Source organism: Pieris napi, chromosome Z (genome assembly GCF_905475465.1).
Source record: "Pieris napi chromosome Z, ilPieNapi1.2, whole genome shotgun sequence".
Lineage (NCBI taxonomy): Eukaryota > Metazoa > Arthropoda > Insecta > Lepidoptera > Pieridae > Pieris > Pieris napi.
This window is the reverse complement of record NC_062259.1, coordinates 12,748,526-13,877,500: the sequence shown is the minus strand read 5'-3', so window position 1 is coordinate 13,877,500 and position 1,128,975 is coordinate 12,748,526. Positions and strand designations below refer to the sequence as shown.

Genomic DNA, 1,128,975 nt, shown 5'->3' with positions numbered 1-1,128,975 from the left:
AACCTAACCTAAATGGAGGACGTCACTATTCACAAGAAATTAACAAAAGTATATAATATAAAAATGCACAAAACGTTAACTGAGTGAATCTTAACAATGACTAATGAATAAATGTGAGGATCGGCCGAGTAAAAATATTTTTGAGATCACCCTCATCAAATTTAATAAAATTAAAATAATGTATTTCGAACACTGATGACCCAGGAATCGTCAATATATCATATACAATCTGTAGCGTAAGTAATCCATTTCCATGACATCGGGCTCTTTGGGGCGTCCACTGCGTGCATCGTCCTCGTTGCTCATTTCGCCTCCTTTAAACTTAGCAAACTTCTCAACGGTTGATTTTATTGGTGCAGAGGCTGTATAAAGTCTATCAAGCCCAGCCTTAGATTCAATCGTATTTTTTTAGCTAAAAATCATTGCTTTATAATTATGAAATTCATTTTTATCCAAAGAGTTCCTTCGCCTATAATACTATATCTCACTAACTATTAGTACGACAGTTACCAAATTCATTCAACTTAATACTAGTATCACTGTGTCTTTTCAGCCAACCTAATAATAACGTACGTTATTAGTACTAAGTACTAATCATGAGTTACGTACGCAACGCAAGCGAAACAGCGAGTTCTCAATAACTGGCATTACGGAGTTGCTTTGCAAAGAAGGGTAGAGAAAACTAAAAGACGACAACGCAGTGGTAATGATTTATTGGTTACAATTAGGTCGCAGGGCGCGGCCAACTCACAGTTCAAAGTAAAGCTAACACCACGGCGAGCTCTCGTCTCACTTCGCTGCTACTGGAAATGTATGAAAGTAGTTTTGTACACATTAGGAACGGAATTATAATCACTCGGTACGCGGCTCTCTTCTTCTTATCACCGTTACTATTATATTCATTGCTATCAATAGAAAACTCTTGAAATATTAATACTTTTCCAAATAAATTCTCAAAGGCCTTTGTAAGTATAATTTTTAAGTTTTTGCGTTTTAATTATTAAACCCGATTTCATACACTTCCTTAAGTTCTACGACATCAATCTCTCTCTCTATTAATTTAATACAATTTTAATATATTATTAAAATACTCAAAAGGGCGTATACATTTTCGGTTAGTACGTTTAAATTTTAAAGTAATTATTTTATGTCCTATTATTATTATATCGTAGCCGTTGAGTATTGTTAATTGCCTTTATAATAATTTATCTTATCAACTATATTATAGGTACCAATTATACACGTCTCTTACTAATATTTTCAATGATTTTAGGACTCCGTAAGAACCCGCTCGGTCTTGCGCTGAGTTTTTTGCCGAGGTCCGGTATTCGATTCCAGGAGAAATACTTGTTATTTTAAGTGCCCGTGAAGAAAAAAGCTCAAAGATACAGACGCAGATATAGGAATTGTACACACTGAGATACACATACACACATACTGAAACCGAAACCGAAACTCGGCCGGTTTCAAAATGCGTAACGCTCCTCCCGAGCCTACACTCTACGCTGAGCTTACGTTATGTACATGGCATTTTTGGTGTTTTAATTTGGCACACTTCATTAGATGGGTTGTCAGGGCGCGTCCCGGGCTCGGCGGTAGAAGAGCGGGCCCGGTGCGAGGGTGCGGTCGGGGTCCGGAGCGGGCCCCACCCGCGCCACGACGATCACGGGTGCGTCGGGGCCCCCGTCGTTTAGCGCCTCGAGGCCTTTGGAGGCAGCGCACACCGCGTCTCCGCTCAGACGAGCGCCCGCCCGCTCCACCGCAGCCGCCAACTCGAACACCCGTTCCTCGCACAGCACGGGGTTATCTGCAAATATTCACTAACTCATCGAAGGCTCGAACGGGAGCATACGCTACGCAAAATCCGTTTGCACCTTTTCGCTTAATGCACTCGTTCATCACGAGCGTTGAAATCGCATTGCAGTTTTACAATCGCGTCGCACACAGCGCTGCATAATTTAAAGGTGAAGTGTAAATAAAAGTTTCCAATCGTAACTTAACTTCATAAAAGCTAGCTATCATTGCATTCGACACAGTGTGTATCTCAAACCAATAGTTTTAAAGTATATTTGTCACCTTGAAGATAAATCTTTAGGACACCGGGCACTCCGTTTATGGTACAGCGAGACTTGGAGGCGACCTCGTTGTCAACTGTCTCGATCTGGTTGTGGGAGAAATCAGCCGTGCAGAGTGCCGGCAATCCATGGAGTGCCTCGTTCAACGCCACGATGTCATTGTGATGAGCGTTCAACTCTTCCAGGCGCGGCAGGATAGCCTGAAACCACCCGTATCTTAATTCGCGAGAGCTCGCTAGCGAACACGAAATACGCGGACGAGAGATGAAATGGTCTTACAAATCGTACCTTAGACGAGTCCTCTAAAGAGACGATGTGGTTGTAGGACACATCGAGCAGACGCAGCTCATCGAGGCCGGCGAGATCGGCAGGCGTGAGGTGCCGAAGCCGATTGTGGGCGAGGGTGAGGCGCAGTAGACCACGTACGCCACCTAAGGCCCCACCCAAGGCCTCCAGGCCGTTGTGGTCGAGACGGACCTCCAACACGCGAGTCTCGATGTCCACTAGGTTCTGAAATAACGTCCCCATCGCTCTACGAACATATTTTGTGCACAGAGATGCCTACAGCACGATACAATAGTCCTAAAGCTCACAGCAATTAAGTGAGTGGATATTTGAGAAGTGTTATTTCTTAAGTAATGTGCGCTTTTTTTTATGTAACAGGAGGCAACCGCGCAGGAGGCTCATCTGATGATAAGTGATACCGCCGCGCATAGACAGTCACATTGTCAGGAGACTCGCAAGTGCGTTGCCGGCCTATAACCCGCTGCCGCGTGACCGTACCTCGATATGTCCCGAGAGCTGATTTATTTTATTGTGCGACAAATCGATGACGTAGAGCCGACGCAGGCCTCGTATCTCGTGCATCGAGAACTGAGTGAGAGCGTTGTGCGTGAGATTGAGGTATCGCAGGGACTTGAGTGCGCGCAGCGAGCCGTTAAGTGCGCTCAGCCGATTGTAGGCCAGGTCCAAGTCAGCCAGCGCCTCCGTACCGGCGAATTCATCCGATGCCAGCTGTAATAATGGACGCAGACAGAGTCATACATGTGGTGTGAGGAAACAAATCAAACAAACGCAAAAAGACTACCTCTTGAATATCATTGAAAGACAGGCTGAGTGTGACGAGGCGTCGACAGTCACCCAAGGCACCTCCCAGCGCGCTAATGCGGTTGTCGTAGGCGTAGAGGGAGTCCAGCGCGGGCAGCCGCCAAAGCTCGCCGGGCAGCGCGCGCAGGCCGTTGTGGGCCGCGTGAACGAGCGTCAGCCGTTTGGCGCGCTACGTGCAAACATTATAGTGCAATCCGAGCCCACCATATATGCTCTTCAACAGTTTAATAAAATATTAATGTATAAAGGAATGAAGAACAAAGAGATATAAAGATAGCGTTTCCATAAAGTACTTCTAGTAAAATTTGATTTTGGCTCTGAATTCTTATTTTTAGTAAGTAGATCATACATTTAAAAATGTGTTCTATTTATTTGTTTTTTACTTTATAGAACTTCTAATGTAGCACGTCTAAACTAACCACAGGCAACTCATTTTCAATGGATTTCAAATGATTAGCATTAATGAAGATCCACTCGAGGCGGTCCAAGTCCCTCAAGGCGCCGTTGAGAGTGTGCAATTTATTAATGCCCAGGTGGATGTGTTTGAGCCCCTTAGGGAATGCGTGCCTCTCGATCCGCGCGATCTGGTTGTCAGCCAGGAGCAGATGCTCTAGCTCCTGGATATCCTGCGAGTGGAAACATTAGTGAGTGGGCAACAAAGTGCGGACGGAGGCAGTGGTCGCTTCCGGCGTATGCAGAAGTGTTACCTTGAAGTCATCCTCAGCTAGCTGCGTAATGTTATTTCGGCAGAGATCTAGCGTGCGAACGTGAGGCAAGTGACGCAGCACGTGTCGCGGCATGTCCGCCAAAGAGTTGTCTGCCAGGCTCAGATAGTCCAGCAACTCCAGCTTCGTAAACACGCTTTCGCGTAGCTCACTGCAAACATTTTACACCATCATAGGTACAGTTAAACTCGATTTGTTATTAATTAATTAATTTTAAATGTTACAGCACTCCAAATGACTATCGCGGTCAAGTAGACATTGTCATGGACCTTCCATATATCATTTCGTCGAATGGACTTGTTGCCACGGTGGCTATATATGTATCGCGGTCGATTTTGTGATAATTTTCCCAATAAAAAAATACAAAATACCAGAATCTCATCGTAAACGGCTGAAATCTGAGCAAGTCAGTACCAGAGCGGTGGTACCTAGTTACCTTACACTAAAAGGAGCATTTTTTACAATATTTCGTGTATCAGATCAATTGAATGCATCACAAAATCAGGGCTGCGTCACGAGTACATCTAGTTAAATACTGTGTAGTGAGAGGTCAACGGACCAGGGTTATCGCGAGGTCCACGGCTGGCGCCACACGATCATACGGCTGCGCTGCAGGTACCATAATATAACGTAGGTTCCATACGACCATAATAGAGTACAGGCCCAAGAGGAACCGAGCCAAAATAAGTGACTAGTAAGATTCACAGACATATTATGTTACTGAATTACTGCGCTAGCGTCCCAAGGTCTTCGTGTAAGGTTACTTCAGTACCACATAGTCACAGCTTAACCCAAGAAGACTGTAAGAAGTTCTTTATAGCAAATTCATCTGTAACAGTAACTTGTACGCTAATTAAAAAGACTGAACTGAAATATTGTTTAAGATAAAAACTACGTTTCATCGTTATCAGAGTAATATACATATATTCATTTGCAAGAGCTCGTCGTGCACAACACGTATGCATGTGTGGAATAACAATTCATTACTCTTAAGCTATTAGGCGTTTTTAATTAATAAATAAACGACCTCAAACCTCAACATGAAGTCAGCTCCGCGATGCTACAATAGTCCTGATTACCATCTTTTAATAATAAAATGCAAAATCTGGTAAAAATCAAATATACGCAGACAATAAATGGACATTATTAATATAATGCGCATCGATTATATAGAATATAATATAATAGAATCTACGGTTGTACCCGGTACCGGTTAAGGCCGACGAAGCCCGATTCATTCATATCAAAAAAAAATTAGAAACCTGGAGTAAAGAATGCATCCCAAATAATGCATTATTTTAGAATAAAATTTAAATTAATTAAAACGGACCCACAGTTTTCATTCAAATAGATTTAAGTGTCTAGTTTTTGCTGTTTGTATACGCTATTAATATTTTTCTGATAATAACTTGAAACTGTAAATATGTTATCTAAATATAGCAAGAAGTCGGTGCGAGCTTCTTTGTTATACGAATAATATGTTTTGATAATTAAAGAGTTCAGGTTGGGTTAGGTAGGTACATCGGAGTTATAAAGTTCTGCCGAGGCTAAATATGTATGTCTATAAAATATTATATTGAAGTGGTTAAAGAGTCGATTCATAATTGTCGTTACTTCGGGCCAAAGGGCAATTAAATTACAAAATGGGATCAATTAGGCGGCGAGCTGCGTTTACTAGAGGCGCCTTACGTTTATTTATTTAGTTAAAACCGCATACTTCATCTTTTACACCCTTTTCTAATTGCGACGGAGAGCTGGTTCCGGCTGGTCACTCTGAATAAGTGATAAGCACTCTTTTAGCTATGCGTTGAACGTCGTTTCGTTTTGTTAATTTTAGGCAGCCTTCTGATAGTCGAATAATAATACATATAAGTTCCGCGACTCGGATAAGATATCGCTGTACAAGTGAACACCGAGAGAAGCGCACGATTGTGGTGTTATCGCCCACGGCGGCACGTGGCTCGAGTATGCATCGAGCGTACCCTTCAGTATCGCTATTTACATACATCATAATATTTACTTTACTAAAAATATCAAGAGTGTTATCGACTGCCTATTTTTAAATTAACAACATCAACACCTATAAGTATCCAGCCAGTTGCGAAATAAGCGTCCGAAATTACCCAAAAGAGTATATACTTAAAATACATACAAATATATAAGTACTACATACATATATTTAAAATGTGTTAATATTTTTGTGTGTATTGTAGACATAACAGTAATTCCAAAACAAGCTTATCATAAGCTACAACGCTACAAATTATGTTCCGGGCACAACAGGTTTACGGCTAAAAATCTTGATTGAATTTAAGACAAGAAAACATGGTATTTACACCGATAACATGCCCATCGACGACATTGAAGATCCAGAAAGTACAGGGGCCGCCCTGTTTATCCGCCCTCGCTATTAACAAATATTTTCGTAATTATGTTATTGTATTGGGAATGTGTTTCAAGCGAAAAGGAATAACCTCTGTTAAAATAAAGAAATAGCCAAATCATGTATTCAATGTACTTTTCAACTGGATTAGACATCAAATTTATAACTCAACCTAATAAAACACAACAGAAACAAGTAAACATTTGATTCCCTTTGCTTATATTAACAGAAAATAGAAGACTTATTAGATGCTTCGGCAATGTTCAACCGAATACAAATGAAAACACAATTCTTTAAAGAGAAGTTGAGTGATGAAGACTAATGTTCACTTAAAGTGGGTTTAAACGTCTTCTGACTGAAAAAATTTACTGCCATACAAAAGTATGCGAATACCAAAAGAAAGAGACAGTAAAGAGAACAACGATGCGAGGAAGTCAACTTTGAAAGTAGCAAAACTGGATGGTTTTATCTTAGAAAAGGGTTCGTTTTCGTGAACGAGAAGTACTTATACACTATTAGCATTTCATTAAGGGTACAACACGGCCACTGTGATATCATTCAATTTTACTGCTTTAGAAGTGACCCAAGATAACCTGAACACTATCGCGCGGCCACTTCATCACTCCTAGATGCTGTTACGAGTGCCGATCGATTTGCCTTCAATAATCTCACAAATAAATCACTTGTTTTGCGACGAATCAAAGACAATATTATTTATCAGGGGAATAACAAAAAAGATCAAAAAGAATTGTGATCAATAGGGTCGAAGGTGAAGCGGCCACGGCCACTTTAATTGCTGTGGAGCTCAGATCTCGCGTAGGCTGCTAATAATAATGACTAATTGACGCTGATAGACTCCGCTCAATTAATAATTAATACATCGCCACGAAGGGAAATTTTCCGCGTTAAGATTCGAACAGAAGACGGCGCGCGGGCGCCGCCCACTGCGATGATAAGCGGCGTTCGCTTTCGCCCTTATCAGCGCCTCTCGCGTGAACTTGCCTCAGGTTGTCGAAGTTGAGCTTGAGTTTGGTCATGGAGAGGCCGAGATCCCGGAAAGTGTGGTCAGCGAAGTCAGGAAGGCGCGAGTGCGAGATGTCGAGGCCGATCTTAGTATCCGGACTGAACTTGTCGGTGAGGGCGCGCGCGACGTCGCGGTAGGAAGAGATCCGCTGGCACAACACGAGCACCGCTCCGGCGGCGTCCTCACGGCGGCACGTGCACGGTGAGATCTCGCGCCGCAGCGCGCAATGCACGCTGGCTCCCACCCCGGGCCACGCCAGCGCGCACAGCCACACGCCCAGCGCCACAGCAATCATCGCGTGCTGCTCCGTCGGCGAGCTGTGCGCTACTACTCGCCACTCCGCTGTCCGCACTCGCCGCTGACTACTCCACGGCGCCACTCGACGTGCCTCCGAGCTCGCTCCTACTTAACATTGTTGGCAAAGCCGACCGCTCCGATATGCCGTATCGAGTAAATAACCAGTGACGTAAATTATCGTTGTTTGCTTACAACGTCTAGCGCTCAAATAAAACTACGTTCCTCCGATACATTAATATTCCTTTTAACAATTTTTTCAATAACAGAATATTATGATTGACAATGCCAGCTGTTGTTTAATAAAAGAAATCCATTTTAAAATAATAAGAAGGTTAACTTACATAAAACTTTGAGCAATAATACTACCTCACCTCACATAAACTGTCTTCGCCGTATAATTTATACAATTAGGAAATCCATTAACGAAATGTATACTTATTCTGCATGCACGCGACATTAAGAGCTTGATTGAATTAACTAAATTTCTTATTAATTCAAATTATGAAGCGCCTCGTTACAATATGTGAGCAATCTTAAATCCAGAATTCTCGAACACAACTATGGCACTACTAGACATCGACGCAACACTTGAACTTAATTTAGTACGAAAATAAAAAAGAATCGGCACACAATCGGAATCAAAGCGAGAATTTAAATAAAGCCTTAGCGATGATCACATTAAGTATTCCATTCCATGGTCTATTTGTACGTCAACATTATACAAACTACAGAAATCCGTTCGGTAACTCGGTAGCATGTTAGCGTGTTCTTGTTCTCGATTAATAGTAACACAAATTTAAATTTTTTGTGAGTTGTACCTCTAAAAGGTTGGCCGTCTCCGTAGTAGCCTTCAAGATTTCTGACATATAGATTTGGGGCCTATAACACTCCGCAACTTTTGTCGCCGACATTCAGAGCTGTGGACGATAGCGAGCGGTCTACTGATCGTTATAACGTTGTCGCCTGATTCGAACCTTCGAGAACAAACGCAAACGGAGTTAAGGAATTATTCCTCTTTAGTATCTATATTTTGGTTGTGTCATTATCACATTTTTGGCACTATGACCCTATGGCATGTTTAGGGAAGACCATTTTATAACATGATAACCATTAATTATCCAAATGAACGTGATGCATATCAAACATTTGTATCTGTATATTTTGATTTCAATCAAGATCTAAGGAGTTATCAAACTTTAAAAATAACTCCGCAACAAAATCATGAAACGAACGCAATCATGGTGTAAAGGTCGATTTACATCAAACGAGCGAATGCTCATTCTATCCCCACTACATCAAATTCTTCTCGTGTAAACAGGCGTAGAGCATTCTTTCGTTGTTCTTAGTGCGTTCGCAAAGATTCTATAGAATATTCTAAGAATGCTCGTTCGCTTGATGTAAACGGCGCAAGAGCGCGCGAACAGTTGCTTAGAGCGTTCTAGCGTGTTCGGACGTGCTCGCGCCACTGAGCGGTCTTTTCAAAGCGTTCTTGTGTTCTAGCGATTGTTTACGTATCTTATCGATTAAATTATGGATTGGTCTCAAGAAAAATGTTTATTAATGATAGAAGCCTACCGCAATTTCAGATGCCTGTGGGATCCGACGTATGAAAACTATAAAAATACAACTTACAAACAAGATGCTTGGCGGAAAATCGCAAAACAACTGGAATGTAATCTTGAAGAGTTAAAAAAAGAGTTTTCGCGACAAAATAATAAATGCAGCACTTGCAATAATGATATCGCTGTCAGAGTCAGACATAACGAAGCACTACCAATACTAACCACAGAATTGTCACGAATGAGCAAAGAACATTCGATCTAGCTTTTGTTTACACTAAAAGATTACGAAAGAATGCTCTTGTTCTAGCTCTAGCTCTATGTTCGTTTGATGTAAATCGATACCTCTAGCTTTCGTTTACACTAAAAGATTACGAAAGAATGCTCTTGTTCTAGCTCTAGCTCTATGTTCGTTTGATGTAAATCGACCTTAACACACACCACAGCTAGTTAATGATAATATATCGGATTCTAAATCGTAAAGTACTAATTGTCACAAAGAAATTTCATCATCAGACTTATTTTTTATAAGGCTCGTAAAAATTCAGTGGATAAAATTACCGAAACCTAAATATAAAATATGATTCAAATAGTGAAAGATAACGTCATTTATCCAGAAAACGCTTTTACAAAATTCGCTGAAGTCGTGGAATTTTTGAGAAAGCCTTAGGTGTCAACAGCCTCCCGGATTCACAACTAGTTGTGGGTATTATCGACGCTACTTTAGAATAAATTAAAATAAATAATGAAAAACATAATTTTCGTTTAAGGCGTTCTGACTTCCACTTAATATTAGACGACTTTACCATCCACTTACGTTTATTCGAGTCTTTCTCCAAAGACTATTCAGAGTAAAGCATGGCTTGACAGTTGACCCATCAAAAGCCTTCAATAGGAATACACGGCAAGAATGTTGTCCGAACGAGTCGACATTAACATTTTTAACAAGAATTTCTCATTTATCGCTATTGCTCGAAAGTGCCACAGAGATAATATATTTATTTCACAATATAGGAATCAATGAAAATTTAAATGCGAACGCCTGAATAATAAAATTTCTCACTAGAAAATATGCACTTCTAGCAGATAAAGCAGTTTTTCCTCTCTTCCGAAAATTGGCAGTCTGGCAACATTTTTACTACTACTACTACTACCACGTAAGTAAGTAAAGCTAGTCGAGCTATTCATGCTCGATCTACAATGTCCATATATTGTGTGCAGTATTGGCCTAACTCCTAAAATGCTGTATGTCTCGATGTGACCTCTTCGTGGTAAATAGATTTAGAACTGAATTCCATTTGAAAATTATCATGAATAAATAATGTTTTGATGCATTATCAATATTTAGGTAACTTCCTAATTATATAAATCATTTACACGTTAGATGAAAGTCAAATAAAAATAATGTATGTTCAGATAGAGTTCCACACGTTTTTGTATTTCACACATAAGACATAGGCGCGGATGTGTGTGGCTGATGTCGAGGTGTAGCAGAATGTATTCTCAGCGGTTGGAAACAATTTGTTAGCGCGATTCAGGATAATATATCGTTTAGTGACACGTACAGTTAACGCCAACAATCACTGTGCTCGTCAGTGGTTAGACTGGTCGAGGATCCTCATGGAGGTCATCATGTCAACCGTACAGCATCCTTCTTCAACAGATGTCATCACAGCGATTAAAGCCGCAGACAATCGCTTTAAGTGTTACTTTACGTAGAAATTGTGCACAATTTTATCAAACGTTTTAGATATGTAATTGAATTATATATTAGGTCCTTACATATGAAATTGGCGTTTTGTATGGGAGGAACAAAAAGTCGAATATTTTTAAATATAATATATTTAATTAATCAAAATATGAACCATTGTTTTCTATGCACTTTTGCCATCTCATAGGTAGTTCATTGATCCTTTTACTAAAAAAACCAGTCGGACGGGAATCAATAAAATCTGTAAAGGCGATTTGGACTGCCCCATCAGAGTTAAAATTTTTCCCTTGCAAGAAGTTGTCCAAATTTCGAAAAAAATGGTAATCTGTTGGAGCAAGGTCCGGGGAGTACGGAGGATGTCTTAAACATTCCAATTGAAGCTCTTCTAATTTGGTAGCCGTCTGTTGTGCAGTGTGTGGTCTAGCGTTGTCGTGAAGTAGCAGTGGCGTGGAGCCATTGACCAGCCTAGGTTGTTTAGCCGCTAGCTTTTCCATCATGGTTTGCAATTGCTGACAATAGACATCAGCCGTAATAGTCTGGCCAGATTTGAGAAAACTGCAATGAACAATACCGGCACTAGTCCGCCAAACGCTTACAAGTAACTTTTTTGGGGTTAATTTTCGCTTGGGGCAGGATTTGGCTGGCTGGCCAGGATCCAACCATTGCGCTGAGCGCTTTCGATTATCGTAAAGAATCCATTTTTCATCACAGGTAGTGATTCGGTTTAAAATACCTTCATTATTGTGCCGGTTCAGTAATGTAACGCAGCAGTCGACGCGCGTTTGCCGGTTATCTTCAGTCAATTCGTGAGGTACCCATCTTTCAAGCTTTTTAATCTTCCCAATTTGCTTCAAGTGAATTAAAACAGTTTTATCACTAACACCGCAGCCTGCAGCTAACTCGGAGGTGGTTTGCGATGGATCCGCTTCCACAATATCCTTCAATACTTCATTATCAACTTGGGTCTCAGGCCGTCCACGGGGCTTGTTCTGCAGGTCGAAATTTCCAGAACGAAAACGTTGGAACCAAAAACGAACTGTGTTTTCTTTTGCAACATGACCGCCATACACATCATTCACCCTTCGAGTCGTTTCCGCAGCACTAGTGCCACGGCGGAACTCGTACTCGTAAATAATGCGATACTTTAAGTTTTCCATTTTGTAAAATGAGTGACGCAAACAGAAAAAAACAGAAGAAAAAACAAATGAATGACGGTCATCGAAGCACAAATACATGAGTAAATAGCTGTACAAATTTTAATTTAGAATTCTTAACCAAAGAGGAGATATTTGAGGTCAAAGTGGCCAAAACGTAAAACGCCAATTTCATATGTAAGGACCTAATATATATAATAATATAAATTAGAATATTTACAAAAACAAAATATATTAAAATCTATATGTTCTCCTTTGAATGTCTGCATGAAATGGAATACAAAAGTTGTCTGTTTAAGAGACAAAAGAGAACTTTTCAATTAGTTAAAATCAAACACTCAACTCCTTAGAGTCTTTCTCGTCGTTGTTTTTCATTTGAAAAATTTAATTTCAAACTATGTATAATGAATTGGCGTAGAGACAAAATCTAAAAGTTCAATGCCCTAAAACATCGTTTATTAACTGTAGGTAGCTAAAATGTTTCTATCATAATATTAATAAAATATAATAATATATGGTCTAAACTGGTTTGACATAAACCTGGTTAAGAAGTATCTGAAATGAAAATGTTAATGTAAAACATTAACATTTTGTTCGTATAATATAATGTAGTAGACTGTAGCACTCGATATGTACTAATGATCAATTCTCCTAAAATAGTGCATTTGGTATGCAGTAAGTACCAAAGTTGATAATTCAATACAAAAATAATAGAAATAGTCGTTGATCGGCGGCCTGTTAAACAAATTAACAATTTCGTCTTTTTATTGTTAGTAAAATAAAAGTTTCCCTGCTAGAGCTAAAATAGATCAACGACCAAGATCACTCGATCAGACATTCGAATTCACCAGTGTAAGGCTGTGTGTCAAGTTTGTCAAAGAATGTCCACCAACTTGCACGAAAATTAATGTATAATATATATATATATATATATATATATATATATATATATATATATATATATAATGAAAAATCCACACAATTTTTCATAATTTTTACTTCGCTTGAACGTGCTAATCTTCAACTACACACAAAGCAATATAAATTATAAAATGAATGACAAATCTCAGGTCCGGCTCAATAACTATAAACTTCGAAGTTGACGAAGCCATCAAATATTCAAGTTTTAATTTGGTTTTTCCAATTTTTTAAAAGCGATATCTCTATTCACGGATATTTTGTTAGTAAACATTTAATGCCAAGATTAAGGCCGGCTGCTACAGCACTGGGTTTTAATTTGTAATTATCATAATATTAACAAGATGTTGTGAGCTACCCTTGACATCAATATTTGATAAACATCCTCGTAGCGATATATGTACAAAATAAAAGAAACATAATTCAGACTTAAATTTAGTTAAGCCGTGGAGTAGTCAGAAAACTAATAAAAAACAAGCGTTAATTAAAAAACCTTACTATCGGATAGCAGAAAGCTATCGAATGGGATTCAATAGACCGAATTTATATTATGTAATAGATACGACGGTTACAACAAACTTATACACTCCCGCGATGGAAGACATGGACTAAACACGATGAAAAGTACAGTGCATCAGTGCAATGCGCTGCGCTGCGGCATGTCAACACCTGCCGCAAACACATTTCGATAACGAGTTCACGAGCCACCGAACCAGCCTGCGATTAGGTAACCGATGACTTAATTGGTTGCATTGTCCGGGGGCGAGAGCTTTCGTCGCGTACCGGTTCCGCGGTGACTCGCGACCTTGTACTTGAAGATGTCGACTATATAAGTAACATTCGGCCTCTCGGCCATCACTCGCGACCCGGCAACCTCCACCATGATTTCCATTTGGGTGCGTACTTTTTTATTATCTCGGCTGTGTGATAAGATTGATATTTCATCTGTGTACATTTCGCGTGACATTTATTTGTTCATAGGATATTAAGACATTGATAAACCTAATTTTGCGAAACTTAAAATGTGTTTTTTTTTTTAAGTTTGTACACGTAACGCGTGTCGTTCGAGACGTGTTAAAGACATTTTGTAAAAATTAATTAATAGGCTGTAAATGCTTCACATATAAGTTCCAATCTGGTCTAAAACAAAATTACTGACGCATGATTTTTACAAGTAATTAAGCAATATAAAGCTTGAAAAATATTGGGCTTTAAAGCGATTCACTTGATATTTTCTAATGCTGTTGAGAATTTATTAATTGGCCTAACGGAAAGTTTGTAATTGTTTGTGTGATTTTAATGACAATGTTCGTTATATAAGTTAACGTAAAATTGTAAACACCGTTAGATTGTAATCTATCTCGCGAGATTATAAACTGTCGAAAGATTGTGAACCTCAACGAACTGCTATATATATGAGGTTATATATTGTGAACCTCATATATATAGCAGTTCGTTGAGGTTCACAATCTTTCGACAGTTTATAATCTCGCGAGATAGATTACAATCTAACGGTGTTTACAATTTTACGGTGACATATATAATATGTTAGAATATAGGATCTTCACAAAGACACATTTTAATTTTCTTATGTAGCCAAGTTCACATTTTAAGGATCGTCATGCTCGCTTAAATGTCATTGCTTGTGGCGGCGTCCATGCGTCGGGTTGTCTCTCTCCCTAAAATATGGCGAGGGGGCCGATGGCTGGGCATGCGTCTTACTCGTGAACGGGTGCTACTTGTGGTGACTGGTCGTACTTGAATACGTGTATGCGGTGATGTTAGTTATTTCGACTATGTATTTGCGTGTTGTTCCCACGAGAATGTAAGTGCGTGCTCCTATTTCACCATGCCTCCTGCTGATAGAGGCCAAATCTTTGTTTTTAATATATTCTATTATTATTTTTTACTTAAGATGTCATATGGTACATGGTGTAATGGTTTCAGCTCCTTACAAACGTTGTGTAAAACAAAAAAACCTTGTGTTGAAATGTTTTTTTAACACGTTCATATGGGTGTATTGTGTTACCTGTATGAATACATGATTTTGACTTGACTTCTTTGACTTTCACGTTTTATTAAAACACTTGAGAACTTTTTTCAAAGTTTAGTACATTTTATTACAAATTTATACATGTCGCGACTTATATATAACTTATAAGTACATATAAGTTATATATAAGTCGCGTTAATACATTGCAAATTTAGATTTAAAATTATATAAAATAATTAATAGAATGAAGCGAGACCTTCTTAGGAGCTTTTTACTAAAATATTTCGTCAGGATCCGCTTACAGTAACCTTGAATTTAAATATTATGTAATCTTCATTTCTATTAATAATACAATTAATTACTTTGCTAACTATACCTAAGAAATGATGAAGTCTACCAACTCATAAAAAAACTATATGTATTAAATTTTTTTTAGGTGACGTCAGTCGTGCTGGCGATGGCAGGGACCATCAGCGTAGGCTACGAGTACAATGTGCCAAACCCCGTTTTCGGTGCCTACTCTGCTCAGGGTTCTACCTCGACTGGGTATGGCCGACCCGGATCTAACTACAAAGCCTCCTCCAACTTGGGATACAATTCTGCGTTTGGAAACTATGGTAACTACGGTGCCTCTACCGGCATTGGCTCAGGCTTAGCCAGTACGGGCTACCCAACAGGATCATATGTTCAAAGTGGCTCAACATTTGGCACTGATTCAAACAAAAAATATCTGTCCGGAGCGGGATCGAGTTACAACTCCGGATACTACCAAACAGGTTCAGGATCTACTACCGGAAGTGGGTCTGGATACTACCAAACAGGTTCAGGATCTACTACCGGAAGTGGGTCTGGATACTACCAAACTGGTTCAGGATCTAATACTGGAAGTGGGTCAAATTTCAATGTACTTGGCCCTAGTCAATCAAATCATAACTCTGGATCAGCTTTTGGAACAGGATCTAACAATAACTACGGTTCAACCGGTTCTTTTGGATCTAATAATTATGGAACTGGTTCGGGACACCAGCTTACTGAATATCAAACTACTTTTGAAAGTACATCTGATACGAGCGGCCTAGATAAAATTGGCAGCCACTACGAATCAGCAAGTGCCGCTAACCAGTTTCAGTCCTCAAATCAATATCATTCAGCAGCTAAACAAGAATATTATATTCAAAACTCCCAACAGCCTACACAAGTATTTAAACATTTTTATGTACTCTCCGCACCTGAAGAACCAGAGCCAGTCAGGCAACGTCAACCAATTGTATTGCCACCCGCACAAAAACACTACAAAATCATATTTATTAAGGCACCCAGTCAACCAGCGCCATCTCCGCAGATAATTACTGTACCTCAACAAAATGAAGAAAAGACTATTGTTTATGTCTTGGTAAAGAAACCAGAAGATGTCAAGAACATTGCTCTACCTAAATTTGAATCTAAGGCACCGACAAAACCTGAAGTATTTTTCATCAAATACAATGACAAATCCGATTCTCAAGCCCTCATTGATAACATTGTCAGTGATTACAACAAAGGTGGCGTAAAGGCGTCTTTTTCTAATTTAAATGTAGGGACCAGCAATGGAGCCACGTTCACTGCAACTGGACCAACTTCAACGAGCGAAGATACTTCAGGATCTCTTGACAGTATTTTGCACTCAGAGCAATCATTCGAGGTTGGTGGATCAGAAACTTCAAGTCAATTTAATAAAGGTACTACTCTTTTAAGTAACAAAGACGCATCCATTATTGAAACTGGCAGTGGAACTAATCTTCAGTCAACATCAAATTCTGCAACGGGATCTATTTATGTCCCTTTCCAAGCAACTGAAACCAGTGGCAGTTACAATTCCTATGATTCGGCTTTAAAACCAACCGGTAACTTTCCTTCTGTGAATAACGGCGTAAGTTCAAGTACGTCTGAGTCTACTGTGGAAAATATTGACAACAGATTTAATACTGACATCGCAGCTAGTACTATTATCCAAGGTGCCGGTGATACATTTGCAGCAGTAGTGAATGACGAGTCTAGTTCTGTTTCTTCAATAATTTCAAATTCGAATTTGGAAAGCAGCACTTTCGATGCATCAAGTGGTATTGATACTACTTTACCTAACTATGCACCAAACAATTTATATGGGAGTTCTATTGTCAAAGGCTCTAGCAACGGCTTAGGCAGCTCGACTGCTATTGGGTCTGGAGGAAATAGTGGATCAAATACGGCTACATCTTTTGGGAGTGCATTAGGTTATAACTCTGGCACATCATACAATTCCTACAACACAGCCAAGCCCAGCGTTAGCTTTGGCACAAATTATAATAACTATGATTCGAGTGGCGGAAGTGGTGCAGTTGGCTCTGAAAAGTATAGCTCGTCCTCTGGATTTGGCTCTGGTGTATCATCTGTAAACGTATATCATCAAAACAGCCTACCGCACAACTCGGTCAGCTCCACAACCGCCAACGTCTTACCTTCTGGCGCCCAATCGAGTTTTGATTCTTCTCTAGTGTCACCGAGCCAAGGAGTTCCCTATGAAACATATGGCCCACCTAAGTTTAAAGTAGTTTAGAGGTAAAGAAACTGCTGCAATTTTAATTTTGTATGATAATAAAATATTGTTCAATATTGGATTGTGCTTTATTACTACTCCTTATTCAAACTCAAACTCAAACTCAAACTCAAACTCAAAATATCTTTATTCAAGTAGGTAACCAAGTACACTTTTGAATCGTCGAGTTAAATAAATCGTAAATTTACATTTACTACCAGTTCGCAAGTCAAGGGCGTAGAGCGGGTAAGAAGAACTGGCAAGAAACTTTCCGCCACTCTTTTTAATTGCCAAGTATTGTCATACAAATTGTTTGAACTGGAGCAATTCAATCCCAAGGATTAGGATCATTTAAGTAGTCCTCAAATTTATAAAAAGCTTTGTTGATTAATTTTCGTTTAACGAGGGCTTTGAATTTATTTAGTGATAATTTCGCTTGGGAGTTTGTTGTAAAAACGAATACAATTTCCATATAAGGAGTGGTTTATCTTTTGGAGCCTGGTTGGTCGTACACTCAAATTAGTTCTATTTCGCGTATTATACTGGTGAAAGTCACCATTTGTTTTAAAATCGTTTATATTTTTTTGGACATACAACAAGGCTTCAAGAATATTGTACGTTATACGTTTGTTTTGTTCTTAGATTTAAATCGCTAGATCCAATTTTTTTTTCTGCGGTTATTTGCAATTAGCCCCAAGGCTATGAGCGAATTTTTTCTGTGGTGCTGTCGGAGATCCAAATTAATGAATATTTTATGAAGCTTTGGTAAAACAACGCAGCCGACATTATATTATATACATATAAACATTTTAATTTTATTTTAATGTAGAATAGAATCATTAAAAATTGGCATTTAAAAACTGGTAATTATAATTTTTTGACGATATTCGCAGGTTTACAATTAACTTTTGGAACTTTTGGTTCTACTATAGCTTACAAATTTTTTCGTCGCTTTTAAAATATCTTCATCATAATCTTCACGTTGGTAGAGCTGGCGAAGATTAAAAGAAAAGTTCAAATATGTCAATTTCATTCTTATTTTTATTAGTAGGTATAATATTAACGTGTATTTATATTAATTATGATATACAGCTCCGGCTAAGATCACATTCATATTAAATATAATTAAGAAGTAGGTATATCTGTATATTAGGACCTACTTATTTAAAATCAACATAAAAGCACTGTTTGCTAGTTGTTTCATGTTTTACCGCTTGCTAATTTGAATTTGTAGGTATTCGACTTACTTTAATAAAGGGCATCTATACACAAGTGAGGCCTGTACCTATATAACGTAACTATGTATCCGTTGCTGACGTATTATTGACGTGGCGTGGGGGCGAGCGACGTCACAACCGCTGAAGTGCATCCACCGCGGCCATCTTGATGTACTCCATCCGCATGCTTCTGCCCGTAATCTTGATTTATTGAGCAAAGCGATTAATATCGGATTCCTTACTAATTTAGCCAGTAATGCGTTCGCCTCGGGGCTGTCACAACCTGGAACGAGCCTCGGGTCCATTTGCGAATTCGATAACGCTGACGCTGTGTTGAAGCCCTACCACCCCACCGAGAAAGCCAAGTCTACTGGCTATGTCACACGTCTAAGCGTCTATCGTTTAGGCTACTGAGCGATTATACGTTAATATGGATAGTTGGGGCGACCGCAGGGCAGCCCTACTGTAGTTTATGAATGGCGCGCCACTACGTTGCGGAATGTTCGCGCCGGCGCCGGCGGCCATAAATGTTGGCAGTATCTCAATTCATTTAAACATCTGCTTTCACGCCGGTTCTAGTAAGAAGTTGTTAATTTTTTTTCTTTTAGGTAATTAAGACAACGCATCAGTTTTGAGCGCCATATTAATTTTAGTTTAAACGTGTGAGGCACAGAAAGCTGATCAACTTGTCTATAAAATGAAAATGATAAAAAAACAAGTATACACATGAACATAAGAAAAACTACCAAACATTACTTTTTGCCGCTGTTGCCATAGGGAATAGGGAATATGCATGGACTCAAATATTTCTTTCTCTAATCTTTTTTGTCATCACAGTATTACTGAAAGGTTTTTTTATTTATTTATTTGATAATGAAACCCATAAACCATCATATGCAATGAGTTGCAAAATACTTGGTCAAAATGACGGTCCCTACGTACAAAGCGACATGTCAAAAATAGAGGTTTTCAAGAGAGCTCTCTGAAAGTGAATAGAAATTAATCTATTCACTTTTTGAATATTTTTTTTCTGAAATGATTTAAAAGATATTTGAAGTTTATGATTCTATTTATACATGTTTTTAGGAAAAGCTCGATAGATGACTGTTTCTAGATTATAAATTTTATTTAACCCTGTCGGTCAAGACCGTTAACCGTTTATACGTAGGAGATATCAAATCAATAATATCAACTAGATTTTCGTTAAATTTATTTTAAAAGATGTACTTATGCTGTTATAATAAAAGGTACGATTTGAATATTCTGAGGTTTTTACCCTTTAAAGTAAAAATATACTTCTCTAGACATATCTTTTTATACGTGGTTATTTCTTATTAGAGTACGACTGCTTTTGGGGAATGTAAATAACGACATGTACCTACTGAATTAAAATAATAATCAGCACGATTTTTTAAGTTTTAAACTAAATAGAATACGCTTAGTTTTCAATTATTATCTTACCTACTTTTTTAAACAGACACAATTAAATAGGAACTTAAAATAGAAAATAACGGTGCATCAACTATTCTAAAAAGAGATTAACAATAAACTATTATAATATTTAATTTATCTGAAGATATACCGAATCTAATTATCATTACATGCTTCATTCAGACTGATTAGTATTATTATTATTTAATTTATAAACTATTTATTATTCTTTTTTCAACATTATAATCAAAAATAAAATGAATTAGTTTCTAAGTTATCTAATTAATAATCTTCGTCATCACCCTGGACTTCCTTAGTAAGATTAAGGTTTTAATAAAATTCATGATACTTTTGTGGAATTATCATTGTCACACAAAGTAATCAAGTCCTTGTAAAGTACAATTACAGCTTCAGTTATCGCAATTGGCTGTTTGTATAATTTCTCTAGTATGATCTCTTGCTCTTTATTTTTTCTTGCTCTTGTGTATTTCAAATTGTAGTCACAGATCAGTTTTCTATAGCTATCTTCAAAAAACATAAATTAAATTCTAAAAAAAAAAGGTCTGGACAGCTCCCTTGAATTTTAACTTCTCTTGTTTCCATTCCAAATAATTTTCTCAGAGTTCTTATATTTTTACCAGTATTTAGTATGTAGCCATTCTTTGAAATCTAAAATAAAATCTAGATCCACTTATAAATAGTAAAACTATATCCGTATATAATTTTACTATTTTTGGTTAGAACACTGATGTTAGCATGTAGGGTGTTATTAATTTTCTCTAAAAATCAAACATAGCTGTAAATTTTTTTGATGGATTCGATTGAGCTTCTATTTTATCAAGGTTTTCCATCTCTCTGGCGAGTTTTTTGTTGTCGATATGTGACTTATATTTTAATTTCTCAATATCCAATGGCGGGGTAGTGTGTTTTTTTTAATTAGCTTCATATGACTAGTAGTAATAAAAAAAGTAATAATATAGATAGGAGCGTAAAATATGTTGCATACCTTTAACGCGAAGTGCTTAGTCTATGCTTCATTTCCACATGAAAATAAACTCGACTTCGTCTAATTTATTCGTAAAAATAAGTACATACGTATTTAACTTTTTAACGTTAATTTTCAAATTTAAATCATAATCGATATATTTAGTTATATTTATTTTGTGAGTTTACGTAGCCGAGATTGTATTTTTCTAATCGATTTTAATATAATATCGATTATAAGTATTTCGAGGAAATAGGCGAACTATTTAAATTTCCACTATGGTTGGTCGATTTATTATAAAACATAGATTATGAATCATTATGAGAGATTATTAAAACCTAGTGACGGTAGATTAAGAGCAAGGTGTTTTAGAGTTTCAAGTAAAAAGGCGGGTAATTTAAAAGAGACAAATGACAAAACAAAAAATTATATAATTAAAAATACAATACATTTTATGTGTTCACATGAAACGTTGAGTTTACGGTATAGAACGAAGCTGTTCTATCAAAAAAACGTAAGCTGATCGAGTATTTTAATGTTAGAATTAACAGCCCATAGCTGAACATATTTCCTTTATTAACAATCATGCAAATTAACACTTCTACCTATCGATGGGGTCAACAAGTACTAAACAAGTTTTAGAAGACATTTTCAATAAAGTTGATGAAATAGCGGAGAGCCATTATAAAGCTAACGGACTAGTTTCAACGATTAATAACTTAGAAACAGCAATAATGACAATAACGTGGAAAGGAATCGTAGAACGCTTGCAAGCGACTCGTGCTTCGCTGCAGTCGTCTGATCAAGACCTTAATACGGGATATGCCCTTTATGAATCATTAAATCGCTACGTCCAAACAATGGGATCCACATTTTCAGATATTGAAGCAAGAGCCGAGGATCCGACCAACTGTGAAGATTACCAGCAACAGACATCAAGATGAATCAAGCGAAATACAAAGTACGACCATTTTAGCGGTGTAGTAGACACTCGACGACGTTGTTTAAAATAAAAACCTGGACAACGTTTCGAAGCTTAGATGTTTAATGTTATTATTGATATCGCCCTGTCTGCTTTAACTAAACGTATGAAAGTATATCATAAGATTTAGTGTTTTTGAAGTATTTCGATAGCTAAAATCTCTTACAACAGAAGAGATTTTGGATAATTCAAAACTCAAGTTAACTCAACAATAGTTAGCGCTTACGAAGATGATTTGGACAACAGCCTGGGTGGCGAATTAGTGCAGTTTGTAGAGTTGCTGAAAGCAGATGTGGCTACTGTTATTGACAGCAAGAAACAGGAACCTCTGGAACAGCAATTTTATAAACTTTTATTAAATGATTCTTTAGAATCGTGTTTCCCAAACTTAGATATTGCCCTGCGCATTTACTTGTCTCTCATGATCACTAATTGCAGTGGCGAACGTTTTTTTTTTCAATATTAAATGGTATTAAAAATTAATTAAGGTACACGGGCCAAGAACGTCTTAATCATCTCACTTTGTTCGATATAGAACATGATTTGCGTAAAGACGTCGATATTGATAGTGTTATCTCTAAATTTGCCCATATAAAACCGAGAAAAGTTTATCTGAAACAGTTTTATTTTATTTAATACCCTTAACTTGAAATTCTAAAGCAAACCAAGGGCCCCTAGGCAGAATTTGCTACAGGCCCCGCGCTGGCTTAATCCGGCACTGCATACTCTATTAATAATGTTTGTGTGAAAAATAAGTTAAACCTGTTTCATTCGAAGTTTTTTTAGTAAGGAAGACGACTGGTTTTGTCCTTCGATCATCAAAATTTCGTAAAACCACAATCGTAAGACAGACAATTTAGGAATAAGTAAGTAAAGCTTTTAGATAGAAAGTTATAAGTTTCAATGAACCAATTCTTTACTTCTTACTGCTTAATAAAATTCCAAACTTAACTTAAATTCTATTGAGCTATTTATCTATACTAATATAACATAATATACTCGTAGTATCATCATCTTCACTACAATATAAACATTATATTGGAGATACTTATTACATAGATTATAGTCATACTCTATTGTTTTCGTACTTATGCATCTCTTGGACCAAAAAATCACTTTGTTTCTTTCACTTTCATTAAAAGCCGGCAGGAACTTTGGTTTAACTTAAATAAATAACAGTATAGCTATACCACGGTTGTATCTACTAAGGTTAATATAACTTCGGCTGCAAAAGTATTTCGGTGCTGAGAAAGAATTCAAACGTACGACATCAGAGTCGCATGCACTGTGTATAGTGTAGGCACTGTCTTTTTTGTCGTGTTCTCCAATGAGTACCAGTTCAGCCGCTCCGATAGGCCTAATCTCCTCACAACAACAACAAAAAGCGTGTTTTCCACGCGGACGAGTTGGTCCTGAGACGTCACAAGAGAGGAATCAGAGCATATTAGTCTTAATCAATAAGCACTAAACATTGAGATAGTCCTGAACCCGGATGCTTTTGTTCTGCTGCTCTGAAGAAACGAAAAAACTGTGGAGCCGATAAAAGAATTACTATCTGTAAACATAAAATAAAATAAGATAACATTCGGTTGTTCAGCAATTGCTAGACTATTTGAATGCAATGTAATTTTAATAGTATATTTTATTGTTTGTAATAAATCGAGTATGTTTTATTTATGTATTTTGTTCCATTTAATGTCCCACTCAGCCGCTGGAGCGCACGACGCCATCGTAAAGCTGCACTGCTATGGCGACGTGTCGTGTTTTGGCGTCGCTTTGAATTGGAATCTCATGTTAACGACTACAACTTGTGCTCAATCGTGTTCGTCGATCTTTCATAACGGGCAAAATTACCAAATAGAAAGAACCATGCATCATCCGCAAGGTAAAATGTTCTCGAACGTGAGACATTTTAAGACCCCTCGCAGACTTGCGCTTATTAAAATTAAAGATGGTACCTTAACTTCGTTCGCCGGATTACTATCTATGGATATAGAATCTTTAGTGGGAACGCGAGTGATATTCACTATTGCTGCAAAGTCAGCGTTTAAAGAGAAGATTGTTAAATATTGCATATTCGGTTTAAAACGAACTGGCAGAGCATATGTGTGCACTGAAGGTGATAGAAAGGAGAATTGTTCATTACAAGGCCTTCCCCTATTTAAGGACAAACGAGTAATCGCTTTATCTGAAAAGCAAAACCTGTGTAACATTCAGAGAGCCTTCATATCAGTGGGCTCCTTTATCCCGTGGGTAAATTCAGTTTTAAAATACAGTAAAATGAAGCCAACCTATAATAAAGCTAAATATCATAGGAAGCCAAATTTAAAACAGAATATTACTTATAGCCGTTTTATTGTATCTAGACACAAAAAACACGAAAAGAGCCACACTTCCAAAGAATATAACACAGAGCATCAGCCGAGACTTAATCAGTCTGGAAAAACGAGAAAAACCCCAATTAGGCGAGTTAAAATACCTAAACCTAGGAAATCAAGAGCAGTATTAATGTCCAGGGCAGCAACAGTTTACGGAAAAGAAGTAACCTATACAATAAATGCATGCTCAAGAAATATAGAGACTTTGCCGAGATGGCCAAAGAATAAAAATATAAAAATGTCTCGCGGGCGGAATGCAAAATTTACTGTCGCAAAGTTACCAACAACGACAGCCATTGTATATTCGTTTAAGTTTACTATGCCTAAAGGAAACGGTAACATGAACGTAACAAATTTATTGGGTGCATCAAGGAAAGGAGAATGTTCAATAAAGAGAACCACTGTGAAAAAGATCAAACGAATTCGTTCAAAGGAAAAGACCGTCCCTAGTCTGGCTCTCAACACGGAGCGGCTTTTCCGAACTACTATAACCTCTAACATGTGTTTAATAATAAACAATATATCAAATTCTTTTGCCCCAAGACATTTTTCTACAGTAACTGGTCCTATCTCATCATCTACTGACACGTCAAAACTAGATTCAAAGGATTATTCTTTAGCTACAAAGCCCAGTACAGTAAATAATGTTTACGACTCAATTACGAGTTCTGCATCAAATATCGCTAATGGAAACACAGCTTCACCATCAAAGACCGTGACGCGCTTACAGATAGTAACGACGAATGCTTTAGACTGGTTCAAGAAGCGACTCGATGATAGATTGAAACAAGGATCCCCGCCCGTACTTGTGCTGACCACTTCTATAGTAACCAAAGAATTCGTCGACTTAACTTAATTACTTTATCCGCCTCAACTATTCGTATTCTTTCCTGATGGTAGTTAAGACGCCAGCTACAGCAGTGGCCGTGCTTTATAACTCAACAAATTTTAAATATAAATGTTTCATTGATTTCATTACTTGCCATTTATATTGATGGGGATGTGTGTGTGATGTGGTAATATGACAACAGTTTACACAAAGTTTCATGAATAAAATTTTGTGGGGCTCTCTGCATCTTCTATCGCATTTACCATGGAGAGTGTTCAGAGGAGTTCCTCGGACTAATACCTGCAGTTGAGTTTCACTATCGGACATCAGGGTAAAATACAAAATACCATCCGTATCACCTCGACGTCCGTCGTTCCACAACCGAGCGTTTTCTAAGGCAGTTTTTGCCGCGTACCACCACTATGTGGAATTTTGAAATTTCCGAACCAATTCGACTTAGGATCCATCAAGAAAAGAGCGTACCAATTCTTGAAAGGCGGGCAACGCACTTGCGAGCCTTCTGGCGATGTGAGTGTCCATGGGCGCCGTTATCACTTAACATCAGATGAGCCTCCTGCCCGTTTGCCTCCTCTTACATAAAAAAAGAACATTTTAAATTCTCGCGCCATACGATAGTACCTGATGGAATTACCTGGAGAGTTGGTGCAAGCATTTTTTTTACTATGAAGTTGTTGTTCTTCTTCGCTAGAAGTAATAGTGTTTTGTGGTTTATTCTGAATACATTTAAGCATACAAGTGCCAATAATAGCATAATCGTGAAGTATGAGCAATATTTATTTCACCTTACTAAACGTAGACGTTTTTATGAAAAAATAATATTTTTGCACATTGATAAGGAAATTGAAAAGATTCATTAGATTAAGGGTATGTTCCGATATACACTGCGACCACTGTACAGAGTACTGTCAATTTAGTATACTGTGAAACCGTTTCTCTATTGCCAGCTATACTGGTTACAATTTAAAACGGAACGCAGTCCAGTATACTAGTCAGCTTCGTTTTTCGACACAGTTTTCAAATGAGTGCATCAAAGTTTTACAATTCAACAAGAAAAACTATTATTGGAGTATTATCGCATTAAAAAAATCTATATTAATATTAACTGTCAATTGAATTAATACTACAAAGAAAGTAAGTTAGAATTTTAAATGTTTGTTATTAAACTGTAAGTTATATCAGCCGTTAGGCATTCAAGTGGTTTTGATTGATCACGTGATCAAAGCACTGCGAGTACCTTACCTCGAAAACGCCAGTGCTCGCAGTAGAAGTATAGCGGGGATTTGTGACGTCATATATTTCCCTAGGACGCTGCGGCTGTATACTGGCGTCCATAGCGGAACGAATTTTTGAACAGTGGGAGCACTATACAGTACTCGCAGTGTATATCGGAACATACCCTAAGATAATATAATTTCTACGGTTTTTTTAACAGATCTCGTTAAATAATGTAGAACTGTGTTGAGTCTGTTGTATGTATATATGTGTGTAATCTATGGCCGTTGCTTCAAGTTAATATATCTAGTCAGTCTGTGTCACCTCTGTAGTCTGTACTCTTTGGCTATAGCCGACATTTTGCTACATGGAAATTGGAATATGGATTAGTATTTCATGTTGTGATCGTTTCAAGTGGATTTACCCGAGTAACAAGCAGCACGTATAACGTGAGGAAGCCTGAATAAACTTCAGTTTTACTCCACTCTTCAATTGGATTTTCAAAGGATGATATTTAGTAAGTTTTATTGTATATATTTTGCTGGTTCAAAATAATTCTTACCTCGCTATAATATATTCTGCAGTTTTGTTTAATTAAGATATTTACCGTCGACACTGAACATTCCAGATTAAAAATGTCGTCTAAAATCAGTGGAACCAATAACTTCAAGGTAGTGTTACTGGGCGAGGGTTGCGTCGGTAAGACTTCTATATTACTGCGATATATTGAAGATAAATTTAACGATAAACACCTAAGTACACTTCAGGTATGTTGACACACAGGACTATGAATCCGTCTACTATATTACTATATATTCAGACAAGTTTTGTAAACTGTTATCAAATAAACAATTTAAAGAAAACACATTATAAACCTAAAAACTAAGCTTATTTTTCATTATGAATATAATGACAGGTGTCTAACTACATACAAAGGATACAAAAAATTAGAGCTTTTTTTAAATATACAGAGCAATAAATTATAAAATATTTGTTATGATTTGCATTGTTACACTAGTTGTTAACTCTTAAATTAATCCTACTCAATTTTAGATAACAATATATACCTTCCAGCCATAAGTTCTGTTACAAATGAAAATGCATTTTTTTTATGAAGTTATGTAATATTATTAAAATTTATACCTACTATACATATTTATTAGTCTCAGCAAAAACTAAAATATAATCGGTTAAACTTTCCAATATGGTCCATCAATTTGAATGTCCATATTTTTTCATCAATTATTTGTCAAATTTATTATGTTATGGCGTGTTATTTGCCCATTTGTATGGAAAGTAAAAATAAATGTATCTCATGAACCGTAAGTTTCCGCAACTTTAAACGTTGCAAAATGCTTTCTTTTAGTGAGTACTATATACAAAAATAAAATATGGGCATTCAAATCGATGGTCCATATTGGAAAGTTTAGTTTCTGTCATCTTTCTTTTCACCTGCGTATCGCGACAGAAGGCGTTTTGATTGATCCACTCTTTTATATAATTGTAAAGATTGATTTAGGGCATGTTCTATATATCGACGATAAGCACCGACCTTCAGGTCTTGTTTTATAAAACGCGTTCTAGTGGAAATCTGCCCATTTTTATCATGCTTGTTTCTACCATAAAATATAAAGGAAATCAAATCAATACTCATGTTACTGTCCACCCACACCATACTTATCAACTTAGAAAGGGATCACATTTCCAAGACAGTAATTCAATTAAAATATAATAATATGGCTATGTCTATTCTTAGAATTGTTCTACTCTAATCCATCATGTTGAATAGCCTTCAAATTGCTCAAATAATTTAATTATTTTTGATATTGAGCTTTTGAGTTTGAATAGTTGTACTATTCAAACTTATGTTGTCTAATGTAATGGGAACAAATAACTGGTTAATCCCTGCCGTATTTCTTTTGTGAAAAAAGCTCAATCTAGTAGTTGTAAATAGTAGAATTCCAAGTAAATTGTTATTCAGCATGAAGCTGCCATATAAATTAGCTATCTGACAATATATATCATTTTACAGGCAACATTTCTAAATAAAAAGCTGAACATAAATAATAAGCGAATAAACCTATCCATATGGGATACTGCCGGTCAAGAACGCTTCCATGCATTAGGTCCAATATACTATCGGCACTCTCATGGTGCTGTACTTGTATATGATATAACTGATGACCACTCCTTTGCCAAGGTATGTATCTCCTATAATGCTGAATAAAGTTGTTATTAGAAGTACATTATCTAATCCTGACTTGGTTATAGAATTCTAGCATATTCTACACTGTGTTAGGAACCATGGATCATATTTGTGACTGAAACTTATATTATTATTTAAAGTAACCAAAAACAAAGACTTCTAGTGGTGGCTGAGTTTTTCTACGTTTTGACATCTTGTGGAATTTAAGAACACAATAATTTTCAGGTTCAAAACTGGGTTAAAGAGCTTAAGAAAATGCTTGGTGCAGACATTGTGCTTGTCATAGCTGGAAACAAAATAGACTTAGAACATGAAAGAACGGTCTCCTTGGAGGAAGCCGAAAGGTCAGTTAATACAGAACAAAAAAATTCTGTCTGGTCGCCTAAATTTAAAGTTTTTTCATTCATAAACTGATATGATCATTACATAGAACATTGAATAGTCTTTTTATTATAGTTTAGGTACATTATTCTAATCCAGTCATAAGACTATGACAACTAGAACTAATTACTTCTAGATTCATTGTGAAACTACATCATTTAAAAATTACTTACACACTTTGAATGTACTGAGTAAAGATAAGCTAAAATCAGTGTAACCTTGATGGAAGTATAAGTATATATATAGTCATATAATATTATATGAAACATGAGTGATTATCTGTGTATCTTGAAAGGATGCTGTGAAAAGAATGAGCATGATCTTCAAATCAACTAAAACTTGATTAGTATTTCTTGTAATTAATGTTTGCAGCTGATATATATTTTCAGTGAGTTTTATTACAATGCAGTCTTAGTTTCTAATTTAGTTTTGTTGAATGACTCATTTTACTTATATATCTGGCACCAACATTAAATATTATCTTGTTATATATTTATTAAATATTAATCTTGTTTTCTGTAAATTTTAGATTTTATTTTTACCTTGCTCTGAACTCTTGTTACTCCATGTTGTGTAAGTAACGGCACACAGCATTCACATTCTAGGCTTTTAAAGTATGAACTAAAATCACAGGTACGCAGAGCTGGTAGGTGCCAAGCACTTCCACACTTCGGCTAAGCAAAACCAAGGAGTGGAGGAATTGTTTTTGGAGCTAAGCCGCGCGATGCTCGAGCGAAGCGAACGCACTCCTACGGCCCCCGTGCCCCGCGCTTTGGCTCTCGCTGAAGATGACGAAGCGGCTTCAGCTTCTACCTGTTGCTGGACCACACCTTCGAACGGATAATTGTCTGCTTCTTTTTTGCTGTTTGCATAGCCCGGAATGTGTTATGTGAGGTCAATGACCGACAAGTCAAATCATTTATTTCAATTAGACCGCCTAAAATCGCAACTTTGAACGTCAAATAAAATATAAAGATGATTCTAGTTGCCCCTTCCAAAAAGTAGTTTCGTGTGGAGAAGAATGGGCAGGAAACTCCACACTTAATTACGAGAAATGTGACGAGAAAACGACGAGAGAACTTTGGTGTCGTGGATTATCTCAGTTTATTTTAAAAGTGAAATCTGCTAAATGATGCTTCATAGGTATCGGACGAGTGATTTTTCAAAATCAACCAAACGAAATTGTTTTGTTTTTTTTTAGTTGTTACTTTGTACAACGAAAAAGTTCTGAAACATATTCCAAAGTGGTAAATAATAAAAATATTTTATTAATTAATAGCTATAATTATGTAAAATAACCATTTCTTTATTTTCTGTAGATATTACAACATTAACAGATTTATTCCATTTATACTTATAAACACTATGTTTAATTAGCTTTGGTAATGCAATACAATTAGCATCTTGTTTATAAACCATAAAAAATTGTACAAAATACCTCTATATCATCAAAGAATCAAAAGAAAAAGTAAATGCCACTTGATAAATACTAAAACAACAAGAACTTTGCAACAATAGGTAGGAATAGTATTGTCTTTTATTGACATAACCTTTACACATTTAAAGAAAAAACTTTTTAACCGGATTAAAGTTATGTATTATTATAAATTTACTTCTATTATTATCTTCAGTCACTGTGACCACGCACGCTGTAAAGCACGCGAAACGTCGCATAAATTTAAAATTATGTTAAATGATTATAAATTTATAATAATACAGAACTTTAATCCGGTTAAAAAGTTTTTTCTTTAAATACCTAGGTAGGAATCTTTGAGTTTCCAATGTTCTTTTATGTGAGAATGTCTGTTTCGGTGAGAATTATATTTACATAAACATATTTTATGTCAAAGTATCAAATTATTATAATATAAAAGATTATTTTGGTAATTAAATGGCTAGACCTAATTAGATTTATAGTAAACAGATCAAAATTATAAATTTCAATTGTGATTATGAACAGCAATAAGTGTTTTGCATTTGTAAATGTTTTTAAAAATGTATATAATTAGTAATATAGTTGTTATAACTTATTATTAGTCTATTTATAAATGCTTCTAAAATAGATTTGAACTCGGTCATTGTACAACCAGATGGAGATACACATCTCGATTGATAGGTCTCATTGGGCTGGATCTTTATACATATTGTAATTAATTATTATTATTAACAGAAATCTATTATGAGTTAATATTTCATTAACTCATAATAGATTTCTATATATAAGAAATATTCATTCTTTAAATTAATAAATGTCTATTGTCAATATTTCAATCGAAAATTCTGATGCAGTTCTGCGACTCTTGTAAAAATATCTACATTAAAACCACTGTATGAATTTCTTCTTTTCTTTAAAGCCATCACTTTCTGTCGCGTCAGGTGCACACCTGTGCCTCCGTTGTTCATCGAGAAAACCAGACAACTCATAGAGTAATTATTTAAATTTTGTTCACTAAAACATGATAATAATATTCTGATAATCTTTCTCTCTATAATATCGGCGTATACTTTTCTAAATGTGTGCTCAACTAAGTTAGGACCATTAATCGATTATATATCTCTCGCGGACGGGTAAGCATTGAGAACCGCTTTTGAGCTTTAACCTAACGAAGAAATCTTTTTCCGTTGACGATAATTTCTGTATTTTTAAATAGGTACTAATAATACCAAACAGGGTTATTGTAATAAAAATACCTCGTATACGTAACATTTACTACTAACTACAACTTAAAAAAAAACTACAACTTAAGAAAATTTGTAACAATATGCGTTGGAGTGTAAAAGAGGAATTGAAGGATGTCTGTCTGACTTCAAGTAGCGAACACGATTAATGCGTACATTAAATGCGGGAGGCCGGAGGAATAGGCCTTCGCCTAGAGACACTTACGAGGGAACAAATAGAATATGCGTCAAAAGGCGGACACGGGACTCCGATTCGCGTATTCAAATTGAGTCTAAAAGTGGCGTTTGACATTACGCGACAACTGCGTTAGGCGTGACATTTGTTCGTCCGTGAGTTCAGCGTGTTTGGTGGTCGAGACGGTGAAATCAAACGTCCTTTCGTCGCGGCTCGTGCGCCGGGGTCACTTTTCGAGGTCCACTTTTTTGGCCTCGGGTACCTTAGCCTTCAGGGTTTCGGAGGTCTCCGGTGCTTCCGTCTCCGCGGGGTCGAAAGGGGGCAAATCCCTCAGGTACGGAAGCATGCTGCGAGATTTTTCTTCCGCCGACAACCACTCCATCTGAAACGAGCGATTCGAGTGAAACACCTGTTAAATTGGGGTCAGTCCACGGTTGCTGGCACGAACGAGGCGGACGAACCTTCTGCCGATACTGCAGCACTGCTCCATGGCAAATGTCGAGGCACATGCGCCTCGTCAGTCGCCCATCTTCCGACGCGTAAGCGGCAGCCTGCCAGGCTACGCCCAGTTTGGACAACGCCCTTCCGGAGAGACCGCCCGTGAGGGACGCCACTTCGTCACACAGCTCGCCGTACTCGAACCGATCCACGCTCAAGCGGCTATGCGAACAATGTTTTTCTTTTAATTCTTCCACTGATCTCACACGAAAGTAAAAACGTCCACGGCTAAGCGAGTAATGGAAAGCCAAATACCTTTGTTTATCGGCGGCCGGTTGCAGTATATAGGCATCGAAGTACAAGCGAAGCAGACGCTGTCTCTCTTCCAATGTCGGCAGAGGGAATTCCAGTAGAGCGTCGATCCGATCGTGTACGGCCGAGTCCAGGTGATGCGGCGTATTCGAAGCCAGGACCAGCATGACTCTGCCGCTCTGTGCCGAAGTGCGGTAGAGGAAGGCGTTCAGAGCGGCCCTCAGTTCCTCGGAAAGGGCCTCCGTGGAACGCTTGCGTAGGAACGCGTCCGCCTCGTCTATGAATAGCAGCACGCCTTTCCGGCTGGTGTTGGCCCAGTCGAACACTTTGTGAATGGCCGCCACGGCGTCTTTGCCCATCGGAGCCACGTCTCCTCCGGTCATGATGGCGTACTCCATCCCGGAATGTTTCGCCAGTTTCTGCAAATGCAACGTCGGAGCAATGCTTTGCGGGGCGAAATGAGTAATAATTTCTTACGCTTCATCAGCAGCACGTACCTTCGAGAACAGCGTCTTCCCGGTTCCGGGCGGGCCGTACATTAGCAGATTGGTGTAGAGGCCGCGGTTACGGCGAGTGTTTTTCGCGGCGATGGCGACGTCTCTCAGCCGCCGCTCCAAACTCGGGGCCAGGACCACTCCGGCCAAAGCGTCGGCCGGCGCTCTGAACTTGGCCACCGCGGCCGCCGCAGTGCGGATCGGATGCCTCGCGGCGTCCAAGAGGGACAGACGCGACGTCTCTCGCACTAAGGTCGGCTTCCCTATCCGAGACTCGATAAACCGAGCCGCGACGGACGTGGCTCCTCGCGCCGAATACACTCCTAAGGCGAGAAGAGATAAACCACCCACGGCGGTGGCAGTCCGCTGCCAATCGGTTAGCAGCGCACTCACGCCCGTCCCGATCACGCTGCCTGCCGTCCTAACAAAACTCAGAGATCAGCACATTCAACCAAACAGACAAACTCTTTGGTTGTATAATATTAATCAATACTGGAAGGTTATTATTAAGCGCGAAACATACAGAAAAGGCGTTAGGTGAAGGCGCGGCGCAGGCGCAGAGCCGGCGTGGAACAGATAAGGCACGGATGCGACTTAAATTATATCAAAGAGGCGAAGAGACGGCACAAAGAGTTTACGCAGGCTGACTTTATCGTGATAGCATGTCTCCTCTTCAGATGACGAAGATGCGAAATTCCACTCTAGTCGCGACTGCTAGCGACGCGGAACAGACGCTTGAATATAATTAACAATGTGCCGCTTACGTACATTTTGTATTGACACGTTTTGAAGCGGCAAGATGCCTGCGCCGCGCCTTCACCTTACGCCTTTTCTGAGTGTTTCGCGCCTTAAACATATTTAGAAGAAGGGAAAGTAATATTCAGTTATGCAGATATAAATAACACAAACTGTATGCTCTCCAATATGGTGGTCCTGTTTTCGGCAGCTTTGAGACGGATCTGCTCGAGTGTAATATCTCGGTTCTCCCTGTCTGCTTTGGCCCTAGCCCTCGCTTCTGCCTCTATCGCCTTGAGCTTGTTCTTTTCTCGCAACTCCATCTCGTGCTCTATCGTCGCTCGACGCAGTGCTTCTTGCTTCGCCACACTCTCTTCTTGTCTGGACCATACAAAAATATTTACATTGTGCAAAACTTTATGTAATTTGCAACAGTATAAAGCTTCAGCATGGTATAAATAATAGTTTAAAAGTTTTTTATAATACCCATTTATATCCAGTATAGATATATATTTACTACTAGAGTGTCACAATGCACTGGAGGCAATAGCCCTGAAAAACAGAGTTACCCTACAGTGGATTAAGGGACACAGTGGATCTCTCGGAAATGATGCAGCCGATGAGCTTGCGAGGAAAGGCTCGGAAATGTTGTCTGCTGGCCCGTATCCTCTCCTACCCTTCCCCTTCTCGCAAGTGCGAACATGGATTTGCCAAAGATCTGAGGAACTCCAGCATCAACGTTGGTTACGAAGTGGAGACTGCAGGCAATCCAAAATGGTTCTGCCAGTAGCTAACCCAAAAATGACAAAGCAACTTCTAAACTTAAACTAATCTCAAAACAATGATAGTGACAATTAAGGGCCATTGTCTTGGAACAGTGAGGTCGCTCCGTGAAGCCTGCGAAGTGCCCAGGAAGCTTCTGTGCTTTTGGAAGGAGTTAACCAGAACTTTACGTACACCGGACCTATTGAGCGTCTACAGACCCACCAACTTATTTGCCGCAACGGCCGCCATGTTTAATTTCGGCAGCTACAGGTTAGTGTTGTCTAATTTCTTTTTGTAAATTACCCGATATTTTATTCATTGATTACTTTTAGAGAGAGAAGGAAAGAGACGACTCGTCCACTAACGCCAAAAAAATTTACAAACCACCGCCTATAATCTTATATGGGATAGAAGATATATCTAAATTAACAGAACTTATAAACAAGACGATACCCCACGAAAGCTACTCATATAAAGTTATTAATAGAGATCAGCTAAGAGTTATGGCGCAGTCAACTGAAACATATAAAAACTTGATAGAACTTATCCGCAGCAATGGCCTTATTGGTCACACATTCACACAGAAGCAGAACAAATGCTACAGGATTGTTATAAAAAACCTGCATTATACCACCCCTCCATCAGCTATAATAGAAGAAATTGAAAAAACAGGAAACATGGTACGCGGTGAAATAGTTTACGCCATATCTAGAAAAAATAAGAAGCCCTTAAATATGTTCTTTGTAAACGTAGAACCCAGTATCAATAACCCTGAAATAAAAAATATACAATATATTTACCACACTAGAGTTACAATAGAAGATCCAAGAAAGTCTACCGAAATAGTCCAATGTACCAGATGCCAACAATATGGTCACACTAAGAATAATTGTATGCGTCCCTATAGGTGCGTTAAATGTGCACAAGGGCATAAAACTACAGATTGCCCAAAAAAGGATAAAAACACACCAGCTACTTGTACTCTTTGCTTTAGTGAACATCCAGCTAATTATAAAGGCTGCCAAGTGTATAAGGAGATCCGTGCTCGAAAAATGGCTAACTCAGGAAAAGGAAAAGTCCCTGTAGATAAGAAGCCTACCAATACATTTGAAGCCCAAATAGGTGACTTCCCTCCATTAAAACCCTCCAGGTATAATAGACTACAATCCTCAAATAACCAGGATAATAACAATTCGTACATACCGGAAAATGGGCCTAGCCCAGCAAACACTCGTAGCTGGAATCGAAATATAGAGAATAGACAAACTCAGCCAACGAGCTCTTTAGAGCAAATCATAATAAAACAGTCAGAAAAGATTGACATCCTCATCCAACAAATAGGGACTCTTATGAGTCTACTAACGACAGTAATAGCTCAACAGCAAAAATGAAATTCCTACGTATCGCGACATGGAACATAAATGGCTTACTCCCAAATAAGCAAGAAGTCGAGGTTTTTATAAATCACAATAAGATAGATATTTTACTGGTCACTGAAACGCATATGATTGACCAAAGAATAATAAAAATGAAAGGATACAATGTATACTATGCTAATCATCCAGATGGTACATCTCATGCTGGGGCAGCTGTTATAATTAAGGAAAACATTAGACATCATATCCTGCCACCATTCAAACATGCGCACATACAAGCCGCTATAATAGCTGTAGATGACTGGCAGGGATCACTCAATGTGGCTGCAGTGTACTGTCCACCTAGACACCGGATAGATGAGCATATGTATAATGACTTTTTCCATACGCTCGGCTGCAAATACATTGTAGGAGGAGACTGGAACTCTAAGCACACGTTCTGGGGCTCACGACTAACAACAACAAAAGGCCGGGAGCTGAAAAAGTCTATTGATAGTTATAACCTTAGTGTAATATCAACAGGTGAACCAACCCATTGGCCAACAGACCGAAAAAAAAATGCCAGATCTTATCGACTTCTTCATCACTAAAGGGATATCTGGGCTCTACACTAAAGTCCAATCGTGTCTAGATGGCTCCTCAGACCACACACCAGTTATCTGCACACTAAGCACAACAGTTATTTACAAAGAACCACGGGAGACTTTATACAACCGTAAAACTGACTGGGAAGCCTTTCGAGAATACATTGAAGATAATGCTAACCTACGCATACCCCTTAAAAGTGAAAATGACATAGACGACACAGCTTGGCAAGTTACTAATCTTATACAAAAAGCAGCATGGCTATCGACCCCATATATAGAACCTAAAACACAAAGTCAGGACATACCGTTGGAAATAAAATATCTTATTGCTGCGAAGAGAAGACTAAGACGACAATGGCATACCAGCAGGAATCGGCAAGATAAAAAAGCGTTGAATAAAGCCCAAAAAGATTTAAAAGAACTACTCAAAGAAAATGAAAATCGTACATTGCAAGATAAACTACAGACATTGTCGCCATATAAAGCTGACGATTATTCACTCTGGAAGATGACGAAATCATTAAAAAGGCCAAAAGAACACATGCCCCCTTTAAGACAAGCTAATCGCGAATGGGCACAAAAACCACAGGATAAAGCGGAGCTGTTTGCCAACTTTCTAACGGATGTATTTACACCTAACGAACCGGACATAATGCAAACCGAAGACGAATTTGATGAAATCATAAATAGTGATCAGCAAAATATGTCTTTACCACTAAAACTTGTTAAACCGTCAGAATTAAAAAAAACTATTAATAATTTAAAACAAAAAAAAGCACCCGGTTTCGATCTTATTACCGCAAAAGTACTTAAAGAACTACCGAAAAAAGGTATCGTTCTGTTAACAATCCTCTTTAACGCAATATTAAGACTACAATATTTCCCAAAACTATGGAAGGTGTCCATTATAAACATGGTTCCAAAACCTGGAAAACCTCCAACAGAAGTTTCATCATACAGGCCTATTAGTCTTCTCCCCTTGCTATCAAAAGTATTTGAGAAACTAGTCATTATTCGCCTTCAACCAGTACTCAAAGAACAAGAAGTAATACCTGACCACCAATTTGGGTTTCGTGCACAACATGGAACAATGGAACAAATACATCGTGTTACTCATACAATACGGCAAGCCCTAGAAAGAAAAGAGTACTGTTCAGCAGTATTTCTCGATATACAGCAGGCTTTTGATCGCGTATGGCATAAGGGCCTCCTGTGTAAGCTAAAGTTGAACCTACCAAATACTGCCTACCTTCTCCTAAAGTCTTATTTGCAAAACCGTATGTTCCGGGTCAAATGTGAGGATTATCTATCATCAATCTGCCAAATAGAAGCAGGAGTGCCTCAGGGCTCAGTGCTGGGTCCATTCCTTTATACAATCTTTACAGCCGACATACCAGTTACGGACGATGTTGTCATTGCAACCTATGCAGACGACACTGCAATCCTTTCCTGCAATAAAAATCCTAACGAAGCATCCGCAAAACTACAAAAATGCCTGGACAAAATAGGATTATGGTTAAAGAAGTGGAGGATACGGGCAAGCCCAGCGAAATCAGTTCATGTTACGTTCACACTAAGAAGAGAAGAGTGCTCACCGGTGACTCTGGAGGGAGCTGTTTTGCCAAAACGGACTACAGCGAAATATTTGGGCATGCACCTGGACAGACGCCTGACTTGGCAAGACCATATAAAAGCCAAGAAGGAGCATGCTATTGGTAGGCTTCGTAGCATGAACTGGCTATTAGGTAGAAATGCGGCACTCAGTTTGGACAATAAACTTCTCATCTACAAAACTGTAATTAAACCAATATGGTTCTATGGGATACAGCTCTGGGGGTCAGCAAGCCGCTCCAATATCGAAATCCTGCAGCGGCTACAAAACAAAACACTGCGAAATATGAGCGGAGCGCTGTGGTTAACACGAAATACTGAAGTCCATAAATATTTGGGAATTGCCACTGTCGAGGAAGACATTAAAAGATCAACCGTGCGATACAAAATGAGACTTCAGCAACACGTGAACCCCCTAGCTTCGGGCCTCTTGGAAATGACGGACAGTGTCTATCGGCTAAAAAGGGCGAAACTTGCCGCAATCTGACAGTTTAAAAATTACGGAGGGAGTAAAAATTATTGGATTTGCGTTCCCTAATTGCCAACCTTTCCCCTAAAAATTTGATAAAAGCCAAGAGGCTGATTGCAGATAGATGAAGAGTTTAAAAAAAAAAATTGATTACTTTTCAACGTAATTAACTTAAAAAATATAAAGCTGAGTGATTCAATTATACCTATAGTTCTCGTCACGTAAAAATAACGCTGTAATAATCTGAGGGGCTCTCCCGCATAGGTACGTTTGGCTTAGCGTAAATTCTCTCCACTCCACTTTTTTTTAATATGTATAACTTCCTAGAGTAAAAGGGAAGTAAGGGAAAAGGGCAAGACGAAGAAGTTTATTTGCAAGTTATTAAATTTTATTTGCCTACTTTGCTAAACATTTAGTTTGTAAGTGGGGTATCTACATTATATCAATTGAATGCCAGAGAAAAAGCTAATGTATGTATCTACCTACATTAATTTTCTTATTTTTGAAGACTATTTAGTACTTATATTACCATTTTATTATTATAAAACAATGTTAGGTATTGTTTAAAATAATAAAATTGTTTATATGTTTACCTAGTTTCTTATCTGACATACCCAATCATGGGTAACTTTTATTAATTTGCAACACTAAAGCGACGGTGGCGCTACCACTCAGTTCACTGATAAGTTGGTGGGACTATAAATGTGGAAACTGGGTCCACAAGTCCATTGTAAAATCAACACTTCAGCTAACAAATAAACACAACTTTTGAGCATTTAGAGACATCTTGATAGATAAAAAAGTGAGCATGGTAATAAAGAAAAGGTAACACTTGTGATGTGCTACCGCTATTAACTTGGTTGGATAAAGCACAGATTAAAAATGACAGGTATGCAATGCAATATAAAAAAAATAACTCTTATGAGTTGCAGGTATCAAAATAAAATAAATCAAGCCGAAATAGGCAGAGCCCACGATAAGATGAAGATAAAATACAAACAAAAATAACAGGATTTGAAGACCTTTGGCAAAATGGGCACACAGATACCAAGGACAAACATTTTAATGTACATCTTACTTTCCTTATTAATACTAACTTTTTTAAAATCTCCTCTTGTGACCTCTGTTGCTGGGCCAATTGTTCCTCATAACGCTTCTTAGACAACTGGTCTTGGTATTGAGCACGGACTTGGTGTTGTTTTGTTTCTTCCTTTAAGTAATAGCAGAAAAATACCCCTCATTCTTATTAAATTCCATAAATAAAACTTTGTAAGGTTAATTCATTGTGCAACATTATTGTTCTGAATATATTAAAAGATAGTAGGCGCTACTATAACTTATTTGGAACTTTAGAGTAACTAAGTCATTAGGGCCTTATTGGTCTTAACTCTGCATTTGCACATTTAATTATTAGACATCATCAACCTATTTTATCTTAAAAATTGTTTAAAAAATTTGAAAAAATAATACAAGATTAATATTTAAACATAAACCTGTAATGTTTTTCGTCTTTCTTCATGGTCAATTCTTTTTTGTTCCACTTTGGCCTGCTCAATTGCAGCTTCATACTCTTTAATTTTAGCTAATTGTTCCTGCTGTCGAGTTGATTCCTGAAGTTTACTAAGCTCTAATGCATCCTTTGAATGTCCTATGACAAATTAAATATTAATACAGTTGCGTCTTTATATTGCTTAATTAAATAGTGCTATTTTTATAAAAGGTAGTTTCTGTCTCTATTTCATAATTATGTAAATACCTAACACGATATGAAGAGGTTATACGGCGCATTATGCAATAAGCTAATAAATTATATGAGACAAATAATTACTTGAGCGTTCTAGTTCTCGAGCGGCTTGCGCGGCTCTTTCTAATGCACTTGAATCAAACCGGTATGCTTCCATTGCCTTTTTCTCAGCTTTTGTAAGATTTTGAGGAGTATTATCTTCTGAAGGTGGAGGCATATCAGCCGGAGGTTTGGGTGGACTACTATATCCAAATAACCAAGACATTGTTTACAACAAAGGTACTCTGACCATAAAAGAATACTGAAGTGGAAAAGTTTACACCTCCCGATTTAATTTAAAATGTTTTCAATATATTAGAGATATGACTACCACCACTACAAAAATTATAACCTAAAATTATTTAAAAGGTACAGACTACATCACTACAGTCAAGAGACTAAGGATGGATGATACATCATACAACCGATCTTTTTATGATCGCTTTAGTTTTGCGGTGTCTTTATTGAAAAATCGAAAAGCAATCTCAATAAAAAACTTAATAAAGTTTACTTTAATTTCTGAATTTTGTACGTGCCATTTTCTTCGATATATGGTTGCAATTGAATGTAGTCTGTGGTGGGTAGAATTCGTAAATGTAAATTGTGAAACCAGTCAAACCAAAGTTCAAACAGTTATTACAGCTGTGCTATGAGTGCTATTGTAATTTGTATTATTTTGTAAATAGTTTTACGAGTTTATATTTAGACTTCAAACAAAGCATTATTCTGCCTTTTATTCTTAAAGCATATTCGTCTCTATCAGTAAGTTTTTTAAAATCAGACGAAGAAGTTCTTTTAAAAACAACCGCCTTAGATGATGGGATCATTCCTAAAAATAGCTAGCATTACTTTACTACGACATTGCATCACAGTTGAACACAAATTAATCAAGTTATATTTGGTGTGTATTGTAGATACACAATGGAGAAAAATGGGAACCCTCCATCTTACGGCTGGAATAATGGGCATATGCAGGCGCCTCCTGCGGCCCCTCCGAGTTATTCACAAGCCGTGGGCGGTGTGGGACCCTCCAGTCCATACACGCCCCAATATCCTCGTAGTAAGTGATTGCGTCAATATAGGTGACCTCAATTTTATTTAAACTTGCATGAGTAACACTCGTCCTTGTGCCAGATAATACTAAGTGAAGGTAAGTGAGGGAATAAATTATGTAATGCTTTAGAGTTGTCGTAAATTAATCCGCGTGTATATTGAGTTATAACCAGAGGCTTAAATTAAGAAAAAAATCAATAAGAGAAAATTGGGTGTATTTATGTATCAATTTTTAAACAGGGAGATACTTTATCAGATTCTATCTTTCCACCATAGGTCTTGCTTGCATTTGGAAAAAATTCTGGTGACAAAACGAGATTTATGTACTGAAAATATGTTCCATAAAGAGCAATATGGATCCCTTCCAAAACAATCAACTACTACAAATCTACTTCTGTGTGATAATGAATGGGTGAGAAGCATTGATAAAGGTTGAATTTTGAGGTGGGTTTGGGTTCAAATGCTTCGCCTCTTACACAAATCGAAACACCTTAGTATTCGGGGAATGAGACTGGATAAGAAATTGTTTATCTGACAGGTGCTTTAAAGTGAGAATCGGGTATCCATTAACTTCTTTCCACCTTGTGCACAGAGGCGTGCCACAAGAATCAGTTTATCAAAATATTAAAGTCACCACCACATGCATTATTTGCTGAGGTCACTAATTTTTTTTGGAAACCTTTGCACACAGTTGCAAGTAATACAAATTGACTTGAATGATATATTTGGTCAAGAATCTACTTGTCATTAAATTCATATTAGTGAACTGTATACATTGACAAGAAAAATCCATGTAAAATCTCTTTTAGGCAAGAACAACTGTACACACACACACACACAGAGAGAGGTCTTGGTGTTATTATAAACAATGATTTGAAATGGGAACCTCACATAATTAATATGGTAAAAATAGCTAATTACCTATACTTGGTTAAAACGGCCCACAAATGCCTCTTACTGAACACTTTTCTAATGTTATATAAATACTGATAATATATGGCCACTGTTGGAATATGTTTAAAGTCATCTGGTCATCAATTATCTATTTCAAGCAGGTTATCACCTTAACTGAAAATGTGCAATGGAAGGCCCCAATAATGGCCAGAATTCTTAAAAACATGCCATATAATGGATGAATGCTTAAAACAATACTAATGCTTCTTAAAGATAATACATAGAAACATTCTAAATTATTTCTGGCTTTTATAATGTTCAACACATTGAGAATATATTATTTACCTTAAATGAAAACAAACATTTTTAAGGTAACACTAGCACTTAAACTAAACACCATAAAAAGTAATGGCGATGCCTTGTGGAACTTCTTCCCAAATTTTGACTGAACTCCCTGAGAAAATTGCTGAATGGTTTCTTCTTATTTATAAATGTGTATTTGCGTGTGTACATTAGGTTGTTAGTGTCTTTAATAAATAATTATAATGGACAAATTAAAGTTATTCCCGTTATTTTTCAGCAACTGGTCCACAAATAGTCACGACAGTGGTGCCTTTGGGGCCACAATCTACACACATGATATGCCCCAGTTGCCACGGAGAAATCGACACGGCCTCAAAGAAAAAACCGGGTCTCATTGCATATATAGCCGGATCGGTCATGTGTATCCTGGGGTAAGCCAATTCTGTTGTATACACACACTACACGAATTAATGTATTTTAAAAATAATAAGCGTTTACTTTAATACGTAGACGCCCAGGTCATAAAGTTAATCACTTCACCTAATGACTAGCTGAAATTGCTGTGAAAAAAGAAATGAAAGGAAGTGGCCATATATTGGCTATAATGTACTCTTATTATAGTTGATTTATTGATTCTACATATAAATAATGTTTTAGCATTTTTAAGGAAGTGAGTTGATGTACCAAAAACTGTAACAGTTCAATGACCAATTTCAGTATATCAGTCAATTATTAATCTATTGTAAAAAAAAAATATGTTTATTAAGCAACATAAGATACAGGTATTACTTATTCCATGTCATTAAATTTGAATTTGTAGGTTGTTTTGCGGCTGCTGCTTGATCCCGTGCTGCATCGACAGTTGCATGGATGTGCATCACGAGTGCCCCAATTGTGGCGCTCACCTTGGCCGCTATCGCCGGTAACGAGTCGGGCATCAATAAATAATTGAATCTTGGGAATATTGAAACCGACTTGTAATTAAAGCTCCACGTTCAATTTCAGGTCTAAACACCTGCGTGTGAGCAAATTAATACTTTCTTATCTAATAATATTATATAATTGTTGTAATCTAACAAGACAGTCGGCCCAAGAACTAGGCATCGGTCAGCGTTTTTGGAGGTTGTTTTAAACTCAATGTTAACATAGCTAACTCGGGCAGTCCTAAGCGATGTCTTCTATCTCATCTTTATATTTTGTTGTACAAATTTATGGTAAGTCGTGAGGATTTTTTGCCATAATCTAAACTTTTATAATTGATAGTATAGATTAAATAGTGGTCTAAGTTTTGTGTAGGCCTTACTATTACCCTATTTATATACATAAGTATGAGCCATCTTTTACAAACTACTCCATAGTTTTATCAAATGGAACGATATTCAATCTCGATCCAGCTTTAATTATACAAATTGAGAATACATTTATATTTTTTAATGATATATGCATTTATATGTAATTTTTTAAGATGTCGTCGAAGATGACGTCACAATACATATATTTCTTAAGTACGATTCGGTTAATCGATGTGTGAGTGCAAAGTTAAAACGTGGCCGTTAACTATTTCGATACTTGCGTGAACCGTTCAATCGTGTTCAGATCGTGTTAATGTCGCGACTTTTTCAAACATTGTTTCATATGTTACATTTGCCCAAAAGTGTTTGTCACATTAAGTAAATCTTGTATTTTGATCTTGTGTATGATGATGGTGTATCAGTATGCCGAGCGTTGGCAAGCTTTTATAAATAAATTTCGTAACTTGAACTGATTGTTTTTTTTTAAACATCTCCTGATAAGAATATTTTAGCCAGTTTTGTATTAACTATTTAATTAATTTTTATAACTCGTCGGTGCAACGTCACCGCCGGACAAGTCTCATTCGACAGACCCACGTGCGGCTTCGTCGAGCGCTCGCGGGAGAGTAAAACATTTTGTTAAATAGTAAGTTTATTGATGTAATTTAAATTAAAATTAAATAATTTCGATATAACAAGTGTCGGAGACTCTTTGAATGTTAAAACTTAAATATAACGCTCGCTAACTTAACTTTGAGCCGAACGGAATGTAGGTACATTTTCGCAAACGACAAATGCGGTCAGAACGGTTACGAAACCGATATATATATAGGAAGAGAAGCTTTGAGTTCGGTCGAGAAAATATTACGTAATTAAAAAACAGAGAAAAGGATCAATTGACTCGTCTTATAGATAAGGTTAAATACTGAGAGAGAGATCGTCCTCTCAAAGCGAGGAATACCGTCAGTCGCTTCGTATAAAATAGTTAAATTCGTTAATAGCATTCGTTAATAACTAGACATTTGATAGTCTCGCCACTCACGCGAGAGAACTACTGATCACTACCACAGCTAAAGTTAAATAAACTATCGAAAGGAGACGCGAGAGGCGAAGAGAGGCGTCTCCCTCCGCTAAATAAATATTTGATTCGTATAAAAACATGATTTAACAGCGATGACCTACTTAACATCTATTCTAAATACGATATTGCCACGTGACAAAGCGAACAACACGGGTCGCTTCACGCGTCGAGCGTGTTAAGTACGTCGAGACCCAATCCGTCCGCGGGAGAGGCGGTCGCGCTACGTGTCCTCGACGTCCGAAGGCGGCCTCGAGGCGGAGGATCTCCTTCGCTGGGCGGGCTTCGGTCCGTCGTCCTCCTCTGGGTCCTCCTCAGGCGAGGCGCCGCGGAGGGGCGCGAGCCCGAGGGTTCGCGCCTTCCACGCCTCCAGCCTCATAACCTGTGAAGACAACGTCGGTGTTAATCGCGATATCGCAGCGCCGATCAAGAAGCGTCGCTCCGCGCGACCTTCTCTAGACTATATACGCATACGACTACAAAACGTTCAAACATCACTACACAACAGTCGACAGTTCGTCTCATGCGTGACTAAACGTAGCTAACGCGACGCGACGGAGACGAGCGAGCGCAGACCTTCATATAAATTTATAAATAAAAATGTCGGAATATCGTCGACGGTCGGGCGGATCGGCCGCGAAGGGCCGGTCGTCAGGCCGAGCATGCTACGCCATCGTCGATTTGTCCAAATCGATGATTAAAAATATCGATTTCTTCACGTCGATCGCGCGACACGAAACGATCGAATTGACAATGACGTAGCCTGCTCTTAAATATCTTCGCCCGTCGACGCTCGCGTTCTTGGAGTTTCGTCGGACCGTTTTTTGCGTTTGGCCAATGTATGAATGATAATCGACAGGTCGAATGGCCCAAACGCGCGTCGCCGTCATCGTCTATTTATATATTTAGCGAAAAATCGAAACTCGAAATCCTCTAGCTACGACAAGGTGCACGCGTCCACTTACTTGAGCCACTTCCGAGGGAGACCCTTCGCCGCGGAGTCGTTCGGGTGAAACTGCGCAGGCAACGATTCAGTTAAGCCAGTGAACGGTCAACGCCGACGCTCCCGAAGCTCGCCATCTCTCGGTTCGAGAGAACGGAGCTTCGGGAGGGCGGACGAGGGTAGCGGTCGGCAAAATTATTTACAAGTCTGTCGGTCGGAAGCGTCAGAGGGGCGCTAACGAGGCGCTCCGCGTGAAGCGCTATCGACATTTACCTCGGCGTGCAACTCGGCGACCTGCTCCTGCAGCTCGCGAACTCGCTCCGAGTCGTCCGAGTTGTGGTTCCTCAGCTCCCCCTCCGCGGCCATCACCTCCGTCTGAAAGCGACGTCGGGAGTGTTTAATGACCGAGTTCAGTGAGGAGCGGCTTCGCGACGAGAGCCTCACCTTCATCTTACACTCGGAGAGCTCGTTCTCCAGCTCGGCGATCCGTTGTGAGACTTCCATGTTCTTGATCGACGCCTGCATCGATTCGTATTTCGCCTGAAAATTTAAACGCGATCGTCACGGTCGTCTTCGACCGTCCCGACAAAGAACGGGAACGGGTCGAGACGAACCTTGCCCGCGAGGTCTTCGTACTTGTGCTGGAACTCACGCTGCCTCGCGATGAGCGCCCTCTCGCGAGCCAGAGCTGCATCGAGGGCCTCTCTCAGAGCGCTGGCCTCCTCGTCTTGGCGACGCAATTGGTTACTCGACACCTGCACCTGAGCGCTCAGCTCCATTTCCTGCCCAACATTCGCACAATCGGTAATAGATCTCGTCGTCGAGCGAAGTAACCAGAGCTCCGGAGCTCCCGTCGGACACGACTTACGCACCTTAAGCCTCAGTTCCTTGAGCTCGGTGAGGGCTTCGACTTCCCGGATGCGGGTAGTCATCAACTCGTCTTCCACCCTGTGGGCGTCGGCGGCGCGACCCTCCCACGCTCGAAGCAATTTCTTGGGCGTGGCCATGAGGTCCGACACTACCGAAGGAGCAGCCACCGCCGCCGCCTCGGCCCGGTGTTCCTGACGATAAATAGACTCGGTAAGACCCCCGTCCCTCGAGCTTGGACACGTCGTCGTTCGCGTCGATACCTGCAGATGTCGCCGCCACGCGTCGGCGAGCTCGGTGACGCGCTGCCGCAATTCCTTCAGGGAGAGATTGGCTTCCGCCTCCCGCAATTTCACCGCTATCAGTTCGTCCTGCGAAACAATTTAGATTTTAGTTAGTGAACGCTTTGAGGCGAAGGCGCGCCACTAAGAGGGCAACACTAGGTACCTGCAGATGCGCGACGTTGTTGTCGACGGTCTGCTTCCGCAGCAGCTTGTTGTCGTTCTCCAAGTCGGCCAATCTCGCGGCCAGCTCCCTCTCGGCCGCCTCTCGTTCGGCGAGCTGCAGCTTAGCCCTCACCAGCTCCTGCTGCAGACATCGCGCCAGTTCTTCTTTGTCGCCGGAGCCGCCCTCTCCTCCCTCGCTCCCCTCCCCGCCCTCCAGGGACGATTGGCGGGAGTTGCACTGGAACATCGATTCACTTTTTGCGTGTTACGTGCAGAGATAAATATTTATTTATTTCCACGTAAATAACTCAGCCAAAGTGTATACTAATAAGTCAACCACCTCTATTCAAGCCCTATTAATTACGTGTATACGAAGTTAGTCCAACAGTTGCGACCTCCGCCTCTGATTCTCACTTGGAGATATATCCCTGATTAGCCTACTCATTTTCTCCGTTCAGCTCCTTCAGTTTCCACTACATTGCTCATAACTCAATTTTTACTACACCTCTGGGATATTATCACGCCGATTTTACCAACTCTTGGTTTTCCTTAATATTCTTTATTTATTTGTGGAACATCTCCAATTACCTCATTCGTCTTGCCTTGTATTTTGTTTGGCTCGGGTTTTGTTTTGTATCGTCCACAAACGAAACTATCGGTAAGGTGCTGATCTCACTTACTAATCGGATCATCGAGTTCTTATCTGAAGGAAATTTACACTTTTTATATTTTGTTGCATATCATGGTCTGTTCTTCTTCTTCACTTCCCTAGTATTTTCTTCCATTACTCTCAAGACTTCAGAATTCTTTTAATTCACTTTCGGACTTGTTACATCTTTTCTGAAATACCTTACATAAGCAATGTATTAAAGTCCTCTGTTTATACGGATATTCGTTTCCTGGCATTTGGCACGTTATGCATTTTTGGATCAAAGCTTCGTTAATTGACGGTCAATTGATGCCTTTGCCAGGTGACATATTATCCTGAATCGCTTCGCTACTATCCCTATAATCTTTCGTCATTCCTGTAATATAAAAACATATTCCCGCTAAGATTACCTCCGCCAGAGTGACTTCTAAGGAGCGTATCTCTTCGTGAGCGTCGGCCAACGCCTGCTGAGCGTCGAGGTTGGCACAACGCAGGGCGTGCAGCTCCCTCTCTAGCGCGAAGGTCTCTTCCTCTCCGTGAGCTCGGTCCACTTGGCCCCGAACTAAGCGAGCCGCCAACTCCGAACACTCCTGTTCTAGGAATTGCATGCGCTTCTTCAAGATACGGTTCTCTTCACGCAGGCACTGAAAAAAAGTTTAATCAAGATTAAATTTGGCCTAGACACAAATCGGTGTGTGACGCATAACGAAACGAAACACAACTCACTCTCAAAACAGCAATGTCGCTCTGTTCTTTTGTTTTTATCACGGTGTACTCCTTTTCGAGCTTTTTCATCTTTTTCGGGTTCACTTTTATGGAGTACGCTAATTCCATAAATGCGTCGTGGTCTGCGTCGGCTTTCGCCGGCAATTCTTTTTGAATATACTGGAAGTAATTAATTTTATTTCATTTAAATTTTTGAATTTGAATGAGCCAAGTTAAGGAACATGCCGCTTTATAGATCCGCACCTTGAGAAGGTTTTCCATGTCCAAGGACAGAAGATGTTCCTTTCCGAGCGTGAGAAGCGCCAGTGCTACCTTAAACACCACCTCTATCCCTTCGGAGAGGAAGACGTCCATGATGCGACAGGCCAAAGGCAGAGACAGGTTGGTCGTGAAAAGAGTGAGGAACCAGCTACTGGCGTATATCGATGTGCTGAAACTCTGTGGAGATAATTTATTACTTTTTGTTCCATTATTATTGCTAACTGTGTTTTTCTCTTACTAATATTAGACAACAGTAAATAAACATAATTATCACAACAATACCTGTGACTGAAAGTGAACGTGTAAATCAGGTAAGATTTCCTGCAACAAGTTTTCCAATTGGTACATGCAGAGTCCTAGTTCCGCCATACTTGGCTTGAACATGTCTCGCATTTTGTGCTGCTGCATAATCTTCACGAGAACCGCAAACGCCTCTTCCTCCGGCATCTGATAGATATTTATGTTTAAGTGAGTTTTCTTTTCATCACTACGGTCGTAACATCAAAGAAGCGTATGTGCACCTTTTCGCAAGGATTTTTCTACTGACCTGCATCAATAGAAGTCCAACTATGAATCCTGAGCCTTGGCAATATCCCACTTCCCTGTCATGGAGGGAATACGCCTTCATCACATTGAAGAGAGCCTCTTGGCCCAAGCCATCTTTTTCCTTGAAGAAGTCATGTTCCGGATAAGTGCGCGCGATGTCGCGCCTAATCACCTTTTCACACGCTGACTTCGCCTGTAAATAAATACTAGTACAAACTTGCATACCAAAAATGTAATTAATCTTTAAAACGTGAAAATATAAAAGTTACCTTAATATACGAGGCATACTGCTTCTTTTCCGGAGAGCATTCAACCCCGGCCAATAGCTGCCACACGATGCCTCGGAAGTGATGTGGAACACCTCTTCTAACCAGATCTCTCACAAACTGGTTGCGTCTTCGCCACTCGGTCTCCCAATTACTGACAATCCTGCCCCAGAGAATCCATATCTCTTCTTCGCTGCTACCTGCCACTCGCGTATCTTCCTGACTCGACGTTGCTAGAAAAGTTACGCGTGTTTCACTTCGTCTGCTGCAATACGCGCATTTTTTTAGCTAGAGCTAGTTGAGGAAGATTTGTTTGTTAACAATATATTTTTAAATTGTCTCACCTAAGAATGGACTTCACCAACCAACGTAATACACAAGCAAATTTATTTTTAATTAAATGTTTTGCTTCAAAATTGATTGTTTTAATTAACAGGTCTAGCAAGGATAATACATACCAAGCAAATTGTTTATAATATTTGAAAAATATAGCTCAAACGAATTTGTGAGTCCGTCTTCTCTCTCTGCCATCTAACACGGATATTGTCTATGAGATGAGAGTGGACTCAGAACGCGATAACTGCTATTATCTTTAGATAATGTTTAGCTAATATTGCGTATTATTGTGTCCTTACGAAATAACACTTATGATCGAGAAAGTACTCTTTGTTTAGAGAAGCTTTATTTATCTAAGAAATTTTATTTAACTTTTAAAAACATATATATACTTTCCCTTCTACTACCTAACGAAGTTCCTTTAGGGAATTCTTGGCACTCACTGGAAATGATAAGAGATTTACCTATATTAAAGTTTAAGAAATGGTAAAGATAACAATAATGCCAGGAGAAGTAGGCGTATCATGCAATATCAGATTAAATTATGATTTTATGTTCTGGACAACTATCACCGTTGTCAGAAACATTTGTCATTGTCGTGCCATGCATCGGCAGTAAATCTAATCAAAAATTATTTTATCAAATTGGCAACTATGTACACTTATGAACGTCCCAAGTTCCGTAATCAATGGCGTAAGGCAGGCGAAAAGAACTGGCGACTGAAACTCTCCGCCGCCGTCTTTGGTTTACAAGGCTTAAGCTTTGGTAAGGAAGTGCAACCATTACTCCATGCTTCAGTAGACATATTGAAACAAAATGTCATAGTAATAAATTAACAAACTTTTCATTTTTAGATAAACCCTTTACCTAAAATTAATGAAAGAGGAATTTGATTGCACTATAAATACACTAATAAACGCACAATATTGTCACTGATAAATACAATAAACGCGTACCCCTCTAAGAACAGTCATAAACGACATTTCAGCATGCTGAATACGTCTCTAAGTTGTGGATAAATCGAGACATTTCATTCAACCCGTCTTCGTAACATATAATTGACCAGCTAGCGTCATTATGTTTCGTTCTTTAAACTTATAACGAATCGACTCCCGTGAACAAAAGCAATAAATCCCTCGAAAAACCCGCTTTGCAGCCCAAACATGGATGTAACAACCGCAGCAGTGCCCTAAAACAGAGCCCGGACGATACGCTGTAAAAATAACTATGATAGAAAATTTTGGCTGAGTCCTTAACAGTGAACTGCCGAACTTTTTTGAAGAGATCAATTGTACTCTAATGTTATACCTAATAAAATAGTTTTCCAAAAACCGTCATTACGTGTTCTTTAATTTGTGGGATAGCATTTTTATTGATTACATTATCCAACATATTTGTATTTTCACGCTTAATAATAGTGGGGTGTCATCAACAAACAACACTATCTCATGTAGCTTATTGGCAAAGAATGGGAGGTCATTTATAAAAATCTAAAATAATAAGTAGGTTTTTTTGGACTTCTTTCGAAATGCCAACCCCAAACATACTGAGGCTGTGTGACGTACTAAGGAGAACGCCTTCAAATTGAGGAGACACGACAAAAGGATCTTTGTTGGCAGAAAACTAACAAACTTGAGTCTTTTTTAATAATGAGAGCGCAGCAGTGGGTGAAGAGTTTAGAGCCTCGGTTGTTAGCCTTGATACCTGCTTTCCTACCACAGGTTCCTCTCCTCTTCATCGTAAAGTGGATTGTTTGTGACGAGTATGGGCGTTATAAAATTTATTTAAAACCTATTGGGAATTTATCGATTGAATTATGTGCTTTGTGAATTATGTGAGCTTCGTTTGTATGTTTTGTATGTATTTTTTGGTAAGTAATACATATATAAATCAGGGTATACTAGTTGTTTATATGATTTATAGCAAAGTCTCAAATAATATAATACTTAAATATAGTTAAAATCGAATAGTTTATGTTCACGCATCGGGTGCCACGATGACGCAATAATTACTTTGTGGGAAAGGCTCAATGTTATGTAAAGGAGAAATATAATAAACGTTCGTTAAGATTGCCTTTTACGACTCCGTGTAACCTAAATAGTACGAAATGTGTATGCTTGTATTGGTTGAATACTTATGTATATGTAAAATATGTCTTTTTCTCTTTCATCAAAAATATAACAATTTTTTATATCTATAGAAAGCAATCCTTTCGTGCTCTCGTGGTGTGTGAGAACAACACTAACCTGATGCGAGTGATGTTTCAGAGTTTTTTCTGCTGGCTGCGTTGAGCGAGGGGCACTTTGAGTCCGCCTCGATCTTTCTGTTGGCCTCCTCCAGTTTGGCGAGTAAAGCCCGGTCGGGCGTCGGCAGTCCCTCTCCCTTTTCGGCGACCACTATCACACACAATTGATACTCATCGTCGAATGTAGTAAAATAGACATTATAAGGAGTAGGCATGCCCTCAGTAATCAGTGATTCAGTGTGCAAATAACGGTTAAATAAACAGAGCAGCGACCCTTGGAAAAAACCATACCTGATCAACTTAATTAAAAACAATAATTATATTATTAAATTCTAATAATCATTCATAATATTAAACAAATGAGGTGTTAGTAAATTAATGGCAGCTAATACTTATTAGTATTAATGACTTTACATGAGGAGTTTTTCGAGTTCTTAAGGCCTGTTTAAAACTGTTAATATAGATTTTATAAACTGGATCTTTGCTGCAATTTCTTATTTTCGTTTGAGTAACACTTGAAGCAGAAACATATGCATCAGACTAAGTGCAGGATCAACTTAATTGATAAAATTATCTCTGAGTTTAACGAACCTTGGTTCTAAAGCATTGAAATAGTTTAAGCTTTTACATATGAAAGATAATATAATCACCGCGTTAGTGTTAAAGTTATACCACCACTATAAGAACCACAATTATTTAATTGCGGTTCTTATAGGAGTACTATATGGTATATATACAACAGTACCGCGGAAATGGCACTATAAGATAAAAATGTTTAGCTTAGTCGCGAAGGATGAAAATAGGCACGAAAAGAAGAAAAATTTGGGCAAAACATTTAAGTCAAAGAGCTAAAATAGGACATTCACCTGGTTTAGGCGTAACTTTATTTTCAGTCGAGATCTCAGAGTATTCCGAATCTATGGGTGGAGGCGAAGCACTCCCATGTACGCGAATGACTGAAAAGTCAGGTGATGGGATCGGGCTATCTTTAACCTCTTCCGTTTCGGTAATTGGCGGCTTAGTCGATGGAGAAGTGTGATCCACAGCCAATTTCATTATTCATCCACTTTGTCTTGGCTGCGTCTGCAGACAAAACTTTATATATACCACCGCATTCAGGGGTGGGGGACTAGATCGAAACAAATATCGTTTATTTATATATTTAAAATAAAAGTTAAATGTTCTACGACTACATTTAGTAGGACCCTACCTCTACAGTACGGCGAAGGGACCGTTCATTGGTTAACCACGTTTAATAAACCACGGTTTTCTCTGACGTCAAATTAAAATATTTCAGACAATTTTCATAAATATACTTTTATAATTCTATTAAGTATAAAACAACTTGAATGTTTTGAAACTATTTTGCTTCTATGGTTAGCTACTATGCCTGAAAGAGCCAACCGGTTCCTAATTACCGTATACCGTAAATTTCATTAAATACTCGCATCACTCAATTAATGTAAATCAAAGATCTTTATCGTCCATCGTAATTAGTCACCGAGGCCCACACACACACACACAATAAAGACGTGGCTATTATGTGCGTAAACAACACAACATATACAGTCTGTATGTGAAAGTTATCCACCGGCTGACCGCGTACTGAGCGTGAAGGCCGTAACTATTTAATGGACTATATTCACACGTGTCCCGCTAGACTAAAACACTGTATCGAGGCTTTTGCTACTCATACTGCTTCAGCCTTAAGGGGAAGTCGACTCGAATCGCATAACCTTTGCTCCAAGAACGCGTTAAAACGTTGCAACTTGCGATAGTTGCTAGAAGAAAGAGAAATATTAGAGGCGATACATTCTCTAGATTGGTTTAGTAGTGTGAATGATCCGATAAATAATATTATGAGATGAAAATACGCCAAGTAATCAGAATAATCGAACGCACAAATTTTGTTTATGCAACTCAATAAAAATCAAAATATCATTATTCATGTTGGTTCCGAACAAAGATTTCAAAATCGTGAATGAGAATTTTAACAAAAACATTAAAGATTTCCGTCAACTATACAAGGAATTCAGAGAATTCAAGAGTAAGAACAAACATTTTATAATATGTATAGTAAATTGAGGCAAATAAATATCTTTCTTTTTAGAATTATGGGGGAAGAAAATGACTATGGAAAATAACATCTGTATCAAGTTTTAAAATATCGATAGTAACCTTTACATTAATTGCAATAAATTAAAATTTATTGGTGGAGCAGTTAAAGAGCACTAATGACTTATTAAAATAGTTTAGTTGCCCAAATTTAATAAATTGGGGAAGAAACCAAGTCTCGGGTTGTTGTTGTTTGTTGGTGTCAAACAGAACTACCAAACGATAAAGATAAGCGAGATAAAAGATAAGCGAAGAGAGTGTGTTAGTTGTGTTACGCACCTTACCTTTTTCTGTGAAATATAAATATACGTCTGCCTAAATAATGTGTAGTTTTGTGATTGATAGAGGATAGAGTGCGAGTACACTATTGAGTATATTGTAGACGTGACTTCTCTTTTCTTTTATAATTTTTCCAATTTATATTGTTAATTCATTACAGTAACGATAACTTCTAAAGATTAAACGAACAAAATCCTTCGATAATGTTTTTATGTATGTATGAACTTGTAATAAAGTAATTTAATTATTAGCCACGTTGTTTGTGAATTTATGGTTTATCAACATTAAGGAGCGGCGTTCCTGAGGCCTGAACTTGCTTGTAGTAATTAATTGTTTGTTAAACTGAACAGCCTATAAATATTCACCTCGCTTCCTTTGCTATTCTTTCCTTATTTTGGGTACCTATCACTCTGTTACCTTCTCTGTCAATTTTTCCTTTCTTCTCTTACCATGTGAAATACACTTCCATTGCCATTTCTGCCAATCCTTAACTCGTTGCATTGTTAAATTTTGTTTTATTTTTATTTATGTATTTACATACGTTTTATTAAATGTCATATTATAATCTAAGACTAAATAGCTATTGTAATGAATTTAACTAAAAGAAAAGGTGGAAATCCAGGACTTACAACGAATAGCCGTTTATTTAATAAGAATATAAGGACCGAAAATACAGGATATAAAACAAAAAATTCACGCTTTTAAATCAATCTTGATACGGCCTACGGTCGGTCATATATTCATATGTAAATTGATAAAGAAATAACAATCGTATTCACTCTCTGAGATGGTAATGTCAATAAATATAGACATTTTTTAATTTTTCTAACCACTATTATCAATAAAAAAGTAAATAAGCCCGTAATATGTCCAATAGTATAATAATTATTGGTAGATCGCGTCTATCTGATCGAAGTTAGACCAAAGTAACTTTATTAAGATTACTTTGCGTGGCTTAATACAAGTTTGTGACTCACCGGTGTTACATCACGCGGTCAAAGTTTTTGTGATTTTACACTACAATGAACTATTTAAGTAGTTCTGTACTGCGAAATAAAGAAATAGGACGCCTCTACAACCTAGCTTTTAGAAATTAGATTACTAAATAATCGATACGCAAAAGTGCTGGTAAAAACTGGTAAATTTGAACTTACCTTCAGTAGCAGCGAGACCCGTACGCGTGACTGCGGCCACTGGCTCGCTCATTAACTAGGGAAAAAAAACCAAATCAATAACTGGCTGGTAAATGGCTTTTATTTACTATCAGTAGTAATCACATTTGAGGAAATATTTTTGCTATGGTAATACGTATATATGTGTGGTTACATTTAATAGTATGATTTTGTAATTGTTTTTGAAGTTTATTTTTTTTAAGTAGAATATATATATTTTATGAAACCGTGCCTTATAATTTAATGCCCATTAGTAAAGCTTGACTAAAGGAACTAAGGCAATAAAAGTCACCGTTTACTCTTATTGAACTCTGAGAGTACCGTTGTTCATTAAATCGGAATTGCAGGGAGCACAACGTTACCATATCTACTTATAATTTAACGGAATCTAACAAGGGCCTGTATGACTCAAATACACCATAGCTTTATATTGCCCTTTGCAACCAGTCGCACCGAGCCTCAATGAAAAGGATGTGTTCATCGCATAGTGTACGTCCAACTGTGTCAGATAAATGATGCCTAAGGTTTAACAAAGAGCCCTACCAACACAGTCTCGACACGCGGACACGGTATTAAATATGAATCACAGATTTCGCGTCAGCATAGCAATATTATTGTTTAGTAATAAAAAGGGACTTGAAAATTCATATTCGTCAGACTTACACATTTTAACAACTACCATTGAATGGGAATGTAATTTTTTTCTTTTACGTCGCATTATCGAGGCTGGTAGGATAGGTAGGATGACGTAATTAACCGTGGACCTGCCCATTGCTATATTCTATTAGCAGCTGTACAAGAATGAAGATTATTCAAATTTAATATCAAGTGGCGCTTCAACCTTATATGGACCTCGGCCTCCGGTTTTTTTGATAATATTCGTCTTATGTATCATAACCGGGCTTATCATAATACATGAATTAAAAAATTGTAACAATGGTGCACTGGATTTTAAGCAAGAGTAAACAAAAATTAGATCTGAACATGTTGTTTTGTTGGATTCTTAAAAACTATACTTTTAACTTACAGATGCCCCTAAAACATGTATGTAATTTTCTTGGCTCTTATTTTAGACTCCATAAATACAATAACTAGAATACATGTTGTACAACACGACAGAATCGAAAAGGAATAGAAACTTGAACCTACGGGGTACGTGGGTATCGCACCCACAAGGAATTTATCAATATAATAACGTACATTAGTACAACGCAACCAAAATATTCTTAGTTGACTTGTACAGTAGTTTTGATAATCGCCAGCTATAAATTCATTTCATAAACAATAAATGTGAAATGCAAAGCAACATAAATATCGCAATAACTAAAAATGTGAATACAATTGCAATGGCAGCGCAATAATACGTTATACGTACAACATTCATAATTAACCCGTATATTGCTTAAGTGTTTTTGCAACTATTTCATTAAATTTATTCAAGACGTAAACACACATATAACTATTATGAAAAATACCATAACATGTGACCCACCTTTTGACAAGGCTTTTGCATCGCGAAGCGTAATATTGCAAATGATAAGTAAAAAATTAATAATTAAAAACTCACCCCTACTAATAAAAAGTAACCGTATATAAAAATGTGTTCTATAACTCTGCTTAATCTGTTAACGCTAGCACCGATAGCAAAATGAACCACCGTAATGATATTTGAGTCATAAAATAATTTTCATAATGCAGCAATTATTAGACATTAGAAAAACTATTATCGTAAATGGATTTCCTTCTAATTGTCTGTAATATCATTCATATTTCAAATATTTTTACTCTATTAAGAATAAAAGTTAAAAAATGTGCTTTTGTGAAATTGAAACATCCGCGTGCAGAGTTTGCGCCGGTGAGATCGTGTCACTCACGGCGTACATCGACCTGAGTGCATTTGTTTCACTCACACGTATCAAGACCGAGTGTGACGGATTGATAGCTCGGCACCTCTCAAGCCAATTAATTTTTCGTAGCTTTTTCTCTGATATTTCCGCGGCAGCTACTGTTATAGTCATTGTGGTCACGCAATATCAGTCGAGGTGTAAATTTACTAAGCGTTCCTACATTCCCTATTAAGATTATATTCTCAATCCAATGTGTGGGGAACTATAATACTTGTATGGCATATAACTGCATAGCACCTCCATACATTCAGAACTAAGTCAATCAATTAATTTTTTTACTCTTATCAATTTTTTTGCCAATTAGGATCCAAGTCGCAGTCATTAATTATATGTGTCAATATTTACAATATTTATTATAGTTTTAACATAAAACTTTCATACATGTAGATAATTGGAATGCAAAAATTAGAAATCAACAGTTATAATGACAAAAACTATAGTACTTTGTTGTATTTCAAATTATATCTAGAGATGAAGCAAACATTTTCTAAGCTTTATATTGTTTGTTTTTTTAAGGAAATAATTTAAGAAAATGGTTTTAATCAAGAGCACCTAAATTAAGATCTTCGAAATTCCCTTTATGTAGATTTATTTATATTTTTCACATGTTAATAATGTGCTTGATCTAATGGAGGACAGACAGATAATGGACATAACATGACTATGCCAGATACCACGCACATATGCATGTGTGTGGTAGCTGACACAACAAAATAAATCAAATTATGCAATGCCACTGTAGTAATAATTAATTCATAGGTAATACTATACCTCAAAAATATTCACATATAAAATAATGTGAGTTTAATAGTTAAATGCACTAATCTTAGGAACATTTTTTTCAATGTTCCATATTCAATTCAATTCAAAAATCATTTATTCACATAGGTAACACAATGTACACTTGTGATTAATTTGATTGATAACTATAAATAAGGAATTAGACTACTAACTACTACACTAGATGACCAGCAGAATTAAAATATGTGTTTATCTATGAGATTTTAGATCTAAAAGCTATGTTTATACAATTATAATATTACTTTTTTTATTATTGGTTAATGTTGGTTAAGGAGTATAATAAAAAAGTTATAGGCATATGGCTTGTTATTCTTTAATTTGTTGCACCCGTTAATTAAGATAACAAAACCGTCAAAGGTAGTCTTTTTTACTGTTCATTAACAGTATCAGAATCATAAATTTTTTTTTTATTTCTCACTTTGTCTTATGAGATATATAAATTTAAAGACATTTTTTATTATTCAATTAGTAATAATTTACAGGTGTTAAAATACAGGTAAGATATAAAGGTGTTCGTTATCATGGAAAATAGAATAAAAACATTGTCGTGTAAGTGTGTCGTGTCGCTATATAAACAGAAGGAGGATTTTAACTACTGATATTCTTTACCATAAAAGGAATGTTCAGACCAATAAGTTTTTGCAACAATTCAATGGAAATCGGGAAATTTCAACTAAATTACAAAGATTTAGACATTTAATTCAGACTTATAAAAAATATACATGAATGCTGTAGGCGTGGATTTTAATGTGGTGAGTTAAGTATAGTAACATATTCCTATAATTCTCCTCTTTCAATACTAGCAAATATACCAAATAAAAAACTTTTAATACTTACATATAACTTATTATGCCCGCTATGTAACTAAAAACTTTTCACAATTTTATTAATAAATTAATAACAACGCAATTTTTGTAAGCGACGCTGTAATATAAATTTAAGTAATTAAAAAATATAAATATTTCGGATCCGCCCAGCTGGCAGTTGGCAGATTTCAACCTACTTTCCACCACAGATAGTATACTTTCTACACAAGTTTACAGAGATTGTAAGATATGGATAACTTTACAACAGACTAGGCAAGATTTAAGCAGAATATTTCTCTCGTTTTATCAGTAAATAATTTAAAAAAGAAAGTAGTAGTAGTAGAAAGTTACACTGAGACAATAATTATATAATACTGAATTTTCACTTTCGCAGAAATTGATAAAATAAGAATAAAATAGATACACACCAAAACCAAAACTACATTATCTTCGGGTTGCTAGCAAAATAAATTTAAAATTCGTTTTCATCCAAATCTAGTTTACAAGAAGTTGATCGACATGCTGTGGTAGCTGTGACCACAGATCCCTAATTTAAAGACACTAGTGGCGCTAGGCAAAATTGCATTTTATTATTGAATCAATATTTTATGATGCACAGCGCATGACACTTGAGTGAGATAATCTAATTTTTTTCGTTACTGATATACGACGATTGACGATAAAAATACATACGACGATGTTTACCTGATAAACTATTGTACGCAAAATGAAAATTGTTTTTTTAAAGAACACATGAAATATGAGTTATAAAAAAACACAGATGTTAATGTTAACTGTCAACTGTCTATTAAATGCCTGACGCAGTTCTACGTAGACGGACTATGGTAATTAATTTTTTTGCACTTTTTGATGATTTTGTTGTTGTTGCTGTTATTGTTGTGTTGTCTCTTTGAATCGAATTCAAATAGGCCGCGCATAATTTATGAGAACTATGCGCATTGATACTGCGCATGCGCAATAACATTTAATTAAGATTTATAAAAAAAAGTTAATTATTATTAAATTACAGGATAATGAAAGCCGAACAGTTGTTTTTTTTGAACGAACAGTTATTGAATAGTTCTAAACTATTAGAAAAAAAAAATATCAAAATATCTATAGTTCGTGCCAAATTGAGGGTCAATTTTTTTATAATTAAAAAAAAAAATAAGAACGAACAAAATTTTTTTTTAGAGAGATAGAACAATGAAGAACAGTTAACGAACAGTTGATAGAGCCAAAAAAAAGTGCAAAAAATTAATTTCCCCCCGCCAACTTAAGGTTCCCGTATAGACCAGGCATCAGCGTACAGCGTGTGAGATATCGAATGATCGACATAACTTCATAATATATATCCATATGCCACTAATATTGCCATGAGAAAAAATTTCTCTATTTTGCGGGGTAATTTATACCATAAGATATACCCCACAAAATTTTTTTCAGAAGGTGCTCACTCCACACGCATATTAATCAGTTACGTTAAATTAAACCACACCCAAACACTCTATACAACCGCTGCGTAGTAACTGTTCTACCTAATACACCACAGACTTCAATTATAGGAAGTCTGTGTAATACATTGGCGACGTTTTTGTACACGCACAGCTGTGTGCGTGAAGTCTAGGGCTACCGACTACACTGTGTACAGTATAGTCTATATTGGTTAGGTTAGATTTGAATATTAGGCCTTTATCAAGTGCTAGCGCCGGTAGCCGTCTCGGCTGCCGTCGTCTGGGATGACGGTATCATCCATGGGCGCCGGGCAGCAGTGTGCAAGGGGGTGCACCTTGCTCCCCCCCTGTCAGAAAAGAAACATAAATTTTTTTATTAAGTTACTATTTGAATAAAAGCTGAATTAATAAATTGTAGCAAAAAATATGTTTGGAATCGTCGTATTTACAGATTTAATTCAATGAAGATTGCTTATTATTGACCAAAATACACATTCGAATGAATAATTCTTGAACAAAGTTGTGACAAAATAAGCTACTTACCGATGAAAAGTTATGTTTGGTTCTTTACGTTCACTACGGCTTTTACAGCCAATTATGCAACAATTCACCGTGACTGACACTTTAAATACACCTCTTATGAGGATAAAGTTTTAAAATATGGGTTTGACTTGGGTTTCACAGATTTATCAGTAAGCGGTGAAAACTTGTTTGCCACCAAGGGCTCGATGACATACAAATAAAACCCGATACGCAAATAGAGACAGAAAAGCTGATACTCTGTTTCGATACTTAAGTATTTCACGTTAATGCCTCTATTATTGTTATTTTAGAAGCTCATCTAGTTCTATACTCTTTCTACGCAATTCTAAGATAGTTTATTGAACAGATAACTTTCTATTGTATACAACCTGTGCAGAATTCAAGAACCCCTGGAGCCATACCATAATTATTGTTTCGCTTGCTATTAGGCTATACTCGCACCCCATATTATATTGTGGAAACACAACTCCGGAAGCAAAGCAAATCAACATTAAAATACAAATTTGAAACCTTTGTGGTTTTGCGATGAAGTCACAAGTGGTCGTGTCGAGTATGCTAGATTACTTTAGTAGATCAATATTAATTTATCTAAAATTTCTATAAATGACACGTAAGTAACATTATATTTATAACACGCTGTGGCAGGACACTTACTCAGTTGGCAAAGATTTTAATTAAATCCAATACATTTTTGACATACGAGAAATTTGATGGTTAGTTCCACTAGCCCTCGACTGTGATTAGTAAACGTAAACTATTTTCGCGCGTAATTGAAAATTTATTAAAACAATTGGAAAGATGAATGCTACTAATAATCTGCACATACCAAAATTAACGTGATTTTAAGAAATTTGGCGAAAAATGCGCATTTCTCGCTCGATCAATGGGCTGGCAATTTGCTAACAACCATTAATTACGAAGTTCAAGACAAGTTGATCCATGATGGCCGATGGACGTCTCGGCGTGTTAATTACCATTTAAGTTCAACTAGATAATTCATTCCTTTATCTATAGAGTTTAGACCTTTTATCGGCGGTCGTGAAATAACTGTGTCTAAAATAGTTACCGTTTTACTTCGGCTCTTTTATTTCTGATGTACCTATAATAAATATAACAAAGTCTCTTTGTCCCTCACGTCAATGAAGTGATAATTAAAACATTGTTTAAACTTCACTTCATTTGTTGTGAGCAAACCTGAGGTTCACCTGATTTTATTTATTTATTTATTTAGTTTAAGCTTATAACATCACACACAGTACTAAAATTACTAATTATTTTACAAAAAATCTCGCATCTAAAATGTGTGACAATTAATGTAAGCATAAGTTTCACAAAAAAAAAATTAAATAGAAATAAAAATTACAATTAAAACATATACGATAGTAAAAGCACACAATAAAATAAAAAAAGGGTGCGTGTACTTATGTACGCGCGTAAGAAGTTATACTTCTTTGGCATTATTAAAAATAGTTTTTGATGCATGCAAATATGTAATTAATTACAATTAAATAATCAAAGACTGGAAAAGGAGTCATTATAGTCAATTAAGTTAAGTTTACATTTGAAAAATTAAATAAATAATTATTTATTATTATTCTCTTACATTAAGTGTAACATAAATTCTATTTAGTTAAAAGTATATATTATTATATATTTAGAACATCTCTACCAAACACTAAGATGTATGTTGTAGCTTTGGCAGTATTGCACAATATAAAATTAATAAATTTCTTTGAAAAAATAATCAAAACTCCTTTATTTGTTTAAAAGGTAAATGACAAATGTCATTATGGTCATTCAAAATTCTTGGCATACGAACTTCACGCATATTCTATTTCTTTTTACTTGTAGATTGTCTTATTCCTATCTCGCTCGCGCACGCTATAATCACACTCCCAATTTTGTGTCACAGGTGCGCGCGCATCGTAAAATTTCACTCTCATAAATTTTTCATAACGCGCCTAAAGAAGTATAACTTCAAAAAAAAAAATTACAGAAATTTGTTGGCACTTAGAGCAGAAAAAAAAGAAAAATCATCATCAAAACAGCGAAATTAGGTTTGAGAAAGGCACTTGCAAATGCTTTCTCTAAAACCGATCAGCCCACTACCGAATACATCCAGCTCTGGATACGCTGTGTTCAATTTGTTAAAATCGCGAAGAATTCGAACGAGAGGTGCCTGAACTCCTAGGTTGGTTTTGGCAAAAGGAATTTGAAAGATATTATTGATTTTAAACCTAGGGAATGAGTGAGGGACGACAAATTTGATTTCCTGTAAGAGGTCACTGCTCTGTATATAGTTATTGAGTAATTTATGCAAGAAGGTAACACCGGCTAAAGTTCTTCGATTGTACAGAGATATCATATTAAATTTTTTGAGTCGCTGATGGTACGGGTGCCTATGTGAAAATCCTCTGCTTATGAAAGCTAGGTGCCGCGTAAAAGATCTTTGGATGCTTTCCACGCGTTGCGAATGGATCGCATATGGTGGATTCCATATAATACTGCCAAATTCTACATGACTGCGCACCAGAGCGTTGTACAAAATTGTTTTAGTCGTACAACCAAAACAATCCGCATTCCGTTTAAGAAATCCAAGCATTCGTGTGGATGTGGTGACTACTTTATTGACTTGTGATGTAAACGTTAATTTTTTGTCAATAATAACACCCAAGTCACGAATCTCCATGAATTTTACGTGTCCAATAGTGGTGGTGTTTAGTAAAAGCTGCTAATAATGCTCAGTTGTATGTGACTCGGGTGGAATTCGTTTTCTACCTGGATGTCCGATTATTTAACTCAGCTGCTAGTATTTATCCGAGTAACTACTCGGAACACCCTCCGTGGTCAATGCGGTAGAAGATGCAGAGAAATTTCACTTCTCTACGCAACGTCAAATCAATCCACTCGAAAAGTGACTGGTCGCTGACGTTTTGAATCGCTCTTCGATGAATACGGTCAAGTGGAAGGAACTCCGAGCTGGTACAGAGAAGCTCCCGCCCAGAGATGAGAACAGTACTCTGAGGTACCATCTTGCCTTGCTGAGCACACCAAGTTTCTTGGAGGCTAATTCAGCCATTCCTTCCAAATGACCGCGAAATTCCATTATTTTGAAGAACAAGGAGGATATGGACGATAGTTGGACGGTTTAGAGGCATATACCCTATATTGAAGGTTCTTCCAGCAGTTGAGGACAGTGCCGAGCGAGTACAGGTACCGGAGCCAGGAGCAGAAGCACAATGGGGGGATGCCATTAGACTCACTCGACTTATGAATATCCAAAGAGCATGAGGTTTACGTAAAGCACGTTGACGGAATATGATAACCAGCATTGAACTATGACACCGCGAAATGGTCGGTGGTGCTCTCCCTTACCCATCCAAAGTCGAGTTGGACGCGAAGAAACAGCCCAAAAAGTCAGATTTCTCCTGCACGGTATGGGCCAGCGAGTGGAACCGGCAAAGCAATATTGCCCGCCAACTGATCGCAGAGCGCGCGGGAGCAACCGCGCCCGCCGGTACAAGATGACCGTGGGTGCTGCGGGACCCGCAAACAATATCACACGCCGCGGCCGTAAAACACGTCGTGAAACGTGATAAAACTCTTGATATAAATATCTGTATTCTGCTGAAGGCAAAGAAACATTCATGTTTATAGAAAAATAACAGAAAAACCTAACAACTTTTCATTCCAGAAAACCGAACTGTCGCTGGGGTAGCATAGCAAAATGTTCCATTTTGGTATGTACTAAAAAGATAGGCTAGGCATTAAGGAGAAACGAAGTTCGCGGGGGCAGCTAGTATTATTAATTATTTATAGATAGTAGACTAAATTTTTTATTGAAGGTTTATTGTGCATATCTTTTTAACGTATCTGATGAAGTTTGCAGATAAATATGCGCCTACGCTTAATATGATTACTAAATGAATAAATAACTTAGTCAACATTACTATTTAATTTTGCCAGGCGGTAAAAAGATTTTTTTCATCCAATGACGGTGACCTGGAAAAAAAGTAAATATCATGCTATGCATATGCATCAGGATACAGAAGTTTGTAACGCTCGAACGATTAGACATGAAAGGCGTGGATATTGCCGTTTTATCCCACACAATTAGTTTCTTTCGCAGGCTAGAAACATTGTCTTACAGTAAGTCTGGCATTAAATGGCAATGGTTGGTGCAACCACGTTGCAGTAGCACTGCCACAAAGGCTGCTTAAATTGCATCGTGGTCATCTGAATTCATTAACACTTTTTTTATAAGCTAAATCTAAGATATACAAAATAATTACTTAATACTACTACAGACATTCATTCAGTCATATATACTACAAGATACTCAAAGGTTTTTAATTTAAAAAAATATGATACTAAGCAAATGATCATAGACATCGGCCATCTTGTCCGCGCCCACCCTGAATTCCATTTATCGGGGAAAATATGTAGTTAAATTACGCTTAAAACATTAAGAAGCATTTAACGGTAAGAGGATAAAATTGTAATACTGTATCTGGCATTTTTCTAATGTGTATATATGTATATATACCGATATCAATAAATATTTGAATTCTAACTAAAACTTTAGCTTGAACGTTATGTGAATCTGCGACTTTTAACCACACCTCGGTTTATTCACATGCAAATAGAAAGATTCTTTACAATCATTTTACTTAATTACCCCCGGATGACGCCCAATCTCTTCGTTACTCAACCTTTTTATCATATTGTCAGTACCACACAATCACATATCACTCCCCTTTACCTCCCTGTATACTTTATAGCTTTGTTATTTTTATGTTATTTAATTTAATAATTCTAATCAGAACTTAGAGCAATACAAAAGTCAAGTAGTTCGAGTGACTATTTCTTTAATATTAGAATCGACGGCTAAACATCCTAATGAATGACTAAAAACTATAACGATTAAATGCAACCGTCGAAAATGATCTGTTCAATGAATTAATGTTACATTAATTTCGCAAAACAATAATATAGTTGCGAGACTTACAAATGTGTTCATTAGTGGCAACACCGCTTTATAAACCCAATATTATAGCTGGAAGGGCCTTTTAAATTAACTTTGCTTCCATCATGTCGAGGTTATTGAGTTAGTCGAGACCCCACATAATTATGAAAGGTTGTCTGGAGGCTTTAATTTGATTGAAAACTGCACAAACACTATTAAAAACCAAAAATAAACATATCTATCGTCGTATGGGAAGTGCTTTAAAAGCTGGAAAACGAACAAATCTTTGAAAAAACTAACTTAACCAACCAAATATTCAAAGCACGACCATTTAATTCGTCTTTAGATATTTTATTTATATACAACTTTTGGGCGAAGCAAGTCAAGCAACTAAGAGAAACAGTAAAGAAGTAACAAGATTACACAAACAATATTTTGCGTTGACTTTGATTCCATGTCGTGTGAAATATCAAAAACTAACACATACCGCCGGAATATTACGACGATTTCAAAACTATAACAGTTATTAATTTTTAAAATTGTTTATTATTTAATTTAATATTTAAATGAATGACTTAGTTGGCCCAGGCTCCATTCGGGCGTTGGGAATGGGTAATCCTATCATTTACTGACCCAAATTTACAAACTGTCTACGCTATACCGACGGATGTTAGCCTTGCTGTTACGCATTCTTAATGAATTGTATCGAACGACACCGTGAAAGTCATTATTATTAGTCAATTTGGACATTAATGCGTTCCGTAGGTGCGAAGTAAGGTTTTACTATCTTATGGGACGATATTATCTCGAATTCTTCGTAACTGGAATCAATTGATACAATGCTTATCATGCTAGCTGCCAAACGTAATATTATATTCGCCCACCTGTTTAATAATGCCCGGTGATTATTTTTTTAGTTTGTGGCTTTATATTTGATCATGTAATGATTAAAGGCTTATTACAACCCGTTAACAATGATGACTGTCAGGAAATGTCTAGATCAAACGAATTGGCTGACACGAACAAAGGGCCGAACTCTCGCCGAAGGCTAAGCGAGCTTATGTTAACGTGGTGATTGCTTTTTGTGGAATTGTTTTATTACTATTTACTGACGTAACTCATGTTATATGATACTATTTTAACATGAAACGGGATTACTCTGCATAACATTAAGCGTGACAGCCACCCATAACATAATGAGTACATCCACTGAAATGATTTTTAGAACAGTTAATAAACTCCGCCAAACGTTGGGATTGGCGGTTAAATATTATGAATGAAACGGTCGATTACAGCCGACGTCCCGCCGGTTATAACATTCAATGGGAGGGAGGATGAGTGGCGTTGACAAATGATGCAACGTTTTGGCAATTTTCCATGGCCAACCATTCGCCTTTACACATTTTTTCGAGGATGCGGCGGCGTCACGTTAAAGATGTTCACGGGGGTACTACACATATTCTTAAATAACACATACCTATTTATTATCTACCCTGTAGAAGTTAAGCAGTTTCTTGAATAAATATAATTTTAAAATAGGATTATTTTTTGCTTTTTTGATTGCCAGAAATTATGATTCAAATTACGATAAGAAAACAAAGATTGTAGATAAAGTAAATTGTTATTGAAGCCTCCATAATTCTTTATGCAATAAAAATTGAAGGTTTCGTTTGGCTTCCAGGATAATTAAACTTGATTAGTGTATTTTTACTGAAGTTTCTGAGATCAATGTTGCCCCCAGCTAGATGCTAATGGCGAGTTTATACTGGAGTTGCTCCATTACATTTATTAATCAGGAGTAAAAGGTACTGCAACTGTAAAGACTTCGTTCAAGTATCAGAAATTTTATAATGTTTCGAACATTACGAACGAATTTTATCAAAATTGTTAAATTTTGACCAAATTCAGCATTGCTAAGGATCTGTAGTCTGGCCGGTTTGGTTTATACTTACACATCTTCACCACGATCGCCTTGCACAATAACCGATAATATAGAATCATAAAATAATCATGAATCTGATTAAGTGATGACGGAAATTGCTAGTTTTGGTTTCCGAAACTAATGATGCATACCAAAGGACGACCAACCAATTAATGAATTGATATGAAATCAACTGAAGCTTTTAGAGGACAATCTGGTAACTGATTAACATAATGCATCCAATCCTAAAGAATTAGAGATGGGCAAACGTAAAACGCCAACCATCACAGAGATAATAGCGCCACGTGAAATATGGCGGATGTTTTAATTTATCAGCACAAATGAACGTCAAATAAGCGTTAAGCTCGTCCATCATTTAACGAATAATATTATTAAGCAAATGGAGCATCAGTTATCAGTTCTTTTTAAATCCAAGCACGAGTGCTGCCTTCTTGAAGTAACGCGTGGTTATACGTATAACGTATAAGTACATGGAAACGTAGTTACGCAAATTTGACATAATCCTATAATATATATACTACGAGTATAAAGTATAGTCTGGTGTCACTTTACGTTCCCAGTGTTAGGTGACCTTTATATTTAACGTTATAAGTAAATTATTATAATAATAAACTCCAAGTGTCATTAATTTTTTCAATGAGCCTTAACATTGAAGGCTTCGAACCTAAGTTTTTTGATAGTCAACGAAAATTAAATCTAGCAATAGTACCTTCTAGCAACCAGTACCACCCGTATTGATCCCATAAGATAGACCTGTCAAAAATTAAAGGTAGGTACTTCAATATAGAGAGCTCGTCCGGCTGCTTTAAATTTTATTTATTACTCGTAACTCATCCCGTTGATGCCTTTGACACGAGCGCAACATATTTAATCTGATCTGTATCAGATAGGTATTCAAAATTATCAAACAAAATGTTCACTCACAGGAGGGAAGCAAGTTTGTTTTAATGAGTTTGTGTCAAATAATACGTCTCCCTACCCGTTACACCCTAATTGGAAACTGCATATGATAGGGTGGACTTCGTGAAATTGAATTTTACAAAGCCCTCGGCCCTCAAAGTTATGAACCATCGTTTTGATGTCGTTCGCTACAGAAACGCAATAAACGAGCAATGAATATACTTTTTGTATATCGACGTAGGAAAGCATATTTGCTGTAAGTAGACAAAATACCTAAAGTGACTTTTTCCTTCCATTAGAATCAGAAAAAAAAGCCGCATCGAATGACCCGGGTCCTGTGTCTCTACGATGAAAAAAAAATTACATACGCCGTTGAAAACGCCCGAACTTATATTTTTTTTAGCAAGATTAAATGCTGTATGTAGACCAAAATCTAGTCATTTCAGACATTTTGTACTTACAGCAAAAGAAAAACTGCATTTTTTTCTTTACAAATACTTACTTCTTCCCATTTAAAAACTTAACGCTACTTACAGCATTTCAGCGGCGTGTGCTTTTTACATTCGCGAGTTTAGGGTACCTACAGTTTTAGTTTTTTTTTACCATTTACGACATTTTATATCAACCAAACATTACATTACCAAATGACCCACTGCATTTCTAGATCTAATCATAATAATAAACTAATCTTACATCTTGAATTGTAATTGAAAGTTACATAAATTTACTGCATACAGCATATTTACCGCCTGTAAATTGATAATATTTCCGCACGTACAATTTTCTTCCTTAGTTACAGCGTTTTAAAGGTTTGTGATTTAAAAAACTGTTTGCTGTAACTAGCCAAACACGTACTTATAGTAACTTTGGATAAAACGTTTACATTGCAAATGGTGACTGGCAGTTAAATAAATATATGTTTCAAAAATGGTAGCAATATCATGGATAGGTCAGACACTATTAATTTTTTTCCGAAATTAATAAAGTTTTTTGGCTCTGGTGAACAATTGCAATATGTCTACTTACAGCAAATGTGCTTTCCTACGTCGATATATTGTGAAGGTTCTATTCAATATTCCCAGCTTCCCTCAATTATTATTGTGAAAACTTAATAACATAAAAATATACTCGTATGACTATGAATGAAATGAATGATAAAACAACAGGAAACGTTCTGTTGACTAAAACATTCATATATATACTATCATTAATAGTCTTTTGTTATCGAAAACTGGTTTATACCGATTTCAAAAAAGACATCAGTTTGGCCTGAATGTTTATCATTAATTGTCGGAATTAAATACCTAATAAATATTTCAGAATGTATATTGGAAAATCAAACACGTGAGCTAAACCGCAAATGTATGTTTGTTTTTCTACAAATTTTGTCGCAAAGTCATACCGAGATGACCCTTGATTTTAATATTCAATAAATATCTTCAAATATTTCAACGTAGAGACTTAAAATCGGCCAAGTTTCTTCAAAATGGGGACAGTATTTAATGAGTTTTTTAGAATGACTAAATATTTTCCCAGTTTCTTATTGAAACTGAATCAGTGTACTTGCACCGTTTTAACTAAGTACTGAAACTGACCGAATCTGTCTCTTTTCACCGCAGCGTAAACAAAATTGGACAAAAAACACACGAAAATCACGACTGTGTACGTTAGTAAATAGATAACTAACAGTCTAAGACAATAAGTTTGATTGATATTTTTATAAAAACTATGACCATTACATTACATTACAGTTTAAATTTATTAAATTCGGTTCCTTTTAGGAGAAAGTTATATATAAGTTTAAAATTATTAGGACTCATTACATAATTGTTTCTTCTCGATTTTTTGATTGAAATTAGATTTTTTTTATTTTTGTCATACTGCAATTACATTTTAAATTACCTTGACAAATTTGAAAACACTGGAAAAAATGTGTTACCATCAATGAAAATAGCTTTCTATTGAATCTTGAAATTTTGGTATTTTCTCTAGTCTACTATATGTGGCTATAATATCACTGCATTGTGCAGTAGCAATTCAGCGATATGCAAAAGATGTAAACATACAAGTATCCTGAAGCAAATTACGAACATTGCTCGTTTCGCTCTGGTAAATAAATCTCAAAACGAAGTTTGGGCGCTTTTTGGTCGCTAAGAATCGGTGAATTCTTAATATGTATTTAAAATGTCTTTACACACCCTTAAGCAGGAATGTGCCCGTCTATCTCATATCAATAATTTTACATTTCAATGAATCTTCTGCATCAATAATTTCTTATCCTCCATACAAAATACATTTACCGTTACGTTACTCCCACTTTCATCTATTCTTTATTCGGCTCTCTTCAACATGATTCATCAATTATTAAAGGATGACTTCAGCTAAACAAAGAATTAACGGAGTATATTGATCTAAAGTATACACTAGTATAACTTCTAAATAAATTTTATAAAACACCAATATATTATGATAATTTCAAAATAAATATTATGTACATATTTATTTGTTTGATAATTACTACTATACCTACAAATGTTCAAAGAAATCTGCCTTCTTGTCTCGCAAAAGGTTGCGATGTTATTTAAATTTTGACATTTGCTTTTCTCAACCTCTACACTTACTTAACTCTCAACGGTGAATTCGGTTTATCAAGTAAATACGTTTTTTTATTTTTCACAAACATATCCGAAGCAGAATCAATTCCTCTAAAATGTATACATGAATTTGTCCCTATATGTTAATATTTTGAAAATATATGTCAAATTCAGTGCACGGCATTGTGTGTGCGATGCACCTCGCTCTGCACACACGCGCGCGTTCTGTTTTGCAATTTACTTAAAACGTAGCGATGAATTTCTGTAAGAATCCTCTTAAGGGAAGATTTATAATTTTCAAATTCAAAAGTATGTAAATTAGTATGTAAGTTTTTTTAAAAGTTATACAATAACAATTATAGAGTTAAAGAAAACCGAAAGAGGCTCGCCCTTACGCTTATGTGTCATTATTAAAAATATGTTGTCGAAAATGGACAGAGCAAAGATATATTTTTCGAAGCAGCAGTTTTTAGGCAAGTGCGAGAACGTAGGACTTTTAAGTTTATTTTAAAGAATTTCTAAAATATGTGTTACTAGTTAAACGGCACTGTTTAAAATATTCCCGAGAGCTCTTCAATTGAAATGCTTCGTATTTTTCACGCGCTCTGATTAACATGCTTACCTGTAAATTATAAGTTTTGTTATATATTAAAATATAACAAATTCTTTAAATATTTTTAAAATTGTAAATAAATAAACAAGCTTCGTGGCTTAATAATGGATTTCAGAGATTATCGAACGTCAATTAATGTAAAAAAAACTGTGTCCCTATATGGGTGAATAACGAAGAAGCTCACTAACAACATCACACATAGGCTCCGAGTCTTCATCAAGCGACGCAAGTGGCATTAGGTGAGCCATACAATCAGAAGAGGTGAAGACAGCTGTAAATACTTGGAGACTGAGAACACCGAACAGCACCGAAGCGATGGAGGATCACACTTCCTCCCATCCAGCACATTAAGTCTAGTTTCAGCTTGCAAGCAGCAACCAGTACCTTCACGGAGAATAAAACGTTTTTTTAAATATATACGTAGTTATCTGAAGTCGGTATGGCGAATCAGGAGCACGCACTTAGATTATAGTGTGAACAAAATGCAAACTCATAGTAGATCAAGGTCACACTTTAAATAAAAATAAATTTAATAAAATGTTTGAAATTTAAAATATCACCGTGCGAATTCGAGTCTATCCAGCCACCACATGTAGTACCCGATCACGACTTATACTCTTTACACACATACAAACTTTACACATTAGGTTATTCTGAACTAAACTATATCCTGTTTATAATCACTTATTATTTACCGTATTTTGTAGGTCTGGTCTGACTAATTTCGCAATATTCCAACCGATTTTTACGAATATAAATTCATAACAACCTTCGGAGCGAATAAAATCAGTATAAAATGACATTAAGTTAGTCTCACTTCATCGGAGACGGCGTATAACGTCCATGTTATATTCTGCGTTCTTCGTTCAGAGAGCGTACGAAGATAGAAATATAAATATCTATCGCTATACCCTTCTTCGCCTAACTTCCCTAATTCCGGTGCGCCTCACCTTTCGCTTCATGAGAGGGCCGTTTTTTTTTAAAGGAATCTCGCTTTTGGCCTTAAGGGCCTTTACAGCTCAGCTCGGGCTGTTTTGGCGAGCGTAGCTCGGCCTGAATGGGCGTTTTTCCCGCGATTAGCGTAAGGGCATCTCCTGTGAGACTCGGACCTCGGCTTGGGCCGTCGCGGGGTGGTCAATCGCCTGAAGGGCAGGATGGAAGCTTACTGGAGTGAGCGAAGTACGCAGTAAAGGTCCTCGCCTTCCCCGGTGAAGGCGGCTTTTTACCCTAATCTGATTTGGATTTTTATTATTATTGGCCGGGCGGGCGGCATTTAATTTATTGTTAGCTACAGTGATTGGATCATACGGATCCGTTAGTATGTGTCGAGGCCTCCTTCGAGCCTTTTTTGTCGGGAAGGGATAATAGTAATAATAGTTGATGCTTTTACGCACCAACGGGTTGGGATGCTGATTACGCCTTGTCGTAGTGGCGCGTGGACGCCAACTTCATCCATTGGGCTATGGTAGGTAGCTCCAGGTCGTGGTGGATATCGACGTTTCTCACGTAGAAGGTCGCACCGGTCGCGATTTTCATGAATCGCGACTGAAGCACCTGTAGCCGGTGGATACGGGCGGCGGCACAATGCGCAAAGACTACGCTAGCGTATGTCATGCACGGTCGGATGCAGGCCTTGTTAAATGTCACCTTGTGTCTAAGTGACATGTTACTCCTTTTATTTAGGAGGAAATGGAGGCGAGAGAAGACAAAAGGGGCCTTCTTGCGAACGGCAGATATATGCTTACGGAATGATATGCCGCTATCGAGCGTGACTCCTAGATATTTTATAGATACTTTTGCCGAGGGATGGCTTGCCCGTATAGGCTTACCTCTTTTTTGAGGCGAAATTTTTCCCGAGAATGAGCGAGAGCACCGGGGTTGCCCCTGGCAAAGAGAAGTGCGACGCGTTTCTCGGGATTTATTTGGAAGTACCATTTCCGAAACCATTCACCAAGCGACCTCTGTCTTTGTGGGTGATATAGAGAGCGGTGTCATCGGCATAGAGGGCTAGCTCCACATTGGGAGCGCTAGGGATGTCGCCGGTAAACAGCATGAAAAGAAGGGGCAAGGGGACCGAGCCTTGGGGGACTCTGGTCTTGATGGGTCGAGGGGACGATAACGTTCCTCCTATACGATAGCTCATCGAGCGGCTGGACAAGAAGTCGTCTTGTAAACCAAGCCGTTGTGCCAGACCTTGGCGAAAGCCTTCGCTATGTCGAAGAAGAGCACACCTTTGGCTCTCGGTTTCAGGGAGATGTTCTTCCCTTCCTGGGAGATGTACTACAATGACCTTTTTCCACTGCGCCGGGAAGGTGCATTTTTTGAGGAGGCAATTGAATATGGCCACTAGTAAGCATATTAGATGGGGCACCTGGCGAAGGCGCGAGTCGCCACGTTCTTCTCTGTCAAAAGACGCCTCGCGTCCGGGGGTAACTCCCAGCGTTGAGCGAACTCATCTGGGACCTTCCGAGACGATTCGGCGACCTTGGTCTGAATGTGATTTGTGACCAAGGAGATCGCATTTAACGCGTGAGCGGACGTGACTAGATTGTCGGGGATGTTGGAGAGGTCAGATGTTTCGACGGGCTTGAGGGTCTCGTGTAGGTTCTGCCAGTCGACAATGGACTTGTACCTCTTCTCTTGAGTGTTAGGTGGGCCGAATTCAAAGTGAACCGGGAAGTGGTCGGAGTCTAGTTCGTGTAGCACCTCTATGCTTCGCGGCTGTAGTGCAACGTTGCGTAGAACCGCTACGTCTAAGACGTCCGTTGAGAGAAGGCCGTTACAAGTAATACCGCAACGAGTCGGTTGAGAGGGCCCAATGATAAAGTTTCTTTATATACGAGTTAGTGCAATGTATACGTCACAAACTCTCACAAAATTCATGATAATTCTACAAAGCACCAAACACATTGTCTTTTGGGTCTAAACTATTGGTTAATCGAAGTAAATTGACGATTTGTTTTATATTTATTAGATTAGTGTCTGTAAATGTCGTTCAGGCTCTGGCCTTATTCATGTCGATTGAAATAATGTATTCAAAGTTCTTTCTCTAATATCTAAAATAAAACGACGGGACTACTTGATTCATAAACCACGTTACCTGTTTTTATTTAAATCGGTTTTGAACTTGAAATATTTACAGTACTTAGTAATAAAGTGACCATTTATTGAAATTGGTACCATTAAAGTCTTAGCAATATTCGAACAATCTGAATTTTTTTCGTGTATGTATTTCATGTTTAGTTCTATTTATATTATAGGCCACTTAATATTCACAGAAGGGCCAAACAACAGCATCTAATTAATATACCTATGTACTTGGAATCCATTTTTACGATATATTTTTTTAAAAACCTTATAATATGATTTGATAGCGAATTTCGTTCAACCTCTGGCAATTATTTTTCGCAGTGTCACGACTCGGAACATGACAACGAAATGCAATTCAATCTAAATTTCAGCCCCAATTCCCACAATATGAATAAATATGTTATGTCTCATAACTACGGATACTGGCAATAAACATATTTACGAGTTTGTCGCTGAAAGAAATTTTATTTATATACCATGTTAATTGTGAAGGGAAAATAATAATCTCCTATGTACGAAACCTAATTGAGCCCACATTAATTGGTTTTCTTCGCGGATTCGGGTTAGTAATTTTATTTTAAATAACAAAAACAACGTTGGTCATTTAATGGTATAGGTAACAATATAGAATATTTTTAAGATGGGTTTGTCAATTTTTATTAATAGTTATAGATATAACACTCGTAAAGGTTACGTAGAAGCTAGAACGTCTTAATTTGTGCTTACATTGGGAAGTGATACGGCGCAGCGCGGACACTTTGCCAACTATCGTATTTCACGACGATCGCGTTACATTGCACTTAACCAGCATTTAATATGACATTTATAGCGAATTATTCCTTTATCTTTATTTACTTTTAAGTTTTGTCTGTGTTCTTTGATGTAAATTTGCAACATGTAATAGTATTGCCTAATATTTTTATACTGTACTTGTTAGTGTTACAGAAAGTGAGATTATTAAACGACAGTTCATCATCAGGTCATGGACCATCTATGTGCGCATCTAAAACTTACTCATACGGTGAAGGAGCATGTCACAAACCCAAAAATCCATGACATGTGTCAGACAAAAGGCTAATCGCCTACTAATGAAATAAAAATATAATCTAAGAAATGCAATCTGAGGCCATGACCCATATAGAGTTGTAGCACTACTGCATTATTATTAATTTTCATAAACCCCAATAGGTGCGATTTAAAACTATGAGGTAATTTGATTCCATCGCATATGTTTTATCTAAAATTTACAAAGTTTCCGAAGGTTCACATTAAAATTGGTAAAAAAACTACGCAGCACTTTTCTGTTTATAGTCTGGACATTATTTATTTATTTATAAAAGCTTGCCAACGCTTGGCACATTAATACATTGACAGAAGAAAAATAAAATACAGTTTTCAATGTGTCAAGCACTTACTGGCAAACATAGCATACAAGAAGTAATAAAATTAATTAATCAAAACAATAATAAAATTTAAACAAACACTAAACGAAAATCGCTCTCAAAGTCTGAGGTGAGCAACTATGGATGTCCAGATCCAGCTCGTTTAATAGAATGCTCAATCTGGACATCGGTGAATTTCGGCCAAAACGCGTTCTCCGGAAAGGAGGGATAAATGGAAGGATGGGATGTCTGGGATATCGTAGGACATAGAGACTGTTAGTAAAGTGTTTACTACTTTGAGGAATACTAGAGACTTTGAGTAGATGTGAAAGGAAGACCAGCAGTAATATTACTGAATTAAATGTATTAATATCAAGCGGTGAAAGCTACGCACCTGTTAGAAGCGATTCAATCTTTATAATATACATTGGCATCACTCCAATGTAAGGAAAATGAAATCGTCTTAAATCGTTTAAGGAAATGAGCTAAGAGCCTTTTTCTTACCTTTTTTGCGAATCGAAAGATCTCTAACACTGAGTGAATTTTCGATTTATCTTAAATTAAGCTTTCTTAATGTATATTTCTGCCCTGGTAGCCAAATAATCCACGCATAGTCAAAAATGCGAATAGCTGAAAAATGAGTACTTCTGTAAATACTTTATGGAACAGCGTATGCGATTTATAAAATGTCGTAAATTGCCTGATGATTGGGCAATGGGCATTTAAGGCTCGGCTACACTTATGTTTGAGACGTTTATGTTTTGAAAAATACTTTCGCGTTTTGTACACTTTTTTATGTTTTGTTAAGAAAAGGAACACACACTGGTTATATATAATAACTGGTGAGCCTTTTGTCTCTGCGTGAAAAGTCCACGCTTTAAAAAATGAAAGTGAGAGCCAAATTAAATAACACTATAAATATATTTTTCATGTTTTTTAAATATATTATAGTCTTGATATTCATGAATATAAGGACAACATTTAAAAAAAGGATAATTCCACCACTTGGGTAGGTCAAAACATCAAATTTTTATACAAAATGCTTTGGTTTTTTTTTCTTTTACAGCATGTTTATTAAAATCCCCTCTTGCAGATGATCTCATGGCGTTCCTCGTCAAAGTGGTGTTGGGTGAAAATTGTCTGTCAATAAAACATCTCAAAAGACGTCTCATCTAGCAATTTAAATTCAGCAGAGCTTTCAAATTCGACACTCGACTAATGCGATCCCGAACATTTTATCGAACTCCGATACCTGTATCCAAATTATTTAAATATATAAGGCGACTTAATTATTAAGACGAGTATTCTTATTTTTGTTAAATTTTGAATTCTGGACTATGCCTTACAATTCTGAAGTCAGAATGTATCTGCTTCTTTTCTCTAAGGACATCATTGTACATCGTTATTAAAATTAAATACTTAAAATATGCTTGATATTGTTACGAATAAATGAACGTAAAAATTCATCTTGAAATCCACTTACCGCAATGGAAAAGTGCTTTTTTCTCTGTTTCAAGTTTTTTTATAAATACGAATAAAATTAACGGGAGAATGGCGCCGTACGTCACAGTTACACGAGAACAAAAGATTCCCATTCCTGGAGGAATATTAACGTGTTAAATTCTATTAACCCAGCCGTTGCAGCTCACAATACCTGATTGATAGCTTCGAATGGCTGCGAGGGCGTTATTGCGAGCAATTACGGTAAGATTCAAGCTGTTACATATTATTCATGCAGCTTTCGCTATTACATTGCTGACGCCATTACGATCAAATGTACATTTGTGATTGTCTAAAGAACACTCAGCGTAAGGATCAATTAGTTGTTATCAAATATCTGGTTCAAACTGTATTCGCTATATTTAATATTATTTCTTTAGCCTTAATAGATATAGAGAACGAACGTGTTATAAGTATTAATTCTCTAAAGCGCGAAATGAAGTGAATCAGTAAAATCAACCAACAATTCCCACGTTCATCCTCCACTAGGGAGGGCAATCGGGCTCACTTAAGTCGAATATCTTATTCAAACTTAACTAAATTATTAACTTGTCAGAATCCTCCGAGCATCTTTGAGTTAAAATAGAGATGCTGTGTGGAACAAAGTTAAGCTCATTTGGGGATGATCAGTAGTTGCTAGTTTGTAACCAACATTGCAAAGAAGGATGTTCACCGAAGGATGTTTGGTAGATGTTTACCGAACCCCTTGTTACAGTTAGTTTGCAGCTAGTGGCTGCTCACGGCTGGTGAAATGATAAACTGCGTGGTGGAATTTTAGGTAATAAAATCCAAGATTGAAATTACTCTCCCAGTATAGAATGTGATCGGCAGCGAGTGCAACCAGCTGAAATTACACCACTATTTAACTACCCTCAGATTATAATAAAGCAAACAAAAGAACAACGATCCTTTTTCCAGATCGAACTGAGTTTTCTTTCCAGCGTCTTTATTATCGGTTTTATGCACGCCTTAGCTAGCTGCAGTCACCAAAAGTCTATGAACTTTTATTTCCATTTAATGATAGTGATGCAAAAATTAAATTTTAGCAGAAGTTTGTAAATGATCTGACACGGCGAAATGGCGGTCGCGTCGCGTTCAATACATTCGGTCAAGTTCAAGTTTCAACCCCTAATAGTAGTGGATACAAAAATCATTCCATACAATTATTAGTTACCCCTAACAGAACGGGCCGCGGGGTGTGCGGGTTGCGGGACAGGGTCGGTTCCCCTTAGTTCGGCGATCGGCCCTCGCTACCTCGTAGTCGCGCGTCGGTAGTCGAGTGTTCCGGACGTGGCCAGTGAGCCTTGGGCCATGTTTGCGGGCAAAGTTTTCGCGCTCTGAAGATACCACGGCGCGATGTTCGTAGACCTTCCTTCCCAAAGGTAAGTTTTTCAACCAACTGCGAATTGCACCTGCGAACTGCTACGCGTTAATTATCTGAACTCTGGCGTTTATTTAAAATAAATATCTATGCACGACTTAAGTTTGGTGGCGGTTGATGGAGGGATGTTCAAATAAATGAAACTCTTTGTTTGAAGCTAAGTAACAACTGTCTTTAATCGTTTAATACATGAGCTTATACCTAACATAAAATTAGGGGTAGTGGGGTTGCGATGCTAGACTAACTTGACTTATTTAAGGGTTCTTAAATCGAAATGACACCTATAAAGAATATAAGTGTAGTTGACCTATAGGACTACTTACTAAAAGGCACATTTATTACTAATATAACGTTTTAAAATTTATTAGCTACAATTATAGAACTAACCAAACATTAGTTACATAACTCACGTCAATTGAAGTTTTAAACCTTTTTCAATTTAAGGAAAAAATATATATTTTCGGGATGTCTTTAGTATTTATTTCTAGGAAATTATCTGCTGTTTTTTACATACGGGACTAAAAGATATTAAAAAATATGTAATTCTTACTTTTCTGCTTATACGACTTGGCTTACTTTACTTTGAATAAAAATAGTTGTTTTACTTTGAATAAAAAAGCTGTAACCTGTCATATATATTCCTAATAAATAATTGATGGAACGTTAAAAGTTGTTTCAAAATTGCTCAGTGCCTTGTTTCTGTTATCCAATGGATTGGATTAATTTAGAGTATGACACAGCTATAAACCTGGTGATTCAAAGCAGGTGTCGCAGTTGTCGATACTTTACCTTTTTTGGCCTAACTTATAACGAGGGCTGTTATTCAATATCACACTTCACTTTCAAGCAAAATATGCTTCTATTGACTTTCGTTTACGTTAATTGCGAATTTTTATATTATTTACCTAAATCTGAGCGTCGCCGACCACGAGTGCTGAAAAACACAACAAGCGTAAATTTGAAATAAATCTTAAGCAATGTATGCATTTTTAACACAAACTTTCTGGGCTTCACTTGTTCAGTATTACCACAGACTGCACTCTCATAAGTTGAAGGTCCGTTGTTAGATTCTATACAAAATAATTACTAGAAGAATTAAACATTTCTTACTGTTTCACCAGTATGTTCACATTACATAAGAATATGTTACATAGGATGTTAATGCAGAATCAAAGTCTGCATTAGACAGTAAAAAAATTGTTGCTGAACTCTAACACGTCTCAAGAGACAGAAAATACTGTTTTTACAGTTTTAATATCAACTTCCCTTCTTCTTCAAAAATTTCTAACGAATATTTTATTTTCCTTGTTTATATATAGATAATTTAATGTAAATTCGTACAGTAATTTCAGATACGAGCATTAAAAACTATATGCAATAATTTAATCCACAGAATTTGAAAAGGCGAATTTATTATTTTACTCGTTTTGCATTATATTACAAACATATTATGTTTAATGCCACCATACATACGATCTCATTTAGATAATTTAACACGCTATTAATTGTATTTTTTTTACGCAATGAATTTATAAGCGGACGGAATCATCGATCTGCAATTCATTAGGGCGCAACCCCTCATATGCACGCTCCACGTTCCATTCTGATTTAACACGAATAAAACTTTGTATTTCGACCCTTCATTTAAATTGTATGCGCAAAAGTAACGAATTTACGAGCAACCCGCTCGACAGACATAGTTTTTATAATAAGGGTGATTATTATTATTAAAGTAATACACACTAATACTTTAGATAAAAGTACTATACAAAAATCTATAATTCATAGTTGGAAAGCAATTTTTACCAAATCAGTAATAGCACTTTATTTTAAACGTGCTGAGCATCTTCAAGGTTGTCTGGAGTCTAGAGCTGATCTCGACACTCGTATTTATATAAAAATAATGACAATTTATCTAAAAACTTCTAATTTCATCGACGAAGATTATCTACAATATATGAAATGGTAATCATTTAAATTTACTACGCCATAAGCATGATACGTACATAAATAATATTAATCACTTATACTATATAACATATTTGACACTTAGTAAATATTACTTTGAACAAGCCCTAGCAGCGGGTTCATCTCAGAACTGTAGATAATAAAAAATAGTTATTTCTCAAAATACACAAAATTACGCTTGATTTCGTGAGTAGGCTTCTCAGGCAGAGGCGTTTATATTCACATACAAATAGAATTCTTAATGCAATGTTATGTATTCCAACGGTGCCGTATCTTTTCTTTATCTCTTTATTATAAATTTAAACTGATCGGGGGTTGTTTCCGGTCTGGGTTTAAAAGTGAATTTAATTATGGCGATCTCGTTTTATTTGTGACCTTAGGTTTCGCCACCCATTTCATCACACATAATATTTTTAAAGAATCGCCATAGAATGAATTAAGTAAATAACTATCTCAGAATTGTACAGTGCCTTATGTCACCGCACGTTATCCAATTCCACATTATTTATTATATTTGTTCGGTAAAACCACAGCTTAGCTGAATACGATGTAAATCACAATTTAGTGCCACTTGCTCCAGAGATTATACTAAAATTTCTACGAATTTTATTAGTAAACTTGAAAAACAATGAAAAGAATTAACATTATTTACTATCAGAAATCAACAAAGTCTAAGCTTAATATAAATTAAATTTTTTCCTCCATATTTAAAATTATACCGAGCTTTGCTCACCTTGCGCATAGGTTTTTATAGTGGTTTAGTTGTGGTTAGGCACTTACGAATGATTTGACGGAAAGCGAACTACTTACTTACAATAAATGCTTCATTTCAATAAACATGTCTAGTGTAGTGAGGTACACCTCATGTAATATTATAGTGACTTTGGAACTTTGTAGAGTATTCCCTGATGTCTAAATGGGAACAGAAGTGACTTAGGAATGCAGGTACACGGAAAACGAATTGCCCTGATGTTTATTTAACGTTTTGAATTTTTTAAATTAAGAGAAATCCTGTAGTGACCACATTCGTTTTAAATTCTATTTACAAAACAACGAAATACTTTATTGTATAGCATTATATATGACGGGTTTTATAGGAAAATAAATAACAATAGCTGACTATTTATTATTTTAAAAAGGATTGATAAACATTGCGTCTAAAGTAATTTGAATTCATATCAAGTCGTAGATTGGGAACTATTGTAAAGGTTAGCCTAAACACACAAAAGATTAGCCAGACAGGGAAGCACTTGGCAAACGCTATAACATTGATCTACCCTCTATACTACGTCTACTGTTTTATTTTTTACACATACAGGGTTTCTAGGTTACATAGAAAATGGTAGCGAGGAAAAAGAATTTCCTTAAAGTACTTTCACTATACCGGTACTGCATTAGTGGATTGGTCTAGATTCATGACTTGGTGATTACCTGATTAGCTGAGTACTGAAAGCTATTGAACGACTTAATGACTTGCTGAGATATTTAAACCGAAACTGATTATAAAGTTTCGCCAGTTTAAGGGTACAAATAATTAAAAAACTCAAATACCGCTTAGAACTTTTAATAAGTGTATATATATATATATATTATATAATTATTAACCGATGCCTACTTGTTGCTATCACTTCTTTGTCTCGTGGTTCACATTGTGTGTTCGTGGTTGTCATTTCCAAGCCAATAATGCAAAAATATAAATGAAAGTAGGTACACCAACGTTAACCAAAGCATATAATATATTTCCCTTTATCAATCCGATTTTATCATTAATTATTTGGTATTCAAATCATTGAATTTCTATTGATTGGCAATTCCATTAAAATAGTATGAATTGCACTCAAAGGTTAGTAGACGCTAGAATGATCACCCGGTACTCGGTCAACGACTTGCTAATACACAAATTGATCTCATTGTCTAGAACGTCCATTTAACTAATCAGCTGCATCAGCACGATTATTCAAATGTTTTGGTCATTTTGTCGATACGGCTTCTCATCTGGTAATGTTGCTTGTCAAACGTAACAGGTAACATATTAGATTAATTTATTATTAGTTCGATACCTTTGTGATTTCATTGTAAAATAAAGTTTTATTACTACTATTGCTTGTCTTTTCTAATGTAAAGTGTAATAGGAGCACAATTCTATTAGAAAGCATCTACGATATCATCAGCTGACAAGAGATCGAAGGAATCTTTGCATTGTTCTTGTAGAATTGAATAGTATGTAGTATTTTTTTTCTGATGCAAAAATCCATTACCAACATACCATCAGTAATGGCCGCTTATAACAGTAAGCGCGTGTGCTATAATTGCAGATTAATTTTTAAGAAACGGGCATTATTTTCTATATGTTCAACATCAAAGCAAGAATTGATTAAAGTGAACTAAGCAGAAATGAAAGTAAAAAGCTGATTGTCGATATATATAAGTGGTTGTCTCATTTCTCAGCTTCGTGTTAGTTTGAAAATAAAGGGAAACCCGTCTGCTTTGGATGCGATCGTTTTGTTTTACAAAGGCTGTCTGCAAACAAAACCCATTCCCCCTCAGCTTGTGAGGGATGTTATGTACGTATACCATGGGGCTAATTTTGATGCAAGGCAATCCTAACTTAGGGGAGTTTTACATTATATATAGTGAACATCAACGTAATATATAACATTCTGATGCGTAGGTACATCAATAGGGAGAAATTATAATTTATATGAATTTATGTTATTGACCCAAAGAGAACAACTTGTAATTATTAACAAGTGTAAAATGTTTCAGATTTACTCTTTTTATGTTACACGATATTATGAAATTTAAGGTGCGAAAAGCCACGTTTTATTTGTGTTAAACATGAAGGCAAAAGCTGTCACTAACTCAAGCACAGATGCTCAACTTCAGTATGAGTGAAATTACTAAACTATCTGATGTTTCTGTACGTTTAGATTAGAGTAATAAAAATGCAATAAAGTGAGCCAATAAAAGTAGGAGTTAGTTTGCGAATATTCACAAATAAACGATGAATAAATAATAGGATTTTTATTTGCGCCATTTTAAACTGTTAGCGAATATTTTGAAATACATAAATTCAACGAGATAAAGCTTTACGCTTTGTTCGACGGTTTTATAATTATTAAACCTAAAATACTTTTATGTATTTAATATATTTGGCTCCCGATCGGAATGACGCGGACGGTGCGATCAGATCAACGAGGTTGACTGAATTGAATGCCGTATTCACTGCTAACTAAAAGGATTTAAAAGAGATTTTTTTATGTTTTTATAAGAAAAATAATTCAAGTGTATCACAGGTTTAAAATAAAGATACAAATTCAGCTCCCGGGAAGTGGAAATTGTAAGAAGGAGCTTTTCTCCTAATTGTTGAATGCGAAGGCTCTAAAATAATTGAATTGCATTATTAGCAGACAAGCCGTCTAACAATGCCATTGTATCAACAATCATATCTTAAGCATCACTAATGACTACAATTGTTCACTAACCACAATCGTACTCCGACGTCTGCTGAGAAATTCATTAGCTGTTCGGGCAATACGTTCGAGTGCTTCAACTCAAAGGTAAGGGATTAGCGGGGTCGTGTGTTTCGCCTATTTCCACTCGATTCAATGTAAATTGACGCTCTAACTGCTTCGAATCACGCGTCTCCGTTATTATTTTATAGGAATGTTGTTGCAGGAATATGTACGAAATGTTCAGAATATATTCTCGGCCGTGGGTAACAAATACCCGTTGGAATGTTAGACCTACTTTGTCCTTCTGTCTTGGCAATTAATTAATTATTACTGTTTCGGATTTTTATAAGTGCCATCTTATTTATAGCCTTCAGGGCTCCGTTACACTTTCGCGGCTTACGGGTTTGATTTGTGCTAGAAAATATTGCGCAGTGACACAGAAGACACAGCCGGCTAGCTTACTAGCATTTAAAAAAACATCAGTTATATTTCCGATTGGGAGAAAAGTATTTTTAGATTTTAGTAATAGATTAATGTAAACTCGGCCGTCTGTTTCGCTACCCTGATATTTCCGCATTTCAATAAAAGCTTTTTAATTAAGAGAGACATTATATAATCCCTTTTGTTAGAAATAGAAAACTAAGTAAAAGTTCGCATTTCTATAGTTTTCAATAAATTTATTATTCAGAGCTAGAAGTTTTGTTAGTTAAAACATATTACGTAGATTCTACATATTCTTAAAAACTAAATGAAGCTATTAGAGGCTGACATTAGTTAACCGGACATAAAAGTAGCTCTCTCATACGGATACGTACCTTAAAGCAACGGGTAACTCCTACGAAAGCAAGGATCCTAAAGCTAGATTTATCGACGGTTGATACTCATAAATACTCGAAGTGCACAATATTTTCGAGCCATTAGGACGTTTATTGAGAAATCGTCGTTTTATTTTGCCGGATAAAACGCTATCTACCACTCTACATTCAGCTCTGAAGTTGCAACAAAATGTTCGTAGAATTTTGTTCGTGTAGGGATTAAAACATTGTTAGAGCCGGCCCGGCGGTAAGGCGGCGTGTTCACTAGCTCTGGCCGATTCGAAGCCGATCGGCTATTATGTTCTGGGCCGTAAATGCAATCATACAATACAATACATACAATTAAAGGAGTTTTGTTTGATCGATTTCTGTAAGCTGAAAATACCGGTATGTAGGAAGTTGCCCAACTCTCTCATTTTTTATTCTAAGTTCAGTATATTATCCAGCCGTTGACTTCAATAAACAAAGTTCCCAATTTAAAATATAGGTTAGCGATCGATGATAATTATCAAATGATCATGTCAATGTCATTGATTTTCGAAGTTCTCAAAGCGTTTTTGAACATTTTGTCATATTTAATATAAGATTTAAACGTACATTAATTACATATTTACATTTCAAATTAAACTAAAACTGGCTGTTTTTTATATTGCATCTGTCAAATGCAGGCAGCTGTCAGCCAATGAATAGCGCCGCTATCTGGTAAGGCAGCTGGCAGCTCGGAAGTCCAGTGGGTTGTTCATTGCCTTTATGTTATGTAACTAAAAGTATAAAACATTCTTGTATAATATGCCTTAATACTTAGCGCGGCATTACATTGTATCTGTAACAAATGTGCTTTATATGATACCGAACAAATTTTGTTTCTATTTGCTTTTTCGCTTTCGTTTCGCAAAGTATTAAAATATCTTACACAAACGTATAACAGTTAGTACTAATCTAAACTACATAGCAGACAATAATCAATAATAATATTGCTTTTATTGAACTACTATCTACGAAGCTAATACGTTGTATTATAAAAGAAACACACGTATTTTTAAGGATCTTATGTCTGTTATACTTTGAAAAAGGTTTTATATCAAACTGCGCTATGCAAACCTGCCATGACCCTTTCATGTACGTGCCGACTCATTATAAACAGAAACTGTCTTGCCTACTCGTGGTTTTAATGTGGCATTTTCGACTGATTTTAAACTAAGTTTCTTTCCCGGCAAAAGATCTTTCGTCGGTTGTGACCAAGCTGATGACATGATGATTAGGGTTTAAAAAATATTTTTTATCTCTAAAGTACTATTTCAGAAAAATAAACATGTCCTAATTTTTTTACATTTAATGAATAGATATACTTTTAGATTTCGGATTGCAAATAAAGCAAATTTTTCAAATATCTCGAAGTTTCATACAAAAACGGCATCGGTATTGCTATCGCTACTGGAACTCCTAGACTAAAGAAAAACTAAGAGTTGTCTAACTAATGTAAGAGCAAAAACTTTATTAAGCCAAGAGCGCTTCTTTAAAGTCGTCCTGTGGTTTCCATAAAATATAATCTTTTTAATTGGTTTTCATTTTCTATTAATTAATTTGTATTATTGAAGTGAAACTTCTTTATCGGGGTTGGAAAAAAATTTAGTGTAACATTTTACGCTTACGCGTCACATTTGACCGTTAAGCGCGTCTTTTTCTTGTCCCTACCAGGGTTGATTCAAAGAGATGCTAAACCATTAATAACAAAAATGTATAATAAATATAACAATAATACTAAAAATTCTATTACAATTTATGAAATTCTGTAATAATCTTAGTGGTAATAAGGTAAAATGAAATAATTGTATTATTTGTATTCAAGTCTGTGATATTAAATGCCTTTTGTTAAACTTTATCTAATTTAACTTTATTTAACCAATTTCTGTAAAGTTGCATATAGATAATTTTTCAAAAAATAAGGTCATAAAGAAGTTTCACTTCTAACGTGTGTACACTAGTACACGCACATTTTTTTATTATTACTGTGTAGGTTAAGAACATTATATATTAGATATATCGTTTTATTAAAATGGTTAGTACAGTTTAATTTAAAACTTTTTGTACGAAAATCTAATAAAAAGAACATTAATTTCAAAGTAAAATGCGCCTTTAAAAAACCTCTAAAAACCTAGTAAACCCCCTACATGTTGTCTCTTTAAATGCAAACTGATATCCACCGATATTACATTTTGCATATTATTTGAATGCATATATTCCAATGTTCCAATCCCAAATTACCACTTTCGCACTTAAAAATGTTTATAAAACAAGAACTCTTGCGGGTGCAATTGACCTATCCCGTCCCTTAGATGTGTGTGAATGGTTTAAATATAGTATTGTCTTTGATTGACATAACCTTTACACATTTAAATAAAAAACTTTTTTGACCGGATTGAAGTTATGTATTATTATAAATTTACAACCATTTAACATAATTTTAAATTTATCCGACGTTTCGCGTGCTTTACAGTGGTTTAAATATTTTCGGCGTTTTAGCTGTCGTGTGACACTAATACTTAAACACTCCTTGATTAGCAAATTACATCAATATAAATCCAACTTGTCTATAAACAAGAGGCCGAAAATGCATCGCTTCGAAAAATAATTTGTATTCGTTGTTGGTCGTAATCCTTCCCATTATTTATTGAAGCGGCTTTAAATTCAGAATTCATTGAATTATTTTATACATAAATAAGTAAATAAGACCATTTGTACATATTGTGTGGAATGTTATTCGGAATAAATTATTATCTCACAGATATTGCTAGAATTAAAAAAAGTTTACTTAAAGAAAAAAATGTTAAGAGCATCACCATTATTTATTTTAGACTCGTCTTTACCAAGAATAGACGGATCAATAATACTTAATGTTGTTTTATACCAGACTGCTTAAAGTTATTTATTTTAATCTGAAAGGAAGGAACAAGTTAAATATATTTTCGCTGTCAGCACTCCATAGTAATTATTAAAGTTAAGCCAATGCGGATTTCTGAGATGAGAGAAGACAGACATTTTGGAATGTGGAAAATAAAACAAACACTAATTATTTTTCTAAAACCTTATAAAGGTTGAAATACACAACGGGCTGAACGTTGTGTATTTGCATCAGTATCAGCTCGTCTCACTCCGGTGTAAATAACATTGAACAAAACTGCTTTATTACGTAGTTTCTGCGAGTTCAGTGCTGCACAATGAATGACTCGTGAACCTCATAATATTGCAGTTTAATTACTTTCGTTGTTATATATTTTTGGTTCTATTATTTTCTAACCACCCTTTATTACAGTTATGTTCGGCTCTCCGCTAACATAGGATATCACATGCCACATTGTGTCACACATGTTCTGATTCTAATTTGCAAACAATCTTTAAACTCCTCTAGCAATACCTATTGTGTAAATAGTGAGGGTTATTGGTGAATGCACATGGGCACTGACACAGGATCATAAATCGATTTAAGCTCAATCATTTATTCATCGTAAATTTAAATTCAATCACATAATCTCTTTTGAGATTAAATATCTATAAACCTAAATGTAACATTATAAATAAACTTATATTTGAGAGATTACAGTTATTTTATTGATAAATTCTTCAATCATTTCACACCATATATTGACTTATCTTATTAAGAATAAGAAATTAATATCATAATTTATTTTAAAGCGGATCTAGAAAGTCGGTCTTTTAAATAATTATGAAATGTACAAAATTACTCTACTAATTTTGATAATACCATCCACATGTTCTAAATGTTTATTATAATTATTAGGAATACATTACTTCGGTAAACATCTACATATTTTAAAAAAATGTGTTGTGATCATGTATTTTGGACAGGATGCCCTCTATCATCCTCGATACTCTACTCGTATAATGTAATGCATGAGAATTCGGGATCCGATGTAAAGGTAAAGTAAGTTTTCTGAATTTAAGATTAGCTCATTAGAATAAAGAGCATAATACCTCATACAAAATCAATGAGGGACAGGACGGTTCTTTTATAACTTTCAATAAAACGCTCAGATCAGACTGAATCAGGTCGAAAAGACATATTGTATAATAAATCGTTATTTTTAATAAACGATCACTCCTGAAACAAATGAACGCTGACATTAATTTATTCTTATTTATCAAACTTTAGAACCTGCACCTGCTTCCACACTGTGCGAACATTGGTCAGATCTAACTAAATCATGTGTATGTAGAATTCACAAGTGAGTCGCACATGAGAAGGCCTGCAGCATGGACTTTATATATTCAACTTGTTTGTTGGTTTCTCAATTACTCGCAATTGCGAGAGTTGCATCAGTTGTTAGATATAGTGATATATTTAGGTGGTAAATAACTTTATCGTGAACTTTGATAGTTGGTTCATAGTTGACGAAACAATAGTAGCTATTCATAGTCTCGTTTGTTTAGACTTTAATTGAGATAGAGTGCATCGAAGGATCTGCTTATTATTAAGGAACCACCATGCTTCTATATACTGAAGTCAAAATAATAAAATAACAATCGAAATATATTAAACGACAAGTTATTAAAAGAAAAATGAAGTTTGAATTTGATAGCACCGATAATCTAAACACAGATACAGAGGTTTTCGTATTTCGTCCCGAAATATTCACACGTTGCAATGGCACGTGATAGATCATGTATTCGCATGGAAGTAATGACGTCACAGTATAAAACAAAGCCCCTTTAACAAAATATTCACGTTCAGATTCCATATAAAATTGAAGTATAAAATTTTACTATCAACGTTACGATACACGTGCGTTATTCATTTATTTCTCCTTTTATTATTCAGCCTCCGTGAAAAGATGCACATTGAAGTAACAAACAGTCACTACTAGTTCGACAATATCAAGGATATAACAAATATTAATTGTGTATAATCTTATTTCGATTTGAATTCTCTTCACGTTAAATAAGGATTTAAGATTTTTTTTAATAATACATTTAATTTTCGGAAACAACGCTGTAAGAATTGAACATGAACATTCCTACGTCGTATCTGTCATCGCACACAGTTAAAGTCTGGCTAATGAAAGTTGATACTGAAAAAGCGCGGCAAATTTAAAAAATATCAGCATGGCAGCCCTAAAGTAAAAAGGAAAGTTGGAACAACTCACTTTGATGCTTGCAATTTTTAAACCTAAAAATTGCAAGCATCAGGTTTTGTGGATATAAGTTTCATCTAAGTAGATTATTGGCTTGCCTTCTGCACGTTTCGATGCAATGCAAATGGTACCCAAAAACGATGTCTCCATGCAGCTATATCATATCGTTCAATTAATAATCAACGTTCATTTTTGTTTTTCTTGAATTCATAACCGTTGGCTAATTATCTCAAGACTATCTGTAAAAGAAGAATAACATTATCTAAAGTAACTAAAACTAATATGTAATTATTTAATATAAAAAATATCAAGACATTTTGACCGTACTAACTTTAGTGTTGTCATATAAAAAGTTTGCAAAAAAATCCAGTATCTAATTTCGTTAGCCAGACTCTAGTCAAAGTTGGACGTGGAATTGTAAGCTATATAACATTTTTCTACAAATTTTCATATTTATTATAACGATAACTACACGCTGTCAAATTCATATTGGAAAAGGGGTTAGTAATGAATAGTCATCTTCCCTTCGCGAGCTTTTTGAATGTGTACCTGTTGCCTTTATTTTTACCCTGTGTTACGAATGATTGTTTGAGGCAAGACGATCTATGAACCAATTCATAACTGAGGCCTTTTGGCACTCGCCCGGCGAGCCGAGCCAAATGCTCAGAAGATTTTGGGTGTTCTGAGCGATCTAATATTCCTTACGACTAGCAGCTTACATCCCTTGTTGCATATCGATGAGATTTACTATATACTATATATTAATATAAACAATAAATCGTTTCAGTCCATGGGATATATGACAATTAAAAGTGAAAGGAAGAAAAATAATTTAGAGGTAAACAGTGGCACCTATGTAATTATTAAAATGGATTTTGATTTGATTACGCATGCTCAAAACCCATACTCTTTGACAGTATAAAAAGTTACACTGTCAAACACTGTCAAGCTGTCAAAAACAAAAATTTAATTTTCAGCAAAAGCAATTAGCAAGCAAAAAATCCATTGAATATCCATTCCATATTTTTTATTCAAATTGATTGAGTTACTGTAAAGTGCATTGCGCTGAAACCGCTCTTTTTTGATGAATCAATTGAACATTCATAACTCAATGTAGATCACATTATCCGGCCAAAGGATCTAAACAAGTATAGTATTTTTATTACATCCGTCCGCCATTATTCACGCCTACACCTTTTTGAAACAGATTTTGGCCTTAACAAATCAAACTAAGCTTTTCCTCGGACTAAATTTTGTCAAAAATAAAGCTGTGTTTTGAAATCGAAATTCAATACAAACAGATCCATGAAGATAGTCGTTGTTATAGTAGTCGGCTTTCCGAAAATGCATTGGAAATGAATCGACCAGCGAATTCGTGTTCCTGAAGTCAATGGACAATATCCGATTATTATCAATGCTAAGTCTCTGTTGATGTTTCGTTTGACACGTTTTGATTTAGCCATCAATGTTCCTTTGTCCGCGTAATGAGTTTGGAGTTTCCCAATCAAGATCAAGATATTATTATGAGCAAATTACTAGGTACTATACACTGACATTAATTAAAGTCTCAACGCATCGCATTGTAATAATAATGTATACGTAATAAATATGATATCAAACTAAAAAACTCTACTCATACGACCCCAAAAGTAATTTTAATAGCAAAGGTAATATTTCATAAACACAGCCATTTCCAGCGAAAACCATTTCTAATTTTCTTGAAGGCTAAATAAATAAAATACGAGCTAACCTTTTTGCTCGATTCCCTACCTCAAATTTGCATGTCTGCGGAAGTCATTTCGCCCGCAAAGCTGCGTTACATTGCGGCGTCCAAAGCCTTAATCATTCACTTGCTTTTGTTTAAAGCAGCCTTCTGGAGATCCTGTTATTGCTAAACAACATTTCTATTGAGTTTTTTTAAGTCAAGGAAACATTTAATGGCTCATTGGTCAGGCACTAGTATTATTAAATAAGTAGAACTTCAAGACCTATGAAAAACAACAGTCGAAAATTGTTATGTGTCAGTAGGCACTAAAGACTGATCACATGTTTACCTATAAAGAAAGATGATGATGTCTGCAGATCACCAGCCAAGAGTCATGTATATAAAATATTTTTTTTTCCTTGTATGTTCGTAACTTATCTGCAATTTATAATACACTCCATTTCTGTTAACTTATTTGATTTTTTATTTATTTATTTAGAATTTTTTAGGTATATATTTTAGTCCTGATACTTAATGGCTATGATGACTAGACATTTGAACAGAGTATAACATGCTGAAAATGTTTTCTGAGCCAGTATTATATATATAATATATATATGTGTATATATTTTATTTAAGTTCCGTATTATAATGTTCGTTTAATAAGTTATCTCTTAATGATGATTCTCTTTATAAGCAAGTTGGTGAGTAGTCGTCTGTGCTGACCAACATGAAACGTTTTCTTGATTTGACAATATTTATATTATATTTTTTTTAATTACATGGAAATCATTAATATGTATATAATATATATTACACGGTTTTTTTTACTTTTATAAAAAGCATTAGGTTACATTAACACTATTACTATTAATGTACGGACAGGCACATTAATTATCTTAAATAAATATAAACGTTTATATATATATTTGTTGCAGGCTACTATTTCAAATGTTCTTGGTATAAATAGCAATTGTATTCAAACAATTAGAAAGAGCCACACTGATGTAGTTCGCATGTAGCGAGCACTTGACGATGATGCACAAGACTTTGAGCACTGTTCTGAAAGTGTTGATGAAATCCTTTTGTCTGAGTCATGAACACCGGTGTGGCTACAGACCAACTACTTATTCGGAGATTCTAATAGAGCCTAGTAGCAGACATGTATGTTAACGATAGCATGTTATCGTAGTTTGTAGATGAGTTTTTAAATTTTACTTAAAACATTATTTACATAACATGACGTTTCGTGTTCTTTTAAGCGATCGTGGTGTTCGTTCAAAAGATTATTAATTACTTAATTTTAAGTCTTTTAATGACTATTTATAAACTACCACTTACAGGTGATACAGATTTATAGGAATTAGTCAATTCAAACTTTACAAGATTAAATAACGCAATGTGAATAATTTTATAATGATGTACCTATAATCGAGTCGACAACATAAGCCTCCCAATTAAAGTTTCCGTATTAAACTATGTAGTGAATACTTGCGAAAGCGTCATTCAAACTTTGAAAAGCTTTTGACTCATGTTAATGTGAGTAAAGGATCTCGGAATTAAAGTTCCACATCTTGGCATTGCAAAGCTTAAAATTCTTCTTACTGAATCTAGAGTTCGGTGAAGTTCGATGAAACCAAAAAGATATCTAGCAGCGCCTAAAATAAGATGTCCAGGTGTCGAAATCAAGAAACAAACACCTAATTTTAAATTGAATTGTAAAAATGTTGTATCGAGTGTCGCGTTTCAGAAATAAGCTGATAAATAAAAGATAGCCGAAGATCGTTATCGTAGTTTTCGAATTGTTTCTCTTTGCAGCTTTGAATCTTCATGGAACTCAGTTACATTGTTGTTCAGTAAATCGTTACAACTTCAAACAATCAAAGCGTAATCATTTCCTCGTTTACGTGGCGTTTATTTTATTTCCCGAACGATGAAACCCATTAGGGGCCGCAGATACCCTAATAGGTAATTTCCGTAGCGCAGCACTAATTTGTACTAAGCACTGTACGGAGTGAAATTGAAGTTCCAATGCAATTTCTCTTTATTTTTTGAACGAAGCCACTGACTCTGAGCGTTGGCTGCGATTCACGATTAAATTTATATTCAATTACCAATTAAAAAAAAACAATTTTTCTTGCAACGTTTCTTCTTTTCCATCTGATTGCTTTGGCTTGGAGTCTACTTAGATCTATTTACTGCTGTGCTCAGTGAAATAAAAAATATATAATTTTAACGTATTATAAAGTTTACTATCAGTTTTCCCAGCGCCGCGGGTAACAAGACGAACGAACGAGCATTTTATTTTATCATATTAATTCAGTATTTAACATTTTAAATGTAGGAACAATATGTTTGTAATAAATTTACGAGTACAACTAATATTGTTAATACGCTACAATTCTGTTATCAGAATATTTGCATTATTGTACGCCCTGTGGGCATGTAATGCAATCAGACATCGTTTTGTCATTATAGCCATGTCGCGGATCCAAAATGGTTTTGTATAATTTATATTAAATAATTATTGAAATCTAAGGTATTTTATTTATCTTAGTTTTCACGTAGTATGTGGGTATTAAAAAAATTAAAACGAAAATGTTAATGTATAAACGACATCCTTTTATTTTCTATTTGAAATATAATTAAACGAATTATTTAATATATTTAAATGTATTGCGACACCACAATCTTCGACTACAAATCGGTAAGATGTTATTCTGAACTGTGCTATCAAAGTTACTCAGACCGCTACGTCTAGCGACGACTACGGCTCTTCGGGCCAGTCAGTTGTAGGAGTGGTGGAGCTATCTCATAAAGAGTCAAACGTGTCTCCATTTTGCCTCGGGACGACAATACATACACAAATTATTTATACAATTTATTCGCAGCCTAACAACTGGCTTGTTTTGTTTACACGAATGTAAGAAATAAAAAAACTAGATAGTAGCGTTACGCAATTTAAAGTCCAAGTTATATTCGTTAATGTTTAAATAGCTTGTTCACCAGCCATGTTTTCCAGTAAGGCTCTCATTTCTCTTGGGGGACTATAAAATTTAAAACGCTTTAATATAAATAGAAAGCAATTAATGTTTGATCCACTAAACATTTTGATTAAAACTGAGCGAGCTTTAATTTCGAACAGTCGAGATCATCTTTTAAGGTTCTGATTTTACAAATTGTTTAACAATTCACCATCTACTAAACGTTACAAAATTATTAAAACCAAATTAACGCAGCTTTTAAGTTATGAAAGTATATCTTTGACAGCACTTTAGCAAGTTGCATACTATATAATTATATACTACACAGACAGTTTTAACGAATGGGAATTGACTTCTATTTACAGTATAAGCATTTTCTGCAAATCAATAAGTTTTTAACAGAAGTAAACGTAAAAGTTATATTTAATTTCAATTAGAGTAATTCGTTTCAGTGGGTATGCTGTAAAATGTATTAAATTATAGTTTTATTTAATGAAAACTGTTTTCAAGAGGAGAGTGAAATGAATTATTTTGCAATAAACATTTTTGAGACAGAAATAGATTTTTAATTGAGCCCGCGTGGAGAGGCATGAGTGCGGGGCGACGTCATCGCTTCCTCTTGTTATTCAAAATATAAACAGTGACATCTATAGAAAATACTACATTAAGAGTTATCTAAAACAAAAATAATTAAAAATTAATAAGCAGAACACCGCTAAGAAATTTGACGTAACAAAAATAACACTTCTATACATGTCCACATTAAAAGACGGCTTTTATGACTGCTTAGATAAATAAATTGATATACAAACATACATACACAAAACTCCATATTGTATTGTACCAACCGAACAATATCGATGCGGTTAGTAACTTGAAACACAGTCTCGAATGACGCAGTTTTCTCAATAGATTTGCATGGACCTCCATCGACAGAGAAGTGATTTTTTACCTATTTCCGAAAGCAAGTTTTTCATCTATGGACAGGATAAGTCACAGAATGCATTATAAAGCCGTTGGTGCTATGCTGGGACTTGGTATGTAAGTTAGTGTTTTCTAACGGAAATATTAATCTAAGAAAACATTAGTAACAGTGAATATTACAATATCTATGTATAGGTCCTTCCACCTATTCCAAATATTCAGTCTTCGTGCTTAAAAAAGCTTTCGTGCCTTCTCACACAGGAAAATTAGCGCACGTAATGCCTGATATCTTTAGTTCGTTGAATACGAAACTTGATTTCTGTATCTCGAGAATTGAACTAAACTCGTGGCCGCATAGATTTTACGGAGCTCCCGAGGAAAAGAGTTAAAAGTTGGGTTTTATTTTTCTCGTTTAAATTTAAAGTTGCGGAAGGCATAACACAATGTAGTACTTACCGTAACTCATTCCGTTAGGGGTTTAAGCGCTCATGTATTTGAATAAAAAGTTAAAATTGGTGTAAAGTGCGGGAGATCTTTGTGGCTTTGCTCATTCGCATTAGCGAATACACTAATTAGAGTTTGCGCACGTCGATATCTTAATAAATTATCATAATAACATGAATAACATAAATAGGTGACCGGTCTTTTTTTGCCCGTATATCCATATTTAAATATTATTCTACCCATTTTTCTTATAAAATGTGGCAATTTTTTATCAGTACTTAATTTAACTAATGTTATTGCTTTGAATAACCATTCATATTAACCATGTAATCGTTAGGAAATAACTGATTCTTAAGCTTTAGTAGGTCCCATAATTTTTAGTGACCTTAATTAGAACATTTTTGTATTAAAATGTCGTTTAAAGTGACTAGATCGTTGAAGATCGGTAAATCATTTATACACAAAACGCCTCTTTAGACGAAAAGGTTTCACAGGTTACTGCAGATACAATTATATATATAAATAGGTAGGTACTTATTTTTATTATGAAGAATTTAATCGCTTGATTATGAAATTTACTCTTGGCTTAGTGTTTTGCGCAGTGCAGCTTATATAATAAACAATATTCTAGCAGAGTAATAATTGAATCATTTTATTCTATAATATTTATTTCAATAGCTTCAGGTAATTACTACTAATAACTTAGTCTTATTATGACAACTCGATCGATAGAAACGTTTCTCTAGAGATTTACTACGATCTAGATCAGTCGGCTTTGAAGGCTCAGTAAGGAAAAATAACGTCGATTACATAAACACTGAATTATAAGATATATAATATATACTGTATATGTATATATAATATATAATGAATTCTCATATTGCATAATCATCCCTTTAGTTTCATTTAATATTGGTTGGAGTTCCGTCTAAAACAAAACATTGTAAAACAATATGGCTTAAGGTTTAATTAACTAACACAATTACAACTATATGGACTTATGATTGTCTGATTGAAATAAATAAATAATAATTATTAATTAAGATCAAAAGATTATTATTATGTCATTAGCTTTTCATAATAGAAACATACCGGGGAAAGCGAGTTTTCAAGCGTTTAAAGAAATGCGGCTTCCATAATCAGAATAATGGAAAATTGTGATTTAGTAATAAAATATGTATGGGGTAAACATATTGATTAACTGCCGACACCACACTGTTATAACAATACTAGGAACGATGAAACGAGAATATAAGTTAACAAGTCTCGCTTCATACAAACTCGAAGTGACCCAATTAAATTAAATTAAATTAATTTTTAATTCCTAAAACTAGAACTTCAATAAAATATCAAAAGCTCTAAATTACTCGATGGAATTATACAAATTGCCCAAACTGTGGGAAAAGGTTTTTGTCAATTTTATCACAACGACAAGTTTGCTATTTTGTAAGCGGATTGCGACAAAATCCGAGGAAAGGTTCGACCACATTATTTGCGCTGTAAACCCACTACAAAAGGCCCTTAAGCCAACATTCGCGCCAAAACAAATTTCACTACCCATACAAAGGTAATCTAATAATAATACCGCTCTTCGAATATTATTTTTAGCCTCATTTCACTTTTCCCTGTCCGAGACACTACAACACTTTGTTAGAAAAATTGCAATCTTTTCTGCTCGCCTTATTTTGGTCATCCCATGTGACTGCTAAGGTCGAAAATTACAATAAAATATAGATTTCCAGTAAGAAACGCATTGTAAATTAATTAAAAACTCTACTTTAATTACGAGTCTTCACCCACTTACGAAACGTAACCACTAGGATAACTACTAAATATTCCATTAGTAGTATGCAGATGACAGGAGCGATATTGCATCGATTGTGAAACGAAAAAATTATACACCATCCATTATACCGTATTTGTTAAAAAATTCCGCCCATTGATATTTTTGCTAAGCGGGACGTACGAAACGACCTCACGACGACGACGACGAAACCTACCTCAAAATCGAGCGTTTCATAACATTAAATTAATTTAGTTGCACGTAGTTGTAATGCCAAACTTTGAGAAGGTTTTCTCAACTGGCACGAGTCAAAGAATACTCGAAGTCGTTAGAATACTCATAAAAATAGATCTTTGGGAGGCAGTCGGGCAAAACGCCTAGAGTAGTGCAAAGCGATGACCTAGATATCGCAAGGACTTAAAACTCTCCCGGTGTCCGTTTGTTTACACATTGGGAAAGCAATGACCTCCTTTGGCCTACCGCCAAAAATCCAATTTAGAGTATAGCCTACATCTTATCCTGACTACATATTCTCACGGGAACTTATTGATACGAAAACAAACACGTTATGATCGATCCCTCTGCGGCTTTTCTTTAAAGAAGCCTTTGGAGTGGTGTCTATTTTTGCGGCATTTAATGGAATGTTCTTGTCTCAGCTTTTTATTAATTTGAAGTCTCGAGAACACACAAACTTTTAATGAGTCATATTATGCGATGTTATTGCCATTTACTACAATTGCCTCAGTCGTAATGGCATAATAATTATACTTCTTCGAATATATCATATATTATAATATATTTTAGCGTTTGCGGAAGTGTAGGAGAAAAAATTATGCTAAATGCCGTAAAAATCAAAGGCAGTCAACTTACAAAATAAATGGCGGAGTAACAAAATTGTTCAACGACGTCTAAGAACAGTTTATCTTTCGGTTGAGAGGGGTCGACTTTATACCGAGTGAATCAGCTCTTGTTTAAATGAATCGCTCATGACGGGTTAATCTCTGCCCGCTAAGGAGCTGGGATACTACCAATATCCCACTACCTATAGCAGAGTTAAATCGTGTCTTCTGTTGTGTACTAACGTACCTATTACTGCTTCGATCCCTTTTAAGTCCGATATTTTACCAAAAGGTCGACTCCCTAATAAAGTGTACCTACTACTCTAATGATAGTTTAGAAATATAAACAAAATATGTAAATACAATATCCGAGCGTGACATTGGATTAAATGTTAGAATAGTGTTATAATATTCATCAGAGATGCCTGTTGTACAAGTGTTAAATATTATAACATCAGGAAATTAACGGCAGTATTCAAAACTTCATATAAAAATAAATATTACAATATACCTAGAAGTTGTGAGATATTCTTATACAAAAGGCAAACGAACAGTGACAGTGATGAAATATATTAAATCGATGAAATATATTTTCATTTAAATACATCTGATCTTAACTAAATAACATAATATGCGAGGTAAGAATTAAATATGATTGAATGTAACCGTATGTGGTAGCCCCGTCACTCCTCCTTCGGGCAAGCACAAAAGCTGGCGTAGCCGCAGAACAGGCGGAAAACAATAAACGGCAAAAATACAAAAGTATCTCCTCCAACTTGGACTTTTTCCCTTATGACTCTTGTCTCAAATGCAATCTTGGTTCAAATGCATAGTCGCCATGGTTACTAGTACCGTTGATCCCAGAGCTGGTGCTTTCCTCGCAGTTATTCTCGTCTGTTCTACGCCCTTAATTTGAATACTGGCTATAAACACATTGATTCTACTTTTATTTGATAGTATTGTGAAAATGAACACATGTACAAATTTTATTCAGCCGCATGTTTGTAAAGAAGAGTCTCGCGTCGTCGGGTATTGTCTACCGAGTAAATTGTACCAGATTGAAGTTATGTATTTACAATTATTTTTCATAATTTTTAAATTTAACCTACGTTTCTCGTGCTTTACAGCGTGCGTGGTCACGGTGACTGAAGACAAAAGGTGTTAAATGTCAAAAAGTATCACAGCTGTAGAAAAAGTATAATAATTGTAAATACATAACTTCAATCCGGTAAAGAATTGTTTTATTATCAAATGTGTGAAAGTTATGCCAACAAAAGACAATACTAAATTGTACAAGGTTAAAGCTAAGGCGTCGCCTTCGAACTAACTACAAGTGTTTTGGATCCACCTCAGGTTACGTTGATAATCTTTTTAAATTCAGACCCAAATCTACTTCTAACCTTCCATTGAAAGTATTGGTCCGATGCGTTAGTGCAAAGGTTTCACGGCCGTACCTAACTTATGGCCCTACATAACTAAGTAGGGTTTAATCTTTAGCATATTCAGTGAATCTCCTGTAATGGTCTCCTTGCTCTATTTGTACCATTACCTGGTTTTGGTCAAATTCGCCTTTACTGATTTAACATTAAATTAAATTTATTCAAATTAACCTTATTCAGAAATTATGAAATCTATATTATTCAATCCTTGAGTTGAGTTTCCTTTCCTTTCTTAATCGAATATGTATAACTACATTGATTGTCTGATTGCTTGCATAGGTGAGAAGAAAATATACACATTCCAGTACACATTAAAAATAGAAGAAAACGTTTAGAGTTAAGGTAAAAACTTTTAATAAGTCCTGCTTAAAACACAAAACCTTAAAACTAAAATTTTTGCTCTTGCACCGAACAATAAACAAAAAAAGTTTGAAGCGGTTAGCGGAATACACTGCTGGCCAAAATAATAGATTTCCAGTGCTGGTATAACATTGGGAAAAGAAAAAAACCTGGGCTGCAATACTACATTGTGCCGTATTTTTAATCTGCTAGCATTGTACTAGAGTAACCGCACGAACCACAGCACTCCAGTTACCGAACCTTACATAATTACAATGACCCTTATCGCCTTTGAAATTGGGTTCAATTTGACCGGCAGCACTTGAGACATCTGAGATTTAAGATCAAAGGCCGGAATCCAATCTGTTGAACTCTTTTAATATCCACTTATGAGAACACGTCATGTACTTGACTCCTGATTGGCACCGAAATAACTTTGGTGATGATCGTTACGTGTAAAAGGTGATCGAATCGATCCAATCGTAGGCCAGAAACGACTCTTTAACGCCACTCAATAGTCGCGTGTAATACGTCTTTGTATTTTCTTTTTCTGTAGATGAATGTGGTTTCTTACTCATCGCATAACGAATGTATTAGAGTGTGATTGATTCAATTTAACTCAGAAGCAATTAGGGCGCAGTTTTGGTCTCAGTCGCACTACTTAATCCTAATATTAAAAGACGTAATATTTTAACATTTGGGTTCTGTTAAACAATAGCTTCAATCGTCATTATAATGTCACTCATTTAAAGCGCACCGTGACCAGTATCCGGCGACACAAAAAGTTATTAACTAGAAAGCACAAAATAATGACTCAAAAATTTGTAGGAGCATAATCATTTAACGTAATTTTATGAGTACGAACAAATTAATTAAGAAATAAATTTTCTATTTACCCGAACGTTCCATATACTGAAAGACTTCAAAGTTCTGCTCTTTGGATGTAGCGAAAATTTCAAAGAAAGTACGTACATTACAGTATTTATATAATATTCATAGAAACCGTTCGCAGTACGTTGACTGGACATCATGGGTATCGCGTGAATGCTACCAAAAATTTACCAACCACATCTCATTTGCGTTTGAAAAACTTAATTAAAGCAAACGATTTCGGATTAATTAAAACACCGAGATCCTCGGACGTTCGTTCGTGGCGAATATATCTAGTCAGTTCGGATCACGATTGATGCGCTAAGTCTAAATGAGAATTATAATTACGCAATAGATTGATATTTTATTAGCTTGTTGCATAATTATCATTCGTATTTATATTGTCGTGTGTTTAAATTGCTGTATTTGTTGAATTTTGTGTTTAAACAACACTCTGTAAATGAATTTTGGTTTGGGCAATGCATTTCAGTTCATTGATAGAAAACCTTGCGTAATAATATTATAAAATATTTGTCGTATCCTCAATTATGAGTGAGCTCAGAAACAATTTTACATAATATAATTTTTCACTGATATTAGAATTCATTACAAATATTGGCCAATACGTGAGGTAGTTCCATTTTAGTTTTACAGACTACTCGCTTGTTAGCAAATATTTTGCTCCCTTTATGTGGGCTCTCTCTTTGTCTTCAATAAATATCTAATATATCTATGAAACGTATTCAATTAATGTTTGTGGCGTTCAAGTGTATTAATCTGGAATTGGAAATCGGAAAACTGGATTTCAATTCTAAAGGGTAATTCAACAAACTAAACTAATATTCCCTGTGATTCTGAAGACATGTCGATACGAAGACTCGAGTCCGACCTATGAAATTAAATCTATAGAAAATTATATGCTCGGGTCGTGTACGTATGTGAGTGGACATAACGGGCACACAATTGGTATTCAAGACATTCTCCGGGTGTCGCAGGTTCCCCAGAGTCCTTCAAACTATTTGTACCGTTAGAAGACTAATTGACTCCGTACCGACTCACCACCGTATGATATGCACGGTTTACTTATTGATCGCGATAAACGAATAATCTTTTTACTACTACTATGTTCTAGTTATATGTACAATCATAGTAATTGGCAAAAAAAAATTTGTCTTAATTCGGTTGAATCATATTAAAACGTTCAACGTTTCGACGTTTAACAGCCAAATTTAGAGGCTAATTAAGTATATTTACTATTTAGTCCATTGAAATGTTACAATTTGAGGGCCAAACTGAACATTTGGTAGAGGACGCAATTTTATTTATGGGACATGTAGGGGGGTCAATACTAGCTTAAACCCACGTTTGTGGGGTTGGCGCCCTTGTCCCCCGGCTGCCATCTTGGAAAAAGGGGTGAAAACACGTTTTTGGCTATACCTCCTAAACTGTCCATCGTACAAAAAATTAGTTGAAACATATTTTGTAGCAAATCGCTTTGCCTACAATTATATCTCTGACTTTTTATCATAAATCCAAAATTCAAAAAGTTATAAGTAAAAAAGTGACAAAAAATCCTATTTTGCTTAATAACCTTTATTCTTTTGATTTTATCAAACCAATTTTGTAGAATCTTTTGTCTTTCTGAATATGTACTTCTATAATTTTTTTAAATTTCGTTCCCGTCCTCTATCAAATGTTCAGCCCATGTAAAATTTCCATGACTAATTAATTTATATGAAGAACACTGCAGTATGACATATACACTTATGACATTTAGTAGACGGGTTTCTTAGAACCTAGGGCAGCGATTGATCTTTGTTTCGCTTTTAACTTTATCTGTGATGAATTTATCTAAAAAACACAACATACCGTTCCTATGTAGTTATTCAAATATGAAGCAGTCCAAAAGTAATTATATATATGATTTAATTAGCCGCTTTCGACAATAGCGAGACGGTTAGGATGGGAAAACAAATTGTGTATAATGAGCATTGGACAGCAATTAAGTATCTAAAATGGTAAGTAAGTCTTATTTATGAATATTGGAAGTTTCTCCATTCATTTACTTTAGAGGTATTCTGCTGCTAATTATTGTGTTTTAATTGTAACTCATACTTATGATTTAATTAAATATAAATGTATTTTGTTAATACTAGGTTTGTTACGATTCTACATTATCTAGAGCCTTTAAGAACTAATAAGAAGAAAGTTTTTTATTTATGTCAATATTAATTTTTATGGGCGACGTAAATAGAGAAAGTTGAACAATTTCATTACTTAATAATTTAGATAAAGATGCCGGAAACTACATAGGAAAGGTATGTTGAGTCAGGGCACGCAAAGTGGTCCATTATCCTCAATAGTTTATCTCATTTAAAATTGACGGAGCTGTTTCTATGATAAAAGCCCCTGTGAAGGCAGATTTCTTGTTTTTGTAACTCTTTCGTTAGTTAAATTATGGAAAAACTACTTTTTACTTATCTCGAAGTCGCAAACAGAAAGATTCAGTAGGAAAATTTACAAGTAGGGTTTTCTACATATTAAAATTATGACCCAACAATTTGTTTTGGTTTTTTGTCTTTGCCTCCTTTTCTGTGGCTTGGTTCGTAATGCAAAGGATGTATTTATTGCTGATGTCATTGTTGTTGAATACCTATAATAAGGGAAGACGTAATAGACAAAGTGTGTAGTAGTAATACTCAAAGTATTTGCAACAGAACTTTGATCGTGATATCATTATTAATTCTAAGATGTCTACTAAAAGTAAGAGTGTATTGTGTACTAGGGAGGCCGAGGCCGTGGCTCAGATCAATTAGACAAAGTCGTGTCGTACGACATACACTAGCCACATTTAACATATTGACACACAGTTGGAATGCCACTTCTGCAGCTTATACTTGCTAGATTTTGACACAGAAATGTGTCCATAAAACGTAATTGGGGTCATGACTTGCTGAGTGTTGCAGTTTATCATCAATTTTTTAAAAACTACTCTAGAAAGAAAGAATTAAGAAAAGGGAAGAAAGAAAAATATTTTTTCTTTGGTTAAAATCAACTTGTAATAAGCAATAAGAATACCATCGTACTTCAACCGAAAATGGGCCCAAGTCACGTAACTGCCATCAGCTACACTGTTTTCATTGGGCCCATACAATCTTGGAGTGACAGCTTCGCCTATCATACAGCAACACACATTAATCATTTTATCCAGTTTTAAGAGAGCTTGAAGAAAGGCTTCCATTTCTCTTCCGCTTTTATTTTGACTTAAGTAGCTTAATTAGTTGACATTTAAAACGATTTGAATAATCGTTTCGCTGTTCCAAGCAATTTGCATATATTTGTTGTACATCAAAGCCAAGAGTGGCGTCTAGTGTGAGATTGCGGTCAGTGATGCGGACGTACGCTAATTAATATCTGTGTAACGTTGAAAGCTTTTCTGAAAATTTTATATCTAGTGGACATTTAAAACAAAAAGCTCCATTGCAAAGCTCCCTCATCTTAAATTACCTTTGTCAGGGATTACAGGAATTGTCTGCAAATATAATATAGCTGTGAACTAAAGATAGTTTAAAGTTTCAAAGGGGACTTTTTCTTAAGTACTTAAAGTTTCGTTTCATTTCTTATACTATATTATATAGACAACTAAATTGAAGGTTCTATATTTAGGTGTTATGACATAATCTGAAATATCTGACAAAGTTGCGCGCTAGACTTATCTGATTGAATAAAATATGAATGGAAAAATAACAGAAACCAAGCAACATATTTTGTTCCAGCGAATAGACTGTCGGTTAATTTTCGAATTGAATTACACGTGGCTGAAAATTACGAACATTTTGAACGTTGTCAAATGCGGGACAGTTTCGTATAACTATCGATCACAATAAAACATTCAAACGCATTTCCGGAATAATCGTCGTTATCAGCGGCCAACGTTTGGCTCATCAACTATTTAATCGCAATTTAGTGACGCTTATAATTTCGATTTGCCAGCAAGTTTATTGCAATTATTAAAGAATTTTAGGTTGTATAAATGTGAATTTATATTTGTTCGTTATTGAGATTAATAGAGCTAATGCTCCAAATTATGGCAGAAATGTGAAAAAATCACTCAAAGTGTATTAAAGTAACAATAGAAGCGCGTTTGCCTTTAATTTGAAGTTTCGTGTCACATAGCGTTAAAATTTTACGTTTTATATATATAAATATATTTATAATATTCACTATTTAGCTAATAATTGTTTATGATGTTTGAGTAATATATATTTTATGTGTGTTTCAAGTAATTTAAATCTCGGGTTTTACAAAGAAATGTGCATTTTCACCTGTGTGAATAGATCTAAACTATTTTCTCGTTATTAATAATAATTTTAATAATTAAAAAAGTCGACAGTAAAACCGCCACCTGGCGTAGCCATTTTGATTGTTTGATTTTGTTTTGTAGTCGGATATTGTAATCATTTACACGACAGGGCCGACGTGAGAGAAGAGCTACTAATTAGCGCAATTTGAGTTTTGGTCGGCTCTAACGAAGTGTTCCCCCGGTTCCACTGTTTCATGTCAATGCGGACAGTAAGACAAATCACGCAATTCTTTAATAAACATATCATTGGACACAAATCAATTGGCTAAAGTCACAAGAATAGCGCAAAAATCTGTTTGTGGCAAAACAATTGAAGCAAACGAGGTGAAGGGCAAAGTAAAATTAGCTCCGATTAAACTCCGGCCGAGTATTGTTGTAAAAAGTTTAATTTCGTCGTTAACGTGAAATATGCAGAGCACCTAAGCACGTCATTATTAATTTTCGGGTACTCATTGTCCTTATAATTAGAAATGGCGCCGTGGCTCTGTGCTTTAAAATTAATCCCGAATTTTCTATCTCTATTATCGAGAAATCAATTAAATGTGGCAATAAATCAAATCTCCTAAGATAAAAGTCGGTGAAACGATTTTTTGAAAATGCGGGAAGTATAATTATTAAAATAACCATATAAAATGTAGTTAAATTAGCTTAACCCTAAAATTAATTCCTGTTAAATCCGTGCAAAGATGCAGCCATTTTCGCTTATCCCTTTCTAAAAGTACACAACGAGGACAAACAATCAAAAGCATGGAATTGAAATAATTGCGTAGATATATCAACAAACAAGCAAAACAATTAACTGGACTCTACAGTGCAATTATAATGAACCGTATCAGTATTGTGACGAGGTCTTCTGGTGTTCGAAAACGTAAAATCCAGTAATTTCTTCAAGTGGCTTAACTATGTAAAGAGACAAGACAGGACAGTTACTATAATTATAGTGTATAGGAAATCTTAATAAAAATAGAAAATTATCTACAAAATCTGGAATTTGACATATTTTCATAGAGGCAACAGAATGTATACGTAGAGTGCATTGTATGTTGAGAACCTATTATGAACGTCAGTAAAAAAATGAATAATTCTAAATGTTCATTAACAGTTCTCAAATGGACAGGATGAATTGGGAATAAACGAATTACAATACTTCTATACTGTATATGCAAGCTGAGCCACAGTCACAAGCAATATATTTTCTCTATAATAATACACATTTAAAGTTTTGAAAGTAAATGAATAATTACAATCCGGTTTTAAAGTTCGGAGGGTGAGCAACTGCGCAGCAGTTTTGGCCTTGGGGGATGTTACTCAAATCTATAACTACATGTTTAGTACTGCTTTGCAAGGGTGCAATAATTGAAGGGGATCTCAAGGCTGAATATTCTTTCATTTGTAAATTAGTATTGAACAACAAAAGAATCAGAACACGTGCGGAACATTGTACACGTTTTTTGAAATCGTATTTCTTTTACGTTGCGGCTTTTAACATGCTTTGTTGGATAGGGCTATTTATTCTATTCTAAAGCGATGATATCAAATGAAAACTACCAACAAAAGCGAGCGTGTCAATTAGTTTATTATTATTAGTATGCAAATATAAATACAATATATTTTAGAATATTACCGACGTACATCACGGTTTTCATTTATAAATTTTGCCTCGGAAACATTAGCTTTAAACCCAATTATTTAGTTTTAAGCACAACTTTATAAAATACCTAGAAGATGTACGAATTGAAGTGTAATTTATTATTTTATTGTATAAAGCATGTTGCAACATTTTGTAATCAGTGATTAACATCCGTAACCTGTAATTATTTTTCATAAAACTTTATTTAATATGTGTAAAGAATGTAATTAAATGTGAAGCATTAAATAATTAAATCATTAACTTAACGTCAATAGGATCGCAAAATATTAACTATTCAGCGTTTAAAGAGTAAGAATCGAATTACTACCAAATCACAGACAACAAACAACAACACTCTTTACACACACGGGGGTTAAAAACTAAAAAAAACTTCCATTTCCCAAACGAAACGATGTCCTCATCCCGATGAAACCTTATCAAATCAAGATCGAATAAAAACTAAAGAAACATCCTATGTATAGAATTTCACAAAACGGTTTTATCAATTTTACTTTTTTCTTTGCCGATTCCTTTTGTAGTTCCTTTTAAGTAATAAGTCAATAGATAAGAGGAAAAATAAATATTTTATTCAATCAATCTTTTGTTCCGTACAAAAGCTTTAGTAGTTGCTATTGTTCCCAACTTTTAAGACAAAATAATATCTTGACGGTCGTAAAGTAAAGTACCTTTTTTTTTACTTTTTATAGAAAGGGGGGCAAACGGGCAGGAGGCTCACCTGATGTTAAGTGATACCGCCACCCATGGACACTCTCAATGCCAGAGGGCTCGCGAGTGCGTTGCCGGCCTGAGCGACTACTACGCACATTGATTTAAGTGCCAACATTTTCCGTCGCCAAAACTGATTGTTTATTTGTTGGACTTGGCCTATTAATTTGTTATAAAGGTTAATCTATGTCGGTCGTTGCAGAAATACTTATTATGGCCGATATTCTATAGCTCCATGATTAAGTTACATCCGCGAAGCGACAACGGCTTCCTGACATATTGATGAAATTTGAATGGATTGACGAATGAGTTATGGAAATAACGGGTCATTTGGAATGGCACGCGTAATCAGGTCACGTTGTGACTTGCCAGCGGAAGCATTCATTCCCTGTGTGGAACATAAGTTATTCTTCACAGATACTAAATCTCATTAAATAACCGATATGTTTATCGTGTTAAATTTCGTTTATGCCACCAGCGTGTGGATAAAATACGCCTTAGCCGAGGAACAAAGCCAAAGCAAGGATAATACCAGCCGATGACTAAGTTTATAGCGTACTTTACAGCGCCCATCCTAATACTGACAAAGGTATTTTCATTGAATAAATGAGGACGCTCAATATATAATGCAATATGTGTTTTTCATATAAAATTGTTAAACGGATAAACTGGAGATTTGGATTCAAAATAAAACAAGTTATTGGTCAAAGTGATATTCATGAGTATTATATATCTACAACCGCTTGCATTAAATACAAATAATAATGAATGCAATCAAGCATGCTTAGGGGAAACGATCTCGGTATCTGAGTCTGTTTGTATCATTGCGGCTTAGCCTAAAACCAACGAGGTGCTCCGATGGCAAGGTGAAATAACAATTATAATTAATTGGCTTGTTTAATGGCCTCCAATTAACTTGTTCGGGTATGCGACGATACAAGCACTTCAAGTGGACCGTGCGGCGTGTTCGACATCATGTGAAATAATTAACTACTGCGGCTGAGTTTGCAACGTCGTAATGCAAATAATCATTATATTGTCTGCCTCTGTCTTTGTTTGTTTTAGTGAATAACTATTGCTATACAGGTTTGTCCTTACGTCACAAAGGTGGAGTCGTCGAGGTCAGGTTTCAGGTGTTTTGTTACTGAAAAATCGTTTTGACTGCTCACTGTTATAAAGATTCTCAATTTGTAGTATAGTGCAACTTGTTTTTTTTTCGAACGACGACGATGTAATAGCAGAAACTAATTATTATTATTATTTTAAATATGAATTAATATCAATCAATCTGTACGTCTGTTTTATTTATTTTACAAGCCAAAATACCGAGTCTGTGTGAGAACTATTTACTATTTACCCGGAATTTGAACCTTCAACCCCTCACACGCTTTGTGGTTACTAAAGATTATGTTACACCTACAATCAAAAACGGTCAAACCCTTTGTCTCCTGAACACAGAGACCTAGATAGCTGGGAGGCATGTCTTATATTTACCTACATGTCATCAGCGTCTTTTAAGTATTTTCTTTATTTAGCTGTTAGATTGTGGTACATGAGTAAAAAATTTTTGAGAATCGAAGTTTTTTGTCTAGTTTCAAATTTTATTTTTGTGTTTCATTGGTTATGACTTATTAGGTTCTCGCCGTTCTCATCATCTCACTCTCACTAATCATTCCTATATTTTTGGCAGTAGTCCACCCTTCAAAAAGATCTTTTACTGTTGATTATTAAGATTTTGAAGGCACCAAACGCCCCATAACGAATATATTTCGGTTTCTTCCTGTATACTGTAAAAAAAGTTGTTCTCTGAAGTATTTGCAGTTTGGCACTAAGCTACGTTTAGCACAAATGTATGAAATAACGTAGCATACAAAGATATAGCGACCCGGTCTCTGCGATCCACTTTGTCAGAGGTGTAAAGCGTTGAAATTTTTGCAGCGGAAACTTAAAGATAACGCTCAGAAATTATACTCTATGAAAATGTTTAAAAATTGTGTGAATTGTGCTAGAATTTTCTATTTGGGAAGAATAGTTTTATGGTGAACAACATTTTAGTTCATTTTTTAATTAATTCCTTAAGTGCAGGATTATTATTTACTGAATTTATTTAAAAAAATCGGGGAATGTTATACTTATAACAAGTGTAAATATGATATAAGTTTCTGTTACCTTGTGTGTCGATTCTGAATAAAAACTGAAAATTCATAAGGTGCAAATAATATTTTGCTATTTGTGCTACATTTGTGTGTGGAGAAAATTTATTTATTCTCGCAAAAAATAATTCCTACAAAGCCTGTATATGAAGATATTAATGAAAATTCCTATATTTTATCTGCTTCATTTTATATTCAAAAATATTTAAATTTACCTATTTTAAAACATTAACTGTAGATTAAAGACCATTTTTAATTAAGTGTGATAAAAGTCATAATAATTTACCCACAATAATAACACATTGTCTCTGTCACGAAGTCTGCTTTTGGTTTTTTTATTACTTCATGTCACGTAATGTAGTCACGTACAGGGCACAATCTTTGGAGCGAAGTTTTACATACATACACACAACTTTGATTTTTATTCACCTCTGACAGAGATCATTTTTCCATACATTTTAAAGGTTCATATTTCTTGGAATACAGTCGACATAAATTGTTTAGTGACGTCGTCACCTTCATGAGACAGATAACTTAAAGTAGTAAGACAAAAAAACTTAAACAATTATTTGTTGCATATTATATAAATAAAGACAAACTTTTTAAAAGCTGAAGATAAAATAATATATATATATATATGGTTGTTAAAAGTCCACTTTAGCTACTAATTCTGTAAATAATGAGCGATTCGTATAGACTATAGTAAAGTTTTCTAATTAAAGTGGTTGAAAATAATTTTATAGGAGAATGATAAAAGTGCTCTACCCATCTTTTCAAAGTAATATTCATGTATTTGGTAATATTTTATTAATATGCGTTTCCGTAGCGTGCGCGTTTATCATAAATTGTCTGCTTAGCTGTTTTGTCACGTTATAATCGATAATGTGACTTTCTCGACGTGTCTGTTGTGGCCGGACATATTGCTCGGCTTCATACGCCAAACCAAGAGATTTTTGAACCAACCATCGGTTAACCTCACTCAAGCCCCACGTTTTAATTTTGCCGTCAGTTCGCCATGAGACCAAAATTTTATGGCATTATACACATTTTTAAACTAAATTCAATCTATTAGAAATTTAGTACGAAATATTAAATTAATATAATCTCGCAGAATCGTCAAAAATTTTGAACAATTCAACTAACGAAATCATTAAATGAATGTACAAAATATTGCAATGTTACAGTTACTAATATTTTTAGTTATAAAAGGGAAGCTGTTTTCTAAATACAGTTAAAAGATTTTCAACTGTTTCTATTGATCTGTATCAAAAAGATATAAGTTCTCACGATAATACATTTTATGGAGGCTTTATTGGTGATCATGGATAACGACACCGTAAAAATCTACTCAAACATATCATAAAAGTCGGATGACCTTCTATTTCGAGAAATATTTCTTTTTAATCTTCACTTTTCACTCTATCAAAGGTTTCAGGTTAACGTAAATTCAATAATCAACTTTCCCATAAAAATTGCATTGAAACCCTTTTAAGATCTAAAGTAAATATTTAAAATTCATGTTTTCCATATCTTTAGTTAAGTTTTGAAGAGTCGCTAATGTCGCACTTTGCGTTTCAAATTCTGCAAAATGAAAATACGGTTCGGAGTTGGCACACCGCTCGCTGGCTGCTTGGCCAACTTCGGAACAAACAAGAGCTTTATTGCACCATATCGCTAATTAGATTCAAGTGCCAAATGAGACCGTTTTAAATTAGGACCTTTACAGTGTAACAGTTTTGCCATGGAATACTGAAGGCATCGATATATAGATTTTATCAATAATCATTAAAACATTTTAATAATGTAAAAATCTCTTTACGCCCGACCAGTTTGGAAATTCACTCTTACAACAGTGCCGGTTAGTTAAACCGGATGAATCCGGTTGGAAAATGAAAATTCGGTCGTGAAGCTGGGCTATGAAAATTTGTATGTAAATCCTTTTGGGCACAAGTACAGTTTGTGTTTAATTAACATAAGTAATTTACAAAATTTGGATTTGGTAAGTGAAAAATGGACAAGTGGTACGATTTGGACTATTTATTAAAATTTGTCATTTGTAGATAGCGTAAACATCTCGTTTCTAAATGAAAACCTTGTTGCATACTTAATCAGTGTATATTATAATAGCGTATTTATTTGGATAAGCAATATATAGATCTCATTGAGATAACTCAATTGGCTTGTTAACTTTTGATACATTTTTACAAAAACAAAACAATTAATTAATATAACTTGAAGATATTGATAAAGCTCCGACACTTTCCTTTTTATCTTAATAAAATCAAAAGTTGTCGTAATTAGCTTTTTAATACTTCTAGTTATAATAATTTCCCTCTTACGAGAGCCTGGAACCGAGGAATTAACCTGGTTTTTCCTTTATTACAGTTTTTGTTCCGACGGCGAGAATAGATTTTGTTTTTTACAAAAAGGGACCGTTTTTTATAAATGTTCCATATAAAAATGGAGCGTTTTAAAAATTCCCAGAATATTGCTATCGTTTGGTAAAATGATAGCTTAGCTTAAAATTAATATTTTTTACATACTGACAGAATTTATGAAAAAGTATTTGATGAGAAATGCATTAAAAATCAATTAAAGATCTATGACCTTACACGACACCTTTTCGGTATTTATTAGCGACTAACGAACTTTATCATGAATATTTATCAACGGCAACATGAATAATTCAACAGGATTGTGCATTACCTGTATATTCGATCGCTACTAATGTCACATGGACAGTTTGACGAGCTGTTTCCTTACAGCTAATTGTTCTATCGTAGACTGACGGATTGAGGTCTACGCTTGCGAAGTGCACTGTGCACTATGGGGCATAGATAGTGCATATTCACGAAGGACAATGTTCCAGTAAATTCGTTATTAAATGATAAAGGCCGATTTAATACTAGAGAATCAGAGTGATGCGATGCGAATGGAATAAATTGAGTTTTAACAGATTAACAGACAACATTAATGATTACCACTTTTCAATTACATTTCTACTATTTAAAACTTGAATTTACGAACGTAGGACCGATGCCGTTTAGTCATGAACTGCCTTTTGTCTGGAATATTCTAGATTTTAATACAACATAAACGAAACGGCTACATTGTAATTATTACGTAGGAGGAGTCTCTTAAATATGTATAAACTAATATCTTGGAAGACACGTTCTAATCATCTCCGTGGCTTAGTTGTTCTAATGGTGCGCTTACACGAGGGCAATAATTGCTCGGCGATACGAATGGACCGATCTGGAGCAATTAATGGAGCAATTTCAATAAATTCAATAAATTTCAATAAATTATTTCGGCGATATTGCTTCTAATTGCTCCAGATATTTCATATCGCTCAATGTCGCAGATACGAATTGACGAATATCCAATGGACTTGGAAATTCCTAGCAATTTTTGTATATGTCTCATTCGCACTTGTTTGTTTTGCGGCTTGCCGTCTTGCTTCCGCGGGGACAGCGAGAGGTCTAAATAATAATAATTTCTAATTACTTTATTCAAAAGTAATTCAACGTATGTGCGTGACATTCTAGTAAAGTTTTTGAATAATATATTATCTAATTCTTGAAAAAAAAACAATTAAATTAAAGAATTAAAGAAAAATTAAAAAAATAATAAATTAAAAATTTAATTAATTAATAATTTTTTTCTTTAATTGTTTAATTTTATTTTCACAATGATTGCGGCCTCTTTGCCGATCGCACCCAGATTTGACGCACCAGACGCCTTTTCCTTTTCTTTCTTTTTTGTTTTTGATTAATAATAAAAAAAGCGCTACAAGCCGCCGCAGCAAGAAGAATGTCGTCCATAGCGAGCGAATACTGAAATGCTCGTGTATGACAGTATTGCCTAGTTGATGAAGTTGTGCGATATCGCTCAATATTGTATTGCGCAGTATTGATGCTTGTTGCCGTTGCCGTAAATTGCTTGATGTAGTCGTGACGTCATAATTGACGAGTATTGACTGGAATTGAGCAATTTTAATTGCCCGTGTAAGCGCACCTTAAGGTTCTTAGGTCATACAACTTGACAGGTTCCCATACCGTCCAACGATAGGTCAGAGCAAAAAGCATATCATGATTAACGACGCTTTTATGCGAAGCAATCTGGAATGGAACAAATTGTAATTTGTCTCGTCCCGTTTGTCCCGGGACGAGGGATCGGGACTCTCGTAAATGTGGGATTGTTCGGACTTGAGATGCCCTGTTTGTTGTAGTATGTCTTTTATTCATTATTTTTCCTGCCATCATTACATAAGAGGCTTGAATGGGTTTGTTATTTATGTGATTTCGTCGGGTAAACCTAAAAGATGGGTATATTTTGTATCCTTTTAAACACGAGGGATTTTGTATTTTGGTAGGCAGGAGATATTTCACATCATAGTAATTACAGTTTTCGATATATTATATTTGAAATGAAAAAAATACTTGATTTTGTGATGTAAACTAGTAAAAAGCTAATTTTAACCTTGACCTGGTTGAATGAAAGAGTAATTCCTATGTAATTAACACTTTCCATTCTTAAAAACAGTATAACGCTGAGACTATTTAAGTTACAGGATAGCAAATTTCACGTAACTCGTATTCAGGTAACAATTAAAACAGTTTTTCAAAACATAACATGACACACAAAGCCTTTGCAGCATGACAGGACCAGAGGCGCACGTTGCGAGAGCATTTTCCGATATTCTTTTATTTTGACGCCCTTTCTGATCAACTGGTAGCACTGTACTAATTTTGTTACACTTGTCATGCTCTATAAAAATTGCTAGCTTGCAAAATGGGAAAATAACGTGGGGTCAAGGATGAGGAACTCGAGTTGTTTTATGTGTTGTGCAGATGATTATTATTATTATTTTAATTATAGAATTGGGGGCAAACGCAAACGCCCAAAAAGGGCAGTCATCGCAGCACTTGGACACTCATGTTTAGTGGTTTTCCGGTCGTTGAGGGAGGAGTACACTCTTACTATGAACAGTTGCAAGTCGTATCTCCCCGAGAAGACCACCACCGGTAGTCGATTCCGCAGCTCGAAAGTTCGCAGAAGAAAGTGTCTTGTAAAGCAAATTGTGAAATAATTCCAGCCATCAAGGTGATGCTGATGGTGGAATGGAGATCACTTTACGGTGGATATAATATTTCAGTCAAAATATACTAACATTAGCGCGAATACTTATAAAGTTTCAACCACATTTACTTAGCACCTACGAAATGCACCCGTCTGATTCAGTTTTCTAAGTCAATATAAATTACCCGATCTTTCATCGCAATGTTATTTCTTTGTTTATATATTTATTATTACATTAAATAAATATACAGGTAAAACTTCCGTTCAACTGCACAAAATCGTTTCAAATCATATTTTTTTAAATCTAATAGTATGTAAAGTGAGTGAATGAATGAGTTAAAGAAGTTGGAGGTACCGTCAATATAGTGAATCGGCCGTTTACGGGACGTTGTTTGGACTTTTAACTATGACTGTACTCACGAGTTGTGTTATCATAAATTACAAATAATTAGAATGAATTCTATCAAAAAGTCCTTGAATTTGGGCAGCTCTTGATGTGTCAATAACATCACACCAGTATAGAACTACCGCACAGTAGTCTGTCTTTGATTGATCGAGCTGCTATTATCGAGGGACGAAGCTATCAGGAAAGTATCAATATCCCTTCATCTGTCATCGTTTCTGTGCGAATCACCGATATGTACAATTTATCGCATCGCACTATCAGTCTATAGTATTCATTTAATATGAACATCTATTTATTGAAGATAATTTTTTTTTACTAATACTTTAGTTAAGTAGTTTTATTGAAACGATTTGGGAAATTCATGGTAACTATTAACCCAATAAAGCGTTTTTGACAAAGGGGAGCATTATTACAGGACAAGAGATTGCCACATGGCAGTTTTTTAAATTATTATTATTAGTAAGTAGCCTAAGAACATTGTAAATACTTTGTTTAAAATAAAAATAACCCTCGTTCATGGAAAAGACATTATTACATTGAAACAGGAAACTATATTACTTGTCCTAGGTATTGGAAATACTAAATTAATATGAACATGAACATGACGGACTCAGCGTCAGCGTTGTACCTGGAATAGAAATACCGACTTTTATTTACTGGAATCTCAACCTGATTTCTGAATAACTCATAACTCTACTTGCGTTCTAATTGAAAATAAAAACTGTATAAAGTTGCAGCCATATTACAATATCAGCCGCCGCGTTAATACAAAATTCCTCAACGCGTGAAAATTGCATTTTGTACGACGTAACGTGAGGATATTTATTTTTTTTACAATTTTGAACGCCATTCTAATAAAAGTTTTAATAACCCACCGTCAAATATGAGATAAATAAAAATAATAAATTGTTTTATTTAAATAGATAGAGTTGGAATATACAACCAATATATATAGGTGGAGAACTCTTTAAATGTATCTCCAAAACTGTAGATCTAATATTTTCTTAGTTTAAAATAAAATATTAAAAAATTGGGCCTGACTTATTACCTTGACTTTATTAAGTTAATGAAAATGCAATAAAATTTGCATATTAATTAACTTAATAAAGTCCAGATATTGGTCCATCCGGTTCGAAGGATCAATGTACAGCTTGCCAGCCAGTGGACTGTGAAATGTGTGCTTAAATTTATTTGTATTAAATGTATATTATATGTAGTGTATGTATGAACAAGCGTCACTAGATGACTATATGAGAGGTTGAGATGTAAGAACCTAACAATGCTACGGAGCCCTAAGCCCAATAGACGTACCCTAACACAGAAATAGTGAATACGTATATAAATAAGTACAGGATGTCTGCACCAAGAGAGCTAAGGTAACAGACGGAGCCCTACGGGTAGGATCAAAGGTTCAAGGTGGTGGGATTATGGGGCAGGCTCACTATAATTAAGGGCTTGAAGTAGTCTTCGCCACTTTGAGAGGAAGCGAGAAATGAATAAGACAGGGCAATATTCAAATCTGATTTATTATTATAAAACAATATTTGAAATACTACTTACACCTAATCAGTGAGCTGTTGGTCATTCGCGCAACGTCAGGTGTTACAAATGTAGAACAACTACGTGAGTCGTGTCAGCAATTGGTCAATGTTCAAATGAAATCTGAACAAATAGTAGTTAAGTAGGTTCAAAACACACTGTGGATTAAAAATAGATTATATATTATATTATAATAATAAAAAAATATAGTTCCTCTATATAAACACTATTTTAGAAACAAAACGCTACTCCGTTACTTTGAAATACTAAAAACTCGCTTTAACTATAAAAAAGCAAAGACTAGTGACTCTGCAATATAGGTATCTTTTATACTCTAAATGTTTTAATTTGGGCACGCGCGGCACTGGCCTACATTGGCAATGTAGTTCTCGTGTTTTTGAACCTCCGTATTATTTTACTTCTTAAGTCGGATTCTTTATCACTGGATGTCTTCTATCTCATAAGATAATAAGTTACATTGCCTCTTGTTTATGGAAGTTTAAGTGTCTGGGTAGGCCTTAACCTTAAAGGGCGTTAAAAAGTGCATTTGTGAGCTGTCCTCCAGGTCCTGGTTATCGCGGTTCTTTTCAAGTTGAACTTAAAATAAAATTAGGAGACTTCAGAAACATAACATTTCAACAGATTAATGTCAATAGAACTAGCTAGAAGCGTACTCTATGTACGTCACATAAACGACACACTTCTTATATTATATAATTATGAAAGTATTCACGCAAAAAAGGAATCCAAATCGTGTTGGAAATGGAAACTCACGAAAACTTAGCTGACAACAAAACTTTTTTATTGGAATTTACAACAATTTGGAGTTTTCAGCGATCGAAACGACATTTGTTGGGTTTTCTCTGAAAAAATGACGGTTAATTTGACCATGTAATGATTTTTATGTACGTTTTTAATATACAACATTGATTTTCTTAGGGTCCCCGCACATGGGCCACCGGCCACAACCACAAAACGCCGCCACTGGCATATTTCCTGTATTTTCATACATTTTATATAGACTCGCCGCACACGGTTGGCGCCGGTGGCGGCCACACGATACAAATCGTCGAAGCTTGCTTCTTGTGGCTCGCACCGGCCACTAAACGCCGACACAAAAAGCCGCCACACGCCACTCGCGCGATTCCGCGCCCCTCTCTCCCTTGCCTCAGTTAACCTGAAGTCGACGGTGAAGGCCTGGGTAGAAATATGCGAATTGTTTGTGGGAATTTTTTCGAATAAAACTGCCAAAGAAAAGAACATTGAAGGTAAGTTTAATAAAATAATATAAAACCATATATTTATATTCTATTTTCTTGCCACGGTATTGCTCCTTCATTCATAAAATAATCTTTTAACGTATCTCTTGCAGTAGACGCTCGTGTTACTGGCCAGCCTGTATTTCGAGTCCCACTATTTTCAAAGTGTGACGAAAATGGAAGGGATGATTTCACCTTTAGCGAATAAAGTTATGCAAAATGCAACAAGATTTCACAATGTCTTCTGAGAAATGAACAGAAGTGTTTAATGGGCGATGTAATATTTGCCATTTGTTTGCTAGTACGCCGAAGGTGCACTCAATGCAACGTCTGGCACGGCTTAACCTATAATTGAAAACTTTTTTGTCTAAGTCCAAATATTTTCCAGAATATGGCCTCATCATATTTTCACTGAGGCCAAATGCTTCATCATGGATAGTTCAATGGTTGTCGATAACCGACCTGTCGTGGTGAGGGGGTATATTTAATGTCTTTCTGTGTATCCAATAACTACGGTTTCGACTTCTACGACGACGTCTTTTTATCAAAAGTAGCTTAATTAAACCTTCTTCGTCAGAGTCCATTATGATACTGCAGGCAAGGGTTAAAAAAAGTAGCAGCCACCGACCGCAAGTGTTGACCACCGGCTACAAGTGGCTGTCGCGCGCTTCAGCTACCTTTGTAGCCGCTTCTAGCTTCTCGTGGCGGCGTTTGTGGCTGTGGCGTGTGGCCCGTGTGCGGCGACAGTTACAAAGTGTAGGCCACATTTAATAATTTATTAATTTGTATAACTATACAATAATTTTCCGAAGAGCGGCTTTTCATCTTAACATTCAAGAATTCCATAAAACTCTTCAAAATTGTTTTTCTAATATTTTCATAAGTGTACGTAAGGCACAAGCTTCGAATATAATTGTTTGAAGTGTTCGAGCGATTGACCAACTACGCCTTCCTAACGTTTCATTCATCTTGAAGGTCACTGGGATTAAGGGAAGCTAGACGGAGTTGTAACAAGGCAATTTTTTATATATTTATTATGCTTCAAGTAGCTACCAATGCGATAGTGTTATTAATATGTGTCTTCCTCTGCTCTTCATGTATGCATAAGTATCGTACAAACAAGGATAGAATTTTAATGGTGTTTTATGGACATAGGTTTACACTTTTATACGTTTACACTTTGTCAAAAAAGCTTTTAAGTAAGGTTGTCTTTAGCATACCTCTCAGTTTCCCTCTGAGTTTGACAGTTCATGCAGAATGCTATTCCTTTTCAGAACTCCTTCCCTAAAAATCAAAACAAATTTTAAATTATTCATTATTATTCTTGTGGTTCTACTAGTAGGTACTCCTTCTTTTTATAGTTGTATATGCTACTTTACTATAAATTCTGTAAATAATAAAACCAAGTTAAGTTTAATTAAAAACGATTAACTTTCTTATCGACGAGCGATAGATATATCGGTATAGTTTAATCATGGCTAAATCAATTTAATTCAATTAATCAATTAAAAATAAAAATACAACGTCAATTTCAAACAAACATTTCTCTATTCCTTAGAATTAATTACTATTAAATGAACGTCTTATGACTTTTGATTTGGGTAATGTGTACCTTTAAGACTATAAACATCTTTGTCAAGATTGATGTTTGAAATGTGTACCATCTTGAAGGCTCACAAAGGCTAAATTACTATAGAAATGTTTGAGTATATTATGAACCAATAATTTCCCAACATTTCTTGTATGCTATAATACTGCGAATCCGTATAAACTTGAAGTATATAATACTAAAGTTGCTAAATAATAGAATATACTAAAAGCCTACTAGAAATGTCTACTATTGCGGTTGCCGTTGCAACGATCGTGTCTACACTTGTACGTATTTTCGTAGCCAATGTCTACGGCGTAGCAGAGTGACGGAACTTTTGTTTATTGTATTCTATTCGTGTGAAGTTTATTGTGCATCCAAAATATATTTGGATCGTAACACAATATTATAGATTCCTTACCTATATATTTTTCCACGGTACAATGCCGTGCTGTTTATTTATTTTCGGACATAATTTATTTGAAAATTGGCAACGCTAACATTTTAAATACAAAACGAGACAGTGCTTCACACGAGTAGTTATATTCTCCAGGTAGCGTATTATAATATCCGGATTCTAGCGACTCAAATGGCAAAATCGATCACAAGTTGCATGCAGAAACCTGACTTCTTAGTTAGAAATTATATTTCATAGCACTCAATCACAAAATAATAGTATGACGGTGAGCATCAGCGAGACTCCATAATATTATATGTTTATTTGATTGTTTGGTTATCCCAGAATATTTATATGCATTGTTGAAATACTATACATGATAATATATAAATTCATTTTTACATTCATACGTTTCAGAGTTGGTGCAATAATAATATTTTGTCTATTTGACATTTTTATATTCTATTTCAACTATTGCTGAGAACGAATCTCAAAACCAGGTCAGCTAGACTAGCAGTTCCTCTGCGGGCTCCACTTTAGAAATATGTAAAGTTAGTTGTAAAAAACTCCCTAATATGAAACCATTCTTATTTTTTTATATTGACAAGTTTTCAAGCACCATTTACACACACGCTCATTATTCCCTAAACAAAGATCTCATAGTGCACTGAGCTACTTATAGCTCATAAGAGAAGAGAAGAATAAAAATAATATAACGACAAAACCGGCTAAAGTCGTAGACTGACCTAACGAGGCGGTTAAAGAATGTTAGTTCTTTTAATAGAACCTATAAGGCTAAAGAATTAGATTATTAACCAATAAATTATTAACATGATGTGACATAACGTTTCACATCTCGTATTTGCTCACGGAACCTAAAGTTAAATAAACTGTAGTAAAAACATGTAGCACTGTTTGCACAATTTTGATGAAAATAAATTACGAGTCGCCGAAATGTTATTTTACGAAATTCGGTGCCAAATTGTACGACTGACAATTTATGATTTGCTCCAAGAATATATTTTTACGAGAAATGTTTGGGCCATCCCGTTGAGCTAAAGACACAATTTTCTGAATCAATTACACATTTTAGAATTTTACTGTTATTAATTTTAAAGATATAATACATACATTGCTGTAAAGAATTTTTTTTGTTAAGTGTTTATTTTTTGTCGATCAACATAGCTAAAGCTAGAACAGAGGTTTCCCAATTGTTGTATTTACGTTTACGTAGAAATAAAATGTATTACAACGTAGAAGAAAGATGATGAAAATAAGACATGCGAAATATATATGTATATTTGAAGAGTTATTAAAATATAAAGCATTTGCCGCTTACTTCATTTTTGTTCGACTAAACACAATCGTCCGTCTCATCTCACGCGAACTGGAGGCATACGTTTGTTTCACTTATCACTAGTCAGTCGCCCTCGCTCCGTTGAAATGTGAAGACTACGCTTCTTTGCGCCAGCGCTCGATATAATACGATTTATTTTGCCGCTTTTTTAAATAAATTTTTAAACCAATACTTATAATAGATAAAAATAATAGACGAAAAAAACTCGTTCTTATAATTTTTACTAGCATATATAAAATAACTCGCAGATAGGTCATCATTATCGAAATAATTTTTAGAATCGGTTTAGTAGTTATAGAGATTACTCTTACAAACAACTAGAAAAACCAAAAAAAAAATTGGCTTTAAGTTTTAATAATATTAGTACAGATGATGTTCGGCTCTTACAAGTAATAATAAGGCCCTAAGGAAATCATATATTTTGCTAGTTTTAGGCCCGCTCAGCCTCGTTTTTCAGTACATTCAGTTAATTTAAAAAACTTAAAGTTCTATATGATTTTATTATTTATATCTGTCTATGAAACATATTGAAGGTCACAGGAAAGTACGAGATAAAAATAATTGAAATTTGAATAGTATTAAGCGAATAATATTAAAACTTAGTTAGTACTCAAGAGCATATGATGTACTTTTAGAAATTAATCGAAGAGCCGTAATAGGACTGTAAAATTAAGCTAAAGAAAATTAATTAAACCAACCAAATTATTATATATTTTAATTAAACTATTTAAATGGACAAGTTTGTTTCGAAATTAAAGTACAAATACTTTATGATTTTCTTTGTAATGTAAATACATATTATATTTTATTTCCTAAAAGATCACACAAAACGGAAACGTACCGTTTATTCTTTCGTATATAACCGAACTTTTCTGGATAAGTGAAGCCGGTTTAAACAAGGTCTTTCCACAGAAGATACCGTTATATTATTATTATAGACCATGATTGGCTGTGAAACTGACTGTGGAATTCAATTAGATTTCGTTGATTGCCTACAAACTAGATTAGGTAAGAGCAAATTAAACCGATGGTCCACAAAATACGATTAACGAAGATCTATTTAAGATTGACCGAAGTCCATCGACTAGATGTTAAGTAGCGCTCCAGTTTATGAACATAGTTAATGTTAGCATTTCTGCTTAAAGGAAAAGTTAACTTACCTTGATTGCAAAGGAGCGCGCGCATTTATCCTCTACTTAATTACGTGAGTTTTTAATTATTTTTATTATAATCTCTCTTAAGCAATGCTAACTAAACGATCATCGACCTATGTACTTTAACCACTGCTTTAAAACTATTGTAATATTTATATAGGAAAGAGCGTTCATCCCTAACACAGGTTCTTGAACCTAAAAGGGATGTACTAAAATATAGATTTAAGACTATTTACTTAATAAAGGAATTTTTGTTTTTTTTTTGTTTTTAATATTTATTGATATCTGAAAACGAAAAATTTTTAGTTTTCATCCCGAGAAAATATGAAATTGAGTTTGACTGATGGAATAAGTAACAAATTACTTTTAAAATTGCATCGGTTAATTGTATGCCAAAAGCTGTTTATTCGTAATTTAAATAATTGTTTGTGTGAAAAGAACACTGTACGAGTAGTAGCAAAGAGTGTAAACAAAAAACTAGGCGTTGATTGGAAAATCCCGGATGACTCATTTCAAGCGAAAACATAATTTTATTTGCATTTAATAATATGTTATTACGTAAATAAGCTTTCGATAATGAATTGCTAAGCCCAAGTGAGCTGAAGTGACGTCACTTATCTAGGTCACGGGAGATAGGTATAACTTATAAGCGATATTGGCTGTAAGTTTATACTTCTCAGCACGGAAATGTTTTAGCATACGACATTGGTATAGTCCCAACTTAAATTATTTACAAATACGTTTATTATTTAAATATAAATACATTTTTAATTTGTAAAATATTAATTTAGTTATATGATAAAATAAGATTATACTACGAAAGAAATTCCTTTCTATGTGTTAAATAATTAAAACTGGTAGTGAAATTTTGGTATTGTACTCGTAGTGAAACATTAATCGTAATTATTATATTGAACAAAATTAAGCTAAAAAAAGTACGTACCAAATATTAACTGACTTAAAGAAAAAAATATACTCATATCAATTATAAATATAACGCGACGAAGTGCTGGAACAATATCCCTCCTCCGTTGAAGTGTCTTCAATTAAAGTCGAATTTTAGTCGCACTTATAAGACACTTCTACTTATGCAACAAAAGTCCCACAAAATTTAGTTTTTACCCATAAAACAAACAAATATCTACTTATTTACGTTTATTCTTATTTTTAACTTTTAATTTAATTCTGTTTATTCTTATTTTTAACTTTTAATTTAATTCTATTTATTATACACCGTTATACACGATTTACTCACACTTCTTTAATATTTATCTTTAATATTATTATTATTATTTTTCTACTTGGTATTTATAATTATTTATTTTATTTTATTAGAGGCGCAAACTAGCTACTGTGGTCTCTGGCAGAATGACCAGCGCTGTGGAACTTTTTGCTCCTCAGCATAATGCTGAGCCAGGGCCAATTACAACCACAGTACACACACATTGCACACTAGAAACGAACCGAATGGCAAAAGAACATTTCTTAATTTTAATTTCTAATTTTTATTGTTTGTAATGTCTTATTTTATTTTATGTTTTCTTTAAGTATTGTTATTTTTGTGTGTTTATGTGTGTGTGTTTTTGTTTGTAATAAATGTTATGTCTATGTTTATGTCTATGTCTAAATAAATAAATTTGCTTATGCCAGCTATATGGTTGTTTAATTTTATCTAAACCAGAAGAAATAAAGTGGAACTTAAGAGTCCTTGAGGCCAATTAATAGGGCCGTCAGACCCTTCAGTCCGGTCGGTTCTGGTCTCGTATCCGATAATCGATATCGAGAAAGAATTGGTAACCGGCGAAGGTTTCCCTAAAAAGAAACAATAGCATGAAATAGAGGAAAATAAATTTACAGAAAAAAGTAATACAGTCGTTGCGAACCGAGCCTTCCCCGAGTTCAGTTAGAAGTAGTCATCAAACATTTTATTTAAACTTCAAGACAATATTTTCTTCTTTTATTTCCGATACTATTTCTTAATAATACGACTTTATAATATTTACAATTGAACCCTTGTGATATAAAATTGTAATTTTATATTTTCACAAAGACCCGTGAAATCCTTTCGTTAGCTGTTATTTTTCATGGAGTTTGGATTCGCCAACAAAGCGAGAGGCATATTTCAAGACTCTAATCTCGCCTCTTTTCGCGGGGTTTTAACTTTTTTGCGCATTAATTCTGGTTGATTTATTTTTGTTGGATGATACAGTAATTGTCTATGTTAATAATATAAGTTTTGCAATAAACATGATGCAAAACCTATCGACTCCATTTACTTATTTCTAGGTAACACTGAAAATGTTTAGCAAATGAAAAACGGCAACTTTCTACATTAAGCAATGTAGAAAGTTCCCAATACTTTTATTGTTTTTCGAAGTAATCTCCGTTCCTCTCTACACATCGTCGTATTCAATGGAACCACTGAGAAAAGCAGTGGGCCCATTCTTCCTTAGGGGTCTCTTCTATGGCATTTTCTTACGCTTCACCGCATCTTCAGGGCTGATAAAGTGAATACCTCGAACTTTATCTTTAGTTCTTAGGAATAAATGAAAGTCGCAGAGCGCCAGGTCAGTGACGATGTCAAATACATCATTTGAGTCACCGCCGTTGAACTTATCTAACATTTGGCGACACCAGTCCATGCGAAGGTGTTTCTGGTCGTCGGTTTAAGTATGGGGAATCCATCTGGTACAAAGCCTCCGGACGCCTAAATGCTCGTGTAATATTTTTTGAACTTGACTCATACCAATGCCTAGGCTTGCCCGTATCAGCTGATAGGTCACTCTCTTATCTTCCTCTATCATGCGTCGCACAGCACTGATGCTATCTTCAGTACTCGCTGTTAAAGGATCATCATTGAGATTGCTACGTCCACGCTTAAACTCATTAAACCAATTGTAAATAGTGGCACGAGATGGGGCTTCATTAAGAAATGCTAATCGCAGCCTATCATAGCTTTGTTGTTGAATAAACCCACAACGAAACTCATAATAAATCATTGACCGAAAATTTTCTGGCGTTAGGTTCATTTTCACGTATAACAAGAGTTTTGATTTGCCGCCAATTCACAAAAACAAATGACAAATGAATGCAATATACTACATTAGGTTTCCAAAGAGTTCTAAAATTGAAATTCAAAAAGAGTTTTCATTAGCAATGTTTCTAACTGGCCAATTCTAAATATTTTCAGTGTTACCTACGTACATAATTATGTTTGTTATATTTCAATAGCTCGTGATTTTCACTATTTTTATTCAAAAATTAATGCCCTATTAAAGTAACCACTTAAGTACCACGGGTTGCGTAATTATGCACGAAAGCCTTTGAGAGGTTGGCGCGTAAGGCTCACGTGGTAGCTGGCCTTAAAACATTCTTTCAAAAGGCGTAACGAGTGCACAACCATTTCTACATAGTAGGTGGAGAACGGCATCTCACGTCGCAATTATTATTAATTTCTTTTAGAAAGAGTTCGGTGGCGGTTGTTGTAGATATCCTACTAATATTATAAACGCGAAAGCTTGTAAGTATGGATGGATATACGTAAAAACTACCGAATGAAAATTTACAATAATATAGCTTACATCAATATACATCAGAATAACACATAGGCTCGTTTGTCTCCAAAACCGGCCATATTCCTCTTGAGGGACAAAGAACGGTTAATGCAGAATGGTATGCTAACATTTGTTTGCCACAGGTCGTTTCTGAACTCCGTAAAGAGAACTGCAACCGCCGCATCATGCTCCATCACGACAATGCGAGTTCTCACACCGCGCACAGAACAAAAGATTTTTTAGAGCAAGAAAACATAGAATTATTAGACCATCAACCATATAGATTTCTATACTTTCCCTAAAATAAAGAATAAATTGCGTGGTCAGAGATTTTCACCACCTGAAGAAGCTGTGGACGCCTACAAAACGGCCATTTTGGAGACCCCAACTTCCGAATGGAATGGTTGCTTCAATGATTGGTTCCATCGTATGGAAAAATGCGTCAAATTTCGCGGAGAATACTTCGCAAAGCAATAAATACATTTTTAAATAGTAATGTTGTGTCACTACCTTGATTCCCGAAATTTTCAGTGCCGCCCTCGTACGAGTATTATGTAATGTATGATGGAAATGTTTATCTTAAACAGTCCTACAAAAAAATTTGATATTTAAATTATATATCTAACATAAAATTAGGAGTAGGGTTGTAACGCAAGATTAACAAAAACTAACTTGGCTTATTTGAGGGTACTTAAATCTAAGCGAAACTTCAATAAATGTCGAAATATTTGACCTATTGGACATTATCGGAAACGAGAATGTGATATTACAAAATATGGGTGTGGGAAAAAGTAAAGGGCTCATTTTGGCTTCAAGTGAGCGATGGTTGCTAACATTTAGTTTACGCTTCTAATTATTAACTAAAATATATATATGTAACTTAACTAATATTAGGTTACATAACTCAAGCCACGCATGTAATTGAAACATGGCTGAGATATGGTTTTCATGACATTTTGGCAAATACCAAGAAATAAAAGATTACGGATAACTATTCTTATTCTGTTAAACGATAATAAAAATTGCCGCAGATTACATTTATTAGCGGCAATAAGAAAATATATGTATAAAAAATAAAAGTTTGACTTTCTGTTTGTTGACGCTTATGAAACTTGAAAACGTATTTGTATATATTTAAGAAAGTTGGACTCTAATAAAACATACATATTTTAATTATAAATTTCCTTTAAAATATTGTACTTTAGAGATACAAATCATATTAAGAAAATGTTTATAATATGTAAACGCGAGTAGCAACGTAACATTATTATTATCTATTGTTATATTAACAAATAAATTTATTTGTAATGCAATTTAAAGTAAACTATCTATAAAACTAAATACTAATTAAACCTTTATTGACGATTCATGCCTGTGCTTAATAACGAGTTTTTATAAAATAACTGAAAAAAAATCTGTTATATTATTCCTGTTGTTAAATAAACAACGAAAACACACCCGGATACCAATTAACTCTATCTTTTTTGTAACATTATTATAAGACAACTTCATTTAACAATATTTGCCTTAATTAAAAAGTGCAGAAATTAAATTTAAGTTTTCCATCCTGTAATAAAATACGTAGTAATTGCTATTATACAATGCAATTACTTAAAACTAAGGTTATTTTAGATATTTCATTATTTGTTTCAGGAGGATCTTGTTGCTGCTAGCATGTTTCATAAGTTCATCGAAGACCTCAAGTGCCGCCGGGCCCAGTTGCCCGGTCGAATGTTTCTGCCAGACGGTCGTCGGCTTCGAGGGAGCGAGCGAGCTGCTCGTCGCATGTACGCGGGGTGACCAGAACACAATTCCTGTCGATCAGCTAGACAGGACTGCCAACATCATAGTCATCGCTCCCCCGCCTACCCGTCCTAATTACCTCACTATTGGACCCATCTTCACCCAGCCCGCCCCTTTCGCTAACCTTCGAGAACTGCACATTGTCAATTCCAACGTACCTTCCATAGGTCAGTACTCTTTTTGGGGCCTTCAAAACTTAAGAGTACTAAACCTAACGCACAATAACCTTACAAGCATCGGCGCTGATAATTTCCGGGGACTCATAAATTTAACGGATTTATTCCTCGATCATAACAATATCGAACAGATGCCGAGTGAAACATTCCGACACCTCACAGCTCTCAGGACTTTGACCTTGTCGCAAAATCAAATATCAGCATTAGTACCTCGGCTCTTTCGTATGCTGGCGAAATTACTTTATTTAGATCTCAGTGACAATCCTCTAGTCGATTTAAACCCTGAAGTTTTCAAAGACATTCAACATCTAAGATTTTTTATTTGCCGGCGATGTTTATTGCGTAGAGTGAATACCCAAATATACCACCTCGTCCCACATCTCGAGGAGTTGGACTTGGGAGAGAACCAATTCAAATATTTGACATCAGATGAATTTATCAGTCTGAAAAAGTTGAGGAAGTTGAAGTTGGATGGAAATCAATTGTCGGTGATCGTCGACAACATGTTTGGTAGGAATAGAGAGTTACGAGTTCTAACTCTGGCACGAAACCGTCTCGCCCTCTTGGCGCCAGCGGCCCTAAACAACCTCACCAACCTGATGCATCTGGACATAAGCCACAATAAAATAGACAGGTTCCACCTGCAAACATTCGCCCCAGCTGTCGATTCCCTGAAAACAATAAATATTAGCGGCAACAATTTACCCCTCAATGAAATAGCTCTTGTTCTCCAAATACTTCCCGAAATTCAAAGTGTTGGCCTCGCTAATTTGTCCCTGCAAGAAGTCCCACCTAATTTTTTCATCTATAATGAACACTTGGTATCACTCGACGTATCCTGGAATAAATTAACAAAGTTTCCTTATAAACTCCTGACGAAGACAAAATTCTTGCAAACATTAGATATGTCTCGCAACAGATTACATACATTAAACGAAGAGGATCTTCAAAGACTCGAGGCGATAGCACACATTGACTTATCAAAAAACCATTGGCGTTGTGATCACTGCTCGGTGGGGACGATGTTGGCTTACATGACCACTACGGTGTTGAATTCCAGCATACGACATCTCACGTGCCATTCTCCTCTCAGACTTCACGGTGTTACTTTTGGCGAATTGGATTTTGATAAGCTGGAGCCTTGTATGGGAACCCATGAAGCCCAAATGAGCGTAATAGCGGGGTTGATGTTGCTTTGCGTGGCTGTGTTTGCAGCAATAGCAGCTGCTCTGTGCTGCACGCGCCGACGTACAGCTCATTACTACACGAACGAGGAAAAGCGTAGAGAGCATGCTTACGAACACCCGGAAGAACTGCTCGGCCAAACCGACTTGGGCAGTGTCGCGACTATCCATGCTCCCTACCATCTCGTGACGAAGGGAAGTTAACAGCGTGCCCCCACACCGACAGTCCAGAGACGTGCCCTTCGCGTCTCATTTCAATCCCCTCCAGCTACTAGGCCACTCGAATCCGCTCCACTTCGCTACCTCCCAACGCATTTACAGCATATTTCCAGAGAAATTATGTGATACGATGAAGACGATTTGGTTTAAATCCATGGACAATTTTATCGCTTTGTTTTAATCTTATTCTTACGTTTGACTTTTTACTGTTTCAATTTCAAAATCAATTTATTATAAGCGAAAAGAACTTGACTATTATTAATAAACTTTATTTTAACTGACATCGTAAACTTTTCGGATGTTTAAAATTTTTTGTATTAATATTTTTAGTTACAAATTATTTCATTGTATTGTCTCAAAAATATAATAAGTACAGAAATCTGAGGCTCAGACCTAAAAAGGTTGAAACGCCACTAATTTATTTATTTTATTTATTGTCTCAAAGATAATTTACCGTTTTTCCGTGTTTAATTTTACAATAATGCAATTATTCTTAGTCTCTTTAACAAAATTGTTTTTCGTATGCTTGGGAGTCCGGCACCACCATACGTTGTCTCCATATATCGGTAGCTAGCCATCAAATTTTAATACGAAAAAAATATTTTTCTACGACTAGAATTTTTTTGTACTATTCACTAGACTAAAAAATATAAATAATGTTAAACTCTAACAAACACGAATTTCGGTAGGTTTTCTAAATAATTAGATTTATTCGGTAGATACTCTAACTTCTTACGCTGTGTACTTCAGAATGATGTCTAAACTGGCTAACTACCTGATTATAAGTCCACTAAAACGTTGTTTGCTTTCACTTTCTTTAATGGAAATTATTAAAAATGTAGTTTTATTTTTATAGAAAGTGCTTTGATAAAAAGACACGGAGATCTGATAATTGTATGCACCGTTTCTGCTCCATTCTACCTACAACACAAAAATACCTATTCTCTGTACCATAGAATGGAATAACCACAATTATTTCGAAAAGCATTCAAAATTATTTGTTCCAAAAAATAATATAAGTTAAAACCCCATTATCAGATTGTGTTTTCTCCGTCCATTCCGTTAATTTGTTTACAGGTAAAATATTTAGCACCTTATTAAAAAAAAATTTCATGGCAGTAACACATTCAATATACTATTAGGAATAATTCCTGTATTCAATTGAATAAAAAGATTGCTTTTAATAAAAATAGTATTGACGAGGGATATAGCATTGTCATGTACGGCAGTGAAACGCATATTCAGTCGGTACATATTCTATTTCAAATTAAACATTTGGCATTTTCGTAATAGGTGTACCATATCATTAGTCCCGTAAGCATTATATCAATAAAATAATACCATTACAGTAATTTTGTAATTATACAGTAATCTATTCATACTATAAGATGTGTATATTATGGAGAAATGCCTAAATTTGCTCACTCAACATGTAATTATTATAATTAATCATATAGTAACAGTAATTTGTACTAGAAGACAGTATTGTAGATCCACTATGTGGATGGATGTTGATCAACAGTTCACAAAATTTAAAATTGTCAAAATATATTACTTAGCTAAGTTCAGAGAATTATATTCGATATATTTAGATCTGTGATTATGGTAGTGCTAATAATTTGTTATAAATAGCTATTTAGCTTCGAAATTGTTTTGCAGATTCTATAATATCGTTTTCACCGGGGAACAAAGTATTAACGCACTCTTACGACTGTATGAATAATATATGACAGTAATTTTTTCATAATTTTTGCAAAACATTTTATTATATAAAAACACGAGGTCGTCTTTATTCTACGGAAATTATTTTGTGCTTTATGGTAGTAATATCTACTCGTTTACCAATTTCTTTTTTAAAAACAGTTAAATACAGATACAACCATAAAGATAGTTTCAGTTTATATTATAATTCTACTAAATAGTCATTAAAATAAATGCGACCGTTAAAAATAAATAAGGAGTGGTAATACATTATTACCTTCTAGACATTCGCCAAAATGTGCTGTCGTAATGTGCGGTTATTGTGTCGTGTGTAATTATGTTTAAACAGTTAAACAATCGTAAATCGCTTTTCTCTTCAGTCTAATTAGATAAATTTCTGTAATGTACATTTATTAACTATTTACACTAAATACATAACAACGTCAAAGAGGAAAAAAAATTGCTTTCATTTGATGTATTTACTATCTTATAATAAAGTAAAGTAAATCTTATAACGCTGGACCTTCCTTGCTGAAAAAAAATAGATTTTGCTTTTACGACTTTGTTCCACGGGGCGAGCAATATATTCTATGTAAGTCTATGTTATTTCAATAATCGAACATATAAAGGGAGCGCGCGTGTTAAGACGTTATGATGAACAGTAGCCTGTACAAAATATATAATTAATAATACCAGATTTTCTTATAACACTAACATTATATATAAAGATATTCCGTAATATGTATGGGTAATTCGTAATTTACTGTATTTAATTTTATTCGCATTTAAGCAAAATGTCATTCATGAAATATATTTAAATAATTGAATCTGATAGCTATATCTGATATACAGATACGTGTATTCTAATTCAATAGTAATTAACAACGCTGGATCAAAACATGCAATATCGCGATCATAATTCAAAAACTATCATATAATGCCCTTATGTATCAATTTGTGCATTAAAATCTTTATTTACTTAATTCTAGCTATTAGAAATAATAATATATATACATAGTCTCTAGAATTCCACATACGACAAAATAATCCTTTGACGAAATAAGTAACAAGGCGTAGCGATTCTAAATTGTAAAATAGCTCATATATTATTCATGTATATTTAATAGAAACCTATTATATATTATCTAATTAGGTTCCGACCGGGCGTTTCGCCATACGACGGTACTTATAACATTAGAGTATTTGTAATTAAACCTTCTTGAAAAGGAACGACAAACGTGGCTCGACAACGATTGATTTTTAACTAATCTGAGTTGAGGCCATCAGTTGCCAAATTTTATATACTTCTTCTTTTGAAAATATCAAGTTCGATTCTCATATTATTAGGCCTAAGGTAGACTTTTAAGGTAATGCATAAATGCTATATAATAGCGACCCGTAGATATAATATTCTATAGGCATTAAGTAATCATATAAAACTGTGTGTATCTCATATTACAAAAGTATCGCAGTAATCATATATAACCATACATATAAGAAAGAGTATAGCCGGGTCTCGACGAAGAAAACTTTCAAACTACAATTGTATCGACGCCTAGTCTTAGTTTGCCAATTATGGTTGTTCTACCCAAAACAAAAAGAAGTTTTTAGAAGTCATATATTTAGAGTTACTGTTATTCGTTTCTTAAGGCTACGTTATTAACCGGAGACACGATTCTATCACCGTTTGAATTTTCAATTAGATCATAACATATTTAGTTTTAAGATAAACTGTTTGTTTTTAAGGATAGCCACGTCCGAGCGTGGCTCAGTCGTGTGATGTGTGACGGTGTATTTCTTAACCAATTCAATCTTTCAAGTAAACGTACCTACTATATCGTGAAAGACTGGCGTTAAACTAACATTCCTTTTTTTCTATTCTTTTTGAGATAGATCTCAGTCTAAATTTAACTTGCCCACCAAACTTGACAGATAATTTTGATACGAAAGTAGTTTGAAAGAAATTCTACCGAAAGCCCATTTTATAAATATAAAACAAATGTAAGACAAAACACCAATTAATATATAAAGTAATAAGAGAAACAGTTATGTACCATATAATTACAACTGTCATAATATTGAATAAGGCTTAGGATAAGGACGATATTTCCTTTATTAGATATCTTTAACGGGAATGACGTTTCGCCTATTATGCAATCTCCTAACGAATAAAACGAAATAACGGATTTCACCCAAAAATTATTGGGCGCGCATTAGCCTAGCAAAATTCATGATTTCTCCCGCCCGCTTCAATGACGAACGCAGTCACCGCGGCGCTACCGTCGCTCATTTTTAGTACAATTCGGGTCACTCGAGAGCGTTTTGTACGATGGATACTAATATATTTTTTAGTTTGTTTGTAAGAGCAATCTCTAAAACTACTAAACCGGTTCTAAAAATTATTTGGATAATTTATATAGAAACACTGTCTCTGTGCTATTTTATTTAATCAAAAATCTCGTTTAAATAAACTACGCGGTTTGATTAAAAATTTCATGGAATATTTTTTTAATAATGAATAATTACTTATGGTTAATGCCCTCTCTTAAAAACAAATGTCTACACCGTACATTTCCATAAAGATATCTACCTCAGGAAACTATTATGTTAACCGCTTCTCATTGCGTGATTAAGTCTAGGAATAGCGCTTTTTAGCTTTGACGTATTTTTTGAGTATTTTGCAGACCTCCCTACTTGAATTCTGATATAACAATATTGTTTAATATACATTTATTTAAATTTCAAAATTATTCTATAGAATGCTTTTTAGCTAGCTATATTTAGCCTAGCATTTAAGACTTAAAAATAGGCAGAATGTACATATTCTCGATGGCAAACACAATCATGTGTCTTAAAGAGAGGAAAATATATATTTAAATAATTTGTAAATAAGATGTATTTTATAATGGCGTGATCGGTTTTCATTAACAACGAGAGGTTTATGAATTAAATTACTCGACAGAGGTTAATTAATGAATCCATGTGTGTTGTAGAACATATTCATGTAGCATAGGTTTTCTACGTAGTTTAGTTCTATATCATTAAATTATTAATTAATAATAATAGTCATTTAATAATTATTTCACAGAAATTTTAATTTCTTTTTACCGTTTATTACCACAGGCTTTGGATTTTGTATTATTAATTAACTTACTTACCACCTATAACTTTTTTTTAAAATAATTTTTAGTCTAACATAATCTTTTCTACGGTTTTGTAAGTTTAGAGTTAGAACGATAATTTGTATATAAATTGTTTTACAAATCACCATTAAAAGTCTGCCATATTATTCTATAGTTATAGGTATCTATTTAGAGTAGATTTTTCTTAGAAATGAACAGTTACTACTACTATTCATCTACTGCGAATTTATATATACCATTTTTGTAATGTATTTGTAGTTTAAGATGCCTAATATACGTTGGGTTGGGGAAAAATAAATGAATTGTGTTGTCAGTAGACGGCTGTATGTCGATCTCACGTAAAGTATCGATCAAACAATTACACGTTTATTATTATACACTCGTCGGCTAGGTTACATTAAAAAAATCTGGGTGTTAAAAATGGAAGTCATCAAAGAGAACACTCTGTATATTTTTTTTAATGGAAGCCAGGGGCTGGTATTGTGAATGGTAAATATGATCCCGATACTTTACTAATATGATCGAGGTCGAAGCGCGTTGATTCAGCTCAAACATGAGTTGCCTCCATTTGGCCAAACACTTAATTCATATCTCCACTGTCAAGAACTCACTGTTAGCTGGCTATTGATCAGAAACGGCTGAAGAAAAGACACCTACAGAGAAGGTGTTGTGTTCCATCCAGACAATGCCAAACACGTCTGTAGTGACTCGCCTGAAACTTTGGGAGCTTGGTTAAAAAGTTTTGATGCATATGCATATGACCATATAGTCCCATGCACCAAGCGACTACCAAAAGAAATGTATTTCTTCTTCCCCAACCTAATCGATTGGCTGAAAAGTTCGTAGGCGGACACATAGATGGCGGTACTAGTAATAAATTAATATGATTTTTATTTAGCCCTTACCTTTACGTGTATAAATTTGACAACTGACATACTATTAGTTAGTAAAACATAATATTTTGAGTAATGTAACTTTTCTTTGATTAAAAAAATTATAAAAAGGATTTTTTTGTCTTAATAAAGAATAAACAAAACGTACCATAAAAAAGGTATCGAAAAATTGTAGGACCGCTACTTTCTATGTTGTATTCTACGAACTTTTCAGCCCACTATATATTAAATTGCTTCTTAAAAATAATTTAAAAACACGCTATATGTATGAGCGGATGATATTATTAGAACAGTACCTAATAAAAGTAATGATAAATATGTAAGCTGGCAAAGCCACTATAAGTATAAACATAGTATAGACATATATCGTAATCATAATAATATTATCAAGAACCGGAAGAAAACCGGAATATTATTTTCTTTTCATTTCACATTTCTCATGCACCTAAACAAAGTACACAAAAAATGTAAAATAAACTGCGTGTCTATAACCAAATATATATTAAATAAGTGTGCTTTCTTTTCGAACGCTTCGATTCCTCCAACATTCGGAAAATTATATTTATTTACCATTAAATCTTTGAAAATTGTGAAAATCTATGATTGCTTTGCTAAATGTGTGTCAATGTTTTGGTGTTAAAGTTAAGGAATGGTACAGGAACGAATTTGGTAAAGTGGTGCATTCGGTGAATTCCGTTAAGTGGACGCAAAACGGTTGGAAAGTAGTTGCCACGTTAAATGTAGAAGATATTGTGTCTATTTAATACGTATTGTCTTTAGATGTAAGGTAAAGTTTGGCTTAAAATCAATTTTGAGGTTAAGGATTAAAATAAGAACTGACTGAGTTTCGAAATGTCGAATTGCGAATTATGAAAACTATATACTGTGTTAGTATTAAGATAAATAAGAAGGGCTCGGGTGCTGACTCTTTACGTGGCATTTACTTAAAGCTTTGTCGAGAGGCTCAACAACATATATACATTGTCTGGCTTAGGACTACTATCTAGCCATGATCATTAACCGAGCGTAATGGCGGGAGGGTAAAACTATCCGTTTCCGAACATTGATTCCCGATTATAAATCTATCAACGTAGCAACCGCAATTACATAGAATAAAAATGCATGTTTAATGGAAAATAAATGTTACTATGTGTCGTGATAATGTAGGCTAAGCCTTTATATCGAGTTTGACTCCTCTAAAATATTGTTTTATTATTTATTACGCCACACCAGTTTATACTAAATTTTATGTACACTCTGTACCGATACAAGTAACTCGTACATTTTACCTATAAGGTTTTTTTCTTTTAGCCAACTAAACATGTGTTTCAACGCTATTTTTAGTACTTCAAGTCTCTTTGATGAGAGTGTTCACGTTTATGGAAAATAACAATGTAGAAATTATGTTATAGCAGAAGGATTGTGAGATTTCCCGTTTTATACTAACTAGATTCTGTTTTATTGTATATTTGCATTTCTCATATTTGCAAGGTGATTTGAAAATCTTATTTCGTAAGTGTACGTGTTACTTGTGTTCGTTCATCTTCAAGGAAATATACAAAGAACTCCCACTTTTGACTGTAATGATTTTATCTATTTGTAAAACATTTGGAATTACTACTTTTATTTAATAAAGGCTATTTAAATATATTGATCTCTTATTTCTACTTCCTACTGCTGTTTTCCTTATTTATTAATGACATATGTAAATGTTTTTTACACTGCAATTACTTGCTGTATGCTGACGATTTAAAGTAATATAGAAAGGTACTTTTCACTTTCCGACGTGGAACTTATTCAGGAAGATCTCTATAGGCTAGATGACTACTGCAAAATAAACAAATTATTCTTAAAATATAGTAAGTTTCAGCATATCGTGTTTACAAGTAAAACACATAACGCAATCACGGCCAACTTCACCTTTGGAAACCATACCCTTGAACGTGTGTGCTCTGTAAGGGATCTTGGTGTCCTTCTTGACTCCAAATTAATCCTATATAAGCACATAGGCTCAATTATTGATAAAGCCTACCGTATGTTAGGTTTCATAACGCGTGTCACCAGACCTTTTAAAGACAAAACCACGTACATTCACCTCTATAAGGCGCTTGTGTAAGTACGCCTGTCCATTGTGGAATCCCTATTACTCTATATATGACGCACAACTGGAGGCTGTACAAAAGAAATTCTTACGTATTCTAAATCATCGTATGTGGTGGTAGGTGGTAGGGCTAATTAATATAAGGAACTTTTTAATAAATATAAATTACTTTCTTTGAGTACTAGGCGTAATTTGACAGACTGTGTCACGATTAGAAAAATATGCGTAAATGAAATAACTTGGACCATCTTCTCGAACTGATACCATTTAATGTTCCTGCCAGATCTCTGCGCTCGCACAGAACTTTTAACCTTCCGACTCCCAGAACCAACATTGGCTTCCGTGAGCCTCTTCACAGGATGTGTTCCACCTTGGATTCTGTCACTAACATCGACCCTTTTTCGCACTGCTTCATTTAAGAATAAGTTAAAACTCTTAATGTCTTAAGCCTTGTATCTTCCTTGTTTTTTTTACAGCTCCTAGTTTAGTATTAAATTTTGTGCTGTCATGTTTTGTCTTGTTTTACTTTGTATTGTATTCTTTATCAGTGAAACATTTTTTGTGGATATGTCCAATGTGTCTATTTATTTTATGTTTTACATTTATTTTATTTTTACTGTAATAGAGTATGTATCTGTTTAGTTTCCTTAATAAGTAAATAAGTACTGCTTTTAATATTTCAAATGATTTCTAATGAATAATTGCAGTTAATATCATACGTTATGACCTATCGACCGGAGCTCTGTTATTTGCGTTTAAAATCGCACTGACATAGGCTTGTGATGTAAACTCTCATGATATTAACGTAAAGTCTATCAAATCGCTTAGTAAAATAGCAATGTCTTATAAGTAAATCTAGCATAAGCTAGATAGGAGCTCATTTTTTATTATTAATTTTTCCGAAAAAAGCGTCATGCAGCTGTAGTGGAATTTGAACCGTGAAATGAAGAATTTAACAAAAACTCGGGCCAACTCCGCGTTCCAATCGTTATTCGGAATCGAGACGACACAAAAAGTGCAGCGCCATATCCGATGGACGGGACGATTTTCCACTCAAAGGCCTAATTGAATATCCAGAAAGAGTAACCTATTTTCAAAAAAAATATAAGCTATAAAGTGAAAAGAGACGTAATTAGAATATTTCATGTAATATTTCTTCTTTGATATATTTGACGAAGCTTCATCGAGAGCCACTGTTCTTAGAAAGCATTATAATAGTTTTGAAAATATATTTCGAATGCAAATCAAAACTGTGAATTATTACACAATCGAACACAAACTTCCATGTTTCTTGCTGGAATCGATTATAAACATTCACTTTTCTGACATGTAAGTTTCTGAACTTTATAAGGTGTGAATATTTTATTTTAAACAACTGTATTGGTATATTAATATACAGCGCACATATGTACATATCTAAATAGGTGACGCAATAAAAACAATTTTGCAAAAATGTAATGACATGGACATGATGATACGTAATCGCAACTTAAAACTAAGCGTAATATTGATCAAGAATGAAGAAGTCAGGTTTTCTCCGACCGAGCTAAGAAAACATTGTGCTTAGAGAGAACTGATGCAACTCATTTCCAAGCAATAGTTAGGATCGTTAAACTCGTCTTTTACTTATATGTCTATTAGTGAAAAACAGTTTTGCCTTAAATTACTTTATTATTTGAAACAGCTAGATGTATGCATGTTATTATTGTTATTTCTCTGAGCGGTGGTTCGTGAGGGTTGCCACCGGGCCGCTCGTAATCGGCTTTGCTTGCCAAATCTTCTTTGCTTTTAGCCGAACCGAATATACTGAACACGTCCGAACATTACATTCATATTATTATAAAAAGGCATTGATGTTTCAAAAACGTAGATTATTATAGTCCTGCATTGATTTTTTCAACTGGAGTTTTTGGGTTCATAAAACTCCAGCTGATATAATAATGATATTTAAATTAATTTATCAAATCTTATGTCGAAACTATTTCATGTCGCAAAATATGAATGTTTAACTTTTTACCCTTTACACATGGTGAAATTGGAAATCGCAGCCGATTTCTTCCGTTCCATTGATAAATTATTGACATTATTCACTACTTAGCTCACCGACTTCCGTTCATAAATAGCTTGAAATTTAAAGCATATTACATCGGGCCTATAAATCAAAAACTCATCGTTAGCCTCGACATATAATCGATTCCGAACGCGTCAAACCTCTTTACGTGAAAAATAATGGCCATTAAAAATGACTTGAGATAAAATTAATAGGCTTTTTATCTTTGACGGTAATACCTGTCACGAGAAATCAAAGGTTTAGAAATGTGGCGAAGATTTACAAAAGATTTGTGGCAAAATGTATCTAAGGCCGAAAGTTTAGGGGTCAAATCCGAGTCTTCATTTTCGTGCCCGACTCCTCCGGGCAAGCCGGTTCCACCTTATCCACCACCGTCTTGTTCGCCAGTTCCCCCGTTTTACTGTTGCCCTAGGACGAAGTATGACGTAAATTTTATTTACATCAACGATGTACCTCCTCCGAGTACTTTAGGCGATGTGTTCGATAGAATTGCTCAGTCCGTGTTTTGGCTGGAAATAGCGAGAGGTTTGTTTGGATTTCAGTTCACTCTAATGAAACTCCGAATACCCATAGTGAGCCTTGACCTCCGAAACTATAGAAGCCGACTTTGGCCGATCACGCACTGCCGCTTGCCAATCGGCCATTTGCAGCTCCCGTAGGACCTTCACTAATACAACCGACTCTTTCCAGTCATGTGTGGGCCGAATAGTGCAACAACAATGAAATATTTTCGTTAACTTAGAATTTATCATTAACAGGATTTGCTGTAACATTAGGGCATATATTCAAGGAACCAGCGACGATCAATTACCCTTTTGAAAAGGGTCCATTGTCGCCTCGATTTCGCGGCGAGCATGCGTTGAGAAGATATCCTTCGGGAGAAGAGAGGTGCATAGCTTGTAAGCTTTGCGAAGCCATTTGTCCAGCGCAGGCCATAACCATTGAGGCCGAGGAGAGGTCAGATGGGTCAAGACGAGCCACAAGGTATGGAGAGCGAATAACCTTTTTGCTTAACCTAAGTTAAGTTAAGCTAAGTCCCATTTTTCTATTGTCTGGTATTCAGGACTAATTAAGAATGTTTACGTAACAGTGAAAATAAAATGTGACGTTACCTTGACAGCAAACAAAAGGATGATTGCGATCTTCTTTACTTGGAACTATGATAAAAAGAAGGCAAGTTTAGTAGACATTTTATTATAATTATAGGTATGATATTGATATGACGAAGTGTATATTTTGTGGGTTTTGTCAAGACGCGTGCCCAGTCGATGCCATAGTAGAAGGCCCCAACTTCGAATACAGTACCGAGACACACGAAGAATTGCTCTACAACAAGGAGAAATTACTCACCAACGGCGATCGTTGGGAACCGGAAATAGTAAGCAATATTAGAGACAACCATCTTTACCGCTAAATCCTCATAGACCTAGAAGCATAGGCTTTGAAGAAACATTAAATTTTTCTTTTTCTTATATCGATGTATAATTAATAAAGTCGGTATACATAATGGTTTTCCTCTTATTTCTCAACTTACCAGGTATCGATTACTAAGAGTGATTCTACTGCAAAATAATGAATAGGTCTTATAACATATGTAATGTTTCGACGTCTCGATGTCTTTGAGACGAAGTTGTCGTGAATGTACGTATATATTAGATCTAGATATACTTGTAAACTATATAATCGAGAGTTTTAATTCACATAGAACGAAGTGTAAAAGTATGTTTGTATCTCGTCGTTCTCGGTCGTTTAAATATACACGTTCCACGCTCTATAATTTTTCTCATGAAATAGTCCTTTCTGACCCACATTTTGTCCTTGGCGACCTCATGAGTGTTATTAATGGTTAATTCGTGCTTCACGTGAAATTATGTTTTCCCTTTAGGCTGTTCGCCTCTAACTTAAGGTTCACCTGACCTCCTCAAGAGGCCGACTATATATAATAAGATTTTAATTAGATTACAACATTATATACAAGCTAGAAATACACAAATTCAATAAATATAGCAAAAATTATAATCATTGTATATTGCATATTGAATAATTAAATTTAATTAAAAAATCAAAACAAAACAAAAATCATTTATTCATGTAGGTAACACAATTTACACTAATTATGAACGTCAAAAAGAAATAAATTTATTGCTTCTAATTTTACTTTTATTTGTTCCCAATTTACATTAAAACAGTCGGTGGATGTTGACGTCTGGAAATGCAGCCGAGAGATTCAGTCGCGTTACCTATTTATACTGGAGCAATTCATATCCAAGCACTAGGATCGTTTTAATATTCATTTATATTATAATAGGCCTTAGCAAGCAGTTTTACTTTAATGTACGATTTAAATTTATTTATTGACAACACTTGTATGTCACTAGGAATTTTGTTGAAAAAACGTATACCTTGGAGAGAATTACTCGTTTTATGCAGCCTTGTGGTTGGTGCGCAAATATGGAAACTACTATTATTTTTAAAGATATCTATATTTTTCCGCACATCCAAAATATTCTCATAAATGTATTGACTTGCCTAAGTCAATATATGTAATTCTTTAAACTTCCTTCGGACTGACTCCCGTGGGGACAACCCACAGATCGCTCTTATAGCCCGCTTTTGCACTACAAATATCGATTTAATGTCAGCTGCATTATAGCCCCACAAAATAACATCGTATGACATGATACTATGAAAATAGCTGAAATAATCGAGCTTTGCTGTAATCTCATCCGTAAGATCACGTATCTTTTTTACTGCAAACGCTGCAGAACTTTGCCTATTCGAAAACCTTCTATGTGTCGGCCCCACTGGAGTTTACTATCTAAAGTAATTCCTAAGAACACCGCATTATCAACAAAGTCTATTTCCTGATCTTTAATTATTATTTGAGAATGACTACTTTTTACATTTGTAGTTACAAATTTAATACATTTTATCTTCTTTTCGTTTAGCTTAAGATTATTTGTATTAAACCAGTAAACTACACTGGAGATGGCACTGTTTACATTCTCAAGTGATGGATTTCGTCGTTTTACTTTAAATGAAAGCGAAGTGTCATCAGCAAACAGTACTATCTCGTGAAGCTCCATTACAAGAAATGGTAGGTCATTTATATAGACGAGGAATAAGAAGGGACCAAGTTTGGAGCCTTGCGGTACTCCCATAGTAACAGAGGATCCCTGTGATATAGCTCCATTTACATTTACCTTTTGAATAATTATATATTTATATATCGCTCAGGTATGATTCCATAAGATTTAGCGCTTTTTCGAAAAAAAAAAACTACAGTGGCATCATGAGAATTTTCCCAAGCATTCAAAATCTCGGAAATTAATTGAATGCCAGCATCGGCTGTGGAGCGACCTCTTGTAAAACCATACTGCTGGCTATGCATAAGTTTATTATTATTAAAATGTATCAAGTTATTGTTATCAATGTTATAGTTGATCAAGAATATTTTTATCTAAGATTTTACTCAATGCAGGCAGCACAGATATGTCTAAAACGATAGTCTAAAACTTGTGGGGTCAGAAGTGCTGCCCGTTTTTAATAACGGTGTGATTTTACTAGCTTCATCTGGTCTGGAAAGACTCCACAATCTATACATTCATTGAATATTATAGCTGACTCTGAACTGATAGTTATTGATTACTGATTGTCAAATGAATACAGATACACCCCAAAGATCTTTAGTTTTTTTTTTATTTTTAGCTGTTTAAATGTTTTTATATTATCATTGCAGCTAATGCAGCTAAATATGAACTCATGATTGCAAACAGGAACAATTATGCCCGCCTTCCACTGCGTAAGTGTTGATCGAGAAATAGTTGACCGGCGGAACGGAGTTTGAAGTGATAATAGTTTTTGCCTTCTACTAAGAAAGAGTTTTTAAAATAATTTATTTCGCCTTCCACTGACAACGAGGTCAACTAGGCAGATCTGGAAGCGGGAAATGAACGACTACTCCGTTCATTTTCTGCCTAGTTCTCGCTCCATCCAGCGAGGTTGTGCGTCCGTTTGCGAGCGGGAAGCTGAGCACCAGTATTGGACAGCCCTTCGTAGCATCAAGCATACACAGATTAAGCATACTTTTACTTGAACTACAACTGTAGATCAGTAGTCAAGCAAATTTACATTAAAGTCTCCACTAACAATCAATTTTTTTTGGATTTTTTACAAAACCTGCTCTAATTTTCTAAGCTATCATATTGAGCTCCACACAAGATAATTCAATAAGGCGTTCCACAGAGAGACTCACTATGTCCTACCTTTCTTTAAATTTTATTTTTTTATCAAGCAATATTAATGAGCCACCGTGTATTGCATTTCCTCTGCAGAACGAACGACCAATCTGATGATTACAAAACATTTTAACATAAGTTTACATTGTCTTTAGCCAGTGTTCTGTAATACACAAAATGTCAACATTTTCACTGCACAAAAACAACTCAATTTCTAGTAATTTACTTTTCATGCCTTGTATATTTTGGTGAACCAGATTGATAGTATTGTTCTTAAATTTACTTATGTTACTTACTAATTCTAGGCCAGAGAGACTCTCTGTTGTCTTAGATTAGATTAAATCAAAATGTTTTAGAGCAAAACCAAAGATACACCAAATAGTTGGCGTTTACGTACATAAACTTAGATTACAACATGACATTGTGTAATATGTATTAACGCTTTTTTCAATCCCAATGTTCAATACAAACGCTACATTGCAAGGTTTATAAAAAACGAATAACCTCCCTTAATCCTTACAAAAGAGAATGTATATACATACAGTTTTTTACACCTGTACACTACTATCACCAATCACCTCTGCGTGCCGTCGAAAGTCAGCTTATATGGACAATCGAAATCAGAGGTCATAACAAAGTTTCAAGTAATTTGATTTAATACACAGGTCAAAATGTGTGAACAAATCAATTATCAGCTCGACGGAACGAAAAACATTAAACATGTACTGCCAGTCATATTTCGGGAAAGCCGGTGACTTTTTCGTGATATGAAAGTTGGAGAGGGAGCCCAACCGAAAAAAAGAGGCCTTGCAATTTAGATATGACAGCCATCTTGTTTTTGGGTTTTTTGGACCAAGACATCCACACCATAAAATTGCCGCCAGTTCTTGACCAATTGCTGCTAATTCGATCCGATTTTTTAATCCTACAATCCAATACGACCAATGCATATTGTTACTTTGTTACCAGACTCGAGGTTTTTAGTAATTACAAATCCCTTATACCGAAATCGGCTTTGCGGTTTTGCTTCCATTACATATACATGAAATATACCTCGAGGTGAATATTGAAATTCACGGGGTAGGTTTAATCCTAGTAATCTCCAGTGAATGGACTTCGTTTGACCGATGGTCCCATTTCCCGGGTCATCAGCGACGCATAATTGAATTGGGCGGAGACAAGGGACAGAGGAGAGACACCGTTACATTTGTAGAGTCAGAAATCGAGGATAAGCCTTTAATTACGAATAGACTTTAAATACCTCCGTAGACATAAGCATGAAGACGCTGTGGGCTTACATCTATTCTAAAAGAAAGAAAAATAAAATGCTGCATCATTTTATATTTCGTACTTCTCACTGGGAAGTTATTTCTATAAAACCCATTACACAAAACTATTTGGATAATTATATAAATTCTAATAAGTATATTAATTAGAAAATGTCTAATCTGTAATCTAAAAAACATTAAATTTTATTAGTTTAAAGTCATAAAAGAAGTCCAAAGTTTTTAGAGAATAACGGTGAATAGGAAAAAGGAAACACTCATATGGATTTCAATGTTTCTACAATTTGCATCGTGCGCTCGACTGACCTAATTCAAAACGAGTATTGGATCCGGTAAAGATAAGTGGTTAAAACAACATAGTTTGCAGGAACATGGCTAGCCTAGTTTTATCGGTAAACTCGAGTCGGCTTCTCCGATTGTCCCGAGTTGCGAAGTTTGCGACGTCCCAGATTTCTTACAGGATCAAACTTTTTAACACAATCAGCCTACGCTGTTCTTTCTCTTCCTTGAATTACGGTGCCAACTTATAACAGTCTTTTACCGCATCACGTTTCCAAAAAAATAATGTTGCCTCGTACTATGCTAATTTGGTTCGTCACTTTATAGATCTGTAATCGTTAAACCGGGTTTTGTTGAAAGACTAATGGACGCGTAGTTCTAATTGAATGGAATTTTTATTTCACATTTAATGTTTGCTTTTACCAAATATATAGTAGGGCTATAAGTTTTAAATATTTGAATTAATAAGTTATCAAAAAGTCATCATATCGTTATATGAGTATATTATCTGCGCTTTGTAGTACTAGGAATGAGCTTAGCTTTTATAAATGGACTGGCACTTCGCGGATTGTTCATCCATAGCCAGTCAATAGATTTTCAAACCATATAACAACTACAAATATTTCAGAACGAATTGGCAATTAGCTGTAGTGCAGTGAACACGTGAGTTTCTAGTAAACTATTCATTTTAAAATAATAAAATAATTGTGTTTCCTGTTTTTACAATATTATTCGCAGACGTAAAATCTATTTTATAAATTCAAAATGAACAAATTAAAAGACTCTTATTGCGAGCCTATTGAGCGAGAGATGCATCGCTTATTCATGCCATGACGTCGAAATATCAGCCCGTCCATGTTTCCACCTTAGCGATAATCACATTTCGTTCATTGAATTTGTATGAAAATTCATAACATGACCTCGCGACTGGAATCGAAATTTGACTGTTTCCCCTGCAATCTATGACACAATAAGCGATTATCGAAATGTCCAAATAATAGTTTAGAACAATATTCAATATTTTAATTAAAACTAGTTTATGAAGTAAAAATAATAAGATGAACTATGTCGAATATAGTAAAAAGTTGAAAATTTTTATATTTCTTTAACGATAATTCCGTGTAAAATATAGCATAATGAATGACGCACCTAAACCTTTTTAGGAATCTGTATTATAAGTAAAAACAACAAAAATAGCCACCGTCTGGTTCTTCGTTTGACCATAATTTTTTTTTAGAATGCCATAATTAAACTTTTCCTTGTTATGTTCATAAATTGTCTTATTCTCTTCTGTTTTTTTGTCAATCTTAAGCTGTAAAGAAAACATAATTATTTATATTATATGAATTAGTGAACAAAAATTTGTACAATAGAAAGGAATTAATTTTTAAATTAAAGTTACTTTTGATTTTGGATTTATATACGTAAGTTGTTTTGTTATATTTCATTTGCAAAGGGTTGTATATCAAGAATTCACTTCGATATAGGTATTTATTTTTGGAAAATAAATTTGTGAACAAACTAATCCCATCATATGTATAAGTTAAACAGTTTGTAAACTGAAAAACGAAACATTTAAAAATGTAAGTGTCAACTATGAGAACACCAGAAAACTTAAGTTTTAAATATATAAAAAGAATATTTTTTTTATTAAATCTATATATATAAAAATGAAACCCGTTTTCCGTTGTCACGACATAACATGAAAACGGCTTTACCGATTTGGCCAATTCTTTTTTTATAATATTCTTTGAAGTACGAGGATGGTTCTTACGGAGAGAAAAATTAAAAAAATTGAGTGTAAAAGTCTAAAAACAACACTTTTCTATATTCCCATACATAATATTCGTAATAATACTTAAAAGTCAATTTGAACTTTAATACCATATCATAAAGTTCAAGTGTTAGTGGAGGGGTTCCGGGAAGGTAAATTTTTATTTTTTACATAATGTATTTATTGTCTTGTCAACTTTCTTTTTTTTATCTTAGCTAGACCGGTGTCCCGAATAGCAGAATAAGTATTTAAAAAAAATAAAGAATCGACTGTTAGGCGGTACGATGTTCGCCAGGCCAGCTAGTAATAAATATAATATATTAAAATAAAATAGCTTATTGTGTGTTGAACGGTTTCAATTTAGAGGGGACTGACCTCTGGAGGCGAGAGACTATTTTAAAAACACCTTCTTCATGGTGAATATATATATTAGAAACATTACACACTTTTACATATTCACAATAATCTACGTTTAAATATCACTAGGAGGAGAAGTTTTTTATATTTTAATAAGGTGTAATTACCTCCACGTGCCCTTATTATGCATTCTAATCGGTTCCGCATAGATTTGATTAGGGTTATTAAAATATCTTGCGGAATATTGTCCCATTCTTCTGAAAGTGCTGTTCTTAGTTGTGCCACTGTCGTAGGCACAGGATTTCTCGCATATACAGCTGTTTTTAAATTGTCCCAAAGATGCTCAATGGGATTAAATGGCCAATTCATTGTACGTATCCCAACCTCTTCGCAATATTGTCGAACTTGTGCAGCAGCGTGCGGCCAGGCATTATCCTGCATTAAAGTAAAATTTTCGCCTATAAATACCACGTGATCTTCTAAGATCTCTGTTATGTAGCGATGTGCAGTCAAACTACCGTTTTGATGGACCATGTCTATGAACACAAGTTCTGTTCGCCCGTTCATCGATATGCCACCCCAGACCATGCACGAACCGCCTCCAAAAGGAACACGCTCCTCAATAAAACCTTGAGCATATCGCTCCCCACGTCGACGATATACTACTGCGACCATCTGCACCAAACATGTCCTACACTCGTCTGTGAATAATACGGGGGCCCATTGCTCATCTGTCCAATTTAGGTGATCACGCGCAAATCTTAAGCGAGCTTGTCTGTCAGCTACAGACAACTTTGGACCATTTGCTGGTCTAAAAGAGGTGGTATCCGCTTCTTTTAACCTTTTTCTTATTTTTCGTGCACTAACGTTTACTCCACGCACTTTAATAAGCTCTGTTTTGATGTTAACTGACGTGAGGAAACGATTTCGCAGGGAAGTTGTAACAATAAATCGGTCATCGCGACCGGTGGTTGCTCGAGTTCTGCCTGTACCACGTCCCCTTTTGTAAGAACCTGTCTCCACAAACCATCTGTATATTCTAGAAACCGTAGACTGGTTTAAATTGAAATTTCTACCAATCGTTCGTTGATCCAAGCCCTCCCGCACCAATGCTACAATTTGAGCAGCTTGTTCGGACGAAGTATCCATATTATGGTTCAGAAACTCTCGATGAGTTAAAAAGCTTACCCAACAATTCTGCTGGTAACAATAATTCAATTGTCAAAAGAATAAAAAATGAATAAGAATCAATTTTAAAAAACACGCAAATCTGATACTACGAGTAAATTTTCTTTTCCCGGCTATATTCATTTGTTTTACTGCAGTTCTATTTTTAAATATTGCTTTTTTTTTAGATTTAGGGCCAGTCTCTCCATATTTATATAATTTAATCTAAAAAGTTTGCATACTTATTAAAAAAATCATTTCAAAGTAATCCTGAAGTTTGATGCAGTTTATGAGTCCGTCAGTAAATTTACTTGAAATCTACGATGTCGGTAGAAGGGCATTGCCGTCTTGTTTCTCATGTCCGTCGATATTTTAATAATTGATTGATAATCACACTTTCTAAACTCAAAATACCCCAAAATATCCGATATATAAAAAAAATCCTATATTAGACATAGTAGATACATCGTATTATTTTAACTTCATTAACAAGTTTTATTTAAAATTTTGAATTTTATGTTCTAAACTATTATTTGGACATTTCGATACAAAAAAGTTGAACAAAAAGTAACTTTTTAGAATCGCTTATTCTGTCATTATTTGAAGGCGCAACGGTCAAATTTTAGTTCATCCGAGCGGTCGTGGTACGAATTTTCATACAAATTGAACGAACGAAAACTGATTACCGCTCAGGCCACGTGGGAAAATAAACTGTACGTTGTAGGTTGTCAGTAGGCTTGCAATAAGAGCTCATGGTAGGCCCCAGGTGGCAATCACAAAAGCTTATATTTATCCATAAACAAAAATTTAAGTAATAATAATGAAATTAAGTATTTAAATATATTTTTTTCATTACTTATATTTATAAACGTTCGATTCGGTGAGCTATTTATGGTTCGATTTTGTTAGACAAAAGGCTGATCACGAAATTGAAACAAATTTTGAATGATTAGGCAGCGATGTGTGTGTCCAATGCAACATTAGAAAAATACAGATTAACATATTTTATGAATTAAGGCGCGATCTCAAAAGTGTGAAAGCACATTCAGGCACATAGCCCTTAACATTTACAGTGAAATATGTAAATTTCGCTAACTACGACTTCATATTTGATCAACAAGTTTTAAGTTCGAATACAGTTGAGCTCAACAAAATTCTTTACTATTAATTCAAACTTTATTGAAGTCGACTTTTTATTCACGTTGGAAAGACTTTATAAGCATTAACAAAACTCACCTAGTGAGTTCGAGATATTTTGTGACAATAGATTATTTAAATCTACTTCTATTTTAGTTCTTAGCTGTTCCTAAACAACCCACTAAGTATAACTCGTATAGCCAATATTATGTTGTTTTTACAAAGGCCAATTTCACAACAGGGGTAATAAAAACCACGAAAGCTACAGTTTCTATAATTACATCTAAAATTAATTTTAAGTAATTAATGTGGACTGACCAGTTTACTGCAGCATTAGAATAACTAATGTTAATCATTACAAACAATTTGTTAAGTTAAAAAACGTTGTAACCTATTATATATCTATATATTATTATAGGTTTTTACTGAGTAGGTAGTTTATGGGTGAAGTAAAATTTTTGGGTTTATATTTTGATGATGTCACTGATGTAATTTCGCATATTTTCACTTATACGAATTATAGAAAATATATGTTAGATCATACAATTTTTCTAAACCACTTCGACTGTCTTTTCATTTCTAATACGCGGAGGCGTCTACAATGATTCTGATAAACTAAATGAAAGCTGAAGGTTCTTAGATCCTATAAGAACGCAGATTATCCGACAAAGACCTTCGCAGAGGTGAGCCATCTGTATGAGACCCACGTCTCGATCAATGAAATTGATTTTCCTCATTATAGTCCTCGCCTCACGTATTGTTCCCTGTATTCAGCAGTTGACAATACGTCAATACCTGACGTTATTATTTGATGACGACCACATTGTTTTGATGACCGCTACGACACGAACTCTTAAACTGCAAAATAAATTACATTATTATAATTGTTGTAGGAATACACATCGTGATATTTCTTCCTTAACTTTTATTCTGATATAAACAACACAGCAATACTATATTATAAAGATAGCCATGCCCAAATTGAAGAATGCCCTAATAAATGTATTATTAAACACGATACTTAACGTTAATTCTACAAAAACTTGTAAAGTACATTTAAAAGTACTTTTACTAAAAAAAAAATTGTTGATAATATGGCTTTTTAATTAACAAAAAAGTGCAGTTCCCGTGTTGTTAGTAGCAGGCTCTTAACGTAATCTAAATATTATTTTGTTCACAACACATACACAAAAGAACGCTCGTAGGTTCATAATGCTGCGAGCTTTGAGAATTTGTATTATACGTGCATGTGACATCCCTTTATTAAATGTAATTGTATTTTCAAGGAAATAAACTTTAAAACAACATATATTTGTAAAACCAATTCAGCCATTTAGTAAGGACTAAAATAATTGGATCTCCATCTTGTATATTAATTTGCACACAATAGTACAATGATCACAAAACCCCTTATTGCAAATTATTTTGTGTTTGAATTGAGTGAGTTGAGTGTTTTCACTTACTACATTTGGTTTTGCCTAACAGCATTTGATGAAATAGGCAAATTAACATCATAGCACTAAGACGACATTACGTTTATTAGAAATTGTGAAAGAAATCATTACAAAGAAACAAACACTACCTTTAATTAACAAGTAAGTAAATAAACCAAATAATTTATCAATAGGCGGGTCCACACTTGCGGCACATTTGCCGCGCCAAGCAGCTCGGTGAGTGTGGACGCGCCTCGGCCAAGGCAAGCGCGCGCGAGCCATCGAGTGTTGGCTTTTTGATTTGCTCAAAGGCGCCTCAGTTGTTTGCTGCGCGCACTCTGGCCGCTCGCATATTTTGTTTCGTGCCTTGCTCGAGCCTAATGTCGCTGTAGAATGATAACCTCGTATGTCCAGATAACCAAAATTTACAGGAAACGAAAAGAGTCAAAAATCTTAAAATTGATTCATATAGGTAACACAATGTATACTTATGAACGTCAAAAAAGAAATGTACAATAAATTCTTCTAATTTTACATTTACTGCCAGTTCTCAAATCTAGGGCGTAGAATGGAAGAGAAGAACTGGCAATAAACTCTCCGCCACTCTAACTCGAATACATGTTTTATTTCGCCCATATACGTTAAAATATTATTGTGTTTTTGTCCATAGTTTTAGATGGTAAAAAGGACTTATTTATTAATAGCATAAAAACAGCATTTTCTACAAGTCTTCGTGCTCTGGAGAGTCTATAGTTAAAAACTCCAAACTTAAACTTTTATCCTATTTATAAGGATTGAAAGAAAGCAAGAGCTACCACCGCACTACGTACGTGTGGTGCCATGATGTCTTATTTTCCAACTGAACAAACGAACAAAATGGCTCGGGCGCTGCTCGCTCTGTGTGGACGCGCCTAATCAGTTCATTACGATTCAAATTAATTTTCTAATCAGCTTTTCTCATGATCTATTTGTTTTCAGTCTTCATTTTAAAATAAAATTAATAAATAATAAAATTGTGCAATAAAATACTTTATGCCTAAATCTCGAATTGTAGAACGTTGAAATTTTATTACATTGTACTCAAGTAAATAGTAGATTATACTCGTAGTAATTTATATATGTTCAAGTTTCTTCTTTTTAATACGACAATACTTAGGAATTACATATTTTGACTTAGGCAAGTCAATACATTTATGAGAATATTTTGGATGTGCGGAAAAATATTGACATCTTTAAAAATAATAGTAGCTTCCATAATTTGCGCACCAACCTGGCAACAAGGCTGCATAAAACGAGTAATTCTTTCCAAGGCAATTGTATACGTTTTTTCAACAAAATTCCTAGTGACATACAAGTGTTGTCAATAAATAAATTTAAATCGTACAAGTAAAACTGCTTGCTAAGGCCTATTATAATATAAATGAATATTAAAACGATCCTAGTGCTTGGATATGAATTGCTCCAGTATAAATAGGTAACACGACTGAATCTCTCGGCTGCATTTCCAGACTCTGGGGCGATCGTCAACATCCACGACTGTTTTAATGTAAAGTGGGCACAAACCGTGATCCATGTAGTATGAAATTATTTCAGTATAAGTAGTATTATTTTCTTATGTATCTAAGATCACATTTTAAGGATCGTCATGCTCGCTTAAATGTCATTGCTTGTGGCGGCGTCCATGCGTCGGGTTATCTCTCTCCCTAAAATATAGCGAGGGGGCCGATGGCTGGCCATGCGTCATACTCGTGAACGGGTGCTACTTGTGGTGACTGGTTGTACTTGAATTCGTGTATGCGGTGATGTTAGTTATTTCACTTATGTGTTTACGTGTTGTTCCCACGAGAATGTAAGTGCGTGCTCTTATTTCACTATGCCTCCTGCTGATAGAGGACAAGTCTTTGTTTTTAATTTACTTTATTATTATTAATTACTTAAGATGTCATTTGTAACATGGTGTAATGGTTGCAGCTTCTTCTGCGTAAAAAAAAACATGGCGATTAAAAAGAGTGGCGGAGAGTTTATTGACAGTTCTTCTCTTCCGTTTTACGCCCTTGATTTTAGAACTGGCACTAAATGTGAAGTTAGAAGAATTTCATATACATTTCTTTTTTGACGTCATAAGTGTACATTGAGTTACCTATACGAATAAATGATTTTTGACTTTTGACTATTATTATTGTCTTTCTTTGGCTTAAAAAAGGTTTTAAGGCTTTTTATTGACAATCGACGGTTGAGCTTCAGTATAGTTGATGAATATAATATTCATCAAATCAGAAAAGCGTTAAATATAACCTAAAGCATGTTTGCTAAGAACAATGAACACTAAATATTTTTTTTCTGTTCAATGTCCCCATTTAAATAGAATTTCTCTAGTAGGAAGGATCTGTAATTTCACGCTTAAATTTTATTTCTTTTAACCCTTTTAAGAGTCAAGTATTATTTACGAAGTCAGTTTATTTGACTTCAGAGATCGGGTACATATATTACTTATTCCGTCCTTAGCAACACCATTTCTGCGCATCACATTATATCCTATAGCGTCGATATTTAACGATTTATCGCTAGTATATTACCTAAATTAGCTTATTTACCCTTCATAGAAAGAACATAAAAGTGATTTAAAGTAGACATATTTCATATATTAATTTACAAAATTATGCAAATGGTAATCTAATCAGCGAGACCTACTTGTTTAGTTTACATTCGAAAAGTTAAACATTTATGAAATATGTTGTAAGTTGTGTTTTATAGTGAGTTTTATATTTTATTAATAGGAATAATTAATTTTATTTTTGTGGTGCACTAATTTTTTATACTTTTATTAAACACAAAATGATAATTATTATAATGAAAATGAAAATTAGTGTAATTAATCCATTTACATTAGTTTTCATGAAAATTAGAAAACAAACCGAATATTATAATAGCAGTTTAAATCGAAGTCATCTGCACGACATGGTGAAACAATGCGTCACGTTTTAATGAAAATTTCCACGAAACCTTCGCCTGTCAATAACAAATACCAACTGCTATCATTACAAATAATATTGTTTACTGCATTTACTCGAAAACATCTCATTACGACCAGGATATCTGACCAGTGAAATATCACTTTAATTTTACACGCGTATCAGACAACGTCGTTTAAGAAGAGAGATCCGATATTTTTGAAAGTCTACGTCTAAGCCTTCATGGTAACTTGTATACGGTGTGTGTATTTCGAAGTCACTGATTAGACGAATTAAGTAGTCACGATTTGAAATAAATTCGTAAATTTTTGTATTTAATGAAAATAAATGTTTATTCAATAAATAGTCATCGTTATCTGAAAAAAAATCGTAATATTTTATTTTATCATTATGACATATTTAGTTTCTATAACAATCTGTTCTTTTCTGCATATTACTTTTACAAAATAATGTCGATGTTTCAAATCTGCCAGGCGTCCTGTGACGGCTCACACTTTTTTTGTTCTACTGCACTGAAAACCATAAACCAGCATGGGGTAAATCAGTTAATGATGGGGCACTCGTTACCGCCATAGAGGCACATGCCACGGATAAAACGATAAAGAACATATATTCTGGTGAGGCATCCCTTACGCCGCTGGGAACACATGGTTCACAGGCGTAGTCTCATAGTCATTCTGCTAGCCCCGAGTTGACGTTTTAGGTTTTGGTAATTACAATTTCAACTGGAAAAAATTGCTAATTGTGTTATTTTAACAACACAAAAGTAGCTAGTGTTAAATTTTAGGTTGGTCGAGTAAAAAATAGGTTGGCTTTAACTACTACTACTATTTTTCTTCCCCCTAAATGTTAAGGGTGCTCCCACCCCTAAATTTTTATTCTTATTTTTTAGACTAAACTTTTTGTTTTTATTTTTTTATGATAAAGCATACAAAAATACATATAACCCTTTAATTGTCACCCCTCTACGCTATTTTTTATTTCTTAGTTAAGAACTTAACTTGAACTCTGAGGTTTATACTCATATAGAAAAAAAAGTCACAGAAAAACCTAAAAAGTTTTCATTCCGGAAAACCGAACAGTCTGTGGGGTATTCCATGTTGGTATGTACTAAAAAGGTAGGCTAAGTAAAAACACATTAAGGAGAAACGAAGTTCGCGGAGGCAGCTAGTATTATATAAAAGCTAATCCCAACAGCGTGAAGCAAATCAAATAACAATTGTTCTTAGGTATAACACAATATTCGTAATGAGCTCCTCAATATGCTAATTTAAATTTCTGCGCGACTCTGACCAGTGTTCGAACGTTTATCATAATAGCTTTATATTTGTGAGGAAATTGCAACTCTGTTGTGGCACTCTTGTACATAAGGTCAATGGCACATATAATGAAGTAATCGCTTAGTTTATTCCTTTGTTTGGTACCCACAGAAACGGATAGAAGAGGTGTAAACATACATACTATTTTAAAAAATCAAACAAAACAAGACGTACAGAGCTTCTTGCTGTTCTTTTCAAACCATATTGGTTACTATATTATAAAACTAACATCCTTGTTTTAACTAATTGTTCAAATTATATAATATGAATTCTTGTGTTGAATACGCCATTTGCAGCTAGGCTAAAGGCCATATAATATGTAACACAGAAGCGGAGAATAACGGCCACCGTTGTAAAGGAGTATAATTATCCATCATTCTAGTGTTCTTGTAATAAACTTTCTGTCAAATGAAAATAGTATTTCGCAAAGCGGGTTAGTTCTCATTCAATCTAAAGATTATTAGGCTTGGCCCCAAATTTTGCCAGTTGTTGTCTTTATATATTTTATTAATGACTGATGGCTTCCTTGATATTTCTAATTTGACGCCGTGCTCTTCATTAACAAATACACAGTACATAATTCAATAGCTTTAAAATACAACTATGTCTTGTAATACTAAATACATAAATCTACTTCTTATTAATTTAGCAAATATTTTTATATCTCGATTAGCATAAGATCTACACCACATAAAAGTATTTGTATTACAAATATATAAAATAATTTAAAAAAAATTACAATGTAAATGTATTTACTTTTTACATAATTTTATATAAGTTAAATGAGTAGTACAAACCTTTTGTTTTTCACTTAACATTAATTTTACTTAGAAGGTTAGTTTCTGTAACTAGCACGCACTTCCTGAAGCCGGAAGCTGAGGAACCTTAAATAAACTTTTCATAAGCTTACTTAATGGTTGCTTCTTAGAGCTCTTTCGTCGAACCGCCGCAACCGTACATACTTTTGTTATATCAAACACGTCAGATTTTATAAAAATAATTCTCAATAATCAGATTTTCTTATGAGTTGCTGATTTGAATCATTTCATCATTCAATAATGCAAGTAATATGAATTATGTAGGTTGATACAAATTTGTATGTATTTAATGCAATATTTTTGGACTTAAATACTGTTTAATAAACTTAATAATATATGTGAATGTATAACGTTTTCAAGGAAAACGTTTATATATATATATATTTGTATAACGTTTCAAAGGTCTTTGAGTAAAATGAAACGGACGATAAACGTTATTTTTACAGAAAGATTAAAAGTCTCGAGTCACATAGAGTACTTACATTCCCTTCGGGAAATCATTCCATTCGAGTGCCTGGTCAAAGAAAAACGCGAAAAAACCCCTGCGTCAACACTGCATCATTCAATTATGTGGTTGAGCCACTGTGCCTTAAATATCTGTCCATGAAAGATTATATACCTACATATTTTATAGATTTACATAGTTTAAAACAACGAAACTTAAACTATTTGCTGTACTTTATTGACAGTTTTGGATTGGTTTTCTGATGTAATTGTTTAGTGAGACCACTTAAATTATTAATAATTAGAATTATAACATAGTTATTAGAGTTTAAGTTATTAATTAGTTGAGATAGTTCATAGTTCGGATATTCTCAAAGCACGATACTGCTAACTTTCCCATTAGGAAACTTTAATATTGGTGTCCGTACTTTTCCGAAGGAATATTTGTACGTTGCATCGTAGTTGTCCAACTATTCTCCTACGTCATAACAATGTTTGCATTTTATAGAAGCGTAACAAACGTAAAATATATTTTAATTTTTTAGTTATTGACTGACTGACTCCAGTTTTGTCTACTAGTAGGAAAAAAAATTAATGCGCCGAGTATTTACTGATTTTGTTCAGTTAAAATATGTATTCGCAAAAATACTGACAGAAATGTAATTTATTTACTGTGGCCATTTCTATAGTCGTATAGGCAGATATTAAAGTTGGCCACGATGTGTGAACATACTCGTAATCTCATAGATTAATTTCCAAGAAATCGTAATGACATGCCTCACTTGGAAACTCAGGAATTTTTCGTTTTCCTGTTATAACGTGTCGCCAAAGTTAGAATATGAAAATAGCTATTGAGAACGCCTTTAGTATGCTTAAAGGAAAACTACACTGTATATTATGTATATTCAGTTACAAATATCTATCACACATAAGCACAGTGACAAATATCTCTTAATTTTGATTGAACTGAAAATTCATAGATCAAAAGGCTTTCACATATAGGATTACTCATGCCGCAGACACGCTACTATTGCAATCATGATTATTTTTTTATATACGTATGTATACAAAATTAAAATGAAGTTTGGGAAATAATTTGTTAAACTCAGTTACTTTTCTAATGTAGATATGCGTAGATACAATATTAGAAACACATAATTACTGAACAGTGGTTTTTCATTTATTGATGGGCCCCACTAAAAGTTATTGAAATATGGCTCAACATTGCAACTACTTTTATAGCGTATATTGTAAATAAAAGCAATGGGAACGCACTCATCGGTTTTTCTTTGGTGCTTGTCAAAACTTGCGACATTATCGTGGCGAAGGAGGGTCCTGTTTCTTGGGTGCTGCTGAAAAATTATTTTATTTGGTATTACCTTCGTTGGCAGACCCTTATGAGGAACACCCAATGAGATAATTTTCTTTTGGTTTTGGGTTCATAGTAATATATCAATAGAGACTGTAAGTAGTGTTATTGGACACTTTCCCTTGTTAAATATTCTTAGGCTAAATCGTTAATTCATAAAAAAATCAGTCAGTTACCGCATTTGAGACTACACCGTGTCCTAAATGCTACTTATTGATGTCGACGTGTTGGTGACTGTCTCATCTTCCAGTAACATGTGCCGTACAAAGATCTTCACTGAATTTGGTACGCCTGCTTTTCAACTCAAATCTATTAAAAAGTAACTTAGAGAGTTAGCAATACTATTGGGGCTGCTAATTAATGCAGCTGATTGCAGCTTTAATCACTTTAATAACCGTTTACTTGAAGAAAGTGTCTTGTTACCGGTTTGCTTTAGTTCTGTAATGCAAAATGAAATAATAACACAGTTGGGTAGCGGCTTTACAAAGGTTTTAAATTAGAATGACAATTTAAATTGATTAACTTGGACGTAAAAAGAGGATGTGCGATGAAAAAAGACGACAAAATAGAATTTATAGTCAGACAGATTTACATATTGAATCAGTGAATTAAACAGTTAACGGCTTGATTTTAAACCCTTAATACGAATAAAATTCTCTCTTCGGTCCCCGTATAATAGAAAAAAAGATCGATCGAGTTTAAGATTCTTCATATTAAAAAAATATATATATATTTCTTATAAAATGACGTCCAAGAATAGCCTTAGTAAAAGGAATCGTAGCGTTATGATATGTACATACCGTCCGATGCAGATATTCCGTTCACCTTAAGCTATTTTGTATAAAGGCTCTCAGAAAAGCTAATATCGATAATCTAAATAAAAGTATTTCTGATCTATTCGTAAAAGCAAATCTTCCGCTTTTAGTTCGTTTTAGCACAAGTTCAGTCGGTTTTGTCTTTGTAGAGAAGAAAAACAAAAACTTGACAAATTAACAATGACCAGCTGACTTACCGCAGGATCGAAGCGGTAAATTCGTGTTAATTTTGTTGTTGTGTCGTGTCAAAACAACGTGTCCCCGACATCCTAACTATAAAATAAGCCATGATTTGGGATCAGAAGCCACGTTTATTTTCATCCGCTTTTTCGCCTTATTCTTACTAATCGTTGACTTTACAGTTATTTTGACAACTTCAAAGTTCACGTAAATTTTCACAGTACTTGTAATTGATGTCGCTTAACCACGTTTTTGGATTTAAGCCAAATTGTGTAAGTTTACCACACCGTTGTCTGCAAGTAATATTTTGGTGGATATTGCGGTGATACGTTGGCGTTTTGCTGAAAGATCTTTATTTAGCTTCACCATAGCTAGGATACTTTACTACGATCAGCACGTCATGTATCTGTCTTTTAGACCTGAAGTGAATCATTATTTAGCAATATCACCAAAAAACATGAAGATACTTTGTTAAATTATACAAATTCCAAAGATCATTAAGCTAATGATCTTTGCCGTTGTATGTACACCTTAGTAAGCTCAATAGTTTAGCTTATTAAATGCCGGGATAGTAAACATTATAAAATGTCTTCGTCAAAATGGTGAAGGCACAGCTCGCGTAAACAGAAGGGGTTCTTACAATACAGAATCATTGCGTCCCACTGTGACCGCAATCCATCATGATTGCTCAGCAGACAGATGTTCGCAACTCGCTTACATTCAAACCGAGCGAAATATAGATTCGTTTTACGTGACCGGGAAGCAAACTAACCACCCACTACTAAGATCTCTCCAATACTTGAAAAAAGCTTACATGGGCCGTTACTAAAAAATTATATTAAGTTGGAATAAGTCAAAAAAAATTATATACTTTATTCCCACCATTAACTATCATGCTTAATGCATTTTAGCCAAATGAATAGGCAATTTTATTTCAGTTCGATGAATTTCTTTAAAAAAATCAACAAAAGAAAGTTGTCTCCAATGGTTAGCATTTTAAGTCCATTTAATTGTCCACATCGAGTTAACGACAGCTGTTGAAGTTAGGATTTAGATTAGGGACAACTTGGAGTGACGTTCGTTGGGTTTTCGTTTGCTCACTGATAAGGATAATGTAAAAGAAACTTCGTAACAGCCCGTGACATCTGGTTGAAGTTCAATTGTTGCTCGCGCTTGTAATGCTTTTTCATGGTCCTTTAAAATTAATTATTACTCGAAACTCAGAAAACAATTCGGGCGTCTGTGTAAACTTTTGCTAATTCACCCTATTCGGTTTTACGATGCTACAAGTCAAAGTGAAGATTGTGATCGCTCTTGCATTTACATGAAAGCATAACATCTGTTAATTATTGACGAACCTAGAAAGGCATAGAAAAGTTCGTTGGTCCACAGCCGTGATTCCAACGCACGATCTCAGGCTTTTGAGTCGCGCACCTATGTGCGTAGCTATCTACTGGACTGCTCTTTCTGATAGAACCGTTAACAAAAAATTTTAGTTACAGCGAACACGCGGAATTTTATTTCATAAAAAAGTTCTCTTTGGGTGCCGTTTTTATTTCATTTAAGTTGGTCGGAGGTGTTTATTACAAAGTTAGTTATTTAGTGCTCTTAACTATCATCGAAAATCTTCCTCCCAACTTAAAATAATTCCTACTGAATATTAAGAAAGGTGTTCCAACATAACGTTATTCATTTGCCACATTTGAAATCGTTCTACCGCCTAAAATAAAAATATTTTTACAAAGAAGGTGATCAGCCTTCTTTGTTTGACACACTACATTTTTGGGTTTAAGAAGTGCGCCGGTTTAACCGCTGGGCCTACATTGTTCCGCTGGGTTACATTTATAAATCGTTCATAACTTCTAAACAGTGATGATCCCTTAAGTAATTCAGACGGCTAATAACATCTTCAGTAACTTTCAAAATTGCCCAAAGAGATTGTAAAACTTTTCTTATTTAATTCGATTTAAAGCATTGTGTTGTTGTGGACACAGAAAAACTTTTTTTCGTTACGAATCACTTTTACTCCGAAATAGAAACAACGCTGTTATAATGTTTTATTCTAGTAACTGTAGTCTACGCGCGCCCTTCAAGTTAAGTTAACTTATATAACCCACTATAAATCATGAAGTTGAGTCGGGTCAGAGTTTGTCCAAGAAAGTACTAAATAATTGTTCCCCTTTTAAGTTGTACCCACGTTTAATAAAGACAAAATTCTACGTGACAAAATCTACTTACACAAAACAAAGATAGATCAAAAAAAAAACAATGTAAGGTCAAGTTTGAAGCTGCTTAACATATTTTATCTGTCTACCACCACCGTGGCTTAATGGTTACCGAATACCGGGTTCGTTTACCGGCCAGAGATATTGGTTTGGAGATTTGGCTCGGATTTTTCTTTTAGTATTTAACTTAAAAATGATAATAGAAACGCTGAAACACTGCCTCTTACCTTATATACAGGTTCTAAGGGTAAAAAGGAAATTAATTGTATTTTCTTAACAATCAACTATTATTCTCTAATTTTAAAAAGAAGAATGCTTAGTTCGCTTTTGTGTTGACTTTTTGTGCGGGCTATGACAAAGTACTGTGGTTCATAAATTTAAAAAGAAATACTTTTTTGTTTAAACGTTTAAGTCCACGAGACTTAAGCACACGTCACAACACACGTATTTAAGGTAACATTATTACAATGTAATTTCACAAAGCATTTTTATATGCAAATACCAATTCAATACTTTTTCTTGTATGCTTTACGTGGTAAATAATTAGTTTAAATGCTCACGCGTCAGAATTAATTAAAACAAACACATTACGTCACGATCGCTCATTGGAGAATCTCGTCTATCGATCACGAGTGTTAAGCGCTTAGTGTAATGGCCTTAACTTAGATGGATCACTGTATGATCTCGAACTAAGTTTTCGGTGCTCACTAATAGCTTACAACTTAGATACCCTAATCCAAACTTAGGATTAGTAGAATGCCTTTTATTTATTTGAAAAATAGTTTAGCGATTCTCTAATTGGTTTGTGTTTTCTTTATTTTTTTGGAACTGGGGACAGCGGGCAGGAGGCGCATCACCGCCGCCCATGGACACTCTCAATGTCCGAGGGCTTGCGAGTGCGTTTTCAGCCTTTTAAAAATTGGTACGCTCTTTTCTTGAAGGACCCTCAATCGAATTGGTTCGGAAATACTTCAATATGTCCTTTGAGTTGTTAAAGGAATGGAATTTAACATATTTTAATGAGAAGTTTGATACAAAACAACTTGCGTAAATCGGTGACTTTGGATTTGATTCTTAACAATTTCGTAATATATTTGTCGAATATACCTATCAACATTGATGTCAATATAGTATACAGACTATGGCCAATCCCATTTATAATAACGTATTTGATTAGGGACATTAACATAAACGCGGATATAATTATCTGAAATTTACTATGATTTGTCACCAATGAAGTACCATAATTGTTGAGAGAATAACCGTGTTTAACATTATCTGCCTATCAATGATTGATAAACGTGGCTAAATCGACTTAGAATTAATGGATCATGCCATTAACGGGGCTGATCACATGTCGGTATTTTATTAAAGCAAATGAAATAAATCAAGTTACACGTTTTAGAAGGTTGATTAATGGTCTTTCCTCAAATACGTTTATTATGTATGTTCAATTTGAAATATTTATTTGTACCTATGTACCATTGTAAACCACAATAAAATTGCCTACGGTATTGGCATATAGCGTGTATATAACGTAAAATAACATTTAAAATATAATGACAGTAAAAAAGCTTTAAACTACTTTGGCAATTCTGAAGTTAGAACTTAATTATGTAATTGCGTAGCGAGATATCGATATCTTTACTTATACTTATTCGTGTGATTATTGTAATCGGTTCCCATACAACCAACAAGCTTCAACCATTTTAAAAAGAAAATGCGCTACGTTCTATAAAGAACAAACGTATGTATGATGGTAAAAATCAGTAGGATGTCCCTGAATCGCGCTAACAATGTGTTTTCATCCGCTAAGCATAATGTATGTAGGATGTCGAAGTGTTTCACATTTTTCCCGTTAAGTTAATTAGGATGATTTTCTAATTCAAAATCAAAGGTAGTCGACTCCATAACCATCGCAAATCTAATCTCGCTATTACATTTTTAAAGGAAGTAAAAGTACCAAAACAAGTTAGAAAATTCCATTGAGATCTCGTGCATTTGCCATCGTAGCGTTCACTTTTCACAGACAGAGGTGGCATCTTAAAATGATTTACGCACCAGATTGTACCGGATATAAAACGAGAGCCCATTAAATAACACGGGACCTGACAAATGTCTCAGCGCTGGACCTGACGTCAAAATATACAATGTGTCTTAATAATAGTTATGTATCTCTGTATACATACGGTCTGAAAATTATATAATTATATGACATATATGTCTCTGATCTACCTCCTACCTCTCCTACCTAATCTGCGAATCTTTAAAACAATGAAAAGTACTCCGACAACCTATTAGAATGCAAGTGATTTTCATCATCGAAGATTGAGGCAAAATGCGAAATTCTATCACTTTAACGTTTGGCATTGGAAGAAAAAGCAAACTACTTTGTCGAACCAGTCAAGGTCTTCCTGTACCGAGACGACTTCACATCTTTCAAGAAAAGAGCGTACCTTAAGGTCGCTGTAGTCCGTGATTCTAAGCCCGCTTGTCTCCCGTCTCTCATAAATACGAACTCGACAAGGTAAAGGACCAAAGGTTTAAATATAAAAAACATAACAAATACTTCTAATTTATAATGTTACGAAAGAATTGATGAGACATGACATCAAATATGGAAAGACTTATAAAAATATTGGTTCCGAGATGAAATGTTTCAACCGAATATTGGTGTTGACACAAACGTATGGCCAAAGGCTTGTTATTCGTAGGTACGAGCACACTGCGAGACTTGCATGTTTTATTATTCCTAGTCAAATAACATTGATTTCAGAAACAATTTATTCTTTAAACTACCTCTGACCAGAGCTTACAGTTTTCAAAACTACAAAATGTTGATTTTGGGTCCTCCAAATACACTGTACAAAATACGGCGAAACCAAATCTTTAATGAGAGATCGGAGACTGGAAAACGTATATTATGTATATAGTTCATTGGCTTTTCTCTGGCAATGTTTACTATATGTATAGATACATTGGTATATATATAGTTAACATTTGTATATTCAATTTGTGCCTAAACGATCATTGATGACAAAAATGAGTCCACCTTATTCCCCATTACACGGTTTCGGGACATCAAACAACGTTGTGTAGATTGTAATTACTTTTGTCTTTCCATGTATCCAAAATGGCCTCTAACGAGTCAAAAAGCAATTATTAATTAAAATACACGTCGCCATAGCAGGGAAACGATTAAAGTCTGTGTTTGACTTTTGACCCTTCAAAAAATTCTTTGCATGAGTGCATCGCAAACAGTAAATTTACCTGCAAGCGTCGCCGGCGGCCAACAGCGAACCGAAATTAATTCATGTTCCTTTGATCTCTCCGATTTATATGCATAATGTAAAATGCACGATATTGTACTGTATTAACAGTATATTGCACATAGGTTTCATTTATGACATATTACTTCCGTCTGATACACTTCTGGAATCTGAAATGACAAAGGGCTGGCAAAGCGACATTACTCATCATGCCAATGTCAGACTAATTAATATATTGTGCAATGACTGTATTATAGGCAGGTGTAGGTTTTTATAATAATTTGACTTTTGAAAGAAGAACTAGTAAAATATACGCCATTTAATAACTTCGAACACTGAAAAAAATGTTGTAGTGCTCACTTGAAGATGAACAGTCTGTCTAGCATAAGATGGTTCGTTTACTGGTTTAATATGTATTTTGGCTTAGAACCTAATATACTTGCTTATAAAGAAAAACGATTCATGTCTAGACGAAAAATATCCTGGAGAACGGGTTATACATTCGCTGTTGTGAAGCGTAAGAAAATATTTAACAACCGATAGACAGGCTGCTAAACTCACTTATCGTTTAAGAGGCTATTCTATAAGAATCGACATGCCTAATTATTGCATATACCAACTACAATGAACCAATATTACCTAAGGCTTGTAAAAAGTATATTGCTTAGTGCATAAGGTTTAAGGAAAGAAACCATCTCTTATAAAAAAAATTTTAGAAATTCAAATCATTTCATCGGTAAAAAGGATTTTAATTGAATCTTGGTTTGTTCGCCCAAAATTTGTGTTATCTGATGCAAATGAACGAATGCTATTTAAGTTTTTCCAACGTTCAGAGTTGTTAATTAAGTACTTTTCACTTTTTCAAAGTTTAATTACTGCTATTTAGAGCAGTGAAATTTTACTTCGCTGTATTTTTGGGGGATTTTATTATTTTCTAACACGCTTTAATTATTTATATAATTTCAATCAGAGCATGTATTCCAATAAAAAAATTCATTAATTCATCATTTTGAAGCTAGGACTATTCATTAAAATACATGTATGGTTTCATTTGTGATCGTAAAATGATGTTTAATTTGATTCTATAAATAGAGAAAAACTTCACAACGCTTAAACATTTAAAAGGCTTCGGTTCTTCGTCTGAAGACTCTGCTTACAAACGCCTACATGATCAGTTTTTATATTTATTTGTTAAATTTTTCTCGTTTCTAAAGAATATAATTAGTAAACTTATTCCTTAAATGTAAAAAAAAGAAACGATTAAACATACTGGCAGCCTCTGAGAGATATAGAATTCTGATTTTAAAACTGCTTTATCGGTTTTCACTTGTACCAGAACAATTTTACATAAATCAAATTTTTTTTAAGATTGCTTTTATATATTATTTAAGGAAAAATATTGTGAAGAGTAATGAGTATTATGGATCGTTTATACAGAGAAAACACATTTAAGGCACACTATATAACACAACTATCATATATGAAATACGAAAGCCTCTCAACATAATCTTAACCGACTCGGAAAGATTAAAAGATGCTATGTTATTTTAAATTATTATAAATGAATTCCACTTTATTTTGTCTCTTTTTCTTTTTTCAATACTCATGATCGGTACAAATTATATGATATACAACGCGCACGATGCGTTAAATTAGCGGAAATGTAATTATCGTAAGCCTATCTACTAAATTTGTACTAAATAACGCAATCTCCATGTAATATAACGCCATTAGTTAACTAGCTGACTTTATTAAAATACATCAAATCGATCAGCATTCGGTCTGTGGTTTCAATTATTTTCACACATTTGTTTGGACTTACACTGTTTATTTGAGCACGTACATATTCTGAAATATGACTTTTTAGGTTTGGAGGACGAAGAAACACAATCAGTGAAATCACAAGATTAGTAAATATTTGAAGTATCGCACTTTTTTATTTCGTTTTTTGTAGCTACGTACAATGACAATGATCTAAGGTTTTTTTAAATTTACATAAACAAAGTAATTTCACATCACTGTGAGAGAGTTAAAGCTTTAATAATAATAATTATTATTAATACCGTTTAGTGCATTTAATCCTTATTTTAAGCTGAAGTCAACACAAATAAAACAAAGCGGGACAGATTCTTTGAGGCCCATTAACCATATTTGTTTTGCAAATTAAGTCCCTCACTGCAATTTAGTTGCGCCAATCTGCACGATCTGTGACTTTCTGCAATTAATACAATTTAATACTTTGATTGCCTACTCTTCTGTCAGTATTAAGTGAAGAGCTGGCCACTAAGGGACATAGATACGATTTTTGATGAGATACTTTGTGAACGTGAACAAATATAGTATAAGATTTATTGTATTATCACGAAAATGACGATATTGTGCTAAAGAAAACAGGTAACTGATTAAATAAACTGGCTCAGAAAATTGGAGCTAAGTTAATAATTTCAGTTAAGCTAATTAACTTAACCGCCATATTTGAGTAACGCTCTCTAGTTTTGCATATTAAAGAATTATCTCTTTATAGAGTCTATCGGAGATTAAGTTTCTAAACTGTCGTAGGAAGCACACAATAGCTACTTCAGTTCGAAGAAACAGAGCCAATTAGGAGCGCAAAAGTTTTGACCTCCAAAACAAGTATATGTGCTTGGGGTCTATTTCGCTTTTCTACTTTACAATTAAAGCACAATAACTAAGAGGGTCGTATAAAATGTATAAAGTAAATATTATATAATTATAGTAATTGTATGATGATCACAGCAGGTTGTATATAAGGATCTCAATGTGTGTTTTTGTATTTGATGCAGGGTACCGCACAATTTCAAATATTACCTCGTTCGTGGAGCCGGTGAGCACTCAGCTGTACTAGACAAAGGGCGGTAGACGAACTAGTTTCAATATAAATCCAACAACAACAATGAACTCAGAATGTAGTCAATATTGATTGTATCAACGATGTAATTCACAAGTAACCGATTACTTTACAGTTAAACTAGATATAAATTGTAGTGATAAGAACAGGTTTTTATAACTTGAAATAAAATAATATTGAACGAGCAATAAAAGAGAATTAAAATTAAGAACCAAATTAGTAAACAATGATTTATTATGTACTCTAAACTATGCATGATAATGATATGATTAGTCATACTTAGGATGACTGGGGACGATTTTGGTGGTGCTTTAATACATCATCCACGAGATTTTCAAATAATGCATTGGTTCGAATATCGAGTTGTTGAGAGATATCTAGGATAGTCTTCTTGCACTTTGCCACCTCTTGATAATAAAGCGCAGGCAAGTCGAGCTCTTTGTAAAGCATCTTGATGGCCACGACTTGATCCTTCTCGTGCCTTCCATAGTTCGCTAAGAAGGTTACACGCTGCGCGGGAGTTGAAATCTTAAGAGCTTGCACGGCTAACCATGTACATTTACCTTCTTGAATGTCGGAGCCCAACTTGCCCGTTGCCTCTTCAGAAGCAAAGCAATCGATATAGTCGTCCTGTGAGAATGAAGGTATTAACAAAATGAAATTTGTTATACAGAGCGTTACTACATTATTCAACTCGTCTGCCCGAGCAGCGCAAACCTTCAATTGGTTATGCTCGAAGTTGTTGATCAAATAATCTATTTTAAATACACCTTAATTTAGTCGAGGTTTGCATCAAATACAAATATCTTTAAATATAACATGAGCCACAAAAACTTATAATCGCAGTGCATCACTTAAATAACGTTAAGAGATGTTGCTACAAAAAGATGTCATTCCCATGGAGTTTGGTATTTCAATACTTACTTGCATTTGAAATAGGAATCCTAAAGCCAAACAGATTTGTTCAGACGTTTTATGCGAATGCTGAGGCACATCGGAGGCTAGGTACAATCCTAGGAATACCGGCAACTTGAAAGTGTAGTATGCTGTTTTATATGTGACTATGTTCGTATATCGCTCCAGAGTATACAGTGTGTAGTCATTGCGACGAGCCATTGTGTAGTCGAGGTTTTGTCCGATGGATGTGTAGAATATGGACTAAAAGTAAACAAAGTCATGTTCAAGACTATTTTTAAATACGACAATATCCGAATTTGGTATTTATCACCATAACAATAAAGCCGAAAAGTGAAAAATATTTTCAGTATTGCTACCTACGTAACCCCGATATGATCGCAAAATCGTGCTCACGTATATCAAATTATTGTATTTAAAGTGCTGGAAATGTTATATAAGTATACAGAAGTTATTTTTGCATAGAAATGTTTACGTTTCCTTATTAAAAGTTCGCGAAAAGGGAACCTTTAAAAACTGTTTTGGTTTCCAAATTTCTTTTGTCACTAAGAACGAAAGATGAAAATCTTGATATCGAAATTTCTTATAAACTTATATATGTATACGAAATTAGATTCAATGGTTTTGCTTTTCATGAAATCTTGTACGTTTCGTAAAGGGGTTCATTTAAACGTTTGGCCTTTACCCACGATTCGGAATACATTTAACTTTAATTTTTTTTCAATCATTAAGAAAAAAGTAACAATTCTTGACATCTATATATGTACTACTTACTTCGTTAATTAAATGTACTATACTGTTATACACTGGCAATTTTCCACAGTACTCCTTCAAGATTTCGTACACTGCACCCAAAAGAAGGCTGCAATCATTCACGGCTTGAGTCCCAACTTTCGGTATTAAATACCAACATGGTTGACCTCTCCGTGTCGAAGATCGATCCAAAATATCGTCCGCCATCAGGAAATATGCCTGTACCTAAACGGCAAGTTATTTCGGTTAAATTACTTGATAATATGTGCATTTCTGTTTATATTACTCTTGTACGCACACGAATTTTCGTTCCAAGCTTCATACCAAAGAAAAATATAGTTCATATGTCTGCCCTTATTTGTTCTACTTTATATAAATAAATAAATGTGAGGTAATATTACATAAAAATGAAATAATACTATTGTCTCAATGAACTCTGTGATATACTCGTATATAAATTACAAATTGTTTTAACATTTGAGAAGTATTTATGAAAAAAAATGTATTTACAATAAAATTAGTTTAGCTTATGCTTGGGCCACGCATTCCACACCGAGAAATCTAGTTTTTATACAAAACAAAGATAAATTGCCTACAAACACTTCTGTTCCATAGATAAATCTGCAATAAGAATAAATTTTTCGCCATTTCGGGGCTGGGCTACACTAAGCAAGCAAATCAATTGTGATGCATGCATGTCCTATCTTTCTTTTCCAAAATACATTGAAACACGTGTAGTGGTCGGTCATTGTTGACACAATTTTCTTTTTTAAGTTATTTCTTTTGGGGCATTAGAGATGATGAGAGTAAATTTTTACGATGCGCGCGCACACCGTCACAAAAAACCGACACCCTGAAGTTAGCCATAGTCAACATTTTAGTTATTTCTATTGTTAGTGTCGTTTTTTCTACAAAGGTAGAATAAAATGTTTAAATAAGTAATTAATAATGACGTACCATTTCGACGCACCAGCCTAAAACCTGTACCATATGTAGGGATTCGTCAGTGATGTCGGCTGGTGTCTGTAATGTTTTGTATGCTGATAATGTCGTCATCGCTCTAACTTTTTTGCCTCCTTTAAGGTTATATTCGAAAATCTGAAAAAAAAGATGACTAATATTTAAAGATGTTTTTTTAGCAAACCACCGAGATAATTGCAGTTTAAATGTATGGTACATTGAAACTGCAGTTCTGCAATTCCCTATCACCTTATTACATAATCTTAGACGATGAATTTTAAGCATGTTTATTATCATAACAATGGACATTGCAATAATTAATATGTACATTTTTTTCATAAATATAATAATATTACCGTTTTTAACCAGTCCATGGACTCTGGGTTTTTAGCCAAGGCTGGATTCTTCTTAAGGGTATCAATAATGCTGGGGTATACACCTTGAAATTTTTGCATTTCCCGTTTATACTCCGATGTTGAGATCGCAGTACTGCTGTATTGGCGTGTTAAGGATCTGTACGTTTTATAACGGTGGATTAATGTCACATTTAAAGATGTTACTACATTTCTTCGTACGTATTATTAATTTTTCGACTGTCATTCGTTCGCAAGCTTTATTCAAATCTTGGCAATGTTATTTTCATTAGTATGATATGAACATAAGAATAAAAAAATATATATTTTATATTGAAAACATCATTTAGGTAATATTCAGAGAGTAATTCATTTATCGGTTGGTCGATTGCAATACTCTATTCAAAATAAATTTTACTATTAATGTGAAAATATTTAACGAATCTTGTACCTACTAACGCAACGTCGATCTGACTAAGAAGTTAAATTTAAATAAAGTAAAGTTATATACACACGAAATAACAAAAACACACGCTAAATTGCAATCCTTTTAAAATGCATTTGGGCAAAATCAAAACAGCGATGTATAAAAATAGAAAAAAAAACGTACCGTGGCACAAAACATCTGCTGCCATTCAATAATTTCCACATTTTGAAAAATTATTTTTCAATCGGTAAATCTTCTTAATCTAACTGGCACTCGGATACACTTAAAAAGACACCAGTTCAGACTGTCGATTGTGTCGCAACAAAGAGTAGTACACCTAAACTCGGCATTGGCAAGACTGAATAGACGAAGGATAAATCGTAAGTCATTTGCTAATTATTAATTATTTCAGAATTAAATAAGTATTTTACAATACAATACAAATTATGATTAATGAGGCAATCTGTAAATTATAGCAATTTATTGATGAACTATTTAAGAAAACGGCGTGATATTGATGCTATTATAGCTATTGAAATCGTAGGTATCGGTTGACAACAATTTCATATGAGTCTTTGTTCGAAGTTTCTAACGACGTGTACTGTTTTACTTTTCGATTGAAGTTGCCTTACGATCGCCTCCCTGGCGTTAAAATATTAATAACAAGATAACAAATCTACGCGTATGAGATCTTTGACTACGTAATATTGATCTATCACTCCTTCCATATTCCTCGTTACAAGTTACATTTGATTTAAAAAAGTTGCGTTTTAGATCTGATTTTAATTAGGTCAACGGAATTAATTGATTTCATCATCGTAGAAGAAATATTTCACATATGAGATATGTACTTTATAACTATTTCTTTTTGGTATTTTTAACTACTGTTATTTATGAGCACGATGCTTCGTCGCTTTATCGACGTTACGTACATGAATAATTTGCTTGCATTAGTTACTATGATGTATTTCAATTTCAATAAGGCAATAGCTTCAATATCCTGCACCATAAATAATGCAATTTTAGAATCATAAATTATATGGCTTTTCTTAATTTGAAATTGTATTAAAATAACAAAGTGCCAATTTCTGTAAGAGCTTCATGATAAAGTTAGAAGGAACATAAGACAGACTACCAATGTCGATTCTTTAATGGATATTAAACTAACGTTATTGCTAAATATAAATAAAATATATATGATCATTTTTAAATAATGTTCAAAACATCTTAAAATGAAACCCATACATTTCATAAATTTACAGACACTATTCTCGGCTGATCTTGTGAGTTCAATATCCTTAGCCGAAGTAAAAGACGTCGTAGGAGTAAACCCTAAAAGGGTTTTGAATGAAGAAGCATATAAAATTGAATAAACTTCAGAACTGCAAAATAAAATCGAGACATACATGCAATGCACGTTTATCCTGTATTCATTGAATAGCAACGCTACTTCTCCTATGAGTCTCTTTAATATTTAATAAACTGTTCTAGTACAAAACTAAAATGTTATTTTAGATTTAGACATGGGTGCATTGTCAAAACTTCAAGAGATGGACGTCATAACTTTGAGAAATATGTGTATTTTATTAGTTAGGAAAAGTTCACCGTATTATGTATTTTGGTAGTTATTTAATATTTTACTGTTAGCTCGCGCGAACTATGCACTACGACTGACTAACTAGACTTCAACTACAGTAGTTTGTTACCACCTTCACTGAATTAAGTTTATCTGCTCATAATATAAATGTGTGTAATGTGTATCACTCGTGACTTAGGAATAATGGCTCTTGCCCGAAAGTAAAAAACGTATATATTTTTAATACTAACAAACAATTGAAATGAAAATGATATCAGAACAAACACAGTTGTGTTGTTTCACCTGAATCTATTCCAAATATCTAAATACAAGTAGCTTCAAATTATTATTTAGTCAGTTTATATTTTTGCAGTAAATCGCGTACATACTCACGTACATGCACACAAATTTCCGTCGCTTAAAACTAAACCTCACAGATTTAATTATTCACGTCGACAACGTAAAAACGTGCCCCGAGTAAAATTGCTTTAAACGGAAGAGGAATATGCTATAGACTGGAATAAACTAATTATCAAATACTGACCAAACAAACTCAAATTTGTATCGATTTTTATTTAGCGGACGTGCAGTAGGTACTTAATAACTTCATCACGACGTCCGCGTGGTCTACGTAAAACTGTAATGTACATTGAGTGATGTTGTATTACTGGGGTTTGCACTTATGCTATTTGGTTTTTCCCTATTCTGTATTATTTTTAGGCACAACTTAAGTCGGAGGAGATTCTTGTCTAACTTTTAAATTTAATTAAATACAATTTCTACAATTCATTTGTAATGTGGACTACATACATACAGAGGTTAAAATGTTCCCTAATAGGAAAATGTTTAATCAAATAAACGTTTTCACACATATGTCGAATGTAAAAGCCAAGAATCTACTACTACGGTACTTAACTTCAATATCAATTATAATATTTTTTATTCACTAACGACCTGTCCTGTCGCAGGTATAATGTAACATTCAAACGTTGAAATAACTTATTAAATGTATCCAGTAGGTTTCGGGTTTATTGCTTATAAATGTTTGTCGTTATAGTAATAGTATTTAGATATTAAATCTATTACTAGGTAATCTTGCCAGCCCTTCGAGTATTATGTTACGAATCTCAAATATGCGGTCTATTTCCGCAATAGAATGAAAATATATGAAAATTGTGCGAAGATTCTACAAAGCAAGACTAATATCTTTGAAATGTATAACTCGTGTAGTCTTCAAACTTCCTTTGTTTACGAAAATACCAACAAAATAATATGAAGCCAGTGGATTCCAAAAACTAAGCTTTGAATCTCATTTCAATATCGTTTCACTTCAAAACTTTCTGAATGGTGCTGGATTCAATTGAATAAAAATAGTTTTTCGATAGTTTATGGTACTTCAGAATTGGCTCTCCATATTCGGTTTACGACTCACACTCGCTGCCGTAGTAACCACACTTACGACCGGGTTCAATATCGAAATCGAGTCGTAATTGTTACTAGTCGTCGATACAAAAGAGCATGTTTAAGTTAAACTGAATTTTCACAATATTTTTGCAATTCGTATAATCATGAGGAGGAAGGAAGGTGTCTTATTTCTATAACCAATGAGGTTGAGGATCAGGCCAAATTATCGACTAATAATTATGAATTTTCCGTGCCTACGTATAAGAAATATTATCGCACCAACTTATGAAATCAATGTTGCCAGCTAGGAAATTTCGCCAGTATTACACTGCTTATAGAGCAGTGTTGGCCTAGTGGCTTCAGCGTGCGACTCTCATACCTGAGGGCGTAGGTTCGAACTCCGGCTGTGCACCAATGGACTTTCTTTCTATGTGCGCATTTAACATTTGCTCGAACGGTGAAGGAAAACATCGTGAGGAAACCGACATGTCTTAGACCCAAAAAGTCGACGGCGTGTGTCAGGCATTGGAGCCTATGACCTACTTGCCTATTAGATTTAAAAATGATCATGAAACAGATTCAGAAATCTGAGGCCAAGACCTAAAGAGGTTGTAGCGCCACTGATTTATTTAGTTTATTACCTATGCTTATTAGTTTATTATTATTTCCAGCTTCGCTTAGTTTAATAATTATAATAACTAAATAGAATTTCAATTATTAATTAGACCTGATTGTCATGGGAAAGCTCGCTTAATATTGCCCCTATTCACATTCGCATTATTTTCCATAAGTACATAGTACAGAGTCTTTTGTTTATCTCTCATACAGTGAAAATAAATGAGTAAAATTCTTATCCATTTTCAACACTAATTGATTTTTAAATTAAATACGTAGTAATGTTTTTGCGTTGAAGTGTTTTCATCTAAGCGTGTGAATTCGAATTGTTATTTTTGAGCTCGTTTTTGCAGTTTTCCGTTCGAACGCTCAAATATAATTCCCATTGGAAAAGTATCGTTGAAATCTCGCGAAGGCAGCGCACGTACAGCCTACAACTTGTTTTCAATACATCTCCCGTGGGAAATAAGTTTCTTTATAAGAATATTGCCACATGTAACAGTGTCCAAAGATTCGACATAATGAAATAATAAAGCTAAATTAAATGTTACGAAAATACACCGTCCCTTAGGCGCAGAGCGAATTTTCTCCGAGCCAGATAGATCCTAGACACGGCTCGCGCTTTTATAACGCATTTGAGCTGCAATATTTTTAAGATACACTTGAAAATACTGAAATTTTAATTCTAATATTTATTTAATTTTAAAATTTAATAAATACACAAACTTTAATTCAGCAATGCGTAAGGACGTAATGATTATTGAAAACATATTTATTTTCAATAATCATTAATATAAATCTACATTGCATCCTATGGCCTATATATACCTCCTAAACCCAACCACGGTGACAAGATAGTCCTCCTCACCAGATAAAATTACGTTATCTTAACTGTCTAGGGACAAAACTCGGTAAATTTTGTTTTTTTGAATGTCAAATATTGAATTACGTTTTAAAAGATATTCAGTTTCATTTCCGGGGAAAATAAACGGAATAATATTTCATTTTCGATTCCGGTCCGGTAAAATCTGCCCATGAACAATCACGAATAAATTTCAAACCGATTTCCGAACAATACCTCATAATCAACCGTCAGACGGAATGAATTTTAAATTTTTGTTGAATTTTTAATAATTCCTTTTATTGTGGGTTTGAGTAGCGGTAGTATATTTATCAACAAAAAATTATAATAAAAGTTACACTTACAGGGCTCTAGTCAAACGTAGCTACTGAATAAAACTCGTGAAGCAGTGAAATTACGGTGTAGACACGCTCAAATTAAAACAAAACCTGCAAAATGTCGGCGCATAGTTATTCTCATTTCAACAATTTCACAGCTTTGCTAATTTACTCGTCGAGATAAAGAGATATGATTGAAAAGAATTCCAACGAATTTTGCTGCATTTGTTTGAAAAGGGACTGAAAGTTGGGAATTCCAGAATTGTAGAACGGTTTTCGATAAAGTATTGTCAGAACCGAGTTTTATTAATTGGATGCACTTATTTACAATTAACAACTATCTTAACTCGGCGCTCGTGTACGTCAAAAGCTTTGTTGTTCCTTCCCTATTCTCCTATTATTTATTATACTATATTATTATATTCTTATGGAAGATTATATTAATGTATACCTTATCAGATTGCCCATAATACGTAAGGTCGCGAAATATACCGTTTATAATTCATATATAAATTTAAAGAACATTCTCGTTATCTTCTGAATATCACCGCCCACTTGTCATGTTAAGTCTATCTTTTTATTCCCAAACTAACTTATGTACTTCACTGTAGCCTCTATGGAATCATTCAGTTCTATTACGTGATTTAGATAATCTTTAAAAAACTTCTTTGGAATGTATTTTAAACATTCCTTTTAAAATATCTTCTTGGAATCAAGCATCGCTCCCTATTCGCTGTGGCAGATTAGGAATACATAAGATAACAAGTGTAGTTCTTTCAGCGTTTCTCGCATCTGCTCACACACTAGCAGTTTGGTACGTAAAATCAGATCTTATTATATAAACTTCGAGATTGCGGATTTATCAGATGCAAATAGAAGGTGTGAGCATCCGGCCCAGGCTTGAAATAAAAAATAAAATATGTTTTTTTATGGAATATAAGATACAGGTATCACTTATTCCACGTCATTAAATTTGTATCGGTAGACATCCCTACTCATCGGCTAGAAAGATAGAGGGTGTAGGCCGAGAGAAAAAGCCGGCGTAAAATACTCTCGGCACTCTTTTAAAATAGCAAATCATCAAACAACACTTTTAAAACTGTTTTAAAACAAATATCGCAAATTAATTAGAACTAGCCTGTCTAGCACTAGTCTCAGGCCCTTTTATCAACTAGATAATCGTTAACTTTAAAGTAAGCCAGCTTTTCTTTAATAAATTTCTTAAGTTTATGAAAATGCAGAGATAAAAGAGCCTCTGGGATTTTATTAAAGAAAAGTATCCCTTTTCCCAATAAATAATGTATAATTTTAGTTTTCTATTAATCCATTATTAATTATTATAATTACTATGTAGGTTAAGAATATTGTAAATACTCTAAAAATATAAATAAATAGCTTATGTTTCTTTGATAATTTATGCATATTAATGGAATAATTTAAATAGAGGTATTCAAATTTCTAGCTTCACAGGAAAGCCTTTTAGACGAAATATCTACTGAATAAACGCGACTGAAACGCTTGAAATCATTTAAATGAACGGTGTTTAATGGCTTTACATATTTTATAGCATTTAAAGTAAGGAGGCCTGTAATTTCTTAGCCGTCTCCTAATAAAATAGAATGGCATACACTTTAGACGATACTAGTATCGAAATCTGGATTTTTTGTGAAATAAATTAAAGACCTTCAAAAAAGAGTGAAGGACTTTCTTAAAGGCTAGCGCGGCACTTGTAAGTCTTCTGCCGATACAAAGCCCGCGGCCCGGCAATTTGATTTTAATTCAGAATTTCGTTTTCCTTTCCACTTACGTAAGTACATAGAATGAAGGCCAAAACAATCTTTTCAAGTCCGACTTACGGGATTTCACTTCTTAGAAATTATTAATTAAATTATTGGAAATTCAATGAATCGAAGAAATATTTACCCCATACCTAAACTTAGTCTAGAAGAATCCAGACAAACTCCTCTACTTCCTTTGATAATTTAAACTTTGTCATACTTCAAGCCCAACAGAGCTGTTAACTTCGTAGTTAACACAGCGGTTCGCATCTATCTGGGAATTAAGTTATGATCTCACGTAATTGTAAATGATTTTAATCCTCTCTCTTTAGTTTGGTATAATACATACCTATTATTTATATATTAGTTCAACCTTCTATCAACTCCTTTGTACAGTATTTTAATCCCCTTATTTATTTTTATCATTATATATATATATATATATATATATATATATATATATATATTAGAATTTGTGTTTATAGTATTAATCAATCTTAATCAAAGTCGACTGTCAACTGACAAAGATATTTCTGTTTTGTGTTTTTAGAATTTACTATTCTATATATCTAATATAAATACTAAGAACAAACTTAGTCCAGTGGCTACTATGTGCGACTCTTAATGGACTGTCTATGTGCGCATTGAACACTCGCTTGTACGAAAATCTAAATGCCTAAATCCCAAAAAATTCAACGGCGTAATTGCCTATTACAAAAAATAAAATACGATAATAATAGAACAACAAACAAAGTACTATAAAAATAAAAATAGATAAAAACAAATTATCACAAAACAGATGCACAAATGCCCAGAACTAAAAGGACGATATAAATTGTGTAAACAACAATGTTCAGTGCCAACTACTAAGTACTGTATTTGTAGTTTTTATCTAATAATAGTATATTATGATCTAATAAATAATGAATAGTTAGGCCACATTTAGCTTTGACAAAACTTACACGTAATTACTTAATTACGTGACTTAATGTTTCTATATTATATTCCAATTAAGTAACTTCAATAGATAATTTATAACCAATTAGTAAAATCGCTTTGTAAGTTGCAATTAGTGTAGTAGCTGTCACATTAGTATCGCTCCATACAAATTATCAACGTAACGGTAAATCTCAAAATAAACTTCAGTTTTTAAAACTAAAGCTTTTTGAGAATCGTAAAAATATTTTAATTTTATTTGGGTCATTTCGTAACGAGTTGAATTCGTTGCTTTCATAAAAACAACAAAATGAATTTTTATCAGAGCAAGTGAGCGAATAAAACTGAAATAATATTTTTTTCAGGCCCTTGTTTGTCAGGAAACGTGTTGTCGTCTCATTAGATGCGACTAAGATTCTTGCGAAGATCGAACCGTCAGCCTTTGCGTAAGATCATGTATTTATTTTATAAACCCTCTTTCCTGACTTTATATTAACCCTTATTTTACTTAATTGGAAAAAAAATATTACTATTGTTTGCGTTCAACGCAGAAGCTAGTATTGTTAACCCTAAAGTTCAGGATGCCAGGAATATTAAAATACAACAAAATAAATTGGAAAATAATTATAGAAAAGCTGTTTTCTAATTAAACAATTAATAAAATGTAATTAACGACGTGTCCACACCATATACATTCAAAACACATAATCAACGGAGAAACACTAAAACAAAACAACACACCCAATTTGGTGTCGTTACAACATTTGCCCCTATATCTCGGCGAGTTCACCCCTCCTGTCCCTCGGTGGGGGTAAACTCCCTTATGTGATATACAACGACTATATGAGAAACGACACATTATTGATTAGTTTTTTTAATAAGAGTTTTCGTTTTAAAAATTGTGGACATTAACTCCTGTACTAATGATTATTTGTATAGTGTGCTATGAACCCTGATTTCGCTCAGGCTCGAGCAAACAACTAACGATTAACGAACACAATAGAAGAGTGCAAACATCGCTTTTCTCACATCGAAGTGACCAAGTTCTTGGCTAAATGGCCAGTTTTTGCCCCTTATTACCAGATTTCGGGCAGATGTCGTTTTGTCATTAAGAACAACTCCCAATACCCAATGTTTCTGCTTTCAACATGTTCTTAACTTTTCTATGTCATTTTAGTACCAAGAGATAATTCAAGTCTGGAGAAAACGAATCTGCAAAAGCATGTGTCAGGTGGCGTCCAGCCGTGCCGTAAATATCTAGGTACCTTAACAATTTTGAACAAAGTTTCAACTCTATTTAAAATGCTGGTGGTGAATACCTTTCAGCCAAGATCCAATTATAATAATAATCTTATAAAACTTCATCTTGTTTAATTCAAAGCCCAAACAAAGCACCCTCGTTACTATTGAAGTCAATTCACTTTCTTCCACAACAAAAGATATCAATTTCACTGAAAACGAACAGTTCGCCATGACAGGATTTACGATCAAATAAATGGATGAGTTTTAAACTTTTTTACCGCTGGATCGATTCCACTACAAAATAAAAATCTTACATTTTGTATAATAACAACCACGTTCTGCCCAATAAGGTTGGTCCTGCGTCCACAAAATATTCTTCTTACAAACAGAATATAATTCTAGACCGAATTGAAATTATTAAAAAAAAGTCATAAACAAATTTTTATCTTGATCCAGTTCGAGCGATCGCTCGGCTAAAACAAGACATTGATCCAGCTAAACTTCATTAAAATCTCATCACATTTTAAAAATGATTAGTGGGCCAGACGAAGAGTTTGCCCCGTGGCGCTTGAATTTTGTGGGGTTGAAAACGTATAGGTATATATCTACATTACTAGTTATTAACCCTTTTAATAAGTAAGTGTTCCCGGATGTGTTTCTTTAACCTAAATTTCTTTAATATAACGCGTAGATACGGCGACATTATCCATAATCTATTCCAACATTTAGCCAACTTTATTCCCTTCACATATAAAAATCTCGAAGTCACGCTGAAACAGTTAACATAGGTGTAGATGGGAATTAATTAAAGAATTAATTTTCATTATTTTTAACAGTCTAATTACAATAAAGTCAATTTATTCGTCTAAAACATGTACTAAACAAAACTAAAAATAAGCTTTAACATTTGTCTCTGTATGTAGTACTAGCGACCCGACCCGGCTTCGCACGGGAGCAATGCTGATACTAAATACACCATAGAAAAATTGTGACCGTTGTATATAAAAACATAGCGGCCCGCTCCGGCTTCGCACGGGTATTAAACATATAGCCTATGTCACTCACTGAAAAAATGATTAAAATCGATCCAGTAGTTTTGATTTGTTCATTACTCCCCGTGGCCCGCACGCGTTAAATTTGGATATTTTGCTTAATCTCATAGGGTTCAGCCTGCGTTTGCAATGTAAGCGAAAAAAATTAGAAACATTAGAAACCTCAAAAATAGATATAAACCTTCCTCTTCAATCACTCTATCTATTTTAAAAAACCCCATCAAAATTTGTTGCGTAGTTTTAAAGATTTAAGCATACATAGGGACAGAGAAAGCGACTTTGTTTTATACTATGTAGTGATGTTTTGTCTGTGTGAAATTTAGTTTTAATATGTACATGTTAATTTATTTTATTTATTTATCATTGCTGTTGTTACCTTGTTTTAACATGTATTAACAGGAAAGAGAATGTAGGTTGTTCCAAGATAAGTTTCACAATTCAGGCCTAAGTATTTTCTCGGGCACGACACATAATCGGCTTTTACTAAGAATTAAGCGTGTCTCAATGTAAGTACATATGTTTAAGTCGTCTTAGCAATTTCTACTAAGAACTTTGTTTTTTTTTATACAAAAATCAGCTTCGACCTAATTAAGTTATGCATAATTAAGGAACATCTTAAAAATACCTACAATGTTTTAAAATAAAAATGTGTTTCTTTTAATGGTATGCATAAAAATACAAGCATTGCCTATATTTATATGTAATCACTAGTTCCACTACAATGTACCTACTAATCACTATCACTCAGATATACGACATACAATCGCAAAACACTTCGCCTAGAATATGGCCGCCTGTATCTAAATGAATCAACAGTTACAGCGTAGAGGATTTAAGGCCTTGCACATAATTCGCTGAACGCACACTCCGTGCTCCAAAATACGTATAGTCAGCATAACCTGCATAGCTGAGTGCTAATAGAGAGTGCGTTGCAGCGTTCCCATCGGGCGGAACGTGACGGGCTCTCGTTAAGCGTGCTTAGACATTGGAGCAAACATTGTTATAACTGAGCGTAGTACCCTTGTTAAGTACACGAATCCAAATGCAAAATTCAATTGCAAAATCGCTGTAAATCTTCTCTTAGCCTTTAACCGCACCAATAGCGCTGTGGGTCACGCTTTTTAGTTTGCATTCGATCTTTAGGGAGATTGAGACAATTGACGAACTTTATTTTTCATTAGCTCCTATTTAGTCATACCTAACATTATCCATAGTGAATTTTAGTTTTTTGTTAATAATAAATACCAAATGTATATTAAGATGTACTGCCTTCATTGTTTAATTTTTATTCAGTACGACCGAACTAACAGTAACCAACGACCGAGTCAGATATATTCTGACCATCTATTAGGTCCAGAAAGGTGAAGAAAAAGTCGTTCGTCCGTCAAACCTCATTAGATTGCAAGACAAGCTTATTAAACACTTAAACAGGTCTTTATAGCATAGTTACAGTTTATTGGAGTGAATTCCAGAATTTCCAAGATTGGCCGCTCTGTATATTGAGCCGGGTACTTTACAGTTTGCCACATTTATGAGGTCACTTCGTTTAAAATGTTTTACTAACGTACTTCTTTCGATCTCGATTTTTCCTATTATTATATTTATCCTTAGCAGTCATCGCTGTGATTCTGTACATTTTATATTCAATAACTATCATTAAATCTACTAATAATATATAATCAAAAACATTACGCTATTCTAATTTAACTATAATTAAATCCTGATTGTTACAATGAACACATTGCATAAATATTGAGTTCACTATCACCAAAAACACTCAACATTACAATGTACTTTAATTTGTATTTTGATATATTTTCCGTAGTTTACACAGAATAAATTTCTAAACGAGGATGTCGGTTGTCAAATATTAATCCTTGATATCCTTTTATTATAATATAGGTCAATCCTTTTTCAATACCTACATTATTCTACATTTAATTAATCGAATATTGTGGATATACCTTGTTCATTGAATGGACATTGAAGGTTTGACAGATGCGAAACCCATGAACATTTTCTATTAGCCATGCCATACTTTAATTACTTTTAGATAGGAGGACTGCATCAGACATTCTCGCAAAGGATTAATAAAGACTAGATTATAAAGGCTTACCTGGGAAACTGCAACACAAGCCATTCACAATTAGATTTTTAAATAAATAGACTTGATTATACAAAGTAACTTAATTTATGATACATACATTTTCATTAAACATAAATGGGTCATTCTTGTCTCCACCAATCAGTGAAAAAAAAAGGAAATTACTATTATTTTAACTTAATTGTATTTCAACATGCACTGTACTATACGCATAATGGCTGTGCACGATTAAATAACAAATATATTGAACAATTTCATTGTAAAAGTACGTTACAAAGTAGTAAATCCGCGGGACAGAAGTGTATCTCATACAAATTCCCAGTGTCTCCCGGTACCTCAGCTTGCGTATAATCCATAATATTACGAAAATTTTATATGATGACACAAAACGTAAAAATATCTTATAACTCCTAGATATATTACCTATCATTTAATAGCAATCATTATTTTTTATCACTTTTACTAAAATATTCAAAAAATATCAAATACTTATCTCCCACTGCCTGGTGTTTTATTTTGTAAATTCTGTCACGTGGGTTGTCCTTCGAAATTTGTGCCGCTCGTCTTTGTGGCCTGCGATTGGAGGTTTAGACCTCCTTCCTAACTTGTCTTAAGCCATAGGGTATTTAGTTGTTGTTGTGAACAATTCTGTTCTTACCACGTTGTTGTCTTGTTCTAAAACTTATCAGCTTCTGCCTGAAACCCAACAACAACAAAATACTATGGGCGTATTCTTATCTAACGAAAAAGAAGACGATATAATTCATGATGTGGAAGATTTCATGGTCACTGATATTATGAACACACTTAGAATGCACCGAAAAAGATTTAACGATATTATGTATAGCCCAGATGAATCAACCAACGGAGATCAGCCTTTCGCCACGGTTAAAACAAAAGATCCAACTGATCAAACTGCTGTCTACGGTACTTCTTACCAAACACTCCAGGCTCCGAAAAAAGGGAAGAGACAATATTTCTAGTTCGAAGAGCCACTGTCAATATTCGAAAAATAAGACTTTCTGTCAATGGTTTCGAAATTGAAATATTCTCTTCTCTTGCTAGATTGTGCTATTGGTTATGATGATTATTTTATTTTATGTTTTTGGAAATGTTAATTTGATGTCAAGCTATACTAGACTTTATTTACTTAAGACACGTGCGTAGTCATTTAATTTACTAAAATATGAATCTCTTATTCTTAAGGTTCTCAAATGTGATTTCATTAATTATCTAAGGTAGATCTCATGTTATTTTATATTACAATGTTGAAGACTGAAAACATTTATAACAAAATAAATGATTTTAGAAAAATAAACCTGTTTTATACCAAAACGCAGCCTAGTATGCCCTAGAATATCAAACTCCGTCACGATGTTGTCTCCTGATAGGAAAATTATTTTTGTCTTTTATATATTTTGTTATGACTAGTGCAACATTGGAAAATTTATATTTATATTATTTGATTATATTGCCATCTGTGATATTGGTATTTATTTTTAATTGACAGTAAAAATTGATTTATAGCAAAAAATACATTTATATTAGAAGAAAATGTGACGGAGCGGTATTAGGCCATGAATAAAACATATTTTATAAATACAAATGTATGATTTTAATATGTTTACTAAAAGCTCCTTTAGTTAATTAATATATTTCAAAAGTACAAGTTATTTGACGAAGAGTATTCCATAGAATAAAATAAAAGATTTCGTGACGAATTATTAAATTTCTATGTCGAATCTATCTTTTAGGCCTTGAAAATCATACAAAAATCTGTAAACAACTTTGAACATGCAAGTTTATTAAGGCTAGATTATTTATAGAATGTTTGGAAGTGAAAATATGAATTAAATAAAACTTAATAATAATATACCCAGGTAGGCCGTACTAAAAAGAGATTCTTAATAAATCATTTATGTAAATGTCGGTAACAATGCCAGAGAATAGAGGGTGCTCAGTCATAGCCAATACAATTGGTAGTGGTGAAACAATTTATATGACCCGGTCATGCGTTAGGGCTCAAAGATTTTTTCAGACCCCGGATTTTTCAATGGGTTCAACATTAAGATTAATTTGAATTGAAAGCTCACGAGGCAGATTATTTACCATCACATAAAGAAAAATTAAAAAGGACTAAGAACATCACTAGTAACTGAACTTTTTAAATGGCTGCCTTCGCTATGGCAGTGTGCACCATAATAGTATCATCATCACCAGTTAGTTCACCACTAACAACGTAACACCCAAACGTCCATCGTTCCACAACTTAGAGTTTTTTAAGGCAGTTTTTGCCGCGCACCATAATTACATGGTAGCCGCTGCCCACTGAAGGATTTCCGACCCAATTCGGCTTAGGGCCCTTCAAGAAAAGAGCGTACCAGTTCTTAAAAGAACGGCAACGCACACGCGTGCTCTCTGGCATTGAGAGCGTCTATGGGCGGCAGCATATTATCACTTAATATCAGGTAAGCCTAAGGGCCAGTTTCCCCCAGTCAAAAAAATGATTACCTTTACGCTTACTTTTGCACTGACTATAGGACACTGTAATGAGCTTGCTTTGCAATTATCCCTTCAGACTACAGTTACCGTCATAAATTTTGACTGCATCCTTGAAGACCATGAAATATTATTGATTAACCACCTACTTTGCTAGTCAATGCTACTAGTAATAAAATAATTTGAATATTTACTCAAATTTCTTATATAACCTCTGTTTTTTATTGGAGCCCCTTTTTAAGAATAAAAATACCTTCGCAAAGAGGATGCGTTTTCTCCACGGTGTCCTTGGCTATGAGATCTAGCTCACCTAACCAAATATTTTATTTTACAGAAGATCATTTGCTCATCTGATGTATGATGTACTGCGACAATGCTTCCCACCGGACGCGGCGCTACTCCCAGGCCCGACGCCAGTTCTAGACGGTTTACTTCCTGTTTCCGACTGTTAACAACGTGACAGTTGCAAATAAAGGTTTTTGAATTTGGCTTAATAATTTGAATGGGCAAAGATGTAGTTGCCATAAAAACTTTATTGTCTATGTAAAATCCGTCATAAGTCTGTGTTACAGAACATAATATTATATAAAAAAGTTATATTTATTTTCCTTAAACAAATATAAAAAAGCTAGCCTGAGGTAGAATATAAAACGTAAGACGATAATGAATGAAAGAATGACGAAACGCTTTCGTGTTCCGTATAATTGGTCAAAAACAGTCAGACATGATGCGTGATGATATCACGATCATGTCTGACAACCAAACACGATATCGTCTTCCATATTATGTCGTTTTACATTCTCACCCCCAGGTCATATTTATCCGAAGAGAAGTACAAACTTTTTATTCTAATCGTATCTATCATTTTACAACGTCAGAGAGACTTTTGTAATAAAAAGTAATTTTAATATTTCATTCATTTTTAACTGTTCGGCTAGTACTATCAAAGTAATCTGAAAGCGGGAAAATTTAAGCCACTGTTACCAGAATGACAGTTAGAGGGCGTTATTTTTAATGTATGGTTAGTGGTTACCTATTTTTACATGAATGTTATGCTTACCACTAATAAATTAAATTATTAAATTTAACTTTATTACTGCATAATGTCCTATATATTATAATATTATATTATATTATATTCTAATGAAAACACTGTAACCGAAAGTCTATTAATTTTTAATGTATCTGTGGTAATACTTTGACACTAAAAGTTTTTACATATTAACGATTGACAACGTCAAACTTAATAAATTCACATTACAATTTACATTTCTGTGACCCAAGTTTCAACTTTCAAGTTTCAACTTAAAAACACGAAAATTTATAGAACGTTATTATTGTTTTATTATTTTTGAAAGAAACCTAATAAAAATATCAATAATGGATTACCCTCGCTCGTGTGATACGTTTGTCGTTTTGCCCCCGCTAACAAATGATAATGGCGTAATATTTGGTAAAAATTCCGACCGGCCGCAGAACGAAGTCCAAGAAGTGATTTTGGTGAAGAACAGAGTCCGGGAGTCCAAACTTAAGGTAAGGATTATTATTCCAATATGTTTTCTAAACAATAAAATACCAGTACAAAACTCGAATAATGACAAATAATAACAATTATTGTTCTGGTTCTGGGTGGGTCATATTGTTAATTATTTTTTTAATTTAAGTTTTAAAAACGTTTAACAGCTTTTAAATATAGCGATATATTTAAGTTTATTCTGTTATATTTCCTCTTGTATGATGTCTATATCTTTCTGTAGTAATCTCCCTAAACTAAGAGCAAAAGAATTTCCTCATATTTTCCTCTATAATTTGTCATGTCATCATTATATTGTATTTATTAACATGACGATTTAAACAACATATCTGTCTTGATTAGCCTTATAAAATAAATAACGAGTTGTATGATACTTTTATTATACCATAGAGGTTTTGTAATCCCTATGACAACTAAAGTCACCTGTTATCAGCCTATGCTATTACAATATTGTCCGACAGTCACAGTTTACAATTAATAATGACTTACCATTCTCTTCATAATAATTATTACTACAAATGAAATCATTATTCTAGCCCAGTAAACAATATTTGGTCAACAAATATCTTTTTCAATGTAAAATAATGGTTCAAAATAACTTTATTTCAATTTTCATGCAAAGCTTGAACCAATATTATGCACATTTGCATAAATGCTTTTACAAAGAAAATCGTTTAGTTTTATTTAAAATCAAGTATACAGTATTTACAATTGTCTTAACCTACAAAGTAATAATAGAAAATAAAATCAATATAATAGTAATAATATCTTTTATGTAAAATGAATTTATACATATTCTCAATATTGTATTATAACTGTTATTTTAGTGTACTTACATCACAATAGATGAAAGTCCCAATGCGATTAATGATGTAATGTTAAGTAAGCCAGCATGGATGTGGGGTGCAGAAATGGGTGCTAACAATAAAAATGTAGTGATTGGTAATGAAGCTGTTTGGACTAACAACAATGAAGGTGATGGAGACGCCAGACAGAAAAGGCTTTTAGGCATGGATTTAGTCAGGTGAAAGTCACAGTTTAATCATAAAATTTAAATAAAATAAAAAATTTAATAAACTACTAGTATGTATGTAGTGAATACTATGTTATGTTTTATTAATATTGGCCACAAGGGACAGCATCTTCCAGATTTTCAATACTCATTTGTTTTATAAGCATTAACATTGTATAGATTATTAAGCCCAGTGTTCATAACCTGGACTGTCTGTGTCTTTCCCTTTTTTTTGGGGAACCAGATCTCAGTACTACTAAAATTCCAGGCTTGGTCTGGAGAGAGGGAACTCAGCCGATGAAGCTTTAGACATCATAACAGACCTCCTTGAGAAATATGGCCAGGGTGGTCCATGTTCAGAGTTTGATGATAGCCACTTCTACCACAATTCTTTCCTCATAGCAGATCCAAAGGGAGCATGGGTACTAGAGACAAGTGGAAAGCTATGGGCTGCAGAGAAAATTACTCAAGGATACAGAAACATCTCCAATGGTCTCACAATCAAAACCAAAATTGATAAACATTCAGAAAACTTGTTTGACATTGCTGAAAAAATGAATTATTGGGATGGAAAAGTATGACTACAGATATAAAAGAGTTTTTATATCATTATTTTTATATTTAATATCTTCAAACACTGTACTATGGTTAGCGTTGAAGTGAAAGAACCTCTCTTTTGAATTCATGATAATATATTTAAAAAAAAATATATATTATGTTTATTTTGTAAATACCAAACAAATTAAGATTTTTTAGGGAAAACTGGACTTCACGTCTGCATTTTCCTCTGGTGGTGACGAGATGCGACAAGCAGAGGGCGAAAGGTTGCTAGGTGCATTATCCTCAGGCAAAACCTTTGACGTAAAGGCTATGATGAACATCTTAAGGCATAAGGACAGTTGTATATGCCGAGGAGTTGACGACACTTTTCCAACACAGGGCAGTCAGGTGTGTTAGCAATCAACTAAATTTTATTCTTTATTGTTAGACATTTAAACGGTGATTAAGTTTATTATATTGGCTTAAATATTAAATGACCGGTTTAGGTATCATCGTTATCTGCTGCGGGAGTTAGCGTTCACTGGTTTACGGCCACACCTGACCCTAGTGTTTCGTATTTCAAGCCGTTTATCTTTACACCAAATGCGTTGGCATCCTCTTACACCGTCAGTCCTAATGAGGTAATTGTTCTATTGCATACTTATCAGACTGGGCGTAATGTGTTTCTCCATAATAAACTAATTTTGTATAATTTGCAGGCAAAAAGAGAACATTTCCTGTACACTCTTCACTCGAAATACGTATTGAGAACGAATAACGAGAAAATTACGGAAATCCTTAAAGGCGTTGAAGACGAATGCCTCCTAGAAATAACATCGCTGATACAAAACCATACATCAGACGAGACCTCGGAAATTGACGAACTTTTTAAGAAGTGTGTCGAAACAGAGATCAAATTGTATGGTTAGGCTGCTAACCAATCATTTTAAACTCTCTTTATTTTGATTAATCATTATGTGTAAGTTTTTTTAAAGATTAACTCGTATGCTCCGACGTGAAACCCCTGTAGGCTGGGACAAGGCTGTCTCCTTTCCCCGACCCCGTTTCTTCTGACAGCACTGGGGATACTCTTAACACTGGCCGGGCAGTACCGGAACAAACTTTTGTCCAAAGTCGGAACTCGGGTTGATGGAGAGTGTTCAGAGGAGTTTGCACCAATGCACCAATTCGACTTATGGTCTTTCAAGAAAAGAGATTACCAACTATTAAAAGGCCGGCAACACACTTGCGAGCATGCCGGCACCGTCAATGGTGGTGCCATAAGCCTCCTGGCCGTTTCCCCCTGTCTTATATAAATAAGGTATAGTCTCATTAAGAACTACATCATAATCGGTCGATGCGTTTGGTCGTAGGTAGACGTCAAAGATGATATTATTATTATCAAAATAGTTACACATAAGTAATACATACTTATCGCCCCGAAACTATGTGTATAGGTATTATTATTATATTATTTTAGCCCTTTATACATTGTACGTATAAACTACATTGATTAGAAGCTTTAGTTGCTCGAGGATAATTCCATTTAATAGCATTGTTATTGCATGATACATAGTAATTAATATATATCTTATCTTAAACTTATAGAACATTAAATATTGGTTTGAGGTAACATTAAAATAAATACATTTCATGTATTGATTTACTATAATATAAATATTATTATGGTCAAAAGCATCTCTAGTCCAACAAGCTTTGACACGTATATTTTTGTAAGCTTTTAAACTTCAACGTTTTACATTTGTTTCTTTATCTTCGAGGTACTCGTCGTCAGTCAAAACGATTGGTTCTTCATTATATTGTAATATTTTAAAAATATAACAATAAGTAATATAGAACTTTAAGACTACAGATACGAATAATGTTATATTTATGAGATATATCTAGATTTAGAATAGTTGAAAGCTTTGAAACATTGCTGAATGTTAAAATGAAATGCACTGTTCATTGCTTAACGTTGTGATACGAAGGCCTTATTTTTAATTTTGAAATTAAATATTTATTATCATGAATATTGCTATACATATGTTGCGTAAATTTTATCGTAAATGAGAACGATTTTTGTCATAATGTAGGATTAAAATTTTAACACCAAACTGATTAAAACATCCAAATAAGTACAGCTAAGTGCTACACAAAACTACTATTTATTTAAGTAATCCAATGAACTCTTTAGCACAAGATTGAAGCCCAATTTGGTCACTCTAGATTAGACTCAACCTTCCCTATAAGGCTTCTATGGTATTTTTAATCAGGGGTTCAGGGAATTCAATATCAATATCGCTCTCTTTAATAGAGATTTTAAATTTCACGAATTTATTATTCCATGCACTTATATTTTAGGAGAGTTGTAGAGAAGTCTTTAAATGCACAGTACAGTTGAATTCATCGCTCATTTTACTGATTTTACATAGTCTATGAAGTTAGTTTAGTAGAATTTTACTTAAGGGCTTGTCGACAACGTCCGAAATAGGTTTATCTATATGGAGTAGATAGTCTGCTGGTAGGCGCTGGTCGTGTCGATCTTTATAAGAAATATACTGTGTGTAAGGTACTTAGGACTAATTATTAAACAACGTCGGGTGCAATCTCTTATCTTAGCACTAGTATATAATCGAATGTAGATCAATATTCTTTGTATCCGTAGCTTATAAATGGCAACTAGAAATAGCGATGTTACAATTACTCTCTAGGGTATGAAACATTGCAGTATTTATTTTATATGTATTCTAACAAAATACATTTCTGATTATGATGGGTTCTGCTATAGAAATAACCAGAAACTCTTCTACGTCTTCTCTGAGTAGTTTATTATTTTTATTTCAAAGATGAAAACAATAATAAATTAACTACGAAAATAATATGACATGTATAATAAATAAAATAATGTATTGTTTGCAAAAAAATCCTGACATTATCTGAAAGCATGATAAATATTGTCATAATTATTATTTAAATGCTTTATTTTAGTAATAAAAAGTTAATAATTTTTTTTTTGTTTTTCCTCGAACACGTCAATAAGATGTCTGTTGAAAACATAAATATATTGACTTGTTTTATTTAAAGTATAATATTAAATAAGATTGAATGACAGATAGTGTTGTTTACCCTTGTAAATCAGAAATATTATTTATTTCTTAATGGTAGGGGAGCCCAAGAGGGGATTTCGGGATTTACTAAAGCGCGGCAGATAATATATAGGGGGATACCTTGTACCCGGTTAAGTACCTCCACAAAATATGAGGCCCATATATAAAGCCGCACGTGAAGGAGACAGGATCAGTTTAGTAAAAAAAATTGACCATCAGAAATTCCCGAGCGCGTCAGATTAAGGTAGGGTGAGTTAATTACATCCTAAAAAGTGTATATTCCACTAATCTGACAATTTGAGAGTGACGGAAAAAAAGGGGAGGGCAACAAAGTTGTAAAAAAAAACGTCATCTCGACATTCTCGAGCGTAGCTAATTTTTTTTTTATTTTGAAGGAAATAATTCAAGAATAATGAAAAATATATAATCTGACGATTTCCGCAAGCCGAAATAACAAAAATTCGTCGATAAAGTTAAATGCGTGCAGCTGCGTGATGCCTACATTTCCTTAAACCGATCGGAATCTACTAAACGTCGTTCTAAATATTTCCCTCAAAATTACATTTCCTGTGAATTTGAACCGATTCGGACCGATAGATTTTGAGAAATTTTGAAAAATCTTAAAAAAATAAGAAATATTTTTTTTTAAAGTGGTTTCTTTATCGATCAACTTCAAAAACTAATCCGCCTTTGAGCTTGAAAAACCACGTCGATCGCCACCAAGCTGGTCAAAAGCGGTTGATTCGTTCGAGAGATATCGTACACGAAAGAAACCCGAAAAAGTGTTTTTTCGGGATTACTCCGAAATTTGTGGTTCGATCAATTAAAATTATTTATGAGGATGATAAAACTGCGTCGAATGCCGCCAACCGCGTGAAAATTGCTTGATCCATTCAAAAGTTATTGCGGTTTGAAAATTCCAAAAATAGTGTTCTATGAAACTTCTATCAGACTTTCGAGCTGGGAGAGCTCAAATGCATAGAAATGTTATTTCTTTGAACTCAGCGAGCTCAAAATATCAATTTTAAGCGCCCAGGAATGGAATTAGCGGGAAGTTGCAGGGATGGCCCTTTAGGTGAACCGTTTTTCTATTTTTTTTTTGGCAGATCAGGCGAATCCCTCTAGATAATCGTCAGATTATGAGACAGTACGTTTAGAACATAAAGATGAACCACATATATCTTAATCTGACGCGCTTGAGTATTTCAAAATTGCGATTTTTTTTTGCAAATTAAGAAAATGGCTGTGGGTTTGCGTCCCATCGAAATCGTCAGATTAGTGAATGAGAGCTTTTTTTTGGTGCACTTAACACTCCCTTAGAAAATCTGACGCGCTCGATAATTTTTTTTTTTTTTAATTTTCAACCCTTAAATACAACCACCCGCATCATGCAAACGATCAGATTAACATACGTACATTATTAAAAATACGTAGGGCGTAGATGCTATCAATATCTGACGCGCTCGAGGATGTCCATGCAACAGTTTTTTTTTACATATTTAACTATCTATAGCCGCTTCCCCCACCGATGAAAAGGAATTTATCATATAAAATTTTTTTCATCTTTTTATCTAAGCTTTGCATCCCAATAGGTCTCTACGACGCTCGAGTAAATCCCCATTTAGCATCGTGGGCTCCCCTACCATAAAGGGTAATTTTTTTTGTTGAAAATAGTAATATTTTCTTAAAGGGATTAGCAAATAAAAAGAGTTTTGATTCAAATGATTTTATTATTCAGTAGACAATCTAGACCATACTCAAGACTTGTATCACATTCATATAAACATTATGAAAAAAAAAACATTCCTTAATATTATTTTTCTGTTGGTTGTTTTATGTTACCAAAAAGAATGACGGATCTGCAAATATCATTTTCAGATATGATAATTAGTTATAAACATTAATAACAAATAATAATTTTTAAAAGTGATATTATGCAGATTTTATTCCTTTTGTTACCATTTGGGCTTAGAGAATTAAAACATTTTTTGGCAAAACTTCAAAATTCTCGAGTAGAAAAGTCGACTACTTGGCGTTGAAATGATTATCTAAAACGCGTACTTAAAGTTCTACTCTTACAGCTAATTAAACACTTGAATTATGGATTATAACCCTACTATGTGAAATGTATTGGAAGATATAGAAATGCAACATATAAATGTTTATTGAGACAAAATTATTAAACTTTAATTAAGTCGACAATTCTAACGAAATCTGAAATTTATTAAAAATTCCGAACAGGGGTGAAGAAAAATAATAATATTGTTAGTCGAAAAAAATGTATTTGAGAATGAAAATAGGATTTTTGAAATCGTAAGAAACAGGGACCATAAGGTACTTTTAAAGTCTATATATACAACACAGGACAAACGTGTGAAATTCATTATTAATTTATGTTTCAATATTAATTTATGAGATCTTGAAAATGCTCGAATATACAAAAGCCAGCCAAGCGAGTATACAACGATAGCTCGTAGCGGCCTTTGTTTAGTTTTGTATTTTCGAGTATTAGACACAAACTGTTATACACAAGTAACATGTCGCGAGACATTTTAATATTATTAATAAACAACAAATCTTATTCAACAACTACTTGGTGATGGTAAACACTTATTATTAATACCGCCAGAATAAAAAACACTTTAAAATCGTATTCGCCACAGACTTTGCGGATAAAACATTTTTGGCTTAGGTACAAGGATGATATGGTTCTCAACTTTGGTGAGAGCTCCAGGCACACTTTCAATTGAAAAAATATTCTCCGGCATTAACGTACTTATTCTCAATAGCGAAATTCGTTCAAAAATGTGTAAACCAAGTTTATTTTGCAGTTGTTTCGCTATATAGAACCTATTTCACGTAACAATAATCTATTTCGAGAGAATATTAGGTCAGTCTAAGTAATACTGAATAAATATATACTAATTACTTACAAAACAATACCATTCTTAGGTTTTCACAACTAAAGTCCGTCCTAATCACCTCGTTCCACGACAGAGCGGTTTTTAACACATTCCGCCGCGCACTGCCTCATGGTGGAATCAGCTGCCACTAGAGATATTCCCTCAAAGGCCAGCAACACACTCGTGATCCCCTCGGGGATGCAGATGTCTATGGGCGGCGATGAACACTATTCAAAGTGCTCGTATTTAGTTATCACCTAAGTATCGGCTAAAGAGTAAAAAAAGGAATGAACATTCCCATATTGATAAGAAGACGGGAAAGTGAGAACATGATTAAAATTCACAGCGGAGATGGCCTTCACATATTTACAATGATTTTATGTTTAATTAATTAAAATATTACTTCTAATTTACGATTATTTAAGCGTATATTGGTCTAACACCAGAAACTTGCTATTGATTTACTATTAACATCGAGAAGTCTATTATGGAAATGTATACAAAATACTTAAATGATTAAAAATCGTTTATTTTACAAGTGATTTTATAATGAAGTTCTACTTGGAAGAGTAGGTCTTAACGGGTTAACTCTGCGGAATTGGGACAAGCCTTTTTGGTATTCTATAACAGTGGCCAAACAAGAACTTAAAATAAAGCATAAAAATTGCTTTAATTTTAATTAATTTCATAAAACGCAATGTTTTTTTTTAAATTGCACCATTTCATCCATTGCATAAATTTTTATGGAATACTATAAAAATGGACATGATACTTTAATAAGAATATATCATTATATGTTTAATCCAAATATATATATTATTATTAAAGTTTTTTGCGCAGATCCATCCACAGGTACGGACCATAAAAGTACACTTAAACGTACCTTAAAGTAATATCAGAGAGCTATATGTTTTACATAGAATGGGGAGCAAAATACGCTAATCACTACTTTGACAATTTTGAAGCCCTAACATCAATGAATATGATGCTTAAATAATCTAAATAGAACACAAGTACTGTATATATAATTAGGCTAGCTACTTTTCAACAGTCGATCAAAAAACATATCATTTTAAAATTATCCCCAAGCGATAACAATTAGACAGTCGTCGACACTGTCAAAGAATGCTAAATATAGCAATACAATCGTATAGAGGCGATTCGTATATATGTATACTTAAGGCAAAATCGAAATGTGATGCATAGACTAGAGGAAGACAAACCCAGTCACGCTACACTAAAGTGCTCATATAAATGCATATTTGACGTTTATACCGTTCTTACATTAATGTAACGTTTTGGAACGTTTAGCGCGTTTTAACGCTTTCGAAGTGCGAACCCATGGCAACATGAAATTTCTGAAAGATAAAAGTTAACATTAGAGAGGCTTTATTTTCTAATTAAAAAGTAAATTTCTTGAAACGACGATTTAGTAATCGTAGTAGATTGACAAGGCAATTACCGTACCGTTAACAAGAGTGTAATAAAATAAAAATTGTTTGAATAAGAATTAAACCAAGAATTACTAAATATAAGGTAAAGCGATAGCAAAAAACCATTAAACTGATAGCCGCCTACAAAACATCACCCTTAAAATACGCCATGCAGAGAACCAACACAAAATACACAAAGCAATTATTTGTTCAAATTAAACATAATATTATCACAGGTAAAAGAGATTACTTTTAATTAATAAATTACGTATCACTAGTCTGTTATGTACGTAGCGTATAATTTCGTGACAAGTTCCGTAACTGTATAAGATTAAATCCGAACAAATCAAGGGCAGGTAAATACTTTACAACACACAAGCAAGTGTCGGTAAAATAAATAACACAGCGTAAAAAGCACACCGATACCATTATTAGGAATTAAATTAATGATTAACCCTCAAACACTAATCAAACAAGCAAATTCCAGCATGCTTAAGTGAATAAAAAAGTTTATGGTGCAATGTTTCCAGTGATCTTAGCAAAAGCTTGTATTGTGCATGTGAAATGAAGACCAACCTAAAATAATAAAACCAAAAAATGCAACAAGCCGCGTATGACAATTGCATTAAAAGCAAGAAAATGCTGAGCCAATGATTTAGAATCCAATTCGGTGCTGAGCGAGAAAAATGAAATGGAGAAGTACGAAAAGTAACGGGTTATCTTCTAATACTGAAATGAAATATTTTTATTCAACATTTATTTCTGAATACGCAACAATAATTCAATTAAAACATGACCCACGCGGTACTCTAAAGGAAAAGTGAAATACTACAAACATTCGATACTGCCGTTTACCTTATTGAAGATTTATTTTCAATGTTTTATGGATTAATTTGAAAAGACATTCGATAAGCTAGTATTTAGTCATTGAGAATTTAAATTGAGTTTTCTTTTTATGGTAACACTAGACACTAAAATAGAATACGGATGTCATGTTGAAGATACTCTAAGAAGCTTTTAAAAATTGCTATATTATTGGACAACTGGAATTATAAAAGAAACGAGCGACTACGATATTTCATTTCAATACAAAAGAGTAACACAACCATCGCAGTGGCCAGAGTTGAGCCTCCGAACGCGAGCAAACTTACGCATGTGGTAAATCAGGAATGTCCTCGCCGAAAGCCCCAACGGGCAAACTGAGCGCGATTTGTAATTCGTGCAAGTCTCGCTGGGGCCGCGGCCACAAAGTATAGACCGAAGGGGGAGTTACGGGCATATTCGACCACGAGTCTTTATGCCGCTGCCGCAAACGTTCCATATGTCGCTGCTCTCTTATCCGTCGCATGTGCCATCTGAATCCGCCACAATTCGTTAACTTCGATTTACAAGTGGCCTTAAGTCCAATTAAACTTTCTAATACTTACTTAATATTTAAAACTCTTAAAACGAGCAAAATGTATACAAAATATTCTATTCGTTACGAGGATTAAATCTCATTTCTTATGGTCCCCGAAACTTTCTTTGTTGGCATGCTTTTCAAAAAGATAACTAACTACTGATTAAAATCTTATTGAATAACCTGTACCAGTACCCGCTGTTAAATTAAAAAAAAAACATACAGTAATTTAATTTTTTTTTCTAATATTATTTTTAGTCGGACAACACATGGGACTACACAATCTATGACCGATTGATCGATACTCTACTCAATCAGCGTGATACGCACCTGTGGGCCTTTGGATGTCAACTATACTCTAAGGTGAATCACAAGATGTAATGTTTAAACAAAGGGTTATTGCTGACACAATATAAGACCGCAAATCACGTCTCCATTTTTATTTTTATTTGTAAATAATGGTAGATCTATCGTAGTTATAGCAAAGCAATGCAAAATTTAAAAGAACATAAAAAAAGGGAAAGCAATTATTTTTTGTTATTTAGTAAGAATTAGAAATGTTGAGTATTGAACGAAAATTATGAAATAGCACAAGTCTTACGAAAGAAGATAGAAAAACCACAAAATAATAAATAACCTTCTTTATAAAAAGCCACGAAGCGACTTCTAACGTAAAATTAAATTAAATTTATTTATCATAACAAATATGTTTATGTTTCAATACACGTAAAAAAAACATTTTAATAATTCACTTATTTTATCTCTTCACGGAGCTTTTTCTGAAGAATTTTCTGGTTTTTACACGACTAAATAAAACAATAAAATTTTGTACGCCTGTTATTTGTGCCCGAATAATTTACTATTGTCACTGCTTACGCCGTTTAGCCTACGAGTACTTTCCTTATTTCAAAGAACTCGTAAAGACGTGAAGACGCAAATAAGTAAACTTTATTTTTTAATATTATATACATAGTTGACATAACGTTGTGAAAAACTGAGTGACGTCAGCAACCCCTTTATAAAAATTTCTAACTTTGAGTTCACCTTAGAATATAAAAGGCGTATGAGATTACAGATGCAGGTCTTCTATTATTTTTAAGCAACAGGGTTTACCGTCGACGTGTCCTTCCCTAATTAAAAAATATCAAAACAAATTGAATCCTGCAGTTTCCACCGGGTACTGTTATTTTTATTAAATTCTATTAATTGAAAACTTAATCGTAAATAATACTGTAATTTCGCGATAAATTGAAAATAAAAATGACCTCAACTGGCGCCTTTCCTCTGTTTCGTGTTTATTGTGACGTTTCTCATACGTCTTATCATTTACAAATTCAGCACAAACACAATGGGTGTCGGGCTCGTATTTATTTTCGCGCCATTGCGGTACCTGAAACATTTTTCTTTTTATATATCTCACGAAGTTAACCATTGTTACAAAATTAAGTGCATTACTTTGTGTCGCGGAGTGAAGGTCCGATGATTAGCTAAAGAGCCAACAAAAAGCTGTGAATTTTGATCCAAAATTTAATTTGTATACAAAATAAACAGCTCCTGTTGGCCCTCAACATTAAGCCAAAAATCTGAAAAGGTTCTTTCCTAAAGCAACATTGGTCGACTTGTTCGAGAGTATATCGCAAGCTGTGACTTTTGATACAGATAATCAACTGTACCAAAAGTCGCAGCTACGACAGGCCCTCGATATCTTCTCTTCTTACTGCTCCTGTTTTACAATTACAAGTTCATTTTGCGTCATAAAATGGTGTCTTTAAAATTTAATACTTGTCATGAAAAATTGTATACCATAAACAAATCTTCTCTCTTTATTATAATTACCTCGACATTGTTTAATAAGGCTAGATCAGGGTCGAATAGTTCGCTATTAACTCCAGTCGCTAGAGTGACGCACCAATCACATTCTGGGTCTCCGATTAGAGTGTGGAACGGTTCATGTACTGAAAAGCCGGGGGGAGGCGACCTCTTCACTGGAATTATTTTAAAAAAAAATGTGTACCTTTACTCCTAAACACATACGCAATCGGATTTGTAGATGTTTTGTGTAACACAAACAATTATTTCTTTTTGGAATTATAAACTAATTTACTTAGAAAAATTAAATATACCTCTTTTAGCACGTGGCTTTTTAGTTTCTTTGCTGATACCAGTGGTGGAAAGAGCCCGCTTTTTTCCACGAGACGTGCTCGGTTGCTCTTCGGTCTGTGGACATGCATATATGCGATATAGTTCAACAGTACTTTTTGAACACATGAAACAAAGCCGTTAAACACTAGCAACGCTTAAGCACTGACCTGCATGTGTCGTGTCGCCTGGCTAAGTGAGTCATGAAGTTCTTCTATACTGAGCGATTGTTCCAACACTGGTTCCGTCGGGTCAATCGGGTAGCCCAGGTTTTCTTTAGATTCCATGTCCGGCGTTACGTTTAATATATCAACTTCACACTCCTCACTATCAGACACTATATCCTCGAGGGCACTCTTTCTCTTTTTGTTCACAAATAAATGGGACGCCGTCTTGCGTTTCAGAATTGGATTCTCTTGGACTTCTTGAAATTCGGCTTCCCCTAAAGGCGACACAAACACAATACAAAATAATTAACACGTTTAATGGTAAAAGGTCTTAGGGAGTTTAATTAAGTATTACTTTACAAATTGGTAAAGTCCGAGTAAGTACTCACAGGATCAAAAGTTAACTAAACATATAAAACAAGTTGTTTTTATGTCACACAAGATATTCCAACATATCCCTCATAACTCACGACATCGAATCTTTGAACTAGATAAAGACATTATACATATTAATACAGTACCTAATTGATATGGGTCTTCTCCTGTCGGGATAGTATCGATTAGTCGTAAGCAGTGAGCAAGAGATCCTGTCGATTTGTACTTGAAGGCTTTTTTAAATACAGGACTCTGGTAGCTTTTCCCAACCGCAACAGCTACAAGAAAAAATATTTAATTTGTAAAATCCAGATAAAACAAAAAAATAAGCGTAACCAAATAAACATCCAAATTAAGTAATTAATTTTTTAATCAATTGCACAACCCGTTTAATGTTTTTTTTTTTATTCAAGCATAAAACCCCATAAAGCATTACAATCTCAAATCGACTTCTGAGTTTTCCAATCGTATTGGTTGAAGCAACTTATTATATTACAATCGATATATTTATTAGGCCTGGTAGGGTAGGCATTACCACCACCACCATGAGACACTCAAAATTTTAATTTTTAGCAGACGCACTTGCACAATAGTTACAACTAATATTCACGCAAATAAGCAACGCAATAAATTTTAAGTACCTTCAATGGCAAAAAATAACATCAACTTTATTTTAGCTTTGTACGTGGCTATTTTAGTAATTGTAGGGATTAGGAAAGAAAATTAAAATTTACACAACACCTGTTTGCGAAAAAATTTACAAAAAAAACCATATATTGCTTTGTTCACACGAGCTTACTTACGTCAAAGTATAAGCACGCCAATAATTATAGTAAAATTTCACCAATTAAAAACAATTTACAATATAACACCAATTCAAAACGCAAACTTACAAAATATACTACTACTACTAAAAATCGCGCCTGCTATCGATAGTCGGTTTTCGATTCATAGACTTTAGACATAGACAAAATAGTTTTCTTTTTTCAAATATTTCTGATGGCATGATAATAATTATTGTCATCTTGCTGACATAACACCTGTCATGTAGCTAGAATTGTCTATGACTTACGCAAATTACGCGTTACGCGTACGCGCCATTTTATATGTTGTAATTTGTATTATATGAATTAGATCATTTATAAAATACTATTGTCATTAGATGTATCAAGCATTTCAACCCTGGAGTCGTGCATCCGAATCGCGGCTGTGCGTCAACGGACTTTTCTATGTACGCTTGTCGCTTTCCATGCCGGACAACAGTGAGACATGCGTTAGATAGAAAAATTTATGGTGTGGCAGGCATAGAAGACTGTCCACTTGCCTATTATGAAAAATAAATGATGATGAAACAGATACTTAAATCTGAAGCCCAGACCTAAGAGATTATATCGCCAAGGGTTTTTTTAAGTATTTTAATACAGCACCTAAGTCTGAATGTTTGTTAAAACAAATTACGTTGGCAGTTGGTATATTTCAGCAAATATAGCCTGTACTCGTCGGTAATGTAGTTTTTGAGTTAATTTCTTACAAACATAAAAAGTAATCGTAGCACCGGCAACTTAAGAAATTATGTTTAGATAACAGGAAATTTAAATTGTCGTCTCTTACTCATTCCCTAAAATCAGCAAAAAAAATCCCAATTTTCGTCTGCAAATACCCACCCTGGGGGATCAAGCACCTCTCTTTCGAATTCTTCATAATTATAATGGATTAAACAGTTCTTAGCAGGAGCAGATATATTCGGTTGTGGGCTGATTAATTTTAAAGAAAGCACTGTTGCCTAGCTCGTACCAAACATATTAGATAAAAGGATGACGTGGTAAACTTGAATAAATAAATTTATTTACGAACACAAATTGCTTCGGTAAAGATAAACGTCTAACATTTGCATCTACGCAATGGGATAATCGTTTGTTTTTGTTTCCTTATTATGCGACCTAGCCTAATGTATTGATACTTCCGATGAATTAAATATTATGCAACACTTTGCTTTACATTGCCACTTATATTTTTCACTGAGTGCACCCACCAATACCTATGTATAAATTAATGTTGAATTGATTTGATAATTCAAATGATTCAAATTAGTGACAAGTCGCCTTATAATAGTAAACATGGATAAATTATTATCTATCCATATTGTGAAGTGTCTAAAAAATTGTGTTCCGTAACATGTGATTGACATAACATTTTTGTTATTGATAACATGTAACCTGACATTGTGAAGGATACTAATATATAGATAGGGTGTAAATTTTTAGCATTATTTATTAATCTCTTATGTAGAAATGACCATAATTACTGGAAAAAATTAAACAAAAATAAGAAAACCTTTTATTTAAAATTTATACAAAATTAAATAAAATAACAAACATAAATAATTAAATACAAAATGTCAATATAGTAAAAATTACAATTTAGAAGTCTAGTATTTGTTACGAATAGTGTCCAAATTCAAAAACTTTTCCATGTCCTGACAGTCTTTTAACTATTGTGCTTTCGTCAGTCGAACCCCTCACTACACGGTGAAGACCTCCTCCAGGCGTCACCCTATCTATTTTCCGCATTAATAAGAATAACGCAACGAAAATACTTCTTTACTTTCAATAGGAAATGATATCGAATACTTGTTGGAGGCAGTAAAGAAAGGTTGGCTATTAACAACTTGAATGGCCGGGTATCTTGTTCCTCTCCTACGTTCCCGTACGTTCCGCAAGCACTTCTTCCTTGAACCAGCCCGTCTCTTGCTTTGAATTGCTCTTTATTATAAGCTGCAACAAATCGTATCGAAGATAACGCAAAATCTGTCCGCATTTGAACAGTGTGCATAAACTTTCGTGTTGTAACGGTATCGTTTTGTTCCCTAGTTCAGTTTCTTTCCTCACATGGTATTCTACCTGTTACCGTTTCCGAGGGCTGCTGAATTTTGGGTTGTAATGGAAATGAAAAGCAGAGGTAGAAACAAATTTTCAAAATACAGATTGAATGCACGGCTTGGTTTATTATACCGATATCAATTTTTAGCTCGATTCTGCGAGAAACACCAAAGCACTTGTCTCCATCTTCTTTCGGTAATTTGAAATTTTATGCCACCGCTATCAATTGTACATGGTTGTCTGCATTTTTTTTAAATCACCCCAATTCTATATGGTCTTACAGTATAGTGCCGTTGGCGTCTCCGAGGAAGCACCAGGAATGTTTCTTCCTATATTCTCGACATGGTGATAGTCACATGTTTTCAGCATAGCGTCTGTTACTCTAAATAATTCGATTTATGTTTTGTCCAAAAAATAGAACGTCACTACCGCCCCCTATCACCGTACCGTAGCTAATCAAAGTTTGTTTAAGCACACGCCGTGTTCCAGGCCAGCGTTCAGGCCGTTGACTTTTTCGTGGTATGAAAGTTAGAACCTGATTTTATGTACATACTGTAGACCATATGATTTTGAGTTTTTTGGACTAAAACTTCCACCCCATCAAATTTCCAGTTTCTGACCAAATGCCGCTTTGATTGCCCATTGAATTTGTTGCCGATAGCTGTCACCGTTTTGGCGAGCTGTTGAAAATTTTTCGAATCTTCAAACGCTGGACTTGTAAGCTTTCCTCTACTCATTTTTGGAATCTCTATACGAAACCCATTCAATAAAAGGCGATTGATGGGTGAAACGTGGTAATTTAGCTTTATAAAGTATAATAAGAATATTTCTTCCACGGATTTGTGGTTAGTCTCTGTACTTCAGATTTCTAATTATTATTACAAAAGATACTTTCTTACCAAGAATTCATCTAAGTCTAAATAACCTAATCGTTTGTTGTTCAAATATATAAGATGTTTAATAGAATTATCCATTAATTTTATTTTGGCTTGATAAATTTCTGCTCTCTGAATGTAAAAAGAGTATCATTTCTTTCAAATCCGGGGCATTTCCCCTCCCCCTAATACAGTCAGACACACTTTGTTTTACTTCTTCGTAAATACATTTATCCTCTATTTTCTGTGAGTTGACAGTAGATCATGTTCCTAAATGATGAATAGTGTCAAACGCTTTTAGAATATTTAAACAAAATGTACGCTGAATCCGATAAGCGCAATATTTGTCTATTCATGATGTAGGAAAATGCACATTCTTCTAGTTTTAGCTTGTCGATCGATTAGATATTATCTGATTCGACATAGGAGCTATCTGAACATACGAGGAGGTATTTGTGTATGACTCAGTATCAATAAGTATGTTATCCTTGTGACATACAGCTTCTTATAAAAATCCGTGGTTATTGTATCAGTCCTATTATTTATACTCGTCATCTATCGTGAAAGCAATGAAATTATATTGTCAGATTTAGGCTGAAATAAACACGAAAAAAATTAAGCTTGTTATACAGCACGCTTTATTGTAACTCGCCGCCTTTCTCTCAAAATACAGCTAAAATAAACTTTGTTATAAACTTTTACATTTACAATTAGTTTGGGCGGAAAGAGAACCGTGGTGCGTTACGATGTCGTTGGAGTGCTAAATTACCTTTTTGTTATGTTGATTATAGTTTGATATATATATATATATATATATATAAGTTCGTATATACAAGCTGCTTCATCGGTAATCACATAAAAATGATAACGCACAAGAGCTCAACGATATTAAACGATTTTTTAATAGCTAGTTGCCATTGATAATTTTTACAAGCAACGTTGCAGTTTTGATTTATGCATAGAGCGCACTATAGTGCGAAAATTAAGGAACAATCTTTCTATCCCTTGCCCTGCCCTACTTAGATATTGAGTATTGACCCATCAGTCGCAATGTCACTGTGACCGAAACTGGTTATGTAGTTAGTCCACGCGCAGTTCTCTTATGCGCGCGTATTAATTGTAAGTCTAACGAATAAAGAAGTTGTGATTTGTAGAAACCCAATATGAATTAATAAGTAATTTCATAAAAGTGGTAGAAGCTTAAGAACCTAGGATTAGAAACACCAATTATATAGGTACAAATAAATGTAAATTAATATTGGCAATCAACAAATATAATTTTCCTACTTCCACTAAAAGTTAACCGTGTGTTAAGATAAGTGCCACAAAAAAGTGAAAACCTTGCTCGTTACCAACAGCAGTAAGTTTCTTAACTTAATATTGTATTTGATTTCATTCTTAAGACGATTACGTTTTGTTTAACAAGTACTTGAACGTCGTAAAATAATAATTTCCATACCCAAAATAATTATGATAGGTTGAACCGTGCACAAAATTTTTTGATGTCGCCAACAGCTCTCGTTCATAGCTCGTCGCGCGCGCCGCTTTTTCAAAGTCATATGTTTCTACGTATGGTTATTACATTTAGTTTAATAACGTGAGTTAACCCAATTTAATCAAACGTAAACCTATTGAATGTATTAGAAAACACACGTGAGATATAGTTGAGATTCATTCACATATTCACACGACACTTTCGAACATCTAAAAAGTAAACAATCGTGTCTACTCCGGTCAATTTAGACCAAAAAATGAGAGTGAAGTTACATAAAGTCCCAACAACCTGAATTTCAGTGAAATTCTTCAAAACATAATTATAAACAATGTCTAGAAGTTCCCCATCATTCCCGTGTAAGGAAAAATTGTTATTCAAGGGCAAAGGTCAAAAAAATGAGTTTTTCGCGATTTTCAGCAAAACGGTAACTTTTATCATAAAAATACCTCAGACAAAAATTGTGGATCATACAATTATCTATAAAAAATGTATCAATACTTTTTTCGTTACGGTAACAGGTAGTTTTTTTAGGAGCTCCGTACATAGAAAGAAGAAAGCGGATGCCGTTGGTAATAACTTCTTGTTGAGTTGAATTACTCTTTTAAAGATCTTGACACTTTACAAAAGTAAATAAACTTTTTGATGAATATATTATATCTGATTGATGCTGAGCTTTTCCTGGTTTTAAGAAAAAAATAGTTTTTTCAGTTGGCGTTCGAGCAGTGAGTAATACAAGTAAGTCAACATCTTCACCAACAACAATAGTTGTATTTGTCAAATTGAATTGCTCTATTGCTGTTTCAATAATCAATACATCAGCATCATTATAACTTTTATAACTTTTTAAATCGTTATATCTCAGAAACGGTGGCTCGTAAGAAAAAAAGTATTGATACATTTTTTATAGATAATTGTATGATCTACAATTTTTGTCTGAGGTACTTTTATGATGAAAGTTACCGTTTTGCTGAAAATCGCGAAAAACTCATTTTTTTGACATTTGCCCTTGAATAAAAAAATTTCCTTACACGGGAATGATGGGGAACTTCTAGACATTGTTTATAATTATGTTTTGAACAATTTTACAGAAATTCAGCTTGTTGGGACTTTATGTAACTTCGAATGTCTAAATTGACCGGGCTAATCGTATTAATCTTAATTTGTTATGATGTCGTCGACACAAGTGAACTAAGGTAAATATTTACGTCCCGGTTTTAGGTATTCTTTTCATCCTACCGAACTAGCAGGCCGATGCGCCGTTTTTCAACGATGTCTAGTATGAATTAATTGACCCATTTTACCTCAATTTGTTTGTATGGAAAAATGGGTTACTAAATTATTAACATTCTCCTTATACTTTTACTTATATCCTTGAAATAGAAAAATAAATATGATTAGGTTTAAAACACGTTGTATATATAAAAAAAAATAAAGTATATATTATTTTTAGTAAATAACTTAAATCACGAGTAGCAAAAAAAAGAATTATGTTAATACGCGTAACTGGGGTTCTCTTTCCATACAGTCTCTTAACGTAATTCGATTGATGTTGACAGTGATCGTGACAGTTGATAAATGGCAACACTCGTTTTGACATTTCATGATCATGCTCGACTGCTTTTAAATTGTTTTGTTTTCTTTATATCATGTTGCCGGTCGACGATCCGTGTTAATACGACCGATCTATTAAGTGGTTAGAAATATCTTAGACACTTTATACTACAAGGAACTCGGTGCAAGTAATAGACATAACCTCTCTATTAAGCAAAAATCTTAATATGCAAAGAATATTCTATTTATTTTTACCAGCGCTTGAATTCCATAAAAAAGCTCCAAATTGATATATATTATTTATCATTGATGTAAACAAAAACCGAATAAAACTTACCTTGCGGCGTTTCAATTTGCTGCTTTGAGCGGCACCTGGTCGATTTGCTAGTACTTTTCCGCTTCTTTCTTTGAACCATAGGATTGGTCTTAGGAGACGCTTTCCTGCGAAGTTTATGGATAAGTTATATTTGTAGACACCCTTAAGCCGATATATAATTAATAACTATCTTGATGTTAATAGAGAAAAGGCTACATCTTATCTGTGATCGGTTACGTTATCAATGAAACAGTCTTCGACGATTTATGTCACACGACTGACGTATAGAAATCAATATTGTAATTATCGAATTGGATTAATTAATGCTTATGTTACTGTTGGAGTAAGCTTTCGTTAGCCACGTCGTACACAGATTACTCTCGAGAACAACTAGTGTCACACTGCCAAATAAATCTCATTTACGAAGGCGAGGTAAACGCAAGCATCGATAATTCAAATAATGTTAATAATTCATTTGATACAAACTCGCATATCGCACACGGCCTCGACACGATCTCTATCTCTATCTTTAGGTAACGTCTCCGATATTAAGTTTCACGAGTCTCTCTCTCAAAGGCTTTCGTCTGGATTCAAATTAAAGGATTTCAGATACATCATTAATTGGTGAAACATTACAATACACAACAAAATCTGTAAAATATTAAGTGAGTTCTGAAGAACTTTGAAGGTTAATTTTCACCCTTGCAATTCATTTAACATCGAGATTGCATTGAGATAATAATATATATAATTCTTTCTGATTTTGAACTTTCTATGACTAATTTTTCTCTTCTCTTCTACCGTTTATATTATATAGATCTACTTTTGTAGTATTGCCGTTTAGCTTTTCGGTGTAATGAATAATCAAACATTAAAAATCAAGATATCAATCTGTGTTTTCTAATTTTTCATTCAGCAAACAAATAATATGAATAGTTATTTCGGCACGAAACACTCGGCTTCGCTACGTGTCGGGGGCGCATAGAGAAATAAAAATCGCATCGCCACATTGAGCATCGCCACTTTAATCGCTGAGCTCACCGGGCTCTACTCGCTCAGCAAATATACAAGAAACGTCGGTCGTCGTCGTTCATTATTTGGATATATATCGCACAGCTTGTGTTCTGAATATACAATAAACTCTTTGATAAGTATAAGTAGCGACAACATTCGTTACCTATTCATGGCTTGTCGCGGCTTAGCCTGGCTCTGTGGCTCCTTACAGTTCGCCTTCTTCATCACGGAACGTTTGTTTTCAATCATTTGGCCGGCACACGTTTTTAGATGTGCGTAGTTTGCTCCTGCGGCTATTTCTCTATTATGTTTTTCAATGAGTGCTGAAAATAAAAAAAATCTACTATGAACTTTTTTGGATAATTATTTAATTTCCATCGAGAATTCTTCAAACACAGAAAAGTATAAACAAATACATGAATATATTGTACAATTGATTAAGTGATTAGAAATTATACCTTGTGCAGAGATTCGTGCTCGCTCAAAAATTTCTTTTAGGTCATTTTTTCTTTCCGGCGACCTGTGGCTCGTGACAGCTGGATAGAAATCGACAATCTGAAAACAACATTTATGAATTAAAGTAACGCGAGACCTCATTTAGTTAATTTAAACATTTAAGCAGTTTCGTATAATTTGATAATCTATCTATGTATCTGCACACTCACGCTTTTTTCCCAAAGGATAGGCAAAGACCACGGATCTCCACAGTCAAACCGCATAATTTCTTTATACATAACATATAGAAATGCAACCCGTCACAAATACATTGTTTTTTATCACTATAATATTCAATTAAATACCAAAATATTATGACTCTTGTCATACTTAAGTCTTGTATTAAGTATTATACAAAAACATATAAAATAGAGTGTAGCTATTATTACATATTAGTAGTAAAGAATTAGTAGTGTCAAAGGTATCCCTAAAACAAATATTTAATATGAGTTATTTCATTGTTGAAAATCTTTGATTTTTTTTTAAATTAAACAGTGAAAATCAATAAAACTCAATCGATCTTGCTGCTTTATGTGCTCTATGTGCATTCTAAATCAAATCAACTATTATTATTACAGAAAACTAATATATAAGTTTCACCTCACCTGTGGAGATTTCTGGCTTATTGTTTCAGACGTGACAGTGGATGTGGGTTCAGGTGGGTGGTATGTCATTTCGTGTGGATCACAAGCAATACTTAATCCAAAAGTACCAACTAATTTTGCCTTGAGCTGAAATGATGCAGTCAATGGTATATTATACATGTACCTTTAAAAGTTCAGTTGTCAACTATTTTAGTGGATAACATATTATGTTATAAACGTACATTGGGCATTACAGATGAAAAAAAGTATAAATATTTAAGAAACTCTTACATTTTAGTGAATAATCTTTAATCTACTAAATTGTATTTACACTGTGTCTTTACACACACATCAATCAATACTTTAGTTAAAATGATGAATTACAACTGATTTAAATTTTATAAATAAGAGGGCTATATATATAAAATATCCTACATGAAATAAAATTGCTATTTATTTAAAATCATCTCCTGTGAGAACCTCATGATTAGTTTTTATTTTACAATTGTAAGAGCATAAATAAGAGAGTTATTTAAATATTGAACTAGAAATTTTCTATTATTTCAAAAACATATATCTGCAATGGTTTCATTACAGCAATATATATATATATAATAAATAAATATACTAATCATATTTGTCTCATATCTTACTATTACTTCTTACGAGTTTGTGGACAAACATACATACACTTGCAAAATACACATGCTTGGAAGCCTAAAATATGATATAACATACATACAACTGTCAACGGTCAAACTGATAACATATTTTCAAGTCAGGTTTATAAAGCAAATCTACCATAGATTAAATAAGCTAACATGGCTAGTAGTTATTCATAACAATATCTCAATAAGTTTCACAAATCTTGATTCACGTTAATGTTAAGAACAAAAAGCTTTAATGAGATGGTTTATTATTTTTGACTGTATCATCTATGTGTACATCATACAATTAAAAAATAGATATTTTAATAGATAAAAATTAGTTTAAATCCATTTTTTAATTTTGAAGATATGAAACATTCTCTTCAAAGGCATAATCTTTTGTTAAAATGCCTATATTGATGGATTTCTTTCATATAATATATTATGGACCTATGACCATAATAGTAGCCATACAAATAAATAAAAAGTATAAACTCACCGCATTATTCTCTAATTTCAGTACTTGATATAATTTGTCTTTCTTTGTGATCGCCTCGTTTTGTTGTTGTACTAACTCTAAATGGTAAATTAGTAAATCTTTCAAACGCTTATTTTTTAGTTCTAAGGCGTTCAGGTGCTCATGGATTTTATTCAAGTTAAAATATTTGTCTTCTTTTTCTGCTACTACCAATCGTGATGCTTGTTCCACTTGCTTATCAAGAGGAAGAACAGTTCTTCGTCCAGGATCCGAATGGCACGCGTAAATATGGTCAAAAGGAAACCTCACGAGATCATCCTTAGGGTCCAACTGATTAAGTGTCGTCAATCCAGTCGAAAAATTCATCAAATTATTTTTATTCACACTATTGCGACTGTTCATTTTTAAAGAAAATAAATGTAACAAACCGAAGCAAGCCTACCGGCTGTCAAACCTCATATGTCTTTATGTCTTTTACGGCCGAAACATTACAGCTGGGCGAAACACGGCGAAAACCGCCGAAGCCCGGCGGAAATTTTACGTCTATGCATTACACCAATAATTTAACACTCAACCACACACACAATAAATGATTACACTTGCAGTTATACTACTCCGTGGTATTTTGATTGTATTTTTTTATACAATCAGAAAAAAAGCTAAATTTCCTTTAAAACATTGAACAAATAACAAGTGATGTACTAATGCTTTCATGCAAAGCTTTCGCTCTACGATGGCCTAACCCTAACGCCTCATCAGTGTTGCCGATTACAAAAGTCTATAATACCCGAATGCCAATTACCAAGTGAGAAATTCCCGAAATTGGGAATTTCTCTTTAAATTAAAAAAAACAGCTTTTTATTATTTATGGAATTACTAGTAAAATACTACTACTAATACGAGGGTAGAATTCAGAAATAAGTCTAGCGCTAAGTCTGACTTCTGTGCGTCACAAATATGTTGTTACAGCTTGGGTTAAATCTCACCCTATGCGTCCTCGGCTCTAAACATGCTGTTATGCCTTGTTAAGACTATATGGCATAAGTAGTGCTAATATCACGTCATTAAAATTGATCTAATTGTTATTTAATATATTTGGCATCAGAGTACTGCGTTGTTGTAGAACATTGTATAGTGATAAAGACGAATTAGGCGTCATCCGGGTTGACGAAAACAGCAGTGATGATGAATTTAATGCGGATAACAACGAGTCTACATAGTAGTCAACAAAGGATAGCATAGACTTGAGCGCTTTTACATCCTAAAGAATTTGTGATCCAATCGAGTGCGTAGATTATATGGATTTTGATATATTATAAGATTTAAGAAATAAAATGTAACTAACAATTTAATTATTTTCTCTGGTTCATCTCACCAAATATTTGAAGTTATACTTCTTTAGGCGCGTTATGAAAAATTTATGAGAGTGAAATTTTACGATGCGCGCGCACCGTTACACAAAATTATCAGTATGAAGTTGACCACTAACGAATTATTCTTTTTAAACCAGCCGGGCGCCGAGCGTACGCGAACGATATGGGAATAAGACAATCTACAAGTAAAAAGAAATAGAATATGCGTGAAGTTAGCAGCTATGCCAAGAATTTTGATTGACCATAATGACCTTTGTAGTACCTTTTAAACAAATAAAGGAGTTTTAATTATTTTTCAAAGAAATTTAGCAATGCTTTTTCACAAAGACCTATCGTTACTTAGTTAAACGGTTATGAAATATACCTAGTTATTAAATTGAATGAATAGTATAATAAAATAATAAATAATAATTATTATTAATTTTAATTAATAATTGAATAATATACTAAATATTAAATATTATTAAATTATTAACGTTAAATATTTATTATTAATTATTTAATATTTTTAAAAAATAAAGAAAGCCAAAGAAGTATAACTTCTTAAGGGCGTACCTAAGAACACGCACCCTTTTTTTTATTGCCATAAGCCCATAAGAAACAACTAAATCTTGTAATTCTTTAACTAAATACGTATAAAATTCGTAGATGTGTACCTTCGTGTGACCTGCGTGCGCACTTGCGTAAGTATGTGTATAATGTATATGTGTTGTGTCCGCCTAATCGGTGGCCTGCCGCGCGGTCTTTTCTTCTGCCGAGGTCTCCATTCAAGGAGCCTGCGGGTCCATTGGTTCTTGTCCATGCGCACTATGTGGCCTGCCCACCGACACTTAGATGTTGCGACAGCCCTTACTACGTCGCTTACGCCGGTCTTTTCATGAATGGCCACTTTTAGTACGCGATCGCGAAGGGAGATGCCACACATTGCACGATCCATCGCCCGCTGCACAACTCTCAGGCTTTTTGCCGTTGTTGTGTACTTCGGCTCCATAAGTAAAGACAGGCTGGATGCACTGATTGGAGACCTTTCTTAAGTGCTATAGAGACGGATCTATCTTCTCTACTTGTACTTTATCTGTGGCTGAGTATTTTGTGATATTTACAAATTAAAAAAAAAATTCGGTTTATCTATAAAAATACTATAGCACTATCTATGGTTCATGGTTGTCACTGTTTAGTGTTTAATGTTTATATTTTATAGATTCCTAAGATCTTCAAAATAAAAAACATTGTTTCAAAGGGCTGTAATCTGTATGGACTAAAGTCCTTTGCCTTTCACATTAGGGATAAATTAATATCATCAATCATCATCATCATTGTTTCAAATTTTATAGTTGAATGTTTTAAAAATAATCATGCTAATATTTATTTTAGAATGGTGAGCAGATACCTATTTTCTTGTAGTCGGAGTTTGCTTGGTTAAAAGACTTACCTTCACCGAGATAATTTGCTTGCATGCTTTTTAATAGTTACTGTGGAGTTAGAACCTATAATTAACCTATATTCCAAGAAAGTTACAAAACAATTAATTTTTAAGGTTTAGGTTAAAAATACATTTTTGTTTCAGTAATTTCAAATGAAAATAAAATTGGGACAAGCAATAGGTAAAAGTAGTAATTTAAGCTTTTTTATATAATGATATTTGTTTAACTCATTTAAAATGTTAGTCTATAGAAACAAGTAATATTAACTAAAAAGGAAGAGCCCCGGCTATAACTTTTGATCTTGGCCACAGCCTTCTGCATTCTAGACAGACAGGCATGTTCTGTTTTTAAACACAAGTAGCTTATCAGCCTTCTGTGTCTTTGTTTGATTTTTGGATATTAGACAAACTGGTTTGCTGACAAATAAGTATTAATTGCAGACAAATATCAATTGGTGTAAAAGTGAAAGAGCCAGGTTATGAATGTATGACCAGAGGATTGTCAGTTGTGTGCTTAGCCACTAGGCTAACTGTTCAATATTAACATAGAAAACATTTTGTCTTTCAGTTTAAGAAGTGTGACCCAATTGGAGTAAATGGAATGGTAGATTAACATAAAAGGCCTAACTCTTATTGTTGTTTAATTTTAAATTGTCTAACTAATCACTTCTTTCATTTTGTTTGATTTTAGGGAATGGTCACCTAAAGACAGCCTTCCACTTACTGTTCAAAATTAAATAATTTAATCATATTGGTACTGTGTATACCTATGAAAGTCTATATTTAAAAAAAAGGGAGGATAATCTAAATTTACATTTTCTACCAGTCCCCAAATCAGGGACGTAGAGTAGGCGAGATGAACTGGCATGAAAGTCTTTTCCACTTTTTTAAATTGCAAATATGGTACATCGTAGTCCACCAAGTACAAGAAAATTGTAAGAAAGTACAAGTACAGTTTGCAAGAAAAGGGGCAACCCGAACCTTCGGTTTCCACCCCAAGCAATGTTTACCCGTTACTGTGAAATGTCTGCAAACTTTTACAATAAATATTCTCCTTTACAAGTTTGATTGTAGGAGAAGTAAACTATGTAAAATCAAAATTTTCTTGCAAAGTTTTCTTTCTTGTCTAAAGTAAAATTATGATAACTAATTATTATGTAATTTTATTACATTGAATTAAATCTTGCTGATTCTGCAACAGCAAAATTAATTTTATTCAATCAATATAATAATTTTATTACATTGAATTAAATCTTGCTGATTCTGCAACAGCAAAATTATATCTTTCTTGAATTACTTCAAAATTAGTAATGTCTTCCATTCTGTTGATAACACACTTTGTGTGCATAAGAGTAGCCTGGAGTATCAAGCTTATCTCTATTGTCAGTTTCATAATAAACCAATAAGAGTAGCACTCTCGATCATTATAAACCTACACAGAGGCATAAGACAAAGTAACAATAGATTGAATCGTTATCGCCAAAGCATAAAATCATAGATTAGGGATATATCTAATATGTTGAGACTTACATACCAATACCACTTATCATTTTTCGATGGCAAAAATATATAAACAGTAGGAAAAAACTCAATATCGTTTTTAAGACGTATCTATAGACTTGTTACACAGGTATACGAGGGCGGCACTGAAAATTTCGGGAATCAAGGAAGTGACACAACATTACTATTTAAAAGTGTATTTATTGCTTTTCGAAGTATTCTCCGCGAAATTTGACACATTTTTCCATACGATGGAACCAATAATAGAAGCAACCATTCCATTCGGAAGTTGGGGTCTCCAAAATGGCCGTTTTGTAGGCGTCCACAGCTTCTTCAGGTGATGAAAATCTCTGACCACGCAATTTATTCTTTATTTTAGGGAAAGTATAGAAATCATTAGGGCTTAGGTCGGGGCTGTACGGCGGATGGTCTAATAATTCTGTTTTCTTGCTCTAAAAACTCTTTTGTTCTGTGCGCGGTGTGAGAACTCGCATTGTCGTGATGGAGGATGATGCAGATGAGGTTGCAGTTCTCTTTACGGAGTTCAGAAACGACCTGTGGCAAACAAATGCTAGCATACCATTCTGCATTAACCGTTCTTTGTCCCTCAAGAAGAATAGTCGCAACATGGCCGGTTTTGGAGACGAACGTGGCCACCATTTTTTTTGCAACACTCCGTGAACGAACAATTTTCGTTGGCTTTAACTCATTTTCGAATACCCAAACTCGTTACTGGTTTTTTGTTTCGGGTTCGTACGCGTATATCCAGATTCGTCACCTGATACGATGTTGTATACAGCATTTGAGGATCCTGAGTGGAATCTTTCGAGAGTTCTGACGCACCAAGTAACGCGAGCCGCTTTTTGCTCTTCACAGAGCGAATGCGGTGTCCATCCGGAAAACAACTTTTTTACACCTAATTGTTCATGCAAGATTATTTGTATTCGACTCATACCAATGTCTAAAGTTGCCTGAATTTCGAGGTATGTCACACGTCGATCTTCCTCAATCAGCTTACGCACAGCATCAACGTTTTCTTGGGTGACTGCAGTTTTTGGACGACCTTGACGGGGATCATCATTGAGCTTGACACGTCCACGTTGAAATTCAGCAAACCAGCTATAAACTGTGGTTTTGGATGGGGCTTCATCACCAAATGCAGAAATCATCCGGTCACTGATTTGTGATAAACCACTTCGAAAGTCATAATAAATCATCGCTCTTGAATTTTCTCGAGTCAATTTCATTTTCTCAACGACTAAACAAGTTTGACAAAACTTTGTGACAAGTCCGAGAATCTTTTTTAAAATAAATAAATTGTATTCGATTTTTAAAACCCTCCTTGGTTTTAATTAAAAAGATTTAAATATGACAGGAACAGTGGTATTATTCCATTCCCGATACTTTTAGTGCTGCCCTCGTAGGCTTGATGACTTTTCTTCAGTTTCAGTTCTATATTTGGGGCTTTTCATACACTTCAGATTTATACTTACCAACATTCAACTGAGTAACTAAGAATGTAGGAATGTGATATACGGACGGACGGATAGACAGATAAGACGAAACTGTAAAGGTTCCATATTTGTTATTTGGGTACACATCCCTTAAATCATGATCAATATTCACTAGTTCTGGAACTTCTGCTAGTGTATTAAAAAATATAAGTATCTTGATTTTACAGAATTTTGTACTTGCAATTTATATAAAATACAATAAACTTTTAGATCAATTATTCAAATAATCCCCGCCTAAGTGATTCTATGCCAGTAATATTGCTTCTAATATACAGGGTGGCCAAAAAGTCGTAGATCAAACGCAAATAGGGGATAGATGAGGTCATCAGCGGCAAAAAATTGTTCTACGGGAGGTCTCTAAGGTCAACCCCTGCAGAGTTATGATTTATTTTGGTTTTTATATGAAAATTGACTTTTTTTACTAATTCTTATTAAAATTCGAAAAAATCTACATCCTGTATCTTTTTCATAATATCCAGTAGATTGGTACTGATGAGTTCTTGCGTTAGACATACTATTTATAGTTGTTTACTGAGTGTATTGAAGATAATATTAAGTTATACGATATAAATTTTTTTCAAATCAAAACTTTTTGTTTACTTCGGACCCCACTGTGAAAAAAAATTACTCTACCGAAAAGTGACCCTGTATTACAAGTTTTGGCGCATTTAATATGGATTCTGAAAAGGTATTACACATGGCCATGAGTAGCTCTAATATCTTTCTAGGACGAAAAAACAACAACGATTCGGACTTATGATAGATTATTTACCTACCTGTGACCAGTACTGTGTGAATCGGACTAGATTCAAAAAATTGGACAGATGACTGGAGGGTTACGTAGGAATTTGATTAGACCGTGCAGATTAAGTATTATGGTCAGAGTCAGGAATTTTGAGCATATTTTATTGTAAAATATTTTGTTTCCTACTAACAACCATTGAGAAATAATTGTTTTAATACAATTATTACTTCACAATCGTTGTTTGTAATTCTTCCTAGAAAGATATTAGAGCGACTCATGGCCACGTGCAATACCTTTTCAGAATCCCTGTACTACAAGTTTTGGCGCATTTAATAAAATGCGCCAAAACTTGTAGTACAGGCACGTTTTTCGGTGGAGTAATTTTTTTTCACCGTGGGGTCCAAAGTAAAGAAAAATTTATGATTTGAAAAAAAATTATATCGTATCACTTAATATTATCTTGAATACACTCAACAACTATAAATAGTATGTCTAACGCAAGAACTCATCAGAACCAATCTAGTGGATATTATGAAAAAGATACAGGATGTAGATTTTTTCGAATTTTAATAAGAATTAGTAAAAAAAGTTAATTTTCATATAAAAAACCAAAATAAATCATAACTCTGCAGGGGTTTACTAATCAAATATAAGTAAGGTCCTAACTACCTTAAGACAACAGACCACAATGTTGATATAAGAATGAATTGACTTTACTGTAATCATATTCTATGTGTAAATTTATCGTAGATTGTGCTTTATATTTTGTTGAAACTATGACCTCTTTACTATACCATATAGGGAGCTATTTGAAGTTTTTATAATAATACATTTTTGTTTTCGACGCTACGAAGATTTTGCTAAAATAATTACCTACCTAAATAATAAAAATTACTCTGTAGTATTGATGGTAATTTATTTTTTTATAAAATTGCAATAAATAATAAAAAAACTAAACTAAAAAAAAACTAACTAAACTAAATACACTTTATTCGCAACGCAAATTCATCACTTTCGGAGTTAATTACTTAATTTAAAATTGCAATTCAAATTGTCGCAAGCAGGGCTATTCTCAAGTTTACAGAAGGTAAAAATATTAGGTTGGGGAAAAAGTCTTTTCGCATTATAGTATGTATGAACTTGTAATAAAATCTCTTTGGCTATACTATTTGTATCTGGATAGTTTTAGTATGATTAAAAGTTCAAATTTTAAAGTAGATAATTCCAAATTAAAATTAGGAAAATGTGTGATTTTTATTTATTTTTGGTACCGTCAAGATGACGGATCTAAAGGTGATATCAGACGGTTCACTCGAATGATTGTTCACTCGAGTAAATGCTTCATTTTTTTTTCATTCTATGTTCACACGGCTTAGACGAATTTGCGATGTTTATGGACCTGGAGCAGTGTCTGTGAGAGTAGCACACATTTGGTTTAAGCGGTTTTCAATCCGGAAATTTTGATGTCAAAGATGCACGTCTCTCTGGTCGCCCTACTACGGATAAAATGGATGCCATTTTTGAAAAAGTGGAGCAAGCTCGGCATATCAGTAGTTACGACGTAGCTGAAGAACTGGGAATTGACCACAAAACAGTTTTGGCGCATTTGAAAAAGTCTGGGTACACAAAAAGCTCGATATTTGGGTACCTCACGAGCTCACTAAAAGAAAACTAATGAACCGTATAGTCATACTTTATTACGACGTAATGCAACCGAACCATTTTTGAAAAAGCTGGATAAAAGGTGATGAAAAGTGGTGAAGAAACTCACAACAAGGTGATCCTGTGTGTGTGGTGGGATTGGAAGGGCATTATTCATTATGAGCTGTTACCACCAAGCAGGACCATCGATTCCGAACTCTACTGCGAACAACTAATGAGATTAAAGCAAGAAGTTGAGAGAAAGCGGCCGGAATTAATCAGGGTGTGGTTTTTCATCATTATAACGCTAAACCTCACACATATTTAGCCACTCAGCAAAAATTAAGTGAGCTTGGCTAGGAGGTGTTAATGCATCCGACGAATAGTCCTGACCTTGCACCTTCAGATTTCCACCTGTTTCGGTCTCTTTAGAATTCTATAGGCAGTGTCAGGTTAACATCAAGAGAGGACTGCCAAAACCAATTGTCGTGGTATTTTGATCAGAAGCCCCAAAATTTCTATAACAATGCGATCATGTCCCTACCTACAAGATGGCAATAAGTTATCGAACGAAATGGTACCTACATACTTTACATTTAACGTAAATAAACTATATTAAAAAATGTTGTGAATTTTCTTACAAAATGCGAAGAAATTTTTTCCCCAACCTTTTATATATACGGTATATAATGAAAAACATTTGAATTGGTTAACACTATATTATATACATACATTTTGATTATTTAATTATACATTTGGCTTATTGAATTATTTAGTTAAGTCAAACACAGGGGGTATGGTATGGTAGGCGAACTAAAATTAAATCTGTCAATTATCTCTTTCATTTAGCTTGACTATTAAATTTATATTTAGAATCACAATGTTGTAATAATTGATATGTGAGACAGTGCGCAAAGGTGTATTTGACCTTATTATAGCTAAAATAGACACTTTATACGATAATATTTAGTGAAAGTGTTGTCTAGAACTTTCTAAAAAAAACATATGCACAGTGCGCTACATACACTTACTATATACTATGCTAAAATAATATGCATCACTTCCGTCATAATATACTTATACATAATTAGGTAGATTACATAACAGCTAGGATAAAAGATAAAACACTAATATGTTAAATAGACTATAGTCATATTAATATTGACTTCTAATTTCTATATAGTGCTACCTCTAACTAATTTTTGATAAACGATGTGAATGAATTACAAAATGTGTATCTAATTTTACAAAGATTCATGACCCTCATGTTGTTTCACACTTTATACATCAGCAGGTGATCCCAGATTGAACCTAGACATTTTACGGTCTCGGGAGCTCGCCGAATGCCCTGACGTGGAGCGCTGCAGCGAGCCAGAACGTGACTGGGAGGGTTCCGACTTAGACTTCTTACCCTTGCTGCCTCCCGATGCTGGTTGTTTGCCTTTCAGAGAAGATACAGATACTACTGTATCGGACGTCACGCCATCATGTTCTACGCGCCGTATTACCGCGCCAGCATTGTTCAAAAAGAACTTTGGTTTTGAGTCTTTTAGCAGTGAGTCCTAAGTAAAATAAAGGAAAAGACTGTGTTATACCATGATTTTTCTTTTACTCTTGTAAAATTCAGTTTGAACCTGACCTTAGACTTGGAAGCCGTGTCAGAGCTTCGTTTCCACCAACGTCATTGAACCGCACAACCCCTGACTACTTCCTCCTTCTCGGGGGTTGAAACGTTGGCTTCCACGTCATCTTCTTTCGGCGACTCTGTGCCATCACTGACCGTACAAAAGTTTCGTTAAACAGTACCTTAGAATGCAAAGATTCATAATAAAACTTCAGTGCTTAATGAGCTAACTTACGCAGCGTCTAGTCTGGCGATCTGTTGGTTTCGCATCGTCAGAGTTGAGACCATCGGGGGTCGCTGTGGTTTGTTTGCCAGAATTTTTTCGATGTCCAAAATCACCGCCGGAGTCAATTGAGGCACGATCTGTGAAATCGAATTTGATGACTCATTAGATACAATAAAACATTAACTGTTTATTTGAGAAAATAAAAGTGGAAAGTTCTGCAGTAAAATATCGTGGCTTGATTTTTGTCCGTCGTTGTTCTATTGTTTAATGTGTCTATATAATATAATACATATGTATTTAATTGAAACCACATATTACTTGTTACGTATTTTTACGATTACGATAGAGTCCGATTCCTCTGTAATGTAAAAATCTCCTCCTAAATAAGATACCTGCAGTGCGTGTATATTTTCTTTGAATTGTTCGACACTTGTAGCGCCTAGAAGTAAGCAATTTATATTTTCATTTTTCAGACACCACGCCACCGCCAACTGCCTTATCGAGCAATCTGAAAATACAATGAGACAGGCGTAAATATTAATAGCTCGATTTTATAATTATAGCGAATCATAAATTATACTCGCTCAAGGCATTGGCTATGTCGGAGAGAGCTTTCAGTTTGTCCTTGAAACTTCGTGACTCTTCGGCTACTGTAGATTCATTGTTTTCGAGTTCCTATAAAAACACCTCATTTAAGCTTATTTTATTTAAAATATATTATGTAAAGGATGTTTAATAAAGCTTTAGTTACATTGTTAGCAACGAGTTCCTCCTCCCACCAGCTGAATGTGCTGTATTTGCGGTTGAAGCGAGATTTGGCAAATAACACTGCCACCTCCTCATGGTTCAGACCCTTATCAGTACTTAGTGCAGACCACACCATAGTGCCTGTATACAAAGACAATGATTACGATCGATCATGGGAACTAATTACAATACTCAAATTAATATACTGACCCACTCCAATTTTATGATACACTTCTGGCATATACAGTTCGGTCTTTTCACGACAGAACATATGGTACTCTGTCTGCTCGACGATCGGCGTCCAGCAATTGAAAGATCGACACTTAGAGTACGCGTCCATTATCTATGAAATCCATTTTATTGTATTATTAAAATATATTTAACTACAATATACATTTCGATATAAGGCAAAAAGTTTACCTCGGTTGGAGTCCAGCGCGCTGTGCCCCAATACATCACAAAACCTTCATTTATGAGGCCGTTCATTGTTCGGACCAATTCTGCAGTAAGCAATTTATAACATTGAGATAATAATTAGTATCGATTTAATTATATAGAATGCACCCTGCATTCTATACCATATCCTATCTCTACTATATCCTACCTCTACTATATCCTACCTCTACTATATCCTACCTTCCATCGGACATACGGGATCCGTTTTATGTACAAGAACTAAGTCTATGTACTCTAGCTGGAGCCTCCCCAACGACTCCTTCACGCTTTCTATTATATGTTTTCGAGATTGTCCTCTTTCTTCACACCTATAAATAAAAAACAAGATTTACTTTTATATACGTATCTTTGTGAACATAGCCTTTAAATTATAGAATAAATATATACCAGGGTTACTGGTTATGGTATTTTTTTTATTTCTAACTTTTCTTAACTCACTTAGTACTCCAATAGATTTTGGTTGCAATAATAATACTGGATCTTTTAACGTTTCTTTTCTTCAGTATTCTGCCCAATTCTGCTTCACCCTGTGCTAAAATCGTTAAAAGTTATTAGTATATAGTCAATAAAGTGTCAAGTTTAAGAAACTACCATTATGTTATATTAGACATTATTAAAATGCACGTGGAATATAATTAGTTATTTTTTTAAAAGACTAACCGTTATGAGCTTTAGATAAATCAATTAAATTGATTCCACTCTCGAGAGCTGTCATGACGAGGTCTTCAGCGACATCTTCGTTGAGCATAGTCCACAGGCTGAGGCCGATGTTGGGCACTCGCAATCCTGACTTGCCCATGCTTTTGTAACGAAGTCCTGGAGTCACGGATGACGGTATACTTGCGTGGTTCCCCATGTACACTGACGACTGACGTGCCATATTCTCCCAACTGGCTACAAAAATATTGGATAATCAATTTATTATAAACACTATAAATTTACAGACATTAATAATTTTTTCAACTGTATGTGTTATGTATTGTAGTAAATCCCAAAGCCAAGTGAGCTTTGACAGGAAAGTTCTTCTTAACATATCCTTCCCAAAGACACTGACTGATTTATATACATAAATGACAACTGCTAATAATTGAGTGAACAGGATAGCGAGAGCTTGGAGCTAATATATACCTGGTTGAAATAAGTGCAGAGCAGAGTTTGTGCTAAAGTCGTCCATACAGTCCAGTGACGCGATGGGTGCTCGGCATCTGCGTATCACGTTCCAAAATCAAAAGTCTAAATATTTCATTAATATGTTTCTATGTCTATTATTATCTATTATTTTATCTAACGTAATAATCCTTAATTTATTAAAATAAAAAGCTTATTCTAAATTTACACTATTTTAACAACTGCTTACTATTTTCTAAATTGCAAGCACAAAAATAAATTCCATATGATTAAAAATACTCTACTGTGGCTAGTTATTTTATACTTACACGGTATCGATATAAACCAAAATTATACACAAATACAAATTAAATAGAACGGAATCTTTGCTACGTACAATTTCTCTAACTAAAATTCTATAACTCCATAAAGCATAGAGAGTGAAAAAGAAAATGCGGGAGTCAGGAAGAAAGGTAAGTTTTAAGTAATATTAATGATAACTTACCTCGTCGACGGCACTGATATGAAAGCTAAGCTAGCTACAACCTGATGGCTGGCTAATGTAAATAGAAAAATGTCAAAGGAACTATGAGAGGGTTCAAATCGGACCCTTGGCTTTTGTGTTTTCTATGGATTGATATTCACGACAATTTGATAATTCGTCTTAAAGCAAGCCATCAGAGCATAGCATATCGTAGCACTCTCGATGGATAGCACTCCAGAGATGCGCCGCGGGGATCATGCGACGTCGACTGTGACAGCGAGTGAAGTGGCGCTGAACTTTACTGTGTCGTGCATTGCTGAGCATGGTTGTGTCTGTCCTTCGATCGTCCGAGGAACAGTTTTGATCGAGAGACACGACGCTAGGCGCAGAGGCTAGGGCGTTACCGGTATATGCTGAGCATTGGGTTGGAGTCTACGCTGACGCTGTCGGGTAGACCGAGTGGTGTGTGCGGTGTGCGGCGGCTGACCGTGGATTCGCTTCGTGACATGGTGTTTCCTTTGTTCTGCCGCTCGTCTCTCTTCATACCTAACTCGTCTGAAACATACACTCTCACGGTTGAAGGATAGGACGTAGCGGGTTAAGTCACACGTATAAAAGCAAGCATAGCCTAACTATCTAATATCTATAACTAACGACGATCTAACCACTGGCTGACTGTTGCTCTCGAATCCGCTCTCGCTTAAACCCTCATCGAATACGTGCACTGAGGTTGGCCGTCTGTGGAGAAAGGGCGACGGCTGCCCCAGTTATGAGTACGCAGGTCCAGCGAGTTGTGCACATGCGCTCTGATTGTGGTTCACCTAATATAAATAAAAAATCTTGTTTCTATTTATATCTAATTACGCAAAAAGTACAACAACTAAAAGTGTATTTGACGATAAACAACGCATACTTGCGTTTTGCTAATTAACAACAAACTGGTGGTAATACTTATTACATAGGTATAATAAAAAAATAAAGCCATTGTTCTTTGACCGTTGGTTACAAATTATATTACATTAGTTATATATTGATATAAAACGTAAAAGAAAGTTACGTTGGTATAATAACATTATTTTTTGTATAGGATGGAGTTAAAGAAAATAAAAATATTTACCACAATAATAAACCCTAAAATGTCGCGGCAGTCTTCTAAACACGTTTATTCGTAGTGAATACTGGAAATCACGAATGGGTTATTTTTACGAAAAGCGAAACATTGCGTATTGGCTCAGTTCCAAATTATTACTAAATCTCATGATGGAGAACTCACTACACCGCAGCCTATCATGTATTATAGATATCTATCTAACTCAAAATGTATTCAGTTTCTTTTTCTTGTTGTAATATAATAGTTTGAATTAAATAATAATAATGATATCGATGTTTAGTAAATTCTGTTTTTACCATCAACCCGCGGGGTTATTCCGTAGAACCAAAACTAATGATTAGGTATAAATCTCTAATAAAGTGCCGAATCAAATATTCATTACTGTTGTTGAAATCGATGTAGAAGTTACGTGCTGTTCACCTAATACAACAAGGTGTATTACTTACAAATACATTTGTTTAACACGTTCGTTGCATTACGAGATCTATCAGAACTCTTGCAGGACTTTTGTATTGTGCGTTGAACATAATCGTGTTTTTTCACTCCTTGCGGAAGGATGTAACTTGTAAAGTTCTTTAAGGATGAGCAGGACAAATATACATATTTGCTTCCTACTTAAAGCTGAATTCAATGATGTTAAAAAATAAATTAGAGATGGATTAGGTCCCTAACGCACAGTACTGTAATTGTTTTAATTCTTTGCGTTAGGAGATATGTCGGTACTCGTGAAATCGTACGCCTCGTAGACGCAAGAGATGGAGGATGGGATTTTTAGTGTTGTCCTAGAATCGACATTCGGGAAGTCGCGGGCACGTTTTGGAAATAACACTCGCGTATATACCAGCGTGTTGATTATTTTTGATAAACAATGAGTGATTTTAAAAGAAAAAAGTGTAAAAAATCTATTTTATTGGTGAGGTTTCTAACAAAAAATCAACGCCGGAGTATACTGCTGCATCGCCCAGTAAAATATTTGTTTTGGAAAATGTTCAAATTTGCCCCCCATTGACTAATAATGACAGTGATTCTGATTATGAAATATTTAACGATAAACCTTTTTTGTTGGAGCACACGCAGTTAAACAGCACTGACGCTTCTAAAAAAACTAAACGAATTGTTACCATTTACGCGTAATGTGCAAGCAATCAATGTGCTTACCATGTTTTAATGAAAAACACTTTGCATAATTAATAAAACTTTTAGAATCGATAACTGAGATATTATTTTATTCCCATCACTACATACTACACATATTGAACTATCTTCGGTTGCGGTACGAGATCCAATCGATATCTAATTTTTTTTTTAATTTGTAGTTTAGTCAAATGTCGTAACTGCGTGTGAACCTAGCAAAATATAAAGCAATTAGCTATCTTTCACCCATAAAAACTTCAAAATATATGTCATTGTTTTTTTGGAAGATATAAATTATTTTCAAAAGTGTATTTTTAGGAGACTGATTGAGTCTCAAACGCACCAAAGAATAGGCTTGTTACGAAATCTTTTAGGTCTCCAAAGCACCAGCTGAAAGTTCTTTAAAAATGATGGCGCAGTGAATGTGTTAACTAAAACCTATAACTATAGTATATATCAACCTAATTGTAGCGTAATGGTTCATTAATTAATTTTTGAAAGAAATTAGTAACGGTAGTCGGAATTATTAGAAGAAATATTAGAAGAGTTTAAAAATTGTATTACCTATGTGAGGAAATCGTTAGTGTAAGTTAAGGCCGATTTACATTATCTTGGTGTTTAGGAGAGTGCTTTAGTACAACTTGAAAGGCAAGTTCTTTAGCGTAGCGTTTACTAAAGCAAGTAGCGTTTACATGTTTCAACTAAAGTACTATCCTAAAGCACTCTGCTAAACACTAAGATAATGTAAATCGGCCTTTAGTGTTTAGGAGAGTGCTTTAGGATAGTACTTTAGTTGAAACATGTAAACGCTACTTGCTTTAGTAAACGCTACTTGCTTTAGTACGGTTCTACTTGACTTTCAAGTTGAATCAAAATAGAATCGCTTTTTAATTTTGTTTCAAGTGATACCCCTCCCGCGCCCGCGCACCCCCCGAGATCTGCCCTCGTTGTGTGTAAACACGTAATTTAGTCAAATCTTTAGAAGAGTGCATAAGTGCCGTGAAACGCGTGCGTGTTTTTTGATTTTTATAGATGGGTAAATGGCCGGAAGATACAACTATCAAATTTGTGTCTGAATATGTTGTTCACGAATGTTTGTGGAACGTTAAAAACAATTTATACAAAAACAAACCGGCTAGGCATTCGGCATACACTGCCTTAAAAGAAGCTATTTTGTTTATTATTTATATTTAGTTTATTTATTTCGAATAAAATCTCGTCTTCTATTTGTTCCACAACTACAGTTAGTATTTTGCGTAGAATAGAGCGTATTTGCCGACGTCGTTGCGAGTTCATTGTGGCGCTGTAATGATACTCTACTGGAAGAAATGTAAACGTTCACTCGCAACGCACTAAAGCACTAAAGAACTTGCCTTTCAAGTTGTACTAAAGACTCTAATAAACACTAAGATAATGTAAATCGGCCTATAGGGCAAGTAGAGGTGCGCAGTAGACACTAGAACTGCGCGCGCATAGTTGCGGCAATCGCCACCCTTTGCCACTAAAACGTTAGACCGCAGTGCGTGAGCTAGTCGCGTGCCCTGGTGAGAACCAACCTGCGCTCAGATCATCGTTCGATCATTCAAGTTTCTGTTCCGTGTGACCTTCTTCAGTCGTGGGAGTGTCTGTTTCAGATGAGTTAGATATCAGAAGGATGGATCAGCGTGAGGGCAAAGAGAGCGCCATGTCGCGCAGCGAGTCTACGGTCAGCCGTCACACACCGCACACACCCTTCGGTCCGCCGGACAGCGCCAGCGTAGACTCCAACCCAATGCCCACCATATACCGGTAACACGCCCCAATTCCGCGCCTCAAGCGCTAGCGTCGTGTCCCTCGATTGGAACCGTGCCTCGGACGTGGCGATCGAAGGACAGGACGTCATCCATGCTCAACTATGCACGACCCTGAATAGTCCCAGCACCACTTCACTTGCTGTCACAGGACATCGCATGACCATCACGGCGGATTACTGGAGAAAAAGGTCACCGAAAAATCGATACACAACGCTCTGGTCGCTGGCAACTTGCAAATTATATAATGAGATGTTAATTGATTAGCATTTTCATTTCTTGCACAGTTATGAAAGGCTGGTAAAACGAAGCAAAAACAATCCAACTTGGACATGACCGTTTCCGGTATAACTTTTAATAAATATTTTATGTCATGGTTATATTTACGAAATAATTAGCAATACATATCATTATTCTTATAAGTAAAAAGTAACTAAATTTCCAGCTATCAAACTGTTGTGTTGCTTCACATCTTCACATCAAAGCTTTGCTTTTCATGTCAATGTCGGCGTAAAGGTAAGTTTATCACGAAATAATCCTTCCTCTCCTGCCTTTCATAGATCTAGCTATATAATAATAATTGTCATTGTCAACGTAGCATGAACATAGATTTTGTGGATAAATACTTCATGTAGATTATATAATTTAATTTGGTATGTACTTTTTATAGATCTTCGTCAACGGACTGGCCTTGACACATTTTTTATTTCAGTAGAGTAGAGATAAAACATAATTGTGTTGTTCAATTCATAGGATTTTGAGCGATTTATTATGGTGCAAATTAGTATTTTTTGTAATGTAAATTTGGCAGTAAATAGTAGAGGAGAGTGACCAAATATGGAATACCATTTTGATTTTTAGGAATAATTTCCACAAGTGTTATAAATAAAAAACTTATTGTGGTAATTATTAACAATCATATATTTGCACTTTAGTTTGTAATAAGTTTAGGTTGCATTGATTAGTTTAAGGTAAGAAAACATTTAAGAAACTAAATAACGATTTAGGTACCTAAATATGGAATAGGTACCCCAAATATGGAATACTATAAACACTATCAAAAATTAACCTTAAAATACACGAGACTCTTTGGAAACTTGGTATAATATAGAAAGGTACACAATTTTTTTACAAAAATCTCAAATCCACGTATCAAACTCTGGCACAGCGCAATCATTACATGCCCAGAGTCCACACATAAGATACTTGATCCATGTTTCCCCATGAGTATCACTCGAAAACAGCACACCACAGAAAATACACTCCGAATCTTCAGATTCTGGAGCTGTATATCCTATCAAGGCATCGGGTTCACTGTCAGTATCAAATAGCATCACCTCCTCGTCATCTGAATTAGGCTTAGTCTTCTCTTTTGGTTTTTTTTCCTTTTGATATTTTCTCATTCTGTTTTTAATTCTTGTTGTTTGCCAACACGACAGTTTTCTTTCCGAGTGTAGTAGCTGCGGCTTCTCCTGGAGAAAATTCGTTTTTCTGACATAATCACAACGAAGTAGATCTTGACACATCAAAGTATTTTTCAGCTTTTAAATAACCCATTTGTTTCTTTCTCACTAATTTTATTACTTCCGCCATATACTCTAAATCCATTCTTTTCGCTTTGTTTTGGAGTTGACGCCCGCCATTTTGGCAAAACATTAAAAAAATATATAATTAACAAAATCATCATGTCAGCTGATACTTCAGAGAACCAATTATAGAATAGTCCATAATTGGATTTTCCAACGATTTCAAACTGACATTCAGATTTTTATATTTAATGTTTAAAGAACTTTATTTCTCATTACAAAAATTATTTTATTTACATGAGAAATTTAATATTAAGTATATATATATATATATAGTATATTTAAGAAAGTAATATCATCTAATACCGCTAAAACATACAAAAGAACGTCTAAACGGTCTCTAAAAGCTATAAAATCAATACTGTGTGCACTTTCTTTACGAAAAATACGTATTTTTAACATACCTTAGAAAGTTATGCGGTAGCGACAAAACAAAAAACTGTCACAATGACGAAAGCACTTGCTCAACTGACATGCTACAACTTGACACTTGTACGCGTAAACGGGAGTAAAAAGAGACAGAAAATCATTGTTTATTGCGTATGTGAGTTTGCATTTGGGAGAAATAGGGGTATTCCATATTAGGGATACTATCCCATATTTGGTCACTTTCCTCTAATAAAAGGGCATAACGGTTAATCGTTGGGTCATTTTAAGATGTTACGTAAATTATCTTCTTCTTATAGTGCCATCTCCATGCGAAGGTTGGCGATCATCGTGGCTATTTTAATTTTGGATGCCGCGCTTCTACACAATGACTTGGTGCTTTGACCAAACCATTGTCTCAAGTTTTTCAACCAGGACGTGCGTCTGCGGCCAGGTCTCCTTCTACCTGCCACTTTGCCTTGTAAGATTAGTTGAAGGTGCTCATATTTTTTGGAGTTGCGTAAAACGTGTCCGAAATACTCAAGTTTCCTTTACTTAACCGTCATAAGCACTTCTTTGTTCTTCTGCATTCTGTCCAGCACGGTTGTATTTCGTATGCGGTCTGTCCAAGATATTTTAAGCATACGTCGATAAACCCACATCTCAAACGCTTCCAGTTTTTTGGACATAGTCTCTGTCAGCATCCAAGATTCTACGCCGTAGAGCAGCACAGAGAAGACGTAACATCGCGCAATGCGAGTTCTAAGCTGTAAATTTAGGCGCTTGTCACAAAGTACTTTTTTTAGTTTTGAAAAGGCGTTCCGAGCTTGTTCAATTCTGCAGCGGATTTCGATGCTATGGTCACCTTTTTCATCAATCACTGTGCCTAGATATCGTATTTTCGAGACACGTTCCAAGGTCTGATTGTTGAGGTATATGTTGCGTGAAAAGCTCCGGTGTTCGGCTTATTGTCATATATTTTGACTTTTTCGCATTGATGCCAAATTCAGAACTCACGGCGGCAACTGAATTGACTAATTTCTGCAGACCATCGAGGCTCTCTGCGATTAAGATCGTGTCATGAGCGTATCTCAAGTTATTCAGCAGTTTGCCATTAATTGCTATGCCATGTTGACAATTATCTAGGGCTTCTGAAAATATTGCATCGGCATACAAGTTAAATAGCAAAGGTGATAAAATGCAACCTTGACGCACACCTCTCTGAATCTCGATATATGAAGAATGTTTGCTGTTGACCCTTATATTAGCACTTTGCTTCCAATATAGGTTTTTAATGAAACAGCAATCCTTATAATCTAAGCCAATTCTCTGGAGTAAATTATAAAACAGATTATTGTACGTATATAGGAAATTAACGTGAGAATATGGTACTCAGATGCCGAGCACCCATCGCGTCACTGGACTGTATGGACGACTTCAGCACTCACTCTGCTCTGCACTTATTCCAGCCAGGTATTAACATTAGTTTTCTACGGGTTATGGCAACATTTTATTTTACATTTACATACTTGATTGCGAAAAATAGACGCCTACCAAAAAATATAGGCAAATAAAAATGTAGTTAAAAATTAAAAGGTAAAATCAGTTAAAGAATAAAATATGTTTTAACAGCTAGCTGGAACAATATGTCTCGTCATGCATCAGTGTACATGGGGAACGATGCAAGTAAGCCATCATCCGTGACTCCAGGACTTCGTTATAAAAACTTGGGCAAGTCAGGGCTGCGGGTGCCCAACATCGGCCTCGGCCTGTGGACTATGCTCAACGAAGACGTCGCCGAAGACCTCGTCATGACAGCTCTTGAGAGTGGCATTAATTTGTTTGATTTATCGGAAGCTCATTACGGTAAGTCTCGTTTTGAAACATTATGGACCCTTACGATTAACTAATTCGCTTTTATATATTTTGTAAGTCCAACACTATGATAAATATTTTACAATTTGATTTGCAGCTCAAGGCGAAGTAGATTTGGGAAGAATTCTGAAAAAGAGGAACGTGAAACGATCCAGCGTCATTATTACAATAAAAGTTTATTGGAGTACAAAGTGAGTTATTGTTTTTTTTCGACACGATAAGAAAAGAAATACAGCGAAACAAGTGTAGCTATCTATTTATTTCAGGTCTGACGAAAGAGGTCAGTCTCGAAAGCACATTATAGAGAGTGTAAAGTCGTCACTTGCGAAACTACAACTGGAGTACATAGACGTTATCCTTCTACATAAAGTGGACCGCGTTTGCCCAATGGAAGGTATGACAGCGATATTCGTAAAAATAAGAACGAACCATATTGAGCGTAATGACTGAACCTTTTCCTTACAGAATTGGTGCGAACTATGAACTACCTCGTGAATCAAGGTTATGCGATGTACTGGGGGACAGCGCGCTGGACGCCATCCGAGGTATGTTTCGTTAGTTTGTTGTCCTGAATAAATGTAGTAAGAAGTCAGATTTGTCAAAAGAAAAGAAGAATATCGCTCGCTGTTTTCTTTCTCAGATAATGGACGCATACTCTAAGTGCCGTGCTTTCAATTGTTGCACGCCAGTTGTGGAGCAAACTGAATACCATATGTTCTGCCGCGACAAAACCGAACTATACATGCCCGAGCTGTACCATAAAATTGGAGTGGGTGAGTTTAACGATGACCTTTTATGGGGTGGTATCAATTATGATTCCAGATTTATATCAGATATGACCTTGACAATATAGGCACTATGGTGTGGTCTGCACTCACCACCGACAAGGGTATGAGTCACGAGGAGTCGTCAGGACTATTTGCCAAGTCTCGGTTTAACCGCAAATACAGCACCTTTAGCTGGTGGGAAGAAGAACCGGTTGGCACTGATGTAAGTGAGGCGCACAATCGTCTATCGATCGATCTAATAATGATCTAAATAATATTATTATTATATAATATTTAAGCGTTTCAATAAACCATTTTTTAAGGAACCTGAAAACAAGGAATCTTCAACAGCTGAAGAATTACGTAGTTACAAGGACAAGCTGCAAGCTTTATCAGACCTAGCAAACGCCTTAAGTGAGTATAATTTTTTCTTTCCTTTCGACGGTTGTTGTATTTCCTAAAACTTGTTGTTCTATTATTTTTTAGACTGTTCTATACGGCAATTATCTTTGGCTTGGTCTCTGAAAAATGAAAACGTAAACTGTTTACTTCTCGGAGCCACCAGTGTTGAGCAATTCAAAGAGAATATACATGCTTTGCAGGTACTTTTCTCATTATTATATTTTAAACTTTTGAAATGCGTCGCACACAATGATATTTGACCAGCAATGTTTCGCCTACTGTGCCCGGAAGACACTACGTCATATTACATTATCTAAAAAAATAAAAGATTAGATAATAGCACTACATCGGCCTATATTAATTAAACTATAAACATATGTTAAAAAACCAGATCGTACCCCAATTGTCTCCTGCCGTGATAGTCGATATCGAGAGAATTCTCGCGAACAAACCTCAGCGCCCACCGATGATTTCCACATTGGCCATGAGAAACCAACAGAATGCTAAACGAGATGCTGAGTAAGTTGGTTTTTTTAACATTTGGAAATATTCTATATATTTATATCTTATTGCTAAAAGTAACTTTTGCGTGTGCAGTGATGATGCGGAGACATCAAAAGAAGAGGACGTAGAAGCCAACGTGGCGAGTCCCGGGAAGGAGGCAGACTTAAAGGGTTGTGCGGTTCAATGATCCTGGTGGAAAGGAAGCTCCGACACGGCTTCCAAGTCTAGTAAATCGAAGGTCAGCTTTAGACTGAACTTGATAACTTAATATAACTATTATATAACTTAATAATACCCGACTACTTCTTAATATTACAGGACTCGCTGCCGAAGGAAACGAAGCCAAAGTTCTTTTTAAATAACGCCGGTGAGGTTATCCGGCGCGTGGAACAGGATGGCGTGACCTCAGATACAGTAGTGTCCGTGTCTTCCCTGAAGGGCAAGCAACCGGCTTCGGGAGGCAGCAAAGTAAAGAAGTCTAAGTCGGATTCCTCCCGGTCTCGTTCAGCCTCGCTGCAGCGCTCCTCGTCAGGGCAGCTGGCCGGCTCCCGAGATCGCAAGATGTCCAGATTTAATCTGGGATCACCTGCTGACGTGTGAATGGAAAATATCAATTTAGAACTGGGGTTTAATTTTTATTATTATTAGGGGTAACTTTTAGTTGCTTGGTATTCACGAAGGTGCCATAATATGAAAAAGTAACTTAAGACTAAAGATGGAGTGTTAAATATAACTTTCGTATTTAGTAATTAGGCAAATGAAAAAGTATTTTTAAGTTGGCGCTTATAAGTCTTCCTAAAACTAAACCGTTTTCCCTCTACTCTCAATGAAAAGGCAATATTGAGAATGAATTTAATTTCGGAATGAAGATTAAGGAGAGCTATAGAGATATTTAAGTTAACACATACAGTTCCACACCTATCTTTACCTATAACTTTCCAAGTTAATTCCTTTCCAACTTACTTAATCTTACCAAGATTTCTCATCATGTCTTCTCTGAATGACTGCACTCCTTACATTACGTAAACTGTCTACAACACAAAAGTGCTGAAAAAGAGTGCCTTGTAAAGATGGAGTGGGAATAATCTTATAAATAGTTTATAAAAACTCTTTTAATTAATATTTTTATATTTATTAATTTGACGTAAATGCTGAATTATGGCTTCGAATAAAGATTGTTATTAAGTATTTTTGTCACGTAACATAGTTAATCTAGTAGTAGCTTTTTATTACTACAATCTATTATACGAGAAACACAAAGAAACTAATTACTAATATATTATATTATTGGAATATAAATTCTATTCATATCGTACATATCTGTATTAATATAAAATTACAATTATTTCTAAATACGAGCTACTGGGCGATCGTTATATCTTCTCGTGACATAGACTGTAATAATATATCTAAACTGTTTCGTGCTGTAGTGTAATTTCCCGTCTAGACATCAATACATACACAAGAAAAGATTATATAAAACGTAGAATATCAAAGGGATATATATATTATAATAGAAACGATACTAAATTTACAATATAATTCTTTATCAAATATAAAAATTGTTAATATTTCACATAAAATATTATTTAGCTGTTAGCTTAGCAGAAGCCACGCTAGTAGTAATAATGTTAATAATGTTTCCCACAGTGACCCTAGGCCCCAATTGTAAACTTTAAACTGCTTCTGAAATCTAATAAAGTATACGATTTTTAATTGCATTTTATGTTATATACCATAACTTTGCATGTATAAAGTTGACTACTTGGTTCACAACTCACCAAGGTATCCTAAAGTGGAAAAAACGCACGAAGAGACTTGAAGACACAGATTAAATTGATTACACCGATTGAAAAATCGCTTCCTGGAAACTGTTACAAAGTAAGGCATCATTAAATGCCTTGGATCTAGCGTGTTGTCGTGTATGTCGTACGATATTCTACTGTGGGGTGCTGCTGCAGAGGTTCACCGTTCAATCCATATTTGTGCCGCAGAAGCGGGCTGTTCGGAGTATTTGTTGTGTTTCTCCGGGGGAGTCGGTACGGAATAAGTTTAATGAATTAAATATTATGACACTATTTGGTCAATATATTCTTGAAGCCTTATTGTATGTCCAAACAATATAAACGATTTTAAAACAAATGGTGACTTTCACCAGTATAATACGCGAAATGGAACTAATTTGAGTGTACGACCAACCAGGCTCCAAAAGATAAACCACTCCTTATATGGAAATTGTATTCGTTTTTACAACAAACTCCCAAGCGAAATTATAGAATTATCACTAAATAAATTCAAAGTCCTCGTTAAACGAAAATTAATTAATAAAGTGTTTTATAAATTTGAGGAATACTTAAATGATCCTAATCCTTGGGATTGCTCCAGTGCTCCATTTGTATAACAATACTTGGCGATTAAAAAGAGTGGCGGAAAGTTTCTTGCCAGTTCTTCTTACCCGCTCTACGCCCTTGACTGGTAGTAAATGTAAATTTACAATTAATTAAACTTCTTTCTGACAATTCATAAGTGTACCTACTTGTTTACCTACATGAATAAAGATATTTTGAGTTTGAGTTTAAAATGGTAAAACGAAGACTAGATACTTGACTAAAAATATTTTTATTCTTAAATTGATGAATGGTGAGTTTTTAGAAAGAAAATGGCTCCTTTATTCACCAGCAAAAAATCTGTATACTGTTATTGCTGCCGTATATTTAATACCACAACTGGTACTGGACATAATTTAAGTTCGACTAATGGATATAAAGATTGGAAGCATATAAGTAACTTATTGATAGAGCATGAGAACAGTTTACAGCACAGCTGGGAATTTATAATGAATTATATTGCAAGAATAAAAACTACTGGACGAATTGATACTGAGTTGATAATACTCTTAGAAAAAAATCCCCACCCAGCAAACCGGACCGAGTGAGAGGTTATAAAAAAGGAGTGGAACTGGGAACACCGAATTTGGATTTTGGGGTATTCTACGTTTGGCTCTCGAACGTGACGGACGTTTCAGTTGTGTTTAGTGGTTATACTGTGTATTAGTTTCGGCCTTTAGTTGTGTTAATTATTATTTTTGGTCGATTATTATTTTATTGTTGTAGTTAACACGTTCGTTGCATTACGAGATCTATCAGATCTCTTGCAGGACTTTTGTATTGTGCGTTGAACATAATCGTGTTTTTTCACTACTTGCGGGAGGATCTAACTTGTAAAGTTCTTTAAGGATGAGCAGGACAAATATACATATTTGCTTCCTACTTAAAGCTGAATTCAATGATGTTAAAAAATACAACACAGAATTGTAATTGTTTTAATTCCTTGCGTTAGGAGATATTATGTCGATACTCGTGAAATCGTACGCCTCGCAAGAGAGTAAGAGCTTGGCCACAGTTTCTGGCGGTGTGGAGCGCGGCGCGGCCAGAGGGTCTGGGAGAGGCGCGGTTTGCGGTGGTATGCCACAGCTCGACCAGCTGCGACCGCGGCGGCATCAGCGGTGGACGTATTTAGAGTATATTAGTTAGTTTTATTTCGTCCCACAATTTTTTTATAACATGCCTATATTTATGATGTGGATGTTTTGACATCCATATTGCTGGTCTACTCAGTATTTCACTAATAAATTGCTCTGTATCCGTTATTTTATATGAGCTCAATGCGCGATAAAAACAAAATTATTTGTTTTGGTCGCGCGATGCTAAATGCGTCCACCTCTGCCGCTGCGCGCGCCGCTCTGAGCTGTGGCCGCCTCGATACTCCCGAGTGCATTTGTTTCACTCGCACGCCGCGCAGGCCGTCGCCGCCGCCGACGCGCGGGTAGCCACCGCGCCGCAGGTCGCACCGCAATGCGCGTCGCCGATAGCTGTGGCATACTTCATACAATTTGCTCAATTTGTTTTTGCCGCTCACCGCTTTGCGCGCCGCAAACCGCGCCGCAAATCGCGCCGCAGGTGACTGTGGCCAAGGGGTAAGGCCTCTGCCTCACCGGGACGCCATGGCCACGTCGAAAGAGTGGTCGCGAAAGAGCGTCGGAAAAGTCCTGAAAGAAATTGTTAGTAAGTAAAATATAAAGCAATTAGCTATCTTTCACCCACAAAAACTTCAAAATATATGTCATTGCTTTTTGGGAAGATATAAATTATTTTCAAAAGTGTATTTTTAGGAGACTGATTAGGTTTCAAAAGCACCAAAGAATAGGCTTGTTACGAAATCTTTTAGGTCTCCAAAGCACCTGCTGAAAGTTCTTTAAAAATCATGGCGCAGTGAACGTGTTAAATAAAATCATTTTGTAAGGAATAAAACTTCCTAGGTTGGTTAAGTGCTTTGTTTTTTTTTTAATATTTACCGCTTCTGATCCCTAAGAATACAGAAATTAACTATTGGAAGAATGTGCTCAGGAGGACTGTTGCAGTAGTGAAATTTTTGGCTTCAAGAGGTCTTGCTTTTCGTGGTGATGATGAGACAAGATCGCAAAATAATGGGAATTATTTGGGATGCTTAGAACTACTTAGTGAATTTGATCCTTTTCTTGCTGATCACAAGTACTACTTTATTAGCGTAGATTCTACGCCAGCTCTGTCTCACGTTGACCAACTGACTTTCATAGTTAGATACGTAAAAGACGGACAGCCTATTGAGAGATTTTTGAAATTTTTGCCTATGGATGAACATAATTCGCAATATTTAACAGACACCATTTTAAACTTTTTAAAAGTCTTGATATTCCTATAAAAGATTGTCGCGGGCAGAGCCACGGCAATGCATCAAATATGTCTGGAAAGTACTCTGGTGTTCAGTCAAGAATAAAAGAAGTTTGCGAATTTGCGATTTACTTTCCATGTGCGGAAATTTAGTGGGTGTTCAGGCTGTTGAGTATGTTACTGACAGAGCATCTAGGTGCAAATAGAGTCTTGAAGTCTCTTTCGGAAACCAGACCTAGATCTGCACGCGCCAATGCTATTAATGCTTTGCAAAATGGTAATTCAAATATTTCTGAAGCATTGTCTTCAATCGCAATTCGCAAGTGACATCAATCAACCAGGAGACACTAGACAGCTAGAAGCCCAAAAAAAAAATAGAAATTTTGAGACTGCTCTTTTAACGGAAATATGGAATTATCTCTTGGGAGTTATGAATAAAACAAGTCTTAATATACAGAATAGCACTATGACCATGGATGTTGAAACGAAACTTTACGAATCTCTGATCAATTATGTCAATACCGCACTAAATCATTTTGATCAGTACGAAACGGCTGCTAAAGAAAAAAATCCATATGCTGACTACAAAGATACTTTTGAAAGAAAATGATTTCGCAGCACATGCATCACTTTTTTTGAAGGACCATCAGATACTGCAGTTGAGAGGCAAGGAAAAGTTACGTGTAGATACTTTCATACCCATAATTGACACATTAAATACACATTTAAAAAAACGTTCAGCTGCATACCGAGAAATTGAAAGACGATATTTCAGTTTTCTTTGTCAGCTAACAACAATCAAATCTGTTGAGTTGACCAAAAAATGCAAAGAATTTGCAGAATTTTATCATGAAGACATAAATACAGATGAGCTAAATCAGAATGTATTAATTTAAGCCAATATTTAAAAAACATAGCAAAGCAATTAGCAGATTTAAATATCTCAACGTTACATAACCTAATAAAATCAGATAAATTGGAAGAAACTTTTCCAAACATAGAAATTGCTCCAAGAATATTCCTTTGCCCTAGTGGTTACCAATTATTGTAGTGGCTCTCCACTACAATAATTTCATTTTCGCAGCTTAAGAGAATAAAAAGTGAATTGCGAACAACAATGCTACAAGAACGATTAAGTAATTTGTCAATTATGTGCATAGAATGTGACATCCTTCACAAAATTTACTTTAAGGATATAATAGAAGATTTTGCTCAAAATAAATCCAAAAAGAAACCGTTATCTTAATAACCGAAAACCAGCAGCATTCTAATATCATTAATGACATATTAGAATGCTGCTCATATTCATTTGATACACTCGATCACCTGTAATAAATGGTCATACTAAGAGTCTGGCTAGTGAAAGTAGATAGGTTAGTATGATTTATTGTCTTGATACTTCATGCACTTACTCATTTTTATTTCTATTATATATTTTTTCCGAATAGTTTATAGGTATAATAGCCTAAACTTTGTTTTATTTGACAGAATATTTCGTTTCTTTTGCAGGAAATCTGGAGGATGTAGAAGGAGTTGATGCAATAGTGAGAACTATTAGTAAGCTCACTGATTTAGAGCAGAAAGATAGAATAAAATCCCAGAAGCAATACTTTAAAGAAATCGCTTCCATCACTGGTAAAATTTTCAATACTTTTCAAGTAAATTTCATATGAACAAAAATGTGTGTGGTTTTTTTTCAAACCTTTTCATTGTTTTTTCCAGATGTAAGTGTAATATCAATACACAGAATAAAAAAGAAGGGGTAACAATCAAGGTGTCTGGAGTACACCTGGAAAAAACGACCTCATAAACCAACATTTGGACTATTTTGACATGGATGCTATTCGCAATTAATGAATTTTATATTGATAGAAAACAAGTTCCAACATTGAGAACTCTTTTGCTGGAATTAAGAGAAAGCCTAAGATTTACTGGGTGTTGGAAAACTCTTCGCCTAATATTATTGGCTATGGATTTAAGAAAAACAAAAATGAACATGAATGACATATTATACCTGGAGACATTACTATTTAAGATCTATATCATTGAAACGTGCAGAAAGTAAGTCAATAATATATTTAAATGAAACGTATGTCCATAAAAACTACAAGCCCAAATAATCGTGGCAAGGTCCCTCTACAAATTGTGCTATTGAAAATATTTCATTTGGAAAAAGGTACATAATTGTACAAGTAGGGTCAGAGAAAGGTCTTGTGCCAACCTTATTATTAATATGTAGCATTAAATCAAAAATGGCTGATTATCATGATATGAAATATGAATGCTGCTTCAACTTCAATAAGTGGTTAGAAGAAAAGCTCCTACCCAATTTAAAAGAGCCAAGTGTAATTGTTATGGACAACGCAAGTTACCATTCCGTTATAGTAAATAAACGACACAGAAGCGCAAACATGAGATAAGAGAATGGCTTACTTTGAATGTTCAATTTGAAGAGTTGCATACGAAATCAGAACCTCTATGTCTAGTAAAACGGTATAAATCAGAGCCAATATATGAAGCAGATGAAATTTTAAAGCACAATGGACATGAGGTATTGAGACTATCTCCATACCATTGTGATCTAAATGCCATTGAGCTGGGATAGAGTCTGGCAAAACGCAGAGTAGCAAATAAAAATATTAAATTGACTACAGAGCAGTTAGAACAAGTGATTAAAGTCATCTGAAAATGTAACAGCAGAATAGTGGAAGAAAATGACTAATCATGTTGTACATGTGGAAAATAAATATAAAGAAAGGGACAGGACTACAGAGGAACATTTAGAAAGTTTCATAATCAATGTCAGGGACAGTGATAACATCAATGACTCTGATAAATCTATGCATATTGATTTTTTTGGATTCTGATTTTGATTATTCCGAATATAGTTGTGTTTTATAGTAAATATTGTTTTAGTTTTCCATGCAATGCTAGTTATTTTAAGTACTAGACTAAATACGTATAGTATTTAATTTCATAAAAATACCGTTACTATCAATGTAAAAAATCATAAAATAAAATAAGTATCAAGTAAGTTTAATCCACAAAATATATTAAACTTTTAGGGATACTATACTCTTTTTTTTAATTTGACGCGTTCTTTCATTACCCAGACTGTTAAATATTACCAAAAATAGCGGATGAAGATTACAACACCTCGACTTTACGTAGAGCTAACATGAAATGCGTGCAGTAATTAAGCAATTCCTCTAATAATTATACAGTACCTTTATCTTCTTTAGAGCTGATTTACACAGGGTCAGTAACTGACTAGAAATTCGAGGCAAGTCAGTGCTGTCCCGAAAAAAACCCTGTGTAAACTGATTTGAAGTCAGTACAGTAGCTTGAAGTCAGCGCTGACTTGAATATTCGGACACGAATATTTTAAAGTCAGTTGGCGCCCCCCGCCACCCACGCACCCCCGCGCCAGCCAAATAAACCCCGTGTAAACAGACAAGTCAGTGCGTGGTTAGTCACTGCCGCTGCGTTGTAGAGTGACCACGTTTTTTTCGCTGGCGATAAAAATGAAGCTAGCGAAGACGAAACTTTAAAATTGGTGCAATTATATGGCCAGTTTGTACTCCGCAGGATCTTCAAATCGCAATTGCTTCAGCAACAAAGCAGAGCCACCAGTTTCGTTTCTATCGTCAATCCATTTTCTTACCCATTGTCGTTTATTTTTTGTTATCTCATTTTCTACCTTTTCTATTAACTCATTCAACAGTAAAATTGATAATTTTTTCAACAAATAATTAAATCGTCGTTTCAGTTGTTTTCGCGAATTCATTTTTCCCACTGACTTCACACACGTGTGCTCATAGTGAGAAACGCACCACTACTACTTACTTCATGTAAACAGACAAGTCAGTCGCAGCGCCAATGTCGGCGCCGCGACTGACTTGTCTACTGACCCTGTGTAAATCAGCCTTAAATCAGCTCTTATAGTCTTCGGGGCTATGGTAAAATTTTCCAGCAGCTAACTTACATTTTCTGAAACTTTGCCAGGAGTTCCACTGTATAACCATTTTGATTTTCATGAGTTAGAAACTAGAAATATTAAATCAGTCAATATACTAAAAAACAGCTGGCGTCAGCAATCAATTTGAAATTCCCATACACATGAATAATACGCAAATTAAAGTTTTATATTTAATCTTGCCATCTAGGAACTTTTCTTCATATAACACTTCACGGTATGCAGCATAAGCTTAATCCAAAATCCAGTATTGTTTTGAAATATATCTAGTTCATGTAGTGTACCTACAAGCGAACTTAGTCTAAAATACAAACTTCATCTATTGTAGAAATGGGGCTTATAATTTCATCATAAAGAAAATGCAAAAAAAGTTAGTAATTATTGGTACCCGAGCCAAGTACCCGATTAGTTAAAAAAATCTAAAAAAACAAAATATATACAGTAGAAATAAATTTTATTAATTTTGAAATGAATAAGTGTTATTACTTTACTCTGTGGCCTTATGGCTTTAATGCATAGGTATTGATTTTTGCTGACTGAGCAGTATTACCAACTTTTAGGTAGATCTACCAACTTTTAGGATTTTTCTCAACCAGAATATGCAGGTTGGATTAAGCATTTCAATTTCCGGCCCCCATCGTCAAATAGATTATGTTAGATTGATCTCTTCAATCAAGTAAATTTTTTAGTTAATATTAATTTTTTTACTATAATACTATTATTATTGACTACTTTTTACGAAAAAAAAATAAAATTAAAGGTATCTTAGGGTAGGATTTTATATAAAACTACCCTAAAACGAAATTATAGTTAGATAGGTATTTTTTGAATTGAAGATGGTTTGAAACTATCAACTTTTGAAAGCCTACTCGATAAAATTCGAGTTGGTAACACTGTGACTGAGTTCGATTGCCAACCCAGTCTATGATCTACCGTTCAATTCACCTCTTCCATATACATTTGTGGTCTGTGTTGTGTAGTCGCAATGGACGAGAAATTATATCGTGTTTTAAATTTTCGTGCTATAAAATGAATAAAATGTCCGAAGACATTGTTATAAAGACCTTGTTATGTTCAGTAAATAATATACGTGTTTTTTTAATTTGTTAATGATGAGGTTTCATAGACGTTGTGGGGATAGAGTTAGTCTTTTACACGACAATACAACTGCCGTAAGAAATTTTGTTGAATTTAATCACGGGTTAATTCTTAGCGCAGATCCACTCACCGATGATGTTATATTTGAAGTTTGCATAGATAGAAAGGTGAGTATTTTTATAAGTCTTAGAGGCAATCAATAGTTGCATAAAAATGAAGCTTACGTTCCCGGTCAATGGTGGCTTCCTATTAGATTTTGTTAAACTTTAATCTTAGAAATTTTTAAATTTAACCTTTTTGCTAGTAAAATCAACTTTAATATTAACAATAAATAACAATTTTAATATGTGTTGACTTTGCAACTATGTAATATTTTCGAATAGGATTTAGATTGTTTATATGAGAATATGATGTCAAACCTGAAATATATAATTTCTATGGGCATAACTGCAATAACAAAATCTTTTTTGATGATTTTTATTATTATTAATAAATAATCCCTCCAGTGCAGCAAAGTGTTGTAATCTTAAGAAATCTCAATGTAGATAGACCAGTCTTACTTGCAAAGAACATAAGATTTTTATTAGTATGAATGCGTCTTTAATTTGTGTTTGCTTTAAATTTAAATCACAAACTGGCCTCAAAAGAGAGCAATTGTTGATAATAATGGCTATGTTACTGCAGTTCTGCATTAAAGTATTCATTAATAGGTAGGGTAATAATTTGTAGATCTAAATAACTTTTTATTACTCAAATGAAATATATTAGCTCTATTATGGATTACACCCACTGTAAGCTGTACTAAGTGAATTTTTCACAAACTGAATTCGATATTTGCATGCAAAATAATGTGGCTGATTCACCCATCATAATATGTACCACTTTCATGGATTTATTTCTGTAACTTTTTGCAACTACATTTTTTATTTTCTTATGGGATTATAATAATAGTTTATTTTCTTATGTATACACAGCTTTGTATGCCATTTTCCTATACAAGGTCAGACGGTGTTCTTAAATAAACATGAACACTAATTATGCCATTTTATCTTCTCCAAATACATAATATTTAAAATATGGGCATAAACACATGACGATCCAAGATCAAACTAAATAAAGGTGCTCATGACTAAGTTGTTCCAAAAAATATCAATCAAATATTCAGATTTATACAAAAAGCACAGCAAGATTTGTTGAAAGTGTAAAGTTCCTAAAAGTAATTATGAAACATGTGTTATAAAAATTGTATGTATACAGGAGAATCCTATATCTTTACAACTAGCAATATCAAATTTACAATAAACATTTAAACCTTGGCTACTGTGTTTGGTGGAACCTTTGCTTGTACTGCGCAGGTCTCAATTGCCAAAAACCAGCATGTCTTAATCTCAAAAATCTAGTCAGTTTGTTCATGTTTATTTTATAAAGCATATATATATATGTGTGCTTTAAATTATACATCAGTTTGATTGTTGTAAAGGTATTTTGCCATTTCTAAAAGATTCTCTCCATATTGTGAGAATTTCATGTAGAGGTTTATGTATTTCAATATTGAAATTGTGTATTTATTTTGCTCCGCGGCAATCTGTTGAACACAACAATAAGCCACTATTTTGTCCGATACGAGTGTTTCCGCTTAGGCTTTTTAGCGTGGTGAGAAACTTCTCCAGTAGGTGTCTCATTCCATCCTGAGGAATCTATTTTTTTAGGGTTGGGACACTATGTCTCTTCAATCTTTTGTGTTGAAGGCTTTTATAATAAAAGTGCCTTATTTTATGTGTACATATGTATGTTTGTTTATCTCGAGGCGTTTCTTAGATATATCTTAAATTGTTAAAATCCCTAATTTTTATTCAGGAATTAATTATTAAATGCACAGTTTGTTATTGGCTAGTTATACTTTGAAAGGCATTTCTTCATATTGAATACTAAAAAATATATTTTCTATAAGACTTACTTACAAGTCTCTAAATACACTAACAAGATATGTGATAGTTTATTTAATACTGATTGGTGGTTGCATTTGAAACAAAATCTCCTTAACATTTTAAAGGAGTTTTATTTTACTATAGATTTAAAATGATGCTAATGCTAAAAATATAGTAAAAAATATATTGTATTGCGTTAGAATAGAAAATACAATACATAGTTTTATTTATATTCCCTAAACAATTTCAAAATATGGATTTTAATTTAATAAATTAAAATGGTAGTAATATAAGTATTTTTTCCTTAAAGAATCTAATACATTTAAAAGTGTGATATGTATATTTTGTTTTTCTGGTAAATAATTCCCGTTTCGCCTCATTGATTGGTTAGGAGTTAAGACGTTTTTATCAGGATGCAAGCGGCGTCGCGCATGTCAAATGCATTCAAAAATACATTAATCAATAATGACGCGCAATTATATTGAATCGACTTCGTTCAGGTAAACATCTGGAATGGGAGCCTTGAAATCGGAGTCACCACCCTGGACCCTGAGTATATGGAGTTGCCTGCCACGGCAACTAAGCTTCGCAATACGGCCTGGGTACGTATAATTTATATCCTATAGCTGCAGAAGAACTAGTAACCAGATTGTTTTAAATTATCATGTCTTTGCTTAAGATTATGTCGGGAAGTTCTGTGGTAAAGGATGGAGTGACATTGATACACTCATATGGTCCTAAGTTGGATAGTCTTCACGAAGGCGACTGCTTAGGTGTTATGAGAACTAGTAAGGTATGTGCTCCGTTATTTATAATTGGTACGTTATACTCAACAACTCTCAACATCTCAATCCATGAATTCTTTTAACCAATATTTGTAATCCTAAAGGCGTTTAATATTCATTTCTGTGCAGATAAATTCTAAGATAATTGGTTTATTTTAATTATTATGAGTTGTTCTCAGGATGAATTAATGTTCTATGTTAATGGAAGATGTCTGGGTATAGCGGCGACTGAGATGCCCCCACGACTCTTTGCTGTTATCGATTTGTATGGCCAGTGCGTACAAGTTTCAATAATGCATACAAACTGCATGCGAACTATCATGGAGAATAGTTTAGATCAGGTAATTGAATGAATAGGGTTGCAGCAGAATTAACATAATGATTTATCCGGTCTTCTTGCTGGTTCGCCTCGGTAGAACCGATCCCACACATTTAATGTAATGATTCTAAAGCTATTTGTATTAAAGATACTAAATTTGACTTGAATAGCAAAGTTTCAGCCTTTGCAAAGGGATTGACTATTCTCATAGTCATCAGGTCTATTTATAATATACTTACTTGAACATATATCATTTAGATTGAAGAAGATCCCAACAATGACGATTCGATAATGAGTGAATCGGAAGTGATGCCTGAGAATTTACAAGATAAGCCGTGTTCGGATGTCTTCGTACCGATGACTACGGAAGGCGCATGTGCTTTAGGTATTTCTCATACTGATTTCATTTCTGATGATTACGTATATAACTTATTAATAAGAAGGTAATATCCTAAGGTCCTAATAAAACGCTAGTTTCAAAATATCTTCAAAACTATATGATAAAAATTAATTCAAATGTTAATATCTTAGCTAATATCGGAGATCAGGAATTATATTGAAATTAGGGTTTAGTCAAAAGAAAAGAAAAAAAACTTTAGTGTCAATACAGTTAATAAACTATATTAATTTTACAGTGGCCAGAGACCGACTTCGGTTTCATCCCAGATGTGGTATCTTGGTCAAACTGTCGAATAATAACAAGTAAGTTAAGTTTTTATCGTAGCTCCTACATAGAAACCCAATGGCAAACGATTTTTATTTTGGTACAGGGGTAATTTATCTACATAGGGATTAAATTGTAGGTCTGCCGAGCGCTCCCGTCCCTTAGACGACTACAATAACGGAGTCGTAATGACTCACAGACCGCTCTACGACAACGAGCTCTTTGAGATACGAATAGACCGCCTCGTGGACAAGTGGAGCGGCAGTATAGAGGTCGGTTATAACCTGATTACTGTAAGCTGCTTATCAACAATAAAAGGAACTTAATGGATTAAACATGTCATGTAATGTCACTGAAGAAAGATTCTTTTTCTCTCAATGCTTGCCAACAAACCTGTAGGTGCCAATAAACGTGTAGTGAACTTACATTTTACGCATCAATGGCTATAGTGAAAAATTATGAATTGAATATATATATCACCAATCGCTGAATTATTGTTGAGATATTCATGCTTTTAATTTATATATTCAAATGAATGTCTATAGTTTAACAAATTCATTTGAATATATAAATTGAAGCAAATCTTGGAAATTGTTAATTAATTAAAACGCTAAAGATCATAATTGATCCGTTTCACTATTTAGCATATCATTTGATATTTCAATAACCCAGGTCGGCGTTACAACCCACAATCCAGCGACAATTCGGTTTCCGTCGACCATGACAAACATGGATTGTGGAACCATCATGATGTCCGGTTGTAAGGTCCTGATCAACGGACAAGGCACTTGTGTCGAATATGGCAACTTTAATTTGGATGAACTTCGAGTGAGTTATTGTAATGGTTGTTTTTCGTCTAGAATTTCACAACAAATAATTGTGATACTTGAACATTAATTAATAAAAAAAAAATCGGTCCACTATATTGTGCTATATAATATTAATAATGCTTGAGGTTTGAGGATAAATATCACACAATAATTGATAGAGGTGTAATAGTTTCTCAGGAGTTGTGTGGAATGTTATTGACGCCCGCGCTAAGTGTCGAGGTCTTTAGAAGTTGACATTCATGTTTATTTAAACAAGTATCAACTAAAATAACATTTTGTTATCAGTTCAATGTAGTAGTTTTTAGATTATATTAAATATTTTTGTAAGGCATTTTTTTCATATAACTACTGGTTAAAATTGGAATTACCTACTTTAGTATTCTTTTTTAACAGTTTAATATTGTTATTATGTCATGTAAATAACGATGGCCTCCTCGAAAGTTTGGTATTTCTTTATTGTGCATTCACTCACTGTGTTTTTATTTAAATGATTTTTGAATAAATATAATTGAATACATTGTGAAGAAAGAGCGTAAAGGACTGGAAGTAAAGCGAGTGTGGGTCGGCCCACTGCACGCCATCCATGGAGAGTCACATGGACGGTGTGACATTGAGCTGTCCCATACGTCGCTCGAGCAACACGGTAAGACTTGAGACAACATGCTAATGAAAGTTGAAAAATATGCTAATTGTTTGTTGCAACAATTTTTTTTTTAAATGTTTAAAAACTCCGTCCGTTGTTTTAAAGTCTTTTGTATTGTTTGTTTCGTTCTCTCTTCCTAATTTCCAATTAAAATGTGCGAAGCAAAGCAGACAGTATTATTATATCAGATATTATATGTCCAGGAAGGAGACACTATTGGTATGATGCGCAATTCTGCCGGTAAATTGCACTACTTCATAAACAGCATCGATCAGGGAGTTGCGGCAGACAAGGTGGACCAACAAGTTTGGGGCGTTATCGACCTCTATGGCATGACAGTCAAGGTATTTTGACATAATATATTTCTTTGCCTGTATGCAAACGTTGGCATATTATTAAAGATAACGTAATTTTCTTCTAGGTATCAATAGTTGATGCGTGTGAGGATCTTTGTGAGATGGACACGAATATCATGAACCAGCCAAGCGTCTCCAACGTCCCTAACCTGCCGTCGCCTGTACCTGCGAACACCAGTAAGTGTTTATTTATATAATAAAAATTGTACGTGGATGAATGTCCCCTATGTTTTAGGATGTTATCCAGGTTTGTTTATTAAAAAAGAAATTTTGTCGGCAGGCAGATACAGGCCTCAAATAGACGAAGACAGTCTTTTATTTCATTCGCTGCGTGATTCGTATGTTATTATTATTAACGATGGTAAGACTGCTCATCGGCCTAAGTGAGTATTATTTTGATTTCTATTTTTATTCCCAATTTTCCAGTAACTAAAATTGGATCAAACGGACTTTAAATAAACAGAACTAGATATTTGGTTGAAATTTGTTTATTATTATGAATTAAAATGTGCAAGTGTTTCTGAAACTTATTTGCATAATCTTAATTTTATAAATTATTGCGAAAAGTGTTATTAAATTAACCCCGATTTTCGAATTGGAAAAAAAAGATACAAACAACTCAAGTGTGTACTCATCCGATTTGATAATTGCTCAACATTGAGAAACATGGAGTTTTTGTCGAGTATCTCGAGATCTAGAGAGGCATTTTAACAATGTTGCATATTCATAATAAACCACTATGTATAAGACGCAAAGTTTTGGTCTTGATCTGGATTGGGATTTTCAGTACCGCTGTACTGTTTTTGAATATAAAAAATATACAATTTTTAATAAATAATCTAATTTTAGTATACATTTGAGTTGACCCTGAAACTAAAATTTTCATGCAAACATCTTTCTGGTACAAGCAGTTATATGTTTACCAAAAATGTTTGTCGACGTAAATAGCCAATCACATGCTTATTAATAGGATTAGTACCGGTGGCATTGTATTTGTGTACGACCTCTCCGGTTACTCACAATAACCCTTCGTGAGTTTGGCAGAATGTTAAATAATAAAGAAAACCTTGAAATTTACCGTTGTTTTAAGTATCTTATTTAAACAAAAATCGTTTTAACTAAAATATTATTAATTATATTTTATTTTCTAAAAATATTCAATAATAATAATAGGATTTTTTATCAACATCTAGTACATACAATATACAAAAAGACTATATTCTGAGATGCGCCCGCCGTCTGGGAGAACGCCTCCTCTAACTTTTACATCCTATTTTTATCTCTTGCTGTCAGCATCCAATCTCACCAGCCTATTGCTCTTTTGGTCTGTCCGTGCTTACCTGTAAAACTATCTACGTGCCGTGCCCATCTCATTTAACCTGTTCCTCAGCGTCTATTTTTTCGGTATCATAATTTCTCTTTCTGTCACTTGTTTTATATTCAAAGTTGATTCTTTCTATAGAAATAAACATATGTATATATATATATCGTTGAGAAAATTAGAAAGAGAAATGACATAGGTATAGCCTATTATTTTATTATTATTTACATGGAATTTTTGTTAGTTTTTAGTCCCTTTATTATTTAACATTCATGGGATTAGAATAACAGTGATACGTTGTAAAACTTAACATCAACATGCTACCTTTGAGTGAGAATTATTAAGCTATCTTAGTGAATATTCATGGGGATTTTTTTTGCACTTATGTGAAAGAGGAATCCTCTATATTTTTAAAAGCATAATTTTAACATAGACTTTTTTAAACTTTTATTCATTTGGTAAGAAATATTATATTTATTGCTACTAAAACTCTTTACTTTACTTCTGAACATACGGTGTCCTAGCGACGGCTCCCGCGAGGCTATTTGTTACAATTTATGGACTTCAATAGTACTTTCAGCGCTTTCGAATTCTTCAACAATGGCATAGTGATGACGAATCGAACGTTAAAGACCAATGAGCTGTTTCAAGTTAGACTCGACCTGGTCATACCCAAGTGGGCCGGCAGTATCGAGATAGGGGTCACGCAGTATTCCTCCAATGATATAAAGACACCGTTCAAAATGAGTCACGCTAAGTGAGTATTGCTTTGCTCACATTAAAAAGTCAATGTATTTGACGATTTTCGAGAGGTCGACGATTAAATTACTATTTTTCAACAGATCAGGCACTTGGGTCATGGCCGGCGAAGACATTATTCGCAATGGAAGCGTTATAATACCGAAATATATAAGAAATCTCAATGGATTATGTGTGAGTTTGTTTATTATTCAAATTAGCTATTATTCGACGAGCGGTTCCTCGGGAGCGATTGTTCGAAATATATTTGGAAATCATTTTTAAACTTTTCTGTATTTTCTGGTATTACAACCATTACTTGTTATAATATTAGTATTAGTTTACGATGAGTTTTGTTTAATGTCAAAAACACAATGTTTTCGTATGCAATAAGCCTTAAGTATTTTTTTTAAATTTCTGAATTCCTATTTAAGCTTATTACTGAAATATTTAAAAATACACATAACTAAAAAGAGTCGTAATTCTAGCACCCGTAGAAAAGAACTGTTGTCAAAAACGCTGTAAATAAATCTACGACTTGTTAGAATTAAAGACGTGAGTGGATGAAGGTGATATGTCGTATTTTCGGTTTTTGGTGTTTTTTGTGTGGATGAAGGTGATATGTATAATTGAATTACTACAAACCTTAAAACCGTCGATACAAAGCTTATTTTTGGAAATAAAATTTTGAAAAAGGTGTTATGTTTAGTTTATTTTAAAAATTACAGACGATGAAAGAGGTATGTACACATATCACCTTCTCCCAAATCAACAAAATAAAAACTTTACTTTTTGTGCGTTGAAGAAGGTGATATGTACGAACATAACCACTGCGCTTACTATGTTCGAATAAATAATAAATAATAAATAATAAATAAAAATAATTCTCCGTGAATGAAGGTGTTAAGTCGCTAACATAACACCTTCATTCGCTCAAGAGGTTCAAATAAAAAATAAATAAATGTGTTGATTACGTTCGTTCGTTGCAGTTTCGCGCGCTTTCTGTTATTGTCGATTTGTGTCTGTTGGATACTGTGTAAAATATTGTTTAAAATACATAATTGACATTTCTAAAGTGAAATTAATATGGCAGGAGCCAAAGCAAGAGCAATATTGTTGGTGAACGCTGCTTTAAGTGACCGTGTAAACGAAATAGCTCAAAACAACGATGTATACAATAATCATATCCTCAAAAATATTGCAGGTTAGATCTTTACTAATTTTTTATTTGCTTGCATTGTTTCAATCACAGTATCTACACTATTGTGAACTTTTCTGCTCAACTGAAGGTTATAATGTGCCACACTTCATTTGTTACTCATTAATATTTTGGCATACCCAAGAGGTGATGGGGCTACGCTGACCGCTATGATATTTTGTTTTTTTAGTATAATGTTTAGTATAATCATTCTCGTAATAATGTTTTGTTTTGTACTCATAGTTGTAAAGCTGTCAAAATTTGATGTGTTAGGGATAAGGTTCATAAACGAAAAACATTTTATGGCAGGAGGAAAAACCGATGTCAATATTTAAATTTTTGGGTGGACTCGGTACGGTTTGGACTTGTACCTGATCGGTGTTTACTAACATTTTTTTTTTACTATTTGATCGCATGCCTTCTTCTATGCTTATGGCTTTGATTTTGTAGATAATCTGGACCCTGCGTGTGATCTTGCAGATGCATGCAAAAGTTACGTAATCGCTGAACCATCCACTAGCGGTCAAGGCACAAATTATATTGGCAGCCTTGCGAAAGTTCCTGTCTCTGTAGATGATGAAATTTCAGATGTAATAGAGAATTCCCTAGAGGAAGATATAGATTATTTTAGACTTTCTTTTCGAAACAAAAAGTCATACACAGTCTTGGAGGATGTATCTCCATTGCAGAATAGAAATGAAGATTTTTCTTCCGCTAGTGATAACATTTACATTCCTGAAAGCCCCGATAGCACTAGCTCTTGTGGCGTTAATGAGCATGAATCTGACAATGAATATGCTGATCGGCAGGAAAACCCCATTATTATCTCCACTAGTGAACAGCATGCAAATAAGGATTTGGAAGAAAATATTATGCCAAAAAAGCGCAAAGTATTTCCACCAAAAGAAAATAAATCAAAAAAACGGCCGAGGAATGAACAATCTTGGAAGAAAAATTATGCAGCAATAGCTAGAGCAAAAGGAGAGGAAAATGTATCTTACAAAGGAGAGATAATTCCGAAAAAAAAGATTAAGGTAGGGATTTTGTGTCACGAGAAGTGCAGGCTTAAATGCTCAGATAATTTTTCCATTGATGATCGGCAGTCTATTTTAAACAGCTATTATTCCCTGGACACCAATAGTAAGAATGCCCTATTATTCAGCAGCATTGAGAGTATGCCTGTAGCGAATAAACGCTGTAATGCTAGAAAGCATAAATCTGCGTCCTACAAGTACTACGTAAAAAAGAATGGAATTACGACAAAAATATGCAAGTTGGGTTTATGCGGAATTTATCAGATAGGTCGCAAAAAAATTGATCTCATTATAAAAGGAATCAAGGAAGGACTTGCAGCTCCAAAACCAGATCAGAAAGGTAGACGTCAGAATCGTCCTCACAAAATGGACGATGACGTTGTTAACCGTATAAAAGAACATATTTCTAGTTTTCCTGCTGAACAATCACATTACTCACGAAACAAAAATATGAACAAGCTCTATTTATCACCGCTACTGAATGTGACCAAGATGCACAATCTATACTTAGAAATATGTCATAATGAGGACCTACCAGACCAATACCGTATCAAGAAAACTTCATATAACCAAATTTTTGTCACACAATTCAACCTATCGTTTGGATACCCAAAGAGTGATACGTGCGCTACGTGCGATGCTGGAGACTTAAATGACGAACATAAGTCAAATTATTATGCTGCTGTTGAAGCTATGCAAGTTGACCGTAGAAAACCAACTCGAGATGGCGATATTGTGTACGTTACGATGGATTACCAAAATCCAACGACGACGACGATTAACAAATACCAACGATGGAGGAACAAACCATGCCATTACCAAAACTAACAACATCAAAAGCATTCAATTTGCGTCAACTGTGGTTTGTACAACCTGGGTATTCATGTTTGTGATGGAAGCAAAGAAAAAGCCGTATGTTGTACCTGGACTGAAGATGTTGCGGACCGCGGAAGTGCCCAAGTTGCGAGCGCACTTTTAAGATTTGTGGAAATAGATCCAAGTTGCCAAAACAAAGATCACCTATTAATTTGGTCAGATTCATGTGCCGGCCAAAACAAAAATTTCACCATAATTACACTTTATCAATATCTTATCCTTAAAGGATATTTCAAAGTAATCGATCACAAGTTTCCTGAAGTTGGCCATTCTTATTTAGATTCGGATCGTGATTTTCGCAGAATAGAAAAAGTCCTAAGAAAGCATGACACAGTTTTCGTTCCTGACCAGTACCGTGATATCATTTGCAAAGCTTCTCGTAATAATACAGTGATTAATATGACAGAACATTTCAGAAAAATTGGTGAGTTACAAGATAATCTCAATTTGATAAATAGGAAAAAAGATGTAAGCAATAGAAAAATCAGTTTTAGGGATGGTATCAAATGGATTCGAGTTGAGGAGTATGGATCTTATCTATACAAAGAATCGTACGATGAAATGACACCGTTTAAAAAGGTGGACATATTAAAAAAGAAATCGAAGGTGTCCGCGAATTTAGAAATTCCACGTGTGACTGGTAAGAATGGTACTGTTTCAGTAGAAAAAAAAACAGAATCTCCGACACCAACTAAAGTACGTGAAGCCAGAATATCGCTATTTTTTTGAGTCAATTTTAAGCCAAGGATAGTATCTTTTTATATATAGCATGATCACAAGTGTGATATAGTAATATAATAGCTTAAGTTTTTGCAGAGGCTGGTTCTGTGTATTAAAAAAAATTAACATGTTTATTAATATTCGTACTTAGCACCTAATTTTATACAGCCGTAAGGACAAATAGTTTAAGTTAGTTCATGGAAGAAGGAGTTATGTTAAGTTTTTTTTAAATATAATATCGAATAATATCGCAAGAGTTTTATTATCAACGTATCCTCAATATTTAGGATCATTCACACTACTTTGCATTCAAATTCACGGCATAACTAATCATTTAAGCGACTTACAAAAGAAAATTGTAGCAAAACTTTAACATCAATTTTCTCAAAATCTAAAAAATTGCACTTATCACCTTCATCCACTCACGTCTTCAATTACGATTGGTATTTTGAATATAGAAATTCAAAATTTAAGCTACGTTTTGTGGTCATATATAAATTTTTATTAATTAAATAACTTTTTAGTATTACATATAAATGTTTTTCAGGAGGGAGACACCGTGGGCGTGATGCGAAAGGACATGGGCATCCTACATTTCTTTGTGAATGGCGTCGATCAAGGTCCGGCCGCTTTTAATATACCAGGTCAAGTTTTTGGTGTCATTGGTGAGTAGATTGTATTACTAAGTATCGTAAAACGTACAACGTTGTGTATTGTTATTTAAATTTAATTTATTTTAGATTTATATGGAAGAGTGGCGCAAGCGACGATAGTAGACACCTATTCACCGCCGACGACGTTTTCACCGGAATCCCCGAACTCCTTCGAATCAAATACTACAGTTTATCCGTAAGTTTTTCTTTCATTTTCACTTATATATATGTAATAGCTATTTGTTATAGACATTATAGAAGTTTTCATACGAATCCCTAACTACATTATGGCAATTAATTTCTCAAATCGGTCCAGTAGTTTTGGAGCCATTTTAACTAGAGTTTTATAATAATTTCCTTTTTATGAAAACAGTTTGAATTGTATTTGTAGGGAAATGTGCTTCCACCGCGTACACGGGCGTAATGCACGCTTGAGTCGCACGCGATTGACTGCGTCACGTACGGCGGTCTACTCGGAGTTCAACGATGCGGTGCTCTTCAGTTCTAGGCCTTTGCGAGAGTGCGATATGTTCGAACTGAGGATCGATTCTATGGTCGATTGCTGGATCGGGAGCTTGGAGATCGGTGAGTGGGGACGAGGGATCTGTCTCTTTTCATCGCAGCGTTTGACAGACGGAGACGAAAGAGTTTATTTATTGATATAGGCCTCGTGAACTATTACGACACGAGACAAGTAGGTCCTAACCCTATAATTGACATACTGAGACTTGTATTCTAATGAATTATCGCATAAGCATAATATGATGTGACGTCATCCTACAGGTGTGACAGCAATTCGTCCGGATGACCTGGACGATTGCGTCCTAGCGGGAACGGCGACGGACCTGAACTACGACACGTACATTTTGAGCGGCTCCGCAATGATGAAGGACGGAGAGTGTGTGAGAAGTGGATATTCCTTGGATCTGGATACATTGACTGTCGGCAGTCGAGTCGGTGAGTCTTTTATACCTCACAAGAACAATCCAATTTCTGATATTAAAAACCTTTTTTTATTATTTTATCTAATCTAATATATAAAATTCTCGTGTCACAAAGTTCGTGCCCATACTCCTTCGAAACGGCTCGATCGATTCTTATGAAATTTTTTATGCATATTCAGTAAGTCTGAGAATCGGCTCCTATCTATCTTTCAAACCCCTAAGTGATTATCACATTAGGTGTACATCCTAATAATTTTTTTTGTTTTAATTTTTTTTATGATACATCCCTTAATTTTCACCCCTCTTCGATCAACCCCTATTTTTTATTATTGATAGTTATTTTCATTGAACAAAAAAATGATTTATAGAAATCAATATACATGGCAAAACAAACGTTTGCCGGGGCAGCTAGTAATGTATAAGAATACTAGCGACCCGCCCCGGCTTCGCACGGGTGCAATGCTGATACTAAATACACTACCTACAGAAAAACTGTGCGGCCGGCCGGCCGGTACCGCCGCAAACGCTACGTCCCGCAATTTTTAAATCTGTAATATCTTCGAAAATATTCATATGTAATACCACAAGAGCTTCAAAATTATCGGGTATTTCCCGATAGGTTCGTTGCAAACAATTAATATATCGTCAAACAACAAATATAGTCGTCATGACGACTATATTTGTTTGCAACGAACCTTGAGGGAAATACCAGATAATTTTGAAGCTCGAGTGGTATTCGGGGGATTATTTTTCCGACCCAAATGTCGGCCAATAGAATTGCACCATGAGACGAAATGTACAGTTAACAAATAAGAATTTCATAATGAATAAAACAACTACTTAATACTTTTCTTGAAGCAACGACCAGAGAAAATTTTCACAAAAAATTGTCAGTATAATACCATGTAGGTTGTACCACGTGACGTCGAATGGTGCAATTCTATTGGCCGACATTTGGGTCGGAAAAATAATCACTTAAATCATACGGTGTAAAGGGCCATATAGATCTATATTAAATGAACAATGTATTCAAGGTATTTAATTGGTTAAGGATTAATGCTGTATTGGTTAAAATCGCTTCGAAAATTAGCCATTATTTGTCGTAAAAAGTAAATTAAAAAAAAGTTATTGTGGGTTACCCATAAGAGATAGACATATACCATCACGGACTTTTCTGTAGAACTTTTCAATGTGTACAATACTTAGTACATTATTTTGATAAAACTCGTAGGGTTCAGCCTGCGTTTGCAATGTAAGCGGAAAAAATGTAATTATTTACGACATCACATTAGAAACCTCAAAAATAACAGTACTTCTCCACTATTTAATGGATGTTATTATACATATAAACCTTCCTCTTGAATCACTATATCTATTAAAAAAACCGCATCAAAATCCGTTGTGTGGTTTCAAAGATTTAAGCATACAAAGGGAAATAGGGACAGAGAAAGCGACTTTGTTTTATACTATGTAGTGATATAAATAAAAATTTTAGGAAGGCTGTGGTGGGGCGTGGCCCCAAAAAGTTGCCCTAGAACAAATTAACCTATTTGTCATTTATATAAAGTCTCGTCTTTGGGTTCATTCTATAGTAGATACAAATCCAATAGGTGTCATGTGGCACGCGGATAGAAGCCTCCACTATTACTTAGATGGAATGGATATGGGGAAGGCGTGGTTCGTTCCTCATCTCAACATCTACGCAGTTGTCGACCTTTATGGGCAGTGCACTCAGGTAATAAAAAATGTTTTTAAAATAAATGTCGCCTATGTTACTCGGATGGTGTTATAATTATAAATGTGAAACAATTTTTGAAGTTATCAGTTTTTTTAGGTTTTTTCAAACCTATATTTTAATATTGTCATAATCGAAGTTACGTCCGCATAGGTTAAATTGACAATCTATATTATAGGCAGGGTCTTTTTAAACCTAAATTCGCATTGTGATAATTACATTGAAAAAACCTTGAAAAATCTTGTTAGTTTAACCTCTTTTGAATCTAGGTGACGATACTACAAAACGAAGAACGAACATTTAACTACAACGGCTGTCCACTCGCCGATAATCCGTTTTTCGGTCTACCGCGGTTATTGGCCACACCTCCACCGCCATATTGGTGAGTGCCACTTTCTTTTACATACAAATTTATACTTAAAATACGATAAATGAGTCTCTCAATTTTGTAGGAGTTTTTCCGAGTATTATGGAGACAACGTCCGGTTAACTCACGAGTATTCGGTCGCGAAGAGGTTGACTCCCGATCCGATGGGTGCACTAGTCTTCAGCTCCGATCACTTGGCCGTCGGGGAAATGTTTGAGGTAATCTTTTTATTATTTTTAAATAAAAAATATTGGTTGTTTGTAAAGTAGGTTTACGATCGAGATGTTTACGTGATAACGTCTTATTGGTGATATAAGTTTTTGGGAAGTAAGGAATTAATGAAGATAACAATTTTTTCAAATTTTAAATTACATCTATCGTTTTATTCACACTTTTGATGATAAATTTCGGGTGTAAAATGACAAGTTTACTTATTCGACTATGGTATACATTTTTCTTCATACATTCACGGAATGACTGGCAGTGCTCGAGATGAGACGGGAGATCGGTCCGTCTCTCTCTCGTTATACCTGCGATCGCGCTCGTGAGGTTTTGGTGTGACACAAGTTTCTGAACATGTCACCCGACTAAAACGATTTTAAAGACGTTATCACGTCAAAAAAAAAACTTTTTTTATTTTTAAGAGGAATTTAAAACAACCGAAAATGAGAATGTCAAACAAAGCTCCTGGGTAGGTGGACCGATCTGGGTCTGGTCAAATAATTGGCATATGTAACGAATAGGTCTCATAGTCTCTAAAAAGTGTTAAATAGCTACGTATGTACATGTAACACTACATATGTTATATTATATTGATTGGTCTTGCTTCACCGAGAGGATTAATGTTTATAACAATGTATTAAACGATAATTATTATACGATCATTTAATCAATTTGTTTAACACACCCGGCCATATGCTGTAACAAGTTCGATTTAAACATTCAGTTTTTCCTTCAATATCTACTCTTAGACTATATTCATTTAATTGCTAACCCTTACTGACTTTGATTTTATTTATTATTTGTTCGGCATCCGGTCTACCGACGGATTAGCTTTAGAGCGGTCGTTTAGTTTGTTTTACCTCCTACCTTCTTATTTCTCGTTTTGAAGATAAAAATCACGGAATGCCAAGACAGTTTTGCTGGAGGATTTCGTATGGGAGTGACCGATATTAATATTTTGAACGCACACGTCAATAGAAGCCTGCCCCCATCTATTATATACTTGCCACATTACACCGCTTATGTTGATGGTAAGTTATTATGTTATTAAAAAATAATTTTATGAATTTGTAGGTTTTAAATGTTTATGCCTATTCATTAATTGAATCCAGTTTAATGTCATGGCAGATGTAAAAATGTTATTGATGTAATAATACCTCTTTTAAGGCCTGTATCTCAGATTTCTGTATCTGTTATCAGTCTTCTGTGCCTGACACCCGCCCTCGACTTTTTGGGTATAAGACATACCGGTTTCCTCACGAAGTCTTCCTTCACTGTACGTGTGAGTGACGACGCGCACATAGACTAAAAGTCCATCGATTCACAGCCGGGGTTCGAACCTACGACCTCAGGGATAAGAGACGCACCCTGAAACCACTAGGCCGACTCTGTTCTTAACACTATGGTATTAAAAACGTTATATAACTCGAAATATGTATATTTATAATATAATTTACGGTATTTAGGGAGATACATGAAATATTCAAAGCCCGGGACCAGAGAGCAAGATTGGTGCACTGTTTCACCGTCATTCGAGTGGCTGAGGCCCGGAGACCGTGTCGGTCTGAAGAAGACTACCGACGGACGTGTATTGGTTTATTACAACTGCGAGTGTATCGATACGGCATTTGAACGGGTTCCCGATGTAAGTTTCTCTATGTTCAACACGCGGTTACACAAAAGACTAACACTAAACACACATACGTTACTGTAATAATGTCATAAAAAAATAAAGCGATTTTTTAAAAATAAATTGTCTGCAAAACGACAATACCTATTTACGATCTAGCTTAACTAATAAGCAAATTAAAACAAACCTAATTTACTATTTTCATCGCTTACCACTGTTTAGTACTTAAGACAGACGTGCACTCATACTAATTCAAATGGTTTAGTCTTTTTCAATGTTCTCCCTAGGCCCGTGGTGTCGAGAAGTTGAATAGATTATTGTGGTGCTGTCCTCTACGTTAAGGTCCCGTCGGAGGTCGTCATTGCGAATGCACATTCGAAATAAAGCGATAAACACATAATTTGTATTGCCGTCCTCTCCACGTTATCCTCTGGCGTGGGTTCAATTTAATTTTTCAGTTTTTACAACAGCCACGGCGTATGTTATCTATATAAACATTTATTACTTAATAACATTTTTAATGTTAATTTAATCATTAATTTTGATGATTAAGATCCCTTTTAGTGCTGAATTTAAAAAAAAACATTTTGTTATGTTTAACTAATACAACAATATACTACCGCATCGAATAAACGCAGAGTTGAAGGATCCGAGCATTTTTTAATATTTAAGTCACGTTTGAAGAATATTTCAGAAAGTGTACGTGGTGATGGAGCTATATGGATGCGTTTACAAGATTCAAGCAATAAAACGGGACAATGTTGTCGCCTTGCCGCAAACGAGTAAGTCATTCGTGTTACTGCAATACGCTGCAAGCCTAGCATTTGTTTCTTGGTTAATTATTATTTAAAGACAAATTGGTGATCAGCCGGGGTCTGACAAATTTTATCAAAAGCAAGTGAAAATTGCGAAAAACAATTCCATTGGCGTACAATTGTGATTAGAACGAACAACCTCAGGGATGAGAGTCGCACTCTTAAGCCATTAGGCCAACACTTCTCTTGTATGGAACATTTCTATATTATGTTTGCCTCAGCCATCATAATCTTTGAACGTTTATCATGTAATAAGTACGCATGTTTTTCATAATTAATAAAATACGTTTAATGTTCAGATGAAATTCCATGTAAGTGATAAGTATTTGTAAACTTAACGATGGGATTGAATTTGCAATAATCAATAGCTTCTATAAAAACATCGATCGATAAATGGTAGGTTATTAATATATATTTTATATATTCATCATAAAAAATGAACAAAAACACATAAAATTACAATTGTTTATAATGCCAGCGTTGATTTGATTAATTTCATCATTTCATGAACCCTAACATGAAATGTAATTTAAAATTGGTATTCCAACTGCTAGGTAAATAATAAATCGTAAATTCAGTTGTCTGGGATCTCAAAACAGCCAAATTTTTTCATAATTGCTTTATCATTTTACACTTGACATTGTTTGTCTGACCTACTTTGGTAGACCAAGCGATTGCATAAAATAGTAGGTCAGAAACTCACTATTTTACGCATACATACAATAATATACATGTCTAGCTGTGCCCGCGGCTCCCGCCACGTTAATTCAATCGTAGCGTAGAATGAACAAGAGCATAGTCTTCCTCCATAAACGGAATTACTGTGTTCTATCCCTGGCTTCTTTCTATGTGCGCATGTGAAGCAAAACATCGTTTGGAAACCCAAAAGTCGACACAGACCGTCGTCACGCAATAGTCTGGCATTATCATGGCTTTTCTACCTGCATATTAGACAATTTGCTTGCATGTAGACTCATCCCTGAGTTGGTAGGTTCAATCCCCGGTTGTGCACCAATAGACTTTTGCTCAAACGGTGAAGGAAAACATCGTGAGGAAACCGGCTTGCCTTAGACCCAAAAAATCGACGGCTTGTGTCAGGCACAGGATCACCTACTTGCCTATTAGATTGACAAATGATCATGAAGCAGATTCAGAAATCTGAGGCCTAGACCTATAAAGGTTGTAGCGCCACTGATTTATTTTTTATATTAGACCGAAGGAAAAATCATCGAAACAAATATGTAATAACATAAATTTGAGAGCAAGACGAAGTGTTTATAGTGCCACTGATCAATTAGTTTCGATTGCTCCACTTATGACTAATTTTGGCGCTGCCATAAATTTGCATCGCTCTGTATTATTCAGTTGTACTCATGTTGCACAATACCGGTATTTTTTGTTGACTTAGCTTTATCTAACGCTGCGATCACTGTTGCGTTGTAAATTTTATTATGGGTTAATTTAATTAGTATTATTTGACGATTGACAAGGATCGCTCGCGTGATAATGTCAAATTTTATTTTTGGTAAATTTGAGGTGGATGATTTTTGACTTCCCTCACATTCGATCTAGTAAATGTGTAGTTTCGGTATGTATTTTGTGTTTTAGTTGTGGTATTGCTTTACTTACCTATTACCAAATACAATATATATTTTTGCATACCTAGCAGGTGACATCAGAAAATCAGATCATAGATTTCGATCTCATAACTATTGATGACGTTGCGTATTTTGAGACAACAGTGAACTGATGGGAAATACGTTATATAAACAATTCATAATGCGATGAAATCATATAATAATCGTGAAATTATAACAAAACTTATAGATAGATTATTATAATATTTCAGTACCAAACGACTCGTCGTACATAAAACCTACTACGGAGGTGGAAGTGGACCTTAACATGGAGAGTTGTACGAGTGAAACGGAAGGCACCTTGTCTACGGTGACCGTGATGCCATCGGAGAGACGGCGGCGGTCGCCTTTACCATACACCTTTCACTATGTGCACGGAAAGAATATCAAGCTGTGTAGCTCTGGTGAGTTATAATTGAAACTTTTCATTTGAAAATATTAAAATAATTATTAATATAGAAAAACGAATTACGAATTTGTATTTTTATTTTAGATACAGTAGCCGTGCGTACGTCGGGCTACAACGATGCGATCGCTATCGTAAGCCAGCCTCTCAGAAGGGGCCACAGTTTTAGGGTAAGATACATTTTTCATTATATTGCTGGCGAAAACACCGAAAGATCTTTGGCAGAACAAAAAATCAGGTATAAAATCAGGTTCCTATAACGATATGAACTACAGCTGTTTAAAACTGTGTTTCAGTCTGATGCTTAAAGGCTTCAATTCTTGCAAATAACACGAACAATGCCGACTTTACAATTTATTTCTTGTTTAATTTATTTTAACTATCTGCGTTATTAATTCCCGTTTTAACTGTTTCTTTTAAAAACATTTTTTTATCTTATTTTTTCTGTCTGCCATAGTTCTTATCACTAAATCTCTTTTGCTAACTAGAAGTGCTTGCGAAATTAATCCCAGAATAGATGATTGCAGAAATAAACGAATTCATATTTATTCTGAAATTTTAATTAGAAATAATTGTTTAAATACAACAGAAACAAGTATAAAGTAGAATGGTAAAGATCACATATTGAGAAAACTAATTAAATCTAGATTGTTTCTATTGAAAATGTTTGGTTATAAAATGCGACGGAACCAAACAGATTGGTGAGACCAATGATGAAACATACGTTGGATTGGTCGGACTGGAATTCGTGTGTTATTCCAACTGTAATATTATAATTGCGTGCTCCTGTTTCACTATGGCTATCGCTAATATAGGTTCAACTTTTTATTTCTACAAGATGTTACGAGTGGTGGACAGTTTTTTGCCAGTTTTTCTCGTCTTTGCCCTTGATTTGAGAAATTGATAGTAAATTTTAATCTATAAGCCCTCAATCATTATTATTGTGTGTTAGAATTCAGACTCTGTTGACCAATCACAATGAAACTGAATGCGCCGTCGTTTTACATTCTCACCACTCTATTTGGAAGTCGTATAAATTATTATTATAAAAGTGTTGCATTGCAAATGACATACAGTGTGTAGTATTAAGGTGTAGCATTGCGAATTCTATAACTTATATTATAAGCTGGCTATTGCGAATTTTACAATTTATATTATAAGGCCCTTGCGAATTATATGATGTATTTAATGAATATTGAGACGACGGACTAGAATATTATAAAACTGGAATCATCAAAAGCCCACAAAAAGGGGTAAAAAGGAAGCCTAAGTTCTCGTCAGTATATTGTTGTCAGCCTATTCTATTGTATGATGTGTTGATTTTCAACAAATTAAATAAACATTATTAAAAATATATAAATTAATTATAATAAGACTAACAGACATCAAAGAAATATGTATTTGCCTAAAATTTCAGATGATGATTTATTGCCTAGTGAGATCACCAGTAATATGTTTTTTTTACAAATTACACTATGTTTTAATATAGTTAGTTTAGTAGTTGCTTTGCTAGCTTTGCGAATCACGAGCCAAGATACTAGATGTTATTACAAATTAATTTCATCACTTTCGCGGTTCATATATTATGCTTTGCGAGAATTGCGAAAGTTTTTAGCTTTGCGCTATGTTTGGCTTTGCAAATTTATTTATCGTGTGGTAAACGACGTGGACGAGACATCATCGTCAAGCCACAGTGAGTAAATAACACCTCATATTAAGATTCTCTACTTCAAATATGAATTCTCTTTGTCGGTTCAAATCCTGGGTAGAGAAAGTTTGGAACGTTCTTCCTCGTCTGTAAAAGATCAGAGAACAAGACCCATAAACTTATTGAGAAGCTTTAATGACACGAAATCCGACGAATTAACACGTTCCTGGTCCGTTTTAGTTTAATAAAAGTCACAGATTCTTTGATGGAACCATAACTCCAACATAACAAATACAAATATAAATTTGATTCTTTTTATGTAAATGAAGTGAAAGTTTTTCTGTTAGAAATTTTCACATTATCAAACTGTTTAAATCGTTAATTTTATGCTTACAATTTTTAACAGACGAAAATATTATATAACTTAATTAGAACATATTGCGAATTTTTTGTAGTGTCACGCAATGCGAAGTACTTCCGATGGAAAAGCTCTCACTGTAAAGTGTAACGTCGCACATTACTAATAAAATAAAAGCTACACTGGGATTTTAAATAAATATCCAAATGTTCTTAGTTTTATAAAGTATGGCTTTTGTTTTAAGCGTGAAACACTTTTTAGCAATTTTTACAAATTATACGCAATGTTCATATGCAATTTTTATTATGTAATGTGCTATGTTGACCGCATGTTTTTTAACAATTGTATGGTTGGGAGGACGAAATCTTTAATAGTTTTGGTCTGTGCAGTTCCGGATCGACAAGGTGGATGAAGAGTGGGAAGGCAGCGTGGCGATAGGGGCCATGGCGACGCTGCCCACGGACAGTCTGCCGCCGGTGGCGACTCGGCTCGACCCGGCCGCCTGGGTTCTCACCAGCGACCACTTATACGATGGCACTTGTTATGTGAGTATAACATTGTTGGACAGATATTTGTAATCCTAAAATCGTTGATTTGTGGCCGGGAACGGCTGTGATATTTTTCTCAGTCCTTTTAACATTTCATTGTTTCCAGCTTTAAAACCAAAAAATAACCTTTAATTTATTGTAATTTATAGTTACGCGCTCCGATGGCTATCGAGCTCGAAGATGTTAACGAGCAGTCGGTTCTGACTCTCCACTTCAGGTTCAACAGTGATCTGGTGGTGGAGTTAGACGGAAGAGTTTTAGCCGTCGTCGGATCTGTCTCGAGACTCAACGGCCACGTGTACCCCTTGGTCGATCTCTACGGAAAAGTTTGTCAGGTGACGTTTCTATTGATATAAAAATAAAAATGTGTGCGTGTACTAGGTGTTACACACGTAAGAAGTGAAACTTCTTTATGACCTTATTTTTCGAAAAATGATCTACTATATGCAACTTAACGAAATTGGTTAAAATAAGTTTAACAAAAGGCTTTTATTATCATAGACATGAATACAAATACAATTATTTCATTTTACCTTATTACTACTAAGATTATTACAGAATTTCATTAATTGTAATAGAATTATTACTATCATTGTTATCGTTATTATATTATATATAATGGCTTCGAATCTCTTCGGATCAACCGTGGTAGGGACAAGAAAAAGATGGCGCGTAACCGAAAAACGTGACGATATGCTACAAAATTTCTCCCATACGTCGATAAAAAATTCATTCTAACGCCGATAAAGAAGTTTGACTTCAAAAAGCAACATGGCGCGTAACCGAAAAACGTGACGATTTGCTACAAAATTTCTCCTATACGGTGATAAAGAACTTTCATTCCAACGCCGATAAAGAAGTTTGACTTCAAAAAGCAACATGGCGCGTAACGGAAAAATGTGACGCGTAACGAAAAAATGTTACACTAAATTTCTTTCCAACCCCGATAAAGAAGTTTCACTTCAATAAATAATAGTTTAAAAAAACTAAAATAAATAATAGTTGAAAAACACTAAAAAACACGCTTTTAAAAAATGGTGAAAAACAAAAAATACTGGTATTATTGTGAAAAAGCGTGGGGCGCTCTGTTTTTTGTCTATTACCATTTTCTGCCTAAATTAGGAATTATTTTTCACTTTTTAGTTTGATGTGCTTTAAAAGCGTGTTTTTTAGTTTTTTAAACTATTATTTATTTTTTAGTTAAATTGTTTTTATTTTTCTCCGATTCTATCTTTGACATCGATCGATCGTCATCGATCTTTGACAGTTGCGCAAAGTTTGAATTAAATCTGTCCGTTAAAAGTGGGTCAAAATCGAGTCCGAAGGAGTCGGTTACATACATACATACATACATACATACATACATACAGGTGAAGCTAATATAAAGCGTGTAAAAAGCATTATTTCTTTACTTTACTCAAACGACTCAACCGTTAGACACATTAGGAAAAAAGTGTGTGTGTGTACAAAGTACACATGTCAGAAGTGAAACTTCAATGGCAAACTAATCTTGAAGTGTTGTTCATAATTATACAAATCTAAAAGTTTAGATTTCCGATACTTAGAGGGACGGAAAAAGGAAGATAGGAATTTAATGAATTTATTTGTTATTAAAATATGAAGTGCGAATAATTAATAATAAATAACAAATAATAAATAATGTGACGGTAATTTTTTTTCCAACGCCGATAAAGAAGTTTGACTTCAAAAAGGAACATGGCGCGTAACTGAAAAACGTGATGCGTAACGAAAAAATGTTACACTAAATTTTTTTCCAACCCCGATAAAGAAGTTTCACTTCAATAAAACGATAAGTTTATTAGAATATTTATTTTTGCAGGTCTCGGTCTTGCTCCATCCGTATTCTATTACGAGTGGAACGTCCCTAGATTTGCCGATAATCGCTGAAAACAGACGCGAAGAATCTCTAGCGGAGCTCGAGCAGGAACTGGAGAATACGAGTGAAGATAGATTGCAACGTCGAAACCGGGCGTTCAGTGAAAACAATTTGATAGAGGATTTCGAGATGGCGGGGCCCAGCGCGGACGTCGGAGACGCCTCATTCGACGACGTCAGAGTCGCGCGGAGCAAAGTGATGCATCGGAGTTTAACGCTGACCTCGGACAGGGGGCCCGGGGTCGTGCAGAAGAGTCGCTCCACTCACAATTTCGGGACCGAGGAATTCGACGGACGAGCGAGGGCCGACTGCGATACGAACATTCGCCACAACGACCGCTACCCCGAAGCCGACGTCGACAATCTGGATAACGAAATCGTGGACGCCCTCACCTTGGAGACGGGGAATCTTCCGGATCTAACCGAGGAACGCTCCTCGTCGACGGACGACTCCGCTCGAAGGGACGACGCCGAAACGTTTTCGGTGGAGAATTTAAATTATTTGAACAGGATTTTGGGCCTCGATCGAGAGAGCGAAGGGAGTCTGGAGGCGGAGTGGGAGGCCTCGGGCGAAGGCTGCGAGCATCTGCATCTGGTGCTGAAGTATTGGAACTTTTTGGTGCTGCCTTACCCGGAGTTGAGGAGAGCGGTTTCTTGGGGACAAGTCGAGTGCTACTGCGGCAATTGCGTGCCGGACGCCGAGCCGTCGTTCGCCGGTAAGGAAATCTTTATATCGGTTGTCGCGCCGCGTCCGAGGCGTTCGGCCGACCCGGGGCTCGGCTTAATCCTCGATTATTGATTTAATTAAAGGTTGGGTCCGCATCGAGCGCATCGACGGTATCGGTGCGGCGACACGTGGCTTCTGGCACATCGTCCGCTCGACACTCGGCGCGGCACAGGCGGTCGAGCGAGCCGTCGCTAAGCGACCGGCCGAGATATCTTCCACCCTTCTGACTACGCCTAGCGATGTGTACGTTCTTACTATACGCATATATATATATTATTTGTAGGGATGCATCCGATACCGATGCCGATACCGATATATCGGCGATACTTTGGGTTTGCCGATATATCGGCATCGGCGATATTTTCATTGCCGATTCACCGATACTTTTCAAATTTCACGCTTTAAAAAAATAATGTAAACGCGCATTTTGTATGATCTAGTTTGTTGCAAACGAGCCACGGACTATTGTTGCCCGAGAAATCCCCGCGTTTTATTCAGTTTGTTGTCTGTATCATTCGCTTGGGGACAAAGCATTATTATTCATGTATAATGTATATATGTATTTCATTTCGCTAAACACTATTTATTTATTAACACTTTGTTGCATTACAATATAAAAATTAAACATAATTAAATGAAAAGGAGGGAAAAGATACATATTACATATAAACTAAAAAATGTCTACATGAAAAATAAAAAGTGCACATGAAATCACGATAATTTACGATCAGTCTCACGTCAGTTAGTTGTTAGTACGAAAAACTCTTGTTGGATTGATTAGTAGACCAAAATTTTTACTCGAGTCAACTATTTTTGCTAGCGCATAGTTATTAGATAGGTATTATGGCTTGCGAGAGATCATTGAGACTTTATTGAACGTAGATTTGAAGATCATTTAGTTGACTTTTAACTGCTATCGCGAGTAGTATTTTTTCGATACCAAATTTAATAAAATACAAAATTACAACAATGTTATCATTGTTAATTTTTAATTATTAACAGTTATTTATTTGATTTTAATTTAATTATTACTCTTAATTTTTAATTTTAGTAACAACCTTTAAAATAATTCAAAATTTGTGGCTATTTTTTGTATATATATTTTTTTAATAAAAATTATAAACTAACTTAACTTGATATATTTTACCTTAATTTAATTTTAATTCAATAAGCGTTGGTATCGGTATCGGTATCGGTATCGACGATATTCCTACAAGTGTATCGGCATCGGTATCGTATCGGCAAAAAAGCGTATCGATGCATCCCTAATTATTTGCTGCCGTACTTAATAACGTTTGTTTTATCATTATTTCTGATTTCGTGTGGCGGCGCCGACTATAGTGTCAAACTGGACATAAACCGTTCAAAGATCTACTATAATAAATACGATTATTACGTAGATCGGTGTTTATTTGAAGTCCATAATTTCTTCTAATGGCTATTTAATCAAATATTTAAAAAAAAATCTCTTATGCACGTTAGTCTATCATAGTAGAAAATTAACTATTAGATTATATTTAAAATATAGTATTTTTAAATTCCTAGGTGGATGGACGAAGAAGGGAAGCCGCATCATACAGTTTTAGCCATAGAAATCGATATAGAGTAAGTTTTATTTTTGGTTCATTACTATAATTTATATTTCCTTGAGTGAGGCGACGTCCGGACACTGACCGATCGGTCGTCCTTCTCTTTCAGGGGCAACGAAGCCGACAAAGACAGGCTGCTAGCCTTTCTCATTTACATGAAGCCTCACATCGTTTTCGTCGACGATAATCCACCGAGCCTCGACGAATGACCGGCGGCGACCGTCACGACTAGTCCTTCGCAACGTGGTTAAACCGAAAACTGGACCGGATCTTTTGGTATTTGAGTGAAATTAAAACGAATTTAGCGTTAATTAATTATCTATGTCCGATCCGGGGGCAACTGTCAAACCTTTGCACGTAGTGACGACGACAGGACGCAAGACAATTGTCAGAAGCGTTTATGTCCGTAAATGTCATTAACTATATCGATGAAGCTAAATTTAATTTCTTCCGAGTACCGAAAGATCGTACGCTCGAAGCGTTAAGGGCTCAACCGACTTTATATATTTTTAAATGTTTCTTAAAAGTCGGATTTTTGTAAAGTTCGAGGCGCGAGGTCAACGGGATCTTTGATTAGACGATGATTGTGAAAATGTCCAACCGTTTAGTCAATCTAAACTTTAAAATATACACAAAGGTGTATTTCTTGAATTGACATAAATATTTAGACATTTATAAGTTTTAACTTTGAGTCTAATAGACTTTCGGGCGCCTTTGAAGCGTTCGAATCTGAATGTACTAGATTTTACCCCGTATTTGTCTGTCATTTTAACACACATTCTATTGAAAGCACTAATATTTTGTGATTCACACGAGGACCAGCCTCATTTTATTATTTTTATTAGGATAACGTAACGAAGATATCGATCAAAAATATATACATAGTAATTAATATTAACATTTGAATGTCCGTTTCACGAAAGTTTTACTTTGTTACTAAATTGTATACATTTGGGGCATATTTCTGCCCATGTGGTCACATGTAAAAACTTTTGGGAACACATCGTGGCCCCAAACGGTCCCTTTCTCTATGGTTAAGGTACTCTTTACGCGTAGTCGTTATATAATATTAGTCGTTGGCAACACCGACACACTTTGGTATAGCGATGTGTTGTTTGTTCGTGCTTCCGATTTTAGTTCCAAATACGCCCACGGAACGCTGCCTAAGTTTATATTAATATTCTTGTATGTTATTGCCTTCGTTTCATTAGTGCTAAGGGTGCTGTTCTGTTGGTTAATTTAGAGCTAAAACACACATACTCATTCGTGTATGTACCATAATCATAAATACTTTTTATATACTTATCCATTAGCACTTTCGCGAAACGGAGAAAGCATTTTAAATAATCTTAATGTTCATAGAAAAAATGTAAGCAATAGGTGTTTTAAAGAAATGTCTATATCTGTCGAAAATAGTAGTCAACAGTCGGGTCTTTGACCAAATGTCATATCAAATAATCTCATGCAAGATAAATAGCGAAGTTATGCATTTATTTCTTGGCAATCAAAGCCAGTTCAATTATAATGTATGTCTGCTTCGCCTTATATTTTGCATTACTAAAATCTATTTCGCTTGGCTAAATCACTCAATTGCACTACGCCGTTAGCGAGTTTCTACTGCAGATTGAAAAGCTAATGGGTCAGAAATTGTAGATATGTTAGACTACCCTACAGTATTCCGTTTGATCTCAGTCTAAAGTATTAAACGAATCTTGTCCAAGCAGGCGCACGAAGGGGGGACTTATAAAGTGTATTTAGACTTCGCTTTCGCCAAACTAATTTAACCTCTGAGCTGAAATGCATCGCATTATCTCAAGATACTTGTAAGCCTAATGCACTTTATAAATGCCAGCCTTAGAGTCGTCCATTAAGTGATTTCTAATGGTAGAATAGTTACCCGTCTTTTAGTCAACGACTGATTAATGCTTATGTCTTAATCTACGGCTGCAAAAAAGCAATTATTAAATGTAACATTTGATGCAATTTTGTTGAGTAACATTTTAGGAAGTATAATTTCCGTCATATATCCGTCAAGGAAGAGATTAATTAGTGTTAAAACAAATAAAGCAATGTAGATCTTTCCTAATTTATTGTAATGTTTTAAGTACGACTGAAATTAAATTATTTAAATGATTGTGTTCTTAATTTATGAGTATATATAAATAAATAAATCATTGTACATCAAATATAATATAACATCGTTGACTAGAGAATATTTCTCAGCTTTTGCATTTTATTTTCGGCTGAATATTCCTTGTATTTTTATTATTGTGACAAAATAGCTTTTCTTTTGAATAAGAAAGATGCTGTGATATTTATATTTTGCAAGTTTATATGTATGCTATTTTTAATATTTTAGCAGTTAAGAGGAGTAACTGTTGAGTTTCTTGTCGGTTCTTCTCAGCAGAAGCTACATTCCGAACCGGCAGTAACTACAAAAATATATATTATTTGAATCGTATTTGGTTTTTTCTTTATCTCATCATACATTTGTATACAAAGAAAATAAAATTAGTTACTTTAATTAATCAGTTGTGAAGAAATAGACTTCACCTAAGGAATTTAGATTAGATCCACTCTGTTTATATTATGGAGGTAATGAGCTACTACGATACTAATATCTTAATAAAAAAAGCCCAAATTTGGTATAGTGATTTAAGCTATACATTTGGCAAATTTTTGCTTTAGTCGTGCCACGGTTTTCAGAGTAGAACAGGAATGTTTTATGGCACTCAACTAAATTGGATTAAGTGAAACTGGGAAGTAAGGGTCGGTGAAACCGATCAATTGACTCTCCATTTAAGCCCGTCACAGACTTAGCTATAATACATATTAATATTTTTATGGCTAGGCATATTACTATATATTTCTATACTAATTTTCGCGTGACCGCACACTCAGCTATAATATATATTTCTGTGACGTCACCAAGCGATACTGTAATATACATTATTGCATATTACTATATATTATGGTATAGCAAGACATATTCCGACATATTTTGAATGTACAGCGTGTTTCGATCCCCGCACACCTTTCCGTGTCATTTTTTATCAATTCATGTAGCTCTAGAAATGACGATCTTGAACTTCTAAAATATTGGGCAAATTTTTTTGAGGATAACTCGCGATACAAATTAATTTCTCCACGAGTTTGTTTATTTCTTATAATATGTGATTCGATCCATTTGGTTCAAGTTTTTGTGCCTGACCGGGCAACTAACATATCGAAAGCAGCGGCGGAATCGTCTTCTGAAGAACTGTCTATTAAGTCCATTAACAATGTACTTGTTGAATTCATAATTACTGTTAGTATTTTGAAATAAGAACACCCTTAATTACAAAATACGTGCGAACACTAGGACGACCATCAATTAAATGAAGGCAAAATATATATTTCTCAGTGTGTGGTAGCTTGCTATAATATATATTATAGTACGGTATATTAATATATATTATTGCTAAGTCTGTGACGGGCTTTACAATAATAATATCTTCTGATGCATTCGTCATGGCTTTAGTTTTCGAGGTGTTCATTGTTAGCCCTACCTTGCGACTTTTCCTCTCCAGGTCTGTGATCATAATTCTTAGATGCTCTTTGTTTGTAGCAAATAGTATGATGTCATCGGCGAATCGTAGGAGTATTATATAATATATTAAGTTACAGTATAATATATTAAGTATATTATATTATATATTAAGTAATTACTTATGTGGAGCATGGTGTAATGGTTGCAGCTCCTTACAAACGTTGTGTAAAAAAAATGCTGATTAAAAAGAGTGGTGGAGATTTTATTGCCAGTTCTTCTCTTCCGTTCTACGCCCTTGATTTGAGAACTGGCAGAAAATTTAAAAGTTAAAAAGATGCAGTAAAGCATTAATATGTATTACTTTATGGACGAGTCATAAGTGTACATTATGTTACCTATATGATTAAATGATTTTTTTACATACATTACATACATATGCGTAACTCTAGCGGTTTTGGCAGTGCACGCCAGAATATCTCACAGTTGGTAGATAATTTCCTACTTACTTGATATTCTGTACAATTTAATATCTTTACAATTTGTAGCCTATGTGTTATTCTGATGTATACGTTAAATTAATGTAAACTTAGATTATAATCCATTCAGTAGCTTTTTCGTAAAAGGGTAACTAACATCCATCCATACTTACAAACTTTCGCGTTTATAATATTAGTAGGATATCTCATTCAGTCAGTAGTAGATAGATTTAGAGATTACATTACATATAATAAAAACAAATATTGCGCCTGGCATAAATTGTATAGCAATGTAAACTTACCTCATGAAATTTTTTTCCAAAGGCGTATTTAATTCACTTTTGCATAAGATCTTTGTGTGTACTTTTATTAAAACACATAGGAAGCCATTGGCAAACCGGTTAAATGAAAATTTCAACTTCAAGTGTTGTTATTGAATTGAAAAAAAAAGGATGGAATATGATGCAAAATACTACTAAATGTGCTTACGTTTCTACGATACTCGTAATATGAATTTATTTACAGCTGCAGAGGTTACTGAACTTTACTACATCTCTATAGACGTAATTTGACTAAACGTGTTATGTGAATAATTTCTACAGAGTGGCTAAAGAAAAACGCTAAGCAATAAAGGTGCTCAATTAGCTGTATTGTTAAGGTTATTTACTTTTCAGCTAACGCGAATGAAGGTGTCTGAGAAACCTTTTTGCCTAAAGGTGATCCCGCAAGAGTGAGAGATATCCGCAATAAATTAAATGATGATAAAAGTTCCCTATTATAACGATAACTAAAATTATGTTTCTCAGCATTTCTGGGTTCAATCCTTTTGTAAACACAAAACCATTAGGTACTAGCCCTTCTCTATTCAAGCTCAAAATATTGTGTTTTATTCTGCTCCTTAGCTATAGTAAGAAAATATATAATTATAGTAAGTATATATAATGTTCTGTACACCTGCTAGTACTCTAATAGTCGAGGTTCTCGGAGAAGGCAATGTATTGATAGGAATACAAATTACAGATGCTTCCGGAATTTGAAGCCAACTAAAGTGTTTATTTAGCTATACTGTGTTGATAATCACGATTCAATAAAAAATCTCTTCGATATTCGTATTTGGATGTATGCTCTGACGTAATCCATTCTTAACTATTCAAATCAAATAGAAAATACATATTGATAATAAGCGATTAAAGCAATATAAATTATAAATAATTATTCTGGTTCAACGTAATCATTTTTTACATTAATAGAAAAATGTCTGGTATTGCTTCAATGTGTGATCGTAAATGCACATTACGAACACATTAAAATACGAATTGTTGAAGAAAGCAATAAAACATTAACTGATAACAATTGTAAGGGGTGTTTTATGACACACAAAAATGCTTTTTCTAAATATAGACAACTTTAAATTAATGCAATCGAAAAATTTTGCAAACACAGCGATATCGAGTTGAAGAATTTGAAATTTGAGCTATGGACGTAGCCAAGTAGCCTCAACACATTTTTCTTAAGTTTAAAAAGAAGAAGAGAAATCACATGTTCTATTTGGTGGGTATGAGAACAGGTACGTTTCATATCGCCACATGCTAACAGTGTCCAAAGAAATAACAGTCTAACATTACGCGCGTATTTATTACCTACTTGGTTCTTAAATTAACCCGGGTGAGACCCATTGGCCGGCTGGTGTCGGATGAATGAAACGAAGTCTCAAAATGTAGATAGTGGTAGTATGTGTAGACGACGTCTATAAATAGAAAAAAGTAAAAGCCCTTAATTTTAGAAGATTAATAGATAATAATATTTCAACGACTGTTTTATTACTAGCAAAAATAAATGTCATTGTTAAAAGCCTTGATTTATGCCCGGACATTTTGTAACAGTTCATTGTTTAAGCTTAACAGGTTTAAATTTTAATTCGCTACACAAAGTTTTTGATTAGCTAAGCTAAGATTTTTATTTAAATAGCAGGTGTAGAAGAAAAGAACTTCTAACTAAACTAAGAGAGATATAATTATTCCAGTCACATGTTAAGACTCGTTTCTCATAATTAAACAGAAATTCGTTGATGCAGTGAAGGCAATCAAAACTATTTTCAAAAGTTCCAGATTAATACGTCGGTACTGCTTTCCAAGATTTTGAAATTATACTTATATATAATTTAACCTAGAATTTAACGAATGAAATTTATTTAATTATAACTTTATAGTAATTATTATTTAATTTATTATTTAAATGATAATATAATCGTTTTAATTAATAAATATTAACACAAATAGACAGGTCAATTTATGGAACTTTTCCACTAAGGTGTACGGGCAAACACATTTCTTGATCTGAAGTTGCCGCTAAACACACAGTAAAGTTTACCATTAATGAGAGGCAGCTGATAGTTTCCTCGAATGACGTATACAACAGATTTTTTGTACGTAGCCTTAACCCCTAAAATTGCACGTGTTTAATAGAAAATAAACTAAAGTAGATTGATTTAATAAAAACTGAATTTTGTAGTTGGAAGTGTAATGTTTTAAAAGTTTAAAATGAATTTTTGTAAAATTTAAGTTTACCGTAATTGTCATGTATTTTAGAATACATAGTTGAAAATGAATTATATTTGATGTGGTGCTTTATGGTAGGGGAGCCCACGATGCTAAATGGGGATTTACTCGAGCGTCGTAGAGACCTATTGGGATGCAAAGCTTAGATGATAAGAAGAAAAAAATGTTATATGATATATACCTTTTCATCGGTGGGGGAAGCGGCTATAGATTGTTAAATATGTAAAAAAAAACTGTTGCATGGACATCCTCGAGCGCGTCAGATATTGATAGCATCAATGCCCTACGTATTTTTAATAATGTACGTATGTTAATCTGATCGTTTGCATGATGCGGGTGGTTGTATTGAAGGGTTGAAAATGAAAAAAAAAATAAAAATTATCGAGCGCGTCAGATTTTCTAAGGGAGTGTTAAGTGCACCAAAAAAAGCTCTCATTCACTAATCTGACGATTTCGATGGGACGCAAACCCACTGCCATTTTCATAATTTGCAAAAAAAAATCGCAATTTTGAAATACTCAAGCGCGTCAGATTAAGATATATGTGGTTCATCTTTATGTTCTAAACAAACTGTCTCATAATCTGACGATTATCTAGAGGGATTCGCCTGATCTGACAAAAAGAAATTAGAAAAACGGTTCACCTAAAGGGCCATCCCTGCAACTTCCCGCTTATTCCATTCCTGGGCGCTTAAAATTGATATTTTGAGCTCGCTGAGTTCAAAGAAATAACATTTCTATGCATTTGAGCTCTCCCAGCTCGAAAGTCTGATAGAAGTTTCATAGAACACTATTTTTGGAATTTTCCAACCGCAATAACTTTTGAATGGATCAAGCAATTTTCACGCGGTTGGCGGCTTTAGACGCAGTTTTATCATCCTCATAAGTAATTTTGCAATTTTCATTGATCGAACCACAAATTTCGGAGTAATCCCGAAAAAACACTTTTTCGGGTTTCTTTCGTTCACGATATCTCTCGAACGAATCAACCGCTTTTGACCAGCTTGGTGGCGATCGACGTGGTTTTTCAAGCTCAAAGGCGGATTAGTTTTTGAAGTTGATCGTTAAAGAAACCACTTTAAAAAAAAAATCTTATTTTTTTAAGATTTTTCAAAATTTCTCAAAATCTATCGGTCCGAATCGGTTCAAATTCACAGGAAATGTAATTTTGAGGGAAATATTTAGAACGCCGTTTAGTAGATTCCGATCGGTTTAAGGAAATGTAGGCATCACGCAGCTGCACGCATTTAACTTTATCGACGCATTTTTGTTATTTCGGCTAGCGGAAATCGTCAGATTATATATTTTTCATTATTCTTGAATTATTTCCTTCAAAATAAAAAAAAAATAGCTACGCTCGAGAATGTCGAGATGACGTTTTTTTTTTACAACTTTGTTGCCCTCCCCTTTTTTTCCGTCACTCTCAAATTGTCAGATTAGTGGAATATACACTTTTTAGGATGTAATTAACTCACCCTACTTTAATCTGACGCGCTCGGGAATTTCTGATGGTCAATTTTTTTTTACTAATCTGATCCTCTCTCCTTCACAGGCGGCCTTATATATGGGCCTCATATTTTGTGGAGGTACTTAACCGGGTACAAGGTATCCCCCTATATATTAATCTGCCGCGCTTTAGTAAATCCCGAAATCCCCTCTTGGGCTCCCCTACCATTAATAAATAAATAAAATGTTAAAAGTTCAACAATTATTTGTTCCGATCAGTGGTGTAACTATACCATCTGGGGCCCGTGGCAAATTCTTTTGATGGGGCCCTATCAGTAAAAATCGTCACGTTGTAGCCAGTTTAATTTGAATAAACTACGAGATTTTCAGGGTACTCGTTGTATATGTCCCACTATAGGCCATAGGACTCCTCTCTTAGGCGAGAGGGAATCTCTAGTCCCTACGCTAGCCCTATGCGTATTGGACACTTCACGTTCATCGAAAGAACGTAATATCTCAATGCATTCATCATCTTTTCGGTGAAGGAACAACATCGTGTGGAAACCTGCATACATTTACAATGAAATAAGAATAACATTTAAATTTCAATAAGATATTTATTAAGAAAAATCTTTTTTTGAGTTTTTTGTTCCGCAAAGTCTATATCATCTACAAAGTTTAAAGATTGGGCCAAAGAATTTCCAATAGACATAATAGCCAAGTAACATAACCTGTTAATCATCAGACATCATTTAGTTTCTTAACTAGGTTTTTATCAATTTTAGTTTTGAAAATGATCGTTCAACATTTGGAATTGAATGAAATAACATAAACGATTAACTTGAAATTGTATTATGGCCTTTAGTTGTCTTTTATTTTTATTTAACAGTTTGCATTTTAAGCAGAACTTAAATATACTTTTCAAATAAAATAAAATACTCAGGTACAATGTCAATAATATTTTTGAGCTCGCGGCCTCTTGGGCAGGGGCCCTCTTGGGTCTATTGTTACGCCACTGGTTCCGATATAAAAATATCAAGCCGTAAACTTGCCGACTACACCTATAATCATAACGGCTCCAGAATATATATTGTAATAATGAAAAGTGTTTTAATCGTAAATTAAAGCCACCAATTTGTAACAATGTTCAGCGTCAGAGAATTTAAAAAAAAAACAATTTTTGACAAATAGTTAATTTTCTAGTAATTACTGCGTTTTTACAGGACTTTTTATTATCGAGAAACGTTCTACGCTTTCAATCATGTTCATCAATGTTTTATGTGCTGAATAGTAGTTTTCTCAACTTTATACCTCTGTCATAATTATAAAATTTTAACACGATTTTAATTAAATTACCTATATACTAATTTCATTCAATATTAATAAGGACATATCACACAAATATAATTAAGGAAGGTAGAATATGAAATACGAGCAGTAAAGGAAAATATCTCGCGGAAATTGGCAAGTCTAAGTCAAATCGACGCCGGACACACGTTTATAACACACTCGTACATTTATAAATAAATACATTTAATTGTATAGCTTCAGCTACCATACTTTAGGTACGCTGATAAGTTGTACAGTCACGAATTAATATTTTAAATGATGAATAAAAAATTATGATTTGTTTGTTGTTTCAATCTGTTATAGTGAGGTAAGTACATGCATTTGTAAAAGTTTCAACATTGGATGTTGTATACGCTCATGGTACTTAAACAGGTTCGCTCGTCATATCTAATAACATTTACATGAATTCAATTAAATGTACATAGGTAATATCAAAAAAATGAATGTCGCTAATTGTAAATTTTACTGCCAGTTGTCGAAACAAGGCTTAGAACTGAAGGGAAGAACTGGCAAGAAGCTTCCGCCACTCCTTTTAATCTCCAAAATTCATTAATGAGTAAGGAAAAAAGCTGTCATTTTAGTAAGTTCCCCAGAGGGATTATGCGCCGTAGAAAATGCAAACATAAATCACAAATATGTATTAAATTAATCTCAAACGACAACATAAACTAACTTCAATCTAATACTTGATTTTCAAAACATATGCTTTGATAAAACAAAATATAGAAACGTTTTCTCGGGCCGTATCGCATGTATTTATACATGTATTTTCGTATGCGAAAGGCACCGTTAAGAGCCCTGTGGATCTAGGCTCTAGGGTTGTCGAGCAAGGCATTTTCACGGTAGGGGAAATGTAATAAAAGTAATCTTTGAGGCCGCGCGAGTCAGTCGCACCGCGCGCGTCATCTCAAACGGACCAAGGTGGAGCGCACTCGTCCGCGACCGTCCTTACAAACAAACGTACAACCACGTCGTCTCAATGAGGTAAGGAATTTTTGATTTTTGCAACGGCGCTACGCGAATTTTTATTTCGTATATACTTTTTTTTAAATTTATATACGTTTGTGTGCGTGAGGTGAAAGTTTTTTTGCAACATGTTAGTCTGTGTTTCATTACCGATATTCTAAAGTTATAATTCGTATTCCTAAATATCCCTTACCTTGACCCGTAAGTCCAAACAATTCTTATATATTTACTTATAAACGTCCGTTGCGATTATTCCTTATCTGTCCGTTAACGTAGATGAGTAAAAAATGATGTATTCGCAATGAATAGGCATAACTAGTGTGAGTTTTTTACGCAACCCGGGTCGTGAACGGCAAAATTAAGATGACAAAATCTGTTCGATATGACGGCGTATTTATTCCGTTTTCTATTTGATATGTTAATTAAGTATATTTTGTTTATAATAAGCAAAAGCAAAAGTTTTATGTTGCCTTTTCCTGTAGAGCTAAATTAATATTTAAAGTCGCGTTTGTAACATGCTATATTTGTCGAGATTTATTATTATTCTCCACATTATGGAAATAAATAATTATAATTATCGTGTCCTATAATTTTTAAATTTGTGGTTCTTTAGGAGAACTTTAAGCAGAATAACATAGTGTTTTAAATAAATGTAAAAACGTTTTTTTACGATATAAAGTTTCATAGTATAGAAGATATACGGCATATAATCATTAATTAATGTCGTACATATAATCATTAATTAATGTCGCAAATTATTACTTACTAAACGTATCATAAACAATCTGTTTAACTAACAAGGCGTTAACGATGCTATTTATGACTTTTATAATTAGTCATTAAAAGTTATTGTAATTTTTATTGTCTACTACGACTTAATACCATTCATTAGATTAATGTATTAGGTTATCAATCATCCAATTTTTGAGTATTATTTTAAAACGAAAAACTTAAATTCTCAATTTTCTTGAACAAAATACTACGAGATGGTTACTATAAAAAATATCATTAACATAATAGCTTCAAAGGTTTTATTTAGAGAAATTCCATTATTCCCCTTACTTCCTGTAAACCTCTTTGTATTACATTAAAAAAAGTTTACCAATTTAAGATGATACAATGAGCGTTCTGAGAGCAAAGTTTTTCGGAAATAAAGAAAAATAAGTTTTAACAAAGTAGCTTTTTGAAAACAACGTACTTGCTTTTACGATACCTTTTTTCTTAATATTTAAAAGCTTTATTTTGTTTCGTAATGTAAACGATTTTATTAGAAAGCGTTTTTAGACATAATATATTCTTATTACAATGCATATGTAAATTAAACAATTTATAAACCATAATAAGTGGATTATATCAGGGTTCCTATTTACGTAAAATTAAGAAAATAAAACTGTCTTACTCATTATTATTGGAACGTGTTATTATAATGTAATTAATATTTTAACCTATCAATATTTGTAGCAACCTCGCATTATTTGTTACTCTTGTTAATACATTTTTAGATAAAAATATATACACATTCTAACAAGTTACCCTACAAAATTGTTATTATTTAAAACTACACGTAAACGTAGCACTAGTTTTATATAGGTTTTACATAGGTATCGCTTTTCCTAAACTTATTTTTAAAAAGTCTCGCGAAAGTATTGAAAGTAAGCTGCTATGGACCTTGGCTTATTTACAAATAATTATCATTTGAATTAAGGCCAATCAATGTGAACTGAGGCGTTTTTATATGACTGGGTTGGCGTCTCGTGTTGCCACGGTTACCAAAGCGACTTCTTTCCCAAGATTGCTTTGTGAAGGAAATTCATGCTTTTGCACCTGAGATGCACCGAATACCATTTGTTAAAAATTTGTTTGCCGGAGAACCTAAGCTGAAGAGAAAAATGTTTAAATATGGAAAAGGAAAAAGTTATACTGAAACTACTATTATTTTATTATTACCAAAAATGAGCCCAAGATCATTGGGCTGCGGTATCCTGATTAGTGGCATTGATACCTCTTTGTAAATTTTACTTGACTGCGGTTTGCATGTTTCCCTTTTATACTATGGGTTCTTAAAATCAGAAAACAAATTTTAAATGTTCTGTTACAATACATGAATATAGAAAAGGATGGGCAGTTTTTATTAAAATATTGTAATTTTAAATTTAATATCAAATATCGTACAAGTTTTATAAGAACAATATATCAATTTTATTTTTAGGAATTCCTTCAATAGTACGTGGAAATGTAAATAATAACTTAACACTGTTCAATTTGTAAGTAAATAAATTTAAATTTCGACTTTTCCTCAGTTCATAATAATAATAATAATTATTATTATTATCTACTATATAATAATAAGTCGGGTTTTCCTTCCTGACGCTATAACTCCAGCACTCCTTGCATTCGTTGGAAAGGTCTCGGGCTCCGTGAAGTTTATAGCAAAGAAAATTCAGGAAAAATTTCAACAGAAAAGTGGATCACCAAACGAAATGTTACATAAAACGAAGCCATCTGGTGGCGAAACGGAGTTCGCCGAGTTTGCTAGTCCGTTATAAATTGATATTGGTAATCCGCAACTGGACATTTTTTTGTTACGATTCCGTTATTTATAAAACGAATGTTGGATTACACCAATTACTTGAAGTTCAACTTTAAAATTAGATAATTGAAGAATCCTCCTCCACTTTTGTTGACAAAACCGTCCGTAGCAAGTGCTGATTAAATAATTAAATTTGAATAAATGTTTTAATTTTTTACATCTATATAGGTAGGTACATTAATGATTAAATGCTTATCTAAAACAATCGATGTATTTCAACTTTTAACAAAACAAATAAGAAAATTAAGACATACTCGTACAAATCTGTTAAGTTGATACAGAAATGTCCGCCATTGCTCCATATGATTTCGTCTATTCCATTTTATGTTTAAAGTAAGCCACGCAATAAGGTGTTATAGGATTAGCTTCGCACGACGTCCAGATCCAATATATATCCAATCTAACTTACTAGACCGTCTTTTATTGAATAAAATTTCCACAGGTACGAAATGAAATGGATTGACGAAAACATGTGTCTCTTAGGGTTCTGCAAAATTGTCTTTTTTCCCGGAAGCATGAAATGCCTAATATACCCCACTGTTCAATTAAGTTATGAAATGTACACACAGAGATATTTGTTTAGGTTCGGCTTTTTTAGGAACAATAGAGAAATATGTACTTTTTACTGCATAAGAGATAAGAATCATATATTAAACTTCTGCTCCTATATTGTAGCTTTTACTTAGCTTGATATAGCTGTAAATTCTAAATCGATTTGAGGTAGTTTAAGGCTCTACGATTTTTGTCGATGAATCGATTCATACAATAAAAAGTTATGATTATTAGCTCGACTCTTTATTAAAAGCGTTATCATTCCCAATTCACATATATAGCCAAGGAATACATTTGATAGTTTATTATCAACTATCGTAAGAATATTAAATACATTTTATCACAATTTTACTTACCATGTCGGCAGCATCAATTAGCTATAAATAAATACAGTTAATTCCGATGGAGTGAGGTTATCGTCAGGGTTATCAATGATTATAAGTATGTTCAACTCAGAATGGGAATCCCCATCGTTCATTTGTAATAGTCATACTAAAAGTTTGTATTTAAACTTTTAAACCGCTGCGCTGGTAAAGCGGCATAAAATCATAAACAACTTGTATACTATGTAACTAGGGTTTTTTATTTGAATATTAAACAGAATATCCTTACAATTGACAGAATATCCTGGCCTTCAATTCTAGGTAGTTTTTTTTAAATAATACACGGAAAATTTTAAGTGATACTCATGGACCGCCCATGGACACTCACACTGCGAGGGGCTGGTAAGTGCGTTAATACGTTAAAATCAATATTATGCATAATATTATGCTTTGCTTTCATTCCAAAATTAATTTATTATATTTTATAATGTTTACTGCATCATAAGGTTGTAAAGAAAATTCAAACATTAGGTCTTAGTCGAATAAAAACTAGCCAAACCTGTCGAAGGTCATCCGGTATTTCAGTAGATATGCCCACAGATACACTCAGGCATGAATGTAATTTTAATCAAACATTATTTCAGTCAAAGATTTTATTAAATAATTTGAATAAGTATAACCGTTTAATTTAATTAAAAACGTATTGTCTGCTTCACAGTGTCTATAATTGTTTATTTCAGACCTCAACAACTATTTAAAATGATTTAGAAAAGATTTGTGTTTGCGCATGACAACCAAGCATAACTTAGGTACAATTACTTTGACCAATTATTTTAAACAACAATACGATTATAATATTAACCGATAAACAAAAGTGTTTGTTATTGTTAATGAATTTGAAAACAATTATAACGCTCACCTCGATGCAAAAATAATAATCAAGTACTGCACCATTACGATCAGCTTTAAAAGCCTATATTATTTAACCTATTCAAATGAATTTCCTTAATCCGCGATGGTTTTAGAACAATGTTTCTCCCGCTTATTCGCATTTTATATAAATCTTCTGTGTTAATGCCATATAAGATTAGAATACTTAAGTTAGAGTTTGGCCGTGAATTGTATAAAGGTCATATCCTTGGAAGTCGCCTTCGTATATTCTGAGAGGACGAATTAACTACTTTTTTCCTTATTTTAAGGTCTAAGCGCTTATAGTATTTATCCTGTTTTTGAGGAGCCTAAATAATTAAATTCATTACTTTTAACACGATATGTTTAGATTAGAGTTAATGACTATAATAAATAGAAACAGAAGTGAGTGGCGTCGCCATTGTATACTAGAGAAAAGCCGTGAAACGGCGACGCTCGATTTGAATTATTACAGATTTTTCTCGCTGGCGCTAGTTCTATTAAAACTATTTACTGTCCAGAGATCGTCAACCCATTGGCATATTAACGTTTTAATTGACCTCGTCATTACAATTTGGAGCTAAGTACAATTAACTTTTCTATATAGGCTGTTTAAATATATTAATATTTAGAGGGAAATACCCTGTACGATAAACAAATCGTTGCATGTTATATGTTGTTATTAATTAGTTTTCAAGACTGGAAATTTCATTTTCGTTTTAAAAATGTGTCAACAATATCGTTATTGTAAATCAGCACATAATTTATAAAGTAATACATACACACAAAGCCAACACAATACCGAATCGGACTAAAATAACAAAAACAGGCGATTTATAAACCTCCTATTTCCGGTTTATTGAAGTCGAATAAAATAGAAACATATGAAATTAAAATGTTTTTAAACTCTAAAGTGTGTTGTGGCTAGACAATAAAATCGCTATAATGCTTCCCACGCGAACCACAGTTCACGCACAGGTGGACAAAACGTATAAATAAATTGTTTACTACTGGCTACGAGCGAAGCTTGTTCTTCTATCCGTACGTGTTACGCGTTACAATTACTCGATAAGGTTGCTTTGTACCGGCGCAGACAGGCTATCTTTGACTTCGCATTTAATAGTGAAGAAAATCCAATGTGAGTTTAATACCTCTCGTAGCGCAATCTTAAAATCAATTTTCTACAGAACGTAGCGACCCCAAATTGCGGCCCCATGTAGGGACACATAGAGTAATGGACAAGAAGACACTTCATTGCTGTAAAAAACTATATTTTTTTCCTGTTGAACCTATAAAATATGTGTATCAGATATATAAATTACTTTTTATTAAATTATTAGTAAATAGCAATTACGATAATTTTCACAGTAATCCATATGCAATTACGATTTACGTCTCTCGTGGTGGCGCGTGGTCTTAATTAAAATAAAATTATTTTTTACACTTGTTCACGATCGTTTTTTCCTTTTATCCTTTTTTGTATGACTGACTCAATAACACATATGTCTAAAGATTTACAAAAAATATTGTATTTATTAAGGCTTAATTTACATCGCAAAAGAAATAGGTTCCAACCTTAACATTTACTAAATACTTATAGAAGAGTTTAGTAGTTAGTTCCATTAGGGCCATTAATTAATACATGAAAATTTAGCGTTTCTGATAATATTACACACATAATAAATTAGACTTTGATTATTATTGTCTTGTTACGTAATATTGCGTTTGAACATCAACAATATGCGTATTACTTTTAAAGTATCTCGAGTATCACGTGTAACTTTGATTGCGAATTAATAGAATAATATTATGTAATAAGAATTTTAATCTCTAGAAATAAATATTACAATTTCAATTATAATATAGAAGATGATTTCAAAAAATATATAATCTAAATATCAAAAATAAAAACAACAAATTCGTATAAAACATGCAATCAAATCATAATTGATTAGATGAACAGAAAAACCCACTTAAAGTTCAAACTACAATAAAACTGTAAAGAATATCAAAACTTGAAATAAAACTCGTTTGTTTCTGCTTGCTGACCATCTAGGTGGCGACATTAATAATAGGAAGGAATAGGTAACCTTTATTTTAGATTCAAGTGATAAATGCTAATCATTAATTTATCGACATTACTTTTTTTGATGCTATTAGATGATATTATTCATATGAATTTAAATTACATCATCCTTTTGAATGTCGATTGTTCAATCAGCTCTATGCATTAGTTGCAGCTCTATTTCTGCAGCACAGATACCCATAAATTGTTTTAACTCATTTACGTGATATAATGCTTCTTGACTGAATGAATGATGTTCTGTTACATATAGGGTTGTGGATATTATTGAAATTCATCCCGAATTACCTGCAAATAACATATGATTTACTTTGGATGAGTCTGTAAGTTGCCTCATTTCTCGAGGCATATATATGACGATTTGTTCTTGTGTGAGGTATATGTTTGCTCTACAAAGTGCGTTTGCTTAAAGTATGTAACGTAACTATTGTTTGTGAGTTGGTATGACTTTCACGCAATAGGAGGCAGTTCTAGAGGGGAATAGGATATTAAATATTATGTTTTTCAAGTTCGTGTATCGGTTAGGCACGCATTCAATGCGTTTAGCAATAAGTTCCTGAGCTCAAATATCGAAGAAACGTATATTAGTTAGCATTGGCCCTTTAAAGGTATTAGAATAGAAGTTCATAAAATTATCAGTCAAATATTCTGTGAATCGGGTTTTTAAACAAACTTGACATTTATACCATAGCCTAGAGAACCACATAGCAACACATTTCAATGAAATATTCAATAAATCGATTTGGCAGGCAAGCTTCAACATAACACATGATGCGTCATAATATCTATGGATCATAAAAATGGCCATAATAATAAAACCGTTGAGATTAATCACTGCATTAGCCTGTCAGTAGGACGCGAGAGACATTACTTTTATAGTTTAGTTTTATTTTTATTCGATACGGGCTTTGTATCTCACCTTCTAACCGAAGGCCCTTGTATTAATAGCGCCGATGATATCTCAACAATTGTAAAGGAAAACGCGTTTGTTTACGAATTCCTATAGTATAAAAAGAACTCAGATAAAAATCTTTTTTTAAACATTTTGTTTTTAAACCCTTAAAGCCACCGAAGAGCCTCCAACATTGCAATGATGAGTCATCGACATCCGAAAACTCTTAAAAAACCCGCGACCAAGACTTTTTTCCCCTAATTGTTAAATTCGTACAAATTGTTAAATCCAAGTTTACGACGAAATGTGACCTTAAATTATTTATTATAGAAGATTATTCTCTTATCGTGTTTGTGTCGTAAAATTATCGTCAATTTAACATTATTAATTTGTATAAATATCAATGTTGATAAGGGCTTTTAGCAGTCTAATATCAAATCTCATTTTGATGAGATTTTCTAAAATATTACGCGATTCACAAAACCGTTGCAGTTGAATGACATAGTGATGTAAACTTCATTCATACCTAGATCATGATCATGGTCATGATATGATTATTCAATATTTCAAGAGTGAATTTACAAATATCGATTAGTTGTAACGAAACGAACAAATAAAAAAAATCAAATACATTTGAAAACTGATAAGGTAAAAAACATTGTTTGTAAGTTACAATGTGCAAATAAATTCCAACAATTTCATGATTACCTTGTCCACCAAATAACCACAAAGCGAGAAGGTTAATCTTTCAAGATGTATAAGTGCGTACAGGACTGAGTCAATAACTTGTTTTTCGTAAGATTATTGCAACTTATCGATATTCAAAGTAGCATACAAAATTATGTTGTAATACCATTAGGTATGTTTAGAATTTTATATGACCTTATTGGCTGTGAGCAATTTGAGTAAAGTTTTATTTACTCATTATTTACCCACGTGTCATTAAACAATATTCAATTTCAAAATTTTGTTCGTATAAACATAAACATCGAAGAGGAAGAAGGACAAATTAAATGCTTATAACGTACAAGACAAATTGCCGTGTGAGTACGTGCGTGTATATGTTACTATGCTATTGCTCTCCAACTCATCCAATTCCGTATCGATCATAATCGATCAACGCAAATGGTGAAGTCAGAAAATATAATAAAGTAAAAATTAATTTCGATTACTCTTACTTATAATAAAAAGGTAGGTTTGACTCGAAAATATAGGTTTTTTTAAATTATGATTCCAAGTTATTTGTAGGTACTCGACGCCTATATTGTATTCACAAATTGTATTTAAACAACTAACGTTGTATGTAGTATCGTTGTATCAATTAAAATATCAGTAAAACCCGATAACCAGAATCTATACATAAATTGTAAAAAAACTGTGAAAAACCAAAAAGTAAAAAAGGAAGAACTAAAAAATCAAGATGTCATTCGAGGTTAATTTATTACATATAATTTTTAATTGAGGAGGACTTTACCCGTGAAGGGGTTCCCATCGACGGTATTAAGCTAGAATACAGCATATATGTAGGATAACAAGATTAAAATAATGTATAAAATTTAAAAAAATCTAAGCCATATATCATTTTTTGTCATGATTTGGGATTACGCGGACTTTAATAATAAAGTCCGTTTGATTTTTATATAATATATAATTCAATTCAATTTATTACAGAAACATACAGAATCGCTTCTGATCCTCCTTTAGTCTAAGAATACACTGTCTTGTGATATTAGCATATCGGTAAAGTTGGAGACGTCATGCAGTTAATTCAATTGGGTCGCTATTCAAATATTAGTTGAAATGCAGCTGGTTGGTAATTGTGCACAATTACTGGTGAAAGTGGACCTACTTCGAACCAGAACAACCTGAACGAGGGAAATCTAATTTACATACTTAGATTGAGTTTGCCTTCCCGCGATATCTTTGGCTACATGCATATCACACCTTTTACCTCATTCTGTTTTAGAACAAAATACTTAGAAGGGAAGGCTCTAAATGTAGATGGGGCAGACGTTTTACGCCGTTTATTCCGCAGTTTATTGTAACGTGTTCTGCTTCGAACTGATAATAATTACCAAAACGAGAAAACAATCTTCACTAAATGAAGAAAGTTTAATTCTGCTACAGACCATATAGCTTCGTCTCTTTCTGTAATTTTTTTCGCTGTGTTGAAAAGGGTCAGATGTATAATTAAATGGAAATTGTAGAATTAGATTGATTTGTTTGTAATGAATAAGGGGGTAAGTTTGTGAAACTAGAATTGATCTCTGACGTGAATACACGTTTGAAATAGCATTTGTACATAATTATCAGTTAAATTTTCCTGTGTTATAATTAGTCTACTACCAATCTGGGTTACTCTAGTTTTCTGCACCTTAACAGCTGTTATTACGGGAGTTGGTCAGGGAAAGTAGATCACAGTTCCACACATCAGTTGCATACCAACATACAAGCTGAGAGCGCAATTATTGCAGACATTGCCTGGTAATTTAATAATATTTACGTGAAAACCGCTAAAGTAGGAAACTCCTTGTTACGTGCCTTATCAATTACCTACAATAGGGTTGTAGCTTCGCCAATTAAGGAAAAATCAAAACATTTATATTAACTTTTAATTTGTTAAATCGCCAAGTTTTGCCTTACCAGGTATTTTTAAGGAACTTAAACCGTTAACAATAACAAATTATTGAGCCTTGCTTCTCTTAAAATATTAAATAAAATATCAACAGTAAACTAACAAACGGTTAGATAACCAGGCAAAATGGTAGAACTAACTTATGTTATAGCGAGAACACAAACACAACACGTAATCGATCAAGGTTAAGAAGTTGCATAAGAACTGAGAGGTTTGGTAATAATATAAATATAGTAAATATTTCTAAACTGGATTGTCAACCCTATTGCAAGTTACACAAATTTAAAGGATACAAATTTATCGCGTCAGTTAACGCCAAGAATAATAACGTATTTCATCATTTGTATTGTTGATATTTTAAGGAGATATAAAACCATAAACAACAAAATAAGATTGACATAGCTTTCTTGTAGTTACTTGAAATTCTCAGATAGTATTAAACATTTGTTTCTACGGCTACTCTCGTCAGACTTAATATTATGATCACTACAACATCCCAAAGCGCGTACCTTTTATACCAACGGTTACATTAATTAACGTATAGTAGTTAGTTAACTCAAACTCAAAATAATTAGTGTACTTGGTTACCATATAGGTACACTTATGAACGTCAACAGAAAAGATGTTAAATTTATTCTTAATTTACATTTACTACAAGTTCGCAAGTCAAGGGCGTAGAGCGGGCAAGAAGAACTGACCAGAAACTCTCCGCCACTCTTTTTATTCGCGAAGGTTTGAGTCATAGAAATTGTTTGGAAGGCAGAGCAGCTGATAAATATGGGGGCAAATCAATCCCAAGGATTTGAATCATTTAAATAATTAATTTACGTTTAACGAGAGTTTCTAATTTATTCAGTGATAACTCTCTAATTTCGCTTGGGAGTATGTTCTTGATAAATTTTGTGATAGTAGTAATGAGAATATAATGAAAATTTATTTGAGATTTATAAAAATTTATTTGAGTTCATGAAAAGTAGTTTTACGTGCAATAAATCATTTTCATATTTTTTTTCTATTTTGATTTAATATGAGCAGGTTATAAAGGTTTATTTACCTATAAATCTAACCTAATTGCTAATTAGCTCGGGGGTATTATTGTCCATGAATGGCCGAGTGCTCTGTGATACTGTTCTCATAACCCACATTTCTAAATGAATAAACAATTTGGCTTAGAACTTTTTTAATAAAATATTAATATAAAAAAAAACATAAACGAATGAGTATCGCAATACGGCGAGGAAATGCTGCCAGCGTCAACGGTACACTGCCACAGGGACCAAATTTTTTAAATTTGTTTATAAAATAAAAATATATATTGCAACCTGGAGGATATTAAGTGCTACGAAAGTTTAAGTTGTTTTTATAAAACGAAATCAGCACTGTTCTATTGTCACTGCGCATGTCAAGGATCTAGCAACATCCGTTTTTAGTTCCAACTGACCTGCTGAATATCCTCAGCTAGTGTCAGGGTTACAAAAACCTTAAGTTACACATACTAAAAAAGATGTTGTTTTATGTCTTTAAATACCAATATTAATTTTATTTCTTTTAATTAGCATACGCGTATGTTAACCATACATTAACATTATATTAACATCGTTTTCCTGGAATTACAATAGCTGTAAAAAAAAAAATTCTCATTCTCAATTGTAATTTTTGAAAATTTCCATCTGTGAAATATCTTTCGTATGACATATATCCAACACCTGCTAAGTTAAATCATATTCGTTCCTTCATTTCAGATTATATGATCTTTCTTTGTGTACCTACGATGCCTGAGGGTCCACCGTTTACCACATAACAGTTGCAAATATAACGAAGACGTTATTAATTTTGTTTTGTTTGTTTCAGTGCGGACGGTGAATACATTTCCACGAGCTACAATATGAGGAGTAATACTAAGTAAGTTGTGAGATAATTAATATGTTTTATGGTTAAAATTTGTTTAAAAAAAATCGCCAAGGCACACGTAATAGAAAAAGTATCAACAAAATGAAACTATCAAACACTTTATTCTTGTAGGTACACTGATTTTTTACTTATAAAACTAATTTTACCATTGCAAAGAGATATGTATAATTTGTCTTGTGTATGTAGTGGGTCCTATTTCTATCCAGTGTGACGTGTCTGCGCTTTTTTTTATAACCCATAGAAAAGTATTGGAAAATTATTTCCAATCTATAAGGATTGTTAGGAACATATCGTATAATATCGAATATATTTAAAAAAATACGGATACGATTTTTTAAATCTTCTACTTTTCAAAAAGGTTAACCAGTCAGGATTTTAAATTAATATATATTTTTATACCTGAATATATTACTTAAAGCTAATCTATTAAATATTATCGAAATGAATTATGATTTTATCGTTTCAAAAGTATTAATGAAATAATAATTTTATGAAACCCATTGTATATTTCGCTCAAAAGTTGTTCTAATATTTAAATCGAACGAAATGTTAATGGGTGATTAAATATGTATTAAAGTGTTGAACAATGAACACAGTGCTTCGTGTTATATCAACCGCAAACAGGTGATAATATTTACACATTTAAAATAAATTCAATAAATTCGCCATTTGCAGACTTTATTGTATTTGATACAAAAACCGTGATTGGTAATTAATCAATTAATTTAGTACTAATAATAATCCTTTAAAATATTTATTAGCAATAGTTTGTGTCTAGTTTCTAACTACGCAAACGAAGGCAAGACTGCGTTGAAGACTGTTCGGGTTAGGTTAGCTTCGGACTAATGGAGGTAACTCTATGTGGTCCCATGGTCTTACGAAACGAACGAAAACGAAAATACGATAAAAACTAAATACATACATTTTAGTAATTTGATGTCGTCGGTTTTTCAGTTCTAGCCATGCCGGTGTCCGCACTCATGAGCAACTATTTAATACGCATATATAAATGCCGATAGCACGAATTATTTATAAAACTGTTGGAGCGTATCAATGTAAAAATACGTCGCCTTGTCCAAATATTTTCTCAGGGCAGGCGTTAATGGGCTTGACGAGAAACTTCAACATATGACGTCATGAGGGTCGGTGATTTTCCTCAAACCAGATCTCCTAGACATCCTTAACAAATTTCCAATGCATTTATTATTTTAATATCTTAACCTGAAATCGTCTATGTGCAATTAGGGAAGAGACAAAACAATATTGTGCTTTAGCATTTATTACAAGCAGGTGCTTGTATTAGGTAATAACTGTGATACAATGGTAACGTCTACCGGGTTATGTATAATCATTTTAGGTTCTCTCCCCCATGACCCCAGAGCGAAAATCACTGGGGTTTATAGGCCGAATAAAACTACAAAAAAAATATCAGGGATACCATATATATTTAAATATTGTGTCAGTCAAACAGACACTGGCCCGTTACAAAATTTTTCATAAGTAGACTATATCTGTTCACGTTTTATGAAAAAAAAATTTATGTTTACAAGTTGTGGTCTTAACTATCGAGTAATGGCCGCTTTCTATCCTCGATCTATAATCTAAATTTATTTCCAATCCCGATTTTTTGCGATCGACAGAGAGATCGATCGAGAACCTGCATTTCAAACTGAAAATACCTGTTTTGAAATCCTTGTAAAAAAAGGATAATTCGTAAATTAGCATTTATAAACTGAACTACGTATAAATATTGGCCTCTGGACTTTGCTTGAATCAAATAAAAGGAAAAAAACCAAGACATAAAAAAATAATTCAAAGAATATCACTTTGTAATCCCCCTCAATTATGACGAATATAATGGAAGTTTTATAAATGCATTTTTACTCGATCGACGTAGGCTGAGTCATTTAATACAAGTTAAATTCAAACACAGACTTCATTGAAAATTTACGACTTCTTAGATTATTTCAGAAGAATATATTTTAATTCATGTAATAACAGAAAGTGAAAGTGTAGGGTAATTTAAATTTTCATTTCATTAATTTTTTTTTTGCATTATTTTTATCACTAATACCTATTAAGTATGAAGTGCATACTGGTGCACAACATTCTTTGTGAAACAGTATTCTGGACTATGTCAGCTCCCGTTCCACTATTTTAATGGTTTAAGGATAATTCCACTAAATTCCGAATTAAGTTACAAATGTATGTTTTCTAGGAGTCGACATTGAATTAATATTTATGTCATTGAACTTTTATTATAGGGGTCAGCGTATCTCGTTTACAAGTTGTATTAGAAATTTAAAATGGCGTATCTTCCATAAATTTCACATTTCATTAATGTGAAAATATTATAATAAAAATTGGAGTAAACCAAACGAATATAGTCTTAGTAGTATTTATAAATGTATTAAAATTTGTACCTTTAATTTTTCTTAATGGGTAAGTGAGTGATCAGCTTTCCAGCCTAGACACAAGACCTCGTCTTGCACCTGCATATAAATGCGCACAGAAAATGCATTGTGCACAGCCGCGAATCGCAGGACCTGGCAATTGAGAGGCGCACCGTCAAGCCACTAAGACAACACTGCTCTTAAAGTCTACTGATTAATTAACTTAGTTTAGTGTTTGTTTGTGTTTTATATCCTATACGTAGTTTTATTCCTTCTTATTAATGAGCTAAATATTTTGTAATTGTAAAATTTTACTACTACTACTTTAGTGCAGATCTTAAAGAAAATTATACCAATGCCACTTTAAATTAAATAGAAATAGCTACGTTTAAATTATAAGAAAAAGAAATTTATCACCTGGAACCTCTTAATTGGCATATTAAATCTATTTAAACTGTTAAAATAATGGTATTACGATATTTGTGTTTGTGAGCCTGAAATTAAATAATTTAGCACTGATAAAGTCATTTTAACACAAATGACAAAATAACTACGTAAAATAACATGAAATGATTAAATTGCAGAATGTTTATAAGCATTATAGGCTTGCTATTGATTATAGAATAAATTTGCATAATACTGTATTGTATACAATGAGGTCGATCAACTCTTCCGTTATTGATGTCACATCCTGAACCGTTATTAACAGGCTCTATTGTTAATAACATTAAGATATGAATACTTTAACACGGTAACCCAGATGGGTTAACGGAGGAAATGTATGCAGATTAACTAGTTCTGATTAATATTTATATTTTGAGAAAACTGTTCTCTGACGGTGAATCTTCGGAAGAGATTTTTTATTTTTTTATTTATTCCATATCATTATTCTATCTTTACAGTAATTACTAATTCGATAGAACGACACAATATTTATACCCACACCAATTAACCTAGATAAAAAACATTTAAAAAATATATATTTATATACCTAAATCTTATAACTAATAATATAGGAAGCAACTCTTGTGAACTCAGCCAGTGTAAAAACAAATAGGTCTACCTACCTAACAGAAATCTTATTTATTATGTGTATTGCTCGCGTGAGTGGTGCTACGCTAACCAAGTTGGAATGTGCGCGCGGTACATCCAAAAGTTGAGACTTCCGCCTCAGGTTTCTACTTGGTACCCGTAGACTCAGTCTCTCCATTATATCCAGATTATGAACCCGACCCGTAAGTATCTTAAATATATACACCGACAAGGCTAGCTCTCTTCTGAGGCGTAGCTGATCATATCCCACCATACCCAGAACAAACAGGGTCGGGTACATAAGTGGATATTTGGTCACATGGTAACACTTGCTCTCTGAAACCGGCATGCATCCAAAAGGACTCAAAAACCGACCATCAGTCACCAAAGGATTTATAACTTTGCTAAAACACTTACTTTATTAAAATTATCGGCTATAGTCTGCCTCTAACCTCATTGACGGGACATTATATATGTAAGCAATACCATCTAGCTAAACACCCAACAATAGTTTTGAGCACGGAATATAATACCCTGTGACCCACCGCTGACCACTGACCCACAATTTAATTTCATGTTGATTTAAAATTTAAATTAGCCTCTAAGAAACTTGGTGTGCTCAGCAGGGTGGATCGCTTTACTCCGGACCACCGCTTACAACTCTATAATGCGCAAATCCGCAACCAAAGCCGAGCGACTCGAATCGTCATCGACCTTGTTCTGTCTGATCGTCTTGGCATCTGCATCATGTATCATGTAGAGTGTTCCGAAGAACTATTCGGATTTATCACCGTTTAATTGAGCAGCGTTTGACATCAGTCACCAAAGCAGAATACCAATTCAATCCATATCACCTCAACCGTGTATTTAAGGCTCTTTTAGCCGCGCACCATCAATTCATGGAGCTACGCTAGCTGTAATTCCAGGTTGACGCTTTGTACTTGCGGTCACTTGACGCGGATGCCTACATCTCTATTTTGTGTCGTCGTGATTCCCCATTTCGTGTACGCATCTTAGTAAAATCACAATAATGCAAGTACAGTGTAACCAAATTACTACTATACTTAGCAATATTTTTTTTTAAATATTTAATAAAGATCCGCCTAATAAAGAATGGGCTTACAAGTGAAGTTCGATGATAGTGGATCTGGAGTTACGGTCTATGGCAATCTGACCTTAGCATGGAGTCAAAAGTAAGAGTAATCGTCCTTACGCGTTGTGTACCGTTATATAGTCAGGTAGGGTCATCGACCTTGGCGACGATGAACTTGGGACCGGTTAAAAAATGTTGACCAACGGGTGATCTCATAGTTGCATAAGGATGAACTGCATCTAGAGTTCATTCGATAGATCATGATTTGTTAAACATTTATTAAGGGAGTGTGATATCATCGTGGAGACGTCAGTTTTACTTATGATATTTCCTTAGAGCTGAGGAATATAAAAGTATAAAGTATTGCTTGATGAATTAATCCGAAAATTCTTTTTAAATACGGACATGGAATCGGTGTAATACCCAAAGTACTTGAAAAGCGGTAATTTTAAAGAAATTATATTTACTGCCTTGTCTTACACCCACCAAAGTGCTGGACATATATAGATACGATTCTCTAGAACTCCAAAGGGAGCTTTCTCGAAGGGCTACTCAGTTTGTATGTTCTTAATAGTTACTTAGGATGAGAAAGCATATTGGGCGTGAAATGACAAAGCTGCCCTATGAATGCCCTATCAGTGATACTAGTGAGGGGTTTTAATCTCACCTACTTTAGTAGAAGGTACTTAAATATTATTTGACTTATACTTAGTTGTCAAATCTCTCAGTTGAACAATCTGTAACTCCATAATTTCATATAATATTTATATATATTTAATTATAATTATTATATATCTTTAATTTCTATTATTAAAAGTGTAATTCCATGAATAGATGGGCGGGATCTAATTAAGGTGACATTGCGTTTTCATTATCCTAAGGCAATCGAAGTCCAAAGCTCGGTCACGCGAATGCATTTACAATTGTTTTTCATATTTCTAAGGTCACATACTCGTTTATAGGGGCTCATTATACGACAGGGCCGTCATTTTGATGGACTGATAGATAATGAAAAAGATAATTTTGTATGTCAGACATTCATTAATAACTATGTATCTACTAATATCAGTGAAAATGATGATATGAATGATATTGCTTGCACTTATGAAAACTACTGATAAAGCAACTTTTGACCTCAGAAATTAATAAACAATGGTAATAATTTTCGAAAGAAGAAACCAATTTGCATTTGAAGTGAATCAATGTTGTCTTTAAAAGTCGTAAATAGGCAGAGTTGGTGCCAAACCTGTTTTATAGCATCAAGATAAACGTTTATTCCTTCTTTTTACTAACCAAGGCTACTACCATACTAGATAAATTGCACAGAATTCTGATATACTGATAAATAACTTATAACGGCCACCGTAATCTAACTAAAAACAATTGTCTCAGCGGAAATCAAAATCTAATTTTTATTACTTGCGGAAATGCTGTCACTAATACCCTCCCGCGATGCGTGTAGGATTCGGTATGGAAAGGTTATATGGGGCTATGCAAACCGACTTAAACCTCTATGATTTCCCAGCATTACTAGCATCATCTTAATCATGAAACTAGTATTTCGTCTGGGAGCTCACTAAATATATTTTGTCTTTCAGGGCCTCCTTCTGGGAGCAGAGAACGCGGCTTGAAAAGCGGCTGATGTTGGCCGTGGCCGTAGTGGCTGTACTGGCAGTCGCATTTTTTGCAGCCTTCCTTGCCACCATCATGATGAGGCCTTCCACGGATGTCAATGGTGAGTAAACTAGAAGTAGTTAGTCGCGGCATAAGCGTGTGGTGGTGTTGCTTTTGCTTTAAATATTTACTAATAATTTTATCAGATTTGTATTACATAGTCTCGAAACTGACTTGGCTTGCTAACCGGCAGAAAACCTATGTGGTCAAATCTACCTCAACACTAATGTCACACAAAGGCCGACCTTGTGTCACGCAGGACTGAACACATAGACAATTCACTGACTTTCGGCTATAAATGCAATATTGTAGGCACGTACTTTGCAACGTTAATTTGTTGTTTGTTGCAACATAACCCGCATTGTTAAATATAAATTGCAACTATTACGACTCACGAATTGAGGAATAAGTTGTTATGAAAGTTCTCTTTCTTATTTAAGTGTGGACATAATTACTTTGTTTAGGTCTTTGCTCTCTAACTTAGCTACTGTAGTTTATTTCGGTACATAGTGGTTAGAGCATGCGACTCTTAGGGTGTGTGTCCGAAGGATCCAATGAATATCATCTAAGAAAGAGATGCAATCTGAAGCCAAGCCAAACCGTACGCATTGAAGCGCTTCTGAATGTTTTAGGAATATTTTATGTATCGTCCTACACCTATTTAATTATACAATTATTAATTTATGTACCATTTTGAAATATATTTAACTATCTATACACCGACTTAATTTTATTTTTCAAGCCTAGAAAAATATTAAATTTTCATGTTTTATATAATTTTGGAAAAGCTTTTTAGTTGGTTGGCGTGGCTGTACTAGGTATGATATAGTCGTATGAGTATAATTTTCGGGAAAAAGAAAATAAGATGAACTATGTGTGCGCGTCCCTGTCTGTTTCCATATTTGTAGATTTTGTAAAGGGCTGAATCACAAGTAGGATGTTTGTAATAAGTTTAAAATATTTGGGGTCAATGTCGACCACTGAGTTGTGTTTGAGCCAGACATTACGATACGACATATAAATATATGAAGCAAACCGATTGTTCACAATCAAATCTCTGCTGTACTGTTACCCACTAAGTGACAGAGACATTTATTCTATTCTATATTGTATATTGTACATCTGCTTGTAATTGGATCACTTGTCTTAGCAAACATTAACTGAACAATATAGAGACGCTAACCAAATCATCAAACATCTTATTCACCTCGGAGATATGGGTAACTTGAATGATACACTAAACTGATAGTCATAATCTAACCAAAATGATTTGATATCAATCCTACTCACTTGATTGTATTTCGTTGATATAATTTCTATAATTACACCTTCGTCTTACCTTTATTACTCAGTTATTGATCAATATTTTCGCTCCTATGTATGTAATATATTAAAATATTATGTAAAATTTGCTAATGAATATCGTACTAAGCTAACTCGTATTAAGAAGACATCGCTCATTAGGAATATGGCCACCCTTAGCAATATTTTATTTTTATTATATTAAGTTCTACTTTTAATTTATGTAAAAAAGAAACATACGTTAAACAGTGACATAGTTAAGTCTAGTGGCATAACATATTCGCATTATCGCTGAGTTTTAAGGTTTGATATGTGACAACTATAATGGTTTTCAAGACTGATTAGTGATTACCCTACCTTACCTTCAAGAAAATTATATTAATTATACACCATTAGAAATTATGGCACACAAATATTATAAGAACAAAAGGATCTAATGAACTAAATGCATTTAATAGCGAAATTGTTTTTACTTTTGGTAAGTTGTTTCAGTGCCTGATTCAGTGCTCCCCGTGAGCCTAGTTTTTAAATAATGCTAGACCACCTTTCTTTACATTTTAATAAAAATGAACTCTTACATAATAAACAGTATGGTTTTACTAAGGGTCGCTCCACAATCGATGCCGGTGTGAAGTTGATTTCGGACATATTTAACGCCTGGGAAGAATCATATGATGGAGTCGGCGTCTTTTGTAACCTGTCAAAGGCCTTTGTAATATGTATAGTTAACTGGTTTAATGTTAATAACTTACTGCTGATATTGTCTCAGCGGATATGAGAATAAAACAAAATCCAGTGGGGCCCACGCATAGAGACTCTTTCGAATAGCCTGACCTCTGCGGCATATGCAGAAAAGAAAATCCGACAGTTTACTGATAAGGACACGGCTAAAATTGTGTATCATAACTACTTTCACAGCGTTATGTCCTACGGTATTCTACTGTGGGGTGCTGCTGCAGAGGTTCAATCCATATTTGTGCTGCAGAAGCGGGCTGTTCGGGGTATTTGTTGTGTTTCTCCGAGGTAGTCGGTACGGAATAAGTTTAAGGAATTAAATATTATGACACTATCTGGTCAATACATTCTTGAAGCCTTGTTGTATATACAAAAAAATATAAACGATTTTAAAACAAATGGTGACCAGTATAATACGCGAAATAGAACTAATTTGAATGTACGACCAACCAGGCTCCAAAAGATAAACCACTCTTTATATGGAAATTTTATTCGTTTTTACAATAAACTGCCAAGCGAAATTAGGAATTATCGCTAAATAAATTCAAAGCCCTCGTTAAACGTAAATTAATCAATAAAGCGTTTTATAAATTTGAGGAATACTTAAATGATCCTAATCCTTGGAATTGATTTGCTCCAGTTCAAACAATTTGTATGACAATACTTTGCGATTAAAAAGAGTGGCGGAAAGTTTCTTGCCAGTTCTTCTTACTTCGCAAGTCAAGGGCGTAGCCGCTCTACGTACTGGTAGTAATATAACGTAAAATAAGTAAATAACTGGTAGTAAATGTAAATTTACAATTGATTTGGCTTCTTTTGACGATTCATAAGTGTACTTGTTTGCCCATATGAATAAAGATATTTTGAGTTTGAATTTGAAGTAACTATAAACAAATATTCGTGTTCAAGAAAAAATAATAAAAAAATAATAAATATATTCATATTCAAATATAATAAGTTTTACATAATATTACTATTGAACCGACAGTTATAATTCTCGTCAGTGCTTTTATAAAATTACAAGTATTCGTATTTAGTACACTTTAAAAACCAACAGCTAATTTTTTACTTAATCCAAGTTGGTCTGATGAAAACACCAAATTTCTTTTTTTTAATAGCATTATTATTTATAAACACAGACAACCCTGAAATTATGGATCATTTAAATGTAACGAAGTTAATGTGATCGGTTATTGTGTATTCTGTAATTACATTGGATTCGTATGCAAATTATGGTCTGAAAATTACCGTCCAGTAATAATTATTTTCTATACAAGAGTAATAGAATCGCTTTTGATAAGCAGTTCCAGTAAAGCCTCACCGTGTTAATCAGAAAAGCAACTCATTTTGTAAAGTTACCTGTAGTCGAACTTGTTAACCACTACACAATTGAGACAATTAAAATATACAAGTATTTTCTTCTCTACCTTATAATGCTCTTTTAACATATCTATAGTGGACAGAATTTAGACATTTACGCTAAATAAGATAATTATTCAAAAGTATTTTAAATTAATTTCTAATACTGGCAGTATTAATGTCAGTAACAAGACTTATAGACAATTATTGATACTGCATAGAGTATTTGACATTCAAAAATAGAATTAACATACAAAATACTTTTAGCTTTATTGAAAAGCACCCAAAGACCCACTATCCGTTTAACATTTATATCAAAATCTTCATTACTATTAAAATATGCACTGTCGGAAAAGATCTACATATAAGAGAGTTTATTGCACCGTGCTTGTATATTCACAAAGAGGTGCTTTATAAAGGATAGATTAACGCTATTACCATCTTTAAATTTTTGGGAAATTCTAAACACCTGCATATTTTTATGTCTTGTTGTTGTTCTTTAACATGAACAGTCTTGGTCTAGTCAGCAATTATGCTACTTTCCATCATGGTCGCGTGTTCCAGTTGATATTATTTTTATTTGTGCAAGTAACACTTGGTCATTCGGTGGCGGTTATCGTAAGGAAGGGGCAGAAATCTGTTCACCTACTGTTATCATCGTCTAAATTTGCGGCCATATACCGAATACTATACGTGCGTTACGTTACGTTTGCGATCGTAGTTTGTATACAATAGTCAAAACAGGAGCAGCAGCTTCAGAAATGAACGGATAATATAGCTTATGTAACAATAGACTTTTTGTAGTTGTCATCGTTATTTTACCTTGTTCCAGATGTTCCTCAAACCAGCGAGCTCCGTTTGCCAGAGAAATTCCCTCCAGCAGTCATTGCTAAGAGCGACGAGCCTAAAGTCTGCAAAGATGCTGACTGCATTCATACTGGTGAGTTTATTAGATGGATGACTGACAATTCAAAAGAAAAAACAATCTTTTTCTATATTATTACAGTGTCACTATCGTTTCATTCATTATTAAAAACAAAAGGACATAATTTCAGGGTAATTGTATAACTTTACGACCGCATGGAGAATTCACACATCGGTTTTTCATTTTACAAAGCTGCAATTACGTGACGTAGGTATTATTTAATATCTGCCAAGATGAAGATTATACAAATATTCACATTGAAACAATGGGTCGTTACTTACGTTGATATTGCGACAGAAATTATACGTTACAAAAACTGAATCTATGCAATTCTATCTTAATATGAAAGTGTTAGGTAGTCTTGGTCCTTCTAGATTTTTCTTATATCTTAATTTATTTTTTTATAAAGCTTTTAAAGTGTGGTTATGATAACACAAGCGGCCAATTTCTCCGTTAAGTAGGTAACTCACATGGTGTATTACCATAGTTCTATTCTTTTCGGGACCTTGTACTCGAAGAAAACGATCGATACGAAAAAACCTTATTAGATTTATGATGTTAATGCGAGGTTTCTCAGAAAGCAATAGGAGAAATAATAACGTTGGAAAATCATGCCGTTCTTCCTAAGTAAACTAGGTCGCAAATTAGGCCAAATCCCGATAACTGGAAATTTAAAGTGAATTATGGAACGAGAAATGCAGGCACATTTTATGGGTGCTTTATTTATTAAGTTTAAAACCGTTCAGACAGTTGCCTAAGATAATCTCATTATTTAAGATATATTCAGTACCTACTTGGAAAATATTGGAGTAGTATGATATTTCATGAAACATCATCAAACTTTATTCATACGATTTTGCCCACTGATGTAGGTGAATATTAGCTTTTTGGGTTTAGAAGTAAACGTATCTGGAATGTTAAATATTACAGCATCAAAACTGTTACAAAACATGGACGAATCGGCTGAACCGTGCGACGATTTCTATGACTTCGCCTGTGGCTCCTTCGTGAAGAACACTCGTATACCGGACGACAAAACCTCAGTGAACACCTTCTCAATAATTACGGATCAGCTACAGGAACAGATCCGGTCACTTCTAGATGCCCCAATTGTTGCTGATGAACCCCGCCCCTTCGTTCTGGCGAAGACGTTGTACCAGGCTTGCATGAATCGTAGTGAGTATTTTGTCATGATCTTATAGCGCACGTGAATAACTTACCAATTTGCTAAAAGTTGCAATTCACAACAGCACACCAAAAGACAAGCGCCGTGAATTTTGATATGAGTGCTTCAATTTTTTTCTTAATTTATTCGAAATTTCATTATTTTAAAAGTAGTTAAAACATGTTGACGGGATTTCATTTTTTCAATTGTTAATTAACTTAATTGTAAATTACATGAGAATCTGAGTTTCCATTAGCGTAGTAATTATTACAAAACGGCCATATCTGATGTTGTTGGAACATTAGATTGATGCTGTCAGTCATTAAGAAATTATCTTTTGTAAAACAATAATGTATTGTCTGTAATATGTAGACCAATTGTATTTAACAATTATCTAATCTTTAGGACTTAATTTAACATGATTAGATGTCAAATTATATGCTACTATGTTATAAGCTTATTAAAATTATTTATTACCACTATTTTTCTTAAAATAATGATTAATTATACAGCCGTACCAAATATAAGAATTTTTGATCTCATGACTAGACGCACGACTGTCAAACCCTATAGTCGAATTGATAATACACAATTCGTACGTGCACATTTATCACATGTTCAATAACTGACGGTGTATGTCACGCACAGAATGCAACTTAATAAAATCATTAAGATATTGAAAAAAGCATAAAATAATAAAATCATAATGCTACAGGTAGTTTTATCAAATAAAAATTCCAAGAAACAGGCATTTTCGATTTTCAAATTGCCAAACAAATTGGTTGATATTTGGCCAAAATTATTTTCACACGCATGTCTAATGTCAAAATATTTCTGTAATTGGTTTTGTGTAAACCGATACGCGGTCACAGCATAATAGTTATATTACAAGTGAAAGCAAACTTCCGTATTTGCACAACAGCGATGTTATAATATGCATTACACGTATTATACTGATAACCGACAATATGTGTTACGTTAAGGGTTATTTAGAAAAGGGAAAATGGCACCAAGTTTCTACTCTAGCTAACCCTTCCCACAATTACTATCTGTACTTTTTCAGCTGCTATCGAAGCGCGTGGCATTCAACCGCTCACTGACATGCTTCGGCGTCTTGGGGGCTGGCCCGTGCTAGACGGAGAAAATTGGGATGAGAGATCGTTCTCGTGGGAGGAATCCGTTTACCGCTTCAGACACGCTGGATACTCTGTAGACTACTTCCTGGACTTCTCTATCAGTGTGGATGTTAAGAACTCTACTAACAGGATAATTGATGTAAGTGACTAATTCTTAAAAATATTTTTGACTTAGTATTACATAGATGCCACCGTTACTTAGTTACTGTACGAATAACAGCTAGTGAATATAACATTGACATATTTATTTCAGACTTATTTATTTTTTCATCGTTTATTAGTACAACATTTATAATATATATATATTGTTGAACTAATTAAATTGATAGCTGAGCCAAAACAGACTACTCCATTTTCGTTTATAAAATGGTACAAAATCTAGTTCAGTGGCTGATTTTAATGCGTTTAAATAACCAATTATTTAGGACCAATCCTATGCTATAGCCTGATGAAACAATTTTATTCCGTTCAAGACCATTGAAGGGAGTGAAACAAACGCATAAGCCTTAATGACGACGAGATTTCAGATGGTGTTTGACTCCTAATATTAAAATAAGAGTATAAATATTGTAGACATTAATCAAACACGTGAATAGACTTTTCTATAAAAGACAAAAACAGATATAGATAAGCATTACGGTATGACTTTGAATATGCAAGAAGTATCTGCGCCGTTGTTTAGAATAAATTATAAGAGCTGCCCGTGTCTTGTTAAACTTTAATGAAATTTCTTATCCGTGGAGAATAAAGTAATAATGTCTTAGGTACGGCTGTTTTTGTTTACTTACTGTTGTGGATTACTTACCCTTCGTGAATTTTAACGAGTATGAGTCTCTCATATCAACTACGCATACAATATAATATTTTTTTCCAGAGATGACAGTAACCTGACATGTAGCTTATTACATTATAGCGTCTGCACCATTATCTATATTATTTGTATTTAATAAACATTTCATCTTATCCTATACAGCTGATTGAAGCTTTTCTTATTTAAATTTTCAGTTGGACCAAGCATCTCTAGGTCTCAGTCGGGAGTACTTGAACCGTGGCTTCAAGGACAAGCTAGTCCAGGCCTACTACGAGTATATGGTGGATATTGCGACACTACTTGGGGCCGATAGAGCTAGGGCCGAGGTGGAATTAAAGGATTCCCTACAGTTCGAAATTAACTTGGCTAACGTAAGTTTCTAAAATGAGTATTATTAAAAACGCTCCTAAAATATCAACTAACCTACCTACAGATAATCTTTAGTTATTTCTAGCACAGGTAATAAAAATATGTGCATACAAAAATCACAGCATAACATCACTAGCAACATTGTTTTGTTCACAAAATCGTTTGTTCTTTGTTTAAATAACTTCAAACTGTTTAAAAATATTATTGAAATGAAAAACCCGTAGGAGACGTCCAAAAGTCACGTACTTTATTCTAAATCGAACCATTGACTTAGAATAAGAATTATTTTTTAAACAAAAAAGGTGACTCTTTCACAAAGTCACGAATGTGAGGCGTGAACTTCTTTCGGATAGAAGATTATAAATATATATAATTACTACAAGTCGTATTTAGAGATCTGGGTTATTCATTGAAACTCAACGATTCTTTAATTTTGCTGTTAGTCATACCAGCTGTGCCTCGAAATTACTTAAGTGGTATTTCATTACATATGTTGAATTGTCTCCTGAATATCCTGACCACAAAGAGCAGAACTATTCCGCAAGGTATTGAAGGATATCAATGGGGAAAAGGGAAATATATTCTCTTAATAAATCATTAACATCGAAATTATTCGTGACTCGTATTTGAATGTCTATCGGGATTAAACAATATTAATAACTAATAAGCTTTCGTTATATAATTCGAACTGCACATAAATTATATATTCATAATAATATATCATCATATTGATAATAATATACAGTCTTAGGTGTACACAGTAAAACAAAATTAATTTTAATGTAAACATAATTAATATTTCTAAACGCATTCCTTGGCAGATTTCCTTGCCTTTGGAGAAACGTCGTAATGCTACGAGTCTATATAACCCAATGACAATTGCTGAATTACAAGAGAAATTCCCCAAGTAAGTTTAGTCATATTTATATAAATTTTATCAATTAAAATTTTTTACCCGTTACTATAATTGACATTTTTTTTAGATTTTTACGAACTTCGTACCTCAGTGACTTTTTATTTATATTATATTATATCGTTTTAATTTTTACTATATGTTTTTATATTAATTATACAGAATCCCCTGGCTTACGTATGTAAACAAACTCCTCGCTCCACACGTTGAAGTTAGCCTAGATGAAATTGCTATCGTCAACGTTCCAAAGTACATTACAGATCTGGAGGTAAGTTTCCATTTTATTAATTAACTTGCGTTTAGTATGAAGTAGGAATAATTTATTCATTTCGCTAAAAACAATTGAAGTTGAACTATTAACTCTGAAAACATTAAATCCATATCTATATTATATATTCCATGAATCACATCATCCTTAAGTTAAATAAACCAGAATCTTCTTCAGTCGCGCTTTTCATATATGGAGATCATGTTTGTTTTCCTGAATTTCCTTCACTGGTGCCAGTTGGGCTCCAATTAATCGTTAACACCTGAATATTTTTTTTAATTATCTGAACGTTTATATATCCTCAAGATGTTGCTTGCTGTTTCACTAGTAATCAAACTCAATAACTTATATTACAGTATTGACGAAATGTACTACATACTACTTAAAAGCAACTAGTATATTTTTTGATGCTAACAAAAGGAACATGTTTAACGTAGACATACTTGTCTTCAGATTTTGCTAGAAAAGACTCCTAAACGCGTGCAGGCGAATTATGTCATGTGGCGAGTTGCTGGCGCGTCTGTGTCTTATCTAACTGAAGAGCTTCGTCGGAGGCAGTTAGCTTATGTGACTGCACTTTCTGGTAAAACTGAACGCGAGAGCCGATGGAAGGAGTGTGCTGATACAACCAGTGCTAGGTTCGTAATAAAATATTTTGCCTTTTAATATGCATTTTTCAAGCAGCAAACAGATGCCAAATATGATATAAGTATGTTTAATTAATTTTAATTTTTTTCAGTATGTCGATTGCAGTCGGTGCACTTTACATTAGGAAGTACTTTAACGAGAAATCTAAATTCAAAGCTTTGGAAATGGTTGATGATATTAGGTAAGAACTATTCTTATTTGTGTCTTGACTATCTCTTAGGAAGATGAAAACGTAAAGTTACTGATCAAGCCCTTACTTGCGATGGAAATCTGACTGAGATGTAGTTTCTAGATTTTCTGATAGTGCTTATTATTATTCTTTGAGACTTATCTGCGTCCCTACTTGGCATACATTTGTATGTGTAGGCGAACCAACTTATTTGCGACGACGAATTGGCTTTTATCTTTTACAATTTGTAGTACAAGATTGTTGCATCGTGTATGCTCAAACCACTACCTTATATTATAGACAACAGTTCAGCAAAACGCTGTCAGAGGTGGATTGGATGGATAGCATGACTCGTCAAGCTGCGCTGGATAAAGCACAAGCCATGGCGTCACATATCGCGTACCCTAACGAACTTCTGGATGATGAAAAACTAACAGAGTTCTATTCAGGCGTAAGTAATTTACATATTTCTAGTGGTTAGTACCCCTGACTGCGAAGCCGTGGGTCCCGGGTTCGATCCCCGGCTGAGATGAACATCGATGTGATGAGCATTTGGTGTTGTGCTTAGGTCTTGGGTGTTTAAATATGCTATATATATAGCTTAGCATGGAACTAGGTCAATTGGTGAGAATTGTCTTTAAAAATAAATAAAAAAAATATTCTACAAAAAAATTATAACAAAGGCGTGTGTCGAACCTATTAGGACAATAACGGGACTTCAAAATAAAGAACAAAGCCTTTGGAAAGGTAAAATATATAAAAAAAACTTTTTTGTCTTAGAGTACGTGACGTGGTAGAAAATATTCCTCCAATATATGGCAGGCGCTAAAATTATTAATTTTATTCCAGTTGGACATGTCTTCAGATAAATTGATGGAATCCGTATTAAATCTGACTCTCTTTGGAACTGAATATCTCTTTGGCAAGCTTCGTGAACCCGTGAATAAAACCGACTGGGTCACCCATGGACGTCCCGCCATCGTCAATGCCTTCTACTCATCCATCGAGAACAGCATTCGTAAGTTATATTATGACATATAATTCAAAAATAGTTTATCATACTAGCCGGCTAGGTAAATTCATTATATGGAAAGAAACGCCATGATGATAAAAAGGCAAACCAACCAAAGTCGAGTGATTTCAACGTTTTTAAGAAGATTGACCTTACATAATGTCCTTGGTAAAAAAGCTAATGAAGTGTTATTTGTACAGAATTTCCGGCTGGTATCCTTCAAGGCAATTTCTTCTCGGCGAAGCGTCCAGCTTTTATGAACTACGGAGCTATTGGCTTTGTTATTGGACATGAAATCACTCATGGATTTGATGACCAGGTTTGTGACTATATATTTTCAGATTGACAATAAATAACAAACTTGCTATTTATTAAGAAAATTAAGTAGTTATCACTTAACAAGCATGAAACATTTAATTAGGTTTTGATTCTAATTACTTATTCTCATATAGGGGCGACAATTCGATAAGATTGGCAACTTGGTAGACTGGTGGCAGGAGATTACCAAGCAGAAGTACTTGGAGAAAGCCAAGTGCATCATCGACCAATACTCTAACTACACAGTCAAGGAAGTCAACATGAAGGTAAATAATCTCGTTTAAATAGAGACTAGGTGATGATGTTTGGTTTGTAAAATATTATTTTAAGACTTTGATGAGATTGAAGTTTTTTGACCACTAATAAATAGTGTTAAGTGTTTCTTTGTTTTGTAATTACAGTTAAATGGCGTTAACACTCAAGGTGAGAACATTGCCGACAACGGTGGCATCAAAGAGGCGTACTACGCGTATGAGGCCTGGACCCAACGTCACGGTGAAGAGAGTCGGTTGCCTGGACTCGAAAAGTACTCCCCACGACAGGTTTGTTTTCTTTTATTTTAACTAGAAACAGCTATTAGTCCAATTTTATTTTTCCAATGCGATTTTATTTTTTATTTCAATCGTATTTCACACTACAATTTTGAGCTTTATTATGAAGAAATGTGTAATAGTATATAATATTAATCAATAGTAATTAATTGTATATCATAAAATATTATTTATAAAGATAATCTCGATAATATTTAAAGATAGTGTTGTTTAAATATGGAAGCATATTTATATACCACTACGAGGTAGCAGTATCTTGAAAAGCAGCAGTTAAAAGTTATATATCTATATCGTGGGTATAAATATTTATATCATGCTTTCTAGATGTTCTGGTTAAGCGCGGCAAACACCTGGTGCTCGGTCTACCGGAATGAAGCCATTAAGATGCGCATAACGACTGGCTTCCATGCACCCGGCCGCTTCCGAGTAATCGGACCCTTGGCCAACATGGACGAATTCGCCAAGGACTTCAACTGCCCACCAGGCTCTCCGATGAACCCACAGAACAAATGCAAAGTCTGGTAGATAGCGGCTTACTAATGGAGGGATCTTAAACATATTCAAGAGCTGTCTTGAAACAAAACGAACTTAACTATTATTAACTTTTATCCCTAAAACTCTTCTCCATCACCATTAATCGAGGACAACAATTACTATTTATGAAATATATTTTGTCGTTACCTGACAAAGCAATGTTTCGTCAATGATGAAACTGTTTGATAGCCCTTCATTTTAAACACCATTATAACTTGTTTAAAACATATCAGTAGTATCATATGTTGAAAAAACATATTATTTTTTATATTCAGACTCAATGTTATTCTTCGATTAACGACAACAGATATTTATATATTATGTACTTATAATGTTTAATATGGCATATAATCCTATAATGTTTTCATTTAATATTCAAAATTACAAATAATATTGACCGTGCGTACGAATTGCATGTAACAATAATAACAGTTCAATCAAATATTATAAAAATCAATTGTTATTGGATCAACCAAACATTAAACGGAAATAATTCTGTACGGATTATAGTTGTAATATATATATTAATAGTTCTACACACACACTACACATACACATTGCACAAATAGAGTGCGTTACTCATAAGTATATTTACTGTATTTTGATGTTGGTTTTAAAACGAAATTGGTGAGATTTTAGACTGACGATGGAAATTGAACGGGTCTCAACTTTAGGCTTGTATTATAACAAGTACAAATATCACTTTCATCATAAGAAAATCATTGAATAAAAAATTACAAAGGTTAAATCAACTTCTACTTTTAAGATACTTCCTAAAGTCCGATATATAAAGTCTAAGTACTGCTTTATTTATATAAAGGCGTAAAAACGAAGATTATCTTATGAAGAATGAAAAGAACTCTCGTTATGTTTCTCTCAACAGTCGATTTTTGATGTTAGTACTTAAGTACCTTCTAGAACTTAAGATATAGTATTGTTTATTCATATATTAACATTTAGACAATGTAATTTTATTGTAGTAGCTCGAAGATTAAAAAACCTATATTTTGAATCGAAATACAATAATATTATTTCAATATACTCAACGGAGTAAAGTGTAAATATATGAATAAATATTTGTTTTAGATAGTAAAGTAGTTATTTATTATGTGTAGCTAAAAATAGCTTAGCCAAGCTAAATGTACTTTATTACTGAAGTCGCTTTTATTCTGCTTGCAGTCTATCACTGTATTTTATTAAATTTCATATCAGTTATGGACATGTTTTGGCATTGTATCATGTACATTTTATAAGAAAAATATTTCATATTCCGAGTTTTGGTATAAGCATTAATATCTGTATTTCTAGACGGTACAGTTTATTAGAATACATACGGAGTTTCACAAATTTGAGCTAGAAGTAACAGTAACCATTGCAGCTTAGAATAGATGATTCTTGTTCTTTAACTGTAATATGTCAATAGTTTCTTCAATTTTATAATATCACTTAGTGCCGTGTATTGCTGATTCAGATTAGAAATGTTACACATATTTTTGCACTCTTGTCGAAATAATTTTTTTTACGCATTCAACTTCTAAGTATTGATATTGTTTATAATTAAGTTATAAATGTATTATCTTTTTACGGAATAAACGTTTTAATAAAATTGCGTTGTTTATTTTAATTTAGCTATCTGTAAATACGTGGTGAAATCTTCTTATTAACCTTACACGTTTAGCATTCACTTAATTGGTCTTAACACAAAACCTAACTTAAATTGTATATACTAATATGTAAAAGTAACCTAAGTAGAGGTTTTAGCGATATAAGGCTATTTTATGGGATTATTATGAACTCCTAAGCTTCTAGAGTCGGATGGCTTGTGCCAGCGGAACCTTCACGTAAATTTCTCAACGGACTGTGGACTCAAACAGATCTTATTAAATAATTATTTCTTGGATTATCATCAGTTTGGAAGTGACTCTCTTAAATGGCAAAAACTTTAATATACATTTTAACAATTTATAATATTTATTACCAACACACAAATATAAAGTATTTACAATTTTCTTAACCACCATAGTAATAATAATAATAATAAAAAAATTAAAAATTAAAACAAATGTAAAAAGGTTGGTTCCTGTGGCAGTGTACTTTTAACGCTGGCAGCATTTTCTCGCTGTATTGCGATACTTATTGGTTGAGCGATGAAAGGACCAGCTATTGGGTACCGGTACTACTCATACTAACTATCTACGTATGTACAATTTTTATTTATTTGAATTGTGAAGATTTTCATTTGTGAAACGGTTGGTATTCGGAATAAATATGTTTCGATTGAATGTATCTGTTTTCTTTTATACTTAATGACTAAATCAAAATTCTGGAAAACGCGACAGGAAGCGGTAAAAGCATTGAAGTGGTGGATTTAGATTTGCAAGTCGCAGTCTTCGGAAAGATGTGGCAGCGAACGGCCGTGCTGGTCGTTTTAATAGTTGTGGTAAATTGCATCGATGTTCGGTTACTCAAACGTTATCATGGATCTTCAATTAAGGTATGTCATCAATATACTGTCGTTACCATGGCAGTTTCGGCAAATAATTAGTTTTAGTTTGACTGGCGAATAAACATATATGTTTGGGTATACTCGTACTATAGTATTAACAATAATATATTATAAATATAAATTTGTGCAAAAAAATGTATACGGTGATGAAACTATTTCTGATATATTGGGACGGAGGCTTTGATAAGAGAAAAACATCTTAACTTTTTTAATCAATGAAGTATTGCAACTGGGTATAAAAATTGTATTTTACCACTTGTACCATTCTAATTAAAGTATCTGGCGAAACAGAGTTAGAAATTTATAAAAGAGTTCTATCTAATGCCATTCTAATAAATCCATTCACTGCTATTTGTAGATACTGCTATTTACGATGAAGAATCTCTAGCTATGAAAAAAAAACTACTTTATTTGCGTTTCATTACATTTCCTCATTGTTCACAATCGTCACTTTGAATTTAACAAATACACTTTTCTCCAATTGAACTCTCGATACCCATTTCCCATTCTTATTAAGTTATTGTGAAAATCAATAATTATCAAGCCGTAAACCGCTTTCGTTTTTAATACGTTGCGACGCAATTAGTATTGTTTTTACCATAAATTTATAATGAACGAATACTCTACATTCATACATTTTTTTGCTCATGAGAAGATTCTCTAGTAATCACTCGAAACTGTTATATCAGTGATTACACTTTTAACGCGATTTGAATTCACATTATATACTATCTAAGGTAGAATTTTTCTATTGGTTACACTCACCACAGATTATATTCCTATTTGCTTAACGTTAAATATTAATGAGATATTATAAACCTACTAGTAATAATAATAAATCTAGTTAAAAAAAGAATAATAATAATCAATAATTGTTAATAGAAAATTTGAAAACAAATTTAAAATGTTTGGTCCCTGTGGCAAGTGTATTAAGTGGCAAGGGCTTATAATTAACCAAGTTCACATTTGACGTGATACAAAGCAGCATTAAAATACGTTTCGAAGAACAACATCCTGCCCTGCGATTCTGTATCTCACTTTTCGAACTCACACAGCGGATTTCGCATCAGCGGTCGCTCTCAAAACATCAGTCATTTTATGACTGCTTCACGACTTACGTATGATTTGGCATTCTAATAAACAATAAACTACAAGCTCCCACCTTTTCAGAATGCCAAATCATAAAATGACTGCTTCACGACTGTTTTGAGAGCGACCGCCGATGCGAAAACCGCTGTGTGAGTTCGAAAAGTGAGTTACAGAATCGCAGGGTATGTCTGGGAACGAAGCTTCATCGTTCCCATATTTTCCCATGTTTTCCTGTCCTATGTCTTCTTCCAGTAGTATGCCATGATACATCAAAAGCCACATTCTTTTAGTTACGCCAACCCTCCTTTTGTGAAACGTCGCTAACAATTTTATCCCATTGCCCTATGCTACTTCACGGAAGTTCTATCCCTAAGGAATAATTAATGATTTAAATCTTGTAAAAATAGTGCACAAAGACAATATATCCGATTGTTTTATCAGCTTCATCGGAACAGTGAGTAGATTAGATTTAACAGTGTTGCATGTTAATCAAGCATTTTCTATTAAATTGTAACAAACAGCAAAATATCACGAAACACAGTATTAACTGTTTGTAATTACTACAAGTCGCTTCCTTACACTTTCCGTAATTGAGAGATCGCTTTTTAATAATGCACTGAATAATCAGGACATACAGGTATGAAATCTATTTAATTTAAAGTAATAGAGCGCAGATTTGCTCCAATCGTTTTTATGTTTTTAATGCAGATAAAACATTAGACTTATTTACTTTGAAAAATTTAGCTATATTTGTCGCGAATGTAAATTATAATAATATTAAAATCAAAATGTCCCTACTATGTGTGCAAATATGTAGATTATTTATATAGATGAACATAGTTGGAAAAAAAACCAAAAAAATGCATGTAAAATAATTATGCAAATAATTAAATTTTTACTTGCGTTTTATTATACTGTTTGGTAAACTTAATTAGCGTTTTAATTGTTAAAAATTCAAGTAACTACATACAAGTATTTATAACTATTTAGTCTTGTATCTTCCTCGGTACAAGACTCCGTGCGTGTGCGCCGGTTTGTCGCTCATTATCATGCCGGCTGCACGTCAGCCTGTCAAAGTCATTGATACGTCTTGCGTTTTACAGAGCAGTCATATTTCCTATAGTTGTTTAAGTTACTGTTTATCTATAAGATACAAGAATCGCATTCGTAGACTGTACTCATTTAATCAGCTCACTGAGTTCCAAGCCATCGAGTCGGGTTTTTAAAAAGGAGTCGTTCATTAAGAGTTAACGATTACTTAATTCATTTTGAAAATATTATTATTAGATCGTTGCCTACTCAGGTGGTGTTCCTTCATAAGACATTAAACAACAATATTAGAGATAATTTAATCATCAAAGTATGGAATAAATACGGTAACGTGGTGGTCTAGTAATCTGTTATTATTACGAAAAATTTCGTGTTTACTTTAAAGATCAAAAGTTAAAACGATTTTACCTAATAATGTAACTGAATATTCTTCTGCCACTTTCATAATTATGTGTGTATTAACTGTGTATCGGAATCTCGCAAAATTTAAAATCAATGGCGACTGTCTTATTTACTTTTAACTATTTCTAAATGCGAGTGTACCAACTTCAATAATACCAAAATTGCGAATGTAATTAAAATATAAATTGACTGCCATTTTAGCGAACGCCATATGACTTAAATAAGATCAATCTTTCCAACAAAATTAACTATGTAGAGAGTTAACAAAAACGTAATAGTAAAATTACAATTTCAGGTTGATTGCTTCGATTATCCGGAGCCCAAGGACTTTAAATATTTTAGAAGTCTAGAGGATGGTAAATATTTATAATTATAACAACTTCGGTATGACTCTATTTATTTCAATATATAAATTCGTTCAAACTGAAGGTTTTTTTTTCTCAATAATTACACTTTTACTAAAATTGTTGTATGTTTTTTAGGTTACCGTAAAAAAGAACCACGCTTTATTCACACTACTCCAAAATACCGGCCTCCTCCCAAATTGGCACGTCGATCTGATTACTACAATAAGGACGATATCGTCAAGGAGCACGCAAAACTTGTGCAAGACATCAATAGCCTTCGCCAAGTACTTTTTGTGTCACCCCTGGCAGATGAAAGCAAGGACTACGAAGATTCTATATTTCATGAGATTTTAGAGACATCTACCACAGCTAAACCTATGGTAAAATCTCATAAACAAAGGAATGGTATACCAATTATATTAGCGGGTACAGCGAGTCAAACGGTGACCACCCAGCCAGTCAAATTGAATAAACAGACGATTAATTTAGTTGGTTCTTCTGTATCGCCGATTGTAAAGCATCCATACCCCTTTGATATGCCTACGAGATCACCGTTAAGGATTTGTATGGCAACACCGTTGTCCACGAGAGATCCCTATGCGGCCAAGCGGAGACCGAGCTTGTGGCAACGGATCGTTAACACGCTTAACATCTATCCTAGCTTTAAGTTATAGCTGTAAATGTAGGATTAAAAAGTAGTATTTTTAATATAATAATATAACTCGTAAGCATTTGTTTATGTACTGTTAGCAATAATGAGCTGAATGCTGACAGATAAATAAACAATTCAAGCGATACTTAAAAAAGAATACAATTATTTCTTCTTTGTTCAACCTAAGTCGACTTAAATGTGTTAATTTAGCTTATTATGGTTCTTTAACTAAGGATTACCGTGAACGTTACTCATTTAAATTCAATTATTTTAACTAAAATAACTAACTTCACTAAAAGGACAGACTGTGGTTTATAAAAACTTTAATTCTCGATTTCGCCTTTGATGCGTGCAACTATCGTAGATATTTGTGTAAAAAGAACATCATGTCCACAGTTCCCTCTATGTTTAACATTAGATACGCATTAGCTATTAAGATGATGTTGATCAATAGTTGGCATAAATAGTATTTAATATTCTATGAGCCTGATAGTTTCAGCTATATAACTGTTTGAGTCACATTTTGTACTTACGCATTTTAGTTCACATATTTTGTCTAACGCTGGCCATAGACGGACCGCATGTTGCAGCGTAACTCATAAATAGTATGACAAAATATGTTGTAAATTATATAAATTTTGAGTAAGTTTCCTAATCTCCCCGACGCGTGTGGTTCTGAACCTTATTTTATTCACATATTCTGTTTAGAAAATTCGCGAGGCGACTGGCGTAGCCAATAATATTCCTAATATATATATTTATATTCCTATTCCTCGGTAAGACTCTTGTATCCTATCTATGATATTAATTAATGTCGATATCCTTATTCTTCTTCAATTTCGAAGTAATCTGATAAAACCAGTTAGCGTGAAGTTATTTAGAAATTGTTCAGGAACAATCTCCTTTAAGTAAGTAATAATATAACTTAAAAATATTATTATATTTTTAAGTTATATTATTTCGCTTATTTTATTGTCTTCATGTCTGTCTATTGCCACCCCTTTTTAAATGTTTACCATTACGTTTTAATAGGGTCAATCCATCTTCTGAACTTTCCTCTTTCCACACCTCTTGAGTCTTGGCACATCCAACCTTTTCCATGTGTTCTGTTTATTTTGATCGTGATGATATTGACATTCTTTTCAAATTTAAGAAGATTTGTAATATGTTCCTCGACTTCTCTTATGCATGATCAAAATTTTTATACTAAGTATGATTAATTAATTCTCAGTATTTTCGTTCTATCCTTATTATATCAAATGATTATCAAAGAGGTTATTGTCTGTATAATCAATCTATTTAAATGAACGTTGATCATTCAGGCGTGACGTAATTGCACAATCATGCTTAACAGTCTAGAAAATAGTTTGTCATATCGTTAGGTTATTTAAAAATACATATTTGAAACATACGTGATATTTAAACATTAAAATAATGATAGGTAATATGCCTTCTACGTATAGGAATATATTATACTCCCATAAGGATTTATTTAGTTTTTTATCCCTTACTCCGGCGCAGCGAGAGATAGACCTTACCAACGGTTATACAACATAATGTTTAATTATATTTTATGAATCAACACATGTTCAAACAGTAACAACATTTCTACAACAGAACACATAACTTTTTGACGTGATAACGTCTTTAAAATCGTTTTAGTCGGGTGACATGTTCAGAAACTTGTGTCACACCAAAACCTCACGAGCGCGATCGCAGGTATAACGAGAGAGAGACGGACCGATCTCCCGTTTCATCTCGAGCGCTGCCAGTCATTCCGTGAATGTATGAAGAAAAATGTATATCATAGTCGAATAAGTAAACTTGTCATTTTACACCCGAAATTTATCATCAAAAGTGTGAATAAAACGATAGATGTAATTTAAAATTTGAAAAAATTGTTATCTTCATTAATTCCTTACTTCCCAAAAACTTATACATATCACCAATAAGACGTTATCACGTAAACATCTCGATCGTAAACCTACTTTACAAACAACCAATATTTTTTGTTTTACTCTAGGATTACAGATATATTTTTTATTTAGGGAAGGATTAAAAACTGCGTTTCTTTTATAGGTAATAATTTGTCTTAGTTATATTGGTAGAGCACTAGTACCAACGAAAATAGTGTAAGTATCAACAAGATTTTATATGTATTACAATAATTAAAAAGTATTCATGTAGCCTTGTTCAGATTTGCTTACTCGCATTGTATTAAGCGTTTCGGTAGGTACTGCATATAAATTTATTTCCCATACACAACAGACTAAATGTCAATAATTTTATACACAACATAAAACTAGAATAAAATTCTTTAAGAATAGTGGGAGTAATAATAGGCTGTATAATTATAAATTTTAGAATTTCATACAAAACCTTGAACATCTTATATTAATTGAATATTTTTTCCTTACCAATATATGATTATAGTTTGACAATGTATGTAAATAAACGACAAAAACATTGTACTAGTACGTTCTACTTATAGTACGGTTATGGTAAATCTTATGCATTAATAAATAAAAGAGAAACCATTATTTGCTTATTAATTTAATTAATCTTAAGTCATCGTAATTGTTAATAGACAACAATACAGCGAACAATACGCATCAGTCACGCAAAATATGAAATTGAAAGGCGAAAGTAAGAATTCATTCAAGATAGGACAGAATACATAACATTCTTTATCACATGTAACAAAAACCTTTTAATCACCTAACATTATTTAAGAACAAGGATACCTTATGTGCCTAACACATATCGTCGATTTGTGTGTATTAGATATGTCAGTATCGGCCTATCTATCGGCCGATGCCTTCACATTCCCAGAAAATCATAACTGTACAGATAGAAGCAAAAATCCATTCGTGTATTGGACTTAAACGCCCGGCCTCAGGGATGGGAGTCACAGGTCAACTATATCTGTATTTATTTACTTTACTTTTATTTTACATTTATATATGTATATAAATTGGAAAGAATGTGGAAAGACATGTATCAAATTGATTGATATAGTTTAATTCAATTGTAGTCGATGGGGTGCACTTGGTGGTGAAGTTTGTTAAAATTCTGAAATTCTATCAAATCGTTATCCTACATGAAAAGTACTATCCTACATCCTACAAAGTAAATGAACCTGTCAAATGGCCCTGTTTGGCGAACGTTCACTTAAAACTCCATTTTAGAAATATTTAGGAACATAGAAATAACATACGATATGCGATGATGTATTACATATTTTACCTAAAAAAGTCTTACGATGTCCTCTGTAAATATTAATATATATAAAAACTTAAGCTAGCTTTAAAAAAATGCTATTAAAAGTGTGGACATATTGGCAGATTGACATCAAAGAGTACGTTCAACTCAATCAGTGCAGCCAATACTAAGAAACCAAGATAGACACATGCGCAGGTAATGCCAACTTTCCAATCTAGTTGAAATTTGTTTAAAGCGAGAGCTCCGTACAGTGCAAACAGTGTGGACAACAGAGAGATGGCGCTATACGACAATCCACTTGAATTTATCTGAACCTGAAACAAATAATAAATTATAACCAATTATGTTTGTTAAAAAAACCACATCACCCAAGACAATATTAGTCCTTCATGTTCCACGTACGTCTCTTAGCGTGTTAAGTTATTACACTTTTCTAGACATAATTAGCAAAGTACTTACCCAGTGGTTACCAGGAACGCCTGGATAGAAGAGGGACTTTATAAGCCAAGGGAGACCCAGACAGAGGAGAATATCGAAAGTATTTGATCCAATAGAGTTACTTATTCCCATAGAGCCGTGTCCTGAAAAGTTAAATAAGCATATCTATAATCTGTATAACAAGAAAGAAAGTGCCAATTTCATAAAGTACTGGTATTACCGTGGTTAGTCACAAGAACGCTGGAGACGGCTTCAGGGAGGCTGGTCCCTGCAGCAAGAATTGTCAACCCGGTAATGCTATCAGGAACATTAAGAGTATCACCTAGGAAAACATAATAATAAATTGTCTATAAAATATTAAACCTCATGGTCGTGATTTTGGGATCAACTCTTCCACAATATCCTATATATACAAAAATCCTATTTACAAAGAGTAACCATATACTGGATTTCCACTGACTTTCTTAAGTTCTTGTCTGCTTTGATAATTTCATTCATCATTATATTATTATTAATTGCTTTTCGCACTTCCTTACTTACCAATGATAGTGATTATCCAAGCTACTATATAGGAAACCCCACCAATCCAAGTTACACACATCATGAAAGTGAGGGGGTAAAGACGTGGGTGTTGTCTACAGTCAGGTATAGTGATCCAAAGGAGCAGACAAAGAGGCCAAGTCACGACCCAGAATAATTTCTTTGTGGAAGACATACCATCCGGCCAGGACCAAAGATAACTGTTGCTTGATTCTAGAAAAAGCAGATTATAGTAACAACAAGGAACAGTTAGTAACTAGTTTTCAGTCGAAATTCTTGGTACAATGATAACTAAGTGTGTAACTATTGTATATTTAAATCGTTATTTTTTTATTATTAAAATGAATTCTTATGTACATATAAGTACATAAGTATACATAAGTAATCTATATCATAAATACCTGTGTCCGTGGAGTTGTTGTATGTTTTTATAAACTTTGTCCCCTGTTCCACATCGTTTATTTTTTGGTTTTTCACGGTGACACGATTTGCGTTATCCAACAAGTTCTTATCTAAAAATTATTCAAATTCTTTCTCTGCTTACTAAATATATGCCATACACTCTCGAAATTAACAATAATTAAAGAAATACCAATTAAAAATGTTTTCGTTATGTTTTTAAATTTCACCAAACTATATAAGCTCAATGCTGTAAGCAAAAATAATCCTATGATTATTTTAATACGACAAGATAGAAACTATTATACCACAACTAATTTAATTGTTTTGCTAGACTTAACATGATTAAGAAAAGAGGTTGAAGTACCTTTAAACAAAAGAGGAGTCACCTCAGTGAACAGTTTTGGCTTTCGAGTGTAGCAGCATCCACTTCTAACAAAATTTCCAAGTTTGTCGTTAAATACCATCGCTGGAAATACATGTTATATTATTTATATTTAGTATTTTTCATACACTGAACTAACTACAATGTAAATTCCATAATGTATCAACAAATGGCGCCTCACCCAGTATATAAAGTGTGTACATGAGAACGAGTAGAAGTGCTTCATGCCAATAAACCATATCGTCCAATAAAGTTAGGATGAGAGCCAGCACGGCTACTGCATACATCAGACAGTCGCGAGAGATAGACCACCAGTCCAGCTCTATAACCTATAGAGTTTTAAATAAATTCACATTTCATACTAGTTTTCTTTTGTGGTAAGATGGTCTGTAAATAAACTGTGTAACATTTTATATTAACTATTTAAAATACTGATGTTCCTAGAAAAGCAATAGTTTAATTTGAAAAGCGGAGTAAAAAATGTGTAGTACCCTGCCGGCAACGAGGGCACAGCATGCTGGTACAGCGAGTACATTAAAAACTGCTGAGCCAACGACCGCACCCACTCCTAAGTCTCCTTCAGTCACGAAAGTGCCAACACAATTTATAAATAGCTCTGGACTAGAACTCGCTGCGGCCATGAATGTTGCACCAGCTATGTCAGATTTCATGTGTAGACCTGTTGAATATAAGCAAGGAAAATTGTGGTTTAAAAGAATCAGTTATCTCGCGGTAACTAGAACATCTTGTTGCTGCGCTGTGGCTTTTAAAATAGATGTTAAAAAATCAATAATAAGGAAATAACGAATAATAACTCAAATAAAAAAATCTTAACGTATCGGAAATAACTATTTGGTTCGTAAGGATAATCGTTTCTAAGTTTTAGGACAATAATTATTTTAGTATCAAATTTTCTGCGTTTAAAAGTAAACAATTATTTGTGTAAGAAAAATAAAGTTGACACAGCCTCTATGTTGATTATGTATTAATTCTATGAGGCCAAGACCGTGGACATGAGCAGCTGTAAACTAATCTATGAGCCCTCTAAATGTGCGATACGCAATTGTAGTGTGACGTGCTCTGTTAATGGATAAATGGATGGCTTACGCTACAAACAGTTAGACGTGGCAATATTATCGGTTGGGTGAAAAGGACCAATATGCTAATGTATGTATATACGTTTCGTGTTTATTGTTATGAGTGTATTTACTATTATATTGTTTTAAGTATATTCACCTTATATAGTATATTTACTATAAAGTACAAATGAATGCCCCTGTTTGAATGTCGTACGGAAAAACGAGCCGTGTATTGGCTGTACCAATAACCGATATATACAAATCAGCAAATTCCCAAGTTCTGTTTTATACACTACTTACGTTCACATATCATCTCGATAGCGGGGACGAAGTAGTGCTCGCAGACAGCGCCGAGAAGAAGAAAGCAGTAGATAGCAAAGGCACAATGCAATAAGATGAAGCCCTAGAACATAGGTTACATATCTCTTATAATATAATATACAGTAAACTATTTGTAAATTATAATTTAATCCATGTTCATTGCGTTAATTCCAGGATTTGAGGATCTATGGTAGAGGACCCGGCTAACTAAAAATTGATTAATGAAATGTAGAGAAGGAATGCTTTTCGGGATTCATGGGATGCACAAATTATATAATATAAAAATATTTAATTTGTTATTATAAAATATGATATATGCAATGATATAGAGTAGTAGGCTTTCCTATAGGTACAACGCTGTTGTATAAAGTTTAAACAAAGTAAAAGTTCGAAATCATTTATTTTTAAAAAATTTAATCAAACAATACCTGTTGTCTTTGATTCCTGTTAAGACCATCCGAAGGAAACTCAAGAATGGCTGGTGAAGTACAGTTCTTTCCATGCACATCAATTGATAACAGATGTCGAGAAGAGAACTCGCGCCCTGTTTAACGTATACATAATAAGTAAGATATGTATAGAATTTAGCAATTTTTTTCTGGTTTCTAAGCGCTGCGATGACCTAATTCGTCTTAGTGTATAGCCAGGCAGTCTAAGCATAAGCTAAGTATTGTATTAAACAATGAATAATAATTTTAGCACCGCATTAAATCTTCAGTTCTACTGGGTTCGTTAAAATAGAGTGAGTATTATCTCTGACCCAGAGAGCGTATAATAATAACATCATCGAGTATCAAAAATGCAGTACAAATAAAAACAATCACTTTTATCCCGTTTGGTTATTAGAGGTCTGGAGGCCTCAGGGTAACAAAGGAGTGGAGGCCCCCAGTCAGCAAATTATTTTTGAAAAAAAAAATTGTCAGTCCAGTTTTTCGATCAATAATTGATTGTAAATCCAAGTAGATCTTTTTTCGTATTTAACAAACGTATCAAAATATATCAAAAGAAAAGTGGTTTACTAGTCTTTATTGGCCGGAATATAAAACATTTTTTTCCGAAGTCTCTATTTTGGGAGCCCCGCTATTGTGGAGGCTACGGAACTGTAGCCCCGGTTGCCTCCCCCTAAATCCAGCCCTGTTAAAGATTTAAAAAGTTTGATACTTTTATTTTGTGTTAATAATAAATACACACATATAAAACAATTAATAATGTAGACGCATAAATACTCGCACTTGTTATTACTATATTAATAATCAGGACAATTAAGGCTACGTGATATCATAGCGATTTACACGTACACGTACACGTGGCATATAAAATGTATATTAAAAATCTGACCATAATGCTCCATTGCTCGTGATTACATTACATTACTCAAATAATTCTTATTTATCTCTTGTCTTCTAGTAATGCCCTCGAGTGGAATATTATGTAAACGTAGGGCTACGTCTGTGTAAATGCGTAGAAGCCGCGCTACGACAGAGGCTACGAAAAAAATATAATTTATATGTTATATTATTATTCGTTTTGTAAGCTGTCGTAGCTTAAAAGGTCATAGACTGGTTTGTTCAATACATATTTTGGGTTCATATGCCTGAAAATGTTTTCGTACACAAAACATTTTATTAAAACGTCGTACGATTAAGATATTTAAAAAATACAACTTTGCACAATGCGAAAAAATATATAAATATAAAATGCTACAGTTTATAATTGTATAAATATTATATTATATAATATTAAGTTATATATAATTACTGCCTTAAAAAGACAACTACCTACTCTCACATTATCAAAAACATACAGCATTATATCGCATATATCCATATATACATTGACAAATAGAACGCTACCATCGCAGTGGCGTAATATTCGTTAAAAACATTCGCTTCAAATGTTAAACAAAATTACCTGCAGTTTTCTGTTCACCTACGATCGCGCCGAACACTAAATAATGCGCGAAGGGTATTCCCAAAAACAACACTCGTATTAAAACAGCTGTATTATATTTACACTTAGTCCGAATCAACATATTGGCCATTAACGTGAAAACTTTATTAATATACAAAAACTAAAGTTGATTTAAAATAAATCAGTGGAGATATCTTTAAAGCAGCTGTCAAGTGAAAAATTCGAATAATTTTCCGTATATACAGCTCAATGTCATTGACTGGTATACAATTTTCTAAGAACGCCAAAGCGTCCTGCAATATTTAGCTTTTGGTAGCAACTGGTCTTCACGACAAGAATTGATTACCGATATCGCCTGGTTATCAGTAAATAAACTTAAGCTGGTGACTAGGATTCGATCAATATGTCTTCGTAGCATAATCAATATTGGGTTAAGAAACGAATTTATATCTTATCTTTATGACTACCTACCTGCATTTGCAGTAATTTCTTATATAACTTGAATGTTAAAAATCGGTTTTGAATACGAAAATATTGTTGTTGCTTCAAGTGTTTTAAACGACTCTCATACTTGAGGTCGTTGGTTCGATCCCCAGCTGTGCACCAATGGAATTTCTTTCTACGTGCGCATTTAACATTTGCTCGAACGGTGAAGGAAAACATCGTGAGGAAACCGACATGACTTAGAGCCAAAAAGTCGACGGCTTGTGTCAGGCACACAGGCTGATCACCTACTTGCCTATTACATTTAAAAATGATCACGAAACCGATTCAGAAATCTGAGGCCAAGACCTAAAGAGGTTGTAGCGCCACTGATTTATATATTATATCACCACTTGATAAAAAAAATAATAAGTCATTATTTTTTAGGTTTAAGTTAATTGATACTGTACAATTGTGCATTATAATATATTCCTATAAAATTCCACCGTCTTATGATTTTGATTGACTCGCGCTTTTTCCCAAACGAGTAGGACTTACTTCATCGCTTTCACACGATTGAATCCTTTCAGTATTTCAACTCAACCACTCCATCCTGGAAAGTAAAAGGTAAGTCTGCCAGGCCCAAACTCAACGTTACTGAAACTTAGCATTTAATATAAGTCCATGTGGGTAAAATGAGAATATTATTGACAAGTGAAGTGATCCTATATAAATATTATTTCAAGGCAGTAGGTACGATGTTGACATGAATAAGTAAACAGTGTAATTGATAATCACGATACTCGATCGATAAACGCAATCTAAGTACCTTGTAACGGTAAGAGTGCATTGTATTAATCTATTTTATAACTATAAATAAAAACCTCTCACTCCCAATAATATATGAAGTCACAGTTATTGCTGGTTTTCACTGATAATGTTTATTTTACTGGGATTCAAATTTGAAGAAAGCTAATTTAGGCGTCGCGTTGATCGGGCTAAACTCGGAGACAAACCCACAATGGCCTTTTTCACATGAGTCGTTTCAGACCTTACCAAGACCACAAAAGCTAGAATATGTGTACATTAATATAGATTTTTGTATAGTCAAACAGCAAAAATATCTGAAGTAGTGCGTTTTTATTATTATTTAAAAAATATAAAAATGCATTTACTGTGTGGACTGCAAAAATTCATATAACATTATTCAAATGACATTACATAATATCTAGTTTAATCCTCCAATTACCAACAGAAAATTCCATTAAAAACACCTCCTAATCTTTAGATTACATATTTGAAATGCTTACGAAACTTTCCACTACTACCCGTAGATTGAGAACTGCGCACACTACAAAAGCGTACGACAACGATGTGCAAGCACAGACAATTTTATGATGGGTCAACATGTGAAGCAAACATGTCATATGAGGTTATATACATAGGTTAGTGGACTCATTTCCGCACTTAGACTAATAATTGGTCCGTTGTACCTAAAGTCCTGGCTAATTTAGCCAGCCTCATGAGTATGAGATATATTTATGAATTCAATTTTTTATTTCACCAAAGACGCATATGAAGAGATCATAACTCTCATAGTATCATATATGTACCATTACTACTATCTATGCACTTTTTCCATCTTATAGGTCCCTTATACTAAAAAAACTTTTCGGACGGGAGTCAATAAAACGTTTGAAGGCGGTTTCGACTGCCCCATCAGAGTTGAACCTTGCAAGAATTTATCCAAATTTCGAAAAAATGGTAATCTGTTGGAGCAAAGTCCGGGGAGTATGTCTTAGACTTTACAATTGAAGCTCTAATTTGGTCGCAGTCTGTTGTGCAGTTTGTGGTCTAGCTTTGTCGTGAAGCAGCAGTGGCCTATAGCGATTTACCAGCCTTGGTTGTTTAACAGCTGGCTTTTCCATCATGCTGGCAGTTGCTGACAATAGACATCTGCCGTATTCGTCTGGCCAGATTTAAGAAAGTTGTAGTGAACGACTCCGTCACTAGTCCACCAAACGCTCACAAGTAACTTTTACGGAGTCAATTTTTGCTTGGGGCACGATTTGGGTGGTTTGGCTGAGTTCAGCCATTGCGATGAGCCCTTCCGATTATCGTACAGGATCCACTTTTCATCACATAATATTGTTAATGATTCGTTTTAAAATTATTCATTATTGTGCCGGTTGAGTTATGTAACTCAGCAGCGTTCGTCGACTTGCTTCACTCAATTCGTGAGGTATCCGCCTTTCAAACCTTCCCAGTTTGCTTCAAGTGGATTAATACAGTTTTATCACTAACATCGCAGCCTGCAGCTAACTCAGACGTAGTTTGCGATGGATCCGCTTCCACGATAGCTTTTAATTCTTCGTTATCAACTTTGGTCTCCTGCCGTCCACGGGGCTTGTTCATTAGGTCGAAATTTCTAGAACGAAAACGTTGGAACCAAAAACGCACTGTGTTTTCTTTTGCGACACCGGCGCCATAAACATCCTTCGTGCCGTTTCGACGCGATAACGCGAACGCGATATTTCAAGATTTCCATTTTATTAATACAGTGACGCAAAGAAAAGAAACGGGAATATGAAATTAATCATGTTTTTTTTTAACAAATGCAGGAGTTAAAAAATAACACAACTTCATTTAAACTATCTGTTACTATGCTAAACAAACAAAAGAGATACGACATATCTAGCACGTTATTCATAGGCCTTAAAAAGTTGTCTGTTGTGTGTTAGAGCAGACGCACTGTGTTTATTTAGACTTACGTGCTTTCTTTTGCATAACCTAAACATTTACTGTAATGACTTAAATTTTGGACAATCAAACAGTTTCAAACAAAAAATCAAAAATATTCAGTGGGAAAAAATTAAAAATCTTAATTCCTATCTGAGAATAAGCTTTGAAACCGTATTACTAGCTATGATTTAACTAAACTATTTAATGTGACCTCTGAGTCGGCACGCGGCAACAATTACTTTTAATTAGTTTATTGGGTGTAACATCTGACTCAGATGATAATTAGGGTCACATTGAGATTTTTCATTCATATTATAAAAAATACGGTCCTAAAAGGTGTTTAAAATGATTAAATACTCTCAAAGTGCGCAATGTTTCTTGTGTAGTTTTTAGAAGTAGAATTAACTAGGCCGACTGCAATTTACATTGTTATATAGAACGGTACGAAGCATAACCTAGTTTCTTATTCTCGTATTCAGAAGCCTGGTCTTCGAGAAAGAATGGTAATGTCACGAACATTTTATATTCTTATACTTCTAAAATCACACAGAACAGATTGCTATAAATCAACACTCTTTAGAAATGCCATTTTTTTAAACCTAAACCCATGATTAACTTAGTTGCTGTCTCTAAACAGGGTTTTTTAATTATAATTTGATACATTGCGTGTATATATGACCGATAACAGCTATATTTTATATAAGAACTTGTGAAATTAAATATATTTGGCTGATTAATATGAATGTTCTCTATTTACGATTAGCGCCTGAAGCAAATTCTACATGGACGTTAAAAGGGCCAGGAGGAAATTTTACCATTATTATTGGTAATGAGCGAACAAGGCAAAAGTGAAACTCCACGTAATTTTTAGCATTAAGTTGTAAAAACCAGTTTGTAAGACAAAACAATCTTATTTTAGAAATTCAAATTAACCTCGATTCGTGATTAAGTCATTGAACAGTGTCGAAAGAAAGACGAACAACATATAATACTAGCTGTACCCCGCCACGCTTCGCATTGTGATTGAATGGTTGAGAAATGAGAAACAAAACAAAGAACACATTTCATATAAGTTTAATTTTGCAATACTTGTGGAAAAAAAATAAAAAAAAAACTAAAAAAAATAGATAAAAACAATCCTTGATGCGGGTTATATAACATGCTAAAATTTCAGCTCTCATCTCTCTCAGCTCAATTTTTTGAGTTTTTAAAGCGTACACAAACCAATATAAGATTTTTTTATATATCTGAGATATATCTGTTATAAACATTTTCTTTTATTTAGACAAAGCTATTATTTAAAATATTCAGGTGTTTATTGAATATAATAAAAACATAATATAATCAAATATAATAAAAACATAATATAATATAACTAAAACAGATTAAGAACCTCTAAGAGAAACTGGTAACATTTCTTGTAACGTTCTAGTTATTAAGTCTCTTTGCCTAAAAACCACAAGAGCGAATTTGAATCCAACTTTGAGCCGTTCTCTGAAGCAATGCAAAGTATCAAGTACCGTAGCATCAATTTAACTCGGTTATTGGTCCTTAATTCAATACAATTAACAGCAATTCGCAAAGAACTCCTCGCACGGAGTCACTTGAGCACAACTATTGGCGAGTGCCGACGTATACAGTAATTGAGCGTATTCTTCTTTTGACGAGCACTGGCCATTATGTCCCGCCGAGCGTTGGCATTTGGACGAGAGTAGCGTCGCCCCTGGCTGTCCTCCGTCACAATGAGTGCCTCCGGTAGGTAGCCGTGTATCTAGTGAGTGGAGGTGATTGTGTTGTGTTAAGTAGCGAGACAAAGGTGCAGGTATGTGGCTTTTGGTAATAGTGCAGGCGTGGCACAATGGAGCGAACCACACCTTCAGATTTACGGACGATTGTAATTACGGTAGTTGAATGTTAATTCGTTGATCGGTTTATTTTTAGCCAGTGCGCAGGTCTTGAGGGGCCAGCCAATTAAACAATGTACTCCACGTATGCAGGTGCTTGCTTCTTCGACTTTCTGCTTATTTCAATTGTCTATTTGATTTAATTTGATTAAAATACAATTTTGTTAAACATATTTAAAATAACTGTGTTTAAAATAAAAGAGGCTTTTTATAGCTCTATGTACATAGCGTATATGTTAATCAACTAAACTTAATCTTATATTACGCAGATGGAACTCCTAGGAATAATGTAGCTAAATTAATGTAAAATGTCGAAGGAGTCTGAATTTTTCCTTCGTGCGGTGAGTTGTATTAAGCATAGCAAGGGGAGGCGCGTTATCTTGTGCCCATCCGGTGTTACAATTGACAATTGTCGCGATTCAAGCAGGGCTCACAAGGTTGCTCGTTCACGTGACCAATGTGTGCCCAAAATCGAACCAATTTCAAATGTGGACCATGCTATCTAGGATCACATTGCAGTCCAGATATTCAATATGACTGCATTGTATTTTCTCGTAAATTTTAACTTAAATGGTAATACTTAATTTAGAAATAATGGAATACACAACACCTCCTAAATGTTGATAAATGTAAAAAAAAAAAAAAACCGAACGTTTAATAATAATTTTAATAACGTTGCTAATATTTTACCTTAATATATTCCGAAGTCATTGCAATATAAATAATAATGTTATGATTAGTTTTAGTATGTTTACTAAGAATTTTTTACAGCACTGTTTAGAACTGTTTTCAGGGTCCATAGACAAGATTACCAAAAATATATTTCTTCATATTATTGTTTTATACACGAAAGCCGTTTGCTCTATATTATAAATAACGATTTTTAACTTACTAAATATTCCAACTTACTAATTATAAGTTTAATTTAAAACGGTGAATTAATCTCATTCTTCCCTTACTACTTTTCTTATCCCTTTTTTTCATTTTCGAGGCAATATGCAATGAATACCTTAATCTTTCTTGTGTTATAATAAATATGAAATCTGAAGGCGGACTACGATTTAAATCTAGCAGGGTCGTTTGCGATTGTAGGCGGCTTATCATATTACCTGCACCGCTATTCATTTGGCATAGCTCTTATTTAATTTAATCGTTGAGATTAGTATCTATATCAAAGTTGGGCTTATAATACATTATGATTTCATTATTTAAGAACTATTTTAGTTGAATACCGGGCATTAGGTTTGAGTTTCCTATTTAACAGAATAATATATATTTATATTTCTGTGACCGTAATATAATGTCGAGAGCAGTGTTGGCCTAGTAGCTTCAGCATGTGACTCTCATTCCTGAGGTTGTAGGTTCGCGCCAATGGACTTTATGTCTAAGTCCGCTCGCTCGTACGATGAAGGAAATGATTATGAGGAAAGCGGCATGTCTTTGACCGAAAAATTCGAAGGTGTCAGGCACAAAGCTATTACACAACCACTAAATTAAAATAAATAATAATATGTTTAAATCGAATAATTTAATCTGCCTTATGTTAGTTGAAGATGTTAATGATATTTTATTTATAATCACATTTGCGATTGGACTATTAAATAGCAATTATAAATTAAACCGCAATACGTCATCCTATTTTGGTTAATAGGTCTACCAATATTTCGATATGACTATAAACTCACTGGTTCGCGACATCTACAGGTATAATCGTATAGAACCCTTGGTCCTAAGTGTTTTGAGTCGTTTGGTGATATATTATTGTTTATATTATAACTTATACTTATAGCAAATATATTAACAAATTTGTCACTATTTGTTTATAATAGCAATTTAGTTTAGTTAATTTTGTAACGATAACTGAAGATGCACACTTAAAAACAAAGATAATATATAATTTACATTTACTTAATTTTTCAAATGTGAATTTGTAAGACCCGGGGATAGTAAATCGAATAGGCGTGAGGGGCATTTCTAGAAAGGTACATAGCTCGATATCGTACGTTAATATGGACTTCCGCTCCTTTGATCAACCAATTTCCTTCAATGCATTTGATGATGTGCCAACGAGCTGAGCCACGCACGTCTGACGCAACATACTTAGTGCACTTTGCCTTGCTCCTTCATTTACAGTGTTTACTAACTGAATAAAACACTGGGTTCAAAGGTCGCTATGGTACCTGACAGATTATGAAATATAGCCGTTTATAGATGTATCTTAACGAAACACGTTTCTTTAACAACTTCAATTCTATTTCTGCGGCTACTTGGTGTATCAATGTTAGTGTCGAACATTTCCATTTTTAATATGCAAGTCGTACGCGCCCTATTTTTAAGAAACCAGCATAGAGTTATTCTTTTTCTTTTTTAGTTTTTAGTTCAACGAAAACAATAATATGACTATCTATTATTATTTTCGTTGACCTAAAAGAATTTGTTACTTCAGCATCTTGATTCATAATTGTAGTATAGTAGTGTTTCTTGGTACTTGCATATTTGGATCTAATTATTGGTAATAGTCAGATGATTTTGAATAGAAACAAACTTAAAAATTAATACTTACTCATTTATTTTCAAAGAATTTTTATTATCTCTATAGAAGAATCGTCTTGCATATCAATAAGCTTTATGCATATAATTAAGTGGCATAAAACCGTTTGTAACAATAAACGCTTCGTAATTCACAAGTTATACATTTCCTGGAAAATATTATCACGTTTTTGTGAATATATTACATCAATTAACGCAAATATTATTTCACGCATCGCTTGTATACAAATTACATTGTACTATACCTATAATTATTATATACGTAGCCACTGTGAGGTGCCATAAGTCTACTTATTTTAATTATGAAATTTAAATGTCTTCACAATCTAAGTCGAAGACTTGAATTTGTTTTTTGTCATCACAACTATCAACTAATTTGCGTCTTTGCATTTTCATTTTAAATTTGTAACCCATATTGTCTGATACTTTTCCAACAACTTTTCCAACTTTATTACTGGATCAGTTAGAATCATTATATCATAAAAAAATATGTTTGTTTAGTCACTTTACAAATAGATTTTTATCACATTTTATCACGAAACATGAAATGTTTCCAAAGTAATAAATAATAATCAATTGACATATATTTGCGTTTCATAAGCAACTGTTCTAACATGTACTCGTCACACCTAAATGGCGTTGTTGTCTTTTCACACTCTTAGGGACATTTGATCAATTATAAACTTGAGGGAATAACAATAAATAAACATAAGCTTAGAATAAAATGCCCGAAAAAGAAGTATTACTTCTTACTTAACAAAAATGTCATGTATAGTAGGATTGTTAGTAATATAATTAGAAATAATAAGTTTATAGGCCAGGCCGGTTACGGTTATAATTTGTAAATTTTTTGAACATGGAGAATATAAAGTGATATATTTTCAGAAAGTAATATCCGGAACTGCACTCCGCCAGCGATAGACGACTTCCCTTCTGGCCTGTTTACAGAACTTCAAAGGCAACATGGAGCTATCGTTATCCACGCACTTATATCAATATATTTATTCCTGGCACTAGCCGTAGTGTGCGAAAAATTTTTTGTGCCAGCCGTGGATAGAATATGCACTGGTAAGAATTCTTACATTTTCAAACTGTCCTGTTTATCTCAGTTACTAGCAGTAAAAGGGGGCTACATCATCTAACGAGGGTTTGTCACCGTCCCAGGAGTAAGATTATACGTATAAGTGAAAAATATCATTCATGGCACGTTTAAGATGTAAATATTATATAGATATTGTATACTAATTACTACGTTTTAGCTTTGAATATGACCAACGACGTAGCCGGTGCCACATTCATGGCGGCCGCAACTTCAGCCCCGGAGCTCTTCGTAAACGTGATAGGCACGTTCATCACAGAAGGAGACATCGGGGTTGGTACTATCGTTGGATCTGCCGTCTTTAACATCCTGGCCGTTGCAGCTTGCTGCGGTATAGGTGCAGGAATGGTAATCATTCGTATTTAATACATTATTCGTATTGATATTTTATTTTAGATTGTTGGTACGTACCTTTTGATTGCTTACTTTTACTATATGCCTAAAAAATACTACTTGTACTGTACTAACTGCGTTATACATTTGTGTAATTTTTCTATAAATTACAGGTGGTACCATTAGATTGGTGGCCCTTAACAAGAGATTGTTTAGCTTACGGTATCACAGTTTCAATACTTATCTGTATCATGCACGATGAGTACGTAATGTGGTACGAAGCTTTCCTACTCGTACTTTTGTATGGAGTTTATATCTGCATAATGTACTACGACAAATCCATACAGAATTTTGCTAAAAGTAAGATATAAAAATTCCTTTACTAATTCTCGAGATCATAATGCGCATGGTACATATTTTTCACAATCTTAACGATTGAACTATTTTTACAGAAAGTTGGAAATGCGTTTCAAATATGATTAAAACAGACGAAGAAAAAGAAGACAATGCTCAAGTCGAGATAGGTTTGTTAATATAAATTTATATATTTACAGCCACAAAATTACATGATTTTAAAGAAACGTATTTTATTCAGATGGAAAGGATAAGTCCAGTAACAAGCGCGACAACATTGATCATCATCAACATAATGGAAACATTAAAGCTGGGGAAATAATTGCTGAGACTGGAGATAAAGGAAAAATAAGCAAAGAACAAGAGGTCAAGACAAATGAAGATACAAGCGTCAATGTGGTTGATTTGGAAATTGTTCACTCAGATGAAGTTAATCAAAATGTTGACACTAATAAGGAAGTGCTAGATGAATATGAGCATTCGCTTTGGAAGTGGCCGACCGGTAGAAGTAAACTTACAAAGGTAAATTGAAGCTAAGACCATTTAAATTTTCCGTACAATGACTGTCCATGCTCCGTTCGGCGGAAACAGTTTTGAGCGTAAAGTATTAATCATATAACATGATCAAGAAAATTTAGAACCAATTTTAACGATTGTTGAAAAACTGTTTTTGACCATCGAAATTTTGTATTTAGGGCAGCAACGGCATATATTTGTATTTTATACTTTGATTGATTTCAGGCAACTTGGATCATTACCTGGCCCATTCATTTAGTATTTCTATTTACGATTCCTGATTGCGAGAAACCAAAATTCAAGAATTGGTTTCCTTTGACATTCCTTATGTGTATAGTTTGGATCGGATCTCTTTCATATATCGTCGCTTGGATGATTACTATTATCGGTACGTAGTTGAAAAATTAACCTCTGTGGCTGCAGTACTGTTAATTATTTTTATATTTTCTTTTTGGAGTCAACCCTAAACGGTAGTTTTAAATCCCGTATTAATCAGATTATATACAATATAGATACAGACCAGGAGCACTGTCAAGCTTTAGGTTTCTTTTAATATCACCGATACACAAAGTTTGTATTGTTTGCTCTTTGAGAAGAAAAATACATTAATATTTGGTGTAACAGTAGAATACCATAATTTAATCAGAAATTAACTCATTATATTTTCAGGGGACACCCTAATGATACCAGATTCAGTGATGGGGATAACATTTTTAGCCGCCGGTACTTCAGTTCCAGAAGCAGTTTCTAGCGTTATAGTAGCTAAACAAGGTTCAGGACGCTTTTTTTATTGTTCCTTTACTACGCATTCTCAATTTAAGAATACTTCTTCCGCTTATTCAAGTGGAAGGATATTGCAGTTTAACAATTCGTAGAGATGACCACTTTTGAAACGATTATGCAATTGTAGGTTTATAGCCAAAACATAACAAAAATATTTATTACGTTTTCTATGGTAAATTGAGACTAATTTGTTCAATAAAATCCTACACGTTTGATTACCGCTGCCAACGTTATTCAATATAATATGTATTTATTTCATTTAGGACACGGATCAATGGGAATCAGCAATTCAATTGGATCAAATACGTTCGACATCCTATTATGTCTTGGTCTGCCTTGGCTCATAAAGGCGTCCCTGACACCAGCAGAACCTGGAAATTACTGGGTTAGACTTTTTTCCTGATATTGTTTAACAAATGCGATTTTTTTAATGCCTTGCGATTGTTGCGCTGCAGTGCGAAATTGGGCCTACAGTCTTATGATAACCTTTCATTTTCCTTTCGTTATCTGTTATTAATTATTATATATAAAATAGAAATATATATTGCAAGCAAATTCAGAGTTTTTCACACACTAAAAGATTAGGTGGTGTTAAAGCGAATAGTTCATTTATAGTCAATGTAACAACACACTTGTTTTAATAGGTGAAGATAAACTCCATGGGATTGGAATACTCGGCGATATCGCTATTGTCAACTCTTCTACTGTTGTATTTGACGTTTTGGTTCAACAAGTTCAAGCTGGACAGAGCCGTGGGGCGAGCGTGCCTGGGAATGTACGCGATGTTTCTGGTTCTGGCAACTTTGATTGAGTTAAACGTATTCTTCCCTGTGAATGTGCGCACTTGCAGGAGAAGTGAATTAAAATCTTAACTATTAAAAGAACTTTATGGATAAATCGCTTGACCAGTGTGAAGTGTATTACTTGGGTTGTCAACTAGTAGTAACGCTTGTTGTTGATTTTTTATACGTTCACAGTAAAATTAATTTAACATCAAAGATTTATAAAAGCTTTAGATATATATGTTACTGCTTAATATATTTTAAGAATTTCTAAATTAATTGGCAACCCTAGTATTCATGTAAAGTAATGACTGTATTCGATTTCTATAGAAGTTACCTCCACTTGGTGCTACATAAGTGAGGTCCCTCAAAGCTGTTTTTAATAAATTCTTGATCCCAGAAAAGCTGTTTACTTTGAGTAACATTTTTGGTGTTTCCAATTTCTTTAGAAACGAAAAAAAATTGATTAAATTTTTACATACTTCAGCGAAAGACATTGAAGCGACTTTATGTTAGCCATTGAATCTATTTGGGTGTTATGAATAAAAATTATAAACTACTTACTATACGCGATTTACTCCTTTCGTGAAGTTTTAGTTAAGAAAACATCTTAGACCTCATCTGTATAATATTAAAATAGTAAATATTGATATAATAGACCATTCTATTTAAACACGTGTCTATTTTTAAGTACATATAAGTTAGGTACCATTTTAGATAACCATTTAAATCCAGAGAAAAGGTTTTGATAGCATATTTAACTGTTTATCATAGTTTACATCTACTTTTGTACATCTGTATGTTGTTTCTAGATAAAAAAACATAAGACAACAGAGATATTACGAAAATCCGCCAACAAAAATAGTTTATATCAATTCATTAGTCAAACGATTTGTCGTAAGTTAAGTATACTTTTTACAACACCAATTACTATATTGATAATATATATTCATTTAGTGGTAAAGATAAATAACAAAATACAGTATAATGTGTATTGTAAAAATAACGTGGATATCTCTCAAACTAAGTGTTAACTAAGATGTTGGAGAGATGTCTTTTACTGACGCAAACCTATTATTTTGCCTTGGTCTTGTTGCCTTTTATTATATTATGTAAGAGAATGTTTGCTAAGATTAGATTGGCATTTAAATCGGTATTCAAGATATAAAAATTAGTTGCGATAATTAATGTACCTTGGAAATATTATCATTTTACTAAACCTGATTTTTATATTTTAACTGTGAATATTTAAGATTTTTGTAAATAAAATATCATTTGTTCTTATTATATTGCAGATTTGAATTTAAATAAATATATAGACATGTTCAAATTTTTTTATTAGATTTCTACAAACGTACCTATAAATGTAATATAAATCTGTTTCTTTGTTAATATGTCTAGGAAGACATATGTACAGTTTTAAATGCGGATAGTTCCTACTATCCGCATTTAAAACTGAGATAAAACTTTTTGCCGTTTGGTGCTTTGCATTTGAAGAAATACATTATTCCGCTGGATCGGAGTCGGTTAGCCTATAACGGTGTATTGTCCTCAGTGAGGTAGCCCAAACATTACTAATAATATGATATTACCAATACATTTTTACTGTTCATCATTATCAGATAAAGACTTTAATAAATCTTTCTTTTTTGATATAAAAATCCATTAAAACTTTACAACACCAGAAATACACTAACAATACTTAAGTAATAATGGAATACACACGCAGACACATTTCTACATCGGCAGTATTAGCTTTACAACATACAATTTATTTACATACTCTTTTACTTTTTTCTTAAACTTACTTTATCATTTGAGGTAAACTCATTTTTTTAAATAAGATTTAGGATACAAGAGTCCAAAGATAAAAATGACGCTAAGAACTTATTGTCCAAGGGTTGATTTTTGCTTTTGTAAATCATCGACGCCACCGCGTTTTTCTTTCTGAAATAGAAACATTCTAGATTTAATAATTATAGATAATGTAGCAAACAAAAAGAGAAAGTAATTTACACTATGTCAGTTGTCATATTTTAAAGACCCAGTGTCTAAACAAAATCTTAAAGAGAAGAAACAATTTCAATGCTGTTATAATAAACAATATAGATAAATAAACTGACCATGAAAACAGCTTGTGCACACAACTCCTCCATTTCTCTGGCGTGTAGCTCTATATCATGTTGGGTAAGCCTCGGTTTGATACATTGAGGGCTTTGCAGTGGCAAAAAGCGATGTATCACCGGCGTTAAAAGATCTCTATGGACCTGTAAATGGAGTAAAGTTTTTAACTCAGAGGCTCTTTCGAACAATGTCATTATATTGAACCTCAAATTAACTAATAATACTTACCATAGCAGGGTCGTTTGGCTCAGTGAAAAACGACACAATGGTCCCAGTGGTGACACACACCAACATTCCAATTAAAGTATAGTAGAAATAACTTATCCTATACAAGAAAAATGTTCCCGATCTGCAAAACATAACTTTTTTAAAATGCTTATTCTTAGGTAATTGTTCTACAAAGGCACTCAACCTTTTATAGGCACTAATCTAAATCGAAAAATTTGTATCAAAGTCAGGTTCGCATTTAAAACTCTGGGTACCACAAAAAGGTGGTACGCGGAAGAAAGTGCTTTAAAAAGCGCTGCCACAGCACAGGTGTTTAGGAAAAAGGTTCGAAAAACAATATTCTTTATTTTAAAACAGTAAAATTATTATTTTTATTGTTATTATAAAACATTCACTTTCGATACTAATGAATATTCAATAATTCGGTTTTTTGTCCTCCGTATACCAGTGTCTACCCTACGTCTGCTAGGCACGAGGGTACAGCAGACAAAAAGAGTTTTAGTGTAAATAAAAGTTAAAATACCTGTCAAACTCAATACTAGTTTGTGAAGTGATCGTGGGAATGGTAATATTTCCGGGACATCCGGCCACACTGACTGGTTTAGGAACGAAAACGATGTCACCTCGTAACATCGCCGCCTGCGTTCCAAGGGACATCCAACCAACCAGGAGAGTGGATGTGGTGCCTCCTGCTAGTGCACCCTGGTTGTATAAAGAAAGCCTATGTATTTTCATACACCTTACCTTATTAGAATGCTCAAAGAGGACATCTTGTTTTAATATTTTACGAAATTAATTTTTGTCCTCAACATCTCAATCGTCGTCATTTGTTTTAAATTTAAAGAATCCCATTGTAATTTACCGACAATCGCATAAGTTTATACTTAGTTCATGGGTATTTTAAGTTAACTTATGTTTAATTACAGTGGCATTTATCCAAGGCATAAAAAGGCCCATCGTAAAGAGACCAAGCAGGCTTCCTGCCGTGATGCCGGCAAGACTTTTCCCCGCCTGGATGAGAGCGCCCATGTGCTCCACAAGTAATACTAAAGCCACACACACTGCTCCTGTAAACCAAAAAGTTGATAAAACTTCATTTTCTACCTTTTGAATTTTATTCATAATGTAATAATAGTTCTTAAACTATTTGTTTGTGAAAATTATAGAGTTTTGAGTAGACAAACGCTCTTTTGCCTCTCTCTCTTTCTCTGAAGTCAAGGCAAAAACGTGTAATTGACAATCAATTAGAAGCTATCAAAGTATAGGCCTAGTGACAAGATATATTTGAGCTAAATTGCCAACGCGTGAGAGTCAGCAAAATTTACTATTTTTAACAGATCTAGACCCTCGGACTTGCTTGAAATAAAACTTATGCTTGGGCTTGTTACTCCTTACCTATGATAACAACAATTATTTTCATAATAAAACTTGCAGTTTTTTCCGAAATCGGTTTGTTATACGCCGGTCTGATGAGGTCTTCAAATATGACACCACACATGGAATTGAGACCGGTCGACATTGTACTGGAATAATTTTCAAAATAATATTCAATAAAATACGAAACCTTCGTATCAGGTGAAAGAAAATGAGTTTACACTGCTAATTAATTAATTAGCGATTGCTGACTCAATATAGCGCACACGCTTTAAATTGGAGAACCGAAATTAAATTAAATTAATGATTCTGATTAATATAAACAGATAAGAAGTTAGATAATAGAAGCTATGCAGCCGGACTGGATGATTGAGATGCCGTGTCTTTCTGTACGAATCTTCCAGTACCTGATCACCTGTCTGTGAGATCTTATTGGGTATGAAACGATAACATTTTCTTACATACTCGTGTATTATGAACTTACTGTCTGCTACATTGTGTATCAAAGGCATGTCATAAATTATGAACCAATGAATATTAATAACGAATGACATTTAACCTCAAGGCTGCACTGAACACGCCACTCATGAAGATCCCGGGAAGGGCAGGAATTGATCCAGTGATGGTCATCACCAAGTAGGGGAGGAGCTGGTCACTCTTGCGGATAGCGCCAGTTGTCAGTGGGTCACAAGAGGCAAAGGTAGCATACACTACGAGTCCCGTGTAGCAGCAGAGGGAGACGATCACGTAAATACCCACCGCCATTATCAGGATCGTTCTAGAATACAACAATAATACACGTTCCACATTATTCCTCTCGTTCCAATCATCTTTTTATGGGGGCGCTTGCGTGCTCGCGTCTTCTTGTTTGATATGTTTCCAAGTAACTAGTTATTGCGAGCAAGTTATAGAAATATCAGTAACATAAAGTTTAATATTCTTATTTTAGTAATTACAAAATTGTTACGATTATAAGATCATAAGGCCCTCTTCAGAGGCGCGTAACTATACCATCTGGGACCCGTGGCAAATTCTTTTGATGGGGCCCTTTCAGTAAAAATCGTCACTTTGTACCCAGTTTAATTTTAATAAACTTCGAGATTTTCAGCGTACTCAATTACACGTTGTATATGTCCCACTAATGGCCATAGGTCTCCTCTCTTAGGCGAGAGAGATAGTCTGTAGTCCCCACGCTAGCCCAATGCGTATTGGAGACTCACATTCATCCAAAGAACATAATATCTCAATGCACTCCTCGTCTAGCTAGCTTTTCGGTGAAGGAACAACATCGGGAGGAAACCTGCATACATTTATAGTGAAATAAAAATAACAATTTAATGTCAATAAGATATTTATTAAGCAAAATCTTTTTTACGAGCTTTCTGTTCAGCAAAAGTGTATATAACATCATCAATACGATAACGGAAAAGTTCAGACATTTGATCAACTTTTTAAATATCTTGAGTTGTATCGAATATGATAGAGTAGAATGGTGCGGCATTTATTTCATTTCATGAGTTCGTTTTCTACTTTTAGAACTAGGATAGAAATTAGCTCATTTTGTATTTTTGGTCTTAAGTATTTTATCTGGCCCTTTGGTTTGCTAAGTAATTCTTGTAAAATCGGGTCGTATTTTCTTTTAACAAGTTTTCTTTAAAGCTTGGATCACTGCTATTCGATCGTTTTCTCTGCGGACACGAAAGGCTAAATTACATGTTGATAGTGTCAGAGTAACATTAAGGAACCTAGAAAGTACTTGGCGCCAAAAAGATTTTTCTTTTTGAACATAGACTCTTGCTTCATGGAGTGTTCCATGTAGCTGCCTCTGTTGATACGTAAGACAGGAATCCAGATGAATTTTGGATGTCCGGTATCTTTGTATGGCATCTACAATAGGCTTCTAGTCGTCATAGCCCTCAATCCAAACATTTTGTATTTTCTTGAGGTGCCCGATTTGCGATTAACCACACGGTTTACAATACGCCTTCCGAAGTATTAAATAATAGACAACTAAAAAACTAGACATTTTAATATCTAACTTTCACAATCAACTTTACTTTGCCACCATTTTCTTATCAATAAACGCACAAATACGAAAAATCAAAGATACAAATCACCAATTGTCAAAATAATTACACAAACAATACACAGTCAGTAGAGCGCTAATAAAAAAAATATCAATTCCGGTATTCCCCTAACATAGTGATGCTAGCTCGGCCCAGCAGCAGCGCCACGAAAAAAGTGAAAACAAAATGGGGAATTCCCCCCGATCGTCAATGCTCACCCGCGCTGCCAAATTACCGCGACAAAATATGTAGAAACCCATGGATGCGTTCTAAAATGAATAGAATTACCATTCAAATGCAATTACCGGTATTTTGACGGTCATAAGTTCGTAAAATGACTCGTCACGTGTAACGTGTACATCTCTAAAAATTAATCAACAATTTTTTCCGTTTAGGTTGGTTGAAATGCTTAACAATTAACTTGAAATTGTATTATGGTCTTTAGTTGTCTCACTTTGGATTTTAAGCAGAACTTATAAAAATATATTTTTCAAATAAAATGAAATACAGGTACAGTGTAAAAAAATATTTTTGAGCTCGCGGCCTCTCGGGCAAGGGCCCTCTCGGGCAGGGGCCCTCTCGGGCGGGGCCCGTGGCATTTGGCCAGCCCTGCCACCCTATTGTTACGCCACTGGCCCTTAATCCGTAAAACAGAGATGAGGTGCATTTATAGAGATTATGAAAAGTGCATACATGCGTGCTTTCTTAAGCGAAGGAAGGGCGAGACATCTCTGCACCATGGCCTGGTTGACGGAGCAGGATGCTAGCCAACTGAAGTAGTTTCCAATAACTGTAGTCCAGAAGGTGTGTCGAATTGTTGGGTCCGGGTCCATACTGAAAGTCAATAATTGCTTGTAAACCACCAGTCCTCATGGCAAAGAAAAGGATTATTAGTGATAAATTTTTAATTCATAAATTAAAGCTACGGACACAAATATCCTAAAAGAACAAAATTCAATTAAAGGACTCTAAAACCCAATACTATACAAGTTTATTGTTTGAATAATGGTTATAAACGTTTGATATTTGTTACAAGCTATGACTAGATTAAAAAAGTTAACATTACCACTTACTTAAAGAATTCCAAACGATCACCCTCCTTATTGATCCTCATCACCTCTCCTACACCTCCTAATCGCCACGTCCCATATATCACGATGAAGATGACTCCAAAGTACATTAGTATTGTTTGTAGGGTATCCGTCCATACAACTGCTTTGATGCCGCCCTAAACATCCAAAATCAATGATCATATTGTTTTTAAAATAAATCAGTGGCGCTACAACCTCTTTAGGTCTTGGCCTCAGATTACTGAATCTGTTTCATGATCATTTTTAAATCTAATAGGCAAGTAGGTGATCAGCCTCCAGTGCCTGACACACGACGTTGACTTTTTGGGTCTAAGACATGTCGGTTTCCTCACGATGTTTTCCTTCACCGTTCGAGCAAATGTTAAATGCGCACATAGAAAGAAAGTCTATTGGTTCACAGCCGGGGTTCGAACCTACGACCTCTTCTTTTTGACTGATCTTTTTTTTTAACAACGAGTATTATAAAGTGTTGTTTTTCTCCAGATGTTTTTCGTTTCACGTATTGTTTGTTATTGTTTAAAACATGTTTTATGTTTATAACTAAAAGGGGCCTCGAATGTAATCTAATCAAACCTACATCTGCATTTTATATATTGCTACAAGGTTAGAAACAAAATACTGTTCTATAAAGACATATTTTGTCCGTGTAGAACGGACTTGCCGACTTTGGGTCGTTACTCCAGCAGACTAAGTAAGCCAGAACAGATAATGAAAAAGTAATATAATCGCTCACCGCTATACTATAAACACTATACAAATAACTCTAAAAAAATGAGCTGCCCTGCGATTCTGTAACTCACTTCACGTGAGTTACAGAATCGCAGGGCAGCTGTAACTAAACTAATTATTCTATGGAAATATTTATTAATTGGAAAAAAGTACTTTTCTTTAAGAAGCTAATCGTGGCTCGTACTTTTAAAAGATATCGTTCACAGATAAACCTATAAAGTTGCTTCTACGCAGAAATATGTTTGTTCCATGTCATATATCCAATGGAGTTACTTCGTACTAATAAAGTACGTACTTACACGACCCGAGTAGAGATTTCATTTGAAACTTACTATCAAATATATCTAATTCTAATCGTATTCTGAATGATGAAAGAGTTTTTGATCTTAGCCCAAGAGTTATTTAACAAAAAAAATACTTACTAAAGTAGTGTAGAAGATGCACACAAGACACACGATTGGTGTTATTAAGTGTAGATTAATACCCGTTACTGTAAAAAATTTTAGTTTATCATTATGAATTTAAAAGTAATTTAAATAGATAATTGTTAACATGTTTAAAATAAATATAGCGTTATGTCTAGCAACTATTAGACTTACCTTGATTAAAAGCAAGAGCTGGCACATATATGACGATCGGTATGTAGAGTAACATTTTTATAATAAATATTATTGAACCCAACAACTGCACATTTTGGTTAAAGCGCAGACGCAAGTACTGGAAACAAACAATCGTCCCATCCATCATTAAACAATTTTGCCAATGAGCACTTATACTTAATTAAAAGAAGCGAGTGTGTGTTACAATTACATTGAGAAGCAAAAGGAATAAAATACTTTATGCTTTATTTAGCCCCGCCGGCACTTACCTCATAGGTAGACGTTATTTGTAAGTTATAGAAGACTGGTAAGTAGACGATTGCTATGGTTACTGACACTATCCACTCAGATAACACAATGGCCCAAAGTTGCGTGCCATAGGTATACATCTCTGCTGGCAGACCGAGTAATGATATGCCCGATACATAACTGAAAAAATATATATATATAGTTAAAGTCATTAGTCGAAAATCATTTGTGCCAGTTCTCAAATCAAGGGCGTAGAACGGAAGAGAAGAACTGGCAATAAACTTTCCGCCACTCTTTTTAATCGCCATGTTTTTTTAAATGAATATGTGGATCATGCGTTCCCAGCTGTGATACCAATGGATTTGGTCTAATGTAGCTTTAAGCTTTATTACAGTAATAACGAATTTAAACAGATAATGTAATATCGGGCCATTTTTTATGTATAAATCCCAACATCATATAGGGAAATAAATGTTTTTTTTATATATAAACATAGTAACACAACTTTTCTTATTTGGCTATTTATTTTACTTTAAGGTAGTGCAGTTAACCTATTTTAGCACATAGCATTCTGCTATATTCATTCGAGATAACATTTAGGTTAACTAACGTGTTTTTACATTTAAAAAAATTTAGCACGTCTTAGATATCTAAAAATACGATTCTATTATTAGCGAAGCCATGCTGTGTAGGTAGGCGGATTGAGCAACGTGATCAATTGTGGTCCCCACTCGGATGTCTCCACTAATAGCTCCTACAATTGAGTCTCAATTCCTCACACCGTCTACTTTCAACTACCACTACTCGCTTCGAGGCCAAACTGTACCTGAATTTAAAAGAAACTTTAGAATGCCTTGCTTGTTGCTACTACAACGAATCAGTTAAACATACGTTTATGTTCAGTTAAATATGTGTGAATGGGTTTTGATACAATAATAACCATATTATAAACTAATTCAACATACAACCAAACCTTCGCCCGCGTGGTACGTTGGTAAATTAAATATTAAATTGTTATCTATGAATGCGTTTGAACTAAAGTTTCAAAGATAAATAAGTAATGTCAGCTTTCTCTCAATACTTGTTTATAACATAGTTATATGACCAGTGTATAATGCATACTGGTAAAAAACGTGTACAATTGTCACAATCGCTTTAACGGTCTCTATACGAACTTTGCAAGTGATATTTTATTGGACCGAAATATCAAGCAAGCCAGGCAGAAAGAAATGAAGGGGAAAGGATTTGCTAAAACAAGGCAATCAAAAGCGATGTCTCAAAATTAAGTCATGTGTCGGAATAAATGCCTTCTGTTGCCGCGACGCATAACTTTAGTTACAAGTTCTATAAAAGTAAAATATGACGCTTTATACATTTAGTTCCCCTATACAGTCAAAAAAGTATGAAGTATGTATTAGAAAATTTAATAATCATGTAAGTACGATTATTAGTTGTAATAAATGAAGCCAGCTTCTCTTGTTTCTAAAATAAGTAAGTAGCCTTAAAGTTATTTAATATAAGAATATTAAGTGCATTTTATTTCTTAATAATTACCATCTGAGCTTTTTTGATCCGCTAGATTTATCAGTGGACATGGTATTGGACGCGTCGAATAAATCCAATCTTCGTGTTTAAAGCATAAGTCAAGTCTAAGTCTTACCTAGCTATTAAGGACATGGAGATAGGAAACATTCCCATAGTCTTCCCGCCCATTAGGTATTCGGATGTGGTATTCTGTTTCCGTTTAGCGAAGAAGGCAAAATATATACCGATGAATGCTGACAGGGCCAACATCGCACCGAAAACGAGATAATCCAGCCAGTTAAAATATACCACATCCATGACTGAACGTGCTCGTGGCCACACAACGTTTGATACAACAGGCTAATGATGCCCTCTTCAAGAAAACTTATTCCCCAATAACGGCATAATATACTGATGACCGCAATATATATGCAATTATAATAGCAATTGGTGAAGTGTGTCCAAGTCAAGATAAAGTTTACCACTCAAGATAAAGAGATTTAAAGTGCCTTCTATTTCTTCAGAAGAAGATTCTACATATTTTATAAACAACACAGAGATACACCACAAGACAACATTGTATATTGATTACAACAACAAATTAAGACTTAACTTTTATAGGGGGAGGAGAGGAGGGAGAAAAAATCTGGCGAGTCCAAGGTACGAAGATTCAAAAAATGTAGAATGCCTAGTGAGTTGGAGGGCGGTTTTAGGTCAATAACTGATGCCAATTTGATGGAGTGGAGGTTTTAGTCCGAAGCTTTCAAAAACAAGGTCGCCATACTTGGCTAAAATTAGCGTTTGTGGACTCTTGTTTAGAGTTACCAGCGCTATCAGCGGTTAAAACTTATACCTAGGTCTGACGTTTGTAGGGATGTTTTAAGAAATGTTAATATGAACCTTTAGCAATTGAGAGCAATCATGAACCAAATTCAAAATGACCCAAAAAAAGATTGCCTCGTTTTCCGACCTATGTATAAGAAGATCCATGTCAGAATCAGCGTGGTATAAAATGGTGCGGATTCGGCAGAATGGATGTGAAAAAGTAAGTAAATTTTTAATTAATTACAAATGTTGAACTTCAAGTTGAATCTCTTATTTTTGTTAGTTTTAGTTCCTCCACCTAACTCGCGCGAGCATGCGTTCTGCCCAGTGCCAAGGATATTGCAAAGAGTGGAAAGCGTTTAACTGGAAAATTTGAAACCATTTTATCTTTTCATGGGATATGCAATGACAGCATTCGATCCTTTGTAGGAGTCGCGGACGTGAAGCCCAGCTCACCGCGGAGACTCGACATAAGACATGACGAGAACAAAATGCGTTTGACTAAGTAATTGAAACCATTGAATATTTTACAGGTATTTCTATTGCGAAATTATCTCCTTCCTTTAGTGGATGTGACCGTTTTCCTTTGACACATAGGTAATGCGGCCCCTAACCTCCTACACCACGACCTCTCGAACCCAGCGCACCGCACTTCAGCTAGTTTGATAATAATCTAATACAAGCCACCATTTGATGATCCTGCGCATACCTTAGATATGGCAGATTTACTGTGCTAGCAACACACTGACATTGTAAGAGAGTATATGTTGTCGAGATTCAAGTCCATTGCAGTGATGAACTAATTGAGTTGTTACAAGTTGTCGTTACACGCTAGATCCAAGGCAGTTAATGATGCCTTACTTTGTTACAGTTCTCTTTTGAGGTGTGATCAATTTAATCTCTAACTTCAATTCTCTTCGTGTATGGCTCCAAACGTTTATTTTTCTACTTTAGGATACCTTTGTGACCCAAGTAGTCAACTTTATACATGCAAAGTTATGGTATATAACATAAAATGCAATTAAAAATCGTATGCTTTATTAGATTTCCGAAGCAGTGTAAAGTTTACAATTGGGGCCTAGGGTCACTGTGGGAAACATTATTAACATTATTACTACTAGCGTGGCTTCTGCTAAGCTAACAGCTAAATAATATTTTATGTGAAATATTAACAATTTTTATATTTGATAAAGATTTATATTGTAAATTTAGTATCGTTTCTATTATAATATATATCCCTTTGCTATTCTACGTTTTATATAATCTTTTCTTGTGTATGTATTGATGTCTAGACGGGAAATTACACTACAGCACGAAACAATTTAGATATATTATTACAGTCTATGTCACGAGAAGATAGAACGATCGCCCAGTAGCTCGTATTTAGAAATAATTGTAATTTTATATTAATACAGATATGTACGATATGAATAGAATTTATATTCCAATAATATAATATATTAGTAATTAGTTTCTTTGTGTTTCTCGTATAATAGATTGTAGTAATAAAAAGCTACTACTAGATTAACTATGTTACGTGACAAAAATACTTAATAACAATCTTTATTCGAAGCCATAATTCAGCATTTACGTCAAATTAATAAATATAAAAATATTAATTAAAAGAGTTTTTATAAACTATTTATAAGATTATTCCCACTCCATCTGTACAAGGCACTCTTTTTCAGCACTTTTGTGTTGTAGACAGTTTACGTAATGTAAGGAGTGCAGTCATTCAGAGAAGACATGATGAGAAATCTTGGTAAGATTAAGTAAGTTGGAAAGGAATTAACTTGGAAAGTTATAGGTAAAGATAGGTGTGGAACTGTATGTGTTAACTTAAATATCTCTATAGCTCTCCTTAATCTTCATTCCGAAATTAAATTCATTCTCAATATTGCCTTTTCATTGAGAGTAGAGGGAAAACGGTTTAGTTTTAGGAAGACTTATAAGCGCCAACTTAAAAATACTTTTTCATTTGCCTAATTACCTAATTAATACGAAAGTTATATTTAACACTCCATCTTTAGTCTTAAGTTACTTTTTCATATTATGGCACCTTCGTGAATACCAAGCAACTAAAAGTTACCCCTAATAATAATAAAAATTAAACCCCAGTTCTAAATTGATATTTTCCATTCACACGTCAGCAGGTGATCCCAGATTAAATCTGGACATCTTGCGATCTCGGGAGCCGGCCAGCTGCCCTGACGAGGAGCGCTGCAGCGAGGCTGAACGAGACCGGGAGGAATCCGACTTAGACTTCTTTACTTTGCTGCCTCCCGAAGCCGGTTGCTTGCCCTTCAGGGAAGACACGGACACTACTGTATCTGAGGTCACGCCATCCTGTTCCACGCGCCGGATAACCTCACCGGCGTTATTTAAAAAGAACTTTGGCTTCGTTTCCTTCGGCAGCGAGTCCTGTAATATTAAGAAGTAGTCGGGTATTATTAAGTTATATAATAGTTATATTAAGTTATCAAGTCACTATAACAGAGGATCGGTTAGATAGATTTAGGAAAAATTTGATATTTAAAATGCCATTTTTGCGTAGTAACCAATGCCCTAATAATTTATATAGCACATTCTTTGATTCATTTATTGGTGAATTCAAAAATGTGTTCACTCCAAAGACTTTTTTGGTCTCGGAGAAACCTACCTTTTGTGACTGGGCAACTCCGGAGCTACACAAAAAAAGGCTAAAATTGTATGAGTTGTATGATGAAAAACAGTATAATGACAGTGAAGAATTTAAAACTTATGTTAGGATATTCTCAAAAAGTTTTAGGCAAGAGTGTAGAATCGCTAAGGCGAAACACTTAAGTCTTAGAATAAACAACAGCTCTGATAAGATAAAGGCTACTTGGAAAATTATAAACGAGGAGACTGGAAGAATCTCCAGAAAGGATACTGAATTTAAAGTGAACATAAACGGCAAAGTATTTAGTTCCGACCTCGAAGTAGCCTCTGCATTTGAAGAGTTTTTTTACTAACATTCCTTTAAATACAACCAGCGTTTTAAATTCTTCACCATCAGCCGCCCTTTTATTATTGAAAAAGAATGTTCCTGTATGCAATCATAAGTTTGTATTTAGCCGCATTAGCTGCGATGACATTATAAAAACATTTAAACAGCTAAAAATAAAAAAAACTAAAGATCTTTGGGGTGTATCTGTTTTCATTTTACAATCAGTAATCAATACTATCAGTTCAGAGTTGGCTATAATATTTAATGAATGTATAGATTGTGGAGTCTTTCCAGACCAGATGAAGATAAGTAAAATCACACCGTTATTCAAAACGGGCAGCACTTCGGACCCCACAAATTTTAGACCCATATCTGTGCTGCCGGCTTTGAGTAAAATCTTTGAAAAAATCATTCTTGAACAATTACTGATACATTTTAATAATAATAAAATTATGCATAGCCAGCAGTATGGTTTTACAAGAGGTCGCTCCACAGCAGATGCTGGCATTCAATTAATTTCCGAGATTTTAAATGCTTGGGAAAATTCTCATGATGCCATTGGAGTTTTTTGCGACTTATCAAAGGCTTTTGACTGTGTCCATCACGAAATCCTAATCAAGAAACTTCAACACTATGGCATTGGCGAAAAAGCGCTAAATCTTGTGGAATCATACCTGAGCGATAGAATTCAAAAGGTAAATGTAAATGGAGCTATATCACAGGGATCCTCTGTTACTATGGGAGTACCGCAAGGCTCCATACTTGGTCCCTTCTTATTCCTCGTCTATATAAATGACCTGCCATTTCTTGTAAAGGAGCTTCACGAGATAGTACTGTTTGCTGATGACACTTCGCTTTTATTTAAAGTGAAACGACAAAATCCATCACTTGATAACGTAAACAGCGCCATCTCCAGTGTAGTTCACTGGCTTAATACAAATAATCTTAAGTTAAACGAAAAGAAGACAAAATGTGTTAAATTTGTAACTACAAATGTAAAAAGTAGTCATTCTCAAATAATAATTAAAGACGAGGAAATAGACTTTGTTGATAATGCGGTGTTCTTGAGAATTACTTTAGATAGTAAACTCCAGTGGGGCCGACACATAGAAGGTCTTTCGAATAGGCTAAGTTCCGCAGCGTTCGCAGTAAAAAAGATACGCGATCTTACGGATGAGAACACAGCAGCTTGTCAAAGCTGACATTAAATCGATATTTGTAGTGCAAAAGCGGGCTATAAGAGCGATCTGTGGGTTGTCCCCACGGGAGTCGGTCCGAAGCAAATTTAAGGAATTACATATTTTGACTCTGGCAAGTCAATACATTTATGAGAATATTTTGTATGTGCGGAAAAATATAGATATCTTTAAAAAGAATAGTAGCTTCCATAATTATAGTACTCGTAATAAAGACAAAATTAGCGCACCAACCAGAAGGCTGCATAAAACGAGTAATTCTTTCCAAAGCAATTGTATACGTTTTTTCAACAAAATCCCTAGTGAGATACAAGCGTTGTCAATAAATAAATTTAAATCGTACATTAAAGTAAAACTGCTTGCTAAGGCTTATTATAATATAAATGAATATTTAAACGATCCTAGTGCTTGGATATGAGTTGCTCCAGTATCAACATCCACGACTGTTTTAATGTAAAGTGGGAACAAACCGTGATCCATGTGGTATCCAATTATTTCAGTATTATTATTGTCATATCCAATTATTACAGTATATATATATAAAGCTGACCTTCGATTTACTAGACTTGGAAGCCGTGTCGGAGCTTCCTTTCCACCAGGATCATTGAACCGCACAACCCTTTAAGTCCGCCTCCTTCCCGGGACTCGCCACGTTGGCTTCTACGTCCTCTTCTTTTGATGTCTCCGCATCATCACTGCACACGCAAAAGTTACTTTTAGCAATAAGATATAGATATATAGAATATTTCCAAATGTTAAATAAACCAACTTACTCAGCATCTCGTTTAGCATTCTGTTGGTTTCTCATGGCCAATGTGGAAATCATCGGTGGGCGCTGAGGTTTGTTCGCGAGAATTCTCTCGATATCGACTATCACGGCAGGAGACAATTGGGGTACGATCTGGTTTTTTAACATATGTTTATAGTTTAATTAATATAGGCCGATGTAGTGCTATTATCTAATGTTTTATTTTTTTAGATAATGTAATATAACGTAGTGTCTTCCGGGCACAGTAGGCGAAACATTGCTGGTCAAATATCATTGTGTGCGACGCATTTCAAAAGTTTAAAATATAATAATGAGAAAAGTACCTGCAAAGCATGTATATTCTCTTTGAATTGCTCAACACTGGTGGCTCCGAGAAGTAAACAGTTTACGTTTTCATTTTTCAGAGACCAAGCCAAAGATAATTGCCGTATAGAACAGTCTAAAAAATAATAGAACAACAAGTTTTAGGAAATACAACAACCGTCGAAAGGAAAGAAAAAATTATACTCACTTAAGGCGTTTGCTAGGTCTGATAAAGCTTGCAGCTTGTCCTTGTAACTACGTAATTCTTCAGCTGTTGAAGATTCCTTGTTTTCAGGTTCCTTAAAAAATGGTTTATTGAAACGCTTAAATATTATATAATAATAACATTATTTAGATCACGATTGTGCGCTTTACTTACACCAGTGCCAACCGGTTCTTCTTCCCACCAGCTAAAGGTGCTGTATTTGCGGTTAAACCGAGACTTGGCAAATAGTCCTGACGACTCCTCGTGACTCATACCCTTGTCGGTGGTGAGTGCAGACCACACCATAGTGCCTATATTGTCAAGGTCATATCTGATATAAATCTGGAATCATAATTGATACCACCCCATGAAAGGTCATCGTTAAACTCACCCACTCCAATTTTATGGTACAGCTCGGGCATGTATAGTTCGGTTTTGTCGCGGCAGAACATATGGTATTCAGTTTGCTCCACAACTGGCGTGCAACAATTGAAAGCACGGCACTTAGAGTATGCGTCCATTATCTGAGAAAGAAAACAGCGAGCGATATTCTTCTTTTCTTTTGACAAATCTGACTTCTTACTACATTTATTCAGGACAACAAACTAACGAAACATACCTCGGATGGCGTCCAGCGCGCTGTCCCCCAGTACATCGCATAACCTTGATTCACGAGGTAGTTCATAGTTCGCACCAATTCTGTAAGGAAAAGGTTCAGTCATTACGCTCAAAATGGTTCGTTCTTATTTTTACGAATATCGCTGTCATACCTTCCATTGGGCAAACGCGGTCCACTTTATGTAGAAGGATAACGTCTATGTACTCCAGTTGTAGTTTCGCAAGTGACGACTTTACACTCTCTATAATGTGCTTTCGAGACTGACCTCTTTCGTCAGACCTGAAATAAATAGATAGCTACACTTGTTTCGCTGTCTTTCATTTTTTATCGTGTCGAAAAAAATCAATAACTCACTTTGTACTCCAATATACTTTTATTGTAATAATGACGCTGGATCGTTTCACGTTCCTCTTTTTCAGAATTCTTCCCAAATCTACTTCGCCTTGAGCTGCAAATCAAATTGTAAAATATTTATCATAGTGTTGGACTTACAAAATATGTTTCAAAACGAGACTTACCGTAATGAGCTTCCGATAAATCAAACAAATTAATGCCACTCTCAAGAGCTGTCATGACGAGGTCTTCGGCGACGTCTTCGTTGAGCATAGTCCACAGGCCGAGGCCGATGTTGGGCACCCGCAGCCCTGACTTGCCCAAGTTTTTATAACGAAGTCCTGGAGTCACGGATGATGGCTTACTTGCATCGTTCCCCATGTACACTGATGCATGACGAGACATATTGTTCCAGCTAGCTGTTAAAACATATTTTATTCTTTAACTGAGTTTACCTTTTAATTTTTAACAGGCGCAACTTTTCTACTGAAGCATTAAAAACAAAAAAACGTAATTGCTAAGTTATTCGTAGTAGTACTATAAGTATTGCTAAGCCATGGTAACTTAATGTAGTAGTAGGCGTAACACGTCATTTATGCCTGAGGTATTTTTCACATTAGTACATTTCACATTTGCCTATATTTTTTGGTAGGCGTCTATTTTTCGCAATCAAGTATGTAAATGTAAAATAAAATGTTGCCATAACCCGTAGAAAACTAATGTTAATACCTGGCTGGAATAAGTGCAGAGCAGAGTGAGTGCTGAAGTCGTCCATACAGTCCAGTGACGCGATGGGTGCTCGGCATCTGAGTACCATATTCTCACGTTAATTTCCTATATACGTACAATAATCTGTTTTATAATTTACGTAACATCTTAAAATGACCCAACGATTAACAGTTTTGCCCTTTTATTACTATTTACTGCCAAATTTACATTACAAAAAATACTAATTTGCACAACACAATTAAGTTTTTATCTCGACTCTACTGAAATAGATTTATAAGAAAACTAGCGACCCGCCCCGGCTTCGCACGGGTGCAATGCTGATACTAAATACACTACAGAAAAACTGTGCGGCCGGCCGGTACCGCCGCAAACGCTACGTCCCGCAATTTTTAAATCTGTAATATCTTCGAAAATATTCACTTAAATCATACGGTGTAAAGGGCCATATAGATATATATTAAATGAACAATGTATTCAAGGTATTTAATTGGTTAAGGATTAATGCTGTATTGGTTAAAATCGCTTCGAAAATTAGCCATTATTTGTCGTAAAAAGTAAATGACAAAAAAAAGTTATTGTGGGTTATCCATAAGAGATAGACATATACCATCACGGACTTTTCTGTAGACCTTTTCAATGTGTACAATACTTAGTACATTATTTTGATAAAACTCGTAGGGTTCAGCCTGCGTTTGCAATGTAAGCGGAAAAAATGTAATTATTTACGACATCACATTAGAAACCTCAAAAATAACAGTACTTCTCCACTATTTAATGGATGTTATTATACATATAAACCTTCCTCTTGAATCACTCTATCTATTAAAAAAAACCGCATCAAAATCCGTTGTGTAGTTTCAAAAATTTAAGCATACAAAGGGAAATAGGGACAGAGAAAGCGACTTTGTTTTACTATGTAGTGATGTGTTAAGGCCGTTGACGAAGATCTATAACATACCAAATTAAATTATATAAATTGTTCGACTTGCTAAGTACTTAATATCTACGTGAAGTATTTATCCACAAAATCTATGTTCGTGCTACGTTGACAATGACAATTATAGCTAGATCTATGTAAGGCAGGATTATTTCGTGATAAACTTACCTTTACGCCGGCGTTGACATGAAAAGCAAAGCTTACAACACAACAGTTTGATAGCTGGAAATTTAGTTACTTTTTACTTATAAGAATAATGATATGTATTAATAATTATTTCATAAATATAACCATGACGTAAAGTTATACCGGAAACGGTCATGTCCAAGTTGGATTGTTGTTGTTTCGTTTTACCAGCCTTTCATAATTGTGCAAGAAATGAATATGCTAATCAATTAACATCTCATTATATAATTTGCAAGTTGCCAGCGACCAGAGCGTTGTGTATCGATTTTTCGGTGACCTTGTTCTCCAGTAATCCGCCGTGATGGTCATGCGATGTCCTGTGACAGCAAGTGAAGTGGTGCTGGGACTATACAGGGTCGTGCATAGTTGAGCATGGATGACGCCCTGTCCTTCGATCGCCACGTCCGAGGCACGGTTCCAATCGAGGGACACGACGCTTGGCGCGGCGCTTGAGGCGCGGAATTGGGGGCGTGTTACCGGTATATGGTGGGCATTGGGTTGGAGTCTACGCTGGCGCTGTCCGGCGGACCGAAGGGTGTGTGCGGTGTGTGACGGCTGACCGTAGACTCGCTGCGCGACATGGCGCTCTCTTTGCCCTCACGCTGATCCATCCTACTGATATCTAACTCATCTGAAACAGACACTCCCACGACTGAAGGAAGGGACGTAGCGGGTTAAGTCACACGGAACAGAAACTTGAATGATCGAAAGATGATCTGAGCGCAGTTTGGTTCTCACCAGGGCACGCGACAAGCTCACGCAGTGCGGTCTAGCGTCTTAGGGGCAAAGGGTGGCGATTGCCGCAACTATGCGCGCGCAGTTCTAGTGTCTACTGCGCACCTCTACTGGCTATGACCTACACTTACACTAACGATTTCCTCACATAGGTAACTACAATTTCTAAACTCTTCTAATAATTCCGACTATCGTTACTAATTTCTCTCAAAAATGAATTAATGAACCATTACGCTACAATTAGGTTGATATATACTATAGTTATAGGTTTTAGTTAAACAAATGTATTTGTAAGTAATACACCTTGTTGTATTAGGTAAACAGCACGTAACTTCTATATCGATTTCAACAACAGAAATGAATATTTGATTCGGCACTTTATTAGAGATTTATACCTAATCATTAGTTTCGGTTCTACGGAATAACGCCGCGGGTTGATGGTAAAAACAGAATTTACTAAACATCGATATCATTATTATTATTTAATTCAAACTAATATATTACAACAAGAAAAAGAAACTGAATACATTTTGAGTTAGATAGATATCTATAATACATGATAGGTTGCGGTGTAGTGAGTTCTCCATCATGAGATTTAGTAGATAATAATTTGGAACTGAGCCAATACGCAATGTTTCGCTTTTCGTAAAAATAACCCATACGTGATTTCCAGTATTCACTACGAATAAACGTGTTTAGAAGACTGCCGCGACATTTTAGGATTTATTATTGTGGTAAATATTTTTATTTTCTTTAACTCCATCCTATACAAAAATAATGTTATTATACCTACGTAACTTTCTTTTACGTTTTTATATCAATATATAACTAATGTAATATAATTTGTAAACAAAGGTCAAAGAACAATGGCTTTATTTTTTTATACCAATGTAATAATACCACCTGTTTGTTGTTATTTAGCAAAACGCAACTATGCGTTGTTTATCGTCAAAAACACGTTTAGGTTGTACTTTTTGCGTAATTAGATATAAATAGAAACAAGATTTTTTATTTATATTAGGTGAACCACAATCAGAGCGCATGTGCACAACTCGCTGGACCTGCGTACTCATAACTGGGGCAGCCGTCGCCCTTTCTCCACAGACGGCCAACCGCAGTGCACGTATTCGATGAGGGTTTAAGCGAGAGCGGATTCGAGAGCAACAGTCAGCCAGTGGTTAGATCGTCGTTAGTTATAGATATTAGATAGTTAGGCTATGCTTGCTTTTATACGTGTGACTTAACCCGCTACGTCCTATCCTTCAACCGTGAGAGTGTATGTTTCAGACGAGTTAGGTATGAAGAGAGACGAGCGGCAGAACAAAGGAAACACCATGTCACGAAGCGAATCCACGGTCAGCCGCCGCACACCGCACACACCACTCGGTCTACCCGACAGCGTCAGCGTAGACTCCAACCCAATGCTCAGCATATACCGGTAACGCCCTAGCCTCTGCGCCTAGCGTCGTCAAAACTGTTCCTCGGACGATCGAAGGACAGGCACAACCATGCTCAGCAATGCACGACACAGTAAAGTTCAGCGCCACTTCACTCGCTGTCACAGTCGACGTCGCATGATCCCCGCGGCGCATCTCTGGAGTGCTATCCATCGAGAGTGCTACGATATGCTATGCTCTGATGGCTTGCTTTAAGACGAATTATCAAATTGTCGTGAATATCAATCCATAGAAAACACAAAAGCCAAGGGTCCGATTTGAACCCTCTCATAGTTCCTTTGACATTTTTCTATTTACATTAGCCAGCCATCAGGTTGTAGCTAGCTTAGCTTTCATATCAGTGCCGTCGACGAGGTAAGTTATCATTAATATTACTTAAAACTTACCTTTCTTCCTGACTCCCGCATTTTCTTTTTCACTCTCTATGCTTTATGGAGTTATAGAATTTTAGTTAGAGAAATTGTACGTAGCAAAGATTCCGTTCTATTTAATTTGTATTTGTGTATAATTTTGGTTTATATCGATACCGTGTAAGTATAAAATAACTAGCCACAGTAGAGTATTTTTAATCATATGGAATTTATTTTTGTGCTTGCAATTTAGAAAATAGTAAGCAGTTGTTAAAATAGTGTAAATTTAGAATAAGCTTTTTATTTTAATAAATTAAGGATTATTACGTTAGATAAAATAATAGATAATAATAGACATAGAAACATATTAATGAAATATTTAGACTTTTGATTTTGGAACGTGATACGTAGATGCCGAGCACCCATCGCGTCACTGGACTGTATGGACGACTTTAGCACAAACTCTGCTCTGCACTTATTTCAACCAGGTATATATTAGCTCCAAGCTCTCGCTATCCTTTTCACTTAATTATTAGCAGTTGTCATATATGTATATAAATCAGTCAGTGTTTTTGGGAAGGATATGTTAAGAAGAACTTTCCTGTCAAAGCTCACTTGGCTTTGGGATTTACCACAATACATAACACATACAGTTGAAAAAATTATTAATGTCTGTAAATTTATAGTGTTTATAATAAATTGATTATCCAATATTTTTGTAGCCAGTTGGGAGAATATGGCACGTCAGTCGCCAGTATACATGGGGAACCACGCAAGTATACCGTCATCCGTGACTCCAGGACTTCATTACAAAAGCATGGGCAAGTCAGGATTGCGAGTGCCCAACATCGGCCTCAGCCTGTGGACTATGCTCAACGAAGATGTCGCTGAAGACCTCGTCATGACAGCTCTCGAGAGTGGAATCAATTTAATTGATTTATCTAAAGCTCATAACGGTAAGTCTTTTAAAAAAAATGTGCGTGTACTAGTGTACACACGTAAGAAGTGAAACTTCTTTATGACCTTATTTTTCGAAAAATCATCTATATGCAACTTTACAGAAATTGAATACAAATAATACAATTATTTCATTTTACCTTATTACCACTAAGATTATTACAGAATTTCATAAATTGTAATAGAATTTTTAGTATCATTGTTACCGTTATTATACATTTTTGTTATTAAGGCCTACAACGCACTAGCGGCTGGCCGTGATGCGGTGTGCCGCTGCGGCAGGCCGCAGTATATACGGTCTGCCGTAGCAGCATGCCGTATTCCGGCTAACCGTCCCTATTGCGGTCCTATTGCGGTCTGCCGCAATCGTCACTCGTCAGTGCTTGTCGTTCTTGAAATATTGGGTTGGGGAAAAAGTCTTTTCGCATTACAGTATGTATGAACTTGTAATAAAATCTCTTTGGCTATACTATATGGATCTGGCTGGTTTTGTTATCAAGGAATGTTGAGATATTAAAGAAAATAATTCCAAAATCAAATTAGGATAATGTTTGTTTTTTATTTATTTTTCGTACCGTCAAGAAGAGTGAATCGAATGAAGAAATTCGATACATTTATAATTTTACTCCAAAAAAGGTCAAAATGCAACACAAGCCGCGAAAGAAATTTGTGATGTTAATATGGCCCTAGCACTGTGTCTGTGACAGTAGCACAAATTTAGTTTAAGCGTATTCAATCCAGAAATTTTGATGTCAAAGATCCAAGTCGCTCTGGTCGCCCTGTGACGGATAAAATGGATGCCATTTTTGAAAAAGTGGAGCAAGATCGGCATATCAGTAGTTAAGACGTAGCTGAAGAACAGGGAATTGACCACAAAAAAGTTTTGGCGCATTTGAAAAAAACTGGGTACACAAAAAAGCTCAATATTTGGGTACCTCACGAGCTCACTGTAAGAAACCTAATGAACCGTGTACTCATTTTTGATTCTTTATTACGACTTAATGGAACCGAACCATTTTTGAAGAAGCTGACAACTGATGATGAAAAGTGGATCACGTATGACAAGAACGTGCGAAAAAGGTCGTGGTCAAAGGTCGGTCAGGCTTCCCAGACTGTGGCGAAACCCGGGATAACTCGCAACAAGGTGATGCTGTGTGTGTGGTGGGATTGGAAGGGCATTATTCATTATGAGCTGTTACCACCAGACACGACCATCGATTTTGAACTCTACTGCGAACTACTGATGAGATTAAAGCAAAAAGTTGAGAGAAAGCGGCCGTAATTAATCACCAGAAGGGGTGTGGTTTTTCATCATGATAACGCTAGACTTCACATATCTTTAGCCTCTCAGCAAAAACTAAGAGAGCTTGGCTAGGAGGTGATAATGCATTCAACGTATAGTCCTGACCTTGCACCTTCAGATTTCCACCTGTTTCAGTCTCTTCAGAATTCTTTAGGCAGTGTCAGGGTAACATCACGAGAGGACTGCCAAAACCAATTGTCGCGGTATTTTGATCAGAAGCCCCAAAATTTCTGTAGCAATGGGATCATATCCCTACCTAAATGATGGCAAAAAAATATCGAACAAAATGGTACCTACATACTTTAGTTAAATGTAAATAAACTATTTAAAAAAATGTTTTGAATTTTCTTAAAAAATGCGAAGAAACTTTTTCCCCAACCTATTATTACAAATTCAAATTTAATGACGTGGAATAAGTGATACATGTATCTTATGTTCCATAATAAACATATTTTATTTTTTTATTTTTTACTCTTTTAAAATAGGTTTACAATATTTTGTTTACATTTGTTAAATAATTATATGTGATGACGTAGGTAGGACGGCTAACCGCGCCGAGTGCGTGGAGGGGACGCGGCGCGCCGCATCATTGAACCGGTGCGGCTCGCCGCAGCTCCAGATCAACCGGAGCGGTTGACGGTTGACCGCAAGTCAGTGCGTTGTTATCGTGCGGTTTCATGTAATATCGCAGCGGCACACCGCATTGCGGCCAGCCGCTAGTGCGTTGTAGGTCTAATGGTTTAGAATCTCTTTGAATAGGGACAAGAAAAAGACGCACGTAACGGTCAAATGTGACGCGTAACCGAAACATGTGACGCGTAACCGAAAAATGTGACGCGTAACGAAAAAATGTTACACTAAATTTTTTTCTAACCCCGATAAAGAAGTTTCACTTCAAAAAATAACTAATTATATTCCACATGCATTTTAATAATGATCAGACATTATGGATAACATAATGGTAGTTTTTTTAAACTTGACACTTTATTGACTAAACTAATAACTTTTAACGATTTTAGCACAGGGTGAAGCAGAATTGGGCAGAATACTGAAGAAAAGAAACGTTAAAAGATCCAGTATTATTATTGCAACCAAAATCTATTGGAGTACTAAGTGAGTTAAGAAAAGTTAGAAATAAAAAAAATACCATAACCAGTAACCCTGGTATATATTTATTCTATAATTTAACGGCTATGTTCACAAAGATACGTATATAAAAGTAAATCTTGTTTTTTATTTATAGGTGTGAAGAAAGAGGACAATCTCGAAAACATATAATAGAAAGCGTGAAGGAGTCATTGGAGAGGCTCCAGCTAGAGTACATAGACTTAGTTCTTGTACATAAAACGGATCCCGTATGTCCGATGGAAGGTAGGATACCCTGCATTCTATATAATTAAATCGATACTAATTATTATCTCAATGTTATAAATTGCTTACTGCAGAATTGGTCCGAACCATGAACGGCCTCATAAATGAAGGTTTTGTGATGTATTGGGGCACAGCGCGCTGGACTCCAACCGAGGTAAAATGTACTTTTTGCCTTATATCGAAATGTATATTGTAGTTAAATATATTTTAATAATACAATAAAATGGATTTCATAGATAATGGACGCGTACTCTAAGTGTCGAACTTTCAATTGCTGTACGCCGATCGTCGAGCAGACAGAGTACCATATGTTCTGTCGTGAAAAGACCGAACTGTATATGCCAGAAGTGTATCATAAAATTGGAGTGGGTCAGTATATTAATTTGAGTATTGTAAGTTCCCATGATCGATCGTAATCATTGTCTTTGTATACAGGAACTATGGTGTGGTCTGCACTAAGTACTGATATGGGTCTGAACCGTGAGGGGGTAGCAGAGATATTTGCCAAATCTCGCTTCAACCGCAAATACAGCACATTCAGCTGGTGGGAGGAGGAACTCGTTGCTAACAATGTAACTAAAGCATTCATTAAACATCCTTTACATAATATATTTTAAATAAAATAAGCTTAAATAAGGTGTTTTTTATAGGAACTCGAAAACAATGAATCTACAGTAGCCGAAGAGTCACTAAGTTTCAAGGACAAACTGAAAGCTCTCTCCGACATAGCCAATGCCTTGAGCGAGTATAATTTATGATTCGTTATAATTATAAAATCGAGTTATTAATATTTACGCCTGTCTCATTGTGTTTTCAGATTGCTCGATAAGGCAGTTGTCGGTGGCGTGGTGTCTTAAAAATGAAAATATAAACTGCTTACTTCTAGGCGCTACAAGTGTCGAACAATTCAAAGAAAATATACACGCACTGCAGGTATCTTATTTAGGAGGAGATTTTTACATTACAGAGGAATCGGACTCTATTGTAATCGTAAAAATACGTAATCAAGTAATTTGTGGTTTCAATTAAATACATATGTTTTATATTATATTATACAGACACATTAAACAATAGAACAACGACGGACAAAAATCAAGCAACGATATTTTACTGCAGAACTTTCCACTTTTATTTTCTCAAATAAACAGTTCATGTATTATTGTATCTAATGAGTCATTAAATTCGATTTCACAGATCGTGCCTCAATTGACTCCGGCGGTGATTTTGGACATCGAAAAAATTCTGGCAAACAAACCACAGCGACCCCCGATGGTCTCGACTCTGACGATGCGAAACCAACAGATCGCCAGACTAGACGCTGCGTAAGTTAGTTCATTAAGCACTGAAGTTTTATGATGAATCTTTGCATTCTAATGTACTGTTTAACGAAACTTTTGTACGGTCAGTGATGGCACAGAGACGCCGAAAGAAGATGACGTGGAAGCCAACGTTTCAACCCCTGAGAAGGACGAAGTAGTCAGGGGTGCGATTCAATGACGTTGGTGGAAACGAAGCTCTGACACGGCTTCCAAGTCTAAGGTCAGGTTCAAACTGAATTTTACAACAGTAAAAGAAAAATAATTGTATAACACAGTCTTTTCCTTTATTTTACTTAGGACTCGCTGCTAAAAGACTCAAAACCAAAGTTCTTTTTGAACAATGCTGGCGCGGTAATACGGCGCGTAGAACATGATGGCGTGACGTCCGATACAGTAGTATCTGTATCTTCTCTGAAAGGCAAACAACCAGCATCGGGAGGCAGCAAGGGTAAGAAGTCTAAGTCGGAACCCTCCCAGTCACGTTCTGGCTCGCTGCAGCGCTCCACGTCAGGGCATTCGGCGAGCTCCCGAGACCGTAAAATGTCTAGATTCAATCTGGGATCACCTGCTGATGTATAAAGTATGAAACAACATGAGGCTCATGAATCTTTGTAAAATTAGATATACATTTTGTAATTCTTTCACTCAAGGACAAAAACTGACATCGTTTACCACAAATTAGTTAGAGGTAGCACTATATAGAAGTCAATATTAATATGACTATAGTATATTTAACATATTAGTGTTTTATCTTTTATCCTACCTGTTACGTAACCTACCTAATTATGTTTAAGTATATTTTGACGGAAGTGATGCATATTATTTTAGCATAGAATATAGTATGTGTATGTAGCGCACTGTGTATATATTTTTTTTAGAAAGTTCTAGACAACACGTTCACTAAATATTATGGTGTAAAGTGTTAATTTAAGCTATATTAATGTCAAATAAACCTTTGCGCACTGTCTCACATATCGATTATTGTTATAACAATGTGATTCTAAATATAAATTTAATAGTCAAGCTAAATGAAAGAGATAATTGACAGATTTAATTTTAGTTCGCTTACCATACCATACCCTCTGTTGTTTGACTAAACTAAATAATTCAATAAGCCAAATGTATAATTAAATAATCAAAATGTATGTATATAATATAGTGTTAACCAATTCTAAAGATTTTCATTGTATACCTACTGCATATATATTTTCACTGTCTTTAAGCTTTAGAATAGTCCTGCTTGCGACAATTTGATTTGCATTTTTAAATTAACTTCGAAAGCGATGAATTTGCGTTGCGAATAAAGTGTATTTAGTTTATTTTATTACTTATTGCAATTGTATAGAAATTTAAAATTACCATCAATACTACAGAGTAATTTTTATTATTTAGGTATTAAATTTAGTAAATCTTCGTAGCGGTAAAAACAAAAATGTATTATTATAAAAACACTTTAGAACCTTATATTTGGTTAGTAATTACTCAACAAGGTTACTAGAGAATGACATGTGTCGAGTGGTCAAAGCTAGATGCTGCAGGCTGCTTTACACAATCGTTGTTGCTAAACAATGTGACGAGAGGGCGCTATTAGAAGTAATATTTTTGGCTTAGAATCACATAAGTGGAGATAAAGTTTTTATTTTATTTTATATATAACTCCTAATTACTAAATATATGTTTAAATTATGAATAGATCTAAAAGTTTTAACATTTTATATAAATTGCAAGTAGGTACATTTTCTCTAAAATATTTTTTTTTTTTTAATGTACTAGCAAAAGTTCCAGAACCAAATATGGAAGCTTTAAGAGTTTCGTCTTATCTGTCTATCCCTCCGTCCGTATATCACATTCCCCAATTCTTAGTTACTTGGTACTCAGTTGCAAGTTGGTAAGTATAAATCTGAACGAGGCCAGGGCCCTTGGGCACACAAGAATTTGGGGCCTTTTAGGAAAGTAAAAAGCGAATTATAATAAAAAATAAATTACTAGAGTCTGGCTAATGAAAGAAGATAACGAAAAAGCGTGGAAAATTCTAAAAAAATAGTATGGTATCCCTAAAAGTTTGATATATTTTGTAGGTTAAACTTACTTGATACTTATTTTATTTTATTATTTTTTAAAACTAAAACTATATTTACTATAAAACACAACTTTATTCAGAATAATCAAAATCAGAATCGAAAAAATCAATATGCATAGATTCTTCAGAGTCATTGCTGTTATCACTGTCTCTCACATTGATTATGAAACTTTCTTAATGTTCCTCTGTAGTCCTGTCCCTTTCTATATATTTATTTTCCACATGTACAACATGATCAGTCATTTTCTTCCACTCTTCTGCTGTTACATTTTCAAATGACTCTTTAATCACTTGTTCTTGCTCTGTAGTCAATTTAATATTTTTATTTGCTACTCTGCGTTTTGCCTAAAATCGCACTTGTATAATGAAAACAAAATGAAAACACGTGTTTTAAATGTAGAAACTTAAAGCATGTGGATAAATATTATAAATACACAGTGAACAAAGTCGGCGTGCGTGCCAACATGCGCCACTAACTTCATTCTGTTAATTTTGTGTCACGGTGCGCGCGCATCGTAAAATTTCACTCTCATACATTTTTCATAACGCGCCTAAAGAAGTAAAACTTCAAAAATATTTTTAATACGTAACTTTCTTTAACTTTTTTATATCAATACTAGCGGACCCGACAGACGTTGTCCTGTCTTAACTATGAATATTGATTTCAAATTGGTATAATTAATTAAAAAATATTTCAGAAACAAATTGTTTATTATTCTAATGCTTTATGTTATACAACATTCTTTGTTTGTTTTTCTGGCTCGCAAATGATTATATTATCAATATAATAAATCCGATCGAAGCATTTATTTTAAACGATATTCATTTTTCTTACATCCTCTTTGACGATATTTGCAGCACGCATTCTGTCAATGTTATGTCAAACGCCATACGGTTACATCAAAATGTTCGAATTGTATGGTGGTTAAGTATTCTTAAATTTTCTAATTTTCCGCGCAATTTTTTTCTATTATTCTTTTATAAGAACCTTCTCCTGACAATTACAAACACAACAAAAAAAAATCAGACAAATCGGTCCAGCCGTTTTCATGTTATGTCGTGACAACGGAAAACGGGTTTCATTTTTATATATATAGATTTATTTATTTATTTTTTTATTTATTTATTTACCCATCGTTGCAAATGAAAGAAACACAATACATAAAAATTCTATGGGATGCAACGGGCGGCCTTATCGCTAATAAGCGATCTCTTCCAGGCAACCCTAGTTAAGAGAAAAACTTAAAAAAATAAAAAAGAAACATGCGTGCGAGAAGTGCAGAATCCTTCAGCAAAGATAAGGTTAAGAAATGATTATACAGAAGAGTTTTAAAAGATGACAGAGAGGTAGCCAATCGTACGGAGTCAGGCAGCGTATTCCACAACTTAATGGCGGAGATCGTAAAAGAATTGCCGAAGAAGGATGAAGTGTGGGATGGAATTTCCAATAAACATCTATTAGAAGAGCGTAACATATAGTTAGAAGGACCTAAGAATTTGAAGTGATTTTTGAGATAAGAAGGGGTTTTCGGATTGAAAAGAATTGAGTATAGAAGTTGAAGAAGATGAGCGTGACGTCTGAATCGAATAGGTAGCCACCCCAGCTGCCTGCGGAATTTAGACACATGGTCATATTTTCTAAGACCAAATATGAAACGTATGCAGAAATTCTGCAGGCGTTCGATCTTGTCAAGAAGCTCTTCGTTCAAATCAGAGGAGCATGAGTCCGCATAATCAAGAATAGGAAGCAGAAGAGACTGCGCTAACATAGTTTTAGTGCGGATAGGAAGGAAATTAGAAAGACGTCTCAGAGTAAAAGAAGCGGCGTAAAGTTTACGGCTGATCTCCTTTACGTGATGACCCCAGGAAAACGTTTGGTCGAAGAAGACCCCAAGGTTTTTAACATATAAATACATATATTACAATAACTAATGTAATATAATTTGTAACCAACGGTCAAAGAACAATGACTTTATTGAAGTGAAACTTCTTTATCGGGGTTGGAAAAAAAAATTGTGTAACATTTTTTCGTTACGCGTCACATTTTTAGGTTACGCGTCACATGTTTCGGTTACGCGTCACATTTGACCGTTACGCGCGTCTTTTTCTTGTCCCTACCAGGGTTGATTCAAAGAGATTCTAAACCATTAATAACAAATATGTATAATAACGATAACAATGATACTCAAAATTCTATTACAATTTATGAAATTCTGTAATAATCTTAGTGGTAATAAGGTAAAATGAAATAATTGTATTATTTGTATTCAAGTCTGTGATATTAAAAGCCTTTTGTTAAACTTTATCTAATTTAACTTTATTTAACCAATTTCTGTAAAGTTGCATATTATAGATAATTTTTCGAAAAATAAGGTCATAAAGAAGTTTCACTTCTAACGTGTGTACACTAGTACACGCACATTTTTTTTTTATTATACCTATGTAATAAGTATTACATAGGTCAAATACACTTTTAGTTGTTGTACTTTTTGCGTAATCTATATATATAAAAAGAAAATGGTGTTCGTTTGAGGCTCTTTCACGCTTAAACCACTGATCGTATCGACATGAAACTACAACCATTAGATGCGAAATTTTTCCTAGATGGTTTATGGCTATTTATTTATTAAATTCCAATTCATTTTTCCCTTCTTTCTTCTTTCCTTCCCTTCATTTTTTTATTGCTGTTTTACTTTTATGAAAATTTATGCATACGGACTTCCTAGAACCTCTAAACGCCAACATCTGTTAAAAACTCGATTTTCGAAATATTTCAATTTTCTTAGCGGGAAGTTAAAAAGAAGAATAATAAAAATATGAAAAAAAAAAATAATGAAACATAAAATTTATTTTAATTCGTCCAGCAAAGCGGGCGCGAAACGGCTAGTCTATATAATATATAAAAGAAAGTCGTGTTTGTTACAACACATAACTCGAGAACGGCTGGACCGATTGCCATGGTTTTTGATTTGTAGGATTTGTTTCCGTCCCGAATAGCAGAATAAGCAATAAATTATCGGATAAGTTATCGAATAACAATAAATAAATAAATTAATTTTACGAATGCAAAAACCATATGGTGCCATCTGTTGACAAAACTACGAATCATTTTACGTCGAATTCGTGTCAGTTCAAGAAATTCCGATCTTGAGACGAATGAGGAGATGCATAACCATGCTTTGATCCTGAACAAAAGATGTTGGATATCAGAAAGTGCTTAACATGCAGTATCGCCATATTGACGCTAGCGAGAAGATGCCTAATGTGTAAAACTGCCATTCTTCTTTTGCAATGGCAAGCAATAAAACATTTGTGTACTTGCAAAAAAGTTGTATTAATGTAATACTTAACATTAATGAAATCCTAAAATAAGTTAAATTAAAGTAACAACGATATTATAAGGTTGTAGGGCGGAACGAAGTAAGCCAGGTCAGCTAGTTAGATATAAATAGAAACAAGATTTTTTATTTATATTAGGTGAACCACAATCAGAGCGCATGTGCACAACTCGCTGGACCTGCGTACTCATAACTGGGGCAGCCGTCGCCCTTTCTCCACAGACGGCCAACCGCAGTGCACGTATTCGATGAGGGTTTAAGCGAGAGCGGATTCGAGCGCGGCAGTCAGCCACTGGTTAGATCATCGTTAGTTATAGATATTAGATAGTTAGGCTATGCTTGCTTTTATACGTGTGACTTAACCCGCTACGTCCTTTCCTTCAACCGTGAGAGTGTATGTTTCAGACGAGTTAGGTATGAAGAGAACGGAGCAGCGGCAGAACAAAGAAAACACCATGTCACGAAGCGAATCCACAGTCAGCCGCCGCACACCGCACACACCACTCGGTCTACCCGACAGCGTCAGCGTAGACTCCAACCCAATGCTCAGCATATACCGGTAACGCCCTAGCCTCTGCGCCTAGCGTCGTCAAAACTGTTCCTCGGACGATCGAAGGACAGACACAACCATGCTCAGCAATGCACGACACAGTAAAGTTCAGCGCCACTTCACTCGCTGTCACAGTCGACGTCGCATGATCCCCGCGGCGCATCTCTGGAGTGCTATCCATCGAGAGTGCTACGATATGCTATGCTCTGATGGCTTGCTTTAAGACGAATTATCAAATTGTCGTGTATATCAATCCATAGAAAACACAAAAGCCAAGGGCCCGATTTGAACCCTCTCATAGTTCCTTTGACATTTTTCTATTTACATTAGCCAGCCATCAGGTTGTAGCTAGCTTAGCTTTCATATCAGAGCCGTCAACGAGGTAAGTTATCATTAATATTACTTAAAACTTACCTTTCTTCCTGACTCCCGCATTTTCTTTTTCACTCTCTATGCTTTATGGAGTTATAGAATTTTAGTTAGAGAAATTGTATGTAGCAAATATTCCGTTCTATTTAATTTGTATTTGTGTATAATTTTGGTTTATATCGATACCATGTAAGTATAAAATAACTAGCCACAGTAGAGTATTTTTAATCATATGGAATTTATTTTTGTGCTTGCAATTTAGAAAATAGTAAGCAGTTGTTAAAATAGTGTAAATTTAGAATAAGCTTTTTATTTTAATAAATTAAGGATTATTACGTTAGATAAAATAATAGATAATAATAGACATAGAAACATATTAATGAAATATTTAGACTTTTGATTTTGGAACGTGATACGTAGATGCCGAGCACCCATCGCGTCACTGGACTGTATGGACGACTTTAGCACAAACTCTGCTCTGCACTTATTTCAACCAGGTATATATTAGCTCCAAGCTCTCGCTATCCTTTTCACTTAATTATTAGCAGTTGTCATATATGTATATAAATCAGTCAGTGTTTTTGGGAAGGATATGTTAAGAAGAACTTTCCTGTCAAAGCTCACTTGGCTTTGGGATTTACCACAATACATAACACATACAGTTGAAAAAATTATTAATGTCTGTAAATTTATAGTGTTTATAATAAATTGATTATCCAATATTTTTGTAGCCAGTTGGGAGAATATGGCACGTCAGTCGCCAGTATACATGGGGAACCACGCAAGTATACCGTCATCCGTGACTCCAGGACTTCATTACAAAAGCATGGGCAAGTCAGGATTGCGAGTGCCCAACATCGGCCTCAGCCTGTGGACTATGCTCAACGAAGATGTCGCTGAAGACCTCGTCATGACAGCTCTCGAGAGTGGAATCAATTTAATTGATTTATCTAAAGCTCATAACGGTAAGTCTTTTAAAAAAAATAACTAATTATATTCCACATGCATTTTAATAATGATCAGACATTATGGATAACATAATGGTAGTTTTTTTAAACTTGACACTTTATTGACTAAACTAATAACTTTTAACGATTTTAGCACAGGGTGAAGCAGAATTAGGCAGAATACTGAAGAAAAGAAACGTTAAACGATCCAGTATTATTATTACAACCAAAATCTATTGGAGTACTAAGTGAGTTAAGAAAAGTTAGAAATCAAAAAAAATATCATGTGTCCAATTCACACGTGGTAGAAGTGAAACCTTCAAATACAAAGTTTTTATAAATAAAATATGTAAATTAGACTTTTTCTCTATCTAAATGTAGGGTCTTTTCTTTAAAAAAACATTTTTTAATGTTAAATTTTAATTTATAACTTTAACATCAGTCTTTATTTGATAAAAACTAATATAATAAAAGTTTGAAATAAATTCACAAGTCCAACGTGGGAGAAAATGAGATAGGAAGCATTATACAGTGTATAAACTTTAAATTAAGAAAATTTTAAATTAAGGTAGTAAGAAGTTTTCACTTCAAAAAGTTTCTATAATTAATGATAAATAAAATTGATAAATTTCATCTAATTTTGTAATTGAACTACTTACTTGACTTACTTATTTAATTTTTTGCACATCTGTTTTTTTTATTTCAGAAAATGATCAAATACACACTAATTTAAAGTTTATACACTGTATAATGCCTCCTATCTCACTCTCTCCCACGCCAAATCCTATTAATTTATGTGTCTGTCTCTTTTTACTGTCGCTTTTTCCGTTGCATCCGGTTTAAAATCACAACGATTCTAAAGAAGTTTCACTTCAAAAATACCATAACCAGTAACCCTGGTATATATTTATTCTATAATTTAACGGCTATGTTCACAAAGATACGTATATAAAAGTAAATCTTGTTTTTTATTTATAGGTGTGAAGAAAGAGGACAATCTCGAAAACATATAATAAGAAGCGTGAAGGAGTCGTTGGGGAGGCTCCAGCTAGAGTACATAGACTTAGTTCTTGTACATAAAACGGATCCCGTATGTCCGATGGAAGGTAGGATTTGCATTCTATATAATTAAATCGATACTAATTATTATCTCAATGTTATAAATTGCTTACTGCAGAATTGGTCCGAACCATGAACGGCCTCATAAATGAAGGTTTTGTGATGTATTGGGGCACAGCGCGCTGGACTCCAACCGAGGTAAAATGTACTTTTTGCCTTATATCGAAATGTATATTGTAGTTAAATATATTTTAATAATACAATAAAATGGATTTCATAGATAATGGACGCGTACTCTAAGTGTCGAACTTTCAATTGCTGGACGCCGATCGTCGAGCAGACAGAGTACCATATGTTCTGTCGTGAAAAGACCGAACTGTATATGCCAGAAGTGTATCATAAAATTGGAGTGGGTCAGTATATTAATTGGTCAGTGTATTGTAAGTTCCTATGATCGATCGTAATCATTGTCTTTGTATACAGGAACTATGGTGTGGTCTGCACTAAGTACTGATATGGGTCTGAACCGTGAGGGGGTAGCAGAGATATTTGCCAAATCTCGCTTCAACCGCAAATACAGCACATTCAGCTGGTGGGAGGAGGAACTCGTTGCTAACAATGTAACTAAAGCATTCATTAAACATCCTTTACATAATATATTTTAAATAAAATAAGCTTAAATAAGGTGTTTTTTATAGGAACTCGAAAACAATGAATCTACAGTAGCCGAAGAGTCACTAAGTTTCAAGGACAAACTGAAAGCTCTCTCCGACATAGCCAATGCCTTGAGCGAGTATAATTTATGATTCGTTATAATTATAAAATCGAGTTATTAATATTTACGCCTGTCTCATTGTGTTTTCAGATTGCTCGATAAGGCAGTTGTCGGTGGCGTGGTGTCTTAAAAATGAAAATATAAACTGCTTACTTCTAGGCGCTACAAGTGTCGAACAATTCAAAGAAAATATACACGCACTGCAGGTATCTTATTTAGGAGGAGATTTTTACATTACAGAGGAATCGGACTCTATCGTAATTGTAAAAATACGTAATCAAGTAATTTGTGGTTTCAATTAAATACATATGTTTTATATTATATTATACAGACACATTAAACAATAGAACAACGACGGACAAAAATCAAGCAACGATATTTTACTGCAGAACTTTCCACTTTTATTTTCTCAAATAAACAGTTCATGTATTATTGTATCTAATGAGTCATTAAATTCGATTTCACAGATCGTGCCTCAATTGACTCCGGCGGTGATTTTGGACATCGAAAAAATTCTGGCAAACAAACCACAGCGACCCCCGATGGTCTCGACTCTGACGATGCGAAACCAACAGATCGCCAGACTAGACGCTGCGTAAGTTAGTTCATTAAGCACTGAAGTTTTATGATGAATCTTTGCATTCTAAGGTACTGTTTAACGAAACTTTTGTACGGTCAGTGATGGCACAGAGACGCCGAAAGAAGATGACGTGGAAGCCAACGTTTCAACCCCTGAGAAGGACGAAGTAGTCAGGGGTGCGATTCAATGACGTTGGTGGAAACGAAGCTCTGACACGGCTTCCAAGTCTAAGGTCAGGTTCAAACTGAATTTTACAACAGTAAAAGAAAAATAATTGTATAACACAGTCTTTTCCTTTATTTTACTTAGGACTCGCTGCTAAAAGACTCAAAACCAAAGTTCTTTTTGAACAATGCTGGCGCGGTAATACGGCGCGTAGAACATGATGGCGTGACGTCCGATACAGTAGTATCTGTATCTTCTCTGAAAGGCAAACAACCAGCATCGGGAGGCAGCAAGGGTAAGAAGTCTAAGTCGGAACCCTCCCAGTCACGTTCTGGCTCGCTGCAGCGCTCCACGTCAGGGCATTCGGCGAGCTCCCGAGACCGTAAAATGTCTAGGTTCAATCTGGGATCACCTGCTGATGTATAAAGTATGAAACAACATGAGGCTCATGAATCTTTGTAAAATTAGATATACATTTTGTAATTCTTTCACTCAAGGACAAAAACTGACATCGTTTACCACAAATTAGTTAGAGGTAGCACTATATAGAAGTGTTTTATCCTACCTGTTATGTAACCTATCTAATTATGTATAAGTATATTTTGACGGAACAGTTTAGTATATAGTATGTGCGCTACATACACTGTATATATATATTTTTTTGAAAGTTGTAGACAACACTTTCACTAAATATTATGGTATATATGCTTCGATAGTTATGCACATTCTTGCAATTATTTTAATTTAGACTTATTAGAAAGTCGGCGAAGTCAGCAAGACCTGCTTTTTTTACATGCTATTCTTAATGGGCGGATCGATCGATTTTAAAAGAAATTAACGACAGCAAGTAGGGGCTACTTGCTGTCGTTAATTTCTTTTAAAATTCCTTCTCCATATGCGACAAGACACACAAAATTGTTCCATGTGCCTCGTACGAACTCGAATTACCTGCATAATTCACCAATGTTTCGGGTTTTATCTAACTATGACACTAATTATGAGGATATTGATATTTTCCACCTCACCAAAGAACATGTGAGAAAATATTTGAAGAGGCGGGAAGACTCGAATTTTGATTAGGTTATATTTAGTATTGTTTATTGTTTTAAATATTAAATTTCAGTTTTCTGTATATAGTTTTGTCTATTGATGCGCTTATTTGTTTCATTTTTCGTATATAATATTGTTTATCTATGTAATATGTTTTGGCTTTCTGTACTGTCTAAGTGTTTGTTTTGTAATATTATGTATGTTAGCTGTAAGATTACTTATAATTAAATAAATAAATAAAGTGTCTATTTTAGCTATATTAAGGTCAAATAAACCTTTGCGCACTGTCTCACATATCGATTATTGTTATAACAATGTGATTCTAAATATAAATTTAATAGTCAAGCTAAATGAAAGAGATAATTGACAGATTTAATTTTAGTTCGCTTACCATACCATACCCTCTGTTGTTTGACTAAACTAAATAATTCAATAAGCCAAATGTATAATTAAATAATCAAAATGTATGTATATAATATAGTGTTAACCAATTCTAAAGATTTTCATTGTATACCTACTGCATATATATTTTCACTGTCTTTAAGCTTTAGAATAGTCCTGCTTGCGACAATTTGATTTGCATTTTTAAATTAACTTCGAAAGCGATGAATTTGCGTTGCGAATAAAGTGTATTTAGTTTATTTTATTACTTATTGCAATTGTATAGAAATTTAAAATTACCATCAATACTACAGAGTAATTTTTATTATTTAGGTATTAAATTTAGTAAATCTTCGTAGCGGTAAAAACAAAAATGTATTATTATAAAAACACTTTAGAACCTTATATTTGGTTAGTAATTACTCAACAAGGTTACTAGAGAATGACATGTGTCGAGTGGTCAAAGCTAGATGCTGCAGGCTGCTTTACACAATCGTTGTTGCTAAACAATGTGACGAGAGGGCGCTATTAGAAGTAATATTTTTGGCTTAGAATCACATAAGTGGAGATAAAGTTTTTATTTTATTTTATATATAACTCCTAATTACTAAATATATGTTTAAATTATTAATAGATCTATGCAAGTTGGTAAGTATAAATCTGAACGAGGCTGGGGCCCTTGGGCGCACAAGATTTTGGGGCCTTTTTGGAAAGTAAAAAGCGAATTATAATAAAAAATAAATTACTAGAGTCTGGCTAATGAAAGAAGATAACGAAAAAGCGCGGCAAATTAAAAAAAAATAGTATGGTATCCCTAAAAGTTTGATAAATTTTGTGGATTAAACTTCCTTGATACTTATTTTATTTCATTATTTTTTACATTGATAGTAACTGTATTTCTATGAAATTAAATACTATACGTATTTAGTCTTCTACTATTGATACTTAAAATGATGGTGACTGGTCGTACTTGAATTCGTGTATGCGGTGATGTTAATTATTTCGACTATGTGTTTGCGTGTTGTTCCCACGAGAATGTAAGTGCGTGCTCCTATTTCACCATGCCTCCTGCTGATAGGGGACAAGTCTTTGTTTTTAATTTATGTTATTATTATTAATTACTTAAGATGTCATGTGGAACATGGTGTAATGGTTGCAGCTCCTTACAAACGTTGTGTAAAAAAAAACATGGCGATTAAAGAGTGGCGGAGAGTTTATTGCCAGTTCTTCTCTGATTTGAGAACTGGCAGTAAATGTAAAATTAGAAGCATTAATATGTATTTCTTTAATGACGAATCACAAGTGTACATTGTGTTACCTACGTGAATAAATGATTTTTGAATTTTGAATTTTTGACTAGCATTGCATGGAAAACTAAAACTACAGGGTGGCCAAAAAGTCGTGGATCAAACGCAAATATGGGATAGATGAGGTCATTAGCTGCAAAAAATTGTTACGGGAGGTCCCTAAGCTCAACCCCTGCAGAGTTATAATTTATTTTGTGCTTTATAATAAAATTGACTTTTTTTTAATATTCTTGTTAAAATTCGAAAAATAAAACATTCTTTATTTCAAAAAAATTTACATTGTATAACTTAATATTATCTTCAATACACTCAATAAACAACTATAAATAGTATGTTTAACACAAGAACTCATCAGTACCAATCTAGTGGATATTATGAAAAAGATACAGAATGTTTTATTTTTCGAATTTTAACAAGAATTAGTAAAAAAAAGTCATATCTATCTCCTATTTGCGTTTGATCTACGACTTTTTGGCCACCCTGTATATTTTTTGAAAACACAACTTTATTCAGAATAATCAAAATCAATATGCATAGATTTATCAGAGTCATTGCTGTTATCACTGTCTCTCACATTGATTATGAAACTTTCTTAATGTTCCTCTGCAGTCCTGTCCCTTTCTATATATTTATTTTCCACATGTACAACATGATTAGTCATTTTCTTCCACTCTTCTGCTGTTACATTTTCAAATGACACTTTAATCACTTGTTCTTACTGTAGTCAATTTAATATTTTTATTTGCTACTCTGCGTTTTGCCAGACTCTATACCAGCTCAATCGCATTTAGATCACAATGGTATGGAGGTATTCTCAATACCTCATGACCATTGTGCTTTAAAATTTCATCTGCTTCATATATTGACTCTGGTTTATACCGCTTTACTAGACACAGCAGTTCTGCTTTCATATGGTACTCTTCAAATTGAACATTATTCAAGTAAGCCATTCTCTTATCTCATGTTTGCAATTCTGTGTCGTAGGGGCTTTATTTACTATAACGGAATGGTAACTGTCGTTGTCCATAACAATTACACTCTCTCATTTAAATTGGGTAGGAGCATTTCTTCTAACCACTTATTGAAGTTGGCAGTATTCATATCATGGTGATAATCAGCCATTTTTGATTTAGTGCTAAATACTAATAATGAATTCAGCACGGGACCTTTCTCCGACCCTGTTTGTACAATTATGTACTTTTTTCCAGATGAAATATTTTCAATACCACCACTTGTAGAGGGACCTTGCCACGATTTTCTGGGCTTGTAGTTTTTATGGACATAAGTTTCATCTAAATAAATTATTGGCTTTCTTTTTGGACATTTCAACGATATTGATCTTAAATAGTAATGTCTCCAGGCAGATATGTCATTGTGCTCAATTACAAAGAACATTCATTTTTGTTTTTCTTAAATTCCTCCTCTTAATTCCAGCAAAAATGTTTACAATGTTAGAACTTTTTTTACAATATAAAATTCATTAATTTTGTTGCGAATAGCATCCATGTTAAAATTGTCCAAATGAGACACTGTTGGTTTATGAGGTCGTTTTTTTCCAGGTGTACTCCCGACACCTTGATTTGTTGCCCCTTCTTTTTTTATTGAGTGTTGATATTACACTTACACCTGGAAAAACACCTGGTTATTACCACACAATTTTTTTTGCAAATTTACTTGTATAGTATTGAAAATTTACCAATGATGGAAGCGATTTCTTTAAAGTACTGGTTCTGGGATTTTATTCTATCTTACTGCTCTAAATCAGTGAGCTTACCAGTAGTTCTCACTATTGCATCAACTCCTTCTACATCCTCCTGATTTCCTGCGAAATATTCTATCTAATAAAAAAAAGGTTATTATACCTGTTAACTATTCGGAAAAATATATAATAGAAATAAAAATGAGTAATTGCATGAAGTATCAAGACAATAAATCATTCTAACCTAAAAAAATTCTTTCAGTCATTTTCTTCTTGTTTTGCTTGGAATTTTGATATCATGGAGAACAATATCTCTCGAACTCCACTTTTAATAGTTTTACTCATATTTAAACACGTAAATGAATAAATAAGAACAAAATAAACCAAAACGATTGTTTGTCAACAGCCACATTCAGAAATTAATTGACATTTGACAATGACATTCTGTGTGGCCATCCGAAAGTTTTCAAATAATTCAATTATATTCTTTCACTAGCCAGACTATTATATCGGTTAAATTGCAATTCACCAGCAATACATTTATTAATGTTTTCTTTTAAAATTTAATTTTACATAAGTTACACTTTTACTATAACAAACATGAAAGTTAATTTTTTGTTAATGTTTATCTTACTTTAGGTACTGTAATTTATCTAATATGAGAAATAAATATATATAAATAAATCATTTCATTCTTGTACCAAAAAAGTAAGAATACTTTAATGGTTGGTTAGCATATGTGTTTTTAAAACAGTCATTTTAAAGAGACTTCGTGATTCAAGCTTTAAAATAATATTTCGTCTATTATTCGTTTAGAATTTATTTCTGTAATTTACTTCATAATTAAAGTTGAATTATTTCAATCCTTCGTTAGGTACAGTGGTATATATTTCGTACACTACTTTATTTTTATACAGATATTGTTAAATTTTCTACTTTTACTTATTAATAAAGATATCGCCATTAAATAACGTTGATAGAATCAAGATTGGTTTTATTAAAATCAAATTTTTCAAAAATTTTGTACATATAACTAGTGAATTTATTCTGTACGTCACAAATTTTGTTGTCTGTGGTGAAGTTTTCGATTATTATACAACAGTTTCACAGAATATGTAATTTTATATTTTTCGGTATAATTTGAATTTTATCGGCAAAATTATTATCAATGTCCGATTTGTTGTTAATGACATCATCAAATTGAGACGTGGATTTAAATACGCGCATATTTGTCATTAGACAATGAACACTTCGTTTAACCGCGCAGTTTAAAATAGTGCATTAATCGAGGAGCGTCCACTCTGGACATAATATTAAATTAATTCGTGGTGTACGGCACGACTGACACCATGACTGTAAGTAAAGATCTATTTAAATAATATAAAAATGATGTCTTTTTTTATATTTAACACCCATTTCTTTAACATATTTGTAGCTAGTTGCGAAATTGTTGTTAGACCAGATGTTTTCAACAATTATATCCTTAGACGTAATTGTTACGGCTGAACATAAATTAAAATTATTACACGATTTGTACGGCTATGCCTGACAAGAATTGGCCCCGGCATATTAGTACGGCTCCGGCTATAGCGAACTCTCCGAAGGGATGCGGAATTGCATTAAACACAAGAATGTACTTTTGTTGTGTTCGTCTAATCTAATATAAATAAAAAATATTTAATAATAATAATAATTTAGAGCGTGTCGTATTTTTTGACGTCGGTTCTAAATTGACTACTGCTACCAATTGGATTTATCCGAGTGACTAGTGGAAGTGAATCAATTATTCTATAAAACTGGTTTAGTTTCAGAAGGTCATAAAACTGTAATCTCGTTGGTGTGTATTTATAATATTTATGACCCGTACCTACATTACTCTGGTCATATGTCAGAACTAATATATATCTTAACATTCGCCAAAAAAAAAACCTTTCTATAGCCTATATTAAATAGACAGTCCCTGTTTTTTAATATTTAATTTTTCATAAATATTATAATTCTACTTACTAAAAAAAACTCGTTGTTGAAACTTGAACAGTTTTAGACACTCCACCCGTAACCTTCCAATTATCATGAACATAATATTTTAATAAAAATCTTCTTATCAAGCAGTTACTTTATCGCGCTATGCCACAAGTTTATGGGCCTTGGAGCAGACGCGCTTTCTTTGATTTTTAAGCCCTTTATGTGATCGGCCTAGCTTATGTACAACCTATCAACATCACAATTTCACCGACAAATCTCCAATAAAAACACGTAAACGTTAGTTTATAGTCAAACAATAATCTTTAACAAATTTATTATTAATGATTATATTATATTTGTATTGTCTATGAGGCAAGGGTGCCTATTGGTGCTTTTGATACTTTATAGTTTATACTATTGGAGATCACGCCTTTGTATCTTTATGAATTCCTGATTCCCACGACCAAAATAAGTATATGATATGATTTGATTGAAATTTAACTTAAATGTTTTCAGCAGCCGGTGTACGACAGCTGGTTCGTACGTGTGAATGACGTGTCTGATCTTTGGAATAACCAGCCCACTTATATTATATCCCAGGCCATTTATGTAGTTGGGGGACTTTTAACATTGTTGCACGGTAAACTAGTCTTAACAATATGATTCGAATTGATTACTTTTGTAGCAACATCTAGTTTACGTTTAGTAAAACCAGATTCATGTTCCTTTATGTCACTCCGACAATTCTATAGACAGACATTTTATTATAAGCAAATTGGTTATCCAATAATGAAGGATAGGATCGTGTAAATGATTATTTTTTGCTTTTTTGTAGATAACTCCACTGTTTGTATAGATTTTCGTCTTAATTTTTGAACGTATTTATTACCTCAGGATGTTTAAAGAGTATCAATAGTTGTGGATTCTTTCAGCTCTAAGCAAAGGAGGCAGATGGCCATATTTCTGGGTTGGAATATTACTGCATGGAATCGTGGCCGATAACTTTTGGACGATTGTGGTGCCGGAGTTTGATAACTTTTGGCATTCGCAGACACCCATAATTTTCCTTGGCGGACGTCTACCTTTACACATTATATTACTTTGTAAGATATATAAATATATACTTGTACATAATCAAGAAATGAATTTTTAGAATACCAAATCAGAGACAACATAAATGATTATCCCCATTTAACTATATTATAGCATTGTTGTTTTATAATCTAATCTCTATCTTGCCTTACGCATTTAAAAAGGCCTGTGCTGGCTGATGGGAAATCTACCACACTTTTTTAATCATTATCCAATGTAGTTATTTATATGTTTGTCTTCCCAGTAACAAGTGAACATAGTACAAATAATTTCAGACCCTGTCTTCATATACAACGCAGCATATGCGGTATCTAAGCTGAATTTACCAAAATATGCTGAGCCATTCGCAGTAGGACTGGTTACTGTACTAATAGATATACCATATGACATCGTGGCTGTTAAATTTGTACATTGGGTGTGGCACGACACGGACCCGAACATATTCGATCGCCATTACTGGGTACCATGGAACTCCTATTATTTCCACGCTACTTTTTCTGCCAGTTTCTTCTACTTGTTCCATGCCACTAGGCGGTATTTGGCTCCCAAGGTACCTCAGTGGACGGCAGCTGGGTGCGTATTAACTATAATTAATATATGATATTACATGTATTATTTATTGGCTCATCTTGAATGAATTTTCGCCACTACACTAATTCAAAATATTTAATTAAAATTAAATAAGTCTAATTAGTATTTTCAACTAAAGTGCCGCCGCGATGAAAAGATACACATAATTACTTAAGTTAATTTAGTGCTTTATTTTTATGAAAAGAGGTTTTACCTTAAGTAAATCATAGAATTTTTTGAATTACATATTAAATAAATATGGAGACTTTATTTAAAAAGCCAAACACATTGAATGGATTTATCCTACTTTTAGGTGGCGATCGGAGTTCCTCTCACTGGTAATATCTTCAGCTATGGGTATGTTCGGTGGAGTACTTCTGTTCGTGCCCATCTACCATCCCCTCCACGATATGTACAACATTCACTCCGAGGTCACTTTCTTTCTTCTTTTCGCTTTATATTCTGTGTTTATTTTGCAAGGACTGCTAAGTGACCGACCGAAAAATAAAGACAGGTGAGTGGGAGGTTATACCCATACAATAGAATTGATATTGATATGGATGACAATAGGCTGAAAGACTAAAGTATATATTTCATGTAATGTTATCTGGCTAAACTAACCTAATTTATTATATTCTTTGTCTATTGGTTGCTTCTTTAGGTTAATTTTATACATTCCTCTCAGAGTTCTTTTTATTCAAGTACTTTCTTAATATATACATATACACCATATTTTAACTTGCAACTCCAATATCGATATTCGTCTATGACCACAATGTTCTTTATAACTTTTTACTCAGTTGATAATTATTATGAAATGTGCGATAACGCGCCAGGTCGTAACCCCAGCTGTTTAAATAGACTATCAAAGTTAACATTTAAAACAATCGAATTATTACGATAGTGGTTTAATTTTAACTCATTGTTCTTCAATGTGACAACTTATCCATTAAGATTTGATAATAATAATTGCTAATTTTAGAGTTTTCCTCAGTTTTTTTACCTCAATGTCCCAATTATGGGTTTGAATCGAAAAAAATATTTGTATACTTGACAGTTGCTTTAGTTTAAGATTTATTATAACATAATGACGCGGCGGAAATAAATGAATAGACTTTAGCGGGATTAAATTGTTTTAATATTTTAAACTGTCATGACTTTTTGTCGTGCTTTCCACAGTGTTTTAAATGTATAAACTTCAATTTTAAAATTCTAATATAACACTTAGAAGACAGACTATGGCTGAGACGCTTTAGGATACAATTTTTTTAGACCATTATTTTGTAAGCCTCTATATATACACACAAAATACTAGCGAGGGATAAATAAGATATGTCACAAATTTGATTAAATAGTATTTTTGATTTGGATGTAGAAATATATTTTGTTTTCAACAAGTTTCCAGCAATCAAAACGTTCACTGGCAACCACGGGATTGATATTCACAGTTCAGTCTGAAAATATTACTTTCATTATATTGATATATTCTGTACTTTATTTTAGGCTTACAGCATTCGACTACCTACTTCTCCTGCAGCTCATTGTACACTATCTGGCTTATTGGTGCTTCGTGATGTTCATGCACCCTGAGAAGGAAGTGTCCGTGGGCTTCCATCAGCCTGTGGGGCCTTGTGGTGAAAAGGAGAGTTTAGTTACACCTTTCGGACAAGTTAGTTGTTTTTTTTTGCTATTCTCAACCCGGCACTGTCGGCCCTTCTACTTCGTCCTCCCAACAAATTTATAATAACGTTGGGAGAAACTCGTGATTTTTAATGAAAAGATAATTTTTATTAATTTAGATTTTTCAACTAAATTCTAATAGATTTTAAAGCTGTAAGTTTTTCAAAATTTCGTTATATACGTGTGGTAAATACAACTACAGTGAATTTATTTTTAGAAGTACCGTAAGGCTCCAATGGGGTGTGGGGCAGAGACGTTGTTGCGTTACATTGATCTCTTATGCATATGCAAGTATCAGATATTATCTCGTATGAGAGAGTGTTAATTGTGTACATGGAAAGGGAAACTTATTGGATTTGGACCCACCTTTGTTATGTTGTAAATAAAAAATATAGTATTAGCATTGGCCTTCATTTGGGAATTGGCAGTAAATGTAAATTTTGTATATAAATAAGTAAAACACAATTTACTCTGATATAAATAAATGGTTATCTTGATTTGTTTGTTATCTTTACAGACATTATATAAAAATAAATACCTCTGTGCAAGCAACTACGATGAGAAATACTACGACTTCCGCTGCGTCGGAGGCAAGATTCCTCCAAATGGTTCGAAATGGTACACCATATGTGGAACGCCTTTCGAGTAAGTACTTTTTAATGCGGTCTAAGTCAATTTTTATTAAGCTTTCGAGTGTTTGAATTCTTCTACTATCTTTTAATTATTGCTGCTTAAAGGTTTTAGTGGATTCCAGGAGGTTTGTATGTCACTCCACACCTTTAAGCGATTTTTGATGATGTTTAGCCATTATCGCACAAAGCACAATAATTGTATTTGTGCTTCAAGAACGGGTAATAAAGCCTAGTAGTCGGTTCTATACATTCCTTGATTGCAGAAACCGCGCGGAGTACATCACGGTAATCAGCGCAATACTCATTCTGGCCTTTGGAGTTTTCCGTGCTTTCTACTTTAAGAACGTGGAAATTATACCACCTCTAATAGTGAAGAAGAAAAATAAATAATTATGTATAAGTCTATTATGAATCCTTTAGATATATATTATCATTATATGATTATTGCAATACGTTAAACATTGAATGATATATAGAAATATTTAAACGATATTCTGAAAAAAATATTGACAATTAATAAGCAGTTTATCTAAAAAATATTAAAATAGAATGGACTTAATGATTTTGTATGTTTTTAATTAAATTATTACTAATTGTTACATTGTCTTTTATTGTATTGTTATTTAACTCATCAATTTATGTATCGCATTAAAATGACATCGAACAAAGTCAAATTAGTGTGATTGAACATACCATTACTACTTGAAAAATGTTTATTCTAATACAAATAATTTTCAAAGTTTCGACAATTACTTGGACCATATTAAAAATTTTCTTTAATTTTATGTTTACATTAAAATTAGATGGAACAAACAATTCGATCACTTTACGATTACGAGTATTACCTAAATAATTGATTAATGGTTCGATTCCCTGGTCAGCTAAGAAAACCAACGTGACGGTTACAGCTAAAAAAACACTTATTTATTGTATTGTACTCGCCGGACAGATCATGTAAAGGCCCTTACAGATCTTACCACCGCAGGGGCTTGCCGAAGAGAGGTGAGGGAGTGAAGGGAGTTGTTCGCCACTCACAAGACCTTCAGAAATGAAGCGCACTCTTGTTTGACATTAAGAAGAAATTATATAAAAAAGAAGAAGAAATTATATAATTGTTTCATTACATCATAGTTATACAGCATGAAATATACTTTATTAGTTTTTATTCAACTTAGCTTTCATTACATTAAGAGCTTAAGTCCAAAATCATCATCTATGATTGTGTACCTACATCCCGCTTATCTTATAAGTTTGACGAAGCCTCGTTATTCTCAAAACGAAAACCTATAGAAACTGTAATTGCAACGGATTTCAATTATTAAATGATTGTTACGATGCGTAGTGTCATCTCTGAAATGTAATTTCATTACGTTTACATTTCTTAACAACATAAACCTTATTGCTCTACAAATAAGATACAAATTCGATTAACGTCGTTGATCAAATGCATGGTCTCGAAATGTTTAAAATACGAAAGGTTGTATCTGCCTCGTGGCAGCTTAAAGACTAGCCACGTGAAGTTTGTTGTCGGCTGTTATGCTGTTTCGGTATGGAATTGTTTGTTATCATGTGGGCGTTATCGATTGATGCGCGAGTGCGCGCCTAAGCGCGGGAACGATGAACAAGTATCTTTGGCACAAGAGTTCGCACCATGATCGCGAAAGGGCTCGCCTTGGCTCTCCTCTTAGCGTCTACGTTCGCCCGTCAGCCGGGTAAGTAAAATATCTATAGCAATCGCGACTTTTAAATTATTTCCTAAAAGCGAATTTTTTCCTGGCACCTGTTACTTGCTATGTGTTTAATATTTTTATAGTTGAGAATACATCTTCTTATTTTTTTATGCTAAGAGCATGCGAGCGTGACGATGGTTGTTATTCATCACACAAAACAAACACGCCTTCGGGGCGTTGGTAACTGATTTAACAGAAATACTTTTCAGGATGTTTGAAATACTTTTGTATAATGATTTTTTATGAAATAATTTTAATATATATTTAAAGGTAAGTAATAAATTCGCAGTTTAAAAATGAAAATTATCATTTAAGTTCTAATTAAATAAGTAATTTTATTGTCTGTTAAAACGTTAATAGTATTTTTGCGACCGAATTTTAAAACGGCTTAGATCTCCTAGAACCGCTTTATATTTAGATTAAGATTTTCTTGAATTTATGTCTACCAAAGTCTTGTTTAGAAATATAATAAGAACATTATCCGTAGAGTTACATTTAATTTGAAGAATTAAAACTGAACTCCATTTATAAAATGTACTTCTATATCATCGTTAAAATAAAACAAAGTGTTGAATGGCAGAAATTGCATTTTGGGAGATAAATATTTTCCTTTGAAGTCGATTTTCAAAAACCTTTTATTGATAGTAAATACTTTCTTTCAATGGACTACAAATTGAAGTTAATAATCTTTATTTTTAATTTTTAATAAATGCTTTTATATTTGATTGCAAACCAATAGGTATGCATGATTTTCGTGTTTTAATCTACAGTAAGATTAAAATTCAAAAGAAGAAACATACAAAACACACAAAGTAACCAGGGCCCAGCCAAACTTAAGTCTACAATAATGAGTTTATCTATATAATAGTATCAATCGCTTATACTGGGAATAAATAAGGCGCAACTGCGTTTCTCTGTGAATACAAAAGATTTATTTCCAAAAGAAATATCTATTAATTTACATTTAATAAAAAAAATATATTTACAAATTATCCACTCACCTGTGAATACAAAAGAAACAACATTTAAAGCCTATAATAGTCTAGGTTTTATAAAGTAAAATAATATAATGAAAAAATTAAAACATCTTACATAATATATTATGTCAAGTGACATAAATTAAACATCGTCGATCAGACGGCAAAGACAACATAACAAAAAAGTTTATATAAAATACAAGATAGGCCAGAGTTTGTATAGGAAAATATATTATGTTTTCCTTACATCTATGTAAATAAAAATGAGTTGCAAAATATTTGCTCAGCGCAAAACTCGAATACGGCTACCTTAAACTCAACTAGAAACGCAAATTATGTGTGTTAAGAGTTTTCAGGTTTCATCGTCGTCATCAAAAATTTGTTTATGTACACTATTTGACTAAGTATTGCACGTAACTTTCTTGTTCCAACTCGACCGGGATCGGGTCTTTTTATTTTATATCAATCCAAACTACATACATTTGAGAGGTCGTCCATCACATAGAAGAGAGGCCAGGCCAGTCTTTTACTCTACCGTGTTCTTCCTTCAAAGAGTGTTCATGTGTATAGTCTCATCCATGCGATATATGGGACTTTACTTATCAAAAAAGAATTCGGTTGAGTTGTAACGACTTTTAAAATTTATATATAGCTCAAGGGTATTAAGGTTTTCGCACCTCAAAGTTTTACAAATACTTCAGGGCCTTTGCGAGTATAAATACATGGCAACATCTAAAAATATTCCAAGATTGCATGTATAATAAATAGCAAACTTCTTTGCATAAAAGGTAACTTTAAGTGGAAGACGAAGATATATAATTTAGTAGTTCTTGCTGAGGTTGAAATTGAGACTAATATAACGGTAATAATAGCTTGTCGACTAACCGAAACATATTAACGATAATTTTAGAGTATAGAAAAAGTTTCGCATGTGAAAATGTCACATGTGAAAGAAAGCTTCTAATTTGCAATATGTATCAAGGCGATATCATTTATTGAAAGTTTCTTTTAACCTCGGCCTAATTTACTAGTTAATAATTTACTAGTTAATTTAAAAGCGTTATTGGAATTCAACAGTTGTACCAATTCATAAACGTGGTCAATCAAATCAAAATGAAATACAATTTATTTAGCAATATAGTTGTCAATTTATTAATAAAAAGCCAAGTTATAGAACCAGATAATTAAATCAAAATATTGAATTACAAATATTGTCCATAATATTATTTACAGTTCAAGTTCTCCGATGCGGCACACCGTTCAAACAAGAGCTAGGAATTAAGTAATAAGATTTCTTATCGTTTGTAAATAAAGTCTTATCACCTAAGCCTTTTCAGCTCTTTTACTCGGGTTGTTTTCTTTTATTTAGAGCGGTTTTCTTTTGTTTATTACATATTAATTCATCTGAGATAATAATAGTTTTGTGTAAGTAAAAGACCAGCATTCCATGCACTGTTGCAAAACAGTAAAACTCAAGAAGTATGTTTGTTTTCAAAAATCCCCTCGTAGTTCCTTTGTCGAGAATTAGGATTTTATGTTGATGCTCAAAGTACATATATTATTCATAAGTCAAAAAAGAAATATACATTAAATGCTTCTAATTTTACATTTACTGCCACCTTCAAAATGAGAATTATTTGAACTATACCAAGCAAGCGTTTAGCTAAATCGTGTAAATTATTTTTTTATTATTTTTCATTAATAAAAAAAAAACATTATAATTAAATCATACAACAATTATCACGAAAACGTGTTGATGATAAAAACCATAACAGAAATAAAAATCGTTTGAAAATGAATTAACTGAACCAAATGAATCCTATGTGAGGTCAAGCGGCCGCAGTCTTATTACTTTTTACATACGAGGTTTTTACATACAAAAGGATAGAACGAGATCATCATTCACTGATCACCAGTGAACGGTGATCAGTCTAAATCAGTCAGTAAGCCACCATAGTAAATTTATAATCATGAAACTTTTTATCGACTTACTATAATTACTGAATTAATTTTATTTTAATTTAAACACTTTCTGTTTATGATAGAAGTTTATGATAGAAGAACCTGCTATCGAGGGGCTAATACGCATTGAAACGATCTGCTACATTGAAAATAAAATGAAACTAATACCTATTTAAAATAATAGTTCGCTGCTATTCTGTTTTGAAATAATAATTTATATAAAAGCAAATATATTTTAATTTAAAAAACCTGATAAGTTTTTTTAGTATTTATCAAATATTTCAACTTTAAATATTTTAAATGTACACAGGCTTGCCTTACGCGCCAGGGTTAGCATTAGAACCTCCCGATAAGGAGCAAGTTGGCCAGGAGCTGTATCGTGAAATCTTGTCTCCCTACGAGCCACATTATCTTCAATACGATGAAAGTCCTAAAGTGTACGTTGCTCGTGGAGATATCTTCAAACTTCAACCGACACGCGGCGATCTCTTGTCGAAGGTACGTATTATATTATGTTATGCATAAAGCTTACCTAATTTTGATTTTGAAAACTTACTCAAAACTAGGCCGATTTAAATGTGTGCAGTAACACCAATTAGAAATGAATTTTGTATGAGGGAAGCTGTTAGACACTTCCGGTGTGATGTGCTAACAGTCCGTTATTATATTCAGTTAAAAATTCTTGACAATTTTTATTTAAATTTATTCTACCTCTTTAATCGGAATAATGCCAAAAGTAACTTATAATAATGAAGTCTGATATTTTGGAAAGTCATAAACGTGCATAAATCCCATATTTTTCATTGACAATTATACCGTAAATGTTCCATAAATTTTCATTTATTGTACAACATGTATTCATATTATCGATAGCGTTTATGCGCCAGTCTCATTTCTTTCTCAGCCAGTGAAGTAAAAACATATTCTAGTCACGATCCAAGACATGTTACTTTATCCGGATCGAACTAGTGTCACTGTGTTAAGCTCTTTTCGGTTCTAACTAATTATGCAGCATCCTCATTCTACTTACATTATAAATTCTGTCTTATATTTATTCATTTCTTAATATTTCCAAACATTACATAAAATGCTTTTAAATCTAAATAAATAAAAATTTTGATTACGCTCAAATTACAATTTGAATAGTACAAGAATACCACACTGAATCTTCTGACTTCCTATTTACACGGAAGAACTCAGAAGGTTGAAGTGAATGGTAAGAGGTCCTCTGGGTCGGAAGTAGATATGGGGGTACCACAGGGCTTAATTCTTGGCCCTTTCCTCTTTCTTGTTTATATAAATGATCTACCTTTCATGGTAGAAAGAAAACATCAGATAGTTTTGTTTGCTGATGACACGTCCTTGATTTTTAAAATCAAATGTCAAATAACAAATTTTGACGATGTAAACAATGCTCTATCTTCGATTGTCCATTGGTTTGAAAGAATAACCTTCTACTTAATGCAAAAAAGACAAAATGCATTAAATTTTCTGCAAAACATGCAAGGGTTATGGATACTAGACCAATTATAAACGATGAGGAATTGAATCTGGATGATACAACTGTATTTATCGGAATCACCATGGATTCAAAACTTCAGTGGTCCCCTCATATTAACGGATTGGCGAAGAGACTTAGTTCTGCAGCCTACGCGGTTAAAAAAATTCGCTCACTAACTGATGTCGATACAGCTAGACTTGTTTATTTTAGTTACTTTCATAGCTTAATGACTTATGGCTTATTATTATGGGGTCATGCTGCTGATGTCGAAACTATTTTCATCCTGCAGAAGAGGGCTATTCATGCAATCTATAATTTAAAATGTAGGGAATCTCTTAGAGATACATTCAAGGAAATTAATATACTTACCTTTCCCTCGCAATATATTTATGAAAATATTATGTATGTATACAAAAATAGTGATAAGTTTACTAGAATAGAACATACGCACAATGTTAATACACGGAACAAACGCAGGCTGCAATTTCCCCGTACTAGACTATCTAAAGTTAGTAATTCTTTCTTGGGGAAAGGGATACTCTTCTTTAATAAAATCCCAGAGGCTCTTTTATCTCTGCCTTTCAATAAATTTAATAAAAAATGTATGAAAAAAAGCTGTGTAAAAAGGCTTTTCAACAACTTTTGGTCAACGATTTTTTTTTTTTATTACACCTATTGACCGAGTCCCATGCTAAGCTGGTGAAGCTTGTGTTACGGGTACTAGGCAACGGATATACATACATAGATAGATAGATATATAAATACATATTTAAACACCCATAACCTAAGAACAAGACCAAATGCTCATCACATCGATGTTCGTCTCAGCCGGGGATCGAACGCGGGACCCATGGATTCGCAGTCAGGGGTACTTACCACTAGACCAATGAGTCGTCAAATTTATCATTTATATATTTATAAGATTATCTAGTTGATAAAAGGGCCTGGGACTAGTGCTAGACAGGCTACCTCTAATTAATTTGCGATATTTGTTTTAAAATAAGTGTTGTTTGATGATTTGATATTTTAAAAGAGTACCGGGAGTTTTTCACGCCGGCTTTTTCTCTCGGCCTACACCCTCTGTCTTCTTTGCCGATGAGTAGGGATGCCTACAAATTTAAATTTAATGACGTGGAAAAAGTGATACATGTATCTTATGTTCATTATGTTCATAATAAACATATTTTATTTTATAGTAGAATAAAAATATATTAAACGGACCCGAATATGGCAAAACAGAAACTTATCGAATACTACGGACGGATGGAGGATAGAGTAAGTCAACGTATCGGTTAGGCCTTTTCGAGACAGGCATATCTTCAACAATGAAGACTACGTAGAAAAAGAGAAAGATCTATTATCTCGTTTAGTATAAGATGTAATACCCAGTATGCGAGAATCTCGTTTTCGCCTTTATTATTGAAGTACGAGAACTATTACTGACAATTTAATGAACCGTGGACTAATTGAGAGTGTATATTCAAAGACGGTGACAGTTTTCCAGACAGAAGACACTGCATCTTAGTATCTACCCTTAAAGACAAGGTACTTAATTTTGCTTGTATGCAGTTCGCTTTCATGTGGTTTCGCATTCAAGCACTCTCCGTATATTGAGAGCACGGTAATCCGGATTACTTCGATTGAAAGCTCTTCTGGGTATTGATGTTACAGTAAAAGGACAATTTCTCGCTCTTTAACCGATACGTCTAGGGAACAAGCAGTAGAACACTTAGAAAAGAAAATTTTCTTGTACTGATTTCCTCAGTCATTCATCATCTATTAGGACATTAATAAGGGGGCGTCCATAAATTACGTGAGGTGTTTAAGGGGGGGAGGGGGTCGAGTCAAATCTCATTTAATCTTACGTTGGAGAGAGGGGGGGTCTCGGCAAATATCACGCAATTTTTTTTCTGATTAAAAAAAAATAGGAAAACGGTTGACCCTAAAGGCCATCTCTGCGACTTCCCGCTAACTCCATACCTAAACGCTCAACATTTCACTTATTTTGTTTTAGTCGAAATAAAAGCACGAAGCAATTTTTTTTTTCTTTTTACAATAACAATCCAACGCGTTTACTTAAGAAACCCACATTTTTAAAAAAATCTCACGTGAGATTGGGGGTTGGGGGAGGGGGTTGAATAAAATCTCACGACATCTCACCAAGGGGGGAGGGAGGGACAGAAAATTAAAAAAAAACACCTCACGTAATTTATGGACGCCCCCTAACGGTACTTAAATGAAAGAAAACAAAAAAAAACATAAATAACAGGCTTAGGTCCGAACTCGGCTACCAATGGATTTTCATTTCTAAGTGAGCATTTAACACTCGCATTATTCAAACAAATTATTACGAAACAAATCTAGGATCAAGGGTTGTAGCACCACTGGATTATAATAGTATGTTACAGCTACCAAAATATAAGATGATAAGAAGTATAAAGGTAATACCCAATTTCTAAAGCCAACAAAGAAAAATTCCATTAGTTGATATTTTCTGAGCATTTGCAATTTCATCCAGTTTGCTTTTCATATATTCGTAATTCAGGGAATCCGTATTCTGCAAAATCACAGAATGTTACAGAATTTTGCTTCTAAGTTATATATCAATGCAAGATGCCTTTTAAAGCTTCGAATTTTACTATTTGTTTGCTAGCTCTTCTATTAAGAATTCTATTTGCAAGTAGTTGCTCTTTTTATTCCTACTTAATTTGTGTTTGTGTGACACATAAAATATGTTTCAGCTGTGCTTTAAGACATTAGGTACTTAGTACTTACCATATTTATCATTTGCCATGGCTTATTAGATGACGCAAGTAGTTTTTATTGTAAACTTCCTAGCAAATAATACTTTTACATATTATATATTTTTTTTCCTTTGAAGAATCTTATTCTACGGATAAATAAAACAAACATACTAAATGTCTCTGCGCCCATTACGTCATCCGGCACGACGAAGCATTTAAAGCGTTAACGTATAATATTGTTAGACGCAAGACCAAAAACTAAATCGAAAGAGAAAAAGGAAATCGTATTACATTAACCCCAATATGCCATAAGTCACTAATAGGTGATCATCTTTGTAGAGGTCGCTAGAGGTAGTGATGCGAAGCGTACCCCTCCGAATTATGTCATACACGCGTATGTAGCTTATTTACAAGAGAAGTAGGTCACATCTCACCTTACTATTTATGGAACGATCCATTTTAATAATTACATATTAATTAATATAATAAAAAATTAGGTGATCGATGCGCTATTTGATAAATGAATCAAATTCATAAAGTATTTTCTGCCAAAACATAATAAATCTGTTGTCATGATTTTTTTAAATTGTTTAAATGCTATGTTTAGACACTTTCTCATTTATATATAGAAAGCTCCTATTTCTGGAAATGCGTAGGTGGGTAGTGGGTGTAATTATTAGCTTTCCTATAAGCAAAGCAAATTGTATTAGGAAATTAAAGAAAAACTAACAAGAAATGAAAATATAATGGGACTGTAAATTAGCTTATCTATTACTTACTAGCTTCGAATATAAAAGGTATAATTTAAGAATTGGTTGGAGTAAATTGAAAATTAATAAACGTGTTTTATGAGTTCAAGCAGCGTTGGCCTAGTGGCTTGAGCGTGCGCCTCTTAACCCTGAGAACGTGACTTCGAATCACGGCTGTGCACGAGTGGACTTTTGTTTTTACATGCAAGTTTCACGCTCACTCGTGAAGGGAGATCATGAGGAAATCCGCATGCCTGGGACCCAAAAATCGAAGAAAAAAAAATTGGTGTACAGCTAGGGTTCGAAGACACGATCCTAGGATTGAGAGTTACACGCTTTGAAAAAACCTATAAAAAACAGCGGTTGTAATATATATAAAGCCTTGTCTAGCAGAACGAGGCACTTTAAGCAAAGTAAGCAAACGTCGGCCTACGTCATCGCATTCCCCGCTCTATCGATCTCCAGTATTCAACAAGTACTCGTTATACTTCAATTTTAGAGCTAGCCAGAACAATAAAACTCGCTTTTAGCACGTAAAATACTCAAAATAATGTTACTTCTTTGGGTGCATCATAATCTGACGATTTTCTTTCTCATTAAATTCCGTTCCTCCTCTTAGTTTCCGTTGAATCAGTACAAAGAGTTGCCAACTTTTTATGATCTCTTAGCAGTTTTCTTTTTTATAACGATACCTTATCCAATTTCAATGATTTGATGAATATAGATTACTAGTTCTGTAAATACTGATTTTTTTTGTTTTATTAGATTAATTAATTTTCTTAACTTGAAGGGCTGATTTGCCAAAAACAACATTGTTTACTAACTTGAATTCAAGTCAACAATCAAATATAAACATGCTTAATAGAATTAACTGTAACTACGAAATAAGTTTTTTGAGTTAGTTTGCTAAGAGCAACTGTTTTATCACAACAGATAGCGCGTTATCGCTACAACAATGACGTTTAGTGTAAGGTTATATATACACACCAATAACCAGGGACCGCATTCCAAATTCAAAACTATATTTTCCCGTTGCGAAGGAAAATTTAATTAATCAAGTTTGGCGTGCTATCTTTGTAATAAATACTAAATAACACTCCAGTATAGCTTACAAGCCGAACGCTAGCTCGGAAACGACCTTTGTCGTGGTGGAAATATCAAAAGCCTGTCAGAACCACACGCAAAGCATTTTTAAACAGGTATATTTTTAAATTTTAACAGGGTGATTGTCGTGCTGTTGTAAAGCTTTATGTGACGTATGTACAAACCTTTGTAAACTTTACACTAAATATGTGCAGATACTATAAGGTAATAAAAAGGAGCCCTTTTCAAGTCGAAATCCATAGCAACACTTATTATTATTGTTTGCAATTTTTTTTGTGAGGCAAAGATTTATTATTATGATGTTGCTTATTTTCTGTATATATAATATATATGTATATTTTTTGCAAGCAATACATTATTTTAAATGTAAAGTGTAAATTTTATAAATATTTTTGTCACGCGTAGTCAATAAGATTTTCCACGAGTTAAAAGTTGTTTGGAATACAAAATAAATATGCCATTTTATTCGTGTATAACATACAGCTCCCACTTCTGCTCACCCACGCAGTATAATTGCTACTTGTGATAATATCACTGAACTATTTTAAAATCAACTGTTGTATGTGTGATGCTATTTTTATATAAATTGTGGTCTTTGCTTCGGTAGGATGGGGACGAATTTCTCTCTTACTCTCTTTTACTTTTCTTATGTAAAAAATGAAAAGATATTGCGGTTTGGTGACTAGACTAACGTGGTTTCTATAGAATTTTATTAATTATATTTATATCACAAATTATCGAAAAACAATACATGGCAACAGGTATTCAACTATTTTTCATTTTTTAAATTCATCTAAAGGCATTACTCAGATACAGAGACAGCTGTTGGCATTTATTCACACAAAAAATACATTTATATGTCGATTTGACTTTATTTGACATTCTTTTTATTCTGGTCTGGTTTGATAAAAAATTATTATGCAACTAAGACTACCTAATAATAAATATGTTTAATCAAAAAGTTAATCATTTATTCATACGACCTTTAACATTTATTTGTGTCTATGTTTTATATGTAATTTTAGCGACTGTGCCGTATGACTAGGTACTGGAATAAAGTATCAATTTATTATATAAAATAAATTATTGTATTGACGATTTTTATGCCATCAGTATGAAAGTTAGGTGACAATTCCAATGATTATATAAATATATTCACATAATATCATGATGTAAAATTAAAATGTTAATAAATATTACATTCTCGCGTTTACTTCATATGTTGTTAAACGTTTTGGAGTTAATTTGGTTTCAAAAGAACGTTAACATAGATATACATGAAATAATGGTTTAAAATTCGACGAATAAACAGACTGTATAAACATCCGCGGTTAGTCGATAAATGTGTTAACGTGACAAATTAATCATTAATTATCCGCTGAGGCTCAAAATGTGTCTCAATTATAACACGTACCTAATCAGCTAGCTCTATGATTCTAAGTTAAGACACCCTTGTAATTATACTTGAGCTAATCCGATCAGTATAACATTGCTTCTATAAATACAAATAGTTTTCCGAGATCTGTTAAATGCACTTACAACTGCTTAATTAATTATTGTAAGAGACACTTATGTTAACTAATCATTGAATTGGTCTACAAATATAACATATAACACATTATCGTCACTTATGTGGGTAACACTGAAAATATTTAGAACTGGCCAGTTAGAAACATTGCTAATGAAAACTTTTTATGAATTCCAAACTTAGAACTCTTAGGTAACCTAATGTAGTATATTGCATTCATTTGTCATTTGTTTTTGTGAAACACGTGAAAATGAAACTAACGCGAGAAAATTTTCGGTCAATGAGTTATGCGGTAAATAAAGCGGTGCCGTTAACTAACGGCCGTTATTTTACGGTTGTTAATAACGTCCGTCTTTACTTTTTAACATAATGCAAAAAAACAATCATTTTCGCTCGTCCAAGTCACGTTTCCACTCATTGTATAAATTAAATATGGGCACCGCTATACGTGAAAAACTTTGAACTACTTTTCATCACCGCTATGACGGCCGTCATGTGACAGCACCACTATTTGACGTTACGGTGACACTCAACGTTCTCTAGAAAACCTACTCCGATGTTATTTATAGACAACGTATGCGTGACGTCACCCAAAGTTACATTACGGCCGCTAGATAACGGCACCGCTTTTCTAGGAAACCTAAGCTTTACTCAACAACATAACTAAGATAGGCTGCGATTAGCATTTCTTTATGAAACCCCATCTTGTACCTCTATTTACAATTGGTTTAACTAGTTTAAGCGTGGACGTAGCAATCTCAATGATGATCCGCGTGAGGGACGTCCTTTAACAGCGACGATACTGAAGATAACAACAGTGCTATGCGACGCATGACATAGGAAGATAAGAGAGTGGCCTATCAGCAGATACGGGCAAACCTAGCCATCGGTATGAGTCAAGTTCAAAAAATATTACACGAACATTTAGGCGTCAAGAAGATTTGTACCAGATGGATTCCCCAAACTATAACCGACGACCAGAAATACCTTCGCATGGACTGGTGTCGCCAAAAGTTAGATACGTTCAAGGGCGGTGACTCAAATGCTGTATTTGATATAATCACAAGTGATGAAAGCTGGATATATTGCTACGAACCCGAAACCAAAAGACAATCGGCTCAGTGGGTGTTTCCAAAGGAAGAAGTCAAGGAAAAAAGATGATTGCCTCGTGCTTTAGTCGGAAAGGTCAATTCACGACAGTTGTGTTAGAAGATGGAAGGATATGTCAATCGCTGTTTGCGTGTTGTCTTGTAAGAAAATCGACAGGAGCGCCCTCGAAGCAGGATCCTCCTTCACCACTCCGCAAAACGGACTGTTGAATATTTGACTATGGCAGGTGTCGAGATTCATTATCTCGTCCTCATCCGCCATACAGCCCTGTGACTTTCATTTATTCCTAGGAACTAAAGATAAAATTCGAAGTATTCGCTTTACGAACCCTAAAGATTCGGTCAAAGCGTACGAAAATGCCAGAGAAGAGACCCCTAAGAAAAAATGGGCCCACTGCTTTTCTCAGTGGTTCCATAGAATACGACGATGTGTAGAGAGGAATGGAGATTATTTGGAAATACAATAAAAGTATTGGCAACTTTCGACATAAAGCCGTTTTTCCTTTTTTAAACATTTTCAGTGTTACCTAGGTAAAAACAAGTTTTACTTTTCTCCGCCATTGTTTAACATATATGTATTTGGAATAAATAATATATTTTGAAGTGAGAAGGACTAGGATCGTTCAAGTAATCCTTTGCATTATGTAAGGCTCTAGCGATAAGGTTATAAAAGCATTCATCGCATTTCTTCAATTTAAAATATCTCCCTAAATCATTACACATTAACAGACTTGTTCCTAACAAAGGCGTACAAAATAAAGCAAAATGTGTCAACAATTTAACTGTAAAAGCTTCAAAGCACAAGAGAAAAGGAACTACAAACAGTCAAAATTCAGACTACAAAGGTTTATCCGCCAATATGACTGGAGACTCTTCAAGGTAGAGTTCGCAAATGCTTACCTAAAATAAGAATAATGATATGAGGCACCAACTTTGATTCCTAAAGTGGGAATTAAACAAAAGATAAATAAAACTTTATTAATGTGAATTTTTAAACAGAAGTTTTAATAATATTTCTGGAGTAATCCGTCAAAACACAAACAAATAACAGATACAATGAAAGCTAATTACATATATTAAAGTGCATTCGAGTGGACATATTACATGTGAGCAATTACCTTTGCTTGCCCATCCACCATTACCTCGATAGATATCATCGGCTCTCAATTAAACATCGGCTTTCAATTAATCAATTCTGTTGAAACCAATCTACATTCTGTATCACCAGATCGCACTTTACAATCGAATTGCATATAGTATTGAGATTACTGACGATAAAAACATAATATTTATAGGCATATAACAAGGTTTGCTCCGTTTGTTAGGCTTAATCAATACGTATTATTTATTGGTTCTACTCACTTTTTAGTATTGGCCTAAGATTTCAGCAAACTTTACGTTTATTAATATTTCTCTATAGGCCTCAATGTGGCGGCTTATGATGTATTTGTCCCATCTTATACTTCCAGAGCATTGTACCCCCTTAGGCATAATAGTAATAATACATTCTAATTTACAGGTATGCATAGAATATACAATTTTGATTGAAAACTTTCAATCTTTATCTTAGAATATTATTGAATTTATATATATAAACCAGTTGAGAATATTCTAATTAAGACTAGAAAGAATCAACAATGCTTAAAACAAAAACGAAATGAGTACTTTCGATTTTACAATACTTTTATGATAAAATCGTTATACACAATATATGTAGTACAAACACATAAAATTCAACACGGGTTCACGTCGCGTCTAAACTGTCATGCAACTAATAATAATAGTTTAATTCAAAGCTTAGAAGCTAATAAATTATTATTTCAATTAAGCGTCAAAGTGAGGGTTACTTACGTTTCATTAGGAATAAATTGCTTTGTAATAAATATCACTATAATTAACCAGGAAAAATATGCAAAAATATGGTATTCTACAAGTCTGGTGTACATATTTTATGAACAGATCTCTTGGTTACGAGTAAAAACACTATACTACTACTATCTAAACGTCAGATTGAATTGTTCAATATTAAAAAAAAAACAATTATAATTCCTAAATTCAATCCTCTCTATAGTTTAGAGAAAGATTTCTTTCTTTTACTACAATTCGACTTCAAAAATATTAAGATTTTTTCGAAGTGTAAGTTCTTTTCTGTTACAAAGTTTTGTTGTTCTTTTATAGTTGTAATAATATATTTTGAAAGCTTATAACAACTGCTGCTTGAGCTTTGTTTGCTGCTTTGTTACAAAGCTTGAAATACAGCTCCGTTTTGTTTAGTTAAACATAAAAATTTAAAGGATCGGGGCATCATGAATTGAGATAATCACGCGCTGTGAAATTCGGAACGAGTATTTATGTAAACGAAGAATTAATATTGATAAGCCGGATCATGAGGTCAGCATAATATTATGTCATTTCAGTTTCAAATTTTACGTAAAAACGCGATATCAATATTGGAAATTACATCATTTATATAGAAACAGTTTTTAAAGAACTTACTGACCAAAGCTACTACTTGATTAAAAAAGTAGTATCTGCAGTGCCCTTTCCTGCATAATTTAACAATCTATTGTACGAAATTTGATTGTATTTATTGTTATAACAACGAACATATTTCACTTATACCTAAAACTATTGTGTGAAATACATAACAGCAGTATACAATGCACGTCAATCCACGTGCAGGGTTTATTGAAACGGCCTTGCAGTCAACGGGATCTCGGATTATCGACAATTGGAGGGAGCGTATCCCACTTTAATATCATTCAAGATATTATCTACGTTTATCTGACAATATAAACTGGAATAGCGATTCATCTGAACATAAAATAGCCCGTATCCGGATCATACGCTTGGTTTAATCAAATCTTCAGTTCTATAATCACATATCTTGGAAGGCTGAGCTGAATAATGTTTCATTGATCATTTATTATCGCGATCAGCTTTGTGAACCAAAAAAATTTAACCTTTACATATTCTTGTTAAGTCATCAAAACCTCATTAATCGATTCAATCAAAGCAATACTTTAAATTAATCATAGATCAATAGAAGCAGATGCAATTAACACTCTCAGTAAATAATTATTTCGTAGGAAATAGCCTTATTAAAACGTTGGGAGGGATTATCCCAGATCGGTCCAGACTATAACACACTCGACTATAACCAAGAGCGGCCATCTTTGCTTCTCGCTCATCTCGTTGGCCTCGACTATCGCACGCCAATAACAAACCGAAGAATTTCTTATAATGAAGTGCTGAATAACGTCGGTAGAGACAAACAAGTAAACGAACAAGTAAACGAACAAGTTAACGAACAAGTTAACGAACAAGTTAACGAACAAGTTACCGAACAAGTTAACACAGTGAAAGAGAAAGATAAAGAAATTACGGAAAAAGACGGAAATGGAAAAACAGAAGAAGAGATTGAATTGGAGTCGTTACAGAAAGAAGACAGGAATAAACATTTTGCATTGACACCACTGGATGAAGGCTATTTTGATTCAGTAGTTATACCAGGTGAGTTCCTTTCCGTGTTCACTGATAGGTCGTAGTTTGTGTGTGGAAGATATAGTTTAATTTTATAAAGTTTATCGAAACTTTATAAAATTAAACTATATTTTCAAGGTTCATCGGAACAACATACTCACGTTATCTTTGCTAATAGACATAATATGAATCTCTTTAATTAGACGATTAAAGACTTGAAGAATCATATATTTGAGTTCTAATATCCGGGCCTTTACACACACGTTATATTATATACTATTCGATCTCATATTACTAAAATAATATTGTATCGTTTATTAAAACCAAAATATGAATCAAATAAACAGTATTTACAATTTCTTAACCTACAGAGTAGTAATAGAAAATTTAAAGGGTTTCGTCCCTGTGGGAGCATTTCCACGCTGTATTGCGATACTTATTCGTTTAGAGAGGAAAGCATTAGCTCTGGGGTCATCGGTACTACTATATGTACGAGGCGCCTACTTAAATCTTTAATTAGCGCCTGTGCACTTGAATCTCACGACCCAAGAATCTCTACTCCAAAGGGAACAAAATCGAAGTGGGAGGAATAAAAACTTTTAAAAAAATAAAGAAATATACTAAAATAATTATGAATTATTTATTTTTTTACTAAAATAAACGTTTTGGTACTGATATTTTACACTTTTAACTAGGTGAAGTGAGAGCTCAGATGAGCAAAAATGAGTTGCTTGAACCAAGAAAGATTCGCCAGAATCCCAACTTGAGTAGAGCCAAGACCTTGGTCGCAGAGAACTTGGATGAACTACGCCATGGTTTGTGAGTATATAAATATACCTAAATTCAATTTAGCTTATCTTAGTGGTTAGATATATTTTCTCACTTTTGTATTGAAATATTATTTACTTGGTTCTGTTATGATAATGTTCTATAGTCTGTGCAGGTGGTCTATTGTCATAGGCCTTGTCTTCGATCTTTATTAATTCATGGCGTAGGTGTTGAATACTTATGAAATAATTGCTACAATAAACACGGCTTGTCCATCATCATATAACAAGAATTTATGGTGTCTGAACTCAGAATTGGAATTCAAATGTCTGAAATGATTTAGATATATGTATGTATATGCTTTAGATTAGTTTCTGTAATATTTATAGAAATCCTACACTCAATGCCTGTGTCAACATACAAATGCTCATTGAATAATGTGTATGAGGATATTAGACTATATCGTGAAGTGTCTATATCATTTACTGTATTATTTAGCTTACTACTTTTTAATTCGTTTTAAATTGATTTATTTAAATACTTATCGGGTCCTCCCTAGACACATCAAGTAGGTACCTTCTGTCTAGACTCGCGTAGTAGTGTCGGGTGAAATTTACATTATATTAATTTTTGTAGAGATATGTATTCATATACATTTTAAAAGTTAATATAGTAACTAATATTCTACTGACTATTCTTGGTGTACAGTGTAAAGCTCCCGAAATAACTGCATAATTTAAATTCAAGCTCTAGCAGCGGTAATACTATAAAATGTTTCAGTTATAATGGCTTAATCCTTCAAGACAAGAGCGTACCACTTGTATGAAGGCCCGTAATGCAATCGCAATCAAATTGTATTGTGGATACTCTTTGTTTACTTAAATAGGTAAACGTTTGCCTTTTTATAAAACTAATAGAAAACTTTTTACTTTCTAGGAAACTTCTAAAAATGATTACAAGACCATTATTAAATCAGTAAAACTACCACACACAGGCACACACGACTTTACTCTAATATTTATTTGGTCCTTATCACTCTCAGGATATTTAGAAATTAAGTAAAGGAGTCGATAACTATAATTATTATAAAACCGTAAAACAAAGTAAGTTTCTACTGATAATAAAATGGACTAAAAGATAATTACATGTACTATTATATTTCTTAATTCTGTGTTAAAGAAAGTAATCCCAGATTTTAAATCGAATTGTAAAATAGCGTGATATCTTTTTTAAATAATTAACGTGCCAATATCCGTTTAAAGGCACTACGCGAGCATCGTACAATTTTCATTTAATAACCTCGTTCCAATTCTAGTCTCATTAAGTAATCCTGTCATAATAAATGAGTGAACTAGATAGAAAATTACAATTTACAAAACAACATGAAATTAATATTTTGTTACCGTACAATATTGATCACTGATTTAAAACGGCACATGTTGTTAAAAAGATCTTTTTTCTTCTTGAAATACTCCTGGTGTAATGACCTAAAGTGGGCCTAGCGTAATTTCAAGATGTTTTTATTTCTAGCTGGTATACTCGTATTTTTATATATATATTTACCCACGCACACAGAATAAGAAATGCGAGAGGCTTAATCAGACAGTGGTTTCATTATTTTACCGTTTGCAATTTTGAAAAGTGAACGTAAGTAAACGTGTATCTTTAGTTATTTTTAAAGTCCTTAAAAACCTTTTACAAGTTGCGACAAACTGCGTACTCGTAACCTCATAAAAATTCGACGCACGTATATATTTGCAAAGCGGCCCGAAAGTGACAAAGATAAAATGTTAAATTACTATTTAAGACTTACTACTTATAACTTATGATAGACTAAACACTACAAAATAAACACAGTCCAACACAAATTAATCAATACATTTAAAATTAATCTATAAATAATAAATATATTAACAAATTATCTTAAACTTCCATCTTTAGGGTCCTGCTTAAATCTTATGTTAACCCCTGTGAACTTTTATTCCATGACCTCTAGAGCCTAGTCTCTCATTCAAATTGAATAACTAAAGTTTATTTGAGGCTTTATATTTATAAATAAGGGTGTTAGAAATTATTTTAACCCTAACTTTAAAAGTTTTGCTGATAACTTTTTCACCGCTACGAAGTTTCCAACAATTCTCGGCGGTGTGGGGTGGGGTTAGGGGTGAGGTCAGCCTTCGTAGGCGAGAGTAGTGTATTTGATAGTTATACCTATATAGTGTAAAATATGTGTGAACTGAATTTCTCTATATTATCCGTAATTAACCCCAAAATGCCGAGATTTACTTCAACGTTAAATTAAAGACATTGGTGGAAGTAGACTCGAAGAACTTTGCCGATCGTGCTTTTTGTGGTTATTCCATTTCTGTGGCTCCTGAGACATCAAGTGCTTTCCTTGGATAATTCTTTTGTAAGTCTATTGAACCCATAATAAATATATTTATAGATATCGAGTTAAATTTTATATTTTTAATTTTACTATTTACGTTACATAATATCATTAGGTAAATAATATTTCAACACATTATTTTATCATCAATTATCTTTAAATTTCTACTTTTAATTTGACGTTTAAATATAGTTGAATACTAAGAACCATTGAATTCTTCTTAACTTGTGTTTTAGTTCGACGAAAGTTCACTATTTTTTAGCTCTTGGTTTTCATCTTGGGTCATGCTTCACAGATGCTTCAAATTCGAAGGATTATAGAAAAGTTCAATGGTCTTTGAACTTGTCTGAATCTATTCTGTATAAAATTCGGAGCCGTTCATTCGCTTGTTATAAAAGATAAATATACTTAATTCATAATTATATATGTTAAGAAGAGTTTACTATTGTTGTATTTCCTTTCTATTCTCGTAATTTTCTGCTGATCTCTGTAATATTATATTCTTTTTAATGTTTAATGTTTAGAATCATGACTAAAGAAATTGAATCATATCTTGTATATAAACATTATTAAATTTTACTTGGTATAAATACTTAGTATTAATTTTCTAAATATTGTTTAAAATAAAATCTAATTTTAAAACTGGCTCGCATGTAACCAACCAATAATAACTCACTTATAAATTTTTCATTTTAATTTAGCTTCTCTTCATTGTAAGTTAAATAAAGCATTTCCTATTCATAAATTCTATAAATAGAAATCATACTGCGTTAAGCTACATCTTCACAACAAGTATTCACAATTCTTATATGAAAGACAAGTGTCTAATAAGCGATTAACTGATATTATATTAAAAAATGTAATTTATTATATGTCCAACTATGACTATTTAGCTTTGATCATTATATTTATAGGTTACCGTAAGAAAAAATTACTTTGCATAATTGGACATTAATACGCCATAGCTCTATTAAAATTCTAATGTAAAAACTAACGTAACCACCAAAAATAAATAATTGTCAATATATTCTTCAGACTCATCATAAAATCCTTAATTTTGAAATAACAATTCAACATTAAGGATTTTCAACACAACAAAACTATAGTGGCAATTATGTCCAAAGATATAAAAGAACGAAAATAACTTGCTATTCCAAGAATATCATGCGCCTTTTGACACGTAGCAAACGTGTGAAGGCTATGTCTTTTATAAAATCTATATTGAATGAGCGAACGCCACAGATCACGCTGATCAAAATGTTTATTTATATCTGAATATCGAGCTGAACATGCAAATTTATAACCTCATATTTTGTAGTGGACCCGTTTCTTAAAATTAATGTATATTGTTATTTTTTTTGGACTAAGTATCTATACCAGGTTTAATATATTAGTTTATCACTTCTGAAATTTCATGAGAAAGCTTTGCTTACTTGCAGGGCTAATAAGGTGTACCGTATACCTGTCTCCTTACTGCCAACAAACCTGCGAGTCTTGAAAATTTCACAGCCTAAAGACTTTGAAGAGAGGTGAACATTCACGGATTTTATTACTCACAGGTTCGGGTGGGCATTGCAGGACCTAATTTAAAAAAATATTCGAGTCCAACATACATTTTTTTCACGGTTGCTAAATATTTGGAATATGAAATCTTTTTTGTCTTTTACACGCTTTTCGCCATTTTCTTTATTGAACTTTGCATTCAAATAGAAGATTATTATATTATTATAATATAATGGTAAAAAGTGTAATTATGTGTAATTATAAGCCTTGATGCTTTGGCTACCTTTGTTCATTCTACCCGAAACACAATAATATAGTGTTGGGGTGATACAGAGAGGACTTGCCGTAAAAGACAACCAATGACGCAGTATGTTGTCTTACTAACACTTCTCATAACAATAAAACTAATATTTTTTAATAAATGCAGTAATTTTTATTTTCTAAAACAATGCCTCCTCGAAGACTGTGTACCCTTAGATACCTCACATGTCCCACTTAGAAGCATGGATAATTTTGTATCCAAAGCAATAAGTATAATTTTAACGGTGCTTTTAGCGTGACATTTAACAATTATTATTAATTCCAATATTAATTAGGTGCATGAATTTCAAACAGAAATTTAAGAAGGTAAACTATAAATAAAAGAAAGTAAGGAATTATATTACGGGATCTTTGGCCTATCATGCGACTTATTTAAATACAAGCATGTACGCAATGAATTAACAATTCGGTGGAAATAATATTTCTATAAATGTTTCAGTTTTGTCCCTGTCACTGTGAAGATAAACAAAGATAGGAAGGCAAATATAGGTTGGCCGATATTAAACGAACACGATATATTGCAAGCAAATTTGCACGGATCGATTGACCGTTTATTATGTTTAATTAAGTCTCGAACAACTATTATATTAATACAATTAAAACACGTTAATATAAATATCATCATTCTACATCAGAGTAGGATTTAAAAGATATACAATACAAGGGTACAGATTTTAGGAGGAGGAGCATTCTGTAATGTAGGTCGATGACAATTAATGATTTAGGTTTATTAGTAAGCGAGATATTCAACTTTTAAAATTTGATAGAAATTCTAAAAAAAAGAACAGTATTAGACAACTAAATCACTTCTCTTGGTACCTTCATACTTCGCTTGGTACGACACTTCCATTAAAAATAGCACCTGGATATGTCTACAGATAGCACCTCTTATGAACGCAGCCAAAGTATAAACATAACACAGGTTGAACTTATTAATCATGTATAAGGTCATATGTAGGTCAATTATCATATGTCATTTTCACGATTATATCTTTAGGCATCCGGCCAGTAACAAAAGGTATACTGATTTATCCAGATATCTGATCTGATTCTACAGATTTATCTGAGGTGTATCTGGCTACCCACCTCGATATGCAGTAGCATGATACGATAAATGCCTTTAACTTATATAATGTAATTGCTGACACGTGAGTGTAAAATATTATGAATCCCAATGTATTAAATAACTTTTCATTTAATTAAGGAGTGGTTTGACTAACGAGGCTTGTCAAAATTCATTATTTTAAAATATTACGTTAAAAGCAACGTTACGTTACGTTTTTTTCAACGTTCGAGTTCCTCATGTCTTGATTCCTGAATTAGATTAACCTGGTGTTCGTCAGCATATTTTTTGCAGTTTCGGAAGCACGTCAAAATTATACAAATAACGAAATTGGCAGTATAGGAGTTATGTATAAGTTTCGCTTGTGTCTTTGTTGAGCATGTGTTATGAGTCGGGTGTTATCAAATTAAATAACAGTAGTTAAAAAACAATAATATTAACACAAGACGATACCAACAAGTAAGTAAACAAATTGACTGGCGCGTCTTTAATAGAACCATACTACTAAGAATGATAAAAAACTGCCTAGCCGATTAATACGTACTCGTTTAAATGGCTAAAAATATCTTGAAACCTCAATCAAAAATACATACGAGTATCATCATTTAGTTACTCGAATGTCTGCACTACCCTTAATCCTTTCGTGGAAAGTTGTAAACGAGGATCATTTAGAATAAAATATATTAAAAACAATATAAAAGTAATATAAAGTATTAGTTTTTATCCAAGTTAATAGATTGTAATTTAATGATGCCCACTCATAAACTGATATTGTAGTTTTAGAACAAGTGTATTTTACTTATAAATAGGTAAGTATTATACAATAGTTTTTCAATTTAGCTGAACAAACGTTAACTGTACAGCAAAAATCACTGGCAATAATTGTGGCTAACACTACAGGTGTTGTATGGCTCTTTATGTAACATTATGTTCCAGTACCGATAAGGATACGGGAAGCACCGTGAGACCTCAGAATATACACGTCATTGAGTCTTTGACACCTCAACAGTCTCCTTCTATACGCAGTAGCGCGTTGTTGGCAGCTGTCATCGCCGCCCTATCGTTGGCAGTTGTCGGTCTTGTTTTCGGATGGTATACGTGAGTTTATATTTTTTCCAACTTCTTAGGTAATAAACATTGAACTCAAAGTAATATATTAGTATATGTATAGATAATAAGCCTTGTTGCACCCTAATAAGTTTTGATACATTTGCGCCCTAATATTAGGGTCGTGAATTAAACCTAGGACCTCTAGGTTGTACGATAGGCATGTGTGTATTGTTACATGTATTCCGATAATCATAACCAACAGTTTAGATTAATGAGTCAAAATAATATATTAATGTCGTTGTCGTTTGTTGTACCTGAAAAGTTTTCGCCATTAGAAAGTTATCGTGCCTAAGGTAAGCTATGTACTAAATTACATTGGATATGTAAAGGTTTCTACAAATATTGTTCAACACATTGCTTATAGTTAACTAGTTTCCATACCTTTCTTGCACACCGCAAACAATTATTATTTCAGTTTTGTTGCTAAATTAATATTTAGATTAAGCCTGTAACTTTAATTAATAAGCCTGTAGATTTAATTTTATATTTTCGTCATTAGCCCGACGGATATTGCTACATCGAGGTTAGTCGTTAGATCGCGACGCCATACTGAGTTTTCCGATTCAAATCTATTATTTATTCAATGATTGGAAATTGGCATCCGTTTTGCAGAATAGCCATGCTTCATTACCCTTTCCATATAGATTTATTAGCGTATAATTTGCTACTTCGTTTTAAGTATTAGTTTACTTATTGTAGTAGTGTAGTTTAATATACCTTCTAATACTCGTAATCAAAGGCGGATTCAAGAAGGGATCGTGGGGTCATCCTCATCATCAAGTCATGGTACCTGGACGGGGTCTCACTATATCACAAGTTTTAATTGATATTTTTAATTTTATATCACACAGGTTGTTAAGTTCAAGTTATATTTACATATTTTCTATATATCGAATCAGTCACTTTTCTAACACATCATAAACACACACGCGTGGTTCTTATAACATAGTTATGGTCTAAATTAACATTTAAACTTAGCTGATTTACTACTCTACCTAACATTCTGTTGTATTGTAAAGTTTTATGCTAACGACAACATGTAAGTGGGGTTTTAGCGACGTCCTAATCACAACTTACGCGCATTATAGTATTATCTATCTACCCAGTATTTCGAAGAAAGCCAAGGCAGCAGCTGACGTGGACTACCCGGCTTATGGCGTCACAGGACCCACTTTGGACCAATCTGGGGACCGTAAACTAGCCCACTCTGCTCATATGTATCATTACCAGCATCAGAAACAACAAATTCTGGCTATGGAAAGGTAAGCTTAATTTTAGTCGTTGGCATACATTTTGAAGAGATTTTTGGTACTTTCACGACAAAAACATGAAACTATTAATATTTTTATTCATTTTAGTATTAAAAAACAGAGAAACACAGCAATATAAACTCAATAACTAGAAACCTACTATTTAATAATTTATCGTTTTAAGCTTTGTTGAACTGATCAAGCGTATAGGTACTAGTGAATGTTGTGGAGTAAATAAAACCTTCTTACAAATATATATCTATGTATATCTAACCCTACCTATATGAAACATTATCTTTTCGAATATAAAAAATAATTTGAATAAACGAATTGTTTTCATTAGTAAGTCAAATTGCTTATTTTCCCTGTACTGTTAAATTCTCTTTAATCGGCTTTAAATATAAAGAATAAAACAAAATATTAGTATAACTTTTGACAAAGGTTTATAATTACAGTTCACTTGTATTAATTAAAAGTTTAACACGATCTCGAATTAATCCCTCTGTAGCGCGTTTCAAAAATGTTGTTCAATTATTAAATTTTATACGCAACATTTTTTATTGTACTTATAAAAAAGTATTTTATACAACAAAATATAGATAATACGTCATAGAAATCGTCATCAAATATAGACTCTAGGGATTCGTAAATATTTTTGCGCCGTTCTCGCCCATTAACTCGAAATGGCGTCCATTTCACATAATACACGCGCCAATATGATGGATTAAAATTGAAAGCACTCTGGGAACGACAGGAAGATTGATTAGTTATTTTGAGAAAAAATTAATTATATACTTATTACTTATATATAAAATTCTCGTGTCACAATGTTAATTACCATACTCCTCCGAAACGACTTGACCGATTTTTATAAAATTTTATATGCATATCAAGTAGGTCTGAGAATCGGCTACTATCTATTTTTCATACCCCTAAGTCATAAGGGTTGTCCACCCCTAACATTTGATTTTTATTTTTTAGCCAATTTTGGTTTTTATGATACAGCATACAAAAATACATACAACCCCTAATTTTCACCCCTCTACGTTCAACCCCTATTTTAATTATATAGTTAGTACGCTCTTTTATATAACTAAAAAATGTTTCCTAGAAATAATATACATGGCAAAATAACGTGTGCCGGGTCAGCTAGTGTGATTTTTTATGACACTAGCTGTAGTTGAAAACAATGATTTTTTATGCGAAAAACAAATTGTGCGGAACAGTTTCACCAAATGTTAAGATCGTTAAAATTAGGTACATAGATCGGCTCGGCTCTCCCATCGCATCATATTTATCTTTAAATAATTTAGCTTTAAATCATTTAGCATTAATTTATGGGAAATTTTCGGTAAACTAAGAACAGTGAAGATTCAATGTTTAGTAAGAAAAGCCTCAAATTCAAAACTTAAACCAATAACACAACAATTCCAATAACACAATTTATCGGGTTTGCATTTATATCACTAAATTAGTATCAGTTAAACCTTCAATTATATTATTAAATGACAGGCTTTCGATGGACGGACAATGATATTCATGGAGATGAGAGATGACGTAAATAACTAATTGTTATCAATATCGCATTGACGACATTTAGTTGATAAATAATAGAAACCTAGTTAATATAGTATAATAATGTCAACCTCTCAAATGCCTTAAACCACTTAACAATGTGTTGATTGATAGCATGGTCTTTTAATGAGTTAAATCATTTTCAACTGGTAACATTATAATAATTGTCTCAAAAATTCAGACATATAGACGGGTAAACAATATGCTCAGTTAAAAGTATGGTATGGAATTTTTCATACTCAACGCAGAATTCAATGTATGAAACGAATAATTAAATACAGTTCAATGAGTTTTTTAATCTTGAGAGGGTTTATCGGAAAGGATTTTGATAGGGGTGGTAATAGCTAATATCCAAGTCAAGAGAAATTCATCAACAAAATACTAAATTTATGTGTAATATAAAATTAACCGGATTATATTGAAAACAAAGCACACAAAAAAGTTTGCGTACATGTGCTATTTATAATAACATCGTCCATGGTCCAGTGGACAATCCCTTGGAGTGCGTAAACCCTAAATAGATACCAAATTTCAAGGCGGAAGCAGAGAGGGGTCCAATCACCAAAATATCAGTGATTTATACAGAGAATCCGAATAAGAAAATCATTTAAATGGGCAAATTATTTCCACTAGAAAATCATATTTTAATATTTTGTCATTTTCATTCTATTAAAATTTTAAAATTACTTTGACTCAGGCATGAACGTACTAATTGTAAAAACAAGAATTTTTTTTTATATGTATGGAACATATAAAATTTTCCGTCAGTAATTAAAGTTATCGTAGTACCTCAGAATGATCATCGTCTATTGAGAGAATTTAAACCTTTCTTTTCGAATACTTTAAATTTACTTTTTTACAAACATTATCTCTTATTAAAAATAAATAGGTACAATTGGTACGAAATAGCGTAAATACATTTAATTTCTTTCCAAATATAATGAAACCATATGAACAGCTATCCGCTTTACAATATCCTCCGAATTCGCATATATATAATAGGATTTCCTTGAAGTTTGACATTTCAATATTTCATAACTTTTTTCAGAATATTGTGTGTTTATAAGACGATGTGTGAACTTTTCAGCATTAAAAATTTCAAACATATGGATTTTTATTCAAACGATGCATATTTATCCTTTCGTTCCGAATATGCCAATGAAATACTTCTTATTAATACCATAAAATAACTATTGTTACTATTATATTAAGAGAGCTACTAGGTGTTACGTATTGGTTGTTTTAAGCGTACAAGACTTTATTCTGTTGTAATATTTAACTAAGATAGGAGACTGGTGGAGGCAATCTTTGATCTGCACTCCGATGCATCGCAAATTCACTTAGCTATTTTCCAGTTCCATTAAAATCTCAGAAGCTATTTCAACTTTTCTATTAGGTTTACCTTGAGTAAAGTAAAAGGGGAATATTAAACTGAAGTCAAGATTACATTTGATATTCATGATAATATTTCTTGTCGGTGAATTCTTATTCGATAACTCTAAATCAGTATTTTCTTATAGTTTTAAGAATACTTGCTACAATAATGGTTTATTAGAAACTGGTGACACCTCGAAAGTGGTACAGAAGTTGGCTACGTTTCAAAATAGCATTCAAAGATGGGCAGTTATTTGTTATACGTTACGGTCTAACGACAATAACAGAATATTGTTTTTATCTCATAACCGGTAATGTTTTTTTTTATTTTCTGCACATGCACTTAGTTCGTATGGTAATTTGTTGAAATGTTTATCACAAGTAGCTATGAACGTCTTAAAAGCAACATAAAAAAGATTAATAAACTATTTTTCTCCTTATCAGTCCATTTGCTAAAGTTTTAGAACATATACGTAATAGATATGCAACTCTCGAGTGTTTTGCTTTACAAATTTACGTTTTCGTCTTCTAATTGCCTTTATTTGATTTCTTGACTAATTTCAGTTGCCTGGGTCGTAATGGGTCAGTCTCGGACCCAGATTCTGAAGAAGAAAACGAAGAAGGGGATTACACCGTGTACGAATGTCCTGGATTTGCTACTGTGAGTATAAAACACACATGCGCTTGTTGTACTGATGTCGTGATACCATTTGCCGTTTTTATAAAAGATATCCCTTACGGGCTTCTAGCTGCGCTTCCTTTCCCAGTTGGTCTACTTTTACATTCTCCTCTACAGCCGTATGCGCTTTAACCCAAAATGTTATTTATTTATGATCTTACGGATTTCAACTACAAGGGGATTGAAAGAGCGTCCACCCGCATTATATAGCATCGGGAGTCACTTTATACGCCGTAGGTTGCTTTTGGGTAATAAATGACAATTTGAGTTGCTTTAAAAACTCAACTCTTTCGTCTTATAAAGTGTGAAAATCTATTGATTAAAAGGTTGGGAAAATCACACATTTTGTTAAGTTTTTCATGAATCCATATATATTATAATATGCTGAAAATTAAACAACGCTCCCAACGCGCCGTTTTTAACATATCCTTTACCTTTTGCAATAATATTACACAATGAAACGAAACTTGTAACGGTTAGACAACTATACTTAATAGCAATATGTTAACTTTTTTTGGAAACAAACACCGACCACACCATATCACACACAACGCAAAACTTTATATGTAAGCAAACCAAAAAATGCACTTTCTTCGCCCAACAGTTTATCCTTCAGAGGCCCTTTCATCTTTCACCACTTATTTAAAAACACGATTTTCACTGACGATTTCAACGCTTTTCTACTTTCACTAACAAACTTCAACAACATTTTCTCAACCTGTTATCAAACCTATGTGTATATATACATTTTATATTTATATACCAACATAATATATAAATATAAAATGTAAGTGTTTTGTAGACATTTCTGTCAAGTATCGTTAATATGTCAAAAGGCTAGAGAGAGAGAAAGAGACTGGCCGCCCAGGACACAGGGAAATGTTTATTAAGTATTAAAGTTTCTTTCTATCTCTTCTAATTCAGACGGGCAATATGGAAGTGAAAAATCCTCTATTCAGCGATGACCCAACTCCTGCGACACCGGGGAAGTGCGATGTGGTCCAACCACAACCTAAGGAATAAACCAGCTGGCATAATATGAAATCTTCTACTCGCAAACAGCTGTCACGTAATGGTAAACATATGTATTCTAAATGGCTATGATTTGTGCTATACGATTATATATTTAGGCATCACTTCCTATGTTGCATTTTGATTACTTTATATTATCTAAGTCTACGTTAAAAACGTGATTCTTGCATTACGTTTTTATAATAATAAATATATCTGCCCCTATGTGAAGGGGTATATGTCAAACATTTCTTCGTTGTCTATGTTTGGTGTTAGATATAAGAAAAGCTTCATGTACTAGTTAGTGTGACGAATGAATTTATAAAAAATATTTTAAAACTTACCTCTAAGCTAAGTAAGCTCAAAATTACAAATTTAAAAAATTATTTCAATTATTGTATTTAGCTATCTAAATATTGATGTTAATTTACGAAAGATTTACCTACTACTCGAGTTCCAGAGTCAATTAAACAGTCAAATAGTGTTATTACCGGGTAGTTGTATAACGTATTTGTTAAATCACTTTTATTTTTAGGTAAAAATGAGTAATCTATGTATTCAACAAGAATTTCTTTTACTATTCGCATTAAATAAAGAGGAAAAAATAAATAAAAAAGCTTATGTCCAAAACTTTGATAGCATCGCGTTGTACTGACACCCGAAAAAAAGATGGCACTATGCATTATAAAACTGTTTGTTACACACATTACTACATAACTATTGTCACGTGAATATTTTTTCAATTCGATTAGTGTCAGATAGAGGTTTTAAAGTAAAAGATGCTTGTTTAGAGCCCTTGATCCTCCAAAGTCTCTTCTAACTTTGTAATTGTTCCCAACATTTATTATATTTATAAAACCCTACATATCCATAGCACAATTTTTATCGACTTATTGAGGTGTCATAAATTATATCAGTGTTATAAATAATTATATTTTATGCATGTTATATATAGGCTTATCGTAGAATTTAAGAGATATTTAACCTATCCTAGATTACAATTGAGGAGCACCATGCCCTCATACAAGATATAGATATGATTATTTACTATTTTTTAAGTTTTCAACTGATCTCAACAGTCTTTTCAAAAGGTTGTTAGTTTTAATTTAATTTAAGTATTATTTTCATTTCACGAAAATCACACATATATTAGATGCGCACTATAGACGCAACTTGGATCTGGAAACGTTTCATCGTCGCCTTTTCTTATTCACCACATATGTAACTGAATCATTTTGCCTAACTTTTGGAGAAGCATGTTTAACATTTAAAGAGGTGGAAAATTTCATTTCAATAATGATTGCGCCGCCTCGCAAAATTAATTACCATTTATTAAATGCACTTTGATTTAAATTCCATCGTACAACTTACAAGCTTATAAAGCAATTCGCTTTCCATTTCTGTAATCGTTTCCCTGTAGGTAATTGAATAGTTAATAGGCGAGTATAATTTGATTTAGAACTTTTATTTAGTTTGCAATTTATCGTAAGTATGTCTAACGTGTTAGTATTAATTATTACCAAGACAAGACATATTTTTGAGTGTAAGGTTGACGCATTCTGTATGATTTTGCGTGTTGTTTAAGCTGTTATTATTATAAATGTTTGGCGTAGACAAATGAGACTTCAAAGGGCCTACAGTGTTTTATTACGTATATATATTTTATATATCTCATCATCTTACTAAATTTATTTCATTACACAGCACAATTACAGTTCAGGTAATATATTGCTTCTGTTTCTATGTAGAGGAATATCCTATTTAAATTGGAAAAACATTGTCTTCAAAATTAATTAATATTTTTCAAAAATTGTGTTTTGGATTTCGTCAAACAATTTAATTGCTATTAGATTTCATGTAGGCCCTGCCGAAGCCTGATTGCTTTTATATATTTTCACATCACTTAGGGGTCATTATTATGAAAATATATGTTATTGTTATACAAACGTATAAACGCCTATAATATGCTTTAACTGTCCCTTGAACTGTGTAATGTCTAATCCAACTGCTCTAATCGTATCAAATAACTATATACTGTAGAGGTATTATATAACTATGTTATTGGATGTTTTATATTGACGTAAGGTTCATTGTAATTTTAACAGGTAAAACCTAATCAAATTATTTTTCGATGTATAATATTAAATGAAAATTTCAATATTCAAAAATATTATCTAATTTAAATTAAATTCTTAAATATTTTAAATATAAACCTACTCAAAAATGGAAGCTTTAAAAAAATTACCTGAATGAATTGAAATGAATAACAGAGCACAATTTATTCCTGCTCCAAAATTGTATAAGAAATGATGGCCGACGGAACTCGAACTTAAAGTTCAAGTTAGATATTTAACTTTTAATTACATTAACTAAATCATAAATTTATCGAAACCCTAATCTTTCTCTTTACGTAGATATTAAATGTATATCTAAAACCCTATTGTAAACGTAAATTCAGTGTAACCTAATTAAAATAGCAACGTTGATACAAAATTTGTTTTAATTTTCCTAACGTAAAAATGTCTATCTTAACATTCTTGTGTTGTACTCGCTTCTGTGTTACTTGTGTAATGTTTGTACAATATCTCTTAATTATGAGCCCTTATGATAGTCTGAGATGGATACTATCTAGGGCGTATTCAGCGATATAAGATCTATTAAGTAACAACGTATTTGTGTAATATTTAAATGAATCAATGAAAACGTATAAAAAAGATTAGGAAGTTGAGGCAGCTTTAATAATTCTGGGGAGGTCAACTTACTATAGACACTTTCCACCATGAAGTAATTCCCATTGACTTGCAAATCAGCTTCCTTCTTTTGCCATTGATTGATTAGCTACGATTTCTGACCTACTGGTTAGTCGTCATAGAGCATATAACATTACTGTGCTAAAGCAAATATTTCTATGGTTATTCTTCTAGCAACGATATATATGTTATGAATATAATAAATGATGCATGTAATGAGATATATTGTATAAGATGTATTTACAGACGCATTAAGATTATAATTGCACACCGCGAATGTAGTAATAAAGTATATTTATGTCGTATTGAACCAATATGTGTATTATATGTTTATGCAATTAATTTTCGTTTCATTTTAATTATTTAAGGTGCTACAAACATTGTTCTGTAAATATGCCCGCTAGCCGATTGGCCACTTGTTGCTGCATCTTCGCAAGGGCTCTCCTTAAATACATATTTAAAGACAACAGGCAAACAGCTTTTTCCTTTTTTCCTTTGGAAACACCCATTGAGCTGATTGTCTTTTGGTTTCGGGTTCGTAGCAATATATCCAGCTTTCATCACCTATGACGATGTCAAATACAGCATTTGAGTCACCGCCGTTGATCTTATCTAACATTTGGCGACACCAATCCATGCGAAGGTGTTTCTTGTCTTAGGTATGGGGAATCCATCTGGTACAAAGCTTCCAGACGCCTAAATGTTCGTGTAATACTTTATGAACTTGACTCATACCAATGCCTAGGCTTGCCCGTATCTGCTGATAGGTCACTCTCTTATCTTTCTCTATTATGCGTCACATATCTTCAGTTGTCGCTGTTAAAGGACGTCCCTCACGCGGATCATTTAGATTGCTACGTCCACGCTTTAACTCGTTAAACCAATTGTAAATAGTGGCACGAGATGGGGCTTCATTAATATAAGAAATGCTAATGGCAGCCTATCATAGCTTTGTTGTTGAGTAAGCCCCCAATGAAAGTCATAATAAATCATTGACCGAAAATTTTCTCGCGTTGGGTTCATTTTCACGTGGAACAAGAGTTATAGATTTGCCGCCAATTCACAAAAACAAATGACAAATGAATGCAATATACTAAATAAGGTTACCAAAGAGTTCTATAATTGAAATTAAAAAAATGTTTTCATTGGCAATGTTTCTAACTGTCCAGTTCTAAACATTTTCAATGTTATCCACGTATTAAATGTAAGTCATGTATTGTAATGATTACAATCGCTGTCAGAGATGCCTAACATCAACATCATTTGTCATTAAGAGCGGCCAACCCGTCTATCTTTTCATACAAACGCTCGTACGTGATTATGGCGTTGTAACAGATATTTCTTTGAAACTTTTGAACTAATAGGCATCTTGTGCACTATATCTAGGTTTCTATTAAAACGCGAAATCAAAATTTTAAGAAACAAATTCAGTACAAACTTCCAAAAACCAGCCTTTTTGCACAACTTTTATATGAAGTTTGGGCGTAACCGGAAAGAAATATTTGAATAGAAACCTTGCAAATGTAATGGAGTTTCTAAAAGTAAAACTTTTTTTCATAATCTTACTTACGAAATAACAAGTATTTCTTGGAACAAGTTTTATGAAATTTCCGCACTCAATTTTTCATTCAATGTTATCGCGTTCTCACTTGCATGTTAGCCATTTTTATGAATGGCTCTACCTCTTTTTCTGACATTGCGCTGGGCAACAAGCTTTTTGGCCATGCTCGCGTTGCCGTTCGTCGAAAAGGGAAGGGTGCTCTTAAGATTGATTTTATAATAATGTTGAGAATTGTCGTTTTTAGAAATTAACTAATAGTAGCGCGTGTGACTTTTACCCCTGAGATCGTGCGTTCAGATCCGGTCTGTGCACTAATGGATTCCTTTTCTATGTGCGCCAATAGTAATTGCTCGTACGGTGAAGGAACGTCGTGAGGAATCCATGCCATGGATCCTAGATCTATGAATTGCTGAATTACTGAATTAAAACACAGTTTCTTTTAAATTAACTTGTCTATTATAAATTAAGCGTATTATTATTCTTATAATATTTATATGGCATTATTTATAGCGATTCAAAATTATCTAGTAACAGTTAGATGTACAAAAATCACAACTATAAATTATACAGTCTTCAGCGGATTACCGTTTATAATTTTTTGCAATCAAATTTACTTAAATTTTCACATAAAAAATTAAATCAACCTTCTAATTTTATACAGGCTGGTGGTAAATTATGTCGTACGTAACGTCTCACTCATCTATTATTCTTCTTATATTGATTATTTTTAATATAATATTACGTATTTTTAACATTATATTATAAAGTTATCAAAATGGCAACCATCGCGTACATATACACATTTAGATGATATCATTATACTAAAAAAACTCATGTGCTACTTCAGGTTTTTGATGTAAAAAAACACTCAAATAGTCAAAAAGAATATGTCATAACTTATCCTTATTGATAAACGCAAATAGCTGAATGAATATTTTGTCATATGTCTGTATAAAACTAATTAAGGCTACAGACGCTTATGAATTCCTTTGAAAGGCTATGCCAAATACATAGATGATATTTTTCTAAGAATTTTAACGGTAATCAACTTTAGACTGGTTGAATATAATTTTAATAAGTGCTATCTTAACACACAAAGTCTATGTCGTGTTATGCAGTCCAACTGTGCATAATGGCCACTGAAGATGCCTTTACAAAAGACGTGCCTATCCAATATCTGTTAATAGTGGTAATGTTATAAAAACAATTACTTCTACAATATGTATAATAAATCTACGCGATCACATTTTTCCATGTCCCACATTGAAAATAAGAAAATAACAAGCGACATAGTATCCGTATAAAATAATAACTGTATCACTTTTCTTAAGTACGTTTTTAGATTGTATAAAAAAAATGTGTGCGTGTTCTAGTGTACACACGTAAGAAGTGAAACCTCTTTATGACCTTATTTTTTGAAAAATGATCTAATTATTAGATCATTAGATTCTAATATATGCAACTTTACAGAAATTGGTTAGTTAAAGTTAAATTAGATAAAGTTTAACAAAAGGCCTTTACATATTATAAACTTGAAAACAAATAATACAATTATTTAATTTTACCTTATTACTACTAAGATTTTTCCAGAATTTGATTAATTGTTATAGAATTATTACTATCATTGTTATCGTTATTATATATTTTTGTTATTAATATAAATTTTATACATTTTATGAACGCACTACACGGTTTTTGACATAAATAATAATGATTTAAAAGCATAATTTCTATTTGTAACTAAATTAAATACTGCAATATTTATTAAATATATTGTGAAAAAATTATCCAATATAAATAACAGTACGTTGCGGTAAGCCTGAAGTTAGTTTTCAGAGGTAGGCAAACTTCACAAACAACAAATCTTGCAACTAATCAATGAATTGGATCCGATATCGCCGGACAAGAAAAAGATGGCGCGTAATGGAAAAATGTGACGTACGTAAAATTTTTTCCAACGTAGATAAAGAAGTTTCACTTCAAAAATACCGCAACATAATATTCTACATTTCACTAGAATTTGGCTCTTTTGTCATGCAACTGTATACAAGGCCATGTTAGCCTGCATCGTGAAATAAGACAGCAATCTCTAATCTACCTCGAACCGGCGACTTTATTACTGACGAATAATTTGAATATTGTTTAATTAATATTATGAGCTTTTTCATTTTGGGCTTTCGAGTACGATCATGTATCGGCCAATCTCAATACCTCTCCATTTTCCAATGTCAGCGAATCAGGGAAGGGCAGTGCTTTAAATAAACCTTCCACTACAGTTTTCGCTTTATGTTTGATTTATGTTATGAAGATTAGCCGACAGTTCCTATATAAAACTCAAGGGGTAAGTACATACTCTATAATTATCACAACAATACCTTCAAACGTATTACTCTAATTGAAACATATTTCACCACTTATACATTCTCGTGTTAAAGACAAACAACATATTTATATAAATGATATGATCAATGTATAAGTGTTACAAAATTAATTATTATTGTCAATAAATTGATAAAATTTAATCATATATGAGATTTCCGGATGAAATCTAACAAGGCAGTCCTAACCTACTTAACAGTCGACATCGCATCTGAGCGACCTAATATTGCTTATATCACGTCTGAGATCTCATCACTACACAACACTCCATTAATTCCTAGTCATCGTTGTCCAGTTCCACTAGTGCCGCCTGCAATCGACCTTTCGACCGGCAGCAGGCTGTCAGACATAAGATGCGTAACGCTAGACGAAACTGCGGGCTGAGGGATACGAGGATTATGACTTTCCAAAAAGAGTTAAGTATTCCCAGCCAGACCATGCCGAAGTGCAACATGGGCATCTTTAATTCCTGATCCGTGAAATACTCGTACATCCTGACACCAGTATATGGGGCCCAGCTCAACCAGAACGTGGTGACCATTACGAAACTCATCCAATGGCTGGGATTAGCTAAATTCTCTGCCAAAGCGGTCGCGTACTCCTTGTCGTGTATGGGTACTCCGCTGTTAAGCTTTCTCTTCATGGCAAATATATACCAATAATTATGGACGATTGATATGACGCTAGGGCCAAGTATGAGCATGGCTAATGTTGCAGTGTAAGCATAAGTAGTCCCCCAGTCGAGCATGCAAATCAGAGTCTCTTTGTCGAAGCTTGCATCCTTTTTGTAGCCCAGAAGGGGAGGACAGCACAGCATGGCCGCTGAGATCCACGTAAAGACCATCCAGCACTGACTTCTTGTGCGCGTTTGCACCTAGGCAAGGAATGCAGAATTATTCACAGATAGAACAGAACGTCGGACCTGAAGCCGTCCTTTGACCGCGAGCGCCAATTCGTACGATATGTGTATTTTACCAATTGAAAACAATATTAAGATAACGAAATGTTACCTATATTGTTGCGTTTAATATTTAATTTAATATCTTAAGACACCATTTATATATGATGGATTGGAATAAATATTTTATAAGAAATTTGGAACGTTTTATTTGGACGGCTGATAAACAGCGACACGTAGACAATAAATGAATCGCAATAGTAAGATTGAAAACTTTGGAAAAAGGATAGATAGTTTGCGAAATCTAGAAGTTACAACTAGCGCAAAGATTAGAAAATATGGAATCCGTTATAATAAGGCGGATTAAGATATAATACATGCATCTACTTATAATCTAGAAACACACTATATTTTTATCTAAGTATAATGGTTATGAGTATATAACAGGGATATAATTGATATTAAAAAGAGCAAAGGACAAAATTTTACTGACCGAGAAAATTTAGCGTGTTTCAAATCCAATTTCAAAGGCATTCTGGCTCTTGTGACATGTTGGCAAGATGAACTCTAACTATGAGAAATCAAAACCCATGCTCCACCGACGTACTCATTGGAATGTTCTCCTCAGAATGCAAACGCATGCAAATGGAAATAACCACGGACAACGCAAATACGGTATCAAAGGAGACCGTACCTCAGGCATCTAAATGAAGCTTCTACGTTAATGCGAACTAGCACACACCGAGCTTACTCATCCGATACGTCATTAGAACCAGATCACCGATAGTGGGGAAAGAGTAATAAAGAAAATGATATATACCGTCAGACTAACCGTCTCATAACGGAGCGGTTTCCTAACGGCGAGGTAACGATCGACCGAGATCCACATGAAGGTGTAAACCGAGATGGACCAGAGAGTGACCTCAAGGTAGCCGACGAGCCGACACATCAGATCCCCGAACATCCAGCGACCGGTGATGGCCGGGTATATCGAGAGAGGCACCACGAACACACCGCACAGAAGGTCTGCCACGGCCAGCGACAGCAAGTAGTAGTTTATCACCTCGTTCGATAGACCTGGAGTCATTAGAAATTCAGATCAGCACTATCGATTTCTCAATTTATTAAACTGTATTTTGACATTTTACGTTACGTAGTCATAAGGTGCATTTAATGTAGTTTTCAGCTATGAACCTAAGTAGGATTGTGATAGTAAATTTCTTTGCCGTTTCTTTATCGATTATTGTTATTAAATTAGCACACGCTTGTCCGTTATACTTTTAATAATTAATTTAACTATCAGAAATCGGTAGATTGTAACCGCTCGACGAAGACTCACCTTTGAAATTAAGGAAGGCTACTATGATAAGTAAGTTGGATATGATGATAGCTACTCCGATCACCGCTATGATGCCGGCTTGTGTGAGCGACTCAAAGGTCGCGAAGGGATTGTCAGCCATACTGACTTCGCCAATTATAGGGCCGCGACTCACTGCGCGACTAGGCATGGTTTCCTGCGTACAAATATTTGTTATTATATAAAAAACAGTTTTACTTATTTATAGTATAAAAATTAGAGATTTGTGTATGAATTGAAATAATAATTGGCAAGGCCCTTTTAATTCCATAAACAATACAAAAATATTACGACAAAACATATTAACAGTAAGTAAAAGAACTAAATATTCAAATAGTTCACAAACGATTATTAAAATTTGTATAGGTAAGGTGATTTTATCTTAGTAAACATTATACACATTTATATGATTTGGTGTCTTTAATTAGCAATCATTATTTTCAACTTCAAATAACCCGAAGCAAACTAGAGCTTTAAAATTAAAAAAAAATGTTAACTAACTTTTAAAACTATTTCCACATTTTTAAGTAGAGTGAATATATATTATAATTTTACCAGCAATCAAAGGTAGTTAAGATTATATACCCCTTACAAAATATTAAAATATTTTATCCTGAAACTAACATAGGCTGCTAGCGATATTTGTTGCCGTGTGGATAATTTCCACCCATGTTCCCAAATTAAACTCCTGAATATGTATGAAACCCTGTGGATTTAGGTCACCACCATGTTTTGTACATTTGAGTATCGATATTAAATTTGCTTAATTACTCATAATTTATACTATTATTACCTTACTTTACTTACTAGGCTTCGCGGTCTGCTTAAAAAGTAAATCACAATCATATTTATTTTAATATAATATGTAACATTCTCGTGTCACAACGTTCGATCCCATACTCCTCCGAAACGGCTCGACCGATTCTTATGAAATTTTTTATGTAAGTCTATCTATATCTTTCAAATCCCTAAGTGATAAGGGGTGTCCATCCCAAAACAATAATATTTTTAGACAAAAAATTTTGTTTTTATTTTTTTATGATACCCCTCTACCATCAACCCCTATTTTTTATTTGTTAATAAAAATCTTATGACTTGAAGTCTGAGGTTTATATAGAGAAAAATCACAGAAAAACCTAAAAAGTTTTAAGTTAAAACTTTTTAGGTTGTCTGGGGTAGCAAAGCAAAATGTTCCATGTTGGCATGTACTAAAAAGGTAGGCTAGGCATTAAGGATAAACGAAGTTCGCGGGGGCATTATTAAATCATTAACTATTCTTAATGGATTGTCAATTTTTATGGCAGTTTTAATTGCCCCCAAGACAAAGCCAAGCCCTGCTGCATAGCACAGGTATATGATGTGACTGCTGCCACAAATACGATGCCAGCTGTATCACAAGGGCCTTACATTTTCACATGGTGGTGAAGCGTCGTATAATTATTCTTCTAAAAACGGGACATTTCATTACGTGAAGGTAATGAAATGTCCCGTTTTTAGATTTATAGTTTTGCCCAAATTTAAATCCCCTAAATTAAATAAAACTAAATCAGAAATGTACCTCATGCGTCACTAAGATCGAACTATGCAACTAAATCATTTTACATGAAATGCCATAAACTTGTAAATTTCAAATATCTTTTCTATCCATACCCGAGAGCTCTGCCTGATATTTTTACACTCTCTGGCATAGCGTATTGAAAGGGAAAGTTACTAAAATAGCTGGAATTACGTTCAAAACAAAGTTGTAGCACAAAGGTCATCACTACGAGGCCATTTTCATTTGTTATTCGAATTTCTAAGTGAAATTGAATGAGTATATAATTATAGTCTTCGTTGCAATATATTTATCGCTATAACCATAGGTATTATAACGGAAAATATAATAACTAACATATAAACAAGTTTCATAGGTTGAAACCATACATATTATGGTATAGTAATATTGAATATACATATACCGTTTTCATAGTTAATTAAGTTGTATCAGTTTAGGCTTCACCCTATGGAACGATATTCGCTTACGTCATAGCTATATCCAACTGCGCAGGTTCCTCGAATTATTCTATAACGTATTAAAACGAAATAGAAGATATACAGAGGTCAAAGAAAGAGAAAACTGCCGAAGTTTAGAAACGAACAAATTTTCAATCCGAACAAATAATTGGTAATAAAATGATATTGTCTTTTGTCTATGTTTAACAGACAAGACAAGAAGAGAGGTCCAATGCTGTGGTGCAGGTGAATGGGCTCCATTAAATTTTATTTTAGTATTGTATTTTATATCGTCGAAGACGGTACTTTTTTTGTGGTCTCCGGTGAATGAACTTTTTGTCCTATATTTTGAGTCCTGTGACCTTAATGCTGGCCTCGGTTTGTAAACAGACTTATATGTCTGTTTACAAGGCTTAAACTTAGACTTAATACACTGACAATTCAGAATCTAGATTTGATATCTACTCGAAATGTATCTGCATAGACCTATTATATTACGAAATTTAAGACATTAATTACTAAACTATTAGACATTTAGAATAACTTTCGGTAATCCACCTCTGACTTAATTGGATTGTTTCCGCAATTTCGTCAACAAATAAACTTAAAAGAAATTAAACGTAAAGGACATCGAGAAACATAAGTCCTGAAACTGATCTACGAGTTTCATTCAAAAACTACAAAAAACTATAATAGAAAGCTATTTTTATATACATATCAAACCTATAAATAATTTATATGTTTGATATGTTTAAATATTTAGAAGTAAAGAAACGCTAAGCTACAAAGGGTTATTTATAGGTAAATAGTTAATATTCAGTATTCACCCGGTATCCATATTTCCATTATATTTTCACTAACACCAGCGTGGCTCACGAAAATTTATTTGTACAATATATATGAAGATTATTTCAAGTGCTTCGTGCGAAAGTAAGTCGTGAAATGCCGTCGCGGTTAAGGACAGTATGTGTCTAATACATTACAAAAGCTCTACAGCTTACGTACTAGGTCAGTGTAATTAGGGTGGTTCATGAAACAGAAATTCGCTTACACAGCGTTACCATACTCCTCCGAAACGGCTCAACTGATTCTTGTGAAATTTTTTATGCATATTCAGTAAGTCTGAGAATCGGCTACTATCTATTTTTCAAACCCCTAAGTAACAAGGGGTCAAAAAAAAAAATCTTTTATTTTTTAGAAAATGTGTTTTGTTTTTATTTTTGAAAGATACTACATACAAAAATAGAAACGACCCCTAATTTTCACCCCTCTACAATCAACCCCTATTTTTATTATTGAAGTTAGTTATTTTTTTTGAACTAAAAACATGTTTCCTAGAATTAATATACGTGGCAAAACAAATGTTTGCCGGGTCAGCTAGTATTAAAATAAAAGTAAATTAACTGAATTAACAGTTTTATTGTATAAGTTGTAACTCATAAAAAGTCCAACAAATGATGAAAAATTTCTCAATTTAAGTACAGATACACTGCAAGTCTAAATGCTATTAAAATAGTATTTGTTAATACTAAATTTATGAAGTAGTAGTAATTTATAAAGATATTTTCATATACTGTATTTTTTTGTTAATGTCGTTTTTTGTTAGAAATTTATAATTAACACTATTATTCACTTCCTAATGTATTACGAATTAATTAAACTGATATGATTTCTAAATTAAATAACCATGCCAAATTTTCCTAATTCATTCGTAACATCGTTAGGTCCCGTTTTTAGATTGCGTAATTACTTCAGGCTGTTAGACTGTGGTCATACTTAGGAGTCAAGGGTATAACATAGCTCGGTGCCACCATGCGGGCGGTCGAAGGTCGGCCCGCGCAGAATCAATACATAAAGTGATTCGCACCTATATGTTTGTCACGTTGTTTTGAATGCAACGGACTAACGCACAAATACGTTACGCGCAAATATTTGTTGATTCTAATTGCTCAGCGCTTGTTGGTATTATTATATGATTTCGCTAGTACAAACATCAAATTCAAAGATTCAATACGAAAATAGTTGACAAGACAGAAGGAAACTCACCGACTTATGAACCAGTGACAAGAAACACAGTTTTCATGTGGATAAGCTATGATATTTAACTAACTTTAACTATGAAAAATCGCTATTGCGAATAACATATAAATTATTTGAATATTGTAGTTTTTGAGTTACTTAAATTAACCAACTAATAAACTAAGACCCCTGTTATCTAAACAAACACTCGTGGCGTGGCAATGACAAGACAATGAGATCATTCACACAAACTAATTCTTATTCAAAGTCAGTCATACATTATTATTAGTTCCGCAATTTATTAAATTTACATTACAAGTTACTCTCTGTAAATACTCAAAGGCATTGCTTTACAACATATTTACTCTGTGGCAAGTTCTCATTTTTCTTTCAAATTGGACGACAGACACGTCACGTAAGATTTGTATGTTTAACACAAATCAATACAGAAAACTGAGATAAATAAAAAAGGATTTAAATACACATTCGCGTAAAGAATATTAAAGCAAGAAAATACAAAGAACAGACCAAAAACTTTCACAACTTACAAACATATATTTACAACACACGAATACGTATATTTAAGTCTAGCGTACACTCACTGACGTCGGCCGTGGTTTGGCGCGAAGAAGTAGGCTTTTCAGATTGAGCGTCTTTGCTCATGAGCCTCTATCCCACAACTGTGCCCGCGGCAATGCGGTCCCGCGCGCGCAACTACCCCACCTATTTCAAAGATCGATTCACTTATTTTTTATCACTTAAATCTCGACAATTAGGTCACTAAACCGATTATCCACATTATTGACATTCACGGCAACAGGTTAATATTAAATACTTTTTAATTCGGTATGTCAATAAGAAATTAATCCTTCTCAATAAATTAAACAGACAACGTAGCAAGTAGCGTGTCGCTCTACGACAACGATACGAAACCTGAACCCCTTGAGATCTATTAGCAAAGTCCATTCTTTACAAATACATGTTAGGCGAGTCAAACAATTCACTTACTATTATGCTATTAGAAAGGTCAAGTACACATTAATAATAAAACTATTACTTAATAATACTTATTTATTGAACACAAGAGCACATTGTTACACTCTTAAAGCATAGAAACACTTATTACAGTATCAAAAAGGTCAACAAATATTTAAAACTTTATTCTTATGCGCTTATTTTAAGCGCTAAGAAATGAAAGTGTAAAATATATGTGAGGATTCGATTCGTTTAAAAGCGTCGCGTGTTTATTTTAATTATGATTGTTGCAGTACAATAAGTCTTTTAAAGAAGCATATTTTATACTTATATAAAAAGGACATCTCATTTACTTATAACTAGTTCGATAATATAGTACGAATACAATGAATAACTTCAACTGGGAAACACTATAGAATAACAAAACGAAACTAGCTTTGTAGTTCAGATACATTTAAAATAATTTTCTCTAAAAACACTGTATAGGTTGAGCAAAACAGGTCACCAAACCAATATGATAAGACAATTAAAATTTTGTTAGTAAAGTTATTATAGACAATATTTCAACATTATAAAACCCAAAATGAAAACGGTTGCATAAATAATTTTAAAACGTTTTATTAACGATACCCACATTACAAAACCTTGTTCCCAAAGACTTACAAATATAATACAAAAATATATCAGACTCTCGGGATATCTTGAACTTTAATACAGTAAATATGGAGTTTGAAACTAAAGTGATAGACTAGGGATGGTAAATTAAATTTAAAAGGTATTTATAGCACGCGGGTACAAGAATTATGTTATTCTGTGCATGTCTCTTTCAACTGAAAATTGAAAAATGAGACTCTTCACTTCTATGATATACTCGCATTAATAAGATATCTTAAATAATGCTATAATACTATAAAAATAGGTTTTGGCTTTATTGAGGTTACAAAAATGTAATTAAACATGTAAATACATGAATATAATCTGTATACAATACTAAATTAAAAACAGTTTAGACAGAGAAGCGTTTGATTAAAAATATATAAATGATAACAATTGTTTAGCAATTAATTTAAAGCTCCAAAGCCATTCTCGTCCATTAACTTGTCTGTATTAGATTAATAATTGCCTTATATCTAAAGAACGATGCATTCGCATCGAATATTTCCGATTAAGGACTAGTTAAGGGAATTATAAGGCATTGAGATTCCAATTAGGTCTAAGGTGCACTTCTTACAATCTTGACTTAACTTTTAATTTAAAACATGACAGCTGTTAATGGTATTGATAAACGATCCATTAACGATGGTTGCATTAAAGCAGAAATGTAATTATAAGAGTAATATAAGACTCCCATGTCTTAATAATTTAGTATTAAAGCCCGAGCGCGCAATCCACTTAACGCCACTTATGACCTAATAATTTGCTATTGTGATTGCAATCAGGTTAATTACCGTATACACTATTTTAAATATTGTACTTAGTGAAAAACTTCTATTAACATATTATTAAAATAAATTATTGTAATACCAATTTGAGGTTTTAGTGTTATATAATTTAGTTAATATCATATTAAAAACTGATACTGAGCTCTTACAAGTAATTAGTGAAAAGCCACATTCTCACTGTAAGCTTATTTCACAATAGTACGTGCACAATTGTAAATACATTCTATAAGGAGGATATGTAAATACACTTACAATCTAATATTATTGCTTTTGCGACGTGGAAAAGTAAATATGGACGTAATACGTGAAAACACAACCACTCTGAATTAACAGCAAAACAACTTAATCCGCAGTTAAGTAATTATTTTTATTAATGTGACATAACTTAAATCAAGGTTTTTTTTTTATTTCACAGTCTGGCTATGTAGGCTACTTGAGAATTATATTATTATATTGTTTTGTATTATTGAAAAAAAGGTACAACTCGCAACAACCGCTCCTGTCACTTCTCATAAATAAAGATATATTATATTATATTCTAATTATAGTAGACCTTTAATGTCCGATGTTACAACACTACTACACATTCTAAAATGGCATATCTGATTGATTTAAATTTATTAGCTACGTTAATTAGTACGTAGTAAGTATTTGGAGTGAAACGCCCACGTCACCTGTGTTTACTACAGCATTGATTTCCCGACCTATCCTAAAGTGAATCTCGTCGCTACGCGGATTGAAATACGATGGGCCGCATATATAATAAATAGTACTTGGGTATAGATTTTATCTGCTTTAATTTCTTATAGAAATTATATACGCTGTAGCTTTTGGTCTAACATTTTCTTTGTTTGTTTTACGGTTAATAATTACCCACTCGACCACTACCACAATACAATTAAAACAGTTTTCCATAATAGGCTTACGAGTACTTTACAATTATAAAGTACTCATAAAGAACATACCAATTAATTTGCTATAAGCTTTTAGGCCCCTGGCAACAAAGCCCACCCAATTGAAGCTTTGTTTGCGCGGGTCAATGTGTCATATTAGGTCACCTATATAACACAAATCTCGGTTACTGAACCAATACGACAAGATATAGGCTAGGCTTGACTAAAGTCGTCTCTGTGACGCTATTGGCTTCTAATTTAGTTTGACCTACTTCAATTAATAATACCTACCTATTGACGTATTTCGACATAATTGTCACTCAATAAATAATAAGGCATCATACATCCGTTGCGTTCAGAAGTCCTAGCTTCGATACGGACTATTCACTTAAATAGAAAACTAAAACTGTTGTGGGTGTTCTACCCCACTTAAATATTAGTAACTAAGTAAATCTGTATATGCACCTGTACATAACCCGTTTATGCCCATAAGCTAATTCCGTTTTATTACTGTTAATTAAAACGTTCCCTTACTGTATGTAAGACCTATTTAATATCTACGAATAAAGAACCTTCGATACAAGTTCAGGCAACTGTGAATAATTCGAAACCATCCTAGAAAAAGATTTCACTTACAGGCACTTGTTTTAGTATATTCTCGCAGAAAGGATCATAGATCGATTGAAGATCATATCTTAGCAAAGATTGAGTTAAACAAGTTGGAACCGGGAAACGCGCATTCAATTTCTCGATTCTCGTACTTTAACAAAGGAGGGATTTGGTACGACAACTCAAGTTTACAAGGAATTGAACTCTTAGATACGATGTTATAAATATTACATTTTTGTTTTATTAGTATTATTGCTTCACGACAATCAGGTTAAAATTCAAATCTACCGATTACGACATCCGATAAACGCCAAATCTGTTTGCGGATGCGCACTATTGGGCAAGGTCTCTGTTCATATCTGTCAAATATGTCAAACCTCACACAGAAGAAAATGGTTTAAAAGAGATTTAAGTTTGATTGAGGTTCTAAAATATCGGCCTAAGGCTTTGATTTGATAACTGAAGTATACGAAACAGTGTCAATATGTGTTAACTACACTATTTTGAATGTATGTACATATAAATGTGCTGTCTTGGGCCTATAGTGCTATAGGTGTGGAAGAAGGATGTGATTTGTGAAGGTTATTAGCTTCCCTCGACTTGACTCACCACTACCTAGAAGGCCCCAGGGGCTTAGGGGTATTCGGGGTATGATGTAATCGTACTGTTTGTAGCCGTATGTAGTTTCTGAGTGAGAACAGAAATATTATCATATTAGCCATCGGCCCAGAATATGAGGAAGTATATAAACAGTATCCTAACATCTGTAACGTGTAATTTACTAATGAAAACACTACGTCTGCGGTCTGGAATCTTTAAGAACATACTGTTCATTTGATAATCTGAAGAAACTGAATAAAACGAATATGTAAGCGGAAATAATGAAAGTGGCTAACACATCCACCATGCAAAGTTTAAATAAAATTAAAATAAAGGTAATAAAACAAATAATCGGTACAAAAATACACGATTTATTCATGAGTATTGATTTCTATTAAATTAAACACAAATTTTCTCTTATTACAAAGAGATACAAAAATATAAATTTAACTTAATAGAAAAGTCTTAGCACAATAAACATTAACGTAACAAAATAAAAATAATCAAGTGCATCGATGGACGCTTTCAATGATAAAATTTCGACACTAAACAAGTCGTCCTATACTACAACAAGCCCGATCGTTATATAGTTCACATATTTAATTACTAACATTGACTTACCTTCAAATATTTTAACACAAATATTTAATTTTTTACCTATAAACATTTTTATTTTATCTTTGAACGAAATGAGATTAGAGAACATTCCTGAGACTTATAGAGCATCTTTTAATCCAATTATGACCTTCTTGAACCACATTTATGTAACAATAAAACACATTTATTGTTACAACATATGTGCAATCTAAACTAAATGGCAGGTTTACATTTGTTTAAAACGGACGCATGTTTTTCTTATCTTTGAAAGCGTTGCCACCAGTGCATTTTCAATAATACGGTGTTGACTTAGTACCACAAATATATCTGATCAGTTGAAGCACAATTAATTACATTTTAGTCTGCCCGTATTATTGAAAGTGTGCTTTTAACATAAATAAACAAAATCTAAGCTACTGACTTAAACTAAAATAAAATAAAAATTCGGTAACGTCTTATAAACTGCCGAAGGCACCAGATTATGCTTGTCTTGCGAATTTTATTCCGTTCAAAATTATTAAGGCTTTTAAAACAGTATTGACAACAATGCCAACAATATCTTTAAAATATGGTAGAAAATGTTTTAATGAATATGCATTGTTTTTTAATAGTAGTAATGTTTTACTATTGTTTATGTAAATATAAAAAATAAAATAAGTTATTTGTTAGTTATGTCGCGTCGTACAGTAAAAATTTGCTTAGTTGCCTGGGTTTCAGCCTATTTTTTTCCTAGACTGCAGTGAAAACGTATTTTTACTTACTCTAAATTTCCTTGGCAAGAACATCAAAATAAAGCAATTACAAAAATCACACAATCAGTCGTTAATATGAGATAACGCCATCTAACGCATTTAGTCGGAACTAGATATCATTCTTAAAAATAAAGTAGTTAGGTTCACGCTGACAGGGCTGCATATACACTTCGCGTCAAACAAACGATTTATACTCATAGGTTGTTACTAAAATCACGATATCCAAGCAAATTTAAAGATGAACAATTGCGCAACAGATCCTCTATTATTCCACTTTGCTGGACTGCTCATTCTTTCCTTTGTGTTAGCAATAATTAACCTTGTCAGTGCAAACATAGCTTACATCCCACATATTTAATAAAATATCAAACTGAGATTACGTAACCTAACTAAGCCTCATAGCTTATATAAACTCTAAATCTAGCTGAAATATTCCAAAATCTAAACTTAAAAGAAAATTGATCTCATGACTAAATACAGTCAGTCGTGAATATTGCTGTCGAACCTGTAATAAGCAGCTGTCTAATGAAAACATTCAAATTGAAGGCTTTAACTCTTCTGTCACTTTGATAAAAATACCGATCAATAGTTCTGGTAAAATAAAAAGGTTTTTTTTTGTAATTTGCATTTTAAAAAGCACCTTTAAACCTGTCGTATAAAATAAATTGTTTTAAGGCAATATTATCAAAGCCTATAAAGCACTAAAGTAGTACGTATGCTATTCAAATGACATAAGATTCGCAGGTAAAGGCTGGACCATTTTGTCCGTTACATTATTTATTCGAGATACCCACTGTTTCGCTGTCGCTTCAGAACCAGTCCTGTGACGAAAAATATTAAATTAGTATATAACACAATTGTTAACAAAAAAAATTACCTTAGATCTGTTTCGTGAACCTTTTTGTAAAATGAAGGTAGATACAATTATTATAATGTTTTATGTAGAAATATAAAAAGTCGTAAAATTTAAATAGGGCATAGATTATAGAAACCCCTTGAGTGAAACAGTAACATTCCCAATATTAAGATATTTTTCTAGATTTTCAGTAATCAACGTATAATATTGAAGTTTTCAATTTGAATAAATAATTTTTTTCCCTAGTTATTGATTAACAATAAATACTATAACACATGATTGCAAACTTAGAATTTAAACCTGGAACTTACTTGAACTTGTATATTGTATGGGCATTCCTATCGAGGAGTTGAAACCCATCGCTGGCATCACTTTCCAGCCACATTGCCCTCCATCCCGCGTGAAGGGTTAACACTTTACATTTATCCTTACTAAAATCCGTGCGACACGTTCTAAAATATAAAAATAAAAAAATTCTAAACACGTTGAATTGATAGAGTTCTTTTCTATTACCATGGTCAGTGAGCGACACATCAAATGGAAAAAAATCATCTGATGTATGTTGAACTTACTAAATAGTATTTAATCATTATTACTTATTTGTAATGTTTCTTATATTCTAAACATCTGTGTGTGAAAGCTAAAATAAACTGATATTTACCCTTTGAACGACTTAGACGCGTAGAATATTAGTATATTAGCCGTGATTTGCAGCCAATATCTTTGCCAAGAGGACAGAGATATCTTCCTTCCCTCTTTTAATAACGTTTTGCGTCGTACGTAGCTTTGGAAATCGCAGCCAAATGGCTCTGATGTTGACGGATCACTAAAAACGATTGTAATGTTCAAAATTGCATTCCCTAAACCTTACAGTATGCCTGTTTCTACTATATTTAAAAAAGTTCAAATGCCAGTCTTTCCTTAAACAATTTTTATTTCTTTATTAAATAATCAAATCAAAATTTAAACACTTACTCTTTTTCATTAATTAACAGATGTTAACTTATAAATTAACGATGTTAAGTGATCTGTAGTGCTAGGGACCTTCTACTTCTAATTATATCTGATTAAATTGAGCAGTGTTGGCCTAGTGGCTTCAGCGTGCGACTCTCATCACTGAGGTCGTAGGTTCAATTCCCCCGGCAGTGCACCAATGGACTTTCTATTTGCGCATTTAACATTCGCTTGAACGATGAATCATCGTGAGGAAACCGACTTGCGTTTGACCAAAAAGTCGACGGCGTGGGTCAGGCACAGGAGGCTGATCACCTACTTGCCTATTAAGATTGACAAATGATCATGAAACAGATTCAGAAATCTGAGGCCCAGACCTGTAAAGGTTGTAGCGCCATTGATTTATTTATTTATATCTGATATCCTGTTTATTGGACGTTTCATCATATAAAAGACAAGCATATGCTGGTTATTCTTAATTAAAACTAACCTAAATGGCAAAGACTCCGATATTTCAGCAACAACAGAGCTCGGAGATTCTAATAATGTGTCATCCAGTAAATTAACCGATCCAGCCGGCGTTTTCCCATCCTTATCTTCGTTTTGTCCCTTGCCGAATATGCTGCAAATATATTTTATTTAAGTTCTGCTTAGTAATATAATAATAATAATTATCATAAGTAATAGGTATATAAGTAATATATATATTTAATTGATAAAAAAAATGTAAATAAACCTGAAACAAACCAAAAATATACATCTTTTGCGATTAGATAGGTACTGAATAGCAAATATTTTGTAATAACGTGAAACGCAATTTTACTGTGCATGATTTGCTAAAATCGCAGGAAACTGTAGATATCTTACAATTACACTACATATATTTAAATAAGGGAATAGAGCGGCTAGTACACATGAAAACGAATTTGAAAAATGATTCTCAGTGGAAATTTCAATGATTTAAACCGCATGGAAACAAATATCAATGAGGCATTATTATGGAAAACTATCTTTGAAATCGATCCAGTAGTATTTTAGGTTATTCAATACAAATAAAATATAATAAACACAACACAAGACCATTTCGAATGGAGCTAAGAAATTTTACATCAAGCCCAGTAGCTGGTCTGTGTCCTGTTCAAGAAAAGTGAACCGGTTCTAATATTAGTGTGGAAATAGCGAAAATTAGCTTATTAAAACGAATGCAATACAGATGCTTGAAAGTGATGCATGCATTTGAATTATGGAATATTTCAAGACATAACCATATTATTCAAATTAAGAAATGTCTATGCTGGTATTTACTTAATCCTAGTACTTTATTAAAATTTACTAAAATTTGTTCAAATACTTTTGATTTAACTATAAAAGCTCTAAAAGCAATATAATATATATTATGCATCACGCAAATAGCAATAACGGTATATGTATAACATTATTGTTTCCGTTTCTCGCAAACCCCGTCTAGCCAATCATGTCCTAATATAAAAGCTAAACCTCAAATCGATATTATTCTAAAATAAAAAGCGCCTAACTACTCAAAAAAGACATCTCATTCTGCTCACAGACTAGAAGCATGCTAATCTTATTAAAGAGTGATAGAGTGCCAACTAAAATCCGTTGTGTGACAAAGACAAAAATTACTACAGCATAAAACAGATTAATTATTTCAATTCACGAATTATTTATTTAGTAAAATATTGCATAAACGGTACTTTTGATTCTAGATGCGTCCAACGCGGTCCTGTTGAAAACTTCAAAACATACATACTAATACCCGTGTTCATAAAAACGATATTTGGCCAATTGCACTATTTAACTAAAGTATTTAAAAAAGTGGTTCCTATTCTCATTTTTTCTTTCATCCCTTTAACAAATTGTATATACGTTGTGATGAAAAGATATATTCTTTACAGTACTTTAAGTTAAAAGGAAGTTCTGAAAATTGCAGCTATATGCTATGTAGGACTTATATACTCGTATACTATACTAGGAAATTTTACACCCTTAATGATTTAATGAAATTATCATACAGCATTCGAATTATTTCCTTTTTGCATTTTCATGATTCCTAGTAAATAAAAAGAACAATAAAAATACATATAATTTTCTTATACCTAACATCATCTAAGTTTTTAGTAATACACATAGCAAGAATTAAATAATATACAATTTACAAGAAATAAAATAAAACACCTAATTTGTATATTACGTATTTCTATAATAATAATGCTCATCACACAACCGCTTATAGTAAAATGAGGGCACTTATCACTTCTTTAATGACAACAATGCACAGGCGAATACTATAGTCGACTCACCCAACACCAAAATTGACCTTGTGAAAATTTCTTGGCAAACTCGCGCTTCGAAACCTATTCGATAGTTGTCGTGTTAATATTTTTTAGACATATTTGAATTTTAAAAACCAATACAGTCATGATTTTGCCCGTCAGGTTTTCTGATTACTAATATAAAAATATATAATTATAATTTTGAAATCAAGTCTTATTTAAAGTGGTTTGGTAGATGAAGATAAATTTACCGAAAAAAACAATCAAGTTATTACTTTAATTTTTATGCACCTCTTAGTAGACTTTAGATTGTGAAGGAATATTACCACCTAGGAGGTTCAATCACTTTCTTGGACTGAAGTTCATATACATATCACGAAAGTATATTTATACGTAAGTATCAAATATAAACATATACACTACATAACACATAACATTTTATATAAATTAGGAAACCTGTTGAGCAAAGTGACCGTTAGTACAACAACATTTTTCATACAACAATACTATGATTATGTCTCGGGTATGTTACACTGGACGTATAAAGAGTTAGTTTTCAAACACACACTTCTAATTCACTTTTACATACCTATTTTACTATGTACATACAAAGTAAGCATTACGCTTGATTCATGCATATTTTAAAAACCACTCTTTATACCTCGAAAACATTGATTCTCTATGTAAATCTCCCGAAGAACAAAACATATTGGCCAAACATATCTTAATGTCAAATACATATTTTAATAAAGTATTAAAATATTTTAAGTTTGAACACTGTAGCTAACATTAAAATTTAAGAGATATTTGGCTTCGGAAAAGTAGTCAATATAGAAACACATTATTACACATACTACCACACATAATGATATGAAAACAGTTGTATGTGATAGGAGACATAGCAGTTTTAAATTCTTACCCTTCGATTAGATAAACGAAATTGACGGGACTGGGCGGCATAAAACAATATCGCTATACAAAAATTGTCCAAAGACATTATGCCTATATCGAAAACAAATATATACAAAAGCACATTTCTCCTTAGCCAGTAGTTCAATTGATTACGAACTCAAATTAAAATACAGCTGACAAATCAGTCTATGAAATTATCTGTGAAACATAAAAATGTACCTTGCACATTAATCTAGACAAAACTCGCTTAGTAATGATCCGCCCTGTAATGTTAAATAAACAGATATAAAATTTACCCAATACCTTAAGTACAGTCGACGCCGTCGCAGGCGCACTAATATATTTTCGTGCTGAGGTGCCTGTTACCTCTGCACAGTAAACTATATATATATATATATATATATATATATATATATATATATGTAAATAGTTGCTTTTTTTATTGAAGGCAGGACGGCAGGACTCATCTGATGTTAAGTAATACCGACGCCCACGGACACTCACAATTCCAGAGGGCTTGGGAGTACGTTGCCGGCCTTTTAAGAATTGGTATGCTTTTTTCTTGAAGGACCCTAAGTCGTATTGGTTCGTAAATAAATAGTTGTAATTTATATCCTAAATAAATTGGAATACATTATTTTCAAAAACAATCTTTGTGCAAAATAAACTTACTTAGATCCAAGAGATCGGCTTTTCCTATGCGTTGGAACAAATTTTCCTTGGTTGTACGTCCCCTGTATTCTCAGGGATCCTGATCCAAGTCTATGAGACGGGGACAGCGTGAATGGCTTAGTCCCCTGGGCTGAAACTTCTTTTACGGACTCTTTCGAGCCAGAACAACTTCCGACGGGAGAGGGCGGTTCCAGTTTTAAGGACAATCTGAAAATTTACATGTTGCCTGAACCAACGGACTTTTAATATGTCTTCTAATTAAGATTCGAGTATTTCGAGAGCTTTTCAATATATATATATATATTACTTCGAAATACAGTAAATTTCCTTTATGAAATATGTTAAACACTCACTTATATTGGTCATCCTCTAAGAACTTTTGTAACTCCTCAATATAGCGAACACTGTTAAGAAAGTTTGCCACGTGTGGCACCGGCTTTATGTCATATTCCGATGTCTGGTACCTCTGCACTGTTTCAAGAACAACCCCCATTTTGGTTTCTCGGTGAGGGGAACCCAAGTGGAGGGGATGAGCCATGTCGATATATACTAAATCTGTGAGGAATATACCTGGAATAGTAGATTGTATTCGTCTTATGTTTTCTCAAATAAATAAATAAAAACTCAAACTTTATTAAGTTAATAAAGAGGCAGTTATTTATTTTAAGCATTAAATCCTGAGCAGCTTGCTAGCTAGTACTGCACTTATATATATATATAAGTGTCACGAGTATTTTTGTAGTAAATATAGTGTGTAATTAAATACAGATGATGGTGAGAACTAAAAACCCTACAGAGCCATGATATAAATGTAAACGGAATGTCTGCACTAAGGGTAACAGACGGGTAGGATCAAAATTCAAAGCAATATTCAAATCTGATTTATTGTATAAAAACTACACTTTATTTACTACTTTCACATATTCACACTTTTACAATATTATTCTCGTGAGCTGTTGGTGTATCAGCTATAAAAGTAGGACAAGCGCAGAAGCCGAGTCAGCGTTTGTTCAATGTTGAAATTCAATCTAAACAAAACCCCCTTTTAAATCTACAATTGCCGTATTTTGAAATAATACATAATACTATCTAACTCTTCACTACATTAATACTTAATTCTCCAAGTTGTGTCTCTAACATACGAAGTCTCAAGAATATTTTGTGAATTAAGATTTTTTTTTATTACTTATGCAACTGTTATAAATTAATAAATTTGTATAATTGGTTGGTAAAAATATACAACGTCTAGGCTTCAGCCAGTTAGGATTTATTTAAAAAACTATTTAAATTCTTTTATGAATTACAGTAACGTTAATGTAAGAAAATTAAATGTGCCAACATATGTATTGCCAACGCTTATCGCTTCCGTAAATTGAAACTTACGGGTTTCCCCATACAAAAATAACGTTATTGAATTAATTTTTAGTTTAAGGATATCCCAGAGGGCTTGCATAAATGGTCAAATATGTTGAAAGTAGTGCACAATAAGTATTAATATCATAAAACAAATAATAGATAAACTAATATAAAAAAAACGGGAACGCCCACCAGAAACCTGGGAAGATGGAATAAAAGGGATAGCGGGGAAATGATATTCCTTTCTATGATCTAGGTAAAAACCGACGATGTGCCAAGCACAAGGCTAGTTAAATTCTTGTCTACAATAAGAAACTAATACAATGTAAGGCTAAGCCCCACATAGGATTTAGCTCCACTAAACAATTATTATTAAATTGTACATTCGCTCCCGGGGTTGCTATCAAAACATTTAAACAAAGCGACATTATTTTCGATTTTTTCACAATATAATATTTTTCTATCTCACAAAACCGTGATTTCTCTTTCCGCGCCACTGATATTGAAACTGTTTTCTTTTCAAAGATGCCAAAGACCCAAATATGGAAGATATTGTCTGGCATTTCTAATTCAGACTAACACGTCTTGGCAAAATACAAATGATGAAATCTTACCAAGATGAGGAATACAGGGAAGTCGTATCGAGTGCATGTATTTTCGTAGGGCCGTCCAGTTGTCCTTTTCGCCAAATAGCTCGGCCATACGATCGAATTGCTGCCTGTCTTTTTTCGATAGGCAGGACCACGTTTTTGTCAACCTTAACATTTATGTATAAATAAGTAAGTAATAAATAAGTTACTTAAATGTGTAGTATATTCTCAAAATAAGTAACATTTTTGAAAATACACCTTACGTCAAATGATAGTCGTATTTAATCTAAAGATATATTATCTAGCTATTATACCAAATCATGTTGGTGTCGAATACTATATTTATTTCTTGGTTACTCAAATTCTTAATAACTGACCTATTGTAAAGCAACAAAATAAGTTACATATTGATTCAAAAAAACCGAGCCCTCCATAAAAAGGCCCTAAATACAGGCCCAGTTGTCTTATTATATGACGTGATGTTATTTCGTTTCTTGAAAATCTACCTTTTCCTAACATGATGTTTAAGGAATAAATTTTAAACATGATGCGAACCATCCGACTGGGTGTCTCTCTCCCTAAAATATGTGGAGGGGAGCCTACGGCTGGTCTTGCATCATACATGAACGGGTGCTACTTGTGGTGACTGGTCGGACTTGAATTCGTGTATATGTGTATATCACCGCGAATGTTAGTTATTTCGTCTGTATGTATGTATTTGCGTGTTCCCACGTGAATTTAAGTGCTTGCTCCTATTTCACCATGGCTACTGCTGATAGAGTAAAAAAATTTGTTTCCTTCTTTTTTTATTAGTATAGTTAATTACTTAAACATATCACGTGGAACATGGTGTAATGGTTGCAGCTCCATACAAATATTTATCAAAACAAAAAACTTGTCGATTAAAAAGAGTAGCGGAGAGTTTATCGCCAGTTGTTCATGTCCGTTCTACGTCCTTGATTTGAGAACTGGCAATAAATGTAAAATTAGAGGAGTTTACTATTTAATATGAATTTCTTTATTGCCTATTCATAAGTGTATATTGTGTTACCTAAATTAATAAGTGATTTTGAAGTTTGTTTAATTCTGATGAACGAAATGTTTTGATTTTGTGTTAGTTTAGAACAAAAATCATTCAGTTCTCTAGGCACAAGTCTGAAATCTGTAAACCACATACATTTATTCTCACCTGTATATACTAGCGCTGTGTAAAGCTGATATGACAGCGAAGAGCGAATGTAGATTGTTCAGATCGTAGAGTTTCTTAGCAACTTTAATGAAGTGAGCCAACGTCTCAGCACGCGCTTTCGGCGCTTGACCATTTAGGATTTCTTGAACGGTCCAAAAACTTACCTGTGTGTGAAAAATATTAAGCATTAAGAATCATTTTATCTAAAATGTTAGTAAAATAGAGACATTCATACACAAATTATAATATCAACTATACAGGTATTCAGTACTTTTGACGTTCAAAAGTGCCATTTTAGATGGTCTAATTGAAATAAACGATTTGACTTTGACTTTGACTTTAAGAATATCCTATTATGGCCCGAAGTGATAGTAGATTACTAAAGGACGTTTGAGGATTTGAAGAAACGTCCGGCTTTAATAAAAAATCAAATGGCGAACAAAATTCAATTTGAGTAGGTTTCTTAAGTATAGCAGGGGGAAAATAATAAAAACTCACCCTATTAAAACGTTTAGTAAAGGCAACAACATTTGGTGCGACTATGGCTTTATTCGATTTCGTCCAGCCGCACGTTATCAGTTCTTCAGGACGTATAGCCTTGAAACAAACCAAGTCATGTATAGAGAGCTGATTGGCTATATCTTCTGGCGATAGCTGCATAGCTGAGCAGACCAAGTTATCCCAATGGCTAATAGTTGCTGCTGCGGGGAGACTGCTGGTTTTATATTGGTATAGTGGATCGTTTTGCCGACTTGCAACTGAATCGCGAAGACTGAAATTAACGAATTTATGTTTCAAACTATTATTTTCCGTTAGACAGATGGGCTTCAAACTATTATGTTAAAATATTATCTGCAAACTGTTGTAGTAGGACAACATATATTTGTCAATTTAATTTATTAATAAATTTTAAATAATGTATGATAAATACCATTATAAACTTGTGTATTTACCTACCAAGATTAAACTATAACTAACTGGCTTAAAAAAACGAATCAATGAGCTCACCCATAATTATAATAACAGGCACAATCATCATTTGCAACTTTTGAACCGTTTACGGTCTTCTTAGCTGTGCTTTGTTTACAAGCAGGCTTTTCCTCAAGTGGCCAGCTTTCTTCATCTTCATGCTAAAACAATATAATTAATTTAAAAAAATATAAGCTGATTATAATCTATACACTGCACACACAATTTGAGGTGGTAAAAATATAGTTTATATAATTTTATAATTATTATTTAAATAATTGTAATGAATTACATTTCTCTTAAATATATTCATATATTTGAGATAGGAGATTTGAAAGAACATGTCTAATATCCCACCAAAATAAATCACATTTGAGATATTTATTATGCAACAGAAATGCTGATGTTTCAAATATGTAAGGATCAAATGTCTAATGTATACAGTACACATTACCGATTAAATACATCTACCTTAGTTATTGTAATTTAACACAGATTTATTGCCTATGTATCAAACACACATTCCAAGGTTTATATAGAAAAATAAACATTTTAGCTGACAGCAGAATTTTAATATTTTACAGGTAGCAAAAACTTCGCTTTTGCAAAACTATAACGGATATATTGTAATAAGCTTGAATAATAATGTTATCCATTCCAACTTAAAGTTAACATATATAGTTCATAGCTTCTTTCTGTTTTTCTTATCAGATAATATCACTCAGTAGAAAGTAACATCTAAGCCGATTTTCAGTCAACACATATTTCAGTTTTTTACTAAAAGTGACTTCGCAAATGCATAGATATATAGAATTAGAACTGTTAATACCACATTTATACATGAATACATTCATTATATATAAGAAAATAAGGTAAATATTCCTTATCGCGGCACCAGCGATTTTGAGGCTGATTTTCATTAAGACTTGGTCATGAGTTCTCAGCACCATAAGTAGTGTTGTTATGATGGTGTATGACCTTTTTTCATTTGCATTGGCTGCATTTCACGTAGCTGTCCCAAAAACCTATTATTAATATTGTTCGGTTAGGTTAGTACCTTAATATTTTGTTTTAATAAATTGAAATTCATGAATTCATGAAGAATCAGCTTCAAAATTGCTGGTGCCGCGATACGGAATATTTACTGAAAATAAACATAGTAATGTATATACAATTGTTAAAAATGTAATAAAAACTAAATTTCTGTCGAACATACAATAAATAATAAACCTTTGAAATAGTTTAATAAAACTTTTGAAAGTATAAAAACCCAATTTTTTACCATCTTAACCTAAGCCTTTAAAATATAACAATGAAAACTTTAATTATAAAGAACATAGTTATACATTCCTACAGATTGCATTTACAATAAATACTTTGTGTTTTACAAAAATATAACCTTTGCAAAATGCCTAAAATTAATTGAGTATTTTAATTTGAAAAAAAACTTAAAAGTACCTCTACAATCCGCAGCACTGCCAGACTGTCACTTAAAATGTCCCTGGGCATCTCTGCTTTTTCTGCATAGTTTGATAACTTAAACAAAATAATCTGCTAAACTTGATTGCTTCGTCACAACCATCTTATAGTTTGTTCTAAAAAGATACAGACTTGAACATTGACATTAATTGCTTGCTAACTGATAAGCAATTTAACGATATATATTTACTAATTAAATGATAACAATTGTTTAATTAGTTGACTAATAGTGAACTCCGAGTAAGTGCCTAGTGGAAATTGATAATATTACAACGGAAACATGAGTAAGGCACTAAAGACCGCAAAAAAATCCTTATCAATCTACAATTTATATTAATAATTGTTATGCTTATGAGGTACATACCTTTTTATAGGTTCGGTTGGGTTACTCCCATTTAGTGCCGTATAAATTAAATTGTGAAAAACTGTTCGCACAATTAAATATTTATTTTATCAATTTTACCACTATTCGGTAAAATCATTCATTTCGTGCAATATTTAATTATTCATTCCCTAAAAATAGAAAATTTAATACATATTTTGGCACTACTTAGGGATTTATAACCAGAGCACTATTCATAGAGAAATAATATATACTGGCACTATTCCACTGATTTCCACAGTTAAAAAAACATCACTGCACAGACGATTTTAAGACAACTACAGACTATTATGTTACAGGATACATTTTATTCCATAACATAGATTATAATACTTGAACCTTTATGTTTGTAACATAATATGTACTTGTAAATATATTACAAATCTATATAAGGAATTATCTAAATCAATTATTTATCCACTTCGGTGCAATTCAATACTTGTAACAAGGATTTTTACAATCTTCCATGATCCATATAGGAATCGAAACTATATTGTATTAAATAATGATACGGCTATAGTAAATAAACATGTGACGTGTTTCGTGACGATATCGAGCGTTGCGCAAATGTCCGCTTTTGAGTAGCGCAAGTTTATTCAATGTTTTTAATTTTATTTAAATATTAATTTGAATTTTTCCAAAAATATTTCCATAGGTTCGTTTATCCAAAATAAAACAATTATTTTAAGTTGTTCTCTTAGAAATCTATTTTTTAGATTTTGAGTAGGGATGCTCGATGATCATCGATGCTGAAAGCAAAAACATCGATGTTGCTATACGAAAAATATCGTAACATCGATTTTAACGGAATTGAACATCGATGTTAACTCACGGCCTCACGGCCGGCACGACAAATGCAACTTAAGAAACAAATTATATCTTGTATGAACGCATCCACCAATCCAGTTTATTAAAATTTTGAACGCGTATTCACTCCTTGCGCCAGGGCCCTTCGTCCTATCTTCGTAGTTCGTAGTCTCACTCGCTCTTTCTCTCTCACACTTCCTCACTACTCTTTATCAACAAAGAAATAGATTAAATTTAAAGGTTCTTCTTTATCAAAATTACTTTTCATTCAGTCAGTTGACAAAAATATGGAAATATGTAATCGTTTGTTCTGTTTCTTAATAAAATTCGAACCATTTCACTGTATTTTATTTCTTGGTCAATTATTAATGCAAAAATCATTTTCGTACGGATTTCGATAAATATCGAATATCGATGTTAGGCTTTCGATTATGACATCGATGTCAATATCGATCATCCCTAACTTAGAACTAAGTCTCGTTTCTGAATATAACCATAATTATTAAGTAATAGTTTTTCTACAGATTAGTTATATATTTAATCTGCTGATAACCGTAAACTACAGACTAGAATGTGAAGCATAAGCAAAACCATTACCGAATTGAATTTTTTTTATATTTTAAGATTTCCGGTTGCTGGGAAATCATTTTCTATTTTTCAAAATTTTATTGAACTTTGACTCGAAGTATGTTCTTACAATATTAATAATAAATATTTTTTGTAATTATTACGAGTTAATAAAAGAAGTTAATCTAATTCAAGAACGGATATTATCTTTAAACAGCCGAAAGTACTGCGGTTGATTAACTTGTAAACTGTTATGGCGTTTGTGTTCTCCAATACACAACGCATATTATACGTTCCGTCTAAAATTAATAACTTATCATTAAATTCTTTGATATTTACTTAGACAAAAACCTAGAATGGATGTCCATTTCGTGTAAATTCTTCTGTTTAACTGTAAGGGCGTAGTGGTTTAAGGTTATGTTAACAATTTTTTAATAAGTGTTTAGTGAATTCCAGTAAAAACGAAGGATCAGTTTGTATTTTCTTTGTACAACATCCCTGAATGAATTTCTCACGGTTCCTTGATATACAATCATGGTGGGAAGTACCAAGCATTGCGTATTTCTGTTCATTATTTCGAACTGCTTTCAATCTTCTCGATTTTGACATTGAAGTGAGTATCTACATAATTTAATTCACTTGATTTATATTTCTACAGTTCGGGAATAACAATTTTATATATATTTTCAGGAACTTGAGGAGGCTCTCCTGACCGATGGTACTGAGGACTCTGGCAGTTCTTTGCTCACAGAATTGATTGTACGACTTCTAAATGGTTGTCTTGGTAACAATGACATCTCAGCCTTTAATTATCAAGTGAATATTCTTTTCTAAATCTTAATTTGTAATATTCATATTCTTAAGTTTTGAATCTAATGCTATTTATTACAGATGTATTTAAGACGTCTCTTTCGACAAAAATGTCAAGAGTCAGGCAGATACAACCCCTTCAATACTGATATTGATTTTCAATTTCTTCCCCTCAGAAGAAAAGTAGAAATCCTATATGCATTATGTGACTTTCGATTGGATGCTGAAGATGTGTTTGATTTGTTTAAAAATCTTGAAGCAGAGAGTTTGAGAGTAGAACCTCTAGGGTAAGTTAAACTAAATTGGTCCACATCAATTCCTAAAATTACTTTACTTTTAATGATTGTGACTTAAGAGCTGAACATTATATTTTTAATTGAGACCACCATATGTTAAATTGGATGTTTTTAAGATACAGTATTCAAAATTCATGTCTCGTCTGTGTAATGTGTTTAGGAACTAAACAAAAATGTAAAATTGAATAAGAGTTGTGTTATTGACTGTTCTAATTAAAGTTTCAAAGCTCAATTAAAGAGAACTCATAACTTTTACAGATGGGATGACAATGACTCTGCTTACTGGTATTTCTATGGCACTAGATTATATAGGGAGGATATAATCAGAAAACCTAAGGCAAAGAAGAAAAAAAAGAAAGATAAAAAGAGGGGGTGGCTACATGGCGATGAGTGGAACGAGGATGAGACGGAAAGGGTGTGGCAAGTTGTTTGCTTTACAGAAGAGGATTGGACGAACCTAACACAAAAGTTCAGCAAAGCTACAAGCAAGATCGAGAAGGAGCTATTTAGATCTCTCTCCCAGAACTTTATGCCAGAAATACCAAGACTTTTTCATGAAAAGGAAAGACTTCAGAGGAAAAGGTCAGTGAGATCATTTATTTATATTACTAAAACAATATACTCTTAAATATCAACATCAAATTTTCTACTTCTACTCAACCAGGACTACAAGGGACCTGGCAATAAACTGTCTCCTGCCCTCTTTAAATACAAAGTTTTTTGTTTTAGATATAATGTTTATTAACAGCTGTAACTATTACAAGACTTAAAGCAATCAATTAGTATTAAAAATATTAATAAAGCTTAATTTATAAAATTACACATTTTATGTGGGTAACACTGAAAATGTTTAGAACTGGCCAGTTAAAAACATTGCTAATGAAAAATTATTTGAATTTCAATTTCAGACATTCAATTATAGACATTTTACTCTTTGGTAACCTTATGTAGTATATTGCATTCATTTGTCTTTTGTTTTTGTGAATTGGCGGCAAAAGCTCTGTAACACGTAAAAATGAATCTAACGCGAGATAATTTTCGGTCAATGATTTTTATGACTTTCGTTGGGGGCTAACTCAACAACAAAGCTATGATAGGCTGCGATTAGCATTTCTTAATGAAGCTTCATCTCGTGCCAATATTTACAATTGGTTTAACGAGTTTAAGCGTGGACGTAGCAATCTCAATGATGATCCTTTAACAGCGAGTACTGAAGATAGCATCAGTGCTGTGCGACGCATGATAGGGGAAGATAAGAGAGTGACCGATCAGCTGATACGGGCCTAGGCATTGGTATGAGTCAAGTTCAAAAAATATTACACATACATTTAGGCGTCAGGAGGCTTTGTACCAGATGGATTTCCCATACTTTAACCGACGACCAGAAACACTTTCGCATGGATTGGTGTCGCCAAATGTTAGATAAGTTCAACGGCGGTGACTCAAATGCTGTATTTGACATCGTCACAGGTGATGAAAGCTGGATATATTGCTACGAACCCGAAACCAAAAGACAATCAGCTCAGTGGGTGTTTCTTTTCAAGGATCAGCCAACTAAGGTAAAGAAAGGAAAAAAGATGATTGCCTCATTCTTTGGTCGGAACGGTCATTTCGCGACAGTTGTGCTAGAAGATGGAAGGACAGTTACAGCAGACTGGTATGTCAATCGCTGTTTGCCTGTTGTCTTGGAAAACATTCAACAGCAGCGCCCTTGAAGCAGGATCCTCCTTCACCACGACAATGCTTCAGCGCAATCCGCAAAACGGACTGTTGAATATTTGACTATGGCAAGTGTCGAGATAATGAGTCCCTCCGCCATACAGACCTGGCGCCCTGCGACTTTTATTAATTTCCAAAAAAAAGTGTTAAACAACAATGTTACTTAGTTCCATTAGTATTTCTTTTTGGTCTTTTTAACCATGGAATGACTATTGTACTCCATATTACATTCTATCAAAAGTACAATGACACTAAATATAATGAACATATTTTAACCACCCTACCATCCATACTATGGAAGGGTGGGCTTTAAAAATGCGTAAACTTTTTCGTGAGATAATTCTCTCTATCGCTGTACCTATAATGATAATGCTTATTGTATTTATATCACCGCACGCCTCCATTCATCATGTTGAAGCTAAAACGTTTCATTTATCGACGATATATGTTAGAGAGGCAGTCTCATGGCAACTATTGTCGCCCTGTTGAATGTAGAGGTTGATGTATGTTAATAAACCAGCGACTAATCAAGATGCGGCGGTGCGTTTTTGATTTTCCAACTCACAGTGGATGAAGAGAAACAAAAGCTTTGTTTGGATTTGTTAGGGATTTTTCAAAACAGGCAGCCAGTTGGACTCTTTCAGTTATCCTCTGCTAAAGTGGGTTCAACACCCAATAGGTAAGAGTCCTATATTGTAATGATTTTAAAGGTTACTCGAATTGGCACCTAGGCGAACATCAAGTCGAGTTTTGGAGAAGATTCGACAGAAGGAGGAAGAAGAGAGCAGCAAAGCGACTACCGACGTCGAAGTCTCTAAGGACTCCGACAGCATTGAAAGCCAAAACAGTGCCAGGCGAAATCGGGCTAAACGCCGGAACTTTTTGAGGTAGGTTAATACACTTTTATGAAGTTTCTGTCAGCCACGTGCTTAAGTGAGAGCGTTTTCGTCGCTCAAGTTATTATTATATTTATTTTTTTAAAGCCGTAGAGTCGTCACTTTACTTAACATTTTATATCTACGAGTATAATTTGTTTAAATTCTTTAAACCTAGAGCTGATGGTGAGCATTTTAGGTAGAATAGTGAAATTAAGCTGATATATTATGTTTTGTGAGCTATGTTGTCTTTATGTATCTACATATACATAGAAAAAAAACTTTTCCTATAGCTTAAACTAATAACTTCTACTATAATTATTCTATATGTATTTATTTATTCACACTTTATTACATAATATAAAAAGTTAACAAAAGTCAAAATCATTCCATATTGCTCTTCCAGGCAACTTGAAGTGCAAAATTTATAATAGAAGTATGATAATAATAATGTTCAATGAAAGCTTAAAAATAATACAGACAAGCAATAACTGACTAACTTACCAAAACTGAAAAATTTTGAATATAAAAACATTAACAAGACCGAATTTGACTTTTTTGATGATGAATGAGAATTATAGGAATACAGGAGGCACATATTATATATAATATGTGCCAAAATAAACTTATGATTATTTGAAAATATTTTATATGAGAATTTCCCTATTTGTTTTTCTTTGCATCTCAATTTTTTATGTTTATATTAGTTTATTATTTTGTGCCTCATATTTTTCTCTTAAAAACTCAATATCAATCTTCTAGGTACTTAATAAAAGTCTTAATGTGACTGGCCTATGCACAACAGTAGCTATACAGCTGTACTTAATACTATACATATTGTTTCTTACAAAATAATAGTTCAATTCAGGGAACAAAATCGAAAATATAGAAAGCTGAATAGTTTTTTTGTCAATGGTGAGTTCAGTGGAGGTATTTCTGTGTTAAGTTCTTAACGACTATTTATCAACCTACGTATTGATATTAAAAGGCGAAAACAAATCTGTTTTATTAAGGATATCAAAGGTATCATAGGTATCACAAATGCCATGCATAAGTAATTCAATATAAAATCAAATACTGTACTGTAATATCTATGTAAAAATTAAATATTATAATTCCCTTTAATGCATACTAGTCTTATTTCCAGATCTAAATCACGGTTATCCACATCCGATAGCAGTGGTAATTCGGAGGCAGAAGAAATGCCTAGAGTAGTAAAACCTAAAAAGGGTGCCAAGAAATCAAAGATCAAAGAAGATGCAGAGAATAGTGCACCTCAAGAGCCCCCCATACGGACTGGACGAAAGACAAACAACTCACTTGCTTCAGCTACCTTTCAAAATGACCAAATTGTTATCCCGGACACGGATGAGCCGATTAACAGCACCAGGAAGAAGCTTAAAACCTCACAAATGTATATATTTTCATTATTTATTCATTTTAAGGGTCATGTTTAAAGTGTTTACAATTTTTTTATCCTAGCTTTGTTTTTTAAGTATACGTCATTCACATATAAAATTCCAACATTACAGACAAAACACTTGTAGACTGCGATTTCATCTATGTTGGCTACATGTATATTTTTATTAGCTATCGTCTGATAAGTACATTATGGAATTGGTGATAATGAAAAGCTGTAAAACTTAATGAAGGAGATGGAGCAATTTCATTTATGACCGTTTTTTAAGTAGCAAAATGGCAATTATTTTATTTGTCCACAAAATCTACCAAATTACCTAGATGTTCTAAATGTTTGGACTGTTGAACCCTTGCTCCTTTCATGATAAGATTGCTGGTTTTCGACTGTATTTATTTACTAATTCAATATATTTTTGAACACCTAATTCCAGATTTAGCCAAACTAAAGAAGATATACAAACCGACATGTACAAAGTACTGGAACAATTGAAGAATCACCAAGATGCTTGGCCCTTTTTAGATCCTGTTGAAGAAGACTATGCACCGAATTATTACAGTATAATAAGACGGCCTATGGACCTCCATACGATGGAAGAACGACTAGATAGCGGATATTATATGGACTTTGCTACATTTAAAGCAGACTTTAAGCTAATTGTCAGCAATTGTCGGCTTTACAATGGACAAGATAATGGTGAGTTTCTTATATATCCTATATGGCAATCCGGTTCAATTGATGAGATTTTGTTCAAATGAAGAAAATCTATATTATTTATGATTTATCAAAAATTTACATCATTCAAAAAAAAAATCATTTTGAAAAATAAATACAAAAAAGCAAGCTTCAAAATATGTATTAACAGAATACACATAATTATTTGAATTTAGTCTAGCAATTAGATTAAAGAATTTGTAAAGTATATGTCCTTTTTTCCGTTTCCGGCTGTCAAAACACGCACACGTAATAGTAGTCGCTCCAGACGAAAACTCAACAAAAATACAGAAAAACTAGGAAAAACGTAGTGTACTATCACAAAATAGGTTAAAAGTAATAGTGGCATTTCTTTTAAATATAAAACATTGTGTGAAGTGACGCATTAAACATTAAGATCTTGTGTTAAACTCGTGAAACTTTGAAGGTTATTTGAGCCGACATAATACTTTGACAATCAATATTAGTTAAAGTGACACTATTGATATATACCAAATTGTTGCCATAATTAAAAAGTACAAGCTACCAACGACTAAGTTCTGATTCGTGATCGTAAAGAATGGATCATAATCTTATAGCACTTTTTGATGACATGAAGATAGAAATGCAAAAACAATCGAATTTAATTATGCAAAAAATGGAGGAGAAACTAAACCCTTTAGTAAAAGCAATAACAGACTTGAAATCCGAAAACAAGAACCTACGCGAGAAAATTGATAATTTAGAGCGCGAAAACCGTAAAAATAATATTATAGCCTTTGGATTTAAAGAGGAAGAGATTTCAAAACAAAATCTAATAGAAATAGTCACTGAAATGATTCGATCAAAAATAAATATAGATATCGGCCATAACGACATCAATAATATATACCGCCTAGGAAAAAAGGGGGTAGATAACGAAAAACCAAGACCTGTTATCATCTCTCTTTTACATGCTTGGAAAAAAGAACAAATCATGAGAAATAAGAAAAAGCTGCCCGGAATCTATTTAAATGAAGACTATCCTAAAAATGTACTAACTAAAAGAAGGGAACTCCAACAACAGTTGATAGAAGAAAGACAGAAGGGAAAGTATGCAGTATTGAAATATGACAAACTCATCATACGGGATAGCATACAAACAAAAGAAAAACGCAAACGCGAGCGTTCTATGTCAATTTCACCACCAAAATACGCCCAAAAGAGCAATTTGCAACCCACAGCAACAACAAAAGCAAGCAGGTCAAACGCCTTTGACATGATGCGAGGAAGAAGTAACTCTCTCACCACCCCTACCCCCACATCAAAACAAACATAGGAACTCGACAGCCGGATAAACAAAGAACATAAAAATATAAGTAAAACATTTAGAAAAACATTCCCCAATCTGGCTGGTCCCCGTGGGGAATCAGACCAAAACCCTCTAGCAACAAACAAAAAACAAACAAGAGTGTTGAAAATTGGAACTTACAACGTGAGAACTTTAGCATCAACAGAAAAATTGATAGAACTTGTGCACTCATTGAAAAATATTCAAATAGATGTATTAGGATTAGCAGAAGTCAGAAAAATGGGATCTAATATAGAAGAACATCATGAACACATCCTCTGTTACATGGGAAACACACCTGGATTATATGGAGTTGGGTTTCTTATCAGTCGAAAACACAAAGCCAATATTATCGAGTTCACTGGTATATCTGAACGGGTAGCCCTGCTGCGCATGAAATTTGGAGAACACTGCATATCACTCATCCAAGTCTACGCACCAACCGAAGAAGCAGATGAAATTGAAATCAATAAATTCTATGAAGAACTTGAAAAAGCCCATGAAACACCTGACAAAAATGTATTGATTTTAGGAGATTTCAATGCTAAGATTGGTCAACCCAAACATAAAGAAAAACTTATACTAGGCAATTATGGTTATGGCAAGCGTAACCAGAGAGGTGAAAGACTAATCCAATATGCCTTTGAACACAAGCTCTGTATAATGAACACTTACTTTAAGAAAAAACTTAGTCGTAGATGGACCTGGATTTCGCCTAATGGACAAACAAAAAATGAAATAGATTTTATAATGAGTAATCACCCCAAGTGCATAATAAACATGGAAATTATAAATAAAATAGATTTTCCATCTGACCATCGATTAGTCAGAGCCTCTGTAATACTGACAACACCAACTTTATCAAGAAAGAAATTTGTAATGTTACCAAAATCTCCTGAAACCGACAATGAAAAATCAGAGTATTTGAAGAACCTAAGTGATAATATTAATACCCGCCTTAAAGAGATATATAATAATAATGATGTTCAAACTTACTATGACGCCCTAGAATTAATAATTAAACAAAGCCTAAAAATAGATAAAGACCACAAAACAAATAAAATAATTAGCAAATCTACTCAAAAACTAATAAATGAACGCTCAATTTTAATCAAACAAAAAATTAAAAACAAGGAAGATAAGATCAAACTTAAGAATTTATTCAAAGCAACAAATAAAGCCATAAGAAAAGATTATAAAAACCACAGAAAACATATTTTAGAAAAAAACCTAAAGCAATATCGAAGTACGAAGAGGGGGCTTAAGGAGCTAAACACACACAAAAATTGGATAACAAAACTAGAAAATGGACACAGAGAAATGAAAACTAGAAAAGGAATCATGGAGTGTGCTACTGAATTCTATAGAAACCTCTACGAACATCAGGATGACAGAGCAGTTGGCCCAACCACCAAGAATTCGGAGGAAATACTACAAGCCATTGATGAACAAGACGTACATAAATATATTTGCAAACTAAAACCTGACAAAAGTCCAGGACCTGACTATATAACTAATGAGGCCATAAAAATCGGAGCACCAATACTAACTAGTATCATAACAAAATTATTTAACATAGTGCTGGAACAAGGCTATGTCCCTACACAGTGGTGCCACTCAGACATTGTGTTACTATACAAAAAAGGAAACCCGTTGGATATTGGTAACTATAGACCAATTAGTTTGATACCTACCATCTATAAGCTATTCTCATCAGTCCTACTTAGTCGAATAACAACAACAATTGATAACAACCAACCAATGGAGCAGGCAGGATTTCGTTCAGGTTTCTCAACTGTGGACCACATCCATGCTTTAGAACAACTTATAGAGAAATATAAGGAATTCAATAGACCACTCTATATAGTGGACTATTCCAAAGCGTTCGACAGCATAACACACACATCTATATGGCAGACATTGGAAAAAAATAAAGTGGAAGATAGATATATACAAATCATTAAAGACCTATATTCTAAAAGCACAAGTAGAATAAAACTAGAAACGAAAGGTGCAGAGTTTCCCATTAGACGGGGCGTAAGACAGGGTGATCCTCTGTCCCCAAAACTATTTATAGCAGTCCTAGAAAGTGTCTTTCAAAATATTGATTGGGGAAGCAGGGGCATACCGCTAATAAATCAGCACCTAACACATCTCAGATTCGCAGATGACATAGCTGTTTTTAGTGAAACTGCATCAGCGCTGGAAAAAATGCTGCAAATCCTGGATGTGGAAAGTAAAAAAGTAGGTCTGAGTATGAACCCCAACAAAACTAAAATCATGTCAAATAGCCTGCACAAACCTATAAAAGTAAATGACAAAATAATAGAGTATGTAGAGTCATATATCTATCTAGGGAAGCAGGTATCGTTTGACACCACCAACAATGACAAGGAAATTTGCAGGAGAATAAACATTACCTGGAACAGGTACTGGTCACATAAGGAGATTCTGAAAGGAAATTACAGTGCAGAATACAAAAAGATTGTAATGGACACTTGCCTACTACCATGCCTAACATATGCATGCCAAACATGGGTATTTGATAACAAAACCAAAAGTAAAGTAAGGTCATGTCAGAGAGCAATGGAGCGCAGTATGCTAAAATTAAAAAGGATACACAAAATCAGACACGAAACAATAAGAGAAAGAACTAGAGTTACAGATGCCTTAAAGCATGCACTGAAGCTAAAATGGAAATGGGCAGGACATATATCTCGCTTGAAAGATGATAGATGGACACTTACAGCTACTAAATGGCTCGGTCCAAGGGGAAAAATGAGAGTCGGCAGACCTCAGAAACGCTGGGTCGATGACATTGTCCATGTTGCCGGAAAAGAATGGATGATCAGGGGTCAGGACAGAGAGGACTGGAAGCGGCTAGAGGAGGCCTATACCCAAGATAGGGATCCATACCTAGGAAAATAAAATATGGTACTAATAATACTAACATTTATTTCAATATTAAATTACTAAATAATATTACATATACTGTATTACTAACCACATTAACACAAAATTTTTAGTTTAGTTGTATTAGCATGTAATGTAAATGGTATGGAACGAAATAAAGGCTTTATTATTATTATTATTATTAAAGTATATGTCTAAAATTAATGAGAGTGCTAAATTAGGGTAATTCATAAAAACTAAATCACGAATCGGAATCTTTTAATTGAAGCACTCTGTCATCCCTTTCTATCCAATCATATTATGATGAGGTAAAACAGTGCAATCAGACTTAATATTTTTTTATTTTTTTAGAATATACAATGATGGTCGACAATTTGCAAGCAGAGTTTGAACGATTGACTGAGAAGTATATGTATCCTGTATCGTCTTCAGACGAAGAAATAGCCGTAGAATATCAATTGCCGACACCAACTCGTCGACAGAAACGTAAAGCCAGTGATTCGCCATCAAGAGTCGCTAGCAAACGGAAGAAACATAAATCTCAATCAGAAAGTGGCGGTATAATCTTTTACTATCTATTAATTACTATTAAACAGATTTTTTTTAAAATTCCTCTACATCTATTAAAGATAACTAATAATTCATGTATATTTTCAGAACCTAAATGCAGTACATCTAGCATTATAGAAGACCAAGAACAAGAAGTTAAATGCGATAACTCTGATAATAGTGACCGAGAATTGACACATACAGTTACTGAGATGGATAATAACAACGATGAGACAGAAGAAGAAGATAGAAGTAATAAAATTTCGAAGGAATCTCGCAATGAAAAGGGTAAAAAACGCCATAGGCATGGAAAACACTCCAAGGTTCATAAAAAGAAACAGCATGGCTCCAAGACCAAGCATAGCAAGAAGCACAGCAAAAAAAACGAAAAAAGGGGTAAAAAATCTAAACAAAAGAAAAGTAAACAAATTGAGCAAGTAGAGCCTGAATGCACAAACCATAATGATTCACAGGAATCTCGTTCAAGCTCAAACAGTCGCAGCGCTAGTCCTCTGCCTTCTATCCACACTCCCACTCCGTCCCCCACTGAAGTTGTTGAACCAGAAACTAGTAAAACTCATACATCAAAATGCCATAACGCAAAAGTCCAGTACCTGTTAGACAAAATTGATAAGTTCAAATTACCAGACCGTGCAGTAGCCAAACACATTTGGAAACATCTTTTTGGGAACGAAAAAACAAAAAAGAATCTCATTGCACCAAAAGAGGACAAAAACCAAAAATTGCGCGAAACTATCGAAAAATTAAAAGCGAAAAATAAAAAGTGTCGGGACCCGTCTTTATTCACAAGCCTCTTTTCTCCAAGGAGTGGGAGAAGAATTGAAAGAAAGCCGGATTATAAGGAAGATAGTGACGAAGATGGCTCGGATAATGAGCCTCTAGAAAATGTTAAAGGAAAATGTATCAATAGAAAACTTGCTAAAAAATGTTCCTCAAAAAGTGAGTCAACTTCTGAGGCTTTAGAGGAAGCCATGAAGGACATCAGTAAATGGCTTGAAGATATGCCAGAAAAATCAGTGGGTAGCTCACTGGAAAGCTCAGCTCCTAGTGTAACTACAGAAGAACAGGACAGCAGCAGTCGCCAAGATTATGAGAGCTTACTGAGTGAAAAATCCACCACTTCTAAAAAAGACTTCACGCGAAAACGTCAATCTTTACGTGAACTAAAACTGGTAAGAAAACGAGAAATACAACGAACAATCGATAGACTACAACCGGGAAAAAGCAAGGGAAATTTACTAACCAATTTTCCTAAGAATATTGAGGACTATGTTGAATTTGGGGATTCGAGCCAAAATGAAGAAACCAGCCCAAAGTTAAACCTCGGATCAGTTCTTCCTACAGTTGATTTTCAACTGTCTCAGGAATGCAGCATTAGAAATGTGTTAACTGAAGAATTACCAATTACATCCACTGAAACAGAAGCATCTATAGAGAATTCTGATAAACAAGAGCCAAACGAAACAGTGGTTCTTCCAACTCAAAAGGACCAAGAAGATGATTGTGAACCATCCGTGTCAAAACCAAGTCAGGAAAAAGCAACACCTAACTTAAGTGCTTGGTTTAAAGCTTTTGGTGCCCCTAAAACGACAGTACCACCTACTTCTATGAAAAAGAAAACTAATACTGATAATGAAGAAAAGCCGGTGAAGCCTGAAATAACAGAAGTAAAAGTAACTCCTAAAAATAACTCGAGCAAAATTGACTCCCCCAATGATCCAAACTCTCCAAACCACGATGGGGGTGATAGTACAAGTGACACAATCGTTGTGCCACCTCCGCTTCCAAGAAGGACAAGTACTGGGAGTTCTGTATCAGAGCAATCGTGTCTTAGTCAGGACTTAGACTCTCCCCGTCATCAAATGTCCCATTCTTCTCCTCTACTTCGCTCCCCAGCGTCACCGCGATATTATGACGGAGTCATAATTAATGGAACTGTTCGAGCCGGTTTTTACCAAGATACTACGTCAGTAAAGAGCAGTCCCGACAAAATATGTAGCCCTAGGGAAGCACCACAGTCACCTTACTCTTCAAGTCCACTGCACGTCTACGCCGCTTCCGCAGGTTCACAAGGAGCTATTGCGCCAAACTACTTCGTAGATCCTATCAAGAGTCCATTGCTTATCAACACTCAAAACACCTCATTATTCTACGAACAGAATAAAGCAACTACTCTCAGTAAAACTCCCAGGCTCCCAACTGACACTAACCAACTAATGTCTCCAGTGTCACCTGATTACTCCCCAAAACAACCACATTACATACCTTCAGCACTTTCACCCCAAAAGCAATCAAATTATGATAACGAGAATAAGTCTTCATTTCCTGTTAAGAAACGAACATATAACGAATTTGAAGAAACTGAAGATAAACCGCAAGATAACAGTTCTAATTCTTTACAAACGCCGAGAAATGAAGTGGAACCCCTCAACCAGACATTGCCTGCCTTTTCAAATGTAGACAATGTTGCTTTGGTTGAAGTGGAAAAGAAAGTTGAAAATAATAGCGAAATTAAATATGCAAAAACGATCAATAGCATGTATGAAAATAATAAACCAGCACATGCCAACAATAAGCCCCTTGAAATGACCAAGAAAAATGCCGTAGATATGGTCAACATGGGTTATTTTATTTCCGAAGAAGCCAAAGGTACCACTGAGCTACGTGGTGATTTGGAATACTTTACCAGAGAGAGAGAAATTTGTAAATCCCAGAGAAGATATGAATTAGATTCTGTGGTTATAAATAGCCAGCAACTTCCTAAACCTTTAACAAAACCTAATATAAGCACTTACAATTTTACACCTGCTCATACACATGAAAGACACAATGATGTAAACTTGAACCAAACAATATCACATGCTCATCAAAATCCATACGAGTCGCTGGCCTCTGGTCAGCAAATTAGTAGCTTACCCTTTAAGGTAGGTAGGTTATCCTTTAGTGATATTGATTCAGCCAATAAAAAGCTGTATTCAAATAATATATCATCAACACCACTTGACTTCGGCAATTGGAGGGAACCAAATCAAGGGCTTAAACAAGACCCTCTACCTGCTCACTTTCCTACTGCTACCAACAATAATGAGACAAATTCAACCAACAAAAAACAGTATTCAGATAATATATCATCAACACCACTTGACTTCGGTAACTGGAGAGACACAGATCACGCTGTAAAGCAAGACCAACTGCCCGAGGACTTTTCAGCTAATACCAACAGTGGTAATGAGACTAATTTGGTCAATAAAAAGCAATATACAAATAGCATATCTTCAGCACCCCTTAATTTTGGATATTGGAAAAATCCAACGCCAACGCGTAAGCAAGAACGTGTGTCAGCGAACATTTCGACTTTTGTTAATAACGATGAAAAAAATCTTCAGCAACAGCAATACAACAACTATGCATTGCCGCGGATAACTTCACACAAAGTGCAAACAAATTCAACTGGGCCTTCTGAACTAAGGATACCCAATCCTCGAGCCACAATGCCAAAATCTGACAATACTAATGTTCAACTATCAGCCACAAAAAAAACACAAAACAATAGCTTTGCTATGCCCTATAAAAATCCATATATCGGCCATTCTACGCTTTACGATTCAATCGAACCGATGAGGAATTTGGAACTGCTGGAAAGACATTCTGATGCTAATGAACGTTATTTGTCAACTTTTGCTAACAATGTTTCTCTGTATCAGTCTAAACTTTTCGGCAAGGGCTTAGGCAAAGAGATAACTACACCTGATGCGTCTAGTATTACTTATGGACAAGTTCAAATGAATTCAGAAAGTGAATTTGAAAACAAATCGACCACAAAAAGGAAATGGACAGTAGAATCTAAGCAATCGGCACCTTCGCAAGCATATCCCGCAACTTCTTGTGGTGATAATGTATTGACGTCTGGGAAGACTTCCTCGATTATACCCCCAACTACATTTAATTTTGGTTCAACCACCATGTCACTGGGTAGCATGTATGGTGATAATTCTGGTTTCTCTATTGAAAATTTTAGGAACAGTACCACCCAGCTGATGGCAGCCAACTACATGGCTGCTGCAGTTGCTAATCGAAATAACAGCGTAAATGCCGAAAAATTTGCGCAACCAGCCCATCAAAATAATCATGGTGGAAGCACATATCCCTTCATCACACATTCGCAGGCACCTGCTGGATATCCATTTGTAGGTACTGATGCTTCATCCCCTCTGTATCAACAATACATTCAACGTTATCAAGAAGAATTGCAAAGACAAACTGGAGCACAGATAATGGGCCTCTACCCACCAACATATCCTCCAACTTTGGGTGTTCGTCAACCATATGACTCAATTAATAGGCCTTCTTGGATATAATATTGGCTCTACAACTTGCTCAAACCATAGGACTTGTGCAATGACCCTGGCTAACTTAAAATATTAGCACACTGAAATTGTTTCTATAGTAAGAAAAGCGTATGACAAAAGTATAACTACATAAAGGTTTTTTTGCATTTGGATATTTTTATCTTGTTAGCATGCAAATACCTTAAATTTTTTGACAAAAAATAAAAATTATTTTAAATAAAGCTTTTATAGACATGGTAACCCTACACTTTAATCATGTCCAGATAGATAAAAATTCCAGAAACATAATAGCACCATTAAAATAACTATTACTGTATTGAAACTGTCATCTTCTTCCCTGGTAGTAGTAATGCATATAGATTTTTGTGAGATTTATAAATGTTGGTTATAGTGTATCATTTGTGTCATCACAATTTGGCTTATTATAATGTTTTCAAATTAGTATGATAACAATATTATATGTGAAATCTATTATGTTTATGTTCAATTTACTTAATAATTTATCAATGTTAATATAAAAACTTCATACACCTCCTTTAACAACAGATTTTCTGCGGCAATAAAACAAATTCATTTAAAATTGCTGTGAGTTTCAAAATAATATGTAATAAATGTAAAGAAAACAGAGTAGAATTTTCTGTATCTTGTGTAGACTAAGGAACTGAAAATTATTTTACTTGTAAATTTATTTGCATGCATAATAAAAAATTATTAAGTTATTTTTTTTGTACATGGAGACTTTTTTCAAAAATGCAATATTGCGAATATTTTTCTAATATTTCTTATATATTATTTGTAATTGTTACGCTTAAAATAAACATGTCTTTGTTAGATGTTAAAGAATCTATGTTCATATTGCCTTTACTTTGTTTATATTGTTTAAGAAGTATAGATATAGTTTTGCTTTATGAGTATCATTTATAGTAAATAAATGAAATTATACTAAGGAATAAAAACCAATCTTCTGTGTAAAAAATTAAAATAAAGGTTTTGAAACATGACCATCTTTTTCTATCAGTGAGTATTGAAATCAATCTACACAAACTTCATGATAAGGTGCAATTAGATAGTAATGAGGTGCCTCATTGCATTAAGTTGGCTTTAAGAATTTATTGCAACTAAGAGAGAGGTTCTGATTATTTAAATATGATTAAAACTATTAACAGATTCAGGTATTAAGAAAACAAGTATTATAGAATGAAATAAGTTTATTAATAATTAATTAGTCCAGTAGTAAGTCAATCAGCATTAAAAACTTTAAGAGCAGTATTACATTATATATTTAAGCATTATTATGAATGAATGAAAATAATAGATTCAAATAAATAATTGTTGTTACATTTTCGTCTGATGTCATTAAAAATGGGGATAAAACTAAATTAAGAGAATCATAAAATACTTTGAAGATACCAATTTATTGGGTAAGAGAATACTACAGTTATGCGGTCTTATCGCTTAGTACTTTTCGCTGATGTAACATTTCTCTGATGTTATTTTGGCTTTCTTTTAAGTTTTTTTCTAAATACTGCTTGCTCTCTTCTAGTTCAGAAATACGAGTTGACAATTGGGTAACTTTAGTCTCGAGATTACTTTTTATCTCCTCTATGTCAGTTAAAAGGAACATCCTTCCCACGGATTCGTAGGCTTTTGTGTCAGCTGGCAGTGTATCCGATTGTACTTCAACATGCCTCATTACCTTTTTTAGAACTTCAATTTGACCATCGATAACGTGTATCTTTTTCCTAGTGCTTTGCATTTTTAATTGTAGTTCTCCGAAAGCTTTCTTTAATTCTAAATCCACTGGTATGGACATTGTCACAAAAGAACTTTTGGAAATCGCTAAGCTTTTAATACACTTGATATGAAGATTCGCAGAGAGGTCAGAGAAATTAATAGTATATAAACTAGCAAGCTCAGTGCTCACTCTTGGCTTTAGCCTTTAGGTTATTTTATAATTTATTATACTCTGACTGAATTTGTCAATTTTCACTGACATATCGGAGTGCATTTATCTATGGTGAATGGTCTATGGTTTGTACCATTTCGGATGTAGTGGAGCAAATTCTTGCGTTCTATTTGTGTAATCTGTCCTGGCCCTCGCATCCAACATAATATAATGGAAGCATAATAACCGCGCCGGCTCTAACAAAATGTATGCAAGCGTTGCGTTCCGCGTGACGCCATTAGGTTTTTTCTAGTAGGTTTCTCCGAACGCGCTGACTTGCACTCGAAACGTACGTGCGGAATTTATTCCGTTCGGAAAAAAGCAAACGTGTGCGTCAGTTAATACATTTTCTACTGATTCCATGCATTCGGATGTCCGAAATCCGAATACGGAAAACGTGTGTATGATGCCAGCCTTAATCCCACGACGGTTCTCTTTCTGCACAGACTATTTGATTTGACTTTATGGTATCATCTATTTTGTTTATGGAATATATTTATCTCTTTCACATCTATGCCTATCGACTCTTTCTTGAGGTTGACTTGAGTGTCTCGATCTCGAATGTGACATGGCGTCCATCAAGTAATATTGCGGCCTCCTGTAAATCGACTTTTATGAGAGTGGTGTTTTTTCATTTTATCACTGAGGCCGTAAAAATCGTATATTTGCATTGATGGTAATGCATGCAAGGAAACCTCACCGAATAAGCGATGGGTACGATAATCTTTCCTATTCTCAGATCTGCCCTCTGTAGATGGCGGTCTCAGATTTTTACAATATTTGGTTTTACGTTATCCCTTTAAAAAACACTTACAATTTTATCTATTTTCAGGTACTTTGAGAAGCACCAGGCCCATCCATATCAGGTTTGTTATACGGAAAAATTACACAAAACTATATAGTCTAAAATTTACAAACATTAAGAAGTTTCATTTGTTGAGTTCTAAGGCATTTATATATTATTAATTTTTTTACGTATTCTTTTAGTCTAATTTATTGCTAATTTTAAAGTTTTGTTTGTTGTACAGAATTGAATTAATATGTATGAAACTAAATGCAAAACATCTCCTATCAATAAAATAAGGTAGACATTTGTGTGTTGTATTACATATTTGAATAATGTATGTTTACAATTATAACACACAGCTTGTAACTTTTGTGTTAATGTACCAACAGATATTCAAAAACACCTTACAACTTTGTAAACTTTCATAAATTCAAGCCTTCTTCAATATAAACAATGTTAACAACTGTGTAGCCTATAGCAATGTATATTACTGTTTAATATATTTCATAGTAATAGTATAGGCATATAATTTTACTCTTACATTTTATCCTGTTAAATTGTAATATAACATTAATGTGATCTCAAAACAGAAATACAACTCCAAGAGGGCCAATGAATATGGATCTACCGACCACTACACACCACTCAGATCCCCCAATGGAAACATGTCCCATGGCCACAATGTGCATGGGCACACTGGCCATGCCCATCATCACTACCATATGGTTGATGACAGAGGATATGTCACATCAAGGAATTCCTATGTCCCCAAGGGATCAGAAAAGGAGAGAGATAGAGACTATAAATCCTCTAGGAATAAGTACACTGGTCAGTCAATACATTATAAATTTTTAGATTGACTTTAAGAACATATAATTTAAAACAAAACATCTCCCAAACAATTGTATTGTAAACATAATAAAGTAACATCTCCAAAGCTTTCTTTATTTTTGTTTAGACTTTAAAATATTAATACATTATTTGATATAAACATTTAATAAAAATATAGCCCACAAAATCTTTCAGTTACAGTAATAAGTTATATGAATTTAACATTATTATGACAAGTTTGAAAGTTTCACTATTATAATGATCAAAATGAAAATGAAATAAGTTAAAACTTTCAGATGTCAGATCACCAAAGGAGAAACGGAAAGATAGTGAGCGAGAAAAAAATAACCATGAACGTTGTGAATCTGAGAAAAAAAGTAGGACTAGTGGCATGAATAGTGTTAATTCCAATAGCAAATATTATAAGAGAGGTGGGTTACCTGCAAATGCAGGTCCATCAAGCAGTGAGTGGTCAGAACATATTAGTTCATCAGGAAAGAAATATTACTATAACAGTGAACTTGAAGTATCACAGTGGGAAAAGCCTAAAGAATGGGACTCCCGAAAGAATTCATCCAAAGATCATCAAACAACATATACAACTTCTTCTACTAGAGGTAGTAAGTATTTTATTTTATTTTAATCACTATTGTTTTCAATGACTATTTTAAAATCCTTTAAGAAACTTAAGAATTGAAATAGCAGAAGGCACAAATATAGTTGTGAGCTGTGCTAAAAATAATAATTATAAATGAAGTTTACTCACAAATAAAGAAGGTTGATTGTTAAAGTTGAATTTCATTCATTTTCGTTACTTTAATTTTATCCTTGTATAAGAGATGTAACTCTTGATAATTATGATAACTCTGCAAACTGATATTGTAAGAAATATAATATACACTTACTAACTTTAGATCGTGAAAAGCGATCACGGTCGCGGCGGCGGGAAATAGAAAAGACAAGTAAGAGAACAAATAATACATCTGAGAGATACTGGAGTGCGTCGCGAGAAAGTGTTTCCGATAGAACAAGGACGAAACATGCCCCACACTCTGGACATGACACAAAAGGTAAGCAAAGACTAGAAAGACCTTGGATGCTGCAAAATCTATCCAAATCAGTTTTGAGTACTCATTTATTATAATAAATTTGATTTCACTGGCAGATGATTTCTTTACTAGCAAATCTTTGGATATTACATAAATATACAAAAATTACAAGAGTGTAAATGATGATAGATGAAATTATGTTTTACTAATTATGTCAACAAGGACATGACAAAAATGTTCTCTATCATGTTAATCACTGTTAATATCTTACTTATTCTGTCACATTACAAATTAGTTTTTATAATGCTGGTTAGGTTTAAATATGAAATTACTTTAAATTTAAGCCTTGTGAATGATCCTTGATTAGATGATAGCTAGATTATTGAAGAATATAGCTAATACACAGAAGAAAAAGAATATATAAATATTAGCTATATTATTCTATAATTTTGGATTGGGTAAGTCTTTCATTAGTTTTAAGTTATCATTCAGTTTTAACATGACAGGAGTTCTTTAGCAATACATATTATTGTGGCCTTAATACTTGGCTCACAAATAATCTGTTTAATTAAGTATATTTGATTTCAACTTGTTTTCTTTCTTTCTGAGATTTTACTTTACTAATTACCAATTAATGCTTTAATCAACCTACTGCCTACACAGAATTTTTTTGCATACTTAATGAAATTAAGTGGAAATTTCCACTGGTATTCAAACAGTTACCACACAAATACACTAATGTCGTGAATTTTTAGTGTTAAAAGTCTATTTTTTGATATGCAGCCAGTACTCCTGAGAGATTTGCAGAAAACATTTAAATAGCATAATACAGAAAGTGATTTAAAAAAGCATGTTGGACAAGATTTTGCAATGTATAATACATTGATAATTCAATATATTTACTATTATATTTTATATGATATAAATGTTGACGAGATGCATCAAGCTATATAAGGCTTACATTGAGTGATTTCCAATGCGCGCGAGAAGGTGCTTCTTAAAAAGTGTAAGTTAAATGACCTTTTCATAATTTCAGAAGGGCACCGTTCTCTTCAAGATATGGATATATCACCAGACAGAAGTACGCCTGTCTCCGAAGGCTCACACGGCGTTCGCAATGAATCTACAGCGCCCCCTGTTGTTGTTCTCAATAATTCTAATCCAACTGTCAGTATTGCTTTACATATTAACAAAATACTAATCTTATGTTTAAGCTTAGAGTAAAAATATTTTTTTTATAAACAAAAGAATGTAAGATAAGAGAGAGAGGAGAGAAATAGAAATTAAATTCTTTGTAATTAAACTTAAAAATCCCTTTTTAACTTATCGGGCTTATAGGTGTCGAAGTGACAAAATAATAATTTACCACATGAATAATTAAAGTTAAATTATTTGAATAGAGTGGGTCCTTGCTAGCGGCGGCACTGCCCAGGATCGTCGCCCCCGCGCAAGCTTCTACGTCGGGGTTGGGTCCAGGCCCCAGTACATCTTCGGGGCCTCCATGTAACAATGGAGCCACAGACAGTCGGTCAGAGACCCCACAAAGAGATGCCGGACCACCGACTCCGACCCACTCCGAAAATGTCGACCCCCACGCGCCACCCTTACATTTGGAAAATGCATTGCCGAGGAAAAGTAAGTTTTTTTTTTATAGAACAAGGGCAACGGGCAGGAGGCTCACCCGATGTTAAATGATATCGTCGCCCATGGACATTCAATGCCAGAGGGCCGGTTCCACGTAGTGGTGGTGTGCGACAGATACTGCCTGAAGCCTATGTTACATCGGGGCAACACTGTGCGGCATTGCGGCATGTTACAACTTAAAAATGTCGCACATTGTGGCAAGTACCGTGCGGCATGGCTACACCTTGCGTCACATGAGGCAGACTGTCGCAGCTTATATCCGAGCTCAATGGATTCCACGCGACATATTTCGTGCGTCATAACAATTTGTAGGTTGTTTTTGTTTGTATATGTTTTGGAAACGAAAAATATTTAGACTTAAAAAAAAAGTCGTCAAAGTGCTCAGTTGACATTCTGGTAAAGTTTTTAAATAAGGCACTATCGTCTGCCTTAATTTTTGTTAGTAAACTAGGCCGTGGGCCATTCTGAGGTTATAGCTATTGGTCGGTAGTGGAACGAATCAGAGCTATCGCCTTTATTGGGATTGGATGTATTGAAGCGGTCTTCCAACACTGCGGGACCTGTACCAACTCAGGAGCACAAGTACGCACCACTGTGTCTAAAGATGGTAGGTAGTGCTTTGCGGACAGCACTTTGCCAGAATATGATTTCCGACATCGAATAATGACACCCCGAAAATGTCACCACCGGGTGATCTCCATCGGTCATCCAAAGTCGATTTGGGTGCGAAAACCCAAAAAGGTCGGCCTTTTCCTTAGAGGTATGGACCGGCGAGTCATCCTCCCTGTGCAGTGATGGAGTGACAATAATACAGCTTTGGCGAGAGACCAGAAGGCTCGAGTCCCCGAAGGGAGTTGAGCCAATCTCTCGCCAAACTGACTTTGCCTTAGCTATTTCCCGTTTGAAGGACCTGGAGTGTCCACACAAGATGTCGCCGCTTCCATGCTTTAAAGCACTCTCGCTTTTGACTCCAGACAGCCTTGCAAGAACGTTTAAATCAGGGCTGAGACTTGCCACCGATCGGCGCCGCTAAAAATGGAATAAAGAGTTCCATGCAATGCAGTTACTGTACTGTACTACTTGTGGTTACTTCGACGATAGTCAGCGACGAATCTGGAGAATCTGACGAAAAGAATATAAACCCCCAAGGGTAATCCGTAAAGAAAGACCGCATCCATTTCCAATCTGCTGGCTGACCTTTAATGCCAAATACGGCGACAGCCTGCACAGCGGGTTCGTCGGATGGTTTGTAGTAAGCAAAGTACCCCGGACGACGTAATGATCCGACGAACCTAGAGGAGAATTCTTTGGATGTGAGGTCAACAGAAGGTCCAACAAAGATGGTTTGTCACCATCCACATCAAGTATTCGCTTAATCGCGTGAACCATTTGTGTCAGGTGATGTGCCAAGGTAAAGTCATAAAAAGACCTACACGCGCGATCGGTGGTATCAGAGCCCAGCTTGTGGGCATGGTGGGCGTTTAAGTCGCCCATTATCACGATTTCGGCGCGCTACCTTTTCGAATCTGTAGCCTTTTGGATGCTGTCAATGAGTCGGTCATTATCGGCATTTCAGCTTTATATCCTAGACTTAATGTGTAAAATGTGTTAAAGGTGTTTTCAATAATTACAATAATTTAATTTGCATAAGAGGTCCTACTTAAAAGTGGTAATTCATAGCAGGTAATTTGGTAATTTTATTAGCTAGATATCAAACATTATTAAATTAGATGGAAAATTATTTCAAACTATCTCATTATTATTTGGCTAAAGCTGTAAAAATTAATTGATAACAAGGAACTACCAAATAATGTTTGTTTCAGTGGAATGCCTAGGTAGTTACTCATCAGTGGTGGGAAGTTTACAACAAGCTGCCCCGATGCTGACTCCCTCCTTGATCAATTATGTTCGTACTGAGTTAACCACACATGTCATTGGATGGCCAGCGGATATACTTGAAAAACAGGTGAGATATTTCATGAAGATAAATATATAAAGGCAGGATGATGAAAAGAAATTGTATAATTAATTTAAATCTAAAAATCAATTCCCATTCTTATCATGTCAATAATTTTGAACTTGAGTGCTGATAAAGTGATAACTTTAAATTTTCTATATAAGAAAGACAGGCAGAAGTTTGATAAACTTTGGTTTGTTTTTATATAGGCCAACAAATATATGGAAGAGGCACATCAGTTGGGTTGCTTGCAGTGCACCCGTGTGTCTGCTGAACTAAAATGTTCTCGCTCCGTGGTGAGGCACACAGAGATCCAGGCCACACTACAGGAACAAAAGTGAGTAATGATGCACTTTCTATATTTAATAAATTGCTTTGTCTGCAAAGTTGTCTTCAAGTAAAGTTTATTTAAGTTTTCAGTATGTTTTGCTCGTCAAATATAAATTTGAAGGCTTTATTAATAACATGATAACCGCCTAGACTTTCATGGGTTTTGAGGAAGTCTGTTATTTAGAAATTTTAGAAGCTAGATCAAGTTATGGATCATATTAGTTTCCTCACTGAAAGTAATCCAATAGTAAGTAAGTCAAAGGTTAATCATTTTAACAATGTTCACACAGCCTGATGAACCACATCCTATTCATCTTTCTGGAATTATAAATATATAATAAAAATATTGTGATATTTCAGAATAATGTACCTGCGACAACAAATCTCGCGGCTGGAGGAGCTCAAGTCGCAGAATTCGTTTATGTCAGAAGACTAGGGGTTAAGATGGGGGGTTCCAGCCATCCCCCCAACACCCGCCAGCCCTAATCCCTTTTTGATGTAATGAACATTTATCTTGTCTTTAAGGTATGTGAAAAGTGTCTGGAATTTAACAGGGATTGTAAGAACACTTTGACACATGTCATACGGTTTAGTGATTCTACTTAATTTTTGCATTCAGCCGTTATTATATTGCATAATATATTTAAATACTTTTTTATTAAAATCAAACCTAAAACTAGAACATAAACCCGTTTATGTAGTTTTTAAGGTTTGATTTATCTTTATTCCAATCATCATTGTCCACGAGGTTGTCCACCTATCTTTGAACAAACAAAAAAAATTGTAAATAATGTTCGCTAAATTTATTGACGTGACATTCAGTATTGTAGTATACATTGAATAAGGTTTATTGATGTTATAGAAATTGTATCAATCTTTCGTGATCCGATGTCAGTAATCGGATTTGTATTGGAAAAATCTGCATTTTTTTTTATATCTGCTTGTAATTAATAGTGCTTGTGGTAAATAATAGAACATTTTATTCGTGAGTGTACATTTAAGATAAGTTTCGATTAGTTCGATCTTCAAGTGTCGTCAACCTAAATTTAAAAAAACACACAACAGATAGATATTTCATTAAGGTGAACACAATAAAGTGCAGTCTCCAGATCTAAACCCTGGACCGTCGATCTTATTATGTTAAAGATGTCTACCAGATACTGTGTTGAAAGTTTCATTCCGTTTGCCTAGTGTTGTGTCAATTTTGTATGTTAAGACAAGTATGGGTACGATCTATTTTTGGGACATGTGACATTGATTGTTGTAATTTTTAATTCTATAGATTTAGTTGTGGACAAGGAATAACGTAGCGTAAGAATTTTTATTTCAGTGATCTTAAATGTTGTTGCACAGTCATTTCTTTTTTTTAAACACCGGATTGTAGTTAAAACCGTAAATAAGTAACTGGTAAATGATATGTGTAGATATTAAGCCAAAGAAAGTCTTAAATAAAAGCCTTTTTTAGTTACTGGATGGATTCGAAATGTGTCTGTACCTATTGAATCTTGGAAAAAATATCCTCGTAACTATAAGGAATTGTCTATGGTTTGTATTTGTACAAAGATTTTTATTCCTTGTCTTAGCCACTGTATTTCTCTTGTGAGGGAAAGTAATTTTTAGATTTATAGAGGCCTGATTTGTCAACTTTCAGTAACCAGTTTCTTGAGTCATGTAAAATAAGAAATGCTATTTTTCTATCAATGCCTCAATTAATCATCCTAAGATATTGTGTTTTATAATGTGTTTAATGTAAAGTTTAAATTATTAAATAAAAAAATAATTTGATAGTTTAGCTCTCATAGCATGGTACGACGCCGTTGCGCGCTCGTTCGCTTTGTACTTTGTAGGGTCGTGTTTGTATACGTACAATAGCTATTAGATTCATGCTACTATTACAAGATTCCATAAATTAATTCAATCAATATTATAATTTATTAGCCTCTAACAATGTTATGAATGGACCCAAATTTATGTATAAAATTGTAAAATAGGACGTGTATTTTGTATGAGTCGTAGTTTAATTGTTAGTTGCGGTCAAGCGCCAGCGGCGTGTACACTAGATAGGTCTTCTTTTTTTTCTAATACTAGGGATATTTTTGCAGCATAGACGAACTAATAAAGGAAGCATCCTAAATTAGAACGACGCCATCTGCCACAAATAAAATACATCTTTATTAATTTGTCTATGAGATGGTACACCAATTAATTGTAATATAAATGAAATAACAGACGTTCTGTGATATTCATTCACTTCAAACTCGAGTCCGGGCGAATCGGGCAGAACATTCACTCGAGTGAATAGTATACGTTTGCCAGTTTTTATCGTAGTCATTTTATCTTGAAACCTTGGTGTTCCGTGTTGTCGCTCTATGTACACTGTATCTATGCTGAGTACTAATATTAGTAGTTTTCGTAATGTAAATTAGGCATCCAACCTTATCAACTATTCCCCGTTTGCATTGATATAGCCCAAATTCAAGATCCTATATTAAAATAGTAATAATGCCTAATCCAAATTATTTGTTCAAAAAATAAGCAAGTAATAATTGTAATAAAACTGTGCATTTCAATCCAATACTTGTATTTTACTTGAGAACTTTTTTATGTTAAATATTTCATCACAAATAAATATGTAAATTAGTAAACTTTCTCCAGCGCTTTTCACTTCCACTTAACGTCTAACATTTACAGTAAAACTTTTATGAAGTTTAAAATATAGTGTAATGACTATTAATGTGATCTTCATCATCAGATACATTGTAATTAAAAGTGTATATATATATGTATACTTAAGTCAATAATGGAGACAAAGATTATGAAATGTATGCTTATTATATGCAAAGAATGGTTTTATGAAAATATCGTTTCTTACTTAATCTTTTATAATATTAATCGCTGCCACACTTATTATTTTTATATTGATAAACCCAACAACTAATGTTCGATGGAATGCTGTTAGTTATAATAAATATAGTATGAGTGTTGTTGGAATGTATTACTGGCAGAAAAACTGTCTTGTATGTAGTAAACATTCTAGTCCAGTATGCCACCCAGCTCTTTCTAAGGTATTGCATATCAGTATAACCTAATTAGTATAGGCATGTCTTATCACCTGAAATATATATTTATTAACAATAAGGGTCTGTTTCACAATGTATGGATAAAGTACCAAATAGCTATGCAACACATAAATTATTTGGAAGATAAATTGTGCTATTTGACATTCATCGGACTCATAACTTATGATGGACTTTATGTGACGAATAGCGCTATCTGACAGTCGTGAAACGCAACACAATAGTGTTTATCCTACCAATAAGTAATAAATAGCTAATTTGGAACTTATGTAGAACTTATCCGTACATTGTGAAACAGACCCTTAATATATGTTATTATCTGAATAATTACATAAAACAAACATTAAGGTAAGTTCTATATTTCTAGATAATATATTGTATTGTAACCTTCTTGGAAACTGAGATGGAGAACTATTAAACTAACAAAAATTTTGCTGTATACCTAAGAATAACATTTAATTAGATTAAAGGTTACCTTAGTACTAAGTGCTCAGCGATTGCAATTAATGTATATGCAAAATGCAAATTATTATTCTCTGTTTGGCGAATGAACATTTTAAAATTGTCTTGATATCTTATAGCCTACATCTGTTTCACTGTTTCACTTTACAGAAAGCAGTTATTTCATTGTAATAAATCATCAAGCTACCAAGCCTATCATGACACTATACTCTTATACTCCTTATGGTGCTTGATTTCAATATTTGAGTATTATTTATTGCATGTTCTGCGATTTTTAAACTCTGATAAAATGCATACAAGCTGTTTATTAGCCAATTTAGATATATATATTGGGAGTTGAAAGTATACTAAATACAAAATTTAAGTTTGAAGCCCTGCGACCTTTATAACTATTATTAGGGTAAGTATAACCAACTTAAAGTATGCTTGATATTTTAAATTTATTAAGAGAAATTTCAGTAGCTATGGAAAATTTATAAACTAATAGATTCTTAATTTCCTAATTAGCCTTCTGGAAAAGAACCACGTGACCTTTTTAATATTAATAATACTTGAGTAGTTAAATTCTAGTACATATATAAAAATACTAATAAGATTTTGTATTAACTTTTATTGGCGTAATATTATATTTTATTTTAAGGTTTTTGCATTTCGCGATTGTATTATACCGTTTAATAAGACTGATACAAATTATCAAATGGTAATGTTTCCTAAACATTGGTAGCCATTGTTTATAAATTTCAATATAAACTTAAAGTACTTTCTTTACATGGTTTAAATTATAAATAGCTAATACCATAGATATATAGCTCTTGCTTAATATGACCTATTCATATATTGAAGCGTTTGTCATTCTTCGACAAATTATGTGCGTTTCAGGTGTCAAGTCTTGGTATGCCAATTGTCACATGTTTATAGTTATCTGTGGAACTTAGAATAATCATGTCATGACTCATGATAAATTATTAACTTGTGAGTGATAAGTGGCTTCGCTTGATATGATTGATTAAATTTGACCAAAGAGATAATGAGTATGACGCAATTTATTTTTTACCTTCAAATTCAAATTTGAGGGGGTAAAATGGTGATATAAACGTAACCTCTATTTCACTGCTACACAATTATCTTGCGAGACATAATTACGAAAGTAGCGATCCTATAAATAATCGGCATTGATGCGCTAAATATTTACAATACAATATTTTAGTGCAGAAATTAATAAAATCTATTTCCAAGACCATATTATGGATTACATCAAAATTCTACGCACGCGAAGTTTTTTTTTCTTCCATATTGCGAAGCATTTGTTGTTTGTTTTGTTGGTAAAGCTATTTAAGCATTGTTATTTAAATGAGAGAGAGAGCAGAGTTCAAATGAAAAGTACTCCATTAAACGAAGAACTTATATGGCTTTTTTTAATATTTTAATTTAACAATTCTAAACAATACATCTAGATTGAACTTGGCATAATTATTGGAAATATTTGGCAATCATGCCATTATCATATTACTAGATATACTAGATCTAGTCTGTAATTTGCGTTAAAAGAGCAGTGCCGCGAATAATCCAGAATTCTGAATTCATATCAGCGGGAAGTAATACGGGCAGAACGAAGTTTGTACTGTGTCCTGTAGTTGACAGAGTGCCGGCCCTTTCCGAAGTCTTATATAGCGGTGCTTCGTAGCGCGGGTCCGGTTTCGGAAGAGATAGTACTGGCTTGAACCGCACCACGGGCAGAGGCGGATTCATTTGTGCTGGTTCGATAAGAAGTATTATTATTATATTTTTCTGGTATTACCAAGAAGTCTTGGAATTATACGTATCATAAACAAATCAAAAGCAAGCCAGCGTAATGATCTGTTCGTGCTCATACTACATAAGAAACTCGTTTTATATGACCTATAAAATGTATTGAGAGACAGGATAATTATTTTTCTTATTTCGTACTGAGTCCGTCATATCATTAACATAGTGATATTATGGCGAATTGTCAAATTGTATTAAAAAATCATCATGGCTAACCTCATTTGACTTGACCATTGACTAACCAAAGAGTGAAATAAAGCAATATACTATACACACCCGGCAAGGCATCTGTTAGGCAATTTTTTTTCGTGTCCCAGCGACCTGCATCTATGAATAGACCATGAATGTTTACCCCGTCTTCAGGTTTCTCAAGATCCCCAAAAACACTGCTACCGTCATCCTCCTGAAGAAATGATCTTAATTCAGTACCTATTTCTTTACCTTAATACTTTATTTCGTTTACGTAAGTTTAAGGACCAGTTTCACATTTGTAAATATTCCACATTAATATGTTTTCTAGTGAGTTACCAAACAAGCCACTGATGCGATATTTTCTGTGAGTGAGAATCCAGTGAATGAGTCCAGCCTTGCGATTCTGTAACTCACTTTTCAAACTCTCACAGCGGTGTTCGCAGCGGCGCGGGCGGTCGCGCTCAAATCAGTGGTAAAGCAGTCAATTTACGATTTGGCATTCTGATAAACAATTAACTACAAGCTCCCTCCTTATAAAACCGCTGTGTGATTTCGAAAAGTGAGTTACAGAATCGCAAGGCAGTAATCATTTGGGTTTTTAAAATTGCTATCAATGACAAACCACCACATACGCCTGTGTTTTTAAATAAGTTTGATGTCCAGTAACGTTTTTCTTCTTCTTAATTTGGATGAAACAATAATTAAGTAGAATCAAACTACCAACGCGTCCTTGCTATCGGCCATCTCGTGAACACTGGCGGCGAAAGCGGAGCACAGAGTTTTGACGAGGATGTATATATTGACGATAAAACATTTATATTTAAGATTTAGAGCGCCACCTACATCTAATGTAATGTTTTATGAAAATAATATTAATCACACGGTGACAGAACCGCAGGTTTACCTTGTTCTTTCTTTTGTTAAACTTATACACATCTTCCTGCGATAGAAAAAAGGGAATAGGCTCAAAGTCAAACATGAGTGCGTCGATTGGCACTCTGTATCGTCTAGCGTACGCCTGCAAAGCGCCCGTTAAAAGACCTTGGGGGAAAAACAGACCCGACACCCAGCTGCTTACTTGGGCGCCATCGATTAACCATTTCTGAAATAAGAAGAGTTGTATGAATACCTTTAAAAAAAGTAGCATGGCCTTTTAAATCAGGCTATCGTCCCTTTTAAGGTTGGCTGCCAGGTTGGCTTAGCTTAACGTTTCATGACGAGTGCAAGGGCGGCTTGTATAATTAGTGTTTTTATAGTAGTCAAATAACCGATTTGCATTTTATAAAGAAACTAGATAATTACAAATAAATGCTATTTTGTAACAATATCAATTAAAAATGCCCTGGTTTAGGAGAAGGTCATGATCACGATCACCCCTTCTGGCTATGTCTTTGTACGAGTGATAGATACTGATTATTCGTTTCCAAGTTACTCCAAGTAAAATCGTTAGTTTACTCACTACGTACGAAGTCACTCATTACGTACAACGAAATTACCCACCTCAATAAAGTCAACTCTCAAGGTGAGATCATGTATCCAGCTTCCCAATGACTTGAGCGAGTTATATCCAGATTTGTGCCACATTCCCGGCACTTTGTTGTTGAGGAAGGAGCTAAATACTTCTTCGTAAGCCTCCGACATGACCACTACACCCTGGTGATACAGTATACTTTACAAAAAAGATAGTATCAGGCATGCTTACAATGTTTCTATATAAAAAGCAGATCCCATTTTGTAATATTAAATATCAGTTAAGGAGACAAAATGTGTGTCCTATGGTTGCCGAATGGCAAGACCTACTGATAGAGCAAGCTATTTATTTACTCCCAAAAGTATATAAGCACTAACCTTTATAGCTTTTTGAAGTTCATTTAAAGATACGTGTATTAAGGATAAAAGTTTATTGAATCTATCCGTTTCATGCAGAAGTACAATGGTTAAAGAGTGCAACTGGCCCATGTCGTCTGGCACCATTAGGTCTGAATGTATGAGAGTTCTATCAATTTTGGTGGGAACGACTGCTCGTGTGTTCTCACAAATTCTCCAAACTATTTGATCTGGGGTTTCCCCGCCTCCACCACCACCTGCTCGAGGCTGTACATCCACTATAGTCTGTACCAGCGTAGTTGTTTCTTTATTCTGAAAATGTAACAATAGTAAGGGAGGTGCAATATGAGTTGATTATACTTATTTACAAACCATCTCACTTTACAAAAAATATTAAATGCATCTCGATCAATGTCATATTACCAGACCAAACTCCCGAAATAAATCAGATTAGTACGGTGGCCGGTAAATTTGTGTTTGTTTGATTTTTTAATAAATTAATTATTTAATACAAACGGTATAACTCTCTTGCAATAACGATTCAAAGTACATAATACAAAAATAAAGGTTTGGTGTCTTATTTAAATTGTTTTCATTACTTAATAATGGATTTCCCCTTGATTTTTCCACAAAAGTTTTAAAGTTTTAATAGGCAAGTACGACTACAATGAAACAATACCTCAAACGCAATATTAGCGTTTTCGTGCATTCCAAATATTTCGGGGTTTTCAATACCGGGTAGCGTTTCTATATACTCTCTAACTTGTTCTAACTTTTCAGCCCTGGGACAAAAATAGGTGCCAGAGGAAGAGTATATGTACCCCTCTTCTAAAGTCGGAGCGGAAAAGAATAGTGTTAAAATTGTTGTCAAGCAACGCTGATCCCACATGTCTGTAACTCGACCCCCATACGTTATTTGGCCTGAAATAAATGCCATTCTTAAGTATCATACTATATGTATGAGGCAAAGAAAAACGAGCATTTTTCTTAAAAACAAAATGCTAATCAGTTGATTTATTACGAATTGAAAGTTAACTAAAGTTAACCATGCTAATATAAATTTAAACACACTTTAAATTTATATTAGCATGGATTTTATTCTCACTCGTAATATACTCCAAGGCATCCCACGGAATATGACCATCTTCGCAAAACATCTGCAAATTTAGCATGGCGCATTCGCGATCACTATTGTTAAATTCATACGTAATGTTCCACCCGAGAGGGCCGAATTTTTTTCTCTCTTGTATAATAGCATGAAACATACATATCCCAAAGAGCATTGTGCGCCAGTCTTGGCCTAGAACTGTTAATAAAATATTAGATAGATTCACAAATATTTAGGTATTCTTTATTTTAAGCGTAATAAGATGTACGAGTCTGTTCATTTATAAGAATTATTATTTGATAATAACTCGTTTCATTCTACTTAAGATTATTCCATTAAATCGTTTTATCGTGAAGGTAGGATTCCACCAGTGTGCTGAACACTGCGGCACAGTGTCACACGGCTTACGGCACAAATGTTTTGGTCGATTCACTCATGAGAACAATAACAAATTTTGCGCGAATGTATATTATATTCCGCAAAGTTAGAGTACGATTTGTGAACTTGTTTGCACACACACAATATATTAGGGCTTCCCGTCATCTTTTACAGCTCTCGCTACGGCTACCTATCGGTTTTGCCCAACACGCTCATATTTTATTTATTTCATTTTATTTTAGTAAATAAGTAGCGATCACAAATAATACTAAATTTTATTTTATTTTAACTTGCAAAAGAATCTCCAGTAGCAAGATATCTTTAGGTAATTGTAAGCCATATTAAAATAGAGACAGATTTTCTGTAGTTGGTATCTCGCTTGGCAATAAGAGGACTAACTTTATTGACCAGCAACTCAAAACCTCCGCACGATACACGAGTAGAATTTTTAGATCCACTTAATGGATCTATTTTTATCTCTTCTTTAAAATGTATGTTTGTTCATTGCGTCGTTATAGAAAGGGCCTCGCAAAACATCACCGTTTATTTTTTTTTTAAGCAGACAACATAATAACACATAGGCTGCAGTACAAAAGCTCAAAAATTTTTTTGGAATCGTGCCTGTAGGTATAAGTACCGAATTATTTTTTAAATAATAAAATCTTCTCTATTCAAAAATACATATTGTTCTATACAATAATTGTCCAAAATAAAACAGCAATAAAAATTGGAAAGAGAAAAGACAAGTAATGAAAATCTTACTGTGGTTTTCGAAGAAATCCTCATCCATTTCAATCATTGCCCGTTTGACGTTGGCCTTCAAACCTTTTGGTGGTTCATTGGTAACTTTTACAGAGTTTTGGAGGACTGAGACAGGAAACTTAGGGGTGGGCATGGAGCTTAAGTAAAGCCTAAAGTCTGGATGTGGCCCGGTTGATTCTCCGCTCATTAGAGCCACAATAATTTCTAAACTTAACATCCAGGACGCTGCTAAGTGGCAGTTCTGGGAAAAAAATAATATGTTCATCGCGTTGATCTAAAATATTTTGCCCACCAATTAATCGTAATATCCGAAAGTTTGTTATTGTTTTTTGGATATTTATGTAAATAATTTTACTCTTGCTTTATTTAAATTATTAAATATACAATATATATTTATATATAGAAACAGTCAAAACCGTTTACGATGACATCGATTAGAACAATATACCAGTTATATTGAGCAAAATCTAAGGTCCCGGCTGAATTCTATGTATTAGGTTCTTAATAACAACGTCATTGGCTGTTACGACTATCGGTTTTTACGTCCAAATATTATTAGTCCCTTCGATGTCGTTAAAACAGATTTTGACTGTATATATAAATTTATATATTTAATATATTAGGTTGGGGAAAAAGTCTTTTCGCATTATAGTATGTATGAACTTGTAATAAAATGTCTTTGGCTATACTATATGTATCTGGCTGGTTTTGTTATCAAGGAAAGTTGAGATTTTAAAGAAGATAATTCCAAAATCAAATTAGGATAATGACTGTTTTTTATTTATTTTTCATACCGTCAAGATGAGTGAATCGAATGAAGAAATTCGATACATTTTAAAATTTTACTACAAAAAAGGTCAAAATGCAACACAAGCCGCGAATTTTTTTTGCGATGTTTATGGACCTAGTGCAGTGTCTGTGAGAGTAGCACAAATTTGGTTTAAGCGTTTTTAATCCGGAAATTTTGATGTCAAAGATCCAAGTCGCTCTGGTCGCCCTATGACAGATAAAATGGATGCAATTTTTGAAAAAGTGGAGCAAGATCGGCATATCAGTAGTTACGAAGTAGCTGAAGAACGGGGAATTGACCACAAAACAGTTTTGGCGCATTTGAAAAAAACTGGGTACAAAAAAAAGCTCAATACTTGGGTACCTCACGAGCTCACTGTAAGAAACCGAATGAACTGTGTACTCATTTTTGATTCTTTATTACTTAATGAAACCGAACCATTTTTGAAGAAGCTGATAACTGATGATGAAAAGTGGATCAAGTACGACAAGAACGTGCGAAAAAGGTCGTGGTCAAAGTCCGGTCAGGCTTCACAGACTGGCGAAACCCGGGATAACTCGCAACAAGGTGATGCTGTGTGTGTGGTGGGATTGGAAGGGCATTATTCATTATGAGCTGTTACCACCAGGCAGGACCATCGATTCTGAACTCTACTGCTAACAACTGATGAGATTAAAGCAAGAAGTTGAGAGAAAGCGGCCGGAATTAATCACCAGAAGGGGTGTGGTTTTTCATCATGATAACGCTAGACCTCACACATCTTTGGCCACTCAGCAAAAACTAAGAGAGCTTGGCTGGGAGGTGATAATGCATCCGACGTATAGTCCTGACCTTGCACCTTCAGATTTCCACCTGTTTCAGTCTCTTCAGAATTCTTTAGACAGTGTCAGGTTATCATCACGAGAGGACTGCCAAAACCAATTATCGCGGTATTTTGATCAGAAGCCCCAAAATTTCTATAGCAATGGGATCATGTCCCTACCTAAATAATGGCAAAAAGTTATCGAACAAAATGGTACCTACAAACTTTAGTTAAATGTAAATAAACTATATTAAAAAATGTTTTGAATTTTCTTAAAAAATGCGAAGAAACTTTTTCCCCAACCTATTATAAATTAAAGAACACAAATAATTTTATGTTATACTTACAACGAATCTTTAGGCTTTGAAAAATAAATAATGAAATATAGTACAAAATAAGAATTACTTAATTTTATATTAAGTATTATATTTTGTATGTTTAAAGATGTTTTTTTGCCTGAACTGATAAATAATACATAAGAGACAAATTGCAGAAACATTTCAGTTTGTGATTTACAAACTGAATTTTTGTGTTCTGGCGAAACCAGGATCTCGAAACAGCCCGAGACTAAGCGTGAGTTACTGAAATATGTAAGCCCAGAGTATAGATAGTATAGACCATGACTGCCAGGCTTCTGTTGCTGTGTCGTAAAGCACACGAAAGTAATAATACATAGTCACCTGTAAGAAAACCCAATCTCCTTTGGGCTTTGCCGCGTTAATCATCTTTTCTGCAACAGGACCCTGCCCTTGGCCTAAGGATATAGAATGCAGTCGATCACGCATTCCCATTTCTGTGGCGAACTTGAGAAACGCTGCAAATGGATCTGAACCCGTACTTAGTACAAACACGAGGGGTATCGGAGCAGCTGTATCGGCATATCTACAAAAATTATTCAACATACCTCATATGTAAAATTCCAATTATCTAAGGACTAAATTCAAATAGTTTAAAACTTTTAATGTATCTATACCTAAATAAATATAACTGCACACACATACTTATCACGCTTCGTTTTGACAGGTTAAAAATAAAAAATCATAAATTAGAAAATCATATATCTTTTAACGCGTGAGTCAACCATTTTTCAGAGTCAAATGTCAGTTGATAGGTAGTCATGCCGAATTTGTGTGCAAATCAAGTCCACCAGCTTTGAACCAGAACTGTGCCAGACATGAAATAGTAGTAATTTAACTACTTAGTTCTATTTTGTATATTAATATTAAGTGTAAATACATCTGTTATTTAAACAGAATCGTGTATTTCTAAGTATGCAGCTATTATCATTATAAAAAATGCAATGTATACTACGCTAATGTGCTATAAAGCCATTAGATTTGTATATATTTCAAAATTTGCATCGGAATCTGTTTGTATTTAAACTGGTAAAAACTTACAGTGTACTCAGTTGGACAGTTGGACTTTCAATGAAAACGTTGCCAAGACAGGTGCTCACGTACTGAGCTATCGCGAACACTAACTTCTCTTCCTTAAGGCTCTTGATAATCATCAGTTTCTCAAATGGAGTAAGGATTGCATTCCAATCTTTCTTTGCTGGGGTCTTGTCTTTTATATTTATATAAATTTCCTTTAATTACAACAAAAAATCTGCTATACTGCATATCCGGTAACAAGTACCCAGTATTTTGGTAATAAAATAAAATAAATATTAGTAAATCTATAACCTTTTTAGGTCTGAGCCTCACATGTCTGAATCTGTTTCATGTCCTATTAGATTATAGGCAAGTGGGTGTTCAGCCTCCTGTGCCTGAAACACCCCGTCGACTTTTTTGGGTCTAAAGCAAGCCGGTTTCCTCACAATGTTTTCCTTCACCGTTCGAGCGAATGTTAAATGCGCACGAAAGAAAGTCCATTGGTGCTCAGCTGAGGAACGATCCTACGACCCCAGGGAAGAGAGTCGCACGCTGAAGCCACTAAGGAACACTGCACATATTCTGATAATAATTACATTATAATATTTGTCACTCTTGTATTACTTTACGCACCACATTAAATGTTCCAAGAGTGATATCTATTTTCCTTAAACAGTCTTCAAGTAGGCCAGCAAAACTTGGATCCATTTCATTCAAATGATTTGCTGACAACCACTGCTGGTCTGATAATGTTTCGACCGGCGGCTTCTTCGCAGGCACCTATAAAAATAATATTTGAAATTCGATTATTTTATATAATTTTCAATGAAATTGCTTTTATTATTTTATGACCAATTTGATATAACCTTAGATAAAATTTAAGCTCAATTAATCATTGTCATAACAAATTATACTAAATATATAAAACGCAATATACATTTTATCGGAGAAACGATGACGGAGAAGCAACGGGCAGCGCATCGGTAAGAGAAGCCAACAGGCGTGACCAGCTAATGCTAATGGAATTATATGGTTGTTGGTTGGTTGAAGTGAAGCTATGTTACAATTTCATATCAAGGCTATGGCGCAGAAGTAAATGTAAAGGATCTGAATACATACTTGTATTAAACACGTCATATCATTATTTGATAATGTTATATCTTATCAATTCATTTTAATCTCTGAAAAACTGCGTCCAGTTTGTGTTTTCCACTGTACTGTTGTAAACTTTTTCTCTTTCTTTTCTTTATAAAATAAATAATAAATAATTCATTTGGTATACTTACAACTTTAGTTCCCGCTGGTCCTCTCAATATATAGTTCCATTGTTCCGAGCTAACCTTTCCAGCGTGTAAGTATATTGCCATATTCAAAAGAAAACTGAATACAAGCTTATGCCTTTCGAAAAGACCTCGAGAAACATTCCTATAGACGGATAGAGTGATCTCGTCGTGTAGAATTTCTAATCTCTTCTCAAGGATATCAGATTTTTCACTCTTCTCTATCACAAGGTTAAAGACCTACGAAATCGGGTATTTATTGAAGGTTGTTAATGAAAATAGTTAACTGCTGCTTGTTTGGTTCGATGGTGGAGCCGATATTAAAAAGCATTAAGAAAGAAAATAATTATTTAATAAACAATACACATCGAATTGTAATCGGTTTATAAAAATAAAAGTAACATTAATTAATAGGTGTAAGGAGCTAAAATAGTGATTTTTTAAAATCATTAGTTCTTTGCCTATTAGGATACCTGAGCCGTTCACTACACCTAGAGACGTCATGAGTCCTACAAAAGTACCTGTGTAAAATATTTCAATGAGAACTGGTACATTGGGTCAATTTCGGCTAGTTGTGCAACAGCAAAATACAATACAGCGCCCCGGGTTGCCACAGTACGATACTTCTCGCGCGCTGCGGATATGCTCACTTCAGTAGCTTCTGTTTCGACTAAACGCGCGTTTATTATTTCAGATGTTTCCTAAAAGTTATAGTTAAACCATATTAAGATTAAAATTTCACGCAATCTTCAAGCTCCATCTTCAGAGTAGGACAGAAATACCAATTGTTAGGTAAAAAATCTATTTAATATTTATAAAATAGCCATAATGAGTTTATGATTTCTGAACAGACCTTTATAAATTGTAGCTAAAAACTGTCTTGAGCGCGCCAGTTGATTAACTAACCTACACTATTCCTTAAGGTGCACAAACGACAGAAACTGTCTGTTGAATGTTACCTCGTTTTATGTCTATACAATATACGTCAAACTTACAAAACTTTTCGCAATCATAGTAAAACAGTGACAGTTATGTCATCTCCAAATAAAATATGAAATTTTAACTTGACTTGGAAATAATACATTTTTTTAATAAAATATATTTTACCTTACTTTCGTTGAGGGTCTCTATAAGTTCTTCATCATCAAGGATGTTTCCTGAAGATGCGTACAGCAGCCGTAGTATCTTATCTTCGATCTCTAGCAATGTCGCTTTGTCTGCATTGATCCGAACTATCAATTCGGTACGTAGCACCTCTAAGTCCGGCCGTTCTAAACGTACAACATCCCTGTATACACACAAAGCTTTATACATATCTAGAATAATATTATATATCAACAAATAAGGTCCAATGTCTGATATGTTACGTTAGCTAGTGAATAGTACTGTCCGAGTGGAGGGGTGAGGGTCACAAAAGCCCGCAAGTATTTTATTTATTTTCATTTTGTCGTAAAAAATAAAACATACTATAACCGATCTCTTACCTCGACCACACAGACATAGCAAACAAAAGTAGTAACTACATACAAACATAACTACTAAATATTGTTACAACTCTTATCTAATATTTAAGTTAATACCTATAAGTTTTACGTTTTACGTTAATAAAAACCTTTCGTATTAGTAATGTTATGTATTTCAGTATAAACAACAACAGTAATAACTATACTATAAATAATAATTATTTGCAGACCAAAGATATCCAATACTATATAAAACAGTATTGGACACGTGCAATTAACTTGCATATTACACATGTGTGTAATGACTATGTAGCCACACATTATATCACCACGCATCCACCACAAATAGATCGATTATACTTTAAAAAAGTGTGCCAAAAACACAACCCTTATGATAACTGCCACATAAAAAACAGATGTTAGTAGTATTATTTTTAAGAGTTAAAGACGTCGCCACTAGACCACCAAGTTGTACATAACAACTTGGAGATTTTTGGAACCATTATAAATTTCGTTAAAAGTTGATAACTCACGCTAACAGTTGTTCTTCGAGACCCGATAACGTTACTGTAAAGTTAACTAGAGTCACTTGAATACAGATCTCGGGCAAGTAGTGTGGATTAGCCAGTTTCGTGGTTAGGTATAACCGGAAGTTAGTGTCATACTCAATATCGCTGTCACCCAGGTGTATGAGTAATCGTCCAGCCTGTAACCCAATCAATACCAAACTTCAGTTATCTTTAATGAATGGAATCATTAAATAATGTTTAATATATACTTGCTTCGCATGGGAGATTTTTTTATTTATCGGAAATAGATATAGCCTATTATATATACTGAGAGATAATGTAGTATTCTAATGGTGACTTATGTTTATTAGCTTTTGTTGTACGTAACGGTATGTTTGCGAAAAAACAAATGTTTATAATATTAAAGTATTAAAGTACAGAAAATTGCTATCGCCAGTATGTAGATTAACTGTGTCATTAATAATGTAATTTCCCGTCTAGGTGGTGTTTATATACTCCACGATATATGAGTAAATTCCTTTAAATGATTCTAGCAAAAAGCTGAGTCCCAAAATCGCGTTTACCTACAGAATACTAGATAAACGTGCACAATACGAATACAGGGTTAAGAGTCACGCGCCTAACCAGCCATTGTATTTATATTTTAAAGAAATTTTTCTTTATACTCAAAGTAACAATATTTTACCTGAAGAAACGTCTGTTTAAGCAAGACAGGCGACAGTGTTGCTTCGAGCTGCTCGCCAAGATCTTCTATAAGCATCGGCCAACCGAGTCTAATACAATTTTCTAAGATACGCAAGTACCCGGAATCCACAAGCTTCGTGATTTGTAGTCCGTTCTCCTTCTCCATACTCTTGATCCATCTGTTTGCCTGTTATATAAATTATCAAAACTATGATATTTTTATTAAATTTTACCTTTAGGAGGTACCCAGATAATTTTCCCTGCTTTGCAAGCCCGTCGAAGTTATAATTATATTTTGTCATTTTGTATCCGTAACGTGTTCTATTGAAATAAAATAACTCGTATAGCACTGAAGTTTATATTCTGTGCCTGCCTTCGAAAATACTCGTTATTATCAAGTAACTATAAGATATCATTAAATTACGTAAGCTTATCAAAGATGTTTAGACGATGTATTTGTGACGATCAACAAGTCGAAGGTACAAGAAAATCACGTATATAAATTTGTAGTACATACAATGTAATCTGCATAGGTCTAGGCAATGTAACAAATTATAAGAAGGCTTTTATTACCTACCGGAAAAACAAAAATCTGTTGACAATTGGTAAAACCAAACGTTAAATTGGTAAAAACGTAAATTTCATCACCTGTTCCTGTGGGTCAACCGTTAAGGGCCATCTTCCAGCTCTAGTAACTAAAATTCCATTCTCGGTGGAAACAGCGTCGCGTGGAAGTCCCTGGGCGTTCCAAGTTCGCACAGTGTATGAATCAGCCATAACCTGAATTAAGCTAAAAACAGGCAATTAACAAACGGGTTGTCAAAGGGATATTTACGTAAGCCACCGACATTTTCAAAATTGCAAAGCGTATCACCATTTATTGAATATAAATACATCTCGAAAATAAATTTTGCAATAATTAGCAAAAATAATGGAATGGATAATGAGTTTTAAGCGTATCATAGTCATATTTGTGAAACTAAGAGATAGTATTGCAGGAATGTTACAACAATTTATTTTACTAGATGAACTCGTGAACTTCGTATCACCTACATATATTTGTGCCTAAACCTACGAGTAATACAACATTTTTAAAACAGACCAAAGACAACCTCAAACTACAGCCTCACACATTTATGAGGCACCTATATATTATGACAACCAAGTGACACTTCTTTATTTCTGAAAAGACAGGAACACACAATAGGAACAGGTTTTAATAGAAAATTTAATTGTCGTTTTTAGTATTTTTCTTTAATTATTATTTTTGTTTTCCACTGTTTTAACCTTCTCTGGACTTCCACAAATAATTCAAGACCAAAATTAGCCAAATCGATCCAGCCGTTTTAGAGTTTTAGCGAAACTAACGAACAGCAATTCATTTTTATATATATAAAGATTATCTTAATCAAAAACATACTCATAACAAAAATAAAAAAATCGGGTTAACAACAATTACTGTTACTGTTAAATAGTTCAGCTTGGCGATCATAAACTTTATATTTAGTTAATCTTTACTTACTCAAAACTATCTGAGGAGGGAATCTCAAGTGAGTGGCAATGTTCGACCCATTTGCTTTCAAGTTCCCGTCGGTAGTGGGAAGGAAATGCGCCGAAGTAGGCGATACAACCGGAGGCAATAATTATATCACCGGTCGTACACTTGAGTTTGTATGTTGCCGTCTGTAACACAACTCATATATCAATCTAACGTTTTGTTGGCTTGGTGGTTTTGCACATGGCGTAAAATCTGGAGGTACATGGTCCGATTTTCGGCGAAACAATAATTGTTTGTGTACTAAGATGAGTTCTAGTGTAATCTAAGTACTGTGTGGGCTTTAAATTATCAATTTGAAGAGTTGTACATTTTCACAATTCTAGGGTCAACAGACGACAAAGCGTTGTTTCATAAATATGTAATAAAAAGTTATGTATTCAATATATAGTATAACCATAGAATATTTTCATTTAACGAGGGACTTCATGTATTTGTATACTAAACTTTTACTTATTAAGACTCAAATTGAATTTTATTTTAAGCGTTTTTAAAATCGATTTTAGTGTCCAATTAACCTTTATCCGAAGAAACAAAAATTAATTAATACAATTTTATTTTATTCAATATTGTTTTACCTGCACGCTATCTTCCCAACGTGTTTTCTCGTCTGCTAGGGCCTGCGTCAATTTTCCTGCACGCGACAACCTCGCCGCGGCCAAATCAACATCAGCTTGCAGCTTCTGACGTTCTTCTTCGACGACCTTTACAAATATTGAAAATAGAAATTTATTTATATTCTTTAACAGCGTCCAAAAGAATAATACACCTGCGAATTCGGTCAGTGCACGAAAAGTGTTGCATTAAAACGATTGCGTAGTAGGATGTTAATCACTATACAATACTAATCACAAACGATCTTCGAAGTGTACGGAGGGCTTGATGAAGATATATAAAATTCACATTAACCGCTAATTTAATGTATGTTTTTTAGTAGGGAGGTAAAGGCATAGACTTAAGTTGACCCACTCAAGATTTAAAAGACCCATACAGTCTATGTAATATAATGTTCTTGTTGCTGTGTCGATAACTACCTTAAGCTCATCCAACATTTTTGCAAGCTGTGCTTCTATGGCCTCAACTTCCTTCTGTTTAGCTCTTAAGACAGCCATTACACTCTTCAATATGGCCGCAGCTTCTTTATGCCTGTTATAAAAATCGAATCGAAACAATCAAAGAAGCTAAAAGAAATAAGTTAGCATTATTATGACGCAAAAGTAACAATGTTTATGCCACGATCAAGATAATGTATAGGTATATAATGTGTGTAATCATAATGTGTGTGTGTAATCGAAACGAAATGTACACGTTTATTTATAGCCAAGATATCTTAAAAACTAAGAATTAACATAAATTCCTAAGAAATTCAAAATAAAAGATTAAACCATTAACATCATTAAGCTGAGAGTGGGACGTGGAGAGAGTGGAGGAAGACGAGTAGGCAGTGCGAGATACTGAGAACTTTTTGTACAACAAAAATACATAATTTATTAGAGAAAATAATTATTGGAAACGGTTATTTTAAGGAAGCTTATTGTATATTTATAGGCCTTCTTGGTAAAAGATGTTGAAAAAGTGTACGTGTTATATATATACAAACTCGATCATGAGTTAGAAACAAACAAGATTTACAACAACATCTCAAAGAAAATCTTTCCAAGAAAATGCTGTTAATTTTAAAACTTTCGATAGATAAGAGCCTGTCTATGTCAAAGCCATTGTGTGCTTATGACATGCTTAAAATAAGCTTTCATGCTAAGTAACTACTTGTATAACGTGAGATAGAGTTACTGTTTACTAAAAATAATGATAAGTTGAGGTATATAATACAATATCTTATAACAGTATTACATTGTTATTAAGAGTAATATCCCAATATAAATGCATAAAAGCTACACCATTTTGTATTCTGTGTTTTTCTCATGTTCCAGAATTATTTAATTTTTACTAAATTGATTCTTTATGCAACTATTTATTAAGAGTGAAAAGCTTATTAGGCATTTAATATAGAATCTTGCGTATCATTCATACATGGGGGGGGGGGATAAACCACGGCTATCGGCAGCACATTATTATTGATTTAATTTAATTTCTATGTAAGTGTCATTAAGAGCGGCCAACCCGTCTATCTTTTCATACAACGTACGTAATTATGGCGTAATTATGTTACGTTTTGTCTACTTTGACCTCAAATATCTCCTCTTTGGTTAAGAATTCCAAATCAAAATTTGTACAGCTATTTACTCATGTATTTGTGCTTCGATGACCGTCATTCATTTGTTTTTTTCTTCTGTTTTTTTCTGTTTGCGTCACTCATTTTACAAAATGGAAAACTTAAAGTATCGCATTATTTACGAGTACGAGTTCCGCCGTGGCACTAGTGCTGCGGAAACGACTCGAAGGGTGAATGATGTGTATGGCGGTCATGTTGCTAAAGAAAACACAGTTCGTTTTTGGTTCCAACATTTTCGTTCTGGAAATTTCGACCTGCAGAACAAGCCCCGTGGACGGCCTGAGACTCAAGTTGATAATGAAGTATTGAAGGCTATTGTGGAAGCGGATCCATCGCAAACCACGTCCAAGTTAGCTGCAGGCTGCTGTGTTAGTGATAAAACTGTTTTAATTCACTTGAAGCAAATTGGGAAGATTAAAAAGCTTGAAAGATGGGTACCTCACGAATTGACTGAAGCAAACCGGCAAAAGCGCATCGACTGCTGCGTTACATTACTGAACCGGCACAATAATGAAGGTATTTTAAACCGAATCATTACCTGTGATGAAAATTGGATTCTTTACGATAATCGGAAGCGCTCAGCACAATGGTTGGATCCTGGCCAGCCAGCCAAATCCTGCCCCAAGCGAAAATTAACCCCAAAAAAGTTACTTGTAAGCGTTTGGTGGACTAGTGCCGGTATTGTTCATTGCAGTTTTCTCAAATCTGGCCAGACTATTACGGCTGATGTCTATTGTCAGCAATTGCAAACCATGATGGAAAAGCTAGCAGCTAAACAACCTAGGCTGGTCAATCGCTCCACGCCACTGCTACTTCACGACAACGCTAGACCACACACTGCACAACAGACGGCTACCAAATTAGAAGAGCTTCAATTGGAATGTATAAGACATCCTCCGTACTCCCCGGACCTTGCTCCAACAGATTACCATTTTTTTAGAAATTTGGACAACTTCTTGCAAGGGAAAAAATTTAACTCTGATGGGGCAGTCCAAATCGCCTTCACAGATTTTATTGATTCCTGTCCGACTGTTTTTTTTAGTAAAGGGATCAATGAACTACCTATGAGATGGCAAAAGGGCATAGAAAACAATGGTTCATACTTTGATTAATTAAATATATTATATTTAAAAATATTCGACTTTTTCTTCCTCCCATACAAAACGCCAATTTCATATGTAAGGGCCTAATATAACAGATATTTCTTTGAAACTTTTGAACTAATAGGCACTATATGTAGGTTTCTATCAAAACGCGAAATCAAAATTTTAAGAAACAAATTCAGTACAAACCTCCAAAAATCAGCCTTTTTGCACAAATTTTTATATGAAGTTTGGGCGTTTATAATGTACTCATTAATTGTAACCGGAAAGAAATATTTGTATAGAAACCTTGCAAATGTAATGGAGTTTCTAAATGTGAACAAAAAAAACTTTTTTTTCATAATCTTGTAAGGCTTACGAGAAAATACGTATTTCTTGGAACAAGTTTTATGAAATTTCCGCACATTTTTTCTTTTAATGTTATCGCGTTCTCACTTGCTGACATTGCGCTGGATGAAACAGCAAGCTTTTTGGCCTTGCTCGCGATGACGTTCGTCGGACGGGGAAGGGCGCTCTTAAGTAACAAAACTGAATTCTATTTAAAAGTGAAGTATCATATCATATTGAGAAAGAAAAAGTCAAGTCAAATCAAGTCAAAATAAAAAGGATAGTGGGGCAGGATTGAACAATTTTGACGAGGATGAGAGAGAAGAATTTGGAGGAGCTTTCACTCCATCGGAGGTCGACTAGTGTAAAACATAATGGCTTGAACTTAATTTAATCTAAGGTACTGGGAGAAAGGCCATTTCATTATTATATGCTTGTTCCCTCCAAAAGATTTACAGCAGTATAATTGTTTTGGGAGTGCGGTGACAGTTGGCTTATCATAGAATTAATATTAACTACAGGTGGTGGCACCCACCTGTCGGCGTGTAGTGTCATGAGATTGGTAAAATGAAAGAGGCTTTTAAATATGAGATTCTATTTGAAATATAAATGACCTCACGAAAAGACAAGTTTCTGCGTATGTTTAAATAAATTAATAAAATATGTTTATTATGGAACATAAGATACAGGTATCACTTATTCCACTTCATTAAATTTGAATTTGTAGGCATCTCTACTCATCGGCAAAGAAGACAGAGGGTGTAGGCCGAGAGAAATAGCCGGCGTAAAAAAATCTCGGTACTCTTAAAATTTATAATTTAAAGCCGAGATGACCAAGCTTCCGACACAAAATAATTATTGCTTCGATAGAATCGGACCAAATAAATGCCACTGAATTATTAAGATCAATAATTATCAAAACTTACGCTAAAATTTTTGGCTCGACGACTCTGAACACTTTTGCATACATGTCAATCGCTTGCACCCATAACACCATCGAACGGCATACCTATACCAAAATATATCTTTTAAATATTTTAGAACCATTAAACACTAACTAATAAATTTCAATGATGTAGGGAAACATACTTGTATCATACAACCGTAATCATTCGAAACAATTATATAAGCGGAATCAATTGAATGTACATGTACCTAGTTTGTGACGTCTGTACTGTGGCTGAACTGATGGAATGGAAGGAGCGTAAAACAGGAACTTAAATACATAATAATAAGACTGAAACTCCACAATCACATGTGAAAAAAGGTGAACGCTGAGTCGCTAATTAAGTTCTTACCTTTGAAACTTTAACAACGGTATCGGGATTAAAATCCTTATGGGTAAGATATACTTTGATTTTCTTCAAAAGGGCGTCAGGTATGTGATCTTTGTCGTACTCTTCTAGATTTCGGATAAAATTCACATCTGCCAGCATTTTTTTAGTTGAGTCCCAATCAGGCCTAAAAGATTGTCATTGTGGTACAATAGGACACAACTACTTCATTGGTTTCAGTGGTTAAAATCTTCTTTAGATCATGGTGTCCTAGAGTTAGAATTTCAAGTGGGGGGAAAAAACACTTTATTTCTAAAAATAATTATTTCAATGGTAGCCTTACATTAAAAATTGGCGGTGTTGACATCCACGAGATATACTCCGGTCGTGTCGATACATCGTATGGCTGCACATACCTACTTGTGCACTTAACATATCCAGTGCATATAGCGCTAAATATCAACGAAAGAATAAACTCATAGTTACAGTAAAAATCTAGTTGAAATAATTCTTACTTAGCACCGAGTAGTATGCAGACAGGCTCCATCACAAAGCGCACCAGGGCGGGTGGCTTCTGGAAAGCCTTTAATTCATTAATGTCTGCTTTATTTAAGGCTTTGAGGGCATTTTGTGCAGCTTCCATAGCTGGCATCGCGAGAGCCAGATCGGCTTTTGCTTCATCTGCGATCTGCTTTACCTCTTCAGCTTTTACCTGAACAAAGGTTAAAAAATATTTAGAAAGCGAAATGCCAAGTTATTATTCTAGAACAATTTTGTGTAATCGTTCAATTATATCCAAGAAATAATTAATTAAACGTACAGAGTGTATATAGTGTACGGTGAGAATCACCAGCCACCACACAAAAGATAAAGGTACTAGACTACATCCGGTTTAAGATTATCTCCAACTGCAGGAGCCGTGACCAAACCCAAAAATCGGCGACACGTATCAGACAAAAAATGATCTGTTCACCTACTTATCTATAAAATAATAGTAATCGAAGCTAATATCTGTTATCTGATACCATAACCCATTTAGGATCGTGGCGCCGCTGGATTTTTATTATTATTATTCATATATTTCTAATCAATAAAGATACAATGAACATCTTTAAATTTTGTATAAATAATATTTTTGCTATCATTCAGAATCTTGTACGTATTCACTGTCCACTAACGAGTTTCGTAACGGAGAGAAATATTTGATTTTCCTACTACTGTTCATTTTGGAATTCCTTTGAAATAAAATGTAGAGTTAAACTCAATATAGTCGATAGTTGAAAACCCATAATTAGTAGGCCGGAAGTCTTGGATTCGATTTCATACAATGCAACGATTGTTCGGATCGAAATGCACTAACTACTTGCCTGTAACAAAACATAACCACCAAAAATTTAGAATACGAGACGTTTATATACTTTGAAGACATGGAATAATTCTATTATATACATTTGTTCTCAACATTTGTTCAACCTTTACCCTTTAAAAGCCAAATGACGTGGGCAAAAATAACAATTTTATTTTTCATTTGTTGGTGACAATTGTAAAGAAATTTATATGAAGGTCTTTCATTAATTAAGTTTGCAATCTTAAATGTACACAAAAGGTTTATTGTTTACAAAGCCAAAGTAAAAGCTTGTTTTTACATTTCAATTTCATAAAAGGAAAACAATTTCATAACAACCCTAAATTTCACGTGTTCCAAAAGCTGAAAGACTTGTGCATGGACACGGGTATTTACGTAGCATTCAACATTGAAAATTAAATTGTCATTAACTGCGCATTGCCGACTATAATGCGGAGATTAATAAAGTCATACGCGTGGGGTGGTTAAATTAATCTGTCTGTTACACTCATCAATTTTAATTATATGCAAGATCTAAATAGAATTATTAATAACGTGATATAAAATAATTATAATTTATTTTTGTGTTTCATAAATTTATATACAGTCGACTCTCGATAATTTGACACTCGTTAATTTGAATCTCTCGATAATTTGAATTTTTTTCCGGTCCCTTAAAAACACTCGATAAATTGAATAAAATCAATAGTAATTGGTCCCTTCGGTAATTTGAAGTTGAAAAAGTATTATCTTGCTCGCCAACATGCGATAATTTGAAATCCAGTCTTCCCTACTCTCTATAATTTGAAATCCAGTCTTCCCTACTCTCTATAATTTGAAATCCAGTCTCCCCTACTCCCTATAATTTGAAGCGTTTATCATGCACGTACCTGTCGTTTGTTTACATACATGCACAGACTTGTCAATTGTTGCCGACACAAGTGACGATTACTTTGCAGCTCTCACCACTATTAAAAATTTTTTGGACAGTGATAAACTGAAGTCACTCACTCAAAAAAAGATTACAGACTTCTTTTTGAAATAAAAATTTGTGAATAATTGTTATATGTTATAGAAATAATAAGTAACAAATTTTGATCAAATTCTTATTTCCTTCAGTCGCCCCTCCCCCTCGTGCTTATTCAAAACACTTGTTATTTTGAACTCTTGATAAATTGAAATTTATCTCTGGTGCCTTGAGTTTCAAATTATCGAGAGTCGAGTGTATTGCTCATTTTCATCTCTTTAACGTTTCCTTAAATCAAAATAAGATTACCCTTATAAGAACGGCATTACCTTTGCTGCCGCTTCATCCTTCATAACAGCTTGCTTTACTTCATCTGCAGCCTTCTGTTCCACCTTCAAACGAGCTACTAACGCCATGCCCTAAAATATAGCCAATTTCTAGATAAGATATACTTCTCTTACTTTGCTTTAGTATTTATAATTTAGAACTTGGGATCGCAGAAACAGATATATTTATCAATATACAAAAAGACCCTACCTTATAACTTTTCGCCATAAATACTAGAAATCCAAATAAAAATTCGTCACTTACTTCTTCAGCTTTCTTAGCGAGTACTGGCTCCATATCACGCACCTGTTGCTCCATAACGCCGACTACTTCGTACGTCTCGTATAGTTTCTAAAAAATATTGTTAATAACCAAATGTCACATGAAAATCTGTGTTGTTGACTACCTCCTTTCGATAGATGAATTTTCGTAAATCATTGTGCCTCGTAGTTCTACTCGCGTTCTGTCGCACTGTGTGGTCTACTAATATTAGAGAAAGGAAACATTAGCATTTGCAAGTTGGTAAAGCTAAATTCAAAAAATACTTAATGGATTTCGTAAATTCATTCACTATTAGAATGCACGTAACATGTTCACAAGAATGAATGTTCAGTCGAATGTTAAACTGCCACATGCTTACGTTACGTCACATAGCCAAAAATGTGAATGTTAGTGAAATGTTACCTTAACACATCGTTTAACTCATCAAGTGTAATACAAATTCCCCGACTTAAACGCACTCATAAATTACACCATTATATATAATGATAACAAAACTAACTGCTTAATTTATTTATAAACATCTTATCAAATAGTCGCCAACTATGTAAACAAATAGTCAATTAATTTATGCAAAATCTGTTCCCTTAAGTAGATCATTTGGAAAACATTTGTGTCGCCTCGTGCCCATTGATGCGTTGCGTTATTGCGTATGTAAAGTGAAGGTAGGATTTTATCCCAAAATATTCATATTTTAAAATTGTGTTTAAATTTGAGTTATATCAATAATTATTATTAATGATTAATATTATATGCGCTGAATGTTTCGAGTCTATTGACAAAATTTTTATTTTTTTTAATCACGACACCTTAAAACTACAGATTTATAGAACCCGAGGTCTTTATAAGAATATGTTTCAAGATTTGTAAAGAAATTGTCGCCCGAGCACACTTGCAAGAATATTGCTAGTACTTATTAACACTTTATAATGATTCAACTTAGCACTGAAACTTGTTAGAACATTATTCAGTGGAGCACATTTTCAATCAATAAATGTTATATTCTTATTGAAAATATTTAATTTGAATAAAAAACATATTATTACATATTTAGTAAGATGACATTTATAACTTAAGTCTTTTCTAGGTTTTTATGTGTTAAACTTATTGGGACGTAAGTAAATTCTAATTAGGGAAGAGGAATTGTATTTAAAGAAAGGTAATATTTTATATTGTACGCTTTGAAAACTTATAACCTCACAAAACTTTGCAACTTTTTATATAATCAACGTTTTAGCACAAAGGATTGATTTGATTCTGCTTCCAGAAGGTAGGCATTTAAGCCGGAATTACATTACGAAATTAATGGCCAGAAATTAATTTCGTGACATTAGTTTTACCAACAGTTTTAACGTGTATTTTAATATTTTCGTAATGCAACTGAGCTTCGTGGCCTGCGCGATTTTTTGGGGAAAGTAGTTTTATGCAACTAATTTCAAAATAAAATTCCGGCTATAGCGTGGGAAATCCCTACTTAGTAAAATTTATAGTTACATGTAGTCCACAGGAAATTCTGTCCCGCCCTCGTATTATCTCCTGTTGTTTCTTGTCCAGAAGACCTAGGTACAGCTTCAAGAGGTCCAAATAACTACTTGGTGTTGTGTAGAAATAACGTCGCATTTCGTCATACAGTCGATCAGTCATTACGTCTACATCCTAAATGACAAAGAGAAAGATGTGTATTTTTTATATCAATGCTATTTACCGGACTCTTCCAAACACAAGTGATTTTTTTTTCTAAGAGAGCTTAAAGTTTGATAAACAAAATGGCTCATTTTCACTGAGAATTAAGATCGGTACTCAAAGGTCTAACCTACAAGTTATTTCTATACAGATATAAAAGGTGTTTTTCTTTCATAAATTTGTTAATAAAGTCCAAAGGTACCAACCTGGTGCATTGTGACGCATAGCATAGAGATCTTGTGTATAATATTTTGGTCTCCAAGAGGCTGAAGGCACTGTTCAGCAACGGAAAGTAATGCTTCTGGTGGCCATTTTGTGAACCAGTCAATAGTACAGCAGTTCACCAAAGACGGGAACATACGGCAACGGCGCCTGTATTTTTTGTATTTAAATTTTATTTAGATTACTTATTTTGCCTATTCATTAGTTTTTAAGTCTTTACTACTACCTTTTGGTGTTGTTCTATTCACCTTATTACTTTAAATAATTTTGAAATTTGAAGTTTTAAGTCAATATGTTTTTATGGAAATAATAACTTCAAACTACAAATTTCCCCATTATACTTATATTAAAATAATTTTTTTCCATACACATGATGTTTGTTTGCCGAAAATTATTTTGACTCATTAGTTGATTGTAAAAAAATAATTACTATGTAAAATTATTTACTGAATTAATAGTAAATAAAATATTCTGTGCGAAAGCTTCCAAATGCGCTGACTGCACTATTCATTTTCATAAAAATATTGATTTGGATGTTGAAAACTAGACTTGGACGCTGGGCAGGTATACATGTATACATATTGTAGCTAATATACGCTTATTCGTTGAATTAACAAATGTTTAAAGAGTTTATATATTGTTTATATTATAGTTTCAGAGAAGAAATGGCATTAATTAATTAATGTAATGTTAAAAAACTACATTTATAATCATCTACTTAATATACCTAGAAGATACAAAGTAATTATTATATACAAAAGCTACGGTAGAGACATATAATTCAGGGTTTATATAATTCGTATTATATTATACAAAATGAAAAACTAATAAAAACAATAGTAGGTATACTATTTTCAGTCAGTAGTAACTGATACCAAATAAAAAATCAATATGACTTTATCTAATCGTCGCTCGCTCGCTTAAAAAATTTAAATTGACAAGCGACAAAGTTACACTTCAATTAAAAGGGTGCATCAGATACGTCATTATCTTATATATATAAAAAGAAAATGGTGTTCGTTTGAGGCTCTTTCATGCTTAAACCACTGATCGTATCGACATGAAACTACCACCATTCGATGCGAAATTTTTCCTAGATGGTTTATGGCTATTTATTTAAATTCCAACGTTCCTTCATTTTTTTATTGCTGTTTTACTTTTATGAAAATTTATCCATACGGACTTCACCGCGGAAACATTCAAACCGTCAACATCTGTTAAAAACTCGATTTTCGAAATATTTCAATTTTCTTAGCGGGAAGTAAAAAAGAAGAATAATAAAAATATGAAAAAAAATAAAATAATGAAACATAAAATTTATTTTAATTCGTCCAGCAAAGCGGGCGCGAAACGGCTAGTATACATATACGTAGATTAGGCATATTTGTAAACTAATAAATCATTTCTGTTATGTTTGCGTGTGAGTTCGAATCTCCAATACAATACCTCTTTTCTTAATAATTGAAAATGAAGTAGACGCAGAATTAGAATAGAATAGAATTATCGCTATATACAGCTTACAGATCAAAATAAATGTATATATAAAAAGGATAAACTAGACATCATAAACGTCCGCAAAATCCATTAGGTACTATAATATCATTAAAAGCCCTTTATTTCTTACCTATTTTTATTCATTAAAGAATTAGTGATTTGTCGCGCGTGAATATTGTTTTAAAGAAAAACATTGGTAAAATAAAACTAATATATAGAAAACACAGATAAACGATGTCATGCCGAAAGCCACTTGTTGTGTATACGTACGTAGAGAGCAGACGCTACTACTTTTATTGTCAGCTCAATTTTTACCCAATACCAATCTATCGTAAGAAATCTTATATTAGCCATCACCACAATTACCCTAATTGTATTTAACAGTGAACCATATTAATTTAACAACCATTTAACTGTATCAATAATTTGGAATCGCCATTACAATTTTCATTGGAACACATATTTTCAGTAAACTGTTGCCTGCAAAAAGTTAACTTTGTTCATAATTGTTAATTCTACGAAGAGTATCACTATTACCCTAGATGCTTTGGATTGGTTATACGCAGTCGCAAATGGGACGACAACAGTGCGCATGTCGTCTTTAAAATATAAAAGCTGAAATTGCAAAATAGTTTCCAATAAACACGCTAGACTTTGAACAGTACGCTTGTGTTAACGTTGACTCCTATAACTTTGAATCACTATGTACGGGTATCCACGAGTTGTTTTTGATTTAAATAAAATGCAGTTTATCTTTCCTGCGGGAGTGCGTCCGTATGGACCATTTAAAATCTCACTCGTTTTCAACGGCATCAATATAAACGAGGAGCTGGAAAAAGTAAAGTTTGAGAACTATGTTCTTCTAATACTTCACGCCGAAACTGAGGACAAGTGGGAGCGTCTGCAGATCCAGGCGGCCATCTACGACCTGGAAGTTCAGAAGAATATTCTCCTGCAGAATGTGCTAAGATATCTACAACAGTTTTGGTTTGACCTGGAGGAGATGGATTACAACATTCGTTGTCCCGATTGCGGCAGGCCGTACTTTATCAATTATGGCAATTGTTTTGGGGAAGAGGAGGAGGAGTACGAAGAGGAGGAGCAGTACGAAGAGGAGGATCAGTACGAAGATGAAGAGGAGTACGAAGAGGAGGAGCAGTACGAGGAGGAGTACGAAGAGGATGAGGACGAAGAGGAGCCGGAGGAAGATGAGGACGACAAGGGGAAGAAGGACCTGCTGATACCGAGGATGGACCGTTGCACCAGCGCCGCCGGCTAAATCCTTGAAGGTCTCTTTCGTCCAACAGTATTTCGATGTTTTCCGTAGTTTATAACCTACAGATTTAAACTTATTCCCTAAATGTATTATGTCATCCTAATATATTGGATACCATTTAATCGCGTTATTATTTATCTCCAAATTTGTGTCTAATTTAACTCACTATAGACAACTGTTCGTTGCGAAAGTATAAGTTTATTGCGAATTTTTAAAACCAAAATGGTGCGAATTTTAGATTCAATGCTCTAATACTTTATCTAGAATATCCTTTAACTAAATATATAAAATTTAATAAAATAGAATACTTTCTAACTATATCAAATAAATTTTAAGGAATAAAAACTATTCATCATTATTTAATAATTAATATTATCTTATTAAAAACTACAAATCCTACCGGAACGCTTCGCCGACGGGACTCATACACACACATAGATGTAGTTTTGCACGAACGCGATTGATAAAGAAGTAGTACACTGAGTCTCTGTCTGCCGGATTTATTCCAGTCTTAGCCGCATCATTTCGACAACCCGTCTGTACTTGCTCGTAAGTATCACCCTCAAAAAGGTTTGGGACTTCTCCTGGAAAAGTAGGAATAAGAAAGCAATAACAACAGGAAAGCATAATCTCAGATTCTTTGTTATCGATAACACAAGCGATTAAGCATTTCTAATAAAACATTTTAGTAATTTTTCCTGCGATTCAAACTCACTCAACTATGTAACTAGACATAAAAATTCAATAAATATAGAGATAACTCCATCATGGCTTTTCTTTTAAAGCGCTCTATAACTATATAGCCATTCAATCGTAGTAAATTGTTTAAAATAGATATGAGCTACCATGATTAGAATTCAGGATCTGGGAACATTGCACAGAAAGTATATTGAAATACTTTTTCTTTCATGATAGCCTGATCTTTAAGAAACTAAATAGTCATTTGATACTGGTCAAATGGTGCATAAAAAATTATACAATACACACCAGAATTCAGCATATTATTAATATCCTCCAAAAACTCTTCTTTTGTAATCTGCGTGTCTGTGAATAAGAAGACAGTGTCTTCACACCCAACCCCAGCTCGCATATACATCTTACGGAGATCGTCGTGGAATTCCGGTGTGTCATAATTACGTTTCAGTTCCATTCCCATGCACCTGTTATAGTCATAATTCTTAAAGCTTTTCTAGTGGAGGCAACTAGTAGGCTTAATTCTTAATGTCCTAACCATATTTCGAAAATTTTATAAACACCTTCATGACCTTCTAGGAAGCGTTGGCTAAACTTTTCATTATAATATGGGTTAGGTATTGATTATTAAATATATTGATTATTAAATATATTGATTATTAAATATATTGATTATTAAATATATTGAGCATTTTATATTGGCTTTTTATAACGCCAGACACGTATGAATTTTCACTTTCAAGCTCAAATTAATTTCCACTATACGTAGTGCATTTACGTAGAACAAGTAACAGTAAACAACCCACCCCACATCTATGGAAAATTTTCTGAGTCTTAGGATCGCAAGTGATGTCACTTAGGGAGGATATCACTTCTAGCATAGGGTAAGCGTATGTGACATTAATGCATTCATAATTTAAATATCGTCTTCTTTGTAATGTAAGAAAATGTTTTGCTACAGCCGATTTCAGAATATGATTAGTACATTTCTTAGTTAAAATATATTTCCTTATATTTTAAATAGACGCTCCTCGTAATTTTCTTACAGTAAATACTTAATGGTAATGGTAAATTTATTATCAATAAAATCTTATTAATTTAAAAATATAATTTTGAATGCTCGACAGCTTTATATTTAGATATTGAGGGTGATGCTATAAGGTTTCGTCTATATTTATCAAACCTCAAAATCTTTTTAAACCCTTGCCCCTACTATAAAAACCACTCCACTTCGTGCATAAGTTGAGAACATTCATGAGCAGTAAGGGCAAAACTAACTTTCACGTTATGTAATAGGTATTTTTGACAGGTTTGTGAGTATATCTAAAAGGCAATGTAACTACGTCTTTAAGCTTAAGCGATCTAAAATCTGTACCTACCCGTAGTTGTTATTATTTATCTCGATGACATTTTAAATTACCTCAATCTCTATCCAATGAATTTGTACTTTTGGAGAAGAACAACAGACTAAATTTAAAAAAATACACTTTAATTTGTTGTTTGATTGTATTTACATTTAGCCAAACGTAATATACCTCTACACTTTTTAAAAGGCTTTGATTACATATTTGAAGTAGCAATAAATGTACCTTTTATAGCTATGGCATTCTATAACTTATTTTAATTATAAACATTAATTTAGAATTCAGGTAGGTAATACTCGTAGTAAGAAAAATTTCATTAGTCTATTTGATGAAAATGTCTAGTCTACAACTTGAAATCGATAAATATATATAAATGTAGATTGTAGGTGGAGAGAAGCTCTTAGTAAGAGCGTTACTAAGGTAACGTCGTTTGATACGAATTTTTCAATGTAAACTTTGATTGGAGCTTTTTAATTTTCGATTGTACGGCTTCCCTGAATGAGCAAGACACTAATACAAGCGCTCAATTATTTTCTTTTTAAGTTTCAGCAAATTAACTGATCGGCTCACTAATGTGTTTTGGTTAAGGTTAGTGGGTGTTTTGGAAGTAGATCTAGCAAACATATTTAGTAATCTAATTATAAATTCAATAAACCTCGCCAACCACAACCAAAATATTGCTCACTTGCACTCATTAACGTGGGCTGCTAGGGTTGCCACGGATCTTCGACCAGAGCCACCAGGGCCGACCATCAAACTATGACCTCTCTCAGCTCGTAGCACTCTTGCTACGCGAGCTACGTGCTCTACGGCGTCTCTGAATAGTACCAAATTCATTTCCGCTCGAGCAGTAGAGTTATATTCATCCAAGTATTCCTGATAATAATATATTCTACTATAATTTTTCCTTACTATAAAAATATTAACAATATTTACTCCTTGTCTATAAAAAAATCGGAGTAACTATTATGTTCAATATATTGATATTTTAAATAAAAAATAATCATTGGAATTTAGAATCTACCTTTAAAACTACCATGAGCTTCTGTATATCAGGGATTTCTTGATAAGTTCTATTTTCTTTTGGAACAGAAGAATTAAGAAAGTCCCCAAAGAGAAGAACAGGTGGTGATTCAATAATTGGTTCTTCGGGTATTTCAAGAATCGGTTGCTGGAAATTTTTATTACACACATTGCACATAAGGTGGTAGAAATAACTTTTATCTTCAATGTTGATGAGACGATCGTGGAACACGCGCAAGCACTCATGGTAGAACAGCCTGAAAATACCTTTATGTTATAAGGCAGTTACTTTCTAGCAAATACTGAAATAAAATGGCAGATAAATTTAGATAGGTCCATTCTTAGCTAGCTTAAAATACATTTTTGTGCATAGAAAAATGTATTTTAATCTACCTGAAAGTCGGGTTTGAATTTAACATTTAAATCTTTATCACAGTCCCACGCATACAAGATGGTGGGCAGCATCTATCAAATTGTATTTATATTTATAGAATACTCTTTAAAATTACAAATAATATTGAAGAAAATATAATTAAAATGTTTCTAACAAATCTAGCTTTAGGTATTAATTATGTACACATTGTTATCTAACAATGAGCATAAATAGTAAAGCAAATGTACAACTAAGTTAAACAGGCTGTAAACACTAGACCTAAAATCCATTGATAATTAGTACCATTGAAAGCTCAATTTTGGTACCTTAGCATCGCCTGCGGTAATCTCATATAGGCCGCATTTGCCTGCAAAACACCCTGCATGCATTTTGATAGGTCTCGTAAATTGAACACGTAGTGGGATTTCGCTGGTGTCGGCAACAATTCAGCGCATATTTTTAGGTAAACATCAACCGCCGCATTTACAATTGGGTCCCCCAGAACCGACACCTCGGTAACAAAGTCTTCCATGTGACCGTTTAGAATCGCCTGAAATTTGTTTTTCGTTACTTTATTATACATAGCAATAGACAATACAATACACATTTGACGTCAACTGAGTCCATTAAGTTCATGCAAATAAAACTTATATATTATATTTTAATTGCGGAATAGATTTTTCTTTTTCCATTAAAAACCGAATAATTTATGGATTTACGTCTAGCCTCTACTGTAGCCAAAATATTAAAAGATATTTTGATGTAAAATCAATTTAATGGAACTTGATCGGACATACAGAGCGATCAATCACACCAGTTTCACGATACGTCAGTAACAAATAGTGGTTTTGGAAATGATTGGGAATTCGCAATCAGCCGTCAAAGTCTTGCCTACTGATGTAACAATTGAATGCATGCACTGCCTCTTTACCAAAGCTTGTCTAGTCACTCCAAACTCAACGTTTCACAATAGCGAAGCTGACAGGCACTTGGTTTATTTAGTGCATTTGGCATGATATTAGGAACGGAATTGCCTCGGGGAACAGAAGCGATTCCGAAAATAGTTCTCATCCCGACTTAGTTGTATATCGCTACCTGTTGTTCTAAAATATTTTTGTATATTCTTATATTATATATTTTAAAATAAGTACCAAATTAAACATACGATGTATTTATAGCAAGAGATAGCGGATAAACCGTTGTATTCTGCAGACTATAATCTTATTGTATATCGCAAACTCTATTGTAGTCAGAAAGCGACACCACACATAATCGTGATTTGAATGACATTAATTAACACGGCCTTCTCGTAACGCTTCTAAAAACTTCTCATTAGCAATCTATTATCAAGGATTTATTAAAATAATATGGAAATTTTTTAGGGATATATTGAAGAGCAGCATATAGTAATATATCTATTAATGATTAGATAACGAGGCTAGAAAAGTGTGAAAGAGAAGACCTCTTATTGGTTAGTTAATTATTAAAATAATAGATTGAAATTTGTCACATGTTATATATAAATCAATTAATCCTGTTTATTTGCCGTTGGTAGTTTTGAAGTAACAAGTACAAAAATACTGACACTAACTGTGTCGGCTAATTTTTTTTAATTCTTCAGGAAATTATGCTTTGAAAGTTCATCAACAATTACAGAATAAAATATTCTCACTTTAAAAATTGTCTTCATAGCTTCTGAGTTCGGTGCTGAAATATAGAACATAGCGAAGTGTCGAACAAATCTCGCAGTGAGAGGATTCCGCCCGCCGCCAGGCGGTGCGCACGCGCATGACAACACCACATCGAGGATATCCTTCCAGTACAGTTTGTCTCGGTCGTAAACGCCACCAAAGTCCAAATATTGTCTGAATAATAAAATCAGGTTTTCTTTTGATTCTCTCTTACAACTTTGTATTTCGTAATTAAGTAAAGAAATATATTTAAACAGCTTTAAAAAAACAACATTTACCCACCAGAAAGTGGAAAGAATAAGGTTAAAAAGACGAGGTATCTTTTGTTATTTAAAATTCGTAACAAGTAATTGCAAAATCATAATACCTTTAGATCGAGTAAATTTCATTTTCTTTAAATACATATATCTCGTTAATGAATGAGTATTAGGTAACGAATGTGAAGAGAAACTTAGAAAGACAGAATCTCTAACTTAGTTTTCGCCAAAACATTAATGTAGAACATTAATACGCATCGCGTATTAACTTTTGAGAGTTAACCTATACGACGTAGCTCGTTAGATATCGGCAAGGCTGGACATCATTTGTGCATTTGATTCCTCATTAGAATTAGGCATTATCGCCCTTGTTACACGCGTTTTACGGTGCGCTAGATATGGGAATTTGTGTAAGGGTGAGATTATTATAACGAAGCGTGAGTAACAGACGCAAAACATCGGAATTCACGTATTAAATCTATGATAGTTTTAATTACCTTTTACCTTTTTTTTGACAGTATTGAACACTCGGTCGCTTATTAATCATATAAATATCTTTAAGTATATTGAAGATTAATTAAGTCGGTACGTATAGTGTATACTACGTATTTTTAATAGTAACAAAAAAAAATATTAAACACCTCAGTATTTTATTAATACTAATATTTTATTAATTTACTTTTACACTAATTATACTAATATAAATTAATAAAATAATAATTTGTATTTATAAATGTTATACATGGAAAAGACTTCACTTGGAGTGAGCTATTTTACGTCTTCTAGCTGTTTTTATTTTTTATTATTATTATTAAATTACACTTATTTAGAATTATAGTTAGCAAATCTAAGAGTTGTTGTCATGTGTTGTCATCTAATTATCATCTTATTAAAGCCAATCCCAAATACCTTAGTAATTCAATCGTCGGTTGCGCTCCATACACATCAAGGCGGGGCATGTTGACGTCATCAATAAAAATGATCACTTTTTTACCAAGAGGAGCACCGATGGCTTTACGTGGTCGCTTTTCCAGTCGGAGTTCAATCACTTCCTAGTTTTAAAAGGAGTCCTCATTCTTTTGAAATATAATTATACATATAATTAATTAATAATTATACATATTATTAATTAAACAACAATTTTGGGAAGTTTAAAATTTCTATACATAGATCAGTCTATGAAGTAATGGGGAATTTTACTAATTTGTAAAATAAGTCTAAAAGCCATGACTTAGGATTCAAACCTGTGTCCGTGCGCTGCTAGTTTGCGCTGAGAAGTTTAAAATAACTGGTATATAAGTACCAGAGGTAGACATTTTGTTTAATATCTCAGCAGCTATCACAGTTTTTCCCACACCTAGAAAATGTTATTGTAAAACAGAAAATAACAAGTAAAATAGTTGACGCACATTCTACTTTTGATGCCATAAGATTGGCACAAGTACCTAGTAACTACGCACCCCGGTGACGCAGTGACTCAGTTCGTTACATTATTAATTTTTAATGCTGTTGTTAAAATTAATTTTGACTTAACCTTTTCCCAATAAGCTCGAGAATAATTTAATATTTACATCGCTATACTTTTACTGTTGGGCATAAATCGTATAACTGAATCGAGACAATATTCTAAAGCTTGGAAGTAAAATTAATAATCACATTGAGAAAAAAGTCAATCAGCTTAAAAGTCTTGAATGCGCTTTGCGTCTTGAATGCGCAGACAAAATTCTATAGTAAAATTAATATCCATTTTGTGAAAAGAAGACATTCAAAAGTGAAGTCTTAGAATGCGCTCCTGTGGAGAAATTATTACTCACCAGTGTTGCCAGTAAACATAACCGGTTTCCCGGCACTAAGCAGCTTTTCAAATAAATACCCGTAGCGCACCGTGTCTATAGTGGGCACTAAGGTTTCAAAGAAGGGCTTATTACAGTCGTAGAGAAATTCTGGAATTATTTCCGCCCATACTTTTAATTTGCGGTGCTTTGTATCCATATACATATCGAAAAAATTAAAACCTTGTGGAAAACTGCGAATAATAAGTGTATATTAGATATCAACTTGTAGGAAATATTGAATAAAAATGTTTTCTTTTAGCCATCGCTTTGTATAAAGATGTAACTACTCATGAGCTGCTTTATTACTCACTATATCAACGTGTTAGATTATGTCAAACAGAACACATTATGTTACAATAATTCGTATTAATTGTTAATAATTATTATATAATAATAAAGGAAAATAACTAAAAGGATGAAAGTTTAATTATTAATTTCATAAACAATGACAAAAGTATACAAATATATAAGTATAAAAAATGAACCTAAAAGAACTCAAACAAGCATTTCACATTTACTGCGCTGCACATCAAGCGATCGATTTCCAATACTCCGCTATTAATAAACCATGAACAGGTTGCAAAATCACTACTAATAGAAAATAAATTAATACTAATAATACACTAAAATAAATTATAATAAACATATATGTGCAAAATTCTGCACAATAATTGTGTAATTTTTAATCAATACTAGTGCCTTTCTACACTTTTTTTAAAAAGCTCTACAAACAACCCCTTTTTTGTGACTCAGCAAATGATCGAGTGAGCTTTTACTCTAAACTAGTTTAGAGTAGTAACTAAAAAAGTAAGTCATTTAAAATAAATTAATTAAAGGGCATATTTAAAGACACATACTATTCAGCTTCTTCAAAAGCCTCAAACTGCCTCTTGATCACTTCCTCAAAAGCCTTTCGATTAATTTCCAAGATGTTCCCTCCAATGCACCACACGTAGCAGAATATGAAGCAATATGCAATATAAGTCTTTACGGCTGCTTTGTCCGGAAACCGTTCGCCAGGTTCAGACAGTAAAGCCCCCATTAGGTAGCAGAGGGCTGATATTTTGCTTATGTCCACCTGTCATATACACAAATCACTTGATTTTTATATATATATTTAGACGTTTGTGTTTATCGTTCGAATAGGTGATATAAACACACTTATGAACGCCAATAAAGAAATTCATATTAAATGCTTCTAATTTTACATTTACTGCCAGGTCTCAAATCAAGGGCGTAGAACGGACGAGAAGAACTGGCCATAAACTCTCCGTCACTCTTTCAGACGCTTTCTCAAACCAACCAAGATTTTCATAAAATATAACAATAAATGTAGCATACACCTTTTTAAGTATTTATCCTAATATCGCTACAAATATACCCTGCAATCTCTCCAGTAACGATATAACTATCTTTCACACTTAAGAGCTAATAACACACTTAGCAACCTTAAGCAATTTACTTCTTTTTTATGGGAACTTTACAGGAATCATAGTATAGATAAATAAGATCACAATGTCAGTTTACAGTGTTATATTTTTCTGATAAGTTTTCTTAAAATAAAAATTAACGGGCGATTAGCCTTAGGCACACCTTCACTTTTTTAATTAATTCCATTCGTACCAGCAAATCTAGTGTAAAAATTTGAAATAATTTTAATTGCTAACCAAAGAAGCCATTACTATATATGTATATATTAAATTCATATGTGACCTGTTTAATTCCGACACTGCATTTAGTATTGACATGTGTGACTCCAACTTCTAGCATCTTATAGAGCTCGTATATAAATTCAGAGTTTTCTTGAGTGAAGAGGTTCTTCTCGATTCCCTCATCCAGCCAGGATCTGACGTATGGTAAGTATCCAAGCTCTCCAGGGTCAATATAAACCATGCCACATCGAGAAACTGTTGCTGGTGAGGCCTGTGCTAAGTCAGCCACCTTTTTAAAAATTACATATTTTATATTCTACCATTTTTTTTATCTTTTGTAATTCCCAATACCTAGTATATTGGTATTAAATAATACCTGAACAAAATGTTTGTGGTATTATTTGATCGGTTCTACAAATTGAACGTTTAGTTAATATACACGATGAGTTTATTTAATTTTCCAATGTGTACAGTGCCCGCAATATATGACCAATATTATTCTAGTACTTTCAAATAAACCTTTGACAAGTCAAACGCCGGCATTCAATTGAACTCATATTGAATGTCGGTGGAACCTATGTTGATTTAGCATACACTTATTTGTAGACAGCAAATATACGTCATGATTTAGGCACAATCGAAATCACACTTTACCTTATGTTTTTGTTTTCAAATTATAGGTGAAAGCACAAAATATAGTACTTATATCCATTAGAGCAGAAAGAAATCGCAAAACAAGATCGATATGTCTCGGTCTTTGCGTTAAAAAATATAATATGATTACCGTAAAGTTTCTTATGTACTGAAATTCGAACGAGCCTCTATTTAAAACTAAATATAATTTTACAGGTTAATAACTTTTGTTTTAACGGCTTTCCTTTATTTAGCTTTTAGCAGTAATAATTATAATAAGTAACTAAGTAAAACTAATCAAATCCGTCGCTCAGTTTGGGACGAATTGATTCCTTCCAAAACAAATATTGAACCAAAAATCTTCATCAATTATTAATAGCTAATAAAATGCTGTGCTGTCTGGAATTATAATTTCGCCTGGAGTTGAACTCAGCGTTGACAATATCCTAAGGTTACTATAATATTCCATTATATCTAAAGTATAAAAGGAAAGAACGAAAGAGAAACAAGCTAGGTTTATCTTGAATTAAATACAACATTTCAGAAAAAAATCGTTATTTTTAAAATTATATTTATACAATTTTAATTGAATTAACTGAAAACAATATTAATGGGTGTGTGTTAGAGTATTCTTTTTTATCCCATTTAATTGAAATAATGTATTGAGTATTTCTTTTATGATAATAATAATAATAATTTATTTATTGCAAGAATATGGTACAAAATGTTAAGGTGATACAATCGTAAATCGTTCGCATATTCTGCCACATACGATGGCGCGCAAATTTGTCTTAAGGAATTTTACATTATTAGTCAAAGTCAATTCTTATATTATCTAGTCTATTATACTATATACATATACTGGAAACAATAATTTACAAGAACTGCAGTGAACCTCAAACTATTTCAAGAGCGGATCTCGCAAAGTCAAAGTTAGTCCTCTCCTGGATCCGACCTTGTATGGGTCTCACCTCAAAAACCATATGTACATATGGCGTTAGTTTAATTCTTTCGGAGTTTGAGAGACACAGCATTTTGTTGTCATCGAGAACTGTGTTCATATTTTCAATCCACACCGCATCTACAGGTCCATCACAGATGAGCCATTGGTGGTCAGGGTCTTCGCACTAATAACATTGTATAATCGATTAATATTGTATTAAAATCTGATAATAGTTTCATGCTTAAGCCGAGGAATTAATGTTAAATTGCTGTGAGGTCTGTTTTGACACAGCAAAATCGTAAACAAAATGTTTTGTTATTTTTATCGCCTTAGATACTCGAAAAAGTCGGCAAAAACATATTGTTTTCCTGGAAATTCAATAAAGATAATAATTGGTATTATCTTAAGGCTATTAAGTGTTGCTATTTTATAATGGCTACGTTTAATAAGATTGTCGAGAAGCTTAAAATTTTCAGAGAATACTTAAATATAACGTCGAATAGATCAAGTCTGAATTGTTTTGCTCTTTCTTCGACGGGAGCCTTTTATTATTATAAACTACTTATGTAATTTAACACGGTTAAATAGTCACAATATTTCTCATGGTTTGTTTTCCAACAACAAAAAAAATTAATGGTAATTTTATCGTTTATTAATAAGTTCATGTTCAAGTATCATGTAAAAATATTAAAACGAAACGATCGCTTTAATATTTTTACATGAAATTACTTTATCAACCTACCTGGACAGCGGTACGTAGAGACAATGGTAAGATCCCATCATGCCACTCCAAGGTCTGCAAGTTCACTTCCCCGTAAAGCTCACCAATACTCAAACTCTTAGGGTTCATTATGTATTTATGCACAAGCTGATATGTCGGACTTTCTTCACCACGCTCATATAACCTTGTATATGTATCACCTAACACCTGAATCAATTATAAACTTTCAATAAAATCCATATTCTTTTAATCCAAAAGATTCCATCGGATTTGCGTTGTAATACGTGCGTACCTACTAATAAAGAACTGAGTGGTTTTCTATATATGATCATAATTTTTTTCTTCTAACTGACCTTTAAGGACAATTTTTCTAACCAGCTTCCCAATTATAGCTTTATTTAACTTATTATATAAACAAATTTCTCAAATATGTATTTAAAAAAGATATAATTTGTTATAACTTGTTAATTATTGAATCTACATAATATTCTCACGTGTAATACGGTTGTCTTCCCACCTCCAGTCGGCCCCACCAACATGACACCCCAACGCACTATCATTGTTTCGTGCAATTGTATCACCTTCCGTATTTGACACATCTCTATTTGCAGTTTGCGTTCCAAAAATATGATCTCTGAAAATGTATCTTAGATATATAAACTACGACCGCCCGGTATTTATATTACAAAATATATAAAAAAAACTAACTGGCACTTAAAAAAAGATTGCACTTTGTTGTCGATCTAAGTTATCTATCTTTTATGTTCAAACAAAAATTTTCCAATTGTATTCAAACGTGTTATTGATGAAAAGATTCTCAAGCGAGAGTTTTTGACGCCGGCTTTTTCTCTTGGCCTACACCCTCGGTCTTCTATGCCGTGACGTGACGACGTGGTGAACTAATGACGTGGAACACCTGTATCTTATATTTCATAGTAAACATATTTTTATTAAGCATTCTGAAGAAATCCCTTATGTGTTGATCATGATGTCTTTTAAAATAATTCGTCTTGATTGCCATTAATACTATGATACTAGTTAGGTACTATTATGTATTCGAGTTATTATGAATGGTGGAATAATTGAATTTTAAATGCATTACAATTGAAACCTAAATAAAATAAAAAATAAATGGTAGTTGTGAACAATAATTCTATGTTAAACATGGTATTACAAAAGTTTTCTTACCAATAACATAAATTTTATAATTAATATTATTATTTATAGAAGGAAGGCAAGAATATAATAGACATGATATGCTACCAAATAGCTATAATTATCGTTGCCTGAAATGATTTAATTACATATTTCCACAAATATACTTTCTTTAACGAAACTGTTTCGTTATTGCAAAGTAAATAAATTTCTAGGATATAATTATTATTGAAAATTTCACATCTACATCAAATATAATAATATTTTTAGCAGTATGTTATATTCATTTGGGTGTAGGCTTTTGATCTAAAATAGACACTAAACAAACTATTTGCACGCGGTTTGATTAAATTCATGGTCAACTGATTTGCCTTCGGGGTAAATTTAGCAATTCCCCAATATTACATTTCGAAAATGTATGCACGTGACTCTTGTATATTTAAGAATCGTATTTACAAACGTGGCGGTGTGAATGTGGGGCTGATTTTCGTACTCTGCCTCGACAACTGATGAATAAATTTATCAGTATAACTACTCACTTATAACTTCCTCCATGATTCCGTAGTCTCGCACTGGTAAGCTGACTCCAGGAAACAAATCAGACAATATACCGGCGAATAGAATAGCATCAGCAGCGAGAAATTTTGGTAAGTTGCTATCATTGAGGGCACATAATAGCGTCATTTCTTCATGTTGGTCGGGACTGGCGCGCTTTAGCGCACCAGCCATTACCTAGATTAGAAGACATGGCATTTAAAAGCTTAATGAACCACATTATTGTTTTCTTAAACTCTAATCACCCAAATATTGCACACTGACATCAGACGGATTAGTTTAAATATACATACAAATATACCCAAAGAATCTAACAATAATCTTATTTTCTACGAAGCTTGCCTTAAAGCCCGTAACTCAGCTACGTATAAATAATAGCAACTTAATTAATGCAGTTCTAGTTAAATCCTTCCAATTATAAGTTTTCAATACAATGCCCCTTTGACGGGTACAAATTATGATATTATTATATATACAAGCACGCTCGATATGAATATTTCAAAGAAATAAAACCTTAGAAGAAATGGCCAGACAATATGTTAATACTTTACGACTTTAATAAATATCAAATAAAAAAATATATGAACACTTATAAAACATACGAGTACACTCTTCACAGCTCTCATTCCAAAATCGTAGTGATCCTGCTTCGAAAGCTGTTCACTTGACAATTTATACATTTGTACCATTTTCTTTGCTAAACCCTTCGAAGATTCGAAGCCTTCGGAGTAAAGGATGACTTCAGCGATCAGTGCTGAAATTTTTTTTTAATTATATAAATAAATTGAAGCATGTCACAGACTGAAGAAAGCGCGCGTATCAACTTTACCGAAGCGGAGCGTTGACGATCTCTTTATAAGAATAACAATAAAAGTTACATGTCCTTTATATATTAGGTTATTTATTTATTTTATTTACATATTAGGTTTTCCCTAGCACCATAAATTTATAAAACAATTATAACATGGTAATAATCAACAATAAAACATTAATATATTACCATAATCAGGAACCATCATAGATATCGGTCGAAACAAAGCCTTTAAATTGTCCGGCAGTTCAGTTCTGCCTGCATATCCCGGGTTCATTGTAATAAACGCAGCGCACGTCCGTACTAATTTAATTTCTCGACCCTCAAACATAAACCTGTTAAATTTTATTACAGTTTAAAGTGCAATATGTAAAGATGTCTCTAAAAAATGTTCAAGGTTTATGAAAAATTTCTCTCTAAATAGGAAAGGATTTTATAGCATCTCCTTTGGCTCGTCGGCAAATTAATTTCATGTTAAAACACATACACCGTCAATAAAAGTCAACATTTCCCTATAAACTTGAGAAATTGTGTACTTAAATTACTGAACAATATTATATACCAGTGCTTGCATAGATTAGATTTCTTAAAACCGATGAGATTTGTAATACAACGAAGTTTGGTATACGCATATGTATAATGAATTATAATATGTTTTATTAAAAAGTTCTGTAGTTCATGTTAAACACTAAGCATTTTACCTAGGAATGTCAATATACATTAATAAAAATGGTGGTATGGTATGGTTTCTGAAGATACAAATTCAATTCAAGACACACAAAAATATTTCAAGCAATAAAGCATGTTCATCTGTTGGAATTAGAACGCGTCTTAAACGGGCAAGTGATCGTATTACGAGTATGCAAGGCTTACTAATATTACTATTACTATACTAGTATTATCACACTTTTAAGCTGATTTTCAAATTGAAAACATCAATAGAAAGCTACACATAAGAATATAATTAGAAACAATCTAATGTTTAATATTTAGTTTTTGTCCTATCTATGCTTAAAGTTCGTAAATTTTAAATTCTGAATAAAAACATCGATAATGGGTCGACGTAATAATTAGTGAATCCCGTGCAAAACCCGTCCGATAAAGTTAATTATATCTCGTTAATGTAGACAGCCGCAGCCGAGCACTTCATTTTAATAATATATATATGTAATATGCAAGAGTTGTTTAATTGACATGAATTTATAATTACCTAGATTGCTTAGCGACTTTGGCGTTTCTTATAGTAATGAGTTGTTGTGCAATGACAGACAGTACTTCAATATCTATTCTGTTGAATTCGTCGAAACAGCACCAAGCACCTGACGTTGCCAGTCCCGAGAAGAACCTCCCCATCATCTTGTAGTCCAAACCTTAAATTCATTTATTCATTTGTTTAATAATAATCACTATTTTTTGGTCAAAGAAAACATTGGTATATCCTTTCATCTGTTAATTGAATCTGATCCCAATACATAAATTAAAATAAATTCAAAAGAAAAATAAAACTATTTTTGCTAGTCTAAACGTATTTTGATTATATAAATAAAAAGTGAACGCATCAGCACATAATATGTTACCAAAATAACGTACAAAATCAATACTCTCGTACCATACATACAACGAGGGTAGGTCAAGACCGATTGTCTTTATAATAACATCTTAAAATTATAACTTACCCTCAGAGCAATTAAATACAACACATTGTATAGCCAATGCTTTGGCTAAGTCCTTTGTAGTTTCAGTCTTGCCTGTTCCAGCCGGTCCTGCAGGAGCCCCGCCTAGATCCAGCTGGAGTGCACCCATTAGGCACAAATAGCACCTATCTGTCAACGGGGTTATTACCAATACACCTGAAAGTTAAGTTAAAAAAATTACATAATTACGTATATCCAGGGAATGTCTATAAATATAAATTAAAAAATAATTATCAGACTATCAATACTTTTAAACTATGTAAAAATCAATAAATAATTTAAAAAATAAGTAGAAAGTCACCTCCAGCTCCCAAGTACTCATGGCCATATATATACATGGCACTAGACATTCTTGCTACGCAATTGTCAATATCTTCTTCCCAATAGTAACGAATCATTTTCAGCCATTCAAAGTCATTGCTAAAATAAAAGTTTATTTTACTTACGACAAGTATCAATTATTATGCATACAAAATATATTACATGAAAATAAAAACAGAGACCAAACCGATCTCATTTTAACGACATCAGCGCTACATATGTTAAAATTAATGCTTATGAAATTTACAGAACGGGTTTTTACAAATCATGAACGGGGAAGTCTTGGCACGTATCGTAAGATTTTGATATATCTCGGGAACTATACTAACGGTCTTTGCACATGTTTCTCCACCATGTGAGTTATAGTATCTCTGGCGTGGACATCGACAGTAATTAAGGCACACAGAACTTTCCTGAATAATGATGTCAAATTTTGACGTGTCAACGCAGCTAAGTCGTTAAGATCAGTAATACATTTCGTTTCGTAGTTCATGAGAGCTGTGTCAATACGTAAAGGTATTTCAAGGTCAAATATTTCATGAATACCGCGAGCCCACGTAGTCTGTGAGACGGTTAGGACCACCTGAAAATAGAAAACGTTCATTATTTATGTATATTGTATGGGGTCCATAGATCTGATTAGAAATCACTCGACGGCGCAGACGGTAGATAATCGCCTAATTCGGTATTTTGAAGACGGTTATTGATTAATATTCACTAGGCGTATAATTGTTTATACGATAATAATGTTTCAGCACTTCCAGTATCACACGAAGGTATTTTAAAGTTACAAAACAATGTCACTTCTGCCAATTCTTTTGAAAATTTTACGATATTTTAAAAAAATAGTTTTTAATTTTTTTACAATTAATACTATTCAAGAGAGACTCAAATAATAATGTACCTGGTTAGGATGTAACGCCACCCATTCGACTCTAGGTCGCATTTGATAGTCCTTAAGTGCAACCTTCATACATCGTTTAACGGAAGCAAACATTGCTTCTTCAACTTTGCCCAGCCAGTCTTCCACATTACCACGAGCTTTAAGGCCCTGTAGACAGCAAAATACTTGTTATCTTATAGAGCAAAATGGTCTAAACAATTTTGACTAAAAACCAAGTTAAAAGATCCACGTAATAAGTATGTTAGATTTTAAAAGTTTATAAATGCATTGTAACTTATTTATATACTTTGCCCAGATTAATCCTCTCTCCTTCCGGTGACAACATGGCAATTATATCGGTGGTCAAATCCTCAGCTTTAGCAGTTTTAGCCAATCTGGCTTGAAGAGCGTCTCTGGTTGCGAAAGACATTTCCTTTTCAACAAGTGTACCATCTTCTGTCACTTCCATTTCACTTTCTGGTAACTTCACTCCGAATTCCAGTTTTGCGATAGCGTCAAAGCATTTACGAAGATGTGGTTGTACTGCGTGGGGATTACGTGTCTGCAAAATAGCTTCATTGTTAAACGTTTTCATAACAAATATTTGTGTAGATAGATTTACTTTATAGTATGTAACAAATAAACATTATGTAATTAGAACTTTATATTCAGAATATGTGTCATATGGGTCACAAATAACTGGATTCCTATCCACATTTAACGATTTATATATAATAATGGGTCAAATTTCTCTTTAAATAAACTCAAACGAAGTCTGCTTATTATAGAGAGTTAAATCGATTCAGCTGTTTGGACTCTTCTGTTACGCGTTGTGACAACCTGCCATCTCTTTCAAGAGTGTCCGAATAGAGTTGAGTCCACTGTAATTGATTTCTTACTTTGTTCAATAATATAATACATAACTACATTTCTACCTGTGCTAAAATTTCTAGTAACTCATCATTGGAAAGGAAGAAGAATCTCGGGAATGCTACTCTTTTTGTTTCTAGATATGCTTCTAGGCATTTCATTATCTGATCCAACATTTCATTGTTCTTGACAAATTCTTCGTATAGCTTCGGTTGAGTAGCTGCTGGCATTGCGAGTGGAACCTGGAGAATACCGTAGCATTTATATTACGTAAGTAGAAAAGTCTTAACTTTTTTAAATGTGATATCATATAGGTTATATCTAGTTTATGGTAAGTCTGGAACTCATCAAATATACTGATATACAAGGAGTAGTATTGAAAATGAAATATTTTACTAAGTCTCAATAAAACCGATAAGTGTACCAAATTAATTATTTAAAAACTAAACTTCTTACTATTAACTAAAAACAAATTGTCACCGCAAAATTAATATCAAACTGAAGCGGTTAAGTAAAGAGTTTATTTTCAATCAGGCCCTAAGTCCAAAGTTCTTAACTTAAACAGGCACATTTAAGGTTTAAATATAAGTATTATATCCGTTTAAAACTGGCTTACTTTAGCTAATTTTCGCATGATATCCTTCCATGACTTATCGACCATTGTAAAAAGTCTAGTTTCATTTGGCAGCTGTCTCTGGATGTCTGGTGCTGAGAATATCACCTCCAGATATATCCAGGTTTGTTGACACGCGTACCACTCTTCCTATAAAATCGTACTTAATAGTACAGATTTAAAAACATTTGTTAAAATATCAAGATGCTACAAATAATTCAAAGAACTTACCAGAGTCCTAGCGAAGAGTTCTAAGTTTTTAGACCACTCTTCGACTCTGCTCTTAATAGGCCCACAATTCCTCGAGCTAAGAATTGTGCTGACGTGGATGTTACTTTCATCGACAGCTGCTTGAATCTCATCCAAGCCTCCAAGCACGTACACATCTCGAGCGTCCTTGTGGAGTAGGACTGGGAACTCTAGCGCCGCCCAAATTTCTTCTACCTGCGAATAAAGATATAGAAGAAGAAGCTATAATTTCATGTTTACAGTTGGGATATATATATAGACTCAGCAAACTGCAGAGTTTCGATGAGCAGCGGTGCGCATTAACTGATACTTAACATCAGAAGCCTCTTACCCCATAAAAAATGCTTTCCCTGATCTAAAAAATGTTACGTAATTGAAAATTATTTTAACTCATACAATAGAACCCACTTTCTTAAGTAGTCCTTCTAAGCCAGCTTCAGAACTGGCCTGTCCTGCCACTTCCATTAATTCTTCAGCATGTTGAAACGCACCGAGGTCTTCTAACATCTTAAGAGTCACCACCATATCGGGTGTGAAACGCGTGTGTAATATTTCTTCAATACGGACCCAATGGCGCGGTTTTAATGCTGGGTTACGAAGATACGACATTACTGGGAGCTGCAAGAAAAATCACTATATGGTAAATACGAGATCTTAAATTTTTGGTACCATTTGATTGCTTTATATGACTGCGTCAATAGGATCGCTAGATAATCATAGCAGGCAAAGTATTGCCACCCTTTAAATATCTGGAATTGAAATAGTCATATGATGTTTTGTGTCTTAACCTCAAACCATCATAAATATATTTTACGGTGGCAATTTGACACTACTAACGCTAAAAACGTTAATTCGAGGCATATAGTATGTCTTACGAGAAATATCCAATAGCATTCTGTTCAGTTGACATTTCTATTACTTTCGTACTTGATATAACAAAAGTTGTTTTTTCTAATAAAATTTTGTAGCAATTTATGTTGGAATTGAACCTCCTCGTTTACACAAAATGTGTATTTGCAACTAAATCAAGAAGGTAGGCGATAAATTTATTTTAAATAATGTTTAAGTGACACGTATGACTCTGGTATTTCAAAAATGTATAAGAACGGATTTTAAAGAAAAAACTTTTTAACCGGATTAAAGTTATGTATTATTATTATATTTACAATTATTTAACATAAAGAAACGTCGTTTAAATTTAAAATTATGTTAAGTAATTGTAAATTTTAATAATACATAACTTTAATCCGGTTAAAAAGTTTTTCTTTTCATGTGTAAAGGTTATGTCAATAAAAGACAATACTAGAACGGATTTTGACATAATGGAGTACCCAATAGTTCTCGCAATTTAAGTAGAGAGCAGATAAATCCTCATTATGTTCGGAGAAAAATAAACCAGTAAATTATAAAATGTAAAAGGTATTTGCCATCCTAATCGTAAATCGTATAGTCTTACTTTTTCTTTAATAATATCGATTGTCTCTTTACAACCGGGAACTATTTTGTTTGGCGGTAATCCTTTGTCAAGTTGGTTAAAGGCTTTGCCAAAGTTTATAGTTATTGTTTGAATTTCATCTATATCCAACGTGTTAAATGGAACTTCGTACCTGTAAAATTATTAATTTAATATTTTTGTTCAAAGATGTATTGTAGATTGTAACTTCAAGTGCCATTTCACGTGGTTTATGAATTTGTCCTGGGTTCGCTTACCGGGGAGTGAAACATAAAATAAATGCTATCTGATGCGATAATAATATTCACTAGGATTCAAAGTAATTATGAAAGGTATCTGTTTTTGGCTTTATTTAAAAATGTAATAATACCTACCTACTTCTCTATGAAATACGAAAGTTTTAGCCCATCTAAAGGCTAAAATTTTTTTTTAGGTCATTCAGGTATATATAAGTTATCTTAAAATAGTAATAAATAGGCATCTAATTATAATTTAAAGAAAATTCGTAGGGAAGGGGATGACGGGTCTGGGCGTTACTGCATACGATTTTTTGCATTTGCATGGTAATATATATATATTTTTTTACCATAGGAAAGAAGAGATTTCAACAAACTGAAAGCACACCAACTTATTGAAAAAAGCTGATATTTTGACGGGTGAATTTTCGATTGAAAATTAGGGTGTTTTTTCGATATTAATTCAAAATAGGGTGAAAAAATAAATATTTTTAATCAAATAAATTACAGCGTATTTGGGACATAGAAAGGTAAGTTTTCACCAAATTTCGTTAAAAAAAAAGAAATTTGTAAAAGATAAAAATTAAAAACCAAAAACTTGGTTTTTTGAATTTTTCACATAAATTTTGAGGTTATGTGAAAAATGTGTGGAAATAAAAAATTTAGATCTTTAGAACCTACAACTTTGCCATTTAACTTTCTTCGATAGGACTTTTAGTTTTGCCGGAAATCGAGATAAACCGTTTTTTACCCTTAAAACTCCCCCCCCCTGCCCCTTCCCGACCTCAGATCGCCCGTAAATTATTTTTCCTTTAGTTTTTATAATATTATCCTCCCTTTCCAATAGGTTTCATCCTACTATTTTTTTTTTCACTTTTTATTTATTTTAAAGGCTATCTGCACTGGTTTATTAATACAAAACTTATATTTACCACGCTGCATAGCATTCATTCCACTCCTTGGAATTCTTCCACAACATTTGACGCAGCTTAACATCGTTTATTGCTTCATCAAGTTGTTCCAGTCTCGCAGGAGGTATCTAGTCAAAAAAATTGGCATTTTATACATTTTTGGAGTTTCAGTAAATCGGCGCTTAATACATACTTTAAGCTGACGGAAACCCGTAAATTTAACATAACACTTAAATTAAGGAAAAATTATAACAAATAATAGGTAAAATGAAAAGCAAAATTAGAGATATTTTATTAATCCCTTAAACTTCTTAAGATACTTCAAAATGAAGGATTATTATGTTGCTACGTATTTTCTATGATAAGCTGCTTTCTAGGAACGCTAACTCTACTCATCGTTAAGGACCCTTAAAACAATTGTACAACAATATTATATTAAAATATCTATTCTCAATTTAATAGTACATCTCATCCTCTTATATACTTAATCTTTAGTTACGCACGTAAAATTGCCATTTTTTTTTCTTGAAATGTACCTACGTAAAATTGCCATTTTTTTTCTTGAAATGTACCTATATTGACCTGACTAATTCTTATAAGTTTAAAAATATTAATAAATATTAATTTCACTTGAATATAATGTGATAATGACTCCATTTCAATTTAAAAACTTTTGCTTATCTTCTCGTTGGAATTTATAATATTCATTTAAATTGGAGATAATTATTTAGTTTTCGCTTGTTACGGGACTCGTGATCAGAGTAGCGTAGCGTTCCAATAATATTCCCAATATTTACAGGCGAGTGGGTTCGCCGTCTCGCTAGTTTCGCAAGTCTTTTGTTGATTTTGCAAACAGATTTTGTAAATGCATGCTGGTTACGGCTAGTTAAGAATGACGCATAATGAAAGAACAAATTACCTTAAAGACTTTCTGCCACTCGCGTATCTGTTTATCTCGAGCGGAGCATGCCATTAGTTTCTCCGTAAGATCATCGAGAACTTCTAGCACTTTCTCTATGTCCGATTTCTCATCATATAACCATTGTTGCTAAGAATAAGAGTCAAATTTAGACTATTCAAACAAAAAGCCTCCAATAGCTGTTGCGTTTGTCATCCAAGTGAGAAGAGAGTGATAACGACAAAGCATTTCACATTAACGCCATTAAGCTCATAATACACATACATTTTACTAAATTTATAAACAAATATAAGATTTGACATGTATTGAAATACATGCACCTACTAAAATAATAATAAGGAACCCATTTACTTAAACGAACTCTGAGTGCTACGAGCCACTTAGTTAATTATTAATATATTAATACGTACCACAACTTCGTCTCTAAGTTTATTGACATCCAACATAAGCTCCATTATGTCTTTTCCTATTTGACTGGCAAACAGTCCCGCCAACTTTCCTCGCGTTTCCAGTTTTTGATCGACATTAGTTCGTAAAGTACCAAGAGCAACGCTAAGACCTGTAAAATGTATTGGTATAAGGTACATATATGATATATGGTAAAGGAATAATTCATCTTCTCGGATCAAATAACTATTTATTTTATAACATGGAAATAAATGTACCAACAACGTACACCGTTGTTTGCAAAATATACTATTTGCTCTTCCAAACATGAAAATTTGCAAACATGCAAACAATGCAAAAACAAACTGCAGTTTTGTATTTAAAACTAATAATACTGCTAATGCAAGCAGATTGATTGCATTAGCAGGTATGATTAAAATAAAGCCTATGTAGACAGATTTGTGATTTTATAAATTGTAATGGACGTTGAAATGTGTCAGTTCCATTATATGCTACAAGTCTGTCGTTTAATTCGATATTCACTGTATTCTCTAATTATAAACATTCCAGTATATATGCTTATATTTTTAGCATAAAAATGGAGAGTATAATCCCACGAAGGGCTAGCCCATGAAATGAAAGGGAAATTCAACTAATGTCACGTAAAATCGTTTGTAGGATACTAAGAAGATCAATGCGCCCGAACAATGAGGTCAACTAGATGTATTGTGCAAGATTCATATAATAATAAAATACATTTCATTGACCACGTAATTATATTTAAGTTAAGAGGCATGGTCAACTAACCCAAGTAATCAGTCATATCATCAGGTGGAATAGCAATATTAAATTCTCCCATAACATCATATAACTCCCTCAAATATTCTAGTCTCTCCTCCAGTTTAGCAACTCGCACTTCCAAGCCATCCAGTAGGGTGTTGAATGCGACAAGCTCTCCAGCGCTCTCCGGTTCTTTGTTTATGTCGTCTTCGATACCGGATATACCCTCTAATATTTCGTCTATGCAGGCTCGACCGATGCTACAATTTTATTAAGTAACTTTGTGTTTGCAACGAAAACAGTGTTGGCTCAGTGATCGAAGTATGCCTATGTATATATATGTATGAACTTCAAATATCGGTTGCACGCGGTGAAGAAAAACATTGTGAGTAAAACCAGGCATGAGTCAGAAAATCGCAGGTGCAGAAATCTAGGGTGGGTAGTACGTGGGCAACACTGAAAATGTTTAGAACTGGCTAGTTAGAAACAATGCTAATGAAAAGATTTTTTAAATTTAATTTTAGAACTTTTTGGTAACTCAACAATAAAGGTATGATAGTGCGATTAGCATTTCGCAATGATGCCCCAGCTCGTGCCACTATTTACAATTGGTTTAACGAATTTAAGCGTGGACGTAGCAATCTAAATGATGATCCGCGTGAGGGACGTCCTTTACCAGCGACTACTGAAGATAACATCAGTGCTATGTTACGCATAATAAAGGAAGATAAGAGAGTGACCTATCGGCAGATACGGGCAAGCTTAGGCACTCCGGAAAACGGACTGTTGAATATTTGACCATGGCAGCTGTCGAGATAATGACCTGGCGCCCTGCCTCTTTCATTTATTCCCAAGAACTAAAGATAAAATTCGAGGTATTCCGCTTTACGAGCCCTGAAGATTCGGTCAAAGCGTACGAAAATGCCATAGAAGAGACCCCTAAGGAAGAATGGGCCCACTGGTTTCTCAGTGGTTCCATCGAATGCGACGATGTGTAGGGAGGAAAGGAGATTACTTCGAAAAACAATTTCTTTTATTGGCAACTTTCTATATTAAGCCGTTTTTCATTTTCTAAACATTTTCAGTGTTACCTAGGTATACCATTCAATGATTTTCCATAAAGGTTGATTTCCATAAATGATTACATAAAAATTAAGGAGTAGATTCATATATTACACAGTGTTTTTATTTGTGTAGTACAAATGCATTTAGTTTTAAATTTTATATTAACAAAGCTAAATTATTTAGTATATCCCCGCCTGTCAGTTTCGTCAAACTTTCGTCAATGAGTGGCATGAACCGTCATTAACATGAAATACGAACCGCGTTTTGTTCCCTTATTTATATCTGTTAATCCCTATTATTTGATCTATAACCTTTTATTTTTGAGTTTTTATTGTTCTGGCGTGGATCTATTAGTGCAGTCAGTAATCAAATTAACTTATTAAGTATTAGTAGATCAAGTAACACATAGATTAATTATGCAATATACATATTAATAAGAGATTGCATGGCATCAGTATTGTTGGCCGATTACTATCCTATCTTCATATCATGATTAGTATCACACAATGCGTAGGATGATTCGATTCCAGATGAAATAATTACTTTTTGGGTGCGTATTATTACTACCTATATATCTAGTTCTCTAAATAAAGTCGGGTTTGTTTGATTTTCATGGTGTTTGATTTGTTGTATTTGTCTCCGCCTCAAATAGCATAATTACAAACATTAGAAACTATTTAAACCGTTGGAAAATTTTCGGAAAAACATAATAAATATGTCCACGGGTTTCGTAACTGTCACACATTATGTTCACCCGTCGATACGGTTAACCTATGTTCTGTATTTAAATAATGGTTTTCAATCGACGAGATTTATCTCCGATTCGATTTTTAAAATGTAGAATAATATCAGTAATCAAAAAGGATTGACACATATGGTCCAAGATCCCAGGGCCGCCAGACGTCACGTATTTTCTGACGGATGAAATGTGGACGATTGGGTAGTGTTAGTATGTACTATGATCGTATGCCTACCTGCTAGCTTGGTCAAACGGCCAATTTCCAGGTATCAGGTAATCAAGGTACACAAAAACATTACTTACTTCACGTAAATTCTCATGGCTGATTTTTATATATGTTGTCGAGTGTATAGTTAAAAATAAATTGTCAATACTCCCAGACACTTTCCGTCGGCCATATTGCTTAACAGACGCTTTAAGGGTCGCAAAATAATTAGTCAACTTCACGTAAATTCTGACGCTCCATTTTTATATATGTTCATCCCACAACTATTTTAAAAGCTTTGACAAGAAGACAGACCGATCCAAGGGGCCAAACATCCTCTAAACTAAATTTTAATATCTCTATGAGTGGGAGAGCATTATCTACGCGCATGAGACTGAGTAAGACCGACTGCGCTGTTAAAGCCATGAAAATTACTTGAAAAATTATTATTATTCAAAAAGGGCAAGCAAAAGCCGTTTAATATTTTGAAGAAACATGAAGAGTACCAACAAGCATTTCACCGTTTTGGTACGTTGGATTTTGTTGGTGATGTAGATGAAGAAGAACGTGTATTCAACATAATACAAAAATTTATCTGTGATGTTTACAACGTTCCTGGAATAATTGATGTAGATGCTGCCAGACTACAGTTGTTTATCATTTACATACATGGTATCTGCTATAAATGAAGAATTCAATCGAAAGAATTTAAGAAACTTCGATGCCAGTAACTTACCACCTTGTAAAAGTGAGCTTTGGCAACAGTTTCGACGGGCTAGCTTTGGAACAATGCAAGTATGAAGATGATAAATATTTTCAACCCCGAAAACAATGGCTGGACACTACAAGATGGTAAATATGATTTTCATTGGTTCGATGGAGATCAATTACCGGGTTTTGTCAGTGAGTCGCTGGAAGAACAATCAGGTAAATTATTTTCGTTTCTCATATTATTTGTATCTTTTTAGTTTTTTCAGACCTTCATTGTTTAACTTGTTTTTTACAGAGGAAGAAAATAAGGATAATGCTGATGATGACGATCACGATTTAGATATTCAATTTCAAGATTGATATTTGTTGATGATGAAAATGAAGATTAAAAGCCACTGTTAAGAAATATTGAAGAATTAATATTTTTCCACTTTGTTTCCAAATTTCCAATAAATAATTAATTAAAAAAATTGCTGCTATTTAAATATAAGTGGTATTTTAAAAAAATATTGTTTAGTTCTAATTAATAAATTGAAAAAAAAAAAAAATGTCGGCTAACTTTAGTATTATTTATTATGTGTCAATTTTTTCTTATTTTTGTTGCTATAATTTACTTGTCAACAAAAGTTCTAAAAATTATAAAATATCTGTTCAAGTAATTTTCATGGCTTTAACAGCGCAGTCGGTCTCACTCAGTCTCATGCGCGTAGATAATGCTCTCCCACTCATAGAGATATTAAAATTTAGTTTAGAGGATGATTGGCCCCTTGGATCGGTCTGTCTTCTTGTCAAAGCTTTTAAAATAGTTGTCGGATGTACATATATAAAAATGGAGCGTCAGAATTTACGTGAAGTTGACTAATTATTTTTAGACCCTTAAAGCGTCTGTTAAGCAATATGGCCGACGGAAAGTGTCTGGGAGTATTGACAATTTATTTTTAACTATTCTACACTCGAAAACATATTAAAAAATCAGCCATGAGAATTTACGTGAAGTAAGTAATGTTTTTGTGTACCTTGATTACCTGATACCTGGAAATTGGCCGTTTGACCAAGCTAGCAGGTAGGCATACGATCATAGTACATACTAACACTACCCAATCGTCCACATTTCATCCGTCAGAAAATACGTGACGTCTGGCGGCCTTGGGATCTTGCTCTAATATTGTTGTATAATATTTATGCTTCCGTTCAGAAATGGATTTTGTGTACTTAAGGAAAATATAATAAACTACTCGTACTCAAATATAAAATATCAAGTCTCATTGTAACGTTGAGTATTGCAGTTCGGTGATAGCAGTGAACTTAATATTTATTTTGTATTTATTGTCTTACTTTCATAAATTAAATTTAGCTAATCTGTAACACGACATTAATTGGTTATTTGTGTTTTCTATTCGCACAGAATGTACAATTTTTACTCTTATCCATAATTAATAGCCAAGAGCCAATAAATACTAAGAATTATATTTCAACGACTTACTCAGGCGTCGTAGTCTGTACCACATCAAAAAGCCTCCTCGGTTGTGGCCTAAACAGTTCTTGGAATGGGCACAGGCACAAGAAAATCAACCCAAGTGGTTGGTAGCTAACTACGTCCTCGATCTCTTCCATCTGCTTAACAAACTTATCACACAACTTCTTGAACACTTCTACATTCCTTTCCTGTCTTATTATATTCACATCTATTTCATTTGCTTCTCTAAAACTATTCATAAACTTGTTCATTCGCTTCAGGAATATCCATACAGCATCAAATCCATCTCTAATACATTGCGGTATAAAATTGAGGTCTGCTAGCATTTTCTTGTCTTGGTGCATCAAGAAATATAGGTTTGGCGACTGTCCCGCCGACCATTCAACCTGTTTTCCCATGATAGTTGGTTGAACGAATATCTGTAACGTTTCTTCGTTGAGGAAGTTGTGAAATGTACGGACGTACTCCTCCCAGTAGTCCGTGATTTTCTCCATGTAGGAGGATATAACTTTTTCACTTGGATTCAGCTCTATCTTTCCCGAAGGCTTAACATAAGCATCAACTTGAAACAGCGCCCACTGCGAAGAACATTTAGTTACTACTTTATGCTCGCACAATAACTTTCACGTGTTTCAAATTTTTTTATCAATCAACCACAAGGTACCATGGGTATTGTACTCTATAACTTTAAATTATAAAATAGTAATGAATATGTAAATATATTCTTAAGAGCGGGCTATAACCAAAATCACTCAACATAGATTTGATTCGATCTCAGTGTGTGATGTTTGAATTAAAAACAATAAATATGTATTGATCCTTCACTATAATTTCAATGGTTGACTTTAATTAAAAATGCAAGTATTATGGAGTCAAAAATTTATTGAATTACAGCATATTAGTTAGGCCGAGAGCTCACATGTAGACATTTTATAAAATATTGCCTATATTTTACAAGTTATTAAAATAAAATGCATTTGGCGTGTACTTAATTTTTGTTCCGCGAAACACCTGACGATACAGGCTCATCTAACTTCTACATCCACGCTGTCCACTATCATCTAGAGCCTACGAAGCCGGCCTTGCTCTTTCTTATCGAGACTCAGATATCCTCCCCGGCTAATACTTCCTACCTCTCTTACCCGGGCTACAATTTGGAATATTCATTTGTGCCGCAGGCGGAAGTTTGCGTGTAGGTACGTAAGAGAGGATGTCTTTTCTCGTTGCCTCGGGACTCTTGAAGGAACGGACCCATCTAACCTCTGGCTGCGCGTAGACTGCGATGCCCATCCGCGATTTTACGCGTATAGGTCCCAGAGCGGAAATGATGAAACCTCATCGAGCACATCCAAACGGTACAGATTTCCTGCTGAAAAGGTTCCGACCGCTGAAATCGTTCTACTTGGCAATTGCAACGCCAATCATGTCGACTGGCTCGGCTCTGAAACCACCGATCACGCGGGAAGGTCCTTTCACGACTTTGCTTTAGCAAATGCTTGACGCACATTGTCATATGTTAGTAATATAGAGCTATATTCCGGCACCGTGCAATTCGAAAAGCTTTATCATCCTTGGGCCACCGCTTGCAACTTTATAAAGCGCGAATTCGGCCCCACATTCACCTCTGGGCGGGAGCTCCGCTTAACCGTATTCAACGAAGATAGATTCGAATCGTCGACGACCAGTCACTTTCCGAGCGTCTTGACCTACATCTTCTACTGCATTTACCATGGAGAGTTCAGAGGAGTTGTTCGGTCTAGTACGTGCAGCTGAGTTTCATCATCGGACGTGAAGGCAGAACACAAAATAAAATACGTATCACATCGACATCCGTCGTTCCACAACTGAGCGTTTATTAAGGCATTTTTTTTTCGCGCACCACTATGTGGAACCAGCTGCCCGCTGTAATATTTCCGAACCAATTCGATTTCTTGAAGGGTCCTTCAAGAAAGGAACGTACCAATTCTTAAAATACCAGCAACGCACTTGCTAGCCTTCTATGCACTTGCTAGCCTCTATGTGAGTGTCCATGGGCGGCGGGGTCACATAACATCAGGTAAGCCTCCTGCTCATTTGCCTCCTGTTACATCCATAAAAAAAAGCATACGTTTATTTCAGTCAGTCGTGATTGCATTTGTCACTAAAGCGGGCGGATGGAGAAGCACGGGTTGAAATCATATATTTTCCTAGCTTTAGACCCGCTCTTAATTACTAATTAATGACTTCGATTAATCAAAAAAATGGCAACTTAGTAGAATATCGGATATCAGAATATAAGCTTTATACCTTGCAAGTATCAATCTGCCTCGGCCAATCCTCTAAGACCTCATCCACTTCAGTGCTCTCAAGCAGCTCAATAGAGGGTTGAAATTGGACATGAATACGAAGCATATCGGCCATCATAGCATTTGATCTCTTTGTGAGGCGATACAACATATAATTTGTCATATAATCCATTAGCTTTATGAAACTGTAATAAAATAGTTAAATCTATAGCAAAGTAACCACGTTTTTGTCTCTCTGTTTCTAAATAATTTTCTAGTTAAAAATATTTAATCCAAAATATAACTTCAATTACATTAACCTAACCTAACAATAGTTAAGTTATGTATATATTAGTTAATTAGAAGCGCAAAAAAATGTTAGCAATTATGGCACACTTGAAGCCAAAATAGACCGTTTAGTTTTTCACACAAAGTTTTTCTCATAAATTGTAATATGAGGAAAATGTTATTAAACGTGTCTCCGAGAATGTCCGTGAAGGTCGACTACACTTAAAGTATTCATTAGATTAAGGAACCATTAAATAAGACATGTTGGTTTTTGGTTTATCCAGCGTCGCAACCCCACTACCCCTAATTTTATGTTAGTAATAAGCTCATGTATAAAACGATTAAAGCCGGTTGGCACCCAGCTTCAAATAAAGAGTTTCATTTAACACAAATGTGTTAACATCCCTAGAACACCCGCCACCGAATTTAGCTCGACAATTTTTGAAAAATCTACAGTCAAAATCTGTTATAACGACATCGAAGGGGCTACTCATATTTGGTCGTTAAAACCGATAGTGGTAACAGCCGATGACCTTGTTATTAAGAACCTAATACAATAGAATGCAGCCGGGACCTTTGATTTTGGTCAATATAACCGGTATGTTGTTCTAAACGATGTCGTCGTAAACAGTTTTGACTGTACTTACAAATTTAATAACTTCGTTTTTCAGATGATCAATGGTGATTTTTTTTTTATTTCAGTTGAACGATCACTGTTTAAGTTTTATTTGTACAAAAATCCGATCACCTTGACTACTTGATACTAAAAATAAGTCTCTGACTCAAAGTTATGCAGTTGATAGTGTAAGAACACTCCTGAACTCACTTGATACTGAGCTCATAACGGATAATTCTCCTGTCGGAGATTTTCATCATCGATATAAAGTATTAGAATAATGAAAGCGCTTCTGTCTCTATGAATAATATCTCATTCGTAAATAGTTAGAGCCGTAGAGATTAACGGCCGTGACCGCCTCGGCCTTATAACATTATAACTAGAACTCACCACGCCAATCTCTCACAATAGTTCCTTTTATTAGCCTTTTCCGTATATGACATGCCTCCTGTTGGCTTTCCGCGTATTATCTGAAAAGGAGGTATGTTCCTATCGTCATAGATAAACCCTTGTTGGTATAGTGCTGCGTGACATGCTGCGATAATCAGATCCAATACAATCGCGCGGAACTCTCTTAATTTTTCACGTATGAACTCAACTCGCTTCATCTAGAAAATTACACGCTAATTTAGAAAATGAGTAGTGTACCGTGAGTAGTGACCAATAAATAAATTGTATCAAGATCAACACACAACAGCAAAATAAGCTGACTATTCTAAAATAATAAATGCAAATAATACATTAAACCAATAACACGCGCACGCATTTATTAGATTTCCAGTATAGATAAACTATTTTTCAATCAATCAATTCACCTGCACTTCAATGAAGTAAAAAAAAGCTGTGTCCATATCTCTCGACACATCCGCAAAGCTTTTCATATACATGTCGCAGCACATAGACTGCATACTTAATAGTGCTTTTCCCAACACTGGAGTGAGTATAAATAACTTCTTAGCAATCTTCTTTCGTGTTTTGCTATACTTCCTGAACAATATCGATTTCTGCCACACATAAAATGCTTTCCAGTACCGATAATTTCGGAAAAATTTTATCTGTCGAATTCACATTTCATCAAACTAAGAATCAAAGATGACTAAGGCTACCTAACCCATTCCACGTAGACGCATTAAATAATACCTATTATAATTACAATTCCAATAAGAAACAAGATGTAGTCTAACTGCCTACGTCTTTAATAACTCGAAAACTATTTTTACCCTTCATATGCCTTCACACCGTTGTTAATAAAACTTATTAAAAAAATACTTTATTTATTCGTCTAACTAGTAAACAATATTTCGATTCAGAGGGCTCAATATTCTTACATAAAGATAATATTCTTAATCTAAGATTTAATTAAACTAAAAATTCTGGTTTCCTAATATATCAAAATGTGTGTTGTAGATTTAATGAGTGTTTTACTTGCTAAGCATCAAAAGGTTGTAAGAATGAACGCCGGTGACCAAAAAACAAAACTAAGGTGCGGTTTTGTTGTGAGTCAATATTTGGCTGGATCACCTCAAGTCTATAAGTGTCGATTTTAATTTAATTCTTTCAATTGGTACACCTAGGTTTAATTTAGCGTAGATATATCGTAAGTTGGTATATCACGTAGGCATAAAACTGATAAATGCTACGGGATAAGCCTGCTGAAAAATGAATATACATATAATCATACATTGCATACGTGCTACGCTACTTAACATATAAATTCTTACGTCAGTAAGTGACACGAATATTGTATACTCTTGTTCCCAGTCGGGTAATTTTGTAAATACCATCTCATTCGTGAAGTGAGTCACACCACAGGGACTTATAGTTAAGTAGTTCTTTCTATCTATCTCGTCATAAGGTACCACTCTGAAATAAGACAAAAAAACAATAGGGCACAAGGCGGCGGCCAATTATTAGTATAGATTCCATAATATTTTACATTTTCCTAGGTTGTAATGCTGCTTAGTTACTTTGTTTCTAATAATTTATAGTAGTGAAGCAGAAATGCGATTCAAAATTGATTCGTAAAATATTATTTGATGTTCGTTGAAAACATACTTGAGATAATACGGTGTGAAGTACACATTTTGCGGGTGAACAGCATAAATCATATAGAGGAATCCTAAATCCAGATTGCTGCGAATCTGTTCAATCACTTCGGTCTGTGAAGCTACCACAGGTTTGATCTTGAGAGGGTCAGTGGTCATTTGCGCCTTACCCACATCCGAATCACTGCGAGATTCTTGAATCTTAATTTTCTTCCTTTTTTCTTTCCCTATAAATATATATTTATATCAGAGCGCTGGTCAGTGAAACACACGCAAATATGTTTCTGTCCCATATTGAATTCCGTTACAGTAGACAGTTAATCAACCATACCTATTAGGAACACATATAATGCAAGATTCCTTCTGAATGCTAATGTCAAAATAAAAATTCGGTACTATACTCCATAATACTCGTATGCTAGGCTAGGTTTCAATGGTGTGTTATAAATCTGTTCTCGAAATTGTGATTGTCGGGAAAAAATGCGTCTTAAGTATACCGATAAATTACAAATGCTAAATTTAGACCCGCCTTTTATTGAATTCGCCTACGATACTTTTCTGACGGTTATGATTGACTTACCATCATCCAACTTAATTGGTTCTAATTGCAATTTAGCGTGTTTTCTTTCTTTTCTAAACCTCTCTTCTTGGGCAAAAGAAAAACCAGTCTGGAATAAATATTCCTTTCGTTATGTACCTACAGCTGATAGAATTTGATCGTATTAAATCATTCTTGTATATTATATTCAGTCAAAATAAAAAAAAAATTTTTTAAGTAAGCCTTAATTAACGATCCCATATCCGTTTCAATTCGTTATTGCTTATTCGTTCGGATAGGCATCTTTTTACATAAACAGTCTGATAAAGTGACACATGATACATAAGTATAGAATCATGCACATGATCGCTTCGCCGAATGTAAAACAGGTGGCTGTTAGAGAACACGATCTGATAATTGACAAGAAACTCTTGAACATAGGTCGAATAATAAGAGTATATTATTACAATTGTTTGTGTCTTCATTTTCTCAATGCGTTTACAATTTCCTACCTTTCTTTTTGTCACGTTTAAAATACTTACCAACGGTTCTGGGTCTTTTGCAACATGTTCTATTTTCTCTAAGAGCTTTTTATGCGGGTAGTGAAAAGTAAGATCTCTAGGTTTTCTGTAACAATTTGTGTATGATAGATACAATAAAAGGCAATTAAAAAATCACAGAAGCCGTCCCCTTGAAAGCAATAAATATTTTGTAACGTGTTTTTCTCTAGCCTCATTGGGCAAATACAGGTTTTCGTAAGCTCTAGGAAGATTTTTGTATAATGTTTCGTGCATATATTTAACACGTACTTTGTTAAAAGAATTTTTAGTTAAAATTATGTATAAATAGCAAACACTGTACTTGCAATGCAACAACTTGTTGCGATGTTGCGTTGCAAGTAAAAGTAAATGAAGACAAATGATATAAATAGGTGATCTTACTGATAAGAGCAGTTTTATAAAGAAAATAATATAATAATTAATTTTAAAAATATTTTTCAGAATGAAGGCCTCCTAATCAATATAAACTTACACTATGAATATAAGTATTACCTGAGCCTATGAAAGAAACACATAACTAAAGTTCTGTTCACCTAAATGGACCATTTACCTGCTGTACGTGGTCGGGACTTTACGCACATTTCGCTGCAACGTTTCTATTGCGGGCAATGTCGATGGCTTACGTTGCATTTTTATACCATTTCTGCTTTATCAAATTATCAAAATAATTGTTTCGTAAAAAGCCCTGCTCTCAACCTCTTTTTTGATGTATTGGTGTCCATGGCAACGAGCCATTATAAATACGAGACCACTTTCCTTGTGCAAAGAGGATCAATACACATAAAGTTGAAGAATATTCACTACAAGCTAACTTGTGTTATTTGTTATGATTCCGACCGTGAGCATATTATTTGATGCGGACTTTTTTGCTGTTGTTTTGACTGAAACATTACCTCTATGATGTCATTTATACGAGTATGTATATACTTACAAGTTACTCAGTACTACAAAAAATAAAATAAAGTATGTGTTTTTATGGAATATAAGATACAGGTATCGCTTATTCCACGTCATTAATTTATATTATATTATTATACACAGCTTTTCTTTAATACATTTCTTACATTTATTAATAGGCAGAGATAAACAACCTCTGGGATTTTATTAAAGAAAAGTATCCCTTTTACCAAAAAAGAGTTACAACTTTAGATAGTTTAGTACGGGGAAATTGCAACCTGCGTTTGTTCCGAGTATTAACATTGTGCGTATGTTTTATTCAAGTAAACTTATCACTATTTTTGTACACATACTCGTACATAATATTTTCATAAATATATTGCAAGGTAAAGGTAAGTATGTTAATTTCCTTAAATTTATCTCTCAGAGATTCCCTACATTTTAAATTATAGATTGCCCGAATAGCCCTCTTCTGCAAGATGAAAATAGTTTCGACATCACCAGCATAATAATAAGCCAATATAATATAATAATAAGTCAATAAGCTGTGACTAAAATAAACAAGTCTAGCTGTATCGACATCGATTTTTTTTAACCGCGTAAGCTGCAGAACTAAATCTCTTCGCCAATCCTTTAATATGAGGGGACCACTGAAGTTTTGAATCCATGGTGATTGCAAGAAATAGTTGTATCATCCAGATTCAATTCCTACAATTGGTCTAGTATCCATAACTCTTGTATTTTTCGCACATTCTACTTTTGCTTCTTTGAAGCTAACTGTAATGTTCCAGACGTAATTGAGGAGAAGATGGCTTCATCATCACACATGTGTGATCACATCACACGCATCACAGATGTCGAAGCCAGTACCATAGTAGCTTTATCCAAGTACATTTATGAGAGATGTTGCAAGTTTTGCAGCTTTTACAATATTTAACGTTACGCTTAGTTTGGAAAACTTTTAACGTAAAGAGCTGTACTTCATGCTTCCTTATCCCAAATTCTGTTAAAAACTTCATTATAGTTATCGGGCAAAGGTAGAATATTTTCTAGAGTCTATAGCGATTATGAAATTATTGATATTACAGCACGTGCCGTGTGCGGCAAACTGTATAATTACTTACATATATGTACTTAATAACATGATAATTTATAACTCAGTTGGTATATCCGTGTCTGTTAGTTTGCTCAAATTGCCTTTCTCATATATTATTTATACGTGTAGGATTCCGAAATAAATAAATATTCAGGAAATTATTTATGTGATATGTATTTCAATTCGAAAACTAAAATCTATTTGCTTAATTTGATCCTATAAACTACTTTAGATGTTTGTAATTTTTTTACTGTTTCACTACCATAGCGATATTAGTAGGAATAACTCGGGTTTTGCCTTCACATCTTCTCTGTTAAATTCACTCTTTGTGGATGAGTCGCCATCTTTTGGTCGACAATAACCACGTGTCCAAATCTCATTTCACTTGGTGCTTAAAACCTTTATGGTAATTGGTACCATTTTCTGCGGATTCTAAATATTGGCAAAAGATGGCGACGCGACAGTAGTACCACAAGTTTAATTTATTTTTCCAAACGTTCTGTTACTATTTGTTAGAATTTCATTTATCTACAATGTAATATATTCATTCAAACAAGATGTAATAACAAATGAATCACATCAGTGTTTAACTATAGACTGATTCTTCGAAGTTATCTTATAAATTTATTTAGTTTCTTGCCTATACTTTGTATAGTTAATGAAAAGATTTGTTATCTATACTAATACTAGCTGACCTGGCTAACTTCGTTCCGCCCTACAACCTTATAATATCGTTGTTACTTTAATTTAACTTATTTTAGGATTTCATTAATGTTAAGTATTACATTAATACAACTCTTTTGCTAATACAGAAATGTTTTATTGCTTGCCATTGCGAAAGAAGAATGGCAGATTAGGCATCTTCTCTCTAGTGTCAATATGGCGATACTGCATGTTAAGCACTTTCTGATATCCAACATCTTTTGATCAGGATCAAAGCATGGTTATGCATCTCCTCATTCACCTCAAGATCGGAATTTCTTGAACTGACACGAATTCGACGTAAAATGATGCGTAGTTTTGTCAACAGATGGCACCATATGGTTTTTGCATTCGTAAAATTAATTAATTTATTTATTGTTATTCGATAACTTATCCGACATTTTATTGCTTATTCTGCTATTCGGGACAAAAACAAATCCAACAAATCAAAAACCATGGCAGCCGGTCCAGCCGTTCTCGAGTTATAAGTGTTGTAACAAACACGACTTTCTTTTATATATGTATATAGATTATAAAGAGGAAAGGTTTAATTTTTTGTTTGTTTGATATGAATAGGCTCCACTATTCCCGAGTGACATAGGCTATGTTTCATTTTCAAAAAATTAGTGATGCCTACTAAAATTTGAATAATCTAACCCAAGGTGTAAAAAAATAAACAAAAAACTTACTTCAAGCGTGTGCGCTGCGAAAACTATTAATGATAGAACAAAATGATCTATTACAATTTTTTAGGACACATCACTACATCACATCACATCTATAAAAAAAATCTCGACAGCATGTCTCTATCTTTTATAGTTACGTCACAATAAGCGTCCTTTTATTAAATTTTTTTATTAAAATACCACCGCTAGAAAAGGCTCTTTATTCGAGCTACAATTTAATGGCATAACCACCAAAAAAGCATGGTGGATTGGTGTTCTCCTGCCGTTTCTGTTGAATAGTCTACTACTATGTAATATAACAAAAACCTTAGCCACAGCAACGCTTGGCCGAGTCTACTAGTAACAAATAAACGAAAATACTGCAGGACCGGTTTCAAAAATTATTTCACCTTTACTATGCTACATTATCTCTGAGGCTATATTTATAACAAAACAATAATGATACAACATTACATCAATTTCTACCTCAGATTTACGCATTTGTTTCGTGATCATTTGTTTTTTCTAAAAGGCAAGTATGTGATCAGGCTTTTGTTACCGACTTACCCATTCAACTTACTAGGTATAAAGCATTTCTGTTTTCTCATGTTTTTCTTTATCATACGGGCGAGTTCTAAATGCGCACAGCCGGGGTCCGAACCTACGAGTCGGGGATGAGGTAAAACCACTAGGCCAAAATTTTTCCACGATTTACAGGAACTCATCACAATTATGAAACATTCTGGATAATATGGTACATAAAAACAGTATAATAATAATAATATTGAACTTCGAGTCATGGGAAGCAGATGAAAAAAAATTGGTCATTAATTGAACTAATTATAAAAAATTGTTTATTCCAAATACAGCACAATACCAACCTCATCATTAATACAACTACAGATATCATAGAAATAAAAAATTTCATACATAATAGTTTGAACTTAATAATCTATCTTAAAGTAGAAATGATGCAGAATGTAAAATACATCTTTGTAAAATTGAAATACCAATATTGGTTTAAAACACTGGTATTCAGGATCCAAATTAAAAAAAAATCAAAAGTAAGGTTCTCTTTAATTATCCTATATTTATAATATTACCTATTTTCTTAAACATATGTACTAATTACCATCAGTAATCTTAACATTGAATCAACAAAATCTTACAACCAATAATTGTTTATAGAATGAGTTGAAATAAAAAGTAAAATTTTATACAAATGATTACTATTATAGACAAATTTTGAATATAAGATATTAAGCCATAAATACCACAAAGAAAATAAAGAAAAATATCAGGACACCAAATACTTTAAACATCAATGCTCGATTACCAGTAACACTTTGGAAATACTTCATTATTTCCCTGTGCCCAGCTTCCACATTCATTTCTGCTTCTGCAATATTTGTGTCGATTCTCCCAATTGCTTCATCCTGTTCTTTTACCATATGTGCCAACTGCTGGAATATTCCTCCTAATTCCACAATAGTACTTTCTATGTTGTGCATTGTCTCCGCTCGTTGTTGCACATAAGTGTCACTGTCATCTCTCATTGCCATCTGTTGGGCTTGTAATGGAGCTTCTCCAAGATCAATGCTGACATCATCTGCACGTAGGAGTGATGGCACCTCCTTGACAATAGGTGCTGAGCTTGAAAATTGCTCTCGTCTGCTATTTTGAAGTTTCAAATTCTCTGATCTGACTTCCAACACCTGTAAGTTGTTTATGATTATCAGAACTAATTATTGTCTGTTTAAACACATAATGGGACCTCATCCAAACAACAAGATGGCTTAAAAGCTATCCACCCAACTATGTGGTGTTTTTTATAATGTTCCATAAAGGGTAAATAAATACATGAAATCATTCAACCAAAAGGAAGAGTGGGTCATCAAGTAGATCAAAGGCAAGTAGGCCCTTTCTAGGAAGCAGGGGATAACCAGAGTAAGGTAAAAGCCAGCAACTGGCGGTAAGTGGCACAGGACAGGGAGTGGTGGAAGTTTCTTGTTTCTGAGGACAAGACATATTTTGGGTCGTAGAGCTAGTAGAACGAGTGCGGGAATCTGGTAATTAAACCAGTAAACAAACAAAATCATCATAAATTTGAATATTATTTAAGCATATTCATTTTCAAGCTATGAATTTGTAAATAGTATTCTTCTATTGCGCAACAGGCAATATCTAAGTCAATATATTCTCTCTAAGTTGATTTTCTAATTTAAGAAATTAATTTAATTTTTTATTTGCTTGTTAATTATTTAATAAGATGATAAACATCTTGACCAACCTAAAATTTGCTTAAACAAATTATTGCTTAAATTACCTGTTTAAACTGATTGCTCATTGATGCAAGACGGGATTGTAGAGCTAAGACAACACTTGAGGAGTGGCTATGCATGCTTTTGCGACCCCTTGGCATTTCACCCAGGCGAGCAATCTGTTGATTGAGAGAGTTGAGGTCTCCTTTGATTATATAAGTCAATTCTTGTATCTCTGTTGGCCGGTCATCGAATAGTGACTTTTTCTTTGCAACTGAAAATATTATAAGACACAGAATTTCAACTTGCTTGCCTTGATCATTAACTGCGAGAAGCAATACTGTGGGAGATTAGAGTCTAGATAACATCTTTAAATCACCACCTGAATACTACAAAACATTATCTTATATGAATAACTTTTAAAATGACATTATAGTATGTTTTATTCAAGCAATATTGGTATTGATTATACTTACGCAGAGCTAGTTTCTCCAATTTAGCATATGTGCTAGTAATATTTTTGCTTATCACCTTAGCCATACTCATGAACTGTGAATATGTGGCAAGGACAGCCGCTTTACGGTCATTTTTAACGATCGGTCTTGCTAAAGTTCGACCTTGAAGGCTACGAACAGCAGCTGAAAATTCCTGTGTTCTATCCCTGGCGGCCATTACAGGTTCAAATACAAACTCTTCTAGTAAATCAAAATCAAAACTTTGACCGCTTAAACCGTCAGTGGATTTTTTCTCGAAATGAGTACTTGGCGATTGTGAAGGAAAGTGTGTTCCCTTCTTATCTAGTTTATTGTATGGTTCTACTTCTGCAACAGGGATCGGCCTCTCTGATACACCAACATATCGACGACGGGGAAGCATTGCATTCTAAAGATCTTTTAAATATTTAAATTAAAATATATTCGTTTTTAAGCCTTTCTCCTAATTACAATTATTGAAATCCGCTTCAAACTTTTATTAACTACCACCAAAAAAACTCCAACTCCTTCCTTGCTATGAAATTAGTTAAACTAAGTCCGATGCGATGGCTATGTTAGCATTAAATTGAACTAGGAAATTTATAATTTAATACATTAAATATGCACGTATTTCCTATACTTTTCAAATTTCAGGCTTAATGTTTACGTCACCCGTTATCCATCAATGGTCGCTCAAAGACACAGAATACAGATATCTAATATACATGTCTTCACTCCAAATAAATGGCATAGTCTATGTTTCAATTCTAAAACCTGATTATAGTGCTTTTCATGCTGTAATAATATGTCAATAAATATGTAAATTACCACTCGATATTTCATTTTATTTATACAAATGTCGATAAATACTGATAGTAGCCCGAATGAAAACTACTGCCATACTAAGGAAATTAAAACTCGACAAATATTATTCTAATTCCTTTTATTATAACTAAGGTGGTCTTGTAAAGTAAGGAACCAACATATTTTATCGTTTGCATGTTTAGCGCGGTTTTAAAGCTATTTTCATATTCTTAATCCGACTTGGAAATATATATAGACAGAGTTTCAATTGAAAAACATCTGGATCTGGTATGATATGTTTTTAATTTGGTTTTCTTGGTTTAGTATTACATATTTTCATAAATAATTTATGATATCCAATTCATTCTAATTTCTAAGTGTTAACTGTAATCTGATATCTGTGATTTTCTGTTTGACCTAAAGGTTGTAAATGCCAGGTCATAAAATCCCAAAATTCTAATGCACAAACCGTGCCAGAGCCATAAAGGAAAAAAAAAAGTGATATTCTGTTGTTTATGCTTTCATCACACTTCACAGTTCACAGTTGCTCGTAAGTCGTAAGTCGTAAAATATTATATTAAACTATTTGTAAATTAGTTCATTGAGATAGTATTTATTTATTCCGTTAATTTTCTTCAAATTAAATACTTCTTTTTTACGTTTGTCTTCGTACTCCATAAACGGATTACTGGTAAGTTACAATTTGTAGTATTTGTTTCCCATAAAACTAAATTATAATGATAATTTGCACTTAAATGGTTATGTTATAAATTTCCGATATGCCGTACATGATAGTATGTTTAATTAGGTAGTGAATTAAGATATTTAATTGGTTTCAATAATTGAACTTCTGTCTCCGCACGGAGTAAGACGCCAATACGTCGATATCGACAAAGCTAATATAATAAATAGTTTTTTAGTTCAAAGAGTAAAAGTAAAAGTTCAAACTTTATATATCGGTAAAATATTTAATGTCTACATTCGTTTCCAACTTCAATAAAGGTACAACTAATAACGGTCTCTAAAAATATACCTACCTACCTGAGAAGAGACAGGTTTAAAAAATAAAATATGTATAAATAAAGTATATTCCTAAAATACTGACGTATTTTGTGAATCTATGTATGGAGTTACTGACACTTAAAAATAATATAGCAGATTTACTGAGTTTTGTTCCTCTCATAATTGTTTGAGAATGTGTAGATTAAATAGAATTTGCAAGAATGCTCTGGCTAAGCTCAGATTTAAAAAAAAAGTGACCTTCATTGTTTAATTTTTAAGATAATAATAATATGGATGATTTTAGAATTCCTACTCTGTTGTACATAATATAACGCATTCATAACATGTATTTAAGATTTTGACATGGAATTAGGTACAAATACTCATAACTACCTAATAGTTTGCCTTAGTCTAACCAAGTTAGACAAAAGTTTTTAGTATGATTTGTTCCAAAGATTGGTCAACTTTGAATATAAACTGTTTAATATCAAACTGGTTCTTAATATGGTGAATATTATTGTTTTCTAAATTATAACCTTATTAGGTTTCAAAATACATGCAAAGTAAATATTGTAAAACCATGTTCAACAATAACCATGTTGTAAAATATTTTTGTTAAAAACATTAAATAAAACTTACATAACTAAATTATGGAACAAGCTATGAATGTAGTGTTTCATACCAAACTAATACTTTTTCAGTCTTGTTGATCATCAACATCAGATTCAGCATATAACTTCATTAAGTAAAAAATAGTTAGTTGGTTTATGTTTAAGTGTTGTATGTATAAGTATGTTTCTATTTATACAACAATGAATTATTGTTAAGTTTTGAAAAACAAAGACCAAAGACTTTGAATAAATATTCGAAGCTGGTAATTAGAACAAAGGTTCCAATAATTGGAGGTTCCAATAATAATTGGTTCCAAACACAGATGAATGGACGATACTGTGTACATTGACTTATCAGTAATTTGAGGCAATGTAGTAGACCTTTTAGGGATTTCTTCTACACGCATTAATGTGCACCCTAAGAAAGATCACGTTACACATTCGTTGTTGTATAGTAGTCAAGTTATCGAGTACTCACGTATTTTTTATTTCTGTAATAACAGAGTTAGTTTAGTGATTAAGCGTGCGACTCTCAACCGTAGCTATTAAAACTTGCTCGGTTTTCAAGAAAACGTGAACCGGGAAGGCTAAGTAATCACCTAATTGTATTAAAAAACGCTCAAAGAATCAGATGAATTCCTGTTATTGCTACAACCTATTTGTATTTCTTGTAAAAATATATCGATATATTCGATTTTACTTTGTCTATTATTTGTTTATTTATTACTTGAGTATAATTAGCTTAGTACTTGAGTATAATTGGTTATCGTCGTACATTTTTATAATCTCTCAGTTTTGTTTTCACCTTGCTTGCTCTGTGCACGAGATATTAAATTGTTTATAACTGCTTTTAAAAAAGACGACAATTTAATGTTTGTTTAAAAATGACTGAGAAAATACATCACATTCTGACCAACGAATTTAATATCTAACACTTGGCGACGTCAGAATCCACTGGTTTTATATAATTTGTGGCGATAACAAAGGTGGAGTGTAGGATTGTGCGTTCTTTTCTTTGGAACTGGCGAGAGTTAGGCTTTGCATGCTATCATCTTGAATGTATAGTATCGTTTGAGAGCTTTCCACAACTAAACGATGCCATTCGTCAGTACTTGTCTAGATTTGCGACGGATTGTCGTGTTTACTTTCGTCCTGGTACCAACTACACTGACGGACTCATAAACTGCATCAAAGTAAAAAAACGACTTTGAAATAAATATTTTAAGTATGCAAACTTTCTACACAGATTAACGTCTAGATTGGTTCGTTAACTTTTAAACAGCGTAGGGTCGTATCTTTAAGTTTAAGTTTGTGTATTGGAAAGGACCTTAAAACTTTTTTGAAGAAAAACAAAAATTTTAAGAAAATTGGTTGAATAAAAAAATTGGTTTTAACTATTGTTAAAACCAATTTTTTTAAAAAACCCTTGCATAAAGCTTGTATCTATTGATACAGCTTGTATCAATAGATACAAGCTTTATGCAAGGGTTTTTTATGTAATAAGTAATAAGGTGTATTACCTCCACGTGCCTTTATTATGGATTCTAATCGGTTCCGCATAGATTTAATTAAGTTTATTAAAACATCTTGCGGAATATTGTCCCATTCTTCTGAAAGTGCTGTTCTTAGTTGTGTCACTGTCGTCCTACACTCGTCTGGGAACATTACGGAGGCTCATTGCTCATCTGTCCAATTTAGGTGATCACGCGCAAATATTAGATAAGCGAGCTTGTCTGTGAGCTACAGACAACTTTGGACCATTTTCTAAAAGGGGTGATATCCGCTTCCTTTTACCTTCTTCTTATTGTTCGTGCACTAACGTTTACTCCACGCACTTCATTAAGCTCTGTTTTGATGTTAACTGACGTGGGGAAACGATTTCGCAGGGAAGTTGTAACAATAAATCGGTCATCACGACCGGTGGTTGCTCGATTTCTGCCTGCACCTAGTCTCCTTCTGTAAGAACCTGTCTTCACAAACCTTCTGTATATTCTAGAAACCGTAGACTGGTTTAAATTTAAATTTCTACAAATCAAAAATCTTTCTGAGTGGAATCAGTGAGACTAATGAGAGTTTAGAAGTGATTGTTTTGTTACAGTGAAGCTTCATGGTCGGTGTTAGTTAAAGCGGCGTGCGAGGGTTGGCACTGGCCATTGGATGGCTATGTATTACTACGCGAGCAAGCTAAACGAGGCGTCATGTAGCGGGTGTAATGTGAAGGTAGGAAGGATTTAATTTTTTTAATGTACAATCGAGTCTTACGGTCTAATTCGCCAATACGTTGGTCTTTAAATAATAGACAATCGTTCCAATATATATGGAAAAAGTACGTAGTATTCATTATTCTAATTTGGTTAGGTTTAATAATATAGTGTAAACTCTATATAACGACACTCAAGGGACTGTGCATATTTTGACGTTACGAAGAATTGTCGTTAAATAGAGAGAAGAAAAATCTGTATTAGAAAAAGAAAAAGTATCTTTCAGGCGAGTGTTAGTAATTACATAAAAAACAATTCTTATGTGAACGCTATTACGTATAGTCTGTTATTTATCGCCTGACGTCGTTTGCTGCACCAGTAATTATTTTGTATTTTTTACTTGTTTTATTCATATCTTGCGACATTGAGGCATCTTTGTGATAAGCACGTGCAAGCAATCCCAATTTGTAAAAAAAAGAACGGATTTCTTAAGATGTTCGATACGTATCATACCGACAGTCGAGTTTTACGGGCTAGGACAATAAAGCGACAAAAGAACGTACACTGTTCCGCAGTTTTAATTAATTTCAGCAACTTAAAAAGTACTTTTTCTTATTTATTTGTCGTTATTGAGGGTTGGTGTAATGCTATTATATGTAACATTGTATGACAAGCTTAACCAACCATAGCCGAGTGATGTCGACGCTTCCGGGGGTTTGTCGTTAAATCGAAGGCCGTTACATGGAGTTTACACTGTATAGTATTAGTAACATGTCTTGTTTGTTTGTAATTATGAATTACGTTTTATCGTAAATAGCGTCAGTAACTTAAGAATATTATTCTCTAAATAATATGCTTCGGTGCCAGATTTTCTAAAATATGAACATATTTTTAAACTTATTGAAAAAGTGTTATATATACGTATATTCAAGTTATTTGAAGAAAACTTGTCGTTAGAGGTTATAGTTTAAACACGTGATATTTATAGCAACATTTAAAAAAAAGTGTACTAGCGGTTTAAAATATGTAATATAATGTCACAATGTGTTGATACGAAGGTGCCCTCGGCGCCGTCAGAGGCTGCGCCTGCGCCACCAGCGGATCATTCCCAATTGCTGAAGACAGACTCAACTTTACTCGGCACTGGACTGTCGTACTATGATGTGAGTAATTTAATATCTAGAGGATTTTACTGATTGTGTGTTCATTGTCATTCAAGAAATAAATACAGTACATCAACTAGGTTTTCCTGCCGTTCATAAATTTCGCTATTACATATTATAGCAAAATTCAATACCATATAGTTTATAGTTGCGAAATTCAATATTCTGTACTAGCAAAAAGTAGAATCTGTTTTTTTTATCCCTAAATAAATAAATATAGCAGGCACCGCAAACTCGACCAGTGTGCGTGTGTGTTATTGTTAATATTAAGTCAAAATGGCGATACAATTATCTTCCTATTTCAACCTTTTTACTAATTTTAACAGTGAGGACTAAAAATAAATTTTTATCCTTTCCAAAATCCATCTAGCATTATTTAAGACTGTTGAAATTTGCAAGTAATGTAATAAAGATGCGCAAAGACGTTCCATTGATGCATTAACTCAATTATTGGTGCTGAAAGTGTCGACAAAGCTCTAAGCCTCTACGGGTGCCTTATCTATTTACTGACGTCGTAATTATACTCACGTTTCCTTTCTAGGGTCTGTTTTACGTTTGACGAAGCTTTATATTTATTCTGCTTTTATCGTGCTTCTATTCTATTCTTTAGTTCTTTTTTATGCAGCAGTATAATAATAGTTGTAAATAAACCAAATATTTTTATTTCTATTATTATTTAAAGTATGGAATTTCTGTCGAAGCATTTATGCAATTTGCGCTAATCCAAGCCTAGAAAAGCAAGGTTTTAGTTAAGCATCTTACTTTCAATCTTAAGGTTGTGGGTTTGTGCCCTGTCCTGATAATATCGATTTCTACAGAAATGGATATTTCTTTTTTGATGAGTTATTAAAACGTGTGTGATCAAGGAAAAACATCGATTCAAACCTAAAAACTGGCGATTTCATACTTAAATGATTAGTAAAAAAAAATAGTTTCAAAAAACTAGAACACACGCTTTTAAAGCACATCAAAGTAAAAAGTGAAAAATAATAATTTAGGCTGAAAATGGTAATGAACAAAAAATCTTTAAAAGCGTGTGTTCTAGTTTTTTTAAACAATTATTTATTTTTTAGTTACATTTTTTTTTCGGATTATTGCATTGTCATCGATCTTTGACAGGTGCGCAAAGTTTGAATTAAATCTGTCCGTTAAAAGTGGGTCAAAATCGAGTCCGAAGGAGTCGGTTACATACATACAGGTGAAGCTAATATAAAGCGTGTAAAAAGACGCAGAAACGTGTCGCTCAGTGGCCTACAGAATACGGGTCTTAATAATATTATTAAGTACGACAAGAGACCGTGGTAGGCTATAAGAAAAGCTTAAAATTTATTATTTCTTATATTGCCTGGACACTAAAATACGGTGATAGTCGAACATGTAAATACTTTTAGGGGAATGAATATAGAACTAAATGAACATTTAAAAGCCGTGAAGTGCTATAAACACACGACTCGGTTGTTATCACTTGAACTGGCGATAATTTTATTATACAATTTTGCGACTTTTGACAAACTCTTAAGAGGTCGTTCTCGTATTACTTCACATCGGCTGAGCCCACTGCTCGTTTGTTATTCTATTAAATAGAAAAATTCTACGCTATGAGGTATTTTAGGTTTGTAATTTTGTTTGTAGAATGATGACTACTACTCCATGGTAAGAGGAAACAAATTTATGTCGGAGAGTGCAGTGAAGCATCTAATGATGAACGGTGGTCTTAACTTTGTCGCCACACAAAAAACTGATCAACCCCAGGTATTTTTCTACGTTAAATAGAATAAAATTTTTGTATAAATTAAAACATTCAATCTTTGTACTGAGAAAGAAGGAAATAAAGAAATTTGCTTCGTTCGTATTCTCTGTTGCGTAATTTCCGGTAACAATGTTCAATCGGAAATCACTCGAGCTGTTTCTTAGAGCATGTTTGTCATATAATACTTTGTTTTGAAGTAAACTAAATATTTTTTTTTGTATTTCAGCTTTCCAACCCTCCAGCTAAAAGCCTATCCCTACCCTACGTGAATACAGAAAAGCCGGACCTAGAGTACAAAGATGGCCAGATTGTCAGTGGTACAATAGACTCTCTGGCTGACCTTCTACGGCCAGGGGCCAGCAAATCATTTATTTTCACATTCTTGCTCTGTTCGAGGCTTTTCATCAAGCCACATGAGCTTTTAGCCAAATTATGCAAGAGATATTTTCGAAATTACGATAAAGTGGTGAGTTTGACTTGTACTCACGCATATTACGCCCCGACTTAAGTCACAGAATCAAATTACAGTGAAAAATGACCTTAACACTCCGAATCATAAATGTGATTTCTTACAGGGAAAGTCCGAAATGAAGGATTCAGCAGAAAAAGAAGTCCAAGAGATGGTGTCATTGGTCCGTGTTCTTGATAATTGGACCAGCATGTTCCCGTACGACTTCCGAGATGACCGTGTTATGGCCCTCGTGAAGAGTATCACGCAGAGGTATTGCCGGTACATTAACTTTAATTCTTTCCTTAGTTTTATAATTTTATGATCTTTTTTTCTAATGGGCTAGTTGTTGAACAACCTTCCTTACTCACGCTGCCTTACACACGCCGTCGGCCTTTTGGTCTCAGACATGGCGGTTTCCTCACGATGTTTTCTTTCACCTTACGACTAAGAGAAGAGAACTAAAGTCACTGACATGGAAAAAAAGGTGTATAAACTGAAGTGGTAATGGGTGGGGCATATTGCCCGGATGGCGGACGGGGCAAATAGATCCAGGAGTGGGGGCCTCCCAATAGAGTGAGAGTGGAGGGAAGACGTTGGATGCAAAGCGCGGGTAACCGGTCCTACTGGAACAGGCTCCTTCCGTTCATTCGTCTTTCTAGATGTCAATCTATCTCACTCTCTTTCTCTCGCATATATGTAGTTATTTTCGTAATAATTTTCAATTTGTCATTCTTTTTGTACATACATATATATATAATTAAATCAATTTTTGCATCTAAGTATATCTTATTCCATATGATATAGGTTCTCAAATGATTCTCACTTCTGAAATGTGATTACAGATGCTCAGCAGAGCATATGAGCTCGGTGCGTGCAGAGATGTCGAGTGTTTTGGAACGTTTGCTTGACAAACTAACAGCGTTAGAACATTATGAAGAGACATTGATCGATGTGCCGCAAGTTTTGAATGTGGATACCTTACTGCAGGTATTTTCATTTTTCCTAACTATATTCGCGTTTTTATAGGAATATAAAAAAGTCGTGTTAAATTTACAACCTTTATAACACAGATATTTCCTACAAAATACAAATGATATAAAATTGACTTATTATAATGTGTATAAAGTTCAGTATTTGGTTTCGGTCTTCCAGGCCTCCTCCAGCCGTCATTTATCAATGAGTTCCTTTCGAATGAGTTCTACATATAGGTAAATTTCATACAATTCGTACCAAAATCTTTGTTTCTTTTAGGGAGATGTTTTAACTCTAGGCCTAACACCAGTGGAACTGGCCAATCAGCTAACGATGCTAGAATTGCATCGGCTGTCTTTTATCGGCCCCGAAGAGTTTGTTCAGACCTTTGTACCGAATCAACCCTCAACATCAGGAAAATCAATTACTCTTCAACACGTGGAAACGAAAAGTACCAAGAATTTGGAGGCCTACGCCGAGTGGTTCAATAGATTGAGCTTTTTGGTCGCTTCTGATATTGTCAAGGTGAGAGAAATTGAGCATTTTTGTTTTAACGCCGGCGATTTTGTGATTTTTATTATATTTCTAAATATTTACAGCCAGTGAAGAGCAAATACAGAGCGCGTGTGATTGAGCAATGGGTGATGACTGCGAGGGAATGCTTTAATTTGGGCAATTTCAACTCGCTTATGGCCATCATCAGCGCACTCAACATGATTCCTGTCACCAGGCTTAGGAAAACTGTAAGTTTTAATAAGATAATAAATTAAATTAATTACAAATAGTGAATACGCGATAAAAAAAACCAGCTGCTCACTGAAGTATTTCCGAACCAATTCGACCAATTCTTAAAAGGCCGGCAACGCACTCGCGAGTCCTCTAGAGAGTGTCCATGGGTGTCACTTAACACCAGATGATCTCCTATCCGTTTGTCCCCTGTTCTTTAAAAAAATCATCTAGGAATGCTTGTTTCTATTTATTTTTATTTTTACTATAGTGGAGCCGCACTTCAGGGGTCTGCGTGCAGCAGTTGCGACAACTCGAGCTCTGCGTTGAACCAAGTGGAAATCATGCGAGGTAAATATTAATTACCTATAAATATGTAACTTTAATAAGTACTCGTTTTCAGTTTGTTTAAAAAATATATTTTTTATACTATACTATATGTATATATGCACTTTGAAGCAATTTATTATTTTTAAGACTTTTTCATTTTAAGAAGGTTTTAAAATTATAACGGTTGTTAATTTAAGTAGTGAATAGTAATTCATTCTGCTTACTTAATGAAATTAAATTTGCATAAAATACTTAAAATCGTATTGTTATCGTAACAGAGAAGTATAATAAAATAATAATAATAATAGTCTTATATCTCAGATACTTTTACACTTAAACACATTTATATTTCTGTCGCATTCTTTTTCGCTATCTGTGTGCCTTTTTTTGGCAAAGGCCTTCTCCAAATACCGCCATGTCATGTACCACCTGCTTTCTTAATTTGGTCTGTCCACCTTCTAAATTCCTCTTTTGCGTTTATGGGGACACCACTTTAGCACTTTGCTCCACTTTTCTGTTTCTCAGATCTTACAATAAAAATACTTAAACTTAAGTGGAAATGGGCGGGGCAGATGGCAAGAGGAATTTGTATATAAGTATTAATAAATATTAAAAAAAATCATGTGTCCAATTCACACGTGGTAGAAGTGAAACCTTCAAAAACAAAGTTTTTATGATTAAAATATGTAAATTAGACTTTTTCTCTATCTAAATGTAGGATCTTTTCTTAAAAAAAAATATATTTCAATGTTAAATTTTTATTTTAAAGTTATACTTTAATATCAATCTTTAATTTGGTAAAAACTAAAATAATAAAAGTTGGAAATAAATTCACAAGATCCAACGTGGGAGAAAATGAGATAGGAAGCATTATACAGTGTATAAACTTTTAATTAAGTGTAGTACGAAGTTTTCACTTCAAAAAGTTTCTGTAACTAATGATTTGTAAATAAAATTGATTAATCTAATTTTATAATTAAACTACTTACTTGACTTACTTATTTAATTTTCATCAAATCTGTTTTTTTATTTCAGAAAATGTTCAAATACACACTAATTTAAAGTTTATACACTGTATAATGCCTCCTATCTCACTCTCTCTCACACGCCAAATCCTATTAATTTATGTGTCTGTCTCTTTTTACTGTCGCCTTTTCCGTTGCATCCGGTTTGAAATCACAACGATTCTAAAGAAGTTTCACTTCAAAAATTCCTCGCCCTCTAATTGTAATAGGTTTTGTAAGATCACTTTATTGGAATATATTTTAATAAATTTTGTACCATTTGATTGACTTCCTATACGCAGGTACAGAGCAGCTCTAGCAGCGGCGCCTACAGAGACAGCTGTTCCACTACTCTCAGTCACTTGCAGAGACCTGCATTTCGTAAATCAAGCCTCACCTAACAAGTAAGAACTTTTTAGATAAAAAAAATTCGAGACTATTCATTCATTTGAACGGGAACAATCCATTTAAATTAGTGTTAGTGCAAGTTAGTAAAGGGTTAAAATGTGCCAAGTAAAAAAAACAACAACATACAAATAATAGACCTTTACCAGCGTACCAATTCTTAAAAGGCAGGCAACGTACTCGCGAGCCCTCTGGCATTGATTGTATTAACGGGCGGAAGTATTACTTAACATCCGTATGCCTCATGTTCTATAAATAAAACAGTGCTTTCCCCTTAATAGAGTAGATTATAAATTAAATCTAATTTACTAATAAGAACATTATAACATAGTGGTTGACTTTCAATATAGAATATACTGAATATTATTATTTATTTCTCTTGATTGTTAATCAAAAATGTTTGTGGTTTTCCTTTTATAGACTCTCGGGTAATCGTATAAACTTCTCAAAGTGTACGCTCTTGGCGCGTCATGTGTGCTCTCACCTGGCAGCGAGACGTCTCTGCGCTGAAGGGACGGTTGTCATGGCAACCCCGACAGCACTCAACCCCGCTGCTCGTGCCTTTTTCACTGAGAGGAGCACGCTTACAGAAAGGGGTAACAATCATAACTTCAAACACTTGTTGCATTAGGGTGACCCGTAATGGCAGGTTATTTGTTCAAAGAAATTAATAAACTTTCTAGATATGGTACAGGTGCGCGTAAGACGAGCACCACCAGATAATAAAAATTAAGTTTTTCGGCAGCAGGATAGATAAGGAAACGTCTACAGTCACAAAACCTTTGTATTCAAATCAATTATATAGCACACTTAAGTAAAGTTAAAAAGCGACAAAAACGCAATTGAAAAATACAGATATATATTAAATGTAGTCCAATTTAAGGGGGCCTCCATAAATTACGTGAGTTGTTTAAGGGGGGGAGGGGGTCGAGTCAAATCTCATTCAATCTTACGTTGGAGAGAGGGGGGGTCTCGGCAAAAATCACGCAATTTTTTTTCTGATTGAAAAAAAATAGGAAAACGGTTGACCCTAAAGGCCATCTCTGCAACTTCCCGTTAACTCCATACCTAAACGCTCAACATTTCACTTATTTTGTTTTTAAGCTATTCGAGCTCAAAAGTACGAATTTTGTGTTATATAATTAAACTCTCAGCAATATTGATTACTAGTCTTAAATAGTCGCAAATAAAGGCACGAAGTAATTTTTTTTTTTACGTAAGAATCCCACATTTTGTAAATCTCACGTGAGATTGGGGGATGGGGGAGGGAGGTACAGAAAATTTAAAAAAACACCTCACGTAATTTATGGACGCCCCCTAACCCCAAGGAGACACAAATTTGCGCGTTTGCCGCTAAAAAAATACCCATCGTCGCTACTCCTCATTTTGAAGACACTCCCACACGAGAACGTTGTATATAAGTTTACTTTATAACTTTCCAGGACTGGAACTGACATCATTCGACCGCGAGCATCCCACGGACCAGCTGGAGAAGGAGCGTTTTAAGCGTTTACGCGGCGGAACCTAAAATAAAATATTCTGCGTGTCTGATGCGTACACGCAGCTATTAGCCATGCCATACACAGGTTCAGTACAATTCCTATCTGCCTGCGGTTGTCGGGTGGATTATTTCGAACATTTTTATTCTTTTGGAGGCCGTTTACCGTGTACTAGTAATTCAAAACTAAATTGTACAAGTTTCAATCCGGTAGTGTTTGCCAAGTTTGAACGTAGAGCAGATCTTGGTCTATGATTATGTCAAACTCAGGATCTGTCAAACTACTTCTGTGCAAGAAGTGACGTATTTGTCAGCTCAACTTTATTTAGTGTTAACAAACTCAAATATTGACGTTTATAATACTTTTTTTTATAGAGTTTGATAACTCTGGAGTAAGATTACTGCATGTTCGCGAATTATATTTATTATAAATTGCACAACTTTTTGTGATAAAATTTATGTTATTGAAACATTACAATTTTTTCAAATTTATTTTCGAGAAAATTCATTTAAAAATCAAATGTTTAAACCAAACGATTTGGTTTGTAAGAAAAGTATTTCAATGTGTTAATAGCACTTCATATATAATCTATTTACATTCGTATATTCGATTTTATTTACCAGTTCAAAATATATAAGGCTGGTCCTTTCTCTTTGAAAAATATACTTATATGTAGCGTAAAATGTATTTATCAGAGCTATGTACGCATTGAGTACATATATAGACAAATCACATAAGAAATTATTTAAGTGAATGGAATTTGATATAGACATCCCGATAGTTAATGTGCCCACACATAGTGTCGGAGCAGCCGTAGTTAACAGTTATAGTATATCTTTAAATTACGTCTGATTGCACTCGTAATTAACTCTTCCGTCTCTTTCTGTCAAATGATGATAAGAAGAGATGAGGATTTTAAGTAGAATGCAATTAGATTTTATGAATAATATCTGTAATAAGATAGAAATCAATATTTGACTTTTCAAGGGACATCTTAGGTGATATTCGTGACTTGACGCTCCCGTATGTCAAACACGTACTGACTTTTGACACACCGGAGACAGACTGAATGTCACACAAAGTATTCTCCTACATTTGTGTACTGATAGGGACAATGTCATTATTGACGCCATTTTTGAACCAAGTTCCTCGTTACAGTATTTGAATATTGCCATTTAATCTAAAATTTATTGTAGATTCAGAACTAGATGGCGATTCTTGAATGATCTCATTTTCTTGTTGTTCGAATTAACTGATGTTTAGATTGGTTCGAAAGACGACCAATCAATGCCTACTTAAGATAACGTAGTTTAAGTACCTTCTTAAAAGTATTAAATTTATTTAAGAAATCTCAGTTATTTACCGGTGTTAAGATGTTTTTTATGAGATGAGGCTGATAGCAATAGAGGCGCGCCAAACACATACAAATTTCCTACAACAATCGAAAGTTTCAAAAATTCAAAAAAAAAACTTTGTTCAATAACCAACTTCAATTTATTTTAATTCATATAAACTAAAATATGTCTGTTATAAAAGTCAGAGACAAGTGCAAACTAACCCGCCCATCTGACAATGTTGACAGATTAGCTTACCATTAACTCTGAATTTGCCTAAGCGGTAATCCGGCATTCATTTAGAGATAATTAGAATTACACGCTATCGAAGATCTGTGTATCTAATAAGTCTACGAGATCAGTTAGGCAAACAGAGTTAGTTAATATTTGTTTACCCGCAGAGTCATATTTAAAAAGGTGTTTCGCTCAGACAATCTTCTGACGGTCCCATTAACATTTAAACTAAGCGGTATATAGAAATATAGAATTTGTTTACTTAGATCCATGAACAACACCGGTTGTATAAAGCCTCTTAAACACTGCCATTTTATTGCATTAACATATCTGATAGGTGCTCTCCACAAACATCAAAAACAATATTCAATAGCAATAGGAATTCTTACAGCCTTCTTAGTAATCAATGATTTCAATCCTTGAAATTATTCAATAAACTAACCATCGTAAAATCTAAATTAGTTATAAACTGTTTTAAATTTATCGGCTCTGTCTATAAAGATAGTTAACGCTGCGATGAAGACAGTGATTTAAAACAGTAATGTGTAGTGTATGTGTATTGTTGTCTCGCGCGCGTCGTGAAATAATGAGCGAGACAGCTGATTTGGTTTATACTTGTTTTTTTAATGTTCGCACCTAGTTCCAATATATGAATATTTTTTGCCTGGCAATCCGCGAAAAACCCTCTTAAGGGTCGGTGTATTTATTTAAAAGGTTGTATGCAACGCTTTATATTGTTTGTATTTTTAGTTATAAGCTTCATCCCCACCAACATAGTTAATTTAACTATATGTTTTTACAATGTTTTTTGTTCTGCTTGTATGTTTAAGATGTGTTTTATTTATGTTGCATATAAGGTAGCTCAAGATTTAATACTCAATTACTTTAAGTTCAATTTACATTCCCCCACCATAAGACTGACTTAATTCCACTAATTATTGTTTGCAGTTTGATCTGATTTTGTAATATTGCCGCTATTTTTTGTCGCAGGATTTTTGTTGTAAAGACGTTAGTACACTGAACTTTCACAGACTGAACATGTTGTCCTAGCAGTATCTTATTGGTCCCGAAGACCAGTAAGATACCGTTACGTCGTATCACGAAACGGTTCTCAGTTTGTAATGGCAGAATTGTTGTGATATGCCTGTTAGTATGTAATTAATTTGCCATGAATACAGTATTTATAGAAATTATTATGTGATTGCAGTACTTAATTTACATTCCGTTAGGTGAAGAATAATTATATTTGTGTTGGGAGATTGGTTTTTTAATTGAGGCAATCCTGGGATGGTTGACGTAGTTCTAGCGCGTGCTGAAAAAAATTTAAACATTTAAACGGGAAGAACTTTCTGTAAATTTGTTAATTGAAAAAATGACTACGTAATTCCTGTTTTATTTAAACATCGTATTATAATATTGATCTAGTGTTATTAAGGACTATAAAGTAACGGAAACCTTTGAACTATTATGTCACAATCTTTGATCTCTGGTCGGCATATCCAATAAATAACTAGTCAAGGCAACAGTAAAAAAAACATTAAATTTTTTATTTATTTCCTGGTCTTTTTCATTTCAATCAGCTCGCGTTAGACGTCCGTGGTTACAAGTGAGGGTTGTCACATTTTTAAACTAATGTCGCAGAGTTTAACATAGATCTTATCATGTAGTCGTAAAATTATTATAAGTATATTATACGTGTTCCTCAACTATGCGGATTTTATTGAAGTAATGTTCAAATTATACAGAATTTTATCTGACTTGTAGTATTCTAAAATTTTGTGAATTTTTCTAAAGATTCTATTTTAAACGTTATATGCCGTACTCAATTTAGGAACTTCTGAAGAAAAATAGTGGCAGTTATATTTACCTTAGTGGTGTTCATACCTTAAAAGAGTACTGCGTATATTCAAGGTTTGATTAAATGTATTAACGCCGCATATAGATTAAAAATGCACTGAAAGTTTTACATCTATATACATCGTGATACTGTTTGAATTATTGAATTGTTCGGCATTCTTTTGAAATATACCTTGATAATTTTAATAAGAGTGTTTAAATTACCTTCAACATGTTTACACATTGTAAAAGTACTGTATGGGATTCAATAAATTATTCAAGAAATTATGGTCTTTTTCTTACATCTTAGATTTAAACCGATATCGCCAAGCATCGGGTTATCCCTTGCGCAGCAATTACTATAGCCGGTTGCTAGACAAATGCCAAATGCACTCTAGCGAAGCCAATAAAGAGAACATAGCATACGAAAAACAAAACATGCATGTGCATCAAAGACAATTAGTGTGCACAACATTTAAAGGAAAACATTAAAATTATAAAAGAGAAAATAAATCTAAAAATATAAAACAAAGTCGTGTTAGTTACACCACTTATAACGGCTGGACATCGGTCCATTATCTCGGCTCTTTTTTTTGGTGGATTGTTCTCCGCTGCGAATAGCATAATAAGTAAGTGATAAAATATCGTATAAGTTTTATTTAAAAAAAAATATTTACGCATATAAAAGAAACCTACCACTTTGTTCTTGCGCCGGATAACAAAATAAAAATGTTGTATATCAGAAAGTGATTTAACATGCAGTATTAGCGCTATAGAGAAGAGGCCTAATGTGTAAAACTGCCATTCTTTTTTCGCGATGGCAAGCAATATAACATTTCTGTATTTGCAAAAAAAAAGTTGTATTCATGTACCTTAATGAGATCCTAAATTATGTTTAACTAAAGTTAACAAAAATTAACTTTAAGTAAATTATTAGACTGTTAGGCGGAACGAAGTTCGCCGGGTCAGCTATTGTAGTAGTAAATGACAATAAACTAATTTTTAATTTAAACATTTATTTCTACTTTGCAATTCAAGTCTTACGCTTGAAGACATGGAGACTTATAAAATGGATCAGTCTCGCATGTCCTCAAAGCAGCGTTTACAGCAGATAGAGACCTGTTTAGAGGAGCATTTCAACCAACGTTGCTCCTCACCGCCCGAACGTAAAAAAGTTCTTGTGATTCTTGTGTTTCAAGAGAAAATAATTGGTAATTATATCAGTTAATTAAAATTTTGTAGACAAAGATAATGCCAAGGCGTCGTCTATCGCGGAGAGATGGCAAATAAAAGAAAGCCAGTATTTTCTCACTTGCATTTATAGGTGATATTATTGACAGTAAATAAATTCAAAATATACTTAAAAAGCATAGATGATAGATGTTTTGAGAAATTACGATAAATTCTTTCGATTCTGTCAACATGGACGTGTTATGTTATATACAGATAACTACAGCTCTATATTAGGTCTGAACACTAAAGCGAAGTAATTCGTTATGCGCGAGTATTTTATAAATGCTTTAATAAAAATCAACGTTATATAGTATATTTTTAATCTTCACTTAATTACACTATTTACATTCCTCAATTGCCTAAGTATATTTTACAGTAATTGAATCTATTCACAAATAATTAAAATACTAAGGACCTCCCCAAAGTCTGTAATTAAAAATACAATATTAAGTAGCATTGAGTGTATAAAACTACAGTATCAGTATTTTTCACATTAGCACCTTATTGGCGTACCATCGGGATTGGTTGGTATTTTCGGTTTACATACTTTCTTCTTTCCTTCGGCGCTACTTACCATTGTACACGTGAAAGTGAAGTAGCCACAGGAGGACGACTTTGTGTAGTAAGTGTGAGAATATTGTTTTCTTATATTATTGTCATTGTCCAAATCTCGGGTCACCGATTTAGACATGGAAACGTACCGGTCGTCATCACGTTTACTATTGAGTGAACGTAAGTTCGTTGGATGGACGTATTTACCGTAACTCGAAGGATAGGTATACCTTACTTTTCCCGTGCCAGGAGTAAGAGTGACGGTCTGTGCTTGAGATGGAGAATCCCTAGACCCGACTACGTACGTCTTGTCTTTTGAAGCAACTGATTTCACACTTCCTGTAAAGCCGATGGGTATAGTATATCCTCCTGTGCCCGGCACACGCTCCCCAGGCTGGTATATTCTTTTTTCGTCTGGCCTTTCCGAACTTTTCTGCGTTATTTCGGCGTCGTGCTTTTTAAGAGATCCCAGAACAATGTGTTGCGTATTACCACCCGTGCTTTGATGCACATCTACTCCCTTTCTTGGGCTTTGTAGAGATTGATGGGTGGCATCTCCTCTGTATTCGTCATAACTAGGAAACTCGGCTCCTTGATCAACTTCCGTTCCGTCTGGTATAAAAGCGCTTTCTGGATCATAATCGTCAGTGTCGTCTTTATCTGTCGTGTACGTATCGTATTCGGTGCCATAATAATTGTGGAATGATCTCCTGTTATCTGTTAAAGTAGATTCCGATGGTGTGGTCTCATAAGAATGATGGTCAGCGTGGGGATGAGCATCATATTTACTTTCTGAATCTGTTAATGTTTCATCGAAGCTCTTTTCCGTTGTTGTTACTTCTTCCTCTTTTTGTTCTTCCACTACTAGTTCTGGAAGTGCTGGCGTTGTCTCGGGTGTTTTTTCAGTTTCTAGTTCCGGTGGTGGTTCAGTGAGATCAACGTTTATATTCTTATCTTTCTCATTGAAGACATCTATTTTTTCAAATGCTAATCTATTTGGAAATATGGCATCCTTATCAATACTAGCCCCAGCCTGAGCTGCACCATTGTATGTTATACCATATTTAAAGGTACCATGTAATTGAGATTGTGACTGACCAGTTCGCCCACTTGATTGGGCTGATGCCATTCCCCCACCGACAAATGGAATTTTCTGAAGATCGTGCTTTGACTTTTCACTATCTTTGTATGGGGTGAATCCAATTTGTGCTTGCGACGATGTGCTGCCAGGACCACGCGCTTGAGCATCAGCTGTACCTCCCTTAACGCTGCCTTGTACTTGTGAGTTAGAAGAATGCATTGCACCACTACTCTGGGAATTAGTTTGTACAGCTCCTGTCTCAGATCCTAATTGAACACTTGCTTGAGATTTATTGTTACGCCCACTTCCAGTTGCTGAACTTGACGCTCCTTTCTTGCCTCCAGTTACCTCGCTTTCAGCCTCTTTGTTTTCACCAGCTATTTGTGCTTGTGCTTGAAATGAACCACTTCCTGAATATGTTCCTTGCACATGAGTTTGAGCACGCGCTTTATCATTTCCTCCCTTTGAAGTTGCACTGGCCGTTGTTCCATTGATTGCTTGAGATACAACTGCTTCTGCTTCTGAATCGTCATCATCAGCGACAGACTGGGGATCAACATAATTTTGTGGTACATCTGAAATTTAAAGAAATGTAGTAAGGTAACCGCTATATAATATACTAATGCAATGTTATTATTATCGATTTACACTTACTATTGTATGTAGGGTTTGTTCCTCCAACCTGAAAAAGTAATATATACGTAATTATATGTATTAATGTGAAATACTATTTATTACTTACACTAAACAGCTAATATTAAATATTTTACTTTGGTAAATCTTTTACTCGAATATCTCTTAAATCTTATTAACATATAGGCATGAAAGGAAGTGTTATGTTATAATACTCGTTAAATTTTTTAATGAATCTTACCTCATATTGCGTGCCAGTCTGGCCATTTGGATACCGCCCAGTAGCGTCGCTTCCAATTGATCCAGGATTTCCATATGGGCTATTCGGTCCTCCTCCTACTTTATCAGGACTGTTTCCATAACCGTATTTATTTTCGGGGAGAGATTGTCCACTAGGTAAGCTAACGTCGGACCCAGTCAAACTAGGTTTATACTGACCACTTCCACCTCCAGTTCCCGAATCAGGCCTGTAATTAGTCCCTTGCCCTTCACGACCAGAAGGTGCACCATTAGCAAGATCGTATTGACCAGGATTAAACGGGCCTCCTGAGCTACTGGTTTCTGACCCGGAACCTCCTCTAGGAATATAACGTTCACCTGATCCTGTAGTAGGACTAGTACCAGGAGAATATTGACCTCCAGGGCCTCCAGTCCCCGAACCCTTATCTCTTCCAGGAATGTATTGTCCCTCTGATCCTGTAGAAGGACCAGTGCCAGAAGAATATTGACCGCCAGGGCCTCCAGTCCCGGAACCCATATTTCTTTCAGGAATGTATTGTCCACCTGATCCTGTAGAATGACCAGTGTGAGGAGAATATTGACCTCCAGGGCCTCCAATTCCAGAACCTATTTCTCTTCCAGGAATGTATTGTCCACCAGATCCTGTAGTAGGACCAGTACTAGGAGAATATTGACCGCCAGGACTTCCAGTCCCGGAACCCATATCTCTTCCAGGAATGTAGTGTCCCCCTGATCCTGTAGAAGGACCAGTACCAGGAGAATATTGACCTCCAGGGCCTCCAGTTTCGGAACCTGTATCTCTTCCAGGAATGTATTGTCCACCCGATCCTGTAGAAGGACCAGTACCAGGGGAATATTGATTTCCAGGTCCTCCAGTCCCGGAACCCATATCTCTTCCAGGAATGTATTGTCCACCTGATCCTGAAGGACTAGTACCAGGAGAATATTGACCTCCAGGGCCTCCATTTCCTGAACCTATTTCTCTTCCAGGAATGTATTGTCCACCAGATCCTGTAGTAGGACCAGTACTAGGAGAATATTGACCGCCAGGACCTCCAGTCCCGGAACCCATATCTCTTCCAGGAATGTAGTGTCCCCCTGATCCTGTAGAAGGACCAGTACCAGGAGAATATTGACCTCCAGGGCCTCCAGTTTCGAAACCTGTATCTCTTCCAGGTATATATTGTCCACCTGATCCTGTAGAAGGACCAATACCAGGAGAATATTGACCTCCAGGGCCTCCAGTCCCCGAACCCATATCTCTTCCAGGAATGTATTGTCCACCTGATCCTGTAATAGGACCAGGAGAATATTGCCCTCCAGGGCTCCCAGTTCCAGAACCTATATTTAGTCCAGGAATGTATTGTGTTCCTGGTCCTGTAGAAGGACCAGTACCAGGAGAATATTGACCTCCAGGGCCTCCAGTTCCAGAACCTATTTCTCTTCCAGGAATGTATTGTCCACCAGATCCTGTACTAGGACCAGTACCAGGAGAATATTGACCGTCAGGACCTCCAGTCCCGGAACCCATATTTCTTTCAGGAATATATTGTCCACCTGTTCCCGTAGAAGGACTAGTACCAGGAGAATATTGACCTCTAGGGCCTCCATTCCCGGAACCCATATCTCTTCCCGGAATGTATTTTCCACCTGATCCTGTAGAAGGACCAATACCATGAGAATATTGACCTCCAGGTCCGCCAGTCCCGGAACTCATGTCTCTTCCAGGAATGTATTGTCCGCTTGATCCTGTAGAAGGACCAGCACCAGAAGGATATTGATCACCAGGGCCTCTAGTCCCGGACCCTATACCTTTTCCAGGAATGTATTGTCCACCTGATCCTGTAGTTTGACCAGTACCTGGAGAGTATTGACCTCCAGGGCCTCCAGTTCCGGAACCTGTATCTCTTCCAGGAATATATTTATTCCCTGATCCTGTAGCCAGACTACTTCCAGGAGAGAATTGACTTCCAAGATTTTCAGTTCCTGGTTCTCCATTTCTCCCAGGAATGTAATGTCCACCGGTTCCTGTACCAGGACTACTTCTGGAGGTGTCTTGCCTGCCTGGACCTACGACGCCTGATTGTGATCCGCTCCCAGGTAAATATTGACCCCTTGGATAATACTCTCCACCTGCATCGTAGCCAGCGTTTCCAGGAACAAATTGATTCACTGGAGGAGTATATTTACTACTTGGATATTGGTACTCTCCGCCCGGTCTAAAACCACTTACATGTTCTGGACTATATTGTCTAGGTCCATTTTGGACATTATGACCTTCTCCTGGTCCTTCAGATCCATAATTTCCTCCAGGCTGAGTTATTCCTGGAGCTAATAGATTGTTGGGGCTGCCTCCACTATTTTGACCATAAGCACTTTGTAGTTTTGTCGCTCCAGGTACTTCACAACAAACATAAGTTTTTCCATCAGGCCCGTGGAATGGGCCTGTAGGGGGCCAATTCCCCCTGGTGTCGCCTGACACATATGAACCAGGGGGATATCTGTTCCGATCATAATTAGCTATACCTGTTGGAGTCTGCTGAGGAACAAGTGCTTGGCCGTTAGCTCCCGGTAGTACATTATCAGGGCTTGTTTTTGGATTAAAAGCATTTAGTTGACCAGGTGGTAAAGACGACCCACTCGGTACATAACTTTCTCCTCCTCTTTGTCCTGGAGAGTAAGGCCCACTTGGTCTTGGATTGTAATACGAACCATCATTGGGATTACCGGAAGTAGGTTGATTATAATTATTTGGATAGTGTTGCATGTTATTATTATTCTTTCCAGTTTGACCTGGTACGTTTGGTATGTAATTTCCCCGTGAACTTTGTTCGCCCCTGCCATCTGGAGTTGGATATTTGTTTTGGTCATTTAAATCGTGTATAGGCATACCATTGTGACCACCGGCCTGAACCGGGTAGCCATTCTGTTGCAAACCATAATTATTACCTGTATTTAATGGGTTTGTGTGACTTTTAGGAAAATTGCCACTTGGAATAGACCTGTCTGTTTGTCCTCCAAATCTGTCTGAGGGAATTTCGCCATTTCTATATGGTGTATCTGGACCGACTCCACCTGATTGGATATCTTTTCCTGGTCCATAACCATTGCTGCCAGGATAACTGGATCCTGAGCCTCGAGGACCATAATTATAAGATGGACCATTACTATCCCCGCCAGGGCCATAACCGGTTCGTTGATTGTCAGACACTGGTGTAACTTTTCCATCTGGTCTGTAACTATTACCAACATATCCATTTGGACTATTTAAACCTGTTCGATCAGGGTTATATAAGGAAGTATCAGGTGATAGGCCTGGATGCCTAGTTCCTCCAGGATATCGCGATGAATACTCAGGTCCAGTACCAGACCAGCTCGGACCGTAATCTGTTGTTCTTCCCGGTTGATGTCTTAAGCTTTCGACTTCCTTTCTTGGTGCGCCGTAGCAATCATCGCAACTCGGATCATAAATGGACTGGCTTTGTGCCTGGCCCATGCCGCTGTTACCACCTAGGGTAATAATAAAATAATGTTTTAGTGATTTTTAATTTTTTAATGTGTTTTTCAATTTTGAGCAAAGCTTTTTTCGTTCGTACATGCTCAACGTATACTTACTAACACTTGCCCTTGAAGAATCTGCTGCAGAATGGGCCTCCGCCTTGCCCTCATCTTTTGAATTTCCTCTATCTATAGCCAAGTATTGTGACTGAGTTTGGCCTCGATATTTTCCTCGGGGAGTAAAGGTTGCCTGTCTTGGAGCTCTCGAATGCCGATTACGAAAATAATCAATTGGTTCGTGCTGATTAACAGAGTGGACATAAACAACTCTTTTGCAAAATATATTTTTTGTATATTCCTTAACGATTCCAAGTGGTTCGATCTGAAACACATAAACATAAACCTAATAGATGTAAGAAGGTTGCCAGTCGCACTGCGATACTTTTAAGTAAAACTCATAGAAGAATATATGGCGATATATTAACATTTATAAATACATCTAAAACACGCTAAGCATCTACAGTCAGCATTTTATATGTTGTAAATAAATAACAGTCGTAACTGTCTCCCTAGTGAGTTAATTATTCTAAAGTCGAGGGAGAAGATATGTCTCTGCCTTGACACAATTTTTTTAGAACTGAGACGGTTATGTTAATTGTGCAATAAAATAGGTCAAGGCAAACCAACGTTGACAATAAAGTTATCATCTAATGTTTAAAAAGATAAAAATATAACTTGCAGCCTTGATAACAGTTCGTGACTTCTTGCAAATGTACAAATGATTATAATAAAACATTAGATAAAATTTAATATAAAGACTCTGATAAACGTCAAGTCCCGTGATGATTTGCGTCGGTTCTTGTCTAATAAACATGACTTAGAGTCCATCAAGAAAAGAGCGTACCAAGTATTAAAAGGCCGGCAACGCACTTTCGAGCTTTCTGACAATGTGAGTGTCCATGGGCGGCGGTATCACTTAACATCAAGTGAGCCGTGCCCCTGCCCGTTTGCCTCCTATTGCATATAAAACATATACTCTTGAGCATACTGGGTGATGTTGAAAACACCAACAACATACTCCAAATAGTAAAAATTCGCTATTAAGTATCAATTAAAAAAACAATTGACTTGCTTGGAATGTGTTACCTAGATAAAGCTCTTAAAAAGATATTTTTTCCTTTAAAATGTATTGAGTTGTTTTGATTAATAAATAAAATGCCTTTATTTCGGACAAGTAACAAAGGTTTATAAAGTGAAATTCCGTTTCCTTATCCAAAAATTTATTTGTGTGCAATAAATAATTTTAAATAAACACATTATACGCGAATTATGTTTTCTGCGGCCAGCTTTAGTCTATACTAAACAGCAGAAAATAAGAAAAACAAATTTTGCGATACAAATTGTCGCTTTTGTTACGTCACCCAACTGAAGAGCTTTCTTCAGGCCTTTGCAAAATGAATAGCTCAAAGCGCTGACCCACTTTTTACCTCTTGACTTGAAGTGTTTACGCTCACTTTTAGAACGAAATATGTACATAAAATAAACAAAAGATACGCGGATAATAATTAAAACATCTTACAATTGCCACTCATTTAGGCTGGATAAAATATAAATTATAATAATCGAAAAGTCTCTTTAACCATTATGGAAAGGATTTAGTTTCGTTATTTATATCCTTTGCTCTTGTTTAGTTAAATAATTTTAGGTCAACGGAAAACCGGACTGCGACACAGATCGCCGTGATAACCTTTACTTGCTTATTATCTGGTTGTCCTAAAATATTCGAAATAATTCGTCACATATGCCTGGTTATGTATTAGCCAATTTGTTCTTTAGGTTTTAAATAATTCGCTACAGAAATCGCCAAATCGCAGAAGCAACATATTAAATACCCTTTTATATGTACCAATTTGAAAGTACTGTGCAGTGTTGGCCTAGTGGCTTCAGCGTGCAACTCTAATCCCTGAGGTTCGATCCCCGGCTGTCGACCAATGGACTTTCTTTCTATGTGCGCATTTAACATTCGCTCGAACGGTTAAGGTAAACATCGGGAGGAAACCGGCTTGCCTTAGACCCAAAAATTCGACGGCGTGTGTCAGGCACAGAAGGCTGATCATCTACTTGCTTATTAGTTGACAAATGATCATGAAACAGATACAGAAATCTGAGGCCCAGACCTAAAAAGGTTGTAGTGCCATTGATTTATTTTAATTTTTTTTTTATTTGAAAGTAGTATTTGGTATTAAAATATTTATTAATATTGCATTTATTACATACATTTATTTCTATAATTCTTCAATAGAGAAAAATATGAAACGAAATGTATATCAAGACGATTGATTTTGATATGTTAAGTTATATCGTTTAGTAATAAATAATTAACCCTTGTTTAGATTCAATGCATCAATAGGGCACCTTCGTGTCACCCCTTCTTAGTGGGTAACACAGACGTGTAACTTGAAGGATCCAGGTTCGAATCCCATTTAATTTATTTTATGCAGATGCAGATACAAGTCTGCCCAGTGCCTATCAAAAAAAGAAATGGCACTATGTCATTCAAGTTACACTATAATAAAGTTTTTACCGTGTGAAATTGGTCACGCAATCTCGTCACTCCCAATGAGCTGATTGCACCACACACGTGAAATGGTGATGTTACGATGTTGTCATCTTTATCCGATGAGTATAATTGACAATCTTCTGATCCATGTGATTTGCAAAGTATGTATTTCTAGAATAACATAAATATATATATTATATAGAGCAGATATTATAGTTAAATATTTTTATTGGTGCTTCTAAGCGGAATAACCCCTCTCGAAGCATATACAGAAGTCGACTGAAATCTTGAAATTGCAACGCTTTAAAAGTGGTTTAATTTGAAAGGGAGTGATTTTTAAATTAAAAAATATTCTATGGCCCCTGAGATCTAACCAGGTCAAATAGTAATTTTAAAATAACACCTTCGTAAAATAATACTCGCTGTGATCGCTCTATTGTATAATATATTAAATTATTTTTCTTCGACACGATTCTTAAATTGCCGAGCTAAAAAATTCTTATAATACTATTCAATTACCAAAATGTATTGTAATCTTTCATAAATAAATAAAATAGGTTTAACATGTAGTTTTAAATTTTTATCTGCTATTTATGAATAATATATTCTAAACATTATTAAAATCCTGTTCTAATACGATAAAGTATATTTAATAATAGGAATATTATTCAAAGTTATTAAAAGCAAATATTTTTAGATGAATTCAGTCCCATGTTGAGTTCCATGGAGCTTTCTACTCTTTTACTTTCAATGATATAAAAATTACGTTGAATGATTTATATGTGTTAGACATGCATTCATTTGTATGTTATTCGATTTCTACAATAATATTGTAATCTTGGCAAGATTTAAATAACTAAGTCGATTCTATTTAAAGAATATACAGAAAAGGAATTAGATATTCATTTCGTTAAAAAATTGCAGTTTGCTAATGAAGCCAAACGAACAAAGATGACGGTTGCTATTAAGTGTGCAATTCTTAACAAAGAAGCTTTTATGAATAACTTCAAAGAAAATTATATTATTTTCAACAAAAGACTCAATGCAATGTGCTCATTATAAAGAAATATAGCTTTGTTTTTGCGAATTTACAAAAAAATAATTTTTCAAGGCAGTTTTTTACCGCGCACCATCATTGGCCCCACTGAAGTATTTCTGAACCAAAAACTTAGGCTCTATCAAGAAAAGAGCGTACCAAATAAAAGGCTGGTAACTAGCGGTATCACTTAACATCAAGTGAGCCATTGCCAATCCCTGTTATATAAAAAATCCTTGAATTCTGAATGCAAAAGAGTCGTGATAATTAGAGTTCGATTCCCAGTTGGAGTAAATTACTATACAATTTTGTAATTTGTTCTCGGCATTATCCCGTTTGGTTATGAGTATAGAGATGGCCGACTATTTAACCTTCTTACTTGGCGGGTATGGCGAAATTTCACTGTTAGGTCAAAGGGAGTTGTGGGTCACAAAGAAAAAACTAACTAAGATCCCCTTTAGAAAAGATTAGAAAAGATAGGGACATTTTAAAAGCCCTCAAAAATCTTAACAAACACGGCCTAATTATACCATCATGTTTATTACCATGGATACGATACAGATTTTATTTCCATAAAAAATATTGGTAACCATGACAACTGCAGACACGGTACCAACTTTAACCGTTTCATAATAAAGTTTCACCGGGAATTGAATAAACCAATCACTTAGAAGAAGCCGCATCTTCAAGGTTTCTTCCTATTAAATTATACGCTGAATAAAGAGAGATGGGGCACTGAGAGTGATTTATTTTTATGTAAATTTGAAGTATATTATATAAGTTAAGTCCTATTTAAGTACATTTCTTGACCAATTTTGAGGAAGAAAACTGTCGATTTAAAATGATTTTATTATGTCAGGTAGAAATAAATAGGTCTACGTAAAACTTATTTTGCCTTTGAAGAATTTATATTGCAACGTCGTTTCAATAAAATCAAATATAGTAGTAATACATTTAATAATTCCTATTTCAATTATAAATTAATAGAGTAAAAATTTGTATTTTCAAAACTTAAAAAGAAATAGTTAAAAAACTTAGTTTTATTAAGCTAGAGTTATATGATTATAAGAGTTATATGATTTAAAACTATGTTCTAATTCAAAATTACATTAGGAAGACGGCCAACTTACTGTTTGTTTTTCTGCCATGCTTCCATTATTATAGTTTAACGTATAATATTTGAACGAATACCTCTGGAGTTGATATTAAATTTAACAAGCGTCTATCTTAAAAATAAAAAGGCTTTCGCATGTGTTATGAATACAGAAATAGTCTTACCTGCGCATGCGTTTGTGTAAAAAGGAAAACAAGGGCCACTAAGGGCAGACTCGCGCGAGTTGCCCGCATGCCTGTCTTGTCCACTCTGACAATTCTCATCTGACCTCACTCTGAACTCGAAGATACACGCTCCGAATTTCGGCGATAGCCACGAGGAAGTAGAGATAATATTTTGATTAGCGAATTTCTTGGTATGTGTGCTATTTGCGGTTTAACGTATGATTTCTGATATAGGATTCATTAATACCGCGCGTGTACCCAAATGTTGCGTCAATTGGTGCACAGACATAAATCGAACTCACGGCCTCAAACTTTAGTGAGTTTGAGGTCGTGCGTATGTAAGGAACCATAAATTAGAAATATACAATTAAAGGAGTGAAGTATGTGAAATAAAACTTAGACAAACTTTTTATTTTTTTAATCAAAACTATAAATCAACGAGTATAAAGCTGTAAGTGGTTTACCTTAAATCTACTATTATTAAACAGAGGGAATGCGATCGTTTAAAGCGGGTGTAAAATTCATTTGGACATTTAATTAATATTGTCCTTGGCTAGCTATTTCTTCCATTTTCCAATCAAGGCAAGTTATCCCACTTATTCGGCACCAATAACACAAATAATGAGGTCGTTCGAATGCACTTATGTTTTAATGTGAGCAGTTGCTTCGTGATAATTATAATCTCGTAATTTCTGAACTAACATTCGAATCTTTTTTCTTATAAGTATGGGTGGGGTAGACGAATCGTTGGCCGTAATAGTTGGAGTGAGTTTCGGCGGGGCTCTTTATGGGGCCTCGTCTATAATAATCTACATTGCTTTCACATTCACACGCTAGTCTACTCTCTGAACCGCTACTTTCCAATTGGTATTTTGGTACCACGATCAAACTTTCCGTCGATTTAGTAGGCTGACAGTTGTGGCTGTGAGTTCTGACATATGTCTGGTAGTGGTGTGGTGTACCACTCTGTCTATGGGAATGCTTCTCCTGCGGGTGATGTTGGTAGTCATGGTGACTCTGAGTGCTGCGACCGCTATGACTTCGACCGTGACTTTTAGATCTACTTGAATGTTTCGTAGTTGTGTCTAAATAGCCATAACCGAAACCGTAGCCCCCAATAGCTTTCGTAGCTAGATTATCCCAAGATTTGGGCTTTACGTGCTGGTGTGCGCTTTGGTATTGAATTTTTGGAGAAGATTTAGCTTCAGAACGATCGTTCTCCCAAAACAAGGTATCACTGCTGAGTGAAGTACTGTAGCTTGACACAGAGTTATCGCAGGGAACCGTGGCGTTGCTCGTGGCGTACGATTGAAGGCTGCACTGGCTCGTTTGTGTCGATTCCGTGGTCAAGTACCGGTATCTTCCGGAACAATGTCCTGACGTACATACTTTCTTTGCGTGAACATGATTGCACTCAGTCTTCTGAGTTGATTTGTCAACATGCTGTTTTTCTTTTCGTTTATGCTCCTTTGAGCATTCCTTCTTTCTCCTGATTTTCTTTCTAGCATTAGGTACGCAATGAGGATCGCAGCAAGGGCTAGCAAGATCGTAAGCTTCTAGACTGTTTGCGTCTTGGTTGTTATATGTGGGAACGCATGGAGCACAGCTGTGGTTGTGACTCCTGTGGGGCTTGCTATGTTTTCCATTTGAAACCTTGTAGGCTTCTGACGCACGATGACATTCGCCTGTCGCTTTCACGACATAGTGATGGCAGTCTCGTCGATTTCGCGGTGAACCAACTGTAATGACGAAGCTACCGGAGTGGATATTTGGTTGTATAATACACGTACCGTATCGGGGGTCTAAATATTGGTACATGAACACGTTGGGTTGAGGAGGCTTAGCGGCGGTTACGTTTTCGCTCGATAGAGTCGGTCGGCAGTAAGAGCTAATATTGTCTGCGGCGGGTTCTTCAGAGTCTGAGATAATATCCGATGGAGAGGTTTTCTTCTTCTGCGAGGGTAGACTGTGGGTTTTCCAGTTGGAATCAAATACTTGCCTTTCCCGGATTGAGAGTTGTTCCAGTTCCCGCATTTTGTTTTGAATAGTTCGTTGTATGTTAATATACTTAAGATGAAGTTCAACTTTACGGACGCAGTCTTCAAATATCACAACGATACGCATGCGTGAGTCGCAGGCGTTAATGGCAGTGACGATGGCTGTGTGGTCAGCTCTCTCCACGTCATTACCGTTGATGGACAGAATAACATCACCTTCACGCATACCGGCGAGTGCTGCCGGACCTTCAGCCTCCACATGATCCACATAAGTGATCACCTCGATCTCTTGTTCCTGATAAAAACAAGAGTAGATTTACATTTGAAAATTTATTTAATAGACATTTATATAAGTATTTACTTAATTTATTCTACTATGTAAAAATGCATGAAATTTTTTAATCATGTTTCAACTTTATATAATATTTGGCAGAGATAGGATGAAAGAGGTTAAGGAGAGGCTTCGGCGCAGAGGCGGCTACTGAAAATATATACCTATTTATTTCTTTATTTTATTTTTCTCACCTTTTTATAATGTATCCCATAGCTTTGTAGTGTAAAACCGTAGCTCCCATTTTTCTTTTCTACAATTATTGTGCGTCTACGCCAGTCTTCTTCGGATTTACCAGTTCTTTCTGATTTTATTGACTCTCTAATCTATAAAAATATATTATATTTATTTATATAAAAAAAACTTAGTCATCATCATCGATGATGGACGTACAGCCCCCCCCCCCCCATCAGAAATTTTGCTATCGCACGCAACCTATCTCGGGCTTCGGACACAAGTTTCAAAGTCTTTGGTGAAATTATTGAATGAAATTAATTAATCGTGATTTTCGTAGTTTTCCAATAAAAAAGGTTGGAAAAATTTAGAAATTTTTGTTAGCATTCCAGTCTGAATGAAATCTTATATAATAAAGGTGGAAAATGGATAAATTCGAAAATGGCTCGACGTGTTTCTTTATACGTTTAGCAAATTTACTTACTGTGTTTCGTTAACAATTTCTTAGTGTTTTCATCCTAAAACCTACCATTTAAGTTTCTTAAGTGAACAATTCAAGTATTAATATTAAAAATAAAGGCTAAGGTGGGAAAAGACTCAAAAAAGATTGGGAAACACTGATTTAAACATTATTATTATCTTACATTAATATTTCTGAAACTGTTTTAAATGAACACAGTAACACAAACATGAAGCTAGCAGAAACATTAAACTAAGCGAAAATTCTTTATTGATTTTATTGAACCCTTGACGATGAAAGCAATGGATTATTCATAAACACAGCATTTTTCTGTAGCTACGTTCTAGGTCATTCCTGGGGTCATTGTCAATAAACAATAACACAAACCGGGATTGTTTTCCATTTGAAATATATGAAAATAAAAGCTCGCTCGCGAAAGTAACAATTTTCCATGCATTTTATAAAGTGTTCCTATTTTCCAGTAACAAAGCGATGGTTTCACAGAAATATAATATTTGTGCAATTTTTTTATAGCTACAACTTCAGCAGTTCTTTTTGTACGCTTGTAATATGATATCTACTTTATTTAATATTGGTGAGTCTAACTACTGCGAACTAGTTGTGACAACTTATATACTTCACTGTTATTGCTTACATTTAAAAATTGAGTCGACGATGGGGCAAGGGACAAAAACTAGGTACATATCTGTTCCACCGATACCACTGCGGTTAAGTCCCACATTTTTGTGGGACTTAACTTACTTTCAATGGGAAGCTGGTCATTGTTCCGATGATGTATTGAATAAATTCACTTGGTACGATGTTTAATGCATATGATTAAATGATTTATAAAATTGTATTAATTTCATACAGAAATCGTGAAAGAAAATCAATGAAATGAAAAATATATGTAATATTTTTCAACAAAAACAATATCGCATAATATGAATAAATTAACCTTCGCACTAAAAATTATATAATAAATGTCGTATATACGAGTAATACAAACTTGCCTATCATAAAAAGAACTTACAGAATTATCCAGCGAATCTTCCTTCGATTCGGTGCTTAAGTGTTTTTTACCATTGCTCATAGCACTTTGGCATCTCTCGTTCAGCTTTGGCGAACTCATCCCTAGTGGAATCCATCTGACACTGACCACGAGTTCACCTGCTAATATCCTTCCAAATAAAATGCCACCATTTTAAACTTTAATCCGACCAAAAACGTGGCATCACTCCGAGGTGGGTTATGTTTAATCATTAGGTGATAGAACGCATGCGTGCTTTTGCGGGAACCGTTGCTACTGCTAGTCCTTTGTTTGTTTGTAGACATGCGCACTGAGGACGTGCTGAGTGCGCAAGCTTCGCATGTATGGGTCTAACTGTAATTGTTATGGTGCCCGATATGGAGGCACAGCCATGGTGGTCTATACGAGTAGAACGGTCAATAGGGCACGGCATAAATAAAAATTATTTTTCATTTTAATTGTATTCTTATAGTATACGCTGCTTTGTTTAGGGTTGTAAAAAGTATTTTTATAGATATAATAGAATAGATTTATCGATTAGTGCATTGAAAAATATTGCCTTGCGTATTTATTAAATTTATTAGAACGTTAATCACAAATATCTTAAAACATTGTATTAGTCTAAATCTAATTAAAATATTAAAGGCCAATATAAAAATATAGCATGGGTTCTATTTTCAAATTTACAAGCTCCATACGAACATGTTTTAATATGTAAATATACTTTAACCGCTAACTCGACTTTGATTACTTCGAGTTAGATTTTTCATACAGCGTGCATGGTTCTATGTCGAAATGTAGGTTATCTTAAATTAATCTACAGTCGTATTCAGCGAGAGATATGAAAATATTCCTATTTATTTCTATTCAGTTTCAAGAAATTGCGCTTAATACGCATGATGTTAAAATATATGGATGCTAAGGTTTTTTAACAAGAGTACTGGCTTTTGTGTAGCTCACAACAGATACATTGGGGAGAGGTACAGGTATTTTGGAAATATTATTATTGAAGGATAGAAGTGGTGGAAGAGAGATGGACTGGACCCCGGCAGCAGCTGGAATGAAGAGTGAAGCCTTCGTGATGTTGGCTGGTATAACCACTTCCCGGGGTAGTCTTTGTAGAGTTGTAGCATTGCCTAGAATAAACACCCATACATTTTACCAAGTTGTAAGTACATTAAATCGTATTGTGATGAGGCAACTCATTCTTAGAAGAATTTGCATTAAAAGTGTTTACTAAGCTTTTTTTTTGTTCTTGACTAACACGTATTTTAAGATATCTTAAAATTATATTTTATACCGTTTAATAATATATTTTAGTTATTGTATTATATTTTGTAGGTTTTATATTCTGTAATTTGGTTGTTCTATATTAATAAATATTAAATGTTTTAAGATATGATACAATATAATATGTTATAGTATTATAGGATTAAAATAGTCTAGAATTGGCAAAAGGGCTTTGAACACATCTAAATGGCACTCTACAGAACCGATTTATTGGAACCCATATTAAGAACCGCGAATTTTTTAAACCCGATGCGAACCAGAACCTAAATTTGAACCGGTACTCAATCCTTGCTTATTTGTAATCGCTATTTAACATACGTAATAATATACATAATATATGATATAATGAGCAGTGTTGGCCTAGTGGCTTCAGCGTGCGACTCTCATCCCTGAGGTCGTAGGTTCGATCCCCAGCTGTGCACCAATAGACTTTCTTTCTATGTGCGCATTTAACATTCGCTCGAATGGTAAAGGAAAACATCGCGGGGAAACCTAAGGGCGGCTAAACCTTAGACCCAGAAGTTGTCGGCGTGTGTCAGGCACCGGAGGCTGATCACCTACTTGCCTATTAGTTTGAAAAAGGATCATGAAACAGATTCAGAAATCAGAGGCCCAGACATAGCAAGGTTTTAGCGCCACTGATTTTTGTATTTTAATAATATACATACAGAGTCCTAGCCATATGTAAATACCTACCTAATAGGCTCATATTAAGTGGAAACGGAGCATTGGCTGGAGCAACTCCAACTATATTCTCAGCAGTCACGTTAGTCACCAGAGGAGCAGGTATATTATTCAGATTTATTCCAGTACCTTTGTTCTGATAGAATGTTATCGCTTCTTGCTGACCACTGCGAAAGATCGAGAGCAAATCATCAAATTGATCACAGAATAATTTACCTACACATATAAATTTCATAATTTTCTATCGTTTACCCAAGTCACTCAAATTAACAAATACTTGATTTATACTAATTTTAATTCCCAATGAAAGAATCATTCCAGATTTTTATTACATTACCAGCAATGCTATGAGATCTGCTAACGTGGTTGGTAAAATTGAGAGGATTCGCTTTTATAATATATTTTATAATAAAACTATCGGGACAGTGCTATATTCAATACATATTCAAGAAATACGGGAGTATTCATATTACATACAGAGGTATTGACAGAATCTTAACCTAAATGTACCAAATACATTAATACTAATAATGATTAATTTACACTTACGTCTTATTCAAGTCCGAATCTTTTGTTTTGTTAGTTAAAATTCCTACTTGATAAACAGTAGCTCGAACTACATACCTAGAACAAAGTTAATTCAACATTAAATAGATTTAACAACAATTAAAGAAACATTTTATTAAATTTTGTATTTCTATTAACTATCTAAAAAAAAGTATGTGATGATGAAGAGTGAATATGTTTCTCCACAAATTCTTGAAAACTAAATGATTTAAATCGGGTGTATTCCAACAACGAATTTCTGGAGTAGACATGAATCAATAATGTTAATAGGCATTTCTTAAGGCAAGGCAAGTTGACTTTTATAAAACGACTTTATGTATAGTTGGAAATCAGTGTTTAATTCCTAACAAATCCATACTAAAACATTCCCCAGAAGAATTCTCCCGGGGTAAATCTCTATTGGACATTTAAGACAGAGTTATGTTTCACCAAGATATTGGTAAAGCACTAGGATATATACAGATACAAGTGTGATATATGCCAGGTTTTTTATGGGCCGGGGTGAGAATATGGCAATATCAGGCACATAACAGCTTTCTGCGCGTCAATGACTTTAAAAAAAAATATAATTTGTAGTCGCCACGCCTTATTTCGTACACATGGCATGCAAAAAAGTCTCCTATAAGCACTTCTTGTACGTATCGTATTCATCTAAAGCGGCTGCGTCGTCATCATTTAAAAAAATTATGTTACCAGATAGCTACCAAGAACATCTTTAAACATATACATACATATCCTTAGGTGATGTCAAATTGATGTGTTTGTCGTCGGCTGACGCATAATATATACACATTGACAGGATCAGTATCTATAAGATTAATAAAGTATGAGAAATGAAAAAATTGTTCTGCAAAAGAAAAGTTAGAACGCTCCTGGGTACTAATTAGAAAAGGTCTCCTCCAAAACTCCTTTTAATTAATTCAAACTTAGCATGGGTAAATATCTTAGTGGTTTTATCTACAATGTAGAGGAAAGATTTCTTTCGTTTGTAGTGTATAACTTTAAAACTACTGAACCGATTTTAATAATTATTTTACCAATATAAGCTAAATTATCCAAGTAATATAGATTTATAACATCTATAATAAATGCGGCGTATCAATGATAAATGTTTGAAAAAGAGTAAAAATTATTAATTAAAAACGAGAAATTTAACGCCGTTCAACGCTGCATGGCAGAGTGGTTGATAAGTTAATAGCAGATTGGTTATCAGATCTAGACTATTTAAATAACTTAGGTAGCCAAAGTAAATATATTAATTAAAATTATACACACAAAAAACGTTTCATCGTCCACGGCCGGAAAATCAGGATGTAACATTTAATAATTCTTTCTCTTGAACTTGCAACTGCAAGTAATCATTTCAAAGATACTATAAAATTCTGTCACACTTAGCTACATTATTCCTAAGTATTATATAATGATTGCTAGTAAAAGAAATCTTTAACCTCAACATGCTGTTCTACTGTGCTACTAAGAAAAAGTAACTTACACATATTTGAGTCATAATTAAAAGAAACACACAAAGGTTAAATAAACACAACTGAGGCAATAAGAAAATAAGCGGTATTTATATGGATCAGGATTCACTAGCAGTTGTGTGCAATAGTGTTAATCTAATTATATGTTATTATGACTATACTAATTACTTGCTTGTATATATTGAGACATTTAGACTTCCATTAAATTATTTATATTATTAACATTAAAATTGCATTATTAACACGAAAATTAAGTATAAAAACCAGTTTATTTAATTTCTAAATCAATGTGCAGCAACACCAAAAAAAAAATGGGGATATCAATGTCATCTTGAGAGTCTCAAGGGGCACTCACGATTCACCGACGTTATGCTGAGCATTCGGTCAACCATAAATAGGTCAATAATTTGAAATTCAAAAATCTAAGTAAAGCTAAAACATAGGATTTTAGCTACGCTCTTTTATGTATTTGGCCCATTAACTTTTGATTAACTTTTGAATTGGTCTACAGGTAATCCGTAATAAAATCGATCAGTATTAGGTTTCGACCTAATACTAAAACTAATACCTAATACTATAAAAAGAAAGAAAATCTTTATTATAGTAGTTAGTAGGTATTAGTAATTCTTTTTTGGGGAAAGGGATACTCTTCCTTAATAAAATCCCAGAGGCTCTTTTATCACTGCCTTTCAATAAATTTAAGAAATGTATTAAAGAAAAGCTGTGTAAAAAGGCTTACTATAAAGTCAACGATTATCTAGTTGATAAAAGGGCCTGGGACTAGTGCTAGACAGGCTACTTCTAATTAATTTGCGATATTTGTTTTAAATAAGTGTTGTTTGATGATTTGCTGTTTTAAAAGAGTACCGAGAGTTTTTTACGCCGGCTTTTTCTCTCGGCTTACCCCCTCTGTCTTCTTTGCCGATGAGTAGGGATGCCTTCAAATTTAATGACGTGGAATAAGTGATACATGTATCTTATGTTCCATAATAAACATATTTTATTTTATTTTTTTATTTTATACCGAATAAGAAAGGATGTTTAGTTAAAAAGTAATTGCACTAGCCCCCACCCTCTGGGATTCTCTGTCTCGCATAATATCGGTACTCGATATAATAATTTAATTAAAAAATAATTTAAATAAGAAAACATTCCATTTCAGCATAGAACTGGTTGAAAAGATATTCTTTACGGTTGTTAGTGGATGTTATTGTTATCTGTAATTCCAGGTAGGAAGTATAATTTCCTATTGAAAAAATGAAGATGTCGCTAGAATTTAATTTGTATTGTTACTTATTTAAATTATCTGGCATTATAAGTTGAAAACTAAAATTTTGTATATTTAGTAATATTATTATAGTAGGTAACGCGAAATCTAATTATTATTTCGTATCCCCACAATAGGTACTGAAACTAAATTTTTATCTAATGCAATTCGTATGAGCCACGCCATGTCATGTATTGGAAACTGTAATCTTTTATCGGAGATTAAAGATATTTAGTTGATACTTCAAGATGCTGTAGGTTACTCGTTGACATAGCGAGTCTTTTTATTTTTTTACCCTTTTTGTGTTTTTAAAAAATGGCAAGTCTGGTAGGCTTCGCTGGCGTTGCAAGTTGCGTGAGTATTTTTATAAATGTAAAATTGTTCTCCTGGGTTAAAATTAAATGAGTTCATTATTAAATGTGTATTTTTTTGAAATGATTTAACGTACAAATTAAAAACATTAAAATATCAAATTATTACATATCCTAAATACATAAATTTGTCCTTTATTTATTGTATAAATATTTGAAATTTCGCATTGTTATTATATTCCAAAACGTGATTGAAGATCTTTTTTCTTGCTTTTCCTTTCTTAATCGTAACAGGATTTAGTTCATTTTTTATTGGCATTAAATTTAACTAGGTTACAGCTAACCCGCTTTGCGAAGATTGAGTGGCTTTATTAATTCTTTCATGCAATTTTATTTCTAGTGCTCGATAAAACTTGCTTGCCTTTCGTGGCAATATAATCTGAAACATATGTTTTCTAGCTGTGGACGGCTAGAATAGAAGGAAGAATAAATGCTTGATTATTAATTATACAGATAATATTAAACGTGTTATATAGTTTTTTTTTTCAGGGAATTTCCTTAAGATCTCTTATAAATATCCATAGTATATTTTCGAATCGGTAACTCTCTTGGGGTGGCCATTTGACTATACTTAAGTCATATATACCTGGCTCCCTCTACACCAATTTGCAAAATTATCACCTGTGATTGAATAATTCATTAAACCTTTAAAATAAATTAAAAATAGTTGCAAGATCTAGGATAATTCGCATTATGTTTAAGTGGAGCAAGTGTTTCTGGTAACGTAAATGTTATCAGAGTTTGATAAGAGCGGTCGCGACGCATCATAAATCCAGAAATTTAAGAATAACTTATTTGGATCACACACAATATACGATAAAATGCCTCATTCAAAATGATTTATTCTTGAAGTATGTATTTTCAATTACTTTCACCGATTACTTCAGCTGGAAACAGATTTTACTATGTAAAATATTAATTGACTAACTCTTTTTGGATACCATGCTGAGCGAATATAACGACTATTTTTTTCTCTGTGCATTTGCGAATTTCTTATGTATTATGTATGTCAAGCATGCACCATTATAATCTTAAGTTTTGCACTTTCCGTTTCTTGTATAGCTTTCTTTGTGATTTTTTCCCTGTACTGTCGAAACTATTATGTCGCCCATGTCAAACACATTTAACAAAACAAGCGTTTCTGTAGTGTTGAAGATGTGTTGAGCGAAAATGAATTACAGCGTGTATTGTGGCCGCCATTTGTAATCTACGTTATCGTTGTTAATTTAAAAATTCTTAGATATATACTTTATCAAGACGCGGACACACCACGATCACTCGGACGTCATTTCAAAACACTGATAACAATATCACTTACTATTGATAATTTCGCTGATCTTAAGAATTACGTTGACAGTAAAATAGTTTAATACTTTTATAGTTTCATAATCAAATAAACAAAGCATCGTGGAGCTACAATACATATAGATTTACAATAATATATGGAGACAAAAACAGCTTATTTATTACGTACAGTCATTCTATATAAATAAAGTGCTCGTATTTATAGATAAACTCCTCCTTGATAGTTTTTTATAAATTTTGTGTATATTCGGTAGGTCTGAGAATAAATATTTGTCATACCGCTAAATAACAAGGATGACCCACCCCCCGAAGTTAATGGTTTGCCATTAAAAAAACACATGTCAAAATAGATAGAATTTCATTAATTTAATAAATATAATTTAATTTTACCATAATTGTTGTATATTTTTAAAAAGATACCTTGTAACATACCGCAGATATAGGATTATATATGGTGAACTTTAATAAATAAATATATTGCAAAGTGCTTTGGCGTCTAAATCAAAACTGTAATATATGTATCATCATCGTTCTCAGTTCCATTATTTGCGATAAAAATTATTACATTTTCTACTCAAATAACTGCACACTCGTATTATGTATAATATAGTATAATTCACATTATAATAGGCGCTGCGGTATTCAATATAAAAAAAACAACCCCTTTATTGAGAAAAATAATTTACTCTTAACTAAAGTACTCTTCTGTCTCAAATAAGACAGATTTGGTTTTCATAAAATAATAAATCTCACTTACAGACGCAGGCAGCGGTGCAGATAGTAATGAGCGCACTCTCTCTGGCGCAATACTTTTGCTTGATTGACTTTCTTCAGGATCTACCAGAATTGCTTTACATCAAAATCCTGTATTACCATAGTAAGTATACCACTTCAGGCATGTTGGGACTTTTGGCAATAGGTTGGCATATTGAGCATAATTCAGGGATTTGGGCTTCATATGAAATTAACTATAAGGTGATGTTGGAGGGGCTACAAAACAAATTTTTAAGGCACATCTATCTTAGGATGTACGGTGTGTTCCCTTTTTACCCACTCATGAATCCGACCTTATTTATTCTTGGTTCTGTGGGCTACGCGCTTGTGATGTACTTCATAAAATTGATACATGGCAAGGACAGTAATTCGGCAGTATATCAGTACCTTAGCTTTAATGTGCCTGATGGGTACGTCAGAAAGCGACATTGTCCGCCGTTACTTCATGTGCCCACAGCTAGGATTAACCTTCCGAAAAGGGCACATATTATGATTCGGTGTATTAATTTAGTAAACGAATTACATAGGTTATTATATTTTTGTTTATGTAATTTTGTTTTTCCTAATTAATTTCGTATATTTGCTTTTTTTTGTTTCATTTGTAAATTTTATTCACTTATTGTTTACTCTTGTCAATTTAGGGTCGCTTGTTAGGGAAGGAGTGTTTTTATAAATAATACAAATAATTGAATAAATAAATTTTATAACTGATAAAAATAAACAATTAAAGACAGCATTACTTTAAATAGGGAAATATTAACACAATTTTCAATATCTAGATCCAGCTATTTGTGGGCAGCGAGTAAACATAGGACAATCTCTCACTGAAGTAAGCAATCAGGCGTTTGTTCTCATAAGAACAGAACCATTTACAGCAACTAGAACATTCTATATTAATTGTGTACACCTCGGTCTAGGAGTCCTTTGGTTCTTCGCAAGTGTTATCTTGATTGGTAAGATTACTTTTAAAGCAAGTAGTAGATTTTTGGTCTAACTGGGAAAACTCTATACATTGGGTTGAGAATTGCACGTTTAACTAGTAGTATGCTAGCATTGTTCTCTCTTTCCCTAACCGTCTTTACTATTGCAGATATAGCACCAATTATTTTATCGTTTGACTTAATTACAATCAAATGTAGTATCGTTTAGTTTTTTAAGTGAACACCTCAGTTTGCTATTTTAAATCGCGGTTTTTATTATAAAGTAGATAGTTATTTTGCGTCCAACCTACCGAAACATTTTAATATTACAGTTATATATATTATTTTAGTTAATATTATTAAAATCTGAACTGTTTGATTGAACTAGCAAGGAAGACTACAACGGTCTCAATTGGTGAAATCCCTCGGCTAGTTTAAATTAATGATGATAATTTATTTACAATTTAGATTTAGATATTTGATAGTCCTGAGAAGCTTTAATATTTCACCCATTTAATTTAATTATTCATTGAGGATCGAAGACAATTTAAAGAATTCATTTCAGCCAGCTGGACTAACAATAAAAGAACGCCGACAAAATGGCCTTGGATAGTAACTACAATTAGCATTTGTGCATTAGATGTCGTCGCCATTGTGATATTCGCCAATGATGTGTTCTTCACTAGAGTGAGTTCATGATTAATTAGATTAAACAACACCTGACGTACATTAACAAGTTTATTCAAACTGAACTTTTGTAAATACCATTTCTTTGTGAATTGCACATATTAAAACTGAAAAACTAGCACTATCAAATTAAATTAGAGAAAACCATTTGTATTATAAAAATGTAATGCAGTTTTTTATTTCTTTACTAATCTTGTTACAAACTATTTTAATTCTAACATCTTTTAAACGACTTATAAATACGAGCAGTGTTGGCCTAATGGCTTCAGAATGCGACTCCTGAAGTCATAGGTTCGATCCCACCCTCTGCACCAATGGATATTCTATCCATTTGCGCATTTAACATTCGCTCGAACTGCGAAGGAAAACATATGTCAGGCACATGAGGCTAAACACCTACAGACAGATACAGAAATCTGACGCCCAGACCTGAAAATGTTGTAGCGCCTCTGATTTTTTTTTAAATACGTCACTTAGTTTTCATAATTGAATGTATGATTTGCAGACTTTAAATGAGATTATGAACTACATCGGAGCGACAGCGAGTGGATTAGGTAACACAGTGCTGGACACAAGATTGGCTGTTTGGATAATGATCGGTTTATATGGAAGACTGGGCGTTTTTTTTCTCTTAAATATAATTGTTTTGATAGTGGTAGCGATCAAGAAACGAGAGGTTACTGTTTTGGTAAGTTTAAAGCTGTTCTACAAATTATTTTTCCGTTACATACTCAGACAGAATCTAAATAGTAAAACCTTTAATAATCGGTCTCGTAATTTAGAAGCTTCGATCATATGTCAAAATCGAAAAGCAAAGTGTTTATTCCTGTAGGTCACCCAATGTACACTTATGAACCTCAGTAAAAAATCAATGCTTCTAAATTTTTCTATTACTGCCTGTTCTCAAGTCAAGAGCGTAGAACGAGAAGAACAGGCTATAAACGGTTTCAAAAAGCTTTGTTTTGTGTTTTCCACAATATGTCTGTAAGCACTGGCAACCAATACATTAAGCTCTTAATCACGCGTAAAAGAGAAAATATATATGCTACCATGTTACATTTAATGAAGTAAACTAAAATTCCTATAGATTTTTAAATACACTATTTAATATCTAGGTTCCATGATATCGACAGAGCAAGGCGTCTTGCATACATTCCTACTTTTGAGCCAACTGTCTGTTTGCCTACAGCTCCAAACTTTCCTATACATTTTAAATTTGCTTTAGTTTTTATTACATTTAACAGGACAGGGGGCAAACGGACTGAAGGCTCATCTGCTGTTACGTGATACCGCCGCCCATGAACACTCTCAAGAGTGCATAGCCATAATTTAAAAAATTGGTACGCTCTTTTCTTGAAGGACCCTACGTTGAATCGGTTCGGAAATACTTCAGTGGGCATCTGGTTCCACATAGTGGTGGTGCGCGGAAAAACTGCCTTAAAAACGCTCAGTTGTTTAACGGCGGACGTGGTCGAGGTGATACGGGTGGAATTTAGTATTCTGCCTCGTCGTCCGAATTACTGCAATTATTAAACGAACATATATCCTCGCTACTCGGTGTTTTTTTAAGTAGTTTTGTGATTGTTATAGGCGGATAATATATCAGAGGCACCGTCCACCACTAAGCTGTATGCTAGAAGGGACACACCAAATTTTGAAGATAGCGTCTCTACAAGTGGAACAAGTTACGATCTTGAAGTCGATCGAATACCGCGCCCCACTTTAACAAGAAAAACAGACTCAGAAATGGATAAGTAAGTTCAACAATAAAATTTTAAGCTAGGGGTATATAAATACGAGTATTTGTTCAGGAAATAAAAATAATACTAGTTAAACGTACCAATTCTTGAAAGGCCGGCAACGCACTTGCGAGCCTTCTGGCATTGTGAGTGTCCATGGACGGCGGTATCACTTAACATCAGGTGAGCCTCCTGCCCGTTTGCCTCCTATTACATAAAAAAAAAAAAAAGGAAGTCGGACCTTCAAGATAATTGGTGCAAAAATAAATAATATTTAAATTCTAGCTTTAGTCCAGATATGTGTATGAAACACTATAGTTAATTTAAAAATAATAAACATATTATAAATCAATATAAACATTCAATTACATTCACTTTTTATGTAAATAGATCAAAACAAGTTTAGTTTGAAATATGAACGTTTGTTCTAAACTAAAAACCAAGAAAGAGACCTATAGGTCTATTATATTTTTTTTTAATAATAATATGTGTGATACACATTTTTATCAGTTTTTCTGATAATTATTTATCTGGAAAATAGTTATGTATTTCTATGAATTCGAAATTGTTTTCAATTGACCAATGTGGTTTGACATATAAGATAATTTCGTAATTTCTTTTTCTTCTTTTTTTCTTTCTATTTCTTATGTAAATAACCATTTTGTTTCAGAAAAGTAAAGTTCATTGCAGATATAATAACTCCGCCGGTAGTTGCGGAAAATAAAGAAAATATTCAGGAACGAAGAAACAGTATTGACATATCAATTGTGGGGACAGCTGCGCATAGCCAGCCGTCTACTAGCTCGATGCAACCACTTCCCGCTCCAGAAAAGAAGATAGGCAAAAAGTTAGCATTTACTTACTTAAAATTATGATTATTATTCAATAGGTTTTAAATAGTTGTCGTGATCGCAACAATTAATGTTTTTAAAGGAAACGAGTGAGATTATGATGACCCGTGTAGGTCAAAAATCTATTGGATTTGATAATCGACAGTTTCTAGTTAGAGGTTAGTCCCGACTAACTCTAACTTTAACTATAAATACCCTTGCTTTATTAACGCACGCATTATTGAATTCTAGTGCAAAGAAGTGCTAAAAATATAATACAAATCTAATATAGCATAAGTTTATTTATTTCCCACATAATTATTCTATCTTAACAGTTACTACTTATAGAAGATAGAACTACACAATAATGCCATCACCTACAATTAAAATACATTTTAAAAAAATGTATCTTGATCTTATAACTAACAACATAACAGGCAGCTCTTGTGAACTCAGCCAGTGCACAAACAAAATATAGTATCTTATTTATTCCACTCACGCGTCGCTAACCAAGTTGAAGTTAATTTTAAAATAGTCAGCAAATGAAATAAACAATACGATAAGTTGCAATCGGACGAGTTCTGTCAAGCCACGATGAATGAAAATTATTATATTTTATTAAATAAAATACAAATATTTTTGACGACTTATATGTGATTTCAGGCCTAGCACAGCGGAACTTCATTGTCAACTTCCATGGTCTTACCTTCCATCTACGTCACAACCAATGCGGTCCCAACTACCCCCTGATGAAGATCTGCCTCCGGTACCATTACCGGACTACACAGTTATTCATAATCCAAGAAAAGCCTGTAAGATTCCATACCTAATATAACCTAATACCGAATAAAAGCAATCCCCTAGTATGCAGTAGTATTAGTTTCTTCAAGCGCCTGACGAATACAGGTTTCTGTATAATTTTCGGCTATTTCTCTATGAAATAAACTATATTTATCTTAAATAAATAGAATAGAACACTAAATACTACTACAATAGGTACTTAGCTTAAAAATAGGTGTCAAGACAGGCTGGTAGAATAGACATAAATGTAACAGGAGCTTTAATACATTTGTATGACATTTCCTTTCAGCTGTACATAGAGCGCCATCAAATTTAGGATCACCACCTGTACCACGTATTAAATTTCCTACGTCAGTACTGGCATCTGGTAAGTTTTTAAAGAAGTCTAGACAGTATATCTTCTCTTGATAGAGAGCAAACCGGCGCCGGTACTCTCTAACTTCCAATACAATTTCGATACAATTATCTCAGTATCGCTGATGGAACCTTGGTATCGCGTTAAAAAAACTCAACATAGAAGTTGGTATCGCAAGGACTATTGGAAGTTACAGAGTGCTAGGGTGGGTCAGATGAGCTAGTAGCACTTTGTCAATCTATTTGTATGAATGTATAACATAAGACGAAATTATGACGGTTGAGATTGGTAAACAGTGCTTCTCAAATCTTTTCGGTCTGACCAATGACAATCAAGTAAAACGCCTTGTTGTATAATAAAATGTAATTATTATTTAAACGATATTCTGAAGTCAATTTTTCTAAAATGAAGTGTCAAAATAATAACAAATCCAGTAAATACAATTTTAATTTACTCGTATTAACACTCATGAAAATAGTTTGAAAGTGAAGTTTGTGACCAGAACTTTCGCAAATCCAAGGCGCCTTAATCAACTTAAACCCTACATAGTATGTATGTACTTATAAATACTACTACTACTAGGGTTTGCGTTGATTTAATATTGTCCAAGCTGATCGGCTAAACTAAACATTCCGTTAATCACTTAGACATTTGTTAATATTCACAAAACTTAACGAACCTAAAGGGATTCCTTAGCTCATTGTTGTTAAATATAGTTATAATTTTTGCAGCTCAACTGAAAAAAAGTGATGTTTTGTATTAACGTCGAGATATAATAAAATAATGTTTACCAGGGGAGCGGCGACGGCAGTACCTTGATGACGTTCTACCGAAAGTATTTCTGTATTATGCAAGTGTTAAAAGCTTTTTAAGCTCCCGGTGGTTTAAAAACCCGAGACTGTTAAAGATTAAGCATTAAGTGTTTGTTTGTGCGGGTGACGTAATCATTAACGAAACTATATAAGTGAAATATTGGATTCTAAAAGGGCATACGTCATGGCCCGATCGTAGTATTTATCATTTTGTAATGTAGCCACACTCTTTCATGTAATAATGAATAAATGCTAGATAAAAATTTTATTTACCGATAGAGGCGGATATTTTTTTTTTGTAACAATACAAATAAGCATAAGATACAAGGTTCAGATGAACATCACGAAGTGGTCTATTCTACGATCGGACTTCGGGTTAGTAAGGGTAAGTCTGAGTCCCACATGTCAAAAACGTATTAGATTTTGACATACGGGAGTGATAGGGTAAGACTCTTTTCTAAACGTAATCCTAAGAAAATTAATATCGAAACATTTGTTATTAAACGCGCTGGCTCTTGAGTAAAGTAAAAGCTTTTCTTTTAGCTCACTAATCAAAATTTTGTTAAAAATTTTACGTTAGTTGCTTGTCTTACTCTCAGAGTCAAGCACAATGTACTATACTAAATCTATCCAACACGATTTTGACATATGGGAATCACATTAAGCGCTCTCCAATTGTCTTTGGTCTCTCTTATCTACTGACTTATCTTACCCAATATATATACTAATAATATTAAAAAATATTCTTGTTTCTTCCTCTCAAGTAGACAACAGACCTGTTAACGTTATTCCTCAATGTTCTTACTTGTATGACGGAAAGTTCTTGCGTTGGTTACTGACTACGAAAACAGAAATTGGGATTTTTTTTAAATTATCCCAAGAACCTTCTTATTTATTTCAGAATTGTCAAATTATGTTATGAACCTGTTTCGTCTACATTTAAGCAATATTTTTATAATAAATAATACTATGAGTGATTACAGATGACCTCTTCTGTAATTAAACATTAAGTATTTTTTTATATAAGTTTTGAGAACAGAAAAACGTTGCTCTCTTTGAGAAATTAAAAAGAGTTAACATTTTGCTGATATATTTATCTCTGTCCATTATAAACTTAATATAGTCTAGTTATATATAAGGCGTGGATGTCCGATTATGTTATGAAAACGCATAGCTTCGAGATTCTCATATGTAGTATATGCATATGATATATATTACATTATAAACATATTGAAGTTAAGTAAATCGAAGCAAACAGTTGTTTAAAGTTATAAGGCATTTTGTTGTACATGCTTATACATTTCTGTGTTTGAAGTGAATGGTATTTTTAATTTTGATAATTTTAATAAAACTGATCATGACAACATTTGTTTTATTTAAGAATAAAATCAATGCAGTTGAACATCTATAAATACTAGATAACTGTTCAATTAACTACTTAGTACGTTTTTGTTTATGAGGAATATCTTAATATTGATTTTTAAAATTTTCTTCGACATGATGATTCCGTTGGTGCATAGAAATAAATAATTTTTACAAAAGACAAACACACAACAAACTCGATGGTGTTAATTGCCACCGCCACCCGTGGACATTCACACTGCTAGCCGATTTTTAGAACCAGCCCTGCGATTCTGTAACTCACTTCACCAACTCACACAGCGGTTTTCGCATCGGCGGTCGCTCTCAAATCAGTCGTGAAGCAGTCATTTTATGATTTGGCATTCTGATAAACAATAAAGTACAAGCTTCCACCTTTTCAGAATGCCAAATCATAAAATGACTGCTTCACGACTGATTTGAGAGCGACCGCCGATGCGAAAACCGCTGTGTGAGTTCGTGAAGTGAGTTACAGAATCGCAGGGCAGTTTGTTTACCTGACATATTACCTACCTAAATACTTTGCTAAAATTGACATAATTATGGTAAAAGAGTAAGAAAAGTATGATCAGATAACACTGTAAATAAGACGCGAAAACGAACGACAAGATCAGATAATAATCAGTCCAGTAAATTTTTTGAAATTAGTATTGTCACTTTCTATTACATTGCGTTTGGGCTGTGAAAAAAGATAAGATAAATATTAGTCAAAAAAGTTTATTTAGGGTTTAAAAACGAAACGAAAACTAAATATTTAAAATGGGATTTATCTATACCAAGTGAAGTTCCTAGCTCACTGACAATTGCAAGATAATTCAAAAACTTATAAACTTCCTTGAGGTTCTACTCAATTCTTGACCAATCCACGTAGATTTTATACACAGTTTCCACAAGGCATATACATGTTATCACATATATTAATATCGTCACCCGTTTACTATCTATAAACGGTGCTATATACGCATTAGCGTAGTACAAAGTAAAGGCTTGTGATGGTAGACTTATTATACGATTCGCCAGACTGATCCGAGGAAATTTTGTTAAGGGCAGAACATTCAAAACTAAGCTGATGACAATCTGTAAGACCGCAATGAAGTACTTGAATCCCGCCCCTAGGCAATCCGGTCCTGAATGAAAATAAAATATGACTTTAACAGACTTTCAATATTATTGGCTATATAATTGGCCGGAATAGATACTCAGGTAAATTCTATTCTGCGCCTCGGTCAAGTTGATTTAATAAGTTCCTATCGCCGCACCTGGATTGAATCCTGAAACCATCCGTCCATGGGAATTTCTACTATCATATTGAACACCAGTAGTACACGGCCTATACCCGATGCGATTAAGGCAAGATTTATTACTGATACCTATATCAAGGCTATTTTTATTATTTTTGTATCTTAGAACTAACTGTGGTATATAAAACTGATTATTGTGAACAAAATTTATACATATACAGAAATAATTTTTTATAGCATTTGGTTTTGCACAAATAACTAAGCGAGATAAAGCCTTCTTCAATTTATTAGGGCTTATCCGTTTAAAATACCTAATACCCTTAATTTATAATAATTACCTAAAGTGTAAGAGATGGAATATGCGGCATAGACAGTACTCGCTAATCGCCAGAGCCAGGCAAAAGCAAGTAAACAGGCAAGAATTGCTTCAGTCTCTGGCATACCATGATGCCTAGCCAGTTATTGTATTAGATGGAATTCACTGCAATTTTGTTCAGATCTAAAAGTGTTTTCACATTTTACAGCTATTGACGTATACCTGACAGTTTTTGTAACTTGCATAGATATATTACATTACTTGAAATACCAGTGCTATATAACTATTATCTGTGGAAGTGGGGTATATCCGCCTCTTTGGTCTGAGTACGTACTGAGACCAAAGTACGTACTGAGTTAATTAAAGCGGTTTAGAAGCATACATGGTAATTTTCACAAAAGGCAGGCGCAGATGGTATTGAGGTAAGAGTTGCATATTTTTCTTATTTGGGAAATACGGTAATTTACTATCAACACCCAGTATTCGAATCATAATACGAAACACCGACGGCTCGTATACAATGTACTTCAAATTTATTCGAGCTATATATATCGGATATCAATACACATTGAAGATAGCTGGGAGTCTATCATGTATTCACATTCTTCATCTGTGTACTGTCAGCATTTTAAAAGTTGAACCCGGTATATACCACTGCAAAGTCGAGTTCCAAGTGTCACATGACTTGTTGGAAATCGCTGTGGAATACTGAATTAAAAACAATATAAAAATAATCTTTGTGAACATTATTTATTTTGTTTATAAAAACGTACAAATTTTACAGAATTAGTTAATATATTGTTTAGACAAACTAATTTTAATATTTAAATAATGTGTTGGAAATTAAAAAATAGAAAGTTGCAGGTACTCCTAGTTAAGTACCCGCTGCAAACTTAAACGCGAACCCAGTAGGACACATATACTGGATACATGTATGATATATTTTGTGAGTTGTGTGGCAAGTGGCAAATACTAAATATTATAAATATTTTAATTGATAAACACTATATCAATAGATTTGATAAAATTGTTTATTAATGGCGATAATAATTATCGTTCGATTAGTATTGATCGACAACTTGTCCAGCGACCACGTAGGGTGGTGCGCAATCATGACTCTAAAGAAGGTGGCTCCTGAGCTCCGTCTCGCGGCCACAATATCGGGGAGTATCACAATCGTGAGTATACAAAAATTACCTATACCTAAGAAATCAAAAAATTTTAGTACAGTAAAGCTTTATTGCGACTTGCACATTTTGTTTCCCAAAGATAATGAAACAAAGGTTTGAACAATTTTTTTAGGATGGGCAAATTTATAAGGTAACGCAGAGAAAGTAATAAACTTTCATTCTTATGAATATAAATATGGTGTACTTGGAAATATGGATTGAATTTTTATAGTGTGGTGACATCATTAGGTAGTACCGGGAGTTCGTAACATTAGAAATAAAAATTCACGAAACTATATATTAAATAGTAAGATTAGAACATTTTATATGTTTTTAATTTAGGAACCGATTAATGTCGAGACGAAGAGTGACTAAATAGATATATATATATATACCTAATACAAATATCATGTTTTTATATTAAGTTAAAACTGCATTGCGGCTGTTAAACATTGCACTGCGAAATTGGCTTATTCTTATTAATTGTAATTGTGTTTCTTTTGTACTAAAATCATAAAATCGATGTTTCATGCGATCCTATGGAAAGAGAGAATTAAAATTATCAGAAGCATTTTAAAACCTCGTTCGGCAGTTGGTTAACTTTACAATGGCTTAAACAGAAAAGTTTAGTTAAATTTAAGTTTCTTTTTATTATTATTAGACTAAGCCTATTGTTTGTGTATACTACGTGTTTTAGCGATGTGCAAGGCTGAATAATATAGGTACATGTGTCATACGGTTTTATCGTGGTACGATCGATATTTTACACATGTGTGTATCTTCATATAAATTAGAATAAATATTTCATATACTATTGAGTATTAGGGTATCCATCGATGATATTTCCTTAGAGACTACAATTAATAATACCCACTTGTCTAACATACTCGGAAAAACTTATTTGCTCATGTTAGATTTTTTTACCAAATATCATTGAAAAAAAACTATTTTTAATATATTTCTTGACTCATGCTAAAGTAAGTAGCCGACTTTACGATTTTAATTATAATTTATTTATGCACTGAAACAGATTCGGTAATTTACTAATGTTAGTAGATTAACAATTTTCATTATCAAAAAGCCACCCGTTAGATGTTCTCAATGACGTGGATACAATGGTATACCTAGGAGATATTTTAATTCAATAAAAACCAAAAATACCTCAATACATTTATATTTTGACAAACTGAGAAGCCTTCAATCAAAATAGTTGTCATGAAAAACAATCGATATTAATATTGTGAAATATTTAAAATTGTGTTTTATATATAAAATATCACAATTTTAATTTTTTTTTTGAAGTGAAACTTCTTTATCGGGGTTGGAAAAAAATTTAGTGTAACATTTTTTCGTTACGCGTCACATTTTTCCGTTACGCGCCATCTTTTGGAGTGAAACTTCTTTATCGACGTATGGGAGAAATTTTGTAGCAGGTTAGGCGTCATGTTGCTTTTTTAAGTCAAACTTCTTTATGGGCGTTGGAAAAAAATTTACACACATTTATACTACAAAGTAATAAGTTAAAATGAAATAATTGTATTTGTATTCATGTCTATGATAATAAAAGCCTTTTGTTAAACTTTATCTAATTTAACTTTATTTAACCAATTTCTGTAAAGTTGCATATAGTAGATCATTTTTCGAAAAATAAGGTCATAAAGAAGTTTCACTTCTTACGTGTGTACACCTAGTACACGCACACATTTTTATTTTATTAGAAATATAATATAATATGATCAACGCGTTTAACACAATATAAATAATGTAGCTTGCTTTATGTGTACTATATTTATTATGAAGTGACGTATAAATCCATATCATAATCATACTCAGGAAGGGTTATAGCAATGCTATATCTTTAATATGTTTTTATTAATATCTTTAGTGGAAAGATACAAAATTTAACCTTACATCAGGGACGAAAACACCCTTTCAGCTCTGCCTTTGGGTTCAAGATACTCATGAATATTCATTCCAAGTCTTCCTTTAAGGATTTTGGAATAATTCATAAGTCTACGTCAGCTCCCTATCTGTTTTAATCTCGTTTGATAAAATAGATAGCGATAAGTACTTACTATTCAACGATTTGCAATAGTTAATAGGTATATATTGGTCAGTTAGTCATTTATATAATTTAAGTATTATATTTTCAATTCCAAATCGAAACATAAAGTTTGGCTTTGGTTTGGTTTAAAGCTTACCTACTCTTGTTTTTATGATAATTTAATATATATTCTTCCATTATCAATTTTTTGTATAGAACAGGGGGTAAAGGGTAGAGAGCGTTGTCGGCCTTTTATTGTATGGCTTTTTTTACTGTAACCATTTTTTTCTTAACAATGTTTAAAGGGAAAATATAGTCAGTACAAATGAAAATTAGTTTGATTAAAATAAAACCGATATGTTTTAATCAATTTTTAATTCAAACATCGCATTTAATACAGAAGTTATATAATTTTCAGAAAAAGTTATAATTAACATTTTAGAGTAATATCAAGAAAATAAAATTAATAATAATTGAAAATTGAAAATTTTATAAGATCGAGGAAATGCTGCCAGCATCAATGGTACACTGGCACAGGGACCAAACTTTTAAATTCAATATTTATCAATATTAAATTATGTAAAATTCAATTATATAGTATAAAATTTCAATATATTTTCAGATAACATCAGTAGTCAATATAGTATTAACCGTCATAGCAATAATATTTCGATTCACATGCAGTACAGGCGACCCCGCCTCGACGTCAGGAGCCAAACTATTTATGACAACTTTGTACAGAGTGTACATACAAGGTAACTGATTCAAAACGCGAGTTATATTTCAAAGTTAACTAAATTAAATTAAAAATGGGCCCAAATCAGCTTTAAGAATAACTTTTCAGTGGGCCCATACTTTCTCGGAGTGACAGCCTCGCCCATTCAATACACACTTAACATGCAGACGTTTACAAACAATAAATAAAAAGGGGACCTAAACGGGAAATTTACGTAATAAGGTTAATTCAATGAAATTTAATTGTCTGACGTAGTATTAGGTACTTATAATCGTGTAAATTAATGCGCGAGAAGTTTATTAATTTTTGATGAATGCTTTAAAACCGATGTACACGGTCAACCAATAAGAAGTGATCGGCAATAAAGAAAAGAAGATTCTTAAATTTTTCTAATTAAATAAATAAGAGGTCAAACTCGTTTGTACATTTGTAACTTTATTTAATTAAAATAATATTTTCTTTATTGATAAAAAAATGGCCATTCACCGGTATTAATTTATTTTTTAAGTATACAGACGACATCAGATTATGAAATTTCAATTACCTGAAATTGACCTTATATTAGAACGTAAATTTCCTTAGGTACCCTTTTTTTCTTTGCCGTTTTGTCGTCGTACTTTTCCTATCATACAAAATTTAACGTTAAACTTTATTATTATTTTTTAACTAAACTTAATGCATGCTGTGCTGTGTCAGCTAAGTTGCCGGTTTACGAGCATTCAAATAAACGGCCTGGCCACGGGGATCGGCGGTGCGAACGGCGATGCGGGAGGCGAGGCGACCATTCGCGCGGGGCCGTTTGCAGGCCACGGACCAGTCACGTTTGCCGCCGCGACCAGTAAGGAAGTTCGACAGCGAAATGACTTTATCGAAATCATCTCGATATTGCTTGGAAAGTAATAGCTTTTGGTGCAAGACCTAATATTTGGAGAAATTGTGGAGAATTCCACAAGAAGTATGAGAAATTCAGAATATATCCAGAATTATTTTTTTGAGTATACCAGAATGAGTATTGAAACCTTCAATTATATTCTTATGGATATTCAACCAGAATTGGAGAAAAAAGTTAATGCAAATAGAATTTTAAGTGCCGCTGAAAAATTGTTTTTGAGATTAAGGTATATTAAATTAATGCTGTGGATGGCCAGACTTCCAAATAGCTGGTCTAGCCAGTATTTCAGTAACAAAAAACTCTGTATTCATTTTTCGCCGCGACCACGACTAAACTTATTTATTCCCTTCTCTATTCGCCGCGACTGCCGCTCGACTCCGTGGCTTGCACCGTACTGATTCATGCATTTGTTTCGCTCGCCCGTCGCGACGTCAGTCGCCCGCGCGATTCGCTCGGTACATTTCGCCGGTCGCATCGCTGGTCGCCGTTGCGCGTGGCTTGATTAGTACATTGCTATGAGTTTATTTCAGTCGCTAGACGCATCGCGGTTCGCACCGCGCGAATATTCGCGTCGGCGAATGTCCCGTGGCCAGGCTGTAAATGTGTTGTGCGCAAATTAATTAATTTTTAGCACCAACTAAAATATACTATAATTATTATTATTCAAGGTGAAACGATTGAAACGTTATTTCATTGAAATACAGTACTCGATTATTTCCTTTAAAATTTATTTTAAGTTGGAAGAAGCTTATGTTCATCAATCATCTAATAGAAAAGTAAAGGATTCATAAATTTCTTTAATTATTATTATTATTCCAGATGATTCCTGTACAAATTCACTGTCCGTAGAAGATATTACAAGTTCACAAACGGTGTTCATATTAACATGTATAACTTTGGCATTCGCGGTGGTCAATTTTATCTTGGCGTCATCCCTGATTGCTAGTAAATATACCTGCTAATCTACTACACTATTACTATAGGGAAAAATGATTTCTATTTTTGTACACTAAAAACGAATGGACTGACTTTAAAAATTCTCACCATTAGGATGGTGTATTATCCAAGAGGTTATAGGTATAGGTTATATATACTTACAAAAAATGTGTAGCCGTGGGAGGCTGGTATATACACCAGAATCTGAAAGTGTATTGGTCACTTTAAAACAAGTGTTTTAAATTTGGTTACTACTTAATACAGCATCGACATCACCAACTCGTGCTTTCCATAGATTGAATTACAGTTTAATTACATTTTAAATACCAAAATTAACATCCTCAATTTCTTCAGGATTCATCCTACCAACAGGTCGGGAGACTCTTACAATTGTTTTTTTTTAATCAGTGCACGAATGAAAGAGTTTATACAAAAATAAAGAAATAAAAGACCATTTGATGATAGCATCCTTTATCATTTGATCTCTCATTACAGCTGTTATCAACCCAGAGAGTACTTCATGTCTAACGGTGACCGCATATTTGTATGTTGGAGTATCTTTTTCGGTTTTGATTGTCGATCTTACATTGGCCACACACTTTGGGTTAGATATGACGACACTGGCTAATAGACTTGTAAGTACTTTTATCATTATTCAGGCAAACTTATATTGAGTATGTAAATGTTTGGCTGACGTTGGTTTACACTTTTACACCCATAACTCCTAGTACCTGTGGCTTTGTTGTGGGCCTGTGTCAGCTTTTTTAGGTGAAAAGAATAAAATTCGATTTAATTAAGTTTGTAAACCTTGCCTTCATCCTTCATTAATATGAATTGTTAAATTTTCGCTGCAGTAGGACCTTCACTGCCTTATTTTTTATCAGTCGTAATTGTTTAATGAATGATGCAGCAGAGATGCACTTAACTTTATATATTTTTTTAAATTATTAATCTAGGATAGTCTAATTAATTACGCTATAAAATGTTATTTATTTACAGAATAACGCCTCTGCTGGAATTGAAGAGAGGTATATGACGGATATATTACGTTTAGGGGCTTTAGTTCTCATGTCTGTAACGCTCAAAGGATATATATTTCATGTAGTAAACACTGTTTTATTGGTATATATTGTTATATACATAATTGAGCACCAGAAATCCGACGACAGAAATGAGGTAAGTTCTTTGCTGGCCAAATTACTAGCTAAGCTGTACTAAAAGCCAGCCCTTGGAATCCGAAATAGGTGTAATGTGAGCCGAAAAATATAACGAATTATTCAAGTGTTTTAATCGAATTACATACAAATCTGGCGATTCTGGGTAAAGTAATACTTCATTTTCAGCACAACATTCATAAACTGGGAGTTCTGAACGCGTTTGAGTAAGTACAAATTCATTTATCATTATATTTATCATCTATATTAATCATTACTAACATATATTATGTAGGTTTTACACAAGCAATTTTTTACGTGGGTAACACTGAAAATATTTAGAATTGTCCAGTTAGAACCATTGCTTATGAAAGCCCCATCACGTGCTACTATTTACAATTGGTTTAACGAGTTTAAGCGTGGACGCAAGCGTAAGCAATCTCAATGATGATCATATCTTATCAATGAGAATTTTCTCAGTGGTTCCATCGAATACGACGATGTGTAGAGAGGAACGGAGACTACTTCGAAAAACAATAAAAGTATTGGCAACTTTCTAGAATAACCCGTTTTTCATTTTCTAAAAATGTTCAGTGTTACCTAGGTATTTATTAATAATTAACAAATTCGTGCCTCACAAATATCTCTTAATATCGTAAAACTTCCAATAATATAAATTTCATTTTATAAAAGACAAATAAGAAAATTGTGTTTTCTAGTTTTCCAAGACCACACATAGACTCTTGGCGAACGCGATCAGACAATTTTGCTGGGGATACTAGAGGGTGAGGTTAAGTTCACAAGCTTGTGCTCGGACCCCAAAATATTAGATAATTTAAAAAATATTCCCATACATAAGAATTGCTGTTAAATATCTCTTCAATTAAACATAGAGTGTACATTGAGGTGCATTTTACAAAGTATCTATTGTAATATCTGCTTTGCCGATCAAGTGTCAACTGGGTTCTCTCTTAACTCATAAGGAAATTAAATCTCATTTTAAAATACCCTATCACTAGAATAATGTTTATTAAATTTTTTTATAGCAAGTTTTAGAATTGGTAGTTTTTTAGCATTACAATTAGCATCTTTAAATAATTTTATACATGTTTTATATGTTATTTACCTATAACTGTCTTACTACCCATGTCATATCTGGATTCAACGATCAACGCTTAGTTCATTTGTCACGCCATTAAAACAACACAGTTTTATAATTTTCGTCATAATTTCAGACAACAGCAATGGAACCGTGGTTACCAGGATGATGAGCCACGAGGGCGTGACCGTGAAACTGCTGTAGCGGATATGTCAAAGTAAATATAGATTTCTGCTGTTTCTGTAGAATCGTGCAACATCACTTTAAACGCTTATCGGTTTGAGAGTTGGCGTAACAAACGTACCTAACAGCCTGGCCACGGGACATTCGCCGACGCGAATATTCGCGCGGTGCGAACCGCGATGCGTCTAGCGACTGAAATAAACTCATAGCAATGTACTAATCAAGCCACGCGCAACGGCGACCAGCGATGCGACCGGCAAAATGTACCGAGCGAATCGCGCGGGCGACTGACGTCGCGACGGGCGAGCGAAACAAATGCATGAATCAGTACGGTGCAAGCCACGGAGTCGAGCGGCAGTCGCGGCGAATAGAGAAGGGAATAAATAAGTTTAGTCGTGGTCGCGGCGAAAAATGAAGACAGAGTTTTTTGTTACTGAAATACTGGCTAGACCAGCTATTTGGAAGTCTGGCCATCCACAGCATTAATTTAATATACCTACCTTAATCTCAAAAACAATTTTTCAGCGGCACTTAAAATTCTATTTGCATTAACTTTTTTCTCCAATTCTGGTTGAATATTCATAAGAATATACATAATTGAAGGTTTCAACACTCATTCTGGTATACTCAAAAAAATAATTCTGGATATATTCTGAATTTCTCATACTTCTTGTGGAATTCTCCACAATTTCTCCAAATATTAGGTCTTGAACCAAAAGCTATTACTTTCCAAGCAATATCGAGATGATTTCGATAAAGACATTTCGCTGTCGAACTTCCTTACTGGTCGCGGCGGCAAACGTGACTGGTCCGTGGCCTGCAAACGGCCCCGCGCGAATGGTCGCCTCGCCTCCCGCATCGCCGTTCGCACCGCCGATCCCCGTGGCCAGGCCGTAACAGTTACATAATGAGTTATAACGCATTTGGCTTCGTATGACATTGGATTAGTATAACATTTAAAAAATATATATGTATATTGTTTATATAATCGTATGTGCCGCTGCATTTGCTAGTTATTGTATCTTCTTATAAATAATAGCGCCGTCAAAGTAGTGTTAAAAACCCTAGATTTACTTTATTTATTTCAGACCCTTTGAACGTTCGGAATCATGGCTTCGCACCCAGCCCACCACGTCACACATGAACAACCGTCCGTTCTCGTACTTAGAGGAACCAAAACGTTCACCAAAGTCACAAGCAGAACCTAATTGGCACAGGGAGTGGCCACCACCACCGCCAGTGCCAATGCCAGATTACACACCACCAGCACGACGCCTAAAATCCGCCCTGAAACAGGGCTATCCTTAGGCCCATTTTTAATATCAAGTTCTAATAGCATTACCTAGCACTGTCAATGTTCTGAGGTTGAGTTTTGAGTTCTGTTTACGTTCTGGAACATTTAAACTTGTCTAGTAGTTCTATCCTACGCTGTAACTAAAACTGAACATTGTTGTCGGTTGAATAGTTAAATAGTCCTAAACTTTTTAAAATGATTTTGGATACTTTAGTGTAGGGAATTAATTAATTACGTTATATCGAAAAGGGTCAGTCAGTTTATATATTTGTTGTGTGTACGATAAAATGGGTAATCGTTTCTAAAAATAAAATTATATCGTTGATGTTTTTATGAATATGGATCCCCAAACATTCGGAGTGTGGATATGCCAAGATAGATTTCAGTTGTTGTATATTATACATATAGATTTACTAAGATGGTTGATGAATAAATCACATTGCGTTACTCAACTATTGGTATAAAATATTATTAATTATGTTATACTAAATGTGATGCGGATAAAATAGTCCTATTATGAAATGACCATTTCAAATATTTAACGATGTTACTAATCCTTATTACAAAGAAAATTTAAAAGTACCAATTTATATTTGTTACTAACATGATATCTTAACCAAACATCGTTTGTCAACACTTCTTAACAATAATAATAATCAGGCAGTAATAATTATATAATTAGAATGTACCTTTTGTTTTTCTAGTGCTTCGCTACTCTGTCGTAGACATCTGAGGCACTTGGATTCATACAGTATTTTTATTTTTGTATTATCGTTTATACTTTATATAAAATATTAATGCTTTATTGTGGTTTTTATTTATTATACTTTATATCCGGCTCCATCAAAGGTCCGAAGGGGCCGTTCGAGGATTACGTACCTAAGCAGATTCAATCCTGCAATTTATAACAACCCCCCCCCCCCTGTCAACAAAAGTAAGCAAAGCTCTCAAAGACATACATAAACGTATTAATTTTTTGTAGGAATCTAGGACAATGTGTGGTTAATAAGTGTAAAAAAGGAAATAATTACTTTTGATTTAATCACCAAATAACAAAATCAAGACCCTCATTCCTATAGTACTTACGTAATACTTGAAGGGAACTGTCCGATCCACCCCTAAAATAAAATACTTATATTGTTTGCCAAATAAATTTTTATTCATAAATAATGCATATAATAAAAATATTTTCTATCTTGAATTAAAATATTTGTATACAACATAAAAATTCCAACACAATCCTGTAACATTCAATGTGAAATAAAAATACGAAAATCCACAAATGTTTAAATAAATATAAACTTCATCAATCCACAAACTTATCCCAGCCCGTGGTTTAAATAGACCTAAATTTGAATTCGTTACAGGGCCCAAATAACCATAAACATAGGTGTTAAGTATCTACCATAGACTGCAATGTTTCTGGCAATGCTTCGAAAAGATTACCCAAGTAATTTGTTTACTTATAGCTATAACTATAATAAATATGTATCAATGGCAGTACATCTTAAGGGGTTTAGTCTTAATAAGTATTTTTGCTCTCGCTCAACATATTTTACGAAGGAAGTAACGACTCCATCGCCCACTGGTGTTATAATTGTGTGTAACAGTCAGTCTGGGCGTCTCCACCAGTAAATACAGCCTCGGTCGGATTTCAGGAACTACCTACCGTCTGCCACTTGTGACAGGTCACCCGACCACCTTTCGTCTTTTAAAAATCCATTAATTAATAAATTGTTTAAAGTATTGTTTTATAACGTGGTATTAATTTAAAAATATAATAATTTCTCTAGAATAAATAGTGTTGCTGTCAAACGTGTACGCAAAATATAATAAAAAACTAAGTCATGGCCTGTCCACTCTATAATCAACAATGGGCAATCTCCTTATGAATCCTAATTAAATGTACAATGATTAGAACTTGCAATATATAATAAAACAGTACTTTACATTATTATTGGAAAACAGGCTTTCTTAGGCCATATCACAACATTGGTTTCTGAATTATTCGTGCATAAAATACAAACAATTTTACAGGTAGATTTACGTGGGTGAAGGGAAATAAATCATTTATTATTTAGACTTTATACAAATGGAAACGCACAATATATAATCATTTTTAATAAATTTGCGATGAAATCTACCTGTAATAACGGTAATAATTTTTAACAGGGGTATTTATTTGCAGCTAACTATAAAAATATTGCAAAGTGTCTTTCAAACGAAATATAGAAAGATATGTACACAGCGTGACATGTTGGATGTACTTGAATATCAAGGCACACATTACTTCTTATTTACACACACTATATACACATTTACACAAACATCAATCGCCATCATTCGAAGCAATTTTGCATACATTTTCCCCTTGTTTATTCGTTAAATACGCATCAGTAGGTTCATCACACTTCTGGTCGTCACTCGATAGCGTGAGTTCGAATTGAGCGACCAGCTGACTTAAGACTTTCTTCAAATGGTCAAATGACTCTTTATCTTGAACTGGTTCTAAATCTTTATCCTCACACGTATTCTCAAATTCTTGCTTCATAGATTTAAATTCGCCGATCACTATAACTTGTTCCGGGTCATTGTTCAACGCTTCGATCAAAGCGTTTCCTTCTTTACTGAAGAGGAATACGGCTGGTATTCGTATGTCGTTTTTTCCGTCTCCGGACATCGCGAAAAGTGCTGTGCTCTCGTGTGACGAATCTTTAACGTTGTCCAGAATTATAACAAGTTGAGCATTTGTTTCTTGGATGTTTCGGACTTTTTGGGCGAACGTGCATTGACCACGTGTTGCGATAGCTATTTTACCTGCTATTTCATGACTGTTCTCTATTTGGGAGCAGGCATCGTTTGGTGTAACGTATACAGCGGTGCTCATATAGCGTTCGTTTCCTGTAATCTCTTTTCCAAAGAGTCCTGGGCCAGCCGGGTAAATTTTCTCGTTAAATTTCACACCGGCAGCGATTACGCCATTCTCCATTTCACTTAAAGAGTTCCATTTTGACATTTCACGCATAAACGTCAGTCCCTCGGCGGCGTCTCTAGCTGATTTCGCCTAGAATTAAAGACACACGTCAGTGATTAGTTTGTAAGATAGAAATTGGTTTTTTGACAAGATTAAAAACCATTTCAGATTATAAGGGCAATAAATCCTAACCAAATTATTATTTTTAATTATTTTAAGTATTTGCTTTAATAATTCATAATATTAAAAAAAAACCACGAACACGCTTCTCAAGGCAAGATGGCGGTGTACCAGCTTCATGCTGGATTCTATCTGGATAGTTTTTTAAATTCACTGCTCACTAAAAGCGTGATTTTAAGTGTTAATCATACCGTCCAGTACTACCTATATCAAACGTAATACCTCTATTTTTACCTGCTTCTTCGACTTATATCCGGCTTTTGTTACCTACGATGTGCTATGGCGGAAACTGGAGGATAGGGGTATGCCGGTTGAGGTGCTGAACTTATTTATGTATTGGTATGGCAACCAAAACAATACGATGAATTGGGCTCTCTTTTTCTGCACCGCATAGGCTCGAGAGTGGCGCGGAGCATGGTGGAATTTCGTCTCCAAAACTCTTTAACGTATATATAAATGATCTGATTGTCGATCTCAACAATCTTCCTGGACTGCAGGGTCTGTAGCCTCAGTGTTAATAGAGTTAGCTATGCCGATGATGGTACTGCTGGCACCGACGCAGTAGTAAGTACATGGCCTTTGAGGCTGGCTGCTCATACACTGAGTGCTTGCTATTATTCAAATGAATAATATTGGCAGGGTTGAAACCTTTTAAGATTTCAATAATAATCAGCCTTTAGGCTCATTGCCACTGTACTGTCGGTACTCGCTAAGTGCCTTGCGCGTTCAATAAAAACCCTTTAGGATGCTGTCGGAACTGCCACGCTTTTGCAGTGCCTCGGGCATGTTCGCCAGGCCATACTGATACCTTCTAACACGTTATTTTTAATCAAAAACAGTCTCCGTCGAAATTAATCTCGAAAACAGGATTAGACAGGAATATCATTTATAAGCATAGTCACCTCGACTCTGACCGTAAAACAATCAATATAATTATGGATTCTTTGATAAACTACTGATTACTTACAAATCATCTTACGCCATAACTCTTTTAAAGCTGTAGATTTCTCTCAATAAAACTCAATGATCCCATTAGTGTTAAACTTTCCAGTGGCTAATACAACATATATTTTTAATTATAATTAAATTCACAAAAGCTTTTCCTACTGACAAGCTTTCCTTTCAAACAGCGTCAGATTCCTTCGGTTCAGAATCAAGATTGAGATTAACAAAAATGTTGATGCCAATAATATATAAAACTTTATAATTCTAGGCCCGAATTCTGGGATGTCAATCAAACTTATACCTATCTAGTTTCAAGGCCAAACCATTTTCTATGTATGCTATTTTACAGCGCACAAAAGGAGACTGAGATACGTTAGAAAGTGTTTACCAACGTGGTAAATTTTGGTATTTAATTTATTAAAATTATTTGGAATTTGAATTTTAGTTTTTCATTATGTTTTCAAGATTTTTTTTATTTTTTTTATTAGAGCGCATCGTGCAATCAGTCTTCTGACTATGAGCAGATGAGTTGTAGGATGGTTTACCGGTGGAGATATTCCTCATTAGGAATATCTACCATAATAATATTAGCTCAGTCAATGCTGCTGAGCTCCAAGGTTCTTCGTCTTTTGAGTCGGTTTATATACTCCGGTAGGGTGAGTTGAATAGCTAGGTGGTTAGGATGATATTCCAGCCTAGTCTTGTACTTCTGAGCGTATACTTTTATTTCCTCCTTGACTGTAGGTATGCCTAGGTGTTCATGTACTTCAGCGTTTCTTATGAACCAAGGCGAGTTGCTTATTTGTTTAAGGATGTAGTTTTGTGTTTGAATTTTTTTTTTAGTTTTGAATTGAATTTGAATTTTAGTTTTGTTAGAGACACATGTAGCTCCCCACAATTGTATCCCGTAGGTCCACACGGGTTTTCAAGATTAACTTCCTGCTTCGTTAACAATTTCCTCTACAGTTATTCCTAAAACCTATCATTTAATTTTCTTAAGTAAACAATTCAATTTTTAATGTATGCCATGCCCATGGCCCAAAAAAGGATAGGAAACACTGCGTTAGAATATGGACCCTAGAATTAGTATGTCCACTAATTTCATGTTATTAACAGACTCACCGTATTAGTAGTATAAAGCAATTGTACCCTTCCGTCTGGCAGCGTTAAGACTGATATTCCCATATCAGACAATGCGTGAATTTGCCTCGGGTCATTCAAAGGCAGCAGCCTCGCGGGTGGTCGGGCCGCGGCCGATCCTAACATTTGTCGCATCGGACGTCGGACCTTTTCAGAATCTAGGGTCGCTGTGTTCGGGCATGTTCTGAAAGAATATCATATCATCCGTGAATAATGAATATGTTAAAAATAAATCTACTAACTAACTAAAGTACTTTGTCTCTTTTCATCACAGCATAAACGCAATTGATAGAAAGAAACGAAAGAATCCATTGGTTTGATTAAGTTTTTATTAATTTATTTAAATCAAATTAAAATCATTTATTCATTTAGATAACACAATGTACACTTATGAACTTCAAAAAGAAATACATATATATTGAATTCTAAATGTTTCTAATTTTACATTTACTGTCAGTTCTCAAATCAAGGGCGTAAAACGGAAGAGAAGAACTGAAACTCTCCGCCACTCATTTTTAACGCCAAGATTGTTTTACAAAATATTTTATTGCTGCAACCATTACACCATGTTTCACATGACATCTTAAGTTATTAGTAATTAATTAATAATAATTAGAAAAAAATAAATACATAAAGATTTCTCCTCTCAAAAGAAATCAATAACAATTATCACCAGAAATAAGATTTTAGATCGCCCTTCATCATGGGCAGTCAAGAAATAGCTTTAACCATATTCAACTTACTTTCTATACTTATCATCATCTTCATCATCCACCCGGATATTCAAAGTGGAGTTCTTCCCATCTGTCGCAAGCCAAAGTGGAAGAAAGTGTGCCTCAGTAGTTAACACATAATCCTCCAACTTTATCGGCAAATCCTTGTCTTCCCCAAACAGCATGAATAAATATTTAAATGTCTCAGCCAGGACGAATGAATCCATTCTATCCTCATGGATTCTCGTCCTGACATCATTGACAGCTGCGTAACCGCATGGCACTCTGGTGTACTGCTGTAGCGCTTTTAAAACTGTTTTGCCAACTTGGAGATAGTGATCGTCACCTGTGGCACGATGGAGGAAATAGGTGGATTCTAGAAATTCTGGCCGCAAGGGATGTTGGCCCCAGTGAACCTGGAAAATAGTTCAGCCATGTCAATCAACAATATGCAGGCTGGTCGTTGGCAGAACTCAAAATCCAATATATATTTCACACTTAGCGCTAAAGCCTCGTATTGATGGTAAACATCTGTTTATCAACAATTGTTGTCGTATTTGCGATCGTTTATAAACATGGCAGTAGTGTGGAGCAATTATAAAATAATGCAATAGAAGTGTTTCAATCAAAAGCATCCTATACATCACATACAGAGAACACAACAGCACTACATCCTCGGGCAACATTTAAACGCTGACTGGCGTGGACTGTCACGTGTGTCACGTGGACGTGGACGTGAATATAGGATTATATTGATTTAAACAAAGTTTCTAGCAACATTCTCGCGGCTCATCAACAATATTGATCAACTATTGCTAGACAAATGTTTATCATGAATATGAGGCTTGAGTTTCGTTTCTAAATACAATCCTGAGATTCAAGTTTACGGCTAAACAGTTAATCTAAATGAAAAATTGACTTTATCAAGAATTATAGTTTGATACAATGAAATACACATTAAAAAGGTAAATTAATGAAAAAAAAGTAAAGATTTTTAGCGCGTTTCTTTTTAAAGTTTTAGCCCAAAAACATATTTAAGATAAAATGATATTTTTAGAAAAGAATTGGACAGTTCTTAACTGAAAATTATTGCCTTAGCAAAATAAAATACCTGAAAATCACTGGTAAACGCCTCCGGTATGAATGTATGTCGTTGCATCACTTGGTACAACATCTCATGGGTTTCGACAGCTGGTTTCACATCACCAAGGAGTACTTGAAGACCAGGCCAGAAGGCCAGCAGAGCATCCATAAAATTCCGCGATTGGAGATGTGGCCTGAAAGATTTTTACAACAACTATTCTTTATTTATTTTCAAAAAGGAAGACTGGCGAATCCTTTCTTGCTAATCCGGTCTACGCTCTTAATTTGTGAACCAGTAGGATATTTTTATATTGTTTTTTTTATTCTCACTAAATTATGTTTTGATTATTGCCTCCAAAGATTTTTATTCTCAGCAATTAAAATAAAAGTTGATTGGTTTAGTGCGTTAAGACAGTTTTATGGACTGTTCACTAACTTATGAAATCCCAAAGTCCTCGCGACTCGTCTGTGTGTGTTTCATTAATTTTCAGGCAACTAGTAATAACCTTCTAGGGTTGACACACATCCTTGATACTTTCATCGTTTAAGACTAAGAAGATACAATTTATGCTTTTCTTCGCAAGTGTTAATTGCACAAAGAAAAATTTATTGGTACACAAGCGGGCATTGAAAGCACCTTAGGATTGAGGATCACAGAACACAACAACTATATTCATATATTTCGTTAATTTTTTACCAAGAATTTGTTGTATGAACATAAGGTTTACCTAAAGAAACACTTGATCAGTTTACTCGCCATTCCTAAACAAGTTAACATACATATTAAGAGGCACGGCTTAGCACGTATAATATAATAACTAATATATTATGTTGATCATTTGTAAAACCTTTTAGAAAAACAATAGGCGAGAAGGTGATCTGCTTCTGTGCTTGAAACACGCCGTCGACCTTTTAGGTCTATGGCTGCCGGTTTCCTTACAATATCTTCCTGAATCAACGTCCATTGGTACACAGCCAGGGTTCGAACCTACGACCTCAGAGATGATAGTCGCTTAAGTCATTACACCAACAGAGATTGTTATACTCCATATGATTCTCACCTATGCATATGTACCGCCAGCATAATAGGACCCCTGCTTATGTACTTCATGACCGCATTGTAGTGTCTTATAAATCTTGCCAGATACTTTTCATCGCCTAATAAAATGTAGGCCTTCAGACAATATTCGTAGTAGGAATCAATTCCTGCGCCGACACCGGAGTCTTTCCTCACCCAGTCGCCTGAGTGGATATTTATGACTGTCCCCATGAGATCTGATGTTCTGAAAAATTTATACAAATTTACGCATTAAACAAAACTATATATATATTTTTATTCACATGATTTCGATTGATATCTAGTTTTTACTTGTTACGGAACTCGCGAAAGGACTGAGGCCTAGAATATTTCTAAGATTCACAGACGAGGCGGGGCTCCGCCGTCTCGGAAGTCCCTTCCCTAATGCTTTTATTGAAGTTTGTGATGTGTATTCGATTGCGATCTGAAGCTGCTCAATGTTACGGGTAATTTCAGATTATATCTGTGCCAGTATTCGGCAGACGCCTGATTTCATTAAGATCTGCATCATTTGTAGCCTAGATCTTTTTTGTCTAACAATTTTACGTCTATCACATTACTTTAAAGTATTTGGTTGTTTAGGTGGTACAATAGACAATAGTGCTACCTGCAATAAACATACGCAAATATTTTTCTTATATATACCTATGTCTTATCTTCCACAGCCCGTCCATAGCTTTATGGGCCTTTTGCTCAAATATAGGGTTGCCAGTTAGCCGGGATAGTGCTGCCATCTCTAATATCATAGTTCCTGCACAAGCTGTACATGTTTCACGCGATTCTTTCATCCATCGGACACCGTGGCGAAGATTAACCTTGAAAATTATTACATATACACCTTGTTTTAACTAAGGCCCTCAGTTATTGTTTGCTGTAAAATTATGTTTACATTGTGATAAAGTGGAGAACTATTTTAACAACCTGTACTTATTTGATATTTTTACCATTTGACAGCGAATTTTTAATTGCAAGTTAAATTAATACAGTGCCATTTATCAGTTACAGATTCTGAAGAGAAAGACGTCCAACATTCTAATACAATTGAATTAAATACGGTAACACTTAGATTGAGCATTGTTTGCCTAATGGCTTCAGCGAGCGACTCTCATCCCTGAGGTCGTAGGTTCGATCCCCGGCTGTACCTACACCAATGGTCGCTCTAACGGTAAAGGAAAACACAGTGAGGAAACCGGCTCACCTTAGACCCAAAAAAGTCGACGGCGTGTGTCAATTACAGGAGGCTGATCACCTACTTGCCTATTAGATTGACAAATGATCATCAAATAGATTCAGATATCTGAGGCCTAGACCTAAAGAGGTTGTAGCGCCACTGATTTATTTTTTAACACTTAGATTAAAAAAGCTCCTTACAGAGATGTAAAGGGCAAAATGTGTTAATCATAATCTAAATTCAAATATTGAAATTCTTGCTAAATATCACAGCTATAAATTATTGTCAGTTAAGTATAAAATATATTAAAAATACTAACTCTGCCATGAGGTATTCCAGTGGAGGTATTAAACGCTGGTAAAAGTCGTTTACCCAAATCTTCAGCTTTAGCCAATAATTCACCATTGTACCACTGTAAAGCTGGAACTTCAGTCTTCAAAACCATGGCCAGCACGTGGGCAGATAACAGGCCTCTGAAAGATAATAAACAAAATAAAATTTCTGAGTTCATGTACATAATAATCAATATTAACAATGTTAAATAACAAAGATTGCACAAAGAAACGATAAAAAGGCCTACAAAATTAAGGTGAAGGAAATTACTGAGAAGAAAATCAAATAAGTTATATATTAGTTTAGTTTTCTATATCTTTATTACTTTGTTCTTTCATCTCCTCCAACAAAGACCGCCTACCATCCTACTGATGTTATTAGATAATTGTAACTCACCCAATCATCCTGATGTTTGTCTCAAAAACTGACACAATAATATCATGATCAAATGTTACATCATGTATGACCAGCTTTATGGCCCGACTGAATTCTGAGAAATCTCCCATGACAGCTAATGAATCCAAACTGTCTACTAAAGTGAGTGAGAAACTGAAAAAGAAAAATAGTTTTAAACATAGGAAGGCAAAATTTTGGAAAATAACTACTATATTTTATTTATAAATGAATAGTTAATATAATAATCCGACATATAACATAATTAATTATTCAAAAACATATATGATAGCTCTATTTAGGAAAATAAAAAGGCAATGAATAAAAGCAATCGCCGCAGCAGCTAAATTGGTGCACAATTTGTGTCAAGTTATTTAGTACTATCGCTCAATCAATGTGTGCTAAGCAATATTAATAGGTTAGATCAGCCTTCCATAATCAACCAAATCTCCAGAGTGTCCACAAAAATTATTTAAAAGACTCTAATGATAATAATATAAACTATGGTAGGGGAGCCCAAGAGGGGATTTCGGGATTTACTAAAGCGCGGCAGATTAATATATAGGGGGATACCTTGTACCCGGTTAAGTACCTCCACAAAATATGAGGCCCATATATAAGGCCGCCCGTGAAGGAGACAGGATCAGATTAGTAAAAAAAAATTGACCATCAGAAATTCCCGAGCGCGTCAGATTAAGGTAGGGTGAGTTAATTATATCCTAAAAAGTGTATATTCCACTAATCTGACAATTTGAGAGTGACGGAAAAAAAGGGGAGGGCAACAAAGTTGTAAAAAAAAACCGTCATCTCGACATTCTCGAGCGTAGCTAATTTTTTTTTTATTTTTAAGGAAATAATTCAAGAATAATGAAAAATATATAATCTGACGATTTCCGCAAGCCGAAATAACAAAAAATCGTCAATAAAGTTAAATGCGTGCAGCTGCGTGATGCCTACATTTCCTTTAACCGACCGGAATCTACTAAACGGCGTTCTAAATATTTCCCTCAAAATTACATTTCCTGTGAATTTGAACCGATTCGGACCGATAGATTTTGAGAAATTTTGAAAAATCTTAAAAAAATAAGAAATATTTTTTTTTAAAGTGGTTTCTTTATTGATCAACTTCAAAAACTAATCCACCTTTGAGCTTGAAAAACCACGTCGATCGCCACCAAGCTCGTCAAAAGCGGTTGATTAGTTCGAGAGATATCGTGAACGAAAGAAACCCGAAAAAGTGTTTTTTCGGGATTACTCCGAAATTTGTGGTTCTATCAATTAAAATTGCAAAATTACTTATGAAGATGATAAAACTGCGTCGAATGCCGCCAACCGCGTGAAAATTGCTTAATCCATTCAAAAGTTATTGCGGTTTGAAAATTCCAAAAATAGTGTTCTATGAAAATTCTATCAGACTTTCGAGCTGGGAGAGCTCAAATGTATAGACATGTTATTTCTTTGAACTCAGCGAGCTCAAAATATCAATTTTTAGCGCCCAGGAATGGAAGTAGCGGGAAGTTGCAGGGATGGCCCTTTCGGTGAATCGTTTTTCTAAATTTTTTTTGTCAGATCAGGCGAATCCCTCTAGATAATCGTCAGATTATGAGACAGTACGTTTAGAACATAAAGATGAACCACATATATCTTAATCTGACGCGCTTGAGTATTTCAAAATTGCGATTTTTTTTTGCATATTATGAAAATGGCCGTGGGTTTGCGTCCCATCGAAATCGTCAGATTAGTGAATGAGAGCTTTTTTTTGGTGCACTTAACACTCCCTTAGAAAATCTGACGCGCTCGATAATTTTTATTTTTTTTTCATTTTCAACCCTTAAATACAACCACCCGCATCATGCAAACGATCAGATTAACATACGTACATTATTAAAAATACGTAGGGCATAGATGCTATCAATATCTGACGCGCTCGACGATGTCCATGCAACAGTTTTTTTTTACATATTTAACTATCTATAGCCGCTTCCCCCACCGATGAAAAGGAATTTATCATATAACATTTTTTTCTTCTTTTTATCTAAGCTTTGCATCCCAATAGGTCTCTACGACGCTCGAGTAAATCCCCATTTAGCATCGTGGGCTCCCCTACCACTATAACAATTTATTACTACAAAAAATGCATTCTTCTAAATACATATTTCTAATATTTCAATAATAATTCATTTATTTAATTAATACTAAAAAGATACTACAACACAGTGAATTCATATTTGGCCTTGATAACCACTATATCACAATAGGTAATATGCAAGCAATTAAGAACATACTAATTTGCCAATTACATGCACAAAAATAATTAAAAATCGCCAGCAGCAGTATACAATATATTAATTTATTATAATATGTCCTCCAAAACCCTCTTAACCATTTGTAATATTTAATTTTCTCAAGTTACATCGCACAATAGGATTAAAATCTATCTATCATTTAAAAATATTCTCTTTTGTTAATAAGCAATAAACAAAATCAATCAAGTATTTTTGAAGTTGTACTAGATTTTATCGCAAAAACTTATTAACTATACACATATGGATAAAATTTATCTTAACAAAAAAGATTTTCATTTTTCTATTGGATATTATACTTTATGTTGAATATATATTTAGTTTACTGATAACTCAGTCACTGATAGTGTGTAAACATTGTATCTAAATGTTAGCCTTAAACAGTGGTCAATATATGAATCCTAAATTCATAGTAATAGTACTAATTAGATAAAGTAATTTAGGAAAATTACTGTAATGATAACTGATATATTTTGATTTATATAGTATAATCTGATGCTATATCAATCAAAACAAAGGTCACATTCAACACAACTATGTAACTAGTACTTACTTGCCCAAAACATCATCCATATCCCCTCGACTGGGGGTAACACCCCTCCATCTTCCCTTACAGCTAAGGGGCATTAACTCATCAGCAGGATATGCATTATCCATGTATGCATTGTATGCATGATAAAACATACACCTTGATTCTTCCCTGGAAAATAATGTTGGTACTATAATATACATTTTGAAAAAAGGAGCACAACATCAACAAAAATATATGTAAAAGGGTTGGAAATTTTAAGTAACCAGTGCCCGAAATTGAGTTATCTTATGCAGCCATAAGGGGGCAATTAATGCAACAGTATTTGTTATGTTTGTATTTGAGATTTCGGTAAAGAATATGCAGGTACCAATCTTCATTATTTATGAAGGTAGTTGGTAGTCAGGGTTAGTTTTCAGTTTCTAGTATGGTTACTCCCAGGCTCATTAAAGTATTTGATAATTATGAAATGGACTCTTATTAAAGATAATAGTATAGATTCTTCCTCTTATCTATGTAAACAGATTACTCATTTGATTAGGATTAAGATATTGTATTTCTGGGTTGTGTGATTTAGTACATTAATTATATTAAAAGAAACTCTGATTGTAACCATGATGAATTATATAGACCTTGATTAAGAATGACAATATGATGAAAAGTTTTATGAATCACCTATAATCACAATAATTTGTTTATGTGTAGACATACATAATATGATTTGTTTAATTTTTTTATGTTTTGTTAGGAATCCTAGACTGTTTGGAAATCAGGGACTGGTTGTCAAAATGTAAACTCACTAATACTTTTTTTTTACTATTGAAGTATTATAGTAGTGATATAACTTTAATCATAGCATATACTTAATTATATTCATTACAACAACAAGGACATCAAGGTTTCCTACACGAGGTCTTACCTTAAGCTTCTTCTTTCAGCCTTTGTCATTTTCTGCACAGTTTCCTCTTCGGTTTTCACACATATTATTGCAAATATTAAATAAATTAGAACAATACGATAACAAGTCATTATCACCATATCACAATGTTAAGTAAAAATCATAAAATGGGTATAATTTCTATATTTTAGCTTATGGATATAAAATATAAGAAAAGTGGCCTTAATAACTTAAATGAAAATAATCTTTACATGGCAAATTAAAAAGTGTTACACAGTCCTATAAAATGCAGAAACAAACATGTTTGCGGATAGCCAATAGCCAATAACTATAGTTTAATTTACCAACCTGCCACCTGGCGATTGGCTATTGGCATTTGACGTCTGACAGTTGAATAATTTACAGTAGTATGTCAAAATATCTTGCCATCATTATCAAAATTATTTGATTACCTTTTTTTAATTAGTAAAAACGAATTCATAATGTATTTAATTAAATAGATGTTTAAGAAGTAAATATTTAGCATTTCATAATATTATAACATAATAATATGAGATGCTAATCGTAAAAAAATCTGACTAGATTTTCAATATCCTTCGTCAAAACGAGATGTCACTTTGGTAATATAAAACAATATTATTTATTTCACTAAACTAATTGAAAATTAGTTATTAAATGAATAACTAATTAACTAGACTTTGTAAAAAAAATCACCTTCAGAGCGACTGGTACGCAGAGATTGTATTTTTATTTATTACTATTCAATGTATTATGTTGTTCACTCACGATTCACACATTTGTCGCTAGGTGGCGGTAACGTGAACGTTCCCAGTGCGCAATCACAGGATATAGGTACCAAGCTTCCGCCTACACAGTCACATAAGTTTAGTTATACCGGTTGAAACGGGAGTGACGAGTCCCTTAATCTGTAAGCGTGACCAACGTGCTTGCTTAGTGTGCGATATGAAATTTATAATGTATAGTAGAATTTTCTAACTGGTAAATCGTGTGACTCTTGCATAAATATAATAAATTAGTGTTTGTGTATGTTGAAGTGAAACCATTCGTTTATCTTTGCCGGTGAGTGTTTCTGTGTTTAAGCATGTTTAATTGTTGATAATTTCATTCATATCACTGGTATTCTACTGTTTAACGACGGGTTATTAAATAATCATTCATTTTAATGTAAAGTTTATCGAACTCTTTGTTTAGTTTTTTGTTCTATTTGAAAGAGCTACAGGCATAGCGTACTATCGTGAAGTGTCCTGTAGTGAGTAGTGTAGTAGTTATCATACGTCCCGCAAGTGTATCAATTACGATAATTTTTCGAATTTTCTTATTTAAACCCCTATCTTATCTAGATACTCAACGTAAGTAACATACAGATGGAGACAATGTTACAATGTTCGTTCCCATACTCCTCCGAAACGGCTCGACCGATTCTTATGAAATTTTTTATGCACATTCAGTAAGTCTGAGAATCGGCTACTAGTACCTAGGTACCTACCTAATCTATCTTTCAAACCCCTAAATGATAAGGGTGGTCCGGTCCACCCCTAAATTTTTATTTTTAGTTCCATGTTGGTATATGTACTAAAAAGGTAGGCTAAGTAAAATCAGATTAAGGAGAAAATAAGTTTGCGGGGGCAGCTAGTAATTTATAAAATATTAATTATGTTGAAATAATTTTATTAGAAAATTTATTAACACCTATGAAATGCCACTAGTAATCGTTTTATTATTTGACTAAAACAAAATATATTTATACCTATATTAATATTAATTATATTATTGTGTGTTTTAATCAAGACGACTATATCTGCTTTGAGTCAATTTCATATATTGTATTAACTACAAAAATATATCGTAGCTAATTCAAGTCAATTGACCGAAAAGTGCAACCAGTTCTGCCTATATAATTTAAAATAGTAATTTCACGGTTAACTCCATTTGAAGAACTGAAAACTAACTGTGAAATGTATACATTAAGTGACAGAAACCAGACCCTGATAACATCACAATTCGTTTGACAATAAACGAACTGATTTAAGCCATAATCCCTTTTAGTGATCAATTGCCAATGCTTGCGACCACTCGGAGCTATATCTTAAGCTAGGATAACAGTTTTATATCCAAAGAATGGTTTAAATTTAAGCTGTTTTCGGTTAATCGGGAACTATCTAACTAGTAGAATGCGTCTTTTGGGTATTGGCTTCCAATTGAATTTGTTTGACGATTGTCTTTTCAAGTATGTGGTGGTCGATTTTTCTAAAACATGTCGATGTACATTTCCCGTTAGAGTTAAAGTTAGGTCCGGGGTTTGAATGCCCGACCTGACTTAGTCGCAGTTAGGCCATCACGGCTCAGGAATTGACACATAATAACAAATTTTAACTTGGAATTCAATGTGTTAGCATTTGGTGGTGGGCGTACTCAATCGGCGTGAGTGCGCTAATATAATAGTTGCAGCATTGCGCTCACTGCCCCCGTCTAAGGTAAAGCCGTGCGCATAGCAACTCGACAGAATGTCTAAGTAATAGCCAAATATATTTACGTAAATATTTTATATATATGTTATTACTATTACTGCTCCAATCAAACTAAACTAACAACAAAATCATTGTTGTTAATCTACTTAAATTTGCTCTTTTTTTCTATTTTTCTTTTTTAAAAACTTATCAACTTTGACGTAGCACACTGTTTGACTGTATGTTAATTATATCTTTTTTTATAAAGAACAACATCTATAGTTGCAATATTTGTGAATATGTAATAATTTAGTTATCTAATATAGCTGCATTATTTTTTATATCACCAATCACCATGCACCTATTTTTTTAGTATAGTATTTTTTAGTTCTAGGTACATGGTGTTCACATATAATTATCAAATCAATGTCATTCATCAAAATTTTGTAAAACCAGTTTTAAAACAGTAAGTTTCTCTTGCCCATTCTTCTCCATATGAAACTAGGTACCTTTTGAAACGGGCAACTATAGTCACTTTTTAAAATATTATTAACTTGTAATTTTGTCTTTCAAAAATGCCTTTTTAATAGACAGAATAAATGAAATAACTGATTTGACTTTGACTTTATTCAAGTAAGGATAGAATCGCGAAAGGTTTCCCCTGGAGAAACTGGACTTTTTCATCAAAAGAAACCTTAATATTGGAATATAAAATATTTAACTAAATTCGCGATATTTAATTCAAGGCCTTTAAAGGCGATAACCTTATCGAATTTTTACAACGGATGTTCTGATTCCGAGGGATGTATTTAAAATAATTTGGTAATTAAATTAATAAGATATGCGTCGCATGTCCGTATATACGACGCGTGTGGTTTGCTAATCAAATTGGTTATAAAAACGGTAACGGCCTTATTTAAATGGCATAATACAAAATAATAGGCCATTCCTTTTAAAAATTGACTTCCATGTTACTACCATGTGGCGAAGATATTCATCCTCATCTCGACATCACCGAATTCAAATGCACGTATTACGTGAGCACTATATGGTCTCTGATTTTCTTATTTGGTGATTAGCATTGGAGCTTTGCTTACTTTTGCTGACAAGACGAGGGGGAGGGGGGATAAATTGCAGTAAAATCTGTTTACGTAATACTTAATACCCTCAATTAAAAAAAAATATTTTCAATTTGCCCAGAATCCCATCGCCATATCTGATCATATATTATTCACCTCGAAACTATATTATACCCTTAAAAACGACAAAACATTTAAATGGTTTATGCATCTCAGAGTAAACAGGAATTCTTATTTGAATTTGGTTGAAGATACGTAATTTAACATATAATCAAATTGAAGTTAATAGTTTAATTTTGAAATATTTATATATATATATTTACTAGTGTGTATCACACATCAACTGCTAATTAATCCCAGTGGTGTTGCGTGACCTTAATAAAATATATTTGTGAATTATAAATGGTACATATAGTATTCACGAAACTAGCTAAAGAATCATATTATGGAAGTTATCTTTATAATTAACTAGGTAAGTAGCCTCAAAGACGAACCCTGACGAATCCAAAACTTAAATATCCGAATCCAAAAAAAAAACGCCTAAAATATACCTTAAACAGGTTTTATTAAACTACTACTACTTACGAAAAAAGTCTACTTCTTTCGTAAATAATAACACTTTGAAGATCGGTTAAAAAAATCATGTTTTAATAGTAATAATAATAATAAAACGTTTATTTGCAAAGAAAGTGGTAGGTACATTCAGATTGATAAATTAGCCACACAATTAGCCTTATAAAAATAGACAGGCAATTGTCATATTATTTATTATAATGTCATGATAATAACTTAAGTTATTTATAATTATTGATATATTATTATAATATGTATACTCTCCAGGGTTATAAAGGCACCTTGCCTTTAAAAATTTAATCACTTTCCCCTCGAAAGAATAACACGGCATTACAACTAATTATATATTTTTTTATATAAAACTACGTTACATTAGTAAAAAGTATTTACCTTCCTTATAATTTAATTAGTTGGAATATCGGCATTTAATTGTAGACGAATCTGGCCTATGGGTTTCAAAATTGAATTCTCTAGCGACCAATATGAACGTATCTCAACATCCGAAATCGTTTGACGCGACGCTCCGGTCATTCACCCCATATCCTTACACTGTTGCACTATTCCTGGCTTTTATCAATATTGATTGACTTATCTCCATAGATATGTACCATGGTGTTTTAATAGGAGAACACTTTCTTTTCTCGTTTTCTATACAGCCGTGAAATCTGTTAAAGAAGTTGATGAACGGGGTACAAAACACTTGAGTAGACGTGAAGTGTTTGAAAATGAAAGCCCGTTTAATTGAATAATAGCCATGGATTAAAGTCAAATAGACAAACTGCATAGTTCTAATTATTAGGAATTAAAATTTGTAGTCCTTCAGGCACCACGCTTAAACCCCTAAGTGGTTTTTAGTGTTTTCTGTACTTGTAGCTGTATTGAGCAATAATAAATAAAAAAAAAACTATAAGTGTACGGATATACACGATACTTTTCATTTATACCCACTAAGATCGAAGATGGATTAATAAATTTGTGAGCTTTTTCCATTACTTGAGATGCGAAAACAAAAAAGCATGTTGCTTTTCAGATCCAACTATGTATAAAACATTCTTCGAAGATCAGAATTTTTATACAGCGAGGTGGTATTACCGGTAGGCGCTAATAAACAATTTGTAAACAGGAAGTTAATGCGCTAAAAGTTTTAAGTGCGCCAAACTGCGACAGTGTTGGTCGCTGTTCGTATTTAACTTGTGAGCTTTAGGTTGACCTATTATGTGGCCTATATCATGTATCGATTTAAAAAAATATTTTATGTTTTATTGAAAAAAAAAACAAATTGTGAAAAGAATACATACCTATTAGAGGTATTGTTTTATTTAATATGTTAAATATTCATTCAGTTCCACGAGATATAATAACGTAATAATAAACTTTACAATATTGATAATAAAAAATATGTAGTAACCACATAGATAATTTAATTAGAATAATAAATATTGAACTAGGTATGCCTCCGAAGCAAATAAGTCTTTCTTTAAGGGAAATCTCAGAGTCGAGGCTTAAGTATGACGTACGTCAAAGTCATTTTGACATACGGGAGTCATAGGTTGCTCTGAATCTTCCCCAAATCTCAAATTGCCCACGCAAATCCAAGTCACCAGTGACGTCACTCATCGGCTTTCAAACGAGGGCTGAGTTAGGGGCGCACCCCTGCGTGACTCATGCGATGCACCTCTAAACGAAAATAATCTAATTTCGATGGATTTATACGATGTCCTCGATATGCATTTGAAATACTGTTATTTGGTACAGCCTTATTGTTCGTCAAGAGTGGTCTTTCGCTTGTTCATATGCCTTTATCTATAAAATAGTATATAATGTTGGAGAATACATATGCAAAATATAAATATTCAGTAATAATAGCAATTCGGTTAGAATGTACAAGTACTAGTAACAGTGCTCAACTCTATTTATACTTGAGGCGTCCAGAAGACGAAATTCCACCACCACCTCGACGGCCGCCGCTCCACAACTGAGCGTTTTTTAAGGCAACTTCCGTCGCGCACTACCACTAACCAGGAACCGGCTGCCCACTGAAGTATGTATATCCAAAAGATTAAGGTCCTTAAAAAATTGAATTTGATAAAGCTCTTCAGTTTAGGTGCAGTTTATTTGGTCTTCATAGTATTGCCTTTCGAAATTATTTTTAATTTAAGGCTGTATCGTATTATAAGATAATTCAATCCGCTCAATTGGAAATTGAAAAATATCAATTTATATTCAATCAATAGAATAGTTATCATTTCACATCATTTCAGTTAACGCCGGCACTCTGTAAATCCGATAAGGATAGCGATCTCGGCGTTTTTGTATGCAATTTCGATTTGTTCTTGAAACATTGGTATGGCGCGGTACCGTACCTTAACATAGAAGCAAAGTACCCGTGCTGCATTGTAGATAAGGTATATAAAAGAATATAGATTTTATGTCGGAAGCGTCGCGTGCGTCCTCCGTCCTCCCTCCACCCAGGGGAAAGTTTGTCAGCCATTTATTATGGCACAACTCGGTAAACGGAGAACTATACATATGTACACGTGATACAACACGGATGACATATTTCCAGTATAACAACACTTTTATTAGAAAAAATCTTTGTCTCACAAAAGATTCATTTATTGCAATAATAATGATTATAAATTGTTCGCATTTTCCTTAAGTAAAAACCCCTAAATAATTGAATTAGTATTGATTTGCCGAAACGCTATTTTCATTAACCACGAACCTATTTGCTATGTCTGATGAAAGAAGAAAAGACGAGACGAAAGAAACGTTTCTTTTTATTACCATGATTAATTCATGGCATGAAGATTGTGACAAATACTTGGCGATCGCAAAGAGTGGCCTAAAGTTTCTTGATTTGAGAACTGACTGAAGAATAGTTATTTAATCACTTTCATAAGTGTACTTACTAGTATAAATAAATGATTTTTAATGCGTGGTTTCCGTATTGAATTTGGAAGTAGAATTCGCAAACGGATATAGTCAATGGTCAGTTTGACATAAAAACCCCTGTATTAATGTCAAAGTGACCATTGGCCTGTTATTCGCGATATAAATTAATATCGTCGCGTGATACCGGATGTTGAGCCGATCAGTCACAGCTGACACATAATGTCCTATTTCCGGTCGGGTCACGGGTTCAATCCCGATAGCGTGGCGCCTCTTTATTGCCAATGTGCACCTGGATGCAGAGAAAGATCATTTTAAAGTTATTTCCGAATACAAACTGTTTTCCCCCGCGGCTTGGCATACTGATTTTGTACGTACCAATACTTCTACTTGTAAATCGGAGTTACTCGAAACTTAGGTAATATTTAAGGTAACACAAAAGTTATTGTTTAGCAATTTGATGTCAATAGGCTACTTGACAAGATTTTAAATACCACATCAGTTATAATTTCAAAACGCTTCTCTAGGCAAAAGTCAGTTAAATGTTTATATCATTATCATTATTAAATTACCGAAACAGAGATATTTCCATCAAATACAGTCTTCGAAGAAGTTAAACTCCAAGATGCTATAATGATTAGGTACAGACATTATTTCTAAGCATGTTACGTCATTTTCGATTCAGACTGTATTGTATCACGTGACTGACGTATATAAATAAATGTAGCTATATACAATATACGTAATACCATGTTTTAAAAAGATTTCCCTACATATATTTTTACCATAACGTCAAATAACGAACATACACTGAACGGTTTTTATTTGTGCGACAATCTTTGAAAAGCATGTACATTGTACAATGTACCAGCGCGAAACCATGAATAATCTAACTATTTTATGATTTAATTACTAAGGATTCGCTATGGCCACATAGAAGCGACCACGCGTTTAGCTGTTCTTAAGGTTAAGCGCTGATTAGTGATTACTCATTGAAATGTAATCAATTCTAGGATCCATCCACGACACGGATAAAATTACGCATACACAAGATAAGGCATCGTTTAAACTATTGCAAATATTCGTAACAAGATGTCGCTTTTACTATTCTTAGATTAACATAATATGAATGGTGAAAAGTGTAACAATCGAAAATGGGATATTATTTTACACGAAGAGACAGCTCCATTGAGCAAGGCGAGTGCCCACGGCAAGTGTGTAGCTCAGTAAATAGTACCGTTTTTAGGTTGAGCAAACATTTGTTCCTCTTTGTGTGCGTATTATAATTTTTGTGGAAGTTACCATGCCGTTAACAAGCACATATTCTCTTAGTTGACTAGTGTATTTTTCCATACTAACATTATCTTACTGTGTAGTGGGCCAAAGGTTTTTGTATCCGTTTCGTGGTCATTTGTTTTTTTGTAATAGACAAGCAGGTGATCAGCCCTCTGTGACAGACACACACGTTCAATATGTGCACTTAGACAGAAAATCCATTGGTCGGAGTCGGAGGTCCAACCTAGGGCTTAGGGATGAGAGTAACACGCTAGATCCACATGCTGTCGAAAACCTTTTATTCGTGGATTGAATAAACTTTTTGTTAATGGTAAGAATGTATTTGGGGGACATAAGTATGTAGTTAAGATGTTTTTGGAATGCAAATGTTGTAACCATAGAAACAAGAGAGTGGTGAAAAGCTCTTCTACCGTTAGTTCACGTTTAATAAAGCTACTGAAGTTTCGAAGTTTCTTGTCGATTTTTATAAAAGTTTACCTTCATTCGTGTTGCAGGAAAAGGTTATTAGCGTTAGAACCAGACAGTATTATTTAATATACATAATAGGTATATATATAACAAAAAATATAAGTTTCTTATATAAATTTTTAGTTAAATATTTAGGAAGATCGCGCTTTTCTCGGGCTGGATCTGTGGTTGCAAAGGAGGCAATTGAACCAGCATTAAGTAATGACAAAATTCAATGCGTTTTTGAGGTACGTTTTCGGCGATCGATATTTCGATCTATAATTTAAAATTATTTCCAATTTAGATTGATAAATATCAAAATTCGATATGTCGAATTACAAGATATTTTACAAACACGATCCATCGATCGGTTAATGAGTAAAAATTGGCATGGGTTTGAGACCAAAGGACGAAATTTCGAAAACGTATTAAATTGTTTTACTTTTATAGTAGACTAGCAGACTGCTAGTTGTGATTTTGATTAACAGCAATGAAAAATATATATACTTCTATAATGGATACTGGAGTATCTCGTTTCATTTAATTTATTTATTGGTGTAGCTTGGAAAGGAGTTCATAAATAAAAATATTTGTAATGTTAATATCAAAATCGTCTTTATTGTATTGTGATAAGATATATTTTACGATGAAGGCAAATCGTGAAGAAACTTACCCTGATCCACCCACTCTTGAAATTCTAGTTTACCTTTTCTTCCTGCTTGATGTTAATTGGTTATAAAATGGTATATAAAGTTCAGTATGTTCAGTATATCATTCGTTCAATATGTATTCACCGTTATCAATATGTGTCGATCACTTCCTGACTGATAAGAAAGTGTTTGCTCAATAAATAGCACGTCGTTACAAATACTCAACTAGAACCCGAGTTCTAGCCGTAATCATAATTAATAGAAATTCATTTGTGAATTCCCTTCATGTTTTCTTCGATTTCCTTTAAATTTAAATTACCTACTCTTGTGACGATATCAAGTCGCATCAGGACCATGATATTTGCATTATAAAGCGTTAATTAATCTAATTATAAAAAATTATAATGTGGCACTACAACCTTATAATTAGATCTTTGTAGATAAGTAGCTGATCAGCCTTGTGTCTGCAAAATTCATAGATTTTTCAGGTGGATATATGCTGATATCCTTACTATGTTTGCATTTTAATATAATAATAATAATAACATATAAAAAGGTCTCCATTGGTATACGGACGTGTTTTGAACGGACCATCAGGGATGAGAGTCGCACGTTTAAGCCACTAGGTCAACAGTAATTTGTAATTTGGCGTCTTAGATAATATTCAACTCCAAAAACAAAACAAACTGATCCAACTCTTTCATTTTTGAAATAATTGTACGGTTGCCTGCACCAGTCAAGATTCACTAAATTAGTTTAACATATCCAATGGGAAGCTAAGAAAGCTATTTGTCGGACGATACTTTCATTATCATTTCACTTATTGAGTATTAATTCCGTTGTAATTATTTGAGTGCCACCGGTGTTAGTGTAATCACGTTGATGGATGGAAGTCTTCGGTCCGCTTCTCTAGACATTTTCTTTTGCGAACTAGTGGAATCGACTCCCGGTGGTCGTGGGAGATGCGACCTTCAATTGTTTAAAAAGAGAGTATACAAAAGCCGGCAACCACTAACGTGTTCATGGGCCGCGATGACTGCCTCGTTTGCCCTTATATCCTAAATAAAAAAATACATTTTTGCACTAAATATTGATTAATTATATACCTATTGTATATAAAGATGTTATGAGAATATTTTTAATGCAATACAATGCTAAAAATAAGTTGTAACACCGGGATTTTCGAACTGTCTCTTTGTACTTTTGACTTTTTTAAGTCAAAATTGATTAATCTGCCTTCAGAGGTTTGATTTAATGGACTCTAAGTACTACTAAGTTACACCATTGTTAAGTTACAATTACTAATTATTAGCTATACGCCCGAACGAGCTGTTACAAAACAAAAATCAACTCTTTTGTTTAACAATCACATCCGGTTCAATAAACTTTCTTTTTGAAACAAATTATGTGCTAATCAATCTTTATTTTATCTATAGGAATATATCCCCAATTGTCATGATGTTAAAGATGAGTATCGTTTGTATATTTAAGGAATTACATGTTATGACTATTTGGTAAGATATCGCAGGCTTCATCATCATCATCATCATCATTCATCCTGCTACTTTACTATATCTGAATGTTCATATTATTAAAACAATCCGAGTACTCAATTATAAAGGGCAGCGGCTATACTAACAAGGCAAACACAATTCAAACTTTTAATTAAGACTTTTAATTTAACTTCAAATCTACGAAGCTAAATTCGGGTTTCATGAAATTTTACAGACGCAACTTTAATAGACCATATAGGAAATATTTCTGATTGCTGTAAAACATTTTTTTAAATGTATGTACTTTAAAAAATGGAAATTTGTTGCGTAGATCCCTAGCGAGACACACACATTATAGCAATGGTACAGGCTGGCCTAACTGTTCTGTTTTTGAATAGCTCATACAATGCAGAACCAGTAAACATTAGAAAGGATTGCATGAATAGTATTCAAGAGATCGGAGCTATCCTAGACTAGCCGAGTTCTGCAGAATCATTCCCATTAAATAGTTGTTGGACTTCAACATAAAGAACTTTTTTTTTTAATTCTGAAAACAAATTGATTGTGTTTTGAGTTGGATGGTCCTTCGAGGGATATCAGGTTACGATGGAATTAATTTGGAGCTCTTCTCTATGAGATGACTAATGATACTATTGATAATAATAGGCCATACTGATCCGTTTAATTGAAAACTTCTTTGATTAAAAACCACAAAAGCTTATATATTCATTTACCCCTTTAGAGTGGAATCTTGTTATAAAATTCTGTGTCGCGGACGTCTGTCTTTGTTGTATTTATGGTTGTTATTAACACTCGCTCGATATCGCATGTCTGAAATCTAAAGAAACGGAGTGTCAGGCACAGAATACTGATCATGATATTATGAAAAAAAAATGGTGAAGAAACAGAGAAATTCAGAAACCATAGCACTGGTGTTATTTTTATACGGACATTGCGTCGGTCCTGAAAAGTTAATAAAACTTTCCAATATTTGTATTGCTTCAGTTTGCCAATTTGTTGTTTACCCTGAAGCTGACAACTTGTTATGAACTTTCCTATGAAAGACTTTTTTCTGTTTAACTAATTTCGACATGTAAAGCGAAACACGAGTTTGTAGATTATTGTAATCTAAGACATAAAGTACAATTTAAACCGATAAAATAATCAATGAATGTTACTATTATAGGAATAAAGCATAATTGTTAGTTGATTGACTATTATAAATATGTGTGTTTATGTTGAGAAACTGCCAAAAATATACGAAATTATATTTTTTTAAAATCATTATTATATCTTTACTACAATTTATACCTTTAACATATATGGTCATGAAAACCCACCATAGCGTATAATTCTAATAAAGTGCAATACAATATGGACCCTTCCATGATTCAGCTGCGCACTAGTATTACATTAGCTTTAGAGCTTTGCCTACTAGTGCGAACCTACACTAGCCCAAAAGCTTATTCATTCAGCGATGAGGCGTTATTCCCTTAAGTCAAAATCCAATAGAAAACAATACATGGAGTCTATATTGCTTATCGGTACGTCTTGATTCTGAATCTCATCCTTTGAGTCGTCACACAGTGGCGTCGAGAAATTACAATCTACGTCCATATGGTGTTTGATATGCTATTAGATTACATTGTCGATGCTAATATTGAAATTGCCAGTGTACCTAGCATTATTGTTTGACAATATCAAGTTACAAATGAGGCAGAACCCATACGTATTTCACATTTCGTACTTGGTATGAGACGTTACGACTAATTGTAATATAAAGTGAAAATTACTAGTTAAATATAACTTGCCGACAGCAAATAGGTACGTTAATAGCTAAATATTGCATATTTGAGGCAAAAGTGCAAATGAAAACAGTGACGAGTGCTTTAGTTCTTGGGTGAAATGTCACCGTATTTAGATTTACACGACAAAGGCGTCTCCATTGATAGTTAAAGATAGTATTTATGCAGTTCCTAACCTGAAGTCTTCTACGTCAACTTACATAAATATTCTTTATACATGTCTCAAAGAATACCCAAAGAAATATGTAAAAGTATGTAACATTATATAAGAGCAGTGTTGGCCTGGTGGCTTCAGCGTGCGACTCTCATCCCTGAGGTCGTAGGTTCGATCCCCGGCTGTGCACCATTGGCTGTCTATGTGCGCATGTAACATTCGCTCGAACGGTAAAGGAAAACATCGTGAGGAAACCTGCTTGTCTTAGACCCAAAAAGGTCGAGGTCGTGCGTCAGGCACAGAAGGCTGATCACCAACCTGCCTATAATTGTAACGCCATTGATTTTTTTTATGTAACAAATACAGAAATGTGAGGCCTGGAATCACCATCAAATGACGATTGACGACATAATAAGTGCTAAGATTCAAGTCCGAACCAGGCATTTTTGAATTTTTATATTTTGACCTGACCAGGTTCCCAACTAACACAGACACATCGAACTCTCAGCCACACTCTCAAATACTGAGTGTATTATACGCACACACACCCATTCACATACTCATACATGCATACTTAAGTTCTTATATGAATTTAGTTTGATTAGATGTAACAGTAAGAAAACTTTTTCATAAAAATAATTGTTTTAACCGTGCATGTGTACATGGTGTACCACGGAATAATTGTAATGTGTGGTGATTAGCGATAGATCAATTTTGTCACAACCATATTTCTGTCATGAATTTATTATTATAATGTTTGATCACTGTTTACTTTACCCACGAGAATGTAGGTGCGTGCTCCTATTTTACCACGCCTCTGCTGATAGAGGACAAATCTTATTTTTTAATTTATTTTATTATTATTTATTACTTAAGACGTCATGTGTAATGGTTGCAGCTCCTTACAAACGTTGTGTAAAACAAAAAACTTGGCGATTAAAAAGAGTGGCGGAGAGTTTATTGCCAGTTCTTCTCTCCCGTTCTACGCCCTTGATTTGAGAACTGACAGTAAATGTAAAATCAGAAGCATTTAATGTATATCTTTTTTGACGTTCATAAGTGTACATTGAGTTACCTAAATGAATAAATGATTTTTGACTTTGACTTTTGCTCAGGATTCATGATCCTGGTTGTACAGTGTACACGGGCCTAAGCCAAGTGAACACGTTTTTTTTTAATTTACGAGCTTTGGGGGTTATCCTTGCCATATTTAATATTACTGCTTTTTAGGGATGATATAAATAGGCTTTCGGGAGGTCTATCAATTTGATAGATTCGTGTAAGAGTTTTGGGATTATTCATTTTTAAGAACTGTATATTTCGTTATTTTATGAACTATTGTTTGGTTATGGCGGATATCTCTTAAATGCGCTGTTTTATTGATTGTATATTGTATATTATATATTATATATGATTGATATAAGTCTTATATCTGGTCTATTGTAGTGTATTGATTTGTCTGTTAATTTGGCTCTATCAAAGTACAACAGTCTAGAATCGTTTCTGGGATTAATTTATAATACGGTACGGGTTCAGAGTTATTATTATTAATATACGATCCTTGCAAGCCAAAACAGATAGTACTGTATACATAATATATCTTCTATGTGAAACTAATACCTATTGTATTGAGATTAAGCGCCCTCAGCCCCGTTTAGTTGCGAATTACCTAGGGCCACGAATGGTCGCCTTCATTACCTGTTAATGTAGTACGAGTAGTAGTTACTGTTAATTTAGTAATTACAATTCTAGTAAAGTGTGTTTGTGTTTTTGGATACTATTTTTAATACAGTTGAGTATTAGCATTTAGAATAAATATAACATTTCAAGATATGTATTAACACTTTATTGCACTTAATTATAAGTAACAACAATTTTCATCTTGCATTTGCTGGCAACCCTAATGTTCTAATCGGTAATAAAATAATAAGCTTTTTATCCTAATTTAAATTCTTATTATATTATAAAATTCATCTTAAAAGTATTACGTTGGAATAAATTATAAATAAGAAATTAGTGTTTAGGAATAAAGGGAAAAGAGACGTTTTTTTAGTATCTATAGCATTGACATCGGCCCAGTACATTGAGTTTATTCGTTATAAAAAATTAAATCTGCTCTTAGTATTGGAAATAAAGATTACCTATGAATATATTTTAATCGAATAGAGAATACCAATTAGTAGGTACTTATGTATTACGCTGACCATACCGTTTTATAAATTCAAGCTTTATTCCCTATTTCCACCTTTCCATAAACGGGTAGGTACGAAGGTATATCGCATGTAAATACTTTATCACATTGCTCTTTGAACTTATTTTAATTATATACTATATATTCCAGCTGAAAATTGTTTTAATTAAGTTCTAACGCCACTATATCCTATACTACAAGACTTAAGAGTTTGCTTGAACTTAAATCATGATAATAAAAGAAATATTGAGGTGTTGGATTGTTCATCAAAACCATAATAAACCAATGCCGCTGCAACCTTTTTAGGTCTGGGGCTCAGATTTATCTATCTATTTCATGATCATTTGTCAATCTAATAGGCAAGTAGGGGATCGGCTTCCTGTGCTTAACACACGCCGTCGAATTTTTGAGTCTAAGGCAAGCCGGTTTCCTTCACCGTTCGAGCGAATGTTAAATGCGCACATAGACTGAAACTCCATTGGTGCACAGCCGGGGTTCGAACCTACAACGAGATGAGAGATGAGAGTCGCACGCTGAAGCCACAAGGCCATCACTGCTGGATTATCCATCGAGGAAGGCTTGCTTACTCATAGGAGCATGGAAAAATTACTCTATAGACGGTCTTATACTCTGACATTAATAAGGGACCATTATGGTTCATGCTATGCGTGGGATTGTCACATAATGAAAGTTGAGGTTTGAGTCAACGTGGGTGGACTGGTTCACGACCTGTTTCTTGACCCTTCTTGATCCTTACCGATATAACGCTACGACATTGAACTTATAAGTTGTCGCAAGTTATAACCAAGATCGACTTCAAACTATTTGTGTAATAGAATGCACATTTATCCAGATTTTCAGGCAAACTTCTCTTAACTGCTGTTAGCTTGATAAATAAATATAAATTTTGATTTGATCTAGTAGTAAATAAAACATAATATCTCCAATTAGGAGACAAATAGTTCTATATTTTAAATTATGATTGCTTTAATACCCTTCATCCACATTATTTTATTAAAAACAAAACATAATAGGTTTGAGCCTCAGATTTCTGTATTTGTTTCATGATCATTTGTCAATCATATAGGCAAATAGGTGAATTCCTCCTGAGCCTGACACACACCGTCGGCTTTTTGGGTCTAAGGCTAGCCGGTTTCCTAAGTTGTTTTCCTTCACCGTTCGAGCGAATGTTAAATGAGCAGTGAGCACATTGGTGCACAGCCGAGGATCGATCCTACGACCTCAGGGATGAGAGTCGCACGCTGAAGCCACAAGACCAACACTGCTCATTATTGTATTTGAAACTGTTAATAAAACCTGTAGTGAATAAACAATGAATTCTCATTTAAATGATTAAATAGCTGAATACAAATGTTCGCAGATATTACTCGAGATGATTCAGATATATTCATGTCAATATGATTTTATTCTTAGTATTATGATAATCGATAAAGTATGAGCGAATAAACAACAATCTTAATGAATATTCTTAATAAGCGATAAGTAAATATAAATATTAAGTGTGCAAGAGCTTAGAGTAGTGCTAAGTAGTTAAGCGTGCGATTATCACAATAAATTCGTGCGATCGAACCCGGCTGTGGCAATTTTTCCTTCAATGAGTACCATTAGCACTTGCATGTAAAGCAAGCAACTGGCTTGTAATCGAGCGACAAAACTGACATTTTACTAAATTTGTGCGTTTTTCGGGGAGCCATTTCTTCTTTTACTCTTATGTGGCAGCTAGGTCTCAGGATCCGACGACTGATTCTAACTTGTTGCTCTAATTTGTATCTGGTAGCAGACACAAGCATTCCAGGGCAAGATGTTTCGGGATCTGCCATACCGGTTTTTTCGTGGGACCTTTTAATAGCTCTGGAAGCATTCTTTATGTTTTTGCCGTGCAACAAGGCCATGCCGCTATGGTTCATCAATTTCACTGATTTATACTATTGTGTCTGGTGACGCTTCATATTCGACATTTTGCATATTGTATTGTGGTTGTGATAGTTACTGCCGTTTGTATTGTTAATTGGTTCTCTTGTTTCCAGGGTTTTCGACACTTACCCATTGCTTGCATTGATTTGCACCCAATACAGCATGGTATTATGGCTTATATATGATACATTACAGACAGATTTAATAGATAATATAATAGTACAAGCAGGCAGTGTTAGGCTAATAGCGTGCAAGCTTCTTTATATAAAGAAATCAATAATGAAACGGACATAGATCTGTATCTGCTCCATACCCCGGGTAATCCCGTCGTAATCGAGTTACGACGTTCTCTATGCATATGTATGTGTCCTAAATAATAAAGATAAGGTATTTAGTGTTTGCGTTTGTCTTTTTAACTTGCTACAATATTAGTGTAGTTTTAACACTATATCACACGCTTTAATTAAGGCATTTCCGGTGATTTATGACGTTAAAGATAAAGAATCGCCGATGTATTTGCCGCTAAGCTGTACTAGTTTTGATTTTAATGTTTAGTTTACTTATCCCTTAACTGGTCTAACGATTTTAGCTAAATGCGTGCTGTGTAAATTCTATTAAAAGCTCTCTATTTATAGCGGCTGAATGCAGTCGCCAGCCCTACAGTCGTCTGCACCATGCTCTTACAGCCCGCTACGTTGGATATGACTACAACCAGAGCGGGTGCGTGCGTTAATATGGCTTATTTTCATAGTCCATAGTGAAGAAAATTATTTTTTGTGTGTTGAAATACTTTTTAGGCTAAGAGCGATACATGTGTTAAAGGGATTGTCGTGTCGTGTCAATTTATGTCTAAGTATAAGGATTTGTACGCGAAGGTGTCATAAAGTTTTTGTCATTGTACTAATAGAAATAAAGCCAATTTTTAGTACAATGCCAGTACTTATAGCTAAATGATAGTCATTTGTGGATATGGACCCCTCTTGGGCCTCCTCCGACCCTTTTCAGATGTCTCTATCATTGCCAATAGTCTGTAACATGCCAAATCAAATAGTGTCGGCCATCATTGACGAGTATGCTGTACATGCTAACTCCCTTGTTCATAAAAAGTTGTCTTTTCTCTATCAAATTGGATCTTTGATGAAAAGAGTTACTTTAGTTAGAATAATGTGAATTGTGTTCGTTAGCACGTTTTCCGCTACGCTTGTGTTCTCACCCTTATCGGCATCGATCAGACGGGCCTTTTAGCGCGTTTGAAAACACCGCACGCACTCATGTGTAGCCAGTCACGATCCTTATTCAATCATGTGTACATGCGGGCACATAACTGTTCGGAAGTGTCACAATTATTGGACGCCTACGTCCCATTTTAAACTATTAGGTTGACGCTTTCGAGTATCGAAACTGCACACGATCATTAAATAATGCACGACCCTTTATTTGCGTAAATTAAAGTCAAATTTTAGTCGCAGCTATAAGATACATCTACTTACTCAACAAAAATCCCACGTAATCTAGTTTTTTAATCAGCCCAAAAAATATTTATTCATCTACCTTTTAACAATTATTCTTATTTTTCATTTTATTTTATTTACTATAGACCTTTCCACAAGACTACTTCATTACTCACACTGCTAACGTTTACTAATATTATTATTATTATTTTCTACTAAGAGCCGCAAACTTGCTGCTGTGGTCTCTGGCAGAATGACCAGCGCTGTAGAACATTCTGACCCTCAGCATAATGCTGAGCAAGGGAGAATTACAACCACAGCACACACGCATTACACACTTGAAACGAACCGAATGGGAAGAGGGAATTTTTTTTTATATAGATATTATATTAGAAAAAATATAGATATTATATTTTTTTGTTTTATTTTTTCTTTGATTATTGTTATTTTGTGCTTTTGTTAGTAATAAATGTTATATCTAGGTCTATAAATAATATAATTGAATAGTAAGTGAGACGCGGCATACCAGCTTCTTGTATATTTATCTCGCAATATCCGTAGTGTTGATGCCGCAAAACTTATTCTGTGTTGTCATGTGGAGTGGCTTCCCATTGGAAGTATCTGCTCATGTAGAGCTACTGCCGGTCTTCTAGCTCTAGAATATGGTGGTTTTCGTCGTCTCACATACTGTTCTGTAGTGAGTTGGCGAGCCAGTTCGTTCGGATGACAGATCAGCCGCTCTTTGTATTTAGCTGCCAGTCTCCGGTTTTCCTCTATGATTGTTCTCATTTCAAGTTTTTCGTGAACTTCGTCGTTGGTTATGTACCATGGTACTTTACTGCCGCGAAGTCGGAATCGCAATTGGAGCAACAGAGTACAAGTTATCCACTCAGAATGTCTTTAGTCATTATTTTTCTTATAGTCCGCTTTCTGTGCTTGAACACACGTTGTCGATTTGAGGGTTCTAAAAGATTTAATAGATTTATTAGTGATTCACCGTACTAGAGCGAATAGGAAAGAATTGTCTAAAAGACGTGGTTCTAACGACCGCAGAATTTTAATCAATACTTCACCTTCATGTTATCAATAAAAAAACTGAATCATGCTCTAGGTTACATACGCACAGGATAAAACTAAATTATTTACCAATATTAAGACATTTTAAATTTCTCGTAAAAAGTTCGTCTTTTGCTGGCCTCGATGTAAAGTACTCGGGATTAATTATGTAAATTATATTCATTCGCAGTTAAAGTTTTCTTTTCATCAAAATACCCGCCACATATAATATATATATCTTAAAGGCAAACTGAAGAAACATTCTTCTGACAGTGTAATCTACTAAGTATGGCTTCGCTTTATAGGTAATGGGTATTAGATTGGCTGGGAAAGGTACTGACCTATATACTCGTTGATATTCTACTATATTCCATGATATATGCCGTTATAAAGTGTTACATAATCAACATGCATTGTTCCTTTAGCGTGCGACTCGCAGGCAAAGGAACGTCGTGCCGCGTGCGTTTGAATCTCGGTTGTGACTGTGTTTCTAAGTTCGCATCTAATACGTCGTTCGGTGAAAACCGCATCTTCATCTTCTACCGCATTTACCATGGAGTGTTCAGAGGAGTTGTTTAGATTACCTGCAGCTGAGTTATATCATCGGACGTCGAGGCAGAATACTAAATTCCACTTGTATCATCTCGACGTCCGTTGTTCCACAACTGAGCGTTTTTAAGGCAGTTTTTGCCGCGCACCACCACTATGTGGAACCAGCTGCCCACTGAAGTATTTCCGTACCAATTCAACTTCGGGTCCTGCTAGAAAAGACCGTACCAAATCTTATAAGGCGAGCCTACTGGCATTGAGAGTGTCCATGGGCGGCGGTATCACTTAACATCAGGTGAGCCTCCAGCCCATTTGCCTCCTGTTACATTATATTTTATTGTTTATAAGTTATAAATGATAGGAGTTATCTGTATTGTCGAGGAATCAGATTTCTTCCACTTATAAAAAAATGTTGTTAATCTAGCGTCCATAAGTTAAGGTTTTTGGGTGACCTTTTTCCTACAAAAACCATGAAGTATTTACAGTGCTGCTTTAAAGTACTGTACGTAAAGAGGACAATATGTTAGTCGGTCGTTGATCAGATTACTTCTACCTATTAGTGCGCGCTTAGTTGCTTCCTACCCTGTTATCCGCTAAACGAACTTCGCACTGAATAATCCTGTTATGTTACACTAGAGGCGAAACATTTGTTCGACACCTCGACAACATTTTTCGATTGAAAATTTTTCCCTCCACGCGTCAATTTGTTCGAACATAGGGCTATTTGAGAGTACAAATAGGTATATTGCGACGTGACCGTAGCCCGTATCTTATCTTACATTAAAGATGCAGCTAACGTCCGAATCATTCGTAATATACTACATGAAACCAGTTACCCGTCGAGGTGTTTCCGAAATAATCATACCTCAAGAAAGGAGCGTACTGATTCCTTAAACACCGGCAATTCACACGCGAAACTTACAGCATGCGTACCTGGCAACGAAATCATAAAGTGACCTACTTGATTACTAGGAATTTTTATATTAAGAAACGCATACAGAAATCTGATATCGTCTCCTTGGTTGTAGCGCCACTGTTTTTATTTAAATACCTCTCTCACTGTAATCTAGACATAGCAAAAATACTCTTGGAGTTGGATGACAGTTTTTTTCCATGGCTGTGCGAAGTTTGTAAAATATCGTGTCCTAACAAATGACTGAATTTTAATTAACACGGCGTTCAAATAAAAGTAATTTGAATTTCGAATGGCAAGCCACTCCATAAATAATTGAATCTCTAAATGCCGGTTATATAATATACAAAAACATAGGTATATATCCGAGACAATATTTGTACGTATTGTAGGAGTTTTATCATTATATATATATTATAGATGTAAACATCTACATCTATCATGTAGCAATTAGAATGACCAGAGGAATGTATTTGACCTTTGTACGAGTATCATGATAAGTCTGCGTCGATTGGCATTGAAATTAACTATATTATTACAATTACAAGCGCAACTGTTTTATAAGGAGTTGAGTTTGATTATTTAGATTTAGAAATCATAGGTATTTGTTAAAACGTCTAATATAGTCAAGTAAATAAAGAAATGTGCCTGCCCTTTTTTTAATTAGTCAACTCTTTAATGAATTCTTCATTACATACAGTGTAATGATTCTCAGTACTCCGTGGAGGTTAGCTTTGTCGCTAAACCACTGGTAATTTGAGCCTTCCTTTGTTACTGGTTACAATGATTTTTTATTTATATCTCAATTGTATACAGAATAAACCTGCTCTGATCATTATTATTTCTAGTAACATTGTCACGCATACAAGATCGCACAGTAAGCATTAAAATGCAACTGATTCGCTGAATGCTTAGTTTGTATTATTTTATCGAATCAGGTGTCTAGCATTAAAAATTTAATGAGAACTAAAGTCAGTCTAACATCGACCGTTGAGTTTTATTCATTATTAAATTAAAATTAGTTTTTAAAAACATTATCCTCCGTCGCGATTTGAATACCTAGTAATCATAATTAATTGTTACGTTTCGATAAATACAATATAAAAATAAATTCACCATAGATCATACATTAATAATGTATGACCCAAAAGTTGGATGGCGTTATTTATAACGCCATCCAACTTTTGGGGCTAACAGATTGGTTTCCTCACGATGTTTTCCTTCAGTGTTAAACTGTACAACGGAAAAGTCTATTGAAGAACATCCGGGGTTCGTTCCTACGACCTTAGGTATAGGCAAACGCTGGGCCACTAAGCTGTTAAAATACATCATTATAACAAATAATCATTAAAGACAATTTAATGAGGCGACTTTGAGTGCAGTTCGTCAATGTTTTTGTGTACAGTGTTCCCTAATTGATGTCGCTTACAAATAAATTGGACCATTAGTAATGCAGCTACCTAGGCCCCGCTTTGAATTTGAACCGATGAGAAAAATTGATTTAGCTTATTAGTCTTCATAAGTATGTCAAGCTGTCGGACTAATAGTGATCCCGTTACGCAAGAGCCAATCCGCTGACGGCCTATTTTCCAGATGAAATATTGAAAAAGATTTATAGGCTGAGATTTCATACTTTGAATGCGTCATTAGCTTCTCTCACTCAAATTGTCTTACAAAGGCACTACGATCCACTACGATGGTCAAGTGTGGGTTGGCGGATGTCATAGATTTTCGGCCTATAATATGCGGTTTGTTTACGATGTATTTTTATTATAGTACGACCAAATGCAAATTTGTAATAAAAAACTCGACCTATATTTTTTTTTATATAACAGGGGGCAAACTTGCAGGAGGCTCAACTGATGTTATGTGATACAGCCGCCCGCGGACGTTCTCAATTACAGAGGGCTCGCGAGTGCGTTGCCGGCCTTTTTAAGAATTGGTACGTTCTTTTCTTGAAAGACCCTAAGACCCTCATTAAAACGCATACTTAACCACCATACAAAAGTGCTCTTTCTGATCCAGTAGATCCATTCATGTATTAATGGAAGCTAACCAATTTGTTTAGTAATTCGATTAAATTCGTAACGATAAAAAATATTCTGTTTAATTTCAACCCAAAACCGGCTTCGAACCCAAAGCAGAAGTTTATTCTAAATGTAGTTGTAGCACAAATTAGTCTAGCAATCCATATAAAAGAGAACTGTAAATCTCTTTAAATACAAATATATGCAAAATAGTTCACAACGGTGTGACAGGCGAAGTCTATACGTATATCATTCTTCTTTTAATTATGACGAGTGGAGCATGGACATGATATTTGTTCGTAGATGCGACCGAAATATTCCTATTCTGGCGTATTGTAGGTTTATAGGGATATTTTAACACCGAACACTTACTCCTCTGGCCAACCCAAAGCGAGGCCTGGCCTATAAGACAAATAAGAAGAAAGAAGAGGCGCCACTGGCGACGATCTTGCGCTGTCGCTAGCCAATCAGGCCGGCAACGTAATTGCGAGCCTTCTTGCAATGTGATTGTTCATGGGCTGTATCACATAGGTGAACCTCCACCCCGTTTGCCACCTGTAATTAGATACGAATATTAAAAGCACTTGAGCTAGCGCTAGTCCACGGCGTCTTTTCGCCGATATCTGGCGGGATAGCGGAGTCCTTTGGCTTTTGATGATATTAGGTTCCGACCAGCATCTCTCTGAGCACAGATTATTTTATTCCTCGAACCAATTTTTCGCTTCTAAAAGATGAAATAAAAATCTCTGTGTGACTCCTATATCCAAGTTTAATTGGAACGCTTCGTCGCGCTTCGATTTCTGGAGCGCGTTTGACGAGCCAACGATTTTACGTTTAAATTTTCTTACCTAAAGTGGTATGTGCTGTAATATAAATTTCATTTGTGTATAATACTTTTATTAATCCAATTTTTTATTTTAGTTTGAGGACGTATGTTATTTTCTTTATCTTATTATCAAAAATATTTTCCCCCTAACATTATTCTTGGACGTCGAGCCAGAATACAAAATCCCGTATCCCCTCGTCCGTCATTCCACAACTGAGCGTTTTGAAGTCAGTTTTGCCGCGCAACACCACTATGTGGAACCAGCTGTCCGCTGAAGTATTTCCGAAGCAATTCGACTAAAGGTCCTTCAAGACAATTGGTGCGCTCCTTGCGTACCAATTTTTAGAAGGCTGGGCACGCATTTGCGAGCCCTCTGGCATTCAGAGTGTCTATGGGCGGCGGTATCACTAAACATCCTTGACAAACATGCCCCCTTTTATATAAAAAAAAATCGAATCATTTCTATGTACAAATATCAATGAATCGAGTTAATATACCCCTGTAATATTGGTACAATATGTTGTTCATTTGATTCGATTTAATTAAGTTGCAGTCAAAGGAAAGTTTAAGGCACCGAAGGAGTCTTCCGCTATGTAACACGGGAAATGAACTTCCGGTGAATGTTTGTGACAGTTTTGTGCAGTATAGTAGTGAGAAGACTAAAATATTTTTTACTTTAATGTAATGTGAAAACTCGTACAAGCTTCCTGGATTCAGCCTATATCTGTGACCTGTTTATGTAATGGGAGTGATTTTAATAGAGGGTTTTATCAACATAATGTGCAAATATGATTTTACATACGACCCATTTTCCTTAAGTCTTGTGAAATGAAACTACCTGCGTGCGTTTATTTTTAACTACAAACTTCGTCTTGACAATTCGACGCTTATGTTCTCCCCTCATTGATATTGTTACGTTCTATCTCCACAGTAAAATTACAAACTTTTTAATGTTTCCACACACATGTCAAAATTACAATTACGGGCCCCTATTTAATGAACATCTCTTTGTCCTTGGCGCGACAGAAAGTCCCTAATGCAGAGGAATCAGTCACCCACGTAGTAATGAGTGGCTGTGGCGACCAACGAACAGCAGATAGACTAATAGAACAGAACTATTGGAGCAGTGAGGTCGCTCCGTGAAGCCTGCGAAGTGCCCAGGAAACTTCTCAGCCTCTGGCACCTAGGCTGGCTTGGCCGTCTGAGTACGGAATCTGATTCCACGCTACAAAAATCCACACATCATACAAAATGTTTAAGCACCTCCCTTGTTTCCCTTTTCCATAAAATTAGAAACGCTATTAATAAAATATTTTCTTCAGTATAAACTTAGACAAAAATCAGGAAAATGTCGCCCGAATAGGCTGCACGTTACCCTTTCTTTTTATTCTATCTATCATTTGTATTAAATTCTAGTCTCATCTGTCTCGACAGTCAACGTCGCATAGGAAACGCAATTGTTAGTAATATAAGGACAGACAGGCAGGCTTTACCATTTGCGTTAAGTCTAGCGAAGAATTACGAATGAGCAGATTTATAGCCCCACTACATTTAAGGTTTTAGATTTCTGAATATGTTTCGTTATCGTTTGATGACGATGATGATTTAATAGATGAAGGTAAATATATAATGTGTACGAACTTTCCTGAGTCCTTTGTGAGACGATTTAGATGGAATTTTATACTCATACTAGCTGATCCGGCAAACGTCGTTTTGCCATGTATATCATTTATAATAAAAAAGGGGTTGATCATGGTCGGGTGAAAATTAGGGGTTGTATGTATTTTTTAATTCTATATCATAAAAAATTATCTAAAAATCAAAAAAAACAATTTAGGGGGATGAAAAATAGATGTTGTCCGATTCTCAGACATACCCAATACGCACACAAAATTTCATGAGAATCGGTCAAGCCGTTTCGGAGGAGTTTAACCACAAACACCGCGACACGAGAATTTTATGAATTAGATATGTAAATCTTAAATATGATAAAAAATTGCTAGCCTCAGTTCATTCGATGCATAAGCTAACGGACATATAATCTGAAAATCAGAAACGTGAGCCTCGTTGAACTATTAGGCTAACACGTTATACGACTTTACATACACCTGGCGCCATCTCATATCAAACTCAGCAGACAGTTGTACAAATAGTTGTTTAGGTAGTATCCCTTAACAAAACCGCACATAGCCATTTGGTTGCTACACATCTTAATTAATATATCAGGCACATAACCTAATATAGTCTGGGCTAATGTATTGACAATGTGAATCCACTGCTATTGTGCGATCTCGATTTGGTTAACGCAATATGTGTTAGATAGGGATATGTGTAAACGAGAATATTGAGTAGGTACACAATGGGGCAATTATATTAATATTGGCTATGATGAATGACACCTATGAAATTTAAGATTTGATAACTCTGTTTAGATTAAAATTTTGTTTGATAATAATAGTAAAGCTACTTTAATTCCATACTGTTAAAAAAAATGTTATGTTTAAATGTTAGTTTTGTTATTATATACACTTAGTGTTCGTTAGTTTTTGTTATTTGCGTCTTTAAACTTTCATATGGATACTCCATTCAATTCTCCCCAGAAACCTTACCTAGGTCATCAGCCAGCTGTTGTGGTCTTCCCACGTTTCTTAATCCTGGAGATCCCCTCCAGCCTCCTCTCCATTTCGTTTGATATGTGCGTTAAATTAAGCAATGGTCCAGCAGGTAATCGAAAAGCAAGGGACCACATGTGTGTGACAAAATACTTGTTTTTTATATGGTACTTGCTAAATACTTTATTCAGAGCTTTTGTGCTTTCCTCTATCTTTGTACTGTTAGGCACTTACTGTAGGGAATGCAATCCCGATCCCGCGAGATCTCGATCCATTTTTCAATATCAATCCCCGAGCATAATATGACGTGATCTCGTAGGATTAACGAGATTAAGTGGCAGTAGTATCAGAAAAGTTAATCTCTTCGATGAAAAAGCGTATCTCTGAGCGTCGAATAAATGTAGCGATTTTATATTTGAAATCCCTTTAATTATAAAGATGACTGGGACCAGATGAAAGGCGACGAAATTTCCCATTTGCCTAGCAAATATATTTATCGTATGGAAAAAATATCAAATATAATCAAACGATTATATCGTCAGATACCCTTTTTATCGCCTACAACCTGCCGGTAATGAGATTATCACCGCAACGGAAAACTAAGATGGATTGCTTTTAATGATTGCAGAGGATTTAATTTACGGGCTGTTTCTATAAAAACCAACACAACTCTTTAAAAGGAATTAGAAGAATACATGGCGATTGACAACAAAGGACGCTTTAGTTTATAAGCAGTGTTGGCCTTGTGGCTCCAGCGTGCGGCTCTCATTTTGAGGTCGTGGGTTCGATTCCTGGCTGTGCACCAATGGACTTTCTTTCTATGTGCGCATTTAACATTCGCTCGAACGGTGAAGGAAAACATCGTAAGGAAACCGGCTTGTCTTAGACCCAAAAAGTCGATGGCGTGTGTCAGGCACTGAGGCTGATCACCTACTTGCTTATTATATCATGAAACAGATACAGAAATCTGAGGCCCAGACCTAAAAAAGGTTGCAGCGCCACTGATTTATTTTTATTTATTTAGTTAATAAATAATAGGAATATTTAAAAATAAATATGTATAACAATAAATATTTTTGTTTAAATAATGTCGTATTTCTATTCGAAAACTACCCGAGATAGTAATTCTTAATGCCACGAGATCAGGAATTAGCGATCTCGACTAGAGATTGTATTCCCTAGCACTTAGTGGTTAGTATATAAACAGTACAAAAACAGTTGGCAATTGAGATTGGCAGCCCTGCAAGCCGCCTAATGAATGGATGGTGAGTGATAACATGCCAGATTAATGAAAAAAGGCTTAGTGGAAATACATAGGTTTTCCATTGGAATTACGAAACAAATCCGGCTCACGATTGATACAGGATGCCAGGGAACAACGTCTTAACGGGCTATTGTTGCGTGTTCGTGTAATCAAAGTAATTCTTCATCCTTTATATTTCCATCCTATGATCGGGGCTCAGTATTTTTAAATAATCCACTTTTGATATCTGCTTTATATTCAATGTCTCGTAGCATTTACGACTAGTAGTTTTTTTAAGGGATGTAAATTAAAAGTGAAGTGAAACTAAGTAGTAAAATACAATTTTAAGCAACATATCAAAATTTCATGTATTTTTCGCATTTCCATCAAAGGATTATTATTTTATATTGACGTTATTTTAACTGTCAATAATATTAATAAATTACATTCTTAATTAATTACAGTTTGTTTATTCTTTTGTCTCTTTCTGTTAAACTGTTTTCGCTGCAAGGAAAAGTACTGTCACAGCGTTATGTTCTACGGTATTCTACAGTGGGGTGCTGCTGCAGAGGTTCAATCCATATTTGTGCTGCAGAAGCGGGCTCTTCGGGGTATTTGTTGTGTTTTCTCAAGAGAGTCGATACGGAATAAGTTTAAAGGAATTAAATATTATGACACAATCTGGTCAATATATTCTTGAAGCCTTGATGTATGTACAAAGAAATATAAACGATTTTAAATCAAATTCTGACTTTCACCTGTATAATACTCGAATCAGAACTAATCTAAGCGTACGACCAACCAGGTTCCAGAAGATAAACTTCTTATATGGAAATTGTATTCGTTTTTAAAACAAACTCCCAAGTGAAATTAGAGAATTATCACTGAATAAATTCAAAACTCTCGTTAAACGTAAATTAATCAATAAAGCTTTTTATTAATTTGACGATTATTTAAATGTTCCTTATCCATGGATTAATTTGCTCCAGTTTATACAATTTGTATGACTCAAAACTTGGCGATTAAAAAGAGTGGCGGAGAGTTACTTGCCAGTTCTTCTTGCCCGCACTACGCCCTTGACTTGCGAACTGGTAGTTTACTACCTAAATAATTCAAAATCTTTTATGTTGACGTTCATAAGTGTACTTAGTTGCCTATATGAATAAAGTTATTTTGAGTTTGAGTTTGATTTTAAGAGATTATAATACTTTAGTTAAAACGGTGCACTTAAACTGATTTATTTCCTAATGAGGAAATAAATAGAATGAGGTAATCCTATATTCTATCCTCAAAGTAGCCCCTAGGTTTAACCTTAAGTCCCTCGACCCCTATGCTTCTTGCATTCCTGTCACGTTAGCAAAATGCTTGCGGCGGAAGGATGCCGACTGTGACACGAATCGAATTAGCCTATACATGTTTTCTCACGCGGCGTGACTTCCGTGTCACGCACGGCACTGATAAGCTCATGACATATGAAAAAGCTTTCATATCCTATATATTTTAACAACGTATTTATTGTTAAATAGATGCATCTGTGGCGTTCTGCGTACACTACACGTAATCTGTGGTGATTTGCCTCAATTTGGGAGGAAAATGTTGCCACCGGGAGTTATTTATTTCTTGTTGTGCGCGGTATATGTTTGCGTTATAAGAAGATATAGTGTTGAGGGCTTAATGTACGTAGTCTGTAGTCTCTTTCCACCATTATGGAACCCAAAACGTCTATCAAATAGCTTAAAAAGTTAAAGTTTATCGTGAACTTTGCTGTTTCATCAGTTTGTAATTGATGAACTTAATAAACTCTGTAGAGTTTCTACAAATTTTCTATTTCTCTAATCTATAGTTCGGTCAGATACATAGATATCTATGACTGATACAACAATAAAAGAAATCGACCCAAGAATAGAAAAAGCATGGAAGAGCTTAGAGAGCTCTTAGATAAATAAAAAACAAGTTCGGTATGTGAGCATGGTAATTGAAAGGAAGCTTTTCAATACTTGTGTACTACCCGCACTAACATATGGATCTCAATTCTCAAGCTTGGGTGCTCACTAAAGCGCAGCATAAAAATCTACATGCGTGTCAACGATGAAACTATGTATAACAAGGAAGAAAGAATAGATAAAATAAATAATACATAATAAAGAAAAATAGTTAAGGTAGCAGATGTAAATATAATTAGGTGGAAATGGGCTCGCCACAAAGCAGGAGGAAAAGAAAAGTAGAGTAAAAAAGTATTAAAATGGTGGGCACCAAGGTACAATAAACGCAAACGCAAAAAGGTAAGACAGGCGGCTGATCACCTACTTGCTTATTAGATCATGAAACAGATACAGAAATCTGAGGCCCAGACCTAAAGAATTGTTTTGCCACTGATGGGAGTGGTCAGCTGTCTACCGTAAATTCAGGCATTGTTGTAAGTGGAAGATATCTCTACCTAAACGTTTCAAACACGTTTATTGGTTTTAAGCGACCGGTTGGGAAGATATAATTTGGTAACTGATACAAGTTGATACCAGGTATCTGCGGAATTAAAAATCCTACGTGACCTGAAATATAAGTTCTAAGTTATATGGTAAAACCGTATTTATGAATTCATATCGAGAAATGTGTATCGTAGCTTCAATTAAGTGGATGAGCTACAGTAGAATATGGTCAGATAATTATATTTATAATTATTAATTATTGTTAATTTTTAGTGTAATCATATTAAGGCCGTTAGAACATATTTCGACTCCTATTTTCTCTTTGAGGTGTTGTGTAATTAAATACCTTACTTGCCTAGAACACTACGCAATATAACATTATGTAGGCGAAGCGTGGGTAAGTTATTTCCGTTTATAAACGCCTAAACACCTAAGACCGAATTAAGCTCATTTGGCTAGCAAATTAAAATGCACTTTAATGCAACGTAATAAGGACGAATTAATGTAATTTCAAGTCTGTTAGCATTTCCACGTTAAAGATGTCCTTCTCTGTGGATTATTAATTTGCCGAAAATTAAGCCAGGACTTGTTATATATACGCCATAGGAATTCCTTAATTTTTCTCTTAGAATAGATTTAAAATTTATTTTTAACATACGCGTAACAACCGTTTTGACAATCTTTATATATCTCTATATCCTAAATATAATGTACTCTATACAGTATAAACAATATTCTTAACATACATAGTAAAAATAGTATTTAGTTAGAACCTTAAGAGAATTATTATTTTAGATGCTTGCCATTTTGCAGAAGATTTAAAAAAGTCTTCCTAGAATAACGTCAGTTCAGCGGCGTGAACTTAAAGCGAGAATTCCATTAACAATGCTATTTGTAATTTGATTTGAACATCAAATAAGCTTATTATGCATTCTTGTAATCTGCGCTTCAGCTTTCAAATTCCCTGTAGTTGTCAGCAAAGAGCTTTTCACCTGAAGTAGTCTTTTGTTTTAGTCTATCCGAACGTCCGCAAAGCTTGGCGATACAGCTCCATTATTTTCATTGTCTGTTCAAATGAATATCAAGTAGAAGAATTCGAATCGTAAAAGGAACGATAAAACTTTGTTTCAAACTTTAAAATAATTAGCATACTAATGTACTTATTATATTTTGACTGGCTTACCGGCTTTGCACAGGCATCCGGGACCCGTAAAACTTAACAAATTATATACCAAATCTACCTCATGTATCATACTAGATATTAGTGAAAACTACAATAAACTCTGCAGTTTCTGACTTTATAGCAATCAGACATACAAATAGGCGCTGCGGAGGACGGATTTATATACATACAAAAATTTCAAGAGATTTTGGAGGAGTCTAATTACAATCACACCCACAGAAGATTAATGTATATATATATATATAAGTAAGACATATATTATGTAGGCATTATCACAGTTCTACAACTTTTCTTTAGAACTCAAACTACATATTATTATAAAGCAGCGTTCGTAAAGGGCCTGATCGACAGACGAGTAAGACCGCGGTTTTAAATACCGACGAACCTGGCTCGCGGCTCGTTGGTGCTGATCGATTAGCAAGCAAAACAGTCGCAAACATGTCTTGTTCCGAGTCTGAAGCCTTATGTTATCTCGCCATAGGATAAATTAATTTTATGTTTTTATTTTATTTTTGGTTTATTTTTTTATTTTTTTTATTTTTAATGAATTGTTTTCTTAATATCGGTTATATCCGAGTTTGGTTCATATTTTTTTGCAATATCCACGAGTTTATTATATGCTGCAAGCCTATTTGCTTTGTTTTTATACTCGCTTGATTTAGTTTGCCATAAACAGGGACAGTCTCGAAAGACATTTATAAATTGTATCATAAAATCGTGGCTGCAAGTACGTAGATCCATTATTGACACGGACTGCGCACGCGAAGTTTGTAGTAGGTACACAGCTCTTCTGGCGTACATCCGTCCTCTAGCGCTGTCGCCGAAAAGTGACGGCTCGGCTCGCCGGCCGTGATCGACACGCGGTTTTGCATGGCGAGCCGAGTAAAAAATATAACACGACGACGAGCCGCGAGCCAGGCTCGGCGGTATTTAAAACCGTGGTTTTGCAATGATACACCGGCGAGCTTTACCGACGAGCCATAAAACCGCGGTCTTACTCGTCCGTCGATCAGGCCCTTAAGAAACGTTTTCGTTCCGAGTTTCTCCTTAATACTTTGAATATCCACTACCACGGAAAAGTCTTTTAAAATTTTGAATTAATACGCTTATGACGCTCACACATAGTGACTTTATATTTATAAATGATTTTTTTAAATCGGTTTAGTACATTCAGAGGTTGGCTACAACCTCACTAACATTAGCTCTTAATAATTCGTATATCAGGGGTAGGCCGTTGATTATTTCCTGGATGGGACACTCTCCTAAAACAACATTTTAATTTTTAATTAGATTATATTAAAAAAGATTTACGTTGGCGCTTGGTATAGTACCTACCTACCGGTGACCCCATAGCTGGTGTTTTCCTCGCTCAACCAATAAGTATCGCAATTCAGCGAGGAAATTCTACCAGCGTTAAAGTTACACTGGCACAGAGACCTTTTTAATTTTTTTTTATTATTTTAATTACTTTTGTTATTACTATGAAGGTTAGGAAAATGTTAGATACTGTATATTGGATTTTTATTGCGTTACAAATCTTTATAATCCTAACATGTTGAAATATACACATAAAAACTTAAATAATCAAAAACAACAAATAACTTTGAAAACCTGACATTACGCTAAATAGACCAGATAAAATCTTTGAAACACCAGCATCAGTATTACGCATTCAGAATTATATCACGATAATAGCACGTTCAATGTATCCATTTGAAAATACTACGAAGCTGTAAAGTCGTACAGGTCTGGCTGCTCCCTATCTCGCTCACCGGTCTTGCCATAATATTACTATCTCTGTAATCCTGTACATCGAAAACACCAAGAGCTAGGCACTTCATATCAATAACTTGATTTATACTGTAGTGTCGTAAAGTATTTCTATCTCAAAAATTTATCCTCCACGAGTTGCAAATCTCTTCTTTTCTTCCCGGGCACTAGTTCTGTCAGATCTCTAACTCCATTCCCAGCCATCCAGCCAGAATACGTCACAGACAACGCCTTAACATTGAATGTAAAGCTTATTAAAATTTTAATATTTAAATGTTTAATGTTTTAGAAGTGAAAAAGGCAATCGTTTATGTTTAAATATTTTATGCAATCAAACACTCAACCAAATTGCTTATTATAGTGTCATATCAAAAGGCCTCTAAGCATGTCCATTACCAGCAGCGTGAAGTGGATGTTCAACCTCTCTTACACTAACTAACGACAGAATACCGATCGATAAGAATCGCAAGTTTCTTTCCACGATGTTTTATTGTGTCTTTCGTATCGTATAATTGGTTAGTCTACACTAATATTAACGTTTGTTCTTTTGTGGGCAAAAGAATACTAATAGTAGCGTCAAAAAGGCTATAATTTATAAAACGCTTAGGTTCAATTAACAAAGAATAAAAACTGGATCAACAACCTATAAAACTTCACTATTGGCATTGGTTCAGCGGTAACTTAACCTTGTGGCCCGACCTGCAATTCCCTGTAGTCGGATTTAACTCTATTCCCCCAGGCAATGTTATAAGCGCTATAGATTACCTATTGTTCTTGTTCGTTGTTTGATACCCGTTTTAAAATATTCCATATTTCATTTATTTGATTTTTACACATGTTTCATTGATTTACTCTAGAGTATGTCGGTAGTCAGTAATATCTACAGAAAAGTGTTTAGTTATACGTAATTACTTGCGCATTGACACGCGATGATTTGATAATTTTGTCCAATCATAATCCGACAATTCGTCTTTTGTTTTACATTCTCAACTCAGAACTTCACGGTCGTTTAATTTATATTAAAATGATTTAATTTTGCATTGTTTCAGATTTAAAATGACAACATAAGCAGACCGGTGAGTGCTAAGTTACTCTCACTGCTGTTTCATTTACTTGCTTGATACAGTGGTATCTAGAATGAATCTCTGGCGCTGCAGTTCATACCACCGCGCCTCTTATCGTAATATAATTATTAGTAGCATTAACATTTCTCTCCGTAGTTGCAACTATTGTTTGTCACTCCTTGTCTCTGTATTGGCCTATATACACTTGCCGCCTTTGTGTGTCGTTCTGACGTCTGACGTTAGACACCTTTGTCGTTTATTCTCTATGCGCCTATTACCTTTGACACTCTATGCACATTGTTTCATATTGAATTTCCACAGTTTGTGTTATTACGTTTGGTTACTGAAAGCTTTATCAAAATTTGTATCTGGGCATTATGTGGCCTGTCAGTTACAGAATATAGGATGGTGGTTATTGAATTCATATGGGTTTCCTTGCTCTTTCTCTATTACAAATTTTTCATTATTGTCGTGTACAATTGTTTTACGTTTCAAGTTCGATTTTTTATATATGTATATAATATCTCCTTATACCTTAAAGTAGTTTGTATTTCACTTCAAAAAAGAAGGGTTGTAAGAAAGAACAGAACTTCACAAGGAGTTATTAAAAACTGAAAAATATATTCATGCGTTCCTTGGAACATTATTCAAAAGAAAGTTTCTAACGAGGGTAGAAAAAATAATGATAGACCGCGTGATAATTATTACAAACGAGAGAAAGACTATCTACCTATGTAAAAGACGACAAAACTAAAATCATTAGAAAATCGTTCAATTTCGTTATGATATTATTCTTGTATGGTTGTTTATACATTATTCATACGATCAATAAAGTGCAGATAAAAACTAATCCAAGATATATATGCCTTCCGCAATAATAAATCCATACTTAATAAGGATCAGTTTCAAATTCTCATCGACCGGTCGCATCTGCGTCATTTCGTCGTCATTTATAAAGGTTTTATAATTCGTAACTTAACAACCCTTGAATCGAGCAAGTTTACTCACACCCAACATAATTTAATGCGGCGCTTTAAGCAATTTAAGGGTTTTCATTGAGGCATAGGCCGCGGCCACACTGCTTCAGATGTTGCCAACCGACCGATCAATACAAGGCCACCCCCACTCCCTCATACTTGACAGCACCCGACAACCCCTCTCACTGAGCAAATAAAAATGCGGTCCCTTGAAACTTTGAGATTTGCTCTTTAACTCTTTAATCTCTTACGTGGGTCAATTTCAACCAATTAATATCATGTTTTGTTTTTTTTTTGTATTTTTAATCCATGCTTTGGTGTTACGGGCCTCATGGACTAGCGGTCTTATTAAGTGTCCGCAAGGTGACCGCTAGAGTACCGGGTTCGATTCCCAGTCGGAGCGCAAGTTTATTTTCTATACATTTAAATGTATTCTCTGCCTTTGTACAGTACCGGGCCAGTGATTAAACCGTACATGGAGGACACGGTTGAATATATAAGGTAAGCAGTGAGGATGCTACCTGAATAAAATAAACTGTTAATATTTAAAATCATTAATTAAATTTAAGACCGTAAATAAAACTGCCATAGAAATAGTTATTCCAACTCGGTGTTATATTAAAAAATAGTGAGCTGAAAAAAATGTGATAGGTTTGGAAATTTTCTCGTCCCACGATTATTAGTCGTTCAGTTTCTCTTGGGTATGGACTGTTCGATGTTTCATCTGATCTGGGGTGTCTGTTGGTGCCTTTCTGTAGCCAAATTGGATTGGAAATAAAACAGCATATGCCGTTAAATACTGTAAAATGTTTTAGTTCATGAATGAAGTTTCTGTTACAATATAAAATATATTTTGTTAGAATTATTAAATGTTTAATTCAGTTTAATTTTGCTGCGCGTTTCATTTTAAGAGCATGATGTTCGAGTAGAATTCGTTTGATTTTAGGAAGCCTGATATCGACATGTTTAGTGATGTATGAAAATGTTTACTCACCAATAATAGAATTCATATATTCATTACTTATATATTTTTAGAATGAAGGTGATGATTTTTTATTTTAATATTTTATGCATAGCATTTAAATGGCGGCCCGTTTAGTTATAATAAAAAAATAATATTTCGCGTGCAAAAGACGTTATTGCTGTTAAAAAATATGTTATATATTATGACCCACCTTTGCATATGAAGACATTCTTAACTTCATAATTTCAAACTACCTGTTATAACTTCAATTATTTCAACAAAAACTAATTTATTACATTTACATAACTTGACACTAACTCGTCTTTATATTACATCCTTCTGCAGAAATAGAGAAAAGAGCAGGCACTTTTTATTAATAAGTGTGTTTACGGATCCATGGACAGCAACTGGGGTATGTGGGACTTGACTCACTCCAGGCACTCTGCTGATAGAGGACCGGACGAGCTTCCGCCCATAGTACCTTCGGCAAGGCTTACGCATTTTACCGGTACTAAAGAGTGGGCAATGAGAACATTGGAAGGCGAATCTAGTTCCTATAAAGGATTAAAATGTAACAAAAGTTACATTAGAATCTTACGCACTCGAATTAAATGCTATAAACATTTTATAACATTCACGAAACACAAAAGCATTTTGCATTGATGGATTTAAACTGGGGCTCGCATGCATTTGTAAATTAAAATGCAAGCTCACCGTTATTTTAAATCCCTTTATAACTTAATAATAACATTTTTCCATCATCAAACATATGGTCAAATGGGTCTCAAACAGCACGAATAATAATAGTCCTTACTGTCTTAGTAATAAAGTTCACGTTTATGGTATTTTAATTTAAGAACACGTGTTGCTTTAAAAATAGTATTTATGTAAATGGACCATTCTTTCTGATTTTTATACAATAGCTGTTCGAAAAAATATTGATTGTTAATATATCTGTTTCGCACTTCTTGTACTGGTTTCTTTTTGGAAAAGACAAAAATTACAATGGTGGTTTTTCAATAGTATAGCAATGAAGAGGTAATACATAAATTAATATATTAAGTAACTCGACACTCTTTAATATTGAAAGACCTTTACATAATTGCATGCTGTGCTACAAACTACAGGTGTATCAAAGATTGATAGAACGATGTAAGAGGGTGGTCCGATAAGTACTTAGCGTACAAAAATAATTGTTCAATTCGGCGACGAAATGGCACAATAATTCGACATAGTAGAGCCCTGCGATCATTTTGCCCATCTGCACCTTTCGAGTCCCAAAAAAACGGTGACTATCACCTTTCCGGCCGATGGACAGTCTTCCCCTTCTTTGGAGCACGTTCGCCGGGTGAAGTCAAAAACATCGGATACATCGCTATCGTTACAGAGCCCTGGAGCTGGGAATCTCACCTAGATGCGGTTCTCTAAAACACATTTTATCTTGCACCAACACTATGTTCCATAGATGCCCTCTGAGGTATTTCCGAACCAATAGACTAAGGTTTCTACCAAGAAATGAGCGTACCAATTAAAAACCCGGCAACGCACTTGCGAGTCTGGCAATGTGAGTGTCCATGGGCGGCGGTATCACTTAACATCAGGTGAGCCTCCTGCCTGTTTGCCCCGTTATATAAAAAATAAAAATACTTTCTTGCAGTCTTAATATCAAAAAAAATATACATACTCAGTCATGGCAAACATTCTTCTATAATATTTATTCAAAGAGTCTAAATAGTTTATCTGAATCAATTCTTCGCAGTCTCACGTTTCCATTGTTTGGGTGAGTACTAACTACTAACAAACTCGAATTTTAAATAAAACTTACATCATTCAACTGTTTCAGTAAGCATTCGAGATATTGTATGGTGATTATATCCGTTTAAGGCTAATTTATTTGATAACCAAATGTTGATTCTTCGATTGAGCCATAGTTGGAGTGTTGTGCTACTCTATTCCATACTTCATGCAAGCGAAATCTAAGGAGTTTATTATGAACTGACTTTTATTACAAACTAGCTGACCTGGCTAACTTCGTTCCGCCCTACAACCTTATATTGTATCGTTGTTACTTTAATTTAACTTATTTTAGGATTTCATTAATGTTAAGTATTACATTAATACAACTTTTTTGCAAATACAGAAATGTTTTATTGCTTGCCATTGCGAAAGAAGAATGGCAGTTTTACACATTAGGCATCTTCTCTCTAGCGTCAATATGGCGATACTGCATGTTAAGCATTTTCTGATATCCAACATCTTTTGATCAGGATCAAAGCATGGTTATGCATCTCCTCATTCACCTCAAGATCGGAATTTCTTGAACTGACTCGAATTCGACGTAAAATGATGCGTATTTTTGTCAACAGATGGCACCATATGGTTTTTGCATTCGTAAAATTAATTAATTTATTTATTGTTATTTGATAACTTATCCGATATTTTATTGCTTATTCTGCTATTCGGGACGGAAACAAATCCAACAAATCAAAAACCATGGCAATCGGTCCAGCCGTTCTCGAGTTATAAGTGTTGTAACAAACACGACTTTCTTTTATATATATAGATTAAAGATACATACAGTAACAGTCAGTAAAAACCTCATGATTTACAAATCAATCTGCTATATATATCTTTATATATATAATTCTTCTGTGAGTGTGTATGTCACTGAAATTCTCTCAAACGACTGGACCGATTTTGATGAAATTTTTTGTGTGTGTTCAAGGGGATCTGGGAATGGTTTAGATTCACAAATCAGCCCGCCAGATGGCGCTGCAGTCGGTACTTTCATACTTTGCTTTACTAATTGCTTGAAATATCATGCAGGACAACGTCTGTCGGGTCCACTAGTATATTAAATAACAGCAAAACATTCTATTAATATAAATTTTTTTATCATACAAGTTTCTGACCGTTTAAACCAGTGTTTCCCAACGTGAGGCCGCCGCGGTCTCTCAGGGAGGCATCAGAAAATATGCTCTATTTTTATAATGTTTTGAAAGTTTACTTACTGTGTTTTGTTAACAATCTCCTAGTGTTGTTGAAATTTAAGTGAACAATTCCATTTTTTATATTAAAAATTGTGTATGTTACGTATTTATTGTAAGCTAAGCTAAATGCCAGTAAAAAGTTGGAAAACACCTTCACTGAACTTAAACAATTATGTCATGCCATTCTCGTGTTTTAGATAAACAGCAATGCATTTATATATTTATTTTTATAGATACATAGATAATATATAATCTATGACCACAAGCAAATATGCATAAGATACTTTTCTTTCTTTAACAAACCAGCCCAACAGATGTCGCTGTCGTAAATTTGAGTTTAATTTAGTCTTGCCGTAATAGATGTCACTTGAAATAGAATGTCTCCATAAGTGAACTAGACTATTATGGCCGATTTACATTATCTTAAGGCCGATTTACATTATCTTAAGGCCGATTTACATTATCTTAAGGCCGATTTACATTATCTTAAGGCCGATTTACATTATCTTAAGGCCGATTTACATTATCTTAGTGTTTAGGAGAGTGCTTTAGGATAGTACTTTAGTTGAAACATGTAAACGCTACTTGCTTTAGTAAACTCTACGCTAAAGAACTTGCCTTTCAAGTTGTACTAAAGCACTCTCCTAAACACTAAGATAATGTAAATCGGCCTTTACTACTAGTTACACTTAACTAGTTAACTAGAATACAGACTATTACTCGTTCGTATCACAAGTTACAAGTATTGACATTATATACATAATAGTTATTTTATTTTATTAAGCCTAGTTTCTGGTTTCTCTTGACGTTGGATGTTAATAATTTAAAAACAAATTGCTACATTATAACCCGGAAGGCCACAATACTAACAAGCTATAAAAAACTGTACAGTGATGAATACGAATTCACGGCAATGTTAGGAATATATATTCAGTATTTAAACGTTCGGAGTGGTTCGTAATATTTCGTGAAAATTTCTGTGTGTTTGCACGCCTTCGATTTTGGCATCTAAGACACATTAGGCCATGCACATGGAAACGTCCACTGGTGCACAACTTTGGTTCTAATGCAGGATTGGGAGTTTCACGCTCAAGCCACTAGGGCCTAGGCCAACACAGCTCTTCATTAGTGATTCTAAAACTTCTCACATTTTATGTTAACAGATGGCGCTTGTGGAGGATTCCGCTACGGGAACGGGGGAAGATCCTGAAGCCCTCCTCAACGAGTGGCTTGGAGAACTCACAGTCCTAACTGCGGTAAGACAATTCTCTATTTAAAAATCTGTTTCGAAAAAAAGTTAATATACTGTGTGACTAAAGAGTTATCGCTGTCCACGCATGAAGTTTTTCTAGGTAGGCTATACAAGTGTAGAGGTGATTACACCCTGGAAAGAATCTAAGTGAAAAATATAGGTGTCTTAGTAAAGGGCCGAGAGACGTGTTGATAGTTAGGCAAGCGATTCTGATGTGTGTCACACACTAAATTGAAAAATATATGAGTTATTTTGTTTTCACCGAATAAATCTAAACATTTTAAAGTTATAACATTCTTCTCTCATGTACAGAAGTGACATTTACAGTACTCTCATGTACAGTTTTCTGACATACAAGAAGTTGCCTTAAAGATAGAGTTCATAAAAATGTCTTAAGAAAAATATAGTATTTTGTAAAATAGTAAAAATGTATTTCAACTTTTATATAAATAAAACAATTAAAACACTTTCAGTAAAACCTTAAATTCTGATCGCTCTTATCGACATATTAAAATTTTACAAGAAGAAATGTTTGGAAATATGTATCGTGATTAGAAAATAATTGCTGTGAGTAAATCCGTCCCGTTAGGACGCGGGGTATTTATTAAATAATAATTAAATAATATGGATTAAATAATTCTTGCTTTATGAACGTGATACTTGGTCGACTGTTTAACGTATAAAGTACTATTGACATGAGATCAGTGTTGCCAACTCCTAGAGAATGTTCCCCCTAGGATCAACTTCAAATACTCCTAAATATCGATTAAAACCCCTAAAGTTTTCGAATGAGAGGTAATTTTAAATTTACAGTCTCCTACTATAATATAATGTATAAAATAGTAGAAAATTTAAATCTTGAAGTAAGTATTGTAGCTTTTTGATGTTGTAGCTACGCTTGGAGTTTATCTTAGTTTGTTTGGTGGCTCAATATAAATTGTTATAGAATCGTGCGGTTTTTTACTTGTACCAATTCTTTATTAAAATCTCTGAAAATCTTGTTTTCCCCTAAATTTGGGGGGAAAACTCTCAAGTTGGCATCAATGTGCGAGATTAATGACCCCTTTTACATTTATTATTTCAAAGTAAATTTATTAATCAAAGATTGTTCTATATTTTAACTGCAATTTCGATAAGATAAATATAGCATAATTAATTATCCAAATAAAAGAAAGCTGTGCACGTGTTGTTTGCAGCCGGCCGCGGCAGGTGTTCGACCATATGCCTAGGATTTTACAAAATCGTGTTGTTTTTGTAAGCTCACGACTCAATAACTTTTTTGTACTAAGATTGTGAATCCGTTGCTTTGTGTTATAACAATTAATGCCCGCGTGGCTTAATCGGTTATATAGGTAAAACTTGTTTTACTTAATACGTTGGTGGTGGAGATCATTCGAATAATTTATTTATTTACACATCATATGTATTTCATTTTCTATATTTATCATTCATATTTTTACCAGTAATTTTCTATTTAAAAATACTTAAATAAATTACCTATTCCCTTAACAATAGTAGGTAGTTGTTTGGTTATGAGTGGCAAACAAGTATATATAATATATATATTTAAAAAGCCCACACTTTTTCCTCTTATGAAGCTTTCATTGTTCCAGGGCAATGTTTTTATGGACGAAACCCAACCCGAAGTTTTTATAGTTTAAGTAATCATTTTTTAAATATATAATCCTGTTGAATTGTTGGCTTTGAAAACCATCATTAATATGGTTTATATTTTATGCGTAATTAAAAGGGACCAAACGTAGAGACGGTCTTAGAGTTTAATGCATAGTATGTATAATGTATGTATACACTCTCTGTTTTGAGTGTTTACTGATTGATTTGAACCTTCGATGTGATCTTTTTAAGCTTTACGAAGCTCAATTATTACTGCAATTTAAATTCACTTTTGAATTATCCCGGCTAAACGCTAATTGTATCGATTCGGTGTATATTGAATTCGTCAGCTTCCACACTTGGAAGTGTGGAATCTGACGTATATTGGTATTCCATTAAACGCAAAGGTTCAGATTCGATTACGGACGGTACTTGTTTCGGTTCGATAGGGAAACTGATGCATATTGCCGTGGAGCGAGCGTATTTTTTTCTGTCGGGATAAGCAGCTGACGCCCCTTAAGAGTATAATAGTTTGGGACGATAGACGATAATATAAACCTAATGGCAAAACCTGAATACCAAAGTAAACTAATTTTAAAGTTTAAACTTGATAGAGACTCTATTGACTTTTCTATGCGCCCGTTTTCCTAAGGAAAACAACATTAGGAAACCGGCTTTATACTGAAAGATCACGCAACAGATACAGCAATTTTGAGATCAGGATTTAAATGGTAACGCTACTGGTCTTTTATAAATGACTGAGCCTTGATTAAGATATGTTGTGTAAGGTGTCTGCACTGTTGAAAACAAAAGCTGCTACGAGCATATCGTTCACGACCAGGTGATGTGGTACTTTGAATATTTAAATGAATAAATTATGAAATTGTAAAAGCCAAGGTTGGCGATTCTGCTTTAAGATTTTAATGCTATGGACGGCAATGTCCGTGGTCTTTAATATATATATATATATATATATATATATATATGCATTATTTTATTTCCGAGGTGCTAATAATTTACCTATAGATATTTTGACGAAGATATTTCAATATAATATAGGGAACAGACACCAAATACAATACATTTATTACATACTAATTTCAAATTCAAATCATTTATTCATTTAGGTAACAATGTGCACTTATGAACATCAATAAAGATATACATATTAAATGCTTCTAATTTTATATTTACTGCCAGTTCTCAAAGGGCGTAGAACGGATAAGAAGAACTGGCAATAAACTCTCCGCCCCTCTGTTTTTTGTTTTAACGGTAGTCACACGTAAATATCGCATCTTCAGGTTTTATCTTGCAAGTATTTTCTACGTCGAAGAATTGGAAGAATCAAATAATAATGCATAGAAATATTTGGTTCTGTCTTTCGAGACTACAAAAGAATACTAATAGCTGTATCCATTCACCGAAAAGTGGGTCAAGTAAATGACAAAGTCTCTTAAAATATATATTACCTCTTTATCTGATTTCTTTCTGTTTGCGTAACGTAATTTTAAAGCTTGGTATAAGATTTTTTAACTTGACTGAATAAGACGAAAAATTATTTACACCTCAATTATTAATGACTAATTAACATTTAACAATTAAGTATGATAAAAAAGGACGGCAACACACTAACATAATGGCATTCCATTTTCCATTTAAGGCCGTCCTATAACTATCGGAAAACGATTTTTTTACTTGAATGGAAATAAAACGAAAATTATTATTGAATGCGGTGTATGCGGTGTATAAAATACTACATAATCTCCTATATAGGTAATGCAATCCCGACTCGAGATCGTAAATTCGAGATAGAGTAGAAATATCAATCCAGCGGGATCCCGAGATTTTCGGTATCTCGTCTAGGTTAAAAACAAATTCACAATTTTTTTATTATGTACTGACTCCAGTTTATCTAAACTTGTTGTGATACACGTGTAAAAGGATTTTTAGACGTTCAGGAGTTTCTTCTAATTCCTCTTGATGTGATTTAATAGTTTGTGTAGCAGTAGCACTTATATTTAAATCCTCTGCAATCATAGAAAGTGGCAACTGGCAAGCCATCTTCATTTAATATTGTCGTATTAATCTCTACTTGGTTTAGTTATTTACGATATAATTGTGTGATTATATTTTTAATTTCTTTCCGTATGAGATATTTGCTTGGCAATTGGAAAGTCGCGTTGCTTTGCATTGCTCCAAATCAGCTTGCTCCAATCAGCTCCAAAAATTATACGCAATAATAAAACGCAACGTATGTTCTGCACAAACTAAATCAGTATCTCGACGGCACTCCATTGTCGCCCAAATCCCGTCAATCTCGGACGGGATCTCGTCATATTATGTTTCGGGATTGATCCCGAAAAATTCGCTGGATCTCACGGGATCGGGATCCGGCAGGATCGGGATTGCATTATCTACCCGTATATGAAGAAGACAGTTTTAATAAGAGTTCTAAAGTATACAACAAAAATATAAATAATGTAATTGCTAAAGCAAGGTGATAAAAATAATTATCACCTTTTACGTAATAAACACTTTTCGAATATTTAAGGAGCAACATCAATCTGACAGGTGCTTTGTTACCTCGACGAAAAGCTGATTATATTTATTTGACAAGAATACATTAGCGGGCAGATGTCAATGTTAGACGTGTTAATATCTTATATAATACATAATATAATAAAATCTCAGATGATTTTAATCGAATGATAATCGTAATAGAGGCTGTAATAAATAAGCGTTAATTCCTTAAACAATTCTCAATATTGATTCCGTGTTTCAAACATTTTGCTACATTTGAGTTGCGGGATATTTTTTTTATTTTTTTATTAATAAAAACGACATTATTAATGTTAATGTGTGCGTGAATGGAAGTACACACACACACACACAAATTAATATAATAAAAGCTGAGATAATTTAAATAATTAAAGAGATTTTTAAACCCGGCTTTTTCCCAATAGGCTATTTGACATTATAAAAATAAGTGTTCAGAGAAGAAGCGTTGTGGAGTAATAACTAGTAAATAAGCATTCATTTATTAAAAAAAACTGAAATATTGATTTTTACAAGTCTGGAACGATTTTCATATGTATAAAATATTCAGTAAAAGAGCACATTTAAGTCGGTTTCTCCAATTTTCATGTCAGAAAGGAAAATTAATCGTACATATAACCCAGTGCCTTAGTTTACACACATATAATATGTAACAAACTAAATACATATTAATTCTATCAACAGGTGTTCACCGGAAGGTGAATGAACATTAAATTTAATTATAAAAATTAATAATTTAGTTTATTTATTCATAATTAACAAGACCGTTGCCCTTCTCTCCTAACAAGGTGTTAATTGATAATTTATTTAAACTTACACACAAATATTTATTTACGCTTCGTTAACGTATCATACATATAAAAAACAACTTACATAGGTAAGTTATTAGGCAACGGACAGCTTTATCAAGCGATTTCTTCCAGGCAACTCTACTACCTACTTAAAAATCATAAAATTTATAAACTAAACTAAAATATTAATAAAAATGTAAAAGTAGTTAATTAATTAGTCATAATTATGTATAAGTAGCTAATTACGAGGCAGAAGAGAAATCAAAAAGCAGGATACTTTACATAAGGACTGACAGAACATTATGAGTAAGAGTTTCAAGAGATTAAAAGAAGAATCTGTTGATGTAGAAACGGATACAAGTAGAATAGCAACCTTGAACTTAAACAATGCATTCATGACAACTGAGACAGTGCATTCTTCGTGCTCAGATATCTGAGATACATTATAAACCTTGTAACTAATGTTATATATATTCAATATAAATCTAAGCTGTACATAATAATAAATAATTAGAACACTAACTAAGTGTTAGCAAAGCAGTGTGGCTTCGATCGATGACTCCAATGCACATTCTGACTATGTATGCATTTAACATTTAATCCACTTGCCTTAGACCCAAAAAGTAGACTGCGTGTGTCAGGCACAGGATGAACCTGATCACCTACTCGCCTTTTAGACAAATGATCATGAAACAGATACAGGAATGTGATGCCCAGACCTAGAATGGTTTTAGCGCCAATGTTTTTTTAGTAATATTAATTAAAAATGGCTAAATATGGATCTGTTTATCATATTATTATAGATTTTATTCTTATTACATAATTTTAACAATATAATAAACTCAATAGATAATTAATGCGTATTATATACAAGTATATATGTATATATCTACCCGTCAAGAGGTTCTGATCATTGGTACTGAAGAAAGTTAGAATAATTCTAAAAAAAAACAAATCTAAAAAACTAAACTGTATATTCTACGTTGTAAAGGGTTATAACTATTAATTATTATATACAAGTATTTAATTAATATACATAGCGGTATTGATAAGATGTAGTTACACAACACTTAGGCATGAAATAACTCTATAAAGTCACGTCGCGAGAATAAGATTTAGCTGGAGTGCAGTTTTGTCCGTAGTGTGTCTTCCATCTGCCGGTGGCAGGTGTTCTCGCCACCTGACAACCACTTTTTTCATACGCCCGCATCGCCGGAAGCTTGCGTGTGCCTCAGATTGTTTAAACGATACTATTTATACATTTTGGGAGCACAGTGTTTATGGCTAACAGTGGATATTTAAGCTCATTTACGGAATTTGGCCGATTTAAAAGGAACGACCGCGTATCTTATACTCGAACTGTTTTAACTGTATATGTATGCTAATATATATGTATGTTTGTTAACTTAAAAACTTCTGTAGCGATTACATTAGAATGCTATTCTTCCTGTGTAACAATTTTCGCCGAAATGATACAAGATACTTTATTATGAATTGAATTTATGATTTTGTTTTGTAAGTATATTTTGAGTTTCTTGCATCCGACTTGGACCACCTATTGTTTCGACATCTGCATCCCTCTAACGCAGCCTCGGTCTACCGGGTTTTCTATTGCTACCTGGTTGTGAGTTCAGTAAGGACCTTGGGGTTCTGTCGTCCGCCATTCGGTGCACATGTCCCGACCACTTGAACTTGAGCCTGTATCTTATTAATTGGACGATGTTAGCGTCGTAAGGGATTTTATAACATCCTATACTTAGTTCTTCAGAACCAAACATTTCATGTAAAAATATATTAACATTTATTAATAAAATAAATAAAAAATAGCGGTCAATCGGTTCGGGTGGGAAAAGAAAAAGAGGCAGGCAGAAAAGAAGGTGGGAGGACGATAAAAAAAAGGTCCAATGTGGATTCCAAACGCTAGCTAACACCACGATTGGAAAAAAAATTGGAGGAGGCCTTTTCAATATTTATTAAAAGTTGTTTAATTTGTTTGTATGTTATGTTTGGCTGTAAGTGCATATATATAACAGACAATAACGAATCAAGCAAACTTCTTTGTTAAAAACGAATTAAATTTTGATTAAAAATTGCTTTTTTACAATGCCCTTGTACTCTAGAAGTTCTTAACATAATTTACTGTAAAGTACATATACATTAATTACATTTGCATTGCTCATCATAGCAGTGAATCATAAAATTGTGTTTCATCATACGTTGTTCACTCTAATACCTTTCGGCTCAGATTTCTAGTACATCTAAATGTACACATATTTTTATAGATTTATTATTAGTGTTAGGTTAAGAAGCGCTGAATTATTTTACAATATTTTAACTTCACGCGACGTTAGGCAGTATTAAAATGGGTGGTATTGAGTGTTTTTAATTTTTAAAAATATCGATTATTAGGAATAGATAAGTGATGCAAACGGTTGATTTGTCAAACCGAAGTTGTTGTAGGTACCTACTATACAGGTAAATAATGTATACGGCTGTCTAATCCTGAAATATTCATTTCATGAAAATGATAATTAACACCCAAATAACGATTGTTTTATCATACGTCAAGTTGTTTTCGTCATAACGCATGGTGCGATGCCATCTTGTCTAGAGAGGCATTTGGCGGGTTCTTGAAATTACGAATTTTTAACAATTTATATAGGTTACCTAACTATGTATTTAAAAGCCAAGCCCACCAAACTTTTTAAGAAAGGGAAAATTTGTCACTCAGCGGCTGCCTTCACGGCCACAGCCTTTGAATTAAAAAACTATTTAAAATGGCCCCTTATAATGTTATAAGGGGCCGAGATACTAGAGATAATAGTAGGTACTTCGCCAAATCGTGTATTCTGGCAAGACTGCAATCTCTTTATTTGGTTAATTCAAACATGACAATTTTTTTATAAACAGTAGTTGAAGTCCAATAGTATTTTCGACATTTTAATTATTTAAATTAAATACTCGTTTTGAGACCTTGTATATTTCCGATGATTTTTATATATTTGTATTAAAATATGTCTTGTTTAGACTATGTTGTAAGCACTGTTACACAATATTTATTTATTTACACGTAACCTTACAAAATCATAAATAAAAAAATAAAAAACGACGGGTTGCACTTCGGGAGTACCGGCAGAAGTGAAACCTTGAATATTAACGTTGTGAATTTTTGATATTTTGGAATGGTTAGGAAATAATTTTGCACGAATTGCTTTAATTATCAGTATAAAAGTACTATAATTTATGTGGTATAATACAATATTTATTTATTGCGCTATCGTACACAAACATGACAATTTATATTACATTAAATACGCCGCGCCAGCTGTCTTCTCTCCATCCGACTTACGAATTGTCGATCAGGTCACGTGTCCTGACGCGAGTTTAACATTTTTTACCCATTCCAAAAAAAGTGTACAACGCCGCTAAAGAAGTTTTCACTTCAAAAAAACAAGTTACATAAGTTATTAGGCAACGGACGGCCTTGTCACTTCTTCCAAGGAAAAGTATTGAAAAATAATTAAAGAAACATCTACAGATGGTAAAGTACAAGAAGTGCATAAATAATTAACAATAAATACCATGATACTAACTATAACTAAAATAAACTAAAAACTAACACAATATTTAAGAATCAACACATTAAGAAGATTTGTCATTGGAGGATCGTAGATTAATTGATATATCGTTGACATTTAAGATATTTAAGAATCAGGTTGATTGCCCCAACCTTTTAACTGAATGTAAATTTCGTGTAACTTCTAGATACCCCAGGCATACTATTTGTCCCTCCTTTCAGAAGAACGCATTTTCACCTATATCCAGATTGAGGATTGAGGTCTGGATATCAATAGTTGCTCTCACAATTTGAAATCAATTTTCCTATAGTTTTTATAATTTAAGAATCGTTTTTTTTTTTACTTCGTGTTTGTTGTTGCCAATAATAAGTGCTTGTCACATTAGATATTGTATTTTATTTTTTCTTGTACCAATGTATCAGTGTGCCGAGCGTTGGCAAGTTATAAATAAATGAAGATACGGGCACGAGATTTAGAATGTGTATGGGTGCACTTTAGTCAGTTGTTATTTTAGACTATTAACTGTTATTTTAGTTAAAAGTTTAAATAACTAATAAAATACCCGTTTCTTACGAAGTTAACAATAGTTAATTTAATTTTCACAAGATTAAAAAACTAAGTAAAGTTAACTTTTTACAAAAGGTTTTCTATTGACGTTGTGTTTCGCTCGTTATGGCTCTTATAACAGAAATAGCACGCGTCCAAGCGTTGCGTTATTGTTAAAAGGAGGTCGTTATTGCCGTCATTTTTTACTGCATAACATTTTCACGAGTTTCGGGAGTTCTGATGCAATAAAAATTATTGTACAGACTTTTCTGGATGCTTAATACACGTTCTCGTGGTCGCTTATACTCCTCGCCGCCTTGACTGCCTATCTCCTGTCTCAAACGTTCTGTCCCTAGATGGAGAACAAAGCATACTTTTCTCGGTTAATACAAAAAAAAACTTTTCTCGTAACGCCCCAATAAATAGCAATTGTGTCCAAAATATGATATATTTTAAAAATGGTATACAAAATAATATATTAAGTACATATATAGTCCCTCTCACAAATACACACATATAAACACATGCCACACCAATTTTATAAGCATTATATTTTGCAAGTGTTTACCTATGGGTGTGAATCGTGGGAGGTCACTAACGAAACCTCGCACCTCAACAGCTGACTTCGCCACATTATGGGGGTCTACTGGCCCGAGAAGACCTCTAACGAGCAACTTTGGGAACGATTCCTTTTATATCACCAAGCAGGCCATTAATTGGAACCCGGAAAGTCAGCTTTCCCAAGCAAACCTGGCTCCGTAAAATTGCCGATGAGGCAAAGAGAGCCGGAAATACTTGGAGCGAGGTGAAATACGAGGCTCAAGACACACGCGATGGAGACCAGCTGTGGATGCCCTCTGCCCGATTTAGAGGTTATAGGACATTAACTTAGTAAGCATAGGGCGTTCATCGTAATGATTGGTTAATTTTACATTTGGTTTTGTAATTTTTATAAAGTTTGCTACCTAAATAAATAATTCCTTAAATATAATGAACTGTGTATGCCTATAGTTTAGAATGTATAAGGAAACAGACTAGTCAAGGTTAGCGTCAATGCTCCATTTTTTAGAGCATTTCATTATGACGTTCTTCAAATCTAGTCCAGTCACTCAAATTAAAAAAAAACTGTATTAATTTATAATTTATCTAAGGTGTCAAATGAGTATTTTAAAAAAACTATAATAAATTTAAAAAGTTATAGGCAGAATTTCCAGGAGGTATTGCGTTGCTTATTCGTGGAGCCAGGAAGGACCAGCTCTTGGTTCACCGGTATTATCTTTTATATTTATAATGTATGCTTAATTATACAATATAATTAATTTTTAAATAAATATAATACACAATATAATTTCGTGAATCGAAATCGTTACTCGCGCAAGTCACCACCCTTAATTTTATGACAGAAATTCGGGAGTGGCGGGATGTGGGGCGCGGGCGAAAATGCGGCCCGGGTCGCGGTACTCACGCACTCCTCCGCATTGTAGTGTTACCGTTTATTCATATTTTACCGATCCATAACCGAATTATGAAAAAAGGAATTATTGCTTTAGTAAACAAATTTTATAATACAGTCTTACAAATTTAGCTATTATAAGGTTCAAATTAAGACAAGTTGAGCAATAGTCTACCTGATAAAAAACACCACGAAGGTATTATTACAAATCGGCAACTCGGTTTAATACATGTAATAAGGATACAGAGGAATGTGTAGTGGCTAAATTCAATAATATTGCTTCAAATTACTACTTATATTTCCAGTAACACATCGCTGTATTCTTACATGGCAATTTTGCGTTTTACTACACTAGCAACACAGTTTCCATGTGCCGTTTCAAACTTCAAACTTGTCATCATTCGCCGGGCGCGCTTGTAGTACACGTGAGGGGTTAGCATTTAGCGCGCGACGCGCGTGTTCTCCGGTCCAAGCTTCGGGTTCGGGCCTCGGGCTTATGATCTCTCTGTCCCACGGCAAGTTGCGGGACAACTTCCTCCCCCCTACCCCGCGCCAACACCGTATTACAACTTTAGTTTTATCGGAGTCGTTGCGTACCAAGCACGCTACTCGTTTACGATACCCTTTTGTTCTGCTACACTTATATCGATTGTGAAAACGAAAGTTTTGCAAATATTGACAATATAGTGAATGGGCCGAGGTCAACTAGTGGTAAACCGAAGAACTTGAACTTAAAAGCAGTGTGTTTTTGTCAGTCTCGAGCGCTCTACTGAGGAAGTTCTTCCGTGATTTATGAAAAAGCTTGGGATAACGGAGCTTTTATTATCCGCTGTGCGGTGACTCATCGAGTGCAATGTGATTTGTGTACGAGAAATGATGGACGTAGTGAGTGAGTCTAGCAAGTGGCGTGGAGGGTTCCTCTCCACAATAAACAGAAGTTTTCGCCTCAAAAAGTTAAATTCTCCGGTAGAAAACAAGACCATTGAAATGCCTACGGTGAGTAGAGTCACGGCGCCGGTCTGGCGCCATATCTCCCAGCAGCTAGCCTATATTATAATATACGATAGCTCTCTACTTAACTTGTAGTGAAAGCCGAGTATTTTTAGAACGTAGGGTTAGATAAAATGTCTATTTCCTGGCTCATGGCTGGTTACATGCGTCGTATTGTTGTAAATATATTCCTTGCATAATTAAAGTCAAGGGTTCATTGTTCTAAAGACAATGCGTCCTGGCTGTTTTAGGATGTTGTCATTGTGTGTGTAATTAATTCTTAACGCATTTGGCTGTGTGCGACTCCATATTTATGGTTTTAGATTAATTCCTGGGGCTCTGCTGGGATCATGTGTGCTTGACGTGTTGATAATAATTTATTAAACCTTAAAGTTATGTCATCGGAAGGATGAGTTCTTTCTTTATTAGTTTTGGTCTTCATAATACATTTTTTGCCTTGCTGACCTTGGGTTACTTTCGCCACGGGCACATAGGTACATATTATTCATAAAAAATAATTAATCCAATTGTACCGTTTTATCCTTGATCAGCCTGTTTACGACGAAAGAGTGCATTTAGACTGATTTGTTTTTATGAAAACGGGAAGAGTATTATCAAAATTATTATTATTATTTATTAATACACAAAAGTCACTCATCACCTCTTGGGGAACTTAGCCTAGTCCTCGTGGGTTTCTATCTCGAACAGATACTATCCGTTTGTATTGCGATGAGTTTCATTTTAGTACGTTTTATAAGAATATGATTCGCAATAAGCATTTTAGTTTAGTAAATAAGAAAGTTATTATACGATATGATACTGATACGGACAGTTCTCTTATAGTTAGATATTCAATACGTCGAACTCATGCATAATCATACTTTCTTAGTATCATATCACAAAGTCAATGGTACATATATTATAATAATTATCAGAATCCTCTTCGTAGGTTTAGTACCGAAATCTTGAATTCAATTCTTAAAGGAACTTGCCTTGGAATGCACAGGCACCTAGTTTTCTATTAACAAAGTAATTAAGAACAATCAAAAGTGCGTGCGTTTCAATTAAATGTTGACTATATTTTCTTCTTGCGTCTCCTCATTAAACACTAGATACCGACTGTAGGTAGTTCGGTAATGGTTTATTACGTCAAAAATTTATCAAAGACTCTAACATTTATTACAAAACACAACGGATTTTAACGCGACAGTTCTCAAATGAGAGACAATCCTCAAGCAAGTTTAAAGTAATTGTTACCACGTCTTAAGTTCAGAAAAAGTAATAATTCGCGAATGTCCGGTATACTTCTATAGAAATATTGCTTCACGTCCGAGGGGACAAGGTGAATCACTTCATAAAATCAGGTTAGCGTGTTCTTATCTATACCACTTATCTTTGCAAAGTATTGCACTGCAGAACCATTGTATGAACATGGCGGTCATAAACCAGCATCGTAAATAATAATTACACATTTCAAACAGCTAAATGTTCAGGTCACCTAAATATTAACTACAGTTAGAAAGAAAGAAAAATCTTTATTATTCGTAATCAAAAGGGATGTGTAGTAGAAGTGCACTAGCTCATAGAATTCCCTGTGTCCTGGGCAGCTTTCCATTTAACATAATGAATTTAGGTACTTGACGTAATTAAGTCTTCATAACACTTACATTTTATAATTTAATAAAGATAATTTTGTTTACAGTTAAAATAATATAAATTACGACATAACATTTATTTATGCCGTCATTTATATTTTAACTGTAAAATCTTACTTACTTAAATAGAAACGCCAATTACAAGGTTTACATAACAATTATATAAAGAGAATACGTGTAGGGTTTGAGTGTGTATTTGTGTATGTAACTGAAGCCTTTATATATACACGAAAATATGCTAAAACATATAGAAATCTAGACGACATTCCTATTACCTAACTGTAACCATACATATTATCGACATTAATCTATTTTAGATAGTGAAAATTACAAATTATGTACATCAATTTGTAATTTCACTACTTTGATTAGTTATACCGATGTTCCCGTAATGCTTTTGTTTCTTCATCCTTTTCTTAGCATGAACTCAGTCAATAATAATAATCTTTTAAGCATTACAATCGAACCCTGAGCAAAAGCTGATTTAACTTTGAAAACTAGTCATAAGCAAGCAAGCTGGTTTCAAATTCTGTTTTGTGTTTATGTTTATATTAATTAATCAATATTTACGTAGACATAAATATTGACTAAAGGCAAAATAATACTGACAATTGTTATTAAATTAAAAGATGTTATAGTAAACTGTTTACTCAAAATATTGTCTAGAATCTGAAACTATTTACAATCTATTCTACACATACTACTGTGTATGCAGTATAGCATTCACACACACATTCAACATTATTTGTAAACATATGTTGCCTGTTAGTTGTATTATCAATTTCTATCAAAACTATGATCAGCCACGACATATATATTTTTGCATTATATAGCCATTATTATTTATAACTTATACATAAGATATCACTTTAAAGTTATGTGTCTGTATTTTAGGGTCTCAATTCATCCACTGAAGCTTCAAGCATGCGTCCCCTGGAGATCGTAGCTCCAAGAATAGACACATATCGGTTCTCCATGGCCAACCTTGAAGAGACCCAAGATGCTGATCTGGATGCCATCCTTGGGGAGCTATGTGCGTTAGACTCGGAGTACGATGAGGAACTGTCCAGGGTATCTGCAGGTAATTAAAATTATTCGATCTCTTGAACGCGCTGGCACGATAATAGAGTTTTGACACCTTCGCTAATTAAATAAAACTCCATTCGAAGATACTTATTTGGTGAGAGATTCTTTGGTTGGTGCTCAGGGTAGTGATTATTAGGGGTGGTAAAGACACGAAATTGTAGACTGAAATGTCAGAGTTTTACTATGACTTCCCTGTTTGTTTGATCGGGTGGGGTAACTTATATATGGAGCTATATTATTTCTAGTTATATCTCATTTCCTTTTCTTTTGCTTCCATAGCAAAGATAGGGTAGTATTTCCTTATCTCTAAGGGCAAGATCTATAGAGCGCACTTAGACTTAGCTCAAACTTTACTTACGAAAAACTTTTAAGCATAAACTATGATTTAGTATTTAAGGACATTTTAACGGTGAGATTGAGCTAATTACAAGACAGAAAATGACAAAATACAAATTGATTGATTTCATGGAATACCTTCTTTATTATCCTTTAAAAAAGTATAACAATAACAAATATTTAAACGGTACACATATATCTTCTATTTATGGGTCAACATATGCAACAGTGCTGCCAGGTATCAAATACGATATCACACCAGTTATTTTAAAGATTCACGTTTCTTTATCTCAATTTTCTATCAAAGGGTACTATATTTTTTTGTAAGCTTCAAAATACAGCCAATTTTGACTGAAATTTGAATCAATATTTCTTTAAATTTTCTGTCACGATTTTTCGACTGCTTGTTTATTTATTTATTTATCTGTGTGTCTAGTGCCATCTAGCGTCTACATTCATAAACATATATCACTGGCTGTGGATGGTTTACACTTTACAGAATTGAAAACTGGAATAAAGTTATTTGCTGTATGGCTTTTATTAGTATTTACATGTGTTTAGATGTCGGCTTGTCGCTCATTGATAGATAATATTTTATCGTTTAAATCCTGGGTAGTTGAGTATTTTTTATTTGAAAATACTTTCTCCACGTATTGTATAACACAAATATATTCTAAATAGCTTTCAAAAAGAATTTTGATATCAGTAGTTAATAGAATCCTAATTTAAACAATTTTTTTTATTACGGAATATTCGGTCTAAAAGTAGTGAAGTCTGTCAATCAATTATTGGTCGATGCTGGTATGTTAAAATGTCTAATTAACAGATTTCTCAACGACTTCGAAAGACCGAGTGGACGGAGAAGTTCCCCAGCGACAGGACATCAAGGAGACAGATGGTGCCTCGCACATAACAAGGACGGACTCCCCTGACAACGACTCCGCCTTTAGTGACACGGTCAGTACAATTGTTATTTACACTTGTAAGCTAAGAAAGCTAAAAAAATGCATATAAATTAAAATAATGATCACGCTTGCCTAGTCATTCATGCAGTACGGATGTATTTATAGTACGTTATTTGAGAGTAGTAACAAAGTCCTTAGTGAAAACTCAATACATTAATAATGACCTAAGATTATTTAGAAACAATAATAATAATAAAGAACAAGTACTATAATACGCTTCTCAAGGAAATTTTTTTCGACTGCCCTGAGAAGGTATTTTGTAGTCAACTTGGAATGTGATTGCTTCTTTATAAATTTAAGATAGATGTAATATTTATTACATCTATCTTAAATTTATTATGTATAAGGAAAACTAATGTTTTCGTTTTTTTTTTATTAAATGTTTTTAGCCCTTCAGGCACAAAGGTTACCAAAGTGGTTTTTGGTGTTTAGTTTTGTGAATTGTAGTTTATTTATAATGTGTTTGAAGTACATATTTTTATATTTTATTAAGTTTAATTGTCTGGAGTCATTGTTGAGATTCACTCATATTATATATATAGGGTAACATTAGATGCATTTTTATTATGATACTAGCTGACCCGGCAAACGTTTGTTTTGCCATGTATATTATTACTAGGAAACATTTTTAACAATAATAAAAAATAGGGGTTGATCGTAGAGGGGTGAATATTTTGGGTTGTATGTATTTTTTAATGGCACATCTAAAAATAATTAAAAATTAAAATTTCGTCCAATAGATAAAAATAAAATGTTAGGGGTGGACAACCCTTATCACTTATGGGTATGAAAAATAGATAGTAGCCGATTCTCTGACCTACTGAATATGCATATAAAATTTGATAAAAATCGGTCCAGCCGTTTCGGAGGAGTATGGGAACGAACATTGTGACACGAGAATTTTATATATATAAAGATATAAACTTTCTGTTACTTAAAATTTTCAATAGTTACGCCCTCCATCTAGACTTTTATAGTGAGTGTTTTGTGTGTGTTCGTGAACTATTATTGTAAGACTAACCTCTTTTTATTCCCAAACTAACAATTTATTCAAATCCTTACGGCTGACGTAATTGTGTGCCTTACTTCCTAGTACGGAGCAGTACAACGAGGTATGTACTCAGGAATATAAGATTATGTATCGACGGCCATCGAAACGTTCTTTGTGGTACATAATGTTTAAAAAAAATTTAATTTATCAGGTTTCAATGCTCTCGAGCGAGTCGTCGGCTTCTAGCAGTGCCAGTTCGAAATGCAAGCCTATGAAACTAACGCTTCATCCCAATCAAAAGGTAAATTAAAAAATATGGCTATTTATTAAGTTCGCTTTGTGTTCTTAGTAATTATATATAACTAGCAGACCGGCCAAGCGTTGCTGTGGCTAAGGTTTTTGTTATATTACATAGTAGTAAACTATTTAAGGAAAACGGTAGGAGAACACCAGTCATGGGGACCACCATGCTTTTTTGGTGGTTATGCCATTAAATTGTAGCTTATGTGAAACGTTGGTACTTTCAACACAGCGCCATCTGTTAGAATTGTGACTATCAAATAATTAACAAATAATTTGCAATAAAATAATATTGCGTGTATAAATTGAGATGTAAGCTATCCTATGATCTTTTAAGTGAGATCAAACTGCACACGGTGTGCAAATTTGATTGAAATCGGTTCAGTAGTTTAGGAGTCCATAGCGGACAGACAACGTGACACGTAATTTATATATATTAAGATTATATATTTATATATTATTTATAAGTTATAACTAATAATGTGGCATTCAGAAAAAAAATCGCAAACTTTGTTAAAATACAATGTTCTTAGATTTGGGTCTCCGATTTTTGAATTTGTATCATGATTATTTGTCAATCTAATGGGTAAGTAGGTATCAGCCTTCTCCTGACACACGCCGTCGACTTTTTGGATCTAAGGCGAGCCCGTTTTTTCACTGTGTTTTCCTTCACCGTTAGAGCGAATCTTAAATGCGCACCGATAAAGAAAGTCCATTGGTGCACAGCCGGGGATCGAACCTACGATCTCAGGGATGAGAGTCGCACGCTGAAGCCACTAGGCCAACACTGTACTGTTTTACTTTGTTACATTATAATATATATGTTAACGTAAAATTGTAAACACCGTTAGATTGTAATCTATCTCGCGAGATTATAAACTGTCGAAAGATTGTGAACCTCAGCTTACTGCTTACAATTTAACGTATTACTATTCGGTAGATTGTACTACACTAACTTAGTTATCATTCAAACTTCTTTGGTCAATTACAGATTAATTTTACTTTCCAACAATTTCATATAAAAACCGAATAATAATACGATAAGTTGTAAGCAGTTCGTTGAGGTTCACAATCTTTCGACAGTTTATAATCTCGCGAGATAGATTACAATCTAACGGTGTTTACAATTTTACGGTGACATATATATATATACTGACTTACTTCATAATACATATATGATATGTTTGAAACGTCTTCATTTGTTTAACAAAAAACCCGGGCTCGCAGTTCAAATAGTCCCTGCAATCTTAATAGACAAACGCGTAGCATATAAGCTTGATACATACATATTGCTTGTATATTTATGTTAAACCTGCTACTGTCACTCAACAGAAGACGAGATATTTTGCTTTTAGCGCCATTATAGCCTAGTCTCATATTCCATATATCAAGTTACATATTTGCTCTTTTTGACTAATCTTTCAGTAAACACGATCTCTAGAAAATACTGTTAGCTTAATGTTCTGGAATATGTGACATGTAAAGGTGAACTTGCAAACTTTAGTTATTAGAAAATAACTCGGCTTTGTGGCACAATATTTTATTTTGGCATGTCGTAGAATCGCTTAGTATATACTCAAACTTACAGGGTACCCTTTATCAACAGAAGGCTGATAAAATAAAAATGGCCTTGGAGCGAATGAGAGAGGCGAACGTCAAGAAACTTTTCATAAAGGCCTTCTCAACTGACGGATCGTCGAAGAGCCTTCTGGTTGACGAGAAAATGACGTGTGGCTACGTCACCAGGTTGCTCGCTGATAAAAACCACGTGACCATGGAACCTAAGTACGCGATCGTTGAGCAGCTCCCAGATTTACACATGGGTAAGTTTTGGTTTTGAGTGTAGTTCGTGCAGCAGCTGTTTACTCAAGTTATGTCTTACCTATGTTATTATAAATATAATCAGTGAAATATTATGTTTAAAAATCGTCAATCACGAAGTAACGAACTTAAAAAAAAATTTCATAAACGCACAAACACTTGAAAAACATTATGAATAATAAACGCCTCACTTATTCAGGGTTCAAATCTTAAATAATTAATAAACCTCGGAACTTGTTAGACAAAATGCGGAAGTTTATGATGAGCTGATAAGTATTTGTTATTCAAATTACGTTGTTATATTTTTTTAAAGTACCTTTTACCTTTGATACAATAATTATATTTATGTGTCAGAATACGCCTCGTTGAAAAACTTACAATTTATACTGACTGGGGTTTAGTGAAGAGATGTTTAAATAACTAGTTATGCATTCGTAAGGGGTTTATTTGAGATACACACACAACTCTAGTGTTGGAATGCTGTGCGGTGCGACTACTAGAGTCTAGAACCATTACTCCCCAGTACTGCCAGGAGTAATCGGGCTACAGAAGTTATCCTTTCCTCAGAATCCTTCTAATTTCTACTCATCTAAACATTTACGTTCTTTAGCATGGCAACATTGATTGCATACACACTAAAACAGACTAGGCTACGACAGAACTTTTTGATTAGAAATAGGAAATTAGTGTTTCATTCTAGTTTAGTTTAGTGACATTAATCACGTGATATGTCCAAAACTTGCAATTTCCAGTACTTGGCACTCTATCTGCGCAGGATGGACATTTCTATATATTTTCATATTTAAAGCATACTGTTGTTTCAGAACGTGTGTACGAAGACCACGAAATGTTGGTGGACAACCTAATGCTATGGACCAGAGAGTCGAAGAACAAAATACTATTCGCAGAGCGACCAGAGAAAAATTTACTTTTTCAAACACCAGAAAAGTTCCTACTTAGCGAAGATGACCGAGGTACTGTATGACTAATATTTTTTTATATAGGACCATTTCGTTTTACCCTAAAATTATGTACAATAGGGAAGTCTGTGAAGAACCTTTTACAAAAGTGTAAAGGCAAGTTTCTGCTCCGGCCTACACTTTCTTTTCCATGGAATAAATATAATGTCCGAGGAAAACGAGATATTTCACGTTCCTCTGGTTTATTATTACGTCTAAAAAGGATATGTAATGTATCCATAGCTCTTAGTTCATTTCTCTCCTAAATCAGGGTATCACAATATTTGTTTGACGTATATTGTTTTCAACAGGTTGGTCCAGCGACCACGACGATAACTTACGACAAGTCATCATCGACGATTTCTTTGGCCAAAGCAGCACAACTCCATCAATTTCGGGACACACTGTACCACCCATGGAAGGCTTTCTCTATCTGAAAAGTGACGTTAAAAAGGGATGGAAGAAGTACTACTTCGTACTAAGACCTTCTGGTTAGTATGTTTATATATTGCCCTGCGAGAGAGCTCATGCGAATGTATGCTATAGGCTTAGTTTTTATATATGCGTCTCAAACTAACGGCAAGGTTTCTAAATTGGTCTATGCAAAATTATGCCTCGTCTATAGATATTTATTTGTCCTTATTGTAATGACACCATTGTATAGTGACTCTAACCGATTAAAGTTTTCTAAATAATATTGGTTATTTTGTCTAGGCCTATACTATGTGCCGAAAGACAAGGTGAAAACGTTGAAGGAGCTGGTGTGTCTGACGACATTTGACAACAACGAAGTGTACGTTGGTGTTAATTGGAAGAAGAAGTATAAATCGCCAACTGACTATTGCTTCGCGATCAAGCATCCGAGACTGCAGCAACCGAAGAGTGTGAAATTCATTAAGTTCCTCTGCGCTGATGACCAGCAGACATTGGATAGGTGGATTACAGCGATGAGAATAGCTAAAGTGAGTATTTATTTATATCATAGCAGTGTATGGCAAGAAAGATCATCTCAAATATCTTTGTAAGGACTCGATTGATTTGATAATGTTTTTGAATAAATAAATTTAATATTAATAATTAAATCTCCCATGCCAAGGTATTATAGGTAACAAATATCACTTGTAAATATTTTGATTTTACGAGAAACAAATATAAATAGAAATGTCGTATTTATAATGTATTTTTACCTTATTCCAGCATGGAAGACAGCTGCTGGAAAACTATAGATTGTTGGTAGAAGAGCTCACTCAAGAAGACTTAGATCACTTGGCCCATGCGCGTTCTTGCTCTGTAAGTTATGGCAAATCCCATTAACCTTCTTGTAAGGCATTACACCTACGTTTGTCTATGACTTAAATTTATTTATACCAACTTTTTCAATATTGCAAAATTCCTTTAATATTTCGAAATAATAAATTAATTACACTCGACTTCAGCTGCTACCTGGAGAAACAAACCAATACAACAGCAACTGAAGACGTCCAGGTCGCACCTGGAAGTATTACTGTTAAAAATCGTAAAATTAATAGAAGACGCGGTAACCCGTACTCCTGCTTGCTTGCAAATATTTGAAGAATATTGTCGAAATAAAATGTGTATAAAAGGTCGGATTTATAATAGTCCCGACCTCTGTGCTGTTAACCATTTAACCATAGAGAAGGGAAAGACAGCAGAACGTTTCTCTAGCACTTGCGCCTAGTCTGCGTGAAAATTTACTCTATTACTAAGATTAGTCTTATCAACTCTTCCTTCATTTCAGATCTCCTCAATACCAACTAAAACCAGCAACCCACCGATAGTAACCAATCCAGTGCAGGCAACATCCAGCAATGCGAGTGTTGCCAATTCCGATATTAGTAGTGGAAGGTTGGTATTAATATTGTCTGGTTATGTTTGTCAAAACAAGATGGCTTTTAATCGGGTGACAATGATATCGGAAAGTTTACTTTAAACCCCATAACTAAATCATTAAACATTTAATTATTGGTATTAAAAAGAGTTTTAGTTCAAAATAAAACTCTTAAATAAATGGTTGGGTGGCTTAAAGTTTCATAAAACTTCATGGGTGAGCTTAATCGCTCGAAACTGAAGCTTTAACAAAAAAGCTATTATAAGGTATTTATTTTATTCTTTGTTAGTATATGGATACCAAAAGCAGAACAGTTGCAAGAAAATCACCTCAAGCAAATCACAAACTCGATTAAAAACTGCATCATGAAATTTTATAAATTTAAGTCCATTAACCCTGATGTTATGACTTATGTGTATTTTAATTTAATTATTTTAGTACATTTGTGCATGTTGCGAAATGCTGTGCGATTTTATTTGAAAAGCTAAGCGTGTACCTATTTCCTAAGTAATATTAGACCGGTTTGATAACGGCCAAAAGTTCAGATGTGTTATACTTCAGCGTTTTAAAACAAAATGGTGATAAGATTAAATGTGTTTATAATTTAAACTAAAGCGAAAAAATCTGTTCACACAATACTGATGTCTCTGCCCTTGTATTCTGTAAACCTGGGTTGAGTGAATTCGAGTCGATATCCGTTCGAGTTCACAGATGGCGCTCTTCACTATTTGATGGTCGTAAAGGTTTTATGTAAGTTAATAATTTTATAAGAGAGGTTTTCGTTGTCAACAGACATTCCCGCGCCTCGTCATCTAGCTCGAGCGGTTGTCTATCAGATGGAGGCACAGCGTCTGAGAGTGCTTTTGATTGCGAGTTTCCTATGGGTAAGATTTTTTAATGTGTGTTCTTACATACCAAGGCATTAATTTTAGAACATTTTTTAGTTACAACAACGGTGAAAGTCGACCATACATTGACATTATTATAATGTATTTTCCTCCATTCTGAAATAATAATATTCTTCTTTGTAATGCCGGTCCACATTCCGACCAGTTCCTTCTACTTCTAATTAAAGTCGCATAAATTATATAATAGACAATTCAAAATCGATTTTTTTTAACCTTTTACCTACTTTAAATTTAATTAAGACTATGATTATAGGTACAATCAAACGCAAGCCATCGATGAAACCGAACATTCCCTTGACCTGGATGACACGGCAACTTAAAGAAATGGCTGAAAAAGACGAAAGTGAGGGAGGTGACACCAGTACCCTGACCCGAAGACCTCGCCAGAGGGATGATACCCTTAAACGGCACGCAGGTGAGAGCTGGTGCAAACCTGAAAACGAACCAGGGGATTGTAGCACTCTCACCAGAAGGCCTAGACATTCTTTAGGTATGCTTTTATTCAATTATGTTTGACCGCTCATTTGGACACCAAGTGATTTTTTCTTGTATTTTTATGGCGTGTAAGTAAAGTTTTTTAGGTTATCTTAAGTGAACCTGCGTTCACTTTGCTGTTAGAATCTTCATCTGTTTATAAAATACTCGTGTACATCAAATATTTGAGATAATAAATATTCTGTAGTATAATAGATCTTTTGTAGTAAATATAAATGTTTTTTTTTTTTTCAGATACCTCCGAAAGTGCAGTCTACAGTAGCAGTAGCATGACGTCATCTAGTCCCGTCCATGAATCGTACGGCATTTATGAAACCATTCCTCGTGACACCTACCGCGCTAGTGTTGACACCGCTTCATCGCTTTACGGATACACCATTTATGATAAAAGTCAAGTAGAAGAGTTCCCTCCGCCTCCCCCAGAAGACACCACAGTAATGTTCAGCTCCACACTCAGTCTTGATTCGTTACCACCGCCACCACCACCCCCACCTGCTGAATCAGTCGAAGACATTTCCGGGTCCCAACTAAGCCTACCCCCGCCTCCACCAGAAATAGAAAATGCCGGTAGAGTACAAGACATCGTGACACAACTCACTGCTCAGCAGATAGAACAAACAGCACCTAAGCGATGCAGCAAAACCTTCCCAAGGCAGCCGTCATTGGACAGCGTCAATTCCGAGACTTCGAAGTCATCCCTACATTCCGACAAGAGTCTAAGACAAAACGCGTACGGCGCTTGCTTAGTCGAACTACAGACCAAAAAGCTAAGTAACGGCAGCTCATCGTTACAAAAGAAGTTAGAACCAGGAAAAGAGCGGTCAAGCTCCATGAAAAAAGTCAACTTTGCTGATGATCTTCCAAGCGACAAGAAGAATAAAAAGATAACTTTCAATTTAACAGAGGCTCCGCCGTCACCCAGAAAACCTTTACCGCCTCGTCGAAATGAAAGCACCAGATTATCGTCTCCAAAGAAATTAGCAGATTCGAACAGTAACCCACCCACAGATTTCCTTAAAGATTTACAAAGAGTGATGAGAAAGAAATGGCAAGTTGCGCAGAAGTGTAAATTGGAGCCGACGACTACGCCACACGAAGTACTTGGATTCAGAGAGTATCCGCTATCAGACGACTATAAGGAGACGAGTGTGTCCATGTGGGTTCAAGAGCACTACGGGGCTGGATCTGTGGAAGATCCGTTTTACGAAAACGTGTATGGAAGGGAAACGATGCCCGTGAGACGCGAGGAGCCAAAGCCGATAAAGAAGAGACCCCCTCCAGCCCCTCCTAAACGAAGTGACTCTACGCATTTAACCACACAACCAGGTGTTCACCTTCCCCACACTCTGCCCACTTCCAACGCTCCCCCGCATCACGTTCAACCGACCGCTTGATTTTTTGACTTTTCGCTCGCTTGTTGCTGGACGAAAGGGGACCGCAAAATAACTGACTTTTAGCGAGCGAAAGTGTAGTGTTAGTGTAGTGATCTGCTCTCTAGTGTTCTCGGCGAGGCTTTGAACTATAACAGTCTGCGAGCAACATTGATTAGCCAACGCATAATCATTCAATTTGAGAGTGGTTTAAGGATGGATGTACGGCCGGCGGCAAAAATGTTTGTGTAAATAGTGAACTGATGAATTTTATCTTCAGAATTTTACAGTGTTTTTTAAGGATTTTTTAATAATTTTTTACAAGATGCATGAACTAGGCCATTTGAGCCCTCGTATACTTTTTGTACACTTTCTAGGAAATTTAAGGCCGATAGGAACCAAATGTTTTAGGAAACCTTATTGATATTAAAATTTTTGTAGCCGACTGTACTAAGGGATACGACCAATGGTTAATTAGGTTATGGATAAAATTGAATGACGGTGCTATTGTGAAAAGTATACTAATGTAGGTGAATGTACTTGTGACCGCAAGGTTTTACCAAATATAATTATATACCGCTTGCTTCTAGGCTAAGATACAAGTATCTTCTATTTATTGGAATTCATTTATGTTCCTAGTAGTTGCTCTGTCCGAGTAATTAATTTTTCAATTTCTACATATCTTGTTCCGATCTTCGAATGTACTATACGACCTACTCTACCTATTCACTGTCACTTTTGACAGATTTTGTGAATGACAAATGGTCACTTGACAGATGAAAATCTGTCAAGTGGCAAAATGTGTAGTAATTGAGTATATTAGCTATATTAAACCCCCGTGTACACGTGAAATACCCCATGTATATAAACTTTTTGCCAAGGACCATTATTTGCGCCGGCGCATTGCTGATCTCACTCCGATTTTTTTGTGGCTGTGACGAACACATGGCGAATTGATTTCTGTGACTGTACCGTGAAATATAGGTAGCTGGGGTTTGATTCCATTGTAAAATATATATAAATATAATTCTGAAAAAAATACTATCTATAAATTAAAATGGTAGCTAATTATCTATATGTTATTTTTATGATATTTTAGAATGGAAAAGTCTCAAAATCATAGCCGACATTTTGAATCATTTAATGCGATACAATTTTACAAACTCCATTTCTTAAACAGACATTTATGAATGTTTGAACATCGAATCATATCCCAGTCACCAAAGCTTCGTAGATTTGATTTATGATTTCAAAATTAGGATAAAAGTGTGAGGCTTTGTAGGAAAATATTCAACTTGTTGGTTATTTAAAATTTACCTTAGTATATAATCTCGAGTAGTTGAAATTTTATGCAAATAAATGTTTATAATTTAAGACACGGAATTTCGTTTTTTTTAAATTAAAGTTGATACCTCCGTAATTTACTGTTATATTCATATATATATAACAGATTCAAAGATCAATTGTGGACGCCCCACAGGTCTTTCAATTTGAGCATTCCACTCATGGACTGACATTATTTAGATTATTCGTAACTACGAAAACTCACCCATCCAATTCTCCTTTTGGGACGTAAGACTGAATACATGTTCCGGGATTTTGACAATAACTTTGCGTCCAAAATTACTTGACAAGTAGCATTACTGCCTAAACATCGCCTCTCAACTTAACTAACATATAAACTTAATGTATAGAAATAATTCTGCTAAAACAGTTAAGCATTCTTTATAAGTAGAATTTAAACACTTAAAGACTAACAAGATCAATAGGAGTTTATCTATGGTGTGTATAAAATAAACACTGATCGGGTCACTACTACAATTATTCTGGATGTGTATGTACACTTTAATTCGGTATTAAAAAGAGAAATGGACATAAAGCAAAAAACTACGTTTCGTAAACCATTTTTATCGTATTTATCGTAAATAAGATTTGATGCCATTGTATTTGTTCATAGCTCTTTTGTAAAACCAAAGAGTTTTCATAACTGTTCTATTTTATTCATGCATGTATTCTTATACTGTGGTTAAATTATTTAGAATGTAAATTAAGATATAATATAGGACCATCCGTGCATATTTATCTTGAACCCATTCTTGTGATTGATGTGAAGAGACGCCAAGAGGAATTGGAATAATTATGCTTCAATATTACTAAGATAACAGACGCATGCAGTGTACTTTTAGAATATTGTAAATGTTTTAATTTCCTGTTTTGATATATTAAGTTATATGTATTCAATTGCGGTTGGGTGCGTGCTAACCAGAGATGTTCAGGCCTTAATCTAAATAAATCCAAGTATCATACATCATCCATTACATAACACCTGAGAAACGATTGTAAAGTGTCGATATGTAAAGATGAAAACAAACTATGACATACTGAGTTCGTAATTTAATGAATTTTACCTTTAACAATATTTATCAAAAACATTTGGAAGACTGGTATTATCTTTTTTTCTGCAATGTATCTCATTTCTTTTCATATAATATTATGCATGCCGCAAGCTTAGTTGACTCGGGAAAGATTCCTTGGATTGTCACCCGCGGGTCAGGTAAGTGTGCGGCGTGTACTGATGTCAGATGACGTCCAAGTCATGAGCCCTCCAAAAGTTGTATCCTTGACGGCTATCGTATCGTATAAAGTGATTTGCGTGTAATTTTAAGTATCGTAAAACGCATTTAATATGTTTAAACTGTACAGAACAAACTAATTGTAATATTATTAATTATTTTTTCAAATATAACGAAATTCCGATATAAATGTATTTTAATTCTAACCTTATTACCTTGTCCTCACTGAATCTCTAACACACGAATAGAATGTGCCAATTAGGAAATCACATAAGTGTGAATTTAAACTTAGCTCAGGCTTTGCTGTTGCCGAACTTAATACCTAATCGAGGTTGTGGTATACAAGGCAGATCAGAAATATACGTTTTTTTTTAATAAAAATAAAATATTTTATGTTTATTATGGATTATAAGATACATGTATCACTTATTCTACGTCATAAGTCATCTTTCGTCATCATATCTTCTTCAGATAAGTGTAAGCTAAGGCTAATAATCTAAACTTTCCAATCCAATACCTTTTATAGAGTCGTGCTTACTTTTCTCTTCTGACTCTTAAGGCCGATTTACATTATCTTAGTGTTTAGGAGAGTATTTTAGTACAACTTGAAAGGCAAGTTCTTTAGTGATTTAGTGCGTTGCGAGTGAACGTTTACATTTCTTCCAGTAGAGTATCATTACAGCGCCACAATGAACGCGCAACGACGTAAGTACGCTTCAAGCTCGCTCCGCTGTAGGAAACAGTCCTTTTTATTAATAAGGAAAGGAACACGTAGGTGACATGACAAATATTAAATAGCTGTTTGAGGTTTAGAGTAGGTAAGTAGGGATGAAAAAGTATTTAAGCTTGCGTTTTAATCATTGTAAATATTTATTAGCTGTGCTCTTATTATATGTATGCTGACATTTATATTATTTGACGTTTTAAACATAAATATTTATGATTCAGTTATTTTAATTTTATTAATAGTATATTTTGATAAAAAAATGTTAAGTTAAAAGATGGACAGTGAAGGTATTTACCAGATAATAATTTTTAATATTAGTAAAGTTCAGTTCAGTATTTTGATACGTCATCCGTTAGGTACTATATCTTAATGTGAGGTCTTGGCGTCACATTGCTGCATCCTTTTTTAATTTTGTGTCCCATGACAATTATCGGTTGTATGACACGCAGGTTTTCTCACAATGTTTACCTTTATGGTACGACTGTTCGAATAATTCCGCGGTGCACAACCGAGATCCGAATACATGACCTCAGACTATCGTTTAACCTCGTAATAGTAGTAAGCTGCTGCTTCTATAGAATATGAATATATATCATACTCGTTCGAATATCCACCTACAAAATCAATCCTGTATTAAATTCCCAATGTGTCATCTATTTAGAAGACTGTAAATGTATAAGAGTGGGTGGCCACCTCGAGGCTGTTCGTTGGAATCTATGGCCGAGATCATATCACTCCAGTCCTGGGCCTCTGGCACTTGATGACTGGACCTCAGACCCACATATTTGGCTTTACTATGTCGAGAGTTCGGATGGATTGTTACCTGAAGATGATGTGCTAAGGTAGACGTAAGCAATTTGCTTTCTTTCACACCATTGTCATTATAATCTGATAAGGAAAACACGAAAAACTATAGAAGCTAAAATTGCCTCTTACCCAACAATTAACTTCATACTTTGGTAATAGACATAGTCAGGGGCGGTGTGAGCACTCGACGCTGTCATGGCCTCATAAACGGAAATGAACTAAAAACTGTAAAGAGCTAAGCACTTGGTTCAAGACCATATTGACTAATTTATAAAGATAGTACCGCCAGAGCTGAACCTCTTTTTATTTATTAGATAGGCACTCGTCTATAGTTAAACAGAAGTGATAGATTATAATGATTCAATCCTAAATTAATACTAGTATTAGCCTTAGATCGCTTATAATAATAAAACTAACTATATTGAGCGTGCGACTCCCATCCCTGAGTTTGTAGGTTCGAACCCAGGACCATTGTTCTTTTCTGTCTGTGTTTAGCATTCCCTACTACCGAAATCTCAGGCCAAAACCAAGGATTGAAGCGCCATTGGCTTTTTATAATCAGTAGAAACATAGAAATGTAGCCTTTGTAGACATTGACATAACATTTATTACTAATAAAAACACACACACAAAATAACAATAATCAAAGAAAAAAAAATATAATGAGAGAAATCAACAAAAAAATCCCTTTTCCCATTCGGTTCGTTTCAAGTGTGTAATGCGTGTGTGTGGTTGTAATTGGCCCTGGCTTAGCATTATGCCGAGGAGCAGAATCTTCCACAGCACTGGTCATTCTGCCAGAGACCATAGCAGCTAGTTTGCATCAGCAAAATTTTACACAAGAATTTTTCTAGGTCCACAAACACTCAGTACTGGTCAATACACGATGTGCAACGGTATTTCATTGGCGAGCTGCATTGTGAGACGGTTCTCTTCACGTACCAGTACCCCAACATTCGGATGCCAACACGCTTGGGCAGTTATTTCCTAAAAGCTAATACTGCTCTTAAGTTACCCACAGCGTTGTATATGAAAGAATTGTTTAGATCCTTAGAAACAACTTTGAAGGTAACATAGCTCAAGGCTTTTATTTTCTCATACAAATATGTCTGTCCCATTTGTATCCTTAGATTGTGTGTGTTGTGTGTGAATCTTAGATTGTTTAAATTTAAATTTTTTGAGGTTGAAAAGCGTTTCAAACCATTCTTAAACATTATCTGGCGACGCCAAGCCCACCAAACGATACGACTATACGAAATTAAAAATACATCTGGCTGTTACGTTTTACCCTCAAACTGGAAATTTCTTTCGGTTAAGGATTGTTTATTTGGTTAATGTATACGAATATTTCTCTCCTCTCTCAGAAAATGGTGCAAAATCAAGCGCAGATGCATCGACTGATATTTTGCGATCAACTTATTATATTAAACAGACTGGATTACTACAAACGAAGGACATTCTTCAAACTACTTGAGCATATACTGAGGTAATTTTAATTGCTTTACAGAAAACGGAGAATTCTACTTAGAATAAAATCGTGGCTATAGAAAATTGCTATGACTTTTGATTAATAAAATGATTAAAAACTTACGTGTACGTGAGTAGGAAAATTACTAAATTAACGAGAAGGTTTCGCCTGGAGTAGTTATAACATTTTAAAAGTTTATTCAAATTAACCAACTAACTGCATGGTAAGCATAATATTTTTTTATTACATTAACAATTATTCCTTGTATAATTTTAGTTTCCAAGAGAACTTGCAGCTGGTTTCCTTAGAGAACATGTGTTGCAGTCGCCTGGAGGGTGTACGTCTAATACAGCAGTTAGCTTGTTTCAATTCTCATTCACTTAAATATCTGTTCTTGTGGCGATTTGTCCTGCCCAATGAGAACCCACTTTTGGTCAACTACTCTTACCTAACAGGTAACCTAATTAATAATAGAATTGGTATTTTATTTGCAAATTAAGGTTTAATTTTTATGATTGATAAGTGTTTTTGAAGACGAGACAAATTAAGGTGCATTGATTAGCATCCTCAAAGAAATAAGTGAGCAATGTTGGCCCTCAGCTTCAGCGTGCGAACCACATCCCTGAGGTCGTAGGTTCGTACTCGGCTGTGCACCAATTGACTTTCTTTCTATATGCGCATTTAAAGTGCGCATAGGTGAGGAAACCGGCTTCCCTTAGACCCAATAAGTCGGGCACAGGAGGCTAATCATCTACTTGCCTATTAGATTGACAAATGATCATGAAACAGATACAGAAATCTGAGGCCCAGTCCTTAAAAGGTTGTAGTGCCACTGTTTTTTTTATATAAGTTACAAATAATAGCTGAAACGTGTAAATGTAGTATATATCCGACAACCCATTTTTTTTTCTAAATTAATTATGATATTCATGGAGTGGAGAAATAATATTTATTTTAGTTTTACAGTCTGACTAATGGGTCTGATACAAATTTTAAAAAATCTAGGATGATTTATATAATTTACAAGTCAGCCGCTTTTTATTTATTCTTAATAATTGCTTTTAAAAAGAAATTGTACAATAAACTACTTACAGATAGAGCTAATTAATAAACTTCATAAACAAGTTGACAACGTCATTTTTATATAAATGAAAAATGTACACGTGAAGTAAAAAATACTAAAATTAAAATGATACTATGCGGTCCCTTACTACTCCTGTGTATTCCTTGTCTAAAACTATTGTGTGTAATTGTTCCTTGTGCCTCTATTCTTAGCGTGGTTGGGATGTATATGGGAGGCGTTTTTTCGACATTCAGCAATACTACTAATGTTAAATTGAACACGTTTATAAATAACACATCGTTTTGATGAAATCAAGACTAATTATTGGAAACGAGAAAACTCATTCGGTTGGAAATGAGAAAACTGAGGGACCAGTTTATAAGAGAAATGAAGCACTTATATAACCTTTACCTATCAGTACGCCCCACCTTGAGTATACGGCGGCGATTCATTGGTCAAGGCTAGCAAAGCTGTTACTCAGGGATAAAGTAACATTCTAGTGGAGAAATATTTCTTTTTAAATAGGACCATTTTTTGTTTATTCGTTAAACACATACACAAAGCAAACCTATCCTTTCTGTAATATTACTATAATGAAGTATATGTATACGTGTAATTTATATAATAAAGAGATATATGTATCAATGGTTTTATGTTTTCAAACCAACCTTTTATTAAATATATACCTTTACCTAATTTTCAAAATAATGAAGTGACTTATAAACAACATTTAAATACAAATTATAACAACACAAATTAGATTATCGTCAAGTCATACATTATGCTAATAAATTACCGTACCATACACAAATGTGCCAAAGTAGGTTAGGTTATAAGTAACTTTTGAAGTTGTTTGCCAGTCACACGTTGCCATGGCAACAAAAAGCTTTATTAATGGCTACGGACGAAGAGAAATGTAAAGTGGCGAAATTACTCCAAGATTTAGAAGTGCCCGAGATAAAAATGCCCGAACGATGCTCTGGATTAGTGAAAGAATTTGAGCAGATATATGGGCTGGAAATGGAAAGTGAGGTTTTAGTAGAAGAGATTTACGATAATCCTTATGTTGTCGATAAGAAGTTGTTGGAAGAGAATGAGAGGAAGTTACAAGAGCTGTTGGCTGAGAATAAGCGGTAAATTTTATAATACGAAACTCCATAAATAATAATTAGTTAAAGTTTTTTTTTTTGTTTTTGACCCTCAGGAGTCTTAGAAGCTTACGTGCGTATTGATAACGAGGAAAAATTGATATCTTCATCGTTACAGGGCCAAAAAACAGTTGCCAGAGAACGTGATGTCTGGACCTGATCCAAAACGACCGTGGCGTACACAATCAAGCAAAGAAAAACTTTTTCGTATCGACAACGATATCAAAAGACATTTGGAGAAGGGCGATCTGTCTATCGATCCCCTTCAAGAAGAAGAAATGCAAGATCTGGTGAAGGAATGTAGAGAAGAGACACTACGAAACCCACCCGTAAACCCAGACCGGCTCCGGGAAACAGTGGTTGAGGCACGGAAGAATCTACCTAATTTCCAATACCGCACGATTGAGAACAGCACAGCAACAAATATTCTCCCTAATGCTCACGAAAAGACCTCTGAAGTGCTTACTCAAGTATTTCCTTAATTGTTATAATATGTCATAGCGTCCAATTAAAATCAGACTGAGGGCCGAACTCTGGCAATCAGTTTTTCCCGTACGTCAAAAAAATATTGGAGTTACAGATCACGCTGTCTCAACTGTAAATCTTAACCAAGACGTATTCAAAAATGTTACATAACTTAAAATAGTATTTCTTCTAATAAGTTTGACTAGTCATTTCGAACATAATTCGAATTCGATTTTATAAGAGCTGTCTTGATTAGTTTTTATAGAACTATAAATGTGTGTTTAGTGGTAAACAATAAAAATATTACATATTTCCTTTAAATTGTTATTATATTATCAACTTCAAGTATATGGATGAAACTGTTGTCCAGCTCCAAGCTATAATCTTTTCATTGCCATTCAAATAAAGGTTTGCGCGAATCAAGTATAGGTAATTAAAATTCATAATAATTATTCTATATGGGTGTGTCACGTATTTTTTTATATATAATTAAACCTGGGACGACTTTTAAATTAATGTAACAATTAACTTATACCTATATAAATGCAATTTTTTTTAATCAAAGAGTTATAACATAATCAATTTAACTAGAATTTTGGGTACGGTTATCCGTTGTAATGAATTTAAAACGAACAAGCTAATTTTACTAAATCTATATGTATAACAAGTATAACTTATTTTAAGGCAGTGGTAAGCACATACCACGTCCAGAAACTAGACACTGTTTCCTGCGGAGTCTGGCGGAGATGAGGAATTTGCGAATGTTGGCATTAGAGTACTCTTTCATTGCGGACAGCACCGGGGCAGCTCTCATTTCCTTGCTTACCATTTTGCGCAGACCACATTTTCGTTTGCAGGTAAAATCACTGTATCGACATTCATATTATAATATTTTTTGTATTAGATTTAGATATTACATTCACCTGGTAATCGACGAAAACCTCAGGCAATTATTCAATAATCCTAGGAAATTGCCGGCTCCGTTTTCGCTGAGATCTTGATACCTTGTTGGAAAATATTAGACGGTAAACACTTTCCGTCTTATTCTTAAAATCATTGTAATTGCTTTCTAATTAAAGGACTCTTTCATCTCTTTCTATCAAATTGTATTTACACTAGGATGAAAAAAGACATATCAGTATTGCAATAAAACAGTTTTTTTTATCAATATGGTGATAAGAGTTTATGTTGATTTTCCTATTTCAGTTAATTTGTCGTGAGGATCAAATTCCTGGCCGCGCAGACGCGTCTCTCGGTGTGGGCGGTCATCATATACCTGATACGGCCTGGCGACGAGTTAATATCGCCTGCCCCGATTTATATTTATTGATGGCTTTCTGTTAGTAGAATATAGAAGTTTAATGTTATTTATGCCCATACTTAACGCTGTAACAGCGTTTCTAATTAACGAAATTTAAAAACATATAGAGAAAAACCTTTAGAAAGAGATCCTCTACATAATTGTTCTGACATTAATTTTTGTTAAAATCAAAAGAAAAAAGTTATTAAGCAAAAAAGGAAATATTTCACTTTTTTACTCATAACTTTTTAATTTTGACCTTATGATAAAAAGTCACAGAGCCATAATTGTACGTCAAGCGATTTGCTACAAAATATGTTTTCACAAATTTTTTGTACTATGGATAGTTTAGGAGATATAGCCAAAATCGTGTTTTCACCCCTTTTCCCAAAATTTTTTAAATTTCGTTAACCGGCCGGGGGACAAGGGCACCAACTCAACAAATTTGAGTTTAAGCTTCTATTGACCCCCCTACATGTTCCATAAATAAAATTACGTCCTCTAACAAATGCAGCAAATGTGACTATTAGGTTACCTACAAATTAATTTTTCAGTCCGAATACGGGACTACGACAACATCCGTCGGTTCTTGACACCCAGCATTCCTCTCCGGGAGACACATTTGCAATTTGGCATCGACCTATTTAAACAGCAAAGGCAGGATTCCGACTTAAGCTGCTTTATTAGACACATTGCCTGGCGATACGGTGATACCTTGGGTAAATCAACTTGTCTTTGGAAATTTAATAAGTCATTGTAGACATTTAAACGTGACCGTAAAAGATATTCCGACCGCTGAGGATATGTAAAACCTCTCGACTTTAGCACTTAGCATCTTAGACTGGTCGAGGACCTTCCCTTTAGGTCGGAGAAAAGCATCTTCTTTCCTCCACATAGGATTACTATTTACAATCGACAGACGTGACAACATGACATGGTTAACTGAAAACTTCTCCAAGTGTACAAAATAGAACACTTAGCCCTATTTAATACCGAATGTATTTCTTTTAGCCAAACAAAGGCAGTGTTTAGGGACTAGAAACGAACATCTTTATACACAGAGATTTAGATATTTGTATTATTTCAATAGTAATTCTTAAGTTATATAAAATTTTGATGTTTTTATCATGGTGATTGGTGGATGGGAGGTCCGAAATGTAATACCTAGGGAAACAAAAACTGTACAGTTTTAACTACTACGAGTTTCTTGTCTAAGATTATATATGAGACGTGGAATTTAAATAAAATTTCTATAAAATGTACTTTGTTTAGTAACCCTCAGTATTCACCAATGGCGTGGCGCGATCTTTCAACTCCAAGGCATCGTAGAGCTGATACCTGGGCTGGTGAGACTGCTGTATATAGGCCTGGTGGATGAAGGCGATTTGCGAAGCTTGTTCAATTTAATAGCGTGCGGAGTTGTCAGAAGTATATATCAATCCTTATTTACTAACAAATTGTTTAGATTAGTGTTTTTTTAATTGCGTCTGTACAAATTACAATATTCATATCTATAACGTTTTGCAGAATTGAAACAAGTGAATATACAAGTCCAAGATGAAGAGAGTAAACGGGAATTTTGGTCAGACACTGTTCGTAAACTAAACGAAGAATTCAAAGACATCATGTCACTTTATGATATTGAATTTTGTTTAAAAATTTATAAAAGTTAAATTTTTTAAATCTGTGTTTTGTTTAATCTAAATTCTAAATAGCTTAGAAATCATAAAAAATCTGCTCTTACAATATTCCTCAGATATATTTTGTAATATGTCAAAACATCTCATGGGGCATGTGGTGGTCAAATTTCTACTGCTTGATCTTCTTTTTATTAACAAGCGGTCCCCTAAACTTGTTCTTAAAGTGAGTCGCTCAGAGAATTTAGAGCACGGCTTCGCTACTCTTGTGGGTAATAAAAAGACCATTATCAAAAAAGTAGAATGTTTATTTTTACATTTTAACAATGTTTAGTCGCAGGCACGCGATACATATTTTGAAACTTTACCAATAAAAAGTAAATATTTGCTACAGCAATAATCGTTACTATATACATTTTAGCGCTGTGGGAGACGGGGGTTTCCCCACATGAGCGACCCTAGGGAACGTTCGCTACAGCGCTAGTGTGGAAGACCACAAGCGTCCAATTCCGAGCGTCTGTACTGAATAAATGATAAAAAAAAGTTGAAAAATATTTTAATTTCATTATATACTAAAATTATATGGTACAGTGAAAACTCGTTCAATCGGGGGTGGTCTATTTGCACCCACTTCCAATCGATCCTATTATAATTACAGCCGTCTCGTTGACCCGAATCGAGCCGGCTATATTATTATAAATCACGGGATGTCAAAATTTCAAGATTTAAAAAAATCCCACAAATCAAGTATCACTGTACTAAATCTATTTTTTTTTTAATTTTATTTTTATATCATATCTAGCATCAATCTTGATGGTATAATTTTTAACGAAACACCTACCAAATAAAATATCAAATTTAGTGTAGTCCATTCGTCAAGATTGATTCGGCTTAAAGTGATTAAACTAAAATATGACTAACACGTGTTACTCTATAATTATACAAAGCAGTCGGCCTACGTTTAGCCAATTCGCCGGCCGCTCCTCTCTCTCTCCTCTTCCGATCTCACAATAGGTCAAATGAGGGTGGCGTCGGCGTACTTACGATTATAGAAATCATTACTAACAACGAATTTTTCCATCGTCAAACAGGGCCAACGGGCTAATAGGAATGCCGCATCGATTATAACAAAAACCCTGATTATCAAACTTCATACATAAGCTAGTAACAAGCGTAATCACGTTATAAATCTCACTAATGAACCGGGTCGAGTTCTCAAATCGAAAACCTTTTCACCTCACCCGAGTTGAAATGTCCATATAAAAATTTATATACCATATTTACGCGACATATATTCTGTATACGATTCGTTATCTCTATAGAATGATAATATTTGAGACGATAGATCCGCGCCGTTAATTATAAATAAATATATTAATTTTAACTAATATTCTTTAAATTGTAAAATAAGATTTTTAACCTATGTATTGATACAATATCTCTATAGCGATCCGGCGGCAACGCGGGGGGGGCGAGGGGTGCGGCCTGTCAGGCTTCGGAACACGAGTCTTCGTTGTCCGCCTCCCTTATGCTCGTGAAGAAAGATGTCAAAGCTTTAAGCATAACCGCTGAAAAAAAAACAATTTGAGTTCGACAATTATATGATGAAAATAAAATGTAATTGCAATATTATATTCGTTCAAACACTAACGAATATCATTGTTACAAATTATAATAAGAATAACTCAAATCCCTAAGGCCCGAGACATAGCACTAAGAACCACAAAAGAAACAATATCGAATGTTTGTTTATGCCATATGGGAACTTAACCCGATAATTTAAAAAATAATTGAATTTACTAAAAAAGGGATATTTAACATAAGCGTCCAATAACAGTCAGTCAGTTATTATTTTACAGTCTCTATTACCGGGGAGACACTTTCTTCTTGTGTACTAAATATTTTAAATAACCTCATACAAAATACCTTCTCGAATATTTTTAATTAAGAATAGTGTCAATGTTGGTTTGACAATAATTGCTTAGAAAATTAAAAACAACAAGCAATATTTTTATACCTTTTCCCTCCGGCTCCATCTCTGAAGTCTCCCATGCAATAAATCCATCCACAGATATTACGTATTGCTCATGTAGATATTGGAAAATGTCTAATGTTAAGCCTGAAACAAATATAATATAATTTTAGTCAAAACATTTTTAAACTTGATATTGATTTTTAAATAGGGTTTTTGTTAATAATTTTTGAAATGAAAGATTTGCCTGCATATATTTTAATATGTTCTATTATTCATATATATATATATATAGACAAATCGGTGGCGCTACGACCATTTTAGATCTGGGTCTCAGATTTCTGTACCTGTTTCATAATCGTCTGTAAGGCAAGGCAGTTTCTAATAGGTCGGTAGACGATCAGCCTCCTGTTCTTGACACGCGCCGTCTTTTGAATCTAAAGCGACGTTTCCTCCCGATGTTTACTTTCACCGTTCGAGCGAATGTTAAATGCGCAAATAGACAGAAAGTCTATCGGGGCAGTCGGGGATCGAACCTACGAACTCGAGGGTGAGAGTGGCCGAAATGAATTCAAACTTACCTTGAGGGTGTTCCAGCCGGTGAATGAGCTGTTGAATACCAAAGAGGCAAGCCGCTTCGCGTTGTGCCTGCGAGTCTCCATAATCTCCAATCAAGGGCGAATACTTATTCATGCGATCGTGGCTCAAATGCGGCGTCGGAGTTCGCTCGGGGCCGAAGAGGGCGTGTTCGCATATCGCTTGCGTGAGACAACGTAAGAACCACTCTTCGCCGGTGGAGGCGCCAATGTTGTCCTGTAATTGTTATTCATGTTCACTAAACTTCGTCAGACCAAAATATGATATTTTTGTTTATTATAACTGTGATATTAAATAAACTGCCAAGTTGATTTTTGACATTCCCGTGACAGACTGCGCGAGTGAATTAAAATAAGGGAAAGGACTTTTGGAACTTAACGCCTCTGTTACTATTCGAATATAGTCTTAAATTATTACTTTGGAATAAATATTTAGTACTTTTTGAAGTGAAACTTCTTTAGGCACACGAAGGTAAATTTTTTACGGATGAAACGCAATAATAATAATTAATATAAGCGTGAAAAAGACGAGGGTAAAAAATTTTATCAAAGAAAAGGGAGAGAGCGATGGAGACCTATAATTGAGAGAGAGTGAGAGGGCGAATTACTTTATATTCTATTTTAAAATTAAAATTTCGTTAAGAGAATTTATAAAGTCATTTAAATTTTAAGCAACATAATTTATTGAAATCTCTTTTGACGAAATGTAAATTAAAATGCCACGTCCTTTTACTATCGTAGAAATAAATTTGAAAAATTAAATTTATAATACATATTAATTTTCGACACTTAATAATTTAATGACAATTAAATTAATTTTTGTCTCGGAAATCTAAAGTTTTAGATTTGTATAAATTAGTTTGCCAAAGAAGTTTCACTTCTTACACGTGTACTTTGTTCGCACACACTTTTTTTATTATTAATATCTGTTAACTTTAACAGTAGCTGAATAGCTCAGTAGACAATAATTTACCTTAACCCATCCTCTAAGGCAATCGCAGCTCTCATCGCTATTCATTAGTTGAAGCAACTTGCTCTGCATCTCACAGGGCGTCATGATCCGTTTCGTGTCTTCGATACATATCTCTGAATCGTCCGAGCTCTCGAGAAACTCAAAGTGGTTGTCCGACATCCACTTCGGTATCTGTAAAAAGTTAATGCCGAATTTATTACTTATTGACATCATTTAGAGTAAAATATATTATATATTTAAATTAGAATTACCATGTCGGAATTCATCCATTGTTGCAATTGTAAACCAGATTCCAGCCACTTGGTCTTAGTGAATGTTTTGCCCATACTTTCCTTAAGCTCAGCTATGACAGCTTTTAGAAATAAGTGACCATGATTCACTGAAATCAGGCTGTCGGAAGCCTTGTGAACCTGGTCAAATGTAACGTGCTGCAAAAAAATATTAATTTATTATAGAAACAAAGTTTATAGCCGGCAGCATAGCTACAAATTAGTTCCAGAATTTTAATATATATTCAATACCAACTTACTTTCTTTTCTATATGGGGAGCGATAAATTTTCCTAAGTACGAGTATAGCATCGGTATGTCTATATATAGATCTGGACCGCATTCGAATATTTCTGCCATTCCAGTCATTAAATTATCTCTGGAAATTGCCCCACAACTGACTACGTGCGCCACTGATTTTGCCAGAATTGAAATATCTTTAGCGTTCCTGAAATTATAATTGTATTATTAAAGTATAATATTAAGTTCAAGTATGTTTGCAGCTTTAAATATTTATGGTAAACATTTGTTATCAGCGTCTATAATAGTTCGTAAATAAAGAAATTAATTAGTATTTTTACTTGTTTTTAAAGAAAAATATACTGTTAAAAACATATTAAACATGTTATAACATATACTTCATATTCACAGGCAAATCCAAAGGTTATCCATAAAAATGTGCTCAAGATAAGTAATGTTTCACTTACTTCTCGAGCGCAACATTAAGTATTTCCGTTATCACTGCCGCGTGGTGCTGTGGACCGAAGAGCTTGATCTCTTCGGCTAGTTCGTTATTGTCAAGGTTCATGATACACAGGTCGACCAGCTGCTTGATGAACTTTCTTCGGTCCTCTGGAAGAGGTTCTTGAACGGCAGGCGGGGGCGTAGGTCGGGCGGGCATCGGCGGTGCTTCGGACTGCAGCGAGGGCGAAGGCGTAGACGTGGGCCTAACCCCTCCAGTGGAACCGGAGCGACCGCCGGTTGCTAAAGATAACGATTGTATTACATTTAAGGCTAAAGCGAGTGCATGGCAATTGCTGTCCTATTTATAAAAAAAATAAAAGCTGTGAGATCTCGCCCGGAGTTAAAAATTACAGCAGAAATCTGGGGCCAAAGAAAACTTTATTTTGTAAAGTAATACTTTATCTATATAACTTTGTAGAAATTGTCCTAGCTCGGTTTAGTACTCATTTCTACACTTTTATTTACGAGACGGGTCGGATTTTTCAGAAATTGCCTTTACGAAAAAGTCAACATTCATAATAAATATATACGAAGAAAGTAAAGCAGACGAAGGATAAACTTCATAATAGGAACTATAGAAGACCCATAAATAATAATAAAGCAGAAGCTAGAATTTAAGCATATCATAATAATTATTGTATTAATAAAGTGAAAGACAAAAATCACTCACGGTTTAGGCCAACTAAGAAAAGAAATTCATGTTAGTTATAGCATGTGAAGAATCATTTATCCAAAAAACATTTATCAATATTGTAAAGAGCAAAAAAAAGCTTTAGTACTTACTGAAATCAGAGCGAGTATTGAAGGTGGATCTCTCTATTGACTTTGATTGTTGATAAGCGGCCGGTGAAAGTTCCTTGTTACCTATAAACCGAGAAACAAATCGATGAAATATAAAAAAATTAAATTAAATTATAACGTTTTTTTTCACTTTGCTTAGCTAAGATAATGAAGTAATTCTTGAAATTATACATTTCGACTACATTCTGAAACGTCATAAAAATTCAAATTCCTTCTTCGATAGTGATAGTGATCATGGGAAGATTAATATTTAATATACTTTCGTAATACGGGCTTTAATAAAAGCTTTACTCAATGTTAAGCTATAATTTAGAATACAAACACATAATTTGCTTATACATATACAGTAATACACATAGCAAATAATAAAGATATTTTAATAGCAACATTTACTTCAGTGAGATGGAAATATGTAAGAAAAACAATGTACCTCTCAGTGTAGTCGGGTCAACCTGTACATTCTCTAGAATACTGTACATATTCTTGACAGGTGCCACTGTTTGTGTCTTTGCTCCCGATCCTTGGTTCCATGCGATGTTGTGAGGAGCCAATTTAATAGTACTTAAGTTCTGTAAACAATATTTTATGCTTTTAATGTTAATCATTGTTGAGTGTTATAAGCTTATATATATTATTCTTAGTTTAAGTGGCTTTTAGGCTTATAATTCATGTATCAGGTAGAAAACGAGACTTGTTTGGACAGCCCAAATGAATTCATAATCTGAAGCGCAGAACTAGCATAGAAATTATATATATATCTAATAATGCACTGTTTGAGGCTACAGCTTAAGCTGTCAGTAAATTTACACTAGTTATTATCTGTATAAAAAATGATTTAATTTAGTACATCATTTTCTTCACTAGGTACAGAAGGCTCGACATCTTGCTCGCCTTTCAAAAGAATGATTAAAAACCAACTTGAAATCTGAGGCCAAGTCCAAGGGTTGTCACACAGTGTAGTGGAGTAGAAAATACTACTAATATAAGTATGTTGTTATTGGTTTAAGGTAGGAGACTAACCAACACGAACAACTTTAACTATAACTGTTTAGTTACACTCAAATACAGTTAATTTTATAAGGAAAAATCAATTGTCTAGTATAATATTGATTCAATTTTTATTTTTTACATCAGATTATGAAGATACCATTTCTGACAGTCCTTACCTTTTGCGGCGGCATGGCCTTCAATTTGGTTGTGTCAACAACATAGCTGGTTCTCGTCGCTGTAGTCTTCCACGTATTATCCATAAAGTTATTGCCCTGCCTTCGGCCCTCGCCCCCACGTTTTCTTCCACTGCCGCTGTCATCACGTCGGAATCCACCACCGATGGGCGAATTCATCAACTGTAAAAAGAGATGATTAATTAGTTAAATAATCAATCTGAGAGGAAATTATTATTTCAATAATTTTATAATGCAATCAAAGATGGTATCCACACTGACAAACAGACATATATTTTAGAACCCAGAGACAAGGGAAATTCTTAATTTGTTTTAAGTTGACATTTTTAATATGGACATCAATTTGATTATGAAAATTAGCAATAACTAGAATATAGAAGTAAATAGACTTGAGAATAAATGTCTCTTAATTATTTGTTAAGTAAAGCAAAAACTAAAAATTTACCTCAATATGTCTCTGTTGTTGTTCAGCCTCCTTCTGAATCTGGTCCATCATCTTGGGTTGCGAATCAATAACATTCTTGGCTACCCATTTTCGTCTTCTTAGTTCAATTACATCCTATAAACAAAATCTTTATTAAATATTCACTCAAAGATAACCCTTCCTACACAAACAACTGATGACCGGACGGAAAAATTGTATTATAATTCAAAGATTAATATATTAATTAATTTTACAGTAGTAGAAGTATTTAGCTTTTAACAATGCTTTACATATAATTTGTTTATATAGAGTAGATTAATCTTTTACTTCGTAAAGTACTAATGCAATGTGCTCTATTGCTTGAAGTCGTAGATTTGATCCCCGACAGTGCACCAATATACGTTCTGTCGTTACGAAATAGATATTAATAAAGAATTACAGAGAGTAACAAAAAATTGAAAAGCCTATCAAATTGTACAATCAGCATTACCTGTATCATAAACCGCACACGACTGCTAATCTTATTACTCTTGCGATCATTAACAATGTCTTGCATTTTGTCCATTATGGTGTCAAGCTGATCCTTCACCTCACCCTCCACTTGCTCCCCGATAGTGGTCAGAAGCTTACAGAGACATTCGAGTTTTTCCTCTTCCGGCTTATCGATCAGATAATTCATACAATAAACCATAATTTTCGATATCAATATTTTTAGCTTGTATAATTCACCTGAAAATAAACATTGAATATTTACTAAACATTCTGTGCAGCATACAAATTTATTTAATTTAATTCGCTAGTTAATAAATAAATCATTTTGGAAAAAGGATATTTGTAGTATCTAAGCATTTTTCAATATTGGTATTATAAATTATTCATCCTCCAGCCATGATTAAAATATATGATTGACACAGATATTCGCAATAAACGCAAGCTTTGTACGTCAGCATTTCGCAATTCTAATATAGGCAATTCTAAGTTTTCGCATAATCTCCGACTAAATATAGTAATAATCTAATTTTGTCGTTTAGACTTACGTCAGGACGTAAATCTTCTTAAAATATTCAATGTCTTTTGTTTCGTGATAGGTCTGATATAGCTTTAATAACTTTAAAGGGTAAATTTCATGAAGGTTGCCACACTCATACTGAACTGTAGTTCTCTTAATTATTATTAATTCACTGTTTAGGTCAGCCCTCGACTACACCCTCAAAAACCCGGCATTTCTTTATATCAAAACACAATTCAAAAAGCCTTCCAAATAATACAATTTCCAAGCAGTTCAGTAATTTCGAGCTCAACTTTTTAAAATATTTATGAATTTCACACATGTCTTATCGACAACTAAGCATCAAACGGGGATTCTTTTAGTATTTTCACAATTTACGGTTATTTTTCAAGGTTCCATTAAACTGATTTTTATTTTATCTATACAATTGCACTGGCAGATTAAAAAGCATGAAAGCAAATTAAAAAGTATAAAAGCAAAATAAAACAATCGCAGTTGCACAATAAATATTTCAAATTGCTGATTTGATTCAGAATTATTTTTCTGTATGCCAAAAGGGTATCAGCATCAGGAAATGACAAACACTTAGCACAATGTTTAGTAATACCTGTGTCAATCATAATGGCATAAAACGAAAAGTGTTCTTTAAAGCACAAAATTAAATTAATTTCCTTACTGGAGATACATTGAAACGATTTTCATGAATATATCAAAGATGCACATGATACATGGAAACCTTTCTCTTTTAACTGAACATCCTTTTTTATTATTCGGTATAGGTTTTCTTTAATACAAAAGCGTCAATAATTTTCTATTGTAAACAAACGAGATTTCAAAAATATTTTTGATGCATATGAAATAAATTAATAAAATAAATGTATTTATTTTTATATTAATATTCTTTGAGCAAAGTATGTAAGGAATTTGCATAAATTTTACTAATTTGATTCAATATAAAAAAACAATATATAGGCTGTCTTATATACATACCAATAAACCGGACATTTCCAACTGACCGCATGCGAATTCGGCGTTGAACTTCTGCGAGTTGTAAATGCAGCTCCCTTTTCTTTGCCTGTAAGTAATTTAAGTTTAATGTATACATTAACCTCACAAAAAATTCAATTTAACCTTTGATTTTTCAATTTACAACTTCTAAAGTTTTCGTCCCACCTAGAAATCGAACCCAATACCCCAAGAGTGTAGCTTTTTTGTTAATTACTCTAGGACTGCCAAATCCATTTAACAAACTTTATTATAAAAATTTAAAAACAATAGTACTGTCTAATCTCTTTATAACGTCACTCGTTATAAAGAAAATCTCTCTATAACAAAAAAAACTAGTTACATTTATTAGGTTTAACCCAATACCCATACTTTAATTATTCCATCCCTATAACGAAACCTATTTATAACGAATAGCAATGATCGGTCCCTTGAAATTCGTTATAAAGAGTTGATACTGTATTTACAAAAATAAATGAATATATAATGAAATACTTACGGCGTCATTGGACTCTGCTATCTCTGCCTCAAGTTTGAGAACGTGCTCGTCCGTCTTCTCTTTGATAAATTGATTTTGACATTTGCTAATTATCATCGCACGGAAGTTTACACATTGTTCGGGTGAATTTGTTGACGGTACCTGATACCAAAGCCACGGTGAAAGAATTATTAAATTTGGACAAACATTTTTCGATTTAATTATTTTTCTCAATGTATTAGAGTAAAACGATTTCACAAAGTTATCTACACTTTACTACCCCTTGATATATAAGTTAAGTTTTTAAAACCCTACAATCACATTAATAAATATCTTATTTCAATAATGTTTTAATTCAAATATGGACATCATACGGTATCTAAATCTTTTAATACAAGCTGTCAAATATAAAATGACGTCCTACCCATTGTCGATTTCATTACTCTTTGTAAAGCTTTCTTAAAAATAGCTAAACTTGAATTGCCAATAATGTTATTATCGCCAACGTATACTTGAAGGACTGTATGAGTCACGTAACTTAGCAGTATTCTGCGTGGTGAGTTCGCACGTGCGCTTTTAGTAGGAACGGACTCAAACGGCTGCAACGCATATACGACCACTCACCAGACATGTGCAGAGTACTCGACCAAGTTACTTTTTTAAATATAATTAAAATCGATAAATTAAATTAAATCTCAACATTACTGCTTCGTTTGATTTTATCGATAGATAATTTCGATGTATTAGTTTGGTCCAGCAGAAAACAGTTTTAACGAATAAAAAAAAATTGTCCAAATTAAGTTTTCGCAATTCCAATATGTATCAATTTATTTATCCATAACATTGTTATTTCAACCCAAGATATAAAAGTAAACAACATAATGTAATAATATGATAATAGTATTCTCATTTCATGAAAGTTAATATTGACCAGCAGACACGTAAGTACCAATTGCAATATCCTGCGTCATTGTTTGGGTCTCTTTTGCTTTTGAATAATTCAATAAATCTTTAAGTCTCGAATCTTTGCAAGTACATGTAGTCCCTATTCAATGATTGGCAACCTCGCCTAGGCAACAGGCCGTAAGAAAACATTTCAAATAATTAGGTAAATATTTATTATTTGGATACAGCTTCTGATATCCAACCTCAAAATTTGTAATCACTACACGAGATTTACGGCTATTTACTTTAATTGTCTTTGTTATTATACTTGCCAAAGACAGGGGATTGGAGGAAAGTAACACGAACTTGAGTAATGAAGAACACGACTAAAGACAGAAGATATTCCTAACACCACGTACCTTTAATGTCGAAAGCTTGTTACACATAGCGGCATATGCTTCGGAAAAGTTCGGCTCATCAATAGCCTTCTCGAAAACGAGATCTATGACGCCTTCGAGACGCTCTTGTGTGTCAATTTCGAGTGACTTCACTTTGTCAACCAAAGTATCAAACTTCTGCGGCGTCAATTTGTTGAGTATACCACGGAACTTCTTGTACAGCTCCTGTATCAAAATATATATTACAAACGGCATTTATCTTTCGCGGGGAATCGAACCCAGGATTGTCCGTAGTTGACAGCTAAGCCAGGAAGGCGGAAACTCAATACGAAACTTTTAAAGTCATTGTTTTTTTTCAAGTTTTGGTTGAAAGGCATTTCCGTAAATTTTAAGTGACATAATATTTTTTAGGGCCCTAGAAAAAGGTGGATAGAAGATATAGAAGCGTTAGCAGGAAGCTAATGGAGAAAAAAACATGGATAGAGATGTTTGGAAAAAGCTGTATGAGGCAAATTCTAAATATTCTAAATTATTCTACATGCAACATTTGTGAAAATTGAAAATAGACATGCTTTATCATTAAATTACATCATTGAAGTTAAATTTTTTTTTATAAAATTGATACATAATAATAGGCTAAATTATATAAAAATTATAAATTAAATACCTGAGTTTTCAACTCCTGTTCATTCAAACTCTCTTTCTTTAGTCGAGTTGGTTTCCAAGCATCTTTACTCTCATTCAGTTTCACTTCTTCACGGAGAGAAATATATATATTTCTTCCCCCGCTGTTGCTGGATGGTGAACTAAGTTTCATGCTTCCTTTTCCTAAGATACGATCTATAAATACATTTTGAAGAGTACAAAATTACCAATGATTTTACACAGGACACAGGGAAAAATATATTTTTTTTAATGCCTAATAACCATCACACTCAAATAATATAATATAAATTTGTAAGATCCTTTCATAGATTATTATCATAGAAATCTTTGAAATATTAAATAAATCTTTCTTACCTGGGGGTGCTCCTACATTTCTAGTGTCTTTCTTGTTATCGCGAAGAATAGGACTTCTCATGTTACCGGGACTCATAGTCTTAAGGAATGTGGGGAATAGGGAGTCATTCGCTGGTCTATGAATATGATTGAATGACATAATTGTGTCCATTTGCACTGTCTGTAATATAGACAAAATATTGAATTTTAGTTTAATTATAGTATTGAAGTGTTTATATTGCAGTAGCAAAGGTAACTGTGCATAGATTGCAGGAATATTGCAAAATTGTTGACAAAAATGTTAGTAAACTTTTCAGAAAAAGCCTTTAAGCAAACACAAATTGGTTATAATTTTTATGACTGGGAACAAAAACACCTTAATAGTCATTTAATATAGTATAGAAATTAGAATAGTTAATTCCACTATATTTGCATTGTTTAAAACCTACCCGTAGAAGATTGCAAGCCTCGAGCAGTGGTGAATTTGGTTTGTTCTTGCACAACGGATCATCTCTCATCTGCTTTAGTAGTGTTATATCATAAGTTTTCTTTCCATTAGGATTAAAAGGGGACCATTGATCTAAAACAGGGTAATACAGTCAACACTAGAAACACTAAAAAAGGATATTAATTTAATTATTCATTATATTGATAATTGACAATTTATTAAAGATACTATATAATACTAACACATAGTTTAAGAATGGCATATTAACAAAATATTATTGATTACACCATTTTACTTTTAAAGCATAGTATATATATATTTTATATAAGCAAAATTGAATTTATAATATATCTTTGAATCTATTCCCTTAACTAACTTACAAGTAAATTTATATTTGTTGCAATTTGATTATTTACCTTCACTGTATTTATGTTTGAGTGTAAATACAGGCACTGCTGGTTTAGTCAGTTCAGGCGTCACAGGTTCAGACAATGGAATAACATCTGATTCTACTACATTTAAATTATCAGTCTCATCTCTTCCATTTGTACAAGTCTCTTTGGCACTAGGCTCAGTGCCAGAATTCTTGTTTACTTCCACACTTGCATTTTTTTGCTTCTTTTTAGATGCCTTTGCGGGTTTCTCATTTTTATGCATGTCTTCTTTTACAGTCTCAGCTATCTCAGTAATATTTCCATTTGCAGTATCAGGATCTATCAAAAAAATCACATGTAGTAAGTTTAGTAAATAATATAAATACATATAAAAAGAAAATGACAATAAATACCTGGTGATGTATTATTGAGATTTATATCTTTCATTATAGTTTCAAGGTTATTTCTAGCAGCACTCACTATGCTCTGTGTGAGCTTGGCTTGGGCGAGACATACACTGTTCTCTTCTTCAGGAGTTCCAGGGCATGACACATATTCTTGAGCTACTTTTTCAATACTAGACAATAATTGAGAGGCAGTAGGCGATTGTAATATAGGGAATGTCTCTTCAGTATTAACTATGAGTTCAACTTGTTTAGAAGTTTCAGTTTCAGTCTCAAATGTTGTCTCCTGTTTCACTTCATTTTGTGTATCTAACTTAGTTTCAACTATGTGACTAGTATTGACAGGTTCCGATAGAAAGTTACCTGCATAAAAAGTTATTAGTGAGTATCACAAAATATTTAAATCTATAAAAACACAAAGAGAAACTGACCCATATTATTGCCAAACACACAACAACAATAAAATGCTCATGGAGGTTTGAAAACACAAAGACCACTGATCATAAACTATCCAGTCTAGAGACTTATATACGTTCACAAGAAAATACAAAGAATGAAAATAAAATATGTTGCTATAAGAATAAGAAAAACATGTTATTGAGGCATATTTAAATTTCTTTGAATACATTTGCTTACAACAGACAGTAAACACAATGTAGAGACGCATCTCTGAAGGACGAAAATACCATGCAAAAAGAGGAAGTATTATGATTACAAAATGATAACATCAATAACAAGATAGGTATATTGCCGAAATATTTAACTCATAGAACCAATACTCTAGTACATGTATATTAATTAACTAATACGAATAATAGTTGTGAAGCTTAAAAGCTCGATCCTTACAAACAAAATTAGCGAGCGGTCAGAAATTAGCTCTCATAGGTAGGACCTTAATGCCAGGCTAATGTAAATCAGAAGTGTCGCAACTTGCCAGCCAGTTACAATAAACAGAAAACGATTGAAGAGAAAGAAATTAACATAAGGGTGCCCTGGGTATTTATTTTCTGTCACAACTTTTCAGTACCAAATTCGCACTCTAAAAATAGAGACGAGTGATATTCACACGTGGGTGTTTTAAATTGTTCACTGTACTAACCTGGTTAATATATTTTATGAATTATGTGGCACTGTTCATTAGATTATTTAAAAAAATTAACTTTTTAATTATAATATGGTAGTCGTAGTTGATTGCTAATTTATATGTATCATTGACGATACTTATAATAAACACTTATTTACAAAATTTTCTGATAAAAAAAAACTAAGTCAATTCATAAAAATATTGAAAAATTAAAATATCATGATTAAAACATGTTAAGATCAGCAAGTCCTGCTGTGACTGAATTAGCAGGCGCCATGTTGAAATATTCCAAGCGCGACATATGACCTCAAGCACAGAGTACACATCTGACATCGCTGTCTTGCGCGCAAGTCTGGCATTGATCGTCAGCCGTCGCCCATCTTATTGTCGTATCATAATAACCCGTTCGTATACATAAATACCTATTTGTATATACTTGTTCGGAGTATAATTATATCAAATTATTACAGCGTAATCATTATAAATTTGTTTAAATGAACGTAAACAAAATACGTAACAGCCAATATTGACTATGGTATATATAATAAATAATCATTGTAAGGTTACATTGACAGTTAATACGTCAAATTATAATAAGCATACACATATAGGTACTTTTTTAATGGAAAGCCATCGAGTAATGAATTTTTACTATTTGAAATTAGTGCAGAGAGCAGAGAAAATATATTGCTAGATAAATCTTTAGAAATTACTTTAAGGCAAAGAGTAGAAAATTCCCGCACAATAAGTAAAGGACGTAATATGATTTTATTTATTTGTATTAATATGTATTACTAAATTAATTGAAATAATGTCTAGTAAAAAGCAAAACGTATATTTTTCGTATCATTTAAGTAAAAGTAAAAAATATATTAGACATTATGGGTTGATAATATTTATTGTTAAAATTTACATGAATACTTTTACCTGAAGTTGATTCCATATTAAAAATATTTTCAATAACAAATATACAAATATAGAGAGGGCATTGGAAACTGTAATCAACCTCCATTATGCATTGGTAGCTTAGCAAGATGTAGACATCTTAATAATTATTCCTAGATGAAATTTCAGTTTTGTGTTTTCCTTTATTTATTTTTCCCATTCTATTCCTATATAAATTTTTCTATCTTATTCAATCTCCGAGCAAAAATATTTAGACTTAGGATATTTTTTTTCCAATAGACATTTTATACAAATAGCATGTCAATTAGGTATAGCTACTGTAAATAGGAAATTCTAAATTTTAATATATTATAATCCTTTGAGTGGGTTGGCGGGACTCACATATAATGGGTGTATGTATATTGTATATATTAGGATTTAAATTTCATATGTAAGGAACATATGAAATTGGCGTTTTGTATGGGAGGAACAAAAAGTAGATTTTTTTAAATACAATATATTGCCATCTTATGGGTAGTTCATTGATACCTCTACTAAGAAAAACTATTCGGGAATCAATAAAATCTTTGAAGGCAGTTTTGACTGCCCCATCAGCGTTGAATTTTTTTTTACCTTGCAAGGTAACCAAATTTATAAAAAGCAAGGTCAGGGCGGTGGATGTCTTAGACATTCCAATTAAAACTTCTCTAATTTGGTAGCAGTCTGTTGTGTGATATCATTAATCCTTTGAACCGTTTCTGCAGCACTGGTGCCGCGGTGGAACTCGTACTTCATGTTTTCCATCTTATAAATAGAGTGACGCAAATAAAATAATTACAACGGGAAAATAAAATAAATCATGGTTTCCGGAAAAAAATGCAGGAGTAAATGCTGTAAAAGATTGAATTTGGAATTCCTAACCAAAGAAGAGATATTTGAGGTACTTTGACCTCTACTTTTGAGTACTCGAAGCCCATTACGACAAACGTCAATTTCATATGTAAATCAAGATGTATCCTAATATTTTTTAGTACTGTTTCAAGGCAATAAAATAAAAAATACTTACAAATAGGGCCATTCATGTTAGACTCCTCCTGCGGCTTCTCTTTCTCCTCCGAAGCCTTGACTCTGGGTTCTCTGATCCTTTGGGGTTGAGGGGGTAACATATCCGTAGTGAGGGCCACTACATCCGACTGCTTATCGGTTTCGTTGTGAGGCACATTTGGTTGTTTTGCTTTCGGTTTCTGTTTATTATCTATTACAATTGTGTTTTCACTAATCTTTTGGTGTTTCGTATATGTCATTTTAGGCACTATAACAGGACTGTCGGATATCGCCGACACGATGGGCGTTTCAACTTCCACATCGGATCCTATATTATCGTTAACTAAATCAGACTTTACATTATTATTAGTACTTATTGCGTTTTGAGGTTGCTCGGGGCTGGCCATAGCAGGCACTTCGTTACATTTTGGTACATGGTTTGTTTTGGCAGTCTCGCCGCTAGATGGCTCGTTGGCAGCTTTACTAACCATCCGTGTGAACTCTTCCACGATACTCTGAGAGTTGTCCTGCTGTCATATAACACTAGTCAAATATATAAAAAAAAAATGTTTGTACTTATGTACACGCGTCGAGTTTTACTTTGGCGTAACAACATAAAAATCATTTCAATAATTTTATTCTCGTTAGTAGAAAACGACACTAACAATAGAAAAAAGGTATTTTATTCATTGAAAGTTTTATTATAACGCATTATCTAGTTAAATATAGTTTTTTTAAATATCACAAAAAGTTATTTCTACATTAAAGAAATTGACATTTTTTATTTTAAAATGTTGATTATGCTAACTTCAGGGTGTCGGTTTTTTGTGACGGTGTGCTCAGGCATCATAAAAATTTAGTGTCATCATTTTTCCCTAACGCAAAAGTCAAACACAAATTCCCTAATAATAATAATCCAGTGGCTCTGAAACCCACTTTGATCAGATAGATTTTTATGTTTGAACATTCAACAGAATAGTTTCAAGGAATGCCATTCGAAGCAAGTGTCAATTGCGCACATAGAAAGACAATTCCATTGGTGCAGAACTGTGACTCAAACGTACGACGTCAGGGGTGAGGGTGGCTTAGCTCAAGCCAACACTCCCTAAAATGTCCAAATTTGTTTGCCCTTTCAACGTCAGCACAGAGATTACACTATACATTGTTTTGAAGAAATATATGAATTGACTTTATATAATATGCTGTATTATTTGACACTTTTTAATATATGGCTAATTATTTTAACCGTTTTGAGTGTCTCTGATTTATCTTGGTATTTTTGGCATACATGGATAAGAACCCATGGCACTCAAATGGTTAAAAACATTATTAATTTCATTCTTAACATAATCATATAATAAAAACACATACCGCTAGAGGCGTCTGCCTTTCACTCGAATTCTCACTCACATTTTCAGTTGCAAATAAATCTTCAGTAAATATATCTTGTCCTGTGAAAAACAATTATTTTATTTATTAAGAAGATTTACGGCTTATAAAAAACTATGCTTATAAAAATAACTATGTGCCAATAAAAAAATCTTCACGATACAATAATTGAACAAACTCACGTGCACCTAAAATTACACAACACAATCCAAACGTGTACAACATTAAAAATAATTACCTCTTTTAAGATAACATGCAATTAATTTTTAACATTACTGGTAATCACTTTAATTTTGACCAAAAAACAGGACAAGTTATCGCTGAAATGAAAATTCTAGGCACAATTAAAAAGAAAGATAGATGCTAGAGGGTCAAGTGTCAGAAAAAATGTACCCAAACCCAACATAAAAGCCACCTAGAGTGGAAATGTGTTCAGGTGTGAGTGAGTGAGTGACGTTACTAAGTTAGCGAGTGAGAATTACTTACTAGTCACTGGGTTAATTATTGGCACCCGGCGCGAGGTACGTTTTGCGGGTGGAAGACGCATACCTGTAAAAAAAGGGATTGTACGCTCTACATAGAATGACACGAACATTTCAGATGACATCAATTTTAATACAAAACTATTTTTGACGTGATAACGTTTTTAAAATCGTTTTAGTCGGGTGACATGTTCAGAAACTTGTGTCACACCAAAACCTCACGAGCGCGATCGCAGGTTTAACGAGAGAGAGACGGACCGCTCTCCCGTCTCATCTCGAGCGCTGCCAGTCATTCCGTGAATGTATGAAGAAAAATGTATATCATAGTCGAATAAGTAAACTTGTCATTTTACACCCGAAATTTATCATCAAAAGTGTGAATAAAACGATAGATGTAATTTAAAATTTGAAAAAATTGTTATCTTCATTAATTCCTTACTTCCCAAAAACTTATATCACCAATAAGACGTTATCACGTAAACATCTCGATCGTAAACCTACTTTACAAACAACCAATATTTTTTTTTAAATTAATCTTTTATTAATTAATGTAATTTGTATTAAGAATATCTTGCACAGCTATTGTTTAATCCCTATTAACATTGGTATAACTTAAATAATTTTTATACATACCAGGTAAGGGCATATGGGATTGTTGTTGGGGCTGATGTGCCGGAGGCACTAGCGGACCTGGTGGACGAGCTGCGTTACTCCCAACACCTTGACCGTTATAGTAGTCTGGTGAGTAAGTCACTGGTTAAACATATAGACCATTAGTATCTTCACCAATAATATTATAAAAATATGATTTCAGGGAATTATTAATTATTTTACTGCCGATTATTGTTGGCTATTTGTAACATAACGAAAAATATTTAAGATCCCTAGAGGTGAATGACTGAAGAATTCTCTCGCCGAGTCAAAGCGTCTCGTAAATGCTGTCTCCGACTATCGACATATGTATATTCAGAGTGAGTTCATATTATATTTCGTTTTTAATTTTGCAATTACCGTATTGACTTAGTACTGTTAGGATAGTGTTTGTTTTTTGTAAAATAATTAATGAATATCCCATAGTATAACTTTGGGTACGGTTTCAATAATTTTATTTTAATACTAATTAAAATATTAAAATTGTAATAACTTCCAATCTTGATTTAATAAATCAAATTTCACTTAAAATTTAGCGAAGCTTAGCGAAAGCCAAGTATGACAACCCTTTATCAAATTCACTATTTTTTGAAATGTGTATATTCTGAACGTATCTCCGCCGGCAACTATTACTATCAGTATTAGAATATTACAAAACAAACTACTTTTTTTTCATTCACTTCTGTATATATACATTTTCAGTGCGTGCAATTAAACACCTCGTAAACGAAAATACTGTTTTGATGAAAGTTTTGTGTTTGACAATAAACTTACAGTTAGGTGTTTGTTTATTGATTTAATAATACCGAATCATAAATATTTTACTTGCAATACAGTCACAAAACGGTAGCAATATATTTTAATCATAAAAACGGTCCAAATTCTTACAATTTATTTTTAAAATATTATAAACTTTTGTATCTAAGACGTATGTACAGGACATCTCTGGGATCCGCTAGTAAGATATTAGCAAAAAAATATATATTACTCACAAGGCGATGTGTGGCTTGGATTTGTGTTGGGGTATACGTATGACATATATTGATAGTATCTGAAAATAATACAGTTATTAATTGAACATATTATAAAAGTAGTTGGACAAGTGGCTTGAGCCAGCATCTCTCAACCCTGGCGTAGGTTCGAGCCTCGGCTGTGAATGGGACTTTAATTTCTACAGACGCATTTAACACTCGCTACGTGAAGGAAAACAGTGAGAAGACCGGCATGCCATAGAGCTTTGGCTCTAGCCTTTTGAGGCTGACGGCACGTATCACGCGTAAAAGGCTGATCATCTACTTGCCTATTGAAAAAATTATCACGAAACAGAAACAGAAATATAAGACCAAGAGTAATAGCACCACTGGATTTTTAATATAACTTTGTAAGATAGAAGATAGCGTGAGAGTGTATTCAAACCATAAGTTTTGACAGCAATTATAAATAACTTAACATATTATTATGACACTATGTAAATTAGTATTGCATGTTTATTTTTATATGGCTGATTGTGCGATTGTATTTTTATAATCTTTCTTTGCAAATAAACAATTTATTTTTCTTATTTAAGAAGAAACTTTTCATAGTTCTCACCCAGGATTCGTGGATCGAGGCTGATAGCCCTGAGGTATTGACATGTGAGCAGTTGGGAATAACAATGTTGGATGGTACATCACCGGTCCACCAGTCGTACCCGCCGACCCTGGCATATAAGGCTGCTGCTGCCTGTAAAAATTACAAAAATAAAACATTAACCTAGGTACCTTAGATATGTGCCCAATGTGTTGATATCTCAACTACTCAACCGATTTTGAACAGTCGAATAGAGCCGCCATTATGATTCTAAGGTGCCAAGAATTAAATTGTTATCCATGCGAATATTAGTTTATTTACCGAATTTAAGGCAGCGTTGGCCTAAGCGTGCTACTAACATCTCAGGGATGTAGGATGTACATATTTGTAGGTTCTACCCCGGCTGCGCAATATACTTTCTTTCTATGTGCGCATTCAACATTTGCTCGACCGGTGAAGAAAAACATCGCGAGGAAACCGCCTTGCCTTAGACCCATCAGCGACGGCGTGTGACAAGCACAGGCTCATCACCTACTTGCCTAATTCACAAATGATCGTGAAAAAAATACAGAAATCTGAGGCCCAGACCTAAAATTGAAATAAGCAGTGAAATACTTATCAGTTTATCTCGATTATTTTGACTAAACTACTTCTAGATTAATTTGTTTGTAATTAAAAAACCAACAGATTTTTTTTTTCTCTCTTTTTTAATAAGTTGAGAGAAAACAAAATTATGAACTCCAAAGCTGCTACTCTTCAAAATCAAATCGGCGTCTGACACACCGTTGGAGTTTTGTCGCCATTTATAATCCCACTCATAACAGTTTGATCCAAATAGTGCCTGGAGTTAAACTAGGAAAACCGACTAGCCGAGAATACGTATAAGATACCGTTGTAATTTAATTTGGACTTTGAATAAAAGTCCCGATAAGGTACTGACAATAGGGTAGCTTTGATTTTCATTATAATTATACCTGTTCTATAGTCAGCATTATTTCGTAAGTATCACGTGGTAAATTGGCAAATACAATTAAAATTACTTTCTAACTTCTCAAACTTCCCACAATGGAAAGGTCGTTTTGTAACTTTCATGGTTCGGTACAATAATTTATTTGTAAAGCTTCCTTTGAAAACAATAAAACAAAAGTAACGAGGACTTGAAAACATACAAAAACAGCTGAAATTTCAAAACAATAGTCTATTTTAATATTTAGAAAGTATCTCAATGTCAACGGCTGTCACTTGATTGGCTCTCGCACCGTCTATTGCACCTGCGCGATAGCTATGACGACAAATGCCAACACTTTTAAGGATTTCGCCATCATTTGTACACTTTTACTTTATTCAAAAAAGGTATAAAGCCTAATTAGGGGTATTTGAAGTTACTCCTAGGGGGAATATTTTGTAGGAGCAGGCATCACTGGTTCACTTGCGAGTCAGTTGCATTTAGGTCCTCTTCGAAGCATAACGCATAATTTGAGATCCCTCATTCCTTCGGCGCGTTAACTTTTTATCTAGGTTTAAAGTTAGCCTTGTATATATTTATCGTACTAAATTTCGTTTTGTACTTTTTGATTCGCACGGTTATACTTTTTAACAGTGAATGCTGAACTTTATATAATGAACATAGGTGTTGCGTAATAGTTTAAAGCCAAAGTGAAAATGGTGTTAACAAGATTGCGCGATGCGAGTCCGATGGGAATCGTCGAGTCTTCGTCTCAAGACGCGAGTTTGCCCATGCCGATGCGCATAAGTGCCCAAACCTATATGCTACCGACACCTGCACCACGGCCGGTACCGCTGCCACATATCTTATCATCAAATGCGTCTCAATTGATGATGTCAACCAGTGATTCGCAATTACCGCCGATTACCACGCAACCCTCGGTCGACGGTGGCCCTTCGTTTGATACACTATCGCTGCCCCAACCGCAGGTGCTACACCCATCACCATGCCTACAAATCAACTTCTATTGTTAGGTTGAGTCGGCTTGAAATCGTGAGTAATACTCGGATCTCGTAGTACATTGCGGCCTTCTTAAGTAATTATGTGATTTTCACACGTGTTTATTCTGTCTATAACATATTTTCATAAGTATATGATTGTCCTCATTTTAACATGTGTCATGTTTGAGAGAATGAAGAAAATAAAATATGTCAAATGTGCAAAGTCACCAATCTTAAACCCCTGGCCTGCTACAGACTACCTTCATTCATCATCCAATTGAAGTGATTGCCAATTGATTTATTTGGACCATCACCAAAAAGAACGCTTCTTTTAGTGGAAGATACTGATAGTCGATGGGTAGAGATTTTTGCAAAGAGTTTAAATATTTTTTTAGTCACATATTATTGTTAAATAAATCTGTATTGCAACGAAAAATACTTTATTGGTCAAAACATAGCTCACATTAACCATTCATTTATATTTTAATTATGAATTGGATATATAAAGAAATACATGTATACACGAACGTAATAATAATCAGGCATAGAGAAAATGCACCAAACAAATTTGTCATTGGTTTATTATCTCTATCTTTTATTGCAAGAAAGTTTGGTGAGATATGATATTTTATCGATATTTTTGTTTATCCTTACCACATAACAACTCTTAAAGTACGTACGTACGTAAGCATACTTAACAAATGGAGTAACAATGGAAACGTTGGGATTATATGGTGTTCATATAGCGGTATTTTAAAAGTTGCGTCGTTTTTACTTAAAGTTGATAATTTAAAAAAATGAACATTAACTGCTCTGTTTGATGAATTAATTTCCTTTTAATTTTTCCATCTACACTGAGCTATAATCGATAATAATCCAGCATTTAATACACGTACAACTTAGCAACTGCGATATTTTGTTTGTTTGGTGCACCATACTATATTTATACCATATAAGGAAAGCTATCTTATCTTAAATAAAGTGTATCAATTTGTTTAGCAATAGTCTTACCTATCTATGTACATACATATAACAAACAGTTTGTATTAATTGGATGTCAACATATTAAGGTAAAATTCTTTCTTTAATACAGTAGTTCGTTATTAAAATATTTTTTATTACGTTTTTCCTATGTCACAACCTTTTTAGGTCTGGGCCTCAGATTTCCGTATCTGTTTCATGATCTAATAAGCAAGTAGGTGATCAGCCGCCTGTGCCTGACACGTCGACGTTTTCTGTCTAAGGCAAGCCGGTTTCCTCACGATGTTTTCATTCACCGTTCGAGCGAATGTTAAATGCGCACAAAGAAAGTCCAATGGTGTGCACCATTGGAGTTTATTTATTTTCTAGCCTTGGATTGAAACTACGACCTCAGGGATGAGAGTAGCATGCTGAAGCCACTAGGCCAACACTGCTCTTAAAGTATTGAAATGAAAATTGTATTGTAAAAATAATAGTGAATTTCCCAATACATGAAATTTAATATTGAACAGCGAATTTGAAACTACTGAAGTTGAAATGAAGTTAGTAATTGTTGGTCTATCTTGTTGTTATTCAAAGATCGCCTAGGCATCATAACATGGAACATTTTGCTATGCTATCCAAGAGATTGTTCAGTTGTCTGGAATGAAAACTTTTAGGTTTTTCTATGTATAAACCTCAGAGTTCAAATCATAAGATTTTATTTAACAAATAAAAAAAAGGGTTGATCGTAGAGGGGTGAAAGGGGTGTATTTTTTTATGCTGTATCATAAAAAAATCAAAGCAAAATAAAAATATAAAAAATATTTTTGGGGTGGACAACCCTTATCACTTAGGAGTTCAAAAGATATATAGTAGTGGATCTCAACCTTACTGAAAATGCATAAAAAATTTCATAAGAATCGGTCGAGCCGTTTCGGAGTAGTATGGTAATGAACATTGTGACACGAGAATTTTATGGTATTAGATAGATTTCTTATTTTGACCCAGCTTGTGACATCTAGCGTCAAAATTTGTAATTACCACGAGAGTTACAGTTTTCCATAGCAATTTGTCTATTTAATTGTCTTTGCTATTTCCGAATTAGCGGATGAAACCGCGAGGCACAGCTAGTTTAATGGCAATAATGAACATATCCTAGCTACATTGTGATTACCCCGTGATAAAAAACGACTTAAGTTATTTAATCAAATACCAAAATGATCATTACTACAATAAACCTAGAGGTTAAAACTGTAATATTTTTAATATTTTAGTTGAAAATAAAACTGTATTTGGCTTTGAACATTAGCCTTTGGGTATGAGCTACATTATCCACGAGTTAGCGAAAAGGGAATGTGAAGCAAGGAAAGAATAACGCAAGGGATATACCTGTTAGTTATTAATATGCTTTCGAACACTTAATCAAGCTAATTTTTAATTAAATAATTAATAATTAATTTAATTATTTAGCAAGTTGGGGGCTAAAGGGTAAATTAGGGAAATAGATCACATATCCAGGGTTGTAATCCTAACGTTTTCAGCAGAAAGTCAGGATGTATTCCTTATGATGAGGTTGCGCAATGCCCGTGACTTGGTGGCTGAAGAGTTTTATACCATATACACACAGGTCACAGCCTGAGTTGAGGGTTATAACCATAAGACTTGAGGCAGTTAAACTAACAAAATTAACAGATTCAACTTGAAAAACAATATTTGATCCCATGTATAAATCTATCTCTGATTTTCTCACAAGTGGGTCACCAGAGGTCGGAACTAATTTTCAAGTATGCACATTTAATGCACAGGACTACTTAAAGATACAAATCAGCTTTCAGCTTCTCGCGCGAAAAACACCTAAGTAGCACTTGTATGACGGCGATCTTTTTACGACCACTTTGAATTCACCGCAATCTCTTAGGGCCAGGGGAACACCAGGCCGTTGCTGTTCCCCTGGTAGCTGATGAAGAGTGACAGATTTCATATTTTTTCCTGTATATCAGTCAAACTAACACCCGGTATCGCCGCCCCAAGTAGCTGATCATGGCTTGTTCGAGCGCCCCCTCTATTTGATACCGTTTGGCATCGTGGAATGAAAGTTAAGGACGGAGACCAATTTCCCGTACACCTTATATGCTGCCCGACCGAATAAAAGATCTTGCATAATTTCGTGCATAAGGGTCCACATACTTCTATTTTAGCCAATTATGGCGGCCTTCTTGTTGTGGGGGTGTTTGGTGTTCCACCCAATAATTGCCACCACCGTTTAGGCGGGACGTTGTTCTTTTTTGCTGAATTTTTAGACCCTGTACTTGCCAGAATTTTTCTCTACTCACTTTTAGAATCTCTATAGAAACCCTAAAAACTATCCCCCTATCCTCCAGCCCCTCAGTAAGGCGATGAATGAATTCACACATTTTATACAGTTTAAGTCAGAAAAAGGTTTATCTGAAAATCAGTCGCTTAGTCCCACTCAAACACATTCGAACATTATTTATAGTTTTAGAAGTTAAGGCTAGTCAAAATCAATCATTAATACGTATATTTTAAAAAAAACCTTACCTGTTATGGGTTGCTGGTCTTGTGGAGTGCTGAGCAGCTCTATACTGGAAGTTGGAATACTGTGGCCTCGCTGTAGCCGTTGCGTTCGGCGGTGACACATAATTATGGCCCTGGAATTAGTTTTCAATCCCATTTTATCTTTAACTAGGCTGCTAGATGGTGTGGAATTAGATATTGCTTTGTATAAAATTCATCAATATACGTCAAGAGCCTTAGAGGACATAATTAATCCACGCTTAATTGTAATTTTCGGTGACAATTATATTCGTCGCTTGAATTATTGTAACGTAAAAGAATGCGCTAAAACCATAGCTCGATCAAAAGGATTCAACGTCTATCTTCCACTATATTTAATACTAAGTAAGTTCCATCGATTCATATTTTGTTTTAATTGTAATGCAACCGCAACGCTTACCTGTAATTCTAAGAAAATCTGTGTGTGCGAAAAGATACAGCCATCGCTCGCATCAAATTAACTGATTGGATTCAACTTAGTTAAAACGTTACTTAAAATTCGGTATAATGACAACAAGCAGATATAATAAATACTATTAAATATACGCTTCTTAAAATTCCTATTGTTCATTTTGCAGTTCATTGTGCAGTTGCAATCAAAGTTTCCCAGTAAAAAAATGTATACTTAGCATATTTTACAATAAAACAGTGCGGTTATATGAAATCAGTTTTTTGGACTTTAACAATGTTTTTACTACCTTTTAAGTGTTTGAGTTACCACGAAGTTATAGAACTGGACATATGCCGATAACAAAATATGGAAATAGAGCGAAAGGGTGTTAAATGGAACGGAACGCAGAACTGTGCAAAGCTTTTTAAATTTCCTTTTCTAATCAATATACACAGCTTAATCATTAAAATTGTTTAAGATCATGAATTAATGCGGTTTTGATCGTTTATAACATAATTCGGTGATATATTTCGGATATTGGGGATATATAATATGTCATAACGTTAATAATAATCAAACAACATTGATGGACATATTATATATTTCCATAAAGAATATAATATGGATAAGGCCTCTGTCACTCATAATTAAACTGTAACTGTAATAAATCATTTTTAATTTCAAATTTTTTTATTCAATAAATAGTAAATTGAAGTGAAAACTTCTTTAGCGGCGTTGTACACTTTTTTTTGGAATGGGTAAAAAATGTTGAACTCGCGTCAGGACACGTGACCTGATCGAAAATTCGTAAGACGGATGAAGAGTAGACAGCTGGCGCAGCGTGTTTAATATAATATAAATTGTCATGTTTGTGTAGGATAGCGGAATAAATAAATATTGTATTCTACCACATAAATGATAGTACTTTTATACTTATAATTAAAGTAATTCGTGCAAAATTATTCCCTAACCATTCCAAAATATCAAAAATACACAACGTTAATATTCAAGTTTTCACTTCTGCCGGCACTCCCGGAGTGCAACCCGTCGTTTTTTTTTATTCACTTACCATATTGTTCTTCGTCATCTCAGGCTGCGGCGGCGCGGAAGGCTGTGGTGTCGACGGGCCTCTCATAGTCGGAGCGGGGGCAGCTGCGTTACCGCCGGTCATGTATGATGGACCAGCCGCGCCACCAGGGTGGTAACACTCCGCCCCGGATCCTGGTATAGACACTGACACAAAAAATATCAAATAAAATATTGCTTCAAATCGATGATTAAGAATTTAAATTAATTTAAGTAACTGATTACTGTATGCGTCATTTAATAAATAAAACAGTTAAATTAACAGCTGCGCCTTTGTTAGCTAAGCACGATTAGTATAATGACGATATCCCTACTCATCTAATACTATTTGGTTGAATGTTTACGTAGCATTTGTCTCCACAAAAATGCTGAGCTACAGTCGACCCACCTTTAATGCAGTATCATGTTTCGTGATGCGATAATAAATTTACATAACACTAGTTCCATCTTCAGAACTACTCACTCTAAACAAACCTACTTAAAAGGTACGAACGAATGCAATTTTTTTTATTAAATACAATACACTTGTGTGTACATATATATACTAGCGATATTTATGCATCGTAAAACCGTATCGAAGGAAGAAAATCGATAACACAACGCGATTCTGATTAAAATACAATCCATGCGAATAGTGGCCGCATTTTCACGTTTGGTTAAATTTTACAGCATTGGGCTGAAACATGCTAAATAAAAAGGTATTTTCTTCTTTGAAGCAAATCCAACTCACTGTGTGGTGTTGAGGCCCGCGGATAACTGTGTAATATTTATTAAGGAAATTCATTAAATATAATGTTCACAGCTTACACGCAAATTTACCGTAGAAATTATGTGGCGCTACAAACTTCTTAACCTTAATACACGTTTAAAAAGTGATTGTGTGGTTCGCCACTTACTGGATTGAGATCCGACCCGGTACTGCGAAGGACGATTTACTTTAGAATGAAGAATGGGTTGCTGCTTAGCTGGCGACTGCACCTGCTTGTGAGCCATTTGGCTATGGTTCAACTGCATTCCGTGGTTGGGATGGTTCATGTGCCCCACATGGGTCATATTGCTATTTAACTTGTGCCCATTGTGAGTCTGGTTCCTAGCAGTCCCTTGATTGTAATTGGAATGACGAATTTGGCTCATTGACTTCAAATGGTTCGCGTGGTTCATCTGGTTGATATGTTTCTGACTTTGATGGTCGGGTGTGGCATGATTAACATGGTTTACAGTGGGGTTCATGCGGTTGGTGCGCTGTTGGTTGTGCCCCAGGTGGTTGAGACTGGCTCCGGGAGCGGTGTGTGGTGCCGCTAGGTGGTGGCGGGGCGTAGCTACTGTATGTGCCACGGCGTGGGGCATATTCAGCGCCGTCTGGAGATTCTGTGAGATGTCAATGGTTTGCTGCCCTCCAGGGTATCCACAACCAAGTGGCAAATTTCCATACGAAGTGTTACCTCTTATCGCGACCATCTTAATTTCATGATACAAACTTTTCAGAAATTGAGCGAGCCAAACGTTGAACCATTCCCAAAACTGTGGCGACACGACCATTGGCGAGGCTCCCGTTACACTGAATTATCTAACACTGGATACTAAATTATTGCTTCTCATTTTGTACTTGCCGGTGTATATTTGTTATAGTATCTAGCTTCTACTTCAAGCACTTAATTACGATAATATTATAAAATTCCCGAGCGAATAACGCATGGTGCCAATAAATTATTTGCAGACCGCATTCACAATATAAAGAGTAATATAATGCAGCAAAGGAGAAAATCGATATGGAAACGGCGCGCTACATCGGGCGCCGTTTTTCGTCTCCAAAATATGAACCAGTCGTAAGTTCAGTGATGATTTTACGAGCGTTAACAACTACGATAGCTAGCACTTGTATGGGAAACCACTTAATATAATAAACACTACGATTTAACGCGCAATATTTAATAAATATACAAAATTCGTTCAGAGTACACCCTTCACTCCATCACGGTTTTAATGTATAAGCGAGGGTTACGAGCGGCAGTAGAGGGAGAGGGCACTATGGCTTCGCCACAGGAGGCGTTTCGCATATCGTCGGTCGCCCCTGCGAGAGGTCGCCGCGACTGTTGCGCCGGGGAAAGTTTTTCGGAGAATACACTGCGCTGCGGTGACACATTTCAAATTACCTTTGTCTCTTTTAAAGCGCAATGCATAAGATGCATTTAATTTCAGTATCGGGTGTCAAGTAAATTTTAAACTCTACATGGATAGTGATTTTCTTTTCTTTCACTTATCTATCCTTTGTTTAACTATCACGTGGCGCCCTCATAAGATTAAGATGCTCAAGTTCTCTTCAAGAAAAACAAGTAAGGAATGACAGTCATTAATATTCAATTCACTAATAAATTACGTTAAGAAAATTTACATTTGGAAGCATGGCAAAGGACAAAAAATATAAAAATCGGTTTAAAAAAAAATATAAAACAAAGAACAATCATATTTGATTTGAAACGTTTTAATAACTAGGCCACTTTTTTATTTATAACATGAACTCAATGTTAGTAAATTGCAAGAGTTGTTTCGTAACGCGAATTATAATAAAAACTACGACTACTACTATGAAAATGAGACCTTTTCATGTTTTAACTTTAAAGAGGCTGTCAAAATGGTGTTCACAACTTAAATGACCTGTGTTTGTCTGTTGTGTTTTACCAAAAACATAGAAAACTATAGGTAGTAATAAGTTTTTTTTACAATCAACAAAGAAAACTACTGTCTTACCATAACTCCAATAGAAACAGTAAGCTAAAAATTAATAGTACTTTTAAAAAATCATATGAGAAAGAAGGATTTCAAATATAAATATACAACAACTTTTACAATTTTAACAATGTAAATGCATGAAGAACATACAGAGACTTACTTATTAATAAAATCTGCCCTTCAGGGGTATTTTATAAAAAGTTTTACAGACTTGTAAAGTTTACCTTGCAGACGTTAGTTCACTTCAGAATCACACAGAATTACACTGATTTGAACTGTGTCGTTAACATTCAAATTGCTTCTAAGACAGATAAAAAATTTATTTTAAAGTTACAATTTAACAATTATTTATTCACAGAATGTTTTGTTGTTATTGTAACTAAAATTAATAAGCAACATTTAAAAACATATATCAATTCTCTTGATAATAACACCCATTATAAACTATCATATTTTATTATGCTCACTTCCCATTAATTTATTTCTATTTTAGGAAATATTCACATTGTTTGACTACATGTTTACAAATCAAAATACATTGTGATCAAATGTTTTGTAAACAATTATTCTAAAGTGATACAAGCTACTTGTATCATTAAAAAAGTTCATTATGAAATCATACAATATTAAGTTAAATTTAATAATGTATTTATTTTGTTAATGATTTGTAATTGAGTGCTTATCTAATGAAGCAAATGTACTTGTCACTGTAAATAAATTAATTTATGCATTTGTATTAATGTACATGTCTATCTGCTTGGACATTTTTCCTACTCCCAAATACACTGAGGTTGAGTGAAGTACTAAGGAAGGTGTCTTAAATTTAGGAGACATGACAAAAGCATCTTTCTTGGGCGGTTATCAAACAAAACTTAGTCTGTGTAGGGGAAAATTTAACTACCCCAAATCAAATTCTAGTAGAGAAATTCAATTTTAGTAACAAATATGCTACTGATCAACTTTAAATTGAGACATGAATTAGGAATATAGTGCATCAATTTTAACAATGAATGTTCAACAAGACATTCATGTGTAGAGAAGACAGTATTGACGGGCCTATATAGTATGGGATATTGAGTTCTAATACTTGCTACACAGCATCGATAATGCAGACCTGTGACCATGGTTGCATGATGCAAGTTATCCAACATATTTCTACTTTGCTTCTGCAATTAAGTCCTATCGCATTCCCAAAGAATATGCAGGAGTGAAGCACACCTAGCGGAGGATTCTTCAGCACCAGAAGGGCAGGGGCCCTCCTGAGGTAAAATTGTTCTATTTATATAATGCTGCAATGATTTGTAAAAGGGGGATGAGATTCTTGGAGTCCCGTTTATACTAAATGAAACAAAACAATCACAAAGAAATCAATAAAACTTAAATTCATTATTATAAGTATCTTACAATATTGTAATATTTATGTACATATCACCTGATATTAGCAAAATTAGACTTAGGTCGAGGATGACTGCTGTTATTTGGGTGATGTTGATCCAAATGCATGATAGTTAAAAAAATTACAAGCTGCTTAAGATGGGTTATATTTACATTGCTGTGATTTCCTTGGAATAGGGAAAGGTATTCTATGTGTTATGGCCTTAAAAGTACTTCTAGTGATGATATCCTGCAAGTAATTAAATGTAAAAATTATTTTTAAATATCGTAAATTACAATAAATTAGATGGTGGCATTAAGCTACACACTTAGTAAATTAAATTCGCCATTAGAAATCGCCTTACAGAATAAAGAAAATTTAAGACATTTTTAACTTTCAACAATATAACTTGTAATAATACTTTCATTCATTTAAGCTCTACAAATAATTATTCTCTTCATAAATTGAAGTTTGATACTTGATACTTACTTAAGAGTTGTTAACATAAGAAAATGTATGTTCTACTAACTTAATAATTATAACAACAAAGACGACAGAAGAGTTACACATGAACTTTTAGAGGAAATATTACAGCTCTATTCGGTCAAGCATTAGGAAGCCTTGGTTCTGAAGCCATGTATTACCTTCTAAGACAATAATTACACTTCCTACAATTAATGTTTTGTAAAATGAAAAACCACACAATCACTCTTCGCAAACGCATTGTGAAGTGGACAACATTACGTAAATAAATCATAAGTAAATACAAAAGGATACGGTACGGGACCGCGCGGTGGTGCCAGCGGCACCTGGTTGCCGTTTCCACTCATATCGTTGGCAGCATAGGTCTCACGATACGTAAACCACTCTAGGTGGCACGCTATTCAGCCTTTACTGATACTAGGACACATCCGGCAATACGGAGACCTTTACTAGATGTCACCGTGACAGCTTGCACGTTTTAATTATGAGCCTTCGTCAGCAACGTTTCCAGCAAAAACATTTTACATCACACGGAGCAGCACAATGCAGATATACTCTACCTTTAATAATATTGCATCACTAGGTATCTTTAATACGAACCAGTTACCAGGGCCAGTCACTAAACACTAAACAAACGACTGTACAAAATGGCGGATGTTAACCAATAAACAAACGGACCTGTCGCGGTTTTTTAAATTTATTATTTAATTACTTAACTGTATATTTATTGCTGTGGTTTGTTAAAATTTAAATAAGAATAAAAAAATTAAAATATGGTTTTGTAATAGCAAAATATCACAATATAATATATCTTATTTTTTGAACTTGTCATTCGATCGTTCACGTATCACATTACCACAGAATACTCTACTTAAGAGTCACGCTGCACGCATGCAGTGCTTGCTTTACTTCACTTACATGTCAAAATATATTTTCGTGATTTGTTTAACCATAGGCGACCTCTATGCTCGCCGATCTATGCTATCTATGTTGGCAGGTCCGATTACTACTTTGCGTGAATTAATTGTAAAACTGTAGCAGTAGTTTTTAAAGTAAATAATTTAATCGAGTTTAAAATTGGCTTCGGTACGCAACTTAAGCAAACTGCTTACCTTTAATATTTGTCTATGGTAGAGATAAATTGTACGCTATGCACCAAAAAACAGCAATTGTGATCAGTTTGAAACATCATAAATTAAAACTCTCATTAAGTTAAGAAAGTTGAAATTGAGCGAATATTTTAAAATGTTAAAACCGCTGAATAGTATGCCGTGCGCTAGTTTCAGCGATAGGGTGAGGGCACCCGGCACAGATCAAGTAGACTTCGTAATTATTTTCGTTTAAGTTTATTACTAATTGGTCTTTGGAATAAATGAAGTAACGCGCAAGGGCCATAAAATATTAAATAAAAACGTATAGAGCAAGACAGGAAACTGAATTTGTCAACGGGTAACTCGGCAGTCGGCTACGAAACTTACATACAAATTTCGACTAATAATTTTAAAATTGCACTTATTTCAATATTAATAGGGTTTTATGACACAAATTGACGATTTAAAAGTGTGAAAATTAAGTGTTAAAGCGTTTTAGCTTACTTGGTGAGTTTGTATAGATAGTTAATAAATAATTTGATGATTTTGTACTTGTTGATCTTTATGATTTTAAATAATCTATCATCTATGGGTAGGTTTATTTTTATTTTTACGTTACGCCCAATTTGAAGAAAAGAAATGTATCGCACTTATTTTACATAAAATAATAGTATGATATCCATTGATGCGCCCTTTACCCAAGTGGTAAGATTCAGAATCGAAAAAATTATTACAAATTATTTTTTTTACTTAGGGGGACCATAGTTCGCGCTAGCGTCGTCATGATCGACCCTTAATCGGAAGGTTAGCGCCCCCGACAGGAGCGTCTACTGCAATACGATGTGTTAGAACTTAGAATAGTTAATATGTTTACTAAGACGTTATTTATTTGTTACCGTAACGTATATATTACAGTTCAAGTATTTGTTTGGTTGAAAGAAGTTTGAAATATCTTTATCCATTTATCTAAGTTAATATTACTCTAGTAAAAATGACAAATATTATAAGTTAGTGCACAAGCATATATAAACATCTAACACACGTGCGTGAAAGCTTCAATATATCATAGTACCTACTCATATATTATCTAATTTCCAAATAGCACATACAAACAGGTCAAACTGACAAGATAACCTTCTTTTGGCGTCGGTTTATAAAATAATAGGCAAGTAGGTACCACGAGTATGCAAGGCGACGAAATTAACATAACAGTTACAATCACAGCTTGTAATAAATGATTTAATTTACAGTAATCGGTATACTTAACATGTGTAAAGAAATGCCCATTTGAAATAATAGTTTGTGATTGAATAAAACTTACCTTCATATCTTAGAGGCTCTTCAGTTGTTTGGTTTACTTTGTCTTCGTGAATAATATCTTTGCTATACAGATACAAATTCCCGTCGTGTTCATGATACACCTTTTTTATAGTAAAACAATGTTTTTCATTATGTTGGTTGAGTTCTATTACAGAAGGGTCGAAGAGTAAAAGGCTATGAGGTCTATCTTTATTCCTTAATTTTTTCTTGGCCGTATAGCATTCCTTTTTGCAGTGTGTTTCTATAAAAACGTCGAAGTTCCTCTCCTCTGTGACAAAAATCTTTTCCACTATTACTTTAAATGGCGAAATAGTTCTAAATGAGGCCGGACCTTCGTCTATAAAGTTATAATTTTTCACTTTAGTGTTAATTCGGCCCCAGGAGGTTTTCCCATTTCGCAGATAAACCTCACAATTTGTATGTTTGACACCTGTAAAAATACTTAAGTATACATGTTGCCTTATATCAAAAGCCTGCCATATAAAGGCAAGGAAGTGAAACTACGATACATATATGGGTTTGTATTGGGGTCGGATAGACCCTGCGCAGCGACCTACTGGTCTGTCTGTTGTACTCAACAATCTACACTCTACAAAGTACAAACATCCCGATGAAGAATTGCGCTATCGTAGTGCTTCAAGGTACGGAGAACATATTATACAAGATCTTATATCTGGGGCTTTCGAGGCGTCTAGTGGTAAGTTTGTTAAGTTATATTTAAACACCGATAACTTTCGTCCCGCACATTACATTTACATCGCATTGAAATAAACACTAAATGATGCTTCGAGCTTAGATTAATGTTGTTTTTTAACGATGAAGAATATTTAAGAGTTTTTGAGATTAATTAATTTCATCGCTACATAGTTTTATTCAATAAATTATAAACTACCGAACAAAGTTTAGTGTATTGGAAAACTGCGAAAGTAGTCTTAGCGATAAGCGTATAAAGACAAATTTAAACGGTTGTTTAGGTTGTATTGTTGCCCGTTTTTGTAATTATTTAATGGACCTGCAATATGATTGTCAAAATACATATATCGAAAATTATGGCTATAGTATGGAGGTGGGATAAAGAGGACTATAAATGTTATTCTGCCAATGTATGAAAAGCATAATGATAAAACTAAAATTCTATTAAGCTATCCGCATATAGGCTCCTTAAAGAACGTTTTTTCAAACCATTATCTCTGGTTCAAATTCTACTATTGCAAATTGATATAATATATTGACATAGGGGAAGATCGTTACCCTTCGTACGCGGGGCACATTCATACAGTCAAAATAAAACTTGAACGAAACAAAGTACAGTCTAGCTTTTGTATGTGTGCATGAGTCGAGGTACCAACTATACATCAACGAAGTTTCGTGAAATTCGCACCGATTAGAGTGAAGTTACAGGCATGGACGTGTTTTCGCGCTCGGTAAGTAATATTTTGATCTATGTTTTTATCTCTTGTTACCGTAGATAAAATAAGTTTTCGTGTAGAGTATTCTATCAGTAACTAGCAAAATATACTTAAGATACATCTCCAATACTTAATTTATGATGTTTTCCTATTAATATTAAAATAAGTTATATTTTGTTGTTATTCAGTTAGTGGGGTACATTCGGACAGCACTAGATGGGGCACATTTGAACGAATTGTACAACTAAATTTGTATAAAAATTTGTCGACGCGAACTGTCATTTTCATACAAATTAAGTTTTCGACTTTCTACATATCACACTACTGTTAAGGCATCTTATACTAAGGTTGATTTTGATGCTGTGAATAATTTACCAATCCATCAAATAGTAGTTCCTTCGAAGTCAGTTTTGACACCAGAGGCATTTCGACCCTATCCGCATTTTGTAAGAAGTAATAAAACAAACAAAATGACGATGACGGCCAGGAAAACCACGAATTTATACTGCCAAACCCGAAAATAAGAAGTGCTAATCCACACCAAAGAGTAAAAAATGTGATTCTAAATTTAAGTTACCTAACTAATTAAATTTTGTTTTACATAAGAAAAGTATTTTATTTTTGTTTAATAGAAGTTAAATCTTTATTTTTGTGTTTAATTTCATTACTAATAAATTAATTTTGAACTACCCCACAGCGTAAGAAGGTACCCCCAACACTGTACGAAGGTGCCCCGTTGATGGGGCAGATTCGTACGTATTCCAGATTTAGTTTAAATTATAATTGTGGTTGAAACATCGGATGAAATCATTTGTCATTTTTTTATTTGAATCTCAGATAGTTAGACTATAAATTTAAGCTATTAGGTGATTGATTCATGGAAAAAGAAAAAAATTAAAAAAATAAAATGTGAAAACCGTACGAAGGGTCCCCACCTTCCCCTATATAATATGAAAATTTTAATGATTTCCAAGTTTTTAGTCTGTGGAGAACTTAATTACTAAACTCAAAACGAGAGTGTAAACTCTGTATAACGTAAGAATGATTACTTCAGCCTTTATAACGCAACAGCCATTCTCTATTACGAAGAAATATTTTCATATTTAGACATCAACAACATACTTAATTGTACCTAATTGTTTTTATAATCTTACAAAGCTTACAAAACTAAACTATTGAGGTGCCGAAATTTTTAAGAAAGACACCTGAGGTCATAAACAGCCTTATCGGCATTGTTATTGTTAATTGTATTAACACGTGTGCCATTATTCTTAGATTACATTGTCTGTAGGAAGTTTTGGTCTCAGTAACTAAACGCACCATCGTCACCTATTTATTATATAGATATATAAATTATTGTAATTGGTTAAATTTGTTTTTATTTTCCTCCGTATAACGAAAACTCTTAACTAATAACAAAAAAGAAATGCTCGGTCTCTTGAAATTCGTTATAAAGAGATTACACTGTATGTAGGTAGCTGGAGATTAGAAGTTTTATAAGTTATCGACATTTCCCCATGAATGAAAATACATTAACAAATTGTTAAATAAAAAACCTCGAAATATTTATTTTAATATCGTATGTTGAAAAGTATACCTACATATATGTAGCACACAAAAGTTTCATATTAGGTATGTACTAAGCACCGACTAGATTTTTTTTCATATAGGGTACTAAATGCAGTGCTTTGATTATGTGGTATTCATCTTTGAATTAGTATAACAAAAAAAAATCATAGATTCAAATCAATACTATTGATATATATATATTTGTTATAAGTATTACTTATATTTTTCAGTAGTAAGCAACTAGTCCAGTAAATTTTTTAATTTGTAATTTTCAGTAACGACTTTGATATGACGTCGATCTACCGTTTTCCACTGTGGTTAGCCATAGCAATATTCGGCCACTGGCTAAAGCTAACGTATTCTTGAGATAAGTTAAAAATGATTGTATATTACTTACGGCGTGGCGAAAAGAAGTAATTGCACCTATTGCAGTAGGAAAATTCGCAGATGTCCTCGTCTATATTTATGTTGTACAGTCTTTTCTCTCCATTAACGATTACAAATAAGGGATAATTATTCCCAACGTAACAATGCGCTGCCGCTTTCACAATAAAAAGATTATCTTTTTTAAATCCTCCAGAAATTAGCGCACAAGGCATGACTCGAGATTTTGCAACACATGTGGACCGCGCACTGAAAATGACTGGCTCGTAATTCTTAAACTACCTTCATTTTTGTTGTGAGGTGTCTTTTCGCTGCATGTTGCGTTTTTTGTTACTACCTCCAAATAACTAAAGCGTTACGACTTTCATTTGTTAATACACAAAATATGAAGTATTTCACTTCATTTATTTACTCCTCTTTCATTACATAGTAATTTTACTACTATATTCTTGGTCTAAGTTAGTTATTATTATTATTGTTTTGGACCTTAGTATGTACCACTAGACCGAAAAAAAAATAATTCTTTAATCTAATTAAACGAACTTACCATCACACATTAATCCGTTAACGGGTTCACAAAATTTGTTTTAGACGTATCTTTATTGTTAATTCAAATTATTTCTGCTGAGAGATATACTATGTTTATATGTTTTATTTATTGTTCTAAGTTCATATTAAAGTTTTTACTTGACAATTTGTTGGCGACCCTCTAGGCAAGCACTATGTCACTATGTCACGGCAAAAACAGCACCAGAGCCGAAAGAACTCTCCAACGGTAGATTAACTACTCAATGTAAAGTCGAACTTTAAAAAGTGCCTGAGTAAGTAGTAACTGAAAGACTTGCATGGCCATTATGAATACGAAATATCAAATAATCCACTTACAAAATATTTTATTAATACCGTGGTACCCTGACATATGGGTTTAATTCGTTCCGTAACCTCGTTTTTAACGGCGACTTGCATATAAATAATGATTTATTTAGCTCGTTAGGCTTCGATTGAGATCGATCGACTTTAAAATTTAAACTGACAGAATTCACATTAGTTCCAAAGTCCATTATTTTTTTATGAAAGCCTTAAAGTTTTATTCTCGTTAAATTACATTAAAAATACGTTTGTCCATCGCAATTTAGTGATATAATGAAAGATAAATTAATAAGCGTCGAATTTAAACCTCTTTTCGCCTTACTTCGAAAATGTTTTTATGAACCGCCTCCGGGATCTAAAGCTTAATTAAAGCCTAGAAACCAAAAGATCCTAGGTTCGTTTACTGTGGAGTGTGGATGTCAGTTTTTGTCACCTTCCCATCCAGAAAAGCAAATATATATATATATATATTGTGTATCCAAAATAAAGCTAAGCATAAATTAAATAAAACCACCAATTAATATCAAAATTATATTTTTTTTTAATAACATTGGCACAATAATATACTTTTTAACCTCCAAAGCTCAGCAATGCCTGGCTTTTGGAGATGTCATTTTGATTCACAAAAATAAATATTATCAATTATTTTTGTTCTGTTACCGTAATCTATAATATAAATGCCCTGTTTCTACATTCAATCTACCAGTGGTAATGTTTTTCGATTTCATAAATTAATTTTATCGATAACAAAAGTATTATTATCACAGTTTGCGTTCATAACATTTCACCAAACTTATAACATATATAAATGCACAATTAGACAAAAAAGAGCATTTTCATCTTTTGGTGAAAAAAATTACAGTACATTTACCCATCAAAATTCCGTCTGCGGCAAGCGTCACTTGCCTTCGATGTTCAACTCTAATAAATCATTTATACTTAAATGATTAAAAATTTGATTAAATAGAAATAACTAAACGCGGCACTACATTAAATTGTGCGAAAATAAAAAATAAAAATTATTTTCTCTGAACAGAGCCGGTATTAGTTTTAATAAAAAGCTATAATATAATATATTATTTAAAAAAAAGCTTATTTCAGCTACTTTGTAAGTTGAAAGTTTGAAAGTTGACTTGTAGCTGTTTTAATGAGTCCGTTGTACTATTATAAAAATAATTTTAGAGAACCTAAAAATTCTGTTTTTATAACAAAATTATTATTTTTTTCGTTACCGACATTCAATTATATTGTATGACAAATAAAAATTGGATCAGGATCTCATCATCAGACCCTAAATCACCAGCTGAAAATACAAACACAAAAAGTTTTTAAATCATAGGGATTCTACCAAAAACACACGACGAAATCAGTTCTCTTTTAAGCCAGTTAAAAATTAATCTCAAAAATTTCTGAAATTATTTAAATATAGGTTGTGTCCGCCTCGAACGATGGATTTGTTGCACCTTTTAGATCTTGAAGCTTCGATATATCATTCCTTTTCTGAAACAAATAATACATATTAAATTAACAAATCGGGGCGACACGAAATTTAATGCAGACTGTTAAAATACGGAAAGTCTCATATATCGGGCAAGTTTTACGTCATCGATCGATCATACGATTTGTTGCAGCTTATAATAATAAGCAATTTAAGCATGAGAATGGCTGGTGGAAGAACAAAGTCGTTGTTGCGGAACGTACGCGAGCAGAGGAAGCAGAAGAAGATACCCGGCAATACAAGATGTTAACAGCCAACCTTTATTAATAAAATGGCACCAAAAGATAGATCGTGGATTTGATTTCCTTCCAATTCTTGAAAAGACTTCAACTATTAGAATTCATTATTCGATTTTCTTTACATAATGGTGTTAAGTGATACCGCCGCCCATAGACACTTAGATTGCTAGAGGGCTTGCTAGTGCGTTGCCGGCCTTAAAATCTATAAATCGATTATCTGTTAATCTTTATATTCAGAGAAGGCTAAAACTTGGCTATGTTAATTCGTCTTAAGCAATCCTCACGATGTTTTATTCCCGGAATACGAAGGCACGACTTTAGGTATTACAATTAAAATTCTCAAACAAATAGAAAACTCTACTCACCAATGAACGGTACACTGTATTTGTAAGCCTTTTGACACCTGCAAAGTGTTTTTCTATATCGTTCAATTTTTTTCCTTCCGTCTCTGGTAAGATGAAATAAAATACGAAACATCCTGTTAGGCTGAAACAAATTTAATAGACAAATATCGAAACTAAAACCTAGTTTATAAAATAAACTAATTTTATATTAGTTATAAGCTCAAGTTTTAAACAAAGCCAATTGACGCCCATCTTCAAATAAAGTGATTCATTTAACATATATTTGAACATATTCATACAACAACCGCCATCGAAGTTAAGTCTTGATACAAAAATAGTAAATTGATTGATAAAACTAACGGTTTAACCGATGAATTAGACGAAAAAAGTCGTTTGAGAAATAGTGCCAAAATCTAATTACAGCCACGCAATTAAGTATAATATGATATTTAAATATATACCTGATTATTCCATAGAGCCCATATGTGCCCCAAATGGACAAAGAATCAACCATACCGATGTACAATTTATTTGTTAAGAAGCCGAAGATGTAACCAACAGCACTGGCCAACCCGGCTCCTCCCGACCGAGTTTGGGCACTGAAAACCTAAAAAAATAAAATAAAAACTAATATTATAAATATTGTATATTTGATTACTAAAAAGATATTATAAAACGTTTTAACAAATAATATAATCGAAAATTATTGTTTTTATTTATTATTCAAATCATTTATTTTAATTATTTAGATATGTGATGTCCAAAGATACCCTATACAAAATACAATTTCCAATATACTATAAATTCAAGAATATCATTTTTTAAGTCGAGTCAATTTACCCTTTGTGTGATTCAAGTCATAAGTGTACAAAGTGTTACCAATATGATTAAATGATTTTTGATATGAATATTGCGTATGTCAATTGTCAAAATAGAACACATTTTTACATACGGAAGTACACTCAGTGCTGTCTCGATTCTGAATCCGACTTTTACGTAACTTACCTCTCCAATAAGTATCCAAGGCAACAGCCGAATTCCCGTATGTGTAATCAAAGCCAATAACATTAATAGTGTTGTTGGTATCCACGAATTTGGGTTATTCTGAAAAAAAATATCACAATAAGACTTTGTTAACAAACACCTAATGATATGTCCCATCACCGCCCATGAACACTCACATTGCCAGAAGGCCTGCAAGCGCGTTGCCGTTTGGTTGCTTTTAAGATTGGTACTCTTCTGGAAGGACCCTAACTCGAATTGGTTCGGCGGTTAAAGACTCAGTTGTTCAACAACGGACGTCGAGGTGATACGGGTGTGATTTCGTATTCTGTCTCGACGTCCAATGATGAAACTCAGCTGCAGGTTCAGAACCACTTCTCTGAACACTCTCCATAGTAAATGCGGTAGAAGATGCAGAGAGACCCCACATCTCTACGCTATTTCACGTGTGTGTGAGTTGGTTAACACACAACGTATAAATAGAGGTCTCAAGTTCAATAATTTAATTTAATACGACTTCAAGGCCGATCGCTTATTTGTCTATAATATAATATTCACACAAATCTAAGGCCAAGACAGTGGTTCCAATGTTTTTGTAATAATTCTTTAATACTCTATTGTTAATAATATTATACGTTACCATGGTTACTACGGTTCCTAGTGTAGAATTGACCGCGCTCGGTAATATGTTCTAAAACAAGTACACTTTTTATTATTACACACATAATTTTAAATGGGCCCAAAAAAATGGATCAATGTGATGGACTCAGTACAAATTCAAAATTGTACCTTGAAAAATGTATAAATCAAAATTATTATTAGTAAGAACTAATAGACAAGATAAGTTTTATTAGAAATATTTTTAAAAATTCAGAAAAGACTTATGGAAAATAATTGATTTCTTAACATGAAATAAAATTACCAACGTTTTGTATATAGCCATCGTATCCAGCAACTAGCAGACAGCAGACGCCGGCTCCAGCTGTTGAGAAGAATGTGAGTGGTCTCTTCCCTGTATAATGGACCATCAGCACACAACCTCCAGATCCAACAATTTGAAGTACTCCAAGAATTAAAGTGGCATAGTACTTGTCAATCGGAGCTTCCAGCATTTGGAAAATTGATACTGCATACGTCTGGAATGACATTCAGATGAAAGCCTGGATTTTACTAGAAATTATTAAAAATTATAATCAAATTACTATCATTACAAAATATTTTCTTTTTGTATGCATAATGTATATATTTTATTTATTAAGAAAATTTACAGGTTATATACTTAATAATATAAATATAAACTTTATAGGCCAAATAAAAAAATTCACATAAAAAAGTACTTAATAATTAGATGGATTGGTACAAATAAAATCATTTTAATCAAGGCTAACTAGTAACTCACAAAGAGCTTATGATACAAAATTTATTTCACTAAAGAATTTAGAAGTCAGCTTTCCTTCCCGACACACACAGTTCAATTGTTACACTTTTCCCCACACTACAAAGCTGCTACCTCTGTATTTGGTGTTGACATTTACATATCGAATTCATAAACTATACAAATGTATAGAAAAAGGGCCAATTAAAGATGAAAGCATTAGTCTATATAAAGCAGTTGTTACTTAAGCAAACAATCAATGCTGAAGTAGCATATTCAAAGTACTAAAGGAATATTTATTTCTAAGTATGCAATCACTTGCTTGTATAGTTAAAACAAAACAGAGAGGGAACCAGAATTTAGCCCCAACTAACTATAAAATAGAAATTTATTCATCTATTTTACAATACACCACTAAGTTATTGTACCATATTACCATTTTAATAAATAAAAAAATCACTAAGTTCACTGTTCTAACTATAAAAATCTTTTTCTGTGGCTTTTCTTGGCAATAAAGACAATTTGTTAGAAATAAATGAAAACATACTTCAGTAAAAGAATACAATAAGACTGATTAATAAGAACTCAGCGGCTAATCTTTCTTTAATAGATCCACCTAAGGTCTTAAGTCACATTGCCAACAATAATATGCATAATTTTATTTCTTACCTGTAAAGTTGTCATACCACTAAAGTGACCAACGAAAAAGGCATAACTAACAAGAAAGAAAGGAATTAAGAAACTCCTTTCAGTATAGAGCGATAATCTCTCATATACTGTCTCCACTTTACCTTCTGCTTCTGAAATAAAAGAGTTCCCAATTATAACATTACAATATTTTTAGTCCTATTCTTTTTTGGTAACTTTAAATACCTTGTTTTTTATTATAAAGTGCTTCTATATCACGCAATTCAGCATCCACTCTCTGTGGGGTTGTCCATCCTCGAAGCCATTGTAAACTCTGAAATTATTATTATAATATTTTGAGATATATATTATACATCTATATAATGTGAGAAGATGATTTTCTAATATTATTTTTATTTACAAATCCTTGTATCTCCATAGAACATTTAAAAGTTTCTTTTAAGTTGCAATTATTATATTTATATGTTTTTAAATATTATCTTAATTTTGATTAAAGCATAATAATATTAGTTATATATATAATTCAAACCTTTCTAGCATCATTATATCGTTCTCGTGAGACTAGCCAGTGTGGAGATTCTGGGACGAAGCAAAGGGCTATCACAGCAAGGACCTGAAAGTTTGCCATTAATACCTATTTATTTACAAAAAATTCATCTTATAACAGGTGTAACCTAATTCTAAAAAATTCTTAGTAGAATTGTGTTTTTTTATTCAAAAACTTAGCAAATATGTTAAACATACAATATGTATAAATAAATGTAATAATTATCCACTTAAATATTAGAAACAAAATCTAATAAGATTATATAAGATATTAGAGACACTATTAGTTTTTAAAGTATCTATAGATTGACTTGACTTGTTGACAACGATGAATGACAAGAATAAGAAATACATTGGTTGTAGCCATATATGCATGCATACTTAAGGTTATTATTGAGGAATTCAGAAAGCATCAGAAACCTACCCAGCACTAGACCTATACTTAATTTCATTATAAAGTAAGCTGTTTCTCCATTTTGTACTCTGTTTACAATAACTTAATAACACAACAACTTTCCTATGAGACTATAACTTAATTTTTGGAATGTAAAGTAGTAACTAAATAAGCCACATAGGACATGGTTATCATAGCACTAGATTAATAATTAAATTTCAGTATTCTTACCGTAAATATTATATTTAGTAATGCCACATGCCGCCAATAGAGAAATAAACCAAAGAGAAACTGTGTAAAGACACCTATGATGATGCACATAGAACTTGTAGCTGTAAGAGCTCCACGCAAGTGTGGCTGAGTAATCTCTGCTACATATGTTAGCACCTGGAATTAGAACATTACATCGATAATCACATAAGGAAGCTTTTTTTTATCTTACCAACTTATAAATAAAGAATCAGTTTTTTATGTAAAATAGTTATTTTAAACTGTCAGCTACAAACTAGCTTAATCAATTAAAAAACATTAGATTTTGGACTCAATCATTCTACCCAAAAAAATTTGTAGATATACAAGAATCAATTTAAGGCCGATTTAAATTATCTTAGTGTTTAGGAGAGTGCTTTAGGATAGTACTTTAGTTGAAACATGTAAACGCTACTTGCTTTAGTAAACGCTACGCTAAAGAACTTGCCTTTCAAGTTGTACTAAAGCACTCTCCTAAACACTAAGATAATGTAAATCGGCCCTTAGGTATATATTAGCCATTATTAAGTAATACATACCAGCTTCGTATCCAAACGATAACATTTTAGTCATTTTTACTTGAGTTTGTTGTAGGTAGATGGGAAAGAAGACATAAAAGTAAATTTTAGTGAGATTAACAGCTATTAGTCACTATTATAGGACTTTCAGGAAACTGACTAGTTGTTTTGTTTATGTAGTTTTATTTCAAGATTTTATGGCCTGGTATCAAAATTCGAAACCTTCAAGCCAAATATTATTTTCTTTGTACAATTTTATGAATGTTTATGTTGATTGCTGGTTAGTGTTATCAATTTATCAAAGTCAATTTTCAATTCAAACAAAGACAAAAAGTAGACTGTAGAACTACCATAATATTTACATATATTTTACGCTGCTACATAAACCTAAGAAACCGTAATGTTGGAGACAGATATTACTATCATAAAGTTTTTTTTTGTATATTTTAGATAAAATATATAAAAAAAAGCTTTAGCTTAAAAACAAATAGCTTATAACTATGTGTAATATCTAGGATATTCTTTGTTTATTTTATTATTTTCAGATAAAATGATATATTTTGTGGTAAGCGCCATCTATCATAGTTAATGCGCATCAGGACAGTAGAAAAGGTATTTTGTCATTCGCACAAGCGCTTAATCCACAGAGGCCGCTGCAATCAAATTTATCCAAAGTTCTGCACGTTGGAATTGTGATCCTCTTCTGCCCTGCGATTCTGTAACTCACTTCACGAACTCACACTGCGGTTTTCGCATCGGCGGTCTCTCTCAAATCAGTCGTGAAGCAGTCATTTTATGATTTGGCATTCTGAAAAGGTGGGAGCTTGTACTTTATTGCTTATCAGAATGCCAAATCATAAAATGACTGCTTCACGACTGATTTGAGAGAGACCGCCGATGCGAAAACCGCTGTGTGAGTTCGTGAAGTGAGTTACAGAATCGCAGGGCTGAGGTTTTTAAGTCTGTATTTTTTAATGAGAAATATTTACGAATCTTAGTGGTAAAGGCATGCCATATAATCCAGACATCTTGGATTTTATATAGCATAAGTACAAAAGGTTAAAAAAAGACGTCAATAGTAAGTCGTGTTAAAATTTACAATATTTCGTTATAAAAAAATTCTACCTTATATTTCTTTCATAATAAACAAATGTATTTTTAATGAACTCTATGATTTCGCGTTACCACTCAAATGTATAGAATAGCTTAAAGTTATTCGGCTCGTCTTATTTTTCTTAGAAATATCGAGGTTATTCCGTCAATGTTGAGAACGTAAAGGTCAGATGTACATCGCACGGAAACGTCTTTCTCTAAATTGAAGGGCCTTTATAATCTTGAATACCTTTATAGGAATACGGAACTTGTCATTTAAGTAATATCCATTTATATGGCAATTAAATATCAATATTAAACTTCTGTATGTTACATAGGGGGCATTAGAAATTTAGAAAGGCATGGCACAAAAAAGGTTGGGAAAGGCTGCTCTAGAGTCTAGTGAATTCGTTGCTTGGAAAGTGACCTGTACCTACGAAACATTAAAAGTCAAATATGTCATGTATTACTAGGAATCCCGGAAATAAATTTGCCAGTGTCAGCTCTTAATAGGCCCTTAAAAATAGGAAGCCACGTAAATTTTATTAAATTTTTTTAAAATGGAATATTAGGCAGTTTGATCCGTAATCTTCTACATAATTACGTAATTTATTATAGGTCGAAGATCTACATTTTTTTTAATTATACAAACAAAAATCTTTCCAAATCTTTATGATTGTCAGACAATGAGACTTTCAGTTTTCGTGTAGTTTTCATGATGTCGTTACAGACCTTTGTGTATTTTGTGATAAATTGGATAATGAGCGCGGTATTACCCTCGAGGCATATCTCCGCACTGCCTCGATGTATGGAATAAATGTTTTTTTGACGCGATACCACGGCCAAGCGCTCTAAGATATTTTCTGCCACTTATCACTAAAACCTCTAATGGTTCAAAACTTATAAGACTTACCAAAGAACTCAGCTATCTCTTTTCGACACAGCGTAAACTTAATATAAAAGAAAAAGAAACTAAATCTTATTGCACTTGTAAGCTATATGATGGAGTCAAATATAACATTAAACTTCCTTAAGCAAAGCAATGATTACAAATTCTTAAACAAGTTATGTAAATTCGAGTTATAAAATTCGATTTTATACTGAGTAGCGTTAATTATTTTGCTCTTCTTACCGGTGCCTCAAGAAGTCCTCCCGCCAGACCAGTTAGAACGAGAGCCATGTAAAGATGCGAAGTGTTCTTCGAGAAATAGAAGGTCAGCCAAGCTATGAAGAATGGGACGTTCACCATCTGCATAGCCCGTCGTCTTCCAAGGGGCGCTGTTACTACTCCCGAGAGAGCGCACCCCAATGGCACTACTATTAGGTTTATTGAACCTGAAATTAATAGAACAGCTTAAAACGTTGAACAAAATTAAGCTTTATTTAAAGGGATTTAGGTGCTATTTTAAAAGCTAGCGTTAACATATCCCGTAACATGCAAATGAACGATGGAAAGTTTATTATTGTGTGAATTGAAGCATTTTGATATACGCGATAGTTTTCGTTTGTTCCATAGAACATTACTTGAGATGAAAAGGATATTCGGTAACCATAGGCCGGATCAAATTTAAATCCCGCCGAATACCGGAATGTACCTGCCGGTATTGTTTTTAATGTACCTAATGGGCAAGAGTCTCACCCGATGTTAAGTGATACCGCCGCCGATTAGAAGTGAAGTAGGCTCGCAAGTGCGTTGCCGGCCTTTAATTTTAAAGAGCATCATAAATTTTTAATAACGGAACAAAAAAATTGATAGGTACTGAAACTACACTAAGGGCAAATAATGACGAATAAATTACCAAAATAACAATTTTACTGCAACAGACGGGTTCTCTTGTCTTCGTAACAAATATAACTACATATATACATATGTATATGTTATATTTTACACAAGGTCATTTCCATGATATTCTAAAAGATACTTACCATGATGCATGTTTTAAAAAAAGTTCTACTTTTTTTAAAACCTATAATTGATACGCAACATAAATGATAAAACAATATAATCCCTATAATCTGATGACGGTACATTAAAAAATAATGTCTTTATTTCTTATTAAACTGTTATAGAAATTAATTGAAATAAACACATACTTATCCAAGAAACTTCGGAGCTATGCAGCCGCAGTACCTCCCCCTCAACAGGGTTCTGCACGGCTGGAATAAGGATGGTGGGGAAACCCAGAGTCATTCCATAACCTAGACAAAAAAAAAATTAAATACATAATATTTAATATATATGTATATTTATTTTAAATACGAATACATCCAGAATGAAATCCTGTATGCTTCTAACAAAACGTAAAACAGACATATTTCTGAGTCTGTTTTATTGCTTGTTCAATTTATTGCAATTTTCTCAATATATCAGCGATTGAATAGTCATTGTCAAGTAAGAGGGGGTGAAGCCCCGCCCCTAGTCATTATAACAAAACCTAGGGTTAGCTGTGACCTAGGTATTGTAGGCATTGTATTACCCGAGTGGGACACACCCTTTAGACACTGAACGGTAGGGGGAAACGCTCCTATATACTCGGTGGACTCGATTCTTTAAAGTAGATAAACTAATTATACCTAGATGGAATAATGTTGTATTAAAGTGCAAAAAATATTTATATTACAGATATACAGGTTGCACTAAGTATGAGCACGTACGAGTATGTTGTCCTAATTGATTTGACTCTAGAAAAACGTATTATTAGTCTTAAAATGAATTCATTCCCAAGTTAGCATTTAACTTAGAAAGGGATTTTGTTTATCTAAGTCCTTAATTTTACCGTCTTCACTTATACAATTTCTCCGCAAACCTCTAAACCTTTGTTTTGGACGGACCATTCAACAAGTTTCGTCAAGTTTTATAGTTCCCGGGACGTATTTTTCCGGCACCGCTGTATTTTCAAGCCAAGGGTCTTCTCCCTCTAATCTTACCGTGAAATCGACTAAGAATTGTCCGTACTCCTTCTTATTACATATTATATCATTGATGGATTAAAGTTTTTACTTGCGTAAAAAGTATTATGTGACGTTACTGCGTTCTTTAAGTTTCCGACCAAATTTATATTTATTTTTAAAAGCCAAGAGCAAGCGTAAATAAATAATTAAATAACCCTAGTGAAATACAATATCTCCATGCAAACAGTTACAATGTAATACAGATCAGAAATGACGCGATAGCTCCTTAAGCAATAAGCATCTTAAATTGATCCCAGAAAAATAGAGCATGGACCCTAGACCAAAATACGACAGGCGCGCTGCATCGTTCATGTTTTAATCAAATTCTTAATGTATTTTCAGAAAATTCTTGACTAAAGTAATTTATAATTGTTTTTATAATCTTCATACATCGACAGTTTCGTCCGTTTCCAGTCACTTTGAATGTAAACGTGCCAAAAGATTTAGCTTAAATATATTGTAGTTAGTAGATATTAAATTAAGTATTATACGTATTTTCAACATATGAGTAATAATAGGCCATAAGGATACATAAAAATTTATTCATTCTCATTGTTTGTATTTAAAATGTGAGCGTGCTTAATTGCTTTGAACAGTTTAATTTGCAGAAATAATTATTGTTTTGACTTATGTTACACGACAATATACTATTCGCTGATGTAAAAATTCCTTTATTTTTTTATATGAACTAATGTGTAGCTCCAAAACCACACCCTGGTTTATATTCCACTCAAGTCGTTTCATAACGTGCTATTAGTACAAATTAAAAAACAATTGAACTTGAACTGTGTGAACATCCGAAAGAAGGAGGGCCTTTGAAATTTGATGTGGGACAGCGACAATGACAGCGACAATGACAGTGACAATGACTTTCACTGTGTTAGCAAACCATCCTGAGCTTCTTTGGACACACACCACGCTGACTTCCCGCTAACCTGGAGAAGCTTTTGGTGACCGGTACAGTGGAAGGCACCAGATCCCGAGGCCGATCCCCTACTCGCTGAACCGAATTAAGCATTCCCGTGTTGCTTAAATTTTATCTCTCAGATCGTTTATATTAATAAAAAAACATATATTATTTTAATATTATAATATTTTATTTTCAATTAATAATTATGAAATATTCCTGATTTTACTTAAAATTCTTAAAAAAAAATATAGTTTCATATGTTCCAAATTGAATGTGTCCTATAAAGACATTTGACAATAATTTCGAATAATTTTTTTTAGGCGACGAGGCTAATAGTCAAGCGGTCAACTAATCAACCGTTTACGTTATAAATAGAAGAAGTGTGTATGTTTTTACTAAAACCAAAAGAGGAAACACGATATTCTTTTACGCATTAAACCCGCATTTGTATATATAATACTATATAATGTGTAAGGAGAATGGAAGTGAACGTGATTCCTAGGTTCAAGGATTTGTGGGCCATTATGTTAACGTTGTTTTGACTGAAACCATTTAATGAATGTATAAATTCATATCAGACGCATACAAAAAGTAATCAAATAATGAATACTACTTAAAAAAACTCATGGTAGCCAAAACCTGCGATTTGGTGTTTATATTCTGAAAACAGCGCCAGCTGAGTGGGAGTGATTTAGATTTTTGATCTCAAACTCTTCATAAGTATTACCCACCAATTAACCACCTACATTTTCTACGTGTCTATATAACCAAAACATAACAATAAAATATATAGTATTTACAATTTTCTTAACCTACATAGGAATAATAAAAAAGTACCCCCAGAGCTGGGGTCACCGGTACAAACTACCAGCCGCCAACTAACGCCATTATAATAACGCAAAATATGCTCTTTCCGCATAAAGCCTTACCTAGTAGTAGCAAGTTCTTGACACTGACAGCAAGTAACTGCGGAAGTGCAGTCCGGAAGTCCTTACTATATCCGTAATGGTTCTCCGTAATTTGGTCCTTTGCCACCATCTGTAACAGTCAGTAATAATTGAGGCCTCCAAATATTTAGAGTTTTTAAAGAAAAACAAATTATCTAAAAACTTATCAACGCCGTCACAAAACCGAATAAAAAAGCTGCCAAAACGTAAGTAATTAATTATAAAAATAACTATGTCAGCCGATATAACATGCAAAAGAGATTGTAGCGAGCGTGATGCTCATTTGTTTTATTGCAAGCTCATAATTCTTAACATTGTTGCAACACATAAAATAGGAAAATCGACGGCGCCGTTTACGATTATGCACACTTAAAGTGTGCGTGGCCGCTCTCTGTTTCACGGCTCCCATACTTCGTTCGGATGAATGTCCCACATGATAGGAGTATCACAACAGCTGGACCGTAACGCATAACCTTGTTCAAGGTTAAGGTGATTTAGCACTACCAGCTTCATAAAAAATATTCAATATGCAACTCCGTGCGTTCGTGGTCTCATATATAATATACTATAGGTCATGTCACATTCATTTAATTCAGATATCAATAGTTTAAGAAAATTTATAATTAAAAAAGTATGTCACGGACATCTTAAACGCTGTAGGCGTAATATAATAAGAGATACTCAAGGTCAAAATTTACGCGCCGAGAATCCAGCAAGGTTTGGAATGAGATTGAATAAAACTGTAGTTTTTACTTTTCATTTTATTGATGTCATATTCCTGTCATTCAATTACTTTTGAGGAATCATCGGAGTGCATGAACGCGCCTCGAAATATATTGTGGAAAATATTTATCTGATTCGAAAGATTACTCATGTTATCTGTTAAAATCCTACTTTTAGGGCTGCCCATTAATCATATGATGTTTTTTTAACATTCTTAACCCCTCCCTCCCCCATGGTGATACGTGGTGAGGTTTGAGACAAATGGCATAAAAATAATAGGTATTTAGGGAATGGTGTAATCATGCGAAAAACATATATTTTATTAGTACAAGAACATATTTAATGTACATTGCCACAGATTAGCAAAACTTTCTTTAAAACTAACAACTGGATAAGCATCTTGCAAGTCAGTTGTTGGCACTGTACTTTGTTGACGATCAAAGTCGGTTTCATCAAGCCACTCGGCGTCATCACGCGCACTACGCAGAGAATCTCTCTCGATCTACTGATCGATCGCTTTTTTAAGCCGCTTTTCGGTTTAGAAGTCACGCGTTTGAAGTAAAATAATACACGTGATATCTTACTATACCCCCCCTCCACCTTGTGATATTTCGTGATTTTTGCCGAACCCCCCTTTCGAACACACGTGATTAATGGACGGACCTCCGGTATGAGCGTTGCAAGCGCATTCCACTTGGCTAACACTGCTCAGAAGGATAGGTCGGTCGGTAGAGACGTATATTTTGTTCCCAATAGGGCCCAATTCGTTTGAATATAATTTATAAGTCTGTTTTATTTTAGAAGAAACAACGTTTCAAAGCAACTTACTTATAGAGACAGCTAAATTGCTTATAATTATAATGTAGTGTATACAAAGGTTTCGACATAAGTAAATGGGACGCACGTCTTGAGTGGCAAATGAAGGCCAAAGTAGTTTAAGTAAAACTAAAGGTGTATTAGATTAGAATATGATCAAAGAAATCTGTATTCATAGTCGAAACTTAGAAGAGGGCAAACGCCTCTTCTTATGTTAAATGATACCCATGAAAAGTCACAATGCGTCTTCCATAAGTTATAATGTTCCGTATGTTTGTTAATCCCGCATTAAGAGTGAGCGGCGATATCACTTAACTTCAGGTGAGACTCCTGTCCGTTTAGCCCCCTGTTCTACAAAAAAAATACTGAGAACCTTAAGAAGCTTATAAAATGCACTTTAGTACAAAGGAACAAAACCTATTTTGATGTTGGACGTTGCGTTTGTTTCTGAATCTGTGTTCATATTATTTCCCTTCTGTCTTCGTTTATTTACGATGTGAAATTACTTTTGTTTAAGAGTTCATTTTTAGATATTAAATAAAAAAGTTCTACAATTAGTTTTAATATCAATCGACTATCATTACTACGATTGCCTCGTGTGTGTTAAAGTGTTAATGTAAGGTAAGTGATACAAAGTGCGGAAAAGGCTGTATAAATATATTTACATCAAAAATACTTCACACAAGTAAAGAGTGCGCGAGAGGCCCGCTCACGCTCACAGCGATCCTGGCCGGTCGTTTATGACATATCTAAGGGCGTTTTCGTTGCGCGTTATTAATTTTTCGTAATTTATGTCGAATTTTAATACGTTATTCTTTAAAGTTTTGTTTCAAGTAAAGTATACGGATCACAATATCTCATCAAAAAGGTAACTATGACTTTTAATTGTAATTTTTTTAAAATGCGAATTAAATACAGCTTAAAACATATATGTAGTACAATGTACTAAATAATGCCTACTTTAAAAATAGGCCTTAATAAGAATTATTATATAGGCCTTATTATATGTTACTATACAGATTGATTATCTCAGTATGTCTCCTTCAAGACGAAAACGAGCTTCTTGGTCTTAAGAATACTTAAGATGTATGTTGTGGGCGATTGTCTACTTACAAAGCTTCGGCGCACTATGGCGTTCCGAGAAGAACCATTAGAAATCATCTAATCAGTGGTATTCTACATAAGCAGGATAGCGAGAAACGGTATATTTACGAAAGAGCAAGAAAAAGATTTCGTCAGTGGTGAATTTGCTGAAACAGGAATACACTCTTACTTTACTTACCAATAATTTCAACAAATAAACAGGACTTGCAGGAAAATGCTGACTGAGATGGCTTCCTAAACCCAGCTCTAGCCCAGAAATTAAATAAAACTATTGTCACTTATCATTGCAATTAAGTTCGTAAACTGAATTGGTACTTATTAAGTTCCAAGGCCCTATTTAGTTACCTTGTTTAATAAAGGGCTGTCAAAATAATTTTATTTTTCAATATTTAATAATATTTTTGAAGATATGTTTGTTTGTTTGGTTAGGTTTTTTTATATTTTTCTTTATTTCTTGTTAATATGCGACTTCTAGTCAGACTAGTAATAAATAAGTAACAAGTAATAACATTTAGTAAAATAACTTAGAAAGTTGTTTCAGGATCTCATGGAAACACTTGATAAAAGGCTCAATAATATATCTAATATATAAAATTCTCATGTCACTATGTTCGTTCCTATACTGCTCCGAAACGGCTCCGAAACGGCTCGGCAGATTCTTATGAAATTTTTTAGGCATATAAAATATGTTTGAGCATCGGCGACTATCTATCTTTCAAACCCCTAAGTGATAAGGGGAGTCCATCGCAAAAAAAAATTTTTTTTGGAGACATTTTTTTGTTTTTTTTTATGATACAACATATAAAAATACATACAACCCTTAAACCCTTAACACTTAATATTTATCTACCCGCTACGATCAATCCCTATTTTATATTTGTTAGTTAAGAACTGTGAGGTTTGTATAGAGAAACCTAAAAAGTTTTCGTTCCAGAAAACCGAACAGTCTCTGGGGTAGCATGGCAAAATGTTACCTCTTTTTGAGTGATTTTTCATAAAAGATGAATAAGTATATGTTTTCTGAATTACTTAAAATATATAAACCAAAGAATAATGCCTTGCTTTTTTTATAATCCTTTTCAAATAATTTATCGAAATGTGAGAATTTCAAATTAGGTAGGCCTTATTTGTATCACTTACCTTATTGCACTTAACACACGCGACCAAGCAGATCTTGAGCTAGTGTCGGTTGACACAAAATCACACTCATTACGCAACGAATACACTATCTGTATTTTGTTGTGTAAGATTTCGATATTCGAGATATGCCGCTTTCAAACAACGAAACATTGGGCCAAGTCCATTACGTTTTTGACATACATCTCGGCCTAAGTCTCGTTACAGAATCACAGAACCTGCTACCCAAATTCAGGAATACGTTATAATAATATATAACGCGCGCATACGGCCGGCAAAATTATATTTAGTATAATAAACAAATGATATCCCATACGGGTCAATAAAAACGCAGCAATTTGGCCAGGCAGGCGATTATATGTATATAAAACCTGCAAATATCCTGATAGTATGTTGTGACTTGTCCAGACAATTGTGTCTTGAGGCCACGACCATCTAGAATCATGTTATATTCATACTGCTTATATATTTTTCTCATTACGTCATATTACGTGGAGGCACCAGGTCTTTTACTCCTTTATCGACCGAAGGATATAAGTGATGCTTGCGTCTTCTCAGAACACCTCAGATTTGATATATCCTTTGGGATGGGGATGTCCGACACAATTACTTTGGTAAGATATTATAGTACCAAATGAAGCGTTCAGCGCTGGTTTTGGACCAATTTAGAGAATGTAACATCGCTATATGCAAATTTCCTTATTGGATACGTTGTTATGCCTATGTATAAAGGCATGTTTTACATTGCACAAATATTTATAGCTGATCTGGTTTGGACACCGATTTTTAGTAGCTGTTTTATTACTTATTTATTTATTAAACTTCACCCCATCATACGTAATGCTATATCTACAGTGATTAAAAAGAGAGGCGGAAAGTATCTTGCCAGTTCTTCTTGCCCGCTCTACCACCCCCTTGACTCGCGAACTGGTAGTAAATGTAATGTAAAGTTATTTTGAGTTTAAGTTTGATATAAATATTATTTCGATTTATTTCAAAGAGAAATTATTTGGATTTCATAGAAACGTTAGTTCTACGTATTGCCGTTAACATAAGTTGAGAAATTCCTTGCGTGTGGGCAAAGTATTATGTTTTGAATGCGCCAAATATTTCCGTTATGCAGTTAATATACAACTAATCGTATTTAATGTATTATAATTGTTCCTTATTAGGTGTTTAAACTTGTTTTTATTCATATTGTTAGTTTTTTAATGAACATCGACGTACTACTCTGATACTCTGACGTCTATAACATGTCATTGTATCAGAGTTTAGTAATTTATGGAACAAAGAATGCACTATTGCGGAGACAGTATGTGTATTGTGGAAGCACAGCATCGCAAACAAATACACACACACAAAACAACGTTTAGCCTAGTCAAATAAGTAAATCATAGGAAACTTTTGATTTGAAGGGCACTTTCTTCCGCCAATCGTTTCTTGATTCTCTTCTAGCATTGTCACACATATTTAAAGGCCATGTCTTCTCAGGTACTCCGAACCCTAACTGAAATAGACTACGCATGTACCGTGGAAGTAGTGGTGGAGCCGGCAGTACAGCTCTTGGTTGTAGTCCGGTATCCGAACCTCGTCAGTACAAACTGCGAGATGAATCGAGATGCTTTCATACTGATGAAGAAACAGCGGTGTATTAGGTTCTGTGACGTCATGTACGATGAAAGCCTTCCAACCCATTACTTCACGTTTCATGTCAAGGAGCGTCTGCGCTTTAAGTTTGTCAGCAATAGCAGTATCAACGCAGATCTTAATGTAAGACTACATTACTAGAGTCCTCAATTAATCACAGTAAATGATATACATAAATGAAGAATATAAATGATAATGTCGACTTAGGGGTGTCAAGAAAAATAATATTATTTGGATCTCTGCGATTTCTGTACCTAAATTAACTGAGTTTCGACTTTCTTGGAAACAAATTAACATATTTGATAAATACCAGAATAACAAGTTACACAATGCTGTGGAACTTCTAGCTAATTAAGTCAATGGTACACTTGTTGAAATTTCGATGGCTTAGGTAACTTCCTAACCGTTTAATACTGTAATGTTTAAATATATTTTTATGGCAAGCAAAAAACGGTTAAGATTTTTCACTAATCAACTATGTACATATTATGCACAAATATTTGCTGAGTTGCGAGAGTCAGTTGTGTAACAATAGGGTGGCAGGGCTGGCAAAATGCCACGGGCCCCCAACCCATGCCCAAGAGATATTATGTTCTATGGATGAATGTGAAGTCTCCAAAACGCATTGGGCTAGCGTGGGGACTACAGACCATTCCCTCTCGCCTAAGAGAGGAGGCCTATGGCCATTAGTGGGACATATACAACGTGTAATTGAGTACATTGAAAATCTAGAAGTTTATTAAAATTAAACTGAGTACGTGACGATTTTTACTGATAGGGACCCATCAAAAGAATTTGCCACGAGCCCCAGATGGTATAGTTACGCTACTAGCGAGAGTTATGGAAAAATATAGTTTGTAATAATGTTTAAAAGAGTGGACAGACATCGTTCCAATAGTAAAGAGGGTGGAGTGTTCCTCGTGGAACTCACTCTTTTCTCTTTCTCTGTGAGAATAATCCACAAAAATATTCAGGCCCACTTCTATCAAGTAACGGTGACCTCAGCACGGAACAAGCCACGGAGGGGGTGCACGTTGAAGAATGAAACGAGTTGCTCCGTCGGAGAAGACCACTTCTGTTTCACCAGCGGTGTAGTCTGCGACGGCATCAAGAACTGTGGTGTTGATGACTGGTAATTTGATATGGTTTTATTTTGTGGGGCTAGTATTCATTCGGTTGTAGGGTGATATAGATGTCCTAGATCTGGACTATCCAACAAATATCTCAAGGTAATATTAATAATCTAGGGGCAATAGGATCCTTTTGGGGTCTCTGTGATTGTGCGTCGTCAGTTGGTGGGTTTAAGGATTCAAAGTCCAGGCTTAGCGCTAAGTATGGCTCCGTATGTCGAAAATGTATTGGTTTTTTACGCATAGGAGTTTAGTTCACGCTAAGTTTCTTTAAGACGGTTTTTACCTGTACCCTGCATGCCAAAAAATAACATAGAAAAACCCATTTGTGGACAGATGGAATCGCGCGTTTAAGCCACTAGACCAATACTAGATATTAAATGGCCGTTACGCTGGTTTTTAAACTAATTGTTTGTAGTTCAACACGATTAAACACTTGAATGATTAATTCATTATGCCATATTTAATAAAAACGATGCCGCGAAATCAAGTCCTAATTTATACACGCGTTGTAATTTTATACTTGCAATTTGTGCAACGGCCTGTTATGTGCTAAATATTATAGATGACGTATTATAATTATATTTAAATTTAGATTTAGTGCGCTTAGCACTAGATGTTTTTTTATTTAACAATGTTGTGTTTGAAGTAAGTTGTTAAAAGAAATAAGTAGTGCTTTTTTATTCTAGTTACCAATACTATTTACTTAAGTAATACATATACATAAGTTAAGTAATACCTCCGATGATTAGCTGGAATATAAAACAAAAAGAAAATAAAGTAAGCCTTTTTTTCTTTGTAATATTCCATAATCATATTTTGGAGATTTGTTTTTTTTTATATAGAACAAGGGGCAAACGGGCAGGAGGCTTCGCGCACCAAAATAAACCTCTAAACCTCTTCCAACGGCCAGTTTATCCACCTCCCGCCACTTTCATTTAGTTAGCTTCCAGTTGTAAAAAACTTTATCGTTTACTACATATAATGGTATGCCAACAGCAACTATTATTCAATCATTGGATTGAACGAAGAACTCAGGGCCAGCACCATTATGTATTTACGCGGTCGACTGGACGTTTCGTAATGCCTCAGAGGAAAGGACGCGTGGAATGTTTTTATTGAATGATCAAATCATAATTTATGTAACTCTAGAAGACTAGAGAATGGGTTAGTAAGCGCCCACGATGGGATATTTGGCAAGATTAATTTTTTTTTTTTATATTAACTGTAAGAAAAAAAAGTTGGCACGTGCGTCATGACCGCTACCACCTCCTTCAATTAATTATAATTGGTTATATCCAGGGTAACGTAGAAGGAGATAATCATGGCTTCGTAACGTTAGGTGGTATTCCGACTGCTGAGTTGCATCTTTCACAGGACATGACACGCTTCACGACACTGACCGCCAACCTCCAGTAATGGAGAGGCACCAAAAGAAGAAGAAGAAAATAAAACATATCATCATATAATTTCAAGAAGCCCCTAAAATACTTCTCTAGGCAAGACGGTGTCGCACCACATGCTATGACGTTCCATGCCTGCCTAAACAATTTTTTTGAACGAAACGAAATTATACTAAACCGCATAGATGAAGACTGGATCCCAATGGATGCAGATAGACCAGTGCAGGGCGTATTGGAAGAAGATGAAGGAGGCCTACGTCCAGAAATGAACCAAAAAGAGAGACTGATCATGATGAGGTGATGACAAAACATGCTATGTCATATTCGATTCGACTGATCTGTGACCATTTTGTGTCTGACATTGAAGGACATCGTCGGGCACAAAAAGCCTGCCTCTCCCTGCTGACATCTTATAAGTTGTATATATGATTTCACAGGTTCGACGAACGCAAATCTACGTGTTCTCTTCCCGTTGAGAGACTCAGCTATGCCCCAGTTATTGCGGTCCTTGCTGCCATGTCATGTGCACTGTTGGCACTTGGTCACATAATCCAACGGTGTTTGCCGCCACTCGCAGATTCCTTCTTCATATTCAACGCGAACGAGGATAACCGACTCTGCATAGACCCAGTTCTAATTCCACCAAATAACACTCCACCAGACATCCCGACTTTGAAGAGGATGTCCATTATTCCTGTAAGTCTTTTTTCGTAGCCAAACATCAAAACAAAAGACTTCCTAAAAATTGCCTTATATCCCGTATATTAATAAAATGTATTCTCTTGGTGTAAGACCAATCAAGAGAAATAAGAAATATTGTTACATATTTATTTTTCGTGCATTTTAGAATCGATTTTATTTTTTAAAGGAATTTAATAAAAACTAATTTTAAATAAAGTTTCAAGCTATGCTTGTGAAGGGGAGTCGTTTTCTCTTGATATTAGGTAGTTCTCGTGCAGTTTTAACATTATATATCTCCATAACAAGACGTAGGTACCGTTAAAATTAAGCCAAATTTTAAATTTTACAAGGTGTTCTCGTCATCATCGGAAGAAAGCAGCGAGATTTTTGAAGATAAGAACTCCGGTATTGAGCTCCGATCTATCGATCTTACAGAGGAATCCACATCCAAGGTGCTAATGTTAATTAGAGACGTGGAGTGTGAAGGCACTTCTAAAACCCAGTCCAATGTCTCACATGAAAGCTAAAGCTGTTTTCTGTCCTCACTATAACTATATATATGTAATGGACACTTGCTATAAATAAGTGATCAATACGAGGGGTGTTTAATAAAGAGATAAGCAATACATTCTCCTCGGAAAGAAATAAAATAGTGGAAAGCGTAGCCAGCCATATATAGCGCTGAAGCCTCTAAGGCCAGTGTTGGCCTATTATTTATTATTCCGGAGGTCATAGGTTCGATTCCCGGCCGTACATCAATAGACTTTCTTTCTATATGCGCATTTAAAATTCGCTCGAACGGGGAAGGGAAACATCGTAAGGAGCTTGCCTTAGACCCAAAAGATCGACGGCGTGTCTGGCACAGGCGGCTGATCACCTACTTTCCTATTAGATTGACAAATGATCATGAAACAGATACAGAAATTTGAGGCCTAGTTTTCAACTTAAGAGAAACTTAAATGCGCTCACAGAAAGGCGACAGTATGTGACAGTATCAAAAATATGGGCTGTATAAATATATATAAAATAGCTGGAAAATAATCATTCACTAGTCAATAAATAATAATATACATATTTACAAATGTCGTGTCTATAATATAAATACCTATAATCTTTATAAAGGTCTGGGTCTCAGATTGTATGTGTTTTTGATGTTTATTTTTAACACATCGTCAATATTCAACGCATTGCGATTTCATAACGATATACCTTCATATAAGCACATTATAAAGAAAAATCCATTTCTAAAGCCGCTACTCAAATGCAATTCACAGACGCTGAAGCCAACACTGCTCTTCCTTCTAACTCCACGTATTAAATACAACTTTTATATTTACTTATGTACCTACTGTTTGCAGGCCGATATCAAACCAGAAAAAGCGAGAAACAGTAATATTAAAACGTTAACTGAGCGAATACAAGATACATTCAAGTCGTTCACCTTCTCAAAGCGGAGGTCGAGTCAGAAGACACAAAAGACGATTGTGTGATGTTATTACATCTCTGTGGAATTCGATTAAAGTGTAACTGTGACGAAAATATATTCATACAATCCAACTTAACAACGCCAATGTTTTTTTTATAGAATAGGAGGCTGATCTGGTGTTAAGTGGACGGCGCACATGGACACTCTTAAAGCCAGAGAGCCCGAGTGCGTTGACGGCCTTTTCAGCATTGGTACGCTTTTTGATAGACCCTAAGTCGAATTGATTCGGAAATACTTCAGTGGGCAGCTGGATCTTTATAGTGGAGGTGCGCGGCAGAAACTGCCTTAGAAAACGCTCAGTTGTGAAACGACGGAAGTCGAGGTTTCGTGTTCTGCCTCGATGTCCGAGAGAATTGCTTGTAAATGACAGATTTAGCCCAAATAATTCTCCCGCCCATATGTGTGTCTATGGTCATCAGTAATGTATGATCCAAAGACTATAACCTGCGCCAGGGGCGAAAAAAAAAGAAGTAATAGTAGTCTATTGGCGCGAAGTTGGTATTTGCAATATTCCTCAGTGTTTAGGAAAATGACTAATTATGACAGTTTGTTTTTAACGTCTCGTCTGATTTAATTCATTAATTATAATTATTGTTATTGATTACGATTTAAAAACCAATCAACCCTAATTTTAATACAATATTATAATGATAATCTCTCTAAATTATGAAACAATTAAACTATAATATTTTCATTAAGTACATATAAAAACATACTTACATCCATAATTACGAATGGGTAGTTAACTAATAAAATTACATTTGTGCTCCTAATTTAATGCCCGATTTGTTAACGACTGTTACATGGAAGCTAATGGATTGTTTAGCTTCCTTTTGGATCTATGGTGAATCTATTTAAATATTCACTCAAATAGAGCCTACCCAGATTATCTGATAAATACAAAACTACCGTCCAAGGCCACTGCCGAAACAACAATAGTCGCGAGTTGATTTCGATAACTAAAAAGCTGTTCTTCTACTTCCTGTTTTTTAGACAGAACAGGGGGAAATCGGTCAGGAGGCTCATCTGAAGTTAAGTGATACTCTTCATGCCAGTGGGCTAGCAAGTGCGTTACCGGCCTTTCAAGAAAAGAGCGTACCATCTCTTCTTGAAAGACCCTAAGTCGAATTACTATAATGTAACAATGTATGTGTAATATTGTTTAATGTAGCAGACACAGAATTGTGTACAACGTAATAAGCTTGCAAAATTATTGTGTACATAGTTTTATATATGACATTCGCAATAACAAAGTACCTATACTATATATTGATACAATGCGGAGTGATTATTTTTTGGATGACCCCGGTAACAGGGTCCGAAGTCCAATTAAATTTTGAAAATAATATTTTGAAGTCGAAAGAACTAATTAATGGGTGAATACACGGTATACAGCATTATAATAAAACCTATATGCACTCGAAATGTTTATCCCGAGCCATATCTTGATATACTTGAATAAATATTTCATTGATAATATTGATAAGATAATGTTTCAATCTGCTTTGAGCCAGCGACATGTGGATTTGAAAATAGTACCGTTAAAATGGTTCTCAAACTTATCATGTCTTGAAGATGTTCATAGTCTTCCATTTGGCCTAATCATTATATTCGTCTCGTAATAACGCATTAGATTCTCAACGTACTAGCAATTTTATTTGCAAGTGGAGATGGAAATATTTTGAGAATTGTCTTACTACGATCAGGTAGTCGCTTAACCAAATAAAATCATTTCCCAAGGTTAAATATACTAAAATACCGATCTAAAATTATTCATCAATTGAAACATCGGATAGTAGAAAAACGGCTTTCAAAGAAACGGACTTCGAAAGACTGTTTTAATATTATTTATGAAATAGTTTTAGGTATACCTAAATTTTTTAAAGACATAGTTCTTTTATATTTAATTTCTAATGAATGTATAATGTAAAAGACTTACGAGGTGCGATTTAGATAAACTTTTCAACTTTTTTTTGTGAATTACTCAATTTGTAACACACTGCGTATAGTTTGTTATTCGCCAACCTGCACTGCATGATGGCGTTATCATGGATTACAGGTTTATATGTCGTTCGATGAAACAATGCTGCTTTAATTACCTCTTGATCAACAAGTGAAACCCGTATTAAAGTGTCAGTGGTAGTCAGAATTATTTAATTTTTTAATTACCTAATATCACCGAACCTATGCCATCTCGTTTAGCCATCACTACTTTGTTTAACTCGTTTAGCCATCATTATTATGCCTACTAAATTTGCTGATAGAATTTTATAAAAAATCAAAGGCTTTGTCGAAAGTACTAATTACTTTATAAAATAAAATATAAAAAATTGTTGCATGTAGCATTTCCTAAACCAAGAAAAGTAATCAAAATTCAAGTTCCTCACTTGCTATATTATTTATCGCAAGTTTGCTGATAGAAACTGTATCAAAACATTAGAGTAGGTAATATTACGATGTTAAAAAAGTAAACAATTTATGTAATCATTTGGCAATCAAAGTGCCATTATGGTCGTGGGATTCAACCTTGTTGCAATTATGTATATTTTTATATGTAAAATAATAAATAAAAGAAATAATAAGATATATGGAAATAAATCCATATATCTTATTTCACCAGAAAGCACCCTGTGCGTGTAGCTCGTGTCTTAGCATCGTGGTATCCGGTTTTTGTCCAGATGATAGGACTTGGTCGATCCATCTACTTGATGAACGGCCACGCGCTCTTTTTCTTTCTTTCTAACCAACCACCAATAGTTTCACACTTCTCATTGCCTCCGCGCATTGTATAGCCGAGATATGTGAATAACTCATGGTTTCTTGAGTCAAGACTTATGTATTTTTGCAGAACAACAGAAACAACTTTTTTAATTTAACATGCCGTCGTTGCTTAATAACTAGACTAGGCATATTTGTCACTATAATACCTCGATAGAGCAGTATTGGTTAGCTTCAGCGTGCGACTCCGATGTGTCATCACCTACGACCACGTTACAGATAAAGAAAGGCCCATATCTAAAACATTGCGGTACTAACCACTTTTTATAATAGCTCGTTGGTAAAAGTCTGAAATTCTAAATTGTGCGTAGTTTTGCGTGCCGAGCGATAAGTTTTCTCCACAGAGGTTTCATTCAAAATCATAGAAATATTATATATCAAAAAAGTTTCATATATGTATTGAAATCAATCCATTTAAAAACATCACCATAACGGCGTTGCAATTGTAACAATAAACCCGTGACCTAAAAAGTATTTGTTTTTAATATTGTCGCTGATTTAAATATTTTTATCGTAGTGTTATCGTATATTAAGTCGACTAGTTTCCAAAGATTTTAAACTCCCGTATGAGTCAGGTCACCCTTACCGCTTACGTCGCGACTCTTGCCCTGAATCTAGCCCTTAGCGCTAAACTGTAAGTTTTCCGAATTTTAGAAATACATATTTTTTTCTTTTTAAATTTAACTTTGATATATTTTTTATTAACAGCGTATGTATGGATAAATTTAAAATATTATCAATCGTATATACAATTATTTTATTTTATTTATTAACACTTCGTTGCATGTACAGAAATATAATACAATTGACGTATTTTAATAAAAAGGAGGGCAACTGGTGACCTTATCGCTTTCGAGCGATCTCTTCCAGGCAAGCACTGTGCAAAGAAAAAAAATAATGAAACACAACAAAACAATATATGTAAAAAGTGAACAGGACAATAATAGAAAAAGGCCACATGAAAAAGAAAATGTGCACATGAATCACGATAATTTCAGATCAATTAGGTGGTGTTTATAAAATTACCAAAACCCTTTTAACCATTAAACGTTTCAAAGTACATTTTAAAATCACAGTATAATCCCCCATACGCTTCACAAAAAGGTCGCTCCGGCGACAAGTCGAGAAAACCATTATGCTGCGAGAGAAACCTGGGAATGGGAGCTTGTTGACGCTGGTCTGTGCGAGTCGAAGCAGCAAAAAAGTTATGTTTCCGGAAGCAGATAATAATCGTCCGAAAGGTACAGACTCTTACTCTCCCAGCAAGTATATATGCGTTTTCCGTTTCACTATCTTCAAACTAAACTTGATTGAAGCTACAATGGTCTAGTGAGTCATAATCAAGAACTTCGTAGGGTAAAGGTAAGGAAAGAAGTTTTAGGTACTTTCTATTAAGTATGTATATAGGTTTCGAAGGAACTTCTTTTTGTTTGTTTGATGTTACTAATGAGAAGTATAACACCCTAGTAGCAGTATCCGACAGGTGAAAAAAAACCGGTATAAAGGTAACTCGTCGAGGTAGTTTTTTACCGATCTATTAAAAGAGGATACGAAATAAACGATGAAAATCACACTCATTTGTTCGCTTTGTTCATTTCATAAAATACTCATTAGTAACTTCATTATTCTTTACATAACAAATTCATAATTAAAAGTCGTGTTCACGTGTAAAGTATTTAAGTAAAAATAATTAACAATTTTTATATATTTAACGTCTAGTGCTGAATTTCATAGATCTTCTATACAGACGGTTTTAAATATAGTAGAGCATTAAACATTAGATCAGATTTAAAAATATAGCTATCTTTTTCGTCATCGATTGGTTTTAAGCCTAAAGTATTATTAAGGGTGTGAGATTGGGGAAAGTATAACGTTTTAATTTGTATATAAAACATTAAATTAAAAAAAAGCAAACTATAAATAGCAATACATTGAGTTATTTTGAGGCAAAGCATTTGCGAGCCCTCTGGCCATGTGTCTACTGTCTATGCCTATCACTTAATATCAGGTGAGCCTCCTGCAAAAAAATGTAATACATTTTCTAATATAATATAGCAAATTAGAAAAGGAATTTCGGGAGGAATTTCAATTTCCATCTTTGTTTTTACTAAATTATTAATCTTACATAGCTTTATACCTTTTTGGCCAAGCGAGCAAGTATTAATTGCGAATTATAATTAAAATTAATTGCTAGACAGCCGTAATTCGAAAACATGACGTCAAGGTGGAGAATTGAAACTACACGGTAAAGCCATCAAACCACAATTGCTGCTCAAAGTAATAAAGTCAAAAAAGAAGAATATTTTATATATTTTTTATTTTATGTCATAGATGGATAAACACAAGAACAGAGTGTCTTCCCCTTAATAAACTATAAATAGTGTTATTGGACACTTTCTTATGTTAAAAATCCTTATTCGTTAATTAGATGAGGCTTAAATTACTTATTTAGTCTTAAGACTCACTTAAGTGAAGCTAGATCGTAATGTTTTATGATGTTTCAGTGACGACACATGTATTAAAAAAAATACATTTTAAATATGTAAGCATAGTCTAAAAATTGCATCTCGTGTATATTCAAAATAAACATATAGATAATAATATACCATAACAAATTCGCATAAGCTAGTCGCATATTGTTAAGCAATTTTAAATATTATGCATTTTCTATGCATTTGCGTGACAACGACGTACATGATAGTTTAATATTTCACTTCCTTCATAAACCATTATTAAAAAACCTGACAATAACCGCCGCCAATCGAACCCAGCAACAACAGTGTGACTGTTGTAAGCGAAGATATACTTAAAGTAATAAAGTCAAAGTCACTTATTCATAATAACACTTATGAACGTCAAATATATATATAAATATATATATATATAGTTATATCAATCCGTCAATTGTTGATCATGCGTGCTATATCGCGAGCACTTTGTTGATCCGAAAACCTATGTTGATCCGGGTGGTTTTTGTTGATCCAATATAATATTTTTCATACAAATGTGGTTCCGACCGGATCAACGATTTACTCCGTTGAAGTTTAGGAAACGCAACCGAAATGTTGATCCAATATACAAATCCACTCCGATAGTTGTTGATCCGATTCAAATGGGCCAATCAGAAGTCAGCAAGTCCTCCTACTGGACTTACCTAAGGTATTTGGATGGTTTAATTCCTATAATTTATTGCAAACCCACCTAATCAGTAACTTTTCTTTATTTATTCAGTTTTTATGTTTATAGGTATGATATATATTTATGGTAAGGAAATTTATGACGACACGCGCTTGTCGCTTACCCGATGTTAAGCTTCGTGGCCAGCTGCATGCATGCCAGCAGCTCAATGTCATACAGAGTATGTGATATTGTATTGCACTCAGTAACCCTGAGATATAAGATCTAGAGTCTCGAAGCCCTGTTATTACTCCGCAAATAATGCCCTTCATCCCGGGACACCGTAGCGTTGTTTAGCTACCGCTTGGCCGTTGATTAACTGACAAAGGTCTGGCCTTTCCTCAGACTGGCCTTCGCAACAGTCCTACCAATACTCGATATAGTCTTATATAACTTGACGTATCACACAGAATCTTCACTTACTTTTTTTATAAATATTGTTAACATACGTGTTAAGTTGCATCCAAGTCCTATTTTGAAGAATAGGTTCTTTATTTAAAACTTCCATACATTTGTTTTTGCCTGGATTTATCTTTTTATTTATGTATGATTGGAAATATTTTTTGACTAATTGTATCTCTTCATCTGACCACTTTCTATGACTGTTTTTTTTCGTTTCTGAATTGGATTATCACTATCACTATCGCTTAAACTTGGGCATTTTATTTTTGTCTTTCTGTTATTTGGTTTAATATTGATATTTTTATTTTTAGAATCTTTATGATATATATTATTTTCTTTGGCTCGTCTAGTTTTACTTCGTTTCTGAATCTATTTATCATCATCAACATCGCTTTCACTTGTACTACTTGACCATTTTCTTTTCGTGTTGCTTCTGTTTGGCTTAATTTTGGGGTCTTTATTTTTAGGATCTTGGTTGTAATGATTGTCTTGTTTTTTATCGTTTACTTCATTATAGTCTCCAATTTCTATATCGTCCATGTTCTTATTGACTGTAGTTTCTGGTGTTTCGATAGATATTTTGGGGTTTGTAAGTAAGATGTTAGATTGGTCGCTTTCTATTGCCGACTTTTTTGAAGATGGCGTCTCTTCCTCAAAGTTTTTAGTTTCTTGGTATGATTGAGACCTAATCGTTTCTATTATGTTACTCTTCTTCTCCATTAATGTATTTTCATATTCTAAGAGTTGAGATCCTACAACAGCTTTTTGGAGTACCTGCATAGGCAATCTATAATTTTGTGCATGAACTGATATATTATGCCCTAGAAATCCTGCCAATTGCTCAGTATAATGATCATTTTGTTTAGAATGAATTTGGGACATTGTAGCAATATGATGTCTCATTCCGGTTGATGTAATCATCTCGGGGCGTTTCAAATTACACTGTTTTTTTATCATATCTAAACACTTACCGCCCTCAAAAGGTTCTTGTGTACCAGGTCTTGGAAATAAATATTGGTTGGAGCTTGGCATTTTTAAATCTTCACGGCAAGCTATTTTTAAATATATGTTTTCTCGCATTATTTTTGTTAGTTTAGTTAGTTTGACCATGCCTGTTTGTTCATTAAAGCCACACATTTCTTTTATGGCACTTACAAATGTTTCATTGTTTTCAGGATCAATTGCGTCAGTGAGATTTTCAATAGTTGTGTCTTTTTTCCGCAATAAAATTAAAAGAGTAGCTAAATCTCTCATTTTGGAGAAAATCGCTTTACGACTTCGTCGTTCTTTTTTCTTCTTCAAGAGACGAGCACCGTATGCTATGATTAATGGATCATTTTTAACTACTAATGAAATTTCATCAGAACGAAGATGCGACAGTATTTTTTTCTTTTAGCTCAATCGAAGCGTTCGCCGTATTGGGAACGATTGTTAAGCTGTGATTAAACAATGCTTTTCTTTTAAGTGACGGAAGAACATGTTCAGAAGCTTTACAATTTCTTAAATGTCTGAAAAATGAAGATCTTTTAAATGTACCCAAGCATGTTTTACAAGTAGCGTAAGTTGACGGACTAGAGGTACCCTGGTTGCTTCGTTTTGATGGTAATAAGGTTAAATGAGCGTCCCGATCAAAGCTATTAGAATTGTGTAAAAAAATTCCCTTGTTTCTCAATTAATCTGTAATTTTTTGTCGTTTTAGCTTTTGTATTTTAGGGTCTGTATCATTAATAGCTTTATACTGAAGAACTTCGATTTCATCTGCGTGGTTACGTAAAAGATGTCTAGAATAATTACGTATAGTTACAATTGCTTGACAGTAGAAAAATGCATTTCTTCGGTACCACTTACGTTTTCTCGCCGTATTATTAACGCTTTTTTCAACTTTACCTCCTCCAAAACCCGGAATTCCTTCTATGAGTACACTTACGCCCTCATTAGTCGATAAGTTCTGGCTACTTTCCCCACTATTGACTTGTGTGTTTCTTTCTTGTAACTGTTTTACTTTTCTATTGCAATTTTTTCAACTGAACGACTGGGTCGTCATTATATTCATCGTTAAAAGACTAAAAGGTCAAGGTCAAAAGCCCTCGGATCAACGTTAGTTAGTAAGATTTCGCATATAAAACGGATGCACATTTGACTCGTCGGTATAATATTTGCGACCGTTACGGATCTACAAAAACATTATGTTAATGTATTTTTTGATGGCAAGTATGTTGCAAAGCGACCGATGCAGATCCCCAAACAAGCCTTCCATTTCTAATTCGGATAAAAGTATATCAGTTATATTTGTAAAGAGCCAATTATACACTGCAAGAAGGTGGATCAACATTTCTTTTAATATCTTACTAGATCAACATTTACATAGAACGGATATATATATATATATATATATATATATATTGTATGAAATGCTTCTAATTTTAGATTTACTGCCAGTTCTGAAATCAAGGGCGTAGAACAGAAGAGCAGAACTGGCAATAAACTAAATAAATTTAAAAAAATATTTAATTTTTTTATTTTTATTTTATTTTACAATATATATTCACTAATATCATTTAATAATTAACGTAAAATATAAATTTCATTTGTCAGCATTAGTATACTAGAAAGTGTTTAAAATGTAATTTAAATTAATTCACCAATTTCCGTTTGTTAACGGAAAGGGAAATTGGTAAATTAAACACGTATCATTTAAAAATATTACCATTTTATACAGATTTAAAAGAATTTTATAATAATAATTAATCTCGCATCGTAATGTCAAATCACTCACCTTCAAGAATACACAATCGCGTTGTAAGACGCAAAGACTTCGACTGACACGGGTTAAACGAATGCCGAATGGTACCAAATAATACAAACGATGCAATAAGCGAACAGTTACTGACATTGTCGATTTTAGCCGAAACATATAGACACCTAAGTAAACATTTTATTTATTAAACAGCAACACTTCAATAAACGTTATTTTTATTTCTACGAAAAACTTAAACTATTAAATTAATTAATAAATAAATAATATAAAAAGGAAGATTTTTTAATTATTTAATTATACATTTAAGAGAAAGTCCATTAACCCCCACACTAGGATTCCGTGTCGTGAGACTCCACTCCACTTTATCTAAACGTCCTCTTTCATCACAGCGTCAAGACAATTTGACAGAAAGAGATGAAAGAACTTTAGTAAAGAGCACGTAGATTTTATTGAAAACCTTTATGACTCATGGTAGAGATTAAGACAGGATTTTCTGCACAACATATAAATGCGGAGACCTTAGCGCGAATTTTGAACTTAAAATAATGACCGTCCTTCATCCAAAAAAGAAAAAGGTTATCATTTAATCATGCTACATTCGAATAATTTATATTTACAATTATCTTAACCTACAAAGTTATACTAAAAATAATTAGGAATTATTAAAAAGAAAATTAAAACAAATGTAAAAAGTTTGGTCCCTGTAGCAAAAAGCTAGCGGCAGCTAGCCCTGTAGCGGCATTCTGAAAAGGTGGGAGCTTGTAGTTTATTGTTTATCAGAATGCCAAATCATAAAATGACTGCTTCACGACTGATTTGAGAGCGACCGCCGATGCGAAAACCGCTGTGTGAGTTCGAAAAGTGAGTTACAGAATCGCAGGGCTGAGCTTGCAGACATGAAGACTCACATTTCCGCAAAGACCCGTCTATATCAGCGGGCATCTCTCTAGCATTGACGCATTTAATATTTGAAACTTGTGACTTGTGACTTCTGCGTGCGAAGGTCATCCCTGAGGTCGTAGATTCGATCCCCGGCTGTGAACTAATGGACTTTCTGTTTACGTGCGCATGTAACATTCGCTCGAACGGAGAAGGAAAACATCTTGACCGGCTTGCTTAGAAACAAAAAGTCGACGGTGTGTGTCAGGCACAGAAGGCTCACCTACTTGCCTATTAGTTTGACAAATGATCATAAAACAGATACAGATATCTGACACCCAGACCTTAAAAGGTTGTAGCGGCAAATGTTTTTTTTTTAAATTTCTATTTATTCATTTATTTGCTCAAATATGGGAATATATTATATCATCATTCATTAAATCGATCCAGCCATTCACGAGTTTTAAAAACAAACGAACAACAATTCATTTTATAATATTTACGAATCAATTCCAAACCTACAACGAAAGTCTAAAATCTACAACTAAATACTATGTGTGTTCAAAATAAATCATTGAAAGAATTTTTTTAATACAGTTGCTCAAAAAGTGGCGTATTGCAGGGACGTATAGCGTTCGGGATGTGGGCTATTACATACTCGTGCTTTTTCTTTACCTTTTCCGAACTCGTGCGTTCTCTTTCCCAGCTGTCAAAATAATGTCAATTAAAAAGAAAAAAAACAACCACGAAGTTTTTACTAAAAAAAAATCATAGAAGTTTTTATGATTCATGCAAATATTTATAAAAAGAAGCTACTAATTTGTTTCAATATTAGATTTTATGATTTGATTCAATGAGTTAGGTTAGGTTTCATTTCATTTCATCTCATTATATTTCATATCAATAAAAAGTTCTACTGAAGACTTGGCTGTATGGGCATAGTTCCCTTTGCCTACCCAGAATGGGTGAAGAAAACAAAAAAAAAATCTTTGACGGTTGGCGCCATTTTCCTCAAATGTTCTTTGCTAGTTTAGTTGTTTGTTATCTAATATATTAAATATACATGAACAATCATACGAAATTATTAATAGCTCCAACAGTAAATATGCAACCTAAAACTTCCCCAGTTAGTATATAAAACTGTACCAATTTCAATGTAATATCTGAATTATGAATTTTATAAGAAATAAATGATTAGTTAGCTGAGTTTATTGTGTTTTTATTATTTTATTAAATTGCTTCATTTTTCGCAACTGTATTAAAAATAGTTGTTCAGTACACGTGGGGAACCGTCATTGCAAGTTGTTCCGACTGTCAACCCTCACCTTCGGCTGCGCCTCGGCTCGGCAGACATTTGTCGGAACTCTTTGCAATGACAGGCTTTCCGCACTCGTAATGAAATATACTATTTTCTCGCGTTAGGTTCATTTTCACATGTAACAAGAGTTTTGTATTTGCCGCCAATTCACAAAAACAAATGACAAATGAATTCAATATACTATATTAGGTTACCAAAGAGTTCTAAAATTGAAATTCAAAAAAGTTTTCATTATCAATGTGTCTAACTGGCCAGTTCTAAACATTTTCAGTAAACAGTTTCAGAGCATTGTAATTGAAACAAAAAAAAATCGATAAACTAAATTCATCTGAATATACTCAGAGAAAGCTCATTCAAATTGCTCTTCCATACAAAAACCAATTTCGCGTTGAAATTTTGAAATTTTAATAATCAACTTAGCTTTTAGTCTGTATATACTCGCTTCCAATCGCCTTTGATTTCAGATTATTAGAAAATTCTAGACCAGCTGGAAAATGCTTTGAAAATTCTAAAGAATTAATTAACCTTACGGAGTCGAATGAAAAAACGTTCGGAATTCGAAATTAATTATTTTCCAAACCAGTTCGATAGCTCTTTATTTGTCTTTAATTTATTATTTAATTATTAATAATTAGTATGTGCAATTATTGTGAGGAACAAAGAGTAGTTTTTAAATAGAAGATATTTAATTAATCAATGCATGTACCATTGCTATGCAATTTTGCCATCTTATAGGTAGTTCATTGATCCCTTTACAAAAAAATCCATTCGGACGGGAATCAATAAAATCTTTGAAGGCAGTTTCGGCTGCCCTATCAGAGTTGAATTTTTTACCTTGCAAGATGTTATCCAAATTTCGATAAAAATGGTAATCTGTTGGAGCAACCGGGTAGTACGGTGGAAGTCTTAGAAATTCCAATTAAAGATCCTCTAATTTGGTAGCAGTCTGTTGTGCAGTGTGTGGTCTAGCGTTGTCATGAAGCAGCGGCCTAGATCGATTGACCAGCCTTGGTTGTTTAGCATGGAATCGCTAGTCCATCATTGCTTGCAGTTGCTGACAATAGACATCTGCCGTAATCGTCTGACCAGATTTAAGAAAGTCATAGTGAACGACCCCGGCACCAAACGCTCACAAGTCACTCTTTCTCTGTCGATTCTGATTATCGTACACACACATTGCCAGAAGGCTTGTTAGTCCGTTGACGGCCTTTTAAGAATTGGTACGCTCTTTTCTTGAAGGACCCTAAGTCGAATTGGTTCGGAAATGCATCAGTGGCCAGCTTGTTCCACGTAGTGGTGTTGCGCGGCAAAATCTGCTTTAAGAAATATTCAGGTGTAGAACGACGGACGTCGAGGTGACCCGGATGGTATTTTGTATTCTGCCATGACGTCCGATGATGAAACTAAATGTACCTACTCTTTTAGATTAGACCATATCCTTTATTATAACAACAACCTAAATACTATGTGTGTTCAAATAAGAATGACAGTTGTTTTTTTGTTTATGTTTTTACTTCGAATTCAACCATTACAAACACTGAATGAGGTTGGTTCTTTAGTCACATGGCACGCTTTACCAATGATATTTAATTTTATAATAATATTAAAAATTGTATATACAAAGGGACCTGAACATCATTAGCCAAGTCGGAGGAGGGTTGCAATGAAAAAAGCAATCTTCGTTACAGACCTACATGGGGTAAAATAATTAGTTGCAAAAGTTCCCTTACGTCTATACTGAAAGTTTTCTTAAACCTTTTTGCGCTTAGGGTAAATTTTATATAACAATAAAAAAGCGAATTTAATCTTATTTATATGTGCAATAAGAATTCTGCAATAAAAGTAATATGAAATGGTTTTGTGTGATAGCATTGTGGGTTTTCAGCGTGGCACCTGCAAGATTTAGTTCCAGTGAATCGGAGGCTTTGCAACAGGCTTTTGTGCTTGTTGATCTTCTTAAAGCAGGTACTTGGGAAGCTTCACATAAAATAACACAACGACGCAAAAGGAAAGCATTTTAATTGGTTAAGCAGTTTAATTCAATGACTATCGCGTATATAGTTATGGGTCCTTATCCAATGAGACAAAGTGTTGCAGTCAAAGGGTAATTTATATTAATTAGACGCATTAAAAAACACATTTTAATGTACGCAATTTTACCAATTTACGCCAAGAATTAAAAAAACTTAATTAATAATTAAAACAACACAAATATTCTGCAAACTCCTTCTAATTTCGAGACTCTTCACTTTCAGAATATGCAAGACTGAACAAACAAAATTCCTTTTTGAAAGCTGGAGTGCCTTTAAGTACACCTGAACAGCCTACTTGCCCAACTACACAACGCCCTGCGAATAATGATCATTGTAAGTACATACATCAAGCATTTGTAGACAAGAACATGAACTTTTTGTTTACAAATATTTTGTACTCTGTCTCTAAAGTAGGAATTGGACATAAAAATTTTATTACATACCTCCATCATGTTTTAAATTACGTTTTATGTCCCGGCTTAGTCGCCATACGAGACGGAAATTTCTATTGAAATACGTGTATTTATATTTCGTCAAATAAACTGCAAAATTTAGCCAAGCATGAACAATGATGGGTTATGTTTCTAGGTATATGCGGTCAGAAACACTTTAATAGCGCATATTGTAGATGTTGCTACACTACTCAAAGTACTACTCTTGTAATAAATTCGTCTTACAGCATTCACGTTGGACGTGGGAAGTATTGGAGTCCCTTCCCGAAGACTTCTAAACAATTTGACCCCGGGCTCCGCATACAACATCCAAAAACATTCACGTCTTAGTAAGGACTCCATTTTTTAATCATGGCCGTAATTTCTATAAATGTTAGGGTTATTGAATTTTACCTTAAAATGATGGTGTATCGTACAAAAACCATACATTACATTTATTTATCTTGTAATCTAATATAATTATACACTCTTTAAAACAATCTATGTTCTAATATTTAAGTTATCAAAACCACTTTTTTTAATAACTACTATTATGTTTCTCAGTATAACCCTATCAAATAACAACAAATAAGATTGATAGTCAATATAACAACCATTAAAGTATCTAATGTATGTAATATTTGCCAGAGAACAGGCGGCTGGAATACGACGACATGTTTGGGCCGCATCCTGGTGAAGAACCCAAAGTTCCCACATCCCCAACTCAACCAACTTCGATCCTAGCAACATCAAGCTCTGCATCACCGACACCACCACCAACCAGAGAAGAAAGCACGAGTCTGACAGCCTCAGAAGTTACACAACATCTCTCAACGCGATCTTCAATAGATTATGAGCAGACCAGAAAAGCAAAAACGGAAGGCAATAAAGGTAAATTTTACAAGGTTTGTTAATTGCTAACGTATAATACGTTGAAGAAGATTACAGCACCTCTAAACGCGCGAAATGTAGATTACAGAGTTAGAACGTTGTGAAAACAAATATTTTATAAAGTTTAAAGCTTAATATAGGTACTCTTGGTATAGCTATTACTATGTATATAGAACCAATATCGATAATTGATTTCCAATAATTGATTAAAGTATGTAATGAAAAAAATTACTCAATTGAAATCAGAAATTTAATTTCCGTATTCATAATCCGTTTAATTTCCTCATTCACCGACCATTTTTCACAGAGAGGTCCATCGAATAGTCTTTTAAAACAAAACTAATGCCAGCCTTCCACTGCGAGCGGAACGTACTCCGCTATACTCGTAACGAAGGTCTTGCAAGTTCAGCCTCCAAAACTTCTTCAGTTTCAGATAGCACCGCGTTTAATACTTCTTTCAGTACTTCATCCAATTGCAAGCGCGCTTCTCGATGTTCGTCCATACTTGCTAATTAACAGCTACTACATACTACTGAATTTACTTAACAGATCCACTAAACAATAATTGGACACTACTTGCACTCGCACTAATTAAAGTGAATAGGCCTTTACATGCAATAGTGACAGCCATCCGACCACGACGGTTTTGTCTGATGTAGTTCTCTCAATATCCGTACAGCTGATGTCGCAACACTGCTATCGCGCGGTACAAAATCTTATAAAATTTTATAACTGCTTCTAAAATATACGAGAAGTTATTATGAAAAAATATAGGCAGTTTTTTTATACATAGACTGTAATAAAAAAAAGGCCAGTTATTTCGTCTTGCAAGGTTAGGTAGGTTTAGGATGGACCACTCATAACTGGCCATATAGCCATTTCACCCATTGCTCAAATTTATAGATATGATCCATTTTCATTTCCAGATCACTGAGTTTTAAATGCCGAACTTTCTACTTATTTTTATTATATTTGGCGACATGCATTGGAAAGCACGACCGAGCTATTATGAACACAACTCAAACATATGATATAAATGCTAATTTAATGTATTTTTTGTAGCCATCAAATTAAAATTGACCCAACAAAAGAAGCCTACAAGCAGAGACCCCGTCATCGAACAGGTGGCATCCGAAATCATGAACGAGATGAAAGACAAGACTATCTCTACATTTAAAGTCGAAATCGCACCACTTTTTACTGCTAGGACAGAACGATACACTAGATTTGATAATGTCAAAGGCACCTACAGGATCCATCAAGCTACCAGCAAAAGATATCCTATTCCCTTACCAGAAAATAATGCGTTTTGCTTTTATCATCCAGATAGTCCATTGTGTCGAACATTCATATAAGTTTGTTCCGTGACCAATATTATCCTTATACAGTAATTCTCCTATAACGCGGTATTTCCCCCCTTTAACGCGGAGAGTTCTCAAGTTAAATTTCTGTAGTGTACAATTTATATCATTTGGTTTTACGAGAATAATCCTACGACGCCATTTCCTATAACGCGGTCCGGGTCTACCGCGTCATAGGAGGGGATTAGTGTGCCTTACATTTTGTCGCACAATACGTTAACCTATATATAAAGGAGTAAAATATAGTTATTCCTAAAATCTTAGTGCGTTGAAACGGATCAGAAAGTTTTTTAAAAAAAAACCTGTGCTTATATCGAAGTACGGAAAAAGGTATTTTCTAAACTTTGTATATTAATTTTACCATTAAAACAATTACCACTCTACTTAGGATCAATTTATATTAGCGCAGTCGAAGCGTCATTACAAAACTGAACGTATAACAAACTCAACCTTAACTCAAAATGTGGAGTAATGTTTGCGTTACAATGGTAACGCAAACATTACTTCTAAAATATTATAAAGACGCGCGCATTCTCGAGAAATCCACGCGCCCAATAGCGAACCAACGCGTCATCAGTCTGAAGTTGGCCTGCGTCAGCGTTGACCACGAATCACGATGTATCCGGGCGAAAAATTTAATTACCTGGTACAAAACTATGAATGCCTATTAAACACAAAAATTAACAGACGAGATTCAATAGCACTACTGTTCATGCCCATTATTACTACACGAAAAGGAGTGCGCACGTATTCGCGCTTTAGTTATGATGAATTTGACGCTACGATGCGCTAATAATAAATGACCACAATAGTAATACTTGGAACCCGAATTAATGATATAACAAGAGAAAAATAACTTATCGTATGTATATGTTATAAGGCATAATATGTTAAAGTAGGTGTCAATACTTGAAGATACAAATCAGAAACCACGACGATGGTACATAAGACTTGGTACGAAGTACGTGAGCAATTTGATCTATTGTTAGGTAAAAAAAATAAAATACAATAAATTTTCATATTTTATTACATTAAGAAACCTTAATTTTGACAATATCCATTACTGTTTGAAAATAGCATTCATATTTCTTAATTAAACTTATTGAAATTTCAGAAGTTCCAAAAAATGCACATACATAATAATCTTCATTCATTTAGTAAATTGAGGTAGTTATTAGTTTCTGAACTTATACCAATTACAAAAATGGCTCTAAAAATAACAAAGAAAACTTTAATTGGTACATAACTGTGTGAAAGGTATGCTTGGCTGCTTGTAAATAACTAAACATAATGTATTGGGCCTTAGCGTGATGAGAAGCAACGATAGCGCGGAGTTGGCCCGCCTTGGCCAACATTTCACCGTACATAGCATTCTTAAACATCAATAAACGATCCATCAATCAACCATACACGTAAATGGATTCGCACAATATAAACGTTATACACTAATGAATATAACCACATAATCAAATAATATAGTTCATGTAATTTTGATTATATATTTGATGGGATTTAATAGGGAGGAATTCCTCAATTACACAATAATAATTAATATGTAAACGAATCAGTTCTATTTCAAAATCACTTAAGATATGTCAAAAAAAAAAAATCATATTGTATGATTAATGTCAAATTAAATGGATTCTGGATGGGATAATTGTCATATGGTCATAGTATAGGGATATGGGGAGGCGCGACGCGGGTAGGGCGGCAGGTGTAGTTCAGTCTCGGGCCGCCCGCCCACGCGCGCCACAACTTAAACACTACTTCACAACGATACAATAAACTAAATCTATTTCAGCTTGCTAAACACGAACATAATGAAAATGAGGCTAACATTACGATTCCTGCTTTACCTGGAAGGAATAACAACACGCCTATATGTACACTGTCCGTCCCTATCGCTTCTGTCTCTCGTACGGCAAAACACAAAGGCCGCACTACCGAACACACACACAAGCGACATATTCGGTAGGCGCGGTCGCCGCTATCGACAAAAAAATTACCAAATCACTTAAAAATTAATAACACCTCGCCAGAAGCAATCGGTGGTCAACTGTAAAACCGGAAATGTTCGAGCACTCGGATGGAGGAGTTCGAGTAACGACGCGTGTTCATATAGTGCCCGCTGACCCGCTCTCGGCTCACTCGGCTATCGGTTAAGTACGCTTCTTAGTACTGGTCGGGGAAAAACGAATATGTGTCGTCCAAGAAACAACAATGCCGGAAATCGCCGGCTCCGCGGAAGGGTCGTCGACCAACACCGGAGCGTTTCCTCGAAGCCAGCGAAATCAATGCTAAAGAAGGGAATACGCGCGTGGTTTCAACTCACGTGCACTCCCTTCGTACAACGTATATTCGTTCTTCCGTCTAGATTGTTAGTCCGATGCCTACGTACCAGGTACGGTAGGGCAATTTGTACACTCTGAACAATACTGATACATTGATTGATGGATTTACAGAGTTTCTCTTCAGCACTGCCGGTCTTTGGCAGCGCTGGCACGACGGGTAACGATCGAATATGTGACGTCACTGTCCTGCTACAGTATTCAAGTCATTTCTTTCATAGAATATCTAGTCGGGAGCAGAGGAACGGTAATTGTTGATATTTATGCCAATTGCGAGATTATTTAATAATATGTGGAAGTAAAACAACACAGGGCAAGGTCGCGTAAGCACACGTCAGTGCAGCGCGACCGCCATTAGGTTTAGCGGTGCGGGCAACTCTTCAAACGGATAGCTGGTTCGGTGTCCGGGAGCTCGCTGCCACCTAACTAACATAGACTAACTTACATACGTTGACAAGATCGAAACTAGACCGTGAAACGTAGTTTCACAACTTCCATATATTATTATCACATTCATAAATATAATCATCTAAGCTTCCCAATTTTGATATCATTCACTTAATTCTTAATCTCACAATATATCTCCCTTGGCACAATTATAACACAAATACTACACTCGCATCAAAAGCGACGACGCGTTCTCTACCTAGTCTAGGGGCCGGCAAGCGACGGGCCGACGGCGCGTTTCCAACGCGTTAGTCGACGCCGGAACCGGCTCGGCCCCGAAAACGCGACGACACAAAAACCGTTATAAAGCTAACAAAATTACAAAGAAAACGATCAACAAATGTCACTTATAAATTAATCGTACACAAGTCCTCAACGTCCAACAATCACCGTGAGGTACAAATCTCTTGGAACGTATCATTTGGTGCGCGAGGGGCGCGTCAGTCCGCGTAGAGACGTTAACAGTATTCATCAATCGTTTCAGGAAAGCCTCAGTAAAGCGAAAGTCGGTACGACCCACACACCGTAACATATTAATCTATATCTCAATAACAAAACATAATACGCGTCTGTATAATTGATTCGTCTACTTAACACTTGTATAAGAACCTAACATGGACCACTATTGCATTTCAACCGTCGGATATATATATAACGGTAAAACAATCTAACAATTATATACTTCATGAATATATGAAAAAAATATGTGTATATCTACATATGTGTAAAATACATATGACAAATCACTTGCGGAACTAATTTCAAGTTTGAACAACGACTCTTTGCTATTTACAAACTCTCCCATCTTTATAATATCGCTATAACATTTATATCAATAAACAGACAATCATGTAAATATATAGACAGCTAGTGTAAAGGTGTGTACGCACCGGTGGCCGGGACCGGGTGCGGACATAGCTTTACGATATTAGAAAGAACAGTAGCGCACAGGTATCCGTTTACTGGTTGCGAACTATGCGTATCAGGCCGATAATGTTGTGGGTGGAATACGCTAGCTCTACTGGCACTAAGGGGGAGGGCGCGAAACGCAAAGAGGCAAGTGGATTGAGGGGCGAGTGGGTATTGGGGTGTAAAGGGGGGAGGGGCGGTGTGTCGGCGCGGTGGGGGGTAAAGTGTCCGGTCTACTGTTGCTGGGGAGGCGGCGGCTGTGCAGCACGGCGGTGCCGACCCGGCGCGCTCGCTTGAGCCACCATCGCGCGGATACGCCGCTGAGCAGACTGCAGAACATAACACTTGGTTACTAATATCGCATCGCATATCACACATCGCTCAGCAAACACTAATACTGGGTAGGTCCTAAAAACTTATGCTATTGACATTACTTTGTGTATTCAATACCTTAACCTTTACAATTCTAAAGAACAATTACAACTACGGTTTCAACCAAAAATATTAATCTATATTATTACCAATTACCAACCAATATTTAGCTAAATGACATGGTTAACTGGTATGGCAATAAATAATACATGATTTAAGATTTTTGAGAACACTTGGGAATATTAACATTGCAATGCACAAAGTTAATGTAGATAGCAATACTATAAATAAGCCCGACAAAATTAATAAGCATTATCAAAACAAAATACAATACCTACAAGGGACTAGGCTAGTTTTCAACTAATTTGACTTCTAGACGCTAAGCAAGACGTCAGTGCTTAACACTTAATTGCGATCTAAAGAAAAGACCGCGTTTAAAATTCAACTATAAACATATCTACTTAGGTTAAATATAAAATATAAATTTATGATATAAAACATAATACACAATCTTTTCTTCAACTCACATAATCGCAAGCCTTAAACTACAATATATTAACTACCAATTATAAATACTATATATGTTTGTATGTATTTATTATGTGTGTAGTGTGTAAATTTGAAACCAAACCATCCACTCACGTAGTACCAAGTCCGTGTCAATCGCTAATGACATGTCAAAACATTCGCCGAGTCAATAAATTATGGAACTGACACTCACCTATATTCAAGTGAAGTGAGAAGAAACCGATGTTCAGCCAGGGTCGGGTGTTCGCTACAAAACGTACAAAATTATTATGACACAGAGTCGCCGTTACGAAAATATTTCGCAGTGCCAGCAAAACCCGTCAATACTTATCTTAATCCTCTCCTCTTGCTTTGGACTCGGTACTACCACACACATCAATCATCATACCTTTAACACGGGGCCGATTTTTTTTATTTACACATGTGACTAGTGTATAAATCCAAATAAATAAATATGTTTTAGTGTGTAGTGTTTGTGTTTAATATAAAATGTTACATCAACATAATAGGACTACAAAATTGCAAAACATTTTGGCTGCTATTTTTACATTGCTTTATTTTAATTAAAATCAAACATGGCAAACATAGAACTGTTATCGTTAACTTATAATCAAGTATAATGCTACATATATAACACCCTCTATTGCAGTTTAAAATTTTGCAGATATTTCTATTTTTTAAACCTAACTAACGTATTATTATACGTTACACACAGGTTATATTGTAATGTTATTACTGCAAACATGTATTTTAGTATAATAATAGTTTTCGTGAAGGTCGCTGATATAACATCTTAACAAGCATGAAAATAAAATTACATTAAAATTCATTTCATACACAACCAAGAACATGGCAACCAAATGTTTGCAATTTGTAGAACTAATTTCGAAAGCAGATGCAAGGCATCTCAAACATGGAGGTGTTCATCCACCACAGTAAGTGTAAGCAAAATACAATACTACAAACATAATAATATCGTCCATATCCACTCTATGAATAACATACTCTATAGAGACAGCTATGAATTATATCCACTACAGTAGTCTGTTCCTGTTTTTACTCATTACCATAGCCCATCAACCTACAAACGCCTTTAGACAACGAATTCTACCCGATCGATTCCACATTCGCATAGCATATATATGACATACCTGCACACTGTAGAACGGTCCGACGATGTGGACAGTTGTCTCATGGTCCTGAGCGATCGCAGCTGCCGGCTGAGCTTGTTCGGGAAGCTTAATCACCGACCCAGTGACACGTTGCAGTTCGCGGACATTTTGGCCACCCTTTCCTATAATACGTCCAACTTGGGACGAAGCCACGACTATTTCGACGGTGAGCCGCACATCATCAGAGCCAGACATGAAGCCCTCCTCGCGCATCTTCTCAAAAATCAGGTACTGTGCCTGTAAATTTAAGACACAGAATTAGAATAGCCGTTTGTTGGAAGCATTCTACGGTATTAAGTATATTTACATTAACATATTTGTGGAGATTTTTCTCTGGCTGTCAGTCGGTAAACAATTCTAAAATGGCACAAGTATAATTGCGAATTACCTTCCACTGCGCTTCAGGGCTGCCAACGATGGTCACCTTCCTCTCTTGCTGAGCAGCAGCCGCAGCGGCGGCTCCAGCTCCGGCGTTTCCTTCGCCCTTGTCTTGCTCTAGCGGAGCAATTTTGACAGAAGCGTTGCTGAAGCGAATAATGTTGCGGATGTGCGAACCCTTGGTGCCGATTATCGCTCCCACGGCGTTATTCGGTATGTACAGGTAGGTAGTCTCCTGTTAAAATTAAGTATGTTAAATGATTGTCAAGACATTTACTCTGAAACTTTCGCTAATTCGGCACAATTTCAAATTTACGTTTTAGTAGTTAGAGACCCATAACCAAATAATAGCAGACAATTTTTAGAGCAAATATTTCGTGGACTTGTTATTATTACAGTTTCCAATGAATATTTATCGAGTTATAAATAGCGGCGCTGCACGTAATAACGATAACACTACCAAATCAAAAGCGCATTTTATCAACACGCATCACGAACGGCTAATCATTTCGCAGTAGTGTTATTATATGCGCCGTACCAACGATGAATCATGCTACTTCAATTCCGAGTATTACACGATGGAAAATTCAACAACTGGGCCGAACTAATTTTATTTCTCAACTTTCATGACAGCTGATTTAGAACAACTTAGTTCAAGCTAAACACTTTGTAGTCATTACAGTCAGTCATAGAAACTAATGTAGTCTATAAATCACAGATGACGCCTGCCAAATAGTTTTTAAAAAATATTTAAAATGACCATTGACTACTACCAACCAGTCGTCTATATTAAATTAAGTTTAGGAAGCCCTGGTTCAAATTAAAAATGTCTCGGGCACCATAGAGGGTTTCGAGGTTTACCTGCGAATCACCAGCGCCCTGCTGCGCGCCGCCTTGGCCGCTGAGGGGCGCGTAAATAGGCGGTGGGAAGGGTGGTGGGGCGCCGCAGTAGCGAGTCGACATCATGGCCATCGGGTGCAGACCCGGGAACATAATGCTTTGCGGAGCTAGCACCTGAAAACATAAGCATTAAGTCATATTGCACTATTATGTAGCTGTAATTTGAGCTATGTATGAGAAAACTCGCATTTCCCTATGTTGACAAAGGGAATAACGAAACTCCTGAATCTTTCCTAAGTCTACTATTGCAACTGGATTATGCTTATATAATTCTAAAGTAGAGCAACGCATTAACATAAACAGTATACCAAATATATATTGGTGGTGGTGGTATAATTGGGGAAAATAGGAAAACATTCCCAACTAACAGTGCTAATCCTGTCGTAAGAGACTAAATAAATATAATTAAATTCAAAGTCTGACTGAATATACATTTTAGTACCAATATAACTTAAAATATGTGGCAAGACATATTAATAAAAAAGACTAAAAACTAAACAGAGTGTTAAATGAGTACATAAAAAAATCTATCTATTGGATTGCAGCTGTAATTCGCCACTAGGCCCACATGCACTCATTCACTAGAAAAGGATATTCTAAAATAGTACAGTTTGCTCAACAAACTCATGAAATCCATAACCAAAGCAAGTCCATAACAGAGAAGCCTGTCTAAAAATATGTTATGTTGCGCTTACGCAGAAATTTGTTCGTACAACATAAACATTACCAATATATGTATGTATATAAGCTTTAGTCTTATTTCAAAATATGAGTTCTCAAAGAGGATTTATTGGTGTGTGGAAGAAATATCATTAAGCTATTTCGATATCGCAACTGCTGCATTGCTGAATTTATAATTATACCATTAATTAATATTGTAGATCTTTATATTTTAAATTGTAAAACAATTGTAAGACAATACATATTGTATTGTCTATTGTACTTGTACAGCAACGCACCTGCAAATCATTTTCGTAACTCTGCCGCAGCTTGGCAGATATTTGTGACTCGGCCTTCGCCATGTTTTCGATGGAACCCTTGACAGTGATGATACGTTCTAGGTTAAAGCTGTTGATGTCATTGATGGATGAGACTGTTATTTTTGTGTCAGTCTCTTGCATGATGCGTTTTATTGTGTTACCACCTTTACCAATGATCCGGCCGATCAGATTGTTGTGTGCGAGGATTTTCAAGCAAATCTCCCTGTAAATAAAAAAAATTAAATCATTTTTATTTCTAAGTGACTTCTTATATTATATAATAATTGGGCAATTTTCAAAAATATAATTTATTGTTTTCTCTGCAAACGTATTATTCCGCAGACTGCTTTAGCTACAGATTCAAATACGGAGCTGACCTAATCGATAGTTCGAAATCAAGTTAAATATTTCTAAGCAGAAATGTTTATGGAAATTGCTCCTTGATTGATTGCTTGCTTCTGGAAGTAGGAACGCCGCAAGGAAATTCTCTTAAGGAAAACTCAATAACGGATGTAAGCGATTAAGTCCCGAGTAGTAGAACATATCTATGTATAGAAACGCAAGTATTTTCTCTTTCCGAAAGTTCAGAGATAAAGATCAAAAATTTTCTTTCGAATCGGCTTTGTGCCATGCCAGGTGGCTAATTATAAGAAAAACCATTTTTAGGATAACTTAAAACCTTAACTTACCTAGGTAGTACCTACCTAATTCTAAATAACTTTTTAACTTAATGAACTAAACATACCCTTTGTTAGTGTTATTGGCCTCCTGTTGCATCACTTCAAGGATACGCTTGCAAGCGTTGGTGCAATTCTCCGGGTTACCATAGATCGTGATCGCCTTCTCCGACGAGCCGACATTATCCTTGCGATGCACGTCCACTCTTGCGCGGCTCTGCTGGGTGATAAGGCGAATGGTGCTGCCCTGGCGGCCTATTATCGCTCCGACCATGTCGCTCTGGACAAGAAGTCGCAGCGGAAAGTCGGTAGGCCTCGAGCCGGCGCCTGGAGCACCGCCACCACGGCCACCACCAGGCCGTCCACGCCGGCCGCCCCGTGCTCCACCATCCGCCGGTTCCACCTTAATACGGCTGCCTTCCAGCTCGAACCCGTTCAGCAAGTTTATCGCCCTGTCAAATCCCCACCATTAGACATGTAAAACGAAACCACTAGCATAAATACCAATACCAATACCAAAAGCGCCATTCTATCCCGACACAAGTACAACACCACCACGACAGTTACAAATTAGTAATGGTGCGTAGCATTGCAGACATGATTAGGTCATATCTAACTAACTTAGGTTATTATTTATGGTGTAATTTGTGGTCTTGGTTAGGTTTACAATAATTTGTATATAAGCCGTAAACTACTTACGGCTTATATACAAATTATTGTAAGCCTCCATTAGTTACCAACCAAGGATGCATTGTGTTGCAAGCTATATTCTCGGTTTATGTTAGATAAATATATAATATAAAAAAGCCTTAGTTTATTAAGGTATAAGTTTTTAAGAAGGGTAAATGCACTCTACGACCATAATAAAATAGTTGGGGTTCTATAACCGTGCATTAAATATACCACCTCCCCATAGTGAAGAAGTATTAGATGGTATGAGATTTTCTATAAAAAATTTAATTATTGGTGGTTGATCTCGTATTTTTGCAAGCTAAAATATAAACCATGCTAATTTTAGTTTCAGCGTCACCACCACCACTACAACAACACAATAACGCTGCAGTTACAATAAAATACGCTTAGTTGTGACACACACACAAAACAGTGCCATCCAACATAATGCCCATCTTCCCCTTTTGAACAACACATAATAGTTAAAAACGAAAGATATATAAAAGAAAAGTGTAAATAGAAGTGAGAAAGAAATAACAAGAAATAATGTTTAATTTTTTTGATTATTCAACTATTTTCAGGGAAGGCCGAGTTTTCTTAATATCCGACAACAAACATAGCATAGAGTCTATGCCATAGACTAAGGGCGTTTACCATTTTCTTTATCACCTTTACTATTATCAAAGTACACCAAAGATCGCCTTAAGGATTATCGATATATGTACGTTGTCAGATTATAAGAATTAAAACCACACCCTAGCATGCAAACAACACCACAAAACACTTGCGAAAAGAAGCACACATCATGCAGTGGTTCAAAAGCCATTTACTCACTGCTGGGCCTGCTCAGGCGTTTCGAACGTGATGTACACCGCTTGGGTGTTGGCATCGCGCGCGTTCGCCTTATCGCAATGCTGCACGTTGCCGTACTGTAGTAAAAGAGGCTCGATGTTGTCGAAGCGAACGTGCAGTGGCAGCCCGCTGATCAGCACTTTAGAGGATCGGCTGCGACAAGCGACACGGCCCATTGGTAACAGTAAACAAAATAAACAGTGTACAAAAAAAAAGAATGTCCTCAGTGTAGGGTGGACGGCCTCTAGTCAATCCAGGCTAGGCGCTATTGAAGTCCGAGCCAATTTTATTCTAGTTAAACATACGCAAAAGTGCAATATTTATGGCATATCGCGTTGTACTTCGGTCGCGGCGATGCGCGGGGAAGGGGCGATCGGCCGGTCGTGAGCGATATGCGACCCTAATCACAAAATGGCGGTGCCGGACATGACGTCATCGGACCGCCGCCTTCCCGCACCCCGCGCGCCATTCACAAGTCGCACGTAGTGGCCGCTTGCATTTACGCTCCCGCCAGGTAGTGATGACCCCCACTTAGTTCGTTTACCTACATTCGCTCACTATGTCTACGATAAGTTATAAAGAGATAAGGCGTATGCGGTTAAGTTTATCAAGATGATACGTCGCTTAATTCAATTATCGCTCGCCGGACGCCGCACCCAGTATCTACAATATGCGACACGCAACGATACGATTTGACAAGAATGATCGGCCAGCCGGCCGGCAACAAATACTATCGGTAAATTTAGAAGATAGCTGCTTTATTACGTATTGTTAATAGTATTTTTACAACTCGGTTACACTGTCCAATGTTTTGATTATGATAAATTACATAATAGGGGCCTATTCTCAAAGGTAAATATCAAGAATACAATAAACCTGGTATCATACCTATACGCTTTGTAAGCGTAGTAAAATGCGAATGAGGGCCTCCGCAAAGGGCGGAACACTACACCCATACAACTATTCACCAGTGCACTTTAACCCAGTTGCCCTATGATTTATATAATATTAATCATGTACCTACGTTTTTACCTAGGATAATCTTCACGGGGTAATTTTATTTACTTAATTAATTATATTTGATGTGTGTATGTTTTATTATTATTATTTTGCGGGCGAATGAGAATAAGGACATAAAATCACAATGAAGAATTTTTAATTAACGTGGTAATTTGACAGTTGCTAATTGTTTTATTGATTGGAGCGATTAGGATTTTATAGTTTTTAAGCGTGTTATTTCAAACCGAAACATTACGAAATTAATCGGAGGGTCCCAATTTATAACCTCGGGCAAATTAACTAAACAGATTTAGATATTTTATCGACTCCGGCGTTATCTTTACACTTTTTTTTTAAACTTAAATGCTAGCAGCAGTGGGATAGGCAAATACCAGAATGCTTAGGTTAGTAGATACAAATTTATTTGTTAACAATTTCATAACTTTTTGAATTAGTACGGCGTAAACCATGCCAAGGTATTGATAATAATTTATGTCAAAAACAGCTATTCGGTCCGCGGCTCGTGATTGTGTCGCGGTTTCGAGAACTCACTCAAGTTTTTAGTAAAGTTTCATTTCCCAAGTCATTAAGGCCGTGTCTCAGTAAACAAATAAAACCAAATATGGCGGTTGGCTGTCGGCCGCGAGCCGCGACCAGTTTTCAAACTTTTTGGCTTTCGTTTGGAAAGTTACAATTACTGAGCCCCATCCGACCGGTTCCCGATTCGAAAAATAGCGCAAAAATCAACTTGTGGCTGTTAAATTTTCGCAATGAACGATGTTTAACTAGGTATATCTTTATTTTAACGTGTTACGTCGACAATATATAGATGCTGTTTCACATAATAGGTAGGTAATATAATTAAAATTTAACACAATATGTTATTCTACGAAGATTCATTTTTATTCAACTATTAATATAGGTAACTATTGAATTGTTAAAAAGGATTAACCACGAATAATGTAATACTCGTTCTGATCCAGAAAGATTTAGAAATTTACCAATATTGATCCGATCTGAGCTTGAATACGAATCACTATCACATTATGATATTTACTAAAGTAGTAAAACAACCGGTCCACGTTTTTATAACAATTGTGTAGTAATAGTAAACTTCAGGCAGATCGGGACTGTCCTCGTGAATTTTAAAACAAATTTTAAGGGAAATTACAAAACTGAAAACATTAAAAGTTACTAATGATATAATAATGAATATCTTAATGAACTAATCAAGCTTTCTAGGAATTTGGGCCTAAAACTCAATTGCATGTTCCGTTATTCATCTAACTTAAAAATAATAATAGAACCTTTATCACTATCGTTTTTATTATGTGGTCATCCGCCTCAAACAGCCTTAGTCACAATATTAAAACGCTTGAATATAACTCAAGCTGAACTAACTTATTACTTTTAGAATGCTCTACCAGGGTAATATTGCGTTTTACGTTAAAGGACTTATTGAAATGAAATCCTACTCTTCTAGTTTAAATGTACCAAGGCTAAATAATATCGTTTTTGCTAAAATTTTGAGATAATTAAGTAGAAATCTTTTGTTTTAGTCATATAATTTGTATATTTGAGCTTATGTGTGCTTTTCAACAAACACCAGTACATTTTAAGTATACATCATAAATATTTCAAATTTTATCAGTAGAGTTGTCCGTTGGCGGCTGGCGCAATGACTCATCAAGCATAAAAATTCGCGCCGTCGCTGCAGTGCTGCCACTTCAGCGACTGTCATACAGTCATAATACATCTCGGGTTTTGAATGAAGAAGGTATTAGTATTAGGTAAGGTAAGGCTTGCGTGCTTTCCACACACTGTTCGAGCTTTACGTTGTTCTTTTGTTCATAGTTTATTAGCTCAAAAAAGCCTAAGTGTTTATGGCGTACGCCAAGAGAACTAATCAATTAACCAATCTACTAAAAATGAATTAATAACAAAAACTTAACTGTCTTCATTATTGAGGGAAATGAGAGCCTTCTAGAGAAAAACATTATTTTGAGTTTTAGTTGTTTAATATCGAATTTATGACTTACAAAAAAATGAAATTCTATTAGCGACTTTTTTATAACTGGAAACTTTTCTATGTCTATCTAGACACCTATAGTAAATCAATGTGGAAAACTGCGGCGCCGGCGCCGCCATTTTATTTACCAACCACGTGCTTATATGCAATTAACTCAACAAACTACAACAAAACTTTTCTAACGCATTCCAGAAATATATTTGCGACACGTCCGAAGGGCCAACACCTACTGTTACTAAAATCTATACAATGCCGTACCTGCGATATTTATTTCTATCCATCGTATCCATTGCAATTGGTTACACTAGAAGACAGTACTTATCACACACGCAACTAAATGTAATTTTGAATCGGTTTCAATGACCGAGGGGCGGCTTATCACCGCAAGTGACTCCGGTTGACTGCGTCGTGCCCGACGGCCAACGCCTGTAGCCGGCGGCAGTGTTACCGCTATATCAAATTTTAAGTTCCTACACTATCTGGAAAATTCGCCCTAATATCTAAAATTTGAACACGACGCTATAGATAACTAAAACATTTTTTTGTGATATGGGCTTGCTTTAGTTCAGCCAATAAAAAATACAAAAGAAATATATACATACATCTTAACTTTACGTATTGTAATTAGCAATCATTTTTAAAAATAAATTGTAAGTTATCAACTAATCAAATTATGAATTGCGTATGATATTCCAATGAAAGAAAAGACATCGTCTTGAAATGATTCAAGCCGATTCTAGCGAAGCCAATCCAAAGAGACTATCGAGTAATTTTCTTTACCAACCACCACCACACCTTAATTAACCTTTATAATTAAGGGAAAATTTTGTAAAATGGCAGCACTGACCCGTGGGCGTGCGATTGTGGCCTGTTGAGAGGGATGGGGAGTGAGGGGAGTTAGTCACCGGTCGCGGGTCGCGAGGCAGGGTTCCTGCAAGTTGTACTCGAGCGCATTATTGTTACATACTTGCAATTTGCTAAAGGATAATTAAAATTAAAACTAAACTGTAGGATAAAACTACATATTCTTCAAACAGTGTCTTACCTAAGAGATATTTCTCTGGTTACCATAGGTTTTCATATAGTAGTCAATAATAGGGCATTTCATTTCGTAGCTTAGTCTTATCTTTTAATAATAATCGATTAATCGATCAAAGAAGAGCCCCAAGCAAATTAGCATTGTCATTGTCTATGTTGTATCGGAAAATATGTTTATGAAACGTAACAAGTTTAGTGTAGACTAATGGTTGTATGCATCACAGTCATAAGTACTAAGTACTGAAATAAATAAGTTTATAATTTTCTCATAAATGCATAAATAACGCCACAACAAAGTTTTACTAAGAATCTAGATATTCGAATGAGTTATTTCAACGTTTGAGTAAAAAAAATATTATTTTATAAAAAAATAGCACTCATTCGACTCAATGTATTTATTTCGTTTGCTTTAAGAAAGAAATGACAATTCGAAATAGGGGTTCACCCCAAGTAGGGGTGTACCCCCATCTGACAAAACATGGTAACCTGTATTATACTCTAGTAACCCTGTATTAACCTAAGTGGTTATATTAACATTACGCAAATGATTTCATGGTCAAACGACATTTGGCAAACAGGGGGATCCAGTCAGACCCTTCAGACGTTATACTAACAAAATATTTATCTTAGCCCATGACCCCACTTCAACTGACAGTTCATGTGATATTAAAGAGCTGCTAAAATTTGAAAATTTCCAGTGTCAGACAAAGGTTATATTAAACTACGGTAAATTGTAAGTTTAAATTATGTTATAATGACTTCTGATGGAGCTATAAGTGTCAAATCAAATCCCTTTACCTACATATTTCAGACGAAGTGTCTAAAACAGCACGCGTCGGAATTTGCAACGAAAGCTGCATGATACACCTGCATCGGATTAACATGAACTAAACTATAGTAAACGTTTAATTTTGTTTTTTTTAATGAATGTGTAATAATAAGAATAATAATGATTCAAATCTCCACTTGAATAAAAATCCGACGGTAAACAGCAAAAATAAAGACGTATTCAAAAATCAAATATGTATATGCATGAGAATGATTATGAAACAGATACAGAAATCTGAGGCCCAGATTTGTAAAAAAAAAACACAAAAACGATAAGTTTTACTTAAGCTTATACTGTCCATAATAACTCCTATACCAATTCTGGGCCTAAGTTTCAGAAGCAGCGCCACGAACAGGGTAATTCCAAGTCGAAAGCTGGACAGGAAAAAGGGAACATCCGCTCGCGATATATCTCATGATAAAAACGATCGATTTAAAACGTTTTAAGAGTACGAGAGGTATAAAAAGCAGTGTGCATTTGTGCAATCTGGCGAACCGCGCACGTGCGACGTTTCCACCTGTCGACAGGTGCGCGGCGCTCCCCCGCATCTATGTAATATAATATGTATATTATACAAACATATTACCTGTATAAACTTATAGAACCTTTCAAACCCCATAATTTCATGAAACACCTACCATAGACAAAGATTATCTATATTAATTGAACTGTTTACTTTAAAAACAAGTTCAGACTATCAGTAGCTTAAATTTTTAAAACGCTAACGTGATATACCTCTTCATTTACTATATACACGAAGGTAGTTAAATACCGCCAGTAGTAGACTTTAAAATTTAATAAGAACAGTACTTATACGTAACGTTAATAACGTAAGTGTCAAAGGCTTTATTGTATTAAACTCGGAAAACTCGTGGTAGTCGGGACTTGCGTCGAAGATAAGCTGTCAAACGAAAACGGTTCTTATATTACAGACGACTCTTACTTGACTAAAAAAAACATCAAATCACTAAATCATTAAATTATATTAGAAAATTTGAAACTAAGGTACCCAAGATATACTTCAAATTACCAAGAGAGCTCAAAATAACAAGCGTTTATAACCACGAGAGGGACGGGAGATTCAAAATAAAATATAAATTTGATAAAATACGCGATTGATTATTTATATGTATATTTTTTTTAAGTAATAACCATTAAATACAACCCACAAATTTTAATGTATGATGAACACTTAAAATTATAGAGCCCGGACTTCAAATTATCGCATGTTGTCGAGCAATATACCTACTATTCCTTTAACTTCAAATTACCGAGGGGACCAATTTACTTTGATTTTATTATTTTATCGAGTATTTTTCAAGGGACCGAAAAAAATTAAAAGTATCGAGTATATAAAAAGACAAGCCTTCAGTCGCGTCAAACGGTCTTTTCGCGACAAAAAGAAATAGTGAGAATAGAAATGTTTAGGTATATAATTTTTCATGGTTAAGGTTCACGGTTCCCCGTGCAAATCCCCGTACTGGGGAAGGGTTGCTGGTACTAGCTATGGACAAGATCTAAATATAGTTAAATGTTTATATTATAGCTGTCTGGTTAACTCCCCGCATTCAGATAACTAGCTGCCCGTTTCTAGAAAGTACTATCGTTGAACATAAGTTATTTTTGTAATGAATTATTGCCAGTTCAAAGTACGTAATTGTGATAATTAAAAACGCCAACTTACGATAACAAGGTTATCTTCTTATACAGTGCCTCTATTATCTGCGAAGTACCTATTTTAAATCATGAAACACACGTATCATATTTTCTTTTAATGGCTTACGTGACGCCACATTAACCTATCAATACTAGTTCTACAGTTATTTATATAATATAACAGTGTTTATATACGTTCTGGCAAGAAATATAAAGATAATTATGAACGGAGTGCGCCAGACCAAAATAAAAATAGCCAACCCCTTGCTACTTGAAGCAAGGAAGTATACGCGGCCGTGATCAAGCTAAATTCTAATAATAACGAGCCCAATAATGCGTAAAATTTTCCAGAACGTGGAAAATGTCACTGGCCTCGACGGAATGTTGCATTTTTCAATTTCCTCTTCACAAAAAAAATTATTAATTCTATTTAAAAAAATATTGCTCATTCATTAGTATCAATATCTAATTTTAGTTTTAGTTTACTTTTCATTACAAAAAAATTTGACAGGGGGAATAATAAAATAGGTTACTATTAAATGGGGAGGGGTGGATGAAGCAGCTTTTTTACAAAAACTAATATGGTTAATTGTAGTAGTAATAAGACATCAGTGTCCTCCAATTGCTTTGGAAAAACATCAATCACATATTGCCTTTAACTTATCTAGTAATTTAAAAAACAAAAATCATAATCATACCGACCGTCGAGTTAATCTATTTATAAATCACCCCAGTATGGAAGCGTTATTATTTAGCCCTATAAGGAAGCTATAAAATTATTCAAAATAGTTTTGTATTATCCATTCCTCGCGATTCCGGCAAATTTTTCGTGTTCGAGAGTCATCGAATGACCTTGACTTGGTTTCAATTCAGAGATTGGTATGATATTGAACTTGGCCGACTAGCTCCGCGAGGCGCTTTTGACTAGTCACGGACGTAAATAACTTACATAAGCACAAAATAGGAGCTAATTCAATTTTATTTTCATTACGCAAAGGCAACGACGCTGCCTTGTATTTCTCGTCGCAGGCACACACCTAAGCAAAGCAAACCGGCATTCAACCATTCCCTTCCTTGAAAAACTGGCTCTATCGAATAATATAATTTAATTTAGTTACGTGGAAATTTACTCTTTAAATATAATCTTCTTAAAATATATATATTACGTGTCACGTTGTTTGTCCGCTATGGACTCCTAAACTACCGAACCGATATCAATTAAATTTGCACACCGTGTGCAGTTTGATCTAACTTAAAAGATAGGATAGCTTACATCTCAATTAATACCCCGCAATATTAGTTTTTTTGCAAATATTTGTTCATTATTTGATACAATTCTAAAAGATGTCGCTGTGTTAAAAGTAACATCGTTTCACATAAGCTATCTACCTTTCACATAAGTTGTCCTACCGTTTCCCTTGAATAGTTTACTACTATGTAATATAACAAAAACCTTAGTGGCTAAGGCAAAGCAACGCTTGGCCGACCTGCTAGTTAATATATAAAATTCTCGTGTCACAATGTTCGTTCCCATACTCCTCCGAAACGGCTCGACTGATTCTTACGAATTTTTTTTATGCAAATTCAGTAAGTCTGAGAATCGGCTAATAACTTTCAAGCCCCTAAATTTTAAGGGGTCCACCCCAAAAAAATAAATATTTTTTTTTGGATAATTTTTTTATGATACAACATAAAAATACATACAATACTTAATTTTCAATCCTCTACGATCAACCCCTATTTTTTATTTATTAATTAAACTTATGACTTGAACTCAGATGTTTATATTGAGAAAAATTCACAGAAAACCCTAAAAAGTTTTCATTCCGAAAAATCGAACAGTCTCCGGGGTACCAAATAGCAAAATCTTGCATGTTGGTAGGTACTAAAAAGGTAGGCTAAGTAAAATCACATTAAGGAGAAACGAAGTTCGATGGGGCAGCTAGTGTATTTATAAAATATTGACGTATAAACCCTTTAATTACGTTTAAAATTTTCTAGTAACGTCGAGTACAAAGATGATTTTCAATATAAGATGGAATCAATAGGCAGACGTCATCCTATAATGCCACAAGTTTATCTGATCCAGTGTCGTCAAGCTAGCTACTCAAGGTCAGCATTAGCAGTTTAAGCCACCGGTCCAAATTCGAATTCCCGTCATACAGCAACCTTTAACTGCTAAGACAAAAGTTCATTGAATGACGAACCTACTTTCGGCAGATAAAGAAAGGATTAAGAGTAACAAAACCTCCCCTATTCTGGGAATCCGAGAGGATAGGGAGTTTAGAATGCAGGCTACCTACCTACTCATTATATAATGCGGAATGCCGTTTAGCAGGTCGAGATTTTTAAACTCGCTTGTTATTGTGCGCTTCTGCGCGGAGAATAACCAAAAGCTGTCTTAAACTGCAGTATATGACTGACGATAGCATATCTTTAATATTTGAGAAACCGTAAACATGAGTACTTGGAATTGTGAATAAATTTTGAAGGGCTATTATTATAAGAATTTTTAAAATTCCTCGAAAAAATTAATTAAAAAATTAGCTGAATTGACGATAACCGCGATAACATGCTTGTTACATATAGTCAAAGTAAAAAATCATTTATTCATGTAGGTAACACAATGTTATAAACGTCAAAAAGAAATATACATTAAATTGCTTCTAATTTTACATTTACTGCCAGTACTCAAATCAAGGGCGTAGAACTGGCAATAAACTCTCCACCACTCTGTTTAATCGCCAGGTTTTTTGTTTTACACAACGTTTGTAAGGAGCTGCAACCATTAAACTATGTTCCACATGAGATTTAAGTAATAAATAATAATAAAATAAATTAAAAACAAAGATTTGTCCTCTATCGGCAGGAGGCATGGTGTTTTAGGAGCACGCGCTTACATTCTCGTGGGAACAACACGCAAATACGTCGAAATAACTAACAACACCGCATACACGACTTCAAGTACGACCAGTCACCATAAGTAGCACCCATTCACGAGTATGACGCATGGGCAGCCATCGGACCCCTCGCCATATTTTAGGGAGAGAGACAACCCGACGCATGGACGCCGCCACAAGCAAAGACATTTAAGCGAGCATGACGATCCTTGAAATGTGGACTTGGCTACATAAGAAAATAATATTAATACTACTTCGTCGTTTCACTTTAAATAAAAGCGAGTCATCAGCAAACAGTACTATCTCGTGAAGCTCCTTTACAAGATATGGTAGGTCATTTATATAGACGAGGAATAAGAAGGGACCAAGTTTGGAGCCTTGAGGTACCCCCATAGTAACAGAGGATCCCTCTGATATAGTTCCATTTACATTACCTTTTGAATCGCTCAGGTATGATTCCATAAGATTTAGCGCTTTTTCGCCAATGCCATTTCGTGATGGACACAGTCAAAAGCCTTTGATAAATCGCAAAAAACGCCAATGGCATCATGATAATTTTCCCAAGCATTTAAAATCTCTTAAATTAATTAAATGCCAGCATCGGGTGTGGAGCGACCTCTTGTAAAACCATACTGCTGGCTATGCATAAGTTTATTATTACTAAAATGTATGAATAATTGATCAAGAATAATTTATTCAAAGATTTTACTCAATGCAGGCAGCATAATCGGACGGCAAGCAGACATATTTCTGTGTCTGTTTCATGAATATATATTTTTATAACAGAAAAGTAGGTGATCAGACTTCAATTAGGGTTATGGATTAGTATCCAATTGGTCTAGTGACCAATTATGAGGAATTGAAACTGGATGATACAACTGTATTTCTTGGAATCACCATAGATTCAAAACTTCAGTGGTCCCCTCATATGATTGAGTGGATTTGCGAAGAGACTTAGTTCTGCAGCTAACTCGGTTAAAAAAATTCGCTTACTAACTGATGTCGATACAGCTAGACTTGTTTATTTTAGTTACTTTTATGTATTGTATATAAAAATAGTGATAAGTTTACTAGAATAGAACATACGCACAATGTTAATACTCGGAACAATTCTCTCCCTGTCTGCAATTTCCCCGTACTAAACTATCTACAGTTAGTAACTTGTTTTGAGAAAAGGGATACTCTTCTTTAATAAAATCCTCTTAGAGGCTCTTTTATCTCTGCCTTTTAATAAATTTAAGAAATGTATTAAAGAAATTGCATTGATTACCTGATTGTAAAATGAATACAGATACACCCAATACAAAACATATTTTTTTTTTAGCTTTTTTATAATATCATTGCAGCTAATGCGGCTAAACTTCTCATTATTGCATACAGGAACATTATTTTGCAATAATCAAAGGGCTGCTGATGGTGAAGAATTTAGAACGCTGGTTGTATTTAAAAATGAAAATGATTTTTTTTGTAATGTTAGTAAAAACACTCTTCAAATGAGAAGAGTTTTTTACTCTCTATAGATGAGATGATAAATTCAATTCTTACAGTACGTCAGGCGCGTCATTGATACTTTAAAAGAAAATATCCTTTGGATTTAGATAACAAAATAACAAAAAAAACTTGTCGTAAAGGTCATTGAACTATAACGCTCTACCATGTACACCAATATTATAATAATTTTTAACTTCATAATCTGCTTCGTAATGGTAAGTAATAATTACGACGTGGGTAATAAAATTAAGCCTTACTAATTTGTTGGGGACCATGTGGTCTTTTCGCTTTTAGATCCGAAATTATTTCACTACCGAGAACCAGTTCATTCTCGTAAATTTGGTGGCGGCAATTTTTTTCAGATTTGGGCCGGATGTCTCAAATAATGGAAGTCTCGTTTTCTAAACGCAGAGCGGGAAAGAGCGAGATAGACGACAAGATCGGGGAGCCATCAATCGAACCTTTTAGGGTTGCCACTTGCCATAAATTTCACATCTACTATACTTATTTTCCACTTCTTAAAAGATAACTACCTATATAACGTGAACGAATTATATGTAAATGAATTATTTAACTTGAATGTATCGCTACAGCGCAAATTTGCGTTGCCAGTAATCGATTGGGCGTCAGCAGATTCGTACTGATATTTCCGTGCTACATTTAGGGTCTGTTTCACAATGTATGGATAAAGTACCAAATAGCTATGCAACACATAAATTATTTGGAAGATAAATTGTGCTATTTGATATTCATCGAACTCATAGCTTATGATGGACTTCATGTGACGAATAGCGATATCTGACAGTCGTGAAACGCAACAATAGTGTTTATCCTACCAATAAGTTATAAATAGATAATTTGGAATTGATGTAGAACTTATCCGTACATTGTGAAACAGACCCTTAATAACTAATCACAGCTATAAGCATATATCTTTATTGTGAATGTAATTAAATTCCAAGAATAAAATCTGTGAAATATGACAGCATAGTATTGAATGCGCACAATGAATTTTATACGACAACCCTAGCCCGCCATCATAAATGCGGCCGGCGTCACAGCGCGGCGCGGCGCGTCATCGAGCGTCGTAGGTGTTTATTGCTGATAGTCTATTTTATAATCGAAAACTGAAACTGTACAGGCATATTGACAACACTGCATAGTAAGAAATATTAAAAACGAGTAAATCTATATTAAATTTCTTGAAAACGCACCTGTCTTGCTGATCATCTTGATCGTACATTTGATCATGCTCGTCCTGGGAAAGGCTGAGCTCGCCAAACTGTTGCTCCACAGAGTTAGACATTTCATTTGATTTCACAACCACAAACACAGGAATACTGGATACACTTTGTCCGAAACGTGGGTTTAGACGAAAATTGGTGTGTTGATGTAGAGTCGGAAATCCTTGATTGTTGGATGGGGACGTACGACGACCGGTGCGCACACGTGCTCGTTAAATGTCGTGGTTTATTTTTGTATTACATAATAATGGGAAGCGGGCAAAGGCACCGAGAGCGGCGTGGTTTAGATACGGGCACGTGTGCGCCGCGCGTACGGTTCGCTAGCTATCGAGAGCTGTAACCGACTGAGTGACGTGCCGTGCGTAACGTCGTAATCGAGTCGAGCGAAGCCAACCCAACTTGCGACGATTCGCCTTTCATCAATTTCGTGTACATTTTGTCGAGAATGCGCACGTTGGGCGTGTCTGTCGAGGGGCCCGCGGGGAGCACAAGCGCGCCTTAGTAACGTGCCCGTGTCGATAACATTAATCGATAGTTTATTATTACAACAGTTACGTGTATAAACATAAAAAAACTTAACAATAGAGATAATTACGACCCTGATTTTAATGCAATAGTAAGCCCGTATGTGGTCATAGCCAAATATTTTCGTCAATACTAGGTACAGGTACGTTAACTTGATTTTAACTGATTTCTATACTGGGTATGAGAACGGCTTATCGATATTTTTAATTCTATCGATAACTTCGCCACAACGTGCAATCCCTACATAGTTTCGTGAAGTATAATATTGAATCCGTATGCCAGCGCCCCGCGCCCTTGTCTTCCACGGTGATCGTCCGGAGCCCGTGGAGGGCGGTCGCCCGACGCCGCCTACTTCGTCCGGTACAGGCGTCACCCACTTTGTGTCCCGCGCCGTTTTCCAACGAGAACGACCTCGTGTACTCGTAGATCGAAAGCTTTTCCGTGCGCCCTTCAAAGGTCCTTTACATGTATGTGGCGGGTCTAATCTCATCAATATTTTATTGTTTTAGCTGGTGGCTGTAGTCTGGGTGTCAGTTGGCCGTCTTTGAATTAGGTCTGGTCACCGTTCGCGCCGAGCGAAAGATGGCGAATGAATGATTCGAGCCGCGGGCGCTGCGACTGCTATACTGCAGTGTAGTGTTGCTAACATTGTTTCATTAAATACTATGTAGGTAATGTAAAAGCAATCTTAGGTAGAGGTCTTAGCATAAAACTATCGGAAATCATGTCTAAACTAACACTTCAAAAATATAAATAACAATCAATCCACGTTTAGTACGTACTTAATAGTGAAACTTAAATAGACACGATAGGGTGATGGGGGCAAAGTGCGCCATACTTTTTTCATAGTTGACTTTGGTGCAATATTACTTGTGCTTAAGATCACAAGTGACACTAAATCATGGTACCATAAGGATCTGTGATGTTTTGCAACAACAACTAATGTCGTGTCATTAGAATCTGACGGCAAATTAATGAATTTTAGCATAAAATTTGAAAACAGTCTGACTCGGCGCACTTTGCCGACAAATCGGGGAAGTGCGCCTAGTATTAATAAAACGCAATAATAAAGCATCAGAATAAAAACAGCCCTTTATTATTTTAAGAAAACAAGCAACAATACGCATGCCATTTTTTATTTTTTCATAGCCACATTCTAGAAGAATCTATGTATTAAAAACCAAATTTCGGCTAAATGCGCCATACAATCTTAAGTCAGAGGCTATGAACCTTTTTTTTAAATATTGATAATCGAGTGTCAAGTATATTTTTTCTTTTATTTACGATGGGAATACCATGGTTTGGAACTACTTATTTGGTATCAGTATTATAAAGGGACTGAAATAAGAAGTTAGTCATTGAAATTAGTTATTAAGTGTAATATTTATTATAAATTCTTAACAAAACTAGGTAACGAAAAGAAAATCAATGAGAAACATCTTCTAAAATATATTAGTTGTAATTATTCAAAAACATTAATCAAGCAAGGCTTGTTACCCTTACAACTTAATAACTAAAGTGAAGGAGATCGACGTTCCAGAGGATGATGTAGTCCGAGTCGATGGAAATCCCCTAAGACTTATGACTTTGGTTTTTTGTGGATCACTGCAGTAACTGGTTTCATCCAAATTTTAAATTCGCTCAGGCTTGTCCTGAAGCCCTAAGTCGGCAATCACTCTGTCTAAAATATCATAAAATTCTTGGATGACAGATGGGTCTGCGGCATTCTTACGAGCAACCTCTACAGCCTGCAGTTTTTTAATTGATAACTTATAACGCTTTTTGAAGCTTGAAAGGTGCTTTTAGATCGTTCTGATTGACATATCCCTTAACAATATCTAGAAATTCTGTACGAGTCAGGCCGAAGCCATTTTTTTCCATTATAGGCAAACATTTTGCCATCATTTTGTCTCATATTTAAATAGGTACTGGTGGTCTGCCTAGACTTAATGATTTTTGGCCCCTTCGACCTGTGACGTGGTCCATAATAGTTTTTCTTGGGATAGCAAAGGTTGATGCGGCTGCATACCCAGACATTCTATCCGATCGAACAGCTTCAACTGCTTCATTCAAAGCCTCTCTGGACCATGAAGGACCTACAGTTTTTCTTTCATAGCGCCCCATCTTAAACAAAAATCATAAATAATAATGATTTAATAATTGTGACTTATACTAGTCTATTGTAGACACATTTTAAAAAGTTTGTAACCTCTGGATTGCGGCGAAGTGCGCCATATAATAAGTCAGTATGGCGCGCTTCCCCAACTATATAAATTTGAGGTTTGAATATTTAACTTGCAAGAAATATATATATTTTACTAGATAGGAGTGAAATAAAGTCAGGATCTAAAAGCAAAATATTTAAATTGTGCACTTACCTCACTCGTATATCGGTAAAAACTCGATTTCTTGAGATTTACGACGATGATCACGCCATAGTCATCTCTCCTCACCACTTTGAATATCAGTGAAAATAAAATGGCTCGTATCTCAAACTCACATGACTAGAGCTATATATGAGTTTCACCAAGAACTATGATTTAGTTTGTAGCATCGATATAAGGTGTCACTACTAGTATCAAATCGGTAGTTTTCGAGATATTTGTGGTAGGTGCACTTGCCCGGTAGGCGCACTTTGCCACCGTCACCTTACATCCCTTTTTAACCAATACTTTGTTGTTTTCATGTATAAGCGCATACCGTCATTTTATGAAAAAAAATGCACACCTATTTAAAATTATTTTTAATATATTTATATTTTAAGTTTTTTTTAATTTATCTTTGGTTGATAGAAAAAAATGGCAATTTAAATTAATAACAAAGTTGGCCCGTTGTTGCTACCAATGTAATCCATAATTTTTATTCTAAATTGCTACGCATTCTCGCATTATATAAAATTAAAGTACTTACCTACGTAACTTCAACCCAAATACATTTACATATTACCTATATATACCCCAAAGTTAGAAACCTGATCTGAAAATGCAAGAATAGCTGAGTATCTAAGCCTCGAAGGACCTAGTACACAAAATTAGGCAACTGATATAGTCGTATTTCGACCTTGAACTTGCCCTTTCGTTAGGATTATGATAAAGGCGAGCGAGCCCGCAAAACTGCCTCTTAGTGCTCTTTGGTGTTTTGTTAAGCACCCTTCATGCTATGCTGTTTTGTTTTTGAGCATTCCCCATCGTGATTTTCATTAGCTAACGTTAATTTAATTCACACGTGACCAAGAAAATGCATGAAAACCCCATGTTTTAATCCAAATATTATTTACTAGGTGTTCCCCTGAACTTCACTTCATTGATTTATTATTATTATAGGTTTGGGAATAATGTGTGTATCATTCTGAGTCTTTCTTTTCTGAGTTTTTACCATTTCAGTTCAATATCCAGCTTAGTGTTTTGTATGTTGTCAAATCAAAACAAATACCAATATACATATGGATATATTAATAAATATTACTCATGAAATTAAATATAGCCAGCCAGTTCCATTACGCCATTGAAATATATTTTCAAACCATTTCTTATACGCCACTCGGACAAAATCTTTCCGTTAGAAGATATCAATGGTGAACCAGAACAGTCTCTAGTTAAGCCTACATCTGATTTATTGCAACCCAATGGTTAGAGTGTTGGGTAAGAGTTTCAGAGCTACGAGTATAATAACCATTTTATAATATATTAAATATAAATATAACCCTAATTAGGCTGGCCTAACAAGTACACTTATTTTAAGCAGCTATTGTTTTTTATTCTCATAATTCAATCGCTCACTGTACAAATTTATCACGGCCTCAAACTTGTCACAACCAAAAAAGGTACATCCATCTGTGATAAATGCACGAGGGTCCGGGGGTTTGCTTTTTGTTTATAACAATAATAAAAAAAATCGCTGTGCGGTGGGCAAACAAGCGTGAACCTTTCGATTCCCGCGCATTGAGCTTTACAAATAGTATTCTAATGACGTTACGGATGTAATAATAACAGCGCCGTTACAACCCCATTAAAATCGCTTCAGAGCTGCTTGGCCCAACTGAATAAGACCGGCTATCAAGGCTACAAGGATGCGAGCGATAAAAATATCTTATCGGTTGCCACGTGCTCACACATGCAACAAGCAAATCCATTAAACGCAACTTAGATCTTGTCCAAATTTATTTCTTTATAGCCGAAAACATGTTTCACTTCAGTGGGGCAACTGAAGGACGTGAGGTCCGCGATGTTAGCCAATACGACATCCGGCCCTAATTACTAATGCGATATTTCGTGCGCGGCCGTTGATGGAGTGGAGTTATCAATATATATGGGGTTAAATAATATCCACTATATAAATAGCTACGCATACCGTAATATGTCAAGAATATTTCTAGTACCCAATAGTATTAGTAAAAACTGATCTAATATATTTCAATACAGTTGAATTGTCTCAAACATAATGAAAGGCATAACAGCCCCAAATTTCTTTATAATAATGGCTCTAAACAAAATATAGAAAGTAGGGTACACTTAGATGCACATATAACGACCTGGGGACATAGGGCTCTACTCTACACATGCTAATTCATTATAACAAGTACCAAAATGCACCAATTTTAATGAGACATCAATAAGGCTACGTTTTGACACATATCTCACCTCAACAAACGATCAGCCATTCAATATACCGGGGAATAAACCACCCAACGAATATAATCTACACCAAATTTCACACCCTACGATAAAGATTAAATCACGTATTCAACCACCACCCATCGACTCGATAGCGATAAAGTAATCGTTACGCGACTAGAGCTCAAAAATCTAGAAACCTGTGCCTGTCTAAAGCCGTCAGTAAACTCAGATGCTTAGCGCACGGGGGTGAGGTGATCTGGGCGGAGTGCATTGATGCAATGCGCGCGCCAGGTTGCATTCGACCTATCAAGGGGCGTGTCCCACCCGCGACCCGTTTCTAGGACACCTAGCCACGTGCAATCACCTTTCACCCCGTCCAGGCTCAAGAGTGACGTCACCCCTTATACAATTAGGCAAACCTAACTCTGCGTACGTTGTACAAGAATATATAATCATTATGTATACTGTACGTAACGCGTTTAAAAGTGTACAAAACTTAATTTTGGGGTTGCTGAAGTTATATCTGCATAAAATGTCCTAGTTTTGCGAGTAAGGGAGCTTAAAATTTTCATAGAAATGCTTAAAACACGTTAGCGTACAATACATTGCCAACAAGGTACAGTTATAATAATATAAAGGTACCTGGACGAGTAAGTGAATCGACGACCCTTTTGTGATCTAAGTTTTTATCAAGTTCCAGGTAATAGAGCTGAACAATAGACAACATTATTTTGTTCTTACAAAAACCAAGTATTATTTATAATAATAAGTATGTATATGTATTTTGCAAGACTAAGAAAATAAATAATTTAAATATACTTAACTATATAAATTATATGGCAAGTAAATAACTATCGTAATGACGAATACTTAAAGCTATCGTAATGCCTGTGTGTCATATGTATATTATATTATATAAATACATCAGCCGTCGTGCGCTTCGATGGGTCGCGCCCGACCCGCGAGATGGCGCTTTACGAGGTTAAGGGTCACATTACACATGACTTCAGCAATAAATGAGATTCCCTAAAAAAGGGAATTCCGGAATGGCAATATCCATGAAATAGGTAAATGCTTTCAAATAGCTAGTCCAAAGAAGCGCGGAGCGCTAGGCCGCGCGCGGTCTGCTAGTTGGGGGTTAAGAGTGAGGTGATGCCGCATTCACTATGAGTTATAAAAATGGATCATCCCTCACAAAAAAGACCTAATTCCGTAGTAGCAATACCAAACAATAGGGTTACCACCACATTTCACTTTTAGCACTTTCCTTATGTCGATATAGGTGCGACGTAATGTACGCAGCTCTTAACTATTAACAAAACAGGTTCTACTTGAAAACCAATATTTGTCATATAGGAAGATTTTCTTTAAAAGTTTCATCTCCCTCGGACATACACCCTGGCAATTTTTTTCGCTGCAAATAGGTAAAAATAACTTTACTGTAGATGTTCGCTCCGATATAGAAGTGGGCGTTCTGTGAAAAATTAAATGCACTTGAAATGTTTCCACCCCCACAAATTTTATATACAGATGTAATATACAAATCAATTTACAGCTCTATCGCGTGTCAAAGTTGCCCTTGTATGGCGACTATCATTTATTCGGCCATTTTGAATGTCTTTTATTATTCTTTAATCTCACCTAGCATTAATTGAGTTTTATAAACCTTTATATTATTTTATGTTACAATTTGTTAACTTAGTTAAGTTAACAAAATGCCCAATACAATTATTTATTTTCTCCTATCGAAGGTTTAAACTTTAAACCAAAAGCCTCCTACAATAATATAAATATAAACTAAATAGTGACACAGACACTCACACAAATATTTGCAACACACAAATAGACCGTATAAATTACAATATGTTTAACCAGCGTAGTAATAATAATAATAAAAATTTTAATTGTAGTTAAAATTTATAACGTAACTGCTTAGTTACGTTATTAGTTTTATCCTAATAGGCCTATAATTTATTAATACATCTTTGACAAGGCGTCAAGTTGTTCTATTCCATATTTGATAAAGTTTAATACATAAAAATATATCATAATATGTAGTATTAAAAAACAGTTCATCGCGGCAACCCTCAACACACGCAAATTCGGTAGATTTTTACAATAGTCTCGATAAATGGACAACACAAAAGAATCTTTCATTTCAAACCAGTAGTTCCAGAGATTAGGGCGTCCAACCAAAAAGCAAACAAACGCTTCAGCTGTTTAGAAGCCGCTTTGCCCATTCTCAACGAACATTCACAACGTTTCTTTTCAACTACTGTAGGCAACTAAAAAAACAATTGACATTTTTTTAAAAGCTCCGTAGTGGGACACGTAGCAACGATATGCATACATACATTATGGATACATTAAATCATTAACAATTATTGTATCAAGAATCAGAAAACTTTGTTCCACCAACGAAAAAGTAAAAATAATTTAAGAATTCTATTAGTGAAACTTCTTTAGTCGCAAGAGGGTAATTTTTTTACGAAACGTCACGAAGATGTGCAGCATTTTGTCGAAGAAAAAGGAGAGAGCGATTGAGACAGATTGAGAGAGAGAGAGAGTGACAAGGGCGAATTACCTTATAGAAATTTTAATTTTAAAATGCTACGTGTTTTTATTATTTAAAAAAGGAAATTTATAATTTGTATTAATTTTCGACACTTAAATTAATTCAGTTCCTAACATACCTTCCTTTTCCCTCCCTCAAGTCTAGGAAATCTAAAGTGTTAGATTTGTATAAATACAAATTGATACAATGAACAACAGTTAAAAATTAGTTTGCATAAGAAGTTTCACTTGACATGTGTACTGTGTAGTGTGTACTTTGTACGCACGCACTTTTTTATTTATTACTAGCTGGCCTGGCGAACATCGTACCGCCTAACAGTCTATTCTTTTTTTTTTTAAATACTTATTCTGCTATTCGGGACACCGGTCTAGCTAGTAAGATAAAAAAAGAAAGTTGATAAGACAACAAATACATTATGTCAAAAATAAAAATTTACCTTCCCGGAACCCCTCCACTAACACTTGAACTCTATGATATGGTATTAAAGTTCAAATTGACTTAAGTATTATTATTATACGAATATTTTGTATGGGCATACAGAAAAGTTGTTTTTAGACTTTTTCACTCATTTTTTTTTAATTTTTCTCTCCATAAGAACCATCCTCGTACTTCAAGGAATATTATTGAAAAAAATCAGACAAATCGGTCAAGCTGTTTTCATGTTATGTCTTGACAATGGAAAACGGGTTTCATTTATATATATATATAGATTTGAGCTTTGAAAATTCAAATACAACAACTAATAACCACTTTTAAAAGTCTTCTACATAACTTCCACTTCCTAACCATATCCTATCCTGCTCAATCGCGTCTTTTGTAATTCAAGTTTTTTCTTATTCTTTTGTTTTGTATTGTAATTCATTGACATTGAGATTAGATTTTAGTTTTTAATTTATTTTAAATATTAAAGTTTGGTAATTGTATAATATGTTTTCAGTGTTACTTGTAAATTAATTTATTTTTGAGTTGGTTATGCACTAGGAATACTTTATTATATATATATTTATTTAGTTTTATTCCTTACTAGGGTTGCCTGGAAGATATCGCTTGTTAGCGATAAGACCGCCCGTTGCATCCCTAATTGTTTATGTTATTTCATTTTATTTTAAAGTTTAAATAAACAAAGTAATAAGAGCACACAAAACGCAGGCAAGAAGACGTCGCGTCGCACCAGTTCCCTAACATAAAATATACACATTCCGAGTCTCCGACGAAATTACATTTCAGCACAGTATTAGGACAAGTCAGGCAAAGACAATTTAGCCGCAAGCTAGGTCCCACTTTGTGTGACTAAATGATTTTCACTATCGATTTGATTATAAACTAGCTGTTCCCTTCCACGCTTCACCGTGGCACATTGTGATTGAATGGATGAGAAATGAGAAACAAAACAAAGAAAACATTTCATTTAAGTTTAATTTTGCGTAACTTGTGGAAAAAAAAGAATCCCGATTATCCGAACATCCGATTATCCGGACTCATTCGTCTCGGCTCTAATTATCAATTTATAAATGTTTTGACGACGCAACGAGACAAGTTTCTTCCCGACGGTGTACTCCCCCGCTCTCATTTGTTTGAGGGATAGTGTTTGTTATTGTTTCATTTTCTTTGACTCTATCAAAGAAGAAACAACTTTAAAAAAATAATAATTTAAAAGATTGTTGTTATATGCTGGTAGAAGAGTGGAACTCTGTGAAGTTGCAAACATTAAAAAGGCATGGAATAAATTATTAAAATTAAAGCCGCATTTATATTTATCTGACGTGTTGTGTTGTGATGCTCTCTGTCGTGATGGCTACTGTTCACATTGATATGACGTGTTATGATGCATTATGACGGTTTTTTGTATCAGTTCCGTCTTGACTCCCAGAGAGTTCACACATTTGCAATGTTTTTTTCAAGAATCATCCGATTCAGATTCAGATTTTGAAGAAGAGTTGGAATTATTGGCGTTGGCAACGCTTCTAACTAAACAAAGAAAAAGAAGAAGAAGAATTTTTTCTCCTATCTCTTCCCAAATAGCTGCTCTCATAACTTGATCTTTATATTCTTTACATTTTGGATTATAAATCACTTTAAATTGTCTTATGTATTCAATTAGTTGCTCTTCGTCCATTTCTGACGCGTAATAACACAACACTGGCGCGTGCACACTAGTCTGATGCGGTATGACGTCTCACGGCACCGCCCCCCGCACCTCACCCTTTCTGACGCGGACCGGGATCGCCTGTGACACGACACATCAGAAGCCGTCATAACACACCGCATTGAATAAATGTGAACGCTTCCATATTAAATGTATGAAACTGATACCGTTCTGATGCATCACAACACAACACGTCAGATAAATGTAAATGCGGCTTAACTCTACCTAATTAAATTTAACCACACGACGATTTTAACGAAATAACAAGCAATCGTATTGCCTAAAACCCATTACATAAAAAAAAATTGCTTTGAAATCAGTTATCCGGATTTTCGATTATACGGAATACCCTGGTTTTATTTGATCCGAATAATCGGGATTCTACTGTATTATATAATATCATGCTAAAATTTCAGCTCGATCGGTGAAGAACTTTTCGAGTTTTTGAAACGTACACAAACCAACATAACATTTTATATATATAGATTAATTAGCTGCCCCCCCCCGCGTCATCTAACTTTTTAGTACATTTCCGGTTTTCCCGAATGAAAACTTTTTAGGTTTTTCTATGATTTTTTTTCTATATATATGAACCTCAGAGTTTAGTTATAAGTTCTGAACTAACAAATAAAAAAAGCGGTTGATCGTAGAGGGTAGATGGAAATTAAGGGTTCTATGTATTTTTATATGCTGTATCATAAAAAAATAAAAACAAAAAATATTTTTTAAAAAATAATTTTTTTTTGGGGTGACACCCCTTATCACTTAGGAATAGTAGCCGATTCTCGGACTTACTGAATATGCATAAAATATTTTCAAAAGAATAGGTCGCCGTTTCGGAGGTGTATGGGAACGAACATTGTTACACGAGAATTTTACATACAAGAGATTATTATTTTACTCCATAACGCTTTAAATTTTATACAGATTACTGCCAACTATTAAAGAGTAGCGTTAATTCTGGAATTTAAAATGCTAGGTGGTGTTAAATTCCACCCAGTATACACAGGTAAGTGTCAAGGCGACATGACATTTATTAGTGTATCATAAGTTTGAGCCGAGATGCGACCCGGCTCGTGTTACCAATGTGCGCTCGACTCATTAGTCGGCACTCATCAGAAATTGGCCACCCAAGTGCCCACTTGGTCGACTTCTGTACAACATTGTGTACAATAATTAAACCACACATTTACAAAACCTACCACTAGTCTTTTAAAGTCGGTTCAATAAATCTAAGACCACTTATAAACTATGCGTAGCGAAAGAAATTATCTAATGATTAATTGGCTGATATTGCCACTACAATAAACTCATTTCACAAAGTACAGGGCACGAAAACATTTCAGTTTGGAACTAAGCATGCTGCTGGCGTCCTATATAAAAATTCAATCAGTCTTACATAAAGACGACCCTAAATCAAAAGTTCAACAATCGCGTGTCGAGGAAATTTGAAGTTCTTCAAAAGACTAGTATACTATAAATTTTAATGAGCAAAGTTGATTGGTTTCACCATACGTGTGATATGGAACAGTATTTATAAAAGTCAAAAGTCAAAATCATTTATTCATATAGGTAACACAATGTACACTTATGAACGTCAAAAAAGAAATATAATTTTGCGTATATGCAATCGGATTTTGCATTCGATTCAAAATCCGCTTGTAAAAACGCTTGCTAACGCACGACGCAGGCGCGATTCTTCCAGGCTAATTGTGGCAAGTGGCGCGGTCTAGACGATCATTTCCTCCGCGTTCGTTGACTCCAATGCGTGCGCGCACTGGCAGTCACGTGTTCAATCACAAACACAGCTGTGTTGCTTTTGCTTATTCTCATCTTTGGGACCGGGGATCAGATTCAGTGGGTCCTTCCAACTTTTTCGGACCCTACCGATTCACAACATCCTCCATGCCCTCCCTGCCATCTTTGATATAACAATAACCCATCTCAATGCTCCGTGGGTACTTGGCTTGCCAGTCCATTTATTAGAATAACAGTGTACTAACATTAGGATGAACAATTTAGTGCTTAAAATTATATAATGCACTAGTAGACTCGGCCAAGCGTTGCTGTGGCTAAGATTTTTGTTATATTACATAGTAGTAAACTATTCAAGAGAAACGGCAGGAAAACACCAATCCACCATGCTTTTTTGGTGGTTATGCCATTAAATTGTAGCTTATGTGAAACGTTGGTACTTACAACACAGCGCCATCTGTTAGAATTGTGACTCAACATCAAATAATTTGCAATAAATTAATATTGCGGGTATAAATTGAGATGTAAGCTATCCTATCTTTTAAGTTGGATCAAACTACACACGGTGTGCAAATTTGATTGATATCGGTTCGGTAGTTTAGAAGTCCATAGCGGACAAACAACGTGACACGTAATTTATATATACTATTAAAACTAGTAGACTCGGCCAAGCGTTGCTGTTGCTAAGATTTTTGTTATATTACATAGTAGTAAACTATTCAAGAGAAACGGCAGGAGAACACCAATCCACCATGCATTTTTGGTGGTTATGCCATTAAATTGTAGCTTATGTGAAACGTTGGTAATTATTTTGATAAGGATCAATACCTAGGTACGAATAAAGAGCCTTTTCTAGCGATGGTATTTTAATAAAAAAAATTAATAAAAGGACGCTAATTGTGACGTAACTGTAAAAGATTGTGACATGCTGTCGCGACATTTTTAATAGATAGTGATGTGTCCTGAAAAATTTTAATACATCATTTTGTTCTATCATTAATAGTTTTCGCAGCGCACACGATTGAAGGAAGTTTTTTGTTTATTTTTTTACACCTTGGGTTGGATTAGTCAAGTTTTAGTAAGCATCCCTATTTTTTTTTTATTTGAAACATAGCCTATGTCACTCGGGAATAGAGTAGCTTGCCAACGGAGAAATAATTTTTAAATTGGTCCAGTAGTTTCGGAGCCTATTCATTTCAAACAAACAAAAAATCAAACCTTTCCTCTTTATAATATTATATAGTATAAAGCGTACCGGCCAAGCGTTGCTGTGGCTAAGGTTATTGTTATATTACATAGTAGTAAACTATTCAAGGGAAACGGTAGGAGAACACACCAGTCATGGGGACCACCATGCTTTTTTGGTGGTAATGCCATTAAATTGTAGCTTATGTGAAACGTGGGTATATTCAACACAGCGCCATCTGTTAGAATTGTGACTATCAAATAATTAACAAATAATTTGCAATAAAATAATATTGAGATGTAAGCTATCCTATCTTTTATGTTAGATCAAACCGCAAACGGTGTGCAAATTTGATTGAAATCGGTTCAGTAGTTTAGGAGTCCATAGCGGACAAACAACGTGACACGTAACTTATATATATTAAGATAGTATAGATAGGAGTCAGATAAAATTTGGGTTTAAAAATAATAATAATAACTAACAAAAACTGAATAGTAAATGGAAGCATCAGTTTCCAAACAAACCAACTTACACCAGAGACCAATGAAATGTATGAAAAGTAACGCCAAGTAAATAATGACTCATAAGATATCTTCAATCTAATTATAGAATTATCATTCTGCGTTTATCGCAAGTTCGAGTACAATTCAATTGTTTTATATTTATTAGAGTACAGTAGAGTTTTTGTAAAGTAAAAATTAATATTAATCGGATGTAAGATACTTAAAAGATACTGGGATATCAAACTGTTTGCTGGTTTGTTGTTTGTAGAGTTATTTTTTTTTCACCCAAGTAAACCAAAGGCAGTGATAGCCTAAGCACTGGCTGTGCACCAATGGGGTTTTCTTTGTATGTGCAATAACTACTAGAACGTTTGAGACCCAAACGTGACGGGCATGGAAGGTCAATCACCTATTAACAATTCCAGCAATCATTCAAAAAGCAATGCTCCTATAGGTATAAAATAATATTCAGATCTTAAGTCGACATCAAAGTTCAATATTACAATTTTGCGCAACCACTCCCCATTGTTTGTCAGGAAATGGAACAGCTATGACGTCAGGTCTGCACTGTGTTTTCAAAAGCGAGCATCTTATCCATCTTTATGTAAATACGACTAAAGTTATGCTGAACTATTGGCAAATTCAATTTACACGCTCCAATGTAGTCAAAAGGAATCGGACCATTCTAGAACAAACTGTCTTCAGGACATTGAACGTCTTATGCTCGCAATCAGAACTGCGATTTAATATTACATTTATTGGAAATATGGACAAAGACTAAAAACCGTTTATTGTAATAGAGGGAACAATCAAAGTATGTATAGTCTAAGCTCAGCTAAGTATCTTTAAAATTCAGTAAAAATAGAGACGTAACCAACAAATACGCTTGTATTCTCACATTAAATACATAGGAAATTCAAAACAAATTACGCAGTCACGTACATATTAACCTGCAGCGCGTGCTTCATAAAGGGAGATGTACAAAGCCACTGCAATAAATCACAAATAAAGGGTGCACATCTCAAGAGAAAGCGGCGGAAGAAAGGTCGCACAAAGGCATACGGCCGGCTTGTATGGACACGCGCTGCTCCTACACTACTATACCACAAACATTTACACCTGGCCACTACCCCTTTCATTACACATACACGTCCAGCTAGTTGGGATTTCTGCTTTCTGAGACCCAGGGACTTTGTATTCTTACTACTACTTTCACTCACCTTAGCCCACCTAATGACCATGCAAATTTCACTGAATTTTAAAGAAAATTTAGAGGCCAATAATAACTAACTCTGTTAAATGTTTTATATTATGTACTATTATATTTCCAATATTGGGAATTACTAGATGTCTTCATTACAATATAAGCAGCCATACGCTTTACGTCGCACCAGGGACTAAACCTACATCACATAGGCTTAATTAATCCATAATCTCAGATTGAAAACAATCTGAAATCAGACCGTGACAGTCGATCTATCTTCTATCTGCATCCCTACTATCCCTTCTATCCCAACCCTACGAAGACAATCCATTTTTGACGACGGATAAAATGCTCTTTGTCGTTCCGTTTTACCGAGTAAAACTCATATTTGATAATATAATCAATGTAAACCAAATGAAGTAAATAAAACCGTACAAATAACATTAAAAAATACATGTCTATGTTTAAAACATAAACAGCTTTTTTAATTATTTAAAAAACTGGTGTAAGTTAAAATCTGTTAAAATAATTAACTGATGGAATCGAGCTTTCATAAACTGTCATTTTCATACAAAGGTCTATCCACAGACACCGATCCGACCTCCCATGGATAGCTTGTATCGACAGATAGCTATTACAATCCGTGTTACAATTACTTGCTACAACAGTTTTTTCTATCTCAGATGGTCAACAATGGATTGAGATAGGTCATTGGGTTCGGGCGTAAAGCATAAGTTTTTGAAGTTAAGGCCGATTTACATTATCTTAGTGTTTAGGAGAGTGCTTTAGTACAACTTGAAAGACAAGTTCTTTGGCGTAGCGTTTACTAAAGCAAGTAGCGTTTACATGTTTCAACTAAAGTACTATCCTTAAGCACTCTCCTAAACACTAAGATAATGTAAATCGGCCTTTATACTTCTTTTTGCGCGTTAGGGAAAAATGATGAGTAAACTTTTACCATGCGCGCGCACACCATCACATAAATCCGACACCCTGAAGTTAGCTATAGTCAAAATTTTAGTGTTTTTTGAAGTAATAATAACTTCTTTTGGAAAAAATGATGTGTAAATTTTTTTCTATTGTTAGTGCCGTTTTTTCTACAAACGTAGAACAAAATTTTTAAAAGATTTGTATCATGTTACGCCAAAGAAGTATAACTTCTAACGCGTGTACATAAGAACACACGTTTTATTTAATTTTTAATAAATTGATCGTTGCCATCGCGTCAGTGTAATAATCATGTATGAAATTAATTATTAGGGGAAATTGTTAAAATGATATTTCTAGACTAAACAGTATGAACTCGAGCCGTCAGACAAAACAACAAAGCAACTTCGAATCAGTTTACTATAGAGTACTACTTCCTGAGTCGCTAATGAACACTTGTGGCTGTACCATGGGTTTAGCATTAAACACTAACGTGATAACATCTATATCATCGTAAGATAATATTATATACAATATTTGTATTAAATCTAGCCTCTGGTTACGGGCAAAAATACCATTAAACGCAAACATATTCTCAGTACTTGAAAACTCATGGTTCAGGTACTCGAATACAAGTCAACAGAACTTGTTATCTATTTTCTGGGTCAATTATTAAGTTAAGTTAAATTTTAAATGTTCGGCGAGGTATTAGAAGAAATATATTACACAGTAAAAACAAATATTGAGATCGGGTATTGTAGTGCTATTGGTCTATGCAACATGAACCGACAAATTGAATTATCTAGTTACATCGCCAACGACCCTTAAATTGAATGATATTTGCAGACTGCAAATGGGTGCGAGCAAACATTAAGTAATTCTAGATCCTGCCAAGTTCCAACTCCCAGCTAATAGTTACAAAATTACATTCAGATATTGCTCCTTTTCCGTGGAGGTAACGTCAGATTAGAAATTAGCCTTATTTGCAGATAAATAAAATCTAAGATTTTTTTTCTTATAATCTCTAATATTATTTATATAGTCTATCTAATAATCTAGTCTAATAATGCGATAAAACAGCCTTGAGATTAAAAAGTTTTTTACCAGATGTATTTATTGTATGAGAGACAGAAGCATTATGTATATTTACTTACAGAAGTTGAAAAACGCATAAGTGTCACAATGCCTGTCAAAGCAAGTCCGTTACAATGTTACCTAACATTTCTAATGCATTATGCAAACCATATTTACAATTGAAATAACGAATTTTGCTTTAACGATTTCTTTAAAAAGGGCGTAGAGCGGTCAAGAATCTATACGCCATTCTTTTAAATTGCCGAGTTTATGGTTTACAAGGTAAATACTAATTAGTCAAAAAATCCCACCATAATAATATCGATATCAAATTAACAATGCAGTAGGTAGTTATTATAATATATATAAAAGTAAATGTTGGTAGCATCAATGCGAGGGTTTAAAATCACCACATTTATTCTACCAACGTGATTGAACGGAAGTAGGTAGGACCTAGTCCAGCCATAATAATACAGTCGTAATGTTGATATAATTTATACCTATATATTTAATAGTCTTAGAAGAAAATCAAAAAACATTATATTCGAAATGGCCCTCTTTGGCTTTTATACAGGCCTTTAGTCTATTTGTTTCCAAGGGAAATTTCGCCACTGATTCCTCCAAAGATGTTTAAAAGACTCAATGTCTCCGTATCGTTAAGAGCAGACCATGTCCTCTAAAACTAACCATAATTTAAAGTCTTAAGGGTTGAGATTTGGGATAGATGAAGGCCAGTTTTCAGCTCTTAAAAAATCCGGGACGTTGGTTTCAAGCCAGGATTGGGTTCGTGCCTTGTGACCAAGAGCAGAATCCTGATGGAAAGTCCACGGTATATTTTAAAAAAGTAATGCTGAGAGGTTTCACAACATGATCCAAGACTATCTTGATACTCTTTGGCTGAAGTTTTCACTCCTTTTTCACAAAAATTTAGTTATGTGACTCTTTGGTAAGACACGCCCCACCAAACCATAACTGCCGCGGGATGATGACCACATTGTATCTTTTCAACCACTTGAGCAGCTCCATTAGAACTGGGAGTGTATATTTTATCATTTTGCTTATTGTAGTGTTCTTTAATCGTGAAATTTTATGATATTTCTGTTCTTTTCACTTTATGCAAGATCACTCTGCAATCTTATTTTCTTCAACACCCCATTCCATATTGTAATTTGATAATGAACACGAAAAAATATGTGAAATGGCGTAAAATCGAAAGAAGTTTTTAAAATTATATACCTATACCTACCTAACCTACATGTTCCAAATTCAAAATAATTAAAAGGTTTTTATAAACCTAACCAACAGTATTTATGTCCAGACTATTACAAATATCGGTTCGTCTAAATCGTCCTTATCTTATGGCCGATTTACATTATCTTAGTGTTTAGGAGAGTGCTTTAATACAACTTGAAAGGCAAGTTCTTTGGCGTAGCGTTTACTAAACCAAGTAGCGTTTACATGTTTCAACTAAAGTACTATCCTTAAGCACTCTCCTAAACACTAATGATAATGTAAATCGGAAGCACTCTCCTAAACACTAATGATTAATGTAAACCGGCCTTTAGCTTGGTAATACTGCTACTAAATTAATTGTAAGTAAAAAAAAAACAGATAGGTATATTTTATATTTATGGCTTCGATTCCAGGTTAAATGATTTGTTTTAGATATATGTAATTGTATTTAAAAAAGATTATTATTCTTATCTACGTATGGTAGACAATAAAAAAATCGCCAATGCAACCACGTTATGCCTCTATATTTTGGACTTGGGTAACGCAGAGCCTTAAAATTTTGCATTTTATGACGTAAAAGATATAAAAAATTTATTGAACCTAGGTAATAGCTACACTTACACGCAAAGCGAAGAACAAAACGGGCATGACACTTCTTAATAGATTATTTCAGTGTAAATAGGATCATCTTGATCCTTACTGATATTTACGTGACTCATCAACAATTTATACAACTAACGTTTCTAACCCACAGACGCCTCTAAGCACCTATATACACTATTATACGCATATTTCGACAAACTAACTAATATCTAGGATTGTTTCTTACACAGACTATTAAAACTCCGTCAAAGTATACTAGGCCCCATTTTAAAGGCAAAGCGATACGATAACGTTACGCTTGCACTGCGATAGCGTCCCTATGACGTAATTTTTCCGTTTCGTGGGGATACGCGGTCGGAATTTAGGACTTACCTGTCCTCATAAGTAGGGGACACTTCTCCAGAATCTCTTTGGGACGCCTCGCCATCCATGTTTGCTGGTTAGGGTCACTCGTGGGTTAAAGACCGCAAAAAGCGCGCGTCGACCGTACACGGGGAGCGGCTAGATGGATAAGACACGAGAACTCCCTCCGTGGGCGATCACTAGGACTGACTGTCGGTCCGGAGTTTGCACTTTCCGGGCTCGCGAGTGCCAAGCGGTGAGGTGAAGTGGGGAGGGTAGAGGCGTGGGAACGCGGCCCCCGCCCGCGTCGCTTGGCAACCGCCGCACGTGGCCTACGCCTCCCCCGCACCTCACTGCCGCCATACTACGACTCCACAATCCTCATAGCGGCTACTTTTTGCTGGGGACGCGCAAACAATACCTTGATATCTCCAAAATGGACTCAAATTCAAGGCCTTCAGCAGCAGTCGCCAAGTTGGTTCAAAAGTTTAGGTCTCGACCTATTGGTTAGAAACTGTCAATCTCCGACAGATTAGAAGTTTATTATTGATAAGAGCTAGATAACATTGTGTTTCTAAGTAGGTTGTAGATACTTAAACGATTGTAGGTAACTAGCTCATGTTGATAAATATAGAATTAGACGTTAATTTATCGTTAGCATAAATGTTATTGATAAAGTTAATAAAGGGGTTTGGTATTATGGTAAATTATTATACTTTACCATAAACTAAAGTTCAAGTACTGAAGTACTTGAATGTACCTAATACCAACGGGTCTGGTTTTCTTGGTATACTTAAATAAAACAATAGGTAGTAATTAATTAATTTGACACACGCATAGATAACTAGCTAAACTTAATTCAGAATGTTAAGTAATATTGAAAAAAAAAATTTAAGCAAACAGCTGCCATCACAGCAAAATATCTAATGGCAATTTCAGACGTGTAGTAGGTCCATACAGTGTTGCCAACTCGGATTTTGAAAATTACGTAGGCCAGATTAGAAAATTACGTAGATTTAGTAAAAATTGTATAGGAAAAGTTCGTAGATCTACGTACTTTTTTTTAATGAGTGAAATGAAGAGGGTAGAGTAGGTAAAACTGAATAAAACTAGTGGTTTATTTTAAAATTATTATTAAAAATAAAAAAGTGTCCGTGTACTTTAATGTACGCGCGTAAGAAGTTATACTTCTTTGTCTTTATGAAAAATAGTTTTTGATTACAAGCAAATAATTAATTACAATCAAATAATCAAAGACTGGAAAAGGAGTCATTATAGTCAATAAAGTTCAGTTTACATTTGAAAAATTAAATAAATAAATAATTATTAGTATTATATTTATATTTATTATTATTTTCTAATATTAATTAGTACTTCTTTTTTTTCTTTTCATTATAATTCAGACGCACATATAAAATTCGCACTTGTATAATGAAAACAGGTGTTTTAAATGTAGAAACTCAAAGCATGTGGATAAATATTATAAATATAAATACACAGTAAACAGAGGCGGCGTGCGTGCCAACATGCGCCACTAACTTCTTTCTGTTAGTTTTGTGTCACGATGCGCGCACATCGTAAAATTTCACTCTCATCAATTTTTCATAACGCGCCTAAAGAAGTATAACTACAAAAATTATTTTTTGGTAAATTAAATTTGTGCATGTTTTATACTAAAAAGTTTAATATGATCTTGCGTTGGCTCAGGGTTACTTTTTAGACCACTTTTTTGTAAAAAGTAATCCTGTGAGGGTTTTGTCAATATGACGCCAAAATTCATCTGCTTTGATTAGCTGATCCTCTTGAAATGGAAGATTTGTGTTTCTTAAAGTTCTCCATCCCGGTCGGATTGTTTTTATCTTTTCTTTTTCGAAAGTAATAGATGTTATGCCTATTCAGCCGAATTAATTTGGAAATTGTGCAAAATTTTACAATTTGATTAAAAATACGTAGATTCTGTGACTGAAGTTCGTAGGTTTTCAGGAAAGGCCTAAAATACGTAGATCTACGTAAAAAGACGTAGAGTTGGCAACACTGGGTCCATAATATTGCTTAGAAAGGTGACATAACAAATGCAACAGACAGCTCACAAAGGGGATATTTTATGAATCCCCCTTGCTATAAAGATCATTAAAATTTTCTAGGTAATGTTTGATAATATGAGCATGAAAAGGCAGTTCAAAGGGCTTTTAGATGCGGAATATTCACTCGTTTTTTAGAAATTTTTCTGTTGCCCTGAAAGGCCTTTAGAGCTCAACACGGGTTGTTTGGCGAGCTCTGCAGGAGCGAGTTATGTCTAGAGATGTAATTATGTCTAGAGATCCTAGGCAACGGCTGATTTTTGTTGCCATGTACATATAACAAATCAGTCTGAGTCAATTATGAATCCACTAGAATGTTTGGTGCAGACTACAGAGTAAACATTACGTTTAAACACAAAACTTGCATGAATTATCCCGCCTTCATGGCTTAGTGAGAATATGGCTCCCGAATAACCTGGGTTTAAATTCCTAGTGCAATACATGATGCTGGTATACCTAAATATACTAGTATCTATGTCAGTTTCTTTCTATAGATATATAAACTGTATATTTATTGAGTAATGTAGCGCTCCGACGGAGCCATGGACGCTGCAATTATTGATTAGTTTCATTAATGTTTTAAAGCATGCGATCCTTTGTGATTAAAACTTTATAGAACCTACTAATTTATTATAATTCTAAACATTCATCACACACAACGCAAACCTACATAAAAGCAACCGAACTTTCTTCGTCCAACGCTTTTGCTTCTTCCGAGGCCCTTTCAACTTTAACCACTTTGATGAAAACAAAATTTTTACTAACGTTTCAAAACTCACTACATACATTAACTAAAAATCCTCAACAACATCTTGTCAACCCGCCCTATGCTGATACAGAAAATATTCTTATTAAGCAACAATAGTTTAATTTTAAACTGTGTAAAACTGATTTAGACCAGTGCAGATAGCCTTCAAAATAAATAAAAAGTGAAAAAAATTACAGTAGGATGAAACCCATTAGAAAAGGAGGGGAATATGATCAAAATGAAAGAAAAAATAAATTACGGTCGATCTGAGGTCGGGAAGGGGTAGGGGGGTTAGTTTTAAGGGTAAAAAACGGTTTATCTCGATTTCCGGCAAAACTAAAAGTCCTATCGAAGAAAGTTAAATGGCAAAGTTGTAGGCAATAAAAAGATCTACAACTTTTGTATTTGCAGATTTTTCACATAACCTCAAAATTTAGGTGAAAAATTCAAAAAACCAACTTTTTGGTTTTTTATTTCTATCTTTAAAAAAAATATTATTTTTTTAAACGAAATTTGGTGAAAACTTACCTTATTATGTCCCAAATATACTGTAATTTATTTGATTAAAAATATTTGTTTTTTCACCTTATTTTGAATTAATATCGAAAAAACACCCTAATTTTCAATCGAAAATTCTGACGTCAAAATTTCAGCTTTTTTCAAAAAGTTGATGTGCTCTCAGTGCGTTGAAATCTCTACTTTCCTATGGTAAAAAAAAAATATATATTACCATAGTAAATCTTCTCAGAAAATGCAAAACATCGTATGCAGTAACGCCCAGACCCGTCATAACCTTCCCTACTTCTCTATGAATCTTCTTTAAATTATAATTAGATGCCTATTTATTACTATTTTAAGATAACTTATATATACCTGAGTGACCTAAAAAAATTTTTTAGCCTTTAGATGAGCTAAAATTTTCGTATTTTATAGAGAAGTAGGGAAGGGTATGACGGGTCTGGGCGTTACTGCATACGATGTTTTGCATTTTCTGAGAAGATTTACTATGGTAATACAGTCAAAACCGTTTATAACGACATCGTTTACAACGACCTATCGGTTATTACAACCAGATTGTACGGTCCCGTCTGAATCCCTAGTAAACTATTCAGTAAACAAACCGCTTATAACAACATCGGATACAGCGACATATCGCTTACAACGACGAAATTTTATCGATATTCATCGGCTATAACGACCAACCGCTTCTTGTCTCAGCAAAACAAAACAATACAAACGATTTTAAATCTTATTTAGAGGCGTTGAATGAATATTTAGGCATATTATTACCTACGCACTTTCTCCCAACGAACAGTTTCAGCCAACAACGATTTCGGAGGCTCTTAACGCTGTAACGATTTTACAAAAATTTGTTGCCTTTAACGAACAGTTTGATACTGGTGATACTCATACCTTGAGGAGTATGAAACGTAAAATGCAAAAAATATTTGAGACGGCTAAAAAAAACAGACCAAAAGACTGATTACTTTTGTACCTAATTATTTCGTAATAAATATTTTTGTTTCTTTTTTGACTCGTTAACATATTATAATATTAACATACCATATTATAACCCATACCTACCTATTCTAGAAAGATAACTATGATAATATAACTTGTATGTATTGTACATACATATGAACTAAACTTGTGTGTATATAATATATGACATTGCTTATAACGACTATCGGATATAACGTCGGCAACTATACGGTCCCTTCAATGTCGTTATAACCGGTTTTGACTGTATATATATATTTTTTTACCATAGGAAAAGGAAAGTAGAGATTTCAACGAACTGAAAGCATACCAAATTTTTGAAAAAAGCTGAAATTTTGACGTCAGAATTTTCGATTGAAAATTAGGGTGTTTTTTCGATATTAATTCAAAATAAGGTGAAAAAATAAATATTTTTAATCAAATAAATTACAGTATATTTGGGACATAATAAGGTAAGTTTTCACCAAATTTCGTTTAAAAAAAATAAATTTTTGTAAAAGATAAAAATAAAAAACCAAAAACTTGGTTTTTTGAATTTTTCACACCAATTTTGAGGTTATGTGAAAAATGTGTGAATACAAAAGTTTTAGATCTTTTTATTACCTACAACTTTGCCATTTAACTTTCTTCGATAGGACTTTTAGTTTTGCCGGAAATCGAGATAAACCGTTTTTTACCCTTAAACCTCCCTCCCCTACCCCTTCCCGACCTCAGATCGACCGTAATTTATTTTTCCTTTCATTTTGATCATATTCCCCTGCTTTTCTAATGGGTTTCATCCTACTGTAATTTTTTTTGGTTTCAAAAATTATCGGCACTGGTCTAATTGTCAAATACATGCACTTTATATTACCTAAATATCCTTATGATGTGTATAATAAGGTTTTTCTTTTCAACTAGCGATAAAATAGTATATATAGTAAGTAATATATATTTTTATCCTTGTAAAATGCACTTTATCCAATAATTTATCAAATAATAAAAGCAATCTTGCGACCGTAATCAAACATAGCGCTGAGAATGTGGGTTAGTACTTATGACTTCTATATGTTAAAAACTTATTTGACTTACGGGAATCGCACATTGTGCTAAGTATCGACTCTGAGGGTAAGGGCAAGATTTATTCAAATATATTCTATTTAATTGGCAAGGACAGTAATTCGATATTACTTCAGTACCTTAGCATCTAACTAACCTTCTGAAAAGGGCTCATATGGTTCGGTGTATTAATTATGTTAACGAATAAATAAAAAAAAGAGTGGCGGAGAGTTTATTTCCAGTTCTTCTCGTCCGTTCTACGCACTTGATTTGAGATCTGGCAGTAAATGTACATTGTGTTACCTAAATGAATAAAAGATTTTGAATTTTGAATTTTAGATTTTTGAATTATTTATAATTGAAATATGTATTTATAGGTTAACGGAACTTTTTCATTGTCCGTTAAGTGAACTGTCAAAAGTATAAACTATTATTTGTTAATGCCTATAGTAGTTAATTTCTTGTATTTTTTATTATGTAATTTTGATTTTCCTGATAAATTTTTAAATTTGCTTTTTTTTTTATTCGGCTGTATATTTTATTCACTTATTGTGCAGTCTTGTCAATTAAGGGTCCCCCTGTTAGGGCAGGACACATCAGAAGTGAAACTTCTTTGTAAAATAAGTATTGAGTAATTAAGCTACCCAAAGTTTAATTATGCCAGTATTTCTATATTAATGAATGATACTAAGGTTAATTAAAAACCAGAACTAAAATTAGTTGTCATTTATATAGAAATACCACCATTAATATGGTAACATATTAATTTTTTTTATAATTATTTGGATTACCAAATAATTATAAATAATAATTAAAAATTAATTATTATCATAATTGCTAACTTATATATGCACATTTTCTAAAATAGTCAACTGGGTCTTAGCAAGGGCTTGGTACTGTGCCCTTATAAAAATACAAAACCAACAAAAAAATGGTAATTTAGTTACTTAATAAAATAATAATGATATTGATATGTATCGCTCTCTCCCTTTTCTTCGACAAAAACGATGCACATCTTCGTGACGTGCCGCAAAATTTTTACCCTCATGCGCCTAAAGAAGTTTCACTACAAAAACTTGACATAGAGCAGTCTTAGTTCACGTTAAGTATCGACTTACCTCTAACGTTCTTTATTTCGGTGCTCGCATTTATATGCGGAAGTCTACGTTTAACAAATTGTGAGAGATTAAGGCTAAATTAAAGTAGTTCTTTCAAATCCCTTGCAAATAGAACTTTTTAAAAAAATTAATAAGACAATAAATGCAAAATTCCCTACTCCAATGCACTGTGCCCTGAACTTACATTTAGCCATTCAACAGGTTGTTCATTCTACACTTCTGCTATAGGCTTATGTAAATTTCAATCAATTTGACTAAGAAGATAGATACGATAGGGATAACGTGATTGCTACAGTTTTCTAAAAATGACATGGACTATCGTAAACCTTTACGTACATTTATAACAAGTAAAAATCCATCGCAATACTCAAAATACTTAGCGGCAAAAAGAGGCGTGTTAGTTAATATGGAAATGTCACAATATCAATCTGTCGCGAGGTGCGCAGGGCCAAAATCTGTTTTTGTGGTGTAAGTGGCCACATTACCTTTGAATTGGAAAAGGTCAAATCCCCAAGAAGTAATTCCGCAAGGGAAATACCTGTTACTTATTGAAATGCAATCAAATTGATATTTGCTCTCAGCAAATAACGTTCTGGTTCAAATAACGGGTTCGGGGGCTTCAGGGTTTCGTGTCGCATTCACTATTAATAAGGGAAATAGATCATATTCATTTAGTATAAACATTAAACAAACATTACATTACATAACATTTCTCTTTTATTACATAGTGGAAAGCATGATTTCTACTTAAGTATCCAAAAAAGTTATTTTCGAATCATCACGATTTAGGAGCCTACAAGAAAAGAGCGTCCATTCCCTCAAATGTCGGCAACATACCCCAAAGTGACCAAAGGCTGTTAGCACTCATTTATAAAATACATTTGGTCACTACTTGAATGTATAATACTGTATTTAAAGACAATTTTAAGGAATATCTTTGGGGCAATCAGAGTTTTTATATCTGCTGCAATATTAGTGAGACCACAGTTATCCTTAAATTAATTTATACATAAAATAAACAGTGCTAGGCGGGCGGGAGTCGCCAAGAATCACGCACGCGAGCGTATAAACATCGAATTGGCAGCGTGTGCCGTCGGGGATTATCGAACATCATTCATAAAGAAATCCTTTAGCTCGCGACAAAATTTTACTTTCTTATCAGTTTTGCTTATTATTTAAATCAAATTTAAATCCCGAGGCTATATTCATCCTGTTTATACAGTTTCGATATTCCGCTGTAACGGAAAATTTAGGAGTTACAGAAACTTACCGTGCATGTACCTATTACGGAACCGCCGCAAAAGCATCGAAATTCCCTTCTAAAACATAGGTACACTACATACTTCTAAACCCTGCACACTTCAATACAACACTTCTAAGGAATCCTATGTATTATAAATTAGCTGCACATTCAGCGCTATATTGATATAATTTAAATATTTTCGATTTGTGTCGTATTGTTGTTTTTCCTTTTTTTTTTAACGACAATTCACACCAATTGACCTAGTCCCATGCTAAGCTGGTGAAGCTTGTGTTATATGGGTACTAGGCAACGGATATACATACATATTATAGATAGATAGACATATAAATACATATTTAAACACCCAAGACCTAAGCGCAACACCAAATGCTCATCACATCGATGTTTGTCTCAGCCGGGGATCGAACCCGGGACCCATGGATTCGCAGTCAGGGGTACTAACCACTAGACCAATGAGCCGTCATTAATATTCAAAAAGTCTCGAATAAAATAAGAGTTGTAGTAAACGTAATTTGATCAAAACTATTATGTACCTAACACTGAATTTGTTTAGAAAATGAAAATCGGCTTCATGATATGCCGATACTTTTATTGTTTTTCGAAGTAACTCCGTTCCTCTCGTCGTCGCGTTCGATGGAACCACTGAGACTAAAAGCAGTGGGCCCATTCTTCCTTAGGGGTCTCTTCTACGGTATTTTCGTACGCTTTCACCGCATCTTCAGGGCTCTTAAAGCGAATACCTCGAATTTTATCTTTAGTTCTTGGAAATAAATGAATGTCGCAGGGCGCCAGGTCAGGACTGTATGGCGGATGACTCATTATGACTCATCTTGACACCTGCCATAGTCAAATATTCAACAGTCCGTTTTGCGGAGTGCGCTGAAGCATTGTCGTCTTGAAAGAGGATCCTGATTCGAGGGCGCTGCTGTCGAATTTTTTCCAAGGAACAGGCAAACAGCGATTAACATACCAGTCTGTAGTAACTGTCCTTCAAAATTCAAATACAGCATTTGAGGTACCACCGTTGAACTTATCTAACATTTGGCGACACAGGTCCATGCAAAGGTGTTTCTGGTCGTCGGTTTTATCCGAATGGGAAATCCATCTGGTACAAAGCTTTCTAACGCCTGTAATGTTTTTGTAATATTGAACTTGACACATACCAATACCTAGGCTTGCCCGTATGTGCTGATAGGTCACTCTCTTATCTTCCTCTACCATGCATCGCACAGCACTGATGTTATCTTCAGTAGTCGCTGTTAAACAACGTCTCTCACGCGGTTTCAATCATTGACCGAAAAATTTCGGTCGTGGTTGGTACCACAGAAGGCAAAACATCACGTGGCCGTTCACCAATCAGATGGACCGATCAAGTAATTCATCGTCCTCAAAACTATACACTGTTATAAATGGGCTCATCCTTGTAGTCAGTAGTTCTGGCAGATCACTCTGTAGTGCCAGTTGTGGCTGATATATATATAAAGTTTGTTGTGTATAAAACCAATAAATATACGTATATAACTACTCGACTTGCTATCGTATTCATATCATTTCTGACCCTACGAACATTACAATGCAATAACAATGTTAAATATAATATAATATGTGCCTACCTATAATTACATTAATATAATTACGCGAATATTTTACCGAGTTCGCAACTATATCAAACTAATCAAGTCGACTTTGAACGAAAAATTCACTATTGGAAAATATAAATCCCTTTTGATGGATAGCAATCATCTGGTGCTCTTTATAAGCTCGGTGGGCGTAGTTACCTAGAAACGGATTCAAAGGGGCGCTTTAGCTACCCTAGCAACTAGTCTAGGCTTCACCCCACCGCGACGTAATGCCCATGATAACTACCTCCCCTTCTAACTCTATAATGACTATGTATCTCTTTCTACGTACTACATAACTTGTATCGTATTAGATAACGAACATTGATTTTATTATTTGTGAATTCAATTATGATCCGAGACAGTTTGGAATTTAGAATATAAATTTTACGTCTTAGATAAATATTAAAATACTTGTCAGTATAAAAAGCGCTTTGTTTCAAAAATGCCCTTTAAACTTTGTGACCTTACGTCAACATGTTATACTGTGCGTCACGGAGAAAATGAAATTATTATTAATTCGTTCAGTTAGAAGTGCGGTAATGACTTAGCTCTTTGTCGGTAAGGCTTCTGAATCCTGAAGCACATTCAACGGCTTATGGACAATAAAAACGTGATTTTTTGTTATTTTTACAAAAGATCCTTTGTTTAAAATCGCGTGGGAGGACCAATTGTTTAACTCACGTTTGGTTACATGAAGCTTTTCATACAAATTCTTGTCGCAATCTGATTTTCACGATGTCCTTGGCCAAAAAAACATCTTGAAACCACCAAAAGTCGTGTTTACGCACTACACGAATTGTTTGTAATACACACTGCCTCAATTTTCAAGACGATACTTATGCCTATTAGTAGAGTGTCGCCTAATGAGGACTCGTATTGCTTCAAAAACATTAAAAATATATGTAAAGTGTGTTTATTTATTATAATCAATGCATTACTTTGTGTAAGAAGGAGAACCTCTAAGTAAAACATACCTGTGTCAGAGTTCTCAGTTCTTTCATAACTTAATTGTTAAATACATAACAATTTTAGTTTATTTTTAACTATTATTACTATTGTTTTATATCCATTTTTTTTAAAACAAAAAGCATTATGTGACGCGTAACACGCGTCCGTGAGTGTGGGGAGCATGTTAGAGTGTATGAGTGAGTGTAATGCAACTACACTCTAAAGGCCGATTTACATTATCTTAGTGTTTAGGAGAGTGCTTTAGGGTAGTACTTTAGTAGAAACATGTAAACGCTACTTGCTTTAGTAAACGCTACGCTAAAGAACTTACCTTTCTTGTTGTAGTAAAGCACTCTCCTAAACACTAAGATAATGTAAATCGGCCTTTAGGTCTCAGGATCCCTAACTCTGCTTAAGGAGTGTTTATAAGCCCTTAACCGTTTTTTTTATTATCGACAGTGAGCGGGTTGATATTAAGTAGTTTATTTAATTTATTATAGATGTATTCTGCCTGAATATTGGGTCTGACCTACGACAACATCCCTATTTCTTTTTAGATACAGCCTATAATCATAAGAAAGCGCGCCCTGTGTGCTTTTAAAATTATATTTCGAACATACAGCTTCCTGACGGAAAAGTTATTGGCTGGGATGGTAAAGCTATTCCGATGGATGTCCTCGCATAGTTAAAACCTAATTGTTCTGACCGCTCCCCATATGTTTATACAATTTATTACTACGGACTGAGCTAGTGATATGTAATGTCGCAATGTTTTAAAAATGTACGTTAATTTTCTAAATCTACCAGTCATGGACTCTATATGGGGATAGTCGATAATGGTCTATATGAAAAAGCCCAAATATTATTTAGAGCTTACTTTTGTAATTAAGGGACTCTTTTTGCACATCGCAGTTATGTCTTTTACATACATAGTTGGTTTTCTTTTGATTACAGATTATAGGAGACAAATTTTCAAGCCACTTGGCAATATACTAATAATATACTTCGGGAGCTGGCGAGCATATAAGTAAATGATTTGCGCGAATTAAAGTTCGGACAATTACGACAAAATTTTCTTAATGAATTAAGGTCGTACGTTGCTGCATTTTTAAGATAGAGGTTTAAATTTGTAAAAAAATAAATAAATAATTTACTCGAGTCTGCCTCTGAGATTAATGTTCAATAACCTTAAGATAGCGAAGAAAATCTATAAACAGACATCCAGGTCTCTGGAGGTAGATGTAAAAAAACCCCTACTAAACCATTTGCTCGAAGCTGTAATTGGGTCCATTCGATTTATTAGAACTTACTAAATACAAAAAAAATGGCCAAGGTATCTAAACATCAGCCTTATAGGCAAATACGAGCAAATCATATAGTAAACCTGTTTTATTAATATTTGTAAGGGTGTCAATTGACAACGCATCGCTACCATGGTGGCAGACGTGGTCATTTTATATTCCTTATCGTAAATCACTATTAAATAGTCTCACACGAGCAAATCATATGCATAGATATTATGTTCGCCAGCTCCTTAGCTAATAGTGGTAGGTATGTCCTACTTCCGTTGATTTTTTACTTCTGTCCAGTTGTACCATGTCAAAAGTACATCTGTATCATCTACATAGACAGATATATTTGCCAGTGATAACTTTTTAGCATTAATGTATATCAAGAATAATGTGGGACTAATATGCTTCCTTGCGGAACTCCATATGTCATTTCCTGTTCGTCTCACTTATATAATCTCCTATTTTTACTGTGTTCGTCTTGCAATACACACATAAAATAACTTTAGGGGAATGTTTCTAATATATATTCGTACCATTATACATTTTATGTAAGAGTCAAGAGAGATTGTCGAAGGCCTGTCATAAATCTAGAGCTGCACATAGGCATTTCTTTCCCTTATATAGGTTGGCTACTATTAAAGACATAGTAAATTAAGATATGGCATCTTTCGTGATTTTTTCTAGTCTGAATCCATAATGAGCTTGAGAAAATATTACATTTATTTTGGTAGTTTAGTAATCGAATATTCAGTTTTTTTTCTAAGACCATAGAGATAGCAGAAATAATTGAAATTGGCCTGTTATTGACATCGCCGGATTTAAGTACTGCTACAATAATAGCTTGCTTTAGTTTTGTCAGAAATATTCCTAACAGAGGTAGGTCATATGACAAGTTTTTAAAATCGGGGAATATTATCCCACCGCTACGGCGCTATCTAATTTAAGGTTTTGATTATCTTATCAACCTGTTAGAAGGTCAGTACAAAAATGAACAAGCGAGTGCAGGCTGGAGAAAGGGGGTAGTGCTGATATGGAGGAGCGTGTCGGGCTTTGTTGAGCCGACTACTGGCCGAGACGTGTGAAATAGTTATTAACTTTATGTACAGACTCTGTGGGCGTAGATTTAATTTTTGTTTGACTCATATATCAGTATATATAGTAATCCTTTTAATATTTTTCCATAACTGTTTTGGGTCATTAACTGAATTATTAAATTCTGATATTTCATAATTTCATTTAGTTTTCTAAGTTATTAAGTTGTTACAGAGGTCTATACCTTTTGTTAGTAATTAATAGATTTTCGTCATATTGATTACTTTTTTTAACGTTTTTGCACTTTTTCTTATGTAATATACCAGCAGTTAAACACGGCATTATTTTATTAGATACATTTCTAATTATATTATTTTCTTCTATGGACTTTTTTATTTATTTATTAATTTCTCAACGACTATATTTGGATCCTCGCAAAGTAACAGATTGTTTAAATTTAGCTAGTGTTATGACCGCTTTATCAAGTCTATTTAGGTTTTTAGATATTTTGTTTCGACTGCCGTTATGCTTTATATTTACTTTCTGTTAACTTAAAAATACCATGAGATGATCTGAAATTGATTATGTCAGACAAAATGAGGCTCAATGAAGTGGGCATTGTGTACTCGATACCACTCATATCTGATTCCGAAAAAGATCTATTTATTTCAGAGAAAGGTTTATTGAACTATATGCTACAGATTATTAAATTGGAGTATAGAGAAACAAATTAAGAATAGATTGAGACAAATCAAACATAACGGACACAATTGAACCCATAGCTGAGTGAGCAAGGAAGTAGGCCACACGCTCTGCCACTGCTCTTTCAGCAAAAAGTAAAGAAATAAGTGTGTTGGTAAAGCGGCAGCACGAAGGGCTAAGTGTAAATGTCGAGAGATGACATTTACAAATACTTCAAAATGTATTCGATTTGACTTATGTACAGTTCTGACAATACTTATCTTCTTAATATATATAAATTACGTGTCACGTAGTTTGTCCGCTATGGACTCCTAAACTACCGAACCGATATCAATCAAATAACACCGTGTGCAGTTTGATCCAACTTAAAAGATAGGATAGCTTACATCTCAATTTATACCCGCAATATTATTTTATTGCAAAATATTTGTTTATTATTTGATACAATTCTAACAGATGGCGCTGTGTTAAAAGTATCTACGTTTCACATAAGTTCTCCTACCGTTTTCCTTGAATAGTTTACTACTATGTAATATAACAAAAACCTTAGCCACAGCATCGCTTGGCCGGTCTGTTAGTCACTTATAAAATTATCTTTATTAAATATTCTATAAGTTATCTACGGTAGACGTAGGTAAGACGAGGTAGGCTAAACCTTTGATTGTAAAAAAATTGCGCAGTTTGTATATAAAAAGTTACTCTTATTTATATTTTATTTATTCCGTATATATTGGATAAATGTGAACTGATTCAATTAACTTCTAGTATTACTTCTAAGCATTAAACATATCGGCTATCCGGCACACGTGTTCAATGTTCATCCCTTATTCTCTTTCACGTTTGATAACAAAGCCTCGACCGTTAGACAAGGTCACGCGAGGGTCTTTTGACAGATTTGACAGTTGCGCTTACAAATTAGAAATAATAGGATCAGTCTAGACGCTAGTTGGGAGATTTGTAAAAAATTTTCGCCCGAACATAAAAAAATAATTATACTATAAGTACAAAAAAAGGGTAAAATAACTTATATAGTAGCAGTAGTACTATATTTCTACTTTGTATATATAAATATTATGGTAGAAATTTAGTCACCAAACCACTTTATCACGAGTTGACGTTGAGGCAATCCGCTGATGCCACGCATGCTCTAGCAATTTCGGTTACTGTTACATGCAACGTGCCAAAAATATTATATTTATTTATTTACAAACCCTTGCCAACGCTCAGCACTCATAAATTAAAAAATAAAACAGGTAAACAAACACGAAGGAAAGAAAACTAATGGAAAATTGATTTCGAAGTGTAAGAGCAACTATGGATATCTAGACCTGGCTCGTTTATCAGAATGCTCATTCTGGATATCGGTGAGTATTGGAGGGAGACAAATGGGACGATGGAATGCCACGGGTATCTAGAGGGAATACGAAATTTAAATTTAGTTACAGGTTGGGGCAATCAACCTGATTCTTAAATATCTTAATCGATACGATATCACTTCATTTTCTACGATTCTCCAATGACAATCTTCAAGTGCTCCGGCCTGGTTTCGTATATTGGCAACTCTTCTTCGAGATGCCACGATGATTACGTTTATATAACGATAATGTCTATTAGCATTTATTGTTTACTCTACATTGCCAGTCATATTTAGCCCCTCTTCGTTGTGAATTTTTTAAAAATGGCTATTCAACGACGTCTCAGTCTGTATATATTAGTAGGTAGATGAAAACATGTATTATTGTAGAAATATAGTAAAACTAAATCGTTATATCACTATTATGATAGACAACAAACAGTAGTAGTGGACTATGGACTAGTTTCTATAGGCATAGTCTGCGCGATGACTCTTATACAAAAAATTTCATACATTCAAAATCCGATGTGGAAATTGGGGGAATACGTTTGTATGGTGTGATTACCTAAAAAGTTTTGCACACAAAGACCACTTATCGTTTTTTATTTTAAATACGTCTTACCAAAGGCAATTTTAAATCATATAGTTTATGTTTTAATCTCTTAAGTAATGTGCATTAAATGCTTTCACCGTTCCGTATCCCTAACAAATAAATATGTAACGTTCTAGCCTCTAGGGTATAAGAGTTATATGTCCCAAGGAACTAATCACTTTATTGGTTACTTTAAAGCCTCTTGAGCTTTACAGAATGATGCACATTGTACACTATATTTAGCGTCAACTGCCTCGCTACTCTGTAAAACCAATAAAGATTTCAGCGATTGACTTACAAAATTTGCAGGATTTTGACACTCTGATAATCAACTCAGATGCCAACTAACGACGAAACCCAGCGATTTAGATCTATCAATATCTGTAGTTATTGCATTTACGTAGGACGAAGGGATGTCAAGTAGAGAGTAAGCAATCCGTGTCTGACTACCATCAACTTTTTCCCAGTTATAAGACGTAATTGTGCGATCGAAATATTAAACTTGACTGAGTGGGGATAGACCCTCCGAAGGGTCAGATTACGTAATCTTGAGGGGTGTGGGGTGCGGGAGGAGGGTATCAAGGCGAGGGCTACACGTGGATAGGGCTATTACGTAATAAAGCAACCTGCGAGCGTATCTCGGTACCAATTTTATATCCACGAGAGTACGGACATTATTAGAATTAGATTTCATGTTAATTTTTTTTATGTTTTTGGTTGGTGATAACACAAACCACCCTTGATCGCTTATCGGTGTCATAACGAAGCCATGGGTATGGTACTTGATCGGGTAACAGCAATTTTTTTTAAATTAACTGAAGAAAACTTGTTATAATTTTCGGTGAGGTTACCCCCATGAAGCTAACGCTGGTCCCTTTTTGTCTGATCGATATCTAGGCAAAACATTTGTTGTTTCTATCATTAGGGTTTATTAGTTTCTAAAATATCAAGTGTCTTGCAGCCAACTGGTACCAATTTCAAAATCTTCTGTAACAATTACAACGCCAAAGCTCTTACTTGGTCCTAAAACCATGGAATCCATAGCGTATTTAAATGCCAATTCTCAAGTGAGATTGGTCATTTGCGTGCAGTGCAAGTGCACTCACTTCCATTACTCTCAAACAACAACGGGCGTGTCGCCGACATATATATATATAGTATGTGCCTCGGACACACACACAAATATGTACAGCCAGTATATATATATATATATATTATATATACTAGCTGCTGACCCGGCAAACGTTGTTTTGCCGTGTATATTAGTTTCTAGGAAACAATTTTTTAGCTCAATAAAAATAACTACATATCTACTATTATAAAAAATAGGGTTTGATCGTAGGGAGGTGAAAATTAAGGGTTTTATGTACATATTTTTGTATGCTGTATCATGTGAAAAAAAAATATATATAAAAAACAATCTAAAAACAAAAAAAAAAATTGGGCTGGTCACCTTATCACTTAGGGGTTTTAAAGATAGATTTGACAGACTTACTGAATATGCATAAAAAATTTCATAAGAATCGGTCGAGGCGTTTCAGAGGAGTATGGGAACGAACGAGTATGGAACATGGTGTAATGGTTGCAGCTTCTTGCAACGTTGTATAAAAAAAAAAATTGGCGATTAAAAAGAGTGGCGGAGAGTTTATTGCCAGTTCTTCTCTTCCGTTCTACGTCCTTGTATTGAGAACTGGCAGTAAATGTAAAATTAGAAGCAATTTAATGTATATTTCTTTTTTGACGTTCATAACATTGTGTTCCCTACATGAATAAATGATTTTTGACTTTGACTTTGAATATTGTGAAACGAGAATTTTATATATTAGATAATAAATTGAAGTTATTTCAGTTAAAAGGGTTAGAGATTAAGTAGATAGAACGCTTCGGGCGTTCGTTAAAAACTACTCAGCTGCTTTCCAAGACAGACTCTTAATTATTTACAAAAGTATTTAATAAAACCACTCCTACGCCAGAATGCCTAATGCCTATTAAAGATTTTATATTTTTCTCTTGAGTTGCTTAGGGCTATTAATAGAAAATTTTAACATCGTCACAGACTCGCAACGCCATCTAGTTGTGTTTACTTGTTTAGGATAGTACTTTAGTTGAAACATGTAAACGCTACTTGCTTTAGTAAACGCTACGCTAAAGAACTTGCCTTTCAAGTTGTACTAAAGCACTCTCCTAAACACTAAGATAATGTAAATCGGCCTTAAAATAGTAATAACTCTCAGCTCCAAGTCTTTATTAGAAACTAAACTTGAGAATGTTAACGTAAAACCATTGCAGTCTTTATAAATAGCTGATAATAGTTTACATTAAACCACAAAAATAAGCCTAAGATTTAATACAAAATAATCCAAATTCACTAACTAAAATGTACTTGCTAGCCCCGCAAATGCATTAATTTTTCAAACATAGTAACAAGATGCTTATATGTATTATATATATATCTATGTACGTTTTCCGAACAAGAGTTATTACATTCTTTTGAGTCTTACGATTCGCTTTTACGAATGCGATATCAAAGTGATCGTATCGAATAGACTTGAATAGCTTATGTACTCTGGGAGTGCCACAGATCGATAGGGTTTTCTGAACCGACATCTATCAGGTCAACTAGCTATGTACTCAATACCCAATGCATACTACTATATTCTGCACATTCTTACAAAATATACATCCAGAAATGCATTTTGTTTATTGATTTATTCTTCTTTATAGACAAGTATGTATTAACCATATACATATATATATAACCTTATCTATATCTATTTATGTGATGAACCTTCTGTGTTCTCCACATGGGAGACACACATAGCCACATACACGACTCTGAATCTAGGGGTTAAAATTTGCCATAAAGAACTCCATTGATGCACAGGGATGGAGCGCACAAACTAAGCTGAGAATAGCATATGCTTAATTTTTAGCTTGCTTCTAAAAGAAGAAGTGTAAAAGATTTAAAAAAATACTAATACTTAGAGAATTCTTCGTCTTCTTTCTACTTTTTCGTATCTCTCTTCTTGGCCACTATCTAGGTTCCAACATATTTACCGATCCCCAGTATAAAATTCTTTGTACCGAAGATTAAAATTCCATTAAAAACGTTGGGATCGGTATCGCTACTAGAAGGATTACCTGGCGCAGGTTGCCTACTGCTTACGACTTACCTCCAACCACCTCCAGCACCACCGACAGTTGAAGAATCAGTACTGGTCTCCTTCAGCTGTGTAGCACTCACGCTCTGAAGATTCGGCGCGTTGACACTGAAAACATGTTAACTGAGGCATTTGCAGTAGTTTCTATATATAAATATTAATAAAAAAAACGTCTCCAAGTAAACAACGAAATTTATTTCTATTTAAAATTTGGTTATTCATATGAAAAGGGGAATATAAAGATCTCAGAAGCTACGTTTAATAACATCAAAGGCAACGCAATAAAGACATGGAAAAAATACAGGTCTCATTTTAAAATACAGCTACTGGAAAATTTCCTTTATTTATCACGTACAGGGGCATAACTGATGAAAACAATCCTTGACGCAAATTGGCGCATTTCAGCAGACTTCTCAAGGTGCAAATAAATATACTCTTTATAATGTAGTTTTTACAGCTTACATTATCGTTATCGTATCGTGGAATATTTGTTTAACTTTTGCGAACCAGCAAATATTATAAAATGAAATGTGATCAAGAAATATTGTTAAAGTAATAAAAAAAATGTTTTTTTCTTGATATACATACAAGAGAGATCGAATGGATGCGAAGGTACCACATGGTAATTTAAAATATAGGATCACTTACGAAACTGGAATACATTTACAACAAAAAAATTTTTTTTCTAGTTATCATATCACTTGCATTAAATTGTTACCATGTTTTAACATTGTATAGAAATAGATAAATTTGAATATTATTAGGCCGTTTTTTCCATTAATTCATTCTAAAATAACGTTGATCGTATTGTAACATTGTGCATGTTTGTTGGTAACATGCAAAATGCTAAAATGCTATTCGATTTAAATCTATCTCTAAAAGTCTAGCCAAGCTTAGCAATTATTATGTCATAGTGTGTTGCCTAGGACGTTCTAAAAAATAATATTTCATATCATATCAGCCTGAGCAACAAAATTAAAACGTTTCTATATTTATTGGAATTTGTGCTAAGTACTTTAAATGCATTGTATTCGTAAATTTTCTAGAGTATTCGGCGAGCGGTATTGTTTCTCGACAATAGGCTATTCGGACGCAGGTATAAACACGTCCTTCTGCGAATTTTTGTCAATAACATTCAGGATTGTCTAAGCTTATTACGAAGCTCTAGCTAAGAAATATTTGGATAACGATTATTAACGATCATTTTTGAAATCGAAATATATTTAAAAAATATTAATTTATTTTGCTTTTAATTATTTAGTAATTAAGTTTCAATTTATATAAGATTCAAAAAAAATTATCAAATCTCACACGTCTTTGTCATACAGGAGTCACCTCGGCATCAAATTTCAAATGAGATAATTTCTCTTAATAGGTGATGCGTCACATTGATCCTTTTGTGTGCCTGTTTAGCCAGTGTTACGGTGTAAGCCAGGTTTAGAAAGCATTTTCGTCTCAGGATTTTCTTCCTCCAAGCTTAGGGCGTCTCCGTTCCATACGAGTGTGGTCCGAAAATTACTTACAAAGTACATGCTAAAAACAAATATATTTTCCCAATAATTCGACATAGTAGAGCCCTGTGATCGTTTTACCCTTCTCCAGGTAGTCGATGTAGATCACACCTTTTGGAAACACCTTCGGATTGCGCTTATTGACCAGTCATTATAGACATTCGAAATCGAAAATTTGATAATAATTCCAAAAGTTTTCAAACTTCGGTCAAGTGAATGGTACATTGGGACGACAATAAATCTCATTTTGCAACCTTGTCCGCAGTCCGGAACATTGTTAAAATTGCAATTAAATTAATTTTTGCTGTATGGTCGTGAAAAAAATTCCAAAAGTTCTGCAAACTTGGGGAAGTTTTCGATATAATATTTCATATCACGTATAAAATTTGCAACCAACCTAAGTGTACGGAACATTTTTTGTTATTTATTTTATTTTCGATATATCTGTCAAATTTGCAGAACTTTTGGAACGTTTTCCTTCAGTTTAATAAAGAAAAACATTAATTTTTAATAACAAAAATGCTGGGTAAATCTGAGGATTTACCCAGCATCATTTTCTGGCGTTATCTACTTCTAAACTTCTAAACTTCTTCTAAATATGCTTCGTAAATACACAAAATTTTCAACGGTTCCATTGCACGACATAAACATCCGATATAAGCGTTCGATAGTAACTGAATAAAATGCGCTCGTCTGGCATCCCAACAGAATTTCTGCCAGGCAGAATTTCTGTGAACGGAATTCTGCGACTCACGACTCACAAAATTACGCTCGTTTAGCCTCACCCTTAAACGTCGTCAAACACTGCTGTGAAGTGGTCTAACGGTTGCGCTTGTTTTTCGGAGTGAGCATAAGCGGCATCCATTGCGCTGACCTCTCGTGCACAACACTTGGTGCAGGATATGACCCACGCGGTCTTTTGAGATGCCTACTGTCTCAGCTATCTCGCGCAATTTAATCTGCGGTCTGCCAATACAAGATCGTGGATTTTTGCCACGTTATCCTCCGTGGTAGCCGTTTTCACCTGGGCATGGCTCATCAAAAACCGACGTGTGATCACGTTGACCAATTCTTGCCGGTGTCCATCGAAGGAGAAGAGTCACCGTACAATGCATCCAATCGCTCTTTGAATTCGATGCGCGATTTCCCTTCCAGGAACAAGAAACGCATCACCGACCGATATTGTTCTTTTTCAATTACTCTGAAAGCCGCATCCGCTCGCTTCCACACACGATCATAACAAAACTACGCGTCCGATTCGGCTGAAATTTGCGATAGTTGTGCTATCGGTCGGTGAGGCTTAGTACTTATCGGATCGCCTTCGTATATCCCGGGGTATTAAAATTACTAGTTTACGGGCAAAAACCTATTCTAAACGAACAAACCAATTTTCCTCTTAAGATCTAATGCAGTCTCTTTAGATTAGTATCTAATGTAGTAGAAAATGTAGTCATTATCTAGGTAACATACAGACCTACTGCGATTAACTTTAACCTAGTCATGGTTAAATTTAACGGAAACGCCCCTAGCCTAGTACACTTATAGGTATTCATGGGATGGGGTGGGTGGTGGGTCGTGAATGAATCCATGCGTATTCCCTCGTTACACAATTGCAATGCCACTTTATTGAACCGCCTACCCGTTAAGTCTATTTAACTATAAATAGAAAGGACTATATAAAAGATTAGTCTTAAAAATATATACATTCTCGTAGTTTTACTGACATTCCCGAAATTATAAAATCCTTAAATTTGCCACTACTCGTACTGAAGGTGACTGAAGTGAATTGAGATAAGATTCTAGAACTGCGGAAAATGATCATGCATTTTAATTGATTCTGCTATCCCATAGACACCACCACAGCATCTGAATCTATGAGTGCTTTGCAGACCTTTTAGGACAAGTGATTTAAAAAGCTAAAGCTCGCACCAACCAGCTACTAAGGTATCTAGAAAGTCACCAAATGATCTACGACTGTCATTATGGCTTTCGTCGTTGTCGCTCGGCTGGTGACCTTCTTGCCCGGGTAGTTCTCGATCACCATCAGAACAAGCTTGTGTCTGAAGTCGATACTCTGCTACGTGGGTTGACTAAACCTACTTAGTACAATTTAACCCCAAGAAGACACAAGTCTGCTCGTTCCGTATCGACACCAAGTGTCGCTACTCCTCTTTACACTTCTTTAAGCCGGGCGCATACATACTGATTCCGGATCAGGTTTCCGTATCAGGGTTTCAGATTCGGAAACCTGAATGGTCCGCGTGCATAATAAATGTTCGACAAGGCGCACACCGTTCTTACTTTTTCCGGACAGAAAAAAACCTGACGTTCGGTTCGGAATTTCTCCGTGCGTTCGTTTTGGAAGAACGGAAAAAAACCTGATGACGTCACCCCGAACGCAGCATTCGCATACATTTTGACTCGATCGCCGCACACGTACGGAAATTTTCATTCAGAATCGCGTTGGCGCTGTGCCGAGTAGACGTACGACGTAACGCTCTCCGTCAGCTGATTTGCTTTTTTATTTTATCTCGTATGCTATTATGAAGCTCATCAAAGGATCTCATTGACATCCTGTAATATTTGAAGAATTCTTCTGGGTATGCCCATAACTTTGCTCTTTTGACATAGAATTGACTCTCAGTTAATCTTTGGGTATTCAGTGGATGCACCCAATAACGACGTTTTATGCCCTTTTTGTCTAGCGCCAATAAAAGAGCAATGAGCATCAATTCGTCTTCGTCGTCCATACTCGTGCGTTATCAGAAGCGTCTATGATCAAACTGATCGTTTAAATTCCGAATGCAAAAAACAGAATGTGTGCGCTCTCCACACGGAATTCTTGATTAGGAAACCTGATCAGGATTTCTGATCAGGAATCAGTATGTATGCGCCCGGCTTTAAGCCACAGTCAGTATCGGAATACTAGCCGTTGGCATATCGAACGACGTTCAGTTCTAAGTTCAGCATCTAAGTTTTATCATCGGACGTGGAGAGAGAATACGAAATTCTATCCGTATCACCTAGACTTCCGTCGTTACAAAACTGAGCGTTACTTAGAAGTTTTTGCTGCGAACCAGCTAGTCACAAAGTATTTCCGAACCAATTAGACTGGAGGTCCTACAGAAAAGAGCGTAACTGTTCCTTCCTTAAAGGCCCGCAACGCACTCGCGAGCCATTTGGCATTGAGATGACTCTTACACCGCCGCCCATGGGTCACATAGCATTCTCCCAGTTTGCCCCTGTTCAATGGAAAATCAGCAACACATCCAAGTTTCGGTGCGCTTGAATTTAGAATTTGGGCAATGATTTCCCGGTATTTGGCTTTAACATGCTTATACAAAATGATCACGACACAAAGAAATAAGGGTAAGTATTGCAGTGTCACTGGTTTTATTATTTATAATAGATTAATAGAAAGAAACGTTTACTCAGGCAACTTACATCTTTTTGTTGGCCACAGATGGTTCTACGATGAGGGGAAGTCCGCAGTACGAGTAACCTGTTGAACAGTTGTAAAAACATGCTTTTATACAGACAAATTCCATTGTTTTCTCTTTCTATCACTAAGTAGGTCAAAAAGGTTAAGAGTAAAATATTTATTGATCCCACGATATTAGTCTATTGAATTGTGTTGCTAATTGGCGTCTTCGTACCTTAAATTATCGGTGAAAAAAGGCGAGGTTGTTAGGCAACGTTACTAAAGGTTGTGATCAATATAACGGCGCAGAATTGTGTTTGATACATGATAATAAAATGGCTCTTTACAACGCTGCTCTCTAAGGAAAATTACTTTACTGTAATAGGAATACCTTAATAGGCAACATTTCTTAATAATAAAAATTACAGCCGCTGTCTTACACGCCATTTTAAACGCACGTACCTAAATATAGTTTCGCCGGGAATTGAACTAACAGCCTTAACCAAGCAAGAGGTGATTTGGTATCACGATGTAATTTTGATCACGAAACATTGAGGTCATTAATGACATAAATTATATTTGTAGTTAATTTGAGACTTAAAAAAATCTTGAGACAAATACTTATAATACCAATGAAGGCTGATTGCTTTCTAACAATCTTTACCAAGCATGTGTTTGCCGGAGAGTAAAGCAGTGTTGGCCTAGTGGCTTCAGCGTGAGTGACTCTCATACCTGAGGTCGTAGGTTCTATCCTCGGCTGTGCACCAATGGACTTTCTTTCTATGTGCGCATTTAACATTTGCTCGAACGGTGAAAGAAAACATCGACAAAAAACAAAACCATGACATGTCATAGACCCAAAAAGTAGTCAACGACTTGCCTATTAGATTAAAAAAATGATAATGAAACAGATTCAGAAATCTGAGGCCAAGACCTAAAAGAGGTTGTAGCGCCACTGATTTTATTTTTTATGTGTTTGCCGGGGTTCGAACTCAGAGCTGAGAATGGCACGTTTATTAAGCACTAACTTTACAGTTAAGGAAGATTTTCATCAAATTACAATCTTTGGAGCCATTGCCAATTCGGAATTATATATTCTATAATACAAAAAAAACAGTATGTTCTTATATTTACTGGACAGGTGTATGGCCATTAAACGTTGGTTATATTTACAAATTATATGTACATTAATATATTTTAATAAAGACTGCAGTCAAATATTTTTTTATAAGCACGACCGTATTTTACTTGAATTACTAGACAGCTAAGGTGTTATGTCAACAACACGTCCTATTTCGGCCATATCATCACAACATCACGTCCTCAAAACCCTACACTGCAATAAGAAAGCCAGAAACTGGTGGGGACAGTCTGCTGCCCTGCTGACCATGAAGCTCAAACATGAGCTACCGACCTAAGAAACTCTACCAGTTAACTAGTTCTTTTAACAGAATTGACTTACCATGCAATTTGTCAATAGCTCGATCAGCTGCCGACTGGTCAGGGAAGTCCACGAAGGCATAGCCACCTCGTTTTACGGATATGTCGGCAACAGTTAGGTTGTGTTCGGCGAACAGCTGCCGAACCGCGGCCTCGTCCGCCTCCATCGGCAGATTACCGATGTACAGCTTGTTCATAGCAGACACGTTCTTCAGCTGTTCAGTCATGATGGAGACAGAATTGGATAGGGAGATGATGTGTATCGATGCCCGGTTGTTTTTTAACTGAATGACATGCATGTTCGAACGGATTCAAATTTCATTTTTCGTTTCGAATAAGGTTTTGCTTTTAAGGTTTTATTACTGGCCAGTAATGAAACATAGACTCTGAATATTATGTATTATTCTGTGGATATTGTTTTCTAAAGTGCCCTGTAAACGATCAAATAGTTTGTCAAATTTTACGTGTTTGTCAAATTATTTGATAGTGTACTGCTGTGTTTGACGCGTTTGTCAAACAATCTACGTGTTTGTCGTGTTTGATGAAAATCTGGATTGATGTCGAGTTTGAAACAAAATCTCACTCGTTGTATTGACATCATGGAGGACGCTACGCTCAGTGACAATATGAGTGTCAATATTAGTAACATAGAATTTATGTTGCATTTCATATCTGTTTATCGTGATTTTTTTTTATTTTTAGTAAACCTATGTTATTTTGTATATCTTTTAGCAAGAAATAAAAGGCTTCTTATTTTATTTTATTTTATTTTATTTTATTTTATTTTATTTTATTTTATTTTATTTTATTTTATTTTATTTTATTTTATTTTATTTTATTTTATTTTATTTTATTTTATTTTATTTTATTTTATTTTATTTTATTTTATTTTATTTTATTTTATTTTATTTTATTTTATTTTATTTTATTTATTGCTTCACAAGTTTCAATGATAATGTTGCTCAATGTTCGAGGTGCAACGCAGGCTTGAAATTTAAGTCTTCGAAATCATCGCCGCTAGCCAGATACCTCAAAGTTATTGATAACCTTTGAGAAGCTGGTATAGATTTCCGCATAACTGTGTCCTTTTTTTCAATACGAGGATGGAGTATAGTCAGTAAATCTTCAAAAGTTTTATGGTCCATGCGCAGGAAGTTTGCGTAGTCTTTAGGTTCAGTGCGCAATATTTCCCGTAGCAAATTCTCGTATTTATCTCTTAATTTCAACCATTCTCAACTCCATCGTCTTCTTTTTTTTGTCTTGATACACAGTGCTAGAGTCAATGCCAAAAATGCGTCATCTGAATTACTCGCGCTCGGCACGGCGACGTCACGTCACGAAAGGAGAATCTACTAGAAATTTAACAAATTTGATAGATATTTGGTTTGATCGTCTAAGCTATTGTTTGATGAAAACGTGAAGTTTGACAAACAAGTTTGTCAAGCAAATTTTACGTGGTTGTCAAATTATTTGATAGTGTACTGCTGTGTTTGAGGCGTTTGTCAAACAATCTACGTGTTTGTCGTGTTTGATGAAAATCTGGATTGATGTCGAGTTTGACAAACAGGTTTGAACGTGTACGGACTACGGGGGTGTTTGTCAAACAAGATCTCATTCGTTGTATTGCCATCATGGAGGACGCTACGCTCAGTGACGATATGAGTGGCAATATTACGAACAAGGAATTTACGTTGCATTTCATATCTGTTTATCGTGATATGCCGATGTTATGGAAAATAAAATCAAAAGATTATATGGACAAGAACAAGAGAATTTATGTCTTAATTTCAACCATTCTCGACTCCATCGTCTTCTTTTTTTTCTTGATACACAGTGCTCGAGTCAATGCCAAAATGTGTCATCTGAATTAATCATTGTAAGCGCTCGGCACGGCGACGTCACGTTACGAAAGGAGAAACCAGAATCTACTATAAATTTAACAAATTTGTTTGATATTTGGTTCGATCGTCTAAGCTATTGTTTGATGAAAACGTGAAGTTTGACAAACATATTTGTCAAGCAAATTTGATCGTTTACAGGGCAATTTACACAGGAAAACAATCCGTGAGTGCTCCAGTGCCTAGACCTCGGGGTGATGGTTACGTTAGGAGGCAACATCGACCGCCGTTACTATACTAACCTCTCGACTTTTCGAGGTTAGGTTAGTTTTCGTTCCATACATTAATAATAATAATAATGTATTTATTTGCAAGAATATGGTACAAATATATTATGGCGGTACAATCTAAAGTTCGCATATTCTGCCACACATAATGGCGTGCCAATTTGTCTTAAAATGGATTTTACATAGAAGTTTATAGCTAGGGAGCTGGCGAGCAAAATATCTTTTGATTTTTTTCGATTGATTTGCTCACGTGGCAGACTTTTTTAATAGCGATTATACGATAAGGGATATTAAGAACCACGTCTGCCACCATGGTAACGCTGCGTTGTCAATTGACACCCTTAGCAATATTAAAAAACAGGTATAATATATGATTTGCTCGTACCTATAAAGCTGATGTTTGCTAGGACTTTTAAAAATATCAATTTTTAAAGTTTTTTTTATAATTTAAAATATATACATATATGAAATGCACGCTTGGCAGACTGCGGTGTTTGGTTTTTTTATAATATTTTGAATGTTTTTTATTTAATTTTTTTTGGATCGGAATTAATTTTAATTAGCCATAATACTTTTCCTCAGATTCGCGGACATCAATAAACTGAAACGGTTAAAGTCAGTAAGTAAAATGTCTGACAATATTTTTTTTTGTATTTAGGTGGTTCTAATAAATCGAATGGACATAACAGCTTCGAGCGAATGATTTAGTAGGGTTTTTTTTTAATTTTTACATCTACCTCCTGTGATAATGCCTGAGAGAGAATATATAGAGAGACTTGGATGTATCTCTATATACTCGTATGTATTTTCTTCGTTATCTATACGGTATTGGCCATTAACCCCAAAGGCAGACACGAGAAAATGATTTAGTATCGATTTTTTCCTAGATTTAAACCAAGTTAGTTTAAAAACGCAGCAACGTACGACCTTAATTCAATAAGAAAATTGTGTCGTAATTGTCCGAACTTTAATTCCTATCATTACGAAATACGGGCTAATCATTTACTTAAATGCTCGCCAGTTCCCTAGTTATTATGGCACTCATGACACAATGTATGGAAATAATTACTGCATAGATTAAAAGGCGTTTTTAATTGTGTGTTGAGTGAACTGACAAATGGTGTTTTTCACCTCAGTTCCTCCTACTGTAAGAAATACTTAGTCTTTATGTAAATATTTTATTTTACTGTTTTATGTTGTATTGTTTTTTTTCTATGTGTATGCATTGTTTTGTATGTCATTTAAAATACATAATTGCAGCATGGATTAATCTGTAATAGTAGCTTATTTAAAAAGTATTGTAAAACATAACATTCGCTCGAACCCTGAAAGAATATCGTGAAGAAACCTACACGTCTTAGACCCAAAAAGTCGACCGCGTGGGTCGGCACAGGAGGCCGATCACCTATTGGTTATTAGATTGAAAAATCATGAAACAAATACAGAAATCTGAAGCCCATACATAAAGAGGTTGTAGCGCCACTGGTTTATTTCATTTAAAATATAGTAATAACCGCAAAATTACTTTCCAATCATCTGACCTAGGCGGTAACAATTATTATAATCTGTGGGTTGTACGTTGCTTTGGCTTCCCTTTAACCTTAAGACATAAAACGAAATTGAAAACGACTTTTCAAGTATTAGAAATCTTATAAGAGTTTATATAAAGAAAGAAGATTGGCTTGCCAGTAAATTGAAATTCCAACAACGTTTTTCTCTTTTGATGTTAGGTTTAATTGAATCAGTATCTCATTTTTCATCACCTAATCATATTTTACTCAACCTGGGATCAATAGATTCTAGGAGCTGCCATAGCCACAAAGGAGCGCTATTTTTATAAATTATAATCACATTTGAATAGTTCTAGGATGGTTGTTGTTAGTGAATTATGTATTCCGTTTTGTATATAAGATGTTGGATAGTGAGCTATGCTTTACACGGGTTATTATAGAATATTTTGGGGAAAATAGTGTGGCAGAACCGACACTGGCATATTAACATTACTGTCAACATGCTGGCTTGATTAGAATAACTGAAACAATAGTGTTATAAGAATAATCGGAATAATATATTTAGACACAAAATATTAAAAAATAATCCCTTTCAAACTTTGCGCCATTGTCCTTTGTCTCGTGAACACTTATAGTTTATGGACACTGGATAATATGGGCTGATCGTAATTCCGAATGTAGTCACTGGTACTAGCTGTTACCATCATTAATAAAATGAAAACCGCCTGGCAACAAACGATCCTCAGCGAAATATGATCTCCCAAACAGGATGACGAATAATCTCATATTACTTATAACCTCCTCAAAATTAGGTTTGAATGGGTAATTTATTAAGTCGCTTTGTTCAAACGCAGTTGGCTTTGGTAACGCAATACTTAAGCTAATACCAGTAATGCATATGATAAACAAAGTTTATTAATTTCATTCGTAACTACACCTTTGGGTAGGCACTTCCCCAGTGAGACGAAACCAATATTAATACGCCAATAAGTATTATGAAAACCAAATGAAGCCTTAAGTAGTACATGGCAACGCTCCGATAGCTTTATTGTTACAGAATATCAAACCCGAGTGGGTAGTGGGCACGGACGTAATTTTCTTTTAGTGCCCAACCAAGTACGCACGGTGGACGAAAATATACACAATACATTTTCCGGCTAAAAGTAGTACAAGCCTTCGTCTTGGACACCGATTTCTTTATCTGGATAATTTTCCCTATAAGCAAGTAGTCTATTCGGGCGTGCCATTTTGCCCACGATTATTTCTTTCATCGGATGAGCAGGTATACGCTGTAATATATAAAAAAATATGGAATGTCGTAAAATTCAATCGCACGACCACCCGTTTCATTCGCTACTTAGTAGTAAAACGTTATATATTATTTTCCAAATATGTATATTAAACAAAAATTGCATTGGAACCGTGGCGTGGTTTATATTTAAAAAACTCAGATTGTAGGGTTATGTCGCCATCTGTGATTATATTATACGAAATGAAGCGACATCAGATGCGCTTTAGCTGTAAAATACTTTCAATGTTGTTAAATATGATTGAAAAAGGGTTATTTTGTACATTTATTACAAAATAAAATATTAGTTATTACAGTAGTTTGAATAAATTTTTGTTGCCATCTATGTCACACCATTTATGAAGTTCTGTTAACTTAAGTCTAGTAGTAGCTTTTTGTAGAATTAAAACTTATTTTTGGCTTTTATTAATAGATGACGTTGTCTTTAATAAAAAACGACTACTTTTAGCCTACGAAATTTAAATTTCCTTTTTTCTATAATATAATTCAATTCAATTATCAACCTATAAAAATTAAACAATTATTATAACGCTCCATTCGAATGTAAATTTTGAATACTAGAGTTAGACCGTATATAAATTTTCACCCTAGCATGCACAAAGGTACATCAATATCCGCTAGATGGCGTTTATACAAGTTTGCATTGAGAATATTATTTTAAGGGTAAATGCACTAAAAAAAGAGAAACATGATCATAATTTAATACCTTTAATTGGTATTCAATAATATTTTTAATAAAAATTAGGTTTTAATAAAGTGGAACAATCATTAATTCAGAACAAGCATGAAGATTTCGGTACATCAGACATCCGGTAGATAACGTTTCCATATGTTTTCATCTGGCCGATAATATTAATTGTAGAACTTAGTATAAAATATATATATATATTTATATCAATTACATTGAATACAAAATAATATTTGAAGGTTTAATATGAATTCAATTTCACAAGTGAAAGATTTCAAAGAATTAAAACATTCTTAAGTAATTTTATAAATTATTCATATTTTCTTTTCAAAAGTATAGTGTATTTTCTTCTTCAACTTGTATACATTATGGGTCTGTCAGGATCTTTCTCTTTATTAAAGTAATAAATACTGATCTAAACTGGGGAGACAGTTGAATTATTAAATTTTTTATAGGTAAGTATATTTTTTGTTTCCTTCAGAATCGAACTCAAAACCAAGAATTTTCAAAGTATTTTATTTACTATCTATTAGAAGTTTCTTTCCGGAACAAATTAACGAATTTAATATAGATATGTTTATTACAGTAATATTTCAAGAGTCGTTTTTAGTGAACTATAGGCTGATTTTCGTAAAGACAATGTGAATCCTCCTCGATTCCCATTCCAAAATTTCGTTTAATTTTCTTACGTCTGTGAGGACCAATACGAATAAACCTTCTCATGTGGCGATAAGAGATTGAAGTATATTATTGCTTTGTAGGTTGGGTATGGCGACTGTACTTGATAGAATTCTAAACATAATATATTAATATATTTAATTTGTAGAATGCTTTGGTTTTTGTAGCTCAAAAAAGAACATTATTTTAATTTTAATTAGTTATTGGTTGTTATGATTATTGGTTACATTATAAAAATAATAAACACATTAACTAACAACTAAAAGAAAGGAGGCCATGGCACACAACTTTACCATAGTTTCGTCGAGTCCATTCACATTATATCTGACATATGTCAGACGTCGACGTCATTTTGACAGCCCGACTCGTTTAGTTTCAAATAAGCCCACGGAGCGCTTCTTTCAAACTCAAACTCAAACTCAAAATATATATATTATATTTATTAGCTATTCGATTTCATGTACATATTGTTATTGTGCCTCGGAGTATAGTGCTTTTCATGAAAGAAGTCCCGCGGTGATTTTTGGAACTAAATTTGACAGGTCGGCAATGTTGTCATTCGTCGTCCGTCGATGTTATCAAGTTCGTTTGTTGTGGTAGATTTTTGTGAATTTTTAACTAGCTTAGTGCATTTTAAAGATTGATTACAATGCCAAAAGTTGTAAAAAGTTCGGCTCGATAAATGATATTAAAGGTGAAAGAGTTCTGTGAAGCGGAACATAAGAATCAAGGTGTTTTAATACCACTAAACAATGTTGGGAAGAGAGTTGCCGCCATAACAGGTACTTTTTAGAGTTGCCATTTAATAATTTTTTGCTGTATTGATGGGATTTTTATGATATAAATTCGTTTTTGCGGCAAAATTGAATAAATACATAACGTGATGAAACTAGGTAACTGAAATTAAAACATATTACATAAGCAGTATAAACTTAAAGTTACTATTATTTTTAATTGTTCATAATTTAATTGCAGGTGTGTCAGAGAAAACTGTAATAAGAATTACAAACGAAGGTATAACAGCGGCGTGTACTTCGAAAAAAATTGTAACCAACAATTATGCAATAAAACTCTTAATAAAAAATTTTATTGCTTTTCTTTACCCTATTTTCTCATCTTTTCCCTGTAAGTAGGTAGAACACCGCTAATATAAGTAAATAAAAATATACTTTTTACATAACAGAAATTTTGTTTCTTCGAAGTATGCAGAAAATAATATTATTTGATAAATTACATCTGCTAAATGTAAATAAAATAGGTAATTTTTTTACTCATAAATGGCAACATTACGTCATGCGATTGCAGCGCCGCGACTGGGGGACTTCTTTCATGAAAAGGACTATACTTAAACATTTATCTACTAGCTAAAACCACATGCATTTTATAAAAAAACACATTAAAAGCCACAGAGTAGCTTATTAAGAGTTACTTAAGACATTTAATCAGATGCAAAGCAGGATTTTTTTTACCCAGAAACTTTTAAATTGGTATTTAACTAATCGGTTATGTACTGAGTACAATAGCAATTCGACAAATGTCGATTATTGTTTTATTCTTACTCGTTGAGAATGCAAGTACGTAACAATGCGTCTATGACTGCGTAAGGGTCGCAATTGGAAGCGGGTCGCCGGTCTTCAAGGTAACCGCACGATTCTTCAGCACACTTCCTTGGAATCCTAATGCTGCAACTCCTGTTAGCAACACCTGAAAAATTGAAGTGGAAAATTTGTGAAGTTAGACAAATTAATGTATGAAGAAGAATACATAAAGTAAAAAGCGATGCCTTACATTATGGGCTTTTTAAATACAACTATTTGGAATGGACCAAGTGGAAGAATAAGACTAGGGCTCTCTAAAAAAAAGTGGATAGAAGATTTTTTACGCTCGGTACGCTCTTTTCTTGAAGGACCCTGAGTCAAATTGGTACGCAAATACTTTAGTGGGCAGCTGGTTCCACATAGTATCAAACTGCCTTGAAAAACGCTCAGTTGTGGAACGGCGGACGTCGAGGTGATACGATTTCGTCTTCTGCCTCGACGTCCGATGATGAAGCTCAGCTGCAGGTATTATTAATCCGAACAACTCCTCTGAACTCCATGGTTGTACAAGATGCAGAGTCACCCCACCTTGGTAGTCAAAGATTCGAACCGCTCTTCGTTGAATACGATCAAGTGGATGGAGCTGGTACTGGGAAGCTCCCACCCAGAGGTAATGACTTCCGTCAAAATCCAAAACGTTTTTGAAATACAGGAGTCGAATGTAATTCTCGTTTCTGACTTAATCTATACTTATCATATTATACTGTTTCTAATTTTGGTTCTTTAAAATTTCTAGGATTCATACATAAAAAATATATATGTATAACAAGGAAGGACGGATAGTCCATATATTAACTAAACGTATACGTTTAGTCCAAAATAGTTAAAATGTTCTGTAATCTTGTCTATTCCCTATGTTACAGACTAAAATATTCTTTAAGAGAAACCAGCGCCAAGAGCGAGATATAGTTTCCAGAATACAGTAAAGCCACATGCGTTATAACGCGGAACGCATATAACGCGTTTTCGTAAAAAGCAGTATTTCTCCTGTAGTGTGAAATGTGTAATGATTTGTCAATCCCATAATTAGTTTTGCGTACCACCTGTTTCAAATTATGTTATATAAAATTAAACTAAATAACTTTATTAAATTCGTGTTCCTAGGTTATAATTAAGAGACAGGTATACAGATACTAAAAGAACATCTGAAATATATAAATTACTGGCCAATTATTGAGTAATTTACCCGAAGTGAACTCGTTAATCCTGGCGGTCTCGTGCAGACCGGTGAGACGGCGCTCGTTATCTTTGCCTCCGCGAGGATCGTACACCTTGATGTGCTTCATGTGCACCTTGGACAGCTTGTCTATGGCCTTCTCGATTTCACTGAAATGAAATTTACGCCTCTTTAACCTGGCCACTTGGCTGATAGATACTATTGTACTAACTCAATGGTTTTGGCCACAGAGAAATAAATACACTGTATTACAGTGGTACCGTACGAGTTCAATTCGTTCCGAAACCTTGCTCGTATCTCAAAGATTTCCCCATTGAAATTAATTGAAATGCCATTAATCCGTTCCAGAACCCAAAACAAAACCTCAGTTGTTGGTTGTGTCAAGTGTTTTTCAATAAAAAAATATTTTTCTCTTTAATTTAACAGACATCACCTTCTTCGTACTCATGGTTATAAAAATAAATGTGATAATATTTTATAAATGTTCAAAAAGCAAAATACGCGATCCCAACTTAATAAAAATGCTTCGAAAGCGAGGGACACAAGCAAACGGACAGATCTAGTATGAGGTGCGAAAAACTCTTGTTTTCATTTATCATCATTTTTCATTTGATCATTGCCGATATGAATACTAACACAATGCCGTTTTCAGCTCGCATAGCCTTTGTTGAGAAGTTCACGTGCGCTCCAGATCCGTTCCAGTCCTCAACAGGTTTAGGATCAAAAGACACAATAATCCCAAACTCTTCAGCCAAGCGATGAAGTATGAAACGCGCCATCCAAAGGTCGTCCGCTGCTTTCACACCAACCGCTGGTCCCACTTGGAACTCCCATTGAGAAGCCATCGCTTCCGCGTTGGTACCGGCGAGCGGGATACCGGCGTAAAGGCAGCACCTAGAGGTTTTTATGGCTTAAGAGGGCAATAAAGGCTAGAAGCAGGCACTGGCACACACTGGCACACACTGGCACACACACAGGCACACAGGCTAGGGCAGTCACTGCGTGAATAGTTTCCCCACACCGGAGCAGCACCAGTTATGAAAGACGCTGGAGTGTCCTGGTATATAATTTTACAGTCCATTGCACAACCAGAATTCTAGATTCGAATTTTGGTTGTGCAATGGACCTTACGTGGCAATTATATTTATAAAAGGAAGTAAAAAAACATGTATACATTACCACTAAAAATTAAGGACGTGGAAGGCTCGCCATTATACAATGAAAAATAATAAAACAGACGCAGGAAGCTTGAACTTATAGTCCTCTATAAGTCTTTTAAGGCTAACTATTAGACCTGCATAAAGATTGCCGAAGCAACGTTTTATGTGTTAAATGGAAATTTAAAGTACGAATAGTTTTGTCAAATAAACGTATTAACGTTTTGAATATTTACAAGTAGTGCGCTTGAACGAGATCCCTAGCGAACACTTTGTTGGCCCCGACGCCGCAGTAGTAAGGTCCCTGAGGGGGTGGGCAGCCGCCAGGAGGCCATCCGAAGGGGCGCAGGTCTGCGTCCAGGAGAATGTACTCTTGTTCAATCCCGAACCATGGCTCCTCTTTTGTGCATTTCTCGTACGCAGCTTGGCAGTTTACTCGATAGTTTGTTTCTGTTTAACAATATTAAATTTTTAAATTAAAGTACCGTGAAGCAATAATATAATTCTCACCCGAGTTAAGTTCGGTGGCGGTTGTTGGAGGGATGTTCAAATAAATGTAACTCTTTGAAGCTAAGTGTCAACTGTTTAATCGTTTAAAACAGGAGTAACTAACATAAAATTAGGGGCAGTGGGGTTGCGACGCTAGACTAACAAAAACTAACATGACTTATTTAAGGGTTCTTAAATCTAAGTGACGCTTCTGTTAAAGAAAATAAGTGTAGTCGACCATATATATATATATATATGTTTAAATAACTCCCGGCAACGTTTTTTTGCCACCACATAAAGATAATAATATCGATAATACAAATGAGGGCTGATGGAAGGGTGAAAAATATTAATCAAAAGGTTTACAACCAAAAATTACCTGTGGGCTCCATATTGTATTTATAAGTGTCACACATGACCAGAATATGCGGTTCTTGCCTGAAGGGATCTTTGTAGATGGTTCGAGGCACCAAGTGAGTATCTGCATTTTTTCTATCAGCTTGTAAAGTGGAGCTTCCGTCAAAATTCCATACTGGTAATTCTAAAGATATAACAGTCAAATTGTTAAGTAAATTATATTATCGACAATTCGTTGCAAAAATCAGTAGATATGATAATTGGATTTAGTAGAATGGGGGGGGGGCAAACGATCCTACGGGACGAAAAGGTCGTATCTCCCAGGGAAGATCCCAACCGGGAATCGATTCCACAATTCGCTAGTTCGTAAAAGATGGTCTTGTGAAGCAGACCATCTTCCACTTCCAATTACCAACAAGGTGATGCTTCTGAAATTTTTACAATTATGGCTCGTACCGTACGAGGCAGGAGATATCGACCCCAACAATTCTTAATAACAGTCTCCATAGTACAATTTCCATAATACGCATAGAGACGCAATGTCTCTTCGTAGAGAAAGAGAATCAAGCCGATAAGTAATACGTTGGAGATTGTCAATTCGACAAACCCTTCGCTGAATTTGGTCAGAAGGAAGAAAGCTGGTATTTGGGAGCACCACCCTTATTCACAGGCAACCTTTGAGGGAAAAGTATGAAATGAAAATGAAATAGGGCGAGCAAGAAGTGGACTTCTTTTGTTTTGGAAAACAACATAAGATATATTTGAACATAAGGATAAGCGCAAAAGAAACAATTAGAACAAATATAGAAATTATTTTTTTATATATGTGTTGTTTTGTATGTATTTTTATTTACTTTACTAAGTATCTGGCACTCAGGATGTACTGTTACGAATTGAAAATATTTGCTTCGGATAGTCCGTACGTCGAGGAAGCCTTTACGATATAACACTAGTCAATAGTCGTGTAATGAAAGATACCATATGTGTGAAATCATTACGAAGCCACACCTCTATGGGCTAATTTATTTGATTACATACGAAACACGAGTCTAATTCATTAATGGATAGTCATTAATCACTTCCGCAATTGAATTAAATCGACAATTCTATGCTGATTTAAATTACTACTGAGTGCACACTAGGTATACTTTATAATAAAGTAAGAACGGTCTTCAATAAACAATGTAAAATTAAAACATTGTTACATATAAATCCCTCAATTAACTCAAAAATATCGAATGGTGGACGGTTAAGTGTAAAATTAATTTCATATGCTAATATAGGTAACTGACTGCGATAAAATAGTTTATCTATTTTATTTTTGCCGTCAAACGTCACACGTCGAAATAGGACAATCAGATACTTATGAAAATATGTTATAGAAAGGATATACATGTGTGAAAATGACATAAGAATATTAGGCGAAGCGCTCCATGCAACTTCCTCACATAGAATTATAGAAACATCAGTCGGTAGAAAGAAAAACTATATAACATATTACAATGTATAAATAATAAAGGACGTATAGTTAAAAGAGGAAGTGCACTAGCCCCATATCCTTTGTGTTAAATAAAGCAAGAGAAACAAACCAGTAGGAGCTCGAGGATGAAAGTTGAGTGTCCTGTCTTTGCACCTGATGTGTTCCCCTGTCCCGTCGATCCAGACATAGGTCGCAATGAGCCTAGTATCACCTTCATTGAACAATACTATGTTCTGATAACGACTCAGCAAACTCTTTGAAAGGGCCGCATTGGGTGAGTTAATCAATACAGGCCCAGATAGGATCTTTGGATTATCTGTAAATGAAATATATTTATTACTGTGAATTCGAGGCTCCAAAATAATAATCAAGTTGTTGGTAAATTAAGCAATTTGTTTTATATATGTAGTATGAAAGATACGTTTTTTGGTCGTTTTCAGATTACAGCTCGATAACACGAAGCGTGAACTATCACTCCGGTACATCGAAATCCAATATATTTTTGACGTGCCAGAGTCAAACTTAGCTTCAGAGTTGAGAGCGCTGAGCACGACTCCTATATGTCAAGACCAACTTGAAATACATTTAAAAGTATTACAGGCTAATACAAAATGCGTCTTTTGAAACTGAAAAGATTTTATTTTTCATACAAATTATTTTAACCATTACATATACTGAAGGTGTTTTTTAAATGTAAAAATGGCTGTGACTCTGGAATCCGGCCTGTAAAACAAATCTCATCAAAGACATCCGATGCCAAATCGATATTGGATTGTAGCGCCAATTATTTTGCAATGCGTCGCTGTAGAATGATAACCATGTCCAGAGAACCAAATATTATAGGAAACGAAAAAAAAAATTCATTTGTTTTTGTCCGTAGTTTTAGATGGTAAAAGGACTTGTTTATTAATAACATAACATAACATAACACAAATAAGTCTTTACTCCATGATTAACCCAGTTAAATAACATAAGAGTCTAAGAATAAAAAATAAATGGTTTGATCGAGGTTATCATTCTACAGTGACGAATCGTAATTTTGTTGATTATATCAAACAGTTAACTATTCGGTAACAAAAAATTTACCAATAAAAAGCAGGCTTTATAGATTAAATAGCTAACATTACGCATTTTTCCCGACCTTGAACAGTGAACAATATCGAGTTTTGCCGAATATCATAAAACGACTTTACAATGGCATATTTTTATGGTAAAACAAGTTCGATGATAGCCGGCCTTTAGAGAACCATGAACTAGGTTATAGATAATAGAATTAAGGATATAAAACCCTCAATAATCTTGCCTCAATAATATTAATTTTACAAGGGTCGTATTGGAGACTTGCGTTTCTTAGCTGACCAGCTTAGAATTTGATACGGATGATGATTGTGCATTTGAATTAAATTTTGTTTATTTATTTTTGTTAACATTTTGTCGCCTATAAATAGTATTCAATAAATGTTAAGATGCAATTCGTAGAAAGGTCAAGGATCGTTTATAGATCCTTGAAGCTTTCTTTTTTCAACACTGGTTGTACACGTTTTATATAACCTCGGTTTCATCTAATATATAAAATTCTCATGTCACAATGTTCGTTCCCATACTCCTCCGAAACCGCTCGCTCTTATAAATATTCTTATGAAATTTTTTATGCATATTCAGTAAGTCTGAGAATCGGCTACTATCTATCTTTCAAACCCCTAAATGTTAAGGGTGGTCCACCCCTATATTTATATTTTTTAATTAATTTCTAAAATATATACAACCTTTAATTTTCACCCCTCTACGATCAACCCCTATTTTTTATTATTGATAGTTATTTTTACTGAACTAAAAAAATGTTTCCTAGAAATAATATACATGGCAAAACAACGTTTACCGGGTCAGCTAGTATTATACGAATATAATATTCTACATATATTACGACGTTCGCTTAGGAGTGCCTATATGTACTCTCCATAAGTGTCCCTTGAGGCCTCTAAGTAGCCTTGGACACCACACCCACGTCCGGGTGGGATGTCTTTGATCCCGAAAACCCATCTCACCTTTCTCGGACAAGCAAGAAAGCTGACGCGTCCGTAGAGCAGGCGGAAAATAATATACAGCACAAATATATATAAGAGTCTTTGGAATAGAGACTCTTGGGCCGTGGGATTCAAGTGCACAAAGATTTAAGTTGGCGCATGGTAGATAGTACCGCTGACCCCAGAGCTGGTGCTTTCCTCGCTCAACCAATAAGTGCGATACTTATACAGCGAGGAAGTGCTGCCAGCGTTAAAGGTTCACTGCCACAGGGACCAAACTTTTTAAATTTGTTTTAATTTTCTATTTTTCCTTTTATTATTATTATTATTACTATGAAGGTATACGAAAAATGGAAATATTGTGTTTTGGAAATAAATACATTAGGTTATCTATGATAAAATAAATAAACATATGATATCAGGGATAGATAAAAAGAATCGTTTGCTAGCTACAGATAAACTCGGAAACTAAAAAAGATATTTACTAAGCTAGAAATCTTTTATGTATTCCGACTGTATCCTGAAAACCGTTTCGTTTTGGCGTCGGGAATACAAAACGTCTGTTCTTAGATGTGTGCGTGTGTGTGTGTCTAGCTAACTGAAACGTTTTTGTTTCTAGGTAGGAGTTTAACTGTGCTTAATCATTGAAGATTCAGCCGTTCATAATGGCAAAGGCAAGATGATCTCGCATCATATCCGATAACTCTTCTATTGCACTGTACAGCCTCGTTTTATATTGTGTGATTTGGCTAACTGGCCTCATATGAGGCTAAAAAGTAGGGCGAGAACATTGTAAAGAACTAAGAATGTCAGGCAATAAGGGGTAGATAGCTGATAGCGCACTTAATACAATTTCATTACTGTGCAAGATAATGGTTGTCGATAAACACAATACACTTACCACAGTAATAACCGCCTACGTTTTTTGGTCGTTTTCAGATTACAGCTCGATAACACGAAGCGTGAACTATCACTCCGGTACATCGAAATCCAATATATTTTTGACGTGCCAGAGTCAAACTTAGCTTCAGAGTTGAGAGCGCTGAGCACGACTCCTATATGTCAAGACCAACTTGAAATACATTTAAAAGTATTACAGGCTAATACAAAATGCGTCTTTTGAAACTGAAAAGATTTTATTTTTCATACAAATTATTTTAACCATTACATATACTGAAGGTGTTTTTTAAATGTAAAAATGGCTGTGACTCTGGAATCCGGCCTGTAAAACAAATCTCATCAAAGACATCCGATGCCAAATCGATATTGGATTGTAGCGCCAATTATTTTGCAATGCGTCGCTGTAGAATGATAACCATGTCCAGAGAACCAAATATTATAGGAAACGAAAAAAAAAATTCATTTGTTTTTGTCCGTAGTTTTAGATGGTAAAAGGACTTGTTTATTAATAACATAACATAACATAACACAAATAAGTCTTTACTCCATGATTAACCCAGTTAAATAACATAAGAGTCTAAGAATAAAAAATAAATGGTTTGATCGAGGTTATCATTCTACAGTGACGAATCGTAATTTTGTTGATTATATCAAACAGTTAACTATTCGGTAACAAAAAATTTACCAATAAAAAGCAGGCTTTATAGATTAAATAGCTAACATTACGCATTTTTCCCGACCTTGAACAGTGAACAATATCGAGTTTTGCCGAATATCATAAAACGACTTTACAATGGCATATTTTTATGGTAAAACAAGTTCGATGATAGCCGGCCTTTAGAGAACCATGAACTAGGTTATAGATAATAGAATTAAGGATATAAAACCCTCAATAATCTTGCCTCAATAATATTAATTTTACAAGGGTCGTATTGGAGACTTGCGTTTCTTAGCTGACCAGCTTAGAATTTGATACGGATGATGATTGTGCATTTGAATTAAATTTTGTTTATTTATTTTTGTTAACATTTTGTCGCCTATAAATAGTATTCAATAAATGTTAAGATGCAATTCGTAGAAAGGTCAAGGATCGTTTATAGATCCTTGAAGCTTTCTTTTTTCAACACTGGTTGTACACGTTTTATATAACCTCGGTTTCATCTAATATATAAAATTCTCATGTCACAATGTTCGTTCCCATACTCCTCCGAAACCGCTCGCTCTTATAAATATTCTTATGAAATTTTTTATGCATATTCAGTAAGTCTGAGAATCGGCTACTATCTATCTTTCAAACCCCTAAATGTTAAGGGTGGTCCACCCCTATATTTATATTTTTTAATTAATTTCTAAAATATATACAACCTTTAATTTTCACCCCTCTACGATCAACCCCTATTTTTTATTATTGATAGTTATTTTTACTGAACTAAAAAAATGTTTCCTAGAAATAATATACATGGCAAAACAACGTTTACCGGGTCAGCTAGTATTATACGAATATAATATTCTACATATATTACGACGTTCGCTTAGGAGTGCCTATATGTACTCTCCATAAGTGTCCCTTGAGGCCTCTAAGTAGCCTTGGACACCACACCCACGTCCGGGTGGGATGTCTTTGATCCCGAAAACCCATCTCACCTTTCTCGGACAAGCAAGAAAGCTGACGCGTCCGTAGAGCAGGCGGAAAATAATATACAGCACAAATATATATAAGAGTCTTTGGAATAGAGACTCTTGGGCCGTGGGATTCAAGTGCACAAAGATTTAAGTTGGCGCATGGTAGATAGTACCGCTGACCCCAGAGCTGGTGCTTTCCTCGCTCAACCAATAAGTGCGATACTTATACAGCGAGGAAGTGCTGCCAGCGTTAAAGGTTCACTGCCACAGGGACCAAACTTTTTAAATTTGTTTTAATTTTCTATTTTTCCTTTTATTATTATTATTATTACTATGAAGGTATACGAAAAATGGAAATATTGTGTTTTGGAAATAAATACATTAGGTTATCTATGATAAAATAAATAAACATATGATATCAGGGATAGATAAAAAGAATCGTTTGCTAGCTACAGATAAACTCGGAAACTAAAAAAGATATTTACTAAGCTAGAAATCTTTTATGTATTCCGACTGTATCCTGAAAACCGTTTCGTTTTGGCGTCGGGAATACAAAACGTCTGTTCTTAGATGTGTGCGTGTGTGTGTGTCTAGCTAACTGAAACGTTTTTGTTTCTAGGTAGGAGTTTAACTGTGCTTAATCATTGAAGATTCAGCCGTTCATAATGGCAAAGGCAAGATGATCTCGCATCATATCCGATAACTCTTCTATTGCACTGTACAGCCTCGTTTTATATTGTGTGATTTGGCTAACTGGCCTCATATGAGGCTAAAAAGTAGGGCGAGAACATTGTAAAGAACTAAGAATGTCAGGCAATAAGGGGTAGATAGCTGATAGCGCACTTAATACAATTTCATTACTGTGCAAGATAATGGTTGTCGATAAACACAATACACTTACCACAGTAATGTTATATTTGTGGCTTGCTTAGTATTCAATGTGTAATATACTCTATGTGTATATTATTAAGAGGATTAACTCTCAAAATAATCATTCTATGTGCGCCATGAGTAAGGCACGGTATAGTTTGTATGTTATTTGTTAAATCTCTTCTACTTATATTTATTATACGTTGTTGTTTCTTTGTATTATTTTTGTAGTAAATTTTCAAATGTAAGTGAATGTTGTAATGTTCTTAATGCGAAATACATATCTTAAGCCGCAAAGTGTATGACAAAATGACCGATTAAAAAATCCAATATATTTTTCACGTTCGAGTGAGATCTATCACTGTCTCGTTTCTGAATCATATATCCAAAAATCATTTATGTAAAAAGACCATCAAGTGAACAGACGTAGAAATTATTTTGCCTCTCAATTACTACTCGCTTTAAGGCAATTGGGGTACTAATTAATAATAATTTTGTTTAAAACTAAATATGACCGGGACCCTTTTCTGGCGATTGTCCTCAGACTAGGGAAGGAGATGACTACACTACAAGCTCCTCCGTGGTACATACTTTCCTATATAGCCTTTTAGTATTAAATCAGTCAGTATGTATTATTATTTCAATTTTTTATATAAAAGAATATCATTAGGGTATACAGCGGAGATTTGGCAATTCTTAAGGCTGGCAACGCATTTGTGAGTCCTCTGGAGATGAGGTCTATAGGCGGCATCACTTAATGAGCAGCCTGCCCGTTTGTAAGCCATTAAAAAAAAGTACTTACGTTCTACCTTCGCTTTTGAATCTTCAGCCATGATTGATACCGGAAAAAAACCTGCAAACGTTTTTTTATGAATTTCTGAATTTAAATTTTAACCAATTTTTACTGAAAAAAATTACGAACATCCGCCTGTCCAAAAAACGATTAAAAGTGACTTAAATTAACTAACTCTATTTAAACATTAGTTATTGTGTGTGTGTATTAGATTCTTTTAAAGCTTTTATTTGATTAGCCATCTATAGCTAGAAGTGCGGGTTTTTCGATGTTTCTTCATATGTACAATAATAGCTTGACAAGACTTTAAAAAACATTTTTGATTATTTACTTGTTACTATAAATCCTATACAAATTGTTATTTTTAATCTGATTTGATTTTGTTCTCTTCTGGAATAGAGATGCCATGGGGTTCAAGTGCAAATACACTAATAATCTTCTAGTACTAGTACCTACTAGTTTAGTTTAGTCTAGTCTAGTTTTAGTTTAGATTGTACATCTACAAAATAATCATAAAAGTTAATGCGAGAGTTTAAAAACAAATAAATCTAATAATAATATATCCGAGTTTCACCTACGTCATAATATTACTGCGAAAAGAGTGGTAATTATTACGTAATAGACATTCGTTAATGCGTGCCATCGAAATGTACTGTGTCGCCCTTAATTATGTTTAAACAGTGAAACAATCATAAAACGCTTTTGGTCTTCAGTCTCAATAAATAAATTACTTTAATATACATTTAGTTATTTTCTATTTACACTAAATACATAACCATGCCGTTTGTATCGTCCAATAGAGAAAAAAACGCTTTCATTTGATAAATATATTTGTATATGTACCTAATTCTATTACTACTTGTTTAATATACTAACCATTATAGCATTTATAATAATAATAATAATATAAGCCTTAATTAATGCATATATGCTATAAAGGCTTATTATAGCATTATCTCCATTTATTTTTCCTGACAAAAATAGATTTTGCTTTTACAACGTTGGCAAGCGAAATCACTATCACAGGGATCAAACTTATAATTATTATTTCTATGTAGGCATTGATATACAAAAAACCCAAGATGCACAGTCTCGAATAAAAGTAACGCTCGAAAGTGTCCCGAAGCACTATTTCTGTCCCTTTCTATAACAGTATATGTTACAAGCATATATTATTGCAAAATCAACAATCATCATAATTTTAAATTTATCCGACTTTTCGGGTGCTTTACAGCGTGCGTGGTCACGGTGACTGAAGACAAAAGGTGTTGGATGTTAAATAGTTGTAAATTTATAATAATACATAACTTTAATCCGGTTAAAAAGTTTTTTCTTTAAATTAAAAAAAATGTTAAATTGGCTACCTTATTTATAAAAAAAACACAAATAAATAACATCGACTCCACTTATTAGACGCGAGACTATTTGAAATGAGCGCACAATTTCGAATGTTGCCCTCATTTTTTGAGGACGTTTTTTAGACGTTGAGTGTTCGACGTTGTGTTCTTGGGTTTTTTGTATATCAATGTATGTAGGTTAAGAATATTGTATATATTATGTCTGTTCAAAATGAAATTATTCGTTTAGGATATTTTTAATTATGACATTTTTGGTAAATTATTTTACTCCAAAACATACTTTTCATACCGTCAAATAGCCTTTCTCGCACATATTTATAAATTGGTGCTCAGCCGGGACTCAAACGCGCGACCTTAGGGGTGAGTCGTTAATCTTATTATATACATTAACAATAAGCAGATAGCGACACATGTTATCAATTTCATCATTATTATATTATGATTGATTGAACTTTACATACGCAAATAAATATCTACATATTATTAAATGATCACGTTTGATAAAGTAAATCAAAAAAACAAATAATATTATATTTCGATCGATTAGAGCGTTATTGCATTTAAGTCGGTATTTAAAGATGAATTTAATATGCAAATTATTACTGCTATTAAATAAAATTGATTAAGTCAAAACAACGTGTTTGACTATTTTTCAATCTCCAACAATCATTATTTTCTTAATGCAGTTATGATAATCTAACTATAAAACTGAAATAACTGATCGTTTAAACCCATTAAATATTAATGGATGTAATGTGCAATCCGTCTTACCTCCTTAGATTTCCATACGTTTGACGTATCCAATTTCTGACATATACACAATTAAATGATAAGTATGACATGGATTCACCCTAAATCGAAGTGTATCAAACACAGAAAATGAGATCAGTTGTTGTTGTTATCAATAAAACAACTAATTTACAAATAAAATGCATCTTTTATCTTATAAACGAGAAATATGTAGATTTCAATATGAGTTTTTTTATTCTACAACTGTGCGTTATTATTATAATGTTGCTAAATATCTATTATATAACAAGGTTATATTTCTACCAATGTCAATAATTTTTTAAATATTCTAGAAATAACAATTAAGTTAGGTTTAAAAGGTCCTTTTTAATTACTATATAAATAGATAAAAACAATCCTTGATGCGGATTATAATTCATGCTAAAATTTCAGCTCAATCGGTGCAGAACTTTTTGACTTTTTGAAGCGCACACAAACCAACCTAACTAGATATATATATAGATTTAGTTTCTGCATTCAACACATCTCAGAACTACATACTGACGGCATGTTTAAACTTTTGACATTTTATCTACACATTTTTTTACAGAATCTAAAAAAATATTTGTAACCCATGAAACAATGAGTAGTTTCAGAGATATTTTTTCCTACAGAGTATTACGTCTTTATACCGCAGAATTTTCTTGTTTAGTGCCAAATCGTTTATATTGTTATTATGATTAAGGTTAAAGCATCATTGGGGGTCGATAAGAATGAGACAAACATTACAAAATTAAAAATTATCTTACAACATTCGCTACGTGACAAATCTTATTTAATTGCATACCTGAGACAATTAATCCTCTAATTATAAATAGATGCGCGTCCCTCTCACTGGCCGAAGTCGGACTGTGAGTTATAACGTATTTATGAGTGTTATGTAGGGATGGCGATAGGATCGATAATCGATAGAAGAAAAATTACGATTCTTCTTCGATTAGTTTTATATACAAACTTAGGCGAATAATAGAATTAACTATTAGACTTAGGGTCCTTCAAGAAACCATTTCTTAAAAGGCCGGCAGCGCGCTTGCGAGCCTTCTGGTAGCGTGAGTGTCCATGGCGTTATCACTTAACATCAGGTGACTCGTCTGTGTCCTGTAACAGAAAAAACAGCTAGCTCATATCTGAGCGGAACATCTGGAGCGGACAATCTGTTTCCACCGGTTTTTGTCCAGCGCCTCTCTTATAACAGTGTACAGTTTTGAGGATAATAAGTCTTTTGATCGATTCACTGATCGGTGAACGAAATCTTTTGTGTACCGACCACGATAAGTTTCTCCAAGTTCTCATCGCCTCTACGCATTGTAACTTGTTACTATCAAACATGTGACCAAAAAATTTGGATCTCCAAAAGATTTGAAATCAAAAAGGAACATAAAACTATGTTCTTTGGAGAAAAGTTTTTTAAAGAACCCATACTGAATCGATTTAATATAATGTTCATTTCGGATCGAATAAAAGATCGATATTTTTGAACTCGTTTGGCCATCCCTATTATTATGTTTGAACTAATGAAGCCAATATCCAACCAACACGTTGCACGTCTGCATAATAGGAAAATTAAGTCTTATTCAGTGAAATTTAGAGTTGAAATACAGTTGTTAATATACTTAGGTGTTTGTGATTGCAAAAATTTAAAATTTGTTAAAAATTATTTAATATTGGGTTAAATCATTGGTTAAGAAAAATGCAGAATGCATGTTATAGTTCCAGCGATAAAGAGGATTATTTTACAAAAACGATGAATATATCTGAAACAAACTTAGGTCCGTTAAACCATAATTCCTATTTGTTAAAATTATAAATAATTAAAAGTATAAAATATTGTTAATTAAACTATTTTATTTATTTATTTATTTATTTACACTTCGTTGCAAAAAACAAAGAATGAAACACAATACAAAAAAAATATATGGGATGCAACGGGCGGCCTTATCGCTAATAAGCGATCTCTTCCAGGCAACCCCAGAAAAACTTAAAAAAAAAAGAAACATGATGCGTGCGAGAAGTGCAGAAACAAATGTTATATAAAAAAATATATATACATAGTACCTTAATCTAAAGTAATACAAAAAAAAATATATTAACAACAGACTAAAAACTTAAAAGCTAATCTTACAAATACATGGACAGCAAATAGTGAGTAAAAGGAAACATAAGATTTATACAAGTCACGATTGATCAGGATAGGATAAGGTTAAGAAATGATTATACAGAAGAGTTTTAAAAGATGAAAGAGAGGTAGCCAATCGTACGGAGTCGGGCAGCGTATTCCACAACTTAATGGCGGAGATCGTGAATGAATTTCCTAAGAAGGATGAAGTGTGAGATGGAATTTCCATTAAACATCTATTAGAAGAGCGTAACATATAGTTAGAAGGACCTAAGAATTTGAAGTGATATTTGAGATAAGAAGGGGTTTTCGGATTGAAAAGAATTGAGTATAGAAGTTGAGCGTGACGTCTGAATCGAATAGGTATTTTAGTACATTTTGGGGTCAGTACATATTTTTAAAAAGTTAGTTGCTTTATAGGCCGTATTAATATCGACCACGACCCTGAGGTATGTCACATTTATAAATCCTAATACTTTTTTATAGCACGGGGCAAACGGGCTGGAGGCTCAACTGATGTTAAGTGATACATGGATACTCTCAATGTCATGGGCTCGCGAGTTCGTTGCCGGCTGGTTTTATTCAACGGTTTATATCTTTTTTCTACCTTTCAGCATCGCTATATTCTTGCCATTCGACTAGTAGATGTAGTCTGTCTAAGAAGGCATTTCTTAGGTCTCCTTGTAAGTTGGAGGTGCCCGCACGCAGGGAATGCGTCATGACCGCGCTACGCCATTGTTGCGCTCCCACGTAACATATTTGTAAATATGTATATAAAATAAATTAACAATATTATAGGTGATTTTAAGTGGCACAGGCTATTATATTATTAGGTATAATATTGTGTTTGTACAGTTATATTTAAATAAACCTGCATATATGTGATTTAAATACACTTTTGAAACATAGTATAGGTACATACACCCCGATGTTCGCCTCATTTGCGAGAGAGGGTGTAACAAGAGGAAACTGCTATGGCCCTCAATTCGATTGAGGGGTCGAACTTAGTCCAAATTAGATGATGCCGACGAACTAACTAACAACATGAATGCTGGGGGTCGCCATTTTTATTTCATTAGTTTTTTTTATATTCAGGTCGTGCTTTCCAGTAATTGCTCAGGTTCTCGTTAACTGCTTTGTCAACAATCGGTTTTTAGACCAGTCAGTCAAGACAATTCATAATAATTCCAAAAGTTTTCAAATTTTGATGTAAGGTCGGGAGTGGTATTAAAACAAACTATAAAATTTTGCAACCTGCTCTGCGGTCCGGAACATTGTTAAAAATAAGTTTTGGTCGTGAAAAAAATTCCAAAAGTTCTGCAAACTTGGGGAAGTTTTCGATATAATATTTCATATCACGTATAAAATTTGCAACCAACCTAAGTGTACGGAACATTTTTTGTTATTAAAAATTAATGTTTTTCTTTATTAAACTGAAGGAAAACGTTCCAAAAGTTCTGCAAATTTGACAGATATATCGAAAATAAAATAAATAACAAAAAATGTTCCGTACACTTAGGTTGGTTGCAAATTTTATACGTGATATGAAATATTATATCGAAAACTTCCCCAAGTTTGCAGAACTTTTGGAATTTTTTTCACGACCATACAGCAAAAATTAATTTAATTGCAATTTTAACAATGTTCCGGACTGCGGACAAGGTTGCAAAATGAGATTTATTGTCGTCCCAATGTACCATTCACTTGACCGAAGTTTGAAAACTTTTGGAATTATTATCAAATTTTCGATTTCGAATGTCTATAATGACTGGCCTATTTTGTCATTAGATGACAATAATTAGGCAATTGACAATTACTCGTGATCTTCCTAACTTTCTCTAAAATCAAATTTTTTAATTACTTAACAAAAATCTCACGAAATCTAGTTTTAATCCCCCCAAAAATATTTATTTATCTATCTTAACAATTATTCTTATTTTTAATTATATTTTATGTATTATACACTTTTACACAAGACTTCATTACTTACATTGCTAAATTTTACTAATATTATTATTATTTTTCTTTCTACTAAGTATTAGTAGAAAAGAATGTAATAGTCTTTTTTTGCAGACGCAAATTAGCTGCTGTGGTCTCTGGCAGAATGACCAGCGCTGTGGAACAGTCTGCTCCTCAGCATAATGCAGGGCCAATTAAAACCACAGAACACACGTAAAACGTACCTTCTTTAAAAGAAAAAAAAATTGTTAACTCTCATTCTTTTTTTCTTTGATTATTGTTATAACTTTATAAGTATTGTGTGTTTTGTTAGTAAGAAATGTTATGTCTACGTCTTCTCTTTCTCTACATGTAATCCTGTGCCATTATTTAAGTGCTGCCCTCGATCCAGTGACTCGCTTCTCTTTAATCTGTTCCCCTCTCATCCCGTCATTTACATTGTGAATAAAAATATTGAAAAACCAGGCAATCTTTCGGAATCCTATCTCTAACGCTTCAAAAGTTCTAGGTTAAACTCTCTCAAATACAAAAATATAAATGACACTGGAATGCGCGTTCGCCTAATTGTTTTCAGAGTACAAGGTCCGTGTTCTTGACTCCAGTATCGATAGCACGTGGGTGAGGGCTACTAGCGACCTTTCAGTGTCCGTCCAGAAAGATAAGTAAGAGAAAATGTTTCGTGGACACATCTCTTCAATAAGATTACATACAATCTCAAATGTGGTGTGGAAACAACTGTCTGTCATTACACGCAACGTGTCAAAAATTACCCAAGGAAAATAAAACCACAATTCAATTCTTAATCATAAATTGAATTAAAAAAGGATTGGGATGTATTATCCGTAAGACAAACTTTCATCCTGTACACTATTCTTACGAAGCATTCTGAGATAGAATACGATCAAAAACTAGTTGATGGAAGGCGTAGAAAGGATTCCGTATGCCGTCCTCAACTTTTCAAAACAGCTCTTTCCCATAGTTCGTATTGCTTTCTAGGCACCCATTTATACAATAAACTTAACAAAGACCTTCAAATTTATCATCTCTCAAAATATAATTGTAAAAAAGTAGTAACTAAATATCTCAAATCGCTTGATTACCAAAACACAGAAAATCTTTAATTTAATTTAATAAATGGAACGTTTTTCTCGCGCACACTAGTCTCAATTTAGTACACTCACACACGCACTCACACACACACACACGCATATGCACTCACACTGACCCGTACACTCACACACACGCACACGCATATGCACTCACACTGACCCGTACACTCACACACACACACTCACAAATTGTTTTTACTTTTTACTATTTCTTTATTTTTATTTATATATATTTTTATAAATTATTTATTTTCGTTCGTTTTTAAAGACTTGTTAGCAATTAGCAATACTTTTTGAAACACTATGTTCAAGAGGGACTGGTGACTTGTAATAACAGGTTTTCCCAACCTTTTTCAAGCACCAGTCTCTCAGTATAATACATAGCTTTAAGCTTATTGTCAAGTTTATTATTATTATTAATTAAATTAAGTAAGTAAGATTTTGTTTGTATTTTTTTTTGTGAATAAATTTGTGAATAAAAAAATAAAAAAAATTACGTTATTATAAATAAAACGGGATAATCATATCAATAAAAACGTTACTTATTCATTACACACTTACACATACATTATCAGAATTAGGGTCTGTTTCACAATGTACGGATAAGTTCAAAATTAGCTATTTTTTACTTATTGGTAGGATTAGGTTACTGTACGGTTCCTGGGCATCGGGGTGCTATAGGGAAATTATGGATAGCAGTTGAAAGAAAGCCGGAGACAGCAACTGTACTGCCTTGGCTCAACAGTTACAGTTTTAACTTAACTACAGTAAAATTGTGCTGAAAAGACATTTACTTAAAATACCACACAAATATATGTAAACTAAAGAAATATTATCTTATTTAATAATAAGAATATTAGGAAATCAATAATTTAATTATAATCATAATACGAAGGTTCACAATATATTCAGTACAACATGAGATGTGTTCCATTTAACAGGCCAATCACTTGCCCTATATCCGGCCGAGTAGCCGAATACTAATCATTGAACAATTAACACTGTAACAGCACTGCATTACTGTACGGTACATAGACATCGGGGTGCTATAGCGAAATAATGGTATGTTTATTACTATGTGACATTTGTAAAGTAAGCCTACGTCTATGCCCTAACAACTACAGTAAAATGAGCAGAAAAGACATTTACTTAAAATACTACACAAATATATGTAAACAAAAGAAATATTATCTTATTTAATAATAAGAATATTAGGAAATCAATAATTTAATTATAATCATAATACGAAGGTTCACAATATATTCAGTACAACATGAGATGTGTTCCATTTAACAGGCCAATCACTTGCCCTATATCCGGCCGAGTAGCCGAATACTAATCATTGAACAATTAACACTGTAACAGCACTGCATTACTGTACGGTACATAGACATCGGGGTGCTATAGCGAAATAATGGTATGTTTATTACTATGTGACATTTGTAAAGTAAGCCTACGTCTATGCCCTAACAACTACAGTAAAATGAGCAGAAAAGACATTTACTTAAAATACTACACAAATATATGTAAACAAAAGAAATATTATCTTATTTAATAATAAGAATATTAGGAAATCAATAATTTAATTATAATCATAATACGAAGGTACACAATATATTCCGTACAACATGAGATGTGTTCCATTTAACAGGCCAATCACTTGCCCAATATCCGGCCGAGTAGCCGAATACTAATCATTGAACAATTAACACTGTAACAGCACTGCATTACTGTACGGTACATAGACATCGGGGTGCTATAGCGAAATAATGGTATGTTTATTACTATGTGACATTTGTAAAGTAAGCCTACGTCTATGCCCTAACAACTACAGTAAAATGCGCAGAAAAGACATTTACTTAAAAGACCACACAAATATATGTAAACAAAAGAAATATTATCTTATTTAATAATAAGAATATTAGGAAATCAATAATTTAATTATAATCATAATACGAAGGTACACAATATATTCAGTACAACATGAGATGTGTTCCATTTAACAGGCCAATCACTTGCCCAATATCCGGCCGAGTAGCCGAATACTAATCATATGAAAAGACGTAAATTTTAATTGTCTCTTACGCGGTCGCTGTCACAAGCCTGGTCTATTTGTCCATAATGCAGACGGACCACGCATTCTCGAATATTATCTGAAAGAAGAAAATTTTCGGTTTTAACATAGCAACCGAATCTCGTGGTCTCATGCTGAAAAACTTAAGTAAATAATAATAATAATGTCTGTGTACACAAAAATTAAGTCAGAGATAATCCTTTGATTTAAATCAGGTATTTCGACTCCACGTTTCATCAAGAGTTTTTAAAGAGTTAGTATTATTATGCCCATAGAACAGTCAAAACATTGTAGGGTCAAAACAATCTAAGGTCAAAAAATGGGTATCACGCAAGATTTTTATATAAAAAATCGACTTACGCTAACTTTTCCTCAGACGATCTTTGAGAAACTCCAAAAGCTCCTCAAGCTCACTCGTGCTGTACATAATTATGAATGACAGGCGCTTACTCTCATTTATCAAATGACTTTTCTTTGGTTGTGCCAATATCTTCAGCGCGTGTTCCGGACACAACACTGAATTTTTATCTAAAACGCCTCGCACCTAAATATAAAAAAAAGTTAATGTATGTGCTCGCGGTTTTAGGCAAAAAATGGGAAACTTAAAGGGTCAAAACAATAAAAACTAATTTAAAAGCGCCATAGGCAAAAATTTTATAGTTTTTATCAAAAAAAAAAACTGTTTTTTTTTTGTTGGAATCATCGAATAGATCACCGTTTACAGCAAGAAAATTGTTAATAATAATACAGTGTATACACCTATATCAACGTATATGCGTACATTTCGCACTGCGAAAAGGTTTTAAAACAAAATAGAGCCCGTATTATAATTGACACCCGTATGCCAAGTTTATTAGCTAAATGTCGACTCTGAATCTGAAATTAAAATATTAGAAAATGTTCATTACCCTCGATAAATATAAAGTCATCCGGCATATATAGCACTCGTCTTGGTCGCAAACATTCCAAGCACTTGATGTACTCGGTTTAGATGGTTTCAGCCACGATTTCTAAAAAAAATCTAACATATAATATTTTGTCATAGTGGATCTGTTTGGGTCATGGGGCAGAAAAAATATGTGACGGGACAAAATGTTTGTTTAGGAACGATGTATCAGTCAAATTTATCTAGAGATACCGAGTGTGATAAATTGACTGATTGACTTTACACGAATTTAAATATAATTTAAATGTCAAAAGTGAAACTTCTTTGTAAATTAATTATTACTAAGGTAAAGGTAAATAGATGATCTATACGTGCTAATGATAATATCTAGGTAACACTGAAAATGTTTAGAAAATGAAAAACGGCTTAATGTAGAAAGTTGCCAATACTTGTTGTTTTTCGAAGTAATCTCCGTTCCTCTCTACACATCGTACCATTCTTTGGAACCACCGAGTAAAGCAGTGGGCCCAATCTTCCTTAGGGGTCTCTTCTATAGCATTTTCGTTGGCTTTCACCGCATCTTCAGGGCTCGTAAAGCGATTGTCTTTTGGTTTCCCTTGGTTGGCCTTCATCACCTGCGACGATGTCAAATACAGCATTTGAGTCACCGCCTTTAAACTTATCTAACATTTGGCGACACCAATTCATGCGAAGGTGTTTCTGGTCGTCGGTTAAAGTATGGGAACTCCATCTGGTACAAAGCTTCCTGACGCCTAAATATTCGTGTAATGGTTTTTGAACTTGACTCATACCTAGGCTTGCCCGTATTTGCTGATAGGTCACTCTCTTATCTTCCTCTATTATGCGTCATTGAGATTGCTACGTCTACGCTTAAACTCGTTAAACCAATTGCAAATAGTGTCACGAGATGGGGCTTCATTAAGAAATGCTAATCGCAGCCTATCATAGCTTTGTTGTTGAGTAAGCCCCCAACAAAAGTCATAATAAATCATTGACCGAAAATTTACTGGCGTTAGGTTAATTTTCACGTGTAACAAGAGTTTTAGATTTGCCACCAATTCACAAAAACAAATGACAATAATTGAATGCAATATACTATATATCGAAAGCTGGCGCGTTCACAGTACTTACACTAATGCAATTTCACTATACAGTATGTTTAAAAATATGACTTTTTTGCCAAGCTACATTTAGTCTACTCTGGTTTTAGTAAGGTTGGGTGGGTTGTAAATAAATAAAAATGTGTCAAATACATATAAATATTAACAATTTATTATACTAACAAATTGTAACGAAACGCCAGTCGCATCTGATGTCAAATCGTACAATTCTTTCATTGAACTGTTTTTGTTAAGTTGCTTAAAATAATTAAAAACATTGAACACTATTTCACGAGATTGTCCTGTTAATGTTTTGCCGGAACCAATTATTTCAGACATTTTTTTCTAAATATTCTAACCTCCAACCAAATAAGTAAACAATCACAGACAAAATAATAATGAGAAAAAAGATCAACATGTACAGTAAAGATCAACATAAACAGTAGCAAAAGCAAAACAATAACTGTCTCTTTTATACTCATAAGCTTGACCGAGCGCGAGAGAGACGGACAGTCTTTTCATGATGTATTTGTGATTGTATTTCAGTTTGACATCACGCCTCGCGCTTATTCACAGACACTACACAAGCACAAAGTGTAAATGGTTGAAGCCGCCAGCTTTAGATAACATACCAATACATTAGGTTATCAAAGAGTTCTAAAATTGAAATTCAAAAAAGTTTTCATTAGTAATGTTTCTAACTGACCAGTTCTAAACATTTTCTGTGTTACCCACGTATTGCTAAAGAGAGTGCCTGCGTCTATCACGGGGCGTAACTCTTGACGATTAAGGAAATCAAAGCAAGGAGCAAAGGAGCAAAATGTGCGCCTTTTCTCGAACAATGTTTTTAGTAATTTTTGGTATTAGTGATAAGTTTTTACTTGCATTCATATTAGTGTATAAAAGGGAACCAATAAAAATTATTTATATTTTCAAAAAATAACTTATAAGATATAAGTCGAGATATTTAATGTTATTATCAAATTATAGTTAATTTTGTGTATATAAAATGACTCACAGGTATGCCCAATTTTTCCAAATTCCGTCTGTTTTTTATCTCTTTGTCGACAACCTCTTTTAATATTGGCTCAATAGCTGTTAAAACCGACGGCGGCGTACGGGCATCTCTTACAAAAGCAAATAACAGTTGCTCAAGTGAAAACATTGTCGGTTCACAACTGCTTTTTAATGTCTGCAAAACAAATTAAAATTAATTTAATTAACTTTAAGTTTAAATAAGAAAGTTATACATGTCAATATTTATCTGGCGGAGCGACTTGACTACCCCATCGCCCAGTGGCAATCAGACAACCCCTTTCCTAGTGGCATTGCCATGCTGTTGTCATCTGGCTTCAGCCACATGGGCTGGCACGACCGGGGCAGTACCACTTTCTCATAGAAAACCGGAAACCTAATTGCACTTAAATTTTGTGCGTACGTTTCGCGAGTTTTTCCAAAGAAATAAGAAGAGAGACTACCCCATGGGGGGGAACCAAACGCGCTGTTGAGGATTCCGGGACCACTCCGATGTGGACACACAGGCTTGTATTCTGGGAGGGGGAAGGAGGAGGGACATTTACGCTGTTTAAATATCAGTTACATATCGATAATAATAACGACACCACCTCCACACTCTCCGTGGACTTCACATATGACAGGTGGCTCAATTCTTAACATCCACGCTGTCCACTACCATTTAAAGACTGGATGCCGTCGCTGACTCTGTTGCTGAGATGCTCTTGCAGTGTATGGAACTGTTTACTTCATTCTCTACGGTCTTGATCGGTGACAAGTCACTTAAAGCCTTGGTTTAAACGCTCTTGCAAAACGGCCTCCCGTCGACAATGAGAATCCTTTAGAGACTGGCAGAACGGGCAAGACGTCTTGCGATGCGGGTACCGGTGAACTTAAAAAAACATATGACTCAGCCTCCAGGTTCTTCAAACGGGAGATCGCTAGGGCAAAATTTTAGCACATTCCCGGATTTGGCGAATATGTATCCCCTTGAAGACTCAAGCCTTTTGGTCTCTTGCAAAAGCTGTCCAAGTGAATGTCTGCCAGCCCTCTGTTCCCCTTGTGTCTGTAGTCGAAAGAAGACATAACTTTCCGCTTAAATAAGAATACTTCGTCGCTTCTCCTGTCTTCGAAGACACTCTCCTTAAAGCTTCAGCCAGCACCGGGGTCCTGGGCAATGATACGTACGTACTGAACGACGTTCAGTTTCGCGGTAATTTAGAGGGAAAGACTAAACTAGCCTCCAAAAAGCTTGGTGTGCTCAGCAAGACCGTACTTTATTCCAGACCATCGTTTGCAACGGTATAAAGCACATGGGATTTCTGTTGTCACTGAGCGGGTACTCCCCAGTACCAGCCTCTGCCACATGACCGTATTAAAGGAAGAGCGATTCGAATCATCAACAATCAGTCACTTTCCGAGTGGCTTGACCCCTTGGCGACACGTGGAGATGTGGGGTCTCTCTAATTCTCACCGTGGAGAGTGTGAACTAGTTGTTAAACACCTCTTTTAATTAAATTAAACTACATAGTTTCAATAAATTGATTTTGTTTGGCACATTATTCATTAAAAAAATCCCATTCAGACATTACAATTGTAAATTTTTAGGGTTTTTTTAAATTCTTCTCAGCGAAGTTTATTGATTTAAGAATATTTAAATAGTGTTAATGTTGTGAGATGTTTATTGGTATAAAATTACTATATATAACTAATAAATCCATAATATACTTTAAAAGATTCAGTGAAATGGGCTATGAAATAAAAAACTTAAAGTACATTATGAAGATGAATATTATTACTTCTAATATATTTAATTTGACACAGCAAAATGACCATTTTATTATAGATACTGTTTTGAAATTTTTTCTTTTACATACTCCAAATAGAACCTCCCAGTTATACAATACCAACTGAAATAACTAGAATAAACAATAAACTTACATCAAATGTTTCACCAAGACTTTGAATCCAGGACAAGGTAGCGAAATACACACTTTCGGAAATTGTGTAGCCTGTGGCAATAGAAGATGAATATGCTTTTGGGCAAACTATAATAAATTCGCCCGGATTTTGCACAACACGGCAAAGAGACACCGAATTCTTCTGTAAAAGTTTCGGTGGAATCATCGCTATATCTGATGGCAACCAAACAGATTTATTTTGAGAGAAAGCTGGGCACAACTTTTCAACTGCTTTGCGAAATTTCTGGCTTTGCGTGTCATCAATGCCATACCTGAAATGCGTTTGAGCATTACTTATCTTGAAAACAAATTTAAAAAGTTTGGTCCTTGTGGCAGTGTGCCTTTAAAGGCATTTCCTCGCTCTATTGCGATACTCATTCGTTGAGCGAGGAAATCAATTAACACTTAACATTCTACGATCATGAGAATTTTTTAAACTCCAAAAATCTACATGTAAGACACAGAGGATCTTGAAGACTTGTCTTAAAAAAAATCTCACAAATAAAGAAATGTAATACAATACAGAGCGCGTATATTATTTAAATCAAGAAAGAAATTAATATTGTACACACGTCCACATACCATACTTTCTGCACTCCCTTATGCATATACTCGATCCACGGGAGGCCATGGGGGTCTCTGTGCCAACAACTCGTCGAAAATAACATTCCCAAGTGTAATGTAGGCGCAGTCATTCCAACCACCGGGCCAAGGAAACTTAGCATATTCTTTGGGTTCCTACTAAACCGCTGAAAGTGTACACGTTTCAAGTGTGTCAGTGTCTGTTTCAACGCACATTTAATTATTAAGAAATTTGAAAATTTAAATTAAACATTCATCTAGGCAAAGACATACCATGCCAGTCAACAATTTTCTTTATAGAACCGTGGACTAATGGCATTTAGGCTCACCTGCCAGAGGATTTCTTGAAGGATCCTAAGTCAAATTGGTTCGGAAAAACTTCAGTATTTACAACTAATACTACTAAATAGTGAACAGTGTTGGCCTAGTGGCTGCAGCGTGCGACTCTCGTAAAATACTCAAAATTCCGTTTATGACACGCGACGGTGTTGGTAGGTAGGTATAACGTTCCGTTATATCATTATTTAAGTTAAATAAAATTGTATATAATTTTTCTTAAATATTAAAATTACATAAACTTATTAAGAGTATTGAGTTTCAAAATGATTGCTCACCTTCATGTTCCATGGATGTGTATTATATTGGTCTGTTGAATCATTATTTGGAAAACCATAATCCGTGGCACCTGTATCTATTGAAGCCGCATTAACACACACATGCCTTCTCCTTGACAAAACAACCTCCCAATATTCTTTCTCTATCATATTTGTTGTCTGACTTGGGGATGACAAAAATGTTTCAGCAGCGACTTCAGCTACTTTTTCAAATGCCTGGATTTTCATATTCCGACCAGGAACAATGCAGTCTTCAGTCTCAGCCAGAGCACTATATATGATCCGATCCTTTATTGAGATTTCATCAGACGAATCATAATCTGTCGAGTCACATTGCTTCAACATTTGTTTTTGTGTGTGCAAAGGACTTTTTGCTCGCTTATACATCCTTGAATATCGTTTGGTACACAATTGCTCTACTTGAAATGTCAAATTTAGTTTCTCCACCGACGTCATGACTTCATATGGAAGTAGATATTTCTCATAAATCTGTTTTATTTTCTGCCCGGGATTTTTCAAGTTCTTACAACATTTCAAGTGTTCGGCCACTTTGTTCCATTGTGGTAGTTTTGTTACTTTCTTCAGGCCACCCATGCCTTGCACTAGTTTGAATAAGTGTGGTAAGTCAACTTCCAAGCCGCTTACTAAAGGTGGTCGCTTGAATGGCACTTTCTGTGATGCTAAGAGGGCTTTGATAGCACTTAATTCTTTTGTGGCTGGGCCATATCGTTTGAACATTCGTTGGACATATTGATTAGTAACAGTAAAGCCCATTGTCTCGTCAAGATTACAGGGGGGAGTGAATCCATTTGGTGGTATTACTTTACACAACCCATATTTAGATGCTTGTGGTAATATTTTCTCTATGTATGTAAGTGGATCCTGGAATCAGTTTAAAACACAATCATTATCTATTCAATATATTCTTAAACCAGGGCTACATCATTCCAATTTGATGATCATTGTGAGCAATAGCTGAGTGCATCTCTCTCTCCAAGGGATCGCCCAACTTAAGTGTATATACTGTTATTTATGTATTATTGTACTACAATAAATGTTTTATTTGTTAATTTAAAGTTGCCAAAGTTTGATAGCTGAACCCCAATTGTTTGGAGTTCTAACTTAAAGTTGTATGTAAAGTTAATTATATTGCAGAAATGCAATACAATACATACAATTAAAAAATATTACTGTAATTGGTCTACATATTACTAGATGGCTTTATAATAAAAAAATAAGAAGCGGCAACGCGCCGTATGTGTTACATGAACCGTTTCTAGTAAATTTCTTACAACTATGAGACACATTTTTGCACCTGTAACAACATGGACTCATTTATAAGCGAGTTCCTTCCCACATATTTTAGTGAACAGGATTTAATGTTGGACAAGCATTTATAATACTTAATCAACTAAACCACTGAGCCGGCTTTGTTTTCACAACACTTTTTTATTTAATATAGAAATGTATTTAAATTAGTGTGTAGATGAATAGTTGCTCGCTTAAAAATAACATTAGCTAGGCACAGCTGACAAACGCACACTAGTTACATTTAAATCATAAGTCAATTTAATATCTATATACTGACCTTAAATTCATCAACAGTTGGTCGAAACACAGGTGCATCTAAAACTACGGTTTTTATTTTTTTTCGAACTGGAATTCTAAGAGTGCCAAAAAATTCTTGATCAGTTTCATCCATAACACTAGTCTTTGCTTTCTTTTGAACTGGCATTCCATCATCACTAGTTGAAGATATAGAGATAGCTCTTTTATTGAATTGTGGATCTGGAGTAACGCATTGCGGTAAAAGGGTCAAAGCATCGTAACCATTTGAGGAAGTATCTTCAGTTAGTGAGGTCTCACCACTATCTTGAGAGTCATAACTGTCTTCTGGGTCATCTAAAAATGTCAAAATCTAATATAGATAATGGCTCTTATACTAATTTTGATAATGTTTAATTTATACTAAATGTAGTTGCACTAGTTGTTATTGGTATTTTAATGATATTGCAAAAACAAATTTATCTAAACCTTATTGAAAATCAAAAAGTAAGATAAATCTTACCTGCTAAATTCACAGTCTGGTGTACCTGAGCTTTAGTAACTTGGCTTGTTTGTAGTCGTTTCAGTACCACCACTGGCTGAATATGCTTATGTACATCTGTAAAATTTTTGTTTGTTCTCCAGTTAAAGTATTTCAAATACATAGTTGTAAAAAGAAATCAACAAAAGGCTACTATCTCTATTTTAGTGAGCAGAACAGTTTTTCTTAATAGAAACATTGAAAGATGTTATACCAAGTGAATCTATCAATAATATTCGTGAATTTAATAATGTTCAACTATTTGCTAGTTGTCAGTCATTTCTCACCCTGAATATTATGGAACAAACATTTTGAGCCATGAATTTGAATTAATGATTGATATTGTTAACTAATAATGGTTGCAGTAATGACTTATATAGAAACTACAGTCTGTTTTATATTTACCTTGAAAGAGTCATGATTAAAACCAAATCACTTAATAATCTTACAAATTTTCAATTTTTATAAAATAAATAAAATGACTTGCAATGGTAATTTTATAACAAAAACAGTCAACTCTTAGATAATGTAGGACTATGATCTCCCCTAAGACCGACATACGACGGTAAATATTGATTAAAAATTCCAAAAGTTTTTGTTGTAAACTCGGTTTGAGACATAATTTCAAATATGAATTAAAAATACATTTTAATTATTGATAATATCACAGAAATTAAAGTTAGAAAAATTAGCTTATTATTACATATATGTTGAAAAAAATATCTACTCAAGGTCGGAAATGGAATCCCCCTAAGTGATATTTTACCATGCTAACTGGTGAACTGTTATTTCTATCTTGAAATATTATAACTTTTTGGTATTCCAGTTATAGCCACTGTTGGAGTTTATATTTGGTTTAGTTTGTTGGTTGGGTTTGAATCTTAAATAATAAAGTAATCTCAAAAATATCTAGTATATGAGATGTAGTACTAAAAACCTACTGGAAATATTGATTCCCCCTTAATTTGGGAGGAAATCTCCTAAGTTGTCATTACTGGTCAACAGCAGTAAAACCATTTGCAACATACAACCATTGCCTGGGTTTCTTCTAGGCATGCCTAGAACAAGTTAAGAGTTTTGTTTTTTATTAACAAAAGATACAAAATATGGAGCAAAGAAAATACAACATTCATAATGTACTGTACTTACTAAGTTTTTCTAGCTGCTTACTGTTATCATTTAAGAGGTAACATAAAAATAATTGTATATATATTACAATAAATAATGATTCATGTTAAAAATATTTACAAGATACACTTAGATTAGATTAAGACACTCTTAAAGAAATATAAATGTTACATTAGACCACTATTAGAGTATGTGTACAGCATTTGGGATCCTTATTTCATAAAGGATATTAGTATGCTCGAAAGGGTTCAAAGAAAATCCACAAAAATGATCAGGTCACTCAGGAAGAAATCTTATAATGAGCGTCTGAAAGTACTTGACCTTACTGATTTAGGAAGTAGGAGATTAAGAGGAAATCTCATTGAAGCCTAGAAAATCCTCACTGGCCATTGTAATGTTCCAGGAATTGAGAAGCTCTTTATTTTAAGTGAAAATACACATTTGAGGGGTAAAACTGACCACTCAACATAACACAAATTCCCTAAAGAACTTTCTCCCAAATCGAGTAGTGGCCGACTGGAATAGGCTTCTGGAAAGTTTAATCAATGCACAATGTCTCCTTTAAAAATAGATTGGATAGTTTCTCCAAATCTCAAAATACAAGCGCATCAGCTAAGCTGCTAGTGTGTTTATATACATAATAATAAGATAATAGCATTTTATATTAGATTTCGCAAAGCTAACATCAAGTAGGTAATTGTTTAACATATTTCTTTGAAGTTGTGTAAACATTATCTATACTTTAACTCAATAATAAAGTAATCTCAAAAATATCCCTTTAAAAAATAAACCAAAACGTATATGAGATGTAGTACTAAAAACCTACTGGGCATATTGATTCCCCCTTAATTTGGGAGAAAATCTCCCAACTTCTTTTTACTGGTCAACAGCAGTAAAACCAGTTGCAACATACAACCATTGCATGGGTTTCTTCTAGGCATGCCTAGATCAAGTTAAGAGTTTTGTTTTTTATTAACAAAAGATACAAAATATGGAGAGAAGAAAATACAACATTAATAATGTACTGTACTTACTAAGTTTTTCTAGCTGCTTACTGTTATCATTTAAGAGGTAACATAAAAATAATTGTATATATATTACAATAAATAATGATTCATGTTAAAAATATTTATAAGATACACTTAGATTAAGACACTCTTAAAGAAATATAAATGTTACATTAGACCACTATTAGAGTATGTCTACAGCATTTGGGATCCTTATTTCATAAAGGATATTAGTATGCTCGAAAGGGTTCAAAGAAAATCCTCAAAAATGATCAGGTCACTTGACCTTACTGATTTAGGAAGTAGGAGATTAAGAGGAAATCTCATTGAAACCTAAAAAATCCTCACTGGCCATTGTAATGTTCCAGGAATTGAGAAGCTCTTTGTTTTAAGTGAAAATACACATTTGAGGGGTAAAACTGACCACTCAACATAACACAAATTCCCTAAAGAACTTTCTCCCAAACCGAGTAGTGGCTGACTGGAATAGGCTTCTGGAAAGTTTAATCAATGCACCATGTCTCCTTTAAAAATAGATTGGATAGTTTCTCCAAATCTCAAAATACAAGCGCATCAGCTAAGCTGCTAGTGTGTTTATATACATAATAATAAGATAATAGCATTTTATATTAGATTTCGCAAAGCTAACATCAAGTAGGTAATTGTTTAACATATTTCTTTGAAGTTGTGTAAACATTATCTATACTTTAACTCAATATATATAATAATAATAAGTAAGTAAATATGAAAATAATTTACCATTAAAAGTAAGTCTGTCCAGGAGAACTGTTGGTGTTTTCTTCACTAAATGTACTTTAGGTTCTGGATCAGGCCTGGTTTCTGTGGGAGTTTCCAACCGTGGAGTTTGACACTTATTAGGTGCAGGGGCACCAGCGGCAAATTTTCTTTGAGCTCCAAAATTCCGACTATACATTAAAACATGAAATCTTTTAAAATCAATATTTTTGTAATTAACAGGACAGAATTATATAAATCATTATTTTAAGAAATAACACATATTATTAAAGTAACAATATGAAACAAATGTAAATTCTTATGGAATTCTTGGATTGTTATTGGTAACTCTGATAGTTCAATATTTTTATTGTTATAATAAAAATACAGATGTTAAGAATATATACTATGCTACAATTATTTTAAGTATAATATTTGAAATTAAGTACGAGATGTAACGATTATTTTTTCGTATTGTATAAATCTTCATGAAACAGTGCACATACAGAGAATTGTACATCCTACCAAATTTCGTATTATTAAAAGCATATAGTATTATAGTTTTTGATAAAATAAACAATGTATAAACATAAAATGCTAGAAAATATAAATAATAAATTTTTGCCGGCCATTTTTTATGTTCGTCTACAATTAATTCATAGTTTAAAATGATTTAGTAACATTTTCGTAACAAAAGCTACGTTACGCGGTTTTAAAAACACATACCCTTTATTCATTTTGGTAAATAAAGCAAAACTTTACATCTATTTAGATTTTTTGTTTAAACCACCATAATAATCTAGCAACTATAAACACAGTTGATATACGATCAACGATGTACGAATTAAGAATACGAATAAATACGATCATGCTTTTTTTTATCTGGCAACCCTGGGGGTCTAGACAAGATGGCTGATGGCTTAACAACTTTGTGTATGTAGAAAGTCGAAAACTAAATTTGTATGAAAATGACGGGCAGTGTGGTCAAAGTAGGCGATTTATCGCCATTTAGGCTACTCAGGACTAGAATTGGCGATAAAAATGTCTGAAAGGCGACTGGTCGCCTATTAGGCTACTATAAGGACATGTCATGTATCGCAAATGAAGTACTTTTATTTAAAATCATAGTCGCTTTAAGAACTATTTGAGATATTAAAGTAGTAAGTTTCCGGGTGGGGAATACCCAGAATTTGTCTTAGAAATTATGAAACCAAATTTAGGAGGTAGTACTGTGCAATGTAACTACCTATATTATTGCTTTTAGTGTCTACCGCAATTATCTATATTATACTGTCTAAATTTGGGAAAATGTTTTGTGCCTTTCGTTTCGTTGGCATTGTCACTTTGTTCTTCAACTTCAACATAACCAGTGCAACAAGTAATTTCAAAGCTATCATTTCCGTGAAAAAAGTATGGGAAAACACGGCAAATATGTGAAGCATTATCGCGAAGAATGGGAAAAAATACCAGCATTTAAAAGTAAGTTTAAGAACTAATGTTGTCCAATGTAATATTGTCCTCCAGTCAGGCAAGCAGGAAAATCTCTAGGACCTATTTGTGGCGGTTCCGGGTTTGATTTCCGCTTCGGAACAAAATATGTTTGTACGATCAACGAGTACAGATATTTGTTCCGGGTGTTCTGGATTAAGTATAAATAAAGTTAAAATTAAATATACCTACACTACAATTTTATTTTATTTTTCGGCTACACTATCCTGAAATTCGGCTACATTAGGCTAAGTATGCTGTGAAAAATGGCGATATCAGTCCGGTGTCGTTGGCAACACTGGAGTCGGGATACAATAAGCGACGCCATGACAGTGCTACGAAGAGACACACAAAAATACAATGTAATGGAGGAGAAAACGCAAAGCTTTTTGCAGATGTCGCTATCATCGCTTGACCCATAACAATACGCGGTCAGTTTTCACTTTTCAGCAATTTTTACGTAAATCGTAGGTACGATTTAGTAAATCTTAAAAGGAAAAAACAAGTGAAAGCTGCTGATTTATGTATTCAACATGGACTGTTCCATAATTAAAAGTGGAATTGAAGACCCGGGGCGGTTCTTTTAGAGGAAGAAAGGCAGATCTTGTCATGAAGTAATCACAATGGATATTATTAAAAAAAAAAAAATATGAGGATAGGGATGAAGAATTTTATCAATCATATGTTAAAAGTATTGAAAAATTTTTATGTGGAATATTTTAAAAAGGCCCTACTTAATAAATATATTTATAAGAATTACTAAGAAACAATAAAACCCACTGATTACTTTTGACTTTAATTTTACTCTTTCATCAATAACAGCTAAAAGGGAACTTCTTTCAGTTATTTGACGGTCACCGGTAGAGCCTGCATCTGAATAAAACGATACGAGATGAACTGAACAAACGCCACCAGATGTAGCGACCACCAATCATTTTAGTGTTGTGGTGTTTGTAGCTAATTATGAAGGCCACAGCCGAAGGTTTCAAAAAAAGACATACGAATTCCGCTGACACCATGTAACGTTAGGGACGTGCGATTCTATATATATTGCGAAACGCAGATTCCATGGTATAGGGCTACGTAACACCTCCCTCCTAAAATCAGCGAATAATCGAGAACTTTGTGTGAGAGAGTTGCTGATGAAATATGTCAGGGATTCACGTTTACTTGACTGGGGTTTCCAGGAACTTTTGCTTTTCCGGGATGTCCTTTTGTTTCAGGTTTAACTCCCATTCGTCTATATGTCACGATGCCAATTAAAATAATCGTTACTACCAATACTACATTTAGAGGTATAGTAGTATGATATAAACTTATATCCTTATTGATTTAGATGTACTGGAGGCTGCATAGACAACTTCGTGTTAAGACTATGAAAAGTGTTGAGGTCTGTAGACTCTACAGACCTCAACACTTTAGAGGCCAGTTTTAATATTGGCTGTTCAATATTCTTGGATTCGATAAATTGCGGTATTTCCAATATCTTGACAATGTGACCTTTTATACAATTATTCATATTAGTAATGGTAAATCCTGGTGCCTTGAGATAACAGTTAAATGGAATGACTGCTACATAACTGCCTTGTAGTGTCCTATATTGTTTTTGTCCACAGGATAATTTAACTTTCGTTAAAGTTGGAAAACTCACTGTGTAATGCTTGTCATCAAGTTGTTCTAAAGCTTAATTTTGTAGGTCAACGGAAGTTAAGTGACAGGACTGGTTAAGCTCCTGTTGGATGATCAGCTGCTGGATACAATCGTATTTATCTTTCTTATAATCTGGTTTTGAGTTGCAGAGAAACCATGAATTTATCTTCGGACCTTCTGTCTCTATATATCTAGTCTTTTCCAGAATTGCCCAGTATGGAGAGGTGGGAATAAGGACTCTATGGTTCTTATTTGGGACAACGGCTAATTTATAAAGGTCATAGGACAAGGTAGGATACAATAATTGGGACTTTTATTAATATAACTATTTGCCTGTCTAAATAAAAATATCCTTACTTAATTATTTCATAAAAATTCCTAAAATCTATATCAAGGATTTCATCTTTTGAATATAAAATCCTTAACTTATCTAATATAATATGCTTAATATCTTCTAAATCGACTAACGAATAAGGAGTGCTTGATGCACGTATAAACGATAATGTATTTCCTAAGCTAATTAATTCCTCAGATAAATCTTCTATATTATCCGATAGAATAAAGAGATGCTGATCTAGATGAGCATACTCCATTGAATCAGCTTCTTACTGATTATTTTTATCTAAAATTAATTTTACATATTTATCAATTGATTGACCGTTAATGGGTCACCTTTTAATGCGATTAAATTGAAAAGTACGAAGCTGGTCATGTATTTTCATAAGTTTACCTTTCAAATGTTCTACATGAGGATTAAACATAGATAATGTCATTACTTACCTGCGTACTAAAATTGTCAATTTGAATTTCAACTAATTCTATCTGGGATTGCAAATTATCTAAATTTATGTAATTCAAAAAGGAATGATAGTGAGAAATAATCTTAGCGGGTCCTAGTTTGAATGGAAGTAGTCCGGGTCCATTGACCAATGATTCAATTGTCCTTGAGTTTTATGTAGAAGGATGGTCAGCAAAATTGGAATCCTGTAACAAGGTGGGATCTTTAGGACTTCGCTTAAGGCGTGACTTTGCAATAGGATTTCGTTTTTTCTTTGTGTAAATATGGATAGGAAGGTCAACAAGGACTGTGTCCTGGGTAAAACGAGGAGTTAATTTTTGTCGGGATGCTAAAGGATTACGAATAAACACTTGCTTGTCAGGACAATATTCTTTTTCAGGCTAACGGTCTTTATTCCTATTTTCAGTCAGTTGTGTTCGTTCATGTAAGGAAGTCTCATTTATTAAATCATATACTTGAGATATTCGTTTTCTATGGTCTTGGGAATATTGTTGTAAAAAATGTTCAGTTAAATCAATGTCTATAGGGTCACGTGGGTTAAAATGTCCTGTTATGAGGTCTAATAACCTACACTTCGTAAAAGTAGGAATTGAACTATTGTACGCTAAAATGGCATAAGGCATGAGGTTGACTACTGGTTCATTGTTTTTCTAATTTTAATATTCTTAAATGTTCAAGAATAGTTGAATGAAATCTTTCAACAATTCCGTTATCGTTTGGTGAATGAGCTAAAACTTTATGATGCTGAATGTTGTGAAGACGAACAAATTCTAATAATATTTGATTCGTAAATTCTAAAATTCTAAAATAACTGTTGTTACGGATCAGGGTACAGAACATCATACCATGATGGGTTCAGAATATAAGAAGAGCTTGAACTGCACTTAAAGCAGTGCCATCTCTCAAATGATAAGCCTGTGCATATTTGGAAAATGCTTTAATTATTGTTAGATATTTTTCTCACTGAACTGTGAAAAGATCAAGGTTAACCGTCTGAAAGGGTTTAGAAGGGGGTGGTACCATATAAAATCTCTGTTTAATTGGGCATCTATCTTATTTGGCTTGACCACAAATATTACATTAATTGATATATTTTGAAATACTATCCTTGATTTTAGACCAATGATACTTGGAAGACAATGCTAAGTAACATTCTGTAATACCACGATGATTTGCTTTTCCTTTAGATATCTTTGTATAATTTCTTGTTGACGTAAATAGTCCTTAACACTTTCTAATTCAGTTTTCGTTAAAATAAGATTCATGGCGGAATTTTTAAAATTACTTTGTATTATAGGAATTATTTTGTACATAGCTAATAGGGGTTGTACCTATTAAGATTCCTGTCTTAACTTTAGGGCATATTCCTTAACTGGGCTGATCTGATAACGTCATTGTCAATGTTAGTCTCAGTAATTTGGATAGTCGTTTTGGAATGTGTCTCAAAAGGTTTTGTCACAGTTGGTCGCTTCCTAATGTCACCTACGAGAATAAAACATATTTGTCTGGTAAATTTGTTGAACGGCTTGTCAGATATAGAATTGAATTGGGTTCTCGTCACTGGTATGAGTTGTTTCAGTGGCAGAACCAGATTGAGATGGAAGTTTTTCAGATGAATTTACAGCGATGGAACTCACGTCCTCATTATTAATTTCGACGCGAGATAAAGCATCGGCATTAGTATTCATTTTTCCCTGCTTGTATTCAGTGGTAAAATTGTATTCGCTAAGGTTTAGTCTCCAACGCGTTAATCTAGAACCTGGTTCTTTAAGATTCATAACCCACTGAAGTGGCCTATGATGTGTTACAATTTTAAACTTTCTACCGAATAAATATGGTCTAAGATATTTAGTCGCCCACACTATTGCTAAAAGTTCTTTTTCAATAGTGATATAATTAATTTCACGCGAATTAAGTGTTCCTTATGTATATGCTATAGGTTTATCACTACTTATAGTTCCTTGAGAAAGTACCGCGCCAATAGCAAAATTAGATGCATCAGTTGTAGGAACAAAATATTTATTAAAATCAGGATACTGCAAGATAGGATCATTAATTAATAATAATTTACATTTCTCAAAGCAATTAACATAATTAGAATCATTAAAAGTTATTTTAGAACCATTTTTCAAACACTACGTCATTGGTTTCGTTATACGAGCGAAATTAGGAATAAATTTTCGATAATAACCTACTAAACCAAGGAACAACGCAAAGGCAATTTTTAAATAGCTTATATCTTATCAGAGTTAGGCTTAATACCATCTTTACTAATTATATGCCCTAAATATGTTTCTAATTTCAAAAATTCGGACTTATCCATCTGTATCTTAAAATTGGATTCCTTTAATCTTTTAAATACTTTTTCCAAATTTGCCGTATGTTCCTGCAATGAAACACTAAAAACTATTATGTCATCAAGGTAAACTAAACACACTACATTTTGAAGATCTCTAAGAACATTATCCATAACCCTCTGAAAAGTTAAAGGGCTATTCTTTAAACCCATGGGCATTCTTAAAAATTCAAAGTGCCCATGTTCTACATTAAAAGCTGTCTTATGGATATCCTGAGGGTCCATTTAGACCTGATAAAATCCACTTGCTAAATCTAAAGTAGTGAAATAATGACAGTTACCTAATTTATCTAATACATAATTTATATTTGGAACAGGATATTTATCATCAAATTTTTTATCGGGACAACTTTGGTTACGCTGTTGAATATATAAATTATTTTGTTCCTCATGTACAAATTCGAGGGCTTCTTCTATTGATTCAGGTCGCATACATCGAATTCGAGACTCAAGTGAATCACGAAGGCCACGCAAATATCCTTGCAAAGTTAACTTTTTATATAAGGCTCTTTTGGCTTCAACTGTACTCTGTACCGAATCGTGTAAATTCACGTAAGTCATAATTATACTAAAAAGATTTTGGCAACGCTCAGAAAACTCTTGAGGTGTCCCTGAATCCTGACTTATGAGAGATAAATCAGTAAACAGAGAGGTCTCATCACGATGGTCTGCAAAATTATTTATTAAAGAACAAAAATCCTAAAAATTCGTAATTTCAATTTAAAAGTACATCCTGCAAAATGTGAATTTCTTAGAAAAGAACTTAGGGCATGTCATCAGTCAAAATGGCGTTCAACCTAACCCAGCCAAAGTCAAAGCTGTCTCAGACTTCCCTATGCCTGAATCCTCTAAAGATATAAAATCATTCTTAGGACTCGTCTCATACTATAGACGGTTCATACAAAACTTCTCCAAATTAGCCAAACCCTTGACCAATTCACTTAAGAAGGATGTACCTAATTTATGGGAACATGAACAACAATTGTCGTCTGTAACCTTAAAAAACAAAGTTGTTTTCGCCCCTATACTAGCGTATCCTGATTTCTCCCAACCATTTCCATGTGATGCATCCAACTATGCGATATCAGCAATATTATAATAAGGCGTCATAGGACAAGATGGTCCTATAGCTTTCGCATCCCGTACACAATCGAGCCGAAAGTAACTATAGTGTAACAGAGAAAGAATGTATTGCTGTAATTTTTGGCACATAAGTATTTAGACCCTATATTTATGGGCATCGATTCACAGTTGTAACAGATCACAAACCATTATGGTCTAAGATCCCGCCGCAGGATTGGTGCGCTCATCGACTATTTGTTTAAAACCAAATTTTTATGTTTATTTATAATTAAGAGAATATATATTTACTAGGGTGCCTATCAAAATTTGGCCGCCATTATTTTTAATTGATTTTTGGTAAAAATTTTCGTTCATTTATTATTTAAATAAAATAACGTCTACATCACGGTAATTAATATGAAGATTCTAAAAAATCACGGGTGCCGTTGCGCACCTGGCCGCACCTCTTTGCAGCCAGGTGTAAACAGGTATGATTTCGATACATTTATACGTTTATAACCTATTTTTATTAATTATATGTCAAATTGAAGCTAATTTTTTTCTATTAATTATCATATAAAGTTGCTTAATTAAATCTGGCCGCAAATAAGGGCTACTGGCTGTTAAAGATAATAAATATTTAAGGTAGAGTGAAAGAGAGTTAGCGCGTAACATCATTTGTCAGACGAGGACAGCGATTGATTGAAATCTTTGAAACAAAAATTGTTGCGGACAATCTTTGTTAATTCGATGTGGTTAAATGCCACTGAACCAGACTGCATCAAATTCAGCCCAGAAAATAATGGCTGGCTGGTACTAGATGGTTTTTTAAAACCAACATGGTTCCTGGGAGACTCAACTCCAACGCAAGTTAATAGTGTGCTATGTGAATCCACGAACAAAGCTTCCGATAACGACGATTCTTGTAGCGATGAAAGTGATAGCTCCGATGATAGTACAACAGAAAGCTCCGATGATTCAGATTTTTAAATAAGAGTTACGGAAATATAAGAGTTATAAGATTAATTTTTAATTTTTTAATTTGCTTAAATGTTTAATTAATTACTTGAATAAAATCTAATAAAAATTTTAAATAATACTTTCGCAATAAAAATTTCTTTTACTTAAGTCACCTTGGTTTTATTTTTTAAATTAATATTAAATATCGACGTTCTAATTAGCAAATTATCTAACTCCATTTTAGAGAATCTTTTATTTGTACGAAAAAAACAATGACTTCAAAATTTATTATCATTTTAAAAAACCATTTAATATCATTAATATATAATAGAGATATAATATTTAAGTTTGAATCATTCAAATAATTTGTAATTGGATTATTGCTTCATCAAAATGTTCAACAAATTGCTAACTAGACCGTCGATATATCAAATCAATATTAATTTTTTGTTGCAATTTTTAAATTTGTCATTTTGAAAAAAAATACATATTTTTTATAAGTCGTCTCTATTACTCGTCTGACAAATGATGTTACGCGCTAACTCTCTTTCACTCTACCTTAAATATTTATTATCTTTAACAGCCAGTAGCCCTTATTTGCGGCCAGATTTAATTAAGCAACTTTATATGATAATTAATAGAAAAAAATTAGCTTCAATTTGACATATAATTAATAAAAATAGGTTATAAACGTATAAATGTATCGAAATCATACCTGTTTACACCTGGCTGCAAAGAGGTGCGGCCAGGTGCGCAACGGCACCCGTGATTTTTTAGAATCTTCATATTAATTACCGTGATGTAGACGTTATTTTATTTAAATAATAAATGAACGAAATTTTTTACCAAAAATCAATTAAAAATAATTTAATTAAAAATAATGGCGGCCAAATTTTGATAGGCACCCTAGTAAATATATATTCTCTTAATTATAAATAAACATAAAAATTTGGTTTTAAACAAATAGTCGATGAGCGCACCAATCCTGCAGCGGGATCTCGTACTATTAGAATGGTTATTCAAATGCAAAGATCACGTCTTATAAGATGGTGTTTAGAGTTTGAGGAATTCGAATACGATATTATGTATAAAAAAGAGAAAATCATCACTAACTTTGATGCTCTGTCTAGATTCCCTGTAAATTCCGTTCACTCTGAAAATATACTTGAATCAAATACAAATATAGAAAACGCTTTTACTCGAGAATTAGATAGAGACCTGATAGTCTTATTGACATCACCTCCTTCTTTTAACCCCGACGAACTTATTTCAACTCCGGATCCGCTTCGATCTAACGAAAATATTGTATTGCTACCCGAATTCAATTCTCCTTTACAAGAACCTGAATTGGTTCCCTCAACAGATTTACTCTCACCCACCATTGCTGAAAATCCTTTGAGAGAAGAAATCAGTACTATTGTACCTGAATTAACGGAGCCAATCATTGATCATGCTGTCGAGGGCTCAATTCCATCTTTAAGGCTTTTACCTGGCCTTAATTTATCTGATGACAATTACTCTACTTTCCTTAAGACGATGAATAAGAACGATAAGATTTTCACCACAAAAATCTTAGAGTACAATGACGATATAACCCAATCGAAATGTACAACCATCATATTACCAACTTCAATTGACCTTAATGAATCCAACCCATATGCTCAGATTATTCTTAACATCGTACCTGAAAATTCAGAAGTAATCAACAAAGATAGTCTTAAACTCATACATATCCTTTAAAAACAATAACAAAACTTACTTTTTGTTATTCTTCAAGGTTCATAATTTCGATATGTCATCCTATGTAGACATCTATAAAAGTCTTAAAACTCTAAGGGATGATTCAGTGGCAAACGCTAAAAATAATAATGTCACTGATATAGCAATAACAAATTTCAAAAATCCTTTTGACACGCACCAGTTTATTAAAATCTGTAACGTTTCTTTTTCTTTTTGACAACTCCGAGATAACTATACATATTTACAAAGATAGAATTATATGTATATCCATCCCTCTCGGAAATACCTAAGATATTAAAAGATAATCATGATATTCCAATTGCTGGACATCTCGGTTCCAATATAATACTGAAACGCATTCAAGAAGTGTTCTACTGGAAAAATATGCGAAGTGATATTGAAAATTTCGTAAAGAAATGCCCTCAGTGCCAAGTTAATAAAGCACTTAGACAAGTGAACCGATCTCCTATGCAGATCACCAGTACTTCAACTGAGCCGTATCAAAGAATTTCTTTAGACATTATAGGACCTTTACCCGAATCAGGTCCGGCGAAGCTTAAATAGGTATATTTTGACTATTCAGGACGACCTCACCAAATTCTCCGCTGCTTATCCGATCCGCAATACAACGGCTGAACAAACTAGCGAATGCTTGCTTTATTTTATCTCAATATTTGGAATTCCGAAAACGATTCTCACTGATCAGGGCACTAACTTCACGTCAGAATTAGTCAAGGAAACTTGCAAATTCTTAAAAATAAAAAATCTATGGTCTTCTCCTTATCATCCACAAGCCCAGGGTGCTCTGGAAAGGAGTCATTCAACTCTTAAGGAGTATCTAAGATCCTTCGTAGACGAGGGTCAGTCAAATTGGCCGCGATTTGTTTATACGGCTATGCTCACTTATAATACATCAGTCCACTCAACGACCCACTATACTTCTTACGAGCTAATGTTTGGCAATAAACCAGTAATCCTGAATTTCGTCTATGAGGAAACACCAGGTGCAACATATCCAGAGTATGTGCGCATGCTCTAATGTAGATTAAAACATTCACGAGATAAAGCATTAAGTTTTATTAGGAAATCAAAAGAGTCTTCAAAAGCTTACTATGACAATCACACCCGTTAAGTTAAATATAAACCAGGAGATTATGCTTATCTCAAAAAACATTTAATAATGAGAAAAGCACTCTCAGCCCTCTGGAAGGTGGTCCCTCCCTATAAAGTAGTAAGGATAAATGGAAACGATACTCTACTGATAAATAGACGTCATGTAACGCATCATTTTAATCAAGTTAAGTTAGCTGAAGTTGCCGCAATCGATGTATAAAGAATAACACAGTTAATAGAATAGTACAGATATATTTATTTACCTTAAATATTATTTCACAGCTCAACTCTTGGAGAGCCCCAACGCGACCTTGTCAAGCCAATTAAACTTAACTACTTACTTATTGTAGAAATTTATAAATTAGCTCAAAAGAATTTGTTTTGTACCAGTTAACAAACAAACAAACAAACAAACAAACAAAAATCATTTATTCGTGTAAATTACGAATTCGACAGCCCGGACTCCCAAAAAAAAAACAATAATTAGCGAAGTATTTATTAATAAACTTATAATTAAATTACAAAACTACATCCGTTATCGATGCTAGATAAAATCGGAATGAACAAACATATTTTATTTAATTAAAATGTTAAATTGCGGTAAATGCTGTATCAGCAAAGCAATTCCTCGAAGCCTTGACCATACACGTGCCGCGATGTCAGCGATGTTCTTTAGGGTACCGTATGTAATTCCTCCACCCTCAGAACAGCAACTATTTGAGCACCTTGAGGGAAAATGTTGCTGGTACTCCAGGTTTTTCAGAATCAGGAACAGCATATATAGGGTTGCTTCTTGGTTCTTCTTCTGGTGTAGTAGGGTTCTTTCGCAGGTATCGTCGAAGAATATAGGCAAGGAAAATTATAACTATACCAGATACAAGTGCATATAGGGGCAACGTTGTATGGTACAGTGAAGAATCAAAGTGGGCAAGACGTATGGGATTCTGTAGCATAATTCTGTTGTCCAGATGATGTAAGTTATCGAGATTTAAAGAATTTAGAGTTATATGTGGAATCTCGTTATTCTGAACTTCGGTGAAATTACTTCGTATCTCGGTGATCTTCAGCGGCTGTCCCTTGACTTCATCTTCACTATTGGTTATCTTAAAGGTATCTGTTCGTAATGAACATTCATGGGGAATTGTTTCTAAGTAGCTGCCAGATAAGGATACATATTCCTGCCGTTCACATTGAAGTTCGACATTCGTAGGCTTTGGGAAGACAATAGTATAGTGTCTATCATCCAGTTGTTCCATAGCTTGTCTTGTGATGGAGACTTCAGTGGGGCTACATGATTTATCTAAAGATTGATGAATGATAATACTCTGGATACAATCTGCGTGTTCTTGTGGCTGGTAATAATTTGTGCTTTTCTCACAGAGAAGGTATTCGCCGACTTTCGGGCATTCGGTTTGCAAATACATGAAATATTTCCCATAGGTTGCTATGAAAGGATGTATAGGTATAAAGGTCTGTTGGAATTTATTAGGAACAATGGAAAGCCTAAATAGGTCGGAACTATCTTTAGATATTATAGGAATTTTAAAAATTATAACAATTCTCCCTCCTATGTAATAACTACCTGGTTTTATAAGATTATAATATTCTCTCAAATCAATATCTAAGATTTCATTATTACTATATATTTCTCTAAATCTACCTATCATATATTCTAAGTTATCTATGCTTATCATACTATGATGCATGCTCGCTGCACGTATAAATCCTAAAATATTATCTATTCTGATTGGCTCTAAATATAAATCATCTGTATTTTCAGTAATAATAGCTAAAAATTAAGTCAAGTTTTAACTCTGCTGCCTTCGTCATTGTCATTTTCAGTATTAGTCGGTACCTGTAACAATTTTGATGACTTTCTCGTCCCTTTTTCTTTGAAGTGTAAATGTGTATGGGAAGATCTGCAAGAACTGTGTCGTGAGTGTATCGTGGTGATAACTTTTGTCTACTAGCTAAGGGGTTCTTAATAAAAACCTGCTGATCGGGTACATATTCAGTTTCTGGCTCACGATTTTTATTTCTATTAGTCATTAAATTCGTACGGTCAATAGTTGTAGCTTCGCTAATCATTTCATATACTGTCTTCATTTGGTCTCTATGAGTTATAATATACTGTTGCATAAGGTGTTCAGCTAAATTAAGATCTAAAGGGTCTCTAGGATCAAAATGACCTCTAATGATATCAAATTCAAATTCAAATTCAAAAATCATTTATTCACGTAGGTAACACAATGTACACTTGTGATTCGTCATTAAAGATATAAATATTAATGCTTCTAATTTTACATTTACTGCCAAGTATCGTGTGGTCTACATTTGGTGAAACTATGTACTGAACTGTTAGCTAGGATTGCATAAGGTATTTGATTTATTGTGGGTTCATGTTTATTTTTCAGGCAAAGGATACGAAGGCGTTCCAGTAAGGAGGAATGGAATCTTTCAATAATTCCGTTGTCATTAGGCGAATGAGCTAGTGTTCTATGATGGTTAATTTTATGAAGTCTAACAAATTCTGCGAAAAGTTGATTATTGAACTCAGTCCCGTTATCTGTCACAATAGTCAAAGGTAGTCCATGATGAGTACTGAAATGTAATAGACCTTGAATAATACTTATAGCTGTACCATCTCGTAAGTGATATGCTTGGCCGTATTTTGAAAAAGAATCTACAAAGGTAAGATATTTTTCAGCTTGCGCTGTGAATTGGTCCATATGAACTATCTCAAAGGGCTTTGTTGCAGGTGGTACTACGTTAAACTGTGGTCTAAAAGGATTTCTGTGATATTTAGTCTGTCCACAAATTGTACATTCATTTATGTATTTAGTAATTTCTTCCCTCATTTTAGGCCTTATTAATAACGACGTGATAAAGCTAAATAACATTCATTGATACCTCTATGATTAGTTTTACCTTCATGATAGTGTTTAATTATTTCTTGCTGCCGTAAATACTCCTTAACATCTTCTAACTCGGTTTTTACTAAAACCAGATGCATAGAGTTACATTTAAAGTTATTTTGTAAAATTGGGATTATCGAGTACATATCTAATGGTGGAGTTATTTTAATAGCGGTCTTTATTTTAGGATTTACGTATTCTTTTATTGCATTTATGACGTCTTGTTCCAATGAAGACTCTGAAACTTGAATATGTGTACGCGTGTGGGTAAAAAGATTTGGTTACATTTGGTCTTCTTTTAATGTCACCTACTATTGTCAAGCAAACCTGTCTATGGAATTTGTTAAGTGATTCATCTGTGATGGGTATTTCAAGGATAGGATTTTCAGCGGATGTGCTGTTACAGTGGTAGATCCAGGTGGTTCTGGTCTTACTGACACATCTATACCACATTCTTTAAGAAGTGACTCTATTTCCTCGTTATTAATTTCTACACGGGATAAAGCGTCAGCGTTGGTATTATATTTTCCTTTTTTGTAAATCACTGTATAGTCAAACTCACTCAATTTCAGTCACCATCGCGTCAGTCTCGAGTTCGGTTCCTTCAAATTCATAATCCACTGGAGTGGTTTATGGTCAGTAATAATTTTGAATTTCCTACCAAACAAATAGGGTCTAAAATACTTAGTTGCCCAAACTATTGCCAAAAGTTCTTTTTCGATGGTACTGTAATTCAATTCACTGTCACTTAATGTTCTAGAAGCATAGCAGATCGGTTTGTCAGAGCCTACTGTGCCTTGTGAAAGTACTGCCCCTAAAGCTATGTTGGAGGCGTCTGTTTTCAGAATGAACTCTTTATTAAAGTCGGGATATTGTAAAATAGGATTAGTTAGTTAGTAAGGTTTTGCATTTCTCAAAACACTTTATATATTCAGAGTCTAAAGTTATTTTGTTAGTCTTTTTAAGACATTTAGTCATCGGTTTCGTTAGTCTTGCAAAGTCAGGTATGAACTTCCTATAAAAACCTAATAGTCCTAAAAATTGTTTAATTTCCTTTGTTGTTTTAGGTAAAGGATAATTTTCTATGGCTCTAATTTTATCGGGGTTCGGTTTAATACCTTCATTACTAATTATATGACCAAGGTAAGCGGTTTCGAGTTTCAAAAATTTAGATTTGTCCATCTGGATCTTCAAATTGGACTCTCAATCTGTTGAATACTTTTTCTAAATTAATTATATGCTCCTGCAAAGATGTACTAAAAACTATGATGTCATCAAGGTACACTAAACATATCTCATTTTGTAAACCCTTAAGGATGTTATCTATTACACGCTGAAATGTCGAAGGTGAATTTTTGAGTCCCATTGGCATGCGTAGAAATTCAAAATGACCGTGTTCTACGTTAAATGCTGCCTTCGGTATATCTTCAGGATTCATCTCGACTTGGTAAAAGCCAGATGCAAGGTCAAGAGTCGTAAAATACTGACATCTACCTAATTTGTCTAAAACGTCGGTGATGTTTGGAATAGGGTATTTATCGTCAATAGTCTTGTCATTTAACTTTCTAAAGTCCACCACAAGTCGCCATTTTTGTCTACCAGATGCATCAGCTTTCTTTGGGACTACCCAAATGGGTGAGCTCCAAGCTGAGTCAGAAGGTCGTATTATTCCTTTGTTCGAGCATTTTACTTATCTGTTCCCTAACTTCCTGACGGTGTACAAAAGGATATCGGTAACTTTTGTATAGACTGGGTTTTCATCATGAGTTCTAATACTATGTTTGATTTTATTAGTGTAGGTTAATGGTTCACCTTCAATGTAAAATATGTCAGTGTAGCGCTTACATAGGGTTTCTAAATTTACTCGTTCCTCACTATTTAAATGGTCAGTTCTAAGTCTATCTAAAACTTGGTTTACCCTGTCTGAGTCTAGTTCAGTATAAGAACTTTCAAAGTTAAATAAGTCAAGTTGTAAAGGTCTGTCTATTGGAAATACAATGTCTTCGTCTGTCATATTCTCAACTTCTACTATATCAGTCCAATCAGTCACATTAGTAATGCATTCGTGAATAATGCAATTACTTATTATTTGTTCTGGTATAAACACGTCACCATCGTCATGATGTATCGGTATACCAACTAAACGAGATCATTTCGCTGGTATTATTTGTTCTGTGTATTTTTTACATTTATAACGCAATAGAGGGATTTTTGCATTGTCAGTGATTAGTATATCATCTTTAAAATCAATTCGACAGTTTTCTAATAAATCTAATCCTATTAACCCATCAAAATAATTATGAAATTTATAGATAAACAGTTTAATATTTTTAAAGTCATTAAATTCAGGAAAACTAGGAATTGATATTGAATGTTCATGAACGCTAGTTAATGTAGAATTTGTAACTTCAAAAGGATCGTACATTTTATGAATATTACTGAAATACTTATCTACTGCTTCAGGGCTTATGAATGATTGGTTTGCTCCTGTATCAATAAGAAGTTTTAAAGGTGGATTGTTAATTTTGATATAAGGTAATTATTTTTTCGACTGTATATTTAATTCTATTCTGGTAGGGATTTTCGATGGCTCTGTTGAAAATCCTGACTCTTCCTACCTTTGAAATGTCTAGCATATTATTATCATAGCGAGTATCCTCTATTGGTGGTAAGTCTTGTTGTTCATAGTACTGATTATTATCAGAGTCACAATAAGAGTATTGTCCATAATAGTCATTATAGTCATAGTCAGTATTACAATAATTATAGTCAACATAATCATTGTCGTATTGATAATCATTATAATCATTAAATTCATTAAAATTAACTTCTCTAAACTTAAAGTAATTAGATGGAGGAGGATTGCAAAATTTTTGCCAATCATGACCGGGAATTCTAGGTGGTAAAGGTTTTGTCACAAAATGACTCACCCCACTCATAGGCTTCAGAATTATTTTGTAGAGGGTTCCTGTTAGGTATCCTAAAACCACTGTTATTATTAGGCAATGGTGCTCGGAAAATTTGCTGAGTACGCGTTGGTTGCATAGGCATGCACTGATGACTATTAAATTGGGGATTAAAATTAGGTTTATGCCAGCTAGGTCCAGGTAAAAATTTAGGAGGATTAAAGTTATTGTTCATAGGAGGAAATTTGGGCTGTGTAAATTGTTGGTGTGAGTTGTGTCGTGTTGATGACAATAATGGATTCCTCAGATCTGTTGCTTAATTATTTCGCTGCTGCAAGTACATAACTGATCACAAATTCTAATAAATCTAGTAAGAATATGTGGGTTCCCGTCAAATTCAGGGACTGGGCGGAGAGCCTTATATACTGTATCAGGATCCATTTTATAATTTAAATTACTAAAACTTAAATTCAACCTACTGTCTAAACTTTGAGGGCAATTCGAGCTCTCAGGAAAATTATTTAAATCTACTGGAGGGCGATTCAAGCCTTCACTTAATTGACGATTCAAGTCTACTAAGCTATCCCTACGAATTTTATGCCTGGAGGACACAGGACTATTTTTCATAGGACGGAAAATTGTGACGAGGAGAAAGCAACACTGATGGAAAAATAATTCAATGTACTCACATAACTCGTCGACTTCCCTGGTTTTCTTTGAGTTGCACTGAAGTTTGAGTACGCCCCGGCTGCTTCCAAATGTTCTTTGATATTTCGGTGAACGCTTAAGAGCGACAGCTAGAACGACCTCGCGCGGTGTCGAATCTAGACCCCGGAAATCTTCTTTATAACGATCGTAGTAGCCCCGAAAGTATCCTACCGACTGCGCCAATTACGAATTCGACAGCCCGGACTCCCAAACAAAAAAACCAATAATTAGCTAAGTATTTATTAATAAACTTATAATTAAATTACAAAACTACATCCGTTATCGATGCTAGATAAAATCGGAATGAACAAACGTATTTTATTTAATTAAAATGTTAAATTGCGGTAAATGCTGTATCAGCAAAGCAATTCCTCGAAGCCGGCACGTTGACCATACACGTGCCGCGATGTCAGCGATGTTGTTTAGGGTACCGTATGTAATTTGTAGGTAACACAATGTACACTTATGAACGTCAAAAAAAAAGAAATATACATATTTAATGTACATTAAATATGTATATTTCTTTTTTTTTAATTTATTATATTTAATTTATTGCCAGTTCTCAAATCAAGGGCGAACGGAAGAGGCAACTGGCAATAAACTCTCCGCCACTCTTTTTAATCGCCAAGTTTTTGTCTTACTCAACGTTCTGTTATATCATAGCCTTGTACCCTATCTGGCTGACACACTAATATCTTTTGTCTAGTCAGCATTTCCCACCGAGACGTGAAACAATAATTAAAATACGAAGTTAGTTCGGTATCATCCTTCGCCGCGGAAACACATTTATTGGTTTTCATTTTATTCTGTTCTTATAATTAATTAATATTCAAATAAAAGTTCAATTGATTATTTGTATTAAACCAGTGAACTACACTGGAGTTGGCACTGTTTACATTTTCAAGTGATGGATTTCGTCGTTTCACTTTAATAAAAGCGAAGTGTCATCAGCAACAGTACTATCTCGTGAAGCTCCTTTACAAGAAATGGTAGGTCATTTATATAGACGAGGAATAAGAAGGGCCCAAGTATTGAGCCTTGCGGTACTCCCATAGTAACAGAGGATCCCTGTGATGTAGCTACATTTACATTTTGAATTCTATCGCTCAGGTAAGGTAAGGTTCCATAAGATTTAGCGCTTTTTCGCCAATGCCATAGTGTTGAAGTTTTTTGACTTGGATTTCGTGATGGACACAGCCTTTGATAAATCGCAAAAAACTTTAATGGCATCATGAGAATTTTCCCAAGCATTTAAAATCTCGGAAATTAATTAAATGCCTGCATCTGCTGTGGAACGACCTCTTGTAAAACCATACTGCTGTCTACTTTGCCGATGAGTAGGGATGCCTACAGATTCAAATTGATTGACGTGAAATAAGTGATACCTGTATCTTATCTTCCATAATAAACATATTTTATTTTTTTATTTAAAAATCAACAGTTAAAAGAGTGTTGTATCAATAAAGTTGTACTGTTTGTGATAAAATATGTTATATTTGGTTATTTAGATTTTAGATTGAGCACTGTTGCAGCGCGTACACATGTTGCTTCAAATATCTTAAAGGGTTTTAAAATACACTGGCGATTATGATATATGTGAAATAAAACAAAATGAACTCGATTATATGTATTTTTATTTAATTGATTTATGATAGCAGTTGACAATATCAATCTTAATTATTATGACTAGACGATCGTTTGTAGTGTAATGATCGATACTAACGGTATAACTTATAGATTTTAATATTAAAAATACATCATAATTTTAGAGATTAAAGATACATCATAATTTTAGAGATTAAAGATACATCATCATTTTATAGATTAAAGATACATCATTAACGACGTTTTACTTAATTTTAAGGATTACACATTATTAGACTAGATTTAGAGACATCATTTTAGAGATACATTATCATTGATTAAAGATACATCATCGTTTTAGAGATTAAAGATACATCATCATTTTATAGATTAAAGATACATCATCATTGATTAAAGATACATCATGATTGATTAAAGATACATCATTAACGACGTTTTACTTAATTTTAAGGATTACACATTTTTAGAATAGATTTAATCTTAAAAAGTTTTAATATAAATAAATTAACGCCCGTTATCGTCTGATGCTCCTGATACATCATCTTCGATGTAATCAGCTTGTTCATCTTCCGCTGTAATAAGTTCAATCACGGTTCTGAAACAAATTTATATCAGACAATATAAATTCTGTTACGGTGTATAAAAAAAATAAGTCTACTCCACTCCTTTGTTGCCCCGAGGCTTCCAGACCTCTAAATCTGGCATTGGCTATGTTATAACACGAACCAACGGATTGAACGTGTATAACCCTATTACACAAAAACTTATATACCACAATAATCACATAAAAACATACTTTAAAACCACGTCTTCGAATTGGCTCTGTTTCACAGAATGTGGGCATGTTTTCGTAACTTTGTTCGCCAGTACTTTGTCGAGTAGAATTCTCAACTTCAGTATTGTGTTTGCCGAATTTTTGTTGCATCGTACGTTTATAGTTTTAGTTATAGACATTAAGCAATCCTCTGGATTTTCAAGATCTAAAAACAATATAATATAAACATTTTTTTTTTAAATAATAGACGTCAAAAAACATTGGGTGGAGTGTAAATTATTTTCATCATTGGACGTCGAGGCAGAATACGAAATTTATCACTTACCCGTCCGTCGTCCCACAACTGAGCGTTTTTTTAAGACAATTTTTGCCATGCACCACCACCATTTGGAACCAGCTGAAGTATTTCCGAACCAATTCGATTTAGGGTCCTTCAAAAGAAAAGAGCGTACCAAATTTTAAAAGGCCGGCAACGCAATTGCGAGCGGTATTGCGGCGGTATCACTCAACATCAGATGAGGCTCCTGTCCGTTTGTTACTTTTTTTGTTAGTAGACAGTACGTAACTTGTTTGAAGTAGTCACAGTGAGTAGTAGTAGTAGTGAGTAATATCGCCACCCATGGTCACTCAATGTCCGAGGGCTCGCAAGTGCGTTGCCAGCCTTTTAAAAATTACTACGCTCTTTTCTTGAAGAACTCTAAGTCGAATTGATTCGGCAATAGTTCAGTGGGCAACTGGTTCCACATAGTGGTGGTGCGTGGCAAAAAATGCCTTAAAAACGCTCAGTTGTGGAACGACGGACGTCGAGGTGAAACGGGTGGTATTTTGTATTAGGTATGGCTTGACGTCCCATGATGATGCGTACGACGATTTACGCTTATAAATACCAAGTGAGCAACGCGTATTGCTGCCTCGGTTATGCAGTTATTAATACTTCACAATTTTTTTCAGTTAAATTAAGAAAGGCAATAAATACAATTACCTTCTTTAACACTAAATTCTCCAAAGAATAAAAGCGGCAGTGTATATACCAGGTTGACATCAATAAGGAAAAGGTCAGACATTCTTTGCTTTAGCCAATAAACCAACCAGTTAGCCCCGGGGTTATTGCAAATTCCTTCGCGCCTTTGCGTACCATGTAAACAAGTCATAACGCTACTTTTGTGGATCCTGACTTTGCCATCTACAGGGCAAACTGCCTTAATGGATGTATGTTTTTTGACGCTTTTTAAATTGCGCCAACTGTAAATATAATTTTGATTATTCCATATTCACTATACTCTCTCATTAATGATGGGGAACACTGTAAAAGTTAATGGTTGTATCTTGTTGAGAAGATAAACTTCACTCAGGGCTGTGCTATGTTTTGTTTCGACAAAATCGGTTAGTTTTTGACATGGGTATTGATGTACCCATTTATAAAAGGTAGGTACGTAAATATTGATGAAAGGTATCTGAAGTTAATTCTTTGAAATTATTTTTTAATACACACACTAGCCTGAAAATCCTATAAAAAATACAAATAAAGGTGCGGCAATCGTCTTATTGACCCCCCCATGTTACTCGCCGTAACGTTTTTCAGTACCCAAGTATAATAGTATAGTAAAACGTTTCGTGACCACCTAATGACTCTTTAGTTACTATTATATGGTGTAAGTCGAAAAAAATATTAACAATAACGCGTAATTTAATCCCCGCCCCGCATCGTAACGTTTTACAAAAGGACCCCCCCCAAAATACGTTACGTAATACTTGAGTGCTCCCTAAGAAAAACTAGGTCTAACTTAATTTACTAAATATTTAACAGAAGAAAGTGTCTAACACTACTCAGTCTCTATTAAGCAAGACTTACAATGTTTAGTTCTAAAATCACTAATTAACACATTTCAATTTTTTTTTATAAATTACCTCTGGACAAAGACACGGTTAAACAAAATGATCTAACCTAACTAATAAGTAATTCAAAACTAACCAAATTTACTAAACAGGATATTTAACGTAAGAAAGCGTCCTTAGAACGGCCTCTATAAATAAAACAAACAAATGTAATAATTGTCTAGTCGACTCACCGAACTTGTGCTACATTGGGGTACAACGCTGCAGCCACAATTGCTTTGAAAAGGCTCATATTATTCCAATTCCTGTTCTCCCATTGAGCATGTAGGTCACTACTTGAAAGAAATCCCATTTGCGTGAGATTTTCTCCCAGCTGTTTCTTCATATCAACCAGCAGTTCCAATGTGTTGTTTGAAAGGAAATGATCGTAGGCGAACGAACGACGATCTCTAATAACATATATTAAAAACTATGACAAAAGTAAAGTTTTTTAATTGAGCCTTTACAGTAATAGTGAAAATGAGATAGAAAACAAGGTTCTTCAAGAAAAGACCTCTGGTATTGACTGTCCATGGGCGGTATTTATAGGTATGTTATCTAAAGCTGGCGGCTTCAACACATTTACACTTTGTGCTTGTGTAGTGTCTGTGAATAAGCGCGAGGCGTGATACAACTGAAATACAATCACAAATACATCACGAAAAGACTGTCCGTCTCTCTCGCGCTCGGTCAAGCTTATGAGTATAAAAGAGACAGTTATTGTTTTTTCTTTTGCTACTATTTATGTTGATCTTTACTGTTTTATATTATTATTATTTTATACATGTTGATCTTTTTTCAAACATTACCAGGGCAATCTCGCTAAAATGTATAGCATGGCAAAAAAATCATATTTTGAAACATACTGTATGTGAAATTGCATTAGTGTGAGTACTGTGAACCCGCCAGCTTTCGATAACCGACCTATACTAACATTTATTGTTCTATGAAAAATATGCAGTTTTGTGTGTCCTGTTCTTCGAAATATGCTACGGCAATATTTATTTACACATCGTTGCAAGAATAGGTACGCTCTATTTTTGATTGTGTATTAGGGATTAGATTTAGAGATTGTTGGCCTAGTGGCTTCAGCGTGCGACTCATCCCTGAGGTCGTAGGTTCAATTCCCGGCTGTGCACTTATGGACTTTCTATGTGAGAATTTAACATTCGCTCGAACGGTGAAGGAAAACATCATGAAACAGATACAGAAATCTGAGGCCCAAACCCTAAAAGGTTGTAGCGCCATTGATTTTTTTTTTATTAGAGATTATTCTTTAGCCCAGCCCAGCGGTTTAAGTGTGTTTCCAACTCTAAGGTTGTGTGTTCTAGATACGTCTGTGCACAATTTTTTATATGTGCGTAGGTACGGCGAAGGAAAACATTAGTTGCGCTTTGTGCCATAAAATCGTCGTATTTGAAAATATACCTGTATGAACAACTTTCCCATTGCATAATCGCTTCAGACATCGCCACGTGGTCACTAGGCTCACCCATCGCAAACCTTCGCTTTACAGCCTTAATTTCGAATTCTTTGCCTTAAAAATTAAAGATTTTTTCAACTCGGAAATGTTAGTGAATAGTTATTTATTTATTTGGGAAACAAAACAGATACATCTCAATACGATAAAAATGGGTTTTTTGAAATAAAAATTGTTAGTCTATATATTTTGTTTGAAATGAATAGGCTCCGAAACTACTAAACCGATTTCAAAAATTCTTTGTGAAAATGTTTCATTTTCTAAAAAAATTGGGATGCTTACTAAAACTTGAATAATCTAACCCAAGGTGTAAAAAAATAAACAAAATACTTCATTCAATCGCGTGCGCTGCGAAAACTATTAATAATATAAAAAATGTCGCAACAGCATGTCTCTATCTTTTATAGTTACGTCACAAAAAGCGTCCTTTTATTATTTTTTTTTAATTAAAATACCATCGATAGAAAAGGCTCTTTATTCGTACCTAGGTGTTGATCCTTATAGAAATAAATACCAACGTTTCACATAAGCTACAATTTAATGGCATAGCCACCAAAAAAGCATGGTGGATTGGTGTTCTCCTGCCGTTTCTCTTGAATAGTTTACTACTATGTAATATAACAAAAATCTTAGCCACAGCAACGCTTGGCCGGTCTACTAGTAATATATAATTTAAGTTTACCCATAACAAATAGAAATGGATCTTTGTAGCTCCATACTGCTGCAACACTCGCTGCTCTATCCAAACACCCGAAAAGAGCTCCGAACAATAATAATTTTCCTGCTGCGGGGTGAACTGGAAGTCTTGCTAAATGCCAACCCAATGGTGTCAAGGTCTCCGTTTTGTACAGGGCACCACATCTACACAACACATGTTCAAACGATGACAATTAAAGATTATAATTTCATGACGAGACAAAATGTTAGGGTGCGGCCCCATCTGGCGAAGATGCCGCAGCTCGCAAGCTGCACATTCGCGGCATATTCGACAGATGTGGACGCAAATTATGAAATGATTTTCAGCAGTCGTAGTGAGTACTACCACATACTATATACAGGGCAGGTACTTTCTCTTGATGTCCCATAGTTTTGGGACGCCTGTATAATTTTATTAAGAACTAGATGACTCGGTTCACCGGACGGTGAACTTCGTATCACCTACATATTATATTTGAGTCGATACTCAATTCAACATTTTTTAATCAGAACAAAGCTATCGGACCTGATACTATAATATAAAATCCACTTTTTATCATATTTGGATACTACATTGACAAAATTTTCGGCTACATTAAAAAAAAATTCATGCGTTAAATTAATCAGTTGGTAAAGTGACGGATTTGATAGGTACACTCATAGAAGCATGTGATTTTTATAGAAAACTGTGTAATTTAATGTTATTATTTTTATTTTGTTTTAAAACAAACCCTTTTGTTTGCTTGTATACAAATTTTCATAACAACAGAATATGAATTAAAAATGTACGACAAAAAACTAACATGATTGTATTATTTTGAAATGGCTGCCCTGTAAAGTTTACTATTTGTCGGTTCCGTCTCTATTCTGCGACTATGACAATTTATAGACCATATATAAGCCAGTCCAGTCAATCTCGAGTCAAATGAACAGCAATTAATATTTATACATATAAATTAGAATTTATATAAGGTAATTCGCCCTTCTCACTCTTATCATCAACAAAAACGCTGCACATCTTCGTGACCGTAATATTATTATTGCGTTTCATCCGTAAAAAATTTACCCTCATGCGCCTAAAGAAGTTTCACTTCAAAAATACGTCAATTAAAAAAAAATCTTACTTCTGCAAGTGTCTCACAGCAGACTCCACTGTTTTCTCAGCGGGCGGTGATGGTACCGTCTGTAACGCCGTATAGGCTAAACCGAGTCTCAATTTCTTCACCATCAACACCGGTTCTAATAAATTACTCCTTTGTAACTCTGGTAAAAGCCGATCGGCAAGTTTTTGCGCACGGTATGACGTTAACAGGCTATAGCAAATGCCAGGTTGACAACGGCCTGCACGACCACGTCTGCAAATCGTATTAAGTCGTGATATTTAAGATAATCATTATGCATTTTAATTTGAATAGGATCAGCAAAAAACTATTTATTTATTAACACTGTTGCATTATAATATTCGATAACAGATAACAAAAATTATTAAGGAGGCAACGGACGATATCGCTAACAAGGTTTCTCTTCTAGGCAACCTTAGTAAGGAAAAATTAATACTAAGAGTAAAGTGCGTAATTAAATTTCGAAAAATACAGATAAAAATGTAAAACTTATACAATTACAAAAGCAAAATAAAACATAAGTTAAATTAGCTTAATTAGTTAATTAGCTTTTAGTTAAAAGTCACTAGGGTCTAAAGTGCATAACAATAAGATACTTACAATTTAAAAAAATATATATAGTATATGATTAGTACAAATTGCGGCGGTATGGTTATGAGGTGTTTATATAGATAACTTTTTAAAGACTTAAAGATATTTTAAACTGGTTAATATGTTTGAAACTTGCGTTGATAAGCTGGCATGCGACCCTGAAGCCTGGGGTAAGTTTGTAGGATCACTCATTATATTAAATATATATATTTGTATTTATAAAACATATACAATAAAATATGACGTCCCAAATTTTACAGACAAACACGTCGATTATTTTAACAAGAACAAAAAACCTCAAGCATAACCGTAAAAACCAAAACTAAAATTAAACTTCATTACGAGTCAAAATTACCGAGAGAAGGAAGTTTGTTGGGAAATATATTAATATTTTCATTAATATAAGTAATTAAATTGTAAGACTTAAAAATAATATTAATTTATTAATTATTATAAGCGAGCCGAAGATACGATTCGACGAAGTCTCAGCACTATAACTAGTGTTATGATGGCGCATGACCTCTTTTGCCAAAAGAAAAATAAAAAAGTACCCAAAACCGAATCAGAGCACCCCACTATCCACGTGGTCTTGTCTGCCTTACCCCTAGATATAAAAAATCGGAGGCGCGGAGGAAGAGCAGCCCCCACCCGCTGTAACAAAGCACAGGTATTATGCAAGCCGTAACGGCTAAGGTGCCGCGATACGGAATATTTACCGACTTTTATTTCTAGTAACTCGAATTTTGTTTAGTTTTCTCATCTCTTCGTGTATGTAATGTTTGCCTATAAGTGTACACATTAAAAATTGTATATTGTGGTTCTTTTACCAATCAGTGTGCCCAGCGTTGACAATCTTTTATCAATAAAATTAAATAAACTTTAGGATTCCAAAGAAATGAATAATATGTACTTTAAAAATCATTAAAAAAAATAAAAAAAGTTTAGTGTTATAAAGTGAAAAATCCTCACCTCTGATGTAAATTAGCTTTAGACACCCATTCAGTTTTCAACGTAGAAATATTCTGTTCAACATTCAAACCGCTCACTTTAATCCTCCCACAATCGACAACATATACTATATCATCAATTGTTATCGACGTTTCAGCGATGTTCGTGGCCAATATTATTTTACGAACACCTAACGGCGGCCGCATAAATATCTTATGCTGTTCTAGAGTTGCCAATTTTGAATGTAAGGGATAAATTTCGTGTCTTTCGTTAAAAAACCCACTTAATTCCATACATCGCATTACTTTAGTTATTTCCCCAATCCCAGGTAGGAACACAAGAATTGCGCCTGGCTCTCCATTGCATATGTATTTTAGGAGTACAACTATTAAGTCTATATTGAATGCCTCAATTTCTGGGTCTTTGAGTGTTTTGTATACATCGAGTGGTATATTGTTTTTTATTGATTCCAGCCATGGTCCTAATAAAAGAATTATAATTAGAATGCTGAACGGAAGAAGAAACAATGCGTAAATTTGTTTGTGATTAACCTGTCGTTTTTATTAGAAAAATGGTGTACGTAGCGACATCTAGTAATAGTGTTTTTTGTTTATGTTACATAAAAATAATTAGAACACTAAAAGAAACCTAATAAGATTATTTTTTGTACAAAAGATGTCGTTTTATTTTTAAGGACATGATTTCCGATTAAGTTATTATATTTTGTGATGAACGTATTTATTATTACCTTATATAGAAATAAGTTTTTGCAAAAATTTGCTTTAATTTGTTTTTAGTAATGTGTAGAAAGACAGCCATTTAATTAGGAGATATCTGATATAATTATATTAAAGGTAGCTTTTGTTCTTGTCCTGCACTTTTAGTATATTTTACTTATACTTTTAATATATTTATTAAGTCCCCTGTCGCAAACATAAACGGATTATTTGAATTTTGTCCACACAAACTTACCAATTTCAGCGTTATGTTTAATATACTGTTCCAATTCATTCGCCTCCCTCGATTGAACCTTCTTTTCAAATTTTTTCCACTTTTGCATTTTATGTTTCTTTAGCACTTCCTTCTTTATCTGGTAGTGAGTTAGCTTTAGGATATCTTCTAAATAAACATCTGTGACGGGATAAGCAAGCCCTTCTATGAACACTACGGGACAATTGTCAAAATACGTGGACAATGCTTCTGCATCCAACGTAGCACTCATAAGTATGAGTTTTAGATCTTTTCGTTTTTTTAGTATCTGGAATTTTAAATTGGACTATGAAATACATTTTTTGCGAAAAAATCTCTGCGAAACTGTAACATAGACCAGACCTCTTTCCATAGTTGTCTAGTCACTGTATACTTTAAGCTTTAAATTTATAAGAATATATATAGAAATCTTATTTGTATATAGTTTACAATCTCTCACATACAGAAAAAATGGATTAACAACTGGACTATACTACACAATTAAATTTAGTTTCCTTCAACAGAGGGGTTTGAGAAAACTATTTAGTCTCAGTCACCCTGCTGTCACCGGCCAGCTATCTCTTACACTTATATCACAGCAAACAATTTAACAGAAAGAGGCAAAAATTAGTCTAGATTTTTAAATTCTAATAAATATACCTGTTTTAGCACAGCCATAGCCAAATCTACATTAGTATCCCGTTCATGCACCTCATCCAGTATTATATGACTATAGTTTGACAATGCTTGATTAACCTCAAGTTCAGTTAATAGCACTCCAGTAGTACAGAAAATAATACTACCACGAGGTCTCGATTCTACCCTGGTACAGAGAAATTATAACTTTTTATTACATTTAAGCTAATTCCAATTTTATTTAATTAATTTGTTTTTAGTGATTTTAGCTAATGTTATTAACAATAATCGGTCTTAAATAGATTTCGATAATTTATTTTATTTGAGCTGGCATGACGTAAAGTGAAAGGAATTTTGGCTAGATAAAAATGTTGTGAATTTTATATGGTCAAAACTTTTTAGTGTTCACCCAAAAAACTGTGTGTATGTAATGGTGTATTTGTCCTGCTTCTCAACCACAGATATTTATAATACTAACTTTTCTAATCGGACACTATATCCTACAGAAATTCCAAGCATTTCAGCTCTTTCTTTAGCAACTCTCATAGCTAATGACGATGCCGCAATTCTTCTTGGCTGAGTGACAAGTATTCTTACATTTGCCCCCGTCATATTATTCATAGCTCTGTCTAAAATAAGTTGAGGAATCTGAAGAAAAACAATAGTTTTATAGTATATTAACACTAAGTTCTCATGAAATACATATAAGTTAGTTTTTTGCAAATTTCATTTAAAAATGATAAATCCCAAACTTTTTATTGCAGATGGTGCTATCTGATTGTAATGTTTTTCCAGGCAAGTACGAGCATTACACTTAGACCTATGAAAAATCACACCTTTGACTACTTGGTTGAAGTTTGATTACTGACTTAACAGAGCTTAGAGCTCAGAGACTAAGCTTAGCAACATATACATATATATTCACCTGTGTAGATTTTCCACAGCCAGTTTCACCACTTATCACTAGTACTTGACTTTTATCAATATTATCTAATATATTTTCTTTTTTCTTGTAAGCAGGTAAGTTTTCACGAAATTGTAACATTTTATTATAAGACAACTTTCCTACCATTTCATTGTACTCTTTATAGTAATCATGGTTTAATTTTCTAACAACATCATTGTCAGAAGTTATTTGAATACCTTGAGCTAAAGCTTCTTCTAATTTCTCATCAAATGTTCCAGTAATTATATCTTGATATCCATATTTATAATGTCTTACTCTTATACCTAGGATCCTTTCAGAGTTTAAACAATCATTCATTATATTTTCATTTTTAAAAGGTATGCAATCAGGAATACTTAATGAACTGGGTTCGTCTTTAATAGGTATGTTATCTGACATACTTACTGAACTCGGTTCAGTTTTAATAAGTATATCATTTAGTGTACTTAATGAACTGGGTTCACTTTTAAAAGGTTTATTATTCGGTGTACTTAATGAACAGGATTCACTGTTAATAGGTATGTAATCTGGCATACTTACTGAACTCGGTTCAGTTTTAATAAGTATATCATTTAGTGTACTTAATGAACTGGGTTCACTTGGTTTATTATTTGGTGCACTTAATGAACAGGATTCACTTTTAATAGGCATGTAATCTGCCATACTTACTGAACTCGGTTCAGTTTTAATAGGTATATCATTTAATGTACTTAATGAACTGGATTCACTTTTAAAAGGTTTATTATTCGGTGTACTTAATGAACAGGATTCACTGTTAATAGGTATGTAATCTGGCATACTTACTGAACTCGGTTCAGTTTTAATAAGTATATCATTTAGTGTACTTAATGAACTGGGTTCACTTGGTTTATTATTTGGTGCACTTAATGAACAGGATTCACTTTTAATAGGCATGTAATCTGCCATACTTACTGAACTCGGTTCAGTTTTAATAGGTATATCATTTAATGTACTTAATGAACTGGATTCACTTTTAAAAGGTTTATTATTCGGTGTACTTAATGAACAGGATTCACTGTTAATAGGTATGTAATCTGGCATACTTACTGAACTCGGTTCAGTTTTAATAAGTATATCATTTAGTGTACTTAATGAACTGGGTTCACTTGGTTTATTATTTGGTGTACTGAATGAACAGGATTCACTTTTAATAGGTATGTAATCTGCCATACTTACTGAACTCGGTTCAGTTTTAATAGGTATATCATTTAGCGTACTTAATGAACTCGGTTCAGTTTTAATAAGTATATCATATAGTGTACTTAATGTACTGGGTTCATCCCTAACTATATTATTTATCTCAGCTTTTAAATTAAGTAAGATCTTTTCATTCTCATTCACATATGTATCAGTGGGTACCAAAACGTTTTTAAGGGAAATATTAGTACCTTCTTTGTATCTCTTATCAGCAACATCATATTCTTCAGGATGAGGACTTTCTTTCCTCTTAATTGATTCAGTTTTTGGTTTCATAAGAGATTCAAAAATATTTGTGAAAGGCAATTCTATATTTTCCATTTTAGCGATAGTTTCTATGAACATTAAGTTTTTATTTATAGCAGATATGATGGCAGACGGAATTGTGAGATTAATCTAAAAGAAAATAATATTATTTAAGTACATAAATATAAGGTTAATGCAAGATTATAATTTTGAACTTACCACTACGTTCTTTTTTTGATATTCTTTATTTAGGTTTTTATAATAGCGAACGATTGCTCTGCCTTTCAAATCAGGTGGTGGTGGTAGACTACTTGTAAGCCGCCCTCTATTGCCTTGAAAACGTCTGCCACCAGGACTATACCAACTTCCACGAGAATTAGACATTTTCGATATTAACAATTGAGCTAAACGCAATACACAACATGGACACACTTTTTGATTGCGATTTGCGTGTATTTTTTTTATTTAAATCATCCCCACACGTATTTCTTAGATTAAGTAATCTGAGGTTGTTAATTTAAATGCACAGATTTAGTGAAATGTTAGGGCATAACCAAACGACACACGGGCGTGGCCAAGACACAACAACGAATGCTCAATCAATGCGAAATGCGAATTAGGGATGCTCGATGATCATCGATATTGAAAGCAAAAACATCGATGTTGCTACACGAAAAATATCGTAACATAACGGAATTAATAAAATTCATCATGTAGAATACTAGATTTATATACATATGTACTTATAATTTAATATTATTTACAGTAAGAAATAAAACATAATTTTTTATATACATTATGATTTAAAGATGAAAGCAGAACAGGAACAGGTGTAGGTACCGGATACTGGAAGACGGATGAGGATGATCGAATAACATGGAGTGGTTATACCGGGGACAGGACACACACTGCTCTGAATCCAGTCCAAGATTTTCGAAGAAAAGAAGCAGGAAGTGAGGCCAAATACATATCCGTAACCGATATAATTTTATTCCTATATCCATAACATCTCTACCTTTCCGACCAACTGTCACAAAGTAATTTATTGCTTTCTACAAACCATTCAAGACAAGTTTTCATTAAATGTTCATAGAGTTTTATCAAGACAAGATAAAATGAATAGGAATGAATTTGCATTAGAGGGATTTTTATTAGGTTTGAGAATTGGTATAATGATCTGGTTTTTCCAGCGTGGAGGGATAGAACCGGGTTAACATGAGTGTATTTATCAATTTCAGGAAATATTCAAGAGTGTGGTTACCTATATGAGAGATGAAGGAATATGGGATTCCATTGTCACCGGGGGTTCAATAGCATCAAAGGCACAATTATTATAGGAACTGATAATGAATGATGAAAATTAATTAGTTAATGAATCGGGGAGAATACGTTTCAGTAAATGCACACCTGAATCTTCTAATATTACGCCATACCACAGAAGGACGGACATTAGGGGAGATAGAGAGACAAAAAGATTTCCAGCTATCTGCTTTTTTCTTTTTAAATAATAAACTAGTGGCCTTGAAAGCATCTGTAACCAGATCAAAATTTGTCAGATGTACAATTCTCACAATATTGGAGCTCAACTTGCTTTCTTTTTTTAATTGTATCCATTCTTGATCCCACCAAGGTGAAGATGGAATAAAACCTAGAGCACCATTTTTAAGTGGAAAAGTTACACAGCAACCTCTATAAATAATTTAGTTAATGCATCAGCACAAATTGATTCTGAACCATGTGAGATATTAGGAAGGGAAGTCATCTTTTGTTCTATACGGCATTTAAAGGTATCCCAATCAGCATTATTAAGTCGATGTTTTAATCTAGGAAAATGTCTAAATGCAAAATTAATATGAAAAGGAAATCTAAGAAGTAGAGAAAAGTGGTCACTACCATATGAAGAAGAAAGTTTAGACCATGATAGTGGAAGCTAAAGTAGGATTAAATAAAAATATAAGTAGGCTTAAATCAGGGACACTTGAGCCTTCATTGGGAGAGGTCCGCCAGGTCACATAACCATTGTTGAGAAAGCAAAGATTATGAGAGTATTTGTTGAACTGCCCCAAGAACTATGTTGACTGTTAACATCGCCTAATAAGATATAAGGCTTAGGAAGAGTAGAAATGATAGAGTCAATTTCAACAAAGATAGAAGAACTTGGATGAGGTATATAAATTGAAACATGTAATATATATCCTCGATACCCATCAATACGATCCTCAAGGAGACAGGCATATCCTGAGTACCTACAAGGAGCATCTGGTTTTAACGAAATCTCCTGTATAAGATAAATAATATCACTTTTCTTAGACGAAGCTTTAGCTTGCTTGTCCATTATTAATATAATTTGGTAAGTTAACGATAGTGTCAGTTTAAGGAGCAGCGTTGGACTGTGGAATAATATTAGACTGTGATATAGTGTTGATGAGAATTGTAATTAGATCTGCAATTGATTGTAATGTCAATTCATTAGTGTTGTTTGAGTTTAATCCACAACCATTTCTGGGTGAGGGCATATCATAGTCTTTAATTAATTCTTGTTATGTATTTCTGTTGTAACCTTTGGATAGTTTAGGAATAGATTTTGGTTTAAGAAAAACAGTCTTTTTGTAAGAGTTACTCAAAGACTGTTTATGAGGCTGTTCATTTTGAGGAGTAGAAATAGTAGAAGCCCCTACATTGTCAGAAGAAAGTAGGGCATCAGCATAAGACATTTTTGAAATAGGTGCATGAATTTTAGATGCTTCAGTTTCTTTGATGGCTTTTTGGCGATCAAATTCTAAACATCTTTTACTTGTGAAAAAGTGACTGAAAATAGAGCGCTGGTTTTGATCTACATAACACTTTCTACAACAATTGTAACACTGTATTGTGGGGAAAATGTAAGAACCACAGTCTCAGAAGGCTTAAACTCACTGCCATTACTAGTAATGGTACACCGTCGCATTCTTCTCACTTTTAAAATTGGACCACATCCAACAGGTAAATTAATATTTTCCATAACTTCTTCATCTGACCACTCAGCAGGTATGCCTCTTACAACACCCATATGGGTCACAGTAAATATTGGGATAGAAACCTTATACTCAACTGATTGTAAAGCAGGGTTGTTTAGGAAAGAATTGGCGTCCTGGTACAGTCTATTACGACCAATTCGTTTTAAGCTTACGTTAACAAAATTGTGTATAGAATTTCTTTTTCAGAAACAACCGAAATCAATAGGGTGAACTGAAATATTATCATTTGGAGTTTGCTGTGCTCTTTGTATGTTAACAACATATGGTGCTGCATCACTTGACTGATATGTTAAACATGCTACTGATTCTGGCTTTTTATATTGATTAGGGGAATTTAGTTGCGACTCATTGGACAAGGGAGCAGTGCTAATTTGGGTATTGGTATTAGGTAAAGGAATGCAATGACATTCGTTTTGTCTGATTTCCTTGCCCTCATGTCGTCTCCGACTACGTCTCTTTCTATTACAATGGGTTGTTTATGCAGTGGCTCTTCGTTTCCGAGCACCACTGCTAGACTTTATGGATCCGTCTGTTTCCATCCCAACTCGTCATTGGAAAATTTTATTATACAACCCATCCCAGGGACTTCTCTGCCCCAAGGATCATCAGGCGGCTCCATAAGGCAAAAGTATGTAAAAAAAACTTACCAATAAATTTTTCTTAACTACACTATTAAATAAAACTAAGAAATCACAAATATATATGTATACATAAACTACACTAAAGTACTGATCCAAATCCTTAAAACAAAATAAAATTTAATTAAATCGAAAAACGCGTACGTCTACGTTCGATATCCCTAATCCCGTGCTTCTCTCCTTAGCAATTATTAATGCAAAAATGAGAAAAATTCGACCATCGATTTTAGGCTTTCGATTATGATATTGATGTGAATTTTTTTCTAATACCGATCATCCCTAACGCAAATGCACCTGCGTCCTGCACACAATAAAGCGCCCGGAATTTTACCAAAAATAGCGCTATATTTGGTCAGTGGTCACGCCCTAAACTTCGAGTATAACAATTATTGGGAATGGATGATGGATCAATATTCAATGGAGAATAAAACTGCCAAACTTCGCCGCTAATAGCGCTGGTATCGCTTGACTCGTAACAATTATTGTAAACAAACGTCAAATCCCCTACTTTATTATTATAAAATAAGATGATTCCGTCGTTTCGGGTATACTTAAGTGTTTACAAGTATTTTGGATATAATTATTTAGTATTTTTCATTATTCTCGTAGTTTAATAAATATAAGCTGACTTATCCTATTGGTTTAATTTAATATCAACTAATAACGTAAGTTATTTTTATTTATTTGTTATATTTTTCCCTTTACCGTGTTCTATTTTTGGAAGTAAGATATAATGGAGAAACGCCCTCCAGACCCCACTGATCCTCCGGATAAGGCCTCTTCTCCGGTGGAATAAATGGATTTATCCCCCCCCAGTGTTTCCCAACCTGGTGTCAAACGTATAGGTATACTCGATATTGTCAAAGAAGCTTTAGTGGAACGTTCCAAAAACCAATGACTGATGTCCGGTCTACTCCCATCCATCTCTCACTGACTCACATAAGTCATACCACGTCAATGACAAGGACCCTTTTTTGGTCCATGTTTCTTGCCCTGAATCTGACCCATCCGCTGATACATCAATCTGTCCAATTAAATTTGGTCACTTCTAAGTAAAAACAATGTACCCATCATTGTTCAAGATGGTGTTAAGAGAGTGGGACGTAATAGAATATCTGTTGTATTTAAGTCGGGCTTAGATGCTAATAATTTTATGTCTAATCCCATTGTATCTTCCAGCAATTATTCCGTTACATCCCATTTACCCTCCTCTTTACCCAATGGCTGTGCCGTAAGCCCACCTTCCCTCATCAAAAATGAAGTTTACCCTAATAACAATCTTCTTGACTGCTTGTGGGCAGTCATTTGAAACATTCTATCTAAGTATGATGATATCCCCGTACCGTCCCACGTTGCCCAAAAAATCAACTTGCTCCACCCATTTGTCACCATCCGGCCCGCTCGACTTAAGAATGTCCAACGAAGAAAGTGCTTTGCGGACCGCACATAGCCGGAATGTGATTTCCGCCATCGAAGAATCACACCGCGTAACGGTCGGTGGTGATCTCCCTCGGTCATCCAAAGTCGAGTTGGACGTGAAGAGATAGCCCAAAAGGTCGGCTTTCTCCTTCGCAGTGTGGGCCAACGAGTCATCCTCCCTGTGCAGTGGTGGGATGGCGGGCTGACAAAAATTCCCTTGGACAGCTTTGGCGAGATACCAGAAGGCTCGTCCCGGGAGTTGGGACAATCTCTCGCCAAATCTGGCAATGTAAAGGACCTGGAGACTGAGTTTTATGCTTTTTCTAGTTCGCTGGTATTGGCATCACGAGATTTCACCGCTTCCGCCCATGCCTTAAAGTATTCTCGCTTTCGACGCGAGGAAAAGCAAGAACGCAGAAAATGGAATAAAGCCATGCCCTGCAGACCACTTCGGCAACAGAGGCAGTGACTGAATCTGGAGCTTCCGACGAAAAGCACTTAGGCCTTAAGCCCCCAAGGGTAGGACGCAAAGACAGACCGCATCCACAGGTTATTTCACCAGTGGGCAAAGCCTAAAAATAGTTTTATTATTTATACCCAACAGTGCTTGTTTCAATATAATTAAACGTTACATTGGTGTTTGTAAATTATTATGCTTAAAAGGTTGCTAATGTAATTTCATAAGGTTAGCCCATTTGATCACAGCATTTGAAATAATTGTTTGTTGCTGTTGTTTTAGAAATATTATTATTAGGTAGCATTATCTCTATATTTTTTTTTTTTTATACATTGATTGATCAACATTGTGCACTAAAAGGAATGTGTTTGTACACAATTTTGTCACATTAGTATAGTGTTTTTAAATATGAATAATCATTTATTGACTGACTCTTAATAATAATAATGATTAATGTCTTGTAAACATAACAAATGATAATGTGCCTATTTAGCAATCAGCATTTTAATGCTTAAATATTTGTTTGTTCAAAATTCTCTAATATTTACCATTGTTGGACAGTAGATGAGGTATTGCAAACTAAGTAGGTAATTAAAAGAATAATTCGACCTATGCTGCTAGGTTTCTAATAAGTATTTTTAGGCATTTCAAGGCCTAAAATACTATCAAATTGTGGTATTGGGCTGATATGAAACAAAGATTTCTAGGTGAATTGTTGGTTTATGTAGTCATAGTAGTTTCTGCTGTACTTAAAAACATACATGTTGCTATTTCTCATACACAGAACAAAACCAACATACTCATTCAACCAAGAAAAGCAGGATATCATACATAATATGCTACCTAGCCAATTTAAAATCCATTTATTTGAATAAATTGCTTCATCTATCTGCTTTATGCATAGTATTACTTGCACTATTACTTTAGATGTAATTAACAAATAATGCATGTTTAATGAGTGGGTAATGGTTACACAAAAAGTAAAGGGTTCACACAGATAAAGAGCTTTATTAATTCTGTAGTGTTCTTGGCTCACATTTATTAAGGGACACCACGAAAATTTCAATTACACATAGGAAATTCATTATTCATAATTTAAACAAAGTACATTTAGATTTCTACATCATCACATACATTTAAATTTTGTAAGAAAAATTATAAATGAAATATTGATCATTAAAAAAAAACATAAATTGTCAACACCGTGATATAAATTATGACAAAAAATTAATTACATATTATAATATCAGACATCAATTGCACATGTATTAAGTATTGAATAGCCGATTATATTGAATATATAACTAAGAACACTATAAATAAATATAGGAAGCATATTATAAACACATTCCATGTCTTAGGATATCTACAGCCATTTATAAGTTAAATTATAGTGCTGCTCATAGGCAGTAGAGCAAGACAAGTCAGAAATACTACAATGAGCCACTACAGAAGGTGGGCCTGGTTTTTAGGCCTGGCTCTCATTGGTGGTGGCCTCGATGGTAGCGCCCGCCTTAGCCTTGGGCTTGGGCTGAGTCGTGGAGGCGGCGGGCACATCGCCTTCGGGCGCAGCGCTGCGCGGGCCTCCCTGCGCGCCCGCCTGTGGGTTGCGTTGACGTACGTAACGGTACCCACCGCGGTACACGGGACGTGGGCCACCACCGCGACGACCACCACGGAAGTTACGGCGGAAGTAGCTGCGTTGTTGCGGGGCTTCCCCCTCTTCATTGGGTGCAGCACCAGCAACCGCAGCGTGCGGTGGTGGCGGACCACGGCGTGGTGGGCCGCCACGGCGAGGCTCGCCGTCGCGCCATCCTCCGCGCGGGTAGTATTGTCGAGGGAACCCACGGCGCTTGTCAGCGGCGTATGGCGAGCCCTTGACTGGCTCGCCGCCAGGCCCAGTCACGGCGGCTGCCTCATACCCCTTTTCGCCGACCACCACGGCGAACTCCACCGTCTCACCGTCGCCTACCGAGCGCACAGCCTTACGTGGGTTGTTTCGAGCAATCGCAGTCTGGTGCACGAACACATCTTCCTTGGTGTCATTCCTACGGTTAAAATTTAAATTAACAATGACTATTAATAGTAACTTAATTTAAACATAACAAGGTAACTATGACTTTAAAATCACTAGACAAAATGTTACTTTCAATATCTAACAATATGTTGAAAGTATACAAACCTGTTAATAAAACCATATCCACTTTTCACATTGAACCATTTTACAGTGCCGGATACTTTTTCAGCTGAAAAAAAGAAATAAGTGTTTGAAAAAATATCAGCATATACAATCTAAACAAATCATTCGCAATTTAAATTATTAAAATATTCATGAATATTCATCAATGTATGGCTTAATTAATATCGAAGGGTGTGGTTATAAGGGATTTGATGAGGAGGATGAGGCCGGTATTGATCGTAAGGCGACGCGCAGCCGTCGCGCGCAGGTCGCAACGCACAATTGCAAAAGACGCGATCAATACTACTCAATACCTATAAGTACTATGGACATTATAATTGAACTCATAACTTTAAAGATAAAATAATAAAACCATAATCATGATCATCTAAAGCAATAAGAATCATAAAATTTATCAGAATCGCAAAAGCGAAGCCATGTGCTCGTAGATTTAGGTGCGAACCGGAAAACTAAGATGGCGTAGGTACTTACCGACGACCTGCTTTTGTTTAGTCGCTTTAGCAGGTTGAGGCGGTTGCTCCGATTGCTGCTGAGGCTGCGGCTGCGGCGCCGCCTCGGTATCAGCCATGGTGTAATTGGCGAACGGCGATGGTGGCTAGATGGTAAAGTTCCTCCACGACCTCTCCTAGATGTTCACTGCTTACTCGATGGTTTCAAAATGGAAATGAAGCCGGTTGACGGATTTTCTTTTTTTTTTTAATTTTTGGCGACTGCCTACATTTTGGTAGTTGACAGTGACGACTGAACATGACACTGTCAACTATCAAAAAGTAGCCAGATGGAGATGATAAAACCTAAGCTTTATTTTACCTTCAGTCTGTGGAAATAATTATATGTTTTCCCAGAATATTTCTTTAGAACAGTGCTGCCAGATCAGAGGATATTCCCCTAATTTTAGGGGTTTCTCAAACGAGATAGGGGAAATTAGAATTTATTATTAGTTAAAATATTTATGGGAAATTTAAAAAACACGCCAAACACAGTTATTTTTGCAATTGTATATCGCTCCTGATTTTGAAACTTAATTGAAGTACGAACACATCGTAAGAATAGGATCCGTGTGGTTAACCTTACTAATTGTATATTCGTTTGAACTGTCAAAGACCGATATGATTTTAATTAAATACAAATTCTAAAATTACATGAAAATTCAGTAATAACACTACACAAGATTTTTTTTTTCGACTTTCTTCATACACTACTGCTATAGCATCATGACTAAGGCCCCAGCGGCTAAATCCATAGTTGAGAGTAATAAGTTTACTAGGATCAAAAATTAAATAATAAATTAAATTTAAGAGAACATACAAAACCCGTTTAACTCAAAATTTTGAAAATATAATTTTTGGATCTAAGCTTAGCGTAAGTATTGTTTAATAGTTACAGGAATGGCGATTCTCTCCGAAAAATATAGATTTTTAAATCAATTCGAACATTAAGCTGATGAATCGATTTACAAATAATCGTGGTCTAACAGATAATTTTTTTTCAAAGTTTGCATTTATAAAGTAAACAAATCCATATTATAATAAAAAAAAAAATATACCTCAATACATGATTTCTTGTCTCCTTGATTTCGACTAACCTATTTCCTCAAAAGGCCTTATAGCGATAGGACCCCATGGACCAAGGGTCTTGACTCTCGACATCAAATGCGACAAAATCATATTCGGAGCCTGGACCCCTGTATTTACTTACTTTTATATAATTTTTGTAAATAAAATTACAAAAGTTTTCTTTTTATTATTTAATAAAAAGAATCCATTTGGAGGCGAAGAAAATATACACTTAGTATACCATCTTGATACTTTTTGAGTAATTAACCCTGTATCCGGAAATTATTTAACATTAGGGGTAAATTCAACTAGTTGTAAAAAGTTTTATGGTTTTTACCAAAACGAAAAAAGTCGAAGGGCGATCTTCAAGCGTTACACATCGATTCAGTACTGCAAATCGATTTAAAAAATCAATCTATTGTGCCTGGAAATGCGATTGTTTGATTAATCGATCTCAGATCGCCATTCGTCATCACTAGTTTAGTAAATTATAGGTCTACCAAACTCTGATGGCAAAAAAAAAAGTTTAAAAAACTTAACTTTTCATGTGGCAACAAAAAAAAATTTCATCTGTCATCTGAAATTTCGAGGAATTGTTTTTGGTTTAGCTTCAAATTTCCTTTAAAAAGTGGTGAAAATGTCGAAAAAACCTCTTCAATCGCAAGCAAGAAATATTATTTTCAATGTTTATCAAATAATACTTGATTAAAAAGGTGCAGAACATACACAATCATCGATATTGAGCCATGTTCAAGTGTTGCCTGGTTAGTAGGAATGACACGACTTGATACATTGGTTTATTGGTTTTTCGTGTGTATTATATTATGTACTTATATACTTATATAAACTTTGGTTTATTTCAGGGGTTTCTAATACTACCATAAGACGAATTGTTGCCGAAGGCAGATGTAGCAGTTTAGTACGCCCGGTAAAAAGAGGAAAGGTGGCAAAAAAAATAAACTCGGATAGTTTTGATTTAGAATTGAAAAAAAACCTAAATATCAGATAGATGAGATTTTTAAATCACACGGCCACGAAGCCTTGAGGCTCCTACCATATCATTGTACGTTAAACCCCATAGAATTAATCTGGGGACTAATGAAACAAAAACTTGCGGGTAAAAACGTCAATAGACCTACAAGTGATTTAAAAATTTTAACAGAGAAGAGATTTAAGAAGCTTACTCTTAAGTAGGGATCGATGAATGGCGAAAATCTTGTGAACATGTAATAAAAATTGAAAATCAGTTCATATAACAAGATCAGTTAATTGAGATTCAGGAGGATATAAACTTAAGAATATAAACCATATTAAATACTGCGTCTTCTTCTTCATATGAATACTTTTTATGGATGTACAGTATTTGGAACCATTTTCAAGTTCTAATAGCCTATAATTAAATAATAAACTCATGAACAGTGTAATTCGAGTTTTCATTTAAATTTCAAACCCCACATTCGCCACAGTACAATTTTCAAAAATTATCCTTGATCATTGGATACATTTTTATATGTGCATGTATCACACACAATCAGCCGCTATAAGGGAAATATAGTATCAAAACGCTTTACTCCAATTTCCCCAGTATTGCTAGCGTCAATTTCAGGTAGACCTATACTCTATAGTACTTACTACTTAGTAGGCCTTTAGGTAATTGTGTTCTGTGAATAGTCCTACGGAAAATGATATTAGAGAATAGAGATTTCTAAGTTACAATAACAACTAACAAGATAATGTTTACTTGTTTATGTTATGGTGTAATATTTACTTCGCAAATAATAATTTAAAAGTACTTTTTGTGTTTAGGTCCATGTTATCTAAAGTGCACATATGAAATACGCACGTCTCACACGTCATTTATATATCGACGACAAGCTAGCGACGCAGTGTCAATCTAGCAGGCTATATAAACTCGTTACACGCGCGTTGAGTCGTATTTGGTTCCTATACACGACGCAATATCATTGCTCTGTTTTTTTGGTCACGCCCGATACCTTACGGCTTTTTTTAAATACATTACTCTTCTATTAACATATACACAATGGCATCGAGAGACCCAGCAACTGACCAGCTCATCAATTTCAAGAAGTCTGTCAAGGTAAATAAAATGTTGTTTATCTACATTACAACATTATTAAATGACCCCTTATATTGTTGCCATTACAACAGTAATTAATATAAGACTTATTCTTGCTTTTTTAAATAATATTATATCTGTTACTCCATATCAATAATATCATAGCATTGATGAAACATATTTTTGAGTTTTAATACTAATTAGCAATACTAAAGGCGTCACAAGCTCCTATCAGCATGAACTTTGATCTTTGTAATGTATTTAGAAATAGATTTAATTTAGTACATACTATTACCCAGACTTACTTTTTCAGTTTATTTAACTTTCTTATTTATATTCATACTATCACTATAAGTCACTATAAGGTTGCCTGGAAGAGATCGCTTATTAGCAATAAGGCCGCCCGTTGCATCCCTTATAATTTTTATGTATTTATTATTGTGTTTCTTTTATTTGCAACAAAGTGTAAATAAATAAATATAAGTACTTATAACTAGATGTTTGTGGTCATGTCTTTCAGCCTCATTATTCATACATTTATATTGAATTGAATAAAAACAAAATGTATATTGCCTGAACTTTGAAATTGAAATAAAAGGTAAAGTTATACACTTGAATCAGTTTCTATCCAAATTGAGTTAAGATTTTATTGGTTTGTAATGTAACAAAGTTCATTTTCAGAACATAATTAATTTTAATTTTTTATCGACATCATTGGAGAATTTGTAAAGCCATTGTGATGCATAAATATTTCTATTTAATGCAAATTAAGTTTAAGGAAATGCTATGCGAATAATAAAACTGATTTGAATGCTTGTTTTTTAACCTGATAACATATCAATTAATGTATAATGTTAATTGTTATGCAAAGTATTTTTATATCTTTTGTAATATACCAAATCCTTTTAAGTTATGCAGTATTTTTTCAACTAATCCAATTCAAACTAAATCAAATTAATGATTTGTTCTAGGGTGAACCTGGTGTCATAACTACCAAGTATGGAGCGCCTGTTGGTGTGAAGACAGCGATTCAAACAGTGGGCAAAAATGGACCAGCCTTACTTCAAGATGCTCATTTCCTCGATGAGATATCTTCATTCGATAGAGAGCGTATTCCTGAGAGAGTAGTACACGCGAAGGGTGCAGGAGCATTTGGTTACTTTGAAGTAACTAAGGACATAAAGAAGTACTGTGCAGCTAAATTGTTTGAATCAGTAGGCAAGCAGACCCCCGTTGCTATTCGTTTTTCAACTGTCGGAGGCGAGAGCGGTTCCGCAGACACGGTACGTGATCCTCGTGGCTTCGCCGTCAAGTTCTACTGCGATGACGGCGTCTGGGATGTAGTGGGCAACAACACTCCCATATTCTTCATCAGAGATCCAACTCTCTTCCCTAGTTTTATCCACACCCAAAAACGTAATCCAGCTACTCATTTAAAGGACGCCGATATGTTCTGGGACTTTATGACTCTCCGTCCAGAAACCATGCACCAATTGATATACATGTTCGGAGATCGAGGTATCCCTGACGGTTACAGATTCATGAATGGATACGCGTCCCACACATTTAAAATGATTAATGACCAAGGGGTAGCCCATTATGTGAAATTCCACTTTAAGACCAACCAGGGAATTAAGAACTTGCCTGTAGACAAGGCAGCTGAACTCGCGTCCTCCGATCCGGATTATTCAATTAGGGACTTATATAACGCTATCGGTCGCGGCGATTTTCCCTCATGGACACTATACATTCAGGCTATGACCTTGGAACAGGCTGAGATCTATGAATACAATCCGTTTGATGTTACAAAGGTATGGCCGCACGGTGAATTCCCCCTTATTGAGGTCGGTAAGATGGTGCTCGACAGGAACCCGAAGAACTACTTCGCTGAAGTAGAGCAAGCCGCTTACAGTCCATCCAATATGGTGCCTGGTATCGAGCCCTCGCCCGACAAAATGTTGCAAGGCCGTTTATTCGCATACAGTGACACACACAGACATCGCCTCGGTGCCAACTACTTGCAGCTGCCGGTAAACTGCCCTTACCGTACTACTGTACGTAATTACCAACGCGACGGCCCTCAGAACATGTCCAACCAAGATGGAAGCCCGAATTACTTCCCGAACTCTTTCTCCGGACCTGTGGAATGTAAGCGTGCGGAACGACTCCAGCACGTTCAGCCGCTTTCTGGTGACGTTCAAAGGGCTGACTCAGGGCTAGAAGAGAGCAAGGAAAACTTTACGCAAGCTACAGCTTTGTACAGCCGTGTCTTCTCGCAGGCTGAGCAACTTCGTTGTGCCCAGAATATTGCAGGAAACCTTAAAGACGCTGCTGGCTTTATTCAGGAGCGTGCCATCAAATTGTTGGCCCTGGTACACCCAAAATTGGCAGCCGATGTGACGGCCGCTTTAGCTCCATACAAAAAATACCACGCCAGCCTTTAATCTTCCTGTTTTTTTAACCTTTGTGGCATCGTATATTAAACGGTTTGGGCATAATATTATGGTTATACAATTATTTAGTAAGTAAGCTCAAATTTTTATGAATTTTATTTGCAATATTTTTTAATTTTGTAAAAATATAATGTTTTCTATATAACAAGTATTTTTTTTATTTATTCATAGGATCCTACTCAACATATTCTATCTTTTTTACTTAAAAAAGTGCAGGAAATATAATCGATTTATTAAAAATAGATTTGTAAGAAAAAATAATAGATTTATATTAGTGCGGTTATTTTTAAAGATCCCTGCATTAAGCTATATTATTTGTAACTTCCTAAAGTAATTCCTTATATATTGAGCCACCACGTGATCCAAAGTTTGACGTCTATGGATAATAAAAAAAACAAAAACGTCCGGTATCTTGGCGACTGGCGTAAAACCTAAACCTTCCTTAATAGTAATTAAATATCTCCGAAGCGTAGTCAAATAATTAAAATAGCAAATGCACAATTTGCGGTTAAAATTTACATCGTAGATAATGATACTTTTAATTAATTCTAGAGAATTACGTTGCATTTGTTGTACTGAACTTGTATTTAAAAACTCGTTACAATAAGCCACATCACTTATCTTTAAAACGTAAAAAACAATACAACATCGCAATGCCAGCTTGTTTAACACCGGTTTATATAGATAACTGCGAAATATAAAGTAGGTACGGAGTACTCTACTCACAAACATTTCGTCTTGATCTAACGTTACATCTCCGATAATGTAAGGTATTAAATTATAATTTTCTCCCATCTGGTTTAAATATTCTCGAATGTGTAGTAGATGCCTCAAATCCAGTAGTAAGTGTGTAAGGAAAATTAGATGCATATATAAGTTGTTTATGTATAATTTTATCGTGTAATCGCTAAGTGTCTCTACGGACGATAATTGAACCACATATATAATTTCGTTCCTGATATGATATCATGCGTTTGGTAAATACATAATATTAAAGTGGCAATTTTTTGTACTAATGTATTGTTACGTAATGTTTTTATGTCGTTATGTAATTTTTTTTATTGCATTTTATTTTTATGTACTTAAAATATCCGTCCCGTTAATAATAATCATAACAATTTGTTGTCTAACTCCTTGGCCTGTTAGATGTGGTAATACTTAAGCGAAGAAGGGCAAGGTTGCTAACATTCTATCGAATCACTTTCTAAGCTTTAGATGCATGTACTTAATAATTAATTATATAACATTAAATAGTTCAAGTGTAATTAGATTATATATTATCTCTATATATAAAATTCTCGTGTTACAATGTTCGTTCCCATACTCCTCCGAATCGGCTCGACCAATTCTTATGAATTTTTTTATGCATATTCAGTAAGTCCGAGAATCGCCTATTATCTATTCTATTCTATTTCAAGCCCATAAGTGACAAGGGGTGTCCACCCCAAAAAAAATATTTTTATTTTTAAGACATTTTTTTTGTTCTTATATTTTTATGATACAGCATACAAAAATATACACAACCCTTATTTTTCATATGCCCTCTACGATACCGATACCGATAACCCCTTATTTTTTATTACAGTATATATAGGTAGTTATTTTTATTAAACTAAAAAAATGTTTCCTAGGAATAATATACATGGTAAAACGACGTTTATCGTTATATGCGAGGTATAGTGCTTAACTTATTACTTATGAGTTTTATTAAAGAAAAAATAGTTGGTTCTTCATATCTTACGTTGGATTTCAATATCAATATCAGTTTTCCATTGATAATACATAATTCTACAGCCATTATCAAATTTTGGCGATATTTCTTTACGCATTTCTTTCGCTTCATGTCTACAGATTGCTGGTAATTATGGAATAGAGACAAATGAAACAGCATACACAAGAAACGTGTTTATTTCTTCTATTAACCTGTTGTTCTGAGTAGATATGATGACAATAAATTTTGCGTATGTGTGATTTGAAAATGGTTTTATTATACCGGTTGTTCTCAGGGCCTATTGTTTCTGTTTCTGCCGTTGGCGTCATATTCAAGTCCGACATCTTTACCCGAAAACTAGACACGTGAATACAGTCTATACCTGGTCTGTGACGGCTGATACACATGTGACGGAACGAGGCCACGGTTCACAACTATCACTTGAAGTCGATAAAAATTATTATTGTTTATAATGAAATATTATCAAGAATATTTTCGTTTTGCACAAAAATAACACTTTTTCGGAATCATCACCTTTGATAAATTAAATTTTAAACATTGTTATCTTTTGACCTTTACATACGCTGGTTCTTGCTAATTATCAAACCATACTCGAGTTATGCAATGGTGACATTTGCTTAATTATGCCTGCGATAACTATATGGTTTATTGGACGTAGTCTACTAATTTGTATGACAATACTTGGCGATTAAAAAGAGTGGCGGAAAGTTTCTTGCCAGTTCTTCTTACCCGCTCTACGCCCTGGACTTGCGAACTGGTAGTAAATGTAAATTTACGATTAATTTAACTTGACAATTCAAAAGTGTACTTGGTTACCCACTTGAATAAAGATATTTTGAGTTTGAATATCACAAATACAAGAATACATTTTAATTAGCTTTAGCCACTTGCAGTTTAATTTTGATCAGAAATAAGACGTCTTTAAATAAACGTGACATAATTTAGCGATCCGCCCCGGCTTCGCACGGGTGCAATGCTGATACTAAATTCAAAGGCAGGCCAACCGGTACCGCCGCAAACGCTACGTCCCGCAATTTTTAGTAAATGACAAAAAATGTTATTGTGGGATATCCATAAAAGATAGACATATAACATCGTGGAGTTTTCAATGTGTACAATACTTATATACGTATATTATTTTGATAAATCTCGTAGGGTTCAGCCTGCGATTGCAATGTAAGCGGAAAAAATGTAATTATTTACGACATCACCTGAGAAACCTCAAAAATAACAGTATTTCTACACTATTTAATGGATGTTATCATACATATAAACCTTTCTCAACAATCACTCTATCTATTAAAAAAACCGCATTAAAATACATTGCGTAGTTTTAAAGATTTAAGCATACATAGGGACAGAGAAAGCGACTTTGTTTTATACTATGTAGTGATATCACATAATCGGTAAACACAGAAAAAATATTTAACTTTTCAATCATTACTTGATTGATTCGATTTAAAATAACGGTATGTAGTATAACCTTGTTTTTAAAAATGAATTTGTGGATTGCCATATAGGCTGTGCCTGGTTTTATTCCGTATTACTGTTGTAGCATGATTTGTATGGGATCCTCGTTAAATGGACGATACAAAAATATTGATTTAATTCAATGTACTTTATAAGATAACTCTATCAATGAATAAACAAGTTGTAGCTAGTTATTAGTATAGAAACAAATGGTGACTTTCACCAGTATCATACTTGAAACAGAACTAATCTAAGCGTACGACCAACCAGGCTCCAGAAGATAAACCACTCCTTATATGGAAATTGTATTCATTTTTACAACAAACTCGCAAGCGAAATTAGAGAATTATCACAGAATAAATTCAAAAGTCTCGTTAAACGTAAATTAATCAAAAAAGCTTTTTATAAATTTGACGATTTTTTAAATGGTCCTAATACTTGGGATTGATTTGCTCCAGTTTATACAATTTGTATGACTCAAAACTTGGCGATTAAAAAGAGTGGCGGATAGTTTCTTGCCAGTTCTTCTTGCACGCTCTACGCTCTGACTTACTGGTAGCAAATGTAAATTTAGATCAATTAAGCATCTCTTCTGTTAACGTTCATAAGTGTACTACCTATATGAATAAAGTTATTTTGAGTTAGAGCCTGGAAAATTTCTGTCATTTTACTGAGTATAGAGTAAAATGAAGTTAGAAAAACCAAACCTTTATGGCTTCTGATGACATCTGATGTCACGACAACATCAAGAAGATATTTTCGATTTTAAGGGCTTTTTAATAGTTTCCATGTATTTGTAAATTGAGGAATTAAGGCCAAATTAATGGTTTCAAATATTATATAAATCAAGGACTGAGGGTGAGTCGCTCATGGAAATTGTGAATTTACTGGATTTTATTTCGTGATAAACTTTTGGTAAGATTTATTTAAATCCACTCTGATACACATATTTATTTTCATTTCATATCAGTTTTCTGGTTTTAATCGACGAAAAGTAGGAGCGCAATTTATAGACATACCCTCACTTTATATTAGCATTTATTGTTTTTTCGAAGATATAGCATAGATTATTATATAAATCGTTTATTTATTATATTTCCTAAGCGGTCGTGATCTGGTCTGATGATAAGGTTCTCGAAATTGAGAGATTATTAAAATTTTACAAGTGCCGCGTACTTTGCGTTTTTGATTGGCAAGAAATAATTAGAAAACTATAAAGCTTGCCATGTCACGGCTAAGCCTTTATTTAGTGCACAGACAGTTATAGCTTTTAAAATTGATATTTGTCTTTTATAGTATGTTTTACCTATATTAATTCAGGTTCAGCAGAACAGGCGAGATGACGGGATGCGTAAAATGTGAGGCTTCAAGCGATTTAAATGCTCTTGTATCGAATGTCACAAGTCTGATGCACCAACTACAGTTAATCAACAAAATTCAATTGCCCAAGTTGAATAATGACATCGCATACCTAAAGGTTATCACTGAGCGCATAGTGAGTCAAAACGAGAAGATTTTAACAAATTTCGACAAATCACGTAGCAAAGAGGTGAAGTTTCGCTGTCGGAATTTGGAGCTATCGCCTCAAAGACAAAGTGGGAAGTTGGGGAATGAACGAGGAGAAGGACCTAAAGAGTCGACAGGAGAACAAAGCAAATCGAAAGGAGACAGGTCGGTTGGACGACGCACACGTCGTCGATTTAGACGCAGCAAAACATATCCTTTACGTAACATGTTCATTGTAATGCTTAATAGATCGCTTCACACGCGGTCAAAGAAAAGAAAGAACTAGCTTCGTGTCTTGGAACTGTTTTGTATGACAACATATTTCATTAAAATTTCAAGAACGAATTATAGCTTTATTTTAAATTTAAACCAGCTTTAGATGTACCATTGTAGAGTGAAATATAACTTCGATTCGTATCGATGCAATAATTATTTCGCTTTGTCTTAAAATCGATCAAAGATCAGAAGAAATATTATGTCGTCCCCGTTAAAATTGTGTTTCATAATGTTAAAATGAAATAAAGCAAATTTTCTCGTAATCCCATATTAATATTCCTTTACATAAAACATTATTTAAATGTTAATTTATTATTAACACTTTGGCAACAAAGACTACGTATTATTCAAATTAATGCAGTAGTTGCTAGATTTGTGTCGATAAATATTTTTCTATTTAATCGGCTGCGTAGTAAAAGATTTTGGTTTTTCCATATGTTGTATGAGTTATTCAGCAGCGAGAATTAAATTTTTGTCTCAGAATGCGTCTTTAACAATGTGAAAAAGGCTGTATTTTTCAAATATCACAATGATTAAACAAATTCAAAACATCGTTATCAATATCGTTAAATGGACTTTATCCATTTAAAAAAACAAAACAATCTCGTTAATTCATCGAATTTGCGCAAAAACCTCTTCAGGTTTTTAAGTATAGAATTAATAGGATAAAAAATCACATAGGTAAATATTAGTGTAAATTAGATATGATGACATCTCTACATGAGGTTAACGGTGTCCACCAGCGACGGAATTGTATCGTTGTGTTTCGTGGTACGGGGTGTTTATTGATTGCAGCACACAAGTGACAAGCCTGAATACCCGGTGCGACTGCACGCACACGATAATAGTGTCTCCAGTTGAATAGTTGTATGTATTCGTTTGGACGTCGGATCAATTCAGCTATACGTTGCGCAGTGCGCGGTGCGCCCATTTCTCTTGCGTCTAGGTACGAACCCGGTGGTAGAAACCTGAAATAATGTACATTAATAACTACAAAATGGGAGTACTTTTAGCGTAGAGGACTGCGTAAACGCAAACCTGAAGGTCGTGGGTCCAAGGTTACATACAATATTTGCATTCGGTAGAGGTAAAATGTAAATATCCTGATAAAACCAGGATGTCTAAGACACCGAAATCGTGAATGTGGTACAGGTCTGGTCTTCTATTTGCCTTTATAGACTAACGACTACTGATTAATGACTGACAGTTAAGTAGGCTACTAGATTTTTTTATAGATAAAGTAACATTGTATCTCGATAACACAATAATACAAATCATATTTTGAACATTATTTCAGTTTAGGTTTTGATGATACTCGTAACCTACATATTGTTCATTTCAATCTTAGATAATTGACTGAAGTGGATGTTTTATATACCTAAACTGCATGGAACATTTATGATACGCACATACATTGCGTTGATATTGTTTTTGTCGTATGATAATTTCGTTTATTCATTTTCTATGCCTTCCAAATCGAAACAATTACGATTTGATTTGATTCGAGACCTAATCTCAGGACCCCGTTACTAACTAAGCCCCGGAGACCGTCGAAATACTCTGTAGTGTACCTGCTGTAATTGGCTCCACCAAACACGATGGGCACTGTGCGATGATTCAGAGCGTGAACCACCTTTTCAGTAACGTAATCGTCACTTAATGCATTCTCGAATGCCATGTAAAAATAATACTCTCGCTCCAACTTCATCAGGCATATATCCATGGCTGAAACTGGACAGAGTAAGCTACCGCAGTCCCCGTAAATATCGATATCTAAATCATAGTTGCGCAGATTCTGGCGTATCTGTCCTCCCAGCTCCTCACGCATGCTGGTAGTGTCACAGTTGGAAACAAACCAGGCAGCTGCCTTGCGTTTTTTCCGGACTATTTCCGCAAGGTCTTCGTCCCTGTAATTCGCCTTGTTCTCTTGCCAGCAGACTGAAGCACTCGGTGCTATATCATATCCACTCGCGTTTTGAAACTCATAGTAACGCCATACGAGATCCGAGTCTAGTCGATAGGTCCAGGTTAAATTGAAGTAACCATTCCAGCGTTCTGTGCATACGGGGTAGTTTGCCGCAGATTCCAGACTAAGATATACATAAAGCTGATGTGGAGATCGGCGGCGTGGCAGTTGACTTCTGCTCACCAGATCGTCAAGTGAGGGTCCGTAGAATATAACGGCCTTGAACTGGGTGTAGTCAGGTAAATAGTTTCTGTCACTCGTGACGTAACAGTTCGTCCATGAGCAATTGTGCTCTTCAAATACAGAGCGGCCTTCGCCAAAGTGGCTAAAGGGTGCCTGATCAGGATCACCCCAAAGGAGAATATAGTGAAGTTCTGGAATGGCATCTGATTTGATTTCCACTACACTGGTACCGACTTCGACTTTCGATTCGTTAGTATTGTACGGTCTTAAGTTATACGTGTTAATCCCATAGTAAATTACTAAAACAAGCAAAGAAGTGAGCGTACAGTACAGGTTGCGGCTGATGTGGTAAACGAAAGTCCGTGACGTGAGTACTGGCATTCTCTAGACACGAAAATACCACACTTCACGGTCTAGCAACGGGTACTAAGATTCCAAACAAACAATTACCATTGTTTTTGACGCGTTTACAAACAGCCGATCTACGTAGAATACGTTTACGTTCTTATAGAATGTAGATTTTTTGATTCCCTTTGGATTCTGGTAGTAACATCATGTTTCTCTGATGGAGGATAATCATTTTTATTACTATATATTGTTTCAATATGTCAAAGGCGATAAAAAGCGTCAAGGAGAGATTTTTTGTTAGTGCTTCCTTCTACGCCCTTCTACTTTTGGTCCCTGAAGGAAATTTTAAAAGGGCAAAAGAAAATTGTCCCCTTCACCAAAGGAAAATTGTCTTGGACACTTGTATCTTACCTACTCTCACATATGGCTGACAAATGTGGACAAGTGTGGTGACAAATGTGGTGGAAAGCAATGGAAACAATCGTAATAAAAATATGAAAAATACATAAAATAAAAAGCGGAAAATAAGACGAAACTCAAAAGTGATAGTATGCCTTACATTACGCCATAAAATAAAAGTGGCAACATAGAAAGATAAAACGTGGACTTTAATGACAACTATATGGAAAGGGACCAAGTGAGCGCCCCAAAATAAGGTGGAAGAAGAAGCGGTAGCAGGAAGCGAATGGAGAAAAAAATCCATGGACAGAGTCAGTTGGTAAAATCTGGAGGAAGCCTTTACCGGTGATGGGATATACTATAGGGCAAGAAGAAGAAAAAAATGAAATATAAAAAGCCTAAGCTGTAGGCCCTACATGGCGAGGGGGCCGATGGCTGGCCATGAATCATACTCGTGAACGGGTGCTACTTGTGGTGACTGGTCTTACTTGAATTCGTGTATGCGGTGATGTTAATTATTTCGACTATGTGTTTGCACGTTGTTCCCACGAGAATGTAAGTGCGTGCTCCTATTTCACCATGCCTCCTGCTGATAGAGGACAACTCTTTGTTTTTAATTTATGTTATTATTATTAATTACTTAAGATGTCATGTGGAACATGGTTTAATGGTTGCAGCTCCTTACAAACGTTGTGTAAAAAAAAACATGGCGATTAAAAAGAGTGCCAGTTCTCCTCTTCCGTTCTACGCCCTTGATTTGAGAACTGGCACTAAACGTAAAATTAGAAGCATTAACATGTATTTCTTTACTGACAAGTCAAAAGTGTAACCCATATGATTAAATTTGAATTTTGAATTTACAGTACCGGACAGCATCCAGTACCTACCGGCCAGTTGCAAGTTACTGAAGCCTAATTTTTTATAGTCTGATTTCTAATAGTCCTTGAATTGCTATAATGAAGCTGACTATTTCTAAAGGATGTGGTTGTTTGTTAATTTGATTAATAGCACAATAGTTCTTGTAAATATATTAAAAGGTATTGAACATCTAACCAGATGTTATTTGATTCTATTTATAACATAACATTTAGATTTTTTTGTTTAGGATTACTTTTTAGTTGTAGTAGTTTTAGTTTTATTTTTTTTCTTACCCCTCCCCCCGTCCTTGTCACAGGTTGTCACATTTTTATAACCCCCCTCCTGATGTCACGTCACACATTTTTTAAATTTATGTATGTATTTAAAAATAATCGAGAGAAAACAGCTATTTTCAATTTATACTTATTTTTATTAAATAATAATCTAATAAAGTCCAACATTTCATTAAACCGAAAAATCAAACGACTAGTCAGAAAATAATAAACGATTAATTATATTAATTAAAGATAAAAAACTTAATTACCGAGTGTCCATGGACTTTGGATCTATAAATTTTGATCTACTTTACTGTCTTAGCCTTTGATGAAGAAGGATTCTTTGAGAAAAAACTCAAAAGTGTCCCCTTTTTTTAGGTCAATTTCACTTGTAATTCTTTAATTTTTGATTCTGTCTCATTTTCAACGTTATCATTATTTTTTAATCTTTTCCATAAGGCGTTAACTTCTTCTTGTATGATTTGTTTTTTTTGTCAGCATAGGCTGCACTATAGGCATCGAATAATCTGCGGTAAAGACTACCTAAATTAATCTTTTTGTTCATTGAATTGAATTTCGTATTTCATGAAATACGAAAATTTTAGCCCATCTAAAGGCTAAAAAATTTTTTTAGGTCACTCATATATATATAAGTTATCTTAAAATAGTAATAAATAGGCATCTAATTATAATTTAAAGAAGATTCATAGAGAAGTAGCGAAGGGGATGACGGGTCTGGGCGTTACTGCATACGATTTTTTGCATTTTCCGAGAAGATTTACTATGGTAATATATATATATTTTTCAACGCACTGAAAGCACATCAACTTTTTGAAAAAAGCTGAAATTTTGACGTCAGAATTTTCGATTGAAAATTAGGGTGTTTTTTCGATATTAATTCAAAATAAGGTGAAAAAATAAATATTTTTAATCAAATAAATTACAGTATATTTGGGACATAATAAGGTAAGTTTTCACCAAATTTCGTTTAAAAAAATAAATTTTTGTAAAAGATAGAAATAAAAAACCAAAAAGTTGGTTTTTTGAATTTTTCACATAAATTTTGAGGTTATGTGAAAAATGTGTGAATACAAAAGTTGTAGATCTTTTTATGACCTACAACTTTGCCATTTAGTTTTCTTCGATAGGACTTTTAGTTTTGCCGGAAATCGAGATAAACCGTTTTATACCCTTAAAACTCCCCCCCTACCCCTTCCCGACCTCAGATCGACCGTAATTTATTTTTCCTTTCATTTTGATCATATTCCCCTGCTTTTCTAATGGGTTTCATCCTACTGTAATTTTTTTTGGTTTCAAAAATTATCGGCACTGGTCTATTAACGTGTGACGTACTTTATGGATGGCCCCTAACAGTACATTATGATACCTATATGAATAAATGAAATTATCATTGCAAGTATATAATATATTGTCGTGTGATTCAATATTAGTTATTTAAATATGTACTTGTACAATTACTACGGTGACATCACACCCTGAAGCGGAAGCGAAGTTATTCAGGCCGGTAAGGACATACAAAACTTGTTGACTTAGCCACCCTCACCATTGCCTTTGAGCCAGCCAGTCAGTGCTTAGACTGATCGAGGTACCCTCCAAAGAAACCATCCTTCCTCCACATATTTTTACGCTTGTAATGAAATTATAAATACATACATATCATCCCTTGATGATAACGGTTTTGCTTGCAATACCGTACGCAAGCACTTATATATAATAAATTAAATAGGCTGCTTAACATCTACCCGCTCACCGTCTAAAATGTAAAGATATCTACGGCTAAAGCAGAGTTCCCCAAACTTTTTTGTGTCGTAGACCCCTTGTCATGTTTTTCCGTGTTGGGTAGACCCCCTACTTACCTGATATTGATTTCCTGTAAATTTCTAACTGTAGTGAAGTTTAGTGTTAAAAACTAAAAACACATGTTAATCTATACATTTATTAATTGAATTTAAATTAAAACTACTCAAAATATTTTTTTTTATCTGATATGTAGGTATTTTTATAAATAATGTATATGTTTGGATATTATAAGATAGTATGATGTAAGTAAATAGGTACAATCAGTGTATGTGTTGAGATCCACTACCGTGGACCCCAATTTTCATTTCATGGACCCCCAAATTTTTTTCGCTGGGTCTACTAGGGGTCTACCCTTGCAGGTTGTCATAGACCCCTAGGGTTCGATATAGACCACTTTGGGAATCACTGGGCTAAAGGATTGGCTTCTGAGCATACCTTGCGCAGTGTTAGCGATGCTTTTGAGACCTAGTATGTAGTTACACACTTTTTCATTCACTCACTGACTCACTCACTCACTTACACATTTGCACCTACACACTCACTCGTGCACTCAGGCGTGTTGATAATAGTTGAAAAGTAAATTGAATAAAAGATGTAATTAGACTATTTGTAAATATATTTTAATTAGATTATTTATATTATATTTAAGTTTGTTATGGAAGAGCTGGGAACCCTGACACATGTATTTCTTACTTAAAAGGGTTCCCAAATCTTACACATTGTAATGCATATCTACTTAAAATGAATAAAGACATTTTTTTTATTATTTATCCAGAAGCACATTTCCAGGAACAAGACAGAAGTATAGTTTGATATATAACTTATAGGCACTTTTTTCAAAACTCATCTTGGTTGGTAACACAGAAGGAAAAAAGTAGGCGCTGTGTGTAGTGCTGGAGGCGAATGTTAAGAATAGCGTGGCTGTAATAAGAGAGGCTGGACAGAAACTGGTGAAAAGAGATAGACATCTAGAGGATTCTTGCTGACCACGACCCTCAGAAATGAGCTACCGATCGAAGGGAGAACATTAAAACTCCCTTTGCAGTAGTGAGTTATTTAATAACTTAAAAACTCAGTAATTCAGATTTATTTATTTTAACCACAAAGCTTAGTTGAAATTCAAATTGTTTAACAATGTTAGCAACACGAATTAATAATATGAAGTCTTAATTTTTCTAATATATAGCATTTATTTATTTTAATATATTCTGGTCAGCCCCAAACACGAACGCTCTGGTCCCAAGAACAGGAGGCAAGGGCTATTCCATTCGGGGCGACAGATATTGAGGTCACACGATTTTCATGAGCGTTCAGTGTACCTGTAGAATAATAAGCTATTAGACAAGTTCTTTTTAAATATTACTATAATATTTCTAGCTAAATTAGGGTAAGGTGTTTTGTTAAAGGCTCGAAAATTAATTAAAACAATTTTAGTACTGTTAACTGTTACTTTCACAGCTTAATGACTTATGGCTTATTATTATGGGGTCATGCTGCTGATGTAGATTTTTTCATCCTGCAGAAGAGGGCTATTCGTGCAATCTATAATTTAAAATGTAGGGCATCTCTGAGAGATAAATTCTGAGTCAGTAATGGCTTTTAGTATTTGACATACATAGACCATAAGTACCTGTATGAGCCACCTTTAGTGTGTCCCAAGAATGAATGGTGTTATCATCAGATCCCGCCAACAGGTACCGTCCGCTGAACGACAAACCTGTGAGCAGAAGTTAAATATGCTAAATAAAGAAAAGATTCATCATCGGAAATTATTAATTAGGTTTCCATAATCTGAATTCAAATACCGCCGAACTATTTTCGTTTCAATTTCGATTTGATTCAAAAATGTTAAACAAAAGACGAGTTTTGTTTGATTGTGATTGGTCAAGCAGAAAGATTGCAGCGGGCGATTGGAGAAAAATTGGACCATAATTATATGCAACGCGTCACAGTATTTCGTTTTTCATATCTACTGTTATTGATTTAATCCATTTTTTTAAAAACAAATTGATATAAATGAGTATTGTGATAAGTAATCATTATCGATAAGCATACCCTGTTACATCTGACATAGACATCATTTCAGAACTGAAAGTGTTTACTTTGTGTATTGTTCCATATTGTTGTATCTATATTATTATTTTAAATAATAACACATTTTGTATAGTTGTAATGAATAAACTCAATAACTACTGGTCCTATTATTATTTAGAATCCTATATAATATTCCATATCCAAAATATGAAAAAAATGTCTAGGCCAACCTAGACCACTGGTTAATTATAAAATAAGCACTTAAAATATTAAGTGAAAATGGATTTTATACTAAATATTACAATTTCAAAAATAAGCTATGTACTATGTAGCGCCTGTCAACATGTCATGTTTTATTTTCCCGTTTTGCTAACATTAAAAGAGCAGGCGTTTATTTCACAGGTACTTTATACATATGGATAACGCCTTTTATCAAAAAGTAACCGTTCTAATTGAATAAATTAAAATCTTAACATTTATCTAAGATCAAAATATTTTTAAAATTATGTGTTAAGTGAATTTCAGTGAAGGGAAACTTCGAGAGATAACCGGCATGCCATAGACAGTAGTCATAAACGGTTGACGGTGTGTCAAGGACATAAGGCTGATAACTCATACACACGCTGCTCTAGTTGCCGATTAGCAAAAGCTAAGATCAAGGGTTGTATAGACATTGTTGTTTTTACAATTGTAATAGCATCTTTAAATTTAGTTTACCACAACTAGTGAACCCAGCGTTGCCAGGCGGTGTGTAGTGGCCAATCTGTTGGTCACTGCGTATGTCGAAGAGACGAGCTGTCTTGTCTTCAGACGCAGTCACAAACGCCTGCCCACTTGGGTGGTACTGAAACAAATTGCAGTCGTTAAGACTTAGTAAACTATACAGATACTATACTTACTATAATATTTACAGCTTATGTATGGCCAAATTTGAACTAATCTAAATATATAAAACAAAGTCGTGTTAGTTACACCACTTAAAACTCAAGATCGACTGGACCGATGTTAGTAGTCTCTTTTTTGGTGGATTCTTCTCCGCTGCGAATAATAAGTAATATAATATCGGATAAGTTATCGAATAAAAATAAATAAATAAATTAGTTTTACGAATGCAAACAGCATGTGGTGCCATCTGTTGACAAAATATGTTGTATAGCAGAAAGTGATTTAACATTTAATTTAACAACTTTTAACATGCAGTATTGCAATATTGGCGCTATAGAGAAGAGGCCTAATGTGTAAACCTGCCATTCTTTTTTCGCCATGGCAAGCAATAAAACTTTTCTGTATTTGCAAAACAAGTTGTATTAATGTTATTACCTTCATGAAATCCTAAATTAAGTTAACACGATATTATTAGACTGTTGTGACTGTTGTTAGGCGGAACGAAGTTCGCGAACGAAGTCAGCTAGTTTTATTATAAAAGAAAAACTTTTGATAAACTATATTTTAAATAATTTTTGGATTACTAAGATAGATATCAACATTATAACCATAGACCAATTGGAAGATCTTTCACCGGCTGAAGCGCCCTTAAATAACTAGCATTATTATGCACTATTACTTAATCACTCAATATGGTTACGTCAACATTTCAGATTAAGAGCGTATAAGCTTATTGACGAAAATTATAATACTCTACTAAATAAAACTAAAATAATTTATTATTATAATGAACACGTAATATCGTATTGTAACCCATTGACAATGCGTGTGTTTAAAGTTAAAGGTGATCTTTAAATCACTTTTCAAAGATAATTCTTAATAAACATTGAAATCTATAAACGAGGTTATATAATAGTCTCGGCATATAACATCGCCGCATTTGTGTGCAGGAAAACTTAAGTACAAAAACTACAAAACGATTAATGTGCAATGACAGCATTCTCGTATGAGCATTAAAAACTGTAGGAAAATTGAATAATAAACTTACACAGACACAGTTCACATCAGCCTCATGGCCGAAGAACGTTTGCTTCTCTTTCTCCGCCCGCACGTCCCACAGCTTGCATGTGCGGTCTACTGATCCCGTCACGAAGGTTTTCATATCTGTATTATTTAGGTTATTGTAAATTTAAACTGAATCAGTGTTGAATCCAGAGGTAAAGCAATGAGCCATAAAGTACCTGTTTAACCATATCCGGTATACTTATATAACACTAGCTGCCCCTGCAAACTTCGTTTCTCCTTAATGTGATTTTACTTTACCTTTTTAGTACATACCAACATGGAACGTTTTGCTATGCTACCCCAGAGACTGTTCGGTTTTCCGAAATGAAAATTTTTTCAGTGAATTTTTCTCTATATATTAACCTCAGAGTTCAAGTCAACAGTTTTTAATATACAAATAAAAAATAGGGGATGATTGTAAAGAGGTGAAAATTAAGGGTTGTATATATTTTAGTATGTCGTATCATAAAAAAAAATTAATTTAGGGGTTTTTACCCTTAACATTTAGGAGTTTGAAAGATAGATAGAAGCCGATTCTCAGACTTACTGAGTATGCATAAAAAATTTCATAAGAATCGGTCGAGCCGTTTCGGAGTACCTAGTATGGGAACGAACATTGCGACACGAGAATTTTATATATATAGAGATGATAAAATAAAGTCCCCCCAGGGAGCCTCTCTGTATGAACGCACTCAAAAGCTACATCAAATCATACCAAAATATACGAAATACATACGAGCTAAGCTGTGATTGAAAGCTAGTTGGTGTGCAGAGATTATCAGCTAAACAATTATTTTAGAAGTAGAGATTTTAGCCTATTCAATATCATACTCGTAATGCGCAAGTGTTTGTGCAAACATGAATCATTATATATTTTCGACCCATTTTATAGACGCCTGCACTTAATTCGTAGGCAATGATGGTTAATTGATGTTGTACTCTTTCCGATCCTCATTAATTACATTTATAAAAATAAATAGTTCTTTATGGAACAGTGGGCAAGCGAACAGGCAGGTCACATAGGAATGAAGGGTATACGCCATGAACTCCTGCAACGGCTGGAGGCTTTTGAATAGAATCGGAAATATCGCAAGCTGGTATTACTGAAAAGCGCTTTGTTATAGAACTCCATTTCATATGCTACAATCTGAATATCAACACAACTTGATTGGAGTATTTATCTAAATTAACTCTACGTAAGAAATGTCTTAGTATAATATCAAATTATTGGATGTCTCGTGTTACCTGGAGCCAAAGAGATGCTGACCACGTCACCGCAGTGGGCATTGAAGTCTACCTCCCTCTTACCCGCTTCCAGGTCCCATACGCAGCTGAAAGTAAAAACGGTTATGGCTGATCCATGCTAATTCACGAATTATTTTATTACATTATATATTATACTAGCAGACCGGCCAAGCGTTGCTGTGGCTAAGGTTTTTGTTATATTACATAGTAGTAAACTATTCAAGGGAAACGGTAGTGGTTCTGCCATTAAATTGCAGCTTATGTGAAACGTTGGTACTTTCAACACAGCGCCATCTGTTAGAATGTCAGTGACTATCAAATTATAAACAAATATTTGCAATAAAATAATATTGCGGGTATAAATTGAGATGTAATGCTGTTGCTATGCTATCCTATCTTTTAAGTTAGATCAAACCGCACACGGTGTGCAAATTTGATTGATAACGGTTCGGTAGTTTAGGAGTCCATAGCGGACAAACAACGTGACACGTAATTTATATATATTAAGATTAATTATGTTGAGTAACAGAAAATGATGGCGCTTCCACCTTTTTAGCCTTAGATTTCTGTAACTGTTTCATGATCATTTGTCATTCTAATAGGCAAGTAGGTGATCATCCTGTGCCTGACACACGCCGTCGACTTTTTGGGTCTAAGGCAAGCCGGTTTCCTTGACCGCACGAGCGAGTGTTTATGCAATAGAAAGAAAATCCATTGGTGTGCAGCCGGGGATCGAACCTATGACCTCAGGGATGAGTCGCACGCTGAAGCTACTAGGCCAACACTGCTCAAAATGCAGACTGCTCCAAAATATATATAGGTATCTATTAAATTCTGGTATTAGGATAAATAGATACTGTTCTAAGATATCCCTTACATTGCATATATAGGGGTTCATCATATATAAGTGTTCCTAAGTAGATATAGAACACTAATTAGAACGCAACGCTTGAAATCTAATTAAGTAAACGCACATACACATAAATTATATAGATGATTTTTATTAATTTTCTGTTTTATCCACAACCTGCCCCATAATCCAACCTTGCCTTGACGTTGATTTATAGAGGCAGGTAAAGAGCCATTCCCTGAAAGGTCGGCAGCACATCCGCTAGACCCCAGCTATGCAGGTATCCATGGGCGGTGGTTATTACATCATTCACGATCCTGCTCGAATGCTTCCTGTCCCATAAAAATATGCGAAAAAATAGATTGCACGAAAGCTGTCAATACGTACATTTTCATGTCACCGGATCCAGTGAGGATGTGAGTATCATCAAGGAATCGGCAGCTACTGAGAAATCCTTCATATCCAGCGAGCTCCCGGACCATCTTGGCCGAGCCAGTCGCATCTCGGTTGTTTACATCATATACGGTGCACATGTTATCCATACCACCACAGGCTACAAAGTTGCCTGAAGGTGCAAAGGCAACACTCATCACCCACGCCGATCGTAGTGGTATGACTTGCACTTTGTTACCACTCCACGTATCCCATATTATCAGCTTGCCGTCTAGGGAACCCGTCACGCAGTGCCTTTAAACATGCTTTTAGTTTTAGTGCCTTTAAGCAGGCTTTAATGAAATTATTTGTATTCAAAGATTATTTTTGCTTATACTAATACATAAAACGCCTAATGTGAACTAATCCTTTTGTGTTAAAAAACCTAGTGTAGATAATAATTAACGAACATTATCATCATTATAGAACACTAAGACTGTTGATGAACATTAGTTTTATTATTACCTTAGTTTAAGCTATTCACTAGTATTGTAGAAAATTAAGTAAACATAATATTACTTATTAGCCTTAATTATTGTATAGGCTAGATTGTAATTCATGTAAAGTCGCAATCTTTTTGTGAACGTTATAATTAATAAATAAAAACTTATACTAATAGATTAACATAAGTCAATTAATGCGGTTTATGTAATCGGTATTTTGAGATTGAACGATGTGTTGGTGGTGTTTGAATTAAAAAAATTGTATTTTGCAGTATACCTGGAATCTCCAGAATAGTGAACAGAGTTCACTTTGTTAATGTGCCCCTTCAGAGTCTTCTTGACAATGAAACGGATCTTTTGAACATCTCCAAGATCTGCACACTTCTCTGCTAACTTCGCATCTGCCGCTTTTTCTTGCTCCGCCTGCAAGTATGTTTATATGACGAATTCCTTTGTTTTTATTGAGTAGAATAGAAGATGTTCTGTCTTATTTAGTATTCAACGTGCTTTGGGGAAGCCGAAGAGACTTACAAATTGCCCTTCAATATTAAATAGACATTTACCTATCATAAAACATACACTAAGTAGCCAACTTTGGTTATAAAAATGTAACTAAGCTGAAGCTTACTGTAATGAATTACACAGTATTAAATTGACATGCCATATAATATCATCGCACTATTAAGAAGAATTTACGCATTTTATCAATCTTTCAACTAATAAAATGTTTACCTTTGACTTCGCTATGAGGTCGTTAAGCTCTTTCTTCAGAGCCGTGGTCTCTGCGTCGTCCTTTGGCATGGCTGTTGTGTATGTCGGTTTGCGTCCAGCTCTGGACTGATCGACCCGGGCGCTCGTGCAACATTAATTCTGTTAGTTTAATTGTATTAGTTGAAGCACTACAAGGCCCTCAGTTATCGATGCGTGATTTTGCTTGAAATAATTATGGGATAGAAATGTCATAAAAGATATGGTACATGCTCGTGAAGCAGGCACGTGCACTAATATTTTTCTAATGAAATCTAAGAGACCAACTCTAAGTAAAAGTGCGTTTCTTAGAGTTGGTCTCTTAGATTGAAACCGCACCATGAAACATTTTATTTCACAAGACAAATATTATTGTCAAAACGCAGTTAAGTTTAATTATTAGGTTCAAAGGCAGTGTAATTGAATTAAATCGGGTAAAAAGAAAGCCTTGTTGACTATGAATTAGTTTTATGGTAGTAAAAAAAATTGTAAAAATAAAAATGTGTTATGTGTGTTATAAGTATGCGTTATAAGGACACTATTAAATAAAACATATTTTTTTTAATAGCGTCTCCATTATTGGTTCCCAGCTCTTCCATAAAAAACTTATCATTAAATATATTGTATTTAATGTTATAAAAATAATATAATAATTAAATAATAAAAACTCACTTGACTGATCTCTGGAAGAGGCAGAGTACGTCCACAGATAACCTCCATCGCCTTCGGTCTTGAGCTTCCCATTTTACCACGTTCCAAGTCTGGCGGAAGCCAGCTTGTTCTTAAGAACCAATTTGCCTCTCTTGCTCTCGCTGCTTCATCACGTGTAGCTGGTTGAACATAGATGACAAGTGGGGACAATGCTGTGGACGAAAGTATTCCACGAATCCCGACTTACCACTCCAGATAACTATCTGTTTATTTTCATTATAGCCTATAGTTACTTAATAGAGCCACATTAATAAGATATAAAAGAACGTTATTTTATATTATCAAGAGTAGACAGATTTTGGGAAAACAACTTAGAACCTCCTGGTCAAATTTCAAAGTGCGAAATTTTATAACAATATTTATTAGACATTTATAAATAGATAATTAAAACAAATTAAAAAAAAGTTTGGTCCCTTTGGCAGTGTACCTTTAACGCTGGCAGCATTTCCTCGCTATACGAGTATGTGTATTATGTATTATTCGTTGAGCGAGGAAAGCACCAGCTCTGGGGTCACCGGTACTATCTACCAGGCGCTAATTAATCTTAAATTGAATAAATCCAGAGTAATTTAATCTTTTATTAAATATTTATTTAGTTTATATCAGTCCTTTTTTTGTAGTGTTGATGACAATGATATATATATATATATGTAGTGTATATATATGTAGTGTATATATATGTATATAGCAACCCTGCAGTACAGAAGGTAACCGTTATACTGAACATCTTGACGATTAACACGTCAAACCCGGATCTAAACGATTGATCAGCATCAACATCTGAAAGACGGTCAAACTTTTAAAATGCCAGCAAAAAATTCGATCGACTTTCCTTTTGATAGTTGAGTTACTTTCTGTAATTTCACGGTAAATTTAATTCGGTCCAATGGACACGATTAGGTTTCGTCCACGATACATCTTGACATTTTAAAAACCGTGATATATAAATATATATTTGGCTGGCTGTAAATGCGAATGCGGCCAAGGTACAGGAAACGAAAAAGAGGAAGTCAACTTAGAAGGTAAATAGACCAAATTAATGAAACAGCAGGTGGTACATGGCACAGAGGAATGGCGGGATTTGGAGAAGGTCTTTGCCAAAAAGGGCACACAGATAACTAAAAGAAGATTGAATCAGAAACATGTTTAAATGTAAAAGAATCTGAAATAAATAGCTATTATTATTATAAATGCGAATGTTGTGAACATTTTTGCATTTTCTACCGCATTTACCATGGATAATGTTCAGAGGAGTTCTTCGGATTAATACCTGCAGCTGAGTTTCATCGGACGTCAAGGGAGAATACAGAATACCATCCGTATCACATCGACGTCCGTCACTCCACAGCTAAGCGTTTCTTAAGGCAGTTCTTGGCGCGCACCACCACAATGTGGTAACAGCTGCCCATTGAAATATTTTGGAACCAATTCAACATAGGGTCCTTCATGAAAAGAGCGTACCAATTGTCAAAAGGTTGGCAACGCACTTGCGAGACTTCTGGCAATGTGAGTGTCCATGGGTATCATAAAAAGAAAGTTCGATAATTTCCTATCTAATGTGGTTCATATCTTGTATTAATGAGAAATTCCATCCAAAATAAAGTAAGAAAATTTCAGTCCCATTGTTAAATAATAGACCGATACAATTTTAATGAAATCTGAAAATTAAATATGGTATATAAAATTCTTGTGTCACAATGTTCGTTCCCATACTCCTCTGAAACGGCTCGACCGACTATTCAGAATTTTATGCATATTCAGTAAGTCTGAGAATCGGCTACTATCTTTCTTTCAAAATCCAAAATGTTAGTTGTGGTTCATCCCTAAATTTCAATTTTTTAGATAAAATCTTTTGCTTTTATTTTTTTAAGATACATCATACAACAATACATACAACCCTTAATTTTCACCCCTCTACGATCAACCCCTATTTTTTATTATAGAAGATAGTTATTTTTATTGAACTAAAAAAGTTTCCTAGAAATAATAAACATGGCGAAACAAACGTTTGCCGGGTCATATAAAATATTTAAAACTCTAGACTAGAGCCTAAGCAGCGCACGTTTTGTTCTCTAAGAAACCGCTGAAGTAAGCATTGAGCATCGGGCCATATCAATAAAGTATATTTAATGTAGGTATATAGATTGATTGTTTTTATAGAAAAGGGAGCAAACGTCAATACGCTCACCTGTTGTTGATACCGCCCATTGTCACTCAATGGTGGCGGTATCAACTCAAATTTATTGTTTCTAAATTTAATTTTTTAGCTAGTACTCATATCAACTTAGAAGACTTACCAACAAACTATTCGCCACTCAGTTCAGTCGCCAAGATTTAAAATTTACAAAGGATTTCACGAGTTGCAAGAATTAGAGTAGCTCATGAGATTTCGAGTCAATTATAATAATAATAAGAAAAAATCAAATAATAAAAACTAATACAAAATTTACATTTTTCGCTTTATCCAAACGATCATTTTGATCACAGCTTTACTATACGAATTTGCGTTGGACCCTGTACAACAATGACCATTTCGAGACCACTTACCTTCCAACATGCATAACAGCTACTCGCTGCTAGTGGTGCTGCTTGTGGCATCTGGTGCTGCTAAACAATGCGCCGAACGACGGGAGACTTGTGACAGATTCGCTATTTATTCAGGTGAGTTTTATTAAAATCATGGAGAGCAGGCGGAGATCAAACGGTTAAAATACTTATACAGTCTTTTAGAATGTACGATTTGGAGTAGTGACTGGGTCATAGGGTGCAAGTGCCACGCGCTAATTTTAGATTTAAGTAGACACCCACTGGCGCTTTTCTAATAAATAAAAATTATACATTTTAAATTTATTTTAGTCTTTAATATATTTTCTTTTAATTAATAGCTGAAATAACTTTTGCTAACGTTTTTTGATGTGGTTATTACTCGATATTTTTTCTTCAAGTTGGTTGGGCAGGTAGACACAGCAGCTAAAAAAGTATATTTTTTTATTTTTATTGCTATATATCTTACTTGTTACTAATTAATGGTATAGTCAACAAATTACAAAAGCAAGTGAAAACTTCAACAACTACGTTAATGTTTTCACTTGCTTTATACAACTCATAGTTTTCCCATCCCCCGTATCTTCTAAAAGTCCCTTTAATACCAGTTCTTGGCTTAGTCTATTTAATTTGGAATATCACATTCGGCTATTAATACTTTATCAGACCACCACACAGTTTGGTAACACCAAATTCTTAATTAATTAATGTCTTCAATATAATTAAATTATTTAATTATATTTACAGTCACCCAAAAAAAGGATAGATTACTTTATTCACTTCTATGCTTGTGCTCGTGCTTTTACTATTTATTTCCTCTTATTGTTAGGATATGTAACCATTTTGTTTTTATTGCGGACACGAAATTACTTTAGAATTGTAAAAAAATTCAGTTCAGAAAGTGGCCTACTTGCTTATAAAATGATCAATGAACCCAATGAGAAGCTAAAAAATAGCACATTACATCTCTGTGTAGTTTATGGCCTGAATATAACAATTAATCAATGTATTTAAATATATCTAGTTCAGTTGTGACTACTATTAATCTAACTCAAAAATATTAGAAGTTAAAGATGTTGCGTTTGTCTTGGCTAAAAACGTACATTAGTTATTTTCAAATGTACGGAATAGTTTTGGAATAAAGCTTATTATTAAAAGACAATATACACATACGACTGTGATAATTATAACTTTTCATTTATTAACAGAGCAATTGTTTTCTTTTTAAGAATTAAAGCAAGATGCTTCTCTCTTGATTCGAATAATTTACGGACTGACTGATGAACTGATGTTTAAAAGTCTATTTTTAATTAATAATTAAATCAATGTACGTGTATCATAGAGGAAATGTTTTAATTATTTCAATCATGGCTACTTTAAATTATAATCTATAAACAGATTATAGTTGGTTTTTAGTTGACATAGGCAGAAAACTCTTGTGACAATTGTATTTAATAGACGTCAAATGTTACATTTAAAGCCTTTCAAAATTTAAATATGACAGTTGTCAGTTGCTACTGTAGTTCGCCGATGACGTTTTAATTTAATAAAGCTTTCGTTAAAATTTTCATAAATCATAATTCATTAATCAAAAATTCAATAATTAAAAATTTTAGCTTGTTATTAATTACACGATTTTCTCACACGATAAAGCATAAACAATTTCAAGGCACTGTGAATCAGTTCTTAGTTTATTCATAATATCATAACATAACAATTTGCCGGGTCGTTGTTATGAGATAATGTGGGGCTTGTGAGCTTGCTCTACGTGTAGGCATGTCGCGCTTATTACGGATTTTAGTATGAACTATTGTGTAAAGTTATTGCTTCGTGCGCCAATCGCAAGCTTCAACGAGCCAAAGCTTATCGGGTCGGAAGTGTTTTACGATCATTGAGCTCCAGTTTGAATGCGTTGGAGCTATTCGCGTTAGTTCGACGATCTCATAACGCGTCCGTGTTTCAACATGCGTTGGCCACTCTTCTGGTGCCTGGCATGCTTGCTTTCACCTACAATTTGTGCTTCAGACTCAGGTAACTAATATTAACATGATTGTTTTCCCTTACTGTTTCATATAGAATCTATACACATCCAGAATGTTCTCTGGAAACTCTGCATCTCTATTTAACTCTTATATGTTGTAATATGGTTTATGTTTTATTTCAGTTTTTCTAGTATTATATCAGTATATATAGTACCATATTTTTTTTAGTTATTTATATATAAATCATATTTTCTACTTTATCAGCCTAGTTTTAAATATGCAAGCATTGACCCATCATTTAAAATGATATCACTTCAATTTATTTCAATTAAATCATGGCGTCTACATTGGGTGAAATAAACAGTTCATCAAACCAATAAAAGATAGACCCATTTTAAATTATATCCATGCAAGTCAATTGTGCGACAATAAAATAATATAATGCTTAACTGTTCAGATGTGTTCTGTTAATGGGGTTACTGAATGTATATAGCATTATATTCCTGTGCTCCAGTCCTAAATGTAATATCCTTGTGACTGTTTGTTAGTTATTTCTTGTAAATGTTTAATGTCTTAGGTGAATAATGAGCACACATGAACGATGGAAACCTTAAAACCAAATATATACCTAATAATAACTGAGTTTGTTACTGCCAAATACTTGCTAAATTATCTCTCATTTCTGGGAAAAAGAAGAGAGCTCAAATTTTAAATATATATTATGTATAACTACATTCTGTGTACAAATAGTATTATACAGAGCTCTGTTTATTTAAAGTATGACTCATAAAATGTTATAGCATGTTTGACTTTATGATGCAATCTGGCTACTGAGAAATTTTGTTAAATCAATTAAAATTGTAGTATGATGTTCATTGGACACAGAGTTCATTCAACTTTGTCAATCAAGTATGGGGTTTATAACATTACTTCATATGATTATTATATTTTGACTTTTGCTAAAATCTATGTGATACTCAAAATATGTACACCATTATGCACACAAAAATGAATACATATGAGTATTAATTGACTTTAGGAACAATATCTGTAGTTTGGTATATTACTTACTGTATTTTCTTTCAAAAGCGTCATATGTATGATTATTATTTTAATATCTTGTTTAATCATTCATAAAATTGACTCTTTCAAGCGAATTTTGCGAATACTATCAGTTGTACTGGCCATGTAGCGAAGATAAAAATCAGTGTAACGTTTTTGGCATTAAGGCGCGTTATGTGCATATTAAAAAAAAATATATTAATGATCAGGTACTTATCGAAAAATTTTCAAAGGCATACAGTGACTAACTAAAAAGCTGAGCGGCAAGTTTTTTTTAAATTAAATTTATAATTGTTTTTCCTTTTCTCAAATTGAAATATGGATACATAGACTAGTCTTCTAAATCAGGGAAGGCTCAATAAATGCTTTATCATTATTTCTTCTCAACTCTATATTTTTACAGATGACCAATCGGAAAATCCTGATGTGGTAGTGGTGACAGTGGGTACAGAGGATACCCATGGGTTGCAGAGATTTGAAAGATCGGCACGTATCTACGGCCTTCATGTGGAAGTACTAGGAAGAGGGACGGCATGGCGTGGAGGTGATATGAAGAGACCCGGCGGGGGTCACAAAGTCAACTTACTGCGGGATTGGATCAACCAGGCCTATGATAACCTGGATAGCGACACCCTAGTAATCTTCACTGACAGGTAATTTTTAATATATAGGGTATTTTCTAAACAAAATAATGTTTTAGGAAATATATCTAAGTACCCTAAGGTAAAAAGAAAATCTATATCGCTAGCTCTTAAAATCAGGCAAGTGAAGTCGCGGCTGAGCTATGTAGTTATAGTAGTAACTGTCTTCGATATTTTATATAGGTTTCGAATTTCTCCTGTCAGCATCTCAAGTACTTTTAAAATTACACAAACCCAAGCAGTGTAAGCATTGTTCTACGTAGGTAAAATATTTGATTCACGGCGACTTTTACCTTAAATCAAATGAAAACGAACATGCAAAAACTATAATTGTACTTTTAAATAATGCAAGAGTATCTCAATAATATTTTTTTCTCGTTAGAGTCAATGACACAACATTTAATAGGAACAACATTAATTTCTATAGAAGTATATTATCTATAAATACTTTTTATTTGTTATTCCCAACGGACTTTATCTAAAGGTTATCTCTTTGTGCGGACGCAGTCCAATTTTTGTTACTTTAATATTCATAATTATTTCTGATTATTTTTAATTGTTTTCTCATAATGAATTATAATAGCGCGGAATATTTTCTTCTAGTTATGGTTCATATAAACGTTGTAACCATTGAATGTTTTTATATAATAACTGTGAGAGCATTAAAATAATATTAAATGATTTATTAGTTTTAATGCGTAGGGAAAGTTCAGTGCCCTGCGTACAGAAGAGTTATTAGAAGAGATTTATGCCTAAGATCTTAATAGGTCATCCTCATGTTAAATTATATACTGAGTATTTTTATTTATTTATTTGACCTTATCACTCACGTATCACGAATATAAATGACATACAAATCATTCTTATACTAATTGAGGCTCATTATAAAAAATATAATAAGTTGAACACGAATAATTTATAATGTAAACAAAATTAACATGAGATCAATCTAGAAATTTTTTATTACAAAGTCACGTTTTAACAGAAAATTAACCCCTTAGTCTGTTTAAACTGTGGCGCTACAACCTCTTTAGGTCTGTCCTCAGATTTCTGAATCTGTTTCATGATAATTTGTCAATCTAATAGGTAAGTAGGTGATCAACGTCCTGTGGCTGCTTTTTGGGTCTTAGGCTTCTGGTTTCCTCACGATGTTTTCCTTCATCGTTCGATCGAATGTTAAATGCGCACAAAGAAAGAAAGTCCATTGGTGCACAGCCGGGGATCGAACCTACGAGCTCAGGGATGATAGTCGCACGCTGAAGCCACTAGACCAACACTGTTCAGTTGTAGTCAGTTTAATAAGGAGTTTTTTTTTTAATGGCCCAACAGTTTCTCTTAACGCATCTGACTTGAATTCTTTTATATTTCAGTTACGACGTGATACTTCTTGGGGGCGCTGACGAGTTAAGGGAACGGTTTCTTGCGGCACGTCACAGGATTATATTCGCGGCGGAACCATTCTGTTGGCCCGACGCCGGCCTCGCAGCTCGATACCCCCCACCGGACACATCAACGCCCAGCCCTTACTTAAACTCTGGCGGGTTTATCGGACGTCTTGAAGATTTAAGGCGGTTGATTCGAGCTGCGGATATAGACGACAATGCGGATGACCAGTTACATTACACACGGCTCTATTTGGATCCTAAAGTTCGAGCTGATTTGGACATCGTGTTAGACCATAATGCTACAATATTCCAGACTCTTAATGGCGCTCTATGTAAGTGATTCTTGTCGAAAAATACTTTTTTTTTTATATAATAGGAGACTAATCTGATTTTAAGTGATACCGCCGCCCATGGACACTCACAATGCCAGAAGGCTCGTAAGTGCGTTGCCGGCGTTTTAAGAATTGGTACGCTCTTTTCTTGAAGGACCCTAAGTCGAATGGTTAGTAAATTCGTAGTATTTTGCTATGTTCTAATTGATGTATTTAAAAACACATACTATTTTAAGAAATAGCCTCCAAATCGAGGTGCTTATGAATTTAGGGTAAGATTCTCAGTCGAGTTAAAGCGGTAAGTGTAACTCCCATGCTCCAATAGTATATACAGGGGAAGTTCTTTAAAAGCACTCATGAAATTCCCTAAAGAACTTTGTCCCAAACTGATTAGGGGCTGACTGGAATGGGCTTCCGGAAAGTAATTAGTGCACCCACTTTCAATTCATTTAAAAACATGCTAGATAATTTCTCCTGATCCGCAGACACGTGCGCATTTTACTAGCTGTTCACCAACATATCATATATAACAATCAGGTTGTTTTCCCCCAATCTTTCAACTAAATTTAAATTTCGTATACCCTCTAGATACTGCAGGCATCCCATTTGTCCCTCAGATGAACGCGTGCTTGTCACATTAAATATTGTGTTTTGTTTTTCTTCTACAGTTTACTGATGTATCCGTGTGCCGAGAGTTGGCAAGCTTTTATAAATAAATAAATCGCTAAGTAAAAAAATCAACATTGTAAATAAATATAATTTTTGAAGTTATACTTCTTATGGCGCGTTAGGGAATTATGAGAGTAAATTTTTACGATGCGCGCGCACACCGTCACAAAAAACCGACACCCTCAAGTTAACATAGTCAACATTTTAAAATATTACAGGTCCATTTCTTTAATTATGTAGAATTTTTTTTTGTTAAATAAACTTTATTTAACTAGATAGTAAAACTTTCAATGTATGAAATACCTTTTTTCTATTGTTAGTGTCGTTTTTTCTAATATAATGAATACAATCTTAAAGAATACAATTTTTTAAGATGATTTTTATCTTGTTACGCCAAAGAAGTATAACTTCTAAGTACACACACATGTTTTTTTATTTAATAGTAAAATAGTTATTTTAACGGTATTTAATAAACTTATTATATAGATATCATAATTTTTAACAAACTATTTGTATATTACTCCAGCGGATGTAAAGCTCCACAGTACGGAAGAAGGTTGGGCTTGGCTAGAAAACGTTGTGAGTGGTACTCGACCGTTGATCTTGCACGGCAATGGGCCCGCTAAGCTGGAATTGAATGCCTTGAGCAATTACCTACCACGTGTAAGAACACCAGACAGGTGCCACATCTGTGAAGAGTTGAAAAAGCCCCTAAAAGATGAACCACGAGTGCTTTTGGCGGTATTCATTGAGCAGCCGACGCCATTTTTGGACGAATTTCTGCAGAGTATACTGGATATTGACTATCCTAAGGTGCGTTATGAATATTCCTTTCTCATTTCTGTAATTTTATCATTCATTTTGAAATGAAATCGTTTATGTGCTAAGATGGTGGTACAATTAGATTAATTATAAAAATCCGCACAATCAGCCATATATAAATAGGCATGCAAATTTTATATTAATTTTTATAATGTCATATGATAAGAACATTAACATAATTTCATAATAATAAGTTATTTAGAATTGGTGTCAAACTTATAAATTGGGATTAAAAAAAACTTATAAATTACTTAAAATAACTTATAAAAATTGTGTCTAAATACTTTTGGCAAGGCAAGTAGGTATTACTGTCTGGTTATATAATTATTTCAGCAGAAAGACACCATCCTGGGGTGTTCGTTCGAATCACGGTCGTGAACCTATGGACTTTTCTTTTGAGATTTTACCGCCCGCTCGTCCGTGTACTAATAACATCATCAAGTGAGAAACGAAACACAAATCTGACCCACCGGTTTCAGTGGCTAACGCCTTATAATTTAATTTGACTTCCATTTATTAAATAATTAAAAATAAATAAAATGAAAATCAAAACAAATTTAAAAAGTTTGGTCCCTGTGGCAGTGTACCTTTAACGCTGGAAGCATTTCCTCGCTGTATTGCGAGACTTATTCTTTGAGCCAGGAAAGTGCCAGCTCTGCGGTCACCGGTAAAAATTAAATTAAATTAATATACATCTTTCAGGACAAATTGGAGCTACTTGTACGAAACAACGTGGAATACCATGAAACGACAGTGGATACTTGGTTTTCGCGAGTATCCGGCCAATACGCGAGCAGAAAGCGGCTCCGGCCGGCCGATCAGTTGCCGGAACATACGGCCCGGATGATAGTACTCGAACGTGCGACGGCCGGAGCCAGTTCCTATGTGTTTAGCGTGGATTCTGTCGCACGAGTTACCCCTAACACGTTGAGGAGCTTGTTGGAAAGTGGCGTTGATGTGGTGGCCCCGTTTTTGTCCCGCCCCGGCGAAGCTTGGTCCAACTTTTGGGGTGCGTTGTCCCCGGATGGGTACTACGCGCGAGCGCATGATTATATGGACATCGTTAGTGGTAAACTAAGGTCAGTAACTAGTTTAGTTAATATAATATTATTTTAACAAATGCAGAAACAAATAGTCAAAGATTTTTTGGTAGATGACAATTGATAAATAATAAGACAAAAGTTGTAGTTGCAACATTTCTATCGTATGATAAAACATTTTTAATCAAATTTGTTTTTATAGCAAATTATTTGAAGTTTGCTTGAGTTTTAGGCAGGATCTATCCTGTAGGAATAGGAAAGGAAGCATCTAAAAAAATAAAACCGTTATATTGAAATTAATTCTACAGCGCAATTGAGAAAATACAGCTAAGCGTAAAGAAACAACGAATAAATAATATGAGAGGGAAATTTGTCAACGCGAGCACAGCTTCCGCGTCTGGCTGCAGGCTCCGCCCACCGCGCCCGCGTTATACGTAGCGGTAAAATTACCGACGCGGTTGAAAATAGTGTTATTTTATTTCAGTCTATTTGCACTGTTTTACTCAAGCAATGTTTTGTCTCTTTCTGTCAAATCGTCTTTATGGCGTGATTACAAGATAGATAAATTAGCCAAGACTTATATTGCATCCTGTTTTTAAATCATGAAGTATTTTATAAGAAAAAGCTATATAAGTGACAAAGTAAAAGCGCTATAGTATACTAAATCTTTCTATAGAAGAATAGTAAAATTGAAGTAGTAAGAATTTCCTATTTCAATTTCTACATTTATTCATATAGAAAAGAAATGTTCTATACTGTAAACTAGAAGACGCGTGTCTCGCTAAAACTCGAGAATGGCTAGACTGATTTGGCTACTTATTATATTGTGATAACTTGGTTGTCATATATTTATAGAGCCTTCAAATTAAATAAAAAAGGAAGGAAAATAGGATATTTCACCTTCGCGAAAGAATGCGTGTTGATTGATCCCCATTTTTTAATTGTAACGATTGATTTAGGGCATGTCCTGTATATAGACGATGAGCACCGAGCTTCAGGTCTTGTTTTATACGACAAAGTCCTAGCGGGAATCTTCATTTCTCGCGATAAGAATTTTTGCTTCCTAATATGGTTTCGACGAATTCTGGCTTTAACAGAATTAACAGCCTATTTAGTTCTAACAGCATGTCTAACACGATGTTGTTGTATCTGTTGATAGTTCGATATACGAACATATGTCTGATAACAAGCTTTTGAAGTATTTGGAATATGACCGAAGGCTTTATACCCACTTTGTGCAAGGCGATCACTGGAATCCTATTTTCTATATTGTAATTTGATAATCAACACGAAAATATTATTTATTGTGTATATTTTTAAATTTTTCAAGGAATCAATGAGGTTTAATTATTATTATTAATGAACACGAAATAAGATATGAAATGGCGCAAGAGAAATTTTTAAAATAATATACGTGTTTCAATTATTTGATTTTAAAAATATAAAAAAAATAAAAGTTTTTTATGCAACAGTATTTATGGCCAGACTAGTTATGTGTATATATTTGGTTTTGTGGGCTTACTAAATCATCTTCGATTACTAATTTATTATTTAATAACAAATTTTTAAAAATTAAATAAATTAACTTACATCCCTTCTACATTTTTTTAATATTATGATACCCAATTAAAAGCATTTTCTTCTGTCCGTTTCACTTATCAAATTATACCTTCTATTTCTTTTTATACTGTGTTGGTGATGTGTGTGTTACATTGAATAAATAAATTAAATCAAAAAACGGTGTATTGTATAAATTCTTTTTTCTAAATCTCATCTACATTAGAAATGAAACAACATGTCACCAAAAAATAAAGTATTAATCGAAGGCAATAGAAAAGTCTGTTTTGAACGACCGACGATCAATGGAATACATATTATCTGCGGTACATTCGTAGACTCCTGCGTCCATTTGAGTAGCTGGATCTATCTCCAGCTTGGACTTCACTTTCTCGTTACCAATCAGCCATTCGTGAATCTGTAAATATCTGTCAGTACAAATACCCTGAATGTAGGAGCAACATTTATTGTAGAAACTTAAAGAAACCTTTTTCGACCTAGTAACTTCAGCGACTCTCATCCCTGAGGTCATAGGTTCGATCTCCGGTTGTGCACCAATGGACTTTCTTTATATATGCCAATTTAAAATTCCATCGAACGGTGAATGTTTTAGATCCTAAAAAAGTCGATGGCCTGTTTCAGGCTCATGAGACTGATCACCTACTTGCCTATTAAATTGACCATTGATCATTAAGTAATCTGAGACAATAAATACTTCAGTGAAGACGGTGAAATAAGACAATTTATTATTTATAATAAGATACAATTTTTAGTAATCTATAATTAAACAATGCTTACGTGTAAATTGTGGTGCGCGAGTATCTCGACTCCATCCTTGAACCACGTTACTTGAGGTCGTGGTTTCCCCTTAGCAGTGCATAAAAAGGCAATTTTGTGGCCCAGAACGTATTCAAAATCAAAGTGAGAAGCCAATACGATCTTTGCACCCTGTCCAACAATGATATTATTAGCCTGTACATTATTATTACAAAGAGAAACTGTTTCAGTTTATTTGTACTAAGTTTAATATAATAAATATAGTTTAAAAAAACTATAAAACACGCTTTTAAAGCACATCAAACTAAAAAGTGAAAAATAATTCCTAATTTAGGCTGAAAATGGTAATGAACAAAAAATACTGGTTTTATTGTGAAAAAGCGTGGGTTGCTCGATATACGAAAAATATGGCACAGAGCGTATATTTATTTTCCACTTTTTAGTCCTAGCAGCAATACGTGATGTCTCAATTTAATCGTATTGCTTTGTGGACTTAAAAAAAAATTCATTGTTTTTTCGAGATAAACCTATGAAATTATTATATTGTCGCTGATTCTTTATAAGTGTACAAAGTTTGAATTAAATCTGTCCGTTTAAAGTGGGTCAAAATCGAGTCCGAAGGAGTCGGTTATATAAAGCGTGTAAAAAGTATGAGGATTTTTCCGTTAGTAAAAATAATATTATTTTCGTCCTAACTGGACCAAATGTCTTAAATCTCTATATTTATTGGATAGAGTAAAATTCGCCACAAAATGTTAATTGATTTTCATTATATACTTACATCTTCGCTATTGTAGTATTGGTCGGATTCGGGGTCTCGGTACTTGCCAGTGATTGGTAGACCGATTTGTACCTGCGCAGTGTCATATTTAAATTATATTATGAAAAGTTACATATAACAAAAATTCGCTTCCGCTTTTGAAATACTTTAATATGTTAATACAAATATATGCCTCGTGACTTCAACCTTTTAAAAAACAAATGTTGATAATACACACGCTTGTTTGGTGCAAATTGCAAGATATAGCTTCAATCGTTCATTTAAATACCTTAGACTTATTCCGGTGACGATTTCGAGCTCTCCTCGCCTCCCCAGGCATCAGTAGGATGCCTAAAGCCAACAGAAGTAGCATCCACCTGAACATGTTGCGTCTATTTTACACGCTGGCAATACGCAGAATGCACAATCGTTCCCGTCAAGTATTAATTGGCTAATGGTGGCTCCCCTTCGCCGTAGTGATTTCCTTTGCTGATCGGATCCCTCGCAATTTACGTTGTTGATCCAATGACCTCGGAAATGTTTGTATACAATGTAACAGCCAGCGAATACGTCCGTGATTTTAGAGTTTTCCTGATACAGAACCGTCTTCAATAAAAAAAAACAGTGGCTCTACAAAATTTAGCCTCAGATTTCTGTATCTCTTTCATGATCATGTTTCAATACAATAAGTGCAAGTAGGTGATCAGCCTGTAGACTTTTTGGGTCTAAGGCAAGTCGGTTTCCTCACGATGTTTTCGTTACCGTTAGAGCGAATGTTAAATGCGCACATAGACAGAAAGTCCAATGGTGCACAGCCGGGGATAGAACCTACGACCTCAGGGATGAAAGTCGCACGCTGAAGCCACTTGGCCAACACTTCTTCAATTAAAACACAATCATTTTATGAAAAATATTTATGAAATATAGTAGTTAATCCTATATTATACATACATCGCTATTGCTGCTCGCAGCTAATAATAATTAGTCTACAGTAAAATCCTATTTTTCAGGATTATTTAGGATTTTGCACAACATTTTCTGACTGTAAAACGGTCAGAAAAAATATTTATGAAATAGATGAATGTATGCGGACACATCGCTATAGCTCCACGCAAGCTACTAGCAATAAGCTAATAATTAGAACCCATTCATTTGTATGAAGATATCACTTTTCTTTTATATCTATATTACTGATTATACATTACTAGCTGACCTGGCTAACTTCGTTCCGCCCTACAACCTTATAATATCGTTGTTACTTTAATTTAACTTATTTTAGGATTTCATTAATGTTAAGTATTACATTAATACAACTCTTTTGCAAATACAGAAATGTTTTATTGCTTGCCATTGCGAAAGAAGAATGGCAGTTTTACACATTAGGCATCTTCTGTCTAGCGTCAATATGGCGATACTGCATGTTAAGCACTTTCTGATATCCAACATCTTTTGATCAGGATCAAAGCATGGTTATGCATCTCCTCATTCACCTCAAGATCGGAATTTCTTGAACTGACATGAATTCGATGTAAAATGATGCGTAGTTTTGTCAACAGATGGCACCATATGGTTTTTGCATTCGTAAAATTAATTAATTAATTAATTGTTATTCGATAACTTATCCGATATTTTATTGCTTATTCTGCTATTCGGGACGGAAACAAATCCAACAAATCAAAAACCATAGCAATCGGTCCAGCCGTTCTCGAGTTATAAGTGTTGTAACAAACACGACTTTCTTTTATATATATAGACTAGCTGACCTGGCTAACTTCGTTCCACCCTACAACCTTATAATATCGTTGTTACTTTAATTTAACTTATTTTAGGATTTCATTTATGTTAAGTATTACATTGATACAACTTTTTTGCAAATACAGAGATGTTTTATTGCTTGCCATTGCGAAAGAAGAATGGCAGTTTTACACATTAGGCATCTTCTCTCTAGCGTCAATATGGCGATACTGAATGTTAAGCACTTTCTGATATCCAACATCTTTTGATCAGGATCAAAGCATGGTTATGCATCTCCTCATTCACCTCAAGATCGGAATTTCTTGAACTGACATGAATTCGACGTAAAATGATGCGTAGTTTTGTCAACAGATGGCACCATATGGTTTTTGCATTCGTAAAATTTATTAATTAATTTCTTGTTATTCGATAACTTATCCGATATTTTATTGCTTATTCTGCTATTCGGGACGGAAACAAATCCAACAAATCAAAAACCATGGCAATCGGTCCAGCCGTTCTCGAGTTATAAGTGCTGTAACAAACACGACTTTCTTTTATATATTTAGATTTCTATAGAGCTCTGAGTCGTAGGCAATTTTTAATTATATAATATTTTGTGTAATTTCAGGGGATTGTGGAATGTTCCATTCATAAGCAACTGTTATCTATTGAAAGTCGATTTGTTCAGACAGCCAAGTCTCAAAGAAGTCACTTTTAAAGTGGAGGGCCGCGACCCAGATATGGTATTCTGCGAGAGTCTTAGAGAACGGGTAAGTTTCATACAAAGTAAAACACCACTGCGGTTTTGTTTGTAATCTACACTTATATTATAACGAGGAAAGATTTTATTGTTTGTTTGAATATGCTTCAAAACTGCACTAGTGATTTAAAAAGTTTTTCACCATTACCCTACGTTGTCCCCGGACTTTATTATATAACAGGGGGCAAACGGGCAGGAGGCTCATCTGATGTTAAGTGATACCGCGCATGGACACTCACATTGCCAGAAGGCTCGCAAGTGCGTTGCCTGCCTTTTAAGAATTCGTATTGGCGTTTCTTGAAGGATCCTAAGTCGAATTGGTTTAGATATACTTCTGTTTAAAATTCCGATAGTAACCCATACTATCGTAATTTCAAACAATTTGGAAAAGGAAAAAGTCCAATATAAATTTCTAAATCGCGTATGCTTCGGAAACTATTGACATTTAAAGTGATATACTACAATATCTATAAAAAAGTATATATTAATAAATTTAACTCATTCATTTGTTGGAGTTTATTGTTTTTTAAAGAAATTAATTCCAATCTTAAATCACAATTCACCTCTATTACTACCAAATTTGTCAAAGACAAAAAGACATTAGATATTTATAAGACTTTTACGACTATATTGATTATGTATAGAGATAGAGAGAGAGAGATAGAAATCTATAGAGATTCATGTGTTTTAGGGTGTCTTTATGTACGTTAACAATGAAGAACCGTACGGGCATTTGATAAATCCGGAATGGTTCGACACTCGCCACACCAATCCAGACATTTACGAAATCATTCATAATAGACAAGAGTGGGAGGATCGCTACATTTCCCCTGAATACTGGCAGAGCTTGGAAAAGACATATGAGCCGTCAATGCCATGTCCTGACGTTTATTGGTTCCCAGTGGTGACTGCACGGTTCTGCAAGGAGTGGATCGAAATTATGGAGGCGTATGGAAAATGGAGCGACGGGTCCAACAAGGTAAAATATTCTATGTGGCCTCGTAAGGGCGCGTTGAAGACGTATTATGTAACGACTCACATAATGGTATCTTTTAGGTATAAAGAGTCACGAATCGTTTTACTATTGGGTACATTCTTTTCTGTTTTTTTGTGACTGAGGCGCAAACTAGCTTATGTGGTGTCTGGCAGAATGACCAGCGCTGTGGAACATTCTGCTCCTCAGCATAATGCTGAGCCAGGGCCAATTACAGCCACAGCACACACGCATTACATTCTTGAGACCAACTGAATGGGAAAAGGAAAAAAAAATATATCTCATAATATCTTTTTATTTAATTTTTTCTCTTTGATTATTGTTATTTTGTGTGTTTATGTGTGTGTGTTTTTGTTTGTAATAAATGATATATCTATGTCTATGTACAGAAAAACGTTACGGTGCGTTACATGGGGGGTTCGAGGATCTGCAAAAATTGCGTGACGTAATACTTGAACGCTCCCTAAGTTCGAATGGTAGATAAGAAACGAAACGATAGCGCGTTTATGGTTGAATGTGATTGGTTAAACGGTTGTAGAATAATTGTAGTCAGACGAAGTGCGCCATTCTTGATATATTTTCTCATTTGAAAGTAGAAATTGTAGAAGACAGAAATGTGTGTTCCCAAAAGAAATCTCTAGGCTGTATAAAGAATTATGTTTAAATTAATAAATTGTATGAATAGTTTATATATCAAAAGATAGTACATCTAAATACTAGCTAGTATTACCTCATAAATACAATATTTCTTTAATGTATGAATAAGCTATATTCCTTGATTATTTTTTGATTTTAACCCGTCATGCAAAAGTAATAGATTTTTGAGTTATCATCTTGTAATCTCTAAATAAATCAATAATGTTTTATAAAAATGGTTATTTATTAATATTAAAACAACAATTGCCGGTCGAAATTAAAGACTTAAATTTAAATTTGTATTTTTAGTTTTTTACATTGGGTATTGTTTGTATTTGTAAGAGCACTGTTGGCTTGGTGGTTACAACGTGCGACTCTCATACCTGGGGTCATACGTTCGATCCCCGGCTGTGCACTAATAGGCTGTCTGTCTAAGTACGCATTCATTCTCTCCTACGGCGAAGGAAAACATCGTGAAGAAATGTTGCCTTAGACCCGAAAAGTCGACGGCGTGTGTCAGGCTTGATCATCTACTTCCCTTTTAGAAATGATCACGAAGTAGATGCAGAGATCTGAGGCCGAAGTAAAACGTTGCAGCGCCATTGGTTTATTACTTTTTATTATGTATATTTGTTATGTATATTGTTTTGTATTGTTGGAAAGCTAATCTTTTTAAAATCATCTTCAAGCCAAGTTTCATAATATTTTTTATTTGTAAGGCGTGGAAAACATGTCCAAAAAATATATATGTTTAAATTACCCCGTTTCAGGACACTCGTTTAGAAGGAGGGTACGAAGCAGTACCGACTCGTGATATTCATATGAAGCAAGTTGGTTTGGAGACTCAATGGTTGAGGTTCCTCAAGGATTACATAAGACCTCTCCAAGAGAAGACCTTCCTTGGCTACTATCACGATCCACCGGTTTCATTAATGAACTTTGTGGTGCGATACCGACCTGATGAGCAGCCATCGCTAAGACCTCACCATGATTCTTCAACGTACACTATCAATTTGGCGTTGAACACTGTGGGAGTGGATTATACTGGTGGTGGATGCAGGTAAGAAACAGATCGGTATATAAAAAGAAAAACGCCGGCAGCACACTCGCGATCCTGGCATTGGCCCACATATTTTCCCCGTTATAAAATATGTATTATATTTAAATTTTTTAGTTTTTAATATTTTTACCATTTAAAATGACATCCAAAAAATAAGGTTTTTTTCTTCTTGTGCATACTATATTTGAGAATTTATATGATGTATTATGTATAACGTCTTAAGTGTGTGTATGTTTGTACATAACTCATTTCAAGAGTTTATTATGAATCGGCTTATTACAACTTAATGAGTTACAAGTTTAGTTGAAGTACCGATTTCAGTAGTAGTTTTGAGATATCTATATTAGTTTGAGTTTAATGTTATCTACAGTATTCGTTACAACCTATTTTTTACAATACACTTACAAAATACTATAAAAATACCAGCAGTTTTTATTAAGCGGAGAAAAATAATCAGCGGATTAGATATGACTTGCACTATGCACTTAACAATGGTATTTTATATCTAAAATATATTATATTTTTATTTGAGCTTTTCTCTTTATCTAGTTCTCGTTAAAACTTACTAACTTTTACAGGTTTATCCGTTACAACTGCTCAGTACAGGATACAAAGCGTGGATGGATTCTAATGCACCCTGGAAGACTTACACACTATCACGAGGGTCTGAAGGTCATATCTGGTACACGGTACATCATGATATCCTTTATTGACCCATAGATGTAAGGTTATTGTAAGGTTCAGGGGTCAATCAAATTTAGTATCGTTTATTAGGTATGTTAATGCAATTAGATATTTTGGTTCCCGTAGGAAAGTGTTACATTTAAGATATTTCTTAATTTTTTTTCTGATTTATTAGGCCTTAAGCGATGAACTCAAAAACTCATGATATTCTAAACTAAAGTCTAGATTTAAGATTTTATTTCGAAGTCTGACATATTTGATAGTGTCCTAGATTGTGACTATTAAGAAAAGAATCTTTAGACGTGCATAGAATAGATTTAGAAATAACAATATTAGATACATCGTATAGATTGAATAATACAAATAATTCGATATTGTTATATTTTTACGTGATAACGTCTTATAAATGGATGAACGCCGGCTGCACGAAAAACAATGACTCATTGTCACGTTCCGCCTGAGCGGAGCGTGCAAGCGAGAGCGCGGAACAAGCGATAGAGAGGCACGATCGGCCTAAACGTTTGGCTTGTGACGCATTTATCTCTCTTCCACTCCATCGGCCGATGCGTCCGAGTAAGAGACAGCGGCAGCGCACAACCTATACGTAAACTGTTTTGTCAACTGTTTATAAAGTGAAATGAAAAGTAAATGTCAATTCCTTTGTTTATTACAACAACAATTGCAGCAAAATATGTAAAAAATTCTTGCATTTTAAGAGTTTGACTAGCAATATAATCTCAAATATTTCTTCTTTGATTATTAAAAAAATATATTTGAATGGAAGAGTGCAAAGATATGTTAATTTCACATAAATATATAGTTATCAATTAACTCCTTTATATTATAAAAATTGTGATAATAATTCAATTCAATTCATAAAGGTTGCAATTTTTCACCAAGAGTTTTCTTATGACATTATCACGTAAAATTATCGCCCGCACAGACAACCAATTTTTTTTTAATAATGTTTTTAATTTAAGTTTTAAGTTTAACTCAAATGTTTTCTATTTAAGTGTTAATGCAATTTGACATTTATGTATGCTTTTACCAAAGATGTATGCGATGTTATATGAAATACATGTATTAATTTTTATTTGTTTTTATTTTATTATTTTACCCCCTAAACCACAACGGGACAGACATACTCTGTATAAGTTTTATTAATCAATATACTTCATGGTAGATAAAGATGGGTATCTTAAAAACCATTGTAAGATGTTTTGCTTCGAGAAATTGTGTTCACTTGTGGAACTCAATATGGAAAAATAGTAAATATGATGTTTAAATAAATGTTTATTTAAAGAAAATAACGTCCCAAGTAAACAAATACTGCCATCGTCAGTATTAGTTTAACCTAGCCCCATTTATAAACCTGTAAAAAGGTTACTAGTGAAATGTGATCAAAAGAAAAAAAAATATTTTCTTCCTCCTAACATTAAATATAGATGTCTGATTGATGATGGTGATTGTAGAAAACTTACTTAAGCGTCTAATAGTAACTGTTGTATTTTTTATGTCGGAGTAATGGCGCTGGTATCGGCTGCCATTTTTATTGTAACTTCATAACATCAAAGTCAAATAAGTAAAAACCGTTATTTGGTTTATTTGATTTGCCAATATAAATAAATCTACAGGTTAAGAGACTTTTTGATAGTCAATGGTCGAGAATGATAATTACTTCATAGTAATTATTATTATTATTTAAAGTAAATTATCATAATTGGATAATCATATCCAGCACCATTACTCCGATATATATGTTGAAACAAAACCTCGTCCGTACATCTTGATAGTTGGATCTCTAATAAAAATAGGGGTTGATCGTAGAGGGGTGAAAATTAGGGGTTGTGTGTATTTTTGTATGCTGTATCATAAACAAACAAAAACAAAAAAAAATGACTAAAAAATAAATAAAATTTATTTGGGGTGGCTTTTGAAAGCTAGCTCTTTGAAAGATAGATATTAGTCGATTCTTAGACTTACTGAATATCCATAAAAAAATTCATAAGAATCGGTCGAGCCGTTTCGAGTATGGGAACGAACATTGTGACACGAGAATGATGACGAATGAGAGAATAATGAATTATACAAACTTGGCCAGGCACTTATCTGGTGAAAAGTTAAAAGCTTCGGTAGTGTTAAGGCTTTCGCGCTATATACAGATAAACGTGGTAGATCTATAATAAATTTTGTAATATGTATAAGTTAAGTAAAGACTTAAAATCGTAATTATAATTAGTTCGAAGCAGAAGAGTCGATGTTCTCTTCCACGGTCTCTTTTGTCTCTTGCGATTTCCAATTATTAAATACTTTGGTTGGAAACCGATAGTGTTTACCGAACGCCGGCTCCGCGTACTTCTTGAAGCGTCGGAATTCGACCTCTTCCTGTTTCCATTCCTTCTGATCGACGTAGGGGAATATTTTACGCATCCACTCGGGCATAAATTCGTCCATGTAATAATAGCGGCGCCTCCAAACTTTGTGTGTGTCGCAGTAATGGCCACCGTTGCCTCCAATCCAGAAGGGAATACTGCGAAGGGTAATTTAGCTATCAATTAGGCCTATGTTAACCTATTGTATAAAATAAATTCAAAGGTGCAGCGGTCAACGGCCGACTATGTTCAATGGGAATCAAATCATCAATTAATTCTTTTGTTAAACTACAGCTCGATTTCATTGTGTTAGATAATTTTGTATATTATATCGGTGCACAGTCTGGCATTGAAGGCTGGACTCCAGGGTTGAGTCACGCGGCTGGCTGACAATTGCATATTTATGTAGGTATATTTTATTAAGTAGTTTTGAATTAATTTATTATAAAAGTATATTGAAACTTAACTTTAAATGCCTGAAAATATTATATACCTGGATACCTATTGTAGATTCCAGCAACGCGCGTAATCCCTATCTCAAAAACGACTAAATCGATTTTTATGTAACTTGATCTGTTCTCAAAGTGGGAATGGCTGATTTGAATAAAATGTCCCACTTAGTTCCCGAGAAATTAATGTTACAAATATTCATTCACTTACAAAATTGCATTTCAAATTCAAATAAAAATGGATACGATTTAGTGTTCAAGTAATTTGTATTTTTGTGTATGCGACGACGCGATTTATAATAAACTAGCCGTTTCGCGCCCGCTTTGCTGGACGAATTAAAATAAATTTTATGTTTCATTATTTTATTTTTTTTCATATTTTTATTATTCTTCTTTTTAACTTCCCGCTAAGAAAATTGAAATATTTCGAAAATCGAGTTTTTAACAGATGTTGACGTTTTGCGGTTCTAGGAAGCCTCTTTTGTTTTTATTAGCGGGAAAAATTTTCATAAAAGTAAAACAGAAATAAAAAAATGAAGGAACGTTGGAATTAAAAAAAATCATAAAAAAAGCCATAAACCATCTAGGAAAAAATTCGCATCGAATGGTGGTAGTTTCATGTCGATACGATCAGTGGTTTAAGCGTGAAAGAGCCTCAAACGAACACCATTTTCTTTTTATATATATAGATATTATACAATTTCCACTCATTCTCTTAATATCAGATTCTTGCTAAGTACTCACAGACTCAAATGCCGAAGTCCCCACCGGTAGGCATTAGTGTAGAAGTAAGCTGATACCGGGTTAAGGTGAGGATAGGGCTTCGCCCCCGAAATACCAGCAGAGAGAGCCACTACGGTCATGCCGACTTGGTAGCCATCTATCATCACCACCAGCCCCGCTTGTACATTTCCCCTCGTCGGAAGGGCAACTTTTGCGTTCGCTTCTGTTTATTTAGAAATAATATTTTCAAATATATGTAATTATAGGTACATAGGTAGGTATATACTGTTATTTACAAAATGCTGGTGATCGGAACTTCATTACGGGGCTATAGAAAAATTATTACTTGTGGGCGTTTGAGGTGATACCGTCGAAGACAGGAACCATTTTCATATGATAATTCACGCACTCATGTGTAAACACACGTATCACAAACACTCAAATCTATCAAATTATTTTATTGTACCTCTGCCAACCAACTGTCCAATACAGGAATGTATAGTGTGGGGACCAACAGTACCAAAATGAATAAAGTTTTCTAGTAAAAAGTTAATACATTAGAGTAAAACATACAATCAATACGACATATTATGTAATTTAAAAACCCATTAGTATAAATACGCTACTCGAAGGAGTTAAAGCAATAAGTTTTTTTCTTACATGTGTTGAACTATAACCACAAAACGTTTACCGGTCATTTTACCGTGAGCTGGAAAAGTATTAACTATAACTAAGAAGGGTCACCTTCTGTGTAATTTCTAATGATGACTCTAATTAAAATCACAATACAATATAAAATCCTCGATACAAAAATATCACAAAGTCGCCCATAACCTTTGTCTAATTTTGTTTGTATTTAATCATGTGTCATGATTAAGTAACCGTTCCAGCAATATTTAATAGTTGGGGAGCTGGCGAGCAAAATGTCTATATGATCAGCACACATGGCAGACGTTATAAATAGTGATAATTATACCCTAAGAAACATGAAGGACCTCGTCTGTTACCATGGTGACGCTGCGTTGTACAGCGTTTCAAAGACAGAACTTCAAAAGTCAGAGCCCTGAATGTCTGCCTCTTTGATTTTCTTCGTTTCCAAGATGTTTGTGACCATGAACCCCAGACGCATACATATGCAAATGATTTAATATCCCCCTTTTTTAAGCAACTTCAATCGGCTGTAACGCGAAAACTTAGCGACGTAGAGCCTTAATTGTCTGGACCAAATCAAATCGTACTGACGTAAACTGCAATCTACCTCGATGTGAAACTTGTGCAAATCATATACCTAAATGCTCACCAGCTCCCTAACTATAAGAAGCTTTAAATGGTGTCAAGAAAGTCTACCCACAATATTACAGCGCAGAAGTTATCATCACTTTATGTAGTAATTTTCTCACCTGTAGTTGGAATGGACAAATCTAAGCCCAAACGGGGACGCCAGAAGAATGTGCCAGGGACTGCACCCTGCAATACATAACTTGGTAAAAGAAAATGTTTTCGCTGTTACAACCGTAAAACGCTATTAAGTAAATATAAATAACGCGTGATTCTGAAATATTGTGTGTAAGCTGAAATCGTGGATAAATGGCACTAGAGAACTACCTACCTGAATAATTGCATTCATTGGAGCAAAGCCCTAGTTTTCTGGGACATGGTAAGTCTATTTCTATCATATTGATATCGCAATCGGAGAGCTAATATAATATTATTTCTTGAATTTAATTAAGTTATAGCTTACTTGGGAATGGAGTGCAAAACATTTTATTCAAATTTCGATCGGAAAAACAAAACTAGCTGTTTTTATTTCTCATACCAGACGCGTTCTTGGACCGAGCTTGGAATTTTTATTTATAGATTTATATGTACCTAGGTGATAAAAAATTTAAAGCCGAGATGGCTCTGTAGCGTATGAGAGTATTAAGACTATAAGTTTTGATAATAGTTAAAACTTAACTGTTATTATTATGACATTACGATAATTAATTTGATATTTTCATGCCTATTTTAAGGCTGATATCCGGTTATTTTATAATTAATGAATCTGAATGTACCACATTCTTTGCAAATAAACGATTTATTATATTTATCACGATATACAAATTTTAATATTGCACCCAAACTATATTCACTATACTAAAAAAAGCTTAACACACCCATGCTTGTGAACAGGAAATTAATAATAATAATGCCGACCGCATTGTTAAAACAAAAATGAGCGAATGTATTCTCTTCGAGAGATTTGTTAGTACTGAAATGGTTTATTAGAGACTGTGTTTACAAATAGGACATTCCATACCACGGGATGTGGATTCTTTTCCAAAATGTTGTTCATTGTTTTGATTTTTTTTTACCCTGTAGTCTTTTGGAGGTGCATTTGGGAGAGCAGTGTTGGCCTAGTTACTTCAGCGTGCGACTCTCATCCCTGTCGTAGGTTCAATCCCTGGCTGTGCATCAATGTAGTTTCTGTCTATGTGCGCATCTAACATTCGTTCGACCGGTGAACATCGTGAGGAAACCGGCTTGCCTTAGACCCAATTAGTCGGGCAGAGGAGGCTGATCATCAACTTGCCTACTAGATTGACAAATGATCATGAAACAGATACATAAATCTGAGGCCCAGACCTAAAAAGGTTGTAGGTGGGTTCTTTTATTGTCCTTCGGAGGCCTATTGTAGCACTTGACGGGTTTAAAAGAGAGAAACTTTTTATATAGATATTGGTCTATGCGCGACTGAATCTCTCGACTGCATTTCCAGACTCTGGGGCGATCGTCAACATCCACGACTGTTTTAATGTAAAGTGGGAACAAACCGTGATCCATGTGGTATCAAATTATTTCAGAATAAGTAGTATTATTATTATTTTCTTATGTAGCCAAGTTCACATTTCAAGGATCGTCATGCTCGCTTAAATGCCATTGCTAGTGGCGGCGTCCATGCGTCGGGTTGTCTCTCTCCCTAAAATATGGCGAGGGGGCCGATGGCTGGCCATGCTTCATGCTCGTGAACGGGTGCTGCTTGTGGTGACTGGTCGTACTTGAATGAAAACCTGGTGTTTGCGTGTTGTTTCCACGAGAATGTAAGTGCGTGCTCCTATTTCACCATGCCTCCTGCTGATAGAGGACAAAATATATTTGTTTTTAATTTATTTTATTATTATGAATTACTTAAAATGTCACATGGGACATGGTGTAGTGGTTGCAGCTCCTTATAAACATTTTGTAAAACAAAAAAATGCCGATTAAAAATAGTGGAGGAGAGTTTATTGCCAGTTCTTCTCTCCTGTTCTTCGCCCTTGATTTGAGAACTGGCAGTAATGCTTTAGGAATTGTGCCGGAGAATTAGGGATATTTCAACTAAGCAATGAATTTTTTTTAGTAATTTTAGAGTTTAAGGTATGTGTACCTAGACAAAGACTAGGTATGATGTTTTTATTCAAAATTTACGGGCTTTTGCCTTATATATCAATATCATACTAGTGATCTGTGTGATAATAGTATAAAGTAAAAGTCGATCGTTATTGTTTCTAAATGCTTTACGTTAACGCCATATACTGGGTTATACAACAATACTTTTGGATTTATGGTGCTGATGAGGCAAGAACCTTACGGGACCGCAAATAAATATAGAAGCTTATAAGTCGAGATATTAGACATACGAAGTAGGATTCGTAATTGATAAAATTTATTAAAAATCATACTATTTAAAACAATGATGGAATTATTGGCAAATATTTATTAAACTGTTTAATATACTCAAAATATAATATTAACTTATTATAACAGCGTAAAGTTGATAAGCTTGATTCTCAATTTTAAAGGTTGGGGTAAGATTAAAAAATGAGAGCGCTAAGCCTGACTCTCGACATACTTGTATTGGGGTTTTGACATGAATCATAGTTCGCGCAGTCTTGATTCTGAATATCACCGTTGCAGTTGGTTCGAAACTGCAGTGCACCAATGGAGCTGTCTTCTTACTATTTCAATGAGTATAACTTGCTTGGTGATTTAAAACCTCGCGAAGAAGCCAGCGTGTCTTTGATACGAAAATCAATGGCATTTGTCAAACACAGAAGGGTGATGCACTACTCTAGAAAAAATATCAATACAATAAAAGCATGAGGGCAAAACCGTAGTATAAGTTATGTATAGATGCAATAAAGTAATAGTAAAGAGGACAAGGATACGAAATTTCTCGCGTGTAGTTTTCCTATCTTTTACTTGAAACTGGCATTTTTGGCTATTGCCATAAAAAAAACAAAAGGATACGAAAGGGAATGCTTGGTGGTCTGAATATGTAAAACGGATAAATGAGAATCGTCTTACAAGAAGGTTATAGGCACCCGTGCATGATACAGTCAGGTTCGGTGAGCCTTGTCGGATATACCAAGACCGAATCTAGAGACTAGGGACGGGACAAGTTAAAAGTTACCATAACCGACGCATCCATTGTGAATGTCATGAATGTGAATGAGAGTCCGTAACAAGTGGAGATTTGTGATATACCTAACCTTTCCGAAAAAAATGGCTAAGTTTATTTCAAAAAGTCTGTCTAAGAATCTATATGCTTTGCTGCATAGACGAACAATAAACGATTGTATATTGAATATGTGTTTGCCGAAAACCCCTTTGCCACAGGATATAACTTCCTTAATATGCAATTAATTTTATTTCAATAGTAATATACAAGAGATGCGTGACCTTGATTTTGAATTTGCCTCTTTCCATTTAATTATAATATGAACTGATAATATCACAGTACAGCTACTTTCTCATGCATTTTAAGATTATAACTTCTCGAAATAGATTCCTCTATCTTTGATTTTGTTTCCTATGGAGTAGAGACGTAAAGATTTATGTTGGCGCCTGGTAGACAGTACCCGTGTAGCGTTGATGCTTCCTACGCTCAAGGAATAAGTATCGCAATACAGCGAGGAAATGCTACCAGCATTAAGGACATGGAACGAACTTTTTAAATTTCTTTTATGTTTCTATTTATCAATTTATAATTATTATTACGTAAGTTGAGACTAAGAGAAAAGATTCTTCCCAAGATTGGTACGCGAAGCCATTGAAATCAAAAAACACCCCAATTTCAATAGAGAAGACGGCCTAAAATTGTCAAACACCTGGGATCCAATAATATCCAAATTAAAATCTCAAAAAGAAAAACAATCCGCGAAAATAGAGGACACCGTGAGCCATTTTTGCCAAAACCCTCCATCTTTTAGTCGATACCAACTCCGGGGAAACAAATACAGATAAGGCAACTTTCTCTGCAGCTGTGATACCTTTTGACATTCAACATCTTTTGTCTTCAGTCACCGTGACCACGCACGCTGTAAAGCACGCGAAACGTCGGATAAATTTAAAATTATGTCAAATAGTTGTAAATTTATAATAATAATACATAACTTTAATCCGGTAAAAAGCGTTTTTCTTTAAGTTGAGACTACTGTAAATATTTTTTTAATTATATTTCATTTACAAGTGGCCTTTGGGCCTTCTAATTCAAATTTGTACCAACGATCTAGTAGTCGAACCTAGAAACGCATACAAGTCTGAGGAAATTAGACATAAAATGTTACATACTGAAACTCTAGACGTATTTTAATTACTACACCACAATTTACGGTGATGAGGTTTCCCTTGAACAAGGCAGAATATTTATAGCATGGTACATACTTCTTACCTAATCTTCTTATCTTACCAGCTGTTGCAATATATTTGTAAACATTATTATAAAATCCTTCTCTCTCTATCTTTCTTTAAATTTTTTCTGCACAAACATTACCTGTCCACATCGTATCCCTAACTTTCGTACTAACTACTAACTGACGTGAGACTGATCTAAAATTATCCTGATTCATGTGCACATTTTATTTTTCATGTACCCTTTTTTAGTTTAGTTTTTTTTGTTCCTGTTTAGTTTTGTCATAACAACTATGTGTAATATGTATTTTTGCACCTTTGCTTACCTTATCTAATTTAATACATTTTTTTTACAGTGGTTTCCTGGAAGAGATCGCTCGAAAGCGATAAGGCCGCCAGTTGCCCTCCTTTAAATTTAATTATGTTCAATTTTTATTATTTTAATGCAACGAAGTGTTAATAAATAAAAGATGTTAATATCGAACTCTACGAAAATATTTTATTTCCGCAACAGAAGATATTAGGTCCTTACAGAGAAACAAAAAAGCTGTAAATAATATTTAATATTTAGTATATTATTCAATTATTAATTAATAATATTATTTTTTTTTTTTTATATTATTCATTCAATTTAATAACTATTAAATGAATGATAATAATAATATATGTTTCATAACCTTTTAACTAAGTAACAATAGGGCTTTGTGAAAAAGCATTGCTAAATTTCTTAGAAAAAATAATTCAAACTCCTTTATTTGTTTAAAAGGTACTACAAAGTATGGTCATTCAAAATTCTTGGCATAGCTGCTAACTTCACGCATATTCTATTTCTTTTTACTTGTAGATTGTCTTATTTCCATCTCGCTCGCGCATCGTAAAATTTCACTCTCATCAATTTATCATAACGCGCCTAAAGAAGTCTAACTTCAAAAAGGATGTCTCGTTTTGGGTCATAATATTAATAATATTAATAGAACTACTAGTTGTATAAAGAAATTAATATAACTGCCGAAATACCATTTACTAAACATAATGACTAGGTACCTAAATGTTAGTAATTTTTCATTTGTATAGCAATGGCACTACGCCGTAGCGACATCTTCAGTCGAGGGCTGAAATCAGTTGTTACCCGGGAAAAGATCAACATTACTTCAAACCCAACCCTAGAGTTCAATTAAGAAGTCGCTTAATACCCCATGTGTAACAACATGATATAAGCGGGGACCGACGCTTTTAATCACCGAGCACATTCCTTAAACCTCAAAATTCATAATTTTCCGGAGACCATTTTAATTTCGAAACAAAAAAAGCGCTATCCAAAGTAAGTGGTGAATCTTTGAACCTTTACGTGCGCGATTGATCGGTCCGCCCCCTTGCCCCGCATCCCTGTCACGCGCGCACTTCCCGCCGTGGCCAAGAGAGTAGCACCCACGAACCGCACCGCTTCAGCATTTACCCTTTGTTTATTCTGCTCCATAGCCGTTGATCGTGTGTAAAAGTGCGAGGCGCTAGTGGCGTGCGAGCTGGTGGTGAATAGTATCTCGTTCGGGCGCGAGGCGCATGTCGGTCGGCCGCGCGCTCGGCCGCGGAGCGCCGGGGGCACCACGTTCCGCCACACCAACTTCCGGTGCTCCAACCGCGCGCCGCCGCGGGCCTCCCCGGTGCGGCCCCGCCACTCGGTGAAAGCTGCGTCATTGAGCCGCATAGAGAGCGCGCCGCGCGCCGCGAGCTCGGCGAGCTGCGACGGCGGTGGCGCGCACCCCTGCTATCCCTACGAGGCCCTGTCGGCCGCGAGCGATGGCAGCGAGCCGGAGGAAACGGAGCCGTGGGCCGAGTCTTGGCGAGGCTCCGCCAAGGTGAACTTCCCGCCGGACGTGCCCGAGCCTCGAGCGGCGCCGACCTCGTACCGACCGGCTCGCGGCCGCTCCATGAGCGCCTTCAGCGATATCAGCCGCTCTAGCATCCGTTTCGAGGAACGGTGAGTTACATTATTTGCACTTTTCACTAATAAACATAAAAAAACACATACTATATGCGTAGAATGGAGTATCAATACGTTTTTCCTCTGAGTAGTACATCCCCACGTAAGTTATTAAAAATTATTTAAATATCGCAAATGTGTCTTGTATAAAGACAGGTTTCTTATGCAACCAGTGGCTACTACTATAAATGTTGACGTTATCACATAATGATGAAATAAGAAGACATATTGCGAAATTGAATTGAGAGATTGAATAAATATCAAATGGCTACAGATATTTCTAACCATTTACAACATGAGAAAGAAGGGAACATAAAAGATAACACGACAATCATCACACATCAAAAACTTTTATAACGCTTCCCAAGGCTATACGTTCCAACTACTTTAAGGAACTGAATAAAATATGAGAGTTCGAAAGTCAAAAGCATAGAGAAGCCTTTTACACGACACTTAAAGTAAAAATCTAGTAAAACGTATAACGTTTGACGTGCGGAAGTCATAGTTTATAAGTTATATATCCAACAGTTTATATAAAGAATTACAAATCCAAATGTAAGGAAACAATTTATATAAACGACTCTAGTAAAGATAAGGTAAACGCCAAGTGTCGACCCAGAACGTTCAAAGAGTAATTGAACTACACGCTACAGCATTTATTTATCGATTTTTCTTAAAAAAAAATTATAATAAAGAACATGGATTTTCTATGCAAACATATTATGCTAACTGTACATCGAGTTTGAATTATATAAAGTAATAAAAAAAGGCTTCAGCGTGCGACTCTCATCCCTGAGTTCGTAGGTACGATACCCGGCTGTGCACCAATGGACTTTCTGTCTATATGCGCATTTAACATTCGCTCGAACGGTGAAGGAAAACATCGTGAGGAAACCGGCTTGCCTTACAACCAAAATGTCAACGGCGTGTACCAGGCACAGGAGGCTGATTACCTACAGTTACAGACATCTGAGGCCAAGTCTAAAAAGGTTTTAGCGCCACTGATTAAATTTTTAATAAAAAAATTAAACCAGCATTAGATGTAAACTGAAATATTAGCCATTGAAAGCCTCCAGAACTGTGTGGAAAACATTTATTGTTATAAACTGATCATCATACTAAAATATTAATATATTTAGCTTTTTTATGGGGCATGATCACACACTTGTCGATCAATGAGAGGGTATCAGCAGCAACGAGGCCAACGTAGACAACGTTGCATTCCGGTGAAATTCGACTAAACGGGAAACTTCACTTAATAAAAGGTCAAAAAAGGGACTTCTGTATTACTGTGCTTCGTGTCTTGACAAACCTAGCTTGCATATTGGCTATTGTTTTATTAAATATCACACCAAAACTATTTACAGAGTGATATGTATCAAAGTTTGTTGGTTTTATTTAAATGAATAATTATTATTTGTTTGTTTATATATCTTTTTAAGAACCCGTAGTACTGTGTATATTATGTGTTTAATATTATATACTTTATTTTATTTATTCCCGACATTATCGTATTGGGATAGTTTGTAAATATAATGTACGTATTGTAAATAAATTAATTTGGCCAAAATCGACTTGAGTTGGCGGTATGTGCAAAAATTGAGTGCAAAAGAATTAATCCAAGGAGGTTGGAATTAATTCAACAATATCACATACAACAGTTTACTTTAGTAATCAATTTATTTAAATAATTTTGTCTCTGGTATAGATTAGTCGTCGGTGCCTATTGATATATTTTCCGTTTAAAGATGAATTGCGTATATAGAATTTCATTGCACAATTGGAGATTAAACGCAGAACGTAAGTTAAAAAAGTTAAATTTCAGCTCAATTAATACCTAGTAACAGTGGTAGCTAATTTGCAAGTTTTAATAATTACCTACTTATAAAAACAATTTTGTCTTCATCGGCTTCATCAACTCCGAGTTAGTAGATTTGAACCCTGTCTGTGACGAATATCTGTGTATTTAATAATCGCACGATGAAAAACATAGTGAGAAAACACATGTTGTGGACCGCCAAAGTACGACCGCGTACCAGCCCTGCGATTTTGTAACTCACTTTTCGAAGACTGCCAAATCATAAAATGACTGCTTCACGACTGATTTGAGAGCGACCGCCGATGCGAAAACCGCTGTGTGAGTTCGAAAAGTGAGTTACAGAATCGCAAGGCCGGTACTGAAGAAAAAACAAATGATCACAATAATTCTGACACCAAGACGGTTGTAACGTTGTATTCATTCGTGTATCATTTTACATAAGCACACCAAACTACAGTAGGTATATAGATTATATGTATCTCGATATGCTATTTAACTGTTGTCGCAGCCGAGGATCAGTAAGAACTTTATAATAACTTTGGGACATTAGTAAAGGTCAAGGACGGGCCATTTATATTATATATATAATAATTATTACTATTCCTATTATTTCTGTATTCGTCGAATCAGTTTGGTGGAAATTTACAGTTTAATAAAAATATTAAAATTTGCGGATGGCAATACCTCTACACTTTAATCGGTGATCTGTTTAAGATAAACGTTTCGTCGGGATCGAACTCGGAAAAGTTTGCCCCAAATAGCTTTATCCATTTTCTTATAAAATCAAATTAAAAAATCATTTATTCAATGTAGGTAACAGAATGTACACTTATGAACGTCAAAAAAAATATACATTAATGTTTGTAAATTAATGTAAGGAGCTGCAACCATTACACCATGTTCCACATGCCATCTTAAGTAATAAATAATAATACAATAAATTAAAAACAAAGATTTGTCGTATATCAGCAGGAGGCATGGTGAAACAGGAGCACGCACTTACATTCTCGTGGGAACAACACGCAAATACATCACAACTAACATCACCGCATATAGTTTAAATACCTCAAATGATACAACTACTTTCGAGAAAAATATACCGGTATCATAAAAAAGAAGAATATAATAAATGTAAAAATTTTAATATGAAATTCGTCACTAAGAAGGCCAAGGGGAACGCGTGCTTGGGGTTTTTGGTATTCTTCTATAGAGATATTTAGTATACGCTTGGCGCTTTTAGTTTGTCAGTTATATGTAAAATATTTCATGATTTAAAAACAGGATTCAATATAAGTCTTGGCTAATAATTAATTCATATAATGAGCCAAATTCCTGTCTTTTAACTATATGTCTCTTTTAATCACGCCGTAAAGACATTTGACAGAAAGAGACGAAACATTACTTTAGTTACATGCCGGTTTACGTTTTTGTAATATTCGAGCTCTTGCAGTATTAATTGCTATTCCTTTGATATATATTATTAGATAAAGTAACTCATACAAACAGTATATAAAATTTAAATGCCATACATTAAATATGATAAATATCAATATATAAGTAGACACATAATCAAAATATAATCCTCGATCGAGGTGCATTAAAATTTAATTAAATTTCCAGTTTGCAATAATTAATTATCGAGTGTAACGAGGTGACGTCTGAAACTTTGGCAATACTTCTTTAAAATAATTAAATTACTCTAAAATTTAATTTTAGAGTTATATAAAACCTACCCATGGTTTCTTGAAGAAAGATAAATAATTCAGTGAATGCTTAATAATTCTCAAACAAAATAACATTAATCAATAATAGATTGTTAAATTAATTGATTCCTTATACAAAATAATAAAATCATCACTGCGTATGTTGAGACGATGTCATGAAAAAGTAAACCAAGAAATCTTTATAATAATAGTCAACGTGCAGGATGATTATAACGGTGCTTACTACATATTAGAAAGTTTCAGTTTCCAAGTAGTTTCTTCGCGTTGGATAAAATTCGCCTTAAAGTAACGCTTTTCTGATCGATGAACGTGTAAAATAAATTATTGCCTTTGTCTATCAGCAATACTTCAATGAAGAATCTACTATTCGAAATTATACCCACTAGTATTTTGAATCCCGTCATAAGAGAGAGGAAATTGTTCTGCATAAAATATTTTATGCACAGATAAAAAGATAAAATAATCAGTACACAGAATCTAATTTTCACTTGTAATTAAGGGATTTCCTCCGACCAATTAAGGCTTACATTGTAGAGAATAATTACTCTTGATAATCAGCAGTTTTGAAATGAGCTTTTTAGGACATGAACCAGAAAAGTTTAAATATAGAACCTTTCTAAAAACATTCGTATCTTGATTGGCAAAGTGGTTTTACGGAGGACCTTACACATGTTGTTTATTTTATTTTCATTTTCGAAAGACGTTAAGTTTTGCAGAAGTGACCAATTTCGGGTGGTCAATGACCAGACTATACGTCAATGAAAAGGTAGACCCATTCGTGATGTGGTATTGAAGGAGAATGTTGCGAATACCATGGACTGCAAAAAGAACCAATAAGTCTATTCCCAACCAACTAAAAATCATCACAAGACTGTCGACTATCATTTACAAACGGATGCTTAGCTACTTTGGCCATATTACGAGCAGAGAACCAAATGGTCTCGACAAGTTGGTAATGGTAGAGAGAATGGTGGTAGAAGAAGTCGGGGGTGATCGCCTACCAGTTGGTCTGACCAGGGGTTACAACATTCCTAATGCACTGAGACAAGCTGAAGAGTGGTGTAGAAGAAGCAAGTCGATGCATCACTTAGGGCACTTCAGGACAAGCACGACCTTCAGTAATGAAGTTTGCGAAGAAGCAGTAGCAGACGTGATATGGACAAATTTTATATTCAAATCTTAAAGTTTTCATCGTAAGCGTCCATGTATCAGAAACTCAATAAGTAATATTAGTAAATAGATTTTTTACGCCATCTTTTTCAGCAGAAAAGTTTAGTTCATACCAGACCCTTAATCGACGTTTCAATCAACGTTGATTGAAATATTATTAGACATTGATAGATACTGATGGCTGTAATAAAGAGCTATTTCATTAAACACTGGGCTCTGCAATTCCCATTATGCAGATCCCAAAGTTGGGACATCAGCGCTCTTCGGATATTAAGAGAACTATGTAGTTACAGACATTAGAATCAGTATCGCTTTTAGAAAATACAGGGTAGCGGTGCAGGCCACAACAAATTGTAATAACGTAGAATCTCCAACAATGTAAACTTTAAAAACGACTACAGGAAGCTCCAAGCAGAGCTTACAGTAAAAAGAGTCATTTAACTTTATTACTATAAATATACTGTTATTTTTTTAAAGTTTTAAATTTATACATGTATGATACGTGCGTGCTGAAGTAAATTTAGCTGCCTCCACAACAGATTTATACTCTTACAATTTGACAAATAAAACACAATAAAAATGTATGAAAATTTCATAATTGACCAATTAACTTGCTTTTAAGATCTCGAGATTAACAGCCTGCGTGGTAGATCTATATATATAACATTTACAATTGATGACTAAATATAAACAACTTTGTACATCTTCACAGATACATATAAACGAGTGCTTAGTAATTAGATGATTACAAATTAAATGGTTTAAATCCAGGCTTACTTGGTACAAAGAAAACAATAAACAAAATAAATTAGTCGAGGAAAACTCTTAGCAGTAAACTTATTATGTGCATTATATATATATGCTTGCCATAGGCTTTTATTACCGCGATTTTTAATATTTAATATTTTATAAAATACTACACCAAAACTTAGTTATTTATCACTGCAATGCGAATAGATTGACCACAAATGTAAAAATTGATGGCTGGGGGAGTGAGGAGTCATGGATCGAGGGTACGGGAGGTACAAGGCATCTCAGAGTCGCGCTCGAACGCTGGCTGGATGCAGCCGTGTTTCGCACTGAAAATCGTGACAAAACACTTTACATATTTCTCTTTGGATTGTGGCCTAATAAAATTTTCGGTAAAAATAACGTGAATTTCAATCGCGAGTGTGATTCTAATTTTCGGATGGTTCACGGAAAAAAAAGTATGTCTATTTTACGGAAATTTAGGTCGTGTTTTGTTTTGATAATTAAAAAGCGAATTTGAAAGCGGTATATTAGATTCTTATCTTGGTAAAAAAGTGTGAAGTAAAAAACCCCGTGGAGTTCAGTTTTGTTAAGAATATTTATTATAATATAACGTTATTAATTCCTATCTAGTATTTGTTATTATGTTTATGTGGTTGTCTTCGTCGTTTAAAATGAGGTTCTATGAAACAATTGCAAAATTAAATAAAATGTGAAGCGGAACTATGAACGCAAATGCTGTTGTTATTTGATAAATTCGTCTTGAGAGGAATGTTATGCCTGCTGCTTCGATTTTGTTTTTTTTAAATAATTTTAATATTCATACATTTATTAAGGTAATTTCATACAAAATTAGTAAAAATTATCTCAAATTAACGGAACATTGATGCCGTTAAATACAATTCATCTATTTAAGCTTCAGAAGAACTCTGATATAAAATCATTATTTCAGTGATGATTATAATTATTTGCGTGAAGTAATGAAGAACTGAGAAATTTTGTAACTCGTTATTTGTATTATACCAGGCGTTTCTCGCAAATCTACAGGTAGAGATCTTCATCTAGGTAACTTATGCCTTTGTGCCAATAATTGTATACCTTAGATAAGGCTCCATAATCGCCAATATAAATGATTAAATTAATCTATTAAAACCTAATTTAGAAGTGTACTTTATTGAGCCACTGAATGTAACTGCTTATAGCCTGCCATAATTTATAACCACGGTTTATGCATCCCACCCAAGTCATTAGTAATGTTTGTTCTGTAAAAGATGCAGCGTTTAAACAAGCGTGACGTCTATTTAAAGGAACATAATGTCTCTGTTGTACACAGAACACTGCAATTAATTCTCTCGTGACGTCTTCGTAATTTTTTGGCAAAAAAGCTGTAGTGTATTTCCCAAATGTACGGACAAACGTTCGCAAAAACGCTGTGATTTAAAATTTAGGATTTGTAAGTTCAAAAATATTAAAGCATATTTCAACTTGAACATAAACCAAAATTATATAGAGCAGTCCGTTGTATTTTTTAAAACTAAGTTTTTGTATTTCAAAAAAAGCGTTGGGGTATGTAAAATAAATAATATAAATTAAACAACACAATTATTGATTCAAAAACCAAAAGAAAAGCAGTGGAGTCGGTCATTTGTGCCACGAAGACTATCTTTTTAAGACATAATACTTGCAAAATCATAAGTCTAAAAATAGCAGAGAAATGTCTTAGCATAACATTAAGAACACGGCAGTAGTCCAGCGGTTGAGCGACTTTCAACCCTTAAGCTAGAAACGGCTGGCACTAATTAATTTTTTTGGTGTGTGTGTTCGCGAACACTTGATTGTATGGTGACGGAAGATGTAATTAGAAAACCGGATGTCTTTGACTGAAAAATCGAGGACGTGTCAAACACTGATCACCTCCTTGTATAAGAAAAATCATCAGATGCTTTCTATATGTGTTTTTAAGCTCGGAGTAAAATGATATTAACAAATTAATAGGTACAACCAAGGAAACAATTATTCAATACGGAATATAATTTCAACCAAATTTATTATGTACTTCATAAAAGCATTGAAATAAAATTGTTGTAATTTAAATTATTCCGAGCGGCTAATGTACTTTATTACGCAGCGAATGTTTCATTGGATTCAAGTTTTTAATAATTATTATTTTATCTCTTTGGGATGTAAAATGTTTATTAATTTTGTATTAACTGAAAACGAATATTTAAGGTAGTACTTTCGAAAGTTGTATTTAATTAACCTTTCGAAATAAAATTTGTATGTTATGATTTGAATTTCTAGAAAAATATACGTCATATAGAATGATCAGTTATCGTTAGGATATGCAAAACTGTTATTAGTTCATATCACCTATGTTTGGGTTACGTGACGATACCAGAGTGTTTCAACATTACCTACATTACACTATTGGTTTCGGTATTAAGAATTTGCACGTACATTGCCCTAAAATGACATTAAAATAGCGAGCATAAAATGGGGTGCATAGTTAAAAAACTCTGTTTCAACTCCACAATATTTTCTCGGCGATAGACACACGTTCTTCAAACAGAACAAAGTTTGTCGTTGGGTGAGTCCTTTTCGGTCCCTTCTCTATAACCTGATCTATGAATCAAATCATTCTTTTTGCGTCAAAATGCATTAAAACTTAGCGTAATAATTTTTTGGTCCTTCGAGACAGAATTTTGTTACAAACCTTTTATGTAAGTTTGACATTTAACATTCGTTTTATTGAGTCTGCGTTTTTGTATTTACATATTAGATCCAGTAGTAGTTATATTTCCAATAAATTCACGGACTAATCGTCAGTAACTCAATTAATCTGAAACTAAATAAATCATGAGTAGCTTTTTCATTTAAGTCTAACCCTTAGATTGCTCTAGGACGCATTGTAAAAGTACCTTAACGCGAAGAAATTAATTTTAGTTTGTATTAGCTGGAATTATTTACAGTATCTTATCATCAAGCAACGATTCAGCGTTTTCCTTAGTAATTTTCTCTGACATTTAATTACAACCCCGTTAACTATAAAGAGCTGCCAATATCACCTACAGATTTCTTAATTGCGCATCGGTTACAGCCGGAATGTAAGGAAGTTGTTATTTTCCCTACGGCTCACCAACTACCTTAGAGCTCTTTCATGCGGCATATTTGGATTTTCCTTAAAGTGTATACCTTCCCAATTTAGTTGTGGTGATACTTGTGTGAACTTTGCAAGCTTTCATTTCTATTTTATGAAAAATCTAGAAAATGATAAACTGAAATACGCTTTGTGAACATCGCGCCCTTGCCAACTGGCATATATAGTCTTTAAAAAACTTGGTTCAAAACATTTATTTTACACTTTTTTTCCTCCTTAATACAATAACTATGCACAGTTTTTGATTTCCATGTTTTTTAACATATTTTTTAGCGTTTAGTGTGAGAGATCAGTGAAGGAAAGATAAAATAGAATGAAAGAAGTGTGTTGGTGATAAACCAATGAATTATGTAGCAGCATTTCCTATTGTAATATTCATTTGTCTTCTTTATTTCATAAAACTTCCAAAACTTAACTTGCTCTAAATATACTTTGCAGCTTGTTGCGAAAGTATATAGCTAAAAATCACTAAGCGTAAATTAGAACAAAAGAAGATAACTATTTAAGTTGTAAGTTCTGTCAATTATTCTTAAAAACAGTTGTCGTCTAGTTTATTGTTTGTTACGTAGAAAATATAAAAGGTTTTTAATAGTACTTTAAACGGAAAAACCTCTAGCGAATTCTAATTGTGGATAACTTTAGTCTATTGTAATTATATTTCTTCATCTTCTACGCCACGACAGTTCATTAAATGTTACTATAAACCTTAAGCATTTTCTTAATTGAATAATTTATGTAAACGTTTGAGATATTTACAAATTATAATTAGCTAAGAATCGTCGGGTTAACTGCTTTAATAAGCGAGAGGGAACAAAGCTCAGTAAGATCGTTCTTGACCTGTTTCCATTAAGGCGCAGACCCCGTATTTATCAGTTTTAATAAAGCTCTCAACGTAAACATACACTTAACGCCGCTTCCTAATCGACTACCACGATGACTTTTGAACAGTGTGTATCAGAGTTCCAAGTGAAAGTTATGTACGCTAGGAGATAAACGTGGAGTTGCAGTCCGGGGGTTCCGGGATAATGTCGATGTTCTTCTTCCGCTTACACAACCTACGGCGAGACGAGGGAAAGATGCGCCGAACCAGACGAAACCTGAATGCTGATAATTTGACAGCTCCATCGCGTCTGCTGGAGAAACCGCTAAGCCAGCCTACAGACAGCCTTGACGAAATCGCCTTCCAAATACCCAGGTGTGCTAGTCAACCCGCTCTCTTAGACACTGCACCCTTTGTGATTCCTAAAATTCTATGCTGCAGTATCTTCTGCTTTGTCTATTGCACAAGCCTTTTTCGAAATACCACAGATTGCACCGGAGTCGTAGTTCTACTCCCTTTTAGATTAACTGTTCTATTATTAGTTTAAAAAATTATATATAATATGACTTTTTACAGGTTCGAAGACATTTCCGAGTAACTGCTCTTTTTATATATATTGATTTTCACGTGTGAATTAATAATATTTTTATCGAAACGGTTTGAGCATAGCGTGGATATAAAACAGAGGGTTTGGTAATAACGTTTAATGTACTTGAGCATAAGGGTGGAACACGGATAGTATTGGCTATAGGCTCATTTGTCGAAGGGAGGCTCGTCGGGTATTCTCATAAATTTGGTAGTGACCTTATTATTGTTAACTACCCACCTAACTTCCCAGTTTTCTGTGGCAACTTTAAATAAAAATTTGTGTCGCACAGGATAAACAATTTCAAAGGCATAACTTGAGGCCAGAAATCGTATCTGTGGTTTATTATGTCTGTCCCATTGGTGCAGATTACTAGAATGTATGGTGATATTTTTGATGTCTTTATTTGTCTGTAATAATTTGTATGGCCGAAACCTTTACCTTAGAGCTCAAACTGTATCGTATTAAATAAAGTTTTTATTACTGCATCGGGAGAGGAGTATGGTTAGTGGACTCAGTTTCCGCACTTAGATTCATAATCGGTCCTGGCTAATTAAGCCACCCTAGCTCCTTCCAGAAGGACAGAAGTCTCCTGGGAACTTCGCAGGTTTCACGGAGCGCCCTCACTGCTCCGAGGATTTCTGCACTTTAGCCACAGCCTCGCATTCCAGGACTACGTGGGTGACTGATTCCTCTGCGCTGAAACAGCCTCTGGATCTGTCTATCGCACCTAGGAGAAAAAGATGTTTATTAAGGAGACATTAGTCCGTAATAGATCCTATCAAGGCTAAGAAGTCGCTTTGTTAATTGCGGGTTATCTGCTAGCACAGCCATTTTGGACTGTCTGCAGTCCTTCGCGACCATCGCTGATCGCTGAGTTCAGCGGATCTCTGGCGAATCCAGGTTCGCACTAGCGAGAAGGGCAAGGGGAGGAGCGGATATATCAGGCATCATTCTCGCAAGCTCGTCAGGAGAAGCTTATAAGAGGAAAGGACTATCACACTACAACAAAATTAACGCGCGTAAAACCGGGGGCGATATGTTTGATATTTAGGTTTCAGCAGTCCACGCTGACTAAAGCGTAATATTCCAGGTATAATTTTTAATCTGTGGTTCTGGATGTATGTCGATAGTCTACTATGCCCATTGCCCACTCTTAAGAAAATTTACACCGAGCCCGGACTATGTGATGTAATAGGCGTGTATGAATTAATCGTAGCAATGTATGTGTGTATCTGTACACCTCGTATTGGGTCGTAGGATGACTTGTGAGTGTAGAGTACTACATAAATAATTAATGTATCTTGACCCATTTTATTTCGAATGTTTACTGCCTGAATACTGTCATTTGTCTTTTCGTACCGTTATAGGATATACGGGGAATGTATGGTTTAGTCCAACGCTCCTGTACTTTATAATATATGCACATATATAAATAATTATAGGTTATTAACTAAAAGTGAACTATAAAGGTTGGCTTTTTATTTGACTTGATATCTATAAATGAACTTACTAAAAAACTATTACAAAAATAATAATTAAAAATTGATAAATAAGCTTCAAGATACTAACGGCCAACCTCCAGTAATGGAGAGGCACTAGTAGAAGAAGAAGAAGAAATAGAAAATTTGAACAGATTTAAGGTCTCTGCGGCAATAGATAAACAAGTACACTTATGAACGTTCAAAAAAGAAGTTAACATTTACTACCAGTTCGGAAGTCAAGGGTAAGCAAAACTGGCAAGAAACTTTCCGCCACTCTTTTTAATCGCTAAGTTTTGAGTCATACAAATTGTAAACACATAACACATTAACGCCATGACACATATTAATGAATCTAAATTAGTAAATACAGTTTTAATTATTTCGCTGTTAAATTGTGATTATAGTTTTGGAAACATATAGACAGGGTTACTCTCAAAATAGCGAGATATTATTTCAGCAGTCTCATTTTTACTAATGTAATTAGAGTTCTGGTAAGTTATTCACTCCTAAAATAAGTAGGCCATTAGTGCATTCAGATACTGAATTTAGATTTACTGTTCTCAAATCAAGGGCATAGACGGCACGAGTAGACTACGAAGAAGTTCTATTTTTAATCGAAGTATTTTGTTTTACGAGATTGGTGATTTGCCATGTCTCAGAAGCTAAAAGCGTGTCAGGCACAGAAGGCTGATCATCTACTCACCTATGACTAACAGACATAATATCAGGGGTTTTACAATTGACAGTAGGAGCCAAACTACACTAAAGTTAATATTTGTATTCTATGGTTAACGGTGTTTGCTGTGTCATAAATATTTTAAAATGTCTTTGCAACGTTACGCACTTACGTTACGTTACGCAGAGACCTGTATTTTATTGATATTTTTATTATTAAATTTATTGATAACTGTCGTACCAACGCGTAACAATGATTATTCCGTCTGATCAAACAGAAAATCGGGGCTATTACTACTTGAACTAATAAGTTCTGTAATTTCTTTGTAAATATTCAACTATCGATAAAAATTTGCTATGCTATTTTCCGCATATTTACAATCACTCCAATGGTATAGTGATGGTAGGCCGTTCATGGGATACGATACTTATTTTATTATAATACTAGCTTTCGCTCAAGAATCCTTTTGCGGGCTCGTCAACAATAACTTCGTACTTGAATTCGTGTATGCGGTGATGTTAATTAATTATTTCGTTATCTGCCAAAGTAACCACTACCCAAACTCTATAGTCTCTGGTCGTTCTTACCTGTATAGGGGACACGCACAGAAAAACTTTCAGCTTTTATAAAATGACGAAGGTCTGGCCTAAGCAAAGAGCCCTGGGCTCTTAGGATATTATATTTACACAAAACAATAATGAATTGTTCCCATAAGTAGCTTTTGAGTTTATCTCGTTTGTACAAACAGACTCTCTGGAACTTCAAATAAATAAATCGTTTATTTGCAGAGACAATCAGCCATATAAAAATATACATATATATATATACAAATGTCATATTAATTATCATAACGCATAATAATATCACTTTAGTTATTTATTATTTTGGTCTTTAAACTTCTAATCTAAAAACTCTCCCACGTTATACAGCGAACTTGCCTTTAAAAATGTTATCACCTTCCCCTTGAAAGCATTACACGGCTGTCATCTGTAGCTTCTAGGGAGGGGATTAAATAGATTGATAGCGATACGGTTACATTCTTTTTAATACGTGGTTGAAATGTTGACACCCACAGCCGTGTTCAGTCCCTCGATACAGGCAAGTTTCTTTAAATGTTTTTAATAATTTTGGATACGTTTTTAAACCGCTTCTACAAAATATAAACTTGGTACCGAGTTCGTAAATTATATAATGTTGTAACTAATACTAGGTACCTAGAGAACAAATAAATACTAAAAATATCAACTAATCATACGTAATTGAAGTAAATCATTTGCAATTACAGAGAACGAGCGCAGATAACTTAAAGCCTTTCTTATCCTTGCCGCTTATCAGTTTATCCTCCATTTCTATTCAATTGAGACAATTCAGTTTATATTTTAAAGTGACTATATATTTTCAATGTTTTCTTATTGAGTTCAAGTCCGAAGTCAAGCAGCCCAAGAGTCCTTACTGCATAAGTGGGCATTTTATGGGAATTTTTTCGATACTTTACTTAGCATTATCGATCTACGTATGGTGGGTTGATGAGGGATTTCCTAGGTTTAATTCCAGACGAAATAATAGCAGAAACATACAGAAAATATATTCTGAGTAAATTCGTATTTATTTGTACCTGGATAGCGTTGACTAAATCAGGAGAATATTTTTAGAAATAATCAATAGACACCCCATTGCCAGTTAATTTTATCTGCACACTTATGAACCTTTTGAATTTGAATTCTGGTGTTCGCGAACATTAGCTTAGCTTACGGTAGACACGAGCAATTTTACAGAAACTTGAAGAACATTTATATTATGTATACAAACAGCGTAGCAAGATTGTATTTGAATAAAATTCGTGTAGTCAATGTAAAATTTACTAATTATATGAGATATACAGTCATAATTGGCTTGATTGAAACTTTCGTAAAGTTCGTGCGATGATGGCATCTGTAGGTCTGTTCTGGTCGGCGAAAAAGTCTTGTCGTGACCTTCTACCAGCCGAAAGCAGCAGATTTAATTTATTAGCGCATGACTACAGATATATAAGGTCTACGTCCACATACGCCGACGTACACAAACACCTCGAGTGGAATTGGCACCGGTAGCATTTACAGACTATAAAATGAATTCATATTTAAAAAAATATAATGGATACCAAAACGCACCAAAAAGATAATACGATTCCTATTTTTTAAAGCTGTTCACAATATTCTTCAGCTAAACAGTAGGTAATTATAATACTAGTAATAGTGCTTTCCTCGCTCAACGAGTAAGTATCGCAATACAGCTATGAAATGCTGGCAGTATTAAAGGTACACTGCCACTCCCAAACTTTTAAAATGATTATTATAATGTAGGTAAATAATTAATTAAATTAATACATAAATCAGCAGAATTTAAACCCTTTCAAATCATTTTGTTAAGAACGACTAGTACGGTTGAATTATTCTTAAATGTACACAACATGAAACATGCGAATCAATCCACGCTTCTCATACTAATCTCTTAAAGTACCTTTCGACAGTGATGTTTTGTAAACACATTTTAACCAATTAGCTGAAAACGGCAATAAGGTTGTCTTATTTAGAGCATGGAGCCTATTGATTTATGCTTTTAATACAAGCGATCGAAACTCAAAATGGTAAACAAGTACACTTATGAACGTCAAAAAAGAAGTTAAATTAATTTTAAATTTACATTTACTACCAGTTCGTAATTCAAGGGCACAGTGCGGGCAAGAAGAACTGGCATGAAACTTTCCGCCACTCTTTTTAATCGCTAAGTTTTGAGTCATACAAATTCTTTAAACTGTAGCAAATCAATCCCAAGGATTATGATCATTTAAATATTCGTCAAATTTATAAAATAAAAAGCTTTATTGATTAATTAACGTTCAACGAGGGCTTTCAATTTATTTAGTGACAATTCTCTAGGGAGTTAGTTTCGTTTGTTGTGAAAACGAACGTCCTTGTGGGTTCAAAATCCTTTTGAGTTTGTTGCGAAAATTGTTGACAGAATGTGGCTACTTTTAAAATGCGGTCGACAATGGTTATCTATTGTCTGAGATTAAGTTTAAATTACAAGTGTTAGTTAGGGTGGGATTTAAAAACAAGACAACGCGATCTATGTCTTTCACGTATGTGAAAATCCACTATATTTCCTAATTCGAGTATTTAAAAAATAAACAGTTGTGTCAAATCCTAAAAAAATTAATTTATAAGTAATACTTTGTGCCTATTTTAGTATAGTAGTTTTATTCTAGGAGTGCATTGTCTTCACATATAATTATTTAACGTATATAATGTATTCAAAATATTGTAAAACGTATTTTAAAAGAGTAAGTTGTTTAAAAGTGTTCATTCTTCTCCACACGAAACTACCTTTTTGAAGGGGCAACTAGAATCATCTTTATAATTTATTTAACGTTCAAAAGGGCCATTTTAGGTGGATTAATTGGAATAAATGATTTGACTTGACCCTAAAACGAGGTTAACCCGGCCCTTAAGGATATATAGAACTTCTTGACTATTGGAGCCTTCGGGCCGGCCAGTCATTAGTTAAACTGGTCAAGGATCCCCCTCTAGGCTGAACATCAGTACGCCATCCTCCTCAGTTGAAATTTATAAATTTCCAAACACGCAGTAGACTAGAGATACCATTGACAGCCACGTCTTGTTTTGTTTTACATTCTCAAGCCCCTTAGAATTAAACAGGTTTTAACTAAGTACAAGGCCACAGATTGCACATAAATTGCTAATATTATTTACAGTTAGAAAACAAAATAAACAAGCTGAGCCCATTTTTTGGATGAACTCGAAATAAACCAGATTATGAGAGATCACAAAAGCGTCCTTTGTTAATATAATTACGCAACTTTTGTTATGCCAATCCTCATTTTGATCCTTTATAATTTGAATTTATTACTTGTTTTTAAGATTGTGGGAACTCGTTCGTAAGATTGGAACGTTTTAAACTTTGTCCAGTTCTTGTCCGAAACATTTAAAGTTTCTTTCAAATAATGCACTTGCTAAAGTTACAAGAAGAATGAGACAAAATTGTTGGGGCGATAAGGTTGCTGAATTCCCTCCTAACATTTGTGAAGTCCACGGCGAGATTGGAAGGGGGTGGCCTTTGTTGGTTTGCTCCGTTTAGCCCGAGATCGATTAGTAATTGGTTCAAAATTCAATGAAATGACCGCTTCGCCTTAAATCTAATTTATTACTTAAAATTAAAATTACGAATGCAGATGCGATGTTCGCGTGGAACATGGTGTAATGGTTGCAGCTCCTTACAAACGTTGTGTAAAACAAAAAACTTGGCGATTAAAAATAGTGGCGGAGAGTTTATTGCCAGTTCTTCTCTTCCGTTCTACGCCCTTGATTTGAGAACTGGCAGTAAATGTAAAATTAGAAGCATTAATATGTATTTCTTTACTGACGAGTCATAAGAGTACCTATATGATTAAATGGTTTTTGAATTTGAATTTGATACAGCGTATAACAGCTGCGCTAAGGGAAGCTATAGACCGAACAAGGAATACGACTGAGAAGCAGGACAAAGGTCTGGAGATATACTCGTAGACTTATTCTACCGTACCAAATCCTAAAAAGGCCGGCTACGCACTTGCAAGTCTTCTGGCAATGTAATTGTGCATGGACGGAGGTATTAACATCAGGTAACCCTTCTGCCCCTGTTGCATAAGTTAAATATAGCAGCGCTATTGCGAGAAAATAAATTGGCACTTATCAGATATCTGTGACGTGTGCTTAGCCTATATCATGCGTGCTTAATGCAAAAAAAAATCACAAAAAAAATTTGAAAGTTACAATGCAGATTTAGAAAGAAGAAAAAGAAACTTTCTTTTATACGATAAAAAAAAGTGCACTAGTCCCCACACTAGCATTCCCTGTGTCCTGGGCTGCCATTCTTTTCCTTTTGACCTGTTCCATTTTCAGAGACAAAATCGGGAATATTGTCATATGTGTATTGTATTTTTTTTTTTGTGACTTTTTTTTAATAAACCCACGTATTATAGCTTAAATTTTAAAAGCCTATTAATCCCCGATTCTAGTATTAAACTTTGGCTAATGGATTATTTTTCCATATTGGGTTCATGACTATTGAACGGACCTGGCGTTAATCACAACTTGAAGCTCACAGGTGCGTGTAGATTGAAAAATCTGTATTTTAGTAGTGAAAAAAAACAGGTCAATTCTAGAATACAAAAATTAAAAATTCCGTTTCATACTAGAAAATTTTGTTATTGAATTCAATACGAGTTACGAATTTTTCAATTCGTTTTTGTAACGGTATAATTTGACAAATTGTAAGTATAATAGTCCATTGAAATGTTACAATTTGAGGGCCAAACTGAACATTTCGTAGAGGACGCAATTTTATTTATGGGACATGTAGGGGGGGTCAATACAAGCTTAGACTCAAGTTTGTGGAGTTGGCGCCCTTGTCTCCGGCCGCCATTTTGGAAAAAGGGGTGAAAACACGTTTTTCGCTATATCTCCTTAACTATCCATCGTACATAAAATTTGAATAGACACATTTTGTACATTTCCTACAATGTCTATGTAACTTTTTATCAAAATTGATGAGAGTGAAATTTTACGATGCGCGCGTATTGAAATGTTGCGGAGAAAAGGAAGGTGTAGCAAGGAGTTTTATTCCGCAAGTACCATTGTGGTTCAGGCCGAGGCCGTACGCATTCCTCGCTTGCATTGGTTCGGCCAAACGTAAATACGAAGTGCATTCGTAAAGTAGGTGGTGAGCAGTATATGAAATGTGGTGGACATTTCATCTACTGTTTTTAGTAGTAGTTTAGTTTGTTGCCTGAAGTACCTTCGTTATCGTTGGGAAAATAGATTTAAGCACACAATTTTGTCAAACAATTTGGAAATAAAAACTGAATTATGCTCTCTAACCCATGAGTTCTGTAAAACATAATAATTAGTTCTCTGTGCCTTCTTGTCTCTTGACCTATTTCGTAACTTACTCATTATAATATTCGTAAAATAATAATTCATATCCGTTGTGGAGAACCTTATTAATGAAATAAAATACACCGCGATCCATAATATAAAATTTATTAAAAAAATTAAGCTTTTTTTCTAGTAAAAGTTTTATTTATTTAGATTTATTTCTATAAAAAAACATAACATATAAAAAACCAGCAAGAATCATCCGGGTTTATTTTTTCACCCATGCTTACTATTGCGGTCTTTTTGCATGTAAAGTATTCTGAAGCACCATTACCGAAATAATTCATTTTTATTCATACAAATTGTAATTGTAATTATAATGAAATAATGTTTTATTGAATTTAATTATTTTCAATTTTAAGTGACGCGAGAGTGATAGCTTTCCCTCTCTTTCATAAAATATATAAGGCGGGAAAAATTAACATAACCACATCTTTTTAGTCAGTTATAAGTCGAAAGACGTTCATCATTCTGCTTGGTGATAGGCGAGACGGTACTTGCAACTCCATAAAGCGCGAATTCGGCCCCACATAGGGGTACTGCTCTCACCTCTGGGTGGGAACTCCCCAGTACCAGCTTCTCCCATTTGACCGTATTCAACGAAGAGCGGTTTTAAGCGGCTAGTTCTTGGCGTTACGTAGTGAGGTTATATCTCTCAGCATGTACCATGGAGAGTGTTGAGAGTTGTTTTGGTTAATACCCGCATCTGAGTCTCATCGGACGTCGAGGCAGCGTATGAAATACTGGTGGTATTTAAATATATTGCCACCCGTATCACCTCGACGTCCGTCGTTCTACAACTGAGCGTTTTTTTAATGCAGTTTTTGCCGCGCATCATTACTATGTAGAATTAGCTGCCCACTGAAGTATTTCCAAACCATTCGACTTAGGGTTCAAAAAAAGAGCGAACCAATTCTTACCAGCTACGTACTTGCAAGCCTTCTGGCAATTTGAATTACTATGGGAGGTATCACTTAACATCAGGAGAACTTCTAGCCCGTTTGTTACAATATGTATGTAAAGAAGGATTTTTAGTTCTATTTATTTAAACTTCGTATGAAAATCGGTACAAAAGTAGCATTTGTTACGTTCTCTAAACGCGCTGAAAACGATAGCTGTTTGATATGTAATACATATGTAACTACTGGAATATAAAAGCAAATAATCTGGCACATCGTGTCAAGATCCAATTTGAATGCCCTCTTAGGACAAATTGTCTCAATTTTGCTCGGAAAGTCGTAAGGCTCTATCTCAGCTCCATCCAATAACGTATAAAATTTCACGTCATTTCACCAGTCTACTTAAAAGTTACAACCACAATAAATATATTCTATATACGATAGTTTATATGTATATAAAGCATTTATAAGTATACTATATAGTTTGGACAATACAGTACGTAATATCTAATACTTTTGCAGACGTAAAATTAATTAATAAAATTGAGCAATTAGTCCTCATGGCAGCAAATTGGAGATATATTTTATTATTCAATGTATTGACATTTATATTTAGTACTAGCTGGCCTGGCGAACATCGTACCGCCTAACAGTCTATTCTTTATTTTTGTTTAAATACTTATTCTGCTATTCGGGACACCGGTCTAGCTAGTAAGATAAAAAAAGAAAGTTGATAAGACAACAAATACATTATGTCAAAAAATGATATGGTATTAAAGCTCCAATTGATTTTTAAAGTATTATTACGAATATTTTGTATGGGAATATAGAAAAGTTGTTTTTAGACGTTTTCACTCATTTTTTTAAAATTTTCTCTCCGTAAGAACCATCCTCGTACTTCAACGAATATTATATAAAAAAATCAGACAAATCGGTCAAGCCGTTTTCATGTTATATCGTGACAGCGGAAAACGGGTTTCATTTTTATATATATAGATTATCAGTAAGTCCGATTGTGAATACAAATTTTTAAAATAAGTAATAGTTGTCATAGCAAGGCTTTATTGGTTTTATATACCTGTAATTCTTTACAGTCGCACTATGTAATGTAATTTGACATCAAAATTCCAATGGCAGACATTTTTGCATACACTTACAGAGTTATTCTGAAAGCAAGAAATATTCCGGCCTAGAAATTTGGGATTCTTTTGCGTAAAAGTGCACTTTTTTTCCACAAAATACATTTTTCATTTCTTTAATAATAATATCATTTATTCAATCCAACATAATATTAAATGGGTTAGTAGCTAGACAGACATTTACTATGTTAGTATTGGCAAACAAAAGTGGCTATGATGTGTCACGAACATACCGTCCTAAGATCTGGGTGCGTGATGAACTCACAGGTCATTAGAGCTTTGCAAAACTCGATGCTTCATGAATTATTATGTATCGCAACAAAGCATACCCAATAGCAACCAGAAAATATTAACAGTTTCGACGCCTTTATAAAAGTATAATAACAAAAATTCATAAAATACATAGATATAGCATTTATTACTAATGAAACACACACACAGAAACACAAAATAATAAAAATCTGCAGAAAAAAAACTAATGAAAAATATATTTTTTTCTATTAAAGAACAAGGTACGTTTCATGTGTATAATATGTGTGTGTTGTGGGTGTAATTGGCCCTGGCTCAGCATTATGCTGAGGAGCGGACGTGTTCCACAGCGATGGTTATTCTGTCAGAGACCACAACAGCTAGTTTGCGCCTCAGTCGCAAAAAGAAGAAAAATAATCTAACAATAATAATACTTAATAGAAAAAATAATAATAGTAAAAATTTGCAGCTAAGTAAAGTAGTCTTATGGAAAAGTATATAGTCAATTAAAAAAAATAATAACATAAATAAGAATAATTGTTAAGAGATAGATAAATCCGCCCAAAAATAAATATTTTTGGGCTTTATTAAAAACTAGATAGTATTAAAAACTTTATTAAAAACTAGATAGTACATTATTAAAAACATTTACTTTAGTACATAATAACAAACATTTCCAAGGCAATTAAAAATCCTTAGGAAGGCAGCATGTCATACGCTTTTTGATAATGTATGGAACAAAATACTAATCCCATACTCAGCAATAATCATTACCAATGAAATTTTTATAAAGTGACGAAATAACCTAAAAATGTATGTAAACTAAACTGTGCACAGGTAGGTAGAGCTGGTTAAAAAATTATCGTGAAATTACACCACATAACAGCGGTACTCGTTGCGCTAACTCAATACTTCGCGTTTTTAATTTTTTTTCTTTTCAAGCCACAGATATAAAGTATAATTAATTGCGCCGCGCAGTGCAGCGCCATATTAATAATTAATGGCCAGTTGTCGAATATTTATACGCTTTGATATAATTTCGTATTAACAATATTTTCAAAGTAATTTTTCAAATATGAATGTATAGGAAACGGTTAGGTGAGTGTCACTTAATGTTCACCGCTTGACCATATGTGTTAACTTCCGGCTTTACCTTTAAAACATATGTTGATTGAAAAAGAAGTTTTAGACACGTTTGGATGTGTATCTGTTCCATGATAAATTCTCGATTGTTATTGTCTTATATTGTTTCAAATTATGATTTTGAGAAAGCATTATGATATTTTTGTATTTCAAGCCCGTGATTATTGCAAGATGGCGCCATACACATATTCTTTCTCTTTTTCGCAAGTCGTATATCTATTAAATTGTATGTAGTTTCTAAAAGGCCAATACGTTTACGTTACGTTTACTATGATATTATAAAACCCAGCGGCATATACTTGAAATGAATGATAACACGTAGACCTTTAACTAAAGTATTGACTTCGTAGTTACAACAGGAAACGATAGATGTCGTTTATACTTGTCGAGGATCGAACTTCCGTATAAACTATAAAGTATGACTCATGTAAGAAACTAGTGAACTAAATGCGTTATCTATTTAATACACTTCTCAACCTGGTGGTCAAGCAAGCGTTTATGAATTGTCGTGATTAAAAACTTTGTGATTTAAAAGGCTTATTCTCAGAAGGAATTACAAAAAACATGTTCGCTATACATGTAAGGGATCAATGCCAAGTGTTTCTTTATACACCGTTTTTAAAAAAGAAATAAAGAAAGTCTCGATGTTAATACAAACCGAATTGATCATGGTTGTCCTAAAATTAATTAAGTTACTAGAGAACTTAAAGTTAGGAAGGAAGTAAGAAAATTAAGAACTGTAAGGAGTACATCTTAAACAATTAGCACTTTGAAGTAACTATAGTCTAGCAAAACCACTTAGCTTCAGTCAGTGCTTAAAAGGATATTACGGTGTCTTTTAATGCTTAGTATTTGAAAAAATGTTTTGAGGTCCAGATAAATTGACAGTTTATGTAAATATAAATAAATTATTTATTTGCAAAAAAAGTGGTAGATTTAGATCGAATAATTTTAAAAATCCGCACATTCAGCCATATAAACTCTCACAACATTGCTATGTCTAACGAAGGTCCTTATTGTAACAAAATTATAACATGTCACCTGTAAAGTATGAACATAAGGAATGCAATAAACTTTTTACTTTGACCTAAAAATAGGCATGCAAATGTCATATTAATTTTAATAAAGTCATATTACTAAAATAAACATTTAAACACGTATAGTACAAAATATATCAAGTATATTATTATTACTATTTAGGTTAAGACATAATCACTGTATATTTGTGTGTTAGAATTAAATATTATTGGAAGTGTAATAAACATATCTTACTTCAGTTAACTGTACTTTTAAAAGGCATAGCTCACAAAATAAACATAATTCAATAAAGTGTATATATCAATAAAATTCACCTTTGTTTTAAATTTTCACATGAATAGCTACGTGGCTACGCGCAATGGTTCACCATGGTTTTTTTATCCTAGTTGTATCCAATTTAATGCCTCATTATTAGTTTATCTCACTAGAGTAACGGTTTAGAACGATACGCGGTTCATTAGCTTGCTACGTAATTGCGTAGCTAGGGCGTAGCGCACATAATCGTAGCTCTACGGGACGTAGTAAGCGTAGCATCTTCTTGTTCGTTCAATTAAATTTCACATCATATATAAAACATTTAAAGCAAGTAAAAAATATCTTTTTTAACGTTTAAGCTAAAATGTTGTTTAGTTGCACTTGATAATTCATTTAAATAATTTATTAATTTCGGAATGGAACGTTTTAACGTTTTCCTTTTCAAATAATCTTATAAAAGCTTCTAAACAGTTCATTTCATTCAATATTTATCGTCGAAGGCTTTTAGATTAAAGTGCTCGTGCTGGATTCGGGATGAACTAAATTCTTCGTGTATATTCTATTGGGATGTCTTTGGTTGTAAGGAAATTGTTACTAAGTAAATAAAATATATATTTTTTAAACTAACCTGCAATTTACACTTATTAATAATAAAAAAAATCAGTAACACTGTTCTCTTTATGCCAAATTTCTATTTTTAGTTTTCAGAATTAAGTTTCTGCTTCAAAATTGCATTTAAGAAGAATATATTTTTATTTATATATATTTACAATTCGTTACCTTATACAAAAACACACATAAAAAACTTATTTTATATAAACCAGAAAAAATAGTTTTGTTTTTTTATTTCTTTATTACTTATGTTTTAATGTTAAAATACCAAGGCCGCTATTAAAAAAGTAAAATAACGAATAAAATAGTAGTTTCAATAAATAGTCCTGAGATACTAACGAGTGAGGACTGTTATGCATGATGATGAGAAATTAAATGCATGAAATGAATATATGTCTGGTTCATATATCACCTCTAATTTTGCCGTATGTTTCATATTTGAGGTGGTAAATGGCACCCCCAGTGAGTCGTTGGATAGTAGCTAGCGCGCTCGGGCAGCCCGAAAGCTCGCTCAGTCTCGGTTGGGTCGCGAGCGGGGCAGTCGTCCCGCGAGTTTTACGTTTATAACTTATTTTTAACTAAATAAATACAAAAGTGATGTGATGTCCTTAATTGTCTGTTACAAAATTGTCTATGAATCACTTTTGGCAGTCATTAGGAGAGAGACGTCAATTAGTTGCAAAACAATTTGTGATTTACTAATAATTTTTATTTGTAAAATAAATTCCTATTATTCATTATTATTTCGAGACTTTTAGTCTAATTAGTTGCTTAAGCTATAGGCCGCAAGCTTTATCAATTGAAGTTACTTCGTCAAACAATGATAAACATCTCTTAATAATTGTCATCGTAGGCTTAGTTCTGACCCAATTTAACATTTACACAACTGAAGTTTCAATTCTAAAATATTATTCGATAAAAATAATAAACTACGAGCTCTCTAAAACATCAATTAATAGACTCGACGCTCAGAGATAAATAAATTTATATCTCTGTAGCCTGTTTCTAACGCGTTATTCAAAATTATAACAGATATACTAAATCAGATTAGGTTATTGGATTAAAATATTTTTAATTGATAAAGGAGTTCACAAAACCAATTGAATTAAATAGATCGCAATGAATTTTAGTTGAACATGAACATCGATTTTATTTATTCAATAATTAACAAATTCAAATATAATTAATGATAATATCTACGTAAATTAATGTACGCAACCTTATAAGATCTATTGTTAAACGTTTAAAACGTTCTATTTATGAAACAACAGGTGTATATGTAGGCTACGTCACTTCTACACAGAGGCTTTAATATGTTAATTAACAAGATATAAGAGAATATCCTCTCGCTTAATACCCAGTGTAATTGAAGTGTGGGATAATCTGAATAAATAACACTTGGAGAATGGCTGGTCTAAGTCGTTACTCGTCATACAACTGTTTGACTGGATGGGACAGCTACGACCGAATTCCGAGGTAATTTTGGCGTAAATACTATTATATTACTTTAAGAATGGAACACGGTTATTTTCCTAACTAATCAGGGTGTGATTTCAAAAATTTAGTTTTAAATAAAAATCTATTACATTGTACTAAAATACGTCAAACTGTGTTTATGCTCTCAGACACACCTGTGTTTTGTATAACAGTTTTAATCAAATAAAAGAGCGTACCAAATCTTAAAAGGCCGGCAGCGCATTTGTGAACCTTCTGGCATGTCCATGGGCGGCATCACTTAACATTAGACGAACCTCCTGCTCGTTTGCTTCCTGTAACATAAAAAAAACAGATTTCAAGCAGTCTAGGTGGAGACACCATAAACCGACATGTCTTGAATCCAAAAATTTACGGTGTATGTCAAATTCTTTCCTCTAACAAAATAAATTCAAAGAAATATTCGCTGAACCAGCTGTAGCCAAATGGTATACAGGGTTTTATACCTCTGGAACACTGTTGTAGTTATTATGAAATGGGTTACATCTAAGTGGCGTTATATTGATCACGCCATCAGCCATAAATTCTCAAACATGACACACTAAGAAACCCTATGCTTTCTCAAATACAAGATGTAGAGAGTGTGAAATTAACTTTATTGGTATTCCTTTGTCGGTAACTATTTCTACACCGAGGCCTTGCGTCATGATCTAATTGACAGTAAAGTACTGAGTTTTATTATAGGACCATAAAACCTATGATAAACAATGAATCACATTTAATGGTTGGAGACAAAAGATTAATAGGTTCTCGAGCGAACTTCATCAATCTAAGTTTAAGACGCATTAGGATATTATGCCTTGTGTGAATATTTATTTTTGACACCCATCAGTTAGACATGGGAGCCGGCATTTGATATATAACTAGCTTTTTTACTGTCAATGGCAATATTGTGATGTTTTCAAATATTTTTGGCCAAGGAGAGAATATAGAACTGTTTATGTAAAAGATACGGTAGGTATTAGCAAAATATTACGAAAGATACGTGCTAAGGTAACACGGGCTATCACATATATTCAAACAATAAATCGGCGATGAACACAATTAAATATAAAAAGGTTAAATGGCGAAAGGGTGCAGTTTTACAAAAAACTTGGCGATTGAAAAGAGTGGAAGTTTATTGCCAGTTCTTCTTTTCCGTTCTATGTTCTTGATTTGAGAATTGGCAGTAAATGTAAAATTAGAAGCATTTAATGTATTTTTTTGCCATTCATAAGTGTACATTGTGTTACCTACATGAATAAACGATTTTTGACTTGACTTGACTTTAAATGTCTCAGAGTAATTGCGGTTGACATCCGGGCTGAATATGTGACCACAGCACTTATTGTTATTAGCACCTGCAAAGCCACAAAGCACAAAAAATTGCTAAAAAGAAGAATATTATAAGGTGCAGCATCATTTTATTAAGTTAGCAACGGGTGAAAGGTAAGGTTTTATTAGATGCTAAAAGATAGCTGACCTATTAATATATTTTTAAACTGTTAATTAAAAAGAGGCTGTATTATTTAGCTTCTCAAACTGAAGATTAAAAGCTAAATAGCTTTTGCAGACATCAGTGATATGAAGCCTACAATTGTGTGGTAGAAATAAATGAAAATTGCCAATTACAATCAACCGAAACGCACTTGCATCGTGTCATTTTTCATTTTATATCTCTCCACTATCACTGGGAATGTAATGGAAAACAACGTATCTACAGAGATAACACTATAATTATTGTACTGCGTTTCATGTTATCACGTAAGGTGATATACAATACACAACAAGTAATTCAATATTCACTCAGTCAGGAGTCATTAATTAATTGGAGATGATAGCTGTTTGGTTCTCGATGTAATTGTTATACCTTAATTGAGAATAATTCAGACCTCCCTCAACCAGGAGAACAAAGGTATAGCATACCTAGAACTCTCCTGTAGGTGAATTAACATTATGTACTGTAGCTCAAACGAAACTTTGTTTAAAACTAATTATTTTTGCTACACCGGGGCGGTAAGCCGGCACACAAACTGTTTCATTGAATTTTACTAAGGAACAAGTGTTCTAATATTAGAATTGAAGAAAAAGTTCGTTGCCGTCGTCACATTTTCAAAAAGCGATAAATAAAATACGTTCTTCTATAATAATAGTGAAACCGTGTTTGGTTTCAATCACGCTAGAACGATACGTAGTCCTACATTTTATTCCAGAAAAACGTATGATTCCCGGCGGACGTGGTTCCCGGAGTACCGGAAGACAAGTTTGTATTTTTGCTTTATAGATAATATTTCGAAAACCAAAAACTACGAAATCGATAATGGGGTCCTATGGGTAAGATGAGCTAAGACATAGATTACTTAGGTATGACCCGAAATAAAAATGCGTTGAATTTGACGAATACGAGGCTTAGTTGGAGCTAAGTCCATTTATGTTAAAATGATATACTATCTGCCTTCTAATGGACTAACAATATCTGCCTTCAGATATCAAAGATTGAATCAATATCAATAACTACCAACTAAAATAGATGGACGTCGGATTTAGTTACCCAAGGGAGAATTGTTTACGAGATGTGTTGCATACATTAATGGTAGCTTTGAAAGTTCTTCGCTTGTTTACAAAGTTTCAGTTCGTGGGGACATTTTTGCATATATTACGGCACAAATTTTGACATACGAAAATAAATTTTAGCGCAACATTAGTATTTAAAAAAACAAAAAAAAAAGGGTGCGTGTACTTATGTACGCGCGTAAGAAGTTATACTTCTTTGGCATTACTAAAAATAGTTTTTGATTGCATGCAAGTAATTAATTACAATTAAATAATCAAATACTGGAAAAGGAGTTATTATAGTCAATAAAGTTCAGTTTACATTTGAAAAATTAAATAAATAAATATTTATTATTATTCTCTTACATTAAGTGTAACATAAATTCTATTATTATTCGAATGTTTTTTTTAAATTATGTCTAGTGCCGTAGCATCTTACGTGGGCAACTTCATTCTGTTAATTTTGTGTAACAGTGCGCGCGCATCGCAAAACTTCACTCTGATCAATTTTTCATAACGCGCCTAAAGAAGTATAACTTCAATAATATTATTTGCATGTAAAGTTCGCTTTTATAATTGGGTATTATGGTTGGATTGTGGCAATTATTTATTACATATCGAACTATTATTTCACAAAATTCGTGGTAATTTATTATAAAGCAATAACAAATTGCTTGTTTGGCGACAACAATTGTGAGAAAACTGCCATGCCTCTAATGATTACGCGATTAATAGATACACTGCAAGACAACAAGGCTACTGATGAATTTTAAATTACAGCTGCAATTAAACGATACCGACCTTTACGAAACGACGTTATGAAATTACATAGATGAGCCGTTTTATCGTTATTAATTCAAAGCGAATAGAACCTATTTCAGTATCAATAACAACGTCGATAATTTTTACTTAATTGGAACAGACACATTGCACTGACTGGCGTTGTTGCTCTTATCACAAAGTATGGTTGATTCCCGAAAATTGATATATATATTAATTTCACATATTACATAAAACGAATATTAAATATAAACATAAACTAATAATAATAAAATAATATACATTGAAATAAATAACTAAACTTAACATAAACTAAAATATATCATTAAAAGGAGTCCCTTTAGGCAAGGTTCCGAAGATACTGGCAGCGTTCCCTCTTTGAATTGCTAGACTAATTCTTTGTCCGAGGTAGCTGCCAGATCTTCGGTCTCCTGTTAATTTATATTAACATAGAAGGATGATCACCAATGTAGTTAGATTAAAGAATTGTCTTACCAGTGATGATTTGATCGCCTAGATCATCACTGCTTCTGACATAGATTTAACAGGAATTAAATGAAATTTGATTCTAAATAAATGTTCACACTCCAAGTATCCTTGCTGTATATACGTATATATACTTATTATACAAATGCATTTAAAAAAAGCGCGTGCGTACAAAGTACACATGTAAGAAGTGAAACTTCTTTGTTAATTAATTATTACTAAGGTAAAAGCCACAATAGAAGTACCAGTATTTGTATACCTATATTTGTGAATAGAAAAAGAAAGAAAAAAAATACTAATACTCCATAAATTCTCTTTACGAAATTTTGATTTTAAAAATAGAATTTCTACATGTAACAATCGCCACTGTGAGAAAAGGATTTTTTTTTAAATGAGATAAGATGCCTGCCTACCTTAGAAGTGCAAAAATACATATTATATATAGTTATTAAGAAAAAAAAACTAAACAGGAACAAAAAACAAAGTAAACTAATAAAGGATACATGAAAAATAAAAATTAAAAAGCGCACATAATAATTTAATTTAAGACCAGTCTTACGTCAGTTAGTAGTTAGTACGAAAGGGAGTTAGGGATACGATGTGGACAGGAATTTAAAGAAAGATAGAGAAGGAGCCAAGCGATTATTACACGAAGTGAATTCCATAACTGCAGAGATCTTAAAGGACTCGAGTATATATGATATATATATATATATATATATATATATATATATATATATATATATATATATACTTATTATCGCTTTTCATTTTCTTTTTTCAAAATTTATCCTGATGCGCCTAAATAAGTTTCACTTTGATAACGAATGTTCAAAATGCATTTCAGTAATTTACAAAAAGATACCAAAATAGTTTACGTATTTTTTTAACTTAAAGCCTCTGTAAAGGCTGGTTAATAAAATTGATTTTCCGATTTTCCATACCCAATGAGCGAGTTCGAACTTAGGATAGGATTAGTTACAATCTTTAATAACGTATATCAACATTAAGTTATATTTACTTTATTCGTTATAAATTGCCATAGGTTGCCAATACGTTTTCACTCTGAGCGCATTTACATAGTATAATGCACCTTAACAAAGGAATAAAGACGCAATTTCATTTCGCACTACTAAAGGCTATATGTGCCCAGATTGTGCGTAACCCATGAGGTAATTAGCTAAACACTAGCATGGAACTGAACCCCCCCCCCCCCCCCTCCCCCACGCCCCGAGGGACGAGCGTGACATTTGGACACGCTAACTTCTTCACGGCATTTACTTAGAACAATTTTCGCGTGTCAAATTGTTCATATAGTTTTATACTACGGTATAAACTACTACTATAACAATAAGAACAATGTTTTTCTGCTTAGTTTTGAAATGAAACTGTTATTTCAAAAAGTATCACCGCCGGAAAAGAGTGATTTAATATTTCTAATAGTAAAACTAGTATACAATCTTGAAATCTAAATTAACACTAAAACTCCCTTGATGGCCCCTTTGGGAAACTGAAAAACTAGTATTAGGTGCAAATTTCTTTATAATAAATAACCAACGTAATACAGGACGGTAATATCCCCATACGATAATAGTCCCATCCAAATAATAAATGAAAAACAGTCACCTACCTCATGCACAAAATTACGGGACTCTTGAATTATTGATTTTGCGGATAAACGCGGTGTAATATGTAAGTGCTAATTCGTAAATAAAAGATAATGTTATTTTAAATTGTTTGTGTATACCTAAGAAGTAATTATTATTAATAGGTTAACATTAGTTCTATACTACCTATTACTATATAGGTAGTATAACACATTAGTTCTGATGTGGAAATGGACGGATTTACTTTTACATACATAGGATACTACTATTATAAAAAAATTACAAATTATAATAAACAGAGGATTTACTATTTAAACATAGTGAGGTCCACTAATCTCTCAAGTAATGTTTGCGACATTAATCTCAAACAAGTATAATAGTAGTCGCGGTATTTTTGTTGCTCATATTTTATTCGTTTTTAACAAGTAGTTTTGTTTCTTTCACAGCATCGTATTCAGCGAGGAATTGCCAGTATGACTCTGGTTTCGGGGACAACTCGATTGATTTTTGTTTTCGGTTTTATTTGTTTCTTCATAATTGAATTTATATATAATAGAAAACTAACTTTTACTACATGCTTGTTTGAATTTAATATTGTATGAAAACCTTGTTTTCAATAAAACATAATAATTGAAAAAACAAGCATGCATTCTTATCTGCGTTCTGCAGCATATGTGTTAAGTCATGCAGTCGCTTTATGAGTTGATATCGTTAACTAAAAAGTATAAAATTAAAGAGACTATACAGCTTGCCAACCAGTGGACTGTCAAATGTGTGTGTGATATCATGTGATATAATTCTAGTGAGCTGTTGGTGTATTGCGCACCTTAAGCTATTAACGTTTAGAACAACCGCGTGAGCCGTGTCAGCAGTTGATCAATGTTTAAAAAATATATGTGTATTTAAAATGACTCTTCAGCTGTTAAGATTTGGAACACACGTGAGCCGTATCAGCAGTTGGTCATGAAATTTGAACAGAGACAATAACGCTTTTATCACAGATTAATCTTCAATTTCTATCACTTTCTGAGTAGACTATTAACGATACATATGTTTACTATTCAATTGTTTGTGCTATTCGATGTTCGTATTATTCTAAATTTTTTCCTGTTAAAAGTGTCTTCATGATCCTAACTCCAGGATTGTCTGCAAGTGGTTGACACATATCTGTATTGTTGCAGGGTCCGAGTGGAGTACTACGTCAACGAGAACACGTTCAAAGAAAGACTGCAACTATACTTTATAAAGAACCAACGCTCGAGTGAGTAATTCAGAGTACTATTAAGACCATTGTAATGTGTAATCTTGCTTTCATATGTTTGAACACAATCCGGCTTCGTAAACGTACTTTAAGCCTTTATTTAAGGAATAATTTGTCTTGTTTATTCAAGTTGATACGAATGAGATTAACTTACACTTTACGTTGTATAAAATTTCATAAAAATTAGATTTTAGATTTTTGTATATACAAGTCAGATCAGCCTTCACGTTGTCGACTTTTTGGGTCTAAGGCAAGACGTTTTGATCTCGATATTTTCCTTTACCGCATGTTAAATGCGCACTTAGAAAGAAAGTCCATTAGCGCACAGCCGGGGATCGAACCTACGACCTCAGGGATGAGAGTCGCGCGCTGGAGCCACTAGGCCAACTCTGTTAGTAAGTACACAATTACAGTTTACAAAAATAATATATGCATTTGGCATTTCGTCTGGGTAAACGTTGTTTAAACCTCGACATCAAAAAAAACATTTCTAACAGAACAAAACCATACCATGTTCAATTTGATATTTGATATTCCTCACAATGATTTTACGCTGAGCTAAAAAATGCTGAAAAAATCTGGCTGGCTTTATGTTCTCTGTAATTTTCGTTACAAAATTTGTTTGTCGAATTCTTTTCATCCGTCAACATTTTATATAATAGACGCGTCGGCTCAACTAATGTTAACTGACAGCACCGGACACTAGTACTGGCAGAAGGCTCGCAAATTCGTTGTTGGTTTTTCAAACTGTATCTTTTCTTTTATGATGGAAATTTGTTCACTGTGCTGTGGCCAAAAGAGACTATAAACAGTTAATATACATAATTTAAGGTCTGTTCAGTGGTATTGAAATACTGTTATATATATATATATATATATATATATCATTAAAACTTCGTCATGTAACTTGTTCACTTGAAAGTTCTTTGAAGTTCTCAGAGCTAATGATAATATTGGTATTAAGTATCATGATATATTTAAGTTTTCAAGGGCAATTTCTTCGGTATTTTCCAAAACACAATTCAAATTTCTGATGATATCAGATGAAATATTTTACTTTCGAAGTTTCATAAATAAAGTATGCTGACGAGTATTTGAAGTCAGTTTAATTATTATAAATTGATTGATTGATTGATTAGCCTTTATTGCTGACACCTAGTACATGTTATAACAATTTTTTAATTTACATAAAAAACACTTAATTCTAACACATAGATAAAACTTGATCTAATCCATCATATGACCCGTTTTTGGTAATCAGCGTGTCCTGTGACACGTAGGCCTCTTCCAGCTGCTTCCATTCTTTTCTGTTATTAGCTCTATTATAAATTACTTTGATTTAATTTGCATTTCACCAATTCGGTGTCGTTGCAATTGACAAAAATTATAGATTCAAAACCGTGTAGCCTTGAGAACTTTATGTATTCTACAATTTACCATAGCGTACATAATTTCAACGCTCACAAAAAAATTTGTTACTGAATATTTTTACAAAGGGATGCTTTTATTTCATACCCCTATAATTTGCTTTGACGTCACTTCACGCCAGGACACACCCAGCACGACAATCAAATATCTCTATTAATTACAAGGCGTACGAAAAATCAATACAAAATAGTTTGCACATGCACATGTTTTGCAACAAGATACCTGGGTAACACTGAAAATGTTTAGAACGGGCCAGTTAGAAACATTGCTAACGAAATCTTTTTTGAATTTCAATTTTAGAACTCTTTGGTAACCTGACTGTATATTGCATTCATTTGTGATTTGTTTTTGTGAATTGGCGGCAAATCTAAAACTCTTGTTACACGTGAAAATGAACCAAACGCGAGAACATTTTTCGGTCAATGATTTATTATAACTTTCGTTGTGGGCTTATTCAACAACAAAGCTATGATAGGCTGCGATTACCATTTCTTAATGAAGCTGAATCTCGTGCCACTATTTACAATTGGTTTTACGAGTTTAAGCGTGGACGTAGCAATCTCCATGATGATCCGCGTGAGGGACGTTCTTTAACAGCGACTACTTAAGATAACATCAGTGCTGTGCGACGCATGATAAAGGAAGATAAGAGATACCTATCAGCAGATACGGGTAAGCCTAGGCATTGGTATGAGTCAACTTCAAAAAATATTACACGAATATTTAGGCGTCAGGAAGCTTTGTACCAGATGGTTTCCCCACACTTTAACCGACGACCAGAAACACCTTTACATGGACTGGTGTCGCCAAATGTTAGATGAGGTCAACGGCGATGACTCAAATTCTGTAATTGACATCGTCACAGGTGATGAAAGCTGGATATACTGCTACGAACCCGAAACCAAAAGCGGCAAAGACAATCGCTTTACGAGCCCTGAAGATGCGGTGAAAGCGTACGAAAATGGCATAGAAGAGACCCCGAAGGAAGAATGGGCCCACGGATGTGGTTCCATCGAATGCGACGATGTGTAGAGAGGAATGGAGATTACTTCCAAAAACAATAAAAGTATTGGCCACTGTCTATATTAAGCCGTTTTTCATTTTCTAAACATTTTCAGTATTACCCGTGTATACTAGACAAAGGTGGGTTTATCGTAGCAAATTTGATAACGCGTTTGTTTCGATTGATAAATCGAATTGTATCGCGTATCTGTGATTGGATTAAAGATGCTGTCACATTGAAATGGAACGTGCATCGTGCAAAAGGCTTCTATATTTTAGGGTGCGTTAAACAAAAATGTTATGTCCATAAAAAAACAACAGTTATATTTATAATAAAGAAAGAATAATGTGTCAATCCATTCTATCTAATCAAGAAACAGTAATAAAATAGTGAATATAGATACGATTCTTAACCCGAAGCCATGCTGCGACAGTCTACCAATAAATATTTCTTTCTCTGTCAAAAAAAAACAACGCGAGAAAACCAAGTCTAGTCAAACAACGAGTGTCCTATGCTACATTAGGGTGGTAAATGAAAGAGACCGTAAATCTGTAAGACCAAGCAATTTTACTTCATAATTGTGAGTCATATTGAATCTTGTTTTGTGAAAATTGCGACTATTAGAATCACGAATGCGACTAATGAATAGTCAACATGGTTGACCTAAAAACTTTTATTCTTGGAAATATACAATAATTGTAACACCTGGTAACTTGAGTGTTACATTGCAATATTGCGACTGTCAACCGTGATATCGGGCGTTCAATTCAAGGCCAAATTTGCTTCTTATGGGCGCAATTAACACTTTCTTTTACGATAAAGGATTTGTGAGGAAACCAGAATGTTTCAACAACCGAAAAATCTATATGTGTCAAGTACAAACCGCAAACTCTAGAATAAAGGCCATCTAAAGCCAAGACCGGTATATAGTTGTAGCGCTACTGGATAAATATTTATTTATACCTATAAAATAAATATAAAATTGGAAAACATGTATATAACAATAAATACCGCGAAATTAAAGTCTTTTGGAAGGTCACTTCAACAAATATTTCATCGTTAATTTCTCTGTTTATTGAAAGAAAATATTATGGAAATGAGAACGAAATTTATATCATACGCCTAATACATGTTGATAAGAAATTAACCAGCAATGCAACTTAAAGTTTGCATTGCTATTCCAATTAAAAATAAATAATAGTTTAAAAAACTAAAAAACACGCTTTTAAAGCACATCTAACTAAAAACTAAAAAATTAAAAATAATTCCTAATGTAGGCTGAAAATGGTAATGAACAAAAAATACTGGTAATATTGTGAAAAAGCGTGGGTTGCTCGATATACGAAAAATATGGCACAGAGCGCCCCATTTTATTTTTTAGTTAATTTTTTTTTCGGATTATTGCATTGTTATCGATCTTGGACAGGTGCGCAAAATTTGAATTAAATCTGTCCGTTTAAAGTGGGTCAAAATCGAGTCCGAAGGAGTCGGTTACATACATACATAGATACAGGTGAAGCTAATATAAAGCGTGTTAAAATATTATTCATGTAATGAAAGCTGAGGCCTATTTTGATCTTTTACACTGTGTTGTGTAAAAGATCAAAAGTTGTGTTGTGTCACTTTGTTAATAAGTAAAGGTACTTTATAACTTGATTGTTTATGATTACGATTAGTGATCAACTAATGGAACGTTTTGTTTCAGGTTTACGCATTAGAATAGTCAACTTATTTTTCAAGATATTGGCATGTCTCCTGTACATATTTCGCGTGTGCGCTGATGGAGATCCCATTAATGCTACTTGGTGAGTAGATTACACAATAAAACTGTATTTCATTGTGTTTGACAGGAAGTAATAAGGATAAACATATAAGGATAATAATTTACATTACATAGGAGCAAGAGTTGGATACAACATGGACAACTCCTATGTATACGCTGTGTTAGACGAAGAGTTTATCTGCATATCTTAGCAAGAAAATAACCTAAAAACGACCCACAAACAATACACGCAATATAGAAATTTCTGTAATAACTTCCTTCAAAACCACAAAAGTTTAAATTATAATAATATAAAATGAAGATAACAGTAAAAATTGTGAACGTATGTTAAAAATATATGCAACATAAACCCAGCTAAATCCAACTCATGATATCCAAGAAATCCTTCAAAAGTATCTCGATATTCTAAACGGTTATTTCAGTTCAATGGGTACTAAATTGGCTTCCGTTTTATTGGCCAAGACAAATCGGACGGAACAAGTACTTTGCTTTAAAGTATCAATTACAGCTAAATCGAATGATTTATATTCCTTCCTTGTGACGAGCGAGAAATCATACAAATTATCAGCACTCTTAAGCCTATTGTAGTGATGATAATATAAGTAACTGAGTGGTCATTTCCTTTAAAAACCTTCTTGCTGCACTAATTTCTTATATCAGCCTTGCGATTCTGTAACTCACTTTTCGAATTCACACAGCGGTTTTCGCATCGGCGCTCGCTCTCAAATCAGTCGTGAAGCAGTCATTTTATGATTTGGCATTCTGATAAAGTGAGAGCTTGTAGTTTATTGTTTATCAGAACGCACTTTGTTTTGAAAAGGTCAATATAAATTGAAAAGATATCTTTTTTAATTTATAAGCCAAACGTATTGGCGTCGATCTATCTCCACTTGTCAAGTTCCTCTTGAAAAGAGCAGGTTAGGAAGGTATGAATACGATTTTATTTTTCAAAAATGTAATTTTAATGTGAATCTAATCTAATCGGAAAACTTTATAGCTACGGCTGTATGCCGGGTAACAAGAGTGTGTTCGAGTACTCCGCTAAGCTGACAGAAGAGGAGTTCCAGGAACGTCCTATCATCAACTGGGATGGTATCGTGTGGGTTAACCGCCCACTGTTCTTGTGGGTGCTGCAGGTCATCCTCGCGATGATATCGCTCTCCGAGGCTATTCTGTTAGCCTACCTCGGGTACAAGGTGAGCTTACGCAACAAAACTTTGTAAACTTTTGAAACTAGAGAGGTTCCAAGTATTGTTTGATAAAAATCATAATCTTATTTCTTTATATGTAGGATTTGTTCTTTAATAGCTAATAATTGTTAACTCAATAAATAATTTTACGTTTAAAATTATAATCATAACTTCTGGAATTCCTACTGCCAGGGTGTAGTTCACAAATGAATGGTGTGGGTCTCTAGGGAAGAGTTTTGGCCTTCAATTAATAGTAATAGTTTAGGGAAACCCCACCAGGTTGGCCGTGTGTCTGGCAAGGTTTATTGTAGTTGAAATTGGTATCTCACTACTAATTTATTTACTAAATGAGTGTTAACTGGATAAAAAACTATTGGTACACAATCATTTGAACATTTATTAAGTGTAGTACACGCATTTCATATATTTAAAAGTAAATACAATGATAAGCGATTCATGTCACCATTCCTTGGACGTTACTTCATTTGAATGCATAAGATGCAATGTCGTAGATATCATACCTAAGGCTGAATTGCAGTGTAACTTCATTAGTCTCAAAGCTCTACTGATATTGTATCCAATTGGCTATTAATAGAATTTACATATGTAAATACAGTTAAGTCAAATCAATAATATAAAGCGATAATTCATTAACTTAATTAATATGTAAAAGCAAAGTTCAGATCCCAGCTGTGACTAATACATTTATGAATGAGCGCATATCCACTAACTTTTATTTAATCTTCGCAAAGGATGCATGCAGACGAAAATATCGCGTGAAAATATCCTCCTTGCTTTGCTAAAGACCAAGAAACACATATCTAAGACAAACAAAGATGTGTTGTTCTTAGGTATCTATTTATATATATACTTATAATTATTCTGTGAGTATGTATGTCACTGAACTTCTCTTAAACGACTGGACCGATTTTGATGAATTTTTTTGTGTGTTTAAGGGGATCTGGGAATGGTTTAGATTCACAAATCAGCCCGCCAGATGGCGCTGCAGTCGGTACTTTCATGCTTTGCTTTACTAATCGCTTGAAATATCATGCAGGACAACGTCTGTCGGGTCCACTAGTTTCTCTATAATCTTCCAAGACACAACCACACTTCAAAACCAATTTTTGAATTTTTTTTCTTTGTATTTGTTTATGCCTAGAAGTGCTTATCACATTATAACTTGTACTTTTTTCTGTATGTATCAGTGTGCCGCGTTGACAAAATTTTGCAAATAAAGTTAAATAGTTTTCCAAACCTATGTTTGGAAAAGTATATACTCGAAATTGAATAAAACTTGCTCAACGGACGACTTTATTACTTGATTTTCACAACTCAAAGTTTTCAGTGCTTTTCTGAAAACGCGGCCAGCTAGAGACAGCCACACAAGATATCTGTAACTCCCAATAGCGATTGCATCTTCAATATTACATTTTTGTATTGCGCGATCGAATCAGCGCTACGGATATTGAAAGAATTACATCGCTTTCAAAAACATATTAGAATCAGTACCGAAATTGGAAGACATAATATTGTTTAACATATATAAACAATTAAATTAACAGTAGTATAATATTTAAATACATTTTATTAGTAATCAAACAATCTTAAATACAGTATTTACAATTTTCTTAACCTACATAGTAATAATTAAAATTTAATAAATAGAAAATTAAAACAATTTAAAAAGTTTGGTCAATTACGCTGGCAGTATTTCTTCGCTGTACTTATTCGTTGAGCGAGGAAAGCACCAGCTCTGGGGTCATCGGTACTATCTACCAGGCATCAACTTAAATCTTTCATTAGCGCCTACGCCCTTGAACCCCACGGCCCAAAAGTCTCAACTCCGAAGGGAACAAAATCGAAGTTGGAGGAAAGACTCTTATATTTTCTGCTCGTCCGTGGGAGGTGAGACGGGGCTAACGTGTCAACACAAGTATCATCCCATACCAAAGCCCGTCCCATCTTCCAAGGGATCAACAATATCACATCCGGCCGCTTGCCATCGTCTCTTACGAACTATTAAATACTTTTTTTCCAGGGCAACATTTGGCAACAGATTCTATCCTTCCATTTCATACTGGAGATGGTGAACACGGTCCCATTTGCCCTGACGGTACGCAATTAAATTGTTTGTTTTTCTATTATAAAAATTCACAAATTAATACGTATTTTTTATACTTACAGATCCTCTATCCTCCTTTGAGAAACCTGTTCATACCAGTTTTTCTGAACTGCTGGCTAGCGAAACGATCCCTTGAGAATATGTTTGTAAGTATTTGATATTTAATTAAAAATATCCTAATACGCCAGCTGTGTCTGTTTTAACCTACTTTTACTATTTCAAACCAATTAAATAGATTCAAATGTGTTTGACCTCATAACTTACATATTTTGGTCAGAGAATATGCTGAGGATAGCGTAAAATTGATTATTTAATATCGCGTCAGACATAAGAGAACACCAGTACCTCCAAATCTGGAGCTTTTACTAAGGGCTGCAGTTTTTTGTTGTATATAAATCAAACAGTTGTATAAAATTCCAATAAAATTTAAATCAAATTTTACTTGCAGAATGACCTGCACCGAGCTATGCAGAAGTCGCAATCAGCCCTATCGCAGCAACTGATGATTCTTTGCGTTACTCTTCTATGTCTCGTCTTTACCAGGTTAGTTCAAATATGGAAATATATGGAAGGCTTTTTGATACGTAGGTCTACAAAATCAAAAAGATACCGGGCAACAACTAATTTCGGGAGGCCCAATCAATGGAAAACTGGTCCTAATTCCCACCTTCCACTGCGAGCGGAACGGACCCATTACCCCCCCGTCTCCGGTTTGGTGGAAGCACATGTATGATAATCATCGTTACGAGTATAGCGGAGTCCGTAATGGGTCCGTTCCGCTCGCAGTGGAAGGCGGGAACACTACATATTATTTCCTTCTAAAATAAAGAAACTACAGTTATCCATTTGCTATCCTATCATTACCTTGTCGACTTTTGACCTAATATTTTTCAAAATTATCCCAAATCTGGTCTCATGAACCACAATCCACATCGTCATGTAACGTTATCATTTAAGGCAACATATTAATCTTACGAAAGGCGGGATCGTAAAATATAGGATTCTCATGTAGATTCTAGGTCACCAAACTTTCAAATACTTTATTACGTGTCGTGAATACTGCACTTGGTTGACGGGCATCTGGGATCGCAATACACCGCGTTTTTAGCCAACTACTCAGACGATAATTTACATAAGTATTTTAGGCACGCATCCCACAACTGCCAGCACATTTGTAAATGTATGAAGCTAATGAATGTATAGTTCAAAAATAGTTTTATGAACTTTCATACCCTTATAGGTTTATTTTTAAAGACATTTCACACCAATTGACCTAGTCCCATGCTAAGCTGGTGAAGCTTGTGTTATGGGTACAAGCCAACGGATATACATACTATAGATAGATAGACATATAAATACATATTTAAACACCCAAGACCTAAACACAACACCAAATGCTCATCACATCGATGTTCGTCTCAGCCGGGGATCGAACCCGGGACCCATGTATTCGCAGTCTAGGGTACTAACCACTAGACCAATGAGTCATCAAACGTCGTCGTTTAACTAGAATAATTTATACATTGAATTATACGATGTCTGAAGCCTACGTCATTCATGCCTTTATTTTATCAAACTCAAATTAAGTGTAGAATAAATAAACCGATAGTGAATTGACGTTAATCCAATTATGTATCGAATTAAAGGCTTTTATTCGCTAACAGATTTCAGGGATTTAACACTGACTACCCCATAAAATATGTATGAAAGGGGAATCATATTGTGAGAACTAAGCGCTTGTGAAACAGACGGATAGTTTAATCTAATTGGGGAGCAATAGTGCTTTTAAACAGCTTTTAACTTTGGAATATTCAAACTTGTGAAATTATTTCAGTTCAGGACACTATTGTAAGTTTAGGGCGATTTCACCTTTGGGAGTATAAATTAAAGACCGGACGCGGAAGCTACTAGTAGGCGCTACGAAATATTGGCAGTGTTGCTTTAGATAGGCATAGGCAAGAAAACGGGATTGAAGCTGAAAAAAAACTGGCGTCGCTGCAAATGTTTCATGGTCATTTGTTTTTTCAGTTCAATATGATCACTGATCAGCCTTCTGTCCCTGACATACACCGTTGATTTGGGTCTTTGATCGTTTTCCTTACGATGCCACTACACAAGCAAATATTAATTGTACACCCGACGAACAGATGAAAAACATTTTTTAACATTTGTGATTCAATTTTTGCTAACAAATGTTTACTAAAGTTACTTAACATTTTCTAACGGCAATGTGGGAGCACCATTATGGAACCAGCTGCCCACTGAAGTATTTCCGATCCAATTCGACTTAGGGTGTACCAGTTCTTAAAAGGCCGGCAACATATTTGCGAGCTTTCTGGCAATGTGTGTGGGCGGCGGTCTCACTTAACATCAGATGAGCCTCTTGCCCGTTTGCCCCGTTTTATATGATAAATATGCGATAAGACGGAATTTTTTCAATGTGGTAAAATTTAAAATACGAATTGAAATAACAAAAGAGACTTCCGGAAAACTTTCGCATCTTTCCTTCAACAATTAGTCATTTATTAAGGTTATTCAAGAAACGTGGTAATTTCGTTAAATATACAGTACATTCTACTGAATAAACTCAAAATACTTTACATTACTAAGTCATTGTTTCTATTGTCTACCAGATGCAGGAGTGAAACTCCAATTTTATACTCACAATAAAAGAAATATTTGTTCTTATTACAAGGCTATTGTGTGAAATATGAATGTAGATTTTTTATTGAGTAATTAAGTAGTCCAGAAGTACAGTAAGAGTAATAGTAATAACGCCACGATGCTTTATAGGTTTAGGATCTGTTTCTTTGATAATTTTTCTTGTGTTGCCTGACACAAAGCTTGAATGTTAGTCATGCCGGTTTCCAGAAACGGTTCTCACATAACGGCAATAGGCACAATATGAGGGTTGGTGTAGTCTGTGAAGTCAGCAGAGCACTTACCAACAAAGCATAAAAAATTGAAGTACTGGTACACAATAGTGGTATAGTTCTGTTCTGGATATTTAAGTCAAAGCATTTCTTTTGGATTTCAACGTACATTTTTAAATGTTGTTAAATGTTAGAAAAATGCTCATTATTTAGTTTTATCACACCTTTCCTTATTGCTAAAAATATAAATATATTTTTTAATTAAACGGAACTATTTAATTTGTGTGTGTTGTTTAATTGAGCGCGTATATTTCGAAATTTAGAAGAAACGCCGTGCTGACATCAGGATACTGTCAGAGCGTTTAACGTTTTGTAAAATCTAATTTTCTGGATTTAAGTGTGCAGACGTCATTCTAAAAACTATCAGGAACTAAGGTCATAAAGAGGTTTCTCTTCTTACGCACACATTTTTTTTATGCGCCAACATATCAATACTATTTGTACGGTTCCTGGGTCGTCGAGGGATCGAAGTAAGATAATAATTTGAACTTACTCTATATTTATCACTCGCGTTATACAATAGAATATGAGCGAAATAATAACTATTATGTTAATTGCTATATAATAAGTGCAATCTAACAAACAGAGAGAGTGCCTACGTCTGGCTATGCTCCCGGGGTGAAACTCCTATGACTAAGTTAATTACGAATGACTGCATAATAACAGTCGAAGAGAGTGCCTGCGTCGGGCTATACTCTCGGGGCGTGACTCCGACGATGTAGGAAATCGTCATGCTTATATGTGATCAAACTGTACAGCCAGGACACGTACTTACATAAGACAAACATCACGCTCGTGGATGATTGGAATGTACGAGCCCTGGCACGTACTTACATAGGAAATCATCACGGTTGTAGATGATCGGAATGTACGCCCTGACACGTACTTACATAGGGAATAATTAAGCTTATAAAACTAAGGAAGCCTGAGCGAGTAAAATGTACAGCCTTGGCTCGTACATACTCCCCCAGGCAAAAGAGCAAAATGTACAGCCTTGGCTCGTACATACTCCCCCAGGCAAAAGTGCAAGATGAATATGTAGTGCTTTACAAGATGATTTCATTATATGCTTAACAGTCTCTAGGTTTATGCTAACACTTTTAATCACAGCACAATCACTAACACTAGGACCCATAGCTCATGGTCCCTTGCACTACCTAACCGGAGTCCGGTCCCGGGTGGCTTCTCCTGAAGCCACTGCGAAACCGGCTGCTGATTCTGCCGATGCTGCACCTACTGCTCCGTGACGTCTCCTGATCTTTATATGATTGTAATGTCCTATCCACTACCTGTCTTGAGCACATTCTGAGAACTATCATGAGCATACAAAATGTATTACAGTTTTGGTGAATGCAACCCTGACTTAGGTTACATATAATTGTTATAAAGTGCAACCGTAATTTGATATCTTGCATAATATTATTCATTGTAGTTGACGTCTTTCACAGTAGGTCATTCCACTTGCTAACATATGATATTTTGCTGAACTGGCATTCCATTTATTGTTTATGATATAATATTAATTATCGTTTCTCACGTTATAAATGATTTATGTTAATTGATGTATGTATAATTTAATATAAAGTTTCGACAATGTATGTTGTACATAAATGGAACTGAACATACGAAACATAGTCTCTGGTTTGTATGCTTAAAGGAATTTTAAGTATTATTTTATATATGGTGCTTTTCTTTCTCTTCCTCTGATTACTCATATTTGCATATTGCATAACCCTGAAAAATCCTGAATCGGTGAGCCTGTTATATTGCGGAACGATAACGTTTCGCAATCTTCCCCTTTTACGAAAGACATTACCTTTCTTTCTGAACTTTCCTTTTGACCTTCCTGTAAATTCCTTTCTAATCTTAACCCCATTTTTCTACTTCGAAATTCCTGCTTTTTCACGAAAGCTTTTTGCTTATATTTCTTGCCTTTCTTGATAGGCAAACCATTTAATTTGCGTGTAACCTTTTCTGATCCATGCGAAAATTTGCCATAACTCTTTCTAGTTATTATGCTATTGTTTCTTACAACTACGTCGGACCCTTGTGTTAAGTTGCGTTGCAAATAGGGTTCCGTATACAATTGAATCGTTGCTTCTTACAAAGGCTTAGACAATACTAAGCTGCTATTTAAGTTTTTATTCTTCTTATAAGAAATGGACTGAGACAAACTTTCTTTTTCTTCTGTTTCTTGCTTGTCTTGGCATTTCATGCTTTTGATACCCACGTTAACACGATATGATTTATCTTCTCCACTCACTTCACTTTGATGATTTGTACTATGGCGTAGAGTCTCTCCTACCCCGGAGCTGAAGCTGTGATGCTCCATGCTGTCTAATTTGGATAAATCTCCTCCTTGATCATCTGCACATATACTGTGATTAACACTAAGACCTATCGGAGTCCAGTACCGGGTGGGCTCTTTGGAGTCCACTCCGAGACTGGCTGCCACTGCTTCCGCCAATGCCACTATCGATGTTTCCTGCTGCACATCAGTGGTTTTCTGTATTGGCATCATTGCTATGCCTGATGGTATCTGCTGTATACTGTGTTTGTTACCACTTTCTGCTAAACCTTCCACCATTGCCGAAGACGAAGAGATTTTCTTGTCCGATTTATATTGAAATGATTGCTCTGCTTGCGTAGAATTACAATTTAAATTTGCATTTCCTTGACCTTGTGTATCGAAATGCGTTGACAGCGAATTTTTGCTGATGCTAAAATTTGATGAAGGTCGCTGTTGTTTTGCAATTGAATCTTTCCAGGTTTGATTATTACCTGTTTCCAAGGCATATAAGAAATTTTCTGAATTATATGAATAAAGTACCGGTGAATCCATATGCGTTTCTAAAGAATGTAATTTGAGATATATCTTTCTCTTTTGGCGCCTACATATAGCTTGCTTCTCGTAATATATATTTTCATACTCAGAGTAGGATCCGCCATGATCAACAAGTATGTCGATATGGGTTTTAAAAATTAAATCCCAATGCCACTTTATTTCTTCTAGCGCTCCTTCAAGTTCATCTTTGTCGGATTCGGAGTATACATTTGATAGTTCAAAAATCTTATCAAGCGACCTAAATAAATATGCTTGTTTGCGAAGCAACTCTTCGGTTTTTCTTGAATGCCTGATGGTTTTCAGACCGTCGGTAAACGAAGCTTGGAATAAATTCTCCATTATGCTTAATATAATAATTAACTAAACGCTTTGTAAATATTGCATTATAGATTCTTAAATGCTTATACTTGATAAAATGCTCAATGAATGCTTCATATCATTCTTAGTAAAATTATGCTCACAAATGAGATAATTCTCAGAAATATAGTGCTCAAAACAAATGGAAAGGACTTACTGTAGATGCCTCCGTATGTTGAAGATTGACGTCCGTTGCCTTCTTCTACGTTTAAAGGACGCTGATATACTTTTTGACCGCTGTGGGTCTTTGAAAGTGCTGGGAGCGGACTTCCTGTCGCTTGCCTCCCTATTTGACCGCTATGGGTCCTTAAAAATGCTGGGAGTGGACTTCCTGTCGCCTGCCTCCCTATTTGACCGCTATGGGTCCTTAAAAATGCTGGGAGTGGACTTCCTGTCGCCTGCCTCCCTATTTGACCGCTATGGGTCCTTAAAAATGCTGGGTGTGGACTTCCTGTCGCCTGCCTCCCTATTTGACCGCTATGGTTCCTCCTTCTCCTTGCTCTCCTCTTTTCTATTGATGCGGATGATAGTTTCTTACTTGCTTGACGACCCAACAAACCAGCAGTGGGATGTTTTTCCACGGCGCCGATCTTCAGGATGACGGAGAAAAACGCGAACGCGATCAACTGTACGCGAAAGACCCGCTATTCCCGGATAGCTCGAAGGACCAAAATGTACGGTTCCTGGATCATCAGGGGTTCGAAATAATAGAATAAATTGAACTTACTCTATATTTATCACTCGCGTTATACAATAGAATATGAGCGGAATAATAACTATTATGTTAATTGCTATATAATAAGTGCAATCTAACAAACAGAGAGAGTGCCTACGTCTGGCTATGCTCCCGGGGTGAAACTCCTATGACTAAGTTAATTACGAATGACTGCATAGTAACAGTCAAAGAGAGTGCCTGCGTCGGGCTATACTCTCGGGGCGTGACTCCGACGATGTAGGAAATCGTCATGCTTATATGTGATCAAACTGTACAGCCAGGACACGTACTTACATAAGACAAACATCACGCTCGTGGATGATTGGAATGTACGAGCCCTGGCACGTACTTACATAGGAAATCATCACGGTTGTAGATGATCGGAATGTACGAGCCCTGACACGTACTTACATAGGGAATAATTAAGCTTATAAAACTAAGGAAGCCTGAGCGAGTAAAATGTACAGCCTTGGCTCGTACATACTCCCCCAGGCAAAAGAGCAAAATGTACAGCCTTGGCTCGTACACTATTTATGATGTTTACAGATCATAACGCGACTTCAAAACAAAAGCAGCCTCGAAGTCGCTGTTGCCGCGATACGGAATATTTACCCTTTTTTTGACGATCATAAGTGTGATTAACTGATTATTTTAATTGAACAGACACCTTAATTTACGCGTCGTAAATTCCAAAATGCCAAAGTTTCTTTCACTCTTACGCTAATAATTTTCGGTATAGGCCCATTTTTTTCGTCTGCAAAAGCCATTTCAGTGAGTTTATGTATTCACTGAACTACGTAATGGGCTTTGAATTTTTAAAGACAATTACGGGACATTATTTGAACTCCACTCCGAGGAAGTCCGTAAGCAATTATTTGTGATTTATAGAACTCTATAATTATCCTGAACTAGTTGTGACATAATAACTGCTTAAACGTATCAATAAACAATTATCTATATATATAAAAATGAAACCCGTTTTCCGTTGTCACGACATAACATGAAAACGGCTTGACCGATTTGTCAGATTTTTAAAAAAAATATTCCTTGAAGTACGAGGATGGTTCTTACGGAGAGAAAAATTTTAAAAAATTGAGAGAAAAAGTCTAAAAACAACACTTTTCTATATTCCCATACAAAATATTCGTAATAAAACTTAAAAGTCAATTTTAACTTAAATACCATATCATAAAGTTCAAATGTTAGTGGAGGGGTTCCGGGAAGGTAAATTTTAATTTTTGATTTAATGTATTTGTTGTCTTATAAACTTTCTTTTTTTTATCTTACTAGCTAGACCGGTGTCCCGAATAGCAGAATAAGTATTTAAAAAAAATAAAGAATCGACTGTTAGGCGGTACGACGTTCGCCAGGCCAGCTAGTAGTTTATAAATGATTAGAGAACTTTTTCTAAAATTGTTGAATTGTTATTTTATTTCTTTGCATACTTTAATTACCAAAGTTGCTATCTCTAAGTTTATCAATTTTATGATGATTCTATTAGGATTACGAGTTAGACAAAATAGACATAGGATTAGACAAAAATTACGTCACACTTATCGTAAAGTATTATTGCTTATATTCCATCTGGCGAAGAAGTTGCCATTAAAAACTCTTTTCGAAGAGTACAAAGTTATTTCCTTTAAATTCTTTATGATTTGACCATGATTATATTACTAGATAAAATATTTTTTAAGTGAAACAAAATTAGCAATCTTGACCCTAACCCTCTGGGAGATACGACTATAAGTATACAGGTACTCCATGTTCTTCAATAGCAATGTCCAAACGTATATAGAATATGCTACAAAGTATATTGATTTTTATGAATAACAAAAACTAATATATTAATGTTTTACAGTGTTTGTGGAATCCAGCATTTCCAACGTGCAGGACACCGGCATCTAAACTTGTTCCAGGCAACGTACTTTGTCGTGGTCACCTTCTCAACGGTCGGCTATGGTGATTTCGTACCTGATATCTGGCCCTCCCAGCTGTTCATGGTCATCATGATCGGAGTGGCTCTGGTAGTGCTGCCTACGCAGGTAAATTATTACTATATACGTTTGTAAAATAATTAGTTATAATAATATGTAGTAGTAGTAATCAGTAGTGCTAGAATCTCAACACTAGAATTCTACAGGTGTAGCATTACCTTCCTGAATCTGCTGCAAGCTACTGAGCACATAAAAAAAATTATGTGCGCCAAATCGGGATTTAATTCTCGACCTTGCGGTTACAAAGCGCAAGTTAACATGGTTGAAAATAGTATCGTTGTAATAAATAAAGGAAGAAAAAATAATATAAATGGAATAGAAGCATAATTTTCAGTTCGAGCAACTCGCGTTTACCTGGATGGAGCGGCAGAAGTTAGGAGGATCTTATAGTTCTCATCGTGCTCAGTCAGAGCGTCATGTGGTCGTCTGCTCCACCACGCTGCACGCAGACACTATCATGGACTTCCTCAATGAGTTCTATGCACATCCATTGCTGCAGGACTACTATGTTGTTCTACTCTCACCTATGGAACTTGATACTACAATGAGGATGATTCTACAGGTACATTTTGAGTTTAAGCTTTATAGGTTTAATATAAAAGAACTACTATGCGCATAAAGAACAGACTCATCTTCTAGACTTGGGTCTAGAGTTAGTAACTGGTAAGGATCCTACCTCCCCAGTTCGAAGGAAGAGCAGAACCTTCGTGCCTCCAGAAGTAACTCAAACCGCTGATTAAATTGATCTTTAGATCGTGGATGCAGCGTCGTAAATATGAAACTAATCACAACTTAACTAAGCCAAGAACAAACCAAAGAAATATTGAAACTATAATGAATTACTACTTTATAAACTAATTATAATATTAAATTAATAAAATATTTAGTACTAAATGTGCGGGAGTCAAAGGCTATTTTGATGACAGGTTCCGATTTGGGCTCAGCGTGTTATCTACATCCAGGGTTCTTGCCTCAAGGACAGTGACTTGATACGTGCACGTATGAACGAAGCCGAAGCTTGCTTCATTCTTGCTGCGAGGAATTATGCTGATAAAACTGCTGCAGATGAGCATACTATTCTCAGGTAAAAAAAATATTAATTACAATTTTACAATTTCGCACTTTCCACTAATAATTTTCTTAAAATCAAGCTTAAACAATATCTTCTTAACCTGTTCTATGCTAAAACGGAAAACATTATTTTTGTGCAACAATAGTCTAATTATAAAATGTTATTTAGATTTTATTATGTCAAGTACCGTAAACGTGTCAAAAGGAAGAGACTAGCAGCCCACGAAGCTGCAGGGAATTCTTTTCTTATCTTCTTTTCAATTAAAACGCAGTATGGGTTATTAAAATAAATCGGCCTAATGGCACCCTTTTAACTAAAGTACTCATTTCGTTTCTGAAGCAAGAATTTTTTAGTAAAAACGTAATATAAAATTGATTTAATTGTATACATACCAACAGTACATAATATGTGCAGTGTAATTTAACACTCGCTCGTAGGGTGATGGAACATCGTGAGGATAACATGCTTTAGACCCAAATAGTCGGCGGTGTGTTTGGCACAGGAGGCTGATCACCTACTTGCCTGTTAGAAAAACAAATGATCGCGAAACAGATACAGAAATCTGAGGCCCAGATCTATCCCCCCCCCCCCCCCCCCATTAAAAACAACGAAATACATTTAATTGTCTCTTCTAGTACTTTCATTTTAAAATTTAAAATAAAAACATATATATATTTAGATCGTGGGCGGTAAAAGATTTCGCTCCTGATGTGGCGCAATACGTACAAATATTCCGGCCAGAGAACAAGTTACATGTGAAGTTCGCTGAATTCGTGGTCTGCGAAGATGAATTCAAATATGCACTTTTGGCAAACAATTGCACTTGCCCTGGTGCTTCTACTCTTGTTACGCTTCTGCTGCATACCAGTCGCGGACAGTAAGTATTTACACTGGATACATTATACATACTTATTAGTTCGTTTGATCATCTTTCTTTGACCGCAATTGTTTAAACGTCTTATGTAGATTAAAATTAATCTTAATTGTATGTCGTGTGAATTAAACATTGTTTAGCATTTTTTCGGGTTCGGGAAGAGATCGCTTGTTGCAGCGACCCCTTAAATTAACTATTGTATATTTTTCTTGTGTGCCATTAAGAGTTAATAATAAATTTCTAAAGCAAGCTTGTTGCTGCACTTATTAATTAGAATAAAAAATTTAGATTACTATAAAAATACCGTAATCAGAATTATTATTAAAAGAATCTCGAATCATCAACAAAAAAAATGTTATACCTTTTGAAATCCAAAAACCTCTATCTAATCCTCATTTTCGCCTTATTCAAGTTAATTTAACGCTCAACATTATGAAAAATATATTAATTGACTAATTTTATTTCAGGGAAGGTCAACAATCCCCTGAAGAGTGGCATCGCCTGTACGGCAAATGTTCCGGAAATGAAATTTACCATATCGTTCTTGGAGACAGTCGTTTCTTCGGTGAATATGAAGGAAAAAGTTTTACTTACGCTAGTTTCCACTCACACCGCAAGTACTTACATTTTGTGATTATTACTTCTTAAGTGGCATTAGATCAGATATTACAAGCCTTGTTTCTTTAAGGTACGGGGTGGCTTTGGTAGGAGTTCGTCCAGCCGAATTACCAGAATTCTATGAAGAAACAATACTTTTGAACCCGGGACCGAGACACATAATGAAAGCGAGCGACACGTGCTATTACATGAGCATAACAAAAGAAGAGAATTCCGCTTTCGTAGTTTCCGATCAACAAACCGAAAGCAAACCGTTGATAACAAAAGATCAAACTGCATGTAGCCTCCTCTCTAGCGAAGGAAGAAGAAAGGGCGGAGACGGCGAGGAGGCCGCGGCCCAGCCCAGAACAGCAGACGGTAGTAACATGGCTCAATCAGCCCTTCCACAAGTGGTTCTACAAGCTCCCGCGACCTCCCCACCAAATGCATCGCCATCACGCATCAATACTGTATCATCCGCTAATTTAACTGTTGCTAGCTGTGAGTGCCACGGTCGGATACTGTGCAAGTAGGCCGGATACAGATGCCGGAATGCAATACGGCTGGCATTCGACCTACTTACTAGACTTTATTTTACTCAGGTTGCTCGATGTCATCAAAATTGCGGCTACTGCGCACTAGCAACTAATAAAAACATAATTGGCACAGCAGACAAAGAGCAGCTCACTCACCGTATATGTTGCAAATTGCGGATGCAAGGAATTAATACCAAGTTACCAGACCGGCTCAGTGATGCTAACTTGTACAGAATGTTCCTAGAACCAACTTCAAATAACCCTAAATGTTGGTTAAAACCCTTTAAAATTTTAATTGTAGACTCGGTTTGAGAGGTAATGTCAAATATGCAAAAAAAAAAAGTATGTAATATTTCGATTTTAATGTATTATAGCTCTTAATTTCACCAACATCATCTTGATGGTTGGAGGTCACAGTCCGTTTCACAAGGCATTTACTTTTGCGAACTAGCGAACTGTGGAATCAACTCTCGGTGGGGGTCTTCCCTCAGAGATACGACCTCCAAATGTTTAAAGATCGAGTGTTCTCCTCCCTCAAAAGCCGGCAACGCACCCACTAAAAATGGGTGTCTATGGGCTGCGAAGACTGCAATTTTTGGTCGTCACGCAAGCTCGTTTGCCCCCGTTTGTTTTATTATATTTAAAAAAAGGCTTTTTAATATTTTTATGTTGGGAGGTTATTTCTAGTTTAGTATCTTGGTTTGGTTCTAGGCTATAAATTGTATAGATCGTGCGTATTAAAAAAAAATCTTGTTTAAAGTGCCCCCCTAAATAAATGTACCTCCTGAAAACCCCTCAAGACATTTTGATTCCCACAAAATTTGGGAAAAAACCCCTGAGTTGGCATCACTGGAACTGTTACAGTACCTAAGCAGTCTGTGGTAGTTCGTTTCGTCCGCAATGCTATGGATGTTTGCACTAAAATTTATAATTTAATAATTTTTAAAATTACTAAAGCTGGCTGGTAAGATACCCGAGGAATGTACATGTTTCATTCTCATCGTGAAGTTTTGGAGTTCGTCCATTTGTCGTATTAATTGAGATGCATGCCATTTAGAGGTTTTAATGGCTTCCCTAGGTATGCGTAGAAAGTTTGACAAAATTAAAACGTAAATTTTAAACCAGTATGTATCGTATTTTAATAAAGTAATGACTTATTCGCTTTCATCCTGAAGTAAAATATGCTCGCAGCATTAATTTATAACCCTTTGGTTAATGATTCAATTTAATACGTTTCAACGTTAATTGTAATGAATTTTTCTCATCGGCATGTTCTGCTATATATTTTTTGGAACGTGCTACAGTTTTCATTAATCGGCTGCGTTCGTGCGGCTTCTCACGTTTAATTTGCTGTCGCGATCAGAAAATATTTTTATATCACGTAACCATTGCCAGGACTGTCCCATTATTCAAGATGAATCTTTACGACCTAGCCCTTCATGATAGTTGCTTATAAACAGGTTTGAACTTCGGTAGCGTACAGCCGCATAGCAAACAATACAATACAGATTTTGTGTTAAGTTTCTGTAAATTTGTCTTTACTAGTTAAATGATATGGCTATTTATCATTACCGTGTTTGTATCAGATAAAGTGGACGGGTTGGACCACAGGGGGGGTCTCAAAGATTCACCAGCCACAGATAGCGCCACGGACAGTCATTTGCTTCTACCAAGAACAGATAATCATTATTTAAGTCCGGACACTCTTCATCATCGGCGAGGTACGTTCGTGGCTATTGGCAAATATTTTTAATGACGCCAGTTATCATGATACTTTATTTTATTTGTATTGTGTGCCTTTCATAGCATTCATACCCACTCCTTCTTTTCGTAGTTCTATAACGACTTAAGATCCCATTTTAATAAACCAAATTGACATTGGAATATGCATGAATATTTTTATCGTGTTTATGTCTTGATAGTGGCCATGGTCGTACCACAACTGAGCGTTTCTTAAGGCGGTTTTTGCCGCGCACCACCACCGCGAACCAGCTGCCCACTGAAGTATTTCCGAACCAATTCGACTTAGGGTCCTTCAAGAAAAGAGCGTACCAATTCTTGAAAGACCGGCATCGCACTTGCGAGCCGTCTGGCAATGTGAGTGTCCATGGGCGGCGGTATCACTTAACATCAGGTGGGCCTCCTGCCCGTTTGCCTCCTATTACATAAAAAAGATTTAAAAAAAAATCTGTCAGTGATCTTTACAAGTTTAGTCGATATTTTAGGTAGTCGGCGACCATCGATTCTACCAGTACCGGACATGGTGACCAGTAGCTTTAACATCGCAGAAGAAGAACGGGAAAGGGAGAGGGAACTAGACATGAGCGAGGAAGAGTTAGAGGATAATGTGCCCTGGCGTACCCCTTCAGAGAAGATTGCGTAAGTGCAACCAGGAAATTGCTCATCCGCCTTCCACCACATATGCCACCCGCAAGCATGCAACATCTTCTTTATTCTATTTTTCTTCTCTATTTTCGTGTAACGTCCTTTTACTATAGAAATTTTTTTAAATTGTTTTTCAACTTAAAGACTAAAAATAGCTATTGAGTTGGCATTGACTGTGTTACGATGTTGTGTGACTCGTATAACACACTATTGTCTAATAGCACATTTGTTGGATTATTTAATTGACTATTCTCTACGCGTTACGCTTTAACTAATCGAATAATACATCAATGGTAAAAATGCCTAAAACTGGCAATGCTAACCAATAGAGGTACCCAATTTCTGATATTTATAAAAATATCTAACATACTTTACCTCATATAGAGTTCATATTTAACATTTATTTGAGATTATCGGAAATTGGGTTCTAATAAATACTACTTTTTGATAACTCTCTGTCGTTATAGCAAGCACATTCACTATAATAATACAGTTTGCATTTGGATGAACGCATTTATTATTTATTTATTGAATTAAATTATGTTCTTAAATTAAGCTTTGCATAATATTATACATAAATATTAACGAATGATATTATTTACAAACGTTTTTCATAAAGATCAAATCTTCGTCAATAAGCATGCATTAAGTTACAATGATTTAATATGACGATATTGTTTTTAAACCTACAAAATGCCACTGTCTGCGCAGTGAATGTACATATTAGATATACTCGTACAATAGGATATAGTGCGCAACGTGTGTCAGTCCGCAAGTGTGTAGCAGCCCCAATAGTAATGCGTGCATTGTGTGTATACTGTGTACTGTAAGCCCTAAGCCCCACGTCTGTCCCAATGTCCCGGCGGCTGCAGTGACGACGCCACGTCATCCAGTCTCTCATCGCTGGCACTCGGCGACGCGGCACCCGCCTGGCGCAATGACTTTACCAGGTAAGAATGCCTGCCCTACGCCCCGTCCTACCATCCCACCTTCTACGTCCACCTAAAAATGCCCGCTGGGATCGCTGATACGTAACTCCATCATTAGATTTTACTGTGATGCTGAGCATGCTTTAACAAATGTAAAGATGCACTTTAGTTAAATATCACTTTTTAAATTAAGTATTTCACCCTTTTGAGTATTTTTAAAACTAGCTTTGCTTTTGATTCATTTACTTTGCTGGCTTGAAACCTAACCTTTGCAGTAATCAGAACATAATGCTATAGGATAGTGAAGGGGTTCCCGCCAGTGTCACCGTTCATCGGGGTGAGCCCTACTCTCTGCTACCTGTTGAAGGAGAAGAAGCCATTATGTTGCTTGCAGCTAGCACAAGTGTGCGAACACTGCGCCTATCGTAACGCTAAGGAGTACCAGTGGCAGAACAAGACAATCATTCTAGCCGCAGACTACGCTTCAAATGGCATATACAACTTCATTATTCCCCTTCGAGCTCACTTCAGAACCAAAACATCTTTGAATCCTATCATACTTCTCCTGGAACGAAGACCTGATATCGCGTTCCTCGATGCTATATCTTACTTCCCACTTGTCTACTGGATGATGGGATCTATTGACTCGTAAGTTTCTTATTCGATAGTAGAGTTTTCACGGACTAACTATTACATTACATGATTAAATAAGTTCGTCTTCTGCAGGCTGGATGACCTACTGAGAGCTGGAATAACACTTGCAGAAAACGTAGTGGTTGTAAACAAAGAATTATCCAACTCGGCTGAGGAAGACAGTTTGTCTGACTGCAATACCATCGTCGCCGTGCAGACCATGTTCAAGTAAAATCATGATCTGGAAATATTAAATAATAATTGTCAAGAATTTTCCTTTGCCACGTTTAAATCTAATTTAATATTCTTGCAGATTTTTCCCATCGATAAGATCAATAACAGAACTGTCGCAGTCATCAAATATGCGTTTTATGCAATTCCGAGCTCATGATAAATATGCATTGCATCTTTCCAAGATGGAAAAGGTAATATCAAGGACCTCTTTTAACATATAATGTTTTTATGTAACAGTAAGGTAAACTAGTCAATCTTACAAGACGCCGTTACCAGCGCCACAGAGAACATTATATACTATTTAATTGAGTAATTAATTTTTACTGAGTATTATAAATAAGTAGATTGTATCACAAAATATATAGGTATTTAATTCCTTTCAGAGAGAGAAAGAGCGAGGTTCTCATATCTCGTATATGTTCCGTCTCCCCTTTGCGGCGGGTTCCGTATTTTCAGCATCCATGTTGGACACACTACTCTACCAGGCCTTCGTCAAAGATTACGTCATCACCTTCGTGCGGCTGCTGCTGGGGGTCGACCAGGCTCCCGGCTCAGGCTTCCTAACATCTGTAAGCTTTCACGCTAGCGATACGCGACTGCATTTTCATTTACACCACCATTTCATTCATCCCCATCAGGCTACGCGATATTTTTGCGAATGCTCTGACATATTTTAATAAACGATCCTTAATATATTGTAATCTTTTAAATTGTCAGATGAGAATAGGAAAGGAAGACATGTGGATTCGCACGTATGGCCGACTATACCAAAAGTTGTGCTCGACTTCTTGCGAAATCCCCATTGGGATCTATAGAACGCAGGATACAAGCCTGGCCGACCCCTCACACCACGTGAGTATGTCGCCACGCGGCTCGCCAAGTTGGTTGTGGTCACGACTGACGGGAATGCGACCATCGCGGCCATCGGTGAGTCGGTTATTTACTGGAATCTCCTCAAATACAGTCCGTTTCCTATCCGCTATCTTCCCTTCATTTCTGATCTCTTTTTATCTTCCTCTCCTTGGACTGTATTTCAGGCTTTATAAATCTTTTTTATCTTTTCCTCGAAACATAGGCACACCCGTCAACTTTTGTACAACCAAGCCTACACTTGTGGCGTTCTTTTAATTAGTTTAGCATTGATTCAAATTTACCTTTTTCACAATATCTAACTTATTTTGTGTAATCCACGTGCTTAATCTTGATACCTGTATTTACATATATCATTGCAAACTGCTAGCAAGCAAGCTGAGTGACTACTATTGCTTTTGCGTTTATCACTGAAATAACTTATTGGGATATACTCTGGGAAGCGTCACGTCATGATCGTGTGGTCAGCGTCGCGCGCGTCTTGTTCGCGTTATCAGACCGATTGTCGCAGTCCCGCACCTTCGCATGTACCTAGCGTAGATGTTCTCTAAACCTAGCTTTCATAACTTTCTCTACTAACGAAAACATGTGTAATCTTGTAGCGAATAATACATTTACATCTTTATTCTCTGTATGATTATACCTCAACTGTACATTGATTGGACATTATGAATATATTAAACAGAACGTTTAAACTCATAAAATACCGAGAACAGTGTTTGCATGTTTCACAGACTCAAAGCCAACTTAGATGGAGCATTAAAACATAAATAGTTGCTGACATAGATAATGAATTGGAACAATAAAATTTGTAGATGGGCCATAGATACAGCATGAGCGTAACCGTCACTCTCATTTCCAACAAAAATAATTTTGTAATTTAAATCTTATTATGCTTCCATAAATCACCATGTTATATCACAGTGTGAGTGTGTGTGTATGAGTTCCTGCTGAGAGCAGGTGTAGGTGTGTGTATATGGCAGAAGTGTGAACAGCTAGTTGCAGCAGGGCGGGCAGAGCGAGGCGCGGTCTGGGGATTCAAGGGGGGCGCGAGACACGAGTTCCAGCTCCCCCACGGGCTGCCTCACGGGCTGCTACGGCGACCGCACGCCGGTGGTAAGCTCCCCGCAACTGGACGCTCGAGCCGGCTAAGGGACTCCGCGCACGCTCACCTTTACACCCTGCCTCATAGCAGCCCCTTGGTCGGCTCCACGCATACCCTAAATATATCTCTTCAATTATAACTTCCATAGTCACTCGGAGTCGTATTGCAGGTACTAGATCATGTTATGTATAGAACTCACTGGTTCCAAAACGATCACTTTGCAGGCTTTAGATTCGCATAGTTTAGTGTTAGACTGTGTGTGTTTAACCCGCACACTTATGCCGAGGCCCCTCGGTGACTGGTGTAACTGCAAGCATGCTTAATCGGCAATATTTTTGCGTGATAATAAATCTTCATTTAGAAAGATGGCATACTTGCAGTGACTCCAGGTTGAACCTTTTTATTGTAAGAATTTAGAATTCACCTATAGAAGATAGGCTATAGATTGAAAAAATATTCACATATCATGGCACGTATGTGCTTGAAGCGTTCTACAACAATGTGTGTACTCAGAGACGAGTGAACACACTGTCGTAGATTTGATTATAACTAACATGAATTGAACATTAATATAAAATAGAAGAGTATTATTTCCCAGTATTCAGCGAGTCTAGCCGACGAGGCAAGAGACAACCACGCGCAACAGATAGAACGGGCTGAGATTGCAAATCTGGTTCGTTCCCGCATGGAGTCGCTCAACCTGAACGTCATTGACTATGACGACGTGAGTGAGAAGAGGAACAGTCTCTCCTACGTTATTATTAACCCAAGCTGCGACCTTAACCTGTGTGAGGGAGACGTCATGTAAGTATACAATATATGTACCTGTAACCTCATGACTTTAAGAGTAAAATAAAATTTGATCCGGATTCTTTGGTGCATTTCAGATATTTGGTTCGGCCATCTCCATTCGCAGCTCAAAAAACATTCGAAAGACACAATAGCAGACGAAAATCGAACATTAGTTTTTGTTCAAGTGTATGCGCAGCAGCAAGTGCTGGGAGCGGACGACGTGGCTCTACACTTTCAGGTGTGCGGGCACCGCCACTCTGTACCACAAAAGCAAATTCACTATCATTACCAGATAGTCCAACTGTCCTCACAGATTTTCGTGGTCGCTCAAACTCTCTGCGAGTTGTGGATGATGCGATGTTGTGCCGATCAGCATCGCTCCGTCAGGGGCTTGGCACAAGCCCACGGAGGAGAAAAAGCAGTCTCGAGGAAATCGGAATTACGCATTTTAATTCTCTGTTACAACATCAGCAGCAACAGCAAGAGCAGGACGCTGAAGCGATTAAAATGGCTTTGCAAGGAAGTGCTGGACTGGAGGTGACACCACTGGAAGACAGATGGCCGGAGTTGCGTCCTTCTTCGCCTGAGCCCCAACACCTGCAGGGAACCATCGTCTAATTCGGTCCCACTTTGGGTCCTCTAAGCAATTGTTAATGAATATTTATACAGTACAACAGCTCCAAAGAGTTTAGTGACTGTCCCCTTCATAAACTTAATTCACCTAAAAGTTATTTTGTGAGGTTTGCACGAAGTCTTCAATCTGGCTGTCTTTTGAAATTCTTCAAAGTCCCAATTGGTTAAGTAATGACTGCAAAGTAAATGACATGTTTTAGAGTTGGGGCTGACGTATTGTGTAACTGGTTAAAGTAAACGGCTTAGCGTCGCGTTTGTAGCCTGAAGTAGCGCGAGCGGCAGTGTATGTTAGCGGGATCAACTAGGTAGTTAGTGATAAGGGGAACACGTCGGCGTAAGGCTGTACATATTCGCTTCATCCCCCCCCTCCCCCTCACAGACCAGTTAACCCTTCACTACTCCCTCCATAACCTTATGGCCTTGTCTGTAAATATCTAATGTATTACGCAGCTGCAATGTTAGGAAGGTTATTTTCTTCTATGTCTAACACAATATTTGTTTCGACGAAATAAAAAGTACGAGTATTAACATTCACTAAGTTATTCAATTTTAGAGCAATTATGTCGTCAGTTTACTGCGACGGTTAACGCGAAATCGTTAAAGTTTTAACAATATATTCGTGTGTGTAGTGTCTGCACTTACATTAAAATTGCCATTGAGTCTTGGCCGCTTCAAAAAATGATTTGATGTTTTATTTACGATAAGTATGCTTGCTTTAATATGATACAAATGTGGTGAAAACTTGATTCATCGATAAAAAACTAAAGCAGGGTTTCTCTGTAATACAATTAGCACTCTCTAACATATTTTAATAATCAGTCATCTAACGACGGTACCCAATGACTTGTACAATTTATAGCGCTATTGATGTTATAGGGTATGCCAGCAGTATCTTTAAGGAAACTGTATTTTTCCTTATTCATTAATGATTACCACCAGTATAATAGTAACTTTTCTCGATGTTATTGCTAAATGATATGATTGTGAGACCCCATTATTATTATGTTGTTATTAGACAAAAATCAACTTAATAAGATCCAAATCTAGACAGTTATATATATATACAAATGCGATACTTGCTACAAATTATTATAAGTGTAATGTATGAACTTCGACCGAGCTTATAGGACCTTTATTTCCCAGCCACAATTATATTCTATTAAAAATATAAAACACGAATTTGTAAGCAACACATTCAATAGAAAACGCAGATTGCGAACTAATTAATTAATCTTGAAATATGTAATCTTACGTTTACGGCTTTAAATGTTGGTCATAGACCATAATATCAATGTTACATAGATTCTCTTAGTTAAGATTTTGTAGTACATATATATGTGGATATATAGATATACAAGTTAGCGGAGTTAGCCAGTCCTGTTCCACCATGGCCAAGACTTATTGGCCTTAGCGAAATTATAATTTACAATTAATGTAAAAAAGAGATTTATAATGTATTATTAGTATATAGCGTAGAATATTCGAGATTATATCAATATATTTATCTTTATTCCACTATGTTTAACTATAACTTGGCAGTGAAGCCTTTCATTTAATGCGATTCTAATAAATTCAACACACAGTAATGTATTTTTATTTCCGAGTCGCTGAGAGTGAAGCCCTTAGATTATTATTTATTTATGTATATATATATAATATATATACAGATGAGGTGATCCGTCTTTTCTACTAACATTTTAGGTATAAGAACTGGCGTAACAATAGGGTGGCAGGGCTGGCAAAATGCCACGGGCCCCCGACCCAAGAGGGCCCCTGCCCAAGAGATATTATGTTCTATGGATGAATGTGAAGTCTCCAATACGCATTGGGCTAGCGTGGGGACTACAGACCATTCCCTAAGAGAGGAGGCCTATGGCCATTAGTGGGACATATACAACGTGTAATTGAGTTCAAATCTTGGAGTTTATTAAAAAATTAAACTTAGTACAACGTGATGACTTTTCCTGATAGGGCCCCATCAAAAGAATTTGCCATGGGCCCCAGATGGTATAGTTACGCCACTGGATTTGGGCATAAATAAAGAACGTCAAAGCCGTTTTAAAACCGCTAATACTTGTGGTTTATTCGATTAGCTAATATACTTGATTTATAAATTAACGAGTCCTATTAATTCGATGGCTCATGGCAGTAGTGATTTCAAAGTTATTCTTAATTGTTATTATTGAAAGTAATTTATTATGTCGGAACCATAGCGTTACTGTCAGCTGGTATTGATATTTTGCCACAGAGCTAATAAACTAACAACATCGAAGCTGTTAACAAAAATAAACGATATAACGAAACGTTAAATGTATTATTTTTAACGAATCCAAGAATGATTTAATTGAGTCGTAGTAAATACTGATAACTTGATCAACCAAGAAATCAATTATACACAATAAAAGATAAGATGTCGTTATATACGGTCACTTCTGCTGCGTTTTTAATTATGGTAATGTTTTCTTTATTTTTTTAATTCAATTCCAGTTTTAAAGGAATTTTATTTCTTAGGTTTCATTGTTCTCTCAAAATATTTCAACGGAAGACTCTGGGCACGTAAGTTTAATTACGCAAATTAGTTCAGTTTCATATATCTAGTTACTTTTGTGTGTACGAAAATCACCCATAATAATACGTTCATGTTTACAACCATGCATTAAATTAGTAGAAAAAAGTGAAAAGATCTATCTATTGTTTGTCTCAACCTGACTGATTCCGGAAAGGTTCCGGCGTTAGTTGAACCAGAATGCTAACTAATAGCGTGTCGCATCATATGCGCTCTAACTCGGGGCAAAAGTCACCAAACCCACGCCCCCATCTACAACAGGCCATAGGTTCTACAAACACCACGTATGAAGAAAATAGACCATGAAATATGTGTCAATCAAATCTTAAAAGGCCGGCTACGCACTGGCGAGCCTTCTAACAATGTTAGTGTCCATGGGCGGCGGTGTCGCGCAACGTTAGGTGAGCCTCCTATTACATAAAAAAAGTGTGTGGTGGTAACCATTACACAGAGAAGTGTTGAATTAGTGGCTTAAGCTTGTGACACTCATGACAAAGTAAAAGTAAATATTAATTCCATTTTACTTTTGTTGAAGATGAAGAAAAGCTGCACAGCAAAGGTTTGTTTTATTTATATCATTAATCATTTTCATCGTACCTTCTCAGACACTGTTCCCTTTAAGCCTTTTATTTCCAAAAATGTTACAGTAAAGTAATTATAATACAAATTCTTAACTCTAGTTTTTAACTATGGCAATGATAGGGCATAGGCCTATACCAACTCTTTCCAAAGTTCCCTTCCCTTCCTTGCTCTCTTGTGCTCACTCCACCGATTGTCTTTAGATCTACGCTATATAGTAGCATTAAATTAAAATTTGATAATTTTATCGTTACGATTTCATTTAAAAAATTGCAGTGTAAAGGAAACGACTGCCGTTCTTATGTAAGTTTTCTTAATATTAATATATTAAATAATATATTTAAGTAAGTTCGGATTCGGCTTATGATTCTGTTTAATCATTTTATAAACGTGTTCATCAAGATATACGCCACGATAGACTATTCTCTAGAAGTAGAATTGCCAAAGAACATGTCTTTGAAATAGCATCAGAAATTATGATGTTACTATTATTGTTTTGTGATATTGCTAATTGTAAGTTAACATTGATTCCCGTAATTTAGTGTCGTGTAATTGGTCTATTTAAAGTCAGTTATAACAGATAATAGGAATGCTTATTAAAATGACTACCATTATTATTATCCCTACTTTTTAGAAACAAATAATCAATCTAATTGCCTAGTTTTAACTAAAGTTCTTTTCTTTAAATCGTAAAAATTAAGATAAAGAGACGAAAGTGTATTTAAGTTAAAAGAGTTCTTAAACTGATTTAGTTTCAAAAAGAAATCAGTTTAAGCAAATAAACAGAAAGGATTTTTGAATGCAACACAAAAACGTTAGTTAAGGAATCTTTCTCAAAATGATGATACTAAAATGTTATTTATAGTGTTACGGCAGCATGTCGACTGCAATGGTAAGTATGCTAGTTGTAAAACACGCATTACGATGCCATGCCTAGAAAAGGAACAGTAATAGGCAGGCAGACTACATCTACAATAAATTAAATAGGCTACTCAATATCTATCCGCTCACCGCCCAAAATTAAAAAAAAAGAATAAAGGACTGGCTTCTGAACACACCTTACTTAGAGTTGGAGATGATACTGAGACCTGACACGTAGTTACACATTCAACACATTACACTCACTCTCACATGCACCCACGCACTTCAAATGCAAATGCTTTTTTTCTTTTTGCTTAGCATTATGCTCAGAAGATACTATTGCACTCATTCATGGTAATCCTTTTTCTTTTCACTTAACAATGCTCTGTAGATACAATTGTACGATAGAAATAGGATGGCGTAGTCTTGCTCTTTCGTGAATTTTGTAAACGTTGCTGACATTCATAAGCATGCTCTAAGAAGCATCTAAATTGAATAAACGTATTTTGATTTTGATTTTTGATTTTGAGAAGTCGTGTCTCCGGTTTTATGAATCGGCCTAGAAGTGTGAGCTTTATTTAGAATTAAACATTATTTATACGGAATAAGCCTGTAAATCTTTTACTATAAGTCTTAACTTGATTGAACTTTCCGATTCAACTTAGGGTCCTTCAAGATATGAGCGTACCAATTCTTAAAAGGCCGGCAACGCAAACGCAAGCCATCTGACATTAAAAGAGTCCATGGGCGGCGGTATCGTTTAACATTAGTGAGCATCCTGCCCGTTTCCCCCTTGCCTTTAAAATAAATGATTGAGCATGGTGTTTATTAAAAACGGACACAGAAATATATCCGCTACTGAAGCATTGGAGTTGGGATGTCAAACCTGCAAACAGCTAAGATGATCAATGTATTATGTCAATACTTTATATATAATATGAATAATATTTGCAGGCAGTTGGATTCAATTCCACGGCGAAGGTAAAATATATTTTTTTAACGCGTTTAAAACCAAGAAATATTTTCACGTTCCGACAACCTTTGAACATTTTTTTACAACTAACTACTTCTAACATAGTGTTAAATTTAAATCAATAATTTCGTCGTACATATATACGTTTTATTCCAAAGTAGCAGTGGTATGGACGGCCGCTGCCTATTTTATATATATACGCCCATTGTAGTGTGTATAATTTGCTTTATATAAAGTGTAATAATAATAAAAAAATATGTTGAAACTTATCCTACCTATGCCATTGTATCTTTATATAAACTAAATATACTTAAGTATTTTAAGATGATTTTTTTAAATCCTTGTCTGTTTAAATTATTGTACGTAATCAAAATATACAAACTAATAAATTGCAAAATTAAACTTAGTGTAATTTTTGTAGGAACCCTCACTTAATATTTTATATTTTGTAGGTGAAAGGCGACCTTTCATCAGTCGAGGTAAATAACATTATTATTGGTACATATTTATTAATATTAAAAATTAAGTGACGTTCAATAAAAACAAATATACTCTTAAATAATAAAAATTCTAATGTACATTCATAATAGACCTGCGGGTACGCGCGACAAAATAAATCTATATTAAGATATTGAACTCTGTTCTATTTTCAGTGTTTTGGTCCATTCTGCAAATCGTCGGTAAGGTTAAAAAAGTATTCGCATCCATATAATTAAGGGGGTTTTTATAAAAGCGTACGCATGACTAGGACTTGCTCTTCAAAAGGTACGAACAAGGACTGTCTCAGACTTGAAATTTGAAATCGTATACAAAGCATAAAAACGTGGATAGAAGAAATAGAAGCGGTAGCAGGAAGCGAATAGAGAAGGAAAGCCATGGACAGAGTATGTTGGAAAAAGCTGGAGGAGGTCTTTACCCGTGAAGGGGTTCCGATCGATGGCACTGAAGGTAGCTAGGATATAGGATATATGGAGGATAACAAGATTAAAATAATGTATAAAATGTAAAAAATCTAAGCTGTATATATTATTTTTTTCATGATTTGGAAATTAAACGGGCTTTATATATAGATGACGCAATTCCTTGCCTAAGGATAAGGCCAAGTCGCTAACCCTAACATTTGGAGTCGAGACTTAGAAAGAACTCTGTCTCCCATATGTCAATACCCAATACCTTTTGACACTCGGGAGCCATACTTGGCGCTAAGTGCCGACGATATTACCCAGAGCTGCCTTGCGATTCTGTAACTTACAAAGTGAAAACTCGAGAAGTGAGTTACAGAATCACAAGGCTGTAGCGGTCCATTTGGACATCACCATACATCTTTTGCTCAAAAGCTGTGAGAAATTACATTATCCTTCGAATCTATAAATATTTTGATGAGGAAAGATTTATATTTTCACTGGACAAATTTCAAAATTTTTTGCTTCCTGAGTAAAATTTATATTTATTCTCAAAAATGTCTCTCCGTGCGAAGTTGGGTCGCCAGGGTACTTATATTAAAATATTTTGTTATAAGTTCCAATGGGACATGGGACAAAAATGATTCCGATAATTTTTGTTCGCCAAATGATCTTAATGAACAATTATTGTTGTACGACTTCCAGCTGCTATGTTCATATGTTTCACAACTGAGTCAAAATAGACGCTAATTCCATATCTGTATGTTTTTTTCTAGTGTGATGGAGTACTAAACATTTGTATGTCAAAGGTATAGTTCACTACTTAGTTCGTTTACCTTACGTGACATAAAGTAGTTTTGTATTTAAAAACTGGAGAAAATCGCATGAAAAAAGTCACTTATGTATACAGGCACGCCTTGCTTTGGGACATTAATCATATTCATAATCTAACTAAGGATCTAGGGCTAGTTATTATATTAACGTTAGGAGTTTTTAGAAGCCATTTGGTAAGTTTAAAAAAATCAGTGGCGCTACAACCTTTTTTATCCGGGCCTCATATTTCTGTATCTGTTTCATGATCATTCGTCAATCTAATAGGCGAGTAGATCAGCCACCTGTGCCTGACATACGCCGTCGACTTTTTGGGTCTAAGGCAAGCCGGTTTCCTCACGATGTTTTCCTTCACCATTAGAGCGAATGTTAAATGCGCACAGAGAAAAATCATTGGTGTACAGCCGGGGATCGAACCTACGACCTCAACCGCTGAAGCCTACTACTACTAGGCCAACACTGCTCCTAATATAGTAAGTTTAAATTACATATAATAGGTAGATAAAAATGATATATTAATGCCCTATATTTCCGTCGAATGAGTTGCTCAATCGTGTATACAATTGTCTACCCCAAATACAGCGTTCTTAATTTGTTTTATAAATTTAACGATATATATAAACTGTAGCTACAGACACCAAAAAGAGGTTTGACCGTGGAGAGCCACGCACATACACATTCACTTAAACTTAAAGATTAACTGAATGTGTATTTAAAAGGCACTTCCAAAATGTACTTTTATATGGAGACGAATGGGAAAGAAACTCCATACATACTCTTTTAATATAGTTTTTACAATATTTTGAATACATTGATCTGATTTTTATTATGTAGATATGTACGTGGTAATCACATATTCACAATATAGCAACTATAGATTTTACATTATTCTTTATAAAAACATTAACATACAGTCAAACAGTGTGTGAGTTACGTCAAATGTGATTTCTTTTAAAATGAAAGCAAATATAAACCTATATGACTAGATTAGCAACTAGTTGATTTTGTCTAGTTTGATTGTCCTATGGACACCAGCATATTTCCAAGTATTTAACCTGAAATAATAATAATTAACATAATTACCAAACCTTATTTACCTGTTGTGTATTTATTTAATTTTCAGTGCAACGGTCGCGCGTGTCATTCTAAGGTAGATAATAATATTCTATTGAGTTTATGCTTCCGTATTTCTCTATTACGCCTCCCGGGCTGTTCCAAACTACAAGATAAATGTAATCTAATCACGGACTCAGAATAGTAAAAGTCTTAAACTGTGATAATCTCAATCGCATAAAATGCTGAATAATGTAGCTTTAACTTGTGCATAACAAAAGCATTATATCAGAACTGGTTATAAGTTGTAATTCCTACAATACAAATATCAGCCTTCGTTAATCTCCTATTTTATATTGGAACCAGTAAATGCTTCGGTAACTTCAGCTAACACGCGAGACGACGGGCTCACACTCGAATATTATAAATGTAATTGGAACTTTTCCAATTAAGGGTAGGTCGGTAACAAGAGAAAAGAAGATAGGTATCCAATACATGTGAATATCGTAAGGTCCCGCAAAACAAAGTTTTTGGATAATTTTAAAATTGTCATTTCACATTCCTAATATTGCAGTGCAACGCTGGTGCGTGTCTTACATTGGTAAGTTCAAATATATTTAAATAGCTAGTTTACAGTCGAATAAAAAACGAATCGTCAAAGTTATTGTTAGCATGACTTCAAGTGTTTTTTTTTTAAATTAGTTATGTTTTAAACATTAATAAGTAAATAGAAATTAGTGAGTATAGGTATAGGCCTCATAACTCGGCATAGAACTGTTTTACCTGATTTTATGTAGGACTAGGTTACGGAAATTGTATATTAGCTGTATAATAATAGGAACTATATAATATCTTTTTAGAGTGAAGGTGCATACGCCATATCCAACGTAAGTTTTTTATTTACGTTAAAAGTTAATTAAAATATATATAGATATTTTTGATTCAGACTAACACAATAATTTTTGGAAAAAGTTATAGGAGACTTCAATGTGCTATTTGCTTTTTTTAATATAGAACAGGAGGCAAACGGGCAGGAGGCTCACCTGATGTTAAGTGATACCGCCGCCCATGGACACTCTCAATGCCAGACGGTTCGCGAGTGCGTTGCCGGCCTCTCTTAAGTACTCGTTACTTAGTTTAATTGGTCTGCGATTTAAGCTCTAACACGTAAATCTATTACTCGACAAGAGAGATTTTTTAAAATTAATAATAAGTAATATTCTGTAAGTTAAGTAACATAATGTTCCGATTCTTTAAGCGCTCTCATTTGTCAGCCTCAATTCGTTTAAATCAATTAAGGACCAATTGTTAAAAGGTCTTACACAGGAAGTCGAGCCAAAGTCAGGTGATAGTAAATGATAAGAACAGAACATTAATAAAAAATCTTCTTTTTTGTTTGTACTTATAAAAACATTCTAATGTTATACCAATTAGGAATTCGGACTAAATATGCAGTCTTTTGCCAACATTGCATAGTGCATTTGTTAATACGGTCGGATTGTTGGATATAACAGTAATTTTATGTACAAAAAATTAATTAACTTCTTGGACTGGCAAGATTTTCAAAAATACGTGACAGATTTTTCTATTCTATTTCTGTTTAACCACTATCTATCACACGACTACTCGACGTTGAGACACCAATGATTTCAGAGTAGAGTACCTAATGTCACTCGTGCATGTGAACAATCGCAAAATATTTGTAACCGTCTTGTGTTCTATCGATTAAGATTGGTACACAAATTTTTCTTAGAAACCTTAGAGTTAATAATAATAATAATAATTGTATACTGTGTATTACAGTGCCATGGTCATAAATGCAGGTCAAATGTAAGTAGCAAACATTATACCCCGCGGGCCTCTAATTGGAGTTTAGTGCCTGCACCTGTTTTCATGTAATGTACCTAAATGATTATTTCACTGGGAATCGAACCATCATGTAAGAGCTTATAAAATCCTTGCTTAACTTAAGATGGTCAGAAGGCATCCAGAGCAGAGTCCTCTATCCTTGTCTGTCTTGTGCAGCTCTTTTAATTTCACCTCACATCTTTCCAGCATCCTTGGCCTCTGCTAATAATGGCTCATTGCCAAGTCTGTTTTGTTGTTCGTTCTGTCTGTTCTGTCTGTTCCCTTCAACTGTATTTAATAATTCAGTTTTGAAAGTGAATTCCCGGTAAGGTTACAACTCATAGGTAGTATTGTGAAAGTGATTGGAACTATATAAACCATAGACTTATACGTATATATACGCCAGTATATACTAAGTCTATGATATAAACAAATAAGGATTTTATTTCTCGAGATTTTTTTCATTTACAGTGTACAGGTGAATTTTGCGAAGCTATAGTGAGTACGCGAGATTTAATTATTAATAATTGTGTAATTGCGAGATTATTAAGTCAAACCTGAGTAAGTGACAACTGGGTAAGTGAGAAAACTCTAGTAATAAAAGTATTTACCAGGTCTTCTTATTTGCCCTCCTGAAACCTTTATGAGTGAGAAACATGAAACCTGCACAACTGTCATATTCACGCGTGGACCGCTATAAGTGAGATTGAGACTTGCCTAAACCTCTATAAGCGACAGTTAAACGCATTTAACTTTTGCTATTTATTACTATTTCTTAATTTCTTTAATTCAAACCAAAGCTTGTTTGCTATCTTAATATATATAAATCTCGTGTCACAATGTTTGTCCTCAATGGACTCCTAAACTATCGAACCGATATCAATCAAATTTGCACACCGTGTGCAGTTTGATCCAACTTAAAAGATAGGTTAGTTTAAATCTCAAATTATAGTCGCAATATTATTTTATTGCAAATATTTGTTTATTGTTTGATACAATTCTAACAGATGGCGCTGTGTTAAAAGTACCATCGTTTCACATAAGGTCTCCTACAGTTTCCCTTGAATAGTTTACTTCTATGTAATTTAACAAAAACCTTAGCCACAGCAACGCTTGGCCGGTCTGCTAGTAGTTTTATAGATCTCTATATGTGAGATAGACCCTGAAACTCGACTTAGTGAGAAACCTTTGTAAAAAAAAAGAGATCGCGGTCCTTTGAGCTCCACTTATCCAGGTTTGACTGTAAGTCTGAATGTAATTTTGATACATTAATTTATAAAATTAATACAGTGTTCGGGAACATCTTGCTTAGCGGAGGTGAGTAATAATAATTATATTTAAATTAATTTGATATGAACTTCAACGTCCATAACACATGTCCGAACCAATTCGACTTAGGGTCCTTCAAGAAAAGAGCGTACCATTTCTAAATAGGCCGGCAAGGCACTTGCGATCCTCCTGGCCATGTGAGTGTCCGTGGGCGGCGGTATCAATGTTACATAAAAAATTGCAAGAATTACCCAGTAGTCTTGTTATGTTTTAAGGAGCTCGAGTCAACCACAGCACACATGCATTACAAAATTATAACGAACCTTGTTCTTTTAAAAAAAATTGTTATCTTTCATTCTTTTTTATATTTTTTTTGGCTATCGTTATTTTGTGTGTGTTTTGTTTGTAATAAATGTTATTATATGTCTATTAAGAGTAAAAAGTTGTAAATGATATTATAACTATGTTGGTGTGTCAGTTTCACAACCTTCTACTTTCATTATTTTAGAATTAATTTGTCAAGTCGTAACTGTGTTTATAGTACCCGCTTATTATTAAGCGATATACTTAAGGTACATCGTTACCGTAGGTGGGTCCGTCATTCCACAACTGAGCGTTTTTTAAGGCACTTTCTGTGGCGCACCACCCCTATATGGAACCAGCTGCCCACAGAAGTATTTCCTAACCAATTCAACTTCGGGTCCTTCAAGAAAAGAGCGTATCAATTCTTAAAAGGCCGCACTCGCGATCCCTCTGGCATTGAGTGTTCATGGGCTAACATCAGGTGAGCCTCCTGCCCGTTTGCCCCCTGTTCTATTAAAAAAATTACTTGTGCAACGTTTATAAATAATTGCAGTTATTAGTGTAAGTATAATTTTTGGAATAACTTGCAGTGTCATTCTAAGAGATGTACCGCATGGGTAAGATATGATTTACTTAGACACAACGTTTTGACGTGATAACGTCTTTAAAATCTTTTTAGTCGGGTGACATGTTCAGAAACTTGTGTCACACCAAAACCTCACGAGCGCGATCGCAGGTATAACGAGAGAGAGATGGACAGATCTCCCGTCTCATCTCGAGCGCTGCCAGTCATTCCGTGAAACTTGTCATGCGGAATCCTCACGAGCGGAGGCTGGCATAGCGTTCGAGTGAGTGGACCGATCTTCCGTCTCTCTCACTCTAGCGGCATACAAACGAATGGAGATTTGTTATCTTCATTAATTCCTTACTTCCCAAAAACTTATATCACCAATAAGACGTTATCACGTAAACATCTCGATCGTAAACCTACTTTACAAACAACCAATATTTTTTTTTATTTAACTTACTGCAAAGGGAAGCAAAATATAGAAGAAATTTCAAAAATTCCAAAACACAGAGATACTGACTATAATAAGTATTTTAATGTATTAAGAATATATCATATAAGACACCCAAAATAAAACTTAATCAAGCCCTGTTGAGTAAATCAATGGCGCTACAACCTTTTTAAGTTTGGGCCTCAGATTTCTGTACTTGTTTCCTGATCGTTTGTCAATCTAATAGGCAGGTAGGTGATCAGCTTGATGCTTGATACTCGCCGTCGACTTTTAGGGTCAAAGGCAAGCCGGTTTCATCAAGATGTTTTCCTTCGCCTTCGCTTATTAATGCATAGTAAGAAAGTCCATTGGTATCTATTGTCCACTGGTGCACAGACGGGGATCGAACCTAATTCACACGCTGAGGCCAACACTGCTCTATCAAGATTTACTACTTATCAATATAATATATTATTAATTTACCGTTAGATATAAAGATCGTAACGGCGTAAACTATTTTATGATTACAGTGTTCTGGAATTGCTTGCGAAGCTGTTGTGAGTACAAAAAAGTAGCAATTAAATGAGATTTCTTAGTTATAGATGACCATTTAGTTATAAAGGAATAACTACCAGGGCACGTACTGTATGTCTCTAAATAATGATTAACTTGCGATATTTATTTCATTATTTGAGTTCTTACAATAATAGGTAACATACTACACCTATGTGTTAAGCTAGGTAAGCCCTCCTGGCAAACTCTCAATCTAAGAGGTTGCCAGAAGTATGTAGTACTAACATGGGAAAATATGAAGTCATTCTTATAATTTCTTAGTTACTTGCCATTTTATGACAAATTAGTATTAACTAATCCAATACAAACCAATACAATATTGCCGAAAATTAATCTGGTTGATTAACAGTACTATTGGTTTCGAAAGTTACAGAGTGGAGGGTACTTTGTTATACTTTAACAAAGTTTCTCAAAACAAAATATCTAATCTTCAATATTTTTTTAGTAATTATATATACGAAGCCTATAATCGATCGTCCGAAACCCGGTGTTGCAGCAATGTAATTTCTATGTAGGTATGCATTTAATAGTCGTAAACAATTCTTGTGATCTTGATGACTTAAAGATCAAAACATCCTACAACAAATTAACTGTATGTGATAATTGTTTGGTTTAATAATTAGGTGATCTTTCTTCTGAGGTTTAAGATGTCGGTCTTCTCATGATATTCCTTCCCTATGTGCTAGTGATCACAGCGCACACACAAGAAAAACTAGAGGTGTATGATCCGAACTACCTTGGGTAACATATCTCTTTAAATTTGTAGTAACATATTTTATAATTCTCTACAGTGTAAAGGACGTCGCTGTCGTATAAAGGAGAATCAAGCAGGAAAAGTAAAAGCTAACTCCGCAACAAATGTAGGAGAGCAACAGTTTCAGCGCATTTCGAAACGCACTAAATTTTGAAAACGTTATTAAAATATATTTTTTAATACAGTTGCTCAAAAAGTGGCGTATTGCAGGGACGTATAGCGTTCGGGATGTGGGCTATTACACACTCGTGCTTTTTTTTTACCTTTTCCGAACTAGTGCGTTTTCTTTCCCAACTGTCAAAATAATGTCTATTAAAAAGAAAAAACCAACCACGAAGTTTTTACTAAAAAAAATTCATAGAAATTTTTATGATTCATGCAAATATTTCTAAAAAGAAGCTACTGCTTTGTTTCAATATAAGATTTAATTATTTGATTCAATGAGTTAGGTTAGATTTCATTTCATCTCCTTAAATTTCATTTCATATCAATAAAAAATTGTACTGAAGACTTGGCTGTATGGGCATAGTTCCCTTTGCCTACCCAGAATGGGTGAAGAAAAAAAAAATCTGCTTATATTCTTTTACGGTTGGCGCCATTTTCCAAAAATGTTCTTTGCGCGTTTAGTTGTTTGTTATATTATATATTAAATATACATAAAAATCATACGAAATAAATAATTGTTTGTCTCAAACAGTAAATAAATATGCAACCTAAAACTTCTCCAGTTAGTATAAAAAACTGTACCAATGTATATGTGAACAATAATTTGTATAAGAAATAAATGATTAGTGAGTTGAGTTTATTGTTTTTTTATTATTTTATTAAATTGCATAATTTTTTCGCAACTGTATTAAAAATAGTCGTTCAGTACACGTGCGGAACCGTCAGTGCAACTTGTTCCGACTGTCAACCCTCACCTTCGGCTGCGCCTCGGCTCGGGTAGACATTTGTCGAAACTCTTTGCAATGACAGGCTTTCCGCACTTGTAATGAAATATACTATTTTTACCAGACCGCTTGGTTAGGCGTCTTTGTCTGATGGCATATAATAATTACTGATTTATCTAAGCAGACAATTACACGGCTAATGTTCTATCTACATTAAGACACTCTTGTTTAAATTTTATATTAACTTTGTTTTGTACCAAAACTGAAACTTTTAATTTGTATAGTAACTCTTTCAATGTATAATGTAATTAATTTCTCTTTTGCATACGAAAGAAGCAGCATATTGTATTTTAAAATAATTACAAAAGCCAGGACGCACTATAAAGAAAATTTATCGGTAAATAAAAATCGAGATAATTCTGAAGATATTTATTCATACAAGTGTACATTCAGATAGGTGATTATTTGGAGAAAGAATCTTGAAACATTGCTCTAAACATACTATATACATTTGAATAGATTTACTTAGTAATAACTATTCAATATAAAATTGAATTTAAACAATAAACATTTCGTACACCTAAAATATACACACAAAACAAAAATGAACACGAATTTTACTTAACAAATAAAAGCACATGATTCAGTTGAATAGGTTAGGTCAAACAAGTGACACAAGTAGATGCTTGAACTTGAAAGAATTGTCAGTCTCTGTTTGAAGATTTTGGGAGATGATGAGAGGGGTTCAATCATTCTCAGAGCACCTATTTAACAGCTTAAAAAGAAGTAAGCTATAGGATACGACGCTATACCAATAGAAACAATTAAAGCTTCTAGCGACACTGAGTACGATGAGGACACTTTTCTACGCAAGAAGGCTCTACAAACGAGATTGAACCGCGATCGTACCCGCTAAATGAAATGTGGAGTCATAAATGATACGTTTATTCGTCCATCGTTAGTGGTAGTTATAAATTATTAGGCGAGCAAGAGCAGGTTATGACTAACGTCCACCCGGAACATCTGCGTAAATCTATCTGCTAAAGTATACAATTAATAACTAATGCCTATAGAACTTTCTCCCAAACAGGCGGGACCCGTAAAGATACTAATCATCGAAAATGCTTTGTAATTTGTAATTCAACATACATATTCCTTGACGTAATAGCGTCTTAAAAATCCGTGAACGGCGGTGACACGGAAAAACATGACTCAATGTCACGTTCCGCCTGAGCGCATGCGCAAGCGAGAGCGCGGCACAAGCGATAGAGAGGCACGATCGGCCGAAGCGTTTGGCTTATGACGACGCATTTGAATTAACGAGTGTAAGAAATATATTTAGTTAGTAGAAATATATTTAGTAGCAAATTTTTCATCAATGTTCTCTTAGGACATTTTCACGTCAAATTCTGATAAAATCTGTAAAGTCCGTAAACCGACTTTACAGATTTTTATTTATATATTTCAAATTGTAATACTGATGGCAGGTGAGCTGCTGCTGCTGCTGAGTCTCTACGACTACGTATATATAGTGGCGGTAAAACATCACTTCTTATTAAGCAACAAAAAAGTCGGTGGTCTATAAAGTCGGTTTACAGACGATAGTTGTGAACGTGACAACGTCATAAGAAAATACTGATGTTGCATTTTTTTGTGCCTCTTTGTCGCTCGTTCCGCGCTCTAGCTTGCACTTCAAGCCTTAAATGGAACGCCTCCGAGGGAGGTAACGCCGTATTCATCATGTTTTTTCGTGCGTGCAGCTGGCTCCATCGAATTATAAGACGTTGTTGTCACGTCAAAAAGACTCCTTAAGGGGCTTAAGCGGCCTGACTGAAGGCAAGGGCAATAGCGATTCCAATCGTCGACGACCAGTCACTTTCCGGGCGGCTTGATCCCTTGGCGGTGCGTGAAGATTTGTAGTCTCCCTGCATCTTCTACCGCATGGTCTAATACCTGCAGCTGAGTTTCATCATCGGACGTCAAGGCAGAATACAAAATACCATCCGTATCACCTCGACGATCCGCAGTTTCTATCGCGCACCACCACTATGTGAAACCAGGGTCCTTCAAGAAAAGAGCGTACCGATTCTTGAAGGTACTTGCGAGAATTCTGGCAATGTAACTGTCCATGGGCGGCGGTATCACTTAACATCAGATGAGCCTTCTATACGTTTGCCAGTATTACATAAAAAAGGATGGGCACTGTTGCACCAAGAATAAAATCCAATGCCTATGCTAAAATGAATACAATTATTATAGTATCTTATTACGTAAAGTTTAAATTAATATTGTAATACGTAATACTGATTATGTCGTTTTACTGGCCGTTCTTCACAGAGTTGATGATGTATGGAGAATGGGCACGACGGAGTAGGGGGGCGGGGCTGGTGGTGGGACTGTTTCACTATAGTGTCCGTGGGCTCGACGGTGGTTATGCAGTGCTGTCCCCTAAAAATAATAAATCGTAATTTTTATTTCATTAAATGGCAGACGTGTTTTTTGTGAAATTTATTTATAACCCCACTGATTCTGGTTATTATCTGGTCTTACTTCATGAACAGAAGTAGAGAATTCGCAACCCCTACGGCGTGGGGCATCACACTGTTTCATTTATTGACAGAACCAATTTTGTACTCAAGCTGGGTGCTTCCTGTAAACTGACCAGAAATGACCATGAAACAGATATCTGAGGCCCAGACGTAAAAAGGTAGCAGCGCGACTCATTTTTTTTTATTTGGCATCTAACTTGCATACACAAACATCGGGAACGCTCTCGGAAGTTCCTATACTCTGATTTTTCATTCCGTAGAATTCTGACATTTCATAACCCATTTGACGGAATAAAAATAAAATGCTTCGTATTCTTTATGTTTTACCTACAAACAGTTAAATCTTAATATTTACTTTATTTACTTACTCAAGTGACCTAGTACAAAAATCATAAATACTTCAATATCTCGAACAATATATCGAATCAAATTTAATTCCTTTATTTATTCTTTAGCTGCTCACTATCACTTTCTACTAATACCAGGTTTAGTAAACCTTTAAAAAAATGTTATATTTACTTGTGCGTTTTTTACTGTTGGTGATGAAAAGGGACGTAATTATTACTCGCCGTTAAACCACTTTTAATGTGGAGCACCGCTCTTAATAAAATGGATACATTCAGTAACAAATAAAATGTATGTGTAGACTCGTATTGAAATTGAAAAATGTGCCCGGCCAAAAAGGTTTGCCATATCTGACATGTCAAAGAATGATATGATGATATGAGTATAGATAAAAAATAATTAAAATTGTCTGCACAAGTGTAAACGCATGATCATAATAACTATGTATATCAATATCAATGAATCTCTGACCATAACATACCTGTATAAACCGCTCGCCGCACAGCTCACAGACGTAGGGTTTGTCGCCGGTGTGTCGTCGGACATGTAGATTGAGATCGTTGCTTTGAGAAAACGCCTTTTCACAATACACACATTTGTATGGCTTAACGCCCGTATGAACGCGCATATGTCGAGAGAGCTTGTTGCTACGGCTGAAGCCTGAGAACAAAAAATCTAATTTGCAATCCTATTTATTATTCTTATTTAATTTCGAATTCTTCGCAATTATAACGGAGTAAATATCAAAATTATCATATATTTTAGATAAAAGAGCTTGTAACACAGTGTTTCTCTAAAAGGGGCGCCCCCACAAGGGGGCAATTTAAATGTTAAGGGGGCAATCGAAATCAGCTGGATATAACACAACGTGGAGACTTGAGACTGAAGCTAACCAAATTGGAACCTAATATAAAATCGCTGTACAGCAATCATGTAACGCAAAGATCTCACTAAATTAAAATAATTAATATAGCAAAAATCCCAATTAAAATTATTTGTAATTTGAATTCCAATTTTTATGTTTCATTATGTTTTGAAAATTTAATATCAACATTCCTTAAGTAAACAATTCAATTTTTTAGTATACAAATTATGTATGTTACATAGGGGAATATAAGAATTTCAGGTAGGCTAAGGTGGGGCATGGCACAAAAAAGTTAGGAAACACTGTTGTAACATATACTGAAGATATAGTATTATATATAATGTGGTTAACTTTCACTACTTTTTATTTAATTGCATAAAATAAAATATTAAACTAATCAGAATTCAATGTAAACAGATCTTTTTCACTAACTTTAAAAGGTGCATCAATTCTACGAGTATTTTTTCTTTTATGTGTTACGTTGTGGTTTAACTTTTAACGAAATGATATATTAACAAAAAGTTAATAAATGCATAAATAATAAATTACTATTTATTTTTAATGCATTTGTTTACGTATTGTGTGTGTTTATTTAAAATGTTGAAATCACCTTTCCCACAAACGCCGCAAATACAAGGTTTTTCTCCCGTATGCGATCGCCTATGGCACTGTAGGTCTGACGAACGCGGAAAACCTGAAATTTAATACGTAAATATAACCTCAGGGCATTGAGTTTCATTCCTGAAAACCCATTTTTCCTCATTGTTTGCTATTCAAAGGAACGCAAAGAATGAAAAAGACTTCAAAAAAATACACTTAAATCTTACGTATATGTCGCAGCCAAGTAGCTTAATAAGCCGATCCATTAACAGCATAGCCTCTTAACTAAACAGCGCCGTTTAACTAGAGGCCTGAAAGATATTTAGCCAGTTAATCAAACAGCTAGGCAGATGTTACTTCAAATTTAGTTCAACTTTCTGCCACTCTCAAACTCGAAACGCCTCTTAACTAAACCAACAGATTGAACGGTTAATTAAACTAGTTGGCTGCGATATATATATATAGCTATAGATTTTATTATACTATATTTATCACAAGATGTAATTACCTATGCTGGACTGAACACAGCCAGTGACACTTTTTATCACATTATCATGTTATCATTATCAAAATACATTTTGATGAAATTTTTTGTGTTTTTTGTGAAAGTATGGTTTAAATTTAAACATTTGCATTTAAGACGTGTGTTTCTACGTCGCTTTATAATAATTTCGGGTTTAAATCTGAAAGTATCTTACCTTTTCCACAGAAATCACATTTATACGGTTTTTCGCCTGTATGTCTGCGCATGTGTACGATGAGGTTCGATGAATTGGAGAAGCCCCGGCCGCAGTACAGGCAAAGACAGGAGCTAGTACTCACCCCGGTCCCGCCAGATTCATGTACACGCATGTGTGTTCTGAATTTAATAAACCTTTATGAGTATAAATAAATAACTAATATCTAATAAGATTAAAAAAAAACTATAGAACATGCACAAATTATTTCAATTGTTGAGAACCCGCTAAATCGCTTAGCAAGATGTAGCATGACTCCGTGAAGCCTGCGAAGTGCTCAGGAGACTTGGGTGCTTCTGGAAGGAGCTAGGCTGACTTAGTTAGCCAGGATTTTACAAACAACGGACCTAGTGAGAGTCTAAGTGCGGAAATTGAGTTTACCAACCTGGGGTCAACAACACTTGTATAAAACTTGTAAATGTTAACTATCAATCAAATGTTATAAGGCGTGGGTTACCATGTGATATTAGTTTTCGGCCTGATCTGGTACTTCGTAGTTGATATTGTATCAATATTATATATCTTCTGATAAATCAATAATTATTTACAAGTTATTTTACTAGGGGGGCCCCCGTTTTTTGGGATGGCTGGCCATGCGTCATGCTCGTGAACGGGTGCTACTTGTGGTGACTGGTCGTACTTGAATTCGCATATGCGGTGATGTTAGTTATTTCGACTATGTGTTTGCGTGACGTTCCCACGAGAATGTGTACGTGCTCCTATTTCACCATGCCTCCTTCTGATCTTTTTAATTTATTTTATTGTTATGAATTACTAAAGATGTCATGTGGAACATGGTGTAATGGTTGCAGCTCCTTACAAACGTAAAACAAAAACTTCAAAAGACGTTCTTAAGTGTACAATGTGTAATAAATATTTTTGAATTTTGTATTTTTTTTCACTAGATAATGCTTTTAAACCCATATTTTATATGGATTTCTATTAAAGGTGTAAAAACTTAATATTGACCTGAGACTGCATTTCCTGTGAAACTTCTTATTGCACGTATTACATTCAAACACTTTGTCGCTCGGCTTGTGAACTTTTGCGTGTCTCGCGAGGAGATCCTTCCTGAAATTCAAAATGTTTTTATTTTTAAACTGTACTACGGACATTGATCTGCCACTCCTTTACTTCCTTACTCAATTCGATATAGTCCCGTAGGGATTTCGCCTTATGATTGTTCTGAAAAACTATTTGAAATTGCTATTGGGATTAACAGAGTACCAGTTCTATTACATTAAAATCCTAGACGTAAATTTAAAAAAAAAACACAACTAATTTTTTTTTGTTTTTTCGGTCTGTTCTAGTTTAAACTTCGGTTTGGTTAAGGTTCGTAACCCAAAGATTTTCCATAAAATTACATCAAAACAGTGGCGGTACAACCTTTAAGGCCTTGGCCTCAGGTTTCTGTATCTGTTTCGTGATTCTATTAGACAAGTAGGTGATCAGTCTCTTGTGCCTGACACACATTGTCAACTTTTGGGTCTAAGGTCGGTTTCATGATGTTTTCCTGCACGTTCGAATGTTAAATGCGCACATAGAAATGACCATGAGTCACAGCCAATAACGAACCAACGACCACAGGGTTAGAGCCGCACGCACCCACTAGGCCAACACTGCTGATTTTTCTATTTTATTTATTTATATTATCACGCCTTTTTCCCGAAGTTAGGGTATCTGACCACCGTAACTCCACTTGTGACGTTCCTGATATCTCTCGCTTCATGTACTTTCATGAAATTCACCATGCATGCTCATGGGTTATGGGTACTTTTAACTTGTACCTCGTGGATTCGGTCCAGGTAAGGCTGCCTTGTATATCCTACTTCTACTAAACAGCTTCTCATTTATCCGTTCTATATGGTTAAACCACCTCAACATACATATCATACCCTTATTTTTCATCCTGCTACCACGAACTCCCATTTTGTATTTAAAAGAACTAGGTTATGCATATACAATATACATGAGAACTAACCTGCAGAATTTAGTTGAACATATATCGCATCGGAAGGCGGGATCGCGGTCATTAGGCGGCGGAAGCGGCGGTCGAACGCGCACGGGCTGACCGCGATGCGAACGCAAAATGTGTTTGTTGAGCGTTGCGGCATGGGCGAAACGTGCCGCGCACAATTCACACCTATATAAGACCAGATAAGTTTATTTTTTTTATTCAAGATGATGAAAAGAAATAGAAGCTACAATTGGAGAAGTGTCCTGCCTCCAGTCAAATTGCTTCACAGAGGAGAAAATACTTTCAATTGGACGCAATAAAACATAAAAATTAAAAGGATACATACAAGGACAAAACAATAAAAATAAAGCTTAAAATTGCGCTGAAAGTAGTTTAACATGACGAATTATAATCTTTTCGTAAATCAGTCAATATTAAAAGAGCGTATCAATTTTTAAAAGCCCGACAACGCACTAAGAAGCGTACAGATTCTTAAAAGGCCGTCGACGCACTAAATAACCAAATACACTAAATTCTTGAAATGTATAGTCAATTTATGAACACTCGCGATTCTTATGAAATTTTTTATGCATATTCAGTAAGTCTGAGAATCGGCTACTATCTATCTTTTAAAACCCTAAGGGGTGTCCACCCCAAAACACTTTTACTATTTTTTGCATTAATAAAAACATACAACCCTTAATTTTCACCCCTCTACGATTAACTCCTATTTTTTATTTGTTAATTAAAACTTATAACTTGAGCTGTGAGGTTTATATATAGAGAAAAATTCACTGACCAACCTAAAAAAATCATTTCGGAAAACCGAACATACTGGGGTAGCATAGCAAAATTTTCCATGTTGGTATGTAAAAAGGTAGGCTAAGTAAAATCAAATTAAGGAGAAACAAAGTGCGCGGGGGCAGCTAGTGTACCTATATAAATGTAAAATAAAAATTATTCACCGTAATGACCGTTCTCGATGCGTACAACGCGTCCTATGACGCGCCGCAGCCGCCACCGAGGCGAACGTCTTGCAGCAAAGCGAGCATCGCGGGGACATCTCCGGGTGATCATCGTCCCTGTGTCTTGCAATCGCCTCGCGACCGGCGCAGACGCACCCGCAATAATCGCATATAAATATATCCGAGACACATTCCTGTGTAACAATATTTGTAAAGATTGATTGATTGTGCAAAAGGGATAAAGCTAGTTAAAATATTATAGTGAATTACGGTAGTAGGATAAATCATAAACAAGTTGTTGATGAGGCAGTTTTTGCCGCCATTAAGTGGAACCAGTTGCCGAGTGAAGTATTTCTAAACCAATTCGACTTATGGTACTTCAAGAAAAGGGGCTGCCAATTCTTAAAAGGCCGATAACACACTTGCGAGCCTTCTGGCAATGTTAGCGTCCATGGGCGGTATCAATTAACATCGGGTGAGATCCTGTTCGTTTGTTCCCTGTTATATAAAAAAGAACAACAAAAGTGTGTTGTTTTTTTAGTTGTGTTTTGTTGTGTAATATATTTAACTTAACAGTCAGGAAGCGGGTTAGACTTTTGTGCCTGACACAAGCCTTACAAACGAGCTAAGCACGAACTATAACTCCCATGTATCCATCACTTGCGTTGATATTTGTATACAGAAATGTACGAAGTTTTTTGGGCTCAGTTTGTCAAATTTAAATTCTAAGCTGATGCTAATGAGTAAGCTTGGCAATAAAATATAAATACAGATACCAATGAATGTTTGACACAAATAATACTTTAAATATATCACTACGTTTTAATGTAATTTATATTTAAATTAAATCTTCGCATTTTATTTTATTAGTTATTTTAAAAATTACATTTATTTTCTCCTTAGAGTTCTACACTCTCAAATTTATGTTTTAGTACCATAGGAAAAATACGTGTTTTTAATGATACATTCAATTTTTATCTGGCTTTAAGATTAAATGAAGTGTTATTTGTAAAGAAAATCTACCAGACCTGACCTTTGTTTCTGAATACGATTGTATAAACTTGCCTTGGCTCTGCTCCGACAGTCTTACAATACAATAACATCTGAATCTCACCATAACAATACCGAACGAATAAATTAAATTTCCATTGAAGAAGCATAACACACCGTACATTCTTATTTATAATATTATTGTCATATTGTAAATATTTAATTAATTAAAAATTAACAAAAAATACGTACTTTTTGTGTCATATCGAATAATACAGTATCAAAATAATCTAAAAACTTACCGTATCGGGAATTTTTTCAATTATTTCTTGTAATGTCCCCTCTCCACATACATCTTTGCTCATACCACCGGCGGGTTGTACCTAAAACACCCATCACTATTAATATAGTACTACAATTGTAAGTATAAGATGATTATCTCGCTAGATTGTAAACTGTAACAATAAACGTGACTCATGTGAGAACGCACATCGCGCTGTTGGTCGAACGGTGACGGTGTCTTCTAGCATCAGCTTTGCATATTGCCGATATCAATTAAGTTTTTTTATTGAATATTTCGTATATATTAGATAATTTAAAACAGCATTATCATTTAAAATAGATTATGGAAGGCATCGACAGTGTCGATAGTGTATGTTCTAAATACGCAAAATGAAATGTGTAAGCCGCACTGGTTAGTATAAAATTATTTATATATTTCATACCATAAAAAATCTGAAGGTTTGAGAGAATTCGCTTGTATTTTTATTTATGTAACCTTCCATAAAAAATACAATCTAAATGAACCTAGTGATTAATTCTATAAAATAATTAATTGACCAATACGTACTCTGATTAATTTAGCTATCCATATATTTTACGTGTTGGCTGGGATGGTTGGTTTGAAATGCGGCAATACGAGTTTTAAACACTAATTCTCTCAGTATGTATGAGTATAATATACTCCTAAACCGATACGGATACACAGTCAAAACCGTTTACGACGACATCGTTTAGAACAACATACCGGTTATATTGACCAAAATCAAAGGTCCCGGCTGAATTCTATTGTATTAGGTTCTTAATAACAACGTCATCGGCTGTTTCGTAACATCGGTTAACTATCGGTTTTTACGACCAAATATGAGTAGTCTCTTCGATGTCGTTAAACCAGATTTTGACTGTATATAAATATATATTCGACCCAGTAGGTACTTCAATTAAATCTGTAAGCTAAATTGCTTTTGGTAGATTTATATGTTACCCAGTATTCGTTCATATGTATGTAAGTAAACAAAAGAAAGGCCTCACCTCTGGCTTATCCCCTTTCTTGTCTTGGCCGCATTTATGTTTTTCAAAATCTTCCATTTTCAAAAACATCTTCTTGCATAACAAGCAATTCAATAATTTTGTATCTGAAATAAGTCAATCATTATATCAAAGCTTGCTAGTCTGATTTTATTAAATTTTCCACAATAACAGCAAACCTTTTTGTTAATGATATATTTTTTTATAGAACAGGGACAAATGGGCAGGAGGCTCACCTGATATTAAGTGATAGCGCCGTATGGACACTCTCACAGCTAGTAGGCTCGCGAGTGCGTTGCCGCATTTTAAAGAATTGTGATACTGTGATACGCTGTTATTACTATATATATTGTATATCTTAAGTACGCACCAGAAAAAACAAGCCTCATAATTTGTCCAACAAATACTGGATGGAATTTTGGACGCCTTTATAAAGCCAAATCACTCAAATTAAACATTTAATCAGACAAAAGTGGTTCTTGAATATCTACCTGCGTGATCAGATTTCACATGCGAGTCTAAATCGTCCTTTGACCTTAGCTGCTGCGAACAAAAGGTGCAGCTGAACTTCATGTCTGTCACCCACTTGACGTGTACACCATTTTCCGAGAGTTTATTAAGAATCGCCTGAAAAAGATTAAACGAAGCTGAAAGTTTATTTTCCACGTTACTGAACGTAACTTCCCACCCCTTAAGATTTAATCTGAAGATTCGTTGTTGGTGCTGTCCGCATTATTGAAATTCTTCAAAAGGTTACGTTTTCTTTTCGGGGTAACCAAAGTAAGAACTTGATGAAGTCAATAATAGTTATGTCCTACCTTTGTCTTCAGGGTATAGATATATATAATTTATTACCAGCAATAAGTACACTGGTAGGATCTAGACTAGCGAACGTTACAAACAAGGCAAACGGTTTTAACTCACACAAGTACAATATTATTGTGTGAGTGAATATGATGTCACTACAGGTATTAAGAGGCTAACGCGTAAAGAACTTTTTCCTTTCTACACTTTCGGCCACCAAATCTAAGCATTTATTGGCGTCGTGGCTATAATAAAGGGTCCATACACAACATATATCTAATCCGTTTATTATCCTTTTATATTTTAGTACTTTCCCGACATATTCCCAAGCTTAGTTTATTCTAAATGAGTTGCTAGAGATAAAATTTGTTGAAAAATAAAGACCACATAAAACATACCGTTGTGCCAAGCCTCTTGGGACGGCCCCTTTTTTTAGGACCCATAATGTCAGCATGATGCTCCCACATGTGACTTGTCAAACCATCTGAGTTTAGAAAGCTTGTGGCGCAAAGAGGACAATATGTGCCACCGTCTTTATCTGTCAATAATAGATTTACATAGACACTTTTAATGTTCTTTATAACAAGTACAAAATCATATTTGAAAAAAAAAACTTAATATCAGAACACTAGTATATTTATCGTTATATTAAATACTCAGTATTATTATTATGTATAAAAACACACTAGCAGCTTAATAAACTGATGCGCGTGTATTTTGAGATTTGGAGAAACTATGAAATTTATTTCAAAATCAAAATACGTTTATTCAATTTAGATGCTTCTTAGAGCATGCTTATGAATCGTCAGCAACGTTTACAAAATTCACGAAAGAGCAAGACTACGCCATCCGTTCGCAAAACTACCGGGAGGCCTTGTTCTGAGAAGAACGGGCAAGAAACTCAGCAAGTTTTGCCCTCCCTTTACATTACAACTATTCAAAGGAAAATGTCATAAACCACAACGTCATTAAAGTTACATAAGTAAAAAAAAAAAAAAAACTGTTCTGTGATTTACCACATTCACCATTACACACGTGTTCATATGTTATAAAAATTGATTTGATTTGTTATCCTTGAAGTGTTCTTCAAAGATAACAAATCAAATTGTAAGAATATAATTAGAACTATTGCCAAGCGTTTTTATCTTGCAGGTAGTCATTGACTGTGTAGTAACCTTTACACATTAAGGTTTTTTTGATATGTGTTTGGATTTTTAAATGAGTTCAAAGATGGTGCACTGATTACACTTTCCGGAAGCCTATTCCAGTCGGCCACTACTCGGTTTGGGAGAAAGTTCTTTAGGGAATTTGTGTTATGTTGAGTGGTCTTAAGTTTTAAAGAACTACCCCTCAAATGTGTATTTTCACTTAAAATAAAGAGCTTCTCAATTCCTGGAACATAATAGTATGTATGAAGTGAATTTACCTATACTTGGATTTTTATCTGTTTTCTTTTTTTCATTGATATTTGTCTCTGCTTCAGTTTTAATGTTGTCTGAAATGAAAATTTTAAATTTCAGTTTGGAAGAAATGTATGCATAATTTTAACCATTTAACATGTATAAAAAAAAATTAAAAGCTGTGTATTAGATACTGTATTTACATCCTATAATGCTTAAACATAAAAAAATATACAAGAAATTGAATTAAACAGAGGTCATACTTTATAGTATTCTTTGAGTTAAAATTATAACATTACTCAAGATTATTTCTTGAGATAAGCTTTAAAGCTTCGGAGCCGTATTTTCGCTGATGATTTATTTTAACAATAATATTAAAAAGAGTACTATAAGTTATGTTTACCTTAACCTTTTTTTTAATTTTTAACCAAAATAACATTAATCATTTTGAATGGCCAAGCATTGGAACCAATTCTACAAAATATTAATACTACAGGCATGACATCTACATAATAGTCATATTAAATAATTAATAGTAATATTAGGCTTAGTTTATTAGATGCTACAACTATTGACAGTGTTGATTTACTAAGAAGTTACGATATTTTCATATAATCATTTTATAGGCAACATTATATTGTTTGTGAGTGAGTGAGTGTAAATATCAAATTTACTACATTCATACTTTAAATTATTCTCCTAATCCAGGGACCATACAATTATAATTTTTGTAATTCTCAATTTATTTAGTATTATGTAAAGGTATTCAAGGTACATACCAAAAGATTCAAAGTCATTTGTAAACTCAATCTCAAAATCTGTAGAGTCCATGAAGTCATCATCAGGTTCATGTTCCATTTTTACAAACTTATCTTCACACTGAAAATATGACAAATATAAATAAAAAGATAATAACAGATCTTTACAATATTGTACTTTTAAAGAAAACACTTATTTACCGAATGAAGTTTTGTATTATTATAAATTTACAATTATGTTACATAATTTTAAATTTTTCCGACGTTAACATTGTACTTAACCAGGAATGCAAAATTAACCTTGAACTAGTACAGTTTTGCAAATAAAAGTGATAAGTCTAATCCTTACCACTTTTTCTTCATGCTTTGTTTTCTTATAACTTTTACGAAGGTTGGTGTCAGCTTGTATAGATTGTAGTTTAAAATCATATGCATTTGTAGCTTTTTCTTTGCACACATAGCATACGCTTGTCGGAAAGCCATCACCCGTTTCTATCTAGATCACAGACATGGTCATTTAAACATTTATGTATAAGTAAATTGTGTATATAGAAAAAGATTCTTGAGGTGACTGTGGAATTTGTTATTTGGTATAAAATTATACAAAAAAACACCCTGCAATGCCACAGCTCTTGGTCAGCATTTGTTACCCATGCGTCTCAGGTATGTTGGTTTCCACACAATGTTTTCCTTCACCATACATGTTACCAAACAGTTTATTGGTGCACCGCCGGGTTCGAACGTACAACATCATGAATGACAGTCACAAGCAATAAATTGTACAAATTTCGTGACAATATTTGTAAATCAGTCATTAATTAACTTAAATTAACGCAGCAGCAGCAGGAATTAGCAAAGGAGTGTATATTTCGCATAAAGTCGTCGCGACCAAGCTATTCGCAATGCTTGACAACATCCTTAAAAATATAGTACTAAATAACTTTTAATTACCTTTATCCCAGTTAACGTGGATATAATGTTTTCCAAAGTGGAATTTGAATATACTTCGTACATAGAAATTAACTCAATTTCCTTTGTAAGACATGTTCGACATAACTCTTCGACTTTAACCTGTGTTGAAACCATGTTTACGTGTCTAGTCGATAATTAAAATTTAAAAATGACCCTTATAACATTATACTACAATTACATTAATAATTATTTAGAAACGCTTTCCGAAATCAATATTAAACCTTGTTTAAAATTGCTAACACAAAACACACTCGATTTGGCTTTAAAATTCAGTCAAAGTGACAGTAGACGTCATTTAATAAGTGTTATTTTTTTTGATATTTTACGACCTGGTGTAATATCCCAAACCCATACCTTTAGGTCTAATTTTAATTCATTAGAGGCTCACGGATACAAGAACTTCAGCTAAAATAATAGAACATAAAATACAAATAACGAATTGTATGGCCCTGGGAGGAGGACACCTGTCTCCTGACAGAGTGGTTGAACAAGACGTGGAGACTGCTGACTGGCGCCAAACCCAACCATGATACAGGGCCAGGCGAACGCCTTCGTTCGCACTCCGCTCCATCCCTATGTTTCCTGGACCGGGACGTGCCGTGGAAGACACCGGTCGCCTATTTGGGGGTCACCATTAACCGGAAGTTTAACACCTCCGGACAAGACCCCAGGACCTAGTCGAGCCTGTAACAAGTGTTTTTGTTTCAGGTCCTAGTTCTTTTACCGCACTGAATACTAATTAACATTGTAAACTACTTTTTATGAAGTTTAGAAATCTATTATTAAAATTATTTTAACATTTTATCAGATTCTAAAGGGAAACTTCCTTATAGTGCCTCATTTGTTATCTGTACGTTCTTAGCGTAGGTTAACAAATGTCAGTTCTCAATTAACTTAGTCGAACTGTCATATTGATGTTAAGGTCTTTATTACTTTAGCACCTTCGTGTGAAAGTTTTGTTTTGATAAGTTTCAAAAGTTTGGCTCTATTTAGTTCTCTTGCTGAGCTGGCGCGATTAGTTAGTGATAAGTGTGATTTAAATTTATATTGTGAGTAAATGTGCATTTAATTGTACTACCGAATGGACTTACATAATACACAGAATTTTAGAATCATCAGACTCTTAGTATTTATTTGAATGTAAATTATTTGGAAATTATTTTACTTCGCAGCTTGCTTTTCAGAGGTAAGTACATACATTAAATCTCTCCATTTTTAAGCTTCTATAGTTTGTAGAAATATTGAACAAAGGTAAGTTCGTTTTAATTATTAAGATCCAGATCTTTATTTTATTATTCTTCCATTCTTTTAACCGTTGAGTACGAACAAATATTTAAGGGTGATAAAATGAATATGTTCCTTTTTCTAATTCAAAAATCCTTATTTATAAAACAAAATTGTAGTTGTTACAAATAAGTAGTTAAGTACTATTCCATCAGGGAAGCCCATTTTTTTACTATGGATAATACTAAAACTCTGTGTTTGTGATTTGTGTGTGCATGAAGTAGTAAATCTTTTAAAGATAGGTATTAAAAATAATCTTTATTTTATAAATATATGATATCAAAAAAGTAGTTAGACCATATACATATTTAATGGATTTTATCAGTACAGTTTTTGTTTCATAAATTTTTTTTAAAATTAAATTAATTACATTCTACAGCTCTCGTTTAAGTTAATAACTTTAATCTCTGAAGCATATACAAACATATACAATTGAATCTATATAACATTACAATATTACAAAATACAATGTATCAAAAATTACAAAAAATGGGACACATATTATTTCCTATCTATTCCTAGACATTAAAGAAAAATGGTGAAAGGCACCTAAGAATTTTCTATAATTGAATTTTTCCTCTGTAAAAAAAAAACACTCCGCTTGAGCTGCTTCAGCCTATTATGTATATCTATTAAAATGGACTCATTATAACCTTATTTTGTTGTAAAATTAATTATTTGCGAAGGTGTTTTACGGCAATAATTCTAGTTCAAATAAATATAATATATCGCATTTAATTTTAATAACTCTGCAACTAAATAATTATCATAAATATAATATTATAAAGTCCCACGCGCGGATTGGATGTCAAATTAACGCGGGTTAATCCGTAGGCAGAGACTGATTAAGAGTTCTGACCGCCCTAGGCTATTTTATCAGGATGCGCCCCCGCCAGGTGACAGGTGTATTATGGCCGGTCTAAAAAGTAGTACTTATATTAGTTTTGACTTTGTTTACTAGTGTGAAATTTTTAGCATGGTTCATACTATCTATAAAAATTTATAGATCTGCAAGCGAAACAAACGCTGTCCTATCATTTGCACGACTTGTAAACATTTTTAGCTGACCGTACATAAAGGCCTCACAAATTATACGACCAAAATCATGACAGGCTTCCAAGTTGGAAACCAAACCAATGTCGTATTTGGCCACATTACTCCTATTGGCTTAGTTTCTATGGACATCTTAGTTGTTGTGGCTATTAACCATATACGTGGTCATCTAGTGTGTGATGTTGCTTCGACTTTAAGTTATTTTTAAAATATTTACACTTCTGTTATTGTCTTTAAAAAAGACGAGAGGTATCAAATAAGTGAAACATTTTGCCAACTGTTAAAAAAATTAAGTACTAAATTATTATTTGCTTATACAAAAGGCATTTTTCTTGCTTTGGCGTTATCAAAATTTTCCACAATTTTTCAAAAATTAATAGATTGTAAAAAGTCACTTTTCTGACGGCGGAGTGTGGAGCGCAAGTAACTTTTTACTCTTTTAAGTGCTGAAAAAGACCTTTCGCCGCTGCAGTTGGTCACTCATTGTCAAAAAAATCTTAATATTATCTCCACATTCGGGAGCATATCTGAAATATTAAAACTTTCTATTAACTGCAACAGACCCTTTGGGGTTCTGGCAGAAATATAGGTCTTAGTGTCATATTTTCAAAACTGTGCCAAATGGACGCATTCTTCTGCAAAGGTTTCTCCTAAATCATTTAGTTAGTTGTGTTAACTCCTTTGCTTTACTTCTAATAAATCCACTATTGTCTAGTTCATACAGTTACCATAACAAACCAAACGTTGTGTTTACTGTATTATGATTTTTGTAAGTGGTCACTTCGCATCTCTTGATTGCCTCTTATTCAAAATTTTTAAACTCTTTTTCGTCACGCAACGTATAAGCAATGTCTCATAAAGAGAAACAACGTCAGATAAATCACCAGAACTTGCTTGTAGCTGTGTACTAACGATTTGAAACTTTACGAGCACAGAGTTCCAAAGGCACAACATATTTTGATCTTTTCTTTGATTTTTTTTCGAGTTTTTGACAAATTTTTAGTACCATCGATACTAAAATTTGCCATCTGCTTGTACATCCAGTTCACTGTTTATTTAGTGTTTTGGCTCGGTCTAGTTGAAATATGCAGGAGGTGATGCTAGCGAAGACACGATTTCAGTGCGCCCGCGGACCCCTAGATCGTCGCGCCCTAGGCTGCAGCCTAATTAGCCTAAGGGTTAATCAGGCCCTGTCCGTAGGGCCCATTTGGTAGCAATATAATAACTATACAACTACGCTTACTATAGATAACTACGTATAGATTTTATGTAATTATTACTTTGTTTACGCCACGTAACTAAAATACCATTTTTTGCACTAATATTAAAATATTAACAGGACGAGACGATATTCTCTTTCCGCCCATAACTTATGAGTGCCCATACTCTGTAACTTCCATAGCATACCTACAGAGTACACTGTACAGCGATCTTATTCCCAATAAGGAGCTTTATTTCGGCGCGACATCAGCGCTACGGATATTGGGAGAACTACATCGAACATGCTTGAACAAAGGTTGGGATCTGTGCGCTATCCCTATTGGACGTTACAGTGTACGGGCCCAGATGTCATGTATCCAACTTTCAACTTTTTACGCCCTAGCTTAATAAGTCCTTACTTCGTAGCTACGCCATTTCACTACAATAACTATTCTTTCTTGTAGTAACGAAATTTCTGTACGGTTGTACGGTGTTACAAAGATTACTCTTTTCTATGGGTATAGATATCCATGGGTAATATTTTTTTTAAGAAGTCAACTGTGGATATCATATCCCTAGAAAATTGTTTACCTGGTATAAAAGCCAAGTTATGATTAAAGAAAAAAACGAAGGTCTTTGATTAAAATAGATATTGCCTTGCGGTTAGCTCGTCTTGCGTCCTACTGTGCTCCCAGATTAAAATATGATTAGGTTTCAGTATCAATATGATGTCGTTCTCCGCGTTTTTCGCTTCATCAAAAGCAGCAGCACCAGGAACCGCTTTTTAAATATTTATAGGTGTGTGAATGTAATGTAAAGTGTGGCATGTTTATTTCAGAAATGTTATTTTTGATATTATGTATCTGATCTTTGACATTATTATCTTAGCGATTATTTTAGTTCATAATTAATGCTACATATGAAATATCACTCACTCTAACTCATATTTTGTAAAATAATACGCCGGGTACGTAATATTATATACGGAAAGCGTAACAGCAAGCTGCTATTATAAATTTTCTTTTCAATTAAATATTATTTATTTAAAACAATATAAACGAACGAAAGTCAAGAAACAGTAGCCATTTTGATCGTTGTTATCTGCACAAATCTAATTATAAGTAATTATTATTATAAAAAAAGTTAGTAGCTTTAAAAGTACCGGGACGATCTATGGAGAGGATTAGTGATTAGATATTTTTATGGCCATTTCGTACTCTGTGATGGTTCTGTCACCAAAAACAATTAAAAGTAAATAGACAAACAACTGCTATCAGAAAACTGTAGCAATTACGAATTTTGACGTTAGATGTCCAAAGCTGTATCAAAATGAGAAATGATTACATAATAATTCGAAATGCTAAAAAGCTGCCGCGAGATGGCGCTTTTAAAATCCTTCCACCTCTAAACCTGGGCGGAGTGTGGCGTAGGCTAGGTTGCCAAGCTTTGAATAGGATGCGAAATTATATAAAGAATGTTGATATGGGATGCGAAAATTAAAATTTAAAAATATGTTCAGAAGTAAGAGACACCACAAATTACATCATTGGTCAATATAAAATTTCATAAAAGAGGAAATTCATTGTTATAATTGTATTGGGCTGACATAGGAAATACATAGTAAACATAAGTATGTTTTAAAAGCATACTTTAAAACTTAATAGGTAGACTCCTAATGTATACTTAATACGTAAGATTATTCGTAAATAAATTGATACATTTTATTTGAGTTACCGCTATTTATACATTAAGCTAATAATTCGCAATTTGTAAATCTTACGCGTATAAAGAGCTAGATTTATAGTGTCTAACCATAGTAGAGCAGTGTTGGCCTAGTGGCTTCAGCGTGCGACTCTCATACCTGAGGTCGTAGGTTCGATCCCCGGCTGTGCACCAATGGACTTTATTTCTATGTGCGTATTTAACATTTGCTCGAACGGTGTAGGAAAACATCGTGAGGAAACCGACATGTCTTAGTATGTAGTGCGTGATATTAATGGCTAAACAGTACACACGCCGATTTAATGCTATCTACAGATTAAAGATTCTAGGATTTGGAAATATGAAATTAAAAAATCTTATCTACACTAAATTGTTAATGTTCTAAAGAGGTAAAATAAATTATAGCGAATATTCGCAATATTAAAATCTTGACATTTTTCCGTAGATGATATCACGGACTTCTGCTTATCTGTGGCCCCATCACACTTTAATCAGAATTTTCGGTTTATTTATTTTTATATAAACATCGTTAGGTTATTACTTATGTCTCCGCTGTCACTAAAGCAATTAAAAAATAAATAAAGCAATGTTGCAGTAAAGGTAAACTGGAATAACAGACCTTTCACCTTGCCTTTTCTCTCATAGTTATGTAGTACAGGGCCGCTTAATATAACTTTTTTTAAACTACATACAATTCTACATAATCTTTAAATTTATACAAGCTGCTGCCCACTTGCCCTTCGAAGTAAGATCCGTTTCTTTTATTATTCCTTAACGTTGCTTTAGAAAAGATAACAATGATAAGACAAGAATGCAACAAATGCTTTTTATATCACAACGCATATTTTAACCTTTAAACCGTTGCTTATAATAATTATATGTTGTACAGAAATTAATAAAGAAAATAAATAAAGTTTCAAAAGAAAAAAGTTTGGCCATGGTGTTTGTTCGGAAGGGATGAAATTTTCAAAGAAAACTTATTACATTTTCTATGTTTTCAAGTCTGTTATTTTTTTAGTTATTTTGCCTAGCCTACAACTGGCAACGTCATCCTCGACATAATGAAATTACCGAGAGCGGAAAGCATTTGACGGAGAATTTGAAAGCATTTTAACTTTTCACAGGTATTGCAATTACAGTTTTAATATGGTTTTAAAGCTCCAACACGCGGGCTGTGTCCTGCGCACCTTTGCCCTCAACATAAGGAATTTGCCTAGAGCGTCATGGATTAAGTGGTTCCTAATTCGCCACTTACTCCGCGCGACTTCTGATAGCCTCACATATTTTTTTGCCATAATCTTTGAAGGTAATCCTTGTCAGTCACTTTTTAGAAAAGAAAAGTGTCTACAAATGTATTTTATATCGTTGTCACCGTAAAATTGTAAAAACCGTTAGATTGTAATCTATCTCGCGAGATTGTAAACTGTCGAAAGATTGTGAACCTCAACGAACTGCTTACACATTAACGTATTATTATTCGGTAGTTATATGAAATTGTTGGGAAGTAAAATTAATCTGTAATTGACCAAAGATGTTTGAATGATAACTAAGTTAGTGTAGTACAATCTACCCAATAATAATACGTTAAATTGTAAGCTGTACGCTGAGGTTCACAATCTTTCGACAGTTTATAATCTCGCGAGATAGATTACAATCTAACGGTGTTTACAATTTTACGTTAACATCGTCATGACATGTGGGTACTATTTTTAAAGATAATGCATTGGTGCCGAAAGAATTCTTTAATGTAAACATTTATTATCTCCATGAATCTCGTTTTGCAATTCACGAGTTCCTCGAAACGGTCGGTCGATTGCGAGATCGGTTAACTCGGCTAGGGGTGTATAGTTGACACACCGGTTTCGTAATCGCGGCCTTAGCGGCTAACCTTCAATCTGGATGGGGCTTTCCAGTTACACCGTTCAATACTTCGACCCTCAACCATATAACTCTGGTGGCTCTACTGTAGATTGTCAGACACTCGTAGTCATAGACGGGGTTCTAATTAAGGCAAGCCGGATTGCTCCGAGGTAGTTATTGAATAGTATGAGGTAGTTATCACTAAACTTTCCGACAAGCTTAGTTCTGCGGCATACGCTATTAGGAAAATTAGGCAACTCACAGACGAGGAAACTGAATAGTATATTTTAGTTACTTTGACAGCGTTATGTCGTATGGAATTCTTTTATGGGGAAAAGCAGCAGATACACAATCTATTTTTATCTTGCTATTTGGTCAATTTATTGCTTGAAACGAGGCACTTTACATAGAAATATGTTCAAGAAAATCGATATTTTTCCCAATATATTTACAACTGTATCGTTTTTGTGCGTAGTAATATTAGTTATCTTTTAAAGAACGGTGACATTCACAATAGGAATACAAGAAATAAGGGAAAACTTTTCCAGCCGTCTTACAGGTTGCAGAAAATAAATACTTCATTTATGGGGCTAAGTATACGCTGCTATAATATGATTCCTAGTGAAATATTGGAACTGCCTTTAAACAGATTCAAATGTGCAAAGTCAATGACTACCTAGAAGATAAAAACGCTTGGCAATAGTTCCAATTATATTCTTATAATTTGATTAGTTATCTTTGAAGTGTTGTGAATATGAATGTAATACATGTATGTACACATTCATGTGGTAAATCACAGAACAGATTTTTTTTTACCTATGTAACTTTAATGACGTTGTGGTTTATGACATTTTCCTTTGAATAATTGTAATCTAGAGGAAGGGTTAAACTTGTTGAGTTTCTTCCCCGTTCTTCTCAGAACAAGGCCTCCTGGTAGTTTTGCGAACGGATGGCGTAGTCTTGCTCTTTCGCGAATTGTTAATGTTTTTGACATTAATAAGCATGCCCTAAGACACATCTAAATTGAATAAACGTATTTTGATTTTTTTTAAACCAAAAAGTTGGTGAGCAATTTATAATTTTTTTCTTAGCCTTTGATAATTTGTCACAATCCAGGACCTCGAAGCTATATATATATATATTTGATACCGTGGCCAAAGGAAGCATCTAGAACGATAGCCAAAGTCGGAGAATCCGTTTTGATTAACGCAATTAAACTTTTATTAAAACTTAGATTAATTTTAAAGACCTAGAGGCTTTTGAGATGCAGTCAGTTTCAATAAATGCCAATGGAGTTAGGACTTGTCAGCCCTGTACACGTGTAAAATTTCAAGATAATAAGAGATTTCAAGATTTTACGTCAAATCTTGAAATATTTCGTATGCGGACAAATAAATAAATATACAATCTCCGTATATATATGTAGATATATGGATATAATGTATTTAGATATTAAGTATTTACAATAAAATGTATGTATAGATGTTCATACACGTATTGAAATTGAAAAATGTGCCCGACGAAAAAGGTTTGAAATCTCTGACATGTCAAAAAATGATACTTGTCAAAATTCTACGGAATGAAATGAGTTTAGGCTATAATGCGTAGGTATCTGAGAAAACGCATAAAAGGGAACTACGATACCGTAGAAGTGCGCAGTTCATGACGAATGTTGATTTTTCTTCTAAACCATGCCAATTTCCTCATAAATTTCCTGTTAGAACTAGCTGGTATCGTGTCTTGCAATCAGCGATCTAAAGAAAAACGTGACGTCCCAGCTCACGTGTCGTACCTTATAAGGTTTCATATTTTTTTAGTATTCGTTTCAAAGTAAAACAACTAAAATTAAATTAACAATTGTATCTGAAATTCAAATAATGAATGTGTCTATCAACAGCTGTTGTCTGTCTAATTGTCTACACCATCGGTAGGGAATAAGGTCAACGTTTAATGCAGTTGAAAGACTTATTGATATATAGTTGCATGCAAGAAACTCACCAATCGATATCGCTTAATATTTTATACCTAAATGGATACTTCCATAGTGTTACTTAATGTTCGATAGCACGAACATGTTTATTTTTATAACTGGATTAATTCATAATATATCACCGTATGTAACAAACGAATACGTATATACTTCATATTTCAAAAAACCATGCAAGAACTCGCAATCTATCGCGATTATGATATGGAATGTTTGAAATATCAAAGGACCAACTCCCTAAATCTAACAAAGGGAAGCATGCCGTTTGCAAGTGCAGCGGGTGATCCGAGGGGTGGGTGAATAGGGGGAGGCGTCACATTTCTATTAAACAACTTTACATATGCGATTCCCTCCCCCCCGTGATTGGTACTCAATTAGATCTCCTTACTGAGCGACAGAAATTCTCCCTTGACGGGGTTTTGTTCACACGTAATAACATTCTGGTTACCGCACTACTCTGGCGTGTTTATTTTATTTGAACTTGCAATTAGTAAACATTTTCAATAAACATTCAATAGCTCTGCCATGAATTTTGTATTAAACGGGAAGGTGAAATATCGTGAACATCTTGAAGAATCTCACAATGCCCCCTGTAATTTTTCACACCGAGACACACGAATTAAATACAGTGTAAACTCTATATAACGACACTCAAAGGGACTGTGCATATTCTGACGTTACAAAGAGTTGGCGTTAAATGGGAAGAAGAAAAATCTGTATTAGAAAAAGGAAAAGTTTATTTCAGACTAGTGTTAGTAATTACATAAAAATCAATTCTTATTTGAACGCTGTGCTAACGCTTTTAGTGCACCAGCAAATGTGTTGCATTTTACTTTTTCTGTTCATATCTTGCGATATTAAGGCATCTTCGTGATAAATCACGTGCAAGCAATCCCAATTTGTAAACAAAAGAACGGATTTCTTATAAAGTTCGGTACGTATGATACCGAGAGTCGAATTTATTTCGGTCAAAACAGCGACAAAGAAACGTGCAAAGTTCCGCAGTTTTAACCAATTTCGCCAACTTAAAAAGATTTTTTATTATATATTATTAATTGTCGTTATTGAGGGTGGGCGGAGCGTTGTTGGCCAAGTGGCTTCAGCGTGCGACCCTCATTCCTGAGGTCGTAGGTTCGATCCCCGGCTGTGCACCAATGGACTTGCTTTCTATGTGCGCATTTTACATTCGCTCGAACGGTGAAGGAAAACATCGTGAGGAAACCGACATGTCTGAGACCCAAAAAGTCGAAGGCTACCTACTTGCCTTTTAGATTTAAAAATGATCATGAAACAGATTCAGAAATCTGAGGCCAAGACCTATTAGTGGTTGTAGCGCCACATTTTTTTTTATTGAGGGTGGGTGTAATACTACCTATAATAGAGTCTATCATTGTATGGAAGACACGCTAAACCAACCAAAGACGAGGGATTTCGACGCTTTAGGTTTATCGAAGGACGTTCTATGGATTTTACACTGTATTCAGTCAAACTCTTGAAGTTCTGAACTCTAAGTAAATTTAGAGTTAAGACTTAGCGATAGGTAAGCGATCACAAATATATATCGGATTTGACTGGGAATAAAACGCATTTACATCAAGTAAAATCTGGAAAAGTATAAATTTTAAATGATAATATACGCTATTTTTAAACATCGGTAAACCGATAGATGATTGGAATGCAAACGTCAAATTTATAAAGCGCCCGAGCTCTGTAACAGTTTTCTAGATCTAAATCGTTTTAAAGCGAGCTAGTAATTAGAAACTGTCGCCTACAGACATGTTAAAATAGTAAGATTTTATTAAGTTCGACCAAAACGCAAATTCATTTTCCTGATATTTTAAATATTGCGAATTGAATCCTATTATATAACATATTTTATGTTATACATTCATTTGGTATTATGTAATAAGCCACAACGAAAAATAAACTTCAAAAGTACAATGAGCTCACGTTTCTTAGGAAAAGGAAAGGTATGTAAGCAAGTGTTTATAAATAGACGATGATTGTGTATTAAATTTTGGTTACCTTGGTATAAATATGAATAAGTTTGCTAAAATGCGGGCATAATTTACTATGTATGCAAAATAAAATATTGTATATAAAATAAAAACGATATTTTCCCAATTACTTTCGGGTTATGATTCAATTAAATGTACTTTAAATGAATATTGGTATATTTGTTGAAACATGCCGTTTGCTTTCAAAGCGAATTTTAATGACTATAATAATTAATATGAGACCCCTCCACTGTAGTTAACCTATCAACGACCAGCCCCCACATCGCACACGTTATAAATATATAATCAAATCCATTTTCTACAAATAGGAGTAAAGAATATATTCCAATACATGTAATTTACCTTTTAAGAATTTTAACCAAAAATTTCCTTTTTTATAGCTCTTGTATCATTTAGTCTGGTATCATTTGGTGAGTTGTCACGAACAGTTTTCTTTCCCATTATAATAGAAATAGAAAATAATATTAGTTTAGAGTTAATCGCATTAATTCTTAGTCAAAATTTAATGACTTTAATGCTAGCTGGCCCTGCGAACTTCGTTTCTCCTTAATGTGATTTTACTTAGCCTACCTTTTTAGTACATACGAACATGGAACGTTTTGCTATGCTACCCCAGAGACTGTTCGGTTTTCCGGAATGAAAACTTTTTAGGTTTCTCTGTGATTTTTCTCTATTTAAACCTCGGAGCTGAAGTTATAAGTTCTTAACTAACAAATTAAAAATTGGGGATGATCGTAGAGGATAGATGAAAATTAATGTTAATATATTTAAAAAAAAAAGTAATATTAAAAATTATAAGGGCTATATTTATTTTTGTATCATATTTAAATAAAAACAAAAAAAATGGTCTAAAAAATAAAAATAAAATTTTGGGGTAGACACCCCTTATCACTTAGGATTTTGAAAGATGGATAGTAACCGATTCTCAGACTTTCTGAATATGCATAAAAATTTCTAAGAATCGGTCGAGCCGTTTCGGAGCAGTATGGGAACGAACATTGTGACACGAGAATTTTATATATTAGACGAGAATTGTATATATTAGATTACGAGCTTTATTATTTTCCCAGTACATGCCGATTTGCATTCGCTATTTATTTTTTGTTGAAATAAAACAGGTCCACAACCTGAACACTTTTGAATTTTAATCTTGATTTTTAAGAAATCTTGACGTTAAGGTCAAACGAGATTTTTGAAAAGTTTTTTAATGATTTGTGTGTGAATACACATACCTGACTACGATATCAAATATAATAAATAGAGAGGAATTTTTTAAATCAATTAAGGATAGAAGTGATAGTTCACTAATTATTTGCCGCTCTCTTCCTCTTGTATTGTGTGGTTCGCAGCTTATGGCTCGTTCACAACTACTTTAAATTGTAAATTTTTCGTTTACATTTATTCCGTTTTCTCTAGTTCTTCAGTCGTTCTCTCTCTTTGTCATATAGACAGATATATGACTATGAAACTAGACCCCAAACTACGGAAATAGTTTGTTGAAAAAAAAACTATTACGAACATTACATTAGAATAATATAGTCTTAAATCTATATCGGTTTGTTAATTGTTTTGCGTTACCTTTATAACCGCGATAATTTAAACAAACATCTTATCTGAGAAAGTTTTAAAATTTGGAACATTAATTTAGAAATTAGAAAAAAAATGTGTATGCCACCACGCGTAGATCATGCCACAGTATAAACACAATCACAGATGGACGGGACACCTATGGTGCAAAAATATAATTGTACCCTAAATTTGGAAGACAGAATAAATGAGAAAGAGATGGGAAGACGATATAAAACTGGTTACAGCAAGGTTTGGTCAAGAGTGGGGAGAGAAAGGATGGTTTGGAAGGGTTTGAAGGACGCCATTGTCAGGAACGACGATAGGGCTTAAGTTTGATTAATTATGTGGAAAAGAAATGATTTTTGTTGGTATTTATTTAAATAGGAAAGTGCAGTATTTTTATTCTACGTATTAACATTCACACTAAGCCTAAGAAAAGGTTTTTTGCTTAACCACGTTTAGGACAAATCGCTTTTAGATTTTTTGATACAACATTTATATGTATTTCTTTACTGACAAGTCGTAAGTGTACAAAGTGTTACCCATATGATTTAATGATTTTTGAATTTGAATTTAAATTTGAACAAAAGTTTATAACTAGCAAAGGTGACGTTGATGTGCTTTTGACAGATGTAAAATACGTTTGAATTCTGCGAAAATTGTTTTTTAATTTGTAAATAGTGTATCCTTTCGTGAGCGGTAAGTGTTAGTTAGTGATTTTAACCATTGCTTAAGTAGCTAACGGATACTTAAGCATTGGTTAGCTACAAAGCTTAAAAGTTTTTTTGACATTTTTAAACTAGTAGTTATCTAGTACGGCATTAAAATTGGAAGCTTGCAGCAGAATACATCTCTGAATAATATATATAATATTTATTTCCAAAATATTTTGAAAATATCAGTATATAATGTATTTTACTGAAAAATGGTGTGACTGTTTGTTTCTATGCTGTGGTTATGGTGAATGCGCCTCGAGGCCAGTTCGCCGAAGCATGGTGAAAGTGCCAACTCGAAACACTTTCACACGGCCTCATCGTATGTCGGCAAACATACCTAACATACATAACGCCCGGTTCCTATATCCAAATAACTGTCGTATAGTGCTGCAAATGTACTACTACTTAATTAGTTAACTGACGTTTTGACACGTTTCCGTAATGTAGTACCAATTAATGAATAAAATAAATTTCACCATTCACTTAACATTAAGTAATGTGTAAGTGTCTATAAGTTTCTTTAGCAGTGTTTTCCAGGGTGGTAGGCGTGAATGTCCGATGTGCGTAATATAACTTTTAAATTGAAGGGAAAGTTTCTTGCCAGTTCTTCTTGCCCGCTCTACGCCCTTGCGAACTGGTAGTAAAAGTATATTTAGAATTAATTTAACATCTTTTCTGACGTTCATAAGTGTAATTGTTTATCTATATGAATAAAGTTATTTTGACGTTGACTTTGAAAATATTGTGGTTTCTCGAAAATTTGTGGAAACAATACGCCTAAAATACAAATTCCCACTCTGTCAGGCACAGAAGACTGTTTATATCTGAAAGATACGAAAAGCGGAGGCCCACCGGAGGCGCGCCATTGTTTTATTAGCAATAACAGAAACCAAAAGGAGATATAATTCCATGCATGTTTTTAAAAAAAGGCGGGACATTTTTTCACGAAAATGTAGAGCTGCAAAGGTGTGGCTGTAGCATGAGCCAGCATTTACAGCTAGACTATGTTATACTCGGCAATATTTTTAGTACAGCGGGATATATTGCCAAATATTGTTTGTATGTCCGATGAATGCTTAGTGTAATGCAACGTCAACGTAAATGTGAAACAAAAGAAATTTAGTAATAGCAATAACTATACATAGTTATAATTTGACATTTATTTTTACCCTAAAAACTACTACTTATTATTAGATACGTTGTTAATCAGTATTTTAGTACAAAATTATTCCTAACTGGTATTGGGCGACTGTATCTGATATTCGTAAAATACTATAAACGTAAATAAAACGGTTCTATTTCGTATAGATAAACGTTAGATTATCTAGTGTTTTGAACAAAAATCACAAATATAATTATTTTTTATATGTAGTATTGTTTGGAACTCCGTGACAAGGGCGTGGAGTAAACACGCGTTTAATCTACGTTATACGCTATATGCGTTAAGAACAAAGGGTAAGAGAGCAACGAGACTTCGCAAACTATGCTTTCCGTATGACAAAATCCATAAAGTTTCTCGCATACTGAAGTCATAGCGTTATTAAATCACGATCCTAAAATGGAAAACTCCATTCTTAAATGCATAAAACATGCCGCATCGCGACTACATACAGCAGAATCCCTTCTGCTATTCGGGACTCGCTACTGCGACTGTGTATGTCCCGGAAAATCTCAAGGCACCATACATACGGGATGCGGAAACAGCGTAGCCTCATCCGCTTCTTGACACGAAGGTTATCTCCGCCTCTCCACGCCCGTTGTTAGTTGTGTGTGTTATCCGACAAAGCAAATATCCTTCTTAGACCTGCCGTTCGCATTAACTTCCCTAAGTATCCGGAGTTGAGAGTCTCACCTGTAACCACTAAATAAACGCTGTTCTTAAATTAACATTCATTAGAAGCATTTAGTGTATATTTCTTCTTTGACGTTCATAAGTGTACATTGTGTTACCTATATGAATAAATGATTTTGACTTTTTGACATTATAATAATTCCTAAAATACTACTTAAAGCCGCTTCATATCCTAAGGGTCTGTTTCACAATGTATGGATATAATACCAAATAGCTATGCAACACATAAATTATTTGGAAGATAAATTGTGCTTTTTGACACTTCATCGGACTCATAACTTATGATGGACTTTATGTGACGAATAGCGCTATATGACAGTCGTGAAACGCAACGCGTAATAGTGTTTATTCTACCAATAAGTAATAAATAGATAATTTGGAACTTATGTAGAACTTATCCGTACATTGTAAAACAGTCCCTTAGTCTCACACAAATGTCATAGTGAAGAATCCAAGAATATTATTAACTTGCGTTATCATCCGCTGAACAGGCCCTTCCTGGATGGTTCGGTAACGAATCTCGGTCGACAATAGATGCTTTCAGGATTGGTTACCATTGTGGTATAAATGCAGTCCTTAATCGTGCAAAATTTTGACTTATCCATAAATACGTTTTCCCTCTCCCTGTCTGCAAACTGTATAATACTCTTTGTATTGGCTTCAGCGTGCGACTCTATGACCCTGAGGTCGTAGGTTCGATCCTCGGCTGTGCACCAATTGACATTCTTTCAATGTGCAAATTTAACATTCGCTCGTACGGTGAGGTAAATGTGAGGAAACCTGCTTGCCTTAGACCCAAAAAGTCGACGGCGTGTGTCGGGCACTGGAGGCTGATCACCTTGCCTATTGGCAAATGATCATGAAACAGATACAGACATCTGAGGCACAGATCAAATGTTGTAGCGCCACTGATTTATTCTTAATTATGGTAAACAATGATAGAATATACATCATAGTTTGTAGTTACGCTGCAAAATAATAAAAAACTTCGATAAAACACACAATGCTATAATTTTGTTAATTTTTGTATAATATACTTTAACACATCGTAATTAATTATTGATTACGATTTCAATTAATAATAAAACATTACATCATAGTAATTGATTTTTAAAAAACAATTAAATACACTGTTTTAATTAACTAATATGTCTCACATTAACTTGGAATTTTACTTAAAAGGCAACTAGCGAGTATTCTAGTAGTAGTAGCTTATCTGTTCGTGGTTCTGAATTTGCAACAAATATGCCGTATAAAGGGTTTTTTAATCACATACAATATACATACTTTTCCGGATATTAACTTTCTCATGGAAAACCTTAAATGAATGAATGGATTATCGTTCGGATGTTATATTATCAAGCTGATTACATGGCTTGATGCGGAATCTCAATCGTTGTCCTAGGATGACTTGGAACTGACCTCAAAATAGAAAAAAAATAAACTAATAACACTTTATACATATCTTAATATGACCAGGCATAGAAATAAAAAGGATTATCTTATAATACTTCTTACCGCATTTTGGAGTCGGTTATATAATTTGTTAAAAAGGAATCAATGTAAAAACATATTGAATGGTGAAGTCCCGCCACGCAATACGTATCGTCCAAAAATTTTCCAAACTAATCTTTTATCCGATTTCTGTGCTCTGCATAGTGAATAATCGGAATGTGTCGGAATTTTATATTATTGAATGGACCAGGCCCACAGAGCCACTCAGGCGATTAAACATGTCTAAAAATAGGAAGCATTGTGCACAAATTCGTGTCTCCTAAACGCGATATTCAGATTTCCTTTGAATTTTGCAATACTGTGTGTATTATTGCTCGCCGTATGAGCCTCTCAAAGAGGTACAATACACGCCTGGCTTAATATGTAACATATACTGTATGTATCTAATACCTCAATGATTGTTCATAGTTACAAGTAACATGGTAACAGACTAATATTTCAAAGAATTATGACATACAGATACAAATATCATTTATAAAAACCAACTATTCAATTTTCACTGAATAATACGTTGAGTCAGAGCTTATTGCGAAGCCTCACAAAATACAATTTAATTTCATCAAGCAGCTTTTACAGAGTTTTAAAACCTTGCCCTTTATAATTGAATTGAAGTGTGATGGTATAATTTTAAATCGTCACACTTTTAAATGTCTTTTGGCTTTTCATTTGTGAAGCTTGTAATGAATCTAAGCTTAGACCTATCGTTTTTTGACATATTTTGTTTATAGTCTAGTTAGTGTAATATTCGATAATGATTTAACTATACAAGTTTTATTATTGCTTCGTAGATATATGCTTGGACTCTTCCAATATCTTATCTCTATAAGGTGAGGTAAATAAAATAAATAAAGGAATAAACCGTACACATTTGGAAACTCGGGAAAGGATTTTAGGAAATAAAGTTCCCAGGAATACCTACTTCATATCTACATTACCGGGCCCGGTGCACCCAAACTATTTATTAAATTTAAAGTTAAGTAGTACAAAATCCTACATTAGTGCTATATGTTACTCAAGAACTAAATATTATACCTTCTCATGAATCAGGTGTGACATTTAATTAGTTATAAACTTCATTTAAAAGTCTTCTATACACTCAAAGGCAATTTAGCCTCAGTTTATTTTATATCGAACTTTAAGTCATAATAAGTTTAAAAATCGATCTTATAAAGTTGATTGGTGTATAATCGTTCCATTACTTAAGAAAAAAAGAATTAAACACAGATTAAAAACGTTTTTTTGTGAGTGTGTGTGTGGTGGAAGAGCAGTTCCATCTGTGAGTGATAATAGTAATAGTGTGTCGGGTATAAAAAAAAAACCTCCTTATTTCGTTGAAAGTATTTGTAAGATGATCTTTCGGAAATGTGTTGTACACTGGAAGTCCTAGGTTAGATAATAATCATTTATAGACGTCAAGAGGTTTATTTAAATGATTATCTATTAAACTGAAAAGTTACTCCTTGATACGCTACTAATTAATTTTCTGAAATCAAATATATATTTTTCTTTTATCACAGATTTGTATTATTTATAATGAATTAATATTATGCCTCTCGCCAGTAATTGTACAAGTGTTGCAACTAACACGCAATAACTAATACTTCATGAAAGGGCCTGGGACTAGTGCCGGACAGGCTACTTCTAATTAAGTGGTTTTTGCCATAGTCATTTTGTATGCTATTTTAAAAGAGTATAGAGAGTTTTTTACGCTGGCTATTTCTCTCGGCCTACACCCTCTTCCTTCTTTGACGATGAGTTGGGATGTTTATCGATTTAAATTTAATGACGTGGAATAAGTGATACCTGTATCTTATGTTCCATAATAAACATTTTTTTTAATCAAAATTTCGGCCTTGCGATCCGAGCTTTATGATTTGATTGCATCCCTTGTAAAGCTCTTGAAGTTCCCGCAATGTCTAACTAACGACAAAGCTCATCCAAAAGTTTTTCTAACAATATGAACTGGCGTTGAAGCCCCGCTAACATAGCAAACGAAACAACGTGTTGACCCTTACTTAAGGCCATCGTAAAAATTAAATAAAGTAATGTTTGTCATGTATTTTACGTATTGGCAGTAGGTCTCTCACGATATTTCGACATTTTTGATTGATTTAAATTATTTTTAAGCTAGATTTTATCGCGGCGACCGAATCAAGAAATTCCGTAATGAAAATAAAAACCTGATGACGTAATATAGGTTCGGCCAATGCGCATTAGAGCGGGACAGAACGCATACTGCGTCTCACATTGGTCTGGCGTGATCGGTGACGTAGCGTAGGTGCGTTAGAGTGAGACGGAACGCATACTGCGTATTCACATCTCTCTGACTAGACCAGTGACGTAAGCGCGGCCGGCGCAGCCGGTACAAGTTAGAATGAGACAGACTATATAGGCGTGTCTAAGTCTAAGTCTGGTGGTAGATTGAATTAATAACGAAGAAAAAAAAAATGCATAAATAATTATAAAAATGCTATAATAGCTATACCGCGGCAGTCTTCGAGTGCCACACGTTTATTTTAAAATATCATTTTAGTATTAAGTGTTTTATGAAATTTAGTAATGCGATAAGTAAGATAACTGCAAGGCGGCTCGGTTTCTATAAAAATTTCGTATTTATGAATATTTTAATAAATGAAAACCCATAGTAATACAGTATTTGTCGAATGCGACTATTGACAGGTCGGGAATGACCGTGACTATGTTGTATTCGTCTATATTCATACATCAATTCAATTTCCTCCCTCCCACCCTCCGCATCCACTTTAATGCACTGCGTAATGGCGTAATTGTATTAAGAGAAAACTATGTAAAAGATAAAACAAGATATTTTATTACCGCGTTCTTTTTTTTTTAAATTTATGATTTTGTAAAATAAAAAAAAGGTAGCGTAAATGTTTTAGGCATCGTATTTTTTTGTAGATTTCTTCTATAAAATTATTTTACATCAGTTTGTTCAATAATTAACAGTTTCCGCAGCGTATAGTGATTTTAATTAGTAGTTTTTTCTCACCTTTCACCTCAAGATTTCATACAGACGCCAAACATCTTTGACTAACTAATGTTTTTTTATATAATAGGAGGCAAACGAACAGGAGGCTCATCTGATGGTTAGTAATACCGCCGCCCATGGACACTCACAATGCCAGAACTCCAAGTGCGTTGCCGGTCTTGTAAGACATGGTTCGGAAATACTTCAGTGGCCAGCTGGTTCCACATAGTGGTGCGCGGCAAAAACAGCCTTAAGAAACGCTCAGTTGAGAAACGACGGACGTCGAGGTGATACGGATGGTATTTTGTATTCTGCCTTGACGTCCGGATTCTAACAATGAAATAATTATTCAAATCGAACCTATATTTTGGCGCACACAATGAAAGTAAACATACATTTCCTATTCATACATAATAAATATTAAATTTATGTATAATTTAGATGTGTATTTCCAATATGGGATGCGACTTTTCACAAAATCGTGGGAAATACTTTTAGAAATTCTAAGGGTAAAAATTCTATAAAAGACTCGTATGTCGGAAATGTATTGGACTTGACATACGTCATATTTATCACTAAGTCTCGCCTATGAGTCTACCGGTGAAATGGATTTTAGACTTCTATTAAATTGAAGAGTTTCGACGTAAAATTTTACTTCCTTTGATTTGAATTTAATAAAAAAACAAAGAATTGTGAAACAAAACCGATTATGAATCAATTCCGTTAAGTCAACTAAACTTATTACTAAATATATTCAGATATTTTATTCCCAAAAGCATACAGTTTTGACTAATATAGAGTGTTTACAACATTCTTAATCGACTAAGTAATAATAACAATTAAAAATGTATTCATTGAATATTAAGATAATCTTCGCGTTTCATAAATGTGAATAAATTAGAGGACGTTCGATCAATGACTTTGTAACATTATCAACTATTAAAATTTTCCAACTATTAAGATTATAATGACTTTTGTTTTTGTACAACTAACGACTAGACGATAAAGTTTTAATTCGTCCTCATATTACTTTGGCCCACCTCGTGATTTACAAATTGCTGAACCTACGGCCATACAAACCTGAAGTTTTGTATGAGGTACTTCAGCGTGGGCTTCATTCCAGTCATACCAAAGTGCTGTTTTAGTGATTGTTTTTCTCTCTAACCAAAATATTCGTTTCTTTATACCTTATGCAAGATGAAAGGCTTGACTGACGGTGATACATTAATTGACGGAAGGAATATGTCAAGACTTATAGTGAAAACGTATAATGGCGCTTCTAAACGGGCCATGTTTTGCTGCAATTGATGGCTGCACTGTTAACAACTAATTGTACGGCCATTACAAAAATATTTTAATGCAGCTGATGGCCGAACAATCTATGGCTGGGCAATGTGTTGCAATATGTCTGCAATAGTATGGCCCATGATGCAGACTCCTAAACGGGCTACACAAACCGGCATCAATGGCTGATGAAATCACACAAAGCAGTCATTTCTACGTAGTAACCTAACGTCAAAATGCAGCTGATCGCAAAACACAGAATATAGCAACAGGCACACTTCACTCATAGCAAACGTCATGTCGCGTAGAAAAGGATACACTGTGCCATAACAAAGAAAGTGACTGAAACAACAATAGAACTGGCTGTGCAATATTGCAGTTGAATTCGATAGCCTAGCGATCGTCCGGCAACCCATCGGGGCAACATCGGCCATATGTGGCTATGCAAAACAAGTTTGGCTATATGGCCGGGACATTACTGCAATATTGCATAGTGTGGCTGCTATTGTTTGCAATGTTGCCGGGCCACAGTGTTGCGGCCATCAATTGCATCAAAACATGGCCCGTTTAGAAGCGCCATTAATCAAATATAATGTTTTGTCCATATCATTCTTCAGCAGCGATAGCATCTTTTAGACGCATATTTATATGAATAATAATTGTCATAACCTTACCTATTTTCTAATTAAAAAACTTTTGTTTAATCCAGCTTTCATTTGTTTTCGATAACAAGACTTCGATATCTCTATTTCACAAATGAAGCCTATTTGAGGCTAATATTACGAAGTTCTGAATTGATATCGTAATTAATCTGTAATTATGGCCTCAGTATCGGGTTACGTAATATCCGATGCAGCGCAGCGTCCTTGCACAAAATTATAGACAGGTTAATGATAGGAAAATCATTAAAATAATAGCTTCTTCAGGTTAACTAAAGGCTGTAATATTCCTCATAAAGTGACTTAACGCCCACTTTCTATAAAAGATCTAATATAAATTTAAATTGCTGCATTTGTTGCGGAATTTGTAAAGCTTTAAAGCTTTAAATCTTTTCAATATAAAATGAATTATTACAATGGAATTCTCGGGAATTCTTAAAGGCTAGCGAGACGACACCTATGTCGTGGAAAACTAGTCTCTTCCACTTGACTGCACATGAAATAATAAGTGTAGACACTACATGATACAATTATTATTGTATAAAATGTATCAGCTCAGTTGCTTAATAATTGTATTATTTTAATTGAGCCTCAATACTTTACGTTACGGCTGTAATTATTAAATATTTTTTTATTACAATTAAATCAGGATTTATTTCGATATGTATAACCAATGGTTTTAAATTTTAATTTAGGTACTCAACATTTCTGAAATTATGACCGTCATAATACCATTTATTTTAAAATATTAAACTTTGGTAATATTTTTTGTGTACGACTGTTTTTTATTAAACTACATAATTAGGATAAACACAAATTTATAAGAAATACATTATACCAGTCAGTCGGGCAAAATAAAAACGCGCTTAAATTCAAGACATTGTTTCTTTTAATACTAAATAACAAGAGTGGTAGTTATTGTCCTAAGATCTATTATTAAAAGGCTGCCAACGCACTTGCGGGCATTCTGGCTCTTTGTTCATGGGTTGTATCACTTAATTCATAATTGTCTTAAAATGTATACTTTCTAATTTTAACTAAAGAAAAGGCTCTCATCTGCGATTTTCATTATAAAATTAATGAAACCGGAACATATTTCTTTAATGGCACTGTTTAGATAAATTATTATCATTAACGCAGTTATATTGTAAAACGGAAATATACTTTAAAATTCTGATATTATAAGGAAAAGTTAGGTATTTCAAAATGGTGTCTGTGCCTTTGTGTAGGATCGACGCCGAAGGTTAAATTTTAACAGGTTATCGTGCGCTTTCTGTATACAAAAGATTTTCCCAATTTCCATTTCGGCTTTTGAATGTATGCAAGATGATTTTTTTATAGTTACAAAAATAGACTAATTTTTTTTAGGTTATTTTGCGGCGTCAATTAAGTACGACAGACACGAGTGGAAACGGATGGAGGAGGCCTATGTCCAACGGTGGACAAACCAAAACCTCACAAACAAATGATTATTCCTAAATGTTAAAGTGTATAAAAGTTTTAAAAGTGTTAAAAGTTAATTTTTCAATTCAAAATCAATGAAAGTTCTAATCTATTATAGTTAAGTTTTGGAAATAAAGGCTATTATTATTATTATTATTAAGTAACTTGACTACAAAATCGAAACCTACCACGTACCAAGCCTTTCTCATTTCCGAGTTCAAAAACACAAAGGACAAGTTTACAATTAGAAATAAGCGACTCAAAGCGCGTGGAGCGCTCCCTTTCCTCCACCTTGTTCAATTTTTATTTGTCAAACGATTCTCATATTCGAAAATCTATTTTAGTCTGAGACGTCTCATAAAAGATGTCAAACTTTGTTCTAAATCAATACAATATAAACCTACGTTTATAGATAAAACAGTTTTGGATTTAGACTTAATGTGGGCGTACATTATAGTGGCGATACTCGAATAACGTGTAAATCGTAACGTATTCCAGCGATATTGAACATTATTTCTGTGACAGGTATTGATTCTTTGAGACGTCCTTTGATCGAGTTATCAAAGAAACGATTGTCTAGCTAGATAACAATTATATGCCGTGCCTATGCACTTAGCATATATGGCATATGCAAGTGTTTAGGATTTTATTAAATATACAATAATAATTAATAATAAAGCCTCATTCATCCACTTGTACAAAAGATACACACAATTAAAATTTTATACAGAAATAATTATATATATTTTCTTTCCAAGGAACTCTTATAGACTATAAGCTCTTTCAAGTGGTTCCATCTCTCTCTATATTGAGCATTTTTCTCGCAATCTCCTCCACTAACTTCTTGAAGCTTCTCATCCCCCGTGCAAGAGGGTGACCTCTCTTTCTTTTCCTTGTGGACCTTTCCACCTCGTTACCCACTTTGTCCGTCTGCCATTATGCATATATATATGCATTATAAATATATAATTGTTAGACAATCGTATCTTAGACTTTATTGTAGACATTGATGTCTTCTATAAAACTAAAGTAGGTTTGTACTACTGTCATTTTTTGATTTCACACAGTTGAAAATTTACCTACAACAAAGGTTACATTTGTAGAGGTTTTCATAGGGATCCCAAACTTTTTTGAAAATATTATATATAGTTCATCGGGGATAATGTAGGCGATAGAATTTTTCTAATCAATCTAATTGCTTTGGAGTTTATGAAAACAAGCAATGAAATAGATTCCCATTTTATTCTCTTGAGTGCAGATGGATTTTAAGGGTTGGTAATAATCGATATTTTAGGGTTAACCTAGAACCGGTTCGAAGCGGAATAAATATGAGTAAATTTGCCCTCTCCTACCTCCTATGTAGTGTATACTGCACGTGGAGGTTTCAAGCGTAACAATTACGCCGTTTAGGCCCCGGTATAATGCGAGCGCGACCCCGGAGCCTCTTTTTTTAATAAAACGGGGGGCAAACGGGCAAGAACCTCACCTGATGTTAAGTGATACCGCCGCCCATGGGCACTCAATACAAGACGGCTACAAGTTTAAACTTTAAAAATCAGCATTTTCTTTTATATACAACTAGGTTCTTCCTCAGATAGTCATACAAATCCTAATTCTTAATCAGTTTCTACGGCTTATATTGGCTGCACTAAATACATAAAAGGAGCTCTACTCGTTGTCAGAAATATTATCGCTTTGACTATGGCATTTCACTTTAGAAAATAGATTATTAATTATAATTGAAGTTAAATTTACATAGACAAGTGAGTACACTTTATTATTACGAGTACCTACCAATATTAGACAAAAGGCAATCCATACAATGCATTTAGACGAAAGTCAAATAGCGCAGCGGAAATTCAAACCATTATTAGTTTACCAAAGCCAACAGATCCGTTCGATATGTAATAATAATCTCCCTATTCAATAATACCTGATATGCCGTTTCACCGAAGTGTCTAATTTGGGTGACCTCTAAACAGTATACAGACATTTAGTGGTACAAAGTTATCAAATCTGACTCTTTTGTTTATCCGAGGTGAAAATGCATTTCCCCCCTTGCCCCTAGCCCCTGGAAGTTGCAGGGGACTCGACCCACTTCAGTCTCTGCTTATCAGAGACTGGGTGAGCAATACCCACTAAAACCGACAACTCCAAAGCCGCATTACAGGGTCACTCTGCATCTTCTAACGCATTTACTATTTAGAGAGTTCAGAGGAGTTGTTCGGATTAATACTTGTAGCTGAGCTTCATCATTGGACGCCTATGCAGAATACGAAATTCCACCCTTATCACCTCGACGTCCGCCGTTCCACGACTGAGGGCCACTCACTTAACATGAGGTGTTATATAAAATAATTGTTTTGTTTTTCATTAACAGTTTGGCTTAGAACATGCTTAGTTTTGTGTGCGTATACATAAACCATTGCACGTAAAGTGATCGGCGGAGGCGGGCTATTTGCTCCCTTCCATAAAAAAAAAATGAAATTTGAGGGTATCAGGTAGCATTGTAGCACCACTGACTTATCATTATTTAGTTAATATCTTATCGAAATAAGGAAGTAAATTATTTAAAAACGCCAAAAGAGGCTTCAATTCACACATTCCTTTTGAAATTTTAATAAATTTTAAGTAATATAAAATTCATCACGTAAATTTTAAAATTTTAATATTAAATTTATAACAGTGAGCTTCAAGGCTCATAATTCTGTGCTCATTACAGATTACATTGGCGACGTAACAAAAGATATTACTTTAAAAGCTAATAAGTGCATGAAATAATAATCTCAGTATAATAAAACAATTCCCTGAAAACCCGTTAACCTAGTACCCTTGAGGGGGAGCTTTTTGACACGTGAGTGGCACATTATTGAATGGGTTTCGCATAATACCCGAATTATGATCGAGTCGTCGACAGCCTGAAAGGTCTACACCGCATCGCGGCCAGCCGCTAGTGCGTTGTAGGCCTAAGCCCTGCGTGTGAACTGCACTTTGCGTTTTTAATTTTTGAGTTGCTTTTTTGTAAGTACACGAATTACTTTTTTATAATTATCGACCTAGCTACAAATAGTGACTGGCTTTTTTAACGTTTATTAACATTACGTAAACGATGTTGATACAAATATTTTTCCAATAATTATTTCTTATACCTTCTTGTTTTCTAAAGAACTATATTCATAAATAGATTTTATTCGTATAAATACTGTGTCTAGGTCACAGTGTTAATTCGGTCGCAGTCTTCTTCAGTGGAACGTTCCATGTAGTTTCAATATAATCCAATTTGGTTCATTGATTACAGCGTTTCAAAAACACTGTCTACTATTATTCTTATAAGTTTCAAAGATCGCAAATCAAAACTACCCTAAACTAAATTTTTTAGTTAAAGTTAGTTTTAGTTTCAGTTACACAAGTTTGAACGTATCTCAAATTAATGATTTTTCAGCTTCCTGGAGCCAATATAAAAAGCTACATTCTGCTAGCCGACTGAGAATTCATAAAGTTATCACGAAAATATACATTATCATTATTAGGAAATAAATTCAATTTCAAATATGTAAGTCGGAGATGTCGACGGCCAAGGTCTGCTATTTTGAGGTCAACTTGACTTTAGGGAACGCAACATATTGTAGTCATTATGAAAACCTGTCAAAATTAGCCGTCTAATTGTAAAATAAAAACCTTAAACTTACCAGAATATATCCGCCCATGGACACCTACGTTTCGTAGGTGCTTTGTTATTCGTTTAAGGAGTGTGGGAGTTACTTTGAAGCATTCTACGATTATCCTATTTTTACAACTCAAATAAATCCGCGCTTTAAAACACGTTTAAAAAAATTGAGTCGCAATTATGATTCAACTCCCGGTTTTTATACACATATACTAATGATCGTATAATAAATAGTATGATGTATATGTTAATTTAATTATAGTTTTGAGTTCGACTGTCAGATAGCTGAATTAATCAGAATGAAAATATTGATATTAAAAACAGTATTCTTACTTGCCGTATGTTTGTGTATTACGCTCTAAATGAGGTTTAACCACGGTCCTTATTGTAATTAATTATAACGTGTCACGTGTAAAATATGAGCAAAAGGAATGCAATAAAGATTTGAGTTTCAGTAAGTTTCTATTTAGTTTAATATATTAAACTAATAACTGTTTAATTTTTTTCTTGCTAATTTGAAATTTTTATGTTTTAATATAATTGTGTATGTATTTGTGAAGTCATATTTTCTTGAATATTATAAGCTTAAATGTTGTTTTAGGATTTATAAGTAAATAAATAAAAGGTATCCGCTTCTGACATATTTGTATGCCATTTTTTAGCATTTCTAAAGTTCTTATGCCAATACGTAACATACATATTGTTTAATATTAAATTCTTCTAATAAACACTTAAAAAACTTAAATGATAGGTTTTAGGAAGAAATCAATTGTTAACGAAATACAGTAAGTAAATTTTAATTTACTGAATATTAAGTAATTATAATGAAAATAATATATTATACTACCTAACCCGACAAAAGTTGTTTTGCCATGTACTTATATTATTTCCAGGAAACATTATTTTAGTTCAATAAAAATAACTATCATAAAAAATAGGGGTTGATCGTAGAGGGGTGAAAATTAAAAAATTGTTGTTTAATAAAAATATTTTTTTTTGAGGTGGACACTCCTTATCACTTAGGGGTTTGAAAGTTATATATTAGCCGATTCTCAGACTTACTGAATATGCATAAAAAATTCAGAAGAATCCGTCGAGCCGTTTCGGAGGAGTATGGGAACGAACATTGTGACACGAGAATTTTATATATATAAGATAGAGATTACAAATAATTATAATTAATTTTTTTTTAATTAATTGATTATTTTGATTTAGTGAGATCTTTGCGTTACATGATTGCTGTACAGAGATTTTATATTAGGTTTCAATATTAGCTTCAGTCTCAAGTCTCCACGTTGTGTTATATCCATCCGATTTCAATTGCCGCCCCCCCCCCCCCCAACCAAATTGCCCTCCTATGGGGCGTGGGGCTCACGTTGGGAAGCACTGATATGGGAAAAACTAATAAATAAATAAAATATTATTGGAAACCTATGCCACCATGCCTCCTGCTGATAGAGGACAAGACTTTGTTTTTAATTTATGTTATTATTATTTATTACTTAAGATGTCATGTGTAATATGGTGTAATGGTTGCAGCTCCTTACAAACGTTGTGTAAAAAACTCTTCCGTTCAACGCCCTTGATTTGAGAACTGGCACTAAATGTAAAGTTAGAAGCATTTCGTATATATTTCTTTTTTTGACGTTCATCAATACACTATTGTGTTACCTATTTGATTCAATGATTTTTTACTTTTACTTTATATATTCTGTGACATGAGCTAGTAGATCCGAGTTTCTCGTATTGGCCAATGCCACGTCAATTTGCTTATCACTGAATTAAAACATTTAATGGACTATCGGCAATTATTGACTTTTTTAAATTAAAATAAATTTATATTCTATGTTACTCGGAGATTATGTATGATCATAATGGTGAATATTCGTGGTTTTTTAGTATACCGCAACGCAATTTATCGGGTTCGAGTCCTGGGCTTTAGGTTAAGTTAGCCGAGGTGGCCGAGTGGTTAAACTATGGAGGCACTGATACATGTATATATAAATACAGTCTCAACTCCTTATAACGACTCCCTCTATAACGTATAAAAATCGTCTGGGTACGTCCTGGCCGAGGGTGGAAATTGCAAGTACCAATGCAACATATATTTTCCTCGGGTTTACTGGCTTGGTGACGTAACAGACCGTTAAAGAAGTTACCGTTGAAAGATTTTTTTTTTAATTCATTCAGTTATTTTAGAGTTTATTCATTAGGTTACAAACACACAGTTTTAGCCTTTTCATACTAATAAATAAAAATCCACTTAAACGTAATAACAATAAAAACTCGATTGAATATTTCAAAATTATTTAAATAATGCAAGGCCGAAGTTCTTAATTAAATTAGCATGAGTTATTTAAAAATTCCGCGTAGATATATCAAAAGACAAAAAATCTTAAAATTTTGAAATATTTTTGCCAAGGATTGCGTATTCAAGTGATATATTCGTGGTGGATTTTTATATTGGAAGTAGATGTCCTTTTTATAAAAATAAAGGAATGTTTACTGTCTATGAAATTTGGAATTTAACATGATGAAAACTTGCATACTTGTATTGAAATACTCCACCCACTATACCTTGTAGCAGTTTAAATAAAGAACAAATCCCAAACGATTTGATTTCCTCATTTTATAGCTATCTGTGTGTGTGACGTCGTGTAATCCCGTAGACCACTTACGTACTTATTCCGCTAGCAGAGACATACTAAGGCTCTGGCCGTAACCAATAGACCATACCTATTGTATTATATGCAGTGTACCAACTCAAAATTTAATAAAATCCTTGAGCGACGTTTTGTCCCGGCAAACAGAAACGCGTCCTTTGTCTGACTATTATTAACATTCAAAAGCGGAGTGGATGTATAGAAATAAATAATACGGTATTAAAAGAACTAGATTTTTTCAACAGCTGTTCTCTGCGACTGGTGTTACATATTGTTAATGCCTTATTTTAAAGTATCAATGTGTACGATTAAATCATAAAATTAAGTTTCATTAAAATTTTCCAACATTGATAAACAGTATTTCCTTTGTTACGAAATTGCGAGCTGCAAAATACGCTCCGAGCGAAAGCCTTCCCTAGAAGATGACCTCCAATTATTTATTAAGCTTACGAAACAGCCCATGAACACCCATTTCCATGGCTTCGTAGGCGGCCTTCGAGAGAAGGACCCTCAAAGACCTCTGATCCGACTTTCATGGCTGTCTCGTACGCTTTTTTGCTTCGCTGTATAAGGAAAAACTGGGTACTTATGCTCTTTCGAAAATAAACACCAGCTAATGTTGCGTAAGTGTTTAGGAGCAGTGTTGACCTAGTGGCTTCAGCGTGCGACTCTCATCCCTGACGCCGTAGGTTTGATCCCCGGTTGTGAACCTATGGACTTTTTTCTATGTGCGTATGTAACACTCGAACGGTGAAGGAAAACCGCCTTAGACCCAAAAAGTCATCGACATGTGTCAGGCACAAGAGGCCGATCTCTTACTTACCTATTAGATTGACAAATGATCGTGAAACATATAAAGAAATCTGAGGGTAGACCTATAAACTTGTAGTGCCACTGAATTATTTATTTTTTATTAATATTGGATAAAGGAGCGTTTAAGTTATTGTTTATAAAGGACCCCCCCCCCCAAATTCGTTACGTAATACTTGAACGCTCCCTAAACAAAAACTTAAACGCTTATGAGAGTTCCAATATTGAATAAATTAAGTTCTGTGTCCATTAATAAAATTCATGCTTTAGATTTTACTTTTGTATTAATACAGCCCTTATTATATTTCCAAATTAGTTTTACACCATCATCGCCATATAGTGATTGAGCTATATCTATCAGCTCAGCATCTCCAAGGAACAGCTAAACTATATTTCCATACTTGTCCATGTGGAATAAATGTCTCTGTCTGATATAAACTTAAAGTATTTCAAAACAATATTTAAAGCCGCTATAGAACAAACATAAAAAGTATATGGGACGCACGTGTAAGTTTCTTTGAAAACGGAGCAAGAAGCTTATTGAAATGTAAGCAAGCATTCATTCAGATTATGCCCTCTTCGATGCGCTTTGAACGTTGACACGTGCAACAAGTAGTTTACTAAGAACGATATATTTTTTGTTTATTAAACAATTCTTTACAAACAACATTTATTATTTAAATATGATACGTACTGTACAAAAAAATAGATTGTTTAACAAGATTAAAAGCAAAACTACATTTAAGAATTAATTTTAAACGATTGAAATTGTAATGCGTACAATTAAAAGGAAGGTAAAAAATGACCATTTTGATTTAAAAAAGGTACCAGGGCTGCCTAGGGATGAAAATAAAGCAAAAGAAGATGAGCAAAGGTGAGGTGTTGGCACCATAGCATAAGATGCTAAGATAGTCGGGGTCGAATACAAAAGTTTATTAGTATATAATAATAATATAATATAATAATAATAGTAAGAATCGCCTAACCGTATATAACCTAACCTAAGTAAATAAAGGGTTAATTTATATGGATTATATTGTGATTTCAAACAATTCACAATGTAGCATACATTATGAGGAGCATACAATATTTAATTACAAAATATTAAAATGTAATAAAATTCCTGCATATAACGACCATTCATTTTGTTACATAATATATTATTATTTATTTAGCCCTTGTCTTATTTATATGGAAGCAAAGCAGCTAACCTGGTCTATTAGATGCTTTCTTAGTGTCGAACATAATACATTAGAAAACTGTACATTCAAGAGAAAAATTTGCTTTTCTTTTCTGTCAAACGGTCCGAGGTTCTACATATAGAAGTATACTTACTCTTAAAAGGTATCAAAGTCTAGGAATTAAATGTCTTTAAAGATGTCGTAATTATCTTAAAACTTTTAGAAAAAGCTTTTTGCATCTAGATTAATCTTAGCTCTTAGCAACTTCATTTTGTTCATTGAAATCAGATGTCAGAAAAGAAACTTATTAGCGTTTAAAGACATAACTTTCAATGAAATGCTGGACTGAAAAATTTCATGAGTCATATTCCAAAAATATATATTCTACATATTGTGTTACTTTGGCAACTTTTTGTAGCAGTGTTGGCCTAGTGGCTTCAGCGTGCGTCATCTATGAGGTCGTAGGTTCCATCCCCGGCTGTGCACCAATGGATTTTCTTTCTATGTGCACATTTAATATTCGCTCGAATGGTGAAGGTAAACATCGTGAGAAAACCGGCTTGCCTTAGACCCAATGAGCCCCCGGTGCGTATCAAGTACAGGAGACTATTCTTCTTGCCTATTAGATTTACAAATGATCATGAAACAGATACAGAAATCTGAGACCCAGACCTAAAAAGGTTGTAGTGCCACTGATTTATTTATTTTAATTTTATTTTTTATTACTTTCGCAACAGTTATGACCATGAAAGTTTTAAATTCACTCGGTTTCTTCCTTACAACATATAAGCTTTGGCAAGAGTAGCTTTAGCCGCATATTTAAAAAAAAAATGTCTCAGTACGTTCTGTAATTGAGGCAGAAATTTTCTTTTAGCTTTATATATTATATTTATATATATACCAAATAGAATAGGGCATAATGAATAGGGCATGATAGACCATCTTAAGGACAAAGAAGGTGGTACATGAGAGAGAGTGGCACAGTGCAGTCAGGAAAGTGCAATCAGCCAAAAAAGGGCACACAGAGGATAAAAATATTGAGATGATATACAAATAAATGTTTAAGTGTAGAAGTATGAATAAAAAGCTATTATTATTATAATTATATCATCAATTTCCGGAAACAATACATGTAATCAACGTATTTGCGGGCCTGACGGTGTGTCTATGAACGGCGGTAACAATTAACATGAGGTGGGCCTGCTGTGAGCCCATTTCCCCACGTTGTGTACATACATATTGATCAAGAATCAATTTGTGTATTATTTGCGTGTGCGTCATGCACACGCAAATAATAGTTGTATAATGATCCCCCCTCGTGTTATTTAAATCTTTAATTGGGAAAGTGGTCGGTGCACCGTCGGCAATAATGCAAAGGTGTAAATAATTTTCATGATATTCTAACTGGCGTTTGTATTCTGTTTAGTTTCGATTCCTACATCAGTCTTTGAACACCACAGATTTGTGTGTAACAATTATTTAACCATCTCCGACGAGGAGGTTCTATTACAATGCGTCAGCTGTTTCGAGTTTCTCCTCCGGTTAGATGTGCTTTGATGTGCTATATATATGAATCCGTTATGATAAATATCTACTATGATTGTATTGGAACATTAATAACAATTTTGATCGTGAACTAATTTTTCTTTTCAATCTTAGTTTTAGAAAAGTATTTAATTTAAGGTCTTAAAACCTGAGGTCTTGTGTTCGAACTGCGTGAACGAATAGAATTTTCATTTATACGTTTTCGGCGCGACTAAAACGTCATCAGGTTACCTAATACGTAAATCAAAGAAAAACCCTACCCCAAATACCCGTAACAACTGAAACATGAACTGTCCCCTAAATATATAAACAAAATTTAAAAATAGTCTTTATTAGTATTACATAATCAGGATTACATTAAGTCCATGTCATTATGTTTAACATTAGTACATAATCTCCGACGGAGTGATGGCGTCTTCCCAATTCTTCCACTTGTCTCTCATCATCACCATTTTAAAATCATTCCCCGCTATCCCTTTTATTCCATCTTCCCAGGTTTCGGGTGTCCTCCCTTTTTCTTTCTCTCCTCCACCATTTCCTAAATAAATCGATAACTTATATAAAAAACTATCATTTAACTATGACTCCTAGCTGAAGAATGACATGTATATATGTGCATGTATATGAAAGCGTTGCAGAGTAATAGATATATTTTGCAATTCAATTATCAGTCTGCCCATCAACTGTCTGATTGCAATTAAAAAGCTAGTACCGAATTTTGCACGATATTTAGATAACTATAGCGCCGCTAGGAATACTTTACACCCAGTAAGTTACTGGGAATTCCAAATCCGAATTCTCCCATTAATGAGGTAGGCACATATCTGCCTTATTTATCTAATGCAAATTATTTGTGTTTTTAACAATAATAGGTGATAAACAGATGCACATATTGTTCGTTCTCGGATTCGATAATACCAATAGAATACTGTGGAAAAATTGCATTTGTTTTCCGAATTTCTCTATTAAATATTGTCGTATTGTCGGCTCGTATTTTATTTGGATACGGACAATGCATGTAATAGCTAGAGGCGGCTAATTTTGCTTTGACATGACCATCATACGATACAATAGACATAACATTTAATATATACTTCATTTATAGAACTTAATTCAGTAATAAATATTCAATTTGTAATAAAAATGATACCCAGAAGCATTACTGTTTCATCACAACATGCGCGAATTCTTTAATTTGATTGCTCTCGTGCATAAATAATTTTGAAATTGCGCAGTTAATATTTGAAGAAATGGTTTGAAAACTACTATACAAGTTAGGGCGGCAAAGGGGCGGCCATAGTTAATACGTGGGCGGGCGGAGGTAACCCGGCTACAACAGGCCCAGGAGGCTGCACTCTCTAGCTGGCGATCGTCGCGGAACCACGCATTCCGAATGACGGAGTAACTTTAATGCTGTCTCGGGATCGGCTTCGCGCCAGCCGTCGCCTCTCATCAGTAAGTTTTACAATTGAGCTTTGCGATTTTTTATATTATTGCTGGTTTTTTTTACTAAAATTTTGTTGGGTTTTGTGAAATAGCTTTTCCGTTAAATGCTGAGATATATATGTTTAAAAACAATATACATATATATGTATATTACTGGGCTGAAAAAACAAGTAATAAATCTTCAGAGAAATAGTTTCTAGAAACGATTTAATTTATAAAGACGGGTGCACCGTGAGGTCCGGTGAGTCCTGCAAGTGTAAATACGCGGATAAATTTGTTATTTCTCCTTGTATTTACACTTGCAAACTGTTTGTCGAGTATCGGTTTTTTGTATAGATAAATTGCTAGACGTTTAGTTTTTTGATAGTTAGATTTTTCACAAAATATCGAAGTTTCTAGTTAAAGTCTTAGGTGAAAGAATCCTGCGAATATTACATTTTAACTTCAATCAAACTTTATTCCCACTGTTACAAAGGAATTGTTTTTGATTATTGCTTATGTCTTGTACCTGATTATTGCAACGCGATTGTTTATTTTGCATTGTATTTGTGCGAATTTATTTTGCTTTATGTGTTTATATGTTTTTAAATGTTTTAAAACGTATTAATAACCTAACTCAAAGCCTTAATTAACTCAATTCCATAGCCACTTAAAACTGCAACTCGCATATATTAAACACTTTCGAAATCGCCGTCGATAAGGTTAAAGTAAAATGTATTGCACACGGAAACCGGAAATGATCCGACGTTTTTCTGTCTGTAGAAAGTGTTAGGTTACGTTCGCACTGCTCGCTTCGCGTCTCGAGCTAAGTTCAAAGTCTTTACCATGATCTCATAGATACCATATAACTTTTTAATCGCATACATCTAAAAAGTATCTTTTTTCTTTTGTTTTAAGATGCATTTTACAATGCAAATAAATGCGTAATATTGTTGTCATACTTTGAGCGCCAGGTAATTTAATAGCATTTACCCGTTAGCGCGATAGCTCAGATTCCAGGAAGTTTGTAGGGAAACATAAATTTGTCTCCGCTTTGATAAAGCATCATAATTACTTGAAACGTTGTTTCTAGTTTCTTACGTAAAGTATCAGTTGGACTAAAAAACTATTAGTTGATGTATGATCTAAATTTTTTAAAATTATGAGCACTTGGGTACTTGGCCCTATCTTTCCAAATTCAATTATCTTTCGTCTCTAAGCATTTGAAGCTATTCTCCAAGAGGTGCGGTGTCTTCCGTTCTATTGGATTTTGAATTAAGAAGTGGTCGTCAGTGAAGTTTCTAGTAAATATACTTAATTTCATTTCATAGTGCAGCTTTAGAATCAAATAATGATATTAAAATTACAAAACTAAGGTTGATAAAGATGAAATTCATTACACAATTATGAAAAACAATTAATTTTAAATCTCTTATTATATTTAATTTGCTTCTGTTGACTTTTATTACGGTAAACTGTAAATGGCGTCACAAAGAGTTTTATAAAACTTCTATTAGCATTTAAATTATAAGATTTATTGCAATATAATTTTATGCACTGATTAAAGATAGAAAACTACCTTGAAAGTTATGTAGCAGTACGTTCTATTTTGAAAATTATTTCTAAAGCTTTATATTTTTAAAGATTTATTCACCTTATTACAAATTAAAATTGTCAGATTTATAGTTAAAAAATTGAGGCGCATCCAGGATATTGCGCATGCGGAGTGGCGCTTTAGGTTTGCCTCAGAGTATCTTAAAAAATACATTTAATAAATTTTTTAAAATATTTAATAATTTAATAAAATTAATTAAAAAAAATATTATATTCGCACATCTAACAGATTTTTTAATACCTAGTTTTTTACCGGACATATCTAATGATGTAATTTAATAATAATAATTCTTAAAAATGTTATCCTAATATGACAAAAAAAAACTTTTTTTAAATACGTCTGTGCTGCTACATCCGTTTAGTTCTGGGCCTCATATTTCTGTATCTTTTTAATAATCATTTGTCAATCTAATAGGCACCTACTCGCCTCCTGTGCCTGACATAAGCCTTCGACTTCGACCGTTCGAACGAATGCTCGACATAAAGAAAGTCATTGGTACACCGGTTATCCGCCGGGAACGGGGATGGAACCTACGACCTCAGGGATGACAGTCTCACGCTGAAGCCTCTAGTCTAACACAAACCTATATATATATATATATCTAACCCCCCCCCCCCTCCCGACCTCAGATCGCCCGTAAATTATTTTTCCTTTAATTTTTATAATATTCTCCTCCTTTTCCAATAACTTTCATCCTACTATTATTTTTTTAGGTTTCAAAAGTTATCGGCACTGGTCTATCTTAACTAAATTACATTTTTAAATTTTCATTGTAAGGATTGTTCATTGTATGTATTTGTATATTGGTATGTATTAATTTCCTAACACGTGTAACTAGAACATGTAAAAAGTATAACTCGGGCACAAAATGTTTCGTTCCGAAGTAGCGGTATATGACAGTTAAATTGGAAAAACAATTTCGACAGGGTATACTTGAAATTTTTTAATTGTATTTCGGTTTTCGGGAAACTTTCAGTTAGTAAAATGTTAGAAAATTTGAATTTTTACGATTTCATGTTTGACCCAGCGCCATCAATAATTACAACGCTGATAGATAGAAAAATAAAATGCCTAATACAACTTTCAGAAGAATCACCTTACATACCTCACTATAGTAGGAAAACTATATGTATGGTAGGTACTTGCTGGATGGTGATCATTATTTTGTTTCCAAGTAATTTTAAAACTATGAAATGATTTCACATGTTAGACTCTCGGCGAATCAATACGATATATTGCCACTATATTACTTCGTCTCAGATAAAATTAATTGTAGCTCACTACTAGATAAATTGCACTTCCTGTCTACGAGACTTTCAGTCGTGTTTTGTTTCACGTTCCTCTCCTTAACAACAGTTACGCAAGAAAAAATCAGTTTCATATCGCGCAGCCGGGACATACAAGGACCGCTATTTAAACCCCGACTTGTTTAAGCTATCTATATAATATATATTTATTAATAATATCCATAGCGCTAAATAACCTGCATCGTGAGCACACCCTCACACCCTGACACACACACAATACATCTTAATAAAATATACGTAGTGAAATTTAATTAAAATATTTTTATTGATTTCTTTCTTAAGTTTCTTAAATGCTTAAACCTTGTATATGTTATTCCAGGCTTGGCTATATTTTTACTACAGTTGTTTTTTGTTATATACAATTAAAATTTTCTACGTAGTACGACATAAATAAAAATAACTTAATATATATTTATTCGTTACCTTATACTAGTAAATACCAATGGCTAAATAAGTTATTAGGCAACGGGCGGATTTATCGCTAACAAGCGATTTCTTCCAGGCAACCCTAGTATTGAAAAACCTACAGAGGGTAAAGTACAAGAAGTGTATAAATAATTAACAAAAAAGAACATAAAATAACATGTAACACTAACTATAACTAAAATAAAGTTAAATATAAAAAAGAAAATAATATAAACAAAAATGTAATTAGGGTTACAAGTAGCTAATTACGTGGCAGAAGAAAAATGCTCAATAAGAAGTATTAAAAAAAATTAAAGACAGCTAGTCTGATATCAAGAGGTAAGGAGATCCAGAGCACGATATTTAGCGCAATAAAGGAGGAGTGATATTAGATTTCAGTTGTATGAGTAGGTGTTTCAAGAATTAATTATTTTAGTATGAATTGAAATGAAACAAAACTTTTTTGACGGAATCAGTTGCATATGAGAATCAGAAGGAATCAGGAATGACAAGATAATTGTCGGAATAAGAGATAAAGACTGTCATAGAGGACAAGGAAGGAGAGTTATTTAAACAAAAACAGGACTTTCATAAATTATTAAAAGCGTCAATGCAGAGTCATAAATTAGTTGATTGGCCGTTTACCTTTTAAAGGCTTCAGCTTTGTTCGACCGCTCAATAGAAGTGAGGGCCGTAATTTGTTTCTCTTTTTGTTTTGAAATAGATTCTCGATGTTGGCCTGTTTTGGCGGAATAATGGGTTTTTTCTCTCGATTTGGGAGACTTGGGCCGTCGCATGGTCAATCGCCACACTGCAAACGAAGTACGAAGTAAAGATTTACGCCTTCCTCTGTGAAGGCGGTTTTAATCCAAATCTAATTTTGGTTTGAGCGGGCAGCTTTTATTATCCGGATCCGTTTCCGTCTGGCGAAGACATATGGAGCCTCCTACGGGCTCAAGGCCGTACCGACCGGTGTATATATTTATAGCACCAGACTGTCCAATGATTATTTTAATACTTTAAAGTACTAAAAAAATTATTTTAATAATAATTATGACAATCATTACTATTAAATAATCTTTGTGTAGTAATATTTGGAAATTGAATAAACCTATACAGTTATAGAGCGATTAGACTTTGAAATTTTTAATTTATGCGGTCTGAGACATTAATCACATCACATATTTAAACCGTAAATAACGGTTAACCTTTAAACATTACCCTATGTTCTAGAGAGATTCCTTCATACATAATTTCCGATTGCCATTCTTGAGTGGTTTCTAAGATAAGTGCGTGCAACCAAACGAATGACTCAGTAGTTATCGATTTAAATCAAGGAAACGTAAAGGTATATTTTTAAATTGGTCAATTACACTTCAACATTGGATCTCACTGTAGACGATTTATGTCTAGTTGGTGCATTGACGACGGCGTAATTGATAGTCACCGTAACCTGATGCTCTATTATATGTAATATCAAATCCATGTCAGCTGCCATCACAAGTCGAGGTACGAAACTCAGAACATATAACATTAAGACTAGCAGGCAAATCTATATATATATTTATTTTTCTTTTGTGTTGCATCGCAATTCATAAAACCGTGAGATTAGCTTTTTAGTTTTTATTAAAAAGAAATCTTCTTTTATTTTAGATTAGGGTTGGTGATTCTATAAATCTTATTATTTTTATTTTATAAAATTTGGTTATGCACTTCTTGCACTTTACCCATCATATTTTTTTTTTAGTTTTTTCCTTACTATGTTTGCCTGGAAGAGATCGCTTGCTAGCGATAAGGCTGGTTCTTATGTATTAAGTTATTTGTTTTTCTATATGTAATTTCTTAATTTTTTTGGATTAGGGTTAACCATTTTTTTGTTTAATTGAATTTCTATTTCTAATGTATCGAATATTATTAGAATAGTAATAATCCAACTCGATGAGACCTTTTGCGTTGATATTATTTTGTTTTTTAATATTGTACGTTAATTCATTATTACCTACATAATAAGAACCTGAGTCATACATATGCGGAATTTTATATCGGTCAGTTTGTGACCAACCCACTCAAACCCAAGTGCGTAGTTTTGGACAATGCTACAGCGAGGCCACTTCGCCGAATCCCGTAGCGGCTGTAATATCTCACACAAAGCAACAACATCATGTCATTTGCCGGTGCTGATACTGAAACGATTTCCGAATTCGTAGTTTCAAACTCAGCATATTCCCAATATTTCAAAATCGAATGCGTCAGTTTGGTTTATTTTTGCGGAACATTTTTGTAACTGAAAATCATGATCCGCGCTGCAATAAAACTTAGGCAAACGGCGTGTATTTAAACAAACGGTACGTGCTGCAAAACGTGCAAAACTGTTTTTTGTACCTTATCTATACTACTTCATCGTGTATATTGACAGAGTCTCAAACGCATACATTTTTATAGATTTCGATACAAAAATCTTACTATGTGCTACCTTTGCGTTATTAATTATTCGATTTTGAGTTTCGTACTCGGTAGTGAAACAAATGAAGGTGCGTTTGCTTTGTGACGTTTCCGTATAAAGAAAAAAATGCAGTTAGGGCTAGCGCGCACGGGTGACTTTTGTCATCGTGACTGTTTCCTCACTCTGTTTGTGGATATGTATGGAGATGCGCGCATCTTACGACGTGACAACTGGGTGACATTTATGTATGTCACCGGCGAACAAGCCCATCAGGAAACTGTCACCGTGGCGTTCGGTTTTCATAGCAGTGCAAGTACAAGTGCAGTACAAGTGAGAAAGTCACTCTCAGTGTCGTTCGTTCGCATTTGCTTTCCGATTCTCGACTTTGATGCACGCAATAGCGTCATCACATCTACATCTACACCAAAAGTGAATATCTGAGAAGACGATATTGATAATGACATCATAAAAACTAACTGAAAAAGTGACCTATACGATAAAAATCTGAAATACTACTCTGACGTTTGCAATTTAAATCATGGGAAGTAGACAACATAGTGTAGAACTCTCCACTTAGGGGCCTGTGACTCGAAAGGGGTCGACCCAGTATTCCTTTCGCTTTTTTTGAAGTGAAACTTCTTTAGGCGCATGAGGGTAAAAAATTTACGGAGCGTCACGAAGATGTGCAGCGTTTTTGTCGAAGAAAAAAGAGAGAACAATTGAGACCGACTGAGATAGAGTGAGAAGGGTGAATTACCTTATAGAAATTATATTTTTAAAATGAAAATTTTGTAAAGAGACTATGAACTATTAGTATTTATATTTTATGCAAAATAATTTATAGAAATCTCAAATGACGAATTGTAAATTAAAATGCCGCGTGTTATTTTCGAAGAAATAAATTTAAAAAGTTAAATAACGCTTCGAATTTAAAAAAGGTTTTGTCACACATGACGTGACAATAACAAAAACTTTAATGTAACGTGTGAGCGCTTAGCCTCAGGTTACAGTTGCTTAAGTTACTACGGTTATGTATGTCATCGTTTAAATGCAGTTTATAATCTATGCGAGTTTGTAAACAGCCAAAATTGTGATTCAAAACATACTGATTATAATCAATGTGTTTAATTATAATCTATCGGAGACCAACCGTCAAATGCTCTACTTTGTGTACTGTTTAGTGAAAATGACAGCCAAATAGGACGGCGCGCGAGGACAAAATAATTGAATAGTAAACCCCACAAGAGAATGTAAATTATAAATTTGCACTAATCCGTGTCTAACATACTGAAATAGATTATGCAACGGGACGTATGTACTAATGAAAATCCAGTAGCTAAAAATACTTTACGAAGGAAGGCATCATAAAATTCTGTGTAACATAATCCCAAGCACAAAGCTACTAGCGCGAAATGACACTGCAGTCTTTATTAGGATTATTCTTTCTATACGTCGAATGACTAAAAGCCGTGCTATTAGTAATTCGTAGTAGGATTAAATAAATTTTTGATATTACATTTTCGATCTATTTTGAAAAGAGCTATGCTGTTTAAATAGGAGTTATAATTATCGCAAACAGTCACCCCTATAACCTAATGGGAATACGTCGTACCAATAAGACTGTATATTATGACGATCGCTTCTTCTTTCTCTCTTTCTCCTTAGCAATCTGAGATTGGTATTACGCTGACGTTAACATATATTTTATAAAAGATAGGTTAAAAATAGTTTATTGTTTATTAGTAATCATAACAATCAAATATATAGTATTTAGAATTTCATCACATCACATTAGTAATAAAATAAATAAAAATGTATAAAGATAAAATTAAAATAAATTTTTAAAAATAAATTTAAAACGTTTGGTCCCTGTGGCAGTGCACTTTTAACGCTGGCAGCATTTCCTCGCTGTACTGCGATACTTATAAAAAAAAACTGTCTGTTAAAATATATATTAAATTAAACATAAGTGAGTAAAGCGTCTTGTTACCGTTCATTTGATTATGCCCAAATAATTGTATACTATATATAATGTGTTAACATTGTAATCACTTGTATACTTTATAGAATTTAAACACGATTTATTATCATGATTTGTTTCGAAGCTAATTTACGTAGTTGCTAGCGGAAACTAAGCATTTTGTTTTCCTAAGTACGGTTTTAATACCATCATTTAAAATGATTTACGTAGAACATCAAAAATAAAATAAATCCTTAGAACCTTCCTAGGTCTGGGTCTCAGATTTCTGTATGTGTTTCATGATCGTTTGTCAATCTAATAGGCAAGTAGGTCGTCTACCTCCTGTGCCTGACACACGCCGTCGATTTTTGGGTGTAAGGTTTCGTTCGAGCGAATGTTAAATGAAAGAAAGTCCATTGGTGCACAGCCGGGGATCGAACCTACGACCTCAGCGATGAGAGTCGCTCAATGAAGCTACTAGGCCAACACTACTCAGCAGCGATTAATAGGCTCATTGAACAAGACTACATTTTAAATCACTAAAACTAAAAATAACGAAAATCTTACCTTAATACAACTAATAGAAAAAAAAATAAACTCAAATTTAAAATAACTTTATTCTTATAAGTAGCCAAGTACACTTATGAACGGCAACAGAAAAGATGTTAAATTGATTCTAAATTTACATTTCCTATCAGTTCGCAAGTCAAGGGTGTAGAGCGAGCAAGAAGAACTGGCAAGAAACTCGCCCGCCATTCTTTTAATCTCCTAGTTTTGAATCATACAATTTTTTTGAACTAGGATCATTTAAATAATCATCAATTTTAATTAGATTTTTGCATTAATGCAGTGATAAATCTCTAATTTCGCTTGGGAGTTTGTTGAAAAAACGAATATAATTTCCATATAAGGAGTGGTTTATCTTCTAAAGCCTGGTTGGTCGTACGCTTAGATTAGTTCTGTTTCGAGTATTATAGTGGTGAAAATCACCTTTTCTATTAAAATCGTTTATATTTTTTGTACATAAAACAAAACAAGGCTTCAAAAATATATTACCCTGATAGTATCACAATATTTAATTCCTTAAACTTATTCCGTACCTTCCCTGGGGAAACACAACAAATACCCGGAACAAACAACAAAACATAACCACATGTTGTGCCCTAATCTCACCTATATTGTGATAAATACGATTGATCCTGATAAGATGTCCTCCTGACGTGTTATCTGTATATCTTTTCAATGGCGAAACTGCTCGAGAATAGTATGTAACATATAATAAGAGATATACCACTACCAATAAAAAACCGATATGTATGCTGTACATTTATTAGTTTGCATATTAATCGCTTCATGGAACATACAAAATATATATAAACGGAATACGTTTTTCAATACTCGTCAAAATAAACCAGATCTGTTTCAGTGAAAGGGTGAAAAATAAATTGGCTGTCGAATTTTCCATTTGAATGATTCAAAGGTATCGATCTAACTTGAATTTCTGTTAAACGTTTCATGTAATAAATTTAAGTTTACACTTTATTAGTATTGATTAGTGGTTATGTTGCCTTTTAACGCCATATCAGACCGGCCTCTTAGAACGATAGCGATTGTTATCTTGACTTGTGGAGTCAAATGTACTCCGCAATCTTAAGTCGATATCAGCGTTTTGTTCCATAACTGAGCGTTTCATGCAGTTTTTGCCGCGCACCACCACTATGTGGAACCAACTACTCACTGAAATATTTCCGAGAAAAAAGAGCCGTACCAATTCATAAAAGGCCGCGACCCCTCTGGCATTGAGCTTGGGATTTTCCATCAGTAAAGCCGTGACCGTTTGCCCCCTGTTCGATTAACAAAAGCGTTACGGATATCGATAGAACAAATGAAATTGCATACAAAATCGTCTCAGAGTTCTCTAACCGTTTCGGAGGCGCATCACCGCGACCTTCTGCCCACTAAAGTCTATAGTCGAATTATATCAACTCTCCATATTTAGAAATAGCGCCTAATCGATCGCTGCTTGCCTGACTATTCTGTACACTACTATACATAGGATATACGATATATATATGAAAGAATAACTTGTTTTTAAAAATACATATATTAATTTGTCAGATGTGATAAAGACATTGCTTGGTAATGTAGTAGAAATTGATTTTATCAATATAGATATGTCAACCGAGGTTTTTACTTTGAAAAAAAAAAAACATTTCATCTGTACTTGTTAGTAGAGTTTTCGTATTCGTTTTCGCATTACTTATTTATACGTTCTAAAACAACGTCTATGCCTTAGTAAAAAATCAAATTCGAACATCATCGAAATGTTTTGCTTGGTTGACTGATCAAGTTTATTATGTCTACCCACATTTTTGTTGCTGTTTGGTTATTTTATATATGTACCCACATCTGTACGCTCTAATTTTTAAGTGAATTATAATTGCACTTCTTATGAGAAATAAAGTTATTCTTAAACCTAAAACAAAACAAGAAAATGACATCCCAAATTTAACACACATCCACATCAATTACATTAGAACATCAGCAATCTATCAAAGAAAAAAATTAAACAAACAACCACAAAAAAACTTAAACCTCATCATGATAAACAAAGTTACGGTAAGTTGGCAGACTGGTGTAAAACACATCAATTAACTTAACATCATATAACCAACGTATGTTATGCGTTATTACGAAACATATTATATTAATAGCTCAGCGCAGCGATTAATAGGGATTCTACGTAAGTTCACCTAATTAAGTGAATATTCAAAATAAAACAAGTCTTAAATAATATAATTAACTTGAACGGTACGCCAGTCTACACTGTGTCTGGCATTAAGTTTATTTCTAATTTAAAACTCTGTAAAGTTCAAATAAGCAGCAAAACGGTATTTCCGTCACTTTGATGCTTCTTCGTTCTCAAAATATAGTTAAATATTTTGTTACGTAAGGGCTCTCATGCGGTCGTTCAAAGGAAACGTATTGCAATATTGAGACATTTATAAACATCTTTAAGTTCATGGTTTGGAAATAAGTTGCGTTTGTTTTCACTCATATTGGAATAGTCGGTAGATATAACGTCGCTGTAGAATGATAGCCTCGTATGTCCAGAGAACCAAACATTACAGGAAACGAAAAAAATGTTTCATTTCGTCAATGTTCGTTAAAATATTATTATGTGTTGGTGTCCATAGTATTGGATGGTTAAAAGGACGTATTTATTAATAACAGAGCAGTGTTGGCCTAGTGGCTTCAGCTTGCGACTCTCATACCTGAGGTCGTAGGTTCGATCCCTCGCTGTGCACCAATGTGACTATATATGACTTTCTATGTGCGCATTTAACATTTGCTCGAACGGTGAAGGAAAACATCGTGAGGAAACCGATATGTCTTAGACGCAAAAAGTCGACGGGGTGTGTCAGGCACTGGCTGATCACCTACTAGCCCATTAGATTTAAAAATGATCATGAAACAGATTAAGATCAACCTTGTTAAGGTTGTAGCGCCACTGATTTTTTTTATATTTATTTATTAATAACATAAATAAGTCCTTACCTCATGATTATTCCAGTTAAATGACACGAGTCTAACAATAAATAGTTTTATGATATATAGATATATTATTCTACAGTGACGATAATCCTAACGATACATTTTTGTATGGACACTTGGTCGTATAGCACAGACGCATAAACTGAATCTTCCGATTAGTGGACAATTACAGCAAGAGACAACATTCTACATATTTCCATTAATGTATTAAAACATATTTTTATTTCTCGCAGGCCCCTATTATCACCTACTTATTGGTAGTGATTAATTAATAGATATTATAGCGGGCAGTGTTTTGAGTTTGCCAGAACACTATAATGAACACCAGTGTAAGATAAGCTCTGTGCAGATTAGATAACTTTGCACAACGATATCGGATGATACTTAGAGATTTAACACTAGAGCTAAGGACAACCTCGCATAATCGTGTTAATCGTCTCATTGTTAAGGCCATATATATCGTGAATTCAATAGGATTATGGTTTATTATATGTCAAACAGCAGGACAGTTGCAGAAAATCTATAGCTTATACTTGTTAATCGATTAACTTTTAAATTTATATTTTAATAAGACAAGATTACCAAGAAACTCGTTTAGAGATACTGCTGATAGGTGCATCATTAAATATGCACTGATATTTGTCAAGACTATGCAAAAAACGTCTCCCTAATAAAACTGATGTTTGGGTTTCATTGAGTCGCACTTTAAAGAAAAACTATTTTGACTATCTCACAATTAACCGTTAACAAGTAATCTTAATAATCGAATTATTGGATTAGAATGAGAAAATTATTTGATCCAATTTAAAAAAGGGAAATAACACATATCGTGTATCGTTCGAACGAATATATTTTTAAACAAGTGAAGTTCGTTCAAGCTTCTGTTAGTACCGCGACGATCAAAAATACTTTTCCGTAATTAAATTAATTGTTTGGATAAGTATTCGTTTTAAAGTTTTGTTTCTAATAGGCACAGACAGAGTTACCTTTGCGTTGATGTCACATTATTTGATACATATAATAGTGAATCACCAGTTAAGCACACTATTGAAACACCAGTGAAACACTAGTGAAGTACTACTGAAAGACACCAGTGAAACCTACAAATGAAATACACTAGTACAACACAACAATTAAACCAGTGAAATATATCAACACAAAGATATTATAATTTAGATCGAATTAGTATGCAACTATGATTCCGTAGGCGAATCTTGTATTACAAGTATTAGATATGCTTAAAATGTTGCGCAACGAATATTAAAAATAGATAGCCGTAGAGATACCTATGCAAATCCTTCTTTAAATGTCATGTGAATATAATGAATTATATATTTACCTTGTAAATATAGTATATTATGTGGAATGTGTAATTAAATGTATGAGACCAAACATTTCCAATGTTTAACAAAAGAGAGCATGTTGCAAGTAGCGCAACAAATACGCATTTATAGCAATTAGTGTAATCAAACTGTAAATCAATATGAGGTTGTTCATTAGCAGCGTAACCTATGATGAACTTACGGGTGTTGTTCTGTATCCTTTGTTGTTCGAATTTTATTGAACTCATTAATTAACGTTTTTACATCACTGGATTGTTTTAAAAGAGAATTCAATTCAACTAATTAATTAATATACAGGATATGAACATATTTTAAAATTCTTTGTTTTCCTGTAAGCTGTCGTACAAAGAAGAAAGCTCGCTTTGTAAATAGGTAAGCAATTTCACGAAAAAGAATTCCATTTTTAAACGCTTTTTCATTTATATCTTCACGCCTTTTACGCCACTTGCGACGCTCCTGACATCTCGCTTCATCCACTTTCACGACATTCACCATGCATGCTCGTCGGTGATGTACTTTTACCTTATCCCTTCTCCAGTACGTCCTGGATTTGGTATGTACTAAATCCCGACAAAATAGTATCTGGATAATATAAATGCCAAAAAAAATTAATCAGACAGAGACAGATCATCATGGCCTTTGTCGAGAGACAAGCTGATTTGTGATAATAGATAAAAATACCCTTGACTAGTACAGGTTTATTTTATTTTTTACTGTCCATACCGCGAGAGTGGAATCTATTAATACGTGCAACTAGTGACATCAAATCCATCTCTCAAGATACTTAGCAATGCTAATGCCTTTATAAGTATATCTTTAAAAACAGATTAAATTTAACCTTAACTTCTTTGTAAAAAGGGAAATAACGTCACGTCTGTGAATTGCTCAGAAAACAATGATTTAGAATAATATTAATATTAGGTTTTGTAATTGAATGCCTTGTGATTATATACTATAGATTAGACTCCTGATATTAAATATATCCTTTATGGTGCAATTTTATCGTTATAAGAAATTTAATCGAGTACGATGCGCCTTTGTCGTTCCTTTTTGAAAAGACGGAACACGGTTTAAGCTGAATCGTGTCTTCTGTTTAACTGACACAATGATTTTTTTTCCGACGAAGCCCCATCTGTAATCTTTCATTTTAATCGCTTCATTGGTTCACATTTTACATCTAAGTCCAATTTTAGTAGTAAAGTTTATTTGTGGAAGTCCTCTGTTCAACTTTCAATTCTGTAAATCCAGTGCCTTCAATCCGTGCCTAATCAATTTTTGTTTATGTTCCGCACATAGAAAGAAAAATACTTTTCTAAGTTTTCGAGTCAAATTGTTTCCCTTAAGCGGGCCATAGACGGACCGCATGTTGCAGTCAAGACCGACTGCAATATGCGGTTTGCTCAGGAACTGCTCGAGCGGTCCGTGTATTGCGGATATGAATTTAGTATGGAAACCGCAAATCGCCGTGCGGCGACCGCATATTGCAGTCGGTCTTGACTGCAACATGCGGACTGTCTATGGCCCGCTTTAACATAGGGCCCTTAATCTTATACTGCAGTTGAACTTCTTCTTCTTCTTGTCTTATTGACCTGTGACCGCCGACGGCATTGAAAGTGTCTGACCCAATACACCGTTTGCAAATACATTTTACGTTAATATTCTTGTCTTTGTATATGTTAAGGTGCATATCAGTTGTATTTGCTAATCTGATAAATAAAACGTGGGAGTCTGGATTGTTTATAGGTACGCGTCCCTCAGCCTCTACAACCTGGGTCGGATATCCGACAGACATCCGATATCATTAACAGAACATTAAATCTCTGATTTCAATAACAGATTAAATAATATAAATGGAGTTTAGATGTTTTTATTGTATGAGACGTCAAAATTGTGTTTTAAAGAGCTTGCTATATATTTTAGTTAGTGATTGACTCCAAATCATATATCCAGATTTTTAAATATCTACCTTGTACTATATAGTTGAACTATACATACAAAAACATTTTCTAGTATTAAATTTAAACCTTTATAATTCTCAGCTTATCACGATTGTAATATCCGTACTATTCTCTCGAATCACATCTATTAGTAGAAGTCATATTTAAATCTATAGAGACGTTTAGTTTAGTTGGGACGAAGTTGATTTCGACTGAAATCAAATTGGTTAAATGAGTCCATTGTCGTCCGGATATGAAAATTTTTGCGGCTATCACTTGAAAAGCACTTATCTTAAAATATTGTTTATAATAATATCCACAAATCTAAGACTAGATATTTTATTTTATGAACCAAAGTAATAGTTATTCATTCCAAGAGGTTGAATATTGCCCGCAAAAAGACCAGCTTAGCGGTAATTAATTGTATCTAGGCTCTTTACCAGTCTAGGATGGTATGAATCTGGAAATATATATAATATAAAAATATTAAATGCTATAAACATTATTATTATGACCTCTTTACAATTTAATATCTAAAAAGATTACAAAGTGGTAATTTTGTAATCTTTATTAATCCCCACGCAATATTGTCTAAAAAGTTTAACCGTGATTCGAGTGAAATAGACGTAGTTATAATTATAGAAAGCCCAGGTTACCGATTATATAATTTTTACGATGAGTAGGTACCATGAGATAGAAATTATTATTATTATTATACATGTGACTAATAACTTATTTAAATCTAGCCTAATTTACTCATTCCGGCCGAGCTTCGCTCGCCAAAACAGCCCGAGCTGATCTGTAAAGGCCCTTAAGGCCAACAGCGAGATTCCATTAAAAAAAATGTACTAATAAGGATATTTAACATAAGAAAGTGTTTATAACACTACCTACGGCCTCTAATAAATTGAAGACACTCTGTTCTTGTGTTCTATTTTTTTAAGGCTGGCCCGTGGTGTGAAGTTCTTGAATAGCCTCGACATTCATGTGATGGTGGAGCCTATGTTCGTGGGCTCCAGCTTAATTAAATAAAAACAGTTTTCTTTATTCTTTATGACCAGAGATACAAAACTAATTCACTAGTAGATACAACATATAATATAGGTACGATACATAAGATGTTTCCCAAGGAACAATAGAATGTCAAGATAAACACATAATCGTATTATAATTATATTATACAAGCTATCGCGTGTAAGAACAATACAATGTTTGGCATTTACTAACATCAGAAAATTTTAAATAAAATTCATAATATACGTACATTAGTCCACTGTTCAGAGCATCTAGACAGTTTAAAGAACAGCTCAAGGTGATAAAGGCAATTTTTCACTCGACTCTAAGTGCGACTAAGTAACCCATGCAACCTTCAAAAGGGCTATGCAAATTTTCATCACATGTGCAGAACGCACGAGGCAAGCATCTCTGCATTTATTTATCTGATCAGTGAACAAACACAATTTAACTCTGTTTTCATGAACGCTACGCTATAGTTAGACCAAATGAGTGGCAGTCTCGAAAATATTGATTAGAATTTCTCGGTTTCGGTATAACAAATAATTTCTGCTCTGATAGTATCCAGGTCGGATGTGGTTTCATTAATAAATGTGCATTTATTTAGAAAAGGACTTTGTTTGTTACCGGGTATTATATAACTTTTAAAAGCATTTATATCCCGCTTTATATCATTATTTATACAACTACTGCACATACGTCGCGTATGGAACTATTTAAATTAATGCTCGATCACGAAACTGAAAATGCATTCTAGCCTTCAAATCCAACATTTAGTAATGATATTTCTAAATCACTAAAGCTTAGTATAGCTTACATACGTTTGGCAAAATAATGGATGTAATTATAGAAAATTATATGTGAAAAACGAAACAGAAACTTACCCTTAACTGGGATTAAAATACGTGTTGTTCTTTTTGTACACGTTGTTTGTGAAGAAGTGCTTTAAAATAACGAAACATCGACATTGTTATTGTATATATGTATTATCCTCTTATCGCTATTATATTTAATAGGCTCATCAAAAGAAACAAATACTATTTGATAGGCCTTAATGAAGCTTAATTCTATAAACCGATTAATAATGAAATAACGAATCTACTAACAAATAAGCCATTCATTAAATGTTCAATACTGCTTAATAACATTCGGAAGACGGAAACTTGGCTGCGAAATGAGAATTTCAAGAGAATACTTAGTGTTGCTCATTATACCACTCAACCAATACTTATGAAGTAACATATTTCAATATAATTTAGCAAAGAGATATTTAAAAATAGTGAAGACAAATTATTTGTATATACATATTCCATGTCATTATTTATTTACAAGAAAAATAAAAAAATGTACTTAGACTAACTTTTACTAATTGAAACTGGCAAATTAGATTTAAATATAAAGCCTTTTTTTAATATTGTACCATTATTGACTTATTGGAATTGGGAAATTTATATTGTGTTAAATAATTTTTGGATCTATTGTTTCTTTGAAGCTGGAAATATAAATATTAATATGTTTCATTTATAAAATCTCTTTACAAAATTATGCATCTAAATCAATCGGCGCCTGCTAGGGCTTTGTAACTTGCCAAAGCCATCCTGGCTGAGTTTTCTTCCCTGTGATCTTCAGGAATCGGTTTTGCCTTTGCAAATTGAATTCAAAGAATACTGGCGCTGAAACTAATAGATTTTACAATTGAAAGTAACAACTGTAATACTATTATAATATTTATTTTATGTTGAAAATGTGGTATTTTAATAGGGATATTAACTACTTTCAAGATTGATAAAGCTGCAGCGATAATCTATCAGTTAAAATAACAGCATTATTTAATGAATTAAAGAATGAAAGTGAACTAGTTTAAATACAATCTGTTCAAATTATGTTTTTCGTGGGTCATGGGACGCGGTATATCTGCAAATTTGTGCTTATTTTTTAATTTTTATAATATACTCATGTGTTAGGCGAATTCCTAAGGTGCGATCTGCCTATTAAGTGACGATCATTTGTTTAAATTACAAGGACTAAATTTCTTCGACATCATTTGATTTGTATTAGGATACCATAGTTTTAAAATTACTCACAAGTGTTTAAGTACCACGCTCGCATATACTCGTATGATTTAGATAGCGTGAATGAAATCGCGGGGGCAGATATTTCAGAGTACATAGATGTTAGTGCTTTTAACTTTAATGATATCTTTTTTGATGTAATGGGAGGCAAACGGGCAGGAGGCTCATCTGATGTTAAGTGATACCGCCGCCCATGGACACTGACATTGCCAGAACTAACCGTAAAACTGAACGTCATTCGATATGTCAACACTCAGTATTCCCATGCTAGTTGAGGCGGAATTCGCGCAAACTTGTGTCTTAGGTTAAAATTGGACTAGATTTAATCTACCCCAAGTCCGAGACTCCAAGTAGCAGAGTTTCGACTTCAGACACAAGTTTGTTTCGGCTACAATTTTCAGTTTAATTAACATTCATTCTAACTAATGTATGTATTTAGAGAATTATTCACGCTAACCAATCCCTCAGGAAAATCTAACGCTTCATATTCTATATTGGAAAAAATATACTATATATAATATAAATACAGTCAAAACCGTTACGACGACATCGTTAAGAACAACATACCGGTTATATTGACCAAAATCAAAGGTCCCGGCTGAATTCTATTGTATTAGGTCCTTAATAACAACGTCATCGACTGTTACAACTATCGGTTTTTACGACCAAATATGAGTAGACCCTTCGATGTCGTTATAACAGATTTTGACGGAATATATCGTAGTCGAGGCTTAGTTAGTTAGATTTCTAAATAACTTATGAAACTAAGTTTAGTCCAAGTTTTATAAACATAGCAGAGCTTAGACCACTTTATTAATAAAGTTTTTCTCTTCAAGGGAGAGGCGATGGCGCTCCACGAGCCGCCGATGGCGTCGCCGGCTAGAGCATCTAGGCTTCAGCGACAAGCCCCTATTGTCGTTCAGGAAACTGACCTTGACGGTGAAATTGTAAGTTTATATATTTGTATTTTTGAGAAAAGAAAATACGTTTATCGACACAATTCCTATAGCGCTGGATGCAATACTATTAATTCTTAGTAGTTCTTCAAGTATGGGTGTTGTATGATTTGTGTTGTGTTGATAGCAATAGATAGAGGTTAACCGAGCGATGCCACCCTCCGGATGTAGAACATGGATTTTTCTATGAGAATGAACTCATGGCTAATATAATATAAATAATTTATATATTCTATATGGAGTATTAATATATTAATAGTGTTTTAACTGTTGTTGATTTATTTGATACATTTATTAATTATGGCTATAATTGGTTTGTAATATTATATTATTATGTATATAAACACACTAGCAGTTTATTAAGCTGATACGCGCGTATTTGGGGATTTGGAGAAATTATCTAACCTATTTAAAAAAAAATTGTGGGTGCACTAATCACACTTTTCGGAAACCTATTCTAGCCACTACTCGGTTTGGGAGAAAGTTCTTTAGGGAATTTGTGTTATGTGGAGTGGTCTTCAGTTTTAAAGAACTTCCCCTCAAATGTGTATTTTCACTTAAAATAAAGAGCTTCTCAATTCCTGGAATATTATAGTGGCCAGTGAGGATTTTATAGGTTTCAATGAAATTTCCCCTTATTTGTCTAGTTCCTATATCAGTAGGATCAAGTCCCTTTAGACGCTGAATATAAGGTTTGTTCTTAAGTGCTCAGACCAGTTTCGTAGCTTTTCTTAGAATTCTTTTAAGCATATTAATATCCTTTATGAAATAATATTTTATACGTTTTTGAAAGATATTTTACAACTAGTAAAATTATGTCAGTACACACATTTCACTGAGGGGTTCATCTAACCCACTTCATTTAACATTCTTGAAACTAAAACCTCTCACAAGGAAAAACAATAAAAAACAAGAAAACTTAACTATCTACCATATATTTATTCAATATAGAGAAATATTTATATTTTTTTTTATTTACTAAGCAATAATTACATTTAATAATATTAGCAGACGCGGAATATTGATGTGAAACATTATAGATGTTATAGACATTATAGACGCAAAACCGATTTCTGGCGTGACGACATGTCGCCACGCTATATGATGGTGTATATGTACAGTCTATATGCAGTAGTGTGTACGGTGTGTGTATTTCGAAGTCACTGATTAAACGAATTAAGTAGTCACGATTTGAAATAAATTCGTAAATTTTTGTATTTAATGAAAATAAATGTTTATTCAATAAATAGTCATCGTTATCTGAAAAAAAAATCGTAATATTTTATTTTATTACATATTTAGTTCCTATCACAATCTGTTCTTTTCTACATATTACTTTAACAAAATAATGTCGATGTTTCACATCTCACATCTGCCACGCATCCCGTGACGGCTCACATTTTTTTTAACTTAAACAGTGCTTTTACTTATAATAATTAAATTATAATTGTTAAGGGACAAATTAAACTTTCGTTATATCATAAAATGTATTACCACTATAAAACAATAAATATCCTTCAAAAGCATTTATACACATGACATCTAACTAATTTCAAAACAAATATTTGAAGCGTTTTCCAGGCATCCCGAAAGTCTATTGTTTAGTTCCGGGCATAGTTTCGGTCGACTTATTGCGCGTATATATTACGATATTAAATGAACTACACGAACATAATACAATAAGTTAAATTAAAACAAAATTTGATTTTAATGATATATTAATATTTACGCGTTGGTGACCACGGCGCAGTAGTCTACTGTAATTTGAATAGTTTTAATATGTTTTTTTGTTTCAGGAGGAATTCGAAGATGCACAGGAACCATCGTAAGCGTTTTTTTATTATTAAAAATGATAGGAATTTTCTAAATCTATTTTTTAAAGATTAATTTGGCCATTCCTTAGTTAATATTATTACTATATTGAACATACCTACAGAAGATGGAACGGGACCGAATTGAAGGCAAATAGACTCTGCGATTTAAGCTTGCTATTCCGTCGGAAAGCACGATTAATAAAATAAATACTAAAGTTGAATTAGTTTCTCTTCTTTTTTGTAAATTTGTAAATTTTTGTTCTATTAACGTTTTCCGATACATGCAAAACAAAGCTATAAACAAATATATTTTCAGTATGACACTAAAGAAGGCGCTAGCAGATTGCGAACAAGCTTTAGATAAATTCTTCTCTAATGACGTGAAAGCTGCTATGGACCTCATGAAGCCCTGGTGAGTTTCTGTGAAGGGATATGCGATATGCTTATGCAATGGATTTTCAAGGGATGGGAAGGGATTCCTTGAAAATCCATAATAAACTCGTGTTTTTTTTTATTCTTCGATAGTTTCTGAATACAATGTATAAATAAGTTTTTATTAAAGATTAAATTTTATTAATCTTTTAGCTTTAGCTTTATAAACTAAATTCATATGATAAACTTTTAAAGTAGTTGAGAAATAGACTTTATTGGTACCATTGTTTACAGGAGAAACTTGTCGCTGTACCACAGTCATGGGGCGGCAATATTTGAATTCATACCGGCGATGCTCACAATGGACCCACGCCAGGTTCAGTCAGCTCTAACCGCCACCCAGGAAACATTTGAACTATGTGACGGTCAACGAAGGGGCTACTCCATCGTTCAATCCATTCTGAAAAGGGTAAGGAACTTTTGTCTTGTATAAAATATATAATAATTATTTTTTATATATATAGGGGGCAAACGAGCCTGCGGGAAGTTTTTAGTGGGTGCGTTGCCGGCCTTTGAGAGAGGACTTTAATTACTACATATATAAATTTATGGGAAACCAATTTTCAAATGAGTTAAATTATAAGACCTCTAAATAATGCTATCAAACTGGACGAGACTTGCTATAGAGTTGTAAGTTCATGAATGAAGGGATTAGTTTGTAGAATCTTATTACCGTTTCAAAGGTCCATATTTCAAAAGGGAACGTTATTTCAATTCTGTCTTATTAGAGATTTCACCTTGATGTATAAAGTTACTACTGACTGTACCCTATCCCCCCTTGTGAATAAAGAAGGTAGATTCTGATGGAACAACGTTATATCTTGTAGCGAGAGGACGCTTTTAATACCTCGAATATGCTGTTGACCATTCATAATCAAAGGGAACCCGCCGTCACTTCTTCTTTCTGCATTCTTACTCCCTCATTCAAGAAGGATTGGTCATTTATAATTCAGCTTATTTCTTATTATTAAATTATTTGTGGTTCCTCAGCCCAATTATGGAATATACTCGGAAGCACAGGCGCATGCTGAATTAATTCGCGCAGAAGCACTGCTGGTACAGGCCTGCCTTCTTATAGTGGAAGGGGATGATTTTGGAGGCATATTACGTGCTACGTTACGCATAAAGAATTCGCATGATTCTTATAAGTAAGTATTCTATATAAATAGTATATCTTATAAAAAAAATCGGTTGTCTATAAAGTCGGTTTACTGACGATAGTTGAACGTGACAACGTCATCAGAAAATACTAATGGTTGCATTTTTCAAAAGAAAATTTTAATTTTATTTGTTTGATAGATATTTCGTAGCGATATAGAGAAGATATTTTGTAGGGATATAGAGAAGAAGGTAAAAGGAAATCACAATTGAATTGATCGAGTTTCATTTATTTGTACGCATAAATACAATTATGTCAATTTTTTTATATAACGAACGAACGCTGCCGAACGCGGAGGCCGATTCTGCCTCTTTATCGTTCGTTCCGCGCTCTCGCTTGCACTTCAAGCCTTAAATGGAACGCCTCAGAGCGAGGAAACGCCGTATATGTCATGTTTTTTCGTGCGTGCGGCCGGCTCCATCGAATTATAAGACGTTGTCACGTGAATATTTTTTAAAGTAGTCTTATCTGAATTTACAGTATTCAGTAGTATTAATAATAATAATAAATAGAAAATTAAAACAAATTTAAAAAGTTTTGAATCTGTGGCACCAAACCACTGTACTTTTAACGCTGGCAGGATTTCCTCGATGTATTGCGATACTTATTCGTTGAGCGAGTAAAGTACCAGCTCTTGGGGTACCGGAACTGTCTACAAACTTAAATCTTTTATTAGCGCCTGTGCACTTAAACCTCACCAAGAGTCTAAAGGGAATAAAATCAAAGTTGGACGAAAGACTTATAATTGAGCCTTTTATTATTTTCCGCCTGCTCTGCGGCCGCGCTAGCAGTTTCATCTGTAATATATAGACTTCGTGTGCTAAATTTTGTATGTATGTTTGAAATACTTTTGTTTCTATTCAGGGAACAAGTCTTTCATAAGATCAGCTCAATCGTTTTTAGATAAGCGTTCACAGTTCTGGCAATTTAATTAAATTTTTCATAATAAATTGTCCATTAATGTCAGATAATTTAATTAACTTATTTGCTCGAAAGACTCTGAAGTGACATTAATATGATTGTAACCCCTTGAATTAATAAAGCCGCAAAATTAATTCCCTACATTTTACTGTTGGACGGTGCATTAAACGACCCTTTGAGTAGTTCCGATTATAATTTGCGCGTGTCTCGGAAAATGATTTCAGTGCATACTCGTGTACACGGACGGATATAGGGGCCTGAACTGTATCACAAATATTGAACAAATTATGTTTGTGGATATGTGCAGACTGTATAAAACTGAAACCGTTGTTCTAGTACATTGTATAAACATAGACTTGTGTGGTTTTCATTAATAAACTTTGATTGTGTTCCTCATCCACTATTGTTCGTGTCACCATGACAGCGGAGACAAATGATAGGATAGTTCTGCCAAGTAATGGATATGCAGTTTTGAAGTTTAGATTTTAATCTCATTCGTATAATAGTGTCTGAGATATGATCAAAATGATACTAGGAATACAGAACGGCACTTTTTTAATACGCTTCACATTATTCACAGGAAGAGAAAATTTAGTTTGCGTTTAGTTCTAGCTATGTTATATTTGTGTAAGTTTTACTGCAGCCTTACATCTGCTAAAGGCCATTTTAATAACGGGCTGTGCAAAACACGGTGTTCTTGAAAAGTCCTTGATATTAAAATTGCAATGAAAGTCTAATTTATTTATATAGTTTTCCGTTTTTCGTTTCGCCTTAATAAGATTTTACTTAACCTACCTTTTTAGTGGCTACATACTAACATATGGTACATTTGCTATGCTATTGAGACTGTTCGCTTTTCGGGAATATACCTAAGTACTGAATAAAACTATTTTTTTTAAAGTTTTATATTGTTAATTTTTAATCAAATATACAGTATTTACAATTTTCTTAACCTACATAGTAATAATAAAATAATTAAAAAATTAATAAAAAGAAAAGTAAAACTAATTTATAAAGTTTGGTCTCTTGGCACCTGTAATGCTGGCATCATTTCATCGCTGTACTGCAATACTTATTCGTTGACCGAGGAAAATAGTATACATTTCTTTTTTACATTATAGTTTTTAAATTTTTCTGTCCATAAAAACCTACCTGAGTGTTCAAGGGATAAATAAAAAAAAATCTAATTTGTCCAGCCGTCGTCGAGTTTTGCGCTTAGCAACATGTTTTGCAATTTGATTTCAAGGGTTCATTGACCTTTGTATTTCAATCACTTTTAATTTCCTACTTTATTGCATAAGTAACAGTTATTTATTAATGAACGACTCTGTACGGCTGTCGGGACTTTGTCCCAATAATAATAATGATGAGTTTTTGTTCCGTGCGGTCCCAAGGATGCGACTTCAAAGCAACGGATATTGACATAACTGCATCGATCTTGCATACAAAAGGGTAATTGAAAGTTACCGAGTAATGGCGCAGGTCCTTGCAACATTGATAAGCTTTGGTCAATGTGGTTAATATACTTGTTATTATCATGTACTCTGACATTTTCCAATTACATTTCGTATCGTAGTTTTATAGATTAATTATATTATGGGTTTTTTTTAATAATTAATAAATCGAACATATTAAATTGCTATTGATAATAATTTGTAAACACAGGGGATTTAGATACTTAGTTTTGGGGATGGATGGTCCAACAGTTCCTTCCACCTAAAGGTAGCATCTTTGTGGCTAGGATCGAGAGGTTCTATAATATATCCTTAGCGGCCTTAATAACATTAACGCTTTTCAGGGTTGATATCATCGCAGTGATTTGTAGGTCAAATATACGAAATATTTGACTATGTTCAACTGAACGTTTGGAACGTGATACGCTGTTTTTTGTATACATTTTTCGTTACAATGGTAAAAAAATATGGTATTTTTAAGTCGGACTAATATTGTAAATGTTAAATATGTAGTACCAGAATCGAAATATCATTTATTTCAAGTAAATTTCGTATACCTTAGAACAGTGTGTTCAAAAACGTTTCGATGTTTTTCATTACGTGTTTTAAAAATTTGCTTAGGTACTGTGTTTCATTAACAACTTCCTCGTGATACAAAAACATATAATTTAAGTTGTTTAAGTGAACAATACAATCTTTAGTTTTATAACAAATTATGTTACATGGGCATAATTTATTGCCAGTACTTCTCTTCCGTACTACGCCTTTGATTTGAGACCTAGAAAATGTAAAATTGGAAGCATTTCATATATATTTATTTATTGACGTTCATAAGTGTACATTTTGTTACTCGTATATATGAAAAAATGATTTTTGAATTTTAATGAACAGAAAAGGTCGTTAGAACGTCAAACGATGTTTCTTCCGTATATAAATGATTACAATAGAAACACGGTTTTATCATATCTGTATTCCACGTTATAAGTGAATCATCTGTTGAGGAATCGTATTTTTGCGGCAAGCTTTATTACCTTTTTTATGCCAGGAATAATTTAATATGTGTAAAATTTGCAGGCATTGCTTGAAAATTTTGAGCAAGAAAAGAACTTGGGACGATGAGAAGTCACGAGAACACTTCGAGAGCGGAGTTCGAATGGGCGTCGCAACCTTTAATGTCATGATATCCATGTTGCCGCCCAAACTCATCGCCTTACTCGAGTTCGTTGGCTTCTCAGGAGACAAGGTATGGTACTAAGACAAAAGCACTCAGTCATATGTAAATTTTGTTTATAGCGGCGAAAGTTCTTGCATCCCAGATATACATTGTTGTGAATGTCCTGTTTCCATGCGTTTGTTTACAAGAAAAATCCAATCATTTTTGGGATTCGCCTAAAGCAATATTGCTATAATATATATAATAGAATACTGAAGGTTTTTAGTGTATACTCAGATGCACAGGAACAGTGTTGGCCTAGTGGCTTCAGCGTGCGACTCTCATCCCTGAGGTCGAAGGTTTGATACCAGCTGTGCACCACTGGACTTTCTATGTGCCAGTCGCTCGAACGGTGAAGGAAAATATCGTTAGGAAACCGTATTGCGTTGGACCAAAAAGTCGACGGCGTGTGTCAGGCACAGGAGGCCGATCACCTACATGCCTATTAGACAAATGATCATGAAACATATATAGACACCTTTATAGGTTGTAGCGCCACTGATTTATTTATTTTTATATAATCAGGCACACAGGAGCATAAATAGATTAGTTTGAACTATTTCTTATTTTATTGAAGCGCCCGACCATCTGATGTATTAAAATACAACCATTGTTGATCAAAGTGTAAATTTAATAAGACAATTGTGAATTCTGAAAATGAGTTGATTTAACTGTAAAAGAAATTACCATTGCGCTTCGATATAACGAGAAAGTTATGGCTTATGAATATAATTTATTACAGAGAAAAATATCGAGTTAAATAATAAAGTTCGTAATAAGTTCAGAAATTATTAAATAAGCTAGACTTGCATATTCAATGTGTGCTCATTGCGTGGCGACTCTGACTTTTATGTTTAATTCATATTTTGTTCAAGTTGATCTGCCTGTTTTGAATCTAAAACAAGATTTCCTCGCAATGTTTTCTTTCATAGTGCAAGTAAATTGCGAACATAATTGGTACATCCTACATCAAGGCACGAGGCTCGCTGCTTATTATATAATATACTAGCAGACTCGGCCAAGCGTTGCTGTGGTTAAGTTTTTTGTTATATTACATAGTAGTAAACTATTTATCTATTTACAAGGGAAACGGTAGAAGAACACCAGTCATGGGGACCACTCTCGTTATGCCATTTATTTGTAGCTTATGTGAAACGTTGATACTTTCCACACAGCGCCATCAAGTAATCAACAAATAATTTGCAATAAAATGATATTGCGGGTGTAAATTAAGATGTAAGCTGTCCTATCTTTTAAGTTAGATCAAACTGCACACGGTGTGCAAATTTTATTGAAATCGGTTAAGTAGTTTAGGAGTCCATTACGGACAAACAACATGACGCGTAATTTATATATATTAAGATAAAAAACTAGAGTAAAACAACTTCCGTGATATACACTCAAAATTAATCACTATATTAATTTGTGATTGTCGTCTATCTTTGACTGCATATCTCTTGATTAATCTCCTATTAGCTTGCCGGTGTTTAGGCTACCCACATCGGTCAATAGGTTTCATGAGACTATACTCTCTTGTCTATTGGAACATATATATTATGGCGTTTGTAATTTCCTTAACTAAATGTATTAATACAGATTTTACGGTAAAAAAAATTAGCAGGTATACTCGTACAATCAGAGATGTATAAGTAAATTTTAAATTTTCTTAGCGAATTACAATGAAAAGATTCTTAGGTTATTATAAAAACTGGATAGGGATACTTTCACTTCACTGGGCTCATCAATTATTTAGTTGGACTTCTGCAGGCATTTCCAGTGAATAATTACTTCTGCAGACTTTGTGTAATACATAAACTATTTGGCCGTACCTTTGCTAGAACATTAAGATACCACTACAGCGATATGCTTACAACAAACTTCAGTACGCAACAACATATTGAATCTGTGTTGGCGTTTTGTTCACATAATAATGTTTATGTAACATTATTATGGAACAAAACGAAGTACAGTTTCATACAACATAGATGGTTATAAAACTGAAATAGTTTTGTTTTTATTTATAATTAGATTATTTTTATGACCGTACCGTTGACCTGGTGGTTTCATGGGTATTATCCGTGAGATCGCAGGTTCGAACCAAAGCACTAATGGACTGCCTATTAACACTCGTACGGTTAGTAAAAATATAGTGATGAAACCGACATGCCTTAGACTCAAGCGGTTTGTCAGGCTCAGAAGGCTGATCACCTACATGCCTATTAGAAACAAATGATTACGAAACATAGAAATTCAGGTTAAAAAGGAGTGGCGACATTGGTTTTTCACAATCGATTCAATGAATTCTTTAAATCGCAATCACTCAAATATTTTTTCCAACCATGAAAATGAAAGAGAGAAATGTCAGAATGTCTATCATTGTCTATTGAAGTATTTCAAGAACAGTCTCAGGAATAATTTTTCAAAGATTTTTTAATTCATATAAAATTACCTGAATGTCAACTAAGTAAGATGTTGAAATTTTAAACGACAGACAAATGACGGCGCGTTCCGCTTGATCTCTGTATTTCTACAATACAGTGGACACGTCAGGAACTAGCCTACATACTGAACGCCAACATATAAATCTGTACATCTCTTTCAAACCAGCACATTTGTAGATTCGAGTTTCCATATTTTATCCCGCGTTCTAGGAATATGACCTGACCAATTCGAATTATTATAAATAAAGATACCTTTTTAATTAATTAAGAAATTACATGAAGATAAGATATGTTGTTAGATACATTTATTGTTACATCGTTTCAAAGGTAATATAATGTTACTTAGGGTCTACATCTATTGTAAAGGCGTATTGTAGTGTATATCTCAATGGTAAAGGCGTATTTGAAATGCTGGAAGCATTGAGTTATTGAGTTTTTTCGTGACACAAATCTTTTCTCTGTGTTATATATTCTGTAACTATTCGACATCTATCGCCCGAACTTTGGTATATAGGAACCGGACGTCATATTATGATATAGTAAGTTTACATACTCGATTTGTGCTATTTTCAATATACGGGCAGTCCCCGTACTTACGGCATGTTAGGTTCTCGAAATACGCGACGTAAGCCGCGACATATTTTTTCGTATTTCCGTATTTCGTAGGTTCCACACGGACTCGAAATTAAAAAAAAACTGCATTTGTAACAAAGGATATACATTCTTTATTATCAAAAGTAAGTTCTTAAAATAATTATATATGCACTTATGAAATTGCTAGTTATTTTTGGTATTTGTGTGTTATTAATTTTAATAATAATTATAAAACTTTAATATGTACTTAACTTTTGGCTTAAAGAAACTATCAATTCTAGATTGCTTCGCTCATCATACAGATAGCAAGAAGCAAGCTGCAAAATTTACTTGATAGGCTGCACAAATTTTGTTATTAAAACGTTGAAACTTCTCTCAAAATTAGGATCAATTTCTTAAAAAAATTTCATGGCATTCTCCAAATTTACACAAGTCAAGTGAATTGCCCTATGCCGGAAATCGAAACAAATGACGTTTGCTTGAGGAATAGTGTCAAAACATTGTTCGACGTAACTTGAAACGACGTAAGTCGAGGACTGCCTGTACTTACTTTTAAAAATGTTGAATACGCGCTTGATATTGGAAGTACAATTTTTTTTTAATTATTACCATTTCTTGACGGCAATATCGGAGTTTGCTGCTATTTTTATTGCATATCATCAACTTTGTTAGAAGATAAAATTCATAAAGTGGACAATCATAGTTTAATTTTGAATTTTGTGTATACGCAATATGTCCCGTTATCGTCGGTTAATATTATTTTGATTTACTTAATAAGCAATACATATAAATTATTGATTTATTAAATTCTTATAGGTAGATTTTAATAGATGGTCACATACTTTTTTATTCGATGAGGAACACTTGCAGTAAATTTCCTGGGAAGGCAATAAATAATTATTTTATTTAACTGTGGAATTATGGAATCTAGGCACTTGTAAAATTTGTTATATCATATAATAACAGGACAAGTTTGGGTAAAATCTAGTTGTTCAAATTTGACCCTATTCCTCTTGACGGATTGATTTGTAATTTCTACCCCTTCCTCACCTCTTCTACACCTTTCGTTCTATTGACAATATAAATTAATAAATCCAAGATGGCCGCCGCCACAAAATGGAGGATCACATATTTTTCCATTACTTCCTCAATATGGGAATGGGTGTGATTAGCAAAAAAATGATGAATGAAAATCCAAGATGGCCGCCAATAAAGTAACAGGTTTTACTTTCCTATCCCTTCAACTTTTTCTGACATTTACTTGCCTGGTGTATAAGTTATGAAAAATAAAACCTATTAACTTGGAAATAAAAAAAAACGTATTTTTTTTTAAATAAACAGTTTTAACATTTAACTTAAAAAAAAATACTTACAGGAGCACGGCCTTCGAGAATTGCTCATTGGAGCTAATAACCCAGGCCTCCGCTCCGTGTTATGCGTCCTGGCTCTACTTATGCACAACCTAGTTATTGGCCAGTTCGCTGCCATCCCTCCAGACTACGAGCTTGCCCGGAAACTTATCGACGAGAACCTCGCGGTTGGTACCTTTTTTTATGGAAAGAGATTAAGACTTTATTTTGTGCAGAATTTATAAAGAATATATTTCAGAAGTACCCGGACAGCGCGTGGTTCCTAATGTTCAAAGCCCGCCTTGAGCTGTTATTAGGTAAACCCGCGGAAGCTGTTGAAACCTACGAAAAGGCAGCTAAAGCCAAAGGTCTATGGCCCCAACTCATACATCTAGCATATTGGGAGATTATGTGGGCTCACGCGTAAGTACAACATGTGCAATGTGCATCTAATACTTGTATAATTTCGGACCGGTCAACTAACGTTGAAACTAGGCTTTGATTTTATACCATGAATCATTTTTGTTGGGATTGATTGACTTTTATGAAATTTGTATTTTTACAGAGGTTTTAAAAATCACATTGACTGACCGAATTGCGTCACCTGATAACGTTGCTCTACTTTTAGTTGGTTCAGTGTATAAAATATCAGAACACTTTTTAAATAACTTGTTTAATTGTAAAGTAATGTGTTTCTTTATAATATTTATAGAAACCCAAGGCTTTTTTCAGTGTCTTTTTTCGGTTTTGTACTAACACGTGTTTTTTCTATCTACATAGTATGATGGGAGAGTGGGAGAAATGTGCACTTTTTGCTTCCCGTCTCCTCGAAGAAAGTGTATGGTCGCGCACAATATATGCATACGTGCTTCTCGCCGCATCCCTTCAAAAGGAAACTCCACCTGAAAAAGCTTGGATTGACCAGCTCATACAGTCAGTATATTCTTCATCAGAGTTAAATTTTTTATTGTGCAATATAATCTGGCATAAGAATTGAGTTTTGGGGACTTGATGTGCTCATCAGAATCACATTGAATCAGAACAATTAACTTGTATGTATGTATTAATAATATTCTCACACTCAACTTGGTTTTCTGAACTTGAACAAATCTAAAGTTCCTTATAAAATTTGAAGCAACTGCACTGTTGAAAATTACTCAAGTTTTTCAACTAAAACTTTCCAACAAGTTTTACAGACAAGTCCACGCACTTTTGGAATGTCCCAGTACATTGTTAAATGGGACCGGTTGACATTATATGATTGTTGTTCAGATCAGCATCAAACTACAAGCAACGGATCCTAGGTAGATCAGTGCCGATGGAGAAATTCGCTTTACGCCGTTGTGAGAGATTGCGCGCGCGAGGCGTACTAGTACTGCCTGGTATCGAGTTGCTCTGCCTTTGGAATATGTTTCCCGCTATTGCGAAGGACCAAAAGATGGCCGACAAATTCCTTAAGGTATTTATACAAAAAGTCGATGCATTACTTTACGTGATAACGTCATATGAAAACATTGATGAAAAATTTTATGCCTTTATGAATTGAAAATTATTATTTTGTATAATACAAAGGAGTTTTCGTTTAAATTTTTTTCGGTAAATTAACTATTAATTTGAACTCGTTAATACAAATTTATTTTTGTAATAATCAAAGAACAAATATTTGAAATTATATCGCTAATCAAACTTTTAAAATGCAAGAATTCTTTACTTTTTTGCTGCAATTGTTGTTGTACAAAGGAATTCATATTAACTTCACTTTATAAACAGTTGACAAAACAGTTCACGTATAGGTTGAGCGCTGCCGCTGTCTTTATTTTACTCGGACTCGATAACGTGAAAGAGAGATAAATGCGTCATAAGCCTATCTCTTGTTCCGCGCTCTAGCTTGCACGCTCTGCTCAGGCGGAACGTGACAATGAGTCAGGTTTTTCTGTGAGTGCAGCCGGCGTCCATCGATTTGTATAACGTTCTCACGTCAGAAAATTCCAAATAATAATTGTCAAAATGTTGATCCGATATATAAAAAAGCAATTAAAGCATTTATCACGCTCTTAAGACCTTTTGGCCTCTTAATTAAGCAAGAAAATATCTAATCACAGATCATCGAGGACGAATACAACATGATAGAGAAGATATTCCTTGACTACATAAAGAAAGTAAAGGAGCGGAAAGCAAGCGCCAAGAAAACGGGGGAAGAGAATGACGAGAAATTGAAGTATGACGCTGATGACTTCAACCTGTGTCGGTACATGCGAGGATCAATGCTTCACGCTATGGGCTTCCCACGACTTGCTCTTGAGTACTTGGAGGCTATTATTCAGTAAGTCTAAAGTCCTTAAAAAGTATTTGTTATCTCTGATTTTGTAGGTTTATTGTGATTCATTCCTGGACAAAGATTTCGCGACGAATTTCAGTTTTACATTTCTAAGCCCTTGATTTGAGAATTGTCAGCAACACCTAGCTAATTAAATGATATTTCACAGTACCTCAGGGTGCTTTACATAATAAAGGATTTAATTTAAAACCACTAGCCGAACCAAATAAAAATAAATAAATGTGAAATAATTAAGTGTTAATTGCTATGAAGCTAAGAGGCTCTTGATGTAAGTCTGATAGTATGGGCATGGGACGTTGCTGCGTCAGTTTAACTATTTTTTCTTAGTTTTTGCTAAAGCTGAGTACCCGGAAGGTTATTAACTTGCGATATGAGTCAACTAGCTGTACCGTTAGCAACCGAAATGCGCGCGAAGTTGTTTTGTTTTTTATTTGAGATCGAGTTTCAAGGGATACTTTTAATTTAACACTTGTGATGAATAGGGAATTTATTTGGTTTATAATAACTTCGCGCTTAATTAATTATTTTTGAACAAAATAGACATCTATAGAAAAGGCGGGTTTATCCTAAGGTAAGACGTTTAGGTGTATTTTATGGTACGAGTGGTGGTGGTAAGAGCAGTGTTGGCCTAGTGGCTTTAGAGTACAACTCACATTCTTGAGGTCGTGGGTTCGATTCCCGGCTGTACGCCAATGGACTTTCTATGTGCGCATCCATTCGCTGGTACGGTGAAGGAAAGCATTATGAAACGGCTTTGACCCAAAAAGTCGACGACGTGTGTTGGGGTACCGAAGGCTGATCACCTACTTGCCTATTAGACAAATGATCATGAAACAGATACAGAAATTTGAGGCCCAGACCTAAAAAGGTTATAGCGCTACTGATTAATTAATTAATTGTATACTATATAGCTTGATATTGAAGAGAGGTTTCTCAAATCTCGTTTACGTTTATTTAATTTTCCAGCGACAAGGAGAAAATTAAGGAGAACACTCATCTTATACCGTACTCGATGGTAGAAATGGCGTCTTGTCGCTACAGTCTTGGAGACCCCTACATGGCTTTAGACATTCTAGCCGAGGCGAGGTAAGTACAGAATAAGTTTTAATTATTTGAGGTATAGTGGGTAACAAAGGAGCAGCTGTCCCAGGCTTTAGTGGTAGTGGGCTGGACCGCTGGCTGTGACTTGTGTAATTACCGTGATAATACAGGACATAGAACCAAATATGTTGATGACGTCTGTAAGGCTGAAAATTTAATCAGTAATCTAAGGCCCAGATCTCAAATGTCATTGTCGATAAGTATATATCCTCCGTCAGAATAACTTCGTGATCGCGTCTCAGGGTATAACGTTATATATATGCATACAACCTAATCTACACTAGGTTTAAAGAAGCTTATTCTCATTAAATACATACATTTCCCTTTCATGAGAACAAAAAAACATTGAATACATAAAAAGTAAGATAAAGACTTCACTCTTCTCTCTCTCTTATCTATCTGTTCCTACAGATTGAAATATATCTATTTAATCGGTTCTATTGTTTCCTAGATCGCTATAATTAGTAATTGTATGTAAAAAAATTCAAAGAGAATTTAATGAAATGAATATAGCGGTATAATCAAAAGAATAAGAGTTTTGCTCTCTTTTGATAAACGAAAGCGGTAACAAATTCGTAAACAATTAAATAACTCGCTATAGCGAGCGACGTAGGCAGACGCATGCTTCATGCATGGCTTCACGGCAACTTTGCTATCCCACTATTACATGTGACTCAACTTCAATATATTCTCTAGGAAAAAATCTGGGTACCCCCTCGAGTCGAGATTGCAGTTCCGCATCCACGCAAAAACGGAAATGATTCGGCATAAGCTAGAGCCAAGACAAACAAACGCAGCTACAAACGCAACAGCGCGAACAAAACTCGACACGCCCTATACTTTGGGAACACAAGAATATTTTGTGAGGAGCACTCCACCTCTGCCCGTCCCTAAGGAAGAGGATGAAGGAGATGATAAGGGGAAGAAGAAAGATAAGGGAAAGGGTAAAGACAAAGGGAAGGGTAAAGACAAGGGGAAGGGTAAAGACAAGGATAAGAAGGTGTGTATGGTGCACCAAATGCTAAAATTGCAAGTGTTTTACATTAAATTAAACTGTCTATCATTTCGCTAAAGTTCCGGGTACGATATTTTTTTTATTGTCTTCAGTCATTCAAAAGTTTAGCACTTGCATTATTTAATCAAAATTTAATCTTGCTGGATTTAAACTTATTTTAGTTAGGTAAATACCCTTTTTATTTTAAGGACAAGAAAGGAGACAAAAAGGAATCGGTAAAAACTGTTAGAATAGCTGACACCATCGTGAATATCGATGGTGACGTTAGCGTCCTACCTCGCTCGGTAAGTGGTTTTGTCGAAATAAGTTTATCATATAAGAACAGAGTTGGATGAAGTGTGTGTGAAAGGGACGAACATTGTGATTTTTGTGTCTAAATACCTAATTAAGCTACGAAATGTGGCTGACATAAAGATCTACTTGCCTATAAAATTGAATAACAAGAAAAGATGCAATTTGGCCATAACTCATGTAGGGTTGCCCACTCGATTCTAATTTTAACATTCACTTAGAGTTATCATTTTATCACAAGGGGAGGGTAGATTAAGAAGATAAGTGTTGACTCAAGCATAGAAGTAAATTTTCAGTAACTTTTTAATTCATATTTTTATTATTTCCAAAAAGTTTCTTGTACCACAATTCTGGGGTAGATTCTTTCCGAAAACGAAAATTTAGAAAAACATCTTTCGATCTTATAAATAAAGGACCTTGGGCACTACTCTACGCATTATCTTTACATGTAAAAATAATGGTGTAACGTGCGACCGTAGTTTTGAGGTAATACTAAAAATTTATATTTTTTAAACTCCTTAGATATATATAAAAAATAAGTTTGAATGTTTATATTAAGGCAATACACGCTATTACAATTTGTAAATATGGCAGCCCTGGACGGACAAGATCCGTATAGGTGGGGCCGAGGGAGGAGCGTCGAATTCCAGCGATACACACATATTGTTACCAGGGTGTATCGGGTTATCGTGGTCAATTCAAAGCGTGAACTTTGTTAATTGGCTGGCTGATTCTTATAAGTTCATACCTGCAATCTATGTTTTGTGAATTATTTAATCTGATAAAGAATCACTTCTCTTGTTTGATTAGGTTTGGTGTATTTTACTGTTGCTTATTCTTAGGATCGTTCTAAACGAGTTTAAATATTGCTATTTCTTATTATATGAAGCCAATTTAAAATTATATGAATTTAAGGCATCGCCGGTGGCTGGCACGTCCAAAATGGATACGATGATAACAACCGAGGGTGTGGTGGTAGTCCAGCCCCGATCTGGAGACGTGCCTCTGAGCATGGCACCTCCGAAGGGCGATCGCAGCAAATGACGAACACCCTCATGCGCGGACGCCGCGTACAGCCGGTCAAACTTTAAAATCTGGCGTTATTTCATCTGCCCAGCTTTTCTACCAGCTACTGAAATCCCGCACGAGCAATTCGATTAAGCAAGTATCGACCGTCTAAAATTGATTACAAAAAGGAAATACGCGTGCTAATTCTGATAGGACTTGTAGATATTTTGTGAATTTTTAAACTGAAAAAATCAGTTGTTGAAATGTGATAAAGGAGTTGGTTTGAATTAGCACGTGACGCCTCTGACCACTTGACAATTTACAAATGGAGATGACTTGAGAGCGAAAGCGTCGTCTGTCGTTTCGCTCTCAAAGTCGTTGAGCAACAAAATTACAAAAACTTCTAACAAAATTATATGTTACATAACATGTTACCTACTTAATAAATATTTTGTATTTATATTGTAAAGATCAAAATTTTATAAAGAAATATATATTGAATATATGTTTTGGATGTGAAGGTTTGATGAAGTTTTGATAAAATTGTAATTGTATCGAAGTTTTACTTCCGTTTACGGTAAGAATACAAATCTTGCATTTTGACCTTTCAAAGGTGTATTGAACGCTATAAAATGTCGTATGTCAACGAAAAATTGTTAGGGTGCGTACATCTGGCGAATATGCCGCGAATGTGCAGCTCGCAAGCAGTTTGCGAGCTCCGCGCGTGCATTAGTGTTCGTGCGCCGCACCTGCGCCGCCTACGCGCACTTCACAACCTTCAACCTAAGCGCAGTATGCGCTTAGCGCGCGGGCTCACAGTGGTCTGAAATCTCAAAAATCTGGCCAAAAGTAGAAAAAAATTATTTTTTTCTAGGGACTTTTAATGGTTGGAATACTTGTAGTGTGTATTATGAACGTTATAAAAGGGGAATCATCCCTACCTAGCTTGGGAAATTATTCCGTTCGTGAGACACGTGTAGATTCGCGAAAAGTTATCAAATTTGGATTCTGCAAAATGGATTCTTTTCCAGAAAGTACGTATAATTCAAATGTCTCGCTCGAAATTATTATAAACAATGTATGAAATAGTAATTTATTAATGAAAACAGTGGTATTTCCCTTGGTCACATTCTAAAAAGTCCTGTTAAAAAAGCAATATGTCAAAACTCTTGTCGAATCTGGCTCTTAAACCGGGTGGAAATTGTTGCTTAGACATTTCATCAGAACATATCCAAAAATTAGCTGCAACTAGGTGCGACTTCGGTTTCGGTTATAATTTTTATATATCACTTTCGCGACCCCGAAAACCACCGAGTCCAGACTTTTACCCGAATCAAACACGTTTTCGTCGAAACTTTTTAGCGTATTTAATCCTCCATTTTGTTTTACTAAATTTTGACTTTAAATTCGTGGTTAGCAACCCCAAAAATCCCCGAGTCCATACTTTCACCCGAATTAAACACGTTTCTTAAGATATTTTTTTCCGTTTTTTATCCGCCATTTTGTTTTTCTAAATTTTGAATTCGTGATCGAGCTACCCCGAAAACGTAGCTTTACCAAAATTCATGGAATTCCAAGGACATCTTCATATTTTGGCCAGCTTTTTGGGATTTCAGACCACTGTGGGGCGGAGCGCTAGCGGCTCGTGTCTTTCTTCCGCCCACACAAGCAAACGGAACCGTAAGCGCGAGAATTGAGTCAGCGCAGATCGCGCGCCGCGCGCACTCCTTATACGAGCCTTGCATGAGTTGCGCTAAAGCGGCGCACCAAACGCGAGCTGCACATTCGCTAGATGTGGACGCACCCTAACGTACCTTTTTTATTTAGATTGCTGTGTATAAAGCTCAATTATTTATACACATTTTGTATGAAATGATTTGTATAAAAAGTGTAAGATGGTAAATATAAAAGATGTAGAATCTCGGAGACAGGGATTTTATAATCAAGCACTATTTTATAAAGTAGTTGTCACAACATCGTGCTATTCAATTCATGCATTTTTGTAAAAAATCAACCACGCCGTCGCATTTTCATTAGAGAGGAAATACAGCAGAATGCCGTTAAGCAAATAGAAACTCTACTAGAACTAAAACTTTTGTTCGATTTCAACTTTTCAGAGGAAATTCTACAGACAAACTTTCGTGTGTTTTGCAGATTTTTGCAGACATCACTTTTTCTGACAGTCTTCGCTTACAAAAACAAACTTATTATGCAAGTTATATTTATTATAGTTATATTAACACATATAACCTTTTAGAACTCTCATACATAGTATAATAATAATAAGAAAATGATTAATAGAAAACTAAATGGATAAAGTGAACGAAATCAAAATTGGAGGAAAATATTCGTTTACTTGTATAAATAATATATTATAATCAGAATTATTAAAGTATCTCCGAACAGTTTGCTTGACGTTCATCTGCTTGATTTCTTCAATGTAGGTCTCACTTTTTTAAACGTCCATAATCATTGAGTGATAGTTATGATTGAAACTAAAATGTGATGAATGCTTATTATAAAGTTAGATTTTTCTATATACATTATATATATTATAGTATATTGTCGGAAATTTGTATAACATTTCATAATCATGAAAATATTACGACTCCTATAATATCTGGGATTTAATTGAAGTGATGTCAAAATTATACCCCAGTCTCTATTAGAAAATGTATTTTCATATAAATATATTTCATCAATGTCAAATGTTTTTAGTAAAACTTTTATTGGCCCAAATGGTACAATCAGTGTTTAGGAAGAGGCGAGTGAGCATGTAATGCGTATTTTATAAGAGATATGTTTTATTATTTATCATATATTATGTTCAACTTGCATAAAACTTAACCAACCAGGTTAAAAATAAATATAACCTATTATTGTAATTAAATTTTTACAAGAAATACACAATGTATGAAAGACCGTCGCACTGGCATAGGACAAGGCACGGAAACTGTTAAAAATAATCCCAAGCTTATAATAACAAAACTGGCTCAACTTTGAACATAGATCGATAAATTGTATTTTAAAATGCAGTTATCTTGCTGATCGTGAACAATATTCTAGTTAGAAGTTATTGTGTTGAAAGTTAACTAGACTTTGCCGACACGAAACTTGTAGTAAGCAACAAGTAGCTATAATTGTTCAGTGCGAGCTATGCCTCATTGCTTGCGATTGCTTTACGACTTTGATCCTTTTTCATTTAACCTTAAGGGCTCCAAAGCGTGACATAATAAACTTTATCGCGAATGTGATAACTTTGTCCAACGCAATCCCCTCGCTCGTAGGAAAAATGCTATTTTTGTAAGTGCTCATGATAAAATTGAAAACAACTTATGGAATAGGCAAAAGATTGGGTACGTTTTGGATATATTTACGATAAATCTTAATTGAGTTTTTAATAATGGGAATGAATGGTTAGATCGACCAGTTCCTTTATTTTTATAAAAGTAAATTTTTACCTTTCATGTAAATATTGGACAGGCGTATGGTAACGAAAAGACCGAGTTAAACTAAAATGTATCAAAAACAAAACAAAATTTAAGAATGCATACACAACATACAAGTGCTTAAAGTGGAGGTGGGCTGGACATATGATAAGAGAGAAGAAGGAGAAATGGACGAGAATAATAACAGAATGGCAACCACGAGATAGTAAAAGAAACAGAGGCAGACAGACTAGAAGATGGGAGGACGACATCAAAAAAGTGGCGGGCCCAATATGGACGCGCATAGCGAAAAATAGAACAGAGTGGAAATCTTTAGAGGAGGCCTATGTCGAAAGACAAGCTGAAATGTAGAAACGACCGTTTACCGATACCGGATTTATGAAAAGAAAAGAAACTGTTAAAAGTTATAAACGTATTTGTAAGAAAAATTACTGTAAAAATAAGTTCAGCAATAAAGGCTATTTTATTTTATTTTTATTTTTTTATTTTATGGTAACGAACGAATTTGTTAAGGGTGGCCGAGCCTAATTTGTAAATTAGGAAGGAAACGCGCATTGTACCTGTAAGGCATTTAAAATGTCGATAAAGTTATTAATGTCCAAAATTCCGTTATATTTATAGAGAAAATGTTTATTAAACAAAAATTGGCTATGGTTGTAGTCCTGAATGTGGTAATCACATATAGAATATATTCCTGTTAATACATTAGAATTCTATAGATGTTTCATGATACATATAGCGAATTTTAAATCATGTTAATGCTTGTAGAAATAAATGTATATTAGCAAAAAATTTGAACGTAGAATTAATGATTTTCTCAAAATCATTATTAAAAGTAGTAAATAAAGTTGTTCACATAAATAATTGTAGAAAATAATAAGCTTTGAAGAAATCCACAATCATTTTATAGTATATTAAATAGTCAAACAGTACAGTTTTTTAGTATACATATAAAATTGTAAAGTTTAAATAATATAAACTCTTTATGAAGTACTGCATACCATATCTATTATATATTGATATGGTACCTCTATATGGATAGCCCCTGTGGCATCGTATTATTCGTGGTTTTCCGGCAAAATGTTGATTGATTCTGATTGAAAAGCACTTTGTCCGAGGAAAATCAATGTCCCCGGAAATTTAGTTAGGGTGGTTTAAATTTCCCTTATAATTGTCGGACATCAACTTTTGTCACTGTAGATATGTATAGTTCGACTATTCGTGTTTAGTAATAAGCTCAATAAAAATTGTATGTCAACTGATGAAAATAGTTTATGTAATGTTATTAGATAAATTTAGTTGAAGACGTGCTGAAACATTCCCGCTTGGTCATTATGAAATATATAAAGCTTAATTTACTGCTATTTTTATTTTGGTGTAATGTAGTGAATAAATATGTTGAACAGAAATGGAAGTTATTTGTCTACGTTCCCAGTTAATCCACTCCACTCCATCCACCTGTTGCTTTGAACACAGGCTTTCATTAAAATGAGCTTGTGTAGATAAATATGGTATTTTTATTTCCTTGCTAAAATTACTACGTTGGACGATTTATTGATTTTAATGTAAATAGCTTTCAAGAATTAGGGCATTCTATGCCTTAATTATGTATCAAAAGTTTATAAATTCACGTAATCTGATATAATAATATAATAATTCAGGTTATTTCGCATTATGGAATTAACAAGAGATATATAAAAATATGTTATAATCTGAGTTAAATTAACTTAATTAAGCGAATTAATTCACAATGAAATACATTTAGAAATCAATAGAATGAACACTTTTAGCCTATTTTTGAATTGATAAAACACTGGAAATATATTTTGGTGAGAAATAAAAAACAAGTAGGTTCTTTTTATATTTTATTGTTTTACATCCCTGATAGGGCCGCACTACACTTCTACACAATTACGTGGGAATTAGCCTTGTCGGCGGCTGGGTGGTTTTTTAGTATGAGTACTAAATGGGAGACCACAATAGGGACACATGAAGCGAAGCAAATAAGGGCCTTGGCGGCGAAGATTTAGGAATAATTCGTCCACTTGGCGCATAACTTTCAGGAATATCCGAATTTCTCTCGCGGTTCTCCTGATGTTGAACGGCGGCGCGGTATAATCATAGTCGGTGTCCAGCAAAAATAGCCAATCGGGGATTTCGTCCGACATTTTTTTAGCTGCTCCAAAAAAACGGGCGTTCACTGTGAAAATTCCGAAGAACTTATGTTATTATTGATCCAGTCAGAGTTGCCACAACTTGATTTACGATTCCCGAGTTTATTATAATTTTATTGACACATGTTGCATTCCGTATCCCGAGATTAAATACGGATCCGAACTGAAAGATAGGGTGTCCTGTCCATATAGTGTTGAGTTTAGTGGAAGAGATGGGTTTGAGTTTTTTTCTTTGGCTTATTCTATAAATTATAATTAAATATATTTCAGACATAATATATTTGATTAATTAAAATTAGACCCATAAATTGGTATTTTCGTAAAATATGTTTGTAATAAAATATAAATTAAATAATTTTTTTGTTAAAAAATAGATTTTCTATATATTTGTTTAAAAAATCTAGTGACGTCGAATTATGACGAATCGGATTAGTGATTAAAATTTACTACATTCAGTAACATTAATGCCAATTGTAATTTAAAAAAACATTTTTTTTTTTAATTTGGGTCAAAATTATTTTATTTAATATTTTTGGCGGTAAAAATATATCTTCGCACAGATTACGAAAAAACATAAATTATCTGTTTCGGCCATTTACAAACTCCTGTCCAGGGATGTGTTATACATAGTAGCAACTCGAAACTATTGACTGCACTTGCACCTGCGCCCAAGGGCCTAAATATTCGCGCTTGTTTTGGAATACGCACCTTTATAGCAACACATATTTCTATACAATAAAATTGTTCGCTATCACATTAAACTAAGTGTACAGATTCAAAACTTCCTAAAATATGTCATGAATGTTAATTTTGCCTAATTACGAGTAATATATCGTGTATATTTCAATGAAACACTTGAAAGGTAAGTACCGTAAAAACTCTATAATTTTACTATAACATATTGTTCTTCTTCGCAATATTTAAAAGCTTCGTCTTTATCTAACAACAAAGCTTGATTGAAATTAGATAGCGTTCAGTGTTTGAGGACGGTTTGCAAAGGACGAGTTGTACACCATAATTAGTAGGTTCTATTGAAGTGCTTATTGCATGATCTTTGTGTAGGCGTAAATAATTAGTGTATATAATGAAGATGGAATAATTGCCAAAATTCTATAACTCAGATTTGATTTCTGTCAAAACAATAATTGTTTCGCTTTGTATCTCGTGTTATGTGATTGTCCATGGGCGGATGTGATGTCGTTTCACTCCGCAATTACGACTTCTCGTTGCCATTCCGTCTATTGCCTTCATACAGAAAAACCTTTTTCAGACAGACAGACATTTTGATGCTATGGTAGATTGCTGCTGTGGTAGGAACAAAGGTAGCCAACCAAATAATCACATGGTGTTTGCAGTATGCGGTGAGTATATATTTTATTATACTTTGTGAAAATGCTGT

The 1,128,975-nt window shown here is 34.3% G+C and overlaps 59 protein-coding genes and 6 long non-coding RNA genes across 148 annotated transcripts; 33 read left to right on the top strand and 32 right to left on the bottom strand.

Moving 5' to 3' along the window:
- Positions 1 to 697: 697 nt before the first annotated feature.
- Positions 698 to 7,646, bottom strand: LOC125062346 (leucine-rich repeats and immunoglobulin-like domains protein 1). Of its 2 annotated transcripts, none has more exons than XM_047668193.1 (8): positions 7,293 to 7,646; positions 3,890 to 4,058; positions 3,602 to 3,808; positions 3,163 to 3,351; positions 2,859 to 3,089; positions 2,355 to 2,585; positions 2,077 to 2,275; positions 698 to 1,807 (listed from the first exon to the last, which is right to left on the bottom strand). In XM_047668193.1, the coding sequence occupies exons 1-8, from the start codon at positions 7,607 to 7,609 to the stop codon at positions 1,572 to 1,574; spliced, it is 1,779 nt and encodes a 592-aa protein (XP_047524149.1). In that variant the 5' UTR covers positions 7,610 to 7,646; the 3' UTR covers positions 698 to 1,571. The 2 variants fall into 2 exon arrangements, with proteins under 2 accessions (XP_047524149.1, XP_047524150.1); XM_047668194.1 differs by having other exon boundaries at positions 2,364 to 2,585; positions 7,293 to 7,644.
- A 3,202-nt stretch (positions 7,647 to 10,848) lies between these two features.
- On the bottom strand, positions 10,849 to 12,092 carry LOC125062618 (histone-lysine N-methyltransferase SETMAR-like). Its single transcript, XM_047668657.1, has 2 exons — positions 11,029 to 12,092; positions 10,849 to 10,867 (listed from the first exon to the last, which is right to left on the bottom strand). Exons 1-2 carry the CDS (start codon positions 12,036 to 12,038, stop codon positions 10,849 to 10,851), a joined length of 1,029 nt encoding a protein of 342 aa, XP_047524613.1. The 5' UTR covers positions 12,039 to 12,092.
- A 1,631-nt stretch (positions 12,093 to 13,723) lies between these two features.
- On the top strand, positions 13,724 to 17,577 carry LOC125062447 (protein lingerer-like). Of its 2 annotated transcripts, XM_047668384.1 has the most exons (3): positions 13,724 to 13,849; positions 15,383 to 15,722; positions 15,768 to 17,577. In XM_047668384.1, the coding sequence occupies exons 1-3, from the start codon at positions 13,835 to 13,837 to the stop codon at positions 17,519 to 17,521; spliced, it is 2,109 nt and encodes a 702-aa protein (XP_047524340.1). In that variant the 5' UTR covers positions 13,724 to 13,834; the 3' UTR covers positions 17,522 to 17,577. The 2 variants fall into 2 exon arrangements, with proteins under 2 accessions (XP_047524340.1, XP_047524339.1); XM_047668383.1 differs by having other exon boundaries at positions 15,383 to 17,577.
- A 9,296-nt stretch (positions 17,578 to 26,873) lies between these two features.
- On the top strand, positions 26,874 to 31,477 carry LOC125062574 (ras-related protein Rab-21). Its single transcript, XM_047668583.1, has 5 exons — positions 26,874 to 27,072; positions 27,184 to 27,322; positions 28,588 to 28,755; positions 28,987 to 29,105; positions 29,776 to 31,477. The coding sequence occupies exons 2-5, from the start codon at positions 27,191 to 27,193 to the stop codon at positions 29,984 to 29,986; spliced, it is 630 nt and encodes a 209-aa protein (XP_047524539.1). The 5' UTR covers positions 26,874 to 27,072; positions 27,184 to 27,190; the 3' UTR covers positions 29,987 to 31,477.
- Positions 31,478 to 31,837: 360 nt separating this feature from the next.
- Positions 31,838 to 40,925, bottom strand: LOC125062573 (ATPase family AAA domain-containing protein 3A homolog). The gene is made up of 8 exons (XM_047668582.1): positions 40,612 to 40,925; positions 40,277 to 40,431; positions 39,881 to 39,993; positions 34,150 to 34,356; positions 33,244 to 33,661; positions 32,750 to 33,165; positions 32,458 to 32,656; positions 31,838 to 32,378 (listed from the first exon to the last, which is right to left on the bottom strand). The coding sequence occupies exons 1-8, from the start codon at positions 40,790 to 40,792 to the stop codon at positions 32,223 to 32,225; spliced, it is 1,845 nt and encodes a 614-aa protein (XP_047524538.1). The 5' UTR covers positions 40,793 to 40,925; the 3' UTR covers positions 31,838 to 32,222.
- Positions 40,926 to 41,167: 242 nt separating this feature from the next.
- Positions 41,168 to 44,577, top strand: LOC125062575 (LITAF domain-containing protein). The gene is made up of 4 exons (XM_047668584.1): positions 41,168 to 41,328; positions 41,481 to 41,626; positions 43,094 to 43,247; positions 43,637 to 44,577. The coding sequence occupies exons 2-4, from the start codon at positions 41,488 to 41,490 to the stop codon at positions 43,740 to 43,742; spliced, it is 399 nt and encodes a 132-aa protein (XP_047524540.1). The 5' UTR covers positions 41,168 to 41,328; positions 41,481 to 41,487; the 3' UTR covers positions 43,743 to 44,577.
- A 170-nt stretch (positions 44,578 to 44,747) lies between these two features.
- On the bottom strand, positions 44,748 to 59,767 carry LOC125062572 (ecotropic viral integration site 5 ortholog). Of its 4 annotated transcripts, XM_047668580.1 has the most exons (18): positions 59,583 to 59,765; positions 56,020 to 56,074; positions 53,338 to 53,554; positions 52,473 to 52,622; positions 49,894 to 50,123; positions 49,626 to 49,817; positions 49,361 to 49,525; positions 49,061 to 49,255; positions 48,818 to 48,976; positions 48,502 to 48,735; positions 47,444 to 47,680; positions 47,260 to 47,367; positions 47,002 to 47,190; positions 46,744 to 46,911; positions 46,574 to 46,669; positions 46,403 to 46,504; positions 46,152 to 46,201; positions 45,425 to 45,568 (listed from the first exon to the last, which is right to left on the bottom strand). In XM_047668580.1, the coding sequence occupies exons 3-18, from the start codon at positions 53,525 to 53,527 to the stop codon at positions 45,562 to 45,564; spliced, it is 2,472 nt and encodes an 823-aa protein (XP_047524536.1). In that variant the 5' UTR covers positions 53,528 to 53,554; positions 56,020 to 56,074; positions 59,583 to 59,765; the 3' UTR covers positions 45,425 to 45,561. The 4 variants fall into 4 exon arrangements, with proteins under 4 accessions (XP_047524533.1, XP_047524537.1, XP_047524535.1 ...); XM_047668577.1 differs by lacking the exon at positions 46,152 to 46,201 and having other exon boundaries at positions 44,748 to 45,568; positions 59,583 to 59,766; XM_047668581.1 differs by lacking the exons at positions 46,152 to 46,201; positions 53,338 to 53,554 and having other exon boundaries at positions 44,748 to 45,568; positions 59,583 to 59,767.
- A 17,213-nt stretch (positions 59,768 to 76,980) lies between these two features.
- On the top strand, positions 76,981 to 78,331 carry LOC125062615. Its single transcript, XR_007119299.1, has 2 exons — positions 76,981 to 77,310; positions 78,129 to 78,331. It is a non-coding gene; the product is annotated as an uncharacterized LOC125062615 (long non-coding RNA).
- A 1,474-nt stretch (positions 78,332 to 79,805) lies between these two features.
- LOC125062662 (insulin-like growth factor-binding protein complex acid labile subunit) lies at positions 79,806 to 132,476 on the top strand. The gene is made up of 2 exons (XM_047668714.1): positions 79,806 to 79,917; positions 129,493 to 132,476. The coding sequence occupies exons 1-2, from the start codon at positions 79,892 to 79,894 to the stop codon at positions 131,204 to 131,206; spliced, it is 1,740 nt and encodes a 579-aa protein (XP_047524670.1). The 5' UTR covers positions 79,806 to 79,891; the 3' UTR covers positions 131,207 to 132,476.
- An 8,576-nt stretch (positions 132,477 to 141,052) lies between these two features.
- On the top strand, positions 141,053 to 142,637 carry LOC125062142 (NADH-quinone oxidoreductase subunit I-like). The gene is made up of 3 exons (XM_047667733.1): positions 141,053 to 141,655; positions 141,889 to 142,114; positions 142,337 to 142,637. Exons 1-3 carry the CDS (start codon positions 141,376 to 141,378, stop codon positions 142,542 to 142,544), a joined length of 714 nt encoding a protein of 237 aa, XP_047523689.1. The 5' UTR covers positions 141,053 to 141,375; the 3' UTR covers positions 142,545 to 142,637.
- A 26,660-nt stretch (positions 142,638 to 169,297) lies between these two features.
- Positions 169,298 to 174,717, bottom strand: LOC125062533 (farnesyl pyrophosphate synthase 2-like). The gene is made up of 7 exons (XM_047668531.1): positions 174,610 to 174,717; positions 172,673 to 172,847; positions 172,066 to 172,222; positions 171,707 to 171,847; positions 170,771 to 170,974; positions 170,006 to 170,239; positions 169,298 to 169,711 (listed from the first exon to the last, which is right to left on the bottom strand). Exons 2-7 carry the CDS (start codon positions 172,711 to 172,713, stop codon positions 169,361 to 169,363), a joined length of 1,128 nt encoding a protein of 375 aa, XP_047524487.1. The 5' UTR covers positions 172,714 to 172,847; positions 174,610 to 174,717; the 3' UTR covers positions 169,298 to 169,360.
- Positions 174,718 to 188,143: 13,426 nt separating this feature from the next.
- Positions 188,144 to 191,132, top strand: LOC125062480 (secernin-3). The gene is made up of 6 exons (XM_047668453.1): positions 188,144 to 188,407; positions 189,236 to 189,432; positions 189,689 to 189,995; positions 190,177 to 190,368; positions 190,467 to 190,601; positions 190,680 to 191,132. The coding sequence occupies exons 1-6, from the start codon at positions 188,255 to 188,257 to the stop codon at positions 190,887 to 190,889; spliced, it is 1,194 nt and encodes a 397-aa protein (XP_047524409.1). The 5' UTR covers positions 188,144 to 188,254; the 3' UTR covers positions 190,890 to 191,132.
- A 3,648-nt stretch (positions 191,133 to 194,780) lies between these two features.
- On the bottom strand, positions 194,781 to 212,577 carry LOC125062401 (protein male-specific lethal-1-like). Of its 2 annotated transcripts, none has more exons than XR_007119261.1 (12): positions 211,842 to 212,577; positions 210,717 to 210,842; positions 210,075 to 210,171; positions 209,780 to 209,939; positions 208,624 to 208,727; positions 201,633 to 201,764; positions 201,115 to 201,386; positions 200,929 to 201,022; positions 200,642 to 200,790; positions 200,071 to 200,195; positions 199,136 to 199,935; positions 194,781 to 197,331 (listed from the first exon to the last, which is right to left on the bottom strand). XR_007119261.1 is itself a non-coding variant. In XM_047668302.1 (12 exons), the coding sequence occupies exons 1-12, from the start codon at positions 212,220 to 212,222 to the stop codon at positions 197,259 to 197,261; spliced, it is 1,917 nt and encodes a 638-aa protein (XP_047524258.1). In that variant the 5' UTR covers positions 212,223 to 212,577; the 3' UTR covers positions 194,781 to 197,258. The 2 variants fall into 2 exon arrangements, 1 of the variants encoding a protein (XP_047524258.1); XM_047668302.1 differs by lacking the exon at positions 199,136 to 199,935 and adding an exon at positions 198,558 to 198,761.
- Positions 212,578 to 214,348: 1,771 nt separating this feature from the next.
- On the top strand, positions 214,349 to 217,418 carry LOC125062430. Its single transcript, XR_007119267.1, has 3 exons — positions 214,349 to 214,571; positions 214,761 to 214,797; positions 215,185 to 217,418. It is a non-coding gene; the product is annotated as an uncharacterized LOC125062430 (long non-coding RNA).
- Positions 217,419 to 220,715: 3,297 nt separating this feature from the next.
- LOC125062429 (voltage-gated potassium channel subunit beta-2-like) lies at positions 220,716 to 225,895 on the bottom strand. 2 transcript variants are annotated; one of them, XM_047668352.1, is made up of 15 exons: positions 225,778 to 225,895; positions 225,326 to 225,481; positions 225,065 to 225,215; positions 224,198 to 224,274; positions 223,730 to 223,963; positions 223,508 to 223,601; positions 223,250 to 223,377; positions 223,034 to 223,113; positions 222,824 to 222,956; positions 222,618 to 222,754; positions 222,451 to 222,541; positions 222,259 to 222,374; positions 221,876 to 222,003; positions 221,656 to 221,791; positions 220,716 to 221,578 (listed from the first exon to the last, which is right to left on the bottom strand). In XM_047668352.1, the coding sequence occupies exons 3-14, from the start codon at positions 225,202 to 225,204 to the stop codon at positions 221,698 to 221,700; spliced, it is 1,452 nt and encodes a 483-aa protein (XP_047524308.1). In that variant the 5' UTR covers positions 225,205 to 225,215; positions 225,326 to 225,481; positions 225,778 to 225,895; the 3' UTR covers positions 220,716 to 221,578; positions 221,656 to 221,697. The 2 variants fall into 2 exon arrangements, with proteins under 2 accessions (XP_047524308.1, XP_047524309.1); XM_047668353.1 differs by lacking the exon at positions 225,065 to 225,215 and having other exon boundaries at positions 225,778 to 225,894.
- A 2,486-nt stretch (positions 225,896 to 228,381) lies between these two features.
- On the top strand, positions 228,382 to 235,911 carry LOC125062646 (voltage-gated potassium channel subunit beta-2-like). 4 transcript variants are annotated; one of them, XM_047668694.1, is made up of 14 exons: positions 228,382 to 228,449; positions 228,540 to 228,693; positions 232,044 to 232,120; positions 232,280 to 232,513; positions 232,620 to 232,713; positions 232,789 to 232,916; positions 232,988 to 233,067; positions 233,163 to 233,295; positions 233,376 to 233,512; positions 233,613 to 233,703; positions 233,776 to 233,891; positions 234,083 to 234,210; positions 234,289 to 234,433; positions 234,514 to 235,911. In XM_047668694.1, exons 2-13 carry the CDS (start codon positions 228,560 to 228,562, stop codon positions 234,380 to 234,382), a joined length of 1,446 nt encoding a protein of 481 aa, XP_047524650.1. In that variant the 5' UTR covers positions 228,382 to 228,449; positions 228,540 to 228,559; the 3' UTR covers positions 234,383 to 234,433; positions 234,514 to 235,911. The 4 variants fall into 4 exon arrangements, with proteins under 4 accessions (XP_047524650.1, XP_047524649.1, XP_047524651.1 ...); XM_047668695.1 differs by having other exon boundaries at positions 228,422 to 228,449; positions 228,519 to 228,693; XM_047668693.1 differs by having other exon boundaries at positions 228,406 to 228,693.
- A 7,899-nt stretch (positions 235,912 to 243,810) lies between these two features.
- Positions 243,811 to 273,026, top strand: LOC125062620 (neuralized-like protein 4). 2 transcript variants are annotated; one of them, XM_047668658.1, is made up of 31 exons: positions 243,811 to 244,145; positions 246,407 to 246,508; positions 246,586 to 246,699; positions 246,871 to 247,032; positions 247,269 to 247,395; positions 247,646 to 247,712; positions 247,814 to 247,946; positions 248,347 to 248,502; positions 249,336 to 249,491; positions 249,569 to 249,680; positions 249,784 to 249,886; positions 251,405 to 251,581; positions 251,667 to 251,757; positions 255,938 to 256,055; positions 256,131 to 256,239; positions 256,435 to 256,628; positions 256,827 to 257,000; positions 258,598 to 258,722; positions 258,992 to 259,104; positions 259,175 to 259,307; positions 260,201 to 260,342; positions 260,778 to 260,956; positions 261,636 to 261,723; positions 263,606 to 263,797; positions 263,887 to 263,969; positions 266,195 to 266,350; positions 266,503 to 266,688; positions 268,194 to 268,965; positions 269,060 to 269,219; positions 270,522 to 270,581; positions 270,675 to 273,026. In XM_047668658.1, the coding sequence occupies exons 1-31, from the start codon at positions 243,990 to 243,992 to the stop codon at positions 270,772 to 270,774; spliced, it is 4,740 nt and encodes a 1,579-aa protein (XP_047524614.1). In that variant the 5' UTR covers positions 243,811 to 243,989; the 3' UTR covers positions 270,775 to 273,026. The 2 variants fall into 2 exon arrangements, with proteins under 2 accessions (XP_047524614.1, XP_047524615.1); XM_047668659.1 differs by having other exon boundaries at positions 243,812 to 244,145; positions 249,351 to 249,491.
- Positions 273,027 to 280,780: 7,754 nt separating this feature from the next.
- On the top strand, positions 280,781 to 312,797 carry LOC125062164 (neprilysin-2). The gene is made up of 17 exons (XM_047667845.1): positions 280,781 to 280,907; positions 292,725 to 292,775; positions 298,901 to 299,037; positions 303,205 to 303,312; positions 304,228 to 304,473; positions 305,526 to 305,737; positions 306,604 to 306,780; positions 307,600 to 307,685; positions 307,854 to 307,959; positions 308,413 to 308,597; positions 308,699 to 308,788; positions 309,077 to 309,227; positions 309,626 to 309,794; positions 309,989 to 310,107; positions 310,241 to 310,372; positions 310,508 to 310,648; positions 310,982 to 312,797. Exons 1-17 carry the CDS (start codon positions 280,903 to 280,905, stop codon positions 311,180 to 311,182), a joined length of 2,316 nt encoding a protein of 771 aa, XP_047523801.1. The 5' UTR covers positions 280,781 to 280,902; the 3' UTR covers positions 311,183 to 312,797.
- A 6,977-nt stretch (positions 312,798 to 319,774) lies between these two features.
- Positions 319,775 to 326,603, bottom strand: LOC125062819 (sodium/potassium/calcium exchanger 3-like). 2 transcript variants are annotated; one of them, XM_047668991.1, is made up of 11 exons: positions 326,514 to 326,603; positions 324,050 to 324,165; positions 323,601 to 323,703; positions 322,713 to 322,900; positions 322,403 to 322,550; positions 322,204 to 322,305; positions 321,839 to 321,949; positions 321,438 to 321,650; positions 321,118 to 321,219; positions 320,919 to 321,040; positions 319,775 to 320,773 (listed from the first exon to the last, which is right to left on the bottom strand). In XM_047668991.1, the coding sequence occupies exons 3-11, from the start codon at positions 323,611 to 323,613 to the stop codon at positions 320,558 to 320,560; spliced, it is 1,215 nt and encodes a 404-aa protein (XP_047524947.1). In that variant the 5' UTR covers positions 323,614 to 323,703; positions 324,050 to 324,165; positions 326,514 to 326,603; the 3' UTR covers positions 319,775 to 320,557. The 2 variants fall into 2 exon arrangements, with proteins under 2 accessions (XP_047524947.1, XP_047524946.1); XM_047668990.1 differs by lacking the exon at positions 326,514 to 326,603 and adding an exon at positions 325,533 to 325,840.
- Positions 326,604 to 330,286: 3,683 nt separating this feature from the next.
- LOC125062745 (sodium/potassium/calcium exchanger 4) lies at positions 330,287 to 337,422 on the top strand. The gene is made up of 10 exons (XM_047668853.1): positions 330,287 to 330,452; positions 334,037 to 334,219; positions 334,411 to 334,598; positions 334,757 to 334,943; positions 335,036 to 335,107; positions 335,179 to 335,459; positions 335,679 to 335,841; positions 336,123 to 336,224; positions 336,500 to 336,621; positions 336,881 to 337,422. Exons 1-10 carry the CDS (start codon positions 330,440 to 330,442, stop codon positions 337,106 to 337,108), a joined length of 1,539 nt encoding a protein of 512 aa, XP_047524809.1. The 5' UTR covers positions 330,287 to 330,439; the 3' UTR covers positions 337,109 to 337,422.
- Positions 337,423 to 338,334: 912 nt separating this feature from the next.
- Positions 338,335 to 347,920, bottom strand: LOC125062744 (sodium-coupled monocarboxylate transporter 1-like). Its single transcript, XM_047668852.1, has 13 exons — positions 347,139 to 347,920; positions 345,499 to 345,658; positions 345,230 to 345,347; positions 345,053 to 345,120; positions 343,884 to 344,038; positions 343,504 to 343,644; positions 341,304 to 341,522; positions 340,766 to 340,893; positions 340,295 to 340,437; positions 339,894 to 340,072; positions 339,371 to 339,491; positions 339,142 to 339,285; positions 338,335 to 338,965 (listed from the first exon to the last, which is right to left on the bottom strand). Exons 1-13 carry the CDS (start codon positions 347,318 to 347,320, stop codon positions 338,906 to 338,908), a joined length of 1,818 nt encoding a protein of 605 aa, XP_047524808.1. The 5' UTR covers positions 347,321 to 347,920; the 3' UTR covers positions 338,335 to 338,905.
- A 928-nt stretch (positions 347,921 to 348,848) lies between these two features.
- On the bottom strand, positions 348,849 to 356,891 carry LOC125062748 (voltage-gated potassium channel subunit beta-2-like). 2 transcript variants are annotated; one of them, XM_047668861.1, is made up of 14 exons: positions 356,811 to 356,867; positions 356,550 to 356,703; positions 354,950 to 355,026; positions 354,406 to 354,639; positions 354,242 to 354,335; positions 354,039 to 354,166; positions 353,888 to 353,967; positions 353,660 to 353,792; positions 353,443 to 353,579; positions 353,272 to 353,362; positions 353,084 to 353,199; positions 352,765 to 352,892; positions 352,542 to 352,686; positions 348,849 to 350,248 (listed from the first exon to the last, which is right to left on the bottom strand). In XM_047668861.1, the coding sequence occupies exons 2-13, from the start codon at positions 356,681 to 356,683 to the stop codon at positions 352,593 to 352,595; spliced, it is 1,446 nt and encodes a 481-aa protein (XP_047524817.1). In that variant the 5' UTR covers positions 356,684 to 356,703; positions 356,811 to 356,867; the 3' UTR covers positions 348,849 to 350,248; positions 352,542 to 352,592. The 2 variants fall into 2 exon arrangements, with proteins under 2 accessions (XP_047524817.1, XP_047524816.1); XM_047668860.1 differs by having other exon boundaries at positions 356,550 to 356,891.
- Positions 356,892 to 357,867: 976 nt separating this feature from the next.
- Positions 357,868 to 364,735, top strand: LOC125062747 (voltage-gated potassium channel subunit beta-2-like). 2 transcript variants are annotated; one of them, XM_047668857.1, is made up of 14 exons: positions 357,868 to 357,984; positions 358,095 to 358,245; positions 359,026 to 359,102; positions 359,337 to 359,570; positions 361,894 to 361,987; positions 362,118 to 362,245; positions 362,320 to 362,399; positions 362,482 to 362,614; positions 362,681 to 362,817; positions 362,896 to 362,986; positions 363,063 to 363,178; positions 363,440 to 363,567; positions 363,652 to 363,784; positions 363,862 to 364,735. In XM_047668857.1, exons 2-13 carry the CDS (start codon positions 358,106 to 358,108, stop codon positions 363,740 to 363,742), a joined length of 1,449 nt encoding a protein of 482 aa, XP_047524813.1. In that variant the 5' UTR covers positions 357,868 to 357,984; positions 358,095 to 358,105; the 3' UTR covers positions 363,743 to 363,784; positions 363,862 to 364,735. The 2 variants fall into 2 exon arrangements, with proteins under 2 accessions (XP_047524813.1, XP_047524814.1); XM_047668858.1 differs by lacking the exon at positions 358,095 to 358,245 and having other exon boundaries at positions 357,869 to 357,984.
- On the top strand, positions 357,891 to 374,616 carry LOC125062746 (voltage-gated potassium channel subunit beta-2-like). Of its 3 annotated transcripts, none has more exons than XM_047668855.1 (14): positions 357,891 to 357,984; positions 369,388 to 369,541; positions 370,322 to 370,398; positions 370,633 to 370,866; positions 371,003 to 371,096; positions 371,827 to 371,954; positions 372,026 to 372,105; positions 372,188 to 372,320; positions 372,391 to 372,527; positions 372,606 to 372,696; positions 372,773 to 372,888; positions 373,150 to 373,277; positions 373,362 to 373,494; positions 373,572 to 374,616. In XM_047668855.1, the coding sequence occupies exons 2-13, from the start codon at positions 369,399 to 369,401 to the stop codon at positions 373,450 to 373,452; spliced, it is 1,452 nt and encodes a 483-aa protein (XP_047524811.1). In that variant the 5' UTR covers positions 357,891 to 357,984; positions 369,388 to 369,398; the 3' UTR covers positions 373,453 to 373,494; positions 373,572 to 374,616. The 3 variants fall into 3 exon arrangements, with proteins under 3 accessions (XP_047524811.1, XP_047524812.1, XP_047524810.1); XM_047668854.1 differs by lacking the exon at positions 357,891 to 357,984 and adding an exon at positions 369,136 to 369,277; XM_047668856.1 differs by lacking the exons at positions 357,891 to 357,984; positions 369,388 to 369,541 and adding an exon at positions 369,129 to 369,277.
- A 3,105-nt stretch (positions 374,617 to 377,721) lies between these two features.
- Positions 377,722 to 378,308, bottom strand: LOC125062749. 2 transcript variants are annotated; one of them, XR_007119321.1, is made up of 3 exons: positions 378,109 to 378,308; positions 377,862 to 378,003; positions 377,722 to 377,791 (listed from the first exon to the last, which is right to left on the bottom strand). It is a non-coding gene; the product is annotated as an uncharacterized LOC125062749 (long non-coding RNA). The 2 variants fall into 2 exon arrangements; XR_007119320.1 differs by having other exon boundaries at positions 377,862 to 377,987; positions 378,109 to 378,307.
- Positions 378,309 to 379,085: 777 nt separating this feature from the next.
- LOC125062463 lies at positions 379,086 to 384,244 on the top strand. 2 transcript variants are annotated; one of them, XM_047668423.1, is made up of 8 exons: positions 379,086 to 379,219; positions 380,346 to 380,469; positions 380,762 to 380,932; positions 381,197 to 381,494; positions 381,805 to 382,005; positions 382,995 to 383,160; positions 383,689 to 383,816; positions 384,067 to 384,244. In XM_047668423.1, exons 1-8 carry the CDS (start codon positions 379,214 to 379,216, stop codon positions 384,191 to 384,193), a joined length of 1,221 nt encoding a protein of 406 aa, XP_047524379.1. In that variant the 5' UTR covers positions 379,086 to 379,213; the 3' UTR covers positions 384,194 to 384,244. The 2 variants fall into 2 exon arrangements, with proteins under 2 accessions (XP_047524379.1, XP_047524380.1); XM_047668424.1 differs by having other exon boundaries at positions 379,091 to 379,219; positions 380,349 to 380,469.
- Positions 384,245 to 385,383: 1,139 nt separating this feature from the next.
- Positions 385,384 to 416,825, top strand: LOC125062279 (protein cab-1). 6 transcript variants are annotated; one of them, XM_047668066.1, is made up of 9 exons: positions 385,384 to 385,515; positions 388,783 to 388,970; positions 400,297 to 400,720; positions 401,386 to 401,509; positions 405,287 to 405,376; positions 407,671 to 407,826; positions 408,951 to 409,106; positions 412,608 to 412,704; positions 413,647 to 416,825. In XM_047668066.1, the coding sequence occupies exons 1-9, from the start codon at positions 385,455 to 385,457 to the stop codon at positions 413,743 to 413,745; spliced, it is 1,395 nt and encodes a 464-aa protein (XP_047524022.1). In that variant the 5' UTR covers positions 385,384 to 385,454; the 3' UTR covers positions 413,746 to 416,825. The 6 variants fall into 6 exon arrangements, with proteins under 6 accessions (XP_047524022.1, XP_047524020.1, XP_047524021.1 ...); XM_047668064.1 differs by having other exon boundaries at positions 408,933 to 409,106; XM_047668065.1 differs by having other exon boundaries at positions 407,671 to 407,832.
- A 1,663-nt stretch (positions 416,826 to 418,488) lies between these two features.
- On the bottom strand, positions 418,489 to 427,526 carry LOC125062708 (G-protein coupled receptor 52). 5 transcript variants are annotated; one of them, XM_047668790.1, is made up of 4 exons: positions 427,238 to 427,526; positions 422,661 to 422,835; positions 422,154 to 422,398; positions 418,489 to 421,297 (listed from the first exon to the last, which is right to left on the bottom strand). In XM_047668790.1, exons 1-4 carry the CDS (start codon positions 427,241 to 427,243, stop codon positions 420,701 to 420,703), a joined length of 1,023 nt encoding a protein of 340 aa, XP_047524746.1. In that variant the 5' UTR covers positions 427,244 to 427,526; the 3' UTR covers positions 418,489 to 420,700. The 5 variants fall into 5 exon arrangements, with proteins under 5 accessions (XP_047524746.1, XP_047524743.1, XP_047524745.1 ...); XM_047668787.1 differs by having other exon boundaries at positions 422,142 to 422,398; positions 427,238 to 427,525; XM_047668789.1 differs by having other exon boundaries at positions 422,142 to 422,398; positions 427,286 to 427,525.
- Positions 427,527 to 431,559: 4,033 nt separating this feature from the next.
- Positions 431,560 to 444,415, bottom strand: LOC125062323 (ras-specific guanine nucleotide-releasing factor RalGPS1). Of its 4 annotated transcripts, none has more exons than XM_047668157.1 (13): positions 444,193 to 444,415; positions 443,808 to 443,959; positions 442,389 to 442,510; positions 441,879 to 442,152; positions 441,381 to 441,544; positions 440,216 to 440,358; positions 438,599 to 438,815; positions 438,246 to 438,452; positions 436,689 to 436,742; positions 434,858 to 434,989; positions 434,075 to 434,239; positions 433,725 to 433,865; positions 431,560 to 433,378 (listed from the first exon to the last, which is right to left on the bottom strand). In XM_047668157.1, exons 2-13 carry the CDS (start codon positions 443,856 to 443,858, stop codon positions 433,276 to 433,278), a joined length of 1,773 nt encoding a protein of 590 aa, XP_047524113.1. In that variant the 5' UTR covers positions 443,859 to 443,959; positions 444,193 to 444,415; the 3' UTR covers positions 431,560 to 433,275. The 4 variants fall into 4 exon arrangements, with proteins under 4 accessions (XP_047524113.1, XP_047524111.1, XP_047524112.1 ...); XM_047668155.1 differs by having other exon boundaries at positions 443,808 to 443,944; XM_047668156.1 differs by having other exon boundaries at positions 443,808 to 443,885.
- A 1,410-nt stretch (positions 444,416 to 445,825) lies between these two features.
- On the top strand, positions 445,826 to 461,164 carry LOC125062866 (cat eye syndrome critical region protein 2 homolog). 3 transcript variants are annotated; one of them, XM_047669087.1, is made up of 9 exons: positions 445,828 to 446,197; positions 446,275 to 446,400; positions 446,476 to 446,681; positions 446,949 to 447,272; positions 449,141 to 449,296; positions 450,432 to 450,698; positions 451,135 to 451,397; positions 455,989 to 456,195; positions 456,295 to 461,164. In XM_047669087.1, exons 1-9 carry the CDS (start codon positions 446,087 to 446,089, stop codon positions 460,563 to 460,565), a joined length of 5,931 nt encoding a protein of 1,976 aa, XP_047525043.1. In that variant the 5' UTR covers positions 445,828 to 446,086; the 3' UTR covers positions 460,566 to 461,164. The 3 variants fall into 3 exon arrangements, with proteins under 3 accessions (XP_047525044.1, XP_047525043.1, XP_047525042.1); XM_047669086.1 differs by having other exon boundaries at positions 449,120 to 449,296; XM_047669088.1 differs by lacking the exons at positions 449,141 to 449,296; positions 450,432 to 450,698; positions 451,135 to 451,397; positions 455,989 to 456,195; positions 456,295 to 461,164 and adding an exon at positions 447,895 to 448,285 and having other exon boundaries at positions 445,826 to 446,197.
- A 582-nt stretch (positions 461,165 to 461,746) lies between these two features.
- LOC125062309 (prefoldin subunit 1) lies at positions 461,747 to 462,536 on the bottom strand. Its single transcript, XM_047668134.1, has one exon. The coding sequence runs from the start codon at positions 462,367 to 462,369 to the stop codon at positions 461,995 to 461,997; it is 375 nt and encodes a 124-aa protein (XP_047524090.1). The 5' UTR covers positions 462,370 to 462,536; the 3' UTR covers positions 461,747 to 461,994.
- A 485-nt stretch (positions 462,537 to 463,021) lies between these two features.
- On the top strand, positions 463,022 to 471,958 carry LOC125062308 (WW domain-containing adapter protein with coiled-coil homolog). 3 transcript variants are annotated; one of them, XM_047668132.1, is made up of 10 exons: positions 463,022 to 463,215; positions 463,334 to 463,367; positions 463,879 to 464,116; positions 464,416 to 464,736; positions 465,034 to 465,189; positions 466,205 to 466,335; positions 466,569 to 466,803; positions 468,636 to 468,778; positions 468,979 to 469,106; positions 469,460 to 471,958. In XM_047668132.1, the coding sequence occupies exons 1-10, from the start codon at positions 463,175 to 463,177 to the stop codon at positions 469,533 to 469,535; spliced, it is 1,503 nt and encodes a 500-aa protein (XP_047524088.1). In that variant the 5' UTR covers positions 463,022 to 463,174; the 3' UTR covers positions 469,536 to 471,958. The 3 variants fall into 3 exon arrangements, with proteins under 3 accessions (XP_047524088.1, XP_047524087.1, XP_047524089.1); XM_047668131.1 differs by having other exon boundaries at positions 463,023 to 463,215; positions 464,416 to 464,739; positions 469,460 to 471,749; XM_047668133.1 differs by having other exon boundaries at positions 463,024 to 463,215; positions 464,416 to 464,739; positions 468,639 to 468,778; positions 469,460 to 471,749.
- Positions 471,959 to 473,008: 1,050 nt separating this feature from the next.
- LOC125062694 (dynein axonemal heavy chain 6) lies at positions 473,009 to 533,938 on the bottom strand. The gene is made up of 68 exons (XM_047668768.1): positions 533,799 to 533,938; positions 533,231 to 533,315; positions 532,705 to 532,818; positions 532,161 to 532,360; positions 531,827 to 531,968; positions 530,921 to 531,160; positions 530,496 to 530,713; positions 529,224 to 529,407; positions 526,944 to 527,515; positions 522,768 to 523,000; positions 521,984 to 522,132; positions 521,574 to 521,702; positions 520,676 to 520,782; positions 519,511 to 519,661; positions 518,463 to 518,672; positions 518,037 to 518,249; positions 517,809 to 517,955; positions 517,258 to 517,434; positions 516,630 to 516,884; positions 516,344 to 516,490; positions 515,769 to 516,022; positions 515,420 to 515,538; positions 515,101 to 515,274; positions 514,635 to 514,794; positions 513,614 to 513,759; positions 513,216 to 513,367; positions 512,598 to 512,790; positions 511,398 to 511,537; positions 510,925 to 511,110; positions 510,211 to 510,366; positions 508,668 to 508,895; positions 507,812 to 508,032; positions 506,934 to 507,145; positions 506,364 to 506,476; positions 506,029 to 506,171; positions 504,844 to 505,036; positions 503,498 to 503,721; positions 502,800 to 503,055; positions 502,461 to 502,651; positions 500,706 to 500,878; positions 500,119 to 500,302; positions 496,933 to 497,098; positions 496,538 to 496,699; positions 495,029 to 495,115; positions 494,767 to 494,856; positions 492,641 to 492,837; positions 492,150 to 492,312; positions 491,778 to 491,860; positions 488,223 to 488,334; positions 487,767 to 487,892; positions 487,156 to 487,316; positions 486,282 to 486,423; positions 485,635 to 485,820; positions 484,953 to 485,125; positions 484,064 to 484,244; positions 483,478 to 483,657; positions 482,963 to 483,196; positions 482,310 to 482,456; positions 481,701 to 481,891; positions 480,984 to 481,185; positions 478,712 to 478,952; positions 477,569 to 477,769; positions 477,143 to 477,384; positions 476,485 to 476,775; positions 476,137 to 476,289; positions 475,541 to 475,738; positions 474,721 to 474,847; positions 473,009 to 474,392 (listed from the first exon to the last, which is right to left on the bottom strand). Exons 1-68 carry the CDS (start codon positions 533,876 to 533,878, stop codon positions 474,163 to 474,165), a joined length of 12,237 nt encoding a protein of 4,078 aa, XP_047524724.1. The 5' UTR covers positions 533,879 to 533,938; the 3' UTR covers positions 473,009 to 474,162.
- A 3,501-nt stretch (positions 533,939 to 537,439) lies between these two features.
- On the bottom strand, positions 537,440 to 540,043 carry LOC125062652 (syntaxin-5). The gene is made up of 3 exons (XM_047668701.1): positions 539,346 to 540,043; positions 538,935 to 539,143; positions 537,440 to 538,323 (listed from the first exon to the last, which is right to left on the bottom strand). Exons 1-3 carry the CDS (start codon positions 539,743 to 539,745, stop codon positions 537,868 to 537,870), a joined length of 1,065 nt encoding a protein of 354 aa, XP_047524657.1. The 5' UTR covers positions 539,746 to 540,043; the 3' UTR covers positions 537,440 to 537,867.
- A 633-nt stretch (positions 540,044 to 540,676) lies between these two features.
- LOC125062456 (ras-GEF domain-containing family member 1B-like) lies at positions 540,677 to 555,950 on the top strand. Of its 3 annotated transcripts, none has more exons than XM_047668401.1 (13): positions 540,677 to 540,837; positions 543,858 to 543,979; positions 545,019 to 545,123; positions 546,756 to 546,875; positions 547,100 to 547,339; positions 547,449 to 547,594; positions 548,167 to 548,311; positions 548,576 to 548,821; positions 548,896 to 549,039; positions 549,294 to 549,373; positions 550,659 to 550,760; positions 551,182 to 551,357; positions 552,204 to 555,950. In XM_047668401.1, exons 2-13 carry the CDS (start codon positions 543,917 to 543,919, stop codon positions 552,287 to 552,289), a joined length of 1,653 nt encoding a protein of 550 aa, XP_047524357.1. In that variant the 5' UTR covers positions 540,677 to 540,837; positions 543,858 to 543,916; the 3' UTR covers positions 552,290 to 555,950. The 3 variants fall into 3 exon arrangements, with proteins under 3 accessions (XP_047524357.1, XP_047524355.1, XP_047524356.1); XM_047668399.1 differs by having other exon boundaries at positions 547,449 to 547,603; XM_047668400.1 differs by having other exon boundaries at positions 543,838 to 543,979; positions 547,449 to 547,603.
- A 1,250-nt stretch (positions 555,951 to 557,200) lies between these two features.
- On the bottom strand, positions 557,201 to 567,885 carry LOC125062677 (hornerin). The gene is made up of 6 exons (XM_047668746.1): positions 567,776 to 567,885; positions 565,486 to 565,632; positions 563,019 to 563,283; positions 559,405 to 562,913; positions 559,185 to 559,212; positions 557,201 to 559,105 (listed from the first exon to the last, which is right to left on the bottom strand). Exons 1-6 carry the CDS (start codon positions 567,872 to 567,874, stop codon positions 557,391 to 557,393), a joined length of 5,763 nt encoding a protein of 1,920 aa, XP_047524702.1. The 5' UTR covers positions 567,875 to 567,885; the 3' UTR covers positions 557,201 to 557,390.
- A 293-nt stretch (positions 567,886 to 568,178) lies between these two features.
- On the bottom strand, positions 568,179 to 572,234 carry LOC125062678. The gene is made up of 3 exons (XM_047668747.1): positions 571,771 to 572,234; positions 570,298 to 570,429; positions 568,179 to 570,067 (listed from the first exon to the last, which is right to left on the bottom strand). Exons 1-3 carry the CDS (start codon positions 571,867 to 571,869, stop codon positions 568,451 to 568,453), a joined length of 1,848 nt encoding a protein of 615 aa, XP_047524703.1. The 5' UTR covers positions 571,870 to 572,234; the 3' UTR covers positions 568,179 to 568,450.
- A 93-nt stretch (positions 572,235 to 572,327) lies between these two features.
- LOC125062679 lies at positions 572,328 to 575,864 on the bottom strand. Its single transcript, XM_047668749.1, has 5 exons — positions 575,801 to 575,864; positions 575,040 to 575,116; positions 574,291 to 574,365; positions 573,754 to 573,908; positions 572,328 to 572,903 (listed from the first exon to the last, which is right to left on the bottom strand). The coding sequence occupies exons 1-5, from the start codon at positions 575,813 to 575,815 to the stop codon at positions 572,686 to 572,688; spliced, it is 540 nt and encodes a 179-aa protein (XP_047524705.1). The 5' UTR covers positions 575,816 to 575,864; the 3' UTR covers positions 572,328 to 572,685.
- A 1,424-nt stretch (positions 575,865 to 577,288) lies between these two features.
- On the top strand, positions 577,289 to 585,948 carry LOC125062868. Of its 2 annotated transcripts, none has more exons than XM_047669090.1 (10): positions 577,289 to 577,410; positions 579,492 to 579,609; positions 580,286 to 580,459; positions 580,992 to 581,113; positions 581,619 to 581,801; positions 582,704 to 582,867; positions 583,523 to 583,699; positions 584,346 to 584,494; positions 584,773 to 584,850; positions 585,633 to 585,948. In XM_047669090.1, exons 1-10 carry the CDS (start codon positions 577,372 to 577,374, stop codon positions 585,755 to 585,757), a joined length of 1,329 nt encoding a protein of 442 aa, XP_047525046.1. In that variant the 5' UTR covers positions 577,289 to 577,371; the 3' UTR covers positions 585,758 to 585,948. The 2 variants fall into 2 exon arrangements, with proteins under 2 accessions (XP_047525046.1, XP_047525047.1); XM_047669091.1 differs by having other exon boundaries at positions 585,570 to 585,948.
- Positions 585,949 to 589,565: 3,617 nt separating this feature from the next.
- LOC125062784 lies at positions 589,566 to 598,899 on the top strand. 2 transcript variants are annotated; one of them, XM_047668940.1, is made up of 9 exons: positions 589,566 to 589,765; positions 592,423 to 592,555; positions 594,248 to 594,373; positions 594,860 to 594,999; positions 595,364 to 595,540; positions 595,708 to 595,745; positions 596,238 to 596,303; positions 596,754 to 596,834; positions 597,889 to 598,899. In XM_047668940.1, exons 1-9 carry the CDS (start codon positions 589,625 to 589,627, stop codon positions 598,106 to 598,108), a joined length of 1,122 nt encoding a protein of 373 aa, XP_047524896.1. In that variant the 5' UTR covers positions 589,566 to 589,624; the 3' UTR covers positions 598,109 to 598,899. The 2 variants fall into 2 exon arrangements, with proteins under 2 accessions (XP_047524896.1, XP_047524897.1); XM_047668941.1 differs by lacking the exon at positions 596,238 to 596,303 and having other exon boundaries at positions 589,568 to 589,765.
- A 332-nt stretch (positions 598,900 to 599,231) lies between these two features.
- LOC125062390 (ER degradation-enhancing alpha-mannosidase-like protein 3) lies at positions 599,232 to 612,165 on the bottom strand. Its single transcript, XM_047668287.1, has 10 exons — positions 611,856 to 612,165; positions 610,961 to 611,107; positions 608,108 to 608,260; positions 607,698 to 607,851; positions 606,853 to 607,022; positions 606,191 to 606,412; positions 605,158 to 605,323; positions 604,077 to 604,462; positions 603,316 to 603,517; positions 599,232 to 601,158 (listed from the first exon to the last, which is right to left on the bottom strand). The coding sequence occupies exons 1-10, from the start codon at positions 611,972 to 611,974 to the stop codon at positions 600,424 to 600,426; spliced, it is 2,454 nt and encodes an 817-aa protein (XP_047524243.1). The 5' UTR covers positions 611,975 to 612,165; the 3' UTR covers positions 599,232 to 600,423.
- A 550-nt stretch (positions 612,166 to 612,715) lies between these two features.
- On the top strand, positions 612,716 to 679,150 carry LOC125062383 (amyloid beta A4 precursor protein-binding family B member 1-interacting protein). Of its 5 annotated transcripts, XM_047668268.1 has the most exons (15): positions 612,716 to 612,914; positions 645,923 to 645,949; positions 652,032 to 652,124; positions 666,198 to 666,384; positions 667,552 to 667,682; positions 668,893 to 668,982; positions 670,570 to 670,804; positions 671,627 to 671,776; positions 672,073 to 672,252; positions 672,476 to 672,723; positions 672,959 to 673,051; positions 673,521 to 673,627; positions 674,403 to 674,494; positions 674,772 to 675,008; positions 675,248 to 679,150. In XM_047668268.1, exons 3-15 carry the CDS (start codon positions 652,032 to 652,034, stop codon positions 676,405 to 676,407), a joined length of 3,003 nt encoding a protein of 1,000 aa, XP_047524224.1. In that variant the 5' UTR covers positions 612,716 to 612,914; positions 645,923 to 645,949; the 3' UTR covers positions 676,408 to 679,150. The 5 variants fall into 5 exon arrangements, with proteins under 5 accessions (XP_047524224.1, XP_047524225.1, XP_047524226.1 ...); XM_047668269.1 differs by lacking the exon at positions 645,923 to 645,949; XM_047668270.1 differs by lacking the exons at positions 612,716 to 612,914; positions 645,923 to 645,949; positions 652,032 to 652,124 and adding an exon at positions 663,105 to 663,654 and having other exon boundaries at positions 674,772 to 674,933.
- A 721-nt stretch (positions 679,151 to 679,871) lies between these two features.
- LOC125062886 lies at positions 679,872 to 687,621 on the top strand. Its single transcript, XM_047669112.1, has 10 exons — positions 679,872 to 679,970; positions 680,345 to 680,525; positions 681,345 to 681,558; positions 681,855 to 681,976; positions 682,235 to 682,413; positions 685,319 to 685,491; positions 685,841 to 685,973; positions 686,489 to 686,653; positions 687,207 to 687,362; positions 687,462 to 687,621. The coding sequence occupies exons 1-10, from the start codon at positions 679,958 to 679,960 to the stop codon at positions 687,605 to 687,607; spliced, it is 1,482 nt and encodes a 493-aa protein (XP_047525068.1). The 5' UTR covers positions 679,872 to 679,957; the 3' UTR covers positions 687,608 to 687,621.
- LOC125062887 lies at positions 683,841 to 685,057 on the top strand. The gene is made up of 2 exons (XM_047669113.1): positions 683,841 to 684,154; positions 684,288 to 685,057. The coding sequence occupies exons 1-2, from the start codon at positions 683,916 to 683,918 to the stop codon at positions 684,649 to 684,651; spliced, it is 603 nt and encodes a 200-aa protein (XP_047525069.1). The 5' UTR covers positions 683,841 to 683,915; the 3' UTR covers positions 684,652 to 685,057.
- Positions 687,622 to 687,861: 240 nt separating the features above from the next.
- Positions 687,862 to 720,056, bottom strand: LOC125062808 (eukaryotic translation initiation factor 4 gamma 3-like). Of its 9 annotated transcripts, XM_047668974.1 has the most exons (31): positions 719,481 to 720,056; positions 715,329 to 715,354; positions 714,582 to 714,745; positions 713,107 to 713,216; positions 707,659 to 707,790; positions 707,061 to 707,119; positions 706,051 to 706,170; positions 705,422 to 705,484; positions 704,918 to 704,997; positions 703,569 to 704,076; positions 700,543 to 700,896; positions 700,172 to 700,468; positions 699,757 to 699,887; positions 699,329 to 699,488; positions 698,976 to 699,148; positions 698,330 to 698,533; positions 697,047 to 697,187; positions 696,533 to 696,617; positions 695,024 to 695,262; positions 694,555 to 694,668; positions 694,092 to 694,271; positions 693,356 to 693,494; positions 692,908 to 692,988; positions 692,795 to 692,806; positions 692,088 to 692,364; positions 691,642 to 691,828; positions 691,364 to 691,540; positions 691,113 to 691,283; positions 690,125 to 690,356; positions 689,589 to 689,690; positions 687,862 to 689,139 (listed from the first exon to the last, which is right to left on the bottom strand). In XM_047668974.1, exons 1-31 carry the CDS (start codon positions 719,531 to 719,533, stop codon positions 689,060 to 689,062), a joined length of 4,851 nt encoding a protein of 1,616 aa, XP_047524930.1. In that variant the 5' UTR covers positions 719,534 to 720,056; the 3' UTR covers positions 687,862 to 689,059. The 9 variants fall into 9 exon arrangements, with proteins under 9 accessions (XP_047524930.1, XP_047524928.1, XP_047524925.1 ...); XM_047668972.1 differs by lacking the exons at positions 715,329 to 715,354; positions 719,481 to 720,056 and adding an exon at positions 715,495 to 716,866 and having other exon boundaries at positions 700,451 to 700,468; XM_047668969.1 differs by lacking the exons at positions 715,329 to 715,354; positions 719,481 to 720,056 and adding an exon at positions 715,495 to 716,864 and having other exon boundaries at positions 698,976 to 699,136.
- A 555-nt stretch (positions 720,057 to 720,611) lies between these two features.
- On the top strand, positions 720,612 to 724,150 carry LOC125062809. Its single transcript, XR_007119336.1, has 3 exons — positions 720,612 to 720,784; positions 721,032 to 723,021; positions 723,195 to 724,150. It is a non-coding gene; the product is annotated as an uncharacterized LOC125062809 (long non-coding RNA).
- Positions 724,151 to 726,346: 2,196 nt separating this feature from the next.
- Positions 726,347 to 757,908, bottom strand: LOC125062427 (facilitated trehalose transporter Tret1-like). Its single transcript, XM_047668349.1, has 14 exons — positions 757,804 to 757,908; positions 738,526 to 738,634; positions 735,829 to 735,933; positions 734,867 to 735,069; positions 732,107 to 732,262; positions 731,465 to 731,548; positions 731,161 to 731,248; positions 730,957 to 731,087; positions 729,839 to 730,048; positions 729,553 to 729,603; positions 728,916 to 729,014; positions 728,372 to 728,517; positions 727,932 to 728,052; positions 726,347 to 727,329 (listed from the first exon to the last, which is right to left on the bottom strand). The coding sequence occupies exons 2-14, from the start codon at positions 738,632 to 738,634 to the stop codon at positions 727,249 to 727,251; spliced, it is 1,584 nt and encodes a 527-aa protein (XP_047524305.1). The 5' UTR covers positions 757,804 to 757,908; the 3' UTR covers positions 726,347 to 727,248.
- On the top strand, positions 743,632 to 748,746 carry LOC125062428. Its single transcript, XM_047668350.1, has 5 exons — positions 743,632 to 744,093; positions 744,945 to 745,102; positions 746,941 to 747,199; positions 747,535 to 747,636; positions 748,543 to 748,746. The coding sequence occupies exons 1-5, from the start codon at positions 743,803 to 743,805 to the stop codon at positions 748,672 to 748,674; spliced, it is 942 nt and encodes a 313-aa protein (XP_047524306.1). The 5' UTR covers positions 743,632 to 743,802; the 3' UTR covers positions 748,675 to 748,746.
- Positions 757,909 to 761,828: 3,920 nt separating the features above from the next.
- Positions 761,829 to 765,399, top strand: LOC125062610. Its single transcript, XM_047668644.1, has 6 exons — positions 761,829 to 761,947; positions 762,238 to 762,348; positions 762,695 to 762,796; positions 763,095 to 763,337; positions 764,400 to 764,579; positions 765,386 to 765,399. Exons 1-6 carry the CDS (start codon positions 761,830 to 761,832, stop codon positions 765,397 to 765,399), a joined length of 768 nt encoding a protein of 255 aa, XP_047524600.1. The 5' UTR covers position 761,829.
- Positions 765,400 to 765,707: 308 nt separating this feature from the next.
- On the bottom strand, positions 765,708 to 830,885 carry LOC125062843 (insulin-like growth factor 2 mRNA-binding protein 1). 6 transcript variants are annotated; one of them, XM_047669032.1, is made up of 10 exons: positions 830,655 to 830,885; positions 829,216 to 829,273; positions 824,273 to 824,368; positions 773,478 to 773,861; positions 772,712 to 772,955; positions 771,714 to 771,866; positions 770,863 to 771,087; positions 770,454 to 770,711; positions 769,496 to 769,549; positions 765,708 to 768,731 (listed from the first exon to the last, which is right to left on the bottom strand). In XM_047669032.1, exons 1-9 carry the CDS (start codon positions 830,857 to 830,859, stop codon positions 769,529 to 769,531), a joined length of 1,644 nt encoding a protein of 547 aa, XP_047524988.1. In that variant the 5' UTR covers positions 830,860 to 830,885; the 3' UTR covers positions 765,708 to 768,731; positions 769,496 to 769,528. The 6 variants fall into 6 exon arrangements, with proteins under 6 accessions (XP_047524988.1, XP_047524987.1, XP_047524990.1 ...); XM_047669031.1 differs by lacking the exon at positions 769,496 to 769,549; XM_047669034.1 differs by lacking the exons at positions 769,496 to 769,549; positions 824,273 to 824,368; positions 829,216 to 829,273; positions 830,655 to 830,885 and adding exons at positions 774,916 to 775,086; positions 805,839 to 806,026.
- Positions 788,712 to 790,291, bottom strand: LOC125062844. The gene is made up of 2 exons (XR_007119347.1): positions 790,023 to 790,291; positions 788,712 to 789,768 (listed from the first exon to the last, which is right to left on the bottom strand). It is a non-coding gene; the product is annotated as an uncharacterized LOC125062844 (long non-coding RNA).
- A 7,401-nt stretch (positions 830,886 to 838,286) lies between the features above and the next one.
- Positions 838,287 to 852,436, bottom strand: LOC125062493 (glutamine synthetase 2 cytoplasmic-like). Its single transcript, XM_047668474.1, has 8 exons — positions 852,346 to 852,436; positions 849,421 to 849,471; positions 843,311 to 843,517; positions 841,744 to 841,905; positions 841,112 to 841,325; positions 840,355 to 840,612; positions 839,728 to 839,867; positions 838,287 to 838,647 (listed from the first exon to the last, which is right to left on the bottom strand). The coding sequence occupies exons 2-8, from the start codon at positions 849,449 to 849,451 to the stop codon at positions 838,499 to 838,501; spliced, it is 1,161 nt and encodes a 386-aa protein (XP_047524430.1). The 5' UTR covers positions 849,452 to 849,471; positions 852,346 to 852,436; the 3' UTR covers positions 838,287 to 838,498.
- Positions 852,437 to 857,598: 5,162 nt separating this feature from the next.
- Positions 857,599 to 870,800, bottom strand: LOC125062461 (protein Jumonji). 3 transcript variants are annotated; one of them, XM_047668413.1, is made up of 12 exons: positions 870,677 to 870,800; positions 869,975 to 870,141; positions 867,063 to 867,158; positions 866,583 to 866,896; positions 864,995 to 865,876; positions 864,381 to 864,547; positions 863,779 to 864,070; positions 861,842 to 862,015; positions 860,152 to 860,337; positions 859,725 to 859,826; positions 859,177 to 859,360; positions 857,599 to 858,895 (listed from the first exon to the last, which is right to left on the bottom strand). In XM_047668413.1, exons 1-11 carry the CDS (start codon positions 870,685 to 870,687, stop codon positions 859,178 to 859,180), a joined length of 2,574 nt encoding a protein of 857 aa, XP_047524369.1. In that variant the 5' UTR covers positions 870,688 to 870,800; the 3' UTR covers positions 857,599 to 858,895; position 859,177. The 3 variants fall into 3 exon arrangements, with proteins under 3 accessions (XP_047524369.1, XP_047524370.1, XP_047524371.1); XM_047668414.1 differs by having other exon boundaries at positions 860,197 to 860,337; XM_047668415.1 differs by lacking the exon at positions 860,152 to 860,337.
- Positions 870,801 to 889,264: 18,464 nt separating this feature from the next.
- LOC125062302 (ATP-dependent DNA/RNA helicase DHX36-like) lies at positions 889,265 to 904,777 on the bottom strand. Of its 6 annotated transcripts, none has more exons than XM_047668122.1 (14): positions 904,740 to 904,777; positions 900,973 to 901,256; positions 899,269 to 900,903; positions 898,822 to 898,991; positions 898,368 to 898,530; positions 897,711 to 897,996; positions 896,760 to 897,219; positions 895,203 to 895,433; positions 894,065 to 894,243; positions 893,331 to 893,439; positions 892,097 to 892,312; positions 891,010 to 891,269; positions 890,049 to 890,232; positions 889,265 to 889,847 (listed from the first exon to the last, which is right to left on the bottom strand). In XM_047668122.1, exons 2-14 carry the CDS (start codon positions 901,135 to 901,137, stop codon positions 889,757 to 889,759), a joined length of 4,149 nt encoding a protein of 1,382 aa, XP_047524078.1. In that variant the 5' UTR covers positions 901,138 to 901,256; positions 904,740 to 904,777; the 3' UTR covers positions 889,265 to 889,756. The 6 variants fall into 6 exon arrangements, with proteins under 6 accessions (XP_047524078.1, XP_047524077.1, XP_047524076.1 ...); XM_047668121.1 differs by having other exon boundaries at positions 904,703 to 904,763; XM_047668120.1 differs by having other exon boundaries at positions 904,418 to 904,757.
- LOC125062306 lies at positions 901,505 to 906,458 on the top strand. Its single transcript, XR_007119235.1, has 3 exons — positions 901,505 to 901,908; positions 901,992 to 904,398; positions 906,155 to 906,458. It is a non-coding gene; the product is annotated as an uncharacterized LOC125062306 (long non-coding RNA).
- Positions 906,459 to 907,272: 814 nt separating this feature from the next.
- On the bottom strand, positions 907,273 to 909,164 carry LOC125062305 (Y-box-binding protein 1). The gene is made up of 3 exons (XM_047668127.1): positions 908,956 to 909,164; positions 908,467 to 908,530; positions 907,273 to 908,332 (listed from the first exon to the last, which is right to left on the bottom strand). Exons 1-3 carry the CDS (start codon positions 909,050 to 909,052, stop codon positions 907,753 to 907,755), a joined length of 741 nt encoding a protein of 246 aa, XP_047524083.1. The 5' UTR covers positions 909,053 to 909,164; the 3' UTR covers positions 907,273 to 907,752.
- A 2,745-nt stretch (positions 909,165 to 911,909) lies between these two features.
- On the top strand, positions 911,910 to 914,718 carry LOC125062304 (catalase-like). The gene is made up of 2 exons (XM_047668126.1): positions 911,910 to 912,138; positions 913,089 to 914,718. Exons 1-2 carry the CDS (start codon positions 912,082 to 912,084, stop codon positions 914,559 to 914,561), a joined length of 1,530 nt encoding a protein of 509 aa, XP_047524082.1. The 5' UTR covers positions 911,910 to 912,081; the 3' UTR covers positions 914,562 to 914,718.
- Positions 914,719 to 926,480: 11,762 nt separating this feature from the next.
- On the bottom strand, positions 926,481 to 933,225 carry LOC125062801 (guanine nucleotide-binding protein subunit beta-2). The gene is made up of 8 exons (XM_047668963.1): positions 933,091 to 933,225; positions 932,636 to 932,781; positions 931,871 to 932,170; positions 930,634 to 930,719; positions 929,372 to 929,487; positions 928,156 to 928,282; positions 927,035 to 927,121; positions 926,481 to 926,723 (listed from the first exon to the last, which is right to left on the bottom strand). Exons 1-8 carry the CDS (start codon positions 933,157 to 933,159, stop codon positions 926,617 to 926,619), a joined length of 1,038 nt encoding a protein of 345 aa, XP_047524919.1. The 5' UTR covers positions 933,160 to 933,225; the 3' UTR covers positions 926,481 to 926,616.
- A 4,715-nt stretch (positions 933,226 to 937,940) lies between these two features.
- On the top strand, positions 937,941 to 954,351 carry LOC125062276 (procollagen-lysine,2-oxoglutarate 5-dioxygenase). Its single transcript, XM_047668059.1, has 9 exons — positions 937,941 to 938,391; positions 939,808 to 940,057; positions 941,416 to 941,762; positions 942,958 to 943,244; positions 943,956 to 944,332; positions 949,753 to 949,894; positions 950,576 to 950,863; positions 952,285 to 952,574; positions 953,153 to 954,351. The coding sequence occupies exons 1-9, from the start codon at positions 938,325 to 938,327 to the stop codon at positions 953,292 to 953,294; spliced, it is 2,190 nt and encodes a 729-aa protein (XP_047524015.1). The 5' UTR covers positions 937,941 to 938,324; the 3' UTR covers positions 953,295 to 954,351.
- Positions 946,037 to 947,847, bottom strand: LOC125062277 (immunoglobulin domain-containing protein oig-4-like). The gene is made up of 4 exons (XM_047668060.1): positions 947,677 to 947,847; positions 947,409 to 947,480; positions 946,649 to 946,798; positions 946,037 to 946,268 (listed from the first exon to the last, which is right to left on the bottom strand). The coding sequence occupies exons 1-4, from the start codon at positions 947,770 to 947,772 to the stop codon at positions 946,110 to 946,112; spliced, it is 477 nt and encodes a 158-aa protein (XP_047524016.1). The 5' UTR covers positions 947,773 to 947,847; the 3' UTR covers positions 946,037 to 946,109.
- An 881-nt stretch (positions 954,352 to 955,232) lies between the features above and the next one.
- LOC125062609 lies at positions 955,233 to 958,429 on the bottom strand. Its single transcript, XM_047668643.1, has 4 exons — positions 958,412 to 958,429; positions 958,203 to 958,269; positions 956,824 to 957,025; positions 955,233 to 955,788 (listed from the first exon to the last, which is right to left on the bottom strand). The coding sequence occupies exons 1-4, from the start codon at positions 958,427 to 958,429 to the stop codon at positions 955,494 to 955,496; spliced, it is 582 nt and encodes a 193-aa protein (XP_047524599.1). The 3' UTR covers positions 955,233 to 955,493.
- A 15,416-nt stretch (positions 958,430 to 973,845) lies between these two features.
- LOC125062599 (potassium channel subfamily T member 2) lies at positions 973,846 to 1,024,710 on the top strand. 17 transcript variants are annotated; one of them, XM_047668622.1, is made up of 24 exons: positions 973,848 to 974,250; positions 996,012 to 996,091; positions 1,000,228 to 1,000,327; positions 1,001,303 to 1,001,501; positions 1,003,537 to 1,003,611; positions 1,003,683 to 1,003,766; positions 1,004,069 to 1,004,163; positions 1,012,329 to 1,012,512; positions 1,012,784 to 1,013,026; positions 1,013,391 to 1,013,548; positions 1,014,216 to 1,014,413; positions 1,014,878 to 1,015,027; positions 1,015,099 to 1,015,385; positions 1,017,130 to 1,017,264; positions 1,017,769 to 1,017,922; positions 1,018,801 to 1,018,878; positions 1,019,155 to 1,019,505; positions 1,019,584 to 1,019,718; positions 1,019,804 to 1,019,915; positions 1,020,090 to 1,020,293; positions 1,020,442 to 1,020,651; positions 1,021,600 to 1,021,710; positions 1,022,298 to 1,022,503; positions 1,022,587 to 1,024,710. In XM_047668622.1, the coding sequence occupies exons 1-24, from the start codon at positions 974,081 to 974,083 to the stop codon at positions 1,023,107 to 1,023,109; spliced, it is 4,242 nt and encodes a 1,413-aa protein (XP_047524578.1). In that variant the 5' UTR covers positions 973,848 to 974,080; the 3' UTR covers positions 1,023,110 to 1,024,710. The 17 variants fall into 17 exon arrangements, with proteins under 17 accessions (XP_047524583.1, XP_047524578.1, XP_047524568.1 ...); XM_047668612.1 differs by having other exon boundaries at positions 1,015,099 to 1,015,508; XM_047668617.1 differs by having other exon boundaries at positions 973,849 to 974,250; positions 1,015,099 to 1,015,508; positions 1,020,442 to 1,020,576; positions 1,021,603 to 1,021,710.
- Positions 1,024,711 to 1,025,557: 847 nt separating this feature from the next.
- On the top strand, positions 1,025,558 to 1,036,933 carry LOC125062219 (keratin-associated protein 9-7-like). 2 transcript variants are annotated; one of them, XM_047667984.1, is made up of 17 exons: positions 1,025,558 to 1,025,680; positions 1,026,226 to 1,026,249; positions 1,026,546 to 1,026,572; positions 1,027,135 to 1,027,161; positions 1,028,085 to 1,028,111; positions 1,028,556 to 1,028,582; positions 1,028,757 to 1,028,783; positions 1,029,782 to 1,029,814; positions 1,030,960 to 1,030,986; positions 1,031,464 to 1,031,490; positions 1,031,750 to 1,031,776; positions 1,032,693 to 1,032,719; positions 1,033,209 to 1,033,235; positions 1,034,028 to 1,034,054; positions 1,034,900 to 1,034,926; positions 1,035,838 to 1,035,864; positions 1,036,672 to 1,036,933. In XM_047667984.1, the coding sequence occupies exons 2-17, from the start codon at positions 1,026,226 to 1,026,228 to the stop codon at positions 1,036,786 to 1,036,788; spliced, it is 525 nt and encodes a 174-aa protein (XP_047523940.1). In that variant the 5' UTR covers positions 1,025,558 to 1,025,680; the 3' UTR covers positions 1,036,789 to 1,036,933. The 2 variants fall into 2 exon arrangements, with proteins under 2 accessions (XP_047523940.1, XP_047523941.1); XM_047667985.1 differs by lacking the exon at positions 1,029,782 to 1,029,814.
- Positions 1,036,934 to 1,038,099: 1,166 nt separating this feature from the next.
- Positions 1,038,100 to 1,052,507, bottom strand: LOC125062218 (zinc finger protein 271-like). Of its 2 annotated transcripts, none has more exons than XM_047667982.1 (15): positions 1,051,754 to 1,052,507; positions 1,051,152 to 1,051,298; positions 1,050,824 to 1,050,923; positions 1,050,071 to 1,050,139; positions 1,049,043 to 1,049,182; positions 1,048,332 to 1,048,467; positions 1,047,844 to 1,047,947; positions 1,046,835 to 1,046,915; positions 1,045,543 to 1,045,736; positions 1,044,602 to 1,044,763; positions 1,043,590 to 1,043,691; positions 1,042,582 to 1,042,742; positions 1,041,894 to 1,041,977; positions 1,040,900 to 1,041,078; positions 1,038,100 to 1,039,972 (listed from the first exon to the last, which is right to left on the bottom strand). In XM_047667982.1, exons 1-15 carry the CDS (start codon positions 1,051,886 to 1,051,888, stop codon positions 1,039,856 to 1,039,858), a joined length of 1,911 nt encoding a protein of 636 aa, XP_047523938.1. In that variant the 5' UTR covers positions 1,051,889 to 1,052,507; the 3' UTR covers positions 1,038,100 to 1,039,855. The 2 variants fall into 2 exon arrangements, with proteins under 2 accessions (XP_047523938.1, XP_047523939.1); XM_047667983.1 differs by having other exon boundaries at positions 1,051,152 to 1,051,294; positions 1,051,754 to 1,051,868.
- Positions 1,052,508 to 1,052,698: 191 nt separating this feature from the next.
- On the top strand, positions 1,052,699 to 1,122,922 carry LOC125062216 (tetratricopeptide repeat protein 39B). Of its 4 annotated transcripts, XM_047667981.1 has the most exons (17): positions 1,052,699 to 1,052,823; positions 1,052,947 to 1,052,960; positions 1,104,704 to 1,104,814; positions 1,106,620 to 1,106,648; positions 1,106,954 to 1,107,049; positions 1,107,304 to 1,107,478; positions 1,108,060 to 1,108,217; positions 1,111,678 to 1,111,846; positions 1,116,227 to 1,116,388; positions 1,116,460 to 1,116,623; positions 1,116,981 to 1,117,133; positions 1,117,473 to 1,117,659; positions 1,118,303 to 1,118,523; positions 1,119,505 to 1,119,624; positions 1,120,336 to 1,120,639; positions 1,120,843 to 1,120,938; positions 1,121,861 to 1,122,922. In XM_047667981.1, exons 3-17 carry the CDS (start codon positions 1,104,713 to 1,104,715, stop codon positions 1,121,987 to 1,121,989), a joined length of 2,265 nt encoding a protein of 754 aa, XP_047523937.1. In that variant the 5' UTR covers positions 1,052,699 to 1,052,823; positions 1,052,947 to 1,052,960; positions 1,104,704 to 1,104,712; the 3' UTR covers positions 1,121,990 to 1,122,922. The 4 variants fall into 4 exon arrangements, with proteins under 4 accessions (XP_047523937.1, XP_047523936.1, XP_047523935.1 ...); XM_047667980.1 differs by having other exon boundaries at positions 1,052,701 to 1,052,960; XM_047667979.1 differs by lacking the exons at positions 1,052,699 to 1,052,823; positions 1,052,947 to 1,052,960 and adding an exon at positions 1,086,122 to 1,086,246 and having other exon boundaries at positions 1,116,463 to 1,116,623.
- The last annotated feature ends 6,053 nt before the right edge of the window (positions 1,122,923 to 1,128,975 follow it).

Bases quoted from the DNA above. Each gene is read 5' to 3' on its own strand.
- LOC125062866 (XM_047669086.1), top strand. From the start codon at position 446,087: ATGAATTTCTCACGGTTCCTTGATATACAATCATGGTGGGAAGTACCA. The intron at 450,699-451,134 runs GTATATATTTTC...ACCTAATTCCAG, and splicing joins AAGCTTAAAACCTCACAAAT to ATTTAGCCAAACTAAAGAAG. The intron at 451,398-455,988 runs GTGAGTTTCTTA...TTATTTTTTTAG, and splicing joins TTACAATGGACAAGATAATG to AATATACAATGATGGTCGAC.
- LOC125062429 (XM_047668352.1), bottom strand. From the start codon at position 225,204: ATGAAGAGAGACGAGCGGCAGAACAAAGGAAACACCATGTCACGAAGC. The intron at 223,964-224,197 runs GTATATATTAGC...ATATTTTTGTAG, and splicing joins TCTGCACTTATTTCAACCAG to CCAGTTGGGAGAATATGGCA. The intron at 223,602-223,729 runs GTTAGTCTTTTA...TAACGATTTTAG, and splicing joins TTTATCTAAAGCTCATAACG to CACAGGGTGAAGCAGAATTG.
- LOC125062618 (XM_047668657.1), bottom strand. From the start codon at position 12,038: ATGGAAAACTTAAAGTATCGCATTATTTACGAGTACGAGTTCCGCCGT.
- LOC125062610 (XM_047668644.1), top strand. From the start codon at position 761,830: ATGAAATGGTTTTGTGTGATAGCATTGTGGGTTTTCAGCGTGGCACCT. The intron at 761,948-762,237 runs GTACTTGGGAAG...CTTCACTTTCAG, and splicing joins TGTTGATCTTCTTAAAGCAG to AATATGCAAGACTGAACAAA. The intron at 762,349-762,694 runs GTAAGTACATAC...TTCGTCTTACAG, and splicing joins CCCTGCGAATAATGATCATT to CATTCACGTTGGACGTGGGA.
- LOC125062463 (XM_047668423.1), top strand. The intron at 380,933-381,196 runs GTAAGATATATA...AAATAATTTCAG, and splicing joins TTTACACATTATATTACTTT to ACCCTGTCTTCATATACAAC. The intron at 383,817-384,066 runs GTAAGTACTTTT...CCTTGATTGCAG, and splicing joins ATATGTGGAACGCCTTTCGA to AAACCGCGCGGAGTACATCA.
- LOC125062461 (XM_047668413.1), bottom strand. The intron at 864,548-864,994 runs GTGAGCAATCAT...GTACACTTTCAG, and splicing joins CACATCCATGGAACATGAAG to CGGTTTAGTAGGAACCCAAA. The intron at 860,338-861,841 runs GTGAGTCATTTT...ACATCGTCGCAG, and splicing joins TGGAAAAATTGGGCATACCT to GTGATGAAGGCCAACCAAGG.
- LOC125062573 (XM_047668582.1), bottom strand. From the start codon at position 40,792: ATGTCTTGGTTATTTGGATATAGTAGTCCACCCAAACCTCCGGCTGAT. The intron at 39,994-40,276 runs GTTTATGTTTAA...TATTACTTAAAG, and splicing joins AAAGACGAAAAACATTACAG to GAAGAAACAAAACAACACCA. The intron at 33,662-34,149 runs GTTTGTGTTATT...GAGTTTTGTTAG, and splicing joins ACCATATTGGAGAGCATACA to GACGGCAGGCAGCGTGATCG.
- LOC125062801 (XM_047668963.1), bottom strand. From the start codon at position 933,159: ATGCCAAAGGACGACGCAGAGACCACGGCTCTGAAGAAAGAGCTTAAC. The intron at 930,720-931,870 runs GTACGTATTGAC...TTTTACTTTCAG, and splicing joins GGATCCGGTGACATGAAAAT to CTGCGTATGGGACCTGGAAG. The intron at 927,122-928,155 runs GTAAACTAAATT...TTCTGCTCACAG, and splicing joins CGCTGGGTTCACTAGTTGTG to GTTTGTCGTTCAGCGGACGG.
- LOC125062572 (XM_047668577.1), bottom strand. From the start codon at position 53,527: ATGAAATTGGCTGTGGATCACACTTCTCCATCGACTAAGCCGCCAATT. The intron at 47,681-48,501 runs GTAATCTTAGCG...TCGATGTTCCAG, and splicing joins TAGAAGTCACTCTGGCGGAG to TGCAACTCCCGCCAATCGTC. The intron at 46,670-46,743 runs GTTCGTCTCGAC...TTAAATTTTCAG, and splicing joins ACGAAGACCTCGCGGGCAAG to GCGAAATACGAATCGATGCA.
- LOC125062277 (XM_047668060.1), bottom strand. From the start codon at position 947,772: ATGTTCAGGTGGATGCTACTTCTGTTGGCTTTAGGCATCCTACTGATG. The intron at 946,799-947,408 runs GTAAGTATATAA...ATTGTTGGACAG, and splicing joins AATACTACAATAGCGAAGAT to GGTGCAAAGATCGTATTGGC. The intron at 946,269-946,648 runs GTAAGCATTGTT...AGATATTTACAG, and splicing joins TCGCGCACCACAATTTACAC to ATTCACGAATGGCTGATTGG.
- LOC125062401 (XM_047668302.1), bottom strand. From the start codon at position 212,222: ATGAACAGTCGCAATAGTGTGAATAAAAATAATTTGATGAATTTTTCG. The intron at 209,940-210,074 runs GTATAATTTCTA...TTTTATTTTCAG, and splicing joins AGCACGAATCTCTGCACAAG to CACTCATTGAAAAACATAAT. The intron at 198,762-200,070 runs GTCATTTTTATT...TGGCGGATTCAG, and splicing joins GAGGAAAGGCGCCAGTTGAG to ATGGCACATGCGACGGATAA.
- LOC125062164 (XM_047667845.1), top strand. The intron at 292,776-298,900 runs GTAAGTTGTGAG...TTTGTCTTTCAG, and splicing joins AATATGAGGAGTAATACTAA to GGCCTCCTTCTGGGAGCAGA. The intron at 307,686-307,853 runs GTAAGTTTAGTC...TTAATTATACAG, and splicing joins TTACAAGAGAAATTCCCCAA to AATCCCCTGGCTTACGTATG.
- LOC125062216 (XM_047667978.1), top strand. From the start codon at position 1,086,202: ATGCTGTCTCGGGATCGGCTTCGCGCCAGCCGTCGCCTCTCATCA. The intron at 1,117,134-1,117,472 runs GTCAGTATATTC...ATTGTTGTTCAG, and splicing joins TGGATTGACCAGCTCATACA to ATCAGCATCAAACTACAAGC. The intron at 1,117,660-1,118,302 runs GTATTTATACAA...ATCTAATCACAG, and splicing joins TGGCCGACAAATTCCTTAAG to ATCATCGAGGACGAATACAA.
- LOC125062390 (XM_047668287.1), bottom strand. From the start codon at position 611,974: ATGGTGATAATGACTTGTTATCGTATTGTTCTAATTTATTTAATATTT. The intron at 607,852-608,107 runs GTGAGTTACAAT...ATTATCTTTCAG, and splicing joins ACAAACATCAGGATGATTGG to AGGCCTGTTATCTGCCCACG. The intron at 606,413-606,852 runs GTATATATAAGA...TAAATTTTTCAG, and splicing joins CTGTGGAAGATAAGACATAG to AACATCAGATCTCATGGGGA.
- LOC125062308 (XM_047668131.1), top strand. From the start codon at position 463,175: ATGGTAATGCATGCAAGGAAACCTCACCGAATAAGCGATGG. The intron at 463,216-463,333 runs GTACGATAATCT...ATCTATTTTCAG, and splicing joins CCTCACCGAATAAGCGATGG to GTACTTTGAGAAGCACCAGG. The intron at 464,117-464,415 runs GTCAGTCAATAC...TAAAACTTTCAG, and splicing joins CTCTAGGAATAAGTACACTG to ATGTCAGATCACCAAAGGAG.
- LOC125062662 (XM_047668714.1), top strand. From the start codon at position 79,892: ATGTTCGTAGACCTTCCTTCCCAAAG. The intron at 79,918-129,492 runs GTAAGTTTTTCA...TATTTGTTTCAG, and splicing joins GTAGACCTTCCTTCCCAAAG to GAGGATCTTGTTGCTGCTAG.
- LOC125062887 (XM_047669113.1), top strand. From the start codon at position 683,916: ATGGCTACGGACGAAGAGAAATGTAAAGTGGCGAAATTACTCCAAGAT. The intron at 684,155-684,287 runs GTAAATTTTATA...TCATCGTTACAG, and splicing joins CTGTTGGCTGAGAATAAGCG to GGCCAAAAAACAGTTGCCAG.
- LOC125062679 (XM_047668749.1), bottom strand. The intron at 574,366-575,039 runs GTATGTATATGT...ACTTTGTTCTAG, and splicing joins TTGACATCACCTAAGGATAT to GTATGTAGTTCGAGCTACTG. The intron at 572,904-573,753 runs GTAGGTATTTAC...TGTTTATTCTAG, and splicing joins ACTTAATATGAGCCTATTAG to GCAATGCTACAACTCTACAA.
- LOC125062784 (XM_047668940.1), top strand. From the start codon at position 589,625: ATGGCGATAATAATTATCGTTCGATTAGTATTGATCGACAACTTGTCC. The intron at 595,000-595,363 runs GTAAGTACTTTT...ATTTATTTACAG, and splicing joins CGACACTGGCTAATAGACTT to AATAACGCCTCTGCTGGAAT. The intron at 596,835-597,888 runs GTAAATATAGAT...TATTTATTTCAG, and splicing joins GCTGTAGCGGATATGTCAAA to ACCCTTTGAACGTTCGGAAT.
- LOC125062886 (XM_047669112.1), top strand. The intron at 686,654-687,206 runs GTAAATCAACTT...TACTTTGTTTAG, and splicing joins GCGATACGGTGATACCTTGG to TAACCCTCAGTATTCACCAA. The intron at 687,363-687,461 runs GTATATATCAAT...AACGTTTTGCAG, and splicing joins AGCGTGCGGAGTTGTCAGAA to AATTGAAACAAGTGAATATA.
- LOC125062309 (XM_047668134.1), bottom strand. From the start codon at position 462,369: ATGTCCATACCAGTGGATTTAGAATTAAAGAAAGCTTTCGGAGAACTA.
- LOC125062609 (XM_047668643.1), bottom strand. The intron at 957,026-958,202 runs GTGAGAAAATTA...CTAAATAAACAG, and splicing joins TTTGTCCATTCCAACTACAG to AAGCGAACGCAAAAGTTGCC. The intron at 955,789-956,823 runs GTGAGTACTTAG...TACCCTTCGCAG, and splicing joins GGACTTCGGCATTTGAGTCT to TATTCCCTTCTGGATTGGAG.
- LOC125062843 (XM_047669031.1), bottom strand. From the start codon at position 830,859: ATGACTGAACAGCTGAAGAACGTGTCTGCTATGAACAAGCTGTACATC. The intron at 824,369-829,215 runs GTAAGTTGCCTG...ACATGTTTTCAG, and splicing joins TCTGTGGCCAACAAAAAGAT to TGTCAACGCGCCGAATCTTC. The intron at 771,867-772,711 runs GTGCGTTGCTGT...TTATGTTTTCAG, and splicing joins GTTACGAAAATGATTTGCAG to GTGCTAGCTCCGCAAAGCAT.
- LOC125062574 (XM_047668583.1), top strand. From the start codon at position 27,191: ATGTCGTCTAAAATCAGTGGAACCAATAACTTCAAGGTAGTGTTACTG. The intron at 27,323-28,587 runs GTATGTTGACAC...ATCATTTTACAG, and splicing joins AACACCTAAGTACACTTCAG to GCAACATTTCTAAATAAAAA. The intron at 28,756-28,986 runs GTATGTATCTCC...AATAATTTTCAG, and splicing joins ATGACCACTCCTTTGCCAAG to GTTCAAAACTGGGTTAAAGA.
- LOC125062646 (XM_047668694.1), top strand. From the start codon at position 228,560: ATGGATCAGCGTGAGGGCAAAGAGAGCGCCATGTCGCGCAGCGAGTCT. The intron at 232,121-232,279 runs GTATTAACATTA...ATGTTTTAACAG, and splicing joins TCTGCACTTATTCCAGCCAG to CTAGCTGGAACAATATGTCT. The intron at 232,714-232,788 runs GTGAGTTATTGT...TATTTATTTCAG, and splicing joins AAAGTTTATTGGAGTACAAA to GTCTGACGAAAGAGGTCAGT.
- LOC125062142 (XM_047667733.1), top strand. From the start codon at position 141,376: ATGTGGCGAAGATTTACAAAAGATTTGTGGCAAAATGTATCTAAGGCC. The intron at 141,656-141,888 runs GTTTGTTTGGAT...TATCATTAACAG, and splicing joins TTGGCTGGAAATAGCGAGAG to GATTTGCTGTAACATTAGGG. The intron at 142,115-142,336 runs GTATGGAGAGCG...TTATAATTATAG, and splicing joins GGGTCAAGACGAGCCACAAG to GTATGATATTGATATGACGA.
- LOC125062279 (XM_047668063.1), top strand. From the start codon at position 385,455: ATGATCGCGAAAGGGCTCGCCTTGGCTCTCCTCTTAGCGTCTACGTTC. The intron at 401,510-405,286 runs GTGAGTATATAA...GCTTACTTGCAG, and splicing joins GATGAACTACGCCATGGTTT to GGCTAATAAGGTGTACCGTA. The intron at 409,107-412,607 runs GTAAGCTTAATT...GACTAATTTCAG, and splicing joins CAAATTCTGGCTATGGAAAG to TTGCCTGGGTCGTAATGGGT.
- LOC125062819 (XM_047668990.1), bottom strand. From the start codon at position 325,662: ATGGCCAATATGTTGATTCGGACTAAGTGTAAATATAATACAGCTGTT. The intron at 322,901-323,600 runs GTAAGTAGTGTA...TATATTCAACAG, and splicing joins TATCGAGATGATATGTGAAC to GTCTACACATGAAATCTGAC. The intron at 321,041-321,117 runs GTAATACCAGTA...TTAACTTTTCAG, and splicing joins CGTTCTTGTGACTAACCACG to GACACGGCTCTATGGGAATA.
- LOC125062747 (XM_047668857.1), top strand. From the start codon at position 358,106: ATGAAGAGAGACGAGCGGCAGAACAAAGGAAACACCATGTCACGAAGC. The intron at 362,987-363,062 runs GCGAGTATAATT...TTGTGTTTTCAG, and splicing joins CGACATAGCCAATGCCTTGA to ATTGCTCGATAAGGCAGTTG. The intron at 363,568-363,651 runs GTAAGTTAGTTC...TTGTACGGTCAG, and splicing joins ATCGCCAGACTAGACGCTGC to TGATGGCACAGAGACGCCGA.
- LOC125062533 (XM_047668531.1), bottom strand. From the start codon at position 172,713: ATGTGGAAATTATTGAATGGCAGCAGATGTTTTGTGCCACG. The intron at 171,848-172,065 runs GTAATATTATTA...CTTTTTTTTCAG, and splicing joins CCATGGACTGGTTAAAAACG to ATTTTCGAATATAACCTTAA. The intron at 170,975-171,706 runs GTACGTCATTAT...CTTGCCGTTTAG, and splicing joins TAGGCTGGTGCGTCGAAATG to GTACAGGCATATTTCCTGAT.
- LOC125062218 (XM_047667982.1), bottom strand. From the start codon at position 1,051,888: ATGGTTTCAACACAGGTTAAAGTCGAAGAGTTATGTCGAACATGTCTT. The intron at 1,050,924-1,051,151 runs GTAAGGATTAGA...TCATATTTTCAG, and splicing joins CAAAGCATGAAGAAAAAGTG to TGTGAAGATAAGTTTGTAAA. The intron at 1,047,948-1,048,331 runs GTAGATATTCAA...GACTTATTTCAG, and splicing joins TGTGAAATCTGATCACGCAG to ATACAAAATTATTGAATTGC.
- LOC125062304 (XM_047668126.1), top strand. From the start codon at position 912,082: ATGGCATCGAGAGACCCAGCAACTGACCAGCTCATCAATTTCAAGAAG. The intron at 912,139-913,088 runs GTAAATAAAATG...GATTTGTTCTAG, and splicing joins ATTTCAAGAAGTCTGTCAAG to GGTGAACCTGGTGTCATAAC.
- LOC125062219 (XM_047667984.1), top strand. From the start codon at position 1,026,226: ATGAAGAAAAGCTGCACAGCAAAG. The intron at 1,026,573-1,027,134 runs GTAAGTTTTCTT...TGTTATTTATAG, and splicing joins GAAACGACTGCCGTTCTTAT to TGTTACGGCAGCATGTCGAC. The intron at 1,035,865-1,036,671 runs GTGAGTACAAAA...AATTCTCTACAG, and splicing joins GAATTGCTTGCGAAGCTGTT to TGTAAAGGACGTCGCTGTCG.
- LOC125062868 (XM_047669090.1), top strand. From the start codon at position 577,372: ATGGCAAGTCTGGTAGGCTTCGCTGGCGTTGCAAGTTGC. The intron at 577,411-579,491 runs GTGAGTATTTTT...TCTCACTTACAG, and splicing joins TCGCTGGCGTTGCAAGTTGC to ACGCAGGCAGCGGTGCAGAT. The intron at 582,868-583,522 runs GTAAGTTCAACA...ATTTTGTTTCAG, and splicing joins ACAGACTCAGAAATGGATAA to AAAAGTAAAGTTCATTGCAG.
- LOC125062480 (XM_047668453.1), top strand. From the start codon at position 188,255: ATGGATTACCCTCGCTCGTGTGATACGTTTGTCGTTTTGCCCCCGCTA. The intron at 188,408-189,235 runs GTAAGGATTATT...CTGTTATTTTAG, and splicing joins TCCGGGAGTCCAAACTTAAG to TGTACTTACATCACAATAGA. The intron at 190,602-190,679 runs GTAATTGTTCTA...TATAATTTGCAG, and splicing joins ACACCGTCAGTCCTAATGAG to GCAAAAAGAGAACATTTCCT.
- LOC125062456 (XM_047668399.1), top strand. From the start codon at position 543,917: ATGGCTATGTATTACTACGCGAGCAAGCTAAACGAGGCGTCATGTAGC. The intron at 543,980-545,018 runs GTAGGAAGGATT...GTTGATACGAAG, and splicing joins GTAGCGGGTGTAATGTGAAG to GTGCCCTCGGCGCCGTCAGA. The intron at 548,312-548,575 runs GTATTTTCATTT...TGTTTCTTTTAG, and splicing joins ATGTGGATACCTTACTGCAG to GGAGATGTTTTAACTCTAGG.
- LOC125062708 (XM_047668787.1), bottom strand. The intron at 422,399-422,660 runs GTGAGTCTTCGT...TAATGACTCCAG, and splicing joins AGCCTTCCTTAATTTCAAAG to GTCTATCGAACGAGGTGATA. The intron at 421,298-422,141 runs GTATATATCATT...TTCCTTGCCTAG, and splicing joins ATGAGACGGTTAGTCTGACG to GTGCAAACGCGCACAAGAAG.
- LOC125062305 (XM_047668127.1), bottom strand. From the start codon at position 909,052: ATGGCTGATACCGAGGCGGCGCCGCAGCCGCAGCCTCAGCAGCAATCG. The intron at 908,531-908,955 runs GTAAGTACCTAC...TCTTTTTTTCAG, and splicing joins TAAACAAAAGCAGGTCGTCG to CTGAAAAAGTATCCGGCACT. The intron at 908,333-908,466 runs GTTTGTATACTT...TTTTAACCGTAG, and splicing joins GGATATGGTTTTATTAACAG to GAATGACACCAAGGAAGATG.
- LOC125062744 (XM_047668852.1), bottom strand. From the start codon at position 347,320: ATGGATGTGGTATATTTTAACTGGCTGGATTATCTCGTTTTCGGTGCG. The intron at 340,894-341,303 runs GTTAAATGTCAT...AAATTATTCCAG, and splicing joins GTGTTCAGTGCAGCCTTGAG to TACAATGTCGACCGGTCTCA. The intron at 339,286-339,370 runs GTAAGTATTATT...CTCCATTTACAG, and splicing joins AGCCAAACGACCCTGCTATG to GTCCATAGAGATCTTTTAAC.
- LOC125062745 (XM_047668853.1), top strand. The intron at 335,108-335,178 runs GTTTGTTAATAT...TATTTTATTCAG, and splicing joins CAATGCTCAAGTCGAGATAG to ATGGAAAGGATAAGTCCAGT. The intron at 335,842-336,122 runs GTACGTAGTTGA...TTATATTTTCAG, and splicing joins TTGGATGATTACTATTATCG to GGGACACCCTAATGATACCA.
- LOC125062383 (XM_047668266.1), top strand. From the start codon at position 663,532: ATGATGGACGTAGTGAGTGAGTCTAGCAAGTGGCGTGGAGGGTTCCTC. The intron at 668,983-670,569 runs GTAAATTAAAAA...TCAAACTTACAG, and splicing joins CGCTTCATCCCAATCAAAAG to GGTACCCTTTATCAACAGAA. The intron at 675,009-675,247 runs GTATGCTTTTAT...TTTTTTTTTCAG, and splicing joins AAGGCCTAGACATTCTTTAG to ATACCTCCGAAAGTGCAGTC.
- LOC125062694 (XM_047668768.1), bottom strand. From the start codon at position 533,878: ATGCAACGTAAGCCATCGACATTGCCCGCAATAGAAACGTTGCAGCGA. The intron at 514,795-515,100 runs GTAAGTTATAAT...AATGAATTTAAG, and splicing joins TGTATTTAATTGCTCTGAGG to GTTTGGACTACAAGATGATG. The intron at 487,317-487,766 runs GTAAAACAATAT...GTTGTGTTACAG, and splicing joins GTTGGGAAGATAGCGTGCAG to ACGGCAACATACAAACTCAA.
- LOC125062678 (XM_047668747.1), bottom strand. From the start codon at position 571,869: ATGAGTTCGCCAAAGCTGAACGAGAGATGCCAAAGTGCTATGAGCAAT. The intron at 570,430-571,770 runs GTAAGTTCTTTT...ATATTTTTATAG, and splicing joins AAGATTCGCTGGATAATTCT to ATTAGAGAGTCAATAAAATC. The intron at 570,068-570,297 runs GTGAGAAAAATA...TGTTTTTATCAG, and splicing joins ATGGGATACATTATAAAAAG to GAACAAGAGATCGAGGTGAT.
- LOC125062599 (XM_047668612.1), top strand. From the start codon at position 974,081: ATGTCGATGTTCTTCTTCCGCTTACACAACCTACGGCGAGACGAGGGA. The intron at 1,003,612-1,003,682 runs GTACGCAATTAA...TTATACTTACAG, and splicing joins CGGTCCCATTTGCCCTGACG to ATCCTCTATCCTCCTTTGAG. The intron at 1,014,414-1,014,877 runs GTAAGTATTTAC...ATTTTATTTCAG, and splicing joins CTGCATACCAGTCGCGGACA to GGAAGGTCAACAATCCCCTG.
- LOC125062276 (XM_047668059.1), top strand. From the start codon at position 938,325: ATGCGTTGGCCACTCTTCTGGTGCCTGGCATGCTTGCTTTCACCTACA. The intron at 941,763-942,957 runs GTAAGTGATTCT...ATATTACTCCAG, and splicing joins GACTCTTAATGGCGCTCTAT to CGGATGTAAAGCTCCACAGT. The intron at 944,333-949,752 runs GTCAGTAACTAG...GTGTAATTTCAG, and splicing joins ATCGTTAGTGGTAAACTAAG to GGGATTGTGGAATGTTCCAT.
- LOC125062808 (XM_047668965.1), bottom strand. From the start codon at position 716,137: ATGGTCGTGTCGCCACAGTTTTGGGAATGGTTCAACGTTTGGCTCGCT. The intron at 704,998-705,421 runs GTAAGTAATTCT...TGTTTTTCACAG, and splicing joins AATAATTAACCCAGTGACTA to GACAAGATATATTTACTGAA. The intron at 699,489-699,756 runs GTAGGTTTTAAA...TCTATATTACAG, and splicing joins AGGCTTGCAATCTTCTACGG to ACAGTGCAAATGGACACAAT.
- LOC125062493 (XM_047668474.1), bottom strand. From the start codon at position 849,451: ATGGCTGAAGATTCAAAAGCGAAGGTAGAAC. The intron at 841,906-843,310 runs GTTTGTTTCTCT...TTATATCTTTAG, and splicing joins TCATCCTCGAGCTCCTACTG to AATTACCAGTATGGAATTTT. The intron at 839,868-840,354 runs GTTAGTATTCAT...ATTTCATTTCAG, and splicing joins CGAGCTGAAAACGGCATTGT to TGAAATCGAGAAGGCCATAG.
- LOC125062427 (XM_047668349.1), bottom strand. From the start codon at position 738,634: ATGGTGGCAAAGGACCAAATTACGGAGAACCATTACGGATATAGTAAG. The intron at 735,070-735,828 runs GTATGTGTTTAT...TATTAATTTCAG, and splicing joins CTCCGAAGTTTCTTGGATAA to GTTCAATAAACCTAATAGTA. The intron at 730,049-730,956 runs GTAAGAAATAAA...ATGTCATTCCAG, and splicing joins GTGGTATGACAACTTTACAG to ACGTATGCAGTATCAATTTT.
- LOC125062428 (XM_047668350.1), top strand. From the start codon at position 743,803: ATGTCTTCTCAGGTACTCCGAACCCTAACTGAAATAGACTACGCATGT. The intron at 745,103-746,940 runs GTAATTTGATAT...ATGATTTCACAG, and splicing joins AACTGTGGTGTTGATGACTG to GTTCGACGAACGCAAATCTA. The intron at 747,200-747,534 runs GTAAGTCTTTTT...AAATTTTACAAG, and splicing joins AGAGGATGTCCATTATTCCT to GTGTTCTCGTCATCATCGGA.
- LOC125062746 (XM_047668855.1), top strand. From the start codon at position 369,399: ATGAAGAGAACGGAGCAGCGGCAGAACAAAGAAAACACCATGTCACGA. The intron at 370,399-370,632 runs GTATATATTAGC...ATATTTTTGTAG, and splicing joins TCTGCACTTATTTCAACCAG to CCAGTTGGGAGAATATGGCA. The intron at 372,528-372,605 runs GTAACTAAAGCA...TGTTTTTTATAG, and splicing joins AGGAACTCGTTGCTAACAAT to GAACTCGAAAACAATGAATC.
- LOC125062323 (XM_047668157.1), bottom strand. From the start codon at position 443,858: ATGCCCAGGGACATTTTAAGTGACAGTCTGGCAGTGCTGCGGATTGTA. The intron at 441,545-441,878 runs GTGAGTTTTTAT...TTTCACACACAG, and splicing joins TTACTAAACGTTTTAATAGG to GTAAGTTTTTGGACCGTTCA. The intron at 440,359-441,380 runs GTGAGAATAAAT...ATAAATGTTAAG, and splicing joins CACAGCGCTAGTATATACAG to GTTGACAAAAACGTGGTCCT.
- LOC125062575 (XM_047668584.1), top strand. From the start codon at position 41,488: ATGGAGAAAAATGGGAACCCTCCATCTTACGGCTGGAATAATGGGCAT. The intron at 41,627-43,093 runs GTAAGTGATTGC...GTTATTTTTCAG, and splicing joins CACGCCCCAATATCCTCGTA to CAACTGGTCCACAAATAGTC. The intron at 43,248-43,636 runs GTAAGCCAATTC...TTGAATTTGTAG, and splicing joins TCGGTCATGTGTATCCTGGG to GTTGTTTTGCGGCTGCTGCT.
- LOC125062620 (XM_047668658.1), top strand. From the start codon at position 243,990: ATGATGAGGTTTCATAGACGTTGTGGGGATAGAGTTAGTCTTTTACAC. The intron at 257,001-258,597 runs GTGAGTCTTTTA...CAAATCCAATAG, and splicing joins GACTGTCGGCAGTCGAGTCG to GTGTCATGTGGCACGCGGAT. The intron at 261,724-263,605 runs GTAAGTCATTCG...ATAATATTTCAG, and splicing joins TGTCGCCTTGCCGCAAACGA to TACCAAACGACTCGTCGTAC.
- LOC125062346 (XM_047668193.1), bottom strand. From the start codon at position 7,609: ATGATTGCTGTGGCGCTGGGCGTGTGGCTGTGCGCGCTGGCGTGGCCC. The intron at 3,809-3,889 runs GTAACACTTCTG...TTCCACTCGCAG, and splicing joins TAGCTGAGGATGACTTCAAG to GATATCCAGGAGCTAGAGCA. The intron at 1,808-2,076 runs GTGACAAATATA...GAATATTTGCAG, and splicing joins CCTAAAGATTTATCTTCAAG to ATAACCCCGTGCTGTGCGAG.
- LOC125062302 (XM_047668122.1), bottom strand. From the start codon at position 901,137: ATGTCTAATTCTCGTGGAAGTTGGTATAGTCCTGGTGGCAGACGTTTT. The intron at 894,244-895,202 runs GTAAGATTTTTT...TGTGTTGTGTAG, and splicing joins GCTGTGAGACACTTGCAGAA to ATGTGGTGCCCTGTACAAAA. The intron at 890,233-891,009 runs GTAATTGTATTT...TATTGTTTTTAG, and splicing joins AGAATTTAGTGTTAAAGAAG to ATCTTGAAAATCCAGAGGAT.
- LOC125062748 (XM_047668860.1), bottom strand. From the start codon at position 356,683: ATGGATCAGCGTGAGGGCAAAGAGAGCGCCATGTCGCGCAGCGAGTCT. The intron at 353,580-353,659 runs GTGAGTTTAACG...TTGACAATATAG, and splicing joins GTACCATAAAATTGGAGTGG to GCACTATGGTGTGGTCTGCA. The intron at 353,200-353,271 runs GTGAGTATAATT...ATTATTTTTTAG, and splicing joins AGACCTAGCAAACGCCTTAA to ACTGTTCTATACGGCAATTA.
- LOC125062652 (XM_047668701.1), bottom strand. From the start codon at position 539,745: ATGCTTCCCCGTCGTCGATATGTTGGTGTATCAGAGAGGCCGATCCCT. The intron at 539,144-539,345 runs GTAAGTATAATC...TAATATTTTCAG, and splicing joins ATTGGAGAAACTAGCTCTGC to TTGCAAAGAAAAAGTCACTA. The intron at 538,324-538,934 runs GTAATTTAAGCA...AACAACTTACAG, and splicing joins TGAGCAATCAGTTTAAACAG to GTGTTGGAAGTCAGATCAGA.
- LOC125062677 (XM_047668746.1), bottom strand. From the start codon at position 567,874: ATGAGAATTGTCAGAGTGGACAAGACAGGCATGCGGGCAACTCGCGCG. The intron at 565,633-567,775 runs GTAAGACTATTT...ATGTTATTCTAG, and splicing joins TTACACAAACGCATGCGCAG to AAATACATACTTTGCAAATC. The intron at 562,914-563,018 runs GTAAGTATACGT...TTATTACCCTAG, and splicing joins TTCTTCAAGGGCAAGTGTTA to GTGGTAACAGCGGCATGGGC.